This window comes from Ambystoma mexicanum, chromosome 2p, assembly GCF_040938575.1.
Source record: "Ambystoma mexicanum isolate Mex_15411 chromosome 2p, UKY_AmexF1_1, whole genome shotgun sequence".
NCBI lineage: Eukaryota > Metazoa > Chordata > Amphibia > Caudata > Ambystomatidae > Ambystoma > Ambystoma mexicanum.
Genome location: NC_090923.1, coordinates 1,150,383,876 through 1,151,537,308, shown reverse-complemented (window position 1 = coordinate 1,151,537,308; position 1,153,433 = coordinate 1,150,383,876). Strand labels below are relative to the sequence as shown.

The following is a 1,153,433-nucleotide window of genomic DNA, read 5'->3' as shown; positions in this document are numbered from 1 at the left end:
CACGGCGATCATCAGTCGGCGTGCGCTGATGTGTGGTGGCAGAGCATGTGGAATGGTTTGGACATGAAACTAATCATACCCTTGACCTCCTTCCTGGCCGACATAGAAGAGTGCTTAAAGTACAACAATGAGTAATTAGGAGACGGCTAGACCGAGCGTTCTATGTACTTCAAGAACGATCGAGCAATGTCAAGATTTGGGGATAAAAGGGAGGAGGTTAATTTGGGAGAAATTATAAAGGTTAATGTGTTATTTTTCATTTTTAATTATTAATTTTGCTTTGTGAAATATTTTAAAGGTTTGAATTTAAACCAATAAAATAAAAAATAAAAATAGAAAATTTTAAGACTACTGATGGGTTTACTGTGAACGGTTACTGTCCTGTTCAAACATTCTTGTAAATTCAGCCACGCCCAATCCTTGTCAAAAGGTTCCAGAGCACATTGCATTTGGTTAGTGACTGAATGGAGGTGAGTCAGACCTACTTCGGTCCTCATAAATCACTGTACCTTTTAATCTGTGCTGAGCCCACAGTGGGCAATTTGACTGCAGGAAAGGATAATGCATTTTTTATATGAAGAAGGGGACGCCCAGGATCTGGCACTTGACACGCTTGGCTCCTCATAGGTCTGTGCTGTGCTCCTTTGTGAATCATTTATAGAACACAGCCCTTTCGGCCCACACATTCTGTGTTACAGTTCCCTTTGTTTCTGAAAAGGGGAAAGCAGGGTCAACGTAGTGTGCATACAGAAATGAATATAGTCTTAACCACTGAGGTCTGGGCGAACCTCGGTGGTAACAGCCTATCCGCTAGAGCTTTTGTAAGGCCGAGGAAAGAGGGGTCTGCCCTAGATTCAGGTTGTCAACGTCATTATCACACCGGGCCAAGATCTAGTGGGTGACTGAAATGTGTACAGGAGGAGGGTGAGAGGTGGTCCTTCATTACTGTACTGGTCTCCCAGCCAGACACATTTTTAGGTATATGGTTTGTGCCAATGAGAAGCTATTAAAATGAGTGCGCCCAAATGGATAAAATAGGATATTTCGGCACAGTGGCAAGAAGTGTTTGGGGAGAAGAGCTGCATTAAAGTAATGCCAAGTTCGGGCGAGCTCTGTTTCATAGAGTATTCCCCTGGGGTTCCTATTCCTCTCCCCGGTTACTTTCTATCTGGCCATCCATACACACCATACCTACAACTTCGCCCTCGTATATCATTCGCACTACAATCATACATGCTTGCACCCTTTCAATCCCATATAAATACATGAAACAAGCCTATTTGGTCAGGAACTTGTTCCCCTACATGACACATAAATAGTTCACACTATTTCAAATTGGGTCCCAATCATTATTCAGGACAGTCTCAGTTATTAGTAATGCATCGCTCTTCCATTCAGGAGTCACTCATAATGCCTAACCCGGGTGTTTAATTGGGTCTAAAATATCATTTCCAGGGACCCAGTCTTCATTGGGGTAAATTAATTTACAAAGCAGCACAATTTCAATCACTCTGTCTAATGTGGGTCACATTCTGGTTACACAACATCTGCTTTTATTTAGGAAGTTATAATACACATTCCACCATTGAGGCCCGATTATTACATGTGATTTCATTGCACCCAGAAAACATCGCAGGGCACCGTTAGTCTGGTCCCACTATCCAGCACTGTCTCCCCACATATCCTAGGACAGGAGCTTGTTTACATAATTATACCGGTCCTCGAATATGTCGGCAGCGCCGTCTAGTAGGAGAAAAACCACAGCGTTGACCATAACAATGTTTTCTTGGACAGTGAAATCACAAGGAACTGTCCAGGTAGTTCTTTACCAAATGCACCTATTTCCAGTGCATGTGTAGTTAGTGAGCCACCAAGGTGGGGGGTCCAACCGCATCCTGTAGCACCACGACCCCGCAAGGTAATAGGCACCTCTAAATTCAAGGAGTCCCAAACAAAGTTCAAACTTTTCCAAGGATCCCCATATCCAAACTGCAATATCCAATCCATTGGCAACAATGGGATCCAGGCCTAGGTCTCTTGAATGCATCTTCTCTTGCCTGCCAGTCAGATGGAGGGTCTGCACCACGCATTCATTTCCATCGTAAGTCCTGCCCTCAGCTGCCAATGGAAGTTATAGAGAGGAGCGCACATGGATATCTCAAACAGTGCCTGAATGCCCTCTTGGCAAAGATGCGTCTAAGCTCACCGATGCTGAGTCGGGACCTGCTTCGCTGTTTGCTGTATGCAGGTGGTGCTGACAATTAAGAAGAAGAAACACACAGGCATGGCCAGGGCCTATATATCGCCTGGGCAATCAGGGGGTTAGTAAGGGACATTAACAAACCTACTCATAATGACATACTTGGGGGAATACAGGGCAGGCGGGAAGACCCAGCTGCAAAGTAGACTGGCTTTTGGGAGACACCGTGATGTGAATCAGGACAGCTCATCTTAGAGGACCTACTAGGAGACGCTCCTGTGCAACACAGCACCGATGGTTACTTCCCACTAGCTAAGAGAAAACTGATTTTGCACCAACTTTTCCCAAAATTCTATTGCTAATAACTTTTGACTCGCTGGATGTATTGGACTGACCATTTTCAAAGAAAAATGCCCGACACAGCCCCCAAAAGTGAACATTTTGGGGGAAATATGTTAAACGGTTAAAAAATAATTAAGCAAAGAAAAAAAGCATTTTTCTGCCTGTTGCCATTCATTTTTCCATAGAGCAAAACATGCTTCCATTGAACATCTGCACTGTGACAATCGCTCGATTGGAGACTAATATGAACAATGATAACCACAATGCATTGTACATATTATTTCTTTTTGGTTTAGTGCAAAACTGCCCGTTAGTTTTTTTTAATGGATGGAGAAGCAAGTGGCCCAGGTTTACAAAAACATTTATATATCTCACATGGTGCACTGTAGCACTGGGACTTTTCAGAAATGAAAAGCCACCAATGTCTGTTTGCTCGATGCAAGTGATTCCTGCAGTAATCCCGCACGGCGGCAAAAAAGAAAAGGGCTCAAGGTGGTACTTGGAGGAGGGAAAGGGCTGGTTTCACAACAGAGTAGGGCTGGGAAGGGGGAAGAGGAGTACATATTTAGGTGGCACCTTTGGGGAGGGGCGGGGAGCCCGTTTTGAGTCTGATTGTTTTCTATCAGAATCCCATGGGATTGATTACTGTGGGAATCTTGCAGGCACATCTACCGATCTGGTCTGAAAAATGGTGAATCACAGGAAGAGTGGGGGTATACTGGATAATAGGAGAGGGTCTAGAGGGGTGTACACATTGGTGGTGGGGTGGGGTCTAAAAAGAAAAGGGTGCACATGAAGAGTGGCTGGAGAGATGCGAAAGACTTTTTAACTTTCCAGCTGCTTCCCATTGCCATGGAAATCGGCAACCATTACATTACCGCAGGAATGATCATCATGGCAATACAAGGCAGCACCACAGTGATTACGGTTGTGTGTCAGCGAGCAGTTTTCAGGGAGACTTGTGTGGAAGTGAAAGAAGCAGGGAAACAGGGGCATGGGCCGAAGGCTATGGCCAGTGGCCCTTGGTCTTTTAGCCTAATGTGTGCAACATGGACGTTGGCCATGGCCTTGGCCGGTGGGATCTGGTTTTTTATTAGAGAGGGAGATAAGGGCTGCTAACAAGAGGGGTGGGGACCTGCCATGGACAGTGGGCTACAGTCTTTCGTCCTAATTGTTCAGAAACAATAGCCATGACCAAGGTCAATGGGTAGTGGGTGCTGGAGAAAACCCTTGAAACTGAGTTGAAATGATCCAATTCAATACAACAAAACCTCTCAGTTTCTGTGAATATGAGAAGTTATAAGAATCTTCATTCGGATTCACCTGCTGAGATTACAGAAGGGATCAATAATGTGATCAAAAATAACATCTTGAGTGACATCTACGGGGGCAATAGGGGGACTACGGGTTAGGATTGTCATTACTATCCACATCCGTCAACTTCCATGGGGTTTTGTTGCAATGAATTAGATCTTCTTAACGCTTACATACATACTGGGAAACACATTTCAGGCAAATCCAATCCTACTGGGAGGCACAGATAAGATGATGTAAAACAACTATGGAATTCAAAATGAAGGGAATGACGGACCTCTTGGGAGACAGTGCTGAGGTGATACAGAGAATAATGGTAAGCATAGCCACGAAAATACAGAGATCACAGAGAAACACAAATGGGCCAATACAGAGATATAAGACAGACTGAAGATACTGTTATTGCAGGGATGGCATTAGCATGTCACAACCCTTTCACTCTATCACTTGAATTGGGCCTTTAGCCTCACGTGAGCCCTGACCAGCTGCCCCGATGTTAGCAGCATTACCATAAAAAAAAACAAATTACTTCTTTAGGTTAGTACATTAACAATGCCCTTGACAGTAAGCACATTACAGGCTGCCTTTGCTGGCACCCACAGGCCACCACCTCCATTTTGCACCCTCCACTATCCAGCAGCATTCCGATCAGCTGGTTTACCGTTAATCTAGTTTTGACTACATTAGCATCTTGCTACCAAGGTGCTTCAGTAGCTTTTCAATATATGTTTAGTGTTTCAGCTCCCCACTGGCTGTCTTTGGATAAACAGCAGCTACAGCCACGCCCCCCCCTGCATTCCTTTATGTCTGCATTATAATCGTTAGACCCCACAGATGCCTCAGGCTCGTTTTCCCAGCTGTAGGAAAGGGCTCCCCAAGCAGTTTTTAAATGGGCTCTCACGAACCCCAACACATCTTCAGCCTGCAAAGCTCTAGGGAGATACAAGGGGTATTTCAAGGACTAATGGGAGGCCCAGCTTCACCGCTATTACGTACTAATTTGCTCTGAAGTCCTAATGGCAATGTGGCACGTACTGTTCAAAGCAGCTCAGCAAATACAAGCCCCTTAAAAGACATCCTAGGCAATACAGGACCACTGTGAGGGAAGTCTTGGGTAAAACAAGCCCTAGCGGAAGACACAGAGCAGATACAAGATACATTGCCTATTGGAAGCTACCACAAAGATAAGTCAAGAGCTACTAGGACAGTGTTCTGCAACCTCTGGCTCTCCAAATGTGTTTGACTACAACTCCCATCAGTCTTATTCGGCATAGTCAACGGTGTAGGATCATGGAAGGTTATAGTCCAAAACAACTGTCGAGACGCAGGTTGCCGCCCACTGTACTAGGAGCAGGTACTAAGATGAGACAATCTACTGTGAAATACTGCTGGCAAGATACAGAAATGACTGGGAGACCGATTTCTGAGATTGCAGGAACAACTGGGAGACACCACTAGGGCCACACTGGACCTGCTAGGAGAAACAACTAGGGCAATACAAACCTACTTATGTACAGACCTGGCGAAATAAGGGCCTACTGGGAAATCCGGCTTAAGCCATATACTATATTGCCTTTAGAAGACAGTACACAGACTATTTAGGACTTACTTAGAGGCTCAGCTAGAGCCATAGAGGTCCTACTTGAAGACAAAGTTAAGGCGCTGCAAAACCTACTGGGAATCAGAGCTAGCAACATACAGTCCTTACTAGGAGACACAGTTTTGGCGATACACGATCGCCTGGGAAACACAGATAGGGCAATACTATACTCGGACCAAAGGTAGGACAATAAGGGACCTTCAGAGGACCAGAGTGGGGGCGATGGAGGACCTACTGCTTACACAGATATAGAGATTTAGGACCTTCGTGAAGACTCATCTAGGGAAACCCAGGTTAAGCAGCACACCGTCCTGCCTTTTGGAAGATTCATAGACTGTATCTGAGCTATTTGGGAGGCTCAGCTAGGACAAAAGCTAGGCAACTGCCGGACCTGCTGGGTAACAGTGGGTTGGACTCATCAGGGCACGATTTTCACAGAGCACACAAACCTCAGCACTCCGCTTAGGACACACCAGCTCCAGTTTTCACAGGATGTATGATTTCATGTTAAATGTACAGCTCTCATCCTGCAGGAAGAAAAATCAAATTGTTGATTTATCAAGCCTTGCTGAAGTAGACAGAGAGCTAGCATGAGCTCACACCAAGAAGGCTATAGAAACAGACAACATAACAACCAAAGGCTGCGCCTGATCCCCAATTTCACTGAGTACTGACAATGGTTCATCTTCTCTTCCTTGCAGATCTGGCATCCCCTCATGATGGTGACACCCCCAACAAACCACAGCTCCTCCCCGCGCCTGCAGACACTGCTGCAGGAACATCAACAGCAGACTGTCTTAATACACCAGGTAGGTTTTACCCACAGTAACCAGTATGGGGACATGCATGCTTACAATAACCATAAGAAGACTAACTACTGGAAACTATGCCCTCTTCTTCCTCATCCCAATCCTAACAAGACGAGGTCAGTCCATCCTGCAGGCAGACCTACAGCTCTAGCCCTTTCAATATTGCTATCATTTCCCAGACCCCTCCCTGTACAGAAGGTATACAGCTCCTGACTCCTCACCCACCATCCTGTTTGTACGAAGCAAGAACTACCATAATGGTCGAAGACACATCAAGCAGCTGTTATATTTTCTGGTCAATGAACATTCACACAGTTCGTATATAGTTAATGTGGTTTATTCATTAAGGAAGTCCCCCACAGCCAACCTTATGCAACGGCTGTCTTCTTCCTGTGTGGTCCCGATCCTAGGTTCCAGGACCACACAGAAAGAACACCCATGGCTGGAACTATTTACAATGAGGCACCATTTTACATTATAGCATCTCCTCCTCCACATTGTTTATAAAGGTGTGGCTGCAGAACTATGTACAATAATAAAGATAACACTTAAATTTTCACTATGAACAAATGCTTAATAAAAAGGATACATGCTGAGGTTCTCCCAAGAAGGTTGGAAAATGGCATGGTGTGATTGATGGATGGTTTACGGACATCTTTAATTTCAATAATAAATGAAATCTTTTTTTTTATTCTGTACAATCCTTCTGGGTCTCATGGGAGATGCGTCATTTTCAGGGACTCCACCAGGTATCCTCTGACTAATATATTTCGCTAACGGTTCAAAATCCCTTGCAGACATATTGTTCTCGTTCATGTCTCTTGGCAGAATGTACCTATCCTTCCATGTTCCTTGAGAAGAGTACTCACTAGTACTGTCTTTAAATCGGTCTTTTTCTCTTGCTAATGTAACATTGTTACATGACCACTTGTTGCCATCTTCTAACATCACCAACTTCTTTGAACATTTGACTACTTTCTGTGGGGAATGAAATTTGGACTCTCCCTTCACAACTCTCTTGGGTTCCTTTACTCTGATCCAGTCTCCAATTTCAATTTTACTTTCTTTTGCATGCTTCTGTCTGTCATAGTATTTTTATACTTTTCTTGTTTCCTCTTTACCCTTCTTACAATATCTTCCATATCAATGTTTTTACTTTTCTTTAGAGTCAACAAAGCGGGTCTAAGTCTGTTGGTGGCAATTCTTCCTCTCATCAGGGTAAAAGGTTCCACTTCAGTCACTGAATGTGGAGTGACTTTGTATGTATTCAGCGCCTCCTTGAGTGTTTCTTTCCACGGCAAACTATTTACAATGGCCAATTGAATAACATCCTTTATAAAGCGATTCATTCTCTCCACAAGACCATTACTCATGGGGTGGCATAAGGCTGTCGTGTTGTGTTTGATGACTCGTTCTTTCAGAAAACATTGAACTTCTTGCGACATAAATTGGGCGTCATTGTCTGATATTACCTCCTGTGGTTCTCCTTCCCTATTAAATATTTCTTCCAAAAATGTCTTTACCTTCATAGCAGAAACAGACTCCTCAATAATACCACACTCCACCCATTTGGATGTATAGTCAACCAATACAATGAAATAAATCTTTTGTGGTTCCAATATCTCATATGGGCCAGCAATTTCAATAGCTAATTTTGTCCAAACTGAATCTGGTACAGGTATTGGTTGCAGTGGTGTAACTCTGATAATCTTTCCCTTGTCACTCACTGCGCACGCAGAACATTCTTTGACAATTGTTTTCAAATAAGCCCACATGTTGGGCCACCAATACGCCTCTCTCACTCTTCTCTTTGTTAGGCTTCTTCCTGTATGCCCTTCATGTGCAATTTGCATAATCCTCTCCCTCAAGGTTACAGGTGGAACAATGCGATCTCCCCGGTAGATGCATACATCATCACATGATATTTCATTTTTCATCTTCTCCCAAGATCCCATATCTCCAATAACATCTTTCCAACCACTCTCCACCACTCTCCTCAATTGTCCTTGTTCTAGATCCAGCTTTGTAGCTTCAATCCATTCTTCTTTACTAAAACTTGGATGTATATGTGCTATGACACAATCGGTATCCTGATCCAGCATCATCTCATCATTTCCGCTAGGATCTTCTTCCTCAGAAGAGCATGGCAAGTGGGAGAAACAATCTGCTACAATATTCGTTCTGCCCGGGGTATATTTAATGATCACATTATATTGCATGATAACCAATATCCACCTCCTAATACGTGGAGATGTCAAATGCGGATTCTTTGGATTTAAAATATGTATGAGTGGTTTGTGGTCTGTTTTGAGTTCAATGGGAATTCCCCATATAAGTCCTTTGAAATGTTCTAAAATCCATTTGACAACTAGGGCTTCCTTCTCGATAGTTGAATAGTTCCTTTCCGCTCCTTTCAATGTCCTGGAAGCGAAAGCAATTGGGACCACATTTCCATTTTGTACTTGACCTAAAACACCTCACAAACCCATGTTGCTGGCATCCACGGATACCATAGTCTTTGCACTGCAATCAAACATTTTAAGGGCAGGTGCTTTGTTAATTAACATTTTGATTGTCTCTAGTTCATTTTTGCATCCTTCAGACCACTCAAATTTCGTACCTTTTAATCATCAAACCTCTCATCTGATTTGTTCTATCGGCATAATGGTCTACACATTTTGAATAATATTCTGTGAGGCCCAACAAACTCCTAAGTTGATCCTTGTTGGTGGGATCAGGAAGCTTGAGAATGGTGTTCACAAGAGTCTCTTTAGGTTTAATCACTTCAGCATTGATACTATGTCCTAGGTATGTCACCTCTTTTTTTTATTTTACATTTCTCAATCTTAAGGGTAAGGCCTTTTTGCTGTATAACTTGCAACACTCCCAATAACACCAAAATGTCATCCTGAAAATAATGTACACCTCATAGACCATCAAAAAGATGTTGCATCAGTCTCTGAAAGACGGCGGCTGCTGATGCTAAGCTGAACGGCATTCTTTTATATCTAAACGCACCCAGAGGCGTTATAAACGATGTAAGGTGCCTAGACTCTTCTTCTAAAACCACCTGATGGTATGCGGAGGACAAGTCCAACGTAGTGAAAAATTTTGCAGGTTCCATGGTAGTGAGCATTTCTCCAATATTTGGTAGTGGATGGCGATCTACCCATATGTTGTTATTAAGATCTCTCAGGTCAACACACATCCTGATTGACCCATCTGGTTTCCTTACAATCACAATTGGAGAAAGCCATTCAGAGCTCTCCATAGGTTCAATGATGTCCTGTGAACACAATTTCTCTAATTCCTTTTTTAGTGCTTCTCGAGTGCCAATCGGAATGTTCCTTACTTTGTGCACTACTGGCATCGCCCCTCTTCTGAGTATTATACGATGTTTAAAACCTTTACGGACACCAATGTTGTCATTAAAAACTTTAGGAAAACTTTTGGCCAAATTCACAGCAGAATCACAACTGTTGTTCATTACACTCAAAATGGGTACATTCTCGCCTGGGTGTATTTTGATTTTCAACGATGCTTGGTCCCACCAACCAACTATTGAAAATCCATCTTGAGCTACATATAACGTGCAATATGTCTTTCTCCCTTCAAAGTCCAAATGCACCCAAGTATAGCCCACAATATTAATTGGTGTCTTACCATAGCCAGTCGCTCTAACCTTAGTCATGTGTAAATCCTCCATCCTTTTCTTTAAAACATTCAGATACGTCTTCATATCCACCATTGTATATGGAGACCCGGTATCAACCATGACTTTTCACATTTAAAATGTTCAAATTGACAGAAAACAGTATGCTGTGCCTTTAAATGTTCCTCCAGTTGGTTCCAGATACTACCAACTGCGTTGTCACTTTTCCTTTTATTTACTTGAGCCTTTAATTGTGATGCACAATGTCCATTGTTGGCCTTTACTGTTCAGTTGCAAATGGCTGTGTATCTCATGCGAGATCGGACGCTTCATTCATCTGCGTGATTGAGCGTATACAGAAGTGTCATTGTTCATCAATGATACGACAAGTAAGCCTTTGTCATTATGCATAGTCCGTAATGTATTTGTATATTTGTAGTTATTGCAACTCGCATTCAGCCAAGATGGCAGCACGCAATGCACGTTGTTGAGTGCTTTACTCAATCCAATTCTGCAGGACTATCATCACATTGTCATCGACGTGCCCACGTACCAGGTGCTTTACTTGTAGATTCCTGTCGTTGGTCTCGGAAGCTCGCGCAGCGTTCAAGTGATGAGAGTTCACCAGGCGTCGTATCATGGTGGGCCTTTTCATATATTTCATGCAGCAAGATTCATATCAACATATTACAAACAGCTAGCTCAGCTCCTTTCTTACTTTGATGGGTTCCAGCTGTTTCTATGCGGTTTCTCTAAGTCTTCCAAGCCGACACTTGCATCAGCACACATCCGGGGACTTCCTTCTACCGCAGACAGCTCCTTGTCGCCACTTGTTATATTTTCTGGTCAATGAACATTCACACAGTTCGTATATAGTTTTTTTTTTTTTAAAAGATTTTTATTTTGAAAACAAATAAACAATACAAACCAAACTTGCAGCATTATTTACAATAAAGTCGTGAACATCAATTAACGCTCATTACTGCTCCCCAAATCCCCCCCCCCCCTCAAGAGCTTATTTGCATTTCTAGTTCTGTATCCGCTGCGTGTGGCTGGGTATCGCTTCCTTCCGAAGCTGCAGGATCCACTACTGTGCCAAACAGTCCTGTTATTAACATTCTCCAAGCCATCAGGTTACCCACATCTTCTTCCCCGCACTTGCTACATGCCTCCTGCCACACCACCGTTTCAGCCTCCGCCCATTTTTGCAAGTCCCGCCACCATACCTCTACCCGTGGCTTGTGGCATTGCTTCCAGCCCATGGCGATCCTTCTTTTAGCAAGCACATATGCCAGGTCCCTCAGTTTCCCAAGGTGTTTAGTATTCTGTGGTCTGGGAAACCCTCCCAACAGGCAGGCCCAGGCTTTATCTATGTTGAGCGTGACCCCTTTATCCGCTAGTTTCCGTGCCACTTCCCCCCAAAAAGCTTCAATCACTGGGCAAGACCAGAACATGTGTGTCATATCAGCATCTTCCTCATCGCATTTTGGGCATGCTTGTCTTCCTGCGTTTGCAAACTTAGATATTCTCTTCGGGGTCATATAGACTCTATGCGTTATGTATAACTGTATCTGCTGCAATCTAGCATTTCTGGACACTTTCTTGTGGTATCCTATAGCACGTTCCCACATTCCATCGGTCATCTGTGCCCCCACCTCCGCTTCCCAGTCCAGCCTCAGATGAGTCAAATCCTTCCCCACCCGGGTCATCACCATCTCATATAGTCTAGAGATCTTGTGCCCTCCTTCTGATATGTCATATATTGTTCCCATTAGAACGTCTGGCTCTTCCGCCAGTACAATCTCTGGCCAGTTTTTGCGAATACTCTGCACTAGCCTAAGATACGTGACATATTGGCCTTCATGCAAGCCTGTCTCTTCTCCCAGTTCTTCGAAATCTTTAATAGTCCCTTCTTGCCATATGTCTCCCAATGTGACCAGCCCAACCGATTCCCAATAGGTCCTGATTATCATCCTGAGCTGGTTGTCTCCCCTAGCTAAGGCAACTAGTGGCACCTGTGGGGAACACGGGCGTGGGTTCTCCATCAGTTGGCATTCTCTGTGCCACATCTTCCACCCAAGCAACAGCATACCCGGGCGTTCTTTCATTTCAAGTCTAGGCACCCAGATAATCTCTTTTAGGTAAAACGGGGTGCAGTCCTGCCCAAACAGCCTAGATTCAGGAGTTTCTTCATCAGAGAGCGGTTTGGTTACATATTGCAACTGACTGGCTACATAATAGGCCTCAAAATTCGGCAGCTTGATGCCCCCTCTATCATGGAAGTTCTGTAGCTTCTATAGCGCCACTCTATTGCGAGTGCCATGCCATAGGAAGTCCCTACACATGCTGTTCAGTTTGACAAAAAACTTTTTGGGTATCAAGTATGGTGTATGGTATATTACTGAAGATATGTAACAGCCTAGGCAGGACCACCATTTTGAGCATCGCCCCCAGTCCCATCATCGCCAGTGGCAGCTTCTCCCAAAACTTCATATTTGTGCGGATTTTTTTCACAGCCACCTCGGTGTTATGCAAGTGTTCCCCCTCCACAGTATGATATACATCTATTCCGAGGTAGCGGAAGGAATCAGCCGCCCAAGGTACGGACAACACTGGCAACCGTTCCAGAGGGGCTCCTATGTAGCTCCCCAATGGGAACATGCTCGATTTTTGGGGGTTCACCGCTATGCCGGACAGTTCTGCATACTTTTCCATGACCTCTAGAATATACTGAAGATTTTCCTCCGGATATTTCAAATACAGTAGCAAATCGTCAGCATACAAGGATATTAGGTGTTTCTCTCCCCCTGCTTCAATACCGACCATGTCATATTGTTGTCTGAGGTACACTGCCAGGGGCTCTAGGGCCAGAATGTATAACATCGGGGACCAGGGGCACCCTTGTCTGGTGCCTCTACTGAGTTGCCACCTCTCAGATATCACCGATCCTGTGCATACTCTGGCCAGTGGTTCACTGTAAAACAATTTCGCCCACCTAACATAACCCGGCCCCATCCCGTATTCTTCCAGGGCCGCCAGCAACCATGGCCACCTCACTGAATCAAAAGCTTTGACTGCATCTAGGGACACCACCGCCATTTCCCCATTGCTCCTGTTTCCCTCTTCAATCACCAGGTGGAGTTGCCTGTGGTTGTGGGTTATATTTCTGTTGGGGACATAACCTGTCTGATCCGGGTGTATCAGTTTGCTGATAACCCTTCGCAGCCTATTGGCCAGGACCGCCGTCAAGATCTTGCTGTCCTGGTTCAACATTGACAACGCCCTATAGGAGTCGCAGCAATGCCCTGGCTTGTTGGGCTTGGGGAGCGGCACGATTAGTGCTTCTCTGAGCGTTTCCGGTAGCCGACCCTTCTCAAAAGACTCATTGAGCATCTGTAGCATAGGGGGGAGTACTTCTGCTTTATATATTTTGTAAAACTCACCCGGGAATCCGTCCGTACCCAGGGTCTTGCAGGTGGGCAGCTGTTTCACCACCTCCTCTAATTCCTCCAAGGTAATCGGTGCGTCCAGCTCCTCCCTTTCTTCATCACTAATCTTAGGTAATTCCATGTCTTTTAGTGTTTCTCTAATCTCCTCCTGATTGTCCCCTCCTCAGTCCTCATATAATGTTCTATAATAGTCCAAGAATGCCTCGTTGACTCCTTCCTGGGTGTCAACCACCTCCCCGTCTTCTCTAGTTATTATCCTAATCGGGGGCCTGGGGGTTTCGCTCTTATATAACCACGCCAACAAGCGGCCAGTTTTATCCCCACCTGCATGTTGCCTCTCGACATACTTCTTGTAGTTAAGGTTGCAGAGCCTTTCCCAAAGCTCCGCGCACCTCTGCTGCAACTCGAGTACAAGTTCCGCGTCCCCTCCTGCCCTTTTGCTCTCGCACTCCAGTTTCTCTTCCGCTTCCTCTAGTTCCGTTAGGACCCCACCCTGTAGGCTTTTTGACTTAGCAATAGCAGCACCCTGCAACACTACCTTAAAGGCTTCCCAGAGTGTGCACACTGAATCTACGCTGCCTGTGTTTACCTCAAAGTACTGTGAGATCGCATCCCTGATATCTTCCCTGAAGACTGGGTCTCTGAGCGCCTCCGCCTGGAGGCGCCACATCGGTATCCGCGCCCTGGGGCGGCAGTGCTGCCAGGTCAGCATCAGAGGCGAGTGGTCCGACAGGACCCTCGCTCTATATTCTATTTGGGGGGTCTCTATCATCACATCTGGCGTGGCAAAAAAATAATCCAGCCTCGTGTGCAGGTGCTGCGGAGCTGAGTAGTGTGAGTACTGTGTTTCATTAGGGTGTTTCAGTCTCCAAACATCCGCCAGCCCAAAGTCATCTAGTAATGTCTGCAATACCCTGGCCGCTGGGGTGGGCCTATCAATCTTCCCATCAGATCTGTCTGCCTTTGGGTTGAGCACACAGTTGAAGTCCCCTCCCCAGATAACCGCTCCCCACACACACGCGCCCAGATGAGTACATAGGGTTCTAAAATACGTCGCAGTGTTTTGATTGGGGGCATATGTATTTATAATGCACACCTCTTTATTCTCTACCAAGGCCTTTAATATGACCAACCTCCCCTCCGTGTCCACCACCTCTTGTGTAAGTTGGAACGGAACGTGCGGTGCCACCCAGACCAGCACTCCCCTAGCGTAGGCAGAGTATGGAGAGCCCACTACAGTACCTCTCCACTTCTTCCCCACCAGTTCCAATTTTTGCTGGGTCAGATGTGTTTCCTGCAACAATGCAATATCAATCCTCTGTCTTTTTAAGTACATCATGACTTTGTTTCTTTTTAAGTAGCTGTTAAGTCCCCTGACATTCCATGTTACAATCTTAAGGTCTCCCATGGCTCATGAGTGTCTTCTTGCCTCCCATGTAGCGACTCCCCTTTGCCCACGTGATACAGATACAGCCCTCCATTTTTGCTTGTAGCTTCTCGTACCAGCTCAAACTCCCCACAACTATGTACACGATAAATCCCCAACTTCCCTCCCCTCCTCCATCCGTCCCTTCCCCAACATCACACACCCCAACTGCTGCCCAGCTCCATTCTCGGAACTCAGGCACCCCCACATCTAGCCCTGCAAGCACCAAACGATGCACAGAGCTCAGTAGGGTGAAGTCGCCATAATGGCCACTTAACTAAAACTGTTGTGGGGTAGAGAGAACCGCTCCGTAAGGCTCCCGTTAATTCAACATTAACCACAGTGCTTATAACATATAGTGCAATAGTCTGACCTTCTCTACTGAAGGCTGCGCAAGCGACTATATTCAAGTCCCACGTGCCGCGCCATCTTGCGGCACCTTCTTCGTGCATCACTTATCTCTTCCGAGCTCTTTCTCCGTCCGAACTTCTGACTCCTGGGGACATCCTTGCGCATCGATCCATCCCATGGCATCCTCCGGGGTCTCAAAAAACAAAGTTTTGTGTTTATGAATGACTTTCAATTTTGCCGGATACAATAACATATATTTGTGGCCCGCCTCTCTCAATCTCCGCTTTACCGTCCCAAAGTTCATGCGGCTATGCTGCACAGACAGGGTGTAGTCCGGGTAAGCCGTGATGTTTGCCGCTCCTCGTGTGATCGTTCCTCCCTTACGAAAGTGTTCCAATATCCTCTCCCGGTCACGGTAATTAAGAATTTTGGCTATCACCGGCCTAGGCGGGTTCCCCGGCGGCGGCCTCCTTGTTAGGGCTCTATGTGCCCTTTCCACTGCAAATCCTTGGGATAGGGCTCCTCCGGGTATCTCTTGCAGTAGCATGGATTCGATGAATTCCATGGGATCGTGGCCCTCCAATCCCTCCGGCAGGCCCTCGATGCGGATGTTGTTTCGTCGGGCTCGTCCTTCCACCTCCTCCGCTCTGCTCTCCAAGTTGCCCACTCTTTGTATCAGGGCGTGCAATTCGGCTTTATGGGAGGCGCAATCCGCAGTATTCGGGCTAACTTCCTTCTCAAGGGACTCTGTGCGCTCCGCCAAGGCCCTGACATCCTGTCGGAGTAGTTTAACGTCCTCCTGCACCTCTCCGACCTTGAGGTCCAGTGCCGTTTTTAGTTCAGTGACGGCTAGTTCGAGTTTAGATTCCCAGGCCGCCCTTAGGTCCGCAATCGCAGCTAGGAAGGACTTCTTGGTTAGCGCCCAAAGTCGTCATGCCGCTTGCAGGCAGATTGTCCCTGCTCTTGGTAATGTCTTGACCCGGGGACGTCTTAGCGAAGTCGTCTAAGGTGGGCTGTTTCGCCTTCGGCCTCACCGTTCTATTCGACATGACCCAGAGGACCTGTATTTTGCACAAGTGACAAATGTGCACTCAGTACGCCCCTTTCGCTAGGTCACCGTGCGGCCTGCTTCTTCTTTTGTTCCGGACATTGGTCGGCCATTTTGTATCGTCTTTCGTCTCCAGCGCTCCTTATCTCTTCCGTACCGATCTCTGCTGCCGTTCCTCCTGCACCATCCAGAAGTTCACCCCGAGTAGCCCAATCATTCTCACACCGGCATGTGTATTTTCAGCGGTCGACGGCCCGTCATCACGCACTTTTTTGCCCGGATCATTACAGGATCTCAGGAGCTCCTCCAGATCGCGTCCTCCTACATGGCCGTCATAGCCACGCCCCCAGTTCGTATATAGTTAATGTGGTTTATTCATTAAGGAAGTCCCCCACAGCCAACCTTATGCAACGGCTGTCTTCTTCCTGTGTGGTTCCGATCCTAGGTTCCAGAACCACACAGAAAGAATACCCATGGTTGGAACTATTTAAAATGAGGCAACATTCTACATTATAACAGCAGCCAATCGAAGACTGGGATGAGGAAGAGAAGGACTCGTAAGGACCATTATTAGTAAGTAATTGGGGAATTACTACATCATCCCTCTTGCTTGGCCAGTCCTAATAGTTAGACCCGATATACCAAGCGGCCCCAAGTCTTTGACTCACGCACACCTCTGTAGCTGCACGCAAGACATGAAACACCATGACCCATGATGAAAGCCAATTTCAACATATGTCAAACTGCATATGACAGCCACAATAAATGCAACAGCTGCAAGAAAATCTACCAAACTATAAAATAACACAAAAGCTACATGTGACTAAGCTACTGTGAAAATTCCTGACGTAAACATTTTTAATGACCAATCAAGATACACCCCTAGAGGTTAAAACTAATAACAAAATTAGTGGTCTGCATGGTGGTCCAGGGTAACTTGGTGTATTTTGCCTTATCAAACTCCGACACAGCAAACATGTAATGGGCGAGCTCTTGCACCAGGTGGCGAAACCTTTGGCTGTAGATCGGTGAGACTTGCAGAAGATGTGAGAAATACACGAAATATCCACTGAAAGGATTCCATGTTTCTGCTCAGAGTGACCTCTGTGATAATAAAAGCGGTGGCTTAGGGATCAAATGCACTTGCACCTTTAACCCACCACCACTGATGGCATTTGACACAATTACATGTCAGCAATGCTCTGACTCTAGCCCAGTGCTTAAAGAGATAGTTCACTCTAAAATAATATTGGCTAAAAAGATGGCCCATAATCAAAAAAATATATAAAAAATATTTTTAAACAAAGTCCCTATGTAAAGTTTTGAGCAAATGAGACTCAAACTCAAAAATATCAAGCACTAGGAGACATCCATTTTATGAAATGGATGAGCCTCCTGTGTTTCTGTTAAAGGAATAGTGCGCTCAGAAATATTATTGTCCCGAGGGTTCGGGCATGTGTTTTTAAGCATACGTTGATTGATCGTAAGATCCGGCGATTGCCATATTCAATCAAATAGGTAATTTTTTTCTTCAGTCTCGATCCGCAAATGTTTATCGTGAGTCACGTGGTGTTCCTTTTGGGTAAAAGAAGCGCTTTGGACACACTGTGAATCGCAAGGCTTGTGCATCAGCTTGGCGCTAGGCCACCGTAAACAATGTTAGGTTGCTCCTAATCGCTGAAACCACGTAAGGGCATATCGGCCCATGTCGATCGTCCCATAAAAAAGTCATTGATATCCAGCTATTGACGTGTATCTGCAGCTGCCGGTTGAAAAAGCTGACAGTTGGTATCTGGAATCGATGACAATCACAGAAAGGCAGGCTGTAGCTGTTTTGAAAACATAACAGAAATGTGTCTCAGTAGCCAATCTTCAATACAATTGATCATTTTACCCATTAATTCGGTTTTGTGTTAAAACTAACGACGAACACAGACGTGAAACAATGGGAACACAGAGAAAACAACGTTGAAAGTAGTCTACAATTTGCTTCGGAGGTTAGTGCTATGGAGTATGTTCAGCTCGAAATGGGATGCGGAAGCTGACGCTACATTTCGAGGAACCCATAGATAGCATTTTCCTTCAATATTAGCGTTGAACCTGGGGGAACCGAGTGGTGGTCTACATGCATCTCGATGCTGGACCGCCCATGTGCCCGGCAGAAAGACCAGTACACACAAAGGCTGTACTTGCGTTTCATTGCAATATGACGCACAGAACAAACAGGTACAATGTAACCCAGCAATAACGGTCGGCTAATGATAAGTTGACTCGTTGGTCTATAAAATCGTTGAAAGTCAAACTTACATTATAATCGGCATTTCCATTCTCTAGGTGTAACGCAGACTCCGTTCAGATCAACGAATTTTCATAAACTGAAATAACATGTTCCTTATCATATCTGACTTTATTACACCCCTCCCTTAATTCAATTCCTTTCGGAATGGTCCCTTTCTCTCAAGGTCAAAAAACAATTGAACCTTGAACTGTGCGCGATGCGTGGGCTTCCTCGGCACGCAAACAAAAATTCAAAGCTGATGACCTTCACTCAGAATGAAGATACATTCTTAGTTTGCAACATCTTGTCTCGGCGCATCCATGAGAAAGGGACTTGTGAGGCACAGGCACAGAAGGAAAAATATGGGGGCTTTCGCGTATAATGTATGGGGGCCGGGGGCTCAACCGACCCACTCCTTCCTTACATTAGCAACGACCCCAACACATGCCCCCATTAATATATTGGTCAGAGTGCAGCTATTTCTCACCAACAACCCACCTTGATGCACTGTTTTGAATGAATGAAATGGAGTCCCACAAATTGACAGAAACTGGACAACTTAATGAAACTAGAGCCACTGAAAAGTAAAGCAGCTGCACACAGTTGATTCCCAGCTGGCAGTTTCCCCAGCAACGGTTGAACCGGACCATGACAATATTTCATGGAGCATTTCACAGGTGGCATGTATTTTGAGGTTACTGCCTTGTGATACACGAGTCACATTCACCAATGGCTTCCCACATACTTACCCTCTCACTGAATGCATACATTTCAGCATCATTATAATCTACATCAAGCTGCCGTCGAATACTATGTATTTGGGCTCCTATTAGACTATCATCCTGCATTAATGTTGTTTCTGACTGAACTGTGGTTGACATATCAGCCAAACTGGACCTACTGTAGTCGAGATCTTTGTCTAGTTCCTCGGTCAATTGTGTTGATGCTTCAGTCTCTGTCATTTCAGCGTCTGTTACTTGAACATGAATCGGAGAAAACATCAATGTCGATTGGTTTTTGTGTGGCCCTTTTTTGGCGGGTGTCGATTGTGTCAAGTGGTCTGCGACTAATTCAAAAGCATCTTCATAACATTCAGTTTCATCTTCATCTGGTGGAGCAGTCGCAGTGGCAATGTAGCAATGGTCCAACAACACTTTGCCATTCATTTTCTGGCCTTTGGGCAAAAGCATCTCGAGTCTGCTTATTGATTTGAACACACTACGCCTCAAATAATAGTTGCTCCATGGTGAAATCAGTTTGGCAAGGAGCATCTCTGATTTCTGTAGCTGTCGGTGTCTGCATAGTTCGTACACCATCGGGCAACTAGAAGACAGGTTGGAAAAAGATGTTCAATGTAAATCCAACATACAGTATTGGACAATTTACATTAAAAAAGCATGTCATGAAGGCACAGCACAAAACACTGTTTAAAAATTTAATTGTTTGTAAATTGCCATATTTTTCTTGCTTTTCTGTGAAACCTTCTTTACTGTAACGACAGCACCAGCAAGCTGGTCCACCAACTCGGATCCACGTGCCTCCTCTTCTATATCCCGATCTTGTATACATCCCTAGAAAAGAGTATCCATTAAAAATAAGTAATTCGTATTTGAAATCAAATTACTCCATTGCACACATGGCTTACACAGATACACTCGTACACCGTGTACGTCATTTAGTCAAAATATACATTTTGAATTTCACCTGATTGATGGTTAGTTTACTCGATCAAAGATGACTGTGCGAAACACAATTATTTAAATGTTGCACTCAAGCAATTTTCAAAAACTGCTTGTTTAAAATAATGTAACTGTCTAATAGTATCAGATCTAGGGCCTACTTTCTTTCATTCAAGGGAACTGTCAGTACGCATACCTCTGGCTCTGGATCTACTACGAGGGATGATGTAATTGTAGTCAAAGCTTTAGCATCTCCCTGTAACACAGTACTTGTTTTAGTATGGATTAAAAACACACACAATGTGTCGCAGACAATGGTACATATCAATACAAAACCATGAATGAAACATTGTGTAAACGAATGACACGATACGTAAATATGATCATATTATGTCAAATTCCATGCATGAAACATTTCCGGAATTGAATAGCTAAATAAGACTACCTGATACACGCTCAAAGTTGTTGTTGACTCCAGGCAAGACATGAATGCAGATTATTGCTCCTTCATATTCAGTGCACAGTCATGGAGTTGTAAAGGGAACATTTTATTCGATTTAGAAATGCTAATCTTAAAAATTGGCATGGAAAGAGACAGATTACGAAAAGATTATGCTTATTTCAAAGAGCACTATAGCATAGTTATCTGTGCCCATAAATCTTTTTCTATGATGCTCCTAAAACCAAGGACAGATGTTTAGCAAAATGGGGTTTAGTTATAAAGCAGTACAATCTTGTAAATATGAAAAGTATTATAAGGGACATTTACACCTAAAACACCAATCCGTCCATGTAGTTACCTGTTCACTACCCCAAGGCTTACAGCTAAATCAGGAACCGTGACTCACCTGAGGCGGCCTGTGCATGAATAGAGTCGGAATTGCATTTGGAAGCAATTTACGAGACGTTCTGAGTCGATTCTTCTTTGTGTACTTCGATTGGTCGTACATATTCGTGGCAAAGTGCAGGCTGCAGATGCAGAATCGATCACCCCTTGAGTCCACCAAGACTTCACGGTCTCTAATTTCAAGCTCTTCGGTCGCAAATCCGCAATATCTGACCCATTCTCTTGTTAGATCTATATTCCTCGGGAATTCATGCATTGTAGTGCCTTTAGATTGTTATGGGTCTTAGAACTGCAATCGAAAACCGTTCATGCGGGCATTGTTGGAAATTCTGTAAAAAAAAGGTCAACATTATTCGAAAATTACTTTGCATAAAAGCGTGAAAAAGATGGAATTATACCATACATTTCTTCTATGCAAGCTATGTTTTGGTCACCGAAGCAAAACCAGTGTAGCGTAGCCGGCTGTATTATAGGATAACTTTCATAAACAATTAATTGATGTGACAAAAATCGTAAAATGTTACTCGTCCCTTGAATGTACTATCGTGCATCAAAAGGAAACATGCTTATAGACACGGTCCGCGAAGGATGCAATTCGATCACAATTGACACTGACGACAATTGCTATATATCGATAACATAACAAATTAAAATCAAGTCAATGGCAATGAGATGAATGAACATAACACTACTGGGTACGTTCGTTCGAAATAGATAGAAATTTAGAGATCAAGGAGATATGATTAGGTGACCTGCCCTTACCTTGACCAACAAACAGTTAGATTCAGCACGCAGGGTTGTTAGTGGCAGGAGAACAGGAAGATGTTCACAGGTAGCACGATGACGAGCTGACTCGGAGTGGTAACAGAAGTTCTCAGATAGCACGTTTGTGATGCTGGAAATGCATTGGAGGGACAGGGCCTCCATATCCTTGTCTTTTACTGCTTTTTATCGTGTGTTCTGTCGTGTTTTCCACGCAGGAGTTCATTTGGGACTCCTGGCGGTGCAGCTCTCTCCTTTGGTTTTGGTGAACAGACCCATAGGATACCCTTATGGAACCCATGGGTAGGGGTGCAACCCTGTGCCCCTAGTGTATGTTTTTGGCCACCTGTGTTTGGCCCACAGAGCAGGGTACGGGCTGGTGGCAGCTCCGTGCTGAATTGACTGGTGCCATGAGCGCCCTCCATTTTGAGATGCCCAGGCTCTGTCATTGGAATTGGTAGATTCCTGATGGAGCCAAGATGGAGGGACCTGAGGTGTGCAGACAAGGCCCCGGAACAGCGCTGAAGGGAGAGACACACTTATGTGGATTGTAGGGGCGCGGCCTGCTTCAGGGGATCCTGTCTGGAGACACAGGGTCTGAGGAGGGCATGTGAACATTGACCCCTGTGCATAAGATACCTTTGAAGTGTACATGGTGTTTGGCACCTTGGCCGTTCACATCCCCGCCAGCACCCTTTGGCACCGCACATCCACTGGTGCCAACTGCCTTTGATGATGGAGGGTGGATGGAGGGACCTGAGGCATGCAGACAAGGCCCGGAACAGCGCTGAAGGGAGAGACACACTTATGTGGATTGTAGGGGCGCAGCCTGCTTCAGGGGATCCTGCCTGGAGACACAGGGTCTGAGGAGGGCATGTGAACAGTGACCCCTGCGCCTAAGATACCTTTGAAGTGTACATGGTGTTTGGCACCTTGGCCATTCACACCCCTGCCAGCCCCCTTTGGCAGCGCACATCCACTGTTGCCAGCTGCCTTTCATAATAGAGGGGGGATGGATGGGCCTGAGGCATGCAGGAAAGGGCCGGAACACTGCTGAATGGAGACACATTTGATTCACTGAAAAACTGAAACAACCATTGATAAAAGTTCTGTTGTGTTTTATTTTCTTGCTGATTGTGATGGCACAAATGGTTGCAGCACAGTGTGGGAAAGTCCCTGTACTGACCGCTGTCACTGGGGAAAGTTTCTCTAATGGCACCAAAGACACAGGCGGGTATTACTCGTCAAACGCGGTGTCCAATCCTCCCATGAACCATCCATGTAAACGAACGATAGGCCACCGGCCTGTACCACCTGTGAAAGAGAAAGATACAAACTGTTTTTAAATGAACAAGATAAGTGTATTAATTGTTAGTTGCCAATGACTATTCTTGTATCCGATGGCATTGTTGCCAGTACAAATGTAACCTAGATACTGTACAATATCGAACGACTATGCATTCCATTACATTTTGGATACCAAGAAATATTGCTTCATGGATGTACATGAAATAAACATAAGGAGACCACTATGATTTCCCCAAATTGCGAGTGATGTATAGAATTGTAAGACTACATTTGTTTGGCATTGATAGATCAAAGTTACGACAATATCGGAGACAACCATGAAATGGTAGTGGCCAAGTGACATCACAACTAGAGTACACTTCCTCGTTACTAGGATTGCGAGGGCAAACTGTTGCTCGAAGTTCGTGCATAAGCACCATCATAATCCTCAACACGGTCCGTGTGAGGCAGGCTGCCCTGAAGTCTGGCAGCTCAGTAACGCATTGCGGCCATGTCTCGCCTTCCGATATGTAGGACAAGCATCCAGAGTTTTCTCGGCAGCAGCAGTTCTCCTCCTCGGTTGGCATTAGCGCACACCGATTGCAGATACACCAGGTGGAAACGCCGTCCATGCGACTATGCTCAGGCTCTTGATCTGTTGAATCGTCCTCCCAACTGTCATCCGAAGTCCCATCGTTTGTGCATCTTTCGAGTAATTCTGCCTCGGAATACTTCAGCTTGTACTGGTAGTGCTGTATTGTTGCCATTGTGGGGCAGATTTTTTTTTATAATAATGGTCCTGGTAACTGTTTGCACGGGCTACAAGCAACGAAGGTAGCTGACCAGAGCCCAGAAACGAGACACAGAATACTAAAAAAAAAAAAGACAGTGAAAGGAATGGAAAAGCAAATCTGATGTTGTTATGATATGTCATTTATAACACACCTATAAACAAGTGATTCAAGGCGCGACGAGGCAAGGGAGGGGGAACAGAGGGAAGACAGACAAGGATCCTAGTATGCCTGGTGTCATTCAGATCGTGCAAGTGCACGGGAAGGGGAAGGAGGAGAAGTGCGGGGGAAAGAGGGAGAGGACAGTGCAGTACATGGGATAAGACAATAAATAAACAATAAGTAAAAGTACGGCCAGCAGGTGGCAAGTGAAAGGGTAAGTGCAGACGTCGGTGTCAAGTGCTGGAAGTGGGACCGTAGGGATACAGAAAACAGTCACCAAGTGCGGGGGTTGCCAGGAAGGCAGTGCAGGAGTGCGACTGGTGGGGGAGTGGACCTGGGCCCGAGATTAGAGGTTGGCCCAGTAACCAGTGCAGTTTCAGTGTCAGCCAGGAAATCAGCAAGGGAGAGGAGGAGAAAAAGCAGACGCAAAGACAAAGCATTTGAGGTGCTTCCCGAACCGAAGATTATTCTCCTCAAGTTTCAGGGAGGCAGGGAGGCTGTTCCAGAGGGAGGCCCCAGCCGAAGAAAGAGATCTACCACCAACTCGTTGCTTGGAGAAGCGACTGACCTTGAGGGAATTGGAGGCAGATGAGCGAAGAGCTCGAGAAGGAAGGTATTTAGGAAGAGAGAGTTGAAGGTATTGAGGCCCCAGGCTCCAGAAGGCATGGTGGACGATGCAGAGGGTTTTGAACTTAATACTTGCAGCCACTGGGAGCCAGTGCAGAGATTTCAGTCCTGGAGAGATACGATCCCTGGGCTTGAGGCCAAGGACAAGTCTTGCAGTCCTGTTCTGGATAAGTTGCAGAGGGCACAGAGTAGAAGCAGGCAGATTTAGAAAGAGGTTGTTGCACTAGTCCAGCCTGGAGAGAACCAGAGCTCTGGAGACAGTGAGCTTCTGGGGGAAGGAGAGGAAAATGCTGCAGTTTTATTTCTAAGTTTCTCTGGCTCTTCCGAGCCGGAGGAGCCCGGGCAACTTAGAAAGAAATCCGCAGCATTTTTAAATACAAAGTTGTATTTATGTTTGCGGTGGCTTCAGCTTTGAGTCTCTGTATTTGTAATTGCTGTGCATTTGCGTGTAGGCAATTCTAGTCAATTATGAATACTTCGCCGGCATCCGGCAGAGTTTTCATAATTGCTGCAAATTTCTTTTCTAGTTTCCTGCACTGGAAACTAGAAAAGAAAGTGGCAGCAATGAAGAAAACTCAGCCGGCAAAGTATTTATAATTGCGCTGCCTTTCATTTTACGTTTTTTTGTGCTTACCTGGGCTTGGGGAGCACCGAAAATGTAAAATGAAAGTGAAGGCAGCCTCCTCCATGTTCAGCTCTGCTCTGGCTGCAGTAAGCAAAAGCTCCCAGTAGGGGGCTTTCGCTGCTTGTTTAGTGCCGCCAGGGCAGAGCTTAACATGAACAGAGGAGGCTGCTTGAAATGACGAAATGGATGCTCCCCTATAAACACTTTGAGCCTCGTTTGCTCAAATGTCTACATATGAACTTTCTTTAAAAAGACGTTTAATATATGTTTTTGATATTGCCCATCTTTTGGGACAGTAACATTTTAGAGTGAACTATTCCTCTAATTTGTTGGGGTGTTTGTCAGGGCTCAGCCCTGGCACTTATTTCTGAGTCCCAGCACTTATTGTCCCAGGCTCAGATTGATTAGAAGTAATGATAGCCAGAGCATCCATCAACCCCAAGGAGCCGGTGCGAGCTGTAGTTTAACCCCAAATCTGCTGACACTGTGGGGAGCAGCTGTGGGTGGTGGCAGCAATGGCGGGGAACCGCCTGCAGTGTCACAAGCATGCTATAAAATATTTGGGCCCTGGCACTTATTTTCTTACAAATTAAGCACTGCTCTAGCCATGTGTGTCATAATGTGCAGCCGTTCAGGTCTTTACATATCTGCAGAGCAAACACTACTCAGATTTGCTTTCAAAAGTTAGTTCTCTAAATCCTAACATCACTAAAGTAAGTGTTAAGGCTGAGTATGTTCATCCTGAATTGTCATAAGGAATCAGTGTAGTCTCTGGCCACTCCTGCAGTTAAGTTTAAGGAGCCTATTTCTATATCTCGTATTTAAGCAGTGCTGTGGAGGATAGCTCAGGAGAAACACGTTTGTTTTGGAAGCCAGACACCGCATAGCAACACAAGTTTGAATCCCAGTCTCACGCTTAGAAGCTGGTCCCTGATAATAAGCGTGTTATAAAAGAACAATTATAAAGCATCAAGTAATCATTATCAGTGTAAACATCACTAACCGCTTACATTATTGGACTCAGTGCTGGGGACATGTTGAGTCTGCAGCCAGCACAAACAGAATGCAGATGCAACACGACTGCTTGGCCTAGAAAATATGGCCACGTATTGTAAGCAGGGGTGGACTGGACTACAGGGAAGTCTGTTTTTTTCCTGATAGGCCTCAGCACCCTAGGCCTCTTTTGTGTGCCATGTCTACACTTTCTCATGGGAAACGGGATGGGCTTGTTGTAGAAGTGTTATATGGGGCAACTTAGGGAATTATTTCCAGGGTCTCTTTTGGTTCCCAGTCCACCCCTGATTGTCAGGACTCTGTTCCGTTCACTGGTTACCTGTGAAACAAAGAATTTTATTTAGGAGTATGTGTCTGCGTCATAGAAATACCTATGGACACCACAAACATTCTGTTGAAGAGACTGCAGCTTTCTGATCCATCTAGATGTCAACGCTCTCACAATGCACGCCTCTCACTGATCCCCAGATAGGGAAAGTAAGAATGTGGGGTCAGACCTTTAGAACAAAGGCACCCCAATTTTGGAACAATCTTCCTTCCACGCTGAGACAAATGTCTAAACCAATGCCATTCAGGAAAGCATTGAAAACCTATCTATTTCGTACTCCTGACAAGGCTGGTCCAAACATCCGATTTAGGTGTTATCTGATTGCCATTAAAAGAGCAAGCAACTCAAGAGCCCCTGGACCGAATAAAACCTCAAAATGTTTGTTCAAGGGAGCTATAATAGCGTGGGCAGGGATTTTGAAGCTCAACATCCTGAAGACAGCAAACTATCCACTAATGTGGAGAACTGCGTACATCATTCCAATTTATCAAAGAGAATGCAGATCCGATGCTAAAAACTATCGACCCATTAGTATTCTAAATGCGGATAGTAAAATCTTCGCAAGTCTGATTTTGAAACACCTGGAAGCCTGTGCTCAAATTAAAGAAATGTTATCACTCTTTGAGTCTGGCTTCCGAAAGAATCATGGCATGAACCTGAATGGACATGTGTTAGGCTGTCTCCAGGATTTAGTTAAAAAAGGAAGATACTCTGTAATACGTTTGGCAACCTTGGACCTATCCAATGCCTTTGGTACTGTTTCTAGACCCCGACTCTGGGCAAAGCTAAGGAAATGGGGCATTCCTGAGGGTCTGTTAAAGCTGATCATTAAATTACATGAGGAAACGAATGTTCAAGTTAGACTAAACATGGAGGGCGGTCTATCTGAAAAGATTCCCACAAGTAACGTCCTGAGACAGGGGTGCATTCTTGCCTCCTGTCTCTTTAACTTGTACGTCGTTGATGTGGGCCTCTTGTTAGAGAGAGCTTCCTTTGCCTCTCCCAAAATTGGAAACATTCCCATAAATTGGTTGGCCCATGCCGACGACTTTGTGTTATTGGACTGCACCCAAACAGGGCTATGCCGCCTTCTCGCCGCATTTGAAGGCTTTGTGAGGAAAAACCATCTCAAGATCAACTCCAAAAAAACTCTGGTAATGTCGCTTGTAAGGAGAGCATGAAAAACCAAGTTAGTTGCTCTGTGAATCGGGTTGCCCTGGAAAGGGTCAAGACAATTGTTTACCTTGGCTTTCCAATCACATGTTCGCCAGACAGAAACCTCCTCATGAATTATCTGAGGGTGAAAGCAGAACATTATAACCCACAACTGAAAAGAATCAAGTTCCGCTATTGTAAATTCGCAATTACCCTCTAATCAGATGTTTTGAGGGTAAAATAAGACCAAGACTATTATATGGAATCGAACTATTGGAAGATTGGGACTTGGATTTCCTCACTCAGATTGAGGATCTGTTCTGGTGGCGTCTCTTGCTATTGTATTCCAAATTGTTGTGGCCTTGCGACAACACGTTATACCTAGCTCTTGCTGAGGTCATGAACTCTGGTCAGGTACCCAGGTTGGCAGAGTTCACTGATCACTGTGAAACTCTATTGCACAAATTGGACATGGGAAAGGATGACTTGATAAGTAATCCAGACGGGTAAAATGAATTTGATTGGTGTGCAAACACAGAGAGCTTGCATGGATATATCAGCTTACCTCACCTGCCACATGAACATAGAAGAAGGGGACTACGGTTCCTTACTTGGTGAAATTTCCTGGCGCCAAGATGATTACAGTTGGAACCTTCTTCCAACCAAGGAGGTTCTGATAAGATGGAAAAGGTTGTTAGTGACAGAGGCTGAATTTCGATTTGGTAAACATAAGGGCAGAACCGAAACCTTGAAGCACTTATTAACAGAATGTTCCATATTAAGAACTAGGAGGTACTGTCATTTGCAAAAAATACTTTGATTCGGTTGTTTGTGCAGGCCAGGAATCATTCTGGGGAAAATGTATTGAGGGCATAAAAGTGTCTACGGTGGTTTCAGTCGTTACATTTATCAATAGCCTGTTTTTGTTCTTACGGCACTATCGATTAAGGAATTATAAAATGTAGAAATGCACTCGTTCAATTTCTGTTTTCCGTCTTTGTGGGTGTGCTTTTTACCTTTTTTGTACTCGATCTTTACTTGATTTTACTTTTCACTTTTTAAAAGAATGTTTTGTTAAGGTAGAATTTTTTTAACCAATAAACAATAAGGAAAAAAAAGAAAAAGTTAACTGATTGCTTCACTGTCTTTCACAGCGCCAACACACCTTATAGGTGAATGCTTGCGCTACCGTTTTCTGTGCTAGTGCATTGTGAACTTATCACAAAGGCACACAATTAATAAACAGAAGAAAATGAGTCCAAGGTAACTGGCACAGGCATAGCCATGACATAACCATGCTCTGTGCCGCAAGGTGCACTCAGCTCTCCAGACCCTGCAAGCGCATGCCAAAACACCAGCATATGTTGCGTCCACGCGGTCTGTTGTGTTTCTACAGCTTGCTTCACTAAAGAGGGGCAAGGAGAGATACACCTAGCATAGGGAGCCGGGTACTGTTCGACGCCCTCCACCATATCCCACAATTACTCTGTAGCTTACTTTGCACAAATAACTGGGGCCAGACCAGCTCTTCTTATTGTGGCAAAACAAGGCTGCAGTTTATTATTACATATTTACAACTTCAAAAACACACATACATTTATATAGCACAGATGATCGGCAGCACCTTTTGTTTCATCTTCCTCTTCATCAGCACCCCCCTTTAACCTTTGATCTCATTTATTCATCTCCAGTCAGCTCTCTTTTTCCCCTTATCAACTCTTTACTAAGCATGCTTAGGTCTCACTCCTGAGCCTCCCGCTCAGTGCGAATCACTAAGCATGCTTTGATCTCACTCCCTGAGCTTCCCGCTCAGTGCGAATCACTAAGCAAGCTTAGGTCTCACTCTCTGAGCCTCCCGCTCAGTGCGAATCACTAAGCATGCTTAGGTCTCACTCCCTGAGCCTCCCGCTCAGGGCGAATCACTAAGCATGCTTAGGTCTCACTCCGGAGCCTCCCGCTCAGTGCGAATCACTAAGCATGCTTTGGTCTCACTCCCTGAGCTTCCCGCTCAGTGCGAATCACTAAGCATGCTTAGGTCTCACTCCCTGAGCCTCCCGCTCAGGGCGAATCACTAAGCATGCTTTGGTCTCACTCCCTGAGCTTCCCGCTCAGTGCGAATCACTAAGCATGCTTAGGTCTCACTCCCTGAGCCTCCCACTCAGTGCGAATCACTAAGCATGCTTAGGTCTCACTCCCTGACCCTCCCGCTCAGGGCGAATCACTTTGAGAGCCGCCGCTGTTCCTGTCCACAGCCACTTTTGGCTTCCATTTCCCCTTCCTCCCAGGTCACCATACCGGTGACCCCTGCCTCCTGCTCCTTCCCCTAAGGAAAAAGAGGCGGGTAGGGGGTTTGGCCGATCCGCCGTGTTAAGTCTTGGTGCCCTTAGCCCCTTCTTTTAGGGGGCAGCGCCATAGGCTTTAAAACGGGGTAGCAACCCAAATGAGATATTAGGGCTGATTGATGGAGACCCCTTCATAAAAACCTGAAAACAGAGGGGGCACAGCGATGTGTCCCTACCCAGAGTAAGCAGAAACCCCATTTCCCAGACTACGAAGTTAGCACCTTAGAAATAAACAACAAAAACATGACTGTACTCAATGTTTGTGCATTATCGTTGGGCTCGAGTCCGGAATAAAAAAGTGAGGGGACGGTTACGCACGCACTGGGAAGTAACATCACATGGTGTAAACCTAGGAGACATTTAACAGTGTTGTAATACAGACTTGAATTGATCGCCTAACAAGTGTGTCCCCTACCAACTGCGGGACGCGGGTCAAGTCCCAGCCAAGTAGCTACACACTTCAAGTATGTAAAGTAATGCTTATTTTTTCTAATTCCTTAAAAACAGAAGGGGGCGGCGTCTGCTCTTTCAGAAAAGTGGGTAAATGCCGTCCACCGGTGTGGTCCTTCGACTTGAGCCCAAGAGATCCTTTCCCCTTCAAGCTGCAAATGATCAACATCGAGAAAAGGGAAAAGGAGACTCTCCCGTTTTGTGTTTTTAGAAGGTTAGGAAGAAACTCAGGATCAGCTGACTGAGCTAACTAGGCTATCTCTGGAGATCCTCTCACTCCCTCTCAGTCCTCTGTAGATAGACACAGCAGAAGGGGGACGAGGAGGAGCTCTAGTTATAGAAGTTTATAGTCCAGAGGAAGAGGATGAGGTGCACATCTGGTTTAGCCTCTTCCTCTTGTAAGCACGCACCTCTGCCAGCCTACATTCCGCCGTTGTAGTTCCACCACTTCAACGCCTTGCGCAATAGTCTTCGGCGTCTTTCTTCTGCAGCACCCGCTTCATCAGGGCTGGCCTGCTTGGCATTTTACAGCCTCGTTCATGGCCTAAAGTTTGAAAAATGATGCATCCGCTAGAGCAGAGTGACTTACCCCTTACTGCCCCCCTGACCTCTGATTGCTTTAACAGTTACACAGGGGGAGGGGCAGAATAACTTTCAGTGTTTGAAAACATTGTGTGCCGACTACAGCTGTGCATCTCAGCAAATGAGGCAGCCACTACAGCAGTGTGGCTCCCCCCACACTCCCCAGGTATACAGGGCGGATGGGGGCCGTATGTCTGAATAGACCCTGGTCCCAGAGCATACTTGCCAACATTCTGTGGCCAAAAAGATGTAGGATCTTTCAAGTTTCAAAAATAATAATTCGCATAACAATGACATCACAGGAAAATACAAAACATACATTGTTGGCACCATTGAAGCATTCCAAAATACTCAACCCATCAAACAGCACAACATGGAAAGATGTTCAATTGTTAAAAATGTGTAATTCTGAATGGTACGTTAACACCAAATTCGATTACACAGAAGGTAATCACATGTTTGCCATTGCAGCAGCAGCCTGGGCAATACATGTATATTCCTACATATATATTCGTGCAGTGTAAGTTGAACACATGAATGACATGGAGACTGATAAACCCCTCCGTCTGATAGGCCGATGCTGTGTGATGGTGTTACGCTCTGTCACTTTCCTTCACTGGTGGTTCACCTAAGGGTTTGTCGAAGAAAAAGTGCAGGACAGAGTCACGTAGCTGTCAGGTCAGTGGATTGGTCTGCGCCCAATCAAAGTGATCACCTACCAGCCCACTGTCCAGACAGACTAACTAATGTGTTGCATGCTTTGTCCTGCAGCCTGCCTTACGAGTCACATACATTACCTGCCACTGTAAAAAGCAGTAGGATCGGTCACCCAAATCTGTAGGCGGTAGGACTGCTTAAAAAAACAGTAGCCTACTGCGTAAATCTGTAGGGTTGGCAAGTATGCCAGAGGTTTGCAGGCTACCATGAATGTAACGTTATTTATCCTTACGTGTTGCGAGGATGTAAGAAAGGGATAGAGTGTCAGCAGGGCTATGCAGCATTCATTATACAGTTCGGTGTCTGCCTCACAGGAAACAGGCAAACAAGATGGTGGGTAGACGTCAGGTGGTTTATAGCCACAGCCCATGGAAGCAGCTGATACATGTTGGTAAAATTGTGTCTATCCCCATGATGGACTGATCTCATAGTGTGAATAGGGGGCGGGCGTCTTTAACTCTTAAACTCAAAGAAGCCAAAAGAGGACTCTGGTCGGGGGTACACACGGGTGGACAGAGTGCACCCACTTTTTTTCAGTCCCCATTGGTTCATTCGAGGTTGTGTGTAAAATGAGAACATTCGAGTGCATTCTTTGAATTTATGCCGACCTTGGGATTCGAACAGCAGTCCATACATTCCCAGACCAGGCACTGCACCTTATTACCTGATGAAAGATACAATACAACTAAAGTTGAAATGACATATTTTGGGACTGCATGTTCCAGGGAAAACATTGCTATTGGTTCTTGGAGTTTAAAACACCTTTTCACATTTTCAAACAGTATTACAATAAAAGATCCTCTTCGTTTTTGGTGGGTGTTGATTTTATGAATGCTAAATGCCATTCATCCTGTGCAATGTTAATGCTTATGGAAGGCCAATTGAATGAAATGTGCATATGGCAACCTTGATATGCTTACTTCTGGTGACGTCACACCCCACTACATATGCTAAAGGGTCTCTGCACTTTTTTTAGGCCTTTGCCCCGGCTCTAGTAGTTATCAATAGGTGAGTTCAAACAGTAGGCTCCAGTGCACCCTGGAGAGTGACCGGAAGCTCATGCTGAGGGTGTGTGTGGGCCATGGCCCTGTTGCTGCAGTGCAATGATTTCGTTGTTAAGACGGGTAAAGACCGAATGCATCTGTTGGCCAAAGTTACACCTTGCGAGCAAAGAAGATGACGAACCATGAGGCACAGGGGCTCCCCTAACAAACCCAGGACACATGTCAGAGACATGCCAGGTATGATGTAACTAGGACTAAAAATTGCACAGAGCTAATTAGTTTTAACTGATAATATGAGAGAACAGATGTGTTTTGATCTTTTTTCTAAATGTAAGTTTTTAAGTCTTAAATTGGAGCGACTGAAGGAAAGCAGCAGTACGGAATATTATGTTTCACTGCTTTTCTATTGTGCATGTAGACACTGCAAAGTTATGTTTCCCTAGTCTGTCTCCCATAATTCGATGCACTCAGATCAGATCGTAGGCGTGCTAAGGCCAGTTCACTATCACCCTTCCCCCCTGCTGCTGCCTCCGCTCTCCTCATCTTTTCCTCCAACTGCCCCAGCGATTTCATTAGCACAGCCCTAATCCCTGAAGTTTCAGCCATGCTCTCGCCTCTCACAACTACCTTGAATGCCTCCAACACCAGTCCACAATCTGAGACACTGTACTCATTTTCCGCAAAGTATTGACCAATCACTTCTCTCGCACTCTCCCTGTACGCTAGGTCCATTATGTCCAGCATTTTTGCCGACATGAAAATCCATGCCAGTGCAAATGCTAGAGTATTGAATGGTTGAGAGGCGAGCAGAACACAGGGTGAGCCTAAGACTCACTGAAGATGGCTGGCATCGTAATCCTGTTGCTATCCCAGCACAGCTCTGCATTGCGCTTGATCTCAGAAGACCTGCGGATGAGCTTCGAACCTTTGAAGTGGTGGGAACAACCACTCTCGACATCTGCTGGTAACCCTGCAAGTAAGCCTGTTGGTAAGATTTTCGACCTGAGACTTTGGGAATCTCAGCGTACCCAACAAAGGACCCTTCTGCCGAATTTCGTCGTCCCAGCAACTTTGGGTCGCAATATAGGAGGCTGTGTCATACCGTGAGAGTTGGGTGCTCCTGCATCACTGTGCGACAGCGACTGTCACCGAAGGCAGTTTTCCTGCATTCCTTCCTGTGCCCTGAGACCTGATGCATCAGTGTTTTCTTTGTTCCTCATCCGAATCGGGAGTTACAGCTCCTGTCCCAAACCGGACATGTATCCGCATCCGCAGCACCTGTGCATCTGGAACCGGGACTGAAGGCGGGAAATCAAACCTCTGACGGCCCCCTCTAGACCTGCCAAGTCTGGACCAAAACCGAGCTATGGGCGGTAAGCAGTCAAGCCACTTACCGGTGGCCCTTTGTTCAAACAAGCACATTCATGCATTGAAGGTTAATTTTGGCCATCTCTTTGGCTTGGGTAGTATACGCTTCCTAAAGCCCTCCGAAAGTCGGGAACAGCTTTGTTCATCATAGCAGCTCCTCTCCTGACCCGTTTCACCCCTTCAGAATTCTTCTCCTAACTTTTCCCAGCTTCCTAAGAAGTACTTTGCGAACTTTGCGCACGACTGGCGCTTTTACGCATGCATTGAACATTAAGCACTAGACTCCATTCTTCTTAAGGGGGGACTTGTAAAGTTAGGGTTGTCATCTCTGAAGACTGTTGGTGCTATACATGTTATTCACCCCTGTGCTTTGCAGGTATTGGTGGAGTTACTAACTTTTTTGCACTGACTTCAGTGTATGCATATATGTTACACAAAGTGTTGCTTGTGTGTTGTTTTACTTTTGCTTTGCAGTATCCATTTGTGTTGTTTTTGGGCCTACAATAAATAGTATATTTTCATATACTACTGTCTCAAGCCCCTTTCTCCTCCCTCCCTCCTTATCATTGCTCCTTCCTTCCCTACCCCCTCTCCCCTTTTCCCCCCATTTTTTGTTACAGCACCTGCACACTCCGAATTGTCTCTTGGCCTAGTAGGATCGCTTTGTCTCTTGCTTTGTATTACATTTTCACCCCTGTTTCCCCTGACCTTCACTCCTCTTCACTCCTCTCCTCTCCTTCTCCCCTCCTTCCCTGCATTCATATTACAGCACCTGCACACTCCGAATTGTCTCTTGGCCTAGTAGGATCGCTTTGTCTCTTGCTTTGTATTACATTTTCACCCCTGTTTCCCCTGACCTTCACTCCTCTTCACTCCTCTCCTCTCCTTCTCCCCTCCTTCCCTGCATTCATATTACAGCACCTGCACACTCCGAATTGTCTCTTGGCCTAGTAGGATCGCTTTGTCTCTTGCTTTGTATCACATGTTCACCCCTGTTCCCCCTGACCTTCACTCCTCTCCACTCCTCTCCTCTCCTTCTCCCCTCCTTCCCTGCATTCATATTACAGCACTTGCACGCTCCAAATTGTCTTAGTAGGATCGTTTATATTTTGTATGTTTTTTTTATTTCTTCACCTCTGTTCCTCCCTAATCTGCTCTCCCCTCCTTCTCTCTCCCAAATCTCTCCCCTTCATTCATGTAACAGCACTTGCACATTCCGAATGTTTCAAGGCCTTGTAGGAGCGTTTTATATTGTTTCTCCCCTGCCCCCTCCCCCCTCCCCTTGTCTTGATGCACCTTGAAACACCATGTGGCGGTATAGGCACATTACAAATAACCAATAAATAAACACATATTTGCAATTCTTTGTGTTTCACTGTATATGCTCATTGAAGACCACTGATCACCCTCATTCCACATGAGATTAAGCCTTGACTGCTCTCCAAGCTACCGTGAATTGGCCTGGCTATCTTCCCAGAAGTTGCCCCTGTACATCTAAGAATGGTGGCCTCCCAAACATCTGTCCATCAGACCAGAGTTTAGAAATCCATTCTAACAGTCATCTACGCAAAACCCTTTCAAAGAAGAGGCTAAGAGAACACTACTGGTGGGCGGGTGTGGGCCAAGAATGGGACAGTACTGTGGAGCATGTCCAGGTATGTCAGAAGAGCGACAAGTGCCTTTTTGCGTGACCTGCAACCGTCCTCAATGCTCAGTTGGACACTGAGGTGTGGATGAACCTGACCGTCTATCTCTTCAGACCAATGGATTACATTGACCATGACTGGAAATGTGCCATTGTAGTCATGGAATATGCCTCAATTTGGACAGAGATAAAGTTCCAAGAAGCCAAAGCAATAACATCTGATGCAGAATGTTTCAGGGAAGTATCTTGCAGGGTAGGTGCATCATTCCCATAGATATAGAGCATGGGATCCAATGTGTGTCTATCAGAATACAGTGATCCATGACGCTACACATAAAGCCAGCCCTCCATCATCCCAAGAGAATGGACAGATAGAACGTATAAACAAAATAATCAACAACATCATACATGAGGCACTGGCACATTGCACTGCGTCATTTTCATGTGCCATTGAACCTCATCGAAAACCACCGAACATGTGAAAGACGTTTCACCTTTTTTATTATGAATTTGAGACAAGTAAGGCTAGCACTGACATGGGTCCTCAACAAGATTAAACCCAGAGTCCCAGCCGCGTTGTCCCCTTTCAAGTGTTAAGTAATCAACCAGTCTTTGCTTTCAGGCTGAAGTCAATTTGCATCCTTGTACTTGTACCCTTGTATTTATATTATGCACAGGAATGCCAAGGGATGGGTGCAGCAATGCCTGAAGAAGTTGGGTGAGAAAAGTCGGCTGTGGTTTATCTGCAGACTAGCTTCAGTGTTTTACACTCCGCAGGCATTCTGCATGTCAAGGTCAGGGCACATCCTCATCCTCTAGTGAAAACCAACACATTTCAAATAACCTGCTCTAGGGGAGTTTTCCCACCCACATTTTACTCATTCTACCATTCACAGAGGAGAAATATCCATTTGCATAACAGTTTAGTCCCATCAACTTGGGCAGTCCAGCACCAAAGTGTTAGGCTATTCTCCTCTGAACTAGAGTACCAACAGCAACCCCAGACACATGTTTCGGCCTTGTGTGCCTCATCAGTGAGGTGAAGCTGAGCCTCTTTAAGCACAGTAATTAGGGGGTCTATGTCTGCACTACCCTTATTAACTTAGGGTGAAACCCTACGTTTTCTACCCTGCCACAGGCCCAGCCTCCGAAGGCATGACTGTGGGCCAGGTCCTCTAGATCCAGTTCGAGTGGGCGGCGTATCTATCTTTTTATTCAAGAATGGCATCTTGATGTATCAGATCAATTGACTCTGCACGTTGTGGCAAAGGGGTACTCCAAAGATGTATCCAACTTTCCCGCAGCCTCTTGGGCCATTCCCAATTTGGTCCCACGGGATCCTTACACACAGAAGACTCTGGATGAAGGTGTCATAGCTCGGATTCTAAAGACTGCAGTCATTCCAGATTCCGATTGAGAGTGGCAGCCGGAGACAAAAGATGGCGTTAGATTTCAGGCCAGCGCTAGGCTTATAAAGGGTGAACGTATTCATCATGTATCATCCTTTCAGAAGGGTGCCCTTTCAGACAATAATCATGTTGATCAACACTGGGGGCGCTATGGTGCCAAAGACCTCAAGGATGCATGTTTACACATCCCAATTCTGCTAGCAAACCAGAAGTCCCAACAATTCCCTTTCAAGGGTCAGCATTTGTAATTCACAGCTGCACCCCTCAGACTGGCCCGATCTCCATGGGTATTTACTAAATTCCTGCCCCTTCCAGTAGGTGTACTTCATGGGGATTGTGGGAAGCACTTTCCACATTTGGATGACTGGCGAATCTGCCTCTTTTTTGTCAAGGCAGGTCACCAGCATCCTGCAACAACACGACCTCCCCCTAAATTGGTACACATGCCACTTAGTTCCATCTCATGAACCGACATTCTTTGGGGCCTACTTTGCCCACTGGAGGGTCAAGTCTTCAACGCCAGGGGTGAATCTTTAAGTTACAGTAAAGATTGTTGCACCTTCTATCCAAGTCGGCTGCCATGGCCAGGTGAAGGCGATGGCACTCTGTACTTAAGTGGTGCTGTGGGCCTGAATTCACAAGAAGACACTGATTCCCCATTTCCTGAGTCCATGGGCTCTAGTCTCCCAAATTTGCGAGGTTCTGATCCCTCTGGCCCCTTCCCTGCAAATCAATCTGGAGCAGGGGTTCTGCCCACTAATTCTGTTCAAAGATGATCCTCTCAATCCACTCCCCAGATGGTAGCACCCACTGATGCCAGCCTGGCATGATGGAGATGAACATGGAAGATCTTTGAGTTCAGCAGAAGTGATCCCCCCAGGAGGTTCGCCACTCTTTGAACTGAAGAGAACTGTCTGCGATCCAGAGATCTCTCCTGACATTTGATTCTCTGATAAATAATTGAGCAGTCCCTGTCAGTGTAAACAAGGAGCTTGGCAGGGCACATATCAATCACCTGGAGGGAACCAGGTCCGACGCCCTCACAGATCGGACTCGGGGCAGAAATCAAGCTCCTTCTTCTAATGGGGATATATCATCCGGCGTAGGAGAATGCGCTGGTAGACCACTCGAGCCAGTATATACAACGTAAGATCAGTGCACTCTTCTTCCCATCCACATTTGGCAGGCATGTCACCTGTTTGGCACTCCTTGGATCGGTATCAGGTAATAATATCCCTTCATATATGTCGCCGGGAAAAGGTTGTGGCAACATTATATAGGTGACCATATATATTGGGACAGGGGTGCTGGGGGTTGCGGGGGTCTCCCCCGCTCCCCTGGGGAAAAAAAGGGTTTGGGGGTTGCATGGGTGTCCCCCGCATGTTCCATCTAATAATGACCTGCAAAAAATGGCAATTTTTCAGCGATTTTCTTTTTTTTCATGGCATTATTTTTGAGGGGACATTATTACATGGAACTCTCGGATCAACCTATTATCAATGGACAAAATCACCTGTTACAGGGAATTTCAGGACCGTAGGCTTCAGGAGGACAGTAAGACTATCCCCCAGGCCACACGGCCAAAAGGGAAGAGGAAACTCACACCCCACCCCCAGCCAGGAGGTCAAGTGAAAAGGCAGAGGAATAACACCCGGCACACTCCATTGGCTGCAATAGAAGGTAGGATTTACGTGATTACAATGTAAATGTAATCATTCGCCAGAGATATTCCCCCAACTACAGCCACCAATCTGTATACAGCAGGTCCTGTGAATGATCCCAGAAGAATCACAGAACCAGAAGAAGTGAACAGAGTCCAGAGACCAGGAAAACCACCGAGCTAAATCAGGATTACCCAGAAGAAACCGCACACAAAATCCCACAAAACAGCCTTCAACGGGTCTAACCCGATGATATGAGGGCGCGGCTGTGACATCGGGAACCAGGGGTGGAGATAATTCCTCATGGAGAAGAACCCAGGCACGTTACCAAAGGAGGTTGAGCCGGAGAGGAATTGCTCACAGGAATATGACAACCATAAAATGCAAAACGAGAAGGACGATCCAAAAGGTAAGTCAAAAGCCCATGCAATCCCAATGTGGCATATCAATCAGCCCGACACTGTACCACACATCGAAAGGGGTGATCCAAAAAGAGTCCAGGCAGGTGAGGGGAAGCAGGCTCAAAATGAGAGATCCATCAAGAAAAGCAGGGCAAGGGAACAGAGACCAACATCACCTACGAACAATCCACAAAAGAATGCTCCTCGACACCAAAAGGTTATTGAGTAGCACCCCGGGTCCTGCAACTAACACTCTTGTTTCCAGGTGCATCGCCTCATTCAGCCTAGGTGCACTCCTGATCGGTCCGAATGCTGCAATGGTGGTGATGTAAACGTGCAATGGGAATGTCATTTCTTCTCTGCAGGCACCGCGGCCAAGTCCCCGAGATGCACGAGAATCTATAGATGGACTCTGGCCAGCTCTGCAACAGGTATCTCAGCATTTTCCCTCGTCCGAGATCATCCCACTAACATTATCCTCCTTCCACATTTTGTTTCCCAGCATCCGTCCCCAGGAGCGCATAAGAGCGATGCCTGTCTTTCTCATCGCCGCAGAATCACCTGTTGTATGCTTTTCCCACATTTCTTCTCATCCCCATGGTGCTCCAGAAGGATAAAGGGGAGAAGATGGTTGTTCTTAAGGTCATCCTGTTTTGGACAAGGTGCCCCTGGCCCTCACTATTACGCTTGGTGCAGGGGGACACTTATCATCGTCCCCTCGGCCAGTTTCCCCTCGGTTGTTGCTGTCTAGAGCTTCCAGTCCTCCGCCGCTTGCAGCGGGTGACCTGGACACTAAAAGCTTAGGCCATAGAAAGCTAGGCTGGTGAATGAGGATGGTATTCTGTGTGGCAGAAGGTTAAAGGCTAGCCACTATTCTTATTTATCAGAGACAATAGTGTAATTTCTCTGGATGGTGCTAGGAAAAGTGTTCTTCCCCGTTGCTGCTTGACCCTTTATCAAGCCTGGATTTTCTCAGAGATGGATTCTTCTTAGGTCTTTCACTTTCAACCTTGATGGTTCAGTGAGCTCCTGTTAGAGATGTTTGTGATAATTGTGAAGGTGAGGACTTTCTTAAATGAAAACTTTGGCAACCAAGCTGTTATGAAGGTTTCAGCTTCCCATAGTGTTCCTGGGATTTTCCCCATGGGATCTTCCTTTACTCCTCAGGGCATCCTTTCAAACTTTGGATAAATGCCCCCTTAATATATCACCGGCCAAAGGTATCTTCCCGCTTGCAATGACCTCGGGGAGACGGTAGGGGGAATCGGGTTCAATTCTTTGCCTCAAACCTTACATTAGATTCTTTCCAGCTATGGTAGTTCATCAACCCGGCTCTAATTCCCTTTCTGAGGCTGCGGCCGGTTTCTACAGCAATCGGAGGGTAGATTACCAGTTTGCAAGATTGAGAGGTTCCAAAAGCAGGGATTCTAGATGAGGGCCAGAGCCTTACTGTGTAGCTGCAGCTTACCAAATGATTCTGACAATCGCCATTTCCCACTTCAGAGAGAGGGGCGACACCTTTCACCTCGACACTCAGTACGTGCCTTGCATTGCCAATTGCTGTGGTATATGACACAACAGGGACCTTCAATTTTGGGATTTTTCCATGGTCACTCAACTGGGGGTATGACAGCCTCTTGAGCATAGTGGGGTGGGGCATTAAATCAGGGGATATGCAGTGTGGTAACCCAATAGCTGAATCTGGGGGTGCAGCATCACGGATTGTGCCACATTCATGGTGGCATCGGACTCAAGCTGAGTTTTTGCTAAGCCCCTTAACTGCTGGCCTATTATGCAAGTCTATGCAAAAAGGATGAGCATAGTCGTTCTTGGCACTTAAAGGGTTCCACTGGGTGTGCAGCAGCTTGTCTCAGTCTGAATTCTTGCGAAGACATCGCTGGTACTTCCTAAAATAAGGACTATGACCAGGAAGGCATACGAGGCAGTAATTCTATTTTATTTAGTTTAATAAACTCACAGCAATAGTGCTTTGTATATGCAACATAGAAACATCATACATTACATGGATACCAATTGGATTAGAAATACATAAAAGAAACATAAAATAACAACACGTAACATAGAAGAAGAATACATGAGCATATCCTTACATTTGTCTTTACAGGGCTAATCACAAAATATCATTAAAAACCTATTCCGATCCGTTCATGAATTCATAAAATTGCGTGTATTTTTTTAAGATTCCAATAGAATTTGATCATAAAATAGATCAAATGTATATTATTTCTCTTGATTAACAGTGGCCACAACGTCACCTGCATATTAGGATCGATCTCAATATTGTACATCTTCAAATATTTCAGTCTTCGCGTGGTTAGACCATCACAGCAGCACATGACATGTTCTAGGCTTTCCACACCATCATCCCCGGATGATCTGCACAGTCTCTCTGCCCCCTTTGATTTCTAGGACATCGCTCAAGTTACATTTTAGCAGCAGACATTGCCTAATCCCATTGCAGTTGGGGAATGCTTTAATGTACGCTGCTCGCAATTCGCGCTCTTGAAGGTATCTAATGAAGGGACCACTGTTGGACGTAGTTGATAGGTTTACGAGATGATTTTCATGACTAAATGCATAGAGTTTCTATTTCAGCCTCGCCCTAACAGTTGGAATTGAGATCCCTAATGAAGAGCTGTTCATTCCAGGCTGCCATTTGCTATACAAAGTGGCAATTTTGCCAATCGCGCCTATGGTCATATAGTTTTCTAAGCATAGGTATGCCTTGATATACGTTACCATCATCGTGCTATTATCCAAGACTTGTAATTTCCTCCAGCATATACATACTCTCTGGATGAACAACACATCTATGCCCGATTGTTCAAATTCAAGGTACAAATATTCAATAGAAAGGGACGGTGGCATACAAAATAATTTTCGCATCAATTTGGCCTCAAATTTCACCAATTCATGTCGATAGGCATGTCCCTAGATTTTGATCCCGTACATTAGGACGTGAATGATTTTTAAATTGTATAAACAATAGGACAGTCTGTATTGACAACCCACCATTGAGCCCAATGAACACACTAATTGTGTTACCAATATGCTGGCCTTTGGGCGTTGTTTCAGCCCAATGGGATTTCCACTTAAGATCGCTATCAATATAGACACCTAAATATTTCTAGCACGTGACTGCTTCACATTTTTCACCATTCAGTATTCAAGTTAAACACCCTCTTTTCTTTTTATTCGCTGGAAAAATTATTGCTTTACTTTTTTTCGAAATGTTAACAGTCAGTACCGCATATGATCCAAGTGCCTCAATCAAAACCTGTAGACCTCCCGGTGTACAATCTAATAAAACAAAGTAGTAATGCCCAGATTACTAGCCAGTAATCTTCATTACTCAGAGCCCAAGGCTTCCTCGTCGGTGGCCTCGTTTCCTCCTTCCCACCTGGCTGGGCCTATTGCGGCTTGGATACATACAGGAGTTGCTCCTGGAAGTGTTGAGGGTTTTGAACCCAGAAAGGGTAGGGCCAAGGGGGAAGACTAGAGACAGAAGAGGCACTGCTCGCTAGTTTCTAGAGTGTTTTTTCTATCTGAGTTTGGAAGGGCAGTAGATAGGGTCTTTCTCGAGGCAGATGCCGCACGTCATTAAGGAGTGTGAAGGTGAAGCGGTTAAATGGACTAATGAAGATTACTCATAAGTAATGAGGACCTTTTTTTTATATAGCTATGAGTGTTGTAGCTTTTATGCACCTGCTTACTGCTAACACTGACATTCAGCTCATCTCAACTCTTTCTTGTTCGCCAGATCTCTATGGAGTCACCCTCTTGGTCAGCAATTTACCATGTTGCGCCGCTGCGCCACCCAGCACTCCTGAGCATGCAGTCATCCCATGGAGAAATGGCGCCCTTCCTAGCTAATCACACTCACCTACCCCCTGTGCCTCAAGGTAAGGATTAAACTGACTACCCTATTTGAGTCAATTGTTCTATAAAATATGTGTAGTGCATACAATATATATATAGTTCAAAACTTAACACTCACATCACATGGCATCGGAGTATTAGACAGTAAATAAAGGACCATCTTTACAAAATGGTGAACAGTGTTCACTTAATTATTACACACATTGGCTGTATGTTCTATCTCAATCAAATATGAATCCATTTCCAGACCCTCCTCCTCCAGACCTACTAGTGCCGTCTACTAAAACCGCCTGTCTATTCCCAGGCTCAAGCAATCCAAACCGGTGGTTACAGCTTTTCTGTCTCTGCTGCCAGACTTTGGAACTCATTCCCTCCTGCCCTGAGGGCAGAATCATCCTACAGCTCTTTCTGGAAACAATTAAAGACTTACCTGTTCAATTAGCGTCCCTACCGCTCGCTAACTGCCTGTAACCAGCGCATAGGCACCCCCAGGAGGAAGTGCGCTCCTACAAATGTAAAAATACATTTCCTCACAGAAAGGGAGTCGAACAGCTGCCTCGGAGCATGGACAATTGTAATCTAGAACTTGACTGTGGCCAAGCTCCATACGAGCTATGTGGTTTCTGGAAGGTGTGGTGGTTGGCCGCTAGGAGAGAAGTGGATGAAGCGGTACTGGTGCAGTGCTCTGTTGTACCTACATACTAAACCTCTACTAGTGCACTTACCTGACTCCCAGGACACATTATTTCATTGGCGATGAGCAATGATCCAAGTACACCGCCCGACTGAACAGAGGATCAGTGCGAGGATACGCACTCTCAAGAGTACCGCAGGAGGCACACCGTGGAGGAGCCCGGACTGCAGCGGTTACTAGAAAGTGAGCAGAGCTGTATAAATCAGGTGAGCTGTCGCTGCGCTGTAGGGAAAGCAAAGGAAGGCTGAGTGGCCAAGGGCGGAGTGCACCCTGGGCGTGACCTGTGTGATGCCCAGGAGCAAGATAGCTTCCATGAGATCACAGAGGGGATCCTGAGGTCATGAGATGCCTCCAAGTGGATTCATGCTCGCGACACGCAAAGGAAGAAAGGAAGGCCGAGTGGCCGTGCAATGCGGGCATGGTGCGTGTGACATGCAAGAGCAAAAGAAAGCTGCAGCCAAAGCACCGAGAAGCCTTCAACTGGATGTTTGCGAGCGAAGGACTACCATTGCTGTTCCGCCGCAAGCCTGTGTGGAAGAAGTGGGTGCGGATTAGCCCCCACATTTATAATCATGACTGCATGCAACCCCTTCCCGGTTGGATAAGCAAACACTGATTGGCCAGGGACCGTGAGCCAATACGGAGAGCAACAGGGTTACATAAAAGGGCAACAGGAAACAGAATGTGTGGGCTACTCAAGTGAAGTCAGAGAAGGAGGAGGTGGACGACCAAGAGACCAACAGGAGGGAGGAAGGAGCTGCGGAGTGTGGAGGCAATATCTGGAGAAGGTGAGGTATTATCTAGGGAGTGAAAGGGGTACTGCACTGTCAGTGTGCGTGCTACTGTGGCAAGCAAGAGCGACTCTTCCATAGTGGGTGACAGGGCGCCGACACGCCTATCACCCATTATGGATGAGCCAAAGCCAGCCCAGCGTTAGCTCCCAAGCGCGCTTGGGCTTGCTTTAACTGCCACAAGGAAATGTGGTTATCCTTTGACAGTTTACGTTCCCTAGCATTCATACCCAATGGACCATGCAAGACTGGGGCATTTTGGTTCCCAGACTCGCACGACCCATTGGGGATGCAGGCTCTGCACCGGCAGGCCTAAATGTGCCTGCGGGGTTCTCCTACACCTCCACGAAAATGTAGGCCTCCCTACGCGGTATTTAGGAGACACTGCGGGCTCCAGGCATGCCCTCAGGAAGCAGGGAGCTCTCTCTGCTTCCTGGTTCCAGTTTATGATGCAGGAGGGCCTCCGTGGATGATGGCGTCGGAGCCGAGCTGAAGATAAGGAGAATGCGTTTTTGTATTGTATTTATGTATGTGTGTGTATACATGCATGTGAGTGTTTCTAGCTATAAATGTGCGCAAGTGAAGGAGAGAGTGTTGGTTGTATGTATGAGCGAGTGAATGGAGAAATGACTGGATGTATGAATGTGTGCTTGAGTGCCGGGGACCGGCCTTGCCTTTGGTTGTGCATGGGTAAGGGGGGTGGTGCAAGGGGGGGCTGAGTCTGCATTTTCATGTCCTGGCATACCCTCCCCTCACCCTGAGGGTGAAGGGGGATATACCTGCACATGACACTGCATGTATTTATGGTCATCAAGAGTAAAGAAAACATGATTCATGTTTGCTTAAGTCTTTTTGCACATTTTGCTATTGCGGGCAAGACTGGCTTACATTGGTGGCCATTGCGGATATACTTTTTACAGTGGCACAGTAAAACATATATCCAGACTGCCCACCAATGTAGGCCAGTCTTGGCATGTAGTAACAAAATGGGCATCAAGAGTAAAGCAAATATGAATCATGCTTGCTTTACTCTTGATGCCCATTAAAACATGCCATGCCACATTATCAAATCAGGTACAGACTGGTCCAGCAATGAAGGCTAGCCTTGCTACGTAATAACACTTATCATGTTTGCTTTTCTCATGATGCCCATTAAAACATGCCATGCCACATTATCAAATCAGGTACAGACTGGTCCAGCAATGTAGGCTAGTCTTGCTACGTAATAACACTTATCATGTTTGCTTTTCTCATGATGCCCATTTTGTTATTATATGGCAAGACCAGCCTATGTTGGTGGGCCAATCGTGATATAGTTTCTTACTGTGGAGGCATGACTTGTTTTAACGGCCATTAAAAATAAAGCACACATGAATCAGGTTTTCTTTACTCTTGATTCCCATTTTGTTATTTGGCGTTAAGACTGGCCAACGATGGTTCGCAAGTCTAGATATATGTTTTTACTGCAGCATGGCATGAGAGTAAAGCCAACATGATAAGTATAATTATATGGCTAGACTGGCCTACTTTGGTGCAAACACTCTGAATATATATTCTAATGTGGCATTGTTTCTTTTACTGGCATCAAGGGTCAAGCCAGCAGGATGAGTGTTTTTATGGGATGAGACTGACTTATATTGGCGCACCCAGTCTTGAGATGTTTTCTTATTGTGGCATGGACTTTATACTGGAAAAGAGAGCAGGAGTATGTTCTTGCATAGGGATACTGGTGTATATTGACAGGGCCCGCATGGACATGTTTTCTATAGTATCTTTACTGGCATTATGTGCAATGCAAACATGAGTATGTTCTGATGCGAGCATGCTGGCAGATATCGGTGCAGGTACCATGGAAATGCATGGGCACAGCCAGCCTTACAAAACATTGCATACTGACATATTTATATAATTTGGGAAAAGACATCATGGGAATGGTCCTGTGCACTGTTTGTGGTGCCCCAGAAGAAGGACTGTGCTGGAAGAATGAACAAAACAGTTGGGGGAGAGCACTTGAGAGGAAGAGGAGACAGCGTGCTCACTCGGGGAGCTTCTGCCTCATGCAGTACTTCCCAAGCATGTGGCGGAGGTAGACCCCCACTTTCAGGAGGCCGGCTGGAAGTGTATGGGGGGGGCGCAGTTTTTCTACAATGTCCCTGAAGCCTGGCCTGCCTGGGCGATGGTGGCGGCCCATGAAGAGGACGCAGACATGAGCTTATCTACCCACCAACGGCAGAATGTGGACATGCACTGGCAATCTAGGGCAGGCCATGCCAAGGAGTGATGCCAGGCCATGCCAAGGAGTGATGCCAGGCCATGCCAAGGAGTGATGCCAGGCCATGACAAGGAGTGATGCCAGGCTGAAAGGACAACGGGGTGACCCGGCAGACAGATGTGCCTCTGGATGTGTGTGAGGAGGGCAACCCGGGGTAAACGAGGCACATGCACTGCCGCGAAGTGAGGAGCACCGACCGCAGGCCCAACTCCGTGAGTGCTTCAGAAAGCGAAGCAGCGGCTCCCTTGGCAGCTGGAAGAGTGATGGGGAGAACCATGAATGGAAGCAGCAGTGATGTTTCCAGCCTGTGTAGGCAATGCCCTGGGTGGTGCCACACAGGAGGAAGGAACATCTGCTGGAATGACGTGGACGGTCAGGGAGTACTGGAGTTTGTCTTGGGCTCCATGGACATGAGTCTTGTGAAGCACAGTACCCGTATCCTACTAAACTCATCCCGACAGCGGCCGTGAGGTGGACCGGTCGTAAGCCACAGGCAGTAAGGCCTTACATGGCGATGTACCGGATTACAGACAATTGTGGCTGATAGCTTCAGCGTAATGGCCTACAACACCTTTTGGGTGGCCCTTTCCAATACCCAGGCCCCTACCAGTATTTGTAGTCCTTACTGCCCTCGGGTGGCCCTGGTCACTTCCGGATATTATATATTGGACGACTGCCTGTGGTTGCCAACTGCAGTAGTTCCCACACCCTGGCACGGAGTGAATAACCCCGGGTCCACTGCATTCAGCTGTCGAGGAGTCTCAACTGTCCGTAAGGGTGTCAGTGCCCATCTAACTCCGAACCTGACTCATGCAGCTAGCGGGTAACCCTCGCTGCAGGAACCGCAACGTGACTCCTCCCCAGCTAGGACCACCCAGTTACTCCACCTGTGACAGAAAAAGAAAATTAGCAACATAACCGACACCACCTAAAATTGTTAGCACATAGTAATTAACACATCACCATCCTTACATGCATAAAGAAGCATCACCACCTCTGAATGCCTTATGCACGCATGAGAAAAGGACATCAGGTCTACCCTGGAGGTGCCCAAACCATCAGGGATCTTCCCCAAAAGTCTTGATGGCAAAAGAGTTGGGCCAATTGGGTTCATTTCACACCTTTAAAAAGCAATACAAAAACAACTCCTTTCAAACATTTTCACACTCGGGAAATTAAAACACAGTCAAGAAAAATAAACATTAACCATACACAGCTAACCCACGTACCCCCATCACCAATGAAAATGATATCATGATCATAATTGGAGCAGCACCGCCTCCAGAAATGTAACCACTGCGAAGATCATGGACGTTTTTCCCCCAGGAGGAGCATTTGCCACCAATCCTCTAGTGAGAGCGTAGTAACGTCCTTCACACTGGGATACAAAAACCTAGTTCTTACCTCTGTTAAGCCCACACATGCAGTAATTACCCATGAACCCGCAGTAATATCAATGGTCTAAAACAGGGAGTACAGCGGACATCAACGGACGTCTCACAGCATATCTCTCAACGTTTTACGTGAAAAAATACACTTTTATAGCAAAAACTCGTCCTCAATGACATCATACTACGTGGCAAACTAAGAAAACCTCTCTGGGATTGTGGTTGGTCTACGGGGAACATCTAGGTATACTTGCTATGGGGGACAGGATTGTGATTGGGTCTTTATAGTCAGGTGGACAACTATGCCCACCCCTAGGGCAAGTCATCTTCATTGTCATCAAATACACAATGTTTCATTGGCTCTCAAACTATAGGGCTCTTTGCTACGTGGCCCTCTATAATTGGTTGGCATGCTTGTACTCTTCTGGAATATTCCACTCGCTAGCAGCACGCAAGCTAGTACCCCAGGTGCTTGTGGGTGGACTTGACTATGCCTCCCCACCCAATTAGCCCATCATCAATCATCACTCCTGCTGTCTGCAATTCGAATTGTCTTTGAACTCAGCCTTGCAAAGTATCACTGCACCTGAGAATAGAAGGGAGTGTGAGCACGTTCTTATCTTCAGTCTCAATGTAGCTTGCCCAAAGTCTATTTCCATCTACCCCATGTGATAGGAGACCATCTAACTCCTTCCTCACATTCAATACTATTAAATGAATAAAACTTGGCACTCGTAGTGTTTTTCCATTGCACCTCAATAGGAGCTCGCCTTGCTTCTCACGTTCATTGTATCTTCTCGAATAGATAGCCAGTTTCTTGGCTGCCTCAACCCTTGACACTGGGCCAGAAAGCTTTCTCGATTCTTCCTCCATCTTCAGCTGTTTTTCTCTACTGCACCACACTTTCAGCCCTTTTGCTACTGAGGTCATGATTTGCTAAAATGCGACGTGGAACATCCAGTTTCTATACATATATATATTGGCGGCACCGCCTGCAGTCTATTCATTACATATAGCCAGCCTTTATGGTTACTTAGGGCCTCATTACTACCCAGGCTGTAACCATGGCGCTATTAGTTCCATGGTTGACGCCGGTACCTTACTGATTCCGCCATGGTGAATGGCGGAATTACCGCCCCATTCCAAGGTTGGCAGGGCGGTAATTCCCCATTCACCATTGGCCCTTCCCCATTCCCATTTTTGCCCCATAGGGCTCAATGGAAATGGGGAAGGTGGTAATTACGGTACCGCAAATTACCTCCAAGGTCCCTTCGCGGGTCCCGCCCTTGACGGCTGGTAAAACCAGCCTTTAAGGGAGGACCCGCAAAGGGACCTCAGAATTGGGCAGTAAGGGATTACCGGCACCAGTGCCCTTACCGGTACCGGTAATCCCTTACCGCCCGGGTCGTAATGAGGCCCTTAGTCTACTTGCGTTGCAGCATCTGTACAGTTATAAAGTGACTTATATTTTCTTCAGTGTTCTTTGCACGTGCAATCTTCATTCCGCACATGAAATGTTACTCGACTCTTTATTTCCCCATCAGATTCTATAAGGACCATTCACCTTCTCTCTTTGCATCTCTTCTTGGCGCATCGTCTTTGCTTCATGTGACGTCACCAATCTCCGGTTTCATTCATCTTTACGCTTCTTCAGGAACCTCCTTTAAGAGACTGTCATCTCTCTGTGGGTATATCATATAGGGTTTTCGCAATGGATACCTTGTTTCAGGATTCTTTGTGGTATAGGTACCATTACTGGCGTTGTGCATGTCGCAATTTCCGGCTTCCAGCATATAGGCAAAATAGGGGTGGGATTTCCGGCAGAGGCATTTGGCTCCTCCTCTACACCCACATCACAAAATCTGCACTTGGGTGCATTCATTTACAGCCTCTCATAGATCATCAGTGTCTCCCTGGTTGGGTACAGATTAAATCTAACCCTCATGAATTGAGATCCAATGTAGGGACAAGAAGTTTTTTTAAGTACTCTGGAATAGAATTCATCAATCTTCACTCATTGCCAAAATTACTTGCCAATGTATAATGTTTTATTTTCTCCTGCGTGTTTATCCAGTCCCACTGTTGTAGTTTCTTTTTAACCAGCATGGGATTGGACAACAAAGCTTCGATTGCAGTATCCATAGATATCAAGCGTGTCTTACATTTATCGCCCCCACACATTAAGCAACCAGTCCACTTCACCATTAACTCTGATCTTCAAAGTTTCCATGGGCTTTGCTACGTTTGTCAGAATAGATTTTTGCCACAAAGGCAAAGGCTTCCCCAGCACTATCGCATATAGCGACTGCAAGCCTAGCTCAAATCTAATGAAGGACAGCAGGAGACTCTTAGGCAGATGTAAGACCTTTTCTCCAGAAAATCCCCTCTAGCACGTCCCAGATCTGCCATGGCAGGTTTAACCCAGTCTCTGCCCCATATGTTAAAGACAGGGTCACTTTCCGTTTATAGAAAGCCAAAACTGGAGTCAGAGTGAATTTTCCGTAACTCCTGTGTAAGGCTTGCCCTTGGGCAGTTAAACCTTTTGTCTTGGATCTCAAGTCTGTAACCCAAATATCCTCATTTATGCCCTGGTTCATCCGGATCGGTAAGTATACGATCGAGTTGGTCATCTCCACGGACTCACGTTCTACATGCCATTTAAATCCCTTGTTCAGCCTCCCTCTGCATGGTTTCAAGATCAATATTTAAGATTTGTTTACATTGATCTCTAGATCATTTCCAATTATATACTCTTGTAGGGAGTCCAGTCTGAGTTGCAAGCCTATTGGCATTTGGTCAATCACAAGCAGATCATCTGCATAGAGGATCCAAGGGAAACGTCTCTCATAGATTTTAGTGGGTAAATCATTTACTTGCAATTGACTGTCCACCAAGTCTGTGAGATATAGGTCAAATAATATTGGTGAAAGCGGACATCCTTGTTTCAGTGCTCTGAAAGTCTTTATATCTTTGGACAGTTGACCTTCCGAGTTCAATTTAACTTTAATTGACGTGGACAAATATAACTCCATTATTGGTTGTATTAGGTCATTGGGGCAGTTCCACTTGCATAATGTCTCCCACAATCTTAACCTGTTTACAATATCAAATGGTAATTTCAAGTCGATGAATGCCAAAAAGATTTTTGTTCGCTTTTTCATTGACTGCAACTTTAATAGGTTCAGGAGGAAAAGCTTCAGACAGGTTCCTAACCCCTTAATAAAGTCTGTCTGGCGAGGGTCTAACCTACCAACACTGGACATCCACAGAGTCAGGTGACAGAGAATTAAGGTGGCAAATCATTTTCTCAAGAATTCAAGAAGGCTATTGGTCGATAATTTATCAGATCTTGTAGATCGCCCTTCTTGAATATAGGTATTATAATCGCGGCCTTCCACAACTTTGGAATCTCACCCACTTTCAAGAAATATTCGTATAACACATAAAGTCTGCCCATATGATATTAATCAGTCCGTCTGAGCCTGTGACTGATTTAAATTATCTATTAGAAGCTCAATTTCATCTTTATCAAAATCTATGCACCATTTATTAACTTTCAACTGATTATTTCTCGTAATTGTACCTTGGGCAACAGCAAAGAGATCCGTAAAATGCTTGACCCAATTTAGTTCTGAGACAGCATTGATTAGAAGCACTGCTTGTGAATAACCATTATTGTTAATTAATTCCCAGAAACATTAGGTGTTTCTTTTACACACTGTCTCCAGCATAACTTCCTGTTGCGTTTGCTGAACTTTAAACAGTCGCAACCAGTTTTTATATTTTTGCTTCCTTTTTTCAGCTAAAGCTGCCTTTAAGTGCCTAGGTAGGTGCCTTAATTTCCTGAGATCTCTAGGGAGAAGCTTCCTTGACTCACTAGTTCCTTATTATAGATGTGTTTATGCCGGAACTCAGGTCTTTTGGAGGGTTTAGGTATACATTCAAATGCCCTTAACAGGACTACATACTCTAAACTCGAAGGGTCATTTGCAGTTTGCTCAGTCAGCCTAGTTGTAATACGCTCTGCATCGAGGGACTTGATGAATAGCCTGTTTCTGCCTTGGGTAAGGAAAAGATCTCCCACCCTTCTTTTCTTAACTCTTTCCTTTCCCACCCAAGTAGCCTTCACTAGTCTATGATCTCTATTTCCCAAATCAAGTATAGACAATAACACAATCCCCCCATGGAAGTTGCCAGAGACAAAGATATAATCAATGAAGGTTTTTAAATGATCACTAGCCCATGTGCACCTCCCAAGAATGTCGCCCCTAGTCTGGCCATTTAGCATGTGAAGGTCACGCTTCTCAACCTCTTGTGACCATACAAAAGACCTATCTGTATGGTACTTTGCAATAGTTTTGTTGAAGTTTACTGGATTACCCAAATCATCTAAACATTAAATGTTAAGATCGCCGCACAAGATTATGTACAAGTCATTTAATTGTACTCGACAGTCATCAATCAGGAGCATCACACTATCGATAAAACAGGCGGAATCGGTCTTTGCTGGATTCCAGTAAAGGTTGAAAATGGCCCCCCTTTAACACATTTTTGGGGCAATTGATTGAAATTCCACAACTGTAAGGTGGACCCATGGGTTTGGGTTCCAACTTTTAATTAAATGGATCCCTTTGCCTGCTTTCATCAGTGATAATAGTCCGTAAGGAAGTCTGCCCCTCACTCCTTTGCTGCCCGGGTTTAAATAAAACAAGAAGCCGTCTAAGAGGGGAAGTGACAAAGCCACGTTTCCTGTAGACACAGAATGCCGATATCATTCAAGTTCTGATCCTTTCCATTAAATAGATGCAAGAATCCCCTTGTATTCCAGCTTGCTATTGTCAACTTCCCATCCTGGAAAACACGTATTTGCACCGGACCCAACCATAGACCCTACAAGCCAGGACCAATCTTCAGCCATAATTATATGAGGCTTTTTGCCCACTTTTTCATCCACCAATCTGCTCCCGTTGTTTACACATGCAAAAGTCACTTTCAGTGAGTTATAGCCCTCAACCAACATGTTTCCCAACCTATTGTTGCCCACATTTTGCACAGATTTGGACATCTGAGGCGGGATAGTTTCGCCATCTGATTTCCAGGCTTTCAATCTTTGATCCGCCAACGCCTCTGATGGAGATCTTCACTTAGAGTTTTTAATTAAGGAGGGAAGATCTACAGCATCCTCTTTTAGCTCAAAGCCAATTGGCAATAATGCCACAGAGGCTTCTCTGAGGGCTGTTTTTTATCAAGTTTGATTTTTGATGCATCCTGACCCAATCAGTTCTTGCCTCTGCCACAAATTCCACTACAGCAATATCATCAGAATCTATGTGACGCAGATTCGGAATATGGTGCAGCAGAATCACCATATTTCTCTGATCCAAGATAAAACCATCGCTGGCGGGTAGCAGCCGTTCTAAGGTCAATGTTATTCTATTTTCATGAGCCTTGTAAAATGAGCCTGTTCCTCTCTTAAAATTAAAAGGGCCCACAGTTACTGCTGGGTTATCCTGAAGAAGTTGTGCTCTTTGCTTCTTTTACGCACAGTTGCGTTTTTCTGTCAAAGTTTGAAATTCCCCTTCGTTGCTCAAACTCGATAGAGTTTTTCTCTCAGGCCTTTCTTCATTAATGATGGATCTTTCTGCCGATGCTCTAGGATCTAACGCGAAAAGCACTTTAGGCTCTTCCGTCACTGGCGACTTAATCAAGGAGTCTATAGAGTACACTTAAAAGGCTAAAGAGCCATTCCTTGTTGAGTCCTCTTCGTCTCGGTCCAGAGATATAGACTTTCTAGTCACCCTCTCTGTTATTGCTTGCAATGCGGGGCCAGCTATAATCATATTGCCTCTTGGTGGCTAGAATCTATATCAATCACAGGGGCTACATGGAGCGCAAAGGGTGCTCTTAAATTGTGCAAGAATTTCCTAAATTGTTGGATTTGATTTTTTCCCCTGCTGAATGTTTTAGGATTTCTTTATTTGTTGCAGTGCTTTGATCGCAGCAGTTCTAGCATGCTTTTCAAACATAGAGACGTTTTTCCTTAATTTATCAGCAGGTACTTTCACAAGTACTTGGGCAAAATTGCCTTGTATTGCTTCAGTCACTGTTGAACTGCACCTTGCAGCCGAGTTCATACCTGATGTACTAGAGTGATCGGGAATCTCAAGTAGCACTGCCTCTCCCTGAGGACACTGCCCAGCTACAATAGGTGCTGGCATGGGAGGGTTAGCTCTTTCATTAGCAATCACTGCAAGGCTGGGTCCTGCATTATTAACTGGCTCGCCACTAGAGCGAGTGTTGCAAGTTGCTCTCATGTTGTTCAGTTTATATGACCTGCGTAGCCATTTTAGAGATTCCATAACTCCCTCCCATCCAGGTGTTTTTGTCGGACACATCAATTCTCGCAAGTTCGCATAAACGGCTTACCATTGAAGTGAAAGTTCTGGTTCTTTGTCAAGCCTTGCCTGAACATTTGTTGTGAATGATTCCAAAAAGTTTAGCTTGGAGTGAATCATTGCCAAAAGGGTTGCCTGATCTTTGTAAGTGTCATTCATGGGTTCGTACAATTTTGCAAATGGAGCCAGGCCAATATATACAGCAGACATTAGATTAGTTTGCAGCTAGAAAATACTGGTAGCCAAAGGCAGCTGGTCCGCATGTCTTGAGAATAAGGGCATGAGCCTCTAATGATGGATTTCTCTGTCTGTAAGTTCATCTGACACACTGAAGACTCGCAAACTCTGATCATTAGGTTAATGCGCAGCCGATGAACAACAAAATGTCTGATTTTGCCGGGAAATGTAAATTAGTGCTCACCTCTTGATCCAATGCTGACATCATGCCTGGGTACTTAAGCTGCGAGTACAACTCGATGACACCGTGGAGCAGTGGTCTGAAGCGTTAGGAGTGCACGCCTTCAGTCTGCCTTCAGTCTGCCTGAAGCTGACTGAACTCTCCATGCCCAACACCACGCACTGGCGCTACACGTCCGGTCAGTCTATTTAAAGCAAAGCTAGTTCTTTAAAGGCACAGTAGCACTCAGTATGCAAGTGTTGAAGTAGGTGAATCCCAGCACACGTCTGAATGCTTCAAGGACTAAAGCTGACTGAACTATGTGCCGAAATCCATGCAATTTCTTTATAAGAGATCTTTTTTCATTGGTAAGATTTGCTAAAATGCATCACTGTTATTAGTATAGGTTCCACCAGCTATAGGTAGTAGTCTGGGTGTGATATTATATGAGTTTTGGTTGTATTATTTTGTTTTCCCTCGTTTTTACTTTTCTTCTCATCTTCATTTTTGACGATCCTTGCGCATGCCTGATGCACAGTTTGACAGGAATACAGCTGGTCATTGTTAGGAATGTACATGACAGTCTTTTCTGCAGACATCACAACCAAATGGAGCAGAGTCTTTTGGGATGAAAGATGTATAGGATGAATTATACATGAGGTCTGTAATGCGTGTCTTGGGCGTAGGATGCTATATTGATTTTAGTAGGTTTTATAATATGGTGGCCAAATTTGCATAGCACATTGCACCCTGAATTGTTCTTTTGTGCCTAAAACAACACGCCTGCCTATTTAGGCGGTGAAGGATAGTACCCTAATTTTATGCAGAATTTAGCACGTTTTATCTGTAAGTTATGACAAATGCGTCAGTTTCTCAACATATTGAATTTTAACTGTTTTTTGTGCTTATGAATGTGCTCATTACCTTAGGATTTGATCTCCTAACTATTAGATTGCACAGCACATTGCACTTCAATGATCCTTGTGTGCTTAAATAATGCTAATGGGAGTACCCTATTGTTGCACAGCACATATTGTATTTTAACTGTTTTTTGTGCTTATGAATGTGCTCATTACCTTAGGATTTGATCTCCTAACTATTAGATTGCACAGCACATTGCACTTCAATGATCCTTGTGTGCTTAAATAATGCTAATGGGAGTACCCTATTGTTGCACAGCACATATTGTATTTTAACTGTTTTTTGTACTTATGAATGTGCTCATTACCTTAGGATTTGATCTCCTAACTATTAGATTGCACAGCACATTGCACTTCAATGATCCTTGTGTGCTTAAATAATGCTAATGGGAGTACCCTATTGTTGCACAGCACATATTGTATTTTAACTGTTTTTTGTACTTATGAATGTGCTCATTACCTTAGGATTTGATCTCCTAACTATTAGATTGCACAGCACATTGCACTTCAATGATCCTTGTGTGCTTAAATAATGCTAATGGGAGTACCCTATTGTTGCACAGCACATATTGTATTTGAACAGTTTTTTGTGCTTATGTATGCGTTCATTACCTTAGGATTTTATCTCCTAACTATTACATTGACCAGGCACATTGCACTTCAATGGTCCTTGTGTGCCTAAATAATGCTAATGGGAGTACCCTATTGTTGCACAGCATATAGCACTCCTCAGCTGCAAGTTGACTCATATATCTCAGCGCCTCGTACTTTATTGGTGGGTTTAAAGATGGTGACTGAGGGAAAGGTGGTTTTTGAGTTGCATAGCACATTGCATTTTAAATTGTTTCCTTGTGCTGAAAACAACGTGTTGGCCTATTCTGGTTATGAAGGATGGTATCCTCATTGTATGTAGCACATAGCCCCTTACATTTGTAAGATATAGCATATGCACAAGTGGTACAATATATTGCATTGGCTGTTTTTTGTGCTTATTAATGTGCTTTTTACCTTAGGATTTTATGTTATAACTATTAAGTTGTACAGTACATCGCACTTAAATGGCCACCATATGCCCAGAATAACGCACTTGCCTATAGAAGGCTGTGATTGGTAATATCTTAATTTTGCACAGCATATAGCACTTTATATCTGCAAGGGGAATCACACACAACAGCATCATGCATGTTTAATTGTGGGTCTAAACCATACTACTTTTTTTTAAAGAATGTGACCGCTCATATACAGGTGTCATGCTTTCCCAAATGTATATCTGTTTGTCATTTTGCGAGCACTGTGCAATTTATTGTGAGAACGCAAGGAATGGTCCAAATGGGTATGGGTATACTACACGTTTCATAATGCACTATTGGTTGTGTAGAAAAGCACTGCAGGAATTTATTAAATGATGAACTAAGAGGATTGGATCCTGTCTCTTAACCAATTGGGGGTATGTCCGGTGACCCATGGTGGTTAATATGGTGTTTTATTGTAATTTGTTTAATACATGCAAAATCATATGAATGCGGTTATACTTTTGGTGCTGCCATATTATGGGCTGGTGCTGCATTCATCTAGCAAAAAGCTGCATTTAAGGTCTGTATGTCAATAATATAACCTGATATATTAAGCAGTATACATGTTAATATGGCCGCCACCCCAATGTGTACCAGGATATAGCCCGTGGGAATCTGTAAAATACTGCTCATTGATAGACAAAGTAATGGACATAGAAAAAGGCCAGGAGTCCAGTGACCAGCATGTCTTTCATCTATATAGTGCAGTGGATTAGGTGTACAAGTCATGTGAACAAGGAAGGGGATCGTTGCGAAATGCGTCATCATGCCTCCTCACTTTTTGTCTTGGGGATTATGGATTTTAAGAAATTAAAAAAGTAAAGATAATTTTAATATTTTCTGGACTCTCGCGATTATTAAAACTTTTGGAGTGCGGCTCAAGGCTGCCCGTGTCATTACCCTGGCTTATGATGGATATATAGTTCAGTTCGTTTGTACTGTGTTTGCCAAGGGTTGAATAGAATGTTGATCCAGAAGAAAACAATGCCTATCACAGCTAGTTCCCTCCAATAGGAGATTAGTAGGACAGTTTACAAAGGTTGCTAGAGCTAGGTCTGCAGATCCTGACACACTCCAGAGCCCCAGCTCCCTGTCATGTGTTATCCTTCAGAAAGCAGACACATTCTTGCAAAGAAACTAGGATTGAGGAATCGCTGACTGAATTGACTGTGTGGACATGGATTTCTGGACTACATGGTGATCTCCAGTTCACTTATGCTTCTAAAACGGTGTAGATTTTACACTGAAACATTGCTTTTAAATTGATCTTCCCAGCACTCTTAATTTGAAGGATCACAAAGATGTGGGAAGATTAACTTAAATCTGTTTCCAGTTTATGGCAGGTTTGCTTCATAATTGACAAATCTGCGATGCACAAAACATACGTAGGCCGCATTTTGACACTGTGCTCAGGAATGCATATTATTAACCCTTGAGGATTGTTTAAGGACAAGCAAAGGCTCCACAGTCGAAGATCCTGAAAGCGGGTTCAACACTCCTTTTAGCGATTCCTTGAACTTATGGGAGCATGCATTCTGAAAAATAATTGGATCAGATGGCAGTTGATTTATGAGGGTGGCAGCTTTATCAAGAGGCGGAGCAGTGCATGATGGTAGGGCAGGAGTCCCGACATTCAGGAATATCTAGCAGCCGGTGTGGGGGCCGGCTCAGTAACGCATTTCATAGGACAGAAATGCAAAGGCCTCCCCCTCATAGGTTCTAGAACCTATTGAGATGCTCAAGCCAGGATCTGAGGTCATCTGACTGTAAATCCAGCTCTTAGGGAGTTCATAAAGCATGAGTAGCAGACACCCTGGAAACTGGGATTTGACAACATCTGACAGTAGAAGCGGCTCATAGGGAGTTTGTAAAGCATGAGGAGCAGCCACCTTAGGAGCTGGATTCTGAGGCCAGCTGACAGTAAAGCCAGCTCACAGGGAGTTTGTAAAGCATGAGGAGCAGCCGCCCCAGGAGTTGGGATATGAGGCCACCTGACAATAGAGCCAGCTCATAGGGAGTTCATAAAGCACGAGGAGCAGCCGCCCCAGGAGTTGGGATATGAGGCCACCTGACAATAGAGCCAGCTCATAGGGAGTTCATAAAGCACGAGGAGCAGCCGCCCCAGGAGTTGGGATATGAGGCCACCTGAAAATAGAACCAGCTCATACAGAGTTCGTAAAGCATGAGGAGCAACCACCCTAGGAGCTGGGATACGAGGCCACCTGACAATAGAGCAAGCTCATAGGGAGTTTGTAAAGCATGAGGGGCAGCCACCTTAGGGTCTGAGATCTGATGATATCTGACAGTTGAGCCAACTCATAGAGAGTTCATAAAGCATGAGGAGCAGCCACCCTAGGAGCTGGGATATGAGTCCACCTGACAGCAGAGCCAGCTCATAGGGAGTTCATAAAGCATGAGGAGCAGCCACCCTAGGGTCTGGGATCTCATGAAATCTGACAGTAGAGCCAACTCATATTGAGCTGCTAAATCATGAGGAGCATCCACTCCAGGGCCTGGGAAAGAGGTCATCTGACAGGTAGAGTCAGCTAATAGCGAGCTGGCAAAGCATGAGGGGTAGCCACCGTAGGACCTGGTATCTGAGGAGTGTTGGACAGTAGAGCCAGCCCAGAACTAACAGTGAAATTGTCTATATCCAGCACAGGATGCCATTGAAGCTTCTGGAGCTGTGATTTCAGAAAGGTAGAAACGTAGCACCAGTTCAGGGCCAACATGTAATATATAGCACGAGCAATCAGTAAAGACGTAGCTCCTAACATGAACTGGTGTGTTCCCAAGGTGTCTCTTCAAGGTGGTCTACTATTCCCAGTCATGCACTCTTTAACATTCACTAACTCCCTGACATCTCTCTCGGGGTGCCACTCTGACATCTAAACACTTAGACAATGGTCATCCACCATTTCAATTTGCAGTGGACACCCTTGGCTTGGCCACCTGGAGGATGTAGTTCATGTGGGCTCTTTCACCTTCACCCTCTTTGATTGATGGAGCTCATTTGGACTCTGGTCTCGGCTAGCCGATGGCAAAAGCTTATGTGGCAGCCATTGCTTGGGCTCTTTTAGTGACATATCTCATCTGGATTTTCTTGCCTCTTCTTTCTCGATGATATATATGGCATCACCCCCAAAATAACACGGCTGAAAAATCTTGCAGCCGAAAATGCTGAATTTCGAAGTGTGCTTTTCAGCACATTTATATGTGGGTTTAGGCTACGGAAATAAATATTCTAATGTGTGTATGGTGGGTGCAGGGGGTCTCCCCCTTCATATAAGTGTGTTGGAATGTGTGAGAAGAGAAAACATTCTGTATTTTTCGGCCACAGGATTATTTTTCTCTAAAATATCACGTAGCTCCATATGAATCACGTTGGCACTCATTTCCCGGCTGCCTCACTGAGGGTCACTGCAGACTCATTTGTCCGTTCACTGTTCATATGAGTCTTCATCTCACACTTACCTTTCTCCTCATCTTCTGCTAGAGATAAATGTGGCCAGTTTAGGGTGGATTCGGGGCGGAGTTCCTTCTCTGCCTGTCATGGAGAGGACATTTCAAAAGGGAAGTATGATGTCACCACCCACGCCCTTCACTGCGCCCATGAAGACCACAGAGGCCAGGATGAAGACCCCGACCACCCAAGTTCCTACACCAAATGCAGACCAGGGTCTATGGCAGGGCCCAAAGAAGGAGCGGTGAGTAAATCTGCCTGTCAAAAAACCTGTAATGAAAACCATATTTAAAGAAATTGAAAACCATGAGATGACAGCACGCGCCCTCCCCTCCTACTGTTAAACCTCTCAAACCATCCAACCCTGTAAACTTGTTTCCTTCCTGCTAAAAATCGAATCTTCAGATATAAACTGGCTTGATGATTTTGGGAGGCTTTTTGGCCTGGAGCCTGCCCAAAGTATGCAACTGCCCTGGAGCTGGTATCCTGGTAGACTGCTTGCCAAAGTTATATGGCGTTGCTCAGTGGCTGCCCTGAAATTTACATCAATGGGACGTTGCCTTTCAATGGGAAGGGCCATAATATTCTATGGCTCTGGCATAGTGGGTACATCTGAAAGATTAGGTTCCCAGGGAAATCCAAACCAAAATGTCATTAATTCATTCATTCATTTGTTCATTTGTATAGCGGCTTTCACCATAATTGTGATCCCGACGTGCTGTTGGTTGAAAGTCCTCGGAGGGACTGGAGTCCCAATTTTGGAAAATTGGGAGGTGCTATTATGCATGTGTGCATTTCAGCCATTAAAGTTATGTGAGGGTGACCAAGACCCTGCTAGTTACGCATGTCTGAGTGGTGTGTGGATGGGCGCAGCAAAGGTATACTATGAACTAAACAGGGGTGGATTGTGTTTAAGAAGACAGAGAATTATGTGAGAAGCTACAATTTCAATTTTTGCTGTTAAAGGTAGCTTCAGTCTTATGGCAGAAGTGTTGTGCAATACTGTTTGTGTTAGGTGTGAGGGCAGGGTGTGTGGAGTGAGCCTGTGCCTTCCACTAAGTTAAGAAGGGGGGCGGGAGGATAAATGGGTTAACTGCACAAACAACAATGTCCATACCCTGGGTTTCATCTATGCACTTTGCACAATTGGGCTAAATGGCCGCAGTGGCTCCCTTGCACAATTAGGCTAAACAATTAGGCTAAATGCAAAATATGGCTACCTTACACAATTATTCTAAATGCAAGATATGGTTACCTTGCACAATCAGGCTAGCGTGAGATATGACTGACTAACACAAATGGGCTAAAAGCAAGGTAGCTCTACCTTACACAATTAGGCTAAAGGTAAAATATGACTACCTTAAAAAATTGGGCTATGTTATAATAGGTAATAAGAGTGGTGGGGCTTTAATGGAGTACAGTAATTCCTGTACTCCCCGCCCACAACCCGCTTACCTTATCCGTTGCTGTAGGAAGTCTGTGTCAGGCGTCTCAGGCGAACACAGGAAAACAGAGAGTGGAGCTGCTTAGTCGATGAACTGCCTTTTGACTCTAAAACCTAGCTGAGGGCTGCCAGGGCAAGGCTGCCCTGAAGGGGCCTCTGAAAGGCAGCTGTTCCAGTCACATGGGGTGCGGGGGGATGTGTTGGTGCACGGACCAATGAGAAACAAAAGGACAGGCAGAGCGAGGTGGGAGGATCAGAGAATCGATGAAGGTGGATGGAAGAAGGGAGGGGGAAGCAGGGAGCGATGGCCACCAGGACAAAGGCAGAGAGACACCTGACTGCCTGAACCAATTGCTAAAGGGGTTAGGTGGGGAAAGTAAAAGAGCAGAAACAAACAAAGGACTACAGCACAAAGGCAGGGCTTTCTAGAAGCAGACCAGTACAAAAACGGGTTGGGAGTCAAAGGAAAACACAAAATAACCCCCTCAGAAAATCTAAAAACGTAGAATAACCAGCCCAAAGAACGATTGCAAAATAAACACAAATCCCTCCAAAAGATCCCCAAAACCTAGCCGAAAAACGAATTGGAATCAAAGTAAAGAACTCACAAGCCACCAGTCAGGTCCTAATTGTTGTGTATCGACTGTCTTGACTGTCTTGACAGTCATGTAGGCAGAAGAAACCTCTGTCCACAATTGTCGCACAGAGATAGTCCAAACCACTCTCTGTACAATCTTTGAGGCCACATGTGGGAGATGTTCTTCCGGAGATGCGGACTTCTGGGAACCCCTGGGCCACTGTAAAGAAACACCGGTTAAGTACTTAGCCAGAACAACATCCACAAACCAATCAACAAGAAAATGGAAAGGTCTTACCAAGGGTTGACAGTAGAGGTGCAGTTGAACCTATTGAGGGGTTTCGGCACCCACCAGTGTATCGCTCCCAGTAGTGGGTGGAAGCTCAGGAGGATATTTGGAGGTCCGAGTGCGCCGGGCCCACCTGTAGTTGGAATCCGAACAAGAAGTCCAAGAAACGTAGTGCCAAGGGGTGTAGCAGAATGGAAGTCCAGAAAACAGTCTGTGATCCGTAGCAAGAGTTCCAAATCCAAGGGTCAATAATAAGGGTAATCCAAAACAGTCTGTGAAACAATCCGAGGTCAGTTTCCACAAGATCCAAACCAAAAGCAGACGTAGCGCCCAACAGTGTCCAAGGTAAACAGCTGTGAAGCACTGAACACTGTGATGCGAGCGTTTAAATAGTGGCGTTACAAGTGTTTTCCGGTCACGTGACCAGCACCCGCATCACGTGATCGAGTTCCAGCAACACGTGAGCGGGATGCGCCGGTCACGCGACGCGGAAGCAGAAAGCGAGGCCGATCTAGCAGCCGCCACGGAATATGCCAATGAAACTGGCGTCATCGGAGGCGGGCGGACCGCTGACACAATCGCCCTGGCATATGGGGGGTCACGGAGAACACACGTGGGTCCTGGATACGGGAAAGTGGATGGGCAGGAGTAAGGGTGAGGGGATCGGAGGTTTGGGGAGGGACACTAGAGACATTGGGAAACCCACGGGACGTGACAGAGCCCCCACCCAAAGGCCCACGACCCCGTGGGCAAGAAGGATTGTCCCTATGAAAACACGACACCAAGCGCGGAGCACTTACATCAACAGCGGGTACCCTGGACCTCTCTTCAGGCCCAAACCCATACCAATCCACCAGGTATTGAAGGCGACCCCTACAGAAACGAGAACCCAAAATACCAGAGACCTCAAAAACATCGGGAGAAGACAGGGACACCGGGGCCACCGGAACATGTAGCTGCGTAGGACCGGGGCAGGGCTTGAGGAGGGGAAACATGGAAGACCGGGAGAATCCGCCAGGACTTAGGGAGAGCAAGATGAAAGGCCACAGGGTTGATGACTTGGGTGACCACCTGAGGACCCACAAAGCGAGGTAGGAGCTTGCGACAACCAGCTAGCCGCAAGTGGAGGGTAGACAACCAGACGCGGGAACCCACTGGATACGACGGGGCCATTACCCGTCTTTTATCTGCCTGAGCCTTCATAGACGCTTGAGTCTCGAGGAGGTCAGCTGTGGTCTGAGCGTGGATGGAGGACAGGTCCCTAGCACAAGCGGTAGCAGCAGGGGTGACGGAAGATGGCCTGTCAAGGAAGGGTAGGACACAGGGATGCTGCCCATACAACACATATAACGGGGAGAACCCGGTGGATGAATGTTTGCGAATTCTGCGAGGTGCACCACCCTGACCATGATGTCTGTTGTTGCAGGGTCAGGCAACGTAAGTACTGTTCTAGGGTCTGATTGAGCCTCTCAGTCTGGCCATCCGTCTCGGGGTGGTATGCCGAGGAGAAGCGCACGTCAATGCCCAGTAGTCCGGTTAATGAACGCCAAAAGCGTGACGTAAACTGAGGACCCCTGTCAGAGATGATAACCGATGGCAAACCGAAGAGACAAAAAACACCCTCAAAGAACAGTCTAGCCAGCGCAGGAGCGGAGGGGATGCCCTTGCAGGGGATAAAGCGAGCCATCTTGGAGAAAGAATCAATGACCACCCATAAAGTGTCAAACCCTTGGACCCGGGGTAAATCAGTGATACAATCCATTGTTACAGTGTGCCAAGGTCTGGGAGGGACAGGCAAAGGAAGCAGGAGGCCTACTGGACGACCTCTACGATGTTTGCATTGCGCGCATACCGCACAGGTGTTAACATAGCACTCCACATCCCTTTTCATGGAGGGCCACCAACACCAACGTTTCAATAATGCTAGTGTGCGCATCTGACCGGGGTGTCCATGAAGAGGGGCATAGTGGGACTATGCAAGGGCCATGTTGCGAGTTTCTGTAGTGGGTAGAAACAGGCGGTCATCAATGAACGGTAAACCGTCCTGAAACGTAAGGTCCCAGACAGACAATTGGTCCGGGTGTAGGGTGACCCAATGCCGAATCGCATCCAGTAAGGGCGGTGATGGGGTGCACAGACAAACCACCTTGCCGCAGTCTAGGAGGGTGTCAGGGTATGTTGGTAATGCAACCCCCCCAGGGGAACGAGATAAGGCATCGACTTTCCCTTGGGCAGAACCTGAGCGGTGTTTGATAACAAAGTCAAACGCCGCGAAGAACAAATGCCATCTGACCTGTCTGCTGTTAATGCATTTCAACGAAGCCAGATCCTGTAGATTTTGATGATCAGAATACACTGTGACCTGGTGTTTGGCACCCAAGAGATGGTGTCGCCACACACGGATGGCGTCCAAGACTTCCAGTAGCTCCTTTTCGGTCACCGTGTAATGGGATTCGGCATCAGTAAACTTGCGGGAGTGAAAGGCCACAGGGTGAAGCCGACCGGAGGTGGGACAGACTTGTGACAACACTGCGCCCAAGGCAAAAGAGGAGGCATCGGCCTCCACAATGAACGGTAGTTCTGGGTCCGGGTGCTTTAGAACAGGGGCGTTAGTGAACGCCGTCTTTAGTGACTCAAAGGCTTGTTGATGTGTTTCGGTCCAGAGAAAGGGAACGCGAGGACTTGTAAAAGAAGTGAGGGGAGCCACTAGCGATGATAAGCCAGAGATAAAGCGCTGATAAAAATTAGCAAAGCCAAGGAATGACTGAAGCGCTTTCAGGGTTTTCGGAGCAGGCCAGTCTAATACTGCTCGTACTTTGGAGGAATTCATGGCCAGGCCCCCAAGCGAGATATGGAAACTGAGAAACTCCACGATGACAGCATGGAATTGGCATTTCTCTGGTTTCGCGAACAATTAATGTTTTTGCAAGCGTGAAAGTACCTCTCATACTTGGGGTACGTGTTCTTTCAGGGTTCAGGAGAAAATCAGAATGTCATCCAGGTAGACTACAAGAAATCTAGGATGTCAGTGAAGATGTCATTCATCAACCTCTGGAATGTAGCCGCGGCATTGCAGAGACCAAACGGCATGACCGTGTATTCGTATAGCCCATAAGGAGTGCAAAACGCTGTTTTCCATTCGTCCCCAGGTTGTACGCGGACCAGATTGTAGGCCATTGAAAGTCTAATTTCGTGAAAACAGAGGCGTGAGTGAGGCGATCAAGTAAGGGCGTGATCAGGGGAATGGGGTAGCGTTTTATTTCTGTGATGGCATTGAGTCGGTGGTAATCCACGCATGGGCGTATGTCGTCTTCTTTTTTGGGAACGAAGAAGATGGGACTGGCCGCAGGAGATGTGGAAGGACGAATATGGCCTAAATTAAGGGATTTTTCAATGTATTCTTTTAGGGCTATGTCCTCAGTGGGAGACAGGGAATAAATCCGGCCTGTAGGAACCGTACTGCCTGGTATCAGGTCTATCGGGCAGTCATAGGGACGGAGCGGGGGAAGCACCTTGGAGGAGCCGCAATCAAACACCCCTGCATAGTCTTGGTATTGGGCGAGAATGAGTGCAGAGATCAGTCCCACTGTATGATGTTCTGTTGATGGGATCGCAGCATCCCCTATGGTTAGATGTGCTATAGCCCCCAGAGCCTTAACAGGTGTGGCATCGTTCGTGGTTGCAGGAAGGCAAAAGTGTTGGCATAGATCTGATTCGAAATGGGCCAAGCCCGTTTTCCAGTTTATCAGAGGGTTATGCTCCTGGAGCCAAGGGATCCCCAATATGAAGCCGAATTGGGGCATCAAAATTAGGTCGAAAACTCAAGGTTTCTTTGTGTGTAGCTTGAATTGTTAGGAGCATAGGAGCCGTCTGTTGTTTAATGGGCCCGGATATCAATGATGTACCATCAACAGCCTGCACTGGTTCTGGCCTGGTCTTAGTCAGAGGGGCAAATTGAGAGTATGAGCAAGTGTGATGTCAATGTAGTTGCCCGTGGCCCCGGAGTCTATGATGATTGTGACTGAGTGGGAAACATTGGGTGTGGGTTGCAGAGTGGCTTGCACTTGGGCAGGCCTAATGTGGCCAAAAGCAGGTATCAGATTCGGGGTGTAGGAGGATTCGTCCGACCCAGTCCCCGGTTCTAGGGTCGAGCATTCCGAAAACCCGGGGTTTTGGGCTTTGGCCGACGGGGACATTCTTTGACATAGTGGCCAGTCAGGCCACAGTAGTAGCATGCATTGTCCACCCTCCTGCGCTCTCTCTCTGTGGCTGTAAGTGGACTACGTATGCCCCCAATCTGCATGGGTTCCTGATTGGAAATAGAGGCAGTAGGGGCGGTGGATAGTGATGGAACAGGAGAAAAACCGGCCTCGGCTCTGCGTTCTGAATGCCTAGCGTCCACCAGCAGGGCCAGATCCACCAGATCATGGTAAGTAGTTGGCAAGGCGGGGACTACTTCAAGAGCATCCTTCATGCCGTTACACAGACCCCTGTAAAATACGACAGCCTTTTTACTTTCGGCCATGATGTTTCTGCTGCAAGCTGATTGAACCTAGTGATATACTCAATCAAGGGCCCTCTCCCTTGTCCCAGGTCCAAGAGTTCCAAGTCCCGGGACTGCACTTTATGGCGGGTATCAAATACTCGTGACATTTCCGTGATCAACAGATCAAAATAATAAAGGGCTGGATCGTCGTTTTCCAGGAGGGGGTTAGCCCAAGTGGCAGCTATGCCTGCTAAATGTGATAGGGTAAAGGCAGCTTTTGCGGTTGAGTCTGGAAAGGCCTGGGGTTTACACAAAAAATGGAGCTTGCATTGATTAATGAAGGTTCTGGAACTTGCTGGGGTCCCCCTGATACCTCTCTGGAGCGGCCAAGGGAAAAGGAGTAGGGAAAACTATGGGCATTTGGTTCTGTGGGGCCGGAGCTAAAGGCGGGGCAACCTGTGGGGCAGATAGTGCATCCCAGGGTTCATTATCAGGTGGCAGAGGATGTCTCGTGCTCTGGAGGTAGTCGAAGCGTTGGTGAATGGCAGTGTTCGCTGCGGCCATGTCCGCACCTAACACGGTTATGTCTTGAACCATAGTAGCCAAGGGTTCCTCCGCAGCACCCTCCATTGCCTACACGACAGGATGGCTTCACAGTCTGTTGTGTATCGACTGTCTTGACTGTCGTGTAGGCAGAAGAAACCTCTGTCCACAAGTGTCGCACAGAGATAGTCCAAACCACTCTCTGTACAACCTTTGAGGCCACAGGTGGGAGATGTTCTTCCGGAGATGCGGACTTCTGGGAACCCCTGGGCCACTGTAAAGAATCACTGGTTAAGTACTTAGCCAGAACAACATCCACAAACCAATCAACAAGAAAATGGAAAGGTCTTACCAAGGGTTGACAGTAGAGGTGCAGTTGAAACTATTGAGGGGTTCCGGGACCCACCAGTGTCTCACTCCCAGTAGTGGGTGAAAGCTCAGGAGGATATATGGAGGTCCGAGTGCGCCGGGCCGACCTGTAGCTGGAATCCGAACAAGAAGTCCAAGAAACGTAGTGCCAAGGGGTGTAGCAGAATGGAAGTCCAGAAAACAGTCGGTGATCCGTAGCAAGAGTTCCAAAACCAAGGGTCAATAATCAAGGGAATCCAAAACAGTCCGTGAAACAATCCGAGGTCAGTTTCCACAAGATCCAAACCAAAAGCAGACGTAGCGCCCAACAGTGTCCAAGGTAAACAGCTGTGAAGCACTGAACACTGTGATGCGAGCGTTTAAATAGTGGCGCTACGAGTGTTTTCCGGTCACGTGACCAGCGCCCGCATCACGTGATCGAGTTCCAGCAACACGTGAGCGGGACACACTGGTCACGCGATGCAGAAGCAGGAAGCGAGGCCGATCTCGCAGCTGCCACGGAATATGCCAATGAAACTGGCGTCCTCGGAGGCGGGCAGACTGCTGACACAATCGCCCTTGCATATGGGGGGTCGCGGAGAACACACGTGGGTCCCGGATCCGGGCAAGTGGATGGGCAGGAGTAAGGGTGAGGGGATCGGAGGTTTGGGGAGGGACACTAGAGACATTGGGAATCCCGCGGGACGTGACACTAATACTGTTTACCAAGTGGTCTCTGTGTAGGATGGCTGCAGATTACAGTGAGGAAGGGAGGGGGAAGCAGGGAGCGATGGCCGACAGGACAGAAGCAAAGAGAAAAGAGACCAATCATCTCCCCCTAGAACCAATTGCCAAGACATCTTCCTCCCTCCTCCTCCTATGTTCGAGGATAACAGATACAAATATCAGGGTCAGTGAAGGTCAAGCAATACATACAACAACATGTAATAGCATTGCCAAAATTACTCCCATAGAAGAAGAAATTCTGCCTGAGGAAGGATCAGAGCTATGAGCAAAGACACAATCTCACATTTAAGAGTGTGGTGGGGAAAGGTTTTTGATTTTGAGTGACAGGTCAAACAACCAATAGTGTTGGTGAAATGATGAGATCCCAACAAGGTATTGCTTGTACTAATGCTCCTAGAAAGATGCTAATAGGCAAATTGGTTCTGCATCTAGGCAAAACCAACTCTAGGAGTCTCAGGTGTGCGTGTGTCAGGCGGTTCGCGCCTGTAAGCATTTCTTTAAATAATGTGTCAAAAAGTTGCATTTTATATTGGGTCTGCATCCCACATCACTGACCACCAGAGGGATATTTTGAACACAATTAAATTGCTATAATGTTAACAATTGTTAACGTGCTGTAGTTTCAGAGATGCAAAACAGTCTAGACTATGGGTGTGGGGGCGAAAGCACCACCCAAGTGGTATCAGTGCGGCCCAGTATTGGGTCTCTAAAACTTTCATATCCAGATATCGGATTAAAAAACCTGAGGAAACATGGACCTGGGTATAGAGCAAGCTCCCTGACATGGTTGCAGGGAATTGGCTGGGGGCAAGAGAGCACATCAAGCTGGTGACATGAGGGAGAGACACCAGGCGAGGAAGGGGGTGTGAGGGGAGGCTGCATCGTAGGACCTAAGCTGTATCTGTCAAATGCAGCCTGGGCAAGGAGGGGAGCAGTGCTGGAGTCAGATGCCTGCATTGTGTTTGTCAGTAGCAACCCGGAGTTTGAGGTCAGGAGTGACGGAAAGCAGGTGAAGATTGAAGTCCAGGGCTGTGCCTGCCAGGAACTGCTCAGATATAGATTGGGCAGGTCCAGCAGTGGAGCTAACACCAGAGATTCTGTGATAACAGGGCAGAGTTGCGCTGAGTGCCGTGCCTGCACAGCCTGCGGGGAATCTCTGAGCTCTACCGGTTGGTATTGCTCGGGGATTAGTCAATGGCCGCACTCCCTCTACATTGTGAGGGATATAATAGGTGTTATTTTCCAGTTTAATGATATTCAGTATATAGAATAAAGACAGAGATACCAGCCTGACTGGGGGTTATGCAAACAGCACTGATGCAAGCGCTTAACTCCATAAGCCATCTCATTTGTTCCTGCAAAAATTGAACTGCTTTATATCTAGCCTAATTATTTTATTAAGTTTAAGTATTTGTATTGAATGTGTGCTTTTGTACTGTCAAATTGTCCCACGATAGGTCTGATTAGTTATCCAGTTCTTTTTTTTTATTGGGCATAGGGTTTGAGTATGTGTGACAAGGCCAAAAAGCTGGCAGAGTGAGGTAGGAGTATTGCACTGTGTTGGACCCTGAGACTGTGAGCCTGTGCAAAGCGGAGTCTCTTTACGCTGTGCATTGTTTTCTGTGCCAGGAGAAAATCAGCAGTTAAAAACCCTGCCCACTCGCGCAGCGTCGAGGAGTGAGGCAGGAGTGTTGCGCTGTGTTGGACCCTGAGACTGTGATCCTGTGCAAAGCGGAGTCTCTTTACGCTGTTCATTGATTTCTGTGCCAGGAGAAAATCAGCGGTTAAAAACCCTGCCCACTCGCGCAGCGTCGAGGAGTGAGGCAGGAGTGTTGCGCTGTGTTGGACCCTGAGACTGTGATCCTGTGCAAAGCGGAGTCTCTTTACGCTGTTCATTGATTTCTGTGCCAGGAGAAAATCAGCGGTTAAAAACCCTGCCCACTCGCGGAGCGTCGCCGAGTGAGGCAGGAGTGTTGCGATGTGTTGGACCCTGAGACTGTGATCCTGTGCAAAGCGGAGTCTCTTTACGCTGTGCATTGTTTTCTGTGCCAGGAGAAAATCAGCGGTTAAAAACCCTGCCCACTCGCGCAGCGTCGCCGAGTGAGGCAGGAGTGTTGCGCTGTGTTGGACCCTGAGACTGTGATCCTGTGCAAAACGGAATCTCTTTACGCTGTGCATTGATTTCTGTGCTGGGAGAAAATCAGCAGTTAAAAATCCTGCCCACTCACAGTGCGATGCAGAGTGATGCTGAAGGGTTGCGCTGCGTTTGGCTTGGTTTGTGGGATAGCGGGCACAGCCTTGGCAGCCTGACAATCAACACCTGGAGAAGGCGCAGCAACCTTCGGAGGTTACTTCCAATGTAACTCCCACTGCCAATTAAGGTGAGCCATACAGAGACATTTCCGAAACTAGATCTATTGGAAATCCAAGGCTTTATCACTGTTTGTGCCGCGTTGTGCCATAAACCCCTATCCGTTTTGATCTATGTTATCCCATCCCCACCCCTCCCCTCTTTAACTTTCCCCTTCCTTTTGCCTACCACAAATCCCACCGCGATGACCAGCAAAGTACAGAGCCGCTCCAAAGCCCTGGCAAGCCGTATTAAAAAACCCTACGGCTTAAGCTCCGACAAGCCTGTCGCAGCGACCGAACAAGCAACTGTTGAGGAGAGACGTTGCGTAGTTGTTGCAACAGGGGCCTTGGACAGCTGCAGTGGGACAATGGAGGCATATTTCACTGCATAAACGAATGTTCACCATGTCCAATTAACAACAGTGGCTGAGTTCATAAGCGCTTTGAAGGGGAGCCTGAGTACCTCTTTACTTGACACTGATAACAACTCGCTCCTGAAAATGTAACTACAGGGCAGCACTTGGCACAACCCTAATGCTTTTAAAAATAGAGCAACGGCACTACAGACGGAGGGGGTGAACGAGGAAAGACGTCAAGAATCTGCAGTGGAGACAGCAGAGGGAGGGACCGGTGCACTCTCCCCTCCGCCCAAACCCTCCTGCTCTGCAGCCCATCAGAGATTGTCAGTGAGCCCAAACCTGCATTACGACAGAGGAAACGACCATTCAACAACTGACCTCACAGATAATTACAGCATGTACGAGACCTCTGACTGATTACAGAGTAATGGAGTGTTACAATTCGTCGTGAAGATCCTACAGAAACTCTGTGGGACAATACATGAGGACCTAAAAAAGCAAGAAATCTCAATCCCCCAATTACACCAGCTGATGATCACACTGAAACGCGGTGCTGCCCAGCCTCCTTCTCCCTCTCACCCACTGATTGACCTCCTAAACATACCATCATTTCTACAAACTTCTGAAGAGGTCCAGACCATCAACACCGCTCCACAAAACATCAATGAGATAGACATGAACTCTCCCATACACTACCCCGCAAGGAAACAACAAAGAATGGCCAAAAGGCTCCAGGCGAAGGCTAACAAAGACACGATGACCAGACCTCCCCAGTTAGCATCTCCGGGAAAAACAGCCTCTCAACTCTACAGTTAGATCAGATACTAACAGAAAGTCGAAGATAGAGCAGGAACGAGCAGCACACCGCAAGAGGAGGTCAGCTCAGACTGTGGGAACTCTAACCAGCTGGCTTGCAAGGGAGGATCACCCTAAACAACCTCCCCCTACTGAGCAGCCAGCACCTCAGAGCAGCGGAAATAACAAACCGTCTGGGAATAAGTTCCCTCCTAACGAAGATGTTATAGAAGCTGAGCGACAACCGACTGCAAGTAGCGTGAAAACAGTGGAACTGGACCCCAAAATACCCACGATTGGCCCGGAACGTGAAGCAAAGGGGTCCCGTCACCTGAACCGCTCTGCCCTCATGGTACTGTTCAACAAAGTACCTTCGCTGAGGATCTTGAACTCAGGAGACTTTGGGCCTCATTACACGGTAGGCGGTAAGGGTTTACCGGTACCGGTAAGGGTACCGGTACTGGTAAACCCTTACCGCCTTACTACGAGGTCCCTTTGCGGGACCCGACCTTAACGGCTGGTGTAGACCAGCTGTTAAAGTTGGGACCCGCAAAGGGACCTTGTTGCTAATTACGGTACCGCAATTTGCGGTACCGTAATTAGCCCCTTCCCCATTCCCATTGAGCCCTATGGGGCAAAAATGGGAATGGGAAGGGCCATGGAGAAAGGGGGAATTACCGCCCCGCCAACCTTGGAATGGGGTGGTAATTCCCCTTTTCTCCATGGTGGTAACGGTATGGTACCGGCGGCAACCATGGTGCTAAAAGCACCATGGTTTACCGCCTAACGTGTAATGAGGCCCTTTGACTTTATTGAACCCCTGCGGATTCACTGCTGTCTGCTAGAGACAGCTTTATTGATCCAACAGCACCAGGCCTACCTTGTCCATCTGGGATTTGTTTTGGATATAAAACCAATGAAGATGGAGACGTCCCCGTGCTGCACCCAATGTAAATGAACGCAACCTGACAGCAGAGTATCTAATCCAAGTTTGACATGGGAGAAAAGTTGGATGATACACAGGGGTGGGAATGGTTGCAGCGAGTGATCCCTGAAATGAGGTGTACCCAGTGAAATTGTGCTGTCTTAAGCCGGAACACTAGGGGCTTTAATCATTGGCTCCTCGAGGGTGGATCGCGGAACCTACTCACATGTTATGAAATATTTGTTTTACAGGAGACGGGTCACATTTAATATTGAAGTTGACGGATACATAATATTCCAAACAGAGGCTATTAAGGGGAGTGCTGGCCCTTTGGCAGTCGGACAGCTAATAGGTGCAAGAAATTACCTCAACCCTAAATTGATCTTTACAGGTCCCCCTGGTGGTAACATCTTGGCATGAGAAGTGCGCGTTAATAGTGAGGGTTTGGATCAGCAGGATATTATAATTGTGAACATCTACGACCCCCCTGGTATAAACACCACAGAGGTTGTCTTTGACAATCTGGACCAGATTGTACTGCCACGGGGTGACACAGCTGCCTCCAACCCTATTATTCTTTGTGGTGACTGGAACGCGAGATGTGTGGACAGGGATGGAGGTGGGATGTACAAAAATGTTGTTGAATATTGTAATGTGCCGCACCAAATATCTAACACCAAGGGCAGGCAGTAGCTCGGCTACCTCAAGGAATGGAGTCTGACCATATTAAATGGGCGGACAACAGGGGATTGCCCTGGTAACTCAACCTGGTCCGTAGGCGCAAAAAAGTCTACCTTGGACTACTTTGCCGGCAACAATTGCTGGAGCGGGTAGACTCATTGAAGACAGCCATCAAGGAATACAGTGAACATGCGATGCTTACCTGGGTCTCGAAGCAACTAGTAGCTACTCAGAGGCTTATTTGGTGGGGACCTGATGCCCAACCATGCGGGAAACTGCGTTAGTTGGAATCACAGCAAAATCACAAAACTATGTACGTCTGTTTTTCCACAGGGGTGTTTTGATTGGAAAAGTCTCCAAGGCAAACATGCTGAAGCAATTGAAGAATGGCTCCATCAATTGGCACACAATGCTGGGGCATGTTATAGTAAGCCAACATAAGCTAGTAAACGAAACCTACTTCCATCTAAATTCGAATTAGCATCAACACAAGGTTTTTGCTACTAAAAGAGTTTGCTGGAACCTTTTGTATTCTACTGCAGTCCTGCAAACAGCGCCCAACCTACCCGATCACCTTCAGCCCACCAAGGTACCTCGCGCACAAACTTTTGCAACGCTGCCACAATATTAAGACTGCCAGCCACTCTCCCCTTGGTTAATGAAATGCTTATGTAAATGCCAGTGTTGGCTCAGTGGTAGATTGCTTACCACCATTGCATGCCTGCTCAGCCATCATACCTCCTATTGAAGCACGCCTCTCTCCCATCCCCGTCTGCTTATTTCTGCCTGCTAAACCGTCCCGTGGCATCATAAGATATCCTTATTGTCTGCCCGCCTACGTTCTGCTACCCTCGACTAGCATACCTGTTATGAGCCATCATGCGCCTGTATTGCCTGCTTTTCACCTGTAATTGACTACGCAACTTGTTAGATACATGCACGGGCCCGTTGCTCTCTGCTTCCTCACCTGTTGTGATCACTGTAATTCAAGATGTTGTCATATCATTTCCAGCCTATTGCCTCTATCGTAACTATGATTGTGTTCCTTTAGTAGAGCCTATTGCCTCACTTCTATCTTAAGGCTGCTCATGTTGCTGCCTTACTTTGTCACCGTGGGTTCCCACTGCATTTCAGCCATCTGCCCCTAGCTTGACTGTAGATACTACCTATGTGCACTTTTCAATCAACCTGCTTCTTCCCAAAACTTGTTATATTCTATCATGCGAATACAGCACTGCTAATGTGAGACCAGGCAAATGTGTAACTTCGAATATAGGTGCTACCCTGTATACCTACATAGCTGCGTTATTTTCAAACTTAGGAGTTACCAAATGCACCACCTTGTGAACTTCGTGCTGCATTGCATTGCTTGGCCTGTGACACCACCCTGTGAATTTTTATTCTGTATTGCGGGTTATGGCTACTTGCTCTGCATTACCTGTGAACCCCTAGCTGCATCGTACGCCCATTTACCAGTACTGACTGATTGCCTACAATTGCCATACTGACCACCGCACTGTTTATCTACCATGTGCGCGCATACCGAGTAACTGTTAACTCGCATCTTACTCACCCGCTACTATGCATAGCCAAAGTGCAGTATACACAGCCCTTCAACTTGCTCTCTGCCTGTTAATCAATCACATAGCACATCTAGACTCAGCATTATCTTACCTGAACACCCCCATAGTTGCACTATCACAGAACTACAAACACATCTTCCTGTCACCGGTCTGTGCATCACATCAACTACCTAACATGGACCTTCCTGAGAACGCAACCATGGACGCCCTACTGGCTAACCCTACCTTAACAATCCAACGCTTTGGCTACAACACTTCACTAGGAAACCCACACCTAACCAACCGTGCGCTACATCACTGAGAAACCTCAGACTAGGGTCCAGACTATCACACATCGCCTACCATTGCTTTTCCAGTACCCAGTCTACCAAACCCTTTGACATCAAGCTGACAGCTGCCCCCACCCCCTCCGTGGACTCATCCTCGCTTGACCCTACCCTTGACTCACATATCTTACTGCCCACTACACAACCCTCAACAAGTATAAAAGCAGCATTGATCAACTCTAGGTCTCTCACTGCCCATGCCCTCGACATGGCTGATCTTATCACCACTCATGCCTTGGACCTTACAGCAGTCACCAAAACCTGGCTCCATGCAGCCTCAGGACCTTTGCTCTCCCTTGCAATCCCTGAAGGCTACACCATCATCAGAAGCGACCGCAACACTGCTCAAACCAAAGGAGAAGGTATAGCCATTATTCACAAAACAGCTATAAACCTCCGTCTTTCTACTCCTGGCCAATTCAAATCAGCAGAATCTCTCACAGCTAAACTCGCCATCTCCCCTAACCAGACTATTACTGTACACATTATTTACAGACCTCCTGGCCCCATATCTACCTTTACTGAGGATCTCGCCCATACACTGTCCGAAAACACCAAGACTACTTCTCAAATCACCGTACTAGGTGATTTCAATTTAGGCCTCCTTGACCCTAATGACGCGCCTGCCCATGATGTCAATAGCTTACTACTCAATCTAGGCTTCACACAACGTGTTACCGCACCCACTCATTCTAAGGGTAGAATCCTAGATTGGATTGCTGACCTTAATTGCAACGCTAAGGTCAACTCCAACCTACCATGTGCTTGGACGGACCATCATCTCATCACCTTCAGCATCCCCACTAAAACTATCCATTCCACCCCTAACATAGCATCTGCCACACTCACTAGGAATAAGCACAACATAACCTGCGCCAAACTTATCCCTCTCATCCTCCCTACCCTCAATGATCTTGCCTCAGTATGCTCTGACCCTACTGTCTTGGTAGACTCCTACAATCAGACCATGCTAAAAGCATTAGATCTCATCGCTCCAGTCAAACTATGCAAACCCAAACCCCGGCCTCACCTTAATTCCTAGTTCACGCCTCAGTTGAGAACCTTACGTAAGGAAAAGAGGACTCTTGAAACTCGCTGGAGAAGCCACCCGACTGAATCTAATAAAATAAGCATGGCATTAGTGACGCTAAACCATAAAGAAGCCATACTGTCTTCTAAAAAAGAGACATATAATAAACGTATTGAACTTGCCCAATCTAATACCAAGGAGCTCTTCAAAATCCTAAAGGAACTGGAATCCCCCGCTCCTCTCGCAGGCACCTGCGCCAAAGACAGCACTTGGTGCACTAACATCGAAGAGGCTCTCCTGGGCAAAATTACTATGCTCCAAACAAAAATGAATGGGAAAAAAAACAGCCTGCACTCACTCACATCACAGCTTGCCCCTCAAGTTAACCACAAACCTAATACTGCATCTGTGCAACCATTCTGCTTCTCACCCCTCTCCACCTCTGAAGTCGAACACATCATCAACAGCCTTAAGACATCCAACTGTCAGGGAGACTCCTGCCCTGCCACTATTATCAAGGAGGCTTCACACAACCTGGCGCCTTTCATCACCACACTCATAAACTCCTCCTTCAGAACGGGGATCGTCCCGGACAACCTCAAGGATGCCTGGGTCATTCCTCTTCTGAGAAAACCAACCTTGGATGCTAACATTCCCACTAATTATAGGCCAATCACCACTGTGCCTTTCCTCTTAAAAATTCTTGATCGAGCGGCATATCTGCAAATCCAAGATTATCTCGAAACTAACAACCTCTTGGGTGTAAGGCAATTGGGCTTCCGCCCGCGCCACGGTACAGAAACGGCGCTGCTAGTCTTAAAAACGCAAATAGAAGACTTAAAAGACAAGGGAAAATTGGCTCTCTTACTCTTACTCTTACTAGACCTCTCTGCAGCATTTGACCTAGTCAACCATCAAATCCTCTGTCACCACCTCAAAACTGCAGCCAACTTCTCTGAGAAAGCTACAGCCTGGATTACCTCCTTCTTGGACAACAGATCCATGAGGGTCTTCTCCCCCACCGCCACTGCAGAACCCTCCCCTGTCACATGCGGAGTCCCCCAAGGCTCATGCGTGTCCCCGACACTTTACAATGTCTTCACAAAACCCTTATTTGACATACTGGACCGCATGGGCGTCACGTACACTAATTACACTGACGGCACCCAAATTCTTATTCCCATTACAGGTGATTGCAAAACAGACTCCTTAGCTATCAACGCCATTTATCAAGTTATGCAGGCCTGGATGGCACAACACGAATTGTGCCTAAATGACGAGAAAACTGAGCTCCTCATCCTAGGTTCACCCCATAAACTCAGTAAACTTGACCCATGGGTGTAATTATAGGGGGGGACAGGGGGTTTTGTCCCCCCCCAACTTATGTGGCAGGCCTTTTTGTCCCCCCATCATTTGGAGGGAGGGCAGGGGGGCTCCAATCATCAATTATGTAATGGACAGCACAAGCCCAGCTGGGGTGCTCAGCAGGGCTTGCGCTGTCTCATTACGTAATGCAGAGATGCCTGGCAGCCGCGCTGCAACACCTACAGGGCTGGGATGCCCTGTGTGGCTCAGTCCCTCGCCCTGGCTGGCCTGACTCAAAGTCAGCAGCCAGGGTGCTGAACTGGGTGTTGCAGGGCCTGGCGCCTGTGCTGTCACGCTAGCAGCAGCACTTCCGCGGGCCAGCGGTACAGAGCATCGCTTTCCGGCTTCGTGTTCGTGCAACACACAGACAGGAAGTAGGAAGCTCATTCATCTTCCTGGTTTCTGTCTGGAGGCATGTGAGTGCGAAGAGGTTAGGTCGGTGTAACGTAAGACGTGGCCCGGGTGGCATTTGAAAGCAGAGCAGAGGTACTTTTAAAAAAAAACATGTTTTTAATTGTGTTTGTGTATGTTTGTTTGTTTGTTGGGGAGCTCTGTCCAAGCCCTCTGAGGCAAAATACATGCAAACTTCCTAATTAGCATATGGATTGCCCCAACAGAAGTGACTTCACAAAAAAGGACATTGCAAGGCGCATCATCAGTCTTTGATACTTAGAGACACCATGGAAGTGACTTTAAATAGACCAAGTGACAAATAACTTTGTGGTGCAAGATACCTAAATTGCACTATTGTTATATGTGGAGCAACTCTATAGTCATTAGGCTTTTCCATTATAATAGCATGATACATTAACATAAGCTTTGAAGTGAATCAGAATCAATTACAGAGCTGCAGATAAGGCACAATATGATTAAATGATTTGCTCAGGATCACACACTTGGTTAAATGGTGAAACTGGGATTTGGACAATTTAAGTGCCCATGCACATCTTTCCAGACTTAGTTGATATAGATATTTATTAAGGTTTTGCTTTACATTTCATGTGCTTATTATGTATGTAATACTTATAATTGTGTATAGCAATCATTGGAAGCAAACCACATTACATAATAAACTAGCCATACACTATATACTTGTCATAGAAATATATTAATAAATGGGAGTAGGGCTTTAGTTTCATTCTCCCCATTCTGCATGCAAAGTCGCAATAGCATCATGCAGATTAATGTGAGAGTAACAAATCCTCCTTGGGTTTTAAAGCCATAGTCATTATTTCATAAAGCCTGCAGCATTATGCACCCTTCTCACTTCTGCTCACTCCCACCCATTCACATTTCTAAAGGGACAAAAGTCCCTGCTAATAGTGCCCCCCTTCCTCCCATCAGTGCCTAATGGCTCACCTTGTAAAACAGAGCAACGTGAGGACCCTCTGCTGCCCGGAGCTCCTTGGGACAATGTCCTGGCAGTGGGACACCTCTACCATTCGGAACGAGAAAGGTGTTCTGCTGCCAGGACAATTGCTCAGCACACATTGTCCTGCCAGCGGGACACCTTTGCCGTTGGGCGCCCTCTTTGAGGTGCCGAATGGGAGAGGAGTCCCAATAACAAATGTCCCGTCTGGCTCTTAAAAGAGCTATGGCGGGAGGGTAGCTTCACCACCCCATTGCGACTCTCCCGCTCGGTACTCCACTGCTTGGAGCCATTTCAACACAGGAAAACATACCTTAATTTTAATCAGTCAGAATCATGTGGGAAAAAAATCTATCAGCACGTAGACATATAAGGTGCTGTGCAGAACCTAAGTTTGGAGATATATGGCCTTTAAAAATCTATACCAATTATACTTGGTAACCCACTGCACTGCATTAACCAATGGCTTCTGCCTTTGAATGAAAGGAGAAATCAGGCAAATTGCTGATATTCCAGTGAATCTGGTCCTTTCAGCCATGGCTTTATAGTTCAGCAAGTCAACGTAGCCCAACATTTCAGGTATCAGGGGGTGATGAAGTCTGGACTGCTCAATGGACGTTGCACCACTGTTTCCATGTGTTATTGTAAATGTACATATAAATATTGTGTGCACACAGTGTATGTCAGTGGAGGTGCTGGATTCATTTGTGTGTGAGTGAGAGTGTGTGCAAGCATATGTGTGTTGACCTTTGTGTCTGAATGAAAGATAAATAATGCATTGTTTGTATGTTCTAGTGGAAATAAGTTTGTGAATGCTATGTTGTGTCACTGAGTGCATGGCAGGCCAGCTGAAGATGCGTTTGGGCCTAATTGAATTTTAAAGATACACCACCAGTCTTATGAAAGTTATAAAAGAGCGTCAGCAATGGACCCTTGTGGTGTAGTAGTTTAGTGTTATCCCTCAGGGATTTAGGTTGTTTGACCGACATATCAGGGAATTAACCGCGTTCATTTTCGCTGCAAATACGTTTTTACCTTGGTACAAAAAAACAAACCCATGTCCCCTAAAACTGCCAGTAGACCCATAAACCCCCCCCACTTACCTTTTCTCCATCCACTGCCTCTCTTGTAACCTGCAGCATCAGATCCATCCCTTTAACGCGGATGGGATCTGACGCTGCAGCACCCTTTTCTTCTCCTTTTGCTGGGTTCACTGCCACGAATGCTGAGCAAGCAAGGGACACCCCTGCAACCACCGAAGCCAAAAATGCCGAACATGGGCTAAGCAGGGGCACCCTTGCAACCACTGCTCTTCATGTTCGGTATCTTCGGCTTCAAACTAATGGTGGTGACCGAATTCGTTCAAATCTACCATTCAACCAATTTTTTCTTAACAATTTGGCCAAAACAATCCCTCAGAGCCACCATCCGCCCTCCCTTCACCCCACCCCTTTCCTTCAGTTGTCATGTCCCCCCAACATTTTCAGCAAAGTTACTCCACTGACTTGACCCCTCATTCAAATCCTTTCCCACTGATGGTAATTCCATCAAAGTGACCAAGGACACTAAGACATTAGGCATGTACCTCGACTCCACACTATCCTTAACCAGACAAACCAATGCAGTCTCCTCAGCTGCATCCTACACTTGCAAGCTCATCACAGCCTGCCGCCCCTCCTGTCACCAGCCAACTGTACTACCCTAGCCAGGACCTTGGTCCCATCCAAAATCGACTACTGCAATGCCCTCCACTTAGGCACCAACCAAGGCAAAGAAAAATCTGATTATCCAAAATAATGCTATTAGAGCGGTCCTCAACATCCCTAGGACTTCACACATCTCAGAACACAGGCGTAACCTCCACTGGCTCTCAGTTACCCAAAGAATCTCCTTTAAAGCTCTGCCACTTACACACAAAAGCATTGCGAACCAAGCCCCTAGCTACCTCTCCAATAGGTTTACAACTCATTCAGCTGCGAGACCCCTTAGAAGCACACATGCTAATTGGCTTGTCATCCCACGCTTCAACCTCCAAAAATATGGCGGTCGCAGCTTCCCAGTCCTCGCGGCTAAGCTGTGGAACACTCTACCCAACCCACTCAGAGCAGAACCTTCGTTCCATGCCTTCAAGCGTAAGGCCAAAGTTTGGTTGTCGACCCTTGACTAGGCCTGACCTTGACTTTAACCTTCATCTCAGTATCTTAGGCCACTCTCGCATCACATCTTGACCTTATATCTTGCTCAGACTGTGTATCCTGTACACCATCCTGTATGTAACTTGTACATTCTTTATATTTTTTCAAGTTAATTATTGTGTCTGTAACCATGTACATTTTGTATATTTTTAAGTTAAATATTGTATATGTATCCTGTCTGTAACAAAAACAAATGCGCCCGGTTGCCCTCGGGCCTTGTGCGCTATACAAATAAACAAAATACAAATACAAATACAAAACCAGGTTGGATAAACCTTTTGATATGGAGATCCGTGACTGTAAGCGTAAGAAATGCAGGGCAATCAGAGCTATAATAGGGCAGGGACAGCCGCATGGCCCTTCGCTTCTGGTGCAACCCGCAATCACAACCATAAAAAGAGAATACTGAACTTGGTTAAACACCATCAGTTGTCATTACAGAAGGCCGAATGGCAGCATTTTCTCCAAGTATTGATAACACGAGACAGTGGCGAAATATGGAAGATCTTGGCCACAGCCATGGGGGAAAAGTTAAACAAGATCTTAAACCCTATATCCGGAATTGAATGGAACAGCTATATTACCTCTAAATGTTTTGACCCTGAAGTTCCTGCTTGGTCTGCTTGTACAGAAGTGTCTTGGTCATTGCCGATGAGCCGGAAGATACTGACAGCGGCCATCATATAACTGAAGACCTCGAATGCGCCAGGTTCGAATGGCCTGGCAAATGTAGTACTAAAAAGGGACCATGATAACTGGTCACAGGTTCTGCTTATCCTATTCTCATGAGTCTGCAGAGAAAGAAGGATACCGTCCTCATGGCAGCAGGCCGTCCTTATACCGGTTCACAAAAAAGGAGATCGATCTAACGTTAATAACTACAGACTGCTGTCCATGTTGGACGTTACACGTAAAATCTTTTCATCCTTAGTACTAAAAGAGCTACAGAACTGGGTGTATGCTAATAACATACTTAACCCTGCTCAGACCGGCTCCCGACCTGGTTCCGGCACCACTCATAACATCAGAGCCCTGGATTATCTGATACAGACCACTGCCAGCAGGACGGATACCACACTGTATATTGCCTTTGTGGATTTCCAAAGTGCCTTTGACCAGGTGAACAGGGACACACTCTGGACCAAACTCAGGAAATTGGAATGTCCGGACTGGTTCGTCCATATCCTGATTCTCTTACATAGTGACAACAGCACTCGAGTGAGGTTGGATAACAAGGGAAGGGTTACTATGCCCATTCCCATAAACAGGGGAGTTAAACAAGGGTGCGTAGTGGCGTCCCTATTATTCAATTTATACCTAGCTGACCTCCTTCCCCACCTGCTTGGTAAAGCAAACTGCCACCCTAAGATAGGTGGTCAGCCTATGGTGGGCATGCTGTATGCAGTCGATTTGGTCCTGTTCGATCGGATTTACACCGGTATGAAGAACATGCTAAACGAACATGCAGTCTATGCTCACCAACATGGTGTGACCATTCATTTGGAGAAGACCAGCATAATGTTGGTTTCCAGGAAAAAGGTTAACAGGATAAGGATGAACACCATGCTTGGAACCATCAGTCCTACCCTTATTTGGTTTTAGAGACAAAGGGTATTGCTGACTATAGTCACATAATCAATACCAAAAGCAAAAGAGCAAAGCAATTGACCCTTCAAGCCTGCAAGTTTGCTAAAAGCTGTGCCGGATACTCTACAACTGGTGTCATTATGATGTATAGGCAGTGCTTTGTACCTGTAATCGTACATGGCCTTGATGCTCTTGCTATGCAAGACTACTCCTGGCTGAACAAACTAGAGGGATCTTTTTGGTGCTCGATTCTGGGTTTGGGCCCCTCGTGTTCCATGAAATACATACGCCTGGAATTAGGGTTAACCTCACTGACGGGAATGGTACTCCATGCCAGAGCCTGCCTGTATCTAAAATCTCGATCTGGCGCTGTCTGTAAATTAATGTCAGTCCTGAGCCCGAGCTATGACGCAGAAGCTGTACCTAGGGGTGCCAACTACAAAGCACTGAACAAAACCCTTTTTTGCTGAAGTAAACTGGATCCCAGACATCAGCAGAGAAACACCTTATATCCGCTTGAAAAAGTCCTTTGAGAGGAAATTTAACAAGTGGGACTGGTGTAATAACTATGGCCACCTCTCGAAATTAAAGGGATACAAGGCTGTGTCTTGTGTGGTGCACTGCTACAGGAGGACCCAGCCATACTTGTTATTGTGCACAGACCCTGCAGTAAGACAATTTCTACTGCAGCTTTGTGCAAACCAACTTCCAATACTGGCTGTCTGAGGACCACAGATGGGCTTAGCCGTTGAGGGAGAGTTTTGTTGCATCTGCGGGCTGCCAGATAAAGCTAAAACCGCTAGGCACATGTTGATCCAGTGTGCTAGGTACGAGTTAATCCTATCGGAATATTTTGGAATTATTGCCTAAATGCCAACAATATCTCATTACAAATGGCCTTATATCGGGTCTGGCTACAGGCAAAGATCTAATTATTACCACTGCAGTTGCCTGACAAGTTAACTACCACCAAATAAGGCATCTGTAAGGAGTACCAAATCACCATCAAAGTCAGTGGGCCTCATTAGAAGTTTGGCGGTAGCCTTGCTGGTAACACCGGCAGGCTGCTGGCAAACTTCTGAAAATTTCCGTCGCCCACGAATGGGCAATTCCCGGGTCATTACGGCCCTGCCGGACCCGGTAATTGGACGTTTGCAGGTGCCGGAAAAAAGATGCTCCCGAATGGGAATGGGGAGGTTGGATGCAACGGCACTGTTTCTAAGGGTGCCGGTGCATCCGACATGCTGTGCTTGCGGGTGCCTTTCTGCCTGCCAGGTTCGACCTGGCGGGCAGAAAGGCACCTGCAAGCAGAACTCGTAGTTTGCCGGTCCGGGAACTACGATACCGGCATGCTTACCGGTACCGTAGTTCCCTGACCGGCAAACTTATAATGAGGCCCAGTGATTTTTAATACTATGGTTGCACGGCTGTGATAGCACTCTACTAAGCCTGCTCTTGCTAAAGGAAACTAAATTGGAATGTAATATAATGAACCACCCTGTAAGACGGATGATGAATTGACCTGCCCTGTGAGCATTCGGGCCTGACAGGCAGATGGGGCAGTTGGGAAAGTAGTTAGAGAAACACACCTGACTTGAATTGGTTTAATCTGTGCCTACAGAATTGTAGTATTGAGTTAATTTAAGAAAGGCTCGAATGAATTTCATGAATGAATTCTATGAAATGATTTTATGGATTTTATAGTCTATGAGGATTCATTTGATTAATTAATTGTGTGTTGTTGCTGTTCACGTCATTGTTTGTTTAGCATAGTGTCTATTATATAGTGTTGTATTTAATTTAAATCAATTAATGTTGTTGTTGATGTACATTCTATTGATTGTCCATTATATATCTACTATATTGTGAAGTTGTACCGAACCTTATCTCAAGAATATTGGTTGCCTTTCTTTTTTGTGTGAAGTTCAAAATGAACTAATCACAATAAAAGATTATTATCATTTGTCAAGAGGGGTTTAGGACCCCTTCCAGCCGGCAGTGGGGCCTCCCATGGGGAAACCCAGAGCCAGCCCTAGTCCGGAGGGGGAAGGGGAGCTGTGCGGAACCCAATCCTTACCCTTTCTCTTTGTGCCTATTTATATGGCAGAAGTATTCCTTTGGCTAGCACTATGCCCCCCAACACAAATGCCTGGCAGTTTGTCTCTATTTTTCTAGAGTCAGCGAACCAGTTCTGCAGAACATAAGAGAAATGTTCAACGGAGAGGCCCAAGAAGCAGCAAAGACAGAGAAACCCTTGAGTGACAGCAATCATCCAGTGAAGCGCACCACTGATGTTCCACGCCAGCAACCGTAAGAGCCGGCCAGAGAGGGCAGGCCAACAGACATCTGCTTACCTATCAGTGAGCCAGGTCACACACAGACCCTTAGCGCCAGAGGGCACACAATCCCTTCAGCGGTTACAACCCTGGACCACTAGGGACGCAGAGAAGGGGCAAGGACCCGGCACAGGACTGTACTTACCGGGGAATACGTCCAACAGAGGCCCCCGGGTATAAACAAGGACATTGAATGGGATGGACTGCCATTACAGAACCGCAAAGGCCCTGCGCGGAGAGAGGGGTCAGTGCCTAAAACTCCAATTATGTATTGTGTGCTCTCTAATACCTACTGGACTGGGTTAGAGCAGGAAGATTGGCTGGGGAAGTTTGGCCAATGGTTGGAAGAGGGGAGTATAAGAGAGGGGACAGGAAACAGGATGTTGTGGGTTGCTCGAGTGAGGTCAGACGAGGAGAAGGCAGACCAAGAGACCCTCAGGAGGAAAGAGGAAGCAGAGCAGAGTGAAGGCTATTTTTGGAACAGGTGAGTGGGTGGTTTAATGAGCGCAAGGGTACTGCGGTGTGAGTGAGTGTGTATGTGAAGTGAGTGAAGTAGTCGAGTCAGTGTAAGGAGTGTTTGTGAAGTGGCTGAGAGTGAAAGGATTGTGTGTTGTAGAGAGTGGGTGGAGAGGTAGGAGTAGTAGTGGGAGGAGGAGAGGAGTAGTGGGAGGAGGAGAATAGTGGTGAGAGGAGAGTAGCAGCTGGAGGAGGAGAGCAGTAGTTGAAGGAGTGTAGCGGGGAGGAGGAGAGTAGTATGGGGAAGAGGAGAAGTGAAACATCTAAGGCACTGTGGACTGGAGGGAGGAGCAGGAGGAGGGGGATATAGACAGAGTAGGGGAGAGGTGATAATCCTGGGCGTGAGTGAACCTAGCTGACTCCACCTTAGCAAGAGCAATGCACCGCTGCCAACCCCTATTTAGAACACAAACAACTGGGTAGTGCAGGGAGAGTTAGGTAGTCCCTCGGGGAGTTACATCACCTACAGTAAGGGATCCATCATTAGTTGGAGACAGGAATGAGTCAGTAGGGGTTAACGTTCCGGAGCACTAACCGGGTTTCCTGACGCCTGGGATAGGGAGAAACCCCCACGGGAGATGAGAGAGAGAGAGGGCCAGCAGCATCCTAATGAACCCTCTCTGATGTTTCGTGCATTCCTTGAGCCACCTGTGACATGCAGTAATAAATGCTTGGCTACTCAATAACAAGGCCGCTTGGCTTTTGCATCCCAGGTAGACAGGAATCCCCCAGCAGAAAGGTACAAATGCACCCCTTTCAAGATGTCAGGGGCCACGCAACCGAGATTAAGTACTGCACGTCTTGTAAGAGGTTAACAATATTCGATATCCTGGTGGGGGCCTACCTCAGTATTACAGAAACATGGGAATAAGAAACCACTGTAAGGCCGCTTGAGACAACACATCACACGGGCCAATCACACAGGACACGGGGTCCAGTTTTACGGAAACAAACAAACAGCCAAGCATTGGCAGAGAGGTTGGGACCCAGTTCCCATGGCTACTTAATTCTAATTCTAGAAATTAGATGATAAATGGATCCCTCATTTTAATCCTTTATTTCAAATTTAGGGCACCAACAAGTTACCTAAAAAAAAAAAACAAATGTAATAGCACCGACAAAGATGTTGAAACCCAGATCCTGAGGATGAGAGTTCTGTCATCAAAGTCACTGTACTCGTCACAGCTTAAAGGAGGCCCGGATTCTGACAGAGCTGCTCCATTAGCTGACAACGGGAACGCGTAGAGACTCCTTAGGTGGATGACTGTACTTTGGTGAAAAACAGACATTCTAAATAACCGAAAGGTTTGAGCACTGGCTGAGCGATTTGAAGCCGGTTCGCCACTCTCTCTCCTGTTTTTGAAAGCCAAATGTCCGATCCTCTAAACTACCGATGCTCCGGTCGGGAACTGCATACACATGTTTATAATCTCAAACACAGAATGGGACATCATGTTGCGGCGTGTGTCACCTTGGGGACGGCATTGAGTGCCTACACCTCAGGGCAGCATATGGGAATGGCTAACCTTCTGCATGCAGCAAGGTTTGCATCTAGTGCCGCCGCGCTGCAGGAGTGGAAGGATGCAGGACGTTTTCTTTAGGACGTTCCGACGATGGGGAAAAGAACTGCATGTGTTGGAGTCTGCTGTTATACTGTGGCATCACCTCAGATGCAGGGGGTTACATTGGGGCCGAGCCTCAGCTCACCGAGATGCATGGTCTTATACTGTGGCAGAGCCTCAGCTCGCCAAGATGCAGGGGGTTACATTGGGGCCGAGCCTCAGCTCGCCAAGATGCAGGGTTTTATAGTGTGGCAGAGCCTAAGCTCACCAAGATGCAGGGTGTTATACTGTGGCAGAGTCTCAGCTCGCCAAGATGCAGGGGTTTATATTGGGGCCGAGCCTCAGCTCGCCAAGATGCAGGGGGTTACTACATTGGGGCCGAGCCTCAGCTCACCGAGATGCAGGGTCTTATACTGTGGCAGAGCCTCAGCTCGCCCAGATGCAGGGTGTTATACTTTGGCAGACCCTCAGCTCGCCAAGATGCAGGGTGTTATACTGTGGCAAACCTCAGCTCACCAAGATGCAGGGCGGTATACTTTGGCAGAGCCTCAGCTCGCCAAGATGCAGGGTGTTATACTGTGGCAAACCTCAGCTCACCGAGATGCAGGGTCTTATACTGTGGCAGAGCCTCAGCTCGCCAAGATGCAGGGGGTTACATTGGGGCCGAGCCTCAGCTCGCCAAGATGCAGGGTCTTATAGTGTGGCAGAGCCTAAGCTCGCCAAGATGCAGGGTGTTATACTGTGGCAGAGTCTCAGCTCGCCAAGATGCAGGGGTTTATATTGGGGCCGAGCCTCAGCTCGCCAAGATGCAGGGGGTTACATTGGGGCCGAGCCTCAGATCGCCAAGATGCAGGGTCTTATACTGTGGCAGAGCGTCAGCTCGCCAAGATGCAGGGGGTTATACTGTGGCAGACCCTCAGCTCACCAAGATGCAGGGTGTTATACTGTGGCAAACCTCAGCTCGCCAAGATGCAGGGCGGTATACTGTGGCAGAGCCTCAGCTCGCCAAGATGCAGGGGGTTATACTGTGGCAGAGCCTCAGCTCGCCAAGATGCAGGGGGTTACATTGGGGCCGAGCCTCAGCTCACCAAGATGCAGGGTCATATAGTGTGGCAGAACCTCAGCTCGCCAAGATGCAAGGTGGTATACTGTGGCAGAGTCTCAGCTCACCAAGATGCAGGGTGTTATATTGGGGCCGAGCCTCAGCTCGCCAAGATGCAGGGTCTTATACTGTGGCAGAGCCTCAGCTCGCCCAGATGCAGGGTGTTATACTTTGGCAGACCCTCAGCTCACCAAGATGCAGGGTGTTATACTGTGGCAAACCTCAGCTCACCAAGATGCAGGGCGGTATACTGTGGCAGAGCCTCAGCTCGCCAAGATGCAGGGGGTTATACTGTGGCAGAGCCTCAGATCGCAAGATGCAGGGGGTTACATTGGGGCCGAGCCTCAGCTCACCAAGATGCATGGTCTTAGCAGAACCTCAGCTCGCCAAGATGCAAGGTGTTATACTGTGGCAGAGTCTCAGCTCACCAAGATGCAGGGTGTTATATTGGGGCTGAGCCTCAGCTCGCCAAGATGCAGGGTTTTATACTGTGGCAGAGCCTCAGCTCGCCCAGATGCAGGGTGTTATACTGTGGCAGACCCTCAGCTCGCCAAGATGCAGGGTGGTATACTGTGGCAGAGCCTCAGCTTGCCAAGATGCAGGGTGTTATACTGTGGCAGACCCTCAGCTCGCCAAGATGCAGGGTGTTATACTGTGGCAAACCTCAGCTCGTCAAGATGCAGGGCGGTATACTGTGGCAGAGCCTCAGCTCTCCAAGATGCAGGGGGTTATAATATGGCAGAGCCTCAGCTCGCCAAGATGCAGGGGGTTATATTGTGGCCGAGCCTCAGTCGCCAAGATTCAGGGTCTTATACTGTGGCAGAGCCTCAGCTCGCCAAGATGCAGGGGGTTATACTGTGGCCGAGCCTCAGCTCGCCAAGATGCAGGGGGTTGTACTGTGGCAGAGCCGCAGCTCGCCAAGATGCAGGGGGTTATACTGTGGCCGAGCCTCAGCTCACCAAGATGCAGGGTGTTATACTGTGGCCAAGCCTCAGCTCGCCAAGATGCAGGGGGTTATACTGTGGCCGAGCCTCAGCTCGACAAGATGCAGGGGGTTATATTGGGGCTGAGCCTCAGCTCGCCAAGATGCAGGGTCTTATACTGTGGCAGAGCCTCAGCTCGCCAAGATGCAGGGGGTTACATTGGGGCCGAGCCTCAGCTCGCCAAGATGCAGGGTTTTATAGTGTGGCAGAGCCTAAGCTCACCAAGATGCAGGGTGTTATACTGTGGCAGAGTCTCAGCTCGCCAAGATGCAGGGGTTTATATTGGGGCCGAGCCTCAGCTCGCCAAGATGCAGGGGGTTACTACATTGGGGCCGAGCCTCAGCTCACCGAGATGCAGGGTCTTATACTGTGGCAGAGCCTCAGCTCGCCCAGATGCAGGGTGTTATACTTTGGCAGACCCTCAGCTCGCCAAGATGCAGGGTGTTATACTGTGGCAAACCTCAGCTCACCAAGATGCAGGGCGGTATACTTTGGCAGAGCCTCAGCTCGCCAAGATGCAGGGTGTTATACTGTGGCAAACCTCAGCTCACCGAGATGCAGGGTCTTATACTGTGGCAGAGCCTCAGCTCGCCAAGATGCAGGGGGTTACATTGGGGCCGAGCCTCAGCTCGCCAAGATGCAGGGGGTTACATTGGGGCCGAGCCTCAGATCGCCAAGATGCAGGGTCTTATACTGTGGCAAACCTCAGCTCACCAAGATGCAGGGCGGTATACTTTGGCAGAGCCTCAGCTCGCCAAGATGCAGGGTCTTATAGTGTGGCAGAGCCTAAGCTCGCCAAGATGCAGGGTGTTATACTGTGGCAGAGTCTCAGCTCGCCAAGATGCAGGGGTTTATATTGGGGCCGAGCCTCAGCTCGCCAAGATGCAGGGGGTTACATTGGGGCCGAGCCTCAGATCGCCAAGATGCAGGGTCTTATACTGTGGCAGAGCGTCAGCTCGCCAAGATGCAGGGGGTTATACTGTGGCAGACCCTCAGCTCACCAAGATGCAGGGTGTTATACTGTGGCAAACCTCAGCTCGCCAAGATGCAGGGCGGTATACTGTGGCAGAGCCTCAGCTCGCGAAGATGCAGGGGGTTATACTGTGGCAGAGCCTCAGCTCGCCAAGGTGCAGGGGGTTACATTGGGGCCGAGCCTCAGCTCACCAAGATGCAGGGTCTTATAGTGTGGCAGAACCTCAGCTCGCCAAGATGCAAGGTGGTATACTGTGGCAGAGTCTCAGCTCACCAAGATGCAGGGTGTTATATTGGGGCCGAGCCTCAGCTCGCCAAGATGCAGGGTCTTATACTGTGGCAGAGCCTCAGCTCGCCCAGATGCAGGGTGTTATACTTTGGCAGACCCTCAGCTCACCAAGATGCAGGGTGTTATACTGTGGCAAACCTCAGCTCACCAAGATGCAGGGCGGTATACTGTGGCAGAGCCTCAGCTCGCCAAGATGCAGGGGGTTATACTGTGGCAGAGCCTCAGATCGCAAGATGCAGGGGGTTACATTGGGGCCGAGCCTCAGCTCACCAAGATGCATGGTCTTAGCAGAACCTCAGCTCGCCAAGATGCAAGGTGTTATACTGTGGCAGAGTCTCAGCTCACCAAGATGCAGGGTGTTATATTGGGGCTGAGCCTCAGCTCGCCAAGATGCAGGGTTTTATACTGTGGCAGAGCCTCAGCTCGCCCAGATGCAGGGTGTTATACTGTGGCAGACCCTCAGCTCGCCAAGATGCAGGGTGGTATACTGTGGCAGAGCCTCAGCTTGCCAAGATGCAGGGTGTTATACTGTGGCAGACCCTCAGCTCGCCAAGATGCAGGGTGTTATACTGTGGCAAACCTCAGCTCGTCAAGATGCAGGGCGGTATACTGTGGCAGAGCCTCAGCTCTCCAAGATGCAGGGGGTTATAATATGGCAGAGCCTCAGCTCGCCAAGATGCAGGGGGTTATATTGTGGCCGAGCCTCAGTCGCCAAGATTCAGGGTCTTATACTGTGGCAGAGCCTCAGCTCGCCAAGATGCAGGGGGTTATACTGTGGCCGAGCCTCAGCTCGCCAAGATGCAGGGGGTTGTACTGTGGCAGAGCCGCAGCTCGCCAAGATGCAGGGGGTTATACTGTGGCCGAGCCTCAGCTCACCAAGATGCAGGGTGTTATACTGTGGCCAAGCCTCAGCTCGCCAAGATGCAGGGGGTTATACTGTGGCCGAGCCTTAGCTCGACAAGATGCAGGGGGTTATATTGGGGCTGAGCCTCAGCTCGCCAAGATGCAGGGTCTTATACTGTGGCAGAGCCTCAGCTCGCCAAGATGCAGGGTGTTATACTGTGGCAAACTTCAGCTCGCCAAGATGCAGGGAGGTATACTGTGGCAGAGCCTCAGCTCACCAAGATGCAGGGGGTTATACTGTGGCAGAGCCTAAGCTCGCCAAGATGCAGGGAGTTATATTGGGGCCGAGCCTCAGCTCGCCAAGATGCAGGTTGTTATACTGTGGCAGAGTCTCAGCTCGTCAAGATGCAGGGTGTTATATTGGGGCCGAGCCTCAGCTCGCCAAGATGCAGGGGGTTATATTGGAGCCGAGCCTCAGTCGCCAAGATTCAGGGTCTTATACTGTGGCAGAGCCTCAGCTCGCCAAGATGCAGGGGGTTATACTGTGACTGAGCCTCAGCTCGCCAAGATGCAGGGGGTTATACTGTGGCAGAGCCGCAGCTCGCCAAGATGCAGGGGGTTATACTGTGGCCGAGCCTCAGCTCGCCAAGATGCAGGGTGTTATACTGTGGCCAGGCCTCAGCTCGCCAAGATGCAGGGCGGTATACTTTGGCAGAGCCTCAGCTCGCCAAGATGCAGGGGGGTTATACTGTGGCAGAGCCTCAGCTCGCCAAGATGCAGGGTCTTATACTGTGACAGAACCACAGCTCGCCAAGATGCAGGGGGTTACATTGGGGCCGAGCCTCAGCTCGCCAAGATGCAGGGTCTTATATTGTGGCAGAGCCTCAGCTCGCCAAGATGCAGGGTGTTATACTGTGGCAGAGTCTCAGCTGGTCAAGAGGCAGGGTGTTATACTGTGGAAAACCTCAGCTCGCCAAGATGCAGAGGGTTATACTGTGGCAGAGTCTCAGCCCGCCAAGATGCAGGGTGTTTTAGTGCCGAGTCTCAGCTCGCCAAGATGCAGGGTGTTATACTGTGGCAGAGTCTCAGCTGGTCAAGAGGCAGGGTGTTATATTGGGCCGAGCCTCAGCTCGCCAAGATGGCAGGGGGTTATATTGGAGCCGAGCCTCAGCTCGCCAAGATGCAGGGTCTTATACTGTGGCAGACCCTCAACTCGCCAAGATGCATGGGGTTACATTGGGGCCAAGTCTCAGCTCGCCAAGATGCAGGGTCTTATAGTGTGGCAGAGCCTCAGCTCGCCAAGATGCAGGGTGTTATACTGTAGCAGAGTCTCAGCTCGCCAAGATCCAGGCGGTTACATTGGGGCCGAGCCTCAGCTCGCCAAGATGCAACGTCTTGTACTATGGCAGAACCTCAGCTCGCCAAGATGCAGGGTGTTATACTGTGGCAGACCCTCATCTCGCCAAGATGCAGGGTGTTATACTGTGGCAGACCCTCAGCTCGTCAAGATGCAGGGCGTTACATTGGGGCCGAGCCTAAGCTCGCCAAAATGCAGGGTCTTATAGTGTGGTAGAGCCTCAGCTTGCCAAGATGCAGGGTGTTAAACTGTGGCAGAGTCTCAGCTCGCCAAGATGCAGGGTGTTATATTGGTCCGAGCCTCAGCTCGCCAAGATGCATGGTCTTATACTGTGGCAGAGCCTCAGCTCGCCAAGATGCAGGGTGTTATACTGTGGGAGAGTTTCAGCTCGCCAAGATGCAAGGTGTTATACTGTGGCAAACCTCAGCTCGCCAAGATGCAGGGTGTTATACTGTGGCAAAGCCTCAGCTCGGCAAGATGCAGGGCGTTATACTGTGGCAGAGGCTCAGCTCGCCAAGATGCAGGGTGTTATACTGTGGCAGAGTCTCAGCTCGCCAAGATGCAGGGGGTTATACTGTGGCAGAGCCTCAGCTCGCCAAGATGCAGGGCGGTATACTGTGGCAGAGCCTCAGCTCGTCAAGATGCAGGGTGTTATATTGGGGCCGAGCCTCAGCTTGCAAAGATGCAGGGCGGTATACTGTGGCAGAGCCTCAGCTCGTCAAGATGCAGGGTGTTATATTGGGGCCGAGCCTCAGCTCGCCAAGATGCAGGGTGTTATATTGGAGCCGAGCCTCAGCTCGCCAAGATGCAGGGTGTTATATTGGGCCGAGCCTCAGCTCGCCAAGAAGCAGGGTCTTGTACTGTGGCAGAGCCTCAGCTCGCCAAGATGCAGGGTGTTATACTGTGGCAGACCCTCAGCTCGCCAAGATTCAGGGTGTTATACTGTGGCAAACCTCAGCTCGCCAAGATGCAGGGTTTTATACTGTGGCAGACCCTCAGCTCGCCAAGATGCAGGGGGTTACATTTGGGCCGAGCCTCAGCTCGCCAAAATGCAGGGTCTTATACTGTGGCAGAGCCTCAGCTCGCCAAGATGCAGGGTGTTATACTGTGGCAGAGTCTCAGCTCGCCAAGATGCAGGGTCTTATACTGTGGCAGAGCCTCAGCTCGCCAAGATGCAGGGTGTTATACTGTGGCAGAGCCTCAGCTCGCCAAGATGCAGGGTGTTATACTGTGGCAAACCTCAGCTCGCCAAGATGCAGGGTGTTATACTGTGGCAAAGCCTCAGCTCGCCAAGATGCAGGGGGTTATATTGTGGCAGAGCTCGCCAAGATGCAGGGGGTTATACTGTGGCCGAGCCTCAGCTCGCCAAGATGCAGGGGGTTATATTGGAGCCGAGCCTCAGTCGCCAAGATTCAGGGTCTTATACTGTGGCAGAGCCTCAGCTCGCCAAGATGCAGGGGGTTATACTGTGACTGAGCCTCAGCTCGCCAAGATGCAGGGGGTTATACTGTGGCAGAGCCGCAGCTCGCCAAGATGCAGGGGGTTATACTGTGGCCGAGCCTCAGCTCGCCAAGATGCAGGGTGTTATACTGTGGCCAGGCCTCAGCTCGCCAAGATGCAGCGGGTTATCCTGTGGCCGAGCCTCAGCTCGCCAAGATGCAGGGGGGTTATACTGTGGCAGAGCCTCAGCTCGCCAAGATGCAGGGTCTTATACTGTGACAGAACCACAGCTCGCCAAGATGCAGGGGGTTACATTGGGGCCGAGCCTCAGCTCGCCAAGATGCAGGGTCTTATATTGTGGCAGAGCCTCAGCTCGCCAAGATGCAGGGTGTTATACTGTGGCAGAGTCTCAGCTGGTCAAGAGGCAGGGTGTTATACTGTGGAAAACCTCAGCTCGCCAAGATGCACGGGGTTATACTGTGGCAGAGTCTCAGCTCGCCAAGATGCAGGGTGTTTTAGTGCCGAGCCTCAGCTCGCCAAGATGCAGGGTGTTATACTGTGGCAGAGTCTCAGCTGGTCAAGAGGCAGGGTGTTATATTGGGCCGAGCCTCAGCTCGCCAAGATGGCAGGGGGTTATATTGGAGCCGAGCCTCAGCTCGCCAAGATGCCCGGTCTTATACTGTGGCAGACCCTCAACTCGCCAAGATGCATGGGGTTACATTGGGGCCAAGTCTCAGCTCGCCAAGATGCAGGGTCTTATAGTGTGGCAGAGCCTCAGCTCGCCAAGATGCAGGGTGTTATACTGTGGCAGAGTCTCAGCTCGCCAAGATCCAGGCGGTTACATTCGGGCCGAGCCTCAGCTCGCCAAGATGCAACGTCTTGTACTATGGCAGAGCCTCAGCTCGCCAAGATCCAGGGTGTTATACTGTGGCAGACCCTCATCTCGCCAAGATGCAGGGTGTTATATTGGGCCGAGCCTCAGCTCGCCAAGAAGCAGGGTCTTGTACTGTGGCAGAGCCTCAGCTCGCCAAGATGCAGGGTGTTATACTGTGGCAGACCCTCAGCTCGCCAAGATTCAGGGTGTTATACTGTGGCAAACCTCAGCTCGCCAAGATGCAGGGTTTTATACTGTGGCAGACCCTCAGCTCGCCAAGATGCAGGGGGTTACATTTGGGCCGAGCCTCAGCTCGCCAAAATGCAGGGTCTTATACTGTGGCAGAGCCTCAGCTCGCCAAGATGCAGGGTGTTATACTGTGGCAGAGTCTCAGCTCGCCAAGATGCAGGGTCTTATACTGTGGCAGAGCCTCAGCTCGCCAAGATGCAGGGTGTTATACTGTGGCAGAGCCTCAGCTCGCCAAGATGCAGGGTGTTATACTGTGGCAAACCTCAGCTCGCCAAGATGCAGGGTGTTATACTGTGGCAAAGCCTCAGCTCGCCAAGATGCAGGGGGTTATATTGTGGCAGAGCTCGCCAAGATGCAGGGGGTTATACTGTGGCCGAGCCTCAGCTCGCCAAGATGCAGGGGGTTATATTGGAGCCGAGCCTCAGTCGCCAAGATTCAGGGTCTTATACTGTGGCAGAGCCTCAGCTCGCCAAGATGCAGGGGGTTATACTGTGACTGAGCCTCAGCTCGCCAAGATGCAGGGGGTTATACTGTGGCAGAGCCGCAGCTCGCCAAGATGCAGGGGGTTATACTGTGGCCGAGCCTCAGCTCGCCAAGATGCAGGGTGTTATACTGTGGCCAGGCCTCAGCTCGCCAAGATGCAGCGGGTTATCCTGTGGCCGAGCCTCAGCTCGCCAAGATGCAGGGGGGTTATACTGTGGCAGAGCCTCAGCTCGCCAAGATGCAGGGTCTTATACTGTGACAGAACCACAGCTCGCCAAGATGCAGGGGGTTACATTGGGGCCGAGCCTCAGCTCGCCAAGATGCAGGGTCTTATATTGTGGCAGAGCCTCAGCTCGCCAAGATGCAGGGTGTTATACTGTGGCAGAGTCTCAGCTGGTCAAGAGGCAGGGTGTTATACTGTGGAAAACCTCAGCTCGCCAAGATGCACGGGGTTATACTGTGGCAGAGTCTCAGCTCGCCAAGATGCAGGGTGTTTTAGTGCCGAGCCTCAGCTCGCCAAGATGCAGGGTGTTATACTGTGGCAGAGTCTCAGCTGGTCAAGAGGCAGGGTGTTATATTGGGCCGAGCCTCAGCTCGCCAAGATGGCAGGGGGTTATATTGGAGCCGAGCCTCAGCTCGCCAAGATGCACGGTCTTATACTGTGGCAGACCCTCAACTCGCCAAGATGCATGGGGTTACATTGGGGCCAAGTCTCAGCTCGCCAAGATGCAGGGTCCTATAGTGTGGCAGAGCCTCAGCTCGCCAAGATGCAGGGTGTTATACTGTGGCAGAGTCTCAGCTCGCCAAGATCCAGGCGGTTACATTGGGGCCGAGCCTCAGCTCGCCAAGATGCAACGTCTTGTACTATGGCAGAGCCTCAGCTCGCCAAGATGCAGGGTGTTATACTGTGGCAGACCCTCATCTCGCCAAGATGCAGGGTGTTATATTGGGCCGAGCCTCAGCTCGCCAAGAAGCAGGGTCTTGTACTGTGGCAGAGCCTCAGCTCGCCAAGATGCAGGGTGTTATACTGTGGCAGACCCTCAGCTCGCCAAGATTCAGGGTGTTATACTGTGGCAAACCTCAGCTCGCCAAGATGCAGGGTTTTATACTGTGGCAGACCCTCAGCTCGCCAAGATGCAGGGGGTTACATTTGGGCCGAGCCTCAGCTCGCCAAAATGCAGGGTCTTATACTGTGGCAGAGCCTCAGCTCGCCAAGATGCAGGGTGTTATACTGTGGCAGAGTCTCAGCTCGCCAAGATGCAGGGTCTTATACTGTGGCAGAGCCTCAGCTCGCCAAGATGCAGGGTGTTATACTGTGGCAGAGCCTCAGCTCGCCAAGATGCAGGGTGTTATACTGTGGCAAACCTCAGCTCGCCAAGATGCAGGGTGTTATACTGTGGCAAAGCCTCAGCTCGCCAAGATGCAGGGGGTTATATTGTGGCAGAGCTCGCCAAGATGCAGGGGGTTATACTGTGGCCGAGCCTCAGCTCGCCAAGATGCAGGGGGTTATATTGGAGCCGAGCCTCAGTCGCCAAGATTCAGGGTCTTATACTGTGGCAGAGCCTCAGCTCGCCAAGATGCAGGGGGTTATACTGTGACTGAGCCTCAGCTCGCCAAGATGCAGGGGGTTATACTGTGGCAGAGCCGCAGCTCGCCAAGATGCAGGGGGTTATACTGTGGCCGAGCCTCAGCTCGCCAAGATGCAGGGTGTTATACTGTGGCCAGGCCTCAGCTCGCCAAGATGCAGCGGGTTATCCTGTGGCCGAGCCTCAGCTCGCCAAGATGCAGGGGGGTTATACTGTGGCAGAGCCTCAGCTCGCCAAGATGCAGGGTCTTATACTGTGACAGAACCACAGCTCGCCAAGATGCAGGGGGTTACATTGGGGCCGAGCCTCAGCTCGCCAAGATGCAGGGTCTTATATTGTGGCAGAGCCTCAGCTCGCCAAGATGCAGGGTGTTATACTGTGGCAGAGTCTCAGCTGGTCAAGAGGCAGGGTGTTATACTGTGGAAAACCTCAGCTCGCCAAGATGCACGGGGTTATACTGTGGCAGAGTCTCAGCTCGCCAAGATGCAGGGTGTTTTAGTGCCGAGCCTCAGCTCGCCAAGATGCAGGGTGTTATACTGTGGCAGAGTCTCAGCTGGTCAAGAGGCAGGGTGTTATATTGGGCCGAGCCTCAGCTCGCCAAGATGGCAGGGGGTTATATTGGAGCCGAGCCTCAGCTCGCCAAGATGCACGGTCTTATACTGTGGCAGACCCTCAACTCGCCAAGATGCATGGGGTTACATTGGGGCCAAGTCTCAGCTCGCCAAGATGCAGGGTCTTATAGTGTGGCAGAGCCTCAGCTCGCCAAGATGCAGGGTGTTATACTGTGGCAGAGCCTCAGCTCGCCAAGATCCAGGCGGTTACATTGGGGCCGAGCCTCAGCTCGCCAAGATGCAACGTCTTGTACTATGGCAGAGCCTCAGCTCGCCAAGATGCAGGGTGTTATACTGTGGCAGACCCTCATCTCGCCAAGATGCAGGGTGTTATATTGGGCCGAGCCTCAGCTCGCCAAGAAGCAGGGTCTTGTACTGTGGCAGAGCCTCAGCTCGCCAAGATGCAGGGTGTTATACTGTGGCAGACCCTCAGCTCGCCAAGATTCAGGGTGTTATACTGTGGCAAACCTCAGCTCGCCAAGATGCAGGGTTTTATACTGTGGCAGACCCTCAGCTCGCCAAGATGCAGGGGGTTACATTTGGGCCGAGCCTCAGCTCGCCAAAATGCAGGGTCTTATACTGTGGCAGAGCCTCAGCTCGCCAAGATGCAGGGTGTTATACTGTGGCAGAGTCTCAGCTCGCCAAGATGCAGGGTCTTATACTGTGGCAGAGCCTCAGCTCGCCAAGATGCAGGGTGTTATACTGTGGCAGAGCCTCAGCTCGCCAAGATGCAGGGTGTTATACTGTGGCAAACCTCAGCTCGCCAAGATGCAGGGTGTTATACTGTGGCAAAGCCTCAGCTCGCCAAGATGCAGGGGGTTATATTGTGGCAGAGCTCGCCAAGATGCAGGGGGTTATACTGTGGCCGAGCCTCAGCTCGCCAAGATGCAGGGGGTTATATTGGAGCCGAGCCTCAGTCGCCATGATTCAGGGTCTTATACTGTGGCAGAGCCTCAGCTCGCCAAGATGCAGGGGGTTATACTGTGACTGAGCCTCAGCTCGCCAAGATGCAGGGGGTTATACTGTGGCAGAGCCGCAGCTCGCCAAGATGCAGGGGGTTATACTGTGGCCGAGCCTCAGCTCGCCAAGATGCAGGGTGTTATACTGTGGCCAGGCCTCAGCTCGCCAAGATGCAGCGGGTTATCCTGTGGCCGAGCCTCAGCTCGCCAAGATGCAGGGGGGTTATACTGTGGCAGAGCCTCAGCTCGCCAAGATGCAGGGTCTTATACTGTGACAGAACCACAGCTCGCCAAGATGCAGGGGGTTACATTGGGGCCGAGCCTCAGCTCGCCAAGATGCAGGGTCTTATATTGTGGCAGAGCCTCAGCTCGCCAAGATGCAGGGTGTTATACTGTGGCAGAGTCTCAGCTGGTCAAGAGGCAGGGTGTTATACTGTGGAAAACCTCAGCTCGCCAAGATGCACGGGGTTATACTGTGGCAGAGTCTCAGCTCGCCAAGATGCAGGGTGTTTTAGTGCCGAGCCTCAGCTCGCCAAGATGCAGGGTGTTATACTGTGGCAGAGTCTCAGCTGGTCAAGAGGCAGGGTGTTATATTGGGCCGAGCCTCAGCTCGCCAAGATGGCAGGGGGTTATATTGGAGCCGAGCCTCAGCTCGCCAAGATGCACGGTCTTATACTGTGGCAGACCCTCAACTCGCCAAGATGCATGGGGTTACATTGGGGCCAAGTCTCAGCTCGCCAAGATGCAGGGTCTTATAGTGTGGCAGAGCCTCAGCTCGCCAAGATGCAGGGTGTTATACTGTGGCAGAGTCTCAGCTCGCCAAGATCCAGGCGGTTACATTGGGGCCGAGCCTCAGCTCGCCAAGATGCAACGTCTTGTACTATGGCAGAGCCTCAGCTCGCCAAGATGCAGGGTGTTATACTGTGGCAGACCCTCATCTCGCCAAGATGCAGGGTGTTATACTGTGGCAGACCCTCAGCTCGTCAAGATGCAGGGCGTTACATTGGGGCCGAGCCTAAGCTCGCCAAAATGCAGGGTCTTATAGTGTGGTAGAGCCTCAGCTTGCCAAGATGCAGGGTGTTAAACTGTGGCAGAGTCTCAGCTCGGCAAGATGCAGGGTGTTATATTGGTCCGAGCCTCAGCTCGCCAAGATGCATGGTCTTATACTGTGGCAGAGCCTCAGCTCGCCAAGATGCAGGGTGTTATACTGTGGGAGAGTTTCAGCTCGCCAAGATGCAAGGTGTTATACTGTGGCAAACCTCAGCTCGCCAAGATGCAGGGTGTTATACTGTGGCAAAGCCTCAGCTCGGCAAGATGCAGGGTGTTATACTGTGGCAGAGCCTCAGCTCGCCAAGATGCAGGGTGTTATACTGTGGCAGAGTCTCAGCTCGCCAAGATGCAGGGGGTTATACTGTGGCAGAGCCTCAGCTCGCCAAGATGCAGGGCGGTATACTGTGGCAGAGCCTCAGCTCGTCAAGATGCAGGGTGTTATATTGGGGCCGAGCCTCAGCTTGCAAAGATGCAGGGCGGTATACTGTGGCAGAGCCTCAGCTCGTCAAGATGCAGGGTGTTATATTGGGGCCGAGCCTCAGCTCGCCAAGATGCAGGGTGTTATATTGGAGCCGAGCCTCAGCTCGCCAAGATGCAGGGTGTTATATTGGGCCGAGCCTCAGCTCGCCAAGAAGCAGGGTCTTGTACTGTGGCAGAGCCTCAGCTCGCCAAGATGCAGGGTGTTATACTGTGGCAGACCCTCAGCTCGCCAAGATTCAGGGTGTTATACTGTGGCAAACCTCAGCTCGCCAAGATGCAGGGTTTTATACTGTGGCAGACCCTCAGCTCGCCAAGATGCAGGGGGTTACATTTGGGCCGAGCCTCAGCTCGCCAAAATGCAGGGTCTTATACTGTGGCAGAGCCTCAGCTCGCCAAGATGCAGGGTGTTATACTGTGGCAGAGTCTCAGCTCACCAAGATGCAGGGTCTTATACTGTGGCAGAGCCTCAGCTCGCCAAGATGCAGGGTGTTATACTGTGGCAGAGCCTCAGCTCGCCAAGATGCAGGGTGTTATACTGTGGCAAACCTCAGCTCGCCAAGATGCAGGGTGTTATACTGTGGCAAAGCCTCAGCTCGCCAAGATGCAGGGGGTTATATTGTGGCAGAGCTCGCCAAGATGCAGGGGGTTATACTGTGGCAGAGCCTCAGCTCGCCAAGATGCAGGGTGTTATACTGTGGCAGAGTCTCAGCTCGCCAAGATCCAGGCGGTTACATTGGGGCCGAGCCTCAGCTCGCCAAGATGCAACGTCTTGTACTATGGCAGAGCCTCAGCTCGCCAAGATGCAGGGTGTTATACTGTGGCAGACCCTCATCTCGCCAAGATGCAGGGTGTTATACTGTGGCAGACCCTCAGCTCGTCAAGATGCAGGGCGTTACATTGGGGCCGAGCCTAAGCTCGCCAAAATGCAGGGTCTTATAGTGTGGTAGAGCCTCAGCTTGCCAAGATGCAGGGTGTTAAACTGTGGCAGAGTCTCAGCTCGCCAAGATGCAGGGTGTTATATTGGTCCGAGCCTCAGCTCGCCAAGATGCATGGTCTTATACTGTGGCAGAGCCTCAGCTCGCCAAGATGCAGGGTGTTATACTGTGGGAGAGTTTCAGCTCGCCAAGATGCAAGGTGTTATACTGTGGCAAACCTCAGCTCGCCAAGATGCAGGGTGTTATACTGTGGCAAAGCCTCAGCTCGGCAAGATGCAGGGCGTTATACTGTGGCAGAGCCTCAGCTCGCCAAGATGCAGGGTGTTATACTGTGGCAGAGTCTCAGCTCGCCAAGATGCAGGGGGTTATACTGTGGCAGAGCCTCAGCTCGCCAAGATGCAGGACGGTATACTGTGGCAGAGCCTCAGCTCGTCAAGATGCAGGGTGTTATATTGGGGCCGAGCCTCAGCTCGCAAAGATGCAGGGCGGTATACTGTGGCAGAGCCTCAGCTCGTCAAGATGCAGGGTGTTATATTGGGGCCGAGCCTCAGCTCGCCAAGATGCAGGGTGTTATATTGGAGCCGAGCCTCAGCTCGCCAAGATGCAGGGTGTTATATTGGGCCGAGCCTCAGCTCGCCAAGAAGCAGGGTCTTGTACTGTGGCAGAGCCTCAGCTCGCCAAGATGCAGGGTGTTATACTGTGGCAGACCCTCAGCTCGCCAAGATTCAGGGTGTTATACTGTGGAGAACCTCAGCTCGCCAAGATGCAGGGTTTTATACTGTGGCAGACCCTCAGCTCGCCAAGATGCAGGGGGTTACATTTGGGCCGAGCCTCAGCTCGCCAAAATGCAGGGTCTTATACTGTGGCAGAGCCTCAGCTCGCCAAGATGCAGGGTGTTATACTGTGGCAGAGTCTCAGCTCACCAAGATGCAGGGTCTTATACTGTGGCAGAGCCTCAGCTCGCCAAGATGCAGGGTGTTATACTGTGGCAGAGCCTCAGCTCGCCAATATGCAGGGTGTTATACTGTGGCAAACCTCAGCTCGCCAAGATGCAGGGTGTTATACTGTGGCAAAGCCTCAGCTCGCCAAGGTGCAGGGGGTTATATTGTGGCAGAGCTCGCCAAGATGCAGGGGGTTATACTGTGGCAGAGCCTCAGCTCGCCAAGATGCAGGGTCTTATACTGTGGCAGAGCCTCAGCTCGCCAAGATGCAGGGGGTTACATTGGGGCCGAGCTTCAGCTCGCCAAGATGCATGGTCTTATATTGTGGCAGAGCCTCAGCTCACCAAGATGCAGGGTGGTATACTGTGGCAGAGTCTCAGCTTGCCAGGATGCAGGGGGTTATATTGGGGCCGAGCCTAAGCTCGCCAAAATGCAGGGTCTTATAGTGTGGCAGAGCCTCAGCTCGCCAGGATGCAGGGTGTTATACTGTGGCAGACCCTCAGCTTGCCAAGATGCACAGTGTTATACTGTGGCATACATCAGCTCGCCAAGATGCAGGGCGTATACTGTGGCAGAGCCTTAGCTCCCCAAATGCAAGGTCTTATACTGTGGCAGAGGCTCAGCTTGCCAAGATGCAGGGTGTTATATTGTGGCAGACCCTCAGCTCGCCAAGATGCAAGGTCTTATACTGTGGCAAACCTCAGCTCGCCAAGATGCAGGGGGTTATACTGTGGCAGAGTCTCAGCTCGCCAAGATGGAGGGTGTTATATTGGGGCCGCGCCTCAGCTCGCCAAGATGCAGGGTGTTATACTGTGGCAGAGTCTCAGCTCCCCAAGATGCAGGGGGTTATACTGTGGCAGACCCTCAGCTCGCCAAGATGCACTGGGTTATACTGTTGCAGAGCCTCAGCTCGCCAAGATGCAGGGTGTTATATTGGGGCCAAGCCTAAGCTCGCCAAGATGCAGGGGGTTATATTGGGGCCAAGCCTCAACGCGCCAAGATGCAGGGTCTTATAGTGTGGCAGAGCCTCAGCTCGCCAAGATGCAGGGTGTTATATTGAGGCCGAGCCTCAGCTCGCCAAGCTGCAGCGTCTTGTACTGTGGCAGAGCCTCAGCTCGCCAAGATGCAGGGTGTTATACTGTGGCAGACCCTCAGCTCGCCAAGATGCAGGGTGTTATACTGTGGCACACCTCAGCTCACCAACATGCAGGGTGTTATACTGTGGCAGAGCCTCAGCTCGCCAAGATGCAGGGGGTTACATTGGGGCCGAGCCTAAGCTCACCAAAATGCAGGGTCTTATAGTGTGGCAGAGCCTCAGCTCGCCAAGATGCAGGGTGTTATACTGTGGCAGAGTCTCAGCTCGCCAAGATGCAGGGTGTTATATTGGTCCGAGCCTCAGCTCACCAAGATGCAGGGTCTTATACTGTGGCAGAGCCTCAGCTCGCCAAGATGCAAGGTGTTATACTGTGGCAGAGCCTCAGCTCGCCAAGATGCAGGGTGTTATACTGTGGCAAACCTCAGCTCGCCAAGATGCAGGGTGTTATACTGTGGCAAAGCCTCAGCTTGGCAAGATGCAGGGGGTTATACTGTGGCAGAGCCTCAGCTCGCCGAGATGCAGGGTGTTATATTGTGGCAGAGCCTCAGCTCACCAAGATGCAGGGCGGTATACTGTGGCAGAGCCTCAGCTCGCCAAGATGCAGGGAGTTATACTGTGGCAAAGCCTCAGGTCGCGAAGATGCAGGGGGTTATACTGTGGCAGAATCTCAGCTCGCCAAGATGCAAGGGGTTACATTGAGGCCGAGCCTCAGCTCGGCAAGCTGCAGCGTCTTGTACTGTGGCAGAGCCTCAGCTCGCCAAGATGCAGGGTGTTATACTGTGGCAGACCCTCAGCTCGCCAAGATGCAGGGTGTTATACTGTGGCACACCTCAGCTCACCAACATGCAGGGTGTTATACTGTGGCAGAGCCTCAGCTCGCCAAGATGCAGGGGGTTACATTGGGGCCGAGCCTAAGCTCACCAAAATGCAGGGTCTTATAGTGTGGCAGAGCCTCAGCTCGCCAAGATGCAGGGTGTTATACTGTGGCAGAGTCTCAGCTCGCCAAGATGCAGGGTGTTATATTGGTCCGAGCCTCAGCTCACCAAGATGCAGGGTCTTATACTGTGGCAGAGCCTCAGATCGCCAAGATGCAGGGTGTTATACTGTGGCAGAGCCTCAGCTCGCCAAGATGCAGGGTGTTATACTGTGGCAAACCTCAGCTCGCCAAGATGCAGGGTGTTATACTGTGGCAAAGCCTCAGCTTGGCAAGATGCAGGGGGTTATACTGTGGCAGAGCCTCAGCTCGCCGAGATGCAGGGTGTTATATTGTGGCAGAGTCTCAGCTCGCCAAGATGCAGGGGGTATACTGTGGCAGAGCCTCAGCTCACCAAGATGCAGGGCGGTATACTGTGGCAGAGCCTCAGCTCGCCAAGATGCAGGGAGTTATACTGTGGCAAAGCCTCAGGTCGCGAAGATGCAGGGGGTTATACTGTGGCAGAGCTTCAGCTCGCCAAGATGCAGGGGGCTTATACTGTGGCAGAGCCTCAGCTCGCCAAGATGCAGGGGGTTATACTGTGGCCGAGCCTCAGCTCGCCAAGATGCAGGGTGTTATACTGTGGCCAGCCTCAGTCTCCAAGATGCAGAGCGTTATACTGTGGCAGAGCCTCAGGTCGCGAAGATGCAGGGGGTTATACTGTGGCAGAGCTTCAGCTCGCCAAGATGCAGGGGGCTTATACTGTGGCAGAGCCTCAGCTCGCCAAGATGCAGGGGGTTATACTGTGGCCGAGCCTCAGCTCGCCAAGATGCAGGGTGTTATACTGTGGCCAGCCTCAGTCTCCAAGATACAGAGCGTTATACTGTGGCCGAGTCTCAGCTCGCCAATACGCAGGGTGTTATACTGTGGCAAAGCCTCAGCTCGCCAAGATGCAGGGTGTTTTACTATGGCAGACCCTCAGCTCGCCAAGATGCAGGGTGTTGTATTGTGGCCGAGCCTCAGTCGCCAAGATGCAAGGATCATCAGATTTTGTGCAGCAGCATTACCGCCCACAGTACATTTAAAAATAAAAACACGGAGTCCTATGGACTCCAAAAATGGGGATTTACCCCACCTCACCACCACTCATAATACATTGGCCATTTCGTCGATGGCAAAATGACCATCACATTTATAATGAGGCCCACACACTCTGCATGGGATATTCAATACAATTTCCTATTTATTTAAAAAAACATACACATATCAAGCATACCTAACTGTATCAAATGTTAAACACGTATTTTTTTAAATATCGTTTCTTGGATGTAACAGTCATTGCTTTTACTGGAACAAATTTAAGGGAGAAAGAAAATACACAGAGCCCCCGAGGTAAGCCAAGCAAACCACAACTGCACCCACTGCAGGAAATAGGTGTGTTCCAATGTGCTGGCGCAATCCAGAAAAAAATATAAAGATAAAAACACATCATTTTCTATTCTGGATAGATCCCTTTTATTTATTCTGAAGACCAACACATGTTTCACCAGCAACATGCTTTGTCAGGGTCTCAACATGCTTGTACAGTATTACAGATGGGGCTGTTTCCAGCCTAAGTAAAGTGCAGAAAATGCAGTGGGTCATGCCATCTCCATCCATCACCAACTCAAGTCACCAGTTTTCTCTTGAAGTTGTATGTCTTATTTTTATAACTACAGCAGTTGTGGGATGTGTTCTCTAGTTATATTCATGCAGCCCTTTAAGCAAGTCGATTTGTCTCATATCCTTCAGTGATAGCAAGACAAAGGATTTCTCAAGGTACAGCAGATAGATCCAGCCCTTCAGGAGAGGGCAAAGGAACACTCTGTGAGACCCACCATCTCTGACAAGACATGAGTGGTTTATCCCGGCTCAATGGCCTGCAACACAGAAGTGGGAGGTTCTGACCAGAAGACCAGGCTCCTACTGGACCTTCACAGGAGGCAAGGGTTCATCTCTGGTGATTCAAAAATGCTTGTGGTTCTCCCAGATATTTTAATGGGAATAGTAAGAAGACTTCTCTCCTTTCTCCTGCACAGTCGCCCGCTGCGTTCTGCTCTGAAAATCTTTTCTATTTGAAGGAAGGCTGTGAGTATCTCCTGATACCATTCTCCCAGACTATTAGCCAGTTTATTTATTTATTTATTTATAGCATTTGTTAAACGCCCAAACACACAGGTATCATGGCGTCGGTTACTTACGAAACCTTCACTTATTACAGACACAGGCTTATGGTTGCATACATACATTCAGTGTTAATTCACTTGAAACAGTCTTAGGAATCTGGTTACATTCATGACATACATATACAGCATATGGCAGCATTGATGACGTGTATTTAGGCCTTAGTCAAATTTGTCAAAGAGCCAAGTTTTGATCATTTTCTTGAAGTGCTGGTGTGATTGCTCATTTCTGATGTGTGCCGGTAAGGCGTTCCAGAGCGTTGGAGCCGCTACTGGGAAGCTACAGCCTGCAACTCTTTTACTCTCGTGTTCTTAGCCCAGCCTCTTCGTGGAGAAAAGGGAAAAGATTTGGTGGAATTCCTGCATTCGCTGAAACACAAATCAGAAATGTACTATCAACTGGGGTCAGTGCACTTGACAGAAAAAAACGAGAAGTAAACTTCAGGGATAGTCCCATTTACGCTAATCTAACTCTATAATCTGGCCAATTCCTTGGGTCAACTCATCTGGGAGTAGGGGAGTCAGGAAACCCAATGGACTCTCTCGCATTAAAAATGAACAGCATCATTTGGGAGTAGAGGAGTCAGGAAACCCAATGGACTCTGTCGCATTAAAAATGAACAGCGAAAATCACTGATGTGCAGGAGTGGGTGGATCTGGGAGTTCATTTGCCGCTATGGGAAAAGCCATGGCATCTGCGTAAGTGGCTAAGCACCCACATTCACAGGCAAGATGATATGGGAGGGCAATAAGGGGGCTTAATAAAAAGGCACTCCTAGATAGGCCTCTCTGCCTTGCAAAGAGCTATAGGACGCGGCTACCGCTTTCCTGAACCATACCGGCCTGCAGATAGCCTACGCCAAATTCCTTTCTCGGCAGGGCTTTCAGTGGGCTGGGTCTAGCTGGGGTAGAGCCCCTGCGGTCTCAGAAATGTATGTCTGAGACGGGACCTGCCGGGGCCCCCTAAAGTCCCTTGGTAACCCCAGCCCACCAGAAGCTGAGGCCTTTTTTCTAAAGCCTGAAGCTCTGGCGTATAAGGGATAGCTTTAAGCGTTAGAAAAAAAGTCTTGCCTTTTATCTCTTAATTGTGCCACCGACCCCGTCAGGCACCCGTTTGATACGGTGGTCATCACGCTCACACCCCAGTTGAGAGGATGATGATCGATGCAAAACGGTGCCTGGCAGGGGGGTTCAGCGCTACAATTTAGAGGCAAGACTTACCTGAATGCCGCCTGTTAAGCCACACAGCTTGGTGCCGGGGCTCTTACTGGGGAATGGTCGTAAAGGGGCATGGCCTAACAGGCGGCATTTAAATGTGTTGCCTCTTAATTGCGGTGCTGGTCACACGGCCATAAGAGCCCCGGCTTGATTGTGCATGCCACTTAAAGCTCTGTTTCTGTGAATTCCAGATCGGTATAGAATGGTCTAGCTGCTGTGGAAGGAATGAGAAGGGGCTCTGCATACACTGTAGCGAGCATGTTGCCTGCATCCTCTAAGTAGGGTGGCATACCTCGCAAACTAACTCCAGCCATGGGCACTGAAAACAGACTTGCTCTAAAGTTACTGCCATTAAGGCAATAGTACAAGTATATAAGCAAAAGTGACGCCATTTGCAAATGGTACATGCTACCACCACCTTTGCAGGGTGGCTGATGTAACCATGGGTAGCCAGTAAAACAAATGGTAAGGACAGTCAGACCCAGTGCCAATGGTAAGGTGCCAGCCATGCAAAACGCAACAGCACTTTGGAAAGGTACAGAAGGTGAAGTATTGCCCAAAATCATCATTTTGTCCTTTCCAGACGATAATCACACGTGCTCTTCGGCCAAAAACCCTGCGCTCCTTCTAAAAATTAAATCGGTGTTGTCTGGAGACCATAATCTTGCGCTCTTCAAAAGCAATAACCCTGTACTTTCAAAACCCTAAATGTGTTGTTTTTGTAGAAAAAAGTCACGTGTTCTCGCCAGACCACAGCACAGAGCTCCAGATGATAAATGCAACAGCCACGTGACCTTTGCTGATCATAATAGCCGTGTGCGCTTCACAGCCCATATCCCTGTGCATAACACAGACCGCGCTCTTCACAGTCCAAAAAAACCCACGTTCTACAATGACAATACACAGTGCGTTGTACAGATCAAATACCTGCACCCATTGCAGCCCTGTGCCCCTCCTATACAATACCCTTGTGCTCCTCGCAGTCATAAACCTGCACACCTGGCAGGCAACAATCCTGTGATCTTACCCCTGTGATATTTACATACTTCCAGACCATAAAAACGGTGTTTTTGACAGACCATACCCCCGTGCTCTTTCACAGTCCCAATCCTGTGCTCTTTACATGCAATATTCACGAAAACACTAAACTTCACCAACCACAACACTGTGATCTTTACATGCCATGACCCTGTGACTATTACAACCCATAATACTGTGCTCTTCAAACACTTTAACCCCACCTCTGTCCTCATCACAGACCATATATAACCATGCGCTCTTCACTGAATCTAACCTGGAGCTCTTGGCAGACCTCAGACAACCCTGGGACCTTCACAGCCCACTGTGACGTGCTCCATGGAGACCGTAACCATGCGCTTATTACAGTGCATAGCCCTGCCCTTCCTGCAGGCAGCAACGGGCAGTATCCCCGTGCACTTTACAGCCAATAACGATTGCTCTTTACACAACATAACCTTGTGCTTTTCACAGACTTTACCCCTGTTTTCTTTACAAACCATATCTCTGTGCTGTTTGCAAACCATAACACGTACTCTTCACAGACCATAAACATATGCTGTTTTCTGACCATAACTGTGTGCTCTCTACAGACCATATAGACCAATGCTTTCTCCAGGCATTAACTGCAACCACCTGTGGTTGCTATGGACCATAACTCTAGAGTTATCATGTCCCCATACTCTCCAAACGATAATTGTGTACTGTGTACGGACATTATTAATGATGTCCACCCCTTGCTCTCTGCAAACACTGACCATATGCTCTTTACAAACACCTACTGTGAGAAATGCGACCATCCGCCTGTGGGCTTTTTTATTATTTTTTAAAGAAATTGAATGATGGGAGATCAGCATCAGAAAATGTGTGGGGCTAAACCACACACATGTTCTTATGCTCACTGCACAACAAAAACATAGATCTGTGTACTCTGGGGGACACAGCCCACAGGCACAGTCCTCCCTGTCATATTTAGTTGGAATGTGACAGCCAGGAGTACATGAAAGCATCAATATGAGGCGGGCAACACCTTCCTCCTGCCATGGCCCGCTTAATTAAATATAAAAGGCTCCATGGATCCTCCCTGCCCATTGTCAGTCTACTGGTGGCGGCGCATACTGATGAGAGTTAATTGAAGCAGGCCTGAGGCCTAGTCTCAGAGCTGACAAAGGGGACAGGTAACCTAACACCTTTTTGATATGCATCTGTGTCAACCTGAAGTCAGCTCACACCCCTTAGTATGAAGGGCAGTGAATGGCCTGTCTGGGACAACTGTTTACAGTAGGCAACCCCTGCAGAGTGACTCCCTTTCAGAGGGAAGAAGTACATGATTTGATGGAGACAGAAAGTCGGTTCTCGCCACAAACATCAAGGGAGACCTGCACTTTCATTAGGAACCACAGAGAGCTCAATTAACCAAAGAGACCCTTTGATCCACAACAGACAGGAAGATGGGTGGGACTTAGTAGTACATGTTTTCACCCCTTTACCTTTCCTGTTGCAAAGCACTCTGGTTATGACCTCACGCATAACAGAAGATTGTTGGTTGGGACCCAGGATTGGTTCATTAAGGTAGGCATAGCCTGCACCAATCACTGCAGCCCATTTGGCTTTAAAAGAGGGCTGATGCCTTCTCTTAGCAAATCAGCTGAAGACTTCTCAAGGAGTAGCAAGAAGAACTCATTTGGACCCTAGCTGAAGGTACAGTCTGCCTTACATCTTCCACCAGTGAAGGAAGGCCAGGAACTCCAAGAGGGAAGCAAGATTCCTCCCCTAAACATCTCACAGGGAACAGAGGGAGATACTGAATCCAGAGGAGCCCACACGCAGCTCCAGAACTGGTACCCAGCCAGCACACAGCGTGCCCTGCTAGGCTCTGCTGCAAGCTTCTTAGGTGGGAAGTGTCAGAGAGTCGCTGAACCGAAAGAAGGACAAGGCCGTTGACTGCAATACTCTCCTCAGCTTTGGACCGTCCACCTTAAAGGACGAAACAAGCCCAGCGAAGAAACTAGGAGAAGTGCACCGACAAGCATCAACCAGAGCCGATTTTTAAGGACATTTTCTAGGCAGTCAAGCTCCTTGAGCTGCAACCGACTGCACCGCTGACTGTTGTCATGCAGCAGTCTCACACAGTGTCCGAGACACCTTGACCAGTGCTTCAGACCCGCCAACCAGCACTGAGACGATTCCTAACACAGAGCCGCTGCACAGGCCAGCCTGCAGCCGCCTGTCCAGCCTTGCTCGCCAAACTGCCTGCTGCCTGATACCCGCAGCTGTCTCCTGTCTTAGACTCTGTTGCAGAAGCTGCAAAGCGCCCTGAAACCGACTTGATGCTGTCGAGCACCAAGAACTTGTACAAGCACAAGTTACATTGTGTTTCTGTCCCCCTGGTGCTTCTCCAAAGGCCTCTAGTGAAATTTTATGACCCGTTCCCCCTTTTGTGCTGAAACCAAGTATCCTTGAACATTGTGATTAATAATTTACTGACTACCCTCCGGTTACTATCCAGAGTGCATCCCCTTCCCTTCTTGAAACTGTCTATCCTCTACATTCCTTTACAGGGTGGGTTGAATTTTGTAGTGTGTTAGAACTGTCTGTTTTGATAATAATACAGTAGATATTTGTATGCAACCTTGACTGCACAGTCCCTTTTATCATTGGGTAATAATTGTATTTCTGCTGTGTTGCAACTAACCAACGATCCACAACCTTGCGGAGATAAGCCTGCCGGTTTGTCCACGTTACCAAAATTGGACAAGGAGGTTTATAATTGACTTGTGTTTTCAATCGGTTCGGATCCATTCTGGTGTACTAGAGGTGTGGGGCTGATTGATGGTTTAGAAACTGATATTCATTCCTGGACCACTGGTACCCCGGAAGTTGATTTGTCACATTGGTGGCAAGCGGGCAAATCAGTTGGATCCTTGCACACAAGCTTGGTTTCTCAACACTCTAGAGTGTCAGTGAGATCAGGGGCTAGTGCAGCATCCCCCAGGTCCCAGATGTCAGCACAGTCTCTAAGTGGCCCAGTAATTGTTCCGGCTTTTAATGAGGTAGTGGCTAGAAAGCTCCTGCTCAAGGGGAGGAGTCTAGCGCTAGAGGAACAGAAACTGCGGGACAACTGTCTGTCCTCTGCATTCCCTTACAGGGTGGGTTGTATTTTGTAGTGTGCTAGAATTGTCTGTTGTGATAATTATAAAGTAGATATTTGTATACAACCTTGACTGAACAGTCCCTTTTATCAATGGGTAATAATTGTATTTTCGCTGTGTTGCAACTAACGATACACAACCTTGCAGAGATAAGCCTGCCTTTCCGTCCACGTTACCAAAATTGGACAAGGAGGTTTATAATTGACTTGTGTTTCCAATCTGTTTGGATCCCTACTGATGTACTAGAGGTGTGGGCTGATTGACGTTTTAGAAACCGATTTTCATCCCTGGACCACTGGTGCCCCGGAAGTTGATTTGTCACACCTACCAGGTCTACTCTCCCTCCAGTCAAAAAACCTGTGCTCAGTGAAAAGACAAGTATGCTGTGCTGTCCATACAACAGCTCTGCACTACATAACAATCCCATGTGCTTTCCAATTACTATATGTTTCTTTTGTGAGACCAACCCTGTGCTCCTTATATATGCAAACCCGGTTCCCTCTCCCTCTCTGACCTGTCCAGGCCATAATTCTGTGATCTTCACAAATTCTAACAGTGACATTTGAAGACCTTGGCCCTGTGATCTATGCAACCAATCCCTTTATGCTCTACGCACAATAACCACTTGCTCCATCCATTGTCTTCCTCTCCAGGCCCTGGCCCATGGAGCACACGGTACAGGATAAGGGGATGGCTCAGCACAGCGACCAGAATATGCACAAAGGGGGGATGGCGAAGTACCTGATGCAGAAGGAAGTGGTGCACACCTTGGAGCAACAGGTGAGAAGAATACAATTTTACGTGCCAGAAGCCAGCAGAGAGAGCGAGAAAATGGGTCATCACTGAGGTACACCAGGCCAGCTCACAAGAGGGAACAGAGGATCATGAGTGTAAAGGCAAACTTACAGGAGGGAACAGATGATCGTAGGCATACAGGCAAACTCACCGGAGGGAACAGACAATCATAAGAGTAAAGGCAAGCTCACAGGAGAGAATAGAGGATCATGGGCGTAAAGGCAAGCGTGCCAAAGGGAACAGAGGACCAATGACGTAAAAACAATCTCACGGGAGAGAACAGAGGATCACAGGAGTAAAGGCAAGCTCACAGGAGGGCACAGAGGCTCATAGGCGTAAAGGCAAGCTCACAGGAGAGAACAGAGGACCATAGGCTTAAAGGCAATATCGCAGAAGGGAACAGAGGATCATAGGCGTAAAAGCAATCTCACAGGGGGGAAGAGAGGATAATAGGCATAATTACAAGCTCGCAGGAGGGAACAGAGGATCATAGGACTAACGGACAGCTCACAGAGGATCATAGGCATAAAGGCAAGCTTGCAGAGGGAACAGCCGTCCTTAGGCAAAAAATCAATCTCACAGGAGGGGAGAGAGGATTTTAGGAGTAAAGGCAAGCTCACAGAGGATCATAGGCGTACAGGTAAGCATGCAGGAGTGAACAGAGGATCGTAAGCATAACGGCAAGCTCACAAAAGGGAACAGAGTACTATACGCTTAAAGGCAAGCTCACAAGAGGGAACAGAGGAGCATAGGCATAAAGGCAAGGTCACAGAAGGGAACAGAGGATCATAGGCAAAAAGCCAAACTCACAGGAGGCAACATAGGATCAAAGGCATAAAGGCAATCTCACAAGAGGGAAAAGAGGAGTATAGGCTTAAAGGCAAGCTCACACGAGGGAACAGAGGACCATAGGCATAAAGGCAAGCTCACTGGAGGGAACAGAGGATCATAGGCATAAAGGCAAGCTCACAAGAAGGAACAGATGCTTAAAGGCAAGCTCACAGGAGGGACCAAAGGACCATAGGCATAAAGGCAATCCCACAGGAGGGAACAGAAGTTCATAGGTATAAAATCAAGATCACAGGAGGGAACAGAGGACATGCATAAAGGCAAACACACAGGATGGAACAGAGTATCACAGGAGTAAAGGCACACTCACAGAGGATCATAGGCATGAAGGAAGGCATGCAGGAGTGAAAAGAGGATCATAGGCATAAAGGCAAGCTCACAAGAGGGAACAGAGGACCATAGGCGCATAAAGGCAATCTAATAGGAGGGAACAGAGGATCATAGGAGTAAATGCAGGATCTGGGAGCCCTTCGGTTTCCTGGCACTCAACAGAATCCTCCACATGGATCCTGCATTACAAGTCAACAGCGTGTGAATCAGGTGCTCCCTGTTCCCCAACTTCCCTTCCCAGGTTATTTTTCTTACCCCATTATGAAATTGGGTCTGCAGGCGGGATCTTGAATTTATTACCATAATGGGGGGAACATTAGAGACTTGGACAGCACGTAATTTTCTGCTTAGTAATCTTTTAGCCCTGTTGATCTTGGGGTCATACCCAGGCTTATGTTCCTTCCCTGTTATGGTCAGAGTCTTGCACGTTGTTTTACCTACGCAGTTGGAAAGGAATTTAAGCCACACTTTGATGTTATTAGGAGTCCATGTATACAGATTTAGCCTTGGATCTCTAAACTCCTTTCTTAACATTTCGCAGGCCTTACTCACGTTCCTGTCCGACAATTGGAGTCTATGTCCTGGCAATGAGACCCCCAGGTTTGCTGTCCCTTTTGTTATAGAGCACTTATAGTAAAGCCCAAATTCCACTATTAGGGTTGCATGGTCACTAGCCACTTAAGGGGACACAGACATTAATAACACTCTCTCCATCAACATATTGTTACATGCAGCATAGCCCAAGGTGGCCCGCCTGCTGCCCATCTGCCAAGTTGGTTTCCCAGGGGTATCTCCCTTAGTTCTACCATTAAGGACCACCAGTTCCCAATCGCATAGGAACTTCAACCATTTTTTACCTTTTGCATTCTCCGTTTTTAATTCCATGCAATTGACTGAAGTTCTCCCCTCCCCATACCCCTCTATGGGATGCTCACCAAGCCTAGCGTTCAGATCTCCTCCCAGGATTATACCTTCATTGCCATCACCTGTCACCCATATAGTTAACACCTCATCAATGTACACAAAAATAGACTTGTGAGCAACCCTGCTGGGGGGTCATACACATTAACAAAAAGCACCTTACCCAACTCAGCCTGCCCTCGCACTGGCACCTCAACCTTCAGCACATTGCCACCTTCCTTTACCGGGATAATCTGTGTAGAAGACAGGGTGTTATTTACCCCCCCCATCCTCAAACCCCCATGGGGTGGTCCCACAGGACCCTTCTCTGCCTTAATTTGGTGTATCTGAAACCCGTCTAGCAGACACTGATCCACCAGCCGGGTTTCCTGAAGCATGAACACCTCATGTTGTTTCAAGACCTCTAAGAAGGGCCCACTTTCAAGAAGTGGGCATGGTCTCTGGTATTCCAAACTACCATGGCCAGAGATCACTGGGATTGGTCTTCAGCTCCTGCAAACATGGCCTTCAACCACCTCCACCCCTGGGCATTATCAAACCTTGGCCCCGCTGAGTCCTTTGCATTTACTGTACTAATCCTGGGGGGATCATTAGCAACCTTATTACAGCAACACCCTGGTGTGTCTTTTCCTTGGGTTATGGGCTTGTCCAAAACATAGCCCAAAAATACCAGCGAGTCGGTCAATGCACGCAACAGTGAAGCGGTTACTGGTAGGCAGCAGTGGATTAAAGAGTCTCCCAGTAGCCCCCCCCTTCAAGGTCTCCACAAAATCAAAATCTGTTGAGCTAAGAATCTGCAAAGTGGGTATTTTACCACAAATTGTCAGGAGCTCACTTCTGTTGATATGGAGTCTCTTCTGCGCACCCCTGCTTCTACCAATAGATACTTTGCGTAAATCCAATGGAGTCATCAAGGGCGTGGGAGTCCTTGGTAGAACCGACTAATGCTAGTGCCCTCCATTCTGCGACCACCTCCCCCTCCCCGATGGAGCACTAGCTCCCATGTCACAGAGAGGAGATGTAGGTTGGGGTAACTCGTTGTCACACATGTCTTGTTGAACCAGAGAGGCCACTGACTGCGACAGCAATCCCACTTCCGGCTGTTCTTTGATAAGCCAACTAGACAGAGTGCCATCGCCCACAGAGGTGCCCTTCAATCGCCTTGCTGCACGTTTACGTTGACGCTTGGTCAAGTTTCGCTGCCCAATCCATGAGATTACCATAGAGGTTGATTGTAGATCTCCCATTGAAGGTTTATTTGGGATTAGTGTCGTGCTCACGGCCTCTTTCAAGTTCCTCTTATTCTTTTTCTTATTCAAACAGTGATGGTGCTTGTGCGTGGGATAGTTCTTGGGGGATTGGCCAGAGGTCTCCAAAGGAACTCCATCATGGTCCAAACTTTGAGAAGGGATTGATATCAGGTCATCGTTGACCAAAACCTCTTCCGTTTCCTTATGAGGAACTGTGACACTAACTTCCTCCAACCTTAGAATCGCCCCCATGCATTTGGCCAACCCTTCCTGTAGCAGCTGCATTTGCCCTGCTTGTTTACGGACTTCATTACAGGATTTTCACTGCAAAGTTTAAGACGTCCCATGATACTACTGCTTCTAGCTGGGTTATCTGTGACCATGGGTCCGCACCCAGGTCTCCAGGGTCCCTAACATCCTAGGGGTGTAGACCGGCATCCCCTTCCTCGTCCCAATTTTCCAAAAAGTTTGGACTAGGAGACGTGAACAGTGTTGTGGTAGTGGACAACCTTTCACCCTGGATTTGCCCCACTTCTTCTGCCGGCACTATTAAAGAAGAGCTAACAATCCTGGAATGGAGCCCAGGCACTTTCAACAGAACCCTTGATATTAGGACCGGAGGTGGGGGAGGGGAGGTGGGATGGCGTACTGATCGTTGTTGCCCCTGGAGTTCAGGTCCTTCGCAGGTACTGTTTCATCAGAGCCACCAATCACTCCACCAGAGCACATCTGGTAACCTAACCGTAGTAGAGAGTTGTTCTCTATCTCTCCAAAGGTGAAGTCTATGGTGGCTCCCAAGAGGCCTGCACCTGCTGATCTGTTAGGTCTGCTGGTATCTTTATGTACATCTGCCGAGGTTCTGGAGATTTTGGCACTTTTTGAAGGGAAAAACTCAGTAATCGGACCCTTGGCAGGCAATGGGGTAGTTACCCCCTTCTCAACAAAATCCCTTCCTCTCAAATCGTCAGCATTGTTTTGTAGACTGTCAACAGGTGTAGGTGAACTTGTCAAGCCTGTTCTTTTATTCCAGTAAGGTTTGATTGTTTTCTTGTTTTTAGATTTGCACAGGTTGTAGACGCACTGTTTGTATGGGGCCTTTCCTGGCATGACTTGCCCCTCGCTCCTCGCTGAGTGCCACGTTCCACAATGGCTCACCTCCGCTGTTCACAATACAAGTAACTACATGGGGCTCTAGAGAGTACTTCCTCACCGCACCCCTCCCCCACTTTCTTCACCACGGCAGCAGGTCCACGTTATTCGGAAGTAGTTGAAAGGGTAGTGCAACTCGAGTACTAGGTTTACAGGAGGAGGGGGACACCCGGGGGGCAGAATAGCAAATGGTTAAAGGAAGAAAGCTGGGTAAGGTCGTAGACCCCCGCAGTCCTACCTTGCAGCAGCAGTCTGTGTATGTTTCACTTCTGCAAGGAGATACTGCAGCTGACTGCTGCAAGCAACAACGGCTGGTGCAGGAGCAGAGCCGCACCTGCCAACAACAAACACCAAAAACACACTGCGCACACCGCACGCGCTGCGAGTGTGGCAGGTTTTCAGTCCAGCCTCCAGGCTGTTGCAAAGTAATGGTAGAAAGACTCAGTGTGCTTCCAGGTAGAGTCAAAACCGGTGAAATGCTATTTGGCATGGCTTTATGCGGGCAGGACCAGTAAATTACCCGACCCAAAAAATAAACGAATAGATAAGCGGGCATGAATCAAAACAAAATACACTCAATGCTGTCTACCATATATTGGGAAATATAACTTTGGTGGCGAAGGTCAAACATTGATTCCCAGTTGGTTAAGGGATGCAACTCATCCAGAACAGAACTGCGAGACTTGTCCTTGGCCTCAAGCCCAGGGACCGTATCTCTCCAGGACTGAAATCTCTACACTGGCTCCCAGTGGCTGCGAGGATAAAGTTCAAAACCCTCTGCATTGTCCACAAGGCCTTCTGGGGCCTGGGTCCTAAATACCTTCAACTCTCTCTTCCCAAATATCTTCCTTCCCGAGCCCTTCGCTCATCCGCCTCCAATTCCCTCAGGGTTAGCCGCTTCTCGAAGCAACGAGACGGGGGTAGATCTCTCTCCGCGGCCGGGGCCTCCCTCTGGAACAGCCTTCCTGCCTCCCTGAAACTTGAGGAGAACCATCTCCGGTTCCGGAAGCACCTCAAAACCTTCCTCTTTGCTTCTGCTTTCTCTCTCCCTCTCCCCTGCTGAACAGCTAATTTAATTCCTCACTGAAACTGCACTGATCCTGCAACTGGACCACTCTAAACGGCCTCGGCCCTGGGCCCTGCCACTCTCCACTTGCACTGATGCCCTGGAACCCCTTTGCACTGCGGGACTGTCTCTGTATCCCTACAGCCCCCCCCCTCCCCCAGCACTTGTTCTGCACTTACCTCACACTTGCCACCAGCTGGCCCTATTTATTTATTTATTACGTTACGCCACTTACCTTGTACTGCACTTCCCCCCCTCCCCTTCCCCTTGCACTTTTACCCCTCCCCCACCCCTGCACTTGCGCGATCTGAATGACACCTGGCCTAGTAAGATCGTTGTCTGTCTCCCCTTGTCCCCCCCTCCCTGCCTCGTCGCGCCTTGAAACACATGTGTATAGGCGCGTTACAAATACCATATCATATCATATCATATCATTCACCTGGATCAAACCCTGGTTCACAATTGATTGGAGGATTCACCAGACGAGCACTCTGACCTGAGGTCCACCAACACTACTGTGTATGACTCACAGCTGAATTTCTATGTGCCTGGAAACGGTGCACCCCTGTGTTTTTGTGGTGTGAGGTGCAGGTACTTCGACCCATGTCCAATGACAAGGTGACAATCGCGTCATAGATAGACAGCGCCTTTCAAGGATGTATAGGCCATGAATTGGGGATCAATTGGGGCTAAAATAGCTGCGAGATGTGTATTGTAGCGAGAGGGTTATTTCTATGATGAAAAATAGCGATTTGTACAAATGTCTCTCAGGTACGTTGGTTGCTGAAGAACGAAACTCCTCAGATAGAGGAACAAAGGAAAATAGGCCTTTAACCGGCTGTCAATCAACCAAGACTAATCGAACAACAATGCAACAAGAATTTGCCATTCCTGATATAAGTAATGTTCGCCCTTCTCCAAAGGCACCAGGTTAGGCAGTCTACATTACCTACCCATACCCTAGCCAATCAGGTCCTCCCTCCTCTGTATTTAATGGGAAGGAAATTCAAGCTCTTGTGGCCAGTGGTAGCACTCAAAAGCCTTGTAAGATCTCAAGAGAAACTAGTCGGCAGGCCCGGCCTTGGGGGGGCGAGCCGACCGACCGCCCGGGGCGCCGCACCCCCCAGGGCGTCATTAGCCCCCCCATGCCAGCTCGGGGGAGTCTTTCAAGTGCTCCTTCGAGCTGGCATAGCGGGAGAAGGCGCAGCAGGCGGGCGCATTCAATGTCAATCGGGTGCTCAGCACCCGATTGACACCAAATGCGCCCCTCTGCCGCAGGCACCTTAACCAACAAAAGGCACCGTTAGCCCCACGCCAGCTTGGGGGAGTCTTTCAAGGGCTCCCCTGAGCTGGCATAGTGGCGGCAGGCGCCTCATTGTTGGTCAATGCGCCCGCGGCAGCGCAGCGCATTTAGGAACAGTAGGGTGCTAATGCACCCTATTCATAGAATTACCTCCTCGCCGGAGCGAGGAGGTTTAAAAAACAAAAAAAAACCTAAAAATTACACTGCGTGGCCACGCCCCTTGGGCGCACGGGGAAGGGGGGGCGCCAATTCGCCCAGGGTGCCGCTGCCCCTAAGGCCGGCCCTGCTAGTCGGCCAAGTAAGGGGTCCTCATGTGATGCTACATGATGTGTCTGATGTGCAGAAAGTCCTAAGATGTAGCTTAGGCGTAACCCCCTTGAACCTTTTTTTTTGTTTTAACTGATTCCCTGGCCCTTTTTTAATCCTAATGTAAGGCCTCAGTTATGACGTTACTCTTTGTTATGTGCTCCCTGAGAGCCCTCAGGAATGATTTTCCGTTGGCAAGTAACCTTACCCAGGTAGCTGTGCTTACTGCATAGGGTGGTTGGAGAAATGATGTGTTACAATGCTTTTGTAACTTCCTTATAGCTTGGGAACAGAGCATTTTCCCTGGCAAAGACCTCTAGATGGTGGACTTGTGTTGGAAATCCTGTAGGAGTTCCACAGCTATATTTTGGATTCCCTTTTATGGACGATAGATACAGGTGTAGCCATGTATGGTGATGGCCTCGGTTTAAAGGCTTAATTCTCATCAGGTGTGTTAGCCTGGTAAGCTTTAGAAGTTACAATCTTCAAAGATTGTGTGGTCAACAAAAGTTTGAAAGGATGCATGATTGTGATTGGAAGCTGAGATTACACTCTGCTCCCAATAGTCCTATAAAATATGAGCATCTGCACTTTATCTTTGTCACTTGCGTGGACGAGTCATGAAGTACCCAAGGAAATGACTCTATCTGAAGAGGACCACGAGGAAGGTCTGCAGTGGCACCTGTCAAAGATCACACTGATGGTGAAATGCTGGTAGGACTTGCAGATGCCATCCTCATTCACACGAGGGAATGGTGAAGTTGGCACCCCTCCTCTGGACTTAGCAGGCATAGCTAGATCACAACTCCGCTGGACCCTCTGCTCCCAAAAGACACCTTGCTTTGTGACCCTGCACAGCCTAATCGAGAGGCGGAGCAGCAGGGGACCAGACTACTGGTAACTGATCAATCTAGAGGCCTAGCATTGCAAAATGACCTAAAACTCAAGAAAGATTGAACAAAGACCTTGGGAACTATAAGGAACAACAGGCTTTAATGACCTGTGCCACTAGAAGATGAGCTCTATCTTCTGATAAACAGACATACAACGCCAGCTACCGAACAGGTGCAGCCCACCCCAGCATCTGGGCACCCCATCTCTGATCCAACATGGCCTTCAGACTCGAAAGTCACTCTGCATATGTGCAAGGCCTCTCTTTCACCAATGGAATTATCAGCACGAAATTGAAGCCTGCCTCTGCCTATGGTGAACTTTGATTTTACAATCTATTACAACACTGCAAGAATTCAGTTTCATAACATTTCTCACCTTTAAACTACATTACTGTTGTACTCACTTGCATAGGAAATAAATAAATTGTTTAATTAGCATACTACGGGTACCTTGCCTTATTGAGTGTTATAAGTGTTACACTCTACCTTTAACCACATATATGCACAAATACAATGCAAGTCATGTCATGTTAACGGTTCTTATACCGTGCACTGTTGCCACCTGGGTGGTCTCTTGGCGCTCTGGTGGATCTGCAATTCAAGGAGGGCGGGGGTGGGGGGTGGACTAGTAGGATTGAGTGGGAAAAGAGCAAGAGAGCTGTGATGTGCTGTTGGCAGCTTCAACTCAGCTACACCCTTCACTGAGCGCAGGTGGGATTTTCAGTTGGTGGCTCTCATGTGCTGTTGGGCGAGATTATGTGTGGTTTGTTTCATTGTTGTGGTGTTGTGAAGTACGAGCGGATTGTGGTGCTGTAGAGGTATGGTTGTCCTATTTGTCAGGACATTTCCAGAAAAGATGTAAGAAAAGCTCTTTACTTGTAGTTATCCATAACCAAAATCCACAATGAACCTATTGCTATTGACCTGGTGATTACTAGCTGTTAAAGGAGTTTTGCTAAAGTCCACTCGAGGTAAGGCTTCATAAAACTATCCCACTGGTATGCAGGTCCCCAACTTTTAGTATCCGTTTGTACTACTCATGGAACCTTGGTAGAGTGGTAGAGCAGTCAGGCTTATCATAAGAGGAAGATGTGAGCTGTAGGTAACTACACTGAACTCAGTTAGTACAGTAGTCCAAAGAAACACTTACACCAATAAAGTTATATTAAAATATATATTTATTATATTTACACATGGAATGTTTTAAAATACTTGGAACACTTAACCAACACATATAGGATTACTTATAAATACTTTTCAAAGGCCACTGTTTAGTTGGTAGTTGCTCGCGGTTGCTCGTGGTTGCTCGTGGTACAATTATTACAGAGTTTGACACTAATGATAGTTCTACCATATTATCGGTACAACAGCACACTCGTGTTAAGACAAAGATATACAGTCATTCTATTTAGTTAGCAAAACCACATAAGGGCCTCATTAGGACCCTGGCGGTCCCTTAATGAACGGTGCCGGTACGGGACCGGCACCGTTCATTACGGGATGCCCTATTACGAGGCCTGCTAGCGGGTTCCGCTTTTCATGTCTGGTCTGATCAGACGTGAAAAGCAGGACCCGCTAGCAGGCCAAGATGCTAACAACGGGCCCGTCATTAAAGGGCCCTTTGTTAGCATACTCCCCATTCCCATTGAGCCCTATCGGGCTCAAATGGGAATGAGGATTGATTTTTACCGGGTCCAAGAAAAGGGCAGTTACCGGGTCCACCAAGGTCAGCATAACCCGGTTATTGCCCTTTTCTTGGACCCGGTAAAAAATCATTACCGGTGGCAGCTGTGCCCTTAATAAGGGCATGGCCACCGCCAGGGTCGTAATGAGGCCCAAAGTCTTTTAGGAAGGAAAAAGGTTGGTTAGTCATACAGTAGCAGAGCTTGAGGCTCTAGAGGTGGTTTCAGTACAAATTAAAGCTTTAAATGTCTGATCCTTAACTCTATGCAAAAGTCAGTTCGGAGATGGCTTACGAACCAGCAGAACAGCAAAGGTTCCTGTGGGTACTTTCAGTCTCTAGGATAAGATGCTACAAGAGTTCACACAACAATGGAGACCCTGTAAAAGGACTCACAAAAGGGACAAATGCCGGCAGCTTGGGTCAGAGGTAAGAATGGACACCCTAGACACCTCTTTGTGAACTCCAAAAATATGGGGCAACTACTTGGTTCAAGGTAAACAATACATTTGGACTCCACAGTACCGTAGGTTAGAAGAAATGTTTGTGGGTGGAATCTACACTGTGTAGCAGTGACAGACCCTGTCTCCGGATTCCTCGGTCTGGCAATGAGAAGACGGTCTCTGACAGGGAGGTCTCAGCAGCAGTCTCAAGAGAGGACCCATGGCACAGATTTCTTCAGCTTCTTCGGTCAGTCTGTGGTTTTGGCGCCTTTTTCTCAGCACCAACAAAGGACAGTATTCCCCTGGTCGATCTTCTTCGATTCATTCCTGGAGTCCTGCACTCTGATGAGGGGACTTGGATGACTCAGATAATTTCTCTGGGGGTTCACTGTGGATCTCAGCAAAGACTTGGACGGATTTGGCCTTGCAAAGACGATGTACTGCAATTGGGTCGGAGGTCTCCTGGTATTTGTGGTCTGCGGTTCTGGAAAAGCACATAACCTCGGGGGATGGCTCAGATTGAAGTTCGTCTTAGAGCTTGCGCGTCCCACCAGCCGAAGGGAAGGAGTCATCCTCTTTGGAGCTCCTCTGTCGCATAGAAAACGGGGTCAGCACAGCAGTGGTGACTTTACAGTGTTGCAAAGGGTCTGCGGCCATCTCCGGCCGTCTTCTTCATCGGTTACTTCAGTTACCAGTGGTCGACTTGTCTTTCACCTCAGGAATCTCACCTTTTATTCCGTTTCAGCACACACTCCTCTGCAATCTCTCTCAGCAGTTTTCAGACAGGGGTGGGTGGATGTCCAATCAGGACAGCCAGCCCCCCCAGTGCGACTGCTTCCATTCAGGCACTCAGGCAGACAAAGGGCCAGGGAGTGAAAAACTCCTCCCCAACTACCTGCCTGCCCAGACAGACGGGAGCCCGGGCAGGGACACCCAAGGGGTCCTGCTAAAGGCAAAACACACACACAGAACTCCCCCTCCCAGAATTGTATAAGAAGGGCTAACAAAGAACACCCACGCTAGAAATGGTGAAAAAAGAAAGGAGCCACCATGTTAGAACGTCAGTGACCCTATTGTGCACAACCGTGGCTGTGAATACAGTCTGTGGTAAACAATAGCACAATAGTTGGTAGAACACGCCCACTGCCACCAGCCATAACTAGAAGGTTGTCTATGTGACTAAAATGTTACAGGAGTAGAGAGAAGGGAATACTAGGTATCCCTTTAGCACTCCACATAAGGCGGTGTGTGCTAATCTCTCAGAATATAAAGTTTTAGGAAGGATACAAAGTATCTCTCTATCCTTAAGAACTGTAGTTACTCTAGGATAAAGAAAATAATCTCTAAGGAGAACCCAAAGGGTTCCCACCAACACTGCCCATAAGAAGCTATGTGCTGCAATGGTAAAATACAGATGCCTTCGAGATGTGGAGGAAAGTAGACTCTATAGGACAGGTAAAACACATAGAGCAGAGTTCCAAAAGAGAGAGCCCATAAGAATGAATGAGTGTAAAAAGGCTCCACTCATTCAGGATTAAAGCAAAAAGTGCTGGGGGTCTCACTAGGAGAGGGGATGAAGCATAACAATGATAAATCTCCCTAACACTAGCCACTTTACTTAAATTCCATAAAAACAGCCAAATACGACCAATAAAAATAACACAGGGTGGACCAACATGGCCAACAAAGAATAGGACTCATTTGACACATAGAAGCCTGCCACCTGCTTCCACCCAGATAGCCCATGGATATGTTTGGTTTAGTGGTGCCAACAGAGCAGTGCCACAGGAAGGAGCTGTGATATCCCTGCTGCCGGATCTGAAGTGAATGTAAGAATACCTCTATTAATTTGCATGAATTACTAGGTGCAATGAATTTTGGATTACAAAAAGATATCTACTTAAGAGTTAAAATACGTCTTTACTCTTCTATAAAGTATTCCCTTTTGGGATGGTCATTATTTGTCAATTCCCTGCAAAAAGCATTTAACTTAAAGTTGGGAGTAAAAATACTCTGGGGGTCATTATGACCCTGGTGTTAGCTGTGCCGTTAAATACCGGCACAGCTGCCACCGGAGTCATGAATTTACCGGCAACCGGCAATGGGGATTTACCGGGGCATTACAGCCCCGGCGGACCCGGTAAACCCCCATTGCCGGGTGCCGGTAATTATTACTCCCCATTCCCATGTGAGTCCCATTGGACTCAATGGGAATGGGGAGGCGGGATGCACCGGCACCATTCGGGAATGGTGCCGGTGCATCTGTCGAGGTCTGCTCACAGGTCTGCATGAGTTGGTTACTGAACGCCTTATGAGAATACCTCTTACTCCTCCTACTAGGTAAGAAACTGATGCCCACAGTGTAGCACAAACATTAGGTGATGAGGTGCATGAATATTTGACAAATATGACCGCTAGTGTCTCTTTAATTTCTTAACGGATCAAATACTGGAGGGAGGAATCGAAGAGGATTGAAGAAGAGAGCCAGTCGATTCCAATGATCTATTGAAGCAACCTAGTGTGTATGCATGGGACCAGCTGCTGGTATGAAGTTTTTTCCGCACTTGGAATAAACCCTGCTTTGAAGGACCATACCTAGCAGAGGAGGTCACTCCCACAACTGTCAAGCTACAAGGAAGATGAGCCTGGTTGCACCTGCATGACATAAAGCCGTACAAAGGAGAAGCCTTGACCCCCTCCTACATCCGCTGACAGTATTCAAGAGAAGAAGCTCCACGGATGATGACAAGATCGGCTGCAAAGAACCAAGACAAAGATTAATCGAAATAAGGACACTTTGAATTTTTCAAGAATTTTTCAAGACAAAGGAGAAGAAGGACGAATAACTTTTTAAACAGTTCCAGAACTATTTTAGATAGGAGAAAGAGACAATGCATTGACGTACTGGATTCAAAGAACAAGAACAAAGCGCACTTTTTATGCTGCCAATAACAATAATGTTACACACATTCTTGTATGCTGTTTTTACTTACATATTGCTGTCTTATTCAGCTCTTGTAAGTTGACATGTGGACGTTGTTACATTTCTCGGCAATCCTAAAAACAGTCCTATTATTTTCAGGATCATTATTGCGATCATTTTGTCGTTTTTGATATGAAAGTGAGGTTCATAAAAGTAACAGAATAACATATTGAATTAAAAGAATGGGAATGTTCCAAAATATAAGATAATGATAATGATCTGTTATTTATATAGCGCCTTAATCTAAAGAGCTCTACAGAGTACATATTTACATACAATATCACCCAACCGAAATTGGTACCCATTTATCGACCTCGGAAGGATGAGAGGCTGAGTTAGCCTTGCTGGGATTCAAACCTCCAACCTGCGATAAGAGAATCACTACCAACAGGAAAATTGATACGTTTCTTTGGAATAAATTGTCACCTCATTTTGCACAATGATTTGTCTTTTCTTCCTCATTATTATGGCATTTAGAAATATAATGATTAAAAATGCAGCTACAGTGGTTGACAATGAAACATCTCTTATCATCCCTAACAAAAGCACGAGTCTCATTTTCCCTGATTTTGTTAAACAAATTGTTCAAATTAAAAGAGATGCTGGTGAAAATCATAAGATAAAAATACATATCTTTATAATTGAGCCCACTTAAAGAATAACATGTATCAGCACAAGAAGGTGGTGGGGAAGAGAACGTCAGATGAAACCTGCTATGTGTGTTCTCTCATCCCTGATGCCATGAGCACAGCCAGAACATTTATGATAAGAGAAATACCTGTACATGAGGCAAGATGTCTCAGTCACTTAGCAGCATGCACAACAAGAAAACAATTTGAAGGAAGATCGGCAACCTTAAGATGGAGGTCAAGAAAGACATTTCCATCTGAAGATGGATATATAAAAACGCAGCAAATGAAAAAGGAACCACTTTGGATGAGTAGGATGCTCATGTATTACCTCAGTGGTATGACTGGGGACCAGATAAGGATTGTTGAGGAAAAGAGTCTAGGATGTGCAGATACATGGGAAGCACCAGGATTGCCAGGATATTGGGAAAAAGGCCTCAAATGTTGATATATGGACGAGTAGCAACCAGCACAGGATGGGAAGGTGGAATAATGGCCTGCAGTGCACATTTAATGATGACGGCGCCAGTGCACATAGTGCAAATAGTGAATGACGAATGCTTGAAAACAGGGGCCACGTATTCAAAACTATTAACATGGGTCAAGAATGAAGCAGGACCTGTATCTATATTACTGATGAAGAACGGCACACTGTGCTTCAGAAATACTAGGTAGACTAAAGTGGGAGAAAACGAGGACTGTAAGCAGATAATTGCTGTTCCAGGAATGAGTGGAGGAACTGCCGTGCTGATGGACCACTATTGGGCATGTGGATCCAAAGCTTACATGTAGCTGCCTAAGAATTGGGGAGGAATATGTTCTATTGTGGTCATAATTGTTCCTGCATTGGTGATCCACCAAATTGATCTCTATTTTGAAGATTTTCCAAAGATGGATGCACACTCGAAAAAGAAGAGGTCGCTCAACCACCTTCGGCTGAAGAGGGAGAACTATTTTTCACCAAAATCAATAGCAGTTTATGACGATATTCCAGCTGAGCATAAACTGTTCAGCAAGACGGCAGTGATATTTACAGCCATATTCATGCAAGGAATACAGACCGCAGTGAATGCCAAGTGGTTGTAGATAACCAGGTGGGAGCTGTTACAAACAATAAACACAACAATTTAAGTATTTAATGCGATTCGAGAAGAATTGAGGGTCATCAGGCTCATGACCCTCCAAAACAGGTATGTGCCGGACTTGATTACAGCACTGGAAGAAGCATGTGCGCCAAGATCGGGCCTTCCTGTTGCACATACCCACCTGCCCATGATGTAGAAAATAGATCCCTGATGGCGGCAGTAACTATGCTGCCAACCTTACATACGAATATGGAGGAAGAATTTGAGGAGACAGAGGAAGGTGACTGGTATTCGTCTCTTTTTTCATGTGTTCCAACCTGGTTGGCAAATGCCTTTAAGCTACTCGGAACAACACTAGTGCTGGTATTGCTAGGATTCTGTCTTCTAAGGATCATTATAGGGCAATGCAGGAAGACAGCAAAGAAGGCTATTGGGACGAAGATAATGATTGATGTGAACAGTGACCATACACCACAGACTGAAGACACCACTCATGAGAATATAAAGAAGAGTTTGTTGGCACACCTAAGGATGAAGTTTTACTACCCAAAGGATCATAAAAACTATGTAGGATGTTGGGTATTCTGTCAACCGATTGGAGAATGCTGTCATATGATCTGGAGTGTGGATGAGCACGTAATGAATGCAGGCGACCTGAGGGGGGTGACAAAAGTATGGATCCCGAAGAGAACCATGATATGGATAAAAGATGAAGAAGATTGAAGAAGAGGAGGTGGTTGAGGACTTAACCAGAGGAAGGAATGTAGAGGAGCAGATGTACACGGCATCTCTAATGCCTACCCCGTCACCTCCGTCATACTGGAACGGCAGCTAGAGAGCATGATGCGTGATACCAGGTATCGTCCCAATACTGCATCGAAGATACAAGAGATGTTATGCACTCAGACAACCATATATAATGTACCCTCGTACTGACGTGGTGGAAGGATGTCTGCATACACCATTGGACATTGAAGAGCTGTAATTAAAATTAGACGAGGGCAGAGTGACGTCATGAAGCGAAGACACAAAGACGTACTGAAACAATATGCAGAATACTTAAAGACTAAAGATGTCACTGAAGCAACAAGAGAAACATATAATCGAATATGAAGAAATCATGTGCACCAAAGAGATAAGTGAGTAGAGGCAAAGTGAATGTACATACGCAGAAACGCAAGGTATATGAGACATATAGAAGCTTGCTGCAGAAGAAAATAGAACATTATTGAAGCGGCCATGATGAAAAGATGAACACCGGACTTGTGTTGAAACCAAACAAGCTACCTCAGCGACAGACCAGGGCTGCAGAGCTAAGAGGCGCTGAAAAACAGGAACAAAGAATATCTATTGGCCTGGGATCAAAGATGCCACATCAAGGAATAATTGCAAGGCACAAAGGGAGTCAAGTGGATAATTCATGTATGTAAGACATATTTCTCTTAGATTAAGCAAAGAAGAAAACATCTGCAAGTGCCAAGTATTGGACGATCAAGGATGCAGAAAGCATATGTGAGGTAGAGCAACCAAATTTCCAGAGGCCAAGTGGAGTAATAGCACCAAATGTCGAAATTGACAAAATTGTGGTCTCCTCACACGTGATTCAGACTTAAAAAGGCCTATTCATTAAGCTCCAGACGAAGATAGGGGTGTACCTACACCCCCTTAAACGTCCTAGGCAAGAGAACGGTCCGCAAGGTCAACTACAAAGAAGAAGCCTTGGCTTAGGGCCTGACCGATGAGAGATGATGGACTATTTTGGGTGAGTGGGCAGTATTCTGAGGTTGTTCTCTGCATCTGGGTTTTGTTTTGCTTACATGCTGCTAACGAGCTGAAAGTCCAGGGTTGAGAGAGAATGCCAACCAATTATGGGGGTCCCTGTAGCAGTGTGTTATTCAATGTTTTAGAAGCCAATCCACTGCTGTTATTCTGCTATTAATTTGTATTATACATATTTAGAGATAGTTTAAGGTGTGCCTACCAGATAAGGGGCATCCAATAATGACACTAACTCTTATATGAGCTATAGGTATATATGTTCCCTTAACCAATGCCTCCCGCTAATAGGTTTTAAAGTTTGCCACGTAGGATGTCATAGCTGGTGTACATTGAGGTATAAATACTTTGTATAATCAAATTATTATCATGAGTGTGTTGACTACAATTCGTTGTTCACCAGGTTTCACTACTTTATTGAGCTGATAATAAAGTACTATTTTGACATATTCTTTGAGTCTGTCCGGTTATTCGGCTCTGAGATCGTTATTGGTAATTTTTTGATCGAGCACTTGTAACGCTCCAGGTGTTACTGCACAGAGTGCTCACCTATTCGCCTACCAGAAAAAGATACTTTATTTAAGGCCATTCTGCCTCAGCAGGATCAACTTTAGGAATATGGCTGTAACATAGCCCTATAGCCTGAGAGATGGTCCATTATTGTGAGATAATGACCTGCATCCAAGTCATGGCCGAGGCAAAGCCAAGGGACATAAGCTGCGGAAGGGTCATCATCCCAAGCGATAATGATCCCTCGCTAGGTCTCATAGCACTGATAATAATATGCTTTTGCAGTGGTGCTGCTTAACTAAAAACGTTAGTTTAATAGTGAGTTAAGTAAAATAACAAAATGTGCCAGTGGATTAAATGGTTTATGTTACATTTAAATAAAAAGTTTGTGTTTATGTGATGCGCATTTCAAGCATTGTATACTTGGTTGAACTTGAACAGTGTTGAAAGAACATGCATGAGGTCTAATGTAAAAGTGAAGGGTTTCTGTATAGGAACCTGAAAACATTCTTTCCATAGTTTATCATTCACTCTGCAGCGTTACATTTCCTGTCACGTTCAAGCTGCAGTGACGAAAATCTTCTCTCACAGGGGGGAGTGGCCTGTTTTCCAGGCAGTAGAGTTGAAGTAATGGTGCATATGTTTTCTTGAAGCATGGGCTCTGGGTTTCGTTGGGCCTTTTGTATGGCATTTGTGATAGGATTGTCATGTGTTTCCATTTGTGTGGAGCATGCCTATGTAGGCTGTGGTCTATTGCATTTATTTCGGCTCAATTCATGTTTATTTCCGATTAATGAATCCATAAAACTCAAACAACAATGACAGTTATATATATATATATATATATATATACACATTTATATGAGTAAATCAATTTAGCTAAATGATGGCACTCTACCTCCTTAAGTGGCTGGTGCCGGAGTGACGAATTTAGCCAAATTCGTAAATATGATAAAAACACACAAGCCCCTGCGCGGTTATAACACTGCAAAAAACCACCCAGTGGGCATGTGTAGAAAATACTCCAGCAAACACAAGCACAGACAATCAATCGCCCATGGCAACGAGATCTGGAGCCAAGGAGAAGGTGAAACCCGAGGCAACAAGACCTCCAATTAAACATTTTCAACATTTCCAAGAGAAACCGGACAGATCATGAATCATCAGTGCTTTCCCTGGGGCCTTCCTTTAGCCCCTCGCATATGTTTGATTATACTTCCACCAGGGTAGATTTATTCAAATTTACCAGAAAACTCAAATTGACCAAATTTCACGCCACCAAGATTGAAGATATTCTAGGCATTAAGAAAAAACAGGCAGTGAAAGAGGTCTCCATATTATCTGAAAAAGGTATGACTAGCCTTTTATGTTTGGCCAATATGGAAGAAACTGTGGAATCCAACTTGGATAATAACATCACTATGGATGAGTCCATGTTAGAAGTGTCATGCTTTCAGACTCACCCAATCACGACCGGGTGATATGCAGGCGGCGGAGAGAAACATGGACCCCTCCCGCGATCACCTCTGCTCGATCGTTAGTGGGACGCTACACTCTGAGGCATCCCTGGCGTTGATTTCCACGCCTGCAGTGGGGATTGCCTTGGAGACTGCAAGCGCGGAGGAGATCACCACTCCATACTGCGGTCCTCCGCTCGACGCGGATCGCCACGAAGAAGGGGTCATGTGATATGGCTTTCAGGAAACAGGCACCAAATGAACCACTGGATCATGTGACCAAGTGAAAGATCACGTGACCAGGAAAATGGATCATGTGACCAAGTGAAAGATCATGTGACCAGGAAATCGTCTCCGATTGGCCAACGAATCAGGAAGACTGCAATAAAAGGGGCTTGACCTTTGCACACATTGCTTCTCAGCTGATCTTTCGGCGTTTAGCGATTTCCTGTGTTTTGAACTTCATGCTTATCGAATTTCTTGGATTTTGGACTTTGTTTTTCTTCTGGATTGCCCTTAAATTTTGGCGCTTGGATTTCTTCTGACCTGTATAACTGGATTATCTGAACTTTGAACTGTTTTCTTGGATTGTTTATGGATTGACCTTTGGATTTGGCGCTTGATAAACCTTCAGCTACCTTTTGAACTCTTGGAACTTTGTCAAGAGCTGTGCACCTAAAATCAAATCCTCTCCTCTCCCCTTCAGATCCCGTGGTCCCGTTATCCCTTCTGCACTACGCATCTGACCCTTGGGGGGAAATCTCACTTAGGTTCAACTCACTCATCATTCACCTCCAGGGTAGGTCTTTCTTATTATTTGTTTGTGCTTGTTGTGAATACCGTGTAGCCATTAGCTAACCTGCTATTTTCTTTGCAGCCACCCGGAACCTGGAGTTTCCTGTTTTTCCCCATCTGTGGCTCCAATAACCGGTCAGCGAGTACTGGTGCTCGGGGACGGAGGTATACTAATCCATGCGGCCCTCAGGAGGCATCTCTACTGATTTGAACTGTCCCACCAAGTTTAAACCACAGTCAATCTTCTGTCCCAATATAGCATGTGGACCCATTGACATTTTTGAAGAACTAGTAATGAAAGATCTCAAGAAATGATCTAGTCATATTGCACCGGTCAATCGCAATCTCAATCACTCGGAATTCCAGGCATTACAAACGTTGAAAAGCGATCACTCCATTGTCATCCGCCCTTCGGACAAAGGTGGAGGTATTGTTGTCATGGACAGCGACAAATATGAACATGAAGCTAAGAGACAACTGAGTGGCAGTACCAAGTATATACCAATAGAAATGGAGACGCTATCGGACACCAAATTGATATACCATGGAATGTTGAAAGAGGGGTGTGATTTGGAGCTTATAAATCGAGATGAATACTTCTTTCTCACAAATGCCCATCCGGTAACCCCTTTGATCTACTTTAACCCCAAGATCCATAAAAGCCTTATGAATCCTCCAGGTCGTCCTATTGTTTCTTCGATTGGCAGTCTGCTTGAGAACACATCCAAATACTTGGACTTCTTCTTCCAGCCGTTTGTTTTGAGTCTCAACTCATACATACGAGATACTGCAGACTTGCTTGCGAAGTTGGAAAACATCAATTGGGAGACTGGGTATCTGCTTGTGTCATTAGATGTAGTATCTCTATATACCTCAATACAGCACACAGCAGGCATGTAGGCATGCCAATCATTCTTGGAAAGTAGATCGATCAGCTACCGCCAACACAATAAGATGCTATTGAATATGTTGCAATTTTGTCTTGAACACAATTACTTTCTGCATGAAAATCAGCTTTTCAAGCAAATACGTGGGACAGCAATGGGGTCGTGCATGGCCCCTACTTATGCCAACCTTTATATGGGATGGTGGGAGACTAATCAGGCGTGGACAGAAGTATTGGAACATTGGACCCAACATATAAAAATTTGGTATCGATTTATCAATGATTTGTTTATTATTTGGGATGGGACTGAGTTGGAGCTAAAGGAATACGCGAAGATACTTAATGACAACACGTTAAATTTGGAACTAACCACGGTTATCAGCAAACACAATCTGGTATTTCTAGATGTGGAATTCCGGGTAGAGAAAAATATGCTGACCTCCAAATTATACAGGAAACCCACCAGTTCCAATTCGACTCTCCACGCCAAAAGTCATCACCCAAGAGCCCTAATAGACTCCATACCGTATGGGGAATTTTTGAGAGCGAAAAGAGCCGGCAGTAATAGCGATGACTATATGAGTGAAGCCAAAAAAATCGGTCAGAGATTCATTAAACGAGGATATGAAAAGGATGTTATTTCCAAAAGCTTTATGAAAGCAAAAATACCCACTAGAGAATCCTTGTTGTCTAGAAAAGTGAAAGCGAAAGACAAAAAAATCAGGCTAATCACAGGCTTTAACCATCAAGCTAAAGAAATCAGAATGATAATGAATAAACATTGGAAAGTGTTGCTCACTGACCCTCATCTCAAGCGAGTACTTGACGACTTCCCTCAGATCACTTATCGCAAGGCTCCCACGCTCAAAACTATGCTGTCCCCCAGCATGGTAATAACCAAACCAGCTGAAAATATAGGAATGATTCAGAGTGGAAGAACTGGTTTCTACAAATGTGCTCACTGTAAATTGTGCAATCATGTGTCTAAGGTTCCCTTTCAGAGTGTGAATGGCCACTGTTGGAAATACAAACACAGAATTTCTTGTACCACGAAATATGTGATCTATGTGATTACATGTACTTGTGGCCTTCATTATATAGGCTCGACAATAGGTCCTTTAAAGATGCAGATTCTCCAACACTACAGAGCAATCAAAAATGGAGATTTAACATACCCTCTCACTAGCCACTTTCAAGAAAAGCATAATGGCGATGTGAAATTTCTATCCTTTAGGGGCTGGCATACATACCACCCAGCAAAAGATTAGGCAACCGAGAATTGAAATTGAGGCAATTAGAAGCAACACTCATTTGTAAGTTTGACACCTTGAGACCGAAAGCATTGAACATAGATGCAGAACTTTGTGTTTTTGCAAACCTGAGCTTTTCAAAAAATATATAATAATATGAGTGTTGTATACAACCTTGTTTTTAGATATGTGTTGAAATCCAAACTTGCCATCTGCACACTTGGTTAGGGGTAAACTGGAAATACAGGATGAGCCTTAGGCAATTACGCTATATTTATATCTGTATGAATTGCACTGTACTATTGACATAGGGATTGCTATTTGCACATTGGGAGAAGTGAGAGTTAGACATCTCCATACTGCTATGTATCGATAAGCTGAATGACATATCTAATGAGACTGCTATCCTTTTTGCACTTTATCATTGACATAGGAACTGCGATTTGCACAAGGGAGTAACAGTTGGACATTTGAAACACGGGATGACCTTTAGGCCATCACTTTATACTAGTTTGAACTGTACTCAATAATTGACATAGGAATTGCTATTTGCACATTGGGAGAAGTGTAAGTTACACATCTCCGCATTGCGATGTACTGAGCTGTTGATTGATTTATTTAATAAGGCTGCTTTTCTCTTGCACTTTATCATTGACATAGGAATTGCTATTTGCACAATGGACATTTTAGTGGTGTATTGGAACCTATTTCTGTGTATTTATTGTAGTAGGCTGCTAATTTGAAGGATCAAATCATTGACTTAGGAACTGCTATTTGCACACTGGGAGGAGCTATATGATGAAACAATTTTACTCTCCTTCCAGATTCTGGGTTCACCTGTGCATCCACTAAGCAATAGGGCACCTGCCTGTAAGAATAATGCCCATTATAGGCATACTCCCGAATAACAGGGCACTTGCCTATTGATGATTTGGCTGCGGCCACTGTGCGCGTAATCCCTGGCTTGCAAACACTGACCCTATGTGGGGGCATATGTCTGAGAGCGGCTATCCAAGCTGGTTTCAGTCATCCAATTATGAACAGGCACACTTGTGCTCACTTGTTACACATCAATTGTAATTTGACAATAATACTTTAAATAAGCAGTTTAGAGCGTCTCCATGGTGTAGTTCACAATGCGGTAGTTAACATAAGTGACTTCCTTACGCCTAATTTTTACGCTATTTTCCTACGTACTTACCTTATCTATAGGACTTTGACCATTCCAATATGGAGGTCATCGTAGGTGATAGATTTCATCATTGCTTCCTTGCAGCGGTCACGTGACCGTGTTTGCACGTGATGTGACACGAATGGGGATGCTTTGTAACTGCTTTTCATTTTAAATTCTATGATGTGCAAGTCGCATTTGGATTTGAAAGGTCTGAGGAAGCCTGAGCATTCAGGCGGAACGCGTGACCATCTTCCACCCGTGGGGTGAGTGTTTTGTTCAACCTTATGGCTGTCACATAGGCCAATGATTTCACCTCTGCGTTTTGTAATGTGCTGTATTAAGTACCAATAAATATGATATTTTAAATAGCTAGGTCTTGTGTGCTGGAGTATTTTCTACACATGCCCACTGGGTAGTTTTTTGCAGTGTTACAACCGCGCAGGGGCTTGTGTGTTTTTCTCATATATATATATATATATATATATATATATATATATATATATATATATATATATATATATATATATATATATATATATATATATATATAAATATATAAAAACCATTGTGTTACTTACAATTGATTTCAGTCCATAGTTGTGTGTAGAGATTTATTTTCTGAGGAGAGAATGAGGTGAATGCTTTTTGTTGTTACCTTGTCTGCTTCTGAAGTTACACTGCTTGGAGTTCATTCACTGTTTTACAAGCATTCTGATTTGCTGATACGAGGTTAAAAATCACTCCCATGTGCTAATAGTGTCCGCGGAGGGCTGTACGTGTGATAACGGCCCGTCGTCCTGAGGAAATGGCCCGAGCGAAGGGAATGCATTTCCGGGCAGTCGGGCATTATAGTGAAGCTTTTCACTTACACCATTATCGCCAGTAGCACCCTGGGGAGTCTAGCGTAATGGCAAGGGGAGGAGGTTTGTGGGCAAAAACGAAAAAAGGACATGCTGTGTAGTGCAGGCACGTGTTACTGTCATTGGTAGTGCACCCTCAGCGGCATGTGACCGTGCGCTGGAGTGGGCATGGTGAAGCAGCAGCGGGGTAGATGCCAAGTACGGACAAAATGGAGAGGGTCAAGAAGGGTACAGAGGAGAGCAGGCAGAAGAAGGTGGATGGCGTATTGAAAGATGGGGAGAAACAACAGGGCAGCAAGAGAAAGGGGAGAAGGGAAAGCAGGGAAACAGGCTTAAACCCGCAAACTCAGCTCACATTCCAGCAAGCCGATTGGTCTAAAGGCGGCTAATAATTGTTTTTGCTGTGTTCATGTCGGCGAGAAAGACTGGCATGTGTAAGGGTGTCGACGAAGGAAGCTGACAAAAAAGGTGGCATGGTGGTTGGAAAAGACTTTCATTTGTAAGAAAGGAAACCCTCAGTACCCCTATCTTCTTATAGGGGCGTCCCTGCCTCAAAGTAATACTACAAATGGGCAGTCACAATGTTCGTTGAAATCCAACTCCACCGTCCTGTGTCATAACCGACTTATATCCCTTACACTACAACTAACCAAGTCAACAGAAAAGTTCCTTCTCCAGCAGAATGACTTTCTTCTCCTGGTAGGTGGCTGGTATTCTCAGAAATGTTCCTTGGCAAAAAGGCTGCCACAGGGAATGACTCCCTTCCCCTGGCTTGCGGTTCCCACAAACCTTTACAGCAGTCAACTTTCGGAACCAGGAGAAGGACTCCCTTCTGCTGGTATTGGTTCACAGACTTCAATATGGTTCACACAAAGGACAGGGGGAATGACTCCCTTCCCTTTGCGTCTCTTGATCAAAAAGACTTTCATTTTCCTTCAAGTTTCAGAACCAGGAGAATCACTCCCTTCTCCTGGTAATGGTTCACTCACTCCAATATAGTTCATATCAAAGCCAGGGGGAATGACTCTCTTCCCCTGACGTCTCTTGATCAAAAACACTTTCAGTTTCCTTCAAGCTTTTAGAATCAGGAGAATGACTACCTTCTCCTGGTATTGGCAAAGTCCCATGTCCTTCCCTGGGCCTCAGTGGACTCTTCCCTGCTACTGCGAGGAGGATGCTTTCCTTGGATACTTAATATACTTCTGTCGGGGTCCCAGACCCTTCTCTGATGATCAGTAGTGGGCTTGTTGCTGCCACTGTGATGAGGAAGTTCTCCTCTGATGCTCACTATACTTGGCTTAGGGTCACAAACCCTTCTGTGGTCAGTGGGCTTGTTGTGGCCACTGCAATGAGGAAGTTCTACTCCGATGCTCAATATACTGGTGTTCGGGTCCCAGACCTTTCTCTGATGGCCAGTGGGCTTGTTGTGGCTACTGCGATGAGGAAGTTCTTCTCTGCTACTCGATGCGCACTTCCCAGTAATTTTACTGCTCCTGCTGGGTCAGCGGAGAGCCTCTTGAGCCTGCCTCTCTTCCACCATGTGTCCCCTCCAGGTCTCTCGTACCTCTCGTTACCTTTGGTGGGGCTCTGGTATGCCATTGTGGCATTCTGGGACTGGGGCACGTCTCTCCGGCTCCTCAGGCTTCTCTTCTGCAGTTCTGCAGCAGCATGGCAGCTTCACGCTCTCCTGGACTGCTCGGCTTCTTCTTCCACCGTCGCTTTCAGGTCCAGTTGTACTCATGGAGATCTCCCTCGGCACCTTGCTGACATCCTCTGGTAGTCGTTCACTCCTGTCAGCCGACATGATTTGAGACTCCTGCTTACATGTGCTGCCTCTCCCGACTGGGCTAGACGAAGTCTTCAGTCTTTCTTCTCTTCTCATACAATGTTGACAATCCTGACCTGGCGGATTGTCAAAGTCCTTTATTGTTCTTGATTGATTTATCTTCATGCATTCTCAGGGCCACCTCATACCAGTACTAATACAGTAAGTTATCTCCATGCATATTGTGCTCTTCTTCGTCCTGGTACTTTCTGTTGTGGTTGTTTAATTAAGTTGCTTGGCATGGAGGGGGGTTAGGAAAGGTTGTGTTGTGACGTTGACCAACTGGCTATTCCCTAGGTGATCATCCTTATCCCCAGAGGGGGAGTCCCTCCCCATGAGCTCCTCCCGCATTATACCACCTGTATGGGACTATTGGGTAGCAGCGCACCTCCCTTGCCTCATGGGAAAGGGCTCCTCCCTGGGGAGAAGTGATGATACCTTGTAAATCCTCACACATGGCAAACCTCAGGTACCTTTTTCAATCTTTTCTCAGAGATCACTGGGCTATCCTCCTTCTAATATGTTAATACTTATGTCATACAACCAGGAACCGGGGCCCCTTTGGCCCACCTGATCACCGCCTTCTCTTCTAACTTTCATTGTTATGCGGATGACACCCAGCTTTCCTTCAGTCTCCCCTCAGCCTCCTCTCCTCTCTTGCTCATTCCTGACTGCCTATCTGCGATTCAGGATTGGTGCGCCTCCAGCGATCTCTGCCTTAATGCCAGTAAGATGGAGATCCTTCTCATTGGGACCCCATGCCCCTGCTTTCCCTCTCTCACTCTGGCTGTCCACCTTGGGCCCTCTTCCTTTGCCTTCCTGTGAGGCAAAAAAACATTGGTGTCATCTTAGACTCCACTCTCTCCTTCTCTCCTCACATCACAGACTTTGCCAAGAAGACCCACTACCAGCTGCACCTCCTCAGAGATATTCTTCCTTTTATCACTTTCCACCAGAAGCTCACTGTCTCCATAGCCCTGGTTCTCTCTAGGCTGGACTACTGCAACAGCCTTTCTCTATCTGCCCACCTCTACTCTCCGCCCTCTGCACCTAATCCAGAACAGGACTGCAAGACTTATCCTTGGCCTCAAGCCCAGGGACCGTATCTCTCCAGCCCTGAAATCTCTCCACTGGCTCTGGGGGGCTGCAAGGATTAAGTTCACAACCCTTTGCATTGTGCACAAGGCTTTCTGGGGCCGGGGCTTGCACTACATCCAAGGCTCTCTTCCAAAGTACCTTCCTTTTTCAGCCCTTTGCTCAGCTACCTCCAACTCTCTAAGGCTTAGACGTTTCTCCAGGCAGAGAGTGGGGGTAGATCTTTCTCCTCTACAGGTGCCTCCCTCTGGAATGGCCTACCGCCCCTCTCAAACTTCAGCCGGACCACCTGCAGTTCCAGAAGCTTCTCAAAATGTTCCTCTTCTCCTCTGATTTCTCTTTCTCTCCCTCCCCTGTTGAACCTACCTGTCTGCTGTATTGACTGGTTGCTTGGCTACCCTCAGAATCTCACTCGGTACCAGGCTCTTTCTTGATCAGTCACCCTTGCACTGCCTCTGGGCCTTCCACCTATTTAGGGGCTGTAACTGTAACCCTACAGTCCCTTGTTCTCCTTGCACTACCCAGAGCTGCGCTGTCCTGGCTGCACTTACCCAGAGCATTGCTGCCCTGTTTTCCCCTCCCCTCTCCCTTGCACTTCCCCCCTCCTTTTCCCCTTGCACTTCTCGTACTTGCATGATCTGAATGACACAAGGCCTAGTGAGATTGCTTGTCTTGTCCTCCCTCTGTCTTCCCTCCCTTGTCTTGTCCCGTCTAGAAACACTTGTGTACAGGCGCATTATAAATGACTTATAATATCATATCATATCATACATGCGATACCATTGATATTTGTGGGTTTGGCCATCAATGCGAATCCACTAGAGGGAGGCAGTATTCCCAAGGGAGCATTGAGCCTCCAGGAACAGGCTCTGGATGGAAGGGCACAGAGGGAGTAGACGCAGACTTGAACAGTGTAGCGATGATTAGGGACCAGAGCAGCAATTCTAAGAAGCGCATCATCAGCTTACACTGTATGTCCTTCAAGAAGTTGGTATGGGCACGCAGGGTGTTCCTAAAGATGGTTGGTATGAGTTTGGAATGTATTCTCAATAGAGCGTGGTTTCTCAAGCACCCCAGTATGTCAATATGTCAATGTTGTGTTCTTTCCCGATGAAGAGAAGGAAAGGGAAATCTATGCCATGTTGAAAGTTGCTGATTGGAAGAAAGAGTTCATTTTCCATCTCATGAGTCTGGATTGGTATTCCTGGGAGGCGTATGTGTAGTGTGGGGAAGGATATTTGTGCTGGGCTGGTCCCACATCTGCCCAGTTTAGCAACATGCATGTGGGTGCAGGAACTAGGCATTGATTCCAATATATTTTTCAGGCTGCCTGATAACAGGCTGTTCATGGGGTGCTTCATAGACTTGTGAACGCTGGTGAGGCTGCTACAGTCTTCAGCTCTGAGAGGAACAGGTGTCTAGCCAACATCAACAGGCATGTAGGTGGCCACATATTCAGGATCTTGGAGCAATTCTGCTGCTATTTCCTTTGGGAGGTCACCAGATGCCCTGCTAGTGGTTCCCGTAGCTGCAGGATGGGCGGCTAAGTTAACTGGCTGTTGGACAAGACCTCAGGGTGTTGCTAGCTCTCAGGAATTGGAGACTACAGGACCAAAAGGAGACATTGCCATAACCTGATTGTATACACAGACTAATCTCAGTGATGGCCTGAGCTGGGCTGCTCAATACGTCGGGCTATAGATTTACCATTTGACGCCCTTGAAGTTCTGAGCAGTTTCACTTTTGTTTTGTCTGAAGCTGATCCAGCAGAAGGAACGCCTGAAAGCCATCCAGTGCCAACTGGAAGTGGAGTGCACCTCTCAGATCAGATCACGGACTTCATCCAGCTCGGTGAGTGACCAGTCCTGGTCTTCATGCATGTTGCAGACCAAATCACAAACTTGTATCTTCACTTGCTTGTTTTCGATTGGGAAGTAGATTTCATTCACTATCATACATATGGTCGGCGGGAAAGGCCATAGGCAATATTATTTATGGGGATAATTTGTGGGGTAAATGGGAGCAGGGGTTTCGGGGTGTCCCCAGCTCCCTTTAAAAAAATTTGGTGGTTGCAGGGGTATCCCCCGCAGGTTTCTTGGGTTAATATCGCCGCAAATAAATGTTGCCATTCTTGTATGATGATATTTTTGCAGGGATATTCACACATGGAATATCCAGTAGTCACATGCAGACAACTTGATGCATGCCTTCTGGGAGGACTTGCGAAAACCCTGGCAGGGCAAGGCTGCTGCAGTGTCACATTGATAGGGACTGAGGGGGGAAGGTCATAGGGAAGTCAATGCTGGAAGAAGCAGTCACAAAGGTCCTCATGGCCTTGAGCACCATCCAGTGCAGAGCTCCCCTAAATTCTACACTGTGGGAATAGAAAACAAGCATGTCCTGTTTTAGAGAACATTTGCATTGTTGTTGCATTGACAACCAACGATGAAATTGAGTGTGTTTTTGTTTTTATAAAAATATATTTTTGATATGCAGAAATTCATAATAACTTCAAGACAAATTCATAGGTATATAAACCAGTCTCCTGAAAATGGAAAGAAACAGAAAACATAGAAATATTGTAGGTTAATTAATAAGTACCTGTTAAGAGCCAGAGTGCATACCACCTTGATAAGCCCATAGCAGAAGGGCCCCATATTCAGGAATACAAGGCTGGTCCCAAGGAGACTGATCCAGGGCGTATGCCAGAGAAAACCCCCTTTGGAGGACCTGACCGTCCCCAGTCTAGCCCACCAATAAAGCAGTGGGTGCCCTATCCCCATACCGGTACTTCTAGAGCTTGGTGAACTTTGGTTGTCTAGTTGAGCTCTTGCTTATAGGAAGGGGATTATGTTAGGACCCTATGCAGCAGATAAACACGTACAGACAATGTTTAAGAATGTAGATTTATCTTAGTGGAGGCAGACAGTGCTTTAGCTGGGAAAGAAAAAGTTATTTTCTCCATTGTATGTCCATCTAGAAAAGATACAAAAAAGGTAGCAGGTGCCCCTCTCTAGAAAGAACATGGCATGATAACCTGTTCTGTGTTTTTTTTCTCCCCCTTCAGAGTTTGCAGCTATCGCTTATTGCTCACTGTACTTTTAACAAAGGAGGAATATCTATTTGCATTTCAGTCTTTGTCCCGCCCACAAGGGCAGTCCAGCACCATAATGCCAGGCAAACCTCCTTTGAACAAGAGTACCAACAGCAACCACAGACCCGTGTTTCAGCCTTGTTGAGCCTCAGTGAGGTGGAGCTGTGCCTCTCTGATCACAGTGAGCAAGGGGTCCACATCTGGGTTCCTCTAGGTACCTTAGGATGACCAACCCCAAGTTCCTTGCAAAAATACAAAAAAGGTAGCAGGCACACCTCTCTAGAAAGAACATCACATGCTAACCTGTTCTGTGGTTTTTTCCCACTTTGAGAGTCTGCAGCCCAGAGAGTATCTAGAAAAGAAGCTTGTCCTGAGGGTAGTGCCTGGAGGCTGCTCACATTGATGGCTCTTCAAGAGGAACCTCAACCATAGGTCACACTTTGAGGCGAAAATGTGGGGTATTTTATTTCAAAATTTAGCACTTTTATAGATGGTAAGTTGGGTAGGGGTATTAATTAGGGATGGGGAATGTGAGGAGGGTTACGGGGGTCTCCCCCGCATTAAACGTGCTACAAAAAAAATCGATCTTTTGGGTCGTGCAGTAAAATATTTGCAGTACTCAGAGAACACAAAAAGGGGGCCAGGGGATCCCCTATCCCAGACTGGCTACATCGGATGGCCCTGATCTGAGGGTAAGCCTGTCGACTTAACACACATAGCGACATGGTTGCATGCAACTACACAGAAAGATGGGTGTATAGTCAAAGGCCTTTGGGAGTCACGTTGCCCCGTGTATCTGCTCCCCTTGCCGAAGAAAGACCAAAGAAAAAGAATCAAGGGGCAGGGAAGCTTCAGAAGCACCATCAAGGACAGTGGAGAGAGACACTGGGGTCACATTTCTAACTTACTGCCACTCTCTGGGCCTCATTACTAGGTGGGTGGTAAGGGATTACCCGCACCGGTAAGGGCACCGGTGCCGGTAATCCCTTACCGTCCTACTACCAGTTCCCTTTGCGGGTCCTCCCTTAACGCCTGGTTTTTCCAGGCATTAAGGACGCGACCAGCAAAGGGACTCTGGAGCTAATAACGGTACCGCAATTTGCGGTACCCTTATTAGCGCATTCCCCATTCCCATTGAGCCCTATCGGGGCTCAAATGGGAATGGGGAAGGGCCCTGGTGAATGGGTAATTACCAGTCCCGCCAACCTTGGAATGGACCGGTAATTGCTCCATTCACCAGAGCAGAGTCGGAACGAGTTTGGAGGCAGCCATGGCGCTAACAGCGCCATGGCTACCTCCAACCTCGTAATGAGGCCCTCTGTCTCTCTCTGTCTCTCTCTGTCTCTCTCTGTCTCTCTCTCCTTTGTCTACAGAAAGAGGAAGACCTATTCCTAAGCCTACTAAGCAGAAAGAACAGGAGTCTCGACTTCGTAGTGCATCTAACACTAAAGATACCTTACGATGCAGCACCTTCCTGACTCTGCATCCTGTCCTTGCCACTTGTCCTGTGACAGGTGCTCATTGGGTTTTATGACGACGGGCCTGCCCCTACCCCTGGTGCTGGTGGCACATAGTCCTCATACCTGTCTGTAATTTGAAGTCTATCTTGTTCTGGCAGATAGATGAAGCCAGACTAAGTGCTAATTGACTGAATGGATGAGAAATATTATGTTAAAGAAGATTGCAGTGATCTGGGGTGGGTTCTTGTGCTGCACGTGTTGAGTATCTTCATTTTCTGTTTAGAGTCCTGCCGGTGGTGAGGCAACGGGCGGTGTGGGCCTACCCGCAGATCCTTCCATGCTCCACATCCAGTCCAGCACAGAGTCCTCCCGGGCCACTACGAAGAGTGGGGCAGGTCGCGGAGGTGTCGTATGGAAGAGCCCTGTGTCCATGGGAGGGGCTAGCGGTATCTTTCAAGGTAATGCCTTGACAATTGTTTAAAGCATTTTTCTAGAATTTTAAAATAGTATCTCCCCTATAATATAAAACCATAAGTGACGATTTTGTGTAACGTTTTTATGTAATGTTTTTGTAACACTTTCAATTGGGGTCAACGTATGTCCTACAAACATGGGTCTGGTGTCCTTCTGTTCCACATGTAGCCCACTTTAATGGTACACTGTCCAAATCGGCAATTCCTAAGGCATCTGGAGTGGATCCACTGATAAAATTGTGTATAAGTGACAATTTCGTGTAACATTTCTTTGTAACGCTTTCACTTGGGGTCATTGTATATTCCACAGACATGGGGCTGGTGTCATTCCATTCCACATTTTGCCCACTTTAATGGTATACTGTCCAAACTGCAATTCCTGTGGCATTTGAAGTCCATTCACTGGAGTTCATTCACTGATGAAGTTGTGTATAAATGGCCATTTTGTGTAACTTTTCATATGAGTCTGGTGTCATTCGGTCCCACATGTACCCAACTTTGATGGTATCTGGTCCAAATCTACAAGTCCTAAGGCGTTTCAAGTGTCTTAACTGATTTTAACTGATTAAGTTGTGTGATGAACTTGTGTAAGTGTCTGTACAGTAACACTTTGACTTGGGGTCATTGTATGCCCTAAAGATATGGGTCTGCTGTCATTCCATCCCACATTCCTCCAACTTTGCTGGTATACAGTCCAGCTTTTGAATTCCATGAAGGGGGGGTGGGTGTGAACGAAGCAAGCCCTTGGTGGGGTATCCCTACAAGCGACCAAGCCGCCGAGTTCAACGTGCATTAGTCGCCAGAAGAGTGCGGGGGAGGGAGCCATGCGAGCCCCTAAGGGGGATGGGCGCCATAGGCACCAGGAGGGCAGAGCCCCCCAAGTACAACAATAAGCAGAATAAGTCATCTACAGAACTGCATAAATGCAGTTTAGCATGATAAATAATATTACATTGATATCGTCAATTCAAGTAAAATATGTGATTGGGCTCAGAAAAGATAACAGAGCTGAAGGAGAGAGAATGACAGAAGGCAGCCAAAGACTCAGCATGCAGTATACGGAATACGGTACGGGCAGGTCAGCTGAAGTTCCGGAATCATAATGAGGCACCTTAATAAGGTTACAGATACGACTTGCAGTTGCAATACTACTTTTATGCACAGCTAGGGCTATATTATTCCTTACAATATATGAGTGTCCTCCCTCCTCTGTCCCTCAACACCCATCGCGTTACCTTCCGTTCCACTCCTTTTTTCCCACAGTTGGCCATCTCTTTTTCTTACCCATGTTCTCATTTATGTTAATTTCGTTCTAGTTTCCTTCCATAGGTTTCCAAAGCATATTTATATACCCTCCTTTTGTCTAAAACATAACATGTAGTTTCCCATTCAGCCTTTCCCCATTTCTCGCTTTCTGAGTGTCGTATTTTGCTTCATCTATATTTTCTGCATATTGTCTCTTTGTTTATTGCTGTGCTATTTTAATTTTAATCTGCAATTGTTGCTTGTTTTCGGTGATTTCCTTTTCTCACCCCCCTTTTCCACTAGCGAGCACATCCCTTTTCACGCACACCCCCTTTCTTTCATCTCTTTCTCCTTAATCTTATACTATCCCAATACACCCATGCCCTCCTCTGCGCTAATTAGGCACACCCACCTCCTTCATAAATACGGAGTGTCCTTTGTCGGACACCTTCTCATACAAGCATTAGCAAACCAATAGTTTGGCCTTTTGTTTAGGTATTTCATACGCATTAGCCATAAGATGGATACTGGTGTGATTACCTGAACATATGATAGCAGTGCCTGGAAAATGCCTATTTAATAGCTATACATAATCCCCAAAGGCTGGCTTTGTCAATGCTTGTTTTTAACAGGACTTCAGTGCAAGGAACAGATAATAGTGGCTGAAGGCACACTTGGTTGGTTAAGGCATGTTTATTACACCATTAGTCATTTACTGCTGCAATTATGCCAGTAACTCTCAGAAGACTGCTTAGAAGTAACTCTGGCAGGCTAACGCTTATCTTACTGCTTGATAGAGCTAGCTCAAAGATTTCCCAGAGGGTGTGTTGTTGGTGGGTAGGGGGCACGTAGTAGGTGGGAATGGCCGTAGGGATTAGCATGACCAAGGGCAGTCAACATGTGGATGAATAACCAAACAACATCTCCAAGCTATGTGTCCCTCCTCACACGCCATCTCCCACCTCGCTGAATTCTAATGCAATAGTTTCAAATTATATGTGGCGCTGAAGAGCCACCTAATAGCTCAATCAATTATCAATCAGTGAGAGACTACATGTGCTGTTTCTGAGCTTGAGCTGTGCAGGTAGAATTCTTCTTATTACACGCAGGTTGTGACATCAAAACATGGTTCTAATACATACAATACGGTACCACCAGGGGTATTTTGTAAAGGTGGTGTAAGCCACTCAGTAGCTATGTGCGATAAAGCTTGCAGCTGGAGACCATTGCCTTATACATCAAGGCATTCCAAGGTTAATTTGGCATTTTCTGGCGTGACATCATATCATAAAGGGCACTATATGGGTGTTCTAATATTCTATATAAAAATATTCAAATGATATTGCTCTTCTGTTGGAGCTATGCCTTGGTGCCTTGAAATAAGACACACATTGCATTGTTGCAGAGGGCTGTCCTTTGGGTTTTGGAGGCTGCTGCTGGCCGTGGGCTAATGCACATGGGTGATTTACCTTCAAGTGGAAAACTGGCCTCCCAGGGCTTTTACCTTTACCATGGGGGTTTCTCTTCCAATCAGTAAGTGTTCACTGGCATCTCTACTAAAGGTTTATAATGACATCATCCAGGTGCAAAGAGAAGTTCAAATGGCATTATGTGTGGGTTGATATTATACAAAAAAAGGGTGTGCAGGTATACATTCATAACAATATGCAATGTATTATATTGCATCTGTCACTAACAAGGGCCCTGTTATCTTGCAAATCCTTAGCAGCCGCATAGCCATTAGCTTTACAGAAAGGGGTCTCATCACGCTCAATCACACCACACCACAATTGTCTAAGAGATTTCCAAAGAGCAAATGCGTTCCCACTCATCCTCCCTGCACACACATGCAGTCTCCCTTGATCTTGAGAGGCATGTCACTAGGAGACCCACCACCTTCTCCTTTAATTCCTGACACAACGTCTGTAGGTGACCCTGCATCTCCTCCTTTAGTTCCTGGAGCAAGTACTCTATGACACTGTGCACCTCCACCTATAGTTCCCGATAAAAGATCTCTAGGAGACCCTGCACCTCCTCCTTTAGTTCCTGGCACCAGGTCTCTGGGAGGTGCTGCACCTCCTCCTTTAGTTCCTGGCACAAGTACTCTATGTGACTCTGCACCTCCTCCTTTAGTTCCTGGCTGCAGGTCTCTAGGAGATGCTGCATCTCCTCCTTTAGTTTCTGGAGCAAGGTCTCTAGGAGATCCAGCACCTCCTCCTTTACTCCCTGGAACAAGTTATCTATGAGACCGTGCTCCTCCACCTTTCGTTTCCGGCACAAGGTTTCTAGGCGGCCCTGCACCTCCTCCTTTAGTCCCTGGCACCAGGTCTCTAAGAGATGCTGCAGCTCCTCCTTTAGGTTCTGGAACATGGTCTGCAGGAGATCCTGCACCACCTCCTTTACTTCCTGGCACAAGTACTCTATGAGACCGTGCACCTCCGCCTTTAGTTCCTAGTGCAAGGTATCTAGGAGATCCTGCACCTTCTCCTTTAGTTTCTGGAACATGGTCTGTAGGAGACCCTGCCCCTACTCCGTTAGTTCCTGACAGGATTTCCTAAACTGTGGTCTGTGAATATGGCAAGCTGGTTCCCATCAACAGTGGTGGGAGGTTTTTGTGTCTTTCCAGAACTGCCTGGTGCATCGCAGGCCCACAGTCAACAGGATATCCTCCCATCTTAATTTTGGGGAGTGTAGAGCTACGTTTATAACACTTGCTCTGCTGAGTTCCCGTTTGCTTTGGAGTTCCGCTTGTGTGTATAGTGCTTCTAGGTCACGCCAACCAAGAGACTTGATTCTGAATTGATCATTTTCCATATGCTGTCCACTCTTCCTACACGCAGTTGTCTTTTTGAGGCAACCACTGCACGAACATGTGGAAGGACAGACTTTTGTGGCCAATTTTCTTAACATCATTAATTTGAAAACCCACTCAGAGATTTACATCATGGATACAGTGCCACCGAGTGCCCATGATCTCCTGAAGTGCTGCCCACTGGCGGGTTCCATCAGAAGATACAATGAATGAAGATTTATCACTGACTTCTGTGTGTGCTAGGTCCTGTTTACAGGACCACACCTAGGATTTGGACAACCAGACGCTGTGATACTAGCGGAGTCTGCTTATTTAAGTCACCTGTAAGCTTAGATACATACAGGAGGGCCCAACAGTGGCAACCCTACATCCTTTAAGAGACATACTTGCTTAATGTAAAATCTTAGAATTTCCCTCTGCTTATAGATGGTGTCTCAGAGTTATGGGAATCTTAAAGCAAATCCTATATATAACCCAGTGTGGGAATACGTGTGCTCCCATCCTCGTCCAACATGAGCACCCTCAGTACAGCCGGTGCTCAGCCAGCATGGAACGCAGGTTGAGTACGACAGCATCTGCACATCCTTTGCCTTCTGCACTGAGCAGCATCAGGCCCCACGGCGGTCTGTTACCTCACTGTCCCTTATCTCTGGTAACCCGGTAAGTCATTGTGGCTGCTCTTGGACTCCCTGCTTTCCCTTTGCTACGCCCCCACCTTGTCCTCTCTGCAATGCTCCTATAGGCGGCAAAAACTAATCGCACTCCGTCGCCCTGCTTTTTGGTCAACTCCACCCTCTTCGCTACACACACGCACCGGAGTGCTAGTGGCATTAATGGCCGCGTCTGAGGGTTTAGCAGGCCTACATTAGCCGTAAGCCCATGGTGACGGCCATTGCTTTACTTGTGACTGTCACCGTGGGCTAGCAGGCCATCCCTGCAGGGGTTAGCCCCCCGCTGCAGTCTTTAAACCTTCAGAATGTATCATGATAATAACTTATTGTGCTGCTTGCCGGAGCGTGCTCAATTTATCGACAACAGAAGAATGAAAGGCTGAGTCGTCACTGCAAGAATTTGATCTGTTGACAGGAGCTGATACACAGATTAGAAGGCACACTGAGCTATCGTACTCTCTATTGCACTGATCTGGTCATGTGATCTTTCTCCTGGGATCACATCTGGAATGGCGGGGACTGTTTTGTTGCCAACATCTGATGCGCATGCCCGGTAGGAAAGCTGCTCTGGCAGCACATTGTAATCCACCTGACCTGTGGTCTTGCTCTGTGTACTCTGTAGATATGCTCCGCGGTGTGGAATACTACAGGATGAATGCTGTGAGACCGCCAGCCACCTACGCAGCCCTCATTAGATCGGTAAGTGCACCGTGTTCTGGGGCAGGCATTGATGCTTCGGGTTTGCTATTGTTGGGTGGGAACCCATGGGAGAATGGCAGCCTGAGCTACAGGTGCAAATGAGGACCTTTTACGCTCGCAGTGAACGAAGGGATTACCCCACCAAACGCGGCAGGGGTATCAGGGCACACCCCCTCTTGATGGCAGCTCCTGTAAAGATACAAGTGAAAACAAACAACTTTAATACAGCAGGCATCAGTATTCACACAAGTCATGTAACGTTCTTTGTCTAAATGGCCACCTACAGCCCCACAAAATAATATAACAAAAGACATATCTATTGCATGCAAGTCCTGGTGGGAACAGAAACATAGCCGCCCACTTTGATAACCCAGGAGAACAGAAATCATCGACCTATGACCAACCAGTTTCAGTGTGAAATGGCAAAGGAATCCAAAATGGCGACCTGATCTTTTATTTCCTCCCCTCCACATGTCATGTGACCGGAAGTCAGAGACCGAGAGTGTTGTGAAATGAGATGGTGAAATAGACCAGTAAACTGATGTGACCAGTGAAACGAGGGTATGGGTCATATCTCCACCAATGGGGTTAAGACATGAGAGGTATGAGGAAGGGAAGAGGCACGGCAGAGAAGGAGAAGCTGTGTGGAGAACTGGAAGAGGTGGCACAGAGGCGGCAGCTGCTGAAGCCTAGCAGATGGAGGGCCCAGAGAGTTCTTTGAGCTGGAAGCACACAGATTGTGGTTGTGCTGGATGCCGGTGGGAGACTGTACGAAAGAGGACTGCTGGTTGCGGGCTCTTAGACTGGGACGCCATGGTGGAAATTTGACAGGAAATGCAGGAGACTGTGTCGCCAGAGAAATAATGGATTCTGGATAAACCACCATAAGATCTGTACAAGGCCCTCACAGAGCTGGCAAGAAGTGTCTGACATCAGGAGAGCCGAGCACTGTGGCGGGGTAAATCATGGAAGCCATGGACGTCGGCAATCCATGGGAAAACACGACACAGAATACAGAAGAAATATAAGGACAATGCCAAGGGAATGAGAGAACATGCAAGTACATACGTTCGGATGAATGCCACAAGCGCTGCAGTCGAAGTACCAAAGTGCCCAAGAAAGAGCAGGAGAGAATGAGCATATGGACACTAAATATTGGGCATTGCAGTTCAAAGGGTTAAATAATGAGCGTGACCGAATGAGAATATTATTTGTTGGTCGCTGGAGTGACCAAAACTACCTTCAAATTGAGACATAAAGAATATTGCATGATGATCATTTGAGTGAACACAACCACCAGCAAACTAAAAGACACACCTCATCACGAGTTGGGCTCTAGTCCTTAAATCCGGCGGTAACGGTATTATCGCCGCATTTAAGGGTTGGCCCTGTCACGAGTTGTGCGCTAAATGGACTGTTTTACCTCCAGCTTTTTTCTGGAGGTGAAAATCCCATTTAGCGCCCTGTTTTCGGCGGTATTACCACCGGCTGTATTAGCCTGCAGAATTAGCACCGAAAATGCCCCATTGGATCCAACGGACCCAATGGGGAATGGGGATTTACCGTTAACACCCAACCCGTGATCCGGCGGTAATTCTGCCAGACTGGTGGGTTCTAAGGCTATTACAGTTGGGCGGTATTACAGCCGAGATACAGCCCAACTCGTGATGAGGCCCTGTACAGACTCTTCCGTGCTGTTCATTGTAGTGAACAAGGCTTCCAGTGAACTGAGAGACAGATTATAATATTGCATGTTGGTTATTGTGTTGAACAAAGCTACCTTAACCCGAAAGACCAAATGAGAGACAGAAAATCTGGCATGCTAAACAGAAAATTGTATGCTCACCTAGGTAGTAAACCAGATTACCAGCAAACTGAGACACAGAAAATGCCCTGCTGGTCGTTTCCGCAAACTGAAAGAGAGAGTGTTGCATGGTGGGTATTATGGTTAAGACAGCAGCCAGTGAGAAAGAAAGAAGTGCACATTAAGCATCAAGCCTAAATTTATTCCATCCAAGTAACAACCATCCTGAGCACTTGAAATGATTTGAAATTTTTTTTATATTATATAATTATGTCCAGTCTTCGCTCGTAGAACCACTACAGTTTTAGAGAGAATTCACAACACCTATAAATCTACAGGGGGTGCCAATAGCATAAAATGCCTCCTTGCAACAGATTCGAATTGGCTGGCAGCCAATATTCAATGATGCCCCTGAGATGGCTCTAACTACAAAGGTACCTTCAAATGCCAAACCAAGAAGTTCTAGTCTTTCTCAATACTTCTTTGAAGCTCAAGTAAGAATCCAGCAGGGCTTCAGCAGCACTTCAGACACACGACAGAACAGGATTTCATTGTTGTAAGGCGCTGGAAAACAATGCCAGCCTCTATGGTAAGTCCCAGCTGGATAGTGTGCGAAAGGAAAGTACCCTAGCCTTGGACCTGTGCTGGAAGGACTCCACAGTATAGCTCATGGGCCTAGCACTTCTGATACTCACACGCACATGCTCAGTCTACTGAAAACAAAGACTCGTCATCTGCACTGCACTTCTGTTCTCCTCTCTTCACAAACTTGTACAGATGACCAAGATCTCTTTTATCTCTCTGCGACTTCACCCAACACTTCCTTCACACACACAGGTGTGATCAGACGTAAGCCCTTGAATGGCCAAGAACTGTACCCACCTATTCTTCCATGCCCGAGGGCAGGGGGCTGTCTAGTCTGTCATATTCTGCCCTCCCAGCCCCTGGCCAGCAGTGATCAAATTTCACCCCTTGTGTCTCCCACAGGCCATCCTGGAGTCACCCGAGAAGCAGCTGACTTTGAGTGACATCTACCACTGGTTCACTGTGACCTTCGCCTACTTCAGGAACCACACCACCACCTGGAAGGTGAGGGCAAAGGGTTTTTCTTCATTTACATTTATTAGACCCTCAAACCGAAGGTGCTGTAAGCGAGGCGCCTTTTAAAGTCTTCTTGCAAATCAGCCCCTAGCGTGCCCACACATTTGAACCAATCGAACCAAATTTCAAGCCAACCTTACATTTAAATAGAAATAATGTTAGACATTGTGAGAGTCTAGGGCACCGGGGACCTCCCGGCGTCCTGCTGTAACGGCACAATCTCACCTCCGGTGAGAATAAGGAACGGGATACAGAGCTCAATTACATGCGTCTTCTTTATTCAAAGTACTAACAGGAACTGCCCTCCCTCGACGCCCGCCTCCCTAACCCCAACATCACTTCCCTGAAGTACGACCCAAACACGGGGCATCCCACATAATGATGTAGGAGGTCTGATCAGTGGCGCTTAGGACATGACATCTCCCACCCATGGCCTCTGCCTGAATGACGATAAAACAGAGATCTTAATCCTTGGCTCCACAGCCAACCTAAAACAACTAAATTCCAACTATGCCTCATTCAACATAGATGGCAACATAATCAAAGTAGTAAACAAGGTAAAACATTAGGTTTTTATCTCAACTCCACCTTATCTCTAAGAAAACAGGTCAACTCCCTAGTGTCTTCCACTGCCTAGAAAGGAAAACTTATCAGGGCTTGCATCCATTCCCTACAGAGACAAGTTGTATCACCCTCGCCAATGCGCTAATATTGTCAAAGTTGGACTATTGCAATGCCCTTTACCTAGGAGCCAACAAATATATCCTCAACAAATTACAAACACTTCAAAATAATGCCCTGAGAACTGCCCTGAATCTAACCAATAGAGAACACATTTCCAAGTTCAGAAGAGACCACCACTGGTTAAAGATAGGTGATAGGATCCTATTTAAAACCATATCTCTCACCTTCAAATGCCTCAATAATGCAGCTCTCCCCTACCTCACAGAGAGAATGATAAGAAAAACCTCGACTCGCCCGTCCAGAGCGGCCAACTCCCGCTGTCTAGAGATACCTAAATTCAAATTAACAAAATCAGGGGAATGTAGCTTCCCAGTGAAAGCTGCACAATACTGGAACGCACTGCCACTATCCCTCAGAACTGACCAATCTTATCTTAGTTTTAGACGAAATACCTTAAACTGGCTGCCATCCAATGATATATGATCCCTGGACACCTTGTGATTACACACCTATGTATGTACCTGTCCATAAATGTATATAATCTACTGTACCTATTGTACCACCGTTACACGAATGTATGTAACCTACTTGTATCTTTTCTGTGTGCATTGTACTGATTGCATGTTGTAACTAAGTCTAAAGTATTCTTTTCTGCTGTGCCCAGTTACCTATGGGTTCGGTTGCGCATTACCAAATAAACAAATAAACAAACGATGACAGATCACTTACAGTTCGTCCCTCAATCAGTCTCTGGGGCTTCATGCGACATCTCTGAGGCCTCGTGGGGAAGCGAGTCACCGGTGGGGGCAAAAGCTCTCTCCCACCACCGACCTCCGCTTCAGAATGTTCCCCGTCTCCAAGCTAGGACTCATCTGAATGTCTCTCGTCTGGACTGTCGTAGGTCGACTCCCACCCGAGTACCGGAGAGGCTACGACCTTCTTGAAATGTGACGGAATCCTCGTTATGGACGATTATCAGTCCCCACTGGCTGTGATTATAGTGCCCTTCTGGTGGGTCACTATTAAGTATTCCGAAGCAAAGGTGGAGTCTTCTTTGCGACCCTTTGGCTGGTGTACCAGTACCTGATCTCCTGGTTCCATGGCACATTCCTGGGCGCTTCGTCGGGTGTCAGCTTGGTCCTTCATCTTGCTCTTCTCTTCTTGGTCTTTGTCTCTCGCTTGCTGTTGGCGAGGGCCGGGCAGGTTCTTCCGGTAACCTCATTGTGACATGTCTGCGAAACACTGGGTTCGAGGGGCAAACCCCTGTGGTACTGTGTGAGGTGTGGCGGTACTCCTATGGCAGCTGATAGAGTGCCTGCTCTGAGGGTTTCTTGAGGATGGTGGCTATCTGCAGTGTCCTTTTGATGCTTGCAATAAATCTCTCGACTATGCCGTTGGATTGAGGCTAGCGCGGGGTTATCTTCTCATGCAGGATCCCCATGTATCTTGCAACATTCTGAAAGTCCTGGCTAATGAATGGCGGGCCGTTGTATGTCTTTATTACTTTTGTGACCCCATACGTCGACAGCATGTGGTCTAGCACCGGGATCACGCACATGGCAGACGTGCTCTCGACCAGCTGAGCATCTGGAAAATGGGAGTGTTCATCTATCAGCACATGAACATATGTGCCGTTGCGAAGAGGACTGAAGAAATCCACTGCAAACTCTTCCTAGACATTTTTGGGAAGTGGGGACATTTGCAGAGGGTTAGGGTGTGGAAGCTGAGCTACCTGCGCGCATGTTGGGCATTCACCTACGATTTCTTCCACCATGGCGTCCAATTTAGGGAACCACACCTTTTGTCGAAAGAAGGGCTTCGTTGATACCAATCCCCCGGTGGCCTTCTTGTGCCAACCTGACTACCTTCTCTCGCAGGGACCCTGGAATGATCACTTTGCAGCCTTTTAGGACGACGTAGTCATCCCCAATGAACAGCTTATCCTTTATCAGGTCTAAGCAACAAATGTCGTCCCGTACTGATTCACTCTCGTTTCTGGCTTGATTTTTCAGATGGGAGGTTCTTTCCCACTTGATGCAGTGGGTCACGATGTTGTGGGCGTTGTCTTGCTCTGACACGGCTGCGTGGTCAGCCCAGTCCACTGGGAGTGACTGTAGATGGTGGACGACGTAGTTGATATACACATCTGCTATGGATGACACCCCGTGGGCCGGGCCTGTCGGGTGGCAGGATAGATAGTCTGCTGGGTTGTCCTCCTTGCCGGGATGATTTTTGATGTCAAACTTATAACCCTGCAGCAGCAAACCCCAGCTGGCTATCCTGGGGCATTCTGGCCTTTGGGTCCCCAGATATCGTTAGGAGGGCCTGATGGTCTGTTATGACCGTGAACGCCTTCCCGTACAAGAACAGGTGCAAATACTCACAGGCCCACACGACTGCCAGACTCTCTTTCTCGGCCTGAGAGTACGCCTGTTCTGTGGCCGTGAGGCTTCTGCTGGCATCGGCTGCTATGAATGCATTGGAAGGATCGGCAGGGTCTCTCTGTGTCTGGATGGCTCCCAGCCCCACAGGACTGGCATCCATCATAAGCTCAGTCTTTTTTTCTGAGTCGAAGTGTGCCATGTCTTTGGCTCGGGCAATATTGTTGCGAATTGTTTCAAATGTGCTCTGGCAATCACTCAACTAGTCAAACAGATGGTCCTTTCTGTGAGTAGTCGAAGAGGGTTGCTCACTGTGGCATAGTCCTTGAGATATTTTATGTTATGTAATGTTCCTTGGCATTTATATAGCGCCTTATGTATCATTGGTATGATCTCAAAGCGCTGGTAGGTTGAAAGCCCTCGGGAACAAAGTTCAGTCCGTCGAAAGAGAGAATGTGGTATGGCGCGTGGGCGCACCGGATATGTGTGCAGCTGGTGTGGTTGTTGCATGAAAGCTGCTTCTTGGTGGTAGGTGTGGTGCTGCGGAAATCAGTTGGATGTGTTCAGTCTGGAGCTGGACACCCAGACTGAGTTCTGGCTGCGTTAGGCCTGAAGAGACACTTAAGCTAGCCGGAATGTGCTCAGCTAGCTGTGTTTTATTAGGATGATGTGGAGTTTGTGGGGTCATGTTAATTATGAGAACATCTAGACTGAATGTATCATAGTACAGCTGTGTTCTAGTTGACTGATGGTGTATAGGGGAGAGTAGGTGTAGTAGTTTGATATGGTGATTATCAGTAAAGCGCCTGTGATAAAGCACGAGAGGAGGACAGGGGGTCGTACATTTACGCACAATTTCGAAGTTCATCAATACCACAGTTACGCTATTAGGCACATTTTCTAGATTCAACTTTAGCACAGTGACGCTATTAGGCACACTTTCTAGATTCAACTTTACCACAGTGACTATACTACAGAGACGCTATTAGGCACATTTCTAAATTCAACTGTACCATTTACGCTATTAGGCACATTTTGAGATTCAACTTTAGCCCAGTGACGCTATTAGGCACACTTTCTAGATTCAACTATACCACAGTGACGCTATTAGGCACACTTTCTAGATTCAACTATAAAACAGTTACGCTATTAGGCATACTTTCTAAGTTCAAACTTTGGCACAGTGACCCTATTAGGCACACTTTCTGAGTGTGCCCAAACAAACAAACTTTCTAGATTCAACTTTAGCACAGGTCCAACTTTAGCACAGTGACGCTATTTGGCACACTTTCTAAGTTCAAACTTTGGCGCAGTGACGCTAGTAGGCACACATTCTAAGTTCAAACTTTGGCACAGTGATGATATTTGGCACACTTTCTAGGTTGAACTTTAACACAGAGACGCTATTAGGGGACATTCAGTGATGTTGGGAATACCTTCTAAATTTAACTTTATGGGACATGCTACCATTTACAATTCTGACTAAGTGTGGGACATGCTATCATTCACAGTTCTGGGTAAGGTTATGTTAATTTTAAAGGACATTTGCACCACGCACTATCATCACAGGAGTGGTCTCTGGGGCTCTGAAAAAGGGAAGGGGGGTGAGTTAGTGGGAATAAGCTGGAAAATTGCAAGAGAGCAGTGATGTGCTGTTGGCAGCCTCAGCCCGGTGGGTCCGTTGACTGGGATTGGGGTGATTTACGGTCGGCAGTCGTTGTGTGCTGTTGTGAGAGTCTATGTGTGGTTTGTTTTGTTGTTGCAGTGTAGTGAAGTGTGTGTGGATTGTTGTACTGTAGGCTTGTGGTTGTGTTTGGTTAGAGTTTGGGAGGTGTATGCAAAGGGGTGAAATTGTTAGTGGATCAGTTAATTGGCATTGCTGTCCTTGCAATTATGTCTAGGTGTGATGCTTGCTATCATTCACTATTCCATCCGAGTGCGGCCCTTGTTAATCTTCAATATCTTATCTAGATGTGAGGCAGGCTAGTGATCACGATTCCATCTAAGTGTGGCACTTGGTAACATTCACATTTCTATCTAGATGCGATGCATGCCAATCTTCACAGTTCTCTCTGGGTGTGGCACTAGCTAAAATTGGCAAGTAAGTTAGTCTGGAACAATAGCTTGCAAGTCCCAGGAATGAGCGCAGTTTGGCTGTGTTTTGGGGAGGTTGTGCCATGTTGAGTTCTGCCACCTTGTCAGGATCGGGCCGCATACCTTTTTCTGAAAAGATTTGCCCGAAGAATTGAAGCAAGCCTTTTTTTCCAAATCCGCACTTGGACTTGTTGAGGGTTAGGCCGGCTGCTTCCAGGGCTGTGCATACCCTGTGCAGGGCAATGTCATGTTCTTCTTTGGACTTCCCGAAACGAGGACTTCGGCCGAGTAGTTGAGGCAGTTGGGTACGTGTCGTATGACCTTATGGATCTCTTCTTGAAATATCTCGGCAGCGCTGAGATGCCGAAACGGAGTCTTTTGTCTTGAAACAACCCCAGGTGTGTCACGAATGTGGTGATGTATCGAGGCTCTGGTGCGATCTCGATCTGCTGATACCCTTTAGTGAGGTCCAGTTTGGAGAATACCTTAGCTCCGTGCAATAAGTGTATTATGTCGGTGATACTCAGCGCTTAGTGTCGTTCACGCTCTATCGCTTTGTTGGCTCTACTCATGTCTACACATAGTCTTATGGACCCATCTGGCGACTTCTTGGGTACCGGGACTGCAGATGAAACCCACGGGGTGGGGCCGGTGACTGGCTCAATCACTTGTTGTTGCAGAAGTTTGTCTATCTCCTCCTCCCCTTGCCGCTGTATATTGACGGGTATGCCCCAGTAGTGTTGGGCCACTGTTAGAATATCCGGGTTAATGTGTACTTGAATCTTCCGGTGTTTCAGCTTTCTCCGACCTCTGAACAGATCAGGAATGCTGCCTCTACGTCTTCCGGAATGACGAAGTACTTGAGGGCCATCAGTGGTATAAGATGTGTACCAGTCCCATGTCAACCACCGTCCTGAAGCTGAATATGCAGCCACTGTTGACTTCCATCTTTAGGACATGTAGCAGGATCTTCGCTGCGTGAGTCTTGTGAGTCTTGTGAGTGCACCAGGCTGTTATGATGCCCTTGAATGGTAGGGGCACAGTCGACCCTTACGGGCATATGTTGACTGTTGACTTCTTGAGTTTCGGAGGCCGAGCTAAGGGCATTCGAGGCCTCTTCACTAATTATATTGACTGTTGCCCCTGTGTCGATGAGAAACTCTGAAGGTGTATCGTTGATGCGTAGTGTGAGGACGGGGCTGTGTTGGGTGGCTGTGCTGTTTTTGAGATCCCATATATAGCCGTTTTTGTTTATCTTCTCCTAACAAGGGGGAATCGATGCTCGATGGAGATCTCATCTCTATGTATCGGACAAATCTTCTCCTGCCGATTCGCCTGGAGCCATCGGGGGGCCGACGGTCATCCCGAGTGTAAGAGTTTCGGTGTTCCTTATCTTCCCGCCTCTGACTTCTGGGTTTACCGTCATGCCTGTTACCTGGTGGACTTGCCCAGGTGCTTCTCTGTCGTTCTGGAAAGGTTTGTCTGCTAGGCGTGGCAACTGGTGCATTTTTACAAACAGGCCGGAAATGATCATCTCTCCCGCATGCGGAACCTTGTTGTCCCAGAGTAGGGCATTCACCCGTGTGGGGATATTCATATCCACACCGGAAACACGTGGCTTCTGATCATCTGCCTGTTTGATTTGGCGCAGCCAACAGTTTGTTAATGGCGTCTCTTTCTGCAGGTTTTTGCTGTATGGTGATCGTCCCCAAACTGTCAAGCTGGGACTCCACCGCTGCTTCCATTCAAGCCAATGCCACAATGTCCTCCAGCGACCGCTGTTTTTGTAGTAACTTCTTCCGAAATGTTTGTGACTCGCAGCCGGCTATGACCTGAGATCGTAGGGCCTCTTTGTTCGAATATCGGTGGAATTCACAGTATTTGAGTTTTATGCAGAGCCTCACGATGAAATTGTCAAGGGACTCCCCTTTGTCCTGGCGTGTTGTATGAAAGATGTGCCTTTCATAATCCACATTAGTGTGGGGTGCGAAGTATTCTGATAGTTTCTCATGTAGGTTTCGGTATGATGCTGTTTCCAGATTGACCGCCGGTCCGACTGCCAAGGACAGGGTACTCTTTTGGGGTGCCTCGTCTGTGAGCCTTATGGCCCCCACATAAAACTTGAAATCCCTTAGCCAAATTGTCCACTGGGGCCCCAGATTGCTGATATCCCATAAATCAAAGGCATGGGGAAGGTGTAGTACCTGTGAGGCGCCCCCGTATGGGTAAGCCGGTCCTGCAGCACCTCCCGGCGTGCCATCGGCAGATGTGGAGGAGACATCCTGGTCCAACAAGGTGGGTGGCTATAGGACCGCCCTTTGGGCCTGTGCCATGTGCCTGCTTGTGATCTCCTTATTTTTGCGTTCCGAAATGTGATTGGTGGCCGGCCAGGACACCTTGACTTTATTGGTCTGCTTGTCCCCCATTGATTTTGGGCCTTGTGGCTTTCTCACTATTGCCCCTCTTCTGGGTGACTTCAGCAACACGCCTTGACTTTATTGGTCTGCTTGTCCCCCCTTGGTTTTGGGCCTTGTGGCCTTCTCACTATTGCCCCTCTTCTGGGGGCCTTCAGCAGCCCCTGGGGGTGCTGTTGCAAACTCCCCTCACCGTCCACCTGAACTGGTTGGTGTGGCCGCCTGTCTGGTGAGGCCTATGATGAGGAAGGGGACTTCCCTATCTCCTCTTTGATCGTGCGCCCGAGGCTGCTGCTCCATGGTTTGGGGGAGGGGTGGACCTAGTGCGAGGAGGCACACTGATGTGCATTGCCAATGCCCAACGACATCCTCCAAGCCCGCCGCTCGCTGTGCTGCACTCCAGCGTGTCCTTCTCGTCACCAATGTGAGAGTCTAGGGCACCAGGGACCTCCTGGCATCCTTGCCTAAGGCACAATCTCACCTACGGTGAGAATGACGAACGGGACACGGAGCTCAATTACATGAATCTTCTTTATTCAAAGTACTAACAGGAACTGCCCTCCCTCGCCGTCCGCCTCCCTAACCCCAATGTCACTTCCCTGAAGTACGACCCAAACATGGGGCGTCCCACATAACGATGTGGGAGGTCTGATCAGCCGCACTCGCGACATGACAGACATATTGCCACTTATAAACAAAAAACAATGTTAAATTACAGAAGTTCCAATAAATGGTTGAACAAAGCGTCAGCTGATCCAGAAGGAAAGGAAGAAGGTTTGGCATGAAAATTAATAAAGATAGGGTTGGCTGAGGACTTTCTGCTGTGCAGGATCTGCGGCCAAGGCTCCCAGAAATCGGTAATCCACCAAATGCACGCATAACTCCAGACTCAGCCCCACACGCACAACCGTCACATGGCTCAAGGCACACAAAGAAGTCAACACACTATACCAGGGGAAGGACGCAATAATGCAGTACTAAAAAGTATCCCATCACCCACAGTCATTTTCAGCATCAAAATACAAAGTATGTCAACCCCAAGTAGCTGCTACCGGTCTCGGAATAGCCACCCCAACATCCTGCAGAATGTCATTTCATGTGAAAGATCAGTAAAGCCATGGGATGCCCCAAACATCTGCTTTCTCTCTTCCACCTGTACATGCAAACCTTTGCCTAATTATTACCCAGCATTACCTGGGTCTGTGGCTCAGTGGACTAATGCATCCACTACAGGGGCTTGTGTTTAACCTTATGGCCACAGGTTCAAATCCCGGCAGGTCCACTCTGCCCTTCATCCTTCCGAGGCTGATAAAATTAGTACCATTAAGTTGGGTAACAATAAACATATGTTATCTGTCAATAGCGCCAATATGCCCCTTGGGATGAACATGCGCTCTACAAATACACCTGCTATGTTATGTTACATGTCCTTTCACATATATGCATATATTTCACCACCTAAGTGCTGTCTTCTCAGACGGTCCTAACCTTACTTGCTCAATACCATTCCTCTTAAGAAAATTCTCTATTTTGCTCAAAACTAGCTGCACACCATTATCAGTAAGCAAAATCGTGGGAGATACCTCCCTCTGAAATATCCATGAATTTTATAATATCGCTGGTACATATATTCTGTGTCCACTGTACCTCAACCCACCAAGACAAAAAATCAACCAATGCCATACAATAAACTTGTTTCCCTTGCTACCTCACAAGACCAACAATATTGAACGCAACTCTTTCTCATGAAACTGTGGGAATCGTCATGACTGTCATTGAACTAGTCCGACTAGCACACCCTTTATTCAAATCCTTTCACGTTTTGTACCCTCTTATCATTCTCTTAATTTGCAAGTCAACTCCTGGCCACCAATTACCTTGTCTAACCCTTTGTTTCGTTTTTGTCATTCCTTGCTGGCCCTCATGGACAACCAACACAATTCTTTCCCTCACTCCAATGGGTGGAACTATTTGATCACCTCTCCAAACAAACCCATTATCAACATGAAATTCATTATTCACCATTTGAATTGCTTCAGATTGATATCCTCGACATGTCTCCTCATTCATTCTCCCACTTTCCGGAGCATCCTTTAACCTCTTCAATGTTTCATCCAAATTCATGGCTGTATCTCACTCAACCTTAGTCACCATCCTTTGATCTACACTAAGGACGTTATCTTATCATCATCATCATCCTCCCTGTCATCAATCACATTAGTGAGTCTCAACAAACAATCTGTCACCTTATTCTGAATTCCTGGAACATACACTGCATCCCATTTATGTTCCTGTTGGTAATCAATTTCCTTATGTGGAACGATACTTTGTCCATCTCCTTAGAAGTCAAAGTCACTTTTAAAAGTTTGTGATCTGATCTCACCACAAACTTAGATCCCCATAAAAATGGCCTGAACTTCTGCACAGCCCATTTGATTGCTAGCAACTCCTTCTCTATAGTGGAATAGTTCTTCTCTGGTTGTTTCAAAACCCTGAATGTAAATGCCACTGTGAACTCCTTAACTCCATCCCTTTGTGACAAAACTGCACCCAACACTTTGGTGCAGGCCTCTGTCGTCACCACATTCACTCTGGATGTACTGTAATTACTCATAACGGGTGTTCGATTTAATGCCTTCTTGATTTCCAAAAATTCAACTTAGCAACAGCTACCCCATTCAAAATTCACTCCTTTCTTCACTAATTTCCTCACGTGAAAAGTCTTACTCGTGAATGCTGGAATGAATTTTGCATAGTATTCATCCATACCCAGGAATGACAGCAATTGTTTATTGCCCTGGGCACCAACAAACCCACTAATACTGTTCACTGTTTACTAAATCAGCTTTGGCTTAATTCCCCCTTTTGAAACCTCATGTCGTAAATACTGCATGGACTCCTTATGTAACTTTCATCTTTCTTTGCTCAGCATTTTACCAGCTTTCCCCAAGATGTTTAACTCTCTCAAAAGTCTCCTGTTATGTTCCTCTAAGTTTTTTTCCATACAGCAGTGCATCATCCTGGAAACAAATGATTCCTTGTTCGTACAGGAACGGTTGATACACTATGCATTGGAGCAAACCGACGGGCATGTACACACATTGAAACTGGCCCTGCGGTGTAATATATGCAGTCATGTTCTTAGATGAGGGGTGTAATTTAATTTGATGGTAAGCCAGCTTTGAGTCTAAGGTGGAAAACCACTCAGCTTCCCCGATACGCCACAGTATTTCCCTGATATTGGGAAGGGGATGTCGATCAGGCACTAAACATTTATTAACCAACCTCAAGTCTTTGCACATCCTGAGATTCCCATTTGGTTTTCTTACCGCCACCAATGGCGAAATCCATTCCGCCGACTCTACTCTTTCTCTAACTCCCTGCTTCTCCATGAGTAATAATTATTTTTGAACTTCACCACTTACAGCAATGGGAATGCCCCTAACTTTGTGAGCCACTGGAATGACATTCCCTTTAATTCTTATTTTGTGCGCAAAGTCTTTGAGTCATGCCAACTTATCTCTGACCACTCTATGTCGCACTACTTATCCCATTACTGACATTGCATCAAATACATTTTCATGACCCTGTTCACTTCCAATCGCAAACAAAGCTTCCTCATCTTTAAGATCCAATATAATGTTGAGTATCTTCTGGTGAGACCAACTGAGAAGCTGAGAGATTCCTTTGGTTGATACATAAGCTTTCCCTTTTCCTGAGCGTTCTTTGAACTCCATGGTGGCCCAAAACCACCCCATCAGGTCAATAACTTTTCCTCCATTAATAACAGAATTTATGTCTAACTTTTCCAGCGACATATTGCCCTTCCACAATCTATCAAAAATGTTCTTTGGCACAAAAGTATACTTGGCACCCGAGTCGATGACCATATCCACTGCCTCCCCTTGAAAACATATTTGTGCCTTTGGTTTCTCAGTGTCCGCATCATTGTCCTGAATAGACATTATTGCGTCCATAATCTCATCAAACATACATGTGGATTGATCTATCTCCTCACACAGTTCATCCAAATAGTCATTATATTCCCTGGTGAAATGGCCCTTATGGTTACATTTCTTGCACAGAGCTCTCAGCCCTGGATATTTGTCACTGTCGGCCAAATGAAACCGACAGTCACACCGAAAACACTTCTTCCTTTCTTCTCCTTCATTTTCACCTCTGCGAAAAGTCTTCTTCCGCCCAAGTAGTTTCTTTTTCTCATTCTTCTTTGCTTGAACAGCTAACATTTCTAATGAGGTAGATGGTTCACTCTTCTTCATGTAAGTATCACCCATCTTGTCAAACTCCTTCGCACACTTGCTAGTGTGTTCCACTTCTTTGGCGACTCTGAGAGCTTCATCTAGGGACAGATTTCCCTTCAACCACAATGCTTCTCACGCTTTCCCATCCTTGCATTCCAATATAAATGGGTCCCGTAATCATTCAGGTCATGGCAAGGCCCCTGAGTGCAGTAATGTATTGTTCAATCATTTCTCCCTGCGCCTGTGCTTTTTCTCCAAACTGATACCTCTGCAACACAATGCTGACTTTCTTGTCCCAGTGTTTGCCCAAAATTGTCTTGTAAATCTCATAACCAGCAAGACCTTTTGATTCCGCTTCACTCAAAGTCGGAAGATTCTCAAATTGTTCTTGGCTGTAATTGCCAAGGCAATGTATCAAAAGGGATTTCTTGCATTCCCTCAAGTAATTTGGGCCATGTACAGCTTTCACATAATGGTCAAACCGTTTCCTCCATCTCTTCCATGGAATTTGCGATTCCCCTTGTGTTTCACGAAAGAAGTTGAGGGCTGGTACACCTTGCATGACACCCACAACACTAGCTCCATTTTGCATTGTTTTATATTTATTTATTTTGCCTTTGTCCTAGTAAGCTTCTGTTTAAGTGTCAATTTCAAAGTCACTTCCCTGAAAATCCTGTCACTGGTAGGTGCACTAAACGTGTATTGTTACTTCCTTTTCACGCACACTGGAGAATAATGACAACCCTCTAGGGAAATAGGCCAGGAGATAGCGTTGCAAGGATAACAATGTTTTAATTGTACAGAATACAAATATCAGCAAAGGACTCTGCTGCTCGAGAGTGCTCTGGTTAATCTAAGGACAAGCAGAAGCTTAAAAAGCCATGTGGCATTATCATATACAGTAAGAACGCGTACTAATGATTGGTAGAGTTCTATAGATGGGCCTGCTTCATAGGGGATCTCAGGCTACAATTGGTTAGTTTGGTTGTCTTCGATCAGGATCCACGTGGGCCAGCTGGGTTCATCTCAGTCTTGGGTGAAGGTCAGGTTGCTTGTATAATACATTGTTACATCTAAACTAACACGCTATGCTCCCTATTCCATCACTGTGGCATGCACCTGGGCGGCACAGAGAATGGTGCAGGGGAATGGAGGATAAAATACAGTCATGCTGACCCTCACATTCTGGGCTTCATTGATACTGCACTTCCCACACTCAAAGTCTCCAGCATGGGTTTGTTCTTTAATATATCCCTACCTGTATCTCGTGTTGCAAGGGCTGTGTTTTATGCTGGAAGAAATACAGTCACACGTGCTTGAATCGTTTATGGACACTTGATATGTGTTAGGACAGGAGGGTCGGTTGCTTATCATGGAATGCAGAGGTGTGGAGGTCGAGTCAGTGGTTTGAGCCTAGCTTTGCGCTCACGGGGTGGCGGTTAGAGGCCTATTGGCAGTTTAGTGGAGATGAATGGACATTGTGCGGAGCCTGGTGTTGTCTCACGCTCATGCAGGGTGCATTCCTCTGAAAGATACTGAATGTTTGCAACAGTTGGAGGGGCAAGGGGGAATTGGACTTCTGTGAAAACTGGCTGCGCAGATTCATTCTGTATTAATGAGGTTGGGCCCTGTGAACTGGATACATGGAGTTTGGTCGGTTGCAGCGCGATCTTACAAGCCTGTGCTTCATGGCCTAATACAAAATGGAGTTTCGTTCTATGTGTTTTCTAGTGCTGCGCATCTACTGTTGGCACTACATTGCTTCTACGTTGTGTTTATTGGAGCGGATTTCTCCCCCCGTAATACACTACATCACTTCATATGGGGTTTGCCTCACCTGAAAGCACCTAGGGGGGTGGGATATACTCATTCCCATCCCAACAGTTATCCAGTGACTGTTTACAGTAAAGCAACAATGCATATGTTTCCTCGTGTTTTGCTCAGTGAGCAATTGCACCTTGGAAACACAGTAACCATCACACATAAGATACATTTGTATCTATGTGGCTGTAGTACTGATTACAGCAGGTATCCTACAGTTAGACAATGCATTGCCGGCAACAGCATCATATTTCTTAGCAATGCGGACAGTTGCCAAAGTTTTCTCCTTCATGTTGCGCTGCGCACGCCATAAGCTGCTTTATTCAACACAATGCTCCAACAAGATGTGTGTGAGGTAGAGTGAGATAAATCCCCAATTTTTGCCCAAGCTTACCGTACCAATCGTCCAGGGAATGGGCACAGCCTCTGTCCTGACTCTAGAGCCGAGGAGAGGGAATAGGCTGCTTAAAGCCGCTTAAACCGCTACCATCACAGAGCTAGATACATGCAGAGCGTGAACAACGTGGTTACCGGGTGCAGCGCCGCTCACAATTCCCCCACTTGTTGCTAGTTGAGATAATTAATGCATCTCTGTAGCGGTAAGCAGAAGAATACATTTTTAACCTCTGTATGCCCCACCGACTCCTCTCAACTAACCCCAGTGGTTATAATGTGGAAATGGGAGAGTAAATCCCTCTTGACCGCGGGACACTCTAAGTTTGTTCCTCCTAGGTAATATTCACCAGGGGGAAGAGCGATGTGGACACCTACTCAAGCTTTGTTCTCTGCCTCGGGATCCCGTACTGACTGTCTGGCAGTTACATGATAACCACTCGGGACCTGGTGAACATGCCAGAGGAATCACACCTTAACAAAACCAACAAGCGCTGTTGAACCATTAGAAGCCCACAACGACACAGAGAGAATCAAGAATCTCTCACAAAACAGCCACAACCAACCACACATTTCTGAGCTGTTGGCATACTCTTAAGCATCCTTCCAGTGCCACCTGATGTCACAGAATTACGAAAACAACCGCCACTGGGTACCCCCAGTCAACTCACCACTGCACAAGCAACCACCTATTCTGTAGGCACTTGGCTCCCCTAATTCAACCACATACAAAATGGTGGTGAAGATAAACACAGAGTGGCCAAAGAAATGTTGTCTTTGTAAACAAATCCTGAAGCCAAGTATGTTTGTTTGCAAACCAGAATATGTATGCTAAAGCTAACCCAATGACACTACCCCTGAAGAAGTCCCCATAGTCGTTTCACAACGTGAAGTGGGACAAAACATGTCGGGCTGAAACCGGTTGCATTCTCAAGCACCTGTGCTACTTAACCACTAGGTGGTAATGCGTCCCGCATATTAGAGGCACTGCTATGTGAAGATCTATTCTATAGTAGAATGACACTTATACCCAAGGTGTCAGAACCACTTTTACTGTAATTGGTTAGCATCAAGCATCAGAGCATGCTTTCTGAACTATTATTGATCTGTATGTGTACAAGTGTTTGTTATTGCACAAGTCACTACAAAAGGGGTGCACAAGCCACTGTTTTTCATTCTTTTAATTATTACCTATGTGAAGAAAGTACATTCCTGCATATATTATCCCTCTGGTTCATTGCGCTCTGTCTATGGTATCAAAGTACCCAATATCTGCAGGGTATTGTGAGAAACCAAAGGGTGTCTCACTGACTAGTCCCTTGGGATCTGTCATCTAGGTGGGCAGGGCACAGCCATCGCTATTGCATCCAGGCCCCAGGGGTGGATCAGTGCGGGATAATTACCTGGATGAGGGGCCCCTGGGGAGTGTGAGTGGGGCACCCGGAGGAGAGACGCTGCATCCCTGTACCAATTTCCCTTTAGAACACCCTCATTCCATGTACTATCTAGAAACGTTATTCCCCCCTTTCCTACACCCACTCTTCTGCATGGACGAAGCGCTTTAGGGAAAGACAAACTCACATACAACCAGTCCGTTTGACATGTCCCAATATCAGGGTCAGGCAGAGTCAGGCACTTAATCTTAATGACTCGTACCTGAATCCTGTTACCTTTCCCCACTGGGATAAAAGGTGGAGCATGAGAGCACCCAGAGAGCAAGGCGAGAAGGGCAACCGAAGCGAGCAAGACCAGCAGAGCGGAAGGGCAGGAAATCCCAGGAAGGCTTTGCGAATATGGAAGCAGAGCAGACAGAACAAGCAGGTGAATGAAATGCCGTAGTCCGACCAGCTGCAAGGTGAAAGTTGCTACAGAATCCCAAAGCGGCAACTCCCTGCCACTGCAGAAGGTCACGGCGGTAGGCACCTCCTTCATGTGCGGCGTGAGGACTTGAAAGGAGGCTAGCCGCGCTGGGGCAAAACCCTTGACTGAGTCGAAGGTCTTGATAAAATGTATCAACTGCTGCCAGTGAGTGAAAAGGCAGACGGGATTGTGATAGTGAATGAAAAGGACATTAACGTTTTAAGTACTCGTTAGGTTGTCGATAAACCGCAAGCGAAAGCACATTGTAGCAAGAATGAAGAATGCGCATGTGAGAGAAGCCGTGAGAGAAAATAACTAAGAAAGGAGGTGAATAGTCAAAGTGGTCATACGAGGAGAATGTCAAGGGTACAAACCCCCTTGTACAGTCAAAGGTCTTTGACAAGAAGTGAAAGGAACTGCAGATACCGGAAAGCCTCAGGAGAGGGGGTCGGTATAGACCTTTGAACTGTATCCAGTATTGTGGGTTGCACGTAGGACAGCAGCCATGAGAAAGAGAAGCTTGATTGTGAAAAGTAAATGATCTTGCTACAATATAACAGAGTGACCCGGCGAGATGCGATTGCCTTTTGGAAGTCTCTGTATCGAACTGGCAAGTATGTAAAAGTGAAAGCATGAAAGATTGCAAAGAAACAAGTGTGAGGCTGGCGGTTTGAAGGCTCATGCCCGATTGTGGGAAACCAGAACTGCTTACAGAAGGTCAGAGCTCTGAGGAGGGGGACCTGAGTGAACCGGTGAAAGTGAACCAAATATTTGTTTAACAAGACATAAAGAGTTCATGAATGTTATAAACTAGTGGAACTGGTAAAGTTAACTGAACTGTGATTTGAGGGCTACAGTGAACCCGGCTGAGGGATGCCAAGTGAAAGCAAGGGAAGGTAAATCCTGCATTGTGATAAAGTGACTCAACAGTGGGCTAACGACAAAAGGTGAACCCCACAAAGGGGTATCATGAGAAAGCCGCAAGAGAGGGGAAACACAAATGTTGAGAGCTTGGGAAAAGTCTTGCGCTGCCAGACAAAATACATTGATTCGAGGGATCCTGCCTTTTCGGAAGAAACGGCTTACTGATGCCTATAGACTCAAGGGGTGCTCACAGTCCTGCCACTGTTCCGCCTTGTCCCGTGATGCAACGTGGGGAAGGGAGTGTATTAGTTCAGCAGTCCAGAACAACCAAAACCCTTTTTGACATTTTAGTTTGCATTACACTGTTTTAGTATACATATCATTGTTCCGCACCCTTTTGTTATATACAGTAAGGATTTGGCAATAGTCCTTATTTAGTATAGGCCATTTTGTTTTGACACAACACCACTAGGACAGCGTTTTCTTTACTTTGATGGTTGTAGCTTGTTCCGATCTTAGATTTAGGTTTAGATTAGGCGTGTTTCTCACCCATATACTGTTTAATAAACAACTTTGGATTGTACTCCTTGTGTCTGTCATGCTTCTCATAACCATGCCTTAGTTACAGTATACATAGATGTAGAGCTCTTGGCTAATGTCTTTTTCAATGAGGAACAAATGCCCTGATTATTTAACTCCACATACACGTTACGTTGTTATGAGTGACTATTTTGTGTTATTATAAGTCTAACTCCACAATTTCTTTCAATTTTGACCCTAGCAATCCAATGCTTTTATACTTCAACAGGCAGTTTCAGTTAGGTATATATTATTTATTTTTCTTAAATACTTATTTTTCAATCATTTCATTTCTTCATGATTAGTGCTTTTCAAATACAATATATCTTTATCTAATATATACACAAAAACACAAAACACATATCACATTACTACAACAATAAGTTAAAAAGATAGCTTGGAGAATAAATCCAAAGGTTTAATGCTCACAGCTATCAGGTTTCTTGCTAACCCGTAGTTGAAAATTGAATAGTGCGAAACAAACATCTAATATGTAATTGTGGACAGAAACATGGTATCCGTTGTCACAGTGGGCAGTATAAATTGCCCTATATTCACATGATATGGTACTTATTTCTCTTTTCATAACACCTCTTTTTTGGCATTCATTAAAATACAGTGCCTATATACTCTTGTAAATTGATGCCGACTTTGTTTCCCCTTCCTGTGTCACACATACAATGTGGAAAGTGCAGCAAACACAAGATCTTCCTATAAATTCACCAATGGTTCACCTCCCAATGCATTTTGACCGTGGATTTGTGTTTCTGTTGAGCCTTAAATAAGTGCTGCAGGGTCAATGTCGCCACCTGAGTGTGCTAGAATCTAATCGTTTTCACTCTACTAAATGGTCGTTTCGGCGGTACCTCTGTTCCACCACCTTCGTCGGGACCCTGAATGGACCCTATATAACAACAACAGGTTGAACATAGTTTTACTATATACTCTGATTACTACATAACTACCCTATTCTATGCCTGAATCTGCATCACCAACCTTATTCGGCTACCCTTCTTTTAGATCACCTGGCCACAAACTCATGTATGTTCATGATCTTCGAGCCTCAATTGAGGCTGGGATGCATCATCTGTAAAGACACATGCATAACATACTGGTATTTTCCTATTCTTCTGATTGCATTTAAAATTAATCTCACATAAGACAAAAGGAGTTTCCTTCTACCTGTATTGCGCATCAAAATTACTTTCTGTCTGGTTCAATTTATACTGCCATAGTTCAACATTCTTGGCAAAACCTCCTGTATAATAGAGGAGAGAATAATTCTCTATGTCATTTCTGGTGGGTCTCCGGATTATCACGGGGACATTTATATACTCTCTTGAATGCATATTGCATTACAAATAAATTGACCCACCTTGCATGCTCAAGCCTTTGTGTTAATCACTGAGCGAATGCTCACTCTAGTTTCTCAAACTCCTTCAATGGAGATCATTCCCCCATAAGTACGGCGGACGGCAATCTGTGACAGATACAGAATGTGCCTGTGATTAGTCTGCAAATACTGTGTCAGATCTCTATTTGTAATGTAGCCCAACAGAGAGTCCTGCATGGGCTATTTACCATGTCTATCGTCCTGCTTTGATCACCCGCAGCTGCCACTACGAAGCAGCGAGCAGTGTCTAGCCTTATAGATATTGTGCCGGTGACGTCCTTCGCTCATGTGAAAAGCTAGAACGTCACCTCAGGATTCTGAGTACCCAATATGGGTGCCCGCCCTGTGGTCTCAAAGTGATTTGTGCATAAATATGTGAGACCGCCTGTGCTGGGCTGGCACTGTGGGGACACAGTACATGGTGCCTGTCTTGTTAAATAAATCACGTACTAAATCACAAACTAATATGTGCTTTTTCCTAAAATGTACATCTCCTTTTGTTTGATCAACTAATGTAATTCTGCCATGGTACATACTACTGGCACACAAATAGGCACTGGTCTAAAACCACGCAGTACTCTAAAGTTGGTTACAACCCTTATACTGGAGTGTCTATTACGCACTAGTGCAGTTTAAACACGGTTCCCAATGTTGAAGCTGCAAAGGAGATAAAAGAAAACATTCACGTGGATTCTAACTGATTGTTCAGGTCATCGTTGGGAGCTCTTTGTTCAGACCCATAATGTGGGCCTTCAAACTGTGTATCCACCAGTCTTCTTTGTATGTTAGGGCGCTGTCACTATTTAAGGATGATGCTACCACATTGATGACCCACCACAGGATTTAATCCTGTGTTTGGTGGTGTTCGATGAAATGTGTAACCAACGGGGCTGTTGTGTTTCTGCATCTTATTCGTAATCTGTGTTCTATAATTCTCCTATGAACAGGTCTGCTGGTTTGTCCATATTTGAACATATTTCTTGCCGCAAGGGTGCTGGATGCACTAGATGGTGTTTTTGCGTCTTGCAGTTGGAGAATATGAAGGGTTTTACTTTTTTAGTAAATCTGCATGCAGTGCATGTACCACAGGGTTAGTGTCCAACCACCTGCCTCAGATTCCACAATGTGGGTTTGGTTGACTGTCTTTTAAACAGTGAATGAGTGAGATGTTCCTTCAGGTTTTTCAATCTTTTTAGGGCCATCTCATTGGGCAGCGCTAGCTGAAATAATGGCCTGAACCTCTTAACCATTGATCTGAAGTGTGGGGTGCTGTTGAAATATGTAAGCACGCATGTCATTCTACTTTCTGCCTCAGGTCTTTCCCAAAGGGTGTATTGCACTCTTTTCCTAGAATGGGTAATCCATTTTTTCAGATACACCCTTGATTTAAGACCGGCATCCAGAGTGTTAGCATGTGTGTACAAGTTCTTTAGAGAAGAGTAATTACGGCGCACCCTCAGGTATTGACCGTATGGTAGGTTCTGTTTTAGTGTGAGTGGATGATAACTGATAAAATGCGACAGTGTATTTCTGTATGTATTTTGTCTGTACAGGCTACACTTAAGTTAGCCATTGTCAATGTAGATGTTCAAGTTTAGGAAATGAATCAGTGTGAACTGAATGTACAGTGCATTGTTAAGGCTGGACAAGTGACGCAGATTGGGAGTACCTTATGAAACTTTGAAAATCTGTCTATACAGAAACTCCTAGAACACCTTTCGGCAATCTAGCACAAATCCACCCGAGAAGACACAAAGCACAGACACATGCACTGAAAACCTGCAATGCGATAGTACCAATAGTGACATTCCTTTTTTATTAAAGTGTTAATGATTACAAATATAACCTTACAACAGTATTACACAGATTAAATTCAAACAACACCTCTATACTTGATAGCAATATAAACTGTTACATATCATACAGCGATTTATACAATCTCAATATATACATCTTTTGAATTAATAAATAATTCATATTTAAAATATCTTTCAATTTCATTGTCGATTAATATAAACCAGTAAGAAACAGCATTTTACCATACAATTCAATCATTCATACCTCCAAAGAATAAAAAAGAAAGCATGATCAAATATACTCATAATCCATAAATCATCGTACTTAGTTTCTGCCAAATATAATAAGTGGCCATATTCACCTTAAGACATTCACCTGAAAATATAAAAGCCCATGCCTGGTCACCTGCCAAGTAATCCAAATTGATGAACCATTATAGCCTTTGCTATATAAATCAATAAGCTTAGTGCAATGAACAGGAAATGACAAGATGTTTTTGTTCCACAAATGGAGAAAACCAGGCTCCAATACGATCAAGGGTAGGAAGTTGGGCCAAACGAAGTTGAAGAAAAAATCCTCTAACCCTTGTTTAATTAATCCTTGTGATATATTATTTAAATGGAGCATTAATGGGGAAACCTGGTTTTACAAAACTGAGAAAATGCAGATTTCACAAATAGTAACAACATGTTGTTATTTCTGTCCCATATAAGGGCCTTCTGCTTAGTTTCTTTTAATGCCAGACCTAGGTTAATGTGATTGGTTGGAGTCAGGCCAATATCCTCAAAAAAAGAGGTGACTTCCAAATTCCATGCATTTCGGGCCTTGAAGGGAAATTTAGTTTTGACCATATTTGAGAAACTGGAGTAGATTGATGTATCGTTGTCTCTCCGCAAGATGTTTTAGATATAAATTACAGCTAGTAATTCTCCTCAGTGTAACAATGGAAACTCAGTACACTTCACTACGAATCGCTTTGATTGCTGTAGGATTAGACAATCCCACTGTAGTTTTCCATATTTTAACTTCTAATCTAGTGAGCCAAGATGTTTCTTTAATCGTGTATATCTCCATCAAATATAACGCAGGAATTATATTAGTTCGACAGACTTGAGTCAGACCTTCTAGCGAAAGACCCCCTCAGCTAGACACAATTTTCTTGATTACATTGAATCTCCTACAGGCCTTACCCATAACATCACTAGCCAAAATATTTGTAGTTAACCTTTCAGTTATTGGCACTGCCAAGTATATATATATTTTTGACTACTTCTATGGTCTCATTTTTTAATTGCAAAATTCGGCAACTTCTTCTTGCCAGCCTTAACAATCATAATTTTAGTTTTCTTTAAATTAAGCATAAGATTGTTATGCTTGGCATGTTGGTGTAGAGCAGATAGACTAAGCTGGTGCCCAATGGGTGTTCCATTAAAGAGTATAGTATCATCAGCGTAGGCCAGCTAAGAAATTGGATGCTGACCCACACGTGGAGGGAACTTGTTGCATTTGTCTAAGAACATCCTTAAGTTCAGCCACATATAAGGTGAATAAGGTGGGGCTAAAGTGCACCCTTGTTTCAGGCCATGGTTAATAATTATAATGTTACTAATGAGCCCCTACTGATTAAGCCTGAGTTGTACCATTGTGTCAAAATAGAGAGACTTTATGAAATATAGTACTAACGTGTGCAGCCCCATAACGTTAGCTTAGCCCAAAATAGTTCTCGCTTTACGGTATCGAAAGCACCAGCGTAGTCTACAAAGCATATATATAATGCAGTATCTTTAGCAGTGAATTTGTCACGCATGAGATAGATTAAGACCCTTAGATTAGCAAGAGTGCCAATACCTCTTCTAAATCCAGTTTGTTGGCAGCTAAGGATTTGTTGATCTTCTATCCACATATTTATCTTATCCATCAAAAAAATGCCAAATATTTTACAGGAGGAGTCTAGCATGGCAAGGAGCTGATAGTTTCCTGGAACTTCCCTGTAGCCTTTTTTATGTATCGGGATCATTATTGATTTCCTCCAGCTAATTGGTAGGATTCAAGTTTCCAAGATGGTTTCATACAATTTATGTAAGATAGAAGTCCAAATAATGGGATTTTCCTTGATTACAAGGTTTGCAATGCCATCTGGGCTGTGAGCCCTCGAGGATTTGAGTTTGTTTATGACAAAGAGTATGTCCTCCACAGTAATATTAATTGCATCTCGTACAGTAATATTGAAATACTCATTATGAGGGACACTAGCTGGTTTTCTTCAATATGTTCCCAAAAGATGAGCGATCCATTTCAACTCTGAGATGGCATTAACTTCAGATTTATCTGTACTCGAATTATTAAAGTGTTTAATAATAGTCTAGAATGTTCTGGTGTCAGAGGAACGTAAAGCATTACACACAATATGCCATTGGGCAGTTCATGTTGTGCCTTTATGGATTCTTATCCAATTCTCATAACTGATTTTTAGTTTTTAGTTGTTTAATCAGAAGTTTCCTTTCAGTGGGTGACAATTCAGAACTTTAAATCTCTTTAATATTGTCCTTAAGTAGTTTCTTCTTACCAGCAATTAAGGTATTGTTTATCCGATACCTGTCAATCTTAGCTGAACTTCTTCTGTATTGCTGCAATATTATCAAAAGCTAACCTAAGTACTTTCTCGTTTACCTCGATCTTTTCAAAATTTGATAGATTGATCTTTATTAAATTATCATTAATAAGATTATTAAAGAGCGTAAGCGGTTACCTGCAGTGTTAATAATATAATGACCAAGTAATTTACAGTGTGATCCATTGTCACCAAATTCCAGGAAAAATGTGTTTACTACATGATCACTTATTTTCGTAGCTATATGCTCATATCTAGTCATGAAATCAAGTACATTTCTTGTGATCAAAATTTAGTCAATCCAAGAATTTGATTTACCACTAGCACATGTATATGGCATTAGTGGATAGCTGTTCGCGGTGAGAATGGGTTGGACTAAGTCGCAGGTTAATATAAGGCTTTTCCAAGGCTCTGCATTATGAATGAGTTCATCCTCCAGTGCCATTATTGAAACAACAACATGAGCATTTGTTGTTATGTCGTGCAGTATCAAAGAGAGAGCTAAAAATAGAGAAACGTTGGTAGGTAAATCTCCCACTACTACAGTTGACCTTGAGGATGTCTAGACAAAGATTCTGCTATGACTGGACCACTAAGGCACTGGTCCCCATGGTCCATTCCTTATCGAAGCACTGTAAATGCACTCCATTCCAAGATGGCACCCCTTTTGTCTGCATTCTGGGTGGCCTCTGAGAGTACAACATGGCGCTCTGCAGCTTATGCGGCGCTTGACCGCGTCACCACATCAGTTATCAACAGCGTCTGGAACCGGCTTAGAGCGTCTCAACGCTAAGGTATTTACTGTGCTCAGCGCTCCGAACTTTGTACCTTTTCTGTGGTTATTTGCTCTTGTTTTCCTTCCTTGCTTGCCATTTCCATTTTCCTTATGTTTGTTCTGGCACCCCCTCAACCCCACCCTGAATCTCCTTCTGCTTGCTCTGTGCTGCGTACTGCCTGCCTGGATACTCCTCCTGGCTTCTCCTGTAATTGTGGCTGTGTATGCCTGACATACCCCGTTTCCTGCATTCTCGGAATTGCTACTAGTGACTTTCTGGAAACATACTACGATCTCCTTGTTGTGCCCTCCTGGAAATATTACTAGTAGCTGCTTGGAAACTAACCATTATCAACACTACACCAACTACATCAATATCCATCAGGGTTTTTCACCCATTCCCGGTTTTTCCTGATAGGCGGTTGGCTCTAGGTGTTTCCCTGACCGGTGTCTGTTTCATCTGGCAGAGTAGCATCAAGAGACGGTCACCCATTCCTCCATGATTCCCGGATTACCCAAAGAAAATGCCAGAATAAGAAAACCACATTGAACACAGATTCCGAGACCAAGGTGAGACTTAAGGTCAATTCCTCTGAAAGCTCTACATGTCCTTCCAACTCAGAACCTGACACATTCATCCATAAGGTCCTCAACATAAGTGATAATACTGTTAATGTGTATATTAGCCAGAGGATTATAAATATTCACCAGCAGTAACTATTGACAACAAGATTTTATACCAAGATTGAGCATCACATCAATAACATATTCATTCTGGCCCTTAAATCTCTGTTCCTCTGCCAGCATGTAGTTCTTAGCTCCTATAATCAGTCCACCTTACGGTTTTCCTGCGTCACCTTTCCTAGCTAGTCTTTAGAAAATCTGATATCCATCCAGCAAGTAGGTTTCAGTCATCCACGTTTCTTGGCGGCAGAAAACCTCACTAGCCAATATAAAAGTTAGGCCATTTATGTTGCGAGTAAAGGAGTCAAAACCTTGAGAATTCCATGATAGCAACTGCTTGTTCTTAGTTGTAGTTTGGCTAAATCATGCCTCCTCATCATGGCCACTTTCTAGAGTGTAGCTTAAGGCTGTGGCCTGACTCTTGTCATTAATGATTTTAAGAATCCTAGCTGCAAGTGTATCTATGTCAGTTGTAGTGTGATTTTTTTTGGGTCAGTTCTACATCTATTTTTTGTGCCAATTTATGCTTATCAGCACTAATGTAAGTTTCTTTATGTTCAGCAGCATATCCCTTGTCATTAAATTCAGAAGAGTGAGACATGACCAGTTCTGCTGTGATGGGTGAAACGAAATGAACAATAGACCAATTATCCTCATTGGTGGTGTTGGGAAGGCGAGAGGGTCTTCCCACCCCCTAAGCGATTCTAAATGAGAACCAAACTGTAAACCGCACATCAAGGGAGCAGGGGGAAGGGGGGTGTAAACACAGGAGAGTGTATGATCACGTAGTGCATGCATTAGGAGCTATATAGTAGAGGTGAGTGTAAACAACATCATAGTTATTGGCAGACATTTCGGAACGTAGGCCCAAGCGCAGCAAAAAGCACCAAACGTGGTAGTATTAGATCTGCATTCCCAACACAGACATAACCCCCACCATGAGTGAGCTTCGGAGAGTTACAAGTCTGCCAATGTTTCAGGGGCTGTAGGCCTTTGCGCCTGGAAAGAATGTGCCCTGCAAGGCCACGAGAATTTTTTATTTTTTTATTTTATTTATATATTTATAACGCGCGGCAGCTCGCAAGCATCAGGGCGCGACAGAAACACGAAGGAGAAGAGATCACAGGACTACATAAAACAGAGAAGAGATGGACTCAATATGAGTCCAGAGCTGAGTATGTAACAACTTACCGAAAAAGTAATGTTTTCAGCTGCTTTCTAAACGAAAAGTAGTTACTTTCCAATCTAAGGTTGCCTGGAAGCTCGTTCCAGAGAGCAATTGCCTTGGTGGGAAAAACCCTCCCGAGTCCAGTGGCTTTTACTCTGGTATGGGCAGCTTTGAGTAGCCCTTGTTTAGCTGATCTTAGACATCGGCTTGGTTCGTACCAATTGAATTCCTTTTTGAGATATGATGGGGCTGTGCGGTATAGGCAGCGGTGAACCAGCATCAATGATTTGAATTTGATGCGCTCCTCTATGGCGAGCCAATGAAGGCCGGTTCTGTTTTGGGTGATATGGTCGCGCTTGGGTTTCCCGTTGATGGACCTGACAGCGTTGTTTTGAATTATTTGGCATTGTTTAATGCAGTTGTTATTAGACCCAAGCATCAATGCATTCCCATAATCAAGTCGGGACAGGAAAGTGGCTCTAGCGACGGTGGCGCTATTTTTGGCGTAAAGGTAAGGCCTAATGTGGCGTAATAATCTCTGGTAATACTGGCAATTTCTTTTGAGGTATGAGACTTGTGCCTCAGCTCCTAATGAGGATTCCAGGTATATGCCGAGTGTTTTGACTTTGTTTGTGACTGTGATGTTGGAGTCTTTAATGTTGAATGTAGAATAGGCTGGGCCTAGATTGGATAGGGCTTTTTTGGATCCAAATGTCATAAGTTCTGTTTTCGAACCATTCAAGCACATCCAGTGAGCCTTCATCCAACTCTCTATGGTGTTATAGATGGCTGATAGTCTGTTATTGTCTGTGACATGGTCTCCACAGAGTTCTATGATCAACTGTGTGTCGTCTGCAAAGTTAGTGAAATAAATCCCTAACTGTGAAAGGAGGGCGCAGAGGCAGCAAATGTATAGATTAAAGAGGAGAGGGGAGAAGCTGGCTCCCTGTGGGACGCCGCAGTCCACAGGGCTCGAACTAGTGGAATGTCCGCCCCAAGTGATTTTAGAATTTCTGTCCACCAGAAAGGAGGATATCCATTCAATGGCTTCATCAGCGCAGTTACCTGCTTTTAGCAGGGCCTCTCGGAGCTTCCCATGATCTAATCGAATGCTGTCGAGAGGTCCAATAGAATGAGCAGGCCGGCCTTTCCTTTATCCAGAATTTTCAGCATTTTGGATTGAAGATCGAGTAGTGCTGATTCTGTACTATGTGCACTTCTAAATCCAGATTGCTGGGAGTGTAGTAAATCGTGCTTATCTACATACCCTTGGAGTTGGTGCGTAGCTATTTTGTCGAGGATCTTCAACAGAAAATTGCAATTTGTGATGGGTCGAAGATTGGCCGGATTTTGCTGGTCCAGACCAGGCTTTTTCACCAATGGTGTGACTGTTACTGTTTTTATACCGGTGGGAACGTACTGGTCTCTAAATGACGAGTTTGCCATGCGACATAGAAAGGGTGAGAAAATTCCTGTGTTGTCTAGTATGAATTTAGGGGGTAGTATGTTTTCGGGGCATGAGGTGCAGTTCATGTTGGAGAGGGTATTTAACATGGTTTCTGATGTAATTGGTGTAAACTGAAATTTGGGTACTTTGATTTCGGGGTCAGTCTTGTTATGAGCAGGAGGAGTATCTATAACTTTACAGTTTAAGATGGTGTCTCTAGCTTTTAGAATTTTTTGTGAAAAAGCAGTTTGAACTTTTTCACAATCCATCATGGTTGGCTGAAAGGGTGGGGTGAGGGTGGGTGGCTTTTCGAAAGTTTTTAGAATTTGGAACAGTTTTCCCGTGGAGTTGGATGCGCCAGTGATTTGTTCATTGTAGTCGTTTTTCTTTGTTTCAATTATTTTAGTTCTGTAGAGAGTGTCAGATTTCTTCCATTTATCTTTATTGAGTTCTGTAGGGGTTTTAAGCCACTGTCTTTCAAGTTTCCTTTTGGCTGTCTTAAGGGTGCCTAGTTCCGAGGTGTGCCAACTTTGGTGGTTAGAGTTGGGGCGAGCTTGTTTATTTTTGAGAGGGGCCTTCTTATCTAGAATCTCTTGAAAGTGGTTATTGTAAGTAGTAATAATAATAAGAAGAAGGAAACAGAGCCCCTCTTGGCAGTTACCATCCCACAATAAAGATAACATGACCCCTCAGTCTTAACACCCCCTGCACCAGAGTTGCAGCCCTCCTATGCTTTGAGTCCAAGACCTCCACATACCATGGTGCCAGCCAGGCCCAGACCACTAACCATAAAGCTTTTAGACCCTCAATCGATCACAAAGATTAGAAAACAAGGCTATCTTGCCTTCACCATTGGTTCACTTGATTTGTACTGCGAGATGTCAGGGAGGGATAACATTTTAGTTCAAAGCGAGGGTAGAAGGCCTTGGGAGGCTGCTGGCGCATCTGGAAGTGAGTGAAGTATGCGAGTTGGTGCGACCTTAGCTCTCCCTCTGAGCCCATCTCTATGTCTGTCAGGTGCACCATTAAAGTGATAGAGTAGCATTGTTTTTGAAATAAGTAATTGCTCGTTAGGCCCTGTTTTATGGCAGATGACGAGCCCAGCAGCACTCACGTGGACAGAGATGGACAAGAAGACTGGGACCAATGTCCTAGCATCCCCTATGGAGTGGGCTGCCCATGTTTAGGGTCACTCCAACCAGCCTCGCAGGTTTATACTGTATGTAATGACGACATTGATAACGCCACGCGTTCTTTTAGCTTTCTGCACATCCCTAATTTGCCAGAATGTTCAGCGCCAGCAGAGTTCTTTGCTGATGCACTTCTATTTTGTAGAATAAATACTTGTTATCCTTGCAAGTGGTGTCTTGGGCCTTTTTCCCTAGCGGGTTGCATTGTTTCTAGTGTGAGCTTGCAGGGGTGTGCCTTCCGTGGATTGGGGGATTTCTGCCCATGTTAAGATCATCTGGAGAGGTGTACAGGATTGAAATAGTGATAAAATATTATGCCGGTTCATGAAAGGGCTTAGTGTATTTGCATGTATTTCCATGATTTTAACTGCCCTAGTTAAATATTTGTTTCCCCATTGATCCTCAAGTCTTCTATGCAATGAGTTAGGCAGAGCATTAGATGGCAATGACCCGTTCTCCATTCTTTTAGAGTGCAGCGTGTTCAACTGACCCTCTGTATGATGAATGGAATCATTTTATTTGACGGACGTCGTTGAGCCCTCTCCGAGGTTACAATAGTATTAGCAATGAGCATTCGAGCGGGCACAAGTTCAAAGCAATCAGCATTATCAGAAAATATCTGGTCCCGGGGAAAAGAAGTGGCAAGCGATTGTGCCATATATGGAGGTATCTTCTCCTACGTAATTGCTGGAGTGTTAATAGCATTCACATTTCTCTGTTCCTTGATTCCCTGACTGTTGCGCTGTGCATGACTTATGCGCTTAGGTGGGTTACCTTCAAGAGCACGATTGCTAAGATTATCATTTAAAGTAGCCTCTTAATTACAATGACCATGCTCAGAGGGTCCATGTATGGGCAGGCTATTAGTGTCACGAGCGGGTATATTCATAACTTGACACTGTGTAGCCACCACAGCATGTGCTTTTATCTGATCAGCTGTTATTGGAGCAGCTATTGCAGTACTTGCTTCCAGAACTGTGCCCAGAAAGCACAAAAGTCCACCTTTGTTAGTTTACTGCTCTTTATGTAAATTGTTACAAATAGCAAGTATTGCCGTTATCATAGCCATGCTTTCATTATCTGCATTGTACCCATCTTGTGATGACTCAGATGTAGAAAAAGATGAGGCATGTGCTGGTGACGAAGACTATATGCTCTCAGCTATTCTTACCAAATCCAGTGAATTTGATAGGTTCTCAAGCAAATGAGCACTGTTATCATTAATTTCCTTAGTTTGTATAGCTTCAATATTTCTCTGCGGGGTAGTTAAATTTTCCTTTTGGAGACTTAGGCAGAGATTCAGCAGGGAGTCGTTGTCTATAGAATCTGCTTCAGTTATGTCAATGAGGTTAGATGTATCAATTAGTGGGGCCGATGAAATAATAACCAATGGATCATTGCATATCACTTGATTACTTCGCGATTTCAGAAAGGAAGTTATTTTTCCTCGAGTATTCGTTAACAAGTTCTTCTTTTCTTTCACATGGTCAATCATGGCTGCAGCGACAGGCTGCACTTTGTGGAGACTCCTATGGACCCCCCACTAAATCCCTGCCTAGTGACCAGGAGAGGGCAGACTCTTCCTGATCCCAGTCCTGGGGGAGGTGTACTGCGGGAGGATCACCTGGGTAGAGACCAGGCCCAGGGAGGTGGGGAGATTTTGCAGGGTGAGGCCTAGTACTACTCCTTGGATAACGGTGAAATCATTCCAAGGGAGGCTACAGCATCTTGCCATTCTGATGTACCTCTCTCTATGGTTCAAATTAAGGCAGTAAAACCCAGGATTAAAAGGTCCCAAGATACTACCTCTCCAAAACCATTTTGTTTTCCCCCCAATCTCCCATGTCTCCCACAACACCAAAGGGGTGCCAACAGGAATGGTGAACATATGAACATTCCTGCCCCTTTTGTCTCTATAAGGTCTAAACCTTATAATTCCTCTCTTAATAATACTATGGGAAGAAAATCCATCTTAAAACCTTTTAAAGAATTAGAGAAAATGAACATTTCTAAAAAGAAATCCAAATCCCAGAATCCCTCAGAGACTGTGAAGAAGAAGAGGGCTGAAAAGGCATGCAGGAGTCCAAGTCAGGCAGGCAGGTCTAATGGCTCTTGGCAAGGTCAGGCAATTAGTCTTAAGGGTCTTTACCTGAATCCAATTAGCCCACCTGAGGGGCATAAAAGGCTATGGCAGGGAGAGCCAGAAGAAAGAAGCTGGAGCAGGAGCCTGGAAGGTTGGCAGTAGCAGAAGCAGAAGCAGCAGAGCATGAGGCTGGCAGTTCAGAAGGAAGTGAGACCACAGAAGGGACATCAGAGCCAAGGAAGGGCCGATTTCACCTACAGGATCTGAGTTGGTTGTGTGCTCACAAACCCTGTTTGGCTGTGGCAGCATTGGAAGAGACTGAAAACAACAGGCAGTCTTTCCAGGTGCACCTAATTGCTGTGAATGCAGAGCTGAAGTTGTGCATTCTCCGAAGGCCTTTGTGCAGAAGCAAGCCGTGGGAAAATGGAGAATAGTAGACTCTCCCTTGATGAGTCTGGAACAGAGACACCCATGCAGCAGAGGGGTGTCTGTCCCAAGAGTGCCTGGAGCAGTAGCAGGAGAAGAAACCAAGCCGGGAAGCAGCAGCAGCCCGTACTCGTTGTAATTGGGAGTCGGATAAAGAAGCTCTGTACGCCTCAACAGCAGAAAATCCTTGCTGGTAACTGTAGCCAGATTTTAATTGCCCTCGCACAAACACGTAAGTTTGTAGAAGTTAATTGCAGAAGTGGGAAGTCTTTTTAATAAGCAAAAGCTAACAAACACTTATGTAGAACATTTGCGTTTGGTGAAAGCATCCCCTTTCTTTAATATTAGAAATACATTGTTGCCGAACGGTCGCGTGGCTCCTGTTAATGCAAAGAACGCTGTCGGTAAGTCTAATTGAAGTAGAACAGACTTTCCCGAAGTGTTATGAGTACCATTTAAAGAGGCCAAGCATGAGACAATGTTTCCCAATACCTTGGAGGCTGAATGCTGAATGAAAAGTGGGAAGGCATCTCCCTTTGAAATGGAAGTTCAAAAGCAAAACAAAATCACGTGTACCTAATTTCATTTTCAGTAAGAAGTCTGCATGTTTTAACACATTACTTGCCAAAGCATCAGTTGTAGAGGTGGTTGAAGCTGAAGCAAGAACAAGCATTAACCGAGCCCATAGAGTGAACTCTATAAAAGTGAATCCTGCTCAATTAAGAACTATACACCATTGTTCTGGAGTTGATGAAGTTGTCATTACCCAAGAATCCTCTAAAATAAACGTGAACAAGTTATCCAAAGCTGGAAGAGTGGCACAACAGCCTTGGGGTAACTATTAAAGGAAAGGTTGTATATGAAGCTGGGGAAGGGAGCTGGGTACTTGATAAAAGACACTTTTTTTAAATCTACATGGCTGAGACTATTTGAATGGAGAAGAAGTGGTCTAAAAGCCACAAGCAGGTTTGTGGTAGCTGCAAGACAGAAAAAGAGGCTGTCCTATCTTGCCATACAGGGGTCAAGTCCTAAAAATTTAAGTGGGGGGACTTATCAACAAACTCGATGGGAAGTGACATCGCCAGAAATTAGCATATCTATGTGAAATATGCACATTTCATTACATTGGCTTTGCATAACCACCCAAATTGCACAGGATGAATGGCCTTTGTCTTTCATAAAATCAACACACACACAAAACCAAGAAAGGATATTTTCTTCTAATAGTGTTTTTGAAAACGTTAAATGGTGTGTATGTTGTGTGAGTCCACCCTCTGAAAAAAGTGGGGGACTCCGTCCACCCGCATGTACCCTCGACTATAGCCCTGTTGGCATACAAGAGAGAAGAGTGCCTTGCCAACCTGTAGAGGTAAAGGAAGTCTTGTTGAAGTTGCTTAAATTTGAAGTTGCAGTTGTAGCAACAAACTTGCCTAATATCAGACGCTAAAGTGGCAGCAGTAGAACTGTGGCCATCAATACTCTTGTCAGAATTGTAATAGCTGGAAAAGTAGAAGCATCCTGACAAACTGTGTATGAAAGAGGCCGCAGAAGTTGAAAGCAGAGAAGTTGAGATAAGCAGAAGTGGTACTTTTGTCTTCAACTTTACCTATTCTTTCCTGGAAGGAAGTCATCCGGGAAACTCCATTGGTGCTGTTATTTTCTTTGTGGAACTGTAAAAGGGAATATTTTCATCAAGCAAAGAAGAGACTTTTGCCCATGGATTTTTATTTGCAGGAATGTTTGTTTCTTTGGAACCTTTCAAGACTTTAAGACTTTTCCTTGGAAGGAAGTGACTTTGGAACACTCTTGGGGGAGCAGGATCTGCCCAGGACCACTAGAAGTCATACAAGACACTGGGTGTTTGGTAACCTTTTATTTATGTTGCTTTGAATGTTTATGTTGTTTAGTTTGAGGGTTAGTTTTGTGACTGCTAGGAGGTTTTCCCATAGATCTTAGACTGGGTAGGGAATCCCCGGGTAGAGTAGGTTTAGTTAGGGTTTATTTTATAATTTTGAGTACAATAAAATGTTGAATCTTGAGAAAGCAAAACACAGTCGTGAGTCCCACATTACTGACCTCTCACAGCTTGTAACTTCATTCTTTTACTTTTCTTAATTAAGTTATTATTAGCAGTTGTGCATTTTCCAGTCATATCTGCCATGCTGCGCAGTGTGTATTTTCTGCTAGTTGCTGGCATTTTAAAATGATATCAGCAGAGGAGAGACAGAAAGTCTATTTTGCCTTATTTTATATGTGTCCAGAGCAAGATCAGCTGTTTACTCAGCTTGCACTTGCTGACCCAGATCGATCAGTTTAAGTATGATTTTACAAATTTTCATCAAACAAAAACAGCAGGATCCAAAGATTGTACTGTAGTAATGTCAAAGCTTTCAAACAGAATATCAGGCACCAAGGGTTGATGCAGAAAGTTGCAAGAGGATAGGAGTACTCACTTTTCTTTCAAAGCTCTAGATAATTGTGCACCCTCTCACCTCACTCCCTCCGCCTCCCAACTGCGTTCAACTGTGTAAGCAGACACTCTGCTTCACTCCACACCATACTCGACCTACACAGGGCATACCATCTGTTGGGAGTCAGGAGCAGCGACGAGTGGAAGACCGCATTCAGGACACCTTTTGTGCATTTTGAATACTGAGTAATGCCTTTCGGCCTCGCCAGTGCACCTGCCATTTTTCAGAGATTTATAGATCGGATATTCTTTGACCTTTTGTTCCACATGGTCATCATCTACCTGGACGACATTCTGTGTACTCCAGGACCAAGGAAGAACATCAGCAACGCTTGAGAGAGGTACTACTATGATTGTGAACAAACAGATTGCTGTTTAAACCAGAGAAATGCTCCTTTGAAGTGTCTACAGTACCCTACCTCAGATTTATATTGTCTGAAGAAGGGGTTGAGATGGATCCACATAGGACATCTGCCATACTCAAATGGCAATCTCCTTCTTCTGTGAAAGACATCAACGGTTTTTAGGGTTGGCCACATTTTTTCGGCAGTTTATCCTGAGCTTCTTCCCAATTTTACTTCCCATAACTTCTTCTGAAGCAAAATGCTTGTTTTCCTTGGGATTCTAGGGCTAAACATGCTTTCAAGTTACTGAAATCCAAGTTTTGTTCTGTGCACATCCTCATACAGCCCGATGAGCCCATGCCCTTCATATTGGAGACAGATGCCTCTCATAACACCATAGGGGCTGTTCTAAAACAATTTGGAGCTGATGGACAGGAGCACCCCATGGCTTATTTTTCCAAGACTTTGATGTCCAGTGAGTTCAATTATTCCGTACTTGAGAAGGAGCTATTGGCCATTTGCCAAGCTTGTACAGAGTGGCGGCCTTTGCTGTTGTGAGTGAGCTCCCTGTTCACGTTGCGTACAGATCACAGCAAATGGAATGCAGCAACAGTCGTCAGGCCCGTTGGGCTTATTTCTTTTCTCCGTTTGAACCCTATCTAACCTATCTTCCTGGCAGACAAAATATACTTGCTGATGGTCTCTCTCGTTATGGCATAGAAACCACAGAGACATCACCACAGATGGAAAAGGTACTTATTGGGAAGACATTTCTCTTTGCCGTTAACAACTTTCTTCAAGATGTCCGAACAGCCACTTCTGGATTCCATGTAGATGACAGAGAAAACCATGACAAGGAAATACACAAAAAGGATAGTCTTATATTCCTGGATTCTCGCTTAGTTCGTCCTGATGCCTGCTTGCAAAAAAAGGTAATGTCTTCATGCCATGATAGCAGGACCGCCGGCCATAAGGGTATAATGGCCACTACTGACCTTGCCTCTCGCTCTTTTTGATGGTCCACAATGAAGAAGAATATACAAAGGTATGTCAAGGTATGTCACCACTTGTCCTGTATATAACCAAGGGAAGTATTTTACAACCAAACCATTGGGTACTCTCCAGCAAGGCCCAACACCTACAGGACCTTGGACTCACATTTCAGCTCATTAACCATTGATTAATTCAGTAAGATAGCCCATTTCTCCCATTTCCCCCATCAACCCCATTACCTTGAATCCCTACTGCTCCTCAGATGGCCCACGTTTTTCTGAAAGAGGTTTTTAGGCTACATGGTTTGCCTGAGACTATTGTTTGTGATAGAGGGACTCAATGCACCTCTTGTTTTTTTAGACCATATTGTGTAATCAACTCCTAGTCGAACAGGCTCTTTTGTCAGGCTATCACCCTCAAACTAACTGCCAGACTCAACCACATGCTAGAACAGTACCTTCGATGTTTTACAACTTGTAATCATGACAACTGGGTGGAACTGTTACCAACTACTGAATTTGCTTAGTATACCGCAATACATTCAGCTACTAGGATTATTTTGATCTACAGTGGTTCATCCAAGATCTCTACCAGTAACGGCTCTTCCTGCTACTAAGATGCCAAAGATAGTTGCCCTCCTTGCCAATATCGCAAGGAACCACAAACTGGCTTATCAGAATCTGAAAGAGAGCAAGAAGACCAACAAGGCATATGACCACCAGCATAGAAGCAAGGATCCTGACTGGTCTATAAGAGACAAGGTTTGGCAGTCAATGAAATATCTCCCTCGGTGGGTTCATCCTTTCAAGCTCTCTCCTCGCTTTGTCGGTCAGTTCAAGATCAAAGACTGCATACAAGCTACGTCTACCCGGAAGACGGAAGACTTGCATCCACCCTGTCTTCCACTGTTCCCTAATAAAACCCTACATCCCTGATCCATTCACAAGTAGGGCGCGTTCCTGCACTACGCCTGCCCCTGTGGGAACCAAAGAATATGAAGTCTCCAAAATATGTGATTCATGATAATATTGTGGTACTTTACAGTATTTTATACACTTGAAAGACTATTCAGTGGCAGAGAGATCCTGGGAGCCGTCGTCTCATGGGTCAGCTCCTTGTTTGCTTTGACATTTCCATCTCCGCTTTACCTAGAAGCTGGGTCCAACACCTCGGAGAAAGAAGGGGCATACTGGCACAGCTCAGCGTTATACCACCTGGAGAAGATGGAAGTGGTTACAATCAATCACGCCATGACATTCTGAATGCAACGCCTCTTCTAGTTTTTCTGCAAGATGGCGCCTGCATGTCTATTTACTCAATGAAGTCGCGGAGCACTGATGCTTTGAAACCCTTTGTTCCTTACGGATAAGACACTAGTGTTTGCCTTGATATTTCAATTTCCTAGTTTTTGCCCTCCTGCCCCCCACCCCTTCAGCTCTTTGGTACCAGTTTCTCTTTTTCCCATTGCTATCATCCTTATGCCCTTTGATCCTTCTGCTTGTAATCCTGTTTTGCTCTCTCTCCTGATTCTCCCGCTCCCACTGACTACATTGTCTACTTCCCGCTCTATTCAATCAAACCATTGTCGACCATCGGACCTTTTCCCATGTGAATTCTTCACTGGCCCTGCGTCTTCCATACGAGGATTCGCTCTTTACAGGAGTGCCTTTTTGAAACACCACTTTCAGTGCTCAACATCACAGGAGCCTTGCACATCATTAGTCAGCGTTCCACTATAAGGGACCCTTTGCATTACTACAGTCACTGTACACAGCATCACAACCATTTGTGCCTTTGTTATTTTTGAGCCTGGGCTGTTTCCCCCAAGCTACGGACTTACCTTTCAGTTGCCCTTGTGTCCTGGCTGTACATATAGGCAGGCACTGTGGCTACGGGAAGGGATCGTCCCTACCTCTTCAAGGAGATCTCCTTCTCATTGAAGAAGAAGAGCAAATGCAGTGAGACTTCGCAGACTACTTCAGAAAAAGGTGAGTCTGATACCTAACTGTGGACTTTGAGACATTGAGACTGGTAATAGACGGATCACTTAGCTATTTCCTAAGTTGTCCATAGTGCAAAGCGAAGCCCTTTAATTCCAGGAATGGTTGTGCCATGTTGTATGAACCTAGCATTCCCTTGAGCAATCTCACAGATTATTTGCAATTACAAATTGTCCATCTTTCACTGTTTGTCAAACTTCTATACATTTATGACTCTATTTTTGTGATGCATCAGAGGCCGCAGCAAAGATAGCAAGGTCATGTGGGCGAGGAACAAGGAAGACATGTCAAATGGAAGCAGGTAATAGTCAGAGCAGGTTTAAGGTGTGAGTGGGTAGGAATGTAATGCTAGGCCTCTGTGGTGGACCAGGTCCACTGTGTGGATGTCCTGTAATACTAGCCTAAGGGGATCATTGGGATGAAAAAGTCGGCCAAGATAATAAGCTACTCAGAGATGCAGAATCAATGGCCAATAATGACTTCTATTTGTATTAACCGGGATAAGGGATGGGGAGGAGGAATATAGCAAAGCACACATATTACAATCAAATGGTGTGATAGCTGGATTTTGAAAGCTAATGTGCCCCTCCTAATAATAGTAAAGGGCATGTCAAGGAGAGTGGTATGATCGACCATAGATGTTTGACGATGTCTGCTGCAATGCCACACCAACATTTTCAATAGATGACCAATAGAATGGTGTACTCAGTCGGAACAGAAGTGTTAATCACTTTAAGAGTATGGTCCACAAGCCAGGTTTCCATTAAACCTGCAAGATTTGCATGAGAGCCGATGATAGTCATATGTGGTGACGTTCCCCAAGGCTCTGTCCTGGGTCCCTTCTTATTCACTCTTTACACTTCACTCCTCGCCCCTATCATCTCCTCCTTCGGGATCTCTCACCATTTCTACGCTGATGACACCCAACTTTATCTCTCCTTGTCTTCCTTTACCTCTGACCTACATCTAAAGATCTCTTCTTGTTTTACCGCCATTAAAAACTGGATGTCACTGAAAAAACAGATATTCTTTCCCTCTAACACACTTCCTTCCCTTCCCCCACTCCCTCTCCTTTAATTCATTTTCCCCCTTCTAACCTTCCTATTTCCACCCATGCTCGTAAATAGGCATTTACTTCGATCCTTCCATCAGTTTTTCACGTCATATCTCCCTTACTTCTCGCGCATGTCGCTACCACCTCTTTAATATCCGCAAAGTCCGTTCCTCTCTCACCTTTCATGCTACCAAACTTTTGATCACCTCCCTCATATTCTCTCGCCTCTTCTATTGTTCTTCTATTGTTCTTCCCTCTTCCTTGGTCTCCATGCCTCCCACCTTACCCCCTTCAAATCCCTCTACCACTCTGCAATTCCTTTGTCTTGTCTTTAAATCTCTCCATGACCTTGCCCCTCCATATCGCTCCTCTCTTCTCTCATTCCACACTCCCTCTCGCTCCCTTCGCTCCGCTGATCTCTTCTTACTTTCTGTTCCCCCACCCCCTTGTGCCTCTTCTCGTTTCCGCTCCTTTCAGCTCCTTGCCCCTTTACACTGGAACTCCCTGCCTCTTTCTATCCGCTCCATCCCTACCTATTCTTCATTCCGTTCCCCCATGAAATCACTCCTTCTTCATTCCCCTCCCTGAAACCCTATTCCCCTTTTTTCCTTTCTCGCTCTCTCTCTCTTTCTCCCCCTAGTACCTCCATCTTAGTTTTCTTCATCTTCCCCCCCTTCTTTCTTATGACCTCTCTTCCTACTATTTACTTTACTCCCTAATCTCTCTCCCTCATCCTTCCTTCCCCATCCCCCTCCTCGTCTCCTCCTTCTCATATGCAAATTGTTCTTCATACTGTTTTTTGGTTTGATTCAGGTATATTGTTGCTTCTACTGTTCCATGTTTGATGTATCCTTGTTGTTGAACTGTAAAGCACTTTGGATTAAGGCGCTATATAAATACAAATACAAATATATGTCTTGGGAGTTGCTAATTGCTGACCTAGAGTTTAGTGGACCACAATGCGTTCTGCCATGGGATGGTAGCACAGAGGACAAACACATGTCTGTGTGAAAGGGCATGTTGGTCTGCCTTGCCTGGGCCATGTTCCAGTGCATGCAGAAGGTCCTGTGAAAATGGAGGCTTAGACTGATGACGGAGAATTGGGGAACGCTCCTAAGGCACCTGTTAAGGGGGAGAGTCCTTTACCATTCCATAGCATGCATTGTCTTTTCCCCTGGACTCTAGGGCCTGGTCCGCGGGGAGATTTAGGGCTAGCAGTTCTTTTTATGCAGCTGTGTTAGGCGCATGGAAAGGAACCACTCCACAGGTTTCCAACCGAGAGAGGTAGCACTTCTAATCTACACAAACCATAATTGCTTAAGTGTGGAGAATGTGGACGTCCACATCCTTGCGTCTGTGGGCCTCATTACACGGATGGCGGTAAGGGTTTACCGGTACCTGTATTTTACCGGTACCGATAAATCCTTACCGCCTTACTATGAGGTCCCTTTGCGTGTTGGGGAATTTAACGCTTGCTTTTTGCAGGCGTTAAAAAACCAACCCGCAAAGGGACCAGGGAGATAATTACAGTACCGCAATTTGCTGTACCGTAATTAGCCCCTTCCCCATTCCCATAGAGCCCCATGGGGCAGAAATGGGAATGGGGAAGGGCAATGGTGGAAGGGGGAATTGCCGCCCCGCCAACCTTGGAATAGGGCGGTAATTCCCCTTTCCACCAAGGCAGTGCCAGTATTTTACCGGCATGAACCATGGCGCTAATAGCGCCATGGTTCACCGCCATCCGTGTAATGAGGCCCTGTATCTAATGCTAAGGATGGTGCCCAGGTCCTGGTGCCACACACTGAATAAGTGGGCTTGCACTGTGGCAGGGATTCCTGCTGCAGTCGAGCATTCACAGGGTATTCCGTGGCAGTGCCCCTGCAGGCATAGATTGTGTGTGCCTGTAACCCTGGGGTCCCTCTGCCAGGCCTGAGTGGACCTGCTGTATATGGGTATAATTGTACATGTGCTGGGAGGCGAGATTTGCACATTCCCTGCAATGGTGCTAACACGTCATCAGGCGATGTTTTTGATGTCATTGGTACCGAAAGCGATGTTGTATCTATCCCTCGATTTTCCCATCAAACGCCGCCCCTAAGGCTGATGGTCGAGACACATCTTTCGTACGGTTGTTGCCAGAAAGAAATAGAAGGGCTTGATGCTACCCACTGAAATCAAGATATATAACACATTACTTACATAGAAAGTTTTCAGAACCAATCACATCCTAAAAGTAAGGGAGCATTTTAAGATACACTTATGAAATAATTGCTCCCTGAGAAAGCGATCAGGCACGAAACACATCAGCATTCTTTAAGAATCACTAATGGACCTATACGAGTGGCCATTTCATTTGAAGAAGTTACAATGCAAGTTTCAAATAAAATAAAATAAATGTTTCATAAAGCTACATACTGGCGGGAAGGAAACTATACCACACAATGAATACAGGTTTCTGTAAAATAAATGTACGAACCTCTCGGATTGATTACATTTTCACCGCAAGAAATGCACATTTCCACCAGAAACATGTTTATAATCACACATAAGACAACTCCAGGAGATGTGCTACGCAGCGTGAGACAGTTAGCATGAATTGCCTTACCACCCACATTTATTAAACTTCCTCCACACAGACCACAGTGCTTTTGGAGAAACTCGTTTCCGGTTTTAGGCGACACCTTCCTTATACACACGGCACTGTGTTCCGGTCGCGTGGGAGCCAGTTTGAATGAGGTAAACCCCCTGCTGAAACAAGCCCAAAGCTCTTTATTTTCGTCCCAGGTGAGGGTTAGAAAGGCACTTTGATACTGTCTTGGCGCAGGCAGTGGATCTGTCGATCACATTTAATGTTTCTGTGCCACGTAACTCTTGGGTTCCCTAAAAAGAGGGGACCCCATGGTGATCTCCATAGGTCATATATCTGGTCTCAGACGCAAACTGTGGCGTGCAGCCTGTAGCAAGAGCACTAAATGAATGCATAAAAAAATAAATCGTCCCAGTTCTTTACATTTGTGCCTCAGTATTAACCCGCTTTTTCCCTCTGCAGAACGCAGTACGTCACAACCTAAGCTTGCACAAATGCTTCCAGCGTGTGGAGAACATGAAGGGGTCGGTGTGGACTGTGGACGAGCTGGAGTACCAGAAGAAAAGAAGCTCCAAGCTCAGCAGGTAAGGATGGTAGCCAAGCTCAGTAGGTAAGGAGGGTAGCCAAGCTCAGTAGGTTAGGAGGGTAGTCAAGCTAAACAGGTAAGGAGGGTAGCCAAGCTCAGTAGGTAAGGAGGGTAGCCAAGCTCAGTAGGTTAGGAGGGTAGCCAAGCTCAACAGGTAAGGCGGGTAGCCAAGCTCAGCAGGTAAGGAGGGTAGCCAAGCTCAGCAGGTAAAGAGGTTAGCCAAGCTCAACAGGTAAGGAGGGTAGCCAAGCTCAGTAGGTAAGGAGGGTAGCTAAGCTCAGTAGGTTAGGAGGGTAGCCAAGCTCAGTAGGTAAGGCGGGTAGGCAAGCTCAGTAGGTAAGGAGGGTAGCCAAGCTCAGCAGGTAAGGAGGGTAGCCAAGCTAAACAGGTAATGAGGGTAGCCAAGCTCAGTAGGTAAGAAGGGTAGCCGAGCTCAGTAGGTTAGGAGGGTAGCCAAGCTCAACAGGTAAGGCGGGTAGCCGAGCTCCATAGGTAAGGGGGGTAGCCAAGCTCAGTAGGTAAGGAGGGTAGCCAAGCTCAACAGGTAAGGGGGTAGCCAAGCTCAGTAGGTAAGGAGGGTAGCCAAGGTCAGTAGGTTAGGAGGTATCCAAGCTCAGTAGGTACGGCAGTAGCCAAGTTCAGTAGTTATGGCGGGTAGGCAAGCTCAGCAGCTAAATTGAGTAGCCAAGCTCAGTAGGTAAGGAGGGTTGCCAAGCTCAGCAGGTAAGGAGGGTAGCCAAGCTCAACAGGTAAGGAGGGTAGCCAAGCTCAGTAGCTAAGGAGGGTAGCCAAGCTCAGTAGGTAAGGCGGGTAGGCAAGCTCAACAGGTAAGGCGGGTAGTCAAGCTCAGTAGGTAAAGAGGGTAGCCAAGCTCAGCTGGTAAGGAGGGTAGCCAAGCTCAGTAGGTAAGGAGGGTAGCCAAGCTCAGCAGGTAAGGAGGGTAGCCAAGCTCAACAGGTAAGAAGGGTAGCCAAGCTCAGTAGGTAAGGAGGGTAGCCAAGCTCAGTAGGTAAGGAGGGTAGCCAAGCTCAGTAGGTAAGGTGGGTAGGCAAGCTCAACAGGTGAGGCGGGTAGCCAAGCTCAGTAGGTAAGGAGGGTAGCCAAGCTCAGCCGGTAAGGAGGGTAGCCAAGCTCAACAGGTAAGGATGGTAGCCAAGCGCAGTAGGTAAGGGGATAGCCAAGCTCAGTAGGTAAGAAGGGTAGCTAAGCTCAACAGGTAAGGCGGGTAGCCAAGCTCAGTAGGTAAGGAGTGTAGCCAAGCTCAGCAGGTAAGGAGGGTAGCCAAGCTCAACAGGTAAAGAGGGTAGCCAAGCTCAGCAGTTAAGTTGGGTAGCCAAGCTCAGTAGGTAAGGAGGGTAGCCAAGCTCAGTAGGTAAAGTGGGTAGGCAAGGTCAGTAGGTAGGGTGGGTAGCCAAGCTCAGTAGGTAAGGTAGGTAGCCAAGCTCAGTAGGTAAGGAGGTTAGCCAAGCTCAGTAGGTAAGGAGGGCAGTCAAGCTCAACAAGTAAGGAGGGTAGCCAAGCTCAGTAGGTAAGGAGGGTAGCCAAGCTCAGTAGGTTAGGTGGGTAGCAAAGCTCAGTAGTTAGGGAGGGTAGCCTGGCTCAGCAGGTAAGGAGGGTAGCCAAACTCAGCAGTTTAGGAGGGTAGCCAAGCTCAGCATGTAAGCAGGGTATCCAAGGTCAGCAGGCAAGAAGGGTAGCCACGCTCAGGAGAGTAGCCAAGCTCAGTAGGTTAGGCAGGTAGGCAAGCTCAGTAGGTAAGGAGGGTAGCCAAGTTCAGTAGGTAAGACAGGTAGCCAAGCTCAGTAGGTAAGGAGGGTAGCCAAGCTCAGTAGGTAAGGCAAGTAGCCAATGCAGCCTACGGCAGGGAGGCTGTTGCGTTGCCTCATAGTATATGGAAATCAGTACTTGCACACAGGTAACGTTGTAACCCCTTTATGCTAGTGATTCCCTTTCCTGTACACTTGTTCTATGCTTTTGGAAAGCGTGTCTCCCTGTCATATGGAAAACCTTATTCACCACATTCCTGGTGTCTGTAGCTTAGTGGTTGAAGCAGAGCACTGGTGTGACACACGGGCCAGTGTTTTACTCTCTGTGCACCCTCAGGGTAGGCAACCAGAGGCAGGTATGACTGTACTGGAAATTAATGAGTCGCCACCAAATTTCCCAACAAGGGGATTTATTGGGAAACCCCAACATGCAACAAACAACCAACAGGCAAATAATGAATAGCACTTGTAATCACATGTGGTTATCTAATCAAACATTTCCATAAGATGTATAATTTTAAATACCTGAAACATATGAACAACATAGTTACAATCTATAGCAGAGATCATACATAATATGTGGTCCTGTGCTGCAATGGATACACACTACACTGCCAATTTACCCACGTACTAGGAGCATTTTCTACAATCACAGCTCTAAATGTGGCACTGTAGACTGCGTGATCGATAAGTAAAAGGGTGGTGTGCACTCAATAATCCTAGCAATATGTGGTAGCAAGAAGGCGGCCAATGTTTCGAATAGCAGTCTCTATTGTCCACCAAGCAGGCGATATCAGGTGGGACACACGCTAGGAGGAACGTATCAGGCGTTCTGTAAATAGCAGCTGACTGCTCTCTCTACATCATCACTTGAGAAAATGGTGGGCTTTGCACCACATGAGCAAAGATGGTAGCTCTCCATTCTGGATGATACCAGTTGTGACTCTCATATCGTTTGACATATGTGACCAGTTCCTTCACTATGGTCATGCACCAATGCCTTTCAGTGGGAGAATAGACATGAAATACATGTTCGGCATTATTCTTAGTCATGCATGACCTAGTTCATAAGTCAGCAACCTGTGGCTCTGTAGATATTTTGGACCACAACTCCCATGATTCCTCAGCATTCGATGATGGTGGGAGCTGTAGTACAAAGCTGGAGAGCCAAAGGTTGAAGACCTGTGAACTAGTTTGACTGACAGAACCTCAAGCCACCTGAATTTTGGTGGTCCATGGTCCCTTAAATATCAAGGATTTTCAGTTAAATTGGCTGAAAAAATGTCTGGAAAAGTTCACCCAAGACAGGCCTTGAATATGACTATTCAGACAGAATCATGGCAAAAAAATAACAGTAGAGCAACCATAATTAATGATTTTCCTCACTGACACAAAACATGTAATTTACATTTCACAGAAACCGGTATATTGATAAACCGCATTTGTCAACAGGCTTGACTTTCATAACTGATCCTTGCGACGCAACATTTATTATTACATGCTAGTACCATGTGGACCTTACCCGTAGATGTCTCAACAACAGTTTGCACAAAGCACTTCATGTATCAACACTATTTCTAACGTTCTAACGGATGCACTCCAAAACCAGAGTCTGGGATTTTGAACACTCAGTGCTAAATGAGTATATCACATGCTTCCTAGCACTTGATATTCATGTGTGCCATGCCTAGACAGTGTTTTTTCTATCCTTCTCACTTCCTGTTTCTCCACTCTACAGGAAGTGATGTCCACTGTGTGAGCTGGGGCACTAGAAGGATTACGTCCTTCAGGGTCTCAGTGCCCCTATCTCAACATAAACATCTCTTCCCTACTTAGCGGTAGTAGCAATGTTTGGTTTAATAGTGCTAGCAGCAAGTATTGGGGCTGAAGTAGGAGTAGCTCCTTTGGATGTAAGAGTAGTACTGTTCAATCCTGTACCTCGACAGGATGATTGCCAGGCTGTCAAGTCAATGCCATCTGCCTGTGGACCCTAAACCTCATCTGTGACCTCCTACCATCGGCCACCATCCAATGGGTGCTCTTGCCACCAGCACTCTATTATGACAACAGAACAAACAAATTGAACAGCAACGTTCCATGCACAACAAGGATCCCTTCCGCCATGTTCTACAATCATTAACCTCCACCAGACCAAAGTGTCTATGCCTCAAGGGCATAGCCACAGGTGGTGCCCGTTTTACAGGGCTTGCCCTCTCCTGGCCTTTCAATAGGGCCCACTGGCAAAATAAGTATCCTCTGGTAAGTGGCCGAAGTCCTGCTGTCGGTCTGGTCCTGCTTGCACCTCTTCACCCCTGTGGCTGGTCCTGGTGTTCCCCTTGCCCCTCAGTCCCTGACTGGTAATGGTTGCCTCCTCCCTCACACTTACCACTGCCGCTGGTCATGTATGCCGCCTCCATCCAGTTCCCTGGAAAATACTGGCAGACCCCTGCACTACCTCCTCCTCTCACCTCCTGGCTTCCCTCTCCCTCCCCACCTATCCGTCATGACTAGTCCCGTTTGCACCCTCCTCCTTCTCACTTTGGATGGACTTAGTAGCCTCCCCATCCCTCCTCTCCTCACCCCAAACTGGTTCGGGTTACTTGTCCCCGCTCTCCTCCCCTCCCTCCACTGGTAGTTTTGATTGCTCCCTCTCACTAAAGTGAGTAAAATCAACAGCAGGCAGACACAGAAAGTTAAAGTAGAATGTACTATGGATAGTTACAGGATTCCATCCAAATAGGTAACGATGGGACAAGTAAAAAGGTTAAACATCACCAACAAGATAGCTTTCTTTTGGGTCCAGAGTTCTCAGTTTTGAAACTCTCCATCTTGGTTCCCTTCATAGAGAGGTTAGTCAATTCACAATCGCATGCAATCCCGTGGTCTTTAAGGGTCCCCACATTTCTACCATGTCTCCTGTTTCTGTAGGCTCCATTCCTCTACTAAGGGGCTGAAGATGGGCTTGGCAAGGACTTGCAACCCCCCAAAGCTTACACCAGGGAACTAATAGCCTGGCCTTCTCTACTTTATCTTCTTCACTGCCTCACTGTCGCAGGGACCTGGCTCTATCTTCAAAAACACCAACCGTGTCTTCTTCCTTGACGAGTTGCATTGGTGTTGTTTCCAAAAGGAAATCTCTTTTCCCTCCTCTCGCCTCCTTTCTGCTCTCCTGTCTCTCCCCCTCTACCGCTTTGGTTTCACCTCTGGCCTCTCCTCTGATGGTCCTCCAAAATTTTCCTTAATACACTCTCCCTCAACCTATGTATAGTATCCTCCAACCTCTTACTTAAACCTCAATTTTACCTTCCTCCAGATACTCCATCCAAACTCCTCCTTGATGTTCTATTTGGCTCTTTCCTTCCAACTCCTTCCAACCACCTCTCTGATGTTATATCCACTGCGCTCCTCCAAACTCCTGCCAACCTCCTCTCTGATGTTCTCCTCACCTCTGTCCTCACAAATTCTGGCAACCCCCTCTCTGATGTTCTTCCACCTCTGTCCTCACAGCTCCTGCCAACCTCCACCTCCTCTCTGGTGTTCTCTCACCTGCATCCTCAACTCCTGCCAACCTCCACCTCCTCTGTGGTGTTCTCTCACCTTTATCCTCAACTCCTGCCAATCTCCTCCTCAATCACCTTCCAACCTATTCTGCAGAGTGTTTCTCAACCTTCCTCCAATACTCTCCCCTACTTCCTCTCACTTTCTCCAACCAGCATCTCTTTTCTACAATGCTTCCAAGTGTTTTTCCTGCTCCACCACAATCTCCTCTCTCCCACAGTCTCCATATCTCTTTCCCCAACAGCTAATTCCCACACCAAAGCCACAGTCAGAGCTTTTATGGAGCACTAGCTCACCCCTCTGGGCTGTGCTTACTGGGAGCAATCGCAACTGTGTGCAATAATGAAACACAATTTTGCAGTATACCTATGACACAATCGCTCAAGCTCTTGGATTTACCATTGACAATACCTGGTTGACAATGTCAAAATCAAAGTAGTTATTTAATCAAGCTTCAAGGGTTGGACCATAGTTCCACAGAAGTATGATCTTATTCCAGCCAGTTAGCACAGCCAACTTGTGTTCCGACCATGCCTAGGTCTTCTTCAAGGCTGTAGAGTTTGGTGAAAAGGCAAGCAAATGATAGATGCATCAATTAATTGCATCACCCAAATTGTGAATCCCAAATGTCACAGAGTCCCAAGTGTAATGAACACAAGGTATAGTATCATCAAGTATATTTAGCATTACAATACTAGCTCTGGAACCCCTAGCAATATACCTTCGAAAACAATACGATACTATAGGCATTGAGATAGGAGGAGAGCGACACTTGATCTCCTTATATGCAGATGACTTGCTGCTATACTTGAGGCACCCGGAGGAAAATCTCCAGTACATCCTGGAAGTGATGGAGAGATATGCGGGGTTGTCTGGTATAGCGGTGAATCCTCATAAATCCAGTATTTTCCCACTAGGCAGTTATAAGGGAATCCCTGTGGGACGGTTGCCGGTGCTACAAACACCATGGGTGGTCAGTACTTTCCGGTATCTTGGGATAGACGTGTACCACACAGTGGAAGAAGAGCATAGGCACAATACCGAGGTAGCTATTGAGAAAATCGGGAAGAGTATGCAGTTCTCGGTGAAGTTGACCCTAGCAATGATGGGACTTTGGGGCAATGCTTAAGATGGTGGTCCTACCTAGGCTCCTACATTATTTTGGGAATATTCCATACCTGATACCCAAGAAGTTTTTCACTAAACTGAGTAGCATGTGTAGAGATTTCCTGTGGCATGGTACCCGGAACAGGGTGGCGCTATGGAAACTGCAGAACTTGTATGAAAGAGGGGGGGATAAAACTGCCTAATTACGAGGTTTATTATGTAGCGAGCCAGCTGCAGTATGTTGCCAAATGGCTCTCAGATGAACAGACCCCCGAATCCAGGTTGTTTGGACAGGATTGTACCCCGTTTTATTTAAAAGAGATGATCTGGCTGCCCAAGAGAGAAATGGAAGAACGCCCTAAAATGATGATGCTGGGGTGGAAGATGTGGTGCCGGGCATGCCAGATAATGGACAATCCATTCCCATGCGCTCTGCAGGTACCACTAGTTGTACTGGCAGGGGGAGATAAGCAGCTGAGTATGATAATCAGGAACCACTGGGAGTCAGTGGGGTTAGTGACGATGGGAGATATCTGGCGAGTGTCAAAGAGTTTCCCTTTTCTCACCTGTTTTCTCTGTTTTGCGGAGTCCTTTGTCAGGGTTTTCTTTCGAGCAGTTCAGGTCTTGTACAAGCCCGCTCGGCCGTCTTCGGATTCCAGGATTCGTTCAGCTTCTTCGTCCGGGATCTAGGAAACTCCAGGAAGCTTAGAATGGAGGCAGCACACGGAGGCGGTCTGCGCGGAACGCGGAAGAGACAGGACCAAGGAAGGTAGTAGGAAAGGAGAAGGAGGAAGGTCCGGGAACCAGGAAGCAACACAGGTCAGGAGAACGAACTACGGAGCACGTCAGACCACAGCTATCGGTAGCGTTGAGACGCGTGGAACCGCAGGGGAGTGGCTAATTTATAGAACGTGCTACATAAGACGTAAAGGTCGATAGACCGCGTTCTGTGTATACGGCCATGTTGGGTGTACTACAGCGAGTAACCCCCAACGTGCCAGGGACTAGGAAGACCAGAAGGGGCGTGATCGATGGATCATGACAGCATGCCCCCTTCTAAAACCCGTTCCACCGGGTTTACCTGGATGTATTCGGTGGAACCTTCTGAGCAATCTGGGGAGTTTAAATTCGAGACTGGTTCCCAGGTACGTTCACTGGGTGGATAGCCTTTCCATTCCACCAGGTATTGAAGTCGGCCTCGTCTATATCGGGAGTCACAAATACGAGAAACTTCATATTCCTGCTGGTCATCGACAATCACAGGACTAGGTCTAAGAATAGTCCGGGTGGTTTGGATGAATGGCTTCAACAGAGATTTGTGAAAAACTGGATGTATCTTCTTCCAGGAGTCCGGAAGTTGGAGTCAAAAGGCCACAGGATTAATAATTTCTTTTATAGAGAAGGGCCCATAATACCGGGGAGCCAACTTATTCGGTCTGAGATGTCGGGGCAGAAGTTTCGAGGATAGCCATACTTTATCCCCAATAGAGTAAGAAGGACCTGGTATTCTCTTTGAATCTGCATAGTGCTTGGTTTGGATTCGCGCACTTTCAAGATGATCCTTGGCGTCTTTCGGTACATTGATGAGTGTTTCGATCCAAGAATCGACAGTTGGAACAGGTGTTGGGTGTGGGAGAACAGAAGGTAAGACCGAAGGGTGGAATCCTTGGCTGCAGAAAAAAGGGCTGGTCTTAACAGCCGAATGATCTGAATTATTGTAGGCGAATTCGGCCACTGGTATTAAAAGTGACCAATCATCCTGGACTTTGGTAGAGAAGCAACGAAGATATTGTTCAAGGGTTTGATTCACTCGTTCTTGATACCATTGGTTTGGGGATGATATCCCGAGGAAAGAGCTTGTTTGATCCCTAATATCCTGCAGAGGTGTTTCCAAAACTGAGAGATATACTGTGGTCCTCTGTCCGATATGATCTTGGAAGGAAGTCCATGCAGTTGGAAGATGTGTTCCAGGAAAATACCAGCAAGTTCTGATGAGGATGGTAATTTATACAGAGGAGTAAAGTGAGCCATATGAGTGAATAGGTCAATGGTGACCATGATAGTGGTATAACCTCTGGAAGGCGGCAATTCCACAATGAAGTCTGTAGCTATGATTTCCCAAGGTCTTGTTGGTGGAGTTGGCTGTAATAAAAGACCTGCTGGCTTCTGGGTATCATGTTTGTTCTGATTACAGACGGAACAAGATTGAATGTACAGTTGTACGTCTGTTTTCATCTTGGGCCACCAAAATTGTCTTTGTATTAGACGGAGGGTGTTGGAAATACCACGATGACCGGAGTGAAGAGTATCATGGCAGAGATTTATTATCCTTTGTTGTAGATTCTGTGTGGGGATGACCTGGTTAGTATCCTTGAACAAGTATCCGTCCTTGATTCTTAAGTCCCATTGATTCTTCTCTGAAAGTCCTTTCCAAAGTTCCGAAGTTTGAGTGTGCACGCGAATCTCTTCCAGGAGGTTGTTTGCTTGAGCTACAAATATGGTATGAGGAAACATCTTGGGATACGTCCGATCCTCGAGGGGTTCATAGTCTGGACGACGAGAAAGTGCATCAGCTATCTCATTTTGGGTTCCAGGGACATGGTGAATCTGAAACTGATATTGGGCAAAAAAGAAGGCCCACCGAGCTTGGTGACTATTCCTACATTCCAGGGTTGCAATACTTGCAGGTTTCGATGATCCTTGCGGCCATGGACCGGAAATTTGGCTCCTAGAAGTAAATGATGCCACTCTGTGAAGGCTTGACGGATGGCTAACAGCTCTTTCTCTAGGACGGAGTAATGGGTTTCACTAGGAGTTAATGTTCAAGAAAGGTAGGCGATGGGATGTTCCAAGCTATCATCGAATTGCTGATTTAGAATGGCTCCAATGGCGTAATTGGAGGCAACTGTCTCCACTATGAATGGTCGATTAACATCAGGCTGAGCAAGAATGGGAGCTTGTGTAAATTAAGACTTTAACTGTCGGAAGGCTTTCTCTTGCGCCATGGTCCAATGAAAGGGCACATCTTTTTTCAACAAGGCAATTATTGGTTGGACAATCTCGGAAAAGGAAGGTATGAATTTCCTATAAAAATTAGTCAAGCCCAGGAAGGATTGTATCTGTTTCACTGAGGCAGGGCTAGGCCAGGATAAAATAGCCTTGACCTTGGACTGATCCATACCAATACCATCGGGAGTAAGGACAAACCCTAGGTAGTGAACAGTAGAAGTATGGAAGATGCATTTCTCGGGCTTCGCCAGGATTTTATTTTCGCGTAAGCGTTGTAAAACTGCTTTCACATGTTCTTCGTGCTTGAGAGGGTCCTTCGAAAATATTAGAATATCATCCAGATAGACAATCACAAAAAGGAACAGCATGTCCTAGAACACTCGATCCATGAAACGTTGGAACACCGCTGGGGCATTAGCAAGTCCAAAGGGCATGACTAAGTATTCAAAATGCCCAAAGGGTGTTCTAAAGGCTGTCTTCCACTCGTCACCTGCCCTGATACGAATCAAATGATAGGCGCCCCTGAGATCCAGCTTGGTGAACACAACTGCGCCTCTTACTGCCTCCAGGATGTCTGAGATCAAGGGCAACAGATAGCGGTCCTTGAGAGTACATTGATTTAGACCTCGATAATCCAGACACGGTCTGAGTTCTTTAGTGTCTTTTTTAGGAACGAAGAACAGGGAGGCCCCTGATGGAGATTTAGATGGTCGTATGGTGCCATTTGTGAGATTAGTATCCAGGTATTCACGAAGGGCTTTCTTTTCAGGTTCTGATAGGATGAACATCCTTCCAAATGGAATCACCGCGGAAGGTTCTGTCTCAATAGCACAATCTTCAGGTCTGTGGGGAGGTAAGGCCTGAACAATGGCGGAGGAGAAAACATCGGAATATTCCTGATAAGCCTCCGGGACCCGGATGATGTTTGAAACGGAGATTGTGTTCTGATGAGTTGTAGGAAGCTCCTTAGATGGTGTAGGATCAAGGTCTGGATGTAAGCAGTGGGACATACAAAACTCAGAACCTAGGAACAAGGATCCAGCTGCCCAATTGGTATAGGGGTTGTGTCTTTGAAGCCAGGGCATTCCCAAAACCATGGGGTAATGGGCGGACTTGATGATGTCAAATCTTATCCTTTCTCGATGTTGATTTATAGCAAGCTCGATCTCCTTGGTCTGCAGGGTTATAGGTCCGGAAGAAAGGGGTCTCCCATATATTGCTTCCACAGGTTGCATGATAGTCCGGGATTCGTAAGGAATATGGTGTTTTAAGACCCATTCATGATCTATGAATACCCCCATAGCTCCACAGTCGACCAGTGCCAGGATGGGGTATATTTCTTTCTTGGATGTTGTCAAGAAGACCTGTAAGATTACCAAGGAATTTTGTCCAGGAGAGTTCAAGGATGGAATAGAGGTGGAGCAGACATCTCTCTCCCGAACCTGCGCTCTGTTTAGGATCGGGAGCTGGCGTTTCCCAAGCGCCGTGGGGGGGCAATCGGACATTCTCTTACTAAATGTTTGTCGGATACACAATACATACATAATCCAGTATGAATCCTTCGCATCCTCTCTTGTGGAGTAATAGGTCCACGGAAGGCCCCTAATTGCATAGGTTCAGGCTCATTGCTTGGAGTAGAAATGCCTTCTGAGCTCGAAGGATTTCCATTGGGGTTTTTCTGGAGTGGTAACTTGGTTTTCTTCTTTTCTGCCTTTCTCTCCTGAATGCGAAAGTCAATCTGTAGAGCGAGATCCATTAGGGCTTGAAAGGAACCCAGGTGTGCCACTCTGGCTAGTTCGTCCTTGATCTCTTCATTTAGCCCTCTTCAAAATAAAGTAAAACAAGCTTCAGAGGACCAATCCGCTTCCTTAGCCAGCTGTTTGAAGCGTGTGACATACGTGAGCAAGTCCTGGGTACCCTGATGAAAGTCGAGTAGACGTTCCTGGGCACTGCAAACTTCGAACATGGTCTTGAGGGCCTCTATAAAGCCGTCGTAGTCATCCAGGAGAGCATCAACAGAGTTAACCAATGGGGTGGCCCAGGTCAAGGCATTCCCGGAAAGATGAGAGATTATAAAGCCCACCTTAGCCCTAGAAAAATAATAAGGCTTAAATGTAAAGTGGACCAAACAAGAATCCACGAAGGCTCTTTGCTGAACCGTCGAACTTATCAACGACGACGCCTAGAATTACACTCTCCTTCTTGGCGGAATCACGGGATAACACCAATTGTTTTAACGCAGCGTTTTCCACCTTCAAGTTTTGCACTTCGGTCGTCAGCTCTTGCATGCCACGCATAAGATCCTGGACGTCCGCTTCCATTTCTGTATCGAGATCGGTCAGGTGGTGTCTCAATCTGTCACAGAGTTCCCCTTTTCTCACCTGTTTTCTCTGTTTTGCGGAGCCCTTTGTCAGGGTTTTCTTTCGAGCAGTTCAGGTCTTGTACAAGCCCGCTCGGCCGTTTTCGGATTCCAGGATTCGTTCAGCTTCTTCGTCCGGGATCTAGGAAACTCCAGGAAGCTTAAAATGGAGGCAGCACACGGAGGCGGTCTGCGCGGAACATGGAAGAGACAGGACCAAGGAAGGTAGTAGGAAAGCAGAAGGAGGAAGGTCCGGGAACCAGGAAGCAACACAGTTCAGGAGAACGAACTATGGAGCACGTCAGGCCACAGCTATCGGTAGCGTTGAGACGCGTGCAACTGCAGGGGAGTGGCTAATTTATAGGACGTGCTGCATAGGACGTAAAGGTCGATAGACCGCGTTCCGTGTATACGGCCATGTTGGGTGTACTACAGTGAGTAACCCCCGACGTGCCAGGGACCAGGAAGACCAGAAGGGGCGTGATCGATGTATCATGACAGCGAGAGGGGACCATTATTGAGTTGGAGTGCTGGGGGAGGAGATGGGGTTACACACGGGCCAGTACATAACATATCACAGAATGGTGCAGAGAATTAGGAAGACATGGCCCGAAACGGTACTGGGAGAAGAACCAGATGCTAGCATAGATACAATTTATGATATAATGGAGGGGGGGCACAAGATCTCTAGATTGTACGAGATGATGATGTCCAAGGTTGGGAAGGAATTAATACAACTAAGACTAGACTGGGAAGCGGAGGTGGGAACTGCGATAGAGGACGGGATGTAGGAACGTGCCCTGGGGTACCACAAGAAGGTGTCAAGAAATGCGAGACTAAAACAGATACAACTATATATCACGCACAGGGCATATATGACACCCCAGAGGATATCTAGGTTTGAAAATGCTGGAAGACAAGCATGTCCTAAATGCGACGAAGAAAATGCTGGCATGGTACACATGTTTTGGTCATGCCCAGTAATTGAGCGCTTCTGGGGCGAAGTAGCACAGAAACTAGCGGAAAAGGGGGTCACGATTGTTATTGATACAGCTTGGGCATGCTTGCTGGGGGGGTTCCCTAGATCGCAGAAACTTAAGCATGTTAGCAAATTGAAGGATCTAGCATATGTGCTTGCAAAAAGAAGGATTGCCATGCGATGGAAGACATGTCACAGGCCAAGGGTGGAGGTGTGGTGGAAGGAGTTGCAGAAATGGGCGGAGGCAGAAACCATGGTATGGCAAGAGGCGAGCATTATAGGGGGAGAGGAAGAGGCGGGAACCCTGATGGCATGGAAATCATTAATAGCGGAATTGTTTGGAACAATACAGGATCTGACAGAATCCATGGAACGTGAGACCCAACCATGCGAGGCAGATGCAGAGAGTGTGGAATAAATAGGCTCGTAAGGGAGGGTGGGATAAGGGGAGCAGTGACCGAAATTAAGCAAGGAACAATTGAGCTGTTGATATTTGCAGTGCGTGTTTGGTTTGTATTGTTTTGTTTGAATAAACCAATAAAAACATTTTTTTTTAAAAAAGTATATTTAGCATTACAGCAATCGTATGTAAATAAACATGATGTTGTTCAAGAAGTCAGACAATAAGAAAATAATAAGAATTGTTTTAAAAATGCACATACTGAGAAAAGAGATAAGGGTAGGAGGGAGAGAAAAAAGAGTAAGAGAAAATAGAACACTGGTTAGTGATCTAATTGGGTAATATCTGGTACAAGGGACCAAAACAGTATACATATGGGATCCATCTGCCTGGACTGTCAGCCATCTTACCCAATGAATTCTTTCTGTACTTGGAATCCAGTCTGGGAAGAAATAGAAGGAAGGGAAGTTTTAGTCATTTGAATCTGTGAGTGAAAGAAATTACGTCAGTGAAAAAATTATTTATGTGCGAAAATCTGAGGTTTATTACCTAATCGACATATATTGATCGCCAGGAAGCTATCAAGGTCCACATTGGATCTGAAGTCAATCGAAGGTATATTAAATGATGCACATTTATCAGTCGCCAGCAAGTTATTAAGACCTGCATAGGATCTAGAATCAAAAGTAGTTGAAGGGAGGTAATCAGGACTTTTTCAAAATTAAAGAGAGCAACAACCTCAGTATGTGTGCAGCTAGACCGAATTATGTGGTGGGTAGCTGCATTCTAATTCTAGGACTAGTGTAGAGGTTGTGTGAGACCAGTAGTATGTGTGCAGCTAGTCCGAATTGTCTTGGGTAGCTTCATTCTAGCAGGGGTGGGGCTTGTATATGAGATGAGTGCAGCAAGGCTGATTTCTTGTGGGGGATAGCTGTGTCCTAAAGATCGTTGAGGTGTGCATGGTGGAGTATAATTATGTGTGCAGCTAGGCCAAAATGTTTCATGGGGGATAGCCGCCTTCTATTGTTTTTTGGTGCAGAGGATAGAGTCAGCATAATGGAAGTATGTGTGTGTATCCATGCAGTTGGAAGAGGTCCTCTGTTCCCGATTACCTTCCTGTGCCTGCCAAATTAATTTTTGCTCCCGATTATAGAGGTTTGATGCTTTAGTTCACCCGGGAACCTCTCGGTCTAGGGTGTACTCAATTCTGTTTCGACAAGCATGGCCGTACCTCTCTCTGGCTTAACAATGTAATCAATGTTGAATTTGGCCATTTCCCAAACCTGCTGTACCAGGCTATTAGCTACCCTCTGCTTTGCAGTGTTGAGTGTTTAGGTCTAGGCATGGCAGGGCATGGGATGCAAAAGGTGGTGGTCATTCTAGTAGTAAAAGCCCTGTGGTTGACTGGGCCAATCGATTGCATGTCTACAGATTTAACTTTGTTTGTTTGTTTGTTTGTTTATTTGATAATGCGCGCCAAACCCATTAGGTAGCCGGGCACAGTAGAGGTCAAGACAGCTTAAACTTAGTTACATAATGTGTACAAAGAAGCATATGATGGTTACATAACATTTTCAAAGAAGCATATAATATACTATAGTTACAATGGTATACGGAGGGAAAGCAAGTTAAGAGACAAGCAGCAGAGACATGCCTGGAAGGTAAGCTAACAGTCATTTGTTCGTAGCCATTTGATTATATTGAGTCTAAATTTAGGATATGGCTGTTCCTTTCTGAGGGCGTGCGGTAGTGCGTTCCAAGTTTGTGCTGCGATAACTGGGAAGCTGGATCCTCCCGCTGTGGCACGTTTAAATCTAGGCTTTTCCAGTGTGTGGGCATTGGCTGTTCTCGTTGGGCGTGTGGACGATCTTCTATTTATCCTTTCAGCAAGGTAGGGTGGGGCCAAGTTGTTTAAGCATTTGGAAGTGAGGGAAGCTGTTTTCAGAAGTATCCTGTCAGATATTTTTAGCCAATGAACCTTTCTTCTAGCATCGGAGATGTGTTCTCTCCTAGGGATATTCAGTGCTGCTCTTAGGGCATTATTTTGCATTATTTGTAATTTGTCAATGATATTTTTGTTAGCACCTGAGTAGAGAGCGTTGCAATAGTCTAATCTCGACATTACAAGGGCATTGGCGAGGGTGATACAACTCGAGGTAAAGAGGAATGGTCTGCAAGCTCAGATAAGCTTACAGGTGTAAGCTGTGGAGGATGAGAGCGAGTTGACTTGTTTCTTCACAGTGAACAAAAACACTTGGATTCAAGACGTGTGATGAATCAGAGGTGATTCACCCAGGAAACCTGACCTGGAACCCCTCTCATGTGGCCAGGAAAAGGCAGACGCTTTCTTATCCTGACCCTGGGGGCGGTGATAGCCGGGAGGATCACATGGGGGAGGGAACAGGTCAGGAAGAATGGGCGTCCCCCTTCGGTATTCTTCCCCAAGACTCCAATCTCCTAATAGCACATTGTAAAATAGTATCTGTTAAAAGGAGTGACCTTTGTGTTAGGGGCTTCAAGTCCCAGAATTTCCAGAGTATTGTGATGAAGAGGAGGGCAGCAGAGGCACAGGGTTGCAGAGTTCAGCCCATTCAGATTAATGACCGACACCTAAGGATGGGTGAGAGGCATAAAAGTCCCCCTCAAGTGCAGGCCATGAGACCAAGGTGGAAGAAGGAAAGACGGCCGAAGCAGCAGCCAGAAAGCAGCAGTAGTAGTGGGTGGAGGAGTTTTGAATTCTCCCTGAAGCAGCAGAAGAAATCGTGGAAGAGCCAGGACGCCGGGACCAGAGTGGCGAGAGAAGTTGATGCCGGTCCGGAGAGGGTCATGTGGGCTCAAGATTTCAGCTGCAGGGGTTGCACAACAGAATCCAGATTCCCTATTCAATACCGAACTAATGTAAAACAAGGTGCTAATTTTGACATATAGCACGCTTATGTAAACCAAAGCAGCTGGCAGACAGAGACTCCGAAGATCCCACCTGAAGGAGAAGATTGTTGTATAGTGGGTAATAATAACTGCTAACCACAAGAAGGGGCAACATCTCAAAAAGGGAACCCAAACCATCAATGCCAAAACCAAAATGGACATACACTAAGGCAATTGATAAAAACCCAGGGTTACCTAAGCGAAAAGAAGATAACTGAACATAACAGAGTGTATGAGGAATATTCCCCAGATGTAGAGAATGTCTTAAACCCACACTGTGAAAGCCAAAGAAGTGTGAAGAATAGGAAGAGTTATTATCAGCATTTGGTTAATAATACAAAGGTGGAACAAGATTGGCAGAAGTCAAAATGTAGTCATAGGCGCCCCTCTGCGAGAACGAACACGGCCCATTGACCTGCTCTTTGGGAAGGTACCCACTCGAGAGACCGCAGACACACTTCAGCTCACTCTACCTTTCACAGATGGGAAATATCCATTTGCATATCAGTCTTTGTCCCGCCCACATGGGCAGTCCAGCACCAAAATGCTATGGCATTTCCCTTGTGAACAAGAGTATCAACAGCAATCCCATACATGTGTTGCAGCCTTGTTGAGCATCATCAGTGAGGTGGAGCTGAACCTGGCAAGAGAGTATATCAGGTCTTAGAACTGTGTGCCCAATGGTTCTGTTCAGGCAGGAGAGTATACCCGTGCAGTGAAATGCAGTAGTTTATCTTGGCTGGCAGGAGAGTGTATCAGATCAAGTGCATTGGTAATCCTTGGTTCTGGTCTGGCAAAAGTAGACCAGAACAAAGTGTTCTAGAAGTGGTAAACCTGACATGAGAGTAAACCAGGTAGAAGCTCCTAAAGTACTGTGCTGTGGTAAATCTTATGACGAAGTGGTGCCAAAACATCCTGACAAAGACATTGGTTTTGAAATTGATGAGGTTTTGAAATACTTCTAATTGAAGCCTGTCTTGCATGTGACAAACACTTAAGTGTAGTAAATAGCCCCAGTGTGATTCTTGTGTGACCTGAAGAAATTCCTAAACCTAATTTTGTGAAGCAGAGGACATTGTTAAAACCTTTGAAGTCGACCCTTACCACAGAAGTACTTAGAGGTAGTAGATGAACCTGGCAAGAGAGTATATCAGGTCTTAGAACTGTGTGCCCAATGGTTCTGTTCAGGCAGGAGAGTATACCCGTGCAGTGAAATGCAGTAGTTTATCTTGGCTGGCAGGAGAGTGTATCAGATCAAGTGCATTGGTAATCCTTGGTTCTGGTCTGGCAAAAGTAGACCAGAACAAAGTGTTCTAGAAGTGGTAAACCTGACATGAGAGTAAACCAGGTAGAAGCTCCTAAAGTACTGTGCTGTGGTAAATCTTATGACGAAGTGGTGCCAAAACATCCTGACAAAGACATTGGTTTTGAAATTGATGAGGTTTTGAAATACTTCTAATTGAAGTCTGTTTTGATGAAGTAGTACTGAAGTTGAAGTGGTGCCAAAATGACCTGGCAAATACATTTGTTTTGAAGTTAATGAAGTTCTGAACTATTCATTGTTGATGTCAAGAAGCTATCAAAAAACCCTGAATACAAGTGAAAAGAGGAAAGTGTTGTTAAACAATTGTGAACTATTCTTGGAATCCAATTTGGAACTTTGTGTTGTCAAGTTGAATTAGAAAAAGAACCTACGTGGACGTTATTGTTATGGCACAGGATTTCCTTATTGTTTTTTAACATCTGAAGAAAGACCTGCTTGAATCTGAGGAAGGAGAATTCACCCAGGTTATCTGAAGAAGCAGCTTTTGTGTTATGACTTATACTGTTCTATTTGTTGTTGCTAAACTGCCATATATTTCCTTATTGATTTGGTGTGTATGCAAGTGTGGGGAAAGAAACCTTTTGTTAGAGTGTTTTCCTTTAGTTTATTTTAAGCAGGGAAATCCTTGTTATGGTAGGGATAGAGAGGCGTTTATCCACCCTTTTGATTTAATAAAATGGCATCTGTTAAGAAACTTTCACAAAGTTGACCGCCTCACATTTCTGAACCCTCATACTAGGTTGAGACAGATGAGGACCACCTAGATCCAACATTGGCACTGCAATAGATAAATCTAGATTTTACTTTGGCACTGCTATATAAACACCTAGGTTAAACTTTGGTGGAGCGAGGGGGAAATGGGCTGGATCCTACTTTGGCAACAGCGAAGAAAGCACTAAGAAATGACTTTGGCACATCAGGGGGCAGCACTCGATTCAGCTTTGGCACTGATGTATAAACTCCTATATTAAACTTTGTCTGAGCAAACGGGAAAGGGGCTAGATCTTACTTTGGCCACAGCTAAGGATAAACGTGAAGATTTGACTTTGGTGCAACAATAAACTACCTGCATTTTAACTTTGGTTCTGTTGTAAGGACTCCTAGTTGTAATAGATATGGCTACCTACTACAACGTAGGCTAAATCTAAGATATGGCTACCTAGTACAACTTAGGTTAAATGCAAGATATGGCTACCTGGTGCATCTTAGGTTAAATGCAAGATATGGCTAACTAGTACAACTTAGGCTAAATGTAAGGTATGACTACCTAGTACAACTTAGGGCAAATGCAAGATATGCTACCTAGTACAACGTGGGCTAAATTCAATCTCTCCACTGGCTCCTGGTTGCTGCAAGGATCAGATTCAAATCCCCCTGCATCATCCATAAGATTGTCTGTGGCCAGAGAACACGCTATCTACAATTGGCTCTCACCAAATACTCTTCCTCCAGATCTTTACGCTCCTCCGGGGCCAACTCTCTGTGTGTCAAGCGCTTCTCTAAATAGCGAGCTAGTGGCTGATTCCTTTCCTTGGCTGGCTCCCTTCCTCCTCTGGAACGGCCTCCCCCTTCTTCTACGTCTTGAGCCAGATCTCCTCAAATATCGGAAGCTCCTCAAAACTTTCCTTTTCACCTCCTCCTTCCCCCTCTCCCTCCCTTGCTAAACCCCAAAGTTGCAGAGATAGGTGACCAGGACCCCCTTATGTGTCCTTCTGGGTCCTGCCACAACTCCACCCGCCGACCCCCAATCGGCTTCAGCCTCTGTCCACTTCCAGCACTCTGCCTTCGGGAGATCAGTGGCCTGTGTTATTTCACAGGCCTGCACTTATTATTGGCAGTTGATCACTCTTACCAAGTGATCTCTGGCAGGCACTTAACAGCTACTTGAATCTTACTTCCTCGCGCTTCCCTCTGTATTTGTATTTATTTGTATTTATTTGGGACTTATATAGCACCTTAATCCAAAGTGCTGTACATAGGAATAATATAAAAAGTGGTACACTAGTATACAGTGAAAAATTGAAAAGCGAAGCCTGAGATCCACCCTGCTGGATCAGATGAGAGAGCGTAGAGAAAGAGGAAGAGCATTCCAGTGCATAGGAGCAAGGTGAGCGAATGTGCGAAAGCATGACTGGGCACAGGCAGGGGCTGGTACTACAAGACACAACTGAAAGCTAGCGCGAAGAGAGCAGGAGGGAGTATTGAATGAAACAAGTGAGGAGAGCTAATCCGGGGTAAGACCGTAGAGAGATTAAAAGACAAGGGATATAAAGTTGAATTTGAGTTGTGCATGGAAGGAAGGCCAGCCAAGAGTGATAAAAGCAGAGGAAATAGAGTCACGTGAACTCAAACAGAAAAGTACACAAATAGAGGCATTGAAAACAGATTTTAAGGGAGCTAGTCCAGAGTTTCGGAGGCCGAAAAGTGTGGAGAAACAGTAGAAGAGACGTGAAAAAAGAGTGAAGATATCAGTAGCTTAGGTGCATCAAAAGTCAAAAAAGAGCAAACTTTTCAAATATTGAATAGATGATAGGGGCAGGCATGAGAATACATTTAAATGTGATGTTTAAATGATAGGGCACAGTCAAAGTAGAGTCCCAGATTTCGGGCACTAGATACAATGGTGAGTTGAGAAGGGGAAATGATATAAATGAGGGAGGGATGGGGAAGGGGTTAGTAGTAGAAGGGAAAAAGAGTACTTCCATTTTTGTAGTGTTAAGTGTGAGATAGTGGGAAGACATACAGGATTGGATGGCCGACAAACATGAGGACACCCGAGTATGTATGTCAGCAGAGAAGGAAAAGAAAGAAAGGAAGAGTTGGGTATCATCAGCATAGAAGTGATGGGATAGGCCATAAGAAGAAATCACTTTAGCTAGAGGAGAGGTATAGAGAGAAAAGAGAAAAGGACCCAGAACAGATCCTGTGGGACACCATGGGCAAGAGGATGGGGGTCCGAAGTTGTCCCACCCCAAGAAACTGTCTGTTTGGACAGATCAGATTTGAACCAGGAAAGAACAGAGACAGAAAGACCAAAGGATGAAAGAGAAGCTAGCAAGAGTGAGTGATCAATGGTGTCAAAGGCAGCAGAAAAGTCTAATAGAATAAGAATGGAAGAGTGCTTAGAGTGACGTTTCATGAGTAACAAGTTTAGGACTGACAGAAGAGCGGTTTCCGTTGAGTGCGTAGAATGGAAACCAGATTGAAAGCGAGGGAGAATTGAGTTGTTAGACACAAATGAGGAAACTTGTAAATAGACAAGACATTCAAGTAGTTTAGAGAGATAAGGAAGAAGAGAAATTGGACGAAAGTTAGAAACAAGAGAGGGGTCAGCAGAAGGTTTCTTTAGAATAGGAATGATGGATGCGTGTTTGAAGGAAGAGGGGATCTTTGAGGTTAGGAGACAAATATTAAAGAAGGATGTGAGATAAGATTTGAGAGAGGGATAGACCTTAGAGATGAGAACAGGTGGAATAGGGTCAGTTGGTGCAGCAGTAGGATGAGCACGGGTCATCAGAAGGGAGATGTCTTTGTCTGTGATGGTGGAGAAATAAGAAATGGAGGTGGTCGGAGGGAAAACGGGAGGGAAGGGTGATGTTGGTGTGGAGGAGGAAGAGGAGCCAATAGCGAGGGAGAGAGAGGCCACATTGGAGAAGAAAAAAGAGGCTATATCAGAGGCAGATAGGGAAGAGTTAAGTGGGGGGTCCAAAGTTGGAGGGGAAAGAATATGAGAAAGGGTTTGAAAAAGGCATTGTTGGTGAGTTGACTGTGCATGAAGGAGAGCAGAGAAATACGACAGTTTGGCAGCAAGAAGACAATCATCAAATAGGATGTGATAGGATGAGTATGAATTGAAATCACCCTCAAATTTGGAATGGAACCATCACCTTTCCAGTTGACGAAGAACACTCTGTGGTACTCCTAGCACTTACCCCCGCTGCCCCATCCCTTCTCTCTCTCTCTGCCCTTGGCCCTTGCACGCTCTGAATGTTCACAAGGCCTAGTAGGACCACCTCTCTCTTTCTAATTGTTATTATATTTGCCTTTCACTCCCATGTTCCCTCCCTGTTGCCCTGTGGGCGCTTTGAAACACAATTTACCTGATGTATAAGTGCCTTACAAATGCACAATAAATAAATAAAGATATGGTTACCTAGTACAACTTAGGTTAAATGCAAGATATGGCTACTGTGAGGGGTCAGTAATGTGAGGCGGACAAATGATTTAAGTTTTTTTAAGTATTTGACATTTTATTAATGAAAGGAAATCTTACTAAGTATACTCTACCGGGGAGTTCCCTACCTAGTCTAGGTTCTAAGGGAAAATCTCCTAGCATATACAAAATGGGGCCTCACACTAAACAACAAAACATTCAAAGTAAATTATAAACAACATAAATTATTACCTAATAACCAGTGACTTGGATAACTCCCACTTGTCTGGGGTAGATCCCTTTCTCATGAATGTCCAAAGTTAATCTTTCACAAAGAAAAGTAAATTCTTGAACCAGTTCTTGAAAGTTACAAAAGAAACAAATGTTCATCCAAATAAAAATCCACTGGTAACAGTTTTTTCTCCATCTGTTCCTTTTCCAATTTCCACAAAGAAAACAGCACCAATGGTAATCCTGGACAACCTCCTTCCAGGATAGACTTGACAAAGTTCAAAACAAAAGTACCACTTCTTCTTCAACAACTGTCCATCTTTTATAAGCACTGCAGCATCTTTGATATAACTTGTCAGGATGCTTCTTCAAAGGAGGCTGGTTGCCTCTTGACAACTCCTTTGAGACTAGACTAGGCAAGCAATTCCCTGGTAGACACTCTCAGGCCTCTTCAGCCTGCTCTATTACAACCTCAGTCCATTGCAGGTTCAGTGTGCAGTGGTATAAGGGCCTGGAGATTTTTGAGAAGGATTCACCACTGAATCTGAGAAGCAGATGACTGGGCCCACATACCAGGAGTCCAGAAAAAGGTGTTGGGTGTCCCTAAAACCCCAGGACTGTTAATTATTGTAAACTTACTATCCACTCCAATAACGGACCTGGATTTAGGTCATGTTGAACCTTTCAGAACTGGGAACTCAAGGAAATGTTGTTCTGTAGGGATTGTTGAACCTTCCATAACTACTGTCAACTCAAGGAAAAGTTACCTTGTGGGTAATGTTGAAACATACAAAGTTGGGTGTACGGAGAAGTTGTCATATGGCCATTGCAGGAAACCCTATTAAGTAAACTTATTGGAGAAGCCGTCCTGATGTTGTTATTGAACATTGGTTTAAGTCTCTTATCAGTACTCATTTGGCACAACCTTGTCAATGTCCCTAATAAGCCCTTACTGAAACATACATATCTGTGTCTCTCCATTACCGACCCCACTCGGCTTTGTGACAGGAGAAACACAATTTTACCCCAGATAGCAGTGAGGCGGCCCATGTTGATTCATGTCATGTTGCCAAGTATAAGCAGGTTCCTTTCTATACTAATGTTTGAAAAGTCGAGTCAAACATTCCTTCCATACGTGAAGAGTAACATGCCAATACCAGCAGATGAATTAAACAAAAGTCTATGCTCATCGTGTCAGGGGATCAAGGGGGTGGGAGACACTCTACTCTTACGACAACCACCAGGACATAAGTAAATGCCTGTTTTTGTTTGTCAACAGTTGTGCGGTGTAGACTCGATGATCACGGCAGAAACAAAAGATAATATGCTGATCAGAAACTTAGCACAATTTTGTAAGCACAGTGGGATGTCTAAACCTACTAATATGTAAAAAGAAGCATTGAAAGACAAACTAAAGATTAGAGTTCTAATGTGGTTTTTCGGAGGTGCCTTACACTCGCTAAATTGTGTTCAGCCTACTTCAGCCACGCCCACTCACCTCTTCTTGTCTACTCTATTACTTCCTCCTCCCACCAGTTCGCTGTCCCTCCAATGTTTCACTCTTCCCACTCCTGCCTCCACCCTTCAATGCAACCACTCCTCTGACTCCTTTTCACTACCTCCCTTCACACTCGCACTCCCCTCCTCTCACTACTAAACTTGTCCTCCTGCTACTACACTCCTTCTCCCCTACTATGCTCCTTCTCCACTTCTACACCCCTCCTTCCACTGTTACACTCCTCCTCTCACTACTACACTCCTCCTCCCGCTACTACACTCCTCCCTCAGTATTACTCCTACCACACTTGTGCCCTGTACCAGTAATCTCACACTCACACCCTAAACTACTCCCTCTCTATCCACTTGTCTCACACAGACACGCACACCCACACAGTGGAAGCACTATCACGCTGAAGCCAATACTTAACTTTTTCCAAAAATCCTCTCTACAAGCCACTGCTTCCTCCTTCCTCTTGCTGGTCTGTTGGTTCACCTTCACCACCACTGCTCACCTCTCCCGAATAACCCAGATGTCCTGATTCCTGACTTGAATTTAAATCCTCATCTCTATCCCAGGATTGGGTCATTTTCACTGGTCAATCCGGCCCTGTCTTCTTCACCCAGGACATTTATGTGCAATAGTAATTTGTAAAAAGCGGGCTTAGCCCACCACTTTATCCATACAGGATCACCACTTACTGAGGCAACTGGGCCAAGAAGGGTCATGTCGGTGTTGGTGTCTCGGGTCCCCGTTCCCTGGGGTCTTAACTCCCGCTAAGTTCTTGTCTGCCTCCCTTTCAGAGTCCCTGTTGTCGAGGGGGGAAATGTGGACATTTTGGTATTGCAGTGGGTGAATCTGGTGATATGATATGATATGATATGATATGGTATTTATAACGCGCCTATACACAAGTGTTTCAGGAGCTCCACACAGTCTGCAAGTGTACCGCTGTATTGAGCAGTGGTCCGTCTCTCTTTCTTCATTGTGGCTGCTTGTGGTGCATCCGCCATATCAGACATTTGCCTCTGGGTGTCTTGCTTTTGTGCGGCACTTTTGCTCCACTCTCTGTTCCTCGTTCTGCGCGCTGGTTCTGAAAATAATAGCAAAAGACTGGCATATTTCCATTCTAAGAGGCATGGCTGAAGGTAACATTGGCCTAGAAAAATACATGCTGGCACAGATGGTGGGGGTCAGGGTTTTGGGTACTTATGATTGGATCGGCGTCTAGGCCTAGGGCTGACCATTGATGTCTTTTTATCCCCCCCACCCGGTCGCTGGAGAAGGGCTCCAAATCCCTGTTGACAAGGCTAAGTACTTGCCTTTGTCACACTATAGAGAGCTGGACTGGGTCTGCCAGCAACTCTGTTGCCAAGAAGCAGCCCAAAGCCTGCCTCCCACCTCAAGATACTTTTAGATCCTGCTGAACTATGCTTAATTCGCTTCAAGCTGCTACAGGACCTGAGATGCTGCCTTTGGCACGCCAAAAGCTTTGATCCACTTACCGGCTTTTCGAGCCATCTCAGCACCAACTCGGCCCACTGAAGCATGACGGCTCAATCCATTTGAAGCAACTGACTTGCTGCATCTCGACCACTACCTTGATCTAGTGGAAAGCTCACCTCGACATATCTGGAATGACAACTTCTCCTGCTGGAGGCCGTTATCTGGAACTCCTGTTTTTATAGAACCTTGGTTAGGCATTCTTTTCTTTTAGTACCACGGTAATGGTGTCGTTTGATTTGCTTCTGTACCAAGTCACAACCTTTCTGAAGAGCATAGCCTGTGCTATCCTAAGAGGAGTAGGTATACCTGCTGGGCTGTGCATGTTTCACCCTTATAATTGGGAACACAACTCTGGTTTAGTGGTAGTTTGGGGCTGAGTAGGCACTTTAGCCACTAATCATCCCTGTAAACCTGCGGATCAGTAGTAATTTCGTCACATGCCCTACCAGGGGGGATTGTCCAACTTTGTTGTTATTCAATGGTTTTTACTGAAATATTTTATTCTCCTCCGGCATTAATTTTATTAGATATCATACTTCATTGTTTTATAATATATCTCATTCCACCTCCTGCAAAGCACCTTCCTTTGCTTCCGAACTCGCTACCAATGTGAACTAGGGAGGAGTAGGTGCTGTCTCGGCACTATACCGAGGTCGAAAGCCGGATTGTCTAGCATGGAGGATGTCGCTATTCTCCACGAAAGCTTGGAATTGCACATAGGCAAGTTTATCTAAGATCTTAAGTAGAAACTGGCAAGTTGGTATGGGTCTGAGATTGAGTGTCTTTAGCAGTGGTGTGACTACAACGGTTTTGATTGACTTGGGGATCCTGCCATCTCTAAAAGAGGCATTGGCAAATCTAGTCAGAAAGGTGGCAACAGATCTCTATGATTCAAACACACTGCCATTCCCTGGTTGTGTGACACACATGCTGTCTTCCAATCACTCCCTCCATTCCACCTGGTGTCACAACCTTTGACACAGCCAAATTGTATACCTTCTATACATCCATTGGAATCTTATTTGTCTCCCAGGTACCCTCTCCATTCACCAGGTGTTGCAGTCATATGCCCACCAAGTACCATTGTCACGGTTAGCTGTTGTTAGCAAAGCAGTGGCAGGTTACACTATGCCCAGTTGCCATACCACTGACAGATTTATTTTATGTCCAGTTACATAAGAAGTTCCAGGATCAGCCGTGCACAGTTATCATAGCGTATCCACATTCCATTATGCTTAGTAAGGACATCAGTGCCATGCTCCATTTTGGCCATTTAGCGCAATAAGGCCAGATACTACTATGCCCAGTTCCAACAACAATGCCAGATCAGATTCTAATATGCACAGCTAGCAAAATAAGGCCCCATTCCTGTATTCATAGTTATCAGAGTAAAGCCAGTTACCAGTATGTTCAGCAAAAACATAGTAATTCCAGATTCCAATATGCCCAGGTACTACTTCAGGAGCAGCAGATTCCCTTGTGTGTGTGTGTGTGTGTGCATGTGTCTGTCTGTGTTGCGCTGAGGCAGGATATGTGCAGTGCTGGGGTGTGTGAGCATTTCTGATGTCAGCGTGTGTATATGGGTGTGCATGTGTGTGTCTGTGTGTGTGTCGTGCTGTGGCAGGATATGTGCAGTGCCAGAGTGTGTGTTTGTGTGTGTGCACTGCTGGTAGCAGTGTGTATGTATGTGTGTTTGTGTAGTGCTGGAGCAGTATATGTGCAGAGCTGGTGGAAGGATGTGTGCGTGTGCATGAAGGGCTGAGTTTAGGACAGTGTAAGTGTGTGTGCATGTAGTGCTGAGTTGGGCTGCATTCGCAGTGTAGTGCTAGGGGCAGTGCACATGTGCAGTGCTAGGAGTATTCTGTGTGTGTGCAGCACTGGAGGTAGTGAGTGGGTGTAGTGCTATTAATATGTGCAGTGCCTGAGCAGTCTGTGTATTGTATGTATGCACCATGCAGTGCTGGAGGCAGTGTGTGTGTGTGTGCGGGGGTGGTGGGAGCGGGGGATGCGTGTGTGCGTGTGATTGTGGGGGAGGATGGGGGCCTGTAGAAGTTCGCGCTGGATGCTTCACGCTAGAGCAACCATCATTAGGTTAGGCTAGCCTAGGAAAGTGCCCATTCCAACATGGCTCAATGTTTAATTTCCAATGAAATCCGCAGACTGTATAGCACACCTCATATTAATCTCCCTTTTTTCTTTTTCTTTGATTGTTTTGGTTAATATACATCAACCTTTACAAAGACACTAAAACAACTTCCCAAATTGCTATGTAAAAAAATGTAAAAGATACTTCACATCAGGTGCAAAACATACAACATATACACACGTGAAAGATCCTTTAACTTAATACATTTCTTCACACACTTCACATACAAAAATTCATTACATTCTCCTTGTTATATCAGTTTTGCACAACTGTGATTGTGAGTGGTGCAAGATCCACTTATCAAGCACTTCCAAAAATGTTGTACATAAACGAAATCTGTTCTGTGTATAGACTTTCTAAAATAGCTTAACCAAGAGGATTAAGTGCTGAGCACTCTAAAATTAAATGTTCAATGTTTCAGTTGTGTCCACATTCTTGCATCAACGGCAGAAGACTTAATCACTGGCTAACATCTATCTTATAGTTAGTATTTCCTTTCTCATAATATCATTTCTCATGTATATCTCATAAATGAGGTATACAAAAATGTTAAGGGTGACTTTTTTAGATATCGTGTCAAAATGCCCTTTTTCTTATGCTCCTCTCACAACTGAGCAAACAAGGGATGTCTGTGTACATTTGTCATTGTAACAATACAGTCCCTTAAAAAAATGACCTATTTAATCCTACAGGGATTTTCGATCAAAATATCCTCCGTCAAATACAATTCACCCAAAAAACTCCACAGTTGCTCACAAAACAAGTTAACACATTGTTCCCTATTCTTTGAGCTAAAACGTTTAAGTCACAATAAAAAGGCTTCGCCACTGGTACCAGAATATGTCTATAAAACAGACTAATTTGCATGTAGCTAACGCTTGCCGTGATGTGATAGCAAGCTCAAATCAGATAATTATCAGGGGCACGCAATTGGTCAGTTCCTATACTTGACGCCATAACCTGGCTTCCAGTTTTTCGAGAATCTCAAGCATAGAAGAATGGAGTAGCTCAACTCTGGAGATCATTTTTGGAATGACTTTCTGTTCTTAATACTTCATTAAAGGGTCCTCAGTAAATTTAACAAATTTGTTAATCTCCTGTGATGAACCCTACGGATCCCTCACTTAACCCCAGTCTGAAATCTCCTCCCATCTGACCAGGGAAAGGCAGACATTTCCTGATCCTGACCTTGCGGGTGGTGTTCTGCGGGAGGAACACCTGGGAGGAGAAAAGGCCCAGGGAATTGAAAGGTATCCGTAGGGTGAGACACAGTATTTGCCTTCTTTTAAGGAAAACATATCAGAGATGCCAAAGTATTTAATGGCTTGTTGTCATAATATATTTGTATATTCCACAAGTTGAACAGCTTTCTGTGGGTAAAAATAATCCACAAACCTTTGACATAAAGAGAACTAAAACCGTTCTCAAACCAGAGAAACTCATACAACTAAAATCCCCACTAACTCCTAAAAGTATAGTGAATTTTAAATAACTTTATTCCTCCTATCGATCAAGCCCCATGACTAATCCTCATGACACTTCTTTAGAAAATGTTGTGAATATCAGAAAAAATTACTTTGTTACTAGGGAATTCAAGTCCCATAATTCCCTAAGTACTGGGACGAGGAAGAGGGCTAAAGAGGAACAATGAAACAGTGGTCAACTAATTAATGTAAATGATCCACAACTGGGAGAGGCTGAGAGGCTTAAAAGGTCTCCTAAGGTGTAGGTAATGGAGAGACGAGCAGCTGAGGCCGAGGCTGCAGTGAAGAAAGCAGGAGGAGAGCTGTGCGAGCAGAAGGCGCAGTGCAGACTGTGTAAGCAGCCGAGGTCGGGACTTGAGAAGGAAGACGCAGAGACCGTTTGAAAGCCAAAGACTGTGGCTGGTCCAGAGAGGGCTTGTGTCTCCAGATGTCCCAGGTGCAGAGTTTGTGCAGCGGGAAGCGTGTTGAGGGAACGCTGGCCCTTTGAATGCTCTTTCTGCAGATGCTGCGCAGAGGAAGGTGAAAGCAGTAAGGGAAGTTTTTACCTCGGGAGAGATCTCCGGTGGCTGGCATGCACCAGGAACTCTCCGGAGCCAGTGTTAATACTCACACAAGCCGTAAACACCAAATAACCATGAAGAACGAAGAAGATCTGTTATAGAATGGTAGTGGAATAGCCCACTTTGGGCCTCCTCTGAGAGGCGGCCTTCCCTATGAAATATCATCCGGTCCGAGCCAAGAAGATACGGATGGGATAGAGGTTCACCTGGAAGAGCAAAAATACCACCAGATATTCACCAGGCTGAAAATAAATGAGGGACAGTTTTAGTACAGGAGCTGGATAGTGAAACAATAAATCAACTAAGTCAAACAGAACTAACCCGAGTATGCTGGGAATCAACATTAAATGGAAAGATAAGGTAGAGATGGTAAAAAACTCCCTTTTTGATAATGTTTTTCGAGGGGACTCCTGGATTGGAATAGTAGCAAAACAATATGGAGATTAGGAGGAGGTAGGGTAAAAGGAAATGGTAGTTAATTTTGTTAGTAGGGACCTAATTTCCCAAACGGAATGAGGGTGCCCTAATGGGAGGCAGAGGAGCAGTGATAAACAGCAAGGCGTCCAAAGTTCAACGATCTCTGTAGATTGAAAGGTAAGTAATCCGTCCAGCGATAGTCCAGTAGGGAATCCATAATACAAAATGTGTCAAAACGAGGTAATCAGCCAGCAACCAAGTACAAAGCTTAATTCAAAAGCAGGATCACATTACCAGAGCCAAGGTTGAACAATACACGGGAGGAATCTGCAATCAGAGGCAAGTCGTAGAAGAGCCGGGGTCGGCAACCATGAAACAGCAAATCTAGAGCAAGAAATGAAGGAACAAGGAAGCAGGGAACTAACTTCAATCAGAAGCACTTGCCAAGTGAAATGCATGCATTTTTATGCTTCTGCGCTGAGCGTGTGTTTAGATGACGTGGGTGTGTGCGCGACACTGGACTGTGTCACGCAACTATGGCAACTGTTGAAGAGGGTGATAGTTTGAGAATGTTGGGCCGCTTGAGGCCGTGACTTTCCTGAAGGTGCCGTGGCAACCGCCAGGAGCGATGAATACGTATTTCGGGCGTTTTCCGTTTCAGGAAACGGCAGCGATGAGAGTCGGGAGCAGGAACCATGACAGCCAGGAAGGCTCCAGTAATAAGTGGCGTGGGCGAAGGCGGAACAACAGTGTTTGCTGGGTCGCTAGGAGCCACTGCAGCGAAATACTGGCAACCGTGGAGAGGATCGGAGGCGTGCAACCTACTTGGTGAGTTCACAGTGTGAAAGCAACTCCGGAACGCTCCAATGCCGCTTGCGTGGTGCAGGCAGACAGTTTCACTCGTGTATGAGTGAAAGAAGCCTTAACAATAATTTTGAATACTGAACTATTAAAGAGAAGCGATAGTGGCTTATTAAGAAACAAAGTGACTGTACAATTGGACATGTAGGTTCATGGGAAGGCCAACAACTCGGGGTGCCGCATTGTAAATAGCTAATGCCTACAACTATTAGCCAAGCCAAGAGAGTCTAAAACCTAAGCAATATAAGTACAACAGATATTGCCAAAGATGAAAGGGTAGTAATAGAAGACCCCAGGGTTGTGAAGCCTGTTATTAACGTTAGATGAACTATATAACAACAGCTAATATAAACACAAATTGCAAAAGCCAAGAAAGAAGCCGATTCAATCTGTATCCTTGTCAATATTTGGTTACTGGTGCAGTGGGGAAACAAAAGAGGCAAAAAGGCTGCCCTTCTGAAGAAGGTTATTCAGAGGCAGAGAAGCATAATTGGCAGAGGACTATTATAAAGCACAAAGGTGTATCTTGTTTCCCTGAAAGGTTGATAAAAGTGTAATGCTGCTAACCAAAGAACATTTTTAAGTTGTTGCAAATTTGTTCAAGTAAAAGGTTACCACTGAAGCACGTTGTATTTTTCAAGAGCTGTTAGGGCAGGGGAGTATACCCGGATGACGAACCTTTGAAGTAGTAGGCCTGGCATGGGAAAAAAGACAAGGTAGTAGTTTGCCAAGTGCCGAACTGTGGTTATATCATTTATGGTGCTGAAGAAAAAAATCTTGAAACCATTCAGTTGTGGCAAAAACCATCCTGATGAAGACAATTTGTGGAGAATATTATTTTAGATTCATTATTACATGAAGAAGAGAACGAACACTCTATTCTGAAGTATTGGAACTTTCTATTGTCCACCAGCACACAGGGCGGGGGCGCAGCCAATCAGGTTCTGTGGATTGTGGGCTGAAACCTATAATCTCAGCCTGCTTTCCACAGAACCCACCGGCTGCCTTTCCCACCCTGCAGCGCCATCTTCCTTCCCCCTCCTGCCTCCCGTTTTTTAAAAACTATTTCCTAACCCCCCTCCCCCGCCCCACTTACCTGAGTGTTGCGGCGGCCTCACCACCTCTCAGTGTTCCTGGTTACCATGGTAATAACACCTCAGGTTACCGCTTTGGTAACCCGGGGTGCTAATGGCGTTCACCCCATTCCACAAGCTGGAATGGGGGATAATGTTCCGGGGCCCTCGTTATAGGCACTTACTTTGCTCTGGGTGATAACGCCATAGTGGAAGCTACAATGAACTGTGTTAGAACTTTGTTACCAACCAGGACTTTTTTTTACTTTCTTTTGAGCTGTGGAACAAGAACCCTGGTTGAATCTGGGAAAGGGATATTCAGCCAGGAGTGTGGTCATATTACAGGTTCAATTGTGATATTATTTTGTTGTGTTGAATTGCTATGCATTATCTTATTGATTTGTTGAATGTATGAGTGTGAGGGACAGATATCCTTTGTTACAGTGTTTTCATTAGTTACTTTAGACAGGGAAATCCTTGTTAGGATAGGGACAGTGAGGAGGTCATCCAACCCTTTTGATTTAATAAAATGGTGAATTTTGAAAACTCTTTACAAAGTCATCTGCCTCACATCTCTGACCCTTCACACTCCCTTCTATCTGCACTGTCCTTGCAAAGGGTTTCACCACTCTATGTGTGTGACACGTATGAGCTAAAATTAAAAAAAACACACACCCTTATAAATCTTTGAATGTGGGAGCATGAGTGAGCTTGTTGTCCAATGACAAATGATTTGGTGATGAGTGTGCTAATTGTTGCTATTTCTTTTTTACACAGGGGCCAGGACTTAAAAATATGGCTGCCATTCGCCGGGTCTTCTGCAGAAGTGCCCATTTCATCCATATGCAGTTGACATAAAAACCAGGCCCTGTCTGCAGAACTTCACATTCAATATGGGACAGCCGGGGCAATAGTGCATGAAGCAAGGGCAGAGTGCTGGCAAAGCCCTCTCTTAAATCCAACTCCGCCTAAGCATGAAGTCAATCCTTTCTCAGGAGCTCACCTACATCTATGTATCTCTGAACCTCTCAGCAACCAAGGAAAATTGACCGTTTTCTGAACCTCTATCAAATGTTCCCAGAAGTTCCCAGTGATTTTTGGATCTCTTGGGTGCTCACTGACATCAGCATGACCTCTGAATTTTTCCTGTGAGTTTGCATACTTTCCTTGTGACTATTGGACTTTTCTAGGAGGTCACTTGATTACCCAGCACCTCTGAGTTCCCAGAGATGTAATCTTTGTTACCAGTGTGACACCTGAAACTATCTCATGCGGTTGCCTACCTTCCCTGTGACCTTTACACTTCTCCTATATCCTAGGTGACACCAATGTCACCTCTGTCTATCTCTGGGTGTCAAACTTACTCTTATGTGTGCCTCTCAAGCTCCTTCAGGAATATAGAACATCTCTGTGAGCTCTTACCCTCTCACAGGAACCAATGAACATTGTACACAACAACTGGCTATCTCTCATGAGCGTGTGGACATGTACCTTGACACCTTAACCCCTCTGAATCTCACTCACATCTCTATGACCACTGAATCTCTTAAAGGCTCACTGCAACCCCCACTACCACTGAGTGACTAAGGCACTGGCAGTCATCTCCCGTGCACTCTCAACCTCCCAAGACCCAAGAGCCCACTAATATCGTATGTGACCTCAGAACCTCTCCCATGTGCTCAATGACATCCCTGTGGTCTATGAACCTCCCAGAGTATAAATGCTTCCCCATGACTTGTGGAGTATGACCACAATGTGAGCACAGTCATGACGTTTGAACAATCAATGTCAGGACATGTTGATATGCGTTGATATGTGTGTGCCTGTGGCCATAGGTACTTTATTTATTGATAATAAGAAACATGGGAGTAGTAGTGCTGACACGTGTTTCACACTGCAGAAGTACTTTTTCGTGGGTTAAGATTCTGTTGCCCTGGGATTAATGGGTGACAGAGAAGAATTTAATGGGCTGGGGTGTTGGGATCCGAACAGTTAATTAGGCTGGTTTTGGAGTGAACATAAAGTGCTTCTCAGCTGGCACTCCTGGTAAGTGACTAAGTGACTTACCAGAAGGCTATTTAATCTTAAACCTAGCCACCACTCCTTTTTTGTTGCTTATGGCAAATAAGTAGTGCAACCATAGCCATAGGCACACACATTTTAACCCAGACCAGAGTACTTTAGCACTGATTGTTCTAATGCCGTAACCAGCTTACCATTTGGTATATTCGTCACAAATCCTTAATCTTCATGACGTATTGACCGAGTACTTTATGTACCCAAGCACCAATGGCTGCCCTGGAACTTTTAAATTATAACAAAGACAGCGAGACTAAAGCTCTTTGGTCTTTTTCATCACTGTCCCTTCCCTGTGACCTTTGACCTTTTTTAGGAGCACACTTTCCTCCTCTCGGGAGCTTGTTGACTTTTTGGTGACCTCTGGACCACTCCCAGGAGCTGCATTTGTGTACTCTTAACATACCAGGAGCCCAGACAGTTCTGCGATCTTTCTGGAGCTCAATGAGATCTCCTTGAGCCTTCTCTCGGGAGCTTGTCTATGTTCATGTGACCCATGCACTGCTCAGAGGTTCACTGACCTACTCTGAATGCTAAACTAATGGGGCGCTTAGTGTACTCTGGACCTTGTGAGACAACTGACACCCCAGTTAGCTTTCAATCTGTCACATACCCGCAGATATCCCCAGGATCTATGTGTTCATTGTAAACGTTACGACCTTTGAACTATTCAGGAGCTCTTTGACATCTGCGTAACCTCTGAAACTCTCACACACTTACTGACATGCCCCATGACCTCTGCACCTCTCACAAGCTCAAGGCACCCCCTGGGACCTCTGATCATCGCATGTACTGGGTAAGCCTTAACCTGACATTCATGAGACCTTTTAGCGTCTGAAGAACTGACCAATGGCACCTTTCTTAGGCGCACCCTCTGACCTCTGCAGCTCTTAGATGGAGTCACTAACATCTGCATTCTGTAAGGAGCAATAGTTTCAAAATAAATGGATATTTGTATCAGGTTTCAAGACGTCATGTTTATACAGACCTTACAAAGTCCGATCTGCAAGTAATATGTACATGTTTTTGCCATGAAAGCAATTGTACATTGAAAGTATTTTCTATCTTTAATTTAAAAATGATAATATAGCACAGCCTGATTAAACTTCATAAAGACTCGAATGGAGCCAGGACAGAATGTTTGGTTGTGTGGCCAAGAGCCAGAGGGACTGATGGGCTGAAGCGGTTCATCCACTGTCCGCATGCGAGAATCCTCAGCAAGCTGCTTTAGAGGAACATGGTTCAAATGTGGAAAGGCTTTCCATTTGCCATGAGCTGGGACAGTCAGACACATGCGCACACACATATTCTCCTGGCACCGCCCCCCCCTCCCAAACCTTGCGTCGTCGCTAGAATGCAGGCGGAAGGACGCTAGCAATCCTGGATATGGGAAACATTCTGCCTAAAGAATAGTGCTCCCTCTCGTCCGGTCTTCACCAGAATGCTAGCTGGTCTCTCTGCCGCCGGCATCTTCTAGTCTGCCGCTCACACACTCCCTTCTCCCCAACCTTTCATGCCCTCCCCCGACAATCCCAGGCATACTTCTCATGCCTACTCCTCCACTCTCACAACCACTTGGGGTGGGAGGAAAGCTCAGGGGCAACGCGCTCGTCTTGTAAGCAAGATGACGCAGAACGACACAGGTCTGCTCGCCTTGTAAGCAAAACGACACGCAGCAAAACAGGTTCGATGAACGGGTCCGTGCTTAGAAACCTCTGGGTATTAAGTGCATTATAAATAACCAGTTATAATTAAATTATAATTATACCCACCTACCTTTCTTGGAGGACCTCTGCTACATCCGCTCCTCCTCTGGGTTGTCAGAAAAGCTGGACAGCGTCTGAGTGACGTTGGTGTGCTGTGCACCGGCGTATTCCTGCCTGCATTGTGTGAGCTTGTGACTTCCTGTCAGCCTTCAGAATGTATGCAGTTTCTTCATTGATGGCAAGTACCACTGCCTCTGTTTCTTTATTACCACTTCCATCTTCATCTCTTTCAGACAATGCTGTCACTTGTTCTTGCTGGTAGAGTGTACACATTGATAAAAAGGTTGACCCAAAAACACTGTGTATATGTTTATTTTATTTTTATTTTATTGTTTACCGCACAGACCTAGCTCGCGAGCAGCAGAGCCGGCATTTGGGCAGGCATCTTTTAACAGTAGCGCAGTACTGTGAGCTCTGTGCGTTGGTATGTGAGTCCATTGGAATTAGACCTTGGTCAGGTGTTGTTGAAAGACCCATGTTTTGAGAGATTTGCAAAATTGGAGAATTGTGGGGGCATTCCGAGCCGACATCAGGATAGCGTTCCAGAGGGTGGGTGCATGACAAGAGAAGGATTGTTTGGGGGTCCTCTCTTTGCGGATGAGTTGTTATTCAAGGCGGTTGGTTCATTTGCTGCACAAGGAGTGTGTGCAACCAGCTATGTGGAGCTTAGCCGCCAGGTACGCTGGTGTGCTACTCGTGACTGCTTTGTAGATGATACCTGCATGTTCTATGACACATAAGAAATGTTATATCATTAGCCAAATGTGCAGTTGCATCGATAATTTGCACCTTTATTCTCTAGTCTTCTGCTTGGCCATTCAACTCTCTCCATATTGCCTTTCACCAATTGATTAACTCTTCTATTTTAACAACACCTTCATTAAATTTGTTAACATCATGTGGATTCTTCGTCAGCTCTTTGTGCCTGCTGGTGGCTTGCTCTGCAGTGCGCGCAAAGGTAAGTGCATTGTGAGAAGCCAGGGATGTGACGTGAACACAGTGAGCTCATGGTTTTGGCTACAGACATTTATTCACAATAAAAGGGGTTTGGAAAAGGCATTACTATCCCTACTCTATGAGGATGAGGAATTTCCCTACTTTAACCAAGTCTAAAGGTCTGTCCAGTGTCAAGATGTCCGAAGCAAAATGTCCTGTGTCCGTAATCCAATCCTTGCCCTCACATTCTACAAAACAACTCTAATATGTGAAGGGTTATGTCTTTGGCCTTGTGTGTGCCCAAATGTTCAAGTTCAAAAGAAATATATAACTCCAACACAAATGTTACCAATGGATAAGGGTCACAGTTCCAGGGTACAATTCCCTTCCCCAGGTTTCTCTTAAGAATTAAGTTCACAGTTCTAGGGGACAACTCCTTTTCTCGAGGTTTCTCTTGAAAACACTTCAAATTCCTAAGGGAATGATTCTTCCTTAGGGTTCTTTATTCAATAAAATACTTGTATACAAAAATCAACTTGGATGTAAGTTCAAACCTCATAGGATCCCTGATGTACTCTCATGCCAGGTTCTTTTCCATTTTGTTTAACTTTGTTTTCACACTTGACTTTGCTTGGTGTATTCCCCTGGCAGGAAAGCTTTATGTGATTGGTTTTGCAAACTTGCAGCCTTGCCTTTGGCCTGGTGTACTTCCCTGCTAGAGCTGTTGGTGTGATTTATACCACACACTTGCAGACTTGCTTTTGCCCAGTTTACTCTCCTGCCAGGACTTTTCATCTGATTTATTTATACAATTGCAAACTTGCTTTCGCCCAGTTTACTCTCCTGCCAGGACTTTTCATCTGATTTATTTATACAATTGCAAACTTGCTTTCGCCCATTTTACTCTCCTGCCAGGGCTTTTCATCTAATATTACTTTACTTGCTTTCACCCGGGTAACTCTCCTGCCAGAGTTTTTCATCTGATTTTACTTTATAAAATTGCAAACTTGACTTTATACAATTGAAAACTTGCTTTCGCCTGGTTTACCGTCCTGCCAGGGTTCTTTTAATCTGATTTACTTTATACAATTGCAAACTTGACTTTATACAATTGAAAACTTGATTTCACCTAGATTACTCTCTGCCAGTGCTCTTCATCAGATTTGCTTTATACAATTGAAAACTTGCTTGTCTCTTTCACATTCATCTGTAATCCCTTTTCGAGTAATATTGGGTTTCATATTCCTGCTCACTCGCTTCATACACTTTTGTCTTTCTTTGGCAGTGTTGACAAAGTGCCCCAGTGTCCCCTTCGCTCTCTCTAGGATTCACTGGTTTCTTTTGGTGTCCTTCATTTCCCTCACAGAAGACAGGAGGCAGCACTCCGATGTCCCGCATGCACCTTGAGGGCTCCTTGGCTTCAGTGAACAGCTTCCACGTCCTTCGCTGCTCCCTCTCTCCACTGGGCTCTCGCACCGTGTTTGGGTGGCGGTGAAGCTGCCTTCAGGTTCCTTCACTCTCATGTTCGCCGCATGGTGAACCTGCCACTGCAGTCCCCTGTCTCCTGCCTTCCTCTCCAGCCTGCTGCCTCCTTGATTGTCTTGATGTCCTCAAAGTCCCTCGGTCAACACTGAGAGGGCTCGGCTTTCCCAGGTATCCTTCTCCCACTTCATGCTGGGTAAAGCTTGTTAATGTCCATACACCTATCATACACTGACAACCACTAGAGCGTATCTGGTGCTTCTCGTCCCTGCTGATCTGCATTGCTCCCATGACAGCCTGAACATTTTATAGACACTCTTGATTACCTTGTAAATAACACATGTTGCTATTACTTAATGAAATGGTATTTATTTTATTGGCTGCACTAAGATGAAAGGCCCATTGCAGAATTTGCACTGGCGGAAGGGCCATTTGCTAATCAGGTGGCTGTAACAGCGGACGAGAATGTACGGCCTTTATTGGCTTCATCCACCACACAGTCCTCTCTCTATGTTCTAGCGAAGAGCTCAAAGGCAACGTGTTTATCTTGGAAACAAGACTAAACCACACTGAGCAGCACAGGTTCGATACCCAGCCACAGCCCCACACATAGAAGCCGGAAGTCAGGCATAAAGCATGATATAAGAATGTGGTTTCTCCTTTCTTTGTACAACACATTGCTTGCTAGCTATGTTCACACTATAGAAAACCCTACATACATACTTATATCGGTAAATGGCTTCTCTTCTGCAGCACAACGTTTTTGTGAATGCAAAGTAATTGGAGTGTGACAATTCTAAATCTAATAATGCAAATTGCCACTCATCCTTCTCACCCAACAGCTTCATCCATATTCTTGCCATACGAATGTGCTGAAACAGAGCTTGCAAATCATGACTTGTCCTAGCTTTGTTAGCACATGTCATTTAACATGCCTGTACACTTTATTAATACAGGTCTGCAAGTATGATAGTGCAAGATTATGTGAGCCGAAAAGCCAACACATTTTGTTTCTTCAGAACTGACATGGCGCAACGTAAGACCCTGCCCAATGTATTGCAGTGCTTTCAAGCCGTAGACACCCCCTAGAAGTGCATGTGTGATATAATCACATGCTTGTTGTTAATGTTAGACACAAGAGTGCAGCTTGTTGTTATGCATAACGGATATAACATGTGCAGTCCTACAAGAAAGATTACCTGGCTCTCTGTGCCTCAAACAAGCACATATTCATCCTCATGAATTGTCTAATAAATAGATGTGACCACAGCTCAGCTCTGGGCAGAATGGCAGGTTGGCCCCGTGGCAACTCATAGAAACCAGTAGGTTGTTAACACTCTGGCCAAATAGAACATCTCGATTTTCCAACATTTCTTCCAGCTGGTAGTTATTCCAAGCAGGGTTGTAATTGTACTGTTGCCACCTGTTCTGGTTTTACCTGGACAGTTTAGCTGAACTCCTTACTTTCCCTGATAATTAAGAGAGACATTCAGGACAGGGAAGAGTTTTGCCTCAAGCACAGACAACTCATTGGCATTGTGGTGGCAGAAAGTGAATTTGGTCATCTGTTTATATACTCTGCCAATGTTCCCATATGAAAGTAGAGCCGCCTGCGACTGCCATGTTAAGCTGTGCCTTATTCCGTATAACTGAGCTGCCCTATGTCGTTGTGCTCATGTCTTAACTGAAATGTATTCTAGGTGCTCCGATAGATGTGACTCGCTTCTGCATTACTCACTTCTAACATAGCTCCTGTTTGGCACTAGCTAGCGTGTTTTAGATCACTGCCTCACTGGGCGAGACGTCTTTCCCTTCTTTTAAACATGCCTTGATCATTCCCATCTTGAAGAAACCTTTAGCTGATCCCTCTGTTGCCTCGAACTTTCGTCCAATTTCTCTCCTTCCACATCTATCTAAACTACTTGAATGCCTTGTCTATCTTCAAGTCTCCTCTTTCGTCTCCAATAATTTTCTTCTTCCTCAGTTTCAATCTGCTCTTCTCTCAGTTCTAAACTCTCTGCTCACAAATCGGTACTCTAAGCATTCATCTATTCTTATTTTGCTGGATCTTTCTGCTGCTTTTGATACTATCGATCACCAGCTTCTCCTAGCCTCTTTATCTTCTTTTGGTTTCTCTGGCTCTGTTCGTTCCTGGTTTAAATCCTACCTATCCCATCGGATGTTCTCTGTCTCATGGGGTGGAACGACTTCTTATTCTCTTGCTCCTGGTGTTCCACAAGGGTCAGTCATAGGGCCTTTTCTTTTTTCCCTCTACACATCCCCTCTTGCTAACATTATCTCTTCTTTCGGTCTAGCTCACCATTTCTATGCTGACAACACTCCGTTTTTTCTGTCTTTCTCTTCTGATATTCACACTCCGCTTTCCTCATGTCTAATGCCCATCAAATCATGGATGTCCGCTCATTACCTTGCACCTAATACTACAAAAAACGGAATTACTCTTTTTCCCTCTACTACCATCACTCCTCCCATTCCTCCTCCTTTTATTTAATTGCCTCCTTCTCAACTTTTCTTCATATCTACTGCTCGCAATCTGGAACTCTACTTTGATTCTGTCTTATCTTTTAAACATCATATCTATATCTATTCTTGAGCTTGCCGCTATCATCTATTTAACATTAAAAAAGTGTGTTCCTTCCTAACTTTTGACTCAACTAAATTACTCCTATCCTCCCTAATCTTTTCATGTCTTTTCTATTGCTCTACTATGCTCTTTGGCCTTCCGGTATCTCGACTTGTTCCTCTAAAATCTATTTTTAATGCTGAGATTCAGGTACTCTTTTGTTTGACCTCACGTGAATGAATATCATCTGCTCTCCACACTTTGTGTTGGCTTCTTTTTCGCGCACAACTTAAATTTAACTTTCTTTGTTTAATATTCAAATCTCTCTAGGTTCTTACTCCCGACTATCTTTCTTCATTAGTATCATTCTACACTCCCTCTCGTTTTCTTTGTTCTAATACCCAACTGATATTTCCAGCCCCTCTTTGTGCACAATCACGTTTTCGCACACTTGCACACCTTGCTCCCTTGCACTGGAATCTCCTTCCTCTTTCTATCCGTTCTATCACCTCTTACTCTTTATTTCGCAAAGCATTGAAATTACATCTGTCCCAACAGGGCTGATTCTGTGCATCCAATGTCAATTCTCACCTGCTCAATAGTACTGTTTTTAGAAATGTGTTATGTAAAAGCGCTTTGGATTAAGGCGCTATATAAATACTAAATAAATACAAATGCAAATACAAATTCAGCAGGTAAAATTAGCAACATTATGTGAATAGGCAGTGCTTGATCTGTGTGAGAGCTGCAGTCGTCGTATAAACTGCTGAGCTGTGAAAAAGGTAACCAACTTTGTCTGCCGCATGTTGCAATGTTTTCTCTCCAAGATGTGAGAAGCTCACCAAGTGTCTGCATACTCTATGGTGAGAATCTTGTATTGCACGTTGAAACACTGCATGCTGTTGCCTTTGTATGGTTCATAATCCACCCCCTTCCATAGAAGAACCTCTGTGCATTACAGTAAAAAATCCTTGTAAGCCTTGGGGGGTTGCTGCACCGTATACAGTGTGATTGTTGGTTTTGTGTCCTGTCTAATGGATTATCTGTGTGCTGCTTTGCTGACTGCGATTAAAGATGCTTACCAATCTAACCGAAGAGTGTGGTTCATTTGCCAAGATAGCATGAAGAGCTCCTGACTGCCTTCTTGACCTCATGATAGGGAATACAACTATGGGATACCCTTTTAAAATGCATTCCTTTCCCCCGTTATCGAAATCTGTGGTTCCTTTGCCAAGACAGATTGATGCCGTGACTCGGATTCCCGCTGCCATGCGGCAAAAACACAAAGGGTCGCCGAATGTGAATCTCAGAGGTCCCCAATGGTTCGGGCTAAGAATATTTCTTACAAGGCCATGTGTCATTCAGATTGCGCAAGTGAAGTGGGCAGGGGGAGAAGGGAAGGGGAGGGGAGGGAAGAGTGCAAAGTAACTAGTAAGTGCAGCCGGGCGGTGGCTCATAAGTGCAGAGAGTCAAGGGACTGTAGAATTACAGATACCGTCCCTTAAGTGGATGGGGGGCCCAGAGGCAATGGAAGGGCAACTGGCTGGGCAGGAGCCTGGTCCCGTAAGATCAGTGGGTGGCCAGTGTGAGAAACCAGAAGGTGTCTCACCCACTAATCCCTGGGGGTCTCTCTCTCAGGTGGCCAGGGCACAGCCATCGCCTTTGGATCCAGACCCTGGGGGTGGACCAGTGCGGGAGGATCACCTGGGTGAGGAGTCTCCTGGAAGTGGGAGTTGGACACCTGATGGCGAGATGCGTTATCCCTCTCTTCCCTGCAATACCTATACCCCATCCTACCCAGTAGGAATTATGGAAGCTCTATCCTCCAGCCCCATTTCCTGCATGAACACTTTCATATGGACAGCCCGCTCTGGGAGAAAACAGACTCACACCCGAGCCGTGTACCTGACATGTCCCACTACTATGGTCATGCAAGGTCCATTCACACCTGACTTCCTTTAAACTCCCCCCACACAGATAAAAGGCATACAACGAGAACACACTCTAAACGAGGCAAAGCACACAAAAGAACAACAGTTTTGAGACGGCAGCCAAATGAGGGACAAAAGACGGAAAACCACAAAGGGTGCACAAGGAGGGAGAAACTCTTGACCTTTCTGGTGGAAAGCCATTACTTTTTAGACACCTTCGGATTTCAGAGCATAAGGCCAAGAAACAAGATAGAAGAATCCTGTATTGTGTGTCGGAGATACCCGGGGCCCTCCTGCATGGCTGATTGAGTAGGAGAGAAGCAGCAGCCGTTGTGATACCGTCCTTGGCTCCAAGATCAAAGAAAGATTAACACAGCCGGTGAGTTGCAGAAACCGATGCAAGACTGGTCTGTGTTAAAGTCAAAGTTCCAAGCGGCAGCATTGTATACAAAGAGCAAAGATAAAGATTGCTGAGCACGTGTGATGAAAGATGCAAGCACAGCCTACTGGCTGATGGAAGTTTGAACTGTAGCAAAGAATATTCATGACAGAGTGGTCTGGCACAACGAGAGTGCTCAATCAAAGGTCTCTGTAAAATATTCTACCAAGAAGTGGCAGAAACATAGGAAAAGATAAAGAATAAGAATTGGTGTGAATTGAAGTGGTCCTACTATGGTTTAAGCAAAACCCATTGCACATCGAAAGTCTTCGGTTTTTGAGACAAAGGGATCTGAGCCCGAATGAGGGGGATCCGCGGTCTGAGTCCAAATGAGGGAGGCCAATCATGAACCTTGTGCTAAAGGGTTCTGAGCCCAAACGAGGGGGATATCCGTGGTCCGAGCCTGAGTGAGGGAGACCAGTTGCAAACCTATGAATGTGAAAATCCTGATTAGAAAAGAACGTTGGTGTTTGTTTGTTACATCAGGCCCTCTGCAATAAGAGACTATTATTGGGAGAGAGACTTTGGCAGAAGGTGCTGACACTTTTGTTTTGGGCTGTTTCCTCATGGCCAAGAAGCCAGTGTGTGTGTGAAGCTCAAAAGTGCTGTCTTATCCCGTGCTGAAAACGTGGGGAAGGGAAGCCAACTGCTCAACTATCCTGACATATTATTTCTCGAACACTTTACTTTTGCCTACATTGTTGTCCCACACATTTTGTATTTAGAAGTAAGGATTTCCAATAGGTTTATTAGTATAGGACCATTCATTTTGACAGACTCAACTAGGACTGTGTTATTATTATTTGATGGTCGTAGCTTGCTCCCTTCCTTAGATTTAGGATTCAATAAACACCCTTGGACTGTGATCACTTGTGTTTGTCTTCACTGTTTGATACCATGCCTTCCTTACACCAGGTAACCTGTATGCGCAGCAAACAGGGACGTCAGCCAGGGAGAGGGAGGGAGATAGGGGAAGCAGAAAGGAAGGTCTTGAGTTGCTTTCGGAACCTTAGATGGTCCTGCACAAGTTTGAGTGAGGCAGGGAGGCTGTTCCAGATGGAGGCAACAGTCGAAGACAGAGAACTACCCCCCACTCTCTGCCTGGAGAAGCGTCTGACCTTCAGAGAGTTGGAGGTGGATGAGCAGAGGGCTCGAGAAGGAAGATGCTTAGGAAGAGAATGTTGAATGTAGTGTGGTCTCCGGCCCCAGAAAGCCTTTCGGATGATGCAGATGATCTTGACATCAATTCTCACAGCCACAGGGAGCCAGTGGAGAGATTTCAAGGCTGCAGAGATACGATCTCTGGGCTTCAGGCCAAGGACAATTCTTGCAGTCCTGTTCTGGATACGTGGTTGAGGGTGAAGAGTAGAGGCAGGCAGATTCAGAAAGAGGCTGTTGCAGTAGTCCAGCCTAAAGAGGGCCAGAGCTCTGGAGACAGCGAGAGTCTGCGAAAAAGTGAAAAAAGGAAAAATACCTCTGGGGAGGTGCAGCTGATAGTGTGACTTCTTAGAGTCTTCAGAGATATGAGGAGAGAAGGGGAGGGTTGAGTCGAAGATGACCCCAGGGTTCTTAAACTCACTGGAAGGAGCAGGTAGAGGGCCCATGGTGGGCGTCCAGAGTGAGAGCGGGAAGGTGGGAGCAGGAGTCCCAATGAGGAGGATCTCAGTTTTAATGGCATTAAGGCCGAGATAATTGGCGGGACACCATTCCTGAGTTGTGGTCAGACAGTCAGGCATAGGAGAAGAAGCAGAAGCAGTAGATGCTGAGGGGAGCCTGAAGGAGAGCTGGCTGTCATCAGCATAACACTGAAAGTTAGAGCAGAAGGGAGAGATGCAGTGGCCAGAGGTGCCAGGTAGTGGTTACATAGCCAGGGAGAGAGGTTAGACCCCTGGGGAACACCACAGGTAGAGAGAGAGAGATAGAAGAGAGGAAAGACCCAGTTTGGAACTGGGAGGGTTGATCAGTGAGAAAGGATGTCAACCAGGCCATGGCCTGACCAGATATACCCATGTTGTCTCAGAGACGATTGAGCAGGACGGTGTGATTGACTGTGTCGAAAGCAGAAGATAGATCAAGGAGAATGAGGACAGAAGGAAGGTCAGTGTCAAGATTGGAGAGCAAGTCTTCACAGGTGTTTAGAAGAGCAGTTTCCGTGCTTCTGGATGCTCTGAAAACAGACTGGTGGTCATGGAGGCAACCAATAGATTCAGTATGTAGATTAAGCTGGGTGATGGCCAGCTTTTCCAGGAGTTTGCCCAGGAAAGGAGTGATGGAGATGGAAGGATCGGTAGAAGGCTTCTTAAGAAGGGGGTGCACAAGGGAGTGCTTAAGGGGGCAGGGGAAGGTTCCAGTAGCAAAAGAGTGATTGCAGAAATCGGCCAACGATGAAGCAAGGGTGTCAGTGTGATCCTTAATGGTTCTGGAGGAGCAGGGGAGCCCCTGCTTTGATGAGAGTTTCATAGATCGGGCTTGTCTAGAAACATTGTTGAGAGCGAACAGGGAGAAGGAAGAGAAAGGAAGAGGAGAAGTGTTAAGTGTTGTCTCTGGCAAACGGAAAAGTAGCTACCCTGCCTGCTTTTGTATCAGTCTGGATGAAGAAATCAGGAAGCAGCTGGTCACCGCAGTAATAAAGTAATTGCAATATTAAAGTAACTGTGACATCTAAGCAGTGCACTCATGCATGACACTAAATCAAAATGAATGAAAATTGAAAATAATATTGGTTAGAGTAGAGTAGTGGAATATAGGGTCTGGAGAATCTGAATCTTGCATGAATGTGAAGAGAAAATTCTTGATGAGAGCACCAGCATCTTGTCGTGTCCGCTCCCTTCCTCACCCAAACCACACATGTGCAGCCCAGTCATGGGGAAAAAGCTTTCTTTCACTCGCCTTCTATACTACCAGGGGAGCTGTAACAGGCTATACTTTCCTCTGTGTTTGTCTTGTCCTCGATACTACCCAACCCCTGTCTCTGAAAACTCGACTGCTCTGTACTCTGGGTAGCAGGAACCGGAAGAGTTTCTATTCCCTCAACATGCAGATGACCTGTAGCCCCGACCTAACTTTCAACCACTGCTGCGTCCGCTACCTAGGATCTAACCATGACTCCATGGTGCTGTGCAACAGTACCATGCCAGCCTACATGGAGAGGCACCAAGGCCAACACACATTGATGTTGGGTGAGTAGAATTTGTGCATGAAGTGCATGCCAACGTTCACCGGATGGGGGGGCAGACATACAGGAATCCATGCATGCCACCAGGAGACACAGCCAGCTAGCACAGCACCATTTCCATGCATGTGTGTCGCACACAAACTCCTGCACACGTTCCCCACAGCAGAACACACAGAAGTTGAATTCCACACACTTGTGAAAGCACACTCACATATGGAAACACAACAACCACAATGCATCTTGTCTGTGTTGCAGTGCTGCTACTCACCGAAGAGCAATCTCATCCTGGGCAAAACACAGGAATGCCAAGTGAGTCCAATTGTAAGCACATCCACAAAACCACTGTAGATGAGTAGGTGGAGTCAAGACCATGACCATCCCTGAGATAGTGACCCCTGAATGGCCATTCACATGCCTGGCCAAATGTTGATAAATCTGCCAAGTAGCAAACACGACCCCAGCCATAGAGATAGCCACAACACATCACCTAACAATAAAGTGTGTGAACAGGCAGATATGATGGGAGCCTCATCCTGAAGTAAGAGATGCACCACTGTGGCAATGAGACACAGGGGTGGTGCATGCAGTAAGTTCCCCATAAAGAAAATGGCGCACATTGCAGAGCACACACGGTGCACAAGAGGTGAGCTGATATTGTTTGTAAAGGCTCCTGGGCCTCTGTTTTTCAGCCCCTTCTCGCCATCTGAGAGACCCCCACCCGGGCTTTGTGCTGTTTTCTCAGCTGCCCTTCTGCTTTCCCTTCCCTCCCTCCTGCCACCTCTCAGCCCGCCCCTTGGACCGTGATTGGCCATTCCATCGGCCTCTGCTCGATGCATCCACCACGCAGCATGGCGACCAACTCCATTGCCGTGAGGAGGTCGAGGTGAGCTAATATGGTTTGTAAAGGCTCCTGGGCCTCTGTTTTTCAGCCCCTTCCCGCCATCTATTAGCCCCCACCCGGGCTTCGTGCCATTTTCTCTGCTGCCCTTCTGCTTTTCCTTCCCTCCCTCCTCCCGCCTCCCAGCCCACCCCGGACCGGGATTGGCCATTCCATCAGCCTGTGCCCGATGCATCCACCACGCTGCACGGCGACCAACTCCATTGCCGTGAGGAGGTCGAGGTGAGCTAATATTGTTTGTAAAGGCTCCTGGGCTTCTGTTTTCAGCCTCCTTCTGACCATCTGAGAGCCCCCACCTGGCCTTTGTGCTGTTTTCTCCACTGCCCTTCTGCTTTCCCTTCCCTCCCTCCTCCCGCCTCCCAGCCCGCCCCCGGACCGTGATTGGCCATTCCATCGGCCTATGCCTGATGCATCCACCACGCTGTACGGCGACCAACTCCATTGCCGTGAGGAGGTTGAGGTGAGCTAATATTGTTTGTAAAGACTCCTGGGCCTCTGTTTTTCAGCCCCTACTCGCCGTCTGAGAGCCCCACCCGGGCTTCATTCCGTTTTCTCTGATGCCCTTCTGCTTTCCCTTCCCTCCCTCCTCCCGCCTCTCAGCACGCCCCTGGACTGGATTGGCCATTCCATCGGCCTGTGCCTGATGCATCCACAACGCTGCACGGCAACCAACTCCATTGATGTGAGGAGGTCGGGGCGAGCTAATATTGTTTGCAAAGGCTCCTGGGGCTCTGTTTTTCAGCCCCATCTCGCCATCTGAAAGTCCGCAACCGGGCTTCGTGCTGTTTGCTCTGCTGCCTTTCTACTTCCCCTTCCCTCCCTCCTCCCGCCTCTCAGCCCACCCCCGGACCATGATTGGCCATTCCATTGGCCTGTGCCCGATGCATCCACCACACTTCACGGAGACCAACTCCATTGCCGTGAGGAGGTCGAGGTGAGCTAATATTGTTTCTAAAGGCTCCTGGGCCTCTGTTTTTCAGCCCATCCTCATCATCTGAGAGCCCCCACCAGAGTTTCGTGCTGTTTTCTCTGCTGCCCTTCTGCTTTCCCTTCCCTCCCTCCTCCCACCTCCCAGCCCGCCCCCGGACCGTGATTGGCCATTCCATCGGCCTGTGCCCGATGCACCCACCACGCTGCACGGTGACCAACTCCATTGCCGTGAGGAGGTCGAGGTGGGCTAATATTGTTTTAAAGGCTCCTGGGCCTCTGTTTTTCAGCCCCTTCTTGCCATCTAAGAGCCCCACCCGGGCTTCGTGCTGTTTTCTCTGCTGCCCTTCTGCTTTCCCTTCCCTCCCTCCTCCCGCCTCCCAGCCCGCCCCAGTCTGTGATTGGGTCATTCACAGGCTATCCCAGGCTATCCCGAGGCAGCTCACAGCACGCTGATTGGCCAGACGAACACTCAAAACCCACCCCTTCTGGGCAGCCCCTGCCCAGCAGCCCCTTCGGCTAAGGGCCCCGAGGCAAAGGGCGGCTCCTACATTGGCGGCTCCAGAAGGTTTCTGCAGGTGTCCGCAGGGGAAGCCAATGAAGCCAGCACCGAACAGACGCCAACAAAACTAAGTGTGGCATGGGTGGGGTGTAGAACAATTACTCTACTCCAGAAAGCCCCCGCCACTCTACCTTACCTACCCATAACGTAAACTGGCAAACACTTACACCATGCACACCTAGAGAGATCTTACCACCAACCTAATTTGATGTACCACACTTAGACGGAATTGTGAAGGATAGCATGTACCACCCTTAGGCAGAACTGTGAAGGATAGCATGCGCCACACTTAGACGGAATTGTGAAGGATAGCATGCGCCACACTTAGACGGAATTGTGAATGTTAGCATGTACCACCCTTAGGCAGAACTGTGAAGGATACCACGTGCCACACTTAGATGGAATTATGAAGGATGGCATGTACTACACTTAGACGGAACTATGAATGTTAGCATGTACCACTCCTAGATGGAACTGTGAAGGATAGCATGCACCACACTTGGATGGAATTGTGAAGAATAAGCATCTGCCACACTTATTTGGAACTGTGAAAGTATCATGTGCCACACTTGGATGGAATTGTGAAGAATAAGCATCTGCCACACTTAGTTGGAACTGAGAAAGATAGCATGCGCCACACTTGGATGGAACTGTGAATGTTAGCATGTACCACACTTAGGCAGAACTGTGATTGTTAGCATATACCTCTCCCAGATGGAACTGTGAAGGATAGCATGTGCCACACTTAGCTGGAACTGTGAATGTTAGCATGTACCACACTTAGAGGGAACTGTGAATGTTAGCACATACCACACTTAGATAGAATTGTGAAGGATAGCATGCCCCACAGTTAAACAGAATTGTGAAGGATAGCATGCGCCACACTTAGATGGAATTGTGAAGGATAGCACGTGCCACACTTAGATGGAATTATGAAGGATTGCATGTGCCACACATGGACGGAATTGTGAGGGATAGCATGTGCCCATGTATCAATGAGTGTGCCCTAATAGCCTCACTGTGTTGAATCTTACATACTGTCGCTTTATATACGTATGCCACTATGTATGCCCCTCTGTCCTGCTCTCGTACCTGGTCGCAGGCGTTTTACTGATAACCACCATATCACGCTACTACGCGTACTCTCTCCTATACACCATCACTCAACTAGAACACAGCTAAACCATGATAAATTCGGGCTAGCTGTTCTCATACTAAGATGACCCCACAAACACCTCATCCTAATAAAACACAGCTAGCTGAGCACATTCCGGCTAGCTTAGGCGTCTCCTCATGCCTAACGCAGCCAGAACTTAGTCTGGGTGTCCACCCTCCAGACTGAACACATCCAACTGATTTCCTCAGCACCACACCTACCGCTAAGAAGCAGCTATCATGCAACAACCACACCAGCTGCACACATATCTGGGGCGCCCACCCACCATGCAACACTCTCTCTCTCTACTGACTTGAACTGCGGTTTCCGAGGGCGTTCAACGTACCATTACTTTCAGCTCATACCAATGATATATAAGGTGCTATATAAATGCCAAGTAACAAAACATAACATAACGTGAAGACACCCTAATTAAAGGAGAAATGTAAAACTGACTGTAATTGTTCAGCATGAGTGTCACACACATAACCATAAACATAGTCTTCGATACACTGCTGCATGTACATTGACACCAAGTGCATGCAAATTGAACCAGCCACATAACACCTTACTAATTTACACAGGCTGCATGTGTAGGTCACCCATGCATGTCACTAAAGATGATGGATGTATACCAATATTGCAATGAGATAGCATGCACCTGTTGCACACATTCATGACCATACTGCTTAGTTAAATGATCCACTGAACCTACCTAGGCCTAATGTACACGTTTTGTCCCCTGCAGGTGATTCCGGATACCCGCACTACACATGGCTGATGACCTCTGTGCATAATCCACAAACTCCAGCAGAGCTGGCATATAACATTGCCCATCGGCGTCCACGCATCTGTGTGGAAATGGCATTTGGATTGATGTATGCACCAGAGAAAGTGGGGAAAATTGTACTCAGCTGTGCCATGCTGCACAACACCTGCTGCCGCAAGCATGTGCCACTGCCCCTGGATGCTGATGGGCAACCACCTGGGGATGGGAGTGATGATGAGCATGTGCCCGTAGCTGGGATAAATGCACACAGGGATGGGGTGAGGGAGGGGAGGTTGGCCAGACAGGTGTTGATTGACAATTTATTCTGATCTGGTGGATGGGTACATGTCACATACATCGCTTGTCAAATAAAGAGCACTTGAATACAATCATGAATGTCCAAGCTTTCTATGCAGTATGACGGGATTTATTTTGTGTGGAACACACCCTCCTCCCCCCACCAACACCAAGCACACATTACTCCCTCCCCAGCACACATTCCCCCCTCCCCCCACCAACACCCTAGCACACATTCCTCCCTCCCCCCACCAACACCCCAGCACACATTCCCCCTAGCCCCCACCAACACTCCAACACAGTGCATGTGGGTCCATGTGCCCGGCCCTCAGCCCGACAGTGCTCTGTCCATCTATGTAGGACGTTGACGCTTTCCACATCCGGCACCTTCGGGTGAGCACTGTTGGGGGTGGAGCAAGAAACATCACCTGGGCGAACCCTGCAGGGATTCCTCAGTGGGTGTTGTCGAGGTTGATGGAATTGATCCCGCCAACTGCAGCTGCTGGCGGAGGAGGTTATTGGCCTCCCGCATCTGCTCTGCATGAGCTGATTGGACCTCACAGAGTTCACAGACTCTCTGCCCAAATCCAGTGAGGGCTGCAGTACACCCCTCAATGACTCTACGGGGTGCAGGCATTGTCCCGCGCCATGGTCTTGGCTCCCCCCCAAAATAGCACTGCTCATGGCCTTTATGTGGTGGTTGTGAGCACCCGCCATGTCCTCAATTCGCCTCTGACGTGCCTCGATGACGCCCACGCGTCCCATTACTGCTGCTCCCGGGGCTATGGGTCTGTCACGTGTGGGGCTCTTCGGCCTGCCAGGTCTATGCAGGGTGATAGGGGAGCTGTTGTTGTACGTGGTGGTCTGTCTGATGGGGCTGCCGCGGATGGAGGGGCTGCACTCAGGTGAGCCATATGACATTGTGTCCTCATCGGGCAATGGTGTGTGGGCACGACGTCTGCGTGCTGGGACATGGGGAGTGTGGCTTTCTCCTTACACTTGCTCCGGGGTCCCTTGGGGTGTGGCCATTTCCAGATTGGGACTCTAAATGGATGACAACATACTGTTTCATCACTGGATGTGCGGCCGTCCTCTGTGTTGGTTCCACTGGTGGCTACCTCCACATCCTGCGACCCCCTCATGGCTTGGGGCTGTTGAGGCAGTGACACCCTGTTGGCTTGGGGGCCGTGGCAGTGGTGTGACTGTACTGCAGTGGGGTGAGCTGGGGTGTATCCTACGCCTTGATTTGTCAGGCCGGTCCCTTATCGGGGTGGTAGTGCTGGTGGAGGCGCGTTTGGCCGTGCGTCTGGATGAGCCTGCTCCTTCTTCTTCAACGTTGTCCTCTGATGATCGCTGCATGCCTGAAGGGAACATAGGGTCTGGTATGAGGACAGGGCCACTTACATTTGTATCATGCATTTAATGCTTGACAGGGATTGAGTGCAGATTTTGTATCATGCTTGTCCATAACATGTTTGTTATTCACAATGTTGGGATTGCTGGAACATATTACAGGGGTTTGGGGGACACAGCTCAGACATGTTGGTGTGGCATCTTTAGATGTCTGATGTGAATGCACAGTTCGTATTGGCGCTGTAAGTGAGGGGGCCTTTGAGACACACGCACACATCACGTTGCTGTGGACAGGCCATGGATCTGTGTGCCTTGGTGCTTGCATTTATACATTGGAGGTACTTCAGGCTACTCTCAATACCTGGTGGTGCAAGGGTGCTGTGGTAGAAGGGGCCACCCATGGGTGGCTGCGGTACATCACACACAATGCACCCACAGTGTCTGGTTGTCAGACATTCACACTGGGTAGGGACGGGTGGACCACACACAATGCATTTTCCAAGGGGGGGGTTACTCACCTGTAGCCTCCTGGGTGCCATTGCCTCTGAAAATGTGGGTTTTCTGACACTGTCCAGGGTAGACTTGCCCCTTGCACACTCCAGGGACATTTTGCAGTGTTTGCAGCAGTGGATGGCTTCCAGGGGCTGCGATTTTTGGCAGATTGTGATTTCCAAAATGGCTGCCGCTTTGTTTCCCGTTCCGGCAGTGATGCATTTCCCACATCGCTATTAGCGCACGCTAATAGTGTGGAACGCTGATGGTAACGCAATGTGCGCCGGGTTTTCGGGGTCGCAGCCACTATTACTGCTGGGCGCGATTTGCATTAACGCCACAGCCGTGAGCATGTGCACGCCAACTCATGATGTGGCATTCTTTCTGCCACACATTGCAGCGTTAACACAAATGTCGCTCAGCGGGAATACCACCGGGATACCACCTAACTCATGATGAGGCAGTTAGGCTCAGGAGCTGTACTAGCACTTTTTCACCTACAACCATCATCCTTACTGTAGTCGGTACTCATTTATCAACCTTGTAAAATTGGAAGGCTCAGTTGTCAGTGCCACAATCTGAAACTTGCGACCTGCAGATCCCACGCACATCGCCACAGCAAGCACTCAAACGACTGAGTTGTCTCACCTCTTTAAGCAAGATCAGCTCTTCCCAAACACCTCCCATTTTTGCACATTTTGCAGAACATGGGGAAAGATGTAAGAACATTGTTTGCTGTGCAGCTTCTTTATGCTTGAACATCGAATGCTCATATTAGTAAATACAATATGTTTTCTTCCAAGGACTGAACTCAGTAGCAGTATACAAAAGGAATAGTTCTCACAATTAAGGTATGTGCTAATCTCATAATGGCAGAGCTTTAGCTCCTATTGCGTTCACTCCTACCTGTTCAGTTCTTCATGATGCGCTCACTCGGGCTACCACCAAGAAGGAGGAGTTGCTTGGTTGACAATGGGGTAATGAAATATTGAGTAGGGATGGCCTTTTAATCCTTACCTGTCAAATGACCCTGAACTGGTAAAACGAGTTACCGTCCTTCAGTTGCTTGCCTGGGTTTGTGGTTGCGCAAACTCAGTCTCGTGCCTGTTCAGCCTTCGCTTTCCTCTAAGCCGAAATGCCTTTTCTAATGCTAAAAAAGATCTCCACATTACTAGCTACTCACATTCCACTTTAATGTTTCTTCAAACAACTTTTAATCTTTCTTCAAGGAGAGGGATTATGTGTTTTATTTACTGGTAGCTTGTGATACGCTTAGGCCCAGCATAAAGTTGCTTCATAGAGGGCAAGACAAAAGTGGAGATGGACTGCGTGACGGGGGACATGAAGATGGGTGGGTGGGTACAAATGGAAACAAGGTAAGGTGTGGTTGTCGGTAAAACTTAATACAGTGACCCATGAGAAAAAGTGTGGTTTATTGAATCTTGTGACACGTTAGGGGTGCTTCATGGCAGACCCAATGACAGATTACGTGCACTGGGCTATGAATAGAAGCATGCTGTGACTACTGCGAGACCTCCAGTCATAGACTGAAGCAAAACACTCCCCCCCCACTGCTGCTGATAAGGGGGTTTGCAGCTCGTTACAGCTAAGTGTCAGGAGGCATTTGCATGAGGCGCGTTTACCCCCTGGCTTCCAGGAAAGCCTGCATCACACACCAGCTGCAGACTCCAGGCTAGCTCATTCTCACAGAATACAGAGGGACAGAAGCAATGACATTAGCGCAGGCGGGCAAGTGCATTGTCCTTGGAATTCTTCATTGTTTATTACATGCTGGGTACAGAGAAAGCCCCATTGCTTTCCTTTCAATGGGTTGCGTTTATTACGAAAGTGGCACCAGCAAAAATGTAGAATTAGGAAAGCTGACAGAATTCTTGCTTCCTCAAACTAGGGTTTGTACTGAGGCTTCGAGCAGGTATCAAGGTAAGTATTCGGCTGGAACCGAGTACCTATTTCTTGGCTGAATTTAGACGGAATACTTACTCAAAGCTGAATTTCAGTACACCCCTAATCACCACTCATCCCAGGACCTGTCAGCCCGCAGGAGATGCACCTACCATATGTGGTAGTACACCGGCAGATTGAGGACTGTGGCAAAATACTTATTTGTATTCCCACCTGTGTTCAGAAAATAATTTTAAGGGAAAATGAAACACTGGAACAGAATTTTGTTTCTTGCTCAGAGACACAGGCTTTTATTATAACTGCAGCTGACTCCACATTATCAACAATCTAGCATGCAAACCACCAGTCATCTCATTATCTCTGTGTGTCTGCTCTCCCTCATTCAAAAGGAGAGCATTTATACATTTTATAATTAGTGTAGTCTTACAAAGGTCTTTGACCCTTGCTAAATCTGAACTAACAACTCACAGGACATTGTCTGCGGCATGCCCTTTCCCGAAGGCATGCCCTTTCCTGAAGGATTTGGATCTTTTGTCATCACATGCTAGTTATTCTCTTTGTACTGATGACTTCACTTTTTATGTGGCTTTGGCTCTATGATTATCTATGACTTTGTTGCCACTGGAAATTAGAACTAGCCCCCCCGCCTGCTTTGCACCATCCTCATGATACGTGTAAACACCTTATGTCCCTCTGACCACAGCAGAACTCTTGGGAAGATTGTGACTGTCCTGGTCTGCTCTGCACTGTTAACTGTCTACCGAGCGGAAGAACCACATCCTAGTGATTTCCTGCAAAAACTTGTTTTCCTGTTGAACCGAACTGCCGATCCCTTCCACAAACTTGGTGCTTTGGAAACAATCACTTCCACTTTTGAACTTGCCATATGTCTAGCTTTATCACTACTGACTTTATGTCATGGTTGTCAGTTCTCTGTTTTACTTTCAGCTTTCAGCTGTGGTTGCTGCTTTTAGAACCACATGTCATGAGCATGATGGTCCCTCTGCTTCCCCTTGGGTGCACTCTTAAAATGCATTTCTGCATCTCACCTGGTAATATTCCTGTATTTTTTACATATCTGATTGTTGGATTTGTGCTCATATCCCCATAGCACCTCTTCCCTTTAATTGGGGAGATGTCTGCCTGGATATGCAGCTTGTTACCCGATCCCGAGGTCCAAGACCCTGTGGTGGTTTTCATTCCGAGATTGAGGTTTACTGGTCTTCCAAGTTTTCCTTGCCCAGACCAGGTATCAAAGAGACCAGCAGAGCTCCACCTTTCCTCTCAGGCTGCTGGCCTTATTTACTACACCAACCAGGGTCTACTATTCATGGGAAACCATAAGTGTTGATATTACATTGCATGGGGTATGTCCTGCCGCCATTCAACACTCTTGTCACTTTCTATCCCATTCCCACCCGAAGAAAGCCTCATGCGTAGAACACTTTTTCGCTGGTATGGGTTACATCGGGCTAGGGGTCAAGTTGAACTGAGATCAGTTGTCTAGCCTGACCCGACTCATAGAAGATGTTATGAATGCTACTGCCATCTCCCTGATGCTCCAGTCCCACGAGCAAGTGGCCATCCGATCTACGGTGCTACAGAACCATATGGCCATGGAACCCTGGTAGCGTGCAAAGGAGGCATGTGCACTCTCGTGAAAGTGAATATTGCACTTACTTAGATTCCAAACTCCAATGGCAACATCACAGATATTGTTGACCATATCCTCCAGACTGTAGATGCCCTACATGAGAACCTCAGTTCAAGGTGGACCATTTGGTCTTGGGTCACTGGTATCCTGGGCACCTTCAAAACGTCCATTGCCCAACTTGCCCTCATGATCGTAGTGCCACTCCTGAGCGTGCATTGGGTTGTGCTAATATGCAAATGGCTATGCTTCTTTATCCGAACCCAACATGAAAAATCCCCCCCCATGGACACAAATGATGCATTTGAATACCACTGAAGATATGCCATTTTACACTATCTGTAGATCATAAGATGTTATGTGATCAGACTGGAGTGAAGGTCTCATAGGAGGGGGTTGTGTAACAGGATTATCTGGGTGCTGCTCTGCTGCCATTAAAGATGCTTACCAATCTACCTGAAGAGTCATTTGCCAAGACAGCATGGAGAGCTCCTGGTTCCCTTCTTGACCTCAGGGTAGGGAATAAAAGTATGGGATAACCGTTTCTAATGCATTCCTTTCGCCCCTGTTTTCGAAATGCATAGTAAGTGCAGGGTGGATCAAAAAGGGGATTTGCACCAAAGAGGGACAGTGTTGGCAGTAGCACCGCATCCTATGAAAATCCAGAAGGATTTTGTAACACCCGCTTTGTAGCTGTCAACGGGATTAAACTAGAGTCTCTAAAGACGGTGAACTCAAACCATTTTGGATCCGATTTTGGATCTCATTTCAGTCAGTGGAGGTGGGGGCTTTTTTCATACGCTGGTGACATTTTGCTGGGAGGGCGATTTCACTGAAGTGCATGAAAGGCACGGGGCTCGTGAGAAAGTGAAAAAGAGACTAAAACGGACGACAATTTGCAAAGCAGGATGAGTTGCGAGGCATGGCTCATGTTTGATAGGTAAACAATAAATTAGGTTAATAATATCTCAATAAGGCTCTCATGACCGCCAGAGCCACATTTTTGGGAACAAATACTGCCATGCTAATTACTAGAACTACTTGAGATATTTCCCAAAATCTTCCCAATTACAGGGTTACCACTGGCCGAATTGTAACAGTGGTGCTCATTCTGGAGAACCACTGTGCATGTTTCTAGGGTTGTGCTATTCATTTCCACCCTCCATTTGATGGTGGTAATTCATAGTGTATAGAAACTGTTTATACTGTGCATTGTTTTTTTCAATTCACAAAAGGGTCAATTTTGAGTCCTTTATGCATTACATGTGAAATGTGGTGCGAGGGTGGGCGTCAGAGATGCCCACTTTCCCACTCACTTCTAATGTCCCCATGACAACCTTTTCCCCCTCTGCTGAAGGGAAGCCCGTGTGCTTGCCTTTTGGCCATTAAAGAAAAACCTTAAAACAAAGTCCGTGGACATGCTATCATTTTGACCGTAGAGGAGTTATCCTCTTAACCTACCTCTCATCTGCCTTCCTGCTAACATAGTTCCCTCGCCTCTGACCTGCCTCTGTCCCTCACTTTCTACTGCCTCCACGCAAGCACTTCACCCATCACGGTCACATCCCTAATATAGCTGGCTGTACCACTTATATGCACTTAAACATGTCCAATGTTGGTTGTCCTTAATATATGTATGTCCACATAACTCCCTCCACAACCTGGTCAGAATGCCCCTCAAACTCACCCCATTGTAAGAAGCTCACTGCTTCCCGTCAAATCCGATTTCTTATCTATTGTACGTCCTTATGCGATCAAAAGAGCATTGTTCTACCCAGTAAAAATAAATAATACTGGCTTATTAAATGTACTATTGATTGGACAAATGATCCCACGGGATTCCACATTTTGATAATCTCCGTCAGTGAGTCCATGGGCATGAGGGTCTACCTGTACTATTTTACCAATTTCATTGTGTCGAATACCTCTGGCGTGTAGTTGGAAGTTGGTGAATTTTCAGGATGAAAATCTTCCCTGTAATCTGGAGATATTTACCATTGGCGGAATTCCATGGAATACCGCTAGAGATATATGTAACTCAAAAAAGGAGTAAAACGGGTGTGGTAAATACCCCGTTTTACCACTGCCTCCAAACAGAGTAATGATGCCTGCGTGTTTTTAATGGCTCTCTGTCGTTCCTTTCTTTTTCAAAAAGAACACAAACGCCCCCACCCCCATATTGAAGCACTCGAGGCAAAGTTGTCGCTTATAGAATATGAACTGGCTTGAGTACAATAGGTGGTAGCCCGAAGGAACTGGGGCTTCCTCAAAAGGAACATCCAGTTGCTGGCTGCAGGTCGCCCGGCGCTCCTGAGAGGCCCTCTCTATTATACCAGTGGTGGTCTCCCCCTCTCTCCACGGGGAGCTCATTGTGGGGTGATGGATTACCTCCACACAGTAGGGGCTCTCACAGTACAGAGTGGAGCAGCTCACGCATTCCTGTCTTTGTGCCTCTATTTGTCTTTCTCACTCTACTGAAAAGCCTCTCCTGGCTCTAATGATATCACTAACATGGCTCGGATGGGGCTTTTCTAAAATGGAGGGGGTGGGAGGGGCACAAGCTTTAAACACGGAAAGAGTGGGCTGTAAGCTTTTATCCCCGGCTCCTACAGAACCTCACAGTCTGTGTGCCCTGCTCGCAGGCCTTTTCCCACGCTCCGAGCCCCCACCCACCCCCACAACTCCCGAGTACTTCATGCAGGACCTGTACAGTTAAGCCCTGCTAGACATTTGTTAAGAGAGAGGCTGGCAACATGGAAGCTTAGCAGTCACGCGTATAGCGGGGAAGTAGAGCAAGGAAAGCAGATGGCTGCTGTGCCCTGCTTGTGCCGGGAGGAGGGGGCTGCCTGCTGCAGCGGTTCGAGCAGACATGTTCTTGTAGACGACATGTCATCAGTGAAGATTGTTATTACCTAGATAAACATGTGTTTGAGGGAAGGCTGCCGTATATGTACCTTGCAACATGTAATGTGACTCAGGGTGGGGCCGTTAGCCCCTTCCAGTCTGTTCATTCCCCCACACACCTTGGGCCTCATTACACGGTAGGCGGTGGACCAAGGTGCTATTAGCACCTTGGTCCATGCTGGTAAAATACCGGCACCACCTTGGTGGAAAGGGGAATTACCGCCCTATTCCAAGGTTGGCGGGGCGGTAATTCCCCCTTCCCCCATTGCTCTTCCCCATTCCCATTTTTGCCCCATACGGCATAATGGGATTGGGGAAGGTGCTAATTACGGTACCGCAAGTTTGCGGTGCCATAATTAGCACCAAGGTCCCTTAGCTGGTTGGTTTTTAAGGCCTGCTAAAAGCAGGCGTTAAAGTACCAACCCGCTAAGGGACCTCGTAGTAAGGCGGTAAGGGTTAACGGTCACCGGTACCATTACCGGTGACCGTTAACCCTTACCGCCTACCGTGTAATGAGGCCCCTAGTAATGTTAGAGGAGTCGCAAACCGGCTCTGGTCTGGTTCAGGGCCGTATGGGTCCCTTGTTAACCCTGGACAACGGGCATCACGGAAGCTTTGCTTGGCTCACCTAGAGTTAGCTTTGATCGAGGAATCAATGGCAACTTTTAGGAGGGGAGCAGGGCAAACAGAGTCTATTAGCTCTGGCATGGCGCGGGACAAAAAAAATGTGCGGCTGCGTCATAGGAATTTAAGTATTCATTCTAATAGTAATACATAATCATAATCACTGGCAAAATACTGCAAACGAGCAGAATCCCAGAACACTTAGTTTACAAGGCAAACAATACTACCAACAAAGCTAGTACCACTATTACCACTCAATGAGCCGCGAGATTAAAGGGTTGCCTGCGGGAGTGCGCAGAGTGCGCAGGCAACCCTTTAACGACACAGCTCCTTCAATGAAAGGGCTGCCTGCTGTGTGTGAGAGATGGGGCTGGAGAGAAGGTTCTGGTGTCACACCTTTGGTGCGCCAAGCCCCTCCTTTTGTTTCTCTTGCAAATGGAGACACAGCATGGGGAAGCTTTTCAAATGCTCACCCGTTATTCAATGGTTTGCTCCACTCTTTAAACTGTTTTCTGCAATCTAGAAGTTGTCTTGCCTCTGAATTTGCTCTTGAGTTATCCTAGACTAAGTGTTTCCCACTATATTTGCCGCTTGGTTGCCCTAGTTTAATTGTCTGCCCCAGTAAAATTACTGGTTGCCCTACCATATTGCTACCGGTTGCCGAAGATTAACTTGGCACCCCAGAGCACTGTGCCCCTTGGTTGACCTAGTTTGTTTTTGCTGTCCAGAGTGCACCCCATTGTTCTTTTCTCCCTGGTTGCTTAGCTGGTTATTGTCCACCTCAGCGGTTGGCTCCCTTATAATTTCCTACCTGGATTAAGGCAGCGCCTTATACGTAGCAATGGCTGACAAGCTGGCGCAGAAACTACAAAAGCTGCTAAATGTGGCAGTGCGTCTAATTTTTTCCCCTTCCCAAATTTTGTTCGATTTCTTCCTATCGTCGAGAACACCATTGTCTTTCTGTCCTCCAATGGATTATCATTAACATATTATGCTTGGTTCACAAGTGTATGAGTTGGCCCCTCCTTACCTGTGTTCTCTTTTGACATGGTACAAGCCCACCAGAAGCCTTAGGTAAGAAAACAGATGCCTTTTGGCTGCCCTGCGGCCACGCTATATTTTTAGGGGTGAAACACGGTTGGTTCTCTGCGGCAGGTCTGATATCGTGGAATCAACTGCGTGTGGAAATTTGCCAAGTGGGTTCTTCAGAGATATTTTGGAAAAAATGAAAAACTCATGCCTTCCAAAAATGTGTACTAGTCCTCTGTCAAGTTATGTTTTTCTTTCTGTGCGATAGTTGATATTGCAAATGCATCAAATTAATCAATCAGTGTTGTCTCAATTTCCAACATACTTGACGGCTAAACTCCACACCTCTGGAGGCTTGGCGGCTAAACTCCACACCCCTGGAGGCTCTCGTACCTAACGTAACAAAATTATCAAAAGCTGGAGTCAAAGCTAGGCTGCAACGAGAAGTCTCGCAAGCAGTCCTTCTCCTGTCTCGCCCCTACCATGTGGAAGGTCAAAACTTTGGGAGTAGTTCTGGACGATGAACTATCTATGAAGTCTCATGTTTCATACATCCATTCCACATGCGGTCTTATCACCAGACGCATACATTACATTCGTCCTTTTATTACTACAGAAAATTGTGCCCTGCTCTCCACTCCTCTAATCAATTCCAGGCTTGGTTACTGCAACAGATTACTGGCTGGTACCACCGCTCTCAACATCTGAGCCCTGCAAGTCACTCAGAATAATGCGGTTCGAGCTACCTTTGAACTCTCTCATCGAACACACGTTTCATAATCCAGGAAGGCCTTACATTGGCTTCCCTTAAAACAGAGAATTTCACATAAAATCCTTACATTTGCCTATAAATGCTTATCTCACTCAAGTCCTGCATACTTATCTGATCGTGCCAAGCGTAACATTCCCACCAGAAACCTTCGGTCATCCCTGGCACCCACACTCTTTCAACCTAGAGCTAAACTGGTGCGCTTTGGCGACACTAGTTTTGACGATCAGGCACCTACTCTTTGGAATTCTCTCCAAGCTTCCATCCGACTCATCAACAATCTTTCTTCATTCAAACAAGCCATTAAAGCACATCTTTTTAATCTTAGTCCAGAATAAACTGTAACTAGTCTTCGCCTCTGTGCTCTTGGTATAACTGTTTCCGGCACCTCTAGTTTTTCTTGTCTTTGTTTTCTCTGCGCCCTGAGGCCCACGGGCATGTGGCGCGTTACAAGAATTAAAATAAATAAATAAACTCAATACGGTAGATGATCGAAATGCTCCAATCATCATCCAGTTCCGCAAAACACTAAACACGTGGCTTCTTCAATAATACCTGCCGGAGGAATCCAAACTCCCTCTCTCCCTCCACCAACAGTACTGCGTTATTCTATAAAATGCCAAGCCCAATTCTGGCACAATCCTTCTGTAAATCGCTTTGCTGCTCTTGAGCTACTTTTACGCTATAAGCAATAAAATAAAAAATAAAAATTCCATCTGAGCCTAGATGCAAGTTCTCCTGTTTGGTTCCCTATGGATATGCGCTTCACAGATAAATCCAATTAATCAATCAATGTTAACGCTATGTCTACGCCCAGAACGGAAATCCATGTGATTCATGTATCTCATGGGTTGTGTAATTTTCCCTGTGGGATTTTGTCGTCTTGCCGCTTCTAGTGGGGAGACTTAGTTTGTTTGTTTATTTGTTTATTTATTTTATTTATATAGTGCGCCTGACACAGAGGTATCTGGGCGCTTTAGTAAACAGTTACATGTGCATGGCAAGCAGTTTAAACAGTGGATCAAGTATATACATTAATGTGATAAAATCAAACACAGATAGGTAACAAAGTGTAGTAGGAGACGCAGGCAGTAGCAGGTAAGTGAGAAGGTAAGTGAAGTACATGGCTGGAGAATAGAAGGTAATGAAGAACTTAAAGCACCAGAGGTACGTGTTATACCCGGCTGGAGGGTAGCTAGAGTTAGAAGGAAAGGTAACGTTAGGGAACTAGGCAGCTGTTAGTTAGTACTTACTGAGTATCCAGGAGATAACGCTTCTCCTAAAATTGGCGAATACTTGGATGGACTTGATGTCAGATGGGAGGGAGTTCCATAGTTGGGAGGCCAAGACTGGAAAACTGGATCCACTGAATCTTTTTAGGTTGTATCTTGGGACCATCAGGCAGGGATTGTCTGATGATCTAGCGACCCGTGTAGAGGATCTTAGAGTGAATTTTTTGGTGCGGTATGGGGAGGGGCTGTGTGGTTCAGCGCTTTGAATGTGAGACATAGGGTCTCATTACACGGTAGGCAGTAGGGGATTACTGGCACCAGTAAGGGCACCGGTGCCGGTAATCCCCTACCGCCCTACTACGAGGTCCCTTAGCGGGTTCCTACCCTAAAGCCTGGTTTTCCCAGGCGTTAAGGACGGGACCCGCTAAGGGACCCCCGAGCTAATAACGGTATCACAATTTGCGGTACTGTTAATAGCTCCATCCCCTATGGGGGCTCAAATGGGAATGGGGAATGGTTCCCGGAATGGGGACTTACCGGTCTATTTCGGGACCGGTAAGTCCCTATTCTGGGAAACCACACCTCGATGGCGGTAAGGGGGTAGCCCTATTTGTTTTAAGTTCAATCTTTTCTTTTATAGAGAGCTATTTGAGTTGTTTTCTTGTTGCTGAGATATGTTCCTTTCTCTGTATGTTTCTCGGTATGTTTAATGCAGCTCTGAGAGCATTGTTCTGCATTATCTGAAGTTTGTTAATTACAGTCTTGTTGGCTCCTAAGTAGAGACCATTACAATAGTCCAGTTTGGAGCCTATTTGAGCTCTGGCTAGCGTGAGGCAGCTTTCTGAAAACAGCATAAGTTTGCCTGTGTAGGCAGTGGCTGAAGCTGTCATATTTACTTGTTTGCTAAGGTTGGAGGTGGCATCAAAGTAGAAGCCGAGTGTTTTTACTGCTTTGGCAATTGGGATGTTATTCCCATCTATGTTGAATGTGTTGTAGTTAGGGCTTAATTTGTTCAAAAGTTACACAATGTCAAGCTTTTAGTGGAGCCTTACTTCAAGTGTGGTGGTCAGTTGTTCGTTAGAGTACGTTTATGAGGGTTTGTGTTTCAAAATATCTATTTCTATGTCCATTTTATGTAAGATATTGGCCAATTCCGAAATGGTAAGGATAAGGTCAAGGGCAGACTTGTTGAGGATCTGATACCAAGGTTTCAAAAATTGTGGTCTATCCTTACCGAGTGTTGGCGGACACACTTAATCCTCTTGGAATGCTTTGGGCATTTAATATTGTTGAAGAGTTGAGGCATGACGCACACACACACACACACACACACACACACACAATTCCCACATAATTAAAGGAAACAATTCTTGTTTGTGTATTCAGAAAAGTTATTGGCAAATACAATCAATATTAATTTAAATTCAGCACTGCATTTTACCAGCAAAGGTTCCACACCAAAATGTTTTATACAATGGTTACAAGATACATACACATATTATGTATCTTGTAAGGTGCTAAACAGCACGATTCACTGCGCCAAAAGAGGACGCCCAGGCTCCACTGGTATTCTCAAGTGGGCCTGGGCGTCCTCGTAGAGCATGACAGTGTACTGTGTGGATTTCGCCTGTTTTTAGTTGTAAAGCGTGCAATCCAATCTCAGCAGCATTTTTGTAAACTAACGACATATTCGTTATTTTACAAAAATGCTTCCGAGAACACAGTTCCTATACACCACACTAAAGTGAGCAGCTTCAACATTGCAGGATGTTGAAGCTGCTTACTTTGGTGTATAGGAAAGCGTTCATAAAGCGAGCAGCTTCAACTTTGCAGCAACGTTGAAGCTGCTTACTTTGGTGTATAGGAAAGCGTTCATAAAGCGAGCAGCTTCAACTTTGCAGCAACGTTGAAGCTGCTTACTTTGGTGTATAGGAAAGCGTTCATAAAGCGAGCAGCTTCAACTTTGCAGCAACGTTGAAGCTGCTTACTTTGGTGTACATGAAAGTGTTCCTATATATATATATATATATATATATATATATACACCCATCCTAGCAACCGCCACATGTATTCCGAATGTGGCGCATTACTTCTGACTTTGGAAGAATGCGCCACCTTCAGAATAAGTCTTAGTTAACCCTTTTAACGTCCTTTTCGGTACTTAACACCTTGATGAGAATATGGGTCCTTGATGAGAATATGGGCCTAAGTGTTTTGAAACCAAATACATTTTTCTTTAGTTGTAGACTAACCTGAACATATTATTATTTAGTCATGTGCTTTCATCTATTCAAGAAGCATCTGAAACAATATTTTGATTCTTTTTAAGATGCCATCATTTCACATGTATCATTTCAAAATTATTAGGTTATTGCAAGAATATGAAATTATTAATTATTTGTATTTCTCACAGTCAGTTTCTTATTCTCATTGTGTGGCTGTCTAGAGCTTATCCATTACATGTTGACATGTTCAGTAGTCTGATTATGTTTTTTATTTATTTATTTGCATTTGTATAGGACACCTGCAGCCCAGAGGCATCATGGCGCTTTTACCTGAGGTGCATAAACATTTTTCAGTAGGAAGGTTACATGTGACCGTAAGGTCTCTAAGTTGCAGGTACATAAGTTAGCAGTATTAATTGGGTGGTATTAGATGAAGAGTTTTGTTTTGATTGCTTTGCGGAAGGCTTGGTGAGACTCAATCATTGTTAGGTTGGGTGGAAGGGCATTCCTTTGTGTGGCGGCTATTGTGGGAACGCTGGATCCGCCTGCACGGGTCTTTTTGGTTTTAGGAACAAGGATAAGGTTAGAGTACCCCTCTCTGAGTCTCTGAGAGGTCTTGTGGTGGTGTGTTTGACAGTTCTCTGGACAAGGTATGGAGTAGCAGCATCATGGAGGCATTTGTGTGCCAAGGAACGTGTTTTGAAAATAATTCTCTGTTTGACAGGGAGCCAGTGGACCTGTCTCCTGATTTCAGAGATGTCGTCTTTTCTTGAAGTCCCAGTGGCTGCCCTGAGGGATTTGTTTTGAGCCAGTTGTAGTTTAGCAAGGTTTTTGCAAGATGTCTCAGATAGGAGGGCGTTGCAGTAGTTGAGTCTGGAGCCAATAATGGCTCTGGCAATGGTGAGACAGTTCTGTCGTGATAGGAATGGTCTGGCTGTGTTAATAATTTTAGCGTAGTAGGCTGATGTGGTGACAATAGAATTCACTTGTCTGTCTATGGTGAGGTTTGACTCTAGGTAGACGCCAAGTGTTTTAACATTGTTGGAAACCTTGATAGGTGTGTTGTCAATAGTGAAAGAGGAGTATTCCTGACCGAGGTTACCCAGGGTAGTGGGTGAACCAATAAGTAGGAGTTCTGTTTTTTCGCTATTAAGGCACAGCCAATTGTCCGCCATCAGGATTGGATGGTCAAGTAGATAGCAGTGAGATTAGACATGTCAGTTTTATAGTCCCCTGTGAGTGGGATTAGCACCTGTGTGTCATCCGCATAATTAGTGTATGAGATGCCCAAGGAGTCCAGGATGCTAAACAAAGGACTAGTTAAGAGGTTATATAGCATTGGCGCTATGCAGGACCCTTGTGGGACTCCACATTTGATGAGGCTGGGGATGGTGGAGGCTGAGTCAGAGAAGACTTTCATAGCCCTATCTTGGAGAAAGGAGGTAATCCAGTCACAGGCTTTGGGGGAGAAGTTAGCAGCAGAGGCGAGATGGAGGCAAAGAGTGTTATAATCGACCAAGTGGAACGTGGCTGATAAGTCAAGGAGCAGGAGGAGTGCCGATTTGCCTATGTCTCTAAGGTCGTCCATTTGGTTGTTTAGGTCAAGGAGGGATTCAGTGCCATGTCGTGGGTGGAAGCCTGATTGCTGCAGGCCTAGGAGATGGTTCTCCTCCAAGTATTTCTGTACTTGTAAGTATGCAGCTTTGTCGAGAAGTTTTAGCAGGAATGGGACCGTAGTGATGGGCCTATAGTTCCCAGGGATGGTAGGGTCAAGTGATGGCTTTTTTAAGAGTGGGCGTACCCAGGCTTCTTTGAGATCTTTGGGAACAAGACCTGACCTGAAGGAAGAATTAATTGTATATGGTTTCTACATATTTATCTGCATTGTTTATTTTTCGTACTAATGAGTTACAGTCCTATAGGCACATTTAAGAATGTTACTGGCCTTTTATTACAAGTAGATTTAATCATGATCCATGTTTGCATAATACTCGTTACCTGTTGGTCAAGGAATCACAAGCAGAATGGACAACTAACCCATTCCAGTATGGTGTTGTTTTCTCATAAGTGGATACCTACTGATTTCCCATTTTAGTCATTAAATTATCACTAGGTACATTTGGATATAGAATATACTCAGCCTCATCAATCTTTTGTAAAGCAAGCTATTTGTCAAAATGGTACTACTACCAGTTACGAGCCACAATGTTCTTAAGATTTCAAACTCTTACATCCAGTTGCTTACTCATGCAAATGCATTTACTCCATCAGGAAAAAAGAGTCACTGGCCATCTTAGCCACATTCCAAGAATGGAGGGATCGCCTACAGGGGGATAGATATTGAGGCACTAGGTAGACGGATCATAAGAACCTACTTGCTCTATTTACTTCAAAGTGTAGGAATACACAGCAAACCCACTGGCAAGCTACCCAAGCATAAAACATTCTGACACCTGCAACCTCTGCCAATTTTGCTGTTTCCATGGCATTCCCTAACCATTGATTTTATCGTTAAACTACCAAACAATCATGGGTTCGACACAACCCTTGTGGTAGTGGACTCGTTTTACAAAACTGCACATTTTTGCTCCATGTGCTGGCCTTCATTGGCCAATGTGTTTTACCATGACATATTTCAGTTAGACAGTTTACTCATGGTCTTGGTCTCTGATAGAGGTTCACAGTTTACATTACGTTTTTGTTTGGAATGTATCAAACTGCCGGGTATCAAGACCCATTTGACACTAGGCTACCACTTCCAATCAGACAGGCAGACATAAAGGGTGAGCCAGACCATGAGGCAAAATCTCTGAGGTTTCTGTTTACAGGACCAGAATTCCTGGTCCCAGCTGCTGTTGAATTTACATATTACAACTGTGATCATTCCTCTACGAAGAGTTCTCCCCTTTTGCCATTTCGGGAACCACCCTCAAAATGCTGTCTGTGTCCTTACCTCAAATTATGTAGGAGCACGCAGTGCATGGCACAGTGCATTCCAGAAGAGAGATTGAAGCCTCCATCAAGGCCAACGTAGTTGCAGTTCAGACTTGGTATAAAAAAAGTCTGACAAACTCTTGGCCTGCACCTGCTTACCAATTTGAAATTGGATTTGGCTGTCTACCAGCGTAACGTGAAGGATGTAAGCTTGTTCCTGGGACCAGCCTAACCACAATATGACGCCCTCCCTCCTCTTTCAGGTTCCAACTTTATGCGACACCCGATGATCTCAGTATGAAGAAAACTAAGCCAGAATATGATATATGAGCAGATGATATAAATGAGTAGTAATTTTAGTAAAATGGAAAGAATGCAAGTTATAAATCACAAGTACACAGCACACAAAAGCTTGAACAGGCTACATAAAGGACCCATTTAGCCTAGCGCCTGGCGCCGCTTCCCCTGTGGACAGCACTGGAGTCAGGGCATAGGTGAGATGTGACTGGGTAGGAACCTCTGCACAGCAGTATGCTGTCGATTCTGGGTGCCTCACTTGTGCACAGGGCAAAGCCCACAGATGAGTCCTTCACCCACCCCGGGGTGCAAAACATTTATCAGGTGGGCCTGACATTCAAGGTGACATTACTTTCTCGAACATTCAGTGAAAAAAATGTTTACTGGTGGAAAACCCAACTCTATCAATCCAAGCCACTCTTTCCCCTCCCATCTCGGAGACCACCTGCCATTGGGAAACACCTCTCTGGAATGTTTCTTATCAGGACTGCCTGGGTCAAGCTGTTTTTCTCATGTGAATGTATACCTGTTTACAATGGATGGCAGAGCGGCTCTTGTGAAAGCAGAGTGTTTCAGGGATAGCCAAATGCATGTATTAGGATTAACCCTTAGTGAGCATTTCCTGTGCTTTTCTGTTTGAATACAGTGCACTAAAACAGGTAGCTAAGCACTACTAAGCCGGCCTGAAAAGAAGCGTAGTTTACGATTGCCAGCATTCAGTACACTCTTCGAATAAGATATCAGCTCTATTTCCCAATACAGTAGACTATATGCCTGATATGCATTGTGGTTAGCTCAGTGAATTTATGTACCTGCATGCATTGCTCATTACCTGACAACCAGTTACTTTGGAAATCTGGGAACTCGACAGTTCCTTCCTCATTGCATTGGTCCTTATAAATTCGGGCGAGTCATCAATCCATTCCAGTAGCATTTGACCGTGGGGTACCCCACCAACGGAATGAGCCACACACATGTTTGCCCCTGTTGTTAACTTTTGTTTCTGGAACGCAAATAATGGTGGTCCCTAGCAATTCTGGAATATGAGGCTAGCTACATATGTAATTGTCACCTGATCTGCGGCATCCTCCTCTACCTGGTGGCTTGGAAAGGGGTTGGTTCGGAGCAGTCTCGCTGGAGTCGGGTCCTTCCTACCCATTCCAGTCCTCTAGTCTGTCTTGCCTTTCTGGAGCATTCTCTTGGTACGGAGGGCAGTGCGCAGAGGGACAGCCATTCCGGCAATGCCCCCAACATGTCTCCTCAGCGTTGCTCTCTTCTGATACATCAGCGGTGCCTTTATCAATGGCCTCAGCATTCTCAGGCTGGCACTTCCTGACTCCTTTCAGCCACAGTGATGGGTTCCAATGCATTAAGCACCAGGGGAGCACGCCCTATTCAGCTGTGTGTCTACAAATCCTGCAGAGATGCATGCACCAACGTACGCAAGCAAAGTGCGTCTGCAGTCAGAGATGCATGCGCCAACGTATGCAAGCAGAGTGCGTCTGCCGTCAGAGATGCATGCGCCAATGTACACAAACAGACTGTGTCTGCAGTCAGAGATGCATGCACCAACGTACGCAAGCAGAGTGCGTCTGCAGTCAGAGATGTATGCGCCAACGTATGCAAGCAGAGTGCGTCTGCAGTCAGAGATGCATGCGCCAATGTACACAAACAGACTGTGTCTGCAGTCAGAGATGCATGCACCAACGTACGCAAGCAGAGTGCGTCTGCAGTCAGAGATGCATGCGCCAACGTATGCAAGCAGAGTGCAGCTGCAGTCAGAGATGCATGCGCCAATGTACACAGAGTGTGTCTGCAGTCAGAGATGCATGCACCAACGTACGCAAGCAGAGTGCGTCTGCAGTCAGAGATGCATGCGCCAACGTATGCAAGCAGAGTGCGCCTGCAGTTAGAGATGCATGCGCCAATGTACACAAACAGAGTGCGTCTGCAGTCAGAGATGCATGCACCAACGTATGCAAGCAGAGTGCGTCTGCAGTCAGAGATGCATGCACCAACGTACATAAGCAGAGTGCATCTGCAGTCAGAGATGCATGCGCCAATTTATGCAAGCAGAGTGCGTCTGCAGTCAGAGATGCATGCGCCAACGTACGCAAGCAGAGTGCGTCTGCAGTCAGAGATGCAATCGCCAACGTATGCAAGCAGAGTGTGTCTGCAGTCAGAGATGCATGCAACAACGTACGTAAGCAGAGTGCGTCTGCAGTCAGAGATGCATGGCCAACTTATGCAAGCAGGGTGCGTCTGAAGTCAGAGATGCATGCACCAATGTATGCAAACAGAGTGGGTCTGCAGTCAGAGATTATGCACCAACGTACGCAAGCAGAGTGCTTCTGCAGTCAGAGATGCATGCGCCAACGTATGTAAGCAGAGTGTGTCTGCAGTCAGACATGCATGCGCCAATGTACGCAAACAGAGTGGGTCTGCAGTCAGAGATGCATGCGCCAATGTACGCAAGCAGAGTGCGTCTGCAGTCAGAGATGCATGCGCCAACGTATGCAAGCAGAGTGTGTCTGCAGTCAGAGATGCATGCGCCAATGTACGCAAACAGAGTGGGTCTGCAGCCAGAGATGCATGCACCAACGTACGCAAGCAGAGTGCGTCGGCAGTCAGAAATGCATGCGCCAATGTAAGCAAGCAGAGTGGGTCTGCAGTCAGAGATGCATGCACCAACGCACGCAAGCAGAGTGCGTCGGCAATCATGAGCCTAGAAGTGCCTCTGGCTCATCGTTCCTCAAAAGATTTCTTCATTTGCAGCACCGTTTTCAACTTTTCAAACATTCTGTCTTTCCTGTTACCAACTCCTTTTTTTGACCTTTTGATGCCTAATCCTTGGGTTTGTTGCCTCATTCGTTCTGCCAATGGATCCCTCCTACCTTCTCCCCTTGGACATCCTTGCCCATCCCCTATTGTGGTTTGCCTTTCTGTTATCATATGAATCCACTGTCCCCAGAGTGCCTTCCTAAAGCCTTTATCAATGACGTCTCAGGTGCCAAACATTCCGCCAGCCCCGGACCATCCCAGATTAGATTTTGCCTTGGAATTTACAGAATGTTGCAGACTTTTACTGTTTGTGTCCTCGTTCCATCGGCCAGTCTTCTTCCTTGTTCCATCAGAACAGCTCTCAGTTGGACTTTCGGACTTGACAGAGCCAGGCTATGAACAGATGAGTTCATAAACATGTACCAATTCACTGTTCCCTTTTTCTGCATTAAGCAAACCTGAGATAAGGCCATAGTATTGGTCCACAATTGGTAAAGGCTTTCTACAAATCTGTATGGATATCTGCGCTAAGCTGCACAAAACCCCCCAGACTCACGTGTAGTGGAAAGATCACTTCAATGTGACAAGCTGCAGCTCACAGCCAACCGCGAACCTGGCGCGTTGGCCTTACAGACTATTGACCATTAACAATAAATCAAACAAATAATCAATTAATTCACTCCTCCGTTCACTCCCCTCGCCCCTCCTCCTCCCCACAGTTCCTCTCAACCTTTTCCCCACATTTTTCCCCCATCTTCTCCCAGAGGCCACACCCCTCCTGCTCCCATACCTCTTCACCCTTCTTGTACCCCCGGGCTAGCCTGTCCATCCAAACAGCACTAACCCACTCTTTTAACAAGCTAATGACCCTTTCTATTTCCCCAACCATCCTTCAAAGCACTGTGCCCTCGGCACCCAGAAATACCATCCCCTGTGATGTTCTTTCTGGCCGCCCCCTTTACTTCCAATTCTTCACCAAGTCCTCCACTGCCATCCTCAAATCCAGCAGGCAATACTTGTTACCCATCATAGACAGGTGTACCCCGTCCTCCCAAAATAAATAAAAAACCTCATACTTAATGTCAAGGTGTGCGCTCCATGGCCCCTTCCTTATAAGACCCTCTCTACACATACAGTATATTGTAATGACCGGTCATATCTCCCTCAACCTTCCTCATCAACACCACCCATGACCAAATAATTCTCTCAGCGTGCAAAAACAGCACAAGTTGGCACCCCATGCTGCTCCCTCCACCCCGCCAACATGGGCAACAACTGATCTCACCTGAATCCCCCCACCCCTGACCATCTCAAAAGCACTTCCTCGTAAGAACACCCCAATTGGGTAACAAAAACCCTCTTTGCAGCCTGTCCCGCCACCCGTTCCATCATGGAGTGGCCATAGATCCAAATCTGGTGGACCACTCTGCTCCCTCGTGCGGCATCTGTGAAAAGAGAAAAATGTGAGATCCCATGCCGAAACCCCCAACCTCTGTATCCATGCCCTTGCGCGTTCTCAATGTCACTGGGCCTAGTAAGATCGTTGTTTTGTTCTCCCCTGTTCCCCTCCCTTGCCTTGTCACACTCTGAAACACTTGTGTACGAGCGTGATAGAAATAAAATATCAATATCAATATCCCCACCGTAACCGCTCCCCTCGCCCAGCTTTCGGATATAGACTTTGTACTTTGCACACTTCCACTGCACTAACCTCTTAATGCCTTGCTCCATTATCCTCGTTGTCATCCTTTCAGATGATGCTTCTATCTTGAAAGAATGAGTCCCCAATGCCCCAGCAACCGCCGCTGTTGCAGTCAATCCCTTCCACTTCATCCCAAGGACCTGCCCCATGTCGACCTCTTCCCATTTTCATGTGCAAAAACCAAACCTGTTCTGCCCTCACACCTTCCTTGCCACCTTAAAACCTCCCTGACTGGACACAGATCCAGCCCCCCCCTTTGTCCTAGTGCACCCATAGCCCGTAGCCCTTCTGGTCCATTTTGGACTTCTTGATCTTAATATCCTGTGATTCATCAGTCAGGTACACATCCTCCCACCTCAAAACCTCCTCCCCTCGCCTGACACCAGCTCCAATACTCTGAATGCCCCTGAACACAACCAAGTAAAGCATGTTCTGAACATGTCCCCCTCCCCCGGCACCAACATATCCCCCCAACTGCCAGACACAATCTAACTAATAACTCTGCTGTCACTGCTTTCCTCTTTTCCTTCACCTGCCCCCTCTCCCTTGCCGATCCTTCCAGCATCCTTCTCGCCATCTCACCCCCACTAGGCTGGAAACTCCAGGACCACTTACGTTAGAAGGATATCCCTGACATGCTTAATTGAGTTCCGCTGCCGAACGTTCACAGATCGGAGCTTGCAGATACATATGAGAACTGCATCTTTGGTGGAAGCAGTGTCTCAAGCTTGCAGCTTCCCGCTCTCGTAGGTCATTGACTCCAGCATCGCCCCACAGTCTCGGGAGGATAGCTGAGGGGGAACATGCTCGCCCTAGAAGCAAGATGACGTGGAGCAACACAGGTTCGAACACTGGGTATGCGCTTAGACACCTTGTGTTATAAATAACCTGTCAGATAATACCACAGCGGCTCCACTCATCTATCATGATCATAGAGCACATGTCCTTTTTCCGGATAGCCCGGTAGTCTTTGATACTTTAGGATTTCCGTATTCCGTCATTGGTTTTCTGAAAGGGGTGGTCTCTAGATTCATATCCAGGGGCTAGTTTCTTTGATAGTAATAAGGGTTCTATACTCACACACAAATGTGTCACAGGCCATGCCCCTATCTACCTCAATAAATGCCTCAGCCGTAAAGAATCCACCAGAACCCTGAGATCTACTGCCAATTTACAACTACACATACCGCAATTCAAAAACAGTAGAACGGGCAGCTCGAGCTTTCCTGTAGCAGCCCCAAGAATATGGAATTCCTTGCCAGCTAACATCATCAACGAGCCTTCCCTGATCAATTTTAAGAAACTCCTCAAAACCTGGCTCTTTAACAAATACTAATTTCCGGCTCACTACACCTTGTAAATACACTGGGCCTCATTACGACCCAGGCGGTAAGTTACCGCCTGGGCCGTGACTTTACCACCATGGCGTAAACTACGTTTACGCCATGGTGGTTGGCGGACTTACCGCCCCATTCCGAGGTCGGCGGGGCGGTAAGTCCCCAATCCCCATTTACCCTTCCCCATTCCCATTTTTGCCCCATAGGGCACAATGGGAGTGGGGAAGGCGTTAATTACGCCACCGTAAATTACGGTGGCGTAATTAACTCCATGGTCCCTTAGCGCCATGGATTTTAACACCTGCTAAAAGCAGGTGTTAAAAGCACCATGGCGCTAGGGGACCTCGTAATTGGCGGTAAGGGGTCGGCGCAGCTAACGCTGGCGTTAACCCCTTACCGCCAGGGTCGTAATGAGGCCCACTGTACCAATGTACATTCTTGTATATGTAACCACTAAGCCTAAGTGTACGTAGAAAGCGCCCTGTAACCAAAATGCTGTGTACCATTGTAATTGTTTGTATATACAATAGCTAAGTCCAAATACACCTGTAGAGTGCACCACAATAATAAGCTTCTTAAGTATTCATGCAAATACGCTGTGATACCCTCGGGTTTGTGCGTACAACAAATGTTTCCGCTTTCTTAGAGAAGCACAGCTCCACCCTACTTATGAGGTCCAACCAGACCGAAACACATGTCTGGGGTTGCTGTTGGTACTCTTGTTCTGAGGAGAATTGCCTAGCATTTCGGTGCTGGACTGCCACAGGGCAGGACAAAGACTGATATGTTTTGGAAATGTCTCCTCTGTGAAAGATAGTGAGCTAAAGACTCTGGGTAAGGCTCTCGCGACCAGGACTAATGTCTGGCAGAGAGACTCCCAGGACCCCCCCTTGTTAATTTGCATAATTTAAGTAGCTTTGGGTCTCACCCTAAATTACTAGGGGAATCCAGACGTGGACCTCTAGTTCACTATTCTTAGAGAAGCACAGCTCCACCCTACTTATGAGGTCCAACCAGACCGAAACACATGTCTGGGGTTGCTGTTGGTACTCTTGTTCATAGGAGAATTGCCAAGCATTTCAGTGCTGGACTGCCCCAGGGCAGGACAACGACTGATATGTCTTGGACATTTCTCCTATGTGAAAGATAGTGAGTTAAAGAATCTGGGTAAGGCTCTTGCAACCAGGACTAATGTCTGGCAGAGAGACTCTCAGGACCCCCCTTGTTAATTTGCATAATTTAATTAGCTTTGGGTCTCACCCTAAGTTACTAGGGGAATCCAGACGTGGACCCCTTAGTCACTATTCTTAGAGAGGCACAGCTCCACCCTACTGATAAGGTCCAACCAGACCAAAACACGTGTCTGGAGTTGCTGGTGGTACTCTTGTTCAGAGGATAATTGCCTAGTATTTCGGTGCCCGGACTGCCCCAGGGCAGGACAAAGACTGATATGTTTTGGAAATTTCTCCTCTGTGAAAATGTCTCCTTTCAGTTGAGCCATCACCTTAGTGATAACTGTGTTAACTTCTTCCAATGTTGCTGTAGTACTTAATGTTGTATTAACCTAACTACACCTAGTCTGCTACCTGATCTTGGATTTAGCGTACTTCTCACTTTTGCCCACATTTATGATGCATACCAGTATACTGCATAACTCTAATCCAGCTATGACATCTGTACTTACCAGCACACTGCAAGACACTTTGTAGTAGCGAGTCTCTGAATCAGCCTATCCACCATTGAAGCCACATAATCCTGCCCCACACGCCATCCACACAACTAGCAACATTTCCAGAAATGCGCCACGTCTGACGTCTGCTACTCCTGCGACGTTTCTAGCACAGTTTCTTGACATCTTAAGTGCATCTCCAAAAACGACTGCCCCAATGCAATCACACGTCTCTCCCCACACGTGCCTACACCACCCCCAAACTATCAAACCACCCATTAATAGCCTCAGACACCCACTCATGAGAGCCCTCCCCCTGAGCTACACAAGTTTTGCCCTCCTCTGCTCACTTATCCTCGTCCTACTTAGAGTCTCTCCTCACCGGAATATGCCCACTAACACCATTATCACTAATGACATCAACACGAAACGTAGCCACCTAGCAGTCATGGCTAGCTATAGCAAAGTCTGTTCCAAAGGTTCTTTCATCCTCCACAAGACAGGTCTGGCACAGCTCTATTGCCCCAGACACCACCCTTTGCCCTGCCCTATGCCATTCCTCCCCAATACACCAGCATTCTCCACTACACATCAACCCCATGCCAAAACTCGGCCTTTACTAGGTGGATCATGCCGCGCACGCCTCTCCTTCAGATCTACTTATACATTTACCAAAACAAGACCCACCACTATTGCGAAAAGAAACATCAGACTCACAGGGCACACATCTCCAACACTTTCTTCACCTTAATAACCAATACTCCCCCTCTTGTCCCAACACCCCTATAACGCCCAACCACCATGAGCTTCAGGATAACTCACCCTTCGAGCTCAACACAGACACATTGCCTAAATACCATGACATACCAGCTCCCTGCGGACAATCTCTTCTAACAATACCCAATCTAACCCTCACAATACCAGCACAACCACCCCCCAGGCCCTCCAGAACTCTCCATTAAGTCCACCCAATTCTAGGCAGCCCCTTCTAGGAGCCCTCCTAAATGTCAGATCCCTTGGAGCACATGCAATTGAAATACTAGACTGTATACTAGAGTTCAACCTCAACTCTATAGTGCTCACCGAAACCTGGCTACATACTGCCTCCGGCCCAGAGATCACTCTAGCAACCCTCTCTGAGTACACCCTCCTTAGAGCAGATCGCCCAGATGCCATAGGAGGAGGAGTAGCCATCATCCATAAAACCTCACTTCACTTCAGTTAGCCGTTAACCACCAAGTAACAATCAATTTCCTAATAGTATACAGAGCACCGAATGCCGCAAGTAAACCAGACATTGACCTCCTTCTACTAGTCACACCCCTCCTCAAACCTAAAACTAAATACATCATCCTAGGGGACCTCAACCTAGGATACGATGACCCTATGGACAGTAAAGCCACAGCCTGCCATAAAGTGTTCCAAGAAATGCTATTCTCCCAAATAGTGAACACCCCACCCATTCCAAAGACAGAATCCTCGAGTGGATACTCACCCTGAACACTGCAGTAACCATAGCAGATGTCCCCAAAATGCATTGGTCGGCCCACTGCTTAATCAAATTTAACATCCACCTTGATACTGACTCTATAGCATTAGCTGGCAGCCCAACACCCATTCAGGCTAGTAATACACGTAAGCTTACCCCCGAGAATCTTAATCCAGTTATCAACAACTTACTCAACACCAATCCTTTTGACAGCTCTAGCACAGAGAGCATCTCAAAGCACTACCACCACTGCCTTAAATCAGCAATAGATCAAGTTGCCCCCCTAAAAACCAAAATACCCAAACCCAAACGCAGCGCCCCCTGGTTCAACAATGATCTTACAGAACTTAGAAGAAACAAAAGAGAGATAGAACACGTAGCCAGAAAAAAACAATCCCCAGAACTCCAAACTAAACTTCAACAAGTATCTAAAGCGTATAAACTCAGTGTACTCTCTCACAAAGCGGAATCACTCAACAACCATATCGCCGCTGCGGCCTCTAGTACCAAAGAACTATTTAACATTATCAGCGAATTAGAATCGCCTATCCTACCCTCCAGCCCCATAAACCCCAGCAAGGTCTGGTGTACCACCATTCGGGACACGCTATCCTCCAAAGTGACCACACTCCAAAACAAAATTGCCTCTGAATAAAAGCTCCTAGATCTCGCTACCAATCCTCCCCACTTTTCAACTACCGCCGTAAGGTCTGATGTACCTGAATTCCACTTTACCCAGTTCACCTCTGACCAAGTCCTTAAAACAATAGCCTCTCTCAAGCCCTCTAATTGTAAAGGCGAGAGCTTTCCAGGAAAAGTAGTAAAAGACTGTGCCACTACACTAGCACCCACCATCACCAACTTTGTGAATGAGTCCTTCAACTCCAGTGGAATACCAGCATCCATCAAAGTAGCTTGGGTCACACCCCTACTGAAAAAGCCATCGTTAGAACCAACAATACCCACCAATTACAGGCCTATAACAACGGTATCCTTCCTCCTCAAAATCATCGACAAAATAGCATCTACCAAAGTTCAATCTCATCTTGAACAGAATCACCTACTAGGGGAAAGATAATGAGGATTCCGCCCCAATCATAGTACTGAGACCGCACTTCTAGACTTAAAAAACCAAATGGATGCTATTTGAGACTCTGGTAAATTATGCATTTTATTACTTCTAGATCTCTCAGCGGCGTTCGACCTAGTCGACCACGACAAACTATGCCAAACCCTATCTACCAACTTCCACTTCTCCAAGAGGGCCACCACCTGGATAAAATCCTTCCTCTCTGATCGTACCTCAAGAATCACACTAGGGGAAGTCGGAGCCGACCCCATCCCAGTACCATTGGGAGTACCGCAAGGATCCTGCCTCTCCCCCACGCTATATAACGCCTACAATAAATTACTCTTTGCAGCACTGGATGCCATGGGTGTAATCTACACAAACTGTGCCGATGACACGCAAATCCTTATTCCCATCACAGGCAACCTCGAACAGGATACGGCCTGAATTAATAAAATGTACTCCCACATACAAAACTGGATGGCCAACAATAGCCTTTGCCTTAAAGGAGAAAAAACAGAGATCCTTATAGTCGGCTCCCCAGCCAGACTCAGCAAACTCCCCACAGATTACACTGCCCCCACTTCCCGATCTGCCTTGCCGGCCATCCCGCCAGCCGCCTTCCCAAACCATCCCACCCTCCTTTGCATTCCCTACCGAGTGCGTAGAGGGGGATGAGTGCGTAGAGGGGGTGAGTGCGTAGAGGAGGCGAGTGGGTAAATCAGGTGAATGCATAGTACGCGTGTGGGCATAAAGCAGATGAGTACCTGGAGCGAACGAGTGCCCAGAGTGAACGGACGTGTTGCGTAGAGTGGACGTGTACGTAGAACGAACGAGGCAGATTGCATCCAGTACTGATGAGTGCGTAGAAAGGATGAGTACGAAGAGATGCTGAATGCGTATAGCATGGGCCAGACGAAAGCGCTTGCATAGGACAGACAAGACTGCATGCGTGGGGCAGACAAAAGTGCATGCGTGAGGCAGACAAGAGTGCATGCGTGAAGCGGACAAGTGTGTATGCGCGGGGCGGACAAGAATGCATCCGTGGGGCAGACTGGAATGCGCGGAGCTAACCAGAACACGCGGGGCGGACTAGAGCGCGTGGGACGGGTCGGAATGCATGAGTGCGTGGAGCAGACCAGAGTGTATAGACCAGACGGGGGTGCATGGACCGGATAGGAGCATGCGGAATGGACTGGAGCGCATAGAATTGCATGACGTATATAGTACAGTCTGGAATGCAGAGAACATTTGAAAGAGCATATAACACCACCACGCTTACTCACTCCTTTACATCACCACTCAACTAGAAAGCAGAGATACTATGACACCATTCGGTATAACTGTTCTCATACCAACATCCGCCGCTTACTCCACATCACTCTAAGTAAACACTGCTGGTCTCACACCCCCCAGCCAGGCATTCTCCTCAGGCCTAACGCAGCCACATCCGCTCTGGATAAATCCTGCCAGAACGAACACATTCTCCTGATCTCTCAACCACCACATCTATCGCTAAGAAGCAGCTATCACACGAATACCGCACGAGCTGTACACATACCCGGTGCTCACACGCACCTTTTGACTCTCTCTATTCCCTCTACTGATCTGAACTTCGGTTCCCAAGGGCGTTTAACCTACCAGCGCCTTCAGACCATACCAATGGTATATAAGGCGCTATATAAGTGCAAAATGACATAACATAACATAGTGATAGATGGCATCCCCATCTCCATTGCTCATAAAGTCAAAACATTAGGAGTATACCTTGACTCCAACCTCACCATGGACAACCATATGAGCGTCCTTGCTTCCTCAACTGCCTACACTGCCAAACTTATCACACTAACCAGGCCTCTACTCTCACCAAAAACTGTTTGACACTTGCCAGAGCCCTCATCCTTTCAAAAATAGACTATTGCAACATTCTTCTGTTACGTACTTAACTAAACTCCAACCCTAACTCCTTCAAAACAAAGCCCTTAGAGCAGCACTAGACATCAATAGAAGAAAGCACATATCTCAACACGGAAGAGATGCCCACTGCTCCCAGCACAAGCGAGAATCCTGCATAAAACGCTTACCATAACCCACAAATGCATATCTGACACCGCCCCCATCTACCTCAACCGCAGTATTGCACGCAAAAACACACTTAGATCACTCAGATCTAATGCCATCACATATCTCCACATCCCACGCTTCACCACTACCAGAGCAGGTAACGCCAGCTTCCCCATAGCAGCTCCCCGCATCTGGAATTCGCTCCCGCCCCATCTGTGTAACGAAACCTCCCTCCTGAAGTTCAAGAAACAATTAAAAACGTGGTTGTTCAATAAGTACTAACAAATTCACTCACGCACTAGTGTTTTCACGAATGTAACCTTGTTAAAACTCCTACGAAAACTGTAACTGTTTTGTTATCCATACTGTATATACTTGCCTGTACTTACACATAAACACTAAGATATACGTAACCTACGCCGTGATAAAGATAGTGAGCTAAAGAATCCGGGTAAGGCTCTCTCAACCAGGACTAATGTCTGGTAGAGGGACTCCCAGGACCTCCCTTGTTAATCCACTTTTACAAAGGTCATGTTTAACTGAGGTCAGCCAGAGACCGAAAGCCATTCAAGTTCCCAGGACCTGCATCATGCAACTCAGGAAGACTCTGTCTGGAGGGTTCAGAATTGCACAATTTCATCTCACAGTCACCAGGGCACAGACATCTGCAGTGCAGTGGGACATAACACATTTGAACCCATGAAACTGAACTCAGGAGACTCTCCATTTTCAGAGAGAGAGAGAGAGAGAGAGACAAAGGCAAGCTGAAAGTTAAACTGGCACTGAAGGAAGACATTTTCTGCACCTGCGAAAGGGACAGGGGTGAGGCAAATCGTGTTGACTAGTCTCACCGCTTTGTGCTTGGAGAATCCAAGGGTTTGTGACTGGACCTTGAAGAACTTCTCTGCCGCGGGATCACTCAAGAATCCAAAGGTCTCTACCCTTGTCTACAGACGTGGAATGAGGTGTATGTGAAGAATGGTTGCCCAATGGGTTGTGAAAAACATGAACGATACAGGTGTTTGAAATTCCTGCATGTTATACATCATGAAATAAGTAGGACATTACTGTGCTGGAATTTAAAGGGTTATCATGATGACGTGCTGCATAATGTGGGTTGGATCAGGATACGACATCAAGCCACCCCCCACCCCCCAATGAGATGCATGGGTAGATGATGGATGCAGCGGCCTGGTGGGGGGGGGGTGACTGTGTTCACATGGGCATAAGCACTCCCCGCTGCCCCAAAATCCCCCCGGATATACTCTTATCCTCAAGCTTGCACCCTCGTATTACTCATTGACACGTTCAATGGTCATTTCACCAGCTTCTGCCACCCCCTCGCCCCAACCCTCAGCTCATGCTGAGCCAATCCTCTCCCATAACTCTCCTCTTCCATGGTGTGCTGTCCGTTCCCACCCTGCCCCTGGGCTGGCACTTTCTGCATCCCCTAGGCCTAGGCTGTAAATGCTTGGACTCCACCCCAACAGCAGATCCCATCACCCCCCCCCCTCCCTGAATAAAGAGATGCTGCCAATTTAACCCGCGTCTAGTGCCCCGTTGCTACATTTTATTGGTGACAAGGATGGGAACGGAAGTATGGAAGCGTCTCTTTATACAAGCAGATCAGATCGATATCACCCAATTACTGCGCATACAAAAATACCGAATCCGAAAACGCAGAGGTTTTTGCTGTGCATTGAACAGCAAGTTTATGTGAGGTGTGGGTTAGGGTCATACATTAAGTGAGGGGAGTATGGCGGGGGTAAGGAGGGTCTCCCCCCCCCCTGCATATAATTATGCAAAAAGAAAACATCGACATTTTCAGATTCGGGTTCGGTATTTCCGATGCGCAGTGATCACATGGATCCCATTAGATCCACACCCCAAGGTGGCACGACCAAGATACCGGCAAAAGCAACTGCCTCTGGCTCAAACCAGTGAACATTCTCAAGCTTCCATCTAGAATGGGCAAGTACCATAGAGGGCAGGAAAGAAAACGTAAGGGGAGTGGAACAAATGGGAAGACGACATTCCAATGAATACAACACACTTGCACCCGAGACGTGCTGAGAGACAGAGACGTCTTTAGGAGCCGGCAAAAGGGGCATGTGCCCAGGGCCCCTACCCTGGGAGGGACATCCACCTGGCTGCCTGATGCAAAGAAGTCAGTGCACATTTTTTTAAATAAAACATGGTATGATAGGTTATTTATAACGCGCCTAATACCCAGAGGTTTTTTAGCGCAGACCCGGTTTCTAAGGGCAGACCCGGGGATCCAACTTTTGTTGCTCCGTGTGGTCTTGCTTCCAAGGCGAGCAGGTTGCCCGTGAGCTATCCTCCCAAGACAAACACATGTCATGGCATTGTGTAGTGTGCTGATGAGATGAGAGTCTACTGTGTGGCTGTTGTACATAACACAAGTTTGATTTGATCCATTCATCCTGAAATGGGTTCAGTGTTCATGGTAGTACATGCAGTTTGTGTGTTCAATACATGCAGTTTGTGTGTTCAACGTAGGGCAACTTGTGCAGCGTTTTCCGGTTTCTTTGGGGATCCATGGATCACATGCAAGAACTGAAGGTGAGCTGTGTACTGATAAGCTTGAGTGTGACGGTGATTTAGACAGTAGCTCACTGTGTTGAACAATCTCAAATCCTTTCACAGCAGACTAAGTGTCTCCTCTCTCTGGGGTCCACAAACTCCAGAATATAAACTTTGGTGTTAGTCACAACAACTGTTCTACACAACGACATACCTGCACCAGAAGCAATTGTCATAAACACTCCCGTAGCAGCAGCCTGGTGCAGATCGTGAGCTTGGTCCATCCAAAGGAGGGTTCTAAATAGTGGGAACCCCAACGATAAGCACAATGTGTTAGTGGGAAGAGATGGTTAGGCAGCCAAGTTAGAGACAGTGGAACCAAAGTGTCAAGGCTCATCTCCCGGCTTTGCGACTGGACGATATTATGCTCAAGGATAGATCACCCTATCTCTCCGTCTAGGGCTGGGCTGGCGTCAATGAAAAGGCTTGACTTCTCATAATCTGATCTCGTTGTTTAGGCCATCGCCTGCTCTTTCTTATCATGTAGGCTATTTAAGTGCACAGACTCCTAGATAGAAGAGAGCCAATATAATGTCACAGGCTTCTGGCAAGCTTCTTTTCAGATCTACTTATCTGAAACAAAAACGGTTTGCTGTCTTCCTACAATTTCAAATGCTTCTGTACACATCACAAATACCAATCTTCACATCTGTGGCAAACAACTGGCCTACTTACGGGGTCGGCAGTAAAACCCGCTGGTAGGCGGGGGGCTACTGCCGACCCATTAACACCAGGATATCATGGCATGCAGAGGAACGGTCAATCCCCATTCCCTTGGATCACATGAATGGGGTCACTGAAGCAGCTGCACCATTGCTGATGGTGACAGTGCTTCAGTGAAAACACTGCCGGAAGGGGCCTGAACTCTCGACAGGTCAGGCCTGCTGGGGGTTCCATGCCCCTACCGGCAAACTCGCAGTGTGGCGGTCTGGAAAGGGGGCCAGACGTTGCTGCCGGCACCCTTGTTTCCATGCCGCCAAACATGTACTGAGGCCCAGTGACTCTAAGTGTAGCATCTGTTTTCAGTTCCATGATACCTCCCCTCGCCCTCTTACTGGATGAAAGTGTGCTCCATAAATACACGTAGGCGAAGTTACCTTATCATAGTTTCATTTGTTGGGTGCATTTTAAACCTTTAAAATACACTGATAAATCCCAGATGAGAATTTTCAAGCTCCCATCAATTAATAGTTGGGTACTTGTAGACTTCTAGTTAAGAAGGAGAAAATATAGCTACAACCGTTCTCCTTTTGCAAAACATGTTTCTATGGCTAATCATTTTTTTAAACATTATCATGTAGATTCATGCGATTTGAGTACTTTTCTAATCCGGTCTACAAAACAGGATATTATTTTAATTCATGAAATATTTTAATACATAAAATTCAAACAGTCACAAATATTTGCAGGTTGCTGAACAACTAGAAGTGGAAACCCATGTGATCAAGCGCAATGCCGCAAAACATTGCAGACTGGACTCAGACCTCATAGTGCCTAACCTGTCAAAATTGGTGGTACTTAAATAGTTTAAAAATGTCAGACTGATTAAGTTAATAAGGAAGTCTCTTCAAAAGTGCCTCACTCGTGGCTTCACTGCCCAAAGTGTTGTTTCATATATAATAATAGTGACCATTGATATACTGCATACCACAGAGTCACGTGTTTCTTGGCACACTCATGGCAACACCACTTGAAAACTATGATCTGACCCCAGTAGGGCTGCAGAGGAAGCTCACCCTCTTCTTCGACTATGGAGTAGAAAACAACCTCAAGACAGATGGTCAAAAGTCAAAGGTTATTATTTTTTCCAATAAAAGGCGCCCTCAGACCATGACATGGCATGTGGGAGGAAATCCCCTTGAAAGGGTACAGTCCTTGAGATACCTGGGGTATCACATCACCAACTTGAACTCCAGCGAGGGCTGGAAACAACTAGTAAGGGGAAAATGCGCGCCTTTGCTGGTAAAAATGAAGCGGGTATACTCGCAGTTGGGCCACTTTTCGTTAAAACCTTTGCGGCAGTATTACTTGTCAACTGTAGATGCGGCGCTGCTGTATGGTCTGGATCTTTCCCTGAATGATCTGGGGGAGCACCTTAACTCACTCCAAGGGATGCTGTGGAAAAAAAACAGTGAGACTTGCTAACTCAATTCCGAACTCCATCACCAGACAGGTGTTTGCCTGATCTCATTGGCAACCAGAGCCAAGTGGAGAAAATTGGCTGAGCTTGCTAAATTATTAAACCCGCCAACATTGTCCCTCTACCAGAGTTGGGGTGAAGAACCGACTAGAGGGTCGGGTGCTAGCATCACTGAATTTAAAGCACACATGACTGAAACACTTTCAGAAATTGGCTCCTCTAGAGAGGAGCTGATAACAAACTTGTCCTCAGTAAAGAAGAAGCTCTTTAAACATGACTGAGCTGTCTCCTCAGACCAGGTGGGAACTTATGCCTCTTATGGCGAGTACGCCACATTTCTCAAAAAAAGGGAAGAGATTCCAGGGGTTCTCATCTTTCCCTGTCCGAAGTGGAGGGTAGTCTATCTCTGCTTTCGACTCAACCAAATTCCAACGCAGGAAAGAACAAGCACGTGGAACTCGGGTCTGGGTACCCAAACTTGAAGGTTTTGTACTGATTGTGACCATCAAGAGACTATTAAACATCTAGTATCTAACTGCCTAGCACTGGTTGAGGAGAGGAATAGACATTTTGGAACCTTGGTCTTGAGTGATATGATGTGGTCTGGTCTGATGGGAGGGCAACGACAGACTTTGACCCTGGCACTGTGTGGGTTTCTTTCAAAACTAACCAAAAAGATTGAAGAGCGAAGAGAATAAGTGTTTTATTTTGTCACAATTTTGGATTAACTTAACGCATTAGGATGATGCAATTGTAATAAGTTTGAATGTAAATATGTTTTACGAGGAATCACATTTCATTTTATTGTTTTATATGTGAATAGTGAAAGGTTTGTACACTTGTTGTTTGAACCAAAACACTAATAAACAAATAAAAGAAATAAATAAACTATGTCCCTCTTCTATCTAAGTCTATGTTCTAATATGTGCACTTTCCTGGAAGCCTCTAACCGGTATCCTCCAACTATGCTATGGCATGTGTATCTTCCTCCCTATATCCACATTCGGTGAGGCTGCTAACATGAGTTATGGGTCCATGCTGGTGTATGCGGACCTTTTGGATCTGGCTTCTGATCTGTCTCCTGCACGTATGCTACAGCCTGCATATCCTCCTCATGGCTGCTATTGCTAAAATGCGCCCTGTATGTATAGTACAACACACAAGCACCCTCACCGTAGACTGCTAACGATACCCTTGAAATGCAATTTGTTTGTCATTCTGATTCAACCACAGGAGAAGGGTTTGAAGGGAGAGCACTGGACCCAGAAGAGGTGTTGAAAACCCTAAGAGCACTTTAATCTGAGGGGTGTTGAGAATCCAGCAGACACTTGAATCTCAACAGTGCTAAGAGCACTGGAACCAGAAGAGGTGTTGAAAACCCTAAGAGCACTTTAATCTGAGGGGTATTGAGAATCCAGCAGGCACTTGAATCTCAACAGTGCTAAGAGGACTGGAACCAGAAGAGGTGTTGAAAACCCTAAGAGCACTTTAATCTGAGGGCTGTTGAGAATCCAGCAGGCACTTGAACTGAAGAAGTGCTAAGACCCCTGAGAGCATTTGAACTTGAAGCAGTGCTGCAAATCCTGAGAGCACTTGATCCTGAAGAGGTGTTGAAAACCCTAAGAGCACTTTAACCTGAGGGTTGTTGAGAATCCAGCAGGCACTTGAATCTCAAAAGTGCTGAGGGCACTTGAACCTGATGAGGTGCTGAAAATCCTGAGAGGACTTGAACCTGGGGGGGTGTTAGGAATTCTAGGAGCACGTGAACCTGAGGGGTGTTGAGAGTCCAGCGGGCGCTTGAACCTGAACCTGAAGAAGGGCTGAGACACCCTGATAGCACTTGAACCTAAAGAGGCACTTGAACCTGAATAACCTGAAAGCCCTTGAAACCCCTGAGAGCACTTGAAACTGTGGGGTGATGAGAATCCAGTGGGCACTTGAATCTGAAGAAGTACTGAGAAACCTGAGAGTGCTCGAACTTGAAGGTGCTGAAAATACTGAGAGCCCTTGAACCTAAGTGGCAAGGGTGGACTGTCCTATAGGGAACTCTGGAGATTTCCCGGTAGGCCTCTGATTCCTGGGCCTCTTTTGTGTGGTATTTCCAATTTTTCCCATAGAAAAAGGGTTGTGCTTGCTGAAAATGTGTAATATGGGGCCACTTTTGAAAATTATTTCCAGGGCCTCTTTTGGTTCCCAGTCCACCCCTGCTAAGTGGTGTTGAGAATCCTGAATGCACTTGAATCTGAAAAGTGCTGAGGCAAGAAGTAAAATAATACTTGCAAATTTCAATCGGTGTCAGACTATATTGGGCTTTTAGAGACCCGGTGGCTATATGTAAAAGGTAGTTTCTTTCTGGAAAGGAGGGAGACCTTAGAACGCACCGAGTCTCGAACCTGAAGATCTAATTTCATGCTTAGAGAGTTGCAAGGAGAGGAGCATGCCAGAACCCCTATGTTGGCAACTCCTGGGCAAGGAAAAATGTCACGTGAATCCAGCAGTGCAAGCACTTGAAGCATGGAGAGAAGAAGAATGATGGGGTTAAAATCCCACTAAGGAAAATTAGAGTTAGGAATGACTGAATTTAAGAAACAGAACTCTGAACGTCAAGGTCATTCATACAGAGCCTGGAAATTTTGACACAAGCTGGCACACAAAGAAACTTAACGAAAAACAACCTTAGAATTTGAGCTATTCTTTCTAACTCGTTTATTTTTATTTTTCTTGACAACACTCCAAAACAGCAATATTGGCATTTTGCATTTCTAGTTCCTGGATCAACGGACGCTTCCAGATGGCCTGCAGACTGCGTCCTTGCTAAGGAGTACTACGTCCTTTCTCCTTTCTTTGCGTGCTTGGGGGCGCTGGTACACGTGCGGCCTTTCTCGCTCCATCTGCATTAACATGAGGCGGGCAGGCATTTTAATCTCACCATTTACATACGAGAGACCGGGGTTTTGATGTATGATAATTGTGAGCTTCTCTAAATATCACGCACGTTCACCTTCATGCTAGTCAGGGTGCTGTGCATTGGCCAGCAGAGGGAGCCAGAGGGCCGCTTCGCGTGCTTATCCGAGATTTAATGGCTGGAGCAGGTTTGATGGGCAGAGTTCGCGGAGAAGGCGGGCTCCTGTCAGAGACAGTCAACAAACAGTGCAGTTTGTGCGCAGGATTCTTCCAGCGCAAGGGGTTGTGGAATCAGGCATGGCGCATGGGCAGTCTGTGTGGTGGCCCAGCGCCCCGCTGTCAGAAGCTGTCAGAGGGAGCCCAGTTATTGTTTTATGGGGGGCTTTGCAGCTTCCATGTACTAAGCTCGCGCTAGGCCACATCCACTCCCAGTAGCCCATTCGACCCCACTCAATTAATGCAACTTCGCCCACGCCGTGCCAGGCCACCCCTCTAACCCGGCCAGGCCACCCTTTATGAAAAATGTCTGGGTGCGCCACTGCATCCGACGCTGCAGTCCCCTTAATGACTACTTATCACCAGTGGCGTTTCTAGGGTGGGGCCCAGGGGGGCCCAGCCCCCCCCCAAACCCACCCCCATGTGTCTCACCTGGCTTGTTTCAGATCGATGCAACTAGCTTCAAACCAAGTGGTACCTAGGACTTGAAGGAGTTTAACTCAATTCAACATACAGATAGGTTCATGAATATTGTGACACATATTTCTATGGACTAACTCCCTCCAAGAATATTACTGCAACATGTGTTTTGACCACTGTTCATGTTGGGGTTGAGAATTATATCTGCAGTATTGCTGTTATAACATAGCAGGCGTGTTTGCAGTGGGCCAGCTACCCACCGGGATGTAGGAAGGGTACACTGGCATGACAGACACATGTTTATTGTAACCCAATTCGAAAAGGACACTCCTTGTGCCCGAATTAACGAGAATGAAGGACAGACTAGTCAATTGAAATGTTATACCTAACGTTATTCCCTCTTACAGCCGAATCTTCTGTTTTTTTATGTAGTTTCTTGTCTAAGAGTCACGTCTGTAATCGTCTTGAGTACTTTAAACACAGCCTTCTGATGTTTTCTGAATGCTGTAAGAGTAATTTTCCCTGGGTACAATTTCATACGTATGACAGTTCACTTTGCTTGTGGGGCTTACTTAAGACGTTCCTTCCACAACATACCATGCTCTTATACACAGAACTATTCTGGGTATGGAGACTCTCTTTCCCAGCATGCAGCGTTGTTGTACAAAGGACAGCTCTTAGGCTCTGATGCTTGCTTACCCAGCATGCAACGTTGTTAAACATAGATCATTCCTGAGCTCTGCCACTCTCTTTCCCAGCATGCAACTTTGAGAACCAGAGACTAACTCTGGTGTTAAGACTCTCTTTCCCAGAATGCAACATTCCAAAAACAGGGCAGTTCTGGGCTCTAAGACTCTTTGCAAGCGTTTAATGGAGGTAAACAAAGATGAATGCTGGGCTTTGACACTTTTTTCCTAGTCTATCACGTTGGAAAACAAAGAACAGTTTTGGGCGTTGATAGTCATTTACCCAGGATGCAGCATTGTCAGCTTAATAACAGCTCTGGAGTTTGAAAGTCTCTTTCCGCAGCATTGTGCCATTTGACATTTGTGTAGCACCTAACTGCCACTCTCATGGTCTCTTAAATGCTTTAGCTGTCTGGGAGCTCACCAGACCATAGTCTGATTATAAATGCTAAAAATGTGAAAATATCTCCTGCAAAATGTCATCGGGGCGCCGACTTTTTTTCCTGAACCCTAAAACAATGTGCCCAAACTTTTTCGGACTGGTATTATTTACTATTCTAAACCCCAGTCCTAGAATATTTGCGGATAAGGGTTTGATTTTTGTCAGTGTGCAAATTTCAGTAAATGTCACCCCCTCGGAACATTTTGACTGATGATATTTGCACTGGGTACCAATAAAACAGAAACCAAAAAAGTGATGGGTGGAAGGTTTTGAATGAATCTGAACCACTGGCATTGCTCTGGGCAACCTTCCACACCACCGTTTTTAGCCTGTCTATGCCATTGCAAAAGGGGTCCAGCCATATGCAAATCAGTCAGGTACTGCCACCGAAGGTAGCAGCCCAGCCCAAACTGCTAGGCCAGGTCCCCTCTGCACAGAAACACAAGCAACCCCAGACATGTTTTGGTCTTTTTGGGCCTCCTCAGTGAGGTGCAGCTTGGTTCCCTATGGCGCAGAATACAAGGGACCCACGTCTGGGCATACCCTCTCTCAGATACGGAGACCAACTGAAACCAAAAAAGTGATAGGTGGAAGTTTTTGAATCAATCTGAACCACTGGCATTGCTCTGGCCAACCTTCCATACGACCGTTTTTAGCCTGTCTATGCCATTGCAAAAGGGGTCCAGCCATATGCAAATCAGTCAGGTACTGCCACCAATGGTAGCAGCCCAGCCCAAACTGCTAGGCCAGGTCCCCTCTGCACAGAAACACAAGCAACCCCAGACATGTTTTGGTCTTTTTGGGCCTCCTCAGTGAGGTGCAGCTTGGTTCCCTATGGCGCAGAATACAAGGGACCCACGTCTGGGCATACCCTCTCTCAGATACGGAGACCAACTGAAACCAAAAAAGTGATGGGTGGAAGGTTTTGAATGAATCTGAACCACTGGCATTGCTCTGGGCAACCTTCCACACCACCGTTTTTAGCCTGTCTATGCCATTGCAAAAGGGGTCCAGCCATATGCAAATCAGTCAGGTACTGCCACCAATGGTAGCAGCCCAGCCCAAACTGCTAGGCCAGGTCCCCTCTGCACAGAAACACAAGCAACCCCAGACATGTTTTGGTCTTTTTGGGCCTCCTCAGTGAGGTGCAGCTTGGTTCCCTATGGCGCAGAATACAAGGGACCCACGTCTGGGCATACCCTCTCTCAGATACGGAGACCAACTGAAACCAAAAAAGTGATAGGTGGAAGTTTTTGAATCAATCTGAACCACTGGCATTGCTCTGGCCAACCTTCCATACGACCGTTTTTTTGGCCCGTCTGCGCCATTGCAAAAGGGGTCCAGCCATATGCAAATCAGTCAGGTACTACCAATATATCGCAACAGTGTACTGCAGGAGAATGACTCTGCATCATAAATGTGTACATTACAATTGAAGGAAAAAGTCCATTTGTATTTCAAACATGGCTACCACTATAACCATGGGTCTCAGCAAACTAAAAAGAGGGCGCTGCAGTAAAAGGTGGAGCCGCAGTGTGTATAGATGCTTCTTTCACTGGAACAAACGACGACAGTTTTTGGCACTGGAAATAATGTGAACATGTCCCCAGGAACATGTGAAAATGTCGTCAACAAAAAGTAGTTTTCAAAAAGGTAGTCATTCAATACAAGCAATGCAAAGTGTGAAATTGTTTCCAGCAACAAAGTCGCCAAAAAAGCTATTTTTAAATACACAAAAGTCCAAGGCTGTGACCCTAAATATGACCCAAATCTCCAACGAAAACTCCACAATCAGCATAGTTCAATTCCTAAACCTCTCCTAACTCTAATTACAACCCTTATTCAACCCTGAACTCTTACAGAACGCCCACCCTTTGACGCGCTAGAGCATTTTATTTGCATATTTCTCAATGCAAAATAAATATCAAATGAACAGTGATGCTATCTCCAGCTCGCCACAAAGTACATAGCCCTTGCACTAACCCAAGCCCTTGCTCTAATACTATCCTTACCTTAACTGCAACTCTAACACTTACCCTAATGCTTACTTTACTCTAACCACTAGGTACATCCTAACCGCTATCCTAAGCCAACATCACCAACCCTTTTCAACCTCTGTATCCCTTTCTTCAACACTTACGTAAACCATTACTCTATTAGTCCTATCTGTGCCATACCTCATACCCTAACACCCTGACACTTAATCTACCCTAACAACTAACTAAACCCCAACATCTTTACTCTAAGCCTAATCCCTATCCGTAGCCTAAACCTTGTCCTTACCCTACCACCTAGCCCAACCCTAACCCAGGCAATCACAAGCCCACTAAACCCTAGCAGCACTACATTGTGACTACTTTACAGCTGCACGCATTGACTATTTTTTGATTGGCAACTTTTTCACTGCAGAGGTATTTTCACCACGACTCTTTCCTTGACTGCATTTTTGTTTGCTACATTTTCACTCGATGCTGTTAAATGGTATATTGCATGCATATTCGGAAGACATACAATGCCTGTCCATGCATGTGATGTCATGCATTTAGGATGTATTTACATCAGAACATGTCAAACACGGGCAGGCTTGGGAAAGGCTGGCGTGGCACTGTTTCAACCGGCATTTTGTTGACAGTCAATGAGTATTATGCTTAACTGGCAGGCTGGCACATTGCGCTGAACATTGCCACATTTAAGAGAACCCTGGGGAAATGCAAACATTGCCTTAGGCAGGTTGGTATGTTTACGAGCAACTCCCTGTAATTGAGCAACACAGGTCACTAAGTTGAAAGCACCCTGCAGTATTTGATCAACACGACAGTGTACTTTGAAGTATTGTGGCATTGGGTGCGAACACCTTTAAACTAATTCTGTTTTTTTTATATTCTGGCACATCCAAACCCAATGCTGTGCACTGTATGTTCTCCTGGATCAATATTAAAACTAGTGCCATTTCTACTGGCCTGGGCATGGCATTCTGCTAACAGTTGATGCCCTGGCGTCAGAAGTATTACAATTTTGAATGTGCTTCCAACAGGATTGCTCGCTGTATAAATGCATGATTTTTACTTCCCCCGGGCAACTTTGGGCTACTTTGCCCGTGTCAATTTGGGAAAAGCATACACATTGCCCTTTTATGGCAGCCCCCCTACTTTTGTCTGTGGCCCCCTCTGTGCCCTCCCTAAATTTGATTCCTGGAGACGCCACTGCTTATCACTTCAAGCAGACCATTTAAAGTGGGGACGATCAAGTGATAGCCCATTTAAGAGACCATTGTTTTGGAGGAGATGTTTGTAACGTTTCTGTGTTAAGAAATACAAAAAGGCCTTTTAATTCTGAAAGCACACACAAAGCACCAGTTAGCTGCCCACATCTACGCTCTCCTCCAGGTCAATTACAATATATCACACAAAGCAGTTTTAAATTAGCTACATTATTTTCAGATGGTCATATTTAACACACCAAAAAGTGTTTATTTTTGGTAGAATGTGATATTTTCATCACATAATATATGAACCCTGCATTTGTCAAACAATGAAACACAAACGGGCAACCTTTTCACACATTACATGTTGTTACGCGTCTTGAAAATACAAAGGCCATTTTTTTGCCTTTCGCTGAATTGCAGTCTGGCATTTGTAGTCTCCCAGTCAAGATTGGGGAATAATAACACAATTGTACACTTTTTGCTTACCGTATTTCTGTCAGGATTTATATATTTGAGTTGGTACTTTACTATGGTATGTGTGCTTTTCAAATCATCTTCATAAAGCAGGGTAGTGTTCAAATCCAGACATGGGTTTGAGGAGGGGAAATGATGAGAGGGCAAGTGAACCCTGATTCTTTGCCCAGGATGTGGATCCTGCAAGGCTGGAGCAGTTATTTCTCCGTGATTGGGGGCATGTGCTGCGTTTCAGGGCACAATTAAAGGACAGGCTCCAACTGGCCTATAGGGCATTAGGGAAATGCCAGAACCAAACACGCAAAATGCTGCGGTGGGCCAGTTTATTTGGTCAAAGTGGCCCAGTTTGATGAGTTACTTCACCATGCGGCTAGTAGTTTGGACTAGTGTTGCTGAATAAATATCTTTCAAATGCACAATTTGCATCACATTTCATCAAAAACACCCCCTTGGGTACTATTCAAATTGTCTGTGCCAAAAGGAATTAATTTCCATTTGCAACTGTGGGCAACTTTTGTATTGATGCCTGAGACAACTTTACGCCCCCGTCTGACCCTGGTAAAGGATACATGTGGGTGGACAGTGTAACATTTTTCAGAGCAGTGGATGCAACCCCCATGGGTGTTTTTGAGGTCGGCAAGCTTGCGGAAACATTTGGCTACCAGGATTTCATGTCATGTTTCCAGTGCAGACACATACAATTATCATCAAAGCACATGCTCGTATTGGGATTTTGCTTTCCAGGGAATATTTCACAACATATTGCTAGGTTTAAAAGGTGAGCACCTTTTATTTTATACTTTGCCAGCATATTTATTGAAAATTTCCTCTCTCAGGTTATTTTGCTGTTGATTACTTTTTTGAAAGCCCAATACTCTTTTGTCTAGTGCACTTTTGTCTAAGGGAAAAGGTCAATTGATTGAAATTAGTATCTTTCACTTTAAGGTGTGTTCACTTACTGTGCATATATTTTTGGGTGCCAGCTTTTGATTTTCGCTATGAGAGCAAAAGTTCCCACACTGAGTGAAGCGCGGGAGCCGTACTCATGCCCATGTCAAAACACCACATTTTACAGCACATGCTGCTGCAGAAATAGGAAAGAAGACATATGATTTACAGGTAGGTCTAAACGTATAACATCTCAGCAACAGTCTCCTAGCCCGCTCAGTTGCCTTTGCAACACTCTGCTAAACGATACCTTGCTATTCTACAATGGCAAACAGTTTTGGCCTGCTCACCCCCTCCAATCAAGGCTCAGGAGGTACATTAATGAGGCGCCCTTCTCATTTTGTAGTGAGCAGTACTTGATAAGCATGGTTATTATTTGCTTTTTATTTTTACAGTCAAAATAATATTTATCTACTTTAGCTTCTGAAGTAAAATCATAGTGCTAATTTGGACAATATTTATTTACTTTTTATTTATTTTTACATTTGTGAAGCGCACTTATCCTGTAGGCATCTAGGCGCTAGTATTGCCCAAATATACACACAATAAAAATGAAAACAATTGTGACACTTCTGCAAAAACAGCAGTTAGTTTCAGTTATCAACAATCACCACATTTTTGCAAAGCCTTGCACAGATCATGTTTTCAAACAAAAGTTTCAAAAATACCTTTTGCAAACAGTATTTCTACCAATTACATCTGGGAAGAGATGTGTTCAAGTTCCTGAATTGCAGACTACTCTCAAATCCTGGCTTTGCACTTAAAGTGAGTGCTCCCTGCCAAATCCTTTTATCACACTGTGCCTTATCTGTTAAAATTAGAAGTCTATACAAGGTATTCAACTGTTTGCTAATTCAAAAAAAATGCCTCACTCCTGATATTGCAACATAGGTAAATATTAATATTGGCAATTCATGTCCTGGACGTCACAGTGTATTTGTCTACTACCTTACGCATGGCAGCATGTTTCAAATTTAACTCCCCATGATACCTTTCCGTACTAAAGACTCCTTCTATGATATCATTGATGTCACTATTTATGCAAATTAGTGGGGCCCACACATCTTTAGGGGGGGCCTCAAATTCTAGGGCTAGCCCTGTGTGCAGGCTACACTTGGACACAATGACCCGGGCCTTGGTGTGTTGGGGCGAAAGAACACCTCCCAGCCTTTGATTAGGTGGGCATGTTTTACCTGGCCTGGTGTTCCTGACACAGTCGCTGCTCCTGTCTGCCTCCTACAATAAGAGGCAGCCAGCAGCAGGCACTTCTTACCAATGCCTGGCCATCTAATGGCACAACCCACACTACGGGAACAATTTAGTTTGTTCTTGCGGAGTACAATGGGCCCTACACAAACACCGCAAACCACACTGTTATTAGGCTGGCGAGGCATAGGAGGTGCAGAGCCCGTCTCAACGTTTTGGGGGTGCTCGCTGACAGTTTAGAATGTTTCTCGCGAGTTGGGCCATTAACCCATTGGGCTGTCTCCACCATCTCCCCCTTCACTGAGCCCAGAAGGCTGAATAACTATTTTACCTTCCTTTGGCCAATAAGATGCATCTTGCACCACAATTGAGAGGATATTTAGTTTAACAAAGAGATGCTAATTGTGGCGATGTTGCCTTTAGGAGTGTGAGTCATGACTCTGTCATGACTGACTCCCAATAAAAGGAGCCTCAGCTGGCACGTGCATTGGTACGGCGGCAGACTCCATGATCGGCACCTCTGTCTCTGTGTCTCCTTTTGGCCTGAAGGTTGATGCCGTGTGACCACAGTACTGCAGCCCCCTGCTGATATGGCCACATTGAAAGCCCGGATGCCCCAGGCGTCTGGTTCCCGCTGTGTGAACACAACAACTGAATCCCCTGCTGGGAGTTCCCAGTACACAGCAGGACGGCCCGAGTGCCCACGAGACCGCCCCCACAACACTAATCATTGGAGATTTGGCTCAGCTAAAAGCTGTGTCCAGCAGGTAAGCCTTTGGCCTCCTCATAGAGGATATATTGAAATAACCTGCGTAGGGCCTCATTACACGGAAGGCGGTAAGGGTTAACGGTCACCGGTAATGGTACCGGTGACCGTTAACCCTTACCGCCTTACACCGAGGTCCCTTTGCGGGACCCGACCTTAATGGCTGGTGTAGACCAGCCGTTAAAGTAGGGACCCGCAAAGGGACCATGGTGCTAATTACAGTACCGCAATTTGCAGTACCGTAATTAGCGCCTTCCCCATTCCCATTATGCCCTATGGGGCAAAAATGGGAATGGGGAAGGGCCATGGCGGCATGGGGAATTACCGCCTGCCAACCTCGGAATGGGGTGGTAATTCCCCATTCCGCCATGGCGGAATCGGTAAATTACCGGCATGAACCATGGTGCTATTAGCACCATGGTTTAGCACCTACTGTGTAATGAGGCCCGAGAGCCTCATTACACGGATGGCGGAGAACCATGGCGCTATTAGAGCCATGGTTCATGCCGGTAAAATACCAGCACCGCCTTGGCGGAAAGGGGAATTACCGCCCCATTCCAAGGTTGGCGGGGCGGTAATTCCCCCTTCCACCATTGCCCTTCCCCATTCCCATTTTTGCCCCATAGGGCATAATGGGAATGGGGAAGGCGCTAATTACGGTACCGCAAATTGCGGTACCGTAATTAGCTCCCTGGGTCCCTTTGCGGGTTGGTTTTTAACACCTGCAAAAAGCAGGCGTTAAATCCCCCAACCCGCAAAGGGACCTCGTAGTAAGGCGTAAGGATTTACCGGTACCGGTATTTTACCGGTACCGGTAAATCCTTACTGCCATCCGTGTAATGAGGCCCAAAGTCATCAGGAGTGATATCCGACTGATCAGTAAAACACGTGCACAAAAAACATAAAACGAATGTGGAGTCTTCCGAAAGTCATCGGACACCATCCATGTGGGGCTTGTAGTGTTTGTAAGTATACTGATACAACAGGTGAAGCAAATCTAGGCCCAGCTAGACCTTGGTTGTAAAAAAAATCTCCAGTTGTAAAAGTCACATGGTCGTCCATAGAAGCTCCTATCCCTACGGAATGCTCTACAGATCGGAAAGATCAAGACATGATTGTGCGAACATTGCAGTCACATATGTAACCCAGCAAGCATAGCTCCACTGGCACAACATTTAAAGACAAAGATCAGTCTGAGGAATATCTCAAATGGGCAGTACTTAAAAACATATATATTTTTTATTTTTAAAATTTTTTATTTAAAAGTTGTTTATTAGGTTGATTAACAAACTATTACAACATACTCATCGTAACAAAAGGTTAAAAATTCATCATCGCCATACATATTTCATTTTGTTTTCAAATTATTTCCTAGTATTTCACGGGCATAACTTTTTAAGAAAAGTAAAAAGTTTCCAACAGATTTTACTCCTGATCTTCTCTTAGTCTTGAGATCCCTAACAAATTAACACAAATTACATATGAGTATAAAATACAATGTCCTTGCATTTCTGTGCTTACTTGTCCAGAGACGAATTTCTCAATGCAAAGTGACAAAGAATTTAGTTAATGCTCGATTTAAATCTCAAAAGCAGTCACAAAAATAACAGAATTTACACATGATCACAAAAAATAAATTCCTTACATTTCAGTGATTACATACAGGCCGATTCATGGAATTAATGTGTGCTGAAATTTTCGGCGCAAGCGTGCGAAAGCGTGCAAATCTCAGTGTAAGTGCGAAAATTGCAGTGAAACCCGCCCACAGCGATTCATGGAAGTCCGTGTGCATGTAAATCCCTGGATGTGCGTTAAAATTCTGCGTGGCGCACGCTGGCGCACACGTCTCCAAACAGCGTGCGCTAAGTGCACAGCAAAAGCGCACATAGCGCAGCGCACACAACAAAAGTAGGCGGAACAGGGGGCGTAACACGCGGAATGGGGAACAACGTGTGAAAATGGCCGCGGAACGCCCGCACGCGCATCTACAACACATATTCATGGAATCGAACGGGGCTAATGCGTGCGCCAAAAAAGACGCGCTAATCCGGAAACACGTACGCCAGCAGGAAGCAGGCGTACGTGGACCCGCGCAGCATGAAAGTGCACGCAAACAACGAACAAGCTCAGACGCCAAGATGAATATACCATTCCTAGCAGCAGTGGTCGTGGGATACCGCAGGAGGAGGAGGAGGATAGTCAGGCCCAGAGTTTTTACACCCAGAACCAGCCTTTTTGGGATGCCTGATGACCAGGTGTATGGGAGGTACAGGTTTCCACCTCACATAATACTCGACCTGGTGAGTGAGTGGGAGGATGACCTCACATCACCCACCCTGTGCTCCCAAGCACTGAGCCCCTTGGAAAAGGTGCTCAATGTACTACACTTCTTGGCCACTGGTTCATTTCAGCAGACAAGTGCCATAGTGGGGGGGGGTGTCACAGGCCACGCAGTGACGCTGCCTGCACCAGGTGTTGGCCATCATGACTGCACGCCCATCAGTCCGCAGTACCTGCCCAGAACACCTGCAGAAAGGCAGGCTGTTGTCCAGGATTTTTACGGGGTGGGACACTTCCCCAAAGTGCTAGGTGCCATTGACTGCACCCATGTGGCTCTACGTCCTCCCAGGGCAACTGAGCACATCTACAGAAACCGCAAGCACTGGCATTCCATCAACGTGCAGGTAGTATGTGATGCCAAGGGAATCATCAACTCAGTATATCCCAACTATCCAGGGTCCACCCCCAACAGTTTCATTTACAGAATGCCAACCCTAAACCGGGACCTAGAAGCTGGGCGGCATGGCGATACATGGCTGCTTGGTGAGTATAAATGCCACTGCACATGCATGCATGTCAGATACTGAGTAATGTCACAACCCCACTAATGATACCAATCACCACCTCCCCAGGGGACAGTGCCTACCCTTTGAGCACCCACATGATGACGCCAATTCGGAACCCCACCTCACCGCCCGAGGTAAGATACAACACAGCCCATATTGCAACCCGGGGCATAGTGGAGCGCACATTCGGAGTGCTCAAGTCACGCTTTCGCTCCCTTGACTGCTCAGGTGGGCAGCTGTTATACGCTCCCCCAGTAGTGTGCAGGGTCATAGTGGCAGTATATGTCCTGCACAATGTTGCAACACGCCGTGGCCTGCCGGTGGACATGGTGGTGCCCCCACATCCCCAACCACATGCACGCCCGCTGCGCATGGGAGGGGAAAGGGCACATGGTGATGCAGCCCGTACGCAGATGGTGGCTAATTACTTCACCTAAAATCACACCCCTGTGGAGTGCACACAGCCCTGGCACATACCAGCAGACAATCAATGATGATGACATAAGGGACACTCAACTGTCACAACCATACCATCCTGAGATTGGTCACCTGGAAGTGTTACATTGTGTGCATCCCTACCTACCCAAACACCACCAATGCTGTGTCATCAAAAGACATACATCTATGCTGCGAAATTCATTACCCCCTTGCTAAATACAACATGAGAACAGCGCCATGTCACTGAACCCCTTCGCAGCTCCACCACCAAACACACCATGGCATGTCATCCAATGTGAAAGCAAACAAAGCAATGCACAAGACCTGACACAAGTCTCACAAAGTACACTGTCCCTAATGAAAACTGCCCACACACAATATTCTCCCAGTAATGTATAAATAACAGCACACATTACTAAATACTTACCACCAACACAATGCTGCAACACACCATGGAAAAATGCAAAAACATGACAGTACTAAGTTCAAGTAGTGGTGGTATTACAACCTGAATACGCCAGCACATCGACCCCTTGCACCTGTAGAGTGTTGCTGCCACGCAAATGTCTCAGTGTACTGCATACAACATGAACTGCATACAACATGAACTGCATCTGCAAAGTAGACGGCCTTGTGAAGACATGAGGAAGGAAGCTGCAGATTAGGAGGAAGACATGGATGCACAAGCACATATCAATACACCATGCAGTGTACAATACAACAACAATATCCACTAGGGATATCTACACAGTATTGACTACAGACTGCCCACACAGCTCATGGGAGCCCAACGTCACTGTGTAATTCACTGGGCCTCATTACAACTCAGGCGTTAAGGGTTAACGCCGTCGTTAACGCTTAACGCCTGATTCCAATTTGAACGGCTGCTTTTAGCAGCCGTTAAAATCCATGGCGCTAAACCGCCTTGGTGCTAATTACGGCACCGTAATTTACGGTGCCGTAATTAGCGCCTTCCCCAATCCCATTATGCCCTATGGGGCAAAAATGGGAATGGGGAAGGGTAAATGGGAAATGGGGATTTACCGCCCCACTCACCTTGGAATGGGGCGGTAAATCCGCCATCCACCATGGTGTAAACGTAGTTTACACCATGGTGGTAAATTTGGTGTACTTACCGCCTGGGTCGTAATGACCCCCACTGTCACTTGGTCACACCCTTTGCAAGCCCATGGAAACGGGAAGCAGGAGGGGTGTGTGTCTCACGAACCCAAGTATCTAACCCAAACTCAGGACAAGCCTGCATGTGCCCAGCCGGAATACAGTGGATGCCCACGGGAGCCACACAAGGTAACACACTGTAAAAAAAAAAATCAAAAATCAAAAATGGCCATGTGGGGGCCAGCAGGCCTGGGGGAGGCCACCCAGGAGGTTTGAGGACAGGGTGCACACCAACACCCACCTGCGTGGATGTTGCAGAAAAAAAAATACCACCTTGGGCTCATGGCCTGCACGGCTATGCCATTGTGGGAGAACTGTTGTCGCTCTGCTCATCCTCTGATGCTGCATCAGGAGGCGGTGGTACTATGGGAGCCAGCCCACGCAAAGCCCTGGTATGGTCCTCCATGGCAGCAAGCATGCAGGTCTGGAAGGTCTGATTCTGGAGGATTAAAGTGCGGAGATCCCCATGCAGCACATCACAGGTTGCCTGCATTTCTGAACGCATGGCCTCGCGTGATGCCCGGATCTCCTCACGTGTTGTATGCAGCTCAGCTGAGAGCAAACGTGCGAGCTGCTCCAGCTGCTGTTCTGCCCTAACATTTTGGGAAGCCTCAAGTTCAAGCAGACTCTGCCTGAGGTTATGGAGTTCTACCCTCAGGGCTTTCCTGTGGCCCTGGGACTCTATTGATATGGATTTGCGCAGAGTCTCCAGTGCCGCCAGTCGGTCCCTGTTGGACGCCAACATGTCTTCCCTGTGTGATTGGCAAATGGAGTCTGTTGCCTGCTGTTGTTGCTCCATCTGCCTTTCAGGGGGATAATGTAAGTGGCCACCCTCTCCATTGCCTGAGCCATCATTTCTACTGATGCTGCCTATTGGGTTGCCATACTGTACATGGAGTTTTTCCATACAGTATTGCCTGGTGGCGCACGGCCACCGCGTCGACGGGCACCACACCTGTTTGCGGCAAGGCGATCTGCACCTTGCTGTGCTGGCACTGCCTGAGGCTGCAGGACTGCATTCCCCCTCTGATCTGCTGGCACAGGAACAAGATCAGATGCTGTGGAGTGTGACCCTGCATCCGTAACCGCCAAAGGCGGACCTACCAACACTGACATCCCCATAGAGGGTTCTACCCCTGGTCCAGATGGGTTGGACAGAACAGAATCGTGTGATTCTGTTCTGGCACCCCATGCCACCCCAGCCCAAAGACCCAACCAAGTATTGCATCCACCCACATAGAAATGCCCATTACATGATACAACTCGAATGGCAAGTATGTAAATGAACACATGTCCGTCACACAAACACAATGGGTGCAAGTGAATGTGAAAACCCACATCATGACATGCATGAAATCAATGAGAGAATACCACACACCGAAGTATGAAACAAAAATGTATTGAATCCAAAATGAATGTAATGAAAAGAAAACACACAATAATGTGAAGAAGAAATAAAACGCAGCATGTCCAGAAAATAGTCAAAAATATGAAATCAGAACCCAAAGAAATCCAAATGAAAATGTGTCCAAAGTCTCAGTCCAACAAAGCAATTCCAAGGGAAAACAATAAGTGAAATCCATTGCTCCATGGTGAAATGAAAAGAAAAAAAAGAAAATCCACTATTCAACTATATACAAATCACCAATCCAGGGTCCATGCGCCCAACAAATGAAATGATACCTACAAAAAAGACTACCTAATAAAGAACTATATACAAAAACGTGGTGCATTGTCCAATCTCCCCAAAATAAACAAAAACAGAAAGGAAACCTAACACTATCTAACTATTTACAATGGCAGTGGGCTAGTCCGACGGCTCACTGATTGATGTCCCGGGCCAGGGCATCATCGAACTCCCGCTCAATGTCCTGGAGGCGGTCCTCTTCCATGGCCCAGAGGGTACGCAGGGACGACGACATGTTCACCTCCAACTCCCTGCGAATTGCCTTGAGGCACTCGGCCCGCATCAGGGCCCTCTGCATGGAGTTCCCCGCCCTGACCATTGTGAGCCGTGCCTCTTCCGCCCGTTGCCGCTCCGCATCTATGGCGTGGCCCTACCACTGCCACACGGAAGACACTTAAAATCCGGGGTCCTCCTGCCCTATGGCGGATGCCTGCCCCTCTGATGTTGAAGGCCCCCAGCCATCATTGCTCCCACCATGTTGTTGCTGCTGTGCCTGTGCCTATGCCCTGGCTCTTGCTGCCTGCACGTCCTCCTCTGGCTGGGGTGCAGTTGTCGTGGTGGCCACCCCTGCTGGACGTCCGACTCCCAACTGTGGCAGGGATGTGTCCTCCACCAGCCTAGCCACTGGGTCAAGGGCAGCTCCACAGGGTACCCAGGTGACACATGGGTGGTGAGATGGCATGGAGGACGACTGGCGCGTAGGGGGTTCAGGTGAGGAGGGCGTCGCAAGAAGGTCCAGTACATGGAGGAATCCAGCACCAGTGACCCGTCCCAGTAGGTCAACGTGGTCAAAGAGGCATGCGAGACGACATGCAGTCTCTCCACGAAAAGACTGCAGGTCATCTGGCATGCCCGTTGACGCAACGCCATCCCACTCAGGATAGGCTCAACACGGTCCCGGATAGCCACGTCTGCAGGGAGAGGAAGGCCAGTTGTTGTGCGCTCATCCCCTCCCTGAAAACGGGTCTGGACGTAGGCATCCCTGCTGGTGCCAGATGATGCAGTGACAGGATCAGGGACAGGATTACACACAGGCACCTCCGCGGCGGGCCTGTGCTGCCTCCTGTCCCTGTCCCTGCACTGCACCACTAGCACCAGTGGAATCCCCACCTCCAGACCCCATGTGTGTCCCTTCCGCGGCCTCCTCTTCCACCAAACCCCCCACCAACCTGGATGACTCCGTGCCATCTTCCTCCGTTGGACCCTGTGGGGTCTCAGCTGCCCCTTCTGCTGCCGAGGAGTCCACCTCCAACCTCTGCCTCTTGGACCTACCCTCGGCAGCTGCGGCCTGGGACACGGCACCAGACTCCTCACTCCCCGACGAGATGACAATCTGGGAGGGGAGCCGGGCCTCGCGTCTCCGGATGGTGATGCGATCCCTGCCGCTGTGCTCCACAGCAACCTCTCCGCCCTCTTCATCAGTTGACGCTGCAGACAGGGAGAGATAAAACACAGACATCAGGGCACTGTACAATGGACTGATACACACATATCAGTTGCACATGAGTGGCAGTGTCAAACTTCAGACATGGCATCACTCTCCACGACACATGTCATTTCAACTCACACACATGAGCATTTCCACAGCAATATTGCACCAGGCAGCAACATCCATACACATACAACAGCATGAACAGCCGAAGGTGAGCCTGACATCACATGAAACACAGGGAGTGCACTAGACACGCACACACGCCACCACACTTACATGCATGTCTACATCTCCTCCAACTGTCGCAGTGATGCGATCGCCATACATGTCACATCTGGCATTCAGCCTTCTACATATCAGCGACACATGCATCCATGTTGCATCACAGTTGCACACTTGTCAAATACACACACATGCACATGTAAACAGTGCCAATACATGCAGCAGGAACCACCATCCATGTGTGACACCACAGCCATACCAACGTACATACACAGAAATTCAAACATGTGTGCTACCACACCTGCATTTGCACAGCATGCTTACCAACACATACACCATCGATGTGTCTCACACCTAAGAGGACTCACATGTGGCAGCCTCACGCCCCTGTTCATACATGACATCTATTGCATATTTTTTTTTTATTTGAAGTTCTATGTCGTTGAGGGACAAATCTTTTAACTGCCTAATCTCTGCGTTTTTAGTTTTTTGAGAGTTCTTATCACGTTGCTGGATACGTAGGACAGATTTTTTGATTTATTGAATTGCTTATAGCTACTGACCAGGAATACCAATGAGGCCTTGATCATTTGAGCAATTTCTGGTAATGTTAGTAAGTCGGGGTTATTGACTGTACGCTTCTCACATGTGTACGGATTCCACCTTAGGGACGCCCCTGGCCGATCACTTTCAATCAAAGTGTGGAAGGGGTCACTCTCCATAACTGGAATGTGTGTTTGGATTGTTAGTTGTAGAATACTGTGATCACTATGATCAGATGCAATGATCTCAACTGTGTAACTTTGTTGGATATTAGAGATACATCCTCAGACAGTGCAATATAGTCAATACATGATTTCATGTTGTTGCGTTTCCAAGTATGGATACATCCCTGATCCTCAAACGGAGTCAATACAATATTCCACTGAGCCAGCAGTTCATACAATAATTCTCCTCTCTTTATAGAAAGGGATGTTTTCGCCAAATTATCTAAATTTCCAGCTGAGGCTAGATGCCTCGTACAATCTGAGTTGAGATCACCTCCAAGAATTAGTTTGCAATGAGGCCACTTGGAGAAGACCTCATCAAACAGTTTTCCCAAATGTTCTAATAGTTTTTCGATGGGCATGTGCAATGGGTTGTAATATAGTGAGATGATTAGTTAACAATCCTGATTGCACACTCCCAAGTCAATGACAATCGCCACAAAAGGCTGAGTTCTTTCAATCATTAATAGGAAGAATGGAAGTTTATTATTAAGGAAAGCTGCCACCCCCCCAGAAGGCCTCCCTTTAAGGCCATGGTTTGCCTCCATCTGGTAGGCAATGAAGCCTTTGATCTGAATGTGTTTACTGGACATTGGTTCCTGGCAGAGGATGACATCCATTTATTGCTGGGGCAGACATCTAGTTGCCCGATTTAAAAGATTTTTATTTCCACACGATTTCCAGGACATCACCCTAAGCCAGCTTTTGCTACTATGCGGAGGTTGATTTTTGTTCCTCCTTTCTTGTACTCAGCAAGACTGATAACCATGACCAGTCTTTAGTATTGGAGGAAATGGCCGCTAGTTGTGCAATTACTGATGCCTCTGGGGATTGGGAAGAAGTCATCCCAGATGTATTGAATTGATAATCTGTGGTGTTGGAAGGGGAGTCTCATTAAATTCTTTTGCTTCTTCAATTGAATGTAGAGAAAATACGGATAATCCTAACATTTTCAGTTCTCTTTTGTGCCCAAATGAGTTTGGCTATTATTGTGGATTGCACTTGGAGTACCATCCTGTAGTTGTTAACGGGAGGAAGGGTGATCCACACAATATCACCAGAAACTAAAGTTCTGAGTGCAGGAATTTTCTTGTAGACCTGTAGCATAAATGAGCGATTTAAGCTCTTCCCTCCATTTATTTCAGGGGTACTAATCCAGCCTAGAATGCACGAGATCTGTAGGGAATCGACAGATTGATCTTTGGGAGAGTTATTCTTTCCAATAACATGTTGTGGTGTTTGATCTTTTTCGACTATCAGTGGATGACCCTCGGGTCGATGCACCTTAATCGGAGTGTTGGGAGAATCAAGATTAGATTTGTTAGTACACTCCTTCCCGGAAGGAACCTCATTAAATGTTTGATAGTTGTGGTTGAGCAGAGGTTCGGATGATTTTTCGTGACAGGTGGTAGCTAGAATGGTTTTATCACCCCCCTTTTCCGTAGTATGTTTACTATCTGATAGTGTCCTCCATCCCCCAGCCGCACTGCTTGAGCCTTCAGCACCTACATTATTCACAACGTTGGTTCTTTTGTTAAATACAGGTTTATAAAATGTAGATAACAAGGATTGCTGTGAGGTAGCAAGAGAGGATGCAAATTCAGTTTTTTGTCTGGAGTTATCAAACCAGTTGCAGTTGTTTGATGTTTTCCCCTGGTTCTGCCCGTGTGGGACTGTAGCTGTAAGGCTAGTCTACTTTCAAGAGTAAGCTCCTCAACATTGATCCCCAGGTCTGTTGAGACCGTATTTGAGGGATTAGTCAAGGCAGCATCACTCACGGGTACAGGATTCTTTGGGTTTAAGTTATCTTTGCTCATGTCAGGGATATTTAGCTTCTGGGTTCCTTTTTTGTTTTTTATGATTAATTTCTGTTTCCACTTGTGCAACCTTGCGCACCTTAAGTCTGTTCATTGCGTGAAGCAAAATGTTTTTGATGTATGGTCTCGTATGCGTCATCGACCGGCAACTCAGGGGCTACCGGAAGCTTTTTGTTCTGGGTCTCCTCACCCAGAATAGCTGTGAGAGCCGATGGGCTATCGGGATGATCAAAGTTAGCTTCCGGAGGTAAATAAACCTGTTGCGCAGCTAGTGCACTCGGTTCTCCTTCATTTGATTGATTGAAAAATAGCAATTGATCAATTTTTTCTGCGTGATTAGATACCATCTGGCAGAGTTGGGCATGCATAAAGATTTGAATTACCTCGCTGTTTTAGGTACATTAAGTGTTTGTGCAAAAGATTGGGGGATTGCAAACACTTGTGGTCGTTCTATAGAGTTGTGAACAGGCTCGGTTAATAGAATAGGTATTTCAGTTTGTGTGGCCATAGAATGACAATGGGCCTCATTACAAGTCGGGCGCAAAGGGATACCGGACACCGGTAATGACACCGGTGCCGGTAATCCCTTTGCACCCTACTACGAGTTCCCTTTGTGGGTCCTTCCTTAACGCCTGCTTTTAGCAGGCGTTAAGGATGTGACCCGCAAAGGGACACCGGGGTCAATAACGGTACCGCAATTTGCGGTACCGTTATTGCCGCCTTCCCACTTCCCATTGAGCCCTATGGGGGCTCAAATGGAATGGGGAATGGCCCTGGTGAATGGGGAATTACCGGTCCCGCCGACCTCGGAATGGACCGGTAATTACTCCATTCACCAGGCCGGAGTTGGGACGAGTTTGGAGGCAGCCATGCCGCAAATAGTGGCGTGGCTACCTCCAAACTCGGAATGAGGCTCAATGAATAGTAGAGGAAGGAGGAGAAATACAACCTCCTCCTTTTTTGTAATTCTCAGCAAAAATGAATCCCTCCAACTTGTTTAATTTAGAAAGCATCACTGACTGTACAGCTTTGATGTCACGAAGCTTGTAGTGGGTGTAATCATGTCCGCGATCCAACAAGTTAAGTATTCTCGAGATTACTGGGTAGGATGTTTCAAATATATGTAAATCTTCTGCTAATGTATTAGGATTGAGCTGTGGGGCTGCAATATGTCCTTCGTTGGAGGGGCTAGAGGGTGTGCAAGTTTGGGCCTCAGGAGAAGAGCATGCATGAGCAACATTGTTCTGCAACATCCCTCTTGGTCCACGCTAATTGGTAATAGATTATTAACCGTGATTTCCACCTCATAATCGGATGGATATGCTGCAAAGGAAGATATACGTTGCTCTTCACAATGCAAGTGGACTTTGTCTTTGCATCCCAGACGAACTGTAACCGGAGTTGAAGGTCCGGCAGAAAGTAATACCCTTTTTTTTCCAGTTCTACTAAGACTGCAGGGGCCAGGATTGAAATATCGGAGGGAGGACCCAAGGATGTATCCTCTATAGCACCTAGAGTTGTGATGTCATCAGTTTCACGTATACTAAGGAAACTTTTCCTTGGATTGAATCCGGAGGTGTTTCCTTTTGCCTTTCCCTCGGATGCCATTGCGGCTTTACCCTGCCCCTTGTATGACGTGCATTTGTGTGCAAGTATTGCGTCTTGAGAAGTGGTTTCATCAAGGAGGTTGTCATTAAGTACATTCTTGTTTCTACTCAGCATTTGTGAAAGCTCAGTGACATTATGTTTTTTGGTAGATAGTGCCATATTCTGAGAGTCCAAACAGGATTTTTCACTATGCTGATCAGTCTTACGGGATTTCTTATAGGTTTAATTTCAATGTGGCCACTATGCAGACGTGCAGCCATTACACTCTTCACTGGACGTGACAGGTAACATGTCACACCTTACTTTATCTCTTATGTTGATAAAGAAAAGAGAAATAAAAGAAGAAAAAAAGAAAAAAAAGGTATGATTGCAGCTCTTTGTAGAAATATACTTCAAGAGGCTGTCATGCAATTTTAACTTATACAAAGTTACCTGTACCAAGGGTATAATTCTCTAGTGTGCACCCGCTCGCCCACTCACCCACCCGAACAGACCAACAGCCTAGTACTGCCGTGGTACTTCTGGTGCACGCGCGCTGGTGCGCGTGCGCCGTAGCAATATGGGATACTGGGAAGGTGGGCGTGACAGCGCTGCGTACAGCAGGCGCGGTGCAATCTGAAAGAGCAGAGATCAAGGTAACATGAGATATGAAACGAGAGTGTTGCAAGTTTCGGGCACAGTCCAAGTCCTTAAAGTAAGGACTTAAAGTTCGTTGCAAGTAGGAGAAAAAAAGACATTTACTTTTTAAGTGTTCAATTAGGTGCATGTTTCCGTAATGCGGTCGCTTCCCCTTGAGGATACAGGCACAGTCAACACGTGATCTTGAAGGGTTGAAGTGTTGATTCCTCAGGAAGATTCCTTGGCAGAGCCTAACAGCCTAGTACTTCCGTGGTACTTCTGGTGCGCGCGCTCTAAGGCATGCGCACCGTAGCAATATAGGATGCTGGGAAGGTGAGAACGCTGCACACAGCAGGGGCGGTGCAATTTTTTAAGTGTCCAATTAGGTGCGTGTATCCGTAATGTGGTCGCTTCCCCTTGCGCATACAGGCACAGTCAACACGCGATCTTGAAGGGTTGAAGTGTTGATTCCACGGGAAGATTCCTCGGCACAGCCCAACAACCTAGTACTTCCGTGGTACCTGTCAATAGGCATAATAATGAGGAGAGAGTTCTCAACACTCTCCACCGAACCACAGAAGCCGAATGAATTCGACCCTCCCACGTGGTTGGCATAGGTACCTGATACGTTTAATACAGGACACCACGTGGCAGCCAATGGGGGGAAGAGGAGTTAGGGAGAGGTTGTGGATAGGGAAGGGGAGTTCAGGAACACCGGATAGAGGGTAAGGGAACACCTAAATTGGATAGGACAGGGGAAGTAACAGGGTAAAGCCCTAGCCTGTCTAACCTAACCTAGTACCACCTGCTCAGAAACACCATGCAGTTATTCTCTTGTTCCACACCGGAGGAGCACACCTAATACCTGTTTGTCATGCACATGATAAGCACACCTTAATACGTGTACTGACTGTTTCTGAACACATGCAACAATACATGGAGCAAGCAGTATGAACACATACAATTGGGGACTATGCCCACTATGAAAAAACAATACACATGGCCCTCAGGGCAGGCATAAGCACAGAAGACCCCACATATAACATAACTGAACATTAACATAAACATGGGTTTTGTGTCTTTGAGACAATACCCCCAGACAACCAGTTACAGCACTGATTCATAGAAAAAATAGCGGGCTCTCCGTTTTGCGCACTATCCTGATTCAACTAACAACGTGCTTACATTCTGCTTCCGATTTCCAAGCATATATGCCGAGTCCATGCATCAATATAGACAGTGAGGGGTAAACATGCTGCCCCTGCACATGTTACACAGTTAATAAAAAGAGCAGTGTTTTGAGAATCAGACATAGATGACTCCCTCCAGCCCCTCCTGCACTTATCTGAGGTCCGAGAGGCCCAGAAGCCTATCGGGTCGAAGTCTTTAACGCCCACACACCGCCAGCAACGTTCTCTCCGCCAGCCGCCAATGTCTGCAGAATCCTGCCTTTTTTCAGAACGGCTGAACGATGATCCCCAGCAGTGCTCATTGATCCTCCTCCATGTCCGCGTCCTGCAGCAAACAAAATAAGCCACACCTGCCGCGTGCCGTTGGCCCGTAATAAGCTGTTCTTAATCACAAACAGCTGGGCACACGCTCGTGCGGCTTGAAACTACATATTTCCCAAGGGCTGATGGGAAATGTAGTTTCTTCCTTGTCTTTCGTGTTTCCAACCCATTTTACAGGGTTTTGCATACTCCCCTCTTACACCACCCCTTACTCCTGACATTACCTCCTCTCCCAGGGCCCATCCTAAGGCTGGGCTTCGATGGGTGTTGTAAATGAAATTGTGCAATCAACCTGGGAGCATGCACAGCTCCCGCTGGTTCCCAAGAACAATCCTCAGGACCATAACCTTTCTATTGGATCAAATACCATAACTTCTGGTTTCTTCTCTTGACGTCCAATATGCGTTCTACCTCATACTCCAATTGACCTTCTTTCATGACTGCGGGAGGCTGTTTAGTAGTCATACCGGGATCTGCGGGTTTAAGTAAAGGTACATGGAATACGGGGTGTATAGATAAAGTCTTAGGCAAATGCAATCTCATAGCAGTTGTAGACACACATTTAATAATGTCATATGGGCCAATAAATCGAGGCATACATTTTCGTGATCCTACCAAGGATAAATTCCTGGTTGACAGACACACCCTGTCTCCCACTTGATATTTAGGACTTTCCTGTCTGTGCTTATCAGCTTGTATCTTGTATTGTCTTTTGGCTTGCTCCAAATCTGCTTGTGCTTTCTGTCTGACTTCCAGAAGCAACTGTTTACGCTCTTGTAACACTGGCAAACTCTCCACCTCCGGCAGCTGTTCCGGTATCATATTTTGTTCATGTCCATATAGACACTCATTATGGGCCATTCCCAATGAAGTGTGGAATGTGTTATTATAAGTAAATTCTGCCAACCATAAGGCTTGCACCCAATATTGTCTGCCATCTCCCAAGTAACCTCGCAAATATTGCTCAAGTGTTTGATTCACTCTTTCCGTCTGGCTGTCTGTTTGGGGATGATAACTGGTGGATAGAGCTCAGTTGATTCCCAGCAGTCGATAGAAAGCACGCCAAAACCGGGAGGTAAACTGTGAACCTCGGTCTGACACAATACTCTTAGGCAAACCATGCAGCCTTACTACATGTTGTAAAAATAACTCAGCCAACTTGCCCATCCCCGGTATTCCCACTCAAGGAATGAAGTGGGCCTGTTTAGACAGAAAATCCACCACTACCAAAATGGTATCAAATTGCTGATCAGAAGGCAAATCTGTGATGGAATCCATTGACATATGAGTCCATGGTCTCTCAGGTGTAAGTAATGGTTGTAACAACCCTCTTTTTTTTAACATGATCTGCTTTGTTACGTACACAATTCTCACATTGTACAAGGTAGGTTAACATATCCTGCCTTAGATTAGGCCACCAGAAATACTTTTCCAACATCTTTTGCATCTTTTTCTGACCAGCATGCTCCACCAAAGGCGACTTATGACACCAGTATAAAGCTTTGTCCTGCAACTCTTTAGTTGGCAAATACAACCTGCACTGATGATAAGGTAATCCTTCCCGTACCTCTCGTGTCGGATGACTATTCCGCCACTGCTACAATTGCCCGCATGGTAAGGCTTTCTTGACTTCCACAATGAATTTCGTAGTAATAGCCTCAATAATTCTCTCTGAAGGGATGATCGCTTTCACTTCCCCAACTACATTATCCAGATTTTGTTGCCGAGATAAAGCATCCGCCTTTCCATTCTTACTTCCCGGCCTAAATGTCACCACAAAATCAAATTCATTGAAGTACTGTAACCATCGTAGTTATCTAGGACTAAGGGTTTGGGCAGTTTTGAACTACTGTAAATTCTTATGATCCGTGACCACCACCACCTGATGCCTTGCTCCCAACAAATAATGTCTCCACTCCAGAAATGCTGACCGAATGGCCAACAATTCTTTATCCGTAATAGAGTAGTTTTGCTCACAACCAGACATTTTCCTGGAATAGAATGCTACCGGATGCCATGCTCTCTTCTCATCTTTCTGTGATAGAATTGCTCCAACTGCCACATTACTAGCATCCGTCTCCACCTGGAAAGCCCTTCCTGTGTCAGGATGTCTCAACACTGGTGCTGTAGTGAAAGCTATCTTTAATTCCTGAAAGGCTTTCTCTGCCTCTGAACTCCAAGTAAACCGCACCGCCTTTCTTAGTAACTGCATGATTGGAGTGACAATTTTAGAGAAATTGCTGATGAAACGCCTATAAAAGTTAGCAAACCCTAGAAAAGACTGGATGTCTTTTATGCACTGTGGGGAGGACAAGTCCATAACTGCTTGTACCTTTTTAGGATCCATCACAATCCCTGTAGCAGTCAAGATAAATCCCAAAAACTCCACTTGCGACAAATGAAATGCACACTTCTCATGTTTTACACACAATTGATACTCCTGTAACCGCTGCAACACAGCCCTCACATGTTTTACATACTGCTCTGGGGAATCAAAATGTCGTCAATGTAGACAATGACAAAAACATTGATAAACTTGTGCAATACCTCTTACATAAAGAACTGAAAAGCCGCAGGGGCATTACATAAACCAAAAGGCATTACTAGGTACTCAAACAATCCAAACTTCGTTCTGAATGCCGTCTTCCACTCATCTCCTTTTTTTAACGTATCAAGTGATAAGCGCCCCTTAAATCCAGCTTGGTATAGACCTTAGCTGCTCTCACCTGATCGAGTAGCACTGAAATCAGAGGCAAAGGGAATCAATTCTTTATAGTCACCTTATTTAGTGCCCGATAATCAATGCATGTTCGTAACATCCCTTCCTTCTTAGGAACAAAAAATAAAGGAGAGGAAACTGGAGAAGTAGAGTGTCTGATAAACCCCTTAGCCAACATGTCATCTAGGTATTCTCGTAAATACTTATATTCCTTTTCAGTAAGGGCATAAATTCTACTGCAAGGCAGCTTTGCTCCTTCTTCCAAATCAATGACACAATCATAGGGTCTATGAGGAGGTAATTGCTGCGCTCCTCTTTTGTCAAAAACTGTAGCAAACTCCACATACTGCGGGGGAATACCTTCTCCCACTCCTCCCACAATCTGCTCTTCAAAGTCTCTCTCTACTAGCGACACTACTGGCCCCTCCACTGATGTTGTATGTTCCTGACACTCCTGTCCCTCCAACCACACTGTCCACCTTAGCCAATCAATTCTGGGATTATGAAGTACCAACCAAGGCATTCCCAAAATCAACCCGAACTGAGGTGCTGTTATTAGGTCAAACATGATTTCCTCTCTATGACAAGATGCGCAAATCATTTCCAGTTTCTTTGTCTGTTTATTTATTGGCCCTGATATTAATGGTGAACCATCCACTGATTGCACTCCTTCCACCTTCTGTTTGTCCACCACTGGTAACCCCAACTGTTCTGCAAGAGTAATATCCATAGTTACCTGTAGCCCCAGAATCTACCATTGCCATGACCTTTCTCCTAGTTACTGCAAAACACAACATCACCAAAATGTATAAATGTGACATCTTACTCCCCACCGTATTTGCCACCCATTTGGGGAACATTGATTCATTTGGGCCAGTCACCTATGTTCCCCCTAGGGCCGGCCAATGTCTTTTCCCGCTTCCTTGGTAGTTCTCTCTCTGCCAACATTTTTCGGAGGGGTATTGGGACATGTACGTATAAAATGTCCAGCCTGCCCGCAATAGAGACACAGTTTATTAATCTTACATTGTTCTTTTTCTGCTGCTGATAATGGGCCGCTTACACTGCCGGTCTGCATAGGTTCCGCTTCACCTATCCTTCCTCCCCTACTCCTATCCAATCTTACAAATGGGACTGCTTCCGGTCTCTTTTTGTCCCCTTTCCGCTCATTCATCCGATGATCCAACCTCAATGCTAAATCTATCATTGCAGTACACTTCTGTGGTTGCGGCTCTACTTGCGCAATAACATCCTTAAGCTCCTCTCTCATGCCCTGATAAAACAAGACTGTTTGTTTGGCCACAGGCCACTCAGTTTCAATCACCAATCTGTTAAACTGAGCTACATATGTGACTAAAGCCCTGGCCCCCTGTTTCAATCCCAACAACTCCTTGTCCTGGGGTAAAGACACCTCCCGTCGGTCAAATTACCTACCAAATTCACCTAGAAACCCATCCCAGTTATATACCAAAGGATCATCTTTTTGCACCAAAGGCATGGCCCATGCTGCCACATCACCTGTTAAATATGAGATTACAAAGGCTGTTCTGGCCTGGATGGTCTCGAACGCTGAGGGTTTACACAAGAAATGAAGCCTACATTGGGTAAGAAACATCATATATTTCCGGGGGTCCCCTGAAAAGCGTTCTGATTCAGCTAAAGGTACACTGCTGGGAGGTTGGACAATCACGGTGGAATTTTGACTTGTCGTCGCCCCCCTTGCACTGGCACCCTCCAATGGGGTGCTTTGGGCTACCAAACTCTGTACTTGTGTCTTTAAGACATCTGATTCTTGTCTTGCATGTTCTAATTCCAATTGAATATCTTGAAGAGCCTTTAGCACATCACCCAAAGGCAGAGGAGTCGCTTCCATTTGGCTTGGGTGGTCCTAGGTATCCCAATATGGGGGTGGCTAATTATGTCAATAGGCACAATAATGAGGAGAGAGTTCTCAAAACTCTCCCCTGAACCACAGAAGCCGAATGAATTCGACCCTCCCACTGTGGTTGGCAAAGGTACCTGATACGTATAATACAGCCCTAGCCTGTCTAACCTAACATAGTACCGCCTGCTCAGAAACACCATGCAGTTATTCTCTTGTTCCACACCGGAGGATCACACCTAATACCTGTTTGTCATGCACATGATAAGCACACCTTAATACGTGTACTGACTGTTTCTGAACACATACAACAATATATGGAGCAAGCAGTATGAACACATACAATTGGGGACTATGCCCACTATGAAAAAACAATACACATGGCCCTCAGGGCAAGCATAAGCACAGAAGACTCCACATATAACATAACTGAACATTTACATAAACATGGGTTTTGTGTTTTTGAGACAATACCCCCAGACAACTAGTTACAGCACTGATTCATAGAAAAAATAGCGGGCTCTCCGCTTTGAGCACTATCCTGATTCAACTAACAACGTGCTTACATTCTGCTTCCGATTTCCAAGCAGATATGCCAAGTCCATGCATCAATATAGACAGTGAGGAGTAAACATGCGGCCCCTGCACATGTTACATAGTTCGTATAAAGAGCAGCGTTTTGAGAATCAGACATAGATTACTCCCTCCAGCCCCTCCTGCACTTATCTGAGGTCCGGGAGGCCCACAGGCCTACCCGGACAAATTCTTGAATGCCCACACACCGCCAGCAACGTTCTCTCCGCCCGCCGCCAATGTCTGCAGAATCCTGCCTTTTTTCAGAACGGCTGAACGATGATCTGCGGCGGTGCTGTCATGCCCCGCGTTCCTGCACACGGACGACTGGGGTCATCCGTTTCCATGTGGAAGTTGCCTTGGCGACTATTTCCAAGCCGCGGGACACGCCGCACTACATTTCCCAGCATTCCCCCTTTTTGCGGTCACATGACACGCCAACAACGCGTCTCACGTCCTGGGAAAGAAACTCGTATTTAACTCAGATTGTCCATGCCACGGGTGCTCCTAAAACTAAGCAGTTAGTTGAAGTGCCCGATTCTCGTTATCCTGTTTTCTGAATCTCCTGGACCCGGCTCTTGCTTTACGGACTATTCCATACGTCTCCTCCCTTACCATTTCTGGCGCTAAAACCCTCGACTGTTTTCCCCTTGGTAATCGGACCCCTGGCTTTGTATACGGATTGCTCTCTCCTGCTCCTGTTTGTTGTGACGTTTTCGGATTTGCTTCCTCATCACTCAATTAAGCTTTGTTTAACTCTGGCTGCTATCTCCACGGACTTCCTAATTCCCTTTCAATACTCTACGCATTCTGGATTGTTTAATGGTACTTTTCATTTCGTCACAAGACACATCACTCTACGCATCAACGTGACTATATGGACGCTTTCCTGATTCTACTGGTCGCTACCTGGATTGCTTATCACCACTTCAGGGACGCTTTGCTGAATTGAACAAGGGATTTCTTTTTGGACATTAGCGGCGCCCTCGTGCCGTTTGGGTTAGGTGAACCTCTGCACTAACTTCGACCAACTGGGACCTTCTTCCGGCATCACCTGGTTTTCGTGGTGTGTTTGGACTCACATAAGGTTGTGGGATATCTTTCTGACTAAGCAGGTAAGAGAGGGTAATTGCGGGTCGCTGCATTTTGGATAACCCTAGTTCATCCTATTGAATCATTGTTTTGTTTGCTCCCTTAGCTCTGTTGTCGCTGCTCCTGCCTTTTCGCTCAAGCCCCTGGCCTGTTAGTTATTATTAAATTCCTACAGGCTATGCTCTTGGGGGGGAAGTCTTGTTTAGCATCACGCGCTTCAAACTACCCCAGAGCGGAAAGAGCTTCCCGAGAGTGGATGCTGACTGTATCCTTTACACGACTGTATCCTTTATAAAGTTTGTCTAAACTGTGACAGATTTAGGAGCCTATTCTACTTTTGCCTGTCGGTCATGGACACCGGAGCTGATCAAATGGCTACTTTGATGCAAGCCTTTGCGGCTTTGCGTACCGACATGGCATCAGCACATGCGACCCTCCATCAGCGCATGGATGTACTACAGAGTTTCGTGCAGCCACTACCACCCGATGAGGAGTTTGATGATGCTGTTGCAGCGGCAGCTCCTCCTACAACCCAAGTTCAACCTCCTGCTTCAGCCCCCATTGTACTTCCTGGACCTTTTCCCTTGGCCCCTCCGGAACGCTTTTTTGGAGATCCAAAAACATATCGGACCTTCATAAATCAGTGCCGTCTGCATTTTCTGTGTCGGCCACTGGCATTTCCTGATGCTGTTACTAAAGCAGCGTTCCTTCTTTCCCATTTGGGAGGAACAGCAGCGGCTTGGGCTAACCCGTTACTCGAAGCCAACGACCCAGCCTTGTATGATTTTGATACCCTTATTCAATCCATGAATAGAGTATTCGACATGCGTTACAAGACACAAACTTCTGACCTCGAGTTCCTTGCTATCAGTCAGGGCAAAACGGACCTCTTATCTTACCTTGCCCGCTTTAATCAGTTAGCAGCGGAAACTACATGGCCCGAACAGAAGAAAGCAGCCGTCTTCTATAAGGGACTTTCGGAAGAGTTAAAAGACGCTCTATCAGTGGTACCGGCTCTACCACCCGGTTTTCCGGAACTGGTAGACCTGGTTTTACAGGTCAATGCTAGGCTACGACAGAGACGTGGCGAACGACGTATCCCTGATCTTCGTCTTCCAGCCAAGCCAGAAACCTCCTTTTCTGCCTCTCCAGGAGAGGTCGAACCGATGCAAATAGGAGCTGTCAGAGGTCCATTAACCAAAGCCGAACGGGAACGGCGTATGGTTAACAATCTATGTTTCTATTGCGGCCAGTCAGGCCACTATATCCGTGTATGCCCTAGGCGACCTGTCAAGATGGCGGGAAACGCCAAGACTCGTCCTTAAGCCGAGCCCTAAGGATGAGTCACCAAACGGATGGCTCGGAACAACGTTCCCCCTCCTCACACATCTACCTGGCTATGTGTTTTGTGATCCCTGGTGTGGAGCCTTTCACCAATCCAGTCATGATTGATTCGGGGGCTAACGGTAACTTCATGGATATACAGTTGGCTCGGTGCCATGGTTTAATGGTAGTTCCTAAGGTTAGACCTGAGGAGGTGCATGCTGTAGACGGTTCTCGTCTGGTATCCGGATGGGTAACGGAACAGACAACCCCGCTTTGCATGTCCACCACAGAAGGCCACACTGAATATATAGTATTTGACCTCATTTCGGCCCCTCAGTTTGGCATCATTCTTGGTCTCCCCTGGCTTCGGACTCACAACCCTGAAATCGACTGGATCCAACAGACGGTGCGTTTTTCTTCTGTGTTTTGTACCCAACATTGTCTTCGAAACACAGATACGACGTCTGTTTCTCCTTGTTTGGCTTTGGTGGCTAATGTCCCCTCCATTAATGCCACGCGGAGTGATCCAACGTCCGAACTGCCGACGGTATACAAGGACTTTTCTGATGTCTTTGACAAGGGACTATCAGAGAAACTCCCTCCACACCGTTGTTACGACTGCCCCATCGACTTAGTGCCTGGGGCAGTGGTGCCTCACGGTCGTGTCTACTCCTTAACCGTCCAAGAAGAGGAACATCTAAAGGAGTATGTGGATAAAGCATTGCGTCTGGGACATATTCGACCTTCCCGGTCCCCTGCTGCCTCTCCCATATTTTTTGTGCCAAAAAAGGAGGGAGACTTACGCCCTTGCGTAGATTATAGGGCCTTGAACAAGATAACAATAAAAAACCAGTACCCACTACCCCTCATAACGGAACTACTTGACAAGATGACATCTTCCACCATTTATACCAAATTAGATCTCAGAGGGGCATATAATTTGGTTAGAATGCGAAGTGGTGATGAATGGAAAACAGCTTTTAAGACGAAGTTTGGGCTCTACGAATACTGTGTCATGCCCTTTGGGCTTTGTAACGCCCCCGCCACTTTTCAGCACTTCGTTAACGACATCTTTGGAGACATGCTGGATTGTTATGTAGTGATCTACTTAGACGACATCCTAATATTCTCGGATTCACTCACTCAACACATCCAGCATGTCCGCTCCGTGCTGCGGCGTTTACGTACTCACTCCCTCTATGCTAAGCTAGAGAAATGTGTGTTCCACGCCGCCTCTGTTGAGTTCTTAGGGTTCCAAATATCAGCAAAAGGGGTGCTCATGTGCACTTCCAAAGTCAAAGCTGTGATGGACTGGCCGGTTCCGGACTCTGTAAAAGCGCTCCAGTCTTTTCTGGGTTTTTCAAATTTCTACAGACGCTTCATTGCCTCCTTCTCTAAAATAGTGGCACCTCTTACTCGTCTCACTAGTCCCAAAGTCCCCTTTGTTTGGGACAATGAAGCCCAGTCGGCCTTTGAGGCATTAAAGAAGGCCTTCACCACAGCTCCTGTTCTACAACACCCAAACTCCTCTCTCCCTTTTATTGTGGAGGCTGATGCCTCAGCAATAGCGGTGGGGGCCATCCTGTCTCAGACCTGCCCTGCTACGCAGCGGTTGCACCCGGTGGCCTATTTCTCTCGAAAACTGTCCCCGGCTGAACGCAACTATACCGTTATGGAGAGAGAGTTTCTGGCAATTCGAGCGGCTTTCAAGGAGTGGAGACACCATCTCCTGGGTGCTCGACACACCATAACGGTGTACTCTGACCATCGGAACCTCCAAGCTCTTTCACATGCAAAATGTACTAATGCCCGCCAAATACGTTGGCATTTGTTCTTCACACTATTCGATTTCACGGTTACATACCGCCCTGGCCTTCTACATGGGAAGGCGGATGCCCTATCCCGTGTCGGTACCGATTTTATTACCCAGGACTCGGTGTCGCCTATATTGCCCTCGGGTTCTGTAGTATGTGTCTGTTCGGTCTCCGCCTCACTCCTTGACCGAGTACGACAGTGGACCAAAGATCATGCTTCTTTTCTCAATTCTTTGGATGCCCGAATCGTTACGGGTCTTCCTTATGTTCATGGGCTTTTGTATTTACCTGATGACCAAACCAGACGGAAGGCCTTGGAATGGGCACATGATACCCCGTTGGCTGCGCACCCGGGTCAGCTTAAAACCTATGACCTGTTACATCGATGGTGCTGGTGGCCGGGCATGAGGAAAGATTCTGATTCATACGTATCCAAGTGTGCGGTGTGTATTCAATGCAAGAGACAACCTGGGAAACCTTTCGGTCTATTGATGAAGATGCCTCTCCCACCACATCCGTGGCATACGGTTACTCTAGATTTCGTGGTGGAACTCCCCTTGGTCAGGGGGATGTCAACTGTGCTTGTAGTAGTGGATGTTTTCACAAAGATGGCACGGTTTATACCATGTTCTGGTCTACCTACTGCTCCATTGTTGGCAAATCTATTCTTCGATCATGTGGTACGTTTCTTCGGTCTTCCTACAATCATGATTTCCGATCGAGGCACCCAGTTTACCTCACGGTTCTGGAGAGCCCTTACCCATTCCTTGGGCATAGATGCACGGCTTTCATCATCCTACCACCCTCAAACGGACGGACAAACCGAACGCACCAATGGCACCATGGAGCAGTACCTTCGCTGTCTGTGCTTGCAACATCAGACCGACTGGTTGTCTGTTCTGGGAACCGCAGAATTTGCTTATAATAACTCTCGGCACTCCTCAACAGGTTGTTCCCCGTTTTACGCTTTGTATGGTCTACACCCAAGGATTCTTCCGCATGTCCTACCTTCATTGGACCAGATCCCTGCTGCAAAATCTACAAGAGACACATTAGTTGCTATCCGCGATTCGATTATATCTCATCTCCTGGCTGCGCAGTCTCGGACAAAAGAACAAGCGGATAGGCATCGTTCACCTGCCCCCTCTTATGCACCGGGTGATCGTGCCTGGCTCTCGACCAAGCATCTCAACATTCGGGGTAAACGAAAGCTTTTGCCTCGCTATGTAGGTCCTTATAAGGTACTGCATTGTCTCAATCCTGCGGCAATCCGTTTGGACATTCCATCTCATTGGCGGATTCACCCTGTTTTCCATGTTTCCCTCCTCCGCCCCTTTGTACCTGGTACCCGTCTTTCTGTTGCTCCCGCTCCCATCGACGTGCAGGGGGAAGACGAATACGAAGTGCATGCTATACTGGACACTCGTCTGCGTCACGGAGTACGATCTTACCTGATTGATTGGAAAGGTTACGGCCCCGAAGATAGAACTTGGGAACCGGCCTCAAATGTGCATGCACCCCGGCTTTTGCATGCCTTCTTTTTGGAAAGATTGCGTGCCCGCAGGGGTAGTCGCTCTTTGCGGAGGGGTACTGTCATGCCCCGCGTTCCTGCACACGGACGACTGGGGTCATCCGTTTCCATGTGGAAGTTGCCTTGGCGACTATTTCCAAGCCGCGGGACACGCCGCACTACATTTCCCAGCATTCCCCCTTTTTGCGGTCACATGACACGCCAACAACGCGTCTCACGTCCTGGGAAAGAAACTCGTATTTAACTCAGATTGTCCATGCCACGGGTGCTCCTAAAACTAAGCAGTTAGTTGAAGTGCCCGATTCTCGTTATCCTGTTTTCTGAATCTCCTGGACCCGGCTCTTGCTTTACGGACTATTCCATACGTCTCCTCCCTTACCATTTCTGGCGCTAAAACCCTCGACTGTTTTCCCCTTGGTAATCGGACCCCTGGCTTTGTATACGGATTGCTCTCTCCTGCTCCTGTTTGTTGTGACGTTTTCGGATTTGCTTCCTCATCACTCAATTAAGCTTTGTTTAACTCTGGCTGCTATCTCCACGGACTTCCTAATTCCCTTTCAATACTCTACGCATTCTGGATTGTTTAATGGTACTTTTCATTTCGTCACAAGACACATCACTCTACGCATCAACGTGACTATATGGACGCTTTCCTGATTCTACTGGTCGCTACCTGGATTGCTTATCACCACTTCAGGGACGCTTTGCTGAATTGAACAAGGGATTTCTTTTTGGACATTAGCGGCGCCCTCGTGCCGTTTGGGTTAGGTGAACCTCTGCACTAACTTCGACCAACTGGGACCTTCTTCCGGCATCACCTGGTTTTCGTGGTGTGTTTGGACTCACATAAGGTTGTGGGATATCTTTCTGACTAAGCAGGTAAGAGAGGGTAATTGCGGGTGGCTGGTCGCTGCATTTTGGATAACCCTAGTTCATCCTATTGAATCATTGTTTTGTTTGCTCCCTTAGCTCTGTTGTCGCTGCTCCTGCCTTTTCGCTCAAGCCCCTGGCCTGTTAGTTATTATTAAATTCCTACAGGCTATGCTCTTGGGGGGGAAGTCTTGTTTAGCATCACGCGCTTCAAACTACCCCAGAGCGGAAAGAGCTTCCCGAGAGTGGATGCTGACTGTATCCTTTACATGACTGTATCCTTTATAAAGTTTGTCTAAACTGTGACAGGTGCTCATTGATCCTCCTCCATGTCCGCGTCCTTCAGCAAACAAAATAAGCCACACCTGCCGCGCGCCGTTGGCTCGTAATATGCTGTTCTTAATCACAAACAGCTGGGCACACGCTTGTGTGGCTTGAAACTACATATTTCCCAAGGGCTGATGGGAAATGTAGTTTCTTCCTTGTCTTTCGTGTTTCCAGCCCATTTTACAGGGTTTTGCACACTCACCTCTTACACCACCCCTTACTTCTGACAGTACTTCTGGTGCATAACAGTGCAGTGGTTGCAGAGACAACCACTCTTGTCTGGCAAGAGTGGATCCAAGAATGTGGCACATGTTGTGCCCCTCCCAGTGGTAGGAGTTCCTTTTGAGAGGGTGGGGATTGACATTGTTGGTCCGCTAGACCCTCCAACATCCTCAGGCAACCAGTGTATCCTGGATCTAGTGGACCACTAGGTACTGTAGGCGAGGCATGGTATCACAAGTATGACACTGACACAATAGGTACAATTAGCAAAAACCTTTATTGAAGTTTCTGGGGTTGGAAAAGCTCCTACTTTGTCGTATAACTAAGATGAGAGTAGTATCGACCATCAAACGATAAATACAACAGTCCTAGTGTAGTTCGTCAAATCAGAATGGCCTTTGCTAACACCTGCCCTATCTCTTGTACAAAAAGTGTATAAAGGAAAAATGAATGTAAAGGAAAAATCAATGTTTAAAAGAATAAATGTGGCTGAATCAGCTCTCCTCCGCAGGTTAGACCGCATGGAGCAAGGCGGCCCTCTGTAGGCAGGGTGACACACTGTGGCATGGGATTTCAACACAACAGGCAGTTCCAAAACATGAATTGAGTCCTGCCTGGCCTACCACGTTAAAGTATCTCTTTCCAGACTTCCAAATAATGTTCCAACAAAAGTTTCACATAAGTCCCCCTTTGTCAGGCTCAGACCTCTTCAAAACAAAGTTCACGTGGGTCCCCCTCTTTCGGGCTCAGACTTTTCACAACAAAGTTCACATAGGTCCCCCTCTGTCGGCTCAGATCTCTTCAGAACAAAGTTCAACGAAACTTGTAAGGGGCTCCTCTCCCCAATCTTATTACACTTCGGGTCTCCCTCAGTCGGGCTCAGACCGCTTTCGGATGTCGAAGACTTTGGAATGTGCATGGCTTTCTTTACAGACCCCCGCAGGGCCACGTTGACTTAAAGTTAAAGGTTCTACTTTCACTCTCCCCTTCTCTAGGAGTAAATTTAGCTTACTTCGCTTTTCTATTTCATTCACTTTATCGTCACAAACCTTTCACAGAGACTTTAGAGTGGGCTACTTCCTTTCGCCAGACCACTCTGTTACTCAGCATTGCTGATTTCAAAGCTGTCCTTACTTCAAAGTTCATTCACAGGTCTGCCTTTATTCACCTCTCATCCATATGCGTGCAACCTTCACTTGCGATATAATGTTGCCACTTCAAACTTTCTTTAACACACACGGGTCTCTCAGGTTTCTTGCCAACTCACCGACTGTGTGCGTTTCTTTCTTGGTTTTACGATTTCCAATTCATGAGTTAAGGTTAGTACCACAGACTTGGCCTTGCCTCCCCAACTCTGCCGTTCACCCGGCAGGGTCACTGGCATCCTTGAAACACAATGCAGCCTTCGGATGTGGGATCTGGCCTTCTCCGTGTGTCTTTCGTGGCCTGTTGGAAGCAACGACCTCCAGTAGGATGGGTTAGATAAACAAAAAAGAGGGGAATACCACATCTCACCATTGACTGCCTCACCCCAACTCCCCGAATACCCCTCACCCAGGTGATCCTCCTGTACTGGTCCACCACCAGGGTCTGGATCCAAAGGCGATGGCCATGCCCTGGCAACCTGAGAGAGATCGATCCCCCGGGGCTAATGGGCAAGACACCCTCTGGTTTCTCACAGTACCCTGAGGCGATACCAATTAGACCTGTTACTGGTCAGGCAGTTGCTAAGGCCCTACTTGGTATTTTTACCAGAGTAGGTTTTCCTAAGGAGGTTGTATCCAACGGGGGGTCAAATGGTATGTCTCAATACATGCAAGCCATGTGGAAAACCATGTGGAAAACCTCTGGAGCCACCTACAAATTCTCAACATCCTACCATCCATAGAGAGGCTTAACAGAACCATCAAGAGCATGATTGGTGCTTAGAAGAACCGCTTAGAAGAAAGTGGCACCTTCTACTGCAATGCTTTCTTTTTACCTACAGAGAGGTGTCTCAAGCTGTAGTGGCTTTAGCCCCTTTGATCTATTCTATGGTCATTCAGTCAGAGGCCCTTTGGCCCGATCAAGGAAGGGCTGGAGAGTGCTCCACTCTTAAAGCCAGTACGAATTACTGACTATGTGCTAGGCCTCCAACAGAGGTTGGCACACATGATGACAAAGGCTTCTGAGAATTTGAAGGTTGGTCAAGCCCTGGTCAAGCATTGGCATGACCAGAAAGCTAACATGGTGGAGACCAGCAAGTTCTTATTATGGTCCGATTAAGACAAAGAGTTTTAAGGGACAAGTGAACAGGATCCTTCAAGATTGTAGCCAGGCTTGGAGAGGTTAATTATTTGGTGGACTTGGGCAACCCCAAGGAGGCCCCTAGGCTCCTTCACACCAACCGGCTGAAGGCCTATGTCCCTAGACCAGAGATAGGAGCTTTGCTTCTAGCTTCTGATCAAGAAGAGGAAGAGAGAAAAGTATTATTGATTTCTCCTAAGTGTGTTGGTTAGTTTAAAATAGTATTTACCTACCTTGCCTTGCGTATATAAAAGAAATGTATATTTTATTGTAACTTTCAGTGTGTAAGAGTTTCCTTGGGCTAATGTATTGACTGGGTTCTTTGTACTTGCCTACAGCCCACGTCCTCCTCATAAAATAAGCCTGGCTGCTCTGCCATTCTATCAAACCTTTGGGTAGGGCAGACCTATACAACGAGTTGAGGACCTGTATGCCATGGATAGTTTTATAGAGTCTTACCCAGTGGTCGAAGTTAATGAAAAGGAGTAGTGGAACTATGTTCCTGGCTGGCCTGCCCCGCTCCTCACAAACCCCATCGCAACCCCTCCTCCCATGAACACTACAAACCCACAAACAAGTATGCATGCTTGTTTAAGGGAACCTTCAGTGCGTGCACTGAAATGCAAGTTTCAACTGCTTCCTAAACTTTTATTTTAAAACAAAACCATCCTGGAACTGTTTCTTTTTAAAATAAAAGTATAAGAACAGTAAACTTGAATTTAAAAAAGTAGAGGAGCACCGCTCCTACCGCTCCCACCACCTTCGACCACTGGTCACCCGGTGGATTTTAGGAAAACTCCCCTAACAACGGCGAGCAATAATCACGGAGGCAGGCTTCACAGAAGCAGGATGCATGATTGATAAGACAAGGCTTCACCACGAATTTGGCCTCAGACCTTAAATGTGGCGGTAACGCTATTACTGCTGTATTTAAGGGCTGGCCAAATCGTGAGTTGGGCGGAAAGTTCAGAGTTTTAACTCCAGCTCCAGACGGCATCTGAATAGTTTTACATAGATATCCTAATTTGAAAAGGGCATCTTGATGATTCGCAACATAGTCAAATATGAAGTCAGACCTAAACCAAACGTTCGATATATTAGTGGCCATGTGTTCCACTTGGTCTACTATACAGATGTCGTCTGATTTAATCACTCGAAGTGGAGCTACAGAGATAGAAAAGCTTAATACAGCCTCACGATTGAGAGGTGGGAGGTTACGCTCAATAGATATGGATTGTATATTGTCCCGACGCTAGAGTCGATTATAGGCTATGAGTTAGGAAGAATCCCCGTGGGGGGGGTGGGGGGTTACGGGTGACAGGGGCCCAAATATCAGTCACTTTGACTTGCCCAGTTTGAAATCCCTTCACTGTATCTAAAGTAGATGAGGATAGAAGAATAGAGGGGCCTACAACACAGGATTCACCATGGAGAGATGTACGATTATTGTCCATTAAGACAGCTGGTCAGGACAATCAAGCTGCAACGCCATAGCAGGTGTGGGGCTCACCTTGATTTCCAAGACAATTGTCTTGCCAGTTGCACTGTGTTCAGGGATTACACAAGCGTTTTTGCTTCTTGTAGGTCTTTTGGCATACATAAAGGCCTGGGAAATTGCTTTCTTTTTCCGTTTCATATTGGCAGATTTAACAGTGGGGCGCCCTTGTGTTCCAACAGTAAAAACACTAAGAGAGGGGGTGGGCATCTTCACAGCAGTAAGGATAGTAGTTTTGCTTGTGGGTAGTTTGGGTGATGTCAGCTCGGGCGCATCAGTAATAGAGCCTTGGTCTTTCAAGAGTTTCTTGCCTCTGTTGATACTTTTGTGTGGGAAGATGGACTGGATGTCTCATTTATTCTCCATCCTCTCGCATTTCTTTATCAGCGATTTAAGAAGACATTGAAAGGCCATAAACATCTCGTCAGATGTCATGCTGCAGTTACTGCTGTCATTGGTATCCAAGGTGGCTTGTGCTTGCATGAGGGGAAAAAGGGGACAAGCATCTGTATCAACAGCCGCGCCATTAGATGACACGGTTTTGCCAGTCAAGCAATCCCGGGTTCTGTTCCTAAGATTTCGAATAGGGGAGGAGGGAAACTACAGTAGGGAGGAGTCAGGGGTAGGCCCGGAGGAGGGGACGGAGGGAGGGCTGAGATGTTGCAGCATCACTTGTGAGGTGGAGGTCAGGGCATATTTCAATTTAATTTGGGGAGGCTGACTAGAATTACCACCAACACTCGAAGGAGATGCAAGCTGGGGTGGGGGGAGGGCGGAAGGGGAGCGGTGGGGAGGGAATGAGGAGTTGAGGTTGGGACCAAGAAACTCAATGTCGAGGGTGTCCACTGTCATATCTATGCGGTGGTCCAGTGGCAAAGGGGAGAGGGGGTTGGTCATCTCAGAGCTATGAATCAGAACCATTGTCAGTGCAGTATTGCTAGCAATCAGTGGATCTTTAGTCAATTCTACTGAGTCATTACATTCCGGAAACATCGAGGACTGGGGATGGTTGGAAAGCCAGAGGGCCTCATTGCTACCCTGGCGTTATGGGCTTAATGGCGCCGGTAGAGCTGCCGGTGCCATTAACCCCATAACGCCTCATTACGAGGTCTGCTTGCGGGACCCGCTCAGGACGCCTGGTTTTACCAGACGTCCTGAGCGGGCCCCACGAGCGGCCCAGCATGCTAACAATGGGCCCGTCATTAACGGGCCCGTTGTTAGCATACTACCGGGTCTGGGTTCCTTGAATGGGGAAATGCCGGGCCCTCCTAGGTCGGAATGGCCCGGTATTTCCCCATTCAGGGAACCCGGGCCCGAGTTTGGGAGTAGCCATGTCCTTATTAAGGGCATGGCTACCTCCAAACTCGTAATGAGGCCCACTATCTAGTTATGTAGATGTCCACATAAGTCCACATGAGGCTTTGAAGTGATCCATAGCAGGTCAGAACTTTTGCTGAATAAGCACAGGTCAGCCTTCATGTAGGAGCTTCTGGGAAGGTGGACAGGGCCAAGTGAAGAGTCACATGTCTGAACCTTTGCTGAATAAGCTTCCCGGCAGCAGGGATGGCCAGCAAACAGCACTTGACCAAAGCACTTGCTACAATGCACGTGTGCAAATGCGCACAGGTCAGCCTTTATGAAGGAGCTTCTGGGAAGGTGGGCGGGGCCAAGTGAAATTCCCTTAAGTTTGGTGTTGCACAGCATGTTAACCATGTGTTCCAGCATTAACCATTAATGGGCGATCCTTATTTTGGAGATCTTGGTTGAATAAAGATATTCTATTTATTAATTAACTTGTTTCAGGAGCTAATGTTCTCCCTAACTCTGATTTTAATCAATACATTAAAATTATGAATGAATGTATTGATAACTTAAATTCTCCTACAGAAAATGAAATGTTTCCAGATTCCCCTGTGATGCAGCTTATAGGACTTTCCTACTTATGTAAAGCTCCTAATCTTCATTAGTTGTTAATAAAAAATTGACAACCGAATATTAGATGGTCCTCGATAATGCAGTGGTAAATTGACTGTGTACATGTTTTTGATGAGTTTACATGGACTTCTATTTGGTCTAAAGTTAAAGCAGTTTCGTCATCAGCAAATATAACTCAGACACTTTTCTTCTTTTTGCACAGAGCATTTATAACTCCAATGAAATTGTTTCCTACTAAGTTTAGTGATTAGGTGAACTGTTTGTCTTGCCACTTGGAGACTGGTTCCTTTAAGCACATGTTTTTTAATGCATATTTGTTAAATCATTCTGGTCACAAGTTTGGAAGTTGCTCCAGTGCATTTTTAAGATAACTATTCTGCTTAACCTATCCAATATTTTATTAGGACGCTTTTCATTCAATTCAATGAAAATCAATTATTCATATACTATTTTTGATATATTTCTCCTAATAGAAATGTGTATTATAACATCTAATAGTAAGGATTTTGAAAATATCATGATTCAAGGTTGGTGGAATAATGTTTGATATATCCATAGAATGGGAAAATGCATTGCACCTGTACTTTTTTTCTAAATATTAAAAAATGTGTGTATTTATTCATTATCTAGCTTGCAGTAATGACAGCGAATTAACTTTATAATCTCATCAATCGATTAGTATTTATTAATATGACATAATATTGTAAACACGTTTCCTGCTGGTTATTTGTAGTCTTATACCCATTTATCCTTTCTCCTCCCTTTTGTCTTTTCCTGTGGCTTTTTTCTATGTGTATCTTCCTGTTTTTGCCTTTCATCTTAGTATACATTCAGGTTATTCTTATACTTGATTTGTGCAGTGATGACATTTACTCTTTACTTATGCAGGAGCATTGGAGCATGACACTTTACATGACTTATTTTTAGTATTACAATATTTAAAACGATACATATTTCTCTTCGTTTTGAAATTAGCTTACAATTGGAATGATAGGTTATAATCCTTGTTTAATTATGTTTTTCATATGTTCTTTGCAATATCTGTTCTAGACTGTATGGTAGGTATTTCTTGGCTATATGTACTATGTTATTTATGTACACTTCTTATTGAATGAAATACCTGAAATTAAATCAAAATTATCAAACAAACAAAAAAGTTCCTATGCCCACAATAAGTGACCTTAGGGAGCAACAAGTTTCCTGTTTCAAAAATCATATTCTCAGATTGTATGACCATGATTGGGTCTGCCAAGTATGTTTACAAGTAATGCAATATAACATGTAGTGTAGACCAAATGTGCCTTTAATGCTCACCGAATGTGAGTAGTCAGTTGTCCCAGGGTTCGATAGCCATATTTATACACAGTACTCGCTTCACAGTTGTGCAGCATTGTCCTATCAGTTGGCTGACTCCCACACCACACCATGCCAGAAACCACATATTTACTGACATAGCAAAAAACAGAGCATCCCATACCCAACGCATAATGATCTAAAATTACTTTGCTAGTTCTTTGTGCCATAAATTGTCATTAGCAGGCAATCATAAGTGTGGGGTATCATGCATTGTGGTTCTCTTGCAATGCAATGAACCATTATGTATGTTCCGGCCAGGGTAACATACAGTTTAAACATATAATGCTGACCAAATATACTTGAAATGGGCATGTACTGTTTGCAAAATGTGTACGTAATCTGTTTGAGCTGGGTATGTAATATATTGCAGAGCCCTCAACTGCAGGCAGTTGTTCTAGAGTTAGACTGTCACATTTATACATGTTGCTTGCTTCACCCTTAGTGCATCGTCCCCATTTTAGGTGCATTCTGCTCTGCAGAAAGATGACTAATAGGTGGAATCCATATCTCTGGAGCCAATGGATGAGGACGGCTGTTATTGTTCATCACCCACTATTACTGCATTCATGCATGATGAAGGACTGGTGCCATTTGCACAGACATCTTCTTCCTCATTCTATGCAACGACTTGTGAAGCTGTGTTTTATCTGCAGCAGTTAAAACCCATGGTCTGCAATCAGCGACACGCAGTCCCACCGTTGTGTTTTACAGGATCCTCGCTGGAGTAACTGGGGATGCCTTGAAGGGGCAATGGATGAGTAGCCCAAGCGCTACTAGTGTCTTTTTACTCGGATTACCAATTGCTGGTTTTTGCTCAACCGAGTTGGCCATGAGAAAGGATGAATTGGTTCTCATTGTAGCTTTGCAGATGTGCCTCCTTACCCGGATTACAAATTGCCTGTCTTTGCTCAAATAAGTTGGAGATGATGAAATATGAGAATGTTATCACTGTAGCTTGCAGATGTCAGCACAGCAGAAAGTGATTTTCCAAAATCTTGGCAGATGTAGCCCACCTTATAGCAGAATTGCCTTGTTACTCTGTTCACCATTGATGACTGCAGCACTCACGGCTTTTGTTGCTTTCCGCTCCTGAAGAGAAAGATGAGACAATCCAAGATGACTCCACCTGCTACTATGTAAAACAAAGGTGAAATTCCACTGCCCAGTCTTGACAGGAAGTCTGGAATGCCTGATCCATTTACTTGCATTTTAGCCCTGGCTTGTGATCCCCGGCCGGGCCTTTCTCTCCATCATGGCCGACACCATCTGCACACTGAATGTGCATCGGCAGTCCGGCCATCAGGATCAGTGATTGGCCTATGTGGGAATATTGAGGACCAATCAAAGGAGCTGGCAGGTGAATGCCAGCCCCTGCCAATGCCCACACTAAGGCCTCTGTCTGTGCCTGTCCAGGTCTGAGAGGGCTCAAAGGGCCCCCTCCTCGTTGCAGCCCTGCAGCACCTCATGGAACAAGTACCAAGAATGCAGCCTGTTAACCCACAAACTTGGGCCTCTAGAACTTTTTGCAGCCCTCAATAATACCTGTGAGTCATGGCTGGACAGTGTTTGTTATTGCCTTTATTACTAACCTAAACAGCTGCTGAACCAAGGTGTGCCTATGCCATTCTGCCTTCCTTGCCTTACTTAATCCATCCTCTCATGGCATTTCTGTGCCTCTGTGTAATTTGAATACTGGTGCGCTTTTAACATCTCTGCACCCCATGTTTTCGTTGCATTTCTGTGCCTCTGTGTAATTCGAATCCTGGTGTGCCTTTAACATCTCTGCACCCCATTTTTGCATTGCGTTTCTGTGCCTCTGTGTAATTCAAGTCATGGTGTGCTTTTAACATCTCTGCACCCCATTTTGGCATTGTATAGCTGTGCCTCTGAGTAATTTGAATCAAGATGTACTTCTAACATCTCTGCACCCCATTTTCGGTACTAAAGTGTTCCCATTGCATCTGTTTTATTGCTTCACTTGGCTACTAGGCTGCTTGGTGAGTTTGTGCTCGCACTGTGCTGTGCAGTCCCTCCTATATCTTCCATCCTATCCTAGCCGCCCTATGGCACTCACCATCTCCCCTGTCTTTTCAAACTGCTATACTATCACCTATCCTCCATCTCTCACGAATTCTGGAAGAAAAAAGCTTAAAAAAGACATCCTGACCACTAACCCTGGCCTACCCATCGCAGACACCTATGTCAGCGCAACTTCCTGACAGAATTTCTCTGATATCCTCTTTTCTGTCCCCTTTCCAGATCTATGGACTCCTCATCTTATCCCTACTCTCTCTCCTTTCACATCTTCACCCATTAATGGTGGCACTAGATGGGAAGCAATTTTGGCGGGCTCTCATCATCCAGGTTTATCATTAATGTCTATCACAATGGCATTATCATGGCTCAGGGTCCCCAACTCAACCTCCTCCTCTTTGACTGCTGCTTGCCGCCCCTCATTGACTTCATTCCCACACTTGCTACTCCTTCTTCCTCTCTCTCTGTCCCCACTCCTATGACTGGTGTACCACACCCTTGTACCCCTCCTCGGAAAACCTTCAAAGGCAGTAACCTCTTGCACATAGCCACGCTTAATGCTCGCTCTGCTATCAAACTTTCTGCTGACATCTGCCTCCTCCTTGAAGACCCTGACCTCGATATCCTCGTTCTTGCCGAGACGTGGCCAGCTCAATGCCAGCTCAGTCACTGACTCCCTTCTCCGTGATGGCTATAAAATCATCTCCACGCCGCGCCCTAACCATGCTGGCGGTGGGGCTGACCTGATCTTCCCTGAGTGGGTCCCTTCTTCCCTCATACCCACCAAGGCTTCCTCTTCCTTCGAGAGCATGGTTTGCAAACTGGTCATCTCTCCCACTTCCTCCCTGACCATTGCCACTATCTCCAGGCCACCTGGCTCTACCACCCTGTTCCTCTCTGAATGGGTTGATTTCTCCTGCTCTCTCCTCTCATCCACCTCTAAATGTCTTCTCCTGGCTGACTTGAACATCCAACTTGACTTCTCAATCACGGCATTCACTCTCTTCCATGACCTCTGCACTTCCCTCTCCCTCTCCATTCTACCCTCTGGTCCTACCCACTCGGCTGGACACCCTCTCGATGCTATCATCAACAGTGATATTTTGCTCTCCTCCCCACTCACCACCCCACTCTCCTGGTCAGACCATTCTCCCCTCTCCTCTCACCTGGGTCCTCTTTGCCATCTGACTTCACCTCCGCCAGCCCTGTCAAGTTCGTTCACGAGCATTCGTCCAATGACTGCTTTCGCATTTACCTTCATCCTCCCTTAACCCCCCACCTCTGACTCTGCTCTCAGCAACCTCCATCTTGCCATCACTCTTACACTTGACAATCTTGCCCCAGTCATGAATATCCACCTGAAAAATGCCTCCAAGTGTAACACCTGGTACGACTCTGAACTTGCAGCCCTGAAAGGTGCTGAGCTGCAGTACGGAAGTGGCAGACCTCAGGCTCACCCTCTGGCAAGCTGGCCTGTCACCTGCTCCAAATGAAATACACACTCCATTCGCTCAAAGAAAAGGTCCCACATCCAGGCTAATGTCTGTGGTGCATCCAACAACATGGCTGAACTCTTTAAAATCTGCAAGGAACTAGTCAACCCTTCCGCAGTATCCACCTCACCTCTTCCCTTCCAGGCCCTCTGCAATGCACTGACCACACACTTCACTGCAAAAACTCAGGACATCCTGAGCACCCTCATTACCCTTTCCCCCTCCCCTTGATATCCAACCTCCTGCCACCTATGGCGTCCCATTCCCCCTCTGCCTTTCTCTCCTCCTTCTCTACTATCACATCTGACAAGGTCACTAGAGTAGTCCGCTCTATGAAGGTCTCCTTCAAACAGGTCTCCCCCTGTTCTTCCAGAACTCTTGGCCCTGCACTTGCTGATTCCTGCTATCACTCTTTTGCTACTGGGTCTTTCCCCTGCTCCCTCAAGCACTCTCTTGCGTGCACCCCCTTCTGAAAAAAAACTCTGCCGACCTGTCTTGTCCAGCTAACTACCACCCCATCATACTCTTGGAGAAGCTGGTCTTCCCCCAACTGATCCACCATACTGAGCATGTTGGTTGCCTACACGACCATCAATCTGGATTCTGAGCATCCAGAGGCACGAAAACTGCTCTCCTGAACACCCGTGAAGAACTGTTCGCATCTCTTGATTTTAACTCTCCTGCCATTCTCATTCTACTTGATCTCTCCTCAGCATTTGACATGGCCAACCACTTCATCCTCATGAAACGGCTCCACAATACCCTAGGTATCTTGGAGGGGCACTGGACTGGCTGACCTCCCTCCTCAATAACCGTCCCTCCCAGGTTATCCTGGGCTCTTTCTCCTCTCCCACCTCTATCTCCACCTGTGGCGTCCCCCAGGGCTCCAACGTTTCTCCCTGGTTCCACTGGCACACCTAATTTCCACCTACTCCCCTTACTTCCAGTGTCATGCAGATGACACACAACTCTTCTTCACACTTCCCTCTGATTCTCTCCTTACTTCCTCCATGATTCCTGACTGCCTATCTGCCACCCAGACATCGTGTGCCTCCAATGATCTCTGCCTCAATTCCAGCAAGACTGAGATCCTTCCCATTGGGACTCCTGCTCCCTCTTTCTTCCTCTCACTCTGGCCACCCTCTATGGGTTATCCCCCCTTCTCCTTCATCTGAAGCCAAAAACCTTGGAGTCATGTTATTTCATGTTATGTTAAGTTATTTGGCATGTATATAGTGGTCTATATATCATTGGTATGACCTCAAAGCCCTGGTAGGTTGAACACCCTCGGGGATCAAGTCAGTTGAAAGAGAAGGGTGTCAAAGGGTGCTTGGGTGCACCAGTTAAGTGTGCAGCTGATGTAATTGCTTGATGGTAGCTGCATTCTAGCAATAGGTGTGGTGGTATTGGTATCAATCCAATGTGTGCAGTCTGGCGGGTGGACACCAAGACTGGGTTCTGTCTGCGTTAGGCCTGCGGGACGCTTATGTGAGCAGTTAGTCTGTTTTTTTCGTGGGATATAGCTGTGTTTTATTAGAATAATGAGGTGTTCATGGGATAGCGTTTGTATGTGAGCAGCTAGGCCGAATTTATCGAGGGGTGTGGCTGCACTCTAATTGTGTGATGGTGTAGAGTAGAGAGTAAGCATAGTGATATTATATATGATGGTTCATCCACACAGCGCCCAAACACAATGCGCTTCAAAAGCGCTCGATGACAAGGGAGGGAACAAGGCTAAACGCAAAGACACTCCCACAGGCCATGAACAGCAAGAATGTGAAGACTAGCCACTGCACTCAGTCCAGCGACACTCAGGTAGTGCAAGTGCCAAGACACAGACAGGAGGTAATGGTACATGAGGACCGGAGTGGCTGGGGCACACAGCAACATTGCGGGAGACCAGGGGGCTAGGTGCAAACAGCAACAGCATGGAGGGGCCAGAGGGGGCTGGGGGTACAGAGAGTCATCACGGACCAGAGGGGCTGTGGTTACAAAGCGACATCAAGGGGACCAGAGGGGGCTGGGGTCACACAGCAACAACACAGGACATGAGAGGGGCATGGGTACACAGCAATATCTTAGGGGACCAGGGGGGAGCTGGCGGCAGACAGCAACATCGCAGGGAGCCAAGGGGACTGGGGCACACAGTGATATCACGGGGGACCAGTGGGGTTGGGGTCGCAATGACGAGATGAGGGCGAGACGTGCTGCTTTCAGTGAGGGGAAGGGATATGAAGGGTGTGGTTTGTTGGTGGGGGTTGAGAAGAGGTTAAGGTGGAGAGGAGGTGGTAGGGGGGTGGGCGAGAGGTCGGTGAGTTCTCTGATGGTTTCATGGGGAGCGACTGGGAGGCAAGGGGGAGCCGAAGAGAGGGAGGGGTGTTCCTTGGAAGGTGCAAGGAAGGAGTGAAGGAAGAGGTGGATTTGCGCTGTTTGGAGCGCAAGAGGGCTCCCCTGACTTGGGAGTTTGATAGGGGTCATGGTATCATGGCGAGGAGTATCCGGGAGTTCTCAATAGGTATCATAGTGAGGGTGGAAGATGATGAGTTAGGGTGGGAAGGAGGGTCCATCCACAAACCGCATTGATAAATACACCAATGCAGGTCAGTGCACTTGCATCCTTGCCCAGTGTGCCAACTGTCGGCAATATCTGCACTAATTTAGGAATTCTGTGTCAGTTACCGGCGACGTTGCCGGATTCCCTCATGGCAGCCGGCTTCTGTGAAAGTTCAGTGAGCGAATCGCTATCAGAGCCAGTGCTTTTAAAGTCTGTGGTCAAACACTGAGGTTGTGCTGACCAACAATGCATATCTGGTCAACGTAACGTCAGTTGAAAAAATAATGGAATCCGACAATCAGTTGGGTTGTGCGCTGCCACACAATACTCCAGCATTAGGTGAACGGATATACTCACCCCATTTCAGATTCATGAATCAGCCTCACTGACTTCTTTACCATGCAGCGCATCGAGTGATCCCATCCCTCCGGCTGGAAGAAATGACAATCAGCACCCTGTTACACCTCGCTCAATACATAAAGACAGTGGGTCTCATTACGAGGTGGGCACCAAGGGATACCGGGCACTGTTAAGGACATCGGTGCCGGTAATACCTTTGTGCCCTACTCCGAGGTCCCTTAGCGGGTCCCTTCCTTAACGCCTGGTTTTACCAGGCGTTATGGACGGGGCCCGTTAAGGGACTTCAGAGCTAATAACAGTACCGCAATTTGTGGTACCGTTATTAGTGCCTTCCCCTTTCCCATTGAGCCCTATGGGGGCTGAAATGGGAATGGGGAATGGCTTTTTCAATGGGGACTTACCGGTCCCTCAAAGGTCGGAATAGACCGGCAAGTCCCCATTGGACGAGGGCGGACGCGGTACCGGTATTGGAGGTAGTCATGGCGCTAATAGCTTCATGACTACCTCCAACCTCGTAATGAGGCCCAGTTTGTCCCAATCACCTATTCTATTTGCCCCTTCACCTAATAATGTAACTCACAATTCATCAATGTTATCTATTTCATTTACGAAACCAATGGAAAGAAAATGCTTCTGTATGTTCGTATGAACCTTCCTTACCATCCTCCCATGCCCCTACGTATGTTAACATCATGCAGCAGAGTATGCAAGTTTTGCCCCAATGGTTGGTATTGCTGAGCCACCACAAACTTTAGAAAGCCTCCAGAGTGGAATGTTTGATAAAGCTACTTCTGCTTCTATTTACACGGACCCCTCAAGATCACACGTTTGCTCCAACTTTGGTTTGTAATATTGCTGCACGTTCAGGTGTGGCCTGAGTAGCTGCCCACTCATTTCAAGCAGTGTGTGGTGCTGTAGCTTTCGTGTCACTTGAGCATGTTTCTGCTTCAAGCTGAACGAGTGTAGTATTCTGCTGTATCATTGTATTAGTGGCTAGAGCCCTTTCCCTTTGTACTATAACCTTAACTGCTGTTAAGATCTTCTTTTTTCGAGTGAACTGTTGTTCTGGTATTATGTAAACCTGTGAAAAATATGCTCTTGGTTTGGTGTCACCATATTTACTAAATGTGTATATAAAATATTTTGACCATGAAGTAATGTTCCTTCTAAATCCTTATCATCATCATCACAGAAGTTTATTCCGGCAATGGGCCATACATGTTTATGCAGCACAAATAAAACAAACATATTCAATATATACTTTTCATTCAAAAAATAGGACATAACAGTGACAACTCAATTTATGTCAAGGTCAGTCTGCTAAGGCTTCTTTACACCTTTTCCATGAAAGTCTAGGCCCGTCAAATTCACTTAGCAGGCCCTTCACATTGGAACAGCATTATCTCCTGTTAACACAGGTCTTTGGTCTGTTCTTTCTGAAGGGTAAGGACTAAGTTCAATCATACAATTCACAGGCAGAAGACATCTCTGGATAAAACTCAAAATACTCTTAGCCAAGACTGAGTCTCCAAGGTCAATCCTAATAGTATCCTGATCATTTTCCCCTTGCAAACATATTCTGCTACAGCGTACAATTCTCTCACAGGGCACAAGTATACATCCCCTCACTACCTTAACCCAATGTAGGCATTTGTTAAGGAGTGCCTCCCTGGGGTCATGACGATCAGGGGCAAATTTCGGAACTCCCAAGGTGTAGGACGGAAAAGGGATCTTTGTATCCCCTGCAGGGGGATTTAATGGCTTTTTTGTGAAGAGACAACCGTGCTGCCCCCAGAGACAACTTTCTGTGCAGGACGGTGGGCCACACACTCTCCAAATAATGGAATCCGACAATCAGTTGGGTTGTGCGCTGCCACACAATACTCCAGCATTAGGTGAACGGATAGACTCACCCCATTTCAGATTCATGAATCAGCCTCACTGACTTCTTTACCATGCAGCGCATCGAGTGATCCCATCCCTCCGGCTGGAAGAAATGACAATCAGCACCCTGTTACACCTCGCTCAATACATAAAGACAGTGGGTCTCATTACGAGGTGGGCACCAAGGGATACCGGGCACTGTTAAGGACATCGGTGCCGGTAATACCTTTGTGCCCTACTCCGAGGTCCCTTAGCGGGTCCCTTCCTTAACGCCTGGTTTTACCAGGCGTTATGGACGGGGCCCGTTAAGGGACTTCAGAGCTAATAACAGTACCGCAATTTGTGGTACCGTTATTAGTGCCTTCCCCTTTCCCATTGAGCCCTATGGGGGCTGAAATGGGAATGGGGAATGGCTTTTTCAATGGGGACTTACCGGTCCCTCAAAGGTCGGAATAGACCGGCAAGTCCCCATTGGACGAGGGCGGACGCGGTACCGGTATTGGAGGTAGTCATGGCGCTAATAGCTTCATGACTACCTCCAACCTCGTAATGAGGCCCAGTTTGTCCCAATCACCTATTCTATTTGCCCCTTCACCTAATAATGTAACTCACAATTCATCAATGTTATCTATTTCATTTACGAAACCAATGGAAAGAAAATGCTTCTGTATGTTCGTATGAACCTTCCTTACCATCCTCCCATGCCCCTACGTATGTTAACATCATGCAGCAGAGTATGCAAGTTTTGCCCCAATGGTTGGTATTGCTGAGCCACCACAAACTTTAGAAAGCCTCCAGAGTGGAATGTTTGATAAAGCTACTTCTGCTTCTATTTACACGGACCCCTCAAGATCACACGTTTGCTCCAACTTTGGTTTGTAATATTGCTGCACGTTCAGGTGTGGCCTGAGTAGCTGCCCACTCATTTCAAGCAGTGTGTGGTGCTGTAGCTTTCGTGTCACTTGAGCATGTTTCTGCTTCAAGCTGAACGAGTGTAGTATTCTGCTGTATCATTGTATTAGTGGCTAGAGCCCTTTCCCTTTGTACTATAACCTTAACTGCTGTTAAGATCTTCTTTTTTCGAGTGAACTGTTGTTCTGGTATTATGTAAACCTGTGAAAAATATGCTCTTGGTTTGGTGTCACCATATTTACTAAATGTGTATATAAAATATTTTGACCATGAAGTAATGTTCCTTCTAAATCCTTATCATCATCATCACAGAAGTTTATTCCGGCAATGGGCCATACATGTTTATGCAGCACAAATAAAACAAACATATTCAATATATACTTTTCATTCAAAAAATAGGACATAACAGTGACAACTCAATTTATGTCAAGGTCAGTCTGCTAAGGCTTCTTTACACCTTTTCCATGAAAGTCTAGGCCCGTCAAATTCACTTAGCAGGCCCTTCACATTGGAACAGCATTATCTCCTGTTAACACAGGTCTTTGGTCTGTTCTTTCTGAAGGGTAAGGACTAAGTTCAATCATACAATTCACAGGCAGAAGACATCTCTGGATAAAACTCAAAATACTCTTAGCCAAGACTGAGTCTCCAAGGTCAATCCTAATAGTATCCTGATCATTTTCCCCTTGCAAACATATTCTGCTACAGCGTACAATTCTCTCACAGGGCACAAGTATACATCCCCTCACTACCTTAACCCAATGTAGGCATTTGTTAAGGAGTGCCTCCCTGGGGTCATGACGATCAGGGGCAAATTTCGGAACTCCCAAGGTGTAGGACGGAAAAGGGATCTTTGTATCCCCTGCAGGGGGATTTAATGGCTTTTTTGTGAAGAGACAACCGTGCTGCCCCCAGAGACAACTTTCTGTGCAGGACGGTGGGCCACACACTCTCCCCAATGGCGTAGGCCGGGAGACGGCATGGCGGGCTGCGGCAGAGGGCTTCCGCCCAGCAGTGAGGTGACAACAGTGAAGGAGGACATGGGTGGCAAGCCTGTGGGTGGTGCCCCCACCACCGTGGGCCCCCCACGACCTGAGAGACCCCCTCCCGCTTCAGTAGGAGTCGTAAGGCAGAGGCGAGCAGGGATCAACAGTGTGCGTGTCCACCGAGGCCAGCCAGGCCAAAACCCGTCACAGCAAGGGGAATCAGTAGGAGGCACTGGAGGCCGGTGATCGTCTGCCCATGCCCAATCACGCAGTGTACGAGATGCTTTGCACGGGCCAAAAGAGAGAACGAGGTGGGTGCCTCCCACTAGCACCTCTGCGGTACTGGGGTGAACAGAGGTAGGCAACAGTTATACTCCCCCACAGGGGTGCTAAACTCGGAGCTGGCTGCTGCTTGGGGCTTGCTTGAAGGGGGAGTGCTGCCTCCCCACAGAGTCCCACGCCTCTGGGTGAATCCCGGAGAGTGGCAGAAATTGCCAGGACAGCACACCTACAAGTTGGAGGGCAACAACCCGGGAGCACTCTGCTGGTCAGAGGAACCAGTGTGGTGAGATGACCAAGTGGGCCAGAGTGGGCATGGGTCCCAACCTCCCACAGGACCTACACACACTGTTGTAAGTGATGCCTTCCGGGGAGGCACTACGAGGCTACAGGGGACCAAAGGCAGGGAGGCAGCCAACCCACATTTGGTGGTGCAGCAAGTGTCCTATTTGCCAGAGTTCCTGTAACAACAGAGGAGGAGAGGGTTCCTGCCCGAGAGAAGGCCCTGGGAGCCCTTTGACTGGGCCCATTGTCTGGAGACTCCTGTGGAGACACGTACACCCCAGCCCCCTGAGTGTTTCTGGGGTAGTAGGGTCTGGGAGATGAGAGGGATCCGGTGGGAAGACCGTTCTGACCCATGAGCTGGAAAACATCTCTGCAGCAGTTTCGTGTCCCGGACCGAACCACTACTGGTTCATGTGGGGAAACGATGGCTACGCAACCCGGAAAAGACACAGTGGATGACCCAGCATTAACGAAGAAAGACATTGCAGCCATCCTGGAGGAAATGAAGAGTATCCAAACGATTCTGGATCAGAGACTGGACAAGATGGACAAGAGAAGGGACACTATGGATGACAAGATACTAGGACTGGAGACAAATCAAACATCACTTGGAACTTCAGACGGATATGAGGCTCTGGAAAGGAGGGTAAGTGAGATCTCCCTTAAAATGGATGACTTTGAAAATAGGGAATGGCGCAATAACCTTAAGTTCTTTGAGTTTCTGGAAAGGGTTGGGGAAACAGAGAGAGCTATCAGGAGGGAGATTCTGGGAGTCTTGCGCACCCTCTTCGGAAACAACACCATTGATGAACCAACAATTGACAGAGCACACTGTGCTGGAGCGGATTCCAGCGGCCCCTGCATGATCCTGGCCCATTTCCATTATTATGAAGAGAAGCCAGGAATTCTTTAAAAAGCCAGGAATGCGTGCCCAATAACATATGGGAAAGCTTGCGTCATGATCTTCCAAGACCTGTCTGCGTTTTCTCTGACAAGGAGAAGGCAATGCATGCCTCTCACTAGATGGTTGACTGAGAAGGAGGTGCGCTATCGCTATCACTGGGGGTTCCACTTTGCACTCTCTTTTGAATACGATGGTCACAAATTCTGACTGGTGATGGCAGAGCACATTCGGAGAGTCTAAGAGCTAATGGAGATGCCACGACCTGTGGCCGGGGTCCTGGCCTAATATGGGGGGATGAAGTTAGGGAAGGAAGCCACCAGGAACAGACAGAAAATCCCAGGGGCCCGCAAATTCAAAAAAATTAACACCCCATCAAAGGGTCCTAATTGACTGTGAGAACAGGAGGTCCATGGGTAGCCTTTTCTGATATGGGCTCCATATCAATGTGGCCTAGCAGTGGCCAGTGACCCACTTGTTGATGGGGGTGGCAGGTGAACTGTGCAATGACGACATGGGAATGATTACGGGGGCTCAGAATGTAAGAAGCAATTACATATCTGTCCTGCGGCGGGCACCTCTGGTGACCTAGTCCTGCTTGGGTGTGAGAGATCAGCCAGAATTGGATGCTCAGGGGAGTTGGGAGAGGGGAAGGGGGAGAGGGAAAGGTCAGGGGGAACGGTTGGAGGGGAATGTTCAGGGCACTTGGTGGGTTCAACTGTTTATTAGAGCTTTTTTCAGTGCATGCAAATATCCTTATGATATAATCACTGGTGGTGCTTGTTGGTTGAGTGTTCTTGAGATGGGACAGCGGCAATGTGAGAACAGTGTATAGTATGCTGGCACAAGGGCATGAGATGGTGATTGGCTCCCTCAATGTTAGAGGGCTGAACTCCCTCACTAAGAGGTCTTTGACTCTGGGCGAGTTACAAAGAGAGAGTTTGGACGTCCTTCTGTTACAAGAAACACACTGGTTGCAGGGCAAGGAACTGCGCCTTAGGGGAAGATGTATGTGCCCTCAGGCGACAGTAAAGAGGCGGGGATAGCAATCATTTTTTCATGCCATCTAGGGCTGGACTTGGACGGGAATCTCCACGGAAAGAGGCTCACCTTATGTTCAATCTATTGCCCAAACACTGGTCAAGTTGAGTTTTGGGAGGGGGTGAAGAGGGACCTGATCCTATTTGTGGAGGGGTGTCTGATTGTGGGATGAGACTTTAATATGGTCTTGGACCCGTTAAAAGACTGAAAGAAGATGGGAGGGGGGACACTTGCTCACCCTAGTGGTAATGACTCTAAACAATTCAGAAGAGTGAACCACCAACTGGACCTGCCTGACTCCCTACTAGGCTCTGGGGCTGGGGATAGACCCTTTTCATATTTCTCGCCTGTACATAACTCTTATTCAAGAATAGATCTGATCTTGGTGGATAATGAGTTGAAAGCCCAGATTAGACACTCTTGCGTGAGGCCTGTGCCGTGGTCGGATAAGATCCTTGCCAGCGGTTACTGAGCAGGTGGTGATGCAATCCTTTTTTACTTAAGGACAGGGATCTTGCCCAAGCCCTCCTCATAGAAATCAAGGAGCATTTTGTCTTCAATGATAATAGGGAGGTGGGGGTCCAGACGCTATGGGAGGGCTTTAAAGCAAACATTTTGGGACCTTAATTAGAATGGGCTCCCAGAAGAAGAAAGAAAGGAGGGAACAAGAGGAGGCTCTGAGGGAAAGGATATGGGACTTACAGTCAGGGGGTTCCAAGGGCAAGTACCTGTCACCGGCAAAGACCGCTCAGTTGCGACTCTACAAGGCAAAACTGAACTCCATTCTCATTCAGGATACAGAGAAAAATTACTATTCCTTAAGCAAAAATACCATGAGCGCGTAGCGAAAACAGATAAGATCTTAGCTTGGCATCCAAGGGAGGAGCGGCAAAGTACATTTATTGCTGTAGTTAACGGGGAAGGGCACGTATCGGTTTAAGATCCAGTGGGTTTTGGGAGGGAGTTTAGCCAAATTTTTGCAAAGCCCTAAATGCCTCGGCATATGTGGGAAATGACTCCCAGGTAGCGGATTTCTTTGGCAGCCTGCCTCTCCCGGGCGTTACAAGAGAAGAGGTCTAACTATTGGATGAGCCTATAACCCAAGAGGAAGTTATTCATATAATTAGTGGGATGCAGGCGGGTGCTGCCCCAGGGAGTGATGGTTTCACTGTGAAATTCTACAAATTGTTTAGGCCCACCTTGGCACCATACATTGTGAGAGTATTTAATGCAGTGTTATTGGGGGAAACCTTGCCGACTACGATGACGGAGGAGATCATAGTGGCTATTCCTAAGGAGTGAAAGGACCGGACCCGGTGTTCGTCGTACCACCTGATTTCCCTACCGAATAATGACTTGAAGTCTTAGCTAAAATCATGGGCAGCAGATTGGAGGCGCTGTTACCATCCTTTGTACATGGGGATCAGGTGGGTTTTATCCGTGGTAGACAGGGCTCCGACAATATACAGGAAACAATCAACCTAATGTATCAAGCACAGGTCAATAACATTGACGCGTGCCTCGTTTCTATAGATTCAGAAAAGGCCTTTGACAGGGCGGAGTAGCAGTTCATGAAGGTGGTTCTGCAGAAGATGGGGCTGGGGCCTCACTTTCTTTGTTGGGTGGGGGCATTGTATGCAGCGCCCACTGCGAGGGTATGAGTCAATGGTATCCTGTCTGATTCTATCCATTTAATGAGAGGGACGAGACAGGGATGTCCCCTATCGCCGCTCTTATACGCCCTCAGAATGAAGCCATTGGCAATTGTGATTAGGGCTAACAATGGGATTGGGGGCATCAAGTGTGAAGGGGTGGAGTTTAAACTGTCACTGTTTGCAGATGACATACTAGGTTACCTTACCAATATCCCCTCGTCGCTTCAAGCGATCTTGGTGCGAATAGAACACTTTGGATCCTTCTCAGGTCTGAAAATAAAGATTGACAAGTCATTCATCATGCCCGTGGTGGTGGGTGGGACCAGCTTGAACAGATGCTCTAGGTATATGGGTATGAGTGTAGAGAAGAAGAGATTGAGATATTTAAGTGTCTATTTGACTAGAGACTTCACGGACCAGGCTGCAGCAAATCTATATCCCTTGGTGGACAGGAGTAACGCAGACCTCAGAAGATGGGTGCCCCTCACCCTATCCTGGTATGGGCGCATGACATCCATTAAGATGAACGTCGTCCCATGACTCATCTATATGTTTTCGGCCCTCCCGTCCAGACTCCCGGATAGGTTTTTTACTGACCTAAATTTGCATGCAGAACAAGAGACCCAGAGTAAAAATGGCTACCCCAACGCTTCCACAGGACCAGGGGGATTTGGCTTCCCAGACATGTATTGGTATCATAAGGCTGCCCAGCTGAGAGTCATGTTAGAGCACATGAGAGAGGAAATGAGAACTTACTGATCTTTTCTTGAGGACCTGGAACTGCACTAGCCAACGGTGAGGGATCTCCTTTGGGCGTCCCAGAAAGATATTTAGAGTAAAGTGCATGATCATCCCACGCTGGCTGTTCTCTGGGAGGTATGGAAAAACAATGGAGCAAATAAGGCTGTATCCTCATGGCCCTTCGCCACTGGCGTCAGTGTGCGGCCCCCCCATTTAACTGAGTCAGCTCGGTGATGAGGTTCGCCCAACAGTGGTCAGACGGCGGCTTGAAAGAGCTGGTCAGTTATTTTGAAATGCCCTCTTTAGGGAGTTTGGGGAGATGCAAGAAGTCCTGAGTAGAAACACACTACTTGCACTTGAAAGGTATTTTCAGAGACTTAACCCTGTTTGAGAAAGTGTTGGATTTGGCGATCACCCGTAAAGGCATTCTATCGAGCATATACAAAATTCTGGTGTCCACTCCCGTAGTGGGCAGACAAACATTCAAAAGATACTGGGTGTGAATGGCAGGGGTGGGGGGAATTACAGAGGATGACTGGGCTAGAATTTTTAGGGTTACCTTTCATGGAAACCTTTTTACTGCTACCATGGAACATAACTATACGATGCTGCTGGGGTGGCTTAGAGACCCCCTGAAGATCTCTAGGATGTTTGTGGGGTAGTCAATGCTCTGCCCGAAGGGATGTGGTTGGGTGGGCTCCCTCTTCCATATGTGGTGGCATTGTCCCAGAATCCAAATCTATTGGCGGGAAATCCTCACCTGGATTAAAGAAATTATAGATGTACAGCTGAGTATGGACGCCGTTCAGATGCTCCTGGGTGTTCCGGCCCGGGATAGGGAGGAGTATAGACTGCCGAAACTGTGGGAGACAATGTTAGGGCTGGAAGATAAGTGATAGTACAACAATGAATAGGAGGGGAAATATCTGCGAGACGGGAGTGGGAACAGAAACTGATTGCCATGATGGCCATGGAGAAATTAACAGCTATGGTGAACGACTGTTTGAGTACCTTCTATGAGGAATGGGTTCCATTGCTAGACACAATGGAAACCAAGGGTGTTGGACCACCGGGAATGAGGCAGGGGTGAGTACTCCCTCCTGTGAAGCTTCGGGTAGAGGGGCCGATTCATGTTTGCATAGCTCACGCTGAACGATTCATAGCTCAAGACAAGACTCGGCATTTCCGTTCTACGAGACTCTGTGCACTGTGAGGAAAACTGTTGTTACTGAACACACTGTTGTTGAGGGAGATGTAGGGGTGGGGCAGGGTATGAAGTCATTTACTATCATGTCTTATGAGACGTTTTCCTGTTTTGAACACAATTCAAATAAAGAGTAATGTTTAAAATAAATACCATTGGCCTCTTGGGGAGCCTCAAGATTAGAACTTTTTTCAGTTTCTTTAACAGATCTCCTCACTCTTTGTAGCAGTACTGCAGTTAGGTCCAGTGTCAGGCAATGACGCTCCAGGTTCTGACAACTTATCAGGTTTCCTATTGTCTCCCTTTGGGGTATGTGTTTGCTCCCCCTTACTCACTTCTTTCCTGACCACATCAAACAAGGACACAATTAGTTTTTTTATTGTTATTAATTATTGTCATTAATTCTGTTAGCATAATATCACAGTGACACACGTTTGGGTCTCTGCCCCCCTCGCCAGGCAGTTTTGCGGTGCGTTTCACCGTTGACTCACAGGGAAGTGGGGATGTCAGGTTAAGTGATCCCCTATCCACTGGGACACCACTAATTGCCCTTGTGGAGACGATTTGCTCATCTTGGCCTCCTTCCCCAGATCCTCGGGTATACAATTAACGTCGCCTGCTAGCGACCCACAATGACAGTCATTTTGACAGAGGGAAGGCATTGTGGGCAGTAGGGGGACAGCATGGCTGTCTGTCAAGTGTGTTGCTAGCTCTCTCCCTCCACTAAATGCATTGAGTACAATAGTTCCTGCAAGATCAGAGATGGCCCAAAAGTGATCGGACTGGGAGGAGGGTGCAGGAATGTGTTGTAACCACCGTAGAGGTGGTGCGGGTGGAGGTCCAGGTGTCACGATAGATGAATTCTCCTTGGGCCATACTTAATTGTATTCCAGCAATGTTTCGAGTCGATGTATTGCTAGACCGTGAGTTATCAGATTCAGTCCGTGGCCCCTTGTCGCCCCTGCCGCCTTTGCTGTTGCTATCTGTAAGGAGGTCGAGATTTCAGAGTGGGCGGGGCTCTCAATATCGGATGCCATTTCCCCCCAAGGCTCCAGGCTAAGAGGGGCACTAAATGCACACAGGAATTGGTGGATTTTCCTGATGAGGGAGTGGTCTTCTCCCAAGGGCCTTGACGACTGAGATAATTTAAGCTCTCCGGCGTGCTGTGGAAGCAGTGAGGTTGTGTAGGTTGTTGTTTTTCCTTGACTGTCAACTTTTTCCGTGCAGACACTGGCACCGCTGCAAGGGCAGAAACTGGGGTGGGGTCAACCACTACCAGCTGGTCATAGAGCGGCATGGCAAATAAACTGTCCAAAAGGCCCAGATGCTTGTTACAATTAATGTCAAAATCACTATACCCAGTGTCAGCACTTATCAAAAGAAGGCTTCTCAGTCAGCCATGTTAATCACTGTTACTCTCAGCGGTTTGGAACCTTGTGATGCCCCCTCCTTAAGTCACACTTAATAAGTCTTACTTGCATGGATGTCCATCCCTCGGGCTCCGGACTCCGTCTCGTGCGTGATAATATTTACCTGTAGATATCTGCAGATGTCATCAGGCAGCGCTATTCCAGTATATAATAAACAAGGGATACCTGGTATGTGTCTACGGTCATTCAGGTGAGTATAGACAGCAAACAAAAAATGGACCAGTAGAACAAAGATGACAGGATTCTGCATCGTTATAGTCAAATATTAACATCATCAATATATTTTTAGATGTATCTGTCTGTGTTACAGGAATTGTACAGACAGCTCCTGTAACAGACAGAGAGAGACATCTAAAAATATATGAGTCTTGAATTTGAATGGAGAGTTTTTTATTACGTTATGGGAACAGTAAACACCCAGTTGAGGAATACTTGCTAGTATGAAGATGGTATAAATGAGATATGAATGAGTTGTGAATGAAGGGAAACGTTTTGTTGAGCCTTTTCATTGTGTTGTAAGATGTAAAAAAGCGTGTTGATAACTCGAAATAAATCCCATGTATTGTTAATATTTGACTATAACGATACAGAATCATGTCATCTTTGTTTTACTGGTCCATTCTTTGTTTGCAGCGCTATTCCAGTATCATAAGGCGACGTCAACTCCCTCCTGCAAACTGGACAATCCTCAAATAATCTCGTACCCCTGGCGCGAACACCCTGCGGGTCAAACACCTGCGCCCTTGACCCCCGCGAGCTAGGAGTGTTTAAACAGGAGGGGGCATGGCCAGCAAGGTCCCCGTCAGGTTCTGGAGCAGCTTCCTCTGGCAAAACCCAACAGAAGTAAAGTCAATGCTGGGCAAACACCCGTGCCCTTGACCCCCGGGGGCTTCCTTATCAGTATTCCTATCTTGAAGAGGGGTGCTTTGAGCCATTTGATTGTAAATGTGTGTGTTCTGCTTTGCAGTCTGATAGGAAGACATTCAGTTTCCTTAATGCATAGAGTGGTTTCCCCAAAGTTGCCTAGTTAAGCACGTACGTCTGTCCATAATTTAGCAAACCCAGTAATGATTGAAGTTATCTGAGAGTGCCAGAATTCTGCAAGCATGCATACTGCAAGCATGCATACTGTAAGCATGCCTCCTGCAAGCATGCATTCTGTAAGCATGCATACTGCAAGCATGCATACTGTAAGCATGCCTCCTGCAAGCATGCATTCTGTAAGCATGCATACTGCAAGCATGCATACTGTAAGCATGCCTCCTGCAAGCATGCATACTGTAAGCATGCATTCTGTAAGCATGCATACTGCAAGCATGCATACTGTAAGCATGCCTCCTGCAAGCATGCATTCTGTAAGCATGCATACTGCAAGCATGCATACTGTAAGCATGCCTCCTGCAAGCATGCATTCTGTAAGCATGCATTCTGTAAGCATGCATACTGCAAGCATGCATACTGTAAGCATGCCTCCTGCAAGCATGCATACTGCAAGCATGCATACTGTAAGCATGCATTCTGTAAGCATGCCTCCTGCAAGCATGCATACTGTAAGCATGCCTCCTGCAAGCATGCATACTGCAAGCATGCATACTGTAAGCATGGATTCTGTAAGCATGCCTCCTGCAAGCATGCATACTGTAAGCATGCCTCCTGCAAGCATGCATACTGCAAGCATGCATACTGTAAGCATGCATTCTGTAAGCATGCATACTGCAAGCATGCATTCTGTAAGCATGCATATTTTTCAAGAAATTGTGAGGAGATCCTCCTCCCCTCATCTGTCGATGAACAGCCAAAAATGTAACTTCTCTTTGTTGAATTTTTGATTTGATTAAAGCCAATTTGTTTGTGATTAAATCCACTTTTTCTAGATGGGTGTTTACATTTTCAAGTGAACAAGACATGTCATATTTGTGCTGCCAACAATTGGGAAGCCCTTCCAGAAAGCTCCATATTCCACTTGAGAATGTTCCTGGGCGGTTTTTGTAGCCCCAGGGAATTATTTTGAAAGAGTGATGTTTCCCTTGGAAGGTGAATGCAGTACAGTTGAAACTCTCTGGGTCTGAAGGTTGTGCGAAGAACCCATTGCCCAAATCTAACGCTGTTTTGAATTATTTTACCTCTGGTTGTTACTCAACATTACAGAATTGTGGAGATTTTTAACTGCCTCAGTGTGTGCATGCGTGCATGCGTGTGTGTGGGTGTGCATTGAATATTCTGCAATCTAAAACTAAATGATAAGTAACATATGGTTTGGCCACTGGAAGAATCGGTGTATTTTATTGAATTACCTGTTACATTTTGGCTGCTTGGTCTAACAATTGGTCTGCAATCACTTATATGTAGGGGATAGTTTGTGCTTTAATCAGGTAATTTCTCTGAGGACCTGGAGATGAGTACACCAATATTTTCTGTGGTGGGTAGTTAACTTCATGACCACCATGTTTTTAAATAGTTGAACTACTAGAGCAGCTCAAGATTCTGCATCACCATTTCTTTACGTATTTAAAAATTTCTTTTGAAAAAGTGGTTCAATAACATCTTCTCCTCTAGGACATTCTCTAAAATAGAGTCGCGTCAGTCTCTAGCTGCCAACATACCATCTTCTTTAAAAAAAAATGTAGATTAGGCCAAGACAGTGCCTCGGTTTCTTTTGGTTGCTCCTCCTCTAGTTGAATTATAGCTAAATGAATTTCATTATTTTCTACCACTTGTCCTGTTGGAGTAGCTATTTGTACTTGCTGTTGTGAAGGTATAATATGGCAATGGTTCGTGTGTTTCTCCCCAAATATGGAAATATCGAATCCAGAATCTAAAATGACTTTTATCCAGTCACTGTCATCTTTAGTTATTCGGTTATCCTGCAGGTCTGGGGCTTCTCCATTATTTGACTTAAGAGCTGCTCTCTGCTTTTTCACTCCCTTTGTGTCTTGCTTTATTGCAGGTTTCTGCTTTCCCTTGATTGCTAAGCCCTTTGTCTTTTCTTTTGGTGGGTGAGAGAAAGTATAGTCTTCAACTGTGTCTCTTTATGGTTCCCTGAGATTACATGTAATTGTTATTGGACCTTTAGTTTTACCCCCTGATTTCTCTGACCAATTGGATCCTTGTTTATGGTTAAAACATGTTCTTTCACGTGATTGTTTTGACACTGTTGGTGGTATGAGCCATTTAATCTTTCTCTGCTATTGGCTTGGCTTGATTTGTTCTGCCTTCCCCTTTTCCGTAATATGAGAAGGTAGTTATGGTTTTGTCAAATTTACAATGGGATGCCTCCCCTTTCTCCTGCTTTTTGTCTTTTGGTTCTTTTCTGCTTCCTCCTCCTGGGCATCTACCCGGGTGATCCCTACCTAGAGACGTATATGTGGCTGATACTATGCCTCCAAACTGGAGTTCCCACTGTAAAGCCATTCTCCTTGCAACATCCAATCTTGCAGAGTCTCCGTTTAGGAGTGACAATATTGTCTCTTCTAATATGGGATAGTTCCCCCTAGCTATGGCTTACCGAAGCTGCAGTTGCTCCTTGGGTGTTATTATTTCCCATGGGATATTTGTAAGTGCTGTAATTGATGCAGTGTCTATGATTTCCATATAAAAGGCCAAAAATATTGAAAAACACCTATCACAGTTTTTGAATGGTGCATAATCATGGCTGGTGATCTATGTCTTTGTTGTGGAGTAACGGGGAAATGCTGCCTCATGTTGGCTTAATTTAGTGGAGTACTATCTTAAAATCACCTCCTGCTTTGCTGGGCATGAACCCAGCAGGGCTCTGAGGAAAAGAAAAAAGACAAATTATCTTTTTTTATCAGAGGTTCTATTTTAACCCTAGAGATATTTTTCTCGATACTGGGATCCAACTGACGGCTACCCAGAACGCATTAGACATTAAGGGGGCAAACTGTCTTGGTGACCTAGATCTTAAACATAATGGGTGCCTAGTGTCAAAGCTATGTACAGCTGCTCTTAGTTTATGGGTACCAATTGTTACGGCTTCCCGACGCCTAAAACTGCTTTTATATGTATGGGTGCCCACTGTTATGTCTTCCTAAGACCTGCATATATTATGGGTGCCAACTGTCATGATTTAAATCATACTCTGCATGCCAGAGCCTAACTTCCAGCCCAAAAGCAATCTAACGGGTTCCTTACGAGTTGGGCGGTATTCTGGCATTAAATCCGCCAGAATACTGCCCAACACAATTGCCATTACCGCCCCTTGGTCTGACAGTCTTACTGCCGGCTTAAAAGTGGTGGTGTGAATCCCCATTTCTTTTGAGTCCACAGGACTCAATGGGGCATTTTCAGCGGAATTACTGTGGCAGTAATACTGCTGAAAATGGGTGGAAAGTCAGTAGATTTACCCTGAGCTCAGAGTTGGAGGTGAATCTTCCAACTTTACGCCCAAGTCATAGTTGGGTGGTGTGGTACTGCATCAGTAACGGTATTACTGCCACATTTTTACCACACTCGTAATGAGGCCCTAACTGGGACTGGGCAGGTTTTCCAGCAGAGAATAGTGCTGTACTGGAATTAAGGTTCTGTAGAAAGTTGGGTCTCTGCGCTTCAGTGCAAGAGACATGTGATGAATATAATGATGTCCTCACTCCTTTCCCTGAGGCAGTCTTTCTGTATGTGGCCAGGGGACGGCAGCTGTTACCTAATCCTGACCCTGAGGGCGGCTATATGAGGGAGCACCACCTGAGGGGAGGTGGCCCTTGGGGAGAAGGAAGGACAGTGTTGGGAACAGTTACATACTCCTGTGCCCTCGTGGGGATGTTTCCCCCATTCCTCAGGCCTTAATGGCTTATTGTACCACTCATCCTCATCTATGTACTGAATCCTGTATTAATATTCCCTTACATGATAACCAGAGCATACATTAATTACTGAGACCAGGAAGAGGCAGGGAGCAGTAATGATTACTCCTGAAAGAATCCCATGCCAGCTTCCTCAACAACACATAAAGAATCATCCATCAACTACTGAGACGAGGGAGAGACAAAGAACAGTAAGGCCGGGAAGCCTACGATGCAGTCTAGTCTTTGGAAACTCTTTAATCAGACCAGTAGATTTAAAACCCACGCCGCCGACAGCAATGAGAGACAGCTGCAGGTGCTAGCTACGTGGTTACCTGCACAAGCAGCGGCTGGAATATTAGGGGAGAAGACGCAGCAGGAAACACTGCTGAAGCTAATCCGCCCAGCAATAGAAGGAACTGGAGTGCAGAGGATGCACTGCCCGAGAAGAAAAGGTAGCAGAACCCAAAGACCAGCACAGCAGAGGCGCAGTGGATGACAAGCCACATGCCAAGCCCACAATCCGACGAGAACAGAAGCACAGAAGCGCAAGTGACACTTGGAGCACCAGGTAAGCCCAGGGAAGTTGAGAGGGTTACAGGGTTGCCCAAAAGTGTGTGCTGCTTCGAAATAGCTATCAGTAAACAAAGTGAAATAGGTGAAGAAGCTAATAAAATTCAAATCTATACCACGAGTGAGTGAAGTGAAGTATGTGAAGAAGCTAAAAGACCCATAAGCTATTCTACGATTGGGTCGCACAAACTGCATCTTAAAGGGACAGTAAGAGAAAACTGAGTAAAGGTGAGCGAACTTGAGAGAGGGGCAAACACCCTATATATGAAGAAGAGAACCATTGAAGAAATGCTATGCCAACATTGAGCTGGTGTTGCTTCACAGGTAAAAGAGAATTGTAATACAGATATGATAAAATAAGTCCTGCCAGGAGAGTACCCCAGATCTGGCCGGAGAGTATACCAGGTGAAGGTACATGTGTAAAAGACCATAAAGAAGTCCTGACAGAAGAATATACCTGGCTAAATCAAGCATTTGTCAAACTACAGGAGAATCCTTAGGAAGCTACATGCCCAGGGATCTTCAACTATTTGAAACATGATTCTTTGTTTTGAACATTACCTGCAAAGGGGAACCTGGGGAAGGGAACTATTTCCCTGAGAACTGTGTGCGTGCCAAGAGGGAATTTGCATATTGGTAACAGGAACTCGGGGAAGGGAGGCATTCCCAGGCACTGTGAACATTGTCCTCTCTGAACTTTTGGTTGGAGTTATATCTTTTCGCTGAATTGGAACATTTGTGCATCTTGAGATCCAGAGAGAATATTCTTTGCACCTTAGAGTTAATGTTTAGAGTGTGAGGGCCAGAATAGGATTTCAGACACAATATGTATTTTTACTTTGGACATCTTGCCAACAGACCTCCTAGGATAGGAATAGTAAGGCATTTCCCCAACCCTTTTGATTTTGAATAAAACTTTATAGGCAGAACTATGATTCCTATGTGTCTGCGTCTCATTTCTGGCTCCTCACAGACACTACTACCCCATAGCACCTGAGAGGTTTCCTATTGGAAAGCAATATTGTCATGGGTGTGCCTTCTGGGTGAATCTATATATCAATTTTTATTGCCCTGGTATGTATGATAAACCTTAGGCACTATCAATATCTTCCTTACAGTTTTATCACTAACGAACACGTTTGCACTTGCAAAATAGTGCCTTTTATACCCCTAAATAGAAACACATTAATAATGTTCCCACTCGATTGCTTACCATTAATGTATATTTATTCTCTCGTAGAGATAATAGTAGAGATAATATATGTGCATTAAAAATAGAATAGTAAAACTAATACAGTTCCAATTATTAGCAATAAAAATAAAGTAGTTGAGTAGATACCCAACATCCTACTATTGTTATTGATATTCTGTTAATGGAAACTATACAGGGGCTGAGAATACCCCTGCTCAAAGGTTCGTATAATGGCAGGTCAATAATATTACTGTCACTAACCTGTTCTGACGGCAATCTTCTGGAGCAGCAAGGAAGAATGCAAGAATCTCCCGGAAGCCCCTGCTCCCCCCTAATCCCGGGTGGAATGGAAGCCAGAGAGGGAGAGACAGGAGCCCTGGGAAACCCTCTGGGGAAGAAAACCCTGGGCGGTCTTGAATAGTGCTTCTGAGGTATTGGCTCTTCTTTGGAGGAAGGTTGCTGGTGCAGGAGTGGCGTTTCCTACAGAACAAGGGATTAACAGGTAAGTAATGGGAAAAGAGAGAGTGTCTGAATAAGAGGGTCCGTTGGAAGGTAACCCCACTTACTGTATTAATCTCTAAACGGATTTAATCACTGGAGAAGACTGGTATCGAGAGCAGGGAAGGACGTTGACTCAATTGGTTAACAGGAGATTCCTAATGAGAGTAAGAGGATGAGTAACAGAAATAAGAGAGGGGGAGAGAAGAAAAAATGGTTGATGAGGTGAAAGAACTCACTTTCTCGAGGGGTAAGACTGGCCCAGAAAGGGAGAGACGAAACCCGAGCGTGAAGGGAATTATGAGCCGGGAAGTCCGGAAGAGAAATAATCGCGGGAGAGAGGGTACACAAAGGATTGCTATATGGAAAGGAAGACAGAAAAGAGGAAATAAGGTCGAGCAATTAAATATCCACAGAGTTTTTACAAATAGTATTGGGAACTTACGAAGCGTCATGTAAAGCAGAAGCGACGCACAGGAGAGAAGTCTTTCGGTTCTTAAATGCAGTCACGTAATCACCGGATCGCGTGTGTGGAAGACGTGCAACTGTCACTTCTCCCGTGCCAGTGATTCACAGCCATCTTGAAATTCCCGTGCAAAGCGGATCCACACAACGACCATTGCCATCTCAACTGCCATCGTTGGAAAGGTGTAACAACTATTCTCTTTACTTCTAAAATGCTAAAACTACCAATATCAATCAACAATTTGTGTGAGCCATTATGTCCCATTAAAACCTAAACTCATGCTGCGGATTGACATGTCAGCCACAGCACGAGTGCGGCTATACAGAACAACCTCTCAATAACTCAATAGGTGGAAAGGGTTAAAAATGGTCAAAAAATCCATTGTTGCTATGGGCAGTTAAGTATGAAAATCCTAAAAGCATTCTACAGACATAGATATAAACAAGATTACAGGTACAGCAAAGTATTGCCCCTTGCAAAGTATGCCTCTTGCCCTTTCCCTGTGCTTTGATGAATCCACTTATCCTGGCCAAAGAAATACACAGGGTAACACAGGTTGTATATGGATACAGTGTGGAAACTAAGTACCACCTTAAACTCAGTAGGCCCGATTCATGGTATGGGGTGCAGAAATGGTGCTAAGTCCGTGTGCCGAGAAGGACTTTGCACGAGCCGCAGCGCCAAAATCTTTTTGCGTGCCACGTGTATTCATGGATTTAAAGACACATTACTAGCCGTTGCGCAAGTAAAAACAAGCTGAGCGTGGAATGCACACAACACGCCCCCAAGCTCACCAAAAAGCAAGCAAAAGGACAAACATGGCGCAAGCCTCACGCCACCCCTGGCCCACCATCCAGTACCCCTGTGAGAAGGCGCACCTCACCTCTCAAGCTCAGGCTGCACCACAGCGAAATCACATGACTCACCTCGCAAGACCAGGCAGCACCCCAGCGAAAATGCAGGCCCTCCCTCCCAATGCCAGACTGCAACCCAGCAAAATCGCGCACCTCACCTCGCAAGCCCAGGCTGCACCCCAGCGAAAACGCAGGTCCTCCCTCGCAAGCCCAGACGGCACCCCAGTGAAATCACGTGTCTCACCTCGCAAGCACAGGCTGCAACCTCCCGACTGGACACCCCTCCCTTGGACCAATTGTATCCAGAATTGGACCAATTGTATGCTGTCACAATAAAGTCTGCATTGACCTTGCACTTTTAGTTTGCATCCTACGTTTAGCATGCATTTATGCTTTGTCTTGTCTGCTTAGGTCTTCCACAGCAGTTGCCTCGGTGGCCAGCCTTCCAGTCTCACATCGGCCTCTGTGAATTGATGCGTCAAGAATGATCCTGCCTGGAGTGAAAGAGGTGAGTATTTGGGTACTTGAATTCTTGTGCTTTGCATCATGGGCTCCCATGTCTGTGTTCAGTGCACTGTCCCAATACTACGTAGATGATGGCATGCCCTGTCATGTCACTGGTAGTCTTCCAGGGGTTTCCATGCTTTTTTGTGGGCTCAATTATCTGCATATGTGATGTCTTCTCATTTTCATGCAGCATGTTGACTGATGCGTATGTTGTGTATGTGCCATCATCTTGTAAATGGGGATATGTGACATGCACATTTGCTGCATGTCATTGAGGGGGACAGGCAGTGTGGGGGTTGTTGTTTGTCAATGGGCCTCATTACGAGGTGGGCGGTAAGGGATTACCGGCACCGGTAGGGGCACCGGTGCCGGTAATCCCTTACCGCCCTACTACGAGTTCCTTTTGCGGGTCCTCCCTTAAGGCCTGGTTTTTCCAGGCGTTAAGGACGGTACCCGCAAAGGGACTCTGGAGCTAATAACGGTACCACAATGGGGGCTCAAATGGGAATGGGGAATGGCCCTGGTGAATGGGGAATTACTGGTCCCGCCAAACTTGGAATGGACCGGTAATTGCTCCATTCACCAGGGCGGAGTTGGAACGAGTTTGGAGGCAGCCATGGCGCTAATAGCGTTTTTGTGGGCACAGTGGATTGGCCCATTGTCATCATTGAATGGCACCTGATATTTGGCGGGATCATGTGAACTACACAGGGGAAAGATTTTAGGTGAAATAAGATTGCACAAGTTGGGTACGTGCAGCCTCTCTACATGCCCTTTGCCCAGCCAAACATAAGCAGTATGCCTGTGGGTGTGGATGGGGTGCCACCACCATGTCCACCGGGACGCCACGCCATGCTGCAACATTGTGCAGGACACATGCTGTCACAATGATCCTGCAGACTAATAGTGGTGCATATAGCAACACACCACCAGAGTGGTCAAGGGAGTGGAAACGTGACTTGAGCACTCCAAATGTGCGCTCCACTATGCCCCAAGTTGCAATATAGGCAGTGTTGTACTTTACCTCAGCAGGTGTGTTGGGGTTGCGTATGGCCGTCATCATGTATGTGCTCAGAGGGTAGGCACTGTCCCCTGTAGAGGTGAGAATGGTTGTCATTGTCATTTGTTGACAGTGTCTATTGGTCTGTGTGCAACATGCATGCATATGCATGGCATTTCATACTCACCAATGAGCCAGTTATTGCCATGCTACCGAGCTTCCAGGGCCCGATGTAGCGGGGACATCCTGAAGATGTAACTATCATGTGTGCTACCAGGATAGTTGGCATACGCTTCAGTAATGATGCCCTTGGCTTCATACACAACCTGAACATTGATGGAGTGCCAATTTTTCCGGATGCAGTAGATGTGCTCTGTTGCTCGAGGTGGACGTAGAGCAACACGGGTGCAATCAATGGCACCTAGCACTTTTGAGAAGTGTGCCACCCCATAAAAATCCTGGACCACGGCTTGACTTTCTGCCGCTGTTCTGGGCATATAGATATGCCGGCGGAGAGAAGGACGTGCAATTATGATTGCCAACACCTGGTGTAAGCAGCATGACTGTGTGGCCTGGGAGATGCCACCTACTATGGAATGAATCAGTGGCCAAAAAATGCAGAGCAGTGAGCACCTTTTGCAAGGGGCTCAGTGCTTGGTAAAACATGGTGGGTGATGTGAGGTCATCTTCCCACTCCGTGACCAGGTCGAGGATGATATGGGAGGGGAGGGACCTATACCTGTCAAAGACCTGGCCATCAGGCATCCCAAAAAGGCTGGTCCTTGGGTGGAAGATCTGGGCCGTGGCCTTCCTCCTCCTCCTGTGGATGATTGCTGCAACAAATGGTGCATTCATCGTGGCTGTATCTGTGCGTTTGTTGATCGCGTGTGCTTTTTATGCATTTGTTAGTGTGTGCATTGACGTTTATGCCTGCTATCAGGTGTCGTAGGTGTTTCTGGATTTGTGCGTGCTTTTTCGCTCACTGGCATTCCCTGTTCAATTCCATAAATACGTTTGCTTTGTGCGCGTATGGGCGGTGCGATTGTTTAATGGTGGAACATCCCTTGTAACGCCCTCATTTACGCTTGTTCTTCCTCATTCCACGTGTTCCGCCCCCTTTTTAGGTGGCTGCGCAGGCCCGGCCGGACCTTCTGTGGAGTCTCGCGCAAGGCGTTCGTCGGGTCGCAGTGACGTGGAGGACCAGCGCAGATTCATTGCAAGTCCCGGGTAAGCCCTGCACATTGTGTTCCATGATTCGATGAACAGGGACTTGCGCGCAAGTCCCATTTTTTCCACGCAGATTATTCCATAAATCGGGCTCAGTGTGTCACCAGCAGAGGGAAGCTTAAGAGGCTATCCTAGCAAAAATACATCATGGTGTTTCTTGATGTTTTTCACATGGAAAAAATATATATTGTGAAAACATATGGGTAAAGGTGGTTTATTTCACCCCCCCCCCAAAACAAATATTGAAACAGTCAGAAAATAAGAATTTGGAAAAATTGGCAAAGTGGCAATTTGTAGCCTCAAGAGCAGTTTAAAGGCATCTGAAAGCTTCTTACTGCTTGTTTACAAGGCAGTTCAGCTTTCTGATATGGTTTTGCATCTAAATTATTGAAGCAAGCATTAAACATCAGAATTTGGAATAGTAACCAAAGTGCCAATGTATAGACCCAGAGTATAGATTTACAGTTTTGGCGTAGTCATTAAAGTTTCTGCTCGCTTCCTCACCCAGTCAGGGTCAAGTCTTATAGGTCAGCAGTTGTCCTCCAGGCCCTGCCCCTTCGTTTTATTATTTATTTATTATTATCATTATTAGACTTCTTTTTATTGATTCTGTCGCTTCTCTGTACCGCACTATCCACTTCTCCGCCCTTCCACGCACTTTCCCCTTTTCCCTTCCCAAGCACTTGCACATTCTTAATGTCACTGGGCCTAGTAATATAATTGTTTTGGTCTCCCATGTTCTACTCCCTTTGCATGGTCACACTCTGAAACACTTGGGGTAGCATTCTGTACAATTTCAGGAACTCCTTTCAACTGTCTGAAACAGCTGGTTTATAAAGACTAAGTCCAACCCCTGTTCCCTGTTTGCCAATCTAATTCTAACAAATAATGATGTCATTCATGTAATCAGTAGAAACAGTTGAACTGACCATCTTGTTTACTTAAATTTGAAATGAAGCCAACTTGTCTGTAAGAAGGAACATAATGATAGTGCAGATGCCTGCAAGGAGCAACACAGTAGGAGGCATGCAGAGGCAGCACCGGGTGTGCGGACGACAGCGCTGATGAGGCAGAGACCAGTACAGAACGAAAGGCGGACAGAGACACAGAAGGAGGAGATGCGGAGCCAGTCTGTGAAAAGAAATGAGGAGGAAGGTATACAGTCGTCATCGTTGGAAAAGCAAAGCAGGCAGTGACGATAAAGGGAGAAAGGAGAAGCAGGACTGAATGCCAGGACAGATAGCAACAATGAACGCAGCATATACCTTATATGGTATCTACTTACCAGTGATGAGTCAAGAAGCCCACAGACCAAGGGTATGTCACAGGACAAGAGGAATAGCCACCTCGGTACATACAGGGAAAGAGACCTATCATGGCTTGCTGCTGAATGGAGAGGCATCATAGCGGCCACATCCAGGAACACGGTTGAGCGAAAAGGGAAGCAGGGCTTACAATTTAGTAAAAAGGGAAAGGGGACTAGGTCAACCCACTGCTGATTGGACACAAGCAAGCCCACCTGACATAAATATGAGAGACGGACACTGTTAGTCCTTCTGTGTTTCTCACTCCTATGAGAAAGACGCTACTGATAAGAGCCCGCAATACTACTGGGCTTACTGGAAGGATAGTAGTCAGGAACAGATTACGTTTATTTTGAAAATGCTGTGCTCTCCTTAACTATGTTTTTAAAATAATGCAAGTAAGTTGCTACACGCTCATTACAGAAAAGTAGACAGATCAACTTGATTTGGAAAACAATTTGTTAACAGTTGTAAACAGAACAAGTTAGAAGAGAGACTTGTTGCTTAGGCCATTTCCTATCTTGTGTTTTTGCATAGAAAGGAATGCATTTTTAAACCCACCAAGGTTTTTGTGCAGTCCAGAGAACACAGTTTCAACCCCATTATGCATTCTGAATGTTTCAATAATGTGTTGTATTTCCAATTGTACTTGAAATGAAAAGACTATGAAAGTCAATAGTTGGAATGCACATTTGTAAAATGTATCTCTCACAAAGTCAACCTGGAATGTTCCATATGTGAAATGCATTGCATTCGAAATCAATAGGAATGTTTAATTTGTGTCTTCAGGCCTATATGGCTTGGCTTGGAGTTTAGAGCTCCTCAAATCATAGGTATATAATGCAATTTTGATAGGCTATCCCTACACCTAAACCTAACATGGCAGTATCTCAAGGCGGATGCAAGAGGAGAACAATGCTCCTAGGGTTCATGGTCGTGGCCGAACAAAATGAGGGAACAGACAGACTTCACTGGGATTCGGTAACCCAGGCTTCACACCTAGAGTAGATAAGCAAGCCTTCCCTCAGCTGGAGGGAGGGAGGCTGTAGGAAACTGGGTGACCTTTGCACCAGGGGACATAAAAGCATTTGTGAGGTATAAGCAGAGCACATTGAAACTGTTGAACAGGAGGAACATATTGAGCTTCTGCAGGCCTAGTACTGAACACAATTCTTTTCAGGACTTCACCAAAATCAACAGGCGTAGAAACCTATCCCCGCTCCAGGCTCAGGACGGAAACTGCTGCCATTCTCTGAATCAGAACCTGAAGGCTGAGATACAAGACTGTACTATTAGCTGGATCTTTTGGCACAGGTCTTAGAACCATCCCCAAAATACAAAGAATCACTGGAAATTGTAGCCGGTAACCGGATTTGACTGTATCAATGACCCGATTGTCTGTGGCCATGGTTTGCCAGACATGAGCAAAGGAAGTTAGGCATCCTCCAATTAGGCCTTCCTGTCTGAATTCTGATAAATAGACATTACCTGCAGTGGATTAAAAGAGGGCGGTTGCTGCTGTCTAATAGAGAGTAATTGTGATGTAAATTGTAATGGGTTATTTATAACGTACTTAATACCCAGAGGTTTCTGAGCGCGGACCCGGGGGATCGAACCTGTGTTGCTCAGCGTCCTCTTGCTTCCACGACTTCTGCCCCTGCTTGCATCTATCGATTGCACAAAAGCTTGACAGAAGGATCAATGCATCAGTTGAAGATGTGGGCCTAAAGGTTTCTCATTCTGCTGGAATATCTGTGCCCGCTGTTAACCCACATAGTCGCTGCCTGGCACAAGAATGGACACTTCAAAAGTGTTTCTCACCCCTCTCTTTCTTGGTTTTCCACTTCTTGTCACAGAGGCTGCACTTCCCAAACACCAGAGTACCTGAAGCCAACGTCATTGTTGAAGCCCAAGACCAAGATCCAAACAATCTGCTTTTGAATTATTTTCAGTACATAAGAGCACTCCCAGACTTTTTTCGGTACCTCATATAAATACTGTAAATCCTTCACTAGAGAGAAGCCTTGTAAGCTTCATGAGCGCCCCCATTGCAATGCCATCCTGGATCCTGCGAACAAATTCTTGAACACAGCCCCCTCCCAAACCCACTCCACCGCCTTATGGTCCTTTGGCTCCATCCTGTCAACATCATTGGAAAAAACCAGGCCTGTCAACATTGTATGGGTCTGTGTTAATGGGATCTATGTTAAAAGAACGAGGGGGAAAAAACGACAAGGCCCAAAACAACAAATTCTTTTTTTTCAAATTTTGAATATGTTTTTTTCTTTTTTGCACTTTTTCTCCTTTTTTAATTTTGGGGGAGTTAATATCACAGTTGTAATTTAATCATCTCCTGGAAGCCAGGAATGTATGGTCTTTCTTTACTTATGCTGAAACCATGAGGTTTAGGGAGAGTCCCAGGGGGAAGAAAGTCAAGCTTTTCACTGGATATTTTCACTCACAGCCTGCTCAGAGGCATATTTGCCTCCCACTTTCATAGTATCACCTTGCTCTTCACCAGAGAAGGAAGGGGAGGATGGGGAAGGTGCCCCCTGTGAGGATGCTTACCCTTGTGAGAAAAGATCCTCACAATCATTTGCCCCTAGCAATGAGATATGTTGGCAGTGGCAGAATTGTGTAATTTATGGGAGCAATACACCCTGTGCCTGTCAGAGTCCAGGTTCCACATTTGTAAGCTTGGCCAACTTTTTCTGTCCTTCATTCCATGAGTATAGCAAAGTAATCAGTTTCAGAAGCTCTTGCAGTTTCTGCTGCCGAACATCCTGGTTCAGAATTGCTCCTCCCCCTTAAGTCATGTTCCCAAAGGGGGTGTACGGAGGACAAGTGCCCTGAAATTAGAAAACAAACACAGCTTCAGTCCATGTCTGTGCTTTGAGACAGCGTCCTTGCCCATTCCCAGGCTTTGCTACAGGGAAGGTGCAGAGACTTTCCATAGTCACCCACCACCAGGGGACACCCATGTGACCCCAGTTTCATAATCTAAGATTATTTTAAAAATTGCATGAGAGGGGGAAATACTGCCTCCCTACTACTACATGATAGTTATGTGCCGTGTCTCACCGAATACCGAAAAGAGACACCAGGTATACGTGAGGTGTCACTGCAGCCTTTTTGAGTTGGCCGCAGCAGGCCTCGATCATGTGAAGGCGGCTGGATCAGTCCACTTGCAGGGCGAGTTAGGGAAGGGTCTTCTGGGACAGGAAATGGGCAAGCCGATTTTCCAAGCACTTGCCGATGATCTAGCCAGCTCTTGCACTTATCTAGGATGACACAGACTGAGGCCGTTGTAGGCCTCATGGCCTGCTCATATGGTAGCCCCGGACCCCCACAACAGAAGACATGGGGACACAATGTAGTTGGTCGGGATCAGCGCGTGCACTGCCGTGCAGACGTGGTGACGGCCCTTTTATTGACGCAGCAGTCACGTCACTCCGTCGGGGCTCTCTTAAAGCGGAACCAGAGGTGGAATGGGAACCAAAATAGGCCCTGGAAATAATTTTCAAAGTGGCCCCATATTACACATTTTCAGCAAGCCCAAAACTTTTGCTATGGGAAAATATGGAAATACTGCACAAAAGAGGCCTATGGTGTAGAGGCCTACCAGGAAATTTCCAGAGTTCCCTATAGGCCAGTCCACCCCTGAGCGGCACCACCATACCCCTCCTTTTTCATAACAACAACAAAGAACAATACTGGGTAAAACCTACCCCCGCCCCATTTGAACACACATGCCATAACTAGTGAATTGTTGAACTTGGCACCTGCTCTATGCGTTCAGCACATAATCCTTCAAACCGGAGAGCCGGCTCCTTAACTCTCGCTGAGGGTACCTCCTGGTTCCCCCAATTTTGATCTTCCATCCTCTGCTGGCCCTGGATCAAAGGGTTCTTGAGGGATCCATTCATTGTCAGCTCCCCCATCTACTTCTTCACTCCCATTCATCCGCGTGGGTCTTGCTTGACCACTCTCTCCTAGTTTCTTAAAGAAACTCGAGTTCCTGGTTAATGTCGCCCTGCCATTGAAAGCAGTCACCATGGACCCTTTCACCCCCACCATGCCCATTGGCGGGGTTCATAGGTAAATGAACGTTTTCCTTCAGGATGTCTGTTCCTCACCTCCCTGTGACAGATGATGTGTCTGCAAAGCTCGATGGATGTTCCCACTTTCATTCCTGTTCCTCCATTCTTCTGACACTCTTACGTCATCAATCTCAGCAGGTGCCCTTCTTTCGAGGTCTGTTAACAAACCACAAGGATATCTCTTGAACAGCACCTCCGCAGTGGTGACTCTGATTGAGCAGTGGGGAGTTGCTCTTTATTCCCTCAAAAACGGGTATAGGGCCCTTCTCAGGCATTGGCCCTGACCGTGGGCAATGGGAAATACCTTGTTTAGAGTTTGCATAAATCGTTCTACTTCACCATTCTCTCTTTGCCACACTGGAGAGATCTTCATGTGGTTTATCCCACACTCTAAAATGAACTGTGAGAAACTCTCACCTTGGAATGGTGGTCCATTATCTGAACAAATTTTCTTCGGGAAACCATGTGAGGCAAATACCTTCTCCATTATTGGCAATATGTGAGCAAACGACGTGGACTCCACAAATTCCACCACTGATCAATGAACACCAGAAAATGTGTGTCCCGTCCGGTGGCCCCAAAATCCACATGTACCGTCTCCCAGGGGCAACAACTTCTTGGCATGGACTCAATCCGCAGTTCCTGTTGCACCGGGCTGCCGCTTGGCACCACACACAAATCTTCACAAATTCATCGACACAACTCTCCAGGTTTGGGAACCACACCTTAAGTCTCTGGTGTGCTTTGGTTTTGGCAGCATTTTGGGGGTCCTGATGCGCTAATGCATTTATCTGCGGAATCTTGATCGAGGGGACCACCATCTTCTGCCCTCTTAGTAGTAATCCTGAATTGGTGAAGGATAGTTTGTCCCTGACGTTCCACAACTGTTCGAGCATCACACAGGCATCCTGGGTCCGTTTACTCAGTCCCATCAGGATCCCTTTCCATTCCCCCTTGAGCAATGTTTCACGGAGGAGTCATAAAAACTCGTCCTCGCGCGATGCGTCAGCTAACTCCTGCACTGACATGGAATTCAGAGTAGCTGTTTCAATTACCAAATGGACTAATTCCTACGCCTCACCTTCCCCAGTCTCTGGTCGACTCTCTTTCCCCAGCGGATGTCTCGAGAGATAGTCTGCAGCATTATTTGACCCAGGGCGATAGACCAAACACACCCTTATACAGCAACAGGGCAAGCATCCATCGCTCAATACGGGCAGGTCGTTTTGACGACGATCCTGCCATGAATGGTATAAGGGCTTTATGGTCGGTGACTACAGTTACCGGTCTCCCCAGAATGTACAAATGGAAATGCTGGCACCCCCAGAGCACTGCTAGAGCCTCTCTCTCTCTATTTGGGGGTATTGTTGTTCTGTCTCAGATAGGACTCTGCTTGCAAATGCCACCGGTCTCACATTTCCACTTGAATCATGCCAGGTTATTACTGCCCCACAAAAAGCAGGCTTGCATCCACCACAATCTCAGACCCCAGAGTCGGATCAAAAAATACCATGATGCCATTTGCTAGGAGAGCTTCCTTGATATCGTCAAATGCTACCTTGTCCAGCTGGCTCCTTTGCCACACTGTGTCCTTCTTGGATACATTCTGTAAGGGCTCCGACAGTGTGGCCAGGTTCTTAATCAATCACCCACAGTATGGCACCATTCTGAGGAAGCTAAGGACTTCTGACACCGTCTTGGGAGGTTTTGCTTCCTTGATGTGCTTCACTTTTCCCGGGTCTGGTGACCCACCCCCTTCCTGGAACACGAACCAAAAGAAGTCAATTCTTTTCCGGAAGAACTCACACTTGTCCTTATGTAGCATGAGACCAAGAGATTAGATTCTTTCCAGGGTCTTCTCTAGTTTCCCCATGTGTTCCATTTCTGATTTTGCAAAGACCAGAATGTCATCACTGATGTTTAAAACTCCATCCAGGTCAGCCAACACCCCTCTAATGATGTTCTGAAAAACCTCAGCCGCCAATGAGACCCCAAAGCTGAGTCGCTTGTAGCGGTAGAGGCCGCTGTGGTGGCGAATATTGTAATGTACCTCGACCCAGGGTGCCGGACTACTTGAGGATATACTGCTCTCAAGTCGAATTTAAAGAAGAATCTGGCCCCATGTAGGCTCGGTACAATATCATCAATGGTGGGAATCAAGTGCAGCTCTCTTTTCATTTCTTTATTCGGTAGGCGCATGTCCACACAAATGTGAACTGAGTCTGGCTGCTTAGGCTTCATTGCCACCAAAATTGGAGATACCCACAGGGTCGGTCCTTCCACTTTCTCAATAATGTCCAGCTGAACCAGGTGGTCCAGCCCTTTGTCAACCTGTTCTCTCAGATGAAACGGGATCCTCCTATGTGTTAGGGCCCTTGGACGGATGGAGTCGTCTATGTGAAGCTTCACAGGTTCACCCAGCAGCTTCCCAATTCCAATGAACACATCTGCAAACTTCTCTACATAAACCTCACAGGCAAAACTCACAATCTTCAACACCTCTGTTGCAGCACAGCTCAGTAGCGTGTTTTCGTTGACATCTGTGACAAGAAATCGTGCTTTAATTGTGTTAATTCCATGGTCAACTTTTGAGATGAATGCCCCCTTGAGCGGCATGGGTCTGTCCCCTCCAAAGGTGAATATTCAAACCTTCTACCGGCTCAGTTCTGGAGGACCATGCAATGTTTCATAGTGTTTCAATGCCATCACATTAACGGAGGCGCCAGTGTCGACCAGCACGGGCACCCAGACCCATTGACACTGATCAGGCATCTCGGCTGCCTTCTCTTATTTGCCTTTAGTTTGCATATATTGGAGGTGAAGAAGTCTTCCTCCTCCTCATCCTTCTCTAACCCTTGGCCACTTTGATCCATCTGGGCCACATTCTGGGGACACCTTTGGACAAATGGACCCACCCTGACAGGGCCCCTGAGCATTAGCACAGGAACTGGAGCTCGGCACATTCATGCAAAATGGTTCAGATTGCCAAACCATCCACACGTCGTCCCTGTGCTGGATATTTAGCCACGTGTAGAAGATCGTACCCACACTGCAGGCACATGGAGGATGTTTCAGGTCCTTTATCTTTACGAGGACCCACACTCGTCCATGCCATCCTGACCCCTTGTTGACGTCCTACGAAACACATAGTCAATCTTCAGAGTCTGTATGGCTGCATCCATCTTAGATGCTCTCGTGTCTGCTAACTCATGGGAGTGGCCCATCTCCAGAATGCACGCCAGGATCAAACCTTGTTCCCTCAGCACCTGCTGTTGCAAGTTGCCTGATACGCAGCCTTGTACACAGCCTTGAATCAGATGCTGGAATACCATACTATCTTCATTGTCCCATGCACACGTGGATGCCAGCTGCCTAAGTCTGTCATGGAAAGTATCAAGTGCTTCACCATCCTTCGGTTTAGCAGTGCACATAACAAACCTTTCATAGTCCAAATTGACGAGCAGCATGAAATACTCCCTTAAAGCGTCTTTCGCCGCAAAGAGGAGTCATGGACTGGCCATAGCGTCTTAAATATTTTGTGCACTGCTGGACCTGCAGCATAGACCAGCATTGACATCTTCGCTTGGTTGTTCACTTCACCCATAGCTCTAAAGTACATCTCTAGGCACTCTATCCACAGGATCCACCTTGGGCCTAGACTGGACACATCAAGCTCTGGCATCAGTGCCAGGGAACCGTGCTATCTGGGCATCTGCAAACCTGCACGGGCTGCCGCATCCATCGCAGGCACATTTGCTTGGCCTCCATTCATGGTTCTGCATTGCCAGATCAGGTGCCCCTTGAGGGCCGCAACTCAGCAGCACGTGCCCTCCTTCCACAGGCACACAGCAGTGGATCCACTACCAATATCAAACCACCTCCACTAGTAGACTTCAACAGGACCAGAGAAATCCCTCAAAAATATGGGTTACTGATGAAGAAACAACAAGTTTGGGGGGATGCTCGTGCCACACAGATGCTCAATTGATCCACAAGGTGCATGTGCACTCCCCAGGAGGGAGCCACAACCTCTAAATGGTGGGTGGTCCAGGGTATGCCTCAGCTCTGTATGTGCGATGGCACAGCCGATGAGTATCTCTGGTTGTTGCTATGGACGCCAGCGAGCATTGAAGAACACTGCTGCATGCCCGAGCACGTGGGTCCTTGACAGCGATCTCCTGACTTTTTAAAAAGGGACATTATTTGGAGCATCTTAGTAATGCAACGTACCTCCACGCGCATACACACACCAATTTGCGTGAACAGACACATACGCAACATCTCCGTGCATTCTCTTGCACCTCCCACACACTTACCCAAATGTGTGTTAACATCTCCACACGTGGGCCCACACATCTCCATGTGTGTTCAAACATGCACATGCAGACACACCTCCGCACACACCTCTGTGCACACATACACACCCACACAAGTGCATCCAAATATGCAGCAATGAACATACACAAAAACGCACACACTCCCTGCGCACGCCCTCTATGCAGTGCATTCAAACATAGCCTCTCTATGATTGTGCACACACCCCTACAGAGAGAGAGAGAGAGACACGAAGTGAGAAATAGACATAGAAAGAAACGTCATTTTCCACTATATTGTATATTGTGTTGTGCACTGTGCAGTAGAAACACGGGGGACCTTTATTTACTTTCAGATCGCATGTAGCCTCAGCCGAACAGTCAGATTTCTAACTGTCAATCGATCCTTGTTAATCTGTAACATTTGCTGCAGAGTGGCAAATATGAATTCTAAAATGGCTACCCATTGAAGTCCATTTGAGTGCTCATATTGTGGAGTATAGTGCACAAGATACCCCTGATTATTGCTCCAATGTGTTTTGTTGTTGTTATGATGCATGATCTAAATATTTGAGGTGGGCTGTGGTGCCTGCAGCATGCGAGGACTGGCCCCAGCTGTTTGATGAAACTGCACCTGGCCTGCGTATCTGTCTAATGGCGTTCACAGGAAAGGTCTTCTTCCATCCTGCATCTCTGAAGCAAAGGTTCCTGGAAAGCTTCAGAAGCCCCCAACATGAGTGCTTACGTATTCTGCAGGGATATTGATGGAATTGTACACGGATGCTAAAATGACACCCCACATAAATCCATCTCCGCCCACATTTTGGGGGCTAATTCACATGTTTATAGCACCTGCTGTTATTTGCACCTAATTTCTGATATTTTAGCACCTCTCGTTTCTGTTTCGCATAAGTCGCAGCACCACCTCCTTCCAACATTCCGCTGATGGTGTATTTTCCTGAATCCACACCCTCACACCCACACAATCTGTTTGCAAGCATTGCAGCGTAACACAATAAATTGGCGTGATTCTTGTCACTTATAGCTCCTGCGAAATCTCAGTTATTCTATTCTGGATTACCAATGTTAGCCTTAATCAGGAGTGGACTGGGAACCAAAAGAGACACGGGAAATCATTTTCAAATTGACCCACTATTACACATTTTTTAGCAAGCACAGTCCCTTTTCTATGACAACATTTGAAAATAAAATAGATTACCACACAAAAGAGACCTAGAGTGCCAGGGGCCTACCGGAAAATCTCCAGAGTGCCCCATAGGACAGTACACCCCTGGCCTTAACACCTGCACAACATCTGGATCCCGATATGCCATCGATGAAAATGCTTGCATATGTTAAACTGAGTGGCCCAAAAAATATCTCGAACTTTGGTAGAGCCCAGCCACCTTCCTTTACCGACTGACACAGTTCTTTCCTCAATATTCCCAGGGCCGTAGAAACCTAGCTATATTTTGTTATTAAATTATGTTGTTTGCTTAAAACATATTTTTTTCAGAAATATCGGAATTGCATCTAAAATAGCCTATTTGATCAAAGTAATTCTTCAAATCAAAGTCATTCGAAGAATATCCAATTTCAAAGTGCTTTTTTTGGTGTCTTCATAAAAAAGTTAAAATTCGTGTCCATTGAGTCCTACAGTTTGTTTGTGACTGACATAGGTATCGGTGAGCTTTAAAAAGCTGTAGATGTAATCGGCGTACTGACCCTTTTAAGCAGGGGTGACATACATTAAACGGAACAGTGGAGCTACTTCTCAGAGAGGGGGCTGAGTGTTCACTCGGCCAGCGCAAACACCTGCCAGGAGGTGCGCTGCACATTTAAAGAGACAGCATATGAACTTCTCAGCAGTGCACATTGCATTTAATATCACATTTCTAGCATATTTAAAGCAGGGCTGCAGGTCCCAAAAGTTGGAATAACATCCTAAAACTGCCCTGGGATCTTGAACCCTCGGTGGAGGATATAGAGACTCAAATAAAGCGTGCTAGTTCGTCTCGAGCTGCAGGCCCGGGGATAATCTGTTAAATGCACTGTTGAAAGGTGATAGTGGATTATGGGCCAAGGCCCTGTCATTTCTCTTTGACGACCTTATTAGAACAAAAACTATTCCATCCTCCTGGCACTTCTCTTACATAATCCCCATTTACAAAGAAGGGGATTAAAGATTACCCAAGAACTATCGCCCTATAGCGATATTGGACGCAGACTCTAACATTTTTGCAGGGTTAATACTAAACAAAATTACGGAGTGGTCACAACACAACATGATCCTGTCTGTGCAACAATTTGGCTACAGGAAATCAACGGGAACTGAAGTCGGGGGACTCTCACTTACAATATTGCAACAAAGGGCCTGGAAGACTAGGGCAACGCCAATTTACTTACCTGCCATCAACCTCTCCATGGCTTTTGATTTAGTGGACAGGGATGTTCTGTGGGGCAAATTAAAAGAACTGGGATTGCAATATCCTGTCGATTCTCATCCATCTCCATGAGGATTCACATGTACAGGTTCGCCTGATGGTTTACTATCAGTTCCGATTAAAATAGCTAATGGTTTGAGATAGGGGTGTATATTCGCCCCAACTCCTTTTAACCATTATGTATCCGATGCAGGGAAATGCCTGGACGAGGCCTCTTTCATACCACCACGAATCGAGGGGAAGAAGGTTGCCTGGTGTGCTTATGCTGATGACTTTCTTCTCATTGTTCAGTCACCAAAGGGCCTTCAGCATATGATTACAGGTTTCTGCTCCCTCCTATATTGAAGCAAACCATCTACGCATTAATGCGATTAAAACAACCATAATGAAGCAACCAACCATAAAACGCTGAAGGGATATTGGTGGTTTATTAACCTTAGAAAGTTGGAAATAAAAAGCTCAATGAAATATCTGGGCTTTCCTATGTTTCATAAGTTTAAGAAATATCAATATTATGACTATTTGCAACAAAAGGTACGTTCACAAATTACCCAAATGAGAAAGGTGGAACAGAAGTTCGGAAAATTCTCAATAACTCCTCTGTTGCGATTTTACAATTTGAAGGTCTTTCCCAAAATAACATCTGGCTTACAAATATTTTTGGAGGGTATCATTTTAGAATTCCGGAAATTTGAGGCTAAGATATGGAAGACCATAATGTATTGTTTACCAAAATCAGTTCCTATCGAGGCAATACGATACAAACTAGGTTTACTCTCATTGGACTGTTGGGTTCTCTGGCGTCAATTATCGCTCTATAGAAAGGTTGATGCAAGACTGGTATAATCTGTATAGAGTATTGGGACTGGGACTCAAAGAGGGGACCTCCGAGATTGAAAGTATGCTAAAGTTGCAGACAGGGTAATTCATGGAATAAATGTGCACTGAAAAGGGGAGCGTAAGCGTGAAAATCGCAGCGCACGCATGCAAAAGCCACGCACGCAGCCATTCATCAATTTATGGAATGCGATGTGCTTGTAAAACCTGGGATGTGCGACAAATCCGTGGGTGGTGCACGCGGGTGCACACGTCACTAAACGGCATGCGCGACTCGCACAGGGAAAGCGCACATTCTGTAGCGCACAGGAAAAGTGGGTGGAACACGGGGCGTAACACACGGAATGGGGAACAACGCGTGAAAATGTGGGCATTTCGGGGGAAGTACGGGGGGTAAATGCTCGTAACACCCACACGCGCGCTAACAACATGTATTCATGGAATCGAACAGGGGAAACCCATGCGCCAAAAAAGACGTGCTAATCCGGAGACACGTACGCCATCAGGAAGCAGACGTAAGCAGCCCCACGCAGCACAAAAGTGCGCGCAAACAACAAACAAGCTCATACGCTACGATGAATATACCGTTCCTCGCAGCAGTGGTCGTGGGACACTGCAGGAGGAGGAGGATAGCCAGGCCCCGCATTTATTTACGCAGGACCAGCCTTTTTGGGATGCCTGATGACCAGGTCTACGGGAGGTACAGGTTTCCACCACTAATAATCCTAGAACAGGTCAGGGAGTGGGAGGATGACCTCACATCACCCACCCTGTGCTCCCAAGCACTGAGCCCCTTGGAAAAGGTGCTCAATGTACTCCACTTCTTGGCTACTGGGTCATTTCAGCGGACATGTGCCATAGTTGGGGGTGTCTCACAGGCCACGCAGTCACGCTGCCTACCCCGGTGTTGGCCATCATGACTGCACGCCCCTCAGTCCGCAGGCACATATACATGCCCAGAACACCTGCAGAAAGGCAGGCTGTCGTCCAGGACTTTTACGGGGTGGCACACTTCCCCAAAGTTCTAGGTGCCATTGATTGCCACTCACACAGGGAGGACATGTTGGTGTCCAACAGGGACCGATGGGCTGGACTGGAGACTCTGCACACAGCGATATCTGCAGAGTCACAGGCCTACAGGGATGCCCTGAGGTTAGAACACAGGTCCCTCAGAGATACTCTGTGTGAACTTGAGGTGTCCCGGAGTACAAGGTCAGAACAGCAGCTGGAGCAGCTGACACGCACACTCTCAGCTGAGCTCCAGGCAACCCATCAGGAGATCCGGGCATCATGCGAGGCCATGCAGGCAGAAATGCGTGCTACCTGTGAGGTGCTGCATGGGGATCTCCGTACCATCATCCTGCAGAACCAAACCTTTCAGACCTGCATGCTTGCTGCCATGAAGGAGCATGCCAGGGCTTTGTGTGGCCTGCCTCCCATATCAAGCCCACCTTCTGATGTAGCACCAGAGGGTGATGACAGCGACGGCAGTTCTCCCACTGTAGCCTAGCCGTGCAGGCCATGAGACCATGGAGGTTTTTTTTTTTTCTCAAAAGCCACGCATGTGGGTCTTGGGGTGCACCCTGTACCTCCCCCCTCTGGGATGGCCTCCCCCCCGGTCCACACATGGTCAGTTTTTGATTTATATTTTATTTTTAATTTTTTTGTTTTTTCAAATTTCATTCTGATTTGCTAAATGAAAATAGGATTCAATTCATTTGTTATCTTCATTTCTTCTTCTTATTTCTATTTTTTATTTTCATTTGATTTTCAATCTTGATTTCTTATTTTCATTTTCATACATTTATGTTTATTTGGTTATACTTCTGATTTTTACTTTGTTATTTTAATTTGTTTGTTTTACTTTACATTTACTTTTGCTTTTTCTATATTTCATTTGCATTTACATTTTTGTTAATAACTATTTTCTTTCAGATTGTGAAATAATGTTACAGTGTGTTGCTTTGTGTGGCTCCCGTAGGCATCCACTGTATATTCCAGCTGGGCACATGCAGGCTTGTCCTGTCTTTGGGTTAGAAACTTGGGTTCCTGACACACACACCCCTCCTGCTTCCCCTTTCCATGGGCTCGCAAAGGGTGTGACCAAGTGACAGTAACTTACACAGAGACATGGGGCTTCCATAAATTGTGTGGGCAGTCTGTAGTCCAAACTGTGTATACATCCCTAGTGGGGATTGTTGTTCATTTCTCCACTGTATGGTGGATTTATATATGGTTTTACATCCAGGACTTTTTCCTTATATACATGTAGCTTCTCATGTCTTAATGCGCCCGTCTCCTTTGCAGATGCAGTTCATGTTGTATGCAGTACACTGCCACATTTGCCTACTAGCAACACTCTGCAGTTGGAAGGGGTCGATGTGCTGCCTTAGTCAGTTTGTGACACTTGCACTACTTTAATTTTTTACTGTCATATATTGCCACTGTTGGATCCTGTACTGATGTTTTGTCTTGATGGTAAGTATTTCTTCATGTGTGTTGTTTCTTTTCATTACCAAGAGTAAATTGTCTCTGGCCTGTTTCCATTTGGGACAGTGCACTTTGTGACACTTGTGTCATGTGTTGTGCATTCATTTGGTTGCTTTCACATTGCATGCCATGCCATGGTGTGTTGGGTAGCTGAGATGGGAAGGGGTTGGGTGACATGGCACTATTTGGATGTAGTATTTTGCAAGGGGGTAGTCCTTCATGCTGCATGAATGTGTGCCTTTTACTGACACAGCATTGGGTGTCTTTAAGTAGCTAGGGATGCACACAATCTAGCACTTTCATGGACTCTGTTGCCTGCTGCTGGAGCTCCACCTGCCTTTCAGGGGGGAGAATGGAAGTGGACACCCTATCCATGGCCTGAGCCATCATCTCACAAGATGCCCCCTGTTGTGCTGCTATGGTGTACATGGAGTTCTCCCACACAGTATTGCCTGGTGGCGCACGGCCACCGCGTTGGCGGGCACCACACCTGTTTGGGGCAAGGTGATGTGCACCTTGTTGTGCTGGCACTGCCTGAGGCTGCAGGACTGCATTCCTCCTTTGATCTGCTGGCCCAGAAACAGGAGAAAATATTGTGGAGTGTGACCCTGCATCCGTAACTGTCACAGGCGGACTTTCCAACACTGAATGCCCCATAGAGGGGTCTACCCCCAGTGCAGGTGGGTTGGACATCACACATCAGCCTGTGAGTGGCATGGACAATCCACATACATGACACATGCCAGCACACAGATGGCAAGTAGCATAGCCATGGCACATTTGACAAGGACACGCAGATTGTAGCAAATCAGTACTGTCACCCATCCATGTGAGATGGACATCATGAAATTGAACATGCAAAATAGTTTGACAAAACACGCATGTGCCACACGCTGCAACAAAGCCAGTGTTCACTGATGCAGTGATGGCAGGCACATGGGTACATCAATGGTTGGTCACTTCGACATGACAGAAGACAATTGTCATGTTGAACATTCAAACAGGGCACCGAAGTGAATGTGTGCAGGCCATGTGTAGGTGCACATTAAATCATTCCCATAATAAGGTAACAAATGTGGGCCATTGTGGGGTGTAATCTATGTCTGAGGTATGTCACATCTGGGGCAGAACGGCACAAACATGTGTGGTAAAAATGCTAAGGGTTTCATCAATCAGGCAGAATGAACAGGAAAACAGCATAAACAATGTTGTGGCAAGATGGCAGGGCAAGTGCAGTAATCAGGGGTTAATTGTGTACTGCGGTCAGAAGGGATACTTGAAAACCCAAACCCAAGGCCGGGGTATGGTTTGGAGGCACCACATGGGTGACCCATAGCAGCCATGACTACACAGCCTCACCTGGCACTCAATCAGAACACATCACCCAAGCAACATACACATGGTTTGCACACACATGCATGGCCACTCACCGGACATTGCCTCAAGATCTGGTAGGTCTCCCACGCCTTGGATCTGATCCTCTGTGATGAAGCCTCCAGCGATAGACTCATGTTCTGTGAGTACTTCCTCCCCTGGTCCACTGCCAGTCACCAGAGTAGAGGCATGATTGGAAGCCAGCTTGTTGTTTGCTCTGCGTTTGAGGTCATTCCACCGCTTAGAGCAATCATCAGCTGTGCACCTCACAAATCCAAGGGAACTAATGTGGTCTGTGATGCACTGCCAGTGAGCCCTACGTTGAGCAGTCGTAGTCTTGCACCCTGCAGTCACCAGCATTTCGCGGCCATGGGCCGACATGTAGCCCACAAGTGCGTCTAGTTCTGCATCACTGAAACTACGCTTCCTTGACGTGCCGGAGGGGGGAGCCGTGTCTGGGGTCCCAGCCTGTACTGCAAGAGCACCTTTCTTCCTCTTGGAAGGTGGTGCGGACCCTGAGTGGCTTACGCCACTCTGGTTGGTAGGGGCTGAAGCGTAGGTGAACTGGGCACTGGAAGTAGCCAAAGGCACAATGACCAAAGGTCTCACTGCAGACATTGGTTGATAGGTGATGTTAGCAGGACCAACCTCGGTGTGATGGACTTGGACCAACACTGTCCCGGCTGGGAGACTCGGAGCTGGGGTGGATTGAGCTGCAGCTGCCCCTGCAGCCTCCTCACCCTGGCTAATTGGGGCAGCAGATGACATTGCTGCCCCAGATCCACAGGGCCTGGTGACAGCAACTTTCACCGTCACACGTGGCTTTGACTTGGTGACACAGAAGTCAGCCTGGGAGTCATCCTGTGCCGGTCCGGTTGACAATATGGGCGGGGTTAACAAGGCCTGTGCAGGGATGGTGTCAGCTGCATCTCCCCGACCCATTGGGGGGGGCATAGGTGTCCCTGATTGGTCCTCCACAAACTGGCCTCTTGGGCCACCCTGCATATCCTGGCCACGTCCCCTACCGTGCCCACCTCTTGGAGGTCGGCCACCTTTGCCTCCCTTACCGCTTGATCGCCTCCCAACCGTGGCACTGATGTTCTTGTGCGAATGGGAGGTGCAGTAAACAATTGTACTGGGCAATTGGGGAGAAAGGGGTAGGGTACTAGATGGAATACGTACCCTAGTGCTCTGGCAAGGCTGTCTGTAAACCCTGGGGGAAGATGACAGGTCACGCAATGCTTAGGCACCCCGAAAACAAAATTTAACATGCATGCGACACCTGGTAGCCCACGTGCGTGGAATAGAGAACCCGCACTACGCTGTGGCACTCAGAAATACAAAAATAAGCGTACGCGTGGTACACGCAGGCTACAATTACCTCTAAATGGGTACGCGACACACGGGGGCAACCACAGTTGAATAATATGCACGCGACTCACCGTCTGCTTGGAAAAAGAACGTGAAGAAGACGCGCATGTGCACGTTGGCAAAACCCCCTCCAAAAGAAGAATTGAATGCCGTCTGAGTATACAAGGAGTACGAACTGGAACCGTTGTGAAGTAATCACGTGTGAACCGACAAGAAGTACAAGAATCACCCGTTCACTCTCCACAAAAAGCACATAGAAGAAAATGGCGTCCTACGTGTACCTTTTAACCCAGCCCACACGTGCAACGTCACTTACACGCATACACGCTAAAGGCCTTTCCTCCAATTACACCCAGTGATACCCAGACATGCAGTTTTTGCACGTGTACAATCAACATGCACCCGTGTTGAGGGAAACGCCCTTGTGCGTTATGTCACAGATGCGCTTATGCGCTAAGGGCCTTTCCTCGAATGACACACTAACGTGCAGTTTTTTCACATGCCAAATCACTCTGTATCAAGCTGGCCACGCAACAACACACGGAAGACCACGCTCCTGCCCAGAAGGCCATTTTCCTGCCCCCAGGAGCCCCGAGCATGTGCCCACCTGCTATCTGCTGCTGCCTGCTGGCCACGTGCCCTGCTATTTGGTGCCTGCACGTCAGCCATCTACAGGGGTCCAGTTGCTGTGACCACCCCTGCTGGGGCAGAAGACTCCCGACTGGTATTCCATCGCTCCACAGCCTAGCCCCAGGACCCAGTTGCCCACCCACACCTGCCTCGGGGGTAGCCATGTCGAGGGAAACACCATCGGAGACCACTGGCAGCCCCCAGCCAAAGAGGCAGAGGGCTACCAGCTTCAGTGCCGCAGAACTTGGTATCCTGGTGGAGCAAGTCCTGGGGCATTATGATGCCCTCTTTGGAACTTCACGCGCCGACAATGAAGGACGGAAGAGGATCTGGAGGAACTTCGTGGCTGCCATCAACGAGGAGGGGGTGGCAGCCCGTGACATGCAACACATCCGGAAGTGCTGGGAGGACTTCAGGTCCAGGACCCTCAGCAAGGCCTGGCGCATCTTGAAGGGAAAGCATCCAGAGGGGTGCCGGGTCCGCCTTAGCAACATCCAGATGAGGGTCCTGGAATGCATAAACCCAGCGCTCCACCGCCAGATCTTTCAGAGGCAGACCCGCCTGGAGTCGAGCAGTAAGTGACCATGCCTACTGATTAAAAGCTGTGCATGTCGAGGTGTGGCATGAGTGTGCAGGTTGGACATATGTCTTGGAAGGCCCATGTATGGATGTGTATGTACAGGGACATGAGCCTGCCACATGTGAGTCCAGTCATGTGTGAGGCACATCAATGGTGTATGTGTTCAAATGCATGGTGCCCAAATGCGTGTGTCAGTACACACATGTTTTGAATTATGTGGATGTACTGTGGCATGGTTGTGGTGTGACACATGGATGCAGCTTCCACCTTGATGTATGTGCACAATGTACATGTGCATGTGTGTGTATTTGACATGTGTGCCACTGTGATACACCATGGATGCATGTGACACCGACATGTAGGAGGCTGATTGGCAGATGTGACATAGATGCCGATGATTTAACTGCGACAGGTGGTGGAGATGTGCAGATGCATGTATGTCTGGTGGCGTGTGTGCATGTGTTTGGCACTCCCCATGTTGCATGTGACATCAGGCTAACCTTCGGATGCTCATGCTGTTGTATGTGTATGGATGGTGCTGCCTGCTGCAACATTCCTGTTAATTTGCGCATGTGTGTGGGTTGAAATGATATGTATGTTGGGGAGTGTGAAACCATGTGCGAAGTTTGAGACTGCCACTCATCTGCAACTATCATGTGTCTATCAGACCATTGTACAGTGCCCTGGTGGCTGTGTTCTGTAGCTCCATGTCTGCAGCGTCAACTGATGAAGAGGGCGGAGACGGTGCTGTGGAGCACAGCGGCAGGGATCCCACCACCAGCCGGAGACGCAAGACCCAGCTCCTCTCCCATGTTGTCATCTCGTTGGGGTGTGAGGAGTCTGGTGCCGCGTCCGTGGCCGCAGCTGCCGAGGGTAGGTCCAAGAGGCGGAGGTGGACTCCTCGGCAGCAGAAGGGGCAGCTGAGACCGCACAGGGTCTGATGGAGGAAGATGGCACGGAGTCATCCAGGTTAGTGGTTGGTTTGGTTGAGGAGGAGGCCGTGGAAGGGCCACATACGGGGTCTGGAGGGGGGATTCCACTGGTGCTAGTGGTGCAGTTCAGGGGCAGGGACAGGAGGCAGCACAGGCCACCGCGTAGGTGCCTGTGTGTAATCCTGTCCCTGATCCTGTGACTGCATCATCCCGCACAAGCAGGGATGCCTTCGTCCAGACCCATTCGCAGGGAGGGGATTCATGAACAACAACTGGCCTTCCTCTCCCTGCAGATGTGAAAATCCGGACCGTGTTGAGCTTGTCCTGGCTGGGGTGGCATTGCGTCAACTGGGCATCCGGGATGACATGCAGGGTTTTCGTGAGGACTCTGCACATTATTTGGGATGCCTCATTGACCGCGTCGACCTACTAGAACGGGTCTCCAGTGCTGGGTTCCTCTGTCTGCTGGACCTTGTACCGACCCCCTCCTCAACTGAATCCCCTATGCGCCAGTCGTCCTCTGTGCCATCTTCCGGCCCAAGTATCACCCGGGTACCCTGTGGAGCTGCCTCTGACCCAGCGGCCAGGCTGGTGGAGGACGCATCCCTGCCACAGTCGGGAGTCGGAGGTCCAGCAGGGGTGGCCACCACAACAACTGGACCCCAGCAGGAGGAGGACGTGCAGGCATCAACAGGCAGGGCACATGCACGGCAGCAGCAGGCTCAAGGTGGGAGCGATGATGGCTCAGGGCTATCAACATCAGAGGGGCAGGCATCGGCCGGAGGGCAGAAGGACTCTGGATTGGGAGTGTCTTCCGTGTGGCAGCGGTTGGGCCAGCAAATAGATGTGGAGCGGCGGGGGGCGGAAGAGGCACCGCTCACTATGGTCAGGGTGGAGAACTCCATGCGGAAGGTGCTGAGGCGGGCTGAGTGCCTCGAGGAAATTCGCAGGGAGTTGGAGGTGGACATGGCTTTATCCCTGCGAGACCTTGGGGCCAGGGAACAGGCCCGCCTCCAGGACGTTGAACAGGAGTTCGATGATGCCCTGGCCCGGGAAATCAGCAAGTGAGCCGTAGGACTTGCCCGCCGCCATTGTATATAGTTAATTAGTGTTAGGTTTCCTTTATATTTTCATTTCATTTGGGGCGCATGGACTATGCCCCACCTTTTTGTATATAGTTGTTTATTGGGTAGGGGTTTTTGTAAGTTTCATTTGGATTGTTGGGCTCATGGACCCTGGATTTGGAAATTGTATATAGTTGAAGACTGGATTGGACTTCATTTTTTTAATTTTTTACCATGGAGCAATGGATTTATTTTTTCATTTGGATTTTGTTTGATGGACGAACCCTTTGGAGACATTTTCATTTGGATTTATTTTGATGCAGCAGTCATATATTTTATTTAATTTATTTTGGACATGCAGCCTTTTGTTTATTATTTCTATTATTGTGTGATTTTCTTTCTTTCCCTTGGTTTTATTTTTAATACATTTTGGTTTCATTCTTCATTTTTGTGGTATTCTCTCATTGGTTTCATGCATGTTACGGTGTGGGTTTTCTCATTCACTTGCACCTATTGTGTGTGTGTGACGGACATGTATTGATGTGCATACTTGCCATTTGGGATGTATCATGTAATGGGGATTTCAATGTGGGGTGCATGGAATATTTGGTTGGGTGTTTGGACTGGGGTGGCATGGGGTGTGATTTGGGTGGCCATAAGGGCCATGTGTGTGGATCATGATGATGTGTTGGGGGGGACATGAGTCGGGGCCTGCTGCCAGGTGCCCGTCAATGCTGGGTGGGTGGGGCTGCAGGGGGACATGAGTCGGGGCCGCTGCCAGGTGCCCGTCAATGCTGGGTGGGTGAGGGTGCAGGGGGACATGAGTCAGGGCCTGCTGGCAGGTGCCCATGAATGCTGGGTGGATGGGGGTTCAGGGGGACATGAGTCGGGGCCTGCTGGCAGGTGCCTGTCAATGCTGGGTGGGTGGGGGGGCAGGGGGACATGAGTCGGGCCTGCTGCCAGGTGCCTGTCAATGCTGTGTGGGTGGGGGTGCAGGGGGACATGAGTCGGGGCCTGCTGCAAGGTGCCCGTCAATGCTGGGTGGGTGGGGGTACAGGGGGACATGAGTCGGGGCCTGCTGGCAGGTGCCTGTCAATGCTGGGTGGGTGGGGGTGCAGGGGGATATGAGTCGGGGCCTGCTGGCAGGTTCCCCTCAATGCTGGATGGGTGGGGGTGCAGGGGGACATGAGTCGGGCCTGCTGCCAGGTGCCCGTCAATGCTGGATGGGTGGGAGTGCAGGGGGACATGAGTCGGGGCCTGCTGCCAGGTGCCCGTCAATGCTGGGTGGGTGGGGGTGCAGGGGGACATGAGTCGGGGCCTGCTGCTAGGTGCCCGTCACTGGGGGTGGGTGGATGGGTGGGGGACATGAGTCGGGGCTCACAAGTGTGCTCACAAGTGCATGGTGCCATGTGGGCTGACTGCAGGGCATGGTGAGGGTTGTAGGGTAGTCCCCTGTGGTGTGGGCTGCCTGCAGGGCATGGGGAGCGGGGAAACCGCACACCCGGGAGGGCACACAATGCCAAATCGAGTGTAAAACTCCCTGCGCACCCCTCAGAATACACATACCCCTCTCGCGCTAGCGAAATCGCGTGTAAAACTCCCTGCGCACCCCTCCGAATACACGTACCCCTCTCACTCTAGCAAAATCGTGTGTAGGACTCCCTGCGCACCCCTCAGAATACACATACCCTGCTCGCACAGGGCCTATCGCGTGTGAAACTCCCTGCATACCCCGCAAATACATGTACCCCGCTTGCACAGGGCCTATCGCGTGTGAAACTCCCTGCATACCCCACAAATACACGTATCCCACTCGCACATGGACTATTGCGTGTGAAACTCCCTGCGTACCCCACAAATACATGTACCCCGCTCGCACAAGCCCTATCGCGTGTGAAACTTCCCATGCGACCCGAAATACACGCCCCCCCTCTCGCCTGGAGTATCGCGTGTGAAACTTCCAGCGCACCCCCAAGATACACGTACCCCACTCGCACAAGGCCTATCGTATGTAAAACTCCCCGCGCACCCCTCACAATACATGTACCCCGCTCGCACAAGCCCTATCGTGTGTAATACTTCCTGCGCACCCCCCAAATACACGTACCCCGCTCGCACAAGGCCTATTGCGTGTGAAACTACCTGCATACCCCCCAAATACACGTACCCCGCTCGCACAACCCTATCGCGCGTGAAACTCCCCGCGCACCCCTGAAATACACACAGGCACCCCATCCACCCTGGCCAGGCCCAACAGGCAGCCCACTCACCCTCCCCATGCCCCGCAGGCGGCCCATCCACCCTGGGGCATGCCCCGCAGGCAGCCCAGGCCACAGGGGGGTGCTTTTTCTACGCAATTTACCTGGCACGCTTTTGGGTGCTGTGAGTGGGGTGCGCGTAGTATTTTCACGCGATTACAGTGTACTGGCACTGTAAGCTGGTGCAGGGTTAGCACGGCCCTTTGCGCTGCATTGGGGATTTCAATGCCTTTTCCTTGCGCAAGGGGCGTTCTTGGGGGCGTAACTGGCGCTGCAGGATGTTCTCTGCGCCAGCACTCAAAATGGCTTGGGAATTCCATGAATACGCGGTGCGCCAGAATGCTGTTTAGCGCGCACGGCTGGCGCACACTTCCTATCTGCGCTGCTCACGTGCTCTGCCTCTGCGCTGAAATCTATGAATTACCCCAGTATGTTTAAAAATGCTTGAAAACTTGGGACTTTGTGTTAACATTCTTATAGATAACCCATCACGTGTAAAGAAGCTACTCCAATTTGCAGACTGGGCAGCAACCATGGACAGATTAGTCTGTACCAAATTGTTTGCTCAATTGGTCACACACCAGAAGCAATTGGGCCAACCTGAAACATATCTAACTAGATTCCCAAATAAGTGTTGGCGGAATGGGTTCATGAGATTCTGCTTTGATGTGTGCCCCACGGGAGAAATAAAGGAAATAATAGCAAGTAGAAGGTCAGTAGTGACGCTGAATATGGTGTTTCCATGCAGATTCTGTAAACATCTAGCAGAGAAGGAAACACTAAGACATCTCCTTTTGCACTGTAAGGCCTTACTTCCTGAACGTATTAATGCATTTAAACAATGTGTTCCTAACTTGGAATGGGTTAATTCAGATGGGCTGTTGTGGGGCATGATATATGGTTCATCTGTGTCCCTGTAAATTGCTGTGGTACACTATCTCCAACCTGTTGCATCATAACGGACTCAGCTAGAGTTACTTTTCCCCAGGAGAGCCTGTATGAGGAATAGTCTTACGAGCTCTGAACACAGAATGGTCATTCTAATTTCTGAAATGTGATCTGGGGAAAGATCGAGCAAATCATGCTAGTCTAAAACTGCTGTGGAAAGCACGAGTAGGAGTCAAATTGGAATTAAATATTATTGTCGAATAATGATGACGCGAATAAGTGTTGGCCTTTAAAATGTTGCTGTAAAGACTAGAGGAGGGTGTCTGTACTCCTGCTCTCTGAGAGGCACAGTGGACCCAAGCCAAGATTCTCTATTTGGTAAACGTGGGCTAGCAATCAAGGCCTAGCTTCTCAGGAGGTGATGCAGGCTGGTTCTTAAGTACAGTGTAGTCCCCAAGCACCCACAAAGGAATGTCCACACACTGTATTAGTTAAAGCACAGTCTTTATATGATTAAGGCTCAAGGTTATATAAACAATCACAATAACTCACTTTGTGCTCAGTAAATCTACAATGGCAAATATACACAGTTCTAAGTGGTAGCACAATTATTATCAGATTTCATTAAAGTGCATCAACCATACTCTGGTTAGATGTCACACAAATCATTTAATAAAGGTAACCAACAGTAGATATAGGAGGAGAGCAGTTGGTTAGAACATTTGGCAGAATACTGGCCCCGTTACCTAGACACAGTTCTGTGTGGAGATCCCCCCACCTGGGCAACCTGTAAAGTAAAGATGTATCACAAGCCCAGTCCATATATTGTTCTATAAGTATTATTTCCTTCTATAATGTTTCTACCACCCCAATGTACCTGGAATAGCAGAGTCCGACAACGAGATCGTCGAGATCCCTCGAAGGAAGTGAACTTGGCGTCGAGGCAGCAGCTTTGGTCCCAGCGGTGCTCGTCGACGACGGAGCGAAGACATCCTGCAAGGAAGAGGTGTGCGGGGCACCTCAATGTCGATAGTTCAGGACTGCAAAGGGTTTGTGAAGAACTGTGGCCCAGCAAGGGCGTCAAGTCATCCGGCGTCCCTACGATCTTTGAGAATGGCGGGAAACCCACTGGTGGATGCTCCTTGGCGTGTCCACGGCCTGGCCTTCTCTGGCGGGATAAGGCGGGCGGCGGTGTGGACGAGCATGTCCATGAATCAAAAGTCTTAGGCAAAGGAGTGTGCGGCTCCGGTCATCGTTGGCCAGCGTCAAGCGGTCCCCTACTCTGGGCAACACGGCTTCGACGGGCCTCCAGCGGTTATGCAAACCTGCGAACCCTGGTCGACGGCGGTGGACGGAATGTCCGGTGCTTATCTTTGTTCTCCTCGGCGGTCCCCGTTTCCGGTTGGCAGCCTGTCGAGGGTCTGACTTCCAGGGCGCTTCGGCGAAGGTTAGCGGTGCTCGATGGTCCCTCGAAGCACGGGAATAGGGCGCCTTACTAGGTCCTCTCTTGGATCAGTCTCGACGGCTTTCGCCGAAGGGAGACAGCAGGCAACCTTCTTTTTCAGGCTCGGCTTCGAGATTAAGCGCCAGTTTCAACTTCAGCTTCGGAACAATTTCTAGCAGTGAGAGGCTCCCAGATATACTAGTTGATCTCTCATTTATTCTGCTGGGTCACACTCAGGCAACTAATCGCTCAGAAGGGCATTCAGCAGTCAGTCAGCCAATCAGGCATACAGTTCATTCAGGCCATTCTCCTCCCTCTCAGACACTCACAACAAGGAATGTGCATTGGGACAAGTACCCAGCCATTCAACACTACACACTGCATTCATACCAGTTTCAGGCAGGGCTGTCTCAGTCATTGTATTGCATACTAGAAACCAGACATCCACAACAAGAAGTGCATATTGGTCACACACTCCATTCACCCAAGTCCCACCCACAGGGTGTACCCACAACATACAGTCACTGGGAAGGCTCCAGCCAGTCTGGCCTGGACTTCACAACAACACCATATATGGAACTTCCACTCAACAGCCAGTCAGGGGTAAGGGACAGAGTCAGGGCTTCCCAGGACTTTGGGAAAACAAGGTAACAGGCAATAGAAAGCAAGAGGCCACAGGGGCCATCTTGTTTCCTATCAGGAATCAACTGATTCCAATGGCAGGGCCTGGGTATCCAAAAATGGAGAATACTCAGAGCACCTGTCAAATTCAGCATGGAGCTGCCACCAGCCCATACCCTGCTCTGAGGGCCACACACAGGTGCCCAAAAACATACGCTAGGGGCACAGGGTTGTACCCCCACCCATGGGTGCCATAAGGGTATCCCATGGGTCTGTACACAAAACCAAAATCAGGAAGAGCTGCACACAATATAAAAAAGGACTACAGGACAAGGACAGGGAGGCCCTGTCCCTCCAATGGATTTCCAGCATCACAGCTGCCCTCTAAAATTGCCAGCAAATATGCCATTGTATGTTTTAAGGAAAACTTAGCACTACCTACAAAATCGGTGGAACGATGGCTCAGATGTGGACTTGCCTCTCGTCTTTGGTTTAGTCCTTAGCATTCGGAATTCTTCTAATGTAATTTAAATTGGAGTTATTGTATTGTTAAAGGTGAAGGCTTGATTAGAAAGCGGTTCTGTTCTCTGCTGTCTTTTATTAATGTAAAGAAAAACCTAATTTGTTTGTTTTCCTTTTTTATCTTGGAGAAAAATAAGTACTTTTGATGCTTTATCGTTAAATCATATCGTTCTTATAAGGTCTTAACTTTTTGTATTTCAAATGTTTGGAAAAAATTATGAATGTATGTACTCTTTTATTTTTTTTCTTTTGTGAAGGTTTGATCCACAAACCACAAACACATAAATAAAAAAATGTATAATAAAGCAGGGTTGCTGAACATTTACTGGGATAGTACTAACACTTCTCGACAGGTATGTTGTACATTTAATAGGGTTGTACTCGTACATCTAAGCAGGATTACTGCATGTTTAATGGGCCAGTGCCGGCTCTCTACAGCTGGATGATGTGTAAAGTGCTAGCACTTCTCAGCAGGGGTGTTGCTAGGTCTGGAAAAGCCCCGGGGCTACGCTAATGTCGGAACTGTTGGGACTGGGGGCTAGCTAGACTTTTGGTTGTAGCTCCCGAGATTCTATCCGGGGCTACAACCAAAAGACCAGGGGCTATAGCCCCCTTAGCCACCCCCTTGCAACGTTTCTGCTTCTCAGCAGGGATGTGGAACACTGAATGAGAAAGTGCTGACCCGTGTCCACATACGGTGTGTTATGCATGTAATGCGGAAGTCCCGCCGCTTCTTACATAGGCAAGGGCGGTGTAAATATAATGAAACATAACTAGCATGCAAGGCATATGGTATATTTACTTGCTCAATGGGTTAGTGCTGTATAATCAGTGAGAGAGACAACACTGTCACTTCTATGCTGATTAATGTACACTCAAACAATCAGTACTGACAACTCTTAGCTGGGTCATGTACATTAAAATGAGCACTGCTGTCCTCTCCAGCAGGGTGCAGTACATTTAATGCGACAGTGTCAGCACTTCCCATCAGGAGGTACTGCGAATTTAATAGGATATACAGGAACCACCTTGGAGGAGTGCTCTGTATTAAGGGCAGCACACCTTTCATTGGGCCATGAACAGGAAGAGTACTGGCACTTTCCAGCAAAGTGTTGTACATTTAAAGGGGCAAAATCAGCAGTTCATACTTAGCTGGTCTGACGCACATTTCACAGGGAAGTATATAAACTTGTCAGAAAGGATTTTAATAAACGCCTGCACTTCCAAGCAAGGGCTGTGTGTCTCTTGCAGCAATGCCAACTGCTCTTCCCTTAATGCGAGGATTGAACTAGTTTCCCGGCAAAGGCGCGGGCCACTAAATGACAGTACTGGCACTTCTTCGCCTGGATGGTGGGGGTGCAAGCGTAATTGGACCTGTGCAAGCCTGCTAGGCCTCACACTTTTCATTGGCCGTGCTGTCAGTTCTCTTCTCTGCAGGGATTGCCGATTCACAGGGAAATGGACGACGCCTTTTTGAAGGGCTTCTGAATTCACCATATTTGCAGGGCAGCTGGGATTTCCGATACCTCAGGTAGCGGGCAGAGTAGAGCTGTGGCAATTTCCCTGGTCTCCGGGGGGCTCCTCGTTCGACGGCGCGGGGGCATGGTTCACTCTTTGGGGCGGGGCCAGGCGGCGGCGCAGCGCAGTGCCAGCATGCCCTAATCCCCCCCGCCCCCTGTTTTGAAGATGGCCTCCCCAGGCAGGCAGGCTCCTGTAATAAGCAGGCGCGGCGCTTTCATCTCGCCTGCACCTTGCGCAGGGTGTCATCGCATGCGTGGCAGCGCCGCCGTCGCGCTCGCGTCACTTGGCGCGCGCTGAAAGGCTCCTGTTGTCTGAGCCCGGCGTCTCGCTGCCCCCAGCATATTTCAGATGCTTGAGGGGAGGCACAATGATACAGTTATAGCCCCAGGAACAGATGCTGGGATGGCACCTCAATTCCTCCTGGGCCAACGGTTAGTGTCGACGTGTGCGCGTCTCCCAGGAGGGGCTGACACTGATCTCTGTACTGGGTAAGGCGGAAGGCCCCTCTGAAGTAATGGTGGGGCGTGTTTCAGTTCTCCATATTGAAATAGGCGCCTGTGCATTGCTGTGAAGGCCGGGATCGGCACTTCTCTCTGTAGTGGAAAGGGCCCCTTAGAAATAAGGTTGGGGCTCTACAGCACTCTACTAGGAAAGGGCGATCCGAAGTAAGGATGGGAGGCCCTTCAAAGTTCTCTACTGGTAAATATACCGTTGTTGTAGGCCAGCCATAGTGTTATGGGGCTGGAGGTGCCAGCCCCACTGTAGTGAGGGTGCCCTGCGGTGCAGGGTGGTCCGACTGGGCCGTGACGCAGCTGGCACTACCCGGCTGCAATAATGACACCTAATGCCTGGATTCGTGGTGTGGCAACTGCCGAGCGGGAAACCGCTAGGCCCCTTTATTTACTTGGTCACGCTCATGTAACCTAACCCACCGGTTGGCCCCTTTATTTACTTGGTCACGCACATGTGACCTAACCCACGTGACTCAGCACGCACATCTAAGTGTCGTGCTGAGATCACAACATCCCATGCTAAGGGTATAGACAAACAAATGATTCAACATTTAAGATGGCATGTGTTATAACTATTCCAAAACTCGCTCCGCCCTCGTGGGTCATTAGGAAAAATTGTTCTGCACATCAATACATTGGTGGGTGACACACTCTTGGAGCTTAGTTCTCAAAAGCTTTATTAGTCCAATATTTAATGTGGCCCCACTGGCCCGAAAATCTGCACCAGGGTTACCAGGGCCATGGTCACAGGGCAGTCCCTCTGTGCCAGCTCACCCTTGATGGAAAGCGCTCCACTAGCCAGCAAAGCCGTGCCCGGGATACCCTGGCCACATTGGATGTCGTCTTGCAGGCAGATCTCTGGCCTGTCTGCTCTAGGATGGTCCTCCAGCGAGCCTGGGTGGACTTTGTCCCTTGCGGCAGACCGTAGTCTGGAGTCTTTCAGGCTCCCTCTCCCCCATGTGGATGGGGGCAAGGGGAGGACACTCTCTGCTTCAATCACCAGGTTAGGAACCGCTGGACGGCAGCAGGTAGAGTCATGCCCAGGTTTCCCCTTCAGGCGGGAGTTCTTACTTGCTACCAACGTGGCGGCAATCCCTTCATGTTCAGGTTCCCTCTGCTTGAGTCGGCGGGTACAGCGACCGAGGCTGCGCAGAATTCAGCTCTTCTCTCTGCTTGTTAACTTGAAATTCTGTTGGTGCGGCGGCAGCAACGGCTTTGCCGTGGCCAGGCTCCCCCAGTCTGAAATTCTTCCTGGTCTGCTTTCTGCCTGGCCGCACAAGCACTCTCTTCGGGGAGAGCAGCGGCTGTTGTCCACTTGTGATCTCCCCACAGGCAGGAGTACTTTCTGACTCTCTTCAGGTGTACGCCCACTGTGGCAGTAGAGCTTGCTGCGCCATTCTCGGGTGTTGGTGGTGGCAAGGGCGTACTCCACTGCGTGACCTGCTCTGGGCCCGTTGGTCGCAAGGATTGACAAAATCACTGTGGCAGCTCGCATGAAGCCTTGGTGGCATTCTTTGATCCCAGGCAGGGACTGATGGCAGCCTTCTCGTCCAGGCTCGCCTGCATGCTCACCTTCTGCCTGACAGCATGAGCACTGTCTTTGGGGAGAGCCGCGATCACGCCAGGGTCATGGCAGGGATCTGCGGTTCTTGGGTGCAGGATGGGCAGCGGTCCATGTTGTGCCATCTGCGGGCTCCCTTCCAGGCGGGAGTGTTCCCATCGCTGTCATGGGCTCTGGGGTGCAGCCACTGCAGCACTGGTACTTTCCGTGCCGCACATCTCCCGTTGAGTGTTGGGGACGTGCCCAAATGCATGACCTGCCCCTGGTGCGTTGGCTGCGAGGATCAGCAGGGTCACAGTGGTGGCTTCCGTTCGAAAGCCACTGCGGCACCTGGTCTTGCTAAGCCACACTTCTCCTTCCAGGTCTCCCCCCAGATAGGAGCTGCTTTAAGCAGTGCATCACTTCCCCCAGTGGGAGTGCCTTGTTTGAGGCGGTGCCCCTCTCTTCCTGATGGGAGCGCCTGTTTCGATAGGAAGTGCACCTCTCCCCCTTGTGGTAGTGCTAGCTTCGAATGTCCAGTGGGCCAGGGTGCTCCTCTGGCATTTGCCCCAGGCAGGGGTCTGTAGTGCTGTTGCAGCGTGGGCCGCCAGTTCCTCCCCAGGCAGAAGTCAAACAGTCATTGTAGCAGCGTGGGCTGCTTGCTCTCCCCAGGCAGGAGTATCAAAAGCTCTTGCGGTGGCATGGGCTGCTTGCTCTCCTTCAGGCAGGAGTACATAATGTCCATGTGGCGGCATGGGCTGCCTGCTCTCCCCCATGCAGGAGTATCCCAAAAGTAATTGTAGCAGCAGGGGCCGCTTGCTCTCCCCCTGGCAGGAGCTTGTCCCATTGCTGGAGCAGCACTTGTTGCCCTTCTCCCCGCAGGCAGGAGTGATTCACTTTGATAGAGCAGTAGGCACTAGCCTCAGCAGTTCATTATTACATATGGTGGCGAGCGCACTGCATTCTCTCCCCTAGGCGGGAGAAACATACTTTTTGTTTTCCTCGCTGCAGCTCCGGCTGCAGCCGAGCTGCCATGCTCTCTCCATTTCAGTTTGTTGCAGTTGTCGAGGGCTTCACAGCATCTCTCTGTTCCCCCCTGGTGGTAACATTCATTCATTGTTCTTTGTGCGCGACATGTGCTCTCCCTCAGGCCGGTGAATTTGAATTATTTTTATTTTGTTCTTTGCGTGCAACGGATGCTGCGCGAGACACTCCCTGAGGCGGGAGCCTTGCAGTCATGTCGCAGTGATCCTCTCCCCATTGCAAATGTAATAACCCCTGCAGCCGTCCATTTGCCTTTACTCCCAATTATCTTTGCGCATGCACACAATGTTTTTAACCCCATGAATTGGCATGACACAAGATTTCAATTGGCAAAATTGGCCGCAGTTTTATTTCCATGACAACAGAAGTATTTGTACACAATAGTGACCTCATTCTGCGCGTGTGGCGCTTGCTTGCCGGATTTCCTTTGCTTCCCCCTATACTTGGTATAGTAGGCCCCCAACTCCCCCGACCCATTGTACCTGTTCCTATCCTGCCCGTGCAGGGGTCCGTGGGTGGGGAGAGCGCCGTTTGTTTCGGGGGGGAAGCTGAGCCTTGTTTGTTCCTACCAGGCGCCCCCGCCGTTTAGGCCCAAGAGGCGCTGGTCCAGAAGAGCGAAGACCCATTCTGTTTCCTTCTGGCTCGTCCGGAGTCTATCATTTGTGCTTGGTTGCCCAAACACCGCCAACTTGTCATCTTCTGACCTGGGTGCCCTGCGACAGCACAACCCGGGTGTCCTCCTCCTTGTATTTCGCGGGTGGGTGGGTGGAAACGAAATTCCTTGTCCTTGTCAGGTGGCGGCGACCGGGTCCCAGTGCAGGAGCGAGATGCCTGGTCCCTGGTCCCGCCTGCTTATATCCTGCAAGCCCCGCCCCATTCCTTTTGTTTATCCTTCGCGGGCTTTCTGGCCCATTCAGCTTTGGCGCCGTTTCGCCCCCTCGTCCTTTACCCTTCCGGGTGAGGGCCCCGGCTCCCGGCGGCATGACCCCGCAGGGGTTACCCTGCTGCCTCCTCCATTTTGCGGACGTTTTCCGTCGTCAGCTCCATAACCCCTGCAGCCGTCCATTTGCCTTTACTCCCAATTATCTTTGCGCATGCACACAATGTTTTTAACCCCATGAATTGGCATGACACAAGATTTCAATTGGCAAAATTGGCCGCAGTTTTATTTCCATGACAACAGAAGTATTTGTACACAATAGTGACCTCATTCTGCGCGTGTGGCGCTTGCTTGCCGGATTTCCTTTGCTTCCCCCTATACTTGGTATAGTAGGCCCCCAACTCCCCCGACCCATTGTACCTGTTCCTATCCTGCCCGTGCAGGGGTCCGTGGGTGGGGAGAGCGCCGTTTGTTTCGGGGGGGAAGCTGAGCCTTGTTTGTTCCTACCAGGCGCCCCCGCCGTTTAGGCCCAAGAGGCGCTGGTCCAGAAGAGCGAAGACCCATTCTGTTTCCTTCTGGCTCGTCCGGAGTCTATCATTTGTGCTTGGTTGCCCAAACACCGCCACGCCAACCGGTGGGTTCCCGCCCTCCGTTGGCTCCCTTCTTCCTCATTCCTTCTCACAATTCCAGCAATTTGGTGCAAATGTTCCAGAAAAAGAGCTCCATTCCCTTAGGGGATAAGTGCACCCCATCGGCTAAGAAATACTCGGGGGTCTTCCCGTCAATCAGACCATGCCTGATCTGATAGAAACCTCTGCCCTTGCAGAATTTGGCCACTGCCCCGTTCAGCTTCCTCCTTGATTTCTCTGCCGCCGAATGGTTTGCTGCACCCCTCCATTGCAACCGCGGAATCACCTCGGACCAGATGATCTCCGTCTCCCCCATCTGTGCTGATATTTCCTGTAAAGAGCTTGTGATGTCTCTCAGCAAGGTCCCCCTCCCTAAGCTGGTCAGGTCGTTCCCTCCCAAGTGTATTACCAACACATCCGGCTTCCGCCGTTTGTTTAGCAGCGTATGCAATTGCCCTTTCAGCTGGGCCCATTTCATCCCTGGCACCCCGTGCCATTCGATCTTGAATTCTCCTGCCGTCAAGATCTCTTGCTGCTGGTTCCAGCTTGCCTTTGCCCTTGAGATGAATGAGTGCCCCACCACCCATACTGTGCGTAGTTTCCTTTGGTGCACTGCTGGTAAATGACATGGAGGGAACGGCATGGTTATCTTTACACTTTTTCCGGCCTGACATAACGTTTATAACATCCTGACGACCATCTCCCCAATCTCTTAATCTCTTCGGCCCCTAGCCCCCCGACTGATGCTGAGGTGGCGGCCCCAATCCGAAAGGAATGTGTCCCAAACTGGCCCCCTGCCATACCCATTCTCTCCAGCCCAAGGGACATTACTTTTTTGAACTGAAATCGGCTTAGCGCGGACCCATCCTTGTGAGTGAGCCATGGCGCCTCAGCCCCTGATGGCCGCCTCTGTCGCATAAAGTTTGCCGCTGCCGCCACCGGGCAAACCCTGCTCGCCTGAATGGCATGTACGGTCAGCGCCGTACCCTTTCCTTTCTGATCCGTCTTTGACCGCCTCACATAAATGACGACCTGAGCGCTCCCCACTTGGATGTCCCTGACGCGCAAGAACCCACTCCCTTTGCCGTTCTTGTTTTCCGGCACCAATTCGCTGACTCTGAGCGCCCCAAAAAATGCCACAGTAAAAGCCGCCGAGAAGAGCACACGCTCCGATTCATCCCGACATACTTCCCCCAGGCATTTAATTAATCCGTGCAATTTCCCAATATCGATTGGCCGTCTCTCATCCGGTTTTGCTGTGCTTTGCCTCGCCCAGCCTTTCATGGCCAGTATGACATAATGCTCCTTAGTGGGGTCCTTCTCCCCGTGCACTTTTGCATGATGTGCTATGGCCGCTAGGTGATAGCTTACCCAAGCCCGAGTCTTCCCTGTCTTCCAGCACCAGCCTATGAATGCTCTCACCGGGTTCTCCCCGGGGTCCCCTGCTAGTACCTCCTCTTGGAACTGTGCAAACCGAATCCAACAAGCCCTGTACCTCTTGGTTGTACCGGGTGCCAGGGCAGTTTCAACTAATGCGGTCAGATCGCCCCAATCATCCCCCACCATTGTACCTCGAATGGGGTCATCTCCTCCCTTGCTTCGGGGCAGCTCTCCCGGAACCGGTCCCACTGTAAACGAGACAGAGAATCAGCGGCCGTGTTTTTCACCCCTGGAATGTGCCGTGCTCTAACCTCAATGTTCAACTCTAACAAACTCCTGGTGAGTTCTCTGAGGAGCCTCAGCACCCTCGGGTTACTGGACGATCCTGTGTTAATGATCTGTACCACAGCCAGGTTGTCCGACCATAGCGAGACCTTGGAATTTTGCAGCTGCCCGCCCCACAGCTTGAATGCAACCACTATGGGGAATAGCTCTAGTAGCGTGATATCTTTTGTGACCCACTCCTTGTGCCATTCCTCTGGCCACGCAATGCCGCACCATCTGTCCCCCAGGATAGCCCCGAAACCCAGGGACCCGGATGAATCCGTGAACAGTTTGAGCCTCTGACTGCTTGCCCAGTCCGCCCTCCAGATTGCCACCCCGCTGGAACCTGACAGGAAGCCATCCCACATTCTGAGATCCTCTTTTACCTCTGCACCCAATCTGACGTGCTGTGCGGCATTTGTAAGCCCACCGTTTTTAGTTCTATACTTCTGGCAAATGCCCTCCCTGCTGGTATCACTTTGCCTGCAAAATTGAGGTTTCCAGCCAGCACTTGCAATTCCCTCAAGGTCGCTTTGTTTTTACCCATCAGCTCCCGAATCAAGCCCCTCAGTTTTTCCACCTTGTCCTGAGGGAGCCTACACTCCCCTTTAACTGAATCGATCTCGATCCCCAGAAATGTCAATGTCGTTGCTGGCCCCACGGTCTTTCCTGGTGCAAGGGGAACCCCTAGTCGTTCCATTTTATTTTGAAATATCTCCATCATGGATCTGCACTCATCCGTCCCCTCCCTCCCCACGAAGAGAAAATCATCCAAGTAGTGCAATATCCCCCCATTTTTTATCTCCTGCCTTACCGTAAACTCCAGAAAGGAGCTGAATGCCTCAAAATATGAGCAGGAAATGGCGCACCCCATGGGGAGGCATTTGTCATAGTAGTACTTGTCCCCCCACCTTAAAACCCAGCAAGTGGTGACTATCCTCGTGGATTGGTAATAGACGGAAGGCAGATTCTATGTCAGCTTTCCCCAACAATGCCCCTTCCCCTGCCGCTTTTACCATTAGTATCGCATCCTCCAGGGAGCTGTACTGCACCCTGCACTGTTCCTCTGGGATGCCGCTGTTCACTGACTGACCCTCGGGGAAGGATAGGTGGTGTATCAGGCGGAATTGACCCTCCTCCTTCTTCGGCACCAGTCCTAGTGGCGATACTACCAGATTGCTCATGCGGGGCCTAGAAAATGGGCCGGCCACTCTCCCCAGCCCCACCTCTTTGTTAACCTTCCTTTCCACCACCTCGGGATTCTCCAGAGCCGATCGTAGGTTGGCCGCCTCCCTTCCCCCTTGAGAACCTGCCCCCGGGATCCTAAAGCCCCACCTGAACCCTTGCCATAGCAATTTTGCATCGGCTTTGTTATGGTACTCATTTAGGAAGGGAGTCATGGCAAGAAGGCTAACTGGTGTGGGCAATGCCCTTTTAATCATACATTTGTCATTCATTGTTACCACAGCATTGCCTTGTTTTGTCGGCGCATCACTCAACATTCCCTTTATTCTTTTGTTTCCCTCCATCCCCGGGTTTAGCCTCTCCCGGAGTGGCCCTGCGGGTGCCCGTACCACCGCCCCTCTGGTGCTTGTACCTGCATGTCTTCCCGTATGAGCAATACCCTTCTGCAAACCGCCAGCAGACTTCTGGCTCCCCCTGGTGGGCTGCTGCCCGGTACACCCAGGAGGAGGGCCCGCGAAAGGACCCTCTCCCCCGTTGGGGGAACCCGCCTCTGCCTCTCCCACCCCGAGACTTCTCTCCTGGTGACTCGTCCTGTGATTCCCTGCAGGGCACCACTTTGTCCATGTACCCCCCGACATCCATCTCGTCCCATGACATTGCTGGCCATATCTGCATTTTTAATCTAAAGCCTCGGTCATACTCCAGCCATCCCTCGCCTCCATACTTCTGATACAAATCGTGCACATATTGTTCGTACGCTATCATCGCCAGTGCATCCTGCGGGTACTTCTCCAACATTACTGACATATACATCCTATAAGCTTTTAGCCAGTTGTTAATGGAACGCTCCACCTTGGTGGCCTCCCTGTCCCTTTTCTCTTTTTCCTTTTCAGACAGTTCCTTTAGTCCTCCCCCCGTGGGGACGATCCCCAACAAATCAAAGATGTCAATGAATTCCTTCCTCCACAACCTCTCCTTGATCCCCCATGGAATGTGCCACACCAGAGAATTCACCGTAGCCCGCATAGGTGCGAACCCTGGCATTGGCCTCCCATACTGGGTTGCTTGCCCCCACAAACCCCCTGTTTCACTGCTGATCAGGCCTGCTGCTACGGGCTGCGCCGTGCTCAGCCCCCCTATCAAGACTGCCCCAGGCCCTGCCTCCTTCTGCATCCCCTGTGCCCCTGCCGGCGACCCTGAAGCCAACTGCTGGGCTCCTTCCATGCTTACCGACGCCCCTGGCCCCTGGTTTGTCCATTCTTGACCCCACGGGAGCCCTGCCAACTGTGCTTGCTGCCCGCCTCCCATAGGTGGGCCCACACTAGGCAGCCCGACAGATAAGAAACCCCCGGGCGGTATCCCCCTCTTCTGAGGCAATTGACTTATTCCCCCCGCCTGTGCCCAGCCTTGAGTGCTACCGCTGCACCAGGGCCCTCCCAGCCCTTGTGATGCCCCCAGATGCGTGGCTATACTTCCTTGAGACAGTCCCCCTACCACCATACCAGTACTGGGCACAACATTCGGCATTTGCCCCATTTTCCCCCATGCTTGCATGCATTCTAACACCATACCTTTCACTGTCTCCAGGGATGTTGTTCCTCCACCCGCGACATCCACCGTTCTGGTCGCAGGAGCGTTGGGTGGGCTCACTCGATTCCCTGGAGCCTCAGCAGGTGTAGGAGCCGTTAAGGCCGCATCCTCCTGCGCCCTCCCCTTCTGCCGTGGTCTCTTGGTGCTGTTGGCCTGCTCCTTGCTTGCTTTAGCCCTGGCCGTCATTGTCCTTTTCCTTTTGCTCCCCTGGCTCTCCTCTTCTTCTTCTTCCTCCCCCAGGCTGTGGATCTCGGCCTCGATCACGGTGGCCTCGCTGCCACTGTCCTGAAACATCAGAGGGGAGCTTTCCACCCCCTGGCTGCGCCCTTCTTGGCTAGGTTGGGCCACCATCCTGGACATCCAGTCCGGGCCATGGGTTGCTGCTGCCACCCTGGCCAATTCCATGAATGACGCCAGATCCATTTGGCGGCCTCGCAATGGGTCAACCACCTGCTTCTTGCTTCTCCTGGGCCGCTCGTTGCTGCTGCCCGTGTTCAGTGCTCATGTGTAGCCGCTCCTCCCCTGCGGCTGCCTTCTTGCGGCCTGCCGAATGCTTCCGTCCTCTTGGAGGGAGGGCGTGGGCGTCTGCGTGCCCCTGCGTTGGCCCCACCGCCCGGGATGTTTCTGGCCGTGAGGGGGGAGGGGGGGGGGCGGGGAACCGGGGGCGGGCTTGCGCTCGCGGATGCGCCTCCGGCTGGTGTTCCCCTCGACCTGTTCCTCCGACCGGGTTGCAGCCCCGTGTGACCCAGCCGACTTTCCTTGCTCCTTGCCTCCGGCAACCGCTAGGCGGGCTCACCAGCAGCTCTGCTCCGCCTTCGACACCTCGATACCTGGTCCTGGGCTGGGCCCGCCTTCTCACGCCACTGCTTCAGATCAGCCGCGCTGCCCCTCCGCGCCCGCCGGCTGTCTTCCCCCGGCTGCGCGATCCCGCCTGCCGGATCCTTGCGGTCGACCTCCCTCCGCGTTCCTGGCTCTGCTCGGCTCCTTCTGCTAGGCGGGCGATCCAGCTAGCAGTCCTCCATCTCTACTTCCAGCCGCGCCGCAACTCCCGATCAGCTGGGCCGCCCTTCCACGCACGCCGGCTGTCCTCCACCGGCTGCACGATCCTGCCTGCTGCTTCCTCGTGGTCGTTTTCTCGACGCGTTTCCCGGCCCGGTCACTGGTCCTCCTTCCTTCTGCTGGGCGGGCGAGCGGCAAACGAAATTCCTTGTCCTTGTCAGGTGGCGGCGACCGGGTCCCAGTGCAGGAGCGAGATGCCTGGTCCCTGGTCCCGCCTGCTTATATCCTGCAAGCCCCGCCCCATTCCTTTTGTTTATCCTTCGCGGGCTTTCTGGCCCATTCAGCTTTGGCGCCGTTTCGCCCCCTCGTCCTTTACCCTTCCGGGTGAGGGCCCCGGCTCCCGGCGGCATGACCCCGCAGGGGTTACCCTGCTGCCTCCTCCATTTTGCGGACGTTTTCCGTCGTCAGCTCCATTTTCCTTTTTGCTGCAGTGCCTGCAGGGGCCCTGACGCACGCTCTCCCTCCCTGGGTGGGAGGTGGATCCGACCCTCGCAGGGTTGCAGCGGCGGCCTTCGCCCCACGGCCTCTCTCTCCCAAACAGGAGCCTTGCATTCTTCCTGCTATGCGGCACAGGGCCGCGTCTTCGCTCCCCAAGCGGGAACCGCAAAGCTCTCTGGATCCTTCTGGCTGCAATGGCAACCGTGCACATCCGGGCCGCTCTCCTATACAGGTAGATGATGGTGGCCATTGGGGCCAATGTTGCTGCAGCTCTGCGAGGGCCGGGCTGAGGCACAGGCAGGCTCCTCTCCCCGGACACACACACCTTTTTTTTTTCTGTTCCACTGCGTCAGAAGGATCAGGCACAGTGCGCAGGTACGGTCCGTGGACCCACTCGTCGCCAGATGTTATGAGGCCGGGGGTGCCGGCCCCACCGTAGTGAGGTGCCCTGCGGTGCAGGGCGGCCCGACTGGACCATTACACAGCCAGCACAGCCCGGCTGCAATAACGACACTGACAGCCTGGAAATTTGGTGTGGCAAGTGCCGAGCGGGAAACCGCTCAGCCCCTTTATTTACTTGGTCACGCACATGTGACCTAACTCAGACTCATCACGCATCTCGTGATGTCGTGCGAGATCACAACACATAGTCCTCTGCACTGTGAACAGAACGCCTGGACTAAAGGACTAGGGACTGTCCACAGCTCTCCATACTGGAAATTCCCCACTGCAGAAAGAGCTGCGCTCCTGCTACAGTTACTTGTACTGCTAAGGCTCATCTTGTGTAAAAAAGCCAGGTCGTTGTGAACCCTCTACTGGGCAAGGCTTCCTGCATTAAGGGTTCTGGGTCTGCCACAGCTCCTGGGAACGGCCATACTGCAGAAAGGATAACACCCTGTTACTGCCCCTGTAGTGTCAATGTCCCTGCCAGTGGTGTTTGGTATAGCACACAGTGATATGGTTACATAGCACTGTATCCTTGTCCGACAGATATCTGATTAACCATAATCCTCTGCCTGGAGGCATGCTGCCTTTAGATGTGGTATGCTTGTCAGAGAATATTTTTGGGGTTGGCGTAGTGTTCCGAACTAGTGCTGCACGTTTGCTTCTACTACACAATTCCTTCAAGGTAGTCTATGAGGTGAATATGCATGCAGTGATCGGTGCAGTGCGGGCACGTGCCATGGAACTGGATTTCTTGTATTCACACCTATGAGGAGGTTTAGTTTAGTTTATTATTTGATAATGCGCTCCAAAACCCAGGGGTAGCCGGGCGCAGCAGTAGCAAGAATACTTAAACTTAGGTTACATACATGCCGAGGATACATACAAAGAATGCATGAATTGTGTTATTAGCATATATACAATACAAATATACAAGAGAGCCAGGATGTGTGTCCCTCACATCTTGTGGGCAATGAGGTAGTTTGTAGCCCGATATTGAAAGCGTCAAGGTAGTTAGTGCTATCTGTTTAGCAGTGTGAGGTTTGGAGTTACCCAGAATTATGTGTATCTGCAGACAGTACAGCGCCTGGGAAGGGTGCTGGAGATGTGAACTGCACATGAGTGTTTAGTGATTATGCATTTGAGCTATGCATGATGACCCGCTGTGCACTCTAAAAATGCATATGAGATTGCTACATCGAGGTCACAGTGCACATGGTTTTAGTAGTAGGGGTTTTGTGTTTCGCAAGAGTGGTCACATAGGTCTGTCTGTGCTGCAAGGGCGTAACAGACCTTCCCACTCTCCCCCTCTCCTCCTCCCTTCTTTATCTGGGTCTTAGCACTTGCACTATCTGAAATGTCGTCAGGCCGAGTACGATCGTTCATTTCACATCCTTACTGTTCATGGCCTGTAAGAATGTCATTGTATTTTCCCTTGTTCTCTCCCTTGCCTTGAAGCGCTTTGAAACACATTGTGTATTGGTGCTATATAAATAAACTATCACATCGTCACAGGCAAGTGTGCAGGGCCTTGTGCATCATTATAGTATGGCAGTATTTCTGGTGGCAATATCGGCAAACTCTTTCACTGTCACTGCCACTAGTTTTGGGGATACATCCCCCAAATTACGAGTGGCAGGGTGGCAGTGTTAATCCCTGTTTTGGACTCCCGTAGGCAAGGCATGCCTTAAGCCAGGGCTGCCACGGCGACCGCCCGGGGCTCCATTAGCCCCCGCCATGCCAGGCCGGGGGAGTCTTTCAATGGCTCCCCCGAACTGGCACGGTTGGAGAAGGCACAGCAGGTGCCCTAGTGAAAGTAAATGCACCATGTGCTAGTGCTGGCGCCGGGCTTTCCAGTGCGGGAGCGGGGCGCATTTAATAACAATAAGAAGCAGGGAGTTAAACAAAAAATGTGCAGAGGGGTCCACATTTTTGTTTCACTGGCTGGGATTCTGCCGCCGCTAAAGCCGCCCCTGCCCGTCGGACTATATGGATATCTAGCACAGGTGTTAATTTCGACCATGGTAAATCCATCATTTTATTGTCCGTAATATGGGGGAAAAACCGCCAGCAAATTGCTGGAGATTTGATAGAGGTTTGTCCTCCGCTTTACCCCCCAAAATAGAATTTGGTGGTCTGGTAAAAGTGACAGTGTATTAGTGAAACTACACCGGGGCTCTCTCCCTGGGCAGCAGCTACCTTCTCCTGTTAAACAGGTAGCAGGGTGATCTTGTGCCCCACAGGGGAACATATTAAGCTTAACAGAGCAGTCAAACGTGTGGGGTGCTATATTTTGATGAACTGCAGGAAAGCAAAGGGATTCCAATTGTTAAATTCATGTTTTGAAGTAGTCTGCTCGGTGAGAAGGAAATACTCTTAGGTGAAGAAGCAATTGTAACTTCATGAGTTTGGAATGCAAGACATAACACAGCTCAGGGTTTAGTTGCACTTTGAAGAGTGCAGCATGATTGTCAAACTTAAAATGCCCCTCGCCCCCCCCATACCCGTCCCCCACCCCCCCGCCGCCACACACAACTGCCCATTCCCTAAAACTCCCATTCTTCTTTTTCGGCTGTTTTTTTTAGATTGTAGAATTTGGTAAAGCGCACAAATCAGTATAGGCATTGGGGCACTATTGATAATCTGCAGATTTATGCCTCTTTAGATAGCAACTGGTTATGAAGATGCATAGATGCTGGATTTCAAAAGATAGTTTTTAATGCTTTCCTGAATCTTAGACTGTTTTCCAATCTGAATTCAAGAGGTAGGGTAGGATAAGTTTTAGATGCTGGGTATGTAAATGATCGCCTGTCGATTTTGGCTTCCTTGGAAATACTAACATGGCCTGGCCACTTGATCTCAGAAATCTATCCTCCTCCCCATCAATATTAGACCCCCCCCCCCCTTAACCTGCCATGCTTCCGCAATTCAGGAAGGAACTCAAGACTTTCCTCTTCAAGGATTTCCTCCTCCTCAACATCTAGGACTTCACCCCGGCTCTAACTGGGAACCAGACCCTAGGAGCCCATCTTTCCTCCCTCCCCTTGTACCTGCCCGGCCCCCATGTCTGCTCCCCATGTCCCCTGTAAGCGTTCACCCCCTCGGCTGTATTCCCCACTCCTCTTGGCCACCACTACTGTACCCCATTCCCTGGTTGCTTCTACTTATACCGGGCATTAGCCCAATATTGCCTTTTGTCGCTGTAGTGTCAGCCCTCACGCTTCATCACTTGGTCCCTGCTCCTATGTTATACCCCTCAGTACTAATGAACCCCTTCCTGTGGTTTCCCATATTACTGTGCAAAGCACCCCATTGCTTTCTGAAGCTAGATTCGCTCTCAATGAATAGCAAAACAATGAACACACATCTGGTTGATATTTGGAAGAAACGGTGGGTTGAGATATTTTGTTCAGCTCCGTGCAAAGCTTTGTGTACTAAAAACATTGCTTTGAAAACTCTCCGGTGGCCGACAGGTAGCCAATGTAACGATGGAAGGCCGCAAGAAATATGTTTGACGTTGTAATTTAGGTAGCAATCTGGCTGACGCATTCTGGACCTGATGCCACCTTGGAAAAAGAAGTCTCTCTTGCAGCCCCAGGTAAGTACTGTTATTATAATCTAAGCGGGACAGAACATACGAAAGAAGTGGTAACATATATTTTAGTTTCTTCAATTGAAAGAAACTCGGTGGAGCAACCTAGGCAATTTGTGGCACCATAGACAGTAAGTGTGATGGGATGTGCAGACAGTTGAAAAGCCGCTTAAATGTAGACCTACCCCTCTCCTCCCCCCGCATTTTGTACTCTGGTGTGTGCTAAAACTATCCGGAATCCACTTAGTATGAAACTCACATGCAAGTGATAATTAGCTTCCAGGCCTTGCATCACTACGAGATATTTGAGCAAACCCAAGAAGCTTAATGACGAGCTGGTGCCACGTGGGTAGGCAAGGGCATCATTTGGAGATTTCCTTATGCACTAAGGCCGAACATTAAACATATAAAACATGGCTTTTCATTCAGTATCTACAACTGTATTCAGGAGAAGTACACCAGTAAGACGGGTGCCTAAAACCTAAGGGTTGTAGGTATGCACTTAACGAACAAACACAGCATGACACAGCTTAGCATAGCAGTGGAAAACATCAGAACCTAACATGGTATAATATAGTATATCAAAATATAGCATATTGCACACAGCAATACTTCATAGAACACCCTAGAATAGTCTTACTGTTACATGTAATGTGTTACGTGTTCACCTGTTATTGGTGTGGCTGTGTTAGCACTGTAGTCTGTCTGAGCAGGCAGTGTTTCATGTGGACTGAAATCCAGCATTGCATAACCAATGACAGTGCATCTATACATTGAGCAGTGGTGTCGATTTCACACCATAACAAACATCAAATAACGTTACCTAGCATAGCTTAATCATATTCACATAAGTGACAAGGTCAGTACTCTGGTATTGTCCGTAGGGGGTGGCTACCCTTTTCAGCCTGGGGTGGGAGACCTACCAGGTAGTAATCCAGTGCCAGTTCTACCCCAGAGGGGGACAATGGCAGTTGAGAGGGCTCCAGTTTCTATCTGCCCCAAGGGGCAGCTCATACATAAGCAGTATCCATTTGTCTCACACCATGCCTCCTATACAATACGCTTGACAGGTTTTCTCTCTCCCTTTCAGATCCACCATCAATCACCCAGTAGAAGTGGAAAGCCGCTCAGAGACAGCAGCCCAACAGCACCCCAAGCCACCAGCGCCACAATGCCAGTGTCATCCCAACGGCATCGAGAGTGAGAGAGCGGAAACAAGATTGCCACAGAGCTCACAAGGGCGCAAAGCACACTGCGCGCCGCTTCCCAGTGCTGTCATGCGCTCTAGCAAGACCACAGACAAACCTGTAGACCACATCGAGGCCCCCAACACGAACCATGACACATTAGTGCACAAAGCACAATCATGGAAACGCAGCAGGCATGTACAGAGAAAGGGGTCAGGGCTTAACCCTCTCTTTATGCTTTCCTCTGTTGTAACATCTCCCGGACGGGCAAATTAGGGCCAGATTGACCAGGGCACGTGATCCAATGGAATGAGGAGAGAGGCATAGATGGGGCAACAGGAAGCAGGAAGTTGTAGGTTGTTTGGATGAGGTCAGAGGAGGAGGTGGCAGACTAAGAAACCATCAGGAGGAAGGAAAGAGTAGCAGGGTGTGGGTCCGATTTCTGGCACAGGTGAGGTATTGGTTAGTGAATGCAAGTGACACTTGTGAACCTGCATGACGGTAACGAGTGTGCTCAGGAGAAACAATTTAAAGAGTGAATGTTTAGTGTTTGTGCGTTAAAAGAGGGTATCTAAGTAGGAGGTTGGGTGAAGTGTAGTAGTTGTGGGGAGGAGGGAGTACTGTGGAGTGGCAGTGTGGAGGAGGGAGTACTCGTGTGAAGGAGGGAGTAGAATTGTGGAGGAGTGCGTAGTGTAGAGTAGTAGTGTAGTGGGGAGTAGTAGTGTGGCAGGAGTAGTTCATATTGTGGAGGAACGAGTAGTAGTGTCATAGTGAGTAGGAACATCAAAGGATGGAGGCGAGGCTTACAAGGAGTGAGAGACATTGGCGGGACAGAGAAGGTAATAGAAGTAATGATCGAAGAACATTCATGAAGAAAGACAGGGAGAGGAATACGTGGCCGTGGAAGAAATGAGACAGAGTCGGGCAGAGTGTTTGTAAGGCACAATTGCAATACCCCTTTAGATCATGAATCACTGTATGGTATAGAGACAGTCTTGGAACTACCTGAGGGAGTTTAGATTGGAAAGCCATCCTACATCTAGGTCTTCACCTCCAGCATAAGGTAAAATTTAGACAGTAGGAGTCAATAGTCGATATGTACAAACCTGGGACCAAGCATCCCTGGGTTAGGGAGGAGGTGCTTGGATAGATGTAACAGAGAAGAACGGCCATAGGGCCCATTGACATTTTATTAGCACCCGGGGCTGGCGCTGCAGTCAATCAGATTGCTTGGAAGATGGGCTGAACCTCACAGTATAAGGCTGCATTCTAGACATCTCATAGCTGCTCACACCTGCCCTGCCATCTTCCCTTGCTCCCCCTAACAGCCCAGATTTTCTTCCCCTCTCGTATGCCTCCCTCCAACTTCCATGTTGGGGTTGCAGCCCCATCTCGTGAATGGAGGATAGCTCAGGGGCAACGCACGGGTCTTGGAAGCAATACCACGCTGAGCAATACTGGTTTGAATCCCGAAGCCGCACTTTAAATCGACTGCCGGTATTAAGTGCATTATATATTGCAAGAGAGACTTGACACTTGTACCATCTGAATGTACAAGGCTTAGTAGGATTGTTCCTCCCTCACCCCCTTGCCTTGTTGCGCTTGACACACACATGTGATTAGGCATATTACAAATTAATAATTAAATAAAAATCTCGCTGTTCCTCTCATATCCGCCAGATTGTAGCCTCACTTCCATTTCCATAGCACCCATGTTGTGTGAGTGTTTCTTTGAAACAATGGGTTGTGCTGTTAATCTGGTATGCTTATAATCACACGTTCCGAGGGCTGCAGCAAGTGGTAATGGGTTGGGCCCCATTTAATAAGCATGAGCGAAGCTAAAATAAAAAAAACTTGAACTGAATGCAGTGTTATTTGTGCCATTTGTGACACATAGCACAGAATAGCATAGAAAAATATGACACTGCATGGCATTGCATAAAACAATACACCAGAGCAAAATAACATACTTCAGCAAAACAGACATAGGGTAGAGTAGGGCACCATAACAGGACCCAGAATCATAGCTTAACTTAATTGCCTGAAATCACATAATTGCACAACATAATGATGAGGAGGGCCTAATTTACCACAATAGCCTAAATGAAAACCTCAAACTGCACGGCAAAACCCAGCTTTATTCAAAATACAGAATAAATGGCCAGGACGGCATACAAGTAGCTCCCGTATTACAAGAGGTGTGAGCGATTTTTATATAAAAAATATGTCATCAATGACGCACACTACAATATCGATTACAAAACGTATGAGAGCTTTCGATTGGTTAGTATCCCAAGCTATAAAAAGAATACATAGGAGTTAGTTCTGTGATCGATTTAAACATATCTGATGGCTCCACCTGAACCCAACCCACCATAGATAATGGTTTCACTACTTCATTACATCCGCCACTAATTGTCTGGCATCATTCATCATGGGTGGTGTGGCAAGAGGGGATTTTATGGGTTGGCCATTACTCACCAACCTTGGACACTTTGACACAATGTCAAGATATAATGGAGACATATGGTGGTAAGCGAGAAGTCCATGTCTGCAATAATTCCAATTAAAAGTATTCTCATCATTCCCAGACCATTGGCCCTGTGTATTATCTTGTGTCTGTATGTGTGGTATGGAGTTTGGCAGATGTCTTATCTATACTTGGCTTGTAATGAATGGCTACTGTTATTAATGTCTTGATCATGTGTTAGCGGACCATGTTGGAAAATGATTTTATTCTTATTTATTGAGTTTTAGCTACTTCTAACGTGCATGTTATATTTATTGTGGCCTCTTGGGACACTCTTTACCTATTCTCTATGGAGTTTTTGTACATGTTATTTTCATGCACCTGAATATCAATGGCTGTCTGTGTTCCTTTTATTTCAATTAACTTGGAAGGCTAGTGCAGCTTCTCCTAGGAACTGTTATCTCATCGCTGTGTTCTGCACGCTCACTACTCCCTTCTGTGCTCGACCTTGGCATGTACTACAACCGCTGTCTGGGGCAACGTCACAGCTCCTAAAATGAATGTGTGTTTGTAAATTCAGCATCTCATCTAAGGCCTTGCTAGCTTCTAAGCCTGCTGCGGCCTATGTGCTGGGAAAATGGCTGTACTCTTGCGCTTCTGTCACCTCCATTTTGGCGACCTATATTCGCATATGTTCATGTTACATTCGTTTGCCATACGTTGGGTTCCCTGCCCGTGTATTCAGCATCTAACCACTGTCAACTGCTGAATCAGTGTAATGTGTCCCTTTCTCTGTATTCTGGAAACCTCCTGCCTCCTGTGTTATATACAGCACACTACTTGTGCTTTCTGCTATTTAACTATGATCCCTACTTAGTGTCACACAAGCTAAACTAGTTATTTATGGCAGAAGCATATACAGTGATTGTCTAAGGCATGTTTCTTGGAGTTTGTCTTTCACCTCTATATTCTTGGGGCAGTAACTCTGTCTCAGCTGGTATCGTTTCTCACGTGGGCAGTACTGACGATGAGCAGAGGCAGGAAACCATACTTACATACTTATCTGAGTAGGGGCAGTAGGTGTTACCTGCACATTCATCTGCCCCAATTCACTCACCCCATAGTCGAATCCCAGACCACCCACTCACTTCTGCCTGTTTCATTATAGCCGTTCTTTGGTAGCAATATTTTCATGGCCGCCCTCAGGCTGCCTTCTTGTGTTACATACTCTTTTGGACCGTATGTCATGAAACAGCAATCTCCATCCCCGTCACAATCCACCCAATGTTCGGTGTAATTGTGGGGTAAATAGGACATGTGGACATTGTCCCAGGAGGTCCAATATGATGTTCAATTGGGTACTGTGAATGCATCATGACGCAAGACACAGACTGCAGATTCAAAGTTCAAACAGAAATGGTTTATTAACTTAAATGTCAGAGTCAGTAAGTTCAATTTAAAAGTCTGTCCCTATCCAAAACCTATACTTGCCCTTACAACTAAAGCTAAACAATGTGTAGGAATGTTATCAACTAAAGAAACAGTATTCAAAACAAAGTTCTGAGCTTCTTCCAGCTCCGGGCCTGCTTGCCAGCTCCCCTCCCCCTGGGTAAAAAAAAAACAGCTCCACAAATTCTTGGGGTTCCCTTCCCCAAGAAGACAGCACAGTTCCAAAAAGTGGCCTCAGAGTTCCCTTCCCCAAGACGGCAACCACGTTCATAAGGTCTCAGGTTTCCCTTCCCCAAGACATCAGCTTGTGCAGCTTGCCAACTGGTATTTATGTTTAGTCTCTGGATACTCAAAACCAGTTCCAGGTCAACTTTACATTCCTTCTAGTTCTTGACAGTTCATACAGATTGCTTTCTCCTTCTTCACTTCAGCAATCTCTTTCATGCACTGTTATTTGCTCTCTGTATTCTGTATGTTTCTTTGGCTTTCACAGTTAGGGTATATCTGGTCTAGACGCAGTTGTCGGACCACACGACCCACCCATCACAGGTCACGCAACCGGTCAGCCTAAGCTTGCTTGCCCACACAGGTTTTTCTCTAACTGTCCCTGTGTTCTGATTCACACTCATTTGGCTTTCTCCATGCCATCCTTTTGGCTTTGCCACAATTTCTTCTTTGCCAGTCTCTTGTCTTTGCCACAATGAGTATTTTTCATACAGTTTATTTTGTGGTGTTCTTTTCCCTTCACCGCACTTTGCCACAATACTCTCACACTCCTCAGCAATGTTCCATACTTGCCATCCATTGCAATTCACAAAGTTAGTTCTTTGCTTTCAACATATTGTATTCATTCTTGGCTTTCAATATATTGTATGTGTACTACACACCAACTTCTCATCTGTTCATAGGTTTATCAAAAGCTTTCATGTGCTTGTCAAATGCTGTCTTTTAATTCGGTGTTCAATAGTTCAAAGTTCATATTCCTTTTGCTCATAGTTCCTACGATTCATAGTATTCATCACAACCCTTTATTTGAGTTCTCCGTATTTTACACAGCATCTTTCGTTCATTCAGCATTCACCTTTGCTACTCAAAAGCCCCAGAACCGCTCCGGTTTGAGTGTTCCCTTTTCTCACTCACTGGTCCCTGGCATCTGCTCCAGGCGGCTGTCTTCTCTTGCTCTGCTCTGCATACATGTTCTTGGTGAATCGCGAGCTCTGCTGTCATGAATCTGCATTCATGTCAGCTTTGGACTAAATGGAAGTGCCGCCATTGATCATCCATTACGTTATCTTGCTAACATGCTGCCACAGTCTAGCTTTTGATCCGCCATCACGTGGTCTCTATATCTTTGGCTCGCTCTGTCCCCTTCCTCGCCTTGCAACCCTTGTTATTCCTCTTCTTCTTTCTACGGTTCCTCTCCTTTCTGCTTGGCCCACCTTCCTGGATACTCGGCCTGCCTTCTGCTGCTTTCCGCTGCAATCCTTGATTCCTCGAAAATCAACTGCTTTGCTTACCTTGATCTACCCTACATTCCATGCTTACTTGCTTGCCTGCTTCTGTTCACACCATCTCTGAAGTGCATTGGTTGCTTAACAGACCTAATTGATCCTGCTCGCCCGTCGCTTCCATCAGCAGGTATTTTTATGCCTCACAGCTTTTTCCCTGCAAACGGGCTGTTTCAGGAAAGCTCTCCTGTAACCCCCTTTATTACTACTCTGAGGGCATAGTGGCGACCTCCCGCGACAAACCCTATCTCTTCGACAAGAAGGGAACATCTAAGCTGCGACCGCCAAATCAAGCCAATCCGAACCATCCGCCTCCTCCTACTCAGGTGAGAGTGAAGGGGAGCTTGGTGTTAGTTGTGAGAGTTTGCAAAGCCAAACAAATATGGTGATGGCTGAACAAGTACAAGAGCTGCTCTCAGCGTTTCAGGGACTCTTGCTAGAGGTTCAAGGCTTGAAGGCCGAAAACACAGTCTTGCGCCAGTTAGTCACTACTCGAGACACCCACCAGACAGATTTACCTCCCTTAGGGCTGGCCTCAGGGAAGTATGACGGGAACCCCAAAAAGTTAAGAGTTTTTTGATGCATGTGTGGTTTATTTTAACTTCAGACCCACAGCTTATGTCTCAGACCATTTACGTGTGGGGTTCTTGATTTCCAATCTGGTGGGCAATGCTTTGGCTTGGACTACTCCTCTGGTTAACTCCTCCAATCCAGTCCTTCTGGATTACAATGCTTTTGTTAATCTGTTTAGGCGTACCTTCGAAAGACCCACGGTAGCCTTCACAGCTGAAGAATCACTTCTTGATATCAAACAAGGATCGTCTGACCTCACATCTTATATTTAATCTTTCAAGAGAATTGCTCTGGAGGTTGGATGGTCCGAAGGTGCCCAGTTTACTGTCTTCAGAAGAGGGCTTCATAAAGACCTAAAGGACGAACTGGCTTGCACCACACATCCTAACTCTCTGGAGGAGCTGTTCTCTCTGACGTTACAAATAGTCTTACGTCTGTCTGAATGGCGGGCTGAAAAAAGACGCAACCACAAAACCGTATCGTCTCCCTTACCTTTGGCTCCTTCACCCAGACAAAAGTCAGCCAGTTTTGAAGAACCGATTCAAGTCAGCTTGGCTAGAGGACCCTTGACTCCTGCCAAAAGGCAGAGATGGAGAGACATGGGATTGTGTTTATACTGCGCTTCCGAGGGTCACTTACTGAGAAATTGTCCGGAGGTCCCACCACGGAGGTCAGGAAACGGGAAACCCAGGTTTTAGGTGGGGCCAGTGGCCGGGGTGCTCCTATGTGTCCTGTTAACTTTGGACAACCCAAGGAATGAGAACCGGACACACGGCTCATGGTTCTTCAGATCAATCTTTGTTGGGGTAATCAACAACAACCTGATGTTTTGGCTTTGCTAGATTGTGGAGCAGCTGGAAACTTCCTAGATACGCAATGGGCTCACCAGGAAGGCATACCCCATTTAGCCAGCCCAGATGACCAACCTGTAGAAGGGATAGATGGACGCCCTTTGATTTCCGGCCCCATCACTCATACATCTGTACCTTTAGAGATGTTCATTTTTGACCATAAGGAGACCGTAACCGATATCATCAGGGCAGCACACTTTGTCTTTATCTTAGGCATGCCCTGGTTACGGCTACACAACCCTTTGATTAATTGGACCTTTGGACCTTAAACACGGTACTACTGCATTCTGATTACTGTAATACCCATTGCTTTACTGCCTCATGTGACAAGCATGTACCAACAACCTTTTCCACGCATTAGATGGCAGTGGTCAATAGTCTTCCACTGCAGTACAGAGAATACAAGGATGTATTTGAGGGCAAGTCTCCTAAAGAACTCCCACCGCATAGACCGGAAGACTGTGCCATCGACTTAACTCCTGAAGCCATGGTACCATTCGGAAGGATGTGCTCTTTGACAGTCCATGAAAAGGCAGCTCTTCGGGAGTATCTAGATAACAATCTGCAAAACAGACTTATTCAACCTTCTAAATCCCCAGTTGGGGCCTCATTATTCTTAATTCCTAAAAGAAACACATGAGTTACGGATATGTATTGACTACCGGGGTCTCAACAAGGTAATCGTGCAAGACTGGTATCCGATGCCGCTCATCAAGGACATTATTGAGGCTGTTCAGGGGGTGATTTTCAGTAAGCTGGATCTAAGAGGTGCCTATCACCTGCTCAGGATCCGAGCAGGGGAGGAATGGAACACCGCATTTCGCACCTCCTATGGTCACTTCGAATACCGAGTCATGCCGTTTGGCCAGGTCAGCGCCCCAGTGGTTTTCCAACGCTTTATGGACAGATTGTTCGCTGACCTCTTGTACTTCTCGGTGATTGTATACTTGGACAATATCCTGGTATTCTCCTCCAGCATAGACTAGCATTGTCTTCATCTTACTGAGGTCCTTAAGAACCTTTGGTTCCATCATCTGCTGGTCAAACCTGAACAATGTTTATTTGAAGTCTCCTCAGTTACTTATCTAGGATTTATCCTGTCTGACAAGGGCATCGAAATGGACCCCAAAAAGATTTCTTCTATACTGGATTGGCCGTCTCCGTCATCTGTCAAGGAAGTACAAAGACTCGCCAACTTCTACCGGAAATTCATACAGGGCTTTTCTCATTTGGTGCTTCCCATAACATTGCTCCTCAAAAAGGACATGGAACTCTAATGCTGAAGGCGCCTTTCTGGAACTGAAGAGGATGTTTTGTTCAGCTTCCACATTGAGGCAACCCTATCAAGGTCTACCATTCATCATGGAAACAGATGGCCTTGCTGGTGCCACAGGGGCAGTACTCAGCAACTGGTGAATGGTTTGGAACATCCCATTGCTTATTTTTCCAAAACTCTTGACTCCCAGTGAAGCCAACTATTCGGTCCTGGAGAAAGAGATTCTAGCCATTAAACAAGCTTGTACCGAATTGAGACATGTATTCCAGGGTTTCATACACCTGTTTGAGATCCGCGCTGATCATTGCAACCTCAAGATCTTACAGCAGATGGACTGTCGCAATTCTATACAGGCTCAGTGGGCCTTCTTTTTTGCCCAATACAACTTTAACATAACTCTCATTCCGGGTAGCGAGAACACGGTTGCAGATGATCTTTCCCTGGGTCCCGTATTATGTCCAGACGACGTCTCGCATCAAGAACCTATTCTTCCCAGAAGCATGTTTCTCCTAACCATTACGTCAGTCTTACAAGAGGTCAAGGAGGCTTCGTCCGACATAACCCATTCCCTTCCCTTTCATCATCAGGCCCGATTGGTCAACAAGGAGGGATTGTTTTTTTCTGAATGACTGTCTGTTGGTTCACAGCCGTCCTCTCCAACTCCAGATTCTATCATGAGGACATGATCCTCGTTTAGCTGGACACAAAGGTGTTGCGGCTACGTTGGATTTCATCACTCGGTCCTTCTGGTGGCCTTCCATCAACCAAGACATACAGCAATACGTTCTGTCCTGTCCCATCTGCACCCGAAGTAAATATTCCACAGCCAAACCAGTCGGTTTCCTGGAGCAATTCAAGTCGCCAGTGCAACCTTGGAGTCATATTTCCACAGATTCTGGAGTTTACCTCCCCTTCGCAGGGTTGTTCAGCCATTATGGTTACCATTGATTGCTTCTCCAAGATAGCCCACTTTATCCCTTTGAAAGGCTACTCACTGCACCTGAAATGGCACAAGTATTTCTCAGGGAGATTTTCCGCTTACATGGCCTCCTGGTGTCTATATTATCTGACCAAGGCACCCAATATACTTCCAATGTTTTGGAAGATGCTCTGTCAACTACTCAGGATTGAACACGCCATCACATCTGGGTACCATCTCCAATACAATGACCAGACTGAATGGCTTAATTACACTATGGAGCAATACCTAAGATGCTTTACCAACACTGAACAGGATACCCGGGTGAGTATTTTACCCACGGCAGAATTCGCATATAACAATGCTACTCACTCAGCGATCAAGATGAGTCCCTTTTTTGCCTCTATTGTAGACATCCGTGGACCTTTCCATCTCACTCTTTCCCATTGTTCAGTGTGCCTTCTGTTGACTCCCTTTTTTATTTTTTATTAATACTGTGTGTTTTAGTTTACAAAAAACCTTTCACACCTAGAAAAAGTAAATACATATGTATATATGCATTTTGGGTTTTAACATGCTCTTAATATGCTTATTCTCCCATTTGGAACGTTACGCACTAAGCGCTAATTATCCATGTGGTTATGTTATTTATAATATGTGAGATGTTCAATTATTCTCCATTTTTGGTTTAACGATTGAGCAAGTGTTAATAATGCACGTAATATCGCTGAGAAAGTGGATTTATACACTAAGTAGCATCTGACATGTGCTCAAACATTGTGGTAATTACTAAGCTTCTTTATACATTCAAAGATGTCTGCCACCGAAATGCAATTCAAGCACAGCCTGTGAAAGGGATACATTCTATCTGGTACAGAGATCAAAGAGACTAAGTACCCTTTTTAAAGTCACCTTGTTTATGTTTGCACTTTCTAACGTGATCAAGCGGTCTGTGCACCGTGAAACGCGTCGTTTTCTGGTCTTTTTTCCTTATCATGCTGACATTAAGAATAAAGCATTGTCAGTTTGGACTAACATTGGAGTGTTTTTACCTCTTTGTAGAGAGCTATTAGGCCTTCTCTACTGTTCTTGGGAGTGCATTTCCGCCGACTTTTTTCCCGGTTCCATCCAGGATCTGGGAATTGGTTCTTTTTTTCATATATATATATATATATATATATATATATATATATATATATATATATATATATATATATATATATATATATATATATATATATATATATATAAACAACTTAACCTTTTATACAACACCAAATCAAAAAACACATCTAAAATTCCACAATTTAAGTTTAAAATTAATTCTAAATTGAATTACTACAGTAATCACTTAGGAACTTTTCCGACTTACTGAACCCAATTCATAGCAATATTTAAGATCTTATAGTGAGACCACCTGTTAGAGAAAATGTTTGAAGGAATAGAGTTCCTCACCCAGACATTGCACATTGTTTGTTTGCTTGAATAGATGAATTAACACAAAGATAAATTTAAGTCATTTGCAACGTAATTCATTCTCTGCAAAAGTTCTTTTTCAGTTTTACATAAGAGCCTTCCCAAGGCACACATAAATGAAATGTGAGGATTATTCATGCATTTAATCCATAGCATTTCACGTGAAGATACAGAGTTCATCACATTTCTCTCCCCCAAGAAAGCGAGTCTCTCATTTTCAAAGTGACTGCAATAAATGACCAAGTGCTTGGTAGTTTCCCTTTGTGGAGCTTTCTTACAGAAGCGACAGATATCAGAATTGAAATACAACCACTGACTAATGCGTTCTTTAGAGTGAAGGTGATTGAGGCGAAACCGCATATAGATGTCACATAATCTAGTATCAGGGAAGCACTTAACGTATATCAGCCTCGGAACCCTTTTGTGCGTATGTAAGGCAAATTCTTTATAATGCAGGTAAGAACCAATTTCGTCATGAGATTCGACCCAATCCATCTGATATAGCATTTTTTTGGAATATCCCACTCGTGTTATCAGATCCTCTTTGGTGATGTTAATACGCTGCAAAGCAAGATCCATTCTCTTCTTAAAAAGATTTATTGTGTGTAGATTCTGTAAGGCCAACATCCTGGAGAATTCCACATAGATAGAATTCCGGGGGGGGGTCCAACATTTTAACAAAAGAATTTAATTGACGCCACCGGAATCGAGCTGATAAGCTAGACAGACCTAGTTCTATGCGCATGCACGAGTTTGGAACCGAATTAGCCAGATTTAGAACTTGTTTCCAAGGACGCTTTTGCAGGAAATTTAATATGTCATCAATGTTGTCAAGACACAGTTCTAAATTATACAAAAGTATTGCTTCAATCTTTAATAATTAAAATTGGATCGTAGAACTCAATGAAAATTTGCAATACTTGTGGTAAATTTTCTTTAATTCAATGGTCTCATTTTTGCTGTTAGAGAGTCGCACCAATGTTTTTGGGAAAATTAATTGGTGATATGAAAGCCCAAGTATTTGAGCATGGATATTCTATCCAACTTGAGTTTGTTAATCGTCCATGAATAACGTGGAATTTTTTTGGAACCTGACAAGATTAAAATCTTTGATTTTCCTATATGAGGACGTAAATTGTGAGGCATAGGTGGAGAAAGCCTGTAGTTTATTTTGGAGGCCCATGGGTGTTCTGTCAAAAATTAAAATGTCATCGGCGTATGCAAGCCAGTATATTTTAAGATGGCCGAGTTTTACCGGATAACATTGTATTTGCTCCCAAATTGCTTCAATATCAACCAAATACAGGTTGAAGAGTGTTAATGCAAGGCTACAGCCTTGCTTCACCCCCGTACAAGTAAGAATATCATGAGTGACATCACCGTGCCTATTAATACAGATTTTAAAGTATGTATCTGCATGTAATAATGCCAATATCTGAATGATGTTTTCAGGAAATCCGAGTTGTCTAAGTTTACACCAGAGTGAATCGCGAATAACGCAATCAAATGCTGTGCATAAGTCTAGGGAGGCCATATAAATGTTGCCCACCAGATTTTGTTACAAGAATATAGCATGTGTGATAAGATGATCGCATTGATCGACGTGCCCATTTGTTTGCGAAACCCAGTTTGGTTTTGAGATAGAATGTCATGAGATTTTATAAATTGTTCCATCTCATTAAGCAAAATTATGGAAAAGATCTTATAAGAACAGTCCATAAGGAGTATTGGCCTGTAGTTTCCGGGTTCCGCAGGATTGCCCTTTTTATAGATTGGCACAATCAGGGAGATTTGCCATGAGTGGGGAATGAGACCTGTGTTGAAGATATTTTCAAATTGTAAGAAAAAAATTCTGGCCCAGAAAGTTGGATCAGTCTTTAGAGCACATGCCGGGATACCATCTGGTCCAGATGCCATTGAAAAGTTGAGTTTACCTATGGCCCAAATAATGTAATCAGTGGACCAAAAAAAAGAGGTAGAGTATGTAATTTCTTTATGGTAAACCTTTGACAAAAAAAGGGACTAGGGAATTGAACATTTTCTAAAATGAACAAAGACCAAGTATTAGCAGAAATAACATTGGGCAGAGCCGACTCAGTTAAACGCGGGCCAGAATTTGTAACATCTGCCAAATAGATTTTGTGTTATGTTTACATAGATGGTTTATTATTTTTTGGTTATCGCGAAGATACATTAAATGACGATGTCTTCGACAGTCATTGTTATACAACCGTATAATTTGCTTTTGTGTGGCCATATATTTGCCAACAGATGTCTTTTGTGCTACTAGGTGTCTCAAATCACTATGTTTTTGTTTTTTGAGCGCAGCTATGTATGAGTCAAAGTGGTGAAGATGAGTTTTCTGCTTATTTACATAGCGGTCAGATAACCAGATTGATCTGTCCCGCATGATCGCATTGTTAAATCTTTCCGTAGTCTTGAAATGAATAACAGACACTTGGATCATATAAAGCCATCATGCTCAGACTTTCAACAAGTTTTTGACACAAGAATTTGTTCCATCGAATTGTGCTCGGGAGATGCTCTATTTCTACCAGAGCCAATTCTGGAACAGTAGCAAGCTGCACCAAAGATAAGTCTATTTTAATTGAAATGAGACAATGATTACTGTGACCCAGGTCTATCGAGACACTTGGAGAGCAGAGTTTCAATATTTTCTCAGATATAACAAAAAAATCGATTGTAGAAACAGATTTATCCCTATGCCATGTATATTGAAGAGTGTCATGGGAAAATCTTACAACCCTCATCTTCCAAGCAAGAAAGTATTCCTTCCACCGATGTCCAAGTGTTAAAGATTTTTTTTTATTTTGATTGTTTGAACGTTTGTGGGTATGACTCTCATGCATGTCCCCAATACAATTTGTATTAAAGTCGTCTCCGACAATAATGCCCTCATACTTATTGCATAACACAGCATTTTCAAGTATTGAGTCAAAGGTGTTCATAACCTCAGCCAAATTATGTTTGTAGGGATTTAAATATAAGTTAATCAACAACAATGTTTTTCCTTATTTCCCACATTCAATTCTATATCAATAGCAAGAATGTTACTTGAGGAATAACAAACCGAAGAATTGGCATTGATCTTATTGTTAACCAGGATTGCTAAACCTTCTACTGGGCGACCCAACCCGTACTTTATTGCAGGACTGGAGATGGCAAAAAATCCACTTACAGACATATGTTTGAGAAGCATCGTCTCCTGTAAGAGAATAATTGCTGCAGTATCAAACATAAAATTTGACTTAAGTGGCGTAAAAAAATTGTGATACCCAAATACATTCCAGGAAAATACCTGGATATTATTGTGGCTACCGAGACTGGTTGACCGATGTGGTATTTGTTACTGCATTGACTAAATTGCCTATCCAAGACCAATCCTTGATGTTGGAGGCAATAGCTGCTAGTTGAACAATAGCGTCAGATGAAGCAGTAGACGGTACAACAACAGTGCCTAAATTGGCAGAGGGAACGTCAGGCTTAGATGACACATAGTTCAAGAACTGATCCGTTTGCTTTTCGTCCTGTAATAAGTTCATTTGCAACCCCAGATGAGCAAATTCAGTTTGGAAATCCCAAATCTGTTTTAAGATTATAGATGAAGAAATTTTACATATCATTCTGCCATTGTTGACATTTGCCAGTCTCACCCAATCCACATCATTCCAATTTAAGAGTCTTAGCATAGGAATTTAATAAAAAGCTTTAAATATAAATTCACGATTCAATTGTGCATGAACATATGTGTCAGGATCATTGAGCCATCCTAATACAGTTGCAGGATTATGTATCAGTGAAGCATTATCATGACATAGTTTAGAAACCCCCTCACTTTCTCCCATATGCGCCATGCCCTCTCCAGTCTCTTCTGTCTAAGTTGTACAGGCGGGGTCTGAGGGATCTACATTTGTATGTTTAACCAAACTAGCCATATTAGAACTTCCATTTGGTCCCAGATCTGGTGGTTTGACCCCCTAAGTCTTAGTCTTACGATCCACACTGGGACCTTTAGGTTGACCTAAATAACCCTGTAAAGGGGTTCCAAAAGTCGTTAGTCTGCCGTAGAAGTTTTGTGAAAATCACCTTAATAGGATAAAAAAAGGACAGTTGTGTTTGTTTGCAACCCACAATTGATACGGGATTTGTGGCTTTATTGGATAAACAAGTTTATTTTTCATCTCCATTAGATCCCACCATTGCGTTGGCTTTTACCTGTTGTCGTATTGGAGTTTGTTTATTTTTATTTGCATTAACATTTTCCTTTTTATTGCTGCACCCTAGGTCTGCATCATCATGAGGGTGCTGCAGAGCTAGCTTGCTTTCAGCATTTATTTGATCTAAATCTACCACACCTTCTTCCACATTGCACGTTGCATTGCCAAGTGCTTCAATCACAGATGTGTACGCTGCCTCGTTGGTGGTTTGGGCAACTTTTTTAATGTATTTTTTTGCGTTTTAACACCCTTTGCTGTAAACGTCTCTGTTTACGTGACATAAAGGCTCCCTTCTTCAAACCACTCCCATCTGTGTTTGACCCACTGTCTATGCTGTCAATGGGTGGAATTCCTTCCGATAGATCCTCAATCTGTTGCTGTTCAAGCACATGAACAAGTGTTGAAGGACTATCCAACATTGTTGTAGAGGAGGTAACATAATTTTGTTCCAAGGATAGACCAATATGAATGGCCAAGCGTTTTAAATCGCCGGTAATTTTTATGATCATCTCTTCCATTCTGCTATAACTTTCAACTTGGGGGCATTGGATATGTTTATTGGACTCGTTCTCACTGGTGACCATGTCCTCTCTCTGCTCTGTCACCGCTTGTGAGAAGGAACGTGTCAAAAACAGAGCAACGTTCCCTCCAATATCAGTTTGTGAGAACTTCACATTGGTGTCAGGGCGATCAGTTTGCGAGGCCTTGGCCTGGGTGTGCTTTCCCACCATGACATCATTAGATGCATTATTGGTAGCAATAACTTTGTTAATGCTGCCGTATAATATTCCTTCTATTTTATTGATGCAAGCTTAGATCTCGGTGTTAGACTGTTTAAGAGCTCTTATTTCCAGATGAGTCAATTTGTGCCCCCTATCTAAGAGATTTAGGATTCTGCTCATGATAGGAAACTGCAAATCCATGTTCTCTGATATATGGGCAACAGGAGAGGGCCCTGAAAAGGTGTTATGCACAGGCTCATAGTTTATCGTATGAGGGGAAATTAGGTCTACAGGACTCGAGCATCCACATATCACTTGAATTTTACTATGAGTTAACCTATCTGGAACACCGTCAGCACAATTTTGAAACATTGCTTTACTAATAGCTTTCAGATGTGTAATTCTAGAAGGACTCATTTCAGGCTGCTCACATCTGAGGCAGCCTGCAATTGACAAACTGATGGTAAAGCAATAGAAGTAGCCTCTTGGTCAGTAGCTAGATGCAAATGGACATGCTCTACCTGTGGCTGGAGTGGATGGGCACAGAGAAAGTCGTGCCCGCTTAGAGAGTTCAGTCATGACAGTTGACCCCATCATAGAAATGCCTGATATTTAGTCACTCAAAGGGTTAATGTTTGATTTGGTTACTGTCCCTGGCATAACAGGTTCTCTCACACTTAGGAAACTATGCTGGATGGACAGATCCCCATCGTACATCTCCTTGTTTGGAAAAGACTTCTTTTTGATGGAAGCATCTCCGGAAGCACAAGCATAATCATTTGTCTCTTATCAAAGTTTACATCACTACTCTGCCCCGCAGTAATAGCGTGTAAGCTTGTGGTCGCCATGACACAATCCTGGCTTACATCAATGAGGGGATCAAGGGGACCTTCCGTTTGTTTGGTAATATGATTTAAGTTCTCTGCAAATTTGAAAGAGCCCTCCTTAATGATGGGAACCGCGGGTTTGTTGTGTTTCCCAGTACGGAGATTACTTGCCATCTTTAAAGAGTGCAATGCTTGACCCCACTTATTCAAATTAAGAATCTAACAGAAATTGCACCCATATACAAATATGTGTACTGAGAAAGCAAACTAAAAAGTGTCACCTCCAATTGCAACTTGAAATGAGAACAGGTCACGCTGTACTCTTGGAGCTCCCACTACATCAGGTGATACAATGTTACACACTGTAAATATCCGCAAAGTAGTTTCTCTCCACGCTACTTATTATTGTAGTGACTTCTGAACAGAATCTAAGAACTCTAAATCTTACTGTGCGTTGAGCAGGCAAGTCCTTATCCAAAATCTACATAGATTGAAAACAGCAGAAAAGCCGTCAGTTTCAGATGCTGGGGACGGGAGTGCACGCGTGCTGCTCAGCTGCGCTGCGAGCAACGACAGCAGACAGCCCACTTTCGTCCCACTTCCTCGAAGCGCACGCGCAGGAGCGCGCGCGCGCTCTGGGCAATTTAAGATTTTTCTTCTCCAAAAGGGGGTATGGCCTAATAAAAAAACACATGGAGAGAGTATATTTATAACCTATAATTCTCAAGTAGAGTAGTAAATTATATTACAAGTGTTCTATGGTCCATACACAATGTCCGTGCAGAGGTAACCCCCAAAGCAAGTTCCAAAGTTACTTGAGCAGCATTCCACAGCACAGCAGACAGCCTACTTCCGGCCCACTTCCTCGGAGTGCGCGCTCCATTGCCATGGCCCACAAGGATGCCCACGAGAACCTGACTGATAGCAAACAGCGCTAGAAACGTCAAGCTGATTGCTGTTCATCGCAGAGGGGTTCCTGGATGGAAGGTGAGTTCTCGAGTCTGGCTATCCACTAAGCACCTCCCAAGATGGGTTCATCGGTCTAAGATGTCTCTAAGGTTCATTGGTCCCTTTACCATCAAGGAACAGATCAAGGAACAGATCAACCCTGTCGCTTTCTAATTGAAACTACCCAAAAGCCTCCAATGGGTCCATCCTGTATTCCATTCCTCTTTGTTACGATCTTTTATACTGGATCCCTACTTAAGAAAGATAAACAAACAGGTACAAGGGAAAGACCCTTCCTCTGTGGAATACGAGGTTGCAAGGATACGGGATTCAAGGTACAGCAAGGACAGACTCCAATACCTGGTTCACTGAAACATTTTTTAGAGATAGTAATTTGGGGATGGACCAGGCCAGCCACCTGACATGCGAGAGCCAGTAGAATAACTTATATAGGGGATTATATAGGTTATTAGGCTTCTTTTGACCAATCCAGTAGGCTTTCTGGAGAGGGGCTCAGATTGTGATGTCACTGTGACACCACTTCAGGCCAAAACTGTCCTGTGAGCCAGGAGATGTTGCGATGTCTGTGGATTTCTTCTATCCTTGTACTGATCCCTGTTGGTTTTGGCTGTGATAAACCTCAGTTTGAACTTGCTGTCTGGCTGGGCCTATGTTCCTTTTGGGGGAAGGTGTTGGGCCTTCCAAGAGTCTGCAAACTCTTAGTAGCCCTCAAACCTACCTGGGAGTTTGTCCCAACACCAGAGTGACTCTATGGATCTGCAGCGGCTCTCCAGCTTGGCTGCTTTATATTACATTTCTGTGGGGTCATCAACCATCAGGGTCTTTAATGTTGGCTATGGCAGGTTGGGGTGGCTAAACCTCGAGGCTCCCATGCTTCGGCTTATGGTTGCATTGTAGGATTGGGGGGCATTACTGGCAGGTTGGGGTTCTCGGTGGGGGTGGGAGGAATTGGGGAGTTTTTTGTTCACAAATTGGGAGGGGTTGATTTGGTCTTAACAACACACATTTTTTCGCCCCTAGTTACTCCACTGGGCCGAGTGGCTGGGAGGGCTTTGCTGAGAACGGCAGTGATGAGGTGAGCTGGGGTTGGCATGGGAATGGAGTAATGACCCGTCTCTTCAGGTGGTATGTGATATGGTTTGATCTAAGAACTTGCAGGGACACTGATTATTTGCCAATTCAAGGCTCAAATTCATTCGTAGAAGCAGTATGGCTGATAAGCGGGTTTTGTGTATGACGTGGAATGTCAGAGGGATGAGCTGCTCCTTGAAGGCAAGACGGGTGGTGTTGTATATGCAAAGACACCCGGTGGATATTGCTCTCCTTCAGGAGGCACATCTCCCTCCCATCAGTGAGTCTGCATTCACCAAGCCATGGGGCAGCCTCAGGTACTTATCGTCATACTCTAGGTACTATAGTGGGGTGTGTATTGTTATCAGGAACACAGTAGGGTTTCGCTGCACAGAGATCAGTAGGAATAATGAAGGGAGGACACTGATTCGCACGGGACTAGTACAGGGGACAAGCGAAGTGGCAGGAGGGCAGAAGCTGGCATTTTAAAAATGAAAGCCTGCAACACATAGTGTTTTGTGAAGAGGTCAGGGAGGACACTCTTTGGTTCTTCTAGGGGAATCAATTTTCAGTATCTTCCTATTCCACACTGGGAGGCTTTCAAGTGTGTAATAATGGGTTTTTGAAAAGCAAAGGAAGCAGGAATTTTAAGGACTATTAGAGCCGAACTGGCTGCCAGTGTGACCCAGCTGCGGGCCATAGAATTGGAAGTAGGTTTCCTTATGGATGAAGATATGCAGGCCAGGTTCTGAGATGAATTGGGAGTGTTTCGGGAGGCTGCTGAGCGAGGGGTCTGATTTATTAATATATCAGCAATGGTGTGCAGATATGGGGAAGGAGAGAGGACTGGAGCTACAATGGCACGCTGAATTAAGGCAGAAATCTCTAGGTTGCAGATTGCTGGGGCCACCGACCAAGTTGGGAGGCTCTCGCAGACAGATGAAGGGATCATGGGGGCGTTTGTGGACTATTACAGGACTTCATACTCATCCAGGTCCACTGTGAATCGGGGCATGCTAGATGGATATCTGGCACAGGTTGGTCTCTATTGGCTGACGCAGGAAGAAAGGGAATGGTTGCGAAAGCTGTTAACGGAACAGAAGGTCCACAAGGAGATTAAGTTGCTACCTGCGGGAATGGCTACTGGTCCGGATGGGCTATGAGAAGACTTTTACAAGGCCTATGCAGGTATATTGGTCCCCCACATGCTCTGCATGTACCAACAGGCATTGCAGGACAGGAAGCTGCCATGCTCAATGTGAAAGGCTGTGGTGGCCCTTCTCCTAAAACCAGGGAAAGATGCAGAGAATTGTTCATCCTATCGTCCGATCTCCCTAATAAACATAGATAACAAAATCTTAGCTAGGGCACTGGCCAATAGACTTGCCCCGATAATGCCACTTTTTCTACTGGCCAAACAGGCATGTTTTATTCCTGGGCGGTCCACGTCCTATGGGCTCTGCAGAATTTCTAGTCTCCTCTCGGTTCTGGAATGCTAGTCCTCAGTAGTAACCGCCCTTCTTTTTTTTTAACATTTCTTTATTTATTTCATAACATGAACATCAAGAAAAACATAATTGAAAACAACCCCTCCCCATCTCCCTCCCCATGCCATTATCCCCCCCCCCCCAGCGAACTTTCCCTTCTTCCCAATGTCAATCCCATGCTTACTGCAGATCTTGGATCCTAAGGGGTTGGGGGCACCAGATTACCCTATAATCGTCTCTTAGAAAGGCTAATGTCTCTCCCCAATCCCCAGCAATTTTCACCAATTACCAATTCATCGCATACGTTGCCCATTCAAGAGCGATCGTGTCCCAGATCTTCCACAACCAGTCCTGAAAAGTCGGCAGCGTATCGCACCTCCATCTCTGAGCAATTCGTGTCATGGCAGCAAGTGTCAATATCACTCTTGCTCTCTCTCTGTTACGAGGTTCTACTGATTCCCCCCGCTTGCAGGCACAGTAGCACTTGTTCCGGGGAATTACCTCCTCCTTCCCCAAATGCTTCACTTTGCCCCTTCTTCACCTCCTCCGAGAACGGAGCGATTTTCGGGCACGTCCAACAGATATGCCCAGCTGATCCCACTTGGCCCCATCCTCTCCAGCAATTCTCAAAATCTCTGGGTACATCTTGTGGAGCTTATCCGGCATATAATGCCACCCAAATATTATCTTGTACCAGACTTCTTACGTCTGGGATGCCCTGGCCAGTTTAGGGATCTTCCTCCACAAATTGGACCATTCCTCACCCTCTAGCTCCCTCCCTATTACCCGCTCCCACCATGTCACAAAGGGCCAACAAGTGCAAGGGCAGATTCTGTGAGGATCTTATATAAGTTGGAGATGAGACCCCTGGCCCCGTCATTCGTGAGTAGAAATTTCTCAAAGGGGGTTGCCTCCCTGGTTGCACCATATTTGTTTGGCAGATGTAGCAACCAATGCTGTAGCTGGGCATATCTAAGTCTTTCCCCTTCCCCAATCCCAAAAACTTCCTTGCACTCTCTAAAGGACAGGATCTCACTATTCCGGAACATATCCCGAATTCTCCTGCAACCTCCCTCCTCCCACTTCGAGAATGCCCCCTTCTCAGTTGCGGGGGTGAAATCAGCGTTATTAAATATCGGCGTAAAGGGGGACGGGAAGGATGTAATTCCCCACAATTTAACCAGCTTATCCAAGTTATTAGCCATCAAGCCTGTAATAGAGCTTTTGTACATGTGTTTAGGTCTGAGGTCCTTCCTCAACCATAGCACCTCCTCAAGATTGTGCTTGGACACTGCTCGATCCATACCGACCCATAATTGCCCCTCCCCTTCACTCAACCATTCCCTAATGACCCTGAGTTGCGTTGCCTTGTGGTATTGCCTGAAATTGGGAAGGGCTAGCCCTCCCTCCCTTCTGGGTGTCTCCAACAAACGCCTACGGAGTCTTGCCCGTTTCCCTTCCCAAATAAACTCCTTCGTCATGGATTTAAGCCCCCCAAAGAATTTCTCCGGTACTGGCAGCAGGATGGCCTGCAAATAATACAGCAAACGCGGCAGAGTAACCATTTTTATAGTTGCTATCCTCCTCAGCCAAGATATGCGAAGGGACCGCCATGCCCGAAGATCCTTTCTAATCCCTTCCAAGAGGTGGAGGTAGTTTGCCGCATACCAGCCCTTGAGCGTAGGGGTTATACGAATACCTAGGTATTTAATTCCTCCCGGGGACCAAACAAATGGGGTCTCAGTTTTCAGTCTTGTGCTCACCTCCCTTCCCAGGGACAGACCCATTAGCTCTGACTTACCCATGTTGATACGCAGGCCTGAAGCCTCCACAAACTCCTCTAGCAACCTTTTACTGGCCCCAATGGATTCTGACAGGTTAACAACCGAGAGAAGCATGTCATCGGCAAAAGCTGTGATCTTATTCTGTTTTCCCCCAAAGGGGACACCTTGCACCCCGTCTTCCTCCCGTAATGATTGCAAGAGTGGCTCAAGATATATGGCGTAAAGCAATGGGGAGATGGGGCAGCCCTGTTTTGTGCCTCTACTCAGACCGAAGGATCGTGAGAGTGACCCATTCACCATGATCCGAGTTTTCGGCTGCTGATAATTAGCTTTCACCATTTTCAAGAAGTCCCCCCCCAACCCCATCCCATCCATGGTGCGGAAAAGAAACAACCACTCCACACGGTCAAAAGCCTTCTCGGCATCTAAGGACAGTAGGACCGAGGGAGTGTTTGTATTCTGCGTTTTTTCCACCAGATGGGCCACACGCCTTATGTTATCCGAGGTCTGCCTACCCTTAATGAACCCGAACTGGTCCCTATGTATTAACTCCAGGAGCAGTCCCTCAAGTCTATTGGCCAAGATCTTTGTATAGATTTTAGCATCTACATTGATCGATCGGCCTGTAAAATGCCCTTTCCATTGGGTCCTTATGGGGTTTTAGGATCAGAGTCATTTTCGTCTCTTCCATAGAGGGGGTTATACGTCCTGTAGTTTTGAACGTATTGAATAAATGAGCCAAGCGTGGGATAAGAAAACTAGCGAACATTTTTTAAAACGCCCCCGCGTACCCATCGGGGCCCGGTGCTTTTCCCAGGGGGAGAGTTGATATCACCCTTCTCACCTCCTCCTCCGTGATCTTTCAGCTTAACGCTTCTTGAGATTCCTCACTGACTCTGCTTAAGGTGATTTTCCCCAAAAACTTCTCTTGGGATTGAGCCGTGGGGTGTTGAGATGTGTAGAGCTCCTCATAAAAAGCAGCTAGATGCTCTTGAATATCCTTGTTACGTGTCAACCTTTCTCCCTCCTCTGACCTAAGCGCCCCTATAACTTTTTACGCTGCTTCCCCCTAAGAAGGCGAGCCAGAAGGGAGTCCGACTTGTTCGCATTTGCATAGAATATTTGTCGCAACGATAAAAGGGCCACTTCCGCCTTTTTAGTTTGGAGGATTCGGAGCTGCCCATCCGCTCTCCTATATTCCCTCAAAGAAGCCCTATTCGGGGCAGTCTCTGCTTTTTGTCGGGCGGCTTCCACCTCCCCCTCTAACTGCCTTTCCAGCTCCCCTGTTTGCCTATCTCGGTTGGCCTTGGCTACTATAAGCTCGCCTTGAATGGTGGCTTTAAACGCATCCCACCGTATATCCTCAGATGTATCCCCTCTCTTATTCCCTTACATGAAATTCCTCATTTTCCCTTCAACTTCCTCCCTGAGCACCGGGTCTCTCATGAGGGCCGTCGGGTACTTCCAATTCCATATCCCCCTCTTTCTCATCCCTAGTTCTAAACGCATGGTGATAATATTATGATCTGCTATGCCCAAGGGGCCTACTTTCACCTCTTGTACCCATCCCAGGAGTGTCGCTGAGACCCATATATAATCTATCCTTGACTGAGTGCCGTGAACCCCAGAGAGGAACGTGTATCCCACCTCGTCCCCCCTTAATTCCCGCCAAACATCTTTCAAGCCTAACCCTGCCATCCTTTCCCTTAGGCCCGCTGAGGCCGCTCTATCCGAGCCCAGCCCCCTCCCCCTGGATCTATCCCGAGCTCCCTCCCATGCTAGATTAAAATCGCCCATTAAGACCACTGGGCCTCTTGCCATTTCTCCCAGGACTTCAAGGAATTTCTCCAGGAACGCCTCCTGTCAAACATTCGGGGCGTAGATAACCGCAATGGTATATACCACAGCCTGGCATGTGCCCCTCACTATGATGTATCTGCCCCCCTTGTCTCGAACCGTGCAGTCTTCCCTGAAGTTCACTGAATTTCTAAATGCCAAAGCCACCCCTGCCGTTTTCGTGTTCGCTGAGGCTTGGAAAATTTGATCAAAGCCCCTAGGCCTCAACCGTTTTTGGTCCCTGAATAGCAAATGTGTTTCCTCTAGGCCCAGTATATCAGGCCCCTCCTTCCTCGTAAATCTCTCCAGTTTTTTCCTACTTAGAGGAGAGTTGAGGCCCCTCACATTATGGGTTATCCACTTGAATTGCGGAATTTATTACTGAGGCCCTTGTAATCACCCAAGCCTAGGGCTGTCCCTTCTAGAACTCATTATCACTTGGACCGACCCGTCACTCCCAGCGCATAACCTCTCGGCTTTACCCCTTTTGGACCATATTGCTGCCCCTTTTGATTCTTGGAAAGTATTGCCCCTGCCCCCCCTTGTCCTTAACTCCCCCATCCCCCGTCTCCCCGCTGGGGTTTCCCCCTTAACCTCAAACACTCCGAGGTCATCTCCTCTCTTGCCCACTCCAAGATGTTTGCTCCCCATAGCCCCCTACCCTCAGGATTGCTTCTGGGCCCACCACCCCTTCAAATCTGGATTGTATCACTAGGAGGTCTATCCGTTAGTCTCATCCCCCACTCCATTCAGTATTCCTCCGTCTTCCCCCCTTTCCGGGGGAGCCCTCTGGGCATGTTTCCTCCTCCTTTTTTCCCCCACTGTGGACCATTCCCATTCCCTGAGCTCCTGGGAGCGGGCAACCCCTGGCTGTCTTTCCCCCCACCCCCCAGGTTCTGCTTGGTCCATATCCAATTGCAACAGGCTTGCCCCTTCCTCCGGCGAGGTTATCCTCCTTTGTACTCCCTGCCACTCAAAAAGGAGGCCGAATGGGAAGGTCCATTTATACTTAATCCCTTTGGTTCTGAGGAATGTTAGGATAGGATTCATTTGCCGCCTCTTCACCAAGGTGCTGCCTGCTAGGTCTTGGTATAGTTCTAATCTGTGGCCCTGATGGTTGAGAGGTTCCGCCTGCCTAGCCGCTCTCAGAACTGCCTCCTTCTGGGCATAGCTGGCAAAGGCCGCCAGGACGTCCCTTGGCCTAGCATTCACCCCTTTATTGATGCGGCCTACTCTGTGGACCCTATCCAACTCGATGGATTCTGGAGTGGGGTTGTCAAGTAACCCTGCAAAGATGTTTTGCAGCGTGGCCTTCAAGTCTCTGTCTTGAATTGCTTCTGGTAGCCATTTCAGACGAATGTTAACTCTCCTGGACCTGTTCTCCAAATCCTCCAACCTCAATTCCAAATTCCTGGTCGCTGTGTCAAGTCTTTCGATCGCCTCACTATTTTCTGTAACCTCCTTACTCACTTCCTGAAGGCCCTTTTCCAGAATGTCCGTCCTCTCCCCTAACTGGCCCACCTCCTGCTTCATCTCTGCCATGGCCTGGCTAATGTCTGATCTGAGCAATTGGATTTGATCCCGAAAGGTTTTAGCCAGATTGTTCTGCAGGGTTAGCATCTCACAATGAAAGTCCTGACGTGACATCGGGGTCGACAGCACCCCTTCCTCTTGGAGTGTCGGACTTAGGCCCTTCCTCTGAGCGTTCGCCTGCTCATCACCCTCCTCTCTGTGCTGCAACAAAGCTGGGAGGGTACCCGAGGTTTCCGGTTGCATCGGACCACCCTTCGTCTGCCTGCCTTTATTCTTCAGAGACATTCTCTGAGCGGGGATATTAGAGTATCAAATCCCCCAGTTCTGTGGGGGGAAGGGAACCCAACTCACCAAGGCCGTTGTAGTCGCCAATCAATGGTACCCTCCTCCGCCGGGAACCCGTTCGTCACCTTTTCTTGCCCTACACCGCCAATGAAGTCTCTGTGGGGGCAGGAGTCAGCCACTCCACCCGCCCGAGTCCCTGCTGCAGTTCTGCCCCACTCCGCCGCCCCACGTAGCCAATGAGCACCACCTTCCGGGGTCTTTCCTTTCAATGCAGCGAGGAGTTCCTATGGGGGCCACCCATGAGAAGCCAGCAAGGGGGGGAGTCCAAATGCTGCCAATCCCTCTCCTTTGCCTTGGTTGCATTCTTTCAGCACTGTCCAAAGACGCAGTTTATCAAACACCTCTGTGGCGTATATCTAGTGCAAATCCACTAACCAGTTTGTGCAGAATAGTGAGCGTGACCGCACTGCCACCAAAGTCCAACTTAACTGGTAACCTCCCGATGGGGTGCTTACCGCCTGTCCATATGCGGTCCTGTTTAGCTATGGTAGGCATCAGCAGGGAGAAAAGGGAACTAAGACTTTCCCGATGTAGATATTGTGCATTCCACCAACTTGCAGCAAACGAGCTGGTGGAGGGGCCACCCCGCCCCCAACTCTGTCTTGGCTCCCCTCCGTACCTCTTCAGATGTTGCCTCGTTCTCCTCAGGAGCCCACGGTGGGGGGCCCACTCCGCCGCCAACGCTGTTGGGCTGGATGCTCCTGGTGGGGGAGGTCGCACTCGAGCGTGCGCCGGTTCTCCTTCCGCTCCCTCCAACCGTAGGTCAGTAGCAGCCCCCCAAAGGCGCCGGATGACCGCGCCCGGACTCCCCAGATGCTGGCGGAGCCCCTCAAGACAAGATCCGCTGCCGGGTACTCCCGCCTGTTCTCTTTGGCCAAGCCGCCGAGTCCGCCACTAAGTGGCCGCGCCTTCCTCACACCGGGCGCGGCAATGTCCCGAAAAGAAATTGCGCTTCTGGTGCTACTGGTGGGCCTCCGCTCGTCCGATTCCGGTGGATCTATCCCTCCGATGCAGGCGGCCCGGGCGTTCCTCCGGGGGGACTCCACTCCTCGTAGGCTTCCTCTCTCGTGCACACTACGCCCCTGGGGGCTTCTCACCGCAGCTGCTGATGAAACGGGGTGGTGGGGCTGTTCAACTCTGCTAGCGGGCTCCGGAGCGCCGTCGACACGTCTAGCTTGTGTCGGCGGCCATCTTGGAATCGTAACCGCCCTTCTTGACGCTGAGAAGGCATTTGATTCGGTTGAGTGGCCGTTTCTCTGTACTGTGCTGAGGCGTATGGGAATGGGGGGATATTTTAAAAGAATGGTTTCTTTACTGTATACTGGCCCTGTGGGACATCTTAGGATGAGCGGCAGGCTCTCGGCCAACATTATGTTGGAGAGATGTATGCGGCAGGGGTTTATACTCGCAGTGTAGCCGCTGGCAGAAATGGTTCGGTCTAGCCACTTAGAGAGGGGCTTCAACTGTTTTCACACAGGTTTGTGTTTTCGCTTTATGCAGATGATTTAATCCTTTTCATCAAAGACCCTGCTGCAAACCTAGTGCCCATTTTGAGGGATGTTGTGAGTTTTGATCGGGTCTTAATAGCAACCCCACCAAATCCTTCCTTTTTCCCCTGACCGACGGAACTATGAGGTTTCAGGATAAGTGTGACTTTCAGTCGCATCCCGACCATACCTGCTATCTCAGGGTAATTGTGGCTAGATCACCAGAATTACTTTACCAGGAGAACTATGAGGTGAAACTGGTGCAAATAGAGTCGCTGCTTGAGAGGTGGAGGAATTTACCTCTGTCCCTTTTTGGACGTATTTCCTTAATCAAAATGGTAGTCTTACCCAGATTCCTCTATACATTCCTGAATGTGCCCATATTGGTCCCTGAAAAATTCTTTAAATCACTAAAATCAGCTTTAGCGACATTTATATGGCAGGGGAAACAGGCTTGAGTGCGCTGGGAGAAATTGACTGCCCCCCTTACAAGGGGTGGGCTTGCCCTTTCTGACATGAAGCCCATTGGATGGCAGAGCAAGCATAATTCCTGCCCCACTGGTTTGATTCGAAGCAGGAACGGTCTCAAGTGCAAATTGAGAGGGCAATGGTGGCACCATTGCTCTTTAGGGCAGTGGTTCGTACCTCATTGCAGCAGGCCTGCAGGGCGCGTAATGTGGCTGAACTGACATGCAGTGCCTGGAGGCAGATAGAGGGCAAGTTAAGGGGGGCACTAGCTATTTTGTCAATTTTTTCACATTAAGCACGTGCCCAGGATACCTCTCACTGGTGAAAAGGTCTTTGTACAAGTATGGACAGGTTGGCGTTGATCTGCTGGTGGGATCCCTTCCCCAATGGGCAGTTCCCGACGCTGGGAGAATTTAAGGCCGAGGGGGAGGTGACGCACTCGACATTTATTTTAGGCTGCGAATTGTGCTAAAAAACAAGTTTGCTGGCTTTCCTCAGGAGCCCCTGGTGGCCCCAGTATTGTATGGGAGGATTAACATGGAGATCAGGTCCAAGCTGATTTCCAGGCTATACTCCGCCATAATGGACAGTTCCACAGGGTAGGCTGGGGACGCGTTGGCTAATTGGGAGGAAGCAATGGGAATCTCCCTTTCTGAATATGACTGGAAATACTGCTGTATGCACAGGTGAAAAATAGTGACCAATCACAATTTTTAAGTTGATACATTTTACATTTTTGTACCAGTTCTACCTAAGACATGTGGATATCCATAGGTACTTTCCGGAATTGCCGGACTCGTATCTGAGGTGCAGTGTTTCTCCAGCTAATTTTATGCATTTGGCCTGGTACTGCCCCCGAATTCACTCCTTTTTGGAGCAGGTGTTTGACCTGTTGGAGGGAGTTGCTGGTGTACAGTAGGGGTGTCACAGTATTAGTTTTATGACAGTACGATAACCTTCTTGCCAAATGACGGTATATCATGGTTATCGTGGTATAGCAGGTGGAGTTAACTAATCTTAAATATTTTCTAAAAGGTCATAAATTGTCAGATTTATCAACACAAACAAAACCAGGTACCCAGGGCCAGAATTGGGCTTTTCAACATACTTTCCACTGAAATGCCACCCCTTGCTTCCACCAAACACAAACACGTGTGGAGAGGTGGGGGGGGGATGGTCTGGGAGCCCTGCTGCAACTGGCAAAGCAAACTGAATAGCTTTTCTTAAGTGGTCATTTAGGCTTTTAGGTCCCACACTGGCTACTGGTGAAGATGAACATGTTGCCATTTTGATAACCTGCATGCCACAGATCAATGGTAGTATACGCTTGTGCACATACACACACGCACACACACTCTCTCTTTATGTTACAGCCTTTAGTTTACTTGCGGGTCAAAGGGTGTTCAGTAATCACGGACATGTTAACCTTTGGTATGGCAACAGGGAATACCCAAAGAGAGAATTTCGCAGTGTGACTTATTATATGTAAATTCAATGATAGAACCAGGGAAATCCCCCATTGTCATATGTTTAGCAAACATTATCCATTATAAATATATAAACCCCAAAGCCGCCAACCCAAAGTAAACCCTTTTCCTTCTTGGCACTGTATTTATTCTTCCTATTGCTAACATATTGATTTTGTGTCAGGCACATGTGGTTTATGGAATGGCTTTAAAAACTGCTCCAACTGAAACTACTTGGCAGACGGCACACCCAACAGTGCAAGACCAAGACTGCGCAGCACTTGCTTGCTGCAGCCTTTACAAATCAGATTGAAAAGTACACTTAAGGGTATAAACGGTATACCGGTATAAACAATGTGACGGTTATTATTGTTCAATTAAGTGGTTCACGGTATCTTTAACGGTATACCGTTATACCGTTACATCCCTAGTGTACAGGTAGCTCCGTCCCCCATTGTAGCACTGCTGGGCCATACACGAGCGGGGCCTAAACATGTTGGGAAACTTCTGAGTTTGTCCAAGAGAAGGGTAACTATGGTGTTGGCGAGGGGATACCCGCCTTTATATGTTCAGTGGTAGTTGACATTGCACACTGCTATGAGCTGGAAGTTGACTATTGTGCTACGATGCACCTTGCCTCAAAGCCTAAGGACATCTTGGGCCTCATCACGAGTTGGGCGGTAACGCTGGCGGCATTACCGCTGGTGCTATCAGCCCTACCACCAAACCCTGCTTGCAAAGTATGCTGCATGTCATATTCTACTTGCAGGGACAATGGTCTTTGTTCACGCCCTCCCCCTAATGCTGTCTTCACCATGCTGTTTTCATCGCTATATGCTGGAGTCAAATATATGGGGTTGGTATACCATGCAGCAGCCTTTAATGGATATAGTCCCTGTACAGTCAGGGGCAGTGTGAGTAACCTGATGGCGTTCTCACATTTACCCTCCCCGGGTCCTCTTTTCAGGTGGCCAGGGGACGAACATCGCTATTAGATCTAGACTCTGGCGGCAGACAAGCGAGGGAGGATCACCTGGGTGGAGGGTGATTGGGGAGAGTGTGCCAGAGGGTGAGACATGGCATTGCCCTTCCCAAACACTGACTTACCCTGCCTTCCCTCAGCCTTTATGGGCTACTTCCATTCATGCCCTATTTTCCCCTGTGAGTACCCACCAAGTACTGAGAAGAGGAAGAAGCAACTAGGAGTAATGTACACTCCCTATTACAAACACCCCTATAGTACTGGGATGAAGAAGAGGGGTATGAAGGCCTCCAATACTGAAGGCCAGGCATGTCCCATTGATTGGGTTCATTATGGTCAGGCAAGACAAGCCAACGACTCACACCTGAGGTCCCTTATTAGGGCTCAGGTGTATAAAGAGAGGAGACCCAAGCAAGCAGGAAGGGGAGAACCGCCATAGTGGGACGAGACCAGAGGGTCTGAATGTCAGCAATGATCCCAGAAGACCTGCATTACCCGGAGTGAGCGAGTTGCATGGTGGTTGCAGGACCGGGAGCCCTTGAATCAGAAGGCGGGCAGATGGAGCTGCCAAACAGCTGAGAAGCTAAGGGATGTCGTCCACATCAATTCAGGACACCGGCGTGTGCATCAAAGTGCTTCCCAGTTACAGAGAAGGTGAGTGGGAGCAGAGAAGGTGAGCGGGAGCAGCGGGAACCACCGCTGTGGAGACGCGAAGAGCCAATTGAATTTGCTATTTGAATAAGACCACGCCATATTGAATACCGAACGAACATTTGAAGTTAAACTGACATATTGAATGCCAGACTATATGTAAGCAGCACTGTGAGCAGAACGAAAGCATATTGAAAATTGAACAATCACTTGAGTATGCTAATAACCAATGTGAGAAAGAACCATAAGTCTGTGGTAAAGCAAAAGATTGATGCAGAAGAGTGTTAGACTAACCAAACAGAATATAATTGTGAGAAGTTAGAAGCCCGAAGCAAAAGACCCTGTGGTCTTGCGAGGGTAAAACTGAAGCTCTATGAAATGGATTGGATCCATACTATTGACTCCAACTATACATATAAAATCTATACAGAATATGTCTTATTCAGAACAAAAAGATCTGTCTGGGCTTTATATTTACTAAAGTGTCCTTGTCCGTAGGTTCGTACGGTTTACATGAGCTTTAAATTAACTTCCTACACTGGAATGTGTCCAATATAAACTCCCTCTCATAGCTCGTAATAAAAGAGCTTGTTGTTTCTGTCTAAATGACACCCAAGACAAAACAATAAAGCATTTCGTTTTTTATTGTCCCCATTTTGAAACCACTAGACAAAATCTCTTGGCTGATTACTACCCAGAATGAACGCTGATCGCCCGACAGTCATTCTGGGAAAGGGCGATGTCAGGTACCAGCACACGCCTAATATTGCCATTGGGTAGATTTTTGTTATTGTGTTGAACAACTCACAATTTTTATGATTTGGCCTACAATGGTTGTTTCTCATTACTTATACACAAGAAGCATAACCTCAAGTCTAATGTGTGATAACATTTATCTGAATGTTGAATGTTAGTTATTTATTTTTTCCTCATGTGATGGGTTGTTTTTTCTTCTTTGTTATTGTATATCTATATGTCCAAACTAAAGTGCCTGTGCCTTATTGAATTACACTTTACTTCTATTACTTGATTAAATATATGACCTCTGTCTTAATGTTTTTTATCCAAAGTATTTATGTAACCCAAGTGAGTTTTCAACTTACCAAAAGGTATATTGGGAATCTGTTACTTCTATTTTTTTTTAGTAATGTTGTGTCTATTTACTTGATGAGGAACATAGTATTTAATACACGTATTTGTTCAAATCTAAATAATGGATGCTCTTTCAGTCTTTATGGATGAATTGGATAGAATGGAAGAATTGGGTAGAGTGAATGGATTAGATGGAATGGATGGAATGGATAGTGTGAATGGAATAGATGGAATGAATAGAGTGGATGGAATAGATGGAATGGGTAGAGTGGATGGAATTGAAGAATGGATAGAGTGGATGGAATAGATGGAATGAATAGAATGGATGAAATAGGTGGAATGGATGGAATGGATAGAGTGGATGGAATATGTGGAACAGATGATATGGATGGAATAGATAGAGTGGACGAAGTAGAAGGAATGGACGGAGTGGACGGAATGAATGCGGCAGAATGGAATGAGCAGAAGTCGATGGAATTCGCACCACACGTCATAGCACTGTGCTCCCTGCAACCTGTTCCCTATGCTGTTGCTATATATCTGTATCCCCCTATATATGCTATCTATCTGTATCCCCCTATCTCCATGTGTTTGTCTGTCACTTTGTTCCCACCATCCTGTTCACGTGCCTGGTCTCGGGCGCTCTAAAGATAACCACCACATCACATCACTACTCTTACTCTGTACTATACACCATCACTCAACTAGAAAACAGCTATACCCCTGATTAATTTGGGCTAGCTGTCCACATACGAATACAACCTCATCAACACCTCATCACCCTAATAAAAGGCAGCTAGCCGAGCACATTCCGCATAGTTGCTCACATATGCGTCTCTCAGGCCTAACGCAGCGAGAGGTCATACCAATGATATATAGAGCGATATATATATGCCAAATAACATAACATAACCTCAATTCCAACAATTGGGGGTTGTCTTTCACCTAGACATATAGCGACTCCATCATAGACTTTTTGGATTTAAGAATTACCATGACCCAAACTGGTTTCATGACACATAAATTTAGAAAAAGCGCATCTGTCATCTACATCCTACATGTGACAAGTTGTCACAAAAAGACAGTTATTCGAAATATCCCAAAGGGGGAATATATTCGCATTAGATGGAATTGTAGCCGTGCATGCGATTTCCAATCTGAATATGACAGCATTAGAACAAGGTTTTGGCCAGAGACTACCATGTAGCAACATTAGATCAGGCAGAAAACGAAGTTAATCAGATGGAGAGAGCTGTCTTGTTGACACCTAAACCAAAGGACCAAGGGTCCAGATCTAACAAAATCAGGTTTATTACAAGGTACAATTCGGACAGCCAGCGCTTATTCAAGATCTTACATACAAATTGGCACCTATTACAACTTGACAATGATTTGGCAGAATACATTGATAACAAACCATGCAGTACATATAGTAAAGTAGAAGTAAAGTAGTAGAAAACATCATCAGGAAACTTAAGCCATCTAACTGCCAAGGTGATGCTTGCCCTGCCCCGATCATCAAAGCTGCAGCAGACGACCTGGCACCATTTATTTATAACCAACCTCATCAATGCCTCCTTCAAAACTGGAGTAGTGCCTGATAACCTAAAAGATGCGTGGGTCATCCCACTCCTAAAAAAACCTACTCTTGATCCAGCCAACCCGTCTAACTATAGACCGATAACAACTGTACCTTTCTTATTAAAAATATTGGATAGAGCAGCCTACTTACAAATACAGGCCTACTTAGAATCAAACAATCTCCTAGGACTTAGGCAGTCAGGTTTCCGGCCAAGACACGGTACGGAAACTGCATTAATAGATCTCACTACCCAGATCCAAATCCTGAAAGACAATGGTAAACTTGCACTCCTCTTATTGCTTGATCTGTCAGCAGCTTTTGACCTGGTCAACCATCAAACACTCTGCCACCACTTGAAAACTGCAGCACACTTCTCAGACGCAGCCACAGCCTGGATCAGCTCCTTCTTGGAGAATAGAACCATGAGGGTCTTCTCTCCCACTGATTCTGCTGAACCCTCTCCAGTACCCTGCGGAGTTCCGCAAGGCTCTTGCGTGTCCCCGACACTCTATAATATATTCACAAAGCCTCTCTTTGATATCCTTGACTATCTGGGTGTCACGTATACCAATTACGCGGACGATACCCAGATACTCATTCCTATCTCGGGGAACTATGAAACAGACAGCAAAACCCTTAATGAAATCTACTCAGTAATTCAAGCTTGGATGGCACTTCACGGACTATGTCTTAATGACGAAAAAACCGAGTTGATCATCCTTGGCACTCACGCCAAACTCAAAAAGCTCAATCCTGCATTTAACTCCTTCACCATTGATGGCAATCTCATCCCTGTGTCAAATAACACTAAAACCCTTGGGGTCTACATCGATGCCACCTTATCCTTGTCCAAACAAACTAATGCAGTAGCATCATCAGCCGCTTACACCTGTAAGTTGATCACTGCATGTAGGCCATTCATCTCCTCACCCAATTGCATTACTCTTGCCAGAGCATTAGTCCTTTCCAAGATAGACTATTGTAATGCCCTTTACTTAGGCACTAGCTACAAGAATATCAACAAACTACAAGTAATTAAAAATAATGCCATTAGAGCTGCCCTCAACATCCCCAAAAAAATGCACATTTCGGAGACCAGACGCAAGCTACACTGGCTTCCAGTCAAGCACAGAATATCCCTTAAAACTCTTGCCCTCACACATAAAGCCAGGGCCAACCTTGCACCAACCTACCTCACCAACCAACTTACACCTCACACTTCATCAAGACCACTTAGAGCAGCACAAGCTAACACTATGTCCATACCGAGATTTAAACTTCACAATTCGGGCGGTGCTAGCTTCCCTGTACAAGCCTCCAAATTATGGAACACAATACCAGCACTTTTGCGAGCAGAACCTTCATTTAACCTATTTAAACATAACACTAAGCGCTGGCTTCACAACGTGGACTCTATGACAGCCTAACTGCCTGATCCTAGCATGATCAACTGTCACTATACACTCGGGTAATTAATATAATTATACTAGACTATGTATATATGCATCTGCATGACTAAGTTTGTACCCACCTGTAACTGCAATGTAACGTAACCCTATTGAATGCCTTCAACTGCAATTGTAACCAGATCTAACTTATGCGCCCGTATGCCCTTGGGCCTGGCCGCGCTTTATAAATAAAATAAATACAAATACAAAATACAAATAAAGCTCCCACACTGAGGAATTTACTTTGCCCCTCATTTATGAGAGATGCACCGTATAATGGCGATTGGTTGCAGAGGATGCACAAAGATGGATTTAACAAATGTGGCAGTTGGTCTATGTGCCCATATGCATTAGACACTAAAGAGATTAATTTTGCCAGTGCATGCACTCAGAAAGTGGACACATTCATCAACTGCAATTCAAAATATGTAATTTACTGCATTATATGTGTCTGTGGGACTCACTATATAGGCAGCACAATCCGTGCACTCAAAGTCAGGATCCGAGAACATATGAGCACTAAATCTAGTCAAGATGCTAAATATCCACTTGCCATGCATTGGCAATGTCACTGTCAAATGGATGACACCAAGGATATTTGATTCGTTGACATTACACAAGTAACCTTACCACCAAGATGTGGTAAACGACAACACAAATTGAGGCAAATGGAAGCACGACTTATATGCAAACATAGGACTGTGTACCACAGACAACACACACTATACATTTTCTGTATTTCTGTAAAAAAGCAAAGTAAATATGATGTACATTATTTGTGATTAAGTTGTTGTCCTTTATAGATTGATACAGGCTATGCATGACATTCGAGCATTGGCTATTTCCCATGCATCGCTTAAGATGTTGGGAATTGTCCCTAGTAATTACAATGATTGAAATCTAAGCTGGCAGCCATATGCAAGGCTGTTGCACTATCACTTCATGTATCGTAACACATGGTTGATGTCTCTACTCCTTGCAGGTTTTTTCTGACTTTGGGTCCCCTTTTGGGTGACATCAGAGCCAAGGTAGGATGATTGCTCCATAGTGTTTGAAGCAAGTTACAGCTTCCCAAGAATAAGCATCTTTGGCAATCAAAAGAATAATAGCGTTGATGGCATTGGCCCCCCATTTCAGTTCACAATAATTGTGCTGATGGCACTGGCCCCCCAATACAGTCCATAATAGAGAATTAACAATGACAAAATGTTCTGGTTGCAAATGCAATTATTAGGTAACATGATATTCGCAATGAGCAATTTCTTTAAAATGTAGACCTTACTCCATCATCATTGTTGCGCCTTAGCCTATTTACTAACATCATCACCTTTTTATAGGTACAAATGAAACTGAGAATTGGGTAATTGTAGTGCTTGTTGAGTCTACTGATAAGCCAGTGTAAAATTCAGATACTCGTCTCCCAAGATGGTGGTCTGGCGTCCCCCAAAAAGTAAAATTGAGTGTGTTTCTATCGTTACTATTCTATGACTACGAGTTGGTTGCTGACTCGGAAAGCTTTGAGTTTACTTATCCGGCTAACAGCGTGAGACGTGAGGTGAGAGCACTTAGCAACACGGGCAAGCCTATCCACTTTGGTTACACTACGCATTATAAACAATAGTCACAACAGTATGTTCTTCTCCCCCCTTCCCCTTCCAACCTCCTTGCTCTCTCCACCCTCAGACCTCAGTTCCACACTGGCTGCTTGATATATACTATCGAGGTAAGGAAAAGTGCTCTTTTAGTCTGCTGAACAATTGTTTAGACTTTGGGCCTCATCACGAGTTTGGCGGTAACCCTTGAATGTGGCGGTAAGCTATTACTGCTGCATTTAAGGGTCTGCCAAATCATAGACTTGGCAGATTTACCCCCAGCTCTGAGCTGGGGGCAAATCTGCTGTGATTTTGCAGATTATTGGCGCTATTAGCTCCAGCGGTAATACCGCCGGCAGTAATAGTGCCGGACCGAACATTCCCCATTGTACCCAATGGGTAATGGGAAATTCCCAAATGGACCCAATGAGGAATGGGGACTTACCGTTCTGCCAAACCCATGATCCGGCACTAATAGCGCGGGGGGGGGTTGGCGGTAGGGCTGATAGCCCCGGCGGTAATACCGCCGGGGTTAGTGTGGCAATGAAACAGTTATAGCGCAATATTCCCCACCGCCCCCTCTACCCTCTTTGTAATGTCCATTTTCAGACCTCTATTCCACACTGGCGGGAGAAATTTTTATTTGTCAAGACATATCAGACAATTCTAATCGGACATATCGTAGACAGTAATGACAGTTACCATTATTTTCACCTTTCATTTTAGTTTGGAAACCCTCAAACGCAGGTTATTTCTACATGAAACATTGACAGATAGGGGACCTATATTTGAAGGAATGCTGGTTACGCCACGTAATTTAAACTAACATAAGAGTTTCGCTAGACCTGCACTTTAAAAGGCAATATAGACACGTATTGCATGACAAACGCATGTGTTATGATGATCTTGGCTCTGATGTAAACCAATGGGTCACAATAATGGGTACCATTTATATTTACCTTGTTTTTGTACTGTTATACACAAGATCTGTCTGTGTTGTTTCACCTCAGCAATAAATTCCCTGTTCAGTACCAATTCAGTTCTTTGTTTCTTTTTTGTTTGGCTATGATGCAACAACTGCATCCTTTCCTGATATGCATGGTTGGGTTCAACCATTGTATTCGTATTTTATTGTTTTACTGGACTTTGCAAACATACAAACATTTCTTGCTCTGTTTCCCCCTCCCCCGATGCCTCTGGGTTTTGCTTGTTTTGAATTTCCAAAAAAGGCAAAATGACCTGTTACTTGGCTTTACTGTATGCTTGTAACCATTTGGGTGTGTTAAAATGCAGATATTAGCCTGGAAGAAGACCTGTGGTCGAAACACACGTCGGCTGTATTCCATCACATTCAATTTGATCACAAATTCATAAATTGTAATTGTGCAGTGTGGTTGTGTAACTTCTTGAACCACAAAGAACTGTGAAATGAATGATAAAGCAAGATAGAAGGCAGGTCAAGTGGACCTATTGTTTTCTTATAGTGCAACAACTGCATCCTTTTCAAGTGGACCTATTGTTTTCTTATAGTGAACATTGAGCAAGTGAAAGCAGTACACGTGCTTTTTTGTGTGAACTGTGCTAGATTGAACTTGGGGAAGGGAACCTCATGACCTGGTGGAACATTGGTGAGATAAGCAGTTATTGGAAAAACACTGTCTTGGGGAAGGGAACCTCAAGACCTCCCTTTTGTATGAACTGTGCTAAATTGAACTTGGGCAACGGAACCTCAAAACCTGGCGGAACATTGGTAGGACAGGCAGCTATTGGAACTGTATTAAACTTGGAGATAGCGAACTCAAGAAGAACGTAAACTGAGAACAGCTGAGACTTTACTTCTGAACACTATTTTTTTGGCTAAAAAGACCCCACATCATGTTCATTTCTAGATGTGAGGGCAAGCATAGGTTTTGACACAGACAGACCTTTGATTTCGACTTACAGACACAGACTTCCCTTCATTTTCTTTAGGCAGGAGAAAGTCCTCCCTCCGTTATAGGTCAAATTAGTCCTTAGACCATCCTGATACTGAAATAAAACATTATTTGAAACTTGAGTTCTGTTGTCTGTGTCATCTCTCTTTATATCATGCCTGCCTCACAGCGGACACTCATTAGAAGAGTAGGAGGAGTTGGTGGAGGAGCAGTGGGTGATGTACGTCCTTTGTCATGCTGGTTAAGTCACCATTCTTTCTTGCTCAGTTCCGCCAACTCTTCCTCGAACATCTTCCACAATTTGAGAATATTTAATCTGTCACGTAATTGTTTCCCCTTATGGTTGGCATGTAAATATGTGCACATGTGTTGCAGCAACTCTTTATGAGTACCATCTTGAGGCCACGGCATAAACATCTTGACGGCCGTATCTTTCACCCACTGAACGTGGTACTTAAGTGGTAAGTGATTTACATGAATGAACAATAGGAGTGTCCGACATGATAATGTGCAACAGCACCTGGAGCATTCCAAGTGCCGAATGGGATTACCAAACAAATGATCTCAGACCCAAATACCCGGACAGGCTCAAAGAATATGGCAAAATACTACTTTATTCTCAGTTCAATAAAGTATGGAAACCTGACGAACCTGACGAACATAGAAATTGGAGCTCACACACTCTCATTGCATTTCCATTAGCCAAAAGACTTTATACGTCGATGTACGACAGCTATGACCTCATGCTACGTGGCAAACAGTAAAACCTATTGGGTACAAAACAGATAATAGCATAATGCTAGCAGCGGATAGGCTTCTGCAACAATGTATAGTTTATCACCACATAGGTCCTCATGATTGGTTGGCACTCTCTTCCATCCTTGCAGGGGAACAACATCAGAGAACTGCCTTTCTTAGCTAATTAGCCTACCATTTCTCATCATTTAGGCCCTTAGCCAAGGCTACTTATTTGTAGTTGACCTTGCTGACTGTACTCTTCTTCTGAACTTTCAAGGGGAGGAAGGTACATTACTATCTTCACCTGGAGCTTTTTGAATAGGCCTTTTTTTCTGGTCTTGCACCACGTGTTAGGAGACAATGCTTTTGTACATTCTAACATTTTATTTAGTGCTATCTGATTCAATTGTATTGGGTGCTATTACCCCTTTTGGAGTCTGAAGACTTGGCTGCTCCATCCTGCATGCACTTTCTGCATCTTTGATTGTGCAATACTTGGCACTCATAATTATTCACTCCTTTACTTAATCTGAGAGAAATATGTCCTACTTCCATGGCTTATCCCCTTTTACTCCTTTCATTCCTTGCAGTTGCTTCTTGCTGTGGCTTCCTTGATCTTGAACCAAGCAAATACCCTTTGTTCTCGCACAAAGCCGTATTCCAGTGCTTGTTAGCCCTGTATCCTTGGTCTCTCTCCTCGAAATTTCTTGCTTACTATTATACAATGACAACTGTGAAAAACCTGAAGGTGTCTCACCGACTAGTCCCCGGGGAACTGTCACAGACACAGCATTTGGATCCAGTTCCTGAGGGTGGACCAGTGCAGGAGGATCACCTGGATGAGGGGTCCTCGGAGAGTGGAAGTGCGACACCAGAGGGTCAGATGCAGTTTCCCCTTCCCAATAACACCTTTTCCCCATCCTACCAAGTAGGATACTTAGGAACTCAATCACCCCCATGCCCATTCCCCGACACAAACACTTTTTCATGAACAGCTCACTGTGAGAGAAAATAAACTAACACCCAAGCCGTACACCTGACATGTCCCAACGAGTCAGACAGAGCCATACAATTACTGATAATTACACACACCTGACTTCCATCACACTTCCCCACACGGAAAAAAGGCGTAGCATGAAAGCACACTCCGAGCAAGGCAAAACACACCAGGAAGCAGCACTTCCGAGATGCCAGTTTAACACGAGGAGAAAGACGGCAAGACCAGAAAGGGTTGCAAGGAGGGAATTGCCCTTGGCCTTTTCAGAGGAAGAAACCCGCTAGTTTCACGAGTCCTCGAGAATAAGAAACATAACACCAGGAATTAAAGATGAAGAAAGGTACATTGTGTGTCGAAGGTACCGGGGTACTCCCGCATCGATAGCCTAGCGTGCTACTGTCCTTAGTTCATACAACAAAGCTGCTCCAGTAGAGTCACCACAGCCTGTGAGTCAGGGATACTGATAGCAGACCGGTCCGTGTTAGAACCAAGGTTGCAAACAGCAACACTGTATGAAGAAATCTGCAAAGAACAGATTGAGAGGCGTATGTGTTGAGTGATGCAAATATAATTGAATATCCAAGGAGTGACTGAACTTTTGAAACCAAGGCAGGTGCCATATACAGAGTGGTCTGACGCCACGTGGGTGCTCATTTTAAGGTCTTTGTTAGGTATCCAACTGAGAGTGTAAAATTGTGAACTGTGAATTCTAAGTGGTTCTGCAAGGGGTCAAGCCAAACCATGTGTAGATTCGAAAGTCTTCGATAGCTAATACGAACTGTAATTGATCCAAGCCCGGCTGAGGTAGACTAATTGGAGAAAGGGATATGAGCCCAACTGAGGGGGATCCAAATTAAAGATTGTTGTAGAAAAGGGATCTGAGCCCGGCTGATGGGGATTCAGGTTGAAGAGTGTATCGCTCGACTTGAATATTTGTAAAGGAACATTTCATTGTTATGGCACATCAGGCCCTCTGAATCAAGAGACTTTGATAACTTAAGAGACTTGTGCACAGAAGGCCCTGATGTTGGTTATGGAACAGTGTCCTCGTGCCGAAAAAGCCCAAAAGTGTGCTATGCTCGAGTGAACCGCCTTGTCCTGTGCTGAAAATGTGGGGAAGGGAGGCCAACAGCCTGAACATCCTGATTTTTCATTTTGTAAACACTTCCCCACACTATTTGTAAATTAGCGGTAAGGATTGGCAATCATTTTTTTTAGTTTAGGCCCTTTTATTTTGACGAGACTGCACTAGTACTGCGTTATTATTTGATGGTCGTAGCTTGCTCCCATGTTTGGATTTAGGTTTAGATAGGTGTTTATCACAACCTTGATAAAGTTCAATAAACCAGTGAACTGTGGCCACTTGTGCCTTTCTTACTTTGATACCATGCCCTCTTTACACAACGTCCATTTCCTTAACATGGCTGCTTTACTCATGTAATATTTCCTACACTAGCAAGCTTCTACGTTGTCTTATCTACCTTGCGTTTCTGCATATATACATCTACTGCATCTCTTTTAACTTATCTTCTTCATGTATATGGTTTTCTTCATATTGGCATATTTTTACTTCATTGTTTTAGTTACATCCTTCATTCTTTGGATATCCATTCATCATATTCAATGGGCCTCATTACAACCCAGGCGGTAAGTTCCCTACTTTACCACCATGGTGTAAACTCTGTTTACACCATGGTGGATGGCGGATTTACCGCCCCATTCCAAGGTGAGTGGGGCGGTAAATCCCCATTCCCCATTTACCCTTCCCCCTTCCCATTTTTGCCCCATAGGGCATAATGGGAGTGGGGAAGGCGCTAATTACGGCACCGTAAATTACGGTGCCGTAATTAGCACCAAGGCGGGTTAGCGCCTTGCATTTTAACGCCTGCTAAAAACAGGCATTAAAATGGTAATCAGGCGTTAAGGGTTAACGGCGCCGACTGCGCCGTTAAACCCTTAACGCCTGGGTTGTAATGAGGCCCAATGTGTCTATATATCTTATCTCTCTGTGATGTCACTTTACTTCTGTCTGACTTTACTCATAGCTCTTCTTTGTCCAGTGGTGTCTGCATACTCACTTCTACCATTTCAGTTTGAAGGTACATTCTATACGCTTGTCTGAGCCCATAGTGTCTTTCATATCTTCAATGTGGTATTGGGATGATATCAGATGTCACATACAGTGCTTTCTTGCTGTTCTTTCAGTATGATCGAGGTGAGGTGGGGCACTATAGATGAAGTGTATATCTGCCTCTCTACATTCCCCCCTCTGGCTGAGTCCTTGATTACCGCCTCAATCTTCTTCACCTTTTCTTCACACTGTGGTTTCTTCAGAATCCATATCTTTGTCACCCTCCTCAGGTCACCTGCATTCTTTATGTGTTCATCCACACTCCAGGTCATATGGCAACACTCTCCAGTTGGTTGACAAAACACCCAATGTCCACATAGTTCTTATGATCCTTGGGATAATGAAATGTTCCTGGGGGTGCCAGGGTACTTCTTTTCAGGTGCTCACAGGTGGTGTTTTCCGTCTGTGTATTCTCATCAGTCACAGCATTTACATTGATCTTTATCTTCATCTCAATAGCTTTCTTTACTGTCTTCTTGCATTGTCCTATGATAATTCTTATAATACAGAATCCTAGCAATTCCAACATTAGTATTACTCCCAATACTCTGAAGGCCTTTGCCATCCAGGTTGCAACCCACGAGACTAGAGATGAAAACCAATCTTCATCTTCGGTCACATCTACTTCTTCCACCATCTTCATATGCAGAGTCGACAGCATGGTTATTGCCTCTGTCAGGGTTCAAGTTTCTCCATCATGGGCAGGTTGTATGTGCAACAGGAAGGAACTGATCATGGCGCACATGCAGCCTTCCATTGCTGTAATTAAGTCCAAGACATACCTGTTCTGGAGGGCTATGAGTCCGATGTCCCTCAAGTCTTCTCTAATCACAATACATCCTTTAATTGTTGTGTTTATTGTCTGTAGCAGCTCCCATCTGGTGATTTATAACCCCTTAGCGTTCACTGCAGTCTGAATTTCTGGCATTATTATTGCTGTAAATATCACTGCCGTTCTACTGAACAATTTGTGCTCATCTGGGATGTTGTGATAATCTATGGATTTTGCAGAACAATAGGGCTCTCTCTTCTGTCGAATGAGGCTGAGTGACCTCTTCTTCCTTTGATGTGCATCCATTTTCACAAGGTTGTCAATGTGGAGATCACTTTGAGGGATCATTAATGCAGGAACACGTATTATTACTATGTAGCATATTTCTTCCCAATGATTGCGCAGCTTCATACAAACCTTGGATCCACAGGCCCAATAGCGGTCCATCAGCATTGCAATCCCTCCATTCATTCTTTGCTTCTTTTGTTTTCTCCAACTTTGGTCAGGCCACTGTTTCTGTAACACAGTGTTGCATTCTTCATTGACAGTATGGACACAGGTCCTGCTTAATTTTTCACCCATCTTAATAATTTCAAATATTTGCCCTATTCCTTGAAGCATTCATCATTCACTATTTGCACTATCTGTACTGGTGCTATCCTCAATAAATGTGCACTTCATCCCAACATTTCTTCTTCCCATCCTGCACTGGTGACTGCTTGTCCATATACCAATAGCGGAGTTCTTTCACAGCTTCCTGGCAAGTCTGGTGTTTCCCATGTGTCTGTACAATTAAGTCTCTTTTGGACAACAGTCCTAATCTGTTCTCCAGTCATACCACTGAATGAGTACAGGAACATTCTGCCTTTCCAACTCACTTCTGTTTCCATCTTTGTGTTTATGTAAGCATCTTCATATGGGAACTTTCTCTTCAACCTGCTAGATGAATGAGGCACTTTGCATCATGTGTAGGTATTTCTCTTACTATAAATGTCCTGGCTGTGCTGGTGGCATAAAGGATGAGAGAAAATACACATAACAGCTCTCACCTGACATTCGTCTCCCCACTTCCTTCATGAGCTGATACCACGTTATTCTTTAAAAGTGCTGAATTATCAAGATATGTATTTATATCCTCATGATCATCGTCAGCATCCCTCTTAATTTGAATAATTTGCTTAGCAATATCAGTGAAAATAAAACTTGTGCTTTTGTTAGGTATAGAAATAAATGACTCATTGCTACACACTTCATCTGTATTGTAAAACATCATTTGACGAAATGCTATAATAATAAGGAAATAAAGACTGCATATTATACAAAACGTAGCCACAAGCAAGATTGCAAAGGAGTTCATACAACTCACTGCATTTTTTGCATAGATGTGTCTTCTTGCTAGCAATATGTCTTTCATAAAATGGAAAATTCCTATTCGCTGTTATCAACGTGGAATTCCTGTTACTTTTTACAATAATCACACTCTGATTTCGTCTCACTAGAGCTGGATAAGATCGAAGTATATAAGTGAAACCAGCATACAAGTATGTGTGTAACATTATAGGCAACATGAAGTGTTGTGTGCTCTTCCCCTTTTTGGTTTTTCAAAGCACTGTCTCTTTATTTTTTAGGAACCATCAAAAGTTTGAATTGTTTATATATCATCTGTTCTTGTTGTCTCTTGGTAGCCGGTCTCGTCAGAATTTGTGGATCTTCTTCTATTGCTTCACTGTCAATGGGTGCCAGAGGGGTAAGGATCTCTCCTTTATAAGGCTTTACATCATTCAGTTGCAGCCAGGCTTGTCTTTCTGTGAGCTTCAGTGCAGTGGGAGTGACCTCCTTTACTAGGTACGGTCCTTCAAAGCAGGGTGTATTCCAACTGTGAACGAAACTCTTTACAAGCACTTGGTCCCCTGGGTACACACTAAGGGGCTTCAGCGGTTCTACAGGATTGATCGTTTGGCTGTCTTCTTCAATCTTCTTCGACCCTTCCCTTCGTTTTTTAATCTGTTGGGAAATAAAAGAAATTCTAGTGGTCATATTTGTCAGATAATCATGCATCTCACCTCCTAATGCTTTTGCTACACTATGAGCATAATTTTCTAATCAAGTGGGAGAAGCAAGGGGCACTCTCATATGGTGTCCAGTCACCAACTCATGAGGAGTCAGGTGGTGATCTGGGCCAGGCTGGTTTCTCCATGCATCTAGAGCAAGGGGTAGGCAATGTAACCATCGCTTCTTCAAAGTCATCTTGATTTGAGCTATTCTTTCTTTATGAACACCGTTTTTAAAGCCTTGACCATTGTTCATAGATGCCTGTACGGCAATGCCCCAGACTACTTGCGAGATTGTGTTACAATTCAGCATCACCTTAGACCCACTAGAGCAAGTGAGTCAGTGTGCATATTTGTCCCAATAATTAGAAGAACTAGGGGCATGGGCAGATCATTTACTGTTCATGCCGCCACTCTGTGGAATCAGTTGCCTAAGGAGCTAAGTTCTGAAACAGACCTCTTGAGATTTAGGAAGAGGCTAAAGACTATCCTTTTTGAATAGCACACATGTTGCTTTTTGCCTACCCGCTGCTGGCTTTTCCCATTCTTATGGGCTCTCGGCACCCTGATGCTTGTGGGCATCGATGCCTCACAAATCCAAATCAAATCAAATGCTCACAAACACTATTCGCTTGTGGATGGTAAGCAGATGAAAACTTGTGCTTCATGCCTAATAAAAGAGTGATCTGCTCAAACATCTAATTTACAAAATGCGGCCCATTATCACATTATCAGATGCATGACTGCGTACATCCCATCTAGGAAACACCTTACATACGAGAAACTTGGCAACACATGTGTCATCGGGGTGCATGCATGGACTTGCCTCAATTCATCGGGAAAAAGGACACACTACTACTAGCATATATCTGTAACCATTGCATGTTTGCAACATATCCACATAATCTATATGCAGATGCTGAAAAGGACCATTGGGCCGGGGTATTGCTCCAGTCACACCTCGCAAGCTATGTCCTGTTGTGAATTTCTGACAGACAATGCAATTCACAATAAACTGTGCAACGTGCTCTAACAAATTTGGGAAAAACAAGTCTTCTGCGATCGTGCCAGCAAGATCTTCTCTGGTTATATGCGCAGGATAGTGAAGCTGGTCCAGTGCAACTCTCAATAATGCAAGAGGCATGACTGGCTTTCCAGTACTATCTTGTCTCCATATAGCCTCTGTGTGGGATAAAGAACACCCCCCGTCTCTTCCATACATCCTGTTCTTCTGGGGGAGCTCGACCTTGCTGCTCAATTAACTGTACAATGCATAACATGTGAAAATCTTCTTTCATCACCATGCAACGTGCTGACATTTGCTAAATACTTTCTACTACAAAAGTGGAAATATTTGGAAAATATGCTGCTCTCTTCACTTCAACACCTGAAGCTTTATTACCGTGAGAAATGTTGTCCGCCCTCTTAGTAAGGGTTGCGCACTTCACCACGGTGATAGCCAATCAGAGTTTTAGTACCTTAATAAGCTTATCCAATAGCAATGCATGTTGCACTGGAGTGCCGTCTACGAGGAGGAATCCCCTCCTTTTCCAATGTGACAATCTTGCATGTACGGTTGACGTCAAATAGGCGCAGTCAGAGTACACTGTCACTGCCTCATCCTCATACCTCTGAAGTGCGGCGATAAGCACCACTCATTCTGCAGCCCGTGCTGAACAATGTGAAGCCAATCTTGCACTTGTCACTACTTCAAATTCACATTTTTTTTTCACTTTACTACTGCTGATCCTGTATGACTTTCTCCTGTGGTTTGATAAATTTTTGAAGAGCCATCATTGAAGAGAATTGTCCCCCTTCTAAAGCATTTTCTTTAATGTGTGGAATATCCTCATAAAACTCAGTATATGCTGTGCAGTCATGTACATAATCCTGGTTCTTCTATGAATGTCGCTGGATTCACTACTCTGCATCTAACAATTTTGATTTCTGGGTTCGAAATAATCACCTCATAACCTGATGCTCTTTGCGTAGTCATCATACTTTTGGGTTTCTCCAAAATGGCAAATAAGGAATGCTCAATGAATAACGTCATTGAACACCCCATTGTAATACTTGCAGCTTTTTCAATTGCAAAAGTGGCAGCAGCTAAAGCCTGTTCGCAAGGCCAATGCCCTCTCATTACTGGGTCTAAAATCCCACTGTAATAAGCCAATGCGTGAGGATTGCTGTCATTACTATTCTATTTGAATGCGAGAATAGATAAAACTCTTCATTATAGTCTGGAATCCCTAACACAGGGGCTGTACAAATCCTCCTTTTTCAACTCTTCAAATCCTTCTGTTATCTCATCTGTCCATGTTACGTCATTTTTTTTACCTATCTTTGCTTCTTGAAGTCATTTCAAAACTGGTCTGATATATGTACTGTAGTCAAAAGCCCAGGACCTACAATAATTAGATAGGCCTAGAAATTGCTGCATTTCTCTCACTGTCTTGGGTGTTAGAGTTTTCATGATTGCTTGTGCTCTCTCAGGTGTCACATTTCTCCCCTCTTGAGAGATTTACTGTTGTATGTACAAGACCTCTTTCTGAAAGTACTGTAATTTCTCTTTGTCTACTTTGTATCCCTTTTCTGCCAATACTGTCATTAACTGTACTGAGTCTTCTCTGCATTTTTCTTCTGTCTCGCTGCACTCTAATATGTCATCTACGTACTGAATTATTGTGCTCTCGAGCTGTACATTACCTAGGTCAATCTGAAGAACCCTGTTAAAGATTGATGGGGACTCACAGTACCCCAGTGATAATCTTGTATGTTTCCACAACTGGTTTCTATATGAAAACATGGTCAAATCTTGGGGGTCCTCATGAAGGGGAATTCATAAGAAAGCATTCTTTAAATCTATCACTGTGTAAAAAATGTCACTGGGATGATACATAATATAGTTGCTGGATTCACAACCAGAGGAAACTGCTTTGACAATATTGTTTAGGGGCGTAGATCCTGAATGTATCTCCACAACCCCCCTGTTGATTTCTTAACTGGGTACACAGCCGTGTTACATTTGGAGTCTGATGCTACTAATATTCCCTGCTGTACTAAAGATGAAATGGCCTCAAATATACCTTCATCTGCTTCTCTGGACATGGGGTACTGTTTTGCTCGTGGCAAAATTGCTGCTGGCTTAAACTTAATTTTGACTACTATTGATCCACTTAATACACCCATGTCACATGGACTGTTGGTCCATAAGATGCTTGGCACTTTTTCTAAATCTTCTTGGAAGAATGACAGCTTCTTTTTTACCAATACCATTCTCTGTGGTATTTCTCTATCCTCAACTTTTATCCAATAGGTAAGGCGTATAAAAAAGACTACAAAAAAGGTAGCAGGTGTCCCTCTCTCGAAAGAACATGGCATGATAACCTGTTCTGTGGTATTTACCCACTGTGAGAGTCTGCAGCCATCGCTTTTAGCTCACTGTACTTTTCACAAAGGAGGAATATCCATTTGCATATCCATCTTTGTCCTACCCACAAGGGCAGTCCAGCACCGAAATGCCAAGGTTAAAACCACCAAGCAGGTTATCATGCCGTGTTCTTTCAAGAGAGGGGCATCTGCTACCTTTTTTTGTTTTTTTGTACGGAATTTAGGGTTGGTAACCCTAAGTTACCTGGGGGAACCCAGACGTGGACCCCTTGCTCACTGTGCTCAGACAGGTGCAGCTCCACCTTGCTGATGAGGCCCAACAAGGCTGAAACACGTGTATGGGTTGCTTTTGGTACTGTTGTTCAAAGGATTATGCCTGGCATTTCGGTGCTGGAGTGCCCTTGTGGCCGGGACAAAGACTCATATGGAAATGGATATTCCTTCCTTGTGAAAAGTACAGTGAGCTAAAAGTGATGGCTGCGGACTCTCACTGTGGGTAAAAACCACAGAACAGGTTATCATGCAGTGTTCTTTCGACAGAGGGGCGCCTGCTACCTATCTTTGCATTTTTATAAAAAAGACTAGTTCATCGTCTGAATAATCGTCTCTGAAGAACTATTCATCTGTAAACTCTGTTAGTCTATACCCTTATTCAAGAGCTATTACTGTTTTCCATGCTCTTCCTTCAATATCTGCCCCATGAACAACCACCCTTTCTTCTCTTACTATTGCTGCTTCTAAATCTATGTGAATAACCTGTCCTTCCTTGTCATCCATAGGTGTTTGTGGTCTAAACAAAATGTGTCAGGTATCTTCAACAATTTACCTATTAATCCAGGAAGTCATGTCAACAAAATATTTACTCCATTCAGAAATACTGCTGGGTCTGAAGGGACACCTTGTAATGCTTTCTGGCCTATAAATGCTAATATAAACATTCTTACATTCATATAATATATCCCTGGAGTGGAACATATTATTCCTTTGTCAGTAAATGATATTGTCATGTTAAGGTTTGTCATCTAATCATGTACTAGTATGTTAACTGTTGTCTGTCGAGAATACAATAGTGGCATAGATACATCATTTTCTCCTATTGAAATTGGTAATTTGTCAGTAAAAGAAACTAAACTCATAGCCTCAGAGAATCCCTGAGCATTCATGGCAACGCCAGACATTGGGTACTTTCCCTCTCGAACACAGGAACAAGTTGCTCCTTTGTCTACAAGAAATGAAAATGTCGTGCCTCCTATCATCAACCTGACCCTTGGTTCCTCTTGGGGGTCTGGTGTCACTGATAGTACTGAACACATCAGGTCACTCTGTGGGATCTCCTATTGTGGACATAAATTAATTTCTGTACCCGTAAAAGAATTTCCGTCCACCATTGTCACATTCCCTATCCTCGGTGTAGGGGTTTGTGGGGCCCTGTATTCATATTCCATTGTGGCATTGTTTCCTATTGTGTCGGAGTATATTGCTAGCTCTGTACTTGTGTTTGCATAGGCGCCTACTGTGGTTGCCCTTGTGGTAATTGCGATTGGAACAGAATCTGCTGCATTTGTTGCATTTGTGGCGCACACGTCTGATACTGTGTGTGATCTTGGGCATAATACTCTGTTGGTTTTGTACAATACTCTGGAACATAGCCGTCCCCCTCTTGGAGCATGCTAGTTCTACTTTATGGCCCCTCTACTTCTACATGTGTGGGCCATATATCCCTTTCTCCCATAATTCCAGCATTGTTGGGGTTGTCCTCCATTAAATCCTCCTCCCCTTGAGGGTTTTGAAATCCTCCTCCTTGTCCTCTGAGTCCATTCCCTCTACCACATGGCCAAAAATTGTACCCATCCTGATCTATCGGGTACCCTACTTTGATTTGCTCTGTAGGCTGTAATTCTGGTGTAATCACTTTTTCACTGCTCATCAATACTGCTCTTTCTATGGTGAATTTCGACAATTTATTCAGAACTAGTTTTGCTTCCTCAAGCTTCCTTGTCTCAGCTTTTTTCTTATCTTTATCTTGTAACAATCGATAAAGGTGTACAATAGTCAACTGTATTTCTGGGCATGGTTTCACCATTTGCATGGCTCAGGCAGTTCCTGACACAAAACAAGATAAAATAATACTACATTCTTATCCTACAGTTCCCTCGTCTCGAGATGCCAACGCTCTTGAATATAAGCAAAGGGCTCTTCAATCTCTTGCATTTTCCTTGTCATAATCGCACCCATATCTGACGTATCAGGATACTGTACCATAAGTTATTGTTATGTTATTTTGCATTTATATAGCGCCTTATATACCATTGGTATGGTCTGAAGGCGCTGGTAGGTTGAACGCCCTTGGGAACCGAAGTTCATATCAGTAGAGAGAGTAGAGAGAGTCAAAAGGTGCATGTGAGCACCGGGTATGTGTACAGCTTGTGCGGTATCTGTGTGATAGCTGCTTTCTAGCGGTAGGTGTGATGGTTGAGGTCAGGATTATGTGTTCATTCTGGCGGGATTTATCCAGATCGGATGTGGCTGCGTTAGGCCTGAGGAGAACGCCTGGCTGGGGGGTGTATAACCAGCAGTGATTACTTAGAATGATGTGGCGTGAGCGGCGAATGTTGATATGAGAACAGTTATACCGAATGGTGTCATAGTATCTGTGTTCTAGTTGAGTGGTGATGTAAGGAGAGAGTAAGCATGTTGGTGAGATATGATGGGTTACATGCCCTTTCAGACACTTCTAAATTCACAGATAGGCTATTGGGTACACTTCTATATTCAACTTTTCATAGAGAGGCTATTGGGCACACTTCTTAATTCACAGAGAGGCTATTGGGCACACTTCTAAATTCGCAGAGCGGCCGTTGGGCACACTTCCAGAATCACAGCGGGGCTATTGGTACACTTCTAAGTTCAGATTCTAAATGCACACTTCTAGAATCACAGGAGGCTATTGGGCACGCTTCCAAGTTCCGTTTCCACATAGAAGCTATTAGGCACATTTCAGAATTCACTGGGCGGCTATTGGGCACACTTCTAAGTTCAAAATTCAAAGAGAGGTAGTTGGGCACAATTCTAAAATTCTAAGAGAGGCTATTGGCTACACTTCTAGGTTCAACTTTTCACAGCGAGGCTATTGGGCATACTTCTTAATTCATAGAGAGGTTATTGGGCACACTTCTAAATTCCCCTCTACGTACTCATCCCCTCTATGTACTCGACCCCTCTACGTATTCATCCCTCTACGCACTCATTTGCTCCCCGCACTCATCCGCTTTAAGGACTCGTGCTTTACACACATTCAACAGCAGTATCCTGTTCCATGTATTCATCTCTACACTCATCTGTTCTTTGCCTTCATCCGTTCAGTACATTCATTCTCACTGTACACTTATCTACCCATCCGCTCTATTCACTCAATTAGCTCATCCGCTCTATCCGCTTATCAGGTCTATACATTCATCTGTTCTATTCACTCATCCGCTCTATCGACTCATCTACTCTATCCACTCATCTGCTCTATCCACTCATCCGCCATATATACTCATCCGCCATATACACTCATCCGTCGTATACACTCATCTGTCGTATATACTCATTTGCCATATAAGCACTCATCCCCTCTGGACACACATCATCTCTATACACTCATCCCCTCTATGCACTCATCCCCTCTACACACTCATCCCCTCTACACACATCCCTCTACACACTCATCCCTCTACACACTCATCCCTCTACACACTCATCCCTCTACACACTCATCCCTTCTACGCACTCATCCCCTCTAGGCACACATCATCTCTACACACTCATCGCCTCTACACATTCATCCTCTCTACACATTCATCCTCTCTACACACTCATCCCTTCTACACACTCATCCCCTCTACACACTCATCTCCTCTACACACTCATCCTCTCTGCACACTCATCCTCTCTACACACTCATCCCCTCTACACACTCATTCCTCTACACACTCCTCTCTTCTACACACTCATCCCCCTACACATTCATCGCCTCTATACGCTCATCCCCTCTACACATTCATCACCTCTACACACTCATCACCTCTACACACTCATCCTGTCTACGCACTCATCCCCTCTACACACTCATCCCATCTACGCACTCATTCCCTCTACGCACCCGTCTCCTCTACGCACTTGTCCCCTCTACCCACTCATCCCCTCTACGCACTCATCCCCTCTGTGCACTCATCCCCCTCTGCGCACTCATCCTCTCTGCGCACTCATCTTCTCTGCGCACTCATCTTCTCTGCGCACTCATCCCCTCTACACACATCCCTCTACACACTCATCCCTCTACACACTCATCCCTCTACACACTCATCCCTCTACACACTCATCCCTTCTACGCACACATCATCTCTACACACTCATCGCCTCTACACATTCATCCTCTCTACACACTCATCCCTTCTACACACTCATCCCTTCTACACACTCATCCCTTCTACAAACTCATCCCCTCTACACACTCATCCCCTCTACACACTCATCTCCTCTACACACTCATCCTCTCTGCACACTCATCCCCTCTACACACTCATCCCCTCTACACACTCATTCCTCTACACACTCATTCCTCTACACACTCCTCTCTTCTACACACTCATCCCCTCTACACATTCATCGCCTCTATACGCTCATCCCTTCTACACATTCATCACCTCTACACACTCATCCCGTCTACGCACTCATCCCGTCTACACACTCATCCCGTCTACGCACTCATCCCGTCTACGCACTCATCCCCTCTACACACTCATCCCATCTACGCACTCATCTCCTCTACGCACTCGTCCCCTCTATGCACTCGTCTCCTCTACGCACTCGTCCCCTCTACCCACTCATCCCCTCTACCCACTCATCCCCTCTACGCACTCATCCCCTCTGTGCACTCATCCTCTCTGCGCACTCATCCTCTCTGCGCACTCATCCTCTCTGCGCACTCATCTTCTCTGCGCACTCATCTTCTCTGCGCACTCATCCTCTCTGCGCACTCATCCTCTCTGCGCACTCATCCTCTCTGCGCACTCATCCTCTCTGCGCACTCATCCTCTCTGCACACTCATCCCTCTACACACTCATCCCTTCTAGGCACTCATCCCCTCTAGGCACACATCATCTCTACACACTCATTGCCTCTACACATTCATCCTCTCTACACACTCATCCCTTCTACACACTCATCCCCTCTGCACACTCATCTCCTCTACACACTCATCTCCCCTACACACTCATCCTCTCTGCACACTCATCCTCTCTACACACTCATCCCCTCTACACACTCATTCCTCTATACACTCATTCCTCTACACACTCATTCCTCTACACACTCCTCTCTTCTACACACTCATCCCCTCTACACATTCATCGCCTCTATACGCTCATCCGCTCTACACATTCATCACCTCTACACACTCATCACCTCTACACACTCATCCCGTCTACGCACTCATCCCGTCTACACACTCATCGCGTCTACACACTCATCCCCTCTACACACTCGTCCCCTCTACCCACTCGTCCCCTCTACCCACTCGTCCCCTCTACCCACTCGTCCCCTCTACCCACTCGTCCCCTCTACGCACTCATCCCCTCTGCGCACTCATCCTCTCTGCGCACTCATCCTCTCTGCGCACTCATCCTCTCTGCGCACTCATATCCTTTATGCATTCATCCCATTTTACATATTCATCTCCTCTGTGCACTCGTCCCTCTAGGCACTCATCTGCTCTCTGCACTCATCCACTTTAGGCACTTATGCTTTACACGCATTAACAGCGTTATGCTGTTCTATATATTCATCTCTACACTCCTCTGTTCTATACCTTCAACCATTCTGTACACTCATCTTGTAATCTCAGATAAATGCCTAATTGGTACAAGTCCTACCTATGTGAGGGAAGCATTGTGTAAGAAAGCGATTGCCAGAACCCTTAGATCAAATAATTCATATCAGCTAAGGGAGCCTAGATGTAGGCTCTCACAAATCACCAAGTGTGCCTTCTTTGCTGCAGCCCCCAAGGCATGGAATGCAATTCCACCTGATCTTAGAGAGGAGAAGGTTATGGAAACCTTTAAGAGGAAACTGAAGACCTTGCTCTTTACATAGTTTAGTTTCCGTCTGTATCTGGTTATGATCTTTGTACCTTCTCTTTTTGGATCTCCCTAGGTTGTGTTTGTTTGTCGTGCGCCCATATGCCTCCAGGTCCCTAGGTACACTGTATAAGTTTCTAAAGTAAAGTAAAGAGGGCGGGCACTATAGATGACGTGTACATCTGCCTCTCTACAATAATATAGAGCACCATTTACCAAAAGTCAATGAATACTGTTCCACCACTCGCTCACCCTTTTCTCTCCTTTTCTCCTGACCTTTCCCCTAAAGGTTCTTTTACAATATTACCACGCACACGTCTCTGAGACACTGTGGACCCAAAATTCGTCTCCTGTGCAGCACCACCAAAATGCTGCTCACATCTTAAACCACTTTTCCTCGCTAACAACACAAATTCACTCCTCTACTAACACAACAAAATACCTCTATTTTCCTATGCTACACCATATCAAAAACAAACTGGCGCCAACATTGATTAACATAAATAACAATACAGCTGTCTTCCCGTTTATATGTGGGGGATCAGTCTCTTATTTTTCTCAGCCCCTAAAAGAGTCTTACTGCACAAACTTCTGTGACCCTTGTCGAATGATTTCTCTCTTTTTATGTCACAAATCAATAATACACAAAACACTTAAATTCTCAGTTTTGCCATGCACAGTACATACTCTCGTCCAAGGATCCTCTGAGGATCTTTAGTATCAGGCTTCCTCTATCTACCTGCTCCACCCTCCACGCCCAGCGGGCCGGCCTACAAGACCAGGAAGGACTTATTGTCAATGAGGGTACCTGCCGACCTCTCTTCTCAGGTACGCATTACTCCGCTCTCCACAAGCTGCCCTCGCCGTCTGAGGAGGATGTGGTGAGGAATCCTCAACAGTTCCCAAAACTCCTAGAGAACCATCCTCTGCTACCAAGTATTGAGGAGGGCCCACTTTACCATAATAGCATAAAACAATACTTAATACCGAAGTACTCAAAGTGCACAGTAAAGCCCAGCTTTTTTCAAAACACTGAAGAAACGGCCAGGACAGCATACAAGTAGCTCTCGTATTATTATAGGTGTAAACGTTTTTAATATAAAAACACATCAGCAATGATGTCACACTACAATGTAATTTTTTAAAACTTATGAGTGCTTTCGATTAGTTAGTATCCGAAGCAATATAAAGAATGCATAGGGGTTAGTTTTGTGATAAGTTTAAACATATCTGATGGCTCCAGGTGAACTCAGTCCACCGTAGATAATAGTATCAATACATCATTACATCGACCACTAATTGGCTGGCATCATTCATCATGGGTGGTGTAGCAAGAGGGGATTTTATGGGTTGGCCATTGACTCACCAACCTTGGACACTGTGGGCCTCATCAGGAGTCTGGTGGTATCCCGGCGGTAATACTGCCAGCGCAAATAGCTATACCACTACTCGGTCCGGAGCTACCATGAGTAGCAGTACAGTGGTATGTTCCCATTCCTCATTGGGTCCACAGAACCTAATGGGGTTGGGTGGTGCTAATACCACCAGCGGTAATTGCGCCATCAGTAACAGTGCCGAAAACAGCTGAAAACGGGCAGTAAGGGAACATTTTTACCTCCAGCAAAAAACTGGAGGAAAAACTCCCACTTACCGCCTGACTCATGATTAGACCAACGCTTAAATGCGGTGGCAATAGCGTTACCACTGCATTTAAAGGCTAAGGCCCAACTCATGATGAGGCTCTTTGACAAGACATCAAAATATAATGGAGACATATGGTGGGAGGCGAGAAGTCCATGGTCTGCAATAGTTCCAATTAAAAGTACTCTCATCATTTCTAGGCTATGTGCCCTATCTGCTTCCTTTGTATTGTGGCCTTGTGTAACATCTTGTGCCTGTGTGTGTGCTATGGAGTTCAGTAGCTGTCTTATCTGTACTTAGTTTTTAATGAATGGCTAGTATTCTTCATGTCTTACTCACGTGGGAGGTGTGACGCCATGGTTATGTTATGTTATTTTATTTGACATTTATATAGCGCTCTATATATCATTGGTATGACCTCAAAGCGCTGGTAGGTTGAACGCCCTCGGGGACCACAGTCCATGTCAGTCGAGAGAGTAAGGTGTAATAGGTGGCTTGGGTGCACCGATTATGTGTGCAGCTGGAGCGATTGCCTGATGGTAGCTGCGTCCTAGCATTATGTGTTGTGGTAATTGATAGCAGATGAATGTGTGCAGTCTGCAGGCAGGTCACCAGGACTGGGTTTAGGCTGCATTAGGCCTGTGTAGGAGGCTTATGTGTGCAGCTAGGCCGATTTTTGAGGGGCAGAGCTGAGTTTTATCAGAGTGGTGAGGTTTCATGGAGTAATCTTCGTATGTGAGCAGCTAGGCCAAAATTGATCGAGGGGTGTAGCTGCACTCTAATTGTGTGTTGGTGTAGAGAGTGAGCATGGTGATATGGGTGGTGAGTGTCTGTGAGGGGGGATTGATCTAACAAGATTGTTGTACCGGATTTCTAGTCCCCATTTGCAAATGCTGCCAAATGTATTTGTAACTTCATAGCCGCATTCAGTGGCTTTATTGCTCGGGTCTCTCTGAATGTTTGTTATCAGGTTGCAAGGTCTCAGCATTCTTAGATGGTCATGGTCGGCATTACGGAAAGAGACAGGTTTTTAGAGCTTTGTGGAAGGCTATGTAGTCATGGGTGTGTCGAATATGTGGGGGGAGTGAGTTCCACAGAGTTGGGGCTAAGGTGGAAAAAGCGGATCCTCCAATCCTGGCAGAATTAGAGGTTGGAATCACCAGGAGGAGGGTAGTGATTGATCTTAGGGTGCGAGATTGGTGGTAGGGTTTTATCTTCTCTTGAAGGTACGTTGGGCCGGTCTTGTGCACTGCTCGGTGGGTAATACATAGGGTCTTGAAGGTGGCTCTTCGTCCGACTGGGAGCAAGTGGAGGGTTTGAAGAGCGCGAGAGATGTGGTCTCTGTGTCCCAGGGCGAGGAGGAGTCTGGCAGCAGCGTTTTGGTCTCTTTCTAGTTTGTTGAGTTGGTATGCCGGTGCTCCCAGGTATAAGGAGTTGGCATAGTCCAGTCTCGACATGACAATAGACGTTAAAGCTGAAAGTATATTGGGGTAGTAGAGGTAAGGAAAAATGCATCTTAGAAGTTTGAGGTGATAGTGACAGCATTTTAAAACATTATTGATCTGACGGGAGAGGGTTAGGCCTGAGTCCATTGTGCTGCCTAGGTTTTTTACTATATTTGAGGGAGAGTGTGGTGGGCAGAGGGAGGGTGGCCATGGAAGGGGTTGTGGGAGATGAGCGGAATTTCCGCACACCATAATTTCGGTTTTATTAGCATTCAGAAGGAGATGATTACATGTTAATATCACGGAAACAAGCTTCAAGGTCAAGAGGAGGGTTGGTGCTTGTCTTGGGGATTCTTAGTATTATTTGGGTATCGTCTGCGTAGTTGTAACAGTAGAGGTTGTGTGCGCGAATGATTCTTGGTAGAGAGGTCAGATAGAGGTTTAAGAGGAGAGCAGAGAGACATGCGCTTTGGGGTATTCCAGTCTTCACGGGGCGAGCAGTCGATACAAAACGGGAGAGGAATGTTAAGGATTTCAATCAGGCGACACACACCTTGGTCTCGGCCTAGTATGCAGCGCACAACTGAAATGCTTATTTTTAGCTTAAATTTAATGTTGAGATGTTACACCACTCATATCACACCCCCTTTTCAAATACCTCGGGTCACAATGGACCATGAACCAAGCTGGTTGATAAAATGTAATATTTATTCATTTATTTGAAATGAAAAGAAATCATACAATGTTTAATATGGGGCAGCAATCACCATGGGGTGATAATAACAATAGGAATGTAAGCAATGCACTTAGTTTAACCTTCTATTGACACATCTAAGAAACACCAGGAAATAGGAGCACTTTTTGATTTTAGGAAAGATAACACTCAAGTTAGAATTTTCCCCTGCAGGGTTCCCTCAATCCACAAATAATCAATTCTGAGTGCATAAACAGAACCAGCAGGTATCGGGAATGACAAATAGGAAATAAAATTGAAATCTGACTTTCCCTCCCCAAATAATAGAGAAAAATGGATTTCAAACCCTTTTGCAATGCTAAAAATGACACTCGGAAATGGATGAATAAAATAATGAATGTGTGTAAAAACCTTGAAGCAGATACAATTCTTCACTAAAGCAACAAAGCACATATACTAACAATCCCTAAGAATGGATAACCAAGAGCATACAGTTTGAAAATGAGTGGCAGGTTTAAAACATGTTGCAGCAAATGACACATTGGAAACTTTGCAATTCCCGCCTGAAAATTACCCCAAACGTTTTTTTATTTAAACAAATGGGTGAAATACACTGATTTATGTTGGGTGATAGCTATAGATCACAGGTACAATATGGAAGTGAAAAGAAGTCTCTAGCTGGTAAATTGAATGAGTTATGCAAGATCTAGAAAGGTGCGTTTTGAGTAAAGGAAAGGAAATCAGTTTTGACAAGAACAGTTTTACTCTACACTAAAGCATTCAGGCTAGGCTACCCAAGAGGGACACAGTAAGCTCCAGGGTTTATTCGCGAGTTCAAACCTAGCACCTCAGCGCCCAACCCCAGCGGAACCAGTCCGATCTCTCAAAATAGGACTAAGGGCTTAGGATTTACACAAGGCAGAATTACTAAAGAGATGGTGCGAGCACTAGAAATCAAATTCAGGGTTGCAAGAATGATTCTGACGGTATTACAAGTTATCAGGGTAAGGATAGGATGACTTAGAGAGGGGAACTAAGGACAAGGCAAGGAAAGGTGTACTATGGTTTTCTATTGTTACTATTGATACTCACAGTCTACTTTAGTTAGGATTTTGGGACAGTCAGCGTTCTAGTCACCACACAGATCTGGTCTAACAAAGGACAGCCGGACAAAAACAGCGGGACAGGATCAGCTGGGCAGGGACTGGATACCAAAGGATAGTTCTGGCAACCAGGTGGCACAGGTACCTTTGGATGCAGATATTGGGCAGCAATTGGTGGGCCGCAAGCCAGGCTAGTGTCAGGAAGCTTCCCGCAAAAATACTACTTCTTCTCCCCTTTAAGTATTGGGATTTTAAAATTGAGGCCTTGCTGAAAGGGTCAGCAATGCTTGGCCTGATAGTTGGATCTGGAATCTGGATCAGTGCAAGATGAAGGAAACAGGAACATAACGCTGCTCAGGAAATCAGGAAGAGTGTGTGTGTAGAGTCTTGTCAGGGACCTTTATTTAAAGTGCAAAATGACATCATCAAAGTATAGGCTGGTCAGGCTTAACTAAGCACACCCCTAAACTACTTGGATTGGGCAGGGATGCTAGTCTCCACCTTGCTCTCAACTGGTTGGATTTCCAAGGGAATGATGTCAGGTTTATGAGTTTTACAATGTCCAAAAACTCCCACATTTACTTTACTGAAATTCTGATTTTACCAAAAACATTAATTTACACCATTGCAATCTCTTGTAAAATTATACACACAGGTTACATATTATGTGTAGCACATATCAGTCCAATCCTCCCTCAAGTCTGTGGGACCTTGTTTCGCCCTTCTGATACATTTTGGTAATTTTGAGCATGAAAGATCTGTCCTACAATTCTGTAATTTTGTACACAGATGCAAATTATCCCAAGGAATGTATGTTCGCAACATTGATACTTTTCGATTTATCCTCAATACTTTGCCCTTTCTGTCCCCAATGTGTCAGTGAGTTCAACCATGCCTCTAAAAGCAAGCACGAAAAATCACTTTTAAACTGCAACATTTTTACAATTTTTCAAAGTCTTGCTGCAAAGATAGAAGTCTTTAAATGTTATTCCTGAAATAGCCTTGGGGAACAAAGGGCAGTCTCTTTGTTCCTGGGTCCATTTTTTTCTGTCCTTCCACTGCTGCCAACTGTTATTTCCTTTAGAGCAGGGTGGAGGTTTTTCCCTTCATTGAAGTTATATTGCCCCCTTCTCACCTCCTGCTTCCTTCCCTGGGAGCTTCATTGTTTGGGTCCCAGCAGAGACAAAAGTCTGTTCAACCCCGTGATTATCAGGGGGTTGTCAGTATCTGCTGAGAGAGAGCCCTCCAAGCAGAAAACCTGCTTTTCAACTTGCAGCTCCAGCAACCATATTTTTTACCCTTTAATTTCTGATCTTAGATCCAGAATTAAAGCAAGCCTGTTGCATCAAATAACCCAGGTTATATAATCTCACCAGCAACAAACCCCTTCATATTGCCAAAGACTGGCAGGCTTTCATTCTCCAGTGTACTGTTCCAACACACAGGCTTTTGTTTTTCTTTAGTTTGCAAAAGCCCATTTTTTATACACGTGGTGCAGCTGGCCTTTCGTTTTTGAATACAACTTTTCATCTCCAGCAGCGTGACACACTGTCTTGCAGCTATAGTTATTCTCTTGAAGGCTGCAGTTGGTCTGCAGCACAGATACATTGACACAGATATGGCTCAGCTAGTTAGAGTCTTTCTCGGAACAGCTGAGTTTTGCATACTTTTGCCCAGAAAATGAATGCGTTTCCCGTATAAGTAAAAGTAAAGTTCCTGGTTGATTTTTTTTTTAGAGTTGGTTTGACTGGGCTTGTCAATTCAGAATTATGCCTGGTTTTTCTTAGGCACAGTGAAATACCAAGGGCTTGGTAGGGCTTATTAATCACAGTGACTTTACTGAACAAGGGTAATTGGCGTCAAAATCGCTTTTTTTTCAAAAGTGAAAAAGGGTTTCTTTTCCATGGTGATTTTGGCTTTTGCAGCAAAGCAATGCTGCTTTTTCCACTTTCCTCCTTTTGTTGATGTCGGCACACACTGGCAATCTCCAATATGCCCCCTTTATTCCATCCTGCCCGATGTGTGCTTGGCAGGACGGTGCAGCCATTTTTGGTTGTTGTTGCAACATGCGGTTTCGAGCCATGGCGCATCGCTGGAGCCAGCGCAGCCATTTGGCTCTTTCTGCGCCAGTGCAGCTTAGTGATGTGGGGCAATGCCATTGAGTGGGTCAATATATCCCAGAGGAAGACGGTTTATTTCCTGTTGCTGAGGAAAGAGGCAATCAATTCGAGTCCCGAGCCACGGATTGCTAGAGAGTGGAGGCGGTCAAGGAGGATTGAATGGTTAACTGTGTCAAAGGCTGTAGAGAGATCGAGGGTTATCAGAGCTGCGCAACCCTCAGTGTCTGCCGTGATCTTGAGATCATCCCAGATTGAGATCAGAGTGGTTTCTGTTCCATGTCGAGGTCTGAAGCAAGTTTGTGCAGAGTCAAGGAGATTGTTGGATTCTACAAAGTGATGAAGCTGGAAGTATGCAGTTCGGTCAATGAGTTTCACTAGGAATCTGGTGTTGGAGATCGGTCTGTAATTCTTGGGTTCAAGCGGGTCAAGGGATGCCTTTTTTTAGAAGAGGTTTGACATGTGCTGTTTTAAATGCTTTTGGGAAAATGCCAGAGGTGAGGGAGTCGTTAAGTTTGGCTCTTCTATGTTCTCCTGCACATGTAGAGGCGGGGCAGGGGCCGAGGGGTGATCCAAAGGGTCTGCTGGCGGTCAGTAGGTCAAGCAACTCGTCTCTGGAGATGGGTTTGAAAGAGTTGAAGGTTGTTCGAGTGGACGTCGGGGCAGTGGGATCAGGGGGGGTCGATGAAGGTCAGGTTTTCAGTTAGGACAATTTGGAGTTAAGGGTTGCCTTCCTGTCAAGTGCAGTGTTGTAGAAATGTAGCGAGAGGGAGTCGCTGAGTGATTGTGTGGGAGCGGATTGGGCGGAGGTGCAATTAGGTGTCACGAATTTGGAGGTTATCTTGTGGAGTTCTTTACTGCTGCTGCCACAGGTCAGAATTTGTTTATTGTTATATGTTTTCATGGCCTTTTCGGATCTCGGATTTGTAATTACGGTGTTGGACGGGGCACATTTATTCTGCTGAGATTGGTTTTAGATGCTTGCCATTTGCATTCAAGAGAGTTATTTTGATTTTTGAGTGTCCCCAGGAGGAGCGTGAACCATTTGGGGGAGGGTCATTTACAAGAGGTTGCAGGGCGTGGGGGTAGAGAGGAATTAGTGATTCTTCAAGCCAGGAGTCACAATATTCAATGGTTAACGGTCCAGGTGAGTGGAGCAAATGAGGTGGGGGGGTAGGCGGGTTGCTTGTCGTTCGACTCTGGAGGGCACTGGGGGTTTAGGAGTGCTGAATGAGAAGTCAAGAGCGAAGGGGTGGATAGTGGGAGAGAGGGCAGGGAAGGTGTGGAAGTAGGGGTTGGAAAGGCTGGGAGGTTGGTCCGATGGAGAAGGGGTGAGGTGTGGAGGGTGGAGGGAGAAGACTAGTCACTCTTACAGCATTTTGTGGGTTTTGGTGCCATAGGGGTGTGAGAGAGGGTAGGGGGTGAGGGTGGGAGGAGGATGACGCAAAGGTTCTAGAAAGGGCGAGGCGGGCTACTTTCAGAGAAGGGAAGGGATATGAAGGGGGTGTCTGTCGGCAGGGGTAGAGTAGAGGCTGAGGGTGGCATGGGAGGTAGGGTGAGGGGGTGGGGAGTTCCTCGATGAGCACAATGGTGGCGTGGTAGTGGGGTGGGAGCTGGGGGCAGGGAGAGTGCAGCATGGGAGGTTGAATGAGGGAGGAGTTCCTCTGTGGGCAAAGGGAAGTGGTGGTAGTGGAGTGGGACTTGTGATGTTTGGAGAGCGAGAGAGCTACCATGGCTTGTGAGTTTGATGTTGCGCGTGGTGTGTGGATGTGGAGTGATGGGTTGTTATCAATGGATGCTGGAGGGATGATCAGTGGTGGTGTGATTGGGTGAGTTGAGAGGCACTCGTGAAGTTTGGAGTGCTAGAGAGCTCCTCCAGCTTGTTAGTTTGATATTGCATGGGGTGTGTGGACGTGGAGTGATGGGTTATCAATGGATGCTAGAGGGATGATGGGTGGTGGTGTGATCGGGTGGGTTGTGAGGCACTTGTGAAGTTTGGAGCGCTAGAGAGCTCCTCTGGCTTGTGCGTTTGTTAATGTGCGGGGTGAGTGGACGAGGGGAGAGCGTGGTTCTCAATAGATGCTAGATGAAGGGTGGAGGTTGAAGTGTATTGATGGGTTGAGGATTGGGGGGCGAGCGTTTGAGGGGGCTGGGAATTGGTGGGCCAGAGTGATCCTCTGATCTGAGTTGGGGCTTGGGAGATGGTGTGGGGGGTGTGCTGGCTGGTTCTGGTGGAGTGGTGTTCAGGGGTGGGGTTTATGGATTGCGGCCTAATATGGGATGTAGGGGTGGTTCATGAAGTTGGGTGCAAGAGCGTGGGTTATGCACAGGGGGCGATGAATTACGGGGAGAGGGTATGGTGCAGAAATGCCAGGAGTGAGGAGGTTTCGGCGAGGAGGACATTGTTGATGTGGGAACTCCATCATGTGGGAAGTCAGTGTCATGGCTACTGGTCAAGGGCCATTACCTTTATGCCCTACAGGGTCCAAATGGACCCAGTCCTGGCACCTTTGGCGCCAGGCTCATTTGAAAGTGTGCTCTGCACACAGTGTGCCTAAGGCACGTTCTTCCAGGCCGGGCGTGGCCATACAAAAGCATTGGAAGCACGTGCAGAAGTCTGAGGGAGTGTCAAGGTTGGGCCACAAGGCGGGGCTTAAGGGGAGTGGCTGGGGCCAAGCTATATAAGCCAGCCCCACCCGCATGCTGGCGCTTCGTGTTAGTCTGCTGGGTGCAGCGTAACGCTTACTACCGTCTACAGCTACTTACCTGCTTTCAGCTCTGCACGCTTCTCTTCAGTCTCTGGAACTCCATCTACAGCGCCCATCTTACCTGGGTCCAGCCAGCCATCGCTCGAAGCGTAGCTAACCTGATCTCTAGTCTGCAGCTACAGGGCGCATCTTACCTGGGTCCAGCCACGCCATCGCTCGAAGAGCAGCTAACCTGACCTCTACTTTGCAGCTACAGCGTTCATTTTACCTGAGTTCAGCCACGCCATTGCTCGAAGCGCTGCTTACCTGATTCCAACTCTGCAGCTTCCACGCGCATCTTACCTGTCTCTGCAAATCCAACGCCTGCAGCGCATCGCATCGCATCCTTACCTGTCCCGAACGCACAACAGCTTGGGAAACACCTTCCGGCTCAGCATCCTCACGGATCCATCCATCTGGCAACCGACAGGTCCTCGGATAACCGCTTGCCATCAAGCACCGTCAGGCTGAACCTGCAAGTGAGACAGAACCCACAAGGTTAGCAACTGCATAAACTTTTAACGCTGGGCCGCGCAATACACAAACCTTGCGCACCATCCGGAAACTCAACTTACCTTCAAGTGGGGTCTTCCAAAATCCCCTCTGGCACCGTTTGAACTTGCTTCCATCACTGCGACTCCGCGTGGCCATCTTCACATCTATAGGGGAGAAAAAGACATTGTAACATTACGAACAATAATCATTATGGAAAAGTCAATACAAAAGGACACAAACAATAATCACTGCTACAAAAAACTTACCTTCAAGGTGGATTGGTCACAGCCGGACTGGGCCACCACGCACGCGGACCAGTGACGCAACTTGGTCCAGCAACGGCGCCGCTGCTGAGAAAAAGCAGGACGGAGAGCTCATCCTTACAAAACAACAGGTGAGATCATGTGGGAAAAGGCATGCTCATTTCACTCTGGAACGAGAGGTGTGAGGGGGCTCGCAATTCAGCCGCAGCATTTTCATCGCCTCTTACCTTCTCCCAAGGGTATTGCCAGCAACCAGAGCAGTCCACACTATTGCAGCTGGGGGTGAAGCCTGAACCAGAGGAGTCCAGTCCAGGGAGGGCTCCAACCGTGCCCCAACGCCCGTGCAGAGACCAGGTGAACGTAACAGTCAGGGGCAGCAACTAGAATTTGAAATACTAGTGGCAGTAAAGGCAATGACCCTGTATGTGATACCAGCATGTAAAATTTCGACACAGGGACAGAGGGGGGGGGGGGCAACAAAGAGGCAACAGAAAATTGAGTTGTTCTAGATGCAATAGCAGTGTCTAGATTCGGGGACACCTGGATAGAGGGGGAATGACCCAGCGCATGGAGAACCCTAGATGTAACAGTGGTGCCTAGACTAGGAACACTAGGATAGAGGCGTGGTGCCTAGCACAGGGACAGTAAAAGTGGGGCCTCGACTAGGAACACTTGGATAGAGGGGGAGAGCCTAACACAGGGGCAACAGTAAAATGCAGTAGCAAATGATCTATCTCTGCGTAAGTTATTATATCAATCACTAGACTTTGGACACCTGGATGGAGGTAGATAGGCTATTGTAAGTACTCTGGTGTGCTAACTCTGACGCCGGGGGTGGTTCGGTATTCACAGTTCACTAAGAGGGCGATGCAGGCTGGTATTTGCCGTACTAAGTCAGAAATGGTACTTTCTAGGTGCGAGTCAGTGTACTATTAACAGCTCTAAATGTGGGACTCAGGTCAATAATTCACAGTACTATCCCAGTGTAGCACTTTCTAGGTGTGAGTCAAAGTCATATGTAACTGTTCATGGAGGAGTGAAGTGGGAAAATAATTTGCTGTACTAAATCGTGTGGGAATTTCAAGCTGTGACAGAATGTAACATGAACGAGTTCAAAGTAGTATCTTAGTGGGTATTTTGTAGGTATGAGTCAATGCTATACTAACAAGTTTCAAAGTGTACGATGCAGGCTAATAAGTTCACAGTACTATCTTAGTGGTAATTTTCTAGGTCTGAGTCAATACAATACTAACAGTTGTTTAGGTGTTTGATGCAGGCTAATAAATTCACAGTACTATCTCAGTGGTTGTTTTCTAGATATGAGTCAATGCAATACAAACCATTTTCTAGGTGTATCGTGGAGGCTAATAATTTATAGTATTACTTTGGTGGGCACTTTCATGGAGTGAATCAATGTAATACTAACATTTTCTAAATGTTCGACGCAGGTTAGTAGATTCACAGTACTATCTCAGTGGGCACTGTCTAGGTGTGCGTCAATGCAATACTAACACATTTCTCTGTGTTTGGTGGAGGCTAGTGATTTATAGTACTATCACAGTGGGCACTTTCTAGGAGCAAATCAATTTAACAAGAATAATTTATTTTCTAGGTGTTCCACGCAGGCTTATTGACAGTACTATCTCAGTGGGTACTTCTAGGTTTGAGTCAATGCAGTACTAACAATTTTCTAGGTGTTTGGTGCAGGCTAATAGTTCACAGTTCTATCTCAGTGGGCACTTTCTAGGTGTGATTTAATGCAATACTAGCAATTCTCTGGATGTTTGGTGTAGGCTAATAATACACAGTACTATCACAATGGACACTTTCTTAGAGCGATTCAATTTAAAATGAACATTTTTCTGAATGTTCGACCCAGGCTAATTAATTCACAGTGCTATCACAGTGGGCACTTTCTAGGTGTGATTCAATGCAATTAACACATTTCTAAGTGTTTGGTGCAGGCAAATAATATACAGTACTATCACAATGGGCACTTTCTTGGAGCAATTCAATATAAAGTGAACTTTAGTCTGAGTGTTAGACGCAGGCTGATAAATTCACAGTTACTATCTCAGTGGATACTTTCTACGTTTGAGACAATGCAAAGCTAATACATTTCTAGAAGTTTGGTGCAGGCTAATAATTCACAGTGTTATCACAGTGGGCACACTCTAGGTGTGATTCAATGCAATACTAACAGATTTCTAAGTGTACGACGCAGACTAATAAGTTCACAGTATTATCACAGTGGGCCCTTTCTAGGTGTGATTAGATGCAATACTAACAAATGTCTAAGTTTACGATGCAGACTAATAAGTTCACTATTACTAACACATTTCTAAGTGTACGACACAGACTAATAAGTTCACAGTATTATGACAGTGGGCACTTTCTAGGTGTGATTCAATGCAATACTAACACATTTCTAAGTATACGATGCAGACTAATAGGTTTGCTATTACTAACACATTTCTAAGTGTACGACGCAGACTAATAAGTTCACAGTATTATCACAGTGGGCGTTTTATAGGTAGGTGTGATTCAGTGCAATACTAACAAATTTCTAAATGTACAATGCAGACAAATAAGTTCACAGTATTATCACAGTGGGCACTTTCTCATTGTGATTCAATGCAATACTAACACATTTCTAAATGTACGACACTGACTAATAAGTTCACAGTAATATCTCGGTGTGCACTTTCTAGTTATGAGTTAATGCAATGCTAACAATTTTCTAGGTGTCTGGTGCAGGCAAATAATTCATAGTGGGCATTTCTAGGAGCGAATCAATTTAACATGAGCAATTTTTAAGTCTTCGACACAGGCTAATAACATCACAGTTACTATCTCAGTGGGCACTTTCTAGGTGTGAGTCAATGCAATACTAACACATTTGTAACTGTACGACGCAGGGCTGTTCAGAGTGTAGGTGAAGTGGTAGGTATTCGGAGTAAAGAAATAGCTCTACTCTGCAGCCATTCCACACCTACATTAGTAGTCACAGCAGGTTGATGGCTGGCCACTGGCTTCCCCTGCTGACACCTGCAGACACAACCTGGAGCCGCCCTTTGACTTGGGGCCCTTAGCTGCAGGGGTTGCTCGGGCAGAGGGATGCCCTGGGAAGGTCAGTTATGGCCACCAAACACACCAATCAGGGAAGGTGAGCAGGCTGGGAGGTGGGAGGTGCGGGCAACGGGGAAGTGGATGCAGAGAGAGGGATGGGTGGGAAGAGGGTGCACAACGGGGCTGAGGACACAGAAAAAAAATCACAAATTCACCAAGCAAATGCCCAGGAGGTTCTTCAAACTGGTTCACTCACCTGCTTTGCTGTGGATAAAGAAGCGAGCAGGGAGTTGTGCTGGGCAGTAGGCCTAGCAGCACCTAAGTGAAAACACCAATCGAGGAAGGTAGGCGGGCTGGGAGACGGGAGGTGTGGGCAACGGGGAAGTGGATGTGCAGAGAGGAATGTGTGGGAAGAGGGCGCGCAATGGTGTTGGGGACACAGAAATAATTAATATATTCACCAAGCAAAGGCCCAGGTGGGTCTCCAAACTGGTTCACTCACCTGCTTCTTCTGCAATAATTCCAAGTAAAAGTACGCTCATCATTTCCAAACTATGTGCTCAATCTGCTTCCTTTTGGCCTTCTATATCATCTTGTGTCTGTGTGTGTGCTAGGGAGTTCAGCAGGTGCCTTATATGTACTTGGCTCATAATGAATGGCTAGTTTTCTTCATGTCTTGATCACGTGTTAGGGGACCATGTTGGAAAATGATTTTCTTCATATTTATTGAGTTTTAGCTAATTCTAGCATGCGTGTTATATTTGTTATGGTCTCTTGGGACACTTTTTACCTATTCTCTATGGAGTTTGTTGGCATGCTATTCTTGTGCACCTAGACATCAATGGTTGTAATGGCTGTCTGTGTTCCTGTTAATTCAATTAACTTGGAAGGCTACTGCATCGTCTCCTGGGAACTGTCATCTCATTGCTGCGTCTGCACGCCCACTTCTCCCTTCTGTGCTCGGCCCTGGCACGCGATACAACTGCTGTCTGGGGCAGCTTCACAGCTCCTAAAATAAATATTTTTTGTAAATTCAGCATCTCATATAAGGCCTTGCTAGCTTCTAAGCCTGCTGCAGCCTATGTCCTGGGTAAATGGCTGTACTCTTGCACTTCTGTCACCTCCATGCTGGCGACTTATATTCACAAGTGTTCATGTTACATTCGACTTGTAAGCCTTCTATATGTTGGGTTCCCTGCCTGTGTATTCAGTACCTAACCTGCCTATACTTTCACCTGCCGTATCAGTATAGTGGATCCCTCTCTCAGTATTCCGGAAACCTCCTCCCTCATGTGTTATATACAGCACACTACTTCTGCTTTCTGCTATTTAACTATGATCCCTACTTAGTGTTGCACAACCTAAACTAGTTCTTTATGGCAGAAGTGTACAGATTGCTTGTCTATGGCATTGTTTCTTGGAGTCTGACTTAGTTTGTCTCATCTTCTACCCCTAGATTCTTGGGGCGGTAGGGCTCTCTCAGATGCTATCGTTCTCACCTGGGCGTTGCTAGCGAGGAACATGGGCAGGAAACGGTACTTGCATACTCGTCTGATTAGGGGTAGTAGGTGTTACCTGCATATTCATCTGCCCCATTACAATAGCAACATAGCCCAACATAGCAACCAGTATACCATGAACATGTAGCATCTCTCAACCTGTGGAAATGTCCACATAATTGACAAACTGTCAAGAAGAACCTCTAGTAGGCCTACTAGAGCTGCCAATACAAACTGTCTGCCTGTTCCAAGATTCAAATCTTCCAATATCGGCGGCAATAGCTTCCCTGTGAAGGCTGCTAAACTTTGGAACTCATTGACATACGAGTTGAGAGCTGACCAACCCTTCCCACGTTTCAGAAAGAACCTTATCACCCACCTAAATCTGATTGAAGACTAGACTAAACTGAAACTACTGCACATGAGCACACTTCACTACCCAATATTGTAAACTAGTGTACAGTACTGCACATTATGTTGTAAATAACCTTTTTTGTTTGAAACCTGCTACTTGTATATTCTGAGCCCTACATATGTTGTATTTTCATGCGTCTATTTTTATCGTTTGCTATTATGTAACCTTGTAAGCTTTGCACAACCTTTGCTGCGCCCTGCTACCTCTGGGTCTGGTGCCCATAAGAAATTCAATAAAAAACAAACAAACAAACACATCAAAGCTGTTTGGTTACGTACATGGCTGTCATTGTTATCTTTTCTTAGAGCTGAATCCTTGTCAAAATGTATTTGCTGCACATATTTGGTGTCTGATCTACCAAAGTACATGGATGCATAGTGACTTGAATGTGGATTGTCTATGGGTGGAGATAATCAGATGTATGCTTGGGTTGTGGGTGTACCACAAAACAGTAGCCGCAACTTGTCACAGCAGCTAAATTACACTGTGGCAAGATGTGAGTAGAAAAGTGCACATGGTGACTGCTGCAGAGTGGCATAGGACTCTGGTATTGTGGTTTTAATGCTCCCCTTTGTGCTGGGGACTAATCCTTTTAGCAAAGTCTAGCCTGTGTGGAGGACATCTAGTCTTCCTGGGACCACTGTGTTCCAGAAGACCGTTGATACCCTGCTGGTTCTACTCCCGCTGACACAGAGACAAAGAGAGCCACCACACTCGCTCCACAATTCCCACCAGCATTCACCAGCACTCACGATGCATGGTATTGCCTCTCCACCATTTTTCCCAGCTACACCAGGGGTGGCTTCTGTTCCATGGTCGCAGTGGAGCTTAGCCTTTGACAACTATATAGATGTGCTTCATGAGCTGAGGGGTAAAGAATGCTCACATGGGTGCCAATGGCAAAAAGAAATAATAAATAATGAACCCAGATAGGCCAGTGCTTGATGATGGGTTTGAAGAAGGCATACTGAGAATTGAGTGTGCAGGTTTGGCACTAAGTTTACCATGGGCATGGAGCACCAAACATTCCACACTTGATTGCAAGCACCGACTGCATCCATTGAACGCTTTGTGACTAGCATTCGAGAACTAGCTAACGCATGCATGTTCCGTTATGTGGGAAACAAGTTAATCAGACACAGCTGATTGTTCACTGCAGGGATCCTAAAGTCTAAGCAGTGTTGTGGGGCAACTGCAAGCCCATGCTAGATAATGCCATTTATCAAAGAAATACGAATAGCAGATTAATAGGAGGAAGTATGTCCAGTATATCTCAAGCACTGAACACCATAAGAGCAGAGGTGAAGACAGGGATGGACTAGATATTGGAAGAAGACGGCCCAGTGACACTCCAGCCAGAGAAAGGCAAAAAGAGGTTTATGGGTGTGTCAGTTAGTCACATTTCGCCAGCAATAAGGATTGTCCTGTATAATGAGGCAGCCCTTCTGAGGGCCGTTGCCTGTGACTTTGCGGCCTAAGGGACCCCCTTTAAGGAAACCCAAAGCTCCATGTGACAGGAAACAGAAGACTGTGCAGGTTACTGGGTTTGAGAGAATTGGAGACTTCTCTAGCCACAACTAATTTCCAGCTGGGAGAATTCCATTTGCTCGCTCGCTTTAAGCAAATAAAGAGGAACCATGGTAAAAACCCAAACAAGGGGTTTGTTACTTTGTTTGCTTCGACAGTGGTGCTACGGAAAATGTATAGAAACCTTTGCATGGTCCCTGCAAATACAATGTACCTTTCCTATGGTCAGAGAAAAGAAATGCGCACCTCCTGTGCTGGAGGAAAATGGATCAGGGGAGTATAAATGTTCATGTTTGTTCGCAGAAAACTCATGGCCCACACAATATGTTTTCCATTCCTTAACTAACCAGAACGTTTCTGTAGTAGTAAACATCTATTGAGCTATCACAGCCACATAGGAAAGAGCAGAGAGCTTCGGGGGAGGGGGCTGAGAAACCATATCCAGCATAAGCCAGTATAAGATCCAAAATGGCGTATGACCTTTATATTACCTTCAGGTAGCCCCTGAAAGATCATCTGACCTCAGACACATGGACCAATCAGAGGTCTCCCTACAGCACACCGGTGAGAGCAACAACTCCTTCCCAACTTACCTGGAAGACATGAGCTTTGCGCTCCAGTACTGTGCTCCTAAGGATCCCGGCTCCTGCCATAGAAATGGAAAAGGAACGTTGTCCCTTTTCCCTATGGCGGCGGCCATCTCTTTTCACTTTTTTATCTCGAGAGGGGAAAAAGAAACCATTCAGGTCCCGGATAAACCCTGGGGTGTAAATGGCTTTAACGCTCTGGAGGAGGGGGGTGGCGGACATGGCCGGTAACGGCCAGAGCCCTCACAGAGGCCCTCGCTACGCTCGGGACTACCATGACTCAGGTTGGCGGGCTGTTACCGCCCATGACTGCCTCCTACCCCACACCTGCCCGGGCGGGAAAGCCATATTCTAGGGAAAAGCTTGGAGGAAAACAGATTGTGGGAGACTCCACGTGAGTAGACTTGGCTACAGAGTGGCAGACCTGGAAGACCTGGCTAGTAGGGAGCGCTAATCCTCAGGATACCTAGAGGGTCACATGAAGAGAGAACTGCAACGGCAAAGTGCTTCAGGGAGGAAGGTCTGGTGAGAGGTAAGATCGGAAAAGAGTGCGAAAATATAGAAGATTGGGGATTGCTCGAGAAAGATTCCCTAGAACATAAGGGTAGCAGTTTGGGGAGGGAAACACGAGGTACTTCTTGGGAAGTGATAGCAAGAGTAAAGGAGAAGAGTTTGGAGATAAGGGAAGGGATTATCTGGGAAGGAATACAGAAAGGTAGTTGTTTGGGAGCGATGTGTAACAGCTGGGAAGTAAGAGAAAGAGATGGCGAAGAGAGTAAGATTACAGCAGATAGAGAGGTTGTTTGAAAGGTGAAAGAGGAGGATAGTGTGAGATTGAAGGGATGGCAGGAAGGAGAGACCAGGAAGAGGAATGATGAGGAAGGCAGGCCTTGGAAGCAGCATAGGAGGAAAAAGGTAGCACTTGGGGGCATGCCTCCCCACCCCCCACTTCTTCATCACTTCTCACCAGGACCAGCAAGACCTCTCTTTGAGAGCAAAGCCCTGAGTGAGGACACAGGAGGAGACATAAGAGGCAAAGGTCTTGCATACCACGAAAACACCTGTCTACCTGAGAGCTGTGAAACCCCAGCAGAGGACTACCCGTGGAACAGGGAGAGGGCAGGTGGAGGAAGCGAACCTCGCTATGGGTACAAGAAGAGGAAAGGAGACTTGAGTAAAGTACCGTTGTTGGACACTGCAGGAAACCTTTGTGAGTTTTGGGATTTTGGCTAACGCTGTTTAGTTTTCTTTTGTTGGACTTTTGGTCCTGAACAGGGAAGCCCTATTTGTTTGGATGCTTGCATTAGGAAACACATTAGCCCAAAACCTCTGTTTAGGGGCATGTTTTTGGAATCATTGACTTTGAATCACCTTGATACACTTAGCAGCTAGTTTGGCAAGTATCCAGACACAGTATGCTTCTTGCATAATTGTAAATAAGCCTTTACAAACGTTTATTTCTGCCCATCTGTAATTATGGTAGAACAAATGACGAGGTGGCGAGGTTCTGTGAGCTCACCACATGTGCTAAAAACAGAAAATGAAAAATTAGCAAGAAACAATAACACTTTGAAACAGTGTGCAATGCCAGCATAGAAGCAAACACCAGTGGCACTTCACAATAGGTAGTGAATACCGAAACTAGAGAATGTGCTGAAAACCTAAACGAGAGAACTGGCGGTATGATTCTATACATGGCAATTCTGGAAGAAATGAGAGAATTCCTGATGCACGGTCTTTTTAATGACATTTTCACCCAACTCATAGCAGACCTGCTTCATAATTTCAAAATGGCTGTCCGAGTCATTGTTTCTCAAATTCAGTCAACACATATCTCAGGAATGAAAGTGATTTCAACGCCAAACATGCTACCAAAAACCACTCCATACAAAAAATGGGTGTCAGTGAAATGTCCTACGACACCTGATGGCAGGGCTACATTTTCAAAAAGTAACGCAAAGGAAAACGTGAAAAGGATACACTTTTAATTTGCGTTACTTTAAGAAGTGACGCGGTCACCTTATTCACAAAGCAGCCTGCCCATTCAAGGGGTCTGGGTGGCAGCGCAAATGAAGTGTGGCCCAGCACCCTTGAATACATCAGTGTTGGGAGTGAGCCTCTTCATAGATGATACTTGGGCGTTCTCAGGCAGACAAAAATGTTCAACACATCAACAGATGGAGTGATATCAGGACCTGTAATGGAAAAAACAGGAACTCTCTGTATAGAGACTGCTATACACGTAGAATCTCTTGTCTTCGACTTGATCAATGACCGGGTAATTCTGAACCTGCCGTGGTTGTGCCGGCACAACCCATACATCAACTGGTCCTACTGTACTGCCTTTTTTGAGTATTGTGTTTAGCATTGTCTTTCCGAGTCTACACAAGGGACTGTTCAGCCTCTACAAACACAACACTTTAACTCATCTAGTGTTATGTCCTTGAATGATGTGCCTTTTATTGATGTTTTCCTGGATACAGAAGGATATGTCTTACCTTCCCATTGGGCATATGATTGTGCAATTGACTTGATTCCTGATGGGCTAGTTCCCTTGGGGCAAATGTTCTTATTATCTGAACCAGAAAAACCTCTCTAAGGCCCTATCTCCAAGTGAATCTAAAACCAGGCTCATTTGCAGAATCTAAATCCCTGATGGGTGCCTTGTGGTTTTTTGTACCTAAGAAGAACGCACTGAACTAAGGCTTTGCTTATACTATCACCGATTGAACTGCTTAACAACACAAGCTAAATATCGTCTGCTCACCATTTTTGACATTCTGGAAGTTGTAAGAGGAGCAGTTGTATTCGCCAAATTACACATAAGAGGCACGTGCCATCTAATTCGTATAAAGGCTGGGGATGAATGGAAGATGGCATGTAGAATGCCCTATGGACATTTCAAACATTCTGTCAGCCTTATCTATGCACCATCCATCTTCCAAAGTTTCACAGACCATGCATTTGCTGACCTCCTTAGTGACTCAGTGAGCAGATACTTAGACAACGTCTTGGTGTTTTCCTCATCCAGCAAGACACCCAAAGAACAGGTTACAAAAGTGCTACGAAGACTTCAAGTGCATAGATTATTTGCTAAATCTGAGAAGCTTTTTAGGACTGGCTTATTGTTAGTTAGGTCCTTCCTCAGTTTGCAAAGATCACTACTACATCATGGACCTTCTGAAGAAAAAGAACGTCTTGACATTGAAGAATCTAACAAAACAGGTCTTTCACATTTGTAAAAGTATGTTCTCTTATCCTGATAAGTCAAAACCCTGATCACATGTTTCTAATCAAGCCATGACACGATATTAAAGCAGAAAGACAAAGACAATTAGGAACATCCAGTCACCTGTCTTTCCAGCAAATTGACAGCTAGCAAAACGAATTATTCTGTGTTTGGAAATGTACTTTTGACTATGAAGCATGACTTGGAATGACTAGCAATGAAGACACCTGCTACTAGGATTCTATCAACCAGTCGATGTTCTACAGCAAATGAAGTGGAGAAACAGTCACCAGACTCTCCGGGTTTACAACACGACTTTCCCCTGACCTATAATCCTGGTTCTTCACATACCATTGCTGATGCCTTTTCTAGATTCTACAAAGAGTTCATTACTCTAGTTCCCCTAAAGAACGTATCATAGCAGCTACGCTGGTTGTCGGGATTGTGTCACCGTTCACGACTCAGATCCAACAAGTCACAATAAACTGAGGACGGATGGAGCTGAGTGTTGGAGAATTGGTGGCAGAGCTTAGTGCAGGTGAGGTGTTTATGAGAGTGAGTGGTACCGGTTGAGTATAGTATAGTGAGTATTGCAAGTGGAGGGAGAGAGATAGAAAGATAGGGATAGAGTGGGATCTAAGAGTAGTGGTGAGGGTAGTAGCGTGAGCGAGTGAGTGTTAGGCAAGAGTGAGGCCTGTAGAGAGTGGTGTAGGAGTGGAGTGTGAGGAGAAGAGTGTTGGAGAAACGTGAAGAGGGGTGAGAATAGTGAGAGTGAGTGTAGTAGGAGTCCCTGAGTTTGGGGAAGAAGAGCAGGAGGAGTCCGGAGGAAGTGGTAGTCGTAGGACAGACGAAGTCACATCAGAACGTGGAGGTGAGGACTAGACGTGTGAAGCAATGGCGGGAAGTGCAGGTAGGCGACAGTAGTAGCTGTGAGAGTAGTTGTAGTAGTGCAGGGAGGGTAGTGGTAGTGTGGAGTGGGGAAGAGTTCTACTGCAGAGAAGGTAAAGTGGTAATAGAGTAGAGAGGGGAGAGTGATAAAAAGAGGGTAGTAACATCCGAGGGCAAGGGTAGGTGGTACAAGAAGAGAGAGAAATATCAGAGAGAGAGCGGAGAGAGACGTGGTGGGTGGGTGGAGTTGGATGGAGGAAAACAGGGGAAGGAGCAGAGTAGTAAGGAGATAGAGTGGGGCTTGAGTCTCCAAAAGCACACACATGCACCACCCCTTAGAACTAACGATTGACAGTGTCAGGCCAGTCTAGTAATTCCTTGAGAGGGGCTAGAGAGATAAGGTGGTTTCCTTTAGGACCTCAATGGTGCGTGAAGAAAGATCTTAGACAGTAGGAGTTCCCTTGTGGTAGCACTAACCTTGCGTTATGGATGTTTTTGTTAGGGAGGATGTGCCAAAGGAGATGAGAGAGGGGCAACCCTCAGCAATCTCCGAAAACCCCCTTCTCAAACCGGTGCACTGAAAAGAACAATGTACTTCTCTCTATCTTGCATAATCTCAACAGTACTCAGGAGAAGAGTCCATATCCCTGGTGCTGTATTTATAAGAACGCTTGTGAAGCTCTCAGTGGGACTCTGTGAATTATTCAGGCCATCTGCAACACGTGGTGTCATTGTGGGATAGCGCCTGTTACAGATATCGCCCATTGACTTCCAAGATGTATAGAAAGTGAGGAGAGCGAGAAAGGAAGATAGGGATATAGTGCGAGATAGTAGTAGGGGGAGGAGAGTAGTAGTAGTAGTGTGAGAGGGGGTGAGTGTTAGGAGAGAGTGAGGCCAGTAGAGAGGCTTGTAGTAGTGGGGTGCAAGGAAAAGGGTGTAGGTAGGACACAGAGGTGGAGTGGTGTGCGAATAGTGAGAGTGAGTGTAGTGGGAGTCCCTGAGTTTGGCAAAGAAGAGCAGGGGTAGTGTGGAGAGTGATAGTAGTAGGACAGAAAGAAGGGTAACATCAAAGGGAGGAGGTGAGGCCTAGACATTTGGAAGTCAACTGAGTGGAGTGCAGAGAAGAGGAGTAGGAGCAGTGAGAGTAGTAGTAGTGCAGGGAGAGTAGTAGATTGGACGAGGGCGAGTTGTTATGAGGAGAAGATAGAGTTTTAGTAGTGTGGAGAGTGGTAGGAAAGAAGGTAGAAACATTGTAGAGCGAGGCAGGTGGTAGAAGAAGAGAGGAACATGGGAGAGACAGATTATAGAAAAGTGGGGATGGGATAAGGTGGGTGGAGTTGTATGGAGGAGAGTAGAGCAAGGAGCAGAGCAGTGAGGAGAAAGAGTGGGGCTCGAGTCCCTACTGGCACACACATACACTAACCCTTTGAACTAACCTCTGACAGTGTAGGGATAGGCTAGAAATTCCCTGAGGAAGGCTAGATAGATAAGGTGGCTGCCTTTACGTGCATTTAAGAAATAGTGAGGACCTAAAGGCAGGGCAGTGGATTAGTCAGACCACCTGCAGCATTAGATACAGTTACAACCACACACCAAGTCAGAGAAGTCCTTTTACATTGTTTGGAAGACGTGTGGTTAACTCAGATGTACTGTGGATGCAAATATGAAAAATGTAACAAAAGAAACAAAGTAACAAAAGCATTGTTCCTCTGTGGAATGTTCTCCCAGCAGGGACATCCTTCTCACAGAAGCAAAGAGTAAAAACAGCTTTCCTAGTGTTATTGCAGCATTTCATTCACATGAGATCTTAGCTCCCTTAGCTCACCTCAAGCAGTACAAGGGAGGGTCACAGAGGGGGACCTAATTTACAAGATGCAGAACAGGCCGGTTATAGTATTGATTGAGCACAAAGGTATTTCCCGACAAACACAAATCCCAGCCCAGACACAAGTACACGCCACAGGTGCAAACCTTTACTAAGAGTTCCACCCAGTGGGAGGGAGAAGAGAGTATGAAAGCACACAACTCCAAATTATCACTGTATGTTGTTGGCATAGGTTGTGGCAGAGTATTGGAGTGTGATACAAGGAGACATAAAGAGGTACTGGAGATGAGTGGGGCGAAGACAGTGGAGGCGGTGGTAGCCAGGGAGGAGGATATGGTAGTGACAACAGTGGAGGTTGTAGTATCAGAGGAGTAGGTGACAATAACAATCTTGGAGGTGGTACTATCATAGAAGGAAGCATTGACAACAGAGGAGGAGGCGGTACTAACAGCAGAGGAGGTAGTAACAACAGAAGAGAAGGTTGTAAAAGCAGTGGAGCATGAGGTTACCGTATCAGAAGAGGATGTGGTTGTACCATCAGAGAAGGTAGTAACAAGAGAGGATAAGGTGGAGATAGTGGAAGGGCCACCAGATGAGAAGAAGGATGAGGACAATACCCAGCCAGAAAGATGTAATCTACGCTGCGTTGGCCCAAGGCAGGTTTAGGCGGCAGGAGAAGGAATGAGACCCAGTCAAGAGGACAGCGGATGAGTAGTCATAGCGGTGAAAGGGCCCAGATACTTGTTGGAGGGTGGACCCCAGAATTGAGGAAAGGTGAGGTTCCGACAGTCAGCAACAGGGACACCTGAGGCTTTTGAATGAGATACTGCGACCATACCATCAACTGGCCAAGAAACAGTCGAACTGAGAGACATTTTTTTTTATTTGCATTCATAGACATACCATTTCAAAGGTGGTTGCGCCCCCTCCTACTCCCCTCTCCCCTCAACTGGTCCGGTGCAAGTTCGAAGTTGGCAGTTGTCTTGCTGCGCCCTCCCCTGCTGATCGGTCCCTGGAGTTGCCCCCGGCCTTTTGGCTCCATCTGGGCCTATTCTACTATGCTGAGGAGTCCCTGAGAGACTTTTTGAGCTTGAAAGGGAAGTTCAGAAAAAGGCGCAGGAACTTCTGGCAAACTCTCAAGGGCACTGGAAGTGGAGACGTAATTACACCCCGTGTGAACGACTTGGAGTTTGTTTCGTCTTTCACACCTGTGTATCAAAAAAGTGTATGTACTATCCTTCTTGAGTTCAGTTTTTGTGCATCCCATGTAGGCCTCCTGACAATGGTTATGGGTCTCAGCCTGGTGCAGAAATATATTCCTAGATAATAAATCTCTAGTCTTGTTACTTTAGTAGGGTGGATATTGTTCTTTAGGTTTGTGTATGCATGAAGTATTTTAGTCATTTTTTTTAATGCATTAAATTGCATTTTAAGATGGCACTTGTCAACCTACTGTGTGTTGCCGTGATGCACACCAGCACTTTGTTCGTGTCCTAAAAAACAGATGCATACATATAGAAAAACTATTTCACCCGTGGCAACCAGAGGAAAAGCCTGGGGGTTGTGCCTCTCTTCGGGAGAGATACTCTCACTAGAGTACAAACACAGTCCAGACAAGTGCACTGCTTGCTGGCCGTTGTAGTCCTGATACCCCCAATGATTAAGTCAAGTGAAGTGGTGTGCTTACCAGACAAGTGCACTTTTTGATGGCATTTGTAGCCCTGATACTCCCCAAAGAGTGAGCCAAGTGAAGTACTACACAGACCAGGCAAAAGCTATGCTTGATGGGAGTTGCCCATATACTCCCCTAATAAGTAAGCCAAGTGAAGTGGTGTGCTGGCCAGACAAATGCAGTGCTTGATGGGTGGTGTCATCCTGATACTCCCTGATTAGTAAGGCAGGTGCAGTGGCATGCTGAACATGCAAGGTCACTGCTTGAAGGGATCTATAATCAGGATGTGCCAACAAATACGTCTGGGGCCTACCTTAGTGTACTGCCTGATGGGAGTTGTGGTTCGGATACTCGCTAAAGAGTGTGAGGGATAATACGACTTTAAAGAGAATGGTGAATTCAGCATGTGCAGAGCTGACTAAAGAGCGAACATGGTGCATAGTACATTGTGCATTGACAGCCAAGTGCGCTACGTGATGGAAACTGGAGGAGAGGTTATGACTATCCCCTAAGAGATCATGGTGAGCGGCAACACTGCCCTTCCTCCGCAACCACTCCCATGCCACCCCTCCCTTGGCACCCCCTCCTACTTCCAAAATAGTCAAAAACCTTGGCTGCACTATGGACTCTGGCTTAATCCTCTCCCATCAGATCAATAATGTATCAAAATCCTGTCATTACCACCTCAAGCTCCTAAGACACATTTTCCCTTATCTCACCTACCCCAACAGACTCGCAGCTGTTATGTCAAGCCTGGACTATGCCAACTCCTTATATGTGGGTACACCGGCATACCAACTTAACGAACTCCAAAGAGCCCAAAACGCTGCCGACAGGCTCCTTCTTGCACTGGGACACGGGGATCACATCGCCCCCGCTCTCCGCACCCTTCACTGTCTGCCTGTTGGACAAAGGGCCACTTTCAGAATCTTATGCATTACCCACCGAGCAGTGCACAAAACCGGCCCAGCATACCTACAAGAGAAGATCACACCCTACCACCCATCACGCACCCTAAGGTCAAGCACTGCCCTCTTACAAGTGGTTTCAGCCTCCAATTCAACCAGGATTGGAGGGTGCGCCTACTCATCCCTGGCTCCAACTCTGTGGAACTCACTCTCTCCTCACACTCGACAGACCCAAGACTGCATGGCCTTCCGTAAAGCTCTAAAAACCTGGATTTTCCATAAACCATGACTTAGCCTGTCGAAACTGACATTAAATTGGAAAGTAATTACAGTCGCCCAACAAGTGTTTCTAGGGATACCGATGGAAGGGACCACAAACACTGACCAATAAAACATCAAGGCGGATTTAGGAACTGTGATACCACAGTTCCCACCCTTACTGTCCAGCAGACTGTAAAATATGCATCTACTGACTCTCTGCTTCCCGATAGGAAGCCTCTCGTGACATCAAGTTGATCATACCCATTCACCCCCTACCTTGTCCGACTGCATACTGAAGATAGCAACCCTCCCAAGCATCAAACAACCAGGCTCTAAATGTCTCTGTTTGGTTAGGTCCCCACCTAAAGGGCACTTGTGCATAGGGTTATAAGCATCTTGCAGTTGTCATTATATCTGCCATTCTATCATTCGTTGTTCATTGTAAAAAGGTTTGGAGGTCCACTCGTTTTTTCCTTTATACCATTAAAGATTCCATTTTTGTTGATTGAATCACCATAGGTGCCGACACGTGTTTCAACCAACAGACGTTCTTTATCAAGGCTACAACCATTAACAGGTGATTTGTTCAGATATTAAGCATCAAATCGAACCAGCATTTTATTCATGGGTGCAGGGTGACTAGGGATTAGGTCCAATAAGTGAAGTAATTTCATTTGTATGTATAAAAGCATAATCACATCATTATTATTAGGTGACAGTTTGTTGTAATTAACATGGAAGTAGACATTTGTTTGCAAGACTAAGAGTAATGAGGAGAAACAATGTGGAGCGAGAACAAGGCACAAGGCGAGGGAAGAAGGAAAGATATGTTAGCGATATTTGGTATGCACAATGGAAATTCAATGGGTTGGACGTGGTCTTGGGGGTAGGTATGATTAGCTCACCTTGGATTTGGGTGTCTGATACGTCTCGGTTTGGTGGGGTCTGGTGGGCCCGGATAAAATGTCTTAAGCGTCTCATTGCAGCTTATACTGGTGACCCAGTTTGGGTGTGTTCATCTGTCTGGGGAATATAAAGGGGCATGATTTGAAATATTGATCATCCTGGCAATCCGGTGAGCAGTTATGGTGAATATTGGAGGCTACCAGGGTAGCTGGGGTCTCAGGGGTGCATGGTGAACTCGTGGCTTGGTAAGTGGTGGGCTCCTGTAATGGGTGAATGTCCAAGTTGGAGAAAGACAGTGATAAGACTTGGCAAGTACCAATGTGGCATCAGGTGTTGGTTTAAGTGGACAGATGTTGGCACGGCACATTAGCGAAGGCTCGGTCAGAATCGGTGCCCGGGGTAGTGAAGATGCGTTTGGAAACAGCATGGTGCCTGCGTGCGGTTCTTGGTCTCCAATTTATTTGGGTGTGCCAGCCCATGGAGGGTGGTGGTGGGTGTGGGGACACTAGTCCGATGTGGGGACTCAGTGTGTGGTCGGTGATACGGAGAGAGCATTGTACTTTAATGGCGAGTGTGAAGTACTAATCGAAAAATGCCAGCAGTAGTGCAATGGAATGGCCGCATGGGCAGGAGACCCAAGAGCGACCCGTGAGTTAGATCCAAAATTGAACGAGGTGAAAGAATTAGTGTTCTCATGCTGGAGAAGACGAGAATGAGGCTGTGAGTTTCCCCACGCCATTTGCGCTTACCTAATTCGTGCAGTGCTCGAATGCACTGGAGCTTCAGTCTGCCGATAATCGGTCCTGCGAGTCTCGTGGTTCGGCGCACTGTTATATGTCTTTCTATTGGTTGGCTGGCTGAGCCACTGATTGGTTGTTACGTCGGATAATTGGATTGGTCAAGAGGGAGATGTGAGCTGGAGTGTATTGAAGAGGTGATTGGGTTGTTGTCTGTCAGCTGCTTACATGACTGGGTTAGGATGATGTGTAATGGGTGTGTATCACAGCCCCATCTGGATGGGGAGGTTCTGTGTACAGCTGGGGGACATAAATAACTCAGCAAGCCTTGATTGGAATGGTTCATAATGTAAAGGTTCTTACGAGTTGCCCCCGGTAAAACAGCCATGTGGCTTACGTGATTATGTTTGTGCCATGGTGTTGTTAATTGCGTTGCTTAAACATGAGCTTAAGTTGGAGAGAATAGGTGGTTGGGTCCTGTTACTATCAGGGGGTGGGCTTAGATCAGGCTCATGGTAAGCATATAGAGTGGCTCACGTATGATCAGGATAGTTATGACCCGCGTGAGATTCGCTGTTTGTCGCCGGTTGGCTCTGGTGGTCCTAAAAACCCTTGTTGGGGCCTAGGTAGGGGAGAAAATGGAGATAGCTCATGCACATATCTGTAGATTTGCATAAATCAGTTGGGCGCTGCTTGGAAGTGCTGCTGGTATACAGCCAGGTGGCTCACGTATGTGGGAGATGAGTGCTCCTGCATATGTTTGGAGATTTAGATAATTAATTTGGCGCTGATTGGAAGGGCAGCTAATATAGGGCCAGCTTGAGCTTTGGCTGGAGTGGTCAGTTGCTCCTGCTATGGTTCATATATCAATGGGGCATCGTTGGTGGCTCGGTGACCACTTGAGTGAGGATTTTCAGAGGAGGGTGCAGTCAGGGGCATGGGTCAGGATTGGGTCTGAGATTGAGCAGTGGTAATAGGACGGTGTGATCATGCTGGGTGCTAGAGTACCACTGTGCTGTTGCTTAGGAGTTGGATGAGAGGATGGTACCGAGTGGCCATTGTTCCCTTCCTTCATGTAGCGAAGGAGGGTTATTGAGGGCCAGGGGGTTATGCAAACACCAAACTACATGGAAGAGCATTCATATTATTGTTCTTAATATGAATGTTCTTCCATGTAGTTTGGTGTTGTTCATAATATGAATGTTCTTCCATGTAGTTTGGTGTTTGAATCCATATTATTGATCATAATATGAATGTTCTTCCATGTAGTTTGGTGTTTGCATTCATATTATTGCTCATAATATGAATGTTCTTCCATGTAGTTTGGTGTTTGCATTCATATTATTGCATGTAATATGAATGCCAATAGTGTCCTTTAGCACCACTGCCTCGGTAGGACTACGCTGCAGCGAGATATATCTTGACCTATAACCAGTACCCTGCCAAGACCTACCCTGTAACCCACCCTAAACCACATTCAGGTACCCGGAAAATGGGCTCTTTAACACCTAGTGCCGGGCCTAAGAATAATGACGCTCTGATCATGCAAATCATAATTTATTCCGGTCCAACCTGTGAATCTACCTCCGAGTACCTCTACCGCAAAACATGAGGATGATCACTACCAGCTCATCCTGACCCAGAAGGTAACCAGGAACAGTGGGCTCCTAAGAGTACACCGTCCACTCCAGACACTCACCTCTCCTACCACTATGCTCACTTTCCACTTTACACCAACAAACAATAGAGTGCAGCTATACCCCTCGATCAATTTTGGCCTAGCTGCACACATACGAACAATTCTCCATGAACACCTCAACAACCTAGTAGAACGCAGCTATACCCCACAAAATAAAATGGGCTTAGCTGCACACATAAACATCCCGCACAGGCCTAATGCAGCCAAAATGCAGTTATCGAGACCAACCACCTGACTGCACACATTTGACTGATCTCACACTACCATCGCACCTAGTGTTAGGATGCAGCCACCATCCTGCAAATCACACTGGCTGCACCCAAGCTCTGTATCCTACCCTACTCTCTTGACTGACCTGGACTACGGTACCCAAGGGCGTTCAACCTACAAGCGCTTTGAGATCATACCAATGATATATAGGGTGCTATATAAATGCCAAATAACAATAACAATAAGAGATTGAGATACACTGAAGAACCAACAATTCAACATGCCATGCATTGACCAGGAAACGGTATTGCTCAAGCCGAAATGTACTACTATGTCTCCCCAACACAGAGCTTATACCTCGAATACTGAACGTGTGGAATTTGGAGAACCGCAGGGTGTTTGCATTTCTCTTACTTTGTTCACCATTTATATGAAACCTTTACATGACCTTTTAGCTACTCTAATTCAAAACTACACTGACAACACTCAGATTGTCTTTTGTCTTGAAGGTGACCCCTACTATAATATCAGTCAAATACAATCAATGTTTCCATGCATGGAATGATGGATGGCTCAAAATAGGTTGGGGTTGAATCAGAGTAAAACCGAAATTCTTTTTATAGTCTCTCTATCCATTCTTTCTAAATCTCTTCGGATTCATCCAGATTTCACCTTACCTGAACACACCATGAAAGTACAAACAAAGCTCAACACGTTTGGTATGATATGCGACCCTTCACTAAACACGGTGCCTCAGATCAAGTTCATTTTAAAAAAGAGCAACTACTATTTGATGCTACTTTTACACATCGGGGAACATCTTTCGTAAAATCACTGTGCTATTGTTGCCAGGGCCATAGTGGGCTCCAGACTTGACGAAGCAACTCCCTGTATACGGGCATTGCAGAATCTTCCATACGTGAACCTCAGGTGCTACAGAACTCCTTGGCCAGGATTGTCACCAATACGTCCAGGCATTCCCACATTTCTCCTGATCTTCAGAGATTTCACTGGTTGCCCCTGAGGCATAGCATCTCTTGGAAATTCCTTACACTGGGGCATAAAGGTCTTTTTTTGGCTTAAACACTGTTTTAAATGGCATTTATCTTATGGGCCTCAACCTTCTTCCACCGAAATACTATTCCTACTCATCGTTACTAACGCATCAAGGCATTCGGAAGATCTTGCGCCCTTCTAGCCAGCAAAATATGCCATCCTCGAAGGCAAAATGCCTCTCTAATGAACATGATAAATTAAAGGAACATATAAGATAGAAGGGTGTTCCAATTGGATATATTCTAAAACAATGTGCAGCGGATTTTTCTGGTGCAACGTCATGCTGCTTTTTCATGTAACAGAACGAAGTTCAATATTTTATTATACATACATTGTATCATTGTGATCTGAACTGTACAATTGTTTTTCTATATATTAGTATTAATGTTAAAAGACATTTGTACCGCGCACTATCACCACCGTAGTGGTCCCCTGGTGCTCTGGCGGCTCTGAAAGAGGAGAGGAGGGGAGGTTGAGTTAGTGGGAGGAAGCAGGAAAAGTGCAAGAGAGTAGTGATGTGCTGTTGGCGGCCTCAGCCCTGTGGATCCGTTGGCTGGGCCTGGGGTGTTTGCGGCCGGTAGTCGTCGTGTACTGTTGTGCAAGACTATGTGTGTTTTTGTTTTGTTGTTGCGATGTAGTGAAGTTTGTGCGGTTTGTTGTGCTTGTAGGTTTTGGTTGTGTTTGGTTTGGAGTTTGAGAGGTGTATGCAGAAAGGGAAATTGTTAGTAGGGTTGGTTAGTTATATAGGGTAATATATTAGGGTAATATCCAAAATGTGTAGCATTAGGCATGAAAACAGCAGACTTGTATAGGGCACCATTGGCATTTCTGGGAGACCGTCTGGAATGTGGGTTTGCAGAAAAAAGCAGATGGGGGAGGTTTATAAGGTAGAGGAGGCGCAGGTGCAAAGCCTGTGGTGTTGGTGAGCACAGATCGAAAGCACCTCACTGCTGAGCGCTGACATCCTTATTTGTAGAAGTTGGAGATGACACTTGGTTATTTGTTTTATCCAAAAGGAAAAACCCGAGATCTATTACATGACAGTGCTGGCAGATGGTAGAGATACGTGATAGAGCTTAAATTGTAGCGGGCCATGCAGTGAGCTCTGTGCTGTTTTACCAAGGTGGATGCAGTGAGGATGCTCCTATCAGGCATAACACAACTGTATGTGAGGGGTCTTTGTGGGCACTGTAAGGTAGATAGTAGGTTAACAACGGAATCAATTGGTTGTTCAGTTTTCTTGCCCTTGTCAGTGCTACTGTGCTAGTCTTTCAAATGTTTGATTGTTGGAAGCGTTGTGGTGCGGCTTGACAATCCTCAGCTTGTGTCGTAGGACGTAGCAAAGTCCATTCCTCTAACTTGTTCCCGGTCGGAGAGCTCCCGTATCCTGGTGCCCCGCGTTCGCAGCAATCACAGCGGTTGCTGTTCCGGTCTATGCTGTGTTCTTCAGTCCGGTGCCTTGGACTGTAACCTGTAGCTGGCAGCTCTCCCTGGTGAGTTTGTTTTACTCTGGGGGCGGCCCCCAGATAGGGGTTGCAGACGTGTGCCAGCGACCCTCAGATCGTGCCACAGAGGGTGCCACAAGGCTGTTGTCTGCCTGTCAGCTGATCGCTGTTCTGGGAAAGTTGGAAGGTCTCTTGTCTGGCTTGGGACCTTGATTGGTACTCACCTTCCTTTCCAAGTTTTTTGATTGAGAATGTTTTTGTAAAGGCACTTTTAGGCTCTTTTAGGTTGCATTAACACCTAGGTTTTAATTACATAATCACACTCCAGATAGTGGTGTTGATTGGGCGCCTTTATCTGAACTATATCTGAATTTTATCTGAACTGTTAGTGACACAAAGTTCTGACTTTGTCCTGACTTTGTCCTGACTACCGTTCTACACCTTGCTCTTGCATCAATTGCAGCAAACTGTTCCCAAACGGTTCCCTTCACCAGGAGAGCCCTCCCTCTAACACCTTGCGGAAGAGGAACCGTTGTACAGGGAGCTACTTGCTCTCGGAGTGGGACAATGACTGTGGACACGACAGCCATAATGGCCTTACAAGCCTTTCCCTGCCCTTCCCGTCTTCCTGGCCCTTACCCTCCCTGCTCCCCCCTGCACTTTCTCTCCGAGGAAGTGCAGGGGCTTGATGATACAGTGCAACTAACAAGCACGGTAGAAGACTGCCAGGAAGGAGGCAGCATGGAAGGTGGAGTCATGGCCACCCCGGAAGACACTCCCGCAAATACCACCAGACGTGCAGCCTGTGCCTGCCCCCAGCCCACAGTCAAGCAGGGCAAGATGGCCAGAACGCCACTACACAACGGGGGGTGGCACTGACTCATTTAAAAATGATGACAAACTACTTTCCTTTGGCTAATGATGCGAAGGATGTAACAACTGGAACATCCACTGAGCACGATGTAGCTGTTTATAATAAGGAGCTGACTGAGGAGTTCTCAGCATCACTCTCCTGCCTGGGATCAAAAACCATTGCAACTTTAGTGAAGGCTCTCACGCATAACCTGGAGGCACTTGAGCCACTTGAAGCTGCAGTTGTCCCGCAACAGAGATGTGGTAGCCCACTTGGAGCCATGCAAGGGCCACATCAGGAAGTGCGCACTGGGATGAACAAGATGAGCCTCAATGTGTGCTCGACCCCGCTGGAAGCACCTCTTTCTTTCAATTCTACTCCATTGTTATCTACTCAGCATCCTTCCAAACTCGACCATAAGGAGTTTGAAAACTCCATGTCACCCCGTCTAGATGGGGCAGCCATTGACCGAGTTTGATATAAGTAACACAAGCAGCTCCTCTGCAGCTATGTTTAACATATTGGAGTGCCTTCTTACAGTTCTGCTGACAAAGTGCTCGGCTATTGCGGGCAAGTTGGACTCCCAAGGGGAGAAACTTTTAAAAACGACTGCACTAGCCAAGACACCCCACAACCAGTTTGCCACCCAGTTGTCATCTCTGGCAGATGGCCAAGCTATTGTTTTGACCTCCAGGGCTTCTTTAGGCCTTTCTAGCGTTGACCAAACATCGCTGGCCAAGCCTCCAGCACCTTCGTCGATGCCATCCGCCACACAGCCTCTGATCGCGGCACCTGTGGAACAGCTTACTGCAATTGGAAGGCACAGGTGAAAAACACCTGGGCAGGCTTTAATGTACAAACCTGTGGCCTTAAAAAAGAAAAGAACGAGGAGGGAAACCCTGCCCACCAAATCTGCAGCAAAGGATGTGTTGCCTATTGATCCATCAATCACCTTATATCTGCTCTTCCGGACTAGCATTCACAGTGACTTTCAGGAAAAGGTGCCTTGTAGTTTTCTTCCGGCTACAAACTCTGGTAGATGATGGGGGCCGGAGGGTGTATGGTCTATTACCTCTGGCTCTGGCCATGATGCCACATACTCCTTACCTCCACCTGATCATTCTCCAGGAAGCATGGCTACATCCTCTGGGGAGAAGTCAGCACTCAAGAACACAGCTCCAGCGTCCATTACGAAGGACAAATGGGTCCACTTCTGGCCTGCTAGGGAGAAAGCACACGGCTATAACCAAGAGCGATTACTCAAAAACCAACTGCTTATTGAAAAACGTGGAGTGAACGTCTCTGTCCAGACTGCCTGTGCCCCAGGCTCCCATCCCTGTGAACCGTATGTTAGAACGAGACCGCTGGGGCATGTCTCGATGACTACCACAAGATGCTCAGCACTGGATCAATCACCAACTGTTCAGTGCCAAGACACAGCACTACCTACAAGGAGGCACAGCAGCTGCATGCAGGCTCTTCAAATACAGAGCCTCTTTAGTGTTGACAGTGGCTTGGCTTTAAACCGAGCTTGCTTGCTGGACTTATTGAATAATATAATTCCGCTAAGATATATAGTAATGACATCAAAACTGTTGATATTTGTGAGAATGTACCCAGGGCTACATGTATAGTATTCTTTCATGTGAATAGTACCCTAACATACATTCTTGAGCATGCCAACTGTTTGTATTGATTGGGGTATGAATGCATTGTATTGGAAGTGGAATATGGCAGGAGACTTTGTCTGGTAACCAGGAAGAGGAACCCACACACTGAATCCCTGCGTAGTGGTGACTCTATCCCTGACCCTAATGACGACTCAATTTCTAACCCTATCTTGCCAAGAGGTGCATGGTTGGAGGACGAACCATGGGGGGAAGAAGCAAACTGGGCATGCTTGGCAAACCTAGTTGCACAACATGGGGAAAGGGCTCTTATCCCCGGTGCACGGGAAACCCACCCAAATGATCTGTTGGAATACTCATGGCAACCATCATCTTTTTGAGGGGGATGTTCTGATGGAACATATCAACCAATATTCAGTTGTGGCTTTACAGGAGACTTGGCTCACCAACCCCGTTCCTGTAGATGGTTGTCACTTCCTCTTTAAATTGGCCACACAAGGCGAGCAGGGACGCCTACAGGGAGGATTACTATTGGCCATCAGGAAACCCAAGAACTTGGAAGAACTTGTTTCAAACTCCCCGAACATTTTGGTGGGTGATGTTTCTGGTCCAGTAGCTCCCAATGGAGTAAATAAGGAATGTATTATTGTTACCATCTATGATCCACGCTATAGGCTTGCCCATGGGACCGTAACCCCAAAGGCCCTTGAATCCCTGGAACAAGAGTGTTCCTCAGCCCCCCTGGTCAGAGGATGGTGACCGGATCTTAAAGCACTGCAAACGGGGTTTGGAGTGGGCAGGTGTCCTCTATTCCCACGGATTTAAGTTGATTAATGGTTCGTTCCCTTCACACTCCACCCACCCCCCCCCACCCCCCCCAATTCATAGGCATTGGTCACAAGTCCTGTAACATACATCTTGGACTGTACTTTTAATGCCAATACTGCTACATTGATCACGAATATTACCATAATACAGAGGCTCGAGAGTGACCATCTGCCCCTTGTCCTTAGCCTGAATGTATTACTGCCCCCTTTTCTTCCCACTTCCACAGGGTTATTGGGTGTCAGTGCTACCTAAAACAAAGTATTGGCCAGTAAGCTGCTCGATCAAGACCCCATTGCCAGGTGTACAAATGTGTGTCGTGTGAGGTGTTTGAGAAATGAAACAACAAATCAAACATAATTTGCAGGAAAAACACATTCCCATTTCTTTATCATTTGAATTCTCCCTCTCCATATTGCCTTAACCCCTTAATCTGTCCCATTCCTCGAAGGGGTCCATTAGCATCTCCATACTCCACCCCTACCAGGGAGGTTCATAGATATTGAGACCAGAGAAGTATCGGGGGTAGGACAGATGTCACGGAACTACGATGGCTAGCACAGCCTGCCCCCTATTCCCACTTCATTTCACAAGTTCGCAGCAATGAGTGGGACCAGTAATTAACACTTTGAGGACATACTTGTGGGTGATAATAGAAATAGATACAAAGACCCACTGGTAGAGAGGGGAAGGGTTGGGCCAAGGCCAATTTCTGTCCATGGTGAGCGGATAACAGACCAAATGGCCATGTCGGACATACATGTAGTGCACATTGAGTGTGAAAGACCATATATCGAATATGGAGTCCATTTTAATGAGAGGGATTACCTATGATCGAGATGTGAAGGCAAGCGAATGGGATGTGATTGCAGAAACAGCATATCCAATCAGAATTTATCAAATAGTCGAAGCAAAACACGAGTCAAGGCATAAAGCTACAAGGACAATCAAAGAACATAGCTGGATGCCTAACCATGTAACACGCAATAAGCAAGATACAAATCAGGAGACTGCAGCTAGAGAAGTAAAACAAAGTATGCAATAATTATGCAGTTTGAATGGTGGTTTTGAGAAATATATTGGTCGTGTCGGATCTACCATATCATTCAGGTCTATGATTTCACAAAAACAGTCAAGGCCACAGGATGAGATTCTAAAGAGAATCCAACTCGCAAGGAAGTCTGCGGGAGATTGATCCAGAATCACGTACAATGGAGCCAATCCTGCAAACATTCCATGAAGCACCCGTAAGCTCTGATATGTGACAGCAGTAGGTCCAGATGTTACCAATGCATGATGCATTTGCGTCTAGGCCCGGTCTTTTGGAATTGCATGTGCATGCGGGCACGTCTGAGTGGTGCCAGTGGATTTTAGAATCCCGGCCTACGTTGGCTCGTAGGATGCCATGTCCTGATTGGGAGGACCATCAGATAGTCCTTCCCTACTTTGCCTGCTGCCGTGTTCTGAACAGCCAGGTTTTGAGAGATTTCCTCAAGAGTGAGCGCAGAGCCATCTCGGCAATGGGTTGCAAAGCTTGGTGGACCGGAGCCAGAAGGACGACCTGCCCCTGCATTTCTGCTTTAAGACCATTTCACAAATGATCAGTAAATCATCAATGCTCTTTCCACCACACCCAAAATGTCGGTCGAGTCCATTGTACCAGCGTGCCAACACCAATGCTGGCACCTGGGTGCGTGCATCCCTGGGGAAGGCACTACATTGAAATGAAATGAATGCAGCTCTGTAGTACTAATTGATTAGCAACACTGCTTCCACGATTCAATTCATTAGTGAGATCATTTATAAATATGTAGAGTATTCATATTTTTAAGAACTTTTATTCAGCCGAGCAGATTGTTCTTCCACATGATTCATAAGACTGGGATTACTACATGTATTCTGAGAAGGCTGTTTTAGTAAAGAAGAGTTGTCAGCTGCTTTTTTATGTAGGTACTAGGGTTCTTCCTAAAAGGCCAAATAGTTTTGCTAGTTTTATCTCTGAGCAAAATGAATGTATTACTGTGAGGTAAGTTATTAATTAACGGTTGTACATCGATGATCAAAATAAATCATAATTATTTTATCATGTCCAAGTTTTAAAAGCTAATGGTTATTTAAAGATGCTTTTGATAGCCCGTATGCATTCCTCTGATGACTACAATGGCGCACTGCACACGCTTTTGTTGTAAAGAATAGAGTCTCCAGATCACTGAGGTTTTGTTCTTAGATGTGTGTGGATCACAGTGCCTAGTTAGTGCCGGTAAAATAGCTCAGCGGGTTGAACGCTCGCTGCTGCGATCTGAGCAGGTCGCAGGTTTGAATCCTGGCACGTCCAACTCAGACTTTCATCCTTCCGAGATCGATCAATGAGTACCAATTTCAGTTGGGTGATATTGTATGTAAATATGTGCTCTGTAAAGCGCTTTGGATTAAGGCGCTAAATAAATAACACCTCATTATCATTAATTGTTACTCTGCCCACCATTAGGTTTAATGTAATAAAATACATATTTCCAGCATCATTCTGGGAGAATAGGCATTCTTTTTTGTTTCTTTACCTCATTCATTTTTTATTTTAACCACAATTGCGTTCTGGCAAATCATTTGAGCCCCTGGGCAGTGGATGAGCTAATTAACCTGACAAGCTGAACATCCATTTATTTTGAGGTTAGGAGTTAATTGCACTGTGCAGAGAGCGGAAAGAAGGCCTTTGCCATGGGGAATTAAAGCCTGGTGTCTATAAAATCGATGTTTTATGGGTAATGTAAGTCCCAGCAGCTTCAGAGAAACTATCAAGACATGTCTGTTTTTTACTTCACACCTGCCGAGAGAAGAGGATATTGCTCTGGAAAGTTCCAGTGGCCTGCTTGAGTGAAACTGAGAACACAGGTTACCCGAGTAACAGTCATTTAGCCACATCTAAACAACCAACCCGAAGTCGTGGAACTACAGCGCTCTCTTAGATTTAGGGTCAGCTCTCCACGTGTGGGTCCAGCTGCGCACCTGCTGAAAGGTCATTAAAGGAAAAGGCAATGGGGCAGTGCCAGTATGAGACCTGCCAAGAGGAGGCTCCTCCCTGCCTCGGGCTCATGCTTGGGCTAGAAGGCACATTGGACATTTCGGAATCCTTGTCCCAGAGCTTCATTGAGGAAGCCACACGCACAGTTAGCATTACCTTGACGTCAGGGCGCTAGGGGTACAGGGGCGTTGGCCAACGTTCACATTTTCATGAACCTGACACTACCATTGGGGGTGAAATAAAAACGTACCACTCTATATGTTCGGGACTTGGAGCGCTTTTGACCCCCAATCTCCTCAATTGTTTGCTACCAGAGACACCTGGTAGAAAAGCTTGGGAATAGGGGGAAGGGAGCAGCAGGGGATACATCGCGACATGCGGAAGGGTGAAGGGAAATTAGGGCCAGGGTAGGGACAAGAGGAACTACCACAGCTGGAGGGCATTATGTAAGCTAGGGCAGCTCTAGCACAACTCCTTGTATGTCCCCAATGATACTTCGCTTGCCAGATGGGACTGGCTAGGGGGAAATCAGCAAGGGTTTCAACTGCAGCATGCTAGGGCAGCGAGCAATCCACAGAGGCTTCGGCAGAAGCACGGAAGGGCCAGGGGAGGACCAGCATCCGCATAGCATGGCATCTCCCATGAGCTGAGCAGAGGAGCAGCAGGAATCCTGGAAGACCGGCACACAGCAAGAGAGCCAGTGCAGCCAAGGACCAACACAGGGCGCGTGGCACCAGACCCCAAAAGGAGAGAGGCGAAGGTTCAGTAGAGGAGGAGAGGGTCCACACTAGTGTCCCGGAGCAAATTGCATTGCTAGCAAGCAGTGACGGGGCACGCCTCTACACAATATATATGTATTCAAATGGTATAGTTTGTATACACATCTGCGTGGCTAGCATGATACTTGTCAACCTCTTGTGTTGTTAACTGTACTTCACGACAAACTCCTGATCTCCTAATGCAAACCAACTATGGCCCACTTTTGTCATCTGGTATTACACAGTGGCCCTCATTAGGACCCTGGCGTTAAGGGGTTAACGGCGCAGTAAAAGGTGTCGGCGCTGTTAAACCCTTAACGCCTGATTACGAGGTCCCTTTGCGGCTCCCGACCTTAACGACTGGTTTGGACCAGTCGTTAAAGTAGGGACCCGCAAAGGGACTTTCGAGGTAATTACGGTACTGCAATTTGCGGTACTGTAATTACCGCCTTCCCCAGTCCCATTGAGCCCTATGGGGCAAAAATGGGAATGGGGAAGGGCCAATGATAAATGGGGAATTACCGCCCGCCAACCTTGGAATGGGGCGGTATTTCCCAATTTACCATTGGCAGACTCGTTACAATACCGGCAGCAACCATGGTGCTAATAGCGCCATTGGTTACCGCCGGTGTTGTAATGAGGGCCAGTGGCTTACACTAATTTCTCAGAAATATGCAGAAACAGAGATCCTGCCTGGTCCCATTTCAGATGTAACATCTATCTCTAGCTCATTGATACTATTAGTCTATTCTACCCCGGATAGAGATAGAGTTGGCACTCCAAACTTGTGTTTGACTAGTGTCAACCGGGATTCCTCCGACAGTTACCAGCCAATCACTAAGGGGATTTTGGCTAGCGTAATGTTGCTTCTTTACACAATGTTGAAGTTACATTTTCACATTATACAGGCTTCAAAATGTGCGGTCTCCATTAGCCATTTGTGAGAGGTAATTGCTTCTTCAAAATTAAGAAGTGTTGTGCTCTGTGCATGCAATGAATTGAGGGGGCAAGGGACTTTATATGCTTGGCTAGCAGGTGAAACTTGACATTTTTACCCCTGCATTATAAATAAATGCATGTGACAGAATGAAATCATTGCAGAGAGGGCACTACATTCCAACTACATTCCAACAAAATGTTCCCATGATATGCCTCAGTCCATCCAATCCTGGTTTTTCAGCTTACAGTGGTTGGAACTGTGGGCCTTGAAGTTTGGCTTTTCCAATAATGTGGGACCTCCAAATCATCAAATGCAGTTTGTTAATAATTGACAAGCAAATACTGGCCACATATCTGCTATTTTCCTACAACTACCCCTTTCCTCTTCATGAGGTTCGCAATATTCAATGATTTCATTCCTGCCTGCGTGGCAAATCCTGCATTGCTTAGTTATTTCAATGGATGTAGCCAAACTGTATGCTTATGCTGTTAAGAATGCTAGAAACAGAACATTCGGATCGGATTAGCTCCTAGTTTATGACATGGGGCAACCTGACATATTGCATGTTGTCATGATTTATGCGGATAAAATGTGCTTGCCCCACAAAAAGATACATTTAGCGCCTAATTCACAGATCGTTTTCCAATGGGGTTTTGCCATTATAAATGCTTCTGTGAATTGATATGATATGATATGATATGATATTTGTAACGCGCCTATACACAAGTGTTTCAAGGCGCGACGAGGCAGGGAGGGAGGGAAACAAGGGGAAGACAGACAAACGATCCTACTAGGCCAGGTGTCATTCAGATCGCGCAAGTGCAGAGGTAAGGGGAAAAGGAGAAAGTGCAGGGGGAGGAGGTGGGGGGGAAGTGCGGTACAAGGTAAGTAGCGTAAAAATAAATAAATAATAAATAATAAATAAAAGGGCCAGCTGGTGGCAAAGTGCGAGGTAAGTGCAGAGCAAGTGCTGGGAAGGGGGCTGTAGGGATGCAGTGACAGTCCCACAGTGCAGGGGGAGCCAGGGAGGCAGTGCAAGTGGAGAGTGGCTGGGACCTGGACCGAGGTCGCTGAGAGTGGCTCAGATGCAGGTTTAGTGCAGAATTCAGTGGGGAGTTAAGCAGGTTTAGCAGGGGAGAGGGAGAGAGAAGGCAGAAGCGAAGAGGAAGGTTTTGAGGTGCTTCCGGAACCGGAGATGGTTCTCCTCAAGTTTCAGGGAGGCAGGAAGGCTGTTCCAGAGGGAGGCCCCTGCTGCGGAGAGAGATCTACCCCCAGCTCGTTGCTTCGAGAAGCGGCTGACCATGAGGGAGTTGGAGAAGGATGAGCGAAGGGCTCGTGAAGGAAGATATTTAGGAAGAGAGAGTTGAAGGTATTTAGGCCCCAGGACCTTATTAGTTTCCTTGTAAAACAGGCAGTCAACTTTGTAATTTTAAAGCATTTAGTTTACCTTTTCAATTGTTTACTGGCTGATGGGCAGTCTTTGACTTGCACAAAAGCTATGCACTGCCCCATACAATGCTGCACACGAATGTAGCACTGTAGTTTAGGATTGTCCAACTCTGGGTCTCGAAGGCCAGAATACTGAAGGGTTTTCAGGCTATCACCTCAGGATGTTTCCCGAAAGCTCTAAAAACTTCCTACACCAAACCCATTCTCAAAAAACTGATGCTCGACCCACTTCTTCCCCAAAACTACGACCTATCTCCAATACGCGTTTCATCGCCAATCTGATTGACCGAGCGGCCTACAAACAGCTTGGCGAATTTGTTGAATCAAATTACCTAGACCCAGTACAATCAGGTTTCAGACCACTAAGGGGAACAGAAGCATCCCTAGTCTCCATCTGGGATGACCTAAAAAGAACAGCCGATGCAGATGGCTGCGCGGTTCTCATCCTCCTAGACCTTTCCGCAGCTTTTGATACCATCGATCACATGATTCTACTAGACAGACTACAAACACTAGGAATCAAAAGCACAGCCCTCTCGTGGATCTCTTCCTTCATCTCCAATAGGTCGCAAATCATGCACTTCGACCAATTGAAATCTATATCACGTCCAGTTTGCAAAGGTGTTCCCCGAGGAGCATCCACGTCACCGATAATCTTCAACTTCTACATACAACCCATTCCCGCAATCATCCGTTCGTACAATCTTACCTGCTTCAGCTATGCAGATGATACCCAGATCATCCTCAAAATCTCAAATTCTGAAGGATCCGGCACCCCAGACGTGTCATCCTGCCTCTCTGATATTGATCATTGCATGACGACCAACCACCTCATCCTCAACCCTGGGACAACAGAAATCCTACTCTGCGGGAAAACATCACTCATCCCCCAACCAATCCCTTGGCCCGACTCACTAGGCCCAGCACCTGCTCCTTCTAACGTGGTTAAAAACCTGGGATGCAAATTCAACTCAGATGTATCCCTCACCCAACACACCAACAGCGTATCCAAAACCTGTTTCTTTCACTTACGCATCCTGAGGTGGATTTTCCTCTACCACACCTATCCCCACCGTTTCTCGGCTATCAACTCTAATATCGTCTCCCGCCTTGACTATGCAAACTGCCTCTACTTAGGAGCCCCCGCATCCCAACTACAGAAACTCCAAAGAATCCAAAATGCGGCAGCACGCCTGCTCATTAATCTTTCCACCAGAAAACATGTCAGCCCCACCCTGAGAGTCCTCCTCTGGCTCCCTATTGCCGACAGACCACTTTCAAAGCCATGTGTATCACCCATCGTGCAATCCACAAACAACACTGCCCCCGAATTCCTGCGAGACAAAATTGTCCCTTACCAACCCCTCAGGAACCTCCGATCTCGCAATGCATTTCGACTAGTGATCCCACCGCATAGCTCCATAAGACTTGGCGGCTCCTCCTTCCTTGTACAAGCGTCAACTATCTGGAATTCCATCCCCTTACACATTCGCAACATTGAAAACCACCTTAAATTCAGGAAGGCCCTTAAAACCTGGCTCTTCCCAATACTCTCCTAAGCCACTCCACCCCATGGATACACCACTAATAAACTCCATCGCTTTTAACCATAACTCAGGGGCCGGCAGCTCTCGCAGCGGCTTCACCTGACACACCACCACATACCGCTCAAAAACACTGCCTGCCGACTAGCACTCCAGGTAAGCCAGCAGCTTTTCATTGTGGCTCTCCTGATCCACAATCAACCCACCCACAACAACATTCACACGCAACAAGCGCCCGAACTCAGCCAGCAGCCTTCACTTTGGCCACACTTGCATCATACGCACCGCACTCCCGCCCACCAATTCACATGAGAGACAACTAACAATGGGATAAGTGGCTCGGGTTAGCGCACGCACACCATCAACCATTCACTGCCACTGCTAACCCACATCACTCTTTCCGAGAAGCCCCCACCACTACCGCTTCCTCCACCACCTACCTATCCCCAAGCTAGGTACAACAACCCATCGATGACTGTGACATTACGGAATCTTACTCTACAATAGGTTGAAACCTACGTCCTCCCAAGCCCAGGCCCCTTTCCACCTACACGAATCTAGGGGTAGCCCCCTCCATATATTTGTTATATGTGGAGACCTCCTGCACTGCGAAACCTGGGCTGCATGGCTACCATACAGGACTCCCAATTTAAGTGCAGCCTCCACTTTGGTTTACTATATGACGAATCATGCTGCAAGGTGACACCCAGGCCTCTCTCCCCGATACAGAATCCTCACATCTAGGTGTAGCCTCGAACTAGGTTTTCCAAAGTAGGTGCACTGTGAAACATAGGCCTTCCCCCACTGTACAGGATCCTCTAATCTGGGTTTTTGACTCTGTCTGTGTTTATTATACGCTGATACCGGTTACAGCATGAAACCTAGGCCCTTCGCTACAGGACTCTCAACCCTAAATCTGGACTAATAAGCAATCTCGCAACCTACGGTGAGTATCGCTCACTCCACTAGCGTGGACACAGACCTTCGCTACAGGACTCTCAATCCTAAACCTGGAAAAATAAGCAATCTCGCAGCCTATGGTACGATTAGCTCACACCACTAGGTGGACACGGGCCGCAGGCACGGCCAAACATCCATGCACGATAGAACATGCCTACGGCTAAGCACATCTGGCCTTGTTTCACACATGGCCATCCAGACTGAAACACCTGATGTACCCCAACACCTCTGCCACTAGCATATAGTGACCACCACACGAAAGGAACCTGGTATTGCTGGCTTCACATAGACTCTCTTTGACAACAGCAATCCATCTCTAACCCTCCAGAGCACCCACCCACGTGTCTGACCTCTAATGGGCTGCTTAGTCCAGCCTTGCCAGCCACCCAAGACTTAGAATGGCACACATGCACACACGCATCTAATCTAACCCCCCTTAGAATCTCTAACCACATCGACTACGGTCACCAAAGGCATTCCAAGGAAAATGTGCACTGAGGCCACACAAGTGGGGAAAGAGCGCTACATAAATAACAAAATACAATACAATACAATATCCCTCATTCATTTTCATGAGGAAAAAAGTGCATACATTTAGAATCGTTGCATGCAAATGTATCTTATGAATATTAATGAGGGGTACCCTGAAAACATGGCAAAGACTTTTTGTGAAAATACTTGACACACTGAAAACTTTACCAGGGATACAAAAGTTAAATATAGCTTTATTTGGACACATTTTCTGCGAGATTTGAGGTTTGGCACCAGTCTATTCAGGGTCGAGGAGACACTATGGTTCACTCTCTGGAGACGGTGCATGACACCCCCCCACAACCCGACCCCAAGTTCCAGAATGCACTGCATTTCTATTTTTTTAGTATTCCTGTGTTAGGAGTTTACATTCCCAATTCCACCATGAAATTCGGTCTTTCCCAAGATGCCAAGACTCCCACTTTCAGCATGTCTCTCTCTTGCAAGATATGTAAGATGTCTAACTCCCAACTCTAGCAGCATACATTGTCATCTTTTAATGTCTTTCTCTCTTTCAACACACATTAGGACTCCCTTTTCCAATGGGGCTGTCTCAATTCTCTCTAGGAGCGTGCACATTCATGTCCCAGCATACATCAGATCTGATTAAAGTGACTTTCTTAATGTGCCCTAGGAGCTCACTTATTCATGTTGCATTGTGTCATTTTCTTTCTTTCAAAACAGGATTTTCAATCTACTATTGATGCAAACACTTCCGTTTCCAGCACGCAGCATTTGTTCTTTGTATTGCTTTCTCCGTGCTCTAGGGACTCACTCTTCCAATTCCAACTTGCAGCATTTCTTCTCCATGTGCCTTGCACAATGGGTTCTAGGAAATTACACTTCTAGTTTCAATGTGCGCGGTTACCGAGTGCTGCTTGTACCCTTGCGGTGTATCCCTGGTTGATTCTCCTCTGTTTCTGGGCCTTCAGTCCATTTCCCCACTCAGGGCTCTGGTGTTCATCAATGGGTCTCCCCTCTGTCCCAGCACTGGGTGTTGCCTCCTCCTCGTCTTTCTCCGCATCTGCAGCCGGTTCACTCTCCGGCTTGGTCCACGCATCAGGACTCCCTCGGGCGGCTCTGCTTGGCCCCAGCAGTTTGCATCCCGCCTTGGCTTCCTACTCTCACCTTCTCCAGATTGCCCCGGCTTCTCATCTATGGAAGGGGTGTTTCAGATCCATGTTTCTGCTGCTCAACAGCTCCCTGTCTGACATGCACCGTTTCCACACAGCAGGGTTTTGTCTTACTCCTATTACATGGGCATTACTCTCTCTTGCAGATTGGCGTTTCTCAGACTCTTCCACCCTACACCAACATCTCTTCTGCCTAAGACTCTTCCCTTGTAATGCCATTACCTTTTTGTTCTGGCTGACAGACACTGATATTCTGCCGCTGGTGTTGGTGGGCAATTGGGTAGTGCACATCTGCCAGTGCTGTGTCACCCTCAGTCTTTAGGCTTCTCATGATAGTTGTAGGTTGGATCCTGGGTGAGACTGGATGGAAGGGTGTTTGAAAGGTGCCCAACGGTGGGTTATGCTTGGTGTCATGTGTGGGGGCCAGTGATGTACCCCGATCTTACAGATGAGTTCTTGTCGCCGCATCTGATGTGTGCCATTGCAAGAGAAGCCTAGTGTCTAAAAGAGATGTCCTGGGTCAATCAAACTGGATTGATCCTGTGGGCATACCTTAATACAAGTTGTTAGTTTGATCAAAAGGACCCTGTGAACCAAGACTTTCTTGCAGAACTATAATTTTCGCATTTTTTTTTATGGTTCAAACAAACCTTTACAAAAATAGACATATATCATAAAATTACATGTATCCAATACAGTCACTATGCAAGATAAAACAATACATAATAAGCAAAACATACTAAAGAACAATCCATCACATCTACAATCATAAAAATTTATAAAGTGCTGAAATCTCCTTTTAAATTATTCTTAAAAATGCCACTAGTGCAAATATTAATGCTCTGTCATGTCCTTGCATTAGCTGGTTCCAAAGTGACTCCATGCAGTCTTCATAATTAACATTTACAAATCTCTTCAGGAGTTTGGTTCTAACATCTCTAAAATGTGAACATTCTAAAATCAAATGTTTTAGAGTTTCATTGGACTCCACACATTTTGGAAATCGACATTTTGGTACAACATTATCGTCTCGAGAATTTCTCCAATACTTAGTTCTTTCCATGGTATGGCAATTTTCACATGTTTAATGAAGCATGCTTGCCGTGGACATATACCAACACAGGGATTGTGTCTGGCAAGAGGAGGCACAAATGTAGATGATAGCAGTCTGAGATTGAAGCAGGTTCGCAGTCATGGATGAAGCCGCGATTCATTATTTGGTTTGGATCTGATGGTATTTGGAAGAGGCCGGTAACATGGGCAGTGCTGATAAGAGTCTGTCTCTTTGGAACCGCTGGAGATGGAATCAGTGTGGGACTGTTCTAACATGGCGGTGGTGTTGACAGATTCCCTGTTCTAAACACTGCGTTACTACTTCCGGAGTTAGAAATTCCATCTGGAATAAGACAGCCTGAAGTGAAGCTTACCTTTGTTGCAACTGGAGTTACTGGTTAGTTGCTCCGGTGCTCGTTTACATTTTAGTAGGTTTTCCAAGTTCCCACCGTTCTGTTTTACCTGTCTGTCTTCCGGCTCTCCTGCTTCTGGCCCTGGCTCTCCTGCTCCCAGCTCCTGGCTACGCTGCTTCCACCTCTTGGCTTCCTGCTTCCAGCTCCTGTCACTGCCAGTTAGCCTGATAGTAGTGTGCAGTCCCACATCTAGGCATATGCTCTCTTCTTCCTGAGCCCACAGCTTCACTAATTGCCTGCAGTGTGACTTCTTCTCCTCCTCCTCACCGCGCTATGGTTGCCAGGGGTAGACCCTCCTGCTATGTTGCTTGCACCTTGCAATCTTATTAACAAGGAGGCTCTCGTTGCTGTTATCATCTGTCCTTTGGAAGAAACCTCATACCCAGAAGTACTGTTTCGCAAGGGGGTTTCCTCCTGGGGTTTGGCCCTTCTGGAAGCATTTTGTGCTTCTGTTATCTTCACGTGAGGAAGTGGCTACCAGGGGGGACAGACCTTATCTCTTCTCATTCCAGAACCACCATCAACCGCAGATGAGGCAAGTCGCTGACAAATGCACACAAAAAGAGAAAGCTGTGAGAAGTGAAATAAAAATTACCAGTTATAATAATCCAGTGATGCAATGACCACCAGGAGAAAAAAAGGTGAGGCTAGTGGAACAAGGGAGAGGCCAATTCAATACATTAGAGGGTTGAAATACTCAAGTCGGGAGTTGCGTTCAAGTATAAGGAGAAACTTTGAAGAGGGTTTGGTGAGAGTGCTTGAACCTGAGAAGTGCAGAGGATAGCACATGTGCTATCTGAAATGTTGTCAGGCCTAGTATGATAGTTGCTTGTTTTGTTCCTCCCCTCCCTTTCTGGACCCCTCTCCCTTGTTTTTCTCCGGCTCTACCACAAATGTCGTCAGGCCTAGTACGGTAGTCGCCTGTCTGTTTCCATTTCCTTCCCACTCTCCCCCTCCCTTCCTTATCTATGTCTTAGCTCTTGCACTATCTGAAATGCGAGTACGGTAGTTAATTTCACATCCTTACTGTTCATGGCCTGTAAGAATGTCATTGTATTTTCCCCTGTTCCCTCCCTTGCCTTGAAGCACTTTGAAACACATTGTGTATAGGTGCTATATACATAAATTATCATATCATATCATATCATGCTCCCAAGAGGGAAAGGAGCTCGAGAAACACCTAAACCAGAGGTTCTGAGAATCTTGGAAAACACTTCAATCAGAGGAGTCATGAGAAGTGGACACAAATGAAGCGTGGCAAGAACCCTGAAAAGCCCTAGAACACTGTGAAGTGGGTGAACAACGGGTGATGAGTGTTATTCTTGAATCAGAGGTGCCAAAAATCCTTAGCAGCACTTGAACCAGAGGCGATGAGAACCATGAGGAACTCTTCAACCGGAGGTGGCGAGAACCTTCAGGAGACTGTGGGTCTGAGAGGTGCTGGGAAGTTGAGATATAGATATTGAAAGTTTAAATGGATATAATCCTTAGGATTTATTGTATCGAGAGGATAAATGCTAAAGACATATGATCCCAAAAGAACAAATGAAATACAGAATTGGAAGCCAAGTTACCTAAACTAGAGACTATTGAGCAGCATAACAGAAGAAAGAAGAAGGAAAACCAGAGGCCCTGTGATGGCAACTCTGTGATCATTTATTTATTTATGTATCTGTTTCTAACGCGCCAAATCTGCGCGCATCAGGGCCCGGAGAGAGATCATGGATAACAAACAATGTAATAAGGGAGGTTTTACTAATCTGAATTATGAAAAAAGAGTCGTTTTCAGGATTTTTTTAAACCTAAGAAAATTTCTTTCACATCGTAGATCTGGGGGCAGTTTGTTCCAGATGATAGCCGTTCTCACAGGGAAGGAACTTTCCTTTCCATTGACTCTATGAGGCAAAAGTAAATCGGATGCTCCAGATATGATGAAGGAAGCCAATGGTCCTAGAATGGGTACTATAAGGAGAACAGGGGGAATGGTATTAAACGCCCCAGAAACTAAACTGCAGAAAAAGAAGACTACAGACTTCAGAAGTCAAAGAAAGATTACAAAACCAGAATCAACATGTTCTGAAAAAATCTGAGATATAATGAAAAATTGAAGAAAAAATGGTGTATAATTTGAACTATTTTGTCTCATTGAATGATACAGTTCTGTCACAATATGTTGATGGTTGTTTAGGGGTAAACGTTTCAAGTTGCAAGCTACTAACCAGGGATGAGCAGTCACTTGCCTCTTCACTTCTCCGCATGCACACCTGACACAATTTCTTACCAAGAATCAGTCATCACTTGCCAGTGGGCTAACGGTGAGTGCAGATGTTGAGGCCTTTTAACGAGAGGCTAAGCAGGATCAATACCAGATGAACACTCAAAAAAGGTGAAAATAAAGAGTTTTTGATGAAATGTACAACTCAATTGATATTAAATAGTCTAGATCATTATTAATAATAGATAATGAATAGGAACCTTAAAACCACTCCCCAATTTCTGGGAGCTGTCCCCAAACAACCAGTCATGGTATTCAACTGGGTATTGTCTCCTGGGTACTGAGCTAAAAACCAAGGTGGCTTATCTGTGAATAGCAAGTCTCAGGGTTCCCTCAACCCCCTTTTCCAAATCCAGTGGGAGTCAAATTAGAATTCTACAATGGGCTGTGTGTGCTTTGGAGTACAAAGAACGAAGTCTCTAGGTTAACAAAAGTCTCTGGCTTCAGCACAGTCTTGAGGTTCAACAAAGTCTTTGACTGTCATGCCCCTGAATCCAGGGGTCCCCTCACTGAGGGATAGCCTCACTTCTCAGCCGTTCACCATCTTGGGACTTTCAGTTTCCCCACACTTCCTTCCTGGCACTTCTTCCTGTAGACTCTGCTTCTCATCCTCGACTGCTAGGAAGACCCATCACCTGGGTCCCGAAGCCCCATATTCACTTGGACATTAGGCCTGGGTAGCACAATAAGTCAGGGCTGGTTGGTGCCGGAATGAGCCCCAAAGCTTTCACCAGGTGGCTGGCCAGCCAAGCTGCTTTACAGATTGGGTCAAGGTATCTTCTCCACCAGTCTATTTTATAGTCCTGCACCTAGTCCCCCACACCCTCCTCACATCACCCTCCTTGACGAGGTGCAGTGGTCTCATGCATAAGGTGGCTTTCCTGTACCTCCAATCTCCTCTCCTACTTTCTCTCTCACTGCCACCTCCTTGACGATTAAACACATGCTCGGACCTCCACCCCATCTCCACTTAAACACTCTGTCCAGTGGGTGTGTCTGCTCCTCTCTTATTCTCTCTTATCTTCTCCTCTGTCATCCTTCTCAACCCAGTGCTTTTTCTTTCCGTCAATGTCTCCTTAACTCTCTTTCTGAATGTTCTCCTTCTCTTCCTTCATCTTGTTATCATCTACAATTTCCTCCTGAACTGGCTCCTCCTCTCCACACTTAATGTTATCTCCATTCTACTAGTGAACGCACTTCTGCTCTTTCCCCTTTGATGTTAACTCCAATCTCCTCACAAATGTCCTCCTCTCTGCTCCTTTCTCCTTGCTCTCCTTTATTAGTTCACCTTCCAGTCACCACCTCTTTTCTGCTGTACATCCTCACTATCTCTTCCTTGTTCTCTGCCTCACTCCTCCTCTAGCCACCTCTCTCCAGCTTCCTTCCTCCTGCTCCACCTCAGCCTCCTTCTCATTGCACCTCCAATTCTCACCAAAGCTGCTTGGCCTTCAGAATACAGCCACACTATTTTTACTACACTCTGTTGGACCACATTTGTTAAGTGCATTTCCAGTGTTGATCCAAAGTCCCTCATATTGATCATAAGGTATTATAATATGTTGTCCTATACTGTGCACGGTTACCACCCACGGGTGGTCTCAAGGCACTCGCGTGGCTCTGCAAGAAAGAGGGAGAGGTGGAATTAGTGAGGGTAGAATGATAGGATAAGTCCAGACACAGGAAAAACTGATGTCTGTGGGCCCGATTCATGGAATATTTGCCCGGTTCAAAGTGAATTTGTACTGCTGAAAAGTGACTTTGCAATGCCGACACAAACCCTGATTCATGGAACCGTGCAAAGTGTATTTTTGTCGTGCAAAGTCTGGGAAAAGTCATTTTGTACTGCAAAAATGACTGTGCGCCGACTTTGCCCAGAGTTGCACTGTAAAAATACACTTTGCACGGTTCCATGAATCAGGGTCTGTGTCTTCAGTGCAAAGTCACTTTTCAGCAGTGCAAAGTCACTTTGAACCATGCAAATATTCCATGAATCGGGCCCTATGTGCGTTGGTTTGCAGATGAATTGATTGCGTGCACTGGCTTGTTGTATCCGTAAGGGTAAGGCCCAATGCCTGGGTTGTTTGTAGTGTGCAAATGTTTGTTTTATTGGCTGTGGGTTTGTATGCTGTATGTGTAGTAAGGCTGGCATTTTTGATCATGCACGCTGGTTTGTTGTATACATAAGGGGAAGGTCCAGTGTCTGAGTTGTTTGTTGTGTGAGGGTGTTTGTTAAATTGGGTGTGTGTTGCATGTGCAGTTGGCTGGTAGTTATGGTTGTGCACACTGGCTTGTAGCCGTAAAGTAAGGTCCAGTGTCTGGGATTGTTTGTTGTATGTGAATGTTAGTTATGTTGGGTGTGTGCTTGTGTGTAGTTAGGCTAGCCCATAGGGCATGTATAGTACTTGGGAGGTATGATGGAGGGAAGTAGGAGGAGGGTGGTTAGTACTTTCACTGCTCTCAAAGTTCTTTCAAGAATGTCCTCAGAGCTCATCCAGCTGCGACTCAATGGTACCCTCCTAATCTTCCACGTGCAATGCACTGGTCCCTCTCACTAGTCCTCCAGGCTCTACACACTAGCTACTCCCACAAATTCCTTTAAGTGTGATACATTGGCTACTTTCACTAGCCCGTCTCTGTACAGCAAGACCAGGTTTCTAAGTGTGCTCCTGAGTACAGCAAGATTATACAGCTAATGTGGCGCATGGCTGATCTTCACAGTTCTATCGAACATGTCGAGTGGCTAGTTTTCCCAATCTATCTAAACGCGGTGCATGACTAATCTTCACAATTCTATCTAATGTGACGCGAGGCTAGTCTTCCCAAATCTATGTAAATGTGACGCATGGCTGATCTACACAGTTCTATTAAACGTGACACGCGGCTAGTCTTCCCAAATCTATCTAGATCTGACGCATGGCTAATCTTCACAATTCTTCCTAATGTGAGGCATGGCTAGATATTCTAAAACGATCTAAAAATGACACATGGCTAATCTTCACAATTCCTGCACTTGCGCGTTCTCAGTGTCACGAGGCCTAGTAAGATTGCTGTTTTGTCTTCCCTTGTTCCCCTCCCTTGCCTCGTTGCGCTCTGAAACACTTATGTATGAGCGCGACATGAATAAAATATCATATCATTCTATCTAATGTGACGCATGGCGAAACTTCATAAATCTATCTAATGTGACGCATGGTTAGTCTCTCAAATCTATCTAAAGTGACGCGTGGCTATCTTTCACAACATTATCTAAATGTTACGCGTGGGTAATCTTCATAGTTCTGTCTATTGTAACATATTTCCTACCCCCAAAAATCCATAGTAGTGCTGCATACAGATAGCTCTGAGTAATTCTATTGTGCTATATAGGGGTGCAGCGGGTAATCTACACAGTGTTATAGTATGATGGTGGTAATGTAGAAGTGGCAGGGTTTTAATTGAGCACAGTAACGGCTGTGTTCACCGCCCGTGCCACCTCAACTTAGTTGTAAATAGAGGTCTACCAGATGCGATATACTGGCCGCTCGCCACCCTTCTAAACTCAGAGCACTAGCTACTCCCACAAGTTCCTCTAAGTACAATACATTGGATACTCCCATTAGCCCCTCTCTGCGCAGCAAGAATTATTAGACACAAATGTTCTTCTGGGTGTAGTAAGGTTAACAGCTAAGTGACGCATGGCTAATCTTCATAATTGTGTCTAATGTGATGCGTGGCTAAATCTTCCCAAATCTCTCTAAATTTGGAGCATGGGTTGTCTTCACAGATCTATCTAAATGTGACGTATGGCTAGAAGAGGAGGAGTGGGATGAGGTGGGTTAGTGGTGGCCGCTTTCCTTCGGCCCCCATTGGTATCGCTAATATTGTCCCTTTTGTTCTGGCCATTGTCAGTTGAAGAGCCATGTTTTCAATATAGCTAGTTTCAAAGTATATTAAGCCCCTACAATACAGATGTAGTGCATACAGTAGAGCGAATTTCAAAGTGGTGTGCAGTATCTACAATATAGATAATAGTAAGTATATAGTATTCTAATGGTATTCTAGTAGTAACGATACTGATGTTGGCTGTGATGTAACTTCACATGGGATCTTCCGTTCAGCACTATAGCTAACTATAGAGCGCAGCACAGCTCAACCCAATAGTTAACTATGGAGCACAGCACAGCCCAAACCAATGGCTAACTATCAAGCACAGCACAGTTCAACCCAATAGCTAACTATGGAGCACAACACAGTTCAACAAAATGGCTTACTATGGAGCGCAGCACAGTTCAACACAATGGCCAACCATGGAGCGCAGCATAGTTCAACACAAAGGGCCTCATTACACGGTAGGCGGTAAGGGTTTACCGGTACCGGTATTTTACCGGTACCGGTAAACCCTTACCGCCTTACTACGAGGTCCCTTTGCGGGTTGGGGAATTTAACGCCTGCTTTTTGCAGGCGTTAAAAACCAACCCGCAAAGGGACCTGGGAGCTAATTTGCGGTACCGTAATTAGCGCCTTCCCCATTCCCATAGAGCCCTATGGGGCAAAAATTGGAATGGGGAAGGGCAATGGGGGAAGGGGGAATTACCGCCCCACCAACCTTGGAATAGGGCGGTAATTCCCCTTTCCGCTAAGGCGGTGCCGGTATTTTACCGGCATGGACCAAGGTGCTAATAGCACCTTGGTCCACCACCATCCGTGTAATGAGGCCCAATGTCTAACTATGGAGCGCAGCACAGTTCAACCGAATAGCTAACTATGGAGCGCAGCACAGTTCAACCCAATAGCTAACTATGGAGCGCAGCACAGCTCAGCCCAATGGCTAACTATGGAGTGCAGCACAGTTCTACACAATGGCTAACAGTGAAGCACAGCACAGTTCAACCCAATAACTAACTATGGAGCGCAGTAATATAAGAGTGGCAGGGTTTTCTGGAGTACAGTAATGGCTGTGAACCCCGCAGGTAACACCATACCTGGTTGTCACTGTAGGATGACTTGTCAGGGGACCACGGGTGAACAGAGGCAAATAGGGATGGGAGCTGCTCAGAGGGGAGCTGTCCTTTGCCTCTGGCCCTAAGCCGATGGCTGTCTGAGCAAGGTTGCCCGGGGAGGATCCATGATCAGGGAACTTCTGGTCACATGACCATGCTGGCGGACCAATCCACTCGGGGGAGGGTGGGCAAAGGATGGGGAAAAAACAAGGAAGGGGAGAAAAAAGGGAGCGGGCACTGGACAAAGAAGAAGATGGGCAGAGTGGGGCAAAGTTGGCCAAAGGGGAGCACTTACCCGGTTTTATGGGCATGCAGCCCCAAAAGGGAATGGCAGAGCCAACACAGTTTAGGCTGAGGAAGCCTTGCTTCCTACCTCGGTCACATGGCCAATGTTGGCTGGCCAATCCACTCGGAGAAGGGCAGGCAGAGGGTGGGGAAGGAGGCGTGAAGCACGGAAGGGCGAAAAACAAGGAAGGGGAGAAAAAAGGGAGCAGGCACTGCACAAAGAAGATTGGCAGAGGGGGGCAAGGACGAGCACTTACCCAGTGTTCCAGGTGTGCAGCCCCAAAAAGGAATGGCCGAGCCAATACAGTGTAGGCTGAGGAAGCCTCATTTCCTACCTTGGTCACATGACCATGCAAGTGGGCCAATCCACTCGGGGGAGGGCGGGCAGAGGGTGGGAAGGGAGGCATGAAGCACGGAAGGGGAAAAATAAGGAAGTGGAGAAAAAAGGGAGCGGGCACCGGACAAACAAGAAGATGGGCAGAGGGGGGCAAAGGAGGTCAAATGAGAGCACTTACTTGGTCTTCTGGGCGTGCATCCCCAAAAAGGAATGGCTGAGTTAACCCGGTGTAGGCTGAGAAAGCCTTGCTTCCTACCTCGGCACATGACCATGCCGGCAGGCCAAATCACTCTGGGGAGAGCGGGCAGAGGGTGGGGAGAGTGGCGGGATGTGCTGAAGGGGAAAAAAAGGAAGGGGAGAAAAAAGGGAGCGGGCACCGGACAAAGAAGAAGATGGATAGAGGGAGGCAAGGGCAGTTAAAGGGGAGCACTTACCCAGTGTTCTGGGTGTGCACCCCCAAAAAGAAATGGCCGAGCCAATACGGTGTAGGCTGAGGAAGCCTTGTTTCCTACCTTGGTCACATGACCATGACAGTGGGCCAATCCACTCGGGGGAGGGCGGCCAGAGGGTGGGAAGGGAGGCGTGAAGCATGGAAGGGGGGGAAACAAGGAAGGGGAGAAAAAAGGAAGCGGGCACTGGACATAGAAGAAGTTGGCAGAGGGGGGCAACTTCAATCAAAGGGGAGCATTTACCTGGTGTTGCAGGTTTTCAGCCTCAAAAAGGAATGGCTGAGCCAATACAGTGTAGGCTGAGGAAGACTCATTTCCTACCTTGATCACATGACCGTGACAGCGGGCCAATCCACTCGAGAGAGGGCAGACGGTGGGAAGGGAGGTGTGAAGCACAGAAGGGGGAAAAAACAAGGAAGGGTAGAAAAAAGGGAGCAGGCACCGGACAAAGAAGACCATGGGCAGAAGGGGGCAAGGAGGGTCACGGGGAGCACTTACCCGGTGCTCTTGGTGTGCAGCACCAAAAAGGAATGGCAGATCCAGCACAGGGTAGGCTGAGGAAGCCTCGCTTCGTACCTTGGTCACATGACCATGCCGGCGAGCCGATCCACTCTGGGGGGGGGCACAGACAGAGGGTGGGGAGGGAGGCGGGAAGCACTGGAGGGGAAAAACAAGGAAGGGGAGAAAAAGGGAGCAGTCACCAGACAAAGAAGAAGATGGGCAAAAGGGGTTAAGAATGGTCAAAGGGAGCACTTCCCAGGTGTTCTGGGTGTGCAGCCCCAAAAAGGAATGGCAGATCCAGCACAGTGTAGGCTGAGGAAGCCTCGGTTCCTACCCCAGTCACATGACTGATTTTGGTATGCCACTCCACTCGGGGGAGGACAGGCACGGGGTGGGGTGGAGGGCGGTAAGTGTGAGAGGGGAAAAAACAAGGAATGGGAGAAAAAAGGGAGTGGGCACCGGACAAAGAAGAAGATGGGCAGAGGGAGGCAAGGGTGGTCAAAGGGGAGCACTTACCCGGTGTTCTGGGTGTTCAGCCATGTCCATACAACATGCTGTCTCAAGACCAGGGAGAGACACTGCATCCATGCCCCCCTCAATTTAGCAGCTTGTCTCCTGAAGTCATAGAGTTTGGGCACCTTCAACTCCCTCAGAGATGTATGGAAATACTCAGCTAAGCACGAAATCCCAACACCAGACATTGCTACTCCAACAAGTGCAAGCGCTTTGTTATCTGGTGCAATACTAAAAATGTCAATCCCATTGACTGCTCCCCTAAAGATATTTAACACACGTATTAGACTCAGGGCTTGTTTTCAATTCCCTAAAGGTCCACCTGGCCGCTCTCTCTGTGTACGCCCAGAGCAAGATTTCATGGTGGAAAATTCCTGTCATTAAGGCGTTCATGGAAGGGGTGACGAGACTTCCTCCCCCTATTTCCAACCCAACTCCCGGATGGGACTTGAATGTTGTTCTTACCAGATTAATGGGGCCTTCCTATTGAGCCCATGCACAAGGCTAGCCATAAGGCCCTCACCTATAAGACCGCCTTCCTAGTGGCCATTACCTCAATAAGGAGAGTTAGTGAACTGCAGGCCCTTTCAGTTTAAGATCCCTTTGTGACTATTCACAAAGACAAGGTGGTTTTGTGCACACACCCTTGTTTTGCGCCTAAATTCATCTCGAAGTTCCATGTGAATCAATCAATCGAACTTCCCACTTTCTTCTAAAACCCCACTAACTTGGCAGAAAGAAGCCTCCACACACTGGATGTGAGGAGGGCAGTAATTTATTACCTTAAAAAGACAAAACCACTGAGGAAAACTGACTAATTCTTTGTCTCTGTGGTAGCTGGTAGAGAAGGTGCCCCTGTCTCCAAATCAGCTATTTCCAAGAGGATTGTAAATTGCATCACGCTGTGTTACCCTCTTGCCAAGAGAGATCTACCCTTTGTGCCTAGAGGTCATTCTACTCAGGGCACCGAGGCTACCATAGCATTCATTGCAAATGTTCCTCTAGATTCAATTTGCAAAGCAGCAACCTGCAGTTCTGTTCACACTTTCACCCAACACTACTGCTTAGACACACACTTTAAGTCTGATTCTCAGGTGGGACAAGCGGTGCTAAGACATCTCTTTGCTACTGTCCCTTCACACATCCCACCACCATCACATGTGCAGGGGAGCTACATATGCTCCAACAATACCATCTTACTGCATGGCAGGAATAACAGGGCAGGGGCGGAGCAGTCCACAGCTGGCACCTCTGCATCCGCCATGCCAGCGCCTTCTACAAAAGCCACTGCCAAGCCTTCTTGTAAACACACGCCTACACCATGGCTCATTACGTGGCTTACGCCGCCTATATGCCAAAAAGAATAACTGCGACAGATCTATGTGATTTCATCGAGGAGATTTGGTCGAATCCAAATCCATCTAATTTATTTTCTTTTAAGCCATTTGGCTGTAAATATATGCGGGGGGCGGAGACCCCCCACACTCCCCCTCCTCCGCCTTAATAATACCCTTACCTGCCCCCATGTATATTTGCAGCCAAATTCAGCTGAAAAGGTTTGATGGATGAAACCTCCCTGTCCCAGTGGGACAAAAGCATTTGAAAGACCACCACCATATAACATACCCAAACCTCGCATACCCACGGAGTGATAAGGCAGAGAAGGCTGACCCACAACCATACAGCATACCCAAACCTCGTTTGACCTCACCGGAGTGATAAGGCAGAGAAGGCTGACCCACAACCATACAGCATACCCAAACCTCGTTAGGCCTCACCGGAGTGATAAGGCAGAGAAGGCTGACCCACAACCATACAGCATACCCAAACCTCGTTAGGCCTCACCGGAGTGATTAGGCAGAGAAGGCTGACCCACAACATATAGCATACCCAAACCTCGTTAGGCCTCACCGGAGTGATAAGGCAGAGAAGGCTGACCCACAACCATATAGCATGCCCAAACCTTGTTAGGCCTCTCAGGAGTGATAAGGCAGAGAACGCTGACCCACAACCATATAGCATACCCAAACCTCGTTAGGTCTCACCGGAGTGATAAGGCAGAGAAGGCTGACCCACAACCATATAGCATACCCAAACCTCATTAGGCCTCTCCGTAGTGATAAGTCAGAGAAGGCTGACCCACAACCATATAGCATGCCCAACCTCGCTAGGCCTCTTCGGAGTGATAAGACAGAGAAGGCGAACCCACACTTCTCAGGAGTGATAAAGGTGTTTAGCACCTCGTCTCATTTGCGTCTTCTCATTACATTGTATGGTGACGCTAGTCCCAATGTGGAGACAACAGCTCCACTTACCGAATGACACCACTACAGTGTGTACAGCAGCCAGCGCGCAGGGGACAATCCACAAGTTACTATTGTGACTGTGCAGGTGATGCTCTCCCGTAAACTTCCACACTACCACAATATGCTCTCCTGTAAACTTCCACACTACCACAATATGCTCTCCCGTAAACGCCAGTAAACTTCCAAACTACCACAATATGCTCTCCCACTACCACAATATGCTCTCTTGTAAACGCCAATAAACTTCCACACTACCGCAAAATGCTCTCCCGTAAACTCCAGTAAACTTCCAGACTACCACAATATGCTCTCTCATAAACTTCCACACTACCACAATATGCTCTCCTGTAAACTCTAGTAAACTTCACCTATACCACAATATGCTCTCCCGTAAACTCCAGTAAACATCCACACTACCACAATATGCTATCCAATAAACTTCCACACTACCACAATATGCTATCCCGTAAACTTCCCCACTACCACAATATGCTCTCCCGTAAACTCCAGTAAACTTCCACACTACCACAATATGCTCTCCCTGAAACTCCAGTAAACATCCACACTATCACAATGTGATCTCCCGTAAACTTCCACACTACCACGATATGCTCTCCCGTAAACTCCAGTAAACTTCCACACTACCACAATATGCTCTCCCATAAACTCCAGTAAACTTCCACATCACCACAATTTGCTCTGCCGTAAACGTCCACACTACAGCAATAGACCAATGTCACAAAGAGCATTCCACCCGCTCCAGAGTAGCCCCCGTCACCCTGCAAACTCGTCTGCGAATCTCTCAATGGTTGCTATTTTCACTCTGAACAGTTGTATCTGCATCAATCATGGGCACTCGCCGAGCCGCAATCCCCCTCGGTGTTTCTCTTCTGCCCGCCCTGAGGGCTCAACCTTCTGCTTTGCCACATGTGTTTAGCATTTGGCTTGAGGACCCCTATATGCTGAATCTCATATCTGATCAAAGCGGCCTAACCCCCAAAAGTCCTTGGGCAGTGTCAAGCTTTTGCAAGGCAGTTTCTAGGCAGTATTGCGCCCAAGGCGAAACACCCGGATACACACCTCCCACATTACTCCCGCACCGCTACCCCACCCGCCCTATTGACTTGTACGTACAAGTAATATCTACACAACAATCAACACAACTTATTACAAAGGGGAATTCCGTTTACTAGTCCCATGTTTTGTTTTGAAATTATTGTGTAAATGAAGGCCCTGTCCCGGATGTTGGGGAAAAGGTATGTTCCAACAATTTCGCACTCAACTTAAAGTGTAGCAAGGGCTGAGCTCTTCAGCTGGTAATCATAGCGCTCTGAGGCCGTTCCAAGTGCTTCAGGGGAAGAGCGGAAGTAGGGTGCTGAACAGATGGAAGGAGTTAGGCAGTGAGGACAAATGGGGCAGTTCCAAGTTAATTTAAGAAAGGTTGGGTGGCATGGTTGGCGTCAAAGTATGCCTTGAAGCTACTTCAAGGCGCTATAGTGGAAGACAATCGAAGAAGTTAGGCTAATAGGTGAAGCATTCTTATTGCCATACATCGGGAGTGCCTAGATGCAGTATGCCAATATGTCACATGTGGGTGAGCATTTAATGGCAAAACCTGGCATACGGCGACAGTATATGAGTACAATGGGCCAGTAGCCCATTGTAACGCGCCTAACACTTGTGTATAGGCGCGTTACAAATGCAATATCATATCTAGAAAACAGCACGAGTGCTTAAGCAAATGACAGCAATGGCGGCCTAATGGCGTGCACACCTGGGCACGGAATACTAAGATCTAGCAAATGGGTGCATGCTGAATGCCTAGCGCATGCGCAGCATGGGACAACGCCATGCAACAATGGGACAACGCCATGCAACAGGGGTTACGCAACTAGGCCCTTCAGCCTTCAGGGGGCAATAAATCGCGAATAATAACACTGGTTGCTACTGAGTTTAGAAGCGCTCTGTCTACACAGGAAGCGCTATAACATCCCCACATTACTATGGACTGCATCCATAAGGCCGACATATTGAAATACACAGACCATTGGGCAAGGTGCTGTTCTCTGATGGCGAAAACTGGCAATGATGTGAGTACCTTACTACACGATGACACTACTTATAATTGTCATGGGACAACGTGCTCGCCTTGGAAGCAAGACGACACGGAGCACCACAGGTTCGATCCCCGGGGACGCGCTTAGAAACCATTGGGTATTAAGCGCATTATAAATAACCTATCATATCACAATAGGATGTAAGTGTGTGAACAGATCCTGGGAAATGATGGTAATTTGGGGGTGTGATTTCAATACTGGGCACATGGGCACACGCTCTCAATACCTGCACTAGCAACAAAGAAACCGTTTTCAGTACACATGCGTCAAGACTGTTGGCTTGTTTTGGATGTTTGCACATACAAGTTTTTCACAGTAAACAACACAGACCCACACACACAATGTATCATACAACAGCAAACAGTGGAAGGTATCCACTTAAGAGCAATGCCCCCCCACCCCCCCCCCAAAGAAACAGTAAACGTGCTCAGTCCTTTCCCAGAAGCTCATAAAGAAAGGCCCACGTGTCCCTTCCTCAGATATTATGGCTTCCTTTGGCCATTTAACTCTGTCTTTCATCCCTTCCCCCACAGCCTTCTACTCCTGCAGGCAGTCTCTGGCCCTTTTAATTAAGCCAGCAACAACAGGCAAAAGCCGCCTCCATGCTAGCGTGCAGGTGTCCCAGTGTAGTCATTATCACACTGTGCCCAAGGTTCTGGGACAGTTATAAGAGTGTTAAGGATGTTTTGAATCTCAAAGAGAGGTTCATTTGGGAGGTGTGAGAATAGAAGAGTAGTTAATTGGCTGACACATGCCGGTAGGAAGTGAGCAGGCTTCAGTCTTCTGCCCACGTGCTACTCTCCCTTGCCTCTACTTAGAGCAGTGGTATTGAAACTGTGGGTCGCGACCCCCTAGGGGTCCGCGGGTGCATCCCAGGGGGGCCCTGAGAGCTCAGCATGAAAAAAGATTTTTTTTTTTTTTTTTAGATTGGAAGAAATGGGCAGGGGTGGCCCACATGGGCGGGCTGAAGCATGAAACTGTCTCAGGCAACAATGAAAAAGTGGCCCACAGTTGTAAATGGATATTCATTCCTTTAGTCACAGACTGGGCCTCATTACTACTATGGCGGACCAGTAACAACGGTGCTGGTAAGCTACCGGCACCGTTGCTACCGTTCCGCCATAGTAAGAGTTGTGCTCGTGGGTGCTTGACAGCCCCCGCCAGGTCTGACCTCAGCTCGTCGGATGCACCAGCACCGTTATTAACGGTGCCGGTGCATCCGAGCTCCCCATTCCCATTTGAGCCATATGGGGCTCAAATGGGAATGGGGATCTACCGGCACCTTCGAAAGGGCAATTATCATGTCCGCCTAACTCGGCATGACCTAGTAATTGCCCATTCGCGGGTGCCAGACCCGGATGCAACTCCAGTGGCAGCCGTGCCGGTTTTACCGGCACAGCTACCGCCAGAGTAGTTATGAAGCCCACTGTTTCAATAGTACCCAAAGGGGTGCTTTGTGTTAAAATGTAAGTAAATTGTGATATATTCAGCAACAATGGTCAACATTACTAACTGCATAGTTAAGTAACTCATCAAAATGGTCCACATTGGCCAAAATGGTGGCCCATTTTGATTGGCCCAAACTAGCATTTTACATTTTTGGTACAGGCATTGCCCTATAGGCCTGTCCGAGCCTGGCGGCTCATCCATAATGGCAAGAGGCGCCCACCCAGTGGCCCCTCACCCATTATGGAGGAGCTAAGGAGCCAGCCCAGTGAAACAGTGAGCACTCCCTCAGCTGCTTTATCCAGCTAATGGAGTGCTCCTGGGCTGGCTGAACTGTCAAAGGGAAACACTGTTTCCCTTTGACAGTTCAGTTTAGTTCCCCAGCCGCACATGCTCACTGAGCCATGCAAGTGCTGGGGCGTTTTGCTTCGCCAGCATTGCATAGCTCATTGGAAATGCTGGCTGGGGCACTGCATGTCTGTATGTCCGAGGGGGAGCTCCTGCGCCTCCTCGCACATACAGACAGAGCAGCTGGAGCAGGACATTTCAGCACCCACACACAGGCCAATGCAGAAGGTACGTTTATGTTCATTGTTTTTATTTAAACATGTGTATGGATGCGTTATGAGTGAGTGTATGGTGATGGATGCTCATGTGAATGATAGAGTGATTGCTGTATGAATGTGCAGCGCCTTGCATATACACATAATCATGTTCATTGTGTTAGGACCAGTGGGGCCCAGGGGACAGGGATGGTATCTTTTTACCGGACATCTATCATTCAAAACCCTCTGCCTTGTCCACAAGGCTTTCTGGGGCCTGGGTCCAAAATACCTTCAGCTATTCCTCCGCAAATACCTCCCCTCTCGAGCTCTTCACTCCTCTACCTCCAACTCCCTCAGGGTCAGTCGTTTATCAAAGAAACGAGCTGGGGGTAGATCTCCGTCTTCGGCTGGGGCCTCCCTCTGGAACAGCGCCCTGCCACTCTAAAACTTGAGGAGAACCATCTTTCTTCCTGCACTTATCAGACCTACCCTGTCTGCTGCCTTAAACGTAGCACTTGCAAATTGCTGGCTGCACTACCACTGTCTGTTACCTTTATTATTTATTTATTGTTATTTATCTGTTTCTCCTCTGCTTCGCACTTTCCACTTCTCCCCCCTTCCATGCACTTTTCCCCTCACACTTGCGCGTTCTCAATGTCACTGGGCCTAGTAAGATCGCTGTTTTATTCTCCTCTGTTCCCCTCCCTTGCCTTGTCACGCTCTGAAACACTTGTGTACGAGCGCGATAGAAATAAAATATCAATGCCTGCCCCCTGGACTCCCAGCAACAATTGCAAACTGTTTGGCTATTTACCCATTTTTTGTTAAAAGTATGCTCTACAATGCAACATTTTAACCTATTATTTAAAAAAAAATTCACAGGGGGAAACCCCGCCGAACCTCCCCTTAATGCCCCTCCACTTAAAAAAGATTCACCAGCCGCCACTGGCCCTCAGACTGTGTTGGGAACGGGATGGGGGAACCGAGGGACTATGGTGGGAGCACAATGGGCGGGAACCATGGGATAGTGATGGGAGCAGAGTGGGGAGAGCCCTGGGTGTGTGATGGGGTGAGGAGAGACCAGCGACTGGGTAGGAGTGGGATGAGGGAGCCCAGCGACTTTGATGGGAGCAGGTGACGGCGCGCAATATATACTGTCCATTTGGCATTTCTGGGGGGTCCCGACCTGCCCAAATTTTGCTCAGGGGGGCCCTGGCCAAAAAAGTTTGAAGACCACTGACTTAGAGAGAGATTTAACAGCCCCTCCCTGCTGCACCCCTTCCTCATCTGTGCCTGCACCCCGGAACGGCCTTGAGCTTTTCCAAAGTAACCCCACCTGCTCTTCCTGCGGAAACAAAACTCCAAAAGGATGCCAACAGTATCTCCTGAAACTACATATCTTGCAATCCGTCACCTCAACGTAACATGCTGCAGACTCTGCCCATGTTTCACCTGTTTCTATGATCACGTGAACCAAGTCCTCCATCTGTGTCAATGCCTTCCCTACTTAATTTGGTCTCGAATGCTCTCTTCTTATTTTGTTCCTTAACACACCTATGGGGATTGTGTTATGGTAATGAAACCGTTCCATTTTCACATAACAGCTGTGCAGTTCTGTACATTTTCCATGTGCATTCTTGTCCCACACAGATGCGGGTGCATTCACAGCTTTGCATGTCCTCCCTTTGGATGTGCCTTCCAATCCACCATCAAGCCTTTACAAACCCTGTTGACCACTCTTCACCTTTACCTCTAGAGGTGCCTTCTTCCAAGGTACGGTTCAAGCAACATTGAATTATTGACAGATAGCTATCAACTACTGGCAATGGTTCCATTGAGGGGTTCCGAATGGCATCTGATAGACGACGAGAATGGAGGTCGAGTTGGATATGATGTCGCCAATCAAGTACTGGCATTGGTTCCGTTGAGGGGTTCAGAGTGACATCTGATAGACGAGAACGAAGGTCGAGTTGGATACATTGGTTCCATTGAGGGGTTCCGAGTGGCATCTGATAGACAACGAGAGTGAAGGTCGAGTTGGATATGATGTCGCCTATCAACTACTGGCATTGGTTCCATTGAGGGGTTCAGAGTGGCATCTGATAGATGACGAGAGTGAAGGTCGAGTTGGATATGATGTCGCCTATCAAATACTGCCATTGGTTCCATTGAGGGGATCCGAGTGGCATCTGATAGATGACGAGAGCGAAGGTCGAGTTGGGTAAGATGTCGCCTATCTACGACTGGCATTGGTTCCATTGAGGGCTTCCGTGTGGCATCTGATGGACGGCGAGAGCGAAGGTCGAGTTGGAGAGGATGTCGCCTATCAACTACTGGCATTGGTTCCATTGAAGGTTTCCGAGTGGCATCTGATAGACGATGAGAGCGAAGGTCGAGTTGGATATTATGTCGCTCAGATCTGTGAAGGGGCACACAACCCTACTCATCTGTAATTGTATGTTGTGTATGGCCTTCAATCCATCCCTTTTATACCCCTGCACTGTCCCAATGGACCAGCATTGCAGGGAGCATAGAGATTAGGTATGATGGAAATATACGTAATGGAAATGTATCAGGTTCCCTCTCAAGCTCAGCCACTCACAAAGGAGAGAAAATACCAGGCAGAAAAAAGGCTGTAACCCACGCAGTGATGTCACAGCAGTTGATTATGAATTCCATGATATCATAGTAGGACGATACAGCATTCAGACAGGGAAATAGTTCCTAATGGCTGCTTCTAAAAGCCATACACAACACAACATTCTCTCCTCGACTTTTGACTGTGTGGATGCATTATGGCCTGTTCAATTGTTCCAATGAAGTGTCCAGTTTCAAAGTAGCCACCAAAATGAGCAGCGTGGAAACATACAACTCAGCTACTGGTTGATCGTGTTGCTCGGCGGGTGTTTAGAAATGCTGATGCTCTGTTGCAATGCTAACCCAATGATGAAAGTGCCAAAACAGCAGGACGACCTCCGGCCGCCTGGACCTCAGGCAAATCAATGAATTTCATTTCAGTTTCTTTTTATTGGAATGTATAAAGTGCTTTTGCCAAAGCGCTGTACAGAAGTAAAAACAAAACGCTACACAAGAAAATTGGTAAGACAATAACAATTGTGTGATTATTAAGCAGAGGTACGGGACAAGAGCAGAAGGGCTATCAGGCGAAGTCGAAATGTGTGAAGAGGCAGAGAAGATCGGATGTTAGGTGGAAGAGAATTCCAAAGTCTGGGAGCAAGAAGGGAGAAAGAGCGGAAGTCGGAGGGACGCAGGGCGGTTCAGGGGCAGCAGTAAGAGGAAGATGTTGAGAGTGGAGAGGCAGCGAGGGAAAGTAGGCAGCGGTCAGAGACGCAAGGTAGAGTGGGGCAAGACTGCGATTATATTTACAATTTAAATGTGATGCAGAGAAAATGGAATAGGAGCCTGAAATCAAAGGGAAGAAAAGACATAGGGAGAAGGGATGGAGAAAGAGGAGAGCGGTGAGGAAGCTGAAAGAGAATATGGATAGCAGAGTTAAGCACTGAGCGGAGTGGGGTGAGGCGAGAGGAAAGAAGACCAGTGAGGATGGCGGAACAATAGTTGAGTCGTAAATAGATTGAAGAAGTGATACGTTTAGTGCCATGAAAAGAAAGAAAAGGGTGAATGCAACGGATGTTAAAGAGATGGCACCGTCAAGTCTGTGCAGTAGAAGAAATATAATGAGAGAAGGAAAGGGCTAAATCAAATGTGACGCTAAGAGTGCGAGCTGTCGTTGAGAAGGGGAGAGTGGCGGAAGGGAAGAAAAGAGAAGCAGGTGATCGAAGGGGGGAAGGAGAAGATGGGGGAAAACAGACCCTCTGTTTTAGAGGGGTTGAGGTGTAGGAATTGAGAAGACATGCAGTGTTGGACAGAGTAAAGATAAGGGGAGACACCAGAATGAAGAGAATCGGAAAAAGAGGAAAAGGAGAAGAAAATCTGAGTATCGTCTCCATAGAAATGCCATGAGAGGCAAAAAGATTCCATAAGTTACGCACCGCGAATTGTATGAATAGAGACGAGTAAAGGACCAAGTACAGACCCTTGTGGTAATCCGTAGAGGAGGAGATGGAGAGAGGAGATATGGCTGGCCCAAGGGTCCGACTACGTGCATTGAGAAAGATAGGATTGAAACTAGAGAATAACAGGACCAGTGAAACCAAGAGAGGAAAAGCCAACAAGTAGAGTAAGGTGATCCACTGTGTCAAAGGCAGCAGAAAGATCAAGAAGAATAACAATAGAAGAGGCCTTATCGTGTCGAGCAGGGAGGAGAGGATTGGAAACGCAGAGAAGAGCAGATTCTGAACAGTGCACTGAACATAAACCAGACTGAGCAAGGGAAAAAAGGGGGTGAAGATTAAGATGAGAAGTGATTTGAGAGTAAACAGCTCTTTCGAAGAGTTTAGAGAGGAAGTGGAGAAGATAAATAGGGCGGATGTTACAGGGAGAAGAGGGGCTCTGTGAGGGGTTTTATAAGATTGGGATAATCAAAGAGTAGGGCCAGAGGAGGAAGAGAGAGAAAGATTGATAAGTGAGGTAAGATAGTATGTCAGGGGAGGAGAGATCACAGGAATAGGAGATGAGGGGATGGAATAGAGAGTGGAAACAGTGGGGTCTGCATGAGAAAGAAGGGAGGTGGTGTCAGCGTCAGTAAGAAAAGAAAAGGAAGAGGAAGTGGGGGAGAGGATTGTGAAGTAGCAGGGGAGGTGAGAAGGGAGAGTTGGAGAATGAGGATTGTAGGTTAGAGACCGCCAAAATAAAGAAATTTGCAAAGTCAATAGAAAGTGAAGAGGAGATAGAAGCAGGAGAGGGAGGAGAGAGTAGCGTATTGATCAATTGAAACAGACAGCAAAGGTGTTGGGAAAGAGATAGTGTGAGGAAAGAAAAATATTGTTTTTTTGGTCGAGAAATGAAGAGTCGTTAGAGGAGTAAAGAGTGGTCAATCGGGTCAGAGGAACAGGTTTCCTTCCACATACGCTCAGCGTTGGGCAAGGTTGAATAGAGAGAGAGAAGAGAGGGGGAGAGCCAAGGCTGCAAGTGTTTATGAGATGGAAAGAAGGGGCGAGAAGGAAAAAGCAAGTACGGAGTAGGGGAGAGAGTTTTCTGGAGGGTTGAGGAAGCAAGATCAGAGGAAAAGGTAGAGAAGACATCGGTAAGAGGAAGTACAGAGAGATCAGAAGAAGTGAAAGTAGAATGGAAAAAAGAACATAGATCTCAAAGGTATAAAGGGATGGGGGAACTATAGGGAGAAAAAAGTAGGAGGAAGTTGAATGGAGAGTGAGAAAAGAAAACGATCGGCTGAGTGAATAGACTGGGAGTGAATGGAAGAAGTAAGATGAATGGAAGAGTTTCCACGATGAGTGATGAAGTCTCCCGCCTGGCGGAGGGAGATGGCGCCGACCGCCTCTGCCACGATGGGGAAAGACAACTGGTTCTCCTACCTGGGAGGGATAGCACGGCGCACAGCACGGCCCATGCCTGCACCAGAGACAAAACAATGATGAAGAAAGCTCCTCCCATGTGGGTGCAGAGAACGCAGCATGCTTGTTGCCATGAGCAGGAATGAGCTCCTGCCCAGGGCAGAGGAAGTGCCTTGTGCCGCCATCAAAAGCAATTACAAGAGGGAGAAAAGCAGCTCATGCTGCTCCCGTAAGGCGAAGACTCCTGCCTGCGGGAGAAGAGGAGCCAGTGCTGCTCCAGCAATGGGACAAACTCCTGCATGGGGAGGACAGGTGGCCCATGCCGCCACAGTCACATTTTGTACTCCTGCCTGGATGGGAGCAAGTGGCCCACGCCGCGACAATGACTTGTGGGCTCCTGCATGGGGGAGAACTGGCGGCCCATGCTGCCACAAGGACGGTTTGGTACTCCTGCCTAGGGGAGGACAGCGGCCCAAGCCGCAGCAGTTTATTTGGACACTCCTACCTGGGGGAGAACAGGGGGCCCATGCCGCCATAGTGACATTATGTACTCTTGCCTGGGGGAGAGCAGGCAGCCCATGCTGCCACAGGGATGATTGGATTCCTGCCTAGGGGAGATCAGGGGGCCCATGCTGCCACAGGGACGATTGGACTCCTGTCTGGGGGAGAGCAAGTGGTCCATGCTGCGACAATGACTTTTGGACTCCCATCGGGGGAGTGATGCACTGCCTAAAGCAGCTCCTGCCTGGGGGAGAGGCCTGGGAGGAGAAGCGTGGCTTGGCAAGGCCCGGCACCACTGTGGCTTTTGCAGGAAGCCACCACTGTGATCCTACCTATCCTTGCGGACAACGGGCCAGGAGCAGGTCATGCATTGGGGCACCTCCCCAACACTCAATGGGAGAAGAGCGGCATGGCAAGAACCGTTGCCACAGTGGCTGTTCCCTGAATCCCATGACAGTGAGTGAGCACTCCCGCCTGGAAGGGAGTCAGCAGATGGCACGACATGGACCGCTGCCCATCCTGTACTCAAGAACCTCAAACTACTCCCACCTGGAAGGGAGCCAGCAGATGGCACGACATGGACTGCTGTCCATCCTGCACCCAAGCATCATAAATCCTTGCCACAACAGTGGCATGACCGTGGCTCTCCCCGGTGAGAGTGCTCATGCGTTCAGGCACAAGGTGAGCTTGAAAGCAAGCCTGGACCAAATAGGCTGCCATCAGCCCCTGGCTGGGAGAGGAGAATGGTGCGGCAACGACTGACGTACCAAGGCTTCACCCAAGCACCACAGTGACTTTGCCTATCCTTGCGGCCAATGGGCCAAGAGCAGGTCACGCAGCGGGGTACGTCCCTGCCACCACCAACACCCGAGAGTGGTGCAGCAATCTCTGCCGCCGCAGTGGCCGTACACAAGAGAACTCCCGCCTGCGGGAGACTACAAGTGGACAACCGCCTTAGCCAGGCCATGGCTATCCCCGAAGAGAGTGCGGCCAGGCAGAAGGCAAGCCAGGAAGAAGTCCTGACTGGGGAGTCTGGCCACGGCGCAATATTCCTAGTTTATTTTAATTTGCATTACTTGGATGTGCGTTAGGTGTTTTCGTACTTTTTACTTTCACTTCTGCACATTGTCGGCAGTCTTTCCTCCTTGCTGCTGGTCCCGCTGGTCACGTGATCTCTCAGTTGGCATATATCATATATGTGCTGTGAGAGCGCAGCGGGCGTGCCTGATGCGTGTGGGGCGTCCGGCATGGCCGGACCATTTCCCCGGGATCAGCAGGCAAGTTGCAGATTGATTTGTTATTCCCGCAAACAGCTCCTCTCCTTTGGCCCGTTGAAGATGGTGTTGCCAGGTAGCTTCTCTAAACTAGATAATGTTAGTGGGGCAATTAGGGGTTTTGAACCATCCCTAAAATGCTTGCTACTGAATGCTTGCAGATGACAGCACACTCAGGACCATGATGTTCTTTCCGATTACAAACTGGACTTTATGCGCATCACCGAAACTTGGTTAGATGACGCGTCTGGTCTCTCCCTAGTGCCACTTCTCTGGGCAAAATTAAACATTCTTCCCTGTGATCGTTCTTCGCCGCACCCTGGTGGTGGTGTTGCTATCATTTTGAACTCTGGTTTTGCTGGCACATTGAGTACGCTGAACCACCATGTTCAGATGGAAGCGCTACATGCCTGCTTTACATTGGCTCCTAACTGTACTATCCACTTTTTGGTGGTCTATCGCCCCCGCTTGGGGCTGATTCTGCTTCCAGTGATGCTTTTCTTGAGTTGGTGGCTGAGCTGCACCTTCCGCACCATCTCATGATTGTTGTCAACTTTAACCTTAAAGTTAATGATCATACGGACACTCAAATTTAGAGCTTCTTGGCAGACATGAATTAAATAGCCTTGGTTCAGCTAGTTAGTGGTCCCACGCATAAGCTTGGTAACACCTACGACCTCATATTTGTCCCCGCCTTTGAGACATTAGTGTTTCCTACACACTTAGTCACCTGGTCAGACTATTTCATTGTTCCTTTCTCCTGGGAACTTCTTTCTGCTAGACCTGCTTCCTGCCCCTAGTGTACCCTTAGGTGTGGCTGGCCGTCAGTGTCAAGAGATGAAATTATTGGGCAAATTGGAACCCGCCTTGTTGACTGCCCTCTGTGAACCTCGAAGCTTTGTCCTCTACTTTTGCTTCTGTGGCCAATCTACTGGCTCCTTTCAAATATTCCAAACCACAAGCTCGGTTCTCCGAACCTTGGTATTAAGATGAGCTGCATGCTCGCCGTCTAACGCGTAGGCAAACTGAGCACAAATGGCGCCTTAGATACAGTTGGCTGATAAACTGGTGTTCCAGCAAGCCTCCACTCTATATTATAAAGCTATCTTTGCCGCCAAACTGACTCATTTTTCATCTCACATTGCAACGTCCGTTAATCATTCTAAAGACCTATTTGAGGTCGTACGCTCTTTATCCGCTACTCCTTCTGAAACTATTGCTGCTTCACAGCACTATCTGAAATGTCGTCAGGCCTAGTGCGATAGTCGCTTGTTTTGTTCCTCCCCTCCCTTTCTTCACCCCTCTCCCTCACCTATTGTTTTTCTCTGGCTCTACCTGAAATGTCGTCAGGCCTAGTACGGTAGTCGCCTGTCTGTTTCCATTTCCTTCCCACTCTCCCCCTCCCTTCCTTATCTATGTCTTAGCTCTTGCACTATCTGAAATGTCGTCATATGATAGTTAATTTCACATCCTTACTGTTCATGGCATGTAAGAATGTCATTGTATTTTCCCTTGTTCCCTCCCTTGCCTTGAAGCGCTTTGAAACACATTGTGTATAGGCGCTATGTAAATAAACTATCATATCATATCATATCATATCACAGGAGCTTTGTGATTCTTTATCCCACTTTTATGGGGAGACAATTGAACAAATGTGTACTGCCATTCATCTCTTGGGTCTTCAGTCGACAGGTGATCTGGCTATGGTACCAATTTCCTCTGCTACTATGCCATGGTCGGAATTTACCATCTTGACAGCTGAAAATGTTGTGGCTGCCATATCTAAGCTTAAATCGGCATCCCCTAGGGACCCCATCCCGTTGGGCATTCTTAAAGACATTCTCCCAAGCATGTCTTCTCTTTTATTGACAGCCACTAACAATTCATTTCAGACAGGTCTGATTCCTGTTTCCCTTAGGCATGCCACAGTGACCCCCCTCTTGAAGAAATCTTCTCTCGACCCATCTATTCCCTCTACTTTATGCCTGAACTCTCTTCTGCCATTTCTGATGAAGCTTCTGGAATCTTCTGCCTGTCCAATTCTTAGCATTTTCTCAAGGAAACTTTATTTTTCCACTCATCACAGTCAGGTTTTTGCCCTGGACGAGGGACCAAAAGTGTGCTAGTCTCGGTGGGGGACGATTTTGCGTGGATGCATGATCTGGGCAGTTTAGGGGCATTGGTCCTACTTGACGTCTCTGCCACATTTGACACCATTGATCGTGCGATCCTGCTGGATCGGCTAGCCGGGGTCAGCATTGCTGGGACTGTCCTTGCCAGGTTTTCTTCCTTTCTTTCTGATTCCTATCAAACTCCATCTCTCCCTCCTTTCTGTTCCCAGAGCATGTATCTCACCTGTGGGGTTCCTCAAGGGTCCTTCCTCTCACCTATGTTGTTTAACATCTGCGTTCCTCCTCTGACCAAGCTCATCCTCCCCACGGCTTTCTCTGTTATTCGTAAGCGGATGATACCCAGATCCTGGTCCGCCTTGACCTTATCGATCCTGAATTTGCGGCCAGGTTTAGGGTCTGCTTTGAGGATGTGGGGCAGTGGATGTGTAAGAACTGGCTCACGTTGAACAGTGAGAAACTGAGGTGTTGGCGGTGGGCCGTCCTTCTGCATCTTCTCTCTGGACGTCTGCTTTCTGGCCTGCTTCTTTAGGTCATTTTCCTGTCCCCACTCCTTTGGTGAAGGACCTGGGTGTACAAATATCTGCCTCCCTCTCAATTGAGCCCCAAGCTAGTGCTGTATGCCAAAGGGGTTATTTCCACCTTAAACTCCTTCAGAGGGTCCTTCCTTTTATTTCAGCTGAGCTTCGTGTCCCGGTTGTGTCGGCCTTGGTTATACCCTTGGGCGATTATTGAAATTCGCTATCTCTGGCACAACCGGCTTATATCTTGCAGCGCATTCAAGTTCTCCAGAACTCGGCAGAGCGAATAGCCACCTCTACGCCTCGCTGTGCCCACATCTCGCTGGTATTACGTCAGCTTCACTGGCTGCCTATTACCTAGCATATTCAATTTAAAACAGCTTGCTTTTTGCACTGTGCTTTTTATGGTCAGGGGGCTGAATACCTCCAGGAATCATTTCGGCCTTATGTGCCGGGTCGAGTACTCCGCTCCTCGGATGCATGTCTGGTTCTAGTCCCTAGGTTTAAGCTCTGTCGGATTGTAGGCTGAGCCTTTTCCATTGCGGCCTACTCCCTTTGGAATTCTTAGCCCCGTACTCTTCATAGTTTGTCTAATCATCTCTCTTTACATGGAGCTCTGAAAACCTTTCTGTTTTAAGGACCTGCTCCTCCATCTTGTTTAACAGTGCCAAGATGCCGCAGCGACGAATGCAGCGCTATACAAATAAATAACAATAACACGTGCATGAAAGCCTCATCCGTTCAGCTATTAGATGATTCTGGAAAGATCTAAACTAGTGCTTAGGCTGCACTGGTGGCTCTCCTGGCCGCTCAAGTATACCCCTGGTCGTCTCATCGTTTGTATAGGCCTCAAGCTACAAAGTAACGTAAGTAGCGTTAAGAGTCAGACATCAATAATGCAACAACCCGGATGCAACCAGAGCATGAGACCAGTGGTCGAAGTGTACGAAAAGAAGTAGTGGAACTGTGCTCAATACTGACCTGCCGCCGCTCACCACAAACCCCATCGCCACGCACAATGCAAACCCCCAAACACATGCGCCTGCTGTTTAAGGGAACGCTCAGTGCAGTGCTTCCTACACTTTTATTTTAAACGGAAGTATAGGAATAGTAAAACTGAATTAAAAAACTAGAGGAACATCACTCCCAAACGCTCCTGCCCACTTCGACCACTGCATGAGATGAATTGAAAGTAACACGGATGGAAATGAAGACTAGGAGGCAAAGCCGGCTTCAGCAGATGAGACTACGCTCCTCTCGAGAGATACACCAGCCTCTCCAGAAGAACTGTCCCCATGTTCTTGCTCTCTTGCTGTACCCCAGCACGCACCCTCTGTGCTCCTTCACCTGTCCATTTAGTTTCTTCTTCGTCTGCTTGCTTCAGGGGTCAAGTCCTAAAGAAAAGTGGGGGACACATTAACATACCAGTTGAATGTAGCGTCACCAGCAATTAGCATATCAAGTTGCCCTCTGAGAAAAGTGGGGGGGACTCTGTCCGCCTGTGTATACCCTCGACTTGAGCCCTGGTCTGCTTGCGCTCTTGTTGTTATCATTGATTTTTTCCTTTCTTTTGCTCCTCACATTTCCTCCCTACCGCGTTCATTTTGTTACCAACTGTTTAATATTCCAAACACATCTTGTCCTCTAACATGTCTAGCTGCCCAAAATGGGCGTTTATTCCTGCTCTTGCCGTACCATTTAAACGTCTTCCTTGTTCCAATGCTGCTCCTCCTCTACATTATCCTCAAAATACCCTCCTAGTCCTCAGACCTTCAATTCCGTTTTCTCGGTCTTGTTTTCAGGTTTTTCAGATTGAGTCCCTCTCTAAGCTTTTTTTCGGTGGCCACCTTCAGGGTGCTACTACCTTCCATGTGGGTCAAGCTCTCAATTCAATTCTTTTGAACAAAATCCTCTCAATTTCTAGGGTGCTATATTCTTAGGGCAGCAGAGGAAAGGGTTTGTGGGTCCAGAGGAGATGGGAGAAGACATGCTCCAGGAGTAGAATAAAGTCGTCAGCTTAATGCGATCCACTCGGGGGCTGCCGTCCTTCGCAGGCGGTATCGCGAGTGAAGCCTTAGTGTGGGACTATCACTCCACAGAATGCCAGGAAGGGGGCCAGTCCTGGCAGTCTCAAGGAGTAAACCCTGTCTCAGGAGCAGTTTACGAGTGCTCTCGGGGGCTTCGAGCCAAATTCCATGTGAATGAGGTGTATCTTCAGGCATCTCTGGAACTTGAGGAAGTCCCTCTTCAGTCTTGGGTAATGACATTCCAAATGGTCAGGCTCTGCACATAAAGAGTTCCACCCTAGCCTTTTGAATCTTTGCAGGCGGGTGAAAGCAAGTTTCTGATTGGAGGTGTGCAGGCTCCTCTGTGGGTGGCATGGTTGGAAGATCTCTCACCAGTTTCCCGGATGCTGCATCCACGCAGGTCATTGTGGAACAGGCACAGACTTTTTTATTTATTTAAAGCCCATGCACAGACATGAATGCTGGCATGGTCTCATCCTGGCAAAGCAGAGCCTGGCAGCATGGTTTCCAAGTCGGTGCCATTTCAGGAGAGACTTTTGCAGAAGCCCTGTGTACATAAGAGTGGGGTAGCTTTGTGGAATTCTGTATTCCTGATGAACTCGTCCTCATCCAAAAGCCCCTCATCAACAAAAAAGAGGACTAGCATTTATGCAGCCCTATGTACATGCCATTGAAATAATCGAAGCGAGATGAGTCCATACAGTGCACAAACATGTGCTTGTGCTACATGAAATAGATCACAGCAAACAACCTAAAATAGAATAAAAAAGACATTGACTGAACACCTACTCTCATGCATAAAAGGGACATCGTATCACAATAATTACACATAATATACAATATCAAAACAAATCTTAAATACATCAACGTAATTGCCAACATGTGCCAATATATTTGCAAGCCGGTTGCTCAATAGCCATTGGAAGAAAGTTCTCTAAGCTCCAACAAAGCTGTGTGTCATTGGCTAACATAAAAAGCATTGAAAACAACACACTACATTGAATACAATTAAGACTCTGAAGGAAGAGAAAGAAGATTCTATACCAACCTGCGATAAAAAAGACAATTCATCAAATACGTGCATGTTAGATGCGATCAAAATGTTATCACATAACCATTCATTTCCCTGCAATGGCTCCCAACTGGTTCTATTTAAAGGCAAAAGAAATTGATGAAAATATAATGTGGCCATTTTCTGGTAATGGGGACATAAACCCAAGCACAAAAGGACTCTGCCTTCGAGTAATAATAATTAAATTACATATAATCCTAAACAGTCAGTATTGAAAGTTCTGTACTCGTTAGGTTATGTTAGGTTCAGGGTCGGATTGGCCTCTCGCCCTTTCGGCCCGTGGCAAGGCCGAAATCGTCCATAGGGAGTGGGGGCCAATTTCTGGTCATGCCTGGGCCGATTTGGAAGAAAATAAAATATAAAGAAAAAATATTTTTTTTCAATATTTTTTTTCGAAAAGCCTTTCATCCTTCTTAAGTCGACAAATGAGTACCAACACAGGTTGGGTGATATTGTATGCATATTTGTTCTATAAAAAAGAGCTTTAGCGTAAGTGCTATACAATAACATATTATCATTTGGCCTTGGACGTCTGCTTGGATTCACAGTGATTTAGTGTACTTAGGAACAATGCTGTTTGATGCCACTTCCTGTTTTGTCAAGGGGTGAAAGGTTGTGTTTAATCGCTTCCCGGGATGTCACTTAGGGGTGGTGTCATATGACATCACTTCCGGTGATGTCATCAGAGGTCAAGAGTCGTGAGGCGAGGGGTGGCCCACTTTTTTTTTTAGTGACCGGGCCTATTTCTTGTCCCAGTCCGACCCTGGTTAGGTTACGATGTATATGTACTGTGCTACTGCACCAAATCACCACCGTAGTTTCAAAGCACCTATTTCTTGCCCAAGGCACATTGTGCCCCTGCCCGGGCTAACCAGACCTTAGTCTGCTGGGAAGAACAGCGTGAGCAAGCATGAAGTAAGAGGGAGGGGAAGAAGGAAAGGAGTTTGCAGGCGCACGGAGGGAGTCAGGCAGGGATAATGGCGTGTATCAGAATGGCTGTATGTTCTTCCATTATGTATGGACTATGTTCTAGAGAGAGGCAACATTACAAGTATGCCGGTCCGGTAACAACGGTGCCGGTAAGCCTAACGGCACCGCTGTTACCGGACCGGCACACTACGAGTTTGCCTGCCGGAATTGCTGTGCCCGGCAGATCTGACCCAGCCCGGCACATCGGTCATGGTAGGCAGACTTTCACAGAAGCACTGGTACTGTTATTAACGGTGCCGGTGCTTGTTTGTTCCCCATTCCCATAGAGTCCTATTGGACTCTATGGGAATGGGGAACAACATTTTACAGGCACCTGACTTCCTGGACCACCGGGGTTGTAATGCCCTGGTGTTTCCGGCAAGCCAGACGCCAGTAAAATGTACAAGTCTGGCAGCAACCTGCCGGTTTTACTGGCACGGTTACCGCCGGGCTTGTAATGGGGCCCTATGTGTTGAGCTAATGTATGCACTGGGATTCCAAGGCAGTTTTGGAGAATTATTTTTTTATTTATTTTTTTTTTTTTTGTAAAACTACAGCCTAATACATGTTTTGTGATAAGGCTTTTGTTACATTTTTCCACGCTTCATCTTTGTTCCTTGTAAGTGCTGCTTGCCTTTGGTTATGATTATGGTTTGGCGACTCTCTGGTCTATGTCCCAGAATTCCTGATTTGGCAACTGCGTGTCCATGTAATTTATTACTGCACAGACTAGCTGTATATTTTCGCCTGATAACAGATTTTTCCACCATCTGTCAATATTATTCCTCAACGGAGTGAACTTTTCCAGGTGTATTTTACGCTGAAAGATTGTTCCTGTGCACTCTGTTATGAGGTGTTTGGTGGTTTCAATCCCATCTTTACAGAATCTACAGGAACTGTCCTTTATTTTTGTGTTTTTTTGTCTCTTTAGTGTTTCTTTTGTTCTTAATATGTTTAGTTTCTATCTTAGAAACTGCATACGATGATACTTTGAAGGGCATCGTGTCAGGAATCGAGCTGGCATGTTTAGTTTATTTTCGATTGGCCCTAGACTTGCCATTGATTTGAGTGAATCTCGCATTTCTTTGTTAATTATCCAGGACCATCGTTCAAACTTTTGTTTTGCAATTTGAGGTGTGTTCAACAGTTCTGAATCTTTAATATCAGCTGCGGTTAGGATTTCCATTAGTTTGGAGTTCCATTTAGTTGTCAGATTTATTTGATTTATTTGAGTTCCGGTTTCCATTTTGAAGATCTCATATGCTGGAATTGGGGGGTTCAGATTCATTTTCCTCCATGTTGTAAGCGATTTCCATATAACTTTCGAGTGTAACGAGTTCAGTGATAATTCGTGCCTTACTGCGGCAGCATGGACATTTTTGGGTAGATTCAACACTCTACGCCAAAATATGCTTTCCAGCAGGTGCCATGTAGTTTCTGAGATGTTCCACCCAGCTTCCGCTCCGAAGGTTATTGTTGGTACCACTTTTTGTGTATAGAACAATATAACAGGAGCCAACGAGAATTTGCCATATTCTCTCTCTAGTTTTGCTCCTTGCAGCGCCAGCCTTTTCATGCGGTTTTTTAGATCTTCAATCCATGGTCCTTCACTGATGGAGTTATTGAAGCGTATTCCTAGATATTTTATGGAAGTTACTTTTTCTATTTTTTCATTGTTTATGGACCATGAAAAGTCTCGGTCTTTTCTGTTACCTTTAGAGCCAATTTCTAGAATCTTGGTTTTGGCCGTGTTTATTTCAAGATCATTCATTGTCAGATAGTTGTACAATTTGCTTAACAATCGTTGCAGTCCGACTTGTGTATGATCCAGTAGTACTAAGTCATCTGCATATGTTATGCAGGAAATTGGTGTATTGTTCAGTTTTGGAGGAAATGAGTTGACGTCTCTCAAGTGAATTGGTAGGTCTGCTATAAACAATTTAAATAGCTCTGATGCCAGAGGACACCCTTGTTTTACCCCCTTCTCAGTTTCGATAGTTTCTGACATTTCTCCATTATTGCTTAATCGCACACGTATTGATGTATTAGTATGGAGTGCTATAATAGGTTCAAGTAGGTTGGCCGGACATCCCCATGAGATAAGTTTTTGCCATAGCCTTCTACGATTTATTCCGTCGAAGGCCTGTTTCATATCAATAAAGGCCAGAAACATCCGTTGACCTGCTTTGATGGTTTCCATTTTTAATATGCTTAAGATGCAAAGATTTGCGTCCACTCCGACGCCAGCAGTGAATCCCGTTTGTCTTGGGTCTACAATCATTTCATCGTTTGCCCATTTTGCAAGTTTCTTTCTCAAGAATGATCCACAGACCTTACCTATGGTGTCTAAGAGAGCGATTGGACGATAGTTATTTGGATTGTCCCGGTCGCCCTTTTTATGGATTGGCACCACTATGGCTTTTAACCAAGACTTGGGTATTTGTTTGGTTGTAGCGAGTCGAGTAAAGAGAATTTCGATAAAGACTGACCATTCCACAACGTTTTGTTTTAACATTATGTTTGTGATCAGGTCCGGACCTGGCGGCCGGGAATTTTTTAATTTGGATATTGCATGTGCAATTTCATGTGCGTCTATTTTTAAGTCCCAGTCCTTCGTTCTAGTGTTAAGATCTATTGCTGGTTCCCAATAAGATCTTTTGTATATCTTTGTAAAATGGTCAACCCAAATGTTTCCTGCTAGACCGTTTACAATTGTTGGGTGGAATTTCAGGGATCCAGCATTTAATATTGACCATATGTCTCTGGAGTTTTTCTTTAACATAAGTTTCATTATATTTTCCGCACGATCTTGGTCAATAATTGCTTTCTGTGATCTAACCCAATTCCTATATTGTTTGCGCCGAGCTTTTACACTTACTCGAGCATCACCCGTTTTGTGATTTTTTTTCAGTTTCCTCACGTCACTTCTTAGTACTTTTTTAGCTTCTTGAATCACTTTACTGAAATTATGTTTATGTGTTTTGCTAGTCGTGCTTAGATGGTTTTTTACAAGGTTTGATAATAATCGAGCATATTCACATGTACCTTGGTCCTCTTTTCTACAAAATGTTTCAGTAACTTGTCCTATCTGCGGGCCAGTTATTCTCAGTCTGTTGCCAGTCGGGTTTACGGTTAACTGGGCTATTTTTGGCTCGCTCATGTTCCAAAAAACCCGCCAATTTAGACGTATCATCTCGTGATCACTCTTTCTTGTTGTGATCACTTCTATGTCAATTAGTTTTCCGTACATCTCTGCTGACGTCCAAATATAATCTAGGGTTTTGGCTGCACCTTTGAAGATACCTCTCCAAGTGCATTTTGCCGGAATGTCTCCTTTGATGTTTCCATAAATCATTCCCAAATCTCGATTTGACATCATATTTTGCCAAGCATTTGCTCTTTTACATAATTGGTTTTTTGGAATTCTTAGATTAGTTTCTGAAGTTTGGTCCCATTTAAACCATGCACAATTCAAGTCTCCACAGTAGATGATCCATACTTTCCTATGGTTTAGGATAGCATTATCTATGAGCTCCAGCACTGACTTTATGAATTTGTCAGTTGCAATTTTAGCTGGATTCCAGTAGCAGTTAATTATTAACATATATTCACATTGCTCTTTGGTTGGCAGATGGTATTTTATTAGTGTTCCTTGGACAAAGGGATTTGGGTTATCGGATTGTACTGGTGTCCATCTTTCGTTAATTCGAATCATCGTCAAAAGTCCCGAGAAGGGACGACCGGTTCTGTTTTTTCCAGCAGGATTAAGGAATATACTAAAACCATCTTTTGATGGTTTATTACGTAGCCAAGTTTCCTGCAAGCAAATGAATATTGTTTTTTCGGACGAGACAGGAAATTCTTCAAACAAATGTGTAAAGCCTCGTGTATTCCACGATAAGAGGTTTCCTTGTCCCTCTTGTCTTTTCAATCATTGCTAATTTGGCTGTCTTTGTAATCCTTGCTTTGTTTGAATATTAGCCAATGAATGACGTAATGCGTTGATTTTGGATTCCATTGTTAGGATGTCCTGCTCGTCATATTGGCTTCTTTCCTGCTCAGTGCTTTCTGGAGGTTCTACCATCAAGTCAAAGCCAAATGCCAGAAGTTCGTCTGAGGCATGTAGAATTGTGGATCGCACTGCATTTGAAATAATATGCAGTAGCACCTGATCGGTGGAGTTTTCAGAAGCATATTCCACTATTTTAATGTCATCCGTATGAATGGTCCGTAAGGAGGGTATGCATTGGAATAGTTTCAGCACATTTGTCCGATTTAAATTCATCTCGTGTTCGTCTGTATGAATGTTTTGAAGTCGAAGTTTCATGATTTGGTTGCCATTTTTCTTTTTCTGATACTGTTGTGTTTTGGATTTATAATGCACAATTTGTTTCCTTTGGTTTATTGTTAATTTTGGATTTAATTTGTTTGCAGCTTGTGCTAATATTCCTTCTTTCTCTAAATTTGATTTTCCCATCATTTGAGGCTTAGTATTATTTTCATTGGTTCTTCGAATTGGAACACTTTTTGGGGAATTTTGTTTTTGTTGATCCTCGTCTTGCCATGCGTTTTCAAACACGGCTACGTCATCATTTCTATCGCTATTATGCGAATATGTTGACAAGTTACAAAGCTCTATTGACGAGGTTGAGATGATTTGTGCTGTGCTTGTTCCTGAAGTATCTCCCCGCATACGTTTCCTACATGGGCTCCTCTTTTCGGTGTTTTTGGCGATGGCTTGATTTTCTGATGTTGTTAGTTTTCGAATTTCCTTCTCCGCTCGTGCGAATATTGCTGGTCGAGTTGGTAATGGCATATTCCTTATAAATTTTTTTGTATTTGCGGATCTTTTCCACTTGTTTCTAACTAGGGTGCTTGCGGAAAAGAGTGGGATCTTGGGGACATCGTTTGTTGTGTTATCTTTGGATTGATTTTTTGAGGCTTTTGTTGTTTCATCATGTACGCCAGTGAAGATTTTGAAGGCTGATTGTTTGGCAACTTCTCCAAGAGAGATCTGAGGGAGATCTGGAAGTGTTTCTGTCATCAACTCTTGTTGTTTTTTCTTTTGCCGGCTATTTGTCCTGTTCTGTAATAACTCTAAGGTCGGTTGGTCGCAACTAGGTGCACGTACATTTAGTTGTGAATTATCGTTTTTGGCTCTCGCTTCCTGAATCTTTCCCTGTACTTCTAGTGGAGTTACTGAAGTAGACTGATATCGTTCGTGTCTCATCCATTTCACCACTTCTAGCAGTCCTGTGGACAAGTTGTCATTGTCACAGTGATATCTTGCTGCTAGGTCGCCAAGGCGCATTTGCAAATTAGCAGATACGTCTGCCTCTTTCTCCATTTTACTCTGGATATAAGATGTAAAACCAGACAATTTTTCTATTTTTTCCATTAGGATAGTTAGCATTGCGCCTTGGTCTTTAATGGTTTCATTTAGAGATTCATATAATTTTACGAAGGGGATCATAGCTAAAGATGATGCTGCTAGTACATTGTTATGTATTTGCATGGCAGCCGCTGCTGAAAGACTTGGTTTCGTGACTGCCTCGCTAGAGTCTCTCCTCGGCGTTGTTTGTAGATTAAATGAATCTACATTCGTGTGAGTCAAGAGAGTGTTCAATTCCATGGGTTGTCGTTGTTTCGACTTTTCCAGGACAGGTGTCCTTGCGTGCCATCTTGGGGTGCTTACTTTGTTTCCTTGTTTATCGCTATTTTCATTGGTGTTTAGGGATTGATGAGTTTTGTTGGATGTTCCATTTGATTTAGAAGGTTCCTTGTTTATTATGTTTTTTGATCCCAGAGGGGTCGACCTTTGAGAGTTTGTTTTCCCTAGGCGTACAGCAAGTTGTGAGATAGCATCCACTGTTGCTTCGTCCAACATTTCAAATCCCTGTTCAGATCCATTTATCAAGGCACTTTTCAGATTAGTTTTATCTTGTGTGGAGATGGTGTTGACATTTGACACTAGTTTACTATTAGCATAGTTAGAGGTTTTTCCACGTTCCATTTGATTATTGTGCTCCTTAGAGTTTTGAGATTGAGTCTGAAGTGGTTGAGTTATTTGCTTTATGTTCATTGTTTGTGTGTTTTGAGAAATCTCCGTTATTGACTCAGGGTGTAATATTTCTAATAAGTCTACGTCAGGAATTTCAAAGGGGGTGACGAAGTCTTCCATACATTCAACACTGTGAGTTTTATCAGCCTCGCTGATGTCATGTGGGAACGGCACTAGGTCGGACAAGGACAATGGTGCCTTAAATTTATTCCCGCTTTCCTTAGGTGAATCTTTTGATGTTATTAAGTCAGTGACACTCTCCGAGTGTGGAATTGTTTCAAGCATTTTTTGCTGATTCGTGTCTCTGTCTTTTACATGTGTTTCGCTCTGTTGTAAGTGGCCATTTGGTGGAGTGGCTTCAATATTTCTCTCATCATCCGACGGAGCAGAGTCTATTTGAAAAGGTAAGGGTAAAGGGAGTTGCTCACCACATCCTATGTTGTCACTGCCAGTCACCATGGAGTCTATTTCGAGGTCTACAGCCGTTTCCCCGACTACATGAGTGATGGCTTTTTGGATTTCTGCGCCTGCCTTTGCTAGCGACCAAGGATTTGTTTGTCGTCGCTGTTGTATAGTTTTTGTCCTTGTCTGTGGACCTTGTTTTGTCGTCATCCTTGTGGTCTCACAACCTACAATGCAGTTTCTCTACACGGAGTATTATAAGATAGCTATCAAGTAGTGTTATGTTTGTGAGGGGCTTGAAAGCATGAAAAAGCAAAGAAGGACGTTCACAACTCTTTTCATGTAAAGTGCCAGTACTGAATTTGTATCATTTAACAGTTTTTAGTCTGTTTCTGGTGCGCCAGGTCCAGACCCCTGCCTAGGGTCACTATTCATAACCATATATCCGTTGTTGCCAATAGATAATACCGGTGCCCTCTGCGCGAGGAGTTCCCCTTTAATATTCTCATACATTCATTTCTTCAAGTTAAATCAAAACAAATTGCTCTCCGGTGTAAACATATAATGGACGCGGGGTGCCCAACCGGTTTGCTGGTTGGATGCCCCGCGGTCCGTGCGACTAATGCATGCGAATCCGGTAAGTATGCCAGGAATGGGGCAAGTAAAACCCGCAGTGGGATTGGGGTTAGGAGAAATGAGATAATCAGACTCTACCCTCGATGCACTAATGGGACCACTTGTTCCCTTAGGTACGACGCGGACATTCGAATTGGGCACAGTTAGACATCCTCACACAACAGTATGTGCAAACCAAGCAGAAGTCGAGTGACTTCAGAAAGAAATGCTTTGAATCCCTTAAACTCAGGATCGGTCAGTCATTTCAGTTTGTTATTATTTAGATAGACACGCCTACGAGCATTGGAGGTTACTGGTGGACAGACATGCGAATGTCTTCATCAATTGAGTCAGTATATTTTGTGAACAAGTACTGACCTATGAACATGATCAATATTCTTTTTCATAGAATATGAGCGAATTTTAGCAGAAAATAGGAAACCACATCAGACCAGCCTGTGTAGAAGGATACCTCAGATATGTGAAACGCGCCTGCAACATTTAAACATGAAAACATTGATTTTGATGTTAATTAATTTTTGAGGTGGGTGATGACCCAAGTTTTAGTTGATGTAATTGGAAACTTGTCAACTTTGCAGGTCAAGTCATAATTGAGTGGAGGACTTTGGCTGCGGCCATATTTATGTTTGAAACGGTCATTTATACATTTTGTATGAACATGAAAAGTGTATATTTAGAGAAGGGAGCATTTTGTTTTTATTTAACTTGAAGAAATTACTGTATGAGCGTATTAAAGGGGAACTCCCCGCGCAGAGGGCACCGGGATTATCTGTTGGCAACAACAGCTTTTAGATGTATGGCTCAAGAGTATGCTCGGGGCATCCTGGTAGATATGTAGGCTTAAAATACCAGCCGTGTCTATTTATTGTATACCAGGTAAATTCACTAAATTTCTGGCCTGCCAAATTCTCTAAAGGGGGCTTAATCCAAGTATGACGTAAGAGACGTGAATGCTGTGGCGAACAAAAGGCAAAGGGTGGAATGGACAGAATTAACGAAACAATAATGTTATATCTGACCTAGATGGAAAGTAAACAATGTTTTTGATATTGAGATTGATATTTTATTTATACTGCGCTCGTAAACAAGTGTTTCAGAGCACGACCAAGCAAGGGAGGGGAACAGAGGAGAACAAAACAACGATCTTACTAGGCCCAGTGACAATGAGAACACGCAAGTGCATGGGAAAGGGAAAGTGCATGGGAGGGGGGAAGTGGAAAGTGCATAGCAAAGGAGAAAACAGATAAATAATAATAAATAAATAAATAATAAAGACAACAAATCATGGCAGTGCAGCCAGCGAGGGCAAGTGCTGGGTTAATCCAGCAGCCAGTGTATGTCTGATAAGTGCAGGAAGAAAACAGGGGGAGAGGAATGGGTGGGAACAGATACAGACCCCAGTGCCCCAGTGTTTGTGTTCTGTATGGAGCTTAATTCCACACCAAGGAATCCTGGAAGAGTAGAGGAGAAGGGAGGGGGTCTTTCAGGCTGCAAGCTAACAATGTAATCACCAGTGTCTCTAATCTGGGGAGTATGTAAATGTGTAAAACCTTCAAAAGAAATATGCTGGATGTGATTAAAACCTGTCACAACACAATTGAGTTTACTTTAATTGATCAACGCATCAGGTAATTAATCATTTTGTCCCCCTCAATTTTATTCAATTGCTGTATAAAGTGCATTAAATGAATCACAAGTGAAATATTTTCTCCCAGCATGATCTGTGCCAGAGACCTTCACCAGAGTCCCTGATCTGTGCCAGGGACCTTCACCAGAGTCCTTGATCTGTGCCAGAGACCTTCACCAGAGTCCTTGATCTGTACCAAAGACCTTCACCAGAGACTTTAAACTGCAAGTTTCGAAGTTTGCGAAAATGTCTATTTTTTCCACGTTTGGACAACAAATGACCCAATGTTTAAGTGTTTTCACCTTGTTCTTACTCTTGCACCAGTGCCATGTTGTTTCTGTTTTTCCTTTGCCCAACCTTGGACCCATCATAATCTCTGATGTTGGAATTAAGTTGAATTTAAATCTCATGTAAACTGTTCCCATTTTAGTACACAGGAATATAGATATATATTTTGGACTTTCACCTGTTATCCCAAAAATGACTGGATATTCGGAGTATAATGAATATTCAGCTAGTTTATCAGCTGTAATTCTCGAGTCTTCTTCTCACAGCTTCCTCTTGACCCTCAGTGGATTGCACTTGATGCCATTTACGTCTAATGCAGTGGTCTTCAAACTGTGGGGCTGGGCCACATAGGGGGCCGGAAGGATGGCCGTGGGGGACGCAAGGCTCTTCAAAAAGGGAGTACCGTGACTGATTTCAATAGACAATATGAGCAGATATGGCATCTGGGGGGCCCAGTGACACTGTTTTTACTCAATTGGGGATCAACAACAATATTTTCTAATCAAGGGGAGCTCAGCATACACAAGTTTGGATACCACTGGTCTAATGTGTTTAAAAGAGATACTTGGGCATTCATAAAATTAGTAAGTGATGATACGACTTGGTCCTCCACTGTCTTATTTAATTCAAAGAAAAAGGAATCTTAAGGTGGATTATGTATTTTTGCCAATAAGGTTGTTTTTCTCCTTTAGAGTAATGTTTCAATGACAGAATTAGATCACTGAGAGTCGTTCCCGTTTTCCAAAGAAATCCTACCTGACGTTTTGATCACAGACTCCTTTGTTGGGTCCGTACTTACAAATCTTTTAGGAGCAATGATGCGAAGATTTTGCTGATAGCGTCCAAACATTGGTTTTAAATTGGTATCATAATATAGTAGCTCATTAGCTGTGACGTCTGTTACTCCCAATAAACGCTGGAAAAACTGACGCTCGGCTTCAGTGATATTTTTCAGTCGAGCATGGCCCCAAATCCCTGACACGTAATGTCCTTTTCTGCATGACTTAGCCTTGTGTACTTTTATGGGTGGGAGTACAACATTGCAAGCAAAGGTAGCAGAGAACAGCAACTAACTTGTCACATTACACCTGCTATTTTTAACACATGAGGCCTCATTACAAGTTAGCTGATCCGGATTTAACGGTGCTGGTAAAACCGTACCGGACCAGCTAACTATGAGTTCTGTGGCCGTGTGGTGTTACACCCAACAGGTCTGACCTGGCGGGCGTATCGTCACCGGCTGCAGACGGACACGGAAACACTGGCACCATTACTGCATGGTGCCGGTGTTTCTGCGGCCCCCATTCCAGTGGAGTCGGGAATGGGGAGTAAGGGAATGCTGGCGCCGGAATGACCGGACCACCAGTAATTCCGTCTGTAATGCCCCGGTAATTCCAGCAAGTCCGGCGCTGGTAAATTCCCTCGAGTCCAGCGGCAGCCTGCCGGTTTTACCAGCCTGGCTACCGCCAGACTCGTAATGAGGCCCAAGGTCACTCCAAAAATGTTTATCCCAAAAGCAAACACTTAGGTAATCAAAACAGCAAATTTTCATTCACCCTAAAAGCTGGTTGACTTCGATGTTTTTTTGTAAACACGTACATGCGATTTCGAAGTATCAAAGGTCGTGCAGTGGTAGTCCATGAATTCCATATACCCATTAATCAGCTTTTGTAAAGGTAAAAGGGTTCAACCAATTTATTTAAACCACGTCATCTGCGTACAGAACTATGGGACGCGTATGGTCAGCCTGTGAGATGTCAGAGGTCAGTCCTGAAAGATGTTTTGCAAGTCTGAGAAGATTGCAGTACATCCCCCATTTCTTCCACATGCAACATATGCAGATGTTTTGAAATATAACTGCATAATATGTTTAAAAGACCGTTCATCTACCCCCATGTTATGTATGCAAAACTGATCATAGGAGTGATCGATCAATATTAGCAAATGCCATTGGTAATTTCAAAAAGGCCAAGTAAAGAGAACCTTTTTTGACAGAACGTATTCATCTGTACGTCCTGGTGTCTGCCAGAGAGGTGGGAGATAAACCAATTCAGGCCAGTTGCAAAGAGTCCCATCCTTTCGGTGAGGAGGGAAAAGAAGATATGGTGGTCGACAGTGTCGAATGCAGCCAAGAAGTCAAGGTGGAAGAGGAGACATGAGCCCCCCTTATCCATGACTTGGAGGGCATCATCCACCACCTGGATGTTGAACTTGGTTGTGACTTTTGGTACTATGGTACAAATAGGAGCCCATAAAGGCGCATTAGCTCTATAAAGGTCCCCTGGAGCATCACCTGGATCTCGTGCTTTGAAAAGGAAACAGCTATGGCATCAATCTCTGTTAGCTCCATCTGTGCTGCAAGGGCATCCAAACTCACAAAACCACCAGTGGAGGTGTGTGCCTTTATTTATAAGCTCAGCGTGATCAGGATAGTTAGAACGCTGGTGGCTTTCTTCTATGACTGCTGCAAATCTTTGGGTAGGACTTTGCCTTTGAGTTCTGGAATGTAATGGTTTTCAGATTAGGAAGTCTCCCACCGGGAGCTTTAGCTTGACAACTTTTTAGGGAACTGTCTCTCATGGTTCTTGTACGTAATGATTCCCCACTTGCCTTCGCAAACACTCTCCTTTGCTTAAAGTACATCCCACTGAGTCCTTTTGGCAGCATTTCTGAGCTCAGCTTCTAAAAGACTTTCATTTGTCTTAAAAACATTCTCCCTGGTTTAATGTCTGTTAAGTTTTCTCAGCTTAGCTTCACAAATACCCGAATATGTTTTAGAAACTTTTTCTCCCAGTTCCTGGGCGGAGCGTTGCCCATCTTGACTTCTCAACCGTGTTTGGGACTCTGATCACACATCTCAGTGTGCACAGATGTCCTCACATCTTCATCTTTCAATTTGCCAAATTCGCTGTGTCTCCATCCTTCACCTCCTTATCTGGTCTGTCCTATGGGTGCCAGTTGCCCTTCGCAGCCTCTGCATCATCTCAGGATTCTCCTTCCCACATTATTCTTGGTTCTCCCATTGTGATCAGTGCCAGTCTCCTCTCTTACGGTGTGGGCCATGCTCTTTACATCTCCCTGCAACTCCATTCCACGGATTAGTGTTTGCAAGCCTGTGGGTTCTGCCAGGTGGCCAGTATCAGTTATTAACCTCGCAGTCTTTGCCTCAAGTGTTCCTGCTTGTAGGGTATCAAGTGCCGACAGACTCCGGTGTCATCGGAACTCCTGGCACCTTCCTGGGCCTACACATCACATACCACCCTCATGTTGGCCCTCCTTTTTAGCTTTGGCTATTAAGTGGTGCTTTAGCACCACATATATACAGAAACTATTCAATTGGAGTACAGATAGGAGGGTTATGCCATGTGAGGAAGGACGCACAGCTTGTGGGTTATGTTTGGGTTTTTACCCACCTACTGGATATCATGCCAATATCTATGGCCATTACCACGCACTATTTGCCCCTCTGTGCCCAAAACATATCCTCCCGGGATCTCTTTGAGCTAGTTCTATCATGCAGTAACATTAAACTGTGTGTTGCATAGGGCATTCCAGTGCTATTTCTAGCCAGTCTTTGGTGAATTAATGGCTTAATTGGCTCTGTAAATGAGCTCATGTTGTAATTAAAGTATATGAATCAAGTATGATTTCAGCTCAGCCACTTGATGTATAAGCTATTTGTACTGAAGTCCTGGAAAAACAATCATTGGCAAAGCCAACATGTTTGGCTCGTTGATAGGTATTAGGTAGGCATTTGCCATGCACTGGGATCATATGCCCTGGTACTCAGACCATTTCCCAGCTGTTTCCATTTCATGGCCAGTTAGTAGCACCATGGCTTTGTCTTGCAAATGCCTAGCACATACCTTCACAAAAGTAAAAACGGTTTGCTTTGGCAATGCTGGTTCCTTCCTGGGAGAAAGGGGTATGAATTGTGTGGCCCTGGTAGGAAAGGAAAGGTGTATTGCGTGCCCTCGTGACCTGCAATGTGCCATACAGGAAGGTACTGCAATCTCGGAGCTAGAGAACAGTGCTGTCAAGGAGACCCCTGCCTCTGCAATGCACGGCTGCAGTGCCACTGTGAAGATCAGTGCATCGCCACTGGGATGAATTCGGCGCCCAGTCCAATCAGCTGGAAATTGGGTCTTGGGCCAGTTACCTTCCAGGTAACTGCCCCTTCGCTTCATTTTGCAACGGTCTTTGATATAACACATGAATATTCTTTCTGGGGGGAGGTTTTATGGGTGATTAGAGGTCCTCATTGGTTGATTAATGGCGGGCCTTTCTGCGACCAGTAGCGGTTTCCGTTGTTTTCCCAACTATGTAAACGTTTGCATTTTAATCGTGGTGTTTTCCCCGACGTCTTTTTCGTCGACTTTTATTTTTTTTAAGTTGGGGTTGGCCCCAACCGGCTTTCTATCCCACCCCCACCACCTCGACCTGCCACTCCCCAACCCAAATCCCCTACCCGAAAAACAAAACACGCAGGGTTAAAAACAATAAAAATACGAATAAATCGGCGTAAACGACAGCGGTAAACACATCACGGTTGAAATGCAAATGAGTAAATAGTTGGGGCCGAAAACACACACACGCCAGTAGTGTCTGACCAAGAAGTCTGTGTGGAGCACATGCAGGGAGTAGTTGCGGCCTAGCACGCTTGGGTGTCGTTTTTGGCCTAATTGACCGAGAAAGGGGCTGTTTGCCATGGATGTGAAGCTCGGAAAATAAGAGGTCAAGCCTGTGGCCGCCTGTGTGGGTGGGTTTCCCAATGAGTTCAATGATGGCTAGATTGCCCAGGTCCCTGACCATTGGCCACTCTATCGCAGTGGCGCAATGACCACTGGCAGATTGGGCTTTAGCCCCACCCCCCTACAATGTTGGGCTCTATTGACTTGACCTGGCTGACCTACAGAGCCTTGGCAGGACAGGACACAGACAATACATGGTGCCCTCAGCTGCACAGTTAACAAGCATTTCATTGTTAGCCACTGCATTGTATGCATACATTTTTGGGCAATTGAAATCACTATGGGCATTAGTGCTTGCGTGTCAGGGGATGATTGAAAGGGTGGGGGGGGGCTCATTCTCACAGCAGTTCGTAAGTGTGTGGGTTGAGAGGTCAAGGAGGGGGCACTGCTTTTAACATTGAAGCTTCACCAGAAGAGTCTCTTTAGAATTTGTAAAGAAGTTAGAGTTCCCCCGCATCCCACAAGAAAGTTTGGCCCTGCCCCACAGACTCTGGATTTGCCCCCTCTCCGAACATTTGAAATGTTAGCCCAATCCTCAAAATGTTAGTCTACTTGCACACCTGCATAGATGGTGACCTGTGGATAATTCACTCATATATATTTGGCTCTTGCAGGATGAATTCTTGATTAAATAAGGCAAGCAGTGCCGGCCCTAGGTCTGCCAGCGCGGTATCACTATATATTATCCCCACCGAAAATGGTTGTCTGGAACGGCCATAGGTGATATTTTTTGGTGGGGTCATTTTGGGGGGTTTTGGGAGCAGGGGTTGCGGGGGTGTTTCCTGCTCCTTTAAAAATAATACAGGGATTGTGGGGGTGTCCCCCACAAGTTCCATGCCTTAATATCTCTGCAAAAATATGGCAATATTTTTGTATGGCGATATTTATGCGGGGATATTAACACATGGAACCACCAGCGCCCGGTGCGAGATTTTTCACTGCACCCAACCAACATTCTGGCAGCATTATAGCCAACACACCACCAATGCAGAACAACAGTGGGTTCGGTTCTGTTGTTCGGCTGATACTTCTTTGACAGGTATCTACCCTCACCAGGCAATAGGGACACAATCATGCAACTGCACGCAATCAATAATAGCTACATTGAGTGCATACACATACGCACAACCGGTGTTCATCCTACTAAACTTAGCCTGTGGTGCCAATTGGAAAGACACAACATTGGTAAAGCTATAACAGTTTACTGTCAAAGAGAGGATAGCTCAGCGGCAACATGCTCGCCTTGGAAGCAAGACAACACAGAGCAACACAGGTTCGATCCCCGAGTCCGTGCAAAGAAACCTCTGGGTATTAAGAGCGTTATAAATAACCTATCATATCAAAGAGGGAAAACAGGACCCATCAAACTGGCAGTATCCCCAACCACCATACCTTATATCTTCGGGCCATCCTGCCAACAAACCCTGCTAGGAATGCCAACCTCTTTGTGGTCTATTTTATAAATGCATATGGCTTGTGGTTCTGGAGTAGGGGACCATGGTAAGGGATTGCCCAGCTAAGTGGATGACCAGCTCCCTGAGAGGGCGCTAGAGGGACAGCCAGCATAGCAGGCCACACTTTTGCCTTCCGATCCCTCCTCCCCGGGGTGTTCATTGCCTCGCCTCTCCCGAGGGAGGCGGAAGGGGCGTTTCACTGGGCCAGTCCAAACCGGCTCTGGGCGCAGAGGGGCGCTTAAAAGTACGCGGCTGTGGAGACTTGTCCTCTTTGCAGCCCCGCCCACCAGTGGCGCCTCCAGACATTTTTCATAGGAGTGGCCTGATGAGCTTACTGGAAATCTTTGGGTGGCACCCCAAAACAAACACATAACTTGCATTCATTGTGGTGGAGGGGGCCAGCGTTTTTATAAGGGTGGCCAAGGCCCCCTTGGTTACCCCTTGGTTGCGCCTCTGCCACCCACACACTCCTATTTGGTAGCTATGGTAAGAGGATTGATTACAATAGATTAAGACGGTCTAGAGATATGGTTTAACAATCAAGTGTTTTCAGCGCTGTTAGTGCTTCTTGTATGCATGTAAACGCTTTGTGTTGTTTAGTGTGTGCTAACAATTTTTCGGTTTATAGGTTGCATGGTTTTGTTGCCAAATTTTCTTTTTCTGTCATAGGCAAAGTTACGGGTGGTCCTAGCCAGAGAGAGTTTTCGCAGCAGTTCCAGCCATGAGCGGTATCCGCTGGCCGTGCACGAGCTAGGTGCAGGGTTCGACGGTCACTGACCCCCTTACGGACAGTTGAGACTCTTTATCACCTGAATGCAGTGGTCCCGGGTTTATTCGCTCCAGGCAAGGGCGTGGCAGCCACTGCCTGGCAGTTGGGAACCAGAGGCAGATTTCCGCTATGTTACAGCCGGAAGTGCCACGGGTCACCCGAAGATAATAAAATACTGGTGAAAGCCCGGGATTGGAAACAGCCACCCAAAAAGTGTTGTAGACCATTACACTAATGGAGGCTGGGACTTCCCCATTTTGTTTGCTGACTCCAATAAATTGTGATCTGTTTTTTCCAAAAATATTATTGTCTTTGTGTCTTTTATAAATGCATATGGCCTGTGGTTCTGGGGTATGGTACTTCTTTAGGTGAATGGTCTGAGCAGAGCTACCTCCCAAAAAGCAACAAGGTAATAGGAGGAGAATGTATCTTGCACCCCCCCTCTCCTATATACTTTAGGTAGCATTTGGTTGACCAGTGCTGGCAGGATTAGATAGGTTGTCTGTTCGTATATGGTGGTTGCCAGACCTTCAGCATGACAATAAAAGGTAGCCATTTAGAACGCCCCCACACCCCTATCAATCAGGCGTGTCAAGTGGTAGGAACGACAGGATAATGGAAATTGAAATTACTGGCCTATCAAAGGGTTCATCATCACTGATGGGGCCAACTGGGGGTAATTGTTCTGCATACTTGCGGTGTCAATGTTAGTAGACTTATGTTTATGTGTTGTCATAGGTAATGGAGGTATCTGAGGATGTTGAGGACCGCCTCAGGTTGGTCTCAGGAGTATGGTCATGAGCACAGCAGAAGTGCCCAGAAGTTTGGTAAGGTGTGAGACACTCCCACAGGGTACAGGCTCGGCAGAAAGACTGGATGGCTAGCTTAAGTGCACTGACAATTTACAATTTTGTTTCTTATGTACAATTCAGGGAGCCAAAAGTGGAAAGCATGTACAATGTTAACGGCAAGAAAAACAGAGTGGAAACTACCCATCATGTAGTTAGATGAAGAAAAGGAAAAAAGTCACAGTACGTTCATTAGTATCCAAAAAACATAATTTTAAATATCTCAGTGTTCACACATAAAAGTAAGTACACACTTTTACCTTAGCTCGCTTACAAGATTGTTGTCGCCTCCTATATATGCACACACATCAGTGGAGTATTCCTGTTCAGAGAGATTGGTAACCAGATACCAGAGGTGCGGCGTTCTCGCCAGAAGTGAAACACGAGTGATCCATACAATGGTTATGGAAGTGACTGACCTGGCAGTCAGATACCAGGGGCCCTCAAGGTAGGGATTTGTGTAAACATACGGCAAAGGTTTTTCCTCATGGTGATGTTCACAGCTCTGAAACGGGCCGGATGTGACATGGGGACTATAGGTGCTTGCAGATAAAGGAGCATAGGTTTGGAGGCATTACAGCAAAAGGTTTCCCTTGTGGTGATGTTCACAGCTCTAAAATGGGCAGGATGTGCGTGAACTGATATGGGGATTACAGGAGCATGCAGATAAGGAGCATAGGTTTGGGGGTATTGGGGCAGCGGGGGAGCCACCCCCAAAGCGTGGCAGAGTTATGGGGCTGTCCTAGCTGGGGAGGAGCTTTGATGCTGCGGTTCCACCCATGAGCAGTTCCGGATGGCTGCACTCAAGCCAAGTTCGGACGACGGGCACTGACTCCTCATCAACTGAAGTTCGGTGGTCCCGGGGCTATACTATCTGGCAGTTGATAACCAGAGGCGTACGGCTGCCACTATGCAAATGGCAAACCGGAAGTGGCACGTGTCATCCGTGGACTATAACCTTGTTGCCAGCCCGGAAAACCGCTGGGCTACCTTATAAGTAATAAGGACATTGCTTTGCTTACATGGCTGGGACCGCTCCAATTTGTTTGCTCCAATAAAATTTGATCTTTGTGTTTCCGAAAAAGATTGTTTCTGTGGTTATTGTGAATGGAATAGTAACCTTGGCATACATGCCCTGAATCCCGGGGGAAGAGTGGGGCCACAGTGGGGCATGCGCCGCTAAGAGGCTGGCCAGCCCTCGGAAAGGGTGCTAGACGGACAGCCTGTATAGCAGGCCACCACTCTGGCCCGCCCACCCCCCTGGCAGGGTATCCATCACCTTGCCATCCCTTTCTGGGGAGGCGGAAGGGGTGTTCCTGGGCCGAGCTGCATCCGGCCTCAGACGCCGGGGAGCATTCTTAAGGCGAGGGCCTGCATGGGTTCTTTCACTTTTTTGCAGCCACTGCTTGAAGTCTCACCCTCCCTCTCCTTGTAGTATTGCATAGAGGATAAGGGCCAGCTGTGGAAAGACTGTATACCCTGATACTAACGTTTCCTTTTCAGTGACACGTGGAGTACTGTATGATAATATTGCTGATGTTTATATGATTTGGTGATTGTGTTGCCAACTTTTTATTTTTCTGTCGCAAGCGTAGTTACGGGGTGGCCCTTGCCGGGGAGGAGCTTTGATGCTGCGGTTCCGGCTGTGAGCGGTTCCGGACGGCCGCACTTGAGCCACGGGCGGACGACAGGCATTGACTCCCGTTTAGGGACAGTGGAGGCTCCTCGTCAACTAAAGTTCAGTGGTCCCGGGACTATACTATCTGGCAGTTGATAACCAAAGGCGTATGTCTGCCACTTTGCAAATGGCAAACCGGAAATGGCATATGTCACCCGTGGACTATAAACTTGTTGCCAAACCGGAAAAAGTTTAGGCTACTTTATAAGTGATAAGGACATTGCTTTGCTTACATGGCTGGGACTCCTCCAATTTGTTTGCTCCAATAAAATGTGATCTTTGTGTCTCCCAAAAATGTACAATTCTTTCTGTGCTTATTGTGAGTGAAACAGTAACCTTGACATACATGCCCTAGATCCTGGGGGAAGCGGGAGGTCACGGTGGGGATGGCACTGCTAATACATGCCCTTACATCAGTGATCATCCCCTTACTTTATTTAACCCTGAGCCTATTCCGGGCAGTGATGGACACCTTTATTTATATGTATTTAGTTAGTTCTTCCCTACTGGGGATCTGAACCTGGGTTGTGTGGGTCACACTTAGTGGCACACCATGGTGAGCTATCTTGCTAGTACTGGCATGGTGTTGTTGCCCCTTTGTATAGACTGCTTGGGCCACAACGCCCTGTTCTCAGCACTGATCGGTGTCTACTGCAGTTAATGGCGGATTGCTGCAGACACAGCGTCTGCGCGGGTAATGGGCAGGGGTGGGTGTGTGGCTATTGCCCTAGGTGTGAATGGTGGGTGTTTGGAAGGGGGAGGCGGCTTACAGCTGCATGCTGTGGGGGGAGGGGGGCAATGACCAACTAGTGGTGGTCTTTTAAATGGTGCATGTTCTCCCCTTATGATCTAGTGAGTCTATATTAATAGTACTGTTGTAAACACAGCAGCCTGGGGTGCATAGGAGAAAAGGAAGGTATGGTGTTTGCATTGTGAGGGGACTGAGTATGGGGTGACTCTTGGTGGTGTGTTCAGACGTATAAGGGGCAGGGTAGGGGAACATAGTTCCACTACTTTTTTTTGTTTACTCTTCGACTTCTGCTTCTCTCACTCTGTTCATTTCGAGCTCTCTTAATCTTCCTTTGTTGCACTGCTTTCTCTTTCTCAATTTTTCTCCAAATGATTCTCCTCCCTCCTTCTGACTCTGTCCGTCTTCTTTCTGGTTCATCCTCTTTCTCTCTACTTCTCTTACTTTCCCTCCAGTTCTCATCCTCTCTTTCCCAATTCCTCACATCGTGTCACTCTGACCTGTATTGCCATTTCTGTTTCCTCGCTTTAGCTGTCTTCCTGTCATATGTCTGGACCTCGCTCGCCTGTCTTTCCATCCCCACTTTTCTCAGTCTCTCTTCCTCCAAGTGCCCCTCATTCTGAACCCCCATATTGTCTACTGTCTGAATCTGTCGGGGCACCAGAAAGGGCGTCTTGAAATGACCAGGAGTCGCGTGATAGGGAACGCCTCACGTGATGGCCGCTTTGAGTGCACCCAAACATGTAAGGAATCCGCACGCCACCTGCCTTATGTGCATTTTCCAAATGTTTTAATATGCATTTGTGACTTGGATGAAAGTTGGGTCCTCACTGGTGAGGGCCCTTACCATTCTATGAGGGAGAGGCTTATCGCCACAAGAGCTCTTGGGCGCCCTCAAGGACCCTCTAGAAGCTCTCGATCAGAATTTAGAGAGAGCCTTTTCACCTGGGCTGGAATGCAATTATACACAAAACCAGAACACGGTCATGATGAAAATATAATTCTAACCTGTATCAGTCAGGGCTGCTTAGAAAAATGTCTGTGGTTCTCAAGTGTTGCTAAGTCTGAAAAAGATCCAGGGCTGTGCTAATGTCGGGAATGTCGGGCCTCTGGGCTAGCTAGCTTTTTGTTTGTAACCCCTGAGCTTCTACCCGTGGCTACATCCAAAAGACCCAGGGCTATAGCTCCCTTAACCCCCCCCCCACGCCCCTCCGCCCCCAGCAATGCCTCTGCTGTGGTTAGTTACACAGTACAAGTGCTTGAGTTCGCTCTCATTACCTGTAGGTGGAAGTGTGCTCCCAGGCTGTTGCAAGGACTTATGCCATCCGAGTTAATTGCCCTTTTGGGACCCTCCCTTTGCTTAGAGTGGGGTCAGATTCAATGTTCTTAGGGAGAAAAGTGCATCCCCTTGGAGGGCCTGTGCTGTGCTTCTCGCCCACTAGGAGGCCATCGAGAGCCGCTTTATTGTAACCTGGCTCTGCGGCCTAACTTTCCAGTCCACTCCTCTCCACTACAATGTATTGTAAAGTGCACAAAATATATACCAATGGGGGCGGATAGGGCGAGCGCTAGTAAACAAAGTCCATGGAACAAAAGCAGTCAAGCAAGATCACAAAAGAACAAAGTGTACAAGAATGGGAAAGAAAAGAGCCACAGCAGTGAATGACACCCCCCAAAAACCAATGACAACATGAATTCAAAGAAACTTCTGCTATCCCAACCAAACCCAACCCAGAGGAAAGGGGCATTACAATGGAAAGGGACCCAGGACAGAAACCAACCCAAACTCACCATCCAAAGGGAATGCCAGGGTGGTGCTACCCAAGTGCACCCTGACCCCAGCAGAGGGTTGGAGTGGGCGGCGAGGACAGCCACCATTCGTCAGATGGCAAACATGTAGACATTCCTACTCCATAGGTGCAAGAGGCCCACTGGGACCCCCCTGGATTTGATAAAGGCTCATTATGAGGATGTTGGTCAAGATGAGCCGCTTCAGCAGAAGGTGACTCTTAGCAGCGGACCCATGTGAGCATCATGGGGCAGAGCGACGCCAACCCTGGCTGCAGGAAAGTAGGGGTAGGAGTCGAGCTGGCACAGATGTGGGACATCTGGACCTCAGAAACCACAGATCTCTCTGCTCCCTGTTGGCTCACCTGCCGCCACAGCCCAGACGCAGAACACCACAGAATGAAACTTCATAGAGGAACTGTCTTGCTGCAGCCACCTCCCAGCAATAACGTATGGGATAACGTATCCCCTACCTTACCGTGCGTACGTCGCTGCAAGTCACCGAGGAGTTCCGTAACGAAAGAGAGGAACGAGGCCAAAGGATGAGTTCCTTAATAAGGTCACGCAACTCCAAGGTGACATGCAATATCCTTTGTACGTACACTAGGGGATATTTTATTACTTCTAATCAGTGCTCCAGATAAGGTTTGGAAGTGGAAGTATTTTACTCCCTATTTTTTAAAGTTGGGAGTAAAATGATTTTTTAGGGAGTAAAAATGTACATCTAGTTCCCCAAGGGAGTATTTTACAAGCTAATAAAAATAAATGGAGAACACAAAGGTTTTTGTAATTATATCTTCGCAACTAGTAAGTCATGCACATTAAAAGATACGTGTTTACTTCTTCCTTTCAGACAGTTATAATAGTAGTTTCTTCCTGTGATACTATGTTTTCCATGGAGATGTGAGAGTGAACACAGGTGCACAAGGTTCTACGTGTCGGTTTCCTATTTTTTGTTGGGAGTATTTGTACACCTTAGTTTTATTTATTGGGAGTATTTGGCTAATTTTAGCTAGTAAACGTGGCTGACACACTCCTTGTCTGTAAGGCCGCTTTAATACATGGCCACACACTGTCACCCCCTTTAATAACCAGCCACTTGTTTAAAGAAAACAGCTAATATTGAGCTTCCAATGTATTGCATAAAAATAGTTTCACCAGTTTAATAAAATGCATTGGAAAAGCATTTTCATTTTGTTCTTTAAAATAAGCAAAAACATGCCGATTCTTGCTCACATGTGTTGAGCCCTGGCAGTGCACAAATGATACATTCTACCCCAAACAGTTCCTTGTGAATTAATGGATGTAAAGTATCACAAAAACAATTTTACAACCTAGGCATTTGAAAAGCTTATCATGGATTTAATTAATTGCTGCAGTGGCAGCTGGAATTCTTCTCTCAGCTGGCTCAACCAGCAAGCATTGTGACGTCACAATTGACACGTGATAACTGGTTACAGAGCAGTGGTGATATCATGTTCTTATTACAGGGCAGTTGCGATGTCACAACTAACTTGTAATAAGAAAAGTATTTCTAACCTTTTACATGGATATTGCCGGCTGCTCTATATTACAATATTAATGATAATTCAGGTTTTTATATGGCCGCTATCACTGGAAATCCAGTTTCCACGCTCTTTGTATTCAGTGTTACCTTCTAGTGTTATCCTTACCCAATTTGTGATACACTGTTCATTCAACAGAGGACCCCTCCTCAGCGCCCCTCTGTAACCTACCCCTGCTGTGTATCTGTTCTGTTGCATACCTCTGTAAAGAACGCTCCGTTATGCATCTGTACTGTTGCATACCTCTGTAAAGCACTCCGTTGTGTATCTGAATTGTTATACACCTCTGTAAAGCGCTCCGTTGTGTATCTGAATTGTTATACACCTCTGTAAAGCGCTCCGTTGTGTATCTGAATTGTTATACACCTCTGTAAAGCGCTCCGTTATGCATCTGTACTGTTGCATACCTCTGTAAAGCGCTCCGTTGTGTATCTGAATTGTTATACACCTCTGTAAAGCGCTCCGTTGTGTATCTGAATTGTTATACACCTCTGTAAAGTGCTCTGTTATGCATCTGTACTGTTGCATACCTCTGTAAAGCACTCCGTTGTGTATCTGAATTGTTATACACCTCTGTAAAGCGCTCCGTTGTGTATCTGAATTGTTATACACCTCTGTAAAGCGTTCCTTTATGCATCTGTACTGTTGCATACCTCTGTAAAGCGCTCCGTTGTGTATCTGAATTGTTATACACCTCTGTAAAGCACTCCGTTATGCATCTGTACTGTTGCATACCTCTGTAAAGCGCTCCGTTGTGTATCTGAATTGTTATACACCTCTGTAAAGCGCTCCATTGTGTATCTGAATTGTTATACACCTCTGTAAAGCGCTCCGTTATGCATCTGTACTGTTGCATACCTCTGTAAAGCGCTCCGTTGTGTATCTGAATTGTTATACACCTCTGTAAAGCGCTCCATTGTGTATCTGAATTGTTATACACCTCTGTAAAGCGCTCCGTTATGCATCTGTACTGTTGCATACCTCTGTAAAGCACTCCGTTGTGTATCTGAATTGTTATACACCTCTGTAAAGCGCTCCGTTGTGTATCTGAATTGTTATACACCTCTGTAAAGCGTTCCGTTATGCATCTGTTCTGTTGTTACCTCTGTAAAGCGTTCCGTTATGCATCTGTACTGTTGCATACCTCTGTAAAGCGCTCCGTTGTCTATCCGAATTGTTATATATCTCTGTTGCTTCTCGAAGCTAGGTCTGCGCTTAATAAATACCATTATAATAACTGGGGAGCTTAGGGGCTGAGTCGTCAAGACTGGGGTATCGGAGCCACGACACGTGGCATCATCATTTTCCCCAGGTGAGCACTTTGCGCTTTAGCTATCCCTCTCACTACTAGCAAACTCTCACTCTTTCTTATACATAGGGCAGGAAGTGCTGCTTCCGTTAACATCTGCTGGGTGCCCTGGCTTCTCCCGCTCTGGTAAATGGTTTGACTAGGCCACCTGGAATAAAGGTTCCTCTGGGATGTTCAATCCCTATGGCAGTTTACACTAACAACAGCAACAAAGTGTGGCACTTCCAGCCCATGGAGGCAGTGTTGGAAGAGAAAACGAGACATACCTTCAATTAGCTTAACATCCCTCCTGAGCCTACTGTCCCCCATCTGTGAGTTCCTTAAGAGTTGCTGCCCCCAAGTCATTGAATCCTATGGGAGAAGAGGTGTGTTGAGAAGAGGATCTCCTTGCGAGAACTCACTGCTTCCTCCCTGCCTGGTCATTACATTCTGAGAGGACCATCACTTCCTCATTGCAAATGTGCTGCAATAGAGGGGCGGTGTAGTGTCTCCACGATGCGTGTTCCTGGTAATGCTGCTTCTTCTGTTCATTTCCAGCTTTCACCGTATGGCTCCCAGATGAGGGAATGCAGTATCTACAGTAAACACATTCCTGCCCAACTGGTTGACCATGGTCTTTTGTGGCTTTTCTAGGCCCTGGTGTCCCGTGGTTAGATTCAAATGTGCTAATCCCAACACTGCTTTCCTGAAAGGCTTTTGCACCAACAGTTGATGGAAATTGAGGCCATTCCCTCTGGGATTCAAACAGATTCCCTCCCTTTGTCAATAAAATGTGGGGTCTTCAATGTTCAGCTAACAGATCCGAAACCAGGTTCTTCGAGGCTTGGTCCAAGAGAGGAACTGTTCTCTGTGCCTCTGCAAATTCCAGAAAAGCAGGACTTGGAAGACCTCTTGGAATGTCCTCTGCTTCTTGTGCTTCAGTCATTTCTCCGAAGCCCGCCTCGGCTCGGTCAGCAGTCTCCAATGTCTCTACCTCTTCCCTAGTCGAAATGAGCATTGACTCGCATATGAGTTGAGCCACAGGTTGTCTTTGCTTTAGTATGAATAGGGTGTTCCCTAGTTTCAACAGGAGCACCTTGACCTCTTCGCAATAGTCCTGATCAATCACTCCTGCTCCGATCTCCAAGGAATGTTTAAGGGCCAACCTGGATTGTGGAGCCTCTCTCCCATAAGTTCCCTCTCGTATCTCCATTTTCAGCGAGTCCGCACCATGGCTTGCCCCGGGGTGGAGTTGTCGCTTACTTATATGTATCGAGGTCCCACCTGGCAGCTCCAGGTTGACTCTGATGGAATATTGTGCAGTACTGGTCAATCTCACCACTCTCAGCATCTTGGGTGGCAGTGGGTGACCTCTGTATCAGGGTCTAAAGAAACCCCTTGCAGACATCATGTATCACAGATGGCACAGACGTCAGTCATACAGACAGTTCAAGGGTTCTTTTTTTCCTGGACCTAGGGCGATCTCTCTCTGGTATGGATTTGACTTGCCTCTATACCTCAGGTGTCCGTAACAGCTGGTTAGTGCGACCAAATGTTGACCCCCTACTGTCTTCTGTTAAGGAGGGTAAATGAAGACGCGGGCTGATCTAATGGGACTTTGCAATGGTGCCTTGCAATTATGTTGTTTTGATTCAGGCTTTTATGTCACACTAACTCACATTTCTTCCTTCTCCTTCTCCCTCTCAACACTCCCTTTCCCCTCCTCCCACCTTTAGTCTCTCTCCTCTCTCCGAAGTCTCACACAGTATAATCCTTGCCTGTAATCTTTTTTGTTATTTCTCCATTCTCCACCCCACTACTACTACTTTGAGGATTATGTATTATTAAAGAAACCTACAGACTGGTACCAGAAGTACCCTCAGGAGAAGGAAGTCATTCTCCTGACCTCGGTTAGTTTTCATAGTGATAAGGTCAGTTTGGTTAGTTTTGGACAGCAGACTTATTCCTTTGAACGTTCATGGATGACTGAGGTGCACCTTAGTTAGTAACATAGGCAGGGACCACCCATAGTGATAGGGAAAGTTAAGCGGCCTTATCATTTTTCTATAATAAAATCTTGTGAAACATGTCCTCAGAGTGTGCGGGTCCTTCTTCTGACTTGCCACAACACACATTCATACTACAGAATCACTTTCACTCCTAATACAGTGCCTCATCTGCTGCACAGATCCCCTCAAGCTGACTCTCCCTTCTTCCTCTTGCTGGTCTCTTGGTCATCCTCCACCTCCATCTCTGATATCACCTGAGAAATCCACACATCCTGTCCCCTGCTTAAATACTGCTCCCCTTGTGAGTACTGGACACTTTTCCCTGGCCAATCTGACCCTGTCTTTCCTCCTCGTGGTGTGTATGTGGACAAACACCCTAAGAAGGAGGCTGTGCTTTGCACACATTCTCTGCACAGGCTTGCTGCGTACCAAAGACGGTGGCATAGGCAGTTCAATATTCCCGTTCATGTTCTGAGACCAGTTTCTTTGGGTTATCCCGATACGTTCATTGGGGAAAGATGTGTCTTTTTCTGCCTTTGTGTCCATGGTGGTCTAGGGGATATGTTATTTGTTGTGCAAGCTCGCTGGTGGGCTCTGCCGGTCCCCCAACATGGGTCTCCCTGCACCCTGCCTGTGCACGGCTGCATCAGGTGTCTCTCTCGCCTTTATTGGTGCGCTGCTGCGGTCGGTCTCTGCATGGCAATCGATTCTCTTTTCAGTTTTTCTCCTCCCTTGACTCATCTGGTCTCTTTTCTTCACCTCTGCATGCGGGTTGCTGATGCTGATTTTCTTGCTTGGCTTTCACTGTTGATATTCTGCTCTGGGCTGATGGCCTCTTAAAGAGACACTGGCCAGTAGCTGAGACATGAGACAAGGCTGGGGATGAGGGTCCGCAGCACATGTGCTGACACAAGGGGGGGGTGGAATGTATTGTGACCCTCTCTGATGCCACCGTCCACCTCAGAGGCAGGATTGGCTCTGGATATCTCCATGGTAGGTCTCCCTCTGCCGGCTAAGAGGGGTTCCCGTCTTCTCTTGACAAGGCCTTGTCACAATTGCTAGGTTTGTTTATTACATGACTAGGCGTATAATACAAGAAATCTAAAAAAGGAATGTTGTTTTAGCTCTGTGCGTTTTCACCTTTCGCAAGCCTATCACTTGCCTGCCATGACCTCATCTTTAGCCGTGCCCTCATCGCTCTGGATCACTCCAACCTCCCTCCCCCCCTCAGCAGGGGAATATCCAAGTACTTTTCTTTCCATTTCCAGAGCTGTTTAGGGTTAAAACGAATTATTATGACTTTAGTAGGATTTGCTCCTTTGGTGCCACTATCTGTGAATAAGAAGTGTTCTGAAAAATAGGATGTATACGAATTGTTTGAACTACAATTGTTCGAATCACAATTGACCTTTGCACAATTGACCGAATTGTGAAGGTCAATTGTTATTACATATCTGCTGGGGGAAACCCCCCGCAACCCCCCATTATATATATATATATGTATATATATATAACCAAAGCAAAATATATATATATATATATATATATATATATATATATATATATATATATATATATATATACGGTCAATTGTGCAAAGGTCAATTCGGACCCTTGACTTTCGATCAATTGGGTCATTCGAACAATTGTGTTCGAACTATTTGGGTAATACCGAAAAATAAGGCTCATGCCCATTTCTCGTTCTGTATGACCAACTAGAAAACAGTATATATGTTGTTCAAGGACCAAAGTCACGAACTTATCCCGTCACAGATATATCTTTGATGTATGTGAAAAATTAAAAGTGAAATAGTATCTTTCTTTTTTTTCACAATCCATGATCAAAGCAATAGTGTGATTTTTACCCAAGTAATGTTCTTGTTTTTAGAATTGAATAAACAATTTTGTGGAATATAAGTGCTTGTTTGTAATATGGTGTTATAAATATGCACAGTATTAAGGTGCCGGCCTATAACAAGTTTGTGGATTTAAGGGAGTGGTAACCAGTTCACTCTTTTGTTGTACATACCTTGGAAATCTTCTAACAATTGTTCTGGTACCCCAAAACAAAAAATAGAGAAGTACCCAATTACAGACAGCTGTTTAGGATTAAGCCATCATTACCATGATTGTGACTACAGTAACATTATTAGAACGCGCGTGCAAGCATGAAGTGGCAGCGCACCGGCTTAATCCTGCATTGTTTTTTAAATATCCTGCAGCCGAGAAATCAGTGCTGGGTCTCCATGCCAAAACGACCCAATGTAATCATAAAGAGGGTACAAATCCCACTGATGAATTTGTGACTCTATTCTAAATCACTATTTTAAAAGGGTTTTTTTCTTTAAAAATAGTTTTCTTCATTCCGTACAATGATGACATTTCCGATGCACGTATATTAGGATTCCGTTTCTACAGGATTTCGTTTCGGTTCCTTGCCATTGCTTATTATGTGGACACTCACCAAGAAATCCTAGCTTCTACTGAACGGCGCTGGATGAATCAATCTAACTGAACAGTGCAAAACACTATATTCAGTTTTGGGCTCATTCTCTTGCCCTACAATTGTGAATGGTGTTGGTTTGAGAGATGGTATAGCCCCACATACCTCAAAAAGCTCCATAATGCAGTGTGCCGACGTGGCAGTTGGTTTTCAGAAATGAGACTCCAACTGTAACTCTGGCAATTTGAGAAGTTCTGTCTCTATTTCAATTTCCTTGACTTGCTATTTGTTTCCTGCTGCGAGCAAGTCTCACGCTTCTACGATCCTGGTCTTGGTGGACAGCAGAGACTGCTGTTTCTTCAAAGGCAGTCATCAATGTTTTGAACACATTTCAAACACAATTGCATGTGGTCGCAATTGATGGGCCAAACTAGAATATGCCCCTCCTTTGGGCAACTAGATCACAAAATATCCTAATTTCCTTTAATACGATAATGCCCGTAATAACTTTATTGGTTTAGGTATGTTATGTTAGGTTATGTATTAAATGTGAATTACCATATTTTTCAAGAATAATTTAGTGTCATTGAAATAAGGAGTTTGCATCGATATGATGAAAAAAGTCAAACTTGGCAAAATAAAACATAGAATTACTTGATTGAGCCATACATTTATTTATTTATCTTTTACATTTGTAGAGCGCACTGCAGCCCATAGACATCGAGGCGCTATTACATGAAGGCGTAAGCAGCAAGATTATGTAAACATAGGAAACATAAGGTACTTAGTTACAGAGAGAGGAGCGGAGCATAGTTACAAATGACGTTCGTATGCCTGTAGATATAAAGGCAGGTAGGTTTAGACAAACAGCCTAGTTTTTAAGGCTTTGCGGAAGGCTAGGTGAGAGTCAATCCCCCTGAGGAGCGAAGGTAGGGCGTTCCAGTGTGAGGCTGCTAGGGCTGAGAAGCTCGAACCGCCCGCACGTACTCTACAAGTCTTGGGGGTAGAAATCAGGTTGGTGTAGGTAGATCTGGTGGGCCTGGCCGAGGTGGGTCGTGAAATTCTCTGGGCAAGGTAGGGGGGAGCAAGGTCATGGAGGCATTTATGGGTGAGGGAGAGGATTTTAAAGATGATCCTCTGCCTAATGGGCAGCCAGTGGACCTGCCTCCTAAGGTCAGAAATGTGGTCTTTCCTGGAAAAACCTGTAGCGGCCCTGAGGGCGTTGTTCTGGGCAAGCTGGAGTTTAGCGATGTTTTTTCCAGAGGTCCCACCAAGGAGTGCGTTGCAGTAGTCCAACCTGGATCCTATGATGGCCCTAGCAATAGTGAGGCCATTTTGTGAGGATAGGAAGGGTCTTGCTGCGTAGATGAGTTTGGAGTAGTATGCTGATGAGGAGGCTATGGCATTAACATGCTTGTCCATGGTGAGATTAGAGTCGAGGTAGACTCCTAGAGTCTTGACTGATTGGGATACCGCAATCGGTATGTTGTCGATGGTAAAAGAGGTGTATTGTTTGTCAAGGTTGCCTAGAATGGTTGGTGACCCAATAAGTAAAAGCTTGGTCTTCTCGCTATTGAGACAAAGCCAATTGTCAGCCATCCAGGCTTGGATGGTGGCGTAGATGGAGTTGAGGGTGTTCTTGTCCAGGTCATAGTCATCTGTAAGCGGGATGAGTACTTGGGTGTCATCCGCATAATTTGTGTATGAGATGCCCATAGAATCGAGGAGATTGAAGAGAGGACGTGTGAACAGGTTGTAGAGGGTGGGTGCTATGCAGGAACCCTGGGGCACCCCACATTTGATGTGACTAGGAGATGCGCATGCTGAGTCCGAGAAGACTTTCATGGCCCTTTCCTGTAGGAATGAGGTGATCCTTGCGCATGCTTTTGGGGAGAAGTTGGCTGCTATAGAGAGATGGTGACAGAGTGTGTTGTGATCAACGAGGTCGAATGCTGCTGATAGATCGAGGAGTGATTACAAAAAGTCACTCCTTGTGCCACTGCTTTGGGGCCCAAACCCAATTAATCTTTCTCATTTTGAAGCATTAATTGCTGATCTCGTCCTCTGAGGTGTTGTTTTCTGTGTTCAAAAGCAAGAGCACCAATGTTGTCAATGATTTCCATATGCCGCTCTAATACCCTATGTATCTGCACATGATATGATATATGATATGATAGGTTATTTATAACACACTTCATACCCCGAGGTTTCTAAGCGTGGACCTGGGGATCGCACCTGTGTTGCTCCGTGTCGTCTTGTTCCAAGGCGAGCACATTGCCACTGAGCTTTCCTCCCAAGGCTATCTGCAATCCATATCATTGGTATGCCTTCATTGTGCTCCCTATATAATGTGCATTGCATATGCTAACGCAGTAAATCACAAATGTTGTCCTGCACGTCATTTAGCCCTCAATTTTGCAAACTTCATGTACCATGCCCAACCTGAAATACTGTGCTTAATTTAGTGCATAAGGGCACAACACCCATGTGCTGCATTTATAAAAACCACGTGGTTTGGATGTGCTTGTTTGCTTACTTTGACCCTTTGATAAATAACAGAGACTAAATATCTTTCTGAAAGTTGGTGCTTCTATATACAGATTCTTGCCAATGTTGTGTTAGATTTCCAAGGCATTGCTACGTACGGGCCAGTGGTCTTTTATGATGGTATAAAAGTCCTTGTTACTTTCAGAATATTCTGTAATAAAAGGAATGTCATGGATGTTTCAGTGTTGTGCTTCTTAATAGTTTTCATGTTATCTAAGCAGCGTCCATGATTGTTTAGGTGATGCATTTCTTACTGTAACCTCACTTCTTGAATGGTTGTTTGAGTGGTTGTACTTCCTCCTGGTGGTCCCTCTCTGTAGAGCAGTTTATTTTGCTTTGTAGGCTATCTCTGTATGGTATGCTGTTCTTTGTGGATGTTTTGTGCCCACTTTTTGTGGACATAACCACATTTGTGGCTGTCCTCTTATGTTGTAGTTTACTCTGCATACTGTTGTTCTGTGTATATACAACTTGAGAACCAGAAAGGTTGTCTTATCCTAATTATATGTTAGTATCACTTGCATAGCAAAATTGTTGCTGTGAATCCCATCTACAAGCTCAACTATTCCACTTACCAAGCCATTCTAAAAAAAGTGAATGTTGAGGAATCATGGCCAGAGTATTACGCTTGCCCAGAAAGCTTAATTTGCATGTATGTGATTGACTTCAAAATGGGCAGTGAAAAGATTAGCTAGCATTGATGCAAACATTGCCCCCATTGCTACCCCCTTTCATTGTGTATGCAATTGTCCCTAATCCGTCTCTATTGTCTCTAGTCCGCATTAAATATTGGATGGCTTCGCACTCCCTGATGTCTATCAAAACAGAGGTGCTCTTCTTCCCTGCCAAAAGCTCTCTCTCATCTCTTCCTCTGCCTGTCCAGTTCCCACCTGACATTCTCCCCTATTCTTCTTCAGCTAGAAACCTCAGTGACATCTATGACCCTTCTCACACCTTCATTACCTTCATCTCCAAAACTGGCACAGCAGCTCGCTTCAGCCTCCTAAATATTAGGAAAATCAGGCTCCTTCTTCTTTTTAACACCGCCAAGAACCTCTTAACCACTCTTGTTTTCTCTAAACTGGAATACTTTTCCAACATTCTCTTTTGTCTCCCAAACATCCTTTCTGTCTTCTCGACAAGATCATTAGCTTCACTACCAGGACTCTCTTTGAACTACCTCACTTCAAACGTACTTCCTCGACGCTCTTTGAACTCCCTCACTTCACACCTACTTCCTCATGCCATCACCAGGCTGGGTGGCTGACGATGCAAAACAGGGACAGATTTAAATGTCTCCTCCTGGTTCACAAATCTAGTCCTGGTAAGGCACCCCTGTATCTATCCTCCTCTCTCCAACCTTACAGGCTTTCTCGTAATCTCCACTCTGCCTCCTCGACTACCCTTGTGCCTCCTCACCCTCCCTGTGCTGCTTCTCTTTCTCTCTTCTTGCTCTATTTGCAATGAATTCACTTCCCTCGGACATCCGATAAATAGTCCACACAGATTTGTTCAAAACCATATTAAAAGCCTACTTCTTCGCCTCTGAGTTACCCTCTTAAGCTACCGCTCATCTGCCAGCTAGCTAAAATGTCTCCCTGGCCTCTAACCTGCCTCTGTTCCTCACTTCCTATGCTTCCATTCTAGCACTTCAGCCATCATGGTCATATCCTGAGCACAGCTGGCCGTACCGCCTACCTGCACTTAAAATGTCCAATGTTCGTTGTCCTTAATCTATGTATGTCCAGTTATATATTGTCCCCTGTGACTGCTCCATTTACTCACCTCAACAACTGGGTCAGAATGTCCCTCAAACTCACCCACCCCACTGTAAGAAGCTCCCCACTTCCCATCAAATCTGATTTCTTAATTTCTTATCTATTGTACGTTCTTTTGTGATCAAAAGAGCTTTGTTTCTCTTGTATATAAATACATAATATATAAATAAAATAATCACATGATTCATTGGGAAGTCTAACAGTTGTGAAATCATTTAGTTGTGCTGTTCAAAACCTAGGGATTCTGTTTGTAAAGCATGTTATAAAGCATTCATTCCAAGTTCACGTGAAATTGATGCACCGAGGAGATTTTACATATCAAGTTGCCCATTGATATATTTGTTCACATTCTTTATTCTGGTGCATGTGCAATACATGCATTCTTCCTCATGTGTAGTGTGCTCTTTCTATTACAAACGGACGAAGATGTGCGTCACATCATTGTCATGTGTGTGCCATTAAGGAGCCAGTTCCACTGAAGACAGTCGAACATGCAGCCGGCGCAAGAAGGATTTCTGTATTTTTAGTAGAACGCATGTGCTAGCCAGTTTAGGGAGCTTAACCATAAGACAATTGTGCTCATCCTTGTTCAGAAGCATTTTGCAACCAGATCTTAGTTGTATTTCAAGTTATTTTGCTGGATGTTCTTTACGCACAATTTCCCAATCTGGGTCTGGAAGGCGTGCGGCTCGTAGTTGCCTTGACGTCATCTGTGCAGTCCTGTGCCTCAAGAGGACCACCTTAATCTGCCTCATTTATTAACACTGAGTCATCTTGCTTCAAAGCATTCAATGTCATAAATTGAGTTTCCATGAGGTCTAAGCCACATTTACGTCTCCTTTGCCTTGTTTAATCAGCCCTATTGCTTGTCTCCAGTGTGTGCAAATCCCCAGGACCTGCTCTCGGAAAGAGATCAGCGCTCTTATCCTTTGGTAATTACACAAGGAATGTAAAGGCTCCCCCCCCAAGACGAATCTTTAGCCAAGTGTCTTTTAATCCCTTGAGTCTGTGGTGTTTGAGTTTTGGTGAAAAGCGCGCTTGTTCTAGGGATCTTACAGTTGGGATTAAATCACTCTCCCTTTAATGGATCTATGTAAATACTGCGAGAAAAATAAATCGAATCCCAAAATACTGATTTTTGTGTGTACCCCTTTTTACCTCATATATGTGTGGGGTAGGCCCCCCAAAACCCCTCCACCTTTTTTATTTACTTCACCCCCCCCTCACATATAAATGTGGGGAAATTCGGGGTCTCGAATTTCGGTATTGTGGGCTTCCATTTCTTTGCATTCTCTATTTTGGTATGATCCCACTTTCATTCCATTCCAATGGCACCTCCTGCATTTTCATTTCAATGCTTGGTGTAGGCGTATTGAGATAGAACTGTTTCCGTTTCATTTTCCTTATGAATTTGAATGGGCCCACTGCTGCTTTAAATGGAGAAGCAGCAGCCAACTGGCAATGGCCAAGGACATTTCTGGGTTCGTTTCTGTTAGCGATTAGATGCATTTCTTATGCCGTCTCCTCGGGTTCCAGAGATGATTCAATTACTTCGTTTTGGATCTCATTGATATTTCTCTAATCAATCAAACAATCATTCAAGCCAGTCCTCTAGCATTTAAAGAACTGTTAAGCACAATACCTAAAGAACTTCAAAAGATTTTAAAATTCCTTTAATCACTGAACATTCTATAAATAACAAGTACATGTATACCATCATAAAAGGCATTGGACCATATTTACCAATAGTTTGGAAGTCAGGCAGCACATTGGCGAGAATCTGCCTGTGATTTATACAAGAGCAGCAACTTTGAGAGCCATGTTACATTGCAGTGGTTTCTTGAGCGATCAAATTGAACCAGCAAGCTTATGATTTTCAAAGAAAAGCCCATGTTTTTTTTCATAAATGAGGCAAATGCCCGACAGGTCCCTACAAACTAAATAAGGTGTAGAATTTCTGATGGGGATAATGAAGATTGCATTTTGGGATACATGATTTGGAGGCAAAATGTGTGATTTTCTTCATTGTTGGCATATACAGTGAACATTACATGGGGAGTAATATTAGAGCATTAAAAGAGAGAATAACAGAACATGCAACATACTAAAGAGATATGGATGACAGGTAACCTATTTATTTATTTTTTATTTATTTGAATTTGTAGAGCGCCCAGCAGCCGGAGGCCTTGTGGTGCTTGTTACAGACTGTTTTCTTAGTTACAGACAGTTACAGGCTGAACAATTTTCTTAGTAACAGAGGAATTGAGAGACATAAGCAGTTAACAGTACAAGCATGCGAGAGAGAATGGCATTCAAGGATTAGATGAAGTGGGAGGTTTTGAGTTTACCAATTATATTATGGGTATTCTATTGTGTTTACTGTCTGGAGCTATGGCGACACATCCGGAATCAGAGCAACAGAGGGAACACACTGGCAAAATAAGTGGCCTTGCTTTTGAAAATATTAAACAAGAACTAAGAGCAGGTCAGTAATTAATGTTTCGAAAAAGAGAGACTTATTGGATTTGAGCAACAATAGCGGTGGAACAAGGACTGAATACAGTCAGTGGAGTGAATGTTTTTTTTTAATCAAGATTTTATTATTTGTTTCTAAAGGTTGTGTGTTTTCCTTGTGGTGACACAAACTCGTCACCCAACGATAAAAGTACTGTTGCATGCAACGTGTAGAACACTGCTAGGTATTTTTAATAATCATGGATCTTGACATAGAAACTGTGAAAGGCATCACCAAGGATGTCCTGCACTTCCTATGTCAGGAGAGGGGAATTCCCCACATCAGTAAGGTTAATAAACCTGAGTTGCTGCCCAGCCTCCAAGCTTGGGTAGAAGCGAGGGCGGTTGGGGAGAAGAACACAGGGGACGGGTTAGATCCTGTGTACCTGAATGAAGAAGACCTTCCGGAAGGGGTAGTGGAAGATGACGAGGAAGACAGCATGAACAGTGGTTCTCGCCAACCATCCCGCCGGGGGGCAAGCGTGGTTTCTCAACACCCTAGAGTGTCAGTGAGGTCAGGGGCAAGTGCAGCATCTCGCAGGTCCCAGGCCTCGGCAAGGTCTCTAAATGGCCCTGTAATTGTTCCGGCCGTTAACGAGTTAGCGCCTAGAAAGCTCCTGCTAGAGGAGAGGAGACTAGCGCTAAAGGCATAGAAACAGCGGGACAAGGTCACCATAGAGCTGCGCAAGCGGGCACTCAAAGAGAAGAAGGAGGCGAACAGATCCACCTATAGCGAAAGCAGTAGTAGTGGCTCAAACCAGGGCGCCCGGGATAAACCCTAGCGCCACAGCCCCAAAGACGTATTGCAGGCTTACGAAATGGGGAAGGATATTTTTGACTGGTTTGAAGCGCTCAAGCTTGCTTTTCAGCTACAGGATGCAGCCCTGATGAGTCACTTACTGACACTAGGGACTGATGCAATTCTTCAGTTAACTCCTGAGGAAAGACCTGTTTATGAGAGCTTGAAGGCAGCCTACCTCAGGAAGTTCTGTAAAACACCAGAACAGTATCTCAAGAGCTTCAGAGAGCTTGGAAAGAAAGGTGGGCAGACATTTGAAGTGTTCGCACACTTGTCGTTGAAATAGCTGAGTGAGTGGGAGTCTGGGAAAGGGATGTGTAATTTGATTGCGTATGAGCATGTATTGAGGAATTGTGAGGTTGACATACACCAGCATCTTGAAGACAAGATTATTACAGACCCTAGGGAGATTGAAAAGGCTGCCAACAGATTTGTAATTACTCGGGTCCAGAGAAGGGCTCAGGCGAGCACACCAAAACCAGAAGAGAAATCTTCTGACAAAAAAAGTTAACAAGGGTGAGAAGGACAAAGGTCCAACCCACTCCGAATGCGGATTGGTTACACTGAGTGGGAATGGTAATGGGTCTCCAGAAGAGATCCCAGTTCACAATAATACTAAACTCTATCTAGAACATGTGTCTATCAATGGACAGAGAACCCCTGCAGTCCAAGACACCGCGGCTAACCTCACTGCTGTCACCCGGCAGTGGGTACAGCCAGGCCAGTATATTGAAGGGCATGATTGTAGCATCAGTGGGTTTGACGGAAAGAGTAAGTGCCCCTTGAGGATAGTAGAGTTCAGCTGGTGAGGTGAAATGACCCAGCACTGTGTAGCGGTGAAACAATCCATCCCTGTCCCATGTCTGTTGGGTAATGATCTTCCAGGTGCTGTGATTGTCGCCGCGGGCAAGAGATCAAGGGCTTAAGAGGCCACCAGATTGAAGGCTCTCAGAGCCTTAGGGCCTGGTGTGCTTCCAGAGGGCATGTTGAAGGGACCAGCGTGGCCGGTAGCCGCAGGAACCTGAGGTTGAGGACCAGGTAGGCTCAGATCTGAAAGGCCTGCCCAAGCTGGATGAGTTTTCATCAGCTCTGGGCCCAGATCAGACTGACTTCTTTAAAGCCCAGTAAGAGTGTCCCACTCTGGCAGGCCTGCAGAAGCAGGTGGAGGAGCAGGCTAAGGGTGGGGCCCCTGGCATGTTCAAAGTGTACTGGGAGGATGGACTCCTTTAGATTGAGACAAAAAATTCTGAGGGCGAGGGCACCAGAAGGTTGGTGATTCCCCATTGCCATAGAAAGTTCCTTTTGGATTTGGCTCACCAAATTCCTTTAGCGGGTCACTTGGGAGGGACTAAGACATCGGACCGTTGTCTGTGTACTTTTACTGGCCGCAGTTCGGCGTAAAGGCTAAGGAATTTGTCCGATACTGCCCGACTTGTCAAGCTTAAAGAAAGTCAAGTGGTGCCACAAATGTCCCCTTAATTCAACTACCTGTGGTTGGGCGGCCTTTTGAGAGAATAGGCATGGATTTTGTGGCTCCTTTGGATCCTCAAACCAGCTCAGGGTACAGATACATCTTGGTGGTGGTGGACCACGCCACAAGGTACCCTGAGGCTGCTCCTCTGAGGAGCACCAAAGCCCTTGTGGTTGCAAAGGCTCAGATTGGGCTATTCTCCCGTGTTGGATTGCCCAAGGACATTGTTTCTGACAGGGGATTAAACTTCATATCAGCGTTTATGAAGGCTATGTGGGAAGAGTGTGAAGTCACCTACTGGCTCTCTATATCCTTCCACCCACAAACAAATGGGCTTGTTGAGCGGTTCAACAAGACCCTGAAAGGCATGATAGTTGGCTTAGAAGAGCACATGATTAGAAAATGGGATATTCTCCTACCATAACTTCTGTTCGCCTATAGGGAGGTGCAACAGGACCGAGTAGGGTTTAACCCCTTTGAGCTTCTATTTGGACACCCTGTACGAGGTCCCCTCAGTCTAGTGAAAGAGGAATGGGAGGGCAACCCCTCATCCCCTACACAAGATATGGTGAGCTATGTACTTGGCCTTAGGTCTAGAATGGCAAAGTACATGTGACAGTCGGCGAAAAACCTAAAGGCCAGTCAGGAGCTGATGAAGCACTGGCACTACCAGAAGGCTACAGTGACAGTCTATTCTCCAGGCCAGTGGGTGTGGATTATGGAGCCTGTCCAACCCAGTGCCCTTCTGGACAAGTGGACTGGGCCTTAATGTGTGCTGGAAAAAAGTCAGTGAGGTGAATTATCTCATTGACGTGAAAGAACCTAAACAGATGTGCGGGGTCTTTCACGTCAACTGGCTAAAAACTAATTTTAGCAGGGATGACTTGGTCATGGCATTAGTGACTGATGGAGACCGAGGAGGAGACTGATCCCCTCTCAGACCTCTTGCACACTGGAGCCACAGATGGATCAGTTGAAGGTGTCAACGTTGCAACAGACCTGTCCGAACAGCAACTGATAGACTGTCGCCATTTACTGGGACAGTTTGCTGGTCTGTTTTACTGACTCCAGGTCGCACAGATTGGTGCACCCATGATGTGGACACTGGAGACAGTAAGCCGGTGAATAACTGGAATCACGGGATGTCCGATAAGGTCAGGGACTACATCAAGGAGGAAGTTTCCAAGATGCTGTCACTAGGCGTGATAGAGCCATCCCACAGCCTCTGGGCTAGCCCAGTGGTACTTGTGCCTAAAAAGACCAGTGGTGAGAAGACTGAAAGCCGCTTTTGTGTGGACTACAGGCGGCTCAATTCTGTCATGAAGACAGATGCACACCCCATTCCTCAGGTAGATGAGCTTGTTGACGAGCTTGGCGCTGCACTGCCAAATACACTAATACCTTTGACCTCACGGCAGAGTATTGGCAGGTTGGCTTGACAGATGGACAGAGAGGTCAGCAGGTAAAAAATGACTAATCCAAAAATACTTAACGAGGTGAGCGGGGGCTGCAGGGGTGTCCCCATGTTCGGTATTTCCTGGTTTGGGGGTGTCCACCACATACATGAAAGGGAAAGCAGGCACCAATTGCACACATTTCGAAAATCTCGAATTGCAAAATGCGACAAAGTGGGCCTGGCAATTTTGTAATTTGACCTTTTCAGAATGTGGTGTGATAACGTAGATCTGTGTTTTACAGTAGTCATCCCTGCAGGGGGACCCCATTCGGAAGGTACGAGTATGTGACTTGAAAGCAACAGAAAGTCTGGTCCCGCCACAGCTTCAAGGGAGACCTGTCGCTTTAGGCAGGAACCACACAGAGCTCCATTGACCAGAGAGACTGTTTGATCGACAACAGACAGGAAGATGGGTGGGACATAGTACTACATGTTTTCACCCCTTTACCTTTTCTCTTGCAATGCACTCTGGTTATGACTAGTGGGTGTGTAAACTTGGTTATGACCTCATGCATACAGGAGATTGTTGGTGGGGACCCAGGTCTGGTTCATTAAGTTAGGCTTAGCCTACACCAATCCCTGTGGTCCATTTGACTTTAAAAGAGGTCTGAGCCCCTCTTTTGGGAGATCCTCTGAAGACTTTGCAAGGAGTAGCAAGAACAACTCAGCATTTCACCCTGCCTGAAGGTACAGTTTGCCTTACATCTTCTGCCAGTGAAGAAAGGCCGGGATTTCCAAAGAGGGAAGCAAGATCCCTCCCCTAAACATTTCCCAGGGAACAGAGGAAGATCCTGAATCCAGTGACACTCCAGCAGCTTCAGAACGAGTAACCAGCCAGCACACAGCATGTCCTGCTCTGTAACAAGCTTCCTAGATGGGAAGCGCCACCAGCACGGAGACAACGATTCCTGACCCGGAGCCGCCGTGCAGACATGGAACCGTCCATCCAGCCTCGCTCGCCGAACTGCCTGCCGTCTGATACTCGCAGCTGTCTCCTGTCTTGAACTCTGTCACAGAAGCTGCAAAGCGCCCTGAAACCGACTCTACTCTGTCGAGCACCAAGAACATCTACAGTACAAGGTACATTGTGGTTCTGTCCCCCTGGTCTTTCTCCAAAGGGCCCCAGGGACATTTTACAACCCATTGCTCTCTTTGTGTTGAAACCAAGTATCCTTGAACTATTGCAATTATTTTTTTATTTTTTATTGTCTTGGTTTAAAATAAACTTTTACAAACAAAACAAAAGCTGCAAAAAAACACAATACAGTTTTCTGAAATGAAGAAAAAGGGAATAAAGGAACACAAGAAAACAACAAATAGCTCACATTATAAAAAAATCATTAAAATTTCACTTAATATATTTAGGTTTTCCATTCGCCTTCTGTATTTACCTTTAAACCCCTCAACCTGTCATATTTCAGATAGGGATTTCAGAAATGCTGCAATCTCAAGACCATCTTGTGTGCTGTTAAGGCAGAAAGATTGTGGCCATACTTGATCGCCCGTCAAGACACTCCAATTACTGCAAGATTTACTCATATGTGTCTTTCTTGCTTCTGCCAAAGACTAGCAATCTATAATCACACGTCCACTTGTTTCAACAATACCCTCAAGACCACAGAACCTACATTCACTGTTACTCCCCCCTAGACTTCCATGCTTCAAAAGGACTTCCTTGGAGTATAGTGTGTTCCACCTTGATCTAAGGAGTTGATTACGCATGATTTTATTCGGAAATTGGAACATAATGAATGAAATGATTCCCCTATTGCGATTAATTACTATACTGAGTACCCTCCTGTCAGTATCCAGAGTGCATCCCTTTCCCTTCTTTTGAAACCGTCTGTCCTTTCATTCATTTACAGGGTGGGTTATATTTTCTAGTGTGCTAGAACTGTCTGTTGTAATAATAATAAAATCGATATTTTTATACAACCTTGACTGACCAGTCCCTTTTATCATTGGGTAATAATTGTATTTTCACTGTGTTGCAACTACCCAACGACTCACGACCTTGCAGTGATAAGCCTGCCGTTCCAGCCACATTACCAAAATTGGACAAGGAGGTTTATAATTTGCTTGTGTTTCCAATCTGCATGGATCCTTTCTGGTGTACTAGAGGTGTGGGGCTGATTGATGGTTTAGAAACCGATATTCCTCCCTGGACCACTGGTGCCCAGGAAGTTGATTCGTCACACTCGGACCATGTTCTCTGCTCATTGGTCGCGTCTTGGTCTGGCCGACTAACTCTTGAAGTGCCTGGAGGCGGGCGCGCAGTGCTGGGCAGGTAAGGGGGTGCTGGCGTGCCAGGCACAGCTCGGGGTGAAGTGCTGAAGGAGCAGTTTCTGGTCTCGCCGAAGGGTGGCGCCGCGTTCCCATGAGCTGGTTAGCAGGCGCGAGCTGAAGACAAGGTGTACTGCGGTCATCACACAGGTAAGTTAATGGCGTCTCTTTCGTCTTCTCTCTCCTTAACCTCCGGCTGTTGTCTTTACTCCCCCCTCCCTCCTTCCTGGTCCTATATGTTGCGTTCTCTCGCTCCTTTCCCTCGCTTTGTTCTTTCTCTTTAATTCCGTTCTCTTCCCCCTGTTTCCTCCATTTTCACTTTCCGTTCTTTCTCTTGCTTCTTTCTCGTCTGATCACCCCTCTCTCCTCCCTCCCCTATTACACCTCTCTTCTCTCACCCCCCCTCCTCCCTCCCCTATTACACCTCTCTTCTCTCTCCCCCCTCCCCCTTTACCCACTTCGCTGCCTTCTGCCCTCTCTCTCTCGTTGGCCTCTCTGCCTTTCCCATCGCTGTCTCTTCATCTCCCTTCTCTCCTCTTCTCCCGAACCCCGTGCCCTCTCTCTCTCTCCCCCTCTTCCTCCCACCGCACTCTTCCAAATCCCTCCCGTCTCCACGCCTCCCCTGTCGCCCCTCCTCCCGGCCCATCCTTCTCCCCTGCCGGAGTGACTGACCTGCCCTCAAAGCCGGGAAAGAGGAGCCGCGGAAGGAGCTTTGAGCACCTGAGGGACCGGTGGCAGGAGCCCCGCGCCTCACCTGCATCCCGTGCCTCTGTCTGGAGGTGGCAGTGCCTCGCTCAGCGGGTGGCAGTTCCCGATCCGCAACACTCCCGTCCCTGCAACTTCCACCCTCTCCTGCGGCTGCAACAGCCTCCGCTCCGGGCTAGAAGTTCCACTCTCTGCTCATCGCAACTCTCTCCCGACTGTGACAGCCCCCCTTCCCCTGGCTGTACCTCGCCCCTACTCCACCCCTCCACACAGCCGATGCTGCCCCCTTCCTTCCCTGGGGGGCATGGCAGGGGGTGTGCGAGGCTGCCTGGGCGCCTGTCCTTTCTGTGACTGTAATGTACCCCCGTCTGCGAGTCTCCCTGATGTCAGCGCTCACCCTCTTTCCTGAATGTAACTCCTCCGACGTTCACTCTCCTCCGCTCCCCCGACTGTAGCTACCCCCTCCTGGTGCGCACAAGGTATTGGGTGCAGCTTTTGGTGCACAGCCGTGGCTGCCCCCCAGTTCCCGTTGGAGATTCGCGCAGCCCCCATTTGGAAGTCGGTGCAGCTCCCGTGGGAAGTCGGCGTCGTTCCTTTTCGATTCCAGGTACGAACATCTTACTCCTTTTGTGGCCCCGTTCCGCTCGCGAGATGATTATTGTCCAGTTCGTTTGTGTTCGTGGCATTGTGGAACTTGTGGTTCCTGACGTCCGAAAATGAAACGCGAAACCGGGACTGGTGCAAAGGGCGAGAAGTGACCTGGGAGGCATGCGAGTCACTGGTTGAGTCGATGTATTGGTACATGGTACCATCTTGCAAGGGGCATGGACTTGATGTGGCTAGTGGCGGTGGGCATTGGCTTGGGCCACTAGAGTGTGGTTATTGGTAGCTTTTTGACGCGAGTAGCAGGGTTCGTACACATCTCACCAACCCCTGAGCACAGACACCCACCCCTCCCTAAATGACAGGCTGCATGCAACACAGTCCCATATCCGAGGGGGGCATACAGTGGGCTTCTGTGCGGGCAGTGCCACCCGCCAGAGTGTCTCTCCGTGCCATGCGCTGCCAGCGAGCCGATGTATTGTGATTGTAAAGCGCTTGTAATGCCGAACCCATTTCAAAGCGCACGCAGAGGCGGGCAGAGCAATAGTTTGGAGAGGCGGGTCGAGGGGCACACGGTGGTGCATTTGTATTGCACCACAGATGTTTTGGGGAGCCTGGGACCGCCCCTGGACGTGCCACCCGTTAGAACTGCCGCCTACGGGCTGCGCCGCCGCAGCGCTGAGTGGATGTGGTTTCGGGGTGCTAGGGCGACAGATGCAGCGTCACTGAGCTTCTAAAATCTGCCTTGCGGCCTTGGGCATAGATCCGAGTCGCGTCCACGCACGCCCCATCCTGTGAAAACAGCGCAACCTTGTATTTACCATCTCGTGCTTGACCGTGCAATTAAGCAAACGCAGGTGCGAGTGTCTAGAAGACTGCGGGTGTTCCCAAAAAGCGACTGCATTTGAATGCACCTTTTGACCTGTATTCCGCAGAAGAATATGGGGGTGCCCTCATAGACTGGCACCCCCTTACTTATTAACGGCGAAGTCGCCCAGGCGAGAGGAAGGAGACTATAACGGGGGCGCTGCAGCCAGACTTCCACTAGACTAGACCATGCACGCCGCGCAGTGTTTATGAACAGCCACGCGCATGCTGGGAAGGGAGGGGGGCTTTCAAAATATTGAGGTGGTAGAGCGTAGGGAAAGTAGTCACTTTCATGCCACTCTTACCCAGAGGTGTGTTTATATTGCTCTCACAATACACCGAGATGGCCATTGGCATGGCAATGGCATGTATTCTAATTTGCCGTTAAACACAACTGAGTGATAAGGGTTTCATGACAGAAATGAAATCCTGAATCCGCGCTGCTTAATCCCACATCTCGCCGGCGAGCACGCAACCCACTAAACTATCGCATACCTTTCCTCTGCCCTGCACAGGCCAGCCCAGACCTGTGCATATTTGCCGGCTGTAATGCGGGGTGGACGCTATGGTCGAAGTGGGTGGGAGCCGCGCTCCTCTGCTTTTTTTTTTTAAAGTTCTACTGTTCCTATACTTTTATTTTAAAAAGAAAGTGTTCCAGAATGGTTTAGTATTAAAATAAAAGTTCAGAAAGAAGTTTAAACTTGCACTTCGGTGCACTGCACTGAACATTCCCGTAAACAGCAGGTGTACTTGGGGTGGGGGGTTTGGATTGGCCGTGGGAGGGGGCGTGGCAATAGGGTTGGGCCGGTGCGGGGACAAGCCAGCAGGGAACATAGTTCCACTACTTCTTTTTGACACATCGACCACTGGGTTGAGGACGCTTGGGTCCGGCTCCCTGCGAGCTCCTGATTGTGGCCTAACCAACCTCATGCGGGTAGAAACGCGCTCCCATCCCCAGCAAAGAGTGCCGTCCTAGACGGGGAACCCCACCTCTGACCTGTTTTCACCCTCTCATTCTGTATTCCCTTCTTTTTCATTTTCATCCTGTCCCCCATTTTTTTATTTTTTCACCCCTTCTATTTTCTTTCACGTGGCCCTCTTTCTTTGTTTTACTGCCCATTCTTTTCTCCGCCTCCTTTTGCTTTCTTTCTTCCTGATCCCCTTGTGCTTTTCATTGGGATATCTTTTTAACTCTTTCGGCCACTTTGGGCCGGATTCATGGAAGCGTTTTATAATGGTGCAATCCCATAGGAAAACGTTCCATGAATCGGGCCCTTTCTGCCTCACCCCTCCTTGGCCCTGTCAGACCAGACCTCTGTGGTTCTTTGTTGCCTTCTGCTTGGAGGCAGAGCTTTCTCCAAGGATGGCCAGAATGGACACCTCAATATTTCCTGAGGCTCACGCAGCACCAATCCTGGCGACTGTGAGTAAGTCCTGGTGCCCAGCACCCGAAAACCAGAGCCCAAATGAAGCACCATGACAACTGTCGGGTCCAGTAGGGGATTCTATGGCAGATTTGAGCTCTCTTCCAAACCTCTCCTTGGTTCCAGGCGTAGAGGAAAGGGAAGAGAGCATCGTACATGGCACAGAGCCTCCACTGGTTAACCATCAGGGGCAGGAGTGCGGCCGGCTTTGTCCGGAGGGCAAAGTGTTCTGAACGCCACTCGTTCTATGGGGAGCCAACGTAGGGGTCTCAAGGAGGGGGTGGGAATGATCCTCTTTCTTAAGAGGAGGTGGCCGGCTTGCTTCTGTGCCCCCTGCAGTTTGACCATCGCTTTTGCCTGGTGCCCTGCATAGATGGCAGGGCCTTAGCCTTGGCATTCCGACCACTGGCACTAATGGTTGGTTGAGGCCGTGCCATAAAACGAAGGATACCTATGACTGATCTGCATTTGAAAGCTTGATCTGGTGGACAGGAGGGAGGTGTCTAAGAAGACTCCTAAATCACCAACTCTTTGCTTGTGTGTTAGGCCCTTGATTTACGGGTGAGTCAGTGCAGGAAACTGGCCGGAACACAACCGAGCTCCCCCATCCATTCACACTGTGCTTCAAGGAGCAGGCGGCTTTCAGAATGTAGAAAGCAGTGCAGGGTGCTTGTGACAACTCTTCTTCAGAGCAGGATACGCCCACTGAGATCTGTCCTGAAGCCAGGGGCAGCTGAATACAGAAACAGCCACAACCTCCCATACCTGGCATAGCTGTCCAGACTGGTCTGCGAACACATGGTGCCCCCCACCCCCCCGGGTTGTTGTCTTCATACTCATGATCTCCTGGGCTAAGGTCTGTGTACACATGAAAGCCCCCCCCTCTGGGTTGCGGTCTGCAAACACATGATGCACCCCCCCCGATTTGTGGTCTTCATACTCATGATCTCCCGGGCTAAGGTCTGTGTACACATGATAGCCCCCCCCTGGGTTGCGGACTGCGTACACATGATCTCCTGGGTTGTGGTCTGCATACACATGATTTCCCCCCCCTTTGTTGCGGTCTGCGTACACACGACCCACCCCCCGGGTTGTGGTCTGCATACTCATGATCTCCCGGGCTAAGATCTGTGTACACATGATAGCCCCCCCCCCCCTGGGTTGCGGACTGCGTACACATGATCTCCTGGGTTGTGGTCTGCATACACATGATCTCCCGGGTTGTGGTCTGCATACACATGATCTCCTGGGTTGTGGTCTGTGTACACATGATAGCCCCCCCCCCCCCACCTGGGTTGCGGACTGCGTACACATGATCTCCTGGGAGGTGGTCTGCATACACATGATTTTCCCCCCCTGGTTGCGGGCTGTGTACAGACGACCCCCCCCCCCCCCCCGGGTTGTGGTCTGCATACACATGATCTCCTGGGTTGTGGTCTGCATACACATGATTTCCCCCCCCCTGGTTGCGGTCTGCGTACACACGACCCCCCCCCTCAGGTTGTGGTCTGCATACTCATGATCTCCCGGGATAAGGTCTGTGTACACGTGATACCCCCCGCCCCCGGGTTGCCAGGGTTCAGTGCCTTGCTATTACGCACTTCCTTGTTAAGGATGGGGGTTTCAGTGGGCAAGCGGTAGGTAGGCAGATTGGAAGTCGCTAAGGCCAGTGGTTCCAGATGCTTAGCTGGGTGCTGACCACACATTCTGAGGCCAGGAAGGCCAAGTGTGGGTCCGTAGTTGGATAGTGTTTCAGGGTCTGCATTTGCTTTCTTCAGTATTGGGGTGATGATGGCATGTTTGCTTTGTTGACCCCCACAGGGTGCAATCTCTGTCTGCAGAGTGCGCGTGGGATCCGCTTAAGTGTAGTTAAGCCACCCTCTGTTTGATTGGTAAATGGTAGGGCCTACCGCATGCTCTGGGCTCGGCTGTTACTGTCTTGCTATTCCATAGCACTGGGGCCCCCTGCAAGGTCCACCGACCTCGGAGGGTGATGTTACATGTGCATGCTGCCGGCCTTGGGCCCGAGCCGGGAGTCTAGGCCCCCTTACTATGTCCACTGCCCGGAGGAAGAAGGATTGGGGTCACGTGTCTGTGGCCACTTCTCGGTTCCCGGGGGAGCCAATTAACAGCTCCTGTTGTATATAAATAAATCGGGGCGCATGCAGGAAAAATAATGACAGAAGTCACAAACTCCAAGATCTCCAAGAAATTCTTCATTTGGAGTTGCCGCTGTGGATATGTTAACTGAAATATTCCAGTTAGTGTCCCTAATGGTCCTCAACAGAGGACGGCATGTGTTTCAGCTGCGCAACGGTGAACACATTCTTCTTCTGGTCAAGAACTTCAAGAGAGAACTCCCAACTTGAATTTGTATGAAGAGATCCCTGTTTTTGTGACTTTTCCCATTACTTTGTCTCTTTGTTTATTTTTCTTTGTCTTACTGAGTATTCCCTACACCAATTTTAATCCAGTTTTTGATTAAAGTAGATGCTATATTTATTTATACGTTTTCATTGTCTCATTGTTGAGTTTGGAACGCTTGATCACCCTGTATGTATGGACCAGACGAAAGGTGTCCGTATATGGTGGGTCCATTGACTTCAGTTCCGCATTTGATGCTGTAATGAGGAATAGGTTGTGACGGAAACTTATAGCGTGGGATATAAAACGTGGCCTTTATCTATGTAGATGCTACTCCATAGGAGGTACCAGCATTAGAGTGCGCCTCGATGGTCAGGGCAAACTGTCCATGTCCTTCCCCAGAAGTAAAGGTGTTAAGCAGGGTTGCATAGTTGCTGCAACCCTGTTTAACCCATATCTTGCAGACTTGGCTGCAGTGTTTGATCATTTGAATGCCCACCCCGTCAAAGTGGGAGCACAAAAAAATAACTGGCGGGGATATTCTGATGACCATCTTTTACTAGACCACACCCCAAAGGGTCTAAACCCATGCTAGAGGCTCTCGGTGTATATGGCGAACTAAACGGACTACGTGTCAACCTTACTAAAACAAAGATGATGGCATTCACTGGCAAGAAGAAACGCAATGGCAGTAAATATAAGTGGAAGATTGACGCGTCCGAAGTAGAATGTGTCAGCCGTTACAAACATTTGGGTGTCATTGTGGATGATAGACTTGGCTGGAAAGGGCATTGGGAAGAAACCAAAAAGAAAGGCTTGACCATTGTACAAACAATAAGCTAATTTATTGGAAAAATGGAGGTTGCTCCATGAAGACCATACTACTGCTCTATACCACAAAAATTGAACCCGTTCTCATGTATGGAGTATATGTATGGGGCCACAAACTCACCAATGAGTTCAGTAAATTTCAGGTGAAAATTCTAAGGATCTTGTTTCGCATGGTAAATTTCAGGTGAAAATCCTAAGGATCTTGTTTCGCATGGTAAATTTCAGGTGAAAATCCTAAGGATCTTGTTTCGCATGGTAAATTTCAGGTGAAAATTCTAAGGATCTTGTTTCGCATGCCTAAAATGCTTGTAGTTGAGTTGTTAAAACTTGAATTCAACTTATTGGGCAACCCAGTGATTTTTATCCACAAAGTGGTTATGAGTTACGAAAAGATGCTGCACCTAGAAAATGGTAAGATTGTAGCTGATTACATCTGTGATTTTATGAGACTTGAACGCTTTGAGCAAATGGGATGCCTGGGGATGATGTATTCCACAATAAGGTATGGTTTGGAGAGCTTGTCGAGCAAGTGAACGGCCTAGCAATAAGCTCACATAAACGTTGGTTAAAATATAAACTACAGGACGATAGCTATGAGGTGAACCTTGTGAGATTATCAACACATGTGAACAGTGGTCCCTACATATAACATCAAATGACGCATAACTCAACTCTGGAATGTGTGTACGCATATCCTGATCGTTGTATTGTCGTAGAATATCTGTTACTGAAGTTCAAGGTTAGCCTGCTCATTGAAACTAAGGGTGCAAGGACTGGACTGGTTGGATCGGGGCGATTGCCGACTATGTGGTGATAATGTGATAGAATCTGCGGAGCATATTTTGATACACCGTGAGAGCCTAAATTCGATTAGATACAGATAACGTTAAATCATTTAACAATGCTATTCATGAAGCGAATATATGTAATATGTGGGAAACATGGATGGAAGGTCATGACATTAATTTTATGGTGACATTTTACAGCAAATGTATGAACATTTTAGATGAACTATTTTAGAATACAGCAATTGCTTGTTTTTAAAGTGAAATCCATATTTGATAGAGAAAATATCGGTGACTATATTTTCTATGTATTTTGACTTGATAATTTGGTTTTAGATACAAATATTTGATGACGTTTCTCACATACCTAGAATTAAATTGGGTAATGTACATTTGTTTTGCATATACAAAGCCAGTGTGCCTGTGTGTATATCAAAATAGATATGTTTGTCTATTCATATTTATTTGTTTGCGTAGAAAATATGAATCACTTGATTTGTCATTTTCAAACTCCTCATTCGACTGTTGATTTGACTCGTCGTCTGTTTGAAATACATTTTTTTTAATGTTCTAATATGAGCTGCTAAAACGCTCCCCCCAGGAAACCATTTTCTATTTTCTACAGGCTCTGTGTAATAATCCAGATTCTGATTAAGGTATAAGGGTTCTCTGCACTCCTGGTCCCCTTTACTCCTCTTAAATACCTACAGGCTCTGTGTAATAATCCAGATTCTGATTAAACCTGGTATAAGGGTTCTCTGCTCTCCTGGTCCCCTTTACTCCTCTTAAATACCTACAGGCTCTGTGTAATAATCCAGATTCTGATTAAGGTATAAGGGTTCTCTGCTCTCCTGGTCCCCTTTACTCCTCTTAAATACCTACAGGCTCTGTGTAATAATCCAGATTCTGATTAAGCCTGGTATAAGGGTTCTCTGCTCTCCTGGTCCCCTTTACTCCTCTTAAATACCTACAGGCTCTGTGTAATAATCCAGATTCTGATTAAGGTATAAGGGTTCTCTGCTCTCCTGGTCCCCTTTACTCCTCTTAAATACCTACAGGCTCTGTGTAATAATCCAGATTCTGATTAAGCCTGGTATAAGGGTTCTCTGCTCTCCTGGTCCCCTTTACTCCTCTTAAATACCTACAGGCTCTGTGTAATAATCCAGATTCTGATTAAGCCTGGTATAAGGGTTCTCTGCTCTCCTGGTCCCCTTTACTCCTCTTAAATACCTACAGGCTCTGTGTAATAATCCAGATTCTGATTAAGGTATAAGGGTTCTCTGCTCTCCTGGTCCCCTTTACTCCTCTTAAATACCTACAGGCTCTGTGTAATAATCCAGATTCTGATTAAGCCTGGTATAAGGGTTCTCTGCTCTCCTGGTCCCCTTTACTCCTCTTAAATACCTACAGGCTCTGTGTAATAATCCAGATTCTGATTAAGCCTGGTATAAGGGTTCTCTGCTCTCCTGGTCCCCTTTACTCCTCTTAAATACCTATAGGCTCTGTGTAATAATCCAGATTCTGATTAAGCCTGGTATAAGGGTTCTCTGCACTCCTGGTCCCCTTTACTCCTCTTAAATACCTACAGGCTCTGTGTAATAATCCAGATTCTGATTAAGGTATAAGGGTTCTCTGCTCTCCTGGTCCCCTTTACTCCTCTTAAATACCTACAGGCTCTGTGTAATAATCCAGATTCTGATTAAGCCTGGTATAAGGGTTCTCTGCTCTCCTGGTCCCCTTTACTCCTCTTAAATACCTACAGGCTCTGTGTAATAATCCAGATTCTGATTAAGCCTGGTATAAGGGTTCTCTGCTCTCCTGGTCCCCTTTACTCCTCTTAAATACCTATAGGCTCTGTGTAATAATCCAGATTCTGATTAAGCCTGGTATAAGGGTTCTCTGCACTCCTGGTCCCCTTTACTCCTCTTAAATACCTTTAGTTGATTATTGCTGGAAGGACCCATATATTGTGAGCTTTGTTTAAGGTGATGTGTACAAAAGTATTTTAATTCTAGGGAGATTTTCTTGCACATTTCCTTCAGATTTGATACACTTTTTCGTAAATATATTACTGCATTAGATGGGTGTGTTAATTGTCTAGTGAATTTGCTAATTATATGCATTTTTGCACATGTGAACTTTGCACTTTAACTGGAGATTAGATTTTCAAATAATAATGAATAATTGTCTTTTCAATGTATGTATTACCATGTTTTAGAAACTGGAAGTGCTAAAGAGAGAATGTAAGCTCACTCAGTTGTGTCTATAAATTGTTTTTTTTTTATTATAAAGTATATATATTTCAAAATAAAGAATATGGATTTTATTAGGATCTAACTAGTCTATACTGACCCTTTGCTTATCTCACTTGGTCTAGAGCCCTCTAAAATGAAGTGAATTTAAATGCACTCTGTTCCATGAAGCATCATGTTCTGTGGTTTTATATTTTCGGGAATGCCCTCTCCTCCACCCCTAGACGTGCCCTTCCAGTCTGCCTTTAATTTTCTCCCATAGCGCTTAGTGTGGAGAAAGGGGTCCAGCCAGATTGGGAGCAGTTGGTTCCCAAACCTCCTTGACTCCCAGTGGAGGTGAAATGCTGTTTGCAGTTTACACCCAGGCCAGTCTGACTACGCCTGGGTGCCTTGTTCCTTGTTTGCTGCCGCGGCAGGCACCCTTAGCAACGCCATGGGTGCCTTGTCCGGGGCGAAACCTGCCCCCCCCCCCCCCCAGAGGAAAAGCATCATGTAAGCATTTCACGATTTCCTCATTGTTATTTTGGTTTGGAAGAGATTACATGTCTTTCCGCGATGGACAGTGCTTTAAGTGACCTGCCAAATCGACCCGGGGGTGTTAGGGGGCGTGGCTGAAAAGGGGGACCGTGCCACAATTATGAGGCAACACTTGCCTCACCTGATTACCGCCTGTTAGGTCACACCCCCATAAGAGTCCCAACTCGATTTTGCAAACGGGCCAGGGCTTAACAGGAGGCATTCAAATCAGGTAAGTGTTGCCGCCTAATTGCGGCACTGACCCCTTTCCAGGCACCACTTTGCATCAACATTGAACCTGGGGCACGGGGGTGATGATTCCCTGCATTTCTAACAAAATGGATGCCTTGCAGGGGGTTGGTGCCGCAATGTCAAGGCAGGCGAGGTTTATACGAAAGAGCTTCAGGCTTTAGAAAAAAGCCTTTTTTCCTAGTTGGCTGGGGTTAGCAGGGAACATTAAGGAGCCCTGTCACAGACACAATTGTCGGAGCCTGCCAGAGCTGCACCCCGGCTAGCCCGGGCCCACTTAAGGCCCTGGCGATGGAGACCCTCTTACTATTATTACTCCTGTTTGGAAGGGCTAAAAGGGACATTTTGATGTGTTGGAATTCCCCACTATGTGAGGGTTGGACCCAGGACGGTCCTTGCCAAAGTGGCCCATTTCAATCTGTATGCCCTTTTCCAGTCCTTTTTTTTTTTTTTTTTTTTTTTTCTTTGGATTCTGGGACTTGTAGTATGAGTTTTATAATGTGAGAAGTGAAACTACAAGTCCCAGAATCCAAAGAAAAAAACAGGACTGCAAAAGCACCTACAGATTGGAATGGGTCATGTTGGCAACTATGATGACCAACTGACTCCTACACTTCTATTTAAAACTAAAGCATTCCAGAACGTTTTCTTTTTAAAATAAAAGTATAGGAACAGTACTCCTTGGGCGAGGCTGAGGATATGGTCTAAATGCTTGTGTAAGGTCTTTGCCCTGCGCCCAGCTTCCGGACGTGGACTCTGGAATTCGGTCCACTTTATTATGGTTCTATGAAGCCTGTCTTTAGAATCACTTGTGGGTGTTCATTTTCAGACCATGCTGCTGGGCAAAGACACTGACTAGGCGAGCCCCACCCTAGGGCTTCGCGTTCTGAAGAGTAGGAAAGATCGAGGAAAGCGTTTCTCCGCGAGTGGACTGGCAGCCAAAAGAGGCCCTGGAATTAATGTTCAAAGTGGCCCCAGATTACACATTTTCAGCCAGCCCAACCATTTTCCTATGAGAACGTTTGAAAATAAAATAAGTTGCCACACAAAAGGCCCAGGGTGCAGAGGCCTATGGAGAAATCTCCAGAGTTCCCTCCCCTAAAGGCCAGTCCACCCCTGGGTTTCTCTGAAATGGTTCCAATACTTTTTGTGCGCGTTTTCAAGTTGTGACAGCCTTCCTCACTGATTTGGCGTTGTTAGGTTAGAACGTGTTGGGCAGTGTGAGGGCGGAGAACGCCCTATTCTGGCAGCCCGCCGGTCTCTGGCTTTGGAACGTGCCGGAGAGCCGGGCTAGTTTCTCTGCAGCTTTTCGGTCATATGCCCATCGCGTGTGGCTCTTGGCGCGCCCAAAACGTCATCCTAGCGACTGCAGGGGGCACAGAGAGGAAATAAAAGGGAGGACCGAGGCAGCATTGAGCCAAAAAAATCACAGAAAGCAACAGACAGTTTAATACACCAGCCACGGCCCAGGGGCAGACGGAACAGAAAGGTACAGAGGGGGCAGCATTGTGGCGCACCACAGCGCGTGCTTTGTGACCAACGGGCGTAGAGTGGGGACCACTGCTGTGTCCCGAAGTCTGAACGAATTCAAGTGGTCCAGACGTTGGGACTAGATGATTTAACACTGGCATTGGTGGGTGGGAGATGACGCTGCTGTGCACATGCTTCGATTATTTACTGGCAATCTTCATTACTCCTAGTCCCACTCTTCCTCGTCACAGTAATATTAATAATTTGCATTTATATAGCGCTACGAACCCTCAGGCATGTGAGGGCTGCTTATTATTGTGTGGTACTCCTTTATCGACTCAGTTTGGCCCTGTCGGGATTCGAATCTGCATCAGCAGGCTCTGCACAGATGTCAAAGCAAGTGTTCTACTCGCAGTGCTATCGGACTGGCTAAGGGTAGATGCTGCAGCTTATCCTTTGTGGCTATCGACAGCAGCAGCTTTGGTGCCTTATAAGAGCATGCAGTGTCATACCTGATGTAGACATGTACTCCATATGTGCTTTGTGTGCACATGAAAAACTCTAGTGCTTCAGTTTTGGTACATTCTAATGCTAGACTTTTGGGGCACCTTATGGGGTCACTTCTAGGGTCCTACTACATCCCCTTTGAAGGGCGCCTGGATTGGTGCCAGGGTAGCATTGAGGTTTATGCCTTAATGTTTACCTCAAGGGCGCAAGGTTTTGGGGTGCCTGGATTGCATGGCACTGGTGGCGCTGGTTCCCTTGATTGGCTGCTCCGACACCGTGACCTGGGCTGGTGGATTGTGTGTGAATGGCTGTTCATTTTAAAGGCTGGGATTGCTGTGCCAACTCTACTCATCGATGACTCGGTGGTTAGTATGGCAATCCTTGGTCACTCCGGCTGAGTAAAACACTTTTTATTCTGCCCCAGAAACTCCCTCTCCTCCCTTCAAAGAGCCATTATGGTGCAGAAGTGGGCATTATTAGGATCCCTGTTGTGCATCTCCATTTCCCCCGTAAATGATGAGGGGCGGGCATCTATTTACAAGAGCTGAGTAGCAAGACATCCAAGGTGGCCATCAGGAGTCTACCACCAAGACTCATCCAGGCGCCCTTCCCAGGTTGCCAGAAACCAGCACTGAAGTCCAGGAGTGTTGTGTTGGAAATGAGGGCCTGATGTGTATAGCTTTCACGAGCACCATAGAAAGTGAGGCCAGTGGCAAAGTGTTGGATCACCACCCTGCACTATGGCAGAAATGCAGACCGTGGCACCCCAGTGAAGTGTGAAACACAACTATATGTATTTTAAATCGCCATTGTCTGGGGGAGCGGTGTGATGTTAAATGCACAGGTGCAGGGGTAACCAGGCCTTGTAGGGGCCCTGAATCCCTGCAGTACATTTCCAGGTACCTGGGTAAGTGGGAGAAGTAGCCAGCAGGGGGGCATCCCAGAGGGGGTCTGGGGAGGGGGGGGGTTCTGCATATCCATTCTGGTTTATCCAGGAGTGGGGAATCTCTGTGGTGTACAGATCCTCCTTTCTGCCTTAAAGTTGGCTTCGAGGCACTGCCCTGCCTTCGGCTCTGAGCACCGGTTGGGCGTGTAGTGGGGATGGGGTGGAAAGGGCTGCGGGGACCGGTTTACATTTCTGGGCATGCACCATAGGTTCACTCACTATCCGTCTCGCAGGTGAACCCTTCGATGAACACCGCCAGGGGTTCACCGGCCTATAGGGAACTCTGGAGATTTCCTGGTGGGCCCCTGGACCCTGGGCCTCATTTGTGTGGTAACCTATTTTATTTCCAAATGTTCTCATAGGAAAAGGGGCTAGGCTTGGTGAAAATGTGTAATATGGGGCCACTTTGAAAATTATTTCCAGTGCCTCTTTTGGCTCCCAGTCCACCCCTGCACGCCGTGACTTCCCGAGAACCCGCCACCATGGCCAATCAACGCTAGGCTGGGTTGCCTCTCATCGGAGCTTGGGAGTGAAGACACAGTCTGCAGGTTGAACTCCTTCCACTGGATGCAACGTGTGGAGTAAAGGGCTGGACACATAGAACGATGATGGCTAAAGAGACTAACAAACAATAAAGCTTGTTTTCATATTGGGCTGATGGCTTTCTGGGAGTAATTGAGAACCCTTTCTGGTCTACATCCATCATACATCACCTTTTGGATTTAGTGTTTTTTTTTGGTCGGGTTTTTTCTTTTTTTTTTGGAGGGGGATGTCCCCCAGTTTTGTGTGTTGCAGACCGTTTAGCCCTTACTGTGAGGTTAGGTTATATGGTGTAAGTGTAAAATGGGTTATTTATAACGGGCTTAATACCCAGAGGTTTCTAAGCACGGACCTGGGGATCGAACTTGTATTGCATGCGTCGTCTTGCTTGCAAGACGAGCTCGTTGCCCCTGAGCTATCCTCTCGAGACCCTGAGCTATCCTCACGAGATAGTTTTACTCTCTACCAACCTCCCATTCTGTCCTCCCACTGTCCCTTTCTCCTTTCCCCACTCATCCCTCCCCCGCCAATCCCCCCCCACCTCAGAATGGCCAGAAGGCACTGGTATTAAGGGCTATCGAATTATCTAATTGCTGGCTTTATTTTGAATGGCCGATTCAAATACTCGGTGGGAGGACAGCACACCCATTACCAAACCTAGAGTTTGGGGTACCATCGATGGCCGCACCTGCGGAAGACAGCAATCCAACATGCTGATACTGAAGTCAGCACTTCATCAACATCCACTACAGTTCTGTAATGGTATACGGTATTTCTACTGCGCCTGCCATTACTCTAGCGGTCCAACGGCACCTGTTATTGTCCAAAATGTGGTGTATTGGGCTCCCGCCAATCTGTCGCCAGACACCTTAGTCTGTGGAAAGGAGGAGTAGGGTTGGGGGCAGTTGATGTGGGGGGGGGGTAGGGGAGGGGGATTCGAAAGTAAACACAACACATTCAAGGGACAAGCCAATTGGGGGGATGGGGATAGGATATGATTGCGGTAGTAGGGCTGCGTGCGTCTAACCGCACTTGTCTACATGTGAAGGAAAAGGTCTGGAGTAAGAGAAGGTGAAGGAGAAGCTCATTTAAGGGAATCAAATCCTGGTGCTTGTATTTTGAGCAGGACAGGGAGAATTGTCTTCCAATTCACAGGTAGCCCTTGAGTCTGCTCGACCATGCGCCACTATTCATGTTGAATAAAAGCTTGGATATAATAGTTTAAAATGGTAAGAGGAGTCTATATCAAGTCACCAGCCACACGTTTGAAAATACTTTAACCGTTTATGCCATTATTTTACTGTTTACCCAAGATTCATATAAAATCTACATGCAACTTCAGGTAGATTCATGGTGTCTCAAAATGAAATGTGTCCAGTTTGACTCCCGTTTCAGTGTATATTAAGGATACTTGGCAAACAGTACTGCCCAGTAATGACCATCTTCTGATGGCTACCACTCACTTTTTACAAAAACTTGCTTCTAAAGGTCAGGTGATTGAGCAAGTGACTTTTAGTAAGATTCTTTATAGGGACTTTCTAAACCAATATTGAACATGAATCGGGCTTAGGCTGAGGTATAACATGCATTATTCTGGAAACACTTGAGGACTGTTATTAAACCGTTTCTTCATGCTTGAAGATGGTTATTTAAAATTGTCTGGCTCAAGTGTGGGAGCTTTTTTGTTTGTTTTTGGCGCACATTTGTTTATGGAGCCATTTGAAATGAGCTACATCACCCCCCCCCTCACACCCTATGATCCTCTTTGGTGGGGGGGGTGGATTGACGCTATACTGATGCCTTTTTTGCAAGGTGGTTGGGGGAAATTGTCATCATTAGCAGAGTTTCACACTTTTTTTCCTATTGACTTAACATATACATACAGTTCTCTATGAATTTAGGAACTCCTCTTTAGACACAGTTATGGGGTTAGAAGAAGGTCTATTCTTATTATCGAAGTATTTCATAAACCAACCGATTGACATGTTCCTAGTATTGCAATCGCATTAAGCTCCCAAGTTTTTAATTGAGGACCTCCCATATGCATTGTGATTAGGAATGAAGCACATTTGCACAATTGACAAACTTTTCCACTTTAAGGCTGATATGTTGAAAAATAGATTACTAAAACATGGGTGCTCTTTGGACCCCGTGGAATCCGACGGGTTCTGGGTTAATAATCTGTCGCAAGAGAACAAGGTACAATATAAACTGCCTTAATCGCTAGCTGATCTAGTCTTTTCACCCGCGTATGGGCCGACGGCTCGTAAAGTGAGAAGCGTTGTCCGCGGGTCTTAGGATGTTGCATCGACTGATCCCAGTCTAAAAAATATTCTACGCTAAGCCACCGCTTGTGATTTTAAAAGGTGGCTAAAAACATTAGGGATTTAGTATGTAGGAGTGAATCTTAACCAGAAACCACGCCTCCAACCATTTTTAGTACTCCCAAAACAGGAGCATGTACACTTTGTCCACAATTTTACAATTTCCGTGTTTGCAAAGTTTTCTTTGTCTCTCATCACACTAACTGTCAAAAGAGGGCAATGAAACTGTCTAATTATGTGACGTGCTGTGGCAAAGCGTACACAGGGGAAACTATGAGATGTCAAGGATCCTATTGAAAAGTATACAGAGCCCTGATTTGACGTCTCCCGGAGCACAAAGCTTTGGAGAAGTGTTTCATGATCTAGCACAATTAAAGATTTCAAATGCTAGGTCGCGCTGCTAAACCACCGGGAGGAGGTGGATCTTAAATTGCTGCAAAGAAGAGCAATGTATGGGGTACATGTTTGCAATGCTTTGCATTCCCGCGGAATGACTGAATGCCACCTGGAGGATTGCGCTTTATATAGCCCGGTCTTTTATGTGTCCATATTTAGTTTGCACAAAGTGCAGAACAAGAGCTCATCCCGGGGCTTGCAGAGAACAATGAATTCGTGTTCACGCCGCGCACAAGTGCGAGTAGTTAAGTTTCTTCTGAATGAGGTACAAGGAAGGAATATTTTGTTTTGTCTTTTTTCTTTTGACTTTCAGGTGTATAGAAGACTATTTTTCCATCATAGGTGGAATGTAGTATGAAGTCGATCTTAGTTCAAATGATGAGTCTTCAGGATGGGGAGCCTTACAGGAGTGTACGCGAGCAGCAATGCATCAGTTTCATTGCAATGGAGGCTCTGTCCTTTGTGTAATGTCAATATGTTTTTGTGTTTTGAATCGCTCTATGTACAGGTTTTTTGTTTTTTTATACAGTGGTTTATCTCTGCGTTTATATCTGTTCTGTTCTAGTGGAAGGTCTTAAGAAGGGAGTTGATCCCGTTCTCATGTATCCAAGTCTAAGGAGTCCAGTCCGTGTCCTTTTAAAAATGTTGACACCTAGCCAGTTGTTGCCAACCAGTAATCCTGAAACATTCCAATAGGAGACCCCCACCTTTCCTTTACTTTTGTGTTGTTACTAAAGTCAAAAGGAATATTCTCTGTGTCAAAATTCAAGCGTTTAATGGTCAAATAAAATTCATATAAAGCAAATTCAACGTAAGTCAAAACCAAATCTGTTTTTTGTCTTAAACCACAACTTCTGGTTTACAATTGTTTACATAACTTTCTCAAACAACAATTCTAACGGCATAGTCATGAATTCTAACTTTATGATGTTGGCAACCCATTTCGGATCTCGCAACGTATCCTTCTTCCAGGGCTATAATGCTGTGGTTTGAAATTCAGTATTAACATTCGCTGCTACCTAAACCCATATTAAAATGGACCTGACACCCACTCACTAACCTCCTTGTTCTGATCAGGGTTTCTTCGTTTTCATATCCCTAAATAGAAAAAGGCTAAGTAACTAAACTCACCGTGTAATTCATAGTGGATCACGTCAACCTCCTATTATTCTCACCAGACTTTAGGTCGGCTAGCACGCCGTTCCAGTCACGGGTTCCCTACACGAATTCTGCGCACTTGGCAAACCTAAGGAAACATGTAACCCCATCAGTCCACACACAGGTGTGCCAATGGGTAAAATGTATATAGGCGCAAGCACCAACAATGCAATTCTACTTGCATCAAGTTTCTGACATGGACCGCGGGACATTGGACCGGCGAAACCAGTCGGGTGCCCCACGTCCATTGTTTGTGTTCGCTGCTCCCATGACAACCGCCAGAACAAGACTTGACTGCAGCGTAGGTCGAGCTGCGCCCATCTTGACGTGGTTTATATGGTATTGTTTTCAATTCAAAAAGCACATTGAGTTAATTATTTTTTTCACCTAATCAAGGATACTTGCATAGTTAATAATGCGTTCACTATTTGGTCATAAGACCATCCTGACCTCTAGCAGATTTCATTTGATTAATGTACATCAGATTCGATGTGCATTTTAATGCCTTGAGCTGATTGAAATCTCTTTGATGTTTTTCTTAATCCTCCACTCATGAGAGCAATTAGCTGCATTAGTACCATCTCCGCAGATACCAGTGCAGGTTCCCTCTTAATGGGACTCAATCATATACGTTTTTTCAGAAATTAAACATTCCAACATTTAACAATGGACATGCTGCTACATCGTGTCGAAATTCCTAGCTAATTGTTAATTCCGCTCCTGCCATATCTGCTGGCGGCTTCTACTCCATCATATCTGGCATAGTGTTGCCCGTAGCTCCCGGGTCACCAGTCCGCTCACGATCTAACCAGGAAATACTTTGTTCCTGTATTCTTGCATTACCATTCCATTACTGACATGTGTCAGAAAGTGTGGTCGCGGCTATCATGACGACGATAATTGAAAAGAGGATAATTCCACTTCACTATTCATTCCCTGAGGGTTCAAGGCCTCTAGGATTTCAATCCATTTCGCTGTAGCAGCTTCTTCTCCAAATCACCCCCTTTTCCGATGTAGAAGTACACTTCTACGTCAAGGAAGTGTATTGTGCGGTAAACGTAATGCACAGATGCACATTGTCCATCATCTCAAAGAAATTCTCATGCTCTGGCAATGGAGCCGCTGGCGGAATTATTGAGAACGGCCACCTACAAAGGGGAATACATCTATACAATCACATGGTGGAAGTCTCGTTATATGCTGACAACATGGTGATTTTTGGTAACGACCTGCAGGACAATCCGGCGCCGATTAAGGTGGATGTGTTGGAGTTTGGTGTACACTCTGGGTTGTAATTAAATTCAGCAAAATTGGTGCTCTTTCCCCTCACCGGATCCACTGGACGTTTTACTGATTATTTTGAATTTCAATGGCATACGGAATATACTAGATATTTGGGGATAGATGTGGCTCGATCACCCAGGATATTGTATCGTCGTAATTATGGGAAGATTTTGGAGTACACTAAGGGATGGGACTTCCTCCTAATCTGTATGGGAGGATTTCATTGGTAAAAATGGTCTTACTCTCTTGGTTTTTATGTGTTCCTCAAAGAGCCCATGGAGGTGCTGAAATCCTATTTTCCAGGAAGTACAATAAGCAGTATCTAGATTCCTGTGGGCGGGTAAGTAGCCCCGTATGACATGGCAGAAATTAGATGCACTGCTTGAGGAGGGAGGTGGGGTTAGCGCTGCCTAACGTGGAGGCATATTATGTGGCTGCTCAAGCTGGGTTTTTGGTATATTGGTATGGTGATGGGATTGATCAGAGACACATCGAGATAGAAAGAACCCTTGCGGCACCGTCCACCGTCCCTACAATGAGTAATTCTACTAATAGCCCCGGGTAGGGTTTCTAAGCCAAGGAACATGTGGAGGTCACTTGCAGAGCGCAGGTTCATCTTGAGGGGAAGAAAAGGGGGGAGCCCTATATTCCTCCAAGAGAATGGTGATCCACATCCCAGGTATACCACTGACTGGGGAGTTGGGGTATGCACGTTGCATGGTACGGTTGGGCGTCTCATGCTTCCGGGACTTATTTCCAGAGGTGCAGATTTTTACTAAGGAAGGATGGGAGGATGGGGGGAATGTTACAGCCCTGGACTTGTTCTTGAACTTCCAGCTGCGGAACGCTCTGAAGGGTCTTTCCCTGTCGGTTCCGATGGAGCCACCGACCGACTCTACTCTGGATGCAATGATAGGGGTGGCGGACATTAGCAAAATAGTGTCCAAGCTATATGGTCAAATATTGGCGACTCTGGAGGGATGGGCAGAACCTTCCTGTAAGAAATGGGAGGTGGCCCTGGGGGACGCTTTAGCTGATGAGGGTACACACAGAAACGGATGCATTTGAAATCTCTGCATCAATTCTATTACACGCCAATGGTGCTTCATTTCTTTTCCCTGACACCCCGGAAGAGTGTGCTCGCTGCGCCGCCACGCCAGCAGATTTCCTCCATGTGGCATAGAACTATCCCCTGTTTTTCATTTCTGGGAGGAGGTATTTGAAATGGTGAGTGACATTATTGGGGCACGAGCAAATGCTACTCCGGTCCTGGCTCTACTGGGATATACCACACAGATCGCAGGCCGAGTGCGGAAACTGGTATTGCTGTTGACAAAAGCAAGGGTCGCTATGGTGTGGGGGAGAACCCGAGCCCCATTAGGGAACGTTGGAAAGATGTCATTCCCTACTGTAATGAGATGGAAACTGACTATGGAATGAGTGGTCACCCACGTGCTAGACCTCGACCCATGCAAACAGTACTTCATTGCGCAGGCAGGTCTGGCAGCACCGAACCCGGAGGAAGAGGTACTTTGATGGACTTGAATGGTTCACAGGGGGCCTGGGGAAAGATGTGGAGTGGTGATCACAGGGATGGACTATATAATGGGAAACGATGGCACGAGAATGATACTGCGGCTGTATATGTGGGATGACTATTGGTGAAAGGAAATGGGAGGAGGGGGAGTCACTGAACACTGTTCTTTCTGTAGTGTATGTTACAGAAACCAAAATGAGTTTAAAAAAACCTTCTCAAGCTAATTCGTGGGGCCTCTCCATATACTGAATCCATCATCTATGTATCGTGTGTAAAGCAGAAGTTATTGCTTGCATCGTTCTGATCTTAAGACTTAAGTCTCCAAATAGAACATGTATGTTTTCACATAGGTTGGCGCCCTTGCCACCCCGATGCTGGTATCGAAATGTCTGTCTCCAAACCTGAAGAAGTTATTCTTCGGAACTAATTTCCACAAGGTGAAGAAAAGATCTCCTCCTCCTTGCAAGTGTCTGTCGTGAGCAGGAGCCATTCCATGGCTTCCATCCCGCCTCGTGTAGAGTGAAGTGACGTCCATTGAAAAGAGGATGTCACGTCCTTGGACAAAATTCACATCTAAGTTTTAATTAAAAAGTGACTTGTATCACGAACATAAGTTGGACGGTCCTGCATCAAGGGCCGGATCGCCTTATCTAAATTTTGAGCTAAAGGCTCTAAGAGGCTTCCCGTGGCTGAAATAATTGGTCGTCCATTACCAGCATGGCCGGATGGTCTACCCGTATCAATGATTGCGTGTGGTCAGTTTTCATATTTCCCTTTTCAGCCCCATCCACAACTTCTTTGATCATTACCTTAACTTATTCGGTAGGGTCATACGAAATCTCTCTCTTTCTCTATTGCCAAGCAGCCTGTTGATCTCTCTCTCTCGCTCTCTGTCTCAGATAATCCTGTTTACCCGTCAGACAAGTGCTCCCCCCTTTAAATATAATGTCTTGGTATCTAACAGGCCCTTTAACGACTGTCTTTCTCGATGGGTAAAGTTCATATGTCTGTTTTGTTTAAATTGTATCCGTCCAAGGTCATCCAACACCCGTTTCTCACAGGTAGTTGGTACTGGGGTTTGGACCCTGGGGTAAAATGTACTCGTTGGTTCGGGTTCTTCAGGCTCCTCCATTTCTTTAAGTGACTCAAAGAAGATCTTAAGTTTGAAAAATGTTGAACAGGAAAAAAATAAGTTCATAGAAAAAAATGTTGACACAAGGAAGCATAAGGACAGTCATGCTTGCTTTACTTTAAGGTGTGCTTTCACACCAAGTTTCATTGCACCTGCAGAAGAGACTGCATATCCCAGGCTGTGTCTGACAGCCGCATTCCTGCACCTACAGAAGAGACTGCATACCCCATGCTGTGTCTGACAGCCGCATTCCTGCACCTGCAGAATGCAAATCCCATGCTGTGTCTGACAGCCGCATTCCTGCACCTGCAGAAGAGACTGCATGTCCCATGCTGTCTCTGATGGCTGCATTCCTGCAGAAAAGACTGCTTATTCCATGCTGTGTCTGACAGCTGTATTCCTGCACCTGCAGAAGAGACTGCGTATCCCAGGCTGTGTCTGACAGCCGCATTCCTGCACCTGCAGAAGAGACTGCATACCCCATGCTGTGTCTGACAGCCGCATTCCTGCACCTGCAGAATGCAAATCCCATGCTGTGTCTGACTGCTACATTCCTGCACCGGTTGCAGAGACTGCCTATCCCATGCTGCCTGACAGCCGCATTCCCGCATCTGCAGAAGAGACTGCATGTCCCATGCTGTGTCTGATGGCTGCATTCCTGCAGAAAAGACTGCATATTCCATGCTGTCTGACAGCTGCATTACTGCACATGCAGAAGCGACTGCATATCCCATGCTGTCTGACAGCCGCATTCCTGCACCTGTACAAGAGACTGCATATCCCATGCTGTGTCTGACAGCTGTATTCCTGCACCTGCAGAAGAGACTGCATACCCCATGCTGTGTCTGACAGCCTCATTCCTGCACCTGCAGAATGCAAATCCCATGCTGTGTCTGACTGCTACATTCCTGCACCGGCTGCAGAGACTGCCTATCCCATGCTGCCTGACAGCCGCATTCCTGCATCTGCAGAAGAGACTGCATGTCCATGCTGTGTCTGATGGCTGCATTCCTGCAGAAAAGACTGCTTATTCCATGCTGTCTGACAGCTGCATTACTGCACATGCAGAAGCGACTGCACATCCCATGCTGTGTCTGACAGCCACATTCCTGCACCTGCAGAAGAGACTGCACATCCCATGCTGTGTCTGACAGCCGCATTCCTGCACCTGCAGAAGAGACTGCACATCCCATGCTGTGTCTGACAGCCGCATTCCTGCACCTGCAGAAGAGACTGCACATCCCATGATGTGTCTGACAGCCGCATTCCTGCACCTGCAGAATGCAAATCCCAGGCTGTGTCTGACTGCTACATTCCTGCACCGGTTGCAGAGACTGCCTATCCCATGCTGCCTGACAGCCGCATTCCCGCATCTGCAGAAGAGACTGCATGTCCCATGCTGTGTCTGATGGCTGCATTCCTGCAGAAAAGACTGCATATTCCATGCTGTCTGACAGCTGCATTACTGCACATGCAGAAGCGACTGCATATCCCATGCTGTCTGACAGCCGCATTCCTGCACCTGTACAAGAGACTGCATATCCCATGCTGTGTCTGACAGTTGCATTCCTGCACCTGCAGAATGCAAATCCCAGGCTTTGTCTGACAGCCGCATTCCTGCACCTGCAGAATGCAAATCCCATGCTGTGTCTGACTGCTACATTCCTGCACCTGCAGAAGAGACTGCATATCCCATGCTGTGTCTGACAGCTGCATTCCTGCACCGGCTGCAGAGACTGCCTATCCCATGCTGCCTGACAGCCGCATTCCTGCATCTGCAGAAGAGACTGCATGTCCCATGCTGTGTCTGATGGCTGCATTCCTGCAGAAAAGACTGCATATTCCATGCTGTCTGACAGCTGCATTACTGCACATGCAGAAGCGACTGCATATCCCATGCTGTCTGACAGCCGCATTCCTGCACCTGCACAAGAGACTGCATATCCCATGCTGTGTCTGACAGCTGTATTCCTGACCCTGCACATCCCAAGCTGTGTCTGACAGCCGCATTCATGCGCCTGCAGAAGAGACTGCACATCCCATGCTGTGTCTGACAGCCGCATTCCTGCGCCTGCAGAATAGACTGCACATCCCATGCTGTGTCTGACAGCCGCATTCCTGCGCCTGCAGAAGAGACTGCACATCCCATGCTGTGTCTGACAGCCGCATTCATGCGCCTGCAGAAGAGACTGCACATCCCATGCTGTGTCTGACAGCCGCATTCCTGCGCCTGCAGAATAGACCGCACATCCCATGCTGTGTCTGACAGCCGCATTCCTGCGCCTGCAGAGGAGACTGCACATCCCATGCTGTGTCTGACAGCCGCATTCCTGCGCCTGCAGAATAGACTGCACATCCCATGCTGTGTCTGACTGCTACATTCCTGCACCTGCAGAAGAGACTGCATATCCCATGCTGTGTCTGACAGCTGCATTCCTTCACCGGCTGCAGAGACTGCATATCCCATGCTGTGTCTGATGGCTGCATTCCTGCAGAAAAGACTGCATATCCCATGCTGTGTCTGACAGCTGCATTCCTTCACCGGCTGCAGAGACTGCCTATCCCATGCTGCCTGACAGCCGCATTCCTGCATCTGCAGAAGAGACTGCATGTCCCATGCTGTGTCTGATGGCTGCATTCCTGCAGAAAAGACTGCATATTCCATGCTGTCTGACAGCCGCATTCCTGCAACTGCAGAAGAGACTGCATGTCCCATGATGTGTCTGAAGGGCACATTCTTGCACCTGCAAAAGAGACTGCGTACCCCATGCTGTCTGACAGCTGCATTCCTGCACCTGTACAAGAGACTGCATATCCCATGCTGTGTCTGACGGCTGTATTCCTGCACCTGCAGAAGAGACTGCATGCCCCATGCTGTCTGGCAGCCACCTTCCTATATCTGCAGAAGAAACTGCCTGCCCAAGGCTGTCTGAAAGCTGCACCTGCAGAAGACACCGCATATCCCACGCTGTCTGACAAATGCATTCCTGCACCCGCAGAAGAGACTGCATATCCCATGCTGAAGAGACTGCCTGTCCAAGGCTGTCTGAAAGCTGCACCTGCAGCAGAGACTGCATATCCCATGCTGTGTCTGACAGCTGAATTCCTGCACCTGCAGAAGAGACTGCCCGCCCCCTGGCACTGGCAAGCATTGCGGCACAGTTGTCCCAGGCTATCTTGGGTGCCTAACTCCAAGCTGAAAACAATAAGGCGCAAAGTCCGTCCGAGCTCGTGTATCCCTGCGCCACCTTGAGACCACATGCTGCCGTGGACTCCTCGCGGTGAGTATTTGTGGGGCCTGAACCTCTGCTGAGATGCGATTGATTTGTGTGCTTCAATGCCTTTGTGTAAATAGCCTGTTTGCCTTCTGGTGAGTAAACCACTAGAGCTGTTAGTCAAACAGATAGTGCTCGCTTGTGTGTGTTTAGCTGCTGTTTAGGCCAGGTGGCCTGTGGAGAAATTCCGCGCATTCGCCCCCTTCCATGAGCCTGCAGAAAGGGGGCTCTGGGAAAGGGATGTGAGCCGATGGGGATCTGTGGAAGGGATGTGAGCCAGTGGCGATCTGTGGAAGGGATGTGAGCCAGTGGCGATCTGTGGAAGGGATGTGAGCCACTGGGGATCTGTGGAAGGGATGTGAGCCAATGGCGATCTGGCCAATGAGGGCCCATTGCCAGCTTTGTCCCACAAGGAGAGCGACGACCTGTACCCTCGTGGCGGTGGTGGTTTAGGGCGGGCAGAATTGTCGCAGTGCCCGGTTAGACCAGAGACGTGTACGCAGGTCTATGCATACAATGGACTTCCTGAACATGAGAAGGCTGATTTGGGAAGGTGAAGGATAGTCTGCCTGCCCAAGTGACTTCTGGGTGTCCACCTTGGGCACTTGGCAGGCCATGTGAAGGACAGTTTGCACAGGTCATGGGCATTGCCGGCCTTAGTTTGGGGGCAAGGGTTCACAGATGTGTAGTAAGGACTGGTCTGCACAAGAGAAGGAACGGGGCTGAGACTCACCAGCTGGTGGTCGCGGCCTCTCCAAAGGAGGAGGAGTAGTGTGCATAGAGGCGATGGATGGATGGAGGTACAGGCTCTACGCCCCTGAGAGGCAGGGTTTGTATAGGATTGGAGTGCCTTCAGAATGGGGCAGCCCACATAGGGCCGGGGGGCGGGGGGGAGAATTCAGCAAGCACAATAATGCCTGGTTCACCACCACCACCACCACCTCTGAATGGTGGAGTCCAGCTCTGAGGAGAGCAAGGCGGCTTTCAAATAATACTTGCACTCCTTCTGGGGAAGCCCCTCCCCTTGAAGCACGCAGCAAGAGGACATCTTCCCAAAAGTGCACCTTGGTACAAGAAGCAAAGGTCTGGACCGAGGGGGCACAACTTGTTTTGCTGGAGGGCCGGATGGACCACACAACTCCCGGGCAGTGAGCTGGAATGCCGATGTGCATGAGCGCGTGGTAGGGACAACGGTGCACAAATCTGAGGAAAAAATATGGCTTTTAGGGTGCTCGTTTTATTTATGACTTTTGGACTGTAACACGCGATGCATAGCCTTTTCGTGGTATTATCACTGTTGTTCGTATTGTGGGACAGAAATCGTGTCTTTAAATGGGCGTAAACCTGTACGTGTCATGACCCATTGAGTGACTGGCTTTAGGCCGGGCCACACCTCATCATGAATCCTGTGAGGCCTAGAGGGCCATACATGACGTCCTGGAGGGGCACGTGTTGTGCGCCACTGGTCTAGACGTTCAGCTCCTAATGAAAAGTAAGCGCGTCTTAAATCTGAACCCTAAAATGAATGACAAAAGCATAGGGACCTCTTGACTCGTAGTGGTCTTAAGGAGCCAGTATTTTGTCTGAGAAAATTGCGTAGTATGTCGCCTTCTGGTGGTAACCAGACCGTGGCATGTGCAGGGAAATAGGAAAAAGGAGTATATGCTTATGCCGAGTAGGAAGAACGCGGCCACTAGCGTCGGTACTAACTGCGCCCCCTAGAGTGCGGGGGTGGAAGTTCCTACTGCCATGGGGGAAGAGACAATTGCCTCGCGCGAGGGTTCAGCCCTCAGCCCTCAGCCCTCAGCCCTCAGCCCTCAGCCCTCAGCCCTCAGCCCTCAGCCCTCAGCCCTCAGCCCTCAGCCCTCAGCCCTCAGCCCTCAGCCCTCAGCCCTCAGCCCTCAGCCCTCAGCCCTCAGCCCTCAGCCCTCCAGCCCTCCAGCCCTCCAGCCCTCCAGCCCTCCAGCCCTCCAGCCCTCCAGCCCTCCAGCCCTCCAGCCCTCCAGCCCTCCAGCCCTCCAGCCCTCCAGCCCTCCAGCCCTCCAGCCCTCCAGCCCTCCAGCCCTCCAGCCCTCCTCAGCCCTCCTCAGCCCTCCAGCCCTCAGCCCTCATAGAACTCGCGTCTGTGAGTGAGGGGTGGACTGCCTGGGTATCCCAGATACTTTCTTGGTGTCACCGGTTAGATCAATATTGGGATTGGTATGATTTGGCCACGGCATAATTGTTCGCGGCAGAATTGTCTGTAGTCCATTTCAGTGCAAACCCAATTTTGCACGCCCAAAATCAACTTCTCCATGCCACCTTCCCCCACTTACCTTTCAGTGGCTGCCTTCATTCTGACCCTGCAGCGCTTTTTTTAAGTCCCCCCGCTTCCAGCGTCCCGGGAGCGGGGGACACCCCTGCAACCCTCGTTCCCCTTGTTCGCTATAATGGAACCGTATGGCTTACTTTACTTGACTGAATTTTTGGATGCACGTTGATTTCGCACAGCCTAAATTCGCTCAACTAGGCCATCGGGACAAATTGGCCAAACCCCCAATATCGCCACCTCACGGGTTACATCTCCAGTAGGGATGATTTGGGTTTGCAGATTGGTGTTTCATCCGGCCCTACTGTGGGGACGCGCATAGGCTTATTCTGCTGTTCTGGGGATGCGGCAGAGCGGGCCTTGTCCTCTTTTACTCGCAAAGACCTTCTTTTCACAGAATGTCGGGAGATAAGTGTCCCACATGCAGGGTAATGTGCTCTGCTTCCCCAAAGTCACATCGCTGACAGATTCTGGGGTCACATGACTGCTGCTGGGCACCCTGAAGGCCGGCCTGGGTCTCGGCACCATACTTTGTGGCCAGGGTTGGACTGGGCCATACAAGTATCTCGGGCGCCAATGATAAAGTGGCCCACCGTGGCAAATGGCAATTCATTCCTTTTGTGATAGACAGTTTGAGAAGTACCCAAGGGGGAGGTTTTTCATCAAATGTGATGTACATTGCGCATTTTAAAGAATATTCCTTCAGTAACCGATGTCAAAAGGAATAGCCGCATAGTGCAGTAACTCATCCAACTGGCCCACATTGGTCAAAAATTGGCTCACGATGGCATTTTGCGTTTTTGGTTCGGGCATTGTCCTGTTGCACCATAGGCCAGTCCAGGCCCATGAAACTTTGTCATGGTTTGAGAGACTTGTAGTGCTGAGGGGCGGGGACTGAACAGGTGAAGGGCAGTGCACAAGTGATTAGCCATGCCCAGGTAGGGCATATGCTCAGGTCGGGGACACTGTCCTTATGCAGGCGGAGGGCCGCCCACGCAGGTGAAGGACAGCGAGCAGGGTTGGACTTCTCACAGGAGAAGAAACTGCATAAAGCAATATGGATCTTTTCGCTTTCGGGTTTTCGAAATGACTGGTGGAGAGAATGTAACATTTGATGTATTCCCATCTCTTTGCTTTGGCAATATGAGTCCAACTGGCCATGCCAACGAAGTACTTTGTATGGTTTTCTCGGGATGATAGCTCAGGGGCAACGTGCTCGCCTTGGAAGCAAGATGGCACGGTGCACCACAGGTTCGATCCCCGGGTCCGCGCTTAGAAACCTCTGGGTATTAAGCACGTTATAAATAACCTATCATATCATATGGTGCTCTATGTAGGTAGGTGTGGCCTGTGTATCGGACCGGGAGGGCGGGGCAAAGGTGGATGGTTATTACGTTGATTTGTATCGCGCAGCGCTGCCATTTGCATGGTCTCCAGGCGCTCACGTGGCTCTGTAACAAAGTGCATGTCCAGAGGCAATGCCCACTGGGCGGCAAAGGGGATACGGGGGGGGAATCTCTGCAGTCAGAGGAAAAGGGGGCACTTGGTCAGGGGATTTGCTAGGTCTGGAAAAGATCTGGGGCTACGCTATGGTCGGGACTCGGCCTTGGTAGTCCTTTGGCAGTAGCCGTTGCGCTTTCATCCTGGGCTACAACCAAAAGACTCGGGCTATAGCCCCCCTCCCTCTTGGGGGTGGGAGGGTTGTCTTTACCACCACCCCCCCACCTCAGTTGTTTGGGCTTTGTCTCTTCCTATGGGGAAGAGGGAATCTGTCTCGTCGAACTCTGACTATAGTAGAGGGGGGGTTGGTGGCAAAGCCGAGATTAAAAGCTCACAGCTCAGTGCTACGCGGAGGGATATTAGTGGAGCCTGGGAGGGTGGAGTGGGTAAAAGTTGGAGCCATGGCTCTGTGAGGGGCGAGGGGGGTCGGGAGAAGGTGAACCTCTTTAACCCTTAGAGAAGGATTTCGCCTTCTATTCTCTGCTGAACATGGTCTGCTGCGCGCTTTGGCGGGTAGAGGAAGCGGCAGGGCTTGGTGTTTGTGCAGTGGCGACAGGTGCGCCGAGGCATGTCATCTATGTGTAGAAAACGGTGGCAGGTTTCAGGATACTTCAAAGCAATCCGGAGCGACAGACCTCCCACACTTCTTTTTACACGTATGGCCTACATGGTCTCCAGCGTTTCCCATTGCTTGTTATGTTAAGTTGACTTGTACCATGCACCACTACCATTTGCATGGTCTCCAGGTGCTCACGTGGCTCTGTAAGAAAGGGGCGTGGTTGGTTAGGGGTAGGATAGAGGTTGTGCCCTTCCGTTGATGCTTGCAGAACTAAGAGAAACGAGTGTCTGTGTGTGTCGGCTTCCTGAGTGTGTTTGGATTGTGCACACTGGAGTTATTGTGTCCGGAGGGGCAACATCCAGTTTCTGGCTTGTTTATTTGTGGCAGTTTGTACTTTTGGCGGAGGTGTGGGTGTGTGTTTTTGTGTGTGGTTGGCCTATCCCGTTGGGCCGTACCCGGTGTGTGTGGGGTATGCTGGAGAGGAGCGAGGAGCAGGGGTGGTTAGTGGTTTGCCTGTTTTTCTGCTAGTCTCAGTAAGTCGCTTGGCCAGTCATGCATCCTACACAGCCTGTTCTGTGGACTCCCATTTAGACTAGGTTCTAGTGTTGGCTGCCCACCGCCAGCCTTCCACACGTTTTCCTCCTGACCCCTCCACTCCTTGTCCTTCTCCGTGCTCGCCTCCCTGCATTCTGATGCTGCGGCTTCTTATATACCACAGTCTCGCTGTCTGTCCATTTAATCCTAGGTACCTTACACTGGCACATTGGGGCCTCCTCGTTTCCCTTGTTTCTTCAGCCCATCTACCGGGGCATGCACAGTATGTTCTTTGCCCGCCTCTTGGTGTCTTCAGCGGCCTATGCTTTCTGGGGCTCTGGCCCCCAGTACTGGTCACCAATAGCAAAAATGTAAATGTATTTTATTTATTTAATTGGTTATTATAATGCGCCTAATACCATACCTGAGTGTGCTTTCTATGCGCGGATCCTGGATTCAAACCTCTGTTGCTCTGCATAGTTTTGCTTCCAAGACCAGCGCATTGCCCCCGTGTAGACAACAAAATAAGGCATGGCAATGGTCATGTATTTTTAACATTTCAGGGTACTTTCAGGCAGAACCTTGAGTTCCAGTGTTTCGCACCCAGCTGCAGTCGACCCAATATGAGACAAAATACATGGCGGAAGAGCCTTTTCCCGGCAGGCCACCATACACTCTCCCTCTCGTTGCTCTCAGTGGGAGAGTCAGGTGGGGCAAGGGGACGGCCGCCCCCGCTGGCTCCCCCCTGGTGCCCAGTGCACCTCCCCCCAGCCTCCTGCCCTATTATCCGTCCCCCGGGCACAAAAAGATGCCTACGCTACTTGTTGCTCTCCAACTTTCACAAGCTTTTGAGATCATGGATTTTCTTCTGGTCAGGTTTTGCCACTCAACTAATCCTCCGCTGCAACCTCCGTTTTCATAGCGCCAAGAGACGACCTCCAATGGTTTAAGGGCACTCTATTAAAGCACCCAATGTGGTGGATGGGGCTCCAAATAAACTTGCAGAGGCCTCAGTAACTGGACCCAAGCATATGGTTCGGCCTCCAGTGCTGGCATAGTAATCCAGCTGGGCAGACTACTCCCAGTGAGGCCTCTCTGACTGAAGACTGTAATAGCCCCAGGTCTACTTCCAGAAAACCATTTCCACCCCATCCTTTACCCTCGGAGCCAGGAAAGGGGCTTTGTCACACTCTCACAATGTATGTATGAGCTAATCTCCATTGGCCTTCTGTGTGTGCTTCTTTTTGCCCCCATTCTCTGTGTAATATTAGTTCTCCCCACACATGCTTTGTGGGCTCCTCCCTCCCAACATGCTCTGTTGAATCCTTTGCCCCTCCTCTCTGGGATATTGATTGTATCCAGAGCGTGCCGGCATTCCCAAATGCTGGTAGACCCGTGCACAAAAAGGGGCTGGGACGGGCAGCCCCTGTATATGCTTTTTCTTACCTGTAACCCAAGGCATGGTGGGAAACAAGCTGGCTGTTGTCCCGGGGAGCCAGCGGAGGAAGAGAACCAATGCAGGGGGAAGGATAATAAGTGGCACCGGAAACGGGAAGGTGTGGGTTGCTTGGGGTGAGGTCAAGCGAGAAAAGGAGGACCCAAACACCAAGCGGTGGAAGGATGCGCCAGAGGAGCGTGGAGAAGGATTGTTGAAGGAGTGTGCAAGGTGAGGTATTTTGGGGTGGGAGAAAGTGGTATATGCAAGCAAGGAGTGTGGACGACGCTAATGCACGAAGAGTACTTGGTGACTGATAGTGACCGAGGAAAGAGCAAGGAGGGGCGACTGAGGAAGAATGAGAGTATTAGTTGAGGAGAGGGTGGTAGTAGTAATATTAGTGGAGGAGAGGAGTAGGCATTCTAGTAATGGAGAGTAGTAGTACTGGTTGTAGTAGAGTGAGATTGAAGGTAGTAAGCAAGAGAACATCGGCAGGGCAGAGGGGAGGAGCAAGAGAAGCAGAAGAAAAGGAGGAGAGTAGAAGGGGTAAGGAGTACAAGGGCGTAAAAGGAAAGGGCTAAGTGATGCCCAAGTGTCTGGAAGGCACCTCTTCTTGCACAAATTGTATTGTGGGACCCTGGCTAGGATTTCACCCAGATTGTGCCGAGATGGAGACTGAGGGAAAAGGCGTTGGCCATTAGGCCATCGTAACCAGTCAGTCGGTGGTTAGACAATAGGGTGTATCGATCTCTAGCATCATGGGGTTGAGGGAGACCTGGGTTAGGGAGGGAACCACCAGGCATAGACGAGAAAGAGTCAACCCTCAGCTAGCCCCTTTTCAATTTCTGTAATAAAACCCTTGAACTTTCTTCGACAGTTGATGTGTTCTTGAGGCCACCATCGACATCCTGCACCTGCGCCGCCCCACCTCTGCTCTGTGTGAACCTGTGCAGCCACCACACTCTGTGCGATGCTTGCATTGTGAATCCTGAAGAGATGGGCATTGCTGGAAGCTGTGTAACTCCTGCTTGTAGCCTATGCAAGACTGGATAGATTGACACAAACTACTACCAGAAGCTATTTCTGACGTCCACAACCAACTTCTGCCACACAAATCTATGTCTGTGACATTTACTCTGTGTGTTAGGAAATTTGCGTAGAGGCGTATAGCACTGATACCCAGGAGCTGTTTTCAGCTCCTGTTCTTCACATATTTATTCCTATCCCTTCCAAACCATCCTTGCCACTTTCATTACTGTATAGGGGTGCATGGCATTGCACATGTTCTATGTGAAACTTTGCAATACCCAGTCTCCAGACTGAGTTCATTATGCTCAAGAGTTCTATGAAGCAGCTAGAGTTCAAAGGATGCTGATGGAAATGACTCGCTGGATTCACCCCCTATGCACAGCCTCTTGGATTCAACATCGAGTGCAATCTCTCCTTCCTTCAAAAATAAAGTTGCCAATAAGACCTGGGCAGCTTGGCAGCAGCTCTCACAAAGCCTTTCATGCCCAACTCAGACAAGACACATCAGCTGCACCTCCTCAAAGGCATTGTCCCTTTCCTCCTCTTCCCCCAGAAATGCAATGTCTCCAAAGCTCTGGTCCTCTCTAGGCTGGACTACTGCAACAGCCTCTTCCTCAATCTGTCTAAATCCTCCCTCGCCCCCTTCAGCTATTTCAGAATAGGACTGCAAGACTTATACTTGGCCTCAAGCCCAGGGACAGCATCTCTCCAGCCCTAACATCTCTCCACTGGCTTCTGGTTGCTGTGAGGATCAAGGTCAAGACCCTCTGCATCATCCACAAGGCTTTCTGGGGCCTGGAATCCCGCTACATCCACACCTCTCTCCCTGAATACCTCCTTGCTGGAACCATTTGGTCTTCTAGCTCCAACTCTCTGCGGATCAGACGCTTTTCCAAGCATACAGTGGGGGTTAGATCTCTCTCTTCCGCAGGTGCCTACCCCTGGAATGGTCTCATTGCCCCTCTCAGACTTGAGTCTGATCTCCTTATGTTCCAGAAGCTTCTCAAGGCCCTCTTTTCTCTTCCTCCTTCCTTGTCCCCTGCTAATGTCTCCCTCTGGATGCCTGGTTCCTTCAGATTCTTACAGGGCACCAGGCCCTTCTTGACCAGTCTACCCCTGCACTTTGTCTCCCCTGACTCCCCTACCTTCTGGTCTCCATCCCCTACACTACCCTGGCTGGGCCGGCACCCCTAGCCAGTCCAGTCCCGTTCCTTGCACTTAGCACGTGGACCTTCTTTGCCTTGCACTCTCTGCATCTCCTGGCTCTGTCCACCTGGCCTCGCCTAACCCACTGGTCCTTCTGCCCTGAGCAGCACCCCTCACCCGCTACTTGTTACTGCACTTGCACAATCCGAATATCACAGGACCTAGTAGGACCGTTTTAGTTTTTTGTCATCCCTGTTTCCCCAGTGTCTTGTTGCACCTTGAAACACATTGTGTATAGGTGCATTACAAATGCCCAATAAATGAAAAATGGAATCCATCTGAGGTGGCTGACAGAGCCGGAGAGAATGCCTTGCTGGGGACCAGCATATTTCCTCTCTCTCGCTCCATTTCCCCTTTCCCTAGGGGGACACTACCCCCTGGAATTTTTGAGGCCTGGTGTAAAAATTATCTACCCGGCTCCTGCTAAGTCTATTAATGGGTTAACCTGTAAATTTAGTGCGGTCGCCCAGTTCGCAGGCCAGAGACTTGCCAGCGAGACCACGTAGAGATGTGATTTGAAGCCACTTTACAGGTTTTATTGAGATTTTGTTGTGAAGAAGACATTTCAATACAAATTATTGTCTTTTTTTTTGTTTATACTTTTCCAGGAAAATGATAGGAAATTAGCCTCCGATATCAGGCTGTTTTTCTGGTGCCAATTGTTCATTTCTCCTCTGCGCTTTCTTTCAATAGCAAAGAATGATTGAATGAACCTTCCATATTTCAATTAAGGTATGTTCTCCTTTGGTGATGTCACTTCCTGTTACATATGTTAATGAGTCCGCCTGCATGCATGTATACAGGTTGTTCCCACTTCCTTTCGCCCTTGCATCTCCTGCAGGTTTCTCCCTGTACATAATGATACAGCAATGAGGGGCGGGGTGTCCATCGACCACCTCTCCATGAAACCTCGCACACCGGAAGCGCAGTTATGCGGCGGCGCACCCCCTGCACATTTTTGGGTGCCGCAGTACTCCAGTCTGCATGCCCAACGGCCCATGCAAAAGTTAAAAGGCAAAATGGCCGTGGCCTTGCACAGCCCATGGGGCATGCCCCGCTGAGGCACCCCTCAGGCAAGGTAAACCTACTTTTCCCCCCCAACAACACAACCGTCCCAGCAGGAGCGCGTCCTCTGCGCTTTGTTGCAGCTCAGGGAGCGCTCCAGTATTTTTTTTTTATTGGTTGGCTTTAGCTTCTTCTTGGCAGAGACCCTGTCAACCACTGTTGGCACTGTTCCCTGTGTACCACAAAACCCCCGCCCCACCCCCTGCATGGCATGGGCACGTGGACATTGTTTCCCCAATTGGTGGAAATCCTGTACAGTCCCCACACACACACACAATCCCCTATCCAGCTGGCTGAGCTTTCAGACCCCAGCCCTGATCCTGTGCTCCTCCCACTTTGTCCAGGGCCCTTGCAGCGGAAACCTTTTATTGACGCCACCTGGACTATCGGCCCGAGCACTGCACCACCTACGCAGGCGCGGCCTGATGACACGCCAGTTGGCCTAGGAAGGCTCTGGAGGGCGCCAGACCGACTGGAAGCAGTTTCTGGTGGCATCTCACATTCTGCTGCACTTATTCCTCATGGGGACTTTTTTTTTTTTTGCCAGTCCTTAGTTCCCCAGACTCGCCAGTCTTGGGGCGGACCCGGTCTACGAGTGTTCTCTGGCAGCGTTGGAAGGCCTTACTGCCGCCAGAGTGGGCCCCCGCCACGCTGGGGGGGGGGAGCAGTGAAGAAGCAGTAAGCGAAGGCCTCGCCTCGATTTTCCAGGCCTCGGGGCACTGATGAAGCCATCCTGGAGGGGGGGGGTTAAATCAGAGATCTCAATAGCCAGCAGGTGGGGATGGATTTGGATATGCCGTGTGTTCCTCTGACCCTAAGCCGGTATTCTGATGTGGCAACATTATTTAAAGCACACAATGTCATCTGTCAGAAAATAGTGGATGCCTTCCCGCTTAGGTATGACCCTAAAATTAACATTACAAGTCCGTCCTGGAGTGCGGACCGCACAATTATCCTTGCAAAAAAAGACTGGCAGCCCATGACCCTGCTGTGTGTGCTTGGTGTATCTGAACGTGGTATCCCAGTCTGTGTTGTGCTTGTGCCGCCTTTCGTTTGCCACGCCAGCCTGCCGTTTATTTTTTCTATTTATCTGTCATTGTTACATGGGAATTGCAGAGAATTCCCAAATATGATATTGCCATCAGTGTGTTCAGTTAACTACAAGATCACCACCAACAATATATAGTCCATAAATCCATCGAAACTACACAAAAGCGCAACACAATTCAATCAAACATCTAACAGTCCTTTGCGACTCTGAACCTTCTTATGAATACAACTAACCAGTGTGCACGACCGCAACCCCACCCTAACATCATACGACCTACACACCCAACCTCTCAACCAACTCCCACATGAAAGAAAACGCATACAGGTGCCGGTTCTTCCTGCTTGTGAACCTATCTGATCCTCAACAAACCCCCCCCCCCCCTTCTTCTCTTGCAGAGCCATGTGAGAGCCTGGAGATTGCCCTTTGGTGGTAGCGGTGCGCTGTATAAATTAACATAACGAGTCACCTGGGAAGTCCCGCCAGGGTACATTCCTCTCGCCCATGATCGTCTATATTCAGCCTCTGTGAGCCCTCCAGGCCAGTCGCAATAGCTACACCCACCAATGCACAGACCATGGACAACTCTACCTGAACATATCAACCATCGAAGGCTTTCCCATCTCTGGGCCAACCCCACCCAGATCGAGACCTGGATGCTTAACACGGACATCAAACTGAACCCAGCTAGATGGAATCCCTGCTCTTTCACCATCCTTGGAGGGCGTCACCCTGCAAGAAGTCTCTGGGATTCCATGCAACCAGCCACCTCTCCTTCAAAACACACAGAGCAAAGAAAACTTGGACAGTTTGCCAACTAGCCATCATGCAGAAAATCAAGCCCTTCCTCGCCGACTATATCCTGGCAACCACTGTGCAGGCTGTGGCAAAGGCAGGGGCCTGTCCCAAGGCATACAGGGAATGGGTGGACCAGGAAACCTGGCCGATTGGGGCCTTTGCTCCAGAGTTGTGCACTACATCCAGAGTCCGCCATCCCTCTCAATGCCCCTTCTCTGGGTGTGATGGTCTCGCCTCTAAAGAATAGGTCTATGATAATCTCCCCTTTTCCACAGTCCTATAGGCTATTCCCTAGCTCTATGTGGTCCGAATGCTAGCAAGATAAATCTGGCTGTAGGTCCGCAAGACACAAAGGCGTGATAGGAGGGCCCAGCCCTTTGCCCACTTTCACTGTGGTATCCCATCTGCCAGTGAGGGGGGGACCCTCTGGGATCATCTTTGACAAAGACCCAAGGGTGATGATGAGAAACGATGTAGAGCAGCATCCGTTGCAGCAGGGTCCTGTAGCCCTAGGCTCACCCTTGCAGTAATGTGCAAGTTGTGAATGCTGACAAAAACATTGCACAGCATACTGTTCAACATTGTGGGATCCTTTATGCCAGATGGGTTCCTGGGAACATTGGCGTAATTTTAGGGGGGTGGAAATGGTGTTTGACCCCACCCTCAAACGCCCAACTTTTGTGGCACACCATTTTGTCCCACACATTTGGCAGGGGCCATTTTCATTTACATGCCATGCCCCCCCCCCACAACACTTTCAGCAAAGTTACTCCACTGCCTGTGTACACTCTGACATACACAGATCCATAGTACAATGTCTACCGGAGCTCTAGGAGCCCGCAAGGAGTCTCCGGGCAGCCGAAACATAGCCTGACGTGGACATGCAGCACTTCTGCTTGATTTTAAAGTTGGATGAAAATACTTTAAAAACATTTATTTTGCATTTGTAAGGCGCTTATAGCTCAAGAAAATGTGTTTCAAAGTGCCCACAGGACAGAGGGGAGGGAACATGGGCAAATAGAATGAACTGATGAACAGGAAAGGGGCGGTCCCACTAGGATTTGTGGCATTCAGAAGGTGCAAGTGCAGGGAGCAAGAGGAAGGTAAGGTTTATGCGAGGAGTCCCAAAGAGGTAAGTGCCGAGGAGTCAGTTGTGTGCAGCAGTAAGTGTCTGGCAGAGATCGCTTGGTACAGGGTGATCACCTGCCAATAATACATGCAGGCCAGTGGGAACACAAGCCAGTGGGTAAACAAAGGAAAGGGCTGGGATGGGGCAGAAGGCTGAGGGAGATTGGGCAGAAGGCCGGGACCTAGAAGGACACATACAGGCCCAGGCCACCAATCTCAGCAACTGTGGGGTGTTAGCACAGGAGTACGAGGGGGAAGGAGGAGGTGAATAGGAAAGTCTTGAGGAGCTGCTGGAATTTGAGGGAATGCGGCTCAAGACGGAGAGGAAGGGGAGGCTGTTCCAAAGGAGGGAGCCAGCCGAGGAGAGGGATCTGCCCCCAGCTTGCTGCTTAGAAAAGCACCTGACACGCAGGGAGTTGGAGCCGGAGGAGAGTAAAGATCTGGAAGGAGAGTATTTGGTGAGAGCAAGTGGTAGGTAGATTGGTCACCAGCCGCAGACAGCCTTATGGATGATGCAGAGGGATTTGAATTTGAGCCTTGCAGCAACCAGGAGCCAGTGGAGAGATTTTAGGGCTGGAGAGATACAGTCCCTGGGCTTGAGGCCAAGGATAAGTCCTGCTGCCCTATTCTGGATTAGCTGGAGGGGACGTAGAGAGGAAGAGGGTAGATTAAGGAAGAGGCTGTTGCAGTAGTCTAGTCTAGAGAGTACCAGAGCTCTAGAGACAGTGAGCTTCTGGGGAAAAGTGAGGAAAGGAAGGATACCTTGAAGTCTGGGAGAGCTGCAGACTTGCAACGAGTGAAGATAATGGCGCAATTAAGTTCCATAGCCTATCTGAAGACTCGCCACAAACCAACCCGATCAACCAACGCAGGAGCACGGGAGATTGGCTGTTGAAGTGAAAGGCCTGTAGAAGGTCAGAGATATTTGGGCAAAGGGCAGGAGTCCGCCAGGGACCAAGGAGCTACCAGGATGACCAGAACACTAGTCAGAATGCATAGCAGCAAGGAGAGGGAGAGGACCATGCCAGTATATGCCGACTGGCAAAGGAGCTCCGTTTCTAGAGAAGCCAGTCAAATCTGTTGCCCTTTAGTGAGCTGAGAGGCCTAAGATGCTGGCAAGTCTGGGGGGCCTGAAAGTCTTGAGATGGCGGCCAAGTGAACAGGGTACTACAGCCCTGAAGAGTGAGCTAGGCGCTATATCCTTGGTAACAGCAAGAAACGAGCCAGGCACTACACTATACCCAGGACACAATACAAATGCCAGACTGTCATTGTGGCAAAGGAGGGTACTGGGTGCCATATCCCAGAGACTGTGGTTTGCTTGACGCTGTGCCCCTGGAATTGTGTTCAGAGCGGAGATGCAGAGGGTGGACAGCATCTATTAGATGGGGTGCACTGATGCACCTCTTCCTGACACATTTGCCCTTTTTTAATTGTCGATAAACACCTGGTCCCCATAGGGGGGGTCAGTCCAACCCCCACTTTGAAGATGATGGCAATAATACGAGTTGAAACCATACTTTTGTGTTATGTGCTCTCTTAGCAAGACTGAAATCGTATCTCACGTGGACAGCGCAAACTCCCTGCTCACCAGCCTACCCTCCACCACCTGAGCACTTCCTCCATGCCGCTGCCCACCTCGGGCAAACGCGACACCAACACACACGGATGACCTTCGAGGTCCACTGCATAGCGTACAGCTGTTGCTATGCACCCTCCCTCCTACCGGGCAGACAGGCGTCCGCTGCGGCAGTCTGCACTCCACCAGAAGTCAGAGCCTGGACATGGTAGGGCGGGTAGCTAGCAGTCTAAGTCTACCCTCCCATAGAGTGAAGATGAAACCCATCCATATCCGTCTCTCGCCACCTTCCTATAATTCAGAAAAGACCTCCGGAAACTCTCTTCCAAGGAGCACCAGATGCGCCACCTGCCCCAAGCCTACCCACCCCAATACCTATTCTGATGATCACCCTCTACAGTCCACCTCCCCCCTCTTTTGAGCTCTGCTTGCTTGCATGTTCACCACTAACTGGGAATTCTAACCATTCCCTGCCCCCCTAAATGGTATGTAATTGATGTGTGCTGTTGTCCGGACTGCCCCGCCCTCACCGCCTGTTCTGTGTAATGTATGACTGTGGCCGCTTTTGCTGTACAGTCCTCTTTTGCTTCCCGAAGGTAGGTTGGCTCTCAGATACCCAACATAAAATAAACTAAATTCATAGGGCCTCATCACGAGTTGGATGGTATCCCGGCTGCCCAACTGTATTTGCGTTACCGCCCACCCATCTGGCGCTATTAGTGCCGGATCAAGGGTTGGGCGGTAATGGGTATTCCAATGGGGAATTTGCAGCGCCATTACTGCTGGCGGTATTACTGCACGGTAATTGCACTGAAAATCTGCATTTTTCCGGCGCATAGAGCTGGGGGTAAATACTGCCAACTCATGTTTAGGCGGACCCTTAAATGAGGCGGTAATAGCATTACCGCTGCATTTAAGGGCTACCGCCCAACTCGTGATGAGGCCCATAGACTTCTGTTAGCCCTCCAGTTTTGGCCATTTCACGTGCATTGTAAGGGTTGAACTTCTAAACTTGAAATCAGACCCCGCGGTGCGAGTGAACGGAAGAGGGGCAGAAGTGGGCCGAGTAAATTGTTTGAAGGATAACCAATCGGGTGACGAACGACAGTCTGCCCAGCAGGCAATGATGAGAGGCTGCAGGTTCTTTGCAAGAGGGCGCCTCCAAATTGTGTATGGATACCGGAGCCCCTGGGCGGGCAGATGCTAAACCCACCTAAATGGAGGCTTGGACAGGCCTTCGGGGCAATCTACAGGCCACGCCTGAAAGCTTGCCCAACAGCGGTGCCAATATGAGCCAACCTGATGCCCTGCTCAATGGCTGATTGCCCTCAGTGTGCCTGGCCCAGTGCCATCTCAACTCCACCCCCGTTCCTACATTTCTAACCAAATGCATCTGGAGATGCAACTTGTTTTTATTTTGTCCAGATTGCAAGATGCGCATGTGTTTGTGTTTTGTAAGGGGAGTGGGGGTGGACGGGAGGGGGGGGGGGGCTGTGTCTGTCTGTGTGCGCACGCCTTGTCCTTTGTGCATGGTTTTCTTTTTCTCCCAATCCAACCCGATGCATGCCTTCACTTTTCCATACATTCCCTTTGACACTTTCACTGCTCTTGTCTTTCACTGCTCCCAGAATTCACTTCCTTATTACAGGGGGAGATGCCCTGCGCCCCCTTCCGTTCTAGACCATAGTCTTCACACCTGCCATCTGTTCACCTGAGCATTAGCCTTAACTACATCCATTGCCACCTTCACAATGTGAAGGTGCAGACAAAGTAAATGCGTGACAAAGTAAATGCGTGACAAAGTAAATATTTGGCCGAGTGAATGTAAACCAAAGTGCTGACAGTTTTCTGGGCGAAGTAAAGTGGGGGGATAACTTGGAAACCATTTCGACAACTCCAGCAGAGCCCTAGGCTGTGCTCTCCTTGGCGCCATGGAGATGGTGTCGCTCCCTTGGAGGGTGTTCAAGCAGCCGCCGGACCTTTTACCCGGGTTTGTCGTGGAGGGGGCCCAAGTGCACGCACTCTTCCAAGTGGACGTTCTTTTCATCCGTTAGTCGCAGCACACCCAATAAGACCTCGCTGCCAAAGCACCAGAGGCGTAACTCACACGCGCACAGGAAGCTCGGTGCACTTGGGTTTTAATGGGGGGGGGGCACATACATCCTGAGACATGCTATACACTTGGGGTGAAGGCAAAGAGGCTCGAGGCTCGAGGCTACGAGGAAGAATTAGGAAGCAGTGCAACCAGTGTGTAAGGGATCCACTTGCCTTTACTCTCTGGAATCCAGGGTTTGCTCATTGTGGGATGTGGGCAGTGCTCTGCTCACCCTTCTATGCGGGCCCCAGGTTTGGTTGCCAAAGCAGAAGGCCATGTTGTATTTCAGAAGAGCTCAGTTTGCGCTACTTGCTAGAGTAAATGAGCCAATTGCAGCCTAGTAATCCAGCGGTGGGCCAGTGACCCTGGAGCGCCGTTCTCGAGGGGGCTGAAGGCCCACTGCGGCAAATGGAGACCAGGCTATTCCAATGTGTGCTGTAACTGGCCATTGCTGGCGGCAGAGTTGAAAACCATATGTTTGACTCACTGAACCCTGGGCCAATCCTTCTTTCTTGGTCTCATTCAGCGTTCAATATCTGCAGTGGGTGAGATATGAGGGCGAGAGAAGTGATGGGCAACCAATCGATGCCTACAAGGAGCCCTGTAAGAACCCACACTTGTTCTCTACCATGAAAGAGAGGGTGGCTAACCCTCAAACAGGTTCTCAGCAGGAAAGGGGGGTCTCCCCGGGAATGCATCCAAAGGTAATTTCCGAGGTGTTCGGGCCTGTTGCATCGTGTAGTATTTATTTATCCTGGGGTTCTGGTGAGCGGCACATGTTGGCTTTCAGACAATGGGAAGGTGCTAGCTCGGGCCTCATTGCCATTGGTCGCCCTGATGGTTATAGGGCTGATAGACTATATGTCTGAGTTAGAGGGATGGTGTCAGTGGAGTGTGCACTGATTGGTGGGACCACGTCCCTCAGCTGAGCATCTAGTCCGTTATGGTCTTGTGGCCAGGTTTTATAGGCAAGCAAGCTGGGTGGAACTGGGGGCTCTGTTGGGTGGGGGAGGGCTCTTCTATGCGGCTCCTGGGAGCTCTGCAGTCTACCTGCCTGCCTGAAAGCCCCCCCAGGCGGCTAGGAAGCTGGTGTGGCTGGGGCCCTCCTGGGCTGGGAAGGTATTTTGGGGAGGGTCTCTGCACCATCCTGGCTTTTCTTCTACCTGCCTGGAAGCCCCCCAGGCGGCTAGGAAGCTGGCGCGGCTGGGACCCGGAAGCTGGTGTGACTGGGACCCTCCCGGCGAGGCCAGAGTTGTTTTGGGGAGGTTCTCTGCCCCAGCCTGGCTTTTCTTGTACCTGCCTGCCAGGAAGCCCTCCAGGTGGCTAGGGAGCTGGTGTGGCTGGGGCCCTCCTGGGCTGTGGCCCTCCTGGGCTTGTTTTGGGGAGGTTCTCTGCGCCAGCCTGGCTTTTCTTCTACCTGCCTGCCAGGAAGCCCTCCAGGTGGCTAGGGAGCTGGTGTGGCTGGGGCCCTCCTGGGCTGTGGCCCTCCTGGGCTTGTTTTGGGGAGGTTCTCTGCGCCAGCCTGGCTTTTCTTCTACCTGCCTGCCTGGAAGCCCTCCAGGGGGCTAGGAAGCTGGTGCGGCTGGGGCCCTCCTGGGCTTGTTTTGGGGAGGTTCTCTGCACCATACTGGATTTTATTTTACCTGCCTGGAGGCCCTCTGGGCGGCTAGGAAGCTGGTGCGGCTGGGGCCCGGAAACTGGTGCGGCTGGGACCCGGAAGCTATTGTGACTGGGACCCTCCTGGGCTGGGCCAGAGTTGTTTTGGGGAGGTTCTCTGCGCCAGCCTGGCTTTTCTTCTACCTGCCTGCCAGGAAGCCCTCCAGGTGGCTAGGGAGCTGGTGTGGCTGGGGCCCTCCTGGGCTTGTTTTGGGGAGGTTCTCTGCGCCATCCTGGCTTTTCTTCTACCTGCCTGCCTGGAAGCCCTCAGGTGGCTAGGAAGCTGGTGTGACTAGGACCCGGAAGCTGGTGTGACTGGGACCCGGAAGCTGCTGTGGCTGGGAACCTGCGGGGCTGGGCCAGAGTTGTCTTAGAATTCCCAGGGCCGTTCCGGATTTTCCGAGCCGCAGTCGCCTTCTCTTAAGGGAAGCTGCGCGTTTCCTTGCATTGGTTGGCTCTAGTCTAGCCCCTTTGTGAAGAGATCTCGGTCTCCCTCACTGTGAAGTCTGAAAGGTCGTCGGGCCGCAGCCCAAGTTCACCCTTAATCTGTGACGTGGAGGGCGGGGGGGGGCTGCGCGCGCGTGGAATCCTTGCAATTCAGGAGGGCGCCTCAGCTTTGTGAGGGCTCCGAGAGGGGACGGGTCACTGGCCCAGAGAGGGCTGTGAGCCGGGCGTCTGTCACGGCTGTCTGAAGCTTAATTCTTCAAAATGAAGGCCCGGTAGCCCGGCGCGGGAATCTCATTGAGGCCAAACAGCTGTCTGTCCGGAAGCCAGGGGGCGGGGTGGGAATGTCTCCGGGGCGAGATGAAGGCTTTAGCAAAAGAAAGGGCTTACGCTGCCCACTGCCCCGACGGCCGCTGTAAATGCCAGCATGAGGGCAGGCCAGGGAGGAGGGAGCCGACAGGGGTCGGATATCCTTGGGAAGGCAGCTCAGTGAGTTGAGCGCCTGTTGCTGATGCGAGTGCACACGTAGAGGCCTTGTCGTCGCGTCATTGTAGGGTAAGGGCGTGGCTAAGCAACCCTTCATCCTTTCAAGGTCGACCTGTTCAGTGCCGTTCAATAGGAAGTAGTCACATCTGTTATTTATAGCGCTATGAAATGAAACGCGGAAGCGGCATGTGCTATGTACAGAGAGTTATTCGTGGGTTGCTGTAGGAGACGGACAACTTCGGGCTCAAGGGGGGGTCCCCCTCCTTAAATCTCTACAGGCAAATGGGAACGCCCTGGAAAGGGGGACTGGGGGGTTGGGGCCTGGGCAGCCGCATTGTTACGTGTTCGCTTGTTCTATAGCGCTTGCGGAAGATTGCATGTAGTGCCAGAGTAGTACATTCTCATGGGAAGCATTTGCGTATTCCCGACTTCCTCTGCGGTGCTCTCGCGCTGGTCCGTGTCCGGCTTGAGCGCTTCCTCCTGCCCTGTGGGTGATGGATGTATTTCTGTCTTGGCAGCGGGGTACTCGTCTTTCGCCTCTTTCCATTGTCTCAAGTCCTGGAATCCGGTTTAAAATCATGAATGGAGAAATGACCGAATTTGTTAGCTGATTTATTTCGACATGTTGGGACATTTTACTAAAATATAGGTGTGGGGTGGAGTAGGGGTAATAGTTAAGGTATGGGGATATTGACCAAGCCCTAACGGTTTGGATGTGTCTTATTAGTTGAGCTCAGTGTTTGTTGGAAGTAGAAGGTCTCTGCCGTCTGTGTCTTCTTGGGCATGGCTTCAGGATGACTCGACTCACCACAGCACCGTGGACGGCTCCACGTCTGCCCACTGCTTAAGCACCTCGCACAGACTCCCAAGCCCATGCAGTGCTTTAAGTGGGGTAAGACATTGGGGGCGTGTATTCCATGATAGGCGTGGCCTGAAAAGTACACAAACCATTGTAAGGTGCGCAAACAAATATATAAATGTAGGTACGCATTTATATATTTGTGTGCGTACCTTACTATGGTTTGTGTACTTTTCAAGCCATCTTTTATAAACCTAGAAATACACAACATATTTCTATGTTTATAAAAGATGGTTGAAAAATACACAATTCAAGCCATCTTTTATAAGACTTTGCCAACGGACAAAGACGCCTCTGGCTCGGTGATCTGTGCGCTGCAGAGCAGACTAGATCACCAAGGCTGTGGTATCTTTGGCCCTCGGGGAACCTGGAGACACCGTGATCTGATCTATGCTCTGAAGGGCAGAGTAGATCACAGAGCGTTGCTGAAATTGCAACTTCTAGTTTGAGCAATGCTGTGGCTGGCTGGCACTTCTGTCAGTCTCAGCTTGCCTGACTTGAAAATAGTGGGCGCAGCTCCCGTCGCGGCTGCGGCTTGATATGTCCGGCCGTAGTGTGGTGGGACCAGGGGATCCCGGCAGTGCCCGCCTCAGCCCCACTTTCTTGGGCCTGGCCCCTGCTGGCCTTGGCCCACTTACAGCCCTGAGCCTATGGTTTTTCCCCAAAACTGTTAATGATGGCATAAATAGGAAGCACAGGCGGAAAAAAATTGAATGTTTTTGCTCACTTTTCAGGGAGCTTTTGTCAACCATGGCAAATTTTTTCTGACCAGCAACCACTCCCAAATGTTTGTTGGGGGCCTAGGGAAGGTAGTAAGTAGATGGGATTTGCCACCTGTGTCTTCTTGGGCATGGCTCCAACATACATTGGCTCGCCATGACAGGAATGCAATCCAGACATACCCGTTGGCACGCAGGTTCTTGAGAGGGAATTCTAGTCCATGTTTTCAGGGTATCCACACAATGTATGAATGCAAGGTCCAGAGTATGAGTCATTTGCTGGTCCCTGGATACTCCCAAAATACTGCTTTTGTCGTTTTTCTTCTCGAGGAGTGGAGTTGGAGACTTGTGTGCAAAGGAAGCTTGCACTGCTGCTTTATCTGCTGCGTGTCAGAGAAGCTTGCACTGCTGCTTTATCTGCTGCGTGTCAGAGAAGCTTGCACTGCTGCTACCTACATCTGGTGTGGGGAAGGGGGAGGATGGGACTGTTACTCTGAGGGAGGGGACCGCTGCCTGAGACCTATGGTGTAAGGGAAGCTTGCTTGGCCACCAGACCCAGCCGAAGAGGAGTGGGGGCCCATTTCAACACTATGGTTGGCAGAGCATCCCCCCTCCCCCTTGCTCACATTGAAGAATCGGGGGGCCCCCCTGAGGAGTTTACAGTATAATTCGACAAAGATAAGGTTAATAGCTGCTGATTATCACGAGATGGACAGCCAGCAGGAAACCAAACTCCCACTGAAAAGCTATACATCCTTCATTATCAGAGAGTGGCTGATGTGGAGGTACCAATGTCAAAAGAGAAGACAATGATAACACTTCTGTATACCCGAAAGGAAGTGACGGCTGGGAGGGCGCTAGCAAACGCAAATTCTAAGACTAGCGCTGCAAAACCCATATTTAAAGGCAAGATCGACATATATAAAAGAATATATTGCTGTGTTATGAGACTGCTGACTGGCAACATGAGGGCAGTTGCTGCTCGTCCCCACCCCCGGCCCGAGGCTCTAGGGCCTTTTCATTTGAAAAAGATGAAAGGCCCTGGCACCATTCCTGCTAGCCACAGTTACAATGTGTGCTGTATCTATGCTGTGTGTGCGAGGGAAGCTTGCACTGCTGTTACCTGTATGTGTTGTTGGAGGAGGAGAGGATGGTTGCGCTCAGGGACTGGATCCGAGACCTGTGATATGATAGGTTATTTATAACGTGTTTAATACCCAGAGGTCTCTAAGCGCGGACCCGGGCATCGAACCTATGTTGCTCTGTGTCGTCTTGCTTCCAAGCCGAGCATGTTGCCTCTGAGCTATCCTCCCAGATCCTTGTGGTGCAAGGGACGCTTGCAGGGCCACAGTGCTGCTGTACCTGTGTTGTGTGTGCGGGAAGATTGCACTGCTACCTTGTGTGCTGTGTGTGAGAAGCTTGTGCTGCTACCTGGACCCTTTGTGAATGGTTGGTGAGGGGAAGCTAGCGCTGCTTTCCATGCTGTGCTAGCTCCTCTCTGTGCAGTGAGGCTTCCTCTTGCGCTACCACAGAACCAGAGTGGGAATCCACCAGGAAAAGCAAGAGTGGGGATGCAGATGGCGCGTGAGCAAGCCCATGCTTTTCAGAGGGCGAGGGAGGGGCATGAACAGGCCCAGAACATGGAATCGGATTTATTTGCTCTACTTTGCTTTCATCAAGATCAGAGGTGCAGCACAAAACGGCCTTGTCTTTTGCAAAACTGTAATGTTCTCTCCAAAGCGTCACCAGAAGAAACAATGAGAGTGCACCAAGAAAAGCCAAAAGCGGAGTCCAGAACGATGACATCTGGTCTCCTTTCTGTGTCCTCTGCTTTGCGGTGGGGTGGTGCAGGCACGCAAAATGCGTGACTTTCACGGCAAGCCATCAGCTGACCGACAGCAGCCGGCAATTCTAGAGGCCCCTCGTGGCTGTTGCAAGAGGTGTAACTTTCTCCTTTGCAACACTTATTGGCTTTGGTTACTCGTTTAAGGGCTCACCTTATACCACAGATGTTTTCTTAGTCCAGTCTTTGGTGACAGCCATAAAAGAAGTCTCGTGGGTGACGAAGGCGGCAAGGGCCAATGAGCGACGCAAGAAATGGATCTTCTTTGGAAGGCATCCAGCCACATTTCTATGTTTATTACATCACTTAAATGCGACAAAAAGCCATACATGAATGACATCATGGAACCAGTTACCTCATAAAATACATACTTGCGCATGGATGGGGGGGTGTCTGTGGCGAACAGCCCTCATGCCCTGGGTGACATGATAGAAGCCAACTGGGATTTGCTTGGAGGCTCCTGTCCAATCGGGACATATTTATGTTCTAATATGGGGTGTGCTCGAAGTTTACAGTGAATCAATTTGAAGAACCTTTAAACTGTTGGACTAAGACAGCGGCTCTCTGGTTTTATTTTAAGTTAGGAAATCTCGGGCCCTTTGAATACTAAGGAACACACACGCATTCTTTATTGCTCAACCCCTGACGAATGTCCTATATTGGGTTACATCAGAAGGACAGAAACATGTAGGGCGATGTTTGACGATGTTTAAACACAGATTGATGTATTTTATATTTAACTGTGTATGATGTCCCAGGAATAATTGCTTGTATTTTAGTTCTTGGGCAAGGGATGATAGTTATTTTCACATGTAAGTACCTGTGACGTTATGATGTTACCATTGTTGTCTTTTATACAAATCTAAATTGATTAAAGTATTTTTTTTTAATACCATATATTGTAACGGTCCATTGTTGAGGACTATGGAGTATCAATTTATATCAGAGTGTATCTGTTGGTCCAGGAACTTCAGAGGCGACCTTCCTTTTATATACTTTAATGATTGGGACGGCCACCACACTTCTCTTCAGTATTTGTGTGGCCTGTAGATATTGCCTCTGCCTGATGCCCCTCAAACCCCCCCCCCCCCGCACCCTTGCATGTACTGTGGCCAATTGCCACAAGCCGGGATGTCTGGAGGTCATTCCCCTGCCACAGGGGGTCATCTAGAGGTAAGGAACGACGAGTTCATGGGTGCCCATGCCACATCAGTAAGACTCCCACACAACCCTTACCTAACCGGCAATGAAACTGAAAGCCTTTACTGGGGGAAATCCCCCCATAATCCCAGGAAAGCATGCTGCGTCTTCAGCGCCACTGGTCCCGGGCCGGGGGAAAAGACGGAGAGAGCGCCTCTTGCTCCCTCTTTGTATACGCTGCCCGAGCCCCCTTAGTTCCACTCGTCCAGTGCTGATGCATGAGAATGTCATCCTCACGTCACCCGGCACCCGAATGTCCCCACTCCCCCCCCTTTGTGTAACCTATGCCTCTCATACCTCGGCCGGCCACCAAGCCTCCCAAGCCAACTCCCCGGCAAGATGCTAGGGCTGCTATGGTAAGGCTTAGTGAAAACACCCTATAGTGGTCTTTACCATGAATTAGCGGGTTCCCATAGCGCAACCATAACAACATTGAGACATGAATGCTGTGGAGTGAAATATGATCCCGTTCTAATCCAGGAAATGCAATGCATGTATGCCATAACATAGGCAACTTGGTCCAGTAAATCCATTCGAATTTGCTTCTCTGTGGCAACACGTAGAGACGTGCCTCTCAGCACAGTCTGTCAATCCTCGCACTCATCTTGCAGAGATGTTGCAAATTAGTAGTGCTGCTGGGGTGTGCCACTTTTCATGTCCAGATTTCTGGACGACAATGCCCATCAGCCCTAGCCACCATCGTCCATGGCGAGAGATCATGGGAGCTCAAAACACCTGGGGAGCCGCAGCTTGTGGACTACTGGCATAGTGTGTTTTTGTCATCTGTGCTTGCAGGTTGCTTAAGCATGACTTTGCAATGTAGTGTGGTACATGAGACCTATACACTGTGCAAAACGTTTATCTCTATGTAATGTATACAATGTAAGTGATCTGTCCAGAATGAAGAAAGGGGTGAGATAGCTCAGTGAGCTAAGTGCTTGCCACTAGTAATTGTTTTTATCCTGTAGCATGTCACAGGCTTGAACCCCAGTAGGATGACTCCACCTTTCACCCTTCTAATGTGGATACATTGAATGCCATTAAGTTGGATACAGTTATGTTGTTTACAGTGCTACAAATAGCCATTGGCAAAGCCAACAGTATTAGCTTTATGTGGGCATAAGCCATCTTATGTACTATGTGTATGTAAGGTGGTAACGGCTGCAAAATGTTGCAATTACCTGGGCACATGAAGGCAGTGCCTAGCAAGCGTATCTAATACTTCTGAACAAGCCACATATGCTGGCCTTGCTATTGCTTGCTTTTCACAAGGTTTCAGTACAAAAACAGAATAGTTATAATAAATCAAAGTGGCTGAAGACGCACTTGGTCAAGAGAGCTTTATTTCACCAGTAGCGCTTTTATAGCTGCAATTCAGCCATTAACTCTCTGAAGACTGCTTTGAAATACTGCTGGGAAGCACTTGCAGCACAAAGTTTGATCTTCTTATCTTACTGCTTGATAAAGCTAGCTCAGAGATCCCGAAGGATGTGCATTGGGATGGCAGGGGCAAATAGTGGGTGGCAATACTACTCTCTCTACTGACCTGAACTTCAGTTCCCAAGGGTGTTCCCTACCAGCGCCTTCAGACCATACCAATGGTATATAAGGCGCTATATAAATGCAAAATAACAATAACAATAGGAAGTAGAATGGGCCTGTACTCCAATGCAATAGTTGTGGCTTATAGGTGGCGCTTAAGTGCCACAGAATAGTAAAAACTAAAAATGATGTATGCAATAGAGAACACTGGAGACTAGATAATCCTTGTTTTACACAGCATCTTTCGTTAACTATTTATTTTATGACTGCAGGTTGATTTTAGAATGTGGTTTGGTGCTTTATAAATCTGATTTTCATGAACTCAAACTAATGATCCTGCTGTTGTTGTTGTCCTGCGATGACGTCTTGTGTGACGCCACTTCCGCTGCCCTCGGCATTCTGGTGCATTGGTGTCCGCGCCGCCGCCTTCAGTACCTGGCAGGCGGGCGTGCACGCAGGATCTGGCGGCTTTCCGCCATCCTGTGGCTGCTTCCTCTGGGTGTTCAAGGGGCGCCAGAGGCAAACGCCCCTATTGAAAGGACACAATGTGAGGCCGGGCAGGCTTCCCTGATTCACATGCCTTTCCCTGAAAGGGGCTCAATCTGTGGGTGCTACTGGGGCCCTGCTGATGGGAAGAATAAAACGGCCTGCTCGGCTGTGAAACAGTCCGATGGCACCAGCAAGGATCCTTTGCATTGCGGCTCTGCCTAATATCCGGCGGAAGTTCAGCCCTCAGACGCTTTGAGATGTACCCATTCAGAGCCCAAAACGTAAACCATTTATCAGATGCTGGCTTGTTTTTAAAAGGGGGAACATCTCTGCCAAGAGATATATTGTCTTTTTGCAAATTGTAGTCCGAATATCGCTTGCTGCCTTTCAATGGTCCCTTCTCTACGCTCCTTCCTTCTGCCTGTGTACATCCCTCATGTGCGTTAAACCTCTCTTCCCCTTTGCCCTCTCCCCTCCTCCGCTGCCAGGTCAGTGCCCGGATACACCTGGCGAGGAACCAACAGGCCACCCCCTGGACACGCCTCTGTGGGGATGCACCGCTTTGGTGACGAGTGATTGACGTAACTTTATATTGGGCTGCTGAAAATGCATCGAGGCGAGGCTTATTGTCTCTAGAAAGGGTTTTTCTCCGATTTTGGGATGCTGGCTCCATGTGGCAAACTGGTATTAATAAAGCAGGGACATTGTAACTTTGTGGAAAAAATAGAAACCAGTGGTGTTGGGGGCCTGACCCTGGGTCACCAGAGCGGGCCACACCAGTGTCGGGACCACCCGACTGACACATTTGGGGCTGTGCTCACATGGCCTACGTTCAGCAGGGGGCACCCTGCAGGCCACGGTTCACCAGAGCCGACCACCGTGACTGGGGGCACCCAGCACACGGTGGCCCCAGCTCTGGGGACACCTAGGCCGGAGTTCTTCCAAAGGCCGTGATCACATGACCGATCCATTCACCAGGGACGGCGTTGCCTGGCAGAGGCACCATCCAGATGCCAGGCCACGTGGCAGGCCTCGGGCATACTGCATGGCACCAGCATGATGCTCCACACAGGAGTCAGCTCTTGGTTCGACTGACGAGCCGGAAACGGCTCGCCCCTTTTATTTATTTAGTCACATGGTTGCCCCATGTGACCATGACACCAAACCTGGGAGGTACCATGCCCCCCGGAAGCGGTGACATGCAACAAGCGGGAACTGCCTCCAATCTCTGCGCGAGTTAGTAGGACACGCAAATCTGGGTGTTGCAGAGGGACCTGGAGTGTGGGCGGCGATGTACTCTGCCTCAATTTGCAGGTCTCTGTTCCCACCATCACCGGGCCCAAGTTGTGATGGGCCCGCCTTCACACCGGACTCCTTCGCTGCAGCTGGTTTTATTCACACCAGCATCCCGTGGCCACAGCTTGTTTCGTTGGGGTTGCCGCGGGTATCCCATGTTCTTCCATGAGTGCTGCCACTATTGCCCATGATGTCGGAAGGGACGCCACACTGCTCTCCTGGCAGGCAACTTGTGACGTTGATCAGGGATTTCGTTGTGATCCCCTTTCACTGAGCTGCCGCACTCCATCACCACCGCCGCAGGCCCAAGCTTGCTGTAGGCCACGCCCCCTCCATTGTCCTGTTCGGGCCTCGACGGCCTCCGTTTACACATTTGTTTTTTTTCTTGGGCCTAGGTGATAATGGACCTGCCTCTGGGGCCATTTTATTATTTTTGGGATTTTTTTTTTTCTTCTTGTGCGGTCCACAGCTATGCCCTCCATTTCTTCACCCCCGGGATGCAACCCGAGGCCGCTGGGCAGCGTCACCCTCACAGAGATGTCAACTCTGCCTGCCCATATCCGCGGCTGATGCCGCTTCCCCATTCGTTGCGGCCAACACCGCATGGAGACATCTTAGTGCGGCGGGGGCCGCCGGCATATTCTTCCCTCTTGGTGGGAGGGAGCTCACCTCTGCCGCCCCTCCTGTTTGGTTCCCTTCCATCGTGTGGCTGAGGCCGCTGGGCATCTTCTTGGAGAGGTGGGGGGGGGGCTCATCTCCTCCTCTATGTGGCCGACACCCACAGGGGCTCCTTCATGAGGCGCAGGCCACCGGACACTTCCTTTCATCTGGGGGCGGCAGCGGCGACCGCCCATGGAGCCTGGCACAGACCCCTGCAGGGCCCAGCAAACAATGCCGGACCACCAGTGTCGGGCCGGCTTCCCTTCCCTCTGATGGTGGCCAATGTGCCACTCGACACAGTGGGGCACAGGAGGCCCGTACTTCCTAGTCGCCATTGTTGGGGGCCTGGCCCCTGGTCACCAGAGCGGGCTGCACCAGTGTCGGGACCACTCGACGGACACATTTGGGGCTGTGCTCACACAGCCTATGTTCAGCAGGGGGCACCCTGCAGGCTCCGGTTCACCGGAGCCGACCACCGTGACTGGGGGCACCCAGTGGCCCAGGCTCTGGGGACACCCAGGCCAGAGTTCCAAAGGCCGTGATCACACGGCAGATCCATTCACCAGGGACGGCATTGCCCGGCAAGGGCACCATCCAGATGCCGGGCCACCTGGCAGGCCTCGGCATACTGCATGGCACCAGCATGGTGCTCCACACAGGAGTCAGCTCTTTGTTTGACGGACAAGCTGGAAACACAAATCTGGGTGTTGCAGAGGGATCTGGAGTGTGGGCGGCTTCCCTGACGTCCCGGAGAGAAAGAACAATGGCAACAATGCCTAGGTGCCGACGAGCATACTCGGCCTTGGCACTTAAGGGGTTAAGTGCACTACCCAATTGAACATATACTAGACATGGTTTTCTATGATTAAATATCTACAGATAGAAAAGATCCAATTTTTTTACATAACAATTGGACAGAAAAACTCGCATGTTTAATTTACTATCTTTCTATGCTCCCTAGTGTATATTATTACACACCTGTAACCTATCCCGCCCCCTTTTCAAAATGGCTACCATCCTGCCCGATTGCAAAAACATACTCTTGGCGGTCCCTCCGTCGTCTCCAAATGGTTTTTCTTCTCCCGTTCCTTCCATGGAAATTGCTCTTTAGCAAATGCACGCTCTAACTCTTCCATAATCCTTTCTGGAAAGCCGCCCACCCGGGTATCTGCAAGCTTCACCTGTGAAGGCTGCGCGCGTCCTCCCGGCTCTGCCATCTGAACCTCAGAACTTTACTCTATAATGGAGCCCGCCACCCACTCGCATCAGGGATGCCACTCTATCTGTTCTTACAAGGGCTCAACCCACCCTACCTGCCCAGGGCATTTTTGTGAGGGGGCTCTCCTGGTTCACTTCCCGCTTCTCTAACTGTTCTGGCGCCATGGCACTGAGTCAGTCACGTGGCATGTCTGCTGCTCATAAAACGTTGGGCTTTTATGTACTGTCACGGAATCAAACGGTTATCCGTTTGTTTTTAAGGTAGGAATAGTGTTTGGGCTGCTGTGCACGAACTGTTGGCTGTATACGTGTGTGTTTAGCAAATGTGTGTGCTTCATGATCTATTCGGAAGATCACATTGAAACTGTTGCAGTCCAACCCGATGGGCCAGAGTTTTCAAGAAAATAAATGAAATGCTACTTGTAAAGGTTGACTCGCAAGGGCCCAGATCTCTGTGCTTAAGCCGGGAGGGCCTCGGCTGCATGGGAGGGAGGGGGCGGGGTGGACTGCAACGTGCTATGGTCTGTAGGAGCCATTGAAGACCCCGATGACGCCTTTCACGTGAATAAATGTGGGCGGGTACTAGATCAGAGAGCAAAACATAAACGCAGTTGAAATGACATGCAAATACATATGGATACGCCAAATACTTCAAACGCCGGAGCATAATTGCAGTATAACAGGTCAGCTCACTACTGTGAAGGCGCCATTTGCGCTCACCTGTGGCTGTCCCGGAGGAGTCCAACTCCACTCCACTTTCCGGGTGCTAACCAATCGGAGAGAAATAAAACCATGGCAGGCTGGAGAAATCTTGCACAATAAGCACAGGGCGGCAGCAGAAACAGGCCGGGCTGCTGGCCCTGCCCCCCGTGGGCCGCCGGGCCCGAGCCGATAAGGGGAGCGCATCTTTGCGGGAAAACAAGCTCTGTTTACTGTCCCTTGGCAGGAATCTCTCGAGTGGTTCAGAACTCGAGACTGTCTGAGGGGGGGTGAGCACGGGGCAGGTATACAATATCCACAGTCTTGCACGCAGGAAATCTCCATGAGTACCAGGGCAGGCAGCACCCAAAGTTTGCTCTTGCTGGCACATTCTGGACTGCAAATTAACAAGGGGGGTCCTGGGAGTCCCTCTGCCAGACATTAGTCCTGGTTGCGAGAGGCTTACCCAGAGTCTTTAGCTCACTATCTTTCACAGAGAAGAAATATCCTAAACATATCAGTCTTTGTCCTGCCCTGGCGCAGTCCAGCAACACATTCTGGACTGGGCAGACGGCAAAGGGGGTTTGAATCTAGGGTGCAATTCATGGTGAAATGGCGGCTGTCCTGAAGTGTCCAAAAGCACTTTGCATTTCATAGTGCAGCAGTGGTATCTAAACATTATTATGCTGACTCCCCCACACCCTCCCCCCCGCTTCCATTTCAGTAAAAATATTGTTAGCAAGTCCCCCACAAATGCCAGAACTGCTTACATTGTCCTTTTAAAGTAGTAACATACTCTCTTTTTAAAGGGTTTCATGTCCCCCCACACCACGCCCCCTGGACAGCCTGGGGGGTCCCCCTAAGGTGTCAGCAACACAGTCTGAAGACCACTGTTTCCAATGAACTCTTTTTGGCAAGAAATCTTTGCTATCCTGGGATATTCGAATCCATGCTCGTTGCTCTGGTGCAGTGGATCTCTGCTATCTTGGGTTATTCGAATCCATGCACGTTGGATGTCCTCGCCTACGCTCGTGGGATTTGCTCGCTCCAGTCCAGTGGACCTCTGCTATCTTGGGGTATTCGAATCCATGCACGTGGGATGTCCTCGCCTACGCTCGTGGGATTTACTCGCTCCAGTGCATTGGACCTCTGCTATCCTGGGGTGTTCAAATCCATGCACGTGGGATGTCCTCGCCTACACTTGTGGGATTTGCTCGCTCCAGTGCAGGGGACCTCTGCTATCCTGGGGTGTTCGAATCCGTGCTCATGGGATTTGCTCGCTCTAGTGCAGTGGATCTCTGCTATCCTGGGGTATTCAAATCCATGCACGTGGGATGTCCTCGCCTACGCTCGTGGGATTTGCTCGCTCCAGTGCAATGGCTCTCTGCTATCCTGGGATATTCTAATCCATGCTCGTGGAATTTGCTCGCTCTGGTGTAGTGGCTCTCTACTATCCTGGGATATTCTAATCCATGATCGTGGGTTTTTCTTGCTCTGGTGTAGTGGCTCTCTGCTATCCTGGGATATTCTAATCCATGATCGTGGGATTTGCTCACTCTTGTTTAGTGGCTCTCTGCTATCCTGGGATATTTTAATCAATGCTCGTGCAATGGCCTCGCTCTGGAGATAGTTAAAGCTATATGATGTCCCGAGTATTAGATTCTACGCTTTTGGGATTTCCTCGCTCTGGAGCAGTGGCTCTCTGCTACCTGTGTATTAGAATCCATGCTCGTTGGATGTTCCTGCTCGGGGGAGGGGCAGGGGGTATTTGCTCTCCTGGGGGGGCAGGGTCTCTAGGTTCTGCTGGGGTATTGAAATCCATGCTCCTGGCATTTCCACTCTCTAATGCAGTGGATCTCTGCTGTCCTGGGGTTTTCATGTCCATGCTTGTAGGATGTACCCACTCTGGTGCCGGGGCGCACTGCTCTGCTGGGTCTTACAATTCATCAACCACTTGCTTGTAATATCTCCTCTCTCGGGGTCATGGGCAGAGGCCGAAGTATAAAAAAACAAAATAGAGGAACTATGTCCCCCTTCCCTGTCCCCTTCTATTCCCTCTTCACTTTCCCCACCAGCTGCCACTCGGCACCCCCATACTCAACCCTCTCACAATGCAAACACCATACCTTCCTTTTCTTTGCTCCACCCCACACTGCTGCGTTTACAACAGTACTATCACGGCAGAGGAGAACAACGAAATAAAATGCATTTAAATGACCACCATTAGTTGGCCATTGTCCCCCAAAGCACGCAGCTGTAAGCCGCCTCCCCCTTCCAATTACCCACCATTCCCACCTCTTAAGGAACACACCTAAAGCTATTGCCACACACCCACCTGCACAGAATGTGTTTTACATTCACTGTAAGGCCATTTTTAGCACTATAAAGTCCTAACCTTGCAAGTTGGTGGTGAAGATTGACAGTGGTCTGGTCCAATAAAAAAAAATCATTGGCATATAAAAGTCATGCCAATAGAAAACGACCCAATTTAGGAAGGAAGGACCGTGCCAAATTCAAATCACTAGCTAAATCACAATGAAAAGATTAAGGGGATAATTCATGGATTATTTGCGCCCAAAAAAAACGGGACTTGTGCGCCATTCTGCCCGCAAATCCCTGTTTAACAAATGGGGATTTGCAGGCAGAATGGCGCACAAATCCCGTTTTTTTTTCGACACAAATAATCCGTGAATTACCCCCTAAATGAAGCAGGGGCCAAAATCCACCCCTCATTCAGTCCTCTGTATGTAGGTATAGACCTCGACAGAAGGCTTTGCTGATTGATTCAGTCCTCTGTATGTAGGTATAGACCTCGACAGAAGGCTTTGCTGATTGATTCAGTCCTCTGTATGTAGGTACAGACCTCGACAGAACGCTTTGCTGATTGATTCAGTCCTCTGTATGTAGGTACAGACCTCGACAGAAGGCTTTGCTGATTGATTCAGTCCTCTGTATGTAGGTATAGACCTCGACAGAAGGCTTTGCTGATTGATTCAGTCCTCTGTATGTAGGTATAGACCTCGACAGAAGGCTTTGCTGATTGATTCAGTCCTCTGTATGTAGGTATAGACCTCGACAGAAGGCTTTGCTGATTCAGCTTCACCTGTATTGAAGTGTCCGTATACAGTGCGCAGATTTTGGCTAAAAGATTTGAAGGATAGCCCGAGTTTTGCAGCTTTGTAAACAATAATGCTCGATCAACTGAGTTCGAACACCAGTTTAAAGCCTATAAACGCAAGATAGACCGATTGAGCTGAGTTCAGAAGACTCTTCTTTATCCGAGAGCGAGCCATCAGATTTATAGAAGTCCCTAGACCTGCAGCAAACCCTGACTAGTGAATGTCAAAGCAATTAGCTTCCCGACCCACCCGAGCAGATCTCTCAGCACTAATCTGGCAAAGTTCCTGCCCGGAACGTCAAGGAAAGCTATCGGCCTGTAACTCGCCGGATCCTCTCTCTGCCCTTTCTTAAAAATTGGGGCTATTGGTGACCCCTTCCAAGAACGAGGCACTAGATTCAGAATGTCTGATTTCACTGAATCCACTTGACCTAAACAAGAAATCTTTGAATTTCTTTTCCTTATATTGCCAGTGGCAAGTTATCCCAGGTACTCCGGCCACCTGGCCTTGCTAGATAAATACCCTTCAATGTATATGACTTTCATGGCAGGGAGGTACGCAGAGAACCATCATCCACAAATATCACATTCAAGAAATCATAAAGTTTAACTAGTATCAACAGCATCGTATTCATAGTAGGAAGTGTCATTTCCATTGTAGGAGTAGCAACAGGCGGTGGGCCGAGATCTACGATGAAGAAGCCGGAGAGCGCGGATATAAAACCAGAGACCATGAAAAATTCAGTGCCTGGGCCTCTAGTGAAGTAGAAAGTTACATTTTTTCAGCCTCTGATGACCTCATTATAAAGTCCGCCGGGGCTTGGAACATTTCTGCAATAAAAGCCCTGCAATGGGCTTCCTAGAGCGAGGGTGTTTACCTGTCTATCACTAATCAAGGAATCCCTCTTCAATGAGAGACCTTGCGATCGCTTCATTGACTCCACCGCCAGCATTACCCCTTCTCTGGGCCCAATGAAGTCAACGTAAGATTCCTTGGAGTCTGCAAAACATCAGGAAATAATTCCTGATCCTCTGCGCCATCCGTCCCGGATACAGTTACCAGTCTCTGTTCCATTAGGCACACTTCCTCCACCAGAGCGGAGTCCATGAGCTCATCAAACCGAATCAAAGGCTCAGCCAGATCTTGGGCTGAGGGACTCGTCATCATCGAAAGTCGGGGCCCACCTACATCCCGCGTCTCACTCCGGCATGACAACTGTGACAAATACGCTCGTATGTCCGAGGCCTGGACGCACTGATTGATAACCCGTGACAGAGGCAAAGATGATGATTTATTCGGTTTCCCAAATACAGATTTCAAGTTAGGTTGATCCACTCCGTTAGGCATTCTTGACTTCAAAGTATAGGCATATGACCTAGGGAGAAACTAAAGTATTCAAGGCGTGACAAAGGAATGGCAGACTCACCCACCTTCATCTCCTCACCGATAACAGCACTCTGTGTGAGTGCGCACGTGTCCAGTGTTTTATGGGACTTCCTGGGCGGGAGGCTTCACAACCAACGGAAAGCGGCAAAAGCAAAGGCAGTATTCTCTCAAATCCAGTAGCAACCAATTAAAAGACAATGTGGAGAGATATGAAGCAACGTAATCTTGCAGCCACACCGAGACAGTCAATGACCATCTAACAGCACTCAGTGTGCAATGGGGCCTCTCGGGCACCAATGAAAAAGAGGCCCACAGTTGTAAATGGCAATGCATTCTTTTTGTGACAGACAGTTTGAATAGTACCCAAAGGGGGAGTCCTTTTACAAAATGTAATGCAAATTAAAGAATATTTTTTCAGCAGCAATGTTCAATATTACTAGCCGCATAGTGAAGGAACCCATCAAACTGGTCCACATTGGCCATAAAAGTGGCCCACTTTGACCCAAACTATGGGCCCACACTAGCAGTTTGTGTTTTTGGATCGGGCATTGCACTATTGCCCTATAGGCCAGTCCGAGCCTTGCGTTGGGTGTCCTTCAGCGTGCTCAGGTTCATCACTGCAAGGGGTCCTCATGTGTCCAGCCTCCTGCAGAGAGCCCGTACGGCACTGCCAGCAAGGGGTCCTCTCCAGATGCAGGAGAATGGAAACACTGCCACAAGAGAGAACCTACACATGCCAGGCTACTACTCCAGGAGAGAAGAGAAAACCCGCTCCCCCGGGCAGGCTCCATAAAGGCAACATCCCACCACCAAGGGCTGCATGGATTCTAATGCCACAGGTGAGCAGTGACCCCACGCTCCATAGACATCCCAAAAGAGAGTGCCCTAGGAACATTAATGCTCCAGGAGAGCAGACATCCCCCATTCCAAAACAAGGGCATCCTACAACCAAGTGCTGCATGGATTCTAATACCACTGGAGAGCAGTGACCCCCCCCCCGCCACCCGCCGCACCAAAGACATCCCAAAAGAGAGTGCCGTAGGAATCCTCCAAGAGAGCAGGCATCCCCGCCATAGAACAAGGGTATCATACAACCAAGTGCTGCATGGATTCTACTACCACAGGAGAGCGGTGATCCCACCATCCATAGACATCCCAAAAGAGTGCCGTAGGAATCCCCCCAAGAGATCAGGCATCCCCGCCACAGAACAAGGGTATCATACAACCAAGTGCTGCATGGATTCTACTACCACAGGAGAGCGGTGATCCCACCATCCATAGACATCCCAAAAGAGTGCCCTAGGAACATTAATGCTCCAGGAGAGCAGACATCCCCCATTCCAAAACAAGGGCATCCTACAACCAAGTGCTGCATGGATTCTACTACCACAGGAGAGCGGTGATCCCACCATCCATAGACATCCCAAAGAGTGCCCTAGGAATGCCCCAAGAGAGCAGACATCCCCCATTCCAAAACAAGGGCATCCTACAATCAAATGATGCATTGATTCCAATACCCACAGGAGATCATACTTCCCCCACCACATAACAAGGGTATCCTACAAGCAAGTACGCTGGGGGCATTGTTGCCCCAAAAATAGAGCACCCAGACTCAACAAAAGGATTGCAATACCCCAGCGGGGCAGAGCTCTCCTACCTCCGGGGCAGTTGATGGTAAGATGTTGACTATGGGGATGGGAGACATCCTTTTTATCTGCCCTCGTGGAGTATTAAAATCCACGGGTCGCTTGCGTGTGGTAGGTGCTCCCTCAGGCTCGGGTCAGGTGAGCTCTACTCTTTTGGGGGTGGTAAATGGCCATGGGGCGCTTCCTTGCTGGATGTCCTCTTTGGACGGGTGCTCTCCTGGGAGTATTGGAACCGACAGGGGCTTGAGATGTCCTAATATTCCAGAGGACAGGAAATCCAAATAATAGTACATCGGAGATGACATGGCCGTACGGACAGAGTATAGAGCTTAAGACCAGGCGTCAAAGTGGGCGGAACTAAAAGGGTATTACGTTCCCTTACATTTTGGTGAAATCAGTTATCGTTCCCTTACTTTAAGTAAGCTGGAGCACCGTTCCAGGACGGCAGAGATGGACACCTTTTTTATTTATGTAGTAACCTCTCCCCTACTGGGGATTTGAACCTGGGGCGTCCGGGTAACACTCCACTGCGCCATCTTGCAGGTGCTGCGGTGGGCCTGGGACATATCGCTCATTACTGCGAGCAGTTACAAAGCCCCGCTCGGCAGTGATCTGCCTCCACTGCACTTAATTATTGTTATGATCTTTGTCAGCAAAAAAGCCGAGGAAAAACGTCCCATATATTTGGGTTTGGAAGAAGGCCCCCTTCCAATTGGTTCATGAGTGTAGATACTTGGGGCTCTGTACCAATGATGATGCTAGGGAAGTGCCTTATCAGGAGGTGCTGAAGGCTAGGCAAGGACAGCAGCAGCCCCGGGTGAAATGATACACAGGTGTTCGTGCCTACCGGCCATTCGGCTCCTTGCTTTACCTCAATGGGTTCCCGTTCAGATCATTCAATATGAGCTGGGCCTTCTCTCATTGGGAGTGATAGTAAGATAGCTTGCTTGGTTTCTTTTGAGGAAATGTTTATCGGGTCATTCCAATGGGATTCTGCCATCTTCGGGGGCCCTCTTTAGGACTGACTGCAATCGGTTAGCCTGTGAATGGAGCGCCTGGTATCTCCAGTGATACCCTTGTGTTAACTCCGGACAGAGCAAAATGTACATTGTGGTAATATGATTGGAGTCAGACCTTGTTCGAATGTAAGAAGTATGATGTTTTTAAATATATTCAGTGGGAGAGCATGCCGCTTATCTCCGTTCCCGGTTATTTAACGAAATGTCCATGTCATAAGTATCGGAGCAGGTTTTTTGAGATTGCGCTTTAATTTATCGTCGACACAAGAGCTTCTGGGGTCGAGAGCAAACTGGCCTACCGCCCAAAGGATGTGTTGTTTCTGTAATAGCCTGAGAAACTTTGAGACCTATGCTGGTATCTTGTATCGCCTCGGCAGATAAAAGGAAGACCTTTTTCGCTGAGCATTTTAGTACTTGAAAGATTTTAACAGGGGAGAAAGTGTGGGCAATTATTTTCAGTGGCTAGCAACTCCCTCTGATTCTAGATGTTGTTAGAGTTTTACTTGATGTCGATGTTTCACTGAAATAGATGTTTTTGAAGTATTCAAAGTATTTTATATTGTGCTCTGGCTTTTTATGGAAACCTATTTAATGAGAAATTGAATTGTTTTTCGTAAAGGAGTAATATAATGTTTTTGGTATTTTTTTTTTCTTTTTGTTATACAGTGATTGTAAGGTTGAGTGTTGCAGCCATTATACAATTAAATATAAATATACAATGTTATGCCCACGTCCGCACCTTTTAGTCACATTTTGGCACCCACAGACCGGGTCGGACTGGGCATAAAATTGTCTCGGGCACCAACGAAAAAGTAGCCCATTCCTTTTGTGACAGACTGTTTGAATAGTACCCAAGAGGGAGTTTTTTGATCAGATCAAATGTAATGCAAAAAGGTGCAATTTAAAGAATTTTAATTCACAACATTGGTCAAAACGACTAGCCGCATAGTGAAGTAACTCATCAAACTAGTTCACATTGGCCAAAAAAACGGGCCCACGCTAGCATGTTGCGTTTTTGTTTTCAGGCATCGCCCCCCTACTGCCCTATAGGCCAGTCCGGGCCTGCCACAGAGGTGTGGGGGTAACTTGTGGAGTTTACATGAGTAGACGCGTGGACCACGATCCTGGAGCCGTAAATAGACCAAGAGTGAGTCACGCTGCGAGGAACTGACCAGGAAGGGGATCTGCGTGATCCTCGAACAGGGACGTGGTTTCCCGGATGTGGCCCTTTGGGTCGCCTTTGCTTCCTGTGACCCATGTTCTTCTGGGACCTTCTAAGCATCAGCGTCACTTTGGCCTAGGCTCCGGGACGCTCACATCGTGAAGGCTGTCCCTTTCGGTTTCGTTTCCGGGCTGTAAAGCATTGAGACTTTGGAGCAGGGTAGGCCTGAGAAAGTGTCAGCCGTATGCCGAGGTAGGGGAGAATTCACAAAAGGTTGTTGCGACTGCGGCGTGAAGCATCTCTCTCGCTTTAGGCATATTGGGGTCCATTCTGTCAGGGCATCCCAAGCCAGTAGGGCTGGGCAGAGCTCGTCGGTTGCAGGACTTGGTGAAGCCCACTTACTATTTTCTGCCTAGACCTCGCATCACCAGCAACAAAGGACACACAAACTCTCCTTTGAGTTTATGGTGGCAGAGCCTGAATTTGGTTTGCTTTTCTGACTGCAAATAGAAGAAAATAAAGCCACGTTCAAGCCAAGGATCAAGGGACGGGCTACCAGCTGCTAGAAATGTTAACGAAGTAACATCATCAAGCAGCAATCACCAATCCCAAAGGGGAATCTACCCTCTGTGTCTCCGTGGGGGTGCACAAGATGACCAAAAACCTGCATGCCGCCAAACCCAGTAAAAACCATTTGTAACTTGTTGGTTCGCATTTCCACGAAGGTGAAACGAAGGCCTGTTTCTCCACTAGACGTTCGCTTGAGAGTCAACATCGCTAGCCCTCCCTGTCAATAAGCAGTGCCATTTAACGTCTTTGTGTAGGACAGATCTGCCTTGGTCAGGTAGCCATTTCTGAGGCATCCACCTTCACTTTGTGCGCCTCCATTAATGTCTGCTCCTCCCAATGCTTGGGGAAGAGGCGCAATATCTTACTATTCTCACATCGTTTCTACTGGACCCAGTTGCTGACATGGGTTTTTGTGCATATCCTGAATCCCGTTGAAGAAGCTTTTTAGTGTGATTGTTGCCCATCCCTACGTACAGCACTATGCTGCCTGTCTCTGACCATACAGCTGCACGCGGAGCCATGAATGCGCCACCCTTGTCCTCGCTATTCACTACCCTCTTTCCCTCTCTCTTCATTCCCTTCCCCTGCCCCTCACCACTCCTCATTGCTTCACTCTCACGGGCCCTCTTTGCAGTGCCTGCGCCAAAGCCCAAAGCATCGGCTTTGCCAATGCTAGTTTCATTTTTATAAAGCACTTCAGGTGGTCAGTGTTCGTCCTCTTGTCAAAACATGGAGGCACAGCGAGAAGTGGATCTGCCGAAAATCAAACCATTTGGACAACAGTTTGACAGAAATATGAATTGTTATATTTCGATGAAATTACTGTTCTGCAGGAGGACAGAGATGAGTAGTGACTAACCTGCCCACTCAGCCCCACACTACTACTAAACCAGCAGTGATCCCAACCTTAAAGATGAAACGGGCACAGCCTGGAAAGTGTACCTACATCCTTCGCCTTTTCTGGTAGCTCAGGCTATACTCTTCAGGAGGGCGGTGAGCTGAGAACAGTAGCAACCCAAACAACTTAAGTATAATGGCCCTGAAAGAAAAGAATGTCCAATCAAGGGTTTATCAAAATGTAGACTTTTAAACAAACAATAAAATGCAACCGTCTAAGTAAAATACTAACAAAAACCACTCATACAACGAAAAATGCAAACTGTTGTGTAACCGCATTCTGGGTAAATGAACAGGGATGTTGAGGTGTTTAATTGGCACAATGTCAATTTTGAACTATAAATTTCGAACTATTTCTTGGAAAAGAAAGTCAATGAAAGGGGCCTTAAAAGTCACTATGGTCCCCAAAGTGGACTAGCGGGACAGATCCTTGTCACAGTGCCTTACTCTTGTCTTTTGGGGCTTAACCCGATTGAGACTGGCTTGTAGGAGCTTTCTGAGCCAGTGATTTGGCATTGGGTTGGTGAGCTGTTCTACTGGGTTCAAGCAGCAATGACCCAAAGAATCTCAGAAGACCTTCCGTTAAGGAATCTGGGCCCCGGGCTGTTCCTTGACTTCTGGGTTGCTGGCATAGCCAATCCAGCATCTCCAGGGGCAGGGTATGTCCCTCTGTTCTTCACTTCCACTCCAGGGAGCTTGGCTGGAACCTACAAGGATCCTTCATCTCCAGTGTACAGGGTCCCGGTTCCAATGCAGCCGGCAGTGAGGCCTTGGTCCATCGTCCGTCTCTCCCACTGTTCCCTGGGGATGGTTAGGGGATCAAGCTTTCCTAAACCTTGGATTTCTTCTGGTTTCACTTCGATGGAAGAGGACTTTGGAATGCACTGCACTCCCCACAGAGGTTCAAGCGTATCCTCCTTCTCTTGATGAGCACAGGGTAAATCATATAATGACTGGGTGGTCCTCTCCTTTTAACGGCAACATGCCACATGAGATTGGTCCAAAGCCAGTCTACTGTAAGAGGTCCAATCCCCGTTGTTGTAACAAGTGCCCTTTTGGCTTATGTTACCACAGCGAGAGAACCTTGCTTCCAGGAAACTGAGTGCACAGGAAGGAAACCCTAGTGGAAAGCAAGATGGTGGACCCTTCTCTAAGGCTACCTTCTTTTTCTGGCTCCTCTAAGCCTGCTGACTTCAAAAGTACTCCAGTAATCAGAGCCCTGGTGTGTGACTGGATTTGCCAGGCAAGTGCTGCCTCTGAAGCACTGTTCCCAGCAGACCTCCGGGGAACGTTTCTATGCCCTGGTCGGGGTTGTCTTACCCTTGCTGCTGGAGAATGAAAGGGACGGCATCATGTCTATTGTTCCACATGCCATTTGTGGAGACCATCAGATCAGATGCCAATACACATCAGTTGCCATAGTTGGGTCCCACTTACAGAGCTGACACTGGTGTGATACCAAATAGCTGTGGATTTAAAGTTGTGTGATTCTAGAAATCAACATGCCAAACCAGGTAGGGGTTATACTTGCAGATGTACGTGCCACCAGACTGTATAGATGCCGCAGTCCTTTGAATTTTGATCAGAGGTGCAGACGATTAAATGCCACCTCTGGCTTGTATCCCAGCAGCTGCCAAGGATGCCTATGTGACCTTTGAACCTTCCAGTGCTGTAGGTTTCAGGAGACGACTGGTTACAGAAAAGGCATATGTGTGCTCTATCATGTAGGTATGGAGCATTTATGAATGGGGCTATCATTAACAGACCTGCCTTTTTAGAAACACAATTTCCTGCTTTATTTTTTATTAATAAAAATCAAGAGATGGCAATCTGTTGCACATACTAAGCAAACTTGCCAAGCCTCCTACCCACATTTGTGTCTTCATTGGCTAGACATGACTGGCATAACTTTAATTCTGTAACCTGAGAATAGGATGCAACATGTCTTTTGGCGACCCAGCCCGAGAGGATCTCTGTAGCCTATAGTTTGTTTGCCCTCTCTTTGAATAAACTGGAGATGTAAGTGAACCTCAGAACATTTGAGATTTGTGAAAAACCTGAGGGTGTCCACACTCCTAAAACCCCTGGATCCTCTTCTCAGGTGGCCAGGCAAGGCCATCGCTCTTGGATACCGACCGTGGGGGTGGAGAAGCGAGGTAGGATCACCTGGATGGAGCGTATTCAGAGCTTGGCACTAGAGTGCCCTTAGGCAAGAAATATTACCCTCCACCCGCTTTTCCCTTTTTTTTTGTTTATTCATTTTATAACATTCCAAGCTCTTACCATACATTATCACCTTCAAGATCTCACATTATACATATGACTCACTCCCTTTCCCCCCACCCTTCATCCCAGGTCCCTCCTAACCCCAACTCCAACTAGAACTGTAAACACGGCTATCACCTTCTGAATGTTCTCTGGCATTCTGTCCCATGGTAATCAAAATCTTCTGATGGGCTCTTGGCTTCCTTCCCCCTCCGCGGGTTGTCTCCCTTCACCAATTCGGTATCCATGTCCGGTAAGCCTATTTTATCAGGGGGGTTTGTCATTGGGTGAGGTGAAGAGAGCATGCACTAGGGTATTCCAAGTCATTGTTTAATCCAAGCTTTCCCTTCTTCCCAATTGAAGTGCTTCATACCACACCACAGCCTCCGCCATGGACCATCTTTTTAGGTCCTCCCACCATATATCTATGTGTGGGCCTTCCCGTGTCTTCCATGCCATTGCTCTTCTCCTTTTTGCTAGTCCCCAGGCCAGATATTTCATCCGATTCCCTGGCTTTGCTTTTTTAGGGCGTATGTACACCCCAAAGAGGCATACTCCTGGCGACCATTCATATCCTGTTATGCCCTTTTCTTCAACCTTGCTTCCATTCCTAGCCAGAACCCTCGGATTACTGGGCAGGACCAGAACATGTGCCCCATACCTGCTTTTTCTACTCCACACCTCAGGCACCTCTTTATCACTGCGTCTGAAAACACAATACCAACAGAGTGGTCATGTATGCTCTATGGAGTATGTAATATTCGGTCAGTTTTAGTCTGACATTTCATGAAACCTTCTTGGGGTATAGCACTGCTTGCAACCACTCCCTTTCCTTGAGCTCCTTGCCTATCTGATTCCCATGCACCTTTCCCTTTGAGTGAGTAGATCTTTAGGTAATGCCTCCAGCAGTCCCTGATACAGTCTAGACACTGCATGTCCGCCTTCTGACATGTCGTATAGCTGTCCCAGTACCGTATTCTCATCACATTGGTTCGGGAAGTCTGGCCATTCTTTTTCCCCCTTTTCCCTAATTGTGACCAACCTGAACCTTCCCCAATCTTTATGGGGTATTGTAGGACCTCTTCCCTCATTTCCTCACCTTAACATCTGAAAGTACTGCGATGAGGAGGAAGAGACTAGGGGCCTCATTCTGACCCTGCTGGTCCAGAAACAACTGTGCCGGTAAGCTTACCTTAACTGTAAGTGCTGTAGACGAGTGGGGAAAAGCCACTTAATGATGGAGACGGTTGGTAGAAAATGTCTCTTGCCTCCTAAGATCTGGATGAGGGTAACGTCTTCATCTTATGCTATGCCTCGATGCATGTTCGAGCAGCTGCTCCCCGATGCTGAAGAGTTGTTTCCATTCCACAACTGTGGAGGAAGCTGGGGAGAATGCCTCCTAAAAGACCATGTTCCAAATGGGGACCAAGTCGACTCGAACCCAGATCCCATAACCTTGCCGTTGGGAGACCCGAGATGGGTCTGCAGCTTGAGAAGGACTCTCCATCCATCGGCGCGCGCTTCTCACTCTAAGAGAAAGATGGTGTGGCAGGTAAAGGTGGTTGCAGGATGCAGGCCTAATGGAGGGAAGCATTTAAGAATCCTCTGTTGAAGGGGTGAGAACAAACAATAACGGGAGGTCTTCCCTAAGGGGCGGGGGTTGCGCTTGAAGAAGATCCCTTGCAACACATTAGTTCTTAATATATCGTGACGAGCTCCCCTGGGATTTGTGACTGGCTGAGATCCGTGCTCAGTATTGGTGGGCGTTTTATACCCAGGCAACAGCGGGGTTGGGTCCCAGGTGCTGGGGACAGCAAGGAAAAGGCAAAGGCAGTCCTGGGACTACAACGTGTGAGTATGGGCTACTTACGTACTGCTCCTCCTTCTGCACGCAGATCAGGGCGGTGGGTGAGGAAATACTGGTTCCAGTTGGGTGTTGAGGTAGGGAGGATTTTCATGTTGAGTACGGCTGAGGCCATCCTGCGCAAAGCGGGATCATTGGACCAACAATGCACCCTTCTTTCTGCCATGCACCACAAGTATGTGTATGTCTGTGTACGCTTTTTAAATTCATTTATAATTAACCACACAGATCTTTATATGAGACCCAGCAACCAAACAAGACTGGAGAAAGGCCGCAGTCTGATTTCTCCAAAGCATACATTGTTCATTTTCCAACACTGGTATACAAGTGACAGCAGTCACCCCAGTCTGCAGTCCTAACCTCCTGAATCCCCCATCCATTTCCTCTCCTACCCCACAGTTTCCCAGGAAAGGGATTGATAAAGCTGCAGAAATGTGTTGAGCACTATAAAGGGTCATCATGCATTGGTCACTTCTACCTCAGCCAGGACCATCCCAGTTCTCGCAGCATTCCATGTATCCGTAGCAGAGTTTCGGCCCCATCCTCTGTCAATCGATCAGGCCCATGGGTATCTAGTCATAGCATCGAATGCCTTACCATCTAAAAAAAATGTCTTTAAGGTAAAGGGTTTATTTTAATTGCATTGGGTTTTTAAAGGTAAAAAAAGGGGATTAGGGGGGACCCCCCCCATTAAAGAAAAGAAATAATTAAAAAAATAAATGCCTTAGGTGCTTTTTTTTTCGACGCTTTTTTTAGATGGTAAGGCATTCGATTCTTTGGCATTCGATGCTATGACTATAAGCCGGCACCATGCATTCAATCTTAAACTTCTTAATGTCCTAATTTGATTGGATTTCCAGTGTCATTCAGCGCATGCATCATACTGTCCATTGTCCCTGTGTCACATGTTTAAGTCTGCCATGTGTGACCACGAGGGGAATGTCTTGACCACACAGCATGGCTGCACACAGCATGGCTACCAGGAGAGGTTATGTGATGAGTGCACTCTTCAGGGATCCAAGATGGTCATTTTCTTTGGTCTGTGCCTCCATCAACGTGGGGTCATCTTGGAGTTCAACTCCTGTGACTATTTGTATGATGGAGCACACTTCCTTCCAAAAAATCATTCTAGTCCGTCATTGCCACCAAACGTGCAAGCTTTTTCTCTTGCCGCTTAATGGGCCTCCAACATGCCTCAGCTGTGTGGTTGGTCCTTCAGATCTTCATGGGGATGCAGTCGCATCTGTGTCGGATCACATCATAGACGGTTCTTTAGGAGAAACAATATAGTGAACCAATTCAATGAGCCAGTTACTTTAGTAAACGCAGGTGGGGAGAACAATGTGTAATCTAACCCTATTGGAACACCTTGTCCCTAAACATGGGTGCCTATCCCTAGGCAACGTATGACGCAACGCCTAACTTATAGGGATAGTAGAAGAGGAAACTGTCCCTCAACTCGCCGTTTGTGTGAAAAAGCCAAGTTGTGTTAGCGTTATTAAGTCATCATAAAAGAGAAACCAGCACTAAAACGCACAACTCCTAAGCTGTTAGAAGTGACAGGACAGCAACCCCTTGGTGTTAGCCAGACCGTTTAGTAGACATTTATCCCATTTAATCCTTATAGTACACTGGAGGGCCCAGTGCCTAATTTCAAGGTTTCCTAGCCTTCCCGCCCTATGAATCCGAACACCCTTGCTGTATTTATTGAATCCTTTGATTCCCACCTTGCACGAAAATGTTTCCAAGCCTTCTACATCCCCAGTGCTTCCATTTAATAAACTGTTCCCCATCTGACAAATGCAGAGTTGCGATGCACCTGGGCGAAGGCTCAAGGTCATATAGGGAGATTGCAGCAGTGCCATCCCCTGCTTCTAATGTCGTGCATTAATATATAGTGATCGCAGTCTTTCAGTCTAGGAGCAATGCATACCTCCCAGATCTAAAGGGGACCACGTCCTCCTTAACAGCAGGCCATTCTTGAATACAATAATAAACCTTAAGCCCTGTGTTGACACCTGCATCAAGTGCTCCTTCGGATGGGCAATCATTGAGTCATGGTGGTCCAGGGAAGTGCTGGAGCGTGAAGAATCCTTCAACCATGAACCAACCCAATTCCTGAAGATACTTTGCATAGAAGACCATGCGCCATGTCCTGCATTGACATTTATGATCTGTTGGTCTTGTTCTTCACTGCACAACAAATACGAGAGCGGAGTTGGTTAATGCATCTGTGTTGGTCTGCATGTAACTTACCGGTCAACAGTGCAAATCCCCGACTACAAAGACTTTAAATCCTCCCGGTGTGAATACAAAAGTAACTTGTTAGAGGACAACAGTGGTAAAGCATCTTTGGTGTTAGACATAAGCAAGGCATGTCTTAACATTTCACAAACCATGATGCTGGAATCTCCTGGGGGGGTAAAAGGCTACCACGGGCCCGAGTGGCCTAACAGCATCTTTCTGGACCATCCTAGTTTTAAAATCAAACCAATCTTCAGAGCCAACGGGAGGGACTGGGTTATACTAATTGAAACGGCCCAAGAGGAGTTACAGAGATCAACTAAAGACTTGATTATATTAGACAAGGACATTAAAAATCTTGTCCCTTTAGAAAACATAAGCAACATTTGACAGAAATCAGCCGAGCGATCCACGATTATCCAGCAGTTTACAAAGAATGAGAAACGTCATCAAGGTAAGTATCCATGTACTTGAGGGGTATCATTTTGGGGAACAACAAAGAGTTGGAAGTAAAAAAGACTTTAGTAAGCAGATTCGTTGAGTGAGGTTCTGGGGTACATAACATAGACCCAGTAAAGAGAGTAGAACACCAGAAGATGGGGCTCTGGGAAACAGGTCATTCAACTAGTAGTCGTAGGCGTGGAACAAGAGAGGTCCTCAAAGGAGCAGTTCTAATACTCTATAAGTTATTTGACTTCCTGCTCTACCAATCCACCCTGATCCCCCTATTTATCCTTTTAAGACCGAGCCGCGACAGCATCCGAGTACATGGAGAGCCAAGGGATGGAGAATGTAAATGATAAACTTGCCCAAATATGATTCTGCTCAGCACGAGCTGGTGCTACTAGAGTGAAAAGATTAGGGCCTGTTATTGGCAGCCAACTTGACCCTTTTTAGTTGTATACCTCTTTCTTTTGTTTTTAAACATCTACCTTAAGCAAGACATTTAAGATCAAGAATTGGGTCCCAGCAATGATGTCACCCGGTTCAGTGATCCATCTCTGTCCCGTCCTCCCACTCGGTATGTCTCTTCCAAGTTCATTGTGTGTAAACTGATCGTTTTGAAAGATATGGGGGAAAACATTAAACGAAGCCTCACAGTTCTGGTACAGTATCACAGTTCTGATACAGTATTTGAGCTGCAATGAACAGGAAGCGTTGGCTGTGGCCACTAATTGGAGTAATAATACAAGTAATAGTAGTGCTTCAAGCAGCTGACCCAGGACGCGCAATAGTGATCTTCAACTAATACCATTATCTTGAAGAGCTTATGAGAATTTTGTTAGATCTAGCTATACCCCACGGATGTCCGATCCACACCCTGCTCCCAGCCATACCCCACGGATGTCTGATCCACACCCTGCTCCCAGCCATACCCCACGGATGTCCGATCTACCCCCTGCTCCCAGCCATACCCCACGGATGTCCGATCTACCCCCTGCTCCCAGCCATACCCCACGGATGTCCGATCTACCCCCTGCTCCCAGCCATACCCCACGGATGTCCGATCTACCCCCTGCTCCCAGCCATACCCCACGGATGTCCGATCCACCCCCTGCTCCCAGCCATACCCCACGGATGTCCGATCCACCCCCTGCTCCCAGCCATACCCCACGGATGTCCGATCTACCCCCTGTTCCCAGCCATACCCCACGGATATCCGATCTACCCCCTGTTCCCAGCCATACCCCACGGATGTCCGATCTTCCCCCTGCTCCCAGCCATACCCCACGGATGTCCGATCTTCCCCCTGCTCCCAGCCATACCCCACGGATGTCTGATCTACCCCCTGCTCCCAGCCATACCCCACGGATGTCCGATCTTCCCCCTGCTCCCAGCCATACCCCACGGATGTCTGATCTACCCCCTGCTCCCAGCCATACCCCACGGATGTCCGATTCACACCGAGCCATCCAACAACTCCCATTGAAGTAAAAGTCCAACTGTCGGGTGCCAAGAAGGAAGGGTGGCTGTCTGCTCAGGAAGGGGAATTTGTGAGTCAGTGACGAGGGCATCTATTTTCTGCTCGGTGCAAAAATACATATATATCTTTCTAATCCCCCCGGGTTCCCCATAATGCCAGCTATTCGCTCAATATTAGAGGCATTGCAGCAATTTGCTGTGTTTTAGCGTCTGTTTTAGGGTGTCCTTTTTTGAAGGCGAGTGCACGTGCATTCAAAACAGTCTAAGATACTGCGTTTAAAATCTCAGACCATTAACTAAGCGTGTTGACCCGTATTTCGTAAATCTGGCCTTTTCTTGGGCCCATAGTCGGCAAAAATGATGACAAACAAGTGGACCATTTTCAATAAACATGTGGGTAACATTGTATTCTGAAGTATCATAAAAGGGACACAGAATTATGAAATATTCATGAATTATAACCAGATTGTTTTTAATTTATTAAAAGGATTTATTTTTGTGTGGATGATCAACACCTTATCCCCTTTTTTTTGTTGTTGTTGTTTTTTCTTCAATGTTGGCTGGTGCATCTTTCCTGAAAGGTTGTTTGTTCTTTGGAAATTTGTAAATACCCTGGGGTAAGAGTGTGTTTTCTGTTGGAAGTTGCAGACCGCCATAAGAGGAACATATACATTCACCTAGTGGCGCGCAGCACAGTGTGTTCCATCTGACCCATCTTTACATCCTGACTCCTCAAATAGTCTCTTAGGGTAGCGGGGTTCTCTTTAGCCAGAAGAACCCCTGCCGCAGTTTTTTCGATGAGTTTTATGGTGCACAGAAATGATTTTAACAAAATAATCTATTTGATGAGCAACTGCTCCGAAGCCAAGTGGCGCTATAGGAGGCCAGGCGTGGCTTAGTGTGGCAACTAGCGTGGCTTAGTGGCGAGTGGCCAAGGAGACATGTCTGAAACAGATGCATAGATATGTGTGTAAAATGGCTTGGTGACGGGCAACTGGTGACCTAGTTGTGTAATTGGATAATCTGCTTAACGTTTTTGTTTTTTTTTTAAATGTACTGTTAATATGTTTAAGATTGTGAGATGCGTTTTCTAAATTTCAGCATTTTTCAGTAGAAGGTAGACTCTGGTTTGAACCGATACAGGGCCACTGCCTGCAGGGTATTTGCTGCGTGGTAACTCTTTCCCCTCTGCCCCCAGCATTTGCCACCTTGTCGCTTTTGGCCTGTTCTGTAAACAACAGCGGAACAGCCCCAGGCAAGAAGACTCATTTAAGTTGCAAGATACCTTACCTGCCCCTGGCATGGAATGTGCGGGCTTTCCACCCAAAGTGCTCAAAAAGCGGACGCAAATGGCGACGCGTCACTGCGTAGAAAAGGTCTCGCTCTCTTGCGTGTGCCCCCGTCTGCAACCATGTGAGCTTCGAACATTGGCAGCGGAATGCAGGCCCCTCTCACAAAAAGCACAACGCCCCTTCCCACGGCCGCTGCTGGCTTTTTTTGTGTGTACAATTTCTTTTTTGAAGCGGGTAATTAAAATGATTGCTGTTTTTTTTGTGTTTTAAAGGCATTGTTCATTATGGCTTCTCAAATGGCAGCACTCTGTTTGCCTGGTCGCGTGTTAGTATAATACGCCGGATGTATTGCTGTAACATAGCTACGGGGCAAGCGACGGTTCCTCCGGTAAGGTATCTTTTAGTGTTAGGTTAACACGAGAAAGGAGCATTGGCTTCATAAAGCGCCATGAGCCGAAGCACGTTCTGATGTGCGCTTTGTAACCAGCCGATCTCCAGTCATGCAGTAACAGGCGCGCTGCTCCGGGCCTGAAGTCCCCCTGAGGTCCTGGCGCGGGCAGTCGCCTCTGCGCTCTTTGCAGTCCTGGCACCCTGGCAGGTGGTCGTGCCTGCAGGCTGCAGCCTTGGCGGGACCTGCCTTTTCCGACTTCGCAGGCGTGGTGTGTGGTATCTGCCGTCTTGGTGCGAGGTGTTTCCGGGAGGTGACGTATGTGTGCGGCTCTCGCGACTCCAGTCTTCCGCTTACCCACTTAAGCTCTTTGACCTCCCACCTTTTGACCTTCCAGGCATTCCAACGAAGCGGGGCGAGTGCCCTGCCGCACCTCCTCCCACCCCCCCCCCTCCGCCCCCGCCCTCACCCACCCAGCTGACTCATTACCTGGGGGCTGTTTGCTTTTCTTATTTGCCTATTGTAGATGGAGAGAGGCGGGGAGAGGGGTCGGACACCTGCTACTGGTGCAAGCTTGTGGGGAGGGGAGACCTGATGCACTTAGGGGTGAGGTGTAGGCCATCAAGGTGGCAACGTCTGGCCAAGACTGGAAAGTCGTGGTGGTGCCACCTACTGAAAATGGAGCATGGGCCTGCACAAATCTGAAGTTGGGCGACACCTCAGCCAGTTCATGCATGGGGGCCCTTGATGGGGCTCAAGACTAATGGTTGGGACTGGGAGTTGCCCCCCTTACCAGAAGCGTTGCTGGGGGGGGTAAGTGGGGGTATAGCCCCAGGTCTTTTGGTTGTAGCCCCGGATAGAAGCTCAGGGGTTACAACCAAAAGGGCTAGCTAGCCCCCAGTCCCGCCAGTCCCAAAATGAGCATAGCCCCGGATCATTTCCAGACCTAGCAACACCCCTGCCCCTTACACAGTTCAGAGCAGTACTTGCCAGGCGGGAGGGGTGTGTCTCCTGTGGTAGCGTAGAGCTGCGCAGATGGAGGGGAGAACTGGTGCAACTCTGGGCTGGGCATGTGCCCACGACCTGCTAAAGCTTTGCACAAGGGCGGGTACATGCTGGGGTTTATGAGGGCCCCTGCCACCGCCCAGGTGTACTTTTTGTAGCTTTGTGGCCTGTTGGCAACTCGGGAAGCCATGGACACCTGCTACAGCACAGGGGCATGGAGCAGCTCGGGGCTGTGAGATGTCTCCTTCTGCACTGTGATTTAGGTTGGAGAAGGCAAACGCCAGCAATAGTTCAAGACTGTAGTAGCACTAGCAGCCTGATTGCGGCACGCCCCGATGGCTGCTTCAATTCGGGAGGTGCATGCCATGTCCGGTCTCTCCACTGCAGGCAGCAGTAGATGTCCACCTTGTGAACGATCCTTCCAAGATGGCTGCTGCTTCGGGCATGCTTCCTTTGCCGGTCTACCTGTGACTATGATGTATTCGAGCTTTCTGTTCATCACTTGTTGCCATTTCCTCTACCTGTAGTGTCTGACCTGGTAACCATCCGCTGGGGTTTCTGTCCGTGCTGCATGGTCTCGCATTACTTCCTGCTAGTGTGCGGTGCACAAAGCCCCGCCAGTGTTAGGCGATACCCAAGACACTATCATTGATATGTGGCATTCAGGGTCATGGCTATGAAGTTTGATACTATTGTAATTGGTTATTTATAACGCGCTATTAATTCCTAATGGTTTCTAAGCGCAAACCCGGGGATCGAACCTGCTTTGCTCCACGTCTGACTTTAGCACAAACACCTCCCTCCCTTGCTGATGGCTTGCTGATACAATTGCTTCTCAGGTCACTTCCACTTAACAGCGCCTCGTTTGGTCTCCAAAGTTCCCCCTTTTAAATTGGTGATCATTAACCTTAAAATTAGATCCTTTTCAATATGCGGATCGTCTTTAAGCCAACACCGTAAGCAGCAACGATCCGTTCACTGGTCTCCTGTTTTTCCAAAGTAAATTACTTTGTTCTAATTTACTTCATGCTCATTACTTCGAATAACTTCGAGTTGTTTTAGGTATTTGTGTGTTAAAGGGAAAAAGGGGGTGGGGAGGGGTTTGAGTTTGGGGGAAAAGGGGACTTTGAAGTAATGTACGCAAAGTAAATTACAATTATTTTTTTTCTCGTGGAAATGACATTGAACCCCATATATTACCTTTTCGATAGCCCGCAGAGCTTCGAGGGCTTGCATCCCTTCCCACCAAATACTGTTCAACTCTATTCCGCACCTCTGTACCCCCAGCGTTCATGTCCTCCTCTACCCTCACGTTGGAGATGTTTGATCCCTCCCTGTTATGCAGTGAATTCAGAAATATGGCACAAATATTGTATACCAGCCTCAATCTCTCACTTTGTAGAGGGGCACGTGGATGCATTTTCTCTAACTCCCACACCGCAGTCATATTGGAACAGTAGGGGAGGAGCCCTAAATGGGACTGCATGTGTTGTCCCTATGCTGCATCGAGTGTACGAGAGACAATATGCATTCAGATAACCGAACTGTATCGAATGTATCCTCGTACTGAATGGAAGCATATCATGTGGAAGTATGTCCACACGCACCATTGGGCATCATGGAGCAGCGAGCGAAATCTGATGAAGGCGGAGTGATGAAGATGCACGAATACATAATGAAACGATATGAAAATACTTAAGAGTGACAATGTAACTGAAGTGACAAGAGAAACATGTACGAAATAAAAGAATAATCATGTATACAAAAGTTCATGGAGTAACCTGCTGACCAATAAGCGTGAATACGCAGCAAAGCAAGGTAGATAAGGCGTATAGAATCTTGCTGTGGAGGAATATATGAGGAATAATATTATAATAAAGGAATACATTCATATATAATATTCCTCATATATACGGACATAATTGGAAAATGGATGCTGGCTTGAGCTTAAACTCAATCCAGCAACCTCAGAGACGGACCAGTGTCGCAGAGTCAAGAGATTCTGGAAAACGGGTTTGTGTGTAAAATGAAGAGGAGTCTATGTTGGCCTTGGATCAAGGATGCTATTTTTAAGGAATAGCAGCAAGGCACAAGGGAGGCAGACGGATAAGCCATGGGCATGAGACATATTTCTTAGATTAAAGAAGAAGAAAACATCTGCAAGAGCGACATATTGCTCTTAGAGGAAAGAAGAAGAAAACATGTGCAAGAGGTATAAAGTCTATACGAGAGAGTGAGCAAGTCTCTAGAGGCCAACACATTTGTGTTCTTTTCACACGTGATTCAGAAGTTAAAAACAAGGGCTAATCATTAAGATGTGAATGAAGATAGTGCTGTGCTTACGCTCCTTGAATTTCCCAGAACAGAGAGCAAGCTAAAGGGTTAACTGCAGAAGGGAAACTTTGGCTCATGGTCAGACTGATGAGATGATGGGCTAATTGGGATGGACTAATTGGGGAAATTGACGAGTAATCTGACGGGACTCAAGCACCTGGGGTTCGATTCGCTTATGTGCTGCTAGCCAAGCCGAAAGTCCAAGGTTTAGTGGGAATGACAACCAATCAGTGGGTTTATGGGGCAACCTGCTATACAATGTTGCATAGACCAATCTGTTGCCGGTTTGCCCGCAATAATCAGTATTATACATATTTAGAGGTAGTTTAAGACATGTCTTACAGATAAGAGATAGCCAATCGTGTACTAACCCCTATGTATTCTATAAATAGATATGTTCCCCTAACCAATCCCTTCCGTCAATACATTTTACAGTTTGCCGCATAGGATGACATCATAGATGACTTGTAGTGGGGAATAAAACCTCTGTGTAATCAAGTTTGTGTGTAAACATCAGTCCGATGTCTGCCAGTTTGGCCTGCTATATTAAATTGAGAATGTAGTAGCATTTTGCCATATTCTTTGAGTCTGTCCGGTTATTTGGTCTGAGATATTTATTGGTTAATTCCATCGACTTTCTCCCACTGTCACCCGCATCAACACTTCTCTAAAACACTGAAGAGTAGTGCTGGTGCGCCAATGCTCCGCTCAGACGTCAGCATCCTGATATCGGAAGCGAACACTGGAAGAGGGGAGGAGACCCAATCACTTAAAGGATGGAAACGCCCCTATTTATTTTTAACCCAAAAATTGCACTGTGCTGCAGCAATTATTTTCATACAGAATTGCTTCTTCAAGGATGATTGGAACAAAGGTGCAATTGACATCCTTAGTTGTCCTTTTTTTTCCAATAAAAACCTATGTTTCAATTAATTAAAATCTATGCTATGCTCAAAATGTAAAGGAACAGAAGACTGTGCAGAACATCAGTTTGTAAGCGGTGATCCGTGCAAAATTATGTACAGTGTAAATAACCAAAATTGTCAGATCATGAAATCGGCTATATTTTGCAAACGGATGAGAACAAAGTTTAGAACATTTCACACTTTGTTTGAAGATCAGGCGTACAGGTCATTTTCACAAGGTACATTAGCACCGACGGGTGGGTGAGCAGGCAGTCCTGTTGAACAGAGCACAGGTTGAATCGTGGGCAAGTTGTATTGACAGCTCTGCCTTGCTTACCACGCCCCTTCCCTCCCCCCTCACTCCCCTATTGCCTGAAGTCCAAACAAAAATCTAATTGCTCTACCGACTGCTTCCTCAATTGTTCACCTCTAATCCAGGCTAGCGCTTCGACCACCGTGGAAATGGACAAGGGGCTTTTCTGAGAGCTCCCTTTCCTGTTTCCGTGGCGCCATCTTGGTTCATGTGACCATGTTGACTGGGGCCAATGACTGTTGCCAGCCAGTATGGTATCCCACAGAAGGCATTATTGCCAAAGTAGAACACTGCAATGCGGATGATTCCATTGTCAGCACAGGGTCCGGAGAGGACCATAACCGTACTCTGGTGCAAGGACTGCTTCTCTTTCCTCCCAACATTCCGCATTTAAGCTCTGTTTCCCATATCCATCCTGGCCCCATGAATGCTCACTCCAAGCTTCCTAATGGCATTATTGTATGGCATCTCAGCCCCAGGAAGCGAGATGTGATGGGTGTTCTCGACCTTCGTACTCCATGCGCGCGACTCTGCTTCTCCTCGGCCTGCAACGCTGGTATGGGCGAACAACACCTGTCTCGTCTGAGCCTCTTGGTAGGTACACAAAAAAAAGGTTAACAGGTTTGTGATGGTGGTCTGTACTCAATGGACAGTTTATCTTGTATCGATATGCAGCCCTTCGTTATATTCCTTGGGGCTCAATATATGCTGTTATAACATATAGCACTCCAGGGGGCCTTTGCAACCATGGGTGTTGAGCCTGACCGAGAATTTAAAGTCTGCCCTTAAATCCACTTGCTGAATTGCTTCTCGCTGATCACCTCTCACTTTCTCATATGTGCTTCGTGGCATTGGGACACCGCAGCTCCGCAGTTTGTCAGCAGCCACCACAACCTCATGACTGTATCATTTGGCTCAACATCCGCAACGCCCTTCTTGTGGTGCTCTGCCCTGTGTTCTCTCCATGTTCTCCTTTGTGGTGGCATTGATTGGCTCTGCTCCCGCTGTCTTCGAGCCATGGGCCCCTAGTGCTTCCATATTGATTTCTGCAGAGGGCATGCCTGGCTTTCCTGCCCCTGTTTTGTAGTGGTGCCCAACCATTCAACCAGATGGGGAGGAGGTGGGGAGCAGGTGCAGTGCAAGTGGATCTAGGTCACCTGGCCTAAGCCCGCCCACCTGTTGCCTTCCTGCCTGCCACTCTTTTTCACCACTTAGCAAGCCCCGCCCACCTGGTGCCTTCCTGCCGGCTGCTCTTTTTCACCACTTAGCAAGCCCTGTCCACCTGGTGCCTTCCTGCTTGCCGCTCTTTTTCACCACTTAGCAAGGCCCGCCCACCTGGTGCTTTCCTGCTTGCCACTCTTTTTCCCTACTTAAGGAGCCCTCCAGCCTCTTTTTCTTTGCCGATAGGCAGCAGGTGCAAGTGGATCTAGGTCACCTGGCCTAAGCCCGCCCACCTGGTGCCTTCCTGCCTGCCGCTCTTTTTCACCACTTAGCAAGCCCCGCCCACCTGGTGCCTTCCTGCTTGCTGCTCTTTTTAACCACTTGGCAAGCCCCGCCCACCTGGTGCCTTTCCTGCTTGCCGCTCTTTTTCCATACTTAAGGAGCCCTCCAGCCTCTTCTCCTTTGCAGATGGGGAGCAGGTGCAAGTGGATCTAGGTCACCTGGCCTAAGTACCACCCACCTTCTTTGACTACCTCTTCTTTCCTGCTCTTAACTATTAGATCAAGGGCGTCTCTCACCCAGGCATCTCTAGCTAAGGGCAGACGTAGAAAAGGGCAATTCCTGTTTGGACCTGTTCAGACCAGGAGGACCCAGGGCCCGACCCCCCTGCTCAGACAGCAGGTAAGCATGCACCAACATGTGTTACTCCCTCTGTCCCCACAGGCCATCCCCACCCCCTCTGCCCCCCCCATGATTTTCCCTTGTGCCCCCACCATTCTCGCACACAGGTGTTGCCTGTTTTGCTTGATTCTTCTACCCTGTTACCCCCTTTCCCCCCTCAAGCCTACTTCTGCAGGAGTCTGTCCTGATAAATTTTGGTTTCACCATCACAGTCTTGTGGGCAATGCTGGATTTGACTTTTATGGACTTCATTCATTCACGGTGCGTCACCCTTTCTCAACTCTCATGCTGGACTTCCTTTGCATCATGTACTCATGGTGACCCTGAATCATGCTGTTGCCATCTTCATCTTGTATCCTGGCTTGCAACATTATGTGTTACTACTGACTTCTGCAATTGTATTCGCTCTCCCCTCTTGTTTCTCCACTCTTTTTGACTGCTTACTCTCTGTTCTCTCCTCCCCTCCCTTTCTCCCTTTACCTATCTCCTCCCCCCCTCCCGTTACTTTCTTCTATGCACTTACTCTATCAGAATTGTCCCTGGACCTAGTATGATAGCAACCTCATCTGTCTCCTCCCCCCTCCCCTTACTGGTTTTTTCCTCCCCAACCCCACTCCAGCACTATATGAAATGTCGTCAGGCCTAGTATGATAGTCGCTTGTTTTGTTCCTCCCCTACCTTTCTGCATCCCTCTCCCTCACCTTTTGTTTTTCTCCGGCTCTACCAGAAATGTCGTCCGGCCTAGTATGGTAGTCGCCTGTCTGTTTCCATTTCCTTCCCACTCTCCCCCTCCCTTCCTTATCTATGTTTTTAGCTCTTGCACTATCTGAAATGTCGTCAGGCCGAGTACGATAGTTAATTTCACATCCTTACTGTTCATGGCCTGTAAGAATGTCATTGTATTTTCCCTTGTTCCCTCCCTTGCCTTGAAGCGCTTTGAAACACATTGTGTATAGGCACTATATAAATAAACTATCATATCATAACCCCAATAAAAACACTGGAATGTCTCAAAAATGGTTAACCTCGCATTAGGTTGAAGAGCTTCCTTAATTGCTCTCTCATAGCCACCTGCAACACTAGCTCCTATGGTAATTTATCAGCAAATTAGATTCTAGGTGGACCTGTTCCCGCATGGCCAAAGGAAGACTTCAGGTCAATATGGACTTCAATATATATTGTGTTTGTGTTTGCCCTGTTGGTTGCCTGAATGTGGCAAATGCTGGATGGGTTCCCCTTCTTTGTCATATGTGGTGGGTGGCATTTTGTCAACATGCTTATAGGGGCTATTGCGTGTTGGCTGTTCAGTGCATGGATATGCCATTTAGGTTTCAGTGTCTTGGTTTTGGAGGTGTCTAATGTGTCTAGGCCATGGTGCAAGGACGTGCCATGTGCCGGTTGGTTCAACATAAGGTTGAAGGGGGCAACTAACATTGCTAGTTCCTGGTGCCATGGGTTTACATTTTTGTCAGCATGCTTAAAGGAGCAATTAACATTGCTGGGACTTCGTGCAAGTTTGCGTTTGGTCTTCAATATGCAGAAATATCACACAGAACCCTGGAACCCACATTGCCACCAGCCAAAAGACTGTAAAGCAGAGAAAGAAGGGCAAAAAGGGTACAATTCTCCTCACCGGGGATAGCAGTTTGGGGAAAACTGGAACCCACATTGCCGTTGCTACGAACAGAGAAAAAATTGAGATTTGTGTGAAATTGAAGTGCATGCCTGGCAGGCAAGTGAACCAGGACAGGAACAGTTTGTCTTCAAGGAGAAAACTTTGTTGCTGAGGGTGAAAGTTCAGTGGAAAGACAGGAGCTCGCCGATTGGGTGTGGGAGGTCAGGACTCTGAGGATGCATAAGGGCCCAGAACACCAATTGCAGCAACTGTGGGATTAGCAGAGGAGAGAAGAAGGAAAGGGGGAGGTAAAGAGGATGGTCTGGAGGAGCTGCCAGAATTTAAGAAGATCATGCTCAAGGCGCAGGGGGGTGAGGGGCTGTTCCATAGGAGGGAGCCAGCTGAGGAAAGTGAACCACCCCCTGCCCTCGGTTTAGCAAAATGATTTACACACCAAGAGTTGGTGCCAGAGGAATCTAGTGGTCTAAAGGGAGAGCATTTGGTAAGATAAAGTTTAAGATAGTGTGGTCTCTGGTCCCAGACAGCCTTGTGGATGATGCAGAGGGATTTGAATTTAATCCATGCTGCAACCAGGAGCCAGTGAAGACTTTTTAGTGCAGGAGAGATGTGGTCCCTGGATTTAATGCGAAGGATAAGTCTTGCTGCCTTATTCTGGATTAGCTGGAGGGGTTGCACAGTGGACGATCGAAGATTCTGGAGGAGGCTATTACAATAGTCAAGCCTAGAGAGAACCAGGGCTCGGGTCACATTGAGCCTCTGCGGGAAAGTGAGAAAGGGAGAATACCTTTGAGAAGGAAGAGCTGATAGTTGGACTTCTTGGCAATGTCCTGAGTGTGAGGGAGGATGGAGAGAGAGGAGTCAAAGATGGCTCCACTAGAATCACGCTGTCTACCACCACCCTTTGGAGCCCACATAGCAAGAAGTCCAGGAAGTCTGGCCTGTGGAAATGCGTTGCCTTGGGAAACCCGAACCGTGAGGGTCTTCATGGTCTACCAAAGCACACAATCAGTATCTGTGTCCCTTATGAGGCTCATTAGTGGAAAGTTGGGTAAAACTGGATAAAGAAAAATAACAAAATACTCAGGAACTCTCTGCATAAGTTAGGAGGGGGTTGTTCAGTCTGTCATTAAGATACTTGCCCCATTTCTGAGAGGGGCAGTGAAGAAACTGAAATATGTTTTTGCCTGATGAATGCTTAACAAACGCTGTTCATTGCCTGATGGCCAGAGTCACAGAAGCCCACTGAGCAAGTTATTCTGTTGGTTGGTTGGCTGGCTGAGTGACATTTTATATACTGAAAGTGTCTTTATCCAACAGGGTGACAGAGGGACTAGAAAGAAAATATTGAACACATCTGCGGGTTCTCTATACAGCAGACACAAGTGAATTTTGCCCCCTGGTGAATGTCCGGCATTGTAGTGCATGAGTAGGACAGAAACTTGTAAAGTAGGGCTCAAAAAGTGTAAAGAGTAAAAGCACAAATAGTACATTTCAGAGAAAGGAATCTAGTGTGAAGTTTGCACACAGATAATTTGTTGTAATGTGAAAATATAGTTTACATGTTTGTATGAACTTGTGTTTTTTACATTATTTTTAATGTTATGAGGCTATCTTATGATTATGTATTTTATGATTAATAATCTTTGTATTTTTATAAGTAAATATTGAAATGTTTGGGCGTAAATCCTAGTCTGTGAAGATCTCCTTGTCCCTCCAGAGTGGAGAAACGTAATATACACCTTCCTTTTGTAGATGGAATGGTAGCACCCATGAGGTAGGAAGGCTGTGATTCCCATACGTGGATTTAGCCGTTCGAAGATCTGCGAGAGCCGTTTGCAACACAGCTTGAAGGACGGTGAAATGAGCGCCCGCGATACCATGGGCAGCCCTTTCTCTGAGGCAAACGCTCATGCCCATCGTAACCTTTAGTACTTTGCTTAGCCTATGAAATCGAGTCTCCAGGCTGCCCCCTCCCTCATATGCAAATTGGCAGATCCTTGTTGCACACAGTGTACAATGCATCTCTACGAGCGAGCGAGTGGTGGAGAGAGTGGGTTTAAGAGTGACTGGGGGAAATAGTGAAATGGGAGCGGTCTGCAGAGGCTAGTGGAATGAGTTCAGGGGGACACGGTTTATTTTAAAAAAATTTAAAAAATCTTGTAACATCGCGCCACATGCCCATAGGCCTCAGGGTGCAGACAAAAATAAAAAGGACAGACAAGAGGCACAAATATCATTAGAAGTGACGCAAAGAGAGAAAACCAGGGGCAAATCTCAGAATCCAAAAGAAGACTCCTGGAATAAAGCAGCCTAATCAGGAGGCGGATTGAAAGGTAGCATCTTTAGCTCTTTCTTAAGCTTAGCTGTAATCTCGACAGCTGTAAGGTGCAGAGGCAACAGGTTCCAAAGGTCGGGACCTTGTACACCTTAACTGCGCCCACCAGCCTTCACTAACCTAAATCTGGGTTTAACCAGTTCAAGGCGATGTTGGGATCTGAGAGACCGGGCGGGAGCCTTGGCCATGACATGACTCTCCTCACCCACCTGCCCATCGAGGTATCCACGGACTACTCCCCGCACGAACATGCTCAAGCTCTATGTCCGCACACATAACTAAGCCAACCACGCATGGCAATTGAACAACCCTCCCAACATACATCAAGAAACGGTACACTACTCCCCTGCAAGCAAAGTGCATAGCACAGTCCTGGCCAGCAAACCCTGTCGCCATAGGCACATGAGGCTGCCCTCGGACCCGCCTGCCTCTATGCTGGTGACACAGAACACCTAGAAACAGGTGTGAATGCAGAGCTCCGGTTGCTGCCGCTCTGCACACAGCCATCTTGCACTCCCTGAACGGAAACCGCACCCATCGCTTTCGGATCCGCCGGAGCGCCCTGGAGCATGGTGCAAGCCCCAAAAACCTAACCTAACGTGGGGGTGCAATGCTATCGAGCAAGCCGGGAGCTTACGCGGAATGTCTGATCAGGAGCTCATTGGAAGCGTCTTGTATCGGGATCCGATCTGTCACGGATGCCCCCTGATGTCATGGTATATCGTGTGACATGTCTGAATGCTGGGGATGACAGCAGCTTGTGTCTGGGAATACTTGTATGGCCGTCTTGCACTGCTGGTGGTGGAGCCAGCATTGGGGCCAGGTCATGCTGGCGTTGGCAAAAGGTCTATGAAAGGATATGCAGGAGGGGTAGGGCTGGTCCAATGATCGAAATTGGCCTGGCATCACTCCCAGTGCTAGCGCCGCAGTTGGAAATTGTATTCACCAGCGCTAAGAACGGCCAGAGGTGGTCCTTGTGCTTGGCCTATATTTATCAGTGCAGGTACAATGACCCAGTTTGTGTGGTCTTAAAACTGGGACTAACGCAGGAATTGTTCTCCAGAGCAAAACGAAACCATATTTTGCCATTATATTGGCACTGAAACCAGTGCAAGTCCGGTCCCTGCACCCGCATAAAAGCCAGTGCGAAGTTATTAATAGCCCCTGTGTTCATAAAAGTATTGTGGGTGCGCCAGAGAGAAGTTCAAAGAGAGAAGTGCTGTTGGAGGCCCCAACCAACCCCACCTGCTTGCAGTTCAGCCCATCCCAGACAGCCTGCAAGCCAATAGCTTCCAGTTTAGGTCCTGGAACACTATAGGGATCAACGATGCCCACGGGCTGTTGAGCGCTCTACAAATATGAATAAATAAATAACAGTTTCAAGCAAAACCAGGGCCGGCCTTAGCGGCCACAGCGCCCTTGGTGGCAAAACAAAAATGGTGCCAAATTTTTCAGTGGGTGCTGATCAGCTCCCTATTGTTATTAAATGCGCTCCGCTCTGAGGAACGGAGCGCTTTTAATTTCACTAGGGTGCCTGCCACGACTTCTCCCACCAGGCCAGCTTGAAGGAGACCTTGATGGACTTCCCCGAGCTGGAGTGGTGGGGGCTAATGGCAGGCCCCACTCCTAAGGCCGGCTCTGCCAGCAACAGCATCTAAAACCTCCTCGGCCTGTGTAGGAAATTCTATGCAGTGGGGGGTTAAGAAGTGAACACAGTGGAAACTGGCCATGGTGTGCAGCCTAACGGAAACTGGAAATTACCTGCCAAGTAGTCATAATGTAAACTGGCTATGATGTGCTAAACTTGTATTCTACATTTACACTACCCTTTCAACTACATGGCCCCCATTATTTTACAGTTTTCCGTATGCACTTGCGATTCTGTTGCTGACACAAGACCCTTCTTGGGCACCACGCCCAAATATAGTTCCGGGACACGTTGGGATCCCCTCAATTACTTCTCCCACTGAATCTTGTGATAGTAAATGTGACGGAAGCAAGTGAGAACGCTGCTTATATAGCCCCAAGTCCCCCCCACCACCCAACTGCCTCGTCTTGGGAGGATAGCTCAGCAACAGAAACCAAGATGATGCAGAGCAACACAGGGTTCGATCCCCGGGTCCGCGCTTAGAAACCTCTGGGTATTACGCGCGTTATAAATAACCTGTCATATCATACCACGAGGTGGCTTTGACAAATCCTGGTTCGCCCCTGCACTTCCGTTCTGCCAAACATTGGAACGATTGGCTCTTTAAAGGATAGTTCCGGGACTTTTTTTTTTATTGTCCCTACGGTTCGGCCATGTGTTTTTAAGCATAAATCGGTAGATCGTAGAAAACTTTCCTATGGACCTTACCCGACTTTTCGTCCATTAACGCACTCGAAATCAGCCGCCATTTTCTGATAATCCTATCATTTCCCCCCATCGCCCTGGCTCACCTGCTTTTGCGGCACTAAATCAAATCCCCCGCCCCTGAAACAGCCTTTATCAAAACATTCATATTCCCCGCCTCTATCCGTGACGTGACTGTGCTGCGTAGGCAAACGCGCCCAGGCGTCTTCTACGCGACTACACACAGAACCCGGAAACCAACACAGATCAGCTCACAACACAGCGCGCCACAATTGGGAATATGAAACTGTATTTTTAAATCAAACCGCAAGATTGTAAATTTGGTAAAGTACATTTATTGGACATCAAATGTTTAGAGAATATTCAGCGATTTGCATTTTTATTTGCTCACGTTCCAAAAAGTTCGTTTTGAGGCACGCGATGTTCCTTTGCTGTACACAGGGTCTTAGATCATCTCACAATACAGCGCCACAATTCGGAATATGAAACTGTGGTTTAAAAGCAAACGGCAAGATTGTCCATTTGGCAAAGTACATTTATTGGACATCAAATGTTTAGAGAATATTCTGCGATTTGCATTTTTCTTTGCTCTCGATCCAAAATAGTTCGTCTTGAGGCAAGCGATGTTCGTGTGCAGTACACAGGGTGTTGGTTTACGATAAAATAAGCTCTTCGGTCGCACTGATAATCGCATGGCTGTTCCAACAACGAGGCACTAGGCCACCACAACGGTCTGTATGTTGCATCTAGCCGTTAGTACCGCGTAAGGGCATACTTGTACTTGGCGATCGTCCCATAAAATGGTCAGGGTGCTAACGTTGTTCACGCGGAGAAGCAACTGGCGGTTATAAAAGCCATCCGCCGGTGTCTGGTACTCGTGACACATACAATAATGAAGGATGTACCTGTTTTAAAAACATAAAAAATGAAATTAGTTTCACCATCAGATCTTTATGGCTCACCTGCTTTTGCGGTACTAAATCAAATCCCCCGCCCCTGAAACAGCCTCTATCAAAACATTCATATTCCCCGCCTCTATCCGTGACGTGACTGTGCTGCGTAGGCAAACGCGCCCAGGCGTCTTCTACGCGACTACACACAGAACCCGGAAACCAACACAGATCAGCTCACAACACAGCGCACCACAATTGGGAATATGAAACTGTACTTTTAAATCAAACCGCAAGATTGTAAATTTGGTAAAGTACATTTATTGGACATCAAATGTTTAGAGAATATTCAGCGATTTGCATTTTTATTTGCTCACGTTCCAAAAAGTTCGTTTTGAGGCACGCGATGTTCCTTTGCTGTACACAGGGTCTTAGATCATCTCACAATACAGCGCCACAATTCGGAATATGAAACTGTGGTTTAAAAGCAAACGGCAAGATTGTCCATTTGGCAAAGTACATTTATTGGACATCAAATGTTTAGAGAATATTCTGCGATTTGCATTTTTCTTTGCTCTCGATCCAAAATAGTTCGTCTTGAGGCAAGCGATGTTCGTGTGCAGTACACAGGGTGTTGGTTTACGATAAAATAAGCTCTTCGGTCGCACTGATAATCGCATGGCTGTTCCAACAACGAGGCACTAGGCCACCACAACGGTCTGTATGTTGCATCTAGCCGTTAGTACCGCGTAAGGGCATACTTGTACTTGGCGATCGTCCCATAAAATGGTCAGGGTGCTAACGTTGTTCACGCGGAGAAGCAACTGGCGGTTATAAAAGCCATCCGCCGGTGTCTGGTACTCGTGACACATACAATAATGAAGGATGTACCTGTTTTAAAAACATAAAAAATGAAATTAGTCTCACCATCAGATCTTTATGAAAATTATTCATTTTATATATTAGGTCGGGAAATTATTTCATAGCTAGGACAGTGCAACTGGGTATTATACGTCAAGGGGGGGCTGTAGGATACTGAGACAGTCCCCCAGTGCAGGGGTTTACAGGGAGGCAGTGCAGGTGGAGAGTGGAAGGGCCCAGGACCGAGGTCGCAGACAGTGGACCAGTTGTAGCAGGGGAGAGGGAGAGAGAAAGCAGAAGCAAAGAGGAAAGTTTTGAGGTGCTTCCGTAAAAGGAGATGGTTCTCCTCAAGATAGTGCGCGGTACAAAACAATATGCCACATAGAACGAACAAGTACAACTTAACCCGTCTTTAAAGCTACTGTATAGTAATTAAATTGCGGTATAAACTCATCTAAAGAGTTACTTACATTATATTTGCATTTTCCATTGTGTCTGTGCGTAGGGCAGCCCCGAAATACCACTCCTTCTATGCCGACGTTATTTCTTCTAATGAACGAACATTAAATGGCTTTCGTTTCTGAAATTATATTCATTATCGTTTACGTTATTGCACCACCCCCCCAAAAAGAAGTCTTTCGGGATGGTCCCGGCCTGTCAAGGTCAAATAACAATAGAACCTTATACTGAGTCGTGGGCCATTCCGGCACCCAGCAAAAAATCAAAGCAGCTGACCTTCACTTTGAACGAGCACACATTCCTAGTTAGCTACATTCAGTGTAAGGCCATCTCACAGGACTTGAAATTTACACTCCATCTTTGCATTTTGTCTGCGTGCATTTGCAGCCCCAGAGAACCATAAATACGGAGACATTCTATATTTTTTGAAAAATGATTTATATTACTGTTTGGTTTAATTTAATGCGCAAATGAACAAGGTTGGATAGACACATTGCATGTACACTGAGCAATCACTTTTATTTACACATTACATAGATACACATATTCAATGGGCCTGCAACATGAGGAGACTCGAGAGAACAGACAATCAAATTACAATCATTTAAACCGTGATGTGTATTTCTCAATGAGCTCTGCTTTAGGTGGACATGGAACAGAGGCAATGTTGGGTGGCAATGCAGTTGTCCCCCTGCACAGGTTCGTTCACAACTCCATGTATGTGCCTATCTAGAACATCAACAATAAGTCTCTCAATAAACTCATATTGCATATCCTGAAACACTGGTTTGATCACCCATTGTTTACTTCTTTTAGTGAAGGCCTCATTGTAGCGAAGCGTCCCTAAAGTTCCGGTCGTCCTACTTTGTTGACGGCCAACATTATGGTTATGTGCCAAGACCGCTAGAAGAGTCCGATTTATCATGCCCTCCATGCCAAAATGCAATCGTTTTGGCCTGTACTTTAGGCACATATTGTGGAACACCTCCAAATCTCCTGTGTGGCAGAATTCTGTGAGTCCCCTCAAATCTCTTGTTATAGTTTTATCAAATACAATCTTTTCAATGGCTTTGTGAGTGGGTGATGAAGGAATCAACCACTTCTTCTTCCGTGCCTCCTCTGTGGACAAATGGCCATGTTCACAATTGTGGAAATGTTGGTTTGTGGTCCAGCGGTGAACGTTACTACAGTGTAGCATTACTGACCGCCATTTTTCCAGTAGAATTTCCAACGACCCTCCACATGTTTTTGAGCTCCACCAAAGATGGTTGCTGATTGACTTGGACCACTGTGAAATACCTTGCATATCTTTTTTTTTTACCTGCAGCCGACATTTTTTTATTGATTGTTTTTGCAAGATGCCAAACGTCAAATTGGTGATTTATATTTTTGTACTCTTCCCTCATTGTCTTGGCAATTGAAACGTGTCTGTCCGTGGCTATCAGGTCGATCACCATTCCCCGCGATTGTAGTTCTTGCAATGATGCTACAAAGCCAACTTTCTCCATGGCCACTGAGGATGTACTTTGTGACACCTGCACGACCACCGAACTCACAATTTTCTTACTTTCCATGTCCTGAAAGTGGTAGGTGCAGTACTTGGCTGAAAATCCTGGGCTGTCGCACTGTCCATCACCGGCTAGCCTGAACCGTTTGCCCGCGAATGTACTATCAATAGACATTTTTTCCATTCTCCAAGCTTCGCTAATGGCTGGAAATAGATAATCGGTTTGGTATTTGTAGAACTGAGTTTTCGCAATGAAATGGATTCCCACAAACTGAAAGAAAGACTCTAACTTTTTAAAACTTGAACCACTAAAAAGTGCAGCCGCTGCACAAAGTAGATTGCCTGCTGGCAGTTTCCCCAGCATGGGTTGTGCAGACCATGAGAAAGGATGATATTTTGTACAGGTGGCATGTATTTTAAGGTTAGTGCCTCGAATAGCACGAGTCACGTTAATCAATGGCGCCCCACATACTTCCCCACCAACCGAATGCCCACATTTCATCCGAATAATAATATCAATCAAACAACTATCGAATACAATGAATTTGGCCTCTTTCCTTATACTGTCACTCTGCATCCCAGCTGGTTCGGCCTGTAACGTTGAGGACATGTCACTCACATGAAAGGTAAAATCTCTGATATCGTCTTCCGCTATGTTCAGTGATATTGATGGTGTTTCATTGTCGTCCACTTCATTCTCTTCCATTGCAACATCTGTTCCTTCTCTGGCGATGGGTGAATAAAACAATTTCTTCAACTTTCTCGCGGTCTTAGTTTTTGCGGGTGTGGATTCTGTGAATTGATCTCCGACTGCATCGGAACTACCAGGAGGACATTCACTATCAATGGCTGGATGTGGTATAGCTCCGTTGTCAATCACTTCATATTCTTCCCATTGGCACGATGCATCTCCAGTCTCAAGTCCCTGCCAAAAGGTTTGACAAGCAACATCTCTTGTTCGCTTCACTGTCTGTGTAGATCTAGTTCGTACACCCACTCGCAACTAGAGGACAGATTGGAAAAGGGATGTTCAGTTTAAACACAACTTACAGTATTGAACTATTAACAGTGAAAAACAACATAATATAGTGACCAGGACACTAACCTTCTTTTGCTTTCTTTTCTTTGAAACTTTCTTGCCTCGAACTTCAACATCGGGACGCTGTTGCTCCGACTTGTGTGTGCATGTCTCCACTTCCTCTTGCGCTGCAACGACTATATTTTCATGATAAGCACATCCATCACGCACTGACGCTCCATCGACTCCCTGAAACATAGAACTTTCATTAGTATGTATAATAATATTGAAAACACAAAATGTACTTGGGGACCAATACCCACGTACATCTCAATAGCAAAACACGAATGAACACTTTGTGTAGAACATTCAAACGACAATTATTCACGCATTGTTGATCTAGTTAGATGGAACTGTCAAGATCCATACCTCGGGCTCCTCATAGACTTCCATTGATGATATTATTGAAGATGATGCTTCAGTAACTCCCTGAAACACAGTAATTGCATTAGTATGGTTTTCTATTTTGTTAAAAAGAACATACACTTTGTGCAGGCGTCAACGGCTCATCTAAATAGACCTGCACAAATGATCAGTTGTCTAAAATAAATAATGGATATCTAAATATGATTCGATTTGCTCGATCGTTGGAAGTGTCACCACCCAGATATCTGCATCAACTACTAGGGGTGATGTTCTTGTAGAAGAAGCTCCGTCATCTCCCTGAAACATAGTACTTGCGTTAATAAAGAAGGAAGTATAGCGGATGTAATCACGTCATATGATTTCGCTTGATCGAACTGTCAGTATCCATACCTCGAAATGCATAAGAACATCAAGGGACGATGTAACTGCGGTGCACACTTCTGCAAGCTGTTGCGCCGACCCGTAACTGCATGCTCCCCCTTCTTCTTGGACTAATGCTCCATCGACTCCCTGAAACATAGGACTTTCATTAGTAATGAACACAATATTGAAAAAAGAAGACACATAGGAGGGCGACGACAGAAGGACATATCAATGGCTAAAAACGAAAGAAACATTGTGTGTAACAATCACGCTACAAGAATGCAAGATCTGATGATCTCCATCGATGGAACTGTCCGGAAAAGTACCTCGAGCATCTGAGTGACATCAACGGTTGTCGTCAATACGTTGGACTCCTCAGCATCTCCCTGAAAGACAGTACTTGCATTATTTTGGATAACAATAATTATAACTGAAAACAAAGACTAGAGGACGAGTACAAGGGTGTACCATTAGGTAAAATAATCACACGATAAATTAAAACTATTGATTTACATGCCTAAAACAAGTCAGTGGCAGAATAGCTAAGTAAGATTACCCGATAGGCGCTTGAAGTGGCTGATGACTGCAATAACGACACGGATGGAGAATCTTCCGCCTTCATATTGAGTGGATACATAAACGGGGAAATTATTGTTAGCTAATGCTACACACTACCGCAAGGCCGAGAGATAAATACGTAAACTTGACTCACCAGTGGAGGGATGTGGACGAATAGAGTGGGAATAGCGGTTGAGAGCAATTTTCGCCTCGCTCGCCGTGTGTTCTTCTTTATTAGCAATGATGTGGAGTACATGTCTGAGCTAAAGTGCCTGCTGCAGATGCGGTATCGATCACCCCTCTTGTCCGCAAAGACTTCTAGGACTCTACTTTCAAGCTCAGACGGTGGATATCCGCAATATCGGACCCCTTCTCTTATGTGATCTATTGTCTTAGGGAAAACATGCATTATAGTACCTTCAGATTTATTATGGGTCTTCGAAGGGCAACCGCCAATGGAACAGGCAGGCATTGTGGAAAGTTCTGAAAAGTAAAGATCAACAATTCTCTATGAATACCAATGTGTTAAAAAATTAAATGACACATAAAAGGTTCAATGCAAGGTTCGTTTTGGTTCTTGGAACTATACACGTTATTCACATGCGGATAAGTATTTGAATAACTTTAAAAAAATAGAAAGATAATTTGACTAAACTCAGAACATGTGACTAGTTCCTTGCATGTACTGTCTTGAACGAAAAGAAATTGGACGCAAAATGATTATGGTACATGGCCTTACCTTGACGAACAAACAGTTAGATGCAGGGATCAGAGTAGTTTCTTGTCGTAGAACAGGGAGCAGTTCACAGGTTGCAAACTGACGAGTTTCCTCGAAGTGGTCACGGAAGTTCACAGAGACGAAGAGCAGATAACCAGCACCTTCGCGGGTTGACTAGCAAAGCGCAAAGAAGTTCTCATTAGAATATGAAGTGGGTTATAAAGAATTCGAAACAGGGGTGTGTTTGTGAATGAATGACGTGTATATGTCGTGGCATTATGCGGTTTGCAGGGGGCCGTCCAGCGTGAGGGGGGATGCTTGGCAGGAGACACGGGGTCTGGAGGTAGACATGGGAACAACAACCCATGCTCTATAGACCACTTTGAAGTGTACATGGTCTTTGGCACCTCTTGGCCTTTATCGCTCCCTGACAGCTCCACTTGCCAGCACAAGTACCCCGGTGCGAATTGCCTTTGATAGGGCGGGGGGGTGGATTGGGGCGGTGGTCGTGCAAACAAGACTCGTTTGGAGCAGGGCCTCACCAAGGAGAGGCCATCTAACTGCATGTAAGAGGCAGGCTGCAGGATCTAGTACATGGAAGGCAGGGGTGTGAGTTTATAAATACCTCACCCTCCCAGGAGAATATATGGGTGCAGTTCACCCTGGAGACCCTGGATGCCTAGGCAGTTAGTCAGCAGCAGGCTGGCCTGTGGTGGCAAGGCGGCACGGGCCAGAGGGGGTCATCTCTGTACCCGGTGCCCAAAAGGATGATTTATTATGATCAACCATATGGATTATTTACCTATAACCATGTTTTGTATCAATTAAATCCAACGGCCTTCCTTTTATTGCCAACGCTTGAACAAAGTGGTTTGGTAAGTATTTTTGGGGGAGGAGGCAAGGCCGTGAGGCTTGATGCCAACCCGCAAAATAACATATGTATGTCTGCTGCATATGGGTTCAACAGTTATGTGGATTGAAGGTGGGCGGCCAGCGTGAGGGAGGATGCTGGCCGGAGACATGTGGTGTGACAAGACAAGGCACAGGAAGACTATTCAATGGAGACACACTAGATTCATTTAAAAAATCAAAACAACCATTGTTAAAATATATGTTGGGTTTTATTTTAGATCTTAATTTAAATTGAACATAAATAATAAACATTACACATTGTAAAGTTCCGGTTGCAGCACATCCAGGGAAAATCCGCGGTATTGTCCACTGTCGCTGGGGAAATGTTGTCTAATGGCAAGTACCGCACATTCAGGTATTACTCTCCGAACGCGGTGTCCGAGCCTCCCGTGAAGCCACCAAGTGAAGCAACGATAGGCCACCAGCCTGTACCACCTGTGAAAATGAAAGATGCAAACTGTATTAAAATGACAAAACTTTCTTATCACTGTCGATTCAGGTAAAAAATGTCATTCTGCTTTGAAAAAAATTCTATCTAGAAAATGCACAATTTGGAACCAATTTACATGCATTCGAATGATATGTAGATGTAATTTTATATGTGGGAGACGACCATGAAATAGTAGTGGCATCACTGACATCACAACCAGAGTATACTTACTCGTTACTCGGATTATGCGGACGAACAGTGCCGCGAAGTTCGTGCATAAGCACCATCATCATCCTCAACACGGTCCGTGAGAGGCAGGCCCCCCTGAACTCTGGCAGCTCGGTGATGCATTGCGTACTTGGCTCGCCTTCCGAAATGTAGGCCAAGCACCCGGAATTTTCACGGCAGCAGCAGTTCTCCTCCTCAGTTGGCATTAGCTCGCACCGATTGCACGTGCACCAGGTGGAGACGCCGTCCATGCGACATGGTCCAGGCTCTTCATCAGTTGACTGGTCCTCCCAACTGCCGTCCGAATCCCCATCGTTTTCGCATGCTTGCCTTTCCAGTAGTTCTTGCTCGGTGTACTCGGGCTCGTACATATACGGCATTATTGTAGCCATTGTGTGGTAAAGAAAGTAAAATAATTTACAGAGATGGTACAGGTGTTCACAAGGCCTAGAAGCGGCGAAGGTAGCTGACCAGAGCACAGAAACGAGTCACAGAATACTCAAAGTAACACAGAGAGAGTAATGGAATCGAAAATCTGCTGCTGTGTGTTGTGAAACGGTGTGTTTATACTTATAGAGGAAAGAGGCGTCCTGCCATTTCCATGGCGACACTTCATTAGCTGAGGCGCAGCGATTGTTGACACGAAACGTGCTTTGGCGTTGGGAAATGGGCGGTATGCGTCTGCTGATGTCAGGCTCAGGGGCGGGGGATTTGATTTAGTGCCGCAAAAGCAGGTGAGCCAGGGCGATGGGGGGAAATGATAGGATTATCAGAAAATGGCGGCTGATTTCGAGTGCGTTAATGGACGAAAAGTCGGGTAAGGTCCATAGGAAAGTTTTCTATGATCTACCGATTTATGCTTAAAAACACATGGCCGAACCGTAGGGACAATAAAAAAAAAATCCCGGAACTATCCTTTAACCAAAAGCTTGCACCAGTGATGATGGGGCAGGTTGGGCGCCACGTGCAGGGCCGTCTCTAGGGACAGGTGAAGCCGGCGACGACCAGTGTGCTGATGCGTGGGAGGGCAGTCGTTGCATCTCTCGCCAGGGAGAGGCGAGACAGTGTTTGAACAATCCTTAAATGGCAGCACCGAGGCAGAGTGGCAGAAGATGGTCCTGCCATTATCCGTCTATGCCCCATGATGCTGACAAAGGCTTCTCTGCTCAAAATGCAGCCTCTCTGCGAAGAGAAATCTCCTTCGCGCCTTCGACGAACGGTGACAATTACTCCAAATACATGGCAGGTTGGGGGCGGAGACTGCATGGACGAGAAGAGGGCTGGGGAGGCAGTGGTGGCAGATGGAAGCAAAAGCCCAAAGGGAGGCATAATACCCGAAGAAGGGGTGAACTGAATTAGCATTAATGGCGGGAACACGTGCCGGTTAACCTCGGTGCTCAGTCTGCTCTTCCTCGTCCCGGTCCTTAATTGGGCGATGCCCAAATTACTTACTGGTAATCTCCGTTCCAGCGAGCCCTTCTTTTCCTCGTCCAAGTCCTGCTCGCAATTTAGGATCATTGCACGAGTGACTGTGTGAAATTGGGACTCCGCTTCTCCAAACACGGTGTTGCTTTTGAAAACTGTTATTGTCTGGTACATTAATCCCATCGAAACTTATAATACTACAGTTCCCACAATGCACTGATTTGCTACTTGAAAGCTCCTGGCTCGATGCTAGGGGTCCTGGCGTCACGTGGCCAGCCTTTGATGTTTACTAGGACACAGAAAGGAAGCTTTATCTACAAACTGTGACCGGTGGGGGTACAGTTTAAGGCAAAGGGGTCAGGAATTGGTCACATTGGAGGGTAATGTGTCAAAGCACATTATGGTTAGGTTGGAAGATTGCAGGGTTGCGCTAAAGGGAATAATTGCCATAGTTTTGAAGACACAATATCCTATGTGTTCTATTTAGTGTAGAAAACATGTATGTGCACGGGTAGAAAGCAACCATGATCGAAGCCACCTGTTTTGCCTGGTGTACCATGAAACTGTTTCCTTATCGCTTAATATTGACCTGTCATGCACAGGAAGCCACGCGATGCGTCGGGTGATGACTTTGACTTCGCTTTCAGCTGGAGTGAATTGGTTGGTGAGTGTGACGCAGCAGCAATTAAAGCGTAGGCGGCAAACGTGTTCCATTCAGGGGAGGGTAGTCCTGTGCTAGTTTGCATTCTGAGCCTTGTAATCCTGGATTTATAATGGGGAAATACAGAACTACAAGACCCATGATGCAAAGGGGAAAAGGCATCTCGCATGGGAGATGGTGGCATATAGGATTGCCATATTCCCATATATGCACCCCTTGCTCCCGTGCACTCTAGTGTTTCTAGGAACCGCCCTGGCCACAGCTAGGATGGGGAAAAGTCGCCTTAAAGTGAGGGAATGCCCCGCGGTGCGGGAGGAGGCCCGGCCGTTGGTGTGGCTGGGCAGAGCCCCCTGGCACTGTGATTTGATGCGAGGACACGCTGCTCTTTCCATCTCCTCGCGAGCCCCGTGCCAGGCGTCGGCCCACAGCCCGGCACAACCGCATTCCGAGCTGGAGCAGGCGCAGCGCCAAGAGGCGCTGCCCAAACAAAGGCCCAACCTCAGGCATGTGTTGCATACCTCACTCCTGAGGTCTCCGGAGCGTGCGCTGTAGGCCGAGGCCAGAGCGACGCTCCTCTGCGCGGCGAGTGGCACGGGGCAGAGCTCGAGGGGGCGCAGTGCAGGCCCCAGGAAGTGTGTGGGGGGCGGGAGGATGAAGCAACGAGGGCTAATGGGGCAGGATGGGGGGGTGGGGGGGAGAGTGCGTACCGCAGGCCCTTGGGCGAGAAGCCGCGCATGGCAGCCACGGTGGTAAAGCGGGATTCTTCCTACGCAAAAAAGCGCATCCGAATTATCTGGTGCGCGCGGTTCAGAACAGTGTCATGTGCCCACCCTCACATCAGTGGTCAAAGGGGGGGGGGGGGGGTGGGGAGTGGTGACGCTCTACTTTAAAAAAAAATACAAATACAATTTTTTTTTTTTAAGGTTTTCTGTTCCTATACTTTTATTTTAAAAAGAAACCGAACCGGAAGGGTTTATTTTGAAAATAAAAGCGTAGGAAGAAGTTGGAACTTGCACTTCAGTTCCCTAGCAGGTGTGTGTGTTGGGGGGAGGGTGTCTTGGATTGCGCGTGGCGATAGGGTTTGTGGGGAGCGGGGGCAGGCCAGCAGGGATCCTAGGTCCACTACTTCTTTGCGGACACTTCTGCCACTGCCCATAGTGACTTTTGGGGGTAACGGTGGAGATGGGCATTTTACCCCATTCACAGCTCAGAAGAACAGTAGCATTTCAGCACGCAGGGCACTGTCGGCCTGTCAGATATCTCTGCAGGGCCGGTCCTGGGACTTCTGAACTCTGTTGCAGCAAAAGGCAACCGAGGATTGGCTACTGTTCTAAACAGAGCAGAGCTGTTCCGTAAACCATGAGGGGGGTTTCTAAAAAGAATATCATTTTTTTATTTAGCGCACAACCGGCCCTTGGGCATCGTGGCGCTGTTGCAGAGGGAGTTACAGGTAAAATGTTGGTGGAGTTCCATGGTTATAGTGGAACTAGTCCTTAGTGGCTAAGGCAGTGGGGCAGACTTCATTACAAGTGGGGGCTGGGGGCGAGTAGACGTATAAAGACGTTAGCATTGTGTATGGCAAGATGGGTCCGTGGTTACAGTGCGCCCAAAAAGCCTCCACAAGCTGATTCTAACAGTGCGCTAGCTAAATTGCCATGGAATGCAGTGTTCTAGGCGCAAAGGTTTTAGTTGAAGACTCTAGTCTTCAGCGCTTTGCGGAAGACAGTTTATGAGGCTTCGTTTCTGAGTGATTTGGGCGGGGCATTACAGCTTTTGGGTGCTAGATGTTGGAAGCTGGAGCCTCCTGCTTTGGCTCTTTTGAACGCATAAGTATCATAGCGTATTTGTGCTTCTAGAGGAACACGTTTCGGGTAACTTGCACCGGGTGCTGATGCAGTGGGCGACCGCTTGCGATGCCACATTAGCGGAAGTGGATTCTAGTGTTGAGGAATTGATAAATAATCCTGGAAAAACTGAAAAGCAAATGAGTCAGTGTGATTGGATCACTAATTGAGATCGAATTATGAAGTATCATTTATTTGGGGGGGCCCTCGAGAGCCCGACCAAGATGGCCACGGGCCTGTGAAGCTCTTCAGCACCCTGGATATCTGGTCTGTTATCCGGCGGTCTCTGTGCTGCAAGGAGGAAACCCGCTGTGCGGTTCTACACCCGACTGCATCGTGCCCTGAGGGAAGTGTCTCCGGGTGGAAACGGCGCCGGCGTGGATCGGCGAGGCGGTTGCCGTTGGCCTGGCGGGAGGGGCAGTGCTCCGACCCCATCTTCTGTGCCTGATCTGTGAAGCTGATGAGCCCCGGGGCTGTGAGGCACTCCGACTGGAGATAGCGGTGACTGGTGGCCTACAGGTGTCCGGTGTGGTGGAGGTTGGTCACCCAACGGAGGTGCGTAGCCTGGGTGGGTGAACCGGTTGGGCCACCGAAGTGACGCGAAGTTGGTGTGGTGGTGTCGGTGCACGTCCTCGGCTACTGGAGGCTGCGGTCCCTGGTCTTGGCGGTCTGCCCGGGCCATGGGTTCCTCTTGTCGGACCGGCGGTGTTTGCCAGCAGTGCTCGACTGACTCATCGAAGGAACGGCACCAGTGAAGGAGAGGGGCGCCCTGGCGCGGGTTGCACACCGGTGCGCTGGGAACGGTGCGGCCCTTTGCCCCTTGCTAGGAGCCCGTACGGAGGGGGCCGGAGCCCAGGACTTTTAGCCAGCGCGCTGGGATCGTGCAGCGAAGGTTGGCGGTCCCTACAGCTGAGTGGATTGAGCGGCGAGGACCATAGGCACCTAGTGTATTCCCACAGCGGTTGCTGCAGCGCTCCGACCCTGGGGGTGGCGCCCGTCCCGGTGCCTGAACAGCAGCTTGTGCCCCGAGGAGTGGGCTCGCAGGTACTCAGGCGCGCGTGTGGAACAACTCATTCCTCCATCTTCAGGCGCACTCGAAGCAGTTGGACATTTCCATGGTGCAGTGAGGGGGGCGTGTATTAGGCCATCTGGTTGGCCTTTATCAACCGGACGATTTCTGTTATTACTCATTCCACGGTGGAGAGGATGAACTGCTAGGGTGGATCCAAGACCCCTATTTACTTCCTGAACCCCACTGATTGGTCACCTGAGTGATCTCCTGCAGCTGTGTTTTGGCAGGTGGCAGGTGGCCACCTGGATGGTGGGGGTGGTCTAGTGCTGGTTGGTGCGCAGTACGCCATTGAAGGGGGCTGGACTCAGTGGTCCTGTGGCCCCTGTCAGTGTGGGCATGTTGCGAGGCCCGGGCTCCAGCGCGGAGGTGGGTGGGCGCTGTGGGGCGCCTCCTTACAGCGCCGGTCTTGGAGAGGGACAGTGTCCGGTGCCGGCCTGCTTCACACACCATGTCTAAATCTGGCAAAGGGAGTAAGCAACAGTCAAAGCTGTGCTTTGAGACACCTTGTCAATCTAGGGCCGGTGGAACAATGGATGACTCAGCCGTGTTCCGGACCTCGGGGTCGGATTCAGATTCCACAGCCGCCTTCCAAGACATTAAGGATATGTTCTCACAATTGCAGTCTGGCATATAACCGTGGGACGGGAAACTGGATACGCTGACGTGCTAAGTGGACCATATACAGGTCTGTCTAGACAAACGTGGGGAGAGGCTGGATGAGGCGGAAGGGCGGATCTCTGGAGTGGAGAACGCGGCGGCGTCCGTCTCGGGAGAAATGCCGGGGGTCAGGAAGGCTTTGAAAGAGCTCACGGAGAAGCTGGACAACCTGGAATCCAGGTGAAGACGGAACAATGTTCGGATCGTGGGTCTGTCCGAGTCGGGAGACCAGGGGAATATGGAGAAAATGGTGGAGGAGATTCTGCAGGAGGCTCTGGGGACGGAGAGTTTCTCCAATGCTATGTTGTGGAAATAGCACATAGGGTGCAGAGTGGAAAGAAACCAGTTCCGAGAGCACCCGCCGTGTCCGGTGATTGCCCACCTGATGAATTATCGAGATAGGGATACTGTGCTCTGAAAGGCCAGGGAGAAAGGGACGGTTTCGTACAAGGGAGACACCATCAAGTTTTCTCGGATAAGGTGCAGGCGAGCAGGAAAACATTCTTGGATGTTAAACAGCTATGAGACAGGAATATTAAATAAGCCATGCTATTTCCTGCTAGGCTGCGGATCAAACATAACAGCAAGGCGTTGTTCTTTCAAACTCCGGAGCAGGCCGGCTCCTTCCTTGATATGCTGTCAGGAACCTCCAGATCAGAAGGGAATAATGATTGACCAGAAGTCGGATTGCACTGGCTCCGCAGATAGCGGGTCATTCTCATTTACATCCAGTTTGGTACACTGTCTGGGAGATGATGTATCTGTAGTGGTGCTGTGGAGGGTCGGGCTTGCACCTGCCCCTTGAGCGAAAGCTGCTGATGTGTATGTTCTGGGTAGAGGTTGTGTTTGGTTCTCAGTTTGGAGGTTGGGGGCTTTTGCAGGGGGCCGGGGGGAAGGATCACTTGTTCACTGACAAGTTGGGGTTGTTGGTGGGGGGGCGGGCTTGACACACTTGAATTGGGTATGTCTGCAGATGCTCTGCCGCATCGTCTTGGGAAGCGGGTCGATTTGTGGGCCGGATAACTACCTGCCTGATGTATGGCGTCACTTAAATTCTGTACGTGGAACGTCAGAGGTTTGAAGTGCCCTATAAAATGCCGTAAGATACTGCTGTATATGCAGAAACATAAGGTTGAAATAGAATTTCTCCAGGAGACGCACTTAACGGGGGACAATGACACTGCCTTTGGGAAAACATGGCATTGCCACAGGTATTTCTCGTCCTACTCCACATATGCTCGGGGGTTTGCACATTAATTCACCATGGGGTCGGGTTCCATCAGACCACAGTGATAAAGGATGAAGAAGGCAGGGGCCTTATAGTGCAGGGTACCATACAAGGGAAGTTATACACATTAATAAACTACTATGGGCCCAACAACGACACAGTGGAGACTCTTGATTGGTTGGATAGGCAACTTGGTGGACTATCAATTTGGTGAGGTGATCTAGGCGGGGGATTTCAATACTGTGATGCAGCCTGAATTAGATAGATCTAGGGGCGTGCAGGGAGGCGGGAACAGAGGGATGAATCGTTTGTGGGAGGTGGCATTTCTGTGGGATGTCGCCGATGTGTGGAGAGTGAGACACCCAGGGGCACGGCAATACACTTGTCATTCCGATACTCATGGGTCGGCTTTGAGGCTTGACTTTTTTTCTTATCTCGCAGTCATTGTTGGGTAGTGTTAAGGAGGTCAGGATCCTTGCTCGCACCCTTTCGGATCATGCACCCGTGCTTCTTGACTTGGGTGTAGTAGGGCGGGCTAGATGGGAGTTCTGGTGGCGATTCAAGAGTGACGGCCTTTCTGATACGGTATTTAGGGATGGTTTGCAAACTGCGATTAATACCTTCCTCGAGCTAAATGTGGGCTCAGTGCAATCTCCGAGGATACTCTGGGAGAGCTTGAAGTGTGTGAAAAGGGGCAAAAGCATATCCAGGGGGGCTGGTATTCTTAAATTAATTAGGAAGGAACTGGCGGCTACGGAAGCTATCCTACAAGAGCTCCAGGTGGTCAACCCGGTTCCCTCAGATCAAACTCCGGCTGAGATCCTCAAGCACCGACAGGAGTTCCATAAGCTAGCGCTAGGGAAGTTAAGTTTATGAGAAACGCGACTAATTTGCGGCAATATGGGGAAGGCAATAAACCAGGCCGTACCCTTGCAAGGGCGACAAGAATGGATAGTTTCACGGGAAGATTCCAGGTGATTGCAGATGAGCAGGGGAATGACAAATTTGAGGACATGTAGATAATCCGGCGTTTTTTCCGGTTCTATAGTCGCTTGTACTCGTCGAGTCTACAGGCATCCCGTGAGGATATCTAGGATTATTTAGACAGGATTGCGCTGCATTGGTGGACGGATGCACAAAGGGAACATCTGAATCGGCCATTATCGCTTGAGGAGGTGCTAGATGCGATAAAATCTCTGCCGCCTGTGAAATCGCCGGGGCCCGACGGGTTCACGGCGCAATTTTATAAATATTATGCAGACTCTCTGGCACCTTGCTTGCTTGAGATGTATCGACACAGTTTGTGGGCGGGAATCCTCCCGGACTCATTGCGGGAGGCAATGGTAGTGGTTTTGTTGGAACCCGATAAACCAGGTAATGAGTGCTCTTCATATCGCCCAATCTCGTTAATCAACATTGATAAGATTTTTGCGACGATTTTGGCCTCAAGGTTGTCGCCCCTTATGCCGGAGATGGTGTTAGCGGACCAGGCGCAGGCCGTTCTACCTCATATGGCCTTCGGAGAATGTTCGGGTTAGTGGCAGCGGAGCCTCCTGGAGACTCAGTGGTGGCTGACCTATTGGATGCCACCAAGGCGTTTGATTCGGTTGAATGGCCGTTTATGTTCTCTGTCCTTCGTATGGGAATGGGGGCGCACTATATAAGCATGGTGAAAGTATTGTACACACAACCAACAGCGAGAGTGAGAGTGAATGGCCAGCTAACTCCTACCATCCCTCTAGAGAGGGGGACAAAACAGGGATGTCCATTTTCACCCCTACTCTTTGCTTTGGTGATCGAGGCGTTGGCGGAAAGGATTAAGGACGTACATCTGCACAGGGGGATTCAATTGTATAACCACAAATTAATAATTTCACTGTACGCCAATGAAATGTTATTGTTTATTAAAGATCCTGGGGTGAATCTGGATCCATTGATGAGGGACGTTCAGAGATTTGGGGAGGTGTCGGGGCTGCAGGTGAACACATCTAAATCTGTCTTGTTCCCGCTAACTGAAGCTACGTCCCAATTTCAGGACACGTGGGGATTTCAATGGCACATGACTTCCACAAATTACCTGGGCATCTCTATCGCGAGGGACCCGCTGGTAGTGTACCATAATCCCTACCTTACAACTCTGGGCAGGGCCAGGGAAGCGTTGGGTAGATGGAGGAGGCTCCCATTGAATTTATATGGGCGGATATCCGTGGTAAAGATGACGCTCCTTCCCAGATTCCTTTATATCTTTCTGAATGCCCCAGTGGCGGTCCCCAGGGATTACTTTCGTAGCTTGAAAGATGCAATAACGCAATTTATATGGGCAGATAAACTGGCCAGAGTCGCGTGGGACAAGTTGGAGATGTGCTAGGAGGTAGCGCAAGCTGGGTTTTTGGTATATTGGCACCTGCTACAACATGACAGGAGCCATATTGAGGTGGAAAGCGCGGTAGCCGTGCCTAATCTGCTTAGATCGGTCATTTTTCTGGCCCTGAGCCGGGTACACACTCATAGGAACCTGGTGGATGTAACGTGCAGGGCCTGGGCTAAATTAGAAAAGGAAAGGAGGAGTTCTATACTCGCCCCTGCTCCTGGTTATATACAGACCAGGGATATCCCTTACTAGTAAAAAAAGCTTTGTAAATATGACGAAAAAACTGGGCATTACATGCTTTGGAGATCTGTTCCCTGGGGGAAGGTTTGTGTTCCTGGGGGAATTGAAGGTGGGGGGGATGCTCTCAGCCCTGGGTGTATTTCTATACTTCAGGCTCAAGGCGAGTCTCCGTCTGGTGTTTAGTAGCTTTCCTTACCAGCCCCCGACATCCCCCATTTTGGATGCAACACTTAAGGGCCTGATGGGAAGACGTATAACCACTGGGTTGTACTCGATGTTCATTCAGTCCAAGGGCACGGGAGCATTACACCCTCGGGGAAAGCGGGAGAGGTCCTTGGCAAGGGAGATCTCCGTGGATGCATGGAAGTACTGTTGCGAAGGGATAAATAAGGGTGCTATCTATGCTGAGTACAAACTGACCCATTTCAAATATATCCACCAATTCTATTACACGCCTGCTAGAATCAAGGAATTCTTTCCGGGGGCTACAGGGAGATGTAATAGGTGTCACCTAGAAATGACTGATTTTCTTCACGTTGCCTGGAGCTGTCCGAGCATACGACAGTTCTGGGAAGAGTGTGTTTGAAACAATTGGGGGGAATCCTAGACCAAACGGTGAACCCGGATCCAATGATGGGATTGTTGGGCTATACTAAAGAGGTTCCTAGAGGAACGTGGAAATTGGTGACACTGCTTCTCATATTGGCTAAGCAGAGAGTGGCCATACTGTGGGGGAAAGGAAGTGCTCCAAAAATTTCACAATGGAAGGATGACATTATGCATTGTAATGACATGGAGAAAGGATGGGGATCGATGAATAGACAACATTGTTGTGATACGGGTATGCGGGACGCGTATACACTTTATTTGCTCCAACACCTGCTATTGAAGCTGCTGGGCCTTCGGCGAGTGGCACTGGATGAATGACTTAGGTGGGCAGACCCAGGGTCAAGCGCTTGACGCTGTTCACAGGACGAGCGTCACTGGAGGATCGTGAAGACCGGTCAGTGGTAATAATAACAAATGCCTATGCAGACTGCACTTACAGAGTTGGTGGTCAATGTCAAGCAGCGGTGTGTGAAGGGAGGCGGGGTGGGGAATTTTGGGGTTTGTTGGCATGATGTGATGGTTGTATGTTGTTCATTTAAGAAAATTAATAAAAACAAATTTTAAAAAAAGTATCATTTATTTGACCATTCTTTGGTGGAAATGAAAGCGTTTAGTGAAGCTTCACTATGTACTCCGTAATCCCTCACACATTTTTAGAGCTGGATTTATGAAATTAAAATGTAATTTATTTTGAACGAAAGAAGCCTTGGGGGCCAGAAATATGACCCCACAGGGAGAAAGAGTGGGTCGTTTTTGCTACAAGGACATGAAACCTTGAAACACTTGATTAAGTGTGAGGCATAGTCCTTACACCATTGTCGATGGTTGAACACATTTGTCCATCAGGGCTCTGGTTTACAGACGGATCGATTTATGAATGAATTAGAGTAGTAGTTGGCCACTAGTGTTCTAAATCCACTTGCACAGCAATCGGAAATGATGCGCTGTTTTTTTCTTATGAGATTGCGTGCTGCAAGATGATGGGTCGTGGGGCTGAAACGTTTGGGTTGGTACACATATCTTGCACATAAAGTGTAAGGAGTCTATTTGTGTAGACCAATTTTTGAGTAATATTTATTTTAATTTTGTTTTTTATTGCTTAAAATCGTGATTCGTGTTGTCATCCGGGATGTGTTTCGACCCTGCAGGTCTTTATCAAGGCTAAAGCATGGTGATATTCTCCATCAGACTGTGAAATGGTGCTCAAGGTCTGGTTGGAGTGTGCTCCTCCCACTGTAAGTCCGGTTAGACTTGCATGTCCCACTGGGCATCTGTTCTGCAGTTTGGCGTGAAGGTTTGTTCTTGATACGGTCTGTCCTGCCGGGATCAGAATTATTAATGCCCAGCAGACTATGGTTATCTATTGCAGTGTTAGCATTTTTAAAACTAGCTTAAAGTTATAAGAGTACAATGCGTCTGAGGGGGTTGGAATTGGCTCGGTCCTATTGGAACATGGTATGATAAATAAGTAATTTTAAGATTATTTGTATATGGATTGAGACAGGGCCAGATCCGTGGCCCTGATGGATCCTGACCCCAACCTACCTCGACCCCCATGTGTGTGTGTTTGGGTGCATGCAGACCTCTCTCACCCCTCCTTACCTGCAGGGAAGGTGACCTCCAGGTGGCAACAGAAGACACCAGGGGTGGGGGGATGCTGCACAGTTGAACGCCGGCAACAGCAATGCTGCAGCGGCATCCCCTTGACTGGGTGCCGCCAAGCACAACACTGGCCATCAAAGGAGCAAGGCTCCAGTTGAAGCCTGTGCAGAAACGCTGCCACTAACCCACCAGGGATTTTTTAATAAAATCTAAGGCGCGCACAGTTCTTTACCCACTACACCACCAGGGACTATATTAATTAATACAGGCTCCGTGACGCCTTGATCCACTACGCCACCAGGGATTTAGGCAATCATTATTTTTAAAAGCCTACAGGTTTTAAAAATGCTCCAGCGTTCCAGGACCCCAGCAGGGTCCATGTTGGAAAAGGGGCGGGGCTTACTAGCCCTTTTAAGCCCTGCCTTGACCTTTCCCAGTCACACCCCTGGAGCCAGACAAGCTATTGGTTGAGGTAAGTGGCCAATCCTGGGAAGTGTGTGTCAGAGTGCTAGTGTGGGTTAGTTGGGTGAGGACAGGAGGAGGTGGAGGGCGTCTGAGAGATCCGTGAAGGCGGGAGCGTTGTTAAGGAGGGGGTCTGTAGAGTGCTTGTGTGAGAGAGGAGTGCGAGCAGTAGAGGTAGAGTGGGTGTGGGAGTAGTAGAGTTGGGTAGTATAGTGGCAGAGGTAGAAGTTGTTGGGAGTAGAGGTAGTAGGTGGCAGGAGTACCGAGCAAAGGATATTACTGGTAGAGTGGGAGTTAGTAGGAGAACGGTGATCAGGGCGCCTTATCCCTGAGTAATCTGGAAGGTGGTAGAGAGAGGTAGTGGTAGTAGCGGAGGGGGAATAGTATTCAGGGTAGTAGCATGAAGAGTGGCAGTGAGTGGGAGAATAGGAGTAGCTATTGATACAGAATGGAAGAGGAGGTAGAATTAGAAGAATAGTAGGAGGTGAAGAAGTAGAGAGAGGAAGGAGGGAAAAGGAATAATGGAAGTAGAGTGATAGTTGGGAGTAGAAGCGTTAATAAGAGCAGGAGTGGGAAAGGAAGTAAGATCGAAGGGTGGAGGTGGAAAGGCGGAGTGAGAGATTGAAAGGGACAGTGGCGTGGCGTGGTTTGAGAAGATTAGTTTGAGGTTAGATTAGTGAAGGGCCAGGAGTGGGAGGTTGTGGAAGGAGTGTGCGTGACGCTGGGTGAAAGAAGGCACCATTCCCTATTTCCCCGCAACTAACCAACGATAAGAGAGGAAGAGTTGGAAGGTCCCTTGGGAGTCCGATAAACCTCTTGGGGGAGAACCCCATTAGTCGTAGTGAGAAGAGTGATAGTTGGGGGTTACCAATCCATAGTCACTAACAGGCCGCAAGGGACGTCTGTGCTTGGGTCCCAAGCCCAGGAAAGTCAAGAGAGGAAAGGGATGGCCCTAGCGCCAATATTTCCATTAGGACCTGAAGAATCAGACGAGAAAAACAACTATTCTGACAAATGTATATTAATAAACACCCTTGGATTTTATTTAAGAGTCTGTGGTTATTTGTTGCGCGTATCCTCATCACAGGATGTAGGTTATAGCCAATTGAATTGATTGTGTACATTCTGTTATTTGTGAAAGGTTTAAGGGAAAACCAATGCACAATAAAAAAATAAATGTAAAAAAACAAGCTGAAAATAATTTCCGTCGGGGACACATTTTATGGATCTACATTGAAATCCCGATGCTGCAAAGATCCGAGGCGGGAAAATGCTGACTTCATGAAACTCAATTGTCCCCCGCTTTCCATCTAATGAAAGCGGGGAACACCCCTGCAACCCTAATGCCTAACCAAAGGAGCGTGGACACCCCCGCAGCCTTGGCACCCCTTGGTCAGCATTATGGGATTCAGGATTTTCGTCCATGCCGAATATGCACGAAACACACATTCAGCATTTTTTGTTGTTGTTTTTCTACATTGCCAGAGTTGCGCACTTTCGTTGGGTGCTGGAACCGGGATTTGAGCAGAGTCTGTGATTTAGGCCCATGGTCGCCTACCTTCCCAGGTTCAGCTTTAGTTTGTACAAATAGTTATGGTTTCTTAGTTTTGTAGCGATGCCTTGAAAAGTACACAAACACATAATAAACTTGACAATGCGTAAATCATTATAGAAGCCTGTCCAGCAACAAGAGTATTATATGACGGTTTGCTTTATTTTCCCCACACTCGATGGAAGATTCTAGAAGCAACATGCAAAGTAAGAAGAGGCTTAAAAAATCATTTGGGGTTTAAAACGGTCACCAAGTCTTAGAACCAGTGAAAGGAAAGGCAAGATGGGGTAATCTGCTTGGACTCAGTTTTCACACAACATTCTGCGTTGTTTTGCACCCGCATTTCCATTCACCGCATGTGTTCACCCCTTAAGGGACAATAGTCAACTTCCACTAACCCCCTCAGTCCCATTTTAATGCACTGCTGAAACGAGGAGATATGATATGAAAGGTTATTTATAACGCGCTTAATACCCAGACGTTCCTAAGCGCGGATCGAACCTGTGGTGCTCCGTGTCGTCTTGCTTCCAAGGTGAGCACGTTGCCCCTGAGCTATCCTCCCGATGTAAATTAAGAAGCCATTTCATTGACCACATGGGGAGCTGCTGTGCTGCCCTTTGATTGGAACCTGACACCCAGAAAGAGTAACGCAATTCATTCTGTCTGGCCTCCAGCAAGCAGTCCAGCAAAGTTGGGAGTCAGGACTTAAGCCGCCTCGGGCAGGTTGGTTGCGGAACATGAGGCACAGGCCATTAATTCAGGACACTCCGTAACCCTATGAGAGTTTGGTAGGGAGTTGGGTAGGGCAATTTCTTGTTGAGGAGTAGCATACGTTTGGGCTGGGTTAGAGAGGGTTGTACCCCATTAGCTATCAGAACGCCCGGGCTGGGGCAGAAGGCCAACCGTGTTCAAATGGTCCTGTTCGGTGCACAGTGCTCTGGGGGTCTAGTAGGGGTGAACCATGGTGTGAGCACCTGGTTGGATAACCTGAGATCTGGCTGTGCCTGTCGTGCTCTGAAGGTCTTGGTCGGTGCTCTGGGTGTCTAGTGGGGTGTATCATGGTCTGAGCACCTGGTTGTGTGCGTCATGCTCTGGGGGTCTTGGTAGTGCACAGTGCTCTGGGAGTCTAGTTTAGTGTACCATGGTGTGAGCACCTGGTTGGATAACCTGAGATCTGGCTCTGTGTCATGCTCTGGGGGGCCTTGCACAGTGCTCTGGGGGTCTAATGGGGTGAACCATGGTGTGAGCTCCTGGCTGGATAACCTAAGATCTGGCTGTGTGTCATGCTGTGGGGGTCTTGCTCAGCGTACAGTCCTTGTGTTCCATGGTCTGAGCACCTGGTTGGATGACCTGTGATCTGGCTGTGCGTGTACTGCTCTGGGGGTCTTGCTCAGCGCCCAGTGCTATGGGTGTCTAGTTTGGTGTACCATGGTGTGAGCACCTGGTTGGATGACCTGAGATCTGGCTGTGTGTCATGCTATGGGGGTCTTGCTCAGCACACAGTCCTTGTGTTCCATGGTCTGAGCACCTGGTTGGAAGACCTGAGATCTGGCTCGGCTTGTCATGCTCTGGAGATCTTGCTCAGTGCTATGGGTGCCTAGTAGGGTGAACCTTGGGCTGAGCACCTGGTTGGATGACCTGTGATCTGGCTGTGCGTGTACTGCTCTGGGGGTATTGTGGGGTGGGTACCGTGGTCTGGCCCCCTGTTTTTAAAGCCTGAGTTCTGGTTCTGTGTACCATGCTCGGTGGGGAAGGGGTTTGGAGGTCGGTCATCTTGTTGAAAGTATTGTTCTCTGGGATCTGGTTGGGTGGTGTTCCGAGCACAAGGCAGCGGTATATGAGGAGGGGGGGGGGGGCTCCTACTTCTTAAGCTAGCCGAGGTAGGACGAGACGGAGCCCCTTCTAGGTGGGCACCTGTGCATGCTTTGCACCGATGCCATGTGTGGTCTCCAGACGCCCTGGCATGGGGGAAACACATATTTTTCAGTGAAACTAGATTTCTACGACTCGTGCATAAAAACAATCCGTGTGCCTGTGTCCAAGAGTAACTAAAACTGTGGCTGCCACACAGGCTCCTTTTACAGCATGTCATGAGTTAAAAAAGGGTTTACAGAGCTCTTAAGGTCGACCTTGTCAAATACAAGTTCAGTTATTTTTGCCCTATAAATAAAGTTTACGCTACTTTGCATTCTGGTAGGTGTAGTCTTACGTGCACAAAGGAACAATAGCATTACACTGCGATGACCGGAGATTCCACGTGGTGCTGCGCATTCTGGACGCCAATTAGTCCCCCCCACCTTTTATAATGTTTGGGATTTGAGAACTGGTACTACCTCCGGGCTTTCGGATGATTCATTCTGCTCTCGGGTGTCTGGTTGGATGAAACCTCGGCCTTTGGGGGAGTGGGGGAGACTTAACCTTCTATGGCGGATTGGGTCAGATCCTCACTCCCCCCTCCGCCTCACTTTGCCCCCAGCCCCTGTCCCCCATTTCATGCCACTTCGCTAGGCTGTTGTCTGGCCTATGTGCTGCCTGGTCCATGATCCGGGCTTTGTATCTCCTGGTCCTTTCCCACCGGTTGCCTGGTGACCTGGAGCCCCAGGCCGTGGCGTTGCTAGGATACGGTGCCACATCCTCATCCTCGCCCCTCGGAGAGTTCTATTCCGTCTTTCTCCCGTTCCCCTTTTCTGCCCTTCCCTTCATTTCTTGTATTGCCCATTCTGTCCTCCTGCACGAGAGCCCCTCCTCTTTGGATCCTGGGGCGTGCTTTGAGCACAAAGCATCGAGCAGGGGCCCCCGGGAGTCGTGCCTGTGGGAGGTGCGGGCCGGATTATCCTGCAATGAAGAGATTAAGGAGCCGAGTATGGCCAAGACTTTATATGCAAGGCCCAACCCTGACTTCCGGCTGTGCCCGCTTGCCGAGGGTGAGGACCTACACGCAGCTCTGTCAATGCACCCCAGTTCTCATGTGCAGCCCCCCTGCATTGTCGGGGCGATTGCCTGTGTAGCCCTCTCCTGTGTAATCGCATCCTCTTCTGGAACAATGCTTCTCCTACACCCTGCTCGATTTGGTCTTTTTAGACCTCCTATGTCCCAGCACTCTAGAAAATTATATCGCCCATTCGACCAACATCGCTCAAAACAAGGTAGCCGTTGAATAACCGCTTCAAAAACATAGCTGCTTTGATCTGAAAAAGGAAAACGGACTGAACCTTGACCCGGACATACTTTGGGGGAAACGAGGCCTATTTGAATACATGCCCCCGGTCGCCCCCTCTCCTTTCTCTCTCTCTCTCCATTTCACCGGCTCTTGTGTTTGCCACTGCAGACTAGACTCTCCTCTTTCTCCCCATGGCTTTGTCCCCCCATTTACTCCCACGTTGCTTCCTGTCCTGGACCGGTCTCCCAGCACTGTCTTGCCCCTCACTCCTGTCTTAGTGGCCGTTTGTCCATATGCAATGCACAAGGTTTTTCCCAGGTAGCCTTCTGGGAACGGGGCTGCTTTTATCTGGTGCAATTTGGTGCCAGGAAACGCACTGTTGCTGCTCGCCCTCCTCGATCTGAAACCCAGTCGTCACTCCTTTTTACCTGGCTGGGTGTTGGGTTAGATGGGAGGGCTGGGCGCTGTGTGTGTGTGTATGTGTGTGTCTGTCACGCAATCTCCTTTCCGTCTACCACATCATCCAGGCCTGGATGGCTTCTCATCGCCTTTGCCTCAACAACGAGAAGAAGGAAATCCTTGTAGTTGGCTCAGAATCTTTGCTGAAAACAATTAGCCAAGAAAACGAGCCCCTCTCATTTGAAGGCATCACCATCCCAGTGGCCAGCAATGTCAAAACTCTTGGAATCTATTTGGATGTCACTCTCAAGACGGTTAACGCAATTGCCTACTCAGCTGCACACACGTCAAAACTAATTAACGCCTGCAGACCTTTCCTGACCCCAGAAAGCTGTATCCCCATTGCTAGAGCCCTCATAGGCTCAAGGCTCGACAGCTGCAACGCCTTATTTACAGGAAGTTCAGAGCGCAATATCAACAAACTACAAATTATACAAAATAACGCCCTCAGAGCAGCCCTCAACATCCCAAAGCATGAACTTATCGCGGCAGTGTGGAAAAACGCTCACTGGCTGCTCATCGAGAGTGCATCCTTTCGAAATACTTTGCCATCACGCACAAATGCCTATCTAACACTGCACCAAAATATCTGTCACAAAACATCTCTAAACGTCAGTCCACCGGGTCCACTCACACTGCCTACTCCCTCAACCTGACTATCCCGGGCTTCAGGAGAACAAGATCAGGGGAGGCAGTTTCCCAGTAATGGCTTCCAAGTGCTGGAACATTCTACCCTTGCGACTAAGATCTGAGCAAATTTACTGGGTCTTCAGGAAGCAACTCAAGAGCCAGCTGTTTTCCAAGAACTCTGCTCACCTGAGCGATGCTTGATTTCCTGAAGCCTGCTGGCAATGTAACCAAGGCCGCGGCATTGGCAACCTGTTCTACGTATATATTCCCGAGTTTCTTTGTCGAGATCCAATTACGGAGCCTGTAACCAGCACCTTGATGCCCCCCGGGCCTAGTGCGCTTAATAAATGAAAAAATAAAGTCCCTCTGCTCTGCACCCGACAGGCGCAGTAGTTCTTCTGTGTAGTTCAGCAGCACGGAGCAAACTCGCCTTAATTAGTACCGCCCACGGCCACTGGCCCCGGTCTGATGGGTCTCGTTTTGAGTGCTGCTATTAAAATGAATGCCGTTTCGAGGACTTGCCTTTGTGCGCCATTCTATTTCCATGGAAATCCTCTCCGGAGTTGTGTTCCTAACTAAGTTTGGCTCTATGGCACAGTACATTTATTTTTGTGAACACTATTTTACATACGCGAGCCTGGGCCTGTGCCCGTTTCTCCTCATTTTCATTCCTGTTCGCCTTCCTTCCTTCCTTCCCATCTCCGCCAATTCTTGAGATCCTGCCCTCCGGGGCTTCCTCGCTGGCCATTGCCAAGAACTCTAGTCTACACTTCTTCCTTCACCATTGTTGCGGGTGGGGGGGGTGAGGGGTCCCTATTTCTCCCTCTGAATTTGTATAGCGCCTCTTCCTCTTGGAGGCACTACTGTGCACCCTTCTTGACCGCTTTACTCCTGCCCTTCCTCCTGCTTTCCCCCACCCTTCCCGGAGCCTAATTCCGGGACAGTCGTGTTAAAGCCGGGACATCTGGTCACCCTGGCCCTAGGGTTACTACTCAAGTAGCTCCCAAGTGAGGGAACGTGCCACGATTCCCACACATCAGGGTGAATGCGCCATGAGCCTGCTCCAAGGGGACTCTAGGGGGCGGCTGCGCACAACTCTGGCCAGGACCTCAGTAAAAATAGGCCTGCAAAAATGCACAACACTGAGGTAAAGATAACTTTCACTGGAAAGAATGAAGGTACAAATGAAGAAAGCGGGGTGAAATACAAACTTTAATATCACATTTTAAAAAAAAAAAAGTTAAATGGGACAAAACAAAAAGGCAAAGCACTCCCTGCTGGGACCAGTATGTTGTTTGGGGGGTGGCAGTGCTGCATGGGGGTGTCTGTCCGTTTGCGCCTTCAAAGAGGCGAGGGCAACTAATGGGGTGATGGGTTTAGCTGGGTGTGTCATGGTGGGGGTTCCCCCCTACTGCTAACTCGATAAGAAATCGAAAAAAGTATTTTCATAATGTGTTTTTTTTTTTTTTTTTTTTTTTTTTTTTTTAAGAGCGCCTTTTGTGATTCCTACTTTCTTTGCATACATTGTTTGCATTTCTTTCGGGGTGCCATGAGTTGCGTTTACTGCTTCACTTCCGGTCCCGGACTTTCTTCTCGGGATGTTTGAACCTGGCACCCCCTGGTCACGCATTCTTCAGACACCCCAGGATACCCGCTACACGTGCGTGCGTGGGAAGTAGTCCGGCTTGCCGGCAAATGTCCCGGTTTCAGGACAAACTGGTCCTAAGGCTCTCCCAATTGCGCATGGCCAAAGCAACATTTTGTGACTTTTTCTGGGACACTTGACCCTGAACCAGTGCAATCGGTGCTCAGGGTGAAGACGGTGGGGGGAGCGGGGGGCTTCTAAAACCTCATAAAGTTCGGACTTTGGGATGGGGTGGGGGAGGGCTGATTTTACAAGTATTTGGGATTGACTAAGAAGCATAAATGGCCCAGATGAAACTTGAATGTCAGCATGTGCCACACTTAGAACTGTGAACACCAGCCTGCGCCGCATCTAGAAAAGTCTGTGAATGTTGGCATGCCCACATGTGAAGGCAAACAAGTGCCACACTTAGACAATACTGTGAATGTTAGCATGCTAAAGGTCATGTAACCCACTAACCAACATAAGCTCAAACTCTGCATACTTATCTCACTCAAAAACTCACACAACCATCTCTCACACAACAAGCCGCACGCACTGCACAACACTGCAACAACACATAAGCCGGAGCAACAGCACACGCGGACTAACACCGATCCAATACCTGCACCAAAGCTCAGCACCTGGTGTACACCGAGCTGAAGCTGCCAACAGAACACCACTCCTCTCACTATCCTACTCCCTCTTCACCTTACTAACCCACCCCACCCCACCTTATCACTTACAGATCCGCCAGAGCGCCTGGGGACCAATTCCATTGGTGACGGTGCGCGGTACAAATACCTTTAACATTTAACATAAATAGCAAATAAGGTTTTATGAATTGCGCCCCCTTTGTAACTAAGGACGTGACTTAACAGGCACCCTCTTCCGAGCAGCGGTTTCCTCCTTCTGGTAACGAGGACTAGGGTGTCCTTGGGTCTAACCAGGGTTTGTCCCACTTACCCAAGCCTATCCTTCTGTAGTGGTGGTCTATTAAGATGTGTAGCTGGAAAGGGCCGGGAGGGGGGGGGGGGCACTTTTCAAAATGGAGTTGGATGTAGTGTAAGGTCTGAGCTGCCTGTTTGTTGGGTGGGAAACACTGTTGTGTCCGTTTGGGTTAGAATGCAAGTCTGAAGATCCTGGGCTGAGGGGACGGGGGCCGGAGTGCTTCTGAGGGCTACCTGTACCTACATGGGGTGGGAGCGAACATACACAATGTCCCCACACTCCCTAGATCTGCCACAAAAGCCCCCGAAACCTCTTGCATTGGAAGGCTACCGTTCTGCTGGTCGTGCAATGGGCTGTTTGAATGCACCCAGTCCCTCCCCGGCCTCCTCCGAAGCCCATTGCTGGCGGCCTTGCTTGCATCCTTGTGATAGTGAGTGCCCAACCTTTGCTTTCCTGCCCCATCTTTTAGCAGCCCCAGACCTAACTGGACACCAAAGCCCAGCTCGAAGCACTTCACACCACCCCAAAAACATATAGGAAAGAGCAGGTTAAACAAATGTCCGAGCGGAGAGGACAGGCACTCGGCACATCTGGCCCAGCATGAGAATAGCCCTCCTGGTAGGCCTTCTGTGGTCGCTGCAGAACTCTGGGAGATGCAGTACAGAAATATGGCGCTACGTGGATATCCAAAAGATCCAAGCATTACACAGCCTTGCATTTTGCTGTTTGGGGGGGCAGGGGTACCATCACCGAGTCCTACATAAATTATACATAATGCAGTCTCAACTAGTGCCAGCGTGGAACAAGCATTGGCAATGCCAAAAGTTTGGGCTTTTGTGTAGGCATGGGAAAGGCATTTGCCAGGTACCGCCATAGTGGTATTAACTGGCCATCGAGGGTAGCAGCTGCAAAATGGTCCTGGGCATATAATGGCAGCGCCTGGCAAATGCCTAATACTTAAACACACAACAAAACTGTTGGCTTTGCCAATTGGTCGTTATACTTTTGTAGCATTTTCTTTTGTTCTGCTATAAAGCCAGTAACAATATTTTTGAAATTCACTGCTAGTTAACTTAAGTTGGCTCTTTTCTCCCTCTTTCTTTGGGTCAGTTAAATCAAAAACGTGATTCTTTTCCCAAGGTAGAGTAACTAGGCCTTTCTTCTGATTTCTGGGGACCAGACTTTGTAGCGTTTGATGTAGATGTACACACCTTTCGTTGAATAGCATTTCTAAGTGGGCTTCCTCAAGGGCGTTATATAAAGTGCGGAGAGCCGTTGACAGTTTATTGATGGAAGCTGCCCTCCATTTCACTCCATATCCATTACATTGGATCTTTATCTTTGACTGGTACTTCACTACTGTTTTTTGTTGGTCTGCGCTTCCTGAAGTGGCTTCACAGACCAATCCCTCCAAAAGGTTGTCAGCAATCTTGGATCTTAAATCGCTGCATTGGTTGCTGCTTTTCCCCCTTTTCCACAGCTGTCCACCTAATGATCACGATCACCTTCATGACCAAGTACCATCCTCCCGCAAGCTCGTGGGGTTACATGGCTGGCCTTATAACTTCCTGTGATTCAAATCATTATTGAATATTTGTTAACTTGAGGCTGGGGACAGTGCGTCCTTCCATTTCCTCTCCGGTCCTGCAGTTCTGGCTCAGCCATCTTGGATTTGACATCTAGTAGCATATTTCTGGTGCCATTTTGATTAGTCCCGAGTAGATCTGCTTTTAGTGAGCGTTGGGATCCCATCGGACTTTGGTGGGAGGTAAGTGTTTGGGTAACCATTGGCAGTATGGCTCCGTATTTAGAGATGGTGGTTGACGCGACAGCAGGGGAATGTTAAGGCAACAGGATGTACCAGCCCTAAATGATCTAGAAGACCTTTAGGCACAAAGGATGCATCTGTTGTATTCTGAGCATCCTGGTTTACCCTCTTCTTCTTCAAACAGTCTGTGAATTTCTTCTGTAGCAGTAGATTAAAAAGTTCCTTCAAGCCGAGACTAAAGGCCCCTTCGACAGAACGAATTGCATGAAGCTCCAAGATCCCACCAGTGATCCATGTCCAGGAACTCAAAGCAAAGGGACCTCCCATCCAGGCAGGGAAGCCCCCCGTCACACGCAATGCAGAGGCAGAACTGGGACATAGACATGGGAGGTCCGAAGAAAAGAGGCAGTGTAAGTATGCCTACACAATGAAGCTAGTCTGGTGCTCCCGCCCTCACCATCGTGACAAACTCTTCTATAATGGGCAAGATGATCGGACTGAAGGGGCGCCGGGGCCAGATGCCACCACCATTTCTGTGATGTAGGCCCCAACAGAGGTACACAAGGGGATCCCCCAGGCTGGCCAGTCCGCCACTGGCCTTGGACCAAAGACTGCTCACTAGGCTTACAAAGACCCAACTCTGGTAACTCTAAAGGGTCTGGGGTAGAGTTCAGCAAAGATCTGCCAAGTGGCATTTTGTCAGCTGGCCAAGACAAAGGTAGAAAAGTCGGTTTCTCGCCTGAAAGCAATATAAATGGGACTCTGAAACACCCTATGTTTTTAAAATTCCCAACTGAGATTCTTGCCTTTCTGGGAAAGATATGGGGCAACCCATAGCCCCCTTGGCGCGAGAGGAGAATCTGATCCCAAGCCCTTTCTGCCTCCGTTCCCGTACAGTCTCAACGATCCCTTTGCCAGCCTATGTGAAGACCCAAGCCTTCAGAGTGGAGGTCTGTTAGATGGTCCTTGTAGGGATATAACAGATGCCAGCAATTTGCCTGCAGCTAGTGTTACTTACAAACAGCCAAAGTGAATTGAATTTGGAACAACATGAAATGTGTACAGTGGTCCCGTGACCTGAACAATGGAAATGTGACCGCATGGTTATGATCAGACACAATATTCGCAAGCTGTGCTCTTGCGCACAGAAGACCACAAGTCTACTTGGTGAGAACGTGCAAAGCCTAGCCCGAAATACAAACGTGAACAAACGCCCACCACCAAGAAGCAAATGTGCGGACCTCCAGGGAAAAGCCCAGGACACATACAGCCATGAGATGAAACCTAGATGTTGGCCAACCAAGATAAAACTTGAGCTCCAGGCCCATGCTTTTGTGTGCACCACAATGAAGCACAGCTGGGGGTTTGGTCATTTTGCAGCAAGCTGGTTAATCCTAATACTAATGCTGTCTGGTTACGGACCGGTTTAAACAACCATTGTTTTGTGTTTACCAAAATGTATGCTGATGCGCTTTGAAGCCATCAAAGACATGGGCTAGTACAAACGGAATATGCCAACGAGAGATTGGGGGTTCAACGTTCTCTTACCTCCCAAAACTCTCTCCACCGCCTGTGCAGAGCACATGGGAGCGTAAGACGCCGGGGGCGCCTTCAGTGTTCCCAGCGGCTGGCATACATAATGTTGAGTGTCACCATTTAATAAACTCCCACTATAGAGTTACATGAAGCACAGCAGGCAGTTGGAATGGACAAAGCTGGTGGGGCAGTGAGGAATCCTTTATGGTTACTGTTTATAATACTAGTCAGTCCATCGATACAGGGTTAGAGCTCTTTTGGAATGTGTAGACCCCAATTTTGTAAGAACTGATTCTGCTAGTATGGGCAAAGGGGCTCCTGGTATGCCGAAACAGCTGGGCGATCTCCCGTCTGCTGCTGCAGTGAAAACCCCTGTGTCCAAAACCCAGCCTTCAAGGCACAAAGACAAGCAGGTTTGGACAAACCGCGATAAACGCAGCAGTACGGGCCTGCCGAGTGTCCCAAGCAGCAGCAGGGGAAAGTTAAGTTAAAGTAGGGTGCGGGAAACCGACATGCCAAAGAACAATAGCGAGCCATCGCTTCTCGAATGCAATCCGAAACAAAATGGCTTACCTGGAGAAACAGACACTGCACAGCCAATACCATCCTAATGACATCACCAACTAAACATCAGGTGCCGCTTACATCAAAAAAACTCGACCAACACCACACAAATCACTAGATGTACATTTTCAGTGCCATTTTAAACCAAAATACTATTGCCCTACCTTGTTTATTTTTAATAAAAAAATGTCAAATGTGTAACATAGTTTGAAAGCTGCAGTAAATATGTTTTAAAGCATCAATCAAGTTAAATAACCTTTTAATAACATTAAAACATGACTGCCGCCATTTTGGAAGGGAAAATGGCTGACAAATTCCCAATGCAGTAGAAAATTAGCCAAAGAGTGCAGAAAGAGGTGTGTTGTGGGAGGAGATGGGTGGGAATGGAGGGAAACCCCTATAGATTTAATTTGGTGGTGGGAGTTACATGGGTAGGACACATGGTCAAACTACAGAATATCCATCCTCAAATGTCAACCTGCATTGAAAAGCAATCCAAACCTGCGTCCAAGGAACCTATTTCAAGTTCTCATGTTAAAGCTCTTAGTTTAATGACAATAGTTTCTGCTGTGTAGGTGGCACTTTCAGCGCCACCTAATAGAGAAAACTAGAAATGGGGCACGAGCAGTGATGCTGGCATTGAAGAGTGATAATGCTAAAGCGACTAGCTGCTATAGTCAGAAAATACACTGGAGATCATTTTATTAAAAGCTGCAGGAATCCAGGGAACGCCAAGGGAAGACTTTCTGAAGGGTTTATCTGATAGGAGGGAGAGATGAAACCTCTCGTGCATGCCCGATTCTTGCATCTATAGTAGGCGTGGCTCAAGATCTTCTACTAGACATGGCACTCTACTGATCACTGATGTGGAACCCACCCTGTTCACTGGCACAGATCCCCTGATCACTGACCCGGAGCACCCCCTGCCCCAATCACTGATCCAGAGCCCCCCGATCACTGACCCAAAGCCACCCCATCACTGAGCCAGACCCCCATCACTGAGCCGGAGCCCCCAATCACTGAGCCGGAGCCCCCGATCACTGAGCCAGAGACCCCCTGATCACTGAGCCAGAGCTCCCCCCACCCCCAATCACTGACATGCAGGTCCCCGATCCCTGACACAGAGCCCCCACCTGATCATTTGACATTGAGCCCCCTGATCACTGACACAGATTCAACATCCACCCCCCAATCACTGAGCCGGAGCCCCCAATCACTGAGCCAGAGACCCTCTCCCATCACTGAGCTGGAGCGCCCCGATCACTGACATGCAGCCCCCCCATTCACTGACCCAGAGCCCCCGCCTGATCACTTGACATTGAGCCCCCTGATCACTGACACAGATCCACCCCCCCCCATCACTGACCCAGGGCTCTCCTGGTGTGATTTTCAGTGGCCATATTGGCCCTTAAAGATCACCTGGACATGGCCTGTCGATGGGAGGCGGGAGGAAGTAAGACGTCCTGGCCACTGCACAGTCCGGAACGGGAGTATTGCTTGGTCCCATCATGGAGAGCATGTGCTCTAAGGCACTGTAGACTGGCACGCCTGCAGGCATCGTCTGCCAGGAGACCCAATGAATCGCTATTCGCCAGCATCCTACATCTCAGTACCTTCAAAAAATGTATGACGCATTCTTAAATGATTTGCTTAGAAATCTTGTTATATGTGTGTATATATTTCATGTAATGACAAGTGGGGTTTAATGGGGTGTAGCTTGCTACTATTCCCTTAGACAACATTTGTGTGTGTTGTTATGGAAAGGCGTACTGTAACGCGTTATTTAACACGATAAACCAAGCTGTGTGGAACTTGCTACTTAATTAATTGGTATAATGATTACGCTATTTCTGGAAACTCTGTATGCGGTTTCTACTTTGTGTCCCTTTTGTTCTTTGTTGTAGAAGTTGAGGCAATAAGAATCAATGCTGCACGGTGTCTTGCGTTGTAGAACTGTAACTGTACATGGTGGTGGGTGGGTCTCTGTATTAAATACAGGCCTGTCCAGTGGTGTTCCTTTGCTGGAGATTGTCTAAAAGCAAAGATGTGTGCTTTAAAGATTGGCTACAGTCACAGGACAATGCTTGTGGTGTAAGAGGCAAACTAAGCATGATCTGACTGCCTTATAGGGTTCTAACTGCAACCAAATGCCATTTGCAAGGGTGAACTAGCCCATTTTATGTTTAGCAATAAAATGATGTGGGTAATCTGTTTGCTGAAAGTGAAAGATGCTAATCAAACTACACTTAATTTGCTCCATTCCAAAAAGCATCATGCATTTGTGTACTTTGCTGTGACAGTTTACGGGCCCTGCAGTGGCAACCGGGCAGGTTCAAAGCTCATGTGCAGTCCTCATGACAGCTGCTGAAGCCCTAACTTCCAACAGTCAGGTGACTTTTTTAACCATATGCACCTCTTATTGAAAACCTTATTGTGTACCTCAGAAGTCTGGTTGTGGTAGTAGTTAAAAACAAAATAAGTCATGCCTAGATTGTTGAATGGTAGCGACTAAGAGTGCATAATTATACAGCAACAAGCCATTGATGTGATGTTATTGTCTGCTTGATGTGCAGGGGCTCATTCAAAACAGTGTGTGATGTTTGAGTTCTCTGGGCCGGGGTCTACCCACAACAACCATTTTTGGTCCAGCCCAGGAAGGCCTCTGTAGGTCCCCAGGAAACCAGTGCTTTAGACGGTCCTGTTATCACAATGGCCAACTTGCACCGGTTTGCTGATTCCTGTAGTATTTCTGATGTAGGCAGACGAAGGAAGGAGGCAGAGTTAGAACAGCCCAGTAGAGCACTTCAGTCCACGGAGGGGGTCTCACCATCTTGGATTTTGCTATTGTTGCCAAACTTCCTGTTCCCGCCTCCTCCCTGCTTCCTGCAGACAAAGCACTCTGGATGTTACATCATCAGGCAAAGGACACTTACTACAGTAGCCAGGATTGGACCCTTCACAACAGGCTTGCTGTGAACCAATCCACTGTTGCATCTTGCTTTGTATTTTTGGGGGTACTCCGGTGTAGATTGTACTTTTGACCAGGCTCCTGTGAATCCTTAAAGCAGTCTCCAAAGTCCTCATCTAGGGAGATGGAGTCCAGGAGCTCCAAGGAAGAGGATCTCTTCTCCCTAACAGTGGTATATTTGAGGCAAAGGGACCCATAGGCAAGAGTGACAGAGGGCCTTGGGTAAGAGAAGCTTAGGGTGGAAGGAGCTCATGACTATCACAAGTGTGACATTAATGAACTTTAGGGACAAGTGTTCCGTCTATTGTAACGTGTTAATATCACTAATTGCCTCCTATTGTTAATGATCTGCTTGCCGAGCCTGTTGAAAGTATAAGATCTCAGTGGGAGGCCTGTGCATCCTGGGCTGTTTGACATTGAGGTGAGAATCAGAGCAGGGGTGTGCAGTAGCACCTGGAGAGTTTCAAGTGCTGAATGGAATTAGCAATAATGATCTCGGACCCAAATACTTTATTATCAGCTCCATAAAATAGGGCAATCTGGCGAACAACGATTTGTAGTCCACACACTCCCAATGACAATCTGATTAAACAAAGTCTTTGTACCTCAATATGCGACGGCTATGATGTCATCCTACGTGGCAAACTGTAAAACCTATTGAAGGCAGGGATTGGTTAAGGGAACAAATGTACCTATATAAGTGTTAGTGTCATCATTGGATGCCCCTTATCTGGTAGGCATACCTTGAACTACCTCTAAATACGTATAATACAGATTATAGCAGAATAACAGCAGCGGATAGAGCTATGATTGGTTGGCATTCTCGCACAAGCATGGACTTTCGGCTCTTTGGCACGTAAGCAAAATGAAACTTGGGTTCAGAGAACATTGTCCGACTTCTACCCACCTGCCTAATTAGTCCACCATCTGTCATCAGTCAGGCCCCAAGGCAAGGCTTCTCCTTTGTCGTTGACCTTGCGGACGTTCTCTGCTCTGGGACTTTTAAGGGAGTGTAGGTACACAATTATCTTTGCCTGGAGCTTAATGAATAGGCTTTGTTTTCGAGTTCTGAATCACATTTGAGGAGACCACGATTTTGTTAATTCTTACCTTTTTTATTTAGTGCTATTTAATTCAATTGAGCAGGGTGTCATTACTCCTCTTGGTCTCTGGAGACTTGGTTGCTCTTCCTTACAGAAGCTTTTTGCATCTTTAATTGTACAATACTTGTCACTTGAGGTTTTCTTCTTTGCTTAATCTCAGAGAAATATGTTTTACGTACATGACTTATTCTCTTGACTCCCTTTGTGCCATGCAGTTATTCCTTGATATGGCACCCTTAATCCCGGGCAAATAGATATTCTTTGTTCCTCACACAACTGTTTTTCTAGCGTTTCCTGACTCTGCAGCCCTGCTCTGTCTCTGAGGTAGCTTGATTGTTTTCAACACGAGTCTGGCGTCCATCTTTTGATCATGGCTGATTTAGTCACGTTCCATTTTCTTCTGCAGCAAGCTTCTATATTTCTCATCTACTTGCATTTCTATGTATGTACGTTCCCTTCGTCTCTTCTCACTTATTTCTTTGGTGCACATGATGTCTTCATATTCAATAGCATGCCTCTCATTACTTCAGTTACATCTTTATTCTTTAAGTATTTGCATATCGTTTTGGTGCGTCTTTGTATCTTCTCTTCATGGCGTCACTTTGCAGCTGTCGGATTCCCATTACAGCTCTTTGAAGTTCAGTGGTTCCTGTAAATCTCCTACTGCCCTTTTCATTTCAAGGGTACATTTGATATGGTTGTGTGAGTGCATACCATCTCTCATACACTCATTACAATATTGGAATGATTCCTATTGCCATGCACAGTGCCTTCTGTCCTTCATCCAATAGGTTGGAGGTGAGGGGCAGGTTCTACCAATGGTGTATGCTTCTGCTCCTCTACAGGGGTGCCCTGCAGGCATTTGTCCCTATTTTGAGTGTTAAATCTTCCACTTCTCCCAAACCATCCCAAGAACCTATTTGAGATGGCCAGTGGGATGGACCAGGCTCCTGTGAATCCTTAAAGCAGTCTCCAAAGTCCTCATCTAGGGAGATGGAGTCCAGGAGCTCCAAGGAAGAGGATCTCTTCTCCCTAACAGTGGTATATTTGAGGCAAAGGGACCCATAGGCAAGAGTGACAGAGGGCCTTGGGTAAGAGAAGCTTAGGGTGGAAGGAGCTCATGACTATCACAAGTGTGACATTAATGAACTTTAGGGACAAGTGTTCCGTCTATTGTAACGTGTTAATATCACTAATTGCCTCCTATTGTTAATGATCTGCTTGCCGAGCCTGTTGAAAGTATAAGATCTCAGTGGGAGGCCTGTGCATCCTGGGCTGTTTGACATTGAGGTGAGAATCAGAGCAGGGGTGTGCAGTAGCACCTGGAGAGTTTCAAGTGCTGAATGGAATTAGCAATAATGATCTCGGACCCAAATACTTTATTATCAGCTCCATAAAATAGGGCAATCTGGCGAACAACGATTTGTAGTCCACACACTCCCAATGACAATCTGATTAAACAAAGTCTTTGTACCTCAATATGCGACGGCTATGATGTCATCCTACGTGGCAAACTGTAAAACCTATTGAAGGCAGGGATTGGTTAAGGGAACAAATGTACCTATATAAGTGTTAGTGTCATCATTGGATGCCCCTTATCTGGTAGGCATACCTTGAACTACCTCTAAATACGTATAATACAGATTATAGCAGAATAACAGCAGCGGATAGAGCTATGATTGGTTGGCATTCTCGCACAAGCATGGACTTTCGGCTCTTTGGCACGTAAGCAAAATGAAACTTGGGTTCAGAGAACATTGTCCGACTTCTACCCACCTGCCTAATTAGTCCACCATCTGTCATCAGTCAGGCCCCAAGGCAAGGCTTCTCCTTTGTCGTTGACCTTGCGGACGTTCTCTGCTCTGGGACTTTTAAGGGAGTGTAGGTACACAATTATCTTTGCCTGGAGCTTAATGAATAGGCTTTGTTTTCGAGTTCTGAATCACATTTGAGGAGACCACGATTTTGTTAATTCTTACCTTTTTTATTTAGTGCTATTTAATTCAATTGAGCAGGGTGTCATTACTCCTCTTGGTCTCTGGAGACTTGGTTGCTCTTCCTTACAGAAGCTTTTTGCATCTTTAATTGTACAATACTTGTCACTTGAGGTTTTCTTCTTTGCTTAATCTCAGAGAAATATGTTTTACGTACATGACTTATTCTCTTGACTCCCTTTGTGCCATGCAGTTATTCCTTGATATGGCACCCTTAATCCCGGGCCAATAGATATTCTTTGTTCCTCACACAACTGTTTTTCTAGCGTTTCCTGACTCTGCAGCCCTGCTCTGTCTCTGAGGTAGCTTGATTGTTTTCAACACGAGTCTGGCGTCCATCTTTTGATCATGGCTGATTTAGTCACGTTCCATTTTCTTCTGCAGCAAGCTTCTATATTTCTCATCTACTTGCATTTCTATGTATGTACGTTCCCTTCGTCTCTTCTCACTTATTTCTTTGGTGCACATGATGTCTTCATATTCAATAGCATGCCTCTCATTACTTCAGTTACATCTTTATTCTTTAAGTATTTGCATATCGTTTTGGTGCGTCTTTGTATCTTCTCTTCATGGCGTCACTTTGCAGCTGTCGGATTCCCATTACAGCTCTTTGAAGTTCAGTGGTTCCTGTAAATCTCCTACTGCCCTTTTCATTTCAAGGGTACATTTGATATGGTTGTGTGAGTGCATACCATCTCTCATACACTCATTACAATATTGGAATGATTCCTATTGCCATGCACAGTGCCTTCTGTCCTTCATCCAATAGGTTGGAGGTGAGGGGCAGGTTCTACCAATGGTGTATGCTTCTGCTCCTCTACAGGGGTGCCCTGCAGGCATTTGTCCCTATTTTGAGTGTTAAATCTTCCACTTCTCCCAAACCATCCCAAGAACCTATTTGAGATGGCCAGTGGGATGGACAAAGCCTATTGTAACTGCTGCACTGGTACCCAGGATACCGCTCGCTTGAGGTGACAAGCTTGCAAGTGCTCTCTACAAACCTTCCTGGGCTGGGAAGGACAAAATAAAGCATCTGCCTTGCTTCTGAGACCCTGAGCCGGGTCTCTCAGCAATCGAACAAATTGCCCCTGGCTTTCATCTGGCATCCGAAGACACACTATCTCCTAGGTAAGAACTCAAACTGGTGTGACCCCTTTGCCCCCCATGATTGGGACACCATTTTCTCCATCTAACCTGCAGCCAGCCACCTCCCAGATCCTTCTCTCCCCACCCCCCCTCCCTACCCATACTTTTCCTGATTGGTCTGTGCTATAAGCATGTGAACGGAATTGCTGGGAACACAGGAGAGTCTTTCTCCATTGCCTCGAGACACTCCTGTCCCATTTGCTTGCATCAATCAAAGACACACTTCCTCCTGGGTAATCGCTTGAACTGGTGTGTACCCCGTAAACCCCCCCCATGATTGGGACCCCATTTTCCACATCTCATCTGCAGCCAACCCCCTCCCAGACCCTAGTCTCCCCATTCCCCTTACCCACATACTTTTCACGATTGATCCGTGCTACTCACGCATGATCAAAATTGCTTCACTTCAGAAGTCCTCGCAAGGCAGCCTTGCCCAAGCAGCCGGCTAAGGGCTAAAGGCAATGTGCAGCTCCCTAGCAGCTCCCTTGCCTCCTTGCCTGCTCACCATAGACGCCCAGCCAGGACTCTAAAGCGATCTGCAGCAATTTCCAGTTAAGAGACCACCTTTTTTTTGGCATGCCCATTGCTGTATTCGTGACTCCTTATTTGAGTGTGGTTGCACTCTGCATATTACCTCTGTGTTGAAAATTAGTTGTATTTCTTAGGAATAGCCACTGTATTGAATTCAGGTGAATTTTGAGTATAGCCACTGTGTTGTAACTAGGTGCATGGTTTAGCGTAGTCACTGTATTGAATGTAGGTGCATTTTTAGTATAGCCCCTATATTGAATTTAGGTAAACTGCATTCTGCCGACTAACCTGACTAAAAACTTTGCACACCCACCCTCCAAAACTGAACAAATCAGGCACATACCTCCGCTGCAACAAAATAAAACATTGGAATCTACAGACACTCTACTGACACTTCACAACACCCAACAGGACACTAGGCCAAATGTATATAAAGCACCCATATACATACAACCTGCACCAAACGCCACCTAACCCATACCAACTAAAAACAAACCAGCCCACATTGACCGTCTTTCCCGAAATGAAGCTGCCAACAGCGAATCAAAGCTTTTCCCTCCCATTCCCACTAACAAACATCGCCCAACACTGTTCCTTTTCAGATCCGCCAGAGCACCTGGAGACCATGAAAATGGCAGCAGTGCGGGGTAAAAATCACAACGTCTCCAAACTGCCTTGACACTGGTCTTGGGCATCTTTGATGCCATCAAAGCTGCTGCAAGGGAACCACCAGAGTCCTCTCTGACCTCCAGACTCTACTGCCTTTTCATCCCTGATTTTCATGTGACGCAGAAGCGGCATTGTCTCTGTATTCAAGACCTGCCGAGTCCTGTAGCATTACCAACCTCTTCAAGCTCTGAGCTAATGCTACTGTGTCATGGAGAGCCCACTCCTCGCCAAAGGCCAATCTCCGTTTCTCTGACCGCGAGACCACTGAGCCTTCCTGCACTGCTGACCTGACCGCGAGACCACTGAGCCTTCCTGCACTGCTGACCTGACCGTGAGACCCCTCAGCCTTCCTGCACTGCTGACCTGACCGCGAGACCACTGAGCCTTCCTGCACTGCTGACCGACCGTGAGACCCCTCAGCCTTCCTGCACTGCTGACCTGACCGCGAGACCACTGAGCCTTCCTGCACTGCTGACCTGACGTGAGACCCCTCAGCCTTCCTGCACTGCTGACCTGACCGTGAGACCCCTCAGCCTTCCTGCACTGCTGACCTGACCGCGAGACCGCTGAGCCTTCCTGCACTGCTGACCTGACCGTGAGACCCCTCAGCCTTCCTGCACTGCTGACCTGACCGCGAGACCGCTGAGCCTTCCTGCACTGCTGACCTGACCGCGAGACCACTGAGCCTTCCTGCACTGCTGACCTGACCGTGAGACCCCTCAGCCTTCCTGCACTGCTGACCTGACCGCGAGACCACTGAGCCTTCCTGCACTGCTGACCTGACCGTGAGACCCCTCAGCCTTCCTGCACTGCTGACCTGACCACGAGACCACTGAGCCTTCCTGCACTGCTGACCTGACCGTGAGACCCCTCAGCCTTCCTGCACTGCTGACCTGACCGCGAGACCACTGAGCCTTCCTGCACTGCTGACCTGACCGTGAGACCCCTCAGCCTTCCTGCACTGCTGACCTGACCGCGAGACCACTGAGCCTTCCTGCACTGCTGACCTGACCGTGAGACCCCTCAGCCTTCCTGCACTGCTGACCTGACCGCGAGACCACTGAGCCTTCCTGCACTGCTGACCTGACACCACCTGTCGTCAGCATCTTCGACCCGCAAGCAGTCGCTGGTGCCAAACTGCGCCTTTGGGACCCCTTGCTGCTGCTCCCCACCCCACTCTGGTCCAGTGCTGAGTGCCCAGATTTTCGGTTTAAAGTCAAAAAGCCTGGATCGCTACTCTTGAGCCCTGAAAGGCAAGAACTAAAAGGTATTTTGCGTGGCCCTGGCCCACTAGTCAGCCTGAAAGGACTCCAGTGACTTTTACGCCCCCTTCTCTGCCATTCTCTACACAAATTCAATAACTTTGACATTTTGCTGCTACAATCTTTGCCTGAGCACCCCCGACTACACACCCAGACTGACTGTTTAATTTAAAGTCTGCTTTCTTTGTGTTTTCCTTTACAGGGGTAGGAAAGTTGTGTTTTTATTAGTTGTGTTCATTTTTGTTAGTTTAATTAAAGAACTTATTTTTTTTTATATTTGGTACCACTGTAGTACTATTGCTTGGATTGCTCCTATGCCAGCTCACATCCCTCCTGAAGAGTACAGCCAGCCTTTGGTCTGCGCTACCCCAAACGGCAAAGGAGCTACACCTGTCGAGGCGTGCCAGTTCCACCTTTCTGTCTGGGAGCACTGCTGGTTTAGTTGTCGTGTAATGCGCTTCAGATGCTACACGTCCCGGTACACCTGCAGACCAGTAGCCATTGTGTCACAATCATCACACATGAACTTGTGTTTTAGTAAGTTCCCAGCCCAAAGATGTGCGTTTTTGTTTTGGTGTTTTATTGTGAAGTGATGAGTGGCTGCTTCGAAGCCCTTGTCCGCCTCATGGTTTATGTCAGGATGGAAGCTTAGGCCTCGGGCTGATTTGTCATTTTGATTGACAGGTCGATGACCCGTTTTGTCTGGGATGCAGCAGGTGCGAGCTGACACGGTGTAGGCCACGGAGGTTAAAGGAAGCAGAGCTGTCCACTGACTTGTGGGGGCGTGGCCCACATAAAAACCAACAAACCCTTGAGGCCGCAAGCTTCCCCGTGAGCAGGGCAGGCTGAGAAAAAAGATCCCTTTCTGAAGTGATGATCCTTTTACAGGCAGACCGAGCCTTTCATCGCCACTTCTGCCAGTGACCGAGCTTTGGCTTCCTTTGACTGCCAAAGGTTTGCAGATTTCGCAGCCCAGTAGCTTATACCCTTGCTGCCACGTCCCCAAAAAACGGCGTAAGTCAGGCGCACAAGTTATTGGTGTGGCTGGGTAAACACATTTTCATTTCTGAAAATAAATTGTGCACTGATGTGCAAGCGTTTACATTTGGGTTCATTGTAAATCCAGATATTTGCGTTTGCCCATCAGTGCATAATTTGTCAAGACAGTCACTGCTAGTAAACGCAGATTCCCAGAACAGTTTTGCCCAAGATCACAAGGCACTTCAATGCAATCCCATCACTTCTGACTCTAAAGTACAATGCAGTGCACGCTTTGGCTGCGTAATGCACGTAAAATGAAGTGCTTATCTTTCAAACTAATCGAAAATCACAACTCATTTTCACCTCTATTGGGGCAAATCATTGATGCTATAAACTCTATTGCCTAAAGGTAAATAAAAGGTAATTGTGCTCGTCACTGATTCTACTAGAATTGTCTTCAGTGTGGTGGACGCATGTTGCCCGTTGAGTGAGATTGGGAATACGGGCCAGGGGGGGTTGTGAGCAATGCCCACAGGACCCTCGAGCGGACTGTGAAAAGTTGGCATCCGCGAAGAAATGGGGCGCATGGTCGCACACGGCAGAACTTTGTGGGTTCCCCGCAGCAGCGCCTTTCCTGCCAATTGCCATGTTCACCCATAAGCAAAACGAGGCCGATGAGCCGCAGGCAGCCGCCACGTCCCCCTCGAAGTTCCTCTCCCTCCCGATCTCCTGTACGTCCTGCGTCTACCAATTAGCCACCTCTGTACCCTTCGGCAGTAGGACTCTCGGCTCCGGCCCCTTCTAGAGATTGCAGCCCCTCCCCCGGAGCTCAGATCCGGCGCCTCCTCAGACGTCGCGCCCGAGGGACCCTCTCCCCGGCACCGTCTACGGCCTTATCAGGACCCCGCGCAGACTGTAGATTCCAGTCCCACCCCCGGGGCTATCAATCCGTCCAGCGCGAGCCCTAAATATACATGAAAGCCAGCCAAGCGCCTAGAGGTTAATTGGGTGTACGCAGCACGCTGTCTTCTTCCTCCGCGTGACACTGTCGCCATGGCTGCGGCGTGGAGGGTGTAATAGACACCTGAGGCACAGAGGGGTGGAGGCCGGGCGGGGGAGGCGCCTCTTCGGGTGCTGTCTCTGTGCGGACCCCACCTGACAGGTGTGCGCTCGCACACGCCGGGCCTGTCTGCTGTGAGCCTTGCCAAGCAGAACGGAGCCTTGCCAGCTAGTGCCCGGAGGATCTTCCTGATGCCAGCCAGCGGGCCCTGGGACACCCTCTCACTGCGCCGCGACTCCCTCCCCAACGTGCGCGCGAAGTGGGCTCTGCTAGTGGGCCCCGTCTCCTGAGCACAGGTAGGCCCGGAAGGGGCTCTCCCATTGCCATTGGGTGGTGTCCCTGGCGGAGGGGAGAGCCCGGGTGCTGCACCAAGGGGTACGTGCGTAAGCTGGGGGCGGGGGCGGGGAGTGCATGGAAGGCGCGGGAATGTCTTAGGAGGTGAAGAGCCCCCAGAAGTGAGCGTGTGATAAGGAGCGTTGACACATGAACGAGGAGCAGATGATCTATGGTGAGGAGGGGTAATGACGGACGGATGTGTATATGGGGGGAGGGGGGCTAGGGAGGGGTGCACTGGAGTTGTATCCAGGCGAGATAACTCGGAATGGGGAGAAGGTGTGTATTAAGAGTACACGTTGGGCCGTGTCCAGTAGAGAGCCTTTTGGGGTGTACCAGGGATAGTGCCAGGGGTGTATTGGGAACCAAAAGCGGCCCTGCAGTAATGTTCAAAGTGGCCCCCATTGCAAGGCCAGCCCCTTTCCCAAATGAACGTTTGGAAATAAAATAGTGAAACCACACCCAAGCAGGCCAGGATGCAGAGGCCAACCGGGGAAAAATGGCCAGAGTTCCCTGTAGACCAGTCCACCCCTGGATGGTGCCCAGAGCCGGCCTTAGGGGAGGGGGGGGCAAGCCGGGCGACCGCCCCAGGCGCCACACCCCCCAAGGCGCCTTTTGCCCCCGCCACACCAGCTCGGAGGAGTCTTTCAAGGGCTCCCCCGAGCAGGCGTTGTGGGAGGAGGTGCAGCAGGCGGCCTTTTACTGTAAAATGTGGCCGCGGCTGGGGGGTGCATTTAAATGCACCCCTCTGCCGCGGGCACTTTTCACAAGAAAAGGCACCATTAGCCCCCCACCACGCCAGCTCCGGGGAGTCTTTCAAGGGCTCCCCCGAGCTGGGGTGGTGGCAGAAGGCGGGCCAGGCGCCTCATTGCCATTGAATGAACCCGTGGTGGTGGGCTCATTAGATGGCAATGGGGTGCTTACACGCCCTATTTAACCTCCTCGACGAAGCGAGGGGGTAAAAAAAATAAAATAAAAAAAAAAGTGGCCCCTCCTGACCCCGCTCCCTTCCGCCCCGCCCCCTGTTAACCAGGGGGGCGTGGTGGGCGAGGGGGGCGCGCAGTGAGCGAGGGGGGGGCACCAATTCACCCAGGGCGCCGCTGCCCTTAAGGCCGGCCCTGATGGTGCCGACCCATCGGGGTACACCATGGTTGAGGTTTCTGCACTGAGTGGGCGTCACGTTGTTGGGGGAGGGGGTGTTGTAGGTGGCTGGGGATTGCGCGACGTCTATGCTTCCCTGGTGCATTATCTCAGAAGGGGCACTGGTCATTCCAAGTGGGTTACGGCCTTCTGCCAGTGCTGTTGGCCTTCCTGCAGGTGGCTCTCTAAGAAAAGAAAGGGATGTTGGTGGGGGCAGCAGGCGAGGCAGATGCGACCCCTGGGGTGATGGGTGTATGTCGGAAGTACCCGAGTGCCAATCTGCTTTCTATGGGTTTGGGGAGTATATAACCCTAAGTGGAGAACCCAAGAACTGATGGGCTGCAGCGCTTTGTGGCTGGCTTGGCGCTGATGTGGAGACTGTGATGGTGCTAAAGAAGAGAGCTTCCTCCTAGCTGCATTAGTACTGATGTGCTAACGGCTAGGCCTGTGGCAGCCATCTGTGGGGGTGTACAGGGATGGACTGGGAACCAAAGGAGGCCCTGGAAGTAATAAGTGGCCCCATATGACTCATTTTCAGTAAGCCCAACCCTTTTCCTTTGGGAACATTTGGAAATGCCACACAAGAGGCCCAGGGTGCAGAGGCCTACAGGGAAATCTCAAGAGTTCCCTATAGGCCGGTCCACCCCTGGGTGTGTATCTAGTCTAAACTGGTATGAGGTTTTACAGGGGAGGCTATTGGAGGAGGGAAGTAGGCTTTAGAAGGCAAGCCAGCCTGGTGAGCACCCAGCCCTCGTAGTACTGGCCTCTTGAAGACCGTTTCCATTTCACTTTCTTGAATTTCCACTGTAGATCTGTCTCACTGGCTCCGAGTCCCTCTCAGGCTCTCTGATGCATTACACACTGCGCGCAGCAAAGATCTAGGCGAGGGAGGAGGGCAGTCTGGCTACTCCACTCATTACTATAAAATACATGCAAAGGGTTATGGGAGGTAGGAACTTTCATTCAGAGAAGAGTTGTTTGAAATATAGGGGGCCCCAGGCACTATTTCATCTTCCTTAGCATGTTTGTTGGCAAATCCAGCCACGTCAAACCTCCCTCTAGCTTGCATGGGTTCTGGGCACAGAGGCCGATTGCGACTGGTAAGGTACTAAGATGTTCAGCAGGGTTATGCTAGGGGAGGTCCTCAAGAATACACCAGAAGTGGGTGTCTACCATTGCGAGGGGCCCTTCTGCGGTACAGCAAGGATGGTGGCAGCTTGTCCTGGTGGGGAACCCTCCGGGCTGGATGGGGGACACAACGGGTGCAGCAGCTGACACTGGTTTCAGGCCCACCATGGTACACAGTGGGGACGCTGGGAATAGTACCTGGAGACATGTGTATATGAGCAAAGCTACTTGTATGAGCTGATGGAGAGTTTTGCATGTGCTGAAATAGACCATTGGATTTAGATGTACAGACACCAGCCTACAGGGTTTTTTGAAACCCTTGGACATTTTCTCTCTGTGATTGTTCCAATCCTGATCCAAGACGCTTTCTTGCTGCGTCATTTGAATGAAATCCCTGAAGAAGCAGAACCAATAAGCGGCAAGGATGAATGGTAATATCATTTACCATTGACAGTATATGTTACATGAAGCTGAGATGAAGTATATAAAGAGATGCAGTGATCAGAGAATGCAGATATTCTATAAGGCATCAAGAAAGTATCAAGGATACGTGAAATCTTGGGATCAAGGTGAAGAAGCTTATGCCACAGAACAGATGAAGATAGTAAGTTGTTTTACACGTGTACAGATGCAGAAGAAACGCAAGCAGCAAAGTAATCGTGAAGCTAGCTCTAAGCTTATAGTAACTAGACTGCTGCAAGCGCCAATGTATACATATAGGAATAAGTGAACTGTGGAGGTTTCCATTAACGTGTTATAGCAGGCTCGACAATAGCAAAAGGCCTCGGTTTAGTGTGTCGCAGTTAAAATACAGAAATTGAATTACAAATGAGTTTTTGCTAAAGGCAATGTTGTACGAGACAAAAGTCAAGGTCTTATCAAACTGGAGCAAACTGACTTTGCATACAAATCGTGTGAAAGAAGAAAACTCCTGTTCAGAAGGCACAAACATAACGAGGAAGGCGTTGGGGGTCTATTGGAATAATATTAAATACACAAATAAGCTTGATTTTATGGTCTCCAGTCACATGGAAGCATGAAGTTGGATCAACGAGATGATCACACCTACGCATGGAGGCAGACTATGCTCCTCACTCCCTAATTCTCTCAGAGCTGAGAACACTCCCAAGGACTAAGTTCAAAGGCCTAATTGACAATGGACCACTGAGGTGATGATGGATGGATATGCTAATTAATGAGACGCTGAAGTCACCAGGACCTTCTTGGCCAGTCTGTTTGCTGCTAACGAAGATGGAAAAACACTGAAGAGGGTAGAGTGCCAACCAATTGTAGAGGAACTGCGTATTCAGCGGTCCCATAGTTGTGTAAAACAATGAGATGTTGTGTATTTAGTGACATTCATAGTGGTCATTTTAAGCGGAGGGCTTAGCTGCCCCACCTGATATTAACCAATCACATATTTACACTTTTTTTTAAGACTAGTATGGATCGTATACTTAGATGTTCATGAACAACCTATCCCCATTACTCTTAGGTTTTTGTAGTTTGCCACGTAGGTTAGACGTCATTATAAGCAGCATTTTATAAGCATCATTGCTTATAAAAGTTCATTTTTTTCTTAAATGCTTTGAGTTTGAAGATCGAGCGATTGCGTTGATCGTTATGCTCTCTGTTTTAGAAAGTTGATATTAAAACAGTCTTCCTTTTTGTCAACTTCCTGAGTCAGCTCCGTTATTTGATGTATGAGTAAGGTCTGCATCCCCATCCATTTCGAGGGTAATTGCTACTCATCAAAGGGGCTGGACTATCCAGTTCAAGAGATACCGTGGGCAGTGCACAGTAAAGCTCATTCATGAACCATGGCTTTTTACCACACCCAACTAGCCCATGCACCATCCGGGCATCTAGCCATGGACATGCTAAACAGTCAACCGGCACGTTGGCAATCTCCTCCATTGACCACCTTAACCGCTGTGCTCAAATGCACTATACGCAGGCCAATAATGCAGTCTGCACAAAGCATGCTAAAGACCCCTCCCATCAGAATTCCAACCACACTACATCTATGACCAATTAACACACCACATCCTCAACCACTGCATCCTAGCACCAAAGGCACACACAGCTGCACTCTGGAGATCCACGCCTCTGTGCTCAGGACCAATAATACCTAGAAAGAGCCCTGCACACAGGGGTCTGGTACTTACACATACCAAACCTGTCCATCTCCTCTATCTAACCAACCTTGCATCTCTGAGTAAGATCAACCGTAGTGCCTGGAGACAAATGGCCTTTCTGTATGTGTGAAAACTGCGGACCTATTGCCAGCATGCAGACTAGACCACAGCAAGAGAGTCGCAGCACCAAAACAAATCTAACACTGACAATGCCTTTTGGGGAGCTTGTTTCTTTGTTGTTGTATCCACCTCCCTCCAAGTTGCCTGCCATGGGCCCCCTTAACTCCACCCCATCCTTCACACCATGCCCCCACCACCAGTGAAGTAACTTTGCAGAAATAGTTGGGGGGGGGGTGGGGGGGGAATGACATCTAAATGAAAAGTGTCCCTGCCAAATGAGTGGGACAAAATGGTGTGCCACAAAGTTTGGGGGGGGCGGGGGCAAACACCCTGTTCCCCCTAAAATTACACCCATTCCCCCCACACATGATTTGCTCTGAGAGTAACCTGTTTCCATTTTCTAATTGGCTGTTATAGGGCATTGCAGCATATGTACTTTTAAAATAAATTGGCAGGCTCAGTTGGATTACTAACTTCAAAGAACCTCTTGTTCCAGTGAATAATTTGTATCTGGTCCGTGCAGGGGGAAGCAGCAAAGAGGCTGCAGAAGGTTACAAATTTAGCAAACAGAAGTACCTCAAAAAACTGCAGAAACCGTTGGAGCTCTGCAAAGCCTTTTGCTGTGACTCCTGTCTCTGGATAAGTGGCACCACTCTCTAGTAACAGCAGTTTAACCTTTGCTCCAATCCTGCACATTTTTTCTGTGACTTTTTTTCTGCAGAACAAGCGGCCTAATCGCCCTCCCCACTTGAGCCATTATTGCACTGCCGTATTCTGGCAACCACCACCATTGACCCCCTGCATCGATCACTAGTGGCTGACATATCCAAAGGTTTCCTATCCTGCATTCATATTACTCTGGAGAAGCCTCTGGATTAGGGAAGTACTGAATTTCGGCTTTGAGTGAGTATTTGGCCGAAGTTCAGCCGAACTCCAGCTATTTGGATTCGGCCGAATACTTTCTGGAACATTCACTTGAAGCCAAAGTCCACCTTCTATGATTGGCTCTCATCTCTTAAACGGAGGGAAGATCGCTAATCCCAGAAAGTGGAACTGCCGGGGAAAGTCTGCAGCAGCTAATAAGCAATTTGCTTATTGGCTCTGCAAATGCCACCTTCACTCGTGTGCTGTATTTATCTTGCTCATGGAGGTTGCCTCTGTGAGCAAAACACTCGGCACACCAGCAAACGTGCCATTTACGTAACATGCCTCTGCTTGAGGCACGTTATGTAGAGGCCACTTTTGCTGGTGTGCTGAATGTATTTTGCTCACGGAACGGAGGATCTCCAAAGTAAATGCTTGGAAGCCCTCCACCAGCCAAGGTGGCATTTACGTAACGTGCCTGAAGGAGAGGCACCTCATGTAAATACCACCTTCGCTGGTGTGCTGGTGGCTCCGTGAGCAAAATACATTCAGCACAACAGCAACGGTGGCATTTACAGAACGTGCCGAAGCACGCTGTGGAAATGGTGCAGCATTTTCCTACGGATACATGCATATTTTCTGATCGGATTGATAATTAAAGTGATCAGAAAATGTGCATGTATCAGTAGGAACCTGCTGCTTCATTCCCATAGCGTGCCTCGGGCAGTATAGGAAACATACTTCTCTGGCAACGGGGACAGGAGCCACACATTACCCCAAAAATGAACCATTTGGATCCCTACTCGGCTTCTGCCAAATACTTGGGCCAACGAATTCAGCCAAATAGTAATTTCACCATTCGGTACACCCCATACCTGGATATTGCAAAACTGTGTTCCAATCTCCAGCATTGGGCCTATACTTAACACTGTGGGTATAACAACATCCGGCCATCCAGCTCCGCCATCCTTCAGCTGGTCTGTTTATGCCATGGGTTTCTATGGGAGATTAACTCCTGGCTGAGCAGATACATGGACTCTGGTGCCCAAGGGGTACTACCAGCCAAAACTGCTAAAAGGACGTGTTAAATATTGACTGCACACTTAACAGGTGGGGGTTATTCATGATTTGCTCCTATAGTACTTTACACCAAAGCATTTTAAAATGTTTAAAGGGGATGGTAGGAAAAATATGAAATGATTATAAGAAAATACACAGAAGACCCAGAAAAAGACAAAACAAAATAAAACCATACAGACAGAAAATGGCACGATGAACCAGTCGAACGGATACAATGAAGGTTCAACAATAACGCCCACCTCCAGGGCCAAGTCAGGTGACCCCATCACATAAACCTAGACGGCCACTAGGGAGGGGCGGCCAAGTCTAAAAAGTTCATGACGCGGAACTTTGAAAAGGCTATTTCTGCACCAGTCTACGTATTTCTAACTTTATTCCATTCACAGATGATAGATTATTTCATTAACAACCCTGTGTGAACGCTGCCTTTTTTAATTTTAAGATTGATGCTTCATCTTGAAATTCCCCTCTTAAGAGTTGGCCTTTGCTGCTCAGCCATCGCTACCAGTCGGTGAGCCAGCGAAAGCTTAAGGGACCACTGCCATCTACAGTAGCTGTTGGGCAATGATCGAAGTGAGCGGGAATGGCTGGGAGCAGTGTTCCACTACTTTGAAAAATATTTTTCTGTTTACCATTCCTCTAATTTTTACAACCATATTCACCATTCTATGCAGAGGATTTGTCCATCCGTGTCCCTGTGCATGTGTTGTAATAGGAGCCTTAGTTACTAGTCACTTGGAATATTGCAATGCCCCGGCCGGAAAACCTTGTTACATGCTGCCCTATGCTTCGGCCTACCCTCTCCCTTGCCAAGACCACAGTTCCACTACTTTTTTTCTCTGTACATTTCTACCACTGGCTGTGGGTCATTGCTTCTCACCCCCAGAATATAGGGGCAAGAGTAACCACCCTTGCGTGCCCATTGTCGTTTGCATAGTGCACATCCGCCTCTAGGGTAGCCTCTAAGTGCTTTTACCTTGCCTAGTCGGCCAGTTCCTGCGTGTGTGGATGGATAGGTGCATGGCGGGAACGTTTACTTTATGGATCAAGATGGCCGCCGTGAATGAAAGCCATAGAAGGGCTCTGATCGTTTGATAGCTGTGCTCGAGTCCTGTAGCTGTGTCTAACCCGTGTCTGTACACGTGGGAAAGATGCTAGGCACAGGATGGCGACCAGCTGCGACAATCCAGCCGGAGATATCCTACCGGGAAAGCCTTGCTGGAAAGTGCAAGGTAAATGGGGAGGGGGCGGGCTTATGTGGCATTAGCGGATGTCATCCTAAATAAGCAGGGCTTTGTATGTACTGACAGACACCTGTGGGAAAACGAGCACTCTAACGGCCAGGGGTGGGCTTAGACCTGCTGCAATGGAGAGAGCAGTGGCACCGGAAATGGAGGTCATGTGCGCTGAGAGGCGCATGTCCTGCTTGCCAGCCTCTCGAAGCCATTACTTTGGAATGGTTCTTTCATATAGAGTGGGCTACAAGGGACTCTGGAGATGGCACCACGGGCCTTCATTTCCAAATGTCCTTCTGGAGAAGAGGTTGGGCTTGCTTCAATGTCTAATATGGGGCCACTTTGTACATTATTTCCATCGCCTCTTTTGGTTCCCAGTCCACCCCCTGGTCCCTATTTTCAGCCGCGACTCATCAAAGGTGCAGGTGTGCGCATGCATATCACCTTGCTTCAGTCTTCAGGATTAATGAGCATTTGCAAAGCCAAGAGGTTGGGATTTGTGTTTTTAAGAGTGAACCAGTGTTTGGTTAAGATTGCGTGGGAAAGGGGATTTGTTTCGAGTGTGATGTTTGTGTAACGTTGTGAGTTAGCTTAAGGAGCCAAGGTGGCTTCTTTCTCTGCAGCAGGGGTCTGCAACTTTTGGAGCTCCAGATTTTAGACTGCAACTCCCATCATTCCCAAGCCAGCGTAGTCCATGGCGAGGGATCTTGGGACTGCTAGTCCATAGCATCCAGAGCCACAGGTTGATGACCCCTGCTCTACAGGAACAATAGCTGGTGCATTGCAACATTTTGGCCTTTCTAGGGCGGTGATCAGCGCCCAGAGGATGTTTTAGTGGCAGTGTGCGCTATGCAAAATGTCACTTGCTCGCTCTTCAAAGTGGACTTGACAATGAATTCTGATAAACAAATGATGCTTTTTGGGAGCACTTTTTCATGCGCCTGCCCAGCACTTTACCAGTCGTTGGACAGCCAGTGTTTTGCACCTGTAAATGATTTTTTACAGGAATAGAGGTTAGTGGGGCCAACACAATTGCTCCCTCGTTTCTCTGAGCATCCCTGCACCAGAGGCGTTGCTGGGGGGTCGGAGGGTGGCTAATGCGGCTATAGCCCCGGGTTTTTTGGTTGTAGCCCCAGATAGAAGCCCAGGAGCTACAACCAAAAGGCTTGCTAGCCCCCAGTCCCAACAGTTCCGACATTAGCATAGCCCCGGACCTATTCCTGACCTAGCAACACCCCTGCCTGCCACTCTCCTAGGGTTTTCTATACGCGTGGGTGCCTACTTTTGATTTTCACTAAGATGGCCGTGCTTAAGCAAACGCAAGCCGCTCAGTACATGGAGCCACGATGCAACTGATTGTCATCCAAAGCACTGCAGTTTTCGGTGCACCGACTGACATTATATTGAAACAATCAGCAGTATCCCAGCACGTAGGTGCCTGCGCCCTACTGGCTGCGGTCAACTGGGTGTGCCTAAAAGGGACCTGCGCCCAATGCGCCGCACCAAAACGGCCGGCGCCTAAAGCGCTCTGCCCAAGCACGGCATTGTGTGACAACGGAGCTCTCTCTCGCTCGCTCGTCTAGGACTTCACATTTCAAGAACATTCTGAATGACTCAGTGACAAACGAACCAAATTAAGCCAACGAAGATCCTGTCACCAGGACTAGGTCCTACTTTAGGGACATCTATATTAGTATTAAAACTATGAAACCCGGTAAAGAAGCCGGACCTGGGGAACTTGGGTCTGGGGTTCTTGGGGCCACCATTGGTGAAGCAGGAATATAAGGCAAGAGTGACTCTTTGAGTCTTGACCCTATAGTCTTCCAGTCCCCGTCTTCAGAATGCCCCGGTCTTGCATCCTCGTTTCTATCAGCATGTATTGCTTCTAGTTTTTCCTAGACACCTGGATCAATGGGCCAAAGCTAGAATTTTAGCAGCCACCCAGGCCGGCTTTTGAGCGGGACACCGCGCTGCTGATCACTGCCTGGTATTAAATATTCTTCTTGATAAATGGAAGCAGATTAGAAGGGAACATGATCGCCTTCCTCGGTCCAGCAGAAGCCCTTGACTCGATTAAGAGGAGGCATTGGGGAGCTAAATTAGATCATATTGGCGTGCCGCAGGCACTGCTGAAATGATACAACTGGTGCATTCAGAAATATCCGCCACTGCTCGCTCCACCAAAGATGATGGCTATTCTCCAAGTTTTTATTCGAATCGAGGGGGGCGATAAGGGTGCCGGCCCCCTCTCCATGCTGTTATTATTTATTTTATTTTAGTTTGACTTTGATCCTAAATTAGCTTTGGCCAGGGTTAACGAGCCCTCCATGAATGGGTTTTTCATATGTGCCATTGTTGCATGCTGATGGCATAGCTTGGATTGCCGTGGCGCCTGGTGGCCTGCAGCGTGGACTGGAGTATGCCGCTAGACTTGGATCATGGCGTTTGGCAAGGGTCCTAATACATTAACATGGCCCGTGGGCAGGTCAGGGTAGCGGTTGTTAATGCAGATCGGTGGGGAGGCATTTTGCAAACCGTGGTAGCTGGGCCCCCCATATTCAATGATCTGTGGGATTTGGGGTGGGCTGATTAGATAGGACTAGAAGTGTGGTGCTAGGATATTGGATCAATGTCTTAAGTTTTTTTTATGTTTCAAGGAGGTAATTCTTTGCCTACAACAATTGACATTAACCATGATAGATTGTATTAGGAAATTTAAACCTTGAGGTTGCCAAAAGGAACTCAAGCTGCTGCCCACCGTTTTGATATGAAATGTGCCCTTTTAAGGGTACACGCCCAAACGAGGGTTGAATTGTATTTCCTTAAGAAGTTCATAGGACCACGTATTTGAGATTTATAAATTCAGCCACAAGGAAAGGTTTGCTATTGGGGAAACGCACTCTTGTTTTTTATAATGTTAATCTGTTTATTTTCCTAAATCTATAATTTCCGAAGTAGCAATTGCTGCCTAAGGGATGTCTTTAGATTGGTTAACATGATCTACGCTTTGCCTTGATGCCACACTAAGTGAGGGCAAGAAGAATGGGAGAATATAGAGAGGGTGCCACTATATGAGACCAGTCTCCGGAATGTAGAGGGACCATTTGAACGGAGAGTACCAATGTCCTCCCGTTTGGAGCATGCGCCAATGCCCTCCCGTTGGGAGTACGAGCCAATGTCCTCCTGTTGAGAGCACGTGCCAATCAATGTCCTCCTGTTGGGAGTAAGAATGAAATGGCGACCTCGGAATGAGGACTGCCTCCATATCAAGGCAGGTAATGACGACTTGACTCGCCTTCTTTTAATGTGTGACGATTTTAGAGATTTTCGGAGGATATGGCTGTGCCCCTATTTTATAACTAACCATGCTAGAAGTCGTGATGGGGCAATTCCTTTAACTCTGAGCACTGAATATGGAGGAACAATGTGATTTATTTACGAACTTGTTAAACTTGCTTGAAAAAAGGGGCCTCAGTTAAGGTGCAGTCTGAATATTGGATGGGCTGATTTTATCGAGGATATGGGATTTTCTTATTCTGTTATTGTATGTCCATTTCATTTTATTATTTTAATGGTGCTGCAATGTCAAATAATTTCATTTTAATTGGAAAATCTGAATAAAAACGTCCTCTCCATCGCTTTCAAAATAATTCCATGACATTTTGTTTTACACCTGGAGCGCTTTGTGTAATCTAAGGTGCTGGGCAACAATTGGCCAGGCCCCTCTCTTCTACTATCCAATTACAAGCGCCGGCAGGTGAAGCCGGCCCACTTCCAAGGCCCCACTCCTAAGGCTCCTGTCTGAGCCTGTCAGTGCATGTAGGAGCAATAGGAGACTCTCCCTGCCGATTATCACTAGGATCCAATCACCATTACTGGTTAGCTGCACCCAGGTAATGGCTCATTTCCACGCAAACCTACCAAGCCTGTACTCCTATTCTTTGCCGTATGCAGCCTACACCTCACAAATATTCGACTATGCAAGTCGCCAACAAAGCTATGTGCCTCGCCCAATCCCCTCGGAATGCACCCCACCGGCATTGAAAAAACACATGGCCACGCTATTTCTTATTGAGACTTGTTCGCTAAACATGTACTTTAGCACCTATGTTTTTAATGTACAGCACAAAAGAACTTAAGTCTCTTGCATGACGTCAGATTAATTATTTCAAATGTTTGCAGGCCCTTGGCCCTATATCAATGCAAGTGTCTTTTAAATGTTGTAGGCCCTTGGCCCTATACTAATTTAGGTGTGCCTTGAAATGTTTGCAGGCCATTGGCCCTATACCAGTTTAGGTGTGTCTTTAAATGTTTACAATCAAATCTAAGTGTGTTTTCTTATGTTTGCAGGCCCTTGGCCACATACTGATTTAGGTGTGCTTTTCAAATTTTTACAGCCTGCTTGGCCATAATCAAATCTAGGTGTGCTTCTTAAAGGTTCAGAGAACCGCTGGCCGTGCTCAAATATAGATGTGTTTTTTAAATGTTTGCAGGCCCTTTTACCCTTAATACATCCCCTGTCAAGACTCCCTAGCCCAGACCCACCCTGCACACAATAGTCAACACAGACCAAAGAGCTATTCATAATGGCCAGCCCCATTCCTGATGGGGCGCACCAAGCTACTGATGCCCTTGAGCCAACAAACCGCCCCCGCAACTACTTGATACTTGCCACCACCAAATGCAAACACATACTCTCTTTGAAAATGGCACCTGTGCTGCCTAACTCATACGACATCCCACCATCACCCTTCCTTCCTCAAGCATGGCCAATCCACACTGCACACAAGACAGCCTCTAATACTATGAAGCCATGTTCCCTCGAAAATAGGTACAAGCGACTAGCATCCCGCCTATCGCTCCTCCTGCCAACAGCACAGCATCTCCACTCCATAGCTAACCGACCGACCACTGCACACAAGACCGCCCCAAACTCCAAGAAAGCCTGTTCCCTGGAGAATAGTAACAAGCGTCTAGCATCTCATCTAGTCACCGTTCAGCAGCACCCCCTAACTACCGCGTCCATCCATCATAGAAATGAATGACTCAAATCCAGAACTAAGGCCCCTTCTACTACAACGACCCAACACTCCTCGAAGAGAACCAGCTCGCCCCTGAGCCTAAACCTTTACACTAGTCTCTCTGGGGCTACAGACTCCTAGACTAAACCTTTCGTGGCAATAAGGCACAATTCTCTCATTACCGTTGAATATACAACAATAAAGGACACCCCTGTAGAACCTACAACTAAAATGGTCACCACCCCCGACGACCCGGAAATAGATACCACAACAAATCTCAAGGGAGCCCTCATTAACGCTAGATCTCTCCTGGCCCATGCCCTCGACATTGCTGATCTCATCATCACCACCAACAACCTTGAGTTCCTAGCAATCTCTGAAACATTGCTGCACCCAGCCGCTGGCCCAATCCTCTCCTTAGCTATCCCAGAGGGATATACCATCTTCACGAAAGATAGATTGATATCTAAAGGAGGTGGAGTAGCCGTCATCGCCAAAAATGGCCTTTCCTTCCGAGAAATTCCTAACCAGTTTATCCCCGTCTGGAGAACAGATCTCACTCAAAATGTCCGTATCTGCTATAGCTACCTTCACGATCCACTTAATCTACAGACCTCTTGGCCCCCTGCTCTCCTTCCGCACAACTCCTCTCAACCAACATCAAGCACTCATCCAAAATCATCATTATGGGAGACTTCAACCTGGGTCTCGGTGACCCTTCAGACTCCCAGGCGCTTGCCCTTGCAAGCATCACTAAAGCTCAAGGCATCTCCCACCGAATATCCAACCCCACACATGATAAAGGCTGCACAGTAGACTGGCTAGCAGACCACAAATGCTGCGCCAATATACCAGCTAACATTACGTGCCTGTGGTCCGAACACAATGTCATTGTATTCCCCATCAACGATATAGCACAACTAAATATCCCACCTCAACCAGCCTCTTACTATATAAGAACCGGAAGAGGCGTCTTCCAGCACGGTGCTGTTCAAGTTAAGGAAGTGCAGCAAAATCAACGTTTCAACTGGCAAGGGCCAGCGCCCTTTCAAGCCCTCTCGTGATATTACTTTAAGGCATTTAATGGGCCTTTTATCATGTAGGTAAACTGTTGTCTGTAAATAAATCCCTTTCTGACCTGCAAGTAAATCACTTTCATTCTGTAAATAAATCGCAAACACCCAGTGTGCTTAGTAGCGCTGAAGTGCTCATTTAGGGTTTCAGCTTCCATGTGTGACTGTGATAATTGGTAGTTATTAACCCCCTGCAAGGCAGGGCTAATTGCATGCACATGTTCCTGAGTGTGGCACCAGTCTTCTCAAACTGAAGGTTGTGGCACTTCACGTGTTTTGCTGGCCAAAGGCAGACGTCAAGGCGTTAACTTAGTGACCTCACCCATGAGAAAAAAGGAGGGCAAATAGCACCAATGTCAACTACTTGGCGTTTTGCATAAAATCAGAGATCATTTTGGGAACCAAAGAAAACACACATTTTTACATGTAACATCTGTGAGCAGCCTTATTATCATTTATGATGAGACTCAACCAATCTAGTGGTGGCAAACTGAGTTGCCATTGGTTACCGAAGGAGCCCTGGAGTGCTCCACCTCAATGCCAGCTGTTGGATACTAGGAGGGCTGACTTTAATATGTGTATGACCCATTATGTACACCTGGCGCAGGCAGTCCTGCTGCTGTTGAGTGGTTAGTCCTGTGCTGCTGTTTCTGCACTCCTGTTGTGGTGCAGGCAGTGCTGTTGCGGCACTGCACAGACCTTGCTCCTGCACTTGTGTCTGTGGGCATTTGATGTGTTTGCTGATGTTGTCACGCTCATTTGATGCACACGACATGCACTGATGGGAGTTCAGGTGATGTCAGACATTTTGTGGAAACGTAAGGCTTGTGCTTCTGCTGTGAAGATACTTTCTCCGCGCCTTGTGTGGGGGATTCTGCTGTTGTCCTACTGTGCTTTAATGGTGGCGGGCATGTCATTGTGACATTTAACACGGTCCTCCTTCGCTAGAATTGCTTCAATGCGCATGACGCAGAGAGAACACGGAGGACCCACTTCCTGTACGTACGGCGTAGGGCAAGCATCTCAAATTTCCCATCAGCCTCATCACGTTAACTGTTGCAGCTAAAAGGCGCTCTGAGATCATGGTCCCACCGTTGCTGTGCCACATTCTCATGTTGGCCACGCGTCAGCTGCTTATGCTACCCACCCCCTGATAACCTTATGGCGAAACCTTGGGCCCTGGTGATGTCACAGGAAGTGACGTCACTGGCACATTCCTGTAGGTCATGCACTGGCTAGGCAATGCTCGTTTCATTAAGTGGCATTCGCTGTCCGCGTCAACTAAAACGTGATGGATACAGGGTTCCAAATGAATCTGAGCCGCTAGCAATATTTCCGCAACCATACTACACATTGGTGGTCGAACCAACTGATTTGCAACTGTCGCTCCTTTTTCACAAATGGAGGAAGATGTGCTGGAACATGATGGCATTGGAGGTTGCCCAGAGCAATGGCAGTGGTCATGATTAATTCACAACCTTGCATCCATCACTTTTGTAGTGCACAGAGGCCCCCCAAATGGAAGATGTTCCACTGTTAAATAAACAGTCCCATTACATTGTAGGTATTTTACTCCTGCCTCCTTTCCAGAATTGAATTTCTCATATATCGACCCTTCGTTTTCACTGTTTGTAAAAAGGTTACATTTTTTTCAAGCGTACACCTAGCTCGAGAGCAGAGGGACGCTGTACAGGGTGTTGGTAGCCAGCATATGGGCTGGCATCTTTTAACAGTAGTGCAGTACTGTGAGATATGGTCTGTGCGTCAGTCTGTGCATCCACTGGGATCAGTCCTTGTCAGGTGGTGTTGAAAACGCCACGTTTGGAGAGATTAGCAAAACTGGAGACTTGTGGGGCCATTCAGAGCAGAAACGGGGATCGAATTTCAATGAGTGGGTGCGTGACAAGAGATTTTTTGCGTGTCTTCACTTTGCGGACGAGTTGTGATTGGAGTAGGTTGGTTGATTTGACGCGCGAGGAGCGTGTGCCACTAGATATGTGGAGCGTAGCCGCCAGGGATGTCATTTGGGGGTCGCCAGGGGTCGAACCTGCAACCACTGAGCTCTCACTTGCTACCCCGAAAAAATTAAAAAAATCATTTAAAAAAAACACCTTTTTAAAAAATGTTTTTTTGTTGTTTGTTATTGAAGCTCCTGGGCTTTAGTCATTGCCATGTGGCTCGTTGTTTCTGTAGAGACTGGCTTTCTTGTTCAGGCCTCGTAAAGAAAGAGGGGGTGCCACAAGTGTAACGCTTTGCACCAGACCTGCAGATGAACTGGCCTTCTGTTAAATCTCACTTACCAGTTCAATGGTGTCCACTACAGAGTGTAATTTTCTTTCTGACTTTGAGAGTGTTCATACGTGTAATTGCTCATTTTACTATAGCTGGTAAGCAAGCTATAGCCGGTAAGATAGCTCAGTGGGTTGAGCGCTTGCTGCTGCAATGTGTGTGTGTGTGATCGCCGGTTGCAGGTTTGAATCCCGGCAAGGCCAACTCACCATTCATCCTTCTGAGGGTGATAAATGAGTACCAACACAGGTTGGGTGATATTGGGTGTATATGTGTTCTATATAAAGTGCGTAAGTGTAAGTGCTACATAATAACACATCATTATCATTTGGCCTTGGACGTCTGTTGCATTCACATTGATTTGGTAATATGGGCCTATACACCCTGATGTCAACGATACATATGGTCATCCATTGTATGAATTGTATATCGCATTACAGTGATATCGTAACCATATTTTTTGTAGTGTACTTGAGAACAATGCTATGTGATGCCACTTCCTGTTTTGTCAAGGGGTGAAAGGCTGTGTTCCCTCGCTTCCTGGGAGGTCACTTTGGGGTGGGGTCAAATTACATCACTTCCCATGATGTCATCGGGGGTAAAGGGTCATGTGATGTCACTTCCGCTACCCCAGGCATCTTGGTGAAATGACGTCCCTGGTAGCCGCCAGGTGCGCTGATGTGCTACTTATGAGTGCTTTGTAGATGATTCACGCAGTTTTGAACAGTATCCTGGCCTGGAGAGGAAGCCAATGTTTGCGTAGGACTGGGTGATTCGGTCAAATTTCACCCACCCTCAAGAATAGATCTTCAGTTAACATTGTTTTATACTGTGCCAATTCACCATCACAATAGTCGCATTGTGGCTGCGCTTGTTGGAGTGTTGGCGTATTGCGCCCCCGCCTGCAGCATGCACACCTTAGGAAAAGGAGCAGGGGTGGGGAAGAGGGGCTACCTGCCAGAGATAAAAGGAGGACGCGATGAGGCAGGGGAAGAATGTTTTGTGATGGCATAGGTGCATGTCAGTCCTGTTGGGTGCACCATGGAATCTAAAATATTTGCAAAAGGCGAGTTTCTTGTAATCTTATGGAGATTCATTGGAATGTTTTGCAAGGCAGGTGTGGGCAATCGGAAATGACTACCCTGTGTGATAATGTGGATGCACGAGGCGCTTGAGGAGTCGGACAGTCCTAGAAGATGTGCGTGCTTATTTTGCCCACCTCTAGTTCTACACCAGAATATTAATTCTGGGACTGCCAAACCTAAGGGCCGACTGTGGCCGATTAATGAAAGTGTAGGAAGGTGAATGTCTGTGGATTATACAGGGCACAGCACTGCAGGCCGAATGACAAATTACAGCCCATGTTGATATGCTGGCGCCCTGAAAAGTGTAAACTTCTCAAGATCAGATGATGTCGTTTTTGAAGACTTTAAATTCTAAATGAAGCTGTGGGCGTGGTATAATTTAATGTAAACTCCACTCCACTGCCATAAGCAGCGTGCTTTCATTGAGAGAGTGTGCCACACATGCATGGTGCTATAGTAACAGGCGTGCAATGGAGCCTAACATAGAAATAGGTCATAAAATGCCATGAAATATGACGACACCCGTGGGGAATATGGGACCATAAGATATGGCGTGAGATGGATCCCACGAAACGTGGCCTGTAGCAATTGACACTTCATCTCTAACCCGATTCGGCATTAGAAATTGCAGGGCTGTGCAGTAGTGCATTTAAAAAGGTCCTTTCGTTTGTAAGGCACCTCAGTTGGTTGATGCACCTGCTGCCGAAATCTGTGTGCAAGCTGCGTGTAACTCATTACTATCTTGAATGTGCCAGCAACTCTTAACTCGGGGTTCTTCAACTCCGGGCATTGAGGGCCGGAATCCTGATGGGTTTTCAGTATAGCCCTCATTAATATTCATGAGGAAAAATGTGCATACATTTAGAATCGTCGTATGCCAATTTATCTCATGAATATTAATGAGGGTATCCTGAAAACACAACATGGATTCAGCTCTCGAGGACTGGAGTTGGAAAACCCTGATTTACCTCTTCTGAGGCTGATGGAAAAAGAAACATGGAGTTGGATGATGGCCTCCTGCCAGGGAAGGGACTGGCAAGCAGAGCTGTTAGTGGGCTAAAGTCCAGTCCTCGAGCAGGCAAAAGTGGAGGAAGCAAGCAGCCCCCACATGTCCTGGTGGTGGGAGGGAGGAGAGTAGCCAGCCTCAGCCCCAGGCACAAAATGTTTACCCTGCTCCACCACGCCCACTCGCACACTGTGTATTGTGCACTATTTATTTATGTATTATCTTTATTTATCTTACTGTTCTCCTATGTACTGCACTATCCCCTCCCCACTTATCCCCTTCCCCCCTCCCCTGCACTTGCGTGATCTCAATGTCACCTGGCCCAGTAGGATCGTTGTCTCGGTCTTCCCTCTGCTTTCCCTTCCTTGCCTCCTCGCGCCTTGAAACACTTGTGTATAGGAGCGTTATAAATGCCGTATCATATCAGATGCGGGGGTGCCGGGGGCATGGCTACTGCTCCTAAGCGGACTTGGGGTAGCTGGGCTATTGCTGGTGGACTCGTCGCACAGTCCAAATTCAGGGAAGCCGTCTCCCCCCGCCGACCAAACACTGCAGTACATCATTTCATTTCCGTTTCCTGTTGGGAGGGCGTCATGTCTCCCAAGTAGTGGCGCCCTGAGCAATGAGCAAGCAGAGGGGCAATTCAGCATGTGATGTGAGCCATGCGAATGGCAAAAGCCCTGTAGTCTATTGGACCATGTATGAGAGTGGCTCTTCGTGGAGTTCACACTTCACAGAATCCCTTCCTGGAGATCCCAGCCTTGGCAGCCAAAGAGAATGAGATCCATTGAAGTAGAGTGGGCTCCTCCGGCCCACCTGGACTAGGCCACACTGGGAAGCACAGCTGCAATCCCAGGCTTTCAGGTGTGTGCTTCACGCGGCACGTTTTCCAGGCTGCATCTTTACTTGACCTGGATAAAGGATGTATTTTGTCAAGTTTTTGGTTTTTTTCGCTCACATCACTTTGTATTCTTGTACAGTAGATTTATTTTGCCCGTTTAAAACGCAGGACTACCCCAACCAGAATGCAACGTGATGGGAGCCAGATAGCCAGGGCTCGCAAACCATCTCCCCGGGCAATGGACGGGTCTTTAACACGCACGTGCAACGTCACCTGCTCTTAGTATTTAAGGCCGCACTGCGTTTTACTGAAGCGGAGCGCGCGTATACACGTTGCAGCCCCACACAAAGTGAACTTGCAGGAAGTTTCCTGAACCCTATTTTGTTTTGAAAATTGTTTTACTTTGTAAATAAATCTATTTCTTTAGAGAAGTTGTTATGCTGTGCAGGCAAGCAAAACACCCAGGCCTTTAGAGAGAGAGTACCGCGCATGCGTCCTCCACTTGAGCGTGCGACAGCAGGTGGCAACGTCACACTGATGTGTTCATGGCCGTCCATCATGTAGCAGCCGATGACCCTGCTTTGTCTGCTCTCAGACGAAAATAATCACAAAGACGAGGTTCAGGAGTATTCCTGGCCGCGTTATTCGCGGGGAGGGGGGAATCTCCCGCCCTCGCGTAGTTGGCGTGGCGCCAGCGCCTGCAAGCTCGCCTACTGCCCTACATTCAGCTAGCATTGGAAACTGCCTCCGCTCCGGCCAGTTCTTTTTTGTTGTTAATACAAGTATTTTATACGACACCAAATCACCACTGTATTAGTCCAGTTTAAAATGTATATATATCTTTTCGAGTTTGGGGACGTGTTACTGGGCTAACTGAATATGCAATGCTGAGATTGTGTCTTCAATAGCTAATGCATCAAAGAACTTCAACAGCTCGTAAAAAGCAAACACTACTGAGTTCTACTCCAAGGCTGGCAACCAAGGAATGCAGTCATATTATATCTTATATAACCGCTACAAACGTGGGGGCCGGGTGTCCTGGGAGTTTCTCTCTACCAGCCTATATCCCGGGTTAGAGCCTTACCCAGAGTCTTTAGCTCACCATCCTTTCACAGAGGAGAACTATCTAAAACAGATCGGTCTTGGACCTGCCCAGGGGCAGTCCAGCACTTAAATGCTACGGCAATTCTCTTCTGAACAAGAGTACCAACAGCAACCCCAGACACGTGTTTCAGCCTGGTTGGGCTTCATCAGTGAGGTGGAGCTGTGCCTCGCTAAGAACAGTGAGCAAGGGGTCCATGTCTGGATTACCCTAGTAACTGATATGTAGTGGGCATTTCTCTTCTGTGAAAGGATGGTGAGCTAAAGACTCTGGCTGAGCCTCAAACCCAGGATTAGGTCGGTAAAGAGACACCCCCAGAACCCCACCTTACTTAATTATATAACCGCTATAAATCTACACTTAAGACGTAAACGACCAATTCACAGACGGGGCCCAATATCTGCAAAGGGCAAGTTTCCATTTGAGCTCCAGAAACAAATCTGTCAAGTACAGCCGGGCATAAGGTACTAAGGCAAATGAGCCATCGCCATTGACGAGTAACCTGCTGCACTCCTCGCATCCTCTTATGCAAACATGACACTCGGCCAGACACATTGACTGGGACTTTGGTTGCGCATTCAAAATTCCAAGAGCGAACGCACTACAATACAGGGAAAGCAGAACTACAGCACGAGTACAGCGAGCTGTCGCCCATCACCCAGCATTAACACACATTAACAGAACTATGAAGGACCTGCAACCAATATCCAAAATGGATGAATCATTGAAAGACCTCTTCGTAGAAACCTCGCCCTGATTGCCCGCAAGCAACAACAAAAATTAAAAATCTGTCACTGACCAGAAGTGCATTTCCGGTAGGTTACAAACAAATGAGAACTTGAAAATATGCTTGCAATGAAAGGAGGTGCAACACCTGTTGACACACTTGCAATTAATGTTTTCTAACATCCACACAGAACTGAACAGTGCAAATGCAAGGGACTTACAACTGCAAATCTTCTAACATTGTGTACAGCATCCAATGCACAAAATGCCCACAACGAAAAACATGAAGTAGTGAACTTACAAAGACCTACCATCTCTTACCATTGAACGGAAAAAGCAATTAGGAGACCGCTTCGCGCAGAATCAGCACACACTAAAGGGCCTGTCAGATTTCAGAATGAAAAGCAATGAATACAATTATTAATTATTAGAATTATAATTGGTTATTTATAACACGCTAAATACCAAAGAGGTTTCTAAGTGCGACCCGGGATTCGAACCTATGTTGCTCTGCATCGTCTTGCTTCCAAGACAAGCGCGTGGCCCCTGAGCTATACTACCCATACAATACACAGAACATGGTAACTCAAGTTTTTGAAGCCTTCGACCTAAAGAAGAGGGGTTTAAACAGAGAACTGTGTTTCATGTCTCACTATGGTGAACTTTGAAGCTTTGCTATCAGGGCAACTGCTGCGAGCAACAGACACTCGCCACTCTTTTTAAGGGGGAAACTGAGTCACTGGGCAGTTGGCTGCTCTGAACAGTGCAGTCAAAGAGGGTGGGTCTTAATGGGTCTGCTTTGTTGGTGTGCCTACCTTGCTCGTTGGCCTAACCATTGCGTACACGACACAAAGCAGGAGTTCCAGAGAGATGCAGCAACTTTATTCCCAGAGCAACTCTGCCTGTCAATCAACTGGTGGACTTCACTGCATGTGGGAACAAAGTGGTCTGGAATGACAAACCTCCGGAGATGGGGAGACCACAAGATGCCATGGAGCCACGGCCACTGATCAAGGAATTCCAAGATGGGTCATCCATGGATTCATTTGAAACTTTACAACTTGGAGTTAAAGCTAATGGAACCAATAAAGTTATTAACCAATATTGAAAACTGGCTAATGGCCTAACAAAAGGAATGAAGAGCCCTTGAGGGACTAAGCAATCCCAGTGAAGGCAACCTAGTAGCCATGGGGCCTAGCCTATCAGAAATGAAGCTCCATGGGTGTGAGAGGGCCTGTGAATGTTCCTTGAGTGTCTTGGACCTGGAGGAAGCAGGCATGCCCGCTGATGCTCTTGATGCAAGGGGAGGCTGCTGGAGAAAGGAAGACTGGTCTGTGCTATTCCCATGTGGAGCTGTGCCGGGTTAAGTGTTGCTTGTATGTTGTAGTGTGGTGAAGTACGTGCGGATTGCTGTGCAGAGAGGTGGTTGTTTATGTTACTGTTTGAGAAGTGCAAGAGGAAAATTGATGTTTTAGATTTAAGTTAGTGGGTTTTCCTTACCCCTTGCCCACCTCCCCTTTTTTTCTTTTTTTTCTTTCTGCGCTCCGCCTCTATGGCCATTCTTTGTGCCACTTCAGGTCAGAGTGTTTCTGCAGGGGTGTCTGGTCTCCAGCCTATAAAATGGTATCCAGGGTATAAAGGAGCGCATCAGACCCAGCCTCCTTATGTAAACCCCAACGGACGCATTGTGCTCCTGTTGCACGTCTTTTAGTGACTTCACTCTGCGATGAGTCGGAATGATTTGATTTATATCAAACCGATTAATCAAAATCTGTTAGAAGGTAGATTTTTCTAGATCGATGGAAAATCAATCTGACACAGTAGTTCCACTGTCACTTGCACACCCTCTCTTGCAACTTGGTCACTGAAAGCAAATCCACCAATCCGGGCAAGGATACAGATGCACCACCCTCCCCATGGGAGGCCACACAAATGCAACATTTTGTGCAAAGCCTTTGTGCTGACCAGGGGCCAGGGCAACAACTTGAACTAGTAATGATTTCCCAGGCACTCGAACCTCTGGAATCGTAGATATTTCTCGAGCACTAGTCTTGGGAGGATGGCTCAGGGGCAACGTGCTCGCCTTGGAAGCAAGACGACGCGATGCACCACAGGTTCGATCCCCCGGGTCCGGCTTAATTATAAATAACCTATAATATCACTACCAGATGAAAATAAGCATCCTTTCGATCCAAAGCAGCAAATAATCTCGTATTGTGCAATGTCCCCATCTTGAGTTTTTTTTACAATTAACCTATTTCCTGCATATGCGCATGCGTAGGGGGACCAGATTTCCCAAATGAAAAACCGGGACGACCAACAACATAAAAGAGGGACTACCCCATTGCAGCCCACCAATTAACGCACCTCCCCCAACACGCCCCCACAACCACCACCCAATCATATTTCCAGCACTTCTCCTTTCTATAAACTGTATATGATCTCATTTGTGCAGTTTTGTTTGTGAATCTTGGCACATTAATTCAAAACAGCCGTTTGCTCTAATTGATATAACATGGCTTGCTGTACTCTTTTCCAAGCCAGTCTCTGTGGCACAGTCAGTAAGTGTTGTGACTTGTACCTGAAAAGTTGGGGGTTCGAGCCAATCTGCCAACTTCAAAATTCTGAAAGTAATTTTAATTACCGTAGCCACCCAACCCTGCAAACCCCGGACGGGGTTTCTAAAATGAAAAAACTCCCGGGACCCTGGGACAGAGGGTGATTTCCCCGGACTGTCCTGGGAAATCCGGGACGTCTGGTCACCCTACGCATGCGGCCTGTGCTGCTGGTCATACCTAGAATACTCTCCATGTCCCCTTTGGTCCTTGTGCACCACCCTGATGCCAGCTTTAACATGTTCTGCACCTCTTGGCTAATCTGTGCCAAGTAATCCCTTTCCAAGCTGGCATTATATGCAGGGGACTTGCCCCTTGCCACAAACTCCAACACTTCCATGCGGTTAGCAAATTGCCGTTTTATCCTTTCAGCGCGTGTGCTGTGGATGGGCGTGACCAGACTTGGGTCAGGCTGGGTCTATGTTCCCCATGCCCATATTTCCAAGTCTGTGGGCACTCTGCATGAAACAAAAAGAATGCTGCCCCCTCTGAGGCTGCTGCAGAAGATGCATGACCAAAGGTCTGATGCCTCTGGTAAATTGAAACCTGGCCTCTCAGCTATGCAGGGGTCTGAAACTTGCGGCTCACTCCCATGAGCCCCCCACCCCTGCCCATTGACTTGGTTGGTTCAGGCCCATGGGAGTTGTAATCCAAATAATTTGGAGGGTCAAAGGTTTCAGACCCCTGACCGATAAAATGAAGACAACAAATTGGACACCTGGATGGGAAGGCCCCTGATGCCCTTGCGGTCTCTTTCTGACTTGATTCTAGTCTACACATGATTAGTGCTTTTATCAAACAGTTGACCGCAGGCAAAGAGCAAATCAAGCCCTTTCGATTGATCATCCTCTCCAGTCCCACCAGTGTCGGTCATGACTGACTCTTCCGCACCACCCGGCTGTCCATCCCACCCAGCGTGGGTACGCTGTTGCCCTCATAATGTCAGAAATTAGGAACCCTCCAAGTTCCTGCTGGTTCTTTTCAGGTGAGAACTCAGTTTTTAACCCCCCCTAAGCTCCCCCATCCTAGCAAGCCATGGTTGCTGCCACGCTGAATGCTATTACATCTGCCAGCCATGAATGAATCCAGTTTCTTCCTGTGCCTTCCAAACTGCTCGTCATCTCCAGGGGCACATCTCGACTAATGTGCATAGCCACACCTGAGTCAGGCCGTGACTGATTCCCGAAAAACAAAGGAGCAGACTCCGGCCCTTATACTGTGGGTCAGGATATCCAGCCACTGGTGGCATGGATGCTGCAGGCCTAAGCACCTGCTAGCCCATCTTCCGTATCTTGGGCACAATGGGAATCGGCAATGTGGTCTTGTTAGATTTGTTCCAACTTTTCAGTCGGTGCAACATCTTCCTCCTGATGACCTATAGATTCAGAAATAACAGCTGATGGTTAGGCAATCTGGGAAGGGAAAGCATTTAGTGAGGGAGGGGTAGCCAGTCTCCCATTGTTTGACTTGTTCTATGCATTCAACTTCAGGTCATTTGCCACCCTTGACATGAGGCCTTGGAAGGCCACAGTATCATCTAGCAGTGACCCTGCCGGAAGCAAATAGGCTGATGTCTCTTAAGTGGTCATCCCCTCCCCCGAGATCTCATAATCCCTTACAGCTTCATCAGCAGACTCTCCATCTGACCGTGGAGAGGAATGGTGGTGAATTGGTACATTCTCAACCAGGCCTTGCTGCTGAAGGTGGAATTGCCTCATCACCTGGAATATCTTGTCTTATCCTAGGGTCTAGTGATTTTCTCATTTTGCTCCATTTGGTCGCCGGACAGTGTGGTCTTTTGTGTGGTTCTTAGGACCCTGTGAAAGTCTTTATTTGCACTGGCACCATGGACCCTGTGGTTTTCAGAATTGCACTAAGACACTTTGGTGCCACCTACACCCCTACACCCTCCCCATCACTACTGCCAAAATTGCTCCTCCCCTTACTGTTCCCTTTCTCCCCTCTCTCTCCCGCTTTCCCCCTTTTTCTCTCCCCTCTTCCCCCATCTCTTTCTCACCTGTCTCTCCTCTCCCCTCTTTCCTCTTTCCTCCCCATCTCTTCCCTCCGCCACTTCCCGAGCTCCTCTCCCCAGTCTCCCCATCTCCATTGTTTACTCTCCTCCCACACGCCACTGAGGCTGCTCCTCTTTCCCATCCCACCTATTCCAACCCCCTTTAAACCCTCCTGCTTGACGCTGCTACCTCTGCTCCTCCTTATTACCCTCACACTGGGTCTCCGATGTACCCAATTCCTCTGCAACGAAGCCTCCTTTTTCACACATCCTTTGGATCATCACAGGGTAATGGGAATCACTGAAACCTGGATTTTCTCCCACGACATTCCACCCTGGCACCCCATTACACTGACCCTGGCTCTTTTTCTCACACCACTCACCCCCTCCAAAAAGGTGATGGTGTTTGTCGCATGATCAGCAAGGTCACACCATCAGCACCCCTTCCCCTCTTTCACTTGCTCTTCCTTTGGGCACATCTTGGTCCAACTCCTTCCAACCACCCCTTTTACCAGCCTCCTCATCTACCACCCACCTGGCAACCTCAACCTCTTCTTCTCTAATCTTGACCTCTCACTCAAAATGCTCCTATCTGATGTATGTCATAATTGGTGACCTCAACTGCCCCAACAGGACAAAAGCTAGAGTGCTCCAATCATCACTCCATTGTCTGAAAACTCATTAGTCAACCTACATAACCTTCCAAGCCACCTGAGGCAACTCTTCCAGTTTTCTGTTCCTAACTTCCACCCTGATCTCCGCCACTCCCACAATTGACCCCTCCCCCTCTGGCCACTCCATTTCACTTCACCATCTCTCGTCCTTCACCATTTCCCCATCTCCCTCATCTGCCACCAAATGTAAATTGAAGCCAGACTCCATGGTCCCCTACCTCAACAAAGGCAAGCTCTCACTGCAAGCTCTTTCCTCCACTTGCTCACCCCATTGAACTCACCTTTACCAAATTCAGCTCGAAATGCTTCACCCCTTCATTGATCGCTACCCTGCCCACTCCTCCACCCACTCACATACTCAGTCATGCATCTCCACAGCCATCCAGCGACTGGGGAAAACAATGTGTCTCTGTTTACACACAGGGTCTGTTCACTGCTTACAACGACTCTCTACTGACTCTGACCACAGCTCCCAACATGGATAAATCCTCCGATTGCAAGAATCCTGCACCCTCCTGACCTATCCATGATCTTCCAGGCCACGCTCTCCCCCAAGCCCCAAGAACCGCTCCATTTCCTCCTCTCGCTCTCTGCCAATTACTTTGCCTCCTATTTCTCCACTAAAATCGCCAAAATATGGGACACCGTGTCCATGCTTCTGACTCTCCATTCCCTCACTCTCCCCTCCCCCCATCGGCCCCACACACTCATCTCCCTCACAGCTCCCATTTATTGACCCCTTTTCACCACTCTCACTCAAATAGTATCTTCCCAAGCTTTTTAAAAAATAGCCCGTCATACCTCCCCTAAAGAAACCAAGTGCTGACCCCAGCAACCCATCGCCCTACAAACCTGTGGCCCTTCTTCTCTGCCACTCTAAAATCCCTGCACGGTTTGTATTTAACTACATAGTCCACTATTTCGAGGTGCACTCGCTTGCTGACTTCTGCCAATCTGTATTCTGGCCCACACACTCCACAGACACTGTGCTCATCCACATTGCAATTTCTCTTATCCCTGCCCACCACTTGGCACTCCTCCATTCTCATCCTTCTCACCGTGGGTCATCGCCTTCATTCTTGGCTTCAAGGTCACCATACTTGATTGTGTGCCCTATCTTTCTGACCACTCTTTCTCCATATCCTGGAACTCCAGCACCTCCTCCCTGACACCCCTACTTGTACTCCTCAAGGCTCAGTTCTAGACCCACTCGTCAACCTATCTACCGCATCCCTCTGCAAACTCATTTCATCCTTTGCCTTTAACTATCACCTCTTTGCCAATACTCCAATGTTCTTTTCTGTCACTGCTGCAATCTGCAAACACATAACTAGCTGCCTAACTGCCCTCTGCCACTAGATGGTGCTGCACTTGTTCATGCTAAACTCTTCAAAGGCAGATGTCTTCTTTCTCCCTGCCTCAAATGCCAACCTCGCTCTCCTCTCTCCCATCCCAAAACCTTCTCATCCTCTCAATCAAGCCCACAAACCTTGGGTTTCTCCTCCAGAGTGGCCAGAAACACATTTCAACGTGGCCATTGACACCACAGCCAGATTCAAACCTCGTAAACATTAGAAAAAACTGCTTATACCTCACGCGCCACTCAACTCAAACACTTACCTCTAATCTTGTCCTCTGCCAACTGGGCTACTCTGGGAGTCTTCCTGCTGGTCTATACCCTCTACTCTTTTGATCCCCTTAGCAAGCCCTCAACGTTGTGACACATGCCCTTTTCAGCTGACCCTCCCACGCCTCTGCCGAACATCACTGTTAGGTGGCTCGCCATGCAAAATCGATCCTTAAATTCGTACTACTAGTTTATGGATCAATTGATGGGCTTGGCCCCCAACAACCTCACTGAATTAATCTCACTTTTCTCTCCCTCTCAAACTCTCCACTCGTCTCTTCACCACCCCTCTGCGCCTCCTTTTCTCTAATTGCACTGCTCCGGTGAAATGAGCTCCCCCAGGCCATCAAAGCCACTTCTCAATGGAACTCTTAAAAACGAGGCATAATCTCCAGTTGCTGGCATTGGAAAAGGCCCCCAGTCTTCCCCAAGCCCCTCGACACTCCTATCTAAACTAACCGTCCAACCCGCCTCTGCTGCATTCACCCCTCAGGGCTCCTCTATCTAAACCCGCCTCTGCTGCGTTCACCCCCTCAGGACTACTCGATCTAAATTCTAAATGTCAGAAAAAAAAAAAAAATATATATATATATATATATATATATATATATATATATATATATATATATATATATATATATATATATATAATAATCGCCGTGTGGAAAATGATAGGTTGGGACGTCGGGCTGAAGAGTGGCATATTTAAGGGGCATTGAGCAGCATGCGATTGGCAGCCTGTACGAATATGTGGGCAGCACCTGGGATCATTTGAGAAGCGCTAAAGTAACTTGGCACGTGGCTGCAGCATCCTGGCATATAGCAGTTAGGATTGCATTGTATATTAACAATGACGTGCATTGTAGCCACTGGCACAGGGTTTGAAAACGGCGTACTTCTACCTCCAGGCATAACGTTAAAAACTCTCATTTTTACTGGCAAGCAATTTTATTATTTCCTTTATTTCCCAGTTGGGGGGTGGGGGGGGTGGTGTAGTCCGGTAGTGGCACTGTGTTGGGCTTTGCTTCAGTCATGTGGACCCAGTGCATCTATCGGTCGCGCCATTTTGTTAGGGGCTCGTGCAGGATGGCCTATTGGAGAGATATGTTCGGCAGCACTGGGGCAGACTTGGCCCCAAGTACTGGATTATCTCTGGGGTTCGCCTTCAGAATGGTCTGTAAATGCTATGGCTTGTAACCAATGTGTTTGAATAGGTGTGCAGTAGAATGTTCTATTTTTACTGTATTGTTTTCAAATGTATTGTTGTTGGTTTGAGGGTGTAAACACTCTTTCACATTGGTGGGAGCGGAGGGGTCTGGTTTTCTCGCTTGAATCGTAAAACGTCAGAAGCACATATGTATGCCCCATTAGTTGAAATGTTTTGTATATTTTGAATCGCAAATTACCTTAATCGTCGCTTGAACATGGAGGTGTGCAGAGGCCAGGGCAGTTCATCTGCTACGAGCGAGATGCCTGATGGGCCTATTCCCTGAAGCTTGCGGCCAGATGCTCGTTGTGAGAAAGATGCCTGATCGGTCTATTAACTGAAGCTTGCGGACAGATGCTCGTTGTGAGTAAGATGCCTGATTGGTCTATTAACTGAAGCTTGCGGTCAGATGCTCGTTGTGAGTAGGATGCCTGATTGGTCTATTAACAGAAGCTTGCGGCCAGATGCTCGTTGTGAGTAAGATGCCTGATTGGTCTATTAACAGAATCTTGCGGCCAGATGCTCGTTGTGAGCAAGATGCCTGATCGGTCTATTCCCTGAAGCTTGCGGCCAGATGCTCATTGTTAGCAAGATGCCTGATCGGTTTATTCCCTGAAACTTGCGGTCAGATGCTCATTGTGAGCAAGATGCCTGATCGGTCTATTAACTGAAGCTTGCGGTCAGATGCTCGTTGTGAGCAAGATGCCTGATCGGTCTATTAACTGAAGCTTTTCGGTCAGATGCTCGTCGTGAGTAAGATGCCTGATCGGTCTATTAACTGAAGCTTGCGGCCAGATGCTCGTTGTGAGCAAGATGCCTGATGGGCCTATTCCCTGAAGCTTGCGGCCAGATGCTCGTTGTGAGCAAGATGCCTGATCGGTCTATTAACTGAAGGTTGCGGTCAGATGCTCGTTGTGAGCAAGATGCCTGATCGGTCTATTAACTGAAGCTTGCGGCCAGATGCTCGTTGTGAGCAAGATGCCTGATCGGTCTATTCCCTGAAGCTTGCGGCCAGATGCTCGTTGTGAGCAAGGTGCCTGATCGGTCTATTAACTGAAGCTTGCGGTCAGATGCTCGTTGTGAGCAAGATGCCTGATCGGTCTATTAACTGAAGCTTGCGGCCAGATGCTCATTGTGAGCCAGATGCCTGATCGGTCTATTCCCTGAAGCTTGCGGTCAGATGCTCATTGTGAGCCAGATGCCTGATCGGTTTATTCCCTGAAGCTTGCGGTCAGATGCTCGTTGTGAGCAAGATGCCTGATCGGTCTATTCCCTGAAGCTTGCGGCCAGATGCTCGTTGTGAGCAAGATGCCTGATCGGTCTATTCCCTGAAGCTTGCGGCCAGATGCTCATTGTGAGCAAGGTGCCTGATCGGTTTATTCCCTGAAACTTGCGGTCAGATGCTCATTGTGAGCAAGATGCCTGATCGGTCTATTCCCTGAAGCTTGCGGTCAGATGCTCGTTGTGAGCAAGATACCTGATCGGTCTATTAACTGAAGCTTCGGCCAGATGCTCGTTGTGAGCAAGATGCCTGATCGGTCTATTCCCTGAAGCTTGCAGCCAGATGCTCATTGTGAGCCAGATGCCTGATCGGTTTATTCCCTGAAGCTTGCATCCAGATGCTCATTGTGAGCAAGATGCCTGATCGGTCTATTCCCTGAAGCTTGCAGCCAGATGCTGGCTGTGAGCCAAATGCGTGATAGTTTATTCGCTGAAGATGCTGATTGAGAGTCAGCGCCTGATCATTGATGCTGGTTGTTGGATTGATGAGGGCATGGGGATGAGAATGTTGTGAGCTGGCAACCAAGAGCCCATTATGTTGCAAGTCCAGCACCCTGAAGCTTTGGAACCTTGTGCTGGAGGTTGTTGGACTAGAGTTGGAGTACTACAACCCCCCACCTGTCTGAAGAGAAGCAGGGCAGGTCATGTGTGAGTGTTTGGAGTACTTAATTTACTTGGAATGAGGAGAATCTGCGGGGGAACAGAGGGGATGGGGCGCAAAGTGCCCCACTAGTAAACGGAAGGCATGCTACATGGGCTCCAAATCCACTTTGTGTGTTTTTTCTTATTTTCCGCCTTCAATCTTTTAACTTCGGATTACTACCCACGCTGCATAAGCCTGACCATTGAAATGTCCAGCAGGACAAAGGAATTGCCTAGTGGCTTGCCCTGTCACTTGCTTGTGGTAGGGCGTGCTTGAGATCCGCTTAAGGTGACACGTGGCAGCATGCCCATGATGCCTTCAGACCGTAGTGTTTCGATGCTCGGATCACCCACCCTTCCCTCCACTCCAACCCGCACCCCTGCCCGCCTGCCCATTACAGACCTCTTCGGCGTCCCTGCTATTGCCTCTGCCTCTAAACAGGAAAAGTCCCCCTGATGCTTGACACTAAGATCACTCCAGTCTAGCTCTTTGGTGCTTGTGCATTGTGGGGGCTCTTGGATAGTCTTGAAGCAGCTGGGGCGGGAGCATTCATCCTAAAGTGTGCATAGGGGAAAATTGACCTCGTTAAGGGGCCGAAGAACTTACCGTAGTAGTGCCACCAGCACGCAAGAGCCTATTAACAAGCGCTCTGATCTCGGTGCCGGCTTCAACACCTGTGAAAGTTACACCTGCTGCAGCCCGCTTGCACTAAGAGTATTTTCTTAAGGACTAAGAAACATTACAGTGGAGAACAGATCAGTGATTTCACCAGAATTGAAAACACCTGGGACGGAGCCTGGTAGGAGGTCGGTACCTGGTACTGCTGAGGAGGCCGTCCAAAATGTTTTCTTAATATGGATCTGGAAAGAGATTCCCGTGCTGATAGTGACATTGATGCCAAAAATAAATTAAAACTAGGAATGCCGGGGTACCTCGACCTGAGGATCATGAGTTAATCAACATTATTAGAAAGCACTAAGAGAATAGAGATTTGACTGGAATGAGATGAATAACTGCAAGCTGAAGGCGCGTGGCCAGCTGAAGGCGCGTGGCCAGCTGAGGGCGCGTGGCCAGCTGAGGGCGCGTGGCCAGCCCGTGAGCCTGCAGGATTGTTCTCTAAGCTCCACTGTTGACAAGAGTTTAAAGGGCCTCCTCTCAAGTGAAGGAATGACAGATGCGTCTCAGAAAATGCAAGGATCGTCTTAGAAATGTCTGCAGGGCACCGCAGGGGGGTGTGGAAAGACACCAGCAGCAAGAACAAGTATAAGGTTGGCACGTGCACCCACAAGAATTGAGGATCATAGGGATTTTGACTTGGAACGTAGAGCCCCCAAGAATAAAAAGATATACACTGTTCGGACTAGTGGATTTGCTGACTGCGGAAACATTAGAAAATGAAAAGGATTTGTAGATTTCGATTTAAATTTTTGTTGACATACAGACTTCACCAAGCGGAAAAGCAGCAGGACCTCATTTGTTTTCAGACGAGTTCTGTTACAATGTTGGCCCTAGAATTTCTTGACTTTTTGGCTGAATTGCTTTTGAAAGTTTTGGAGACTGTAATTGCACCACCAACGACATGGGATGAGGCAATAATCATTGTTTTTTGGACTGGTAGCATGGATCAAAAATGGTGCAGTTTATACCGTCTGATTTATTTGTTAAATATTCCAGACAAATGTGCTTAATCAAAAAATAATTATTCTTGTGTGTTATACAGCGTCGCTATCACTGGGAATGATCCTCGCTAGTTCCCACAATGTGGGGTTCCGATTATAGACTTGGGGGGAAATGGGGGAGGTGTCAGGGGGATTGAGGGCAGAAGGGAGAGGTTGAAAGGCTGGATCGGCCCTATTGCGGTATTGGACCCATGCCGGCTGCGCTGCCGAGTGTGTTGCGCTTGAGCTGCCCTCCCAGCTTAAAGGGTGTCATGCCAAGAACTGATTGCAAAGAGAAACTGGGACGCGTCCTAGGAGGAGATCTATTCCAAGAGACCCATGTGTGGGTATCCTTCCGGCTCTGGACCCCCACTAGGAAGAAGCCTCACTGATGGAAGTATTCATGAGAAAGCATTGTTAGCATAAAGTGGCACTTTCTATTGGGTGCAATGAGGGGGATGGAGAGGGAAATGAATGCTGTAAAGGTATTCTGTAATGCCCCAGGGGCTATATGTTAGGTTAATGACAGTGATTGCATATATTGAAATTGCTACGCGAGCATGCCCCATGTCATCCGTGGGGCATGCCAGATTTATGGAACCCACAGTGCCCAGATTTCAGGGAAAAGAAAGGGCTAAATGTTTCAAATATTATTTTCACAAAACTTTTTTATGAGATAGGATTCTATTTACCCAGGAGTATCCATGTGAATGAAGGAAGGCTAGCCAAATAATTGGCTGGGATACAAGCCTCGCAGGGAATAATACAATTAAAATGGAAACGACAAGAATAATGTGATTGGGTACAGACAGGGCAGGAGATGTGTTCTCCATCTCCAGAGTCATCACTCTGATCCCAACAGACCATAAAGCAATGTGAAAACAAAACAGTGATGGCTGGAAAGTTTAGAATTAATCCTAACCTTCAGCATTGCACTGGGCAACCGTCCAGACCTTCGTTCTTTGCCTGCCAAGCCATTACAGAAAGGGAAAGACCATATGCAAATCAGGTTTGGCCCCACCCCCAAAGGGGAAGTCCAGCCCAAACCACTGAGTCACATCCCTTCTGCAGGAGACCACAAGCATTCCCAGACATGTTTCAGCCTCATTAGGCGTCATCAGTGAGGAGTAGCTTGCGTCTCTAGGCCCGGCAGACTCGAGACCCACGTCTGGGCATACCCCTCCCACTCAAGGTGACAATGCAAAAACAAAGCGGTGATGGCTGGAAGGTTTAGAATTCATCTTAAACCTCTGGCAATTTTCTGGGCAACCCTACAGACCATCGATGTGTACATTGAATTAAACTGTTAATCGTACAGAGCTTTGCAAAAATTGAATGCTTTCAATTTTTTTTATTTTATCCGCATTTGACAAAAAAAGATTATCCCAAAATGTCTATTCTTTCAGGCATTGCCAAGTACTAAACTAGACTCCTAATTTTCTTAAGTACAGTGAATACTGTGTAACTTTATTTAATTTAAGAAAGCATGGGTTACGTGGCATGAACTGCTAACTTCAGGCCCAATTAAAATGTGAGCCATTGGACCTTTACCGGACCATGGAGATGTGCCATTTGGCATCAATGCTCAATGTAACCCCTCCAGAAGTCTATGTTTGAGTCTGGTATTGACATTGGACTATGAATGGCCTTCTCAAAGAAAAATGAGGTGGCCTAGTTCAAGAAAGTATGACTGAATTCATTCAGGGTTTTTAGGACGGGTGGGCCACTCGGCAACATAATTATCATACACCATTGTGAATAAAAGACCACACCAGTTAAGACCTTTACTGCGGCACCACCGGATGGGTTCAACGAATGACTGTTCACGCCTGGGGTTCAACTGTACGTTAATAGCGGTCACTGTTACAACGTGTCAGGTGGCAAACTCAAATCGTGAAAGGGGGTCCATCTACAGGGCTTACTGACCATATCCAGGTTCTCTAATCGAACACACGTGGTCCATGGGTATATCGCCAAGCCAGCTGGTTGACCAACATCTACTAGTAACTGTTTCCCCCCACCCCCTTTGCCTAGAGCTGCTGTCAGGCTGCTTTATTGTCACCCACCAACCTGGGGTCACCCTCCTGATAGCCTTCAGCAGGCTCTTCATTCCTCTTTCTGGCTCCTGCCAGAGTCTGCAATATAGCCCTCAGCAGGCTCTTCATTCTTCTTTCTGGCTCATGCCAGAGTCTGCAATAAAGCCCTCAGCAGGCTCTTCATTCTATATAGCCCTCAGCAGGCTCTTCATTCTTCTTTCTGGCTCCTGCCAGTCTGCAATATAGTCCTCAGCAGGCTCTTCATTCGTCTTTCTGGCTCCTGCCAGAGTCTTCAATAAAGCCCTCAGCAGGCTCTTCATTCTATATAGCCCTCAGCAGGCTCTTCATTCTTCTTTCTGGCTCCTGCCAGAGTCTGCAACAAAGCCCTCAGCAGGCTCTTCATTCCTCTTTCTGGCTCCTGCCAGAGTCTGCAATATAGCCCTCAGCAGGCTCTTCATTCTATATAGCCCTCAGCAGGCTCTTCATTCCTCTTTCTGGCTCCTGCCAGAGTCTGCAATATAGCCCTCAGCCTCAATGCCCCTGGGCTGTTTGTGCGCTATATAAATGTAAATAAATAAATACAATTCTATATAGCCCTCAGCAGGCTCTTCATTCTTCTTTCTGGCTCCTGCCAGAGTCTGCAATAAAGCCCTCAGCAGGCTCTTCATTCTATATAGCCCTCAGCAGGCTCTTCATTCTTCTTTCTGGCTCCTGCCAGAGTCTGCAATAAAGCCCTCAGCAGGCTCTTCATTCTATATAGCCCTCAGCAGGCTGTTCATTCTTCTTTCTGGCTCCTGCCAGAGTCTGCAATAAAGCCCTCAGCAGGCCCTTCATTCTATATAGCCCTCAGCAGGCTGTTCATTCTATATAGCCCTCAGCAGGCTCTTCATTCTTCTGTCTGGCTCCTGCCAGAGTCTGCAATATAGCCTTCAGCAGGCTCTTCATTCTATATAGCCCTCAGCAGGCTCTTCATTCTTCTTTCTGGCTCCTGCCAGAGTCTGTAATATAGCACCAGCAGGCTTGAGACAGCTCTTCGCCCTATTTGTTCTAGTCTCTGCCAGTGTCTGAGAGAACTCTTAGCGGGCTTGCAGTCCCTTTCTGTCTTCTGGCGTTCTGGAATCCAGTGTCTGAGATCCAGCCTTCTTGTTTCATTCCACCGCTAAATTGGTAATCCGGACTGTCGCTCCCTCCTAATTCCTGCCCCTTGCTGTAGTCCATCTGAGGAACATCTCTGTTCTTTGGTTGGTACCCTTTGTTTAGACCTCATTCCTGGTTTGCACGTGATTGGCCCTGGTCCGTCCCCCTCACCGTGTTCCCTCCAGCATTTGATAGCGTTCTGCTAGGGCTTTTAACTTTGGGTACATATGCAATTCCTCCCCACCCCCAGTTCATTGGCTGTAATGCCTCCCTGTCGGGTGAGGTGGAAGTGCCTCACAATGGAAGCCACCCAAAAGGGCAGCTTTTAGCTCCTTCAACATGAGTCTAGCTTTTGGCAGCTGTTCTCCTAACTGTGGGGAGGGATCTGAGTGATACTCTGGGTAGAGATCTGCGTGTGATGCATCTGTGAGCCACTGAGTGATACTCTGGGTAGGGATCTGCGTGTGATTCATCTGAGAGCCACTGAGTGATACTCTGGGTAGGGATCTGCGTGTGATTAATCTGAGAGCCACTGAGTGATACTCTGGGTAGGGATCTGCGTGTGATGCATCTTCGAGCCACTGAGTGATACTCTGGGTAGGGATCTGCGTGTGATCCATCTGAGAGCCACTGAGTGATACTCTGGGTAGGGATCTGCGTGTGATGCATCTGCGAGCCACTGAGTGATACTCTGGGTAGGGATCTGCGTGTGATTCATCTGAGAGCCACTGAGTGATACTCTGGGTAGGGATCTGCGTGTGATTAATCTGAGAGCCACTGAGTGATACTCTGGGTAGGGATCTGCGTGTGATGCATCTTCGAGCCACTGAGTGATACTCTGGGTAGGGATCTGCGTGTGATCCATCTGAGAGCCACTGAGTGATACTCTGGGTAGCGATCTGCGTGTGATGCATCTGCGAGCCACTCAGTAATCACCATCTTTGACTCTCCCGGCCCACAGAGCTCTAGGGGTGATGTGTGTGACAGAGAAATGTATTTCATGGTGTGCAAGGGGAATTAATCTCCCTGCAGTCCTGCTTTGACAAGGAGACAGAAGGTCTAGGGATGTGGGGATACATGGATTACGGGTGACATGATCCGTGAGCAGGGTCCAGAAAGTCCCTTACTTTCTCTGTCCTGCTCTATGATCCGGGCTCACATGGCACGTCTGCTCTCATTGTGCAGAAGGGTCTGGGAAGTGAGGAGGCGCCATAGGACATCCTACATAAACCATCTCCAATGAGCACTTCAGAGCTCGTGGGCATCCCTAGTCTGCAGACTCCCACCTCTCCCCAGGTGATTCATGCCATGCAATTTCGACCCACCATCTCTTGCCCCTATGTTTACCAACTCTGGTATTACCCGCTGTAGCACAAAAGGTTCGTTTTTTTTTTAAAGAAAGGAAAGAAGTTACTAAGACAAACTTTAAGACTAAATATACCATTTGTTTTGCAAATTATATGATGACATGATATAATAGGTTATTTATAACGTGCTTAAGCGCTGACCCAGGGATCGAACCTGTGGTGCTCTGTGTCATGCTTCCAAGGCAAGCACGTTGCCCCTGAGCTGTCCTCCCAAGAGGTGATTGAGAACAGTGTAATTTCCAATTGAATCAATTTTAATTTCCTTATTTTAAATCTTATACATTTTTTTATATACAATTCGAATTTCTATAAACAAAAACCTGTTGCATTCAGAACTCAAAAAGCAAACCTAATGCTTAAATAAATTCGATTTAGAAGACTACTTGAAATCAGATGCTGGTCTAAAGACGCAAAACTATTGAGAGTCGGATTTGTATAGATTTGTTCACAATGTATGCACGCTTTTCACTTTTCTTGCTTTTTCAGATTTGTATGTAACATGAGGCCTATTACCTTCAAAAACGTTCTTTGGGTTTCCTTTTAGAAATTAGAATGTTATTACATTAAAAAGAATACATGGATTTAAAAATAATAAAATGAAAAATTATGAATATCTGTTCATTCACTTTGTTTGAAGTTTCATTGATTGCGATCATTGGCAACATATATTATACATTTATGATCAAAAGCTTTTCTTAGTAATTTCTTTCCTTATTAAAAGTAAGTACCTGTAGGTACCACCCCATAGCCCCTGGGCACTGTGGCGACAGGGAATGAAGACTGACCAAGTGGTGGCATGGTTGCTATAGAATTTTATTAAATGTCAAACAAAACCTATCTATCCCTAACTTGAAGGGGTTTTCCTTGCTCGGGTGCTTGTCAGGAAGTCTGCATGAGTCACAACAAAAGGGCACTGTCCCGGGCACAAGGGCTCCTACTCTACCCCTGTCACTACAACAAAATACCATTAAGTCCAGCTACTGTTCATGATCCAGAAGAATGACTCCCTTCTCTGGGATGATGTCCTCCACGTCTCACCTCTCTCCACCTTCGGTTATTGGGGACCACCTTGAGAGACCCCTTGATCCTGCCGTGCCAGGTTACGCCTACTTCACGGTCTCTCACTCTCGCCTGATAGTCACCTATGTGGCTCTGCTGAAGGCTAAAGCAGGTCAGTTTCGGCACCGTTGACAAACTGCATGGTCCACCCACTACAGCTCATGCCACCACCTCGGAGTCTCTGCAAGTTTATCGCACTGGTTCGGAACTAACTCGCAAGACACTTCTCAAGCGTCCCACTATTCCCCTTCTTAGCCTTGGAGACGAGTCTCACTGCTGTCTCCCGAAACCTTTTACCAGATTTCCAGGCTTCGAAGCGGCCTCCTTGGTCACCTGGTTCTCCCTATGGTTGTATCACAGCTTCCAGCTTGCCAGAACTACACAGGCCTTTGCTGGACGGTCAGTGGTTGATGAAGACCATAGTCTATCTTTGCTGTTCAGTTTACATGGCAGGGAAGGCCCCAGTATAACGTCCTTCCAATGGTTCCATGTGATATTTCCGCCGCAAAAATATCGCGATGCAGAAATATCGCCATGTTTTTGTGGCGAAAATAAGACATGGACCCTGCGGGGGACACCCCTGCAAGCCCCGCATCATTTTTTTATGTGCAGGGGACACCCCCGCACCTAATATTTTCGCCACCACAAATATCGCCTATGGCCGTTCCCGATGACCATATGTTCGGCGATATTTTTGCTGGCGAAAATATTGCCCGATACCCTTCCAATTGACATCAACTGCTCTAGCCTTCATCCCACTCAAAGGCATTTTTTCACAGTGCTTCTTCGTCTCCGTACTTTTGTCATCAGATGGGTTTGATATTTCACAATAACAAATAGTCTTATGTTGATAAGATTTGGGCGTTGTCGTCATCCTATGTGGTGGGGTTTCAGAGGGTTTGAGCCTCCTAGTTGCATCCTTATCGCCATGAGAAGAGTTCCCCCGCCTCCCCATGAGATCCTCCCTCTCGAGGACAACGAAGAAAAAGATACGGGAGTATTCGCGAGTTCAGTGGGAGTGACTGGACTCCGATAGAAAGGAAGAACTGATTGGACAGTCTTCAAGTTTAAGTCCTTTAAGTCTGAGTAAAGAGATATAGTCCCTAGGGGGACTATTGGTTAGCAGCCTCACCTCCCTAGCCTCATGGAAGGAGTTCTCCCCTGGGGAAATGTGATGCCATCTGAAGGATCGTCACAGTACTCTTTCTCCCTCTTTCTTGCCATTGCATCCACCACAGCAGACATTGTAGCAAATGGAGATTTGGACTCTATTATCTCACAGATTGCGCAATAATCACTCCAAGTCGCAGACATGGTTTAAGGGATTTTACTAAGGTCTGTGTGGGCCCTAGGGCTGCCTATCTTTCTTTTATCTAATGTTGACCCGCCAGCCTAAGCCTGGTGTCCCAGACCCCCGGTTAGTAGATATTGAAGGTTAGCCTGTCGTCTGTCTTGTTCTCGTGGTGAGGACTTAAAGACCAAAACAGCCTTTTTCATCTAAGGCTCCCTCAGGGACTTCCTAAATATCCCTGTTCTATCCAATGGTCAGTGATCTAATGGGATTGATGTCTTGCACTTACGCTGTTTTGATTCAGGCTTTTTCTATCCTGCCCCCTCTCCCCGCTTTCTTTCTACTCTTACTGCTCCATTTCTCCCTCCTGCTGCTCCCACCTTTCTACTGTCACTTCAATGGTTCACTCCTCCTAGGTCTTGCCTCCACCCTTTGTTACCCCTCTTCTCACAACTTCTCCTCCCTCCATTCCGGTACTCTTCTCTCCACACTGCTCCTCTCCTCCTCCACACTACTACTCCCCTGCTCCACACTACCATTCACCTGCTCACTCCAAACTATACAATCTTCCTTCCCACTGTACTATTCAATTCACACCCACTCCTTACACTAGCCTTTTTACAGACTCGCCACACAAACCTGCGCTACCATGTCCACTCTCTAGCCAATACCTCACCTGCTCCACAATCGCGGACACATCTGCCTCTCCTTTCTGCCTCCCACCTGCTTGTCTCTTGGCTGTCCTCCACCTGTGACCTCCCTCGAAAAACCCACACTTTGTGCTTCCTGTTCCGTCCTTATATTTCCCTTCCTTCTCAGGGATTGATTTCCTTTACCTGGCCAATCTGGCCATGTCTTCCCCACCTGGGGCGTGCATATGCATTGGAAAGGCATAAGAAGTGGACCAAACCCGCACACTTTCCTTGCACGGGTGTTCCTGTGTTAGTCCATTTTGGAACACCACTGCACTTCTGCAGGAGAGCTGCCTCGCTCTGTGGGTTTTCTTCGACATTCGGACCACTCTCATCTCTCCTGCTTCGGATGAGGGACGCGTGTTCTGTTTTCTCATCTGTCCTTGCCTCTTGGACAAAATGTGTCGTCTCTATAAAAAACAGGCATTGGCAAGTATCTGGGTGAGGCAAGGATTGAGGAGATGGTGTACCGCATAAGACAATACTGGCATGGGGCTGCAGGGGCAGGAATAAGGCCCCTCTCAACTGCCACCGTCCTCCTCTGGGGTAGGTCTGTCTCTAGATTGTTCTCTGGAAGGCTTGCCACCCCCAGCGGAGAGGGGTTCCCATCCCCTCTTGACACCTGTACCAATTATGTTAGATTAATTATGCAGATTAGTCAAAAGAAGTTACAAAGGCCCACCTATTGAGGTTTTATAAAATGTTATTCAAGTTTCAAATGTTAGGTGATGTAATGGCAGCGCGGGCTTCGGATTGGGGTGCAAGTAAAGACGAACTTGCTTGAAGATTGTGAGAAAGCTCCATTGTGGCCCACTGCCTGCAAATTTGCCAAATCGACACTATTGTGTACTTTGCAGACTTTGTTGCATTGCTGGCAATGCCCGTTTGCAACATAGTTTGTGAAAGAAGTTTGTAAAATTGGGCTTAAGTACATATGGCAACTTGCTGAATTGCATTTTAAGTTTATTGGAGGGTAGAGTGTCCTTTAATCGTGTTATGTTTTTAGCTGGGTTTTTTACCGTGAATTTTTCAACGAAAAACCCATTGAATTGTTTAGGGGCGTGGTTTGGAAATTATATATATTGGGTGTGGGTGTAAGGCAATACCTAAACAATTAAAATGGAATGGAGGGCTTCGGGAGGGTGGGGGGGGGGGTTGTGCGTGACCCCCCCAAAAATAAAAAAATTAGATTTTTTTTTTTCGTTAAAAAAATCGCGGTAAAAGACCCGCAAAAAAACATCCCACGATGAAATGACATGGTACCAGACTTTGCATCTTGGAACTTGGCGACCCTTTTTTTCTGGATGCTGAACTTTGGCCAAATGACTCTTAAGCCCAATTGGAGCAGCAAGAAGGTGCCTTCAGAGAGTGGACATGGTGGGATGGAGTGTGCAGAAGTGCAGCTACTGAACAGGCACTTTTTCCAACCTCCCAGCAGTATGAAAGAGCAACAGATCTAGGGAGTGCCCATTAAATGATGATGCTATGGACCACGAGGAGAGGGGTAATGATATACCATGTGCCAATGAGGAAAGGGGTAATGATCTACAATGTGCCCAATGAGAAAAGGGGTAATGATATACCATGTGCCCAATGAGAAAAGGGGTAATGATATTCCATGTGCGGTTTTGGACAAACTATGGAACTTATAGGCGCTGGTAGGGTATCGTAGTCCTATATCCGTTGGTTAAGTAGAATTTAATGGTGAAGGATGAGGCAGATTAGTTTTGAATTTCGCACGTGATTTGTTTTATTTCTATTCGTTGAACAGCACTAATACAATTCTTAGTCAGTTTCAACATATGGATAGCTTTACACAGCCACAGCCGACGCGCGTTTCAACCTTAGTCTTTATCAAGGCCTTTGAGTTGTATCGTATGCTTCAAGAGAATGGTGTGCTGGTCCTACCCATGCTGGGGTGCCAGAGGACTGGATAGTCGAGCTGTGCCGGCTGGCATGAATCAGCTATCTCGTCACGTTCGCTATCCTGATCAGGATAACCAACGGATATAGGACTACGATACCCTACCAGCGCCTATAAGTTCCATAGTTTGTCCAAAACCCCACGAATTGTTTTTACAAACAGGAACCCTGGAGTTGGTTCCCTGACAAACAAGAACTAGGCTGCAGGTCGTAATAAAGTACCAAACTAAAAATAGGAGTGCGCAGGAGTGAGGGAGTTCCGCCTACCAAACTCCAACCTTCCTTTCAAATTGATATTCCATGTGCCCATGAGAAAAGGGGTAATGATATACAATGTGCCCATGAGGAGAGGTCTAATGATATACAATGTGGCCATGGATGAAAAACGATGAATACTATATTATCACATATGTCTATTCTATTTTTGGTGGATTCAATGACTAAAGTATGTTAATGCATAAACGCTCAAGATCTTGGCTATGTAGGCCAAATTGGGTACGTGCGCAACTGTGATTCGAGCAGAGGGATGGGAAGGCCATTGGTCAGTCCTTCGTCGGGTGGTGATGGCGAGAATGAGGGAGGGAAGGAATGTTTTTGCAGACCTTCTTTGAACCTGGCTCTGAGTGTCGTACTGCACCCATACCCAACCTAACCCCTTCGCCAGCATGCCTCAATGCTGAATGCCTCCTTTCCTGAAGTCCATTCCATTTCCCAGAGTCCCTCACTCACCCGGTGTCCGTTTTTCATTGACTCCCTCCTGTGCTGACATCCAATAGACCAATGTGTGCAACATCTCCAGACGGGAGAATCGGGTGTGCAAAGCCTGCCTGGCCTTTTCTACCATTCTTGATGGTGTGAGAACCTCATCTAATGTTCCTATTGGTCGTCTGGTGATTGCGGTGCCTGCCCGGGACAAGTGATTGGGTGTATAATGCCACCCGTGTTCATGTATTGGCCATCTACCTCTACTGCTGGAGCCCGCCGTGGTTAACGCACTTTCTTTCCCTTGCAGCCAGCTTCATGAGCAGACACGGGTGTCATGGCAGCCCGGCAGGTGCTCCTCCTGCTGATCCTTGTGGGGTACTACTGTGGAGTGCTGTCCAACCTTCAGTCCACGGCCCGCGTCCACCTCTCCTACAAAGGTAAGGTGACCACTCCATATTGTCAATGTACCTGCCAAGGTTCTGCAATGGTTGGTCCACGCTCTGCAGACAGGTGCCCGTCATCTAGGCCGCGTCCTCTGTATTTGCACCCATCACAGAACTCTGACTCAATGGAGGCACTCGATGTCCTCCTCCTGCCCTGCAGGCCTCCCATTCATCATGTAACCCGGAACAGGAAACCTTCAGCAACGTCCCCCCTTCATATGTGACACTGTGTGCCTTACTGCCTGCATAGGTGCCCATAGTCCTCGCATGACCGGCAGACATTCATCCTAGGACCGGCTGATGTCCTGCTCAGAAGGACCCATGGCACTAGCGCCATGTGACCATGCACCTACTGTCATCTTCATGCCAGGCAGGCATGACTCTTGTCGAATCCTTGCCCTGCAGAAATGCCCTTTGCCCGCCTCCTGCCCAACATTCCCCTGATACCCCTTTTTGACATGCACCCCACATCCAGCTGAGAAACAATGCGGATCACCTCCCACAGTTCCTGCAGAATCATCACCATGTGCCCCACACCCTGCAGACATGCACGAGAAGCCATGCTGATCTGTCACAGTTCCTGCAGAATCCCCGCCATATGCCCCACACCCTGCAGACATGCATGAGAAGCCATGCTGATCTGTCACAGTTCCTGCAGAATCCCCGCCATATGCCCCACACCCTGCAGACATGCGTGAGAAGCCATGCTGATAATCTCCAACAGTTCCTGCAGAATCCCCGCCATATGCCCCACACCCCGCAGACATGCATGAGAAGCCATGCTGATCTGTCACAGTTCCTGCAGAATCCCCGCCATATGCCCCACACCCTGCAGACATGCGTGAGAAGCCATGCTGATCTGTCACAGTTCCTGCAGAATCCCGCCATATGCCCCAACTCCCTGCAGACCTGCATGAGAAGCCATGCTGATCTGTCACAGTTCCTGCAAAATCCCCACCATATGCCCCACACCCTGCAGACATGCATGAGAAGCCATGCTGATCTGTCACAGTTCCTGCAGAATCCCCGCCATATGCCCCACACCCTGCAGACATGCATGAGAAGCCATGCTGATCCATCCTCCACAGTTCCTGCAGAATCCACACCAATTGCCCCACTCCCTGCAGACATGCAGGAGAAGCCATGCTGATCTGTCACAGTTCCTGCAGAATCATCACCAATTGCCCCAACTCCCTGCAGACAGGCATGAGAAGCCATGCTGATCTGTCACAGTTCCTGCAGAATCCCCACCATATGCCCCACATCCTGCAGACATGCATGAGAAGCCATGCTGATCTGTCACAGTTCCTGCAGAATCTCCACCATATGCCCCACACCCTGCAGACATGCATGAGAAGCCATGCTGATCTGTCAGTTCCTGCAGAATCCCCGCCATATGCCCCACACCCTGCAGACATGCGTGAGAAGCCATGCTGATCTGTCACAGTTCCTGCAGAATCCCCGCCATATGCCCCACACCCTGCAGACATGCATGAGAAGTCATGCTGATCCATCCTCCACAGTTCCTGCAGAATCCCCACCAATTGCCCCACTCACTGCAGACATGCAAGAGAAGCCATGCTGATCTGTCACAGTTCCTGCAGAATCATCACCAATTGCCCCAACTCCCTGCAGACATGCATGAGAAGCCATGCTAATCTGTCACAGTTCCTGCAGAATCCCTGCCATATGCCCCACACCCTGCAGACATGCGTGAGAAGCCATGCTGATAATCTCCAACAGTTCCTGCAGAATCCCCACCATATGCCCCACATCCTGCAGACATGCATGAGAAGCCATGCTGATCTGTCACAGTTCCTGCAGAATCCCCGCCATATGCCCCACACCCTGCAGACATGCGTGAGAAGCCATGCTAATCTGTCACAGTTCCTGCAGAATCCCCGCCATATGCCCCACACCCTGCAGACATGCATGAGAAGCCATGCTGATCCATCCTCCACAGTTCCTGCAGAATCCCCACCAATTGCCCCACTCCCTGCAGACATGCAGGAGAAGCCATGCTGATCTGTCACAGTTCCTGCAGAATCATCACCAATTGCCCCAACTCCCTGCAGACATGCATGAGAAGCCACGCTGATCTGTCACAGTTCCTGCAGAATCATCACCAATTGCCCCAACTCCCTGCAGACATGCGTGAGAAGCCATGCTGATAATCTCCAACAGTTCCTGCAGAATCTCCACCATATGCCCCACACCCTGCAGACATGCATGAGAAGCCATGCTGATCTGTCAGTTCCTGCAGAATCCCCGCCATATGCCCCACACCCTGCAGACATGCGTGAGAAGCCATGCTGATCTGTCACAGTTCCTGCAGAATCCCCGCCATATGCCCCACACCCTGCAGACATGCATGAGAAGCCATGCTGATCCATCCTCCACAGTTCCTGCAGAATCCCCACCAATTGCCCCACTCACTGCAGACATGCAGGAGAAGCCATGCTGATCTGTCACAGTTCCTGCAGAATCATCACCAATTGCCCCAACTCCCTGCAGACATGCATGAGAAGCCATGCTGATCTGTCACAGTTCCTGCAGAATCCCTGCCATATGCCCCACACCCTGCAGACATGCGTGAGAAGCCATGCTGATAATCTCCAACAGTTCCTGCAGAATCCCCACCATATGCCCCACATCCTGCAGACATGCATGAGAAGCCATGCTGATCTGTCACAGTTCCTGCAGAATCCCCGCCATATGCCCCACACCCTGCAGACATGCGTGAGAAGCCATGCTAATCTGTCACAGTTCCTGCAGAATCCCCGCCATATGCCCCACACCCTGCAGACATGCATGAGAAGCCATGCTGATCCATCCTCCACAGTTCCTGCAGAATCCCCACCAATTGCCCCACTCCCTGCAGACATGCAGGAGAAGCCATGCTGATCTGTCACAGTTCCTGCAGAATCCCCGCCATATGCCCCACACCCTGCAGACATGCGTGAGAAGCCATGCTGATAATCTCCAACAGTTCCTGCAGAATCCCCACCATATGCCCCACACCCTGCAGACATGCATGAGAAGCCATGCTGATCTGTCACAGTTCCTGCAGAATCCCCGCCATATAACCCACACCCTGCAGACATGCATGAGAAGCCATGCTGATCTGTCACAGTTCCTGCAGAATCCCCGCCATATGCCCCACACCCTGCAGACATGCATGAGAAGCCATGCTGATCTGTCACAGTTCCTGCAGAATCCCCGCCATATGCCCCACACCCTGCAGACATGCATGAGAAGCCATGCTGATAATCTCCAACATTTCCTGCAGAATCCCCACCATATGCCCCACACCCTGCAGACATGCATGAGAAGCCATGCTGATCTGTCACAGTTCCTGCAGAATCCCCGCCATATGCCCTACACCCTGCAGACATGCATGAGAAGCCATGCTGATCTGTCACAGTTCCTGCAGAATCCCCGCCATATGCCCCACACCCTGCAGACATGCATGAGAAGCCATGCTGATCTGTCAGTTCCTGCAGAATTCCCGCCATATTGTGAGAACCACCCACGCCAAACTCGGTAATATCAGGGTTCAGTTGATCGCGTAGTGTAGCCGTAGAAACCTTCCAGACAATGCAACTCCCAATAGTACAAAGGGACTATTTTGGAAGGGGAATTGCCCAGAAGATTATGTGAGTCGGAAGACAGCTACCTAGACAAAGAACACAATATCAGGAATTGGGTTCATGAAATTAGTCATAAACCAGGAAAACGGTAGTAGATCAAACAACATACTCACGGAGTGATACCTCTGGGCAAGGATAGGAAATCAGGCAGGACAGAGGGCCAGGATATCCAGGACATACGTTTCGGTGCTTGACAGGTGATATCCTAGTCTTCGGACAGAAGATGAAGGAAGTTCGTCCGATGATAACTGTTCCAGATGAAAGGGACAATCCAACCTAAGCCTATACCCGCCGGCACGCGGACGCCTAGTAAACAATGTCCGTGAGTAATCCGAGTCTCTTGTGATCAGTTCCGATGAACTTGGTAGGTCCAAATACAAAGTTCCGAGAGTCTGAGTTCCGTGAAGAGCAAATATCCGAGACGCCTAATCAAGAAAATGTCAGACAAAAGAAGGGTCGTTCGTTCCGAGGTCGAGTAAACAGGTAGATCCAATACAAGGTTTAGGGGAAGTTCAATAACAATCCGTGGGGCAAAAACAGGGTCCAAGATCCAAGAACAACAGGCCAGACAAGAACACAGATAGAGCTCCAAAATAGTAAATTCAGAAGCAGCGTTCCGAAAGCCGGGCGGAGATTTAAACTATTCACGTGACCCAGCGGGGAACGTTGCCATGACGTAACCGTGCACGAACGTGCTCAGGCAACCAACGTTTCCACGGCAACCCCCAGCGTTGTCGGATACTCTGGAAACGCTTCGGTTCCGTGTGTTTTGGAATTGTAGAACGTGTAGTCTTGACGTAACGTTGGATGAGACGGGGAGCAGACGCTGGTTTCTTGACAGTATCCTCCCCCAAAGATGCCCTCACTCCCCGAGAGGCCAAGAACCGAGCCAAGAGGACCGGAGAATGTACATTGGATTCAGGCTCCCAAGTGCGGTCCTCGGGTCCATAACCCTTCCAATCAATAAGGAAATAACGAACCCCTCGGGAAACCTTAGTGTCTAGAATAGCCTTCACCTCATACTCCTCCTCCCCCTGTATTTTGACCGGAGGCGGACGAATTGGGAGCCTGGTCCCCTCCGAACAGGGCTTCAGTAGAGATACATGAAAAACCGGATGGATCTTCCAAGTATTCGGTAGTTCAAGTCTCACTGCAGACTGATTGATTACATCCTTGACAGGATAAGGACCAACATATTTGAGTTTCAAACAACTCCTCATAGGAATACGGAGATGTTTAGTGGAAAGCCAGACCAACATACCCGGGTGGTAATCGGGTGCAGGAGACCTATGCCGGTCGGCGTACTCCTTAGAACGATCCTGAGCTTCCTTCAAACGGGAATGTACATGTTGGTGTAGAGAAGTAATATCCCTAAGACTGTCTTGGACCGCAGGATTGTCTGACAAGACTGGAAGATCCAATGGCAGAGAACGAGGATGACAACCATACAAGGCAAAGAAAGGAGAAGTACCTGTGGAAGTATGAACAGAATTGTTGTACGCAAATTCAGCAGTCGTCAATGCCGACAACCAGGATTCCTGATGTTGCATAGTTAGACAGCGTAAATACTGCTCAAGCGTGGCATTCAAGCGTTCCGTTTGACCGTCCGTTTCTGGATGATAGGCAGTGGAATACCTCGCATCAACACCCAGTGACATAGTAAGATGCTTCCAGAAACGCGACGTGAACTGTGAGCCTCTGTCGGATATTATGACATCAGGAAGGCCGAAACGGCGGAAAACATGGCGAAGAAACAGATCCGCCAGAACCGGTGCCGTAGGCAAACCCTGACATGGAACAAACACGGCCAGTTTGGTAAAATAATCGATTACCACCCATATGGTGTCAAAACCCCGAATGGAAGGGAGTTCCGTGATGAAATCCATTGATATCATAGTCCATGGTTTGCTAGGAACCGGAAGAGGACACAACAACCCCACGGGTTTCGTGGTTGAAGACTTACACTGGGCACAGATAGCGCAGGTAGAGATGTAATCTGAGACGTCTTTCTGCATTGAAGGCCACCAACACCATCTCTTGAGTTGTTCCAGAGTCTTGCGCACCCCAGAATGGGCTGAAACCAAAGAATCATGACCCCAACTTAGAGCTGTTCGTCTGGAGTCGACATCTGGGAGATACAGACGACCATTAACATAAGGCAAAGAGTTAATAATGGTCATATTCAAATCCCCAATCTCCGGAGGATTACCAGATACCCATTCCCTAATGGATTCCTTCAATGGAGTCTTCAAGGTACAGGAGCATATCACCTGATTTGGTAACAACAGACCACCAAAATCCTTGGGAGAGAAGTCATCCCCATACCTCCTAGAAAGTGCGTCTGCCTCGGAATGTAGGGCCCCAGGACGATATGTGATCTGGAAATTGAATTGTGAAAAGAACTCATGCCACCTGGCATGCCTGGCTGTGGTGCATTTCACTGACTGCATGGCAAGAAGATTGCGATGATCAGTGTAAACCTTTACTGGAACAGCAGTACCCAGAAGATGATGTCGCCACACCTTGAATGCATCACGTACAGACAATAATTCACGCTCAGTGACAGTGTATCTTGTTTCATATTTGGTAAGCTTCCTGGAATGAAATGCCACAGGATGAAGGAAATCTGTGTCCTTGCAATACTGAGACAACACTGCCCCAATCGCTTGATCCGAGGCATCAGCCTCCACATAGAAAGGTTGCCCAGAATCGGGATGCTGGAGGACTGGCGCAGAGGTGAACGCGATCTTGAGATCGTCAAAAGCTCTTTGTGCTTCCGCCGTCCACTTGAACCCATTCTTAGGACTGGTAAGGGCAGTCAAAGGAGCAACAATCCCAGAGAATGAGCGAATGAAACGTCTATAAAAGTTCGCAAACCCTAAAAAAGACTGTAAGGATTTGATAGATGTAGGAGCAGGCCAGTCCAACACGGCCCTTACTTTGGAATCACTCATACCGACTCCTTGGTTTGTGATATCGTATCCCAGAAATTCCACATGTTGGACATGGAAGATACACTTCTCTAGCTTAGCATAGAGATGATTGTCTCGGAGCCTTTGTAGCACCGTAGAAACGTGTTGAACATGGGTATCATAGTTCGGTGAGTAGATCAGGATATCATCTAGATATACAATGACATAATGGTCGAGTAAGTCACTGAAAACATCATTGATAAAGTACTGAAATGTAGCCGGGGCATTGCTCAAACCAAAAGGCATAACCAGATACTCATACAGGCCGTACTTGGTTTTAAACGCCGTCTTCCACTCGTCACCTCTCCGTATCCTGACCAAATTATAAGCACCCCGCAGATCCAACTTGGTGAAGATGGAAGAAGAACCCAATTGGTCTAGAAGAACCGAAATGAGTGGAATTGGGTATTGATTACGGATGGTGACAGCGTTCAATGCACGGTAATCTATGCAAGGGCGCAAATCGCCCTCTTTCTTTGGAACAAAAAAAAGAGGCGATGCCGCCGGAGAACGCGATGGCCTGATAAAGCCAGAAGCCAAAGACTTGTCCAGATACTCCTTGAGCACCAAATCCTCCTTGTGGGTTAAGGAGTAGACACGACCAGATGGTATGACAGCATTAGGAACCAAATCAATGGGACAGTCATACTGTCGATGTGGTGGTAGAATCTCAGCACCTCTCTTGTCAAATACGTCCTTGTAGTCTCGGTACTCCCCAGGTAACACCGAGTTCCTGACTGCTCCGATGACCAGAGCGGACTCCAAGAGATGTGTACTGGGTCCCACAGATGAGGATCCTAATGTCCCACAAGAAGTAGCACAGTATTCAGACTGAAAAGAAACCGTCCCTTTAGCCCAATCCAATAACGGATTGTGTTTCCTTAGCCAGGGCAACCCAAGGATTAACTTGAACTGAGGTGCTGTAATGACGTCAAAGGTTATAGTCTCTGTATGCCCAGAGTACATAGTCATGAAAAGATCCACCGTTTGTTCAGTCACCAGACCAGATAACAAGGTCGTGCCGTCAACGGCGTTGACCAGTTCAGGAGAAGGCTTGGGAATCAGAGGAATACCATGATTCTTAACAAACTGGCTGTCGACATAATTCCCAGTGGCCCCTGAATCCAATACAGCATCCGCTGTACAAGAAGCTAAGGAAGGAGCGCAAACATCAACCGTTAACTTAAACAAAACCTTGAGATCAGAGCCCGTATTCAAGGGACTCGACAAAGGGGCTCTCTCTATTGCCGAGCTTTGGAGTTTCCCTGTTTTCGCGGTTTCCTGGGGCACTGTCTCAGGAAATGTTCCGAGGAGCCACAGTAATAACACAAATTGTTCTTCCTACGGTTCTCCCTTTCCTCAGACGAGAGCGGAGCCCTAAGGGTACCTATCTGCATAGGTTCAGGCGCAGCATGGCTCGGATCAGTAGCTACTGGCGTAGGACAAGGAACCAGACTCCTTTCCCCTTTGCGTTCTGCTCTCCTGGCATCAATTTGAAGTACTAGATCAACTAACTCCGAAAAACCAGTAGGAATGACTGGGACAGTGGACAAGACATCCTTGAGAGAGTCTGAAAGCCCTTTGTAAAACAGAGCCCCTTTCTTTGCCTCGGGCCAATCCGTCTCCGCCACCAGTTGGTTAAACTTGGCTAGGTAGGACAACAAAGACAAGTCCTTCTGTTGTAAAGAGAGTAGTTCCAAATCCGAGGCTTGGGATTTATATCGTGTGTCAAAGACACGTGTCATAGCAGAGATGAGAGCATCACAGTCGTACAATAGATGACTCCCTTGTTCCAGTAATGGATTTGCCCAGACCGCTGCCGTACCCCCACGGTAGGATAACACAAACGCCGCCTTGGTAGTGGCATCGGGGAAAGAAGTAGGACGGCACAAAAAATGTAGCCTACATTGGTTGATGAAAGTGCGGAACGTCTTAGGATCCCCCATGAAACGTTCCGGAGGGGCCAAGGGAAACTGGGCCGTCATGTATACAGGTGCAGTATCTTGACGAGGAACGCCAGCTCCAAGGGCAGAACCAGAAGGAGGGGCGCTAACACCACCACCCGCCTGTAAACCGGCCTGAAGGACGTCGATCCGACGCTGGGTGGCATCATGAGCCGCAGTCATATCTGCGCGTAAACCAGCAACCAACTGAACCAAAGCTGCCAATGGATCATCGGCAGCGTCCATGATAATGGAGATATGGCTTCTGAATATGTGAGAACCACCCACGCCAAACTCGGTAATATCAGGGTTCAGTTGATCGCGTAGTGTAGCCGTAGAAACCTTCCAGACAATGCAACTCCCAATAGTACAAAGGGACTATTTTGGAAGGGGAATTGCCCAGAAGATTATGTGAGTCGGAAGACAGCTACCTAGACAAAGAACACAATATCAGGAATTGGGTTCATGAAATTAGTCATAAACCAAGAAAACGGTAGTAGATCAAACAACGTACTCGCGGAGTGATACCTCTGGGCAAGGATAGGAAATCAGGCAGGACAGAGGGCCAGGATATCCAGGACTTACGTTTCGGTGCTTGACAGGTGATATCCTAATCTTCGGACAGAAGATGAAGGAAGTTCGTCCGATGATAACTGTTCCAGATGAAAGGGACAATCCAACCTAAGCCTATACCCGCCGGCACGCGGACGCCTAGTAAACAATGTCCGTGAGTAATCCGAGTCTCTTGTGATCAGTTCCGATGAACTTGGTAGGTCCAAATACAAAGTTCCGAGAGTCTGAGTTCCGTGAAGAGCAAATATCCGAGACGCCTAATCAAGAAAATGTCAGACAAAAGAAGGGTTGTTCGTTCCGAGGTCGAGTAAACAGGTAGATCCAATACAAGGTTTAGGGGAAGTTCAATAACAATCCGTGAGGCAAAAACAGGGTCCAAGATCCAAGAACAACAGGCCAGACAAGAACACAGATAGAGCTCCAAAATAGTAAATTCAGAAGCAGCGTTCCGAAAGCCGGGCGGAGATTTAAACTATTCACGTGACCCAGCGGGGAACGTTGCCATGACGTAACCGTGCACGAACGTGCTCAGGCAACCAACGTTTCCACGGCAACCCCCAGCGTTGTCGGATACTCTGGAAACGCTTCGGTTCTGTGTGTTTTGGAATTGTAGAACGTGTAGTCTTGACGTAACGTTGGATGAGACGGGGAGCAGACGCTGGTTTCTTGACACATATGCCCCACACCCTGCAGACATGCATGAGAAGCCATGCTGATCTGTCAGTTCCTGCAGAATCCCCGCCATATGCCCCACACCCTGCAGACATGCATGAGAAGCCATGCTGATCTGTCACAGTTCCTGCAGAATCCCCGCCATATGCCCCACACCCTGCAGACATGCATGAGAAGCCATGCTGATCCATCGTCCACAGTTCTTGCAGAATCCCCACCAATTGCCCCACTCCCTGCAGACATGCAGGGGAAGCCATGCTGATAATCTCCAACAGTTCCTGCAGAACCCCCACCATATAACCCACACCCTGCAGACATGCATGAGAAGCCATGCTGATCTGTCACAGTTGCTGCAGAATCCCCGCCATATGCCCCACACCCTGCAGACATGCATGAGAAGCCATGCTGATCCATCCTCCACAGTTCCTGCAGAATCCCCACCAATTGCCCCACTCCCTGCAGACATGCAGGAGAAGCCATGCTGATCTGTCACAGTTCCTGCAGAATCCCCACCATATGCCCCACACCCTGCAGACATGCACGAGAAGCTATGCTGATCTGTCACAGTTCCTGCAGAATCCCCGCCATATGCCCCACGCCCTGCAGACATGCACGAGAAGCCATGCTGATCTGTCACAGTTCCTGCAGAATCCCTGCCATATGCCCCACGCCCTGCAGACATGCATGAGAAGCCATCACAGTTCCTGCAGAATCCCCGCCATATGCCCCACACCCTGCAGACATGCACGAGAAGCCATGCTGATCTGTCACAGTTCCTGCAGAATCCCCACCAATTGCCCCACTCCCTGCAGACATGCATGAGAAGCCATGCTGATCATCCTCCAAAGTTCCTGCATAATCCCCACCATGTGCCCCACTCCCTGCAGAAATGCATGAGAAGCCATGCTGATCACCTCTCACAGTTCCTGCAGAATCCCTGCCATATGCCCCACACCCGGCAGAGCGTGAGAAGCCATGCTGATCATCTCCCACAGTTCCTGCAGAATCCCACCATATGCCCCACTCCCTGCAGACATGTGCCCATGGTCTTGCAGCTCGCGGTCCACACCATGACCTGCACAGATGATCTCATTGGTCACCATGTATGGATGGCACTCCCCTGTGATCTACCCATGCTCTGCTGACCTGTCTCTTCAACAAGAACATGCTCTGTATCACATACTCCAAGCCCTGCAGTCTTGCTGGAGCCCCTCTGGTTCCCACCATGCCCTGCAGACACATGCATCCAGTGTCCACCCCAATCTCTGCAGATGTGCACCCATGGGTGGTCTGGGCGGCGCTCCCGCCACTGTACACTGGATCTTGCTCCATGGGTACACATCTTGTAAGGCTACTTTTCTGCTGTTATGTATGCAGTGCACTTCTGAGGTAACCAGAATTGAGTGGCCTGCTTCTGGCCCCTGTTTTTGTGTGTAAGCCGTTGCTCTGTGGGCCTTCCCTCTACTCAGCTACTGTTCTGTGTGTATTCTATAATAACTGTGACTATCTCGCTGAATCTGTGCCTACGAATTGGTCAGCTAATCCTTCTGCAGAGGTAAGCAGTTCTCGGCCTCGATCACTCGTAACCATGATTATCGAGTCCCTGCCACCGCTGTTGCCCTCAAGAACACCCCCCGAAGACATCAAAATGGTTCACTCCTCATTTTAGTGATGTAAGGTGGCATTCTGGCACGCAAATGGCGGGAAGAGTCTAATGCTCACGCTAAGATAGCACGGCTCTTCTCATTGTGGGTCGGAGCAAGGCGTTCTCCTATCCTGCTTGCCCAAACTCGGGAGGTTTTCATTCCACCTTCTCTGCCCTCAGGTTCCATGAGTGACTGTTGATCCTCCAAATTATGGGAGCTAAGCTGGAGGGATGCCCATTACTGGTTCCCTCTCTTTCCTACTAGCCCGATACCTGAAACATATTAAATATTCCGTGTGTGTTTGCCCATCCTGGTGAGCCTCGAGTCCTTCCTGCCTCCATCGGATGAGCCCAGATCCTACAGATGCCTTCGGTGGGAACCTGGCCATTGCAAATCGGGATCTTTCCTCGGTCCTCCTTGAAACCCGTCCCGTCCACCTTGGCGTGCTTCACAAGATACTGCAGTACACTTCCTCGCCCCTGCCGATCAGACCACAGTAGTACCTGCCGTTGTAGCAGCTCAGCCAGAGTACTGTACTTCTATCACTTTGGCTGGACCCCCATTTTTACTAAAACGCTTGTAAATGGTACAAATGTATCCCCCCGCCTCCTAATGGGGGACACGGAAATGGAAGCGTCTCTATTGGCTGCCTGTTCCCTATAGCGCGTTTTCCCACCTCTCGGCTCTTACTTGGGGTGCTTCCCTTGTGACAGATAGGTGCTTTCTTTTGACAAGCGGATGTGCAGGCTCTTCCTTCTCTGTTTATTTCCGGTCTAGTTCAGAAGTGCACAGGACTACCTGGTCTTTTAGCACCCATTAAAAGCCCATTTGGTTCTGCCTTCCTATTGGCTCGTTGGGAGGTGCGTGCGCCACTGCCCCTGGCTGATGGCACCAACAGACCCAAGGGCTTGTCAAGCGCTCTAGAAACCCCGGTAAGTTCACTATTCTGTGGAGCGCGCCCTCCAGCTCTTGATGGATGCTAATGGTTTGATATGGGGTGTGCACTGTGGGGCACTCACACCCCTGCCAGGGTGGCTGCTTCCGTCCCCCTTGACTCTGCATTGCACGCACTTCTGCGTGCTGCAGGCCTGGGTGCTCTGGGTGGCTCTGGGTGCGCGCCAGGCGCCTCCTGCTCCTCTGTATAAGGCATTGCTGGCCATGCTCTGCTTTATTCCAGAGATCCGACACTAGACACGGGGAAATAGCGGGCTTCTCAGAAAAGATTAAACTCTCAGCACTGGCTGCGCGCCAGAATCCGAGCTTTCCCCTGAGCCCGGCCGGCTCTGCCCATTCTGGCCCCACCGACATCCACCAAGCGGCGGATTCTCGATCGGGGGCACGGGGAGGGCAGGGGTCTGCGCTCGCATGTGTCTGTGCGCACGTACGATTGTGTATGCGACAATGACCTGCTACATTTTTGGAGAGTTTGAATGCATGTGTGAGTGCCTTGCGATGCATGTCATTTGGAGCGTGTGTTTAGCAGGCGGTCTCTGCAGAGTGGTAGGTGTGGGCAGGTGAGGATTGAGGGGGTCCATGCTCCAGACTTGGGCTCGGGGTCCTGCCTGCGGTGCTGGCTTTCTGGCTCTGGTGCACTTCAGAGACCCCTGTAAGTGCCCGCGTTCTGCTGGTCGTCATTTTCCCTTTGACCATCCTCCTTCTAAGATCCAGTTTAGACAGACCTCTCCTTGGAGAGTGTGCACTTTATAGAGGGTGCTTTCAGCACCAGCCTCTCATCTCGCTCTCATGCAGCCAGTGGACGCCAGAGTCTTCATTTGGAATAATTTAGCTGGCTGTGCACAGTCCAACAAGCAGAGAATACTGTTGTGGCCACATTTTGCGGCCCCAAGCCTGACCCCAGCGCTCTAATGATGTGACTGCATTCAGCACCCTCCAGGCCTGACGCCAACACCTCAGTGCTGGGGGCTCATTCCGCACCCTCCAGGTTTGACACCAACACTCAAATGATGTGACCACATTCCACTCCTTCCAGGCCTCATGTCCACACCCCAAGGGTGTGACCACCTTCAGCACCATGCAGGCCTGACGTCCACACCCCAAGGGTGTGACCACCTTCAGCACCCTCCAGGCCTGATGTCCAAACCCCAAGGGTGTGACCACCTTCAGCACCCAGCAGGCCTGGCGTCCACACCCCAAGGATGTGACCACCTTCAGCACTCTGCAGGCCTGACGTCCACACCCCAAGGATGTGACCACCTTCAGCACCCTGCAGGCCTGACGTCCACACCCCAAGGATGTGACCACCTTCAGCACCCTCCAGGCCTGACGTCCACACCCCAAGGATGTGACCACCTTCAGCACCCTCCAGGTGATGCCCACACCCCAAGAATGTGACCACCTTCAGCACCCTCCAGGCCCGACGTCCACACCCCAAGGATGGGACCACCTTCAGCATCCTCCAGGTGATGCCCACACCCCAAGGATGTGACCACATTCGGCACCCTCCAGACCTTACACGGCTCTCAAGGGCACACAGCCATTGGCCTTTGTGGCACACTACTGCTTTCCCTGAGGGTGCACCACATTGGGCTGACACTGCCACCGCATTCTTACACCACACTTACTTTCCTTTCTGGGCACGCTGCTTTTCTGTCCATACATTGGCCAATGCCTCTACTAGCGGCATCTCAAACCCTAAGGGCCTATGATGTCAGAGATGGGAAAACATGGAAGATCCTGGACATGTGGGGCCTACACGGAACAGCTCACCGCCCTATACTGAATACCCCAAAGGACTTCACAAATATTTCCCCCAGCATCCTGTTCCTCTCATCTAGCTATCCCTCGCACCTGGCAACCCTACGGTGAGACATGGGACTTGCTCACAGGCTCCCGAACATTTCATGTGATAGTTGTAGAAAGTGTAGGTCGCATGCAAATGATCTAGGAGTGAGTACTTATTAAAGGGTAGGATTGGAAAACGAAGGCCACGTGATCCTACCCAGCACTGGACATTAATTATTGGTGTTGAGGCAGTGTCAACTTAATCTTAGTTTATTTAGGGGATTCTAATTTTGGGGAGCACTCTATGGAAGATGGGACCAGGACAAAGTCTGTTCCTAATGCATCATGCTCTCTGGGGGACTGTTTTCACTAGTCGGGTGTGCAGCGCAAGGACTTTATGGCCTTGGGTGGGTATGCGATGGTTGGGGATCCATCGTTGCTCTTCAAAAGTAAAGGTGATTTCTGTTAAAGGATGGTGGAAACACATCAGTGATGCCCACAGAAAGGAGAAAGGCAATGCCAGGTCGCCTTCCCGCTCTATTAGACGTGAGAGGAAATGGCTACCATTTACAAATCATACTGATGCTTCACCAATTCAAAGTATGTGTCGAATATGGTGATTGTAGATGTCTCTTTTCAAAACAAATTTAGTTATAGGTTTGACTTTTATTATTTTGGTATATGCACCCAATTTCTTGCCTCTTCTCCCTTTTAATTCTATACATCTCTTTAAGGTTTATTATATAAGGTTATTCTATTGATCCTTCTGTCAAATTATGAACTGGCTTTGCTTCATTCAATGTAAATTGTGTTGTTCATATACTAAAGCTCTATTTGTCTTGGTCATGGATATCCATGATTTCATGTAACATGTTAGTTTATTTATCTTTTGTGATTGTATTGATGATTGTGAGTAAAAGAAACTGTCTTTTTTTTAGTTTTTATAGAAGTAAAGGGGAATCCCCTATATATTAACCATGTACACCCATTAGCCACCATCTATTGGTCCCTCCACCTGGGGCTTGTTTCCACTTCCTCTCATGGGCAATTCCCAACTCGGGGTATTTCAGTAAAGTGGAGTGTTGAAGAAAGGAGCGTTTGTTTTGTAAAGGTAACTGTAAAGAAAGGCGCAGAGGTATGTGTGAGTGTGTTTTTTTAAAAAAAATGTTATTCATCAGCTTAAGAAAGTTAGTGTACCTTCCCAATCGTGTGTGCATTTTAAGTTGGCATTCGATTTTTCCAGTGACTATGCATAAGAGCATATCATATTCAGGGCACCATGGCCAGTGGGCATAACTACCCGCAAAGGTCCCCCGGAGGAAGCAGCATGGCACCATCAGAAACAAGTGAACTACAATCTGATAACAGCCCCATTTTATAAAGTGGGTCATGCCTTAGTCCTCCCACCCAGTTCATCGACCTAGCAAGGATGAAATGCTGAGTCTGCTTACCGGAGACATCTTACCAGCAGCCTGCGAATACGTTACACCCACTGTTGGATGAGTAGAGGGCAACCACATATTTGCATCAACAGCTAGCTGTGGTTTTAGCTGTTGCACCCAGAGTAGGCAAGAAAGCATAAACCTGCGTCGCGGGATTCAATATTCAGAAACATGAGGGCCAGGGTACTAGCAGAGAAAGCTTCCCGAGGATATGGGACTGGGGAGCAGTGCAGAAATCGATTAATTTGCAACCAGAGCTGTGGATTGATTGGTAGTGGTACAGCGATCTTGCTTGATTTATCCAACCAATACTATTGATCTCCTCAATGGTGAGGAAATTCACGACATTGGTTGCCACAGCGTGAGTGAGGCTGACACGGTGCCTCATTACATGCAGGACAGCTGGCAAAAAGCAGGCATCACTTTGAAAGGAAGCAAACTTAGACCAGGAGGACTCGTGCAACATGGCAGCCATTCTGCAACAGGGTAATCCATTGGGAGCAAACAATGGGTCCGCCATTTCTGAAGCAGGCAGCTTTAATGCACTGAAGAGTGATCCCTCCCTCGATAGCCTGGCACTAACCGCTCTAGCCGGAAGGCTTTAGAGCTGTGACCTGCTGTCGCCACGTAGGCCCCAACCGTGCGCAGACCATTTGCCCGTGCTTCTTCACCCAAGCCCCAATGACCTGAGACCCCAAGTGGACACCAAGATCTGATGCCAACCCAAACCACCTCCAGTGCACCTCTGGCACTATATCCACGCCTGACACGTTACCAAATGTGAAAGACGTACCATGCGACATTAGAGGAGGAAGAACCCCACCATGCAAAGTGACGTTTTGTACTCTATAGACAGTCATCATTAATTCTTGGGGGCGGGCAGGGACCATCATTAATTCTTGGGGGCGGGCAGGGGGCCAGGGGGTATTGGTTTTGAAGACTCACACTGGTAATCCCATTACAAAAAAATAATATCCAAAAATGTTTGTTATGATTGGTTATTTATAACGCGCTTAATACCCAGAAGTTTCTAAGCACGTACCCGGGGATCGAACCTGTGTTGCTCCTGTCTTCTTGCTTCCAAGGCGAGCACGTTGCCCCTGAACTATCCCCCCGAGATGTATATTAAAAGCAGGCAACGCTAGGTGGGTTGGGAAATATATTCTGCTACGAAATAACCAAGATGGAATGCATGCAGGCTAGGGCCCAAACCTCCCTCTACTGGAGGCCTGCCAGTGATGAGGTATCTACGCTCTTTTTGGACCACGTTTTGTCATATAGTGGCACCATATGAAGAGCAATACACGTTTTACGTTCTGAACGCGCAGGCGCGAGCTGCTTAAGATTCTATTTAAGACCCTTCACGTCATAGCCTCGCCTCGCCCTAGTAAAAAAGAAATCCACTTTTTGGATTGTTTTGGGATTGCTTCTGGCTTGTTTTCAAGCTGCAGATTTTTTTTGGATTTATTTTGGATTTTTTGGGGATTTTTTCAAGCAAGGATTTATTTGCCTTGGGTAGGAGGATTTATTTTGGAGTTTTACTGACTTGTTTCTCAGTAAAAACAATCCACTAACACTAATTGGCAGGCAAGCATTTCTAAAGGATTTATTTTGGAGTTTTACTGACTTGTTTCTCAGTAAGAACAATCCACTAACACTAATTGGCAGGCAGGCATTTCTAAAGGATTTATTTTGGAGTTTTACTGACTTGTTTCTCAGTAAAAATAATCCACTAACACTAATTGGCAGGCAGGCATTTCTAAAGGATTTATTTTGGAGTTTTACTGACTTGTTTCTCAGTAAAAACAATCCACTAACACTAATTGGCAGGCAGGCATTTCTAAAGGATTTATTTTGGAGTTTTACTGACTTGTTTCTCAGTAAAAACAATCCACTAACACTAATTGGCAGGCAGGCATTTCTACAGGATTTATTTTGTATTTTTTTCATCTTGTTTCTCAATAGAACCAATCCAGCAACACTACACATTTTTACTGCATTTATTTTGGATTCTTTTGCAAGCAAGGCTACATTGGAAGATTTATTTTTGATTTTTTCCAACTTGTATCTCTGTAAAAACAATCCAGTAACATAGGCACACATTTTTACTTCATTTAAATGTTGGAAAAATAATGTCAAACTGCACTTAACTAATTTCTCCAGTAAATAATGCCCAGTCGCTATCATTCAGGGTGTATCAATTTGCAGCAATGGGTAGAAGGAATGCTAACACCTCGGCCATCCCATCTCCCATCGCGCCACCTGACTCGCTGGATGGTGGCTGACTGTCTCCTGCCTGCCACCCGGTACAGCTGTACCCCTCCTCTGTGCTCCTCTGTTTACCACCCCTGGCTGTATATCTGTTCTGTTACGTTTGAAAAAAAAGAATGCACCCGCAATTACTATTTTATTTGTTTCTTTTATTTATTGGATACTTTGTAAGTCCCCTACACATAAAATGGTGTTTCAAGGCACCTCAAGACAAAATAAAGGGGGCAGGAGAGAACAAGGGAGAAAGATAACAACATTCCGGCTATGCCTTGTGACATTTGGATCATTGGCAGCAAACCATGCCTGAATAGCCTACTGTCTCTACCCCAAACAATAAATACTATGTATGGTACTCTTAAATAATTTACATTTCTTATGCAGATGTAAGTAAACCAAGCAGAAAAGAAGCAGAAAAGAAATAATATGATTACCAGGTGGGGCTAGTGGCCGGCACTTGCTTCTGGCAGGCACTGGGCCACGATGGGGGGTTAGGCCAGAGTCCTAGGTGAGGCTTGTGCTGGCCCGAGCTCCGCTGGGATCTCCTAGCTCTAGTCTCCCCACCTAAGAAAACACTCCTTTTGGGTTTAGCTTTAAAAATGCCATATCACAGTGAGAAAACATGTCCAAACTGGATGTACAATGTAGGCCAGTCTTATAGTCAGGCCTGGCCGAAGAGGTATGGGGGCCTAATTCAACATGATGGTTGGGGGACCCTTTGCTTACAATGCAAAACAGTCTGAGGCACCTGTGGGGTGCATACATCATAATGGAGAGGAAGAAATACAGCCATGGGTTAATAGCTGCCGATTTTCCCATTGCACTTGCACGATGCAAATGCAATGTGCCTGAAGATCCTCTGTCTGTTCTCCCTTGTCTTCTCCCCTAAATTGCACTGGTAAAACTGCAAAATCGCTGACGGGCCTATTTGCAGTGTCTCAACTGTTAAATGTATATTACACACTTACTGTGCCTCTGGAGACTATTATCGTCTCAGAATTTCAAGGTATACTAGACTGGGGGCAGCAAGATCAAAATGATTTTCCCATGATAAGACACTTTAGGGAAGTGGTGAAATCAGGATTGGAGTCCAGTCTTGCAATTAAAGTACTTAACCACATATCTTCCCAGCTACAGCTTGTGGACATGTCTGGGTTTTGATGGAGATGGCTTAAAAAGTATGCAAATCACATGATAAACCACGCTGACAAACATTTTCTTATAGAAATATGTGTAACACGAAAAAGAAAAAAAACACAATTTTTGTTGCCCCAACCCATCCTCCTCCCCATTTTCACTGGAAAGCTACAAGTACCAGAAGTAATATAAGCCCAATCTCCAAGTAAAAACCACTGAACAGGTTATCATGCCATGTTCATTCTAGAGAGGAGTGCCTGCTACCTTTTTTGTATTTTTTCAAGGAACTTGGGGTTGGTCATCCTCCATTACCTGGGAGAACACAGACGTGGACCCCTTGCTCACTGTGCTCAGAGAGGCACAGCTCCACCTCACTGATGGGACCCAACAAGGCTGAAACACGTGTATGGGGTTGCTGTTGGTACTCTTGTTCAAAGGAGGTTTGCCTGGCATTTTGGTGCTGTAGTGTCCTTGTGGGCGGGACAAAGACTGATATGCAAATGGTTATTCCTCCTTTGTGAAAAGTACAGTGAGCAAAAAGTGATGGCTGCGGACTCTCAAGTGGGTAAAAACCATTGAACAGGTTATTATGCCATGTTTATTCTAGAGAGGTGTGCCTGCTACCTCTTTTGTATTTAAGCTCCATGGGGTTTGCAAATGTGATTAGACACACAACAAAATGTATTTTGTGGTAATAATATGGTCACCTACATTTAGTCATTGTTTGACTAATAAAGAGAATGCAATTTAACTGTGCTGTTCATAACAAAATGTGTTTTAAAAAAGAGTTTCTGAGGAGAGTGGGGTTAAATTTGCTGGGTATACACTCTGTTCTATGTATAGTTATGGTATTCTGTTAAATGTCTTAATTTTGACACCTTACCACAGCGTTTTAAATGAGTGCTCTTTCCTGCTTATTTAGTTGGGAGTCGGCTTGTTTTGGGCTTCTTTTGCAGGGTCATTTGGCTTTTTTTTCTCGGGCCTGGCAGCGTGGGCAGCAATGGCGGCGGAAGAAGAAGATACGATGGTGGCCGTGCTCCTTGTGGGCACGAAAAACGAGATAAATACCATACCAGAGGTAAGTGTGCACACGTTTAGGGCACCTTTATTTATGTGGATGTGTATCTGGACACAATCTGGAGCACTGCGCACTCCACGAATATCGAGGGGCATGGAGGGGAGATGCGGGAAAAAAATAATCTTATTTCAAAGTCATGCTGGAAAGGAAGGAGGCTCTGACGGACTTATTCTGTGGCCCGAGGGACTGCTGAGGGAGGGTTAGAGAGGAATTCAGGAGGTGAGCCCCGGAGCAGTGTGCTGATCGAGAAACAAAGTTCACCCGTCAACACAAGCAGGCGCACTCGCCATCTAGCCCAGCACAACTATGAACTGGGGATTTATGGCACAGCCGGTTCCCCGTATGTCTCCTTCTCCCATTTCCAGGGCAGGGCACAACTGTAAACATCTGTCTACTGGGCAAAAGAGAATGGCAGTTCAATCTCACTGCTGTCTTTGAACGCGAAGCTTATCCTGTGTCATGCGTTACTTATTCACTTCAAACTGTTCAGCGCGCCATTAAAACCATCTAAACGCTGCGCCTGAGGGTTGAACACTAAACAGTTTGGTACCACAGTGACCGGAGCTGGATCTTTGAAGAAACCGTGCATGTATTGTAAAAACACATTGCAAAATGTTGCGGCCATTGACCACAGTACTGAAATTGCCAGAATCAATGACCCTGTAGAAGGGTCAGATGGGGTACTGGGTGTCACTGCCTGTTGGATCAAAGGACAGTGGCTCAGAGCAGGCAGGCAGCACGTGCATGGTCGAGAAACCCAGGTCTAAAAGGATGACTTAAGAGACCATCCTGGAGTCATCCGATGATCATCAAACTACATTAGAAGTCATTCCCACATCATCAGAAGTCATCACGCTGTTAAAGTCATCAGCAAATGTCTCAGAATGGTGGGTGATGAATTGGGGATGGGTTTAGGATGACTTGCTGATGATGCCAACATCATCCCTATTTTAGAAAACTCTTTGTTCCTGATGATTTTAGGATGACTTGCCGATTACGTCAAGAGCATCAACAGGTTTGCCCCAGATGATTCTGGGATGACCTGCTGATTACTTGAAGAGCATGTTAAGCCCTGATGATTTGGGGATAATTCTGGGATGACTTGCCGATTACTACAAGAGCATCACCATGAAACATGTTTATGTATCGCAAACTATTCTTAAAATTGGGCTTTTTTCGCTGCCGGCTGTCCCCGGGATAACCACAAGTTGGCGCCCCTGGTACTGGGTGCTGCACCGGGAAACATCCAAGATGTATTGAACATGTAAAACAAAACGTTTCATGAAGTAAAATATTTCCTGATATTTGTTCAGATTCAATATAGCCTGCATACGAAAGGAACACAATTGTAAAAAAAATAATACTTGTTACTATTTCAGTTCGTGCACACCATACTCATGTGTCCAGCAAATGGCAGCTTCTAAATACGTTCAGCACTATGACTATTAAAACACTATTTGAAATGCATACACAGCCAGTCTTACTGTTTTCGCTTGTGCAACATATAACCATTGTCCCCATTTGTACCCTGTACATCAAATTATATATATACTGGATAAGTGAACGAACTTGCTGTTGTTTGATGGGCTGATTTCCTGAAATGGCGTACGACCACAATATATATATATATATATATATATATATATATATATATATATATATATCATGGCCTGCTGTAGCGGCCATGTAGTTATGGTTAAGTTGCTAAACCCATAGGAAATTAACCATAACGTACCCTTAACAATGTTTTTTATTGAATGAATATATATATATATATATATATATATATATATACACACACACACACACACACACAGCACTGTGTAATAAAAATGCGTATCCGGGACACACAGATCGTTGAAAACGTGTAACTGTCCTAATTTTATGTTTGCATTCTGGGACTTGTAGTCTTGCCGTTGTAATGGCGCTACAAATCCCGGAATACAAATAAAAAAATATATAGGCATTGCCCTGTAGGCCAGTCCAGGCCTGGCAGCATCCTGGCAATGTAGACATGGCTCTCTTCATATGAAATCGTGCAGGTCAGGGCATGGGACCATTGGTGGAGGGCTTTGCAGTTCCCTCACTGGGCTGTCTCCATGTAGCTTTCATCTCGGGTCAGGTTGCCTTGGCAGACCTGCTGGGCTGCAGGTGCTCCATTTTTAAAATGTAAACTGCTTTTCACTTTACCGAAACATGGGCCCAATTCTGAAGTCCATGTAAAATTGGAAAAGTATTGTTCCTTGGTGGAACAACACTTTTCCTAAAAGCACCGTATTCTGTGACATTAAGAATGTGGGGGTACAGACATCAAAGCTTCCAGTGTCCCTAATATGGCCTGACAATGGCCATAGTGCCTCTGAGGAGTGCAGGACAGGCACTGCCTGGGGATTCTCCTTGCAGAGCGCGAAAAGGAGTTAAAATACGGTGCCTGTGAGGTATCGTTAACATCTATTGTGCAAGTCTTTCCTATGTAAGCTGCACATTTCCCAGATGGCTGTACCACTTTTCTGATTTACTGAAAGCATAAAGACACTTTTGTAAGTCAGAAATGGCAGAGTTTTGAGAAATGCTCAGAAATTAGAAAATGGCAGTTTTGAGAAATGTTCAAAGTGACACCTGAGAGAATTGTGTCTTTATTTAAAAGTTTTCAAGCTTCAGATTTTTTTTCCATTTATTTTGGATTTGGGGGATTTTTTCCAAGCAACGATTTGTTTGTCTTGGGCTGCAGGAGTTTTGGGGATTTTTTTACTGACTTCTTTCTCAGTAAAAACAAGCCACTAACACTACTTTTTATTTTAACTTAGTATATGTGTGTTTTCTCTATGTTTCTGAATTGTGCTGTTTCTTACTTTTGAAACCCACTCATGGCGTTTACATGTGCGCTTGCTTTTTTCGGTTAATTTGGGTGGGTCAGCTTGTTTTGGGCTTTTTTCGTACGGCGATGCAGCGCGTTTTTTCCTTCCACCTGGGAACACTGGACACCAGCTGAGCAATGGCGGACGAGATTCGAGCGTGGATCATGCTGCTGGGATCGATAAACAAAGCCAGAATCATTGGGTAAGGAGCTGATGTACACGTTTTAGGCTTTATTTCAGAGTGAGCCTTTTGCAAAGTGAGGAGTGTGTCTCTCGGGAGTCAGACAGGTGGTGTCCCCACGTCCAGCGCCCCCATCCGCCTCCTTGGACCAGCGACGCCATTTCTCCGTGAGCCTCCAAGCAGGGAGCACTGTTGCAGACCCTTGGTGTATATCATATGTTCTCCTGCTAAAGGCCGGCACAGTGCGTTTATCTGCAGGACACCGGGATGGTTTCCTTCCCTGGATAACAGGCTGCTGGCACATTTCATTACTTTCACACGGCGCAGCTCTAACCTGCTTTACAAGTGATATTCAAGCAGGCTAGAGCTTTACAGGAGAACATATAATATACACACGTGTCTGCAACATTGTGCTCCATTGTTTTCATACGACTTCAATGATCCAGCGTCATATATGCCAGCTATGGCTTTTGGGAGTTTCAGTCCAAAACACATCAACGTACCATGCAGCTGCAATTGTACTCGGAGCTGGGATTGGGTGTATGTGTATCATAGGCAGTGTGGGAGGGAAGGGGTGCAGTGGGCGCGCCTAGACCTACTGCAATTGATTTACTGGCACAACTGCACTTTATCACAAAACCAGCTGAGTTTTCGGGAGGGGCCAATGTATAGGACATGACGCATGGGTGGCACCTCAAAGAAAAGGAGCCTACAGTCGTAAATCCTACTTTGGAAGCTGTGCAGTTAGAGCAGCATCTGTGGGGTTCGATGGGGGGGGGGGGGGGGGGGCTAATTTAATGAATATGTTGACCCAACTGTGCATTTTGAAAGCTCACTGAGGCCACGACTGTATTCAAAACGACCACATCCCTTTCAATTTACCCGCATTTGGCTGTCCTCTAAGAAATTCATACAGATTAAGAAAGTTCGTGCATATGTAGCCCCTTTTTCCCCAGGTCTAACTTGGGAGCCTGCACTTGAATGGGACAATAAGTTGGGGGGGGGGGGTGGTTTGGAAAGATAGCCACAAGGATAACCTGAGGCGTTTCACACAGTACACATTAGCTCTACATCGTGTGCCATCATCTGGGTGTAGTTGGTCACAGCTGTTTCACTGCATTTGGTGAAAGGCCGTTTTGCCAGGTTTTTTTGCTGCATTTTTGTTATGGGGTTTGGGGTAGGGGAAAATTAAGTAATTGTGGGTGTTGGGAGTGCGCCCCCATAGATAAATGGGGCAAAATGGGCAGGCGCCGTGGTGGTCCATCTCCCCTTGAATCATCTTTCCCTTCCCTGTTGATGCTCTACATTCATGGCTGCCTCTCCCTTGCCAGATGCCTTAGAAATATTGCCTTCTGCTTTCCTTAATCGGCTGTTGCAAGACCCCCCCCTGTGGCATGGAACATGCACATTCGCAACCACTGGAATGTAAACATGTCTGTCTTCAGCACTTAGCAATGGCTGGTTTGCTTTCGTCTTTGCAATTTTTTTTGGCAAATGGCCTGAACGATGGCACATGAATGCGGTTGCACATTGATGGTGCCATTTCACAACCAGGTCCATTCCACTGAATGCCCAGCACCTCTGAAAAGCTGGTGGAGATGATTGATCAAACCGCAGTCGCTTTGACATCTGTGCAGAGCCTGCTGACGCAGGTTCGAATCCCGGCAGCCCCAAACTCAGCCTTTTATCCTTCCGAGGTCGATAAATGAGCACCACACACCGTGGGTAATAATAAGCAGCACTCGGATACCTGAGGGTTCGTAGCACTATATAAATGCTAAATTATTATTATTATTATCCTGGCTCAGTTTGTTGGATCAGCCTGACAAAAGCACAATGTTGTATTTGAACAGCAGAAGTAGTTATAAAGCAACATACATTTGAGTAAAATGGTTATTCTTTAGGGCAGGGGTGCACAACTGATTTTGACAGTTGGCCAAAAGTACCTTACATGATGGCTATAGTGGGCTGAAAAGTAAATGTGGGCGGGGCGGTAGGCGCAGCAGGCGTGGCGGGAGGCTTGGCCCCACCCCTCAACCAAACACTATGCCCCATGGCGCTCAACCAAACACTATGCCCCATGGCTCCCCCACCCCTCAACCAAACACTATGCCCCATGGCCCCCCCACCCCCAACCAAACACTATGCCGCATGACACCCACCCCTCAACCAAACACTATGCCCCATGCCACCAAGCATGCACCATGCATACATACTCATACAGACCCAAACCCCCCCACACCCAACTCGGCACACAAACTCACAAGCATACACCAATACACTATGCACCCATACAGACCCGAACTCCCCACCCCCCAACTCGGCACACAAACTCACAAGCATACACCAATACACTATGCACCCATACAGACTCGAACCCCCCCACCCCCCAACTCAGCACACAAACCCACAAGCATACACCAATACACTATGCACCCATACAGACCCGAACTCCCACCCCAACTCAGCACACAAACTCACAAGCATACAGACCCCCAACTCACCATACAAACTCGCAAGCACATTCAGGCAGTCGCGACACACACTCCCCCTCCGCATCTCAACACACACTGCACTTGCACACAAACACATTCAGGCAGACCCGACACACACCCCACCGCTGCATCTCAACATACACTGAACTTGCACACAAACACATTCAGTCAGACCCGACACACACACCCCCTCCGCATCTCGACACACACTGCACTTGCACACAAACGCATTCAGTCAGACCCGACACACACCCCAACCCCGCATCTCAACATACACTGGACTTGCACACAAAAACAAACATTCAGGCAGACCCGACACACACCCCACCCCCGGATCTCAACATACAAGCAGCACAAAGATCCAACAAACACACACGCTCGGAAGACAACAAAGACTTTCCTAATGGAGGGGGCCGATGCTGCTTGCCGGCCGCCCTCCATTAGGAAAGTCTTTGTTGCTGGCGGGCCGGACAAAACGGCATGGCTGGCCGCAACTGGCCCGCGGGCCTTATGTTATGCACCCATACTTTAGGGTATATCCTACTTTTTTCATCTTAACACTTCCAGACTTGTTCAGTTGCTTCGTTGAACTGCTTTGTGGCTGAAGGCAGACCTGGTTAAGACATTTTTTTTATCACAGCAGTAGTGGGTTTACAACTCCAATTAAGTAATTAACTCTTAGAATACTGCTTTGAAAATCACAGGCAGGCACTTTAAGCGCAGGCACTTTAAGCGCAAAGTCTGATAAGGCTTGATTAAAGTGAGCTCAAAGTTCCCATAAGGAGGTATTTTGGGAGGGGCAGGATCTGGGTGTAAATGGCCATAGGGATTAAAATGACCATGGGCAGTCAATATTTCGGCAAATAACCAAACGCCTACTGGCTTTGTGTGCCTAGGTGTTCACCATTTCAGAAGTTCAGGTAAGACTGGCACCTGCCCGAGACACTTCCATGGGTGGGTTCCTAACAAACTTCCTTACTTGCTGGGCTGTGTCTGGGTACCCATCTGGCTCCCTGCGCTGGTTCCGGGTCTTGGTAATTGTCATTAGAATGCGTACTGTATTAAAATGTGTAATATTAATATTTGTGCTATTATTTCAGCATACTGGGACACAGTGGATTCCTGTCAGCAGGTAGCAGTTGAGCACTGCTTGGAACTGGCCGTTCAGTGGATATAGAGGAGGCGGACAGGAGCCACAGAAAAAGTTTTCCCGATACAAATCCCAACCCTGGTCCATCAACTGCATCAGAGGTAAGTGCCATTGGAGTTAACCAAAAGTTGGTTTGTGCCCTTATGAAATAAATAAATGCTTTTTCTCTATCCAAATACTATCGGTTGTAGGCTTCTGTGTCTCCACCCCAATCTCAAACCCTCCTCCCCAACATTCCTATGAAGCCATAGGGCTTCTAGACGACTGTGTCAGAGGGTGGGAAAAGGTAGCTCAAATACTGTGGCTCATGTATTAACCGGTTATTGTCCATCACTCATTATATGCCCACATGCAAACATATTGCTTTGTCCATTACTTATGACCCGTTAAGCTTCAAATGTCATAGTGGTGTCCTATGTTATTTTTTTAGATTGTTACAAAAGCAAGCACGCACATAGTTAAATTCCCATAGGTATATAATATCGGCATCAGTTGGCCCGGGAGCCAAATTTAGCTCCTGGTAAGCATGGTGTAAAGCTAACCAGGCTCTTCAAGGCTACAAACAGGGCTAAATAGCCCCCAGCTCCGCTCAATTTCAAACCCTGTGTATTTGTTTTGCTTGTATGGCTCCTTTACCAATGCACTGTCCATGGGGGAAACACGAGATTGGTAATTTCTTCACAATATACCAATTATGGAAAGAAGATAAACGGAGAGCCACTTCCTGGGGAAGTGACACTAATCTATATTAAATTCTAAGGAATTGCCATGGTTTCAACCAGATTTACAGCTTTGAGAAATGTAGTAATTCGAATTACGAAAGCACATTAGAGGGTGTACAGTGAAAATTGCCTATGCTTTATTTCTCACAGCCATGTGTCAACCAAAAAGTACTTTGCTTGCTCTTTTCAAACTTTTTACACGAATCTTTTTTGCGTTTCAGAATGTATCCATGTTAAAGCCAGGGAAATGGGCTTTCCAGTACTCTCTGCATCCGAGTGCAGAAAAGCCCTCCAACACAAAATTGGGAACTACCGGATGAAGAAGGAGCCAAACCTCGTCTTTTCTACACAAGTGTAGTTCCACATTCCCTTGCTCTTTTGCCTCGTCCTGGATACTAGTGTGACTCCCTGGACTGGTTCTCTTTCCCCTCTCAACCTTGCTCCCTGGGCTGGTCCCCACCGGACTCGCTTGCTCCCTAGGCTGGGCCTGTATACTCGTGTGACACCCCTGGACTGGTTCCGTGTCCCCTATCACCCTTGCTCCCTGGGCTGGACCGAACCTGACTGGTTCTGGGTCCCCTCTCACCCTTTATTTTTAAATTGTGAAGCACCCGTGTTTGGGATTGCTACAGTTGTGTTTTTGTGCTATGTACACAGTGTCCGATTGAACCTCTGCCTCTTTTTAATAAATATAGTCGGGGAAAAAAAAACGTGTCGCTTCTTTTTAAATATAGTTTATATGCCATTACATGGTCTTGACTTTCATGGCCATTTTACCTAAATGACTGTGACCTAATTAGTCATCACTATTGTTCTAAAGGCAATTCAAAATGCAACTCTCTGAAATGGGCAGCAATTAAGCCACAGTGACGCTTTTAAAGCCCAATTCAACAAGGTGCACCAAATGTGTTTTTAAGCATTTCTTTTCAGGATTATAGTAAACATTATTTTTGTTAAAACTCCTAAATTTATTTCCAGCTCATAAACCGAAACAATGCCTATATTGTTAAAGAATATTTTTGGGATTGCTTTGTTGTTTTGATTTGTAAAGTATTATTTGGTGACTACATTAATTGCTTTTGGATTTCAAAAGGTTTATTTGGGGATTGCATTGCATTGCTTTTGGATCTCTACGAGGGTACATTTAGCCAAAAGGAAGCCAGATGTAATCCGTTGCTTTTGTATTTATTTAGGGATGGCACTGCTTTAGGATTTTTATAGGATTGTTTGGGGATTGCATTGTTTTGGGATTTTTGCTGGATTGTTTGGGGATTGGATTCTTTTTGGATTTTTAGTGGATTGTTTGGGGATTGGATTGTTTTTGGATTTTTAGTGGATTGTTTGGGGATTGGATTGTTTTTGGATTTTTAGTGGATTGTTTGGGGATTGGATTGTTTTTGGATTTTTAGTGGATTGTTTGGGGATTGGATTGTTTTTGGATTTTTAGTGGATTGTTTGGGGATTGGATTGTTTTTGGATTTTTAGTGGATTGTTTGGGGATTGGATTGTTTTTGGATTTTTAGTGGATTGTTTGGGGATTGGATTGTTTTTGGATTTTTAGTGGATTGGATTGCTTGGATTGTTTTGGGATTGCATTCCACTGAGGATTGCTAATTAACATATTTCAGGGTGCATGAAGCCAAAAAGAAGCCAAAAGCAATCCTCTCAGTACAATGGGAGTTTCTGGAGTTAAATAGGATTTAAAGAGGATTTAAATGTTTGGGAAAATCCAGTAGCAATCCACTTTCAATCCAGATTTTTTTGGTAGGGCGTCCAGTCTGAGGGTTGGGGGTCACGCAGTACTATGTGATAGATCCTGGCGTCTGGACCCAGTCTGAGGTCCTCGGAGGATGAAAGGCGGATCGGTCACGGCTGGAACCGATGCCTGCAACGATAGTGGGGGTGTGCCGGAGAGTGATCGGTTTCATGAGTGACGTGTGTGTGGGGGATCCTGGCGGTCTGACCCGGTGACGCAGTAGGTTAGCACTGCCTGGCTCTGCGCATGCCAGAGCGGCTGAGAAACATAAACAGTGCAGCGGCGGCACATTTAATCCCGGCAGCTGTCCTGCGCTATGTCAGGAACCCGATCAGCCCCTGCACAGACCGTCCGGTATCCCTTCTGCAAGATACTGTTGTGGCCACGTTTTGCGGCTCCAGAGCTGCGCTCTGAACGCTTTCTAGGCCTCAAACACTCCAGTGCTGCGACCACATTCAGCACTCCCCCCCCCCCCCCCGCAACCCCCACTGCCCTCCAGACCTGACGCCAACACTAGAGTACGGAGACCACATTAATCACCCTCTAGTCCTGACAACAACTCGGCACTGCCTGTGACCACATTGCTCACCCTCCACGCCTGACGCAATACCACATTGCCGGGACCATATTCAGCACCCACCAGGCCTGCCGCCGACACATCGGTGCTGGGACCACATTCGGCACCCACCAGGCCTGCCGCTGACACATCGGTGCTGGGACCACATTCAGCACCCACCAGGCCTGCCGCCGACACATGGGTGCTGGGACCACATTCAGCACCCTCCAGGCCTGCCCGCCAAAGCATGGGTGCTGGGACCACATTCAGCACCCAACAGGACTGCTGCCAACACATCAGTGCTGGGACCACATTCAGCACCCACCAGGCCTGCCGCCAACGCATGGGTGCTGGAACCACATTCAGCACCCACCAGGCCTGCCGCCGACACACCGGTGCTGGGACCACATTCGGCACCCACCAGGCCTGCCGCTGACACTTCGGTGCTGGGACCACATTCAGCACCCACCAGGCCTGCCGCCGACACCTCGGTGCTGGGACCACATTCAGCACCCACCAGGCCTGCTGCCGACGCATGGGTGCTGGGACCACATTCGGGACCCACCAGGCCTGCCGCCGACAGATGGGTGCTGGGACCACATTCAGCACCCTCCAGCCTGCCCACCAAAGCATGGGTGCTGGGACCACATTCAGCACCCACCAGGCCTGCCGCCAACGCATCGGTGCTGGAACCACATTCAGCACCCACCAGGCCTGCTGGGACCACAATCGGAACCCTCCAGGCCACCAACTCTCCAATGCTGAGACCAGATTCTGCACCCTCCAAGCCACCAACTCTCCAATGCTGGGACCACATTCGGCACCCTCCAAGCCACCAACTCTCCAATGCTGGGACCACATTTCACACCCTCCAAGCCACCAACTCTCCAATGCTGGGACCACAATCGGAACCCTCCAGGCCTCCAACTGTCCAATGCCGAGACCAGATTCTGCACCCTCCGGGTCTGACACCAAGCCTCCAATGCTGGGAACACATTCAGCACTCTCCAGGCCTGGCACCAACACTCCCGCATAGTGACCAGTCTGCACCCTCCAGGCTGACGCACATCACCTGGAAAGTAGCACTCCATTATTCCGAGCAGTGCCAGGGTTTTGTGTGCATGGGGCAAACGTTGGGAGAGGCCTCCTTGCTCTTTCTTGGGGAGGTTCAGCAGTAAGACCAACCAGAAACGTGATCACTCTGCTATGAATGTATGGGTGCTGCTGGAACCCGATTGGGTTTCTTATGACTGCAAACAGAAGAGAATGACGCCATGCTCAGCCCATGAAGCAGGGACAGGCGACGGGTTTTATAGAAATATTCACACCCGCCGACACCACTGAGGACCAATAACCGGTTGCTAGGTGGCATTCTCCATGGCAGTACAGAAGACCAAAAATCTAGCATGCCACCAAATGGATGGAGGAAAAACCACTTGTACCCATATAAAATCAGGACTAGACTCTCCAGCGGAGATTCACTCGAGAGCCGCCGTCTAGTGCCGAGCATATCGCAGGCCCCCGTAGGGCCGCGCAGCCTTGCCAAGCGTACAAAGCTACAATGTTTGTGTTTCCCCAATTATGAGCTGCCCCTCCAAAAGCTCCTTGACTAGTACCAGGCATACATCTCATTAGGACCCAGGTTCCACTTTACTAATTCCATTTAGTTTCTACTGCACCCCGTTGCCGACATGTGGCTTGGTACATCCCCCAAACCGTTCTGAGGAAAGTTGTAATGTTATTTTTGTGTATATCCCTGTGTACTGCACCTCTCTTTTCCTGACCATGCATCTGCCAGCACCCGGATGAAAGCGCCACTCTTGTCCACTGTGCCCTTCTAATCCCCGCCTCCTCTTTCCCTCCCTCCTCACTTCCCCTCACTGTCTCGCTCTTCACAGACCCTCTTTGCAATGTCTCTACCAAAGCCTAAACCTGCGGCTTGGCCAGGGCTAGTTTAGATGTTATGTAGCACTTATTTATGTGGTCACTGTTTTATGGACTTATAACTTCGACATGCAAGTGGGCTGAGTGAGGCACAGGGAGATCATATTTGCCCAGGATCACACAACTTTGTTACTCGAGGGAATCGAGACGCGTTTCCAAATTCTACACCTGCACCTACAACAGTTTGACACACATATGTCTGGTCTATCACGCAAACCTGACAAATATTTGTTGTGCGCTGGGTAGAAATAATTGGCATAACTTTGTTTTAACCTAAGGAGAGGATGCAACATTTTTCAGAGACCATCCACCAAGCTTTGTAGTCTGAATTTTCTATGAAATAGCTATGGCTCATTGGCTGCTCCCCCTCCCCGGGTGCTAATCGGGTTCTGCGGATCGCGGGCTGAAACCACTGACCTCAGCCTGCAGTCTGTGGAACCCGCAGGCTGCCTCCCCCCCGGCCGCCATCTTGTCCCCACACTCCTTTCCACTTTCTTTTCTCTTTTCAACCCCACTCCCCAGCCCGACTTACCCGATTGTTGCAACAGCTTCGTACGGAGCCCCGCCTTCCACAACCATGGCAGCCATCTTTGCACAGGATTTTCATTCAAAGAACAGGACGCGTGCGGCACTTACCGTTTTGTTAACCCTGGTTTAATAGCCTTAGTAACGTGTTCCAAGGCCTATACCAGGGGAAAACGACCCTGTGCCCTCGTTAAATGCCCTCTCTTCTCTGGGGCCTTTAACTTGGGCTGCCAGGCCATTTACCACCGGTATAGCCCTTGGAACGTGTTACTAACGCTAGATTAGTGAACCTGACGATATATACAATTCATAGTTATAGAAACTTGTTGGGCAAAACCAGCATAGGTTGCGTTTAGAAGAGAAATCCGCTCCCCAGAGATGCGTTTCTTCGAGGGCAACACAGATTAAAAAACTAGAAATGCATCGGTTATTGTGGAATGTGGAACGCGAGGAAGGAAACCGGCTGCAGATACAGATTTGAGAAGCTGGCAAACTTGATGAAACAGAACATGCTCGTACATGGTGATAAAGGCGACACACGGTTGCATTTGAAAAGAAAAGGAGAGCAGGCGTGCAAAGCTGGTGATCTCCTCTTGCAAGGCTGCCACCAGCTGTTGATGCTTGCAGGCAGCTTCACTCCAATGCATCGAGTTCCCCGTTCTGGTGTTCACTGGGTGAGAATGGCTGGGCAGGAGGGCCCAGCCTGAGGCCTTAATGCAGTGCGAGAAAGTAACAAACGAACAGGAGGCAGCATGGCAAGCCATCCTGACCTATTCGGCACCCTCGACCTAAGTGTGCTAAGGGTGGCCCTGCCACCCAGCCAACAAAGCAAAATAAAAAGGCTCACTGTCCAGGCAGAGCGAGATGGTCCTGCCAGAGTTGTGATCCCGGCAGGCCCACCCAACACAGGTCAGATGCATGCTGCCCTCTGGGTAGGCAGTAAAGTTGTTCCCTCATACCCAACGACTTTGGGCCTTTTAAAGTGAGAGAGGAAGCCCCCGTGGATGAGGCGTCGGGACTTGAACTGGATCCAGGCATTGACGGGGCTTTCAAAGCTGTTGCAATGTGATCAATAGGCCCTAAACCTAAGATCCGGCTAGCTGCTTTGTTTTCGGTTAGATCTGGCTGATGGGACCTAAGGTAGAGGCGGTGGCTGTAGCCTAGTCTTATAAGACCAAGGCTCTCGTCGGTTACACTTTGTGCCCCATTTTCAGGCGTGGGAGAATGTATTCCGGCATGTTCTTGTGATGTCTTGGATCGGGGGCGGTGGGTGAGAAGAAAAGCCGGACGTTGGAGAACCCCCAGTTTTTCCCAGGATACAGGGGTGTGCGAACAGGTGAGGGGAAGGAGAGTGGGCACTGTGGAGCCCATTTAGATAGATCTCCATCTTGGAGGTGTTAAAGCAGAGACTATGGTTGATCATCCAATCCTGGAAACGGGGGAGGCATGGCGAGGTTAGCTGGAAACCTTCCGCTGCTTTTCCCAATTTGAGAACGATTTGGGCGTCGTCTGCATAGGTTTGGAACGAGATGGAGGAAAGGGCCATGCGCCGAGAGAGGGATTTGAGGTAGGCCCTAAAAGCATCATGGTGACCGCACCGAACCGTGAGGACACCACAATTGTAGACAGAGTTCCTGGAAAGAAAGGCACCAGGCCGCACTTGAGTATGCCATCACTGAGATAGGAGGAATGCCAGTGAAAGGTGGCACCAAAGATGTTGGGAGACTGCTTCGGGCAGTTTAGGAGGTGGAGTCATTATCCGTGTGGAATGCTTTTGATAACTCCAGTAAAATAAGGATGAGCAGAGATTAGTCCAGTGAGTGAAGATTTTCCACGCCTGTGGTGGGACAGGACCCTGATTGGTTGTTGTGGAGATTTGTGTGATTCTGAATAGTCCTTTAGTTTAAGCTACCAGTTTCTCATGTATCTTTCCTAACAATGGGGTGTTTGTAATTGGATGTTACTTTGCCAAAGAAATGGTGCGGTCGTAGGAGGGTTTCTTCGAGGCGATGCAGGATTCTGGTCTTTCAGAGCTCGGTGTATCATCCTTGTCTGAAAGAACAGTTAGCTTTGCAGTTGAGGGAGCTGAGGTGGTAATGTTGGCTCCGATGGTGGATGCTGGGCATGGCATGACTCCTTCTGATGAGGCTTTAATTTCCGAGACCAATTGGATGGTGTCCACTGGGGTGACTTCTTTAAATAAAGGTCAAAGGCTTGGAGGTGTGCGTCTTTGGGGTAAAGAGGCTTGGATTTTGAATGGCCCACTAGGTTGGCTTGGATTGTTTCAACTTTGCTTATGAAGAAGGTCGCCAGGCTGTCTGCCAAGTCTTGTGAACTAGTTGAAGTAGCCGTGGTCTCAATATGGTCCTAACCAGTTTCCTCATATGTTGGCTCTGGGTTAACAGCCTGTTCTTTTATTTATTTCATTTTTTTACTTTTATCAACAACACAACTCATCGGCCACATTTTCTTTGTGCGTCTTCACTGTACTGCAAATAGTTCTTCTATGACTTTACCCCACAATCCCCACCCCACTCCATACCCTCCCCACTATATTACGAGCAGCGGGTTTAAATCCTTCATCAATGTCCTCACAATGATGCACTTCTGGTTGGTGCATTACAAGGACTTCCATAACCCTGGTATGATGGGCAAAGGCTCTGAAGTGTTCGCCACCCATTTGTCTCCTGCCCTTCATCGTTGGATCCCATCCTTCTGGCGAAAGTCCGGCCATTCCATCTCCCTGGACGGTTGTATATCATGTAGACCCCCTGCAATGCATTCCATTTCATATATTTCCCTTGCTTTCAGTGCCCACGTTTGTGCCCCTGGTAGGGAGGGACGTTTCCAGCCTATTACAATACACGCGCTTGCCGCCAGTAAGGAAAAGTGTATAATGTGCGGCGAGTCTTTCCATCCATGTTCCAGAACCCCCATTCCAAATGGCAATAACAAGGGATCCAGACGTCTCTACACCCCATTAAGTCCCTTAATCCACCCCAGGACTTCCTTCAAGGAACTTTGCACCTTTTGGACACGTCCACCACATATGCCAATATGTGGCCCTTTGACCCCTCCCACGCCGGCAGCTGGGATGATCCACCCCGGGAACATTTTTGAGTGGCGCACTGAGTCGTATGTATATCCGCTTCAAACCATAGAGTTTGTATTGGCATGCTATCAGCGTTTTGTGAGGGCGCACGCATAAGGAGCTCCACTTCCTGTCACCCAACTCCACATCCAAGTCCCTTTCCCACTTCTGCCTATACGACTCTATTCCTCCGTCCATTGCCATTACAAGAGATCTTTAGATGCCCAAATTCCTCCCCTTTGCAGTCGTGGCTTCACTAACCATGCTCTCCATCTCCGTCAACTCCCATTGCAGCGGCTTTCTCCCTCTATCCGACACCAGGACCCCTTTTAACGGTAAGTACAACATACATGGGTATTACCCAAATTGTTTGTTTACAATTGTTCGAATGAAAAATTGACCAAATTTAAAGGGTCACAATTGACCTTTTCACAATTGACTGTGTATATATATATATATATATATATATATATATATATATATATATATATATATAGGGGTTTTGGCGTTGGGTGGGGGGTTGTGGGGGGTTTCACTCCACATATATGTTACAATTGACCTTCACAATTCGGTCAATTGTGAAAAGGTCAATTGTAATTCGAACAGTTGTAAAACGAACAATTCGTATAAAACCAAGTACATGAAGGCAGACAGTTTTCCCCAGGTGCAGCCCTTTCCAACCCTGCCTCAAACCATACCTGGCGCAGAGCGGCTCCATAATGGCATCTCGTATTGCTGGGGCCCACAGGTGACTTAACGGCGTTCCTGGTCCACTGCCTGCCTATGAACTGCACATCACTCACTCCAGAATAAGGCAAGACATTTCTGGTTGTCTTTTTTTTTTTCTTTTTTTCCAACAGCAACTTGTGGCCTCATCTACATTCACATTGGTATACCAAGCAGATGTGGGGTCCTGCCCTTCCCCAGGGCACAACCCCACGTTCCCACCCACATTTACCTGGACATGCTCCTTTTAAAATGCCACACTAACTGCCCAATTTTCGAAAGTCTCTGCACAAAACACAGCTTCATGCTTGACATACAAACTCCTTCCAAACTCACGCAGACCTACTGATTCTGTAAATGGCTTGGGGGTCCGATTCTATCTGTCCATGCCCAGCCCAACGTTTGCCTTGCTCTTCCCAGTGTCGTGCCACACACTTTGCATGTGCGATTCGGGAGTGTGCATTGGTGAGGGTGGGGCTTGTGTTCTTGGCACGTTTCCCCACTTTGGTACACTCCTGGTCTCTGCTTCCCCCAGCCCTTATATATTCTTGCTCCCTGGACCGTGTCACAATGTGTGGCTGACCTGTCCTGGTTTCTGGGTGCTTAGTCTCGCAGGACGCAGCATCCTAATCTTTCGTCCACTGGGGTACAAGGCTTTACAAGTCTTTCTCATTCTGCTCGTCTGGGCTATGGCCTCTGTGTCCCAGAATGCAATATTTCCCTCTCCTGCTCATCTTCAACTCCTCGTCTCCACCAATGTACCGGGTATCAGTTTTTCACTTCTCTCGCTACTGGCACATGGGGTTCTGCCTCGGTCCCAGAACACCAGACCTCACTTTTGTAGTCTCCCACACAGGACTCCTTCTCTTGTGAGGGTTTAGTAACCCCGTTCTTCCTCTCTCGTGGTTGACGCGAAGGGATGCATGTGCCCCTTGTGATGACATCAGATGCCCGACTCCATCACAGGGCATGGAGGGGGTCGGCATTTTCACCACACTCGTGAGCTGCCAGGAGACAGCTCAAGGTGGGATTTGGCAAGTCCTCCTCATCCATGCTCCGGCTTCAGTACAAGTGGCCTAGAGGCATTCCTTACATGATGTGTTTTAACAGTCCACCGCACAATGTATCCCAGAGTGCCGAGTCTTGCACTTGAGATGTTCCCCAATCCACTCTCGCTCCACTGTATCAGTCTTTTCCTGACACTTCAAGATGTGCCGCTGTATCCCAGAATGCAGTGCTTCACTCCTCTCTCCCACTGGGCCCTATATCTCCAGCTGAGGACAGTGGTTTCTTTTAGTTTCCACTGGGGTTGGACTTCTCTCTCTCCTCTCCAACTTACCTTTCTCTCAGTATCCGTCACCCCATGTACTACCGGGTGAGCCACTCGTTGGATCACCATCTGGTCGTCGGCGCTTTATGCATACCCCTCCCCTGAGTCTGCTATTTTGCCCCTTGGCTTTGGGGTTGGTCTGTGGCTGTGTTTTGCAAGTTTGCTTTCGCACCCCCACAGCACTAGCTTTCTCGTTGGCTACCACGTCGGACTCGTGTTTGCAGGCTCTTTGGCATATGAGCCATCCTTTATTGTGCCATCCTTTATCAGACTGGCTTGGTTTATTCAGAGGCCTGTATGCGGCGCCTCTTCGTTCCAAGAGTTCTCCAGCCTTCTTCCCCCACCACTTGGTTTACCTGATGTAGGCATCTTCCCTCTCCACATCAGACAGCGGCTCGGGGTCTGACATGGGCCGGCAGGTTTCTCAATACCTCTTTGGTGCCCTCTGCTCTAACCTCCTGCCTCGTTCTTCCCCAAAACACTGCACATCTGATCATTGACAAGCCGGTTCATAACCCTGTATAACTCCGCCCCACACACTTCCAGATTTCCTTCTCCCACCTGCGTAACCTTGCTCTTTTGACCGTGGTGCTGCACGACTCCTGTAATTGACTCAGAAGAGCTCTACCCCCATCATGGGTAGTCCAGCTTCCTCTCTGGATGCCTTCGTTCTTAGTTTTATCTGGGTTAATTCGCCACGCAGAGTTGAGGTCATTGGATGATATAACTCCAACATCTGCTTCCTGTGTAATGTATTTATCTCTTCCCTCTACATCCGGTCCTGCTCCCTAGATTTCCATTCCTCAAATCTGCTTTTGGACACATTTCATTGAATCTTAGTTTACAAATCTCAAGCCGCTCTTTGAGTTCTTTGTATCCTGTGTAAGTGAGGATGCCGGCCGTCCCGTATTTGGCAGGACTGTCCCGTGTTCACAGGAATTGTCCTGTGGGGAGCAGAAAAAGAGGTTTCAAGCAAACAAACCTTTGCATTTTAACTACGTAAATGTCCTTTTGTAAAGCACCTTGATCGGCTCCAAACATATAAAGGGTGATAACCTGACGGTACATAGCTTCTAAAGCAGTGAGTGTTATTTAGAGAGACACAAACAATTGCCAAACGATAAAAACACAAACCAAGAAACAAAGATTCTGAAAACAAGAAGTAAGGGTTTATGGTCATTTCATCTAAAACCATTTCATCTAATGCCATTCCATCAAAATGTTTCCATCTAAAAAATGTCCAGCGCATCTTTTCCCCTTTTTGGGGGAGGACTGGGGGGTATCCCCCCTCAAACCCCTGTTTTTTACCCTTTAAAATACTCCTGAACAAAATTAACCATTTACCCTCCCAAAATCATGCATTAGAGGGAAATTATTTAGATGGAAAAATGCCGATGGAATGGTATTAGATGAATTGACTAGATACTATATATCAAAATGTATCTGTAAAAAAGAATTTGAGCAATTCTCCTGCGACCAAGTTGATTTGCTGTAATCAACCCAAACCCAATAGGATTCATGTCTCTTGAAGAGTTTGTGATTATGTAAATGTGTTATTAGATTCCTCTCTGTGTCTTAAAACACTGTCTTGGGCAATGACAACGGGAAAGTAATAACTTGACTAATGTCAAAAAATGTAGACAAAAATCACGGAGTGGCTACGAGAATGAAATAATTTTTGCCTAGTACATGCATTTCAAATGTCGGAATCGCCTAAAGTTTGGGCAGCTTTCTACATTAAATTCTGAAATTATTGCCATGGGACTACTGAGGTACTGACGTAGAAAAATACTCCAAATATGCTATCAATCTCAGCCTAACTTTATTAGGGCAGGCGTAAGCACAAGTAGACACATCTGCCCATACATGCCCAATGGACAGCGACTTGGACATGTATGAGTCTGGCCTGGTGAAAAATTGAGCAGATACTCCCGTACACGTTTATGATGACATACCTTCACAATACAAAGCCAACATGTTTTTTCTTGTGGCAAAAAGCAGGCCAGTAAATGCAGAGGATTTCTGTCCATGACTACTAATCGGCAGAGAAAGGGGTGCGTAAGTGGGCAGGCCATTGAGCAGGATGGGAAGGAACAGGAAATGGGACAGTTGGTCCTGATCACGTGTGGAAGTCCATTGCAACTACTGTTGGTGGTCGCACCAGATGTAGTAGATGTAGTCTGCCCTGGGACAGTCAGGAAACGTAATGTGAAAGTGGCTGGTGGATGCTACGGGACCCGGCCAGTGCCGTTCCATGGATACTCAGATATTCAGAGCAAAGACCCACAGCCTGCTGTGATTGATGGAGTTGGTGGAGATTAGGTAAGAACCTGAAGTCCATACAGCCACGGTGCACCGAGGCGAAATAACCCACAGGCTTCACTGTAGTGGAGTGGAACTGGGTCTTAGGCACTCAAGCTGCATCTAAAGGAGTAATAACCTTGGCATTAAGCCGCTTTCTGGGAACGTACTATATATCTTCACATGCATAACTTATTCCCTTCAACCACAGGGCAGAATTGGCAGAGACTGTACTTGTGGCATACATGGGTGTACGTTTATTACATTTCTTCACACAAATCACCAAATCCCAATATCTACATTGTTTGATTCAATTCTCATCATAATCACATTTGTACAATTTGAAAATTGTATAAATGTGACAGCATTGTTTTGGAAATGTCCTTTATAAAATGTGCTTAATGGCCAGATGACCGTGCCATTTTATTCGCCTCCCCCTTTTTATTTCAGTTTGTGCTTGGCCAAAACTACCCAGCCTAATGTCTCAGAGGACTGGCCTGCCCGGGACTGGAAGGAGTACCTTTCATATCGGGTGGGTGGGGGAGTTCACGGTTCTCACTTTTTTTTTTAAGCGCCCTTTTCATTTGGCCTCAGACTGGGTCCCTTGCCTCCATTTTCTCTAAAAAGCTTGAGTTTGTTGTATTCTGGTCATTTGCGAACCACCACGCCAAAGGGGGGGTTACCGCCCCTCATTGGCTCCCCACTCCTTACTTCAATACCACAGCTCCCTTAGCCACAAGGGACAAGTTCCACAGGAAGAGATCCATGCCTTGTTCTGACAGGTGCACAACATCCTTAAGATAGTACTCTCGTACTTCCAGGTTTACAAGGCCATAGCGTATAGGTGTGAACCCATCCCCTTGCAATATTTGCCCATGTCCGTATTACGTTTACTGCGCGATTTTTCTATCGCTTGGTGAGGCTCTACACCTCTCCAATTGTACCTGGTTATTATCCCTGACCAAACAATTTCTGTGCCCTCCAAACGTGCTGCTATCTTCTGCGACAATGCCATCATTGTTGATATCCTTGGGGATCTCAACCTCTGCCTTAATGACCCATCAGATGCAACAGCCTCCAGCGTAGCCACAGAACTAATCATGCTGGCTTCACAGAACGTTCCCTCGAGCCCACCCACGTTCAAGGCCGCACCCTAGTCTGGATCAGTGACCTCAACTGAAACATCTCCACTCTGTCACCTCCAATTGCCCATAGTCTGACCACCATACCATTGCCTTCAAAATCCCACACTCGGAAAGACCTAGACCAATACACCTGACCAAACCTGAAGGTATGACCTGAGTGCATAAAAAACCTTAACCCCTCCAACCTCGCCCCGTTACCTGCTACTCTTGCGCACCCCCATCCTCAGTGACAGATCCAGTAACACTAGTTAACCTCTTCAAACAAACCAGTGACCTGGCAGTAGACACGCTTGCCCCACCCCAACTCAGGAAAGCCAAACCCTCACTAAAAAAAGGTTGGTTTACTCCTGAACTCTGTGAAGCCTGTGTCAAAAAGCGTGGTTTGGAGCTAGCATGGAGAAAATCACTCGCCAGCATTCAAAGCCCTCTTCTCCCCCCTCGCCAAATACAATAGAAGGGAAATCCACGCTGCCAAAGCTAACTGCTACAACTCCAGAATCATCAACGCCAATTCCAACTCCCAGGAACTTTTTCCAATACTCCGGGAGCGAGAGACTCCCTCCCCTCCGGGAGCGAGAGACTCCCTCCCCTCCCCAGCCAGATACGACCGCGGACAGCACTCGGTGCGACAAAATCCAAAAGGCCCTCATTGGGAAAGTCAACTCCCTCGAAGAAAAAACCTTGCCAGACTAACCCAAACCACTCCACACACAGCACCCAGCCCCTTACCGACCCACACCTGCACCCATTCTACTTCCACCCAGTCTCAGCCATGGACGTCTCCAGAATCATCAAAAATCTCAAACCATTGAGGTGCAAAGATGACACTTGCCCAGCTTAAGTCATCAAAGACTGTGCCAAGTCACTTATGCCCCTTTTCACAGCCATTATCAATGCCTCCTTCTCCACCAATTCATTCCAACTTCCCTGAAGGATGGATGGGTCATTCTACTCCTCATAAAACCCTCCCATGACCCTTCCACACCCACGAACTATCGCCCCATCACTACTGTACTGAAAATTCTGGATTCTGTTGCATACGTCCAAGTTCAACAATATCTCGAGGAGAACAATATCCTGGGCATTCGTCAATCAGGCTTCCGCCGCAAACACAGAACCGAAACTGCACTACTCGACTTGAAAAGGCAAATCAAACCCATTAAGGACACAGGCAAACCCGGCCTCATGATGATGTTGAACCTATCCGCCACATTTGATCTGGTTGACCACCATATCCTCTGCTCTAAACTCACTGAAACAGCTAACTTCTCTCCATCAGCCACCAATTGGATTAGCTCTTTTCTAGCCGACAGATCCTCACGAGTTTTCATCGATGACTTCTCTGCAGGACCAACCCCTGTCACTCGTGCACTTCCCCAAGGATGCTGCCTCTCCCCCACCATTTAACACATTTATATGAAACCCCTCTTCGACCACCTGGACCAACTCAACATATCATACACGAACTACGATGACGACAAGCAGCTAGTTATCCCCCTTACCAGCTTCTACCCCCAAGACTCGGCCACCATAAACACTGTATATGAAGTCATTCAAAACTGGATAGCTTCACACCTACTCTGCCTCAACGACGATAAAACAGAAATCCTCATTGTCGGCTCCCACTCCACACTGCGCAATATAGACCCATGCTACAAAGAGTTTATCATTGACAGCAACCGAATCACAACCTCTGTTGCCGCCAAAACCCTTGGCATTTACCTACACACCAACGGTGACCACTCGCAACATGTGAACTCAATCGCCTCATCTGCAGCTTACACTGCCAAACTGCTGCATGCCTGCCGGCCATTCCTCTCCACTCCCAACCGCCTTTCCATTGCAAGAGTTATCGCAGCAGCAAAGCTTGACTACTGCAACGCCCTGTTCACTGACACTGCTGAATGCAATCTTAACAAACTTCAGACGATTCAGAAAAAAGCTCTCTGAGCAGCCATTGGTCTATCCAAATATGCTCATATATCGAAAACCAGGAGAGCGGTGCACTGGCCACCCCTCCGGGAAAATATTAAGTTTAAAACATTATACCTGGTCCATAGCTGTAACTTCTATACTGTTCCGTCTTACCTCTCCCGCTGTGTGGAGGAATACTTACCTGTCCGACCGCTCAGATCCTTGAACTCCCACCTACTGAAGATCCCCAAATTCAATCGCCTCTCGGTGGGTGGTAAGTTTCCCAGTCGTGGGTGCCAAACTCTGGAACAACCTCCCTCCCACTCTCAGAGAAGAACAGGCCTACTGGACCTTCCGCAGAAAACTAAAGACCTGGCTGTTCAACTAACTGTTCTCCATCTAAGACTCTTCGCACCCCTTTCGTCACAATTTTCTTCAATGTAACTAGCGTCTAGATACCTGAGGGTTTTGTGTGCTGTAATAAAGGCCAAAATAAATAAATACAATTTCGGTCAGTAGGCTCCCCCTTCCAACGCTTGTTAAGTCGTTGCCGCACAGGTGTACCACCAGTATCCCTGGTGTATTTGCAGGAGTAAATCGATGTGTCTTTCTAACTCTGAAATTCCGTGCTGCAAGCTATACTCTTTGATACTCCATCTTTTTTGGGTCCTTGACATGTAGGAGTGTCCTACCACCTGTAGCGTTCTCTTAGCCGCATTCTGCTGTGCTGTAGGGTGAGAGGGGCACACCAAACTAGCTGTTGATATCTTCCCTAGCATGACGTAGTTTTTGTAGTATTCCACCCCCATTTTCTCTAAAAGCTTGGATTTGTTGTATTCTGGTCACTTGCAAAGTGGCCCTGTGACAATGGCAGTTGATCCCGCTAGACATTTCCCTTGCCCATCACCATCACTTTGTTAGGCGAGTGGCAGAGTGGTTAGCAAAGCCATTCTTCTTATCTGACACTGCCGCCGCACCCAGGATGTGTGGCTCTTCCCATGGCACAGTTCATTTAAACCCCACTCAGCCGTGCTCCCAATTGTCACCTTCCACTGGTTCAAATAATGCTGGCCAATCATGGCGTCCCCTGCTGGGCACCGCCATCTTGCTCCTTCACTCATTTGGCCCCCTTTGTCTCCCTCAGCCACCCTCTGCCCCGAGTCTCCTTGTTACAACCAAAATTAATCTTGCGCTCTCATTACGGTCCGCCTTCGTCTCGTCCCCCGCCATTCTGCATGCTGGGAAAATGATGTCATGCCCAACAGACCCTGATGTTAAGGAAAGTAGGCCAATTGATCAAGCACTGCAGAGATGAGAGTCCCGGTGAAAGCAAGCACCCAAGTCGTATACATGGAAGCACTATTGCATCATGGGAAAAGGAGAACTCTGATATTAATGAAAGAAAAATATTCCCTTACACCCTAGAAACCAGCTGAAGGACAGAAGTGACCCTGACAACCCCACAGTAGTCAAAGCCCGCTACACGAGTGTATGTGGCTGTTTAAAGCTTGGCAGCTACATCACGTCCTGGCAAAACGTTAAAGGGTATAGGCGAGTTCTTGACGCTGCTCCGCCACACATGTTTCAGATTTATGGTGATGAATGTTTTTAAAGTGCCCTGTAAAACGATAGGAGGAGGCTGGCCACCGCAGCTCCGGGGGCGCGCACCTCCCTTTCCAGCCCTTAAGTGAGGAGGAGGAGGACACGCGCCGGGTAAGTGGGGAGGCTGCCCTGCATGAGCGTCCTTTGGCCCCAGGCTGCCTCCCATTCTGCCATCCTTGCCATATCCCTTCTTCCTGCCAGTGCCACCCTTGCCATATACCTCCGCCCTGCCATATGCCTCCGTCTCACAATAAAATAAAATAAATATCGGCGCTTTTCCCATCGGGCTGGTGCATGTGAAGTGCCTGTGGGGAGCTGCGCCTGCCCCTGCCCTCCTGGCCCTTTGAGAGCGACCGGCACGTCAGGAAACCTTTCTGTTCCCCGGTCCCCTGGAGCCGAGGTCGGCGCGTGCCCCCTCCGAGGCGGGGCATTTGCTCGGTAATCGGCTGCCAGGCTGCAACCGCGCGCCAGTGCCGTCTATCGGTGAAAGGAATGCGTTCTGGGAAAAGGCGCCAGAAGTGGAAAGTGGCTTTTTTTGATCTCTCCCCTGGCGCTCTGCGCAGGGCAGCTGCTTCTCGTCACCTTCTCCGAACGTGGGCTGCGTGCGTCACGGCGTTCGCGTTCCAGAGCTCATCGCGCTGGACCTGCAGGCAGGGATGCCGTCGATTCACTCGCGGGACCATTCTGGCAGCCCCTTTACCCGACCCATTTGAGGTCATGGAGCCATCCTGCACAGAACCCTCCTGGGGGGTGGGGGGATGCGCTCCTCGCACTGGACCACTCCTTTAGGCCCTTAAAGTCCCCTGCAGTACACTGTCATTGTGTTTCACAGATAGCGGTGTACTGCCCTATAGGGGGGAACTCTCTAGATGTTTCTCTAGGCCTGGGCCTCTTTTGTATGGTAACCCATTTCATTTCCACATGTTTTCATAGGAAATGGGTTGGGCTTGCTGAAAATGTGTAATATATGAGCCACTTTGAACATTATGGCCAGGGTCTCTTTTGGTTCCCAGTCCAAGACTCCACCCTTACTCACAGAACCCCCCACTTGACTCATTTTAGTACTCCGATCTATGACGCGTGGCTTTCACAGCACCTTACTTGAGTGTACCAGAGCTTCCCAGGCTCAGTCCACCAGAGGGGTTCAGAGTTCCACACACCACACCAATATGAGTTTACGAAATATCACCTCTTTGTCAGATAGATGAACCCAGATCTCCCATTTGTGGGTTTTGTAGACTGCCACCAACCCTAGTTGCTTCAGAGTACAAATCATGGTTGGAATATTTCAGCTGTGCGAAAATGACCCTTTACCGTTGCTGGTCTTTCGCGTGTACTTCGTGCCGTAGTCACGTGAATGTGTCGGTTGTAGGGTCCTTCCCTTCTGCAAGTACCACGCCAGGACCAGATGATTGAAGTAAGTGCCTTTTATTCCTGTGTAAAGTAGAGAGGTACAACCACTCGCAGCCCAGCCAGCAGTCTTCCAACTGCCACTCTATGGACCGCTCACTCGGGTCACGCACCAACATTCCAAGCATGCATCACTTCTGCGTACCATACATTCTGCCAGGCAGAATACAACACCTCTCACTCCATACAGATACCAACTGCCAATGAAAAACGCGTCACCAAACCTGAGAACCGAAACACACTGCCCCTCACACTAACACATCCAGGTCTCCAGGAAATCCTTCATGGCGACTAATTGACAACCAGGAGCCCTAAGACAATATCAACCCAACTACTCCTCCAATATCTAGCGACGTAACATCAACACACAAATGTGTGGTCCATAACCAATTCACACAAATTGGACAACCACCAAACATACACGCTCCTTAACAGACTAACCAGCACACACCACTGGCAGAAATCGAGCCCACCGAAATGACCAAAGGACAAACCAAAACTGTCACTCTAACTTACAGGATAACCGCAAACAGTGGTGGAAATGGCAAAAATGTGGTGGGGGATCCACAACACAAGTGCCGGGTGGCAGAGGAGTTTGGGGGCGGCGGTGCCCGAGGGGGCGTGGTCTAGAGGGGGCGGGGCTCGTAGTGGACATCCAGCAATGCTGGAATACGTAAAAAGAAAAAAGAAAAAAAATGGCCTGTGATGGCTGCATTGCCTTTTACCACTGGCTTTGGCACTGGTGTGTAATGCACAATGCTCGCTACATATACAACTGAAAGGAATCAGATGTACATGTAGCAAGCATTGTGCATTACACACCAGTGCCAAAGCCGCTGTAAAAGGCAATGCTGCCAACGCGTGTGCTTCTTTTTTACTATTCCAGCGCGGTTCATGGGCTTGGGCAGCTGACTCTGCCCAGATCCCGAGATCCGGCTCCATATCTGGTGCTGGATCTCGGATCCGCCGAGAGCCGGCCCAATGACCAGCGCTGACCACAAACAAAAAAACAAAACTCCTTTTACTCTGAGCTGCCATCCCAGAGGCCCAGGTCTTCCACGGCCGAGCACAGACTAGCTCTCCCCAGAGCAAAATAACTACCTACACACCTGACCAATCAAGAAAACTACTCTTTTCACCCTTTGCTAACCCCCAGAGTCCCAGACCTGCCACGTCTGAGCGCAAACCATGCTCTCCTGTGAGCAAGTAAACAATGACCACAAATCCTGCTGGATTTGAAAACCACAACCATTTGACCATTTATAAACACTTAATTTTAGAACCGCACCAACCCCCTAACAACCTGTGGAGAACAAAACTGGCCCTAATAAAATCACATTTGAAATGAATCCGGCCAAACACCGCTAACCAGGAAAGACTGACCAAACTACAAGCAGATGACTAGCACAACTCCAACCAGAATTAAAAAAAAAACACAATAAATAAAACACAAAATACATTTACGTCACCCAAAACTCACGTTCCAACACACCTTCAGCCAAACAGCACCAATATAAACAACAACCTCACCTGCAACATGCTGCCATTGCCCAAACGGCACCATTATACACCACAACCTCACCTGCAACATGCTGCAGTTTCCCATACATTCTGACAACTAGCCAACACTCAAATAACCACTGCACAAGTAAAAATTGCACTACATGGCCACTATTGCCAACCATTTACAGCACCAAAAACTGCATGCATCCCTTGCAGAATATGACCCGCGCCGTTACCAAACAATGAAACGCAGCACTTCAGTGTGCCCACACATATCCCTGCAGCACTTCACTGCAGCTTAACAATAGGGCAGACACTGCATCCATCCCTTGCAGCACCTCACTTTACATTTGATGTTTAGTTTAGTTTAGTTTATTTATTTGTACCGCGCACCGAACCCTGGGGTAGCTGGGCGCCGGAGACTTAGAAACAGTTACAGCATGGCAAAAATATACAATACAGACTGTGATAAAACAACAACGGTGTAGCAGACCGGGTTACAGGTGGTCAACAGAGGCATGCAGAGAGGAAGTGCATTAAGCAGCGTTTTTGTTGGAAAGCCATGTTTTTGTTTTGGCTCTAAAAGTCCAAAATGAGGGTTCTGCTCTAAGGTATGGTGGCATAGCGTTCCATAGTTTGGCAGCTAGGACCGGGAAGCTGGCGCCACCTGCTTTTTTAGGGAGAATTTGGGAACGGAAAGGCAATGTGCGTATGGTGTTCTAGTTGGTCTAGTTGAGGTGTGGTTGTGGAACTTGTCTGCCAGGTATTTGGGTGCGTCATTAGAGCGGCATTTATGGACGATGACGAGGGATCTGAGGGTGATTCTGTCTCGTACTGGGAGCCAGTGAGCATCTTGTCTGAAGCTGGAGATGTGGGCGTTTCGTGGGATACTGAAGGCGGCTCTGATGGCATTATTTTGAAGTACCTGTAGTTTGTTCAGGTTGTGTTCTGATGAGCCAAGAAAGAGGGTATTGCAGTAATCAATTTTTGAGAGCACTAACGCTCTGGCTAGTGTAATGCAGCTGGAAGGTGATAGGAAAGGTTTGCAGGCGTTGATGAGCTTATTGGTGTAAGCTGTTGAAGAGGCAGTTGCGTTCACCTGTCTTTTGAGCGAGAGAGTAGAGTCTAGATAAACCCCAAGGGTTTTAATTTCTTTGGCTACTGTGATTAGGTTACCGTCAATGTTGATGGACGCGTAACGGGGGTCTAGTTTGTTTAGTCGATGTTGGGAGCCGACAATGAGGAGCTCAGTTTTCTCGTCGTTGAGGCATAGGCCGTGCTCTGCCATCCAGGCTTGGATCTCTAAATAAAGGTTGTTGATTCTGGTGGAGTCCTCGTCGTAGCACCCTGATAGGGTGATGAGAACCTGGGTATCGTCAGCATAGTTTGTGTATGTGACACCTAGGTTATCTAGGCGGTCAAACAATAGCTTTGTGAAGATATTGTATAGGGTCGGCGAGACGCACGAGCCTTGAGGAACGCCGCAAGTGATGGGGACAGGGAGTGCTGATGCCCCTGGGGAGAAGACCCGGGTGGTTCGGTTGGTTAGGAAGGACTGGATCCAGGCAGTCGCCTGGTTAGAGAAGGCCGCTGAGGTCATCAGATGTTCTGTGAGGATCTGATGGTCGACGAGGTCGAAGGCAGCTGATAGATCTAGCAGTAGGAGAATGGCTAGATTACCCTTGTCCTTTGCCTCGTCCATCTGGATTTTTAGGTCCAGTAGGGCTGACTCTGTTCCATGCCTTGGCCTGAAGCCGGATTGTCTGAGACCCAGGAGGTTGTTGTCTTCCAGGTGCTTCTGTATTTGCAGGTAGGCCACTCTGTCTAGGATCTTTAGGATGTAGGGAACGGTGGTGATTGGCCTGTAATTAGTTGGGTTATTGGGGTCTAGATTAGGTTTTTTTAGAAGTGGCATGACCCAGGCCTCCTTGAGGCTGCTGGGCACTGAGCTTGATTTGAAGGATGCATTGATGAGGGCTGTTATGAAGGGAGCCAGAGTGTTGGCGCCTTCTTGGATGATGGGAGCTGGGCATGAGTCCCCTTGGCATCTAGAGGGCTTGAGGCCCTTAATGATGCTTTCTACTTCTTTAGTGGAAACTGGTGAGAAGGAGAAGGGGGGGCAAGTAGGTGTTTTTGGGGTGGTGGACGGAGGATGGTTTGTTTTTTTGGAAAGGCTGAGCTTTTTCTGTTCGATTTTGGATTGTAACATGGTGATTTTGTCTGCTAGGGCTTTTTGAATCCTCTCACACCAGTCTGCATCTTTCACGCAGGTTTCAGCCAGAGTGGGGGGGGATTCGAGTTCCCTGAGGATATTGAAAAGCTCTTTTGTTTTGGATTTGGCGCTCTCAATTCTGTTATCATATGTCTCTTTTTTGGCCTTAAGGATAGCAGTTTTGTAGGTGGTGGCTGCTATCGAGAGTTGAGTTTTGTTGGAGAGGTTGGGCGTTTTTCTCCAGGTGGCTTCTGCGGCTCGTTTGGAGTTTCGGAGGATTTTTAGCTCTGGTGTGAACCATTTGTTCATATGGGCTGCCGGTTTGGCTTTGGTGAGTTTGAGTGGGGCGATGGTGTCTACTGCTGATTCTAACGTTTTGTTGTAGAGGTCAGCGAGTTTCTCCGCATCTAGGTTGGCGTAGTTTGTAGGGGTACAGATATTGTCTATAAGTGGGCAGAGGTTTTGTAAGGTAATGTTGCGGTTGTTTCTGGTGAGGGTTTGGGGGATGGTAGGGGTTGGAGAGCTTGGTTGTGATTTCCCTTGGATGGAGAAGGAGATGGCGTGGTGGTCAGACCAAGCAGTTTGCTCGTTTTTTGTGATGGTCGTAGAGCAGTTGAGATCCGCTAGCCAGTCCAAGGTCCTGCCTTTGTTGTGGGTAGGGTCTGTGATTCTGAGCTTGAACCCTAGTTGGGAGATGGTGCTTTCCAGGGAGAGTGCATTGGTATCGTTTGGGTCGCCGAGACCGAGGTTGAGGTCACCAAGAAGGATAATTTGAGATCCTGTTTTGGTGTTGGTGGTCAAGAGGTCAGATATCTCTTCCTCAAATGTGGTGATGGGGCCTGGAGGTCTGTAAAGGAGGTGTAATAGTATGGTTTGTGTGGAAGAGAGTTGGAGCTTTGCTGACAGAAGTTCTGCAGATCGGAAGCTGGGCGGAGGGATTAATCTAAGTCCAAGGGATGTTTTAGCGATGAAGGCTACTCCTCCTCCTTTACCTATGTCCCGGTCTTTCCTTAGTATTGAATAACCTTCTGGGATGGCGAGGGATAAGGCTGGGCCTGCTGCTTGGTGCAGCCAGGTTTCCGTGATAGCCAGGAAGTGTAGATTGTTGATAGAGATGAAGTCTGCGATATCTAGCGCATGGGCGACCAGGGAACGGGCATTGACGAGGGCGCCCTTGATTAGTGGCTGTTCAGATGTGCTCAAGGGGGCTGATTGGGTGATGTTCAAAGTTTGAACGGAGTTTGCTTGAATGTGTGTGGGATGAAAGGAGTGTTTTTTGGCGAGTGTCTTGGGGGTTATGAACCGAGAGCCGAGTCTCAGGTTTCTGTCTTTCAATGTGCATGGGTTCCAAGGAGTGGGCGGAGCAGCAAATCGGCGGATCCATTCTATAGGACTGAGGGCGTCAGGCTTGTCAATATGTTGGGTCTCCAAAAAACCCATAGTATGTTGGGTTGGGAGTGATTGCGGACGGGGTTTGTGGTGGGTGGTGTTGTTGTGGTGGAGCAGGGCGAGTGTAGCCGTTAAGGTGAGCGTGGCTAAGTAGAAGTTTGCCATGGGTGGTCAGAGTAAGACCCGGGTGTAGTTGGCCGAGGTTGACTCGGTGGTAGTAATATAGTAGTTTGAGGTGAGGCGGGAGCCGACTGGGTCGGGATAGGCAGGATGGCAGGTAGTCAAGATCAGAGTGGGTACAATGGGCAGGCACGGTGGTCAATGGACTAGGCACAGAGGCTAGCAGATAGGCACATTCAAGGTGAGGCACAGTGGTCAACCGACTAAGGCACGGTGGCTAGCAAGTAGGCACATTCAAGGTGAGGCACAGTGGTCAACAGACTAAGGCACGGTGGCTAGCAAGTAGGCACATTCAAGGTGAGGCACAGTGGTCAACAGACTAAGGCACGGTGGCTGGCGAATAGGCACATTCTAAACTGAGGCGCATAGGAAAAGTACATGCTAAATGCATGCACCAAGGCACCATATAGCGGTCTAGATGGTCTGTAGGCGACCAAAAGGCACAATATAGCAGACTAGATGGTCTGTAGGCGACCAAAAGGCACAATATAGCAGACTAGATGGTCTGTAGGCGACCAAAAGGCACAATATAGCAGACTAGATGGTCTGTAGGCGACCAAGGCACAATATAGCAGACTAGATGGTCTGTAGGCGACCAAGGCACAATATAGCAGACTAGATGGTCTGTAGGCGACCAAAAGGCACAATATAGCAGACTAGATGGTCTGTAGGCGACCAAAAGGCACAATATAGCAGACTAAATGGTCTGTAGACGACCAAAAGGCACAATATAGCAGACTAAATGGTCTGTAGACGACCCATGTTGGAGGCTGGGAGCACATTTCAATGGAGTCGGTTACGGTTATAAACATACAGTGGTGTCTCCGGTGCTGGCATGTACTTACAGTACGTTTTCATTGTCCGGGTGGTAGTCTATCGGTTGGAGAGTAGAAAAATTGTGCAGGGGGGGTGGCCACGCCGCGCTTCCATGCGCGTAACAGGCGCAGGAACAGGCCTTAGTATGGCCTTCGTGTGGCCGCCGGCGTCCGCCTGCCGGCGGATGCAGATTTCAAATTAGGGCGGGTTATCGAGGCTCAGCCTCGTTTTCGTGCCGCGTTGCGCCCGGCATATCAGGGTCAGGCAGGGAAGTGGGACAGGGACAGGCAGGCCCCCTGTATGCTGTGGCTGTGATCCGCGATGTGGATGCCGCTTCTGGGAGGGGGGAAAGGGCTCCTGCCCTCTTCCCTTGGCATGGGCGTCAGAGTGGGCTTGTAGGCGCAGGAACAGGCCTTAGTATGGCCTTCGTGTGGCCGCCGGCGTCCGCCTGCCGGCGGATGCAGATTTCAAATTAGGGCGGGTTATCGAGGCTCAGCCTCGTTTTCGTGCCGCGTTGCGCCCGGCATATCAGGGTCAGGCAGGGAAGTGGGACAGGGACAGGCAGGCCCCCTGTATGCTGTGGCTGTGATCCGCGATGTGGATGCCGCTTCTGGGAGGGGGGAAAGGGCTCCTGCCCTCTTCCCTTGGCATGGGCGTCAGAGTGGGCTTGTAGGCGCAGGAACAGGCCTTCCTCATAGTATTCACGCACTGCCCTGCAGCAGCAGCTCACTGCACTCTGTAATTAAACACAGCACCTCACTGCATCCGTGCACCCTCTTGCAGCACCTCACTGCACCTTTGCCATAGAACACAGTTCCTCACCACATTCATGCAATTCCCTGCAGCAAACACTACATTAAATCCTGCCAACGCAGCACCTGACTGCGCCTAAGACTCCGACCACAACAGACTCCAAACAAACCCGACAAATAGACAACGAAGTCCACAATTCCCTAATGTCCACATTTTCCCAGCGATCAACATAACATATGACCCATGTCCAACCACCCCTGACCCTCATGTCCATAAATAAACATTGCATAAAAATGTAAGAACATCCCTGCACCGCATGGCCAAAAATTCCCAGGGGACTAAATACGTTCACAAGAAAAAGATGCACCCGTGCCCAAAACAAAAACATAATGCACCCCACAATCCCGAAAAGTCCAACATCATCTAAAAAGGAAATCTTAACCAACGAAACAAAACTGGTAAAATCCCAGGTTCTTAACACGTCCCGAACATGAGTCCACAACATGTACACACAGGGGTGGACTGGGAACTAAAAGAGGCCGTGGAAATAATTTTCAAAGTGGCCCATTATTACATATTTTCAACAAGCCAAAGCCTTTTCCTATGGGACAATTTGGAAATACCACACACAAGAGGCCCAGGGTGCAGAGGCCTACCGGGAAATCTCCAGAGTTCCCAATAGGCCAGTCCACCCCTGTGTACACAACATTAGATCATGTATACTGACAAGGCAGAGAACAGCAGGATGGGTTGGAGTCCAGAGACGAGATCATCGTTACATGGTAGGGGCTGGAACTAACTGTACACCCAACTTGTGCCTGAACTCGAAGAATGATCAACTTAATAGTTGTCTGAGATGCTATACAGGCTGAGTGGGGATTGAGAGGACAGCAAAGTGTCTAGCTTAAGATTTTGCTAGCTAGAACAGTGGGAACATGACCTGAACCCAGGAATCTGAAAACCCGGGCCTACAGAATAGATGGGTCATAGGGTAACTCTTCTCCCCTTCCTATTACTGGTTTAATACGATATATAGTTGCATATATTGTTGCATGCCCTTAGATTCTAAGCATCTGTGTCTTGGAGCTGCCTTGTCTAGAAAAGATACAGCCCTTCCGACTTGTACTTTCATTGACAGTATCATGCATCGTTATGTATGAGCACACCAGAGAAAAATAAAGACAGCCTAAATTCGAAGTGAGAGTTGCCATAATGGTACCTTTCCCTGATTCACTTGTGTAATAGTTATTCCACTGCTACAAATGGGCCGCACCTAAGAGATCGCACCCGACACATGGTGCAGATTTTGCCACAGACTAAACCGTCCCAGGAACCGTATTGACCCTTGAGTACATTGTTAAAATGGCCTGGAAAGTCCCAGAATTAAACAGAGGTTCTGGTGCCACTTCAAACCAGACTCAATAATTGAAATAGACATAGTGAAAGGGAAAACCCAGCTTTATTATCAAAATAAAGTAGTGACACCATGCAAGCATAACATTCTTGGCGCTCTCGCCAGGAATAATTAAAAAACAATGGTTTATATATTCAACATTTGTCATAATTGACATTATACTGTAATCATAGTTACCAAAACCTGTGGGGAACAGGGATTAGATAATTGTGGTGATCACATATACATTCTTTAGGGGTTCCATTTCTAATTGGGTAACGCTTGTCTGATGGCTCCTACTGCGACCACCTCTAAAGTGACAAAGGTAGTAATGAAATCTGCAGTATGTAATTGGTTGGCACCTTGCTTCATGGACGTGTAACATTGTTTTTTTTTTTATTGGTTGGCTTCATACTTACCAACCTTGGACCACTGACAAGCCGTCAAAACATGAGCCAGACAGGTGTGGGGGAGAGAGGTCCACAGACTGCTTTCCTTTCAATTAGAAACCATCCCTCATTTCTAGACCATGACCCAAGGTGATCTTTGTACTTGGCCTTGTGTGGCATCTCGTGCCTGGGGATATATGTCAGGAGTAAGGCAGGTGTCGCATCTGTGTGTGTTCCAAATTAATAGACCGGGTTCTCCAATTATGGGTCACGTGTTGAGACCGTGTTTGGAATAATATCACACTTCATTTATTGGAATTTTAGCTAATATTAATGTGAGTGTAGAGAAGGAGTCAAGTACCCCCACGAAAAGCTCCGCCCGCATGTTGTCTATATGTTGGGAGCCAGAATGGGGAAACACGTGCAGTACCACTGAGGATGCCCGTACCGCAGAAAATTCTGGAAACAAGGTATCCATTGAGGAAACCGGGCAAGACACATCTATCTCGTAATTTTCGTTATCGCCAGTTAGAATCCAGATAGAAAAACCTCAGTGGGAAAGACAAGGGATGAAGAAAAACAAGGCTGTGTCGAAGGACAGAAAGGATAGAGCGAGTTTCTAACTATCCCTACATCATACAGGAACCTCAACTAGGTTGCGATGGTGTGCCGCTTATCTAACAGAGATAAAATCAACTTCTATGTATGGTAATACATTCAGCCTTGTTGGTCGTTAGCCACACTCTTCCACTATGTGTGAGTATTTGTAGGAGAAAAATTATAAATTAAAACAGCGCACCAGAGGTCAGAGCACCAGACATCTAGTAGGGTATTTCCTACTTTAATTACCTAAAGACTGTCTTACTGACCCTGGGGAGCTCAGGTTTAAAAGATACAAGATAAATACAAACAACAAGAAGACACTATGATCCCCGTTCTCCATCAGTGGGTGTGGTTGGTTGGCGGAGGGTGGGGTTAGATAAAAAGGTATGCTCAAACTACAAAGTAGGCCAAACGTATGCCTCTTGAGTGTAGCAACCACAGTTGACCGGTTTCAATGGCGTGGGTGTGAATCGAGCCACTCCCTTCAGGACAGTCTTCGGTTTCAGTCAACTGGTCAAATCGTCAAAGTCATAACCAGATTGAGGAAACAAACAAGGACAGGTTGTGTTTAAAATGTGTATAGAGTAAGGGCATTACCCTGGAAACATACCTTTTCGCCCCCTTGTTTTGTCAAATCCATTGAGGAAACCCTATATGCATACACGAAGATATGATGGCCTTTTGGACAAAGTCCCGGAAGAAGTGTGAAAATGAGTAGGAAAGAAGACTGGTGATGTCATGCAAAGCGGAGCTGATACACCCACAAAAGTGGCAAGAGGCTGAAGAACATAGACATTCTATAGGGTCTAAGGAGGAGGTGTTCAAGATGAGCAACATTTCAGGCTCGAAATGAAGATGCTCATGCTACAGAAATGATGAAGAAAATGCAAAGTAATTTTACAATTGTACAGACGCAGTAACGCAAGCAGACAAAGTAATCTTAAAGCTGGCTACTTAGTGAATAGATTGCGGCAGTGCACCAACGTATATACATAGGAATGTCTGGAATATGGATGTTTCAAAAAATGCACTATAGCCGAGTCTGGACCCTGTGAAAAGACAGGATTTCAGAATGGCACAGTTGGAAATACAGCTAATGGTGGAGAATTCAAGAAAGGCTTGGCTGGCCCAGCACCAAGAAGCTGAGGCCACCGTGAATCTGGGTGTTCATTCAGTAGTTACAAATGTGAGATTGGAACAAACCCCTGTCTGAGGTGGGCTGGAAAAACACTGAAGACGTCGGAGGTTAATCATTTAATAGTATTTAATACAACAAAAAGCTCAGAAACGTGGTCTCCAGTCACATGGTCAGATGAAAATAGACATTTGGTGGAGCTACACCGAAACCAAGAGACAAACTATGCCTTTACTCCGTATTATTCTCAGGCAAAGAGAACATTTACAATGCCAAGTTCAAAGCTTAATTGACTAGCAGACTGAAAGAGTGATGATGAATGTCAGACTAATTGGGTGGGAAGCTATGGTCAAGACAGCCCGCTGGCATGTGGAATATTCCAGAAGGGTATGAGGGTGCCAACCAGTTATAGAGGATCACATAACCGAGTGCCCTATAGCTTGTATAACCAATGAATCGTTGAGTAATTTGTGATGATGTAGATGACTTGCTTTCATCTCAGCTCTATATTGTGGTGGCTTTGTTGACCAAAGTTTCAACCCATAGCAAACTAACCCCAACCAATGTGAATATCTTTCAAGGGGATTCTTAAAAAATAAGCAAAATGCAAGCAACTTGAAATGTTCAGTGTGGGGTTAGATTAGCATCAGTTGGGGGAGGGCTGGGGGTGAGACGATGTTCTTTTTTTGTTTTGTTTTGTTTTAAAAAGCAGAGCTCCAAACATCTTATTCCCCTTTGCAAATCACCTTCAACCAGATAGGAAGCCCAATGGAATGCGAACAAAGGGACCCGTCATAGGACTCAAATCAATCATTGGTTGGGTGGCCTGCTAGGTACCCTGTAAATTGTGATTCTATTGATGTGCTTTGGAAAACATACACATACAATTATGAATGAAACTTGGTTGAGATATGCATATATTCATGACTTGATCCGTAATGGATATTTATGTGCTGATGATTGCTATAATCAGACAAGGCCCTGATGAAGGCCATGCAGTCCGAAATGCATTGGCCACATATGCGCATTTGCTAAAGAGAAGGATTTTTGATTAAATTAAATTTTCACTTTTAATCAATTGAAGAAAAATTGTGCCAAGTTATTACCGAAAAGAATTGAAGGAATAAAACCAACCCTGAATGGGTAAGGGGGTGTGTGGCCTGCCCCAAAGGCTAATTAGTCATGGTGTTTTTTTCTCACATACATTTATTGTGCCTGACATGGTGGAACATATTTGTGGGCTGTACCCCCACTTAAAAGAAAAATGTTTGGTTTGAACTACAAGGAATATTTGAAATTGACCAAATAAACAGAGAAGCAGTGCCCACTCATCGACCAATCATTGGCACTCATGAGTGCCCATTCTGACTCTGTGTCTCAAAAGAAATATTCAAAGTAAGCCTGAAAACTCCCTGTGTGTCATTAGATACACTCCCTCGAATCATTCCCAAATCCCTGGGGTGCTAGGGAATTGGGGTGATGGCTGCCACTAGGGAGGCACTCATTCCAAATAGAAAAATCCTAACATTTTGTATGAAATGCAAAAGTGCTTCCCATTTTATATTAAAAGCGGAGTGAGATTTAAATGCATCTAGCAATCATAGCATTTCTGCGCACAAGGGTTTACAAATTATTATTCATAGAAAGAGAAGAGGATATTGTAGTTTGCTAGTCTAAGTGTGGACCTCCGATCTCCTTACTCAAAATAGAGCCACCTCTTAAGAGGTGAGTGCACATTTGTTCGTAAAGCAAGTTTATTGTATACAAATTGGCCGGGTGGTCTAAACCACAAAAATGTTACACTTTATATACATTGTTGCAACATTTAACACACTCCCACATATTTTGTTACAAAGTTATTCCCCCAAATACAATTGGCTAACCCTGTACAAGGAAATCTATTCCCCCTAAATTCTCACACTCTCATTGGATACATTCACCTAACAACCATTCCCTTCAACACACATTGCATTAGCTCATAATTATAGTACACCCCTTTTTGTACTCGTTCCATAGTCGGTCGTGACATCATCACATGGTTACATATTCACCTACAACAATCCTACTTTATTACAAGTTCCATTTGATCAGGGACCTCTTAACCCCGGGCACGACGCACATGGCTTTTACAAGAACACTTCATCAATATGAGGGAGAGAAATGAACACATTTTCTTTGAACAGTGATAAACCTCTTATCCACTGAGACTTGCTAGCGTCACTGGTATTACTTGTTTCACACTAATCTATTACAACTACCATTTCAGCTCACATGTACTCAGGCAACATCGTGGTCATTTCCCGGGGAATCTCATTGGGACCCATAAACCATTTGCCACCTCTGCCCGTAAGCACCTTTTGCACCAGGTTGATTACCCTGCCCCAACTTGACCCTGCCATGTAGCTGGACATGCCTGGTCACTGGATAACAAACTCCCATGTTCTCAGGAAGATTTAATCTCTTATCCACCCCAGCACCAAGCTGTAAACTATGACCCACTAGCACTTCATTGTGTCCCGGCCGCAACAGACTTTTTGATATTATCACAGCCGGCCAAATGCAGTTAGCCGCCTTACCCCATCCTTCAACCTCGATCAACCAACTCTCCAAGTCACACAGAGTTTATCTCACTAACCCAGGTTTCTGCAACCTACATAAACCCCAGCTACGAGGGACCTGCGGTATACAATCTTCCCATGTATTCACCATATACCCCCTGTTCCTCAACTGTGCGAAACACCTTTCCCTGAACCCCCCCATGTATATATGTGTCTGCACGTGTGTTCAAGAATACCACGTCCCCTCATAGTGGCTTCACCATCCGCGAATCTCTTTTCTTGCATGCGCATGTAAAGCTCATTGCTTCCCATCTTTAGGCACTACATTGCACATCACACAACTACATTGTGTTCACACTGTATCTGCATACTTGTCATTATGTTGCTTCATGAATACAAATCTAAAATGTATCCGCCATACACAAAATAGCACTAATAGTAACACTCATCTAATTCTCATTAACTATACTAGATGCATAGCATATCACAACATCGCGTCTACCCCAGTCACCAATATGGTATGCGCAACACAGACCCTTCTTTCCCCTTGAAAGATTTATCGACCATCCTAACATGAGGTGCTTTCTGATTTTTCATTGGACTCGAAGCTGGGGGAGGTTACTTGTAAATACATGCCAAAATGCCTTTTCTGTGCTGTGTGCACTGTGGCAAATCAGACATAGCAGTGTAGCATTTACCAAGTGATAGTTAAAAAGTAACCTTTGTGTTTTCAGAGATTTAGTCCATATTGGGCTGTGGCTTGAAAGCCCTGCATCATAGTCTAATGAAGAAATGCTTGATCATGCGTGATCTGTTAAAGACGTAGATATAAAGAACTGAATGGGTAGATCATAGAGTGTTAGCCATCATATTGCCATTCCCATGGAAAACAATCCCAATATAAAAATTCCCTTGCCTACCTCTTGACATTACACAGCAATCTGTTTTGCGAAGTGAAGTGTGGGGCGGTGCCACTCATCCTTGTATTAGAAAACTACAAAGCCATAATTATGTCTTGGGTGAGTGGACTGACATGCCATGTGTAAATTAACAGCATTGCTTTCAGACTCAAACATGCAGAATTCTGATGCAATTCATTTTAGCCTCTGTTAAGTCACGTGCACATAGATTAGAAATTCCTAAACCCACATTCACATCCGGGGCAAAGTCATGTAAATATATGTATATGAATGTCATTCTTCTATGCAACATTCCTCTGGTACCATTACATGTTTTTGATACTGGGGAAAACAAAATGTGTTGAACTGGTTGTCTATTGACTGATGTTGATTTGAAGTACAGGTGAACTGAGAAGAGCTTTTATACAGACTGACAAGCAACATTATGGACCTAGAATGAAGTGCTGCTTAGAGGAGGCCTAGTACTATTTAGGATTAGAAATGTTAAAAATATTATGAATAGTTCGGTTTTGTGACTAAATCTGTGTACTATATGAAGTGCGATTGGCATAGGCAGGGCAGGTTTAACTGGGTAAATAAGCCCATGTAAAGTATGTCTGATGTCTTGTGGGGACTTCTTTTGCATAAAGTAATGGGACCGCATTTGATCCATTTATTTAAATAAATTTGAGTTGTAATCATATAGCTTGTTTCTTGTCCCAGAATTGCGGGCTGGGACTGGATACTAGAGGGTGTTAAACTGGTGGTGCCCACTCAGTGTAAAGAATAACATATCAATGAATATATCTTACAATCACTCTGATCATGAGTGATCCATAATCAAAACCCCTCAGACGAGTTGGGTCTAATTACCAATAACCCATGTAAGTAGGAAGGCTTCTGAGTTGTAGCTTTTCACAATGTGGAGTGGTCAGACTTCTAAACTCTGTGTAAAAGGGACATGGGTTTTTCATTAGGAGAAGTGAGCACTATAGTGCTATGAGGGTTTCAAGGTCGAGAGTCTCAGTCAGAGGTTGGGTCTCTGAGTCAGGGCTGCTCGGATTAGAATTCTTGGAGTTACAGCCCTTCGGATTACTAGTGTGTCCAAAGTTGGAGCGTCAGTCTATGAGGGTTTTTCGTGTTATCAACACTCTGGTTAATAGATTATCAAACTCCCTCAGGCCAAGGAGGTCTAAGCATCACTCAAACAAGGGAGTCTCAGATTGATGCATTCCGTAGGAGGGTCTCCAGCAGGGCTCCTTCAAACTAGGAGAGTCTCGGGTTAGGATGATCTTCTTTTCAAAGAGTGATTAGGAAGGTTTCATCCAGAGTCACTGGGTAGTTCAGACTCATCCCCTTCAATGGTGTTGTGTGCACTCAGATGTCCCCCTAGAGTAAGAGGGTTACATATTCTGAGCTCCCGAGAATAGAAGCTTCCAGGGGCCAAATCATGGCAACACCCCTGCAGAGAGACGGCGTGAAACATTCTTAGCGTTCCAAAGATCCGAAGGCCTGTAATATGGCAAGAAGGACTTTCAAAAAATCCTTTTGGAAGGACATTTGTAAAAAATGTGTGTAGCCTCTGAGCTCCTGGTTGTATGGGCAGATATGGCAATAAGCTGGCAACATGGTGAGCACTTTCTGCTATAGCAACATTTTACCTGAGGAAAAGCGCCTGTGTTTAAAATGTGGTTTAGTATGTAGTGTACCTATTCAGTGACATAGGGCTATCGGCTCCTCAGACATGCCTCTGACCACATCCAGTGCCTCCACCCACACTGTTACATCTACAGTCCCCTTCATATCTGAGGCATGATGAAGCTCCTAGAAGAGTGCCTCTATGACCCCACGTTCACCCTATCTATATAGTCCTACCCCCTTGACCTGGAATTGAGCCAGTGTCTTCATTCTCCCTCCCCAAGGACTACCTGTACCCTATGTGTTTTTTTTTCTGTGCCTGGGCCCGAATTTTGTGTGCCTTATGTTTGCATACCTCCTCCCCAATATAATCCTCAGTTGTATGTTTGTACATCCTATCTCAACGGTTACACCCGGCTTCCTCTCCAGGACCACATCTGAACCCATATGAGCACACCATTATAACCCTAGGTGTGCATGTATTGAATTGTATTGTAGTCAGCATTTATATAGTGCCATTTCCCCATGTGTATGGCCTCAATGCACTTTGTGGTTGGAACGCCCTCAGGGGCTGGAGTCCAGGTATGGGAAATGAGTTTACTTTAAGATGCATGTGTGCATTCTGCCAGGATTAGGACTTAGAAGGGCTGACTAGGCTCCAGTAAGCAACCCAGAGGTCAGGTACGTGGGCAGGTGCTGTCAGTGGTTAAGACAGGGTGCTAGTGCAGGAGATGCGATGTGTGCCCAACTAGACCATATTTGTCGTAGGTTGTCGCTGTATGCTAATGGCAGAGGTATTGAGGGACGTCAGGGGTTTCAGTGCGGATGGCTATGTGAACAGCTAAACCGAATTCGACATAACCGTAGCTACATTCTAGAGTGCATGGATGGTAAGCCCTGCCTGTGGCGGCAGACATGGGTCAATTTAATAATACCTTAAACTTGGATGGAGTTTATCTTCGATGTCGCTTTGCTAGGTCTCCCAAGGCGATTGGCTGGTCTTGCCAACCGAGAATTACCTAGACTTGCACTGGCATTATTTTCTTCCTCAAACTCTTCCAAAAATAAAACGGACGTGAGGTACTAGTCACAGAAAAGAGTAGTCCTGTACCACCCCAGAGCTAATGGGTTGACAGAATGCTTTTAAGTGCCATTGAGGTTCCCCCCCAGTGCCAATGGGTTTTTTTTAAAATCGCGGTATTCACCGCCCAAACCCGCCAGCATTTCCCCCCTCATTAACCCCTTAATTGCCACCAACGAGCCGGCTCGTCGGTGGCAACCTGGAGCGGTTTTTACCTACGAGCCGGCTCGTCGCTGGCATTTAAAGGGTTAATCATGTGGTGTAGGACTGTATTCGGGCCACTCTGGTCTATAGATCTGGTGCATTGGAAGTAAGGGGTATCATCTTGGAGATGGCACATCACCTCCACCACAGGCGTGGCCCCACTTGAAGTTATGCAAGGAAGAAAGGCAACCTCCTTAGTTTTATTTATTGTGCATTTGTCAGGTGCCTATACAATAAAATAGTGTTTCCATGTGCCACAAGGCAAAGTGGGGAGGGAACAAGGGGAGTAAATAATAAGGCAACAGACAGTAAATATACAATCATGGTCTTACTAGGCCTTGTAGCATTTGGATGTGCAAGTGCAGTGAAGAGAAGTGCAGGAGAAAGGGGAGGGAGGGAGGGAAGGGAGCAAGGTATGGGCAAGTGCTAGTTCAAGCCTGGGAGGTAAGTGCCAAACGGTGCCAGGGGAGGAGGCCGCTGGCTAAGTGCAAGGATGGAGGAATCCAAGGAGGGGTGCACAGCCACCTAGTTGGGGGCCCAGAGGGGCAGTGCTGGTGGGGGGGGGGGTGAAGGTGTCAACTGGGCAGGGGCCTGGTAACCTGTGCAATGCATGAAGGTACAGGATGCCAGTCTCAGCTGCAGTGGGGTGATTAGCAGGGAAAGCACAGAGGGAAAGAGGTAGAGAAGAGCAGAGTTTTGAGAAGTTTCTGGAATTTAAGGAGGGACGGCTCAAGCCTGAGAAGGGCAGGGAGGCTGTTCTAAAGAGAGGCACCAGCCAAAGAGAGAGACCTGCCCCCACCCTCTGCTTGGAGAAGCATTTGACAGCAGTTGGAGAAGCGGAGGGCTCGAGCAGGGAGGTGTTTAGGGAGAGTAAATTGAAGATAGCGTAGTCCTAGGCCCCGGAAAGCCTTGTGGATGATGCAGAGGGTCTTGAATTTGATCCTTGCAGCCACTGGGAGCCAGTGGAGAGACCGTGGAGCTGGAGAGACACAGTCCCTGGCCTTGAGGCAAAGGAGAAGCCTTGCAGCCCTATTCTGGATTTGCTGAAGGGTGCGAAGGGAGGAAAGGGGGAGACTGAGGAAGAGACTGTTGCAGTAGTCCAGCCTAGAGAGGACCACAGCTCTGGAGGCATTGAGCTTCTATGAAAAGGTGAGGAATGGGAGAATGCCTCTGAGGAGGTGAAGCTGGAAGTGGGCCTTCTTGGCAAAGTCCAAGATGTGAGGGGTAAAGGAAAGAGAGGAGTTGAAGATGACCCCAAGGTTTTTGGCCTCACGGGATGAAGGAAGGTGGGGCCCAAGGAATGCAGCCAGAGGGTAGGAGCGAAACAGGGCACGGTGTCCCAATAAGAAGGTCTCTGTCTTACTGGCATTAAAACCAAGGTTGGTAGCCGCACACTATTCTTGGATCATTTTCAGACAATCGGGGATGAGAGAGGAGGAAGAGGCAGTAGAGGGAAGTTTTGAAGGAAAGTTGTGCGTCGTCATCATAGCACTGAAAATGAGAGAAGGAGGAGATAAGGTGAGCAAGAGGGGCAAGCTAGATATTGAAGAGCCATGGTGAAAGGATAGAGCCTTAGGGAATGCCACAGGTGAGAGAAGTGGTGGAGGAGAAGGGGCCCAGCTGCAACTGGGAGGGACAGTTGGGGAGGAAGGAGGTCAGTCAATCCAGTGCCCGGTACGTGATGCTGAGGGTATCAGGGAACCATTTTATGAGGGTAGAACGGTTTACTGTGTCAAAGGCAGAGGAGAGATGGAGGAGAATGAAGACCGAAGGAGAGTTAGTCAAGATTTGCACGCATGTCTTCACGGGTGTTCAGGAGAGAGGTTTCTGTGCCTCTGGATGCCTGGAATCCAGATTGGTGATCATGGAGGCAACCAACGAGTTCAGTATGAAGAATCAGTTGGGGGAGGACCAACTTCTGAAGAAGGTTACCCAGGAAGGGGGTGGTGGAGATAGGGCGATAGTTAGCCAGGCAGGAAGGGTCAGCAGACAGATTTTTTTAGGAGAGTGTGCACAAGGGAGTGCTTGAGGAAAAAGAGGGAAAGAGCCAGTGGCAAAGGAATGGTTACAGAAATCTGCAAGAGACAGGGTGAGAGATGAGATGTTGTCCTTAAGGGTTCTAGAAGAGCAGGGGAGCACCTGTTTGGATGAGACCTTCGTAGAGCGGACAACTTTAGATTCCTCATCGGGTGCTATGGGCAGGAGTGAAGTGAGTGAGGGGGTAGATGGAGAGGGGCTAAGGGAACCCGGAGAGCAGGAGCATGAGTGGGAGTGGGAGTGGAGGTGGGGGGATGGAGAGTGAGGACTGGATGTGTTGAGTGTTAGATGTGAAGTGGCAGGCCAAAGTGGTGCAGAGAGCTTGGAAAGGAAGGGGCGAGGTGCAGACTCCAGTTGGATTGGCGAGTTCCCTGCAGATTTTGAAAAGTTCAGCCGTGTTGTTGGTGGCTCCAGAGATGCAGGCTTGGGTGTGGGCCCTTTCTTGGGCTGGATAGAAAACGATATTGCCTTTGGAGCAGGCAACAGGCCAGTTTGTCAGAGGATGAACCTGAGGTCTGCCACTTCCATTCAGCAACTCTGCACTTGCGTTTCAGGGATGCTAGATCGGAGTCATACCAGGTTTTGCACTTGGAGGTAGATTTCAGACAGATCCTCATGACGGGCAAGGATGTTGAGGGTGTTGGAGATAGAAAGGTGGAGGTTAGCGAGGAAAGAGTCAGAGGTAGAATCAGAAGCAGGGGTGGGACAAAAGTGGAAGCAAAAGCAGCGACTGACACTAACTTCATTGATTGAATGACAGCGAAGGAGACTGGCAGTGCGGGGGGGGGGGACAGCTCAGACAGAGGACTGAGGGGCCCCGAGTGGGAGGAAAGGAGAGAGTGGTCAAACCGGGAGAGGGGGGTGGTGACCGGGTTAGACAGAGGGATGTCTCTATAGATGATGACATCCATAGTGTGACCGGCTGAGTAGGTCGGACCGGAAGTAAGAATAGTGAAAGAGAGGGAGTCCCAGAGGTCATGGAGCTGTGAGTTAGCTGAATCGGGAGAGTCGAGGTGGATGTTGACGTCACCGAGGAGGAGGAGTTTGAAAGAAGAGGTCAAGAGGGAGGAAGTGAGGTCAGCCCGTTCAGAGAGGAAGAGAGAAATGGGCTGGGAGGCCTGTAGATGATAGCGAAGGTGAGAGAAAGTACGAGAGACCCCAAGCCTACAGAAGAGGCATTCAAAAGAGGGGTAGGATTGAGTAGGAATGATGGAAGTGAGGACCCATTCAGGGAAAACCGGGTCACTCCACCTCCAGACTCAGACCAGTTGGGGCATGGGTTTGGAGAGGATTTTGTAGCCCTCAGGAAGGAGAGGGTCGAGAGCAGTGACCGAGCTGATATTGAAGCACGTCTCGGTGAGGGTGAGGACATTAAGGTCAAGGTCTTCAAGAAGGAGACAGATGTCAGAGGAGGGTTTGACAGCTGAGCGAGCATTCAAGGTAGCCAAGTGAAGCTGGGTACCCCCTTTGAAAGTTTTCCAAAGGGCTGTGGTACTCCCATCGATGGTGGTGGAGAGGACGGAGGAGGAGTAGCAGGAGAAGGGAGGAAGTTAATGAGAGAGGGCAGGCTCTAGTCAAGGAGGAGGAGAGTAGGTTGAGGACATTGGGCCATGATAGTGCCATGTGATGGGCATTAATGATGCACCTAGAGGACGAGAAGTATGCCAAGAGTACTTCCCGTCTAGTGCCACTATTAATGGGTCAAGAGCCGAAAAGGGAGAGAGTGGAGACCTGGTGGGGAGTCGATAGGTCGGGGGAGGGGACAGAAAAGAGGATGTCTGTAATAGTCTGCCTGGATTAGCATTGACATAGGTGTCCGCAATAGGTAGTCCTAGATTGGAGACCAGGAGAGCTTTTTTGTAACCTTTTCTCTTCCAGACTTTGTCAGAGAGATAGGATAGGTGATGAAGTAGCAGTTAGAATAGATGGGGGAGATGGAGAGTGCCATGGGAGTGGTGGGGGGGAGGGATGGAGAACAGAGGAGGGACTGCACAGTGCACGAGTAAGCTGAGCAGGCAGCATAGCAGCCAGACAGGCACTGATGGAGGTGGTGTTTTGAGCGGGATATGCACAGGTTAGAAGAATGTTAGGAACTCGGACTTGCAGGAAAAAACAATCAATGCGCAGCTTTAGAGGCACATCTAAAGTGGTGCCGAAATTACAGAAGTAAAGAAAAAGGGTTCATGAGTTAGAAAAATGGAGAGGGAAGTAAAGGTGCCAGGGGCGGAGGGCCCTGGAAGGGTGAAGATTCTGCCAGTCAGGAGAGTAGACTGTCAGCCTGCAGCGAGTCATTGAGTTCGACTCTCGAGAAGCAGGCAGGAGGAGGCAGCAAGACAGAGGTGGCAGATGTGGTGCTGATCAGAAAGGGGCACAAGGCAGCCAGGCCATGGTGCAGGCCCGCTTTGTGGGCATGAGGGGTGCTGCAGAGGTTGCCGGAGGCGAGGTAGTGGAGCACAGGTTAGCAGGGCATCAGTAGTTCCCTAGGCAGGTAACTTACCCTAGAGGCAGGGGAAGAGGGAAAGAAACCCAACACAGCATGAAGCGGTGGGGGCGCGCGGCGCCTGCGGCCATGGCAGGATAGGCCAGACAAGGGCCTTCGCGTGGGCTCGTTTTCCCATTATGGTTAGTAAGGGAAGCTGTTCTTAATAATATTTCATTTGAAGACTGACTGCCATAGGGTCTAAGAGAAAGTTCAGAATAAACAGAATGCCACAATCATGGCTTGACAAGATCAAAACAGTTGGGCAACAGAAATTCCAAGTGGGGCAACAATTAAACCACCTGGTCATCTGAAGATGGGGAGGATTTGCTACGGTGCTCCATTTAGAATACAAGTGTTGGGCAATGTTGCGCGCACTTCAGATGGTACGGTCTGGAATGTTATTGCGCCTTGATACAGCATTGGTTGTATAGGCGCATTATAAATACCCACTGAATAAATAAATAAATAAATGGAGTAGCTAGAATTCCCCTCTGTGCAGTTCACGAGCCCCGGCATCCCTTCAGAATGACTCCTGAAGTCCCAGGGGGAGAGGAGGGTTACGGGAGTGGCCCCGGCATCCCTTCGGAATGACTCCTGACGTCCCAGAGGGAGAGGAGGGTTACGTGAGTGGCTCCGGCATCCCCTCGGAATGACTCCTGAAGTCCCAGAGGGAGAGGAGTCCCAGAGGGAGAGAAGAGTTAAGTGAATGGCCCCAGCATCCCCTCGGAATGACTCCTGAAGTCCCAGAGGGAGAGGAGGGTTACGTGAGTGGCCCCGGCATCCCCTCGGAATGACTCCTGAAGTCCCAGAGGGAGAGGAGGGTTATGTGAGTGGCGCGAGCACCCTAGAGAAGCGGTGAGGCCGTATACTGGAACCAATAGCCTTCAATGTAAGAACCCCCGAGACACAAACTCTGATGCTGACAGTTCGCTTTCTGTCCCCAGCGAAGCTCCAAGGTGCCCATAAGATTTAGAGAGTGGCCCGCGCTGCTCTGTCACAGAGCTGCATCTAGGCGCTTGACTGCTTTAATGGGAGAAAATGCTTCCACTGCTGCCTATTTACTTGCTTATTACTACTGGAGAAAGTTTCTCACGGTTATGAAAAGCAAGAAGAGTTGTATTCATGTGAGGAAGGAAGAGGCTGGGTTAATCTTTCCCAGTCTGGTGTGCCTGTGATGGAAGGCTCCCGTTCGCTGCCTGCTCGTCGGACTCATACTGTTCCCGGGAGGCGAACCCCCTCGCTTCTGTGCGATTTCGGCCACTTGAGCGGCTGGAGCGGTGCGGGCTGAGTGTGTGCTGTGCTGGGCCACGCTTGAGTCCCGTTACCTCACAATAGACTGCGCGGGAGACTGTAAAGTGCATTTGCTGGCCACTCGTGTGTACACTAAGGCCCTGTCTTGCTTTGCCTCGAGCCCTCGATCCTGCCACCTATGAGTGTATTTATTTATTTATTTATTTAAATTTGTATAGCGCGCAAGCAGCCCAGGGTCATTGAGGCGCTGTTACTTGCATGAGCTTAGTTACAGGCATGGTATCAGTAAGAGGCATATTACAGATAGGAACAAGCAAGGTTATCATTACAGCTTATGCGGTTGGTCAATACAATTTAGGCAGTGGGTCATATGGTTGATATGCTGCTGCGAGGGACCTTATGAGAAGAGGGTGGTTTTCAGTGCTTTGCGGAAGGCTAGGAGGGAGGGCTCACTGCGGATGGTGGGAGGTAGGGCATTCCAGTGAGTGGGTGCGAGATAGGGGAAGCTGGATCCACCTGCTCTGGATCTTTTTACTAGTGGCACAGAGAGCATGTTGGTGTAGGGTGATCTTGTTGGTCTTGTAGAGGCGACGGAGTGGATATTTGCCCTTCTCAGTTCTCCTACCTCTCCTGCACAGTCAGATTTGGGAAAAATATTCCCTGGTGCCAAACGCAAGTGGGACTGATTCACAAATAGGTGCATTTTCCACAAGAAACTTGTTGCATAATATCTGGGGTGCTTTTTTGGCGGGGAGCTGTATATTGTAAAACACCCGAGGACAGGACTTATTTAAAAAACCAGCTGCACTCTCGATAAATGGCTTTTACGGGACCAGACAACTGCCCGCACACTGGCCTGCCAGGTCTCCGCGGTTCCCTTGTGGGCCGGTACCAGCCTGGCTGTCTCTTAAGTTTGTTTACATTTGTCCCCATATGAACCCTGCCCTGCTCGTGTGGACCGTTACCCTTGCATGCGCCGTAACTCCAAGGTCCCAAACTGTCGCTTTTTCGTGTTGTGTTGTGCTCCCACGGGGAGGCACCGGTTGCCTCTCGAGTCGGGTTCGCCGCGCGGGCTTCAGCCCCGGGTGTATTTGGGAGCCGCCGTCTGTAGAGCGTGCCCGGGGACCCCCGGCCCCCCTTCAGCCCACCCCTTCCCATTCACGGCTGGCGGCTCTTTCTCAGCTCCGTATTGTCCTCTCCTCAATACACATCTTGAATGTCGCAGGCCTTTTCAGACTCTCTTCAGCTCCGTGCGGCGGTCAAAGGTCGTGGAGAGCCTCCACCTGGAAGTGCCATGTGAGCTGGGAAAGCCTGGGGGCGGGAGCCCCCACCTGACTCTGCACCAAAGCATTCCTCTGAGCTTGGAGACACAAAGAGTCTGTGTGGGACGTCGGGCGTTTCAATGCCGTGCGGGGGAGGGGATGCACCTGACTTCACACCAAAGCATTCCTCGTGCACAGTGCCGGCCAGAGACGCGCGCACAAAGGGCCCGTGGGATAAGGGCTGTTCAGGGTCTCTGGGAGGTGTCATTTAGAGGGCCTGGGGGAGGGAGGGAGGCATGACCAAAGGCGGCTCAAGGACTGGCGATTTTATTTAGGGCGGGGGGGGGGGATTTCTAAGGGTGCTACAAATGTGATGGACTGGTAATGAATGGTGAGCAGTCTGAAAGGGCCGCATAGACCACTGTAAAGTACTACAACATGTTTAGGGGCCTCCATGCCCACAGTCCGGAAAAATGCCTGAGGCATCCATGGGGTGCTTACATTATAATGGAGACCAAGGAATGCAGAGAGGATGTTAATAACTATGGTTATCGTGTGGCAGGCAGCTAAGGAGCTGAAACGCTATCCACTGAACAGCTATGAATCACTCTTTGTCGCCTAGATGCGGAGGTGATGACAATGCTGGTGGATGCTGAAAGAAGCCCCACCCCTGGTGGATGCTGTAAGAGGTTCATAGGATGTGATGGCCTGAGGTTGCCAGCAAAGGCAACCTGTAACATTTGCTCTACAAAACTCACATGTAATGTACTTAATTAAAGAGATATGTCGCTCTGTCACAAAGCTGCCCACATGGAAGCAGCTGCTTGGGAGGAAGGGGTAGCCCCCCCGAGGCTTGTGGCCCATTTAAACTGAAAGTGTTGAAAGCCCCTGACACCGTCCCTGTCAGCTAGTGAGAGTGGGGCGTTTGGAGAGTCAGTGGTCTATAGGCTCTGTTAGCCAAGTGTAGGTTGTTGGGAGTTTGCAGTTGAGTGACGCAACTTCCTGGGGATTCCCAATGTAACCACCGAACAGTCCAGTTTTGGTCATGTACCCGTATCCAGTAGAAACTGCTGTCTGTTCCTTCCTATGCTCCATATGGCACATAACCCAGGCCACTCTGCATTTGAGGAGTCCTGCTGTGACGAAATGACGACTACTCTGCAGGAGAACATGGGCGAGTAGTGGCTAAACGGCCTACACCACACTGCCATCAAACCTGCAGCGATCTAATCATAAAGATGAAACAGCCACAGCCCGACTGGTATACCTCCAATGCCCTTCATGGGTAGAGATGGCAGTAGCATCCCAAACCACTTCAGTACAATGGTCCAAAATAAAAGGGTACTATAAAAATATAGACTTTTGATCAAACAATAAAATGCAAAGTGGAAAAAAGCTAGGGAAAGCAACCCCTGTAAAAGAAAACCAGAGAATGAAAAGTTAAGTGAACGTGGGCTCTGGATAGATGAGCAGAGGTGATCAGGCCCAAGACGGGCACCATCTCACTGTGTTCTAAGGATAGTTCTCTAAGAACTAGGTTGAGAAGCGGGGCTTAAAAATCACCCTAGTTCCAAAAAGTGGACAAGGGGAAAGGGCCTCTTCAAAGTACCTTATGGTCTTGACTTTGGGGCTCAACAGCGTTGAGCCGAGACTCTTGATCTTTTCGGAGCCAGGCCAGTGTCACGTTGGGGAGCAGCAGCACAGGTTCCAACGATGCAGTCTTGTTCGGCAGCAGTGTTGGCTTGCTGGATGAAAACGCTGGGGAAGGCCGGTGATGTTAGGTCGGCGGTGCAGGAAGACTCTGCAGCCTCAGGTGGAGAGAAGACTGGCCGGCAGCTAGTGGGCTCGGCTGGCTTGACCTGGCTTCTGGGTACTGCATCGGCTCGAAGAAGGTGGAGACCAGGTGACGGTGTCATGTTGGATGCGCTGTAAGAATTGGCAGGTCTGAGATACAGAGATGGCAGAGCATTGGCATCCGGTGGACTTGAAGATGCAGGGGTTGTTGTAAGGATAGTGCCCTAACAGAAATGAAGATGGTGGGACCCTTCTTTCAACTCGCCTCTTTGGCTATTCTAACTCCACCCCTTCCCATGCCTGCTGACTTCAAAGGGACTCCAGTGGTCGGCACCCTGGCATGAGAGTGGCTTTATGTCAGTGCGGACTCCTGTTTTACCTTTGGAGGGCACAAGCCTGAACAAGCAACAGTTTGCATCACTCCTTGAAGGGATGAAGAGTCCTGTGGAGGTTGTGTAACATCGGACACCACAGGAACTGCAATTACCAGTGTGCTGTGTGCCAGATAGCGTCATCATACACGGCGTGGCCCGGAGGAAAGAAGTGGAAGACTACATACTTCACATTTGGCGCGGTACACTGCTTCTCAACAGGTGTTCCGTGTTCTAAATCTCTGGTGTACCGCTGCTATGGCTCCCTGGTTTTTTCCTCTGGCCCAGATTCCTGCTATCCTGACCTGTCTCTTTGGACCTTTTCTGTGCTTGCCTGAAGTATTGTTGCTCCTATTTGGTTTCTTCCTCCGTGGATCACCGTTTGTGTTTCAGACTGGATTCGCAAGACTTGTTGTACTACGGTGTGTTGGAACTGGATACCAGGTCTGTTGGACTGTCAGATGTATTGTACTTGGACAAGAGTTTGATACAGCGATTTTGGATGACTTTGCTTTGGGCGGCTTTCTCCAGATTGAAATTGGATCAAGGTTTAGCACCGATGTACCTAACACGCGTAACTGGGAATTCTTTGGCGCCTTCGCTTCACCTTCATGGCTCTTGGGTGAACCTTAGCTATAACCACTTTCAGGTACACTCTCATGTGGGAGGTCGATCAGAAGGTAAGAGGCAGATCTTACTATTCCTTAGTTCACGATGTTGTAGTCTTTCCTTCCTACTGGTCCATGGCGTAGCGATTTACTCTTTCTATCTTATACTGTGAGGTTAGGAGGAAAGTCTTACCCTCTCGAGAGGACTTTGTGCAGAACTGACCTCGTTGGCCTAGCCCGCTGACATCTGAAGCACCGGTTCCCAGGAGACCTCCTGGGGGAAGTTAATGTGCCTTGCTGTGCTTGTTTCATTGACTCGGGTTCCCTCGCTAGGCTCGGTCGCTCTTTTTTACGCCCCTTCAATTAAAGCATTCACCACCTGCCACTAGTGTCTGGTACATTTAGGTGTCATGGGGCCTGGCACCACCCCTTGTTTCTACACTAGGTGAAAGATGTAAGCTTCGAGTCTAGTGCAGTGTGTTCGTGCCCCCGCAGCGCCACCATCCTCATTTGCATTGCGAATACGTGGTGGTCTAGGCCAACCCGGAGTGTGGCACTTCTCGTGCTTTGTTGAGTAGCTTTTGGGGGGCGCAAATGTTGTGTTGCGTCACTGCGGTTGATCAAACAGAAAGCTGATCATGGAAGTGGGTAGATAAGAAATCTTGTGGCAACAAGTGATTTTTTCAGTGATGTAAGTTTATAGTACATGGCAAGGCAGTACTAGAATTAGTGGAAGCATGGTTGTGTGAGGGCCCTGAGGTGTGCCCGTGAAGGCCTTGAAGTAGATAAGTGTGTAAGGGGGAGTGTGGGAAACCAAGGTAGGGAAAGAGGAAAAAGGGACAAGGAAGTGAAAACCTGCAATGCAAGAGCCATACCTGAAAGGCCCCACCATGAGGGTGAAGTCGCTAATGCAAGTTGGGCGAGATGTGGGAGCAAGTGAAGCCCAGCGCGTCGTGTTTGTGGTGTTCATGTGCTGTCAACCACTACCTTGTGTGTTGTAGTAGTGCAGGGGCCATTTAATTGCACTCCCCGAGGAATGAAGAGAAGTTCACTTGGAAAGGAATGAGGTCGGAGGTCAGATTGTATGCATGCCGGGCTCGCCAAGTCAGAGGAAACATTCACTGTAGGACCACCCTCTGGGAGGGAACTTTCCCAATATAAGACCTGTACACAGTGGCAATCTGGCTCCCGTTTGTGTGAAAGGTCCCAATGATACCAGTATCCCTTGGGCTCAGGGCTGGTCAGGGTTTGAGGCCTTCCTGCGCTGCCTGAATGTGACCAACCAGTGAATACAGGAACAGGCGAGTGGCTGCTCTGCCACTTGTTTCCACTTTCTAAGGAACAGAAAGCTGGGAGGAATTCTGGGCACACTTAAATGAGGGTGGGGTATGAAATGTTGTTCCTCTCGGAACAGTGCTCTGGACTGGCCCCACCCGAACGTTCTGGAGGCCTGCTAGCTTTATAGGGATGGCCATAGCGGTGTGGGCGGTTGCACTTCTCTTTGGCTGAGGCGAGGCTCTTCTGGGAGGTAATTTGCATAATCCCGCCATGACCCCCTTTCTCAACCTGGGCTGCATTTACCTTGTTCTGTGAAGAGGGCAGCAGAGGAATCTTCAGGTCAGCAAGAGTGCTGAGTGTGCTTACAGGTTTACCTTTGCAGGTGCGCCCTGGGGGTTGTGGCTCGAAAATGAACGGTGTGCCGATACTGCGTAATATTCCTCTTTTTTTTAAGAGTTTCTACAGTGCTACGTGTCACTTTCCGGCCACTTCACAGCACTTGCAGGATTTGTTAAAGTGACTTGACAATCAAATGAAACGACGTAACGGGACATGCCATAACATTGCGTGATATAGCATAGCATAAGAGCCTAGTATAGCAAACACGTCATTGTGCCCCCCCCCCCCCCACTTCCCCCAAGCTCCGTGAAGGTATTTTTCAGTTATAAAAAAGAAATTGGGATCCTGACCGAAAAAGGGGGCCAGACTGTTGAATCTACTTACTGTCCTGTGACCCTGGGCTATGGCCCCATTGTCATTGCTGAGCTACTATAGAAGAATACGTTCTTCATAAATAAGATGGCCTAAACGACACGTTTTGGTAGAGAGCTGAACCTGGTACTAGCCCGCCTCCAGTAACTTCTCCAGGGCAGGCCACCATTCATTTGGTGATCTGGGGTTTTAATCTGGACCCAGGACACAGTCGCTGTCCAGCTGCTTGTTGTACTTTTTCACTCGTTCCAACTGACCTGGGTGGGCCGCATTTATCAGATGCTTGTGTTTGCAATGTATCCTGCACCTCTGAATCCGTAAACACTGCGCACTCCTGCGATCAGTCAAATGTTGCTCTGCACCGCAAGTGACATTGTCGTAGACCTTCTCCGGCAAATTCCCGCCAGCCGCCGCAGGCATGCATGTGGATCTGGGTCTGTGTGGCACTCTTCAGGGGTGTTTCTACTACATACTGCAACACTGCCAGGACTACTCGTGCCAGCTACCCCCGCCCTGGTGCCCACTGACCTACTCCAAGAGATGAGGAGGGCTTGGACCTTCTCATTGGAGCTCAACTGCATCCGAGGCATGAGCTTGGAGCCGGATGAGGCCCAACACATTCAATCCGTGCTGCTGCTGCTAGATGATGACGTCAGAACAGAAGGTGGCTGCTTTTGACCCTTCCCAGGCCGCGCCTGAGTGGAGCCCTGTGTGGCTGACCCGTTGCTCTTGTCCGAATGTCTTCGAGATGGCCTGGGTGTAGACTGCTTTTACTTTTTGGGGTTATATACTTTGCGACCAAGATTATCATGTCTATTGCACCCAACATAGGGTGCTGCGTTTTGGTTGTTCGACACACAGTGCACATGCAGTCCTGCCAAGATTCGTAAACAAACCTCATTGGCAAAGCCAACCGTGTTGGTGTCGGAATGGGAGACGCATTTACCAGGCACTACTGTAATGGTACTACTCAGCCATAAAATGGCAACAGCTGGAAAGCGTGTACCTGGTCACATTATGGCAGTGCTTTTCCAATGCTGTTTTTTCAACAATAATTCAGCTCGAAGAGCAGATGCAAGGACACACAAGTGCTTTTAAATCATGAACCTTCTATAACGCCAGGAGCAGCTTTTCAACTGCAATTCTCATCATGTGCATTCCTCTATGACCGTGCCAATCATTGTGTGACTCGCAGGCAACCCTCTGTTTAGCTTAGGAAACCCCCTGAATGCAGGGAGTGCAGGTTCTTTGCCATCATAGGATAGATCAGATTGCTGCCTCCGAAACCTCCTTTCTGGTCGCCCACCCACTACTTGTCGTACCTCTTCTCAAGCTGGCCATGTCTCCAACAAATTGCGTACACCACCTTCTTCCCCCCAACACTGGTGTGTTAGAGTGTAAAACATATCTTACACTTGTACAATATCTCACATTGCAGTCTCCCATGAGCCTTCACCAGTGACTGTGCTGGCACGAGCTGAGCAGGGTTGTAGTCCAAAACATCTGGAGAGCAAAAGGCTGCAGACCCCTGAAGTAGGCAACATGCCATTCCATTCCAATGACCATCGGGCACCCTCACAGAAGCGCACTCACTCGCACTTTCCCTCTCTGACACACCCTGTCTCTCACACCCCCACCCTCTCACTCGAACCCCCACCCTCTCACTCACACACACCCCCAACCTCCAACTCGCAACCCACCCTCTCACCCAACCCTCTCGCACACCCAAATCCGATCACTCACCCCCACCCTCTCACACCCCCACCGTCTCTCTCGCATCCCCACCCCCTCACCCACTCCTCTCGCACACCCAAATCCTCTCTCCCACCCACACCCTCGTCCACCGCCACCCTGTCACCCTCATCCTCTCTCACGCACGCACGCACTCACCCTCCCTCGCACACTCACCCTCCCTTGCGCACTCGCCCTCTCTCTCGCATGCACTCAGCCTCTCGTGTGCACTCAGCCTCCCTTGCAGACTCACTGTCTCTCTCGCACACTCACCCTCTCACGTTCCATCTACCTCTCACTCACTCTCTCTGTAAATCATGTACACATGCTAACTTAGACATATATAGGCACATGCACGCAGAAGAGGCACACCAACATGCAAACTGCAGGGGATGTACAGTATATGATATGCATCGGCAGTGCAAGCTTCCCTCACACAGGGAAAATGCAGAGCATGGGCAGCCATACTACAAGATGAAACCGCACAGATGAGCTGCGTGCTTCCATATCACACGCGGCCACATCGCAGACCGAGCGAATGGAATCTTTTTAGGTTTCTGGTACACACACAAAAAGCACAGTATAAGCACGGCATGAGCAGGGCACGGCAGACTTCCCACCCAATCACAGATCAGGTACTTGATGGGCAGATCCTGCGCAGTCTGAGAAAGCGGCCCTCAAGTTATCAAGACTTTGCAAGTAATCCTCGACTCGTACACAGAGCAGGGCCACAAAAGCTTCCTTCAAGCCTCCTCCAAATGAACCTGAGGTGGAAGGGTGCCAGCTTCCCTCTAATACAGAAGAGGCACAGTAGGCTAGGGGTGTTGCGAGGTTTGTAAAAGATCTGGGGCTACGCTAATGTCGGGACTGGCGAGACTAAGGGCTTCTATCCAGGGCTACAACCAAAAGACCCGGTGCTTTATCCTCCCAGACCCCCCAGGCATTGGCCCGCATCCACTGCATTGCACGCGTCCCTCGCAGAGGGATAAGATATTGGACGGGCAAGGCTAAAGGAAGTTTTGTCTTCCATCACTGTGTGCAAGTGTAAACATTTTACGTGTTGTATTTTACTTGTCATTTATACGGCGCCATTTCCCCCATTTGAATGGCCTCAATGCGCTTTGTGGTTGGAATCCCCTCGGGAAACAAAGTCCAGGTATGGGAAACGTTCTAAGAGTGGACTTTAAGAAGCGTGTGGGCATTCTGCTGGGATTAGGACTTAGGGGGGCTGGCTAGGCTCCGGTGCAGAGCCCAAGAGGTCAGGTGCGTGCATGGGTGGGTGCTGTCGGTGGTCTAGGCAGAGTGCTAATGTAGGAGACTCGATGTGTGCCGAGCTAGACTGAATTAGTCGTAGGTTGTCACTGTATACTAATGGCAGAGGTGTTGAGGTACGTCAGGGGTTTCAGTGCGGAAGTCTATGCGAGCAGCTACACCGAATTCGACATAGCCGTATCTGCATTCTACAGTGCATGGATGGGGAGCCGTGCCTGTGGCATGTGTCCACCTACGTGGTGCGTGTACTCAGACAGAGTTGATCTTCGATGCCGCTTTGTCAGGTTTTTCTGACCCCCAAGTCTCCCAAGGCGATATGCTTGTCGTTCGAGTGCATCTTATATCATGTGGAACAGGTGAAGCCGAGTCAGTGGCATTGCAAACTTCCCTCACGACAAAGGTACCGGGTACACGGTCCTTTGTGCATCCCACCATCGGAATTGAGGGATCTCTTGCAATGAAAGGGGGAATAAATTGCATTGTGTTTCCAAACGCTCATTCTGAAAGCTTGTTTTTGTAATCACTGTGATCAGAAGAGAGATGTGGACACTGCCACCCACAAACTTTACAAAACCCTGCCCACTATTGCAATACACTTGCTCTGTTCCCACATCCATCCTCCCTTCCCTTTCCATACATTCCCAAGAAAAAGGAAAAATGAAATATCCCACGAACATGTATCTTTTGCACCATCTCGGTGGCTACCCACGTATGGCTGTTTTAGCACACTCCAGTGCCAAGTGTGGGGGGAGTCAGCCATTCACTCATGATGGATGCTGTGTCACACACTTACTGGACAAATAAACAAAGGGGGGCGGGATTTCACTTGCATCCTGCTAAGCAGAGCTCTAAAGTTATCCCATAGCGTGCATGAGTAGCTCACCAAAGTCTGCATTCTGCCAATTGTAATCCTGCATTAACAGTGCAAAATGCAGTACTAGAAGTTCCAGAATGCACAGGGCTCTTTTGCTAATTACATTGCTCATTTTAAATTGTACACTGAAGAAGACATACATTCATAGGCTTTTTCATACAATAAAATAAACCTGGGAAGATCTTTGTTTTCCAACTGCGCTTAAATAATAGCAACAAGGCATTCAACATAATGCAAAAAGTACAATTGAATTGAGCACTCTATTTCCTTAAAAAAATGACACGTTTCAAAGGCAGCTCTACTGCCCTACAGGGGGCCTGGTGCCTATCAGGGATTTCGACCATTTAACTTATCCTGGTACAGATGGCATTTGCCCAGGCTGGGACAGGTAATCAACGCTTCGCACTTCATGTATATGCCAAAAGGAGCGCTTTTAATTGTGGCGCCCAATGCAACTGCCTAGTTTGCCTAGCTGCCGCTCGGGCCCAGCGTACATCTGAATACTGTCGCATCTATTCCTAAAATAAGTGCCTAGTGCCATGTGATAATGTAGAGAGAGGAGGAAGGATAGCTCAGGGGCAACGCGTTTGTCTTGGAAGCTAGACAACACAGCGCAACTCAGGTTCGAATCCGGCACTTAGAAACCACTCATTGGTATGAAGCGCATTATAAAAGAACAATTAGGAATGATGCTCTCACAACTATACTTTGCACTGCCACTGGCCTTGTAGAGGAAGGGTAAACATTATGATGTTGGGCTCCCTGGGGTTCGGGTGGTCTTCCCCTATACCAGTTTTCTAATTTTAAAATAATGAATGTGCTCTATGAGGGGTGAAGGTGGCAGGGGAGCGTGAGTGGGAGTTCAAGCAGAATTGGAAACCGAGGATCTCTCGGGGCTAAATACAAAAACGTTGGCTCAGCTGAGCGGAAAAGAAAAGTTATGAAGAAAAATGAAGTGTAGGAAATCGCAATTGAGCACATAACTTTCATGTTGTGTGCAAAATCTGAATTCTGTTGGGCTCGGAGCACGTGCAGACTTTTGGAAAGTAGCCTTCTCTCCCCACACCCCTTTCTCTGTAGCAATGATGCTTCTCACAATTGTCCAACTTCTCCAGGGCTGATCAACAATTACTGCTGTTTCTGGACATGAAGTGGACAATGTTGTGAAATGTTTTTAGCAAGGTAAAGGGGCTTGGACGCCAGCGGAATATTAAAAAAAGCTTTCTACAGATATGATATAAGTTATTTATAACGCACTTTATACCCAGAGGTTTCTAAGCGCGGAGCTGGGGATCGAACCTGTGCTGCTCTGTCGTCTTGCTTCCAAGGCAAGCACATTGCCCCTGAGCTATCCTCCTGAGATCTAGTGGATCATCTTACCCTAGTTGTCATCAACTTGATGAGCAACAGCAATTAATATTGACTGCATTGTCTTCTTGAATTCCAAAGCCTGGGAGCAAAGTTCTTTAATGTGCCAATCACTGGCTTGGTTACAAACACAAGGACTTCTGCAATCTCGAGTTGCTGGACAATTCGTGGCCTTAAGGCTGGAGGGGAAGGATTCTAATTCCAGTGCACCAGTCACAAACAGGATCTGCAAATGTTTGATTTGGTCACGCTAGTTTTAGTGTAAATCTTTATTTCTTCAAAATGTGAGTCTTTCCTATTGTTTAGAGCTGGTGCTTCAGTAAGGCAATTCTAGGGAGCTGCCAGTGCAGTCACCAGCGGCTCAGCACCCAGCGTCAACCTCTGGACCCTGGAAGGGTGTGGAAGGAGGAGACAAACGCACAGGTGGCATCATTGTGGTTATAGACTTTTATTTGGGTTAAAATATAAGTGGAAACCCCTAACTATCGCTAATACTAAGAGGGGATTCCCTGTCTCTACTAAATACTAAAGACTAGGTCAGGATATCCATCTAAACAGTCCACCGTCCTGTGTCAAAACCCATTTCCATCCCTTACACTCTTAACTAACTAAGGAAAAACCAGGATCTTCTTAGTCCAGAAGGGTAACTCCCTTCTTCTGGAGTGAGGCATTGTGTTCACCTCCTGGTGATGAGACCTGTTCTCCAGATTGCATAAACAAAACGTTCTAACCGTTCTTTTGGTGTATTTCTCCGTCAATGGCAGGCACAGAAAAGAAAGTCTCTTCAAATGACTTATTCTATTCACAATACCAGGGGGATGGCTCCCTCCCCTCTGGCTCTTCTTGGACTCACTGACAACTCAACAAGCGATAGGGGACTATCTCCCTTCCCCCCTGACTTTTCTTAGACTTTGTAGACAGTTCAACGATTGGTGGGGGAATATCTTTCGTCCACTGGTCTTTCTCTGACCCTTCAGGCCGTTCAACAAATGGTGGGGGAATATCTGCCTCCCCCTGGCCTTTCTCTGACCTTTTAAGAATTCCAGAGGAAATAGCTCCTTTGCAGCTTCTCGTGTCCCCAGCGGGAATGACTCACTTCCCATGGTTGTTTTCCAGCTTCTCTGGTATTTGTAAGGTAGACCTGGTTCACTATCCTGCCAGGTACTATAATTGCTCGTATTATGGCTTCTTTAGATAGTATAGCAGACCTGATTCACTAACTGGCATGGCACTGCTATTGTTTATATAGTGGTTGTAATAACCTCTCTGTATTTGAGGTTCCCAGATCCTTGTTCCATCAGTAATTATTTCTTCATACTCTTTTTTTGTACATGGGATCCCAGACCTCTACTTCATATGCAGTTTTTCCTTTAACGTCTCCCTCACAGGCTTTCCTCCCAGCCTTGAACTCCAGGGTACTTGTATCCTTCTTGAGGGTTCCCAGATCTGTCCTCCATTCCCACAAGCTAGCACTGGCAAGCCCCTGCCTTCGGGGAGCTTCCGTTCGTTCTGCGGCTAGCTCCAGGAGTTGATCTGTTCTACCCTGTGCTCTCCACATTGTCCGCCACAGTGTCTCCATAGCTGCTGCTTGCTGATATTCTGCTTTGCCGGCATTCATAGCACGGTCCCTGCTCTCGGGCACACCTACATTGGCTGCCTTCAGCAGGGCGAGGGGTCCTTCTTCCTTTGACCCTTTTTGGAGGCTTCAGCTGCTCGCCTCGTGTCATGGTTCCTATGGTCTCCCTTCTCCGCTGACCTGCTAGCGACTCCTCGAGGGAGAGCTGAACAAACTCTTCAGTCCTTCTTCCCTTTTTATGTATCAGCAGCTTGCTGATTATCCATATTGACTAGACTGCTGGAGTTGGTTCCGCTGAGCCCTCTCTCCATTACTCCACACCTCTTCTTCCGAGTACTGATGTTATTCCTCTCAACTGGCTTACTTGGGATCTTCTTCGTCTCAGTACTTTCCCAGGATTCATACAGGGAGTCCCTACTCTTCCTCGTCTCAGTACTTTGGAAGATATTTGGACCTTGCATAGGTACATGGAAGAGTGTAGAATTGTGCCACCCTGTATAGGGTGGGGAGATGAGGGAGGGGATGGGAAATTCGGGGTACCGCTTTCTTCCCTGATAATCGTCCCCAGTCTGAGAGGGTGGATTCCCTCCCATGAGATCCACCCACTGAGTACCACCCCGAGGGGGGCTATCTGGTAGCAGCCTCACCTCCCTGGCCTCATGGCAAGGGCTTCGCCCCTAGGGAAGCGAGGACAATATCCTGGGATTCGTCACAACCCCAAAAACATGAAATTTGGCCACAATGTAAGACTAATAGTATTAAAATAGGAATAGTCCCAAACTGGGTCATTTAAATGCCACATTCTTGAAAATTGTAAAACAGAATGTGCTTTTGTGGCACAAGCTGGGAATTAGCCTTTGGGAAAAAGTCAGGATATTTTAATGGCCATCTCACAATGAAATTGATATTTGATTTCCTGTAAACCTCTACAATTGAAACAAAGCCTAACATTTGAAATATCGGCATGTTATTCATGACTAACCCCCAGTTTAAATTGGGGCGAAGGTCAGCATTCTTGTCTGTTATTTCCTTTGGGTGCCTGATCTCCAGTGGTTCAATCTCTTCGGCAGATCTGTGCCCTTGAACACCAGGTAACCCGGGAGGGTGTGGGCTGGCAGAGCTATAATGACCTACTGGAGTGCAGGGTCTTTGGTTTGACAGAATTGTTTTCTGTGGGAAGACCTAAATGAGCTCAGGAAGAGTTTGTTCTTGGCAAGGGGGTCCCACAGCTAAGTATCCAGACTAGGAGTTCGTATTCTTAAAGCTCCAGGACCGCCTCTCTGCTGCGTGTAGGGTGCTTTTACTGCAGTACTTGTGTGGCCCAATAGAACACAGAATGGCCTTTCAAGAGGTGAAATGCTTGCACACTAGGCTCTGACCTGGTGACCTTTGGGTGCTCATGAATACATTTTACTCTGTCTTTGTTTCAGGTGGCTCTTGCAAGTTCCCCATTGGAATAAAGGATTTTCTGAAGGGGTATTCGAGCAGAGTCTCTCTGGGTTAATTAGCAAGTGCTGGCTTGAGTGCTTGTTTGACTAGCATAAGGTTATGCGTCTCACAACGAGTCATTTTCATCTCCACTGGGAGCCCCACACCAGCACTCAGGAAATGCAGAGCGGTAGAACGTGTGGCCAGGGGCGTTGCTAGGGGGGGGCTAAGGGGGCTCTAGCCCCTGATCTGTTGGTTGTAGCCCCGGATAGAATCTCAGGAGCTGCAGCCAAAAGACTAGCTAGCCCCCAGTCCCAACATTTCCGATATCAGCTTAGCCCCGGGACTTTTCCAGACCTAACAACTACCCTGCGTGTGGCTAACACCTAGTGTGGTTGTCTGGCGACGCCACGGGTGCTCGGATGGATAGTATGGTCTGAGGCTAGGTGAGTCACAATTATGAGAGCCCCACAGGTGTTTGCAGGTTACGTTATTATCCAAGACCGGGGCAGTCTGTGCGGCCAGCCCTTGAAGCATCCACCACAACATGCCAGGTGTCCTAAAGAACAAGTACTAGCCAGCGGGTTGTGGAGGAGTTGTGTTGGGGAGGTGGGGGGGGGGGAGGAGGAGTGCCGCAAGAATAATGGTAGTATTAGTACAGCTCACCTGGGGAATGAGAATTCTTTTAAATGAACAGTAATGTTCTATTAATGGGCATCTATACAGCACTTTTCCCCATTGTATGGTCTCAAAGCGCTGTAGGTTGAACGCCCTCGGGGACCATTGGTGATAATCCCGAAAAGGACACGCTTAACCTAAGCATGTTCCGTTGCCCTGGTTTATATGCCTGAGAGAGGGCACGTGTCAAGCTCTCGCCCGGGAAAAAAGCCAAAGCAGAGGAAAATAACAGAACTCTGAGGTCATGAAACCAACCCAGCAGAGGCTGGCAGCAAGGGACGCTGAAGATCATACTGCCAGCCAGGATGTACAATGAATCTATAACCATCCGAGACGCGGGCATTACAGAATTCCGGGATTTCTAAGGGATCACTGAGGGGGTAAATCCTCAAGGCAGCGGGGAAAAGCAGTTCCATAAAACCAGAGTCAATCCTCGCAGTCAAGGTCCGTAAAGAGCAGGGCAGACCAAGGGCCTACTCGTTAGGCAAAGCCGGTCAGGTAGCAAGCCACGGCCAGGAACATCCGACTTAAACTAGAGAACCGACATGAACGCAGATTTGCTAAGGAGCACCACTTGGGTATCTTTATCTGGACGCGCCACCTGCGGGTACGTACGCAGTGCGCTGCCTCCCATGAGGTGTAGTGCACCGTGTCGATGCATCCTCGAGCAGCTACCAATGCCACCGAATGGACCAACCTAGAGGCCAATGACAGCACTTATGTGGCGCGAGACAATTCTGACAGTACTTAAAGCCGTTCAGAAAAGACTCGGGGCAATGATTCTCAAAACAATGTTGGTGAAAGTGAGGAGATGAATGAGCTGGCGCATTCTCCTCGCTTGCGCCACGAAAAGTGGCAGCCCAATTCACAGAGGGCATCGGAAAGAACGCATCGTAGGTCCCCTCGTTCAGGTGCCCTTTTTTGCCCTTTGCATATTTTCGAATTAAAGGGGTCATTTCTGGACTCATTCACAAACGGGATGGGCTTTAAAATGCCCTGAAATGAGGGTCCCCCCCCTGCGCCTTTTGAAACGGGGACCTGGGGATGTGCAAAAGAATGCAGGCTCATTTCTGACCAAGTCATGATTTGTTTTTGAGGTGCGACAGCCGCCGGTTGACCCCCGGCTGTCACAATAGCATCTCTAGCCCCAAAATATGGATGGAATTGCTTTAAAAATAGTTCCTAAATGCTCTTTGATTGAATGCAAATCAGCCAGGATTCCCCCTTGGTGCTGTTTATCCCTTTCTCCTTTCTCATTGTGGAATCAGAGAACATTGGCATACTAGACTGCATCTTCAATTGATAAAGTTCTCTCCTAAAATAATGTATATGGCTGTTCTAGGCTTTGACAACGTACTTTGCTAAGTAAGACAAACATTACTATATTATTATGACTACACAAGATACTGGAAGTGATCATTGGAAATGGGCATCGGGCAGCTGTAAGGCAGTCTAGAATGTTAGTTCAATTAAATAAAAAAGTCAATAGCTTCTTTTGCCAAGAATAAAATCCATTTGGTCTCTCAAAATATCCTTCCTTCTTGAATAGGGTCACGGTCAGATTAAAAACAGGGACCGGTTTCTTCTGACAGCATCAAGGCAATGCTTTATTTTACATGCTGGCTCTTGATTGCAGAAACAAGAACAGTTCACAAATTCTAGAGATTGCAGCCTGGTCCTCTGGCCCTTTAGCTGCTCTTTCAGAACCCCAGCGCTAGATTGGCTTGGTATACGCTGAGTGCAGGTAGTCATTTAAATGAACATTCTGGCTCTACGCCAAGCTGTTACCTTGACCAATTTATAAAATACCACGCCCCCCGGCTCATTCCTTCTACCACCTTTAATATCTTCTGGAGGCGTGACAGCCCCCCCCAAACTTCCATATGGAGACGTTTTAGTGGAGTTCTGCAAACTTCTTCTTACTCTGGTGGAACGCCTCCTTCTGATCCTCTCCAAGTGTCTTCCGATTCACTCTAGCTGTGATTAATTTGAGGGGATGTTTGCCAGGGCTCAGTCCTGGCACTTATTTCTGAGCCCTGTAAGGTATTATTTCAGACTCGGTTCAATTAATATTTGGTGTTTTGGCAACTTTATTATTTTAACTGTCGGGCACCAAAGAAGCATCAGCAAAATCGGAACACAATGTTAACAATGATTGTGTTTAAAGATGCACTTAAACATTTGTCTCATATCAAGACTCAACAAGTGTGCTTTTTTATGTTATGTTGTTTGGAATTTGTAAATCACACATAGTGTGCCATAGTCAGTACATCCATCAACCCCAATGAGCCAGTGGGAGTTGCAGCTTCAATCCAATATATGGAGTAATGAGGACACGGGTTTGGTCCTGTGGGAGGCGCTAAGGTCGCGAAAGCAATAAAAGTTAGACAGAGGTAGGGGGCTGCAAACTCGAGGTGATACCCTAAGGGCCACCCGTAAGGCCAAAGAAGGTGTAAAGCAAAGCAAGGGAGGGTATCCGGTGTTGGCACTCTTCCTAGTTATCAAAGGTATCATTTCTATGGTTGACAACATCAACAGACCAGGTCTGAATGTAAATCACTTCGAAAATGTTCAGTTTAATCTGTGTTCAAACAGCCGACACGTGTTTCAACCCTCACTGGGTCGTCCTCAAGGCGAAAAATGTAGTCCAATGAGGAATAAGCCTTGTACTTGCGCAGGGTAGAATACTTGTCAGGAGGATCAATTGCACAGGTGCAGTAATCAATAGTTGGTGAACTCCAATCCCAGCTGATCAACAAGCTGTGATCGTATTTATACGGTCACGAGCCAATAATGAAGCGCTTAAATTTACAGATAATTAGCAGTCACAGTCACGGGATAAAGCCCAGGAGTATAGTTTCAGCAGGACCCTAATTCGGGACGGCATTGATTACTGCACCCGTACAATTGATCCTCCTGACAAGTATTCTACACTGCGCAAGTACAAGGATTATTCCTCATTGGACTACATTTTTTGCCTTGAGGATGACCCAGTGAGGGTCGAAACACGTGTCGGCTGTTGGAACACAGATTGGTTGTTGGAACACAGATTAAACTGAACATTTTTGAACTGATTTACATTCAGACCTTGTCTGTTCATGTTGTTAACCATGGAAATTATACCTATGATGACTCGGAAGAGTGCCGACACTGGTTACCCTCCCTTGCTTTGCATAATCCAATATATGTTGACACTGACGGGAGCAGCGGTGGGTCGTGGCAACAGTGAGCGGAAAGCTACCTGCCCTGATGTGTCACGGGTATGCTAGAAAATATTTGAGCCCTGGCACTTATTCGTTTACAAATGAAGCGCTGCCCTCTAGGCTCCTCCCCACGATGTTTCACAAACTGCTTCCCAACCTCTCCAACAAGCGCCTTCTGTCGTCCTTCGAATATGTGTGTAATCGGTTACATGTGATTTCATCGAATCAAAAAAACGAATTAAACTTAAATGAATAAAAAACAAATCTTTTTTGTCGTTTTTTGGGGGGGTTCTCCCCAAAAGCCCCCCTTTTTTTAGTAATACTTCCCCCACCCCCAAAACCACTATTCACACTCCCAACCCCATTTTGAGTTTTTTCCAAAATGTGTTATTTTGATATGTAGTTTTTTCAATTGTTGAAACATTCGTTTTCTATATGATATAATCACTGCATACTCTCTTAGCTCAATCTGATAGGCTTCAAATCTCTCCACACTCTCTGCTAGCACCCTCTCCTTATGTTTTCTAAAGTCCTCATGAATCTTTCCCATGCACTTTCTGATCTCCAAACTTCTTCTCCCCGTCAAATATTCCTCAACCTCTTCTCTCATGTGTTTACCAACCGCCACTTAAGTCTCATGAATGTCCTCCTTAAAGTCTCCTCCCTATTCCTTACTCTCACCAAGCCACTCCTTCACATGGTCTCCTGCCCCTTCGTAGTCTCAACAGCTGCGTTCAAATATTTTCCAACCTTCTTCTTGCACACACTAACTACTTCCTATAAGTCCCATGACCGTGTCTCCCAAACTTCTCATTTACCACCAACCTCCTGATGTTTCCCAACTCTCTACTCGGTAACCGCAATCACCTCCTTAAGCTCACCAAACCTCTACAGGGCTGTCTCCCCCTTTGGCCCTTAAAGCTCCTTCATGGTAGTCCCCACTTTCACTGCATTACAGTTTTCCCAAATATTTTCCCACTTATTTTTACCCACAAACATGCAGATGGTAAGTTGGGGTAAGGTATATAGACCGTGGAAAGGGCGGGGTAAAATTGCTAAAACACTTCAGGGAAAGTGTATTTTGACAAAATAGTTGGGGATCATTCATAGAGCCCCTTCACACTCTGCTGCTTATTTTTATTATTTTATATTGTGCTTAGTGCCAACTCCTCCAGCTCCTAAGGACTGGACCATGGATCGGACCCATGTTGCACAGCATAGTCTTGGTAATGTTGCACAGCATAGTCTTGTTCCCAAGGTGAGCAAGTTGACCCTGAACTATCCTGCTCCAAACGTTTCTCTTCTTGCTCTTAACTCTGCTCCAAATTCTGGTCGTCGCCTCCAAACACCGACCTTCTGTTTCCAAGCTCCCACACCAGCTCATTGAGCCGTTGGGGTTTTACAGGGCTTTGGCCGTGTCTTCCAGTGTGTCTGGTATAATAGTAATCTGGTGTGTTCACTGGGGCGGGTATTGGCTGTTGAGCTCTGCCCCTGGGGATGGATCACAGCCCTGGTATCAGACTTGGTATTAGGTTGTCCCGCCCATTGTGCAGTCTTCTTTCGATCTTCCACAACCTTGCCCTGCCTTCCTCTTCTCTCTGGGATAATAGAACTCTGGTGTCCATGCTTGCTAGAGAGAAGTTGTATTTCCCTGAGCCTTGGTAGGTTTCAGGTATCAGCCTCCAGAACCCTGTCTGCCATCTTGGAGTTATGTACTCCCTCCCCCTCACGGAGTTGCTGGCATAGGCACATGGTGGTGGGGGTCCCAGTTCTGAGGAGGAACTTGGGCTGGTTTTCAGCCTTCCAGATTCCCCACCAGAGCGATTTCACTTAGTAGCCTAAAGAGTGGTGTCCGCATTTGCACGCGTGGAGCAGAGCGCGCCACCAACATGCGACAGCCGCTCCTTGAACCCCCAATACTGCCTGCTCCTTTCGTCCAATAATTCTGGCTGTGTCTTGGTCCTGCAGGTGCACGGGGCCGCACACGAGTGCCCCGCGAGTGTCCTCTGCCGTGGTCACCAAGCAAGGGTCTTCGTCACATGTGTATGTATATACCATGCTGTCTGCATATACAGGTCATGTGTATTGCATATGCCACATGTGGCCCCTCCTGCATACGTGCACACTGCACCTAATGTATGTGCATGCAGCATGATGTATGTGCATGTCATCACATCTGCATGGACCGTGCATTTTTCATACTTTGCACGTGAGGCTACATCTTCAGTGCATGCTGCACGCAATGCATGTGCATTTTGTGTATGTATGTAACTTAAGCACGCATTGTCTTGTGTGTTCCATGCACGTTCTTAGTGTGCATTCATATTCATAATGGTAGTGAATTATCACTGCTTACATGCGGCTATATTCCGTTCCCTCTGGATTTGCATATCCTCTGCGCGGAATGCGTACGTGTACTCAGGGCGTTTATGTTGGGGGGGCTGATTGTGTGTGGAGGGTCTTGGCATGTGGTTGGGTGTATTCTTTCAGTGTGTGTGTGTGTATGAACAGCTGTTCCTAGCACATTGACCCTGCTTGTTGTGCGTGCGTGTGAAGTGTGCATTGCCATGCAGGTTGTCTGGGCCTATTGTGCTCCACTGTGTTTTGCCATTCCGCGCATACACATTCCACACGTCTGCTCTGTGTGCACTTTAGTCGTGCGTGGTATCGGGGCCTGTATTGTGCTTACTTGTCCTCTGAGCAAAGATGGGCTGAGTGTGCTCGTGGCTTTTGTCTGTGCCTATTGTACTGGGCAGGTATTGCTGGCGTGTTTTTTCGATGGGTGATGGTGGCCATAGTCTGGGCTGGTATGCGCGCGCATCATCAGCAGGTGTGCTCGTTAGTTCATACTGCACTCCTACTGCACATGTCTTACCATTTCCAAAAGGGAATATTTCTAATGTGGCTGAGAGATTTGCGTAACGTTGGCAGGGCGCGCCAGTTCCAGGTCAGGGCTCATCATGGGTGCAGACTACAACTAACTACGTTTTAAAAACGTCTTTCTAAATGAAGTTCTCCGTGACAGATCCGATGGGGCCGGGTCAATTGTTTACCAAATATGGTGAAGGTTCATGGGCGAGTTTAGGGAACACGGTGGAAAGGGTCGTGCGACCTAAAGTACAGGGTTGCAATACCGGATCATGTCAAACTCTCCAGGGATCTGTGGCTTGATGTGCCGATTAAGATTGGTCGGTCTCTGGGATGCAGTGAGTATTAGAAGGCACAAACCGCTCACTGCATAACGCGTACGTGTGTACTGCCGCTGATTTCTTTTATTTTGTAATCGGGGCAAATGGAATACAATATTTTAACAAAAACACTGTGCGCTAAAATGTCCCTTGATCTCTTCTCATCATCGCCCAAAGCGAATCCCTTTGATGGATGGCTTAACGTTACTTCTTCACTATGTTTTTCTGGGGAAATTTGCTGTAATAATACTGTCATCTCATTCTGTGCGAGATGCTCTACTTCCTGTGAATACTGTCATCTCATTCTGTGCGAGATGCTCTACTTCCTGTGAATACTGTCATCTCATTCTGTGCGAGATGCTCTACTTCCTGTGAATACTGTCATCTCATTCTGTGCGAGATGCTCTACTTCCTGTGAATACTGTCATCTCATTCTGTGCGAGATGCTCTACTTCCTGTGTGACAAATGCATGTAAAAGGCCAGCGGGGGAGGCCATCCATCACTTCTATTGGCCACATCTTGATGCAGTGGCCCAATCCGATTCCAAAGAGCAATGATGGCCGCCTCGGGGCGGCGGGGGGGGGGGGGGGGGGGGGGGGTCAGGATGCATTGCTCATCAGCGGCACGTCATGGAAAACCAGATGCGTTTTCCCAGAACATTGAACTGTAATGTCAAAAGACCACTTACACGGGTCTTGCTTTCTGCGGCTCCATTGTATGTTCTGCAATCCCCCCACAGTTGACGTTGATCTTGTAATATTGCTGATAAGCACTTTGTTTTGAATAATCTTATAAAAACTCAACACAAGTGAATATAAAAATGTGCTTTTCTTCTAGCGATGCCCTGCCATTTAGCTCGTGTCTCGGTGCTCCTAATGTGTGGTCAGAAACAAGACTCTAAGGCCGAGGGTGGAGGTCCCAGCTAAGACACAACACCTACAGCGACCCCAGGGCCCCCCAACCCCGTACCATCATCTGGCTCCATGATTTGTGAGGAAGCCGAAAACTGCTTTAAGATGTCCACCACTGGCTGCAAAGAAGTGGACTGCGAGGATCAAGATGCTTGCTGGGAGCATTGGGATTGGGCAGGTGCCATTTGTCTGCAGCCCACCCCCCTGAGCCGGATGGCGAAGCCGGCAGTCCCCCAAGGCCAGTCCCTAAGGCTAGGGTAGAGGTCTCAGCCGGTCTCCACCAGATACGCCTGATATGCCCTGAAACTACATTGCCCCAAGCGCCCAAACTACATCCAACGGCCTAGCACTCAATGAAGCTAAGCGGATATATCTGCACTCAACCTGTTCATTACTAATGTCTCACAATGTATCGTCCCCAATGCTCAACGGCCACCCGCAAGCCTAAGTTATGGCACCCCGCCTTTGTCACAAGCAGATATACCTCCAGGCACCTTCTTGCCTGCACTCTTGCTAGCCCTGTTCATATTGCGGTCGCCCGCACTCTGCCTCATCCCTATGCATGGCTGAGCCACTCCGCGCCGCTGCGCGGGCTCACCTGCGCACTACCGCTGTAACCTGCAACAACCTCCCTCTCCGGTACGCCACTGTGCTCTCAGACCACCCTAACGTGTTTCCGCTTCCCCCTGCCCTCACCGCTAACTACAGGTGAAGATTCCATCTCACAAGGCTACCAGCAGCTTGCATGGCTCATGGGCTCCCCCTCCTCTGCTCAAACCCACCATCTTCCTCCCACCTGGTCTCCCTCTATTTCAATCCTTCACCCCCTCTGAATCATCCATGCTTATTCCAGCACCAGGCAAGTACCCACTCCCCCAAGCAAGCCAACCAAGGCACACAGACATGTTCTATCTCCCCATAGGGTCAAACTGCCCCGCTCCAGACACCAAACTGCATTGCCTCCCACTACCAGACAACAACATCAAAGGTTACACACAATACACAGACCATGCACAGCATTACCTGCGCTAGCACCAGCATCACATATGCCAGGCCCCGCACCACCTACCACATGCTGCCTATTCCCAACCCTTCTTGAGCTCCAATGCAGCCCCCTAACAACAACCCCTCACGCCAGCATATGAGCACACTCAACCCCTGTCTAAGTGCCCAATGCAATGGGGGTCCCCCCTAAGGTCCACCCCATGCCTCTAGCTGAGCGGCGTGCCCACCTAACAGTGCGCACACTGAACCCTACATTACCCGACCAAGGGCCACCATGCACTATGTTCAGGAATGCTCGCCTCAGATGCTGCTTTACACCACAACCCTTCCCCCAAGGCCTGTGAACCCACAATAAACCTTCCCACCCGGGCTGAAACAAACCACACACAAGTGAATCAGATCCACTGCATCCTGCTTAACACCAGATCTGTAGTTGCACATGCCACTGATATTCTAGACCCCATCACCCTTAACAAACCTGACATCCTTGCTGTCACAGAAGCATGGCTAACCCCCACATCTGATACAGCATTGCCCATCGCGATCCCCGCCAGCTGCAATGACAGAACAGACAGAAAAGGTGGAGCCGTAGCCCTCATCTACAAAGACAATCTCCCGCTGCGCCCAATCGGTTCTTGCCAGCTTCTTCACTGCGAAGCACTCTCTGCCAAGCTGACCTGTACACCTATCACCACGATCAACTTCAACCTCATCTATTGCCCACCAGGGCCCACCCACAACTCATCTCCTCTAACCTTAAGCCCACCACCCAGCTCATTACCTTAGGGGTCTTTCGACTTGGCTTTGGCGACCCATCTGACATAGCGGCATCCACACTAACTAAATCTACTTCAGCCTTCGGTTGCACCCAACGCATCCTCCAACCTACTCACACCAAAAGGTATATTCTTGATTGGGTATTAGACCATGGTTGTAACATATCCAGGCTCTCCAACACCCCATGCCCTTAGTCAAACCACCACGTTATCACCTTCACTAGTACCATTCCTAGCAACAACCACAACCCTGACGAAACTGATAGCCATGCCTCCCTACCTACTCACTGGGCACGCAGCACCCAGAGCCTTACTAGTGCCCTGGTCTGCCCCCTGCTCAGACCCCCCCCCCTCTGCCCAGAGCCCAGGGTGCAGATACTCGAGTTGGCCTCTACAACACTATCCTAGCCAATGCCATTGACGCCTTGGCACCCCTCAAGGCCTCCAGGATTATAGCACCCAAACACCAGAACTCCTAGTACACCACAGATCTCCGAGCCCTTCGCACACTGAAAAGAGCAGCTTAAGCTGCCTGGTTGAAATGACCACAACAAACGAAGCCGCCTTCACTGAGGCCACGACGAAATACAAGCAAAGCATCCACGCAGCCAAAGCCGCAAGCTTTAGCAACAGAATAACTGAAGCCACTTCTAGCACCCGGGAACTACGCATCATCTTGAGGGAACTAGACACTCCCATCCTCCCACCTTCACTAGTAACTAAAAACAGTGTCTGGTGTGACAGTGTCCAAAACACGCTCACGAGTAAAATCAGCCAACTTCAAAATAAAATCAACTCCAAGCGCTCTCTCGTAACAGCTCCTGTGCCTCTACGCATGCACATAGAACCAGGCCTGGTTAACCCTCATTTCCAACTCCAACTTATTTCGGTCACCGAGCTAGAAACCATCTTTAAGGGTCTTGAACCCTCCCGCTGTAAAGAGGACACCTGCCCTGCCTCCTTCGTCAAAGACTGTCCCAGAACCACTACTCCCATTCATTGCAGCCATCACTAACTCTTCCTTTGCCACTTGCTCTGTCCCCACAAACTACCGGCCCATCACTACTGTCCCCTCCCTACTGAAAATCAAGGACAGAGTTGCCTACCTCCAGATCCGTGACTTCCTTGAATCCAATAACCTCTTCGGCATCCGTCAATCCGGCCTCCGCCCCAGACACGGCACAGAGACAGCCCACCATGACTTAACACCACCATTGACCTAGGCAAGCTCTCACTCCTCTCCGTTTTTGGCTCATCCATCACTTCATCTTCAAATAACAGCTTCATTATGTCGAGGAGGGTCTTCTTGAGGTCCCTCTCAGACTCCCCATCTTGTTCTGGAATGCCAAAAAAAGCAGATTATTCCATCTCTCACGATTTTCCATATTGTCCATTTTAAGACGGAACTCTTCCTCTCTGTTCTATTTCCGCAATTATGTGGTCCGTTTGAGTTTCAAGAGCACTTGGTTATTTTCAACTCCCTCGAGTCTCTTCCATCTTGTCTATCCGTTGGGTGATTTTGTCGATCTTCCCACCTATATTGGATCCCATGTTCTTGATCTCGTTAAATAGGGCAGCAACATCACCTTTGGTAGCTGCTGCATCAGATCCTGAGGTGGCCATGTTTCTGTCTTGGAGGGTGGGGGGGTCTCAAGGGCAGCAGGCAACGGGGAGTAGGAAAACTCGGCTAATTTTAATTTTACGTCCATGGGCTTTTACGCTCCTTGTGTGAGAAATGGGGTTCTGTAAGTTTGTTTACGTGGCTATTTACCCGTCGACAGAGTGCTCACCTGGTAGCACACTCTTCACTCAGGATTCTGTACTGAAGTCATAGCCCATGACTGTAGTGCTGCTGCCCCCCCCCCCCAAGATCTCTTAACTTTTTATTCCTGAGTGGGTACACAGGTGTGGCAGTGGGCTTTCGCTTCTTAATTGCATTTAGAAATGTGTCCAATAGACATTCTGGAAAGTTGCATTTGAAATGTACCCAATAGACACTCTGGAAAGTTGATTTAGAAGTGTGCCCAATAACCCTCTATGAAATTTAGAAGTGTACCCATTAGCCTCTGTAAGAGTTACATTTAGAAGTGTGCCCAATAGCCTGGTAAATTGAATTTGGAAGTGTTCCCAACAGCCTCACTGGAAAACTGAATTCAGATATGCGCCCAATATCCTCTGTGAAAGCTGCATTGAAGTGTGCCCATTAGCCACGCTGTGAAAACTGCATTTAGAAGTGCTACCAATAGCATCTGTGAAAGTTGATTATAGAAGTGTATCCAATAGACACTCTGGAAAGTTGCATTTAGAAGTTCGCCAATAACCTCTCTGGAAAATTAAATTTAGAAATGTGCCCAGTAGATGCTGTGCGAAAATTGCATTTAGAAGTGTACCCAATAACTTCTGCAAGAGTTACACTTAGAAGTGTGCCCAGTAGCATCGCTGATGAATTGAGTTTAGAAATGCTCCCAATAGCCTCTGTATGGAAAATTGTACTTAAAGGTTTGCCTAGTAGCCTCTCTGTGGAAAATAGAACTTAGAAGTTCGCCCAGTACCCTATCTGGGAAAGTTGCATTTGAAGTTTGCACACTGAAAGAGCATATAACCATTCATACCACACCCCACGCTTACTCTCTCCTTTACATCACCACTCAACTAGAACACAGGGATACTATGACACCATTCGGTATAACTGTTCTCATACGAACATCCGCCGCTTACTCCACATCATTCTATGTAAACACTGCTGGTCTCACACCCTCAGCCAGGCGTTTTCCCCAGGCCTAACGCAGCCACATCCGTTCCGGATTAATCCTGCCAGAACGAACACATTCTCCTGATCTCTCAACCACCACACCTACCGATAAGAACCAGCTATTACACGTGTACCGCACGAGCTGCACACATATCCGGTGCACACACGCACCTTTTGACTCTCCCTTCTCTCTCTACTGATCTGAACTTCGGTTCCCAAGGGCGTTCAACCTACCAGCGCCTTCAGACCATACCAATGGTATATAAGGCGCTATATAAGTGCAAAATAACAATAACAATAACAATAACTCCTCCTCCTACATCACTTATCGGCAGCTTTCGACCTGTTCGACATCACCACTTCAGCTCACTTTGCCCCAGAAGTCACTAAATGGATTGCATCTTTCCTGTCCAACAGAACTTGCAGGTAACGCAGCAGCCACCCCCACTCCCATCACATGAGGTGTACCCCAGCGCTCTTGTGTCTCTCCCACCTTGTACAGCATGTACACTATGCCCCTCTTCGACCTCCTTGACTCCCCCGGCACTTCTTACACAAACTACGCTGATTACACTGAAATCCTCACCCGCCTATCGGGCAACCACTCCCAAGACTCGGCCAAAGTAAATGCCATCTACGAGACCGTTCAACCTTGGATGGCTGAGCACAGCCTTTGTTTGAACGATGAAAAGACGGAACTTCTGATCATTGGCTCCCCAGCACGCCTCGCCAAACTTCTTCAAATCCTTCGCTGTTGATGGGCATAACATCCCGTTGCATCTGCAGTAAAAACTCTGGGTGTCTCTTGATGCCACCCTCAACATGTCAAAGCAGGTGAATCACATCGCATCCACCTCCGCATACGCCACTAAGCTGATCAATGCCAGCAAACCCTTCCTTTCATCTGAAAACCGAGCCAACATCGATCGAGCACTCATTGGATCTAAATTGGAATATTGTAACTCTCTGCCTTGTGGCACTTCGGAGAAAAACCTGAATAAACTGCAAGTGGTTCAAAACAATGCCCTCCGAGCAGGTACTGACCTGGGTAAACATGAGCACGTGTCCGAAACGAGGAGAGCCCTCGATTGGCTCCCTATCGGGGAAAGAACAAAATTCGAAACCCTTTCCATCACGCATCAATGTTTAGCCGGTCGCGCACCCACATACCACATCCAAAAGACAAGCCCCTACACGACCACAGCACTCTGCCTACAAACACTGCCTGGAGATTCCCAGATACTACTGCAAAAGAGCCGGGGTGGGCGGTTTCCCAGTCCGGGCCGCCACACTCTGGAACAACCTTCTCCCCCCAGTCCCCCACTTGGAGGCTGAACCTTCATACCAGACATTCAGAAAGAAGCTGAAGTCACCTCCTCATCTAACTGTGACTTTACCATCATCACTGTGCACCTGTTTATCTGTAGCTAAACCTAGATGCCCCTGGGCTCGTGCGCTACTATAAATGCATAAATCAAGGGAACTGGAATCCTGGGGTTGGGGGGTGGGGCCAGTATGATTTACCCAGAACCATTACATTTTGTGGCCAGGAAAAGGCTCTTAAAAATGCATGCAGCGCAGTTCGCCTGGTTTGTGTTTATACGCCGAACATGTACCTCAAAGCAAGAAGCGGGTCTACTTTATTGTTTAGTTCGTACAATCGTATACTGCAATGCAGCCTGTTCTTAATGGGCCGGAAGTTGATTTGTCACATGTCCCCTCTCACGGCACTTCCTGTGGTGTTACACAGCATGCTTCCTAGCACCGGACCCCAGCCCTTCAGGATGCGTGTGCCCTGGTTTGCAAACGCCACACGCTTAGAAACACGTACACATAGAATTGACTGGCGTGATCCTAGCAGGGGCCGAGCCCTCGGCGGGGAAATAGGGGGTGGGGGGACTTTGCCTGGTCGGGAAGGGGTTCTTGTAGAGTTGTTGACTCGACGCTCTGCAAAGACGGAGGTAGAACGGTCCACGGGGGCGTGAAATGGCTCTGGGAGGCAAGTTGGTCCTTTTGTATTTGCTGGAGGAGGTTGAAGGGGTCCAATGGGTTGTTGACCTGGTGGGAATGGCGCGGGGAGGGCGAGGGATTACACAAAGCTTGACCTAGAATTGGGGGGGCAGTTCATACAGAAGCCCCTCGCTCGCCCCTCGTCAGCGCCGTTATATCTCGTCCAAAATACTCCTTACCTCAGGGCCAGCCGGGGGTATTTTTAGTTAACGATTTGGGCCCGCGCAGTCTTCTGTTGAGTGGGGGGAGGGGCGGGGTTCGGGGGCTTTGTCTGGCCGCTGTGGGGCACGTATTGCTCTCTACCCCTCCCTCCTCGCCAGGCACCTGTCTGACAGCCTGGCACCGGTCGCTGGACTCGCAGCCCTACTCCCTGGCACTGCCCTGTCGGTGGCATCCTTTCATGTACAAGTGGGAAGAGTGGGGTTAAAATTAGCCGTGTTCCCCATGGATTTGGAGGGGCTTTCCTTCAACTCGTCCTTCTATCTCTGCCGCTCTTAATAATAGCTGCACACAATGTTCTCTTTGCAGCCTCGAACCGCTTCACAGTACTGCCAACAGGCCTGTCGTTACCCAGCTTGGCAGCCCAAGTTTCACCGACCTTGGGGCGAATGAAAGGCTGAGTCAGCCATGGTGGGATTCAATTCGTTGGCTTTTTGATTATTCATAGAACTCTCCTGCATGTGCATTAACCCACTGAGCTACTTTAATAGATGGAACGGAGGGGCTATAGAGCATCACTTTGCTAAATATTGGCAAGACCGCTTATTGGATGCAGGAAGAGATGCGTTTTGATGCTAAACCGAAGGGGGTTCTCATTAGATGCGTGGCCCAACTAGGGTGTGTATACTTGCGTCACCCCCCCTCTAATGAGAGCCACCCCCATACCCCTCGCCAATGGAGGGCTGGTGAAAGCTGGGGCGCACTGGCATTATTACCTTTGGTGCGCCCGCCAAGGCACCAAAGGGGTTGCGCGCACCAAAGGTGGCACACCTCTGTGCCCCAGCTCTCACACGCAGCAGACAGCCCTTCCATTGAAGGCTCCGCATGGTTAAAAACCACAGGCTCCTTGAATAAAAGGGCTGCCTGCTGCGTGATGACTCTGGCTCTGAAACAGGAGGAGGGCTGCAGGGCCCAGTCTCTCCTTTCGCTTCGGAGTGAAGACATCACGCATCACAAAGACTCCTTTAAAAGGCTTCATGCTGTATGGTGACGCTTTTACTCGGAAACGAAAGGAGGGACTGGGCCCTCAGCCCTCCTCCTGTTTGTGATTTCCGAGCCATCTGGCAGCATAGCCAAAGCCACGGCTACACTGGCTGTCTGCAGATGTTGGTACTTACGAAGTGCCCCGACACCTGCAGGCAGTCCCTGTAACTGTGCAGCGCTTTGGGTACATGGCTGCCTGAGGTGACTGCATGGATGGTGCTAGTTGGGTTGGGACGGCCAGGTCACGGCCTCGCTAGTTCTTTCTGGAGACGGCCGGGGCTTGACCCCAGCTAGCCTCGGCCCACTTAAAGCCCTAGCAAACGAGTCTTTAATACCTCCAAGAAGTAGGGAAAAAAGAATTGCTCACCACGGTCTCCTCCACTGAGAGTACTGTAGGCGAGCCTGGCCCTGACATGGGGCCTATTCCACACCTCCAGGAGGCAGCAAGAGCTGTGTGTGTGTGTGTGCTACCTTTCCAGGGTGTTTCTGCACCCCGCTCCGGAAGGGCAACTAGTATGAAAGGACTGCATCGCAAGAGTAGCCGACGTTTTACATTCTGATGTGGCGGAGGTGTGGAGGAGCCAGAACGGACAGGCACCGCAAAAAAAGAGTGGCTTAAAAAAACCTCTTCCGATGGGGTTGGTAACCCAGTGCTTTCAATGGGCTCGCCCTGTCGGGCCCTCAGTACTTGCACTTCATATTTTTGGCCCTATTAAGGTCCAGGGCTTCGTCAAACTTGAGGAAAGAAGAAGTGTACCAAAAAAAGTAGTGGAGCTGTGATCCGGGCGGGGAGCAACGTGCAACTCATTTTTCAAGGGTTGCAGTGGCCCTTTGACCGGCCAATTGGGTTGAAGCTGATTTCAGTCTAGCTGTAACTGCTATTGGGGGGGTGAAGTGGAGAAATGTGCCATAACTTTACAAAGAACCGTTCCGGAATGGTGAAAATGGTAGCAAAAAGTCGTGGAATTGTTAACAGTAAAAAATACCCCGACCGTTCCCGCTCACTTCGACCACAGAGTACTGCTACTCAATAACGTTGCTACGTGTTCTACATTTGCACACATGAACAGAACAGTCCATATCCTTCCCAAGTCCATATCCTTCCTAGCTCCTGTTCCGCGCATGCGAACAGTCCATATCCTTCCCAGCTCCGTATTCACACCTTTTTCATGAAACGTTAAAGGGCGGGATACAGGGCTGCTTCCCCCTGAAGTTTCGCTTCCTGACAACAAAGCATTATAACCAAGGAGATTCGAGGTTGATGGTCCAGGCCCAGGGGTGCCTGGTGAAGAACTATTGTCCATTAGGAGGTGTGAATGGGGCGGATAATTAAAGGGAGGGAGCATAAGATTGCAAGCTGTGTGAAATAAAGACTCTGGGCCTGATTCACAGAACCTTTTCCTATGGTATTGCACCATTATAAAACTCTTCTGTGAATCAGGCCCTCTGGCAGATGATGGCCTTATCTTTCACGGTGAATGCAGTTTTGAAAACCCATCTTCTGTCCCTCTGAAAAAGTTTTTAAAAACTCACACATACTTGTAGGCTTTGACTATGAACTAGTCGGGATGAGTACAATTAAGCTATAAACCAATTTTTGCTAGACATTCTTCCAAAGTAATGTATACTTCAATTGCATGGTTATAGAACTATTATTTCATATCTTCCAATGCAAATCTTAACACATCCTTACTTGGAGTATAGGTGGAATGATATGTGGCCAGGAGCTTACATTGCTGACTTGACCTAAATCGTGGTTTCACTGCTTATGGAAAATGTGTGATCCTGGGCAAATCATTTAAACTCTGTGTGTACCTGCAAAAATTGGCCGTCCTGAAAAAAAACCTCCCTTACAGTATGTAGATTTAGGGGGTCATTTTCCAATCTCCCAGAGTGGCAAAGGAGATCTACAAATCAGGAGTAAAAGAGCTGAGGACAGGGGCGCTGTTGAGCAGCCAGCAAGATGGCTGCCTAGCTCTCGAGCTCCGTGTAAAGCCGCTCTTCACCCGATGACATCCGCGGGCTAATACATCCCTGCGCCCACTCGACCGACCCCCTATCCTCCTTATAACGGGGGCTACACGCTGCTGCGTTCCTGGCCCGAATCGGATCCTGGGTGCCGGAGATCTTCGCTGCGGGAACCTCCGGGCTGCCGCGGTGCCTGAGGCCCATCGGGGTTTCTCTGCCCGGCTCCCGCAGCTCCATTACTGCCTCCCCTGCTGCATCCTCCCACTGGCCCGCCTGCTGTGACGCATACCGTGGTGCCCCGCGGGCCGCGCCGTGGGCGCTGTGAGGTGGACCGTGACCCTCGCTGGACCGGCGGCTGCAGCTTGAGCCGTGCCTTGCGCCGGCCATCCTGGACTTTTTTCCCCGTTCCGTGGTCGTGGCCCTCGGGCCTGGGTGACCGGTCCTTCCGGCCGGGCGGCCTCTCCTCCACGCCGCTCGACACCTGGGCGGTGCGGCCCTCCTGGCTGCCTCGCCCGGCTGGAGGTCCGCCGGCCCGCGCCCGGCCTGTATCCTGCTGCCGCTGTGGGGATCTGATCCGCCCCCGGCGGACCCCGAGGACCGGAGGAACGACACTCGCTCCCGCTCCCGGACTGGATGACCGCTCGGCGCACACCAGGTGAGGGGTTGCTGGGGCCGCTGCGCGTCGGGGTTGTGTTGGCCCTGAATCCATTACGGGCCTAATTCTATCTGGGCCTCTCCCCCCGCGTTGCGCGGCCCCGGCTGGCCCCTGCGCCGCCTTGATTGCTCTCGGGGCCCATGCCCTGCGGCGCTGCGGGGCCCTGCACCCCACCGGACCCGGATTGGCCCGCTGCCGCCCCCCTCCGGGCACAACGGTCCCCGGATTGCTACCGTGGCCATCACCCTTCCTTGCTGGGCGCCGCCGTCACTGCCCCGGGCGGCGTCCACTCCTGCTGGTTGCATTCTCTGTGGTGCTCACTCGAGGTCTGTTCTGGCCTCCATCCTCATTATCTGGGGCGGCTTGATCCCTGCTTGATCCCTGCAACTATTTTACACCTCCCCGCTGGCGTGGCCCCTGCCGCCTTTGTCAGGATTGTTTACACCGGCGCGCCGGACCATCATCACTGGCCTTGAACCTCTCCTGCATCCCCTCACTCGTGTCTTTACTCTGCCCACTCAGGGCCCCTGCAACACTATCCACGATGTCTAACAGATCAAGGAATATCAATAAAACCGGGGCCATGGATAAATTCGCTAAAGCCGCCCCAAGGCCTGACTCGGCCCACGCACCAGACGATCCAGCCGACGACCCGCCATGCGCCGAGGCACCCACCACTGACCTCACAGCGATAATGGAATCCATGGCCAGAAACTTTGCAGCTTTCCACGAAAAGCTTGATGACATTAATGCCAACGTGGCCTCTCTCAGAGCTAAACTGGATCAACAGGGGGCTCGAATCACGGAGACTGAAAATAGAATTGGCACCAACGAGGATAATATTTCTACACTTCAGGGCACTGTGTCCACTCTGGTCTCGGATATGAAGGCGGTCAAGGCCAAGTGTGATGACCTTGAATCTAGGTCGCGCAGAAACAACATACGCATCGTTGGTGTCCCTGAAAATGCGCTGAGGGGTCGACTGGAATCGGCAGTCGAAGACCTCCTGAGGGAACTACTGGGCAACCCTGACATGTCTCCCTTCTTCACCATCGAAAGGGCCCATAGAGCACTGTCATCCCGGCCCAAACCCGGTGACTTTCCGAGGCCTATCATTGCCAAGGTTCTAAGCTTCAAAGACCGTGACTTAATCCTCCGCCTTGCAAGGGAAAAAGGCGAGTTACGAATGGACTCGCAGGTGATCAGGATTTTCCCCGACTTTTCCACCGGAGTTCAACAGGAGCGTCGCCAGTTCCTCGGAGTGAAGAAACTCCTCAGGGAAAGGCACATCCCCTACGCCATACTTTTCCCTGCACGCTTGAAGTTCACGTTCAACGGCAAACTTTATTTTTTTACAGTGCCGTCTGAGGCGGTTAAATTCATCGAGGCACATGTTCCTCTCCACCCTCCGGCTGATGACACTGTGCATAATGAGTGAATTTTATGTTTGCTTTGAGATGCTTTGATGCTATGCTTATTGGTAGATCGACTCATGCCACTCTTTGTTCACATCCATGAGTGACCACACCTCTGCATTCACTGGTATACAATGTGGTCCTATGCAGGTTTAATTTACGCTCTCTGGGGAGCAACAGTCCTTCCGTTCAAGTTATTCTCCCACATTTACTTCTGTTGCTCTCTGACATGCATAGCTCCTTTGTTCTGGCAACAACCATTGCCCTCCCTCCACGAGCACCTGGGTATGCATCATCTCATGTTCCCGCTTGGGCTGGGCTGCTGGATCCCTGTGGGATGCGGGTCGCTCCCTGTGCCCCATTAGGTGGAACTGGGGTGTACTCTCGATATGTCCGCTAACAATGTTCATTCCTGCGCGGCAGCGGCGCACCCCGCTGCGATTGCACAGCTCTTGGATATACCCTTGTTGGAGATGATATGGGAAATGTCTGATCTTAATTTGAAACTTGCTCTCTCGGATCGCCGCCTACTCGAGCGATCTGAGGGCTTCATCATCCATGGTCCATCCACACTACTACCCTGCTGTTGTATTCCTACTTTTCATGCCCTCTGGGCTATACTCATGGTCCCTTAGCCCTCGGATACGCACTTTCTATCGTGCATGTTGCTGATCTACTCAAAGTGATCATGTTGATTCTTGTTCTCGTCAAATGCTATGCCTCTCTACTACACATCCAGGCCGGCACGGCCATAGGTAACGGCTGTGACATCCTTCACTAAACCGCAAACACTGTTTAATTTCTCACGGACGCCTTAGTGTCCCAAGCGTGCTAACACACGGCAATAGCGCACCCCATTGCGATTGCACTGCTTCCTAGTTCTCTGTTTTTGGTTCGCCCCTGTTGGGCTTTTGCACTGGCAGGATCATGTTGGGGTCGGTCCGACTGTGCACAGTTGGGGATGGGTGGGATGTACACTGCTGATCATGGGTTGGTGGTGAGGGTGGGGGGGGGAAACCGGGTGTTATCCACAAAAGGCACACGAGGTTGCATGTGGCCGGCACTAATGGGCCACGTTCGTAAATCTTGCCTCAACCCTTGGGGCGCACACTATTGTTGGGTCCGAGACGTTCATTGAGAACACGTGTCACATAATGAGACGCCTGGCACAGTTATGGCAACCGTCTTAATGTCATGGAATGTCCGAGGGGTAAGCAATCACACTAAGGCGCGCAAAATCATGGCATATGCCAACAGACATAACTGTAAGATACTGTTCTTGCAGGAGACGCACTCCAATGGCCACATCCCCCGAACTATGGCCCCGGCATGGGGGCCTACTAGATTTTTTACCTCCTACTCCACTCAATCCAGGGGGGTTCTAACCATGATCCATAAATCCATCAAGTTCACACTGCATAAAAACTACACTGACCCTGAGGGACGCTATGTCATACTACATTGCACTTTGGCCAACAAAGAATATCTGCTCGTCAATACCTATTGCCCCAATATCGATTCTCCTGATTTTTTTGATAAGATCGCCACTATATTGCTGGGATATGTGGGAACTCTGGTCATTTGGGGGGGAGACTTGAATCTTATTCTTGATTCAGCCCTAGATAGGACTGGATCCAACCCACGGCCTCTGTCCAGTGCCGCCCGCAGGTTGCACTCTCACATTAAGACCCTCGACATTTGCGATGCCTGGAGGTCGCTACACCCACATCTTAGAGACTATACCTACTACTCATCAGTGCATGGGAGCTCTTCTAGGATTGACTTGTTTCTTGTCTCGAAGGGTGTCATGGGAGGGGTGTTGGGCTCCCAGATCCTACCCCGCACGCTTTCTGATCATGCCCCGATCACACTCACAGCCAGACTAGGAGTACCCGTCCCGACGTTCAGCACCTGGCGTTTTAAATCCGACGCCTTGCGAGATGTGGTATTTAAGGCTGAAATACTCGACGATATTCTGTCCTTCTTCGAAATGAATTCTCTCCGAGATACCTCTGCCGCCGTAAGGTGGGACGCCTTTAAGGTGTATATCAGGGGAATGTCTATCTCCCGGGAAGCTGGGGTGCTGAAATCAATCAGAACAGCACTGAGCCGTTCAGAAAGCAAACTGAAACAATTGGAACTGCAAGGCGCCTCTGGTGCAGACCCCGCCACTCTGGCCCAGATTTCTGAGGAACTCCAAGCCTTCAACAAACTCGCCGTCAGCGAGATACATTTCCTTGGTCGCCCTCAAGCGGCCAGGAAATATGGCGAGGGAGAGAGGCCCGGGAGAACGTTAGCGACACTAACTAAATGGGAATCTGGCCGAATGCAAATCACCTCACTTAAAGATGAACAGGGTAATACTCAATGGGCTGACCAACAAATTCTGAACACATTTACCGAATTCTACAGATCTCTCTACTCTCAGCCTGCTGAGCACACTGAACAGCACATGCGGGAACTCCTTGACTCGATCCCCACCACTGAGGTCTCCTCCGCTGCCCGTGACGAACTAGACTCTCCAGTCACGCTCGACGAGATAGTTACAGCCATCTCTGACCTACCCAAAGGCAAAGCCCCGGGGCCCGACGGTCTGACCGCCGATTTCTATCAAGAACACGTCGCCATACTCGCCCCCAAGCTACTCGAGGTCTGGGATGAATCGCTCCGAGTCTCTATTCTTCCCCTCTCTATGCGCGAGGCAGCCATTACGGTGCTGCTCAAGCCCGATAAGCCCGACGACGAATGTGGGTCCTACAGACCCCTCTCCCTAATGAACCTCGACACAAAGATCTTTGCAAAAATTATAGCGAACCGATTTCTGCCCATTATGACATATCTGGTCCACGATGACCAGGCCGGCTTTGTACCGGGCAGGTCCACCTCCCACAACATCAGGAGACTGTTTAACGTAATGTCCCGCATTGACCAAGAGGCACAAGCAGTGGTGGTCACACTGGACGCCCAGAAGGCCTTCGATATGGTCTCCTGGAGATATACTTGGCTGGTTCTTGAGAATATGGGTATTGGCCCGAACATGATTAGATTTATAAAATTGCTTTACACTTCCCCTGTGGCACGGGTTAGGATCAATACACTAACTTCTGATCTTTTCACACTGTTCAGAGGCACCCGACAGGGATGCCCTTTCTCTCCAATACTGTTCGCCTTAGCTATTGAACCAATGGCAGACTATGTCCGTGCTCACCATGCCCGCAAGGGTATAAGACTGAAAGACAGCCCCGAAATTATTTCCCTATATGCGGACGATGTTCTCTTATACATCAGAGACCCTGCAACACACCTTGACTCAATACTAAGGGACATAACCCGCATAGGCACTCACTCCGGCTTCACTATCAATTATTCCAAGTCAGAGATCTTCCCGCTCACTAAGTCCACCCAGCAACCTGCCTCTGAATACCCCCTCCGTTGGTCACCGAATGGTTTTAGATATTTGGGCGTGCACATATCCTTGGCCAAGTCCTCCCTTCTCGCTGACAATTACTCTGCGGTATCGCGCATTGTCGAAACCAAACTTCTCAGGTGGCGTGCCCTCCCGCTCTCCATTGCTGGACGGCTCTCCCTCATTAAAATGATTCTGCTCCCCAAACTCCTCTACACATTTGGCAATGTACCCGTGTGGCCTGGAAATAACTACTTTGCCAGACTGCACACACTGTTTGCTCAGTTCCTTTGGCACGCGGGCGCAGTACGCAAAAAGTGGACGGACATGACACTCCCATACAAACTAGGGGGACTCACCGCCCCGAATGTATCACTTTACTGGCACGCAGCTCAGGCCCAGCATGCCACCCACTGGTATCCTGGTGCACCAACACGTCCCCATGTCAAACTGGAGAGTTTGGCGACCACCGGCATCGACCTAATGTCCGCGTTACTGCATTACCAATACATACCCGACTCTCCTATTGACCCTCTCTACACAACTCTATTGGCCTGGTCTCGCATGCTTTCCCAGATGCCTGGTGCCTTCCCGTACTACAAGTGGCTTCCTGTGTGGGCCTTTCCTGGCCTGGAACCCACACATGACGCAGCGCTGGCCCGACACTGGGGGGAGCTGGGATACCATGCACTGACGGACTTCTACCCTGAAGGTAGGTTTATCGACCCCCGATCTTGGAAACCGGGTCACACCGGGACCGCGTTGGAAACCCTCCAATATTATAGACTGCGGGCCGCGTTTAGGTCCAAATGGCCCACATTCCCGGACGAGCCCCCGGACAACCCAGCCATCGCATACATTGCCAATTCAGGGGGCGCCCGCGGCGTGGTCTCCTCACTCTACAAGATATTTCAGGCTGCCTCCCCTATTCCCACTCTCAAGGCACGAGATGGCTGGGCCGACGACCTGGGCCTGGAAATATCAGATGGGGCCTGGGAGAACATGTGCCTGCACACCCAACGAGTCTCCCTCAACTTCCGTTTTCGTGCCATGCAGTACAAACTCCTAAATAGACTTTACTATACCCCATACAGAACCTCTAGATTCGCTCATACTGCGGCACGCCCCTGCCCCCGCTGCGGGGCGACAGAGGCCGATCACCTACACATGTTCTGGTCTTGCAACAAACTGCTTAGTTTCTGGGAGGGTATCCTTGAAACTCTCTCTGCTATCATTGGAGTCGTTATTGACCCGGATCCTCTGGCCGTCCTGTTTGGCGCCTGGGCGACCGATGACACTAGATGCTCAGCTAGATTTCTGAATATTGCATGTATGGTTGCCAAGAAATGCGTTCTTCAGAATTGGAAAAATCCCTCCCCTCCGGCTCACCGGAAATGGCTCCAGATGCTTACCTGGTCACGCAATTGCGAAGAGGAATTCATATCTATGCTCCCTGTTACATCTCGCCCCCGTAACATCTGGACGGAATTCAACACGTACCTTAACAATAGAAGTACAAGTGCCTCCAGCTCTGGCTTGTCTCCCACTCCGCTGTAACTAACCCTACTATGTGCACACTTACTTGTATATATCTCATGCGACCACTGCCTTGTATTGCTGTGACCAATGTACCTTGCCAAATGTATTGCAACGTCTTCTACACGTGTTGAACTTGTGGCCTTGCTGCCTGCACCATGTAACCTTGTGCCGCTAAAAATAAAAGTTTAAAAAAAAAAAAAAAAAGAGCTGAGGACAGTTTTTGACCTCATTTGCCACGCCAGCTAAGTTACCCGCCCAAAAGTCTGCACAGCAGCTCATTCAGGTGACCATGTTTGATGCCAAATGGGTTAAGGTGAACAAGCACCACCTAGGTTGATGTGTTGGTTATTCGGTTAGTTCAATGTAAATGCGATTCAAGACGGGGTGCAAACCCGCTGGTGAGGTGCCTCCGTGAAGTAGCACGCTAAAGTATACGAAAAAAGTGGACCAAGGCCGTGAGGCCAGCGGTGCGGGCTGCACTCCCAATAACCACAGAGTGGTATAACTGTTTTCAGTCGGTCAATCGGAGGTAATAATCATTCAAATACTCTGTTAATATTTATGAAGAAATAGAGTTTAATTTCCTTAGTGCTCTACAGTTATATATCACTGTTTTAGCAGATGCGTCACATGAGCCCAAATTGGCCTATGCATTTCGGAGTCAATATCCTTCCTCAGGGCCAGCTCATGTACTCTTCAATGTTTCAGAAACCTATCATCGGTTTCAGTCTAAGTCCCACAATGTACATTATATATATATATGTCGGGCATGCATCATATAAATGGCATTCAGAATAGAGGTGCAGCATTAATTAATCATACAGAGAGTATTATGATGAACAGTGGTCACATTATGGGTAGAACAAAGGCATAAGTGGGCCGTGTGGTGCAATATCATCATGATTAACATTCCAAATGAGGCCAGTGAAAATTCACCGCGTCAGCATTTGATCATATCAGCCATCATCATCATCAAGTTAAAGTGTCACATGTGTAGGAATATAAATCGCATCATTTAGATTATGATGATTGTAATATAAAATCATGAAATATAGCCCATACATACGTGCCAAGTCACGGAGGTATGAAAAAAGAAGAAAAGAAGAAAAGAAAAGATGAATGAGAAAACATCGGATTTACTAAATTAACTGATTGTCCGCTAATGTGAAATGCTGTAAAACTACTATCAATAAACAAGAGGTACTGACCTTGGTGTGTATCCAGTGTCAGTACTTCTACTGTAGAGTAGCACGGAAAAACTGCTCAGTATGGCTGACTATCGAGGACTGCAGCGCTAGAAAATGTATACAAATGCAAGTATCAGGTCTATGTACGTGCGGTGAGCACAGACTTGTAAGCGATTAACAAGTGCATTGAGATAGCATGCAAAATCAACGGACTGCTTACCTAGTAACCACAAGAGTGAATCCTTGAAGGACGCCTTGTAAGCGCGCGAGTCGTGTGCTGAATAACTAGATTCTCCAGCTTGTTTGGAAAGCGTAACCATGGAAACCGCCCAACGCTTCGTTACGGCGGCGGCCATCTTGTAACATATATAATTACTGTTGGGTCATGCTAAATGTAATCTTTTCCTGTGTTCCTAGGTCTAGTCTCTATTGCTTCCCCCCAGAGCCTAATGGAATGACTTCTGACTCGAAATGAAAAAATCGAGTAAATAAACGTAAAATTAAGAAAATAATAATGATTAAACATTTTTTTAAATGCTGGCAGCATAGATGTGCTGGTATATTTACATATATTTTAATTTAAATACCGTCTGGCTATCCTGCTAAAGCGTGATCAATGGTAAGCAGTGATATGTGCTGGAATGTGTAGCAGGCGCTACCATCATGAAGAAAAAGGCGGGGATGTATCCTGATGCGCACGTGTGGCATCTGTGAGTAGGCTAGCTTCTGCCTGAAAACGAGTGCATCATGCTGTGCTGGACTCTACGTCTGCCTGTTATGGTAAACGGGGGTATGCTGATCTGGTATTCTACTGCCTGATGGAAAGTTCATAATACTCGGTGAGGCTCAAAATCAACCTTGCGTGGTGCACAAAGACCTACAGTGTGTTACAAATATCTCCATATCTCCAACATATACACAGGCATAGTGTCATAGTATGAAAGAATCAAGATGATAGTAAAGGGGAGAAGGCAAGAAAACACCTTTGCAGGCCACTGGCAAGGCATATATGGACTTATGGGATGCAAATACAGTAAACCACCTTGCTACATTGCTAACCACTATATATTCAATTAAAGTGGGTAAACATCAGAAGACAAAAGAAAAAGAATGCTAAAGGAAACAACTGAGGTCTAACTCTTCGTTCATCCCATTAGGTGATTGTGAGTCCAGTCTATCAATCCAATAGGCTTCCTTTTGTGCTCGCCATTTCTTAATATCACGGTTAGGACCTTTGGTGGATATCACCTCAAGTATCAAAAACCTTAATTGGGTGATTGAGTGTCCATTGTCATTCAAGTTTCTGGCAACTGCCTAAGTTCTGTTCTTGTTCTTAATGTTCGATTTGTGCTCATTCATCCTGATGCAAACTTTTCGTGATGTTTCTCCTAATAGCATTTACCACAAGGGCATTTGATCGCATGAATAGCATTTTCTGATAGACACGTCGCGTGCTGTTTCAGTTTGATTTTTGCTCCTGTTCGTGGGTGCGTGACTATGTTGCCTGTGATAATGTTGTTGCAATTCCTACAACTCATACATGGGTATGTTGCAGGGTGTTTGTCTGGTTTAATCGAGGATGCCCTACCTCTGGTTTTAACCAACATGTTGCGTAAATTGCTGCTTTTCTGATATGCGAAAACCGGAGGAAGTGGGAATAGTTCTTTTGTTCTTTCGTCGCTGGTAAGCACATTCCATCTGTTGTGTATGATAGCTTTGATCTGCCTACTTTGTATGGAGAATTTTGTTACAAACACAAGTTCTGGACTGGCGCTTTCGTGTTTTTTGTCAAGTAATTCCTGTCGACTTTGGGTATCTGTTTTAACTCTGGCCGCAGTTAGATTCGTTTCAGGATAACCTCTCAGTTGCATTTTTTCTTGCAGTTTCTGAAGCTGAATTTGACAGTCTTCTGGATCACTCACTATCCTTTTTATACGTAACATCTGTCCATAAGGCAGGTTGCGCAAGGTATTTGGAGGATGGAAGCTCATGCGGTGCAAAAGGTTGTTTCGATCTGTCGGTTTGGTGTAGAGAGTAGTGTTTATCTTGTTGTCTTTGATAATGGTTTGAACATCTAGATAGTGGATATTGGGATCCCCTATCTCAAGTGTAAATTGAATATGATGGTCAATTCCATTTAAATATTCCAAAAACTCTTGGAGTTCATTCTGATTACCTGCCCGTATGCCAAAAATATCGTCAATGTACCGAACCCATGTCTTAAGGTGACGTTTCCATCTTTGGTTATTGAGTACATGTGACGTTTCAAATTGGTACATAAAACAATTCACATATGCCGGTGCCATTGTGGCTCCCATGGCCGTTCCTGATATTTGTGTATAGTATTTCCCATCGTACGTAAAGTTTGAATTCTTAGAAATGAAATCAAGAAGAATCATTAGCAATTCCTTGTTGGCTCCAATCTCAGCTGTTTGTTGTAGTAGTAGAGCTTCGACTGCCTTCTGTCCAAGGCCATGTGGAATGCTGGTGCATAAGCTGACAACGTCAATAGTGTATAGAATGTCTTCTGGAGTTAATGGGACATTACAGGATGTGTGGTCAGTAGATATGCTTTGGTTGCCAAGGATGCCAAGCCATAACCGCTGTGCTCGTTGGTTCATTTATGCAGCCGCCCTGTGCTGTTCAGTAGATTTCAATGGGGATTGTGAGAGTTTATCTGAGACTTTTTTTTCTCTTTAGGAATCCTGGCTCACCCATAGAGCACAGTGACTCCTAAACTATTATTTTTCTTTCTGACCTGCCTTTCCTTCAAAGCTTGCCAACTTATATACATGACAATATTGGTGCCAGGGGAAGGGCAACATCAGTCTTTAATTGATGGACGCCTTTTTCTAGAGATGACTGCATTAGGCTGACAAAATCAAATTTGAAACAAAAAAATCTTAAACGTAAGCCTTTTTAATGAGCTATTCTTTGGAATCCCCGATGGCAATGTTGGTGTGCAAAAGTCCCAGGGCACAAACTCTGTTTAAAAGGGACTTAAATGGAGTGGAAGCCGTGTCAAAATATGATTGGTGCGGGGCTAATTGGGAGAGAGACAAATGGAAAGTGACACAAATGGTGAGACACAAAGAGCACGACAGTGTCGACACACACAGAAAGGGAGATAAATCGAGAACCGGCATGCCTGGACGGGGAGGAAGTGTAGATTTAATGGAAATGGGTTGGGGAGATCTGATAGGGCCCTGACACGAGAGCCACTTTTTTGGACATTACTGGATCTGAGCCCTGTCTCACTTAAAGCCTAGAAGGGTGAGCATCTGTGCTTCTTTTTTTCCATTTAAAGAACTGGGGTAACTAACCCCCACTACATCCCAGCACCATCCAGCCAATAATGCATTCAAGCTCTATACACGGGCACAGGGAGTGGGTGCCCATGCTCCCCCTATGTGGAAAGCATTCTGTGTGCAGAGCAGTAAATCAAGCACACTTATAATCGAGTCAACAAGTGCACTGCCAAGCATAATACCAGTGCACCCCGAATCCAGCTGGCCACCATAATACCGGTGCACCCCGGCTGAACATCGTACCCCACCATAATAGCGGTGCACCCCGAATCCAGCTGGCCACCATAATACCGGTGCACCCCGGCTGAACATCGTACCCCACCACAATACCGGTGCACCCCGAATCCAGCTGGCCACCATAATACGGGTGCACCCCGGCTGAACATCGTACCCCACCATAATACCGGTGCACCCCGAATCCAGCTGGCCACCATAATACGGGTGCACCCCGGCTGAACATCGTACCCCACCATAATACCGGTGCACCCCGAATCCAGCTGGCCACCATAATACGGGTGCACCCCGGCTGAACATCGTACCCCACCACAATACCGGTGCACGGCGAATCCAGCTGGCCACCATAATACGGGTGCACCCCGGCTGAACATCGTACCCCACCACAATACCAGTGCACCCCGAATCCATCTGGCCACCATAATACGGGTGCACCCCGGCTGAACATCGTACCCCACCACAATACCGGTGCACCCCGAATCCAGCTGGCCACCATAAGACCGGTGCACCCCGGCTGAACATCGTACCCCACCATAATACCGGTGCACCCCGAATCCAGCTGGCCACCACAATACCGGTGCAACCCAGATGAACATCGTACCCCAACATAATACCGGTGCAGCCCTGAATCCAGCTGGCCACCATAATACCAGTGCACCCCGGCTGAACATCGTACCCCACCATAACACCCCGAATCCAGCTGGCCACCATAATTCTGGTGCACCCGGCTGAACATCGTACCCCACCATAATAACGGTGCACCCCGAATACAGCTGAACATCTTTCCCTGCCATGATACCGGTGCACCCTGAATCAAGCTGGCCACCATAATACCATTGCACCCCGGCTGAACATCGTACCCCACCATAATACCGGTGCACCCCAAATGTAGCTGAACATCTTTCCTCACTATAATACCGGTGCACCCCGAATGCAGCTGAACGTCTTTTGCCACCATAATACCGGTGCACCCGAATGCAGCTGGCCTCCATAATACCGGTGCACCCCGGCTGAACATCGTACCCCACCATAATACCGGTGCACCCCGAATCCAGCTGGCCACCACAATACCGGTGCAACCCAGATGAACATCGTACCCCAACATAATACCGGTGCAGCCCTGAATCCAGCTGGCCACCATAATACCAGTGCACCCCGGCTGAACATCGTACCCCACCATAACACCCCGAATCCAGCTGGCCACCATAATTCTGGTGCACCCGGCTGAACATCGTACCCCACCATAATACCGGTGCTCCCCGAATACAGCTGAACATCTTTCCCTGCCATGATACCGGTGCACCCTGAATCAAGCTGGCCACCATAATACCATTGCACCCCGGCTGAACATCGTACCCCACCATAATACCGGTGCACCCCAAATGTAGCTGAACATCTTTCCTCACCATAATACCGGTGCACCCCGAATGCAGCTGAACGTCTTTTGCCACCATAATACCGGTGCACCCGAATGCAGCTGAACGTCTTTCCACGCCATGATACCGGTGCACCCGAATGCAGCTGAACGTCTTTCCTCGCCATGATACCGGGGCACCCCGAATGCAGCTGAGCGTCTTTCGCCACCATAATACTGGTGCACCCCGAATGCAGCTGAACATCTTTTGGCAACTAGCAATTCCATGGTGGGCAATGTCCTCTACAGGGGCTAAGCCTGCAAATATCCATGCACCCCAGGAACAGGACATCCACACAGGGCTGTCACAGGATTTTGGGCAAAAAGTACAGGAGGCTACCGCATTTAGTTATTGTTTATTTATTGTTTGCTTGTTAGGCGCTTATACAATAAGACAATTCTGATTCAAAGCGCCCACAGGGCAGGGAGTGAGCGAGGGTGGGAAATACATTACAACACAATGTTTAAGACCAGAGGGGGGGACAAACCTACTGTGCCTTGCGAGTATTCAGAACGTGCCAGTGCAAAAAAGGAAGAGGGAAGAGTGGGTAAGTGCGGCGGAGTCCGAGCTCGTGGGTCAGCCATGGACGAAGTGCTAGGAATGATCGAGTGCTATACGGCCTGTGCAGCGGGAGGAGTATGTGCCAGTCTCCAAGGCGGAGGCTGTGCAGGTGCAAAGTGCTGTGGTAGACAGGAGCTGGGAAGAATTGGTTTGCGAGGTCAATGCCCTGAGGATGCATAAGGGCCAAGGACACTGATTCAACAACTGTGGGATTAGCAGAGGAGGGAAGGAGGAGGAAAAGAGGAAAGACTTAAGGAGCTTCTGAAATATGAGATGATCCTGCTCAAGGCACAGGGGGAGGGGGAGGCTATTCCAAAGGTGGGAGCCTGCAGAGGAAAGTGAGCAACCCCCTGCCCTCTGCTCAGCAAAACGCTTTACACACAAGGAGTTGGTGCCAGAGGAGCAAAGTGGTCTAGGGGGAGAGCATTTAGAGAGATAAAGTTGAAGATAGTGAAAGCCTTGTGGATGATGCAGAGAGATTTGAATTTAATCAGTGCAGCAACCGGGAGCCAGTGAATACTTTTTAGTGCAGTAGAGATGCAGTCCCTGGGCTTACGGCCAAGGAAAAGTCTTGCTGCCCTATTCTGGATAAACTGGAGGGGTCGCAGAGTGGAAGAAGGAAGATTCAGAAGAAGGCTATTGCAGAGGTCAAGCCTAGAGAGGACTAGGGCTTCAGTCATATCGAGCCCCGGAAGGAAAGTGAGAAAAGTTAGAGCTGATAGTTGGACTTCTTAGCAATGTCCGAAGTGTGAGGGAGAGAGGAGAAGGAGGAGTCGAAGATGGCGCCAATGTTTCAGGCTTCTGTTGAAGGCGCAGGGAGAAAGCCCAGGGAGAAAGGCCAGAATGAAGGGGGAAAAAGGAGCGAGCAGGGATCCCAATGGGAAGGATTTCAGTTTTACAGGCATTTAGGCAGAGATCACTGGTGGCACACCAGGACTGGACGGCAGATAGGCAGTCAGAGATGATAGAGGGTGCAGGAGGGAGTCTGAAGAAGAGCGGTGTGTCGTCTGCCTAACACTGGAAGTTGGAGTAGAAAGTGGAGATGAGGCGTGCAAGGAGGGCAAGGTAGATGTTAAAGAGCCAGGGGGAGAGTATAGAGCCCTGAGGGACACCACAGGTGGAGATGATGGAAGTAGGAGGGGAGAAGGGGCTCAGGATGTCTTGGGAAGAGCGATTAGTGAGGAAAGAGGTCAGCCATTCCAGTGCCCCTTCCGAGATGCCAAGTGTATCGTGGAGCCTTTGTTTGAGGATGGAATGGTTAACTGTGTCAAATGCAGAGGAGAGATCGAGAAGGATAAAGGCAGCTGGGGAGTTGGAGTCCAGAGATGCAAGCAGTTCTTCACGGGTGCTCAGAAGAGCAGTTTCCGTGCCTCTGGATGGTCGGAATCCAGGTTGATGGTTGTGGAGGCCACCAACAAGTTCAGGGTGAGAGTTGAGTTGGGGGCAAGACCAGCTTCTCAAGCAGCTTCCCCAGGAAGGGGTTGATGGAGATAGGGTGATAGTTGGCAGGGAAGGTAGGGTCAAGGAATGGTTATTTGGGAGTGTGCGCACAAGGGAGTGCTTAACGGGCTACGGAAAGATCCAGTGGCAAAAGAGTGATTTCAGAAATCAGCGAGTGCAGAGGCAAGAGAGACAATATTATCCTTAATGGTCATGATGAGCAAGGGGAGCCCTGTTCAGAAGAGACCTTCATGGAGCGGACAACTATGGTTACTTCTTCAAGTGTGACAGGAGAGAAGGAGGAAGGATGGGGGAGTGTAGTGGGGGTGTGGGATGGGTTGTGAGGGAGTGTAGAGAGAGTGGTCAGAATGTCCTGAGTTTTTGTGGCAAAGTGTGAGGCCAGTGCATAGCAGAGGGCCTGGGAAGGAGAAGGGGAGGAGGAGACTGCAGAGGGGTTGGCTAGTTCCCTGCAGATCTTGAAAAGTTCAGCCATGTTGTTAGATGTGCCGGAGCCCCGTGCCTGAATGTGGGCTGTTTTCTTTGCACATATGGTGAGTCTGTATTGCCTTTGGAGCAGGCACAGGCCAGTTTTTTCAGAGGATGTGCCTGAGGTTAGCCACTTCTGTTCTGCTGCCCTGCACTTTCTTTTCAGGGCTGCAAGTTCAGTGTCGTACCAAGTGATGAGCTTTGAGGCAGATTTTAGACTGATCCTCATGACTGTGGCAAGAATGTCAAGAGTGTTGGTGACGGGAAGATGGAGGCAGAGGTAGGGGAGTGAGGGGGTGAAGGTGGAGTCTAAGGCAGCCGCAGTCACTCGTTTCATTGGGCGGATGTTAGTGAACGAGGTTGGTGGGACTTTTGGAGATGATCTTGAAGCCATCAGGGAGAAGGGAGTCAAAGGCAGTGACTGAGCTGGCATTGAACCAAATCTCAGTAAGAGCGAGACTGTCTAGGTCAATATCTTCAAGAAGGAGACATATGTTGGAGAAGTGTTTGTTGGCTGAGCAGCATTAAGAGCAGTGCTTAATTTGTGGGGGTGGTTGCCGGTGGCCAACACCGGCACTCTTTTTTTGGGCACCGGAACTCATGCGGGGCCAGCGCACATGCAATTGCTTTGTTTGTTCTTCCACTTCGCTTTGCTTCAATTATAAATCATTGGGATTTGTCATTCTGATCTTGATCTCTCTCGTGCTTGCAGGTTGTAGGCCACGGCTGGCTGGGCTTGGGAGGGGCCTGCAATAGCACTGAACAACAAACTGTTACAAACAACAGCCAATGAAAACTACCTACCATTCTGTTGTTACTATGCAGTATTTGAAACATTCTGTATAGTAACACAGAATGTGCAGTTTTCATTGGCTGTTCTTCTGAGCCAGTGAAATTACATGGTGACATGTTGTTGTTGCCACAGGAGGCAGTGCGGCGCCACCTTTATTTCACAAGTTACTGTGAAGTGAAGGTGTCGAGGCGTGGCGTTGTCGGTCCTGACTTGTGAGAGAGAGAGCCTGCCCTGCGTGGTGTGGCCTAGTTGCTTCCTGGAGCCCCCTCTGCCTGCTTTTTCATTTGTGCGGGTGCCAGTGTGCGCACCCAGCCCGCCCCACCCTGAGGCCCCGACAGGAGACCAAGTCCCAGCCGGCAAAGCAGGTAAGTCACTTGTTGTTGCATGCGGTGCAGCCTGAGCCTGTCACAGTCAAGTGATCAGGCAAGGCCCAGGTCGGGGCCCGGGTGGCGGCACGGTCCCCTGGTGGTGTCCTGACTGCCCAAGAGTCAGGACCCCACCAGGGGTCCATCCGCACCCGGGCTTCTGTCTGTGTGACCTGTGTGCAGTGTGCTGCTGACTGTAGTCGGTGCCAGGCCAATTTCTGTAACATGGGGCTGCCGGCTGCCGCAGACTGAGTCGGATGACTCAGTGACGGGCGGCCGGGCCCGTGGATTGTGCCCAAAATAACGTTTTAACTTTTTTCTTTGAAAACCTGGCCTTCCGTGGGGCCGGTGGCTGGGGCCCCGCCTCACGGAAGGTAGGTTTGAAAAGAAATAACTTATTTTGAGTGGCGGCTGTGGCCCATCACTTCGAAAGTGATGGGCCCCAGCCGCCCAAATATACGATTTTTCTTTTAAAATCTTACCTTCCGTGGGGCTGCTGCGCCGCCCAGCTATTTTTGTCGTCATCAGGCTCAGCATGGCCGTGGCGGTGGCGGCCCCACAGAAGGTAGCCTGCGTGATTGAGGCAAGGCAGGGCAAGGCCCAGGACAGGGCGGGGCACGGTCGGCAGCGTGGTCCCACTAGTCTGTCACAAAAGGAATGAAATGTTGTTTGCAACTTTGGCCACTTTTTCATTGGTGCCGAGCCCAACTCGAGACAATTGTATGCCCCAGTCCGACCCTGGATAGCATTCATCTAAGGGAAACATGAACTGTGAATTTTTGCCTGGGTGTTTCAGTTCTTACTTTTAATATTATCGGCCTCATCAGTTCACAAACAAGCTTCAGCAAGGGGATTCGGTCCGGAACGGTGTAAGTATTGGGCCGAAACCGAACGGCTGCACTTCGTGAAAAAAGCTCATGCAAAGACAAACTTCTGAAATACCATTTCAGGCAAAGATACACACATGGAAACTAGATGGGGATAAACATGGTGCACGTGCCCACTAATCTGTCGTCGTAAATAAAAGCACTAGTTGAGTATTCATGTATAATTCTCAACCGTCTTTTGCTGTCATTTTTTTTACATAATTCCAGCACATGTTTTCTATCCTGATGTGTGGTTTATACACCAGATGTGGCCCCTTAACCTGGGTGCAATACGCTTCGAGCATGTGCTCCGAATGAGAGCACATGCAATCCTCAGATAGGAATCATCAGATAGAGATGGGTGTCTGTTACACCCCGCAGTTTAGTGAAGTATGTCAAGAACATGTCAGTGGGAAGGAGATATCCGAATATGCATTCTCCTCTGGCTCGCTGGAAAGAGGCCCTAAAGCAGAAGTAGCACAGGCCGTTGATTTCAAAACAATGACTTTCAGAAATGACTTTTTCCAAGTTATACAACACCATGTTCATGCTTGAAGGAAGGGTGAAGGGGGATGCATTTATGAGATGTGATGACTGATAAGGGCTTGAGAGTAAATTGATTACACAAAACACCTGGATGAGGTGACTGAGGAACGGGCTGCTCTTCCTGAGGTAACCGATTAACAATACTTGGTGTACTTTAGCAGACTGTCAGATGGGGCACAAGGGGTAGAGACAAATACAGTGCAACAGTGACTGAAACAGAATGCTTTTTTATTTATTTGCATTTTTAAAGCGCTCACACAGCCCGGGGGCATCGAGGCGCAGTTACAGGAGGAGCATGTCTTAGTTGCGTATTTATAACGCGCTTAATAACCACAGGTTTCTAAGCGAGGAGTCGGGGATCGAACCTGTGTTGCTTCGTGTCGTCTTGCTTCCTATCGAGCACATTGCTGCTGAGCTATCCTGAGTCCCGGGACAATGATTGCACTGCAGCTCCACTCAGAGCCATTTGGGAAACAGGGTCGTGGGAGGGGGTGGGCCGGGCGGTGGGGGATCATTCTACAAAATTGACAAATAAGATAACATCCACAGGTTTGCAACAATTTTATCAAATGCATTATCACTTTGAGGACAGCAAGTATGGTCCAGACGTCTAACAAGTGTGGTCTAGAACTTAGAAGTGTGTTCGAATAACTCTTTTGCCTCTGGGTTTGCCAGAATGCTGGAACCAATACACCTACCCTAACAAGTGTTTTCCAACTTTAAAGCATTATACTTTCTCAACCCATGTGTGCCCTTCCCCATCCATCCCACTACTAGCCTGTGCCAGCAGTTGCTGCAGCGCCAAACATGTGACATGGAGCAGCAGCAGTGTGATGGGCTGGTGGTGGGCCAATCTAGGTAGGTCTAGCACTGAACTGGCACGGCCGGCGCGCCCGTACTGCGGGCGGCGCCGCGCCCAGCATAATGGGGCCAATATTTTTGGGGCACTGGCACTTATTTTTTTACAAATTAAGCACTGATTAAGAGACACCAGGTGGGGATGGTCAGCACTTTTGAAGGTTTTCTAAGGTGCGGTACAGGGGCGTGGTACACCATTCAGAGGAGGGAGGGAGGGAGGGAGATATATATATATATATATATATATATATATGCAGGCGAAGGAAGGAAGTTAATGAGAGAAGGCAGGATGCAGTCAAAGAGGAGGAGGTTGGGTCGTGGACCCTGAACCAGAATGGGGCCACTGTGATGGTAATTAATGGAGCAACGTGAGGATGCGAAACTGGCCAAGAGGACTTCCCACTTGGTGCGCCCGTTAATAGAGGAATGTGTGGAAGGAGAGAGAGTGGAGATGGGGGTAGGGGGGGTCCAAAGATCAGGAGAGTGGACAGAGAAAATGATTTCAGTGAAAACCCCTCTAGAGGAAGCACTGACATAAGTGTCTGCAATGGGAAGTCCAGGGTTTGCACTCGGAATGACTTCTTTGCGCTTTTTCCTGCCGGACTTGGAGAGAGATGGGGGATAGGTGATAGTGTAACCATTAGAGAATATAGGCGAGATGGAGAGAGCCATAGGAAGGCAGAGGTTTAGCCAAGGAATGAGGGAGGAGTGGCCGCACTGCACAGTTCTGGCTAAACTCACTAGGAGGTCTAGTAGATTGAGTCGGAGAGAATAAGTGAAACCCAGAAGGAAGAGAATTACATTGGATAAGTGGTACAGAGATGTATGAACTATACACACCTAAAATCGATTTGATTTTAAAAATGGTGGCAGCAAACAATGCAAAGCAGATGGTGCACAAGTCATGCTAAAAACACCCGCATTTGATTTTAAAAGCACACCCCAAATTTGATTTTAAAAGGAAGGCAGCAAACAATGCAATGCGGATGGTTCACAAGTAACGCTAAACACAAATGAGTAAAAATGCAGTGAAAGGAATGAAGTTAGTTAAGGTGAGGATGGAGGAGGTGAAAAGCACGGAAGACGCCTCAGGAGAGTTAGTGTTGGAGGTCTGCCTAACTCAATTTCATGACTGCAGGTGGCAGTGAAAGCAGTCAAGTAATTAGTCTGGGGGACAGATCATAGTTTGAGCTGTGAATCTCTAGCTCTCCAGGCCCTCCTCGGCCCAGGTAGGCACAGACGGGGCCTTTGAATGTGGGCCTTCGAACTCGGGGGCGGCTTGCGCCTTCCGGCTACCACATGTTGTAAATGTGGGCTTTCTGCATAACGCCATCCATAAAATGGACAGTCCTGCAAAATATGAGCTGGTTAGCCACTCTACCTCTCTATTGTGTTGCAATGGCCCAGTCCCATCGATAACAGGAGACATAAACACTTTCCTTTGCTTTTATGGATAGAGGAACCGGGGTTTGGTTGGTTATTATGACTACAAATACAAGAAATCAAAGACACGCCAATAATCAAGGGACATGCTACTGTTTACATAGAAATGCCAATCAATCTGCACTATCAGACCACGTTAAACCAGTTCATTGGTGGCATTGGAATCAACTCTTTTTGTCGCCATCATAGTACAGAAGGTAACCAAACACTCACGTGCCACCAATTGGAACCACTGAAAACCATCTGTAACTCGCCAGCTGGAATTTCCACCAAGGTAAAAGGACCAGTCCCTCCATTACAGATTCACTTTGGAGCCATGAGTATGTCACTGTCCGGTGCCAAGACATCCACGGTACACCTCACTGATGGCGCCCAGTGATGCTGACGCATATCTGGGGTTGCTTGTGGTTTTGTGCAGAAAGGATGTGACCTAGCAGTTTGGGCTGGATGCCCCTTTTGGGGTGGGACCAAGCTTGATTTGCATATGGTCTTTCCCTTCCTGTAATGGCTTACCAGGTGAAGAACGATGGTCTGGTGGGTTGCCCAGAGCAATGCCAGAGGTTAAGATAACTTCTTAACCTTCCAGCCGTTGCCTCTTTTGTTTTACTGTCCGTCGGTAACACCAATACACAGAGGGATCACAGCGCTAGTGATGTTACACTATATGCATCAGAATTACTGTTAGACCGTAAGATTCTGGAGAGGTAATTATAATACAGGTAGCAGAGTCACAGATCTTTGTTAACTGGCAGTACATGTCCAGTGAAGTTGTGCAGTAAGTTCAGGGGTATTTATTAAACAATACTGATTTTATTTTTTGTGAAAGATTGGGTAGGATGGTTCATCTTGGATACAGGGTGGTAGGGCGTTGCTGAGGGCGGAGGCAGGAACGGTGAAGCAGGATCGACCAGCTGTCTTTCTGTTGAATCTGGAGGTGGCAAGTGAGGTGGACGATGAGCTGCGCAGTTGGGTTTTTTGTGATGCAATGGGTGAGACATGGGAGGCAGTGTTGTGTAGACAGTGATGGACTAGATTTTGAACTCAGTGAGTGCTTTGATAGGTAGCCAGTGTGCTTCACCTCTCGCAAGCGAGATGTGGTCTGATCCGTTCATGCGACAAACTGCCCTGATGGAATTGTTTTGGATAAGTTGTAGTTTGTTTAGGTTTTTTTGAGATATTCCTGCAAGGATGACATTGCAGTAACCCAATGTACTTCCAATGATGGCCCAAACTAGGGTAAGGCAGTTGCTGGTGGTCAGGAATTTTATGGAGAGGTTGATGAGTATGGTGGTGTAGGTGTCGGATGAGGCGGTCGCCTTGACATGCTTCTGCATGTTTAGCGCTGAGTTGAGATAAACTCCCAGTGTTTTGACGTGGGGTGATATTGGAGTTATGTTGCCATCAATGCAGAAGGAGGCAAAGACGGAGTCGAGATGAGGGGCTCCTTCTTATCATTCAAACAGAGATGGTGGGTGGCCATCCAGGCCTGGATGATTCTGTACATTTATTCATTTATAACGCGCTGAATACCAGCAAGTGATATCTAAGCGCGGGATCGGGATTCAAACAAGTGTTGCAACACATTGTCTTGCTTCCAAGACAAACACATTGGGCCTCATTCCGAGTTTGGAGGTAACCACGCCGCTATTTGCGGCATGGCTGCCTCCAAACTCATTCCGATTCTGTCCTGGTGAATGGAGTAATTACCGGTCCATTCCAAGGTTGGCGGGACCGGTAATTCCCCATTCACCAGGGCCCTTCCCCATTCCCATTTGAGCCCCCATAGGGCTCAATGGGAATGGGGAAGGCGCTAATAACGGTACCGTAAATTACGGTACCGTTATTAGCTCTAAAGTCCCTTTGCGGGTCCTGTCCTGAACGCCTGCTAAAAGCAGATGTTAAGGAAGGACCCGCAAAGGGAACTCGTAGTAGGGCGGTAAGGGTTTAACAGCACCGGTCTCGTTACAGGTGACCGTTAACCTTTACCGCCCTACTTGTAATGAGGCACATTGCCCCTGAGCTATTCTTCCTCCCCAAATATGGTTCATGTTGGTTGAGTATAGTTTGTGATTGCCGGTGAGTTTGAGAGCTTGTATATCATCAGCAAAGTTTGTGTATGGAATATTTAGACTATCCAGATGGAAGAAGAGTGGCTTTGTGTACACATTGTACAATGTAGGTGATAGGCAAGATCATTGTGCAACACCATAGGAGACTGGAATGGGGTCAGCTGCTTCGGCCCCGGTGAAGACCCTGGTGGATCATCTGAATAGAAAGGATTTAATCCAATTGGACGCATCAGAGGAGAGGTTGAAGGGGGTGGCATATGATTGCGTGGGCAAAGAGATCAAATGCCACAGACAAGTCAAGTAGAAGGAAGATGGCGATAGCCCCTGTGTCACAGGTGAGGTCTAGCTAGATCCTAAGGTCAAGGAGGGCTGATTCTGTGATGTCTGGCCTTGAACCCTGATTGGCGAGTGCCCAGTAGGTTGTAGTTTTCAAGATGTTTGAAGTTGTGGATAGGCAGTACGGTGAAGGATTTTCAGAAGGTAAGGCACTGTGGTGATAGGGCGATAGTTGATGAGGAGGGTGGGGTCTAGGGAAGGTTTTTTTCAGGAGCAGTGTGACCGAGGCTTCTTTGATAGGCTTGGAGACTCTGTGGGAGTTGAAAGAAGCGTTGGTGAAATTGGCAATAGAGGGTGCAAGCAAGTTAATACACAGCTTGATGAGGTGGGCCGGGCAGATGTCACCAGTGCAGTTGGTGGCTTTGAGGTGTTGGGTGGCAGTGAGCAAATCTGTAGGGGAGGCAGGGGTGAAGTGGAAGACAGTTTTTTGGGGAGCGTCGGGGTGCTGGCGGGTTCCGGGGATTCTGGGGGGGGCTTTTTTGAGAATGGTTTTGTCTTGTGGATTTTGTTAGCTAAGGCTGATTGTATAAGGGTACACCAGGCTTTGTCCTTTGGGAAACTGCATGTCACCAGCTCCCTCCCCGTCTATACTAATGCATGTCTGTACATTGCCTGAATTGCTATCACAAAAAGTCCAAGGTCAATTTGATTTTATCGCATGAATTCTGTTATTCAGACCCATATGCCCCAACTGGATTCAGAAGAATACTAGCATGAGCAGCTGACGCCGCTGGCATGGAACCACTTGCGATATGTCACCCCTTCCGTAACCATTTGCTGCAGTTTTTTTCCTTGAACGCGGAGAATTCTAGTGCAAATGCTGCTTTACTATTTCCGAATAGGTTTTACGGGATAAAGTTGCTGACCTATGGATTTTTGTATGTCTTCTGAATCGCCTTTAGGAAAGTGTTAGTGATGCAGTTTGTCCATCCCTGTGCGCTGCACCCTACCCTCTCCTTGACCATGAAAGCTCCTCTCGTTCCCTTGCTGATCACTACCCCTTTTTGCCCTGCTCCTCTTCATCTTCCATTGCCTCGACCCTCCCCACATCTCTGTCGCACTCTTCATGGCCCTCTTTGCAAGGCCTGTGCCAAAGCTCAGACTAGTGGCTTTGCCAATGCTTGTTTAACTTTTATATAACATTTCTTAAGGGGACCAATGTTTTATGCACTTCCGATTCCAATAGTTAAGTGGACTGAGACACAGAGCGAGAAAGAAGCCTTGCCCAGGATCACAAAATGTTGTTAATGTTAGGTAAGAATTAGTGCAGTCCAACTGGTGTGGGACTACACAAGATTTATCTCTTGGTATTAGGTAATCCACCTTTTAATGTAGGCCTGTACTACACAAGTTGGTAGAGTGACTGAGCAGCCAGGCTTATTTTAAGTGGGGTAATCTGAGCAGTAGAGCTGTACAATTGAAATCAGTAGGTACAAGTATACAAGTAACACTTACATACTTAAAGTTATATATTAATATTCATTTAACATATACACAAAGTTTAAATAGGCATTCTTATAAAAAAGCGCTAACTGCTAGTAACATTCAATCAAAGTTATTCAGTTTTTCAAAGACGATACACGTTGATAAAGACTTTTATTATGCTAACACATGTTCCAGCACACGGAGTGACTTCAGTAAAGGTCAGTATTGCACTTATTTTGGTTACCAATTCAGTTATTGAGATGTTAAGGAAGGAAAGGTTCAAATAAGATTTAGAGCATACTTTCAACGGTTTTTAAAACAATTAGTCTCCCAAAGGGAGGCAGGTAGACGTTTATCCCAGCAATAATAGCGGCAACAATTAAAACGTATGAGGGAACAAGTACTGCCAGAGCCAATAGGTTCAGAAGGGTGCCTTTAGGGAGCCAGGACAGCTAAAGTCAATAGTTCTGATGCACTTCTTAGAAAGTCTTGACAAAGTTAGGAAGTTCAGAAGAAATCACTGTAACTGAGCTACTTCCTAGAGAGCACAAGCTGCTCGGCCAGTGCAGGCGAGTTGGGATCGACTCCAAAGTGTAACAAAAGCACTCCCCAAGGTAGAAAGCGCAACCTATGGCTAAAAGGTGAATACCCCGAGCCCCACAGTACCTTTGATTTGAAGACAAATTTTCCAGCTGGATTCCCCCTTGCTACAGCTTGGCAGACCTTTGTTCCTGGACGTTGGTCATGGTGACGAAAGGGAGGATGTCTGGCGGGCTCCTATAGCCGTACTCTGGAGAGGGACTCCCCAGCAATGGATTTCCTTTGTTTCAGCGGCACTTCAGTGTTTTGCCACCTTTTTCTCAGCACCAATGTAGAACTAAAAGCTCTGGTAGGAAGTGGCTTGCTCCTTCTATCCTGGACTCTGGTGAGGGGACTCTGGATCAAGATGTCCTGCTTTTGTAGGGTCCTCTGGATGCCCACAAAGATTTGGACGGATTTGGGCTTCCCAAGATGATGTACTCGTCAATGGAGGAAATCGTTCGGTTCAGGTCTTCCCAGTCGATTCGAAAAAAATCTGCAGGGCTTCACCAGGCACTTAGCAGTCCAGGAGGGTGCTGCTGGCATCCCTTTTATGTCTTCTGCTTTGGATGTTCCTCTCCAGTGGTCGACTCTGCCTCTAGTCCCAAAACCCTCGCTTTTTATGCAAGTTCCCATTCATTCACAGGCCTGGGCTTTCAATCACAAAACTGGCCAATCAAAACTGGTTTCACTCGGGCACACCTAGAGACCAAGGATAGGGGAGTTTCGGGACCCTCCCTCACTTCTTGCCCTTCCAGACACACTGGAGCCTTGGGCGGGCTTCAGGGGTGACGCCTGCCAAAGGCAAAACACACAAAGGATTCAACCCTCTGTCAACTAACAAAAGTAAAAGCCAAGAAGGAACTAACTGACAAGAAATGGCAAAGAAAGATGACCGGGCCATTTTGGGAAAATGGTCACCCATGGGTGCTGTACTGCAGCTGAGGGTTCAGCATGCGGTAAAAATGCACATTGGTAGTAAAATGAAACCAGCGCCACCAGCCATATAAAGTATGTTAGTGTAACAGAAAATATCACATGAGAAGTGGGATAGGGAATTACTAAGTAACGCCCCATCGCTCCACATAGGGTGGTGTGTGCTAGGCAAGTAAGACAGGGATCATCTTACTATTCTTGGGAACTGTAGTTCACCCAAGAAAATGTAATTCAACATTAAGAGAAGTCCAAGGGATTTCGTAGTGGCACTGCGCCTAAGGTGCTGTGTGTCACCATGCAAAATGCAGATGCCTAAGGAGTTTGTCAGACTCCATAAAACAGTAAAACACACAAATCCTAGTCAGGAAAAATACACGAGGGAGTGAGGAAAAGGTCCCACTCACCCAGGAGTAAAAAATCACAAGCCTGAAGTCCAGCGAAAGAGCTCTGGGTCTCCAAGGTGGAAGGGAATTAGCACAGAAATGAATAATTCTCCCCAACAGGAATCTAGGTCTCCTGCTTCCAAATTATACAGCTGTGCGAGTGTGCATACAATAGTTTGACAGAAATAGTACTTGTCTATCAGTCACACTTACCATGTCACCCACCTAAGTATTTATTGTGCATTGGGTAGAAATGATGGGCCCAGGCACAGAATGCAACATATCTTTGGGAGGCCCACCACCACCACAGGGAATCGCTCTACCCATCATTTGCTTGACCTTGCTGTGAAGCAGGTGAGTCTGACAATACACACGAGGTTATAGAAACATGTTGGGCAAAACGCGCATGGTTCGCTCTTAAGCGAAGAGATTAGCAAAGCAGGGGATATGATGTATCTTCCAAAGACAATGCCTCAAAAAGGGCAATGAAAACATTGATTTTATTGATTTTATTTCATAGTTAATTTTTAACGCGCTTAATACCAGCGAGTGGTTTCTAAGTGCAGTATTGGGATACGAACTTGTGTTGCGCCGCATTGCCTAGCTTCCAAGACAAACGCGTTGCCCCAGAGCTATCCTTCCTCCCCATTAGAAATGTCATCCGTCATTCTAGAAAGTGGAATGTCAAATGCGGAGAAGGAAACCTGCTGGGATTTAAGATTTGAAATTGGGGCTCACTTGATGAAACAAAGCCTACTTCCGCGTTGAATTGGAGGTGATGAGCTGCTGCACTTGAAAAGAAAAGGAGACTGCTCGTGCAAGAGCTTGGTCCCAAGATATATGGCTGTAGACCGCTGTGGTCACTGGTGTCCGGACATTTCGTTGAAATAAAAGGTCGACAGGACAAATGGTCGACACCATTTGGTCGAAAACCAAATGGTCGAATTTTTTTTAAAATTTATATATATATTTTTTAGGTTTTCGTTTAGGGGAAAAAAGGGTTTTTTAGAAAAAAAGGGGGTTGGGGGACCCCCCCCCAAAAAAAAATGTGAAAATACAAAAAAAATAATTTGACCATTTGGTTTTCGACCAAATGGTGTTGACCATTTGTCCTGTCGACCTTTTTTTTCGACCAAATGTCTGGTAACCGTGGTCACTTGCAGCACGTACGCCATTGAATTTAGCCTCCCACTGTACCCCCGAGTTTGAGATTTGCGAGGTGAGAATGCCCTGGAGGCAGCGCCCAGCAAGGACCACCAGGTCTAAAGGAACTCAGCCACTGAATGGAAGGCAGTGGGGAGAAAGGAGCAACCGGTATAGGGGCCCTCTTCGATTCTGTGCCCTGGGCGGAAGCTAAGGCCGGCCCACAACAACTGAAAACAAGAAAATGCTCACTCAGCATTTTCTGTGAGGCTCTGTTTATACTCTGAGGCCCTGGGCAAGTTGCTCCCTGACACTCCCTCCCCAAAGCCCACGAGATTCGGGGAGCATGTACCTAGTCTTGTTGCAAAGCACCCCACCCTTGTGGGGGAAATGGTCCTCTCACAGCACGTGCAATCCCATGGGACCAAGTGAAGTCAGGGGACGCCTTGGAAATGAGTTTTTCCACTTTGCGTATGAGGACCAGGCTGCACCTGCAGAGCGGGGATCAGTGTCTCTCCTGTGCAGATGCACTGGAGCAGAGCGTGCTGTTTGGCCCGAGCCTACCGGCTGGGACTTGGTTTGGCACATCCCTCTTGCAGTGCACAAAGGACACCCTGTGCTTCAGCTGGCTTAGGGACTATCTTACTGTGGGGACAGTCCGGGAGGCCCAACGGGCAGACTGGCGCTCCATGCTCCCCCACACATACCATACCCAAACACAGGAACTTGGGCACAGGTGGAATTAGACTCGAAGGCAAAGAAATACACAACAGCTTGGATTTAAAATAGGCCCCGCTTTCCTGGGTTGTGCTTCCCAGAAACGTGCGCCTGTGTACACAGACTGCCAAAATGGAGCCTACCAAATGGGTTACGGTGGGGGATGGGGATGGGGCAGGGGGTTTTGCTGCTTTTTTACATTTTTGGGGCAAGCCCCCATTTTTTTCATGTGTCCTGTACTCTCTCTCAGGCTTATCTCTAGTTCTTTCTTCAGTAGTTAATAAATCAGTTCATCCGACGAGTCCATTTGTGACCCAGTAGATTACTAACCTTTCTCAGTTCTGCTTGCTCAACAAGCAAATCATGTTAGTTGGACAATGGGAGCTTTTAGACCCCGGATAATAGCGTTACTTGACAACTCTGTTCCTTTAGCTTGACGTTCCCTGGTGACGCGTTGCGACCCTTAAAGTATCGCGATATGAGGAAGTGTCATCACGCCAAGCCAACCTAACTTGCAAATGGCCTTGAGTGGGGAGGTCCTGACACCTGTCCATTTGGTACACCTCCATTTCAAAAGCCCACTTCCCTACCAAGAGGCATGCCTCCAGTGGGGGGCCGGAGGGGAGGGCGGCAAAACCGGACATGATTAATAGAATGTCATCATCCCTTTCTTACTCTGAGTATCGCATGCCCCATGGACCCACGATGGAACTGAGGCCACAGCGCTACTCTGCACAATAGTGGTGTGCTTTTGCATACATGTTTTTGGTACAAGCCTGCTTGTGTAGTCTTTCTGCTCCTCGAATATTGGCGCATTGAGAAGCATCATCACCAGCCCTTCCCATGCAAAAACTGTGCCTGCCACACTCTGTGGGATGCATGCGCCCCCACCACACAAGGACACCTTGGGTCCCAAAGGTGGTTGGAGACATTGCTTCACAGCAAGTGTGGTAGATGGGTGGGCATGCGCGCCTGCTAGTGGCCTCCTTGGTTTAGTTCCTGCCCGGTGAGGAGCCACCCATGTCCAGTGTTACCCCAACTAACTCCCACAGAGATTCGAACAGTGTTGGTGATTACAAAGTCCAGAGGAACATCCCCAGCCAAGAGTGGACCCCGATTGATCACAGCCTACTTTCGCGATGTTGTTTGCTTGGCATGATTGGGGCCTATCGGCACCCCTAGGACCCTTGGAAGAGTTTTCTCTTTTCTTTTTTTTTTTTTTTTTTTTTTTACAGGTGTTAGTGCTTGACGACAATCGTAGCCTCTGGGGGAGGGGGAAGGTGGAAGATGACCATGGCACCATTTTAGGACATAAAGCACATGTCCTGATGGGTAATCTCTGTGTTATGCAGAGGGAAGCTTCCCTGGCAGTGCATCAGGGGCATGGACGGGTGGGACGCCAGGGCCCTGTATATTTTTAAACCCCCTGATTGGCACTTCTTCCGTCCATGGGAGGAGACCTCGTGGGTTGGACCTATTGCTACTATCCTCTGGTTGGTGCTACCATGCCAATCCAGCAGCGCGTAACCGGCTACAAACCGCCACCAAGGAACGGCAACAGGACATTATGGGGTGCACCCACTTCACACGTTTTTATAAGTTTAGTAGAAGTTTAACTGAGCGTAAAATGTCTCCTGCTCATTTGTGGACATTGCACAGAGACCATAAGCATTGCCCCCCATTCTCCCCATTCCCCCATCCTTTGGGAGACCCTCCAGGGGCTCTACCAATCAGAGCTGCCCTGTAAGATGAACCACAGGCACCCTGCAATCTCCATGCACTAGACTAGAGGCACTATGGTGACAGCTGCAGAGCTCACCCAAATCACCCAGAGGGTGCCCCCATATTCAATCTCCAGCTGTTCCACCGCCACCCCCCCCCCTGTGGTCCCAGCGGTGGGTTATGTTTCAGGACTTTATTAAAGCACTCGATGGGGTGAATTCACTGAACAGAAGGTCTTTTTCTGCCAGGCGCTGGGGGCAGAGGGGCACACTTTTCATCCCAAAGGCCACTGCAATGAAAGCTGGCCGCACCCACTTTGTGGATGTGCGCACCGGAGCTGGCAGCAGGGTAGAAAGAAGGTAAAGCTTGTACTGTAGAGACTATTCTTACACCAGGCCACAAGCCTTACCATGAGACCATTCAGGACTTGCTAGGTCTGGATCAGACCCGGGGCTACGCTGATGTCGGAACTGTTGGGACTGGGGGCTAGCTAGTGTTTTGGCTGTAGCTCCTGAGATTCTATCCGGGGCTAAAACCAAAAGATTAGGGGCTATAGCCCCCTTAGCCCACTCCTAGCAACGGCCTGCAGGTATATGCCCGTCTGACCCAGTGGCACACAACCCATCTGAAACCTGCTAATAGATAGTGCCCTGCAGGGAGCAGAGATCCCTCATTGGAAGAGGCCTTCGCCAATAGCATGGAACCGTCTGAACTGCATGGAGGCGATTGGAGGTCCAGACTCCAAAGAGGTGTGTGCATTAGAAAGCCTATAGGTTAACACGTGTCCCCAAGCCATAGGGTCTGCAGTGAAGCAGGGACATCTCCCGAGTGTGTTGCTACTGTGGGGGGAAAGTCCCACTGGTGCCTGGTGGAGAGGAGAAATTGCCTGGCCAGGGGTAAAGGGATCGCTGTGTGTAAGAAAAAAAACACCCTTTGCTAAGGTGTGCAACGCAGCTGCCGGGAAGGTAGCTTTAGTAGACGGAAACTCTGACTCCGGTCAACTCGCAGAAGCCGCACATCAAAGTGCGACACTGCTCGGTTACTCGAGCCTAATGTCCCCCCCAGGGCCCAGGCTAGCCAGGGCAGAATGAATGACAGGACACCTTGGAGCATGTGCGGTGCAGCCAAGTGCAGCCAGACCCACAGACCACACACAGACTGCTCGAAGCTTAGAGTCCACGCAATGGGCGAGTCCTGCAGTTCTCGTTGGTTTTGATAGGACTGTTGACCTAGGTCGTCTGAACACAGTGGCAGCGGACCCCCGGTCCCTTTCCCAACACTGCGCCTCCAAGTCTCCAATTGGTAAGTGCGACACATTGCTCAAAACTGGAGCTTAGGAATGCCTACCACCAGATTCGTCTTCACCCTGAGATGAGACACTTGCCTGCTTCCATGTGTGAAGAATCAACGTCCGGGGCACCAGTGGTCCAGGGAAGATTATCGATTTCTAAACCATCAATCAACCCCACACCTCTACTACACCAGAAGGGATCTGAACAGATTGGAAACACCAGCAAATTAGAAACATCCCAGTACAATTTTGGTAACGTGGACGGAATGGTAGGCTCACCGTCGCAAGGTCGTGGATTGTTGGTTAGTTGCAACACAGGGAAAATACAATTACTACGCAATGATAAAAGGGACTGTCCGGTCACGGTTGTATACAAATATCTACTTTATTATAATCACAATAGACAGTTCAGCACACTACGAAATATAAGCCACCTTGTACAGAAATGCAGAGGACAGACAGTTTCAATGAAGGAAAAGGGATGCACTCTGGATACTGACCGGAGGGAAATTTAGTGAAAAATCTCAATAGTTCAAGGATATTTGATTGTAACACAGGCAGTAATGGGTCTTAAAATGTCTCCAGGGGCCTTTGGAGAAGGACCAGGGGGACAGAACCACAATGTACCTTGTGCTGTAGAAGTTCTTTGTGCTCGGTGGGGTCAAGCCGGTTGACAGCGGAGGCTATCAGGCGACAGGCAGTTCGGTGAGCGAGACTGCGTGGACGGCTGCAGGCTGGTCCACACTGCGCCTCATGGTCGGGAATCATTGTCTCGGTGCTAGTCGGTGGTTCTGAAGCACTGGGCATTGCATCTAGGATGGCTTTATCGACTGTGGTATAGCAGTCAGTGGTGCAGTCGGTTGCAGCTAGAGGGGTTTGACTGGCTTGAAAATGGCCTTGAAGGTGGATGTCGGTAAATGCTTGTCGATGCATTCCTGCTAGCTTCTTCATTGGGCTTGTGTCGTCCTTTAAGGCGAACGGCCCAAAGCTGAGGAGAGTCTTGCACACAGCTGCCTTGTCCTTGGTTTGGTTCAGAGACTCTCTGGCACTTGCCACCTAGGAAGCTTGCTGCAGAACCTAGCAGGGCACACTGTGTGCTGGCTGGGTACTGGTTATGGAGCTGCTGGAAGGTCCTCTGGTTTTGGTATCTCCCTCTGTTCCCTGGGAGATGTTTAGGGGCGGGATCTTGATTCCCTCTTGGATGTCTTGGCCTTCCTTCACTGTCAGAAGATGTCAGACAGACTGGACCTTCAGCCAGGGTCCAATGCTGAGTTCTTCTTGTTACTCCTTGCAAAGTCTTCAGATGATCTATCCAAAAGAGGGGCTCAGCCCTCTTTTAATGGACCGCAGGGATTGGTGTAGGCTAAGCCTACCTTAATGAATCAACCCTGGGTCCCCATCAACAATCTCCTGTATGCATGAGGTCCTAACCAGAGTGCTTTTCAACAGAAAATGTAAAGGGGTGAAAACATGTAATACTAAGTCCCACCCATCTTCCTGTCTGTTGTTGATCAAAGGGTCTATCTGGTTAAAGGAGCTGTGTAGTTCCTGATTAAAGCGGCAGGTCTCCATTGAAGCTGGGGCGAGACAAGACCTCCTGGCACTGTCAGTCCACATGCTCGTACCTTCTGAATGGGGTGCCCCTCTCGGGATGGCTACTGTAATACACGCAGTCCCAGAAATTACATTTCACTGTCAAAGCGATACTGAGGGAGGAAGCTGGCTTCAGGTTGACACAGTGCATCTGAAAGGTTGTTGGGGTTTCCTGTCTCCTTTGTTAGCCTCTGCAGCCAGGCCCCATATGGTCATGTTTGAAGTACACTCTTAGTATGTTAATCACTGTCACCTTCTACAGAACTAAACCAAAGGACAGTGCAGATCCATGGAGCCATTGTTAATTAGGCTGCCCATTACAGGAGGACGGTTTTGCCCTCCTCTTTTGAGATGACATGGTGTACTTTTGGCTGTCAGATACCAACTAAATATGACAGGGTGGCTGCGCCTGTAATCTGCGTCCACCCAGAGTACACCAGTCTATGTGTAAGTTTTGTAGTGAGCATAGGAAAATGTGTGCGGATTAGCCCCACACGTTTCTCCAAGGGTTGATCAACCATCATTCAATTTCATTTAAAATTTCAAAAATATCCCAGGCGAGTGCACACCAGCCGTGCAGATGGTCGAATTCCTCACACCATGAACCCAGATGGCACATTTGATTTTACCCACATGACCGGCAGGTTCTCCACTGCAGCGCCCACCAGATGATGATGGCTCATCTGCTTCAATGTCCCCAGAGTGATCTGCTTTCAGGACAAGTTTCTTGTGTAAGGAGGCACCCGAGATGAACGCAAACTGAACGTTGCAAAGGGTGTTGGAGCATCAGCAGTAGTGGTCTCACATTGCACAGATACATGTATCTACAACCCTGAGTGTAGTGTTCAGGTTCCATGATTTCCCAAAGGGGAATTGCCCAGATATTGGACTTGGCCATTCCAGATGTCTCTGCATGAAACTAAAGGTGGCTCTGATCATCCTTGCGTGTGGCGCAGTACCCTGTGAAGGACTTCTCTGAAAAACTGAACCGTTCAGGACTTGTACCAAAAAAGGAACCCGTTTTCTAAGGAATGAGGGCTGCGTGCATGCTTTCTACCAAGTGAAACTGGACATGAGGCGTTCAGCCATTCGATCCCCGGAAACAACCTGTACATGGTGTCGATGCCAGTGTGCGAGGCCCGGGACAACTCTGAATCAGTGGGAGCCTTTGCACTGAAATCTCTCACCTGCTCCGAATCCAACCATTCGCTCCTTGAAAAGGAAATGCAGGAATGTGCATGGGACACAGGGCATTTCCGCGTGCACGCTTGGGAGTTGCCGTTTCATCCTACGGACAGGCCACGCGTGCCGCTGCAACACTCCAGAAAAGTGAAGGCGAGGTCGGACGCTATCATTTGATGATGCTAGAAGGCACGAGGAGAGGGCCGTTCTAGTCTTCCTCGAAGGATCACCTGACCCGGCAATGCGAGCAAAGAAGAGCGTGGTGTCGCATGTGGACTAGCTGCGACACAAAGTACAATTCGGCTGTTAATGAGAAACCTGCCATGTGTGGTCGCTCCCAATCTGAAACACGGGTGATCCCAGGCCACTCACCCCTCACGCTGCTCCTGGCAGCCACTGGGTTTTTCACTCGATGCTTGTGTTAAACAGTGCTTTTCTAATGACTCCACCATCCGTGTTTAAGTGCGTGGGAGTCGGGGGGCTAGTGTCTCACCAGTTGCTGATTCTAATGTGTTAATAACAGAAATGTATTATCAAAACTCCGATTTAGGCATTTAAAATATACTCTTACGTTTTTCAGTTTTCTTGCTACAAAGTAAATTGAATCGCACAGAAAACATCTTTTTAGTTTTTAGTTTAAAAATTCTGTAATCCCGACTAGACCATGATAATTACTTGTGAAATGCAGAAAAAACGTGCTCACTTTGTGGCACTGCACAATTCTTTTTCGTAAGGCATTGGAAGAAAAGCTGTACCCCGGTGGCAAACAATAACTAAAACACGCGACTAGGCCCGTCTGATCTCGATCATATTTTAAAAGCAGAATAACCCATTTAAGCTTTGAGGCCCGTTATTCGTGAAGCCAAGTCATCCGTCTAGGCTCCGTGCTACCCAGGAATTCTCTGCCTCCCCCCACCTCTACGAGTTACTGGTGGAAGGGTCTGTACCAGTACAGCGAGGTACGTGATGGCACCCCCACTCTTCTAACCGGTCGGTGCCATGGGCCCATTGCCAAAGCTCAACACAAATGTTATGTTATGTTACTTGGCATTTATATAGCACTCTATATGTCATTGATATGCCCTCAAAGCGCTGGTAGGTTCAACACCACCAGTTCACGGTCAGTTCAGAGAGTAAGGTGTCATAGGGTGCTTGGATAAACCAATTATGTGTGCAGCTGATGTAACTGATATGTTATTTTGCATTTATATAGCGCCTTATATACCATTGGTATGGTCTGAAGGCGCTGGTAGGTTGAACGCCCTTGGGAACCGAAGTTCGGGTCAGTAGAGGGAGTAGAGAGAGTCAAAGGTGCGTGTGCGTACCGGGTATGTGTGCAGCCGGTGCGGTATTCGTGTAGTAGCTGCTTCTTAGCGGTAGGTGTGGTGGTTGAGAGATCAGGAGTATGTGTTCGTTCTGGTAGGATTTATCCAGACCGAGGGTGGCTGCGTTAGGCCTGAGGAGAACGCCTGGCTGGGGGGTGTGAGACCAGCAGTGTTTACTTAGAGTGATGGGAGTGAGCGGGAGATGTTGATATGAGAACAGTTATACCGAATGGTGTCATAGTATCTCTGTGTTCTAGTTGAGTGGTGGTGTAAAGAGGAGAGTAAGCGTGGGGTATGGTATGATGCAATATATGCTCTTCCAAATGTTCCCTGCATTCCAAGCTATACTATGTATGTCACTCATCCGCTCGCCGCGCTCGTCCGCGCTCATCTGCTCTCTATAATCATCTGCTCCCCGCATACATCCGCTCTATCTAATCATCCGCTCTAAGCACTCAAACGCTCTATGCACTTGTGCTTTCCATGTAGTCAACATGTCTGCTCCCGGCACTCATCCGCTCCCCACACTCATCGCAATATGCACTCATCAGCCCGAAAACGCCATTCACTAATACGCAGTAATCCTGTTCTATGTATTCATCTGCTCGCTACACTCATCTGCACGCTACACTCATCTGCACGCTACACTCCTCCGTTATCTACACTCCTCCGTTCTCGACGCGCTCATCCGCTCTGTACACTCATCTGCTCTGTATACTCATCCGCTCTGTATAATTTAATGTAATATGTTTTTTTCTGATGGTAGCTGCATCATAGCCAGTGGTCGAAGTGGGCAGGAGTGGTGGGAGCGGTGCTCCACTACTTTTTTAAATTAGGTTTTACTGTTCCTATACTTCTATTTTCAAAAGAAACGGTTACGGAATGGTTATGTTTTAAAATGAACGTGTAGGAAGAAGTTGAAATGTGCACTTCAGTGCAATGCACTAAATGTTCCCTTAAACAGCCAGTGCATTCGTTTAGGGGATTGCATTGTGCATGGGAGGGGGCGTGGTGACAGGGTTTGTGGTGAGCAGGGACAGGCCAGCAGCAAACATAGTTCCACTACTTCTTTTCGTACACTTTGACCACTGATCCTAGCATTAGGTGTGGTGGTATCGATATCGGTTGAATGTGTGCATTCTGGCGGGTGGGCACCAAGACTGGGTTCTGGCTGCGATAGGCCTGTGTAGGACACTTATGTGTGCAGTTAGGCCGGTTTGTCATGGGATGTAGCTGAGTTTTATTAGAATGTTGAGGTGTTCATGAGGTAATGTTCGTATGCGATCAGCTAGGACGAATTGATCGAGGGGGAATAGCTGCGCTCTAATTGTGTGATGGTGTAGAGCAGAGAGTAAACATGGTGATAGGTGAGGTGAGAGTTTGGTGGAGTTATGATCTAAGGAGCTCACTATTCGGATTTCAAGCATGCGCTTGCTCAGTAGTGACTTGGTAATCGTATTCAGTGGCGTCATTGCTCGGAATTTCATTGAGCATTAGTCATCGGGTTGCAAGGTTCAATCCCCTCAGGTGGTCGTGGTCGCTATTACGGAAAGAGCCACGTTTTAGAGCCTTGCGGAACGTCAAATGGTCTTGGGTGTGTTGAATATGTGGGGGAAGTGAGTTCCACAGAGTTGGGGCCAAAGTTGAGAAGGCTGATCCTCTGATCCTGACAGAATAAGAGGTTTGGATGGGAGGTCTTCTTAACTTACCAAAGCAATAAGTGTTCTTTAATGTGGCTAAGTGGGTTTCAGTCTGATAAAACTACCCTGAACGGTAACAAAAACATTTTGAAAAAAGTATAATAGTGTCCAACAGCGTGCGCCTCCGCGTGCATCCTTTCCTTTTGAGTGTGGTATCTACGGCAATGTCTGAGAGTCGAGCAAACTCCTCTAGTCTGCAGAGGCAGAACTGATTACGACGTTTCTGCTAACGAACGTGAAAAAACGTGCCCCAATGGTCACATGCTGAACAATGCACCCATAATGATTAACAAGTTTCTGGGATCTTGGCGGGAATTGCACAAGCGTGCCGTGGACACGTGACCTTTGCACTGCGTCCGCCGTGTGCAGACTGGTGGTCTGTTTCAGGCGGTTTCCGAAGGTGGTTCAGTCACTTCACCCTTGCACGCCAACGTCAGGTGCAGAGGGGCCTCTGTGGCAGCCGACCGTGAATGTCGAGGGATAATGGGAATGCATACAAAATAAAACATTAACCGCTGAGGAGCACGATATAGAGTAGCACGCGGAGGAGGTCTGGATGGGGACCGGAAAGGGCACGCAAGTTCACAGGGGTTAAGAATGGCCACACAGGAAGCGCAGCGGAAGAGTCAAGAAAGGGCACGAGAGAGCACGGGGGCTCGCAGTGCCCAGGAATGGCTTCGTGGTAACAGCGAGGGCCTCAGCCGCGCACGGGTGATTGAAGCATGGGAGGCCCTGTGGGAGCAGTGAAGGCCGCAGCGGGATATGGGGGGAGGGGGAGATAGAGGGGTAAGGGGGGGTTGTAATGGGGCAAGCAAAGGCACGGGGGTGCTCAGAAGCTCACAGTGGCCAGGAATGGTCACGTGGGAACAGCACATGCCGCAGCGAGACAGGGAACCTGATGTGGTACTAAAATGGCACATCTCAGTCTGGTGTAACATCGCCACATGGTAACATCAAAGGCAGCTGTAGAGCAGGGCGGGCTGAGGAGGGGACAATGAAGTCCAAAAGAAGCCCACAGGTCCTATGACAGGGGGGCTAAGGGAAGCCTGCGGGTGGGCAGGTTGTAACCGCGTGTGTGTTTGGGGAAGGGGGGACTCCAGGGGAGAGATTGTGGTGAGGAAGACCACTGAGATGCAAAGAGGAAACACAGGAATCATGAGACGGAGCATAACAGACAGGGAAAGCCACAAAGCTCTTAAGGAACTCAAAGGTGACAAAGGGCATAAGGGTCGGGCTTGGTCAAAGGAAAACAAGAAATGCGATATAGGGATTAGTGACGCTACAGGACACTACAGCTTCCAAGGTAGTGAGCTCTGCAAATGGACGCGGAAGGTGGCATTGCAAACACTCCTTTTCAAAGAGATGGTTGGACCACAACCATGACACATACAACAAACGCAATGGATTCCATGGCTCAAGCACAAAGGCAGCCTATTTGCCTTGGAAGCAAGACAACTCACAGCAACACAGGTACGAATACCGTCTCACGCTTAGAAACTTGTCCCCGGTATTAAGCGCGTTATAAAAGAGCACATATTCTAATATAACTATAGCAGATGCTGGCAAGAGGTTACTAATGATCATTCCCGCTCCTGCTACACACCGAACGAGATGCCAATATGCATGGGACAGAGCCCCAATGCACGACTTGCCACCGTGCCCAGAAATGGCCCTCAGAATAACTATTAAGGGCCTACAAAACAAACAGGGACATTATTCAAATATACATGATTCTTTTTCCCTTAATACGTTTCCAAAACAGATCAATTTCCAGTGCTTCCGTGTACATCTCCATTTTATGAACTCTCTGAGTCTTCCATTAGGCGTTCACATGGAGTCTGCCTCCTCGGTTTGTTTTTGTGCTGCTTGTCGAACCACATCCATTTGCAGCTTTGCGTCATTAATTGTGGATGGTCGTGATATTCACACTCGTCTTCTGCTTCCATGGCTCCCCTTTCTCAACGGAAACGGCTAGGTCTCACAAACTTATGATTCTAAGAAAGCCACCCTCTCGGCAGGAAGAACAGACACATTAGCCATTAGTCAGTGAAAATATTAGATGTCCACTTGTGACAGACAGCCATCTGGTGAGCTCTGGACAGCTTGAGCTTTTTTCACTTTTACTACATAAAATGATGCAGGAATTTCTGTTTCTTAAAGGGAGGTCAGGTCATCAGACCCTTCTTCCATAAACCTCAATGCCGAAAGCCTAGTGCATACATGTGCCTTTCACTGTGCCTTTATACTAGCATCTACGTCGCCAGTCCTGAAGTGGTACAGGGCAGGTCGCATGTATCTTCCTGACAGCTGCTGAAACATAAAGTTCCTGCAGGCAGAGGTTGCTAACCAACTGCACCAACTGCACCACATTATAATAACTGTGTAACCTAAGTTAATGTGGTGGCATGTGAATCTGTAAATATAACTGCCTGGTTGTGGCATGGTGGCTACTACGTTCACACAATTAGACACCCAAAGAAATTTGATTCCATATAAGTGTCAGCTCTCTGAACATGGCCCAGCTATTATAGGACTGATGTGTATTAGTATCTGATTCAACTGTCTCCACAGCTTGCTTTTTGTGAGGTGAAAAGGCTTTTTAGTAAGGATTGGTCTGGTACAAAAGAGTGCATACAGAAAAATAAATTGTACAGACACCTTCTTTGGGATAACAGGAGCTTGGGGTCTTATTCCCAAATATTGTGTTACTATACCAAACTCATATTGGCACACACTGTTTCAGAATGAATGTACCAACAGGGGAAATAAATCACATCAGAAATAAGGGATCCGCAACCAAGCATTTTTGCACATTTTGCGAGCACCCGGGTGCCCCTGAGACTGATACATTTGGTTGACTGTCCCTCCCTTCAGACACAAAGATGCCAATCCTTTAGGAATTTTGTTGATAACCCAGGAATTTTGGCAATGAGTAAGTATCAGGCAATGAACTTTATTTGGCACTAGCTTTATTGAGATTTTTAAATTCCATCAAAATCATTGCCATAAAATAAAGTTTGTACTTTAGCCCTGAATCTGGCTTAAGTATAAGCAGTTTTATTAATTGTAATTGGTATCTAGTGATATAATCACTGGAAATAACAGAGGGTGGCTCAATATTTTTCTAAGGGTACTTTCCAACACTTTCCCCAAATATTGTAGGACTGGAGTTTGTTTATATAGTTCCACCAGTCCTACAATATGTTGGGGAGGGTGTTTAGTGCCTTAAAAAAATTGAGTCCCTCTGAATGTTATTTCCGTAATTAAATCACATAAAATCATTGTAATTGATGTGGCTTGTATGAATTATTATGTATTTGATGCATTGTTTATTCCCCATTTTCTTTGCAATTGTGTTTTATGATATAGGGTGGGATAATACCCAGACATTACGGTAACAAGCAGTAGCAGGTTATGCATTTTCTGCGGCATTAGTTTTATTAACGTTTTTAAATCTTAGCATAATTATTGCTATAAAATAGTCTGCAGTTTAGCCTTGAATCCTGTATAAGCACAAGCATTGCATTTGACGTGACTTTGACAAATCTGCTATGTTTTGGGTGTACTGCTTGTTTTGTATCCTCTCTCTTCTTTTAGATGCGTACACTTGTCTAAGTTTCAACATTTTGTGTTTTCTGTTTTATACTTGTATGACAAGTTTCATTGTAAGCTATGAAACGGTAAAATAAAAAAAATAGCCAGGCTGCTGCCTGTTGATTCCCCTGTATGAAGGGCAACACATTCCACCCAGGGGAAGCTGGGCAGTGTCAGTGGCATAACACAAAATATGGGTGCCCCCCTGCGAGCTATGCTGATCCCCATACCCTCAAGCTTGCCAACAAAGCACGGCACGTGTCACTCTCTGTGATGGCATAGACCACTACGCTCTGTGCATGATGTTCATGCTGCCGCAGGGGCACACAGCGCATTGCACTGGATGAAAGATGGAAGTATGTATTTAATCAAACCTGAAATCTCAGCTTACCTAGCGTTCATACCCATTCACCCACCAGCCACTCACCCAGTGCCAGCTGCTGAATTATTTAATAGGAGCGGAGTAAACTTTTCCCACAAATATCCCAGAGTGACCAATCGTAACAAGGGCGCCGCACCAACCAGAGGGAGTTTGTCATTGGTGATTGAAACTGTGCATTGTACAGCACACTTTCTGTGAAAATTTGGTAAAAAGCCAGACAGTTTTCAATTGGTTTTGTAGGGTAACTCCAATACAAAAATTCAACAGATGAAACTCACGAACAGTGCACAGGAGCATTTTCCAAAGCATTTTTATGATGCCTCTGCCCACAATGTATGTCAGTGTAAAACATTTTGAAGCTGCAGAAATATATGCCAGAATTTACCATGCAAGAACATACTCATGTTGCATTTGCACAAATACCAGTAATGATACTATAAGGAAACCTGGTCAGGCTGGCATTGCCAATATATGGCTTTGTACTGTGGTGAACCAGAATAAGGACTCCGATAATAAGTGGTCCTCTCAAGATGTTTTCATAAAAAAAAAAAAGAATCAAAATGCCTAACTTGCCTTATTGCTATGAGGGCAGTTCCCCACCTAGCAAAACAAAGGCTAAGGGTGCACGCTAAAGTCTAAAATAAGGTTCTTCTGTCTGATGCCTATCCAACTAACTGGCCCTACCACTTTAAAAGGGAAATGGGAGGCTTTGTACAATGGCCCTAACGGGGCGTCTGCCTGGCCCAATTTATATTTGGTCTGTTCTTGGGTTTCGAAGTTCCTTTTTTCACCAGAGGATATTTTTCCTAATCTTTGTATTAAGTTGTGGCTTCACTTTCCCTGCTAACTAACAAAACAAAGAAAACATTTCTCTTGTTGTGAACATTTGCATTCCTCCAGGATTTTCGAGTTGTTAGGTTTTCTCCAAAAGCCCCGTGAGCCTCCTACAGGTTATTTTCTTTTACCCAAGTTGTTTCGGATGGGGTGACTGTCCACCCTGTCCTATCTGAGTTCTGTACTTTCTGTTGCTTTCTCAGCCTTAATTCAAAGTGTCCACATATCTTTCTCATACCCCCTTTCATAGGGTAGTTGCGTACTTCGGTTCCTCAGACTCCCATACTTTGATAGCTTTCCCACCTGTTATTCACAATATTCTTGCTTTTCTCAATGCCCCCTTTCATAGGATATTTGCACCCTCAGGATTCTCAGGTTCCCATGACCTTGATGGCTTTCCTAGCCGTTAATGACACTGTGCATATGTTTAGCAATCCCCCGTCTCATAGGGTATTTGCACACTCTGGTTTCTCAGGCTCCCAGAACCTTGTCCGCTTTCCCTGTGGCTACTTGTCTCTGCAGCTACGGTCCGACATGTGCGGAGCTCGGGGACTCGGGCTCCCTCATTCGATCTGGTCTCTGTGTATGTTACCGACCGGCCAACCCACCGTAGATTCTTTGTGGTCACGCCACCAGATGAGACCTGATTATTCCTGTCTCTTTTCCCTCTCCAACCTCTGTTTCTCAGTCGGTTAAATACCAACCCCCAGGCGTTCAGCTCACGGCTTACTCTCCCTCCTCGCTGCCACTGGCTCTGCGGCTAAGCAGGGCTCCATCCCTCCAGGACGTCAACTATGCAGAGACTCGCATCTGCATATCGGTTCCCTTTCCTCTGTAGGAGTTTCCTCTCTTATACACTCCAAAGGAATACACAGAACGGTGTCCTTCACAGACCATGGCATTCAGCATTGTCTCTAGCCAATACATGTAAAGCAGGATTCTTTGTGGAATATAGTAGCTGCGGGAAATATTTTCTTTTCCACATCCATAGATGCAGACTAGGTGGTTTGTACTGGGAGTTCTGCTCTGGAATGGCAGGCCTTGTCCACAAGAGAGGAGTCACTCCCAGTGAGGTCCCACTTGGCCAAACCCCTAGGGAGGTTCTTGCATAGCGGGCTCACCTCCCTAGCCTCAAAGGGGGTGGCTCCCCTCTGGGGAAAGTAGATGAATATGCATCACAAAAAAGCGTCACACTCGCATGCGCATACACACGTACACATTTATTTTCTTACATGTTCCTTACATGTTTCCTTAATCTGACTTCCATGAGAGACTCCTCCAGGAAGCACTCTGGCAGCTGGTCCCCGCCCTCCAGCCTCCACCATGCCGACAGAAACCAGGAAGCAGGGAGAGCTTCCTGGTTCCAGTTGCGCGCAGAGGATTCAGAGCCTGCGTCGCAACTGCAATGTTTCTTTCTGAAGTCAGAGTGCATGCACTCCAACCTCCAGAAAGAAAAGATTTCTGAAGCTTGATGGACCCCCCAGGACATGGTGCAGCGTGGCCCACCGCTATGCCAATGGGCAGAGTTTGAGTAGCCAGAGACCTAAGGTAGGCCAGGAGAATGGTTCCCACCATCTTGATTTGTTGGGGCTCTCTACATCTTCCTGTCCCATCCTGCCCCCACCCCTTTCCTGCAGGATAAGGTACTATAGATCTGAAGTCAGACGGCCTGGGTCACTTGGTAAAACAGAGATTAAACCCCTTACAGCACGCTTGCTTGGGATCACTCCCCTGTGAAATTTTGATTTAATAAGGGGAGGGACACCCCCTTATTCTTTGATTTATCTCTAGACTCTTACCAGGACAAGAAGGGTTCTCTGGATTCTGTTGGGAGTGCAGCCTGCTCCAAAAACCTCAGCTACAGAAGTTAACACAGAAGGCATAGAGGAAGGGGGTGCTTTTCTCTAATCATCCCCAGGGAACAATGGGGGTGAGTCGATGTGGACCAAGACCTCTGCTGACTGCACTGGAACAAGGACAATGATCACCTGGAGGTGAAGGATGCCCTGTAGGTGCCAGCCAAGATCCCGGAGTGCAGGACAGTAGAACTCGCCTTGTCCCGGAGCCCCTGGATTGGGACTGCCCAGCAACCTGGAAGTAAAGGAGCAAAATCCTGTTTTAATGCCTCAAGACCTCTTTGAGCTGGATCAACCGCACTCGACATACTTCGAGTCGCAACAGACCCTTGCAGCGCTGCATTTGGCACTCTACAAACCTTCAACATGCTTGCTACATTTCAAGCCATCCTGACGCTGGTTTGGCCCTTTGAAGTGGATCAACTCGCTGCAACCCGATCACAAGCTTGACATCGTGGCATCAACTGACTGCAGCACTGATTCGACCCCTGGAAGCTGCCAACTCGACCTATCGGTAGCCACAATTTGGACAAGACTCGACAGCAACTGCCAGTGTGATCACATTGCCGCAAATGTCTCGCCGCCAGCTCGACCATGGCAAAAGCGCCTAGAAGCCCAACTCTACTCTGTCAAGCGCCAAAGACAAGAATAAAGATAATGTAAAGAGGCCTTGTGCGCCTTGGTCCACTTTATGGGGCAATATTGACTTGCAGCCGTCCTTCGCTACCTTTTTATTCAAAGAGATAGACTTGAACAGTGATATTGTTACCATTCTATTGCCCGAACACTGAACCTCATCTACCAGGATGCCCTTTTACAAAAGTCTTTTTAACCTGTGCTTTTACAGGGGTGGAGTTTTCTAGAGTTTTCTAAGTAGATGATTGCATTTTATTGTTTGATTGCCAGTGTATATTTTCATAGAACCTTGATTGAACATTTGTATTCTGGAACCATTATCCTCCTGTTAGTTTAGTAGCAGTACTGGACTGCGTAGGTGGTTAAGCCACCACTCATCCCCGTACTCCTGCACAGCAATACTGTACAGCAATAATCATTTTGTCATGCCGCTCATTCTACAAATGCACAAACTTGGCTCGGACACCTCAATCAGTGGGCGCGTCTGTACCCGAACTCCCGCTGCATATCAGCAGGAGGCAATCCAACATGATTATCTGGTTAATAGCCCCCATAACTGGTAGGCGCTCTTGAGCACACCTCAAGGCCATCATGTATCCACAGCAATGCCTCCACCACACTAGTAATTGCCTGCATGAATGTTCTGCTGTGCAATAAGGGTAGCTCTTGTCTATTCTTTAGATTGAATGTATTCTGGTGAAAACCCTGAAAGCTATGCATTCATCCCAGCGATCACGATCACTCACCTCTATGATCTCACTTCCCTTCATGTTGTTAAGTCTTTATGTATCTTTGCTCCCTAACCTCCCCCCACCTCCCCCTTCATGATCTTCTTGGCCCCATTTCCTTCCCACCCCACAGACCGTGGTATGACTGCCACCCTGGTCGAGGTTCCGATTCTCCTCTAGTACAAGCGTCCGCACTTTCCGACCACCATTGTGGTGTTGCACGCACTATAAAAAACAAACACCATAACACCTGCGGCGTCTGTGTACCCAGTGCACGGAGAATGTGGCAGGGAAGAAAGAATGTCAAAGGGAACATTGTAGCGGAGGCAGCTTTTGGTGCCTGGGCGCAGCGGCTAATACAGCACCAGTGGGAGGCTAAGGGGGTGCACAGGGCACCAAGCAGGAGCTGGGGGGGTGGGGAGAAGTGCAGCGACTGCACCCCTACCCCTCACTACCTCTGCCACTGGGAACAAGGCAGCTACGGGCACAAAGACACTAGGGATGGAGAAGGCCAGAGTGGTCCTGAGCGCAGTGGTAGGGGGAAGACCATCTATAGGGAACCAATGACGATGCCCTTGGGACAAGGAAGCCAACAGGGGGGACAAGTTAAGCCACTGAATTCTACAGAAGGCTACAGCTACATGGAGAGTTGCAGATAATCGAGAATGTTGTGGGGGGGCAGGAGTGGCTGCGGGAGGGCAAGCAAAGCAGTAGGCAGGCAGAGGCCATCGTGGAGGCTTGGAAAGCCATGGGGAGCATGCCGCAGTTACAGGGTACCTAAGAATTAGAAACCCCACAGGTTGGTCAGAGGAGGCTGATGAGGGGGAACAAAGGTCTCAGGGAACGATGGAGGTCAGAAGACCTGGGAGACTACAATGGTGCATTGGAAACTGTAGCGGAAGCATCTAGAAAGATATCAGATGAGGCGAGGAACATCTCAAGGGGATCAGAAGAGGTAGAAAACTGTCGGGCAGCATGAAAGCTTCAAGGGGGCACGGCAGGTCAAATTGTGGCCGTGAAGGTTGCAGGAGTATACATTCCAAAGTGGCACAGGGAAGGCTGCAGTGGAACACGTCAAGTGGTGGGGGCCCAGTAACCCTGTCGGGGGCACCAGTGGGGTCAAGGATAAGCAAGGTAGGCTCGGGGAGAATGCCAGAGGACCAGGGTGATTATCTGGGTCTAGAAATGGAGGGGTCCTATGGTCACGGTCAGGCCAGGAACATCACTTGGACCCAGGCAAGGCGCATTATAGGAGATTCCAATGCCGAAACGCGCACACCGTCCAGAGATAGTTCAAAGCGCCATGTTCATAAGCGAGACGCCATGATGGATTTTATCTGCCCGGAACAAGTCAGCAGCCGGGCTCGTGAATGATCCAGAAAGGCCTCCATTTGAAGTCTGCATGCCACGATGAGCCGGGGAGTCTTTAGGCCTTGTTATCAAACGGTGATTAAAGCCGGCCTAATGCCGCTCAGGCAACACCACGCTCGCGGTCCTAAATAAGATGGTGCCATCAGCGGGTCTTAGTGGGGTCTAAAATGGGCCGACATGAAGGCGGCAAATTTATTTTAGGTTTTTATAAAGCAGCTTCATATGTTCACTCAACACTTGACAGTGACGTACTAGAACTATTTTAGTATTAATCTCTATCGAGCAGGTCACGGGATTCAGCTACAATACTTCAAAATACACACACTCAAAAATTCTGCTTCCTCCATCTCCAAAGGCCTACACGTTCGAACTGGCCTGCTGGGAAATCTGGCCAAAGTCTGATGTGGCAGTGACTGCCACTAACCCAGTGGTCTTCAAACTATGGGGCTCAAGGACCTCCAGGGGGCACAAGGCGCTTCCAAAAGCCGGTATTGTGACCGCTTTTATTAGAATATGGCATCTGGGTGACTTAGTTTGCCTGTTGAGCAATGCCTTGATTTTTCCCAGAACTAGCCCTCGTCCATGTTTCTGGCTTTCTTACTGATGCCCGCCCCTCATACGTTTCCTGTATCCGCCTCTTCCCTGATCTCTCCACTGATTTAAGCACTTGGACCACTCAGCCTCTGACTTTCCCGCACAGCAGCTCTCCCTTTCAGGACATGCCCTGGACTGAGGGTCTGCCTACTTACCTGGCCTGCCTCTTCCCCTGGGATGCGGGAACATAAATACTCCCGCTAAACCGTGTAAGTGATTGAGCTCAGTCGGGGAGCACCCACCAGGTGGGATGTCCTCCTCCTCCTCCTCCTGAAAAATGCCTGTGGGTAGTGGGTTGCAATGAAGCATCTTGCAGCTTAATTTGTGTGAAAAACGAAGGCATACCATTTTCAAAATTGTTGCTGTAGTGCAACACATGAAACGAAGCAATGGACGCCGGGTCTGGATTAGCCACTGTAAGAACGCCCTACAATGCCACTCTAAGAAGGCCATTTCGTGCCAACTAAGCCAACATATGCCAGTGTTGCCACTTGTAGAACACACCAAGGGTGGCTGTTGCTAATAATGCAGAATTGCCACAGTTATATGTTTGGATCTATGTGATTATTGCGACCACTATTATTACAACGGCTGAAAATGCCGACTTTTTTTGTTAATTTTGTTTAACCCCCCCCTTACATCACACACATATGTGGGGGGGAGACCCTCCACCCCCATATTACCATTATATTTCATACCACCCCACAAATATATATGGTGTAAGGGGGGGGTCTAAAAAAAATAGTCTGCATTTTTGGCCGTCGTAATTGTTAGGGCGACATTTTGGGCCATTACCGTATGTTTTCATGCTGGCTGTGCCAACAACGTCCTGTTAGAGTTTGTCTTGTCCCCAGTATCCACAGCATGCCAGGACGTCATCAGAAATCTGCCGGCACCTCCCAAACCCCCATTCTCCTCTAAGCCCTCCTCTCGCGAAAAGTAATGAACTGCCATTTGCAACTATGGGCCAATTTTTCATTGGTGCCTGAGACCATGTTATGCCCCAGTCCGACCCTGGATGCCCGTGTTGAGTAAGCCTATGTTGGGGTACTAAGTGGACGCACTGCAACGCCCACTCGGGAGCCTTCCCTCAGCTGCTCACGCTCTGCTTTGGATGGGTGTGGCCTCATCTGGCTGCTCCGTGTTGTGCAGCCGGGCACTGCCCTGTTTCCCATTACGGCCATGTCGCCACTGTTCTCGTCAAGGGTCTGGCCTTTGTTCCCTTCCGTTCGCGTCTTCACTTGACAAGCTCATCGCCTCCTTTGGGTTTGATCCCATCTCTTTGTCAGCAACTCCCGTTCATCTGCTGCTCTCTCTTGACCCCAGAGCATTCCTTCCCATCACTGACGGACTGACTGCCATTGGTTGGCACTACATGGTCTGATTCCCGATTACGCTCAACCAATGTAACTTACCTGCAAGCTTCTTGTGCCTCGGCTAACCTCCAGTTCTCTTTTAAATCCACCCCCCCCCACACCCCTGGGAAGGGTTCTATTTGGCAGTGATATAAATGCAGAATTTGATAACAGCAATTGCTTGCGGTGTGGAGAACTGAGGGCGACCTAACCCATATGCAAGGAGTGGCAGGACTCCAGGAGCAATTGTCTATGGTGGCCAAAAGGGGAAATTGGACTATACATGCATTGGGATCGCAATTAAGCAACGGGCATAGCAACATTAAACTCTGGTGCAAGAAGAGACTTGTAGGGCATTTGTTTGCCATCATTAGGCTGGAAGGACACATTCCACTAATAGAAGCGCAGATAACGGAGATGTCAGAATTGGGCTTCCTTGAGAAAACCTTCTACACCATTCAAAATCAACAATAGACCCTCAAATCGACCCGAACTCTGTTCCTGTAAATATGACTTAATTTGCACATTATTCTAAAATTGCACCTGTTCTACCACAAAGTGCTGGTGCGCGATCTGGGTTAGGCCATAGAGTGAACATCTCACTGGTTAATGGTGCAGTTGAATGACCCAGGCTGATTAACTGCAGCCTTCTATAAAAAGTTCAGAAGAATCCTTTGGCATTAGATCACCAACTTCATCACTCATGGTATGGAGTTTGATTGGAACTCCCCTTCATCACGTGGTAGATGCCCCGACCCGAACGATGTTAAGTTCATACCTTAAAATCCCGTCATCCTTTTAGGATGGATTCCACGTATTCCCCTGCGACCCCCGTTCATTTCCGCCGTTTGGTTTCAGCGGCTATCTCGGAATCCAGGCCTAGAGAGATCTTGAAACCGTTGAAGGACGCAAGACAATGTTGTTCTTACAGGCCCCTTTCGTTGATAAACCTGAATGTCAAAATAGATGGTAATGTAAAGGTAGGCTTGTGCTTCCCGAGGCGGGAAAGGATTAATTCTGTGCAGCTCGGTCTCGCAAAGTATCAAGGCTTGGATAAACCCCACTAGCGGGCATCCTCAAAGCCAATATCAAATTCTACCCAAGATGAAATCCTGACCAGCCAGAAGCTATAATGAAAAGTGTATCCTGTTGGGAGGGAGAGCTTGGAATCGGGTATTGAGGATCCTGAGAGCCGAATCTGGCCAGGATCCCAGAAGTTCTCAATGTGTACCACAGTGAAGGAATGCTCCTATGAGGCATGTTTCAGATGGCATCAAATCCTTCTAATGATGGATCCTAAAAACATTCCAGTGTTGCTGATCATTAGGGGCAAATGGGAACAGGGACCTGTATCTGCTGGCTGCGTCTAGTAGCGCAGGCATATTGGAAAGAAAGCCTGTCGGATATCGGAGATCTAGGCATCCAATTGCCAGCAGACCCTGTGGTGATTCATTCGGCACAACTGACAATACCCCATGTTTCGTCATTCAGCAAAACTGATCATGGACCTTTTGAACTCACCCACCTTGGCGCTGGCCTAAGACTGGAAACTAGAATGGCCAACAATGTAAAAATGGTGGCTACAAATTCCGGAACCTTTTAGCTTTCAAAAAAGGCTATAGTTTAGACTTTTGTATAGGGAAGGCTTGTATATTACCTATAGAAAGCCTTTTCTAGCCTTTTTAGTACTAAGACTTAAGTGCAAGGAACAGATGCAAGAACACACCTCTTATTTTATTTACAACAGGAACTCCATTAAATACACAATTAAGGCACATTCTCTCAGAAGACGGCTCAAAAAGAACACAGACCGCTCCTATACTACAGAAACGCTGGTTACTACATGATAAAAGTAGCTACAAATCCAGGAATTGGCATAATGGACTTGACCATAACATGGCAACGGCTGGAAAAAGGTGCCAGTACCCAATCATACGCAAACACAGAGAGAGTTGTTTTTCCAAAATGAAACTAGCAACACCATAGCAAATGTACTTGTGCGCTCTCCCTCTCCTTCCACTATCAAACCGAACCCTCTCTAACTTTCATATCCACCAGAGCGCCTAGAGACCATGCAAATGGCAGCAGCGCACGGTATAAATCCTGCTAACATAACATACGCAAGGGCACCATTTCTATTTCCCAATGTAGCCTATTCACACCTGGTGACATAGTTTGCAACCACTGCGATGTTTCCTTAATTTAAAAGGTGTGATTAATCTGTTTGATGTGTGTTGCAATTCTGTTCTTCTGCTACGCTTTACATCGATGAGCTCTTCACACACACCTATATATATATATATTTATATACATATATAATATTTATTTGCTAGACTTCGATTTTTAAGAGATGTTTTTCATACGACCTATTTCAGAATGATATTTCAGGATACTGCTAAAATGTCATTCCCACTGATATATTTCCATTAGTACATCTCCTCCTTTGAAACTGTGATTTGTCTGCTGAGTATACCCGAGCGTCAGCCCCATGGGTGAACGTGCATTGCAATGTGTCCATTCCATGATGTGTCTGCCAAGTGTGCATGTTGATTTTGTATTGTCATTATGATTGGGGTTTAGCGTTAGGGTCATGGTGGTCTAAGGCGGTTTGCAGGGTCTCCATAGAAGTATAATACTTCACTAGAATTCCCACTAGTCCACTGTCTGGTGCACAGGACACCTCAGGCGGGGAAATGGATATTCAGGGACCTGGGAGAGAGGTGGGGGGGTGGGGGGGGGAGTGGTTGAGAAAATGTTTTTATCTCTAGAGCCCCCGTAGTCATCGAGATTGGTGATGTCCTGTATTTCTGCCATCGCGTTTTTATCCAATGTAAAACATTTGTACTGCAATAGCCCTATGGTACAGACATGATGACGCGTGGAATGTATCTTTGACATATCTGCCAGTTGTACATGTAACCTGCATGCGACTATGTGACTGAATAGTGTGCAAAGTAAAGCAGAACTGTAGACCGTTGCCTTAGGGGTTGATAGACTACACTACCCATGCCCCCTCTTGCGCTGGAATCCATAGAATACAGCCGAGTCTCGTGAAACATTCGGTGCAGCTGTCCCATAGCCACTGACCTAGCAGTCCTCTCCGCACCTGAATGGGATGTGCTGCGTGATTTTTCAAATGTGTAAACGAGTCATCTCTGCTAGTAGTTGAATGGTCATTTCATTCTAATTATTATCTGCATGCAGTATAATGCTCTTTTTATTTTCATCTTTGCACAGATTACTATTTTCCGAAGAGTCTTCCAGCCCATAGTGCTTCGAGGCCACATCAATGGCAGTGGACGCTATACAAATATCAAATAACATAACATAGACAAAATAGAGTTGTCTTTCATTCACCGGTTTGTCGAATACTTGACAACCTAATACTATTTAGAGCGTATGCGAGCAACCACGAATGGCAGATTTTGAACCCTTTTGTTGTTCGCGGTCCTGATTTGTGTAACCTTGTTTCTGAATGCGTCTGACTAATAATAATGAATTGTGAAAACATGCTATGGAGGTGGATGCGATGAGAGGAACTTGGGCAGATGACCACTTTTTTGCCACGCCATTTACCGCAATCGAATGGTTTTTCTACCAGATGCAGGTCAGCTGCTCGGTATGTAAGGCACTGATGAAGTTATAAAATGCGAATAAAATAACAAAGTAGAAAAAAGATACAAAATATATTTTGAAGGCTAACGCATGGGTGACCAAATGACAGCATTGAAGAGCGGTAAAGTTGGGAAATGACTCTAGTATTTTTGGGAGGGATATTATATTAGTAACTCCTTTACCTGGGAATGTGCATACCCTCTTGTCAGCAAGTATGGTGGATGTCTTTTGGTAGTGGGTCATGAATGCACCTTTATGTGTAAGCTGGTTGCAACCCATTGGACTGAGCAGGTTTAAAAGCATTCTGGCAAGCCAAGATTTATTAACAAATCAATATTTTTATTTTGTACGTCAGAATCAAGTCACAAGAAACTCATCAAATATTACATAACATCAAATTCAAAACAATCAACATGGAATTACAGATAGAGTAAACATACAAAAGTAAGATTCATCAAAACAGTGCAAAATGAATAAATAAATAAAGGGCAAGGGTGAAGTTAAAGTACAACGCCGAGTAAATAGCATTAGCTTCATTTGATCACATTTCATCCATAAGTATCCAGAAATGACTCCGAAATGTCTGTAGACTTATCAGAGTTTCCATACTGCTTGTAAATGGCTTTCTCATATGTGGATATGGTCAACAGTTCATCCACCCAATCATCGATGCAAAAGGAGATTGTTGACTTCCAAGCCCTCATGACCATTTTTTTTGCCATCATGCAGGCCCGGAGTAACCATATTTTATTCCCGAAAGACAAGTCCTCCAATGGCGATACATCTCCAAGAATCAAGATTGATGCCTTCATATTAATAGTGAAGCTTAAAACCAGGCCCAGTCTTTCACAAACACCTTTCCAGAAGTCCTTTGTTTTAGAACAGGCCCAGATTAAATGGCTTAACAAGCCTCTCGCCGTTTTACATTTCCAACGTATGTCATTGTCCATAAGGTGCCTTTTGTACATGTGCTCCGCAGTCCAGTAGGTCCTGAAGAGAAGTTTGGTCTGTGACGCTCGCAGGTCCCAATCCATGCTGACTAGACAAATATTGTTGCAACATCTTTGCCAACAACTCTGATCAATTCTTTCACCTAGTTCATTAGCCCAAACATTGGCCAGCTCAGGATCCCCGCTGCGACTGGATAACCGCATGCCATACATCGTTGCAGCTGGGTCTGTCGCACCTCCGCAGACCACCAATGCCTTCCATGCTGTATTCAGAGACATTGTTTGCGCTGGGACTATTTTGGCAGCAATAATTCCCCTTAGCTGTCTGTACTCCGCATAGGTGCAGCCTCTCAAATCATAGTCGTGGCGCCAACGTGCAAAGGGAACCCATTTGCCATCCACAATCAGATGTGTAATATATTCGATACCCCCCAAGCACTAGGATGGCCAGAAGAGCACCTTCCCGTGACCGGTCAGCTCCGGATTTTGCCAGATTGATGCGTCCAGAAACAGGAAAGGGTCACTTCCAATACAGCGCGATATGTTGCGCCAACATTCACACACAAAAGCTGTCAAGGGGTTAATAAGACAGGAAGGTCTAGTCACTGTTGTCAACACGCCTTTGGGAGCCAAATGTGAAGCATTGTCACACTCTGCTATGACCTCATCAAGCTGACCAGAAGTGAAATGAACGTACTGTCCCAAATGCTGTGTAAAAAATGGACCATCTCTACAGTGCACGGCATAAAAACTGTATAGGTTTCCCTACTTCGGAGACAGCCTACCCAGGGCTGTCTCAAGGTCCTTACTGCTCTTTGTTGGTGTTCTTCTGTTGGTGGTGAGGGCTCTCTGGCAAGCTGTTCTTATGTATAGGAAGGCAGCAGGTAGCGGCAGCAGTGTGTGGGGCCCCCCCAAGTCTTCTGAACCTGGGCTACGTCTGCCAGGTGTGCCATGGGAGTCCTGGCAGGCCACCCGCTTGAGGCGGCCCTTTTAATTGATTACATGTGATTCAGGAGGTCTGTAACATTGGGCACTCCTCTTACCCCCCCCCCCACTGTAGGAGCACCAGTACATTAGATGACCTGGGGCCACAGCAGTGACTGGGGACCACCTGTGTGGCAGTGCTCCACTTGCGCCGGTAATGTTTTTTTCTTTTTTCTAAAGTAAAGAATCCCTCGCGTGGCCACGCATGAGTGTCCTTTACTTTATTTTCGGATTCCTGTATGACTTCTTGCATATATATATATATATTTTTTTTTAGTTTTTAATGGCACTTGCACCAGTACTACACTGTTGCACACAAACGACTCCCGACACTGCAGTGTGCACACAATACACACTACTGCAACACAACACACACACCCCCCCAACCCCCGCCTTTCATCTGGGCTCACAGATGGCCATAATGGCATCTGTCTTTGCTGTGATATTTAAGAATAATGGAAAGTGACCTTAATGCTCCTACTTGGGTCACAAAACCAATAAGATTTCTTTTTTTATACATGCAATATTAGGCTTGCAGTCTAGATGTGATCCCTCTATACCTTTCCCTCAACCTTTAAGAGGAATCCCACCTCTTGCCAGTCTACCACCCCCCCACACAGGTCGTACTGCAGTGCCAATTTACTAAACTCCGGGTACCCCTACTATCTGTCCGTGTCCTAGCGAAGGCCTGAAGGCCATGGTATTATCTCTGGCTCTGTCATGGACTTCTTAAGTGACCTAGCGTGGTATTCTGGTTGTCTCGGTGGCCATCTCTCATCCTCACTCGCCTGTCTCCTCCACACTCTGCACCGTCTTGCTTGCGCGGTCGCTCTCTCAAATCTCTTTCTCTTTTCATACTTTGTCTCCTGGGCTTAACTATCTCTCTCCTGTGTGATGAACCAGGGATGAGACTCGGACACAAAGGACTCCTAGAGATTGCTATAACTTTTATACAAAATAAAAGGGGCTGGAAAATGCCTCACTGTCTCCGCTCTAGGAGGTGTTTCCCTACCTCAACCAAAAACTAAGGGTCCGTCCTGCGTCAAGATGTCCAAAACAAAATGTCCTGTGTCCAAAATCCTTTTCTAGCCCTCACATTCTAAAAGAAACTTTATGGTGCTATGGGTATTGGTTTGGCCTTGAAAAGTGCACAAATGTTCAAAGTTCCAAAAGAAAAGGATAACGCCACCAAAAAGGTTCCAAGTTGATAGTGTTCACAATTCCAGGGGATGGCTCTCTTCCCCAGGTGTCTCTCCACCACAAATAATAGTTGAACAAGAATAACCAAGTTCTTTCTAGGCCGAGAGGACAACTCCCTTTCTTCATATTTGCATTTCACTTCCCAGACTTGGCTTTGACTGGTATACTCTCCTGCCAAGACTTTCTTAATCAGTTCACTCAATTCACAATTCCATTTGCTCTCAGCCCTGCCACGACAGAGCAGCGGCTCTTCAGTTCCTTCCCCTTGTGAACACCGGCAACCCCTTAGTGTTGGGGAGAGGTTCACCTGCTCCTCCCTCTTCACCAGCCTTTGCCTGCTGCCACAGTCTCCTCGAGCTTCTTCTGGCGTGAACCGCCTGCTTGTGTCAGGTATCTCTCTCTCTTTTGCATCAGCCGTCGGGGAATTTAAATGTTCCAGCATAGAGTGTCTCCTTCTAAGAACTAGAGCGCGGTGCAGGCTTCTGTGCTCTAGTAATCATCATAGCTCCATTCCTCCTCCTCCTCGTCCCAGTAGTTCCGAAGGCCTCATATACATGGGAGTCCTAATTCACTTTTGTCATTCTATTTTCGAGATATTGTAGAATGCCATCAGCAAGTCTTGTAGGTTGTTGCAAGTGATTACTGAAATATGCCATCAGGAAATGGGGAATGGAGGGGATATCCTGAAAAGGAAAAGGGGGGATACCATGTCTCATCTGATAACGGCTGACCCCCCCCCTGACACCCCTGAGGATGGCCTCCCCCATGTGGTCCTCCCTCATATAGCGGCCTCCAATGTCAGGATCAGGTAGTGGCTGCCTTCCCCTGGTCACGTGGGAATAGGCTCCCTCCAGGAACGGATTGATGACATCATCAGATTCATCACACCTGCATCCAGCTCTCTCCCCAGTTTTCTCTTCTCACAACACTGTATCCTGGTTTCCATTTTGATCCTATCGGCTACCATCCAAATCTCACTTCTCCCAACACTACCCTGCGCTTACTCTGCATCACCCCCCTGCCTCTCACTTCCCTTTCTTACTCTCAACCTGCCTCCTACTCTCACGCCAGAATTACCACCAACCATTCACACCCAATTGCTACCACTTTCTCACATCCAACACCTTACCTCCTCTTTGTAAACCCGCAAGTCTCCTCCAGCTGCTACACCCTCCTCTCTGGGCTGTTGACCCCCCTGCACCTACTCTCTTAACCCATCCATACACCTGTCATGCTCACCTAAGTCTGCTGGATTTGTGTAGCCCTCCCTTTCCTGCCTATAAGTCAACCTCGGCTTCCATTGGTTACCCAACGGAAGGGCTTTGCTGGCCCACCCTCTGTATGAGCTATAACCTTGATGTTCTGGACTTTCCAGTAAGTCTTCAGAAAGTGCTCCAGCTCCAACCCCTTTTCAGTCTCCATTTTCCGCCAGCAAGCCCTGCGGTCAGATTGATGGTTTTCTCTCTGGTTCTCGCTTGCCTTTATGGTTCAAACAGGGTTTGGGGAGTGTTCCTGGGCCTCGCCTATTTGTGCAGTTCTAGGTTTGCTGCCATGAACCCTGTGTGAGGGTTGTGAGGTGGGTGCTTGGTCTCCCATTCAGCTCCTGAAGGGTGAGGCCCAGCCTAGTCCATTCCCATTTGGGTAAGGAGTCAATTCCTCCTCCTGCTGCAGGCTGGGTTCTTGTCTATTGGGCACAGGTGCATTAATAATAGCCCATTAACACCTTTGGTCTGTAGCATGAGCATAAACACTGTAATGAATGCAACTAATCATAGAGGGACTTCCACACCATCCCTAAATATTCCATTTGTCCTACTTAATACTAGATCACTTGTACAATATGCCACACAGGTGGCCATGTATATACTGGACAATATAATTGATGTCTGCGCACTCACTGAAACAAGGGCATATATGGCCGCAGCCCCCTCACGTAATTTAGCCACCCCGCAAGGATATGGGATGATTAGATGTGACAGAAAGGAAAACAAAGGTGGGGGTGTCGCCTTAGTTCATACACTCTCACTCACCGTCTGGGAAGCCAATGAGTTTGTTATGGAAGGAATTGAATCCCTTTGTGTTAAAATCAGTATGAATGCAGAAGCTACTTTGAATGTACTTCTTATTTATAGACCACCGACTTCACCTGGAGACCTCCTAGCTAATCTCTCGAGCTTCCTAGTCTCCTCCCTGAAACCTAGCTCGAATTGCATGATCATGGGCGATATCAACCTATGGCTAGACCACATGGATGATCCTATTGCTCATGAGTTACATCTAGCACTAGACTAATTGGGTTTCGAACCACTTATTCATGAACCGACTCACAATTTAGGACACATCCTTGATTGGGTTGCTTGTCATAAAGTGAAAACCAGTGACGTACTAGTCTCTCCTTGTCCCTGGATGGGTCACTCATTTGTAGGTTTCACCGTAGTTTCCAATCTCATTAACAAACCGAAACCTAATAAGGATACAAATATCCCCACCTGCAACCTAAAAAGTATCACAGCTACTAAACTTGAACCATTAATCATGCTGCTAAATAAGCTCTATAACAGGGATACTCCTGAAATACTAGCAAGAGCCATATCAGACAATTTGAGCACAGCTGCTAATGTACTAGCACCGCTAAAAAGTACAACACGGAAGGAAGGTATTAAACGCAATTCATGTTTTTTCCCCGAACTTCAAAGCTTAAAATCTCATACTCGCAGACTCTTCCATACTTGGAAATCTGTAAGAACGCAAGATTCTCTAATGGAATACAAGATAGCAGCTAAAAAAAACAAAGCTGCCATTATCGAGGCGAAAGAAAACTTTAACACTAGAATAACACAAGCTCAATCTGATTCCAAGGAACTTTTTAAAATATTGAAGGAGCAGGAATGCATTAGCTCCTCGAACTTAGATTTGGATAATAAGGATAATGCATGGTGTAATACTATGCAAAAAGCCATGCAAGATGAACTACATAATATTTTAAATGACATAGCGATATAAAAACCACAACCAAGATGACAACTCTGGTACACAGGAGTCTTATATTAGATGCCCTTCCATTCCTGTCTTTGAATTCACATCAATCACCACTACAGAACTAGCTAATATAATTAATCATCTCAAAACCACAATATGCAAAAATGATATCCACACAGCCATGATGATTAAAACTTGTCCTCCTACCCTACTCTCTGCCATTTGCACCTTCATTAAAGCCTCCCTGAAGACCGGGATTGTGCCTCAGGAACTGAAGGATACTTGGGTTATGCCGATACTCAAGAAATCTGGACTAGATGTGAATGTAGCAAAAAACTATAGGCCTATCACCAATACCAGTTTCCTTCTGAAAATTCTGGATCATGTGGCCTATGAACAAATAGCCAAGCACCTTCAAAAATACCCAGTCCTACATGACCACCAGTCAGGTTTCAGAGTTGGCTTTAGCACGGAGACAGCACCCTTAGAACTTAAATCCAAGCTCCTAGCGCGCTTGGATAAACAAGAAGCCTCCTTGCTGGTGCTGCCAGACTTATCGGCCGCGTTCGACCTGGTGGACCATCTTACTATGGCCACCAGGCTGAAGAAGGTAGCTAATTTCTCACCTCTGGCGGTCCAATGGATCTCTTCATTCCTTAATAATCGAGAAAGCAGAGTCTCTTTTTGGTGAAGCAGAATCAACCCCTATTAATGTTGCTATGGGTGTACCACAGGGTGCCTGTACATCCCCATGTTTGTACAACATGTTCATCGCCCTACAGTTTGCTATGCTTGCGCATGAAGGTGTAATTTTCACAAACTACGCCAATGACACACATGAGTCATCCCTCTAACTGGTAACTACAAAGTAGACATGCTACTGATCAATAAGATCTACGCCTTAGTGGAATCATAGATGATCTCTAACAAGCTAGCACTCAACAGAGAGAAGACAGAATTGTTAGTGATTGGTTCGCCTCCTACTCTACAAAAACTTGGACTCAATCATAAGAACTTTGCTTTAGGAGAAGTGAAAATCGCTCCCCTGAAAAAAGTCGAATCCTTGGGAGTAATGTTTGATCAACATCTTACTATGAGATCACATGTAAGCAGCCTCATATCTACATGTGCTTACTATATAAAACTACTTGACCATCTAAGACCCTTTATATCGCAAAAATGCGCAGAAACGATTGCAAGAGCGATCATAGGGTCAAAAATGGATTATTGTTCTAGCCTCCTGAGATGACTAGACAAAGTCACATGTATCAAATTAAAGTAGTCCAAAATGGAGCGGTAAGGGTGGTAAAGAAGCTGAATCGCAGAAATCATGTTACCTCAGCGAAGCGGGCTCTGCACTGGTTACCTATTGAATCACGCATTCTTTTCCGTATCCTCTCCATCACCCAGAAGTGTCTCCAGGGAAAAATGCCACTCTATCTGCGTGAACTCTTGGTAAACAAAACGTACGTCAGATCTCTGAGATCCAGTCAGCAAAATATTCTCGCTATCCCAAGATGCAGGACGGTGAAGGTCGCTTACACTGCCTTCTATGCCATCGCTCCAAAGGCTTTGAACGACCTCCCACCTGATATACGTGGCATTGAATCGTCTGACGTATTTAAAAGAAAGTTTAAGACCCATTTGTTTGCATAACCCTTAACTCTAGTATCTCCCAGACTCAAACTTTAGCATGTCTCTCATGCTTTACTTGTTATATGTTGTCCTTGTCATGTTGCGCCCTTAAGCCTAAGTGTCAATGGCTGCGCAATATAAATCTATGAAAGTAAAGTACTGGTAGTCCCAGATTGATCTTTGTGCTGCTTTGCAGGATCCACGGCCCACTCAAGGTTTCCAAGGAGTCTGGTGCTTGCGGTTCATCGTATTGTCTGGAAATAAATATAAAAATAAACCTGACCAGGACAGAGACACCAATGTACATGCTCTGCTCCATGCATACTGCCTCCGGCATTGACCATGTAGGTTGCCTACCCCAGGTTGAGAGGGTCCCTGGACGCCCCCCTCCCCATCCCGCTTGGCAGGGTAAAACCCATGGCCCTGTCCTACCTGATTTAATGGACTCTGCCAACTGAACATATAATAGTATCAGAGGTTCCCATATTGAGTGGGCATGCTGTAATCTGGCTGTGCGGTTCTTATTGTGTGCGCTGAAATCGGCACTGCTGTGCTAACTGGACGTAATGGAAACTGGGGTTGCTATGATGTGAGTATCTCAGTATTTAATGTTGTGCAAATGTCCAGGGTTTTGTTGACCATCCCTGAACAGGGTGGAGTACCTGAACTTCTAATACCAGATCCTTGAAACCATGTGAATACAGTTATGAGGAGGGTTGGTGCCATTACTCGGTATCCGATAGCACTAACAGGCATATCATCGCCGTATCATACCACATCATGGCACTACCCGACAACGAGTGCTGCTTTCTTTATATACGGTAGCAATAGCTGGAAAATGGTGCGAGTAGCTGGTGATGTGATGCCAAAAACTATACATTAGAAAAGCCCATTGGCTTATGCAATGCTTGTGCCCTTCACACGCGATATGAGTGGAATCAAGTACCACTCATGCATAAGAGTCAGTGCATTTAAGAAGAGAATTATTATATTCAATGTTGATAATATTTAAGGGAAATCGAGTTTTCTTTTGTAAACAAATTCATAGAAAATACAAACACGCGCGCACGCCAGAAGACCACCGGAGCGCTAACCAGCGGACCATAGATGCCTATTACATTACATGGTTTACCACTTGGCATGTTCCCTGAAGTGCCTCCCATCATCTTTCTGGAAACCCTTCAAGGAGTGGAGACTTTACAGTGGAAGGGTGCTACGAAGCGCCACCCAGCGAGTGCGGCAAAGGATGCCACTCCAGGTGTTTGCCATTCTGCAAGAGGGTGGTGGCCATCGGCCAATCCTAGACCTGCTGTTTTGCACTGCGTCCTAAAAGGCCAACCAATTCTAAATGGTTATCCTACCACAAATCTTTCAGCCCTGGATTTGCAGGACTGGGCAGATGTTTCTTGACCTGTAAAATGCTTACATCTATAGGCCAAGACGCCATTGCTACGTGGAATTTGTTTACCATTTCTTTTCAGGGGAGTAATTTTAGTTTTTAGCCCTTTCTTAATGCTCACTTTAGCCTCAAGGCTAATTGCCAAGATAATTGCAGCGGTGGCCACACAGCCCCATAGACACAGGGCCTCATTAAAAGTTTGGTGATATCTCGGCGGTAAATCCGGCGAGATCACCAAACGGATTTTCCTTTCCCATCACTTGGTCGGGGGCAATTAGCGCTGAATTACAAGCAGTGGTAGGCAGTGTTAGTCACCATTTATTTGAGTACATAGGACTTTGTTGGGATTTCATTGGAATTGCCACTGGCGGTAATTCCTCTGGTAGGTAATTCCGCCAATTTGCTCTTTTTTTAGCTCTAAAGCAGAGGAATGTTTCCTTTGCCTTGCCTCCAAACCCGTAGTTTGTGGTGTGTTAATGCTGAGGTAGTGCACTGATTTTGGCCACACTGCCGAACTCGTTAAGCGGCAGAGAGTCTTTACCTTCGCCTACCTGGGCAACTTTATCAAGTCTCCCCTGGGAGAGCAATAGCCCATCTTGGGATGAAATGTACCCTGCTTGCTGCGTTTCCCATTCAGGTTTGAGGAATCTTTTCTGAATCTATATAGCACCCGCAGTTCAGCAGGGCCATGTTGGATGCAATTCACAGGGCATGCATGTCCACTCCAGGAAGGGGGATCTCAACATCAACAAATAGTGTTCATGTTTTGGTCTGGGGTGATCACGCTGCATAGTTATCTTTCTTTGCATGCGGGGCTAATGGCCTTGTGCATTATCTTTGCATCCCTAGTCAGGTTTGGAATGTCATTGCAGCAGTTGAGTCCTCAGTTGAGCTATCCTACCTCCTATTTGAGCGGGGATAGCTCACGGGCAACGTGTTTGTCTTGGAAGCAAGACAACGCAGTGCAACACAGGTTCGAATCCGATCCTGTGCTTCGAAACTAATCTCTGGTATTAAGTGTGTTATAAAAGAACAATTGTAATTTGTAGTCCAACCAATATTGCTGAGTTTGAGTGCACATCTTTGGTGGTAGGGAGTCCATGTGTAACTTTTAAACAGCAGAGCCCGTCGGAGCAGCTGGTCGCAAGCGGCTTCAGGGACTGGAGCTATCGGGTTGGTTCATTGCTCTTCTGTGTGATATTTCCTATCAAGGATCTGTGGGAACCTTGGCAAGGATGCCAGCACATCACGCTCTGGGACTTTGCCACTATGTCTTCCGCCCCTCTGTGCAGGGCTGGTCGGTCAGCGCATGTTACAAGACGCAACCAGAGAGTTATCTTTTATGTCTATAAGACGCGAGCCGTTCTTCAACCTATGGAAACTGAATGCCAATCCATGATGTGAGCCGTTGACACCAGGAGAGTGGTGACCCCACCGTGAGGGAAAAAGTGCTTTTGGGTCCGTGGCTATTTGTGTGGGTGGGTGAGAGGACTGGATTGAGCACAGGGGGCAACATGTGTGTCAGACCACTCTCTCCCACTCTTTTGGTCAGAGTCCAACACAAGCTCTATCCCTCGGTTGCTGTCCATGCACACGCACACTTCATTTTGAGCTGGAGCTCTTGGAGTACACCAATTACCAGGGATTCTAGACCCATCCCCAAATACCTGGTGAGTGTTCTTCGCCCAACTGGTGGTGTCCCGACAGTCCTAAAACCCAGGAGGACCCACTGGCTGCAGCATCCCATGAAGGTGTGGATGATAGCACGGTGAATGGAAGATAGCACAGGGGCAACGCACCACGCAGAGCAACAAAGGTTTGAATCCCTGATCCGCGCTTAGAAACCGAACTCTATGGCGGTATTAGTTAAATACATTTTTTTTATTATGCCTGTGACTGCTCTGACAGCTCCTTGCAATCGAAGAATGCAGAACTAAGGGCCTGCATTTTTCATACCCAAGGGAGCTCTTTCTCTCAAGCAAAAGGTTTATGCACGCCTTCAACCAGCACTAACACTGCACAGGGTGGTGGGGAGAATTGGGGTGGTTCTCGTACAGCCCCCTCAATCTGTCTCGCTTCACATTGTTATTTCATGGCTGTCTTGTAGGCTCCCAAGCATGTTATAGATAGAACTGCGTTCAAACGGCCCACTCAGTACAAGGGCCTCACTACAGATGCCCGCAGCTCGCCTGCACGCTTAACCCGCCGTGCCACACTGGACTCCACCGTTAGGCAGAATGAACTGCAGTACCCTTGGGGAACACTACAGGCAATTAAGACTACAAGTGTCAGTACAATTTCACCTTTGGTACAAGCCTGTACTACAGTTATGTGGTAGCAGTGGCTAAGCAGCCAGACTTATCTCAAGAGTTGAGTGAGCAGTAGATTAGGTTACACAAAGGACCAACTAATACAGAGATTCAAATAGACACTTACTCAAGGTTTCTTGGTAAAGGAATATACATTTATTTACTCAGACAGTTAAAAAACATTACACTAGTACACCACAAAAATCCAACCGGTAAGTAAATGAACAACCTTAGCTCCAAAATGAAGTGGGAGCAAAATGGCACTTCAGATACTTACTAAAGGAGGGAAAAAACAAGGTTATAAGAATAGACAGCCCAAATACATTCATAGGCACGGCAAAGGGTTTCAGTTAAATACAACTAGCAATTCTTCTCAATAGGCCTGGGCCAAAGTCAATGGTTCAGAGTCTTTTGTATAGGATAGCACAGTTCTGGTATATAACGGTTAAGTCTTTGCCACAGATTTTTAAAGGATTTGGCTAGGCAAAAAGTTTGACGATTGTTAAGGGAAGGACAAGCATTCGTAGTTGAGGAAAGTTTCATGCACTTTCTCGATGGCCGAAAAGATTTCCGGACCGCGTTTGCACAGTACCTTGTCAATGAAGAAAGCTGTAGCTGAGGCAGTTGTTCCTGGCAGTTTGAGCAGATCTCGCTGTTCCTGAGCTTCAGTCATGGGGACAAGAAGGAGGATGTCGGGAGGTTCCTGCACTTTCCAGGGAAGAGGGCAAAAGCTGTAGCAAGACATCGGTTAAGGTGTCGGTGCCTTAAAGTCCTTGAGCTGGTTCCTTCCCTCTGGCTATCCGGTTTTCAACAGCACTCTGATGAAAATTCGACCAGATGGGGACAGTGTCCAGGTGGCTTGCGAGTTGGTTGTTCCCAGCAAACTCAAGGGAAGAAGTTAACCTTGAAGGGCTTCTCTGTCGTCGGAGTTTCAAGCAATTTGGACCTGCAGCAGTGCTTCACCGGTCGTCCAGGAGTTGCAGCAGTCCTCTTCCTTCCTCTCCTCTTTAGTTCTTTCATTCAAGTGGTCGACTCTGCTTTCCAAGTCCCAGAGACCTGCTATTAAACATTTTTCCCCCATTCATTCCAGCCTGGCTATCACTCACACAGCAGGATGGCTGTCCTTGCTGGACAGCCAGCCGGCCAATCATGCCAGAGTGCATTCAGGTCTCCTAGGAGACTAAGCACAGGGAGTTTCGGGCACCTCCCTCACATACTGTCCACCCTAGACAGACACCCTGGTGCCAGAGGAGGGCTTCAGCTCTGAAGCCCGCCAAAGGCCAATGAACAAAGGGACCAATCCTGGTTTGGCACGCAGAGACAAACGCAAGAAGGTCCTTTCCTAAAAGAAATGGCAAAAAAAGATGATCAGCGTCTGTTTTTACAGATAGGTCTTGGGCGCCATATTGAAAAACATGGCTGACCCGATTTTTAGCTACCGTTGTTAGCGGTTGGGAAATAATCATGGTAGTTTGATCTAAACCACTTCCACTAGCCATTTAAATGCAGCATTAGCAACCGACTCGGCCGTTCACCAATGCACATTACAGCGTGCAGTATTGCTGCGCTGGCAGCAACTGGTCAGGTGACTGATGGACCTCCACGTGCATGCAATCCTATTGATCAAACACTATCATGTACGACAAGCGCGCGACTGCTGAAGCTCGTTATCACTCTAAACGTATGTGGGAGCACAGCCCCTTGCAAACACAGGTACCTGCAAGAATGCGTTCTGAGCCCTACCAATGACGTAGGAGCTCTTTACAAATGCATTCCAGTCTAGGAAATGAGTGGGCTACTTTTCCCACCGATTTTAAATGCCTAAATACACCAGGTACAATTATGGCCCGTCTCTTTCCTATTGCCGACTAATTAAAGCTCCCTGCCCACGTGATGGATGTGGGCACGCCTTCTATCTGAGAATCAAAGTCCTGCACATTGCAGCAGGCCGCGAGTCTCTGGGAAGAGTCATGCCTGCCCCACCCCAGCAGCAGCGACAGAGCCTCGCTGGGTGCCTGCTCCCCACCACCGTGTGCTGGCGAAACACGGCTTTCCACTCAGGAGCAGGATTCCTGCTACTTTTCTCTTTTTAGTTTTGGCTTTTACGTGCTTCTGTAAGTGCGGCTTGTGCCGAAACTACTGGAACGGGAAGTGGAGTTAAGATGGACATAGGACGTGAGGAGGGACACACAACCCAATGGTAATTGGCGTTTTGCCCACCCACTTACTGCCCTTGACCAGTCGAGTCCCTATGCCCCTTCCAGCCCAAAACACACACCCCTTGTGATCTTATTTTGCTTTCAAGTGGATGCCCTCGTGTATTCGAGGGTAGCATTAGCCATATCACACAATGAGCCACAGTGCCACCCAGCTCACAACCCTGGAAACCTCATGTTCACAGCCACTGAACAGTGCATTGTGGGTATGCAAATTTGGCTTCAACGCACGATTTTTGGCTCCAGAAAACCATCCTGCTACTATACGGTTGCACTATCTTATAAACGGCTTTATCAACTGTGGTAAACCAGACTATGGAGGCGGACACGCGGTCATTGTTACACGGTGACTTTTATTTAACAGAAACATGAGGACTATTCTATCCGTAGCACTAAAGTGTGTCTTGGCTCAGTCTAACAAAAGAAAAGAAGAATGCATGGTGCTTGTCTGTATGTCTTACAAACCTAGCATAGTCCTCCCTCCCAAAAGCCTAATCTAACCTGAGTGCTGGCCCTACCACTAATAAGACAAACTAACATAAAATTTACCAGAATGGTCTGTAATGCCTTTCTTCCTCAAGGCGGGACTAGTGGTTGGCTTCTGACGCCCACCCAATTGTCCAGCTATAAACTTCCAGGTCTGTACCTTGCTGTATGGTTCAAAGTTCTGGCAAGAATGCCTTTTGAGTCTGTCATTTTCTAATCGATGAAGGATAGCTCAGGGGCAACGTGTTTGTCTTGGAAGCAAGACAACCCAGCGCAAACACAGGTTCGAATCCCAATACACGCTTAGAAATCACTTGCTGGTATTAAGCGTGTTACAAAATAACAATTATAATGCAATGGTTTATGATTTTACCAACAGGAGTACATTTCCTTTCACTCGTTCTTGGCTTTGTGTGTTCTATGCACCTTCCTGGAGTAGTTTGGCATTCACACTGCCACAGATTTTCTGGTAGCTCAACCCATTGTGGAGTATGTCTCAATCCTTCTTGGGTTTGTGTGTTCTATGCACCTTCTTGGAGTAGTTTGACATTCACACTGCCACAGATTTTCTGCTAACTCACCCCATTGTGGAGTATGTCTCATTCCTTCTTGGGTTTGTGTGTTCTATGCACCTTCTCGGAGTAGTTTGGCATTCACACTGTAGCTCAACCCATTGTGGAGTATGTCTCAATCCTTCTTGGGTTTGTGTTCTATGCACCTTCTTGGAGTAGTTTGACATTCACACTGCCACAGATTTTCTGGTAGCTCACCCCATTGTGGAGTATGTCTCATTCCTTCTTGGGTTTGTTTAGCTTTTATCCTAGTTGGGGGAGTCTGATCTCTCACCCCACTATGAGGTGGTGTTGGGTCTTTCCACCTGCCTCCCAGGTGCAGCCACATACCTTCTGTTTTGTGGCAACGGTCCTTGGAGGAGGTGGTCTCGTTGGCTGCCGTGGGACCATGGGCGGCCTCTTCCTGCTCTTCCAGTGCTGTTCCCTCAGGTTGGACTCCTTTTTGGGCTTCGCCTCACTGGTTTCGGTAGCGCTGTGTTCTCCTGGCACTGGTTCTCCATCTCTGGTTTGGGCGTTGCGTCTCCATTTGCTCAGTCGAGCCTGACTGGCCTCAGACCGGTTTGAAACTAGCAGCGTTCCACGGGACCTTTGGTTCCTCCCCACCTGATGCTTTCTGCATTGGTCTGTTGCTTTACTCTGCCCTCCAGGAGGACGTTTTGTCTCGCAGCTTGCTTCCTTCTCAACTGATGTTTCTCTTGTGTCAATCTTAACGTTCTCTTCCAAGTGCCAACCATTTGAAGTCTGCGTGGAAGGGAATGGAACACCAACCCTTACAAAAATGACTTCTAAGATTCTTAGAAGTAGCTTTTAAGAACTTGTTAGAAACTATTGTGATTTTGGGAACAAAAAGAACTTTATAAAGAACTTATGACTCCCAAATATTTATTGAATTCTCATAAAATCGTATAGGTTTGAAGTAGGATTTAAGATTCTGATATGATCCTAATAAGGAAATCAATAACAATTGTTTGTATTGGAAGATGTGTCTGCAAGAGTCCATAGGTCGGGCAGAACAGATACGTTTGCAACATTCTTCTGAAGCTAATGATGTCTGCTTTCTGGTGGGTGTGGATCAGCTGGATTTCCATTGAGATGACCCATGGCAATGAAGGCATCACCCCCCAAAATGCTTGACGCTAGGCTGGTGAATAGCTCCTAATGGAAAGTTAATTGGGGAAGGAGGTGGAGGCTAAGTGGTGAGATGGCCTAGTGCAAGGTCGTGGAGGGCTTTAAGATTAAATCGCAACAATGTAGGAGCTTCGAGATGAGGAGATGTGGTCCATTTGCGGCTAAAGATGCGGTGGACTCTGCAGTGTAAGGTTTTTATAGGTTTAGATACAGCTGAAATTCTCAAATTGACCCAAAACCACTTAAAGGATCAGTACAAATCTATGAAAGAAGTAGTGGGAAGATTATTGTCCTTCGCCCCCTAAAGCCCCCCACCCCCCACCCGCTCCACCTACACAGGCAGAGGAAGATGGGAGAAAGCCCACTTTGTGGAACCATTGATCTGCAGGCTAACTGATCTCTCTTCTTCAAAGCTGGGGCCAAGAGACAGACAGGGCAAAATGCCCAAGAAGGTTTGCCATTTGTTTTTTAGGTAGACCAAGTTCTTATGCAAACCAGATCCAGTCAGGTGAAAGAACATTGTTTGTTGAAGACCACCATGACCATCCTGGGTTTTGGGGTGAGGGTGCTTATCATAGCCCTACCTGTGGTATATAGTTGAAAGCTGCTTAGAATAACTGCCACTGTTGGCTCACAAATGTTAGAGAATTGGTGGGAGGGCTAAATCCTTTGGGTGCACCTCTAGAAGTCAGCATAGGACAAGGCAGCCATGATGCTATTTTCATGGGTGGGTGTGATCGGCCCTGAATAATGCCCACTCTCCCTTCTGTGCTAATCCCTTCAGTCACTGAGATTGGTGGCCTGGGTCCTTGTGTCCTTCTGGGTCCTGGCCTTCCGACCTTCCCTGCATTTGCCTTTGGGCACCCACTGGCCTGTGTTGTCTCACAGGCCCGCACGTGTTGTACTTGCAGGTGACCACTCTCCTACCAAGTGGTCACTGCATGACACTTACCAGTTGCCCTGCAACTGGCTCTTTGGCACTTTACCCTCTGTGTAACCTCTAGCACCTACCCCCCTCCTCTGTCCCTTCTCTCTCTCTGCACTTACCCATTCCGAATGTTGGCAAGGCCTACTAGGACCACCTCTGCCTTTTGCTCATCATTATTTTATTGCATTTTCTTGTTTTGGTCCCTCACTGTTGTCCTGTGGGTGCTTTGAAACACAATTTCTTGATGTATAAGTGGCTTACAAATGCACAATAAAATAAATAAATATATTCTCCGGCCAGTGGCTTCGATCCTCATGACCAGGTTGAGGCACCACAAGAGATTGTTCAAGGAAGCAAAGATGTCCAAAGGTTTCATGGTACATGTTTTGTTCACAGTCTGAAGTAATTCTTGCCTGATATCCATTAAAGTAGTTTGCGTAGCCTCTGTTAGGTGTATCCCTGTGGTAAGGCCGAGCAATGACACACTTAACACCAAGTAGCTGTGGTTTAATAAATGACATTTATTCAGTATTTTGTCAGGAAAGAGGTTGGACTTGAATACCTATTGGAACTAAGGAAGCGCCTAGAAATAATGATGATCCTTGAACAAACTGTGTGAGGGAAGGGGATAACCCAGTGTCACGATCTGACTCTTCCTCTCTCCCTTCCTCCTCACCTGTCTCTTCCAGAAGGTCGCCTTCTTGATTCTTCTTCTGCCGTCTGAGGTTCCGGGTTTCTTGCTTTCCTTTCCTTTCCTTCTTATGCAGTAAATAAGGTCTCTCTCCTCGGGAAGCCACCCTGTCGGCTGGATAGACCCCAACAGAGAGGCCCCCCTGGGACTAAGACCCAAATATCACAGGGAAAAGCCTTACGGCACAAAAATCCTGAATTGTTGATCCTTGGATCTTGTAATGATAAGCAGAAAACTTCCACTGCCGCCAGGGGACTATGCACCGTTCCAGGAAAGAGGAAGGCAAGCAGGGCCGTGGTAAACAAAGTCTCCAGGATAGGAGGGCGGAGCAATCCCAGGAAACGGTAAGAAAAGGCAGGCTGGATCACAGGAATGGTAAGAGAAGGCAGACTGGATACGGGATACAAAATGCAGCAAAGGACTGAGAGAATCCAGGAAGGGAAGGCACGGAATGAAGGCAAGTAGGAAACGAGTCACACTAGGACACAAGGTGGAGGAGAGTAACAAGGGAAAAAGTTACAAAGGAAAATAAGCAGACAACGGTAAAGGGAAAAAATAACACTGTGCCGAGACACAGTGCAGCTTGAGCACGTAGGAAACAAATGCAACGCACGGAGCAGCAGGAGGAGTGTATGTTTCTACACGGCAGCGGCCATTATGGAAATTATTAAAAAAACTAAAGCGTGATGGATCTAGTAATGGCGCCGCCATCTACCCCATAGTTTCCAGTAGGGCATGACACCCAGGCCTACACCCTCAAGGATGTGTGTCCAAATCATACAGTTTGTGAAATGCTCTTAAGAGTCTTTGTACTGCCAGGGAAACCCCAGCCTAGGAAGCAAATGTCCAACGAAGTGGCCAACATAACCAGTCCTTAGCCTCCTAGCTACCATAAGCTATACCACAAAGGTCATGAGAAGTGTTCAACCAAACAATTAAATGCTACTCCCGACCTAGTCTAGCTCAACAAAGCTAAAAGGTTCTCCTGAAACCTCTTGCAGGGTTCACTCAGTCTTTTAGTGTGACTTTCTGCTTTCATCATACCTCTCGCAACCTCACCCAGGTTTCGGGGTTTTCAGTGTCCCTTTTCCCAGGTTGCACCTCATCCTTGTAGCCTTCACTTCAGGTGCCTCCCTGACTTTGGGCTTCTCAGCAGTCGCTTCTGGTCTCTTCCAGACCTTGGGTTTCTCTGGCACAATGAATACTTCTTCCCCCACCTCATTCAGGGTCCTTTTCAGGCAGCCAGCAGATAGTTTCACCCTCCTGCAACGGCTGTTTTTTCCTCCGGTTTCTCTGTATAGGAAGTTCATCCCAGGGTCTGCTCTCTCACTAACAGCTATGCTGGTGCAGCCTCTGTCCTTTGTTCTTTGACAGGGTTTCCACTGTGTTAGCCCCAACAAGCTAACCATGGTTCCCCAGATGGTGCCTTACCTGTGTATCCAGGGAGTTGGGTTCACGTCTGCTTCATTCCAGGATTTGCATCAGCAAGCTACCCATGGTTCCCCAGACGGTGCATTCCCTGTGTATCCAGGGAGTTAGGTTCACGTCTGCCTCATTCCAGGATTTGCATCAGCAAGCTAACCAAGGTTTCCAAGATGGCGGTGTTCCTGTGTATCCCGGAAGTCCGGTTCGGCATGTCTGCTTCATTCCAGGATTCACCATGTTCTGGTGTGACAGCTCTTCCAATAGTCCTGAGCTAGCACATGATTATGCAACCTAGCTCGGGATTGGCTCTTTCCCTGAGTGGATTGTGTTGCCTCTTCTGAATCGTTGCTTCTCATTTGAATGTTCAACTGCCGTGTTGGCTTATCATTAAGCATTTTCACATTGGTCGGGAATTAACATATCCACATTATTATCTATGATTGACTCTCAGGGTTTCTCGGTGCAGAGCCATCAGTGTCATTTTAAAAGCACTCGTACTCTTACCCATGGCTCAGTGGCTTTCTGCGGTATCCCACACTCTTCTCCCGAGTAGGACTAAACTTCCTGTCTGTGCAAGTGAAACACATGCTGTCTGATATCTGAATCTGGAGGTAGGCTCTTTATTCGGAGTGCCCATGAACTCCTACGCTTTCGCGTTTGGCCTTTCCCAAATGCTTGTGGGTGGCGTAAGCTTAATATTCATGCCCCTTGTAATCACAGGGCTTTCCTATTGGTCCGTCTTTGTCCTCTGCCATGGCTTGCAGCTTCATGGTTTTCTACCAGTTTTTCCCATGTGTCCCGATGGAAGTTGGGATGGGGAGATCCAAAACCAGAGACAAGTAGGTGCTAAACGTGTGTGTTTATTGTATAATCACACAGAAAGTGGTACGTGACTGCACAATTTATTTTACATTACTTCCGATAAGCACGAAAGGTGTTTTAGAGAGGACGGACAGAGTGGGTCACGCAGTGGTGACACAGGTGGGTGCAAACCTCTGGAATATCGAGGTCAGCATTACATTGAAAATACAAGTTTCCTCGCATATCGAGGAACAAAAACACAAGGTGCACACAACAATCTTGAAAGTGAACAGGTACAGGTAGTGATGCAGTTGTGATGAATGGTTCGACACAGGGGGTGACACAGGGTGTGTTTCGGCCAAAAAAGTGGCTGGGAAGTCGCCGTCTTTGTGCTGGCCTTCGTCAGGAAAGAGGCACCAGTAGTGGTGCTGTCCGTGGTGTCTGTGGGTAGAACAGAGCTATTAGGATCTCGGGTGGTGATTCAATAAGTACTTAGAGTATTTAATACGGGCCGAATAAATGCCCAAGTGATACACCATATGGAGTATCTTAAAAAACAGCTTACCTGCCGCCGGAGGGGAGCAGGTGGGTGCTGTCGGGGAAGCCGCGAGGAGTGCGGGTTGACCGGTGCGGTGTATGGCACAAGGTGGAGGGCTATGATTGCCTTCGAGCCAACGTGGTCAAGAGTCTCACGAAGCAGGAGTGGGGCGTAAATAGACCCAAGTCTAGAAGGAAAATTAAAAAGGTTTTAGTAACCTGTGTGAGTCGAGTGTTTCGGGAAACATGGGCTAGCCCGCGTTTGGGTGGGGGGACTTACTGTGGTCTGGGTGGTACGCTGCCGTGCTGGACGTAGACTGGTGGGAGCCGGATGAGTCGGACACCGAGGGTGCCGTGGAGGACAGTATAAATAGCAGCCTGTGGCTAAAGGCAGACGAATGGGATCCCGCGGTCCCGGGGCGGCAGTCTGCTTGGGCCAATCCAACGGCTGTGCGCCGTGTTCCAATGGAAAGGCGGTACTACGTGTGTGATGTTGGGTAATGTAGTCCAGTGGGGGCAGGAAGGACATCGGCAATAGGAAGTTCGCACAGTAAGACGGGCATGCCACATGGAGGCTGAGACGGTCATGTGATGGCATAGTTACCGCAAAACACTGTGGATGGTACAACACAATGACTCTGGTGTGCAATAATCATCACAAGGAGAAACCATTATATCTCGAAGATGCACAGAGGGATGGTAACAGTGCACAAGCAATTCTCAAGGTAGAAAAAACATAGGTGTAAAATGTACACATTTAGATCAATCTAGTGTAATGGACACTAGTCCGTTGCCAGAGAGGGGACGTCGGTGACTGATGGCTAATGGCAGTTCTAAAAATGTTTCCATTCAACGGTTATATTGAGGCCGTCTTGGACGGAGTTCAATCTGTGGACCCACTTTTGCTCGAGTCTAGTGAGGGCAATGTTGATGTCGCCTCCTCGTCTTTGAGGCTGAAGTTGTTGGATCACGGTCCACGTGAATTCTTCATGGGTATGTTTCTTCTGGCTAAAGTGTTCGACCAGAGGTTTGTCCTCAACTTTGTTTTTGATGCAGGATCTGTGTTCGTTGATCCTTTGTTTGACTGGTCTGATGGTTTTGCCGATGTAAATCAGGTCGCAGGGACACTTGATAGCGTAGATCACGTGCTTACTTTCGCAGTTGGTGTGACTGTTCTTACCACCCCCTCACACGATCCCGAGTGAGTTTGAGACTTTTGAGAAGATCGTCATGAAAACAATCACCGACGGGATAAGACAAAAAAACTTTTATCAAGACAACCTGCTACCAACGGAGCGACAGTCCCTGAAGGACCTCCACCAGGATACCACCATCACTATAAAACCAGCAGACAAAGGAGGCGGTATTGTGATCATGAACACCGCAGATTACAATCAGGAATGCTTGCGACTCCTCAGCGACAGAACCTCATATAAAATGTTAAACAGGGACCCCACACAACGACTGCAAGAAGAGATCATCAACCTCACCAAGCATGCCGAAGACCAGGGGTGGATTTGTCAAGAAGAAAGGATCTTTCTCAACAAAACTCACCCGAGGACTCCGGCCTTCTACATTCTACCCAAAATCCACAAGCACCCCACCAAACCACCGGGCAGACCCATTGTCTCCGCCTGTGATTCACTGTTGGAACCCCTCTCTCTATATACAGATTTTTTTATGAAGCCGTTCGTAGGTAAAAGGGCATCTTACCTCAAAGACAGTACCGAAACCATCAAGATTTTGGACTCCATACATCTGACTGCCCAGTCCATTTTGGTCACCATGGACGTTGAGGCACTGTATACCTCCATCCCACAAACAGAGGGCCTACAAGCCTTGGCGACTTGCCTTGAAAAACGAGCCAACACTTCTACCATACCTACTAACTTTTTGGTGGAGTGCATTCGGATCGCCATGGGTGAGAATTTCTTTCTATTCGGCCATCAAATGTACCAACAAATTAAAGGAGTGAGCATGGGCGCCACTTTTGCCCCGGACGTCGCCAATCTGTACATGGCACAATACGAAGAAGATCACATCTACTCTGACAACAATCCTCACAGACCAAACATCAAGGTCTGGCGTCGATACATCGATGACATTTTACTCATTTGGGAAGGAAGCTCTGAAGAACTACTAGCTTTCCACCAATGGCTCAATGCACGGAACGATTACATCAAGTTCACCATTGAATGGGACTACCAAGAGATCAATTTCCTCGACCTACACATTTACCGGTCCGGAGATGCGCTGAAGACGGAACTCTTCAGAAAACCTACCGACAGGAACACCCTTCTCCACTTCACCAGTTACCATCCACAAGGTTTAAAATACAATCTCCCCTACGGTCAGTTTCTGCGCATCCGGAGAAACTGCTCTGACAAAGAAAGATTCAACTACCATGCACAACAACTGCAAACACGTCTTGGAGAGAGAGGATACCCCAGGAAGTCCATCAAGACAGCTAAGAAAAGAGCGGCCAACACCGACCGCTCCCTCTGCTTAACCACTAAAGAAAGACTCCCTAACGATAGAACTGTCTGCGTCACCACGTACAACCCAGTCAGTAACCTCATCAAAAATACCATCAACAAACACTGGCATCTGGTAAAAAATGAAGGTACCCTGGCGAAGAAACCACTGTTCGCCTTCAAGAAAAACAGAAATCTTAGAGACTCATTAGTCCACACCTTCCTAGAACCCACCAAACCAGTCACCACGCTGTGGAATCTTCCACCAGTGGTGGGTCACTTCAGCTGTGGACATTGCGTCGCCTGTCGTTTTACCACGAACAGCAAAACGTTCATCCATAAGAACCTAGTATGGAAACAGAACAGTCACACCAACTGCGAAAGTAAGCACGTGATCTACGCTATCAAGTGTCCCTGCGACCTGATTTACATCGGCAAAACCATCAGACCAGTCAAACAAAGGATCAACGAACACAGATCCTGCATCAAAAACAAAGTTGAGGACAAACCTCTGGTCGAACACTTTAGCCAGAAGAAACATACCCATGAAGAATTCACGTGGACCGTGATCCAACAACTTCAGCCTCAAAGACGAGGAGGCGACATCAACATTGCCCTCACTAGACTCGAGCAAAAGTGGGTCCACAGATTGAACTCCGTCCAAGACGGCCTCAATATAACCGTTGAATGGAAACATTTTTAGAACTGCCATTAGCCATCAGTCACCGACGTCCCCTCTCTGGCAACGGACTAGTGTCCATTACACTAGATTGATCTAAATGTGTACATTTTACACCTATGTTTTTTCTACCTTGAGAATTGCTTGTGCACTGTTACCATCCCTCTGTGCATCTTCGAGATATAATGGTTTCTCCTTGTGATGATTATTGCACACCAGAGTCATTGTGTTGTACCATCCACAGTGTTTTGCGGTAACTATGCCATCACATGACCGTCTCAGCCTCCATGTGGCATGCCCGTCTTACTGTGCGAACTTCCTATTGCCGATGTCCTTCCTGCCCCCACTGGACTACATTACCCAACATCACACACGTAGTACCGCCTTTCCATTGGAACACGGCGCACAGCCGTTGGATTGGCCCAAGCAGACTGCCGCCCCGGGACCGCGGGATCCCATTCGTCTGCCTTTAGCCACAGGCTGCTATTTATACTGTCCTCCACGGCACCCTCGGTGTCCGACTCATCCGGCTCCCACCAGTCTACGTCCAGCACGGCAGCGTACCACCCAGACCACAGTAAGTCCCCCCACCCAAACGCGGGCTAGCCCATGTTTCCCGAAACACTCGACTCACACAGGTTACTAAAACCTTTTTAATTTTCCTTCTAGACTTGGGTCTATTTACGCCCCACTCCTGCTTCGTGAGACTCTTGACCACGTTGGCTCGAAGGCAATCATAGCCCTCCACCTTGTGCCATACACCGCACCGGTCAACCCGCACTCCTCGCGGCTTCCCCGACAGCACCCACCTGCTCCCCTCCGGCGGCAGGTAAGCTGTTTTTTAAGATACTCCATATGGTGTATCACTTGGGCATTTATTCGGCCCGTATTAAATACTCTAAGTACTTATTGAATCACCACCCGAGATCCTAATAGCTCTGTTCTACCCACAGACACCACGGACAGCACCACTACTGGTGCCTCTTTCCTGACGAAGGCCAGCACAAAGACGGCGACTTCCCAGCCACTTTTTTGGCCGAAACACACCCTGTGTCACCCCCTGTGTCGAACCATTCATCACAACTGCATCACTACCTGTACCTGTTCACTTTCAAGATTGTTGTGTGCACCTTGTGTTTTTGTTCCTCGATATGCGAGGAAACTTGTATTTTCAATGTAATGCTGACCTCGATATTCCAGAGGTTTGCACCCACCTGTGTCACCACTGCGTGACCCACTCTGTCCGTCCTCTCTAAAACACCTTTCGTGCTTATCGGAAGTAATGTAAAATAAATTGTGCAGTCACGTACCACTTTCTGTGTGATTATACAATAAACACACACGTTTAGCACCTACTTGTCTCTGGTTTTGGATCTCCCCATCCCGATTATCTCTGTTTATTATACGTATACCCACCTGGGTAAATCGGGACCTAGCCAGGTGCCCTAAAGATTTAAATACCGATGGAAGTTGGGACTCAGTTTATGCAGGAGAGGGACAGGTCTTTCAATGGGAGGTAGTGTGACGATGTGGCTGCCACACATAACTACTCTGATGCCCCAATACAGTTCCAAGTTTACTTATTTTTAAGACAGACAGAATGACTGTAGTTTTTTAGAAAGCATCTTAAGGGCCCATCAGGTTCTTTAAGGAAGTTGGCACTAGAGCTGTCCCTCTCTCACTGCCTACCTCTGTCTTCCCCTCCCTAGACCAGGCGTCCTTAATGGGGATGTTGGTAGCTATTGGAATGGGACACATAGCTGTCTTTTGTCTACCTTGGTCAATTTCCAGTTTCCCTAAGGCTTATCCCTAGGGATCTTCTAACTAGCCCTATCCTAGCCCTGCTTGGTGTTCATGGGATGTTTGGGTTGGTGCATTCTTCCACGCTGCTCCACCGACTTATCGTTCACACACTTTCCCACCTGACCCTTCTCTACCCTAGGTCCTAAATTCTCCTCCCGCCGTATTCCTGTCCCTCCGCTATTGCTCTCCTTACTCCTCTACTTCCAAATACTCCTAAACCCACCTATCACTCTACTACGGCCTCTACAACTTCCTTCTCACCTCCTTAATACTCCACCTTTTACTCTCATTTTACCATTACCAGATCTACCCTTGCTACCCCTCCCACTACTATAACTTCCACTACTGTTGCTATCTCCCTCTAACACTCAATACTGTTCACTGCTACCACTACTCCTAATTCCTACTTCTACCATCTACCACCACTACCTCCTACTCTTTGAGAGTAAGGAGTGTGTGGAATAGTGACAAACACTCCACAGAGCCCCTCTTTCCAATAGCCTCATGTGAGGGGTCAGTAATGTGAAGCAGACAACTGCTTATAGTTTTCTCAGTATTTGACATTTTATTTTAAACAGAAAATGCAAAGAAAACCAAACTAAGCCTACTCTGCCAGGGGATTCCCTACCTAGTCTAGAATCTAAGTGAAAATATCCTAGCATACACAAACTGGCCCTCACACAAAACAACAAAACAGTCAAAACAAAGTATAAACAACACAACTAAAAGATTACCAAATAACCAGTGCCTTGGATGACTTCTATTCATCCTGTATAGATCTCGTTCCCCCAGGAATGTCCTGTCAAATTCTCCCAAAGTAAAGTCTTAAATCAGTTCTTGAAAAGTTTGAAGAAACAAAAGTTCACTCAAACACAAATCCACTGGTAATGATTCCTTCTTATTTTGTTGAAAATGTCCCTTTCCAGGTTCCACAAAGAAAACAGCACCAATGGTAATCCTGGATAACCTCCTTCCAGGATAGAATTGATAAAGTTCAAAACAAAAGTACCACTTCTGCTTCAACAACGGTTCTTCTTTTGTAACCCCTGCAGCGTCTTTAATGTAACTTATCAGGATGCTTCTTCTAACGGGGTTGCTTTATCCTTGGCAACTCCCTTCTGCAAATGGCACTGTGAAAGCAGGCTCTTTTGCTTCAGTCTACAGCTACTTCAACCGCATTCTATATAAATTGTTCTGACAAAACTGTAGACAACTACAGCTCTGCTGGTTCTGCTGCAACTTGATATTTTGAGAATGTATTAGGCAACTTAGACAAGACTCTTCAACCTCTCCAGATAGGCAAGGCACTCTTCTTCCCTATGCCATAAGAAAGGGCAGCCTCTTTGCCTCATCTGTCTGTCTTTACAGATACCACATAAACCTGTCTTGGCTTTTAGACTGCTTCTCTCCGTCTCTCTCGGCTTCAACAGTCTCAGCTTCACAGATTGTTGATCAGTTCATTTAACAAGCACCCAGCTCCCTTCCCCAGCTCTATGCACACCTTCCTGTTTCCCGTAGTAACCCCAAAGCTGTATTGCCACACTTCCAGCCTCGTATAACCTTCTCAACCTTGTATTATACGACTTCAAAACATCAGTGTTTAGATTTTAAATGGGCTGGTTTCACCTTAGAAAGGATCCGTCTACTGGCTTGGCTAATGATTGCTGTTCTTGTGATTTCCAGAACCAAAATTTATAATACAACTATAGGGAAACCACAGAGACCCATCTATGGCAAAAACAAAGTCCAGAATAGCCACTAGCTACAGTTCAGCTCGCATCGTAGGTGGATTAGCACTGTAGATTGGCCCACCTTAGATCTTTTCTTTGCGTCTTCATAACTTTTTTGGTATCTAAGTTTAGCATTATTAGGGACCCTCTGACTATCAACCATTAACATGGTTTATGCTATAGATGGATCTCCGGGGTTTCCCTATACTTTTATTATGATTAATTTTGATGTATAGTTTGCATGAATTCTAGAGGCATGTGCAAATGAAGCGACTCATTAGTTACAACAATGAGATCTGACGGGATAGTCCCACTTCTGTAAGAATTCTGCTTATTCCATCTACTTTTAGATAGGCGGCATGCCAGCACGGTTTAGGGACAGTTTAATTTTAGACAAGGAAATGTAACAAATCATCCCGTCCTGCCTTCTTTATTCTGTCCCCACTGACAGATACAGAGCCAATGGGAACAGTACCTTTTGCCTTCCTTCCGGTTGAATAATTGAATGTTTTGCGCTTTAGAATCAGTAGGTGTTTAGCCCTACTATCATGTTAGAATGTTACTGCCAGGGCGGACCCTGTTCTAACCTGTTCAGGCCCTCTCCCATTATAGTTGTTTCCCTTAAAATTGCCCAGTCCCCTCCCCTGATTGGTTGCTTCTATGTGATTTAGTCGATCCATTTTCATCGAATTTGTTTTTTCTTTTGGTTGATACAAATGTATGTGGGGGAGACCCCCCCCTTGTAGCCGTACTCCCATAACCCCCCTCCCCCACATTAGTTATTACCCTAAACCCATCTCCAACATGTATTTGGGCCAACATTCGATCAAAAGCAGAGGCGTTGCTAGGGGGGGGTCTGAGGGAGCTATAGCCCCTGGTCTTTTGGTTGTAGCCCCGGATAGAAGCTCAGGGTCTTCAACCAAAAGGCTAGCTAGTCCCCAGTCCCGCCAGCCCGATATTAACATAGCCCCTGATCTTTTCCAGACCCAGCAACACCCCTGATCAAAAACATTCATTGAAAACGAATTTGATGTATTTTCCCACGATAAAACCTCTCTATCCCCATTGGGCAAGCCTGTGGAACACCACTCTTTCCATCCTCTGGAAGACATATTGGGTGGAAGCCAGATCCACCGAATCCCCAGCTATGAGTTGAGGTTCATGTTGCACCTGGTGACTAGATTCAGTGCAGACTCTGCATATGTTGGAGCTGATCAATGTGGAAGTTTACAGCAGCACTGTGTGTGTATCAGGGTGCAGTCAGGCTTGTCCCTGACCTTATTCAAGAGGATTCAGGGCTAGGATTGTGGCAAGGGGTGTAAATGACACCCCTACAGCTTTGTTCAGGGGGCAGCTATTAAGCACCCCCAAATTCCCGTGTCAGTCTCTGGATGGCCAAATTGTCAGGGCCCTGTCTTCACATTTTGCATGGGGGTATTTTATATTGCACGCCTGTCTGTTGCTTATTTCTTAATGGCAAGAACATGTTGGATCGGAAGGAGTGAGATGCTGCAGTAAAAGGCGTAGTTACAATCAAGTCTTCATCCACCCAGGTGCCTCTTCAGGGGCCTTGGTCTCCTTTTAGTTTGCTCAAGAATTGAAGTGCGTCAAGACCTGCAGAAGCCATCTAGGGCCAGTGAGTTGTTTGACTGACTTTGGCGGCTTTGCAAGGCCTTATCAGGGTTATTCCTAACCTGTAAGTCTTGCCTCGTTCAAGGCTAGAATTCTGCCTGACTGTGGAGGAGGCATCCCTGCCCTGGAGGCTTTATGCTTCCCAGTGGTACATGATGACCTGGAACCACGCCAGTTCCACGGCCCCCTGTCTATAAGAGTTGGAATGCTTCAGAAGGTTAGGAGCCAAAGAGCATAACCCCAGTGACCGCGTTAATCATTAGATCCTGGCGTATTTATATCTGCATGAAGGGCTGCAATGAGGGTCTTCTTTGGAGCTTTGTTGTCACTAAAATCAATCTCGGGCAAAATCTATGAACCAGTTCACTTGGAATCCTGCATGTCTGGTCTTCCCCAAAGAGTGTCCCGCCTGCTCAGGCCTGTAGATGTGATCGTTCCGTTCTACACTCTGCCTTGCCAACTTTACGGGAGGCTCTTCACCTCTTGGTCAGGTTTGATGAGCAAGATTCACAAACTGAATCCGTGGTGGATGAACGAAAGCAGACTGCTACCCTTGTGCACATCCACTTCTGACGCGTGCCTTCGGTGGGCAGTGCACAGGAGTACTTCAATGATCCTCATTGGTTGCATTCTGGTCATTGTAGTTGTAAAATGTCATCTCATTACTTGTAGTTGTAAAATTGCATTTCGTTACTGCTTGTCCCCAGTTGCATGCTGGAGAACACAGTTTAATAATGCACAACTCTCGACACATGCGTCCTCCATTTGGAGTTAATTAGAGGAGTATTGAACATTCTAACTGGTAACGTGCATGTCCTGCTCTGTGTCCTTATTAGGGCCCTTTGGACTTATGCTGCTCAACTCTGCTATGATTGAATGGCTGAAAACTGGTAAATACTGCAGGAGATGAATGTTTACAACGCTTCCCATTCGCCAAGCTTCAGTGATTAGCGGCATCCTATGACTCGGTGAGCTAGGTTTCTGTAGCGGAGACAGCAGGGTCTATCTCTATTTATACACATTTATGAAGCGTTAACCACCACCTGTTGGCATCCTGCTGCTGGGATAAAAGTTAAACCATCGCAGGAATTGAATGGGAATCTATTAGAGTGAGTTCAGACCGGATAATGCCAGGTTTTGATTAGGTCTGTTGTGGCCTTTGAAAGGAGGCAGGCAGACCATAATCTCGAGAAGCGGGCAGACACTATATCTCTTGCACTGTGAGTTGGACATGGAAGCGTGCTGGGCACTAGATCCCAGAGACTGTCTACTGGATATGGGAACTCTTGGAAGATGACTATTCCCCTAATTAGACCCCTGAGTTGCTCCCTACTGATCCTTTTCCCATAGTACCCTTTATTATTTCTAGTTAGTCCCCTAGCACCTATAAGAGTTGCGCCCACCTACCCTGATATAGATTGAACAAACCCGAAAGTTGTGACTCGAGTGTGTTCTGTTGGTACTTTTTGCCGCATGCCCCCACGTCAAGCGCATGGTGTGCAGAGTGTTAGCTGCTACTGATGCTTACCAGAGGAGGTCAGGAGAGCCCTTTGCAATCTCCAATGGCATCACTTCTTGGGGACTCTTGTGTTTCCCTTGATGGTTCAGCACTCCCAACCCATTGGGACCACAATCTTTTTCACTTGGGACTCTAGAGGCTTCAAGGTTTTATGAATGAGGCACGTTAATCCCAGCTCTGCTTGTGGACGAGCAGCTCTCGAGTGCAAAGGTTGCCCCCTAGCCAGTGCTTAATTTGTAAAAAAATAAGTGCCAGTGCCCAAAAAATATTGGCCCCATAATGCCGGGCGCAGTGCCGCCCCGCAGTGCTGACGTGCGCTGGCGCCGCCCCGCAGTGCGGACGCGCGGCCCCGCGCCAGACGCCAGTTCAGTGCTAGACCTACCTAGATCGGCCCACCAGCAGCCCATCATACTGCTGCTGCTCCATGTCACATGTTTGGCGCTGCAGCAACTTCTGGCACAGGCTAGTATTGGGGTGGATGGGGAAGGGCACATATGGGCATCAAGAGACGGGAAGTGTGAAATAAATCAAACCCCTCCCTGCCACTGCAGGAGCACTATGATAGTTTCCTAAGAAACTGAAATTTACCCAATTCCATCATCCCTATAAAGAATACATTGCAGTCTAATCCACCTCTGGACCGAGATCTTGACTGAACTGGCAAAGGTTACAGGTAAGTAGTACGTACAAGTCATAAAGTATCTTGACCCCACTGTTTAGCGACAGATGTGAAGAATAAGATCAACCTCGACCTTTCAGGACACACTTGTGCAGTGGGTACCTCCGGGATACCTTAGTATTTTTTGTGCTTTTTTATTCAAAATCAAAAGTAGCACCACGCTGAGAAGCTCTGTACCAAATAATCATATAATACGTACACATGTAACTGGCTAGTGGTGGGGAATGTGCTCAAACAGTAAATGGGGACAGAGCAAGATAGACTTTATAAATATCGTTGGCATTTACAGACCATCCACGTGTGGCAATCAGACAGTGGTGCAGTGTCAGCTGGACAATGCGGGGCACCAGATTCTACCAGATCCAGATTCAATCAATTTTGTTTCCTCGTCATGATCAACTCCCCCCTAACCCCCTCGCCCCTCTCAGTGACGGCTTCACACTCATTCTGGGGGCTGGAAGCTGCGCACTGCAGCCGGCAGCATTCACGAACCCAGTGTTCGCTGCCGCTCGCATTGCGTCGTGGCCCCCCCATGAGGAAGACTAGATTCTTGACTGCACTTTTTTGCCATCTCCTGGTAGCGAGAAAAGACACCCTCAGACCCCGAGATGTGACTCCCCACTCCTTGCAAACTACCCCTCAGAAGTTTGGACCAACAGGACTGTCTGGACCCCACCCCCGGCTCTCACCAGAGTCCCCCAGCCATCCCGCTATCAAGGGAGAATCCCAGTACAATTGCCCACCCCCAAGACGAAGGACAGCCACTGGACACCTTGGAGACATGCCTCTAGTCAGTCCCTCCCTCCCTCCCTCCCTCCCTCCCTCCCTCCCTCCCTCCCTCCCTCCCTCCCTCCCTCCCTCCCTCCCTCCCTCCCTTCCTTCCTTCCTTCCTTCCTTCCTTCCTTCCTTCCTTAATTCCTTCCTTCCTTCCTTCCTTCCTTCCTTCCTTCCTTCCTTCCTTCCTTCCTTCCTTCCTTCCTTCCTTCCTTCCTTCCTTGCTTCCTTCCTTGCTTCCTTCCTTGCTTCCTTCCTTCCTTCCTTCCTTCCTTCCTTCCTTCCTTCCTTCCTTCCTTCCTTCCTTCCTTCCTTCCTTCCTTCCTTCCTTCCTTCCTTCCTTTCCCCTCCCTCCCTCCCATTTGGGCACCGCACCTCTCAACTAAATAAGCCCGTCTGACTACATAAAAAAGACTTCAGCTACAGAGAAGTTGCAGGCCATTAAACACAGATGGCTCACAGGGGTTTAATCACCGGGGGCAGAGCACACATCTCGCTAAAATAACTGGTGGTTCATAATACAATTTACCGTTCTACAAAACAAATGTTATTGGGTTCTGGATAGGGTAAAATTTTGCTAATAGCATCTCATCATAAAATAAAAATTGATGTGTTCACATTCATCTATAACCCCACCTCTTAATACCATAAAATGCTTAAAACATCACTTGCTTTACATTTAGTTCCCTTTCCCAGTGGTCTTAACACACTGTGCTTTTGTAGAGTGCCATTTGGGCACCTCTCAAATAAATAAGACTGTCTGACTACAAAAAAATTATTTCAGCTACAGAGAAGTCGCAGCCCATTAAACACAGAAGGCTCATGGGGGTTTAATCACATGGGATGGGACAGAAAGAACACACATCTTGCTAAAATAAAGAACTGCTTTATGTCACTCAATTCTTTCCACTATTGGTCTCTCGCATAAAAGTAAATTCAGATAGCAATTACGAGCCAACCACCCTATATTTTTCATAGTAATGTTTGAGCAGGGGCTGCCACGTCCTGAGGGAAACTTCCCCAATTCGTTTTCTGCACGAGCTTCTTCCAGGCTCAGGTGCTCCTGCTCCCCGAAGATGAGGGACTGCCAGTGCCAGGGCCGCCCCGGAGGCCTGCTCGGGCCAAATCCTGCCCTACGGGGCCCGCAGGGCAACCTCAGCAGGCACTGCAGGCCGCCGCCGCAGGCCTGCGGGGCGGGGCCGCAAGGCAATGCGAGCGGCTGAATCAGTGTCAATAGTAACGATAAGCGCCCGCAGCTGCAGCCTTGGTCGGGTGACCTAGGCTGCAGCCGCGGGACGCTTACCGTTACTATTGACACTGATTCATTCATACAGCCGCTGCGGCGCCGGCAGCATTGCGCCGCAGCTGGCGGCCCGCGGGCCTGCTGCTGAGCTGCTGGCCAAATCCTGCCCTACGGAGGGCCGCAGCGGGACGGGCAGTGGGCCAATTCTATTTACTATTCATTTCACGGCGGCGGGCGGGCGGCAAGACGAATAATTAGTTTGTTTATAATTGAGTACTTACTTACCGCATCGGCGCATCCGCGTTGTTGAATGCTAGCGCCTACCCGGGCTGCCCCAGAGGAACTAGCTGCCTGCAGCAGCAAAACTAGGCCGCACACAGCACACACACGAAGTTGGAAATACACGTGCAGTGCAGCAGGCTTTCACGAGTCACTGACGCCACGCCTCAACAAGTGCTCGTGAGCTGCCTGCTGCCTCGGCAACAACAACACGTGACTCACTCACCCCTTCCCCCACACACTTCGAACAGCCAATGAAAACTATACATTCTGTGTTACTATTCAGAATGTATCAAAAGTGCATAGTAACAACAGAATGTTGGTTTTCATTGGCTGTTGTTGTTTTGCTGTAGGCCCAGCAAACCAGCCATGGCCTGCAAGTTGCAACCGCAAGGAGAGCAGCAAATGATTTATGATCAGGAAGATCATGGAAGTTCAACAAACAAAGGAATTACACGTGCGCCTGATGTTCCGGTCCCCAAAAAAGACTGCCGGCGTTGGGCACCGGCAAACACCCCCACAAATTAAGCACTGCCCCTAGCAACCCTTGCACTCGGGGACTGTTTCTGTATCCCTACAGCCCCCACTAGCACTTGATACCTGATGTCTGCACTTAATCTTGCACTTGCCACCAGCTGGCTGCACTTTTATTTATAGTCTTTATTTATTTTACTGTTATCCTATCAACTGCACTGCCTCCTCCCCTTTTCCCTTGCACGTTCCCCTTCCCCCCTCCCCTGCACTTGCACGATCGCAATGTAACCAGGCCGAGTAGGATTGTTGTCTCTGTCTCCCCTCTGTTCCCCCTCCCTTGCCTTGTTGCGCCTTAAAACACTTGTGTATAGGCGCGTTATAAATGCCATATCTCTTCCTGTAGCTCTCACTTCAGTAAGACTTTTCACTCGGCTTCAGATCTGGTCTTCCCTAGAAGCAGGTGAGTTCCACCCGTCTGCCTTCCATTCTGAAAGGGTCATCTGGCTTTCATCTGAATGAGATTTCTCTGTCTTTTGGTCTGGCCTTCCTCGCTGTTGAGAAGACTTGCCATACTATGGACTTAACACCTATCCCCCCTGCCTTACCCCAGTGGTCCCAGAGCTTCCACCCCACTATATAGGATGTTTGGAAGTGGGGACGCTGGTCCCCATTGCAAATTGGATTGTTTCTTGGTTTTGGGATAGCTACAGCACTACGCATGTATTCTCGTCCATGGAGAACCTTTGATTTTAATGGTTTCCCCTCCCTGGCGCTCGCTGGATGGGTGCCAATGGAATGCATCTGCAGGGCGGCTGTGTGGGCTGTGCCCATGCATTCTGCCAGTGCTGTGCTCGAACTGTATACACAAGGAGTAATGCTGTGTTCGGCCAAGAAGTCCTCCGAAATATGTTTGCCTTGGTGCTTGACCAGCGTAACCTCCACACTTGGGAAAGGGCGAGAACCAGGAACTGTCTGTAGGGACCATTACTTCTGTATCGACTCTGATGCTTTCAGACCCAGGCTCTCCTGTATTCCCAACCCTGCTGATGCAAACCTTCCAGCATCGGTTTACTCCTCTCCCGACTCCCTGGTGGCGGTGCCTGGAGATGCCAGGCGTGTATAAGTTGTGCACCTTTTTGGTGTCCACCCTTTAGAGAAGCAACTCTTTCACAAGGCGTTGGGCATTCCAATGACTTGCAACCTTGGGGGTTTCTTTGCCAGCAACCTGGAGCTCTGCCACTTCACCGTGGCTGCTGCAGCCTGACTGAACCAACTAGACTTTAGAAAAATCCACCCACGCCTTGCACGCCACTCGACTAAAACCCTTATCTCTACTCTAGTGCTCAGCAAACTGGACTACTGCGTGAGCCTACTTTTTGGTCTACCACTCTACTCCCTGGGAAACTGTCTCCTCTTTAGACTGGCGGGGAGCGGTGCTGAGGGGCGTGGCCCCAGGCTGCATCACGCAATACAGTATCTCTTCATAGAACCCAATCCTGGTGAAACTCTTAAAAATAAGCCTTAAACTCTACTTGCTAGCAATGGAAGGAGCTCCTCCAAGCCTTCCACCCAAGCTTGGACTGGCATATAGGACAATGGGGCAATGCCCGAAACCAAAATGCTAGTGTGGGTCAATTTTTTTGGTCAAAGTGGGCCACTTTTTTGGTCAATAAGGGCTAGTTTGATAAGTTACTTCACCATTCGGCAAGTAGTTTTGGCCATTGATACTAAAGGCCTGAATTACAGAGCTTTTTCCTATGGGATTGCACCATTATAAAACGCTTCTGTGAATCAAGTCCTTAATAAATACTCTTTAAAATACACAATTTGCATCACATTTTATCAAAAAACTCCCCCTTGGGTACCACTCGAACACCTGTCACAAATTTGTGACCGAGACAATTTTATGCCCCAATCTGACCCTGCTTCCACCCTCGCGCAACCTGCATTCTGCCCTCGCGACTACTCTGTGTAATTTATAAATGCGTCACTATTGGCCTACAGCTCTCCTTGTTAAAGCTGTTGTAATGTCCTCCTGTCTCTGGTTTGTTACTATTCTTTGCCCTTCGTCACCCAGAATTCTCTTATGCTATGGCGCACCTAACCCCATGACTGCCTCCGCCCTTTTAATGCCTAGTATGAAAGGCATTTCTCTTCAAAAGGACACCGTTTAAAAATAAACACAAAAAGCAAAAGGAAGAAGGCCGCGCGCTTGCAGCGTTGGAACCACCAGAGAGTTAACACATTATCCATCTGCGTGCTATTCACGCAATAATAAAAGAACATAACTTATTTCTGAGTTGCAGTCGGAGGGCTGCCTTGCCAGGCTGCTTGCCCAGGCAGTGTGGAGGCCTGTGGGCTTGGCAGACGATGCTCCTAAGAGGTATGCTGAAGCGAAGAGGTAAACTGAGGCCTTCTCCAGATAAGATCCGGAGGAGGGACGTCTCGTGCCTCGCATCCGCCAGGTGTGCTCTCTTGGCGCGCGGCGCCGCAGCTGCGCCTGCAGATAAGACTCGCATCCGAGCGTGCTCCAGGCTTGTTTACCTGCGTCGGCACGCTAGGATTGCAGTGCGGCGCACGTCATGTGCTGCGCCTGCCCGCCGTCTGCACTTCCAGGCAGAGGGGGCGCTACTGACAAGTAGAGACTGCGGAATAACAGGGTGGAGCAGAGCCAGGGCGCAGATGTGGAAGGACCAGGAGAGGAAGGCCAGTCCGGGTCATTCGCATTCTTGTGAAGCTCGGTGGCCGAAAATAATTATTGGTGACAATCGTCAACATTCACATTACAAGTTAGGGAAGACCAGTGCCTTTAAATGGTTAGTAGGGCTGGGGCAGAGTCGGGACACATAAACCCATACATGCCAACCCTCCCGATTTAGGCGGGAGACTCACGATTTTTCTGTGAAAAATGTTGCTATTTTTCACATTCTCCCGCCTAAAATAATCCCAGGCCCAATTAATTCCAATGGGAAACTTTTTGTCTCCCGATTTCACGGATGAAATCTCCCTCCCAGGTGCTTCGGGATATTGGCATGTATGTAAACCAGTGCCTCGGAAGTTTGGTAGGTCTCGGCCTGGATGGATACGCCGCATATTTGCTGACGTGTGAATGATTCTCCCCACTCACTGCCCAGTAGGGCAAAAGGTCCATTCCACCCATACTCTTTGCATAACAATTAATGGTTTGTGTCCTTGCGTACACTGTTTGCATAGGAAGCCTGTGCTTTAAATTGCACCAGCGATGCACAACCAAACAAGAGTCCTGCAAATTTTACACCACCATTGAAACATGCACACTAAACGCTGCCACTACTGTGTATTTACAAAATATGCACTTTAATTTAAACACATGGTACAAAAGAAAGTACAACAGCGGGGTTCAGGGAGTCTCTCTACCAGCCACAGGGGAGTCTCAGCCAGATTTTTGGCTCACTATCCCTTTCAAAGAAGAGAAATATCCACAACATATCAGTCTTTGTCTTGCCTGAGGTCAGTGCAGCACCGAAATGCTATGGAATTCTCATCTGAACAAGAGTACCAATAGCACGGGACTGCCCTTGGGCAGGACAAAGACTGATATGTTGTGAATGTTTCTATTCTGTGAAAGGGATAGTGAGCTAAAAAATCTGGTTGAGACTGCTCCGTGATTGTGGCCAGTAGAGAGACTCCCAGAACCCCCCTGTTGTGCATATTAAAAATTAACTTTGGGTCTCACCCTAAGTTACTAGGGGAATCCAGACGTGGACCCCTTGCTCACTGTTCTTAGAGACACAGCTTCACCTCACTGATGAGGCCCAGCCAGGCAGAAACACGTGTCTGGGGTTGCTGTTGGTACTCTTGTTCAGAAGAGAATTGCCTAGCATTTCGGTGCTGGACTGCCCATGTGCAGGACAAAGACTGATATGTCGTGGATATTTCTCTTCTGTGAAAGGGATAGTGAGCTAAAAAATCTGGTTGAGACACCCCGCCCCTCACCCTCTTCCACTGAGGCTGTAGAGAGACTCACAGAACCCCTCTGTTTTGCACAAAAGAATGTACACTATTTAAAACGCCTACAGCGGGATAAACTGGATTTTGGGTTGTATTTTTGACCTTGAGCAAGGATTTTAGATTTATCTCCAGAGGCCACAGCCGCAAACTCGCAGCCACCGTAGCTGTTAGCAGTCTTTAGAATCATCAAGATGGAACTCAACGACCAAACCAACATAGTATCCCTCCTGATCTACAGACCACCTTCTTATAGCCCCAACTTTACGATGAAACTAGCAGACGCGGCTGCCATTTTATCAACCCACCATGACAAACTAGTCATAATGTGAGACTTCAACATCTGGTTCGAAAAAGGCAACTAATCCACTGCAAACTCACTCTGTACACTCCTGGAAACTTTACATTTCAAGCAAATAGTAAATGGATCCACCCACAATGCCGTACACATCCTGAATGCAATTTTCTGCAGAGGACTATGCACATCTGCACTACATACACCAATGGTGTGGAGCAACCACTATTTGATACCATTCTCCATCACATCCAAAACCCGCCTACTGGCCATAAAGGAATTACTCCATAACAGCAAGAAAAGAAACTGGAAGAACCTAGACCTTGAGGCCCTAACAAACCTTCTAGACCCAACCCTCTCACCCGAAACAGAACACACCGAAACAACCGTAGACACAGTAGAAGACCCACTCAACAGTTGGATCACCTAGGTCCTTGACCAACTGACTCCAGCAAAAACATTCAAGGGAACACCAAAAAAATGGGCAGCAAAATGGTTCACTGAAGAACTGAAAGAACTAAAAGAAAAAAAGAACCACAAAATGGAGAGAACAATACACCCGACAAGACAAAATAAAATACCAAAGACAACTCAGACTGTACAAGGGACCAGTCCTCAAAGCAAAGAAGTACTATTACGCCACAAGAATAGAATTGGCAAACAATCCACAGGAAGAACTCTTCAAAATCATCCGAGATGATAAAAAAACTTTCTACCTGCAAGAATTCCATCATCCCGACGCAACCACTTTCTGACATCGCCAAACACCTGATATCAAAAATATATACAATCCAAGAGACCATCAACCTAGCCCGGGCAAATACAGCCACGACTGCTGGACCACAACGCTGGGTGAAACGCAGATTACAGCAGAACTCACCTGCCTAGAACCAATCACAGAAGAAACCTTGCCACACTGATCACAGACACCAACGTTGCAGGATCCCCAAAGGACCCCTACCCGCCTGACCTATTCAAAGGAATCCTCAACCACAGAACCCCAGCAAGACACTTACGGAACATAATTAATCTATCACTCACAATAGGAATAGTACAGTTCTCCTTCAAATCAGCATACATTAAACCACTGATAAAAAAGGAATCAAAGTGCCCCCAAGCAACTACAGACCGATATCCAAAATGCCCTACCCAGCAAAGATCCTGGAGAACCACGTGTACAAAATCCTTCTTAAATACGTCAAAACAAACAAAATGCTCGACCAGTCACAAGTGGGTTTCAGACCAATGAGAGGAACAGAATCATCACTCCTATCGATATGGGAGGACCTGAAAATAAATGCAGGCAACAATGCCCAATCAGTCCTCATACTATTGGACATATCAGTGGCATTTGGCACATCAGCCGTGCAACACTAATAAAAAGATTGATGGAATGTGGCATACAAGAATCTGCACTAAACTGGCTTACCTCATTCCTAACAAACCGAAAGAACCTACCTACCACCGTTCACCTCAAACACCAAAAATGTATCCTGCGGAGTCCCTCAGGGAACCAGCCTCTCTCCTCGGCTCTTGAACATCTACCTGTGCCCACTGATGAAAATCATTTGAACCCACAGACCTACTGCCTACAACTATGCAGATAGCACACAACTGATTTGTGAAAACAATCAGAAATCAGGAACAAAAGAACAGCCTCAACAACTGCCTCACAGACATCTACAACTGGATGACAATGAACAACCTTAAACTGAACCCGGCAAAAAAGGAAATAATGCTCTCACCCACAGGATTCAACGGAGGGAACCCACAACTGGACTGGCTGACCGACATGGTAACACAACCAGAGACTACCGACGTAGTAAATAACCTAGGAATACTCATGGACAATGGACTATCCCTGAAACCGCAAGTCAACGCAATCGCCAAAAAATGCTACTTCCTCCTACCAGTGATTCAAGGATTACTCCCCTATCTTTCCTTCCCTCACAGAATCCTCACAATCATATCCCTGATACTGACAAGAATTGACTACGCACACAGCCTCTATCTAGGAATGCCAGAAAGACCCCCCAAGAAACTCCAAAGGATTCAAAATACTGCAGCCAGGATCTTATTAAAACTAAACAGAAGAGACCACATCACTCCAGCACTGAAAAGCCTACACTGGTTAGCAGTAAAAAAGCGCATCAAATTCGAAGCACTCTGCGTCGCCCACAAGGCCTTGCACACAGACAAGGAGCTGGATTCCTCCAAGACAAGATTAGCCAATATCGCCAAGGAAGGGGCCTAAGATCCAGCAACGACCTACAAATAGAGGCAAAACACTATGAAAAAAGAGAATGCGGCAGAACAGTGTTCTCCCGTCTAATTGCTAACATCTGGAACACCATGCCCAAATAAATTAGAACCACAGATGAAATCGCCTTTAGGAAACGGCTGAAAACCTGGCTATTCAAAAGACAATGACAACCTTGAAGGACACCGGCAACAATAACACCACAGACAAACCATTAGATTGGAGACAACATGGGCCATAGAGCCACAACCAAGAACCGGGCTCGATACCGTCAAGCGGCAACCAAAGGGCCGCGTCAGATGCTCCAACAAATCGACAGACTTACTAACCCATTCGCCCCTTCCTGCTCCTCCAACATAACTGACACCATACCAGACATGGGGCTAGCCACACTACACATAAACAAACCAAGAATCAATTCTATGTTCACACCCAGCAACTGTAGATGCTGAAGCACACCTAGAGTGGACCTCCCACATAGTCCATAAAACATCAACAACGGAATTGCACACCAAGACACCGGATAATCTTACAGCTACGGCCAACCATGACTCTGGATCCCTTATTGACACTATCTAACTATAGTGTGCACAACCAACCCCAACGCAAAACACTACCACAAACCCTGAGGCACTGAATCTTACCCATACGTTTACAACACACAGGGCCTCCTACACAACTCCCACATGCAAAATAACACTTGCAGACGCTAGTTCCTCCTGGTTCTGAACCTATGATCTCACCCTATCCTCACTAACCTCCCCACCCCATTCTCTTGCAGAGCCAGGCAAGCGCCTGGAGACTGCCCTTGGGTGGTAGTGGTGCATTGTATAAATCAACATAACATAACTCAGACAATGGGGAGAAATGGCGCTTTTGATCTGGGATCCGCTTGGGAGAGTAGGCCAGTCCTAAGATCAGGATGGTCTTTAGGTGGCTAATGGCCCCTCTCTGATTGAGACCCAATCAGCCAGGTTCACCAGTTGGGAGGGATTTTGCGATGACATGGTTGCGGAAGGGCTGCATGTGCAGAAAAGCATGATTTGGTCAGCCACTGGCCCTCAATCACACTCACTCGATCTCCTTTCTCACCCTCTGTAGATCTGATGGACACACGCACTGCCAGGCCTTTCAGCTTCACTTTTAACACCAGCGATTATCGGATACTTCTCATGGACCAGGATCAGGACCGCCTCTATCTTGGCACGCGAGAGTTTGTGGTGGCCCTCGACCTGCAGAACATCAACAAGGAGCCTCTTATTGTAAGTTATGTTCTTTTCTTATTATGTATAGTGACTACTACCATTGGTATGGCCTCAAAGCGCTGTGGTGGATGAACACCTTTCTGACCTGGTCTGATCAAACATGTAAATTACAGTAGCTGTACAATGCATGGCAACAATTATTGCCAATTCGGTGATAAGCAGAGATGACTGTTAGAGTAATTCTTCATGCAGTACATACAGCAAAAGGGAGAATGTTGTGTCAGTCACTGTGTGACAATTGCACTGAATTTATCATGAGACGCAGCTGTATTCTATGGGTTGCAGCATGAGGGTGAGGGTGGAATCGGAATCCAGTCATACCCCTAGGGCAACTGTCTACAGTTGAGGGCTCTGCTGATAATTGTGTGCAGGATACCTGCCTCTATTACTGACATGGAGCTTGCATGCAGAAAGGAGAGATAGGACACATACACCACCCTTAGTGAGTCCTCTTGTCTGTACCATCTTTGTAGGGTTGGCGTCGGGTCTGTTGGAGATCATGCATAGTCAACTATGAACATCGAGCTTGTCATTCATGTCATTGCTGTTCTCCTGCAGTTCCCAGTCCTCCTAGGAGATGCCGTTCACGAACCTCCTTCATCACTGCCCTATCTGAGTCCCCTGGGAGTTTGACCGTCTAGTCCTTGTAGCTGGGTGCAGTGGGAAGAGTGATAGATGGGTTGTGTAAGAGGGGGAGGAAGGGGCCGCTGAGGGATAGTAGGGTCTGAGGCGCTGATAGGGGTTCATTGTCATGTTAGGCAAGTGTAAAAGAGATTGTTTGGGATTGAGGAGTGCAGAGCGTTTGCTAGACCCGAAGCACATCCATAATGATTCTTATTGTACGTGTTGCGGACACAGATCAGGCGTGAAGTGTGGAAAGGGTAGACCTGCAGATTTGTCACACTCTTTAGTGTATGTGTTGGGGAAACTGCCATGGTAATTACTTTGTCTCCACTGCAACTCGCAACCAAAGCCAATCCAGGAGTTAACGGGTTCTGAGCACAGATGTCTCCATTAAACCAAACCCTTTGCCTGCCATGTGACGGTGCTGAAATGCTGTGGCCTCATCTGTTGGGCTACAAAGAACTACTAGACTCGTACAGAAACGCAAAAAGTCACCCATGCAACCACCACATTCACGTGCAAACCAACCACTTGCACCTCTAACACAACTAGATCTGGTCGTATCAAGGATTGTGAAGCAGAGGCTGGTGTACACTAGTACCATAGAGATGCAGGTGCGCTTGGGCTTACTGCGCAAAGCGCCAATCCGATCCTAATGGCTTGAAGCAGTCACGAAGAGGGTAAAAGCAGAGAGCCAAACCTACTCTGCCTGTCTCCAGTAAAAATCAACGGAGAGCACTTTGTATCCAATCCATCCATTCTAGGGGTATCCCACGCTAGGTCAAATAGACAAGAACCCAATTTGGCCAGCAGCCCTAGCTTCAGAGAGGAAACTGAAACCCTGGTCCAAGAGAAAAATTCTCCCTCTGGGTTGATTAGCCGTACCTCAATAGGCTGCTCCTCTGGTGACCCATCCTCTCTACTGAAAGCGCTCTGGGAGGATTCCTTGCCATAGAAGGATGTTTAGGTAGCACGCCTCCCATAGTAATGTCTTTGGGCTTCATCTTTGGAGGAGGAGCTTCCCTTCCTCTTCAAACTAATGGTGCAGCTTAGAGGAAGGACTTCCCTGGTGTCTTTCAATGGCCTCCATTGGGCACTTCAGTTTACCAAATGATCCTGAGCTCTGAAGTCGGAGACCAGAAACTCAAAATGGGGAGGAGGGGGCGCGGGTACAGTTTTGGAACAGACTCGACATCCACACACGACTCTGAAGTACAAACAGCAAATGCTCCCTGATATCGCTTAATGACAATAAATACAGTTTGTGAAGAAAATTCAATCCGACTCTAAGTTAACTGAGAAGCACAAAAAAGGACATAAGCGGACCAAACCAATCCGACAACACTCGCTGCCCGCCGCCCCATCCAAAGGCAGGCAAGCACTTTGAATGTACCACAAGGTGGCATGTAGCACTGTACGACACACATCAATAAATGATCTATTTATCAGTACCTCTTTACAGCCCAATAGTGCCCCTCTGCTGGCTCAACGGGACATCCCCCACTCCTCTCCCCGGCAGCGAAGTACAACATGCAGCATCATTCACACACCTGAGTATCGCTGACTGGATCGTTTTTCGTTTGTCTGGACTGGGCTGCGTGCACATTTCTCTCGTGCTACTTTTGGTGGTAACAAAATTACCTCAATTTTTCCTGCACCACCAAATTACAAGTTTTGATGGAATTGCCCTGCGGTAATTCCGCAAACTTTTGGAGGTACCACCAGTGGTAATTCCACCAACACTCCCCAATGGAGTCTGACAGGCTAAATAAAGGAGCCCAACACCGCCCTACCTCCACTTGTAGTCCCCCGTGGTAAACCCACAGGAGCAAGTGGTGATAACGGTATCCAATTTTGGCAGTAATTCAGTGGAATTACCACAGAATTCCATCTAAACTCGGGATGAGGACCTTTATCTGTTTGTAAGACCCTGTTGCAAAAATGAGTCTGGTTCCCATGTAAGAAAATGATTAATGCTGCCTGAACGGAGTCTCCATGAAGATCAGGACGTGACGTAATTTCCCCTGCAGCAACTTGCCAGGAAAGGTGGCAGAGCAGCTTGTTCTGTTCTTGAAGGTGATGGGAGTGTCCTGAAGCGAGGAGGCTAGTCTGGCACCGGAGAGGGTAGGCGCTCTTGTAGGGTGTTCTAGCCCGTGCCCTTTAACCTTTCTTCTAAGATACATGCAGCAGAATGGAGGGGCCAATGTTAAGCCTGCGACAGAGGGCCCTCCCTTTGAAGAGGGCCGGGACCCAAATCTGCAGTAACTAATGGCCTAACCTTAACTCTCCCTAGACAGCCTCCCAAGAGATCGACACGCAGCCCCAACAGGGCACCTGGAGGGACTCTGAACTCGGACTAGTAAGACTGGACTGATACGAGAGTGTGATAAGAGAGTGCTTTGACGAAGACTATTCTGCCATGTTTATGCCCCAGACGAGTCGGTTTTAGGCCTGCACCAGAGGGGCGAATGTGGCTGTGCCAAACTGTCTGCCTTAAAGGCTGTCAGCTAGAGTGGTCCCACAAGGCACCCACTGCTGTCACCTCGCTCCCTTTCTTAAGGCCTCTCTGTGGAACTGAACGCGACATGAGCCCGCTGTGCATCCAAACTGGTATGTGTACCTCCCACATAGGTCTGGGGGGAATATCCCTCCCTTGAAATAGGAAGCACCCTTTTACGGTGAAGGCTCCACCCTTTTCCCTAATGTGGGTGTCCTGTGATTGCCATAAAGATCCATTACCATTGGGACTTGAGGGTTCCTGTGTGCCCAACACGACAGAGGCAGGCACTATAGCCCTGTATACCATGTGCATCGCTAGGTGGAGGTGGCATCACTGGGTTAGGAAGTAGGGGTGTACCGGGATTCCAAAGCTGGCTCAGGAGGGCATAACCTGTAACCCATCTCTGGTGGTCAAATGAATAACTGCAACCCACCCCCGAATGTACCTGTATGAGCAATCTATGTACACCTGCAAAAACAATTCAAAATGTGTACCAGTTCAGTCTTCACACTGCTGTCTGTCCCTTTAACACGAGGGCATCCCTCCAGGACGTGGAAGGAGTGGCGCCAGCTAATGATTCACAGAAACTCCTACCACTTGCGTAGGATGTGCCCCCTCTACAGCACCAGGGGAACCCCAACAGTAAACTGCTAGGGGAAGTCGGCACGCGCGGATTGAAGCTACTTGGCAATGTGGTCTCTAGTTGAAGCCACTGGGCAAAGTGGTCTCTATTTGACGCCACTGGGCAAAGTGGCCTCTAATTGACGCCACTGGGCAAAGCGGTCTCTATTTGAAGCCATTGGGCAATGTGTTCTCTATTTGAAGCCACTGGGCAATGTGGTCTCTATTTGACGCCAATGTGCAATGTGGTCTCTATTTGCAACTTCCAAAATGAAGCCTACCTTGACTTGTGTTCTCAGGGTAACTCTGGGATCAGGCCTTTATCGGCTTGAGTTCTTAGTGGATCGCCCAGGGGACTAGAACTCTGGGCCCATGAAAGACCCCGCAGTGGACTGATGCATGCTCTTTTTTACTCCGGCTCTCTGTACTTTGACTCTTTCTTGCCTCGCTGCAGTGTCTCAAACGGTCAGAAGTCGTCCAAACTGAGCATGTTAATGCTATTAAAAACACAATCCTGCCTTGATGGGGAGTGCATTGAAAAGTAAGCAGTTTTGTTTAATTGGGTCTATCTTTTCCCTCCCCCATAGACTGCAGGCTCCACATTAAGACAACAAATTAAAACATCTGGGAAAGCAGCCAATGGAGCGGTTACATTTGCTTGGAAAAATTCAGTTGAATAAGGAAGTTTACTTGGGGTCAAGGCTGATACATTGTGCCTTGATTCACGAATAACATCGGTTTCAGGCATGTCTGAACTCTGGATACTTGCTACCATGTAATACTCTATTTTGGGCACTGGTGCAATAGACATTTGAACACAATCAATGTATTAACGTAGACCGTGTATCTACTTATGAAGCAGGCATTTGTGGACTGTTCCGGAAACGGCTCATAATGTAGCCGTTACCCACAACATCTCTAGCAAAAGCTTGTACAAATCCCCCAAGCCACAAACAAATCCCTCTGACTGGGTGGGGCTTCCCAAAGGCACCCGAAGGAGAAGAGCCATGAACTCTACAGCAGACGATAGCAGCTTAAGGGTATTGGGTATTAATATCGGCACATATATGGTCGCCGTAAATAATATCGCCGGGAAAATGTTGTGGCGATATTATTTGGGTGACCATATATGTGGCGATAGGGGCAAAAAAAAAAAAAGAAGTGGGCGTTGCGGGGGTGTGCCCCGCATGTTCTATGCAATAATGTCTCCACAAAAAACAACAATTTTTCGGTGATATTTTTGTGGCGACATTATTACATGGAACCAGCTCAAGGACATCTGTGCCCAGTTGGTGAGCATTTGGATGAGCGTATCATGCCTCCTGGGCCATACCTTGGGCGGCATAGGCACCTTGATTGATTTCTGGAAAGGTTCCCCTTATCCTTAATGCAAAATATCGCTGTATGAAAAGCGGGAAGTCTACCCACGGTGCATCTTTTTATGCTGAAATTGACAAGATCAATTCAATGTTCTGGGGAAATAGGAGTTGGAGGGTGGCCATGAGGGTGCTCAGGAGACAGAATGCTAAAGGGTAGAGGGGGGGGCAGACAGTATGCTACTTTGATATGACCCAATGTAGGTGTCTCCCGGTGGCCCGGCTGCTGACTCTCTTCCTGTGTGGAAGTGCCCAAAGCTGTGGCAGCAGGTGGGCAGGAGGGCTCCAGCAACGATGGTGGATGTGGTGTTGCAGGTCTGGAAATGAATATGCAACACACGTGGACCCGCTTTTCTACACAGTCCGCTGATGCCACTTTGGGTTGGCAATGGACAGACAACGGTAGGAGAGCATTGACTCCGTGGCAGTAGTGGATGTGGTTAATGTGGGTTGCTGGTCTCCTTTGTAGACTGGGTTGAGAGATACAGGACTTTCCGGTTTATTACGAACCACGTCCGTCAACGTCGTGAGTTGCATGAGGAGCCCCTGTTGAGTCAGATAATGCAAATCCTATTGGCTACAAGAGAAGGGTGGAGGTATAGAATCCCTTAAAATGTGGTGTTTTGGCAGCTGCTTAACTTGTGCCACAACTGCAAACTAAGCTTGCTTGAGAGGGTGACATGGGTAAGCCGATAAATAATACTCACTGGACAAAAATGTTTCGGCAGATCAAGGGAGTCTCCTGAAATGCCAGATTTAAGTTAATAAAATGTAAGGTCTCAGCTGCTCATTAGTGGCACCTGGCATGGGAATGCCAGGCCATACAGGTGTATTGACAGGTGGCAAATAGATCAGTTAGTGACCCAATCCCCAAGACACCTGAGACCCTCGGACACTTGTCCAAAAATGGAGAATGCAGAAAAACGCAGTATGAGAGGAGTATGTAGTGTCACGGGTGGCCACAAGAACAACACAACAACTCTCGAAGGCAGTTCAAGGGTTTTTACTTGTAGTAAAGGGGCACTCTAAGTGCCGTCCCTCTCTCTCATCTAGGCCATTTCTGCCCAAACAGTTCGTTTTGGTGGTTCTCATGCCGATTCCCAAGGAGGGGCGATCTGGCTTGTGGGTAAGTAAGGGAACTCGCTATGTCTGTTTCAAATGGTGCACAGAGGTTGTTGAACAGCTGATGGCCCACTCCACTTACTCTGGAAGCATGGCATTCTGTCAGTCAATCTGTGCTGTTTGGCGTTGTTGTTTCATATTGTTGATTCGCCAAGCGGGTTGCACTGGAGCCTTGCAGCTTTTCGCTGTGGTTGGGTGTATGGAGGAATGAATCCCAGAGGTCACGTGGGATCAACGCACAGAAAACCTGAAGCACTCTCTATGGAAGCAATCGTCCTACAGCCAAGGCTTCCTAAAGCCATGCTTTACAACTCAGAAGACTCTTCACCTTTTCAAGGTCTGCTATTTTGGAATCTCCAGCCTTACAATAGGGATGGCAAGAGCTACCAGAGTCAAGGTGTTACGTCCATGTAATGGAGGTCTAGAATACGCCTTTACCAAAACCCAGGCTGCACTAGTGGAAATGACAGATGGAATCACAGTGTACATGGATAATGGGGGCATTGCCATGAGAACGTCATGCCTGTATGATGAGCGTGAAATTACAACTAATAAGAAACTGTGATAAATCTAATGGTACCGTATCTTCTTACCCGGTGGTGAACTCTCCCCATGTGGCCAGGGGACAACAGCCACCTCCTGATCCTGGCCCTAGAGGCACCTATATGAGGAAGGATCACATGGGGGGAGGCAGCCCTCGGAAGGATTTCATGACGTCATCGGACGAGACATGGCATCCCCCTTTTTCCTTAAGAGGATACCCATGCCTTAGTGGCATATTGTCATATCTCCCCTCATCCACCTAGGAAAGGTACTGGAAACCCTTTCACAGGATCTGTATACAAGTCCTTAAAATCTGACTTGCCTTTCAAGATTCCTGAGGACACCTTTCCAGACTCTACATACAAGCCCTTAAAATCTGACTTACCTTTAAAGACTCCTGAAAAGACTTTTTCAAATTATGCATACAAGTCCTCAAGAACTGACTTGCCTTTTAAAATCACTGAACCCTTTTCCAAACTTTGCAAATAAGTTATTAGAAACAGACTACTATTGCCCTAAAAATGAAAGTACTGTGACTAAGAAGATGAGCCGAGTAATGAAGATCACAGGAAGCCAGGAGTACATGCTGCGCTCTAGTTGTTGCAAGAACAAGTCTGATGCCAGGAGATTTAAACCAGCAGACCAACTAGCAGGGAGGTGCTGGCTGAGAACGGTGCTTCTCTCGTTGCTGACCAAGGATCTGTGGGATTGGAGCGGGGACCGTGGAGCCAACCGGCTGGCCGAGATGGAAGAAGGGAGCAGACTGTAAGCAGGAGTATGCTGCAAGAATGCCAGAAGTGAATGGAAGGCTTCTGGGCATTCGCAGGTATGGGAAAGCCACCTCCACGCCACCAAAGCCCAGGAAAACGTGGAATAACTGAGCGGGAGCGCAAGAGGCAGAGTATCGGAGAAGTAGAGGTGGACGAAAGGGAGCAGAAAGACCGCCACAAGCAGGCCATGGGAGAACCAACCTAGGCCAGCAAGAGCCGGTGAGTTTGCCTGATGGAAGTTGGGATACCGTGGCATATTGCCAACCCTGCCAAAACCGAATGAACGTCGGTGAAGCAAATGAGGGAACAAACAAGTGAGTGTTTCTTAAGGAGGCAAAACAGAAGTAGTTTAAGAGTGTCAAGTTTGTTAGTGTATGCCGTACACTTGTAAGTGAAGTCCTGGCAAGAGCGTATACCAGGTGGATTCAAGAGAGGACAGAACAAGTATAAGAGACTGTCAAGTTTGTGAGTGTATGCAGTGCACATTTAAGAGAAATCCTGGCAGGACAGTATAGCAGGCAAATTCAAGACCGAATAAAGTAAACACAAAGAACTATCAAGTTTGTTAGTGTGTGCAGTGCACATACATGGAAAGGCCTGGCAGGAAAATATGCCAGGCAGATTAAAGATAAAAGTGTGTTCATATAAGAGAAGCACTGACAGGAGAGTATACCATATAGATGCAAGTTGTAAGCACATTCATGTGAGAAAGCCCTGGCAGGAAAGCACACCGGGCATTGTCCAGTTGAACAATGTGTAATAGACAGTGCCCAGAGAAGCCCTGATAAGGAGGCATCAGGACTGGCAAAAGGCTGTGAAAATATATTGAGGAAAGAAAACCAGGCAGGAGAGTACACCAGGTATCCTAACAATAAACAGACTAACAGCTAAGTTGATTTGTATACCAGTTGTGTTGCTGATCAAGAGAAACGTAAGGAATTTATATTCTGGAGTATAAAACTAAGTGAAGGGAAATTCAGGGGAAGGGAACCACCCTCTGGAGCAAGAAACTTGATCCGCCTGGAACCTTTTATGTTAGAGGTGCACATTTCCTTTTTTTAACATGTGTCCACTATTAAAGGTCAAATACATTTTCCCTGTTCACTTTAGAGTTGATTATTCGATTGTGAGGGCCAGAATAGTACTTTGGACACAGTCCATTTTGCTTTGGACATTCTGACATTAACAGACCCTTCGTTTTGTTTGAGGTAGTGAAACACCTCTTAGTGCAGGGACAGAGAGGCATTTCCCAACCCCCACTCCCTTTCTTTTGTTAATAAAAGTTTATGGTCAACATCATAAATGTCGGTGGCTGTGTCTCATTCTTGGTTTCTCACAAAACCCATTCCCAGAAGTGATTGACCGGAAACAGCGCAGTCTTTCTGACATGACTAGTAACAGGAACGAAAGGGAACGCCCACAGTGCCCCCAAGTAGAATAGGAAGAGCAGATAAACAACACTGCTGGAGGAATAACTCTGCAGAAGAAAAAGGAAGCGTGTCTCAGGAAGTGGACGTCTTTACCTTCCCGCAGCCTCCACCTTTGCTTTCTAAAAACCTTATGTTTAAGTGTGCATACCAATCTTCGCTATGTGCGAAAAACATGGACTCTGGAATCTATGCATTAGCCTACCCAGCCCCGCCATAGGGTCCTCAGTGCTAGTCCTCTGAGTCCCAGCAGCAGGATACCTCCAGCAAAAGAGACTCACGTTCACGAAACACAGTGGTTTTTCGCCACAAGCTCCTCGAATAAAACGAGTGAGGGCATCCTTGGGAAATTCATTTGGAACGGGTGTACTTTAAGCACATTGGACCGTAAAATAGTTGGCCGGAAAAGTGTCCCACACTGACAACCTGCCCTGTGGCGATTGGACCTTGTTGCCGATAGTTGCCTCTGTGTGTCCCGGCACAGTGGGCCACCAGGAGCATATTAAGGGATTCAGTATTAAAAAAAAACAGTGGAGCTTGACCACAGAAGGCCTTTCCCACAATGCAAAGGGGTTTTAAAAGGAAACCCGTATCCACCTGCCGGCAGCAGAGGGAATGTAGAACCTGCGCGAGGTGTTACCTTTGTGGGGGGTTTGCCAACATGTCTGAAGCAGCATTTTAGTCTCTGCAACCAGTCTACTTGAAATATCAGAGCTCCCAAGTGGATTGTACCTATTCCAGGCTTGTGATGGGCCAGCACCATTATTTACTGCACTATGTGCAAGTTCTTCAGGCGGGCCAGCACCATTATTTGTTGCATATGTGCAAGTTCTTCAGGCGGGCCAGCAACATTATTTATTGCACTATGTGCAAGTTCTTCAGGCAGGGAAAAAGTGTGGCCCGTGTTTGAAGGGAGACTAAACTGGTCATAATTTGGGGCACCAACAAAAGATCCTATCCCTTATGGCTGCTGGGTCTTTCACCTGTGTAGCTGCGGTAGGGAAGGATCTCCAGAAACGGCTGCCTAAAGGAGTTTAGCTTCAAGGAGCTAGGGTGACCTACCACCAGAACCTCTGTGGACCTCCCTGTGGACAGTCCAATCAACCAAAGCTAAAATGCGCGCATGAACGGAGATGCTAACGGAAGAAGCACGCTTGGCCTGGGAACTTCAAGAATAACACGTGCATCATCTGCATACCTGAAACATTGCACGCTAAAGTGCAAGATCTGTGCAAATGCTAAGAAGTGCATAATGAAGAAGTTATCCGTATTGCTAGTTATTAGAGATCGGGATGCCGCTTATTCACCAACCACAGCACACTAGGAAGAATACAGGAACGAGAAACATCCCATAATTGTGAGCTCACACTGCTGGGCCTGGGCTCGAAGTAGTGGGAGACGCATCGGTGCACAGAATTGTGACAATGCAGTCCACCAAACGTATTGAGTTACTTGAAATATTGGCTGCTGCTACGCCATTTTAAAGCAGGTTTATTGTGTGGGGTGAAGTCACATGATCTCTGGGGTGTTCTTTGGAAGGAGGCTTAAGAGCCAGTTTGATGCTCTGGGTAGTTTCCATGTGTAATTCTGGGTGCAGGGAATTGCAGAGGAAGGGTCCCTGAAGTGAAAAGGTGCTGAAGCCAGAGACGGCGCAGTGTGGATGGTACATAGATGGAGGGTCACATTCAAAGTTTTACAAACGCCAAACGTTTTACCGCTCCACACTAATATGGATCCATTTTCACAAAATTAGCCCACCTTTTTTTTGAGGAGGTAGTTGCTCCCCCACATAAGCCATACCAAGTAGTGCTACATCTGGTAATACTGCATTCCCTAAATAAGATTCCAAAGGGTCTTCCAAATGGGGAATGGTTGAAAAGTCCAGATGACTCTAAATCATACAAACCTTTTCTGTTACTAGAGTTGGCTACCACACTCGTAATTAGACCCCTAGAGTTTGCCAGATGTTTGCAATATGTGAATAGCTAAAATCATAAATCCGGAGAGGCCATCTGAAAAAGGGATTGATCATTCATGAGCAGCTGTCCAGCATGTTGGCGATGGGAAGAGGTGGGAGAGGATAAAGGGAGTTTGTAGAGGGAGCGAGTAGCAAAGTTCAGTACTTTGAGAGTAGTGAGGGAGTACATGGAAAGGTCCATAAGGTGACCAGAACAATATTGAGTCAACTGAGAACCAGCCTAGGAATCAAAGATTTAGTAGAGCGGTAACTGAGGGAGGGGATGGTTTTCCCATGTGTTTGTGAGGGTAATCCCCCAGCAGCTATTGTCGTCAAGGTTCGGAATTACTTGAGCTTTTGGGCATTATAAATAGGGTTCCATGTCGTTTTGTCGCCTGCAATTTCATCCCCTGTCATTTTAACGTGTACATTCCAACGAAAATGCTCATTGTCTATTTATTTTTTGGGGGGCTTCCCCCACAAACCCCCTCCCACACTTATTTGTGGCTATTGTCTACACGCCCAAACCCTTATCTGCCCTTTCCCACCCCCCTAAAAAATTCGATGAGCATATTCGTTGTAATATGCACGTTAAAATGCCATGGGATGAAAATGCAGGCGATGAAAGGACGTCGTAACATCAAATAGAACCCCATGGCTGCAAGCCTGGGTGCTGGCTTTAGGAGATGGGGGGGTGGGGGATACTGGAGACAGGAGGAGTGGCAGTTCATCCAAAGGCCGATGGCTGAGAGACTGATGGATGTAACGTTTGAGAGGCAAAGGAGGGAAAAAAAGATGTAATGTGGGTGTAATTGGCAAATAGATGGAAGGAGAAACTGAAAGGGAGATGGACAACTTCCTCCCAGCTTCCCTACTTAAAACCTCCCTGGCCCAGCACTTAACGTACTCCTCAGTATTGTGAACGCCTCCCTCAGTGAAGGTGGATTCCCAAAGATTTTGTAGATGGGTCTCATACAACCCTTTCTTAGAAAACCCTTGCTTGACCCAGAGGACCAAGCCAACGTTGGACCTTATAACAAGCACCCTGTTCATCAGGAAGCTCATCAAGAAAGTAGTTGCGGCCCAATTACTTGCCAAAATCGACCAGCTTGTCCTCTACAATTACCAGCTTGGCTTCCACCCCAAATGGAGAACTGAGACTGCAACCGTTCAAGTGGTGGATGATGCGCTCAGAATCACTGACGGTGTCGACTTGTGTCTTCAACACAGTTCATCCCCAAGTACTCCTGCCCCTCCTCGCTGACAGGATGGGCTTCTGTGGAACTCTCCTAAAATGTTTTGCATCCTACTTATGAAATAGGCAATAGGTTGTACAGCTTGGCTCATTCAGTTTCAACCAACTCCCAATCATGGGTAAGGTCCCCCAAGGTTCCGTCGTTTCCCTCATCATTCACCTTCAATCTATACATGTAACCCATGGGAACTCGCCTAAATGGCCCCCAACATAGCTATCCATCAGTACGGTGATGACACTTAACTGTACTTTAAAGGCAGTGGCCCTCAGGACATTGCTTACTTCCGTGAATGCATAGCTACTATCCAAACATGGACCTCTAACACTTTCCGTAAAATGAACCTGATCCAGACCGAATTTGTCCACATCAGCCGACAGTAGCCTTTCCTTTAATAAGCACATAGCCAAAAAGGCACAAACTGCATGGATACAGATCCTCACACTTCACAAAATCAAACCCTTGATTCCCTTAAACAAAATTCTGTACGGTGGTCCAAGCCCTCGTTATCTCACACATTGATGGGGGGCATGCCCTCCTTCCTGGGCTTCCAGCCGCACACCTCGACCTCCTCAAAGCAGCACACCATGCTGCAACCTGCCTCATTACAGGTGCCACAAATGCAACCAATTCTCTCCAACTCTGCACACGCTTCACTGGCTACCCCTCCCTGCCAGGATCATATTCAACACTGCATGTATAAGATACAAAGCAGTCTCAAAGGAACACCAACATACTTGCCAGGTAAACTCCACACCTCTGGAAGCTGTTGCACCTCACATAGCAAAACTATCAAAGGTAGGAGTCAAAGCTAAACCTCAAAGAGAAGACTTGCAAGCGGTCCTTATAGTGCCACACCCAGACCATCTGGAACTCCATCCCGGTAGGTAGAGGCTCGAAATGCCCCTACCATCGCCCGCAAAACACTAAAGATGTGGCTCTTTCAACAATATCTCCCGAGGAATTAAAACCACTCTCTCCCTGCACCAACACTATCGCACTACGGTATGAAATGCCAAGCCCAATTCTGGCACCATCCTGTTGTAAAGCGCTTCACTGCTCTTGAGCTAGGTCCATGCTGTAAGCAATACAAATACAAACAAGTGTGCCAAGTGAGGTGGTGCAAAATGTGAATAGGAGTGGGGCACTCCCACCGTCACGAAGATGGGAGTGACGGTGCCAGTGTGCCACAGGATGGCTTGGGTGCCCATGGTGGAGAAGGTGAGAAGGCAGGCGGTGTAGACTACGGCCTCAAAGGTGTCCAATGGATTGAGGGTTCGACTAGAGCCATGATTGGTGAGCAGTAGTGCGTGAGAGCCACGTGTGCCTGCGTGTCACTGCTGTCTCTGTGGCGGGCCTGCCATGAGATCCAGGCTGGTGGAGGGCATCTGTAAACTGCTGGGGCCGTGCAAACGTGTTCTGAAAACGCATCTTTTCTCCTAGTTCGGTTTTATTTGGTTTCGACTGCATGTGTTCTGTTTAAATTGATCCTGGTTTTATGTCTGTCCTGTCATTACTGAATTATGTTTTTTTGTGTGTCTTTGTGCACCCCTGTGCCTATGTGCCGCTTGGGTGCGTTATAAAAAAAGAAATCCAATAAATCAATATAAGCCATAGGATTCAAGGCATTCGGCCCAAAGTACGGATCCCTATTAGATGGCCCTCCTGCCCCCCTGGTGACCTCAGAAAGGGGGTAGCAAGCTACTTTTGGTGTAGTTGGAACTTGAAGGGGTGGCTCCACGGCTTTGGTTCCTGTTTTCCTGAGTCTTGCCCTTCGTTTATGCTGAGTGCTACTGCTGATTACTGTCCACACACGCCGCCGGTGTTGTAGGTGAGGTAAGAAATACAGACTCAGGAGCATTTCTTTTCTTGCTATACTCCAGCGAGATAATCCAGAAGGGAGAGAAGAAGGCTCCAGTCACAGGGCCATCTTAAGCACTTTTGGGGCCCTGGCAATGGACATCTTTGGGGTCCCCTTCAACCAAACGAAAGAAATGAAGGGATCAAGAACACTGGTTGCACCCCGAACCCGTCGCGCTCATAATATCAGGTTAATATGCTGTCACGCAGCACAGTAAGCATGTTTACTCCCTTTAAGTCCCCTTAGCCGCTTCATTCAAAATGATAAACAAGTAGCATTTGAAGACCAACATTAGCAGTCTACGAAGAGGCCACTGTTCTAGTAATAACAGACAGAGAACTCACATTAGCTGCCTCACAGAATGCAAAGGTCCTCATGCATGGATAGAGACCACCAATTGGACGGAAGGCGAACGCTACACATACAGTAGGTTGAATAGTGGAGGCCGATTAGAAGCTAGCAGGAAGGTGTCTTGATCCAGATAGAATGAGCTTAGAAGTGGGATATGGTTTTCAAATAGTGCTGCCATTAGATATCAAAGGAAAAAATGCCTGTGGTGTGCAATATAAATAAGCTCACTATTAACACAGTGAAACCATGAATGAGGCTTTTATGAAGATCACACCCTCAGAAGGAAATCACTCAGAAGGGCTGACAATTTTGAAAGGTTAGGGACTGGCAATATTGAGAGGTTAAGCATTACCAGATTAAATGAGATGCCCAGGATCACACATTGGTTAAGGGGTGAAGGGGTGAAGCTGGGATTTGTGCCAACTCTGCAATTTCTGCATTTGAACCCTTTCTTTTCCAGTTCTTTCCATGAAGTAAAACAATCTCATTTTATTTAAAAAAATGAATGGGAAAGTACACAAATCACATTACCAAACATGACCATTTTTAAACAAAATATTATATAAGGATGCTATGCAAAATGGGAATGATTCTAGCTTCATTCTCTCCATCCTCAAGGGACGTATATAAGAACTAGCATACCAATCGATGTGATTTAACAAATTTAATCTGAGCTTGTCTTTTGTATTTTAAAGCTTTAAATACTTTCAAAATAATGTCTTGCAACATTTTCATTTATAAACGTGCATAAAAACCTTTGACTTTTACCAAAAGCAAACCGTTTTTTGTGTCAAAAAAGCAGACCTTAAAATATGCTTGCCTGAGGCCTGCAACATATGGTCCGCTCTTTTCTGTCTACCATCCCTGCCACCCAAATGGCCTACATAAGACGAAAGATCAAGTAATGGGCTAAACGATACCAGCAGCATGCAAGAAGGCAAACCTCACAGAAGACAGCAAAGTAATGTATGATATATTAGATGATTTGACCAGGGTCACTATATCGTCTGCTGACAAATCCAGTATAGAAGCATGAACGCTTTTCTTCCATAATCTTGAATTTGGATACTTAATCACCTCTTGGACTAACAGTTTATTGCATCGTTGGAGAGATATGTGTTCCTATGCAAAATTAGAATATCACATTCCAGCAAGGCTGGCTAAGCCTTTCCTAAGTCTGGAGGTTTATAAACCTGCCGAATTGCCTATGTTTTACAACACCCCATCTGAACATTTCTAGACCTTAGTGGATATGTTCGTTTTTTTAGCAACCCCTATCTGGTGCAGGTACATTGCTGATACCAGCAGATGTTGTTCTGCAAAACCAAGTACAAATGCAGGCAGGTTTATAAACTTCAGACATAGGAAAGGCGCAGCCAGCCTTACTGGAATGTGATATTCTAATTTTACATATGACCCCATATCTCTGCAATAGGTGCTTCACACACTGAGCTAACTTCTGAACCATTGTGGTACTCAATGTATCAATATGCATTTCACTATTGCCTATTGTGCATGATCAACATAATTCCCACAGGAAGGAAAGAATGCTACAGAGTTGTGCCGTAAGGAACACACAAACTATGTATACCACAGTGAACACAGAAAGCAATACATGATGACTTGATCAATGCAGAATGTACTTGTCAAAACCGAAAGGCAACGAGTTTAGAGCCTCAGTAGCACCCCATAAAATATCCTGATATATGCTATTTAAGACTGGTGAACAATGGAATCTTTCTTCTTCAGATCAGCTAGCCTTGTGGGGCCCCCCTCCAATGTGGGGGCCTTGGGCAAGTGCCCCTTTTGCCCTCCCATAAAAACGTCTCTGCCCAGTCAAGTGGAGAAATGGTGAGGATTCTGTGGGATTAAGAAAGTCCATTGGAGAAAAATGGGGCAACCGAGCCCTACCCCTGCGGGACATGGACCTTGACAGAGGCTTAGAGATTGATGGGTGTAAAGGAGAGATTGCTAGAGGCATAGAAAGTGAGTTTAAAGGCTGTTGGGGGACTGTTGGGGCATTGAGGTAAACTGTATCTTGAAGTTGTGTTGCAGCATCTCATCCGGTCATGCCTCTTATCTTACAGATCCACTGGCCTGCGCTCCCGAACCGCCAGAACGAGTGCAGGATGGCAGGTAAAGGCCGGCAGGTGAGTATCACAGAGGGGGGGGGGGACCACTCCTAAATGCGTACCTGTCAGGTCATGTGCAAGATTCAGGGCATGGTGATGAGGTGGTGGCCGATCTCTGCGTAGATGAACTGAGGTGGACGCGTCAACAGAGTGCAAGTGTGTAAAGCGTAGCAATGAGGTGAGAAGTGCATGACTGGGGTTGTGGTGTCAGTGTGCGGCAAATGCAACTGTATGCTGCATGCTAGAGATAACTAGGAAATGTCTGGCAGTACCAGGGGGATTGGAGGGGTGAGGGGCTGAGGGGTTACAGGTGTTGGGTGTGTGTTAGTGTTGGTGTGTGTTAGTGCTGGTGTTTATTGGCATTGGGTATGGGTTCCCTTGCCAACCCTGCCAGCGCAACCGAGTTTAGAGGCATATCTACAGTCAGTCTGCTGGCTTCAGCTTTGCAGCGGCCCTGTCCCCTGTCTAGCCACCACCATCTGCCAGCTGTGAGCTCACAGTAGGCATTCTCCTTGACCACTAGAAAAAGCAAAGGTATTCTCCCCACTCATTAATGGCCGAGTGGGTGGAAACCCTTATGGATGCGGACCACCATTTAAGACACCTATAGTCGTAAGCGACTGCCTGACGGTGAATCTCATCCACATGGTTGACGCTCGTCTGCCAGGGTGATGCCAGGGTGATTCCTGCTCCTAGCCTGCTGCCTGTGCTCACTTGTGAGGAATTGGGTCTGGAAATGCTGCCTCCCGGCCCTGCGGACAGGAAGCAGTGCACAGTTCTGGCAGAACACCTGCTTCTGCCAGCTCCCCTAAATAGAGGCCCAGCTCCAAAGGCTGTGAGATGAGGTTGTAAACATATCACTGATGACCTTATTCCTTCCTCTCTTCAGGGTGAATGCTTCAATTACATCCGGTTAATAGAGCCCCTCAACCGCACTCACCTGTTCACTTGCGGTACCGGAGCCTATCACCCCGTTTGCACTCTCATCAATCGAGGCTGGAGGTCGGAGGTAAGAGCAGACTATGGCTGTGGTTTGTAAGGGATGCAAATCCACTGTATGTCTAAGAGCTTGTCTATGTGAAGTCTTGATGCCCAGTGTTTGGGGTGGAGTTTGGATCCAGCCTTTGCAAATGAGTGTCGGAGGTAAGGAGCACCGTAGAGGCGCACCTTCATGGAAGGCATTGACCCTATTGGCTTCGAGTTATCTTGAGTGGTGGCTGTAGAGGTTCTTTGGATCAACTAGTGCCCCATCTTTCTGAATAGCTTTGGGAGAGCGCATCAGCGACTGTGTTGATTGAACCAGGTTCGTAGGTAATAAAATAGCCACATTGTGGGGAAAGAATAGGCCCATCTGCCCTGGCAGCTGTTCCTGCATTCCATTTGCTGCAAAACATGCACATTCCAATTATCTGGCCCCAAACAACACATGTCTCCAATATTGGCTCACTTGTTTCATAGCCAAAAGCTTTTTTTTTAAGGACTGGACTTTATACCTCTGGGTCTCAGCTTTTGGGGTACATTTCAATCTCGTGCACTCCCTCGCCAGTTCCCTCCAGTTTCAACAATGAATGGCTTGGATTTATAAGGAGCACAAGGTCATGTTTAAGACAATCATATTTGTTAACAGGCTGAAGGCTTCATCAGCAGCAGAGTTCCACTGTAACGTGTTCCCCTTCTTGAGTAGATCAGTTACGGGGCCGTTATTGGTGAAAAACATGCAATGATTTTTCTATAAAGTTTTTGTATTAATGGTGGTTGGCACTGGCCTGTCAAGAATGACTGTCCACTTGCATGGATCTATCATTACCCCATTGGCTTGAAGCACATAACTGAGATAGGTTACAGTCCTTTTGCGATAAGCGAAATGTCTCTGGTATGGCATTAAGGTGATGTTGACGTAGCATTCATACGACTTTCTAAAAAGTGACCATCATGCTCTTCCGAGATGGAGGAACATGGCAAGAAATGACCACATTATAAAATCAGAGTGATTGAGGAGGTTGGCAAATTTGAGGTCTATGAACCTATGGGAGACCATATGCGTATTTGAGAGATGAAAGGACATCACTCTGGACTGCTGTGTTTATGCATATGAAATGGAAGTGCGCCCTTCAATCCAGTTTCATAAAGATGGTGGGCGCACATAATATTTAACGCAAGGTGTTACTTTTTTCATGAACTTGTTCAGACCCCGAAAGTCTTGGCAAGTTCTGAGGTGTCCTCTGTGGGAGGCTTGACTGTGAAATGAGGTAGTTCCTAAAGTTGGCTTGTGTTTAATGATCGATAACAGAACTTTGATCAAGACCAATAGTCGCAGACATACATATTTACTGTTTTCACACCACCTTTGTTTATAACAAAGATTAAATCATCTCTTTTTATTCATTTAAAAACCAATGTGTAGTAACAATTCATAAATGTACAAAACTACAATTTAGGTCATCAGACATCTCTCTTCATTCCACTGAATACATGGATATCCCACATATCATACACATCCATTTCCTCTCACACAAACTACCAAGTATCAATACCATACCCAGTCTTATAACCGGGATTACAGCCTACCAACATTAATAAACTATTGACAAACACCGATAACTAATAACATTTCTATAACGTGTCTATTTCTTCACCTATCCATCAACACGTGTTTAGCTGGTTCTCGTTGGCCATACAGTCAGGCTAAATACTGCTCCGGCCTTCATCAGGACAGGAATGGAATCTAAATGGTGTACCGCTCGAACTACAACTTTGCATTCATGGGTGTCGATAATAAAAACAAATGGATCTAGGTTACAAATTCTGTCTGTACTACTGTTTTAGATGACTTAATCATGTTTCACAATTTTATTACAACTCAATTCTATGACACTGTTGCGTACCTTTTACTTGTCGCATCGACACTTCCTCCAATTTTCTCTGCCAGCCTTCTACATGACCTGACCTTTTTTTTCGATATACCCTCTCCTGTGGGTGCAAGATACAGGGGGAGAGGTATCGGAAAGAAACTTTCAAACTCATGCTGATCATCTTAAGAGCAAGTTGCATGATATGGGTTATCCACACAAACTGGTGAGAAACAACTACAAAAGGGCAGGAAACACTGACAGAGATTTGCCTTATGCCACAAAGGAAGACTACAATGGACCGACCTATCTGTGTCACTACCATTAATCCCATTAGTAACCCCATAAAGAATATCATCCCCGAAAACTGGCATCTGGTGAAACAATGCGGTTCTCTGGCGAAGAAACCTATGTTTGCGTTTAAAATAAACTTTCATCTGAGACAGAAGTTTGTGCACACATGTAGGCACAATGGAAGAACACACATTGCTGAATGCATGGGGTCTACCTGCCATCACAGGACTCTATAAATGTAGCAAATGTGTTGCTTGTCAATTTACTGACACAAAACATATATTTGAACAAGGTTACATCAAGTGGGAGCTTCGAACCCACACCAATTGTCAAGCAAATAATGCTATATATCTCATTGTATCCTTGTAATCTACTATATGTGGCAAAGACCACTCGCCCGGTTAAACAACCGGTATCCGAACACAGATCGAGTGACATCGGTGAAGAAGTGCTGGTTGTAGATGCCTGTTGCAGCTGAACTAACTACGGCCGTGATCAGTTATGCTTCTTCACCGAAGTCAATGTTGTACACAGTGATCAGACCCTAGGAATATGGTGCAGACAGTCCAATTTGCGTGAGGATTGTGTTTACGCAGCGAAGGTAGGCCAAGAATTACTGGGAGCGAATTGCTGTTATCTGGTTAAATGATTGTTATTTCTGCCTGTTTGGTGAAGACTATTACAAGAGCAGTTGTATGTTCGGTGACCATTCCTGAAACTAAGTGTTGGCCATCTACTCCCTTGAAGCCGATCCACGAACCTTGGCTAGCTCATCTTTGAGTTCATTAGATTGCAATGAAAGAGGTTAAAACATGAAGGTTCCGGCCAACCAGTCTCCTTAGCCGATTGCTTTAACCTGATTACACAGGTAAGAAAGTTTGTTAACCCAGATGAAAATCAAGAGGTAATCTTCTGAGTTATAAGTCAGGTCAGGTGTATCGAACATCCTCCTAAGTACAGTTCTGAAGTTTGTGTAATGGTCTAGGAGTGGACAAGATTCCGTCACCGGTGGAGTTGCCCAGCAAGGAAACTTCCACTCATGTTTCCAACCATGAAACCCACCATGGCACAATCTGTAGCAAGCTAACGGGGCTCGAAAGTCAACTGGATTTGGCAATATCATGGAGTCCTATCAGACCTTACACAAGGCAATTCCTTTCACTCCCCCAGGAATGTCCAAATCGATGGACTTGTGAACGGCTACACTCCATGATCCATTGTCTGTTGAAAGGCTGCTAACCGCCGGCATCTCAACCTGCAATTTAGACCATACAGTGATATTAGCAGGCAAGTAGCATGTCTTAGACTTCTGATCAGCCCACATGGTCTACCATAATGTGCACAGCGTTTTTATTTGTAATCCAGTTAAGAAACGTGCTGGCCCAAAGCCCTGTGAAAGAGGTCAATGTTGAAAGGCCTGCAGAAATATGCAAGTCCACCTCAAGTCTGGGGCGAGTTGGTAGAGCATTCAAAAGGCTTGGAGATATATTGTTCACTCTCCGAAGAGACCTCTTGTCGAGCTGATGACCACAAAGTGGTGAGTGGATTGCCTCAAGCTCAAAAACCCTGGATAGTTGGGCTATTGCCGAGCTACATAAGCTTTCATGTTAAAGACTTAGTTATAAACTCTGTTCTCTTCTTGATGTGAAGCCTTTTAAGGGTCTTTAGTGCAAGGATGATTTGATCCTGTGCATTTTAGGCCCTAGAAAAGCTCAGTGATGTTTTTACAGTATTTGACACTCGAGGCCTATCATCCCAGGCCTGGACTGGCCTATAGCGCAATAGGGCAACGCCCAAACTAAAAATGCAAAATGTTAGTGCGGGCCATGTCAAAGCAGGGCACTTTTTTGGCCCATGTGGCCCAGTTTGAGTTGCTTCGCTATGTGGCTAGTAGTATCAACCATTATTGCTCAATAAATATTCTTTGAATTGCAGTATTTACATAACATTTTATCAAAAAAAAAACCCATGGGTACCACTCAAACACTCTGTCACAAAAGGAATTAATTGCCATTTACAACTGTGGGCCACTTTTTCATTGGTGCCCGAGACAGGTTTATGCCCCAGTCCGACCCTGATCATCCCATGCTCTACCATTCCCCTCCCTATGTCTTTCTATCACTCTCTTTCCTCCTACTACTCTCCTCCCTCCTACTCCACCCACCATTTCTCTTTTATCTTCATGATACTCTCTTCTGTACCTCCACTTCCTACCTACACCCTCCGATCTTAGCTCCTCCTTCTCCACCTTTCTCTGTACCTCTACATCTCATCTCTCCGATCTAATGCGACTCCCTTTTCCACTCCTCTCCTTTCTACTACTACTCCCCTCTTCACTCTACTACTACTCCCCTCTCCACTCTACTACTACTCCCCTATCCACTCTACTACTTTTCTCCATCCACACCTTCTCCCACAGTCACCCTTCTTTCAGATACCTTATCAATCACTACCTACTCTCTCCCTATCAGTCTCGCACACCTTTCACGCTTACTCAAACACTATATACTTTCAGTTCTGTCAACGGTAGTGATGCTAACGACCAGGACATTGACTCCACCCTCTCTTCACATAAGATAAGTTTGACTAACTCCAAGGAATTCACCCCTTCTCCCCAAGGGGGAGCCACCCTTTTTGGGACTAGGGAGGTGAGCCCTGTACTCAATACCCTCCATAGGGGACAGAGCAAGCAGGATCCCGCTGAGGGTGATTCCTCCCTCCAGCCCCCCTGGGGACCAGGCCTGCCCAAGAAAAAATCCCATCCCACCTCCTGTTATGTCAGTCATTTATGTTTATTGGTTGCATGAGGGTATGAACAGACTAACCATGTACAGGGCCCCTTAAACGTGGATGGCTTCTGACCTTTACTTGTTACCACCATCTGATGAAGACTAGGACCAATGGCATCTTCACTTGCCTTCAAGGGAGGAACTCAAATACCACTGGAGAGCTAGCAACACGAGAGAAAAGCAGCCAGAGTGTGAGAAACTCCAGCAAGGCCACAGCAAAGCCCAGACTGGGGTATACAGATTAGTAGTCCAGAAGGGGGTGCAAGGGTGGAGCAGGCATGTGGAAGAACTAAGGAAACCGGGAGCCCATGCAGGGCTGAGCATAAGTATACCACAGGAAGGGTTGAGCAAAGTCATCACTGATCCCCCAGCCTAAAAACTCCCATGTGGCCAGAGGTAGGCAGTCACTACCTGATCCTGACCTTGGGGCGGGGGGGTACCTGATGATGGAGGATAACTTGGGAGGAGATGGCTTTCGGGGAGAGGTGGTGGCTCCCTTAGGAGAGACGCAGTAGTCCTCTTTTTATGACGATGAAAACCCTATAATTCCCAAATACCTGATGGCGTGTTGTCACTGCATAAGAATCTTCTGATTCTGACAAATGCAAGTCCAAAAAACAATTGAAACAATGTAGCCTTGGAAAGTTTAGCAGCAATATAGACTTTGTCCCTTAATACCTATGGTACTGGGACGAAGAAGAGGAGAGAGGAGTCCGCGTGGAACAGGAACAGCTTGGAGCTAAAGACTCAGACTAGTTGTTTAAAGAGTCATCAACTGTGCGGGAGATGGAAGAGGAGGAGGTGGTCTTAGTCAGAAGGAAGGAGAAGGAGTGGGAAGCTACGGAGGACGCAGAGCGAGAGATGTACTCTGAGGCTTAGTCACAGAGGCAAGCCATGCTGAAGGATAACGCTCACAGGCACTTGCCTGGAGGCTTTGCATACAGGAGGAGAAAGACTCTGCTGAAAGTCAGCTGTGCAGGACCGAAGGAGATGTGGTCTTGCGAAACAGCAAAGGTTCCATCGTCAAAGAAGCGAGAGACCAATGCAGGAAGCAAGAGAGACTCTATAGCTGGGGAAACCAGCCCGGCAATGATTCTTCATTCAAGACGCACGTTAAACCGGTCAGTCAACCAAATTAAGTTGGGGGGAGGTGGGGCGACAGGACATGCTATTAAGTTGAAGTGCCTTAGGTTCATTTGAGGAGGATCTGAATAATATTCTCGCCAAAAACCTCAAGACTACCTCCCAACTTCTGCCACTAGGCGACTTTAATTTAGGTCTTAATGACCAGGCAGATAGGCATGCCCAGGAAATTGCCAACACCCTGGAAACCATGGGACTATCTCAAAAAGTAAACAAGCCTACCCACATCAAGGGTAGAACCTTAGAATGGGTAGCCGAGTATAACTGCACAGCGACTATTACCTCCATCGCCCCCCTACCATGGACTGATCACGCGCTTGTATCTATCACACTATCAACCACTAGACCTCAACCACAGGGCTCACAAACAGTGCCACAGTGTTTGACCAGAAACAAAAAAACGATCACTATAGACAACGTGATACCTAATATTCTTCCAAAGTTAAACATCTTGCCAAACAATCTTGACCCAAGTACCCGGGTACAGGAATACAGTAATATCATGTTGACCACCTTAGACAAAATTGCCCCACTTAAACTGAGACCGAGCAAAAATAAAGCACACCTCAACAAGTGGTTTACGCCTAAACTTAAGGACCTACGCACACTGACAAGAAAATGTGAAAACACCTGGAGACTTTGCCCATCCAACGAGAACAAAAACAAGCTATACTCAATCTCAACACAATACAAAAATGAAATATATCTGGCTAAAAGAAATTCTTATAATGAACGAATAGCCAACGCCAACTCAAGTATGAAAGAACTATTTTCCATATTCAAAGAATTGGAGTCTCCCATCCCAACACCTGATGTATGTATTAAAAATAGAACCTGGTGTTCGGAGATTCAACAAGCCCTAACCAACAAAATAAGCACCCTACAAAACAAAATAAAAACCAAAAAAGATGATCTGATACTAGCACAGCCAACTAACTACAGGCCACCAAATGACATAACACCAGCACAAAATAACAGCTTCCGTTTTACAAAAATAACTGTTCTAGAGGTAGAAAAAATCATTCCATCGCTAAAACCCTCGAACTGCAAGGGTGATGTCTGCCCAGCACACATTGCAAAAGATGCGGCCAGAGACCTTCCCCCTTTCATTTCTAAGCTTATTAATAGCTCATTTCTCAACTGGAATTGTCCCAGCCAACCTCAAACAATCCTGGGTACTCCCACTTCTGAAAAAGCAAACACTAGATCCTCTTATTGCCACTAACTACCGCCCTATCACGACGGTACCATTCCTCCTAAAAATCTTGGACAAAGCTGCCTACTTGCAGATACAAAAATACCTCGAGATCCATAATCTACTAGGGGTTAGACAATCAGGCTTCCGACCGTTACATGGGACTGAAACAGCACTGATAGACCTAAAAGCCCAAATTGATGAGCTAAGAGACAGTGCGAAGAATGCCCTTATCCTATTACTAGACCTCTCAGCGGCATTCAACCTGGTGGAATACAAGGTCCTCTGCAGGCATTTGAACTCGGCAGCCCACTTCTCTGCCGAAGCGGTCAGGTGTATAGAATCTTTCTTGAGCGACAGAACAATAAGAGTGTTCTCCCCGTCAGTAGATCACTTGTGGGGTGCCTCAGGGCTCCTGCGTCTCGCCTACCCTCTACAACATATTCACCAAGCCACTGTTCGACGATCTGGACCTTCTAGGTATCACCTACACTAACTATGCAGATGATACACAGATTCTCCTCCCGCTTTCTGGGGATCATGACAAGGATGTGGCGCTGGTGAATAGAATCTATCTCATCATTCAGGCATGGGTGGCCACACACGGCCTCTGCCTGAATGATGACAAGACAGAGTTGATCATTTTGGGTACCCCTTCCAATATCAGCAAACTAGTTCCTGCATATACCTCATTCATCATTGATGGCAATAATATCAAAGTCTCTAAGGAAGTAAAAACCTTGGGATTCTATCTGGATGCAACTATGTCCTTCAATAGACAAGTGAAATCCCTGGCCTCAACCACAGCATACACATGCAAATTGATAAGAGCAGGCAAGCCTTTCTTCTCAAACGACAACTGCATTATTCTCGCCAGAGCACTAATCTTATCAAGACTAGATTATTGTAACGCCCTCTATTGCAGCACTAACAAAGCCAACATCCATAAACTCCAAATTTTACAAAATAATGCTCTCAGAGCAACACTAGGCATCAACAAAAGAGTACACATGACCCCCATTAGACGCCAACACAAATGGCTATCCACACAAGACAAGATACAGTTAGAAATTGCCTCTTTAACTCACAAAGCATTACACAATGCTGCCGCGATCTACCTAACAGACAAATTGTCGAGAAGATCCTCCACCAGGCCCACCAGAACCATCAATACCAATTGTCTTTTGGTACCCAGATTCAAATCCACCAGGATTGGTGGTAATAGCTTCCCGGTGAAGGCTGCTAAACTATGAAACTCCCTACCTCATGAGTTAAAAGCTGACCAACCCTACCCTCATTTCAGAAAAAGTTACATCGCCTTTCTCAACCAACAGACTACTGCATAACCATCTGTAACTGTTCACTCTACATGCCGGCCTATGTAAATATGTCATTTTATTTTCTCTCTAGCTAAAACTGACTGTAAACCACTGTATCTACTTTGCAAAGTACCTACTTTTATGCCTTCTGTATCTACTATTATGCCAATGTGATTCATTCTCATTATGTAACCTGTAAGGTTTGCACATTCTTTTTGCTGCGCCCTGCTACCTCTGGGTCTGGTGCGCATTAGAAATTCAATAAACAAACAAACAAACTTGATGGTAGAGGGGGGGGGGCAAGTTGAATACCAACCAAGTAGAAAAGAAGGCCAAGAGTATAATTATCCTGACATGAGATGTCAGTTTGGGAAAACCTGGAACCCACATTGCCACCTGCCAAATGACTTTAAAGAAGAGACAGAAGGGCAAAGAGGGTGCAATTCCAGTTTGGGGAAACATGCAACCCACAGTGCCATAAGCAAAGAACCAGGCAAATATAGTACCCTTCTCCTCATATTATATGTTGGTGTAGAAAACCTGGAGCAAACATTGCCGCAAGCAGAGAGCTATTAAGTTGTGTGAGTGGAAACCATTCCTTGCAGGCTAGTAAACCAGGAAAGAAAAATTGTTGTAAAGGAGAAAACGTTGTCGATATAGCGTTGTGTAAAGAAAACATTTGCTTGATCATCCCGACAAACTATTGACATTTGTTGAAGCCATTCTGACCAACGTATTCTATGATGGAAACACTGACTTTGACCTCCTGAGAAAAACCTTCTATAAAAGAAGAAACAGTTGCTTTGTTTTTTAACAAGTATTCTATTGAAGAGACATTTATTTTTCCAATTTGAGTAACATGTTGAATGAGAGGAACATTTTTGATTTGAACTGAATTGTTGAAACAAAACTTTAAAAAGTCTTCCTGAATTGATTCGGGGGGAAGGGCATCAAACCCAGGACACAAGGATTACTTTGTTGGAATTATAATTCTGAATATTCGCACATTTATGTTGAACTGAAAATAGATATAGTTACCTTACACTTATTTGATGTATATGTTGGTCTGAGGGTCAGATATATTTGCACACAAGGTCAATTTTCTTTAGCTTTATTTTGATAGGTAGAAACATTCCTGTTAGGATACGGGCAGACAGGCCTTTATCCCATCCCCTTTTTATTTCAATAAACATGACAAATGCTGAGAAAATTACAACTTTGAATCAGTCTCTCATTTTGGACCCCTCCCATAACTCAGGAAAAGTCGAGAGAAACAAGCTACCAAGCAGGGCTGAGCAGGCCTGCAAACCACCCTTGTCGAGAAACCACTTACCCCATGAGGGGCTGAATGAAAGGACACACCAAACATGGCTGACCAAGTCTGAGGCCTACGAGAGGCTTAGAAGGTGAAACCTTCAGACAAGACGAGGAATTTACTTTGTTTCTTTTCTAACTAGAAACCATTTCCGATCCGGAAGAGATTTCCCAGGAAATGGGATAAAGAAAAGACTGACTGTCTGGATTATATGGCAAGGACATCTTCCTGATCTAAAACAAAGCTGAGAGACATTAGTTTTGTTGGACCGTTTTTGACACTTAATCCAGAAGTTGAGGAGATCGTAAGAACTCTTTGGTGATGGTCAGAAAACCAGCCTCCACTAAATTCCTACCAGGGGAAGGAGCCCTTTTTCAATCTCAAGCTTAGATTCTCTTTTCTTTTCGGAGACGTCCTAACAAGCACCCATTTGTGGTTTTGTAGAGTAGGGATTCCCTCATAGACAAAGGGTTAGTGGAGGATTTATTTCATTTCTCAATAAAAACCATTGTTGAACTATGTCCTCTTGTCCGTGTCCTATGTCTGATGTACCACAGAACACTGGGAGAGGTTCTTACGGCTATGTTCACTGATAAAGTCCAACTCCAGCAGTTGCCCAATGCGAGGGTTTGAGGAACAAACACAGCCTGAAAGGTCACCTACTACCCCTACAACCACCCCATAGGTTCAGAGTGTAGAAAGGCCACCAAAAAGCACACTTTCTTTTTTTTTATTATTTTTTTTTATTTCATTTAGTTTTTACAAACCTTTTGAAAACTTTTACTTTTACAATTCTTAATTGCTAGTTTCCGCAGTGACAGTAAAACAAAAAAGACAGCAATCAAATAACCAAAAAGCAACTGATTGGAAGTGAACTCGCACTTGGCTCGTCTCATAGCACACTTTCTGTGTACACACTCTGCAACCCCTCAGATGCCGAGATGGCAGTGGTGTAAGTCGATCAACTACAGCACCTACCAGACCATGACATCAGCCAGTCCAAACACTTTCAGTTGTGTACATTGCAGAGTGCCATGGTTCCTCTTCTGCCTCTGCTCAATGGCACTTGCTGTCAGGCCACAGCACATTTCTCCAGAGTGGTGTTTCTTAGTACAGGATCATGAGCAGTATCCTTCCACCTGCAGAAAAGGTGTGCCCTGTCGGAAGGCAGGAACCCATCTGGGCACGTCATTGCTGGACCATATGAAGCAACATCGTGAAAAAGATTGGCAGCACCAATATATTACACATAATACCACCAGGAGCCAGCAAACACTCAGCAGCATGCTGGCAATGCACCATGCAGTGAATTCTGAACCGCAGCCAAGTAGTGTGTCTGCCAGTTTCGTCAGCAGCACTCAAACCAGCAGTAGGGGAACAATGTGTGTGCACCAGCACAACCTCAGCCTACATTTGAGCACAGTCAGAAATAGCACCATAACCAGCCACAACTGCAGCTACTCAATGGGACTGCGGCACTTGGAATACTAATAAAGGCTGCAGTATTTCCTTTCTTTCGTCTATGCATTTATTGCTTATCATTTGTCTATTTTCTCAGTCTTGTTTGACCCTTTGTGTTTATTTTAAGATTTGTACATTACATTTCTGTAATTAGTTTTTGGTTCATTGTTGGAATTTGTCTCAACAATTGTTTATCATTTTTTGTTTTTTGCTCCAATTAGTAATGTCTTTTCCTATTAGTAATGTCTTTTCCAACTCAACATGTCAATAATAATGGTTTTGTAAAATGCTTCATTAAATTTGTTTTAACAAGGAGGACTGTTCAGTATCTACAGAGGCTCAAAATAATTGTGATATCTGCTTTTGGATGCACACAAGTTAAAATTAACTAAACTCATTTTATATTTTTGCTGCAGCATAATGGGCACTGTTGGTATAATATATAATATGGGAAATGTTCTTCGAAGGCTCAAACCGAACAGTATTATTTAATCTGATAACCTTGCTCCGGGTCGTAAAAACACGGCTGGACACGCAGGAACCAATTCAAGTGCCTAGAGCTGAATAAATCTTTGCAGTGCAAATGGCTTAGACACCCAGATTGATGTAATTGGCAGAAATTGTGTGTAGAAGGGTGGCGAGGGAAATGGATACTAAGAAAGGATAAGGATATGTTGTTGTTGTTTGTGTTTTCTTGTCCTTTTTTAAAGGTTGAACAAACCATATAAAAATAATTAATATATATATATATATATTTTTTTTTTCTGAATGTCCCAATCCACATATTGCTTTAAGGGACTCTCCCTACCTCATTTCCTGTGTATGAACTCAGTGCTAAATTGGCAATAATGCTGGCAGCAGGACATCTGCCATACACCTTTGTTGTAAACAAAGATTTCAGAGGGCTAATGGCAAGTTCTGATGTCCGCTGGCAAATTCCCAGCTGTACTTGCTTTTCCCACAAGGCTGTACCTGCGTTGTGTGATGCAGTAGTTCTTCCTGTGAGAAAGGCCTTGGACAGGTCAGAGGGTGGGAAAGTCCACTTCACCTGTGTCACAAGGCCAGTAGTCTGGCCTTATCAAGACTGGATGGGAACCCCTCTCAGCTGATTGTGGGAGTCCATCAGTCGGACATCCCGGAGGAGCAGGATGGCAGTTGAGAGGATCCCAGTCCCCCCACCCCTTGTGCCAGCATGCTCTTATGCAGTACACCTTTTTCTCGCACCATTCCTCGTGTGATAAATGCTTTCAAGAGTCTCACTTTTCTTGTAGAGTCAACAAAATTGTAATGAGTCAAGAACCGCACCAAAGAGGAATCCTCCAGCGTCCCACATGATCCAGAAACTATTATCTGAGGCATGGACACAAGTCCGCAATGACAACCCTCCAGCAACCAGCGCTACCAGCTTTCTGTGCCGGACAGAAGAAAGACAGCAGGGAAAGAGCACATTGGCAGAGCAGCCACTACGTGGCAGTGAGCAGGGCTCCGTAATGCTCCCCAGCACTGGGAGTGATGCGCTGCCACTGGCGGTTTGTGCCGTAGATCACCAGGGACTGTGTAACAGGACTATGACCCCCTAACAGCCTGCACTCACCTGGGGTTAACTCTGAACTAATCCCCCTAAAATGGATGTTGACTCTGAATGCTTCAGGCTGCCTTCAGTATGCCGTGGCTGCTCTGTGCGGGAAAAAGGAGTGGGGCTTATCCCACCATTTAGCAGTTCTGCTGAATATGTCACACCCGGGAGGGAAGGGCATGGGTAGATTGGATAGGGGAAGTAAACCAATGGCAGGAGAGGAGGGGGAACATAACAGAAAGGATAAGAAACAGGTAGTTATAGGTTGTTTGGGTGAGGTCTGAGAAGGAGGTGGAGATGGTGGACCAAGAGACCAGCGGAGGAAGGAAGGAGCATAAGAGTGTGGTAGAGAATTCTGGAGAAGGTGAGGTCGTGGTTATTGAGTGCAAGTGGTACTGCAGTGAGTGTGCATGATAGTGGGGCAAGTGGGATTAGGTTTTTTAGCGTAAGGAGTTAATGTGAAGTGTTTAACTGAGTGGAAGAAGGGCGTCTGAGTAGAAGGTGGGAGGATGGTGAACTAGTGTTGAGAAGGGAAGAAGAGTGATGAAGAGAGTGGAATAACATCAAAGGGTGAAGGCAAGGCCTAGGAGGACTGAGACACATTGGAGGGGTGAAGGGAGAGGATAATGAAGGTGGGTGGAGTTGGAGGAGAGATGTGAGTGGACAGGAGAGAGCGCAAGCGACCAATGTAGAGGAAGGAGTGAATCAAGAGGGTGTTAAGGCACAATTTCCTATCCTTGGAGAACACTAACCAATAGGGTAGGAACAGGTCTAGGAAGTCCCTCAAGTTGTCTAGGTATAGAAGGCATCCTGCCTTTAAGTCCTCATAATTAGTACACGTCAAATCTTAGGAGTGGTCAGTAAACGGGATCTGCTAATTATTGAGGTTTGGAGTAATTCTTGTGCTATTTGTGATGCTGCAAATGCGGGCAAGCAGGCAAAGCTTTGATTACATAGCTTTAACAGCACATTGGGTCACCTTTCCCCCCTGTAGCGAGAAAGGGAATTCTGATCATCTGCATGCTCTCCACCTAGAAGTCACATTGTGTATGCAAGGTTTTGATGTTGGGAGCCACACAGGAGCAGGCATCTGGGACAAGGTGGAGCAAGTTGTGGCAGAGTGGCTGGCTTTGTTGCAGCAGACAATGACTCCAAAGTCATTACTGCACTAAGGCTGGGGAATGCAATAAATGGCGATGTTTTGCTGATGTTCTCTAACCAGTGGCGACACATTTTGTCAGCAATTGATTCCCTGTCTGTTATGTGCTTGCTGCAGATGCACACAATCTGGTCTTATTTCAACCAGTAACACAGAACTAAAAATGCTTTGAGTGCATTCCAGGTGTAGTATGAAGTCTTACACCACAAGCTAAGAATGTCTGTTCCAACCCATTGGAATACAATATTGCATATGCTTGACCGGCTGTGTAAGCAAAGCAATGCTGTAAGTGACGCAGCTAGTCACACTTAAGCATTGGATGGGGTCTTCTTCACCCCAACTCAGTGGCAGCTCATGCACTATGCCTGCTATGGCCCTCTGAGGAAGCCACAAAGTGCGTGATCCAAAGCTCTCTGTCACTGGGAGAGGTACTTCAATTGATCCACTTGCTAAAAATGAACCTGTCCAAAAGAGCAACGGAACACAACATTGGTGAATCTGTTGTGTAGCTGGTGAGAGAACGACTGGCAATCTTTCAGAATGACCATATGTAAAATGCATGAAAGAAAACATCGAGTATTTTTGAGTCACTTATTGACTCCTCTCCTCCTCACCACCCATTTTAAGGTTAAAGTAGCTGTATTCCAGTCTCTAAGTAGTAGGACAACACATAAAAGAACATTTACAAAACAAAATGATCAAGGCCTTTAAAATAATAACAACAATGTGTGGTGTCACCCCCTATTTCCTTCAATCCGTTTATCATAAACAACTTTTGGTTATTTAGACAAACTATATTTTCATTCATATAACAACATTTTTGTTTGCTGCAAAATATTCAAAACGATGACAATGACGTTAAGTTAAATCGTAACAACGTCATGAAGCTGTTCAGATGTATACCCTCTTTACGCACTATTGAGTCGGAGGACATCAAAATTGTGGAATATCTGACGGAACTCACAGCAGATCAAGTTCTATTGCACATTGCATCTGCGTCCGTCCGCAATAACATCATGCGAGCCTCTGAAGAACTACTTGCTTTTGGCTTCGACATTATGACCGAACCACCGGAGTCGACAATGAATCCCAACAGCTGCTCTACAATGCTTGCAAGCAAAAAAGTTGCAACTCTGAGTCGTAATGACTTGAGGAAATCACTTGCTGAGATCCCAACAAGGGTAATCCAGAATACTCATGATGTTCGTAAGCCGACACAGGAAAACCGCAATCCAACCACCCCAAATAGGAGACAATAGCAATGATCTGCAGTGCGTGAATCCTGGTGCGAATTCCTATCTTGGAACACGAGAGGGTTCACGCATCTTTTCAATGATTTCGACATCAACCTACAAAAGGTCATTGTAATTTGCCTGCAAGAGATGTGGCTTGGCGAAACCCCATCTAGAGATGGTTTTGAAATCCACTTGAATCTGGCTGTGAAGAACCCCCAGGATCGACCTTATTCGGGGCTATTAATGCTGATAAAAATAAACATCTGGTGGACAACCTTGGAAACCTTCAATCATAATCCTTTTATTCAAGGAATAGTCTTGCAATCTTCTCACAAAATAAAGGAAGAGCGTCAGCACCTGCTGATTATCAATGGCTATTGGAACCCATATAAAATCAGCACATCGTCCTTCATCAAAGCCACCACCCACTTGATAGACAACGCTCTAATAACACACAGAAACGTATCTATAATCTGCTGTGCTGACCTAAATTGGTTCAGGTTTGACGTAGATTGAAAGATAAAAGTCCAATTAAATGAGAATTAGATTTCTCGACACAATCAGGCTTGGTCAACGGCTCTAACAAACCGCATTTGCCACATGGTAAACGGAAACTCTCAAGGCGATGAACCACCGGTTGCCACCTGGCACCGTGCTGACTCACACAGCATCTTGGATTATTCCTGGATATCACAAAATATCACTGAAAAAACGATCAAGTTGAACGTCGAAAAAATGGTTAAGAGCGATCATGACCTTCTCCGATTGGCTTGTATGATGGAGTGGGCAAGCTAAGATGATCAATATGCATCACCGATAACAGTAAATGCCGGAGGGAACCGGCTGCAAATTAATGGACCGCAACTTCAACTATTAGGCGAGCAGTTGTTCAAACTTCATGAAGAACAACAAGTCAACTATGCCCCACTTTTGAGACAACTCAAGACCTCCATGGTCGCGGCTCGACCAATGGGAAGTTCTCATAAGCATATGTCATGCGATGCGGTGCGATATCAGACGGCTGAAAAAGAATCTTGAGCTCATCAAGCTCCCAAAAGACCTAAGAAAGGCTATGAAACAAATGAGACAATTGTGCCGAAATTGGTTAAAATCACAAAAAATGATCATCCTTCAAAATAGAGCTGAAGAAATGATGAACATTTTAGTGACCAAAGATACCTGACAAATATGGTCCATCTTGAATACAGGCAATTCTCGATGCTCGGCCATCATTTCAAATGAAATAAATAGCAAGAAATGGGAAGACCATTTTTCTGAAATTTATCAGAAACCGCAAGAGGAACCGTGTGGACAAATAAGGCACGCTGAGATAGCGTTGGAGGTGAATAGTTCAGCATTGGACATAGGCATAACAGACACAGCACTACGCTGGACTAAATCATTCCTAGCAGACATAACTGAAACCGTTTGGATCAAACCCTTCAAATCCACCCCACGAGTCAACGACTGTGGAATACCACAAGGATCCTCACTATCACCACTGTACTTCAACATCTACCAAACCCCAGTTATCAGAATCTTCAAGAAACACAACATCAAATGCTACATCAAATGCTACAACATCAGACGACACTCAAATCATCTACAAGATCGAAGACACCCAAGCTGATCATTCAAACTTAACCGACTGTCTAAAAGAAGTCTTCAACTGGATGAATGCCAACAACCTGAAAATCAACCCAGGAAAAACAGAAATCATGATCATATCCAAAGACCAAGAGAAGGAAACCGCCATCCCGTGGCCAATGGAAATGGGATCTGCACCATCACCATCTAAGGTAGTAAAAGATCTGGGAGTCCTGATGGACAACACCCTAACCTAAGAACCGCAAATAAACGCAACAGTCAAGAAATGCTTCTTCCTCCTCCACACAGCAAGAAAAATACTACCTTTCCTCTCCTTCACACACAAAACACTCACTATCGTCGGCCTCATCATGTCAAGTATCGACTATGCAAACAGCCTCTACCTCGGTATACCAGAATACCTACTGAAGAAGCTACAACGGATCCAAAACATAGCAGCCAGACTACTACTCAAACTATCCAGAAGAGACCACATCACCCCGGCCCTAAAAACACTACACTGGCTCCCAGTAAAACACTGTATCACCTTCAAAACAATGCGCACAACGCACAGGACAATCTGCGGACCAGGAGCAGAATTCCTACAAAAGAAAATAACAATCTACAAGCCAACGGGACCGCTCAGGTCAACCAATGAAATCCTACTGGAACAAAAACCTTACATCAAGAAAAGACTCGGAGGCACCGCCTTCTACCACTTAGCCGCGAAAACCTGGAACAACATCCCAAAAGTAATAAGGAACACCAAAGATCACCTTAAATTCAGAAAATTACTAAAAACCTGGCTCTTCAACACCAGAGACTAAAACCGAAACAACAATAAGACAAATGACTCAACAGGAAAGGACATTGACAAGCCCCTAGAACCGACAGAAGTACTCTGAGCACCAGTAGGACTGACGCTGGACATAGGGGTCCACCTGCGAGATCCAGGGAGACGGAGGCAACAACCCCAGCCAATCCTGACCATCCCCCACCGCCCGTACAGCTACAACTAGGTACCACGGGGTTGTGGAACGGACGAGATACCACCAATCACCACACAATCGGAAGTATGGACACTAGCAGGTGCGCTGGTCATGTGGGTGGGGGTGAGGAGCATGCAAAGTTATTGAGGAGCGGACGGAGGGGACAGCTAAATGCTCATGCGGCCTCGATGCAAAACGGGCACGTACCTTCTGAGGCACATGGTGCGCAAGCACCCCGTCGTGTAAGATTACACGAGCCCAACCGGTCAATCCAGGATAGAGATACCAAATAACCAATACCACTAACAATTTCCTTCTCTGCATACACCTCTCAAACTCCAATCCAAACACAACCACAAACCTCCAGCACAACAAACCACACGAACTTCACTACACTGCAACAACAAAACAAAAACACACATAGACTTGCACATCAGCACACAACGACTACCGGCCGCATACACCCCAGGCCCAGCCGACGGAACCACTGGGCTGAGGCTGCCAACAGCACATCACTACAATCTTGCACTTTTCCAGCCTCCACCCACTAACCCACCTCTCCCTCCCTCTTTCAGAGCCTCCAGAGCACCAGGGGACCACTCCGGTGGTGATAGTGCGCGGTACAAATGTCCTTTGACATTAACATTAACATAGAGAAAGTGATCAGATCTCTAAAGAACTCGCATGCGGCCGGACCAGATATGATCACCAATGTGATGCTGAAAAAACACGCCCATCAATGGGCAGCATCGATCAAAGTGTTGTTCAAAACGATCTCCACCACAAAACAAATTCCAGATTCATGGCTAGAGGCAATAGTAGTCCCAATTTTCAAGAGGGGCAATCGGGCGGACCCAATGAACTACCGCCCGATTGCCCTACTTGATACGATTGGGAAAATCCTGGGCTCTTTCCTGCGCCAAAAATTGGCTGACTGGGCATCGAATGCAAAGATCCCGGACATCTGGTTTCACCTCAGGAGTGGGGGTGGAAGTAAATTTGCTCATTCTTAACATCTTGAAGTTGGAAACTCGAAAGGCAAAGAAGAAATTGTACCTAGCCTTTATTAATATGCATCAAGCTTTTGATAAAATCAATCGTGGCATGCTCTGGAAGAAGTTGTAGAACTGGAACTGCCCTCGGTCCATACTGGAACCGATACAAGCCCTCCACGACGGTACATCAATCCGTGTGCGCTTAAACAATCAAGGTGACCTGTCAAATAAAATCTTAACACAAAGAGGCGTGAAACAAGGATGCCCTATGGCAGCGGAGCTATTCAAACATTTTATCGCTGACGTGCCGAAGCACCTGAATCAGGTACATTGTTTTTCACCCAAACTGAACACCTCCCATATCAAGTGCATAACCTACGCAGATGATCTTGTGCTGATCGATCGCACTCCAATTGGGTTACAACAGCTACTGGAAAATCTTCACAAATACTTAAAAGCTAATGATTTGGAACTGAACGTCGAAAAAACAAAAGTAATGATTATTGGTCACCCAGGGTCTCGGAAGGACAAAGCATTCAAATGGAAAATTGATAATGACAGCTTGTTGCCAGTAAACTCCATCCGCTATCTTGGAGTTATGTTCAATAATTCTTTAAACGAGCATCATTGGAGGTAGGACCTAGTTGCCCGGATGACGCAATTTGGAATACAGGGTTCCAAGATTAATAGTGAGCACGGGAAATTCAGCTCATCACCCATTATTATATTTTACTCGCAAAAAGTAATACCAGCGATCACGTTCGGCGCTGAAACCGGATGGAACCTGGATCCTCTAATATGGCACAAACTAGGATTATTTTGGAGACGTGTATTGAAACTACCAAACTATGTCTCTGTAACAGCGACCCGTTACGAATTATCACTGAATTCCTTATATTCCGCAGTAATTTGGAAATCACTAAGTGCCTGGCGCAAGATGCTTATATTACCTGCAATACCTGCATACAAAATCTTTGCCACAAATCAAGCCGAATCTAATAATAACCTGTTAAACGAGTGGAAATTATCTTTGGCAAATCTTCTATTAAGGGCCGAGATAAAAATTGGTGACTTGATCAACTTGCCACAGTTGGTGAAAAAGAAATTTGAAACCTGGACCTGGATCTCAAACTCTGAACAACGAGACAAATTGAAATCAACATTGAAAGCCGAAACGTGTTTTCACAGATTGAACAAACAATGTAGATATCTACTAAAGTGTCCGGCACGCTATTATCGAGAACAATTCTTGAGGTTCCGTTTAAATGCTATGCAAACTAAAGAAATGCTGTGGCAGCGAAAGAACAAAGACACATCAGACAACATTTGTCGATATGGTTCGAGTGACATTGAATCGCTTCATCATCTAGTCACAGCATGCACAGGGCTGAGTATCCAGCGATCACGCCACCTTGGGTCGTATGCACCTCAAGATGATGATATGGCAAATTGGTGGGGATGTGTGATTGCAGGACACAATATAAATCTATCCTGTGCCGTAGTGAATTATTTAGATTCATTCCTGAAGAAGGGCCCTCAAGTATTGACTGACAGGGAGCACAATTGAACGATTCTTGTTGCTATACTTGTTTTGCTGTCTATCTAATCTTTCTATGCTTCTTTGTTGTTTGTACCTTCTTATTCTCTATGGCCATTAAGTACAAACTGAAGGTCACACGACAGGTGTCAATTGACCTATACTTTTTTTCAATTCTTTTTTGGTGCTGTCTAGACATGAAATGGCTTCTGTAACAAAAGTCATGCTTGATCAACTGTTAAATTGTGATTGTTAGACTGAAGTTTCAATAATTTAAAAAAAAATGTTTAAAACTATTCCTATATACACATTTTCCAAAACCACATTTAGACATTCAAACACATTTATGTCACAAACCTAGACATCTTGTTTGATTTTCAGACACAAAATACCCAGTTGTTCTAATTTAAGACCTACATCCAGCATAGATCCAACATCTATGTGCAATATGTGAACACAAAACCCTGGTTTGGCTGTTTTTGTTTCAAAGAAAGTTGACAGTGTGTTTCAGTCATCTCATGAACCATAACTGTGGTTCCCAGCATTCGCGGCCTTCATCAGGACGTGACCCATTTTTCAAATACAACAATATGTATTCTGTGTCTACAAAAAAAGAAATATATCTATGTGCATGTTGGAGTTTGAGGGGTGACATGTAAATTCTAGTAGGACAACTAAATGCGTGCGGGGTTATTTAAAAGTCAACATGTGTACTGCTGCGCTTCCTACATGAAGTAGTAGCCAGACCACAAGTGGGGCTCCAGATGGCCCACTTGAATGGATGTGAGGTGAAGACATACTATGCCCAATCCTATAAATCAATATAGCATATGTGTCCGTAAACTAGAGACTCTAGATTTGTTACAAATGCCTGGATCCACTCATGAATCCCAGAGCTCTTACCTGCAATGAGCAGGCCGTTCACTTCAGTAGCTGACCTCTACTTCTAGGTGTGTGCTCCTGTGGTAGTACAGACAGGACCTTCCCAGCGGATTAATCCTGAAAGCAGACACGCTATTAGCCTTGGGTAGACAACATAGCCGCACACAAAATAAAAATATCTGTAATGTCCTGTTCGACCCTGTGCCCCCACGTACCTAGTCCAAATGTTTGTCGGGCCGATATAAATTTCATTTGTGCAATTCTAATTATGCTCTCTAATGAGCGGGCGCGAAATAGACATGGCCTCAAAAAGCTATTCAAGTCTCTCCTGTTCCACATGTCTGGATAAGCTAGTGTCCGGGACCCTGTGAATATACAAAGTGAGAGATCGGCCCTTCAAGAAGGCACATCTCCCGTTCCTTTACTGCTGGACCAGTGTTTGGGAACTTGTAGAGTTAAAAGGTAGCGAATACGCAGAAAAACGCAGCACATATCCCATTCTATACTGATCTAAACTGAATCATGTCCTACTCACCCAGGGAGCCCAGTATTTAAAAAACAGAAGTTCGGATCTCTAGTAACCTCTACTTATTGCGGCCGGGGGAGAAGGCTTACCTTAGCAGAGTGCTGTATGTCTCGGAGCTCTGCCGGTCACATTGTGAACCTACTGCAGCACATAGACAGTTGTTAAGTAACAAGTCCCAACAAAGGGAGCAGGAGGAAACGTTAGCTGGGCGATCGTGTTGGAAGGGCCAGTACCCATATCTGAATGCATGGATGCAATGTGCTGTGATGTAAATATACCATACAGAACTGAACTCTCATATAAGTCAACAAATCAAGGTGGTGCTCATGTCGGCAGATGCCGCACAATTTCCCGGACACTAGTCTATCAGTGGCGTAGCAAAGAGTAAAGAAACAGGAGATGTGCCTTCTCTAAGGGCCGATCTCTCACTTTGTATATTCACAGGGTCCCGGACACTAGCTTATTCAGACATGTGAGACCTGAGAGCCTTGAATAGCTTTTTAAGGCCATGTGTATTTCGCGCCTGCTCAGTAGTGGGTATAATTAGAATTACACAAATGAAATGTATATCGCCTTCACCAACATTTGGGCTAGGTACGTGTTGGCACAGGGTGTTACAGATACTGTTCTTATTCTGTGTGCAGCTGGGTTGTCTCCCCATGGCTAATAGCGTGTCTGCTTACAGGATTAATCAGCTGGGAATGCCTGTACTACCGCAGGAGCACATACCTAGAAGTAGAGGTCAGCTACTGGAGTGAACGGCCTGCACATTGCAGGTAAGAGCTCCGAGATTCATAAATTTGTAACAAATCTAGACTCTCTAGTTTACTGACACATATGCTATATTGATTTATAGGCTTGGACATATTACGTCTTCACCCCAAATTCATTTGAGTGGGCTATCTGGAGCCCCACTTGCGGTCTGGCCACCTACTTCAGGTAGGAAGCGCAGCAGTACACGTGTTGACTTTTTTTAAATAACCCCAGGCGCATGTAGTCCTATTAGAATTTACATGTCACCCCTCAAACTCTAACATGCACATACATATTTTTTGTTTTTTCTGTAAACACATAATACACATTTCTGTATTTGAAAAAATGGGTAATGTCCTGATGAAGGCCGCAAATACTTGGAACTACAGTTATGGTTCATGAGACGGCCGAAACGCAAAGTGTCGACTTTCTTTCAAATAATAACAACCCTCCAAACAAAGGGCAGGTCAAGCACGAACAAGTATTGAAACAAACCTCTAAAAAATCAGGGTTTTTTGTTCACATATTGCATATAGATGTTGGATCTAGGCTGGATATAGGTCTCAAAATAGAACTGGGTCCTTTGTGTCTGAAAATCAAACGAGATATCAATGTTTGTCATATAAATGTGATTGAATGTCTAAATGTGGTTTTGGAAAATGTGTATGTAAGAATTGTTTTTTAAAGATTATGAATATAAATATATTTTCTCTAGATAACATTAAGTCGTTTATGAGAAATGGATCGAATGAAATAACGGCGACATCAAGGCCCTGATCATTTTGGTTTTTTAAATGTTGTTAGCCTGGAAGGTCGAGGCCTACCAGGTACCCGTAGTATAAAAATACAACACAAAAAGAAGACATTGCTGGAATGTGCAAGACTGCACTTGGGAGGCACTCGAAACATCACTTAATTGCAGAGGCAACAACGGAACATCTCCAAAGGCGAGTAAGAAGTCAGCCTTCATCTGGCAGCGCGCGCTCCACTGCAACTGTCAGGTGTGCAAATCGCACATACATCCCCTTGGGACTTGCTTCCAGATTTTGTACTCTTCACTGTGTCTAGGCCTGGAAGATCTACAGGTAGTCTTAGTGGGCCTCTAGTTACACAGATGGTAAATGTGTATTTGGGTGGTACATGGCAGCTTGACAAGGACAATGACTTGCTGCACTATTGTTTCTCTGAGCGATCTTTGTGGCCAGCAATGTTTTTCTATGTAGCCACTGACACCCTAAACTGCCCCCCAACTAATCTACAGAGCACATTTTTAGTTCTGATGGCTCTATTATCTCTGACCACCAGAGAAACCTCCAGCCCATGTAGAACAGGTTAAATGCTTAAACCCCCTGGTATTCCATGAGGCCAGAGCACAAGTGGTCAGGGAGTTCACGAGCTAACATTGATTCTGTTTATTATGCTGATTTTTGAGATCGTTCATTGGTATCTGCTAGAAGAAATTGCTTCCCCCCCCCCTCCCAAGTGGGGATATGCAGAGGATCGAAGGAAGAAGAATACATTAGTAGAAACCCCATGTGGTAGAGTTCGGAACGCGCCTGCCACAAAACATTCCTCACGAGAGCCGATTTCATCCATAATTTGACTACTGAGAGGTCATAGTCATGGACAAATTCAATTTGGTCGATGTCACTTGATGTGACCTCTTCCAAAGCTGGTATTTCAGCCAAAATATTCTTTACTGGTTGTCTATTCAAGTCATATTTGGGGTAAAGATGTGACCAACACTGCAAAATTAAATTAGTCAGTTTATGATTTAAAAATCCCAGTTGTTTAGAGTCTTGTGACTGCTGATGTATTATTTGCGCCCGTCCAGAGTCACAATTGGCTGGCAAAGAAGGCCGTCCGCTACATCCGTCAGCGGCAAGTGCGTAGCCATCATTGGATTGCCTGACCCAAGTGGCCATGGCGTCCGGTTTATTTGATTGTGAAAAAAAACGCTGCAATGATTTCAGTCTCCTCCCTCCAGCCTTCCAGCGTTATTTGTTTGTCAGGTATTGACATGGCAGGTTCATTTGCCACTAAAGGTTTTACTAGGCCACCAATCTGATGTACCGTCTGGCGGTCTGAGGGGGCGTTGGGTGGAATAACCATCTCGCATGATCGCCCCTCAGTACTATAGTTGGACGGCACATAGCCTTCTTGCTCCCTAGTCAACAAAACCAAAGCGTCAAGCGGTTCGTATGGCAAGGGCAAGATCTGGGATTGGGACTTCAATATCTGTACTGACCTCTGGGAGGACGTGTTCCGGTATTTATTTGCAATAGCTATGCGAGCAAGAGAGGCCTCTGTTTTGGGTAGACTTAATTTTTCAATAAATCTTTGTGCATCAGTGGACTTATTGCCCATACGAGATTTAATATTTTTAGATTGCATTTGTGACTGCTCATCAGCAGCTGCTTTCGATTTATTATCAAATATAATATAATTTTGCACAGCGGCCTGTTGCCCCGCCAGCTTCTGCTGATCGGACCCATCCTCGGCCTCCATCAGGGTTACACCCGGTTTACTAATGTCCAAGCGCTCAGTGTTCTTAACTTTAGCTTTTTTTCTTTTTTTGGCAAGGTTGTCCTAATTGAGAAGACATGGTTCCTTGATCTTTTGGATTGAGTGTAACTAGGTCCATAGTTGAACGCTTCGCCGGGGGCATAGAGCCGGGAGGTAACTGCATTTTAGATTGTGATCATTTTTCCTCCCTATGTGAAAATTAGATTGCTGACTAGATGAACAATCAATGAGTAAGATTTCATCGTCATTAGCGTTCCGAATCAACTGCCCCAAAGATTCAGCAGCAGACAGACTAAGATGGCCAAACTGTTCTTCACAGCGCAAGCAGTGAGTAGGTACATTGCCTTTATGTTGACCCAGCTGTGTTAATAAAGAAAATTGTGTATTCAATTTGGTGTCTAAAGTTTCATAGTTTGGTCAACGAGAAAAGTGCTGCATTCGTTGATTCGAGAAAGATTTCTAATCCTACTGATAGATTCCCATTGAGTGCTCTGGAAGGTCCTAAGGATGAAGTCGATTTGCGTCTGGGAGTCGGTTGTAAAAATGAAATAGACAATGCCGATGAATCTACAGCCAGCGGGGAAAACATCAGTGATTGCGAGAGATCATTGTTCACAGGGATCTTAACTGACACAACCTTGTTCACATCAGATACCTGGGCGGGCGGACCAGTGTTTGGGAGTTGAATAGCAGCAGCTACGTCCGCCTGCTTTCCATTAGCCTGCACACAACAGCCAGCGAGTTCTTTTAATGGACAGATCACACACTCCAAAGCCAAAGCAAGAACAAGCTCCACAGTCAAAGCAGGAAGAGTTAAATTAGGTACAGCATCCTTTTAACATCAATGTCAACAAGCACCACACCCAGATAGATTTGTGAACTTTAGCCTGCCTCGCATCTGGACAGGATTGTGAATGCTAGCATGTGTGTAAAGACTGGAGGGAGGTGTCTGTAATCCTGCTCTCTATATGGCAGAGGAGAGGCACAGAGCAAACCAGCCAAGATTCTCTATAGGGTAGCGCTGGTCGAGCAATCATGGCCTAGCTTCTCAGGGGGTGATGCGGGATAGTTCTTAAGTACAGTGTAGTCCCCAAGCCCCCACAAAGGAATGTCCACACACTGCATTAGTTAAAACACAGTCTTTATATAATGCATATTCAAGGTTATGTACACTATCACAATAACTCACTTTGTGCTCAGAAAATCCACAATGGCAAATATATACAGTTCTAAAGTGGTACCACAATTATTATCAGATCTCATTAAAGTGCATCAACTAAACTCTGGTCAAATGTCACACAGATCAAGGAATAAAAGTAACAAACAATAGATATAGGAGGAAAGCAGTTGGTTAGAACAATGGGCAGAATATTGACCCCTACCAACTAGGCACAATTCTGTGTGGAGATCCCCCCACCTGGGCAACCTGTAAATTAAAGATATATCACAAGCCCAGTCCATATATTGTTCTATATGTCTTATTTCCTTCTATAAGGTTTCTACCCCCCAATGTACCTGATAGAGCAGAGTTCTTCAATGAGGTGTTGATGGATCCTTCTTGAGTGACTCCCTTCGAAGCAGGAGCCATGGATCGTCGAGAGGTTCGGAAGAAGCTGAACTTGGCATCGACAGCGTTGATGAAAAGTTTGATGGTGCTGAGACCACGGCGTCGATTCAGGCGGTGCTCGTCGGCGACGTCCTGCAAGGATGAGGTGTGCGGGGCACCTCGGCGTTTGATAGTTCAGGACCGCAAAGAATTTCTGAAGAACTGTGGCCCAACAAGGGCGTCAAGTCGTCAAAGTCTTTGTGGTCTTCGGGTGGCGGGAAACCCACTGGCGGATGCTCCTTGGCATGTCAACGGCCTGGCCTTCTCCGGCGGGAAAAGGCGGGCGGTGGTGCGGACGAGCACATCCGTGAATCAAGTCTTAGGCAATGGAGCATGCGGCTCCGGTTGTCGGCAGCACATCGTCAAGCGGTCCCCTCTTCTGGGCAACACGGCTTCGATGGGCCTCCAGCGGTTACGGCGATACTCCGAACCCTGGTCGATGGCAATGGACTTAGACGGCGTCAATGTCCGGGTGCTTCACTTGATTCTCCTCGGCGGTCCCAGTTTCCGGTCGGCAGCCTTTCAAGGGTCTGACTTCCAGGGAGCTTCGGCAAAGGTTAGCGGTGCTCGATGGTCCCTCGGAGCACGGGAAGAGGGTGCCCAACCAGGTCCTCTTTGGATCAGTCCTTGATGAACTGGACTGCTTCCGGATCGGGTCAAAACAAATGCAGCAGCAGTTCTTCTTCTTCCAGCTGGGCGTCAAGGATGAGCAGTTCCAGTTGCTCTTCAAGTATCAACTCAGCTTCTGAACAATTTCCAGTGGTGAGAGGTCCCCAGATATACTATTCTGTCTCTCATCCACACTGCTGGGTCACCCTCACCAACCAATCATACAGAAGGGCATTCATGCAGTCAGTCAGCCAATCAGGCATACAGTGCATTCAGGCCATACGCCTCCCTCTCAGACACACACAACAAGGAATGTGTATTGGGACAAGTACCCAGCCATTCAACACTACACACTGCATTCATACCAGTTTCAGGCAGGGCTGTCTAGGTCATTGTGTCATACACCAGAAACCAGACATCCACAACAAGAAGTGCCTATTGGTCACACACTCCATTCACCCAGGTCCCACCCACAGGGTGTACCCACAACATACAGTCACTGGGAAGGCTCCAGCGAGTCTGGCCTGGACTTCACATCAACACCATATATGGAACTTCCAACCAACAGCCAGTCAGGGGGAAGGGACAGAGTCAGGGCTTCCCAGGACTTTGGGAAAACAAGGTAACAGGCAATAGAAAGCAAGAGGCCACAGGGGCCATCTTGTTTCCTATCAGGAATCAACTGATTCCAATGGCAGGGCCTGGATATCCCAAAATGGAGGATACTCAGAGCACCTGTCAAATTCAGCATTGAGCTGCCACCAGCCCATACCCTGCTCTGTGGGACACGCACAGGTGGCCCAAAAACATACACCAGGGGCACAGGGTTGCACTCCCACCCATGGGTGCCAAAAGGGTATCCCATGGGTCTGTACACCAAACCAAAAACAGGAAGAGCTGCACTGCCAGGAGTCCCATATGGACTCCTGGGCAGAAAATAATACAGAACACACATGAAAAAGGACTACAGGACAAGGACAGAGAGGCCCTGTCCCTCCAATGCATTTCCAGCATCACAATGTGCCACTCTTGGAGGGAATTATGAAGGTTAGCAAATGCCACACTTAGAATTGTGAACATTAGCCTGCATCACATCTAGACAGGTCTGTAAATGTTAGTATGTGCCACACTTAGATTGAATCATGAAGGCTAGCAAATGCCACTCATGGATGGAACTGTGAACTTTAGCATGTACCACACTTATGTGGAATTGCAAAGATTACCACGTGCAACATTTAAGTGGAACTGGGAATGTTAGCATGTCACACACTTAGAATAGTACACATTAGCCTGAGTAGCTTCTAGATGGGATGGTGAAGGTGAGCAAGTGCCACATTAAATGCAATTGGGAATGTTAGCATGTGCCACACTTAGATGGAACTACGAAGATTAGCAAGTGCCAAGCTTAAACAGAATGGTGAACATTATCCTGCGCCGCACCTGGATGGGATTGTAAGCTTGGCAAGTGCCACAAGTAGATAAAATCATGAAGATTGCCAAGTGCCACACTTAGACAGAACTGTGAAAGTTAACTTGTTCAATGTCATATAACCCTCTAACCAAAAAAGCTCAAACTTTCAGCATACCCAACTCACTCAAAAACGCACACAACCACTTCTCGCACAACAAACCGCACGCACTTCACCACACCGCAACAACACATAAACCGCACCAACAGCACACAAGGACTGACACGGATACGATACTCGCACCTAAGCTCAGCACCCGGTGTACTGAGTTGAAGCTGCCAACAGAACACCACCCCTCTCACTATCCTGCTCTCTTCACCTTACTAACCCATCCCACCTTCTCGTTTACCTTCTGTGCCCAAATTGCATTGTATGATCCCAAACTGCATTGATAGCAAGGGCCTCTGGGCCCAAATTGCATTGTGTGATCTCCGGACCGCATTGGTGGGCCTCTCTCCCGCTGTACAGGTGTCTCAAATTTGATAAGCCTCTCTCCCACTATACAGGTATCTCAAATCTAGTTCACTCGCAAATTAAGCAAACTCTCAAGTGAGACAGAAGCCACCAGCGAATTACGGTGCTGGGTCACTCTGACCAGGGCCTCTCACATCACAAGGCGAATGTCCAAGCTACGCCTGTCCAAGCCACCCTCCAACCAGCAGATACCCTTCCCAACCCACACAACCTGCTCACCACATTGAACCTTGCTCAGGGAGACGGACAGTAAAGAGAGCCACCGATAACACCCAACTTAATAAGCCTTACCATCCCCCTTCCCCTCCTAGGACAGCGACTGAATGAGTCGCCAACTCCAGCCGGAATACGACCCACAGACGGAGCCCAAACTAGTAGCTGACACCCCCTCACCCGCCACTACACCACAAGACCACAAGACAACCAGACCAAAGCAGTACCAACTAGACGTCACCAAACAAAGACTAAACAACTCTCAATCCTACAATGCAGCGCAAACAACCCATTCCAAGGAAAAGACGAAGAGATGAAAGAACAAACACTCCAGAACAGCAACTTAGAACAACAACAATAGACTGGACCCCCACAGACAGGAACACAAACCGAAGGAACTCTGAGAGAAGAGAAAAATACCTCTACCTAACCCCATACCTCGCAGACAACTGGCCACCACGGCAATCCAACCCAACATTAGACGCAGCAACATCAAACAACCTAACACAAGCAAGTAGAAGAAGGATGACCAACACAAACAACAAACAGACGACCAACCCAATAACGCCCTACATCACCAAAGCAAGAGGAACTTCCAATCAACAACCTCAACTCCCGGAAGACGAACCCGATGAAAACACAAAAAAACCCAAGACAAAACCTAGAAGAACTATTCGAAGACGCTGACACCCCGAATCCCACAGCCCAACAAGTGACTGACCAGGAAGGAAACCTCAACACCAAGCGGAAGAAGACCTCGACAAAGCCCAAACCAAACAACACCTCCAAACTTCACTGCAATCTAATAAACGCAAGATCCATGTCAAAACACTCAACAGAGATCTTCGACCTACTCAACGACAACGGCATTGACATCCTGTTCATCACAGAAACATGGCTGGACGACGACTACAAAATCACACTCCAAAGCTGCCTTCCGACTGACTTCAAATGCCTACAAATAAACAGAAAAAACAAAAAAAGGAGGAGGGATCGCTATAGCATTTAAAGAACACATGAAAATAAAAACTGACGAACCACTCAACATCCTCAACTGCGAAACCATGGTAATACACCTAACAGTGAGCCCAAAAACCAACATCACATTCATCCTGGTATACAGACCACCAACATATGATGCAACATTCGTCGATAACTTCATAGAAGCCATCACCAACTTAGCCATCAACTACGAACACCTAATCATCCTGGGGGACTTCACCATCTGGTTTGAAGACAGCCACGCCAACTCCCAAAACTCACTAATTGAACAACTCAGCACCATGAAACTATGACAACTAGTCAAAGGAGCAACGCACTCGGCAGGACACACCCTAGACGCAATTTTCGCCAAAGAAAAACACATCACCATGGCACCTCTGATACAAATACTATGGAGCGACCATCTCATCATCCCATTCGTGATCACTCTGCCTACCCAAGCCTACATCCAACATCCGAAACTCACAACCACCACCAAAAGAAACTGTAAACAGGTCAAAGAAAGCAACCTATTCGAACAACTGGAATTAATGAAACCCTCAACTACAGAACTGGAGCTAGCTGACCTAGACGGGAAAGCGAGATACTGCACAAATGGATCGCAGATACAATAGACAAGATCGCCCCAGAAAAACTGTTCACCCCATCAAAAAAAGAGCAATGGCAAAATGGTTCACCCCACTATTAAACGACATGAAAAAGGAAAACAAAAAGATGGAATTGGAATGAAGGAAAGAATACAACCCAGGGAAAAAAACACCGTACCAGAAACAAATCTGTGCATACAAGAAGGAAATTCAAAAGGCAAAGAGAAGACATTACGATGACAGAATCAACAATGCCACCAACACACAAAAAGAAATGTTTAGCATCATTGAAGAAATGAGAAACCCACCAGGCTGCGATAACACCCAAACCCCCTCAGAAAAACTATGCAACGACCTGGCAGATCACTTCAAAAAAAAAAATCAACGACATCCATCAAACCATACAAAAGCGACCAACCAACCACAACATACAACCCAACGAACCTAACACAGAACCACAACACAAACTCTCCTGAAGTATCAGCAGAGGCATTCGCAATGCTGGTAAAACGAAGCAAGAAAGCTGGATCACCCATGGACCAATGTCCCCCAGACATCTACAAATCAATCCTCACGCAAGGATCGCCAGCAGAACACTACAGAAACCTTCTAAATCTATCACTATCAACAGGCACTGTACCGAAGATCTTCAAATCAGCATACATCAAGCCACTCTTGAAAAACACAAGTAGTGACGTAGATGACCTTTCCAACTACAGGCCGATCTCTAACATCCCCTACCCAGAAAAACTTCTAGAAACCTACGTATATAAACTAACCCGAGAACACGTAGAAAAACACCACCTGCTGGACTAAGCTCAAATCGGTTTCAGACCAGCGAGAGGAACGGAAACAGCACTACTATCCATCTGGGACGACCTCAAAACTAACGCAGACTCAAACACTACCTCAGCCCTTATTCTGCTCGACCTCTCCACAGTTAGCCACGACACCCTGACCAAAAGACTAGAAGACATAGGCATAACAGCCACAGCACTATGCTGGACCAAATCATTCCTAGCAGACAGAACAGAAACCGTATGGATAAAACCTTTCAAATACACTCCACGAGTTAACAACTGTGGAGTACCACAAGGATCCTCACGATCTCCACTATATTTCAACATCTATCAGACTCCGGTCATCAGAATCTTAAAAAAAATACAACATTACATGTTACAACTACGCAGATGACACTCGGATCATCTACAAAATCAAAGACACCGAAGCTGACCATTCAACCCTAACCGACAGTCTAAAAGAAGTCTTCAACTGGATGGATGCCAACAACCTGAAAATAAACCCAGGAAAGATAGAAATCAGGATTGTATCCAAAGACGAAGAGAACGAAACCACCATCCCATGGCCTACGGAAATGGGAAACGCACCAACACCATCGAAGGTAGTAAAAAATCTGGGAGTCCTAAGGGACAACAACCTAACCCTGGAACCACAAATAAATGCAACAGTGAAGAAATGCTTTTTCCTCCTCCACACGGCAAGAAGAATTCTACCTTTCCTCTCCTTCACGCACAAAACACTCACTATCTTCGCCCTAATCATGTCAAAAATCGACTATGCAAACAGCCTCTACCTCGGAATACCAGAATACCTCCTGAAGAAACTGCAACAGATCCAAAATGCAGCAATACACAGAGTGTCAGCCGACACGTATTTCGACTATAAGTTGTTCTCAAGGCTATTTTAGTAAAGGTAATATATATCTGCGGTTGATTAGAAGATCAATCAGTCAAATACGGTTATTGTCCGTAGATAGAAAATGCGAGTGTCAAAGAATCACGAAAATGCGTCGTTAAACATTCACGTCCAAAATGTCCTTGGATGGTAGCAGGATTCTTAGAATGTGGTTGATCTTCTATCAACCACAGATATATATTACCTTTACTAAAATAGCCTTGAGAACAACTTATAGTCGAAATACGTGTCCGCTGACACTCTGTGTATTATTAATAAACGATCACTAAGTGCAAGAATGGGACCTCATGAATAATTATGTCCAATTATACCTTAGTCATAGGAAGAGCGCGGCTTGCAAGTCTTTTTCAATCCACTCACTAAACCTGGAAACCGAAACTGGAAAAAGGATGACTAAACTGAAAAGACACGGACATCCCCGACCCGAGAGAGTAACTCCCACGGCACCTGGATGGGTGACACCGGATAAACTGGAACACAGGCGGCACACACGGAGACTGAGTCAACTACCCTAGACAATCCCACCAACACTTTTGCCCGCCCCTTAATTACCGCCAGGTACCACAGTGGTGTGGAATTATCGAGATATTGGCAATCACCCCACTACCTGAGAGGTTGTCAATGGCAGGTGCACTGGCCACAGGAGTATGAATGGAGAATAAGGGAAGCTATGAGAGAGCATGTTAGAGGTGGGGCTAGAGGAGTAAGGAACCTGTATGCCAGTCGGACCCAGATCAGGACAGAGCCGCATCAGGGGAGACTATGCAAGCCGAGCGCATCAATTCAGGATAGAGATGCAAACTAACCAACCCTACTAACAATTTCCCTTTCTGCATACACCTCTCAAACTCCAAACCAAACACAACGAAAACCTACAGCACAACAAACCGCACAAACTTCACTACATCGCAACAACAGAACAAAAACACACATAGCCTTGCACAACAGTACATGACGACTACCGGCCGCAAACACCCGAGGCCCAGCCAACGGACCCACCGGGCTGAGGCCGCCAACAGCACATCACTGCTCTCTTGAACTTTTCCTGCTTCCTCCCACTAACTCAACCTCCCCTCCTCTTTCAGAGCCGCCAGAGCGCCAGGGGACCACTCCGGTGGTGATAGTGTGTGGTACAAATGTCCTTTAACATTAACATCCGCCAGAGCGCCTGAGGACCAATTCCGTTGGTGACGGTGCGCTATACAAGTACATTTAACATAACATAACATTAAAATGAATGAGCACATACCCCAGTCGACTGTGGCAAAATAACATCGCTTTCACAAGCACAGTGACAGTGATCGGATCCACAGTCGCTGGCAGATCATAGCTAAATCAGAGGATAACCTCTCTCCCAGGGGACAGAGCAGTATGGGCAGTGGCGAGGGTGGCGGCTTTTATGGTTTCCATTGATACCACTTGCTCAGGCTATTGAGATGACATTTTATTGTGGAAGTGATGGATGGTTTTGACCGAGGTGATGATGAAATTTGACGAAAGCCACCCATAGTGTAAAGTACCTAGTGTGCTGCATGCTGGTGTCTACTTTCAGAGTGTAACACAGGCGTGCATGATCAATTTACCGTAGAAGTGTCAATGGTTGAACAAATATTGCATTTCTATGTCCCTCCTCTCACATGAGTAGGGCAGCCTGAATTTTTACTTCTCTCTTGTCTTGCAGGGATGAGGACATACCCTTACTTTTGGATGTCTGTCCTTTCTTGCAGGAGTGGGGGCAAAACCTCAAATATTATGTTTCTTGTCTCACAAGGATGAGGGCACACGCAATGTTTAAGTCTCTTGCAGGAGATATGACCCTGTCTGAGCGTAGTACCTTCACGTGGTTGGACTCATTGCAAAATATGACCAAATCTCGTCAAGGCATACCGCACTGTTGCTACAGTGTAGACTCTCGAGCGTTCTGATTTATTAGTGTTTGTGGTAGGAAAGAGAAATGTCACTAGTTAGAGGCTCCCTACCTACACAAGCGAATGGTGTATCACCTATCTAAAAAAATTAAAAGGACCGAGACTGAAGTCTCAGTGAGTATCCTACGATTCCATTCCTATCCGAAAGAATTCCATCCTAACGTAGGGTGCCTGCTCTTCACATTTCTTCTCTCGCTTGAATCTTTATTCTTCAACACCCAAAACAGAACACCAAACTAAATTGAAAAGGTTTGATTAGATCTTTTTGGCTATTCGTTTTTTGTTTTTCAAAATTTCTTTTCAAATTGTGATCTTTTGTAATTTTTAAAACCTCTTTTTAAGGGAGATAAGAACAAAAAAAATGTATCTATAGCCCTTCCTCCAGAAACAGCACATCAAATATTAAAAAGTGCAACACCATCATGGCAAAACTCTCAGTATGTTCAAATGTGCTGGGGACGGTGCTTCTCAAAATGTTGATGGGCCTTCACCAATTCTCCCAGCTGAAGATGAGCCCCCACTAGGCACCATGTCCCGATCTGCAGGGCAACGTTGCCCAGGGCATTGACCCGGTCTCCCACACACACCTTAATGGAACATGGGGTGGGCATATACCAACCAGTCACTGTGTTAGCAGGAATCACTGCATTGACAAATCTGTGCTTCAGACAACTGCGTTACAGTCCCCCCCCTACACCCCGAGGAGGTCCCTGCTGGACTTGCATCATCATTGCTATGTGCTTAGGCTGAATGGTGAGGGGGCGCCCCCCTTGGGCCCCTGCTGCTGCGTGGCGATGGAGTGTCCCTTGCCCCCCTGGGCTACTAGGGCCGCATAGCGAGGGAGCCTCCCTTTTGCCCCCTGCTCCTGTGTGGTGTGGGAGCGCCCCCCTCGGCTCCTACTGCCGCATAGCGAGGGAGCCTCACCTTGGCCCGCTCTGCCATGGGGTGAGGGAGCCTCCATTTGCCCCCCACCACTCGCTGCCATAGGGTGAGGGAGCCTCCTCTCTGCCCCGGCTGCCGCGGGGTGAGGGTGCTTCCCCCTGCCCTCATTTCCCTCTCCTGCACAGGTAAGTGCCCTTTTTAGTCTCCTCCTTTTGTGTGGTCATCTTCTGGGCCACCTAGTTAAGTGAGCATGAGCTTACTTTCTCCCACTTGTCCTCCCCGAGTGAGTGCTCAAATGCCGTTACTCCACCCGTTGAGCATTCCAGTGAGAGGCTAAAGGCCCTTAAAATATTGGGCCCAGCCCTGCCTTTTTACGTCCTTCCCCAATTCAAGTTCAGAGCAACAAGGGATCAGCTACATTCTCGAAGGTGCACTTTATTTTGTTGTAATAAAGTGAGCACCGGACGTTTGTAAAGTCTGGTGCCTTTTGTGCTGATAATTGTGAAGTTTGTGTTGACTAGTTGTAATCGGGAGCACTGCACACAGGATAAAGGAGGCAGATGCTTCAGACGGTTGGCCTGATTCAATGTCTTTCTCCCACAGGAGTACCTGTTCCGCATAGTCCCAGGAACCTTGGAGTCAGGGAAGGGGAAAAGTCCTTATGATCCCAAGCAGGACAACATGGCCGCCCTCGTCAGTGAGTAAATGTTGCATAATCCCCTGCGATGATGGCTGTGTATGGTCTCTAGGGAAGGTTGATGGTGCCTCAAATGTTGGCTTCGGCCCTTCACAGTGGACTTAAGACCTACATTGTGCGTGGTATTCTGAGAGTTGTGTGGAGCACCAGGAGCTCTGTATTGTCTTGAGGGCGGGGACCTGAGTTTTGGGGGCAGCGCGCAGGATTCTTGAATATGGAACCTATGAGATCAATGTTACCTCGCCAGCCTAAATAATGCCCTTCTGTTCACTCTGCAGATGGCAACCTGTATGCTGGTGTCCAGGTGGACTTCATGGGCACTGATGCCGCTGTGTTCCGTACCATGGGAAGCCGGCCTGCCATTCGGACGGAGCAGCATGACTCGCGCTGGCTGAATGGTGAGCAGCGTCCCTCCACTGACTTTGTTTCCCTGGCGTCCTTCTGTTGCTTGCCCTGGCACTCCAGTCTCACGTGCCAGACCCAAACTTCCATGCTCTTTGCCCTGGTCCCCTTTTCTTCCAAACGTTCTCTCACATTGTGTAGCTTGTAAGACCCCAACACCAATTTGTGGCCATGCAACATGTCACTGTGTTTTGTATACTTTGACACAAATTCATTTTGCCCCAAAAATAGTGAATGCTTCACCCGCTTGTACTGTAGTACCGGAGACTCTGAACTCCAATGTTGCCGGTTTCTCACACCTTTGCCCGCTGAAATCCCAAATCTGAAAAATCTCCGGTCTCCATGTCATCAAAATCAGTGCAGTCAATAGTAATTGCCTCCACTCTATCCTCCACTACCCTAATGCCCCCATTGATGCCCCCACTGGCATGCTATGAAGCCAGAGTGGCTTTAAAACATCTGCCTCGCCCACAGGTGCTCCCAGGAGCAAAAGTCCAAATATTGTGTGGGGAAATGAAGCTGTCCTTCCCGGGACCCTTCCTCTTCTCAGCCAACCATCTTCTACTCTTCATCCCACGTGCAATGGGGGGCACCTGTTGGTAGATCAGAAACCTAGATTGCCCCGGCGTAAACCACCTGGCCTCCAGAAGAAAACTCTGAGAAGGTGCCCCTTGCACCCACAGAGCCCCAAGGAAGATTTACTTCACGGGGCTGTATTATATACATGCCCGCTTCCTTTATATCAACATCTGGCTAGCCTTTAGCGTCCCAATTCACCGTTACACTGACGGTGAGACCGATGGGCCCATCCCACCGCTATAGTGAGAGGTCCCTGCTAGGATTGTGGTTTCCTTCCTGGTTTGTCTTTTTACTGAACAAGTCTTCGTCTGCTGACTCCTCAGAGGCACGAGTGCCACCTCCGGCTCTTGGTACACCATGCCCCCTGTTCTTCCTGTGCCTGCCTCCTGAACGGCTCGGTGTGCTGCAGTCTCTCTGTGAGTTCTAGTGGGGCACAGCCTGCTGTACTCTGTAGGCCTCACTGCTGGAGCCCCATTTCCAATCCAGCACAGAGTTCATCAGCCAGGCCTTGATGCCACAAAGGAGCCTACAGATATCACCTATGGCCATTTCTGCTGCCCGCCTCAGGGGCTACAGGTCCCAGGGCCAGCTTTGACCACTTATGAATGGTATCTTGATTCAATCTTGAAGCCACACCTGAATGGAATGCCAGGAAGGAGCCTGCAAATGTTGAGTGCGGTGCCCTACATACATGAGATGGCCACCAGGATATTTGTATGGATCATCTCTGGGTTTGGGGTGTTTCCCCTCCCAAACCAGAAATCCCTGTAGCAGTGGAGGCTCTGTAACAATGTAGCGTTTGTGGGCGAGTCTTGAGGCACAGAATGAGATATTGTGAGGAGGCCCGGCCCGAACCTACGCCCTGCTGAGACCATTCCGCATTAAGCTTGGTTCTGGTGCCACCTGCATCAGACCTCCAACTACCAGAGCGAGACCAGCTGCGGTGCATTGTTAGCCCGAGCCAGCTGGGACACTAGCCCCCATATTCCTGCGGCTGCTAAAAGCCCAACTAACTATGAAGGACCAGAAATGAAACCAGGCATTAGTAGGTGTGCATGTGTAGAGCGGAAAACGCCTGGAATCGCTCCTGCGTACCTCTAACCTCATGCAGACCTCGGTGTTGCATGGCCACAGTTGGAACTTGGAAACCTACCTCATCATTGGGTTGCCAACAGTTTGTGTCCCCTTCAGAAAGCCCCACCTCGTGGTTCTGAAGCAAAGTCTTATCGACCGCATTGGCCGTACCCCTAGCATTTAGTATGCCTAACACCGAAGCGCCGCGCAGCATCAATGCATGTAACCCACTCAGCCAATCAGAAACCTAGCGCTCTCCTCCACTTTTTTCATATGCTAGACTATTTGAGTCGCTGCCTCATCTGACCACATCTTGTAACTCCTATGGTAAGTGTTGACCTTGGACCCATCTTGTGTTTTAACCCTACTTTTCAGGGTAACTACTAAAGCATGCTGCCCTAAAAACCAAGTTACTTGCCTCTAACAGTCCCTACACTATTCTATATTTAACAAGCGTACAATGTAGCGTAATATAGATCTGTATGGACTTTGTATTGAAAGGGGTGCTGCTGCTGCCATGTGTTGTCTACCCTGCTCTGCTGCCAGGAGTTAGCCTTGATCACCTGACCACAGCTCTCACTCGGTGAAGCACAGATTCTACGTAATAGTCTGTTTGCCTTCGCTCATGGCACTCACCTGGCCTGCAGAATGGTTTGGGGGCAGACAGAATGCCAGTGATAAACTGATCCCACTGAACGGTCAGCACTTTATCACGGGATTGGCAGTTACTTTAACACATCTCCCTGTTATCAGCAGCACCTCTTCCTCGGCTTGAACGTCGAGCCCCGTGGTCGCAGTGAGAGGGAACGGTCGCGAGCGGAGTTCCACCTTTTTAATGTTTTTACTGTTAACAGTTGCACTACTTTTTGTAACCATTTCTCCATTCCAGAACTGTTCTTTGGGAAGTTAAAGCATACTTCTCAATTTTACCTCCAGTAGAAGTTACAGCTAAACTGAAAGTTGTTACAACTCAATTGGCTGTCAATCAGCATGGCTACAACCCTTGTCAAATGTGCTGCACGTTGCTCCCCTCCTGCCTACCCTTGTCCCCCACTGGGGTCACAATCCACTACTTTTTTTGGTTTAATTGTATCAGTGGTCAAGTCCATTACTACCGTGATGGGATATTTACAACTCAAAGTTCATATAAAAAGTGCAGTTAGTAACCAAATGTGTGCCTTTATGAAGATAATGTAATACACATAATAAAACACTTTTTAAAAGAACATTTTATTTTTATCCATGATGTCTGCTAGTTTGGCATGCAAACATAGGTGTTTACTTTTATGTGTATTCACACTTTCTTAGACTCATTAAAGTGGCACGCTGGAAGGTTGTACCAAAAAATTGCTCTCTGCTGTTAGTCTTACCAAATAATGTATTTTGTCTGTCTTTAATTACTGAACGTATCGCCGAGTAAAACACCTAAGATGTTTCAGGCTTAAAATGACTTTGAAGTTTGGGACTTGAACACATATTCTCTTTTGACTTAGCAGGTACGTACAAGGATTTAAATACAGCTGGGATGCTGTATTATGTGATTTACATACTTTGCAAGTTACCTCTATGGGACAGTAGTAGGAGTTCTTGGGAGCCTAAATTAAATATTTGCACCAACGAGCTCATGAGGTATGTGCCCACGTGCCTAAATTGTAGATTGGAATACAATTCCGACTTCAGTTCTTAATGGGAGTGTGTGATGTTGGGTGAATTAATATAATACCACCGAGACCTAACTGTAAAGAATGGGTGCCATGTCAGTAATTCAGTGCACATTATTTGAAAAAAAGCCTACCGTACAATGGGTCAGAATTCATATGTGATGGTCAAGATGGTTTCCCCTTGCGCACTTCTGTTGGTAGCCCTCATGCTGCCTTCTGAAATTGCATCACTGCAGCCCAGTCTGTTCCATGTCACTTGATTTGACAGAAGGATACATGTTACCGGCCAGATATTCTTGTTCAGCAGGCTGACTGCAGAAGCAACATCCGTGTCCTCCCCTGCTGCCAGGGGTGGACTGGGAACCAAGAGGCCCTGGAAATCATTTTAAAAGTGGCCCCATATTACACATTTTCCACAAGCCCAACACTTTTCCTATGGGTAAATTTAGAAATCCCACATAAAATATGCCCAGGGTGCAGAGGCCTAGCGGGAAATCTCCAGCGTTGCCATTAGGACAGTCCACCCCTGCCTGCTGCTGCCAGCCACTGGAGTTGCTTGGGTCGATCAGAGCTATTCATCCAAGGAGAAGCAGTTAAGCACTTTGCCAGGCCCGTGTATGCTATGGTTTTAGGCCTCGTGTAGAAAAGCCGTCTGTTGTTTACATGGTGTACTGGCGTTTTACGATGTGCCGGAGGTGTGTTAGTAGCCCAACATCAGGTCAGAGGGAACGGGGCAAGATTACTTTATTGTAATGTTGAGGTGTGGCGGTCCAGCTTTACATATTTTGCAAGTTGTCTAGAGCAGTCGTTTTTCTTCTCCAAGTTGATCGTGTAATTCTTGGAGGGGCTGTCTGTGGCGTCTGGCAGGGTGGTGTTTAAAGGGTGCGAAGAGTTGTGTTGGTGTACACATGGTGCGTGGAGTTTTGGTGCTGGGTTTGTGCGTGATTTAGAGGTGGTTGGTAGCATACCTTGCCCACCAGGCTACCCAATAGCTACCTCTGACCACGTTTTGCATGTGGTAACATCAAACTGATTTCATTTCTTTATTAATGTGTTAAAATATACAGTGGGCATGGCCACAGGCTGTGGCCACTGGGTGTTGTAATGTAATCAGTGATGATATAGATGAGGCCACCAGTGATGTCATCTGGGATGTCAGTGTGGTCATAGGGTGCGCAACAGGGGGCATGAAGTTAAGGTGGCTTTAGCAGAATTTCATGGGTCTCGATGCGTTATATGCTGTCCTGGCAGCAGATATTTCCCCCTGTATTTCAAGGGTTTTGGTTTATACAGTAGTTTTCTAAAACGCTAATGATTGTGTTATACTGAATTATTTTCCACACCACTGCCTATGGCCTATGCCCAATGCCCTCAAGGGCCACTGCCTTTGGCCGTGCCCACTGTATATATTAAAGCACAAACAGGCCACTGTCTATGCCCACTATATATTTTTCATTATTATTTTATTAACACAGGACACTGTACATGGCAGTCAGCCATCGCCAGTGGCCACCGCCTTTGGCTGTCCGCCCTGTATATCTTAAGACAGTTGCAGACCATTTTTAATTGTTTTTATTAAGACAAGCCAATGGCCATGGCCTTCAGCTGTGCCCACTGCATATTTTAAACCACTTGCAGCCCACTGGCCATGGCCACTGTGTATCTTATTGTGTATTTTTGTTGCGCCTTATATATTGTCATCATCTCAAAGCGCTGTCTGCTGAACGACCTTGGGGACCGTAGTCCAGGTCAGTGAAGAGAGGTGTTCAAGGAGCAGTGTATGTATGTGTGAAGAGGCCATTTTTGCCACGTACGTTCTCATAGAGGGGCGCCCAAGGCTATTTTTTGATTGTTTAAGGGAGTTAGGTTTATTCACCCTACGTTTCCTAGGGTCATCCAGACGTGGACCCCTTGCTCACTGTGCTCAGAGAGGCACAGCTCCACCTCACTGATGATGCCCGACAAGGCTGAAACACCTGTATGGGTTTGCTGTTGGTACTCTTGTTCAGAAGGGAATTGCCATAGCATTTCGGTGCTGGACTGCCCGTGTGGGCGGGACAAAGACTGATATGCAAATGGATATTGCCCATCTGTGAAAGGTACAGTGAGCTAAAGCGTGGCTGCAGACTCTAGAGTGGGTACCTTCCCATAGAACAGGCCATTTTTGCCATGTTCGTTCTCATAGAGGGGAGCCCATGACTATAACTTTTTGTATATATGTGTGTGTGTGTGTGTAGCTATGCAGAAAGAGGCGTATAGCTGCGTTCTATTGTTTGTTGGTGTAAAGTGGAGAGTGAGCATATTAGCAGGAGTGAGTGTCTGTGCTTACCGGTAGTAGGCCCCTGTTCCTGTCTGCCTTATGGAAGCCGATGAGCTGGTCGTGTCGTCCTGATGGTTCCTGGTAGCGGATCTCCTGAGAGAAATTCTCTGGCTGGTGTGGAGTGCGGTTGGACATTCCCTATTTCAGAGGCTCTGTTGTAGGTGTCAGAGGGCCCCTTTTCCCAGTCCTTGGTCATAGACCATGGCAGATGGCTGGGTAATTCCTGACATGTCTATGGTCATTGAGTAATTCTCCGGAGAGTCCAACCAGGTTTAGTCGCTATTTCATCTCAGGAGTGGGGGTGCCATGTCTCACTTCTAGTGGTGCAGGGTTGCCCGACCTGAGCATATACCGCCCCATGTATCCGATCGGCTACAAGAAATGCCCCAACGTGGTATCCGGAACACAAGTGGTATGAGGCTGTGCAGCAGTGACTCTGTGTGTCGATTCCCAGATGCTGGGTGGTTAACCAGTGTGGTTGATAGTGAATCGTGGAGGCCGTTGGCAAAATGTCTGTCGTATCCAGGTGGCCTGTAGATGAGATGGAAGCTGTTTGTGAGAGTCTGACTAGAAGGGATTCACAATTAGCTGTGCATTGCTGGGTTTCGGTGAGTGAGATGGAGAAGTGGGGTTTGTGGAGGATGGCTATTCCGCCACCTCTGGAAGTTCTTTGGTGGGAGATGAGCAAGTAGTCTGTTGTGAAATCCTTGTGTGAGATTGGTTTCAAATTGTCTGCAAACCATGTTTCAGTGATGAAGATGAGATCGGGTTCGTAAGAGGATAGGAGGTCAAAGATGGTGTCTGTTTTTGGCCCCGGAGCAGGCATTAAATAGGAGGCATGTGACTTGATGGGAAGTGTTTGTTCCCCTGATGCTCATGGATAGATGGACTCCGCAGGACTGAGTGGACGGTGGGAAGGTGATGGTTGCAGTGGGGGAACAGTTTGTCTGGTAGGGTCAGAGCAGTCAGAGGAACTGATCCAGACTGAGGGTTCGGTGGCAGTCGATCGGGTCCGGGAAACAGTTTGAGTGGGCAGTGAGTGGGTGAGGTGGGTTGGGAGCGGAAAGTGTGTGCAGGCAGTGGCCTGTTTGCGTGAGATTTATGGAGGTGTATAGGGGGAGGGGAGGTGGACGCTCAGTGGAGTGTGGGTTCCGGTTAGCTGATGAGTGGGGTACAGGTCCAGCCGGAGATAGAGGTCTAGATGCGGTAGGCGAAAGGTAGTGTTTAAAGAGGGAGAGTCGGGGAGTGGCTAGCAGGGAGGTCCTGACAGCTGGGCCGGGGACGGAGCGGAGGGTGGGTCGATACAAGCGAGGTGAGGCAAGAAGAGTTGCGGGCCAGGGCCATTCTGTTCCTGAGTTTTGTGCGTTTGGGTGCAAGAGGTGTGTGTGAGAGGGTAGGGGGGTTGGAGGGGAAAAGGGAAAAAGCGCTAGTTCTGGAAAGGACAACGCATGCTATGCAGAGAGAAGGGAAAGGGGTGGGAGGGATGGTCTGAGGATGGAGGGTAAGGTGATGTAGAGGCAGAGTGGGAGGAGCGAGTGTGTGGGGGGTTTGGGGATGGCAGGTGACGAGGAAGGGGGGGCCAGACGGGGCTGAGTAAGGGATGGGGGTAGATTAACTGGGATGGGGCTGTCTAGGGGATGTTGGGTTGTCTTGTGATGGAGGCTGGGGGTGGGGAGGGTTGGAGCTGGAGGGGATGGGGTATATGTATCGGCAGAGGGACGGGGTTAGAGGTGCGATGCAGAGTTCCCCACATATGAGTGTTTGATATGGTGTGAAGTGCAGGGTCCTTGGGGTTCTGGCTAAGGTGGCGAGGGATGTGGCTGGGGGCACTGATCTGGGAGGGGAATTCCTGTGAGGTGGTGCAGATGTTGCAGTAGTGGTGGTGAGGTTGTGCTGTTGGGAGCGCCAGAGTGCTCCTCTGGCTTGAGAGTTGGATGTTTGCACGGTATACAGAGGTGGGGGTGCGAGGGTCATTCACAAAGTTAGATCAGAAAGAGAGGGTGGATGTGAGGGGAGGTTCTGTAGGAGTGTATGGAGGGAGGAGGAAGAATGTGAAGGGTGAAAGCGTAAGAGTATCCGGTGCCGGGGCATGTAGCTGGGGTTCGTGAATGAAGATGCTAGTATGGCGGTGTTGGGCGGGTGTGGTTGTTTTGGGTTGCCAGTGCGTTTTGTTTGTTTGTTAGTTGGGATTCTTGTGGTGAGTGGCTGTGTGCGTGAGTGATGTTCAGGGTGAGTGTAGCATAGAGGGGTCAGGGTTTTGGGGGTAGTGAGGAGGTCTTGGTTGTCGTTGGGTTCCTTTCAGCTTGGGATTGCCAGTTGTGTGAGGGAGCATTGCAGCAGGTGAGAATGTTTGGGTCTTAGAGAATAGCTGCAGGTAGAGTGCTCTTAAGTGAGTACCTTCGTTGAGGGGGAGGCACCCAAGTCTAAAGATACCACGTTCGTTTAGGCTGGATGGGGATTCTTGACCTGTCCGGGCTGCGCCCAGACCTGATATCACTGCAACAAGCAGTCAACAGCCAGCTGTGAGACACCTGGACAGTGGGAAAGAACCCAGAGCTGAGGGAGCGGCAGCAGAGAGCCACTAGCTAGATTTCAGGAACTTAGACAGTGGGAGAAATGTCTACACTTGAGACTATGGCAAGCAGTAGTAATTTGACGGATGTGAGATATGTGAGAAATGGAAGGAGTACCCAAACCAGGTGAGCCGTAACAAGTACTGGGCAACTAGATGTGAGGTACTTCAGTATTGGGAGAGGGGGCCAAGATCAGAGGCAGTTAGAGCACAAAGCAGACCGCTAGATGTGAGGCACCTGAGTAGCGTGAGAATATGTCCAAATATGGGATGAAGGTAACTGGCTAGATGACAGATATCTTGGTGACAGGGGGGAACACCCAGCTGAGATTGAGCTGTTGCAGAGGACGAGTCTCTGGATGTGATATATATATGGTTGGACAGTGGTGGCGTGTGCTAGGTGGATCAATGTGAGACACCTCATCAGTGGGAGACAGGCCCCAATTTCTGACCACGTTGGCAGAGGATAAGCCACTGGGTGCGAGACGCCTGAAAATGGGGGACAGCAGTTAATGCAATTACACCTAGATTTGGGACACCTGGATGCTGGGAGAAAGCACCTAAAATGGGGGCACAACAGTTAAGGCAGTGAAACTTAGGATTCATGGTTTGTTGGAGCAGTCAGGCTAGATGTGAGATATGGATGGATGGTACACTCGGGCTGCATACCAGATAAGATTACTTTACAAACTATGGCCTGAGCGCATCAGACTGTATGCTAATACAAAGTAAGAGAAAATAGTTTTGGGTGATCAGTTTAGTGGGGTGTAGTAATGGCTGCACCCCCTGGCCATACCGCATTTACCTTGTCAGTAGTTGCTGGTTGACAGCTGCAGGCCCCCACAGGCTGACACGGCCCAACACGGTCTTGAACTACCTATTCTGGAGCTGTCCTTTGCCTCAGGGTCCTTAGCCAAAGGGGCTGCATGGGCGGAGGGGCTGCCCTAGAGTTGTGGCTTAAGGAGGCCCAAGGGACGGATCACGGATCAGGGGTGCGCAGAGAGGCGGGCTGGCCAGGGAAAGCAGGAAAACAGGAGTCAGACCGAAGCAATGTGCACACTGCGAGGCGGTAGCTGTAAAATTAATAATACTGGGCACAAATTTATCAGCAGATAAGCAGGACCTTACTTGGCACACACAACAGATCAAATGCAGGGCAGTGGGCCTGTTCGATGTTACACAGTGGTGTTTGGAAACCAAGCACTAGGGACAAATCACGGATCGGAGGCTGGCAGGGAAGCAGGCTGGGCCAAGGAAGCAGGAAAACAGGGGTCAGACAGAAGCAATGTGCATGCTGCGAGGCAGCAGCTGTAAAGTTACTAATTCAGTCAAATACTGGGCACAAATTTATCAGCAGATAAGCAGGACCTTACTTGGCACAAGCAGCAGATCAAAAGAAAATCTCACACCCACTCATTTGGGCCGACTCATTAATTTAAAAAACGACTGTGTCACTGGATACCACGGCTAGAGATTTTTCACCCCCAACTTCACTTTGTGTGGAAATTCCCAACACTTTTTTTAATTACTTTTATTGCCAGAGGTGCAGATATAATTTGAATTAGGGTTTTCTGTTTTTAGTGTTTATTTTATTACTTCTGGAGGTGTTTTTCCTGTGTTTTCAAACAGTGTCAGAATGTGTGTTTCATTGTTTTCCCATGTGCCCCCTTTAAACAATCACAGTTGCTGTTTTTTTCCAGTGAAAACACACAAATATTCTTTTATTGTTTAATTGCATGTATAAGCAGGTTAATCTCTCATGATCAGCTGCTAGAATAACATATGCCCAGGTTTGAAAAGTTAAACTCAAAATGCACCCTAATGCAACCATCGCTCAAAGACGTTAATCAACCACTGACTGATGTTGATCTGTTTTGACAGTGGTATTGTTATGTATAATAGATGGCAGGCTTTGAGAACTCACAATGCTTAAGGCAATGCACGATGAGATTCAATTATTTGCCAAGGATCACACACTTAAGTTAAACAGTCTTGGTGAATGTTGTGATACATACCATAGCCTCAACTAACCGCATTTAAGCAGCATGGAAAAGGAGAAAAATAACCAGTTGCGAGAATAACATATGCCCAGGTACCTTTGCCCCACAGCAAAAATCAAGAGCTGGCCCCCATGAATATACACACAGTAAGTGAACATGTATCTTAAAGTGAAACATACAAATGTAGTTCAATGAACCTTCCCCTTAGAAGAAAGTGCACAAGACAAAATAGCATTAGACTTAAAAAAATTTTAAAGAGTTATAAACACCAGAAAAATAACCTGAAGGGGAAATGTTCCAATAAATATGCTGGCAAAGTATAAAAAGTATGCAAATGCAGAGTGCACACCTTACTTTTGAAACAACTAGAGTAATATGTAAGGAGTCTTAGTAGAGACTAATGGGTGCAGGGGAGAAAAGTGCAACCCTAGCACAAAAAGTCGCTAACATGAATCACGAAAAAATAAAATGTCCCGACAAGTCAAAAATGTGAGAGTCGTACGTTATAGTATCAAATAGGCCATCAATTGCATGCAATCAATATGTGCATATGTCTGGTTAGGAATATAGAAAACATTATTTTATTTTCAAATAACCAAATTAATGAGTCCAGCAATCATATGGATCAAAATACAATAAAAGACCTTGACACGTTTCGGGGGAAATAATCCCTTCATTAGGAGCAATAATTCATAAGTCTCTGGTACTTCAAGCTTCCACATTGGTAATTCATCTACAAAGTCAGTAGAACAATACTGAGGTCGAATTTGCACTTAATCAGTGACTGCATAGTTTAAAGAATTCATGTTTATTAATGTAAGTCAGTTTCACCTTAGTGGATACCAGAAGATATCTAGCTGACGTCTGCAGACCATCTAATTTTCTAAGTCTGATATCCTCGTGTATTTCATAGTGAGTGAACAATTTGTTTCACCTGTTCTGGAAAGGGTGATCAGAGTTACATATTTACAGTATGTGGAATATGGATCTCCTATCATCCTGCAATACTTCTACTATCATGATAGTAGGTTGAATGTGAAATTTTACAACACGATCTAAACAATGATATTGAACTGTATGTACCTTAACTACTTTACAGCATGTGGAATATGGAACTCCTTGTATTATTCTGAAATATTTCTTGTAAATATCATTTTAGCAGGCTAAATGTAAAATTGTCCATTATGATGTAAACAATGATCAGTAAATTGAGAACTGAATCCATTGGACAATCACTATCTAATGTAACTGTGGCACTATGATGTCAGACATTCATAGACCAGGATGCTCTTGTGAAATTCCAAATTCAACTGATGAACTTGTCAAACACCCTGCATATGCAAATGTGATCTCTGTAGGAAAGAACACTGTAAGCATATTGCAATGTAATGTTGCGTTGGTTTTGTTGAAATTGATATGCACATGCATTAGATATACAACTCCTAATGCCTGCTCAACCGCACAATTCTTACAAACAAATAGGCATAGCGGAAATCACATGAGGGGCTTTCCCTGCAGACACAATGATGCAATAAGTGATGATATGCAGAAACGATGACCCGATGACTGACACAATGTGGACTGTCTCCCGTCCGTGCAGTAAGCGGGACCGACCCTGCTTAGCTTCAAAGCGAGGAAGGGAACACCCCCTCCAGGCCATGTTGCTTTGAGTGGTCTTGTAACATGTGCTAATTTATTAGGCAACATGGCCCCTTCCTTGCTTTGAAGCTAAGCAGAGTTGGTCCCAGCTACGGCATGGATGGGAGTCCTGCAGGGGCGTTGCTAGGGGGGGCTAAGGGGGCTATAGCCCCTGATCTTTTGGTTGGAGCCCCGGATAGAATCTCAGGAGCTACAGCCAAAAGACTAGCTAGCCCCCAGTCCCAACAGTTCTGACATCAGCTTAGCCCCGGGTCTTTTCCAGACCTAGCAACTCCCCTGGAGTCCTGGATGCCTATTTCCAGTGTGATAATAGACCATGTATACCTGTAGGTATCACTTGCATGGTATAGGCGCACGTGTGTAGTTTTATAACTGTGAATATCAGAAAAACAGCCAGAAAAAGAATTGCCCTCACCAAGGGCCTCCCTCATCTGTACCAGCTCCCCCCACTCCCCTGATGGCCTCCTCACCTCACCTGCCTTCTCCCATTCCCCCGACAACACTCAGTGTTTCTGTGATACAGTTTGCTTTGCAATGTCAGCTATTCGCGGGTATATCTCAGGTTATACCTGAAGGTATGGGAAATATATTTGAGCATAGTGTTGCAAACTTGGTCCCTAGCCCCGTCCAACTCCCAAATCTCTCTCGGTGTCCTCGTGCCTCTCCCCCCCCCCCACCTCTACCCTGATAGCATTTCCATGTTCTTTGACCTGCAAATTGCTTTTTTCTGAGTTTTATTTTCTGATATCCTCAGTTATCACCTAGGGTATTACCACAGCTATCTCCAGCATTGAAAAAATAAAAAAAAGATAGTGGTTGTTGCCTTTATAAACACCCAGACTCTCAATTTATCCTAAATATAGCTATTTATTTTGGAGAAGGGGGCACCCCTTTCGTCATCAAATAATTTAAAAAGTACTGGATGGAATAATCCCAAACCACAAAAGGATTGCGAGTCAACGCTTCGTGCCAAGCTTCAGACCTGGTCCAAATCTGTCCAGTGGTTTTCACTGTGCGCTAGTCTAAAAATGTACCTTTTTTGTCTATGGGAAAATGAATGGATAAGTAGTCTGAAAGTGCTTTTTTGTTTGCTTTTTATTTTTTAACAAATCTTCCCCAAACTTCACAATTTGGACAGGGGGGGTGGGAAACAGAAACATACCATTTTGTCTCCAGAATTTCAGCCAAATTCATAATGAGTCAAAAGTTATTAACAATTCATTTTTCTTCCAATTTCCTATGGATCTCCGACTCCCCTTAATTATAGGGCGGCGACTGCTGCCCTATAGTATAGAAATATCTAGGGGAGAGGCAGCATTCAATCACGTGGTCAGGAATGTGTGCAGTATTTGCCAGTACAAACCTACATTTCACCTTCGCCATCTCAGCCTTCCCCCCTCATCCTCCCTGTGCCATGTTGCACCCTTCGCCTCCATCCCTCATCAGCCTGGTCTACATGTCACCCCAACCCCCACCCCCCTCCTCAATTTCATGTAAACCCTGTCCTCCATGGCCCGACAGTGCAGTGGAAAGAGTGTGAGGTCTTACTAAAAAAAACAAATCCTATTAGCGCCCCAGAAAGGAATCCCCACCGTGCTAATTAATCTAATGCCCTGGGCAGGGGTGGGCTTAGCCCTGAGCCCTCGCCAAGACCCAAGGGAATGGCCCAGCGCAGGGTCATTAAGACTATAATACTGACCATTTATATATTGCAGGCCACAAAGCCGTTTGTTTCTTGGTCACGTATGCATCCAGCACCCTCGTGTAATCTCAGATCAGCTGGTTTTTCGGTCGGTGCTTGGGTATCCTTGTTGCTGCCATTGTATCCCCTGCACATTCTGTGATGTGAGTTGTGTGTCTCTTTGCTGGGGTTTGTGTACCCTTTTCTTGCCGGTTACTGACCGGTATCCTGCATCTAGGTTACAGCCTGTGTGTGTGTAGCTTCCTAGATGCAGCTATTGTTCAAATGTGTCCTGTACCGATTCTACAACACAAGTACCTCAGCCTGGACTCCTAGCATGCCCTTGCAAATGCCACTTGTTAGTTCTAGCTATTGGGTGGCGCTTTAGCATCACCCATAAACCTGAACTGTTGGCATTGGGTACAGGATGGGATGTGAGGAGGGTCACACAGTGTGTGCGTGTTGCTTGGCTTTTTATCCACCCATTGACAGACCAAGGCCATGCCCACACACTAGCTGCCCCTCACGCTGTCATCCCACCTACTCACACGTTTTGCCAGCTAAAGGCCAGGAAGTCCCATTATGGCGGGTAAAGCCCCTTTCATTTGGCCACATAAAACAAAACTACTTTCTCTTTATTCTGATTCGGTGCGTATGAAGGCCGAAGGAGAGTCCAAGGGGGTTCCAATCACCCCATGCTTAGTTTAATCACTGGTAGGATTGCACATTAAGCTGTGGGTTGTGATTGTTGGCTCCCTTTATTTTGTTTACGGGGACAAATCTGTGTCCCGGGGCCCAAAATCCCTTCAGTTGGATCTGCGTGCTTTCGGCTGTTTTGATTTATAAATACCGTTCATACCGCGCTCTTCCAAACGTCATTCTGTGAAGATGCCATTGTCAAGTGGGCTGCCAAGTGTCAGAGACCAACTGTTGCAACTTGCAAACCCTGTGTCAAGTGTTGCCACGGACCCTTTTATGAGAGATGCCAGAGAAGGTTTACTTTGGCAATTTGACAATTGTAAACACACATACTATGCATTGGGCTGCCCTCTAGTGGGTAGATTTGGGATAGCACTAGATATCTGCTGAGCTTGTTGTCGTGGCCCTATGTTGCAAATATACTGAACAGCAACAGGCTAAAAGGGGGGGGGGGACAACACTATTTTGAATGCCTCGTCTGTAGGCTTGGGGTCTTCCCTATTCCCCTCACCCTCGCTACTATCTACACACCCCTTGACCCTCTCTGAATGGGCCGACCTTGCCCCATCCCTTGTGTTAGGTAAGATTATATGCAGTACCCTTTGGGTGCACTACAACAACCTTAAGCCCCTGGCAATAGGGACCCAACCTTTGGTATACGGCTGAACTACACAGGTTTGTAGTGTGGTCGAGTAGCCAGGAGGGGCCAATGTGAGCTGTAGGGAAGTTACATAGAGATTCACAGTGAAAAGTATTCAAATAAACTCTTACACACACGGTTTCTTGATTAAACCATTATTAATTTATTTATCAGTCAGTTTGAATAAGCCTTCTTTAGAAGGGAGTAATATGAAGCAATACACAAATACACTTCAAAAATACACACTCTTAATTTTCTAAATCAGCAAATACCCATTTGGGATGGCACACAGACACTTCCAACACACTCATGTGACTTCAATTACTAGGGTGCTGTGGACATTAATATATCACGGTTACATTTAGAACATTACTGAGAGGAGTGTCAAAGTAAAGAGGTTTCAGAAAAGGACAAGTGTCCACACAATTATTCTTAATCAGGTAAGTACTTTCAAAGACCCCCAATGCAAAGTCAGTTAACCCTTTTCTGGAAGGAAGGCAAATCACATAAGCAGAGGAGAGGAGAGGAGAGGAGAGTCATTCAGAGAGCCAGGCCAGCCAATGTTAATGTTAAATGTTAATGTTAAAGGACATTTGTACCGTGCACTATCACCACTGGAGTGGTCCCCTGGCGCTCTGGCGGCTCTGAAAAGGGAGTGGGTGGGGTTGAGTTAGTGGGAGGAAGCAGGAAAAGTGCAAGAGAGCAGTGATGTGCTGTTGGCGGCCTCAGCCCGGTGGGTCCGTTGGCTGAGCCTGGGGTGTTTGCGGCCGGTAGTCGTTGTGTACTGTTGTACAAGGCTATGCGTGTTTTTGTTTTGTTGTTGCAATGTAGTGAAGTCTGTGCGGTTTGTTGTGCTGAAGTTTTTGGTTGTGTTTGGTTTGGAGTTTGAGAGGTGTATGCAGAAAGGGAAATTGTTAGTAGGGTTGGTTAGTTTGCATCTCTATCCTGAATTGATGCGCTCGGCTTGCGTAGTCTCCCCTGATGCGGCTCTGCCCTGATCTGGGTCCAACTGGCATACAGGTTCCTTACTCCTCTAGCCCCCACCTCTAACATGCTCTCTCATAGCTTCCCTTATTTTCCATTCATACTCCTATGGCCAGTGCACCTGCCAGTGACAACCTCTCAGGTAGTGGGGTGATTGCCAATATCTCGATAATTCCACACCACTGTGGTACCTGGTGGTAATTTAGGGGCGGGCGAAAGTGTTGGTGGGATTGTCTGGGGTAGTAGACTCAGTCTCAGTGCGTGCCACCAGTGTTCCAGTCTATCAGGTGTCACCTGTCCGGGTGCCGTGGGAGTTACTCTCTCGGGTCGGGGATGTCCGTGTCTTTTCAGTTTAGTCATCCTTTTTCAAGTTTCGGTTTCCAGGTTTAGTCTGTGGTGTTGTAGATCCAGGTTTTTAGTGATTTCCTGAATTTTAGGTGATCTTCAGTGTTTCTTATTTCTTTTGGGATGTTGTCCAGGTTTTTGCGGCTAAGTGGTAGAAGGAGGTGCCTCCAAGTTTTTTCTTAAGGTATGGTTTGAGTTCCAGGTGGATTTCGTTGCTTGATCGGAGGGGTCTTGTTGGTTTGTAGACTGTTATTTACTTTTGTAGGAATTCTGCTCCTTGTCCGCTGACTGCCCTATGCGTTATGCACATTGTTTTGAAGTAGATGTGATGTTTTACTGGGAGCCAGCGTAGTGTTTTTAGGGCTGGCATGGTGTGGTCTCTTCTGGATAGTTTGAGGAGTAGTCTTGCTGCTGCATTTTGGATCAGTGGCAGTTTCTTCAGGAGGTATTCTGGCATTCTGAGGTAGAGGCTGTTTGCATAGTCGATTTTTTACATGATTAGGGCGATGATAGTGAGTGTTTTGTGCGTGAAGGAGAGGAAAGGTAGAATTCTTCTTGCCGTGTGGAGGAGGAAATAGCCTTTCTTCACTGTTGCATTTATTTGTGGTTCTAGGGTTAGGGTGTTGTCCATTAGGACTCCCAGATTTTTTACTACCTTCAATGGTGTTGGTGTGTTTCCCATTTCCGTAGGCCATGGGATGGTGGTTTCGTTCTCTTGGTCTTTGGATACGATCATGATTTCTGTCTTTCCTGGGTTGATTTTCAGGTTGTTGGCATCCATCCAGTTGAAGACTTCTTTTAGACAGTCGGTTAGAGTTGAATGGTCGGCATCGGTGTCCTTGATTTTGTATATGATGTGGGTGTCATCTGCGTAGTTGTAACATGTAATGTTGTATTTTTTGAAGATTCTGATGACCGGAGTCTGATAGATGTTGAAATATAGTGGAGATAGTGAGGATCCTTGTGGTACTCTGCAGTCGTGGAGTGGATTTGAAAGGTTTGATCCATACGGTTTCTGTTCTGTCTGCTAGGAATGATTTGGTCCAGCGTAGTGCTGTGTCTGTTATGCCTATGTCTTCTAGTCTTTTGGTCAGGGTGTCTTGGCTCACTGTGTCAAAGGCTGCGGAGAGGTCGAGCAGAATAAGGGCTGAGGTAGTGTTGGAGTCTGCATTAGTTTTGAGGTTGTCCCAGATGGATAGTAGTGCTGTTTCCGTTCCTCTCGCTGGTCTGAAACTGATTTGAGCTTGCTCCAGCAGGTGATGTTTTTCTACGTGTTCTTGGGTTAGTTTATATACGTAAGTTTCTAGAAGTTTTGCTGGTTAGGGGATGTTAGAGATCAGCCTGTAGTTGGAAAGGTCATCTACGTCACCACTTGTGTTTTTCAAGAGTGGCTTGATGTATGCTGATTTGAAGATCTTCGGTACAGTCCCTGTTGATAGTGATAGATTTAGAAGGTTTCTGTAGTGTTCTGCTGGCGATCCTTGCACAAGGATTGATTTGTAGATGTCTGGGGGACATGGGTCCATGGGTGATCCCGCTTTCTTGCTTTGTTTTACCTGCATTGCGAATGCCTCTGCTGATACTTCAGGAAATCTTCATAATTTGTGTTGTGGTTCCGTGTTAGGTTCGTTGGGTTGTATGTTGTGGTTGGTTAGCCAAGGTTAAGGTAAACTGAAGCACTTCTTGCAGCTAAGTAATAGTCTTGCACAATGTTTTAGAAATCTTTGTAGAAAAAATAGAATAACATGTAAGGCCACAAGATGTTAGGCCTGTGAGTAGTAGAAGATGCAAACAACTCTACAAGAACAACCAAGAGAAGTCTCAACTGGGAACAAGCAAAGTGGCACAACAAGAGGTAAATTCTCTTAGACTGTACAGTACCTTTAGGTTGAAGAAAAAAATTGTAGCTGACTCCTGTTCCTGTGCAGCTCTGCAGATCCTGTTGTTCCTGGGCCTCAGTCGTGGGTACAAGAGGGAGGACTTCTGGGGACTCCTACTCCACAATGAGATGGTCCGCAACCTCAACTGCCAATCTTCAAACAAGTGACACTTCAGTATTTCAGCTCCTTGCGTCTACTGCAAATAGCACCACTGCGGTTGCTGGCTGTCGAGATGGGCTTTCCTTACATCTGGGGTCCAGCACTCTGTTGAGGTGGCTTAGGCTCAGTCAGTCCTGCTTCCTGGGAGTCTGGAGGATCTCCCTGGAGCTCTTGGCCAGCTTAAAAGCAATGCACACAATCTGGTGTTCCTCTGCCTGGCTCTTTCGGTTCCAGCAGCAACTGCAGTGGAAATGCAACCAGCTTTGAGAGGATGTCCAGGTGGCTTACTTTGGAGTTGATTGATCCCACCAACTCAAGGGGAGAAGTTGTCATTGCAGGGCTTCTCTAGTCAAGGTCGAATTCAGAGCTTCAGCACAGCAACAGGGCTTCACTGGGAAAACCAATGATTCAGGAGTTGCAGCAGGCATCTCTTCCAAGTTCTTTTTTGGATTCCTTCGTCCAGTGGCCGACTCTGCCTTCCAAGCCAAAAAGCCTCGCCTTTTTATGCAAGTTTCTCCCATTCATTCCAGCCTAGCTGTCAGTCACCCAGCAGGGTGGCTGTCCTTGCCAGACAGCCAGCCAGCCAATCACCTAAGAGTGCATTCCTGTCTCCTAGGAGACTAAGCACCGGGAGTTTCAGGCAACTCCCTTGCTTCCTGCCCCCGCCAGACACCCTCGAGCCACAGGTGGGCTTCACACGTGAATCCCGCCAAAGACAAAACAAACAAAGGGACCAAACCTGGTTTGTCGCGCAGAGTAAATCTCAAAAAGGACCTTTCCCCAAAGAAATGGCGAAAAAAAGACCAGGGCCATTTTGATGGAATGGGCACCCATGGGTGCTTTATAATGGCTGTGAATGCAGCTCATGGTAAAAACACACAACGGTAGTAAAAAGTAAACCACTGCCACAAGCCATTCATCAAGGAAAGGGTAACATAAAATTGTTACATAAGAAACTAGACAAAGTGGATACTAAATAACCCCTCCAGCACACTATTGTAAGATAGTGTGTGCTGGGTCTTGAAAGTTACAGATGTAAGTAAAGTCAATTTCACTTCACTGCTCTTGGAAACAGTAGTTATCCAAGAGGAAGGTATTTAAACCTTTGGGAAGTCTGAAAGACTTCCCTGTGTCACGGCAATGAAGGTGCTGTGTGACACAATGCAAAAAGATGCCTATGGAGTTTGTCAGACTCCAAAAACCAAAAGAACCACAGAGTTTAAATCACAGAAAAATACATGAGAGAGTGGGAAAAAGGCCTCACTCTCTCCAGGTTAAAATTAAAAAGCCCAGGAGTACAGCAAAAGTGCTGGGGGTCTCTAAGGTAGAGGGGATGTAGCACATTTATGAGAATTCGCCCTAACACCTTTCAACCTCTTCTTCCAAACTCCTCCACCTTTGTGACTTCAAAATCCACCCCGACCCCCTTGAATCACCCTCCTCTCAGTTCTGGGTCCTCTGCGACTCCCTCTCTCTTTGTTCTTCCTTCCGGCCTGACCCACTCTGCCGGTCACACTCTTGATGCCCTCATCTCTGGTGACATCCCCATCTTAAATCCGGTCCCCACATCCCTCTGCTGGTTTGACTACTCTCACCTTTTCTCCCATCTAGGGCCCCTTGGCCACCTCCTGCACTGCCAGCCTCCTTCACTGTCATTCGACCGATGAAGTGAGTGTCAGTTGCTGCTTTTGCCACCCTCTCCATCCCCCCTCCGACCCCTGCTCCTGACTCTTCCTCTGACTCCGTCCTTGCTAATCTATATCTTGCCATCTCTAGCCCCTGCCATGATGATCCACCTAAAACCCACCACCAAGAACAACAGCTGGTATGACTCCAATCTAGCATCTGTGAAACGCAAGTGCAGAGTTGCTGAATGGATGTGGCAGACGTTGGGAATCATAAACTGGCCTGCTGCAAAGGCAATATCGCTTGTCAATCCACTCCAAGAAGCAGGCCCACATCCAAGCATGCATCTCTGGAGCCACTGACAACACGGCTGAACTTTTCAAAATCTGCAAGGAACTCGGCCATCCACTTACAGTCCCCACCTCTCTCCTTCCTTCCCAGGCTCTCTGCACTGCCTTGGCCTCCCACTTCACATCCAAAACTCAGGACATCCTCTTCTCACTCTCCTCCACCCCGATCTCCTCTCCCACGCCTGCTCCCCCGCCTCCCTTAGCCCCCATGCTCCCACACGCCCACTCTCCTCCCTCCTGCCCATAGCACTGGATGAGGTCTCTAGTAGTCCGCTATATGAAGGCCTCCTCCTCCCGAGCTGCTGGTGCATGGAACAACCTTCCTACATACATGCGATCTGAACATAAATACACCACCTTTTGAAAAAACTTAAAAACTGTCCTCTTTGAATAAATAGCTGTCCACCCTGTGTGTCTTGTTCTACCTTATGTTTGTCTATCTGTGTGCCCTGATGCCTGCAGACTGTTGTGTTAGAAATAAATAACTTAAAAAAAAAAATAGGCGCACCTCTGCTGCTCCAGAACCATTAAGGACAACCTCTCCTCTCTCGCCCCGGCTCTTGACGACTTCTGTAGACACCCCTTTGCCTCAGGCTCTTTCTCTCTATCCCTCAAGCACTCCCTTGTGGACCCTCTCTTAAAAATTATCACCCTATCTCCCCTAGCCCTTCCTGTCCAAACTCTTGGAAATGTTGGTTCTCCCCACACTGACCCTCCACACTGACCATGTTGGTTCCCTTCATCACCACTATCACCATCAATCTGGATTCCGGGCATCTTGAGGCATGGACACTGCTCTCCTGAACACCTATGAAGCCATGCCTGCAAATCTCGACTCCAACTCTCCTGCTGTTCTCATTCCCTTCGATCTCTCTGCTGCCTTTGACACATTCAACCATTCCATCCTCATAAAACAACTCTGTGACGCCCTCGGCATCACTGACCAAACATTGGATTGTCTGACCACTTTCCTCACTAACTGCCCTTCCCAGCTGCACCACCACCCCTTTACCTGTGGCATCCCCCAGGGTTCTATCCTATCACCATGGCTCTTCAATATCTATCTTGCCCCCCTTGATCACCTGATCTCCTTATCTACTCATTTCCAATGCTATGCCGACAGCACACAACGTTCCTTCAAGCTTCCCTCTATTTTATTTAATGTATGCATTTACAGGAGCATGCAAAGCCCTCAGGCATCCAGGCGCTAGTTACATTCAGGAATGAACAAGCAGGCGTAGGAAGAAGGGTTCGTTAAATACAAGCTATTTTCCACAGAATAAGTCAAGAGTGGGTTGGGGGACATGCTAGATTAATTGAATAGGTGTGTTTTTTAATTTTTTTTCTGATGAGTTGGTATGAGGATTCTGATCACAGGTGTAGCGGCAAGTTGTTACAGAGGTTTGCTGCCACCACCAGGAAGGTAGAGCCTCCTGTTAGTTTCCTACCACCCCCTCTTCCTCCTCTCTCATCCCCGACTTTCTGTCCTCCATTCAGGCATGGTATGCACCAAATGATCTCGGTCTCAATGCCAGTAAGACGGAGATCCTCCTCATTGGGACACCTGTGCTCTCTTTTCCTTCTATACTCTGGCCACCCTCTTTGGGCACTCTACCCCCACCTTCTTGTGGGGCCAAAAACCTTCGAGTCATCTTAGACTCCGCTCTCTCCTTCACCCATCACATCATGGATCTTATCAAGAAGTCCCACTTCCAGCTCCACCTCCTCAGAGGCGTTCTTCCTTTTCTCACCTTCCCCCAGAAGCTCAATGTCTCCAGAGCCCTGGTCCTCTCCAGGCTGGACTTCTGCAACAGCCTCTTTCTCAATCTCCCTTCGCCCCCTCGAGCTAATCCAGAATAGGGATGCAAGACTTCTCCTTGTCCTCAAGCCCAGGTACCATATCTCAACAGGTTCATAGTGATAATACCGAATACCAAAATCTCGAAAACAAAAGGCCGAAAAAAAAATATCTAATTTTTTTTTATGACGTTTTATTTTCGAAATGGGGGGTTTCCCCCCAACGCCCCTTTTATTTGTTTTTTTTTTATTTTAACCATTTTTTTTACTTACCTGACCCCAAAAACACATAAATAAATTAATAAATAATTCGATATTTTTTTTTTCGAGATTTTGGTTTCGAGATTTTTGACATTCGGTATTATGTATTCAGCCTTTTGACTGACCACCATCTCAAAAGCCTTAAAATCTCTCCACTGGCTGCCGGTGGCCGCTAGGATAAAATTCAAGACCCTCTGCATCTCCAACTTTCCCTCCCTAAATACTCCCCTGCTAGAGCCCTACGCTCGTCTAATTCCTTCTTTCTGACTATCATATGCTTCTCCAAGCAGAGAGTGAGGGGCAAGTCTCTCTCCTCAGCTGGTGCCTCCCTTTGGAACAGCCCCCCTGCCCCTCTCAGACTTGAGCTGGACCTCCTTAAGTTCCAGAAACTGTTTAATGTATGATTCCTTACACCTTAATCAGAATACATTTGGTTTGTTTATATTTTGTGCTTCACTGGTGTGATCTAATGTTTGCCACTAAACTCTAGATACATGCTAATCTCCGCTTGGTGCTTGAAAGGAGAGATCGCTCTGACTCATTTTCCTTGTTTCTACTTCATGAGGATAGCCACGATTATGGATTTTCACAAGCGGAGCCATTTTCTCCTCCGAGGCCTTTTCTCTGAAGTCCTGTGAATATTGGTTGCCTTTCGATGGACATCTTGGGTTTTTTTCTTGTTTTTTTCTAGAGTTCATCAGTTTATTTCTTCAGGTTACAATCAGATGATATCAAGAGAGATACATGGGGAGAGCCCACTGTCCCCCACCACCTCCATGGACATCTTGGAACACAAGAAGACCTCATGAAGACCAGCCTTCGTATCCAGGAGGACCTGAAAAAGAACAAGCTACCCCAAAGGAATACGCATGATTAGGACATTTTGTGTTCAGTGTGAAAAGAGAATTCTTTCATTGGACAAGTGAGCAAAAACCAAAATAGACTTCGGATAGCCCACACACATGGGACACACACACATTTACAGGACAATGCTTTTGTGCTTTGAGAGTACTACAGCAGTGAACTGACACACTTTAACAATCCTACAAATGAACTTAAAATTGGGGATGGGGAACAGGCTCTGATCGGAGCTCTCCGGAAAGTCATGGTCTAAACTTTCACATGTATTTTAATGTTCGTGTGCGAGGAGAGCTGCCCTCTGCCCCAGAAACTAAATAGCACATGGAGAAGAAGAAAACCTGTAATGGTGCCAATGTCCCGTTTCCTCGCTCTTCCGCCTAATTTCCGTACACCCTTCACCTCCTCGTGCATATCCAAGTACACCGTGTTTGATGCTTTGCATTCTTACACCGAGTGACCCTCACTTCCCGTTTTGTAAATAGAAAATCTATTTTTGTACAAAACTACATGTTGGAAATTTGCTGTGGTGGTGCAGCGGAAGGATGTTGGGACCTCCTCAGCTGTGAATAAAGAGAAACAAATACAAGGGCAACCAGGGATCAATTAGGGTCAAAGCACGCTCACAGATCTGACCAGGGATAGTTTTGTGAAGAGGATACAGAGTTTAGAATCCATTCAAAGGGGAGCAAAGGGATGATAGTAATGAATAGTTTTCTGTAAGGGTTCACAAGTCGAGGATCAAAACCAACATGGTTAATTTTTTTATAGATGATTAGTACCCTACTGTCATAAATCCGACAGAGAATGCGATCAGATTGGTCAGGATGCGGTCTTTACTAGCCAGTAAAACTTGCTCGTTCCTGCGTTATAAGTGGAACTCGTGTGATGCATGTAATCATTCTTTCATCATCCAGTTGTTTCTCCTTACGCCGCCACCATTTTCCTGCCAGTGAAAAACATTTGCAGTGAGGAAAAGCAGTTTTCCAGTGTGCTGCATCCAAAGGCGCACCACTGTATTCTGGATCATTAAAATTGAAAATGTGGGAGGTGCCTGACGTGAACGTCAATATTGCAGACCAATCGAAAGTATGGTGTGATGCAAACACCATTTGTAGTGTTTTATTATTCCTCCAGCATGGCTGCCATGCTCCCAAGCTCCAAATGAATTGAGTGGTCTAGTGTTCTCGTTCAACTCCGACGCAATCGAGCAGGGAGCCATGGTGGTGCCTCGCTCTTCTTCAGATTCGCTCATGCCTGTAACTTAGGCACTGGGGCATTACCTGACCCGGTAGTGTCCCCCTCTTCTGCTCCCCCAGCTCTGGGTTTATTGCTTAAATGCATCCTGCATTGATTTGCACACTCTTAAAGAATAAAACTTTATCTTACAATGTAGACTATGGGAGTATCTTCTGAGTGGGGGTGTGGTCTTACTAAACAAAATGTTCTTAAGTGCCAATTCACAAGAAATGTCTGAATACTATGACCCTTCTACATCAAATACGGTGAATATTTTAAGCTGTTATTTGCATCCAAGTGCACCTGACTCTGCAGTTATTTGAAAGTTAAAATTAGGTTTTCTGTTTAAAATGCGATTTTGAGATGCTTCTAATATTTGGCATGGTTCAACGCATCTGAGAAACTTTGAGAATGATATGCCTCAAACTGTTAATGTTTTTCGAAAGTTTTGAGATTTACATCCAGAAGCAACACAAGCATGCAGGGGCGTCTGGTAGTTTGCTTTTGCTGTGCTGCGGTAGTCTCAAAAGTTATATCGCATTCATCAATTTATCGAAGATATTTGCTTGCATGAAGTGCAAAACATGTTGTCCTGCTCCACCTGCCGAACTTTGAATATAATTTGGCATCTGATCCACCTGGCAAACCTTTTTTAGTTGTGAGAAAATGCATCCAGCAGTGTTGAGTATCTCGAGTTTGCTTATGTCTTCGGTGATGCTGTCAATTATGCCATTTGCATTGTTCTTTGTGATATTCTGTTTGACAGCAGTAGTGAATGCCAGGTGGAGAGTTACCATTACGCTGTGTTGGGATGGGGGGATGACCTTTGCAGGCCCCCCAGCGCTTTCGGATGAGGCAAGGTCTTGGAAGTGTGCAGTAGGGACTCAGGGAGGGGACAAGAGAGCGAGGGGTGGTAGCAAGAGCCATAGTGGAGCAGAGGCGTAGCCCGGATTCTCTAAAAAGTGGGGCCTACGGTAGTTGGGCCCACCGCAGTGACATCAACAGCTGTAAATGCACACACAGTGCTGCTGAGTGGGGATTTACAGAATTGGGGTTGGGCCTTGCCCGCTCACTACCCTGTCTATGCCTCTGTAGTGCAGGGAGGATGGGGAATGTTTTTGCTCTAGCGAACATGGCGAACCAAACGCCATTGTAGATAGTAGCAGCCATATTGGAATTGAGGCCTCACTTTGCATTGCGGCCAGGGCCACCGGCCCAAGCCACACACACAGGAATAAGTGCATGTATGCGGGAATAGGGTGTAGCTTGGTGAGAAAGGCCAGAACGGCAGAGATTCTTAGACCCTTCATTGTTTCATGTTGCCAACATTTCGTATCCCAGAAGGAATGCGCCCTGCAAGGCCGTGAGGGGGTTGAGAGCTCCCTGTGAAAAGTGATTCCTCGAGAAGGAGGGCACAAGCCTCCGACCTTCCCTGTCCCAGCTCTAAGTAATAGCCCTGAAAAGCCCCTGTCGCAAGACCCCCAGCATTCCAAGGTACCAATCGGTCCCAGACCGACCAACCGTAAAACTGTTAGACTCCCAATCTATTGGTAAAGATCAAAAAGCAGGGACTAGTTGCCTTCACCATACGTCACATGATTTGTGCTGCGAGGTGCTGGCAGGGATAAAACAACATAGCTAAAACAAGAGTGGGGGAGCATTGGATGGGTGCCCACGTGCGCGAGGCAATGGCCTCAAAGTATCCTCTTAGCCCTTGTCTGCAGTACCAGGTGCACATCAGGCTAGAAATAGAGGCTGCATTGTTTTTCTTTGCCTAATAACCAATTAAATGTAGCTTCATGTCTGATGACGCACAAGGAGGAGCCTGCATGGAAGAAGATGGGCAGAAGGCGCTAGGCCCAATGGGCTGGCATCCCCTATGGAGCAGGTAGCCTATGTATAGGGTCACACCAACCAGCCATTTGGATTTGTACATTATGGGCCACATCACGAGTTGGGCTGTAGCCCTTAAATGCGGTGGTAACGGTATTTCCGCCCCATTTAAGGGCTGGCCCTATCACGAGTTGGACGCTAAATCGGCTGTTTTACCTCCAGCTTTTTTCTGGAGGTGAAAATCCCTGTTTTCGGCTGTATTACTGCCGGCTGTATTAGCCCGCAGTATTACCACTGAAAATTCCCCATTGGATCCAATGGACCCAATCAGGAATGGGGATTTACCGTTAAGGCCCAACCCGTGATCCGGTGGTAATACCACCGGACCGGACGGTGCTAGGGCTATTCCAGTCGGCGGTATTACAGCCGGCAATACAGCCCAACTTGTGATGAGGCCCTATGTAATTTATGTCATTAATGACACTGTGTGCACCTTTATAGAGTATTGCACATACTGATTTTGCCAGAACGTTCCGTGGCAGCAGAGTACTTTGCTGGCGCAAATCTATTTTTGTGGAAATTATTTTCCATAGGCTCGTATTTATTCTGGTTGAGGGGTTTCTCCACAGCTGCCACCCCATGACATGTGACTTTCCGTGGTTTGCTTCTTAATCATATATTGAGGTGTATTAGGGACTATATACAATACCTCACGGATATGAATGTTGGTGAGCTGCAACAGGCTGGTTTATGTTCAGAAGATTCCCAGTTTTTGCAGAGAGAACTTTTGCCAGGAGATTAAGCTATTAGCACAGGGTCCGAAATGTCATCACGCGGTGGAGCCCAGTTTAGAACCGCAGCGACCAGTTAGGTCACTGGACCACATTTCCACTCCCAAGTAGTCGCTGGATGACCTATTGGGAAAACATGTCTCCTAACATGCGGGTAGTGCGGTGGCACGGCCAACCCTTTCATGCAGACAAGGCCCTAGGGTGCCCAGACCTAGCCATACCTGTCTTTCTTTGGTACAGTAAGATTGGGCGCAAATCCCGTTATGGGTTTATAAAATGTGACATTCTTGGTTTGCAGGAATGACTGAATGTGATAACATTTGAACAAAACCATATTATTTCAACTTAGTAGGTGGTCCGGTTTGGGTCTCTGGGTGTTCTGGATAATTGGACTCTGTCTCCCAGCAAGCAGTGGTTTGTCCATAAGTAGTCTTTCTTGGTCGAGTTAGGATTTTGGGCTCACTTTCCCAGCAAACATCTCCTAAATGTCTTGACCCCTCTCTCAGATCTGATGTACTTGGCTTAAACCTGCACCAGCTTGCTTCTCTGCCTTTCAGTATTTAACATGGATTTCCATAAACCTCTCTGGACATCCCTAGTGTGTGTCCCCTAACGCCCACTATTCTTCTCTACTCGGCTTCCCCCTCCTACTTGGTGTTCAGGGGTTCTCTGTCGGTTACCTTGACTGTCCAAAAGGTAGGAGGGCCAAGGCGGTCCTTAAGAAGGAGAGAGTTGGTCTCAAGGTTGCTAAACACTGTTGATCTATGCGGAATAAGGCAATGTCCACACAATGCCTATGTAAAAATATGTTCCTTAAAATACATTTGTGCAAAAATATTTACAGGCAAGCAAATCAAATAACATTTCTGAACATGATAAAAGCGCAAAAGGGTCATCTCACAGGGTCATGAAATGAAACTGCGTCTATGAAGCCCAAATGGACTTTAAGGGCCTCATTACGAATCAGGCGTTAAGGGGTTAACGGCGCCGTAAACAGCGCCGACCCTTAACGCCTGATTCCGAGGTCCCTTAGCGCCATGGTGAGTTTAACGCCTGCTTTTTGCAGGCGTTAAAATCCATGGCGCTAAGGGACCATGGTGCTAATTACGCCATGGTGGCGTAATTAGCGCCTTCCCCACTCCCATTATGCCCTATGGCGCAATAATGGGAATGGGGAAGGGTAAAATGGGAAATGGGGATTTACCGCCCCACTCACCTTGGAATGGGGCGGTAAATCCGCCAGCCACCATGGTGTAAACATAGTTTACACCATGGTGGTAAGGGTACGACCCAGGCGGTAACTTACCATCGACCAGTCAAAACCTCAAAACCATGTTATCCTGTTTCTCCAGTGGAAGTCAATGGCCCTATCTATATGGGTAACGGCTCTGCACACAGGGCTCCATGCACAAAGGGATCCTAAAGAGGACCTCTGAGAAAAGTTTCTGCTGCACAGGCTCAGTAAACCCTCTCCAGGACCAGAGACGGAAAAGGTGAGTAGAGACCTCACCAGGCGGAGCTCTCGCAGTTCAGTTGTGGATGGACAGCCTCTGTGCGGGAGGCTTATACCCATGGAAGATTGGAGCACATATTGAAAGGTGAGTAAAGATAGTTGGAGATCCCTAAAAGGTTTGCTCGGAACCACCGGGTTTGCCTCTGGATCAGCAGTAGGAGAGGTTGTGGTTTTCCGCCGGTTGGCCAGGGGTCAGCACTTGAGCCCTGCAGCGTCATAAGAACTGAAACCACAGCATCTGGCGATTTCTTTAGGAGAATGTTTGAAGAATTGAAGTTGGAGGCACATCAATGAGTCTGCAGTAAGGAGTCCTTTGAACAGCACCAGAGATGGGCGGCATTGCCAGCAAGATGGGAACAGTCCGTTGACCAACATCCTTCCCAGCTAAGCTCGGAGGGCACCCCCTGAAACAAGCAGGCAAAGAAATGATCAGTAACTTGACTTTGTTTCAGCTACACAGCCAAGAGCCACATTAGATCACCAGAAGGATGTGGTGCTTGATTCTAGGGGTCAAGCAGCAAAGGCAAACCCTAGGTTTTGCAGAGACACAAACACCTTGAGAATAACCCAGCTGTCCCACCATATCAAGGGAAAGAAGCACTGAGCACTGTTCCGTCTGTTCACCCGAGTGACGGAGCTTGACCATTGATTTGGAGACCAAAGGATGCTGGAGCAGAGCTTCTGTTCCCAGCAGTTGACAAAGTTATTGTAGCAGTGTGTCAGTTTTTATGCCAAGCCAGAGGATAGAGGGTCACTCTAACCAACCATCATACACTCATGGACCATTCAGACATTTGTCAGCCAGCCACTCGGCACTGGCCACCAAACATTTACTTTCGCAAGCATCCTAATGGGCACACCCCTGGGAAATGAGGAGTACAGAGGAATGCCAGACATCCACCCCACCCCCGCCCACCACCTTCAGGCACGCAAACACATACCTTTGTGAGCTCCCGACAGGAGCTTACATCCAGAAATGAATTTATATGGTTATTGCCGGTCCTAACCCAATCACACACATGGGCAACTAAGTACAGTTGCCTGGCTACTTGATTGAACTACACTAGAGATTCTCAGAAGAAAAGGAATTTGAGGACAAATGGTTACAATCCATGCAGACACTATGTTTAACTGCCAGCAACCAGAGCAAATGGCAGCCAGGCAACAGATCAACAGAGAGGTGGAGGTTACTTGGTTGTGGCTCCAAACTTAGTGGGACATAAGTATCCTCAAAGGGCCACTGGACACGAGTTGCCTCCCCAGGGAGAGCTGAAAAATGCTCAGTGTATAACAAAGAAGCACAAGTGGAGAGGACTTTCTCCCTTACAGTGCAGGCTGGGGGTCCACAGTCCCCTCTGATGTGGTTAGTGCCAGAGTAGGCAGGAGTGTGTGCCTCAGTTTACAGTGTCTGGCTCAGTGTGGGAGGGATTTGGGTTCCTGGGTTAAGGCCTTCACCTCATAGGAAGGGGCCGAGGCTTTTTCCACGTTTGGTACAGGGTGGAGATCGCTTGCACAGGACCTGTACAATGTTTGGTGAGGAGTGAAAAGCACAGGGCCCCTTTTGGGTTTGGGTCAGGGGGTAACGGTGCAGTTTCAGTGTTTGGTGCCAGGTTGAAAGGGGTGGTTTTCTCCACAGTTTTTGGTGCTGGGCTGGGAAAGGTGGCGGACATGTGTGCCCTAGAGTGTTGGGTGCCAGGGTGGGGGCACGTGTACCGTACATAGTTTGTTGCCTGGATGAGTTAGTGTAGGTGTGGCAACTTTCAGCATTACTGATTTTCATGAGTGGGAGGCGCTTTGGTAGGGGATGAGTGCCCCTGCCAAGTTTGTAGTTGGTTGGTGGTCAGGAGGCACATCTGTAGTGTTTGGTGTTGGGCAGTAGAATGCAACTACAGTGTTTGGTGGTGCCGGAGAAGATGGGGTGGAGAGCTTCTAAGGTGTTTGGTGGCAGGGGTGCGGGTGCAAGCTGTTAAAATGGAATACGGACATATTTTAGGAGGCCACTCGAGTTAGAGTGAACTCTGAGAGGTTAGCCAAAACCCAATCAAGGTAGCAATGCAGAGCAGCCGTGGCTATTCTCAGCAGAGTGTGAGGGGGGCGTCAGAGACCCTCAATGAGTCCACACAACATGATACACAAAAATTCAACTTATACAGGTAAGTATAAACACAGTTATTTATTCTAGGCCTTCTACACACACTGAAAAATGAAACTGACAGGTGATATTATCTAGCAATACTCAATAATAAAAATATCTACATTCACCATAAGTTCATAAATTGATTGAAAGTCACTTTTTCAGCAAGTAGGCAATTACATTAACTGCAGCAATGATGGAACCCTAAGAGGAATGAGGCCTTGTGTCCAAAAGTCACAGGAACCTCACTGCTTCTCCACAGAATTAGTCTTTTCAGGTAAATTATCGTTTATTTGTGTTTGTGATGGATCAAAATACTCTTCAACAATGTTAATAAGTAAGTAAAAGTTATTTTGCATTTCGGAAGTTACTACGCAGTGTGCACGGCCAAAAGGAAGTGGAATGGAAAGTTAGGAGACAAAGGGACCTGTTCCCAATGTTATCCTATGAGGACAGCGGGAACAGATGCACTGCGTTTACTTACCCACCCCGACCCAGATTTTCCCAGATGACTTCAGAGACCCCCAGAAGATCCTTGGAGGTTTGGTTTCTCGCCATTGGTTTCAGTGAGAGGTACCTAGGAGCTGCGGGTGCAAGGATTTTTCCGGTCGGAATAAGATGCAAGATGGAACCCTTGGTGATTGAAGTTGGATAAATGCTAGACCGACCAATGCGGGCATCTTGAGGACACGTCACAGGACAGGAAAAGGTGGCATGGGTCCTTCCAGTCCCGGTCACAGAAGCTTCTCTAGGACAGAATCCCTTGATGCTGGGATGCTGAAAGTCGGATGGAATGCAACTTGTGGCACTTGCTGGAGATTAACAAAGTTCCGGACTTCAACTCAGAATGGCAACGGTTCTAGCTAGGTAGCCCATGTGCGAGCTGGTTAGTCCACCGGGTGGTCCAGGGACACTTCGGAACGCTCATGACAGCTGGATATGATATGTTATGGCATTTATAACGTGCCTATACACAAGTGTTTCCTCAAGAAGGTGTCGCAACTAGTTGATACCACTAGTCCAAAGGCTAAAGCTTTGCTCAGGATCTTCGAAGATCAGAGAGTCCAACAGGGCTTGACAGGACCAGACACAGGAAGGGATGCCAGGCCTCTTCAGGAGACTTGTTCGGAACGTCAGTCAGCTGTTCTTCTACAAGGGATTCTTGGCTCCAACGCTGATTGGCAGAATGGCTGCAGGAGTCCTCTTATCCAAAATCCAGGCTGGAAGATAGTCCAAGCCCACCAATGGTAAGGATCTGCACCATTCAGCCAGTAGTTGTCTAATCAGGCACAACTTTGAGTTTCACTCATGCCCCACACCTAGACTCACTGGCACCATGGATGTAGAGTGGGGCAGATAGTTCACCCCCCTTCCGGGGCCACAAACACACAAAAGCATCACTCGACCACAGAAGCAGCAGCTTTCTTGGGCAAGTGCATGAATTTATAATGGATTTCCTGACCTGGCAAGGCAGGAAAAAGGCCAAACAGTCAATATGGCCAATGAAAAGACGAAAATCACGTGGCACAGCCATTTTAGGGCACGTTTAGCAGCCATACGCAGTAAATACGAATGTTCACACTAAAAATAATGCAAAAAGTGTAAACAATGTATCTGCTGCCACCAGTTTGTCTTTAGGCACGTATAAAAGTAACCAAAAATCCCACTTGTATAAAGCTAGGGTGATACAAAAGTATCTCTATTGCACTGCATTGTAAGATGCTGTGTGCAATGTTCAAAAAGTCACAGAATGCAATTTCCCCATAACATGTGAGCAAAAGGGGAGTGAAGCGGAAGGCCTTACTTGCCTTCAAAAAGTCATGACCGGATCAAAAACAGAGCAAAGGGAGAGGGGGTCCATAGAAACTATGGAGGGAAAGTTGCAAAAAGAGACATCTTTCGTAACATCCGCATGACACAGCTGAATGGTGTCTAGTTATTTTGGGTGGGCTTGGGTGTCTATGCTGGGCTCGGTGCAGGGTAGGGGAATAGCAAAAGCCTCTACAGTGTTTGGTGCGAGTGGATTTCTCCCTTAATTTAGTAGTTAGAGGACATTGGGTCATGGGTGCCTCTTTGGTAAGCATGTGGGTCCCGGGAGGATAGCTCAGCGGCAGCGTGCGCGTCTTGGAAGCAAGACGACACGAAGCAACAACAGGTTCGATCCCCGGGTCCGCGCTTAAAAATCTCTGGATGTTTAAGCACGTTATAAATACGCAACTAAGACAAAAAAAAACACAATTACGCAACTAAGAAAAAAAAAACAATTCCTGTAACAGCGCCTCGATGCCTGCGGGCTGTGTGAGCGCTTTATAAATGATAAATAAAAAAAGTGGGTCCCTTTGCTGATTTTATTGGGAACAGGGGATTACTTCGCTGGGTTCGGTGTGGGGTGTGGGTGCCTCTAGGGTGCTTGAGGGAGAGGGGAGCCCTTTGCTGGGATTTGTAGAGAGGGCTGCAACACAGGTTGTGGTTGGTGCGCGGTCCCTTATAGTGCTTGCTTAGGGGGCATTGGTGCCACGCCCCTGTTTGTTTCCAGGCGATGGTAGCGTGGAGGCCTCTTCAGTTTTTGGAGGGGGCAGGTGCTGGCCTTATGTCTTTACTTCGCAGATGGATGTTTGGCACCAGTGGATCTGCTGGGTTTGAGCACGGGATGGCATGGAGTGGGGGCAGTGGGTTTGAGGGGACATGCCAGCATATGCCTTGTTTGGCACCTGCGGGCGTGGGTCCTTCACCTCACGATTCTCTGCTACCTTGGCAGCGGATGAAGGCAGTCCCACAAGGCACAGGTAATGGATTGAAACAGTGCCATAGGATGCGCCTACCCTGCTCGCGCGTGTTTGGTTGGTTCAGCAGAGTAATGGGATATATTAGGCTTTCACAATCTTTTTTTTTTTTTTTTTTTTTTTTTTTTGCCGAATGTCAATGATGGTTTTTCCTGTAACCGGAGAAAGTGGGGGAAGACCCACCTTCAACCCACCCGTACACCCCACCACCCCCTTTATATACCTTACCCATACTTACCATCTGTGGTTAAAAAAGCTCAGATGGTTGAAATATGCATCAGCAAGAGTGCACAGGAGACCAGAAAGGCGCATCTATTGTACTTGGGCAGAATCCTTAACTTCAGATATGCGCATGCGTGCCTCCCAGAGGAGCAATGCTAGGCCTTCCCCAGATCATGTTAGCCACAGATGGCATCTCAAATAATATGCAGGCCTGTTTATTAATATAAAAGTTGACTTCAAACATGGCTAGTCTGAAGCTATGACAGTACAATTCCTTACATACCTGTTTGACCTTTCTACTCCAAAAAGTTATCTCCATTGGGAACTCTATTTTCCTGACTACTTAACTCTAGTTCCTGCTGTGGCTGGTCTACGCCTGCTTTGATATCATTCACACTCTCTGTGCTTGGTACTTGTCAGTGGACCATGGCATCACCCATTCTTACTGTGTTCCAGAGCCTGTATTTCTCCATGCTCAAATGATCCCCGACAGCTCGGACCGGGATGATGACAAGTTGTACTTCCTCTTTCGAGAGAAGGCGATGGACGGTGTCAATGGACCTGCTATCCTGTCTCGCATCGGCCGGGTGTGTCTGGTGAGTATAGTATGGCAGTGCTAATGACTTGACTAAGGGTGAGATTGCTTCAGGGGCTTGGGTAAGAGGATTTGTTGTGATCGATCATATGTGGGTGGGGATATTTGAAGGGTTCAGACTACGGATAAGGTGAATGCGGGAAGTCGATTACAAGTGACGTTGGAATGAAGGCTTGGAATTGGAATTAGTCTTTGGGAGGGCTCAGGATTAGGAGTGAGATCTCTGAGGGAGATAGTAAAGGAATGAGGCTGTTGTGGGGACAGAGATTAGGAAAGGATTTGTTGGGACGTCTACTTTCAGGGGTTAGGATAATGTGAGTGCTCATAAATCCTGTTAAGATGAGGGCTCGGATTAGGAGTGACATTGCTCGGAGGGTTCAGGTTGGAAGAGATGTTGGTGGGAAGGCTCAGATTTGCAATGAGTCATTGTGAAAGCTCCAACAAGAAGGCAGGTCTTTGTGATCGCTCAAGTGAGGAGTAAAGTAGTGTGAGAGCTCAGGTTATAATTGATAAGACTGGGAATAGATTTGGTCCAAGAGATAAGATTGGGCTATCAATTGGCGCAAAGCATCTCTTATAGAGTTGTGCTGGGTCTTGTATGTAGTTTAAGTAAATAGGTGAACGTTTTCACATTTGGGGGGGTGGACTGAGGAACGGCTGTGTGTACACAAATCTTTAAATGAGGGATTGTGAGTGAGGCTGTAGGAACGTTTCGATCACTTCTTTTCTATTAAGTCACATTAACATAAAGACACCTCTGTCCCACAGAACGACAATGGCGGACTTCGAACTTTGATCAACAAATGGACCACCTTCCTAAAGGCACGGCTTGTTTGCTCCGTCATTGGCGAGGATGGCGTTGAGACCTTCTTCGATGACTTGCGTGAGTGGGGGGCCCTAATTCCAGAGGGGTGTTGCTTAAATGGAAAATGATAACCTATTATTCCTGACACATGGGAGGTCTGAGGTTGAAGTGAAGGAAGGTCTGTGGTTGTGCACTGTGTGATTCATGACCAGAAATGGGAGGCAAGGAATTAATGTAAAGATGGCCACGCCTCCTGATAAAAGGGGGGCGTAATATCTATATTGGCAGCGGCCTGTCATTAAGTCTGTGATTCCACAGAAAAACTTTGCTGAAATGTCTGGGGCTTCCTGTACATGTCAACAAGTAAACTGTAAAGTCTGGGAAAGATGTGTAAAGTAGCATGCACGGCGACTGATTGATATATCTGTAGATCATTGACGAAACTTGGGGGACAAAAGGTGAAGCTTTCTTTATAAAAAAAAGGGGAAAACGTTTCTCAAAGGGACGTTATGGTTGCTTGTTATTTCTGAAGACACCCTACCTGTCTCCCAACCCTTGTGGGGCAGCCATGAGCCATGACTCTGGCGTGTGTTGCTCATGGTCTCTGTTGGTGGCGCGTTCTCTGCGGCATCGAGCTATTCAGGCATACAGTTATTGGTTATTTTTCCCTTTCTTTTGTGTTTGTCCACACGATTATTTAAAAGGACCCTAACCAGTGTGGGGTCCTACTCTCGTTCTTTGTGTCTTTGTGCTGCTTGTGTGCCGTTTGCCGTGTTAGTAATAGCGGGTGACTTTTGCAGGCACACGAGCGGGCCATGGATGGCGGTGGCTGAGGTATGGTTGCTTTAGAATTATTGGCCTTTTAATAAACATTTATTTTAGTTTTGCGCTACAACATCACATCAATGTAAGCCTGTTTCTACACGGAATAATTATTGTTATATTTATTGAACATGGACCCAGCTTCGAGAAGCAACGGAGCACTTTACAGAGGTATACAACAGTACAGATGCATAACAGAGTGCTTTTCAGAGGTAACCGATCTACAGCAGGGGGTAGGATTCAGAGGGGCACAGAGGAGGGGTACAGCTCTGCGGGGAGGAGAGGGGTAGGAGACGTTTAACGAGACAGGTGGCGCAATGCAATGGCATAGGTGTTGATTCAAGGACTCATCAAAGATTAAACACTGCTAGTGACCCTTGAGGAACCCTACGTCACGTAGGGCCAGGCTACACCATGCATTCTATTTTCTCTGAGAGCGACCTTGCAGACTCTGGGGCTTTATTGGTTCATGGCAGCCTTTGCTTAATGTCCAGTTCAGTGAGGTGCAGCTCAGCTGGGGGTGCACCAAACGGAAACCTCCTTTTGAAATCCAGTGGGGAGGATGGAGGAGGGGAGAGAGAGAGAGAGAGAGAGAAGGAGAAGGAGAGGGGGAGGGGGTTGAGGGGGGGAGAGGAGGGAGTGAGGGGGGAGAGGAGGGAGTGAGGGGGGAGAGGAGAGAGCGAGAGAGAGGCAGAGAGAGCGAGACTGTATGATACAGATGTGACCATACGTAGCCTTGTTGCTGCCAGTCTCCCAGCAGAGGTATCTGCTACCAACATGGTCGTGGATCAGAGGGTGCCTAGGGTCTCCTGGTGGAATTGGGTGCAGCTGGTGGTAGTTGGCCTCTTCAGAAGGTGGGTCTCAAAGCCACAACCCAGCTCGGATCCGCGATGAAGAAGACACCAGGACGTATGACTCCCGAGGTGAAGAACATGGCAGAGTGACAGAAGCACTATGTAGGAACCAACAAGGGTCACCGGTCAGCCCTGAGGAGCAGGAAGGTCCGAAAGCAAGGAAACCGTCCCTTCCACTACATGAGCAACATATCCCATTACGCCGTACCTCATGGTCCACGCAGAGGCCACAAAAAAACAGCCTGGGAAGGACTTCAAAAATGGTTCAGCGCTACAATGGCACACGCACGGGTGCATCCGCAGCTAATGCAGTAAAAGAGCCACCAATATGATGCAGCCAAAAGGAAAGTGCAGCTGCCACCAACCTACTCCCCAACACACGTACATGGTGATAGAACCACCCTGGACCAAAATGGGGTATTTAAAGAACACCCCTGCCGTGTGAGCCATTTGGGCCACCAAGGGCAGCACATCCGAAAAAGGGGTACATTTAGTAGGAGTCCATGTAGTTTCCAAAATAATTGGGGGAAAACCATGGAAGCCAGAGAAAGGTTTGGGGGATGGAGGGGCTCAGAAAATTGAGCAACAAGAGCACCAAAAATGGAGTGCGGTTTTACAGGGCAAGAAGGATGTGCTCCTTGTAGCGTAGGGACTTAATTGAGTCTGGCGGGTGTGAGGTTCCGCATGGTGGGCCGTAGACTGAGAATGCTGGTTTCCAAATTCCTATGTTCTTTGAACTTCTGCCGCTCTAAGTCTGGCCATCTCTTGACCTCTGGTGACACACTCACCGCCAGAGATGGTGACAGTCTTCCGAGTAGGTGGAAGGGTGCCCGCTGACAGATTTGTACCTGATGCAGCTGACTACAAAGGTAATGTGCTCTGTTATGGCTGTAGCCAGTGAGGTTCAAAGAATGTGGGCAATAATTGGTTGTATTAGCTGAGATCTTTCATGCAGGTACCGATGTGGAGGACACCTTTCAAAGGTGCACCTTCTAATCGGTCTCCCTTTTTCTCTTTTCTAATTATACTGCTCCTTTCTCTATTATAATTGTGCTCCCCTTTCTCTCTGCAGGTGATGTCTTTGTTCAGCCCACCCAGGATGACAAGAGTCCGCTGCTGTACGGTGTCTTCTCTACTCTGGGGTGAGCCCTGAAAGTCAGTCTTCGTATTACTGTCCCTCTAATACAGAAACCCTATTATTGCGATCCCACTAATGGCGGTACCCCAGACTGTTGCCACACACTGAAACACCAGTTGCTCCTGTTTGACTAATAATAAATATATATATTATATATTTTTTTTATTTAATGTGCCGTGGTTTACAGGAAACCTTAAACACGGTTCAATACAGTACATAAAAGACCAGGAGACAAAAAAAGGAGAAAAATGATTCCATATTAAAAGAAAAAAAGAAGAAAAATAAAAATGTACAATTTTAACAGATACACATTATTCCCCTTAAAAAACAAACGAGAGCAATAGTCCAAGATATATACTCGCCCCACATAAGCCGTGACCAAAGCAGCTCCTTACAATAGTCCGAAGAAAAACAATCCCATTCCTTATGAAAGGAGGTCGCTCAGAGTGTGGCAGTCGAGAATCCATTGTCTTAAATTTTCCGTAGTAGAGTTACCCCTAAAAAAGCGACATGTCCTAGTGGAAACTCTCCCAGTGGGTACAGTGGTCCAATGATTAGTCCTTTCCTTGGTATGCATTTGGTTCAGCCTAAATCTCAAATACACATGACGTGCCTTCTCACACGGCAAACACTTAAGATAAGTAGGTAGTTGACCCCTCCTAAGAGGAAACTTGACATATTCCAGATATGTGGAGTAAGTTGTTAAAGCTTCCAGCGTCATTCTCCAATCATCTCTAAACAATTTTAATTTGACCAGATCAGGATTGTCCGACAGTTCCCTTTCAGTAGATCCAATTCACTCCAGCAGATTGCACATACTTCCCCTATGGGTCTAGGTGGGGTGAGGTTCTATGGTGGGGTTGGCTATGGGTGCTGATTCTGTCTTCATGGGGTCTTGCTTGTGTCCTATTCGATCTAGCGTCGTCTTTGTTATGTGGGGGGTTTCCCTTGGTTGATTCTAGGTGTTTTGGTCAATGTAATCCTAAAATCTGTGCTCCTGTTCTTTGTGTTTCCTGTTTGATTGTTTTTGTTTTTTGGTTTGAATTTGCAGTGCTGAAGAGCCAAGTTTTTAGTAGTTTTCTGAATTGTAGGTGGTCTTTGGTGTTTCCTATGTCTTTCGGGATGTTGTTCCAGGTTTTTGCAGCCAGGTGGGAGAAGGAGGAGCTTTCTAGTTTTTTCTTGACGTACGGTTTTGGTTACAGGCGTATTTCATTGCTTGATATGAGAGGTCTCGTTGGCTTTTAGATTGCTATTTTCTTTTGTAGAAATTCTGCTCCCTGTCTGCTGATTGCCCTGTGTGTTATGCACATTGTTTTGAAGGTGATGCAATGTTTGATTGGGAGTCAGTGTAGTATTTTTAGGGCTGGTGCGACATGGTCTCTTCTGGATAGTTTGAGGAGACGCCTGGCTGCTGCATTTGGATGCATTGTAGTTTCTTCAGGAGGTATTCTGGCATCCTGAGGTAGAGGCTGTTTGCGTAGTCGACTCTTGACATGATAAGGGCGACGATTGTGAGTGTTTTGTGAGTGAAGGAGAGGAAAGCTTGTATTCTTTTAGTTGTGTGAAGGAGGAAGACACATTTCTTGATTATTGCATTTCTTTGTGGTTCTAAGGTTAGGGTGTTGTCCATCAGGACTCCCACATTTTTTACTACCTTAGAAGGCGTTGGCACAGTTCCCATATCTGTCAGCCACGGAATGTGAGAGTTATCCATAATCTTGTGCAAATTAGTATAGAGAGAATTGGGCGGGGGATTCGGAAACTTAATATATCTCTTTAACTGCCTCTAATGTAATCTAGCCTGTAGGGAAGTCAAGTTCAATTTGTGGCGAACTATCACGTTTGGGACTGAACTTGAAAGCCCTAGCACCTTTTTCCAGAGTAGGCCCTGTATCGAGTACAGAGAAGGGCCCAGGTTTCCCAATGCCATGTCTAACCCGTATAGCAGCACTGGCTCAATTTTACCCAAGTAATATGTCAACACAGAGAATCTGCAGTTTGTTAAAAATGCGCTTCAAGTGAGACAATAGTGGAGTCATCTTGCCTAGAAATGCCATTCTCTGCATATGAATACATGATGTATTGGATACATTGTAGCCCAAATAGCGAATGGATGCCACCCACTCCAGAGATTCAGCCCCCAGTGTCCATTTCATAACATTAGGTTTAGCTCCCTCGAAAAGACCACCACCTTAGATGTGGCCCCATTTGCCACCAAATTGTTACAGAGGCGTAAGCCTGAAAAATATTACGTGTCCATTGGAGGCCTCGTGGAATCTGATAAATATCATCCGCGAAGGCCAGCCAATGGATTCTCAGGTGTTCCAACCCTACAACTACTCAATATCACAAAGATATAAATTAAAGAGCGTAGGGACCAAAGTACACCCCTGGCTGAGGCTCAGCTGTACAGAAATAGACCTGGAAACAGCCCCTTCCCTGTTAGGGTTAATACGGTTCGATGAGGTTTCATGCAGCGCAGCAATTAACTGTACCAATTTCCTAGGAACATTGAGCCTCAAGAGCTTGCCCCATAACCGCTGGCACACCACACAATCGAATGCAGAGGACAAATCCAGGGAGGCCATATGGATATTTCCCCGCTGGACGGCCTTTGTACTAAGTAGCAGATGTTAAATTAAATTAAGGTTGCATTGAGCAGTGTACCCATAGATTGCATAAATCCCACCTGAAATCAAGAGAGAGTGTTATTTGTACTAAGAAAGCTATTCAAGTCTCTGAGAAACAAGATGGAGAAAACCTTACTAGAGGAATCCCATCCAGGCAATAGACCTATAATTGCCCGGGTCATTACAATTCCCTTCTTTATAAATGGGATTAATAATAGATTGTCTCCAGGAATCTGGAACTATATGACAAGCATATATAGCATCAAAATATGGATTTAAAAAATATACCCACGCAACCGGGTCCTTCTTCAACATAAACGGTCTGGAATGGCAGCAGACTTGACTCATTGTACTTCACAGAGAATTCCAAGGAGAATAGTACGTGGATTGTCTCCTGCGGAGCGAGCAAGACCTCAAATTGATAAAATTGGCCTTGCCCTACATGCCGTGACCCTGCCTTCTTTGACGAGCGGTCACTCGGGCCAAGCCCTGTGTGACTATCTTTGGTGCCGACCTGAAACCAAAGGGGATGCTTCTGAATTCATTATTTTGGGCCTCATTAAGAGTTTGACGGCACATAGAAAAATGGCAGTCATGCAATTACCGCCACCGTTCAGCCAGTTTCCTGCACTGCCAAATTAGGAGGTTGGAGGATTGTGGGAGGATTCACCTCAAACAAAAAAATACGTTTATGGGAGGGATTAAGCGAAACCGCTGAGCTAATTCACAGCCACTGTTGATGGGTGTCTAAGCACGCACGCCCACCGCCCGACCAGAGTGCTGACGGGTGGGAGGAAACTCTCTGTGCTTGTAAGCGGTCCCTGGATGAACCTCTGTGCTTTTTTTCATGCCATGTTAACTTTGAGCTGGGCCTGTAATATTGGTATTTTTGGCCTCTCTGGTACGATTGAAACCTGAATGATGAGCAGGACAAAGAACCCCCCCTCCCCCTGCATTCCTCCCCTTTGCTGTGTTTCAGTTTTTACCTTCAACTCCTGGAAAGGAGGGAATGGCAGGATCTGTGTGATTGTGGCAATCACAGCAAGCGGGTTGTATCCGACTCAGCCTTGTGGACTGGAGGGCCTTGCCATCTTCCCTGAGAGCTCCGCCCCATCCAACTCTCACAATCTTGGATTGGATGTCTGATCTAAAAACGTCACATGCGCGCAGAGGCGTTGCTGGGGGGGGCAAAGGGGCTATAGCCCCGGCTCTTTTGGTTGTAGCCCCAGATAGAATCTCAGGGGCTACAACCAAAAGGCTATAGCTAGCCCGAGTCCCGCCAGTCCCAACATTAGCTTAGCCCCTGATCTTTTCCAGACCTAACACCCCATGCGCGCCATCCCTGCCGAGACTAGATGCCATTTCACGCCAGTTACAAGCCAATTTCAGCCATGTCAACTGAAGAGCAGATGGCACAGCCAAAGGCCACTTCGCCTTTTCTTGGACTCACCATCACTTCCTCCTCATCTGGGAAATCGTACAATGGAGGCCCCATTGTATACCACTTTAAGTGGCCATGGCCACTGGGAAGAGTCGGTGAATTGGTAGCTTTCATCTTATTTGTTCTTTTGGAAAGTTTGCGTATTTCCTGAAAACGTCCACTTTCTTTCCCTGCTTATCCAGTGGCAGAGAGCATAAGGCGCTGGATACGGTGTTGGTGGCTCCTCCCCTCCAGCTTCTGCTAAGGACACAGAAACAGGACTGAGCTGGGCTCCTTGGCCATATTGGATTTGGAGCCTGTGGATGGTGGTTCCTTTGCACTCTTCACCTTGTCAGGAGTGTTGGGAGAGATGTTTCTTATTCCAGCTTGCCCATAGTGTGTAATGGGTCCCTGGCAAAGCCGCTGATCATTGTGGTGAGGGGGATCTGTCAGCCTCGCTCACCAACTCTGCTTATTTCGTTCTGGGGACACTGGTTAGTCCAGAAGGTCGCCATGCTGCGATCCCTGTCCCCCGCTGATTTCTACCGCTCTAAGGGTAGTAGTGCAGCGATTCACTGTTGCCCATTTTCTTCTTACCTTACTTGCTATTTACAGTGCTAAGGCATGCCGGTAGCATCGGTACTCGGCATTACATTATTTGATGGAATCCTGGGCACCATAACTATTTTTACCGCATGGTAGCCATTTGTCCACTTTTGTTCAAAACAGGTAACCATGTTTGTCCCGTCTTTTCAGCTCCTTGGTTTTATGGCTCGGCTTCCTCCCAGCCAGTGATAGGAAGTGGCCACATCTCTGTGACCAGAGGTCGAAGTGGGCGGGAGCGGTGCTCCTATACTCTTTAAGTTTCACTGTTCCTATACTTTTATTTTAAAAAGAAACCATTCTGGAATAATTTAGTTTTAAAATAAAAGTGTAGGAAGAAGTTGAAGCTTGCATTTCAGTGCACTGCACTGCACATTCCCATACATAGTAGGTGTGTTTGTTTGGGGTTTTGGGTTGTGTGGGGAGGGAGCACAGCAATGGGGTTTGTGGGGAGCGGGGCAAACTATCAGGGAACATAGTTCCACTACTTCTTTTCGTACACTTCGACCACTGTCCGTGACACTTTCTACCTTGGGTTTGCAGGTTCTGTTTACCACCTGTTCCACTCCTACCCCTCCAATCAGACCTTCTGGAGTCTGGCCAGTACACCTCTGTGCTCCCTCTTCAACACGAGCTTCCCCAAGACTCAGTCCTTCGTCACCTTCTCTTTTCTACTTATACTAGTCCTTTTGCGGCAATTAACAAACTCTCAAATAATTATTAAGCTCATGACTTGCCTTAAGACCTTGGTTGGGGTCACCAAAACTGCTTCTCCCTGCTACAGGACCGGTGTCGTCCTCGCTGGTCATGTCCGTCGTGTGTGCTGATGCAGAGGTCCATCGCCAGTGGTGAGTCTGAGGTCCAGCCTGGTGGCATTCTGAACTGCGAGTTGGCAAACAGAGCACGGAACTCCACAGACCCAGTGGTCAAACGAAGCCACCTCTGCACACTCAGCCCCTGGTCCACCAACGCTGCAACACTGACGGCGGTTATTCCCAAGAGCCCACACTTCCCTAGAGTTGCTGGTTTTCTTGGTCAGGGTTTGAGGGCCAGGGCTGAATCCATTTTGTGTTGCCTCCCCGGGCTCTATTGAATCCAGTACGGTGTAATCACCTCCTTTCATCCACCTTTGTTTTGCCTTTGGGGATGGAATCTGGATCTACGCATCTAATCTGAGGTCCCCCTGCTCTTTCTTTTATGGAAACCCTGCAAGTACCATCTCATGAAATGTCCCCAGAGCCGCGCCTGAGCCAGTTAAACCCTGTGGGAGTCATTTTAATAAACTTTATCACTCCCTCAAAGTAGCCCAACGTGGTTACTTCCATGAGAATATTGATGAGCAAGTGTCCCTATGATAGGATTGGACTTCTTAAGATAGTTTAGCTTTGTGTAGTTGCATTTTCCAAAAAAAGAAGGTTTGTGTTCTAGCAAAACCTGTCTTCTCCACTTGAGAATATGTAAGGTTATTGTAGGAATGACTATTTAGACCAAAACGTTCTGAAGTGTGATTGGTATCCTAATTGGACACCAATGTTGTCTTCTGTGTATAAAGAATTGTTTTTAATTAGCCTGTACATTTCTGATCTTAATATTGCATTTTCTTATAACTGTGACCGGGCCAGGGAGCTGTCCCTGTCAAGTGGGGGTAGGGACCTCTCTCAGCCTGCGGTGGAGCCAGTTCTACCCCAGTGGCGGGGTGTGGGAGTTGAGAGGGCCCCAGTCCTCATCTCTTCCCCATTAACCTGGTGGTATGGCAGCAGTACTACAGTATGGCCTCTTGCCTGCATAGCCCCATTCTGGCCAGTGTATTTCTCTTTGTCTTGTCGGATCTACAGTATCAACAGTAGTAATGGGAAAGTCAGCGAGTACCCACAGAGAGAGAGCAAGCCAAGCAAACATGAGGCAGAACAAACCACCCGCGGAGCAGCCTGATAAAAGAGCAAGTTGCTACGTGAGCTGGCCCAACTGCAGCAACACAGCAAGTCCACTCCAGTGCACGCCAGCCAAATCCACCCACCCTGAGAAAGTGACCCACTCAGTGGAAGTTGGGGTGCACTGAGCCCTGCAAGATTCACAAGATCAAAGACATTAAGCTCACCTGCAGGTGAGGCCCCCGACTGGAGCCCTCACCAAGCCTTCATGCGTAATCGGCTGGGAGACCTGCACACGATCGGGGACATTAACAGATGAGGCCGCCATTGATTGGTCCTGCAGATGGAGAAAGGGCGGAACTTTAGACCCCTTTTGAATGTTTGCATGATTTTAACACTTTCCTGGGACAGAAGCCAGTCAGCGGTTGGCCCAGCAATCAGCAGAGTGAGAGCCAATGCAGGGGGAAGGTGAAAGGATAAAAGGGAGAGCAGAAAGGTGTGGGTTCTTCAGGTCAGGTAAAAGGAGGATTATTTGCGTGGAGAGGGGATTATTTGCGTGGAGAGGGGAGTAGTTGCGTGCAGAGGGGAGTAGTTGCGTGGGGAGGGAGAGGGGAGTAGTTGCATGCGGAGGGAGAGGGGAGTAGTTGTGTGGAAAGGGAGAGGGGAGTAGTTGCGTGGGGAGGGGAGTAGTTGCGTGGGGAGGGAGAGGGGAGTAGTTGCATGCGGAGGGAGAGGGGAGTAGTTGTGTGGAGAGGGAGAGGGGAGTAGTTGCATGCGGAGGGAGAGGGGAGTAGTTGTGTGGGGAGGGTAGTAGTTGCGTGCAGAGGGAGATGGGAGTAGTGGCATGCCAAGGGAGTGCGGAGGAGTTGCGTGGAGAGGGTGAGGGGGGGGGGAGTTGCAGTGTGGACTGGGAGGGAGCAGCAGTGTGGAAAGGGGACGAGTACTAAGGAGTCGGGGAAAAGATCAGTAAATAACCGCAGAGGGTGTAAGTATTTACTAGAAAGAGGAACATCAGAGGTACCGAAGAGGAATGGTCCATGAGCGAGGTGAGACAGTGGGTGGAATAGGAGGGAGGAGAGTGGGAGGAGGTAGGGGAGAGTGACAGCTAGAGTGTCTGACCAGCACACAATCCATAAACTGTATCTTGGGGACTTTAGAGCAGGGACCACCTACCTTGTTTGCTAATGCTCCTTTAGGCCATCCCCTGTAGATAAGACAGATTTTTAGATGGGAGTTACTGAACACTAGTGACCATCCCAGTTTGAGGACACTGGGGTTAGGGAGGGAACGCCTGCCTTCGAGATGATAGAGCTGGACAGCCCTGAGAGAGCCCCTCAACTACAAAAAAAATATAAACCCTCGAACTGTCTTCACGAGTTGGTGTATTATTAAGGCCATCTGGGACATAATAAATAGGTGTATTTTTGGACTTAACTGTGGACAATCTATTGCTTGACAGCCATTGGGTGTGTTTGGGTAATCTGTACTTTACACCAGTTTCCTCCCCGCCTAAGCCTTACTGCTCAGTCACATTACCAGTGACAGTTTCGTTAAACCTGGTAGGAACCCCTGCAGGTCCACTAGAGTTGGTCTCCAAGAACCCTATCCAAACAGTGGTTCTGAGAATCCCTCCCAACAAGGTGGAAAGAAAACAGTTTCTATAGCGTGCAGCCCATCCCCCATATATATTCCAGGAAGGGACCTGTCATTACTCTTGTGAGAATGTTCCCTTCTCCGGTCAATAAAACTTGTCTTTCTTTTCTTTGCACACAGTCTTAGCTGCTTTTGCCATTGTCACATGGAAGGCACCTATATTTCTGGGGTATGGGAGGGTAATTCGCTTTGTGTCCTACTCGGGCATCTTCAGGGGATCTATGTGATCACTGCACCGCCGACAAAGACAATGTTCACTTCAGAAATGGTGATGTGCAGTGATTCAACAGATCACTTTTTCCCCATGCCCATACCTCTTCCCCTTTCAGTCCCTACTTACCTTTCGCCCTGCGCACTCCCCTCTATCCCTGCGACGTCAATTCCCTTCCACTAACATGGTGCGGAACTGGCGTTGCAGGGTCCTTTTTTAAATGTTTTTGTTTTACTTTATTGTCCCTCGCTATCCATGTAATGGAAGCGGGGGACACCCCCACAACCCACAACCCATTACACTGAACAAGGGGAGCCTGGGACACCCCCGCCACTCCAGCTCCCCTTGTTCGGTGCAATGGGATTTGCAATTATGGTTTCAGCCGAATGCTCAGTAAACGCCAATTGGGCATTAGTTATCCACATTTTTGGCTGATACCTGCTCAGGCACTAAAGATTCTTCCTGTTTACCCACATGAGATTCATAGGTCAATGAGTCGTCCATAGGATCTTCTTGTTGTTCCTCAATGATGGATTCACTTACATCTAGTAGGAAAGTAGGGCACTCCTCGTGCTTTCGATGGGTTTACCCCCTATGATGAGGCGTGGTAGGCGGCTCAAATCTCAGACAGTCTGGCAAGCGTCTAGGAGACCTATAACCAGGGATATATTGCCTGTGACTTTGAGTAGGGATGCTATTGAGAAGGCGAATCAAACAGGCCAATGTCTTGGGTTCACAGGTTACTCAGGTCTGGAAGGTGCATCTGGCGGTCAGCGTCAATTTCGCATGGACCCAATGTCCATTGATGGGTAATGGACCTGTGATTCAAGCTTCTGTTCCGACTGTCACGGAGCATGAGCTTGTAGAACTGTGCAAGTTATTAGCACCTACAGGAAACCTTCCTTCATGCCCATCCAAATCGGTCACTCTGGTGCTCCAGTATCTCTTTCACAAGCAGCCCTGTTTTAGATTGGCGAAAAGATGGTTGTTGTGGATCAAGCTTCAAAAATCCATGCTGTCATCACAGTGGTGACTATAGGAACACTTTTGTGTGTCACCCTGGCCTGCAGATGATAACGCTCACTGTGCACGTGACCTTTTTTGTGCAGTACGCCATCAACAATGAAGTACCTATTTTAGACTTTCCATCGAGCAAGACATTCATGGAGTCCGTCAACTGTGTTTTGGACTTCTTTCCCATGGACTGCGCGTTGATTAGTCGACAAAGTTATACACTGTTTCCTGGAAAATTACTGTTCTGGGGTGCTACACGGCATCTTGGCCAATGTCTTCTAACAGGAAAGTTGTCAACCTCTGTGGGCTAAGTGATGACACCTTCTGTACAGTTGACAAAGCTGGCATTGAAGGTGGCAAGCCCTTCATAGGCAAGTGATCCCCTTTTGACCGAGCGGCGATGGATGTGTCCGCAGCGCCTATGAACACGAGTATAATTTGCTTTCTAGGAGACATCAAAGGTGTCTTTCACCCATTTCCCACTGGTTGTACCATGCTCCTGAGACTTGGAGCTCTTCTGTACCGGTGTTTTGCCCAATGTTCTAACATCTCTGGCAGCGGCTGACCTCTTAGTGCATCCTGCCTCTAAAGGAGTGTATAGTCCACCCTCCCAGTAGGCCACTGGCCTCCTCTCCCCATCTCCCATGAGTTTAGCTGAAAAATGCGATAGTAGTCCAGAACTTGCTCATGGGAGAGGCAGTAGAGCCATTAACGATGCCTGTCTGTCTCGTAAAACCTGTTTAAATGGCACAAAGGGCTGTTTGGAAAATACTTTTTTTTAACTGTCTCCCCTTCAGCCATAATAAAGTTATATTTGACAATTCAGGTAGGTAAAAAGGGTAAGGCAATACATCTCCATCATGATCCAACTCCATAGAGGGGCACAGGAGGCCTTGCATGTCCCTGGAGATCAGACTATGGGAGCATTTAATTGCCAGCATCTCTCAAATAGGAATGTTCTTATCTGGTTATTGAATAATTGTAGGTCTCGAAGTAGAAAGTTCAGTTATTCATCAGCAAAATATCAAACTAATGAAGACTGAATCAGGTGATTCCAGCTCGCATAATTTATGCTAAAAAGTCTGAAGATGGCCCCTGTCGGAGATTACAGTCTACCTGCCTCAGTGGCCACAGAGTAAAAGGCCTAAAATGAGGTGGATGCATTATTAAAGTGAAGGAATTCTGTTTATTGCATACATGGTAAAAATGCCCCATAATGTAGAGTGGACTCCCAGCTTGTCGACGGGGACTATTCAAGAGCATCAGTGAGGGATACAATACCAGGGAACACGTTGATCAATACCGCTGAGCTATCAATGGTGCCAGCCTACAATTGCTGTCCAATTACCCAGCACACCAAAGTACAACATTCCTGCTTATTTTGAAACCCCAGTACTGCTGCTTCACTAAACCTGCCATTGTAGCACTGCTGTCACAATAACACTGCCAACCTACTACGCAACAATCACTGACTTGTACACCCTCTTACTTGTATGCCAATAATATATTCACCCTAATATTGTTGTCTTACTTCTTCGTACCCTATCCCAAGCCTTCTACCCAAGGCACATTACACCCTCATTCTGCTGTCTCGCTGAAATTACCACACTGTTACTACTGCCTCACTAAAACTGCCTCCATGATTTTTGAACTCACAATTACTACCACCCTACTGCAATCCAAGTATCACTGCCACCGTATTACTGATCTCTCACTAATGTTTCACTGAACTACATTAGTACTGTTTCACCAACACTGTCTTCCAAGTACTGCAGTCCCCCCAATGCTGCCATTGAAGACCCGCGGTCACCCATACTGCCACACCTGGTATTGGACTATTATTGTCACACTAGTACTGCTGCCTCTCCACTATGTCTGTCCCACTAATTCCAACAATCTGGTACGACTGTCTCACTTCTATGGATGTACCAGTAACACTACTACCAGAGTACTGTTTGTGATGTATTCAGGACCGATTCCCGTGCTTCTAAGCACTGAGAATCACTAATCTCTTCTCAACAACCTAGGAAGTCGCATCAACACCTGGCAATTCAAGGTGGGCTTTCCTGAAGCACAATGGGGCCAGTAGCACACACCAAGTGACCGGCAATGGCTCTTTCTGTCCATCTCTTGGTCTTAGTAAGATAGACATCGAATTGTCCAACAGAAACCACACTAGCGTAATTGTCTTCAAAAGGGTTAGTTCTTATCATTTTTATATTGCATTTTTGTCTCCTATTATTTTATTAATTTTTGTTGTGTTAACCATTGGGAAACATTGCTATGCTGCCTTTCCATAAGAGAGTGTTAAGTACTCCTAAATAAATAAATACAATGAGATTCTATTATTACTTCTTAGTAATCAGAGATACAGTATTCACGGGAGGAGGACTTCGAACCCAATCGCAGTCTGCCACAAATGACTCCCGGGCGTTTTTACAGTCTTTCCAGTTGAACGTCAACACTCCATTCAAGTCCACCTCCGTTGAACTCTTCTGATACTTGAGTACACGCCACAGGTGGACAGTGCCTACCTTTAGCCACTAAATAATGGAGTTCTTTTTTTAATCCGCTACTCCTTTCAGACAAGAGGTCGTTTTTACCCCCGCCTTCCTACACTTAGTCACGGTTTCCGTCTCCACGCCACAAAGTTTAACCAAAGAAATGTAAATCGAGGAGGCTCTGGCCAGGACGGTCTCCAATCGGAAAGAGAGGCGTAAGGATAACACCCCAAAGGCATAATCCTGAAGTCAAGACTGACCACAGTACAAGATACCACGGTGTGGAGGAAAAATGCAGTTGTATGTACATGATTGCCTAAAGAAGGTACAAGGAAATGTGGCTGCAAGTGAATCTTAATGAAAATTAGAATAAGATACTGATGTGACCTGACTCTGCCTTCTATTCAGCCCCGCGGAGCTTAGAGGGACTCCCTTTACTATCAGATGGAGAAAAGAACCTTTGTGTAGGGAGGCACTACGTCACTTACACGCGAGCCTTGTGCAGTTTCAGCACATATATATATTTGCAATCTTGCTTGCACGGTCAGAAGTGTATTTATTTATCTAGCAACCAAAACTGCTGACAATGAAGGATCAGAACGTGTGAGCCTTTACTGAACTATCAGTACACATCTGTGCTGATATCTCTTAAAGGTGGCAGAGGCGACCTTGGAAACCCGGGCTTGCCCGTCTCCTCGTGCGTCCATTGTACTAATGGGAAGGAGTGAAATCCCCCCTCGTGAAGTCATACAATCTTCCCACCGTTGCATTGGAGTCTGATTATCCAGAAATCCATGTAAGCGTTTGGAAAAGGGGCAGGGTGACAGTGTTGGGATTGGTCAGGGATCGTCTGTCTGTGTAGGTATTCCCCTTGCAGTGCTGTCCTTAAAGATTTCCTGAAATAACCTCACCCAATAGTCGAGTCTAGCCTTTGATTTCCTCCAAAATGCAAAGTAAAGTTTAAGGTAGAGAGATAGATAAGGGCCGTGGAGGTCACTTGCAACAGAGTGCCCTTTGTGGAGGCAGCTAACTCGTGCCCCCTCATGCCAAAGAGGGTGCTCTAGGCAAAGAGAGACATTTCAAGAGACCAAGGGCCATTGACATCTCTAGTGTCACAATAGGCTGAGTAGTGTGGGCCTCCCCTTCGCTCTTGTTCCTTGTACCCCGGCTATGGAATAATATGACAAGCAGACTTGGGTGTGGAAAACTTATAGGCCGTAGGCTTATTTATTTTCTACCGAAAATAACACCAAAACATAACATAACAGAATACATCACACCAGATGCTTTTGGGCACTTCGTGTCCAGGGTTGGAGGAGATGCCCAGCCTTCTCCTCAGCAAGTCTTTGTTACCCTTGGGCATCCGACCCCGGACACGTGCCGCCGCCTATGACTTTCTTCTACCGTGTACCGAAGAAAGTACTCGGCGTTCCGGTTCCTCCTTCTTTCTCCTTTCCTTCCTTTTTGCAGGGTGGGTTGGGTGGCAAAATGTTTCCTTCTCCCCCTTTTCCAGGCCCTGGGAGCTTACCCGAATGAGGTGAGCTCCTCACCTGGTTTGTCCTACTCTTGGTTTCTGGGCGGTTACTTATACTCCCCTGCTCCTTTGTTGCTTTTCCTTCGCACCTTTCCCTGTTGTGTTGCTTGCTTCCTGGCAGCACCATGGGTGGGGGCGCCGCTGGCTGCCCCTCCCCTTGCTTTTCGCGCCGTTTCGTCCCCCACCCTGACCTAACCCCCCAGGCCCTCCATCGTGCCGTGCTTTGAACGGTACTGGGCCTGGGGCATCTGACGCCATCGAGGCAGCATATCCCACTCGACTACATACCTACAGCGAGAATGGGAAACGGGCGCATTGGCTCTTGTTAGTAAAGAGTTTTCTTTTTGCAAATGTCTCCCATTGCATTCCCTCCCTTCCTTCACTCTTATTATTTGTGATGCACTGGGTAGCCCCTCTGGATACCAGTATAGGGAGAAGTCACCCATTCACTTGTTCACTTTCACTTTGAATGGCAGCACAAGCCACTTACAATGCTGTGGGGACGCTTTCAGCCTCGTTTTCTTTTCTCCAAGGTGAATTTATAAATGAGCCCAGGACAGGCTGGTAGCAGTAAACCAATGTTTCCCCTTTCCAGGTGCACTTCTGTGTTCCTCTTTTTGTTTTAACCATAGAAATTCCTTGTTGAGCACCAGAAATGCAAAATGGCCGCGCCTCACGGTTTAAGCCCTTCTCTTGTATGCATCATCTTTATTAACTTCCTCTCTGGCCTGTCCGCGCAGGCATATCCTAATTATGTTGTTTGACTTCTTGGTGCCTGGCAGTGCCTATGCTGGCAGGAAAGGCGCTGTCCCACCTGACTCCATGTTCCAGCCAGACTGAGCTTTTGCTACTGGGCAGATGCCAGGTAGCTAGCTGTCCACTGTTACACAGCGCCTGCCTGCTTAAATGGGGCAGGGCCTTAATATTGGAGGGCCGGGGCTTCCCCTTTTATCTTGAATTTAGGATAAGGGGAAAAGATGTGGCACCATTTCTGAGTGTTGACCCTAAAATGTAAGTAGCTGAAGGAACACCAAAGTAGCATCAGAGAACCATTGCCACATCCTGCACTGGCAAAGCCAAAAACCACTGTGTGATTCCCAGCCTCCTTTTCGACTGGAGAGACATGAACCGGGTGCTGGCCTCCCTTAGACTGTTGGGACCAACCAGTCTGTGTTCCTGCTGCATTATCCTCCCCTCCCAGAAGTCTGTAGAGTTGTTGGGTCTGCACCTGGCCTGCATCCGCCTGAGACCGGTCTGGATCGCTGCACGGACATTCAAACCTTAGGGCTGGAAAGGTTGCTGGCATCTCCTTTGCTCTTCTGGGATGTCACTCTTTTGGTGATGCCATTTGTCTCCATTAGGGAGGGTGTGCCTAGAACCAAAGTCCCACTGCCTTGATGATTCAAGACATGGTGAGCCTGTCAGGGGTATCTACAATGTCCTATGGGCTCCAAAATCGAGACATCCTACCCGTATCCTGGGGGTTTCCGTGAGAGCCTGACCTTGCTGGCAGAGAAAGACTTGAACCTGTGAATCTGATGCAGCTGAACGAACAATGAGCTCTGTTGTATACATGCCAACCCCCCCATCCCAACTCCCCTCGATTTAGGCGGGAGACTCACGATTTTCTTTTATTAAAAAATCAGGCAATTTTTACTGTCTCCCACCTAAAATAATTATAACCCCAATGCAATCCTATGGGAAAAATACATTTCCCTGATTGCTGTAGTAAAACCTCCCTCTCAGGGGCTCCCGAATGTTGGCATGTCTGCGGTTGTCTCCAGCGGTTCCTTGAAGAGGGATGTTTCTTTGGGTCCAGGGGGTGAGATTGCAGACGTCTATTTAAATGCCTCTTTCCCCATTGAATAACATTGGGCATGAAGCCCCATTTTCAAAGTAAATACCAAAACCGGGTCAAAGGAGGTGTAGCCGGGACCAGGAGTCCTTTCTACTGTCCACCAGGGCAGTAGGACTGGTAATTTACATTTCCCACCGCAGGAAGGCTGGTTTATAAAACCATGGAAATGACATGAATTCTTACTAACTTTCCAAACTTTTTGAGCTCTCCGACTCCTATTGTCGATCAAGTTGAGCCATAGGTTGAACTGCTCAAACGGCCCTAGAGAAAATGAAAACCGGCTCTTTAAATTGGTATTGGCACATTTGTTGTGTCTGAAATAGAGTCCATCACTTCAGTGGCATATGTGACCTGTTTTTGTTTGTTGGCTGTGGCCGCAACAGGAACCGTTAGTGAACCTCTGCAAGGGACCATGCGTTCCTTTTAGCAGAACTGTTGTTCTTCTGATAGACTGGCCATTAGGAAAGATGTTTTTTTGCTGCTTTCCCTCAATAGCTTGCCCTTGCTTTGGGGCTAGGTAGAGCCATTTTGTTTTACTGAGCTAATCTGTTTTGGCGACACTGATCATTCCGTATGACAATCAGTGCAGGGCGGGACTCGCCCCTCTATTCTGAAATTCCCTGTTTGTTTTACACTGCACACATCACCTTACGGGGAGGTGCAGGAGGGCTACTTTGTCTCCCTTTTGTAACTTTATGGTTACTTGCATGATGTGTCCAGGGCAGGCTGGTGGCAGTGGATATTTTTCAACTTTGATACATTTTCATATGCACTTTTTCCATTTCACCGCACAATGCCTTTCACACTTTAAAATGGCACGTAGTGCCACAAGATTTCGCTCCCTGTCCTTTGGCCTTCTTGTCTTTTGGCTTTCTTCCTGCCCTCTCAATGTTTGGAATTGCCATATGTGGTAAGCCCTTTCCCAGGCAAAGCCTGAGCTTTCCCGGGCAAAGTGTGTGTGTTTGTGGGCGGTGGTGGAGGCTGGGACAGCCTCGTCCTGATCCACATCCTTGCCAAAGTGTCTGTTGCTGGGGAGATGTGGAGGCCGGACGCCGTCCATGACGGGGCAGCATCTGTCAGTTTGAATGGTGCATAGCCTTACTGTTGGTGGGCTCGGGGTGACTCGAGCTCAAATTAAGGATAAAAGGAGGACCCCTCGAACCATTCTTCAGATAGTTATTAAAGCCAAACTTTTCTATGTGATTTTACTGAAAAGAATGTTAGCTGGATTGTCAACAGAAAAAAGTCGATCAAAAAAATAATCATTAATTTATCTTTCATTTGTGGGGGAGGTCCCCCACAAGCCTCTTGTTTCCCTATGCTTTAACCCCACAACCCCCCACCCATTTTAACTCCTACCCCCATATCTATATATATTTTTAAAAATCAATGTTTTTCGATGGTAAAATCACTGGATACCAGCCAAAACGCCTTTGAAGGATCATCCCACTAAAGACCCAGAACTCGTCATTGCAGCCAACCAACATTGTCTTCTTCAACCATCCTGGAGAAGCCCTGCTTCTTTGTTGATCTCCAGAAGGCCTTCATTGATGCTTTGACCCCTGCTTTGGTGGGAACAACCAGTCACAACCTCTGCTCGAGGATCCTTCCCTTTTAAGTTTTTGGAAGTGTCCCGGAACCATCCTGTGGGCTGGCCAGCTTCCTCCTGGGCTACCTTCCTGTATCGGTCGCGACTTGGAACTCTGCAGACCCTCGACTTGTGGAACAGGCCTCGCTCTGGTGCTGCAGCTCTACAGCATGAAGAGGGGCCTTGCAGGACCCTGCTTCTTTGTTTCCGCCATGAGGGTCGACACCTGCCGTTTGATAACGCTGGCGACCTATTTTCAGCCCACAACGTGTCCTTGGGGGGAGGGGGGTGTCTTCTGAGGTCATCGGCATCGTGGTAGTTATTTCTACATCATGCCAGGGCCATCCAGCTGTCCAGTGCCAGGAAGGGTCTTGCCAGAGGCCACAACTGCCAACCCAAATACGACAGCGAAAGTAACCTTTGCACCAGCCACCCCTAGACCCGGATCAATGGAATGAAGAAGGAAAGCAATGGAGCTCAGCAAATTCAGAAGCCGCTGAAGTGTTCCATGAGAAAATCAGAAGACAGCAGATGAGGTAACATATTGGCATCTACCCCTTCCTAGCTTCATAAGGTTTTAACTGGCCTTGCCCTTAACTCTCCCTTGCCTGACCCGGCTCTGTGGAATTCTGGTCAAGGATTCCAACACCACCCCCCCTCAAAATCAGACCCCCCCCCTCACCACCGCCACCACCACCAGGCGTCCCCTAAGGTGGTGGGTTTGGAAGAGGACCTCCTAAGAAATGTACTTTTGTTAACTTTTTAAGACACTTACAAACTGCATGTTGACTTTGTACAACATACTTTGAAGACCCCCAGACTCCTGCAAAGGGGTCGATTGGGAATTGTGAATTTAAGGGAACTAGGCCTCTACCTCCCCTGGCAAGGGAAGGACTTTCAACGTGTAGTGTCTATTATTTATAAGGCTGTGTATTGCGTTTTCAAATTTTTTAACTACATAGTCTCAAATTGGTTTAAGACTTACCCTTTTCTTTTTCTTCACTTACTTTGCAACAATACAGTGTTCTATTGCTAATCTTGCTGTGTTTAAAACTAAGGTATTGATGCTCTGTAGCCAGAGCCCTGAAAGGTGTGTGTGTATATATTGCTACTGTATCTTTGGCCATTTGCTTACCTGTGATTTTTAATTGGTGAGAGTTGTCTAGGGCCTAAATCAATAATTGTATGTTTCCACACTCTGCCTGACTTGTGCTCTGTGTGCGCTTAACTGAACCCTTCACCTCTCTCACACCCTCCCAAGTCTAAGCCTTGCCGCTCAGTCACACTACCTTGATAGAGTTTGGCTGGACGTTCGCGTCTTCCTTGTTCACCAGAGTAGGGCGGCCTCAGAATCTGTTCACCGGGCTGATTATGAAAATCCATCTTAACTGCAGTGCTCTCTCCTTGAATGATGGCAGCTGTCCATTTGCAGAGGCCTTTAAAGAGACAGGTTAACACTTTAGGGTTCCAAACCCTTTCACACCAACAAAATGGGTTTTACCTAGACTGTGTGGGCGTGAATTATGGATTGAGGAATCATGGAGTGTGGCAGAGGCACTCGGGACTACACAATATCTTGTCAAATAATGGAGAAGGAGATATAAGGAGAACTATGAACACCACTTCAGACATGTTGCATGCTTGGAAGAAGTGAGGCCTGCTTCAGCTAAAGTTTGAAGGAAGGAATGAGGTTGTTTGTGTGCTCTGTGAGCACTTAACTGAACCCTTCACCTCGATCACACCCTCCCAAGTCTAAGCCTTACTTCTCAGTCACACTACCTTGATAGTTTGTCTGGACGATAGCGTATTTTTGTGTGCTCAGGTGTGGGTTTAGGAGTGTGGCCTGGGGAATGACTCCCATCCATGTGAGAGTAATGAGAAGCCACCATTTCAGCTCCTCATGGAATTGCTGATGATTGTAGAAAAAGACACATCCTGTTAAAATGGTTCTCTTGCTTTGATATCTTCTGTAGGTCCCCACAGAGTTCTTACATTAGAACTCTGAGGTCTGCACATCTTTCATCCATGATTCTGCACTCCTGGGCCTGTGACATATCGGAGGAAATTGAATATAATTAGATATCGAGGAATTTAAGCCCCACCATTCTACTCTGTGCCCAAGGGCGTGCAGTGGAATTCAAGTGTTCAAGGATCTAGGGCGGGGAATGTCATTTCAGATAAACTGTAAAAGATAATGCGCACAATATGCTGTCATGTTTGTCATTTCTAAGACCCTGGAACAATCTGTTCCCGCCTAAAAATAACCAGTGGAAGGCTGCCGGACTACATGCAAACAGGATAATATGAACCAGCATATCCTCCGGGAAGCCATGATGCAGGGCAGTTCAAGGAAAGGTCTGAGGCACACACCTAAAGAGGAAACGAGCGGGAAATTCTCAGTGACTGGAAATGAGCGAGGTTTGAAGCTGAGCGAGAACTGCTGACATTTGTGTTAAAGCGCCCCTGTCTCAGTGGGAAATGTCCCCGGGTCTTGTCTTTTCCCTCCACATGGCTAGAGTTTCTGTGAACCGTTCTCAATGAGGCCCAGAGCTCATCTAGTCCTCTTTCTTTTCTTCCACAGGTCCGTCTTCAAAGGCTCTGCTATTTGTGTATATTCCATGTCTGACGTGCGGACAGTTTTCAACGGACCCTTCGCTCACAAAGAGGGGCACAACTACCAATGGGCACCGTACCTGGGAAAGATCCCCTACCCCAGGCCCGGGGCAGTAAGTATGCCTCGATGAATTGACGCGACTAGCATGAACTCTGCCAAGCAAGACACTTATGGGCAACGCGTGCTCTGCCAGAGACCTGTAGCCAGAGGCGTTGTTAGGGGTGTGCTGAGGGGGCTATAGCCTCAGGTCTTTTGGTTGTAGCCCCGGCTAGAAGCTCAGGGGCTACAACCAAAAGGCTAGCTAGCTTGAGTACCAACAGTCCCGACATTAGGATAGCCCCGGATCTTTTCCAGACCTAGCAACATCCCTGCCTGCAGCACTGACGAGGCACGCAGGAGAGGGGGCGCGCCTTCCTTGGTACTACAGATTGCCAGGGCGTGGCTTGGTGGGAGCTCAATCTTATGGTACTACTGGGTACTACTGAAAGGAATCTGGTGTTGAAAGGAAAGCGTTGGGTGTTTTGGATCCCTAAAACACAGCAAGGTCGCAGCTCGAAGGAGGGCTGCTCTGCTAGATTTGGGTGGCATTCCCAGGGTCTTATAGCTCTGGGCACTAAGGGAAAGAAGCACAGACCGGTGCTCTGTCGGATAAAGGTCAAACTGGGAGAATGTTCGCAATACAGGAAGAAGCTCATACTTCTGTGGTCTAAAGTGCTAATCGCGCGCTGCCAAGGAAGCATGCCCACTGGGCCCCGTGGCACTGGCAAGGCACTGCGGGAGGATGTTTACTAAGTTGGCGTAATGTACAGGTGATTGGGCACGCCTGAGTGATATGTCACAATAGGGGGGGCTATATCCCCTACGGGAAGGCCCCATTGCATGAACAGCGCAACTGAGTGCACCCCACTCTGCCGGGGCATTATCATTCTGAAAAGGCCTTGCTGAAGGAACCTAACTGGTCAGGTCAGTTTTAAAGCCCACGGTTAGTAAACAAGTAGATTAAAAGCTGTATTGGGCTGTGGTTTGTGCTACACGATAAAGGGACCCGTAATGAGCCCCACCTGCCTCAAATAGTTTGCAATACATTCTAAATGTTCCCCAAATAACTTACCCTTTTGGAATCTGTAATAAGTTTAAGATTCCACACATAGAGCAATACACTATTAATAGAATTCAATGTACACTAGCTGTTTCTGGGAAATAAAACATTTAATTATGAATGTAAAATATAGTCTATACTTCACATTGAATTCCTGTCAGGACTTTTTGAAGATTGTGCTTAAGCCAGGGGAAGAGTGGGCCAAGTACGGATAAATATGGAACCAAAGCTCCTGGCAGATCAGGGCACAATGGTGGTAAGATAGAAAGTCCATGTTTTGCCCACTTTTGAAGTGCACTACATTTCTTTGCTTGTGTTCTGTTATTCGCTTACCATTTCCCCCTTGTGAATTCTGTTCACATCTCTCTGGGCCACAGAGTTCTTCCATAGAACTAGAGAGCCAACATTCCAACAGCAACTGCGTCACCACTGGACGCCATGTTGGTGGATAACGCAGCCCTGGAATCCCTCGTTTTCCTGTGCTGCCAGCAGCCTTTTGATCAAAAATTGCCATTCTTTGTGCTGTCTTGCGTTTTATGAGTAAGGGCAGAGGGGCCTAACACAAATTAGATTTAATTTCAAGTGTCAGTTGTGCACATTTAAAGTGTTTACAAATCTGTATGCGTTTTTCCTTCTGAACATTTGTTCGGAATTTCAGATTGTGCTGTCCCTCTGCAGGCAAACGTGATGTAAATTAGAAGTGATATTGAACAGAACATGGTGCACGTATGACAGGTGGCTTTCAGCATTATTGAAAGAGAAACCTTTTCTGTGTAACGGCCAAAGCTGTCCATGTAATCAGTGCTGAACAACAAAGTGCCAACGCTTTGGGTAAAAATACATTATTGGCATTTCATAGTTTTGCATACAAACAGCTCATTAACAACCGAGGAAATGAAAAGGGGAACATAAAGAAAAATAAATCCAGAACCATAACATGGAAGCCAAAGGCCTTTCTGCCTAACCTTGATAAAATCCCAACATACAAAGTTCGCCATGATGCATGTACTCTAGGAGGCCCCGAATCCAGTGCTACGAGCCTTCAAGCAACCCCAACACTCTCAAACCTCGCAGCACAGGTGAAGTCCCTGTTGTGTGTACATGCATAGACCAGGAAGCCTCCCCATCTCGAAAAAAAAACCCTTGACCTAGTCTTCCGAGAAATAGACCACTTTCTCAGGCACTACCACAGCCCACCATTCTTCCGCCGAGGGCGACCTTTGCGTCTTCCATCCCGCTTCCATCCTGGCTTTTGCAATCAGGGACATAAGTCTCAACAGATTGGGGTTTGCAGAGCCCCAGACCCCTTTACTCCCTCCAGAAATTCCCAACAGACAGACGACCGGATCCCGCAACAGCGAGGCCCCTGCAATGTGATTGATAGTGCTCAAGATATCCGCCCAGTATCGCGCAAGCTTTGGGCATCTCCACCAATGTGCATGTACGTTCCCATGCCCCTCCCCCCCAGCGCCCCTTCCAACACAACCCATTTTCCCTTCCTTCGTTCATGTGATTAAGCCTCTCTGGGGTTAGATATCCCCAGCAAGGAAATGGATGCCCCTTTCTGCATGCTCTACGTTTCCAGTAGCTTTCTTCAACCCTTCCCATGCTCCCTCCCCAGTTCCTTGTGCCAAGCTTGAACATAGGACGGTGTCGCAAGGCCTTTTCTATTACCTAGGCAACCATATAATTGAGGAACTAGCTAAATGGATTAGCAAGTCTGCGAGAACTGTATTGGCCGCCTTCCTATTCCCAGGTTGCATTGCCCAATGCCAATTCTGCCAGTATTGAAATCTCTTTCTCACTAACCCCGAAGGTTGCCTTACAGGTTGGAAAGGATAGTATTTGGCCCTTCTCGTACAAGTGCACAAGAAACGTGCACTCCTCCCCACCCCCGCTTTTAATCTGCCAAAGGCCGCCCCCTCGTATGCCGATTGAAAGCTAGGATTACTGTGAATAGGAGCAAGAAGGGACGGGAAAGATGAGAAGTCCTGCTTTAGGGCCGTTGCATCCCAGGCCTGCATGGCAACCCTGGTTTTCGCTAATTTGTATAGACTCAATGGCCTAGTTTGCTTCTCCGGCCACAGAACATATCAAAGTGGTTTGCCCAAGACCATCTCCTCAATATGATAGCTATCTTTAACTGCATGAGGATTCACTCATTCGTATATAATGCTAAACTGCACCGCTTGGAAATAGTGCCTCATGTTCGGTAGTGCCATCCCACCTGCATCCCTAGTTCTGTATAAAGTCTCCGTAGCAATTCTGGTCTTCCCGTTCTCCCATACGTGATCCAGAATTCGAAGTTGCAGCCTCTGCAATGGCTGGGCCGAGATACCAACCGGGAGAGCCTGAAAATACTACAACAACTGGGATAATATATTCATCTTCACCGTGGCGGCCCTGCCGAACCCCGAAATTGCTCACATCCCCCAGGAATATAAGTCAGATCTAATAGCGGTGAACAGTTCAGGGTAGTCAGCTTAGTACAGCCCCACTCACTTCAGAGTTATATAGATAGCCAGGTACTTTAGCTTCCTCTTAGCCCGTCTAAAGGGAGTGGCTTTCTGCAGTTTTTCCTAAGTCTGTGCACTGATGTTAATGTGCAGAATTTCGCTTTTATTCAGATTGACCTTCAACCCTGATGCCTCTTTAGATGTACTCAAAAGCCGAAGAATCTGAGGGATCGAGGTCTCGGCTTTAGACAGTCAATATCACATTCTATGCGACTTTATGCATGCAGCCTAAGTATGGTATACGTTTTATCCCCTCCTCCTCTCTGATTCTCGCCGCCAGAGGCTTCACTGTGAGAGCAAAAAGTAGCAGCGAGAGGGGACCATCCTGACTGGCACCCCTTGAGAGACTGAAGCCTTCCGACCTACAGCCATTAGCGGACACTTTTAAAACCAGGCATGAGTATAATGCACCCCCACCCAACAAGGCCTTCACCCAAATTAGGCTTAAACAGGACTTCCTGTCAAAAAGGTCATTCCACCCGATCAAATACCTTTTCAGCATCTAGTCCGTGTAGTAGGGCCAGGACATGTGTTCTGTGTTCTATATTCATAAGGCCTATGATCTTCCTAACATTATCCGCAGTGTGGCACCCCTGTACAAAGACCTGCTCTCCCACCACAAGAGTTGGAAGTACCTGATCTAGTCTGGATGCTAGGATCTTAGCATAGAGCTTAATGTCTGTGTTATGGAACACTATAGGCCTGTAGGAGGCACAAACTGTCCCTTATTGTTATGATTGACCTTTCGGCGGCCTTTGATACTGTGGACCACAAAATTCTCAATGAGAGATTAAGGACGATAGGGAATGTGTCAACTAACACCCTCAGATGGTTCTCTCAGATAGGGCCGAAAACAGGTGAAGTCAAGGGACATCTTGTCAGATATCCTCCCGCAGCTTTCTGGCGTCCCCCAAGGGTCATCACTCTCACTCGAGTTATTTAATCTCGACCTACACCCTTTAATTGACATCTTGAGAAGCCACAAGGTTTGCTTTCAGTCATATGCAGATGACGGCCAAGAGTTACTTAGATTAAATAACGTTGAGGAATCTCTTTCATGGATGAACAACTGTTTGGAAGAGGTAGGAGGATGGATGTCTACTAATTGGCTCCAACTCAATCCCAATAAGACCAAGGTTATCCTGTTTGGCCCGAAGCAGCTTATGGGAGTAAACAGAGGTTTCCTCCCTCCACCTTCTTTCTTAGGAGCAAAATTGAAGTATGCCTCCAAGGTGAAAATGTGGGTGCAAATGGCAGAGATATCTGAGTTGTGAGGGTCAGGTTACACCCAAAGTTCAGGCCGTTTTCTAAACTCTACGGCTGCTTCAAGAGGCACTTCCCTATGTCCCTCATAAAGATCACACAGCAGAAGTAAGAGCCCTGGTAAATTCTGAGTTGGACTACTGTAACAGTATACTGGCCGGGACTCTTGCCAAACAAATCCATCGGCTGCAAAAAAGCCCAAAATGCTGCCGTTTGACTGGTGTTTAGGGTAAAAAAAAATCCACACCTATGTCAGGGCACCACCGATCAAATAATTGGCTGGCATTTGAGGACCGAGTTAAGTTTAAAATTGGATGCATGATCTTTAAATGCCTGAACAATTTAGCACCTAGGTACTTGGCTGACAAGTTAATTATCAACCTATAGGGTCCTTAGGACAGGTACCTTTTGATTATCCCTCCAACACGCTGTGTCTCTACAGGTGACTGCAGATTTTCATTTTTCAGGCCTAGACTATGGAACAGTTTTCCATTGGAGATAAAGAAATTGGAATCTCTTTTGCTATTTCAAAAAAAATTCAAAACCTATTTGTTCAAATAAGTCTGAGAACTGTATCATGAGGGAAAGTTAATTTAATGTTTTTTTCACATTAGAGTTTCTTTGTTGGTTAACATCTGTGCCTTGATATGCTTTGGTTTGTCTAGTAGTGCAATACAAATAACTCAATCAATCACAAACAGGGGCTATCTCCCTCTTATTCTCCTCCCCTCTATGTAGAGTTCTTAGCAGTTAGATTGGGTTGAGGTTGCACAGCGGCTAACCTATTTAACCCTTCTTGGAAGCGATGATCCGCCTGAATTTGGTACTCCACCAGGCAATGTAGTAATGCCTCCATTCGCTCTTGACGGTCGAGTTCCATTGTTTCTATATTATTGGTTTTCTCCTCTTCTAATCCAACCCCTTCCTCTTCAGTGCACCACCCATTGGGTAAGGGGGAATTAAAGGGAGTGGGCAGTGGATGAACAGACTGAACAAGTGGTGCAATAGTGGTTGGTATAGACTTTTATTAAATGAAACCAAAACCTATCTATCCCTAACTCTGGAGGGTTTTCCCTACCTAAACTAAAGAAACTTGGGTGCTCCTCAGGAAGTCTGTGTGAGTCAAAACAAAATGGCACCGTCCTGGGCACAAATGCCCCTATCCTCTACGCCTCTTGCTTAAGCTTCTCGGACCTGCCTTTGGGTGTTCTATTTGGTTCAATCTCTCTCTGACTCTCGATTTCCGCTCTCCACCTCGACTGCTCTCTCCGGCTGTCTCTTTAGTACTCTCTCCAGTATCCTTCCCGGTATCCTTACGCCTTCATTTGTTTCTGATGCCCTGATATAGTAGGGTCCGCTCTGATGTGACGTCCATTCTATTGACTACAGATGTTCTCGTTTTTTCACGCTCGCTTGTAAGCATTCTCTGGAGCTCCTTTTGTCTCAGTACCTAAACCATCATGGAAGTTGAATGTATCATTCTAACACATGTTCATATACATGAGTTTAGACCCTTAAGGTTTAGGTCCTACTGTCAGCCTACCAGGTTGGGGTTAAAAGGGGCTGTGCCTCTCAATCACATCCTTATCGCTAGGAGAGGAGTCCCTCTCCAGGAGATACTCCTGCATATTACCACCCCTAGGGGGACTCTTGGTTAGTTCCCTAGCCTCATGGAAAGGGGTTCTCCTCTGGGCAGAAGTGACGCCATCAGGAAGGATGAAGGATCATCACAGTGATTAAGGACTTGGGATAGCCCACATCTCTATGTGATTTTTGTTTATCAGTTGAGACCCCAAAACATTCACCACCTTTAAAGATTTCAGAGGATCTGAGGGAAGAAGATTCTGCAGAGGATTGAAGGCACGCCGCCTGTACGCCAGAAGGAATACAACCCGCTAGGGAAAAAAGGCCAAGAGATTGCTTGCAAGGATAAAAAGTTTTAATTGTACAAAAAATAAAGATGCAAGCAAAGGACTCTGCTGCCCGAGAACGTTCTGCCAGAGTCTGCATGAGCCACACATTATAAGGGTACACAGCGTCATCAGTGACATCATTACATAAGGTAGAAACTTGCACGGCTGTTTGGTGAGACCCTATGCATGGGCCTGCTGCATAAGGGATGACAAGCCAGGATTGGCTCCAGTTTTGTCCATTTGTCTTCCCACACATGGGGTCAGCTGGGCTTGTCTCTGCATGGACTGAAGGTCAGGCTTTTCACATGTTGCTGTTTCAGGGCGACTATTGTACAATAACACTGCTACATCATCATGGCATGCAACTGGGAAACTTGGGGACTGGAACAGGGGGAGGAACACGGTCATAATGATCCACACCATCTCTGCTCGGTTCATATCGCACTCTACCCACCCAAGGCTTCCACCCTCGTTTTGAGCTATAATGTATTCCTTCCTGTACCTCGTACTACAAAGGGTGGATTTATGGGATAAGGTGAAAAGGTTGTGTTTGTTTAGATCTTTTATGGCGATTGCTTTTATTGCTCATGGTCAGAGGTCGCCCACTACCGTGGAATGCAGGGGTTCTTGGACTGGGTCAGTGGTGGGTGCCATTACTCCTGGTGGGCTGGGTTGGGGTTGGAGGTCTGCTGCTAGCCTGGCTGTGAAGAATGTGTGCCGCGAGGAGCCTGGTGCTGTCTCATGGCTTTGCAGGGTGCATTCCTCTCTGAGATAGCAAGTAATTGCAACAGTTATGTTACAAAGGGAAGTTTCTATGGGATTTAGCAGCGTGGGGTTCATGTGCCTTCAGCGCTTGGGCCTGTTCAGGTTTCTTTGTTGGGCCTAAGTTTTACTGCGCAGCCATGTAGGGCTGACTGTGTTCATCATAGTTACAAAATGGCGTCTCTTTATATGGGCACACTCAATCTATGCATCTCTAATTCACGCAGTATTTTGTTTGTGCCAAGTTCATTGGTACAGCACTCTCCCCCCTGGTACATTGCCAGTCTATCTATGGGACTTGCTTCACTCTAAAGCACCTAGGGGGGTGGGAAAGGCTCATCTCCGTCCCAACAGGCTCTTCTCTCAAAGCTCTGGTGCTCACTCTTGGTCCTCTTGTAGGTAAAGCTCTGCCTCCTGCCAAACTTGATAAATCCTGTGTCAGTCTCTCCCTTCCTCTGACCTGGTGGGGACCGTCTGATCCTCCTGCCCTGCAGCCCTCTGTGCTCTCCTACAAGTTCTTGCACCATGTCCATTGCTGGAACATAAGTGTGAGGCTCTAATTCTTGCTGGAAGTGGAAACATGTTTTGTTGCGGTCTCCCTATTCTGCTCCATCCTGCAAATCGCAGCTATATCACTTTGTGGGATTCTCCTCTGTCTTGCCCTGAAATTAGCCCTAATGGAGAGCCTCCACTGACCTATCCCAACAGGTCAGCATTGGACGACCAGCCTACTGTTCTGCAGTCCACTGTCAAATGGATATTTTTCCACGAGTCCTATGAACAAGCCTGCATTGCAGAATCCTGCCTTCTGTCACCTGGGGCACTGTGAACCACGTACAATAAAAGGCCCATCTTCTTAACTTGCATATGCACCCTTGTCCCCTGGAAGGTTTCTTCAGGTTTTAGCATCTGTCTCCACACCTCTGGATCTTTAGTGTCTGACTAGGGTACTGGTGCCTTTCCTCAGTGCCTGGGTGCTTCTCCTACAGAAACATCCTTCCAGGTACCACAACTGCAACTTTGTCTCCATACGACTCCTGCAATCCTCTCTGCACCCTTCTTTCCAAGGGCATCAGTTCTTCGATCCTGGGTCTTGATCTCTTCCGAGGGTCGCTCATCGCCAATCTGAATATTGTCTTCCCTGCTCTCTCTCACCTAGAGATCACCAATCCTGCCTAGCCCAGGCACCTCCTACTGCCCAGTTTAGTATACAACGAATATTGATCCCCCCCTACTGTCTACATTCTGACTTGTACTAGAGGTGAATATCTAAAGGCAAAATGCCTGATCTGTCTAACCTCCCGCAGGGACTTCCTAGACTGACGTACACTATTCACCTTTTAGACCCTCTGCCCTGTTTGGTTCCTTCCGATTATGTCCACGTACTCCTCCCCCTCTCACTGCCTGATGGTCCCCTATTACTACTCTCCTCCCTTCAACTCCACTGCCTCCTTTTATTCTACTTCCTATATCTTCCTCTGTCCCTCTGATGTCTCACTCCTTCCAAGTCTTGCCTCTACCCTTCAATGTTACTACTCCCTCCATGACAATACTATGCCCTCCTCTGCACTACTACTCCCAGCTCCACACTACTATGTGCCCCACCTTAAATAAACACCCTCATTTCACTCACCGCACTTTCACGCACTGACAAAGCAGTACCTCCTGCACTCAATAACCAATGCCTCAACTGCTTCAAAAATCAGCTCAACATTCCACTCCACCATCTTTGCTGGTCTCTTGGTCTGCCACATCCTCCTCTGACCTCATCCGAACAACCCGCAACTACCTGTTTCCTGGATCCTTTTTTTGACCCTTCACAAGTTCAGGGTATTGGCCATGTTACAATAGACAACATAAAGGGAAAGGCAAAACAATGGCTTTTTGATCATTTGGCAAGACACAGAAACAGGACTTGGAGTATGTTGTGTATTTGAATAAGAACTGTGGTAAGGCCTGTGTCAAGGCCTTGCCAGGGGAGCCCAGCTGCTAACCCTTCCCACGGGTGGCAGAGTAGGGGCAGGTCCCCTGCCCATCCCTGCTTACCTGAGTCACTGGCGGAGGGGCCATGGAGGAGCCTGCGGCAGTCCAAAGAGCCCTTGGGGGAGACGAGGCCCACAGGAGAATGACGGCCTGAGGGGGGCACTTCAGGGAGGAGCAGGAGCCAGGACCACCAATGGCAGAGCAGAGCCACCACAAAGCACTGACATTATGCCACAGGAAATGCCAAACATGGTGGTGGGTTGGGCAACGCCACGGGGTGCGAGTGACATTGTCAGCTGGAGCCCGCACAGATAATTGCTCTCCATTAGCCTACCAGGGATTCCATTTATTAAATAAAGACCTTTTACAAAGCCTAAATAAAACACCCACCAAACCACAAGGGTATTCATATTAATTATAAACTGGGCCTCCAAGAAGGCCCTGAATAACGGAGTACCCAGGAGCCATGCGGGTCATCTGGGAAATAGCCACACCATGCCAGAAAAGGGGTGGGGCTAATAAGCCCTCGTCATAACCTTCCACTGTCACCCCCCCCCCCCGGAGTGAGTCAAGTTTATTGGATAAGGTAAGTGGCCAATCCTGGGAGGGGATGGGGATATTTAAGTGTGGGTGGTTCAGGGTTGGATAGTTGGGTGAGGACAGGAGGTGGTGAAGGAAGTCCTAGAGAACAGAGGAGGCAAGAGTGAAAGGAATGAAAAGGCCCTTATAAGCAGGGGGGGTCTGTGGAGTATTTCTGTGTGAGGAGTAGAAGTTGAGTAGGAGTAGTGGAGGGGCTGTGGTAGTAGTAGCATAGGTAGTAATAGCAGGTGGGAGTAGTGGCATAGCGAATAATTAGAATGAGCAGTGGTAGTTGGTTGTAGAGGGCAGTAACTAGCGCTAGTGAATAGAAGAGACTGACCGTAGTAGTAGTAGGAGGTAGTAAAAGGATATTGTTAATAATGGAAAAGGAATAGTAGTAGAGGAAGAGTGGTAGGAGCAATGGGGAGTGAGAGAATAGGAGTAGCTAGTGGTAAGAGTAGAGAGACAGAGGGATTATAATAGAAGAATAGGAAAAGACAAGGAAGTAGAGTGGGAGGAAGGAGGGAAGAGAAGGTAACAGAGGTAGAGGTGTAGTTGGCTGTACGAGTGATAGTAAGAACAAGAGTAAGAAAAGAAGTAAATTCAAAGGGTGTAGGTGGAAAGGTGGAGTGAGAGATCGGAGGGATAGAGACGTGGTGGGAGGAGAACATCTTAAGAGACCAATATAGTGAAGGTTCAGGTACGAGCGGGTTTGAGAGAAGTGGGAGTGAAACCGGGTCAAAGAAGGCACCATCCCTACCTCCCTAAGACTGGCTTAGGGAAACCCTAGAAAACCCTTAGGGAGTGAGACGGCTATCGAATCAGGGAAAGACACTATTAGCCTAAGTCAGAAGCAAACAGACATGGGTTAACGTTGACTAATGCAAACATCCCGGTAAGGACACCTGGGCTAGGGCGGTGGGGAAGGCCGGGGAAGTTGAAATGGACAGGGACAGCCCTAGCCCCTATTCCCCAAGGACCTGTTTAGCCTTGAGAACTACCCGAAAGCCTGTAACCCAAGGTGATTGGAAAGATCCAATAAACACCCTTGAACTTGCCATTTGAGTCAGTGTGATTATTTGTGGCGGGCCACCCCATCACAGCACCCTTTTCATATAATAAAACTAGCATTACACGTTGGGGTTCAGAGATCAATATAGTAAATCAGACAAAAGCCTTTCACAAAAAGAGTGAGAAACAACATTTTAGAGGTCACAACAATACCACAATAAAAATGCATAGTTGATAGAATTCACCAGAGACCAAGAACACGAACCAGAAGTCGTTTCATAACAGAGGATATGAAGCGCACACAATTAATAAGAGAATGCAGACTACCATTATAAGAACTAGAACAGAGTTACAAATTCCCAAAAGGGGGAAAAGTAACAAGAAAATGTCATGAAACTGCATTCATTATGAAATACAGCTCACAAAGCCATTTAGTTCATCTATAGCAGAGTGGTGGGGTATGCTGGGTTCCACTGTGCTTGGGGATTCTTATATGGGCTGCTGCTCTGGTAGGTGCCTAAAGGGATCTCCAAACCCTTAAGTCTTTTAACATCAACAACAGTGTGGCACTTCCTATTGGCGCAAGTCCTCTGAATTTGAAAACCCTGTTTTCTTTTTATTTAAGAGTTCAGTTGATGGTGAGAACTCGAAGTTTCAGTAGTTTTGTATTCATTAAAACGAATCAATCATTATTTGAATTCCATCACAATTATTCTCCAAATGCCAATTTCCAAATGCCAAGACGTGTTTCGACCATATCTTGGTCTTTCTCAAGGCTCGGCCAATTACATAAAATAACAAGAACAGAAACAATGACGGAAACAATAACGGAAACAGCCCACTGTTAATTAAACAAAACTTAGCATGGGATCGTCCCCATAGAATACTCTTTCGGAGAAAAGGTGAGCAGCAAATGGTGGTCTTGTTTGACTAAAAGGGGCAACAATAAGGATACAGTTGGACAAACCAACGGTGCTAGTCACATTTTAGTCACATGGGTGAATCCATATTTTTGACTTGCATCAAGAGAAACGCCATTACCAGCGTGAACCAGAATCTGGTGTCGGCTCTATGTGAGGAACATGGACGCTGTTTATTTATTTCACTCCTTTTGGGATTTCAATGTCTATTTGCACTCTGACTGGGGAATCACTCCCAGGAAACTCTGAATATAAACATGGTGTACACATAGAAGAGACTTTGGAGAAACCTGGGCAATAAAAGTATCGATCTGAAAGTTATTCAAATAATACCAGTGTCACAACCGTCATAAAAGTGACATTACATCTAATATCATTTACTTACTGTGACCTTTCCCTTTCTGTTTTCCTCTCCCTCCTTTCCTTTGTTGCTGTTATAAAAATATATGTGCATGAATCCAAATACTTTGCATGGATACATATATAACTAAATTATTTTTTCTATTTTGTTCGGGTTTGATTTACTTTTGGGGGAAAAAACATTTGTTTTTGCATTCTGTGTTTGCTTCTGTTATTAATATTTGTTGTAATTTTATGTTATTGGCCCAGCATTGAGAAAGACCAAGATCTGGTCGAAAAGCGTCTTGGGTTTGGTCATTTGGAAATTGGCCTTTGGAAAATAAATAATGTCATGGAATTGAAATAATGTTGATTCGTTTTGATGAATACAAAACTACTGAAACTGCAAGTTCTCAACACCGACTGAACTCTTTAAAAAAAAAAAAAAAAAAAAAAGCTTAAAACGGTTATGAAATTCAGAGGACTTACGCTAATAGGGAGGTGCCCCACTTTTCCATAACCTTTTCATTAAACTGTCTAAATTCACGTGAGTTGTATGTGCCTAAAAGAATAACGACGCAGAAGCTGGGTGAACACGAAGCCAACTTTTACCTGTGCAAATAAGTAGCTGGTGAATAAGAAAGCACCTGCTCAGAGTAGAGGTGGAATCATACCGCCACGTGGTAATTTGCTACCGCCGATCCACATAGGTTCTCACGAAGCTTTCGCAATGTCGCGTGTCTGTACGCAGACCAATTTACTTTCTCAGATGCTGCTTCATGTCAAGAACAGCTCGGACAGTGACACAATAACAGTATTACTTGCAGGGGTAGATAGGGGGAGGTCCCCCCACTTCTGAGGTGTGCTTGGAAGTAGTAGTTGGGGGTGCACTAATGTGTGGTTGCATTCATTAGTGCCTGCAATATACTGTTATCCTGGTGGTTGGGGGATACGCTGGTGCTTATGCTCCACCAATGTGACTGGAATTTACTGGTGTCTAGGGTGTAATGGTGTACTGATGGCTGGGTGCACTGTTTTCCGTGTGCATAGTTGCACTTGTTTAATGGTAGGTAAGTGTTGGTTAAGGGGTTCTTCTGGTGTGCTCATATTAAGGCGTTACTCTTGTAAATGTGGGAGGGGTCTCCAACATGATGGGGAGAAGGTTGTGTCGAGCCGCGCATTTACTGAAGCATTTGCTCCACAGTGCCCTGGAGGGACCTTTACACCCGGCCTACGCTCTACCAAGGAGTTCCCGGATGAGTTGGTGAATTTCATTCGAGCGCACCCGCTGATGTACAACGCAGTCTACCCGGTGCAGCGCCAGCCGCTGGTCGTGCGCACCAATGTGGACTACAAGTTCACCAGTATTGCTGTGGATTTGGTGGATGCTGTGGACGGCCGGTACGAGGTGCTGTTTCTGGGGACAGGTAGGGTCCCGGCCTCTCATTCGCAATAGCTATGAGGGCAGAGTGTCAGGGAAACCAGTTAAGGCCCGCTCCCTTTGCCAACACTTCATCACCGTCGAAGTCTAGTGGACTCTCTTTCTGAGGTCCTAGTAAAACATGTCCCGAGAATTGAAATCTCTGTGGACACAAACTTAGTGGGCAAAACACATTGACACAATGTTTTCTTTCGCTATTTAATTGTTTTTTTATAACAAAGCGCAGATCCGGGATTCGAACCTCTGCGTGGTCTTGCTTCCAAGACCAGCACGTTGCCCCTGTGCTATCCTCCGTTCTATGTTACCAAATCTGCACACTCGCAAGCAGTAGTGTGCAGCAGTTTGTGCATAGCCTTTGCGACTCTGTCAATCTGGGCTGCATTTGACATTTCCATTCTTGGCCTAGTGCTCCCAGCCCCTTCAGAGGAAAATGACAAAGGGTCACTGCAGCTATCTACGTAAGGGGATGCTGAACACTTCCGTTTCACTGGCTGATACTCATGTGGTGCGTGCGATACAGTAGACACATACCGGAGAAACCAGCTTCATGGCACAAAATAACAATCCAATACAAACACAATGCATTATTATGTATATAATGAAACATGCCATGATAAAATCAGGTCCCGCAGTATATCCTAACAGTATATCAAAACCTTATATGGGGAGGCCTAATGTACTCGACTATATAGTTCTCATTTCAGGAGCCCGTCTGTCCAGCTGCTAATCGTGTGGAGGTATACGTCCATTGCGGTTTCTGCCTGGCCAGGCCGCCTCCCTCCCTGTCCAATGTTCAGGGACTTCTCTCCTGGTTGGTTGTAGGCCCAGCCACTGGGCGTTTCCTTCCCAGAGACCCTAGCACCACACCTGGAAGCCGCTAAAATGGGTCCCTCACCTGATTGTGGGAATGTCAAATTACTTTCCCTCCTCCTGACCACCCCCAGCCCCCCAACAAAATCCCAAATAGCCATCTTGGAGACACTGGTGTGCTTGAGGCAGGATGCAAGTCTTTTGGCGCCATTCTTTTCTCAAAGCTTCACGCGGGTACATGTTACAAAGCTACCACAAATTCAAAATGAGTGGAATAGTTCTGATCTGACTAAGGAAGTGTGAAGGGGCAAAGAGGGGCACTTCTAGAATCATAAATAGTGAGCACAAAGCACACAGGAAGCATGGCCAGCAATTGCGCCGACCGTAGCAGCGCAGGTTAAAACTACTGCAAGGCTGGGAAACTCTAGAAGCGCCATCAACCGTTTGGGTCGGGGAGCACATCCTGGAGCAGACACATCTCGCGCAGATGCCCAGGAATATTGACACTTCGAAACCTCTGGAAGGGGCGGGTACTGTCTTAGTTTCATGGCCTATTATGCTGTTGAGCTTTGAGGAACGTCCTACTTGAGTGGAAAGGGTGGTCACATCCGATCTTTCAGAAGTTGAGGCAGCTAGGGCGACCCAATGGCAAGAATGGTGACTGATGCCACATTTTTTCCCCCTTTTGTCAGACCGTGGTACAGTCCAGAAGGTGATTGTGCTTCCTAAAGATCCGAGTAGCATGGAGGAGCTGACCCTGGAAGAGGTTGAGGTGTTCCGGGTAAGTGAACGTGTAACTGCAGCGAAGCAAGAGGTTGCGCTGAGTGGTTTCCCCTGAGATAGTGACGCTGTCTTACGCTTCTTGTAGGTGCCGGTCCCTGTGAAGACACTTAGGATTTCATCAAAAAGGGTGAGGAAAAGACATCTTATGAGGCAGAAGGCTTTGCAATTGAACCCCACCACCAGTTGAGGTCCTTGTTATGCAGAGTCTATAAGGTGGAAAGCGCAGTATTCTGTATTCCGGGCCTCGAGAGGCGGTGCCCTTACGCCCCACAAGGTGGGCGCTTACACTTGCCTTCAGGTGTGAGCGTTGCCAAACAATGCAATTTCAGGTGGTATTGGTGGAGCATTTGAAGTGAAGATGCCTGGGCATTAATGGTGGGACATTTGGAAGTGGGTTTTGATTTTGTGGTTGAAGCAGCAGAACAAAACCGTGAGGGATGCCAGTTTAAGGAGTTTGTAAGGGGTGCAGGGATCTTTGTGAGTTCAGGGGCGTTATATATGTGATGCACAGTCCACAGTACTCTAATTCTTGCAAATGTTTTTGCTTTGCAGCAACAACTGTACGTCTCATCAGATGTTGGTGTCACACAACTCACTCTGCACCGGTGCCATGTGTATGGCAAAGCCTGCGCGGACTGCTGCCTGGCCAGAGACCCGTACTGCGCCTGGGATGGCGAGTCCTGCTCCCAGTATGCACTGACCTCCAAAAGGTGAGATGGGACTGCAGGTATATGATGTTGGCAGGATGGAGGTTTAACAGAGGAATGTCTGTAGCAGTTGCCATGCCCTCCTCTCCTTCCTACAGAGGTGCTTCAGAAATCCACATCATTCTAATCATTATCTGCTTAGGAGAATTATTTTCCTCGGTCGATGGCTTAGAAAACCGACCTGTTGTGTTTGTAGCAGTTAACACCATTTTAGACCCAACTCTCACCTTGGTAACTTGTCCGAGCAGGAAGACTTCACTCTTAGGAGGGGGAGTGGGGTGGCAGTGAAGTACAGTTTGTCAACCCACAAGCACAAACAGGATTTCTGGCACAGTCTGTGGTTAATAAAGAGGGATGGCCAAAATAGCTGTTTTACTGATGTAGGCTTATCCCGAGACCACAAGCACAGCCTCGGTTTTGTTAAACTAGTGTAAACTGGTTTAATTAAAGTCCTCCCGACTTCCCACTCTAGAGCCGTGTGTTTGGTGGGTTTTGCAGCCAGCATGACTGGTTGGTTTCCAAAGGCTGAGATTGGTGGCTGGGGTGGTCTAGGCCAGCCAATGAGTGACTGTGGTATCGGTCGGTGGGAGACCCTCTCCATTCCTCAGATCAGATCCTTGACTGTAGACTACAGTGAAGATGGGTTGCCACTGAGCACCCTGATTTAGCCTCACTGGCTCCCTGCTGGAGGAATCCCATCCAAAGCTCTTCCTTTGCTTCTTGCCATCCTCCTACTGGGTTGGAATGGCTGTCCTTGGTGGACTCTTGCCTCTATTGCTACATCCCCGATAACATCCTTGTGTCCCAAGTGCCTAGAGGGTCGGTACGAGCCTGGGATTCCGAGTGGATTTCTGATGCTCTTTCGTAGGACTTCCTGAGTTGCCTCCAGTGGTTGCCTGTGTTGTGTGACAATTTCTCTTCTGACCTGGTGTACCCACCACCTCCCCAGGGCACACCTGGGACCCGGTGGGGTTCTGCTGTGCATTTGTCCCTCGCGGCTGTATTTCTCTCCTTGTGGATCATCTGTCCAGATGTCTTATTCATTGGGTCTTGCTAGGCTGGGTCCTTGCTGGTTGGTGCGTTTGTGTAACCCCCCCCCACCCCGATGGAGACCTAAACAACTGCTAGCCAGACCTAAATTAGGCACCAAAACCATGCAGCCGCCTTTCCTGAGCTGAATTCGAAGCAGCTGCTTCTGGGCGCTGGAATCCTGGTCCTGCAGTTGATACTGCTGTCAGACAGCCCACCCTTTGTCTGGAAGTTGGGGGGTTTTGAAGCGTGTACCGTTAATTCATCGCCAGTCTTTTTTGGGATGGGGTTTTCCCGATGTTTTCTTTTTCTCCGAAAAAATGAATAGTAAAGAATATGGGTGTGGGGGGAGTAAAGGTATGTAAGGGTGGTGGGGAATAGTGTAAATTAAATAAGCGCCCCCCAAAATAAAAAAAATAAAACATTCAAAAAAAAGGCTGCCTATGAACCCCCACCCACCCCCTTTCTATTGTTGCTCTGCATTGTCTGGAGTGAGGCGTGTGCTCCCTCTGAAATCGCATGTTCCTGGCCTGCTGGTTCTTGAACCCTGGGCTTGGACACTTCTTCGGCGGTCCCTCCGCTCCCCTCCACAGGCCTAGAACAGTTTTCAAATTGAGCCCTATGCGAGAATGTTTTGGAAACTTTATAAACTCCCAAAAAGTGACTACAAAAGGTAATTTGCTGGTCTGCAACATGTTACCCTGGTCTCTCCTGGAGCCCTGGGCTTTATGGAACAGAAAGGTGAGTTTTAGTTAGCAGTGAATTTATATAAATGTTTGGAAAATGAATCACTGCAGTTCAGTCTTGCCCATAGGACGTAATGGTACTACTGCAGCCACGTGTGCTTACATTGTTTCTAATTCTGTGGGGTGTACAAGGACCACATTAGGCCCTGCACCGTCAATATAATTTTCTGTGTTTATTAGCCATTTGGACCTGCTTCCTATACTGATTCAACCCTCCCCCTTTTCCGGGAACCACCATACATGCCTAATAGTCACTCCCCTGTTCTGGTAATCCACTAAACTGTGTCTCTTGAAGAGAGGGGCACTCTCTCCTCTCACTCTGATTTTCATAAATCCTTGATTTGTTTGTATATGTGAAAGTACTTATTTTGCAGTATCCTTTTATTCTAATGCAATACTTAAAAAAGATATCGACAAATATAACATACCCACTAATCTTCTTTCTGTGGCTTGTATCTGCTTAGAATTGCATTCTTTGCATAGACCGCCTTCTAGCGGATGGCTGGGAGTATTATATATTTTTTCAAATTCGGAAAACAGGGCATTGACCCGGCGTTCGCATCACACTATACCAAGTGTGCAAGACAAATGACTTGCTCTAATTCAATCTGGCCAGCATTTTAGAGGCAATACTGGAAATGTGACCAACAGCCTGGTTGATTTTCTAAATGCAATTGTCCATATGCGACCCGCTTCCTATGCGAAGTTAAGGCACAGATGGGAATGGTGCCAAGAGGCTCAGCTGAGAAGGACACACAACTGGCTCGGCCTAAAACATACCATACTTCAGTAGGTTTGCACATGCCATATTTGACACTAAACTATCCCTCCGCACCCCTCTAAGAGCAGCCCAGAAGTGTTTCTCTTACCTGTTCGCATATATTAACTTTCAATCTGGAATGCATGGTGCAAACTACTGAAGTCTATGGCTCTTTGTTAAGGAACCATAAATCGGAAACACAGACATGAGCTGATAAGGCATTGCAGACTTGAATTCTTAAGCCGTCCTGCTATTTATTGCAAAAGCTTCATTCTTCCTGTGCCCGATTAAGTAATCTGGAGATTATGAAAGCTTGCAAATAAATGATTTAGCCTACATATCATCCTGTTGTCTTTTTTGACCGACTATGTATGTATGTATGTATGTATGTATGTGATTGTGTGATGAAGCAACAGGACCATTGTCAAACGCAGTATCATGCCGCTGTACCCTTTGCCATTTTCTGGGACCATTGATTTTATGAAAATATAATATAGATACATTGTTAGTCTTTATTCGGACTCTGGAGCTTGCAATAACTGTTTGAGCCAACCGTGAGTGCAACTCAATAACCAAGGTTATGACATCAACTGGAAGATATATATGTGTATATGTGTGTGTATATATATATATATATATATATATGTCTGAGGCTTGCGCATCTGCTTAGATCACATGCTATGCATATGCCGACATCTAGTGGTAGTTGCATAGTATTACATTTTTTGTTTTCAAAACTCAAAGGGATGTCGACGGGGCATGTCAGTAATACTAGCCCTAGTGTGACGTCCACTGTACCCATGGCCTTCACGCATCGAGGTCCCTCAGATAGTTTTTTTCCACCATCATAGTTGGACACAGTTGCAGAGTTCCTTCCTTCTGCCTAACTCCTTTAATTATACAAATTTAAATTGAGACTCCTTACTTTTCTTCCGACGGCCGTATCACTGCAAGATTTTCAGCAATGGCTTTCAAGGACGGATTCATCGTCAACAACGACTACTTGTACCGTCCCAGCGAACTTTGACTGCGGCCTACCTAGGCCTCAATAGGCCTCGGCCCTTCACAGTAGGGAGAGTGGGAGGTGGTCATAACTTTCTTTCCTTTAGAGAATGCCTATTTCCCTATTTTTCCTTTTCCATCGCCGGGCTGACATCTTTACATATTATGGAAAACACATAATTTAAATGTTGCCCTTCCTGTAACAGGAAGTTTCCCTGAAAGCACTCGCACAAAGCGTGTAACCTCTGTCTCCCCAGAGACCACCCCGAAAAAACATTGCCACTATGGATGTGGATGTGGAGGGAGCGTCCAGCGATGTCGGCGTCCGAAGTGACACAGAGGGCGATTGCGAGCGATCGGGACCAGACGGTTTCCCGCGTGCAAGCCCCCGACTCCATCAGGCAGGCCGGCGGTTCTGCTACTACGGAGATGACACTCAGCGACTCAAGCATCCACACTGCACGCCACACAAAGCACACACCCCATGGCTGACAGTGGACCGCTTTGTCGACTGTTGAGGCACATGTGGTGTCGAGGGGAAGGTACTCAAAATTCCGATCCTCTGGGCCATCGTGTTCGCATTCGTCGCATGACAGACCCCCAAAACAGATGTCGAAGTCTGTTCCTGACACCGCAAATAAACCTGACAAACCCTCGGGTACCAGAGAGCGTGCATTGAAAGACGCTTAGACAACCCTTTCCAGTAGCACCAAAATGAGAGCACTTACTAAAAAAAATGTCCCGGACTCACTCCTTAAATCCAATGCATAGAAAATTCAAAATCCTCAACAACCCTAATCTCTGAATCCTCTATTTCAAAATCTAAGGACACCTTTGTCTCCAGGGACACATCTTTCAGGGGCCATGCAGCATAAACAACCCTCTACATCTGAGAGCATTTCTACCACTATTCCCTCAGGTTTCCCAAGCTCCGCCCAATGGACTCCTGAAAAATGTGACAAATATTTGAAGAATGTCATGCTTTGGAGACCTCTTTGATCACCACCCTGATCAACTGGGCAACCTCCCAGGGCCCTCGCAAGGGGAGGCAGCTAAAGATCATCCAGCTGCCAAGAAACCATGATTAGACACCGCCCATTTCATCACCTCACAGGACACTTCCCTGGATCTCTAATTATATTGACAATTCAGGCTCTCAAGATCCTGGTTCACTAGGGGAGCAAGGAGACCTATATGATATAGACCAGTATTACGATGACGTCCACATCATACAATCTCAGGACCACCATGACCAACCCATGGCTGACTCCCCTGTGGATAATCAGCTACAGTACAATGAGCTCCTCCTAAAAGCTGCCAAACATTTCAAGATTCATACACAAGAGGCACAGTTGGACAAGGACTTTGTAGAAGACATCCTTGGGGATATAAATCTGCAGCACAGTTTATACCACTCCTGCAGGCCATCCAGCGGCGCATTCAGCCTTCTCTACTCACCCCCAACCTTTCGATGGCAGTGAACCCCCCCCCGTATTGAGAAAATGTTCAGGCCAGCCCCCTCCAATCCCTTATATATCAGGGGTCAATTAAAGCCAGACTCTCATCATAACCACCACAAGAAAGAGGGTGGGTGCGCTCTTAGCCTCTGCTGAGGCCCTCCCGGTAAGGGAAGCAAAAAGATGTATACACTGGGCAGGAAAGCAGCTTCCTCAGCTGCATACCAAGTAAGAATCACTAATAACACCACTCTCTTGGCAAGTTACAAATGCCATAAATTGGATGAAATACTACAACAAATCGACTCAGTCCCAGAGCCTTTTAAATCACGGTTCCTGAACACAGTGGCTGAGGGTAAACAGGTGGCCAACTACATCCTGAAAAATAATCCGGACGCAGCGATAATGCAGGGCATATAGTAGCAGAGGGCACGCTTATCAAGCGCCATGCATGTTTAAGACAATCCAGCTTTAAGCTGAAAACTCAAGTCAACCTAATGGATATGCCAATTGATTCAAATGCCTTATTTGGGAAAGCAGTTGGACGCACTGAAAATTGCTAAAGAAGAGTCTGACACCCTTACGTCCCTTGGACCGCTAACTAACAAACCTTTTGTTCAAAGAGGGGCGTTCAAAACACAAACCGATTTCGAGGACAACATTCTCAACGCTCCTCCAACTATAGTCGGGGGAAGGGGACAAACATCATCTCGGGGTTCCTCGAAGGGCAATCCTCCCAGCAGAATTTTCAAAGGGGCCACAGAAGGTCTAGGAGTGGGTACTATACAAGTGGGTACTATCCACCATGGCAAGAGGCTATTGTAAAGAGCTCATACAGAGACCATCCAACCACCCGCCAAGACGGAGACAAGCAATGCAGGAGGAACACTGCATTCTACTAGAAGAGGTCAAAACCCTGCTGGAAAAGAAGGCTATAGAAATCGTACCGGCAAACCAGGTAAACAAGGGTATCTAATCAACATACTTTCCTGTACCAAAGAAAGACCTTACAATGCGCCCTGTCCTAGACCGGCGTCCTGCAAACACATGTTAAGCCACAAAAGTTCTGCATGATAACGCTAAGAGGTAATTAACCCTGCTAAAACAGGGCGACTACATGGCAACATTGGATATGAAAGATGCATACTATCATATTTCCATGTTCCCAGCACACAGAAAATTCCTGCGCTTCAAAATAGTAATTCAGCACTACCAGTTCAAGGTGCTCCCCTTTGGCAGAGCCTCAGCTCCAAGGGTATTCACAAAAGTGTTAGCGGTAGTGGCGGTGCACTTACACAGGCAATCTATCCCAGTGTACCCTTATCTGGACGACTGGCTGATACAGGGGAATCCCCTCAGATTTGCAAGCAAAATACCAAAAGAACTGTCAACCTTCTTTTCCAATTGGGGGTTTCAATCAAGGAGTTCAGAACATGCTGCTACAAATACCTAATTATCTTGCCCGTCACCAAATAACCGTACGCAAGGCAATGCGTCTACTAGGAATTATGGCTTCATGCATTTATCTAGTTCCCCACACGCAGCTGCGCATGCGCCCAATGCAAGAGCGGTTAGCGAAGCAATGGTCTCAGGCAAGTGGTTGGTGGGACGATCTAGTGGTGGTAGCGCTACGCTGGTGGTCCAAGGACAATCTGTCAAAGGGAAAACGCTTTCACAATCCACCAGTTCAATCAGTACTCACAACAGATGCCTCACTTTCCCGTGGGGAGACCATTACCTTTCACAGAGCAAATGGCCTGTGGACACAGATAATAGCCCACAATCACATCAACCTTTTGGAGCTATTAGCTGTACTGCAAGCCTTACAAGCCTTTCAGCTGCATCTAGCAGGTCAGATGGTACAAGTCCTCGCAGACAGCACCTCTGCCACGTTTTACATAAACAAGCAGGGAGGCACACACTCTCCAAGTCTGTCCAGGCTATCCCAAAAAATGTGGACGTGGGCTCTCGAGCGGAACATGTTCCTTGTCTCTCAACACGTTCCAGGGGGAACTCAGTGCTCTAGCAGACACTCTAAGCAGAAATCCTCTACCCGAGGAGCATGAGTGGCAACTCAACAGAGACATTCTAGACAGTCCTCTACCTGTGGGGTTATCCTCCTGAACTTGTTCACCACAAATCTAAGCCCACAATGCCCAGTCTTTGCATCCAGGTTTCCCCAACCACAGTACAAGGCGGAACGCCCTGTGGATGAGCTGGTCAGAGAAATGTGCTTATGCTTTTCCCCCCAACACCACTCCTCAGCAGGATAGTGCACAAGATGCACCAGGAACAAGCCACACTACTCCTGATAACCCCTATGTGCGCAAGACAACCATGGTTTCCACATCTGCTCAAACTGGCGATGTACATCCCGATCAAACTCCTTTGCCCTTACAACATGCTGTCCCTGCACAGGGGGGCTACACTCCATCCACATCCTCAGTCTATGAACTTGTCAGCCTGGCTCCTGAAGTCATAGATTTTGGACACTTAAAACTACATCAAAGGTGTATGGATACCCTCAAGGAGGCCCGCAAACTCAACACCAGGTACTGCTATTTCAACAAATGGAAATGATTTGTGATATGGTGCCAATCAAAAGATCTAAATCCCAATTGATGTCCCCCATCAAACATTCTTCACTACATACTCTACTTACTAGACTCTGGCCTAGTATTTAACTCCATCGAGGTTCACCTAGCGGCTCTGTCCGCGTACACCATTTCACAGAACAAGGTGTCCTGGTGGAAGGTTCTGGTTATTAAGGCTTTCATTGAGGGAGTAAAGAGACTTTACCCTCCAATTTCCAACCCGCCTCCAGGTTGGGATCTTAATGTTGTACTCTCGAAGCTCATGGGTCCATCCTTTGAGCCTATGCACAAATTCAGCCTCAAACACCTAACTTACAAAGCAGTTTTCTTAGTAGCATCACCTCAATAAGTCGGGCAGTGAGCTACTAGCACTGTCTGTGCAAGACCCTTTCTTTATTATCCTTAGAACACACCCTAGGTTTTCACCTAAATTCATATCCTATGTCCATGTTAACCAGTCCATTGAACTACCCACTTTTTATCCAAATCCATCCAACTGAGCTAAGAGACACCTCCATACACCGGATGTAAGGAGGGCAGTTTTGTACTATGTAAACAAGACAAAACCGCTAACGAAAAAAGATCAACTGTTTGTCTCCAAAGCACCTGGCAGGGGGGGTGATCACATTTCAAAGAACACCATTTCCAAATAGATAGTTCAGTGGATACAGCTCTGCTATTCTCGATCAAAGAAAACCCTGCCTTTCACACCAAAAGCTCTCTCTACCAGAGGTACTGAAGCTACTTTGGCATTTATTGCAAACATCCCTCAAGACGCCATTTGCAAAGCAGCTACTGGAGTTCCATACATACCTTTACTCAGCATTTCTGCATTGACACACATTCTGAAGCAGATTCACAGGTGGGTCAAGCGGTGCTAAAATATCTATTTGCCGTTGTACCTTCTCACAACCCACCTCCTTCTCCAGGCACTGCTCACTAATCTATGCACAGCATGTGATCTAAGCAGATTCCACAAGCCTCAGCAGGGATACATTACTCACCATAATCTTATTTCTGATGCTTGATTCTGCTTAGATTCACATGCGTCCGCCCTTCCTCCCCTCTTGGAGTAGAAGGTGCATAGGTGTATTTATGGCTTTATTGCTTCTTATCTGCTTTATTACATCTGAACTCACACTGCACTTCATGCTACCTTATGTCAGAAACAAAACAATCTGAGGGACCTTGACGCGTGAAGGGCCATGGATACAGTGGACATCACACTAGGGATAGTATTACTGTAATGTATCATATATACACACCAAGAAAGGTATGGTGTATTTGAAAAGGCCTGGGGGAAAAAACCCTTTCACCTGAAATGTGAAAGTAGGATAGTCCATTTGAGCCAAGTCACACATTCCCTAATGCCACCTACTAGCCATTAATTATTATAGCGGTCAAATATCTCAGAATTCGCCATTTGGGTTAATTACAAATATTGGCATGCACCTCAATATTATCATGAATGGTGCACTGAAAAATAAATTGAAAATCGAATTTCCCAGCATCACGATATTCACATTTTAAGATGGATCTATATGACACATGCACAGAATGAATATGCATTATTTATACAAAGTGTACACGCATGTAAAGAAGACGTATCTTTCGTACATATAGGCTACTGTATGGAAACTCCCATAAATGTTATGACCTATTTTCCTGTTCGTTTTCTTAAAAATATAAAACCATACATGTCTGAAATGTAAAACTCCAATACGTCTCTTAGGCGTATTGAATACTCACATAAAAGTTAGAGCTCACTTTAATGTTAACTTTTATAGATATAGGAGACGCATAAAACACCAGCAAAATGAATGTGCATTTTATTTACAAACTGGACACATACGTGTAGAAGATGTAAAATGTGCACATGTACACTCATACACAACTGAACACTTGCATGAAAGTCAGGACGGACAGCTTTCAGGGGATGTAAATTGTGCACATATACAAACTATACAACTCTTAAATGCCTTTTATACGCATACAAACTCGCATCAAAGTCAAACCTGACTTTCATTGTGAGCTTTTATATGTATAGGAGCTGTATAGGAGATGTGCATTTCATGATTTCATACTAAACGCTTACACCCTACTTGTACATCATACACCCACATGCCAAACACACAACAAGCATACACAACAAACACTCTTCCTTACGACACACATTCTTCCGACACACGATTTGTATATGAAACATATTGAAGATGGAAATTATGTACATAGCCAAACTGGTATATGCCAGACACTCACACACACAACATCCCACACCTTGCAACCTTAAGATGCATGCTTTGACAACAGATACTGATGGTATCTAGAAGAGCTACAAGTCGTGCGCTAAATGAATGGACTTGGCATGTCCGTGTATGAAATGTGCATTAAGTACAAGTAAATGTACACTACTATGCTGATACAAAACTGAAATCAAAGTCAGATCTAACGTTGTTAATTTTCCTCAGAAGACGGTTAGACGATATACATTGTGTAAATGTATGAAATGTACATCAGAGTACAACATCAAAAACTCATACTACAAACACGTATACAACATATAGTCATACTCTACATGCCATACTCCCACAAAAAATACTGAAATTAGATCTTTAAATCTGCAGTTGAGGTTAATCTCGCAAAAGGTTAGTCTACAAAGACTGGGACAAAAATAGTTGAAGTAAAAACACTTATTGGGTACAACAGAATTTTAAGCATGAAACTTAGAAATATAAACACACACTCAATACCACTACAAAACCAACCTTTTGAAGTGATTCTTTTGGCGATTGCATTTCTCAAACTTCTGCATAAGAATCGCTAGGATTTGAGAACCACCAAAAGGTGCGTTATGGATGAGTCGATTGTGCAAAGTAATGGTGAAGTTCCTATATTATCTTGTGATATGCTACAACTGTCCCGTTTGCTGAAGAAGCAGCTTCAGTACTGGGGAAGTGAACTCTTTCTAGCAGCGGCAGTTCATGTGGACTCCTCGGAGTCCTGACCTTAGTTTTGGGTTTCTTTGAGTTGTCGTTAAGTTCTATTTCTCAGGTAATACCCAGAGTCCTTGGTCACCGTCTCTGCTCTCAGTGACCAGTGATTCCACATCTGTCGGATCTGAACAGGTACTAGGCAGTCAAGGTTTCATGCAAGCAGGGGGCCCCTTAACTGTTTGCAATTCTGATGTGCTCACAAAGTCATGGGAAAGGATCACCCGTTCGTCTACCCTTTGGTCAGTGAAGACCAGTGTCTGCAAATACTGCAAAGACGTTTTCTGTCAGAGTAGTTCTTGTTAGAGTACAGGGACCAACAGAGTTCGTGGTTTGATAAGGTACAGGACACGTGGGTTACTTGGGAACTTGTGGTCTGAGTGGGTAACTCTGTTCTCAATCAAGGGGTTGCATTCATTCAAACTGTTGGTGGCCTCCCAGTCACTGGGGCACATCCACATTCCATTTTAGCAGGCTACTTCCTGAGCTTTCTCTCCATATGATTTCAGGTTGCATACTGGAACCATTCACAAACAGGTTATCTGTTGTTGGCAAATGTAGCACTCGCGCTAAGGCACACAGTAGCCCGCTCGTTGTCTCGTAGTGACAAGGTCTGGAGGTTGGACTTGGCACTGGATTTGTACAGGACACCCCTGGGGTATAGAGGCTGTATCTCCTTAGAATCAAACAAAGACAGTCACCGACCAGCAGGGGCCACACAGCAAGCTGTGTGGGGTTACTTGTATAGGGAACATGGTGCATCTGTATTAGGATGTTTTTCAGAATCACTACTGGTGTAGGGTTCTGAGAAACCAACCGTAGTGGTCCTGCAAAGGTTTATCGCTAAGAGTTATCCAAACTCTCCCTGCATAAGGAGGCTTAGCAGTATTGCTTAGAGCAAGGAGATCAAGGGTTGGGTGGAAAGCACATTTACCAACCGTAGATGGTCCGATGCATTAAGTCAAAGCGCTAAAGGTAGGTTAAGCAATATATCCACATTAGTTTGTTGTCCAATATGGGACACACGTCACCTAACACACTTTAGAATGTACACACTTTCAAGGTAAGTGTTGTTACAATGCTACCTAAAGTGAATGGAAAAAGTTAAACAAATGATCGTATGTCTTATAATTTGTAAGTGTCGTGGGACCAACATGAGCTAGTTGGGTCTCCTGTAGATTACTGCAGAATACATGGGTGAAAGGTTAGTGGGGGAGCCTCCTGGTTCTCTCCTGGGCTGCAAAGAAAACAGACAAGGCCAATTAAGACTCTCACAATGAAAAGCCTGAAAACCAAACCGTTCTCCCACACCCTCAAGAACCCTACTACCTGTAATAAACGAGGAATGGAGCATAAACCTAGTGGAGATGCAGGCAGGAAGGAGAGGAGCAGAGTCAATAAACCAGAATACCCGACCGGCGTACCTGAGACAGAAAAAAGAAGACACAACCAGAAATCAAAATACAAAAGAACGCAAGAAGTTGCCGCAGACGGCACGAGGGTGAACTAGGGGAGAAAACACAAATCCAGGAAAAGTACAGGAGCCAGGAATCCAGATCCATGAGAAAATCCAGTTTAATCCCGGGTCGAAGTACCAGTAGGAAAAAACAGCCAAAAGGAAGATCCAGTAACAGCTCCAGGAGACACAATCCACAATGGAAGAACCAGCAGGAAAACGCAGCTAGAAGTACAATCCAGCAGACAGAATCCAAGGTTAGTAAATTAACAAGGGGGGTCCTGGGAGTCCCTCTGCCAGACATTAGTCCTGGTTACGAGAGACTTACCCAGAGTCTTTAGCTCACTATCTTTCACAGAGAAGAAATATCCCAAACATATCAGTCTTTGTCCTGCCCTGGGGCAGTCCAGCACCGAAATGCTAGGCAATTCTCCTCTGAACAAGAGTACTAACAGAAACCCCAGACACTGTTTTGGTCTGGTTGGACCTCATCAGTAGGGTGGATCTGTGCCTCTCTAAGAATAGTGAGCAAGGGGTACACGTCTGGATTCCCCTAGTAACTTAGGGTGAGACCCAAAGTTACTTAAATATGCAAATTAACAAGGGGGGTCCTGGGAGTCCCTCTGCCAGACATTAGTCCTGGTTACGAGAGACTTACCCACAGTCTTTAGCTCACTATCTTTCACAGAGAAGAAATATCCCAAACATATCAGTCTTTGTCCTGCCCTGGGGCAGTCCAGCACCAAAATGCTAGGCAATTCTCCTCTGAACAAGAGTACCAACAGAAACCCCAGACACGTGTTTCGGTCTGGTTGGACTTCATCAGTAGGGTGGATCTGTGCCTCTCTAAGAATAGTGAGCAAGGGGTCCACGTCTGGATTCCCCTAGTAACTTAGGGTGAGACCCAAAGTTACTTAAATATGCAAATTAACAAGGGGGGTCCTGGGAGTCCCTCTGCCAGACATTAGTCCTGGTTATGAGAGACTTACCCAGAGTCTTTAGCTCACTATCTTTCACAGAGAAGAAATATCCCAAACATATCCAAGGTTAGAACAACAGAATACGGCTACAAGAGAACATACAAATAAGCTACTCAGTGTTCGAGAAGCACTGAGGGACGATCTGGGAGCTCTTTCATAGCCTGCCAGTGACTGGATGCAGCATGGCTCTTACACAGGCATTTCTGGCCTGTGATGTCATTAAAGTGTAGTATGCTGCGATCGATGCGTGACATCATCACAGTGCAGTGTGCCGTGTGTGCCTTAGATGTCGGGTAACGTAGTCCCCCCGACGGCCGCGTTGGACCTCTCTCCACGGTCCTCCAGCTTGCTGCTTGAAGCTGCACGATGAGCACCAGGCTTTGACATCCGACCTCTGACAATAGGGCAGTACCCGGCTACATTATCTTAATGTAATGAGACAGTTTATTCAAAATGAGCGCAGAGAATGCACTCATTTCGTTTGCACTGTTTTCAGAAATACTCTGTCACCTTCTTTTCAAAGGTGAACTGGGCATTTCTGAAACATCTGGACTGTTAGTGCAAAGTTGCACTGTGCCGCCTTGCAACAAGAGTTTAAAAAGTTATTTAAGATTTCCCATTGGGAAAATGGAGCTCGATGTGGTAGTTACGAGTCAGTGATTCAATTCTTGGGATTCTAAAATAAACACGGGGGCTGGGGGGAGTGGCTCCAACCAATCCAATTGGCTGCAACATGGGTATGAATCCACGATATCCACCCACGTTCCTTTGTGTACAGCCAACACCTCTCCCACTAGTCCGCCATCTCGTTTGCAGCAATCCCCCTTTCAGCTCCTTCACCCTACCATCAATTTGTGACCCACTTCCCCTGCTCCTGGGCTGTCTCTCCGCAGTCCCTGCCAGCACTGCCATGGCCGCTTTTGGGGGGGGGATTTGTCCACAGCCCTCTGGTGAGGAATGCAAAACCATTTAACATAAAGGCAACAAATGGTTTCTTCCTAAAAGAAAGACCATACTCTCTAAAGTGGTAGCCTATAGCAGAGCAGTCGGGCTTAACTCCAGGGAGGGGAGAGGCTGGTAGTGGAGATGTTATCCCCAGTAATTTACCCCTAGAGAATACACCATACTGGTATACTGATAAATGTACACTTTATTGTACAATCACACATGACATATCTAAAAGGCCAAATAAATACTTTGGGTTAGCACCTGGGGGGAGGGGTGGTGCCAGCCAATGAGGAGGCATAGAATGTGGGCTTTTGTTGCTCGTGTAAGCCTGTATTCCTTTCCAGTCTCCTGCACTACTCTCCTCCTGCAACCATTTTGTGTGTGTTCTCAGTCCCCTCTTCTCACCCAGTTTCCACCCCATCTCACCTTCATTACCTCACCCACAAAATCAACCCCATCCCTTCCCTTTTCTCTCTTCCCCAGTTACCCGCTGCATTCCCTCTCTGCCTGCTCTTCCCTTAGATGTTATGTTATTGTGACTTGAACCGTGCACCACTGACATTTTTCATGGTCCCCAGGAGCCCAGGCGGATCTGAAAAGGAAGTGAGTTGGGATAGTTAGTAGGGTTTAGAGGGAACAGTGTGAAAAGAGCTTTGATGTGCTGTTGGTAGCTTCAGTTCGCAAAAACCAGTCACTGTGGGCTGGTATGATTTTAGATGATTGGCATTTGTGTGATGTTTTGTGGGTGGTTGTATACAGGTGTTTTATGTGCGTGTGGATGTGTTGTAGGGAGTTGATAGAGCGCCTGTAGTTTGTGTGTTTTGTGGGGAAGATCTGGGTTAGGTGGTGGATATGCAGAGTGTTAGTTTTTAGCAGGTTTGGTCCGGGGTTGTCTATTTTTTTGCATTGGGTTAATACTTCGGCTGAGGTTTATTCCTTTTCGGTTTAGTGTCTGATTTCTTTGGCCGGTCCAGTTTTGCAGTGTTGCGCTGGTGGGGTTTCTCCAGTGTTTTCTTCAGGTTGGTGTTTTAAAGAGCCATGTTTTTAATAGTTTCCTGAATTTTAGGTGATCTTCTGTGTGTATATTCTCTAGGAGCAAGTTCCAGAGTTTCACCGCTATGTAGGAGAATGCTGATCTCCCACCACCCTCAAATCTTTGTTTTGCATTTTGTTTTGGTTCGGGCGGATGTCATTGCTGGATTTTAATGTTTGTGTTGGTTTGTAAATGGAGATTTTTTCCTGTATGAATTCTGCTCCTTGGCCATGGATCGCTCTATGTAGAGCATGGGTGCACAACATACGGCCCGCGGGCCAGTTGCGGCCCGCCATGCTCTTTTGTCCGGCCCGCGAGGCACAAAGACTTTCCTAATGGAGGGCGGCCCACGGCCGCCCTCCATTAGGAAAGTCTTTGTTGTCTTCCGGGCCGGACAAAACACTGGCCGTCATTGGCTCAGCACACATGCACCACGTTGCTCCTACGAGCCACGTAGTGTGTGTGTGCTGACCCAATGGAGGGCCAGCTCTACGGCTGGCGTGGTCCATAAGGCTTGATGCCGGAAGGCATTTCAGCCTTGGACCACGCCAGCCGTAGTAGGATTCCAGCGTTCCTGCTTACCTGCCGCTTACCTGCCTGCCTTCCAGCACGTCTCCGGTAAGTGGTCTGTTTGCGTTTGTGTGTCGGGTCTGTTTCACTTTATGTTTGTGTGTGTATGTTGCGATGGGGGGGTGTCGGATGTGTATGAATGTTGGGATTTGAATGTATTTTGTGTGTATGTTGAGATGCGGGGGTGGGGGGTGTGTCTGATGTGTGTGAATGTTTGTATTTGAATGTATTTTGTGTGTATGTTGAGATGCGGGGGTGGGGGGGGGTGTCGGATGTGTATGAATGTTTTGATTTGAATGTATTTTGTGTGTATGTTGAGATGCGGAGGTGGGGGGTGTGTCTGATGTGTGTGAATGTTTGTATTTGAATGTATTTTGTGTGTATGTTGAGATGCGGGGGTGGGGGGGTGTCGGATGTGTATGAATGTTTTGATTTGAATGTATTTTGTGTGTATGTTGAGATGCGGAGGTGGGGGGTGTGTCTGATGTGTGTGAATGTTTGTATTTGAATGTATTTTGTGTGTATGTTGAGATGCGGGGGTGGGGGGGTGTCGGATGTGTATGAATGTTTGTATTTGAATGTATTTTGTGTGTATGTTGAGATGCGGGGGTGGGGGGGTGTCGGATGTGTATGAATGTTTTGATTTGAATGTATTTTGTGTGTATGTTGAGATGCGGAGGTGGGGGATGTGTCTGATGTGTGTGAATGTTTGTATTTGAATGTATTTTGTGTGTATGTTGAGATGCGGGGGTGGGGGTGGGTGTCGGATGTGTATGAATGTTTTGATTTGAATGTTTTTTGTGTGCTGAGTTGGGGGGGTGGGGGTTCGGGTCTGTATGGGTGCATGTTTGTGTGTGTGCTGAGTTGGGGTTGGGGGGGTTCGGGTCTGTGTGTGCTGATTTGAGGGGTGGGGGTTCAGGTCTGTATGGGTGCATGTGTGTGTGCTGAGTTGGGGGGTGGGGGGTTCGGGTCTGCAAGGGTGCATGTGTGTGTGCTGAGTTGGGGGGGTGGGGGGTTCGGGTCTGTACGGGTGCATGTGTGTGTGCTGAGTTGGGGGGTGGGGGGTTCGAGTCTGTACGGGTGCATGTGTGTGTGCTGAGTTGGGGGGTGGGGGGTTCGGGTCTGTATGGGTGCATGTGTGTGTGCTGAGTTGGGGGGTGGGGGTTCGGGTCTGTAAGGGTGCATGTGTGTGTGCTGAGTTGGGGGGTGGGGGGTTCGGGTCTGTAAGGGTGCATGTGTGTGTGCTGAGTTGGTGGGTGGGGGGTTCGGGTCTGTATGGGTGCATGCTTGAGAATGTGTGTGCTGCGTTGGGGGCGGGGGGTTCGGGTCTGTATGGGTTCATGCTTGAGAATGTGTGTGCTGCGTTGGGGGCGGGGGTTCGGTTCTGTATGGGTGCATGCTTGAGAGTGTGTTTGGGGTATAGTGTTTGGTTGGGGGTGAGGGGGCCATGGGGCATAGTGTTTGGTTTGGGTGAGGGGGCCATGGGGCATAGTGTTTGGTTGGGGGTGAGGGATAGGGGGCATAGTGTTTGGTTGGGGGGTGAGGGACAGGGGGCATAGTGTTTGGTTGGGGGTGAGGGACAGGGGGCATAGTGTTTGCTTGGTGGGTGAAGGACAGGGGGCATAGTGTTTGCTTGGTGGGTGAGGGACAGGGGGCATAGTGTTTGCTTGGTGGGTGAGGGACAGGGGGCATAGTGTTTGCTTGGTGGGTGAGGGACAGGGGGCATAGTGTTAAGTTGGGGGTGGGAGCCATGGGGCATAGTGTTTGGTTGGGGGTGAGGGGGCCATGGGGCATAGTGTTTGGTTGGGGGTGAGGGGGCCATGGGGCATAGTATTTGGTTGGGGGTGAGGGACAGGGGGCATAGTGTTTGGTTGGGGGTGGGGGCCATGGGGCATAGTGTTTGGTTGGGGTGGGGGCCATGGGGCATAGTGTTTGGTTGGGGGTGAGGGGCCCATGGGGCATAGTGTTTGGTTGGGGGTTAGGGGGGTGAGGGGGCCATGGGGCATAGTGTTTGGTTGAGTGTGAGGGGCAGGGGGCATAGTGTTTGCTTGGGGGGTGAGGGACAGGGGACATAGTGTTTGGTTGGGAGCCATGGGGCATAGTGTTTGGTTGGGGGTTAGGGGGGTGAGGGGGCCATGGGGCATAGTGTTTGGTTGGGGTGAGGGACAGGGGGCATAGTGTTTGCTTGGGGGGTGAGGGACAGGGGGCATAGTGTTTGGTTGGGGGTGGGGGCCATGGGGCATAGTGTTTGGTTGGGGTGGGGGTCATGGGGCGTAGTGTTTGGTTGGGGGTGAGGGGCCCAATGGGCATAGTGTTTGGTTGGGGGTGAGGGGGCCCATGGGGCATAGTGTTTGGTTGGGGGTGAGGGGGCCCATGGGGCATAGTGTTTGGTTGGGGGTGAGGGGGCCCATGGGGCATAGTGTTTGGTTGGGGATGGGAGCCATGGGGCATAGTGTTTGGTTGGGGGTGAGGGGACCATGGGGCATAGTGTTTGGTTGGGGATGGGAGCCATGGGGCATAGTGTTGCACTCCAAGAGTGAACTCAATAATAAAGCTAAAACAGGCACAGTTAGGAGATGTACATCCTTTGCTTTTTTGAGGAAACCTGACTCAACGAAGGCCATACTCCTCTTGGGTAACCCAAACAGCAAACTATAGCAGTCCAAAATAACAGAATGTCCAATCAAGGGTCAATAAAATATATATAATTTAATTAAATAGACGATATACAATTACTAAATCGAAATAAATGATAGCAATGGAAAATGTGTAGTACAAAATGTAAGTTTGAAATGCAATAAAAATCGTTACCCCTCAAAAACATCTTTTTCCATGTGTTTAATACAAATTGCGGGTTGAAAAAGCCTCCTGACATGTCCCGCCTACCGCCCCGCCCACTTTTACTTTTCGGCCCACTATAGCCCTCATGTAAGGTAATTTCGGCCCTCTGTCAAAATCAGTTGTGCACCCCTGATGTAGAGAGTTCTGAAGATTTGTTTTTTGACTGGTAGCCAATGAAGTGTTCTTAGCCCTGGGGTGTTGTGTTCTCTTCTAGTGAGTCTAAGGAGTAGTCTTACTGCTGCATTCTGTATTCGTTGTAGCTTCCTCATGAGATATTCTGGCATTTTGAGGTAAATGCTGTTGGCGTAGTCTATTCCTGACATGACGAGAGAGATAACGGTGAGTGTTCCGTATGTGAAGGAGAGTATCTTCTTGATCGTGGGTAGTGGAAAGAAGCATTTCTTAAGTACTGCGTTGACTTGTGGTTCTAGTGTTCGTTCGTTATCCATTAGGATTCCAAGGTTTTTGACCACTTTGGATGGTTCTGGTGGGTTTTCCAGGTCAGTGAGACATGGAATGTAATGTTTGTTCAACAGGTCTTCGGGTGTAGTCATGATTTAGTTTTTGTCCGGGTTGAATTTAAGGTTGTTGGTGCTCATCCACTGGTTTAGTTCAGTGCAGCAGTTGGTGAGTGTTGGTTTTTTTCTTCGCTTGGCGTTGTTTTTATAGATTGTCATCTGAATAGTTGTAGTAGGTGAGGCCATGTTTCTGATGAGGTTAATCAGGGGGTCATGTAGATTTTGAAGAGTAACAGAGAGTGCGATGAGCCCCGTGCAACTCTGCATGTTGTTTTCCGAAGTGCATATTTGAACGACGCTATCCCAGTGTTTTCTGTTCTTTCTGTCAGGAAGGATTTTAGCCAGTGGAGAGTTATGCTGCCCATCCTAATATCTTCTAGTCTTTTAATGAGCGTGACGTGGTTGACTGTTGAAGGCTGCTGAGAAATCGAGTAGTATTGGTGCTGAGTGGACGTTGGAGTCTGCGTTGGTCTTTAGATCGTCCCATATATATATAGTAGCACAGTTTCGTTCCTCTCGTGGGTCTGAAGCCTACTTGTGTCTGCTCCAACTACTAGGTTATTTTCTACATATTCCAAGATTTGTTCATAGATGTAGCTTTCTAGTAGTTTTACTGGGTATGGGATATTTGAAATGGCTGTCAGCTACATAGAAACGAGACTAATACCCTTTTCGATGTTCTGTTGCCGCTATCTTGGTTTGTATTTCTTTTTTAAAGGGATTGGGGCTAGTGCTCTAGGCGCAGACTCTGTTCTCTTTAAAAATGAAATATGGAGGAGGGGGTTATTCTTGTTTCATAACATGTTGACATGAGAGATTGTAGTGGTTGTATTATTTGTTAAAACAATAAAAATAAACTAAAAATATAAAAAATGGATATATAGATATGACAAACCTTACCAGTAGTAGCCTTTCTTTTGCTTGTATCTGTATATGTATATATGTGTATATATATATATATATATATATATATATATATATATATACACACACTCAGGGATCAAACAAAGGATCAACAGCACGAAGACTGCTCACTCAGGTTCATCACCACATTTAACTCTGGAGCCAAAGAGACCAAACAGACCTTAAACAGACATTGGCACCTTTTTGAAACGAGATCTAGATATCAGTCCACATTTGCCACTGAGACCTATAGAAAACCACCTTCTATACAAAATAGACCCTCACCCAGTATGTTCCAATCGCCCAAACAAAGTATTAATACTTGGCTAACCACAAGAACATCAGGCTTTTATACCTGTGCCAAATTTAAAGCCTGTGGTTATGGAATGAACATGAAAGTTTTCTCACATCATCGAACGAAGAAAGAAGTTAAAATCAAACGAGATCTGAGATGTTCCACACAATTTGTTATCTATGTGATTACTTGTGCTTGGAACTTATGATATATTGGTAGCACCAAGCTGGAAGCCAAGTTACGAATATTGCAACATCTACGTGCCATCAAGAACCATGACATGTCGTATCCATTTGCAAAACACTTTGAAGAGGTTCATCAAAATGACATCACTTCCTTCAAATATTTTATCATTGATTCAGTAGGAATTCACCCCAGAGGAGAGGGCAAATTGCGTACTTTAAGACAAATGGAATCCAGATATATAGTAGATTTTAACACTAAATATCCGGGAGGTCACAATCATGACGAAGAACTATATGTATTCCTGGGATCTTGAAAAACTCCAAAACTTTAAAACTATTATTATTATTATGTAGTTACTTGGTTATATTCATATGATAAAATAGGTGTATATATGAGTGTCCGAAATCCCCTGAATTTTTTTAATGTTTTGCTTTTTTTACACATCTTCTGTGGCCATATAATGAATTAAGGTTTCTAGCAAATCATGTTTAATTTGGACGTTTAGGCATCCATTTGCAGTTCTTTCTGTATCTATTTATCAACTTTTATTCTTCATTGTGTGTAGCACTTATATATTTTAATCACTATTTTAGTACACATTTTTTTAAATGAGTCCGTTTTGTGGGTGCGATTTCTCGCTGTCACCATAACCAGTACAAGAGGGACCCTATAAAAACTCAAACAGAAAAGAGTTGAGTAAACATTGCTTTATTAACACACAAGCATTCGCGAATGGGCCACAAGTTCAACCGTCTCGCAAAGCAAGTCGTCAAAGTGCCGCCCTTTCCCCTGCACATCGTGGTCCTTTTATACCCATCTGTTTTACATTGTCATACATTGCTGCACATAGATTATGTCCACCACAAGGCGGTTCCTCCCAGTCATGACTTTGCATCAACGGTCAACAGTTCAACATCTGCTATTGTGGTTTCCTGTTATCTGTTATTCGCTCTCTCTCGTGCCCCTCTGTGTCCTTATCTCTGTGCACGAGGCTGTGCTTACTCATTCCTTCCCCCCACCCGCATCCTGCAAACAGTTTCAGTTAGACTCAGCTCATTTCGACACACATGGACCAAGCACAATCCTTCTGCAAAACAAGCTCTTGTCAGGTTAAACAGGCCTCTGTCTAATTTACAATTACTATCCCTATATGGACATTCTCAACAACTCATGCTAGTCTCGGCACCTGCAAGTATCGCCATCAAAAGGAAAGCCTCTTTTCTTTTATAAACGCACATTCATTTAGCGCACATAGTGAAAAATACAAAACTCCAAGTGTGAGCACAATATTACACATGCGGGCTCACCTTCAGTTTTATATTTTTAGAAATTGTGTATTGTTTTTATCAATACGTAAAGTGCATTATCAAGTTTTTTTAATCGCATGGGAATATTAGACCATTTAATACACAGTCTGGTTGGGCTACAATATATAGGCGCCTACAACATTTGCTGTTGAACCAGACCAACCTATGTGTTTTATTATGAATATTTACAACATATTTGTGGATTATTATGGTTTCCGTAGCATATTCATGTTGAGTTGATTTGATTTGATTTGTGTATACTAAGAACATACCATAGAGGCACCCGCAAGGGCTAGATACAGCCTCAAGTCACAACATATAGGCGCCCGCAAGAGTAACACACTGCCTTTTATGTTGCACTAAATCAACTTACGTGTTTTATTATGAATATCTACAACACGTATTATAGATCTTCATGGTCTTTCCAGTATATCCATGTTGAATTAATTTGATTTATGAAAGAATATACCATGGAGGCACCCGCTAGGGTTACATACAGCCTTATGGTTAATGCATTAACCACAAGTGGTTTTAAAACTTGCACTTTACAACAAGCACCTTATTGATTACACATAGCACTTTAGTAATCAACAGTCTTCTGATGTTTACATAGGACATAGCACTTTCTTACTCATGAAATATCTGTAATTTTGGTACTAATGTTTATAATATGTATTTTGTAAACCTTTGACAGCAAATTTCAGTTCAGGCCAAGATATTGTGTCGGCCAATTTGGGCTGTTAAAATATGCCTGGTGAATTAGGAAATTATGAAAAATTGCTTCCTTCAATCATGTTAGTAATGGTGAAAAGCAGGATACAAATTATATTATTTTAAATCAGCAATTCCGTGCAAAATTGTCCACCTTTAACCCACTTGGGCTAATAGGTATCCGGGACGATAGCGGGATAGAATTACCAAAATATATCTTAAATAAAGTGTTTTTAACAAGTGCACTAAAATGAGAGGTCATATAGTTCCAATATGGCCACCTTCTTGACTAACCATTGTCATTTTACCTAAATGTTAAACATCAAAGATGGACTCATACACTTTTTTCTATAATATCACAGTCCTCTCTCTCTGTCACATACCAGACGAAGCCCGAGTAGGGTGAAACGCGTTGTTCCTTCTTTGCACCTAAGACTGCTGTTGTCTTCCTTGTCCATGTATTTTAATCAATAAAGGATACTTTAATTGCACAGTACACCAAGATTGCCTGTGGATTATTTGGAGAAATTCAACTCCCCGTTGGAAATACAGCCGGAGTGCCGATGTGACTTGGATTGGTTTCCAATCCACCTTTTTCTATATCTATATATAATGTGTGTGTATATATGTGTGTATATATATATATATATATATATAAATAAATACAAACATCTGCTTTGATTCACATGCTTTGCATAGGCCGACATCTAGTGGTTGGTGCGTAGCATCACATAACTTGTTTTCAAAAGCAAAAAGTGTCTTCAAAACGTCGTCTTTGTAATACTATCCCTACTGTGTCGTGTACTGTACCCAAGGTCCTTCATGCGTCAAGGTCCTCAGATTGTTTTATTTCTGACATGAGGTTGCATGAAGTGTGTAGTGAAAAGGTGTATGTGGTCTATGTGCCTTCTATTCCCAATGAGGGGAGGAAGGGCAGGAGCATGTGAATCTAGGCAGATACAAGTATCAGAAAGACGATTACAGGTATGTAATGCCGGTCTTCTGAAGCTTGTGGATCTGCTTGGAATCACATTCTTTGCATAGACTAGCGAGCAGTACCAGGAGAAGGAGGTGGGTTGTTAGAAGGAACAGAGACAAATAGATGTCTTAACACCACTTGTCTCACTTGGGAGTCATTCCTTGTGTGTGTGTCCACACAGTAATGTGAATGTGTAAACTGAGCTCCATGGAACTGCTTTACAGATTAGCCTTCATTGCAAATGTGCCCTTGGAGGCAATGTGGCACCAGTACCACATGTAGAGTGTGCTCTGGGTGTAAATGGTAGTTCTTTGGTGGATAACTTGTAACACTTCTGTATGAATTTTACAATCCATTTAGAAATAGCTGCTTTGAAGGCCGGATACCCTTCCCTCTGAGCAGCTAAGGAAACTTATCTGTTTTCCTGATTGGTTTTGTTTTATTGCAATTGTACATTACAGCTCTCCTAGCATCTAGTGTATGGAGGGCTCTTTCTCCAGAGTTTTGTGGGTCTTGAAAAAGTGCTGGCAGTTCAATAGATTGGTTGACACGGGATCTGAAATGAATGAATGAATATATATATATATATATATATATATATATATATATATATAATATAAGCAACTCATAGGGGGCTAACTAATAGCGTTAATCAATGCCTTGGAGCACATGCTTGGCTGGTAAACGTCCTCATCGAATCCCTTGCTTCGCTCGGACCTACCATCGTTCAGGCTATCTGGCTGTGACCAGCCAATCTGTCACTCAAAGAGTTAATGTTATATTCGAACAATGGACTGTTGGCACCCCAACTACCCCTACTTAATCCCACCTTAGTTAGTGCTAGGAATAATGATCAATGGCTATTTTGGTGTCAGAAACTGGAGCCCAGGCAGCAATCTCCACTAATACCTCCTTTAACTCAAAATCAACGTATACACAATTTCAGGCCTTGGAGTGCTTACTGCTCTTCTTGAAAAAAACAGTGTGAAACTCTACAACAAATGACTGTGCATGCAACCATACTTGATCTGGTGTCGATCAGTAGACCTACACCTAGCGTGGCTTGTAATAAAGAGTTGACAATTGAAGTCATTTCTGCTACGCTTCCTCCTTAAATTGTACCCAATGTAAAGACAATTCATCAGCCCAGTTTAGTGGGTCCGCACAATACACCTAAAGTTAGGACTGATGAAAACACATGCGAAAGCTCACTAGACAACCAACTTATCGATTGCTTGTCATCTATGACATATGTAGTCACTAGTCCCACTATGAGTGGGAATGGAAACCAGAATCAAATGACGGCTTGCAAAAAAAAGACTGGTAAGAAAGAAAAATTGACACATTCTGGTTCTTCCCTGCCCACACCGACCCCTGCATTATTAAAGGTACCTGACTGTCGTCTCTGAGCATAAATTAGAGTGGAAGAGGGAGGATAAGAGGAAAAATGAAAACCAATTCTCTCCACGCCATGGAATCAGTCACAGCTGAGCTTCGAAAAAAATAAAGGCAATACAAATGTTTGCATACTCTGAGGTGGCACCAGTACTAATGGCCCCAAACCGTTATACAAACCACACAAACATAAAGAAATTAAGCGTATCTCTGAATACGACTCCATTATTTTAGAAGACATCCAACAGTTATTCTGCTCCGATTAGGTCGATCTCAACCCTCCAAGCTCAACAGCAAAATTACAACATCCTGAAATTGATTTACGGATTGAGCCTAGCCGGGCCCCCCTAACATCTACCTTCAATTGAATGTCTCACTCTTCAGATACACTTATAACAAAGGGGGTTTAAAAAGTATTGGGTGGCCCTAACAGCTTTTTCTATAGACATATTGCTCATAACCACCTGAAAGTGAGCTTTGATAAACACTGCTGAATTAAAGGTGGTTGATGGTCTCAATCATTGCTCTTTTGGTACTATTCAAGTACACTTTTATCTTGAGTCTACACTTATTTCATACATCACTGCGAGGTGGGTTTGTATAGTCTTGGTTATAAATGCAACACACTGCACATACCCATTTCTGAAGTTACTGGGAATAACGATGATAACTCAAGACCCCTATTGGACTCAACACAAGAGACAACAGATCTGTAATTCTAACCTTAAATCTGCAGCAGGGGCGCCGGGAGAACGCAGTCAAAACTTACCACAAAGAGATGATCATCAGGATTGTCACGAACTCTACTGGACCAAGAATGATACATTGTGTGGACAATTCACCAGCTCAAGACGATGGAAAGGAGAAAGGCTGGTCCTGGCTGACCTGTTTCTTGCCTAACAACTTCCATGAACAACCCTGACCATGGATTCTAATTGATCTCTTGGAATGTCTGTGGTTTCAGTCACTTATTTGAGGAGGATAGTCTTTTTTATAACTCTGATTTGTTTTGCGTCATTGCTCTCCAAGAGACCTGGCTACTTGAGGAAATTGTGCTTGCCAATCGCACTACCATTCAGAAGCCTGCTACCAAAGGGCCAGTGGGCCAGACCAAGGGTGGACTACTCATCAGTTGTAATCTTTTTTAATTGACTCCTTTAAACATCTCTTCTGAATTTATTCTGGTAGGAACTCGCATCGGGAAAATAGGGAATGCTTCTACAATCTCATTATTGATTATTCATATGTATGACCCACCGGGTCTGAACCAAAACTCAAGGCTGAGGCATATTGTTCACAAACTAATTGAGGTACATATGACCCATTTTAAAATCTTACTTATGGATGATTTCAATGCTAAAAAAAAACAATTTGCACACACCCAGGAATGCATTTTAGATGCAGACCTACTACAAATGAAGCATGATGCACGTGGCACCAAGTGGGCCAATCTTTTGGGGGCTTATGTATGTTACATGGTAGATGTGAGCATGACATATCATGTAAATGTACTACAGTATTTGCCAAGAGTGCTTCCACTTTTGATTATATTTGTGGTTCATACTCTTTTTATTGGCGCTGGATATGTTAGTTGTTGCTATGGAGGAAAGCAATCCTTTTCCTCTACTGGCTCCGATTGATATCCTGCTCCTCATATTAACTTAGGATCTCATAGGAGGAGTGGAATAAAAACATTTCAAAAACAAAATCAGATGGAACCCAACAAAACTACACTTTTTTAATACCATACTTCAAACTATTAATCTTAAATCTAATCCTACCACTCACTCTATTCCCATGGCTGAACTGAGTTACGCACGTCTCACCACATATTGGGTCACTCCTGGCAAGCACATTCTGGCTGTGTATACTGATGCCCTAGCTAACAGCCTCAAAATAATACCTCCTGATAGACTCATTATAAATTGTATTGGCATGGGACATTGCCATGGCACCCACAAACATACATTTAAAGGAATAGTTCACTCTAAAATGGTATTGGCTCAAAAGATGGGGTCTGATCAAAAATATATATAAAATATTTTTTAAGAAAGTTCCTATGTGAACTTTTGAGCAAATGAGGCTCAAAGTCACACATTTCAAGCACTAGGAGGCATCCATTTTGTGAAATGGATGAGCCTCCTGTGCTTGTGTTAATCTATGCCCTTGCAGCACTAATGAAGCAAAAGCCAGCCAGCTGTAATAAACAAAAACTACCAGCAGGTGGCGTTTGCTTCATTATTGCCAGAGAGCAGAGATTAACACAAACTGCTGCTGGTAAGTGCTTTTAATTTCATTCTTTTTTCAAAGAACTCCAAAATAAATACTGCAGTTTTCTTTCTAACCGCAACATTTATAACGTTGTATTTATGTTTGCGCTGCGATATGAGGAGCCCGGGAAACGTAGAAAGAAAACTGCAGCATTTACTAATGCAACAACATTGTATTACTGACTGCAGCGGCTTTCGCTTTGAGTCTCCTGAGCTCCCCCATTTCAGGGGAGCGCAGGAGACTAAAAGCTGAAGCGACCGCAAACATAAATACAACTTTGTTGTATTTATAAATGCTGCGGTTTTCTTTCTACATTTCCCAGGCTCCCCCAAGACAGAGGAGCCCGGGAAACGTAGAAAGAAAACCGTGGCATTTACAAATACAACAACATTGTATTTCTGACTGTGGCGGCTTTCGCTTTGTCTCCTGGGCTCCCCCATTTCAGGGGAGAGCAGGAGACTAAAAGCTGAAGCGACCGCAAACATAAATACAACTTTGTTGTATTTATAAATGCTGCGGTTTTCTTTCTACATTTCCCGGGCTCCTCCAAGACGGAGGAGCCCGGGAAACGTAGAAAGAAAACCGTGGCATTTACAAATACAACAACATTGTATTTCTGACTGTGGCGGCTTTAGCTTCGAGTCTCCTGGGCTCCCCCGCGTCATCTTGAGATGTGACCTACGCAGTATCACAGCTAATAACAATGTGGCGTATGACCTAAACGAGTAAGAAAAAAAAGGAATACTCCAGTGGATCAGGTCCTATCATACATTCTTGAAACTTGAGCAATGGCAACCCTTAACGATGGCTATTTGAGGCAACACCACCCAGCTTTTCTGGCAGTTAGTCAGACCCACTGTTGGAACGACAATCCTTTTGGCTAACGTAAGTAAGGAGGACTGGAAAACCTTTATCAAGTTCACTTTAGGAAAAGTTATTAACCTTCATATGCATCTAGATTTAACTGAATCCAAATGGGTTTTCACATTGCTTTCTACTGACTTGGCAAAAGTCATCAGATCACTAAAAAAACTCCAAGGTCCTGGTCCTGATGGCATATGTAATGCCCTCATTAAACTCGATCCAGAACGGTGGGCTCACGTGCTATTTGTGTTTAGTGCCATTAGCCTTACAGACAATATCCCTAATACATGTAAGTAGAAGGACTTATGCCCTATGTCATCCAATGGGGACTTCAAGAAATAAAGGCAAACCTACCCCTTGAAGCCCAATCAGAAGAAATGGCGACCCCAGGTAAGTAAAGACTGTTTGGGAACTGCTCTCACCATAAATTGCAGCATTGGAGGTCCAGGGATCTGAGGGTTTCTTTGACAAGTATGAGAGCTGGTTTTGCTGGTTCTGGTCACTGAGAGCAGCCAAACTATCCCGGTTGGTACCTAGCAAGACTCTGGTTAGAGGTGAAGGGCATCTGCTTCTGATCCCATGACAGTTGAGTACCCAAAGGACATCCGAGCGAGCATATGGAGAGACCACTCACAGGATGTGCAGGCACAAAGACTCAGGACTTATCTTGTTTGGGAGCAGCAGCAGAAGAGCAGCAATGTCCACAGCCCACTGGGACAATGCACTACAATATTCACAGAACCAGGCTACACGAGTTCCATTCAGTAACATGTGACATAGCCACTTCGGATGTAGTGTCAGCTACAGCCCCACAACTCTTCAGTGCTCCACAATGACAACCTTGGCAATCCGTTCAAGGGAAGAAGACGCTGTGGAAGGTCATCCGTTAATGAAAGAGCAGAGCTTTGCCTTGAGGTACATGACTTGGGCCTTGGTTTCCTCAGCAGCAGTCATCGAGTATCCCTCTTTGGCCCCTTGTTCTTCGGATCTCTGGCTCCATTAGCCAACTAAGAAGGACTCGGGTCCTCTACAGCTATACAAGTGCCCACCCTAGCCCAACTATCAGAGGATCTGTACTTGTTTGGGAATTCCCTGGATCCTGATGTTGATGCGTCAGTCTATTTTCTGCATCCTCCTGCTTAGTGTGATTTCTATCTGTTACTCTATTCCACCCATCATTTCCGACATCTTAGACTGCTAATGTGCTTGTTCACCTTACGTATTTTCGACCTCCTCCAACCTTTTTTCTGCTGCCAACATGTTTGACCAGGTCCGCAATTGATATTGCCAGAGTTGCCATACTGTCCTTTAGTTCTCTTTTGACCTTTAAAATCATAAGCTGTAGTCACTCTTTGTAGCTGGGGTGTCGTCCAGAGTAATTTGTTCTTGCACAGTATGGATTTGGAACACCGTTTCTTGCAGAGTTTTTCTGGATCCTCCCACCCCCGGACCTATAGCAGCATTCCAATGTCCCGCCGAATGAGGGCCTTTCTGTTTACCTAGTGCCTTTACCATGACTACCTAGATTGAAAAGTGCTTCCTTCACTTGGTCTCCAAACTCTCTTCAACTGACTTCTTATAATACCTCCTTTACAAGCATTTGTGTAACTTTAGGGGGAGATGAGGGTGTCCCCCCTCCTCCAACTTTCATGGTGCGCCCTTTTGTCCTCCTCATTTGGCAGGGCCCCTTTCCTTAAGATGTCATGTCCGCCCAACATTTTCAGCAAAGTTACTCCACTGTTTAGAAGCCGACCAAGTCTACCTCTGAAATCACTTTTCAGGGCACCCCAAGAAACATATGACCACCCTTAGTGGCCTTTATTGCTCCATTGGGTCGCTCATCCACAGCTTCATCCCCACACACCTCCAGCACTGTTTAACGTGAAGCATCCAAACAACTTTCCATGTCAGCTTCAGTTGCTTCCATATTTCCACACATCTGTTTACATATTCCATTAAATTGCCTCTCCTACCTCCTCTGAGCAATCTGCTGCCATTTCACCTCTTTTCCTCCTTCTTTTAACACTAGTTTGCTCTCATTATTTCAGCTGTTACCAGAAAAGGAGGGGAGAGGACAGGTCTTCCCCACGATCCATCGTGTTCTTGGGGGTCTGCAAGTCTGTTAAGACTCCATTGCAGGCCCTGTCCTTGATACTTCTATTGTGGGCACCATCTTTAATCCTGCTCCTGGATCTATCCTAATTCATCGCTGCCCAAATTATCGCTAGATAGATCTGGGACTTGCCGGTAAGTGAGAGAGGAAAGAACAAGACTTACTTATGATCGGACTTGTTCCCAGGGGTCTACGAGCCGGTTAGGCTCAGCCACTCTCCCCTGTCTTCGGTGCTTCCTCTGCAGGCACCATCTCTGATCCCGCTCCAGGATCTTCTGTTGGTTGTGCTGCCCAAAATATTGTCAGACTACCCCAGGACTCTATCAGTTTGTCACGTCGGGGTTTACTAATCTCTAGGGGAGTGGGTGGGGGGGTACCAGGTTTTAATTTTGTATCAATTCTTGGGCGCCGGGGTCACCAGCAGGCATGGGTCTCTCGGAGCTCACAGAGGAAGCATCCATCTTCATACTTTCCCTGTTTGGTCCCGCCCTAAAAAAGGGTAAGACATTCTACTGACTAGTGCATGGGAACTCTTCTGAATTTAATTAATTATTTTTTGTGGAGATTGGCTTTGTGTACAACAATAAGACATCTGTGGAGGCCAACATAAAGGATCTGAAGAGTTAAGCAAAAGTATGGCACTGTATGGCACATAAACTCGGGTTTAATTTACAATAAAACGCTGGCAGTTGTGGGCCCAAGATTCGTATTTTTTTAAAATGAGTCGTAAAATGTATTTATTTATTTGTCATTTGTTAGGCGCTTATACAATTAGCAAAATCTGTTTCAAAGCACACACAGGACAACAAGGTGGGGTGGGGAAGGGGAGGTAGACAATGAATTACATCAAAGATCAATAATTGAATTAATAGTACAAACAAATGATGAGAATAACAGGGAGAGGAGACAAACCTACTATGCCCTGTGAGTGTTCAGAGCGTTCAAGTGCAAATGGGCGGAGGGCGGGGGGTAAGAGATAGGTGCTGTGGTGTTCATGGAGAAGTGTTCGGGTGAAGTGCTTAAGAAGAGAAGAACGTAAGTGCAACCTCCCGGGTGAAGTGCTTAAGAAGAGAAGAACGTAAGTGCAACCTCCCGTGCGAGCCTAAGTAAGTGCAGTAAAATAGCAGCTGGGATGAGAGATGTGGGGGTCAGGGCCCCGAGGATAATTAAGGGCCCTGCACATCAGTCACGCTACTGTATGATTAGCAGAGAAGAGGGGAGGAGAAGGAAGAGGTAAAGAGAAAGGTCTTGAGGCTTGTTCAGAACCTAAGGAGGTCCTGCTTAAGACCAGAGTAACATACTTCATACATGCTCTTTCCAGTGAAAAGGTTGATATCCTTCTAGACAGCCTTCGTTTCCATCTCTGACAATCTTGTGTGTTACATTATTGTGGGTCGGCGCGCTTCATCTACTAAAGGGGCCTTAAAAATAAAGGTAGGAAACTAGCCCAGCCTCTTCAGACTGTGCCACCCACCTGGTTTGCTCTCACGTGTTGCACGTATGTGGCTATGAAATATTAAAGCTCTTTATTTTTCTGCACAGGAGGAGCCGGCGACAGGACATCAAACACGGAGACCCCCTGAGGCAATGCCGAGGATTCAACGCTAAAGGTGAGAGAGTGGGAAGGGGGGAGGAAAGGGGGCAGAAAGACACTCATGTGTCTAGCGAGGGTGAGAAAATGAAATGTACAAAGGCCTTTGAAACAATGGAGACCATGAGCCAGAGGTGAATGGATGTTGGGAGGATCATGAGCTCTTCCGTGCCGCTTCAGAAGATGTCGCCTTGATTTGCTTTTACCTTGATCTCTGCCTTGCTCTGCCTTCCAAGTCCTTCCCTTCCAGGCTCTTCTCCAGCCCTCCTCTCTTGCTCTCACTCTCTCTACTCTACCCTGCCACTCTTGCTTACTTTACAATACGTTCCGGGTCCTTCAGCTCAAACTGTCCCTCTTCAGATAAGACCACCAACCCTTTTGTTAAAATCCATAGCAACAATCTGTGCATCCCAGTAAAGAAGGCAGACATTTTGTGACCATGCACACCTCATGCAAACACAGACGTTCTGGTAGGGTGAGGGTTTATCAGGCATTTTAAAGTATAGGCATGTATAACCTTACATCTATGGGCCTCATTACACGGTAGGCGGTGGACCAAGGTGCTATTAGCAGCTTGGTCCATGCCGGTAAAATACTGGCACCGCCTTGGAGGAAAGGGGAATTACCGCCCTATTCCAAGGTTGGCGGGGCGGTAATTCCCCCTTCCCTGATTGCCCTTCCCCATTCCCATTTTTGCCCCATAGGGCATAATGGGAATGGGGAAGGTGCTAATTACGGTACCGCAAATTGCGGTATCGTAATTCCCAACCTGGTCCCTTTGCGGGTTGGTTTTTAACGCTGCTAAAAAGCAAGCGTTAAGGTACCAACCCGCAAAGGGGCCTCGTAGTAAGGCGGTAAGGGTTAACGGTCACAGGTACCATTACCGGTGACCGTTAACCCTTACCGCCTTCCGTGTAATGAGGCCCTAGGTCTTTTAAAATACCCACGCTAACTTAAATGGAAACTTATTGGAAGAGCAATGTCTCTCCTTTGGTTAGCTATAGTGATCTTGGTGTTAATTCCACTCATTTTAAAGTAAGCTCAACTGCTGGAAATATTAAGTAGGTTACATGCAATTATAACTAATGAAATAATACCTAATGGAAAAAATAACGAATACAAAATAACAAATTCATTTTTCCTTGTTCTTGGGAGGGTTGCACCCTCCAAACTTCCCCTTTTTTATAATACTTTTCACCCACCCCCAAAACCACTATTACCTCTCACAAACGTATTTTTCGTTTTTTTTCTTCAAAATGAGTTATTTTGGTATTACTTGTTTTTTCATTCGTTATTTTTTCATTAGTTTTGTATTCGATATAATCACTGCATGCCATTAAGCATCGGCTCCCAATACACACATCTCCACAATACTGTTGCGGTCAATGCGATTGGAAATATTGGAAGGCTATCTGCATCGGAGCACCATTGTCATGTTGTGCTCACTCTTTGGCAAAATTATGAGCAATAACCTTTTGTTGGCAGAGCTGGGAGACTTGTGTAAGAATGTTACACTGTCTGGATTGTTCGAATGCCCCTCTGACGGGTCAATCCACCCTGCGCACTCTGTTCCTCCTTAATTTTTTGATCACTGATCTTCCCTTCTGTTTCATCAACAATCTCTTATCCTTCCATTCATTTGTATCCCTTCTTTTATTTGTCGATGCCCCTTAACTCCCCGATTCATTTTCTTACCCTTTGACCCCATCTCTTGGATAATTTAATTGATATGCTATTTTTCTCTTTTCTGTGCCTCTGTTCCTGTTATCCTGCCCAGTGGAGAGACATCTGCAGGAGACCACGCAATATGGTGTAGAAGGAACAAGTGTGTTCCTGGAGTGTCAGCCCCGCTCCCCGCAGGCCTCTGTCAAGTGGCTGGTGCAGAGAGAGGGATCGTCACAAAGGAGAGTGGTATGCACACTGTAATTCTTTGTGCGTGTGTGGTTGTGTGGTGTGCCGGTGCAGTTTGTATCAGTTGGGGAGGTGTTCCACTAGAGCCTGCAGGCATTGAGTTTGGTCTAGGGTGAATGGCTGTCTAGCTTTCAGGATAGTATTGCTGGTGTGGCGATGTCCGCTAGAAGCCTCCCAGAACAAACTGGAGAGGAGAGGTTTGAAGACTTGCATTTGTGAAGCAATGGCGGAGAGCGGTGAAGGTCTAGATTCTATGGAATGGGTAGAGAGTCTGGAGAGTCTCTCAGCACTAAGAAGAGAGAGATAGGAGTACAGCGTTCTGGGTAGGAAATCGTTTCTATCTTTATACCCACCTGCTGCCAGTCTTTCAATGTTCCAGCGTTGGCAGGAGGCAAGATCATATAATCGCCAGCTGAAGGTTGCCCTGGAGAAGAACAGCGGTTACCGCCTGGCCCAATAAAGACTTACCTTTGTCTGCCAGCAGTTGTGCCAGTCGTTATGCTAGTGTCAAGCTCCGGTAAGGCACGCAGAGCAGAGACACACTGGCCCGAACCAGTGCACCTTCCGTTGAGGCCCTTCAGGTGCTACCTCATTGTGTCCTCTGCACGGGCTTCTCATCTGTGCTGTTGTAGCCCCGCATTCATTCTCTGTTCCTGTTCGCGAAGAGTGCACGCATGACTGGGGACCACCCCACCCTCAGAGAGACTGCTTGCTCACGCGGGCCACTTCATTCCTGCTGACAGCTCTGAATGGCACACAGGATAGCATGGACACCTCACCACATTGGCATGGCATTAGCAGAATTTTCAGGAACCTCCCCGCAACCCCACTCCATGCAGTCCATCACATCAGCCGAACAACCTAAGTCCTCTCACTCTGCAGCCCGTTGCCCCCGTCCACCCACATTCTACAATGCTGTGGCGCGCCTTCTTTTCCCCAGCAGTGATGGCTGCAGGAATGCCTTGTTAATTTGGAGGCCTCCGTTGGGGACCACTTCACCTGAGCAAACTGCAGGTCATATTTTTGAGCCCAGGAGATCTGTTGCCACCTACCTACTATGCCAATGCTTCCTGGATGTGCACCCATAGGTGTATCTGAAGGGACCCGCTCACATCTGGGCAGTTATTAGTCTCCTAAAGTGAATACGCCAATGGACTGGCATGCGTTTAACACACACATCAGCAACCAGGAGAAACAAAAGAATCCCCTCTAGCAGCGCTTGGCACCCTGCTGGGAATGTATGGCACATAACAATTTCTGGACTATGTGATCTGCGGCCAGATACAAATTCTCACTATTTGTGATGGGGGCCACGATCGCCTATGGAGCCATCACCCGATGAAGCTATAGATCTGCCAAGGGAGATGCGCAGTCCATGGTATGGAGCAACTCCATGAGCAAGGGAAAGGCCACCTAGACCGATGGACAAGCTCCCAACCCCAGGTATGCCATGAATTCAACTAAGCCTAATGGCTCTCTTCTGGTCCTGTGAGGACTCTGCTTAGCCAGCTTTCTGAAGGCACACCTTGTTTCATGATCCCTTTATCTAGCTATGGACTGCTTAGCAGCAGGGAAACCTGTATGTATTGCAGCACAGTTAAGGACGGATTAACGTCCTTTGTCCTGTCTAAAGAGCATCTTGGAGCCGCCTTCACATCTAAAGTGTGTGAAGGGACCTTTCAACAGGAGAAAGACCGGCAGAGAAAGGTGGGAGTGGAATAGTCTGATTCACGTGTTTATCAAACATTACCTTAGGAACTCACCCCTTCTCCTCACACATTTCCGACATCTTAAAAAACTCTATCAACCAACTATACCTCCTCAGAGGCACTCTACCTTTTCTCACTTTCCCCCAGCGGCTCACTGCCTCCAGAGCCCTTGTTCTCTCTAGGTTTGACTACTGCAAAAGCCTCTTCCTCAACCTCGCTGCTTCTTCCCTGCGCCCTCTGCAGCTTATCCAGAACAGAACTGCGAGACTTATCCTTGGCCTCAAGCCCAGGGACCGCATCTCTGCAGCACTGAAATCCCTCCACTGGCTCCCCGTGACTGCAAGGATCAAATTCAAGGCCCTATGCATTGTCCACAAGGCTTTCTGGGGCCTGGGACCTACTTACTTTCAACGTTGCCTTCCTAAATACTGTCCCTCCCGAGCCCTCCACTTATCTACCTCCAACCTTCTGCGAGTGAGCAGGTTCTCCAAGCTGAGAATTGGAGGGCGATCCCTTTCCTCAGCAGGCCCCGCCCTCTGGAACAGCCTCCCTGCCACCCTCTGTCTTGAGCCTGATATTCTTAAGTTCTGGAAACTCCTCAAGATCTTCCTCGTTTCCTCTTCCTTCTCTCTCCCCCTGCTATGCTAGCTCTCTGCTATTCCCTCTCCCCCTCCTTTCCATACAGCTCACTGACTGGCCACCTGGTGTAACCCAGAGTCTCACAGGTCCCAGGCACCCCTGCCAGTCCTTCTGCCCTTGCCCCAGGGCCCTGCACCCCACCCACTCACTGCACTTGCAATAAATCCTGAGAGCTTCTCTCTTCGCACTTCCCCAGTCTCGAACGACTAGGTGCACTTGGTCCCCTGCCCCTCCCTTGTCCTGCCTGCACTTGCACTACAGCTCTGACTCTATATCGTTCTGTCCTTCCTTGTCTCACCCTTTAATGTGCACTTCAAAAAACAGCAGAATTACCGTCAGGCCTATTTGTTGTATCTTAACTGTTAAATTTACCACAATCACTTAATCTGCCTTTGCAGAGCGTCATCACCTCTGAAATTCAAGGGCTCTGAGCGACTGTTGTTTTTTCCCTGTGTTCCCACCCTCCTTGAGCACCTTGAAACACTTGCCTGTGTATACCACACCATAGCAAGGGTGCCTTTTGTGGGAACCAAAATCATGTAATTTTAATTTAATTGTTTATTTATAACAGCCTTAATTCCCAGAAGTTTCTAAGTATGGACCCGGGGATCGACCCTGTGTTGCTCCTGCATCGTCTTGCTTCCAAGGCGAGCGCATTGCCGCTGAGCTATCCTCCGGAGACATGTAAAGTTCCTTGATGCAAGAGCAAAGAGAATTTCACCAATCCTCTTGCCGCTGAGAAACCACCTTCCAAGAAAGGTGTTGCAATTCAGATTCATGAATTAGTTTAATGCTGGGACCCATCTATTTAGACGGAATATTCATTTCCCAGGAGCAGGGGGAAATCCCGATAGCCGGCTTTTTTTCCAGGCCTTATGTGAAATCCTTAAGCAGAGGACTCATGAAGCATCCCTGAGGGGGGCTTTTTCTATAGGCGATCATGGCTGCTAAATGTACAGTTATGAGGCACATATTACAGTTATATCGGCCTGCGTCGCATCTAGATGGAATTGTAAATGTTAACATGTGAAAGATGCATTAAGAAAGCGTGCCCTATAGCCTCTCCATGAATTTAGAAATGTGCCCAATAGCCTGTCTGGTAAACTGAATTTAGAAGTGTACCCAAGATCCTCTGTGACAGTTGCATTTAGAAGTGTGCCCAATAGACACTCTGGAAAGTTGCATCTAGAAGTGTGCCCAATAACCTCGCTGTGAATTTAGTAGGGTTCCCAATAGACACTCTATGAAAGTTGCATTTAGAAGTATGTCCAATATCCCCTCAGTGAAATTTAGAAGTGTACCCATAGCCTCCCTGAGAGTTGCATTTAGAAGTGTGCCCAATAGTCTCTCTAGTAAATTGAATTTAGAAGTGTTCCCAACACCCTCTCTGGAAAAGCCTCTCTGAAAAATTGACTTAATAGTGCGCCCAGTAGCCTCTCCGTAGAAAATGGAATTTAGAAATGCGCCCAATAGCATCGCTGTGAAGGTTGCATTTTAGAAGTGTAACCAATACCCTCTGTGAAAGTTGATTATAGAAGTGTATCCAATAGACGCTCTGTAAAGTTGAATTTAGAAGTGTTCCCAATTGCATCTGTGAAAGTTGACTATAGAAATGTATCCTATAGACACTCTGGAAAGTTGCATTTAGAAGTGTGCCCAATAGTCTCTCTAGTAAATTGAATTTAGAAGTGTTCCCAACACCCTCTCTGGAAAAGCCTCTCTGAAAATTGACTTAATAGTGCGCCCAGAATCCACTACGTAGAAAATGGAATTTAGAATTGCGCCCAATAGCATCGCTGTGAAGGTTGCATTTAGAAGTGTAACCAATACCCTCTGTGAAAGTTGATTATAGAAGTGTATCCAATAGACGCTCTGTAAACTTGAATTTAGAAGTGTTCCCAATAGTCGCTCTGTGAAGTTGAATTTAGAAGTGTTCCCAATAGCATCTGTGAAAGTTGACTATAGAATTGTATCCTATAGACACTCTGGAAAGTTTCATTTATAAGTGTGCCCAATAGCCTCTAGTAAACTGAATCTAGAAGTGTGCCCAATAGCCTCTCTGTGGAAAACTGTATTTAGAAGTGCGCCCAGTACCCTCTCTGGGAAAGTTGCAATTAGAAGTGTGCTCAGTGAAAGAGCATATAACCGATCATACCACACCACCATGCTTACTCTCTCCTTACATCACCACTCAACTAGAACACAGAGATACTATGACACCATTCGGTATAACTGTTCTCATACCAACATTCCGCCGCTTACTCCACATCATTCTATGTAATCACTGCTGGTTCCACACCCCCAGCCAGGCGTTTTCCTCAGGCCTAACGCAGCCACATCCGTTCCGGATAAATCCTGCCAGAACGAACACATTCTCCTGATCTCTCAACCACCACACCTACCGCTAAGAAGCAGCTATTACACGAGTACCGCACGAGCTGCACACATACCCGGTGCTCACACGCACCTTTTGACTCTCCCTACTCTCTCTACTGATCTGAACTTCGGTTCCCAAGGGCGTTCAACCTACAAGCGCCTTCAGACCATACCAATGGTATATAAGGCGCTATATAAGTGCAAAATAACATAACATAACATTTCTAGCCAGATTTGAACAGTTAAGGAAGATGTGGTGGTGGTTCTTGACCCATCTTTGGATTTGCCCCTCAGCGCGAGCACTGTAGGTAGAAACCTTTCCACAAAAGAGCATAGGGGAATCCAGGAGATGGTCTTTGTGCTTCTTTTCTGGACATCCATGCAGTCCTAGGGAACATTCGGGTGACCGCACTGCAAGTACGCGGTAGACATGCCATCAAGTACAGTGATAGACCACGGTTCATTGTGGACATAAGACTTGACTCAAATACTGGAGGCTGGGTAACGGGGCCGGATGGATCCTGGGTGCCGGGGGCTGCCACCTGCTCTGTGACGCTGGGGTATAGAGCGGTTCCCAGGCTCCTCTGTCCATCTCCAGCCAAATGCGTGTTCCCCATCTAGAGATTTCAAGACCTCCCTGGCCACCCTTGGCTGCGTAAGTATGTCCGGAGGATGATGCTGTATAACCTGCTAAGCCAATTCCCCCAAAGGGTGCCCAAGTTGTTCAGTGCTGAGGCCTGGTTCATAGAAAGACAGGGCTTCACAAGAGTGGCTCGCCCAGTAGTCCCAGTACCATGCATGGACATGCCTGCCCAGCCTCTGAAGTGCCAGTCAGGAAATCACACATAATAAAAAGCGAGCGACTCAGGACCATTTATAGCCACCCTACTATCCCTGACCAACCTTTGCCAAACATAGGGAGTGGTCCTTTGAACCCACGAGGTAAAATGACGGGCAGTCGCTAGCAGGCCCTCAATAGCAGCTGACTGTTGGTTCACGGAGAGACACACGTCTGCAGGTGTGACTCCAACAGCCCATTGTGGGTCGTCTATACACCTGTTTGCAGGACCTCATATAAACAAGGGAGTTGGCATCTTACCCGAACATGAAAGTGGAGAGTGCCTGGTGCTGGTGGGCAGTGGATGCCATCAAAATGCACACTCTGAATTAAACATTGATGGCCACATGTAAACGGTTCCATGTAATAATGTCAGCACAAAATTCTCGCCGTACAAAAATATCATCGAAAAATGGCTGTTTTTTGTGGTGACATTATTGCATGGAACATGCAGGGGACACCCCCGCAACCCCCACATTTTTATTTTGCCCCTGTCCCCATATATATGGTCATCCAAATAATATTGCCACAACCTTTTCCCGGCGATATAATTTACGGCGTCCATATATATGGGCATAATATTACCTGATACCATGTAAACTAACCTTCCACCGGCAGAGCCTTGACCTAGTCTGCTAGCCAATTGAACACACTTGCCGCATTGGTAGCTCCTTTGCCCGAACGCCAATAACGATCACATGGGCACCCTTGAACAATTGGGCGTCCTACTGCCCAGCCCACATGAGGAGAAGTGGGGGCAGGGGCCATGGGTGGTGTGGAAGTTGAGTGTGAGGTAGAGATCTGGATGCAGCGGCGAGGCATGAAAGAAAAGTGCAGAGAGTTGAGTGCAGATGAATGAAGAAATGTGGAAGTGAAACTGAAGAGTGGAGGGGACTAAGGATAAAAGGAATGTGACAGGAGAGAGTCCAGAAAGTAGGCGGAGGATGGGAGTAGTGTGGACAAAGGTGAGGCCGTGGAAGACGTAGGAAACAGCAAGACTGAACAAAAATTGAATAGCCTAGAGCATAGCGGAATGTGAGGGGGGGAATGAAGACCGAAAACAGGGAGGAGCGAGACCAGGTGAAGATCAGGAAGGGGAACGCGATGACGGTTGAGGTGACCAAGCAGAGGGAAAGGAAGTCTGGTCCAGGCCACAGCTCCTCGACAGGTTCCTAAGGCAGTGAAGCATCACCCAGGGGGTGGGGTGGAGGGGGGTGATCCCAAGGGGCCTGTAGAAGGAACCAAGCCTGAGAACTCCAGTGTCCAACACGTTCCTAAGAGTCTGACCCCTGACCCACATTCAGATGATCCAGGGGAGGTGGTCGCCAGGTATTACAAGAAGCCAAGGAGCAGAGTTGCAACATACTGACATGTAAGCGCAGGGCACTTTAAAACCCTGCCAGCGACACTTTTTCCCACTAAGAAGGCAGAGTTTAAGGGAGAGCTAAGGACTGAGCACCGTAGTCCTAAAATATGCCGGATCAGTATCTATTTTGTGTGGAACTCCATCCAGTGACTTCAGTTACCCCAATGCATCATTTTCTTTTGTGCATGTAAAACACAGTGCACCATATATTCAGTTGTCTGTTGATCCATTGGCCATGACAGGCCATATCTGAACAGTACATTCGGATGTGTTTGGTATGAGAAAGTGAAAGGGTCTGTAGCTAGAGCAGGTGGAATTATCGGTCATCTGAATTGACTTGGCATCTGAATGACCCTCAGCAACAGGGCAATATGAGAGAAAGCCTCGAACTTCCTCACCAAGGCACCACCACAAGTGCATTGCTCCTGGACTTTGGTTTGGATATCTTAACGCAATGTTTTGGCATTTTGTGTTTCCTGCTAACGCTGAAAGATCCACACCTTCGTTCTAATACTTCGTGTTTTAAGACACATGTGTCGTCTTCTACATATGGCCTGCAAAGGAAATCTACTTGATTCTTTTGAACACCCAGAAGGGGCGCTGTCGTCCTGGTTGGATTCCGCACAAGCAGCCAGTGCGCCATGATTTGATCTTCTCTCAAGAGAGGCCTGGATTTCGTTCTGCCTTGCTTGTTCAGATGTTGTATGGTCTGTCTGAGTCAGTCTGGGTGAGGAAGTGATGGATAGAGGAAAGGCCTTGAGGGATAGAGGAAAAGCCTTGAGGGATAGAGGCACAGCCCAAAGCTCCACCATGCTGACATGGTAATATTTCTCCCTACAGCTGTCAGATGGCCCAGGCGTCCTCCCCAGGATTCCACTGACACATCCAACCAGAACCTGCCTTAGACACAGACCTCCTCACAGAAGGTTACCTTTCGGACACCCCCATTTCAGAGGCCGTGTGGCTGAAGTGTACATACGCTTCCTGTCCATGTCAGCTTTCTGTGACCACTGGGTCCTCTAAGCACGCTTGGAGAGGTCTCATGGTGAGACTTGCACAGGAAACAAATAAAACGCATGAAGCCATCATGTCCAGAATATATGAAATCCACCTTGCTGCCGGACGTAGCATCAATATCAGCAGAAGACATTTCTGCTGGATAGAAAACAGCCTTTCCACAGAAGGGGACCCTGTTCCCATTCTTGTGTTTACCCACTCCTCAATCCCATTTTCTTCTGGGTCTGGGGTCTCTCACGGGGCTGTTGCTTGTACTGTTGCTTATAACTGTTATGCTTCTGTGAGAAGTAGCTTTTAGGAGAGCCCTGAAAAGCGGGTGCAGACTCAATTGTCTTACACTCCAATGCCTCAGTTTTGCAGCCGTCTGCCTCAGCCTTAATCTGGTTTTATTCACTATCTTCATGGCAACCAAGTAAAGAGCTTTGAAAATGGCGCGTCTTGTGTTTCTGCTTTGTATCTGCCTTCAGTGTGGGAAGTCGCAGCCAGGACAATCTCCGATTACATGTTACATACACCAGGGCAGTAATTGTTGGAGAGATCAGCCACATCCTTGAGTACACTGGACTTCCACTCTTATTTGTGTACCAGTCCAGTGACACTAAAGCGCGAGTGGCATGTAAAGTGGCAGCGAAGTATTACATATCTCCTTGACTAAGAAGTCTAGTCTCATGCTCTTTGGCTGGAGGAGCGGAGGCCTCAAAAAAAGCATATCTGCTTTTAACCACTACCACAATTAAAGAATCAGCTGGTGGATCCAGTCTGTTGAAAAATTATTGAGACTCTGAAGCAAACTAGTTTATGGTCCCATCTTCACTTTTGTGTGACTGACGCTGGGGTCAGGAAAGTGTCCCTTACAGACCAGGGACCAAGAGAATTGGTGGTCTAGTAGCTGCTTTTGACTGTGAAGTCCAAAAACATGTTGAGGTTTGGCGATGAGGCACAGTCATGGCAATGTTTAAGTCTAGTGGCGGACCTTCTGGTCATGTCTGCAAAGGTTAGCTCCTCAGATGGGGAAAACCTTGATGGCAAGGGGTCTTTGGATCATGCTAAATATGTACCCAAATCAAATCCAGACTACAGATCCCTTTCTGGAGAAAGATTTCTCCAGGAAGCAAATGATCTAGTACGTCTTACATGCATCCTAAGATGTAGTTGACCAGGGGAGCAGGTCTAGGCAGTGGGTCTCCTAAAGCTGAGAGTGCATGTCTTCCTCCTCCTTCTTGAGTGGAACAGGGCCTCGGAAGACTTCTGAAAGTGCAGATATCAAAAGAATTGACAGTTGCACCTAGGCTCAAAGGCAAGCATGCAAACATCAAAAGTCTTGATGCTGACGTTGCATGGTCTCCTGATGGTGAGCGGATTGGGAGCAAAGCTTTATAAGTCGAAGGCCTGTAGGTCAATCAGTACTCGTGTTGGTGACCTCATTCGGAGGGTCTCCTGGGTTTCAAAACCTGTCGGGACACCTGAGACTGGGGATTTGCACAGCCTAGGACTTTTTTGGAGACGGCGAAGACAATGAAGATCTTAACGGGGGTGGAGAAGCTGCCTTCAGCTTCACCCTGAGTATGATCACTTCTCTGGCCTTAAGTCTCCTCTACGGCATTTTCTGACAAACGTTGCAATGCTGAATGGAGTGAGTCAGCTTGACAAGCAATACTAACTGTTTCTCATCCCTCCATGTGTTCTTGGCTCCACAAAAGCAACACTTGTCGAGCAATGAAGGCACTCAGGAGAGATCAGGCATCGAGGTTTGAGGAGGAGGAATAAAAAGCCCTTTGGTTGGTAGCTGAAGTTTATAAACAGCAGGTAAATGCAAACATGTTCTTAACACGATTTTCCATAAGTAAAATGCATTTTAAAATGTTGGCGAAGTGCACAGTCAGAAAAAAGTACTACATTTGTATTGTATTTATTACTAAAGCGCAAGCAAGCCCTGGGGCATCTGGGCGCATAACTTACATATACATCAGTTGCAACAATACAGGAAACACAGAGAAGGAATATACACAAATTATACATAGTAATTATATACATAAGGCAGAGTAAACACAGTAGTTAAGTACATTGAATTTGCTGCAGTTAGTTGCACCGTGAGCATAGATAATTAAGAGAATTAGAGAATTAAGACTCCTGCTCGGATAGCCAGGTCTTTGGGTTTTTTCTGAATAGTAAGTAGGATGGTTCAGCTCTCAGAGTTAAAGGTAGGGTGTTCCACAATTTGGCTGCTAGGACAGGGAAGCTGCTGCTTCCTGCCATCTGTAGTTTGAATCTTGGGGGTATGAGGCAGTGTGTTTGTGCCGATCTGGTGGGGCGATTGGAAGTATGACGTGTGAAATTGTCAGAGAGGTATCTAGGTGCTTGGTTAGCAATGCACTTGTGGGTAAGTGACATTGTTTTAAATGCAATCCTTTGACAGATAGCCAGTTCAAGTTGCATCTGAAGGAGGAAAGGTGGTGGGATCGCAGGATGTTTAGTGCAGATCTGATGGCGTTATTTTATATTATTTGCATCTTTTTCATATTTCTTTGGTTGGTTCCCAGGTAAAGAGCATTGCAGTAGTCCGGTTTAGATAGGACTAGTGCTCTGGCTACTAATATGCAGTTCGACTGGGTTAAGAAAGGTCTGCAGGCTGTGGTTAATTTGCAGGGGTAGGCCATAGAGGATGCTGTCACATTGATTTGTTTGGTGAGAGTTAATGACAAGTCTAGATAGATACCAAGAGTTTTCACAACTTTAGATACCTGGATGATGTTGCCATCAATGTTAAAGGTGTTGAATTTGTTGTTGAGTTTTAGTTGTGACACTAGGAGGAGTAGCTCTGTCTTATCATCATTAAGACAGAGTCCATGTTTGGCCATCCAAGTTTGTATAACAAGGTAGATGTCATTTATAGCTTTAGTGTTGGTATCGTGATCCCCTGTGATGGGGATGAGTATTTGGGTGTCATCTGCATAATTGGTGTCGGTGACACCCAAATAGTCGAGGTTGTCGAATAGGGGTTTGGTAAACACGTTGTAGAGAGTTGGCGATACGCAGGATCCCTGGAGGACTCCGCAAGTGACTGGAGATGGGTTGGCCGAGGCTGCAGGTACAAAGACTCTCATAGATCGGTTGTCTAAGAAAGATTGGATCCATTTGTTAGCTTTATCCGAGAAGTGAGCAGCTGAGGTTAGGTGGTTGCAGAGGACTTTATGGTCTACCAAGTCAAAGGCAGCGGATAGGTCTAATAGTAGGCGAATGGCAAGTTTACCTTTGTCTTTAAGGTCTTCAATTTGAGTCTTTAGGTCAATCAAAACACTTTCTGTACCGTGTCTGGGTCGGAAACCAGATTGCCTAAGACCGAGTAGGTTATTCTCTTCAAGTTGTGCTTGAATTTGCAGGTAAGCTGCTCTGTCTAAGATATTTAGCAAAAAAGGAACCGTCGTGATGGGTCTATAGTTGGTTGGGATGCTTGGATCTAACTTTTTTTTTTAGTAGGGGAGGAGCCAAGCAGCTTTTAGGTTGTTGGGGACAATACTGGTATTGAAGGAAGCATTGACTAGGGAGGTGATAAATGGAGCAAGTTCCTTGGCTGCTTCTTTAATTAATGGGGGGGTACAGATGTCCCCCTGGCATTATGAGGGTTTGTGTTTGGTGATTATGTCCTCAACTTCTTTGCAGAAGAGAGGCGAGAAATTAAATGGTTTGATAGTATTTGGGGTCGAGGCTGAGTGGGTGGGTTGCATAGTGTCAGATGGGAGACTATGTTTTTTTTAATTCTATTTTATCCTATAGCATAGCTATTCTACCCAGTAATGCTTTTTCAATGTTGGTGCAATAAATGGTATCTTTGGTGCAGGTGTCCGGAGGAGGCACTGGGGTTTCCAGATCTTTTAGAACATGCAAAGGTTCTTTCGTACTTGATTTAGCTTGACTGATTCAGTTGTTATAGTTGTTTTTCTTAGCCTGGAATATGGCCTTGTTGTAATTAAGGGCAGTTATTGGGTATTTTTCTTTGTTGGGGGGGGGGGTGTGGGCAGACTCTTCCAAAGAGCTTCTGCTTTCCTTTTGATTTTGCGTAACAACCTAAGATGAGGGGTGAACCATGAGTTGAGATGCGAGATAGGTTTGGCTTAACGCAGCTTAATTGGTGTTATGGTGTTGATGGCCTTGAGTAAAGTGTGGTTGTAGAGGTCGACTAGGGCCGTTGGGTCCATGTGTAGAGTTGGGGTGTTGATAATCAGCTGTAATAAGGGTAGAATGTTCTCAATAGTGATGTTGTGATTATTCCTTGTGTGTGAAGGGTGTGAGAGTTTTTTGAGGTTCGTCTAAATACTTTCCTTTATGGAGAAAGAAATGAAGTGGTGGTCTGACCAGGCACAAGGTTTGTGCAGTTGAGGTCAACCAGCCAATCCAGGGTCCTCCCTTTGTTATGCGTGGGTTCATTGATTCGATGTTGAAAGCCTAGTTCTGAGATTGTATTGGCCAGTGATCGAGCGTTTACATCTACAACTACATTCTAAGAACCACTATGAGGCTTCATAGGATCTCGGGGCAGGCTGCCTGAATTAAGGTGGTAGTGCCCTCATCTTCATTTTACATGGAAGCCTATCAGTGATTTCCTTTTTTTCTTTTTCTGGTATTATTGGAGGGAAATGTGTTATTTTAAAGGAACCTATTGTGCATTCTGGGTGGTAATTGTTTATAATGTTTGTTAAATAGCTAAAATAAGCCAAATTGCCTTCCACAACACTAAAATTGTCTAAAATGAAAAGTGAGCTTTTGGTCTGTAGAAGTGTTCTGAGATCTCACACACAGGCAAAACATTTCCATGCTTATGAATATTAATTCAGATCCCATGATGGAGAATGCAACATTGAAAATGCACTGCAGAGTTTGTCCTCAAAGTAGAAAAGGGTAGCCCCACAAGCACTTACTTGGATATAGAGAGGGGAGGAGTGAGTGTGGGCATCACAGCATGTGGCCAAAGTGAAAGGGTCTTGGAAGGGCTTGCATGGTTTGTGGTTCATCCTTATGCAGAGTGGTGCAACTGGAGGAAATTGGCATGGGGTGGCGGACACTCCCAGCAAGATGACTGGATTGAGACTAGTAATGGTATCCCTTGGTGGGCTCTTGGCACTGTTAAGAGAGGGATAGAATGGTTGGGGATGTCAGACTGCTACGTGGAGATGGAAGTAGATAGATTTGGTGCACGCGTGAAGAGCATAATGTAAGTGGAGGAGGTCCATGATCTGTTCTTTCGCATTTTACATTGCATGTACATTGACCGGCACCCCTGTTGTTTTCCAGATCGGGCGAGAGAAGGTCTTGGTGAAGACAAGCCATGGCATCCTGCTGAAGTCTGTATTCAAGAATGACACGGGTCTGTATCACTGCGTAGCCACCGAAAACAGATTCAAGCACACACTGGCTCGCATCCGATTGCGGGTCTTAGACCGGTACCTTGTGGACATGGCCTCGACAGATCCAGCCTCGCTAGCGGACCTCTCACCAGATGGGCAGCTGCTGGGTCAGTCCCCTACTCCTTCCTTCACAAGAAGCCTCCCAGAGGCATTTGAAGAGCCAGAATTACAGGTCATCAACCAGTATTGTGAGAGCTATTGGCAGCAGCTGAGTCACGCACCCCGACCCAAACGTATGGGTGAACTTTCATCAGCCCCACTGACACCTGACACAGAGACTGGGTAACCAACCTGGTTGCCCCACTCCCACAACAACCAGCGTTAACTTGGAATCATTGAGGCCTCATACTAAAACTTCATAACAGACCTCTTTTTGAGGGGCTATCCACTGGGGAGTGCGAGGGATTGACCATGCATCGGCCTGCTGGAATGACACAAAATGTACTACTTTGTTCGGTGTTTGGATTGAAACTGTATGTATTGGGATGGGACTGTTGGTGGGTAATGGGTTTTCCTGTGCATATATATATATATATATATATATATATATATATATATATATATATATATATATATATATATATATATATATATATGGGGCCATGAGGCTGGTTTTGGTATCCTGGACTCAAGCTAATATGGATTAATAGTTGATTCTAGACTGATTTTCAGTTTGAGCCACTGGGAGGGTTTTAGGTGATTGCTATGATTCTGGGTCCTAGGTTTATGGGATAAGGGCATCTATAAGGGGCCATGGCCATCACTATACATTATGGGCTATGCAGTGGGCCAGGAAGTAAGTTAGGAGGCCTTGGTAGGGGTGGGAGGCAACAAGGTACAGTTGAGGGAATGATTTGATGATTTGTGAAATAGTTGGGATTTGGGACAACAGAAAAGTCATTGGCCAAGAGGTATGGTTAATGGGCCAATGAGCTCCATGTTTATTGCAGAGGGTATGATTGGGTGACAAACGGTATGGTGAGAAGCTGCAGGAAGTCATGGGCGTTTTTGGGCTGTGGTTGAGACATTAAAATACTTTGGATCCATGACAAAGGCTGTGGCTGCCATGGTTGAGTTTGGCATAACCTTTGTTGTTGGCGAATGGCAGAGTTGGGGCCATGTGTACTGCTGAGGCCATGGTTTGGGTTGCTCATAGACTACTATGGGTTTTATGCAAGGAGATGGTTTGAGCTGTAAATTATGGATCAAGATCCACAGGTCTTTGGATTGGGAGTTCATTAGGAACCAGGTTTGGATTGAGGGCCATGATTGCATTGTATTTGGAGTTACTGATTCAGTTTGGCTTAAAAAGGATTCTAGGACATCTATTTCTTTTGCAGTTAAAGGTCCACATATCAATAGGGGCAATGGGCCTCATTATGACCCTGCCGGCCCGTAATTAACGTGCTTATAATTCCATTTACTGGCAGGTTTCCTTACTGGCGGAGTACAAGTTTGCCAGTGGTGGTGGCCTGATTTACCTACAGTCAAGAGCTGAAGGAATGTCAGGCACCCCACTTGCAATAAATAGTCGGTATTACCAGCACCGGTAATACCGTAAATCACCCAATGGCGTCCTATGGAATGGGGATTGACCTACCGTTGCCGGCACCTGTAATCTGCTGGTAATTCCGACAGATCAGGCGCCGGTAACCATAGGTCCGTTTGATGGTATCCCGCTGGATTTACCAGAGGGATACCGCCTAACTAATGAGGCCCAATGTGTCATGAAATATGCTTGTTTATGCAGGTAATGAGTTTAATTTGTTTTGGTGGTGTGTGTCTTTCAATTAGGGGACTTTGATCAAAATGGGTAAACACATATTGCATTAGTGGGTGCATAGAACTTTGCAAATGGGGTCATGAATTATGCTGACACATCTTGGACAAGGGTTCGGAAATTGGGCCGTTAACATTGGATGGACTACCAAGGAATTACCTTTGGGCTGGTGAAGTAGGGGGCCAGAGTCCTGGGTTAGGGCTTTTTGGACTGATGGAACTGAATCCTTTTCGGGTGAGAGTATTTTTATTGGTTCCAATGAGTAATTTTGAAGACTAGCTTGTGCTGTGGGTTGGATGCTGGATAACGTTGCTCCTGTGAGCGAGGGACATGTATACCTATATTTTACCATCCTCTTAAGAGTGCCATATTCTGTTAAATTGGATTTCACATGTTTCTGCAACTCTACCTGTCAGTGGCCATCTCACTTTGGGTGTAAGTTGGATTGGAAGGAGAGGGTGTGGTATTTGCATTTTTTAGGTTTTTGAGGGTCCAGTTTTATCTCTCCAGAGAGATTAACCTCTCTGTGAGTTGAAAATTCTTTGAGGGCATTCAGTATTACTCACTTGGACAAGTCGTCTCTCTGTTGTCCTCATTTGGTGCTCATGAAGATTCCCATTTGAAGAAGTAGGGTTCTCTGTGTTTAAAGACTGATGTGTGTCATAGGCTGTTGGCTTCAAAAGGTGATCTAGAATGTGTATGGAGAGACCCCTTCAGTGTGAGTTGTTGGCTGGCAGATTGTTGCTTGGGGGGCTAATTGTACCTCTTTGCAGCACAGCTTTGTTTTCAGTCCTGTGTACACACTGGTGTGTAGATGTGTTGGTGTTCAAACCTTAAAGCAGCAGGGGTGTGCTTCCAGAGGTCATGTATTAATGCTGTCACTGAGAGTACAGCTTCTGATTGGGAACACTTTAGTAGAGTCGTTGTAATTGTGTTGGAGTTCTCTTTGTGTGCACACCGTTGTAAAATGTGGACCGATGTACATTTGTGTTGTGTCTGTTGTTGAACTAGGTTCTGGAACTTTAGGCAAGGTGATTTATGCGTTGCCTGGTGATTTGTGAGGGGACAGCTTTTTGGTAGTTGGACTAGATCCATTCAGTGTGTGGTCTTGTACAGCTTTGTGTTGGGGCTGGGTTGGCAGACTGTTTTTCTGTATGCATCTGTTTAGATTTAAATGCTGTGTGTATCCTGTAATTTAGTGGTTTGGCCCAGAGATGGAAGTTGTTTTTCTCTGGGTTTATGGGTTTGATTGCGACAATGTTGTCTGCGTATTTGTTTTCGGCTAGGCCTCAATTAACAGTGTTTAGGTATTTGTGTGGCCTGTGTTGTTTGATTCTAGATCTTTGTATTAGGGGACTCCGTTTGTAAATGATTGACATATAGCTAGCTATATGTGGGTTGTCTTTAAAGTTAACACTTTAAATTGAAACAGTCTGATTTGTAATGATGCTGTCTTTTGGGGAATAGCTTAGGGTAACAAGCAGTTACCCGAGAGTGGTTTTACATGTAACATTCAAATGTACAGATATGGTTAAAGGACTTCTAAACTAGTGGAGGTTTGTCTTGTTGTCTGACTTTTGCCTTGATGAGCCTGCTTTTGGGGTAGGCAGCGTTTGATTGTCTCCGTGTGAGCGTCTCAGAGGGGGGAGCGTTGTGTTGGGGTGGGATTATCAGAATATTGACTTGTAGTCACCAGCGTGTGCTTGAGAACAGGTTTGCGTCTAATCCATTCAGATTGGATTGTGGGAGTCTTTGGCATTGATTGGAGAGATGGATTGATCCATTCGGGCCTCTCATTTCCTTTGAAGGGGACATTTTTTGGGTTGAGCAAGCAGGCCTGGTTCTTGTATTACAGTCGTCCTTCAATGTGCCTCTTCGAACTGCCAGCTGCCTTTGTGGGACGTCTAAGTGGGGCATTCCCATGGTTACTGGTTATGCCGAGGCATTCCTATGGGAACTGGTGCATTCCTGAGGGTATGGGTGTAGCTAGGTTATTTCTGTGGGCACTTGTCTAGCCAGAGCATTCCTATGAGTGTCTATCCATCAGGTGAATTCCTGCTGGCCATGGTTTAGCAGGGGCATTCCCTGTGGGCTATGGTGGGCAGTACATTCCTACTGGCAGTGGTTTCACCTGTGCCATGCTGCCTGTGGAAGGTGCTCGAACTAGGGCATTGTTGTGGGTAGAAATCTAACTGGAGAAATTGCTGTGGTTAGGGGTCTAGCTGGGGGATTTCATGGGGGCAGTGGGATGCTTGGGGTAGAGGTTTAGCTGGGCCATCCTGTTGGGCAGAAGCTTGCCCAAGGCATTATTGAGAGTGGTCTAGTTCAGGCATACCAGCAGTCGCAATGCCATGTAGAGCTAGATAGCCAGCTTCATTGGTAGTATCAATAATACTTATCTCCAGCAGCTTGCCTGCAGCTGACGCCTTCCCTCTGCCTCCTATATGCGATCACTCGCTGGATCCTTGTTTTTAGTAGGTTGTCCTAACTCTGTTTACCACCCTCTCTCCAGTACTTGACACATCCTCCAGGCACTCCCTTTCGGGGCTACGGCTGTGTTGGCATAACCCTCACACCCTTCCGTTCACACATACAGTCCTCTGCCCAGAATAAGTATGGCACTCTAGAATGAATTCTCCTATACTAAGTTGTATAGACAAGTGTCTGAATACTGCCAAAACCTGGGGTATGTAACTGAACCTTTGTGTTTTTTTTTTTTTAATCCTGTGCTGCGGTTTATGTGGTTCATGTCTAGACACTTCCATCTTGACTGAGCTTTATTGCATAGAGTGAGTGCAAGTGCGAATGGAGTTACTTCCTGATGATGAGGGAGAGATGGAGAGAGGAGAGAGGGGCGAGGGGAGAGAGGGGGGAAAGAGAATGAGAGATTGAATTTGTGTGTGTGTGTGTGAGCCCACTTCCAATACAAACGTTTTTAGCAGAGCATGTGTCTGGTCACTTTGACTGAGGTTTATTGAAAAGTGTATCTAAAGTGACTTTACCATTCAGAGAATGTTAGTGGGGTGTGTGTGAGGTCACTTCCTGACAGTGAGGTTTACACCTGTGAATAACAGGGATAAAGGAAAATCACACAACATGACTGTCGGGTACACATGATACTAAAACGGATGGTTACCCCCAACGTGTCAATTGCTCTTTCTTTGTAGAAAGTTTTTATTTTTTTATTGCTCATTTTTCTAACTCGGCTGATTTTGTAAATGTCTTTTCCACTTTTGAATGTACCAGAGTTCGTTTTATTTTGATATCCTCTTCTGCTTTTGGATTCTAACGGATGTATACAATTAATAAAAGTGCTTTCCTCTCAGTACTTGTGCTGTCCGACTCCTTTACTCTCCCAAGAACCACGCCTTCAAAGGCTTTTCTTGCTCACACATGTTGGGATGGCATGGTCCCTGGGCAACCAGCCCTTTCTGGGCCTGGAGACCGGCAGGGTCCATGATCTGCTTCCCAGTGTTCTACAAAACCATTGACGGAACAAATACCTGATTCCAAAATTTCAATCTACCTTTGATTTTGATTACAAGAAAAGGAAATGTTTTTTTTTTATTGTGCACTAGCCAATTTGATTTTTAACACATTTCAACAGTAATGAAAGAAAGAAAAAAAGCAATATACAATCCAACAAAAATTAACATATTTTAAATACATTTCAACAGTAATGAAAGAGAGAAAAAAAACAATATACAATCCAACAAAAATGTACATATTTTAAGTACAAAAGCAATAAACATCCTAAATAAAAGAAAAAAAGAGAAAAAAACAAAAAAAAAACAGAAATTTGAATCACTAAAAACATTTCAATATAAAACTAACTTCAGTTCCCTTAAACGCCTTCCAACCTCAAATGATAAGGCCGACTCATTCCCAGCAGATAGTCTTGCCCAAAACTCATTGGAATTAATATAAGACTTGTCATAAACAAATCTATTAAAATAGCCAGCCTTAATACTCCAGGTCCCAGAGCAACTAGATAACAAATGCTTAATAGTCTGGAGATCGTTACAGGGGCACCTATCACAGATAGGTGAAATCCCTCCTTCCTTATCTATAATAGCTAGTAATTCTAAGGTAGGAAGTAAATTTAAACGAAATCTCAAAAAGATTTACCTGAACCGAGGATTAGGGGACGACTTTAAATAAGTCTGCAAGGTTGAAAGACGTTTATCTAATACTGTCAAGGAAGATGATCTTTTAGTTTTTCGCATTTCATCAATAGTGTCTATCCAATCATTCAATTTCATTTTTTCTTTCACTTTTAAAGGGTTCTGTAAAAGGAATTCAGCGTCAGTCACAGCCAAACAACAGTTCTAAACATTTTTGCCCCAATCTACATAAGTGGACATTGTTCCCTAGTTGGTACACTATAGCAATTTCCTCAAATAAGGAATTCTTTGGAGGATCTAAGATTAGTCTGTAAAGAGTCATCCACTTCCATTCTAGCCATGATCTAAGTGTTGAAAGACCAAGTTCATAGCGCAAACTAACAATTGGAACACAATCGGCAGACCTAAGGTACGTTTCCAGATCCTAGACTCAATTACATCCCAATATATCTCCAAAGCTAAATTGCTATAACTCAATCCATAAAGAATTATGGGAACTACCTTCCCTATGTATAATCTTATAAGTGGGAGAATAGAAAATTTGCCAGACTTAGAATTGATTTTTTTCCTCTGAGCACATAATTTCACTACTTTTAGATCAATAGATGACACCAAATTACTCTTTGTAGGAAAAGATCTTAAAACAACTCCAGGATATGTTAATTCTGGGACAACCTCTACTGGAGACTGATCCAACTTCCAAACAAAGTTCTTTACTATTTTGTTTGGTCTCTTGAATATTAAGATATTAGATTTTAAAGGATTAATATTTAGTTTATTGCTCCTTGCATAGGATTCTAGGGCGGTTATCAGACGTTGTAGCGCCACCTGGGAGTAATCCGGGACTACTATATCATCCGCATAAGCTAACCAATTTATTTTAGAATTGCCGATATATGGAGATATTAAACCAATATCATTCAACCAATTGGTTAGATCCGCCATAAAAAGAATGGAAAGCAAAGGAGCAAGTAAACAATCTTGTTTTACCCCTCTAGTTATCCTAATAGGATTAGAGAGTAAACCCGATCTACCTAATCTGACCCGCATGTAGTTATTATAATGCAGCTCTCTCAGTATAGAAAGTAAACCAGGAGGAATTCCCCAGGCATCAAGTTTTTTCCAAAGTAAATTCCTATCGACCAAATCAAAAGCCTGGAAAGGTCAATCCAGGCTCCAAAAAGGGTAGGGCCACCCTTTGTAAATGACTTTACAGCCAAACAATTTAAAACAAGCCCATTCAATGAAGTAGATAGACCCTTCCTGAAACCAGATTGCTGCTTTGGGATAATACCCTTTGATTTAACCCAGGCTTCCAATTCCCCTAGGATGATGCCCGAAAAGATTTTATTATCTGCATCTAACAAAGAGATAGGACGATAGTTAGCAGCCAAAGACCTATCACCCTTTTTGTAGATAGGAATGACTATGGACTGTTTCCAGGAGTCTGGGAATCTCTTCTGTATGATGATATTATCAAAACGTATTTTTAAGACCTTCGCCCAGGTTATTGAGTCCATTTTCAAAATCGAATTATTCAGACCATTCGGACCTGATGCTCTAGAGCAGGGGTGCACAACTGATTTTGACAGAGGGCCGAAAGTACCTTGCATGAGGGCTATAGTGGGCCGAAAAGTAAATGTGGGCGGGGCGGTAGGCGGGGCGTGGCAGGAGGCTTTTTAAACCCCCAAGTTGTACTAAACACATGGAAAAAGAATGTTTTTGAGGGGTAACGATTTTTATTTGCATTTCAAACTTACATTTTGTACTACACATTTTCCATTGTTATAATTTATTTATATTTAGTTATTGTATCTCGCCTGTTTAATTAACTTATATATATTTTATTGACCCTAGATTGGACATGCCGTTATTTTGGACTGCTACAGTTTGCTATTTGGGTTGCCCAAGAGGAGTATGGCCTTCGTTGAGTCAGGTTTCCTCAAAAAGCCAAAGATGAACATCTCCTAACTGTGCCTGTTTTAGCTTTATTATTGGGTTCACTCTTGGAGTGCAACACTATGCCCCATGGCCCCCTCACCCCCAACCAAACACTATGCCCCAGGGCCCCCTTACCCCCAACCAAACACTATGCCCCATGGCCCCCTCACCCCAACCAAACACTATGCCCCATGTCACTCACCCCCAACCAAACACTATGCCCCATGTCACTCACCCCCAACCAAACACTATGCCCCATGTCCCCCTCACCCCCAACCAAACACTATGCCCCATGTCCCTCACCCCCAACCAAACAATATGCCCCATGGCCCCCTTACACCCAATCCAAACACAATGCCCCATGGCCCCCTCACCCCCAACCAAACACTATGCCCCATGGCCCCCTCACCCCCAACCAAACGCTATACCCCATGTCAATCACCCCCAACCAAACACTATGCCCCATGTCCCTCACCCCAACCAAACACTATGCCCCATGTCCCTCACCCCCAACCAAACACTATGCCCCATGGCCCCCTCACCCCCAACCAAACACTATGCCCCATGGCCCCCTCACCCCCAACCAAACACTATGCCCCATGTCCCTCACCCCCAACCAAACACTATGCCCCATGGCCCCCTCACCCCCAACCAAACACTATGCCCCATGGCCTCCTCACCCCCAACCAAACACTATGCCCCATGGCCCCCTCACCCCCAACCAAACCCCCACCCCCCAACTCAGCACACACACAAACATGCACCCATAAAGACCCGAACCCCCCACCCCCTAACTCCAAACCCCCCACCCCCAACTCAGCACACACACTCTCAAGCATGCACCCATACAGACCCAAACCCCCCACCCCCCAACTCAGCACACACACAAACATGCACCCATACAGACCCGAACCCCTCACCCCCCCCAAATCAGCACACTCTCAAACAAGCACCCATACAGACCCGGACCCCCACCCCCCAACTCAGCACACACACAAACATGCACCCATAAAGACCCGAACCCCCCACCCCCCAACTCCAAACCCCCCACCCCCCAACTCAGCACACACTCTCAAGCATGCACCCATACAGACCCGAACCCCCAACTCAGCACACACACAAACATGCACCCATACAGACCCGAACCCCCCACCCCTCCAAATCAGCACACTCTCAAACAAGCACCCATACAGACCCGAACCCCCCACCCCTTAACTCAGCACACACACAAACATGCACCCATAAAGACCCGAACCCCCACCTCCCCCAACTCCAAACCCCCCACCCCCAACTCAGCACACACACTCTCAAGCATGCACCCATACAGACCCGAAACCCCCACCCCCCAACTCAGCACACAAAAAACATTCAAATACAAACATTCATACACATCCGACACACCCCCCACCCCGCATCTCAACATAAACACAAAATACATTCAAATACAAACATTCATACACATCCGACACCCCCACACCCACGCATCTCAACATACACACAAAATACATTCAAATACAAACATCCATACACATCCGACACACCCCCCCACCCCCGCATCTCAACATACACACAAAATACATTCAAATACAAACATACATACACATCTGACACACCCCCCACCCCGCATCTCAACATACACACAAAATACATTCAAATACAAACATTCATACACATCCGACACCCCCCCACCCCCGCATCTCAACATACACACAAAATACATTCAAATACAAACATTCATACACATCCGACACACCCCCCCCACCCCCGCATCTCAACATACACACACAAACATAAAGCAAAACAAACCCGACACACAAACACAAACAGAGCACTTACCGGAGACGTGCTGGAAGGCTGGAAGGCAGGTAAACTGGAACGCTGGAATCGTACTACGGCTGACGTGGTCCAAGGCTGAAATGCCTTCCGGCATCAAGCCTTATGGACCACGCCAGCCGTAGTGCTGGCCCTCCATTGGTGCAGCACACACGCATTACGTGGCTCGTAGGAGCGACGTGGTGCGTGTGTGTGCTGAGCCAATGAGGGCCAGTGTTTTGTCTGGCCCGGAAGACAACAAAGACTTTCCTAATGGAGGGCGGCCACAAAGGAAAGTGTTTGTGACTCGCGGGCCGGACAGAAGAGCATGGCGGGCGTATGTTGTGCACCCATGCTCTAGAGGCTGAAGATTTCTTAATTAACAATTCTAGGTCCTGGACATTGAAATCTAAATCCCAGTTAGATGTTAGAATCTTCATCCCACACTCTGGAGCCTCAGAATTATAAACCTTAGTAAAATGATCGAGCCACACCCCCTCCTGAACTACTGAGTCCTGTTTCTGATGGTGAGCTACCTCATTCATTCCCACCATTGACCAGAAGTTACGAGAATTCCTGTGAGAGAGAGCAGAGAGCATTCTCTCAGCATCCTGCTGTAACACCAGATGCTTGTGGGCACAAAGCCAATTCCTATAGTTGTTCTTTAGCTTAGCTACTTCTGCCCTATAAGCTTCCATACATGAACCTGAATTCTTTAGGATGGATCTTTGATACCTCATCTCGAGCTTTTGGGTACTGATTTGACCATTAAAACAATTTTATGGATCTTATGGGGTTTCTGTGAGGCAAACTCCACTGGAGTCAAATCAGATAAATTCATAAAGAGCCCTGGCATGCACAACTTAGATAATTGCTGAAATGGTAGAACACTCACCCTATTTCTCAGGTTCTCATTTAATAGTTGACCCCCTTTTGGAAACTTTCTAATTACATTCCCAGCCTTATTAATGAGGAGCTCTTGACCATAGCAGGGGACCTCCAGAGCACACTCATAGAATAGGGCCACCTTCAACATAGCATGGTCATCATTATTACCATCCCTGACATTCAAACTACGACAACTCTCAAAAATATTTCTCGATGCAAAGAGATAATCAATCGTAGAGAAGGAGGAGCCTCTATGCCAGGTAGCTGAATTTGGAATGGCCCCCCTGATGTTACCATTCAGCATAGAGAGATTCCAATCCTTCATAAACTCTGACCATATTTTACCATTACTAGATTTCTGTTTAAGCTTTCCCGACCTAGGGTGCACTGTAGAGATACATTGAGAATTTAGATCCCCGGCAATAAGGATGTCATCTGTCGGGAATCGTGAGGAGCAATCCACTAAACCATCAGACAGTGAGTGCATGCAGGAACTCTAATAGCGGACAGGCCTCATGATTCCAATATAAATTTACCACTATCCAATTAGAGCAATTTGAGGAACATCTTCTTGACAGTCTCACTATTAGAATCCCCTGAAAACCGTTTGCAATGATAACAGAGGATTTAAAAACTTCATTACTAGAGGCCACCAAAAGACCCCCCTCCCCCTTGGTCTACCTGCCCCTGAGCCCACGGCCAACTGTTGTAGAGTAGAAAAACCATCTATACCCACCATACAAGTTAACCATGTTTCTTGAAAAAGAATTAAATCAAAAGATTCAAAAATATCAGACTTTCTGGGCTCCTCAGAGAAGGAGGCATAACCTCTAGTATTCCATGATAAAACATTAATCTGGGTACCCCTAAAAGCTTCAGTTGGGTCATCCCCATTTTAAGAAATACTTGTGAAATAACTTCAGGGAGCAAATCCATCACATTCAATTGAGTAACTGCAGGAACTGCCTCAATTGTAGCTCCCCTTACTTTCTCGAGATTCACTGTCTGACGTAAATGGGCAGAAGCGGGTGCCGGACAAGATAGAGAGAGCTTCAGACCCCTCTGGTTCCAAGCCACCTCTTCACCCATAATTATGTCTAAACCCAGCCTAGACTTCAAGTCTACTGCAGCCGTATTTGTATCTGGGCTTAACGGAAAACTCACAGCCTCAATGTCAACTGATGAAAAGTACTTCAAAGCAGGAATTGACTTCATTTCCGAAAGAATTGCAGATCGATTTAAAGGTGATTCGTTCCTTATAGATGGAATGAGCCTTGACAAAAAGATTCTCATATCAGGATTCAGCTTATACAGATTATTGTCTGACTTCTGAAATCCTGAAGAAATATTACTCGTCCTCGGAGGAGCTCCGAATCCTTCCGGAATTACAGGACCAGTAACAGGCATTAGTCCAATCTGTAAATGGTCTATAGGACCAGCCGGCCTATGAGAATCAGAGCAATCTGGTGAACAGTTAGTAACATCAGTAGACTTAGTCTGAGATTTTTCAGTATTAACTGATACAACCTTAGAACAAGAACTTAAGGCCAGCCTCTCCGATTCTTTCAAAAAGATAGGAGCAATTTTCACCAGAGGGATAGGCGGACTCCTTTTCTGTTTTGTTAGCAGAAAGATGGGAGCAATTTTCTTAGATTTTTCTAGAGAATCAGTTTGACTTCCCACCGTTGATTTCCCAACAGGCACTACACTTTCGGACACAGTCTGTGCTTTTTGGACTTACAAAATAGAGACTTTCTTCCCCATTTTAAAATCAGGGGGTCTTGCAATCAGATCCGTTTTAGATTTATCCAGGATCTTTAATCCTTCTTTTAACTTACATAGATGTTGATTAGTATCAGAGGCAATCTGTCTTTTTTTCCGTTTACACTGTTTCTTGGGAGGAGAGATGGTATCATCCACCACTATCGCCCTCCTTTTTCTTTTCTTTTTGGATTTTCCATTCAGTTTCTTACACTGTTGTACTACTGAATCTACTTCAGTGGAAGAGATATGTATTTGGGAACCCCCCACCAAAGCCATAGGTTGGATATCAGGGTCCGACAGTGCAGCTAATCTCAAAAACTCCTCCATTACAGAGACAGAGAGAGGAGTATCATCCAAAGTGGTCTCAGGTAGAATGGGGGCAAGGGTAACTGAGGGACAGTCCTGAATCCATAGGTCAGAACGTTCAGCTTTTTCTAGTAGAGTCACGGACACCTTTTTTAAGTCCCCACAAAGATCAGTCAAGTGATCCATTTTACAGGCTTGGTCCTTTACTTCTTTGTGAAGATCACTCAGAAATCCACCCAATGAATCATTAACGGCTGATTTTAGAGCCACCATAGTTATTTCATTTACTTCCAAGTCCTTCGTAATCTCTAATAAGATGCCCGAATGTTGGTAAACCTCAGTTTTCCAGTTTTTGAAGACCTTAACCAGGGAGGATAGTACAACATTTAGGGCCATTATAGTAGGAGGCACAAGCTCTTCAGGAGTGTTCTCAACATCATCAACTGGCCTCTCATGAGCAGATGAAACGTTTGATAAATCATGAGGCTTCCTTTGGGGCCTCTCTAAGTCCAGTTGTGAGGTCCCCCCCATATAGGAGGTGAGGTCCCCCCCATATAGGAGAACACCGCTTCCAGCTCCAACATATCATCATCTCTCGGCTCCTCAAAATCATCACGAGGATGAGCCAAGAGCGCTTCTGGGTGAACTACGCCCTCCCCAAGAACCAATAGAGGGAGCGAAGGATTAGACAAACATGGATCTATTGTTGGAACAAGATGGTTTGCTATCACCTTCATGGTGGACGTCCTCGGGGTAAAATCCAAATTGTCTTGGAAGAGGGCACAGATGGGATGATTCAAAGGCATTGAATTTGCCCTCCTTTTCCCCCATCCGCAAAGATAAGTCCTGAAAACCCGAGCCAGTAGGGACTTTAACACACAAAAAATGTGAACTTTTTTGTGTGTTAAAGCCTCCTTTTTATAATTTTGTTAAATGAGATTTAAAATTTTGTGGATGTAAATTTTTCTAACGCAATTTCCTTCATTGTTTTAAGGAAAGTGACCATGTATATGTGTTTACACATAAAACATTCTCCTATACTCAAGTGGAAATGGCTTCTGTGATTGTAAATAATGATAAAAATTACTAAAGACTCACTTGTTGTTGTACCACTATTAAAATTACCATACGATATTGCTTACTAAATTTGACTAAAATCGAAATAAGATGTTCCTGGCCCTTCAAGGTCACTAGAGAAACGGGGAGCAAGAAGGGGAGATTGTTTTTTATAGACTGTGGTCCTTGGATCTAGATAAGGGGCCAAGTTGGGCTTTAATCAGTGTTTTTTTGGGATCACACTCGATCTGGCGTGGATTTACAAAGTCAAATGGATGTGGTTGTTTGTGGAGGGACTCTTGCCCCCTTAATATTACTGCAGCATTTCAGGTTCTATTGAAACGGTCATTGTGTAGATGTTTCCAGAAGAACATGGTTATAAAGTCAATGTTATTTTAAAACGTCGTCAAAGAAAGCAGTCATTTATTTGCAGTTAATGCTTCTATAATTTAAGATGTTTCTACTGGTGTTCTCGCATTGAGTTTGGATCCCACTCTCAACAGCAATAAAGCATGGGCCAGTTTAAAATATAGTATTCTTAGATAATGCATTAGACTGAGGGGGGGGGGGGGGCGTCCATTTGGGAAATCTTAAGTGCATGACAAAATTAAATAGCCAATGAGAATCAAGCCTCCCTCCTCATGCCAGCAAGCGGGCCTATGAGCAAATCCTTTGCAACAAGAGTACCTCTGATGTCATTGCTAGTCATTGGCTCCCACACTTTGTCACGCACTTGGGAGTCGCCCACATGTAATCCCTATGCTCTGCCCATCTAATGCCATCTCCAAGAGTGGCAAATGTTAAGCTGGCCCATGTGGCTGCCCACTGTCATTTAAATAAGTATGTCGGCACAATAGCGCTCGGGCCCCCGATTACCAGACCTTGGTGTTCAAGGCAAATGGGAAGTTGACAGAAATAATGTTTCTTTTTATCTTAATATTGCTAGGAATTTTTGACCTTCCCATGTCTGGTAATGTTTGATAAAAATGAATAAGAAGAAACACTTAAGTATAGTTCAGAACAAGAAACTATTAAATAGGTATTGAATGGCGCATAGACACTTCAGACTAAATCAAACGGTTTAGGAAATGATGAATGCGTGGGGGTCTTACTGTTTTATAGTCGTTTACTAACTATGGCCTTCTTCATTTAGGGTGCAGAAACGCCACACTAATTGCAATTCAGTCCAGGAGAGGGGGTGGGTGGCGAAAAGTAAGACTTTCAATAGAGCAACAGCAAACTCTGTGTTCATGATTACAGGGAGCTCAGATATTAAGTCCATCCAACCTAACCATTGGCAGGAGTCATGCTCACAATTTGGTGTGTTTAGGGTGGAGCGCAGGGACGAGATGAAGTTGACGCCACACCCACAGTGGGGTACCCCGCATGCTGCTCTACTTTCAGTTGCCCTTTGTAGTGCCGCATTTAGATTTAGGATATGAGAGCATCTCTGGTGATATACCAGTGGGTCAATCCATGACTAATTCCTGTGCAGTCTGCTACAGCTTAGCCTTTGTATCGTGTTATTTCTAGTCGGGTCATATTTACTTGGATGGGGATGGGGAGGGGGGGCATTGGTTTGCCACTTGCCTGAGTTGGGAGAGGAGTTGGGCTACCTGGGCGAGGGAGTTAAAGTTGCAGGGATCAGACTACTTTGACTAGGCAGGCTTTTAATCTTTTGTGGAACTCCTGCATATCCAAAGCTGTGCAGATGTCTGGTGGGAGGGTGAGGAGTGAAGCCTGTGCATTATGCGGCCAAGACTGGTGGGGTTATTAGCTAAAATGGATGCAGGTACATTAATCGAGGGCAATAGATTTTGTAGAGGTGGGGGTTGCGGGGGGGGTCCATTTTCTCCTTGAAAAAGTCTGCAATGTGTTGAGAATGATTTGCAACCAAGCACTCAAAGACCAATGTGGAGCGTCTGTACAAAAGGTGTATGTAGAGTGGTTCTAACCATTTGCCCTTACAAGTTACGTTCCCGTATCTCTAATAAAGGGAAACGGCTCCCTTCCAGAAAATACACAAATTAGAAAGACACAACCAATTATCGGCCATTGTTGAAACTGACAAATCTTCAAAAAATGTGCAGTTATTGAACAACTGCAAGTGTAGCTGGAAGCCAACGGCCTGCTCCACAATAACCATTGGTTTTAACATCACAGCAGTAGATGGGTACAGGTGATGCAGATCCCAGGGCAGCTCCTTCTAAAAGCGCTTTGGAGAATGCACTCTAGTATCCGCTTGTATGCACACCAAGAGGGAGGGGACTGGGCAGTCCCAGGAAGCTGGCAGCTCCTGTGCACTTTGTTCTCCTTGCAGAGGCGTGGAGATTCAATCCAACATATCGGTACAAGCTGTCGTCAGCTCACACCATAGAATCAAAGGGGAATGGGAGACAAACGGACAGAAAGCACGAGCAGTTGGCTTTTCACCTTACAGGATACAAGAACACACACATTTGAGGCCTGTCAGGCTAAGGAGGGCAAGCAGGGCAGGCTGAGACCTGGAATGCCCAAGCACAGAACTACCAAGCCTCAATCTCAATCCCAAACTGCTTAAACCGGAAACCAATTTGGATAAAACCCTCATTTAGGACAGCCCAAAATGGTTCCATGTGTTAAAATCATGGCATAAATGGCTGTGGACACAAAATATCGCTGCAAAAAGGCTGTGGTTTTGCCGCTGCAATCCATGGAACGGATGTGGGGGACACCCCACGCAACACCTGGCCCCATTATGCCATTTAAGGGGAGATGGGGAACACCCATGCAAATCCCGCTCGCCTTAAATGGTGTAATGGGGTACACCTTTAACGGGTCAAACCACAGCATTTTTGCTGCGATTTTTTTTTTTTTTTTTTTTTTTTTTTTTTTTGTGTACAGCGGACATTTTTGCCGCAATTTTGGCACTGCATAACCCCCAAAATAGTTTAAAAGTGGGAAAGGGAGGGAGCGGGTGTGGGAGTTTGGGGAAGGAGCTCATCTGGAGACTGCTAGTGGAGAGCACCGGAGGGAGCGGGTGTGATAGTTTTGGGAAGGAGCTCATCTGGAGACTGCTAGCGGAGAGCACCGGCGGGTGGGGAGTTTTGGGAAGGAGCTCATCTGGAGACTGCTAGCGGAGAGCACCAGAGGGAGCGGGTGTGGGAGTTTGGGCAAGGAGCTCATCTGGAGACTGCTAGCGGAGAGCACCGGAGGGAGCGGGTGTGATAGTTTTGGGAAGGAGCTCATCTGGAGACTGCTAGCGGAGAGCACCGGATGGAGCGGGTGTGGGAGTTTGGGGAAGGAGCTTATCTGGAGACTGCTGGTGGAGAGCACCGGAGGGAGCGGGTGTGATAGTTTTGGGAAGGAGCTCATCTGGAGACTGCTAGCGGAGAGCACCGGATGGAGCGGGTGTGGGAGTTTGGGGAAGGAGCTTATCTGGAGACTGCTGGTGGAGAGCACCGGAAGGAGCGGGTGTGGGAGTTTGGGGAAGGAGCTCATCTGGAGACTGCTAGCGGAGAGCACCGGAGGGAGCGGGTGTGGGAGTTTGGGGAAGGAGCTTATCTGGAGACTGCTAGCGGAGAGCACTGAAGGAGGTGGGGTAGGAGGAAGAAGGCTGCAGATGGTGTGCAGGGAAAGAGAAGAGATTGGCACTGGTGAAGGACGAGGAGTCGATTGGCGCTGGTGAAGAGGCAGAGAGGAAGATGGAGGTGGTGAGTAGTAGGCATGGGATTAAATGGGGGGGGTCTGGGGGTGAACCGAATGGAGAGGTTAATTACCAGGAGTGAGGAGAGGTGTAAACCAGAGGTTGGCGGAATGAGATGGTTGAGGCAAATAAAGGAGGAAGGACATGTGGTGGATAGAAGAGCAGGAGGAGTCTGAAAAGCGGAAAGCACAAGGGCAGTGCCAAGGAGAAGGGAATAAGAGAAGGGGCCCCTAGGTGCATGCTTTGTGGCAAGATGCCGCTGAGGATAGTGAGTGGGCGGAAGGGCCACAGAGCCACAACCCTTAGGGAGATGGACAGACGTCTAGTAAAGTGTCAGATCTTGCGGTTCAAGGTGAGATCAGGCAGTGCTAGCTCACAGGATTGGGGGTGTTTTGCAGTTAGGACAGCTAGGAGGTTGTGGGGACTGGTTTCAGGGAAGATCGAGTCTGGTGAGTGGTGTGCTGTGCTTTTAGCCTGTGTATTATATTTTCCTTAACACAGTTACACACTGTGATGAATCATGTGGAGTCCTCACAAAGACCCTACATAAAGTCTCCTCCCAGGTGGCCAGGGGAAGGCAGCTACTAGCTGATCCTGACCGTGGGGGTGGTATTAGCCTGGATGATCACCTGGGAGGAGAAGAGCCCCCAGAGGAACAGGAGGACTCGGTTTGGAGGGACACAGTATTTGTCTTCCTTGGAGGAAGAAATGTCAGTGATGCCAGGATATGTCATGGGTTGCTGTAGGAGGGAGGTGTTTCTTGATGGTGGTGAAAACTGCCAATCGTTTATTGAGAGTAAGAACCTCCCTCACAAAGACACCCACATTTAGGGGACAAAAAGCTTCTTTGATCAACATGGGAATGTTAAATGTGAATCTCAAAACTTAAACATCTTAGATTCTGAAAACTCTAACTCTCCTGTAAATTAGAACCATTCATTAAGCCCTTATAAAACTCCTTCAGAAGATGTAATTAAGGATAGAAATGAAGATGGTGAATTTGGAAACGAAATTCAGAGTAAAAGAGGTCATTTGAACATTGAGGACTTAAAGTCCCATGATGCCCAAAGTACTGGAACGAAGAAGAGGGATGCAGTTGCAATCTATTAGTGTTAATGGCCCACACCTGAGTGGGATTAGGAAGTATAATAGACCCATTTAGGTGTAGGCCAGGAGGGGAAGTGGAGTGATTGCAGTAACTCCAAGTTGAAGTTGCAGCAGAAGTTGAAGGGAAGCGGAGAGACGCCGGAGCCACCGCTGTTAGAAGAGTGGATGCTGGTTCTGAGAGGGTCTCTACCATCAAGGACCCTGTGTGCAGATCTTGCCCAGTGGGAAGTGTTGTCCTGGAAAGCTTCCCCTCTGATGGCGAGGTCGCGCAGCGGAAAGCATTCATTTAAAAAGCTTCCTCCATTGTGATTTGGGCTCTGGTGGCAGGTGATTGCCGGAGTGCCGGAGTGTCCCTGGACCAGGGAGCGCTCCTTTCCTGACCTGCGTGGGCGGCAGGAAGCAAAGAGAAGCAGTTTGTCTTGCTGAGCGAAGCTGAAGCCCTCAAACACAGCGGAGTAAGCCGATGCGTATGTGGCACCTGGTGAGTTCACTAGCAGTGTGACCCCGGAACGCTCTGTGATCACCTGCTGGCTGCGTCTAATTGTGTTGAATACCTAACTGATGTAAAGAAATTGAAGTGGCAGAATACCAATAACATTGACTTCAGAAATAGACAAGAAAGATGTCATTATACGTATTAAGGTCAAATAACCCAAACCCAGAGAGGGCAATATTACAAGAAGCTAATAAGAACTCCTATTGCCAAAGCCAAGAGAAGGCAATATCCAAGCAAGCTAATAAGAACCAACATTGCCATAGCCAAGGGAGGGAAACTGAGAAGCAAGTTGATTGTAAACCCTATTGTCAAAGTGAGAAAGAAGCAGTAGTTGGAAATGACCCAAACAAGCATTGTCTAAGCTAAAGAAGAGCAAGTGGGAGGAAAAGCCATTGCCAGGATTTGGTCAATATAAAAGCAGGAAAACAAGAGTGGCAGAAAAGCTGCCCTCCTGATGGAAAAGTATTTGGGAGGAGAGGAGGATAGCCTGCATTGCATGTGGCATAAACAGCACCAATGTGTTTCAAGTCCTTCCAGAAGAAGTATTCATTGCTGATGTTGGAAGTCAAAAGACTTTACTAAGTTGTTTAAAGTAAACTTTACCACAGAAGTACTTGTGTTAGTGTTAGGAGTTTAGTTAGTCCGGCCAGGTGAATATACCATTTATCAAACACAATTGAGCAAGGTCATACAAACCCTAAGGGAGAGAGGATACTAAATCCTGACAGTCAATCGACACAAATTTGATTGAGATGACTGCTACTATGGTTCTTATTTAATGCATAAGCAGCAAGTGTTAAATACACAAAAGGTAAAGTTATTCAACAAAATACATGGGACAAACATGGTGTAGTACATGGATAACAGTACCCAAGCAACGGTATTTGAGTTTAAAATGTTAACTAATTACATTCTCTATGTTCCCTGCTAGGGGAATGCATGAGGCACAGACGGTGTAATCACACTATAGAATGGACATGTGTGTACAAGTGTATGGTGTTGACAAAATATTCAACACAAGAGAAACAGGTCAACACAACTGTGTTTCGGCCTTGGAGCTATCCTTGGGTAGCTGTCGTTAGGTTGGCCTTCATCAGGACAGATCAGTTAGTGTACGTGAAAGATCCTATGTAATCTCTCGGGAAGATGGACAGAACAGGAGGTCAGGAGTGTGTCGGGTTTGAGTTAGGTTAGAATGAATTAAATAAGCAGTGAATGCGTTAGTACAATGTCTCTGTCTCTCTCTCTCTCGACAGAAAGAGAGAGAGAGCGAAATGAATATGATGATTACGGATCTTATCGTAGTCTGAAAGCACGTTGGCAAGATATCGGAGATAACACATCATCAGATAGAAGCAGGAAACAAATTCCCCAAAGGTGAGATCTGTGGATAATGACCAAAGAGTGAGTGTATGAGATACTGTGAGGTTCGGTATTCAATACTCTGTAGTTTCAGAAACAAGAGGGAGCTGGAAGCTTCTTACCAGCCGGTGGCCTGTATATCTGATGAATAAGAGTAGCTAGGTCTCCAGGAAGTGGATTGTGTGTATAAATCCAGATGAGACTGGGGACAAGGGCAGGGACAAGGATTAGTTAATTGGCCGTTATCCTAAATGTACAGGTAAGTCAGTAAACATAGAAACGTGGATCAAGAGCTAGGCTAGTTGATCAAAATTATCAGAGCCAAGGCTAGTCCAGTGTGGAAGAGGCTAGCTGGGGCTAGTGAGAATGATCAGTCCATGCGTGCCCATATTGATACCAAGAAAAACCATCTGCTACTTGGATGGATGGTTTCAGTGGTCAGAGATGCTGTGGTTAGAGTGCCCAAATACACCCCAGTGGGTATCTAATTTTAGTGAGTCACGTAGAGGTCTGGCATTATTGTGAAACGACAACATTAGGAATCCGGAGTACACAAGGGTTAGTAATATAACTACTGTGCGGATCTGGTATCTGTGGGAGGAATGTTTGGAGTGGTGCCACCAAACATGTCATTCTATTCAGATCGTGTGCCCGCCGATCATGCAGAAACCGGTCTAAGGCGACATGAAATAAAAAATACCTTGCACGGTTTACAAAAGTACAAATCCGCCGATCTGTGAGAGACCTGGGCCAGCCTCTCGTCCTTAGTGCGGCTGAGCAGTGTACGGTTGCTATGGGAACAACAGTATTTATGGCGGTGGTCATTTTGAGCTGTCTATGTGGCAGCTCTTAACTGCATCATACTTGAAATGTGCTAATTAATGGTCCTGTCTGCTTTAAGACCATTAAAAATAATTTGGAAGACTAATTGCGCTTTGACGATAAATGTAGTGTAAAAATAAAGGATTGTTACACCGGTTGCCATGGCAACCAGGAGCGTGCCGAAAATATCATGGCGAAAGAATTCAAGTAGAAAACCATGGTGAGAAATCAATGTAGGGCATGTGTTGTCCAGTTGTGTGATCTAAGTGGGACAATAACATGTGTTAATACAATTTGTAGGAGCTAATGGCTGGATCATACATCGTGTTGTTACATCAACATTATACATAATCACAGTGATCACGTTTTGAGGAGACAGTGTTGTATATAGTTGCAGCTGAGGTTATACATTGGGGAGAGACAATGTTTCAGTCACAGCCAAGATTATACATTGGAGAGATGATGATGTTATAATCACGTAATATTTACAGAGATTGATGCTGTATACATGACATTACTCATCTATAGTCTTCATCTACAGGGTGATTTCAGTGAACCAAATTGGCCCTAGTGGAAGCCTTAGATTGTTAATTGGTATATATACCAATTTGCTGGGTAGTTACTCTATATCCAACAGAACGAGATACAAATCATAGTTCTGTGCACTGCAGAGTCAACAAAAATCATGTCCAGTGCTATTGATCAGGGAAGCAACAACACAAAAATGTGTATAGTAGGTAGATTGGCTCGATGTTGAGAGCATCACCTGTTCATGTTAAATGGATTATCGAAATGAGATGTATGCAATCAGAGCTGATGTGGTGCACAAAGTTAGTCACATGAAGTGTTTCCGCTTGAGAATGATATTCAATCCTTCAGTCACAGTGTTAAGCCTGTGAACCCATTTTTGCTCAAGTTGGGTAAGGGTTCTATCCGTGTCTCCTCCCCTTCTGGTGGTGGACAGTTTTTGTAGGACAAACCACTTTAGATCCATGTGTGTGTGGTTTTTCCGAATGTAATGATCCACAAGGGGTTTTTCAGGTATTTTGTTCTTGATACATGAATGATGTTCACAAATTCTGGTCTTGATTGCTCTCATCGTTTTTCCAACATAAAGTAAGCCACATGGGCATTCGATGATATAGATGACTTGTTTTGTGTTACAGTTAGTGTGACCCTTCAAAATACATGTGATATTTTTGTATTTAAACACTTTCTTGGTTTCTGTGAATTGACTAGCTAGGCAATGTCCGCATCGGTGGTGACTTTGCACAGGTGGAAGGTTCCACAGGGCGGTTTGAGGATTCACGGGTTCGATGAAAGTGTGGATGAGGGATTCCATCAAATTGAGGTTCTTCTTGAACGCAAATAGTAGTGTTTTGTTCAAGGACCCAGTGTTCTTTATGAGGTGCCAGTGTTCCTTTATTGTGTTTCTCACAAGATTGCTTAGTGGACTATAGGTGTCATGCATACAAGTCTGTCTAGGTCTTTCTTGTTGTACTTGGTGAGACATATAGTATGGTCTGTGTTGGCCGCACGTTTCTTTGCATTCTTGACAGCTTTCTTCGGGTAACCTCTATCAAGTAGTCGATTTTGTAGATCAACGGCGTGTTTCTTGTAGGCGTTCGAGTCAGTACAGTTTCTCCTGACCCGTAGGGCAGGTTGTATTTAAGGCCTTCTGGGTGGTAGCTTCCAAAATGCAGGAGTGTATTGCGATCAGTGGGCTTATGGTACAGTTCTGTTTTCAGTAGATCTGATCTGAAAATGTGTAAATCAAGGAAGTGGATACAATGGAAGTCCCACTGCATTGTGAAGCGTATATGCTGGTAACATTGGTTCAACCATTGTTGGAATGCGGCAAGGTCTTGTTGGTTACCATGCCATATTTGATAAATGTTGTCTACATATCGTTTCCAAACGAGGATATTATCTCTGTATGGGTTGAGTTGAGAGTTGAGCTGTGATGTAATCGGTTTCATATTGTGCCATATAAACATAGCCAATTTAACCTATCCAAACACATAATGACCCAGCCGAACAGAATCTCTTGGAAAAAGGGTTGTCTTTTGTACCGGCAGCAAAAGCCTTTGAAACAAAATTAGAATTGAGACGGTTCTTCCGGAACATCCGACTCAAATAATTTTTTGAAGTCTACCTCCCAGAACATTCGCACCAGTCTGACGCCAACGAATCAAGGACCAACAAAACTAATGAGAACATCACAGATCTAAAAATTAAATCAACTTTTTTACCACCCCCGCACACTATCCCATGCGAATTTGAAACATTTGAGAAACTTGTGACCAAGACCATTACCATGGGTATGAGCAACAAGAACTACTACCCAGATAACCTGCCACCCGAAGAAAGGATGGCTCTTGCCATTAAAGAGCAACCAAACAATTACCATAAAACCAGCCGACAAAGGCGGGGGGGGATAGTGACCCTGGAAACAGAGGATTATGACAAAGAATGTCTACGTCTGCTGAGTGACACAGACTCATACTTACCTTTACATCGGGATCCCAACAAAGACCTACAAGAAGAAATTAGAAGCCTGACGCGTCATGCACGTGAACAGTCTTGGATTTGTGAAGAAGAATACACCTTCCTCAACAAGACACACCCTCACACTCCGGCCTTCTACATCTTGCCTAAAGTGCATAAAAATACTGAAAAACCTCCTGGACGACCCATAGTGTCGGCATGCAATTCTGTCTTTGAACCACTGTCCCTCTATACAGATTTCTTTTTGAAACCTCTCGTGAACCAGATGGCTTCTTTTCTCAAAGACAGCATGGACACCATCCACATGCTGAATAGTGTCACCATGAAACAAGAATATATTTTGGGGACAATGGACGTTGAGGCTCTATTCACCTTGATACCACAATGAGAGGGTTTAGAAGCCCTCAAGATTATCCTTGACAGAAGAGTGGACACCATCTCCACCCCAACCAATTTCATACTCGAATGTGTCAGACTGGCCATGTCAGAAAACTTTTTCTTGTTTCGCGATCAACTTTACAAACAAATAAAAGGGGTCAGCATGGGGGGGGGGCACCTTTGCCCCCGACATAGCCAAACTGTATATGGCACAATATGAAACCGATTACATCACAGCTCAACTCAACCCATACAGAGATAATATCGTCATTTGGAAATGATATATAGATATTTTTCTAATATGGCATGGTAACCAACAAGACTTGGCCACATTCCAACAATGGTTGAACCAATGTAACTAGCATATACGCTTCACAATGCAGTTGGACTTCCATTGTATCGACTTCCTTGACTTACACATCTTCAGATCAGTAGATCTACTGAAAACAGAACTGTACCGTAAGTCCACTGATCGCAATACATTCCTGCATTTCGGAAGCTACCACCCAGAAGGCCTTAACTACAACCTGCCCTATGGTCAAGTTCTATGGGTCAGGAGAAACTGTACTGACTCGAACACTTACAAGAAACATGCCGTTCATCTACAAAATCGACTACTCGATAGAGGTTACCCGAAGAAAGCTGTCAAGAATGCAAAGAAACGTGCGGCCAACACAGACCATACTATATGTTTCACCAAGAACACCAAGAAGACCTGGACAGACTTGTATGCGTGACCACCTACAGTCCACTAAGCTATCTTGTGAGAAACACTATCAAGAAACACTGACACCTCATAACGAACACTGGGTCCTTGAACAAAACGCCACTATTTGCGTTCAAGAAGAACCTCAATTTGAAGGAATCCCTAGTCCACACTTTCAGCGAACCCGTGAATCCTCAAACCACCCTGTGGAACCTTTCACCTGTGCAAGGTCACCACCGAAGCAGACATTGCCTAGCTTGTCAATTCACAGAAACCAAGAAAGTGTTTAAATACAAAAACATCACATGGATTTTGAAGGATCACACTAACTGTAACACAAAACAAGTCATCTATATCATCGAATGCCCATGTGGCTTACTTTATGTTGGAAAAACGATGAGAGCAATCAAGACCAGAATTAGTGAACATCGTTCATGTATCAAGAACAAAATACCTGATAAACCCCTTATGGATCATTACATTCGGAAAAACCACACAAACATGGATCTAAAGTGGTTCGTCCTACACATCTGTCCACCACCAGAAGGGGAGAAGACACGGGTAGAACCCTTACACAACTTGAGCAAACATGGGTTCACAGGCTTAACACTGTGACTGAAGGATTGAATATCACTCTCGAGTGGAAACACTTCATGTGACCAACTTTGTGTGCCACATCAGCACTGATTACATACATCTCATTTCGATAATCCATTTAACATGAACAGGTGATGCTCTCAACATCGAGCCAATCTACCTACTATACACATTTTTGTGTTGTTGCTTCCCTGATCAATAGCACCGGACATGATTTTTGTTAACTCTGCAGTGCACAGAACTATGATTTGTATCTCGTTCTGTTGGATATAGAGTAACTACCCAGCAAATTGGTATATATACCAATTAACAATCTAAGGCTTCCACTAGGGCCAATTTGATTCACTGAAATCACCCTTTAGATGAAGACTATAGATGAGTAATGTCATGTATACAGCACCAATCTCTATAAATATTACGTGATTAGAACATCATCATCTCTCCAATGTATAATCTTGGCTGTGACTGAAACATTGTCTCTCCCCAATGTATAACCTCGGCTGCAACTATATACAACACTGTCTCCTCAAAAGGTGATCACTGTGATTATGTATAACGTTGCTGTAACAACACGATGTACGATGCAGCCACTAGCTCCTACAAATTGTATTAACACATGTTATTGTCCCACTTAGATCACACAACTGGACAACAGATGCCCTACATTGATTTCTCGCCATGGTTTTCTACTTGAATTTTTCCGCCATGGTATTTTCGGCACGCTCCTGGTTGCCATGGCAACCAGTGTAACAATCCTTTAGTTTTACACTACATTTATCGTCATAGCGGGATTAGTCTTCCAAATTATTTTGAATGGTCTTAAAGCAGACAGGACCATTCATTAGCACATTTCAAGTACGATGCAGTTACGAGCTGCCATGTAGACTGCTCAAAATGGTCACCACCATAAATACTGTTGTTCCCATAGCAATCGTACGCCGCTCAGCCGCACTAAGGACGAGAGGCTGACCCAGGTCTCTCACAGACGGGCAGATTTGTACTTTTGTAAACCGTGCAAGGTAATTTTTATTTCATGTCGCCTTAGACCGGTTTCTGCATGATCGGCGGGCACATGATCCGAAACGAATTACACGTTTGGCGGCACCGCTCCAAGCATGCCTCCCACATATACCAGATCCACACAGTGGTTATATTACTAACCCTTGTGTACTCCGGATTTCTGATGTTGTTGTTTCACAATAATGCCAGACCTCTACGCGACTCAGTAAAATTAGATACCCACTGGGCGTATTTTGGCACTCTCTCTAAACACACCATCTCTGACCACTGAAACCATCCATCCGAGTAGCAGATGGTTTTTCTTGGTATCAATATGGGCATGCATGGACTGATCATTCTCACTAGCCCCAGCTAGCCTCTTCCACACTGGACTAGCCTTGGCTCTGATCATTTTTATCAACTAGCTCTTGATCCACGTTTCTATGTTTACTGTACTTACTGTGCATTTAGGATAACCGCCAATTAACTAATCTTTGTCCCTGCCCTTGTCCCCAGTCTTGTCTGGATTGATACACACAATCCACCTCCTGGTGAACTACCACCCCAGGCCTAGCTACTCCGATTCATCCGATACACAGGCCACCGGCTGGTAAGAAGCTTCCAGCTCCCTCTTATTTCTGAAACTACAGAGTATTGAATACTGAACCTCACAGTATCTCATACACTCACTCTTTGGTCATTATCCAAAGATCTGACCTTTGGGGAATTTGTTTCCTGCTTCGTGGTATCTCAGATATCTTGGCAACGTGCTTTCAGACTACGGTAAGATCCGTAATTGTCATATCTCTCTCAAGAAACATTGTACTAATGCATTCACTGCTTATTTAATTCATTCTAACCTAACTCAAAGCCGACACACTCCTGACCTCCTGTTTTGTCCATCTTGCCCAACAGATTACATAGGATCTTTCACGTACACTAACTGATCTGTCCTGATGAAGGCCAACCTAACGACAGCTACCCAAGGATAGCTCCAAGGCCGAAACACAGTTGTGTTGACCTGTTTCTCTTGTGTTGAATATGTTGTCACCACCATACTCTTGTACGCACATGTCCATTCTATAGTGCGATTACACTGTCTGTGCCTCATGTCATCCCCTAGCAGGGAACATAGAGAATGTAATTGCTTGAAATTTAAACCCAAATACTGTTGCTTGGATACTGTTATCCATGTACTACACCATGTATGTTCCATGAATTTTGTTGAATATCCTATGTTTACCTTTTGTGTATGTAACACTTGCTGCTTATGCATTAAATAAGAACCATAGTAGCAGCCATCTCAATAAAATGTTTGTTGATTGACTGTCAGGATTTAGTGTTCTTTTTCCCTTAGGGTTTGTATGGCCTTGCTCCATTGTGTTTGATAAACGTTTACTTATCTGGGTAGAGCAAGGCATTAACCAGGCACCCTTCTATATTAATAGGTGAATATACCAGGGCAGGGATTGTGTAGTGGTAGACCTGGCAGGTGAGTGTACCAGGTAAAAGTGATTGAAGTACTGTGGTGTGGATAAACACAGCTATGAAGAAGTGGCGAGACCACAAAAGTATTTTGTGAACTGTAGTGGAAGCATCCTGACAAATCATTATGGTTTATACAGATAAACCGTGGAAGTGTTTTTGTCGAACCTGGGGATCGAACCTGTGTTGTGTCGTCTTGCTTCCAATGCGGGCACGTTGCCACTGAGCTATCGTCCCGAGACTAATAAGCTACAGCATGCAGACTGCTTGCCATTCAATCTGTCAGCAGCGTTCCACACAGTAGACTATAACTTAAGTGCTCAGAACTGGTACGGATTCAATCCTTCCTTCCTACTCCCAGTTGAGCTATCTGAATAGTCACACCTCCACAATGCATTTGCTGCTTGTGGGATGTGACAGGACGTGTCCGTATTGCACCTATAGTTTGAGATAATTTATTGTCTATTTATTTATTGCAAACAAACCAAAGGTGTCTCACCCAGTAGCACTATACAAAGGGCACATTGAGAGCTTGGCCAGTTCCACTGCTTGGTGCGAACTATGGTTATATGATAATAGTTAATAAGTTGAACCACTTGTTAAACGTGAACAGCACACGACAGTCATACGACTTATCTTCTGTTGATAAGGGTGCTGCTGAGCAGCTGAATGACATGGCTGCTTTGTAGTGGCGATCTGCCATGCACCATTGTATGATAGGTTATGGACCCGGGGCTCGAACCTGTGTTGCTCCATGTCGCCTTGTTTCCAAGGCGCGCACGTTGCCGCTGAGCTATTCTCCCGGGATCCTTTTTCTGTTTACCCTCTCTAGGCTGTCAATACCACACAAGACTAGATCACCAGGTGAATGAAACAGCATCCTACAGATATATCCAGAGCCGTAACCGTATCTTAACGTAGGTCTCTTATGATTTAAGTGATGCACGCTCTCAGCGAGGCCCAGCTATTTTCCATGGCCTGCAGTGAGAGCCCGCACATTAAAGGAGGCACATCTTTAATTGCATAACCACATAACTAGAGGTATTTGAACATACTGCCGTGTTGAGTCAACTCTCACTCTCCATGCTCCCTGCCTAAACAGCCGATACTCGCCTAAAATCAAGTGCCTATGCAAACTGTTTAGAAAAACAAACATGCCACACCACCACTGCCAATATCCACAGTCAGATTGCAGTTTTCAACCTACCTCTCTCCCCTTGTAGTGAGCAACTCCTTAGACCACCAAACCCATGACCATGGCTCCCAAGCGGGGCTGCCAAAAAGTTAGGGAAACTGGATTCTTTTTCTAAGAAACCATCTGTACCCCAATCTGATCCTGTTTAAGACTATTCTGCCTTGTTTTCTTCCCAGCTCGAACAAGCCCCCAACGACCATGCTGCAACACTTGGATCAAACCGTTGGCACTATTGATCAGTAGCTTGACATAGTGACTGCCAAAATCGATTCCTCTCATGTTAAATGTAAAAGGTATTTGTACCGGGCACCGTCACCAACGGAATTGGTCCCCAGGCGCTCTGGCGGATCTGTAAGTGATAAGGGGGGGTGGTTAGTAGGGTGAAGAGGGAGTAGGATAGTGAGAGGAGTGGTGTTCTGTTGGCAGCTTCAACTCGGTGTACACCGGGTGCTGAGCTTTGGTGCGGGTATTGGATCGGTGTCAGTCCGCGTGTGCTGTTGCTCTGGCTTATGTGTTGTTGCCGTGTTGTGAAGTGCGTGCGGCTTGTTGTGCGAGAGATGGTTGTGTGAGTTTTTTGAGTGAGATGAGTATGCAGAGTTTGAGCTTATGTTGGTTAGTGGGTTACATGACCTTTAGCATGCTAACATTCACAGTTTTGTCTAAGTGTGGCACTTGTTTGCCTTCACATGTGGGCATGCCAACATTCATATACTTTTCTAGGTGCGGCGCAGGCTAGTGTTTAGAAATCTGTCTAGGTGTGGGCATGCTAACATTCATAACTAATGTGAAAATAGAGCAATTATGCTCCAGAGTGTGAGGCTGAACGATGAATTTCAGACACAAGTTTTCTACCCAGCGATTGGAGGTGAGGGTTTCAGCGCGCAAGAAGGAATTGGAAGTGGTCCCAGCTAACAACGATGACTCGTAGAATAGGCATAGGAGAGATAACATTAGAGCACACCGACTTCACCTGGCCCTCTCGAACTATTTTTAGAGAAACTGGTCCCGGAAATGCCGCTCTCTCGCCATTTATTAATAGAAAGAGCCCATAGATTGTTGGGTTCCTGCCCTGCTCCTTAGACCTGTAATTGGCAGAGTTGAATTAAGGAGTATTGCGATCTGATCCTCGGGGCACCCAGAGAGACCTGCTCGGACTACAGCCCTGCTCGGCACCTTCATTGGCGACATGTGACTCAGCACGAACCCTGTGGCTCGCTGCCTCTGTCACAACAGGCAAGATTTATTCACATTGTTAAACTAAATTGAGTTTTTGCACTTATTTTAGGATAATTGTATTTTAATTTTGTAAGCTTTCTTTGTAAACCACAATCATCGATGCATTAAAAGCTCATTTGTGTCTCAAGATGAGGGATAACACGCAGTTCGAGTTATTGCACTACTGCGCCCGAGCAGCACATACGGCCAGCATCAGTTCGTTATCAGTTAATGTCTGTGCAGTGTCGCAGAAAGGTATTTTAGAAGCAAGGAATCTGTACAGCGAGTCCCTTCTCTCGTGGCCTGTGGCGTGCTACCCTGTGCTGCACTGCTGGCTGAGGCAGCAGCCATTGTGATGTCACAGCTCCACTGATAGGTTATCACAATTAGCACCCAGGGTGGGGGAGGCTCAGGCAACCAATCAGGTTGCTCGGAACTCGGGCTGAAACTGCTAATCGCAGCCCTTGTAGCGCGGCCTGCTGGCTGCTTCACCTGCCCTGCACAGTCATCTTGCCATCCCCCACCCCCAAACCCTTCCCTCCCATAAGTGTTTTTTTTTTTGCTTTTTTACTCCCCCACGTGGCAATACACGGCCCTCAGTACCCGGGGATAGCGTTAACACCCTCTCTCGCGTGCCGGAGCGGGTTTATCAGTCCGAGGTCCCTTGTTAATTGGGCCCCGGGCCCATGACGCCCGCTCCGGCCTGCAGATCAGATGTTAATGCCTAATTACAGTAGTGCTGCCATTTTGTCAATACAGGGGAGTAAAGATGTCACTACTATGAAATGGAAATTACGCACAGAATATTATGCAGCTTTTGCAGGCGGCTATGCGTTATTTTGAACACTCCCCTAAACCCAAAATGCAGTTTACTTCTGCCCAATTGAGAAAGTGTAATCTGCAGATACTATGTACAGTAGCAGCCCATACCCCTGCTTTGCTGAATTACTCGGTAGGCAGCTGCTGCTGCTTCACGATATCTGCAGCTTACACGTTTATTTAGAAAAGGCATTGATGTCAGAACTGCAACTTATTACATACATTGCCTACCCCAGCTGCCTGTATACATTGCTCGCCCACATAGGCGTTGTACATGGATTTATTTTTCCCTTAAGTGCCCACTCAATGGGTGGTGTAAAAAGGAAGCGTTCGCTTTGAGTTCCGTTTTTTCCATCTCACAATTGCGGCCAGGCTTTACTCTAAACTGCACAGGAGAGGGTCAGATTAATTTACTTCCGCTGTCCCTAGTACAAACGGAGCAGCTGTCCTAGGGGAAATGGGGACATTTCCCCCCTCTTAATATCCCTGCTTGGAGTTCCAAATGCTGAGGAGTGTGTGGAACCCAAGAGACCCGGGGAGATCGGAGGAACACTGAGGGGCAGGTACTCTGAGATGGGGGCACAGACTAGGGAGGAGGGGGGGCTGAAAGTGGGGGGGGGCAGGGGAGCGGAAGCATAGGACGGCTGAGGGGAAGACGGGCTTGGGCATTTGAAATTGAGAAATCTAAACAGGTACAAAGCCTAGCCACAGAGGGTGGCAGCTGGAGATAGAATGGTAAAGGGTGATCAGGAAAGACCACCAACCTCTGTATCCTGGGGCAGGTGGGGCTCGTTGATGCTCCTAGTTTGTGGCAAGGTGTTGTTCTTCGAGAGGTAGATGCCATGCTGATTATTTGGGGAAAACCAGGTGTATCCCCCTTTTATTTAGTAACTAACTGCAGTTCCGATCGTGTTTACGCTTGTGGGAAAGGGCAGCAAAGGGTGCCAACCTATGAGGGGGTGTGAGGGGAATGAGTTCTTGAGTCACATGAGAGAAACTAACATAAAAGAATGTGCTATACTATGCAGATTCTCATTACTTACTCTGCATAAGTAAGAGTCTCCACCTGTCATAATCTGTGAGACTGGCAGGTGCCTCCGGCCAACATTTCTCCTGATTTAAAGGCTGACACTTCGATGCTGGCTGTTATAAAGAAACCCCCTCAACCCAATCGAGATAAAGAGAAAAAAGGAACATGAATTCAATAAGCCAATTATGAAAAACAAAATGTAGGGGCACCAGAAAGAAAAACATATATATATATATATATATATATATATATATATATATATATTTGTATCTTTACAGTAGCAGCTGGAGCATTCTGGGTGTTTGGACACACCAGACATCACACATTCTGTCAGGCAGAGCACTCTTATCAAGAGTGATCTGCATGACCAAGTGATTTGCTGCTATATGCAGGGATAGAAGACTTGTAGACCTTCACTTGGGGTTCTGTCCCAAGTGGAGGCCTACACGGCCTTTGTCGCTGCCGCCAGTGCATGGCCGCAAGGAGGCACAGCTCCCAGAAAGCCACGGGTGTCTCTAATTTGACCTCTTATTTCTGTTCTTTGAATGGGGCCACGCTACAGGCAGGACTCGGAGGGAACTGCCAATCACCTTTCCTTCCTGCTGCAGTGGCAGCCCCAGGAGTAAGTGCATCTCTGAGGTGCAAGGAGTGGGACTAATCTTCATGCTGGAGTAGGATTTATGCCATGAATGTACATGGGAGTGTCATCAGCATATGTACGTGTGATGAGCGGGTGGATGGATGTGGTAGTGAGGATAGTGTTCTTACACGGGGCTAGTGCCACAGCCAGAATGGACATTTCTTTCAGTGTTATGGCATTATTACAGACATTAGGGGCAGATACGTTTTTATGGGAGGGCAAAAGGGTCACTTGGCCAGGACCCCCACCTTGAAGCCCCCCCCCACAAGGCTGCCTGATCTAAAGACATAAGATTCCATTGGTCACCAGACTTAAGTAGCACATGTCCGGATATTGTATGGCATGCTGCTGAGGTTCTAAACCCATTGCCTGTCTGTTTTGACAAGTACACTCTGCCTTGATCAATTCATGCCTTCTGTATTCACTGTGGCATACATACATTGTGTGTTCCTACCGGCACAACTCTGTAGCATTCTTTCCTTCCTGTGGGAAGTATGTTGATAATGTGCAATAGCTAAAGTTGAAATGCATATTGATAAATTGATCGCAACAATCGTATAGTAGTTAGCTCAGTGTGTTAAGCACTCATTGCAGAGATATGTGTTCATATGCACGATTTGAATAGCACATTCCAGCAAAGCTGGCTGAGCCTTTCCTATGTTTGAAGTTTTTACACCTACCTGCATATGTACCTGGTTTTATAGCACACCAGGTGCTATTATCAGCAATGTACCTGCACCAGATAGGGGTTGCTATAAAAACTAACATATCATCTGTATGGTGAAGGTCTAGACATTGGTTTGTTCAGATCAGGCATTCTAAAACCTAGGCAATAACCTCCAATGATGAGCAAAAAATGTTAGTCCAAGAGGTGAATAAGTATCCAAATTCAAGACTGTGGAACAAAAGCGTTCATGCTTGTATCCTGGCTTTGTCAGCAGACGACACAGTGATCCTGGTCAAATCATCTGATATCTCTTACATGACTGTGCTGTCTTCTGTGAGGTTTGCCCTCGTGCATACAGTGGTATTGTTTAGCCCATTAGTTGATCTTCCTATGTAGGCCATTTGACTGGAAGGGATGGTAGACAGAAGAGAGAGGACCAGATGTTGCAGGCCTCGGGCAAGCATATTTTAAGGTCTGCTCGTTTGTCACAAAAAAAACAGTTTGCTTTTTTGTGAAAGTCAAAGGTTTTTATGCACGTTTATAAATGACAATCTCACAACCCAATTAAATGTGTTCAATAACATCGATTGGTATGCTGGTGCTTATATACTTCCCTTGATGGTGGAGAGAATTAATCTAGAATCATTCCCTTCTATAATATACATATATTTTTTAACGGTCATGTGATTTGTGTACTTTCCAAGTCAGTTATATACAATTAGATTGTTTTAGTTCATTATAAGAACTAGAAAAGAAAGTTTTCAATTGCAGAGTTGGCACAAATCCACTCCTTAACCAATGTGGGATCCTGGCCATTTAATTTAATCTTGTATGGCCTACCCTCTCAAAATTGCCAGTCCCTAAACTTTTCAAAATTGTCAGCCCTTCAGAGTAATTTCCTTCTCAGGGTATGATCTTCATAAAAGCCTCATTCATGGTTTCACTATGGTGTTGCTTCCACTAGAATAGGGAGCTTTGATATATTGCACACCACAGGCACTTTGTTCCTTTGATCACTAATGGCAACACTATTTGAAAACCATATCTCACTTCTTATCTCAGTCTGTCTGGATACAGATACCTTCCTGGTAGCTTCTAATCTGCATCTACTATCCATGCGATGGTATGTGTAGCTTTCTCCGTCCTTCCAATTGGTCTCCTCTCTCCATGCTTGAGCTCTTTTGCATTCTGTGAGGCAGCTAATGTGAGTTCTCTGTCTATTCTGGGTTACATGTACCTTTTACATACAGTCCTGCATTAATAGTACAGGCTGCATACCTTCCTGGATGCTATTGATAAAAAGTATCCTGTATCTATACTAGAACAGACGCAACCTCTTCATAGACTGCCAATGTTGACCTTCAAATGCTACTTGTTAATCATTCTGATTAGAGCAAGAATTAAGAAGGTACAGGGATTTACAGGGAGTAAACATGCTTATTTTGAATGCTGCAAGGCAGTATATAAACCTATAGGTTGTGATCACTGAATTCCTTTGGTTTGGTGGAGGGGGCCCGAAAGATGTCCGTGCCCAGGGCCCCAAAAGTGGTTAAGATGGCACTGATTAGGGGCAAAACCAACTTGCATGTTTGTACATGGGGACACAGCCAGAATGGACGAGTTTTCATACAGTTGTATTCCAGGAATGTGCAAAGCCAAAAGTGTTCTAATGTGGAAATACCTGCATGTATTGACACAGCCATCTTGGACTAGTATTATGTGCAAAGCCAACACAAATGTGTTCTTACAGGAGTAGTAGTATATATTGGCACATGTGGTATGAATGTGTTTTCTTACAGTGGCCATACTGGACTCAGCCAGTATGAAACTGTCTTCTTGCACTGGCAGAATACTAGCATATAGTATGTGCAAAGGCATCATTAAAATGCTTCTGTGTACTGGTGGTGACCTGACATCTGAAGGGGAACTCCCAGCGACCAGACCAAGAAAATACAACCCGCTAGGGGATAAAAAAAATCTAAGTGCACCCTTTTTCGAGAAAGACAAGCATTTTATTTTGTATACGAAAGGAATGGGTGACAAATCCACTGCCAAAGAGCTCTCTGATGTCTTTCGTACAGAATTCAGGTTGAAAGCACACAAGTTGTCACTCATGACGCAATTGATATACAGTGTTAATCCCCCCCCACCCTCATTGGCTACGCCTATATAAATGCTAATAATTACTTATAGCCCATCTTCCAATTGGTTCCGCTGCCTTCTTGCTCCTCTTCACTACACGTAAGTAACGACCTTGTCCATCATGGAATGCTGAAAGGCAATTAGCATCAACTGGCACCACCCTACCGTTGATCCTGACCATGTGACATGCACCTGGTTATCAACATGAACTCAGTGGGTAACTTCGAGGTCAGCCTGGTCCCTAGGTACAAAGCAGCTCTTTTCTCATCTCATGCTTGTTGGGGGCCCCCATGATGCCCTCCCCAGTGTATGGGCATCAGTCCTAGCTCTGCTTGCCACAAAACATAGATCATGTTGTTCTCTGCTTTCCCCTTCATCAGTGCCCTTCCCCAAAGGGGAACCTAGTGATCCACTAATCAGTACAGTTCGCGAAGGATTTGGAGCCCATTTCCCTGCACATCTGGTAGTTAAAATAGAGTGACCATCGTTCTCGGGGGTGCTAGTGTATTAAATCTTGGTTCATGACTTGGCATCCTAAGACCTCTGCCTTCGCTCCCAGGAATACAACCTTGGTGCTGGGCTGCAGCCCTTCACTTCTTCAGCTGCACACATTCCTACCTAATTAGTTCAGAGGCCAAACTGATGTGGAGGTGTATGCGCGTTCCCTTGCCGCGCCTGGGAATCGGGATGCAATAGTGAAGTGGAGGATAAAGCCTAGTTGTTCCGTCTTTCTGTGAAAACACAGCCTGTGAGGATTCAGGCCTACTCACAGACGCAGTGTTAGTTCAGGTTATGACTGTCATGTATATATGTATATTACATCCTACATAGTTCAATTGAATAACTTTCCCCTGTATGATTTCCCACTCCTGCCAATTGTCAACACCCATAATACACCCCTCCACCCCCTTGTACCGTCCTGTGCTCATTTCCATATTTTAATATATTTTTCGCAATCTAAACCGTTTAGGAGGGGCGTTGATCTGAACATGCATCCCAGCACATCTACTGGATTATTTCATGTTTTACGGACCAAAACCATTGTAAATGCTATGGCTTATAACCCAATTTTTCCCCAAAAGTGTTTTTGAAATTGATAATTTTAACCTGTTGTTTAAAAAAACGTTCCCAGTGGGGAGAAGTCGCCTTGGTTGGTTCGGGCCCCCTTACTGCACTCGTTGCTCTCACACACTCATGCAACTCCCAAAAATTCATCAAGGGTATTTCTTTTGTTCTTTGAAATCTGAGGAGCCAGAATAAGACCCACCCATATACTAGGGCGGCAGCGGACACCACACAGCGATTCTATAAAATGTTTGGATAATTCCACCTCTGAATTTCCTGCTTGCGGTATTGGGGGAAATCTACTCCCCATAAAGCTCAAATGCCTATGTTTACAATGACCTCAACCTCTGTGTACAATAATAAAACACTGTGTTATGATTGGCAGTATCCCACAAGCGTTATCAAACTGCCCTACTTCAGTGCCATTCCGGAGCTATGTCCTGTGCTCCATTAATGCTCAAGAAAAACATCACTGCTGATCCTGAAGCAACCAAGGGGACTCCTGGGATGGCACAGAATATCCGGTATTGTGGCAACGAGGAAAGAAGAGACTGACCAAGTGGTCCCATAGTCGCTGCTATAGACTTTTATTAAATGAAAAACGAAATCCATCTATCCCTAATGCTAAAGGGATTCCCCTATCTAAACTAAAGAAACTCAGTGCTCGTCAGGAAGTCTATGTGAGTCAAAACAAAAAAGCACTGTATCAGTCACAAATGCTCCTACTTTATCCCTTTCACCACAACAAAACACCACAAAGTCCAGCTACTGTTTGTAATTCAGGAGAATGACTCCCTTCTCCTGGATGCAAAGCATAAAAATGCCTCTCGAGTTGTTCAAAGCAAAGGTTCCATAAATGTTTGGGTTCTCTGTAACCCAAGAGAAAATCAAATAGTTACATACATTTCTTGTGGGCTAGGAGAATTACTCCCTTCTTCTTTCTGGTTCCCCAACATCTTTCACAATTCTTAACAAGGTTTGTAGTTCCCTTATGGGGGTTTTGCACCTCTCTGGCTCTGCCCCCACTGGGATGACAAAGCTCCTCCTGGAGTCCTTCTTGACTTTCTAGTATCACTCTTTTGTGTTTTTGAGCTGCATCACAAAATGTTTTACGGTTTTCTCTATTTCTTTATGGTTTACAGTCTTGTAACTTCCTGGTCCCTCCTCCTGAACTTGTGCATCTTCCCTTCACCTCCTGGGGAATTCTTCAGCAGTTTTCCCAGGGGTCACGGGTCCACACTTCTTAGTTAAACTTCTTCCTCTAGTGACTTGCTTCTGGCCTCTCTCCACCGTATGTTGTTGTGGACCACCTAGGCATAGCTATCGGACCCCCTTTTTCCCGCTGTGACAGGTTATGCCTCCTCCATGGTCTCTCGCTCTCTCCTGAAAGTCACCTACATGGCTCTGCTGTAGGCTATGGTAGGCAGTCTCAGTACCATTGTCAGACCAAACGGTCCACCCACTGCAGGTCGTGCCACCACCTCTCAGTCCCTGCAAGTTTATTGCGCCGGTTCCCAACTGACTCGCAAGACACTTCTCGGGCATCCTGCTCTTCCTCTTCTCAGCCTTGGAGATCAGCTTTGCTGCAGTCTCCCCAAAGCCCTGCACCAGCTTTCCAGGCTTTGATGCAGCCTCCTTCATTGTCTGATTCTCCCCTCCGGTTGTATCACAGCTTTCAGCGTACTAGAAACAGAGAGACCATTCCCAGATGGGTCAGAGGATGACAAAGAACACAGTTCTTCTTTGCTGTTCAGGTTAAACAGTGGGAACGACCCCCAGCAGAACATCTTTCCAACTGATAGCACCTGCTGTAGCCTTTGTCCCATCTCCAATATAGCATTTTTTAGTGCTTCTTCTTATCAGTACCTATATCATCAGGTGAGTTCAATATTTCAAGTTAACACATCACTTCGGAGGTGTTCTTATGCTGATAAGATTTGGGCATTATCGTCAACCTATGTAGTTGGATTTTGCAGGGGTTATGCCTCCCAAGTGCGTCCTTCTCCTCAGGAGAGAGTCCCTCCCATGAGATCCTCCTGCATGTTACCACCCCTAGGGGGACTATTGGTTAGCAGCCTCACCTCCCTAGCCTCATTTAAAGGGGTTCTCCCCTGCTGAGAAGTGATGCCATCTGAAGGATCGTCACAGTATGTGGCAGCCATATCAATGTTGGAGTGTTGCTGAGAAGACAGCCCCACTAGCATACGGGAGAGCACATGCTATGATGGGATGCAGTCTTTATATCAAATATTTGTTAAAGAATTAACTTTTTATTGATTTTTTTTTAAACTAAATATTTTATAGAGATTGCAGTTAGGGGTGGGGTAAAGGGTTAACTATTTTTGGGAAACAGTTGGGGTGGGTTTTTAGAAGTGGGAAACAAGGGTTTGGTGGGGGACCCCCACCGCAAAAGTGCATTCTCTAAAATCTTTTGTTAAAAAAAATTCGATATATGTGCATTCTTTATACAATACTCCGGTATAAAGACATGTAACCGATATGACACTACACCAGACTGTATTCTTGTAGAAACCATTAGTATTTTGTATTTCTCATTGGCACATGGACATACATGAGCCACAGGAAAAGCGGCACTGCAGCCATAAATGGGGAGATGGCACCATGAATTTCTAAAAGATTGCTGGTACAAATTAAAAAGCCAATAAGGACGTGCAGATATGACTGATGCCTACCCGGGATACCAACACAACCAGTCCTTCCTTTCATCTATCTTCCTCTCTACCTGTGGCGTTCCCCAGGGGTCTAACCTCTCGCCCTGGCTTTTCAACCAATACCTGGCAACTCTCGCCCACTGCATTGCAATTTTCTGCTCAAATTTCCAGTGCTACGCTGACGACACTCAACCCATTTTCAGGCTGCCCTCTGCCACCTCCTCTCCCATCTCCGATTGCCTAACTGCCATTCAAGATTGGTGTGTCGCCAATGATCTTTGTCTGAATGCCAGCAAGACGGAGATCCTCCTCATCGGCACACCTTCACCATCCTTTCCCCTCACTCTCTGGCCGGCCTCCCTTGGCCCTCCTCCTACCCCCACCTGCGAGGCTAAGAACCTCGGGGTCATCTTTGACTCCACCCTTTCCTTCTCCGCCCACATATCTGAGGTCTCTAAAAAGTCAAATTTCCGACTGCACCTCCTCAGAGGTACTCTGCCTTTCCTCTCCTTCCCCCAGAAGCTCATGGTATCCCAAGCTCTGGTTCTCTCTAGCTTGGACTATTGTAACAGCCTCTTTCTAAATCTACATGCCTCTACTCTCTGCCCTTTGCAACTAATCCAGAACAGGACTGCGAGACTTGTCCTTGGCCTCAAGCCCTGGGATCGTATTCTCTCCAGCTCTGAAATCTCTCTACTGGCTCCCAGTGGATGCAAGGATTAAATTCAAAACCCTCTGCATTGTCCACAAGGCTTTCTGGGGCCTGGGTCCATAATACCTTCAGCTATCCCTCCGCAAATACCTCCCCTCGCAAGCTCTTCGCTCCTCTACCTCAACTCACTCAGGGTCAGTCGTTTTTCTAAGAAACGAGCTGGGGGTAGATCTCTGTCTTCAGCTGGGGCCTCCCTCTGGAACAGCCTCCCCACCACTCTAAAACTTGAGGAGAACCATCTCCGGTTCCGGAAGCACCTCAAGACCTTCCTGTTTTCTTCTGCCTTCGCTCCCCCTCTCCCCTGCTGATCTGTTCTCTCTTGGCACCGTGCACCTG

At 47.0% G+C, this 1,153,433-nt stretch overlaps 1 protein-coding gene and 1 long non-coding RNA gene across 4 annotated transcripts; both read left to right on the top strand.

The window, feature by feature from the left end:
- Window positions 1-570,062: 570,062 nt before the first annotated feature.
- On the top strand, window positions 570,063-1,118,232 carry LOC138567247 (semaphorin-3F-like). 3 transcript variants are annotated; one of them, XM_069645257.1, is made up of 18 exons: window positions 570,063-570,085; window positions 744,907-745,036; window positions 938,415-938,575; window positions 955,071-955,133; window positions 956,005-956,124; window positions 992,335-992,428; window positions 992,707-992,826; window positions 1,026,947-1,027,086; window positions 1,027,854-1,027,968; window positions 1,030,639-1,030,708; window positions 1,050,169-1,050,313; window positions 1,063,791-1,064,013; window positions 1,065,530-1,065,618; window positions 1,065,706-1,065,747; window positions 1,066,173-1,066,330; window positions 1,097,818-1,097,885; window positions 1,099,644-1,099,777; window positions 1,113,012-1,118,232. In XM_069645257.1, exons 2-18 carry the CDS (start codon window positions 744,934-744,936, stop codon window positions 1,113,408-1,113,410), a joined length of 2,244 nt encoding a protein of 747 aa, XP_069501358.1. In that variant the 5' UTR covers window positions 570,063-570,085; window positions 744,907-744,933; the 3' UTR covers window positions 1,113,411-1,118,232. The 3 variants fall into 3 exon arrangements, with proteins under 3 accessions (XP_069501358.1, XP_069501356.1, XP_069501357.1); XM_069645255.1 differs by lacking the exon at window positions 570,063-570,085 and adding an exon at window positions 570,430-571,247; XM_069645256.1 differs by lacking the exon at window positions 570,063-570,085 and adding an exon at window positions 701,590-701,788.
- On the top strand, window positions 768,075-773,281 carry LOC138567246 (uncharacterized). Its single transcript, XR_011302143.1, has 3 exons — window positions 768,075-768,225; window positions 771,800-771,950; window positions 772,793-773,281. It is a non-coding gene; the product is annotated as an uncharacterized lncRNA (long non-coding RNA).
- Window positions 1,118,233-1,153,433: the final 35,201 nt, after the last annotated feature.

Bases quoted from the DNA above. Each gene is read 5' to 3' on its own strand.
- LOC138567247 (XM_069645257.1), top strand. From the start codon at position 744,934: ATGGCAGCCCGGCAGGTGCTCCTCCTGCTGATCCTTGTGGGGTACTAC. The intron at 1,050,314-1,063,790 runs GTAAGTATGCCT...TTTGCTCCACAG, and splicing joins CCTACCCCAGGCCCGGGGCA to TGCCCTGGAGGGACCTTTAC. The intron at 1,065,619-1,065,705 runs GTAAGTGAACGT...CGCTTCTTGTAG, and splicing joins AAGAGGTTGAGGTGTTCCGG to GTGCCGGTCCCTGTGAAGAC.